This window comes from Camelus bactrianus, chromosome 3, assembly GCF_048773025.1.
Source record: "Camelus bactrianus isolate YW-2024 breed Bactrian camel chromosome 3, ASM4877302v1, whole genome shotgun sequence".
Taxonomy (NCBI): domain Eukaryota; kingdom Metazoa; phylum Chordata; class Mammalia; order Artiodactyla; family Camelidae; genus Camelus; species Camelus bactrianus.
The window spans coordinates 24,526,854-25,680,286 of NC_133541.1; the positions used below are offsets into that span (position 1 = coordinate 24,526,854).

At 40.5% G+C, this 1,153,433-nt stretch overlaps 8 protein-coding genes, 2 long non-coding RNA genes and 1 pseudogene across 21 annotated transcripts; 5 read left to right on the forward strand and 6 right to left on the reverse strand.

The window, feature by feature from the left end:
* Positions 1-23,784: 23,784 nt before the first annotated feature.
* Positions 23,785-25,949, reverse strand: LOC123617013 (uncharacterized). The gene is made up of 4 exons (XM_074356839.1): positions 25,767-25,949; positions 24,735-24,906; positions 24,203-24,394; positions 23,785-24,086 (listed from the first exon to the last, which is right to left on the reverse strand). The coding sequence occupies exons 2-4, from the start codon at positions 24,742-24,744 to the stop codon at positions 23,911-23,913; spliced, it is 378 nt and encodes a 125-aa protein (XP_074212940.1). The 5' UTR covers positions 24,745-24,906; positions 25,767-25,949; the 3' UTR covers positions 23,785-23,910.
* NPR3 (natriuretic peptide receptor 3) lies at positions 24,957-92,409 on the forward strand. 2 transcript variants are annotated; one of them, XM_074356814.1, is made up of 8 exons: positions 24,957-26,340; positions 35,710-35,832; positions 46,044-46,210; positions 76,475-76,610; positions 82,325-82,419; positions 84,240-84,375; positions 85,928-86,012; positions 86,996-92,409. In XM_074356814.1, the coding sequence occupies exons 1-8, from the start codon at positions 25,584-25,586 to the stop codon at positions 87,105-87,107; spliced, it is 1,611 nt and encodes a 536-aa protein (XP_074212915.1). In that variant the 5' UTR covers positions 24,957-25,583; the 3' UTR covers positions 87,108-92,409. The 2 variants fall into 2 exon arrangements, with proteins under 2 accessions (XP_074212915.1, XP_010953864.2); XM_010955562.3 differs by having other exon boundaries at positions 24,958-26,340; positions 85,925-86,012.
* On the reverse strand, positions 76,573-506,896 carry LOC123617009 (uncharacterized). 4 transcript variants are annotated; one of them, XR_012503733.1, is made up of 7 exons: positions 506,583-506,896; positions 503,724-503,890; positions 379,440-379,473; positions 310,271-310,404; positions 167,321-167,406; positions 85,420-85,527; positions 76,573-76,710 (listed from the first exon to the last, which is right to left on the reverse strand). It is a non-coding gene; the product is annotated as an uncharacterized LOC123617009 (long non-coding RNA). The 4 variants fall into 4 exon arrangements; XR_012503734.1 differs by lacking the exon at positions 379,440-379,473 and having other exon boundaries at positions 506,745-506,896; XR_006725101.2 differs by lacking the exon at positions 379,440-379,473.
* LOC105069435 (glyceraldehyde-3-phosphate dehydrogenase-like) lies at positions 462,276-463,396 on the forward strand (annotated as a pseudogene).
* Positions 506,897-541,577: 34,681 nt separating the features above from the next.
* Positions 541,578-562,123, forward strand: TARS1 (threonyl-tRNA synthetase 1). The gene is made up of 19 exons (XM_010955561.3): positions 541,578-542,018; positions 545,311-545,385; positions 548,330-548,520; positions 550,986-551,109; positions 551,252-551,373; positions 551,865-551,982; positions 552,251-552,315; positions 552,403-552,481; positions 553,291-553,437; positions 554,500-554,598; positions 555,558-555,724; positions 556,649-556,811; positions 556,913-557,050; positions 557,409-557,486; positions 557,601-557,701; positions 557,797-557,901; positions 559,475-559,547; positions 561,039-561,153; positions 561,598-562,123. Exons 1-19 carry the CDS (start codon positions 541,998-542,000, stop codon positions 561,744-561,746), a joined length of 2,130 nt encoding a protein of 709 aa, XP_010953863.1. The 5' UTR covers positions 541,578-541,997; the 3' UTR covers positions 561,747-562,123.
* Positions 562,124-595,406: 33,283 nt separating this feature from the next.
* ADAMTS12 (ADAM metallopeptidase with thrombospondin type 1 motif 12) lies at positions 595,407-883,177 on the reverse strand. Of its 4 annotated transcripts, XM_010955560.3 has the most exons (24): positions 882,615-883,153; positions 871,682-872,043; positions 777,083-777,233; positions 720,916-721,112; positions 720,253-720,336; positions 709,584-709,708; positions 705,866-706,015; positions 696,953-697,096; positions 696,281-696,425; positions 693,887-693,979; positions 692,229-692,374; positions 689,381-689,550; positions 678,848-678,981; positions 671,865-671,985; positions 663,499-663,743; positions 661,451-661,589; positions 650,729-650,855; positions 640,307-640,517; positions 628,774-629,907; positions 624,089-624,241; positions 616,320-616,496; positions 610,852-610,995; positions 604,436-604,595; positions 595,407-599,168 (listed from the first exon to the last, which is right to left on the reverse strand). In XM_010955560.3, the coding sequence occupies exons 1-24, from the start codon at positions 882,739-882,741 to the stop codon at positions 598,990-598,992; spliced, it is 4,818 nt and encodes a 1,605-aa protein (XP_010953862.2). In that variant the 5' UTR covers positions 882,742-883,153; the 3' UTR covers positions 595,407-598,989. The 4 variants fall into 4 exon arrangements, 3 of the variants coding, with proteins under 3 accessions (XP_010953862.2, XP_045373046.2, XP_074212961.1); XM_045517090.2 differs by lacking the exon at positions 624,089-624,241 and having other exon boundaries at positions 882,615-883,158; XM_074356860.1 differs by lacking the exons at positions 777,083-777,233; positions 871,682-872,043; positions 882,615-883,153 and adding an exon at positions 735,710-745,494.
* Positions 883,178-899,522: 16,345 nt separating this feature from the next.
* On the forward strand, positions 899,523-901,566 carry RXFP3 (relaxin family peptide receptor 3). The gene is made up of 3 exons (XM_010955558.3): positions 899,523-899,556; positions 899,945-900,006; positions 900,139-901,566. Exons 1-3 carry the CDS (start codon positions 899,523-899,525, stop codon positions 901,564-901,566), a joined length of 1,524 nt encoding a protein of 507 aa, XP_010953860.2.
* A 5,065-nt stretch (positions 901,567-906,631) lies between these two features.
* Positions 906,632-945,518, reverse strand: SLC45A2 (solute carrier family 45 member 2). 2 transcript variants are annotated; one of them, XM_074356865.1, is made up of 8 exons: positions 939,570-945,518; positions 938,126-938,702; positions 935,990-936,166; positions 920,867-921,180; positions 916,911-917,054; positions 916,133-916,256; positions 910,146-910,354; positions 906,632-907,951 (listed from the first exon to the last, which is right to left on the reverse strand). In XM_074356865.1, the coding sequence occupies exons 2-8, from the start codon at positions 938,508-938,510 to the stop codon at positions 907,727-907,729; spliced, it is 1,578 nt and encodes a 525-aa protein (XP_074212966.1). In that variant the 5' UTR covers positions 938,511-938,702; positions 939,570-945,518; the 3' UTR covers positions 906,632-907,726. The 2 variants fall into 2 exon arrangements, with proteins under 2 accessions (XP_074212966.1, XP_074212963.1); XM_074356862.1 differs by having other exon boundaries at positions 938,126-945,518.
* A 3,632-nt stretch (positions 945,519-949,150) lies between these two features.
* AMACR (alpha-methylacyl-CoA racemase) lies at positions 949,151-965,700 on the reverse strand. The gene is made up of 5 exons (XM_010955552.3): positions 965,373-965,700; positions 963,133-963,276; positions 961,961-962,121; positions 956,151-956,331; positions 949,151-949,912 (listed from the first exon to the last, which is right to left on the reverse strand). Exons 1-5 carry the CDS (start codon positions 965,617-965,619, stop codon positions 949,503-949,505), a joined length of 1,143 nt encoding a protein of 380 aa, XP_010953854.1. The 5' UTR covers positions 965,620-965,700; the 3' UTR covers positions 949,151-949,502.
* A 7,488-nt stretch (positions 965,701-973,188) lies between these two features.
* Positions 973,189-996,823, reverse strand: C1QTNF3 (C1q and TNF related 3). 3 transcript variants are annotated; one of them, XM_010955554.3, is made up of 6 exons: positions 996,240-996,823; positions 990,024-990,135; positions 987,767-987,921; positions 982,929-983,058; positions 976,768-976,867; positions 973,189-975,200 (listed from the first exon to the last, which is right to left on the reverse strand). In XM_010955554.3, exons 1-6 carry the CDS (start codon positions 996,702-996,704, stop codon positions 975,041-975,043), a joined length of 1,122 nt encoding a protein of 373 aa, XP_010953856.2. In that variant the 5' UTR covers positions 996,705-996,823; the 3' UTR covers positions 973,189-975,040. The 3 variants fall into 3 exon arrangements, with proteins under 3 accessions (XP_010953856.2, XP_010953855.2, XP_010953857.2); XM_010955553.3 differs by having other exon boundaries at positions 996,201-996,821; XM_010955555.3 differs by having other exon boundaries at positions 996,420-996,809.
* A 25,359-nt stretch (positions 996,824-1,022,182) lies between these two features.
* Positions 1,022,183-1,023,994, forward strand: LOC141575223 (uncharacterized). 2 transcript variants are annotated; one of them, XR_012502642.1, is made up of 3 exons: positions 1,022,183-1,022,241; positions 1,022,866-1,023,028; positions 1,023,707-1,023,994. It is a non-coding gene; the product is annotated as an uncharacterized LOC141575223 (long non-coding RNA). The 2 variants fall into 2 exon arrangements; XR_012502641.1 differs by lacking the exon at positions 1,022,183-1,022,241 and adding an exon at positions 1,022,483-1,022,653.
* The last annotated feature ends 129,439 nt before the right edge of the window (positions 1,023,995-1,153,433 follow it).

Here is a 1,153,433-nt window from a genome sequence, read left to right on the forward strand (position 1 = left end):
TGCAAATGTGTTTGGCTTTGCCGAGCTAGTGTGTACAGTAAGAGGCATTTTTCTTCCTGAGCATTTAAATGTCTATTCAAATGGTCTTTGAGTTAGTACTGTTGAATTGTTTCTTCCACTAATCCACGGTTCCAACAGTGATGCCTCCAACAGAGCCTGGGGAGGGGTGGTGGGAGGAAGCATCTGCTCAGGGCAGTAATCCATTCGGCAATCAAGCAGCACAGAAATACAGTAGTGCAATGGTAAATTGGTTCTGCAGACAGAAGGCGCCCTTGAGCAGAAATAAAATAACCTGAGCACCAAGCTGTGTCTCCCAAATATTTTGCAATGCCCACCTGCAGGCTCACCCAGTCATTTGAAAGTCAGCAGCCCAAGCAACTGGATTTCTGAAACTTAAAGCATGGCACCGGGAGCTTCCTGATAGATTTCCTTCATCATTTAATACACCTCCCAATAATTAGCTAGGACTAGAGAATTCCAAATGAAAGAAAATCTGGAAATATATTGTTGAATTTTTTTCAGACTATTGTCTCTTTTTAAATCAGAATTGAACTAGTGTTTCTACATGCACTTTAGAAATATATATGGATTTATAATATGTATTATATATATATATATATATATATATATATATATATATATATGCACACATAATTTTGGACAATCACACAGAAAAGTTGCAAGTCCAACCCAGAGAACTTCTTTATCTCTAAGACTTCTCTTTTCCTCTTTGTAATTAATAAGCATTTTCAGGGAGAGGCTCTGAAGCTATGTAAATATTCTTATATCTCATTAAACCTACAATTCATTGATTGTTTTATCAATATGACCATGGGCATATGGGTTTGGGTGATAATCTGTTACTACTGTAATTTACCTTTATCTGTTATCCCTGTTTTGCCTTCCATCCAAGCTGGCTCTGTGTCCTTTCGGCATGTCCCCCCGTTCTTTGAGCACTTTTTGCTTTTCTGGAATAAGATGCTCCAGGTTCATCTCATACTTTCCCTGCCCCAGCCTGAAGTTGCTGGGGAACCAGGGAGCCCTAGTTCCTTTTAGTGGAGCATGGTGTTTAGGATTCAAGAACTGGGGGCCAGGTGTGCACATTGCTATTGAGGTGTTACTGCTCCCTGGCCCTTTTAGCAGATAGATTTTCTGTCTGTATTCTCTCTCTCAATATATGTATGTATATGAACACATACTTACATCTGTATTTATTGCTGTATACACCTATATTTATTGAAAGCAATGGCTTCACACCAATATCACCAGTTCCAATCCATCACCATTGAGTTCATTCATTCCTTTCCATATTTTCTCTTCTCTTCTGCATGAGAAACCTGGCTTCATTGTCCTGGTTTACTCCTTTGATCAACCCTCCTGTGTGCAGCCAATCTACCATCCTGGCTCTCCTCCCTTCCACTGCCCAGATGCCCTCCTTACTCCTGGGGTGCTGACATCCCTTGCTGGGCTGCCTTTTCACAAAGACATCCTTCTTACCCTTGCCCCAACGCCCCACCTGGCACCTTCTCTGTGGGGACACCCTCTCCTCCTCTTGCAAGAGCTCTAATTACCCCCTGGGCTGTCCCTGTGTGTGGATGCTGTGTTCTCCTTGCTGAGCTCTGATGCCTGCTCTGGACCATCACTGCTCTTTCCTCGTCCGGTGCAGAAGCCTACCTTGTTCTGCCTTACCTGGTAGCCTTAGGACAGCACTATTTGAGAAGGAGAGGAAAGGGCAGCTAGAGGAGGAGGAGTTATATGTCCTTTTTATAAGAAAACCCTCTAACCCCAACCTCACTAAATAAATGTTGAGCCGTTTTTCAAAATAGCATTGATTTGAAGACGTGCTACATTGTGAGACCTTCCGGGGCACCTTGTGTCTCTGTTTAGCTCTGGCTGTCAAGCCTCCTTATGTATGTCTGAGTTCCTTCCTTCTGTATGATCCCAGAGTACAATCCTCAGGAAGTAGGCTTCTCTTAGCTTCCTGTATCTTCCTAAGCCCTCATTGCAGAAAAGCTCTATGATTTACCTTCGTTTTCTATTTTCAACAATCCCACTTCCCCCTCTGCTCTTTCTTGTCTAAATATGCCCATGAGGAATGACTTGGGTTGACTGGAATCAAAATTCTAAGGCTTGCCAAACAGATATTCAGCAGTAAAGGTTTGCTACTAGAATTTGTTTGCCAGGAACTCGTGACTGAATTTATTTATTTACGTGTTTATTCCTGAGTCTGGAGATTTTTTTCCCCCATAATTATTTTTGTCTTTTAAACCTTGGTGTTGTCCCTGGTACGTGACAGGCAATCAGTGTATGTTTGTTGGATTATAACAAGTAATCTTGATTGGCATTATACTCTACAATGTCCCATCACTTAATGGGCTAAAACTAGAAGCACTCATTTTCAGTCTCCTGACATAATATATTGAATAGGTTCTCCCTTTATTCTGGGGGGAAGCCAGTCAGATTGGCCTTTGGTAATGAAAGGTGGAGCAAAGACCCTCTCCAGGAACAGAGAGGCGGGAGCTATGTGATCTGCAGAATCCCTCACACAGGGCTATGACAGTGGCTCGAGCTGCCTCACTTTCCGCTGTCGTCCCTTCAGGGGAGAGCTTTCTAGGTCCGGATCCAGGCAGTGACGTTTTGTATGTCACTGCTGCCGATATGGAGCAACATGTGTTTGTGCTCCCATATGGGAAGTGGAGACCCTGAGGGTCTGGGAACACTCATGGGCCACTTCTCTTACCTTGTGCTGGAGGAGAGATGGGGCCAAGGAACTTTGCTGGGAGCAAAGGGACATGGATGTGATTGTGCCTGACCCCTTACGGTCATGGTGTTACTCAAGAGTGAAGAACCCACTTGGCAAATGGACTGACCTGGAAATGTGTTCTGACGTCTTTTGGGGCTAGGGAACAGCATACAGTCCTGAGGGTGGAGGCTGGACTTCGCCCTGAAAGGAATGGACAGTCTGACTGACAGTAATCTTGAGCAGAGGTTTGTCCTGGGGAAGGAGGTGGGCGCACATGGGGCAGGGGAGGAACGTCTTTTACCTCTGAGGCTGCGGGTCAGTCAGGCCTGGTTGCTGATCAGTGGAAACTTTAGGACCTTGGCGTGGTGGTGGGGTGCGCGGGGCCATGTGACCGAAGGGTAGGTGGGGAGGAATCCAGAAAGGGGGAAGTATTTTAATCTATTCTTCATGTTGTTCTTTTTTTCTGTAATTTTAGAAACACACACTCACACAATTCAAGTCTTGTAGACTGGGAAAAAAAATCCCTGAAACTATAGGTAGATCTTACCATCTGTAAATTAAGGAGAATAGGACACACCACGTAGGGTTGCTGTGTGGGTCAGGTGGGGTGACCCACGTCAGATTGCTGCTGTGCTCATTAACCATCAGTTTCCTCTCCTGTCCCCAGTGAGCTACTTTAGGAAGCTCAGGGAAGCCTCCATCTCACACACTCTTAGACTTGCCTTGCGTGCTTTACTGCAACCAGCCAAAGCCAGTTCCTTACTCCACATTCTTTGATGAACAGGCTCATGTGTGTCATGGTGGCTCATGGCATTTGTCTGGTTCATCCAACAAAACAGCAAAGAAACAATGATATAAAATAGAATGATGAAATGTCCAAGTGAAAGGAACTTCACAGATGATCTGTCTTAGTTTCACAGTAGGACTCTGCTGGTTTTCCAGATGAAACAGTTCCTTGTTTATGGGACTGTCTTCTCCATTACAGGGCATGTAGCCTTTTGATTCCCTTAGTTTTTGTGGCAATCAAAAAACACTCCACACATTTCCAAATGCCCCTGGGGTGGGAGGAAATAATGTTCTGTTGAGAACCACTAGAACTTTCACTTTCTTTTTTATATATAGTAGTTAATATTTGCAAATCTCAAACTCCCAATTTATCCCTTCCCTCTTTCTCCTCAATAACCATAGTTTGTTTACTATGTGAGTCTATTTCTGTTTTGTAGATAAGTTCTGTATAGCACAAGGAACTATAGTCAATATCTTATAGTAACCTATAATGAAAAAGAATATGAAAATCAATATATGTATGTATATGTATTATTGAAACATTATGCTGTGCACCAGAAACTGACACATTATAACTAACTACACTTCAAAAAAAGAAACCACACCAAACCACTCCTCCCCCAGGAACCCCTTCACTTTCATTCAAAGGTAGTAGGGCTGAAGAGGTCATCTGACTCGTCAAAATCATAGAGTGAATAAGAGAGCTAGAAAGGGAGCCAAGTCCTCTAATTTCCTACATGTAAATCTTATTATCCTCTTTACTTGGATAAAGAAACTGAAGTTCAGAGTTGCTAAGGACATGCCTTACATCACACTGTTCACAGATGGCAAAGCCTGTATTCTGCCCCACACCTAGCTAGTTTCAAATCTATACTACATCATGTGATGCTCATAAGCTGGCTCGTATCCAGTTAGAAAATGAAGACCCCAATTTGCTCAACACTTTCTGTAGGACATTTCCTTCAGCCATAATGCACAAGTAACCATGGGATAATCCAGAGGTTTTCTGACATTTCTATAATTATCTAATTTTCTTTTATAAGTTACTGTAAAAGGTGACACTTAAAAGTGGTAGGTAATACAGAAACCTCTAAAATTTTTTTTTGTTGTTACCTACCTATTAACTCATTTTGAATTGTGCAAATAGTTAAACTTGCAGAACCCTACATTCCTTCGGTATGACCAATTTCATTATGGGAGTTTTCTTTTTTGTTTTTTTTAATAGACTGTATTCTTTTAGAGAAGTTTCAGGTTCACAACAGAATTGAGCAGAAAATACAGAGTTCGCACATAACCCTCCCCACCCACACATATATACTCCCCTACCCTCAACATCCCTCATCAGTGTGGCATATTGGGTACAATTGATGGGCACATTATTATCAACCAAAGTCTGTAGCTTACATTAGGAGGGAGTTTTCATACAGAGATATAAAATGTGAATGGAGGGCCTACTGTAAAGCACAGGGAACTATATTCAGTTTCTTGTGATGAGCCGTAATGGAAAAGAAATTGAAAATACATGTATGTATGTATGTATATGCATAACTGAATCACTTTGCTGTACACTTGAAACTAACATTGTAAATCAGCCATGCTTCAATAAAAAAATAAGAATTAAAAAAAAGTCAGTAGAACATTTTACCCTAAATGTATTACTATTAAAGATAAATTCTTTGACTGTCCAACTGTGGAAGTTAAGGATAATTGTATTTTGAAAAATTATATTTATCAATTTTTTGAAAAAAAAAACTATAAAATATTCAGAGGAAGTTTCTGTATAACCTCTCTTCACAAACTAGCAGATCAAATAGTTCTATGTAATCAGAATCACTCTGGCATTTAGAACTAGCGCACAGAAGATTGCCTTTTCCCATATGGATGATAGGAGATCTCTTTGTCATTGAGATATTCACAGTGCTGTCTGCTCATGTTTCCAATACACTTGTAAACAAGGCACAGTTACACATTAAAGAGAGTGATTCCCTAGTGAAAATCAAAATCTTTCTCATTATTATAACACAGGTGGTCACCCAAATGATCCATAACATGCTAATATAGAGTTTTTTGAGATTATTTTAGAAATAGAAATGCAAAATTTAAACATTCTCGGAGGACTCATGTCACATATGAAAGCATTTCTTTTCAGCTATCAGTGCGTTGTCGTTTTTTTTTTTTTTGACACTATAATTCTTAATCTAACTCAGCCATATGATTTAGAATAATTTTTAGAATTTATTTAGAAAGTTTATACAATGCATGTAAAATTTGATTATGTTGAGTTGATCTTTTAAAAAGTAGAGCAGAATGTCATTTAGTCTTACTGGATAAGAATATTTCAAGATCAAGCACCGTGTTTCACAATCACTAGAAAGTAAAGTTCTCTACATGCGCATTTACTAAGAAGAGCAGCTAATTATTAGCAATTTCTTAACTAGAAGAATGGTCTGAATCCTAGCCTCTACTACTCATGAACTAAATTTACATGCTTTTTTATGCAAATTTGACAAATATGTATTAATTTATTAACGGAAATTAGAGCTTTCACCTTCTTAATAGAGATTCTCAGAAGGCTGTAAGGCATTTTTCCTCTTTAAATACAATATGCAGAATATTAAGGGCATAAGAACTATCAGAATGCATATGGAAATTTTACACCGAATACATACCTAGGAATTTATAGCAGCAAATCGTTGTCACACCCTTCAAAGGGTTTATCTTAGGAGGGTACACATTTATACTAAGGATGATGCCATTGCTCTAAACCACTGTTTCTCAAACTGGGGGTCATGGTCCCTGGGGTTCCAAGGACATAGCCTCAGATTCTCCATTAGAAAGTTTAAAAGTTGCATTGTATTTCCAAGATAATCTTAAAAATTTTAATACCAGTGTATTACAGATCATCTGAGCGACCAGCTCCTAACTGAGCACTGTCAAGAAATTTTATGCGTCTGTCCTCATCTGTGTTTTCCATTCATTAACACCAGGTAACACCACTCTAATTATCATGGGTTAATAAGGAAAGAGCACAGATATTTTCACACCAAATGAAGCCAAGTAACGACCTGGCCCTGCTGTCTCAAGGTTTCCCCAGGGGACTGAAGGGATAAAAGTGTGGGGGAATTGAGTCATCCCCAGGCATGCGATAGCATAGCAATGCTGAACTCCAGAATGCCTGGGATACAGCGGTCAGCACTATATTCTTGCTGGGAGTCTCAGCTCAGTTTCAGGAAAATATCGCCTGTCAAGTTAAACTTATGTAAGTAATCGGAATTATATTGGTTTTGTCATTTGGTTTGACTTGAGTGTTAAACCTTGTGGTGGCTTTATAGTTTTATCAGTGCTATAAATCCAAGGATTTTACCCCTAGTTTTATGTTGGTATACATCTAAATAGCATGACAGTAAAAAGTAATTTAAGACAACACTAGATGGTCCATGAGAGTTTTTCTTTTATAATTTTTTATTTATTTAGTTTTAGTAAAAGTGGCCCTTTCAAGAAACAGTTCTCTAAATGTTTTGGACCCTTTCTTTAGATATTGCCTCTACTGTGCATTTCTTTGACTATTTTCAATAGCACAAGTCTTTCTCTCTGGTCACGGTTGTGTTAAGGTCATCGCAGCAGGCATTTTGCATTTGCCTGCCTAGCATCCGTGAAGCCTTCTCTTGGTGACTGCCCCTCTGTTTTCTTTCAGAAAGGTGCCTCATCCTTCCTCTATCCCATGGCCTAGGGCTGGACAGGGGATCCAAAAGATGGAATTTGAGGCTAGATGCAGAGTGACTTAAGGACTGAAAATAGCCGAAGTTCATTTATCCCAATGGTGGAGGCCCAAAGAGGCTATTACTTCCTGCTACTCTATTCCCTGGTTTTGCCTGGATTCTGTCCTTTCCAATATTTGCCAGTCAGCAGTTGCTTAAATTCTGTGGCCTAAATTTACCTTTCAACAAATCCCTTTACTTTCATGAATTTACCCAGAGTTGGTTTCTGTTAAAAGCAACCATTGATGGAGTTGTAAGAGTGAAGTCTGGAACAGAGGATTAGTGATACTGCCAGGATGTTTTGTTTGGGGTCAATGAAATGATGGAGAAATGCTATGTGTGGCACCGATTGGGGCTTCTTATCTGTCTATTCATTCTGTAAACACTATTGAAAGGAGCCGAGGGGCCGAGTGGCTTTAATGTCAAATAGAGCTGGTTCTTTGACTTACCAGCTGTGTGACCTTGAGCATGTTACTAACTCTCTAAGCCTCAGTTCCCTCATAGATAAATTGGGAATAATGACAGTACATACCACACGGTATTGCTGTTAAGGTTAAATGAGATAAGATATATAAACCATCTAGTAAACATTCAAAAAATAAAGATTATTGTTATAATTCTGATATGTTTTATGAGTTGGTCATTGAGCTACATGCTGGGGCTGCAAAAATAATAAAAGAAATTAAATCCATTCATATTCTCTTTGGAAAAACATTGACTTTGTTTGAAGCTGTACACTGATATTCTACTTCAGGTCGGAAGCAAGGAATTAAGTGCCCCCCCAAGGAAATGCTTCATGAATAGTCAAGTGAGGATGGATAGAGAAGAGACAGTGGCCAAGGAATGACCGAGTAGAGATCCGAGACTGAAAAGTGACGTAATGTGATCCAGCCTGTGAAACATAAGGGGATGGTTGTCATCGCTGTTTTATTTCTGGCCTTCTCTGTGGGATTATTGAACTAAGGGACAACACCCAACTGTAATTTATATGAGTTCACTTTATACTTAGAAAACAGACCCTTGAAACAGGATTTGGGGATTGGGTTGTGTGTTTGTTCAAGAGGCAGAGAGATTACTTTCTTGACAGGGGTGAGGGGAGTAGGGGCCATGGGTAATTCGTGGCATAACTGTGTAGCATCAAGGAGTGCAGTGCAGGTGGAGGGCAAGGCGTGCAGAGATCAAGTGGCAGTGAAACTTGGTTGCTATGGTAATGGCAGTATTTGTAAAGATGGTGTGGTCACATGGCTTCTTCTGAGAACCCTAGGTGAAATGAGAGAAATGAAAGCTATGGACATAGGAAGCACACAAGGAACCAGAAGGCCTCCGCATAGCTTGGAAGGCATTCTCCATCTTTTGTGACTTCTGTGTCGATGCAGCTGAGGGGTTAAGGATGGTGAGTTACAGCGCCAATTAAATGCTTAAGCTTGCTAGGCTTCTTACCCTAGGGTAAGGACACTGGTGGGGCTGGAGTGGGACATAAGCCGTGGCCAGAAGACATTATGACAAGGCTGAGAACTTTGAACCTGTAAATTCCTCTTAATTCCTTTGCCAGCAGAGGAAAGCTTACCCATCTCCCCACTGGAGGGAACAAGCCTTCCTCTCCTAAAAGCCTTTAATATGGAAACACCCGGTGATTGCCTCCCAAACTTATGTCACCACTCATTGCCTCTAGGCCTGTAACAAGAGTTAAAACCCAACAGAGCCCTGATGGAGAGTCTTAGAAGAGAGAGTTTGTATATCGTTACAAGATGTCACTGATAGGGGTTGGCAAGAATCTGGGGGAGCACAGGTAAGAGTGGATTCGAAAGGTGTTAGACCAAACAGGACACCAAGCTCTTCTGGCTTGGATGTATTAACACTGGAGCTCTCCTGCAGGATTCCAGATTTCTTGTGTTGGCTTTAGTGTGCTAAATTGGCTGATCAAAATCTAGACTCAGCCGTGGCGTGGCAGCCTGGCGTATTTTCCAAGGTGTTTGGAATATATATTCCACCCCATTCACTCAGTCCGAGGGTCTGTCAATTCGCTTGCTCTCTATCACAGCATAGTTTGGAGAAATAGCGATCATTTTGATATCCCATAGTAGATGGAATTACGCTCATGGGACTTGTTGGTCAGGAAGTAGAAAATTCCTTCAATGTCTTTGCCAGCATGTGCATGACCCAGCATGAAAAATTAACCCCAAGAGAAATGACGTCTTTGCCATCTTAGTGAATTTCTAGAGTCCAGCGATCTGAGTATTTGAGGATATTCCTTCTACAGAGAGAGACATGTTGTTGCACACTTCCCTGCTCACCGCCAAGAATAAGATATGAAGCTTGGTGAGCCTTTGTGGATTTTGGAGGCATAGCCCATCTGGGGAACCCACAGGGTGCCACCTGGAGTGAGAAGTGGCTCTGCAGCAGGTTGTGACCCCACCTGCCCTGCCACTGAAGCCTTGTGATCCAGCAGAACCAGCTGTAGGAGAAAATTTCTTTGGAAAAAGAAATTCCAGTATAATAAAAATAAAAATTATTTTTATTTTCTCACTTTTATAAAATAATACATAGTTATTAAAGAAATTTTAAGAACACAAATATGGAGAAAGAAGAAAATAAATCAACTATAACCTTACAACCTGTATAACTGTGGATCGTACCCTGGTGGATATCTTCCCATATCCTCCTGGCCTTTTTCTTTTTTTCTTTAATGCATGTAAATACCTTTTTTTGTCTTCAGAAAAGCTGATCACCCAGAACACAGAATTTTGTAACTTACATTTTTATTAAGTATATTGAAAATACTTGTTATTCTTCAGTAACAATATTTTAAACATCTGTTTCATGTTTCAATGTATAGAAAACTCTTCTCTTTGGAAGTTTAGATTGTTTTGTTTCTAGATATTATGATAGGTTTTGCTAATCAACATATTTAAATTTTTGTTCTGTTAAACTAATCCACAACCTAGAAAAGAAAGAAAACTCTTATCAAAAAAGTAACATATCTTTAAATGAAAAAATATTAACATGGAAAGAAATATATATACATTTTATTTTCATTAAAATTTTTTTTGTTTGTTTTGTGGGGGAGGTAATTAGGTTTATTTGTTTATTTAAAATGGAGGTACTGGGGACTGAACCCAGGACCTCGTGCATGCTAGGCATGCACTCTACCACTGAACTACACCCTCCCCCCTATATATACCTTTTAAATTGGGGAGAAGTTTTACAATAATGTTAAACTTCCTGAACTTAATTATGCTTTTGTGATTTAGGTGATTAGTTCAGAAACATATTCCACCAGCACTGAGCAATGTCTGGAACAGAACCACATGTAAAATCTACAGATTACACAGGTTTCCTCTTGGTTTTTTTCCCATATGACTTACTATCAAATAGCTGTTCTACTTTGATATCCTGGTTTTGGTTAACTCTGCCTAAGAACAACTTACCTAATAGTTGACCTTTATTTTGTATATTTTATGATGCTTTGAAATCTTGGGGAGGTCTCGCTGGCTAGGGAGAGACTGCCCCTCCCACGGTGAGCTGACTCCTAGAGAGAGCAAACGACTCTCCTGTGAGTGGAACTTTCATCTGCACACTAAGCCATCCAAAGACCCTATCCCCTGTCACCTCCTTTACTTAAGTCACACAAAACCAATATTTCCCTGCCCTAAATCAGGGACTAGACAACTGGAGACCACCCTTACAGCCCACAGCCCTACAAAATTATTCAAATTATTCAATTCAGAGCTTGCTCAAACTTGCCAATCCTGTCTCATCCATCCCTCCCCTCAAAAACCACAGTAAAGGCTCTGGCCATACTTTCTCCTTCGCTTCTTAACCGTAGCATTCTAAAGCTGCCTGGGGACCCAATTCTGTGCTTATCCTTCGCACACTTTCCCAGTTTACAGCAACATCCATGCAGGGTTGCTGTGCATCTGAGGTTTTAGGGTTGCCCAAGCCCTGAGGCTCTGTACACTGTGTGGGCAAAGATTTTTTTTTCCCATAATACAGAATGCCTTTTGTGTATTGCAATTTATTTTTATTTTCCTTGTTTTTTAACTGGGTCTTCATGGTTTTTCTTTGTTCAAAAGAAGAAAACAATCTATTATTTTGCCTCATCATCTTTGAATAGTTGCATGAAACAAGGGGCCTCCTGGATTTTATGTGACGATAATATGTCTATGGCCACCCAAATGCGATTTTTATGCAATGAGATTATTGCCTACCTGTTTTCATTGTAAAGTTAATTCCCTGGTTGGAAGTAATGGTGAGAAGGAGACCATGACAGTAACTCCATAGATAGTGGAGCCAGCAGAAGCACTGTGAATAAGGAAATCAATCCAAATGCAGAATAAATATACATTCCAGTGAAAATACGTTGCTACCTGGAGAAAGGGGTCCAGTGTAGTTACCTTCCCTTCAGAGAGGTGGATGGTTCACCCAAAGAATGGTGATCTCAAGGTTGGGCACTGCTGCTGGCAAGCTGGGTACTCACAATAACAGTAGCTAAGTCAGTTTTGCCAAAGCAAGTTCAATTTTGTGGAACTGAGGCATTACCTCCATTCCTGCCAGCATGGGCCCTTTGTTCCTGCATCCTTTGAACAGCCATGTAGTGGCTGGGGAAGGAAGCTGCTAGACCAAGTCATCTTTCCCACGTGATAACTCAGAGTGTTCTCCAGGCTAGGAACTTTCTGCTGAGCATTGACATGGAACAGAAATATTCTCATACTCTAGGCCCATTCAAAATGTCTATCAATATACCTTGTCCCCAAATCTGTCTGCGATCTTCAAATTTTTTTCTGACCAAAACTCTGACTGTGGGGTCATTCCATTAGTCTTTTCCCATCATGTGAATTTAGATTAAGGTCAGCTGCATGGAACAGAGAAACTCAATGTAGAAAGAAGTTTATTACTTAAAGAAGTCTTGAGCTGGACCACCCAGGGTTATCACTGCCTCATCTTTTTTTTTTTTTTTTTTGATTGAAGTATAGTCAATTATGAAGTGTCAATTTCTGGTGCACAGGATACTGTCCCAGTCATACATACACATACATATATTTATTTTAATATTCTTTTTTGTTAAAGGTTATTATAAGATATTGAATACAGTTCCTTGTGCTATACAGAAGAAATTTGTTTTTTAATCTATTTTTGTATATAGTAGTTTATATTTGCAAATCTTGAACTCCCAAATTTATCCCTTCCCACAACCTTTCCCCCAGTCACCATAAGATTGTCGACGAGTCTATTTCTGCTTTGTAGATGAGTTCATTACAGTCTTCTTTTTCCTTTTTTAAGATTCCACATATGAGTGACATCATATGGTATTTTTCTTTCTCTTTCTGGCTTACTTCACTTAGAATGATGATCTCTAGGTCCATCCCTGTTGCTGCAAATGGCATTATTTTGTTCTTTTCTATGGCTGAGTAGTATTCCATTGTATAAATATACCACAACTTCTTTATCTATTTATTTGTCAATGGACATTTAGGTTGCTTCCATGTCTTGGCTATTGTAAATAGTGCTGCTGTGAACACTGGGGCGCATGTTGCCTCATCTTATTTAGGCATGATCCTCATCTCTTGCTCTAAGATAGCTTCTAAAGTTCTAGACATCATGTTTACCTTCTAACTGGGGAAAGGAGGAAGGGGTGGGGGAATAGCAAACTTTGATTTCTTTTATAAACTTTTCTGGAAGTGACACATGATGTTGCTGCTTGCATCTCATCATTAATCACATGTCCACATCAAGCAATGTGCCCAGTTGGAATCACTAAAGATGAAGGGAACAGTGAATTTTGGAAAGCAATTAGCAGGCTGCCATATACATAAATCAAATGTTCCTACTCAGGTAATATCTCTTTCCAGGTAAAGTAGATGGGTAAAATCTTTCCCATTGTCCTTCAAGTCCACTTGGGTGTAGGGGTGAGGAGGAGGCTGTAACTCCAGAGTCTACTTCTAGTTGATGTTAATGTTACTTGTCATTTTATGTTTCCAGATACCCTTACTATGTTACAAAGTACTTGATCAGTGTGATGACCTATGAGATATTAAGGTAGTCAAGGTCCCTGCAAAATTAGTTATGTTTCAAGCTAGGGGGCTGAAGTACACCTGAGGTGCTATCATAAAAGTATACTGCTTTCCTTGCCAGATCAAAGAAACTTAATCTGGAGTTTTTAATTTATTAGGTTTTTGCTGGCACCAGCAAATTACAGCTTTCTGACTGTTCTTGTAAACCAAATTTTACTGGAACACAGTAGTATCCATTCATTTATGGGTTGTCTGTGGCTGCTTTCATGCTACAATGGCAGAGTTGAGTAGTTGAGACAGATACTATTTGGCCTGGAAAGTCTGAAATATTTACCATCTGTGCCCTTTATAGAAAAAGTTTGCTAACTCCTGGATTGGAGAAATAACTTACGTCAGTAGCTGCATAACAGTTTCCAGGGGGCTGTTGGGTTTGCTCACATGTGCTTGGACAACTACAAATGCTGTCTCCACGTGATTTAACATCAAACAATTCACTGTCATTTCCCCAGAATTAATCTCTTTTCATTCAGACATACTGGACATATCAATGGACGTGTGATAGGAATCATCCTCTTTCCTCACATACAAAAATTAGTTCATGATGCCTCCAATCTTAGTAATTTCTCAGAAATGCAGAAGTGCTTTTGGTTTATAATTTTAGAAAGGAAGGGAAACTCTTGAGGTTCTGCTTGGTCTTGTCTGCTAAAATAGTTCTTATCCCATGGATTGGGAAGCCAATGCTAGTATTCTTTAGTTGCTGAGGGTATCTGTATTTTCAGTAATCACGGATGGTATGGCAGTCTCATTGGACCACTGGTGAGGTGGATAAGGTTGAAAAAAAGGTCAGCACATCATACGTCTTCTGTTATCTCTACTGTGATTGGTAGACTGCAGTGATAATCTGGGAGCTCTGGGAGTTGGAATTACCCTAGATTCACTGTCACAATAGTTTTTCAAAGTTTTGGTTATTTCCCTTTCTTCCTAGTGCATGATTATACTGATGAATAGCTAAAGGTCCCTTTGGAGAAGAGTCAGAAGAAGAGTCACAGTACTTGTAGTGTTACTTCTGGTTGCTTCTTTCCTCAGTGGAACCCAGACTTTTCTTTGCTGACTCTGTGAATAGATTCAGGACTGAAAATTGGGCTAAGTGTTGCTACTCTCAAGCTACTCTTAGGACTTGGTCTTTTTTATTCAAACTAAGTAGGATCTTGGCAGTTTAACTTTATTTTTTTATTCCAGGGACCAAATGTTAAATGAAAAGTTTCACATGGATCAGACCACTTTGATTACAGTGATGACTTTACTGTCTATAATAGCAGGAATGGGAGGAAGGTAAGGCAAGCAAGATGCCTAGGACACAAAATCTAAGGAGGCACTCATAGTCAGGGTAACGGGTGCAGAGTCCTTCACTGGTGCAACCTTGAGAGTAAATGTCTCCTTAAATTTTGTGTTTTATGTGTCTTGATTGCGTCACCCTAGCCTTGGTCCTGTATAATAGTAATCATGTGTTTCTACTTTACCTCTGATGGTTAAGTACTGCTTCTTTGTTTCCAGCTTCTCTAATATATTGGATTCTTTCATTCCTGTTGATATTGAAGAGGCCATTTCACTTGTGATGTCTCCCTGGCTGTCCTGAATGTGTCGTGTGCTTTCCAGATCCCCAGTTTACGGCAGAGAGACACTCATTCTACCAGTTGCTGGGAGTGTTGGTAACTGAGAGAGGTCAGCTGAGTTGGTCTCTAGGAATTGCATTCAGTTGAAGAAAGACACTTCATCCAAGTTCATGCCTTTCCCTGGGGTCAGCCTTCAAGGTGAATTTGGACACATTGCTTCAAATTTGGGCATTCCAGCTCCAGGACTCTAGGCGGGATTGCATTGCAGCTCAACCCCTCCCTCTGCCTAATTCTCCTGCCTTCACTCCCCTACAGATGTCCATCATGAGAACATTTACCAAGAAACTTTCTGCATGCAAATCTCCTCTTAGGGTATGTTTCCCAGAGAACCACATCTGTGACAGTTGATGCCAGGTGTGGTTTGAGGAAGCTGACCCTACAATGAGATTTTGGAGCAGGATCACCTGCCAGCTGACTGGCACTGAGGACAGGATCACTGCTGGCAAGTGGAACACTGATCACACCTGGTTTGTAACAATGCATTCATTAAAACGTTCATCACTGGTATATTGGGATGCATACCAATGGAAAGGAATTTATTGGTGGATTGTGGAAAGGAGTGCAGAGGTAGGGGCAATACCACTGATGTTTGAGAAATTTGGTGGAAGTAATAATTAGAAGAACTGTGGAATTGGATGGTTATTCTTGGGGAAAATTAATGAAATAGAGTAAGATAATAAAAAACTGAGATATTATTAATTAAAGGTTAAGTATGAAAGACAGAGGGCCTTTCTGGCAGCATATAAGTTGGCTCTCCTTGCAGCTGGAGGGCAGAAAAATCAAAGGATCAGCCCTATTCAGTAGATGTCCTCTAGCTTTAAAGAACTGGCAAAAACCCAACGCCACATTGCCTGTATTTTGTTTGTACTTTGAGTTTCTCTCCAGAATCCACAGCGAATTGTCATCTTAGAATCTATCACCTTGGTGCCCCCTCAGTCTTCCAGGCTGGCTCAAGCCAGAAGAACCAAATACTTCTCCGGGTTTGTCCTATTTGGTTTCAGTTTTTGGCCAGGGACTCATACCTCTTTCCTAGGTATGACTCTCCATTTTAGGGTCATATGTTGTAGAACTGTCTACTAGCATGGTAGATTGTTATTTTAATGGCCACCAATGAATCATGCATCCTATACTCACTCCCTTATGTATCGCCTTCCCACAGTGACTCTGGGCTTGGCCGTGTGACATGCTCTGGCCAATGAGACATCAGCAAATGTCAAGAGACTTGATATGTGTTCTTGCTCTGGGACTTGCAATCTTGGGTCGCCTCTGTGTCAAAAATCCAGGCCATCTTGTTGGAGAGGTTGTATAGATGAGGCCTGAGACTTTCTAGCTGGTAACCCCAGCTAATATCCAGGCATGTGGGTGATGCCATCTTGGGTCTTCCAGCCCTAGATGAACTTCCAGGTGATTGTAGTCATGTGAGAAATCCTAGATGAAGAATACCAGAAGAACCACCCAGCTGAGCTCAGATGCAGAATCATGAGTAAATAAATGGTTGCTGTCTTAAGTCATGGTAGGCCTTTATGCAGAAACAGAAAACAGACATATTGGCTATTGCTCAGAGAAGTTATGGCTTGGGTCAGGGTTATGGGTTGGTCATACCCCCAAGCACAAGGCTGTGGATTTAAGAATTAAAAAAAAAGCACTCTCATGTTCATTACAGCATTACTCACAATAGCAAAGATACAGAAACAACCTAAATGTCCTTCAACAAATGAATGAGTAATGTGATATATACGTGTATGTGTTACAGTGATTATACAGTGGAATACCATTCAGCCATTAAAAAGGAAATCCTGCCATTTGTGACAACATGGATGAAACTGGAGGACATTATGTTAAGTGAAATAAGCCAGGCAGAGTGTATGCTATCACATGTGGAATGAAAAAAAAAAGCAAATTCCATAAAAACAGAGAGTAGGATAGTGGTTGCCAGGTGTTGGGGGGAGGGGGATTAGGAGATGCAGGTCAAAGGGTACACCTTCAGTTTTAAGAAGAGTAAGCTCTGAGGATCAAATGTACATTCTCGTATTGTACACCTGAACGTTGTTGAGTAGATTTTAAGCATTCTCGCCACACACGTGCAAAGTGATAACCTATATGAAGTGAAGTATATGCTAATTATCTTGATCTTGGTAACTATTCCAAAATGTATATCACATCATGTGCACTTTAAATATGTATAATTATATTTGACAAATTCTTCAATAAAGTTGGGAAAAAGAGATGACCAATTCTAAAAATTAAACAAAATGAAAGTAATGATGTAGATTTTTCACCTAATACTTTTGTTAAGATCTATCCCTGGTACTCTCCATGAAAATAAGAAATAGCATAAGACAGTTTCTATATTGGAATAACATATGCATACAGAAGAGATGCTGTCTTTCAAGAATATAGACTTATCTATGGTGTAAATTAAACACGTAAAGAGGATCCTATGGAGTGAAAGGAATATAAAGAGAGCAATGAAGGGGAAAAGTTAAAATAAAACAAGAATGTCATACATTGATCATGAGTGTGCCAAGAACTGAGGCTATGGTTAATTAAAAAATTTGCATCTGAGGTTAAAAAAAAAAACCCAAAGTGATTCACTAGTACATGAATGATTTGCAGTTTGAGACAATTTGTACACTTACATACACTTGCATACAAGAAATTGCCCAAGTAGAAAGCCGTTTCCATATCTTACATCCAGACTTCCAAGAGTCTTCAAGTCTTCAGGATTCAGGCTAAAATAATCCTTACCATTTTCCCCAGGCAGTCAGTAGGGAAAAAGCCCACAAAGACTGAAAAGGGGATGTTTTTGTAGGATGGATGAAGAGAAAATGAAAAAATTTACTGTCAAAGAAGTTACCAACAATTGAAAAGTAACAATGTTAGCTTGATGGAACAGTTTTCTCTACTAATGTCAGGACGAAATTTGATGTCACAACATGGTCACCAAAAATACGTGAGGGCAAATGTCAAGAATTTTCCTGATGTTTTCCTCATGGCATTCTATTCTATTTTAGTCTCATGCATCAGCTATCCAAGATTTAATACCTCATGGAATGTACTTGCTGGAAAGAAAGAAAAAACTTTATCTCACTACATTGCACAAGGTAGTAACACAAATTTTCCTCACCACCTTGAATTCCTGCTCATAGCATTACAAAAGATAATGTAATAATTTTTTAAAAGGATACTGCAATATCTTAGCAAGGAAAATAATCAAGAATTAGGTATGAGTGATGAGGTGCTGCTATATTAATGTGTTAAGATCTCTTGAAGTTGGTATTTAGGATCGTTGCCTTCTATATTGTTTGCACAATCATAAATCCAACATGATGATATCTGAATGTTTAAAAAATTATTCTGGAAGTTTATGTATATGGATATATATATATATATATATATGCTAATTTCTCTTTGAATTATCTTTTTCCTTTAACTGCTTTATTTGTCTTCTAAATTTTGTTTTATTGCAAATTTGCACTCTTTGGATTTATCATTGGTGAGATAAAATTTCAAGTGCCTCCTACTATGTCATTTTTGAAGGAGGGAATACTGATTAAAGAAAAAAAAAATCCCAGCCCTCATGGGGTTTATATTCTAATGGATTAATGCAGATTAATTTAGAGTTTAAACTCTTTAAAAATTTTTTTAATAAAAAAATTTTGGGGAGAGAGGCAAGTAGATTTATATACACATATTTTTAATGGTACTGGGGATTGAACCTAGGACCTTGTGCATGCTAAGCACGCACTCTACTACTGAGCTATACCCTCCCCACTAGAGTATAAACTCTTTAATACTGTGATGTAATAACACCAGGAAAATGATTTCTAAAAGATGTTTTTGAAATTTGATATATTTTTGTCTTGATAATGTTTTTCTTAAATATAGCACATTTGACTGTTATAACATGATTATCACATAGATTTAAATATAGCTTGGGTCAAGTCATACCCCCAAACAAAACAAATGGATGTCTGATATGAGAGACTTAAGCAAGAGAAAGTCCACTGTCCTTGACACACTAGATATTTAAAAAGGTTTATTGAATTCGACACGAGCATTAAGCTCTGGGCCTGACATTTTTATGGCCTGGCTACTTAGTCCACTAGGACATTCTACTCTGTTCTCATTATTTATGATAATATCCACGATCTAGACATTAAATACATTCCTTCCAGTACAAACCTCTTTGTGCTCCCATACAATTTGTGTTTGCTCCCCTTCACCTTCAAAGTCCAGCCCCTTTGCACAGCCACTTCTATTTTTTCCTTTTTAAAAATCACTCTCTGATTTACCCTGTCTCCCCTTGCTCCCTTTAGCTTGAGTTCCTGGGGAAATCGTAAAGCTGGGTAGGGCAGCTGTGGGGCAGCAAACACAAGCCCTTGTTCTCTTTGCTTCACGATGTAAAGGACAGGACATCGAACAAGCTCTTGTCTCAAGCTCACCAGGAAACATCCGAGTTTGGGAATTCAGGGCCAGTATCAAAGTGATTGCCACAAGGGTTCCTCCAAGGAAGCCACTATTTCGAAACATGATTAAGTAAGATCTGTTATGAATGGACAATAGGTAACTCCAAACCAGGTATGCATAAGCTGTATCATTTAGGGTTTTGAATTCATTCTTTCTTTCCACAATGAATTTATGTAATACTGGTTGAACACTTATTTGGCATAGTACTTTTTACTCGTCAGTGAAAGGAATGTAATAACAAGAGCTGCCATTTATTTATTTTTTTATTGAAGTACAATGTCACAATATATTACAATGCGTCAATTTCTGGTGTACAGGATAATGTTTCGGTCATGCATGTACATACGCATATTCATTTTCATATTCTTTTTCATTTTAGGTTAGTACAAGATATTGAGCATAGTTTCCTGCCACTTGTTAATTTCCTACTATATATGAAGAACTGTCCGTCTATTTTTGCCTGACCCTTACTTCTACAACACCAGGACAAGATCACTATCTCCATGTCAGAAGGAGAAAACTGAGGAAACTGAGGAAACCGAAGGGCAAATTGGTGAGGACACAATCTCTGGACATATCGTGAGACTTCTCAATGGGTACTGTTCCCACAGGATACACTCTGAGGACTGAATGCCCACCCAGACTGCCTCCTGGTAACTGGAAATAAAACTGAGTATGATCACAACCACGAGGGATGCTGGGGGCACTCAGATTGGAGAGGAGAATGTTGCTGAGGCTTGGGACTGTTAGTAAAGCCTTAAGGAAAAAAGCAGAGTCCAAGAGAGTAGGATGCAATTGCTGTGCATTTTGCCCTGAGGAAAATTCTCTAAAATTCCACTTTACATTTTTATGCTCCTTCTTAAAGCCTTTTTGAAATGACATAATGTACAACTAAATAAACCAATTAAATGTAGTCAGAATGGGTATGCATGAAGTTGAGGCACTTACACATTTTTGTTTGATTTTTAAAAATGGTTTATATTAAATACCCTGTCTATAAATCAATGATGAGAATTTTTTTTTTTTTTAAATTGAAGTGCAGTTGATTTAGGATGTTTTTAGTTTCTGGGGAATTTTGTGTGTGTGTGTGTGTGTGTGTGTGTGTGTGTGTGTGTGTCTGTGTGTGTGAGGTAATTTATTTATTTATTTATAGTGGAGGTATGAAGGATTGAACCCAGGACCTCGTGCATGCCAAGCACACACTCTACCAGTTTAGTTATACCCTCCCCATCTGGGGGAATTCTTAATATAGCTTGCACATCCTAGAAAACCTCATGCCAGCACTCAGGTTAAATCACAGGTGAGTTCTAGATTTTTCAGAAGTGTTTCCAATGTCATTTTATCTCCAAATATCTCCAAAGAAATGAAGAGAGATTGTAGTTAATGGAAACCTAAGAGGACAGTGATACAGAAACAAATCTGACCATAAAGAGAGAAATCTGCTAGAGCTGCACTTTCAGAAGGACCCCTCAAGGCCACATTTAACTGCATTTTCAACTGAAATTGAATCATAAGTTTAAATATAAAAATTATGTAATTGCTATTATTTATAGTGCTGGCAAATACTGTATATAAGAGGAAGAGAGATTAATTGAGTCCCTGCTAAGGCAAGCTAAAAACCTAGAGGCAAGGCTTTAATTTTTCGCCTTTCATTGCTTTCCCCTCTACATTTTGAATGGTTCCCTCTAAAAGATCAATTATATGTTAAAAATAAAATCTCAACGCTCAATGAATGACAGAGATGTTCTTGGATTATGTGTACTATTCTTTCATCTTTTCTGCCTCTAGGGGGAAGTGTGTTTTCAACAATTCTGTCCCCAGAAGATACTTTCTTTGTGGGCTGCAGGCTACATAGGGGGATTCTTCATTGTGACTCCAGGGCTGGCTTAAAAAGAGAGGAGATTCTCTTTGAGAGCCTTTTCCTTTGGCAGTTGATGCCAGGATTCTAAGGAAGAAGACCATAGTATGGACTATTACAAATGGTGGAGAAAACTTCCTTCTGATAGCATTTCTAACACATTGCAAAGAATCACCTGTTGAGATTCCCTATATAATGCGGTCTTCCCTGGTGACAGAGGAATACCATATAGACATGGCTTCATTTCACAGAGCTGAAAAACAGGGAGTTGAATACTTTATAGAAAACTTGCCCCTTTATTCTAGTAACTTGAAGTTAAAACAAATATGGTTTGTGGATATTGATGAAAACATTTCTAAATTCTATAAAAAGTTCACTACTTTCTGTAGTATGACGTTTAGGGCTAACATTGCCTTTCATTAGGCTAATTTTATTTTATTCTGCAGCATGTCCCTGTAACTTTCTTTTGTTTTCATTCAGTAATTGTAGCCAGAAAGTATGAACTCAGTGAAAAGGTTAGTAATCTTTTGAATGTTAAAAAAAAAAAGCTTCTTTCTTTTTCCATCCTAGTGTTTTACAGAATTGAAAGGAGCAATATTTAAAAATAGAGTCCAAGGGATGAGCTGTTTCTTGGTTTGATTCATCTTTATGATTATGATGCTGCAAAAATTATATTATAATCTACGAGTAACTTTCTATGCTGCATACTTTCAAAAGTTAGCTACATATAAAATAAAATTTTGATATAAAGAATGTTACTCCTTAATGAAATTTATCTTTGTTCCCAACCCTCTTTTGTATGGTGTAATAAATGGGTGGTACATTAATCCAGTTCTATTTACAAATATCCTTAGGGGATGAAGAGGTGTTTAAGTACGCCATTTATATTCTTTGGCCTAGATTCTTCACCTAGAGAGTGAAGGGTCTCAGGCTAGGTGACTTCTAAAATTTTTCCAGCCCTAGTGCTGGAGAACTCTATGATTTTCATGATATCTGCACACATTTTCAGCTGCCTGGGAAAAATCTAATTTGATGGAAAGTGAATAAACTTGTGATGTTAAATCCAAATACATATAGTACTTGGTGGGTCTTCTTATAATCTTGTGCCTATTTTCATTTGAAAAACTTTCTTTAAAAATCCCCATTTCTAAAAAGTGAGTAAGTCATGGGTGTGTAATGTAGAGCATAGTGACCTTAGTTAATAATACTGTATTGCATATTTGAAAGTGCTAAGATCAGATCTTAAAGTTCTCATCACAATAAAAAAATTTTTGTGTGTCAACTAGACTTGCTGTGGTGATTATTTCACAATATATACAAATATCAAATCATTATGTTATATCCCTGAAACTAATGTAATATGTCAATTATACCTCAATAAAAAAAAATCCTAATTTCTGCTCAATGGAAAAATGTAAGGGGTGCTTTGAGCATCATTAAGAGAGGAAACACTGACTTTTCTAGTTTTTCCGTCTAGTTTGGGGGCTCTTCCCTTCCACAGCTACATCAGTGCTCTTGAGTGACAGAGTGGAAGTTGAGACCTCTTATCCAAAGGTCACCGAGAGGCTGCACTACTCAAACGTAAAGGCACTGCCCTGCCTGTGACCTCTGGCGCGGCTGGGCAGCGCCTGGAAGGGGAGAGGCGTTCACACCCGGTGCCACTGAAACCCCAGACTTTCCGACTAAGCCCACGCTACGCAGTGTGCAGAATCATATCGCCGTTGGCCAGTATTCCCCAGACACAGGGCATAGCGAGCAGTAATAGTAAACCCTGATTCCGTCCAGTCTCCTGGCAACCAGTTTCCAAATCCATTAAGACTCTTGGAACTTAGGACTTAGCCTGTTGTTTCTCTCTCTCTCCTTCCTTTTTTCCTCTTCCTTCCTCCTTTCTTTTCTTCCTTCCTTCCTTCCTACTTCCCCTCCCTTCCTTCTTCCTAGGATTTCAGGATTTAACCGCTGTGAAGCTCTAAATCTCAATTTCCAGTGTGTGCATCGACTACACTCTTTGTGAAATTTAATTCTATAGATGCCTCTTTTGCTACTGGTTAGCATTGCTAATAACACAAATGAAAGTTTTCGTAGCAGTTAGAAGGCCCTACCTGAAGATTCAGGGATCATAGTGCATAATCTGAACTCTAAACGCCCTGGAACACGAAACGTTACTCATAATTACATTTATGGTGCCAGAAAGAGCGATAAGGAGGGTGCTGTTGACGACGATGAGCGCTGATGGCCAAACTTGCTAACATCTCCGGAAAACCCCAATTTGCCTTTTCAACGTCACAAATGAGAGCGATTGCTCTTTGGGGCCTCAGCGTCAAACAAAACAAAAGAAAAAAAAAAAAAAACAAACAAAAAGCAAACTCAGCGTCTGAGGAGGTGTCATCGGGGATACAAGTCGGCTGCAAGTTCCTGCCGAAAGAGGGCGTTGGTCTAAGACTAACATAAATTTGTGGACACGGTTGCCTAGTCAAATGAAAGACTATTTTAAAACATTTTCAATTTATTTTAAATTGCGGGGCTTAAGTGTCAGAATTCTCCCGTCCAATGTAGCACGTTCACATTGCAAATGACCTCGGTGTGTTACCACTTTCAGAGGATTAAGTTCCATTCAGACCTTCCCTGCAGCGCGGCAGACTCTGCCGAGGCTCTCGGGCCACGGACTTCTCCATGGCCGTTTCCATCCTCGTCTCCACCGCTGTTGTGGCCGTGACCCGTGGCAAGACTGGCTCTCGGATGCAAGACCTTTCTCGGCCTTGCAGAACCCGGAGCACAGGGTCTCGCGCGCTGGGGGAGCAGAAGCGGTTGGATTTCTGAGCTCACAACTTGGAGAGGAGGACGCGCCTGCACCCAGGGGACCTTCCGCGTAACGCTTTAGGAGGAAGGTCTCTTTATTTAGTTACCTGGTTTAGCAAACAAAGCCCAGAGGACGCCTTGGAGATGCTCTTCAAGCTTTCTAACACCTTCAGAAGAACTGTTCTCTCGCCTTTGAGGGCAACAAGTTTCGCTTTTCTGCTCTCGCCTGTGGAGGTGTCGGTGCACGGGGACACTGGATTCCTGGCCGTACAGCGGCTCCAGCGCGAACTCGCGGGGCCCTGGGAGAGGAGGACCGCGCGGGGCGGGGGAGGCAGGGGTGCGAGGACGCCCGGGCTAGCTGGGCGTTCAAGGTCCCCGACCGAGCTGTCTGCACCCTGACCTTGGTCCCTGTTCACTGACCTTGCGCCAGGGGACCGGGAAGGTCGAGTGCCCGCCCCAAGCTGGCGCGTCAGGAGGGAATGTGGCCGGAGTGAGAAAGAGGTGAGAGCCAGCAAGACCTAGGTTTTTTTTTGTTTTTGTTTTTGTTTTTTTTTTTTTTTTGCAACGAAACCACCAATTTCTAGGACCACCCCCTTCCTCTAATCCTGTATTGTTTTTTTCTCCGCCGTTTGTGTATACCTGCGCGCATTTCTTTACTTTCAAACGCATTTCCATTTTCAAAGCCAGGAGCTATAGAGAGAGAGAGCTGCCGCGTGCGGGGCCAGGGAGAGACGGGGACCACGGTGGCGGTGTGGCGCGGTGGGGCTCCCGCCCGTGCAGACGTGGGCGACTGCGGCTTTAAGGAAAAGGGCTGGCGGGGAGTGGGAGTTAGGAACAGGGGAGGGGTGGGAAGAGTAGGGGTGCGGGGAGGAGCCCTGATGTAAGAATGTTAATGAGAGGCTCCCCCAGCCCAGCCCCCACCACTCCCCACCCCCACCCTTCCCACCCGCTGGAAATACAAGCCCGGCCTCGGCGCGCCTTGTGTGGTAACACGCTCCGCCGCTGCCACGCTATTTAAACGCGGGTTATGGATCCAGAAACCGGCGCGAATCAATGAGATCAAACGCGAGGGAGATGCACCGTCAATTACAAGCACTTGGACAAGTCTAACTTTTTCTTCTTTTACAAATACGCTTTCAAAAGCAACCTTAGCAACGCCCAAATAAGAAGCCACCTCTAAGCAAAATAGTATATATAAAGGGAGGCGAATATATATATTATAAAATATATATATATATAAATATATTATAGGCGTACAGGTTTACACCCGGCGAACTTTTTCTTTTTCTTTTTTTTAAGCGAGTGGCATTGCAAAGAAGGACTCTTCCTTTCTATCTTTTGGCGAGTTAGTGAAGGGGGTATTCTATTTTCTTAGGGCGCCCAAGGGGGCGCAGGGACTTCGGAGAGGAGAGTGGGGAGGGAAGAGGAAGGGTGGGTGGGGGGCAGAGGGCGAGTCCGCAGCGAGGGCAGGCGCTTTCCTGCCGCACGATGCCGTCCCTGCTGGCGCTCACTTTCTCCGCGTGCGTCCTGCTCGGCTGGGCGTTGCTGGCCGGCTGCACCGGTGGCGGCGGCGGCGGGGGCGCGGGCCCGGGCGGCGGACGCCAGGAGAGAGAGGCGCTGCCGCCACAGAAGATCGAGGTGTTGGTGCTATTGCCCCAAGACGACTCCTACCTGTTCTCCCTGGCCCGGGTGCGGCCGGCCATCGAATATGCGCTGCGAAGCGTGGAGGGCAACGGGACCGGGCGTCGGCTTCTGCCACCCGGCACTCGCTTCCAGGTGGCCTATGAAGACTCGGACTGCGGCAACCGCGCACTCTTCAGCCTGGTGGACCGCGTGGCGGCGGCGCGGGGCGCCAAGCCCGATCTCATCCTGGGGCCAGTGTGCGAGTACGCGGCGGCGCCGGTGGCCCGGCTTGCGTCGCACTGGGACCTGCCCATGCTGTCGGCAGGGGCTCTGGCCGCCGGCTTCCAGCATAAGGACACAGAGTACTCGCACCTCACGCGCGTGGCGCCCGCGTACGCTAAGATGGGCGAGATGATGCTCGCCCTCTTCCGCCACCACCAGTGGAGTCGCGCGGTGCTGGTCTACAGCGACGACAAGCTAGAGCGGAACTGCTACTTCACCCTAGAGGGGGTCCATGAGGTCTTCCAGGAGGAGGGCTTGCACACGTCCGCCTACAATTTCGATGAGACCAAAGACTTGGATCTGGACGACATCGTGCGCTACATCCAGGCCAGTGAGCGAGGTGAGCAGGAGTGCGCCCTGGGCTCCGGGTCCTAATCCAGTAGCGCTCGGCGGCTCTCCCTATGCGCGGGTCCGCTCCTCTGCGGATCCCACCACCCCCTGCAGCACTGAGGACCCGGGGAAGGCGAGCGCGCGGGGACTTACCTGGGTGTGCACCGTGTGGCTTTGACCATCGCCCATGACTTTGTTGGGTTGTACGTAGAGGGTCCCAGGGAGGTGGTGGAGCCTGGGGGAGGGGCATGTGAGTCCTCAGGTCGCTACTGCCCTGGTCCAGCAGGTGCTGTCAAATCTGGTTTTTTCCCTTCTCGTTCCCCTGTCTCCAGCACCGGGCTTGCGGTTAGGGGCGCACTACAGGTGCCCTGCTTCAGTCAGGGTCTGAAAGCGTCACAAGGCTGAAAGAACTTGTTACTGGGTCCTTCTCCGACGTGCGTCCCCTCTTAGTTGGGGAGCCTATGTCGACGCTCTGCAGACGGCGTGCTGCCACATGGTCAGCTCCGGCCTCCGGGTTTCCTGGGCTGCTCCTACAGATCCAGCTTTCTTTTAAAGACTCATTGTATCGCCCTTCTCATTCCTTCCATGGTCCCACCAGCCCCTTATAAACAGGCTTCTGTGGTTTCCACCAAAAATGCCTCGCAGTGTCTGGATTTAGGCGACACTCACTTCCCCTGGCGCGTTCCGCATCACCGTCTCTAAAGCGCCGGTACCTAGGTTTCGCGGGAGCGTGCGCGCTGGAGAAGCGGGTGCTGAAACTCCCTTCCACGTGTTCCCCAACCAAATTTTCTCAGCAGGTCTTTCGGGGTTTGAAAAACCACCAAATTGGCCAAAGAGCTCAAGGCTGAGGATAGTGGCTATGGCTACAGGGAACGGGAGGAGAAGCGGGTGGTCACGGATACATAGTCACCGAAGCCCCCTGGCTCATTTTCCTGCCGAGTAGACCTGTGGGAAAGAGGGCAGAGATACCAGCATAGCGCGGCTCCCTCCTTACCAATGTCAGGTTTGGGGTGGGTGACGCTCAGGGAACCCCGCCTGTGCTCTGGCTTGGCGCGCATGCGCCTGGATTGCTAGTGGTGCAATTTCTGCAAAGCTCCCCAAGACCCCACGCAGGGGGACGGGCCGAGGCAGGCTTGGGGCTAGCCCAGGGCCTGTTGCGACTGGGCACCTGGGCGCTGGCCGTGGGAGATAGCTCAACCCGAGGCTGGGGGCCTCAGGAACAGGTGAGAGTGGGCAAAGGCGCCATGTAGGATGGCGCTGCGGCCACCCTCCTCAGTTTGGTCGCCTCGGACTCGGAGTGAACGCACTCTTTAGAGAGAAGAGGCGGGAGGTATTGACAGTGGGGATGCACGGCCAAGTTTTGAGCGTTCGAACTCCAGGCTGTCTGCGCGGAATTCCTGCCAGCCAAGCAGGCGGGGCGCCGGCCTTGCTGATTATGAAAAAGGGCACTTGTACCCAACGGCTGCGGATTCGCTACTCCCGGCCGAGAAACCCACATCTACTCCTCTCCCACTCCCAGACCCCTGCAGAGTTCGGGCAGCTCTAGTCCCCGGGCTTGATTCTTCAGCTCTCGGCTCTGGCTCTCGAGAGCCCAGAGCTAGGAGTTGGAGACTTGGGAATGGGGGTGTGTCCCCCTACCGGCGAGATCCACAGTCTGCCAACGCGTCTGTGCTGCCATTGCCTTGAAAGTCTAAATGCCTTCTGCGCATTTCCGCATGACCCCTGCGCACGTGGCCGGGGATTCATGCCCGAGGTCAGCCCAGATCCCGGCCATGGGGGCCCTCTCAGCCTCACAAAGGTGTGGCTGAGGCCAAAGGGTAGGCCGTCAGGGCCCTTGTGGGCCCGGGATCTTCAGAGAGCTTGGGTTACAGTCTGCGGCTGCTGCTTTTTTTTTTTTTTAATTCCAAAGCCTGGTAGTTGCTCCCAAGCCTCCTTGCTGTTTTTTTTTTTTTTTTTCTTCTTCTTCCAAGTTTGAATTTAGTGGTGAAAGTTTGCTCGGCTGACCTGTATGTTTTACAGGTGACAAGGCTACCATTCTCACTCTGAAGTGTATTTCCAACAGCTACTTGGCAGATGCTCAGAAATATAGAACAAAATAGTTTCTCCCCTGAGCCCTCTTCCCTCCCCTGAAATATCTGACTCTCTGGAGAAGCAGTTGCTTTATGACAAAGCTCACTGGGGATCTTTTAGTTTTGCTAACCACTGTTGTTTCAGCATAAGCGGCTCATGGGTTAAACAGGGGCTCAGTGTAGGGGTTCATTGGGGTTTGAATTTTCAGAGCTCTTGTCCTGGCTCAGACATTCTTTGGCTAGGGAGCTTGGGTTCCTTATGAACCTCTGTAACTCAGGCTTCTCAAGTAAAGTGGGGATAGTCGGGGTACCCCCATCTTGGAGATGCTGAGAAGATCAACAGAGCTAACGTATAGGAATGCCCTGAAACAGTGCTGGACACTGACTGAGTATTCAGTAAACTGAGGTTTTGTTATAGTTGTTATAATTATAACAACTGTATATATATATATATATATATATATATATATATATGATAATAATCACCTTTACCCGAAGGTGAAACCATGCCATGGGGAGAGAACCCCGGGAGGAGAGCGGAGGCTCGGAATCTGGCGCCTGCGCTCAGCGGCTGTGGGGCCGCCCAGGTCACTCAATCACCTTCTCTGAGGCTGAATTTCCTCCTCTCTGAAACTGAGGTCGCATGGGAGCCAGGCCTCTTCAGACTGCTGTTTGGTGATTATGATTTCTGCTCACTCAAGTGTAAAATGGAACTGACCCTATTTTTTGCCTTTGAAAATTTCATATTAAGCATCATATGAACTAGAGAGTTTCCCCCCCACTTTTGGAGATAACATTTTTAGCACTGTTTTTGGACTCAAGTTCATCTTTAAAATCAGATCACAAGTGTTTGAATCTCTTAAAGAGTAAAAACTGATGATGCCATCATCGCTAGTAATAATATGACTAAAATTTCTTTTGGTTATGTATGTACTATCAAATGAAAAACTGAGGAATTTTACTCATTTTTTTTTAGAGATTTACTATCCAAGTCAATACTTAAATATTTTTTCTCTCATGTCTTTAGCCAACATATAATATCACTGTAATACACATACCTGAGCATATATTATTTTTAAAAATTCATCTACTGCCCTCAATATCCTATGCTCAATGATAAATTTATTTTCAAAACTGCAAGTTTAAAAATAAATATTTTTTCAAGCAATAAAAGTCCGCAGTTGTTTTGTCTATATATCTCATGAGATGCAGAACTAGAAGTATTGTACACACATTTTTTGTATGAAAAACTGCAGTTTTATCTGTTTAGTTATTAATATGTCATTAATCAGGGCCTGCATAACAATGGTAGAGATAACAGTATTTAATCAGTATGAGAGTAACTTATTTTTAGAATTAAGTTAGGGTAAATGAGCCAGTGGTTGATCAGCAGAGTTTTTAAACAAAGAACCCATGATAAGTGTAAAGTAACTAATACACAGCAGGGGAAAACTGAAGCATTGCAGGCTGCAGTGGAGAAATTCTGAAAGCCTTTGGAATAGCTGGAGCATTGTGAACAACAAAAATAAAAGTGCAAGCTCTATTTTGCAAATGAAACCCATTGCTATGTAAAGTAGAAACAGCCAGAGAAAAATCCCCCCCCCCCCCTTTTTAAAAATAGACTTTATTTTTGTGGAAGTTATGCAGCTACATAGTTTAAAAAGTCAGAACATCACACATCTTTTTAGGGGGATAGTTAGGTTTGTTTGTTTGTTTATTTATTTATTTTTCATTTATTGATGGCGGTACTGGGGAGTGAGGCCAGAACCACATGCATGCTAGGCAAGCACTCTACCACTGAGCTATGCACACATCTGTTTCCTATCTCCTGCTCCCCATTTCCCACTTCCCAGAAGCAGGTATTTTCAACTCTTGTAGCTGTTTCTGTAGATACTTGACTTCATACATATAAATAATGTTACTTTTGATTTTTTTGGCTTTTGGTCTTACTTCTTGACGTCCCTGAGGAAGATAGTGAGTTAGTTGTCTTCTACTGATAGTTAACTACACATTTAACCTTTCATTTCAGTCACCCTTCCAATATCATTGTGTCAAATTTTTTGGTTAGCTGGGTATTCAGTGTCTGTATTATTATCATTATCTAAATGCAATTTGTAGCTGAGTCATATAGGCTACTACAATGATATTTCTTTATTGCCCTACTTGTTTTCCTTGGGGTTAAAAAAAATAGTCTGTTTTTGTCTTTGCTTAGTTGCCTATGAATTTATAACTAAGTCATTTATCAGTTCTCTATTTTAAGCCTCCTGAGTTGCTCCAGTTTGGTTATTTTCTAAGCATGCTACATAGTTAACACTCTGGATTCTTCAACATCCTCCTGCAACTTCATCATCTCTCTCGCTCTGGCTAGATCCCTATGTGCTCCTCTTTCTTGATTTATGCTCTTGCTCTTGTTTTGGTGGAGCACATTCTCCAGGAGCTTTCTGAGAAAGGATGGATGAGAGCTAGAGATCGAGACCTTTCATGATTGAAAATTTCTTCATCCTACTCTTATACATAATTATAGAATTCTAGGGTGAAAATAATTTTTCCTCAGAATTTGAAGAATTGTCATTTACATTCCAATGTTGCTCTTAGGAAGCCTGAATTGATTTGGATTCTTGACCTACTATTATCTCCTATTTTTCCCTCCTCTGGAAGTCTTTAGAATCCCCTCTTGCTCCCAATGCTTTAGCATTTCATTATGATGTACTTTTGTGCCAGTATTTTGACTTATACGCTTAAGGTACTGAAGGATAAGCCTCTTCAGTTCAGAAACTCATGTCTTTTTATTCTGGGAAATTTTCTTAAATATCCCCTAATTTTCTCTGTTCCTTCTAGAATTTTTTTTTTTTTTTAATGTTAGACTTCCTGGTTTGAGGCTCTGCTTTTCACATACCTTTTCTCCTATTTATCACCTGTCTTTTTAAAAAAAGTTCCTCTTATTTAGCTACTCCTAAAGTTACTACTGAATTTTAGTTTTATATTTCTGCTGTCATATTTTCAATGTGCAGCACATGCCATCTCTTGCTTTACTTCCATGAAGAAATATCTCTTTCCCTTCTGAGTTTGGAATTAAATGGAAGATGGACATAGGAGTCAGACAGAGAATATGAAAATATCATTTTTATTATTGATAAAAACCTACTGGAGAATGTGGATTTAGATCTGTTGCCAAAAGGCCCTGCTTGCTGTTACTTCCCCCAGAATTAGTTGGGGCCATCCACTGTAGACCCACCTCCAGGACAGGCCCTTTACCACATGGCAAAAGTTGCCCCTATGTATGCTCTCTGCCAGCAGATACACCCCAAAGAGGAAAGAAGAAAGGGGGCGAGTCCGGTATGCCCAGTTTTCTCTTCTAGACTCACCATCAGACAAGCCCCTCCTTTTCCTTCAGGGGTTGGGGGAGAGGGATCAGTGAAGGCACGTGGGGAGATGAGGGGTGTCCTCCTACTACAGCTGGTGTCAGATGGAAACCTGAAACTGGGGAAAGGATAGCCCCTGACTCAGGCATGCTCCCTGGACTGTTTTAGGGTCTCCAAATTGATTTCTCTAGCTACCCCTTTGCACTTCTCTCTGTCATTCTTAGAGTGATTGCAGGAACATGTTGCAATAGTTAGAAGCCGCTTACAGAAGACATTGTGGGAATGAGATAGTGGAAGATGACATGGAACATCACAAGTTCTCTGGCAAGGAGTTAAAAATAGAGCAGAATGATGAAAAGTCTATCCAGAAACTTGGAATCACACCATCATTTCCTCTTTTAGAAGTTTAACAATTTGACCAAAAAAGTTGGTATTCCTATATTTAAATATACTTGAATACAGCAGAAATTCTCTTAATTGACCTCCACTCAAGCAGCTCGCAGGACTAGCTGATGTCTCCTTTTCTCTATGAACTTGACTGGCTGTTGGCGGATCTGGCAGCTAGCGCACTGCTCCTGAGCCTGCCAGCACGCTTCCCACACTGCTCCCGGAATCTGCTGATGCCAGTTGTACTTATTATCATAAGTGTGTCATTTAATTAGTTATTATGTAAACCGATGAAATGTGAGTAAGAAGAGAAAGCTATTTTAGTAAAAACTATTTTAAACCTACTAATAGATTGTATAAAGGCCAGCTGCTAAAAATACTTGCTGTTGAATTAGGCATGAATGAAAAAGCCATAAGAGATTAGGGGACATCCTGCAGATCTAGAAGGACTCTGCATTCCAAATGCTCAGCCGGTGTCTTTTTTTTTTTTTTTTTTTTTTAATTTATTTATTTTTATTGAAGTTTTTAAGTGCTTGCTCCAACTTAAACTGGACTATCATGTGCATTATGGGTTTGTTTTATGTAAGAAAAACCATATCTCGCCCATGGAGTTGGAAGTTAGGATTTCCTTTTGATTGTTTGTTTGTTTATTATTTTGTGGGGGGAGGCAATTGGGTTTTATCTTGCCCATGGAGTTGGAAGTTAGGATCTCCTTTTGATTGTTTAAAAAATTTTTTAAAAAAAAATTTGTGGGGGGAGGCAATTGGGTTTTATATTTTTATTTTTGATGGAGGTACTGAGGATTGAACCTAGGACTTTGTGGATGCTAGGCATGCACTCTACCACTTGAGCTATACCCTACCCCCTAGGATTTCCTTCTGAGAGTTGAACTACATTGTCAAAATGAAATGGTTGAGATCTAAAATAATTCAAGTCTGCTCAGATAGGTGCAATGCTGCTCTGGGTCACTCTTGCTGAGTTCAAGCAGAATTTCAATAAAGAAATTTCATTTCAAGAAAGAATGTGTCCATCAGAAGGGGTTGGTCTTGGTGGTGATGGGGAAAGAGAGGAGATGGGCCAGGACTGTAAAAATAGAAAAGAAGTGACAGAGAGGCCAGCATTGGGCACAGGCCATCCAAGACTTGGGGAAGCTTGTGCTCCAGTCTGAGGACACAGCCTGTTCAGGCCTGGGCCAGGTGTAGCTCTTAGAGACGGGTGCTTACGGTTATCGAGGCCTGATGCCTTTGGATGCCTGAATCCTCCAGCTGACCTCACTGATTCTGATTTTGTCCTCACTAACATGCTACTGCTTATAACTTGCCTCCTCAGTTAGCACACCCAGGTATGGGTCAACACAAACGTGTTTGTGATCATTTTGGTCCTCATTGAAATTAATCATCATTTCAGATTACTAAAAGTATCTGAGTTAGCTTGTTGGGATTCTGCCCCCAAGCAATGACTCTACTCCTTGTGTGCTGACAAAATCATGTTCTCTGTCTGGGGGCTTAGAGCCAGACTCTGGACTATGAGCTGCTGATCAAAACATGATGCAGACTGCCGGTGACCATCAGCCGGAGCTTCCTGGAGCCTCCTGGAGATGCCCACCCTGGGAATCCACACTCTTCAAACTTGTCCAGCCTCAGCCCCTTACTGGCTGTTTTGTGGGACACTTTGGCTCTTTTGTCATTTAAGGGACTATAATCAAATCAGCACTAAAACAAGCGTCTAGGTCATAAGGAATAATGAGGAGTTTCTTCAAAAGCTTCCTTCCTGAGACATCTTGGAATTTGACTATTTATCCCAAATATATAACTATATTGCCAGGCACAAACAACACCTACTCCGGCAGTTATAAATCTGTAGGAGTTTTGTATTGTTTTAAAAATTTGTTCTCCAGAGCTTTGAGCCTGGACCCCTAGCCCTTTTGTTGCAAGAAATGTCAGAGTCACGATCCAACACTCTGAACTAACCTGTGCAGTAAATGAAATGTCAACAAGCACCTGACCCTCCATGCAGGATGCCAAGGCAGCTTTGGCACAGCTTAAAGTTTGTTCTCCATCTTTCAGTACTCATGCTTTTACAAAGAACATACTCATCTTGCAGGGCTGGCACACGTGGTGATAACGAGGTCATGGTACCCAGGTCTCTCCAAGCCTCTCCTCTCCTCCACGTGTGCAAACACCACGGACCCTGTCATGGGGGCCAAGGGCCATCAACAATGGTCAAAAATCACTGGATAATGGCCAGGTCCCCACTTCACCCTAGTCTGTTGTAGCTCTTATGGGGCAGGCAACAATATTCTGGAGCTGCTTAAAGCTTCTCAACTCGGACTGTGTGGATACAAACTGAGAGCATGTGGGGAGGGATCTGAAATCTTGGTAACTATGTCTGGTATATGTTGAGACAGCTTAAGAGAAAGGTTTCTGCATTCAAACAGCAGAATGCCTATACTACTCACTGCATCCTATGATTTGCCAAATGAATGTTCTCCCTAAAGCCATTTAGTTTGCTTTTTCAGGAAAATGTGTTTACCATGCTATTAAGTATAGAAAGCAGATAACATGTCTTACTGTCTTATATTGAGCAAATCTGGTGATTTATTTGATGTATTTTTAAAAATTCATTTTGAAATAATTTTATGCTTTTGGAAAAGATGTAAGAAAGTATAAAGCATCTCAGTATAACCTTCACCCAGATTTTCACCAGTTGTTAACATTCTGCCACATACACTCTGTCATTTCAAATCTTTCCCTTCCCCTCTCCCCTCCTGTTCCCTCCCCTTCCTCCCTTCCAAATATATACACATGTATGTAGAAACGCACAAATATTACTATCTTTCTATGAACTATTTGAGAGCAAGTACAGCCATCGTGCTCTTTTACCCCTCAAAACTGAAGTGTGTGTTTCCTAAGAACAAGGACGTTCATATAATCACAGTAGAATTACGAAAAGCAAGAATTTTTAACACAAATGCATTACTACTATCTAATTTACAGACCTGATTCAAATTTCTCCAGTGATCTCAATAATACCTTTTATAGAAAAACTTTTATTACTGTTTTTTTTTAAGGTCCAGGATCCAGTCCAGGATCACACACTGCACTAGGCTTTCCGTTTCTCTAAGTCTCTTTTAATCTAGAACATTTCCCTGGGCCACCTTTGTTTTGCATGCAAGTGCCCACTTCAAAGAGCACAAGCCAATTCTTCAATACACGCTCCCTCGAGCTGGGTTTGCGGCTGCTTCCTTCTGATTAGATTCAGGTTGTCCGTTTTGTCGTTTGGGGCCCCGGTTGTGTACACCGGGAGGCTGGTGAGTCTGTTCTACGGTGGGTGATGTTGGTTTCAACGCCTTGGTCACAGTGGCGACCACTAGCTTTCTCCACTATAAAGTCCTAGTGACTTCCCTTTGTAATGTAATGACTTCCTTTTGTAATTCATAAGCAATTCGTGAGGAGATGCGTTAGGACTTTGTGAGTGCCCTATGCCTTGTCAGACGCCTTGAGCGCGGCGCTGTCCACCGAGAAGGGGCGGTTCACGTGTGTTTCCTTCCTCCCCCCGCAGTGGTGATCATGTGTGCCAGCAGCGACACCATCCGCGGCATCATGCTGGCAGCGCACAGGCACGGGATGACCAGCGGGGACTACGCCTTCTTCAACATCGAGCTCTTCAACAGCTCTTCCTACGGTAACTCTGCCTCCCGCGTCCACTCGCGCTGCCGGGGTCTCCAAAATGGATTGTGAGATGGGGCCAATAACTTGAGTCATCGCAATAGATCTGATGTCCATAGATAGGATTTCAGACATTTGTGATTCTGAACACTCCCACTTCTCATAAATTCTCAAGTTTTCTTCCTTGAGAACTCAGAGCAAAAAGAGACCACTTCCTGCGATGCCAAGGGACTTGTCTGGGAGAGCATAGCTCACTCTAGCTCTCCAAATGATCATAAATCCAGGCCCTAAAGACCCCTCTTCAGTGCGTTTCCAACTGCAGGTTGCCACGATGACGGACTGTTGGGATAATTTTAGTGAGATTTGGGCAGAATTTTTAGTAGACTGGAATATACTCAAACATGTCACTATAATAGAGTAGAACATGTCAAAGTGTACCACACACAGCATATGTGTAGTTTCATAAAACTTATTTTAGCAATATGACTATACATTTATGTGTATGTATTTATGCATATTACATATATGTTTGTAATGGGCCACAACGTGAAATAAATAAAATAACCATTACTGTAAATTGAGGTGAAATTGTTTTGAAAGTCGCTGTTCCCAGCCCCTCCTCCTTCCAGATTACTGTCTCTTAAGAGCCACTAACAGATATGATTGAAAGCATTTAATTCCTTAAAATGGATCTGGGGAAGTTCCCAGGGTTCCTATGTTGAGAGGGTGTTTAAGGAATTCACCAAGATCACAGGTACAAAACATTTCCCCCTAAATGTGGTTAAGGCTCTCTTTGAAGCAAATACTGTAGGGCTATGGAACATTTTCTCAGATACTGCACATTGTGTTTCAGGGGAACTATAAGTGTGGTGTATCACAAACGGCATGTTTATGCTGAGCTCCACTTCCCAATTATTGCTGTCGAGAGATCGTTAGATGGGATCCAAACCTTAAAGCATATACCTCAGTTTCCTGCTCTGATATCCTGACTTACTTAAGCAATAGACCATTGTGCATAATCATAATAAAACACTTCTCATGGGGATAAAGAAAAGTTATTGAAGCAAAAGTAGCCTGTGCTTCCTATAGTGGATAAAGTTAGATATTTAAGGCTGGAAGGAAACACCCAATTTCCCCCCTCCTTGCTTTCCCCTTCTCTTTATATAAGCAGAGTGGCAGTTTCACTTCTTGATCCAAGATCAGAAGGTAATTACATTATTGGTTATAGTATTGAGTTCTTTGAGATACTGGTAGAGACTGAGGGAAAATGAAAAACATTTATTCTGAGTTTTGCAAGTTGGCTACTGCAAGCATAGAATTTGGAGGCAATGTATGTGAATGCACATTATAAATGGGCAAGTACAATACGAATGTTAGGTACTGGAATTCCTTTAATCCACAGATAAAGCTTGTATCACTTTTCCCTGCTCATTACAATACATGAATATTAAAGAAAATTTGAGAGACATAGAAAAATACAGGGATGAAAATAAGTTACTCTAATTGTGCCATACAGATAAAAGTACATTGATAATATTATAAAAAATATATATTTACAAAAATATTTTTTCAGTAAAATAATCACTCTATTTATAGTATGGCTATGTAGTATTTTATAATACTGATATTCAATCTTTGCTCAATCTGTTATTTTTCAATATTTATGTTGTTTCCAGGTTTTGCTATAAGAGTAATAATATATTGAGTTGCCTCGTGTATGCATGCATGTACACACATTCATACATGTATCTATACATAATCTGTAAGACAAGTTTCTAGAAGTAGAATTCCTGGGTCAACAGTTATATGCATTTAACTTTTGATAGATATTGCCAGGTTGTCCTCTAAAGCAGTTTACCAGTTTACTTTTGCAACAGTGTATAACATTGTCTTTTTTTCATTCTTTGAGGTAGTCTGTTTTCCTACATCCCTGTAAACCCTGCATCATCTAATTTAAAAAATTTATTTTAATTAAAATGTAGTTAATTTACAATGTTAGTTTTAAGTGCACAGAAAAGTGATTCAGTTATACATACACATACATATATGTTTTTTCTTTTCAGATTCTCTTCTGTTATATGTTATTATAAGAAATTGAACATAGGTCCCTGTGCTATACAGTAGGTCTTTGTTGTTTATCTATTTTATACATAGTAATGTGTGTCTGCAAATCCCCAACCCCTCATCTAACTTTTAAATTATTTTATTTGAATTTTTTTTTATGTCCATAAGCAGTTTTGCAGTTTTCTTCATTTGAATTTTGCACTATTTTTGTTGAGTTCATTCTTAGATATTTTATGCTTTCTGGTTATTATTATGATCATGATCTTTTCCTGTTACATTTTGTGAATCTAGTTGTCATATAGAAACAAGAATTCCACATATTAAATCCTCTGTTCCAATAGTTTTTATACCATCATCAAATAATAACTGTAATTTTCTTTCCATTTTGATAGTTGAACATTATATTTATTTTTGTTCTCTTATTACATTAGCAATAGCTTCCAGAATAATATTATATAGCAATGGTGATACTTTAATTTCTAATATCTTATCAGAAATAGATATTAGAATATTCTTTAGTTTATTAAGGTGACTTTAAAAGTTGGAAGTGAGTGATGAATGTTATCAAATATATTTTATTGGTACTTTTAATAAATTTTCTAATATTGAGCCATTATAGTATTCTTGGGATTAAGCATACTTTGTCATGATGATTTTTTGCACATGTTGCTGATACTGATTAAGTTTTTAGCATTTTATTTAGGATTTTTGAGTCTATGTTCATGAGTGAGATTGGACAGTTTTCTTGCCTTTAGGTGGTTATTGGCAGATTTTAAAATCAGGTTTATATTAGCTTTATAAGATTAATTAGGTCAATGTCCATTGTTTTTATGCTCTAGAAACCATAAGAATATTCCTTAAAAGATGGAAATAACTCAACTCTGTGTCTAGACCTAATTTCTTTTTAGAGGTAATTTTTGGAAAACTTAAATTTTGTTTTGAAATAATTTTAGACTTACAGAGAACTTGTAAGAATAATATAGAGAGGTCACATATACCTTTTACCCAGATTCCTCTAATGTTAACAATTTAAATAACCATAGTACAATTATAAAAAAAGTAAAGTTAACATTGATACAATACCACTAACTAAACTACAGTCTTTATTTGAAGTTTACCACCTTGAAGCTAAGGTCCTTTTTCTCTTCCAGGACCCAGTTCATTTGGTTTTGTGTCTTCTTAATCTTCTCCAATATGTGGTATTTCCTCAGTTTTTCCTTATCATTTATGACATAACACTTTTTCTTTTTGGTTTTGTCTTTTTTTTTTTTGTTTTTGTTTTGGGGAGGAGGTAATTAGGTTTATTTATTTACTTATTTATTTTAATAGAGGTACTGGGGATTAAACCCAGGGCCTCATGCATGCTAAGCATGCGATCTACCAATGAGCTATACCTTCCCCTACTCCATGACATAACACTTTTGATGAGTCTGTTATTTTGTAGAATGTCTCTCAGTTTGGATTTATCTGGTGTTTTCACATGATAAGATGGAGTTTATACATTTTTGGCAGGAATACTACAAAAGTGGTGCTGTGTCCTCAATGCATAGTATCAATGCATAAGGAGTCATATATATATTTGTGTATGTTTACATAGCTATATCTGTATGACTTACTGTTGGTGATTTGGGGACAACTTTTTAAAACTTATTTTTTTTCATTCAGTTTTTCTGCTTCTTGGAAACTTAATTGCAGGGAGTTATACAGTGTGCTCTGATATAATCTCCAAAGTATCCTTGGTGTTTCTGATTAGATCCTCTTTCTTTTCCCTTTTACAGCCTGGTTGCTTAGGCTCAGAGCTCTGGTGTCAGTCTGCCTGAGAGGCTGAGCCACATACTAGCTCTTGGCAAGCTGACATAATCCTGCCCTCCCCTGCAAGCCCTAGTTTCTTCTAATGATAATAATAGTACATATCTCATGGCATCAGGCTGAGTAGTAAATGAGGTGGCGTATGTGAGACACACAGCAAACTTCTTGGAATGTAATGAGTATTTAGTAAATGTTAGTTATATTTACTATTAGTTTTAGTTTTCTTTGACCATTATGTATAGTACTTTAAAAGTGTATGGAAGCACCTTTCCTCCTTAGAGTAGAAGCAGAAGCAGAATCTAGTGGCAGGCAGAGTGACCTAGAGCAAGGTTCTGGCATCCATCACTCATAAAGGGACTTCTCTGAGATTTTGCGCCCTAAGGAGGATCAGGCATATGTTCATGAAAAATTCTTCAACATCTTCCTCTCCCTGTGCTTCCTCACATCAAACTTTACACCTGCTCTAGAAAAAGGCTCTATTTTAAATAATACTTATCTGATCCTGGATTTTTAAAAAAACTTGTTGACATTGTGTCCATATTTACTGATTAATAGATTGTCTAGGTGAGCACTCAAAAAAAATTCTCAGATCTGCCCTGATTGTATTGTTATAGGAGTTCTGAATATATTATGATACAAATTCAAGTGATGGAAATTAAGACTGAAAGGATAGGTTAAAAAAAATCTAGAGTGAAGATGATATGTATCGCCCTGTAGAGTTTTGAATAGCACCACGGGCATTCCCATTGCCTGGCGTGATCTTCTTTGGATGTAAGTTAGGTGGAAAGTTATTTGGATGAGTCTGTCTGGGACTGTAAGATTACCATAGAGCTTTCCTGACTTGCTGGGAACTCAGAGGGCACTAGTTCAGGTGAGGATGGAAGGGCTGGTAATGCTCATAAATTATTTGACTCGCTAACCGTAGAAAAGTGACAGAAAAACTGGGGAGGGATTGGATTTATGTTTTGCTATTAAAGTGCTATTTGCACGTGATAGTCAGTTTGAGATAATGAGAAGAGAAAGCATTCTCACACAGTCTTTCAACAGTAACAGTCATTAAACCATATTTAGGCACTTCCTCTTCTGATCTTTCTTCCTCTGTTACTTTTGTTTTGAACATTTTTGTCCCCCCACTGCATTTGCAGTTTTAAATCTTGGAACACCCCAGACGCTGATGAGATGAGCAAGGAGCAGGCAAGGCACCAGTGTTTGGAGGCTGGCTTGCATTTAAATCCTGCTTCTGTTTATTAACTAAGTGACTTTGGGCACATTAATCTCCTTGAACTTCAGTTGGCTCGCCTATTAGATAGGGATCATACTCAAATCTTCCTCATTTGAGGATTAAAGAATGAAGTGAAAGAGGCACAATGGTTCACAATCACATCACTCAGTTTGTGCTGCTGATGGGAGTAGCTGGACCAGGCAGCTCAAGGCAAGCGTGGAACACTGGACATGTGGAGAAGGTGGGGTGAGGCCAGGAGGCCAATGCTTTTTCCCCACTTAAATAACCACAAGAGGTCAGGAGCCACGGTGTGCTGCAGCCAGCCCAGGTGGACTCAGGCATCCACCTCTTGGATGTCTTCTGTGATGTCTCAGGTCATCATTCATTCCACGCTTACCAACAGCTTACTATGTGCTGGGACTCTGGTAAGTACCAGAGCAGCAGGATGACATTGTTATCCCAACGCGGGTACCCCTGCTCGATGCCAGCTCCCTGGGCACAGGATTGCTGAGCACAGGCTTGGGGCTGAGCAGGTTATTTCCTCTTTCACAAATATCCTGTACCCTTCTCACTCTACGTGCCAGCTTGGGGCTCCCATGTTGCTTAAAACAAAATGAAACAAAGAGCAAATTTGCTTTCCCTTATTCCTGAAACAACTTCGTAGAATCACCTTCTCTGCCCTACTTCTTCTCACTAGCTGACTTCTTTCTCCTCGTCTTAATTCCTTGTTCAGGCCCCTTGTAAGACTATGACATCAGTACCCAGCGCTCCCCTGAGAGTGCCAGCCTCAGTCACCACTGACCACATCACCAGAGCCATCAGCCTTCCCGCAGACCGCCCTCCACCCTCTGACACGGTGCTGTCCGCTGGAACCTGCTGTGATGCTGGCAGTCTTCTACCCTGTGTTGCCCGGCACGGGAGCCACCAGCCACATGTGACTCTTGCACGTATGAAATCTGGCAAGTGCGACTGAGGAGCTGAAAGTTTAATTTCATTTAATTTTGATTCATTTAAATTGAAGTAGTCACACACGGGGCTAGTGGCCGCTACAAGAGTTCAGTGCTGGATTTCTTCCTGGAAACCCTGTTTTTCTTAGCTTTGGTGGCACAGCATTCTTCCAGCTTTCTGTTAGCTCTTCTCTGGCTCCTCTTATGCCTCCTGCCCACCAAAAACAGCCTCCCTGAGTGTGTTCTCCTCTGCCCTTCTCTTTCTGCATGCTCTTTCTTATCCAGTGCCATCCGTCTCTGGGTTCTATCTCGAAGACATATGGATGTGACATCCGACACTCTCTAGCCCTCACTCCTCTTTCTGGCTTCGGACCAATATTTCCAGCCCCAGCCTGGTGCTGTCACTTGGGCGTTCTTTAGTAGTCACCTTGGAGTGACCGTGACCCTAACTGAAATCATTATCATTTCCATGTCCTCCCCACCCCTCCTCCTCCCACTGGCTGTGCCCTTTCCTCTGACGACCGTTTTCCTTTCCTCTTTGGCATCACCGGTGACGCATCTCCCTCCAGGCTGCCGTTCACTCCCTAACTCACAGAGTCCTAAGATTCCTCTTTCATTCTCAAGGGCTCTCCCTCTTTTTATGATTATAAAACAGTAAATACACTTCTGAAAATTTGCTAAATTCAGAAAAACACACAGAAAGAAAAGAAAAGCAAACTTTCCTGTGATTCTAACCACCCTGGGAACCATGTTTAACCTTTTTTGGGTGGGGTGTGACTTCCCACATATAACCTCTTATAACCTCTTGCCCGGATTACTGTGGCTGTGAACCCTCAGTGTCTCCCCAGTCTAATCCATTGCTATTTCCCAAGGCATGAGTCTGATCTTGTCATTCTTCTGTTCCGCTCGTAAATCTCCACAGGCACCCAGTTGTCTGCTGAATTAAATTTGTCCCCACTGATGGGGCATCAGGCCAAGCTGGCCTCTGCTTTCCTAGCCTCCAATGGCCCCAGATGGGAGATGTTATTGACATGTTACAATAAGGAATGCCTACAAAAGCAAGAAGTCATTGTATTGGTTATGGTTGTGACTAGATACCTATCCAGCTTGGCTTTAATTAATTAAGCACTCTTGTGTCCATTCTTTTTCCTAGAAAACAAACTCTAAATTCATTACCTTTTAGATTGTGATAGACAGATTGATTGTACTGGATTTCACTTCTTTCAGTATTAGAAAAAGTATTTCTTCCATTTTAGTGACTAGATAGTTGCCATTTCCAGTTCTATGTGTATTTTCTAATTACATACAGGGTTAAGTGTTTCCTTTCTTGTGCCTCTGGGAAGAACTCTTACCCAGAGCTGAGAAAGTCTCACCTTTTTGCTTAAGAAGCATCATTCCTGCTGATTCTTGATACCTCAAGTCAATTAAAACTGAATTAATAAGTATTGATGGCATGCCTGGAAACAATGGGTTCCACCATGAGTTGAAGATGTTCTGGACATTCTGAGAATTTGGGGGTCTTCCTGGCAAGTGGGTTTGGCCCCTTCCCAAAGGCCACATTGTCTGCCCCGAGCACCCAGTGAGGTTTGCCCTGGTCGGTGGCAGTGATGCAAAGCTCACCTGCTCTCTGAGCACGGGCATAGCTGTGGCCTCAGCAGCGTTGGGGAGGTTTCACATGGGAGGAGGAGGAGGACTTCAGCAAGTTTTGTTTGGTGGCCTGAAATTTAATCTTGTGCTCATTGAGAATGGATCTAGCCCTTAATGAATTCTGTCCTCAGCTCTGTCTTATTTATCTTATAACAGTTCCCTGGCACACAGTAAGCAATTAATAAATGGTTGCTATTATTGGGATTATGATTAAACAGATGCTTCCACAAACACATTCTTTGTCTCTGTCTTTTCTCGTGCTCCAGACTGAGGTTCTCAGCTGCCCACTGGATGTCATACACATTTGCACCTTTGCCCGTGCCATAGGCTCTGCCAAGCAAGCGTTTCCGTCCTCCTCTCCTCTTATTAAAATCATACTCACACATTTAGGGCCAGGCTGATGCCTCCTCCTGGCATGAAACGTCCCTTGTTGGAGCTGGTTGCCTCTTCCTCTGTACTGCTTCTTTGTACCACCCCCGGCCCCTCACACTAAGCTAACTGTCACCCTGTAATAACTTCAGCAGTTTACATGTCCATCTCTAAATCCCTCTCTTGAAGGAGGTGGAGACTCTTCAAGATGTTCATGATGCCCACTGTGGTGGCTATCGCAGAACCTTGCACGTAGTTCAGTTAATCCATGTTTGTCTGATTTAAGCTGTGATAGAAGTTTCAGAGCTACCAGCTCTTTCTTTTTAAATTGAAGTTTAGTTGATTTATCATGTTGGGTTAGTTTCTGGCATACAACACAGTGATTCAGGATTCAGTCATACATACATCTATATATGTATATACACATTCTTTTTCATTTTAGGTAATTAAAAGATATTGAATATAGTTCCCTGTGCTATACATTAGGACCTTATTTATCTGTTTTATATATAGTAGTTTATTTCTACTAATCCCAAACTCCTAATTTATCCCTCCCTCCCTTTCCCCTTTGGTAAATACAAGTTTGTTTTCTCTGTCTGTGAGTCTCTGATATCATATATTTGTCTTTCTCAGTTTGACTTACTTTACTCAGTGTGATAATCTCTAGGTCCATCCACGATGCTGCAAATGCATTATTTTATTCTTTTTTATGGCAGAGTAGTATTCATATATATATATTTTCTTTATCTAATCATCTGCCGTTGAACATCTAGGTTGCTTCTATGTCTTGGCTATTGTAAACTGTGCTGCTATGAACACTGGGGTGCATGTATATTTTTGAATTATAGTTTTCTCTGGATATGTGCCCTGGAGTGAGAATGCTGGATCATATGATAACTCTGTTTTTAGGTTTTAAGGAATCTCTGTACTGTTTTGCATGGTAGCTGCACCAATTCACATTTCCACCACCAGTGTAGGAGGGTTCCCTTTTCTCCACACACTCTCCAAAATTCACTTTGTGCAAAGCCACCAGCTCTTTACTGAGCTTTTTCTGTAAGGATGGAGTGAGTCCCAGGCAGGCTTGGCTGCACACTCCAGAGGCGTCCTGACCGTTCAGCTGCTGGGTACCCGGCATCCACTGTGGACTGGGGGCTTGGGGTGGCAGAGACCTCCAGGATTCATGATGATAATTCATTGAATTATTATCATTATGGTCAAAAGGTAGAGGTCCATATTTCCTTTTGGGGTCCTGTAAGCCACATGTTTTCTCAAAAATGAAATAATAAAGAGGAGAGAAATGATTCTTATCCATGTAATTGGCCTTTGCTTTTGTGAAAGGGAGAGCGGAGAAGCAGCAGGATACTCAGCTTCTCAATCCTCAGTTTCCTCATCTGTCAAACAGAGAGGATAATTGTACCCACATTGCAGGATCTTCTGAGGATTACATGAGTTTACACATATAAAGTATTCTGTAAATAAAGCTTTTATTATTGTTGTATATGCTCAGTAAATGTTAGCAATTTTTAATTTTATTACTGTTGATTCAGTGATGATCTTGTCCAGTAAATAATCTTTATGAGGTGTTGCCAGCACTAGACAGATATAGATCCTCAAGTTCACCTAAGTTATTTTCAGTCTGAAGTGATTCAAGAAGTATTTCAAGAAATATCAATAATCTCAAACCTTTTTCTCTTAATAGCACCAACTTTATATATATTACTTGCATAAATTTGTCGAACCTAGCCATCCCTGACTTCCACATCTATATAAGGTTGGGTTTAATTATATCACAGTTCCATCTTGATTGACCTTCACAGTTGATTGTAGGTATTAAAAAATAAGTGTGAATAAAAAGGAATAAACCTACTTCTTACCCCTCAGTGTGGCAATTCTTGGGGGCTGAAAATTACAGTTACTTGGCTATTAGAAGGTAACTAACACAACAGTGCTTTTCTCTCAGTCTCACATTTCAAAGGGACACATGTCCAAAGGGCCTTCTCCTCCTTTGGGGATCTTGACATTGTCACTTTATACCCAACAGCAAAACTATGACAATACCCCCATCCCAGCCGCCAGAAGAAACAGAGAGACGCATCGCAGAGGAAAAGGGAGAATGGCCCTTTTATGATAACTGGCTTGGAATTATAAATATTTTTACTTCTCCCGTAGGAGATGGCTCGTGGAAGAGAGGAGACAAATACGACTTTGAAGCTAAGCAAGCGTACTCATCCCTCCAAACAATCACTCTACTGAGGACAGTGAAACCTGAGTTTGAGAAGTTTTCCATGGAGGTGAAAAGTTCTGTTGAGAAGCAAGGGCTCAGTGAGGAGGATTACGTAAGTGCTTGATTGCGAGCCTAGACCTTCAGCATCCTGAAAAACAGTCTTTGAATTAAATCAGATGTGATAAAGCGTCCCATCCTGAGCCCTTCAAAGATTCCTAGCTTCAGGTCTGAATGTCACTGTTGCTCTCTGTGTGGTTTTCTTTCTGGCCAGGTTTCCCGGCTTCCCTTCTCCACCATGCCCCCTGACAGCGCACCCTTCACTTACACGTTTTCAACTGCTGCAGGAAGGGAAATTGCTTTTTGTGGGTACTTGTGGTAATGCTGAGCAGATGTCTGGAGAGCTCCATCACCTATTCTGCTAGGAGCGTGCTGAGGGGGAAAGCGGATGAAGACTGCCAAAGTTTTGCATGCTTAATTTTTCCAAAGCTTGGTGGCAGAAGGTATTCTGGGTTTCAGAAGGCTGTTTCTTTTGGCAGTCTGTCTTAGCGTTGTGACCAGTCTGCTTCTCTCTCTCATGGCAGTGTGGTTGTCCCCTTTCGCTGCAAGCTGTTTCTTACTGAAGTATTCCTGAGGGCTCCACACCCTTGGTGTTGTTGTTACTTGTGCATTTTCCAAGAGCAGACTGGAGTCAGAAGCTTAGGCCAGGCTTGGGATTAAGCAGGGGAACTCTCCTAAGAGGTGGCACCAGAGACAACTGACCACGTCTCACGTGATGCCATTGTTTTGCTGCCTCTGGCCCACTTTTCTGTGTGGCCCTTCAAACTTCTGGGTAACTCCTGCAGATTCTTTCTCAGAGCAGGATGAGCAGGCTAGTTGGATGGATGTGCTGTTTTCCAAACCCTTCACTCCCCTTTATCCAAAACAGAAAAGGAATATCTTTTTAATGACAGATGTAGGGCTTGAAAGTCCTTGCCCAAGGTAGATAATGACCAACTTCATAAGAGATGGTCACTTCCAAATAGGGTCTCACCCAATTTCTTTACTTGAAGTACAACAGAGTTCGGACATTAGCCTCAGACAGACTGTACTCAGAGGCTGGAGGTAGCACTTTCTAGCTGTGTGATCTGGGGCCAATTACTCAGTCTCCCTCATCCAGATTACTCCTCCCTGTTGGGAGGATTACAGACAATCTAACTGAAGTCTGTAGTATGATCTGGCCAAAAAGTTGGAACTCAATAAATGGTGCCTCTTTCGTATTGTTTTTATAAGATCATACACATCTTTATATAAGAATTTGCTATCAAATGATAGTCTTATGAACATATATTAATGTCTTAAATGCCATTATGCTATATATATATTATACAGACATCATTTAAAATACGTTTTGACTTTCTTAATCAGCACTGTTTAGTAAATATGTAATGTGAGCCACAAATGTAATTAAAAATTTTCTAGTAGCCACATGAAAAAAAAAGTTTAAAAATTAGGTGAAATTAATTTTAATAATACATTTTATTTCACTTAAATATAAAAATATTATTTTAACATTTAATCAATGTAAAAATTGTGAATAAAAGTGTATATTTTTTTCTTGTATGAAGTCTTTGAAAAAGTGTGTATTTTACCCTTACGGAATATCTTAATTCAGGTCAAGTACTCGTAGTGATATGTGAATAGTGGCTCCCGTATTGGCCAGTGTGTTCTGAATCATGAAAGAAGCAGGTTTTTGTAGCAGAGACCAAGTTTATGAAAACCTATGGTAGTATTATCGTCATCCAAATCCTTTGCTTCAGGGATATGAAAGAACACAAAGGGCATTGTGATTCCTTCAGGAGTGCTGCCAGAGGTGGCCTGTGTCAGTATTGAAAAATCAAAGTCTTTTGCATAGGCCACTGTATATTTTTTTTCTAGAGTTTGTATTTTATTCTGAGATAGGAAAACAGAATATGTAAATTTCTGTGTCAATTTCTGGTACACATCACAATGTCTCAGTCATGCATATACATACATATATTTGTTTTCATATTCTTTTTCATTAAAGGTTACTACAAGATACTGAATATAGTTCCCTGTGCTATACAGAAGAAACTTGTTTTTGTAAATCTATTTTTATATATGGTGGCTAACATTTGCAAATCTCAAACTCCCAAATTCATCGCTTTTCACCCCCTTACCCCTCGTAACCATAAGATTATTTACTACATCTGTGAGTCTATTTCTGTTTTGTAGATGAGTTCGTTAGTGTCTTCTTTTTTCCTTTTTTTTAGATTCCACATATGAGTGATATCATATGGTATTTTTCTTTCTCTTTCTGTAGGCCACTGTATGTTATTTTACTTTACTAGGTTCATATTAATTTTCCAGTTTAAAAACTCAAAAATGGTGTCATTTTGTCTGATCTCCTTCCTGAGGTTGTTGAAGTTCAGGTATTTCAGTGCAGGTTGTCCAACATGATGCTACTCATTGGGCAAAGGTTGGCATTCCAACGCACTTCTAGATGAATCTCCTTGGTCATCAGATATCCTGTGTTCAGAATATTACATCTTATTTTAATGGTAGTCCAAGCAAAACCTCCCTGGAAGGTACACCTACTACGAAGATCCATAATATGTTCCAAGCCAAACACTGTTGCTTTAGAGATTATTTGTAGTCATAGACTACAATACTGCTTCTCTCTGATGGTGGGATCATTAAAATTAGTTTTATAAACAAATAAAAATGATAATGTAAAGTAGAAATTGGAGCTCATTATAATAACTTATTCCATCTTTCATGGTTATGTGTGTTTAGTTGTGTTTTTTGAGTGCCACTGCAGAGGTTTATCAGTGTGCTGAGATGGGTGGCTGCGGTGAGTGTTGTGGAAAAGGGAGATTTGGTGGAAATCTATTCTATTCTGACATCAGATTCTTAAAGTTAGCTCCAGGATGGAAAACCTATTCTATTTTGACACATCAGGTTTTAATAGGGCCCAATGTATTGTACAGTATAGCATAGTGGTTAAATGTGCACGCTTGGGGTTTCATAGACCAGGCTCTGCCTCCTGCTGTTTTTCTCTTGGGCATGTTTTTAAAACTGTGCCTTAAAACTGTGCCTATAAAGTGGGGGTAATCGTTTTTAACTGACAAAATCATTGAAAGAACTCAAGAAGTATATATAAATAGTATTTAATGCAATATCAGGCACTAAGTAAATATTCAGGGGTTGGGGGATATGATTTCTCTTCCTTTTGTTTCTTACATTCCAGTCCAATGTAACCACTGTGACCAGTGATACTCCCACATGTCAGTGTCCTCCCTGGTCTTCCTGCTCATCCTTCAGATAGTAACTCAGATACCATTTTCTCAGCACGGTTTTTCCTGACACTCTGGACTATCTTATGCCCTCTGTTCCTTTCCATCCTAGCACGCTGCTCGGGTTGTAGTCACTGGGATTTTTAGGTTAACTCTGGCCTCCTCTACCAGACTGTGAATTCTGTGAGAGCAGGAACCATGTCTGTTTCTGCTCACTCTTGCATCCCTCGTACTGTATGCTTGGCGCATAGGAAGCAGCCAATAAAAGTAAGCTTTTATTATGATGTTTAATTATTTTAGTTATTTAGTAACTATTGAACCAGAGGACATCAAATCCAACCCCCTTCCTGTACGGTGGTGAAAACTGAGGCCCAGGGAGGTGAGGTGGCTTTTCCAAATGTAACCACTATATTGCAGTCAGTGCAACAGAGTTGGGTGGTGACTGAGTCCTGTGCCTAGACCTTATCAGGTACACAAAGCCAGGAGTTCAGTTTCAGTGGGGGATGGTATTGGGGGGCAGTAATGGCTTTTTGCAGTGGGAGTTCTGAAGACCATCTGAGGGGTCATCAGAAATAAAGTTAGAGGTAAAGCCCCCTGGAGAGGCCCTCAAGTGTCACTGGGGCTCCCAGCGTGGCTCAGACAAGTGTCTGCCAAGTGCCTGTCTAGGCTTCTCTGGTAGCTATTTATTGGATCGCCCACATGTGCAGTGGCTCTCACTCAAGGGTGTCTTAATGGAGGTGTTTGGCCTCTGCCACATGAGTGGTTCCAAGTCTAGAGCCCTGGTATTTGGTTTTAGAATGCGCTGTGCGGTGGCCAAGCCGAGATTAGTTGCATCCCCTGACTCCTGGTTCAGTGACTCTCTTTTTCCACTACATCAGTCTGACCTTTTTAATAACAATGTGCCCCAGATGAGGGCAAACCCATGACCTGAAGATTAAGTGTCTCAGGCCCTACAAGTGAGCCTGGCAGGCAGCATAGGCAGAAGCTCTTCCTTCCTCTCCCTGCACCCTGCCTGCCCAAAGACGCTTTCAAGATATCAGTTTCTCTTTACTCTTTCTCACCCTTGATGAAGCCTGGCTGGGACTCTGTCTCCTCTTCATCTGCAGCTATCGATTTTGCCTGCTTTCTTCTGTAGTGTAAACCATCATTTCCTAAATCATCAGATGCCGTTTATGGCATCCTCCAGGGAGCATGGCTGGGAGCTCTATCCTGGACCATGCGGTCCCATGTGGTCCCATCTTGGGCGAGATCTTCATCACCTAAAAATACCTAAGAAGGTCTATAAATATCTATGGCCACAAGTTCTGGGAGCCCACGGGCGCTGCATTCCTGTGCCAGCACGGACGTCAGACATCTTTCTCTTCAGGATAACACACTCTGAAGCACTGACGGTACTCACACAAGTCTGGACAGTTTATCTTGTAGCAGACCAAATGTGACACAGGTGTGAAAATATCCATGTTTCTAGAGAAATGAAATCAAACACAGTGGAGTGGGCTCGCTTAGTTCTTTAGCAAAGGCGCTTTCCAAATTTATGCAAATTTCCACGACCTCTTTAAGTGGATCAAAGTTTCTTGACTTAGGGTGCGTTAACCCTTTATAATAATGTACAAACTTTGTTTGTAATTTACTCACATGGATAGGGTATGACATTGTGCAAGCTTGGAAAAACCACTCCCTTGGAAGAAAATGAATACCTAAATGCTCTGATATTTCTTCATCTTATATTCTAGAACCATTAATCTTATTTCTGAGATGAAAGAGAGATTCATTTATTCATTCCTTCATTCTGGACTAGGGAGTCAGTCCAGTCTTCACAACTCCTGGTGTTTTCACATTATGTCTTTAAGAGGTAGACTTAAATTTGTCACAGCTGCTACTTCTCAGTTTAGACTGAGCCAGTGTTGGAGACATCTTTTCCCCTCTGGCAGCTGCTCTGACTTCTCTGTCCTGTAAATCCCACTGTTGGCTTTGCCTCATTCTCCTATTGTGTTTGGCACTTCTGAGACCCATTCACTGGCTGGCCCTTTAACAGCTGGCTCTGCCCTTGGGTCAAGCTCACCCTCTTTTCCTGATGTTGTTGTTGTTTGAATCAAAATAACACATGATTTTCTAGATTGAATTCAATGAAAAAAGACCCACACTGAATTATAAATAAATTCATAGTTCCATAAGAGTTAAGGTAAACACGGGTCTCCCATTCTGCCCTTCTCCGCTCTGGACTCTCATTCTTTAGAGGGCATAGTCCTTAATGCTTTTATTGGCTTCTGCTGTTTCCCTCCATATTTCTAAAATGGCTTATTTATATTGATGTTTTTGATATTATTTCTTGATTCCCTAAGATGGAAAAAAATTAGCTCCTTTACACACTTTTTCTCTAGCAATACTTCTTTTTCCTCCCATTCTTCCAATATTTTATGACATAGTTTTTAGTTAAAGGTATAGGTGCAAAATAAAATTTGAAGAAAAGCTAAAAAAACATAGTTTTTACTATTTTTTATATATATATATATATATATATATACACACACACACACACACACATACACACACACACACATACATACACACATACACAACAGAATCATGTAGTGTTTTAGGATTACATTTCCTTTCCTATGTAGCTTTTTGTTTTTTTCTGGAGTTAGTAATTTCCTTGTTTTTTAAAATTTGCTTCCATTTAACTCTCACTATTTCATTCTCATTCCCATAGCCAAACATTTTAAATAATGATGTTTCTTTTTTTCCCCTTTATCTTCTTACTCTAGTTTAGATTAATTGGTTCCCTCAGTATCAACCTTCAGTTCTCTCAGTATCAACCTTCAGTTCTCTCTTGGATCAGGTCCTCTTTTTATTGGATATTAAATCTCATTCTTTGTTGATTTTCACCTTAGTTTTGAAGGACAAAGAGGGTATGAGTGGAAAATATTTTGAGATTTTGCATATCAAAAAGCATTTTCTTTTACTGTTATATTAATTGATTATTTAGCTGGGTATAAAATTTTAGTTTGATGATTATTCTCCCTTAAAATTTTGATGTCATCACAATTTTCTTGTTGTTGCAGTTTTTGGTGTTACTGTTTGGATTATTTATTTTTTTCATGCTGTTTTCTTTTCCTTTGTCTCTAGATGCTTTAGTGTTTTCTCTATGTTGTTGGTTGTATCAGTCAGGATCTAGTAAGGGAAATGGAGTCCACACCAGGTAATTCAATAGAAGAAATTTACTGGGAGAAACTAACTTTAAGGTGAAGGAAAAGCTGAAATGCTAAAGAGAAGAGTAAGGCAAGCCAGAGATTAGCAACAGCAAAAAGCCATTACTGTCTCTAGAGCTAAAAGGACCAGAGAAGAGATGGTTTGACCAGTATTCAAGGGTTAGGGTGGCTCATGGGAGCTAGAAGCATGGAAGAAGCCTAGCCTCTGCCAGAGATGCTATCTAAGGCAAAGAGAGAGAAGGAGCAATATCCTGGCTTTTCCCTCTTTCTTGCTCTTCAACCAGTGCTTCTTGTTGGCTGAATGAACCAAGAGTCAGCTGTCAGGGAAATGCAGCCTGGAAGAATCATTCTCTAATGATACGGAGTAGATAGAGCAAAGCAGAAGTAGGGAGGGGAATGAACTGGAGATCAAAGAGGCAGACAGTTGGCTCACTGGTGTTTTGAAATTTCATGATGATGTGTCTTGGTGTGAGTCTTTTAAAATCTGTGCTAAACACTTTGTTTGCTCTTTCTGAAAATTTTAAAGTTGGATGTCAGCTCTTCTCAGTTGATTCTCTAATTTTCTCTATTTTTGAACTGTGCCATTTTCTTTTATTTGCTGAGTGATTTTCACAACTTTATCTTCCAACTGTCTATTCAATTTTTAATTTTTGCTATTGTATTTTACATTTACAAGGGCTCTTCTTGTTCTCTGAGTGCCTCTCTTTTTAAAAAATAACACCCTGATTTTGTTTCCTAATTGCAATATCTTCTTTTCCTGAGGATACCCTTTCATCAGTTCTGGAATATACTTCTTTCTCATTTTAACTCATCAAAAGTTGAGATTCATTTTGTAATTGGTGGGCTGTCTTAATTTTTTCTTTCTAAGTGCGCATAAAACAAAGGTGCTTCTTATAATTGCTGATATTTCACATTGGTTGAGTTTTTTTTTAAAGTTTTTTTTTTTTTTTACTTCCTGCGTTGTCTATTTCTTTCAAGTTCCTATTTAAAAATGTTAATTCTGAATTCTTTCTCTGTCATATTACAAGCTTTTCTTAAACTGTTGGTAATCCTTATCTATCTGTTTATATTTAAAGGTGATCCATTAAAGAGTTCTCCAGAAGCTCTGTGTGCATGGGAACCTGTCTAGTAGTGGACTTTATTGTAGGGTAATAAGATGTCAAGCTGGCTTTTTCAGAGGTTATCTCAAATATGATTATGTGGAGTTGTTTCTTAGGCTGGTCAGTTTCAGTAAATAATTCTCCAAATTTCTTCTTAAGAGTCATAAGGCTGCCCTACATTCTGGGAGCCCAGAGAAGAGGAATCTCACCTTTAGGACTGCAGACTTTTCACTTAGACCTCAATTTTCAGTATTATGCTTCACCCAATCTCCAGCTGTGCCCTGTACCCTCCCGTTCGGATCTTCTTGCGTCAGTGTATTAAGACAATAAGTCTTCTGTCTTCTGCCTGGATGGAAGGGGCAGTTTCTTCTCCACGTGAGGGTTGAGGGTGGGGGATCTGACGTTTAAGTGCTCCTTGTACAGCCTTTCAATGAATCCCACTATTTTCAACTCCCCTGCATCCTCACCTCCAGAGGTAACTGGTGCCTCCAATTCTAGAGCCCTGGAACTGGACTTGCTTGCTTCTTGTTGGAGTCCCTGTCATGCTCCTTTGCATACTTTGGTCTGTTGAGTCACTCACCCCTTTCCAACTTCCAGAATTTTGTTGAATTTCCCCATCTCCCATTTTCTTCCTGTACTCTTTCAACTGTAATTTTACACCTTAAAATTTTCATTGTCATTTTAGTGGGGATTTTTCAGGGAATGTGTGTTTAAAGGGCTGTGATTTACCAGAAGTCTCTCTGGATTATTGCATCTTAGTACCATGCAAGTATAGAGAGATGGTGGTGCTGTATTTTTATTTATTTTTGAGAGTGGTGGTGGTGGTGGTGATGGTGGTAATCTTGTTATATTCAAAGCAAAGAAGGAAGTGGGAAAGAGAGGGTGTGTTTGAGAGAAGGAGTCAGTGTATTTCTTTTGGTCCAGAATGCCCTTGTTCTTTTAGAAATACCTATTTGGTTATAGTTTCCTTCTAGTGGCTACTTAATTCTTGATTTATTAGCTCAATGCTGACTTTCTTACCCTCACAGATACACTTGCCTTCTGTGATTCTTCAAAAGCAATTGTACAGAAGCAACATATATTAACAATAATACATACTCACTAAGAAAAGAGTTGTTCTTTTACAGACTTGTCATACTGGTGTCTAAAGACTTTACTTTCTTGTGTAGAGCTAAATGGTATCCTCTAATATAGCTCTTACACCAGTTTCCTTTGAAAAAGGAATCTATATAGAAACATTGTCTAGGAATCTTGTTGCCAGTTTAAGGAGAAGTTTAGGTTTTAAAGTGGATTTTTAAAAAGCTAAGTTGACTTTACATATTTTTATTTACATAAAAATAATTGGACTTGTTTGTGTTCTGGCAGGTTATTTGTAATTTATCACAACAGTGGTGGCAATTTTACACCCTTTCTAGAATCTGTTAGGACTCTCTTATTATAAAACCAAATACTTCAGAAAAAAGTTGAAAACCGTTTGAAGACATAAAGTTGTACAGAGATTTCCAGTGTGAGGCTCAATCACCTTCCAGTGCAACCTTGGGTAGCAGAGACTGTCTCCTCTGAATAGGCTCCACTCCCTAGTAATCTCCAGTGTTGCAGATATAACATCATTCTAGAACTGAAGGCAAGCCCTCTGGGAAAGGAGCTGCAGGAGAGAAGGCAGAGCTTCTGACCCTGGACTTGGGCTGAGAAAACCCTTGACTGGGTCCTTTTACTTCTTAGGGCTTCTTCTGTTTATAAAACCAGAGATCTGGGGCTGTCACCTTCAGGGGCTTTCCCATTCCCAGGTTTCTAATATTACATGTTGAAAGTGTTTTTCTAACTTTAGTCTTAATTTAGAAGTTGTGATTCATTGTCACTCTCTGGGTACGGAATTTACTCTATATTGAAAAATCACAGTGTAACAATCATCACAACCCACCCACCTCTGTTTTAGAAGGCTTTTATTACAATAAAGTATTCTGCTGCTTGTAACATTGTATCATACAAATCCCTTGGAAATTTTCATTATTCCAACTTTAAAATACAAAGGGCCAACTTTTCTTTGGCTCCAAGCTGGTCTCCATTCTTTGGCCTGAAACTGTTTGTATATGCAAAACTCATCTTTGTGTACACAAATTAAGTAATTGCAATGCTCTGTGTCCAATTTGCATTTGCAAGGATCCAGCTGCAAGTGTGGTTTTGCAAATAAAACTAGAGCCTAGTTTCTAAGAGTGGATCAGGAGCATTTTTAAAAAAGTATTTCTCTAGTTAATCTCAGAGATGGCTGTTGAAGAAAGGTGTTTTAGTTACAGAGAATGTGCAGAGTCCATTTTTTAATGAAATAATGCTACATCCTTGGTACTTTGGCTTTCAAGTTCAGTTTCATACTTCTTAATGCAACCTCTGTTCTTGACTTGGGGTAGAACTTGGTTAAATTCTGTTTTTATTTCTAACTAGGTATTCTGAGCAGGGGGTGATTTTATAACCTTGAATATTTGCTCATTTGAGGTTAGCAGGCCACCCATAGCTTGTTTTCTCTCCTTATTTAAAAGTTGAAAATTTAACTAATTAAACAAATATTGTGGCAGCGTCTGATGCGCAGCGGTATTGTTAGGGAGGCGGGGTGTGTCCTGGGCATCCCGTCCCTCCCAGGTCTCCCTCTGACACCCAGAAACAAAATGGGGGCCCCGGGAAACTGCAGCTTATCTAGCCAGAGTATTCCAACAGACACAGGGTTTAATAAATCATTGTTTAGATAGGCCAGGCATGACATTTTGGAAAGTCCAATATGCTGAAAAACAACACTCTCATTTCCTTCAGTGGGGGGAAGGCCCCACAGCAAAGGTGTCTAACCCAGCTTGTGTTTTGACACTGGTTTTGCACAGATGCAATGTGGGAGGTGACATCAGTTGAGAAGTTAACAGATCATCCATGAAATCTTGGCCGGGCACTTCACCTCTTCTTGTCTTATATAATATCATTTAATTAGAACTGTATATGCTTCCTGGAAATTTTCAGTTAGCTCTTCAGTAAAACCAGTGCAAGAGAAAAAACACAGCTGAAGCATGCAGTGTTGGCCCCACTTCTGGTGAGAGTGTGTACAGGCAGGCTTTTGTGTCTGCCAGGGCTGCATCAGAATAGGAGACACGCCCCCACCCCCGGCCCCCACCCCCGGCCCCCACTCAACACCATCCCCCCACCGTGTCCTCACCCCTTTCTTTAAGTCAGCCAGGGAATAATTTGTCCAAATGAAAAGGCCCTTTCAGGCACTGGAGGGCTTTGCTAATTGTATTTGAAAGAATAAAAGCAAACCACAAGTTGGACTTTAACAACAGAAAAAATAATGAGTTCACATGCCAACATATTAATAAGATTAGTTTTATTAGGAAAATGTAATCAAGTGGAATAAAGACTGCAAGAGGAATGGCTTATTAAAGCCATCCTTTTTTTTTTTCTCTAGCTAAACAAATATCAGTTGGCTTTCAAAACACATTTAAATGTAGATGTACTGAAATCTAAAAAAAAATACATCACTTTTATTTTCTGCCATGAAAGGGAAAAGTGCTTTAAATTTTTTTATTCCTGTAACTTTTAAATAGCTTTAGTTGTGCTATATTAGAAAATTAAAAAACAAACAAACAAACAAAAACCTTGGGAATCTCCTGGTTAAAGTATTTTCATTTGATTGTAATTAAGTATCCATTTACTTGTTATTTGCACATATTGGCAGGTGTGGACTTACTAACTGCAAAAATGCTGTCAAACTGGTGCAGTCGGAAAATGTTCAAGGAAGGGCCACAGCACCTATGAGAAATGATTTTTCCAGGCGACAGACGTCATTTTGACCTTTCACAAGATAATCACTGTCTTTTGTTTTGTTTTTTTTTCCATTATGCTCAGTGATGTAATTTCAGTTCGAAAGATATTTTGCAATAATAGTGACAATATACTCAAATATGCACGACTGAAATAGCAAAGCGGTGTGGAAATACATTTCACAATCAAAAGGCCTAGCTGTTTTACTTTGTTTTTCTTCCTGAGTTGCCACTGAATGGAGCAGAAGGGCATTTCACGCATTTGGCCCAACTCTTTACAATGGAGGCACCATCATTCTTTCTAGAGGAGTCAGGTCATTTCAGATTTGGCCGGTGGGCAGGCACATTACCAGTTCAGCTTGCAGAAGGAACATACAGCAGCTGTAACAATGATGCCCTTAGTGTAAGTGAGGAGCAGGGGACAAAACTGTAGAGAAGGACAGCTCAGATTTCTTCTTTCTGCCTTTCCCCTCCCTTCCAACGCCTCTGTGCTCCGGGAGCCTCAGGACCTTGGCATCCTCTTTCTCCACTTGGTGAAGAACTCCTTTACACAAAGATACCAGGGGTTCAGTAGATTAGCTTTACTGAAATTAGATATTTCATTTCAAGGAGGAACCTGGAAAAGGAAGGCTTAAAGTAAATAAATCTAATAAAGGTGACATTTTGTTGTCAAGCGGAGATGAGTGAGTCTTTCAAATGCCAGAATTTAGTTTTTCTACAAGAGATCTCTGCTCAGGAAACATTTCTTTAGTCCGGCCACCCTGTGGCTAGAGCAGTGTGGTCCTTTGAGAACGTGAACTCCCTTCCATGAAGCTTTGCATTTTCCTAAGAGAGCAGAGGCAAAATGACTGCAATTCACATAATTTGACAGGAACCAGAAAGGGATGCCCATGTGTTCAGCCTTCCAGCTTGCAAGAAGGGCGGCTGGCAGGCCCCTGCCAGCTTCGTTGGCCACTACATGGACAGAGGACTCTGGGGTTTGATGCTGACAGCAGCCGCAGGTTTTTAACCTCTTGGGGCAGATTTCTGGTCCATAAGGCCTGGCCATTGATGATGCTGTCCGTGTAGGTGGATGTGGTGGAGGAGCCCAAGGTAGTGGTTCAATAAATGTCAATTGATGGGCATGAAAACTACAATCGATGACCCCTGGGCATGCCACCTTGTGTGCCAAAGACTTTAATCTGTGAAATGGAGAAAACCACACCGAGTTGCTCTTGGAAGTTATGAAAAATGATTGCAAAGGGGTTTTAGAAGCTTAAGCGCTTTGAGTGATAGTGTCCAAAGAAAACAGCCCCAGCAGCAGAGAGCCGAAAATCTCCCTGGCCCTGCGAGTAGCGAGCAGTAGCGGTTTTAAATGACATCCTTTCTGGGGTCCAGCCAATTGTTAAAAGAGAGGACCTAGAAGAATATATTGCTGGAGACTCACCCCCCTTCCTGGTTATGACATTTGACAGTGGCTCAAGCTGTAGGAAATTACTTTGGATTAGTCTTCATCACCTGATCCCCACCTCCCCACCCCGGAATGAACTTGCTTCATTCTGTAAAGTTCTAAAAATCGTGCTCTAACAGGCTGTGATTTGGTGGTAGGAAGGAGGCGAGCAGAGAATTTATGTGTGTGTGTGTGTGTGTGTGTGTGTGTGTGTGTGTGTGTGTGTGTGTGTGTGTGTAAATAAACAATTTAACAATTGGCCTAAATTTGGAGACCTGTATTTTTTATTTCCTTTACCCAGTTATCTTTAGGTGGAATAAGTACTAAATCACTGAAGTTGGACACCTGTGATTTTATTCCATCTTAAAGATCTTAAAGAGACAATTTATTAGTAAATAGTCTCCTAATTTGCTCATTGTTGACCTACAAATTACATTCATTTCAATTTGGGGCCATTTCTCTTTTTGGTACTCAGAAGTGACCTATATTTATGGTAACCATATGTGCAAGAATTTCTCGAGTAGAAGAGATTTCAGATACAGCTCATACACCCTCTTGATGCATGTGAGTTTTTGTTGATCGCTTGACCCCGTGCATCACCATGCATGTGGTTAAGCCTGTGGACAGCTGTTGATTGAACATGTACCATTGCACACTCACCGAGCCCCTCCTCTGGGCAAGGCATGGTGTCCTGGGAGGACAATTCAGCACCTGTGTGGGTGGCTCTCGAAGGATGGGTAAGAAGAGATGGGTACTGAAGAGCCTCCTCAGAGAGACTGGTATAGGGAATCCCAGCCTAGAAGGAGGAATGCATTAGACACATTTAGGGAAGAGTGAGCAAAATAACCAGGCTTGAATGGGGGGATTTTTAGTGGAGGAGTTTGGAAAGGTCTCTCTCTTTTTTGAAATTTGCTCTTCCCTTGGCTGCCAAGACACCACCGTCTCTAAGTTCTCTGTGTACATTGCAGCCGTTCCTGGTCTCCTTTCATGACTCCTCTTTTCCACTTGCTTCACAAATATTAGTGTTTCCCAAGTTCATCCCTTGGCCCCTTTTTCTCTAAACACTTTCTGGGCAGCACATCCACTCTTCTGGGTAGGATGTTCATCTCTATGTGGGTAACACCTACATTTCTATCTCCAACTCCAAAGCTCTCTCTGAGTGGCAGGCCCCCAGTTCCAATTTCCCCCAGCACCTCTGCCTGAATAACACTGTGTCTACCTGCCTCACCCTTTCATTCAGAACTGCTCTGTTCTGTGCTCTGCTGGACCAAGCATCTTGTGAGTATTAAGGAGGATGGGAGCTTGAGTTCAAAGAACTTGTTCTGCACAAAGAGGAAGGAAAAAGTAAGAGATTGTAGTCAAAAAGAGTTTCTCAAGGATTTTGAAAATGTTGGAGTTCCAGGGTATGGTAAGATCCAAGGTCTTGCTACTCAAAGGGCGGGCTGTGGACCAGTGGCATCAGCATCACCTGGGAGATGGAAGAAATGAGGAGTCTTAGTGCCCCATCCCTCTGGCCTACTGAGTCAGAATCTGCATTTGAACAAGATTCCCAGATGAACTGTATGCACATTAAAGTCTGCGAAGCTTTGGACTAGGATATGTGCATGAGAGTGAATTGATGAAATTCAACAAATATGTCAGCCAGGGAACCAAGAGGCTACAATGTTAAATGAATGGATCACACACAGGGACACTGAAATAGTTCAGTACGAATGCAGTAATGTGGGTGGAGAGGAAGAACGCGAGCTGACTGCCAACCTCTTTAACACATTCATTTATGCTCTGGGAGTGAGGGAGGCTCCTTGCATCAGATGACAGTGATGTTTGACGTAGGATTTTTGACATTTTAGTTCTTTGAGAACAAAGCCTCTGATTAGGATTTTTTCTCCTTGAAGTTCTGTACCTCAGCTCTTAAAAAATGCAGTAGGTCTTTAAATAATGATGAATTGACTTACGAGCAGTGGGCTTAAACAGATTAAGCCTTTTTGTCAATTAACTTTTTTTTTTTTTTAAACAACCTTGGAGATAAGTTTAACAATCTGGTACCCAAAATCACTTCTTTTTTCTTCTTTGATTCTGCTTTCCTGACAGTTCATTGAAGATCTGTTTGCTAGGGCAAACTTCTTCATTCTTTTTTTCCTCCCTCCTGATACGCAGAGAACTTCTTGGGAATCTTACACATGTTAGAGAACTCACATTGGTGCTCCAGCCTTAGGTGTGAGTTTGGTCTTTAGCGAGGTGCCTTGCTTGAGAAACAAGTCAACACTGATGATGGAGGTACTGATTTGGAGTCGGGAGACTTGAGTTCCAGTCATAGCTCTGTTCTTACCACTGGAGCAACACTGAGTGAATCTGGTAACTGTTATGAGCTTCAGTTTCTCATTTTCACAACATGCTGGGTGGACTCTAGGAGATCTAAATTCCCTTCGAGGTGTAAACTTTTGTGATTCTATAATTCTTTCAGGCTGTTAAGGATACCTGAGAGGTTAAAATAATGCATCATGTTAAGATATAGGAGATTTGCATGACCCCACACACAGTTCCCTCATGTCCCTTTCCAGTCAATTTCCACCCCCATAAGCAACCACTCTTCTTCCCCTCAAATCTTTACTGAGGTATAATTGACAAATGAAATTGCATAAATTTAAGGTGTACAACATAATTATTTGATATATGTATATATTGTGAAATGATTACCACAATAAAGTTAGTTAACATACCCATAACCTCATATAGTTACCTTTCTTATTTTTATCTTTTGATGGTGAGAACATTTTAAGATTTACTCTCTTAGTACATTACATGTATACAGTATAGTCCTGTTAACAGCAGTCACCATGCTGTGCATTAGATCTCCAGAACTTATTTACCCTATGGCTGAAAGTTTTACCCTTTTACCGACATCTCCCCATTTCTCCCAATCTCCAATCCTTGACAACCACCATTCAACTTTCTTTTTCTATGAATTTGACTTTCTTAAAATTCCACACAAGTGAGATCACACAGTATTTGTTTTTCTCTGTATGGTTTATTTTACTTAGCATAACACCTTCCAGATTGATCCATGTTGTTGCAAATGCAGGATTTCCATATTTTTATGGCTGAATTCTCTCTCTCTCTGTCATCTATCTATCTATCATCTGTCTATCTATCTCTCCATCTCTCTGTCTCACAATTTCTTTAATCACAAATCACAATTTGTCTGTCAGTGGATATAGGTTGTTTCCATATCGTGGCTATTGTGAATAATGCTGCAATGAACATAGAGTGCAGTTATCTCTTCTAGGTGCTGACTTCAGTTCTTTAAGATATGTACCCAGAAGCTGGATAGCTGGGTCACATGGTAGTTCTATTTTTAATTTTTTTGAAGAAGCTCCATACTGTTTCCAGTAGAGGCTGTATCAGTTTACATTGCCACCAACAGTACACAGTTTTCCTTTTTTCTCCATATCCTCACCAACACTTATCTTTCTCTCTCTTTTTTGATAATACCATCCTAACAGGTGTGAAGTGACATCTCCTTGCAGTTTTGATTTCATTTCCCTGATGATTAATAACGTTGAGCACCTTTACATGTACCTGTTGGCCATCCATATGTTCTCTTTGGAAAAATGTCTACTTGGGTTCTTTGCTCATTTGGTTAATCGGATTGTGTTTTTGCTATTGAGTTATATGAGTTTCTTATGTGTTTTGGATATTAACTCCTTATCAGATATAAAATTCACAAATGTCTTTTACTACTTCATAGGTTGCCTTTTCATTTTCTTGATGGCTCCTTTGCTGTGCAGCAGCTTTTTAGTTTGATAGAGTCCCACTTGTTTATTTTTGCTTTTGTTGCTTGTGCTTTCAGTGTCATATCTAAACAATCACAGCCAAGACCAATATCAAAGAGCTTTCCCCTATGTTTTCTAGTAGTTTTATGGTTTCAGGTCTTACATTTAAATCTTTAATTCATTTTGAGCTAATTTTTGTGAGTGAGATGAGATAGGGCTCCAATTTCATTCTTTTCTGTGTGGATATCTAGTTTTCCTAACATCATTTATTGAAGAGACTATCCTTTCTCCATTGTGTATTTTTGGCTCCCTTGTCTAAGATTAGTTGATTGTATATGTGTGGGTTTATTTTTGGGCATCTGATTCTGTCTGTTGGTCTATGTGTCTATTTTTAATGACTGTATCATACTGTTTTGATTACTATAGCTTTGTAGTATAGTTTGAAACCAGGAAGTGTGATGCTTCCAACTTTGTTCTTCCTTAAGATTGCTTTGGCTCTATAGGGGTCTTCTGTGGTTCTGCACAAATTTTTGAATTGTTCTATTTCTGTGAACAATGTCATTGGAAATGTATAGGGATTGCATTGAATCTATAGGTCCCCTTGGGTAGTATGGGTATTTTAACAATATTAATTCTTCTAATCCAAGAATATGCAATATTTTTTCCTTTTACTTGTGTCTTCAATTTTTTTTCATCAATGTCTTATAGTTTTCAGTATACAGATCTTTTACCTCTTTGGTTAAATTTACTCCTATATATTTTATTGTTTTTGGTGTAACCACTCTTATTTCTATTACCATACATTTGTTTTGCCCATTCTTGAATCCATATAGTACACACTATATGGGTGGAATCATGCCATATATACTCTTGTGTCTGGTTTCTTTCACTCCATATACTGCTTTTGAGATTTTATATGATGTTGCATGTATTAATATTCATTCTATTTTTTTTACATTGCTGAGTAATATTCTATTGCATAAATACACCACAATTTATTTGTTCTCCTATTGATAGACTTTTTTTTTTTTTTCCCAGTTTGGGACTATCATGACTAAAGCTGTAAAGAGCTTATAAGTCTTTGTGTGCACATATGTTTTCATTTCTATTGCATGAATACCTAGGAATGGAATTACTGGGTCACAGTATAGATGTCTGTTTAACTTTATAAGAAAATGCCACAATGATATTGTTTTACATTCCCACTAGCAATGCATGAGAGTTAGTTATTTTACAATCTTATCTACATTTGGTGTTGTCAGATTTTTAATTTTAGCTATTCTGATGTGTGTAAAATGGTATCTCATTGTGGTTTTAAACTGTATTCTCTTGGTGACTAGTTATTTCTGAGCCTTTTTCCATATGCTGGTTGGCTCATTCACTTTTGTGATCTGTCTGCTGAAGTATTTTGCCTATTTAAAACTTGGATTATTATCTCTTTTTGTCATTGATTTAAAGAGTTCTTTTAAATATTCTGTTTGTTTTTGTTTTGAGGGGAAGTAATTAGGTTTATTTATTTTTAAATTATTATTATTTTTAATGCAGGTACTGGGGATTGAACCCAGGGCTTCATACATACTCAGCAGGCACTCTACCACTGGGCTCTACCCTACTTCACCTTAATGTTCTGGATATAAGTCAACTATATGTATAATGAATATTTCATTTCAGTCCTTTTCATATTTTTAATGGTGCTTTTTGATAAAAAGAGATTTTTATATTGAAGTCTTTTTAAAAACATGTTTAGTGCTTTTTAATATTCTCTTTAAGAAAAATTTGCCAACCCCAAAGACACAAAGATATTCTCCTGTTTTCTTTCAGAACTACATAGTTTTAGCTTTCATGTTTAGATTTGTCATCCATCTCAAATGAATTTTTGTGTAAGCTGAGAGGTAGAAATCAAGTTTTAGCTTTTACTTGTTTTTTTTAAATCAATTTGTCTTATTACCATATGTTGAAAAAGACTTTTTTCCCCCATTGAATTGCTCCAGTGCCTTGGCCAACTCAGATGACTGTTTTAAGTGTGGTTTTTGGGCTTCTTTTTTTTTCTGTTTCACTATCTGTTTGTCTATCCTTATACCAATTTCATACCATCTTGAACATTATAGCTTTACAGTAAGATGAAGTCTGGTCATGTGAGTCCTCTGATTTATTCTTCTCCATTCTAGTTTTGCCTCTTCTTTATGTTTTGCCTATTCTAGTTCTTTCTTTTTTCAATATAAATTTTAGAATCAAGTTGTCAATTTCTACAAAAAACTTCCTGGGATTTTTGATTTGGATTGTACTGAACTGTAGACCAATTTGGGGAAAAACTGACATCTTAAATATACTGAGTCTTCCAACCCAGGAACATGATACACCTCTCCATATAACTAAGTCTTCTTTATTCTTTCTTGGTAACTTTTGTAGTTTTCTGTGTGGCAGTCCTGCATATATTTGATTAAATTTATGGCAAACAATTTTATGTCTTCTGATACTGTTGTAAGCAGAATAAAAAGTTGATCTTTCAAATGATTTTGGTAGTATATATAGAAATATCAAATTGTATATTGATTTTGTATTTAGATTGGGATATTTACTATTGATAAATCTTTGAGATCACAGACTTAATTTGCTTTTAAGCCTCTCCAGTGAATATTTCTTTTTTCAATATTGTATTTATCAGTTCTAGCATATCCACCTGGTCTTTTTTGTAGCTTCCATTTTTCTGCTGAGATTCCCCATTTGGTCACTCCTTTTGGCCGTCTTTCTCTTTAGTCGTTGAACATATTTACATTAGCTGCTTTAAAGTTCTTATCTGCTAATTGCAACATATGGATCATCTCAGGACCACTTTGTATTCACCGTTTCTTTTTCTCTTGACTATAGATCACCTCCCTGCCCTTGCATATCTAGTAATTTTTAAATTTTAGACTGGATGTTGTGGATGATATGTTACAGAGATTGTATTTGGTTATATTCCTCTAAAGAGTAATTTTTGTTCTAGCAGGCAAGTTTACTGACTGACCACTCTGAACTTTGGGAAGCTTGTTTTTATTCTTTCTTAAGGAGAAAGAAACTGGCTCTTTCTCGGTTTTCTTTTGATCTTAGGATGAATCCTTAGTCTTTGGACATAATCTCTGTGCCTCAAGTGTAGCCCATATAGGGCTTTACTGGGAAGCCTGAGGTCTTGACCACGTTCCTCTAACTTGCTGGTATCTCAGTTCCATGGTCTCTTCTGTGAAGAAGGCAGTGGTTCAGATGTTCTTCAGCCTTCCAGCTGTCACTGTCTACTGGACTCCTTGGTGTCTCCTCGGTGCATATGAAATATGGGAATCAACTAAGGGCAGCAGAAGTTTGTGAACAGATTTGGGTGCTCCTTTCTCTGTGGCTGTTTTCTCCCCAGAATTTACTCCCTCATTGTGCGACCTCAAGATCAGCTCTGAACCACATCCCTGATCGCTGCAGCCAGGAAGTCGTAACTTCCTGCTTGAGTTCGAGCTGCTCCATGCCTCCTGGCCCAGGAATACCCTCAAAGGAAAAGCCATGTACATTTAGTTCTCATTCAGTGGGGTCCCTTCTTGCAAGGGTCAAATATCTTCCAGTTTCTGCCTGATTTTTGTCACTTTCCAGTGCCTTCAATGAAATACTTTTTAAGATATTCATTTAACATTTTAAAAATGTTCTTTTTAAAATACTTTGTCCAGAGTGTGTAATTATTTTTTTGGAATATAATCTGATACAAGCCACTCTGTCACTACTGGAACTCTTGTTTTTTTAAAGACATATCCATAATACTATTATCACACCTGAAAGTTTACAATAATTCCTTAATTTCACCAATAAACAGTGTTCAGGATGTAAGGAATTAGGTTTCTCGTGAGGGAGATGATGTTTGATTTTGTTTAAGTTTGTTTTCTTGGCGCAAATTTGGGAACAGATTTCTCAAAAAAAAAAAATCTGTCTCGTTCAGTGGCTGCGAATTCTATCATTAGTTTCAGTATGAACATCCTGTATTGGTATAAAACCTAGAAGACTTTCTCTTAGCAGTAGCCGCTGAACTGATTTTTATGGCAGTCTCAACTATGTGGAATCCAGTCCAGAGCAAAGAAGTGTGTGATAAAGCCTTTAGCAGCTAAAATAGACACATAATCTATTAATTTTATCATAGGGGAAATCTCTCAAATCCTTGCTCTGAACCTATTTGACCCCTCTTTAAGTAGAGCTATAACACACTTTGCGATTTCTTTCCTCAGTTTGCGGAACATTAGTAGGCGTGAGTACGAGAGAGGAAGGTAATATCCTAGAGGCAGACATGGTGAGAGTAGCACATAGTGACAGGTGACAGTGGAGTCAACTCAAGCGAGGGCCATCTCTGCATTAGAGGCAGGGCCGGGTCCTAGGGAGACTAAGATACCTACCATGTGGCTTGCACATCAAGGAGCTTGTGGAGTGTCAGGGCACGCAGGTGTACAAAAGTGTAAGAGAGACTGGTGAGTGAAACGGTACAAGTCTGCACGGAGTGCATTACAGAAGGTGGGAGGAATTGGGTGGTTCAGGGAAGGCTCCAGCAAGAACAAGCTTCCATGGCTCACAGAAGCTTGATGTGTCCATTTGGGTGCTGGGAGGAAATGGAAGACACATTGAAAGGACATGAGAGAGAGCTCAGTAAAGCTGCTCTTACCAAAGTATGTGTGGAGTTAAGGAAAGTCATCAAAGGGTGGCAAAGAACCCAGGGCCCACAAAAGGAAAGCTGTTAGCACCTCTAGATCAGAAGGGGCAAGAGGAGGGAGAGGTTTCTGTAACCCGCAAGGCCCATGGTAGTTGGGAGAACCACCTGTGGCATCTGGTGGAGGAGTGCAGACCCTGGCATCCGGGCCTTTATCTCCTGCCTGCTCATCTCCTGAGGAAGCCAGCCAGAAGCCGGAGGATGAGGGGACCCAGCTGACGTCCATATATTTCAGCTGACTGGAGAAGGGTGGGAGGCGGGTCTGGAGAGGGTAACTTGAGAACATCCAGCCAGGCTGAGTAGGACTTGGCTTTGAAAGAGACAAGGCCCATGGGGAGGGCATTCCAACCCAAAGGGCTAATGTGTGACGGTTCCTCATGGCATGCTTAGAGAAGCCAAGAGATTTTGGAAGGAGGAGGGCATAGAGTTTATTTAGGGGTGTGACTACTAATGGAGTGTGTTCTGCACCATCCTGAAGCAGGGAGACTTCATTCTTTGGCTGTGCTGGACCCTAGAGGTCAGCAGTAGGAGGGGCCAGATGAGGAGATGCAGAAGACTCTGCAGTCGAGGGAAGGCAGCATTTCTGGAAGGGAGGAGGGTCCCAGCTCATGCCATGTCAGTGTGGAGGAGGAAAGATTATCTAGAAACACACAAGTCTGGTGTCAGCCTTGTGTGAACAGCACAATACACTCTTCAGTAGTGATGGAGGCTATTGGACTGTTCACTGTCCTAGCCTTTCATATAAAGAATCACAATAAGTTAGTATCACATTTAGCATATTTCTGTCATCAAGGCAAGGATTTGTGTGGGTCATTTTAGAAGCGCTTCCATCAAAGGTGTTTATATTCAAGAAGTTTTGATACTTAGAGAAATAACACTTAAGAGTTCAGAATAGTCGCTTGTATGAAACACCTTTTTTTCCTCGACAAGGCTGGGTAAATGAAGCTTTGCTACACTTATTATTATTTATCAGGTTATTATTATTATTATCAAGAATCAAGGCAAGGAGGGTATAGATCAGTGGTAGAGTGTGTGCTTAGCATGCATGAGGTCCTGGGTTCAATCCCTGGTACCTCCATTAAAAAATAAAATAAATAAATAACCCTAATTACTTCCCCCCCATCAAAATAATTAAAAAAAAAAAAAAAAAAAAGAACCAAGGCCATACAGAATAAAGACCCTCCAAAACCACTGTCATCATGTTTCATGTTGAGTGTTAGTTAGAAAACATTAAATAAGTAGATCTTTTATTACCTTTGCTTGCTGATGTGCTGGGAGCAGACTGGGACCCTCATCCTTTACATACAGCTTGTTTAGATGCTCCTTTGGTTTCATAGACTTTTTTTCACAGCTGGAGCAAGGTCGACTCCAGCTGAGTCAGAAATCCTGATTCACTTGATCTGAGTCATGCTATATTAGCTGCTGTTTTAAATACTTGCTTAAAAATGAGGGACCTTTAGTGTGTCACCTCATGTCTCCCCTCCTCTTTTTCTTCTTCCATCTTCTGCCAGCTAGTTCCACCTCCAGGTGTGGGTTCTGTCCCTTTCTCACCTTGAAGCACATTGTCAGTCTTAGTCTTCTCTTTTATGGACCCTCGCTTCTTCCCAGCCTACATACTCAATTTGTAGACCTGCCTGTTAGAAAAAGAAACTGCAGCACAAAGCTGTTTGCCAGTATTCGCACATACGTGCTAATAGGAGACATGTCATTACTAGGCAAGCCTGGTTTGGACCCCTACTTAAGAAGTTGCCCACCCAACATTTTCTGGGGTTTTGACCCCATCCACTGACGAAGATCCTTCTTTCTGTTTGATGTTAGCCAGAGTCTCTCTCATAGGATAATAACAGTCCCCATCTACGAAAGCTTTGTAAGAACTAAACACAATAGAACTTAAATTCTATTAAGTTCAGCTCCTAGAATACAGGAGCTATTCAACAGAAATTAGTTATTATAATTATTACTGGAACATAAAGAGACTGCTTGACTGTTCAATTTAGCATTTTGTAAACCTGTTTAACCACCAGAGTGCTATTTCTAGGGCCATCTGTTGACATTTTAAGGAATGCTGCTGCTCTACGGAATATAGCTTGAAGGTAGAATTGAACAAAATTAAGCTGCTGATTGTTCACAGTGAGTGAATAAATGAATGAAGCTTGAACTAGGAGTTGGGCTTCCGATTCTCAGCTCAGTCCTCACCGTACCTTGAAAGTGCTTGTTTAAAAGGGGAGAGCTTTCATTTTAAGACACAAGACAAAAAAAAAAAAAAAAAAAAAAAAAAAAGCCATCCTTCTACAAAGCCTGGATTTTTGCTCCTCTCTTCCTTCTAATCACATCTCCAGGTGACTCAAGAAATTCAGGGGGAGCTCTCTGAAGTTCTCAGGACTGGCTTGAAAGGATGTCATCAAGTTGGAAAAGTTAGAATTTATATGTTCTTTCTGATTTTGGCCTTTCAGAAATAACGAGGCCAGAATTGTCCCCCGGTGTTGCCCTGTCTCCATCTCCCTCTGGCTTGGCTGCCCCTCTTCTGGTCTTGGGTCTGCCTCTCTGCTCAGCAGGGTGTGCAGGGTACTGCTTCCTGCCCCTGCCCACCCCACTTTGGGGCTTTCTATGTGTTTACCCACCTCGACCCTCTGCCTGACAGGAACCCAGACCCCTGGGAAGTGAGGCCAGTGAGTGTCCAAAGCAGTCTCTGGGGGATGGGTCCCCAAGCTTTCCAGAGGCACATCTGGTCAGGCACCAGTGGGACATCAAGGCCAAGGACACACATTGCTCACCTGACCACCTGGAAGCCAGGGATGGTTATGTCATTACATTACTGATGTGCGTTTCTCAACTAAGCCTTCGGGAGTGATGGGGGATGAGAAGCATCTGTATATGACGTGTGTGTGACGTCACACTCAAAGGGCAAATATATCAGATGACCAATTCCCTGCATGAGCATCGGGAGAATTTTAAAAAGTCATTCTCACTGAATCACTGCTGTATATGAGGAACGACCACAATATTGTAAATCAACTCTACTTCAATTAAAAAAAAAAAAGGTCATTCTCATGTGCTTGCGCCCCACACTCACTAATTCCAAGAGTCCAGGTCCACGGAGTTCTCCTCCACCTGGTTTCTCTGCACACACAGGCCCGGGGTGGGGAGGCTCTCCTTGCTGAGGTTTGCTTGTGTAAATGGACATCATCTGCCAGCCCTGGGGCGCCCTGCTGTTCCTGTCATTAAAAGGGCAGCCAGTTGCTGTATTGTACGCGGGCAAGACGAATGAGGGTCAGAACTTGACTTAATGAGCTTCCCAGGACAGCCTTTTGTTTGACGATCCAGTTTGTTTTAGGTGAGGAGAGAGAAAACAAATCTGTTTCTCTCCGCAGGCAGCCACACTTGAGGCTGGGAGATGAGTGAACTTGTCAGCCCAGGGCATTGCTATAGGGGTAGCGCTAAGCCTGGGATGGAGACCGTCATTTGGGCAACTTAGGACAAACCCCCACCCCAAGACAGCCCATAACTTCTTCATGGGGAGAAAGAAGTCTACCGGGTGATACAGTGAGTCTTTGGTCAAGCACAGGGCTGGCCCCTGGCTCTCTCCCGGATCTGCTGCCGGACTGTGAGTAAGCCACTGGCCCTTTGCGTTTCCCGAGTTCACTAGGTAAGGACGGAGATTTCCAGCTTCACTCTCTTCAAGGCTGAAATAAGTCAGCCAGCGACTGAGTATGACCTGCACAAAGACAGGCCCAGTCTGGAAGAGCAGACCTTGGGATGCATGCAAGAAGAGTGAGAGCCCCTCTTTTGATGAAGAATTTGTGATCACTTGATTTATGGAAGTTCCTGCTGTTACTCTAAATTGTGAATTTTTAATTTCATGATTCAAAAGCAAACGGAATGAAAATAGTATCTATATTTTTATTGCCTGGAGGTCACATGCACAGGGTTCATCAAATGCATAATATTCTTTGACGTTTGGCCTACCCACGCAGCACACTCAGGCCACTTTCTGCCACAGTCCACCATCTCTGGTGGCCTTGGAGGGCAGGACAAATTTCACTTTCTGGGTCTTATTACCAATCATTCAAGATGAAGCTGACTTTATTCCTGCTGTGATAGGGAGAAGTGGGTCCCTCCTCTTATCTGCCTGCCATCGAAATTTCCTCTTCTCTGATCTCCCCTTTAACTGGGAGGTTAAAGGTCACGTCTTTCCAAAAAACTCTTGAGAACTCCTGCCCAACACCTTCTGCTTTCCTCCTTCACACTGGGACCATTGGTCTGTGATCAGGAAGACAGACCACCTTCTGACAGGCTTGAGTGCACGTGGGTACCTGAGACAGCCTAGTCTTGCACTGGACGTTGATGGCTTTCTTCTACTAGCCTCTGTCTGAGAGCTTTGCAGCCTTTCTCAGAGCTCCAGATGGCCCTGGGAGCCAGATTGTTGCTGGATTATTCACTCACTTGCCAGACCAGCTGAGGCACATAGCATGCTCTGCTGACTCGTTTGGAAGACAAGCACTGGGGGATTTGTCTCTGAATTTGTCTCCCCAGAGAGAAATGAGAAAGATCTGGCTCTCTGTCACAGGTAGGAGCCAGGTCACGAATGGCAACTCTTTATGCTCAGTTTTAAAAATAACTAGATTCCTATTCGGCTTTCCCCACGATCGAAGATTAAGAAAAACACCCACACTAGCAGACAGACATGGCCGACAGGTGCCATCAGGGGGAAAGGCCAAAGGCACAGGTGGGTTTCTTTTCCTTGGGATACCTGCTGCTGGCCAACTACAGAGGACAAAATCCAGAGAACTGAGACAAAATGATGGGATGGCCTGCGTCCTTGTTCTGGCAATCTCTCCCAAATGCGTGGGAGACGGTAAGTGATTTCCATCTTGTTTGAACACTAGACACTTTATTTGACACTCAGCACAGATAATTATTTCCCTGGCGCTTGTCCCCCTGGGGTCCACTTCACAGGGGCCTCGTGTAGGGCCCACCCCCATGCTCGTGTGCGGCAGCCGGGTTGTCTGGTGGGGGCTGTAAACTCCGAGGGCTCGTGAACTGTATTCTCTTAACTCTGTGCAGCACCGAGCAGGGCAATGGCTGCGTTTAGGAGTTGAGACTTATGACTGATGACAGTAAGGAAGGCCTCTCTGGCTAGAAATGAAGCTCACTACTAGAACAGGTCGGTCAGAAGAGGGAGTCCTGTTTCTCCCGTTAGTAAGGACACCACGATCTGTCAGTAAGGACACCACGATCTGTCGGTCAGGACTTTGCGGTCCGAGTGTTGTTCTGTAAAGAGGCAGGGCGACGGACCAGATGACCTGGTTCCTTTCAGCCCGGAGGTCCAGTGGAAAGTGTTCCAAAGGCAACTTAATACTCTGGATTGATTTCTCTCTCTCTCTTTTTTTTAAAATTTGCACCTCTAATTTTCAGTGTCTGTAATGTGCTAACGGGCTTTCCTCCCATTAAAAAACACGTGTAGGTGTAAGAATGTTCTCCTGGGGAAAAGACGGTCTCCGGGGTTTTGCTTCTGGCTTGAGGTCCTATGAGATAGGTGTTATGAAGCCACCCCCACAGCGGGCTGGGGTGCCAGTGAACCTCGGTGGGGGCCGGCAGCTCTCCTGCTAATTTTGGCAGGAGAGGGAGACACTCAGCGACTCTGAGAGGAGAGAAGGGCAATTTTGTGATTCATTTGCAGATGAGTTGCAGATGAGTTTTCAGACCTGGGCATGTTTAGAGCCTGTGCATTCTCTTCTACCATTAAACCCATGAGGACAAAAGTAATCCAAGTTCATGCTTCCTTCAGTCAGGTAATTGTTCTTCCCATCCTGGATGGTAGAGGGTCAGGGGGCATATCAAGAAGGAAGGAGAAGGGCCAGGCAAAGGCTGGTACTGGGGTGCATGTCCAGGGCTTTGGGTGGCCAATGGCAGCATGGTGGTCCTGGGTTAGGATTTTGAGAAGGAGGAGGGAGAGAAGTGGACAGATGATGTCATGAGCTAAGTAGGGGCTGTCTTAAGCTCCCCAGGAACGGGAAGTATAGACAGAACAACACTCCTTTACAAAATGCAGGAAGACTGAGGAAGAGTGATGCTCTTGTCCTCAATGCAAGGGCTGGATTAGACCAGAGCTTTTCAAAGGCATCTGACACGTCCCACGTTCCACCATTCTGTGGTTCTTCCCTCTGCGGCAGGGTGGGTTTTATACAGTTATCAAAGAGAAGACAGATCCTTTAGGAAAAAAGTGTTTTTACTGTGGTCTGAGGATTAAGTTGCACAGCTGAAGCCCACTCATTAAAACTCACTGACTCCTCAGCAGTACTTTCTCAAGCCATGATGACGTCATGGCATACGTGAAACTTTCATATTTCTTTGGAAAACTGAATGAGCAGAGCCAAATCAGCAGCAAATTATCTTTGACTGGTAGATGTTATTTCTACACCATTCTGCTTTGCCTAAAAAAATAATGACTCTGAGCTTGATGGCGAAGGGTAAGAGCTGGTGTCCACCATTCACTTTTACGGGCCCCAGAACTGTCTGAGATGGTTTACATGCACGCGTTCATTTAATCCCCAGAAGAGCTCTAGGAGATGAGTGGGCACTAAACTCCCGCTCAGCCGATAAGGGAATTGGAGATTAGAGAGATTACGTAGCGTATCAGGGCTAGGATTAGACTTGGGGTCTAGCAGTGAACTCAGACTCCCCTGTGAACCAGCACTCTTCTGTCCTCTGCCTGTCCCAGTGGACTTGACCAGCTTGGGCTGCACCCATCGTAGTTGGGTGGAGTGACGGACGTGACACTGTGGAAGAGAACTGCATGGGAGATCAAAGCATGAACGAGGAGTCTTATTTTCCATTAAGCGTGAAGTGGGTCAGTGAGCTCTGCTGTACCAGTAAGCAGATCACTTGTTTTCTGAACACTGCCGTTAGGAATTAGAAGCTAAGCAGATGCTCAGGTTTATAATTCTCTGTCTCTAGACAATAACAACAAAAGCTGACAGCGAGCACCGACTGTTACATATTTTACATTTATTAATTCACTTAAACATAATGGCAACCCCTTGGGATAGGTACTACCATTTCCCTCATTTTCCAGATGGGGAAAACTGAGACCCAGAGTGGTGTAGAAACCCAGCCAGGGAGCGGCAGAGCTGGGTCACGAGCCCAGGCTCTTTGACTATATTCTAGCCGGCCTCTTAGCACGAGGCTTTGGCAATTCTGAAGTATTCGCTTCTGTGATGCAAACAGGACTTACTGTCCTTCACGGTGGGACCAGGCCAAGAACCAGACACTGAGCGCTGTCTTCTGTGACCGTTTGTGTATTTGGACCAGATGGTGCAGAGCCAGGTGGCTCTCTCCCTCTGGGGTCTCTTTCTAGGGCTGGGGCAGAAATGCCCCTCACAATGCCTCCCCGAGGTTGTCCGTGGGCTGCCCAATCCATTCTGCTGCATGGAATTCCATTCTTGACACTTTTGAAATCAGAAGGCTGGAATTTTGGGGTACACTTAGACAGATTTGTAAGCCACTAAGTGTTTCAAGATTGTATTTGCCCATTTCATGTTCAGTGAACGTTACAATGGGTTGAAATGTGGTATCAGAACATGCCAAATGGTGCTCATAGAAGGAAACAAGGATTGGAGAGATTAAGTGACTTCTCCGATTTCACGTAAAGTTGTGTGTTTCTGAAGGACTCAGCTGAGATAAACCAACGGCCTGTCTCCATTCTTGTCCTTGGAGCTTGGCAGGGACTGGAGGCAGGGAGTGGCCAGATGCACTGGAACTGCTCAGAACACAAATTGGAAAGAGAAACTGAGATGTTAACGCTGGTAGAAGAGAGGACATGAATGCCGGGCAGGCAGGAGTGGCGGTGCCCACGCCTTTGCACCCTCAGCGCTCTGCTGGGCACCCAGTAGTATCTGAATATGACTGCGTGGATCTCTACTGTTCTTTCTTTTTTTTCTTAGCTTAATTAATTCATATCAAAGTATAGTTCATTTACAATGTTGTGTTAGTTTCGGTTGTACAGCATAGTGATTCAGTTATACACTATATATATACTTTTTCATATTCCTTTTCATTATAGGCTATTACAAGGTATTGACTATAGTTCCCTGTGCTGTACATTAGGACCTTGTTGTTTATTTGTTTTATATATAGTAGTTTGTATCTGCTAATCCCAAACTTTTAATTTATCCACCCCCTCCTTCGCCCTTTGGTAACCATAAATTTGTTTTCTATGTGAGTCTCTTTCTCTTTTGTATATAAATTCATTTGTATCAGTTTTTTAGATTCCACATATAAGTGGTATCATATGATAATAGTTGTCTTTGTCTGACTCGCTTAGGATCATCTCTAGGTCCATCCATGTTGCTGCAAATGGCACTACTTCATTCTTTTTTAACAGCTGGGTAGAATTCCATTGTATGTATACACCACATCTTCTTTATCCATTCATCTGTCGATGGACATTTAGGTTGCTCCCATGTGTTGGCTATTTGTAAATAGTGCTGCTGTGAGCATTGGGGTGTATGCATCTTTTTGAATTGGAGTTTTTTTACAAATACCTGCCCAGGAGTGGGATGGCCGGATCCTATGGGAAGTCTGTAATTTGTGCAGCCACTACAGAAAACAGTATTAGCGATTCCTACTGTTCTTTTAGTTCTGTTCCACGTGCAGAGTATGGAGACATCACAGGGGCTGGTGAAGGTGGAGGAGACCTCAAGGGGGAGACTGGACTCAAGCTGGCTTGAGGTAGAGAGCAGTTGTGGGGAAGAAGGAGGGCAAGTGTGCAGAGGGCACTGTGGGCAAAGGCTGTTGCACCTGGAATATTAACCTGGCCCACAGGTACAATTTTCTTGACTTCTGTGACATCTTGTCTGCTCTCCAGATTCCCAAGTGGGGGAAAGGGTTTCCTGACTAAGCTGGTCCCAGGAAACCTGGGGCGTGGTACTTGTTAGCTACTCCTGCACACCTCTGCCACTGTCTGCAGCCTTGAGTCGGACTCTTTTGCCCTGAATGTGAGTCATGATTCCTGAATGTGAGTCACCTGGTGTGTGGGCTCACCCACCTGGGCTTTCCTTTCCAGGTTAACATGTTTGTTGAAGGATTCCATGATGCCATCCTCCTCTATGTCCTGGCTTTACATGAAGTGCTCAGAGCTGGTTACAGCAAGAAGGATGGAGGGAAAATTATCCAGCAGACTTGGAACAGAACATTTGAAGGTGAGGCTTCAGTCTCCAAGGCAGCATCAAGCTGCCTCTTTCCTGGTTCTGTTTTTCTCTCTTATAATGGTGGGACTTGCCAGTATCTTGCTTTTCTCAGCTATAAAATAAGGATAATAAGTCAAGGTCAACCCACTTCACTGGCTTGTTGTGAAAATTCAATGAGATAAAGCTTGCGAAAGTGCTTTGAAAGAGCCTCACTGAAATTGGAAGTGCCCCGTCTCCTTCTGATTGCTAGGTAATGAATGACTCCATGCTTCTTAAAATTAAATTTATCACAAGCCTCATTCACCACAAATAATCAGTTTGTGAGGAGTTCTGGGATCAGTTTGAAAAGAAATACACCCAGATACACATTCTTCTGTTCAAAACTGGGTGGTTTGAGATGGTGAGCAGGTCCAACTGAGTTCCCAGCTTTTATTTTTTTTTGAAAACGGTGAATATTAGCTGTTGCTTTCTTACAAACAGAGAAGTATAAGAACAATCAGAAAATGGCCCATCATCTCATCACTCAAGCAACCTCTGTTGACATTTAAAAACTGTACAAGAATGAGCCAATTCTTGGCTGGAAAATTCAAACCATACAAAAATGTACAAGATGAAAAGTGAAAGTTTTCCTTCCCACCCTAGTCCCCTCTCCCCAATGTAATTGCTATTAACAATTTTCTGTGATTCAGTCTAAAAATATTTGGTGCCTTCTGCCAGCACATATGCAATTGTATATCTTATCTAAAAAATTTACACAAAAGGATCATAGTATGAATGCCATTCTTCATCTTTGCTGTTTCACTTGCATGCCAAGTAGAAGAATTTTCCATATGGGCACTCATAGATTCAGCACATTTTAAAATGACAGTTCCATATTTTCCCACTGTTTGGCTGTACAAGAATTTCTTTAAGGAGTCTCTGATTGATGGACACTTCAGTTGTTCACAGTTTTTGTAATTATGCAAAATGCTACCAGGAGTACCTTACATATCTTGATGAATTTTTGTGAGTACTTCCAACAGGGAACATTCTTTTTTTTTTTTTTTTTTTTTCCATTTTTAAAACCTTTTTATTGAAGTATAACGTAGACATGAAAAGTACACAAATCTAATGTGTACAGTCAATCAATTTTCTTATTACAAGAACTTGAATATAGTTCCCTGTGCTATACAATAGGTCCTTGTTGTTTATCTGTTTTATACATAGTAGTGTGTATCTGTTAATCCCAAACTCCTAATTTATCCCTCCCTCCCTTTCTCCTTTGGTAATCATAGTTTGTTTTCTATATTCACGAGTCTATTTCCAATAGGGAACATTCTTAGTCATGGGATATCTGGGTCCAAAAGTATGTTGGTGCCTTTTAAAGTGCATTAGATATTGCCCGATATCCTCCAGAAAGGTCTGCTAGTCCATATTCGTGCCAACAGTGTGTAGAGTGCTGGTTTCCTCCCAACTCACCATCAATCAAAAAAAAAATTAACATGAGACTCAGTATGAGATGATCCAGCTGCTGGAGCCCTGCAGACACCACCTTCATATTCACTCATTCATTCATTCATTCATTCATCAAATCTTCCCAAGCACTTGCTACTTCCAGGCACTTGTCAAGGTGCTGAAGACTCAGCAGTGAACTCAAGACATTTCCTGCAATCAGCTGAGCTTCCGAGCTACCGTAGGGTGGGGGGAACTGGAGATGAACGAATAAATACACCACTCCAGGGGATATAAAGTAAAGCAGGATGAGGAGATAGAAAGTGATGGGAAAGGTGTGGTGGGACTGCTGACTTAAATAGAAGGGTCCGGGGAGGGCTCTCTGATAAGGGGCAGTTGAGTAGAGACCTGAGGGAAGTGAAAGGAATTACATAGATGCTTAGGAGAGAATATTCCAGAGGCGGCAGCAAATGCAGAGAGCCTGGGCATATCTGGTGGGAAAGCACTGAGCACCCCCAGGAGACCAAGGGGGCCTGTGTGGCCGAGGCCAGGCTTGTGAGTCGCAGTGCGATATGAGCCAAAGTCAGGGAGGGAGTGGGGGCCAAAGCCTGTGGACCTGGGAGCTGCATTGAGGACTTTGGGTTCCTTCTTGAGTGAGATGGAAAGCCACTGGAGAATTTCGAGAGACAGGATCTGTCTTGAGTCTTTAAAAGGGGTCCTTATGGGGGCTAGGTGGAGAATAAACTGTAGTGTGCTAAGGGGTGTCACTTGAGAACCACTGACCATACAGGTCATGACCAGGGGTCAGAGAACATGCATCCCTGCCCCTGGCTGTAACTCAGTCCTCTGGGCTTCTACGTCATCACCCGTGCTCAAGGGGTTGGACCAGTTGATGACTGACACAGGCTTTTTAAATTCTGCATCAAGCTAACTCTTCCTTTGAGCCCTTTAATGCCCTGGGGGCAATGCCTATCTTTAGATATCCAAGTCTAGATTTGGGGCACATTTTTTTCACTTGGGACTCCCATCCACTCCATCACAACTTCCCCTTCGTTATTAGAAAGGGTAGGACAGTACAGAGGGGTCAGGCTCCAGCTAGAACTGTCGGGGTAGCAGATATGGTGGTGACAACTGGTGGATTTCATTTCTTCTTGGTGGTTTTAGTGGATGCCACATCTTACTCAAAACTGGAGTGACATCTGCTCTAACTTTAGACAGATTGTAGACTGAGAACAAATAAAAGAAGCCTCCAGGATTGTCTTGCTCAACCTCTGACTGCTTCAGCAGAGACACTGGAATCAAACAGACTAGTTCAGGGGCATATTAGGACAGCGTCAAGTTTCCCAGAAATTGTGCTCAATACACCGAGAAACCGACATGTGTGGACACAACCTTGGTGGGCCACATCCCGTCCTTAGCTGGCCCTCACTGCGTGGTGTGGTCATTTGCTCTTGGTCTTCTGAGGGAGGTTGTTAAGGGAAGGGCAGGTGCCCACAGTGGCTGGAACTCAGTTTTGTTTAGAGGGCATGGACTACATTTTCCCGTAGGCCAACCTGATGCTTCCATTCTAGGGCCGGGTCTACACAGGCACTATGAAGTGAGTCCCCAAACAGTCAATTGTATAGTTCAATCTAAACTTAGAACCTCATTAGTCCAAATGGAAAGATAACTGAAGCCAAGGTAAGTTTTGGCCTTGAATGGTTTGGAGAGTCCATTTTATTTGCTAAACAATGATCAATCTGAGGGCAGCCCCCGCAAAGAACTATTTTAAAAAAAAAACCTAACCTTTCTATAATTAAAAACAATTTAAATTTTAATAGTCACTAAAAGTGACCATTAAGTTGTCAAGGGAAAATACTCTGGATGTTATTTGACAAATTTGGATTTTATTACTGTGTAACCTACGACCGACTCTCAAGGCTTTCAATAAATGGCCTGGGAAGAAGCTGAATTTCCTGTATGTGTGAGAGGTCAGAGGGACAAGGTAAATAGGGCTGCAGCTCAAACCTTGAGCTCCATGACAGGCCAGTGGAAATGGGGGTGGAAAGTCACGTCACTTAAGTACAGGAAAATTCTGCTGTCAGCCCGACAGTCTCACCTCAGGTACAGCACTCTCAGGTGAAGTCTCACTTGCTAATCGGCCACCCTCAGGGTTCACACCCCATTTCTTGGCAGAATTGTAATAGCTTCAAGTGTAATGAGGTCTTGGATTACTAGGGCCACCTTGTCTTATAAAATACTCTGCAAAACACTTAGCGGAACACACCGTCATAAACACCTCTGAACAGAACGGCAGATGGTTTTGGGCAGCTCATGTGTTTGGAGGTAAATATATATTTTTTTGAAAAATGGCATTTATTACTTGAAAGTTGTATTGGGTGTCAAGGATAATCCAACTTGAGATAAGTGTCTCCTTTGTAACCAGTCTATATTAAGAAGACAAAAAAAAAAAAAAAAATCAAGATGAATAGTTGCTCCATTCTGTTTCCGGCAAAGTAGACCAAGGTCTGAAAAAAAATCAGCGGGCCTTCAAACCACAGCCCAAAGGACAGTAAACCCACATACTTGCCCTCCCCAGACCACACTAGAGGATGGAACTTTCCCCTGGGATCCCTTTTCCGAGACATTTGTTTTGCTTCTGGAGAGAACCAAGCCAATAGAAGTGCCAGTTAAGAATTACACTGAACTCCGCCACAGTTAAAAATGAAAGAAAACAAATAATTCGAATGTGGCTGACATAGGCATTCTCTTACTTAATGAAAATTACAATGAAAACATATTTAATATCAAGTAATGAAATATATATATAAATATATATATTTATTTATATATAAATATTTATATATATATATAAATATAAAATTTGCTTTTATCAGTTAGCTGCTGTAAGCCACCATTGCAGCCACAACAAATGCAAACCCTCTGAGTGACACTCAAGGCTCTCCATGCTCTGGCCACTTCGTTCCAGCCATTCCACCCTTACATCTCACGGCTCCCTTCCAGACACGCGGGCGACTTCCCCCCAAACCTCATCATCCCTTTGGTTCCTTTCAGCCTTTGTAACTGCAAGCAAGACTCCCTTTCTGCTGAGGGTACTCCCACACTCTGATGGCTGTTTGTCCAAATCGTAGGCTTCACCAGCATTCCTATCAAAGACCTGCTGTTTCACTGAGGCCTCCTGGAGTCCCCACCTAGATGTGCCAGCTCCTCCTTCTCCGAGTGGCCTGGGCGTGGTCAGATGTCCTCTCCCAGATGCCTGGCATAGCAATAGAAGTAATAACAAAAGAAGAAAACAACTGACTTCTCTTAAAGCACTTTACCTGTTTCAGCTCACTTAATCTCTTCAGCAGCCCCTTGGCAGGGAAGTACTGGGATGGCTTTTCTATAGTCCTGGAGACTGAGGCTCAGAGGGCTAAATCCCCGCCCAGGGGCACAGAGCTCCTGAATGTGAAATCTGGGATTCAGATGCGGGCCGTCGGATTTCAGTGCCAATGAGATTAAATCGCTAGTCCAGGCGCCCCTCTCCTGAGCAGACGCTGTGTCCAGTTATCTTTGCCTCAGCTGCTGCATTAAATTCAGCCTCTAGTAATCACTGGATAAACAATGAATGATTTATCGTAGCCTGTGCGATGATGCGTGCAAACTAAACTCACTTCGCAGTAACTGCAAGTCAAAGCTTTATGCTGCACGTAGTGATGCGTGTCAGTCATATCTCAGTACAGCTGGAAGACAAAACCCCAGCCCCAAAAGCAACAGTGAGTGAATGAACCTAAGAGAGAGAAGGCTCCTGCGACCTGGGAAGCAGGCCCTCGGCCCTCCGGTGCGTCCAAGGAGCCCACAGGGAAAACACATTCACTGAGTCCTGGGCCTGGCATGGGTTTTCTATTGTAAGCTTTGTCCAATGATAATGTGAACCCATGACAAGTTTAGGAACGAGCTACACCTCCATTTCTCACTCTTTTTTTTTTTTTAATTAATACAAAACTCTGGCATAAGCATACTGCTTTCAGGATTAACCTTAATCTTTTTTTTTTCTTTAGCATATTCTGCAAAGAAGGTCATTTGTTTCTTTTTCTTTTCATTTTCAAGTGGAGAAATGTTAAGAATTTAGGAATGCAGACACAGATGAAATTACAATGTCTTTCCAAATGCCAACAAAAATGCTCCGAGTCTGATGAGATTCCCTGTGGCATGAGTTTGTTTAAAAAAATCCTGTCAATTCATTTTCTTGTTTTTGTTGGTGGATAGAGGTATTTTAAGGAACCAACTGGAGTTCTTCACATCTCATCCTCTAGGTATTGCTGGGCAGGTGTCCATAGATGCCAACGGAGACCGGTACGGGGATTTCTCCGTGATCGCCATGACCGACACGGAAGTGGGCACCCAGGAGGTAAGCACATGGGACTTCTGCCCCAGCTGCTCCTTCTGCCTGTTGAGATTCCAAGGAATGTGTCTGTCCTGATGTCCCAACTGCTGTCCCCAGAGCAACCTCCAAATAACAATGAGCTGAACACTGGGAGTTTCCAAGGGAGGGCTTCCTTCTGGTTGAGGGTACCAGGGAAGACTTCAGGAAATGGCTCCATGTTTATCCTAAGTGGAGTGATCCTACTTTTCAAGTGGCCAAGACTCACACCTCAGTCCTGAGAAGCAGGACAGGGGTCGGATAAGAGATGTAAAGTGAAATTGTGTATTTATTTCCTCCCTTAAAATTTGAAAAAAAAAAATTTTTTTTGGCGGGTGGTGATTACAAACTGGACATGCATTAGCATCTCAGAAGATGATGGAGTTTCAGGATTGCATCAGGAAGAGAAGACAGTGCCCTGGACACAAAGTGAGTCTCCGACACTATCTGGGGTGTGAGCTCGCTGCCTCAGCTTCCTCGGCTGTCATAAGGAAACCATAATCTCTTCCTTGCCAATCTCACACGATTCTTGTGAGTATCAGAGAAGTTGGAACTGAGAGAAGTACTATCAAAACTTTACATGATAAATATATAAAGATTATACAAATATGCAGTGTTTCAGGTCCAATAATGGCACTTCCCATGTGCTTCTCTGATGGCTCCGACCCAGGGTTGATGTTCCTGTAACATTTCATGTGTCCTGGCACAAGGGACTAGCTGTTTTTCTCTTAATTCTCATATACCTGGCCTCTGTGGGAGGGGCCGAGCCAGCAGCACCTGGCCCTTGCTACATTTAAAGCACGATTTTTTCACACTTTGATGGGCTGGATTTGATGTATATGCGAGTGTCCCCCTCTATTAAGGGTGGATCGTTATAGTCTATGCTAGATGGGGTTGTTGTGGGGATTCGGGAGTGAAGGTGCATCAAGTACTTGGCAAGTGCTCAGGACGTGCCAGTGACTGTTCGATTTTGGTGATGATCTAGGAGTCTTTTACTCAGATATCAAATAGCCCGTGAGTGCTTGCTGGGCACTTCAGGAGAGAGTAGGGAGGGGAGGTCACAGGCCCCCCAGGAGCAGAACTGAAGCCTGAGAGCCTGGGTGTGAAGATACTTCTAGATCAGAGCTCCGGTAGCTGATGAAACAGTCGTTTAAACCAGAAACTGTGGGTGAACCTCACACTGAGCCGTAAAGAATATTATTTTTTCAGGGGCCAAGGGAACCAACTGAGGAGGTCAGCCTGGAAGTGGGGATGAAATTAAAGTAAATTCATCAGGGAGGAGAGTGTAAGCCCGGAAGTCAGGATGGGGAATAGTCTTCCAGAGGAGGGTGAAATGGGAAGTTCCTAAAGATGCTCTTCAGTGCTTGAATTATTGGCCAAGCTAAGTGGGTGGCGTGGGCTGCACATATGCTTAGCCTGAGTATAAGACTCGTTCTGATCTCACATGTCCCTGAAAGTCACTTGGGCTTGACAAATGGCTGACCTAGCGGCAGAAGGGTGGAGCAGCACCCTCTCTGATGAGCACGGGGAGAAGACCTGAATTCCGAGATTCTTGCTTTCTGTATGAAGTTTCCCTGCCATGGGGAGCCAGTTTTCCCTAAATTAGGCTCACCTTCAGAGCACCGTTGGCAACTGCAAATCTTGATCTACAGTCCTCAGAAACACACTGTTTACAATCGTGTGAAGGAGAGGGGAGCCCCACCTGTGCCTCCTTTGGAAACAAATCACTTTGACCTTTCAGTTTGTGTATTTGTTTTCTTTTTCTGTTCCTGTTCTTTTCTTTTTTTTTTTTTTTTGCTTCGACATAGGTTATTGGTGATTACTTTGGAAAAGAAGGTCGTTTTGAAATGCGGCCGAACGTCAAATATCCTTGGGGACCTTTAAAACTGAGAATAGATGAAACCAGGATCGTGGAGCACACAAACAGCTCTCCTTGCAAATCATGTAAGTTTAGAGACTTAATTGGATCTGGGTTTCATCATCCGTGGTATCAGGGTAACACAGGTGTTCTTCAAGGAGCTCATGTTCTGAGAGTTCAGGTGTCTTTTCCTGATGTGTAAAACCCACGGAACAATTCACAGACTGGCATCCACATTCATCAGCGGCTTCGAGGTCCTTCTTCCCCTCTGCCCTTATCCAAAACGGTAGGAAGGCTTCTCCCTATTGTTACATCTCTTATTGTAACCTTGGAGTATTTGAGTTTACCCTACTAGGGAAAATTAAATGATCAGATATGAAATGTCACTCATTCATCTCTTGTTTCAGAGTTTGTATTTATCCTCTTACCCTTCAGAACCGAACAATGTCCCTTAAAAACCCAGAAATTTACAAATTAGCAAATAAGTGTAAAATCTGTTGTTCACGAGCAGCCTTGTCATAAATATAGAAGCAAAAGGATGTTCTGATAAGGAGCTTACAAATAGGAAAATGGTTGGAAGTCACTGCTTTGGAAAGACCCCTTGATAAGCTATTGAGGGGGAGCAAAGTGAGAGTCGCCCTTGACCTTTCAGGCCAGTTGTCGCCTTCAGCTCATGTGTGTGTGCTCCCTGTGTTGTGGGAACAGCCCTCAAACTGTGAGGTCTTTATGTATGTGCGATAATTACGGGAAGGAGTGTGGCAGAACTATGTTAAGAACACAGTCTCTGGAGTTACTGGGCCTGGATTTGAAATCCCACCCTTGTCACTTACTGGTTTTGTGAGCCCCAGGAGCATTCCATCACTTCTTTAAGCCTCAGTCTTCTCATATGTGAAATGAAAGAAATGTATCTATCTCTTAGGACTGTTTTGAGGATTAAATATGATAATGCATGAAAGACTTTATCCTAAACTCTTCCTATACAAGCTAGCTACTTCTCATTTTTATATAACTGGGACACAACTGAACTTGATTGTTGCAAATTGTTACTCACATTTTCACAAAGCTATATAAGACATTTTGACATGAAACTCTGCCTTTGGTGAGAGAACATCTAACAATAGAACACTGACCCAGTGAATTTTTCACCAAATCTTCCAGCACTTTGAAGTGTCACCATCCATCTGTGAAAATGAGAGATGCTGGGTCAGTCCCATGGTCTGCGCGGTTGTCTTCTCTGCCTGAAAACACAAGAGAGTGTGGATATATCTGAAAACCTCAGTTTCTAGTTTTCCCCATATCCTCCTTGACCCTGCTTTATTCCCATTGTGCTCACTTTCTTGTAACAGTTTGTTTATCTAGTACTTTCTTAAGTGCTTTTTAAGCTTTGCCCTTGGTTTAAAAAAAAAACAAAACCAAAGACCAAAAAGTGAAACCTCAACCACTCCCACCCCCTACAAACAGGATCCCCTAGAAAATGTTTCTTAGAAAGAAAGGAAAATTGGAAAGTTTGCCTCAAGTGGGAAATTGAGAAACATCTTCCATTGAATGAAAGTTTTCAGTGAATGAAAAGTCAGAATGAGGCATTTCTAGCTGTTTCTCAAAATGAACTCAGATTGTCTGTGTTTCTTTTTCAAGCAGGTGGCCTAGAAGAATCAGCGGTGACAGGGATTGTCGTGGGGGCCTTACTAGGAGCTGGCTTGCTAATGGCCTTCTACTTCTTCAGGTCAGGACCGCTTTATAGAGTTTTAACATTCACTCTCCTTAATTGCCTCTGTCACTTGCCTTGGCACTCTCCTTGTGACTTGCTTGCCTCTTGCTCTTACCCAAAAAGCATGGCGGTGAAAAGAACAAAGCCGTTCCTCTGGGGTGGCCCTGGGTTTGGTGGTCAGCGGGGCGGCACACTAGGCAGGGGGTCAGGGGTTTCTGCTGCGTCGCCCTGTGGCCGCATAGCCACTGCCATTGTTTGCTCACAAATATACTGACCCGGATTCCTACCACCCACCGTGTGCGTAAGTGGAGAAGGAATCTGGACAAAGGGGAAGTCAACTTCCCTGTTCTCAGGCTTCCTCCAATTCAGAAATAGGTGCTGGGTTCACCTTCTGTAGAGGAGGAAGTGGCTCTGAGCAGTCCCTGCTCTCAGGCTGCTCTGTGCTCAGGATTTGAGAATGCTTAGTTACTGTGGTTAAGCCTCAAGTCTTGTAAAATTGTAGTATTTATGTGTGTTCAAGATACTGATAGTTTTGCTTCTTGAGGGCTGTCCATTCCTTTGTAATCTTTGGTGGTTGAATTTGTGGCTTATTCTTAAGTCATTAGACCGCGATTTTTTCATTTCTGAATGGAAATGTAACTCTGGGTGTCTGCAACTCTTTGTGGAAACAATTGTATTCCTGTTCTAGGGCATATCCTGGGAGTTGGGGAGAGCGTCTGTGGCAGAATAGACAAGACTTAACCCACAAGACACCCAGGGAAGAAGGGGAAGGCTTGTTCTATGGCATCTGGGAAAGCAGGCTAATTTTCCTCCTTGAATGAGGGCATGACGCCTTGGGGCACACTGCTTTAATCTCTGCCCAGGGTTTCATATTCTGTCACTTCTCATTTATCAATCCAAACCCAGATGTCCCTTGAGGTCATTCTTTGTAAGAGAAACCATAGTTATTTTGTAGCCAAATGAAGTTTTATTACTACATTCACTTTCCCTTTACCCAGGAAGAAATACAGAATAACCATTGAGAGACGAAACCAGCAAGAAGAAAGTCATGTTGGAAAACATCGGGAGTTACGGGAAGATTCCATCAGATCCCATTTTTCAGTGGCTTAAAAGGCAGCCTATTCTTTTGGCTTGAGATTCTTTGAGGAGATAGATGGGATGAAAGACATCAATGGAACAGAAGGGGCGCTCTTGAAGAACTCATTCTTTTAAGCAGTTAGTCATTTCGTTGTAAAATTTCTTTAGAAGCTCAGGAACTATTGTTAATCAGCATATGCCTCCCAGCCTTTCATCTCATGACAAACAAATATAAGACTATAACGTCACTCTGTTCAATGTTTATACTGTTTCAAGGGCATATGATTAGATTTATGTCTTGAAAGTCTGGTGTCCCCATATCTTGATGGCTTTGGGAGGTATTTCACAGAAGGCTATAAAATTTTTTCTTAAATGAAATGTTTTATAGCTAGAATACAATAATTTTTACAAGCAGAATATTCTTGGACAGAATTTAACCCCAAGAAGAAGAAAATATAATGAAAAATCTCAAGGTTGGAAATACTGCATTCCTTTCTGCAGCACTGGTGGATGGATCTGAGGTTGAGGACTGCTCTGTCCAGTGTATACATTCGGGTCCTGACCTTGTATCTTGAAAAAGGATTTCCTCCCTGTCTCCTTCGGCGTCTCATAAAAGCTACTCTGGAAAGTTGTAACTATTAATGAGATAAGAGGACTTACACATGAAAAGCAAATCAAAAATGTTTCTTTTTTTTAAATATAAAAAAGCCCTATTTCACACTAACATTTTATTTTTAAGTATTTTAATCTTATATTTTGCTATTAGAAAATGTGTCTATTTTTTCATTTTGGAGATTAAATTTCACTTATATTTTAAAAGCATGGGTAAAGTGTACAACAAACCAATAGTGATGAAAGATGCCTCTCTTTTTCTTCCTGCTTTCCTATTCCCCTTGGCCACAGCCCAATACTAATTGCCGCTTTAATTACAGAGACCTAGAAATGTATTAGATTGTAGACTCTACAGGAATACATCAGTTTACCCGTTTTATATGCAAGTCATTTTAGAGATAGACTCCTTCCAGTTCTGGCCAAACGGCGAGTGTCAAGATCAAGGATGAAACATTAGAATTAAGTCAGACTTTATAAAAGGAGGCGGCCCTCTTTTCTTAAGAGGAACTTTAAAGAGAGTTAGACCTTGACAATAAGCATAGAAATAATCAACTTAACAAATGCATCATGACATTGTACCAAAATTCACAATGGTGATTTTGGTTAAAAGAGGGAATTGAAATAGCTACTGTGTTCCCTTTCGGGGAACTCGGCAGAGCTTGGCGGTCATCCACTAATAACCCGTGTAATGGGGGGGTGGGTATGCAGAATTTGGACAGAGTTGAATAAGTATTTACTGAATCTCTACTTTGCACCCAGTACTCTGCACATAGGTTTAAACTCAGGTTGCCACTCTTCATTGATAATTTGTGGAGAAGGTAGACAGTGAGGGAAGAATGGGAAGTTGCCAGATCAGTGGATCATCTTATAATGGTGTCACTAGGATCTTTCCTCAGTAACATCTTAAGCATCTGGAAAATAGTTTTAAAGGTTATCTTCATGTCAGTAAAAGGCCATTTCTAGGAGGAAAATTGGGGAATTTAAGAAACTAGGGGAATATAGGAATTGGAGCAATTCCTTGGTAGTGATGGAGGTCGGGGCTGCACAGATACCGGTGGAGGAGGAGGCAGGGTGGTGAGAGCGGTGTGTCCGGAAAGTTGGCCCGGGCTCACTTTCCCGGAGGAGCCTGTCTCCTTCACTCCAATCTCAGCCAGTCAAGCTGAATGGATTATTTCTGCGTGAGGCACATTTCCCCTCTATTGTTTAAAAATGGAATGCAGGCAGCTGGAGAACATGATAAAAGAATGAACTACAAGCCACTGAAAGAACTATGTTGTAGTTCTCCACGCTGGGTGCAAAGGAAAAAGTGCTGAATTCAAAACAGGATGGAAAAAGAAGGCGAGGAAGGCCAGCTCCAGAAATTCTGCTCCAGGAAGAGAGTTTGGGAAGTAAAACCAGGCAAGAAAAGCGTGTGACCTCTCGGGACTCCTCAGTTGAAATCAGAATGAAAGGTTTGCATCTATCTACTTTTCATGAATTGAGAGCTTATTTCTCTCTCATTTTTATTTTTCCATATAATTTAGAGATATTCATCTTCTATTATCTTGTGTTTGTTTAAAAAAAATTAAAATTTTGAGCCCAAGTGCTTATTACAGGGAAAAAACACTCTACCTTGGTTGCAGTCTTTGGGTATAAATATTTCTAACCTTTCTAGAATTTATATAGGGGCTTGTTAGCATCTTTAAAGTAAGTATCTTTTATTTCTACTTAAGGTAGAGGAATGGTTCTAAACTTAATATTCTATCCCCAGATAAAAATCTTAAAAATTTTTAGTGAGAATTTAGTCTTTTAAAAATGGTAGAGCAAATCCTGAGGTTTCTGATACCTGGGTGCTGTGTTCTTCCAATCTTAAAGCGATTCTAGGAGTCCTCAGATTGATTGCTCATTTACATGTCTGTTGTCCATTCTCTCGTCCCTGAAATCCTCATGTGCGTTACCAAAAGTCTATTGTTTTGAAAACTCCCTTAAATTGGGAAACCTTTGCTCAAAGTGTAAGTGTTTGGCCCTAGGTTACCCTGGGTTAAGACTTCTGGAGATTATAACTCAGATTTAAGTTCCTAACTGCTAACATCTTTGACAACTAGTCATTCCTCCTTCTCCAGTAGCCTCATATCATACAGTAAAAGAAGTAGGACTTTAGTTCTTAAAACAGTTTATAAATTATTACCTTGAATTCCAGGGTGTTCAGATTTCAAAAGGGACACTTTATCAGTATTTTCTCATCTGGCCAAACATCGGCTGACATTGATAGAGGTCAAAATAGCGTCTACTCTTGGTGTTGAAAATAAGCATAGGTTTTATGGTCATCATCATCTTAGAGTTTTTTTCTTTTCTGGACTCAGAAATAAAAGCTTTCTCCAGATGATCACATCTATCCAGGAAGGACTTTCTATATAGAGTGTATGTCTTCTCCCAGACTGACCAAGCTTCCACGAGGACATCCCTGTAAACATTACAGTTCTCAGAAGCACCATCTGCATGTCCTTTCCTGAACCGCAGACGTGGCGTGGTTCTTTACACGTCAGAAGCTATATTTTAATGGAGGGAGGGGGGAAGGGTATGGAAAGATAATGCCTCCTTTTCTCCTCTTCCTTAAATTCAAAGACTTCTGCTTTGGAATGGTCAGTAACTTCTCCCTGTTCACAGGCTTCTGGGATCATTAACTTCCTCAAGGTAGCCTTTGTGCCCCTAATGGACCACTTTCCTCTTCAGGGCCACTGATTTGGGGAGCATAAGATTTGCCATTGGCAGTGAGATTAAGGCCATTGTATAGACCCCATATAGACAGAGACAAGAGTTCAGAGTAGGTCCAGTGGTCTCACCACCTTCCTGTGAGTGAGCATACCGTGGCTGTCTGTGGAAGTCTCTGTAGAAGAGCAAATGGAATAGTATGCCATGAGTATTAAAAGAGGGTTTATAAACTGAAAGGAACATGTACCTATGTTTCTTGGGACACAAAACACTCATTTTCTGAGCAGATGCAGCCATGAAGCCCAACACCAAGCAAAGCTAGGTCCCCTGATCTCTGCTTCATGGGTTTTGTTTAGTTATGCCCTGTGGTTCAGTGCTTTGTAAGGAAGCTGAAAATGAGCTGAATTTCTCCTTTAGTGGAAAAAAGTGAACTGATTTAAAAACACGGAATATGTTTAGATGCAGTGTGGAAGCATGGAGAATGAGATGGTGCTGTTCAGAAGGGTCTGTTTCCTTTTTAGTTGATTTTAGAACTACAGAATAACCAGTAATTTAGTTCCTCTTCAGTAAGAAGCTTGGGACACACTCAGCAAGAGGAATCAGGATCAAGCTCTTCCGAAAGAAAGAGGGTAGCATTGCCAGCTGCCACCATCTTTACCACCCCCTCCCTCCCCTCCTGCATCTGCTGTCCATCATGGCTCCAAAGATGATCAGCATCTTGCCCTCACAGGTGGCAACTTGTGGATAGGACCTCCTACTTCCTCACAGGGAGAGGAGACACAATGGCGCCGGCCGGAAGAATGTAGCTGGCTTCTAATCAGAACCCTTCCCTAACTTGACCACCCGCTCCCGGGGCTATTCAGGCCTGTGACGTGCATATGCTCCCACAAACCCGGCTTTGGTTTTCAGCATGTAGGTCTCAGAGATGTCTCTTCCCTAGCTAGACTTCAGGACTAAAATGACTTTCAAAAGGTGCTGGATTGGAGTTTGTTCAGATTTCTCATTAACCACTAATATTATTCACACCAAAGGCAAAGCAGTTCTAAACCAGCCGGTGCTGTTGCTGTTCACATTTTCGGCGACTTTAACGCAGCGAAAGGGTTTCAATGGGAGCTGAGTCTCAGAAGCAAAAACCCACGGTATAATAGCTCTTTGATGTATCAGATGTGGGATGACTCCTAGGGGACGTATTTGAACAAGGAGAATTAAGAGCTAGCAAAAATGCTGCATTGCTTCGATTCACGTGCTTAAAGACCGAAATTTCTATGCTCAAGGAATAAAGGGCCCATTCACCAGTGTAAGTCACAACATAGGCTACCAAGGTGGTTTTTATCTGCTGGGAGAATGTAGCTGTCATAGCACATAATGACTGGGCAGAGAAGGATGAGAAAGAGGAAAATTCGGATTTTTGAGACCGTTATGTCCTGTTTATCATTAATGCCAAGATCTGAAAATGTTCAGTGTGGTGTACCTTACAAGTGAGGTACCCTTAACAGCCTGGAGATGCTGTCAGTTTGCAGGCCTTTTTTTTTTCCCCTGGGGAATCCAAGCTTTGTTCCCTGTGCATGGTGAATAATTGAATCCAAGAGGACCCAGCACAGACACTGTGGGGGGTTACTTCTGCAGTCCTTGTTTTCTGGGCCATATTGTTCATTGTTAATTTCCATAGAGGACTTACAAACAACACCCCCACGAGTCGGGTAGAAAGGTAAATGAAAAAGCCGCACTTTTTCATACAGTTTCATAAATACATACAGTTTATTATTCTAATGTAAGTAGAACTATCTGCATATAATGTGATTTAATTTATTATTGTTTTGTGTAGAAAATGAGAATTAATGACTGTGGATATAACCCCTGTTTTGTATAATATATTTTATTTCTGGTGCAAACTGGTCATTTAAAATACCTACTTCAGTTGGTGTTTGGATATAAATGTGTATGTGTTCTTGTAAATGTTTCTGTTAAGCAAGAATGCCACATGCTCACAGTGTAACAATGTGTTCTCATTAAAAAATACATCCCACAGAAACCTTTTCCTGTTTATAATTCAGCCAACATACACTGCACATACCCATATTCTCTGAGGACTTTTCTGTTCGCCTAGGATCGGTTTAAGTAAAAGGTCAATTGGCAAATGTGATGAATTGTGCTGTTTGAATGATGCCCCTGAATGAACTCAAGAATTTCTGCCCTGAAAAGGGACCTTGGAAGAATTAAGAAAAGAATATATTATTAAAGTGAAGAGCAAACCTTGAATTGGCAGGTAAAAATGAAGTCTTCCTGAATGCTATCACCCTGAGTCTCTACAGCTGGTGAACAGCACGGAGTCACACGTTGGCCTCGTTGGCGCATATTCTGTTCCTTGCCCCTTTGAAGAGGTCCTAAGTCAGTCTTGTCATTCTAAAGAGCCCCTCAGATTCTAGCGTGCTTAGTAAGCCAAGAGCCTCGAGCATCTCCAGGTGCCTCCCGTTGTTAACAGTTGCTTCACCCTCTGGGAGGTTAGTTATGATTTATTTTCTGCCCAAGAAACACATAGCGATTCTTGTGGTTGGATCAAGGAGCCCCAGGTCCTGCTGCTGCTGCTGCCACCAAAGGTGAGGTCCCCTGCCGGTAGCACAAATGCCCCTCACCCTGAATGCCCATGTTTGAGAAGATTCTGCAGCAGGATGCTGACTCGGGGGCTGGGGGGTGGGGGTCGGGGGGCAGGATGTGGGCAGGCATGGCAAGAATGAGGGGTGCGGCCAGGAAACATCCAGAAAGCACAGGGTGTCTCTGTCCACTTTGGCTGCTATAACAAAACACCACAGACTGGGGCTTACACAGCAGAAATTTATTTCTCGCAGTTTTGGAGGGTTTGCTTCCTGGTGAGGGTTTCCTCCTGGCTTGTAGACGGCTGCCTTCTTCCTGTGTCCTCACATGGCTTTTCCTGTGTGTGTGTGTGTGTGTGTGTGTGTGAGTGTGTGTGTGCGTGTGTGTGTGTGTGCGTGTGTGTGTGTATGTGTGTGAGTGTGTGTGTGTGTGTGTGTGTGTGTGTGTGAGTGTGGGGAGGGGAGAGAAAGAGAGGAGCGACTCTCTCTCCGTGTCTCTCCTTATAAGGACACTAATCCTATGACAAGGCCCCACCTTTATGACCTCATCTAACCTTTCTTACTTCCTCAGAGGCCCCAGCTCCAAATACAGCCACATGGGGGGTTCGGATTTCAACATACAAGTTTTAGCAGGGCACACAAACATTCACTCCATAATACAGAGTATTTCCATGACTTTCCCACACCACTTTGGGGACCATGGCCTCTCTGAATCTTTTCATTCCACATCCTACACATTTTGAATTTCTTCATGAAGATCTAACATCCCATAATAGGCCAAAGATGCCTCATGGCTGGAGAGTGGCAGGGGGTATGTCCTTGAAAAAGCCCTGGGGAGCTCGCCCTCACCCTCACTCTAAATCATGGGCTTCTGAGGTTGACTTAAACAGCAACTACAACTGGGAGAGGTGCCGATGACTGCATGTCTTTACAAAAATAGCATTTTAACAAACCATCTATTAGCACCAAACTAGAACCAAGAAAAAGAATTCCTTTTGCAGGCTTTGAGCATCCATGACCATCATTAGCTGCTAAAGCCCCCTCGTTGCCAATTCAAAGTGAGGACACTCTGGAGCCGGACTCCCGGTGTTTAGAGCCTGGCTCTGATACTTCGGCTCTGCAGCCTGTGTGAAAATGGGGATAATCAAAGTGCCAAGCTCATCAGGCTGCTGGGAGGACTTCAGACTTGGCACATAGTGAGGCATTCAAAGGAATGACGACCATACTCTCCTGTTTCTCTGGGTAAGGAGACAAAACCCTCAGTTGGCCATTTTTGAGGATTTCAAGACAATTTGGCTTGATGACACCTAGTCCTGCCCTCTTAGAGGATGAAATGAGAGACTATGGGAGAAAGAGGTCCCTTTTCTGTACACTGTTCCCCTCCCAAAGGGTCCAGGTAGGGGCCAGGAGGGGGACAGTGATGGCCACGTTGCCTGTGAAGCTCTCAGAGGGTGTGAGCAGGTTCACTGAAATATGTTTTCTCCTCAGAGTGGAGGCGCCTCAGCTGGACCAGCGTGTCACAGCCGCCGCACACCTCCTGCTTTCTGCCCTTGGCTGAGAGGGCCCTGAGGACCGCTCCCTGGACCTCATCCCCCAGGCGGCTGAACCAGCAGCTGTGATCCTCAGATCCGCATCTGTCCCCACAACATAAAGGGCCTCATGGATCCTAAAGGACATTGTTCCCACCAGGGGTGCCCTCAGCCAGGCCTGCCCTGAGGATGCTGGGATTTTGTCCCAGATGCAACAGTGGCATCTCATTAGTGCACTAGTGGATGGGGGTATTTTCCAGTGTAGACAAAACGGGGCTCTTATTCCACGGCTACCACAGTGGGCCACGAGAGACCAGGCATCATGCGGGCTGGTGGGAAATGACCGCATCAAGCCTTGAAGTCCCTGGTGCTTATGGGGCTTCTGCCTCTGGGCCCAGCAGCCTCAGAGACCTTCTGGAAAGCCTGCTCGGGTGCAGAAGGTCAGGCGAGGCAGATCTGGGAGGCTGCATTCCAGCTGTGTCACCTCCTCCGCATCCCTTCGCGCAGCCTCCAGGGCTGGGCCCCCTCTGGTGGGGGTGGAGGTGAGGGTGGGGGTAGGGGTGGAGGGTTCACAAATGCTTGAGAAGCACCAGCTGTGCAGGAGAGCCGCGCTCCCCCAGCCAGAGCCGTCTTGGGTGCCACCAAAGGCATTTTATGCTTTCAGGCAAAAATCCAGCTAGACTGCATCTAAATAGAATTTGCCACCTGGTATCTTAGCCTTGATAACTATTCTCAGCATTTTATTCAGAAGGAAAATGAAGAATGAGTGAGAGCGCATTCCCATTTCAATTCCATCACAGTAAATATTTACTGAGAGCTTCCCAAGCCAAGACTGCACTAAGCATCTTAAATGTGTTCATTTATTTAACCATACATAGTTACCCATACGTCACCCCTACGAAGCAGACTGTGGTCATCCTTCTTTTAGAGGTGTGTAAATGGAGGCACAGAGAGGCCAAGGCACTTGCCAAAGGTTTCCCAGCTACTAAGTGACAGAGCTGGGGTTTGAAGTCAGACTGCTGGCTCTAAGGACGACTTTGCCAAACTGCTTAGCCTGGTGGCTTATGGTCACGTTTAGTCTCTCTCAGTAGACCTGCACCCTTTTCATCACCTTCCACATCCATTCAGATGCCTGCCCATCTCTCCCTCTCCATTTTCACTGCCACCAAACAAGGCCATTATCACCTTACCCCAGATTAGCAGGGAGCAGCCTCCTAACTCTTCTTATTTCGAAGCTCTCCCTTTTAACTCATTTTGCTCACCACTGCACGTCAGTCTCCCTAAACTACTGCTGCGGAGGGTTACTCTCTTGTTCAACAAATCCTTAAAGATTCCTATTCCTCAAAGGTCAGACTCCGTATTCTGTGCCTCGTGTTCACAGCCCTCCCCCCTCAGTCTTGCTTTCTTGCCTTATTATTCGCTACTCCTTGTTCAGTCAAATTGTGCTGAAATTGCCTTACTGAAATTGATTTACTTGTCATCCACTAAACATTCCCTGCACTTTCTTGCCAGCAACTTTTATTCCTGCTGTTCCTCCTGCCTGGAAGACCCTTGCCTTCTAATTGGGTCCATCCTTTATCTGCAGTTCACATCCCAGCTCCTCTATAAGCTTCCCTGTCTGGCCTCACACTTGATGGGCCCTACCTTATTTTGTGGCATTTATTGTCTCAGGGGTTATGAATGGGTGGTCTGCAGATGGGTTTTGTTTGGCCAGCCAGTGCTCAGAGAGGGAAAAAAAGAAAAGGAATTTGAATGTTTTGGGATGGGGCAGATGTTCTCCAATTTGCCAGACCCGTACATTCCGGATGTTCTTACACCTCATTTTCTTCACTCACTGACGTTAGGGCTTTGGGACTTGCAGGCACTGCGTGTGCAGCTACTTGGACAATCCCGGGGAGCTTTACGCCCTCTCTTCGACTGCCACCTTACTTATAGTTTTACCATCGTAACTTCCAAGCTGCTGGTCTTCAAATAATTCCCTGACACTTTGGATTTGTTTCTCCTCCTTTCTCATCTTTGTCAAGTATGAAATGATTCCAAAATAAACGATTTCCTGCACCAGGGGAATTATTACCCAAAGAGACTCCATGTAGTTTTGTAATGTTAATACTTACTCCAAAATGTTTCTGCTTTGTGAACTTTCCTTAAAACTGGGAAATTCTTGAATGGCCTCCCACAAAGAGGACTCGAGAACTTAAATTCCAGCTTTTCTCTTTACTAGCTGTGGGGCCTCAGCAAACCACAGGCTGTTCTGAGCCTCAGTTTCCTCCTTTGTACAATCAGGAGACTAATAACTACTTTGAAGGTTCAGCAGAAGCTTCATAAATGGGAGCTTTTACTGTTTTCACAAGGCAGCCTTACCTAGTGCCTCAAGGTCTTGGGTTCCTGTAATCGAGTCTGGCCCCACCCTGAGGCCATGGGGTCCTCTTGGCATGGACCTTGCGCTAGATATGCATCCTTCTAATCTTATCCTCATTTCCTAGGTGAGGATGCTGGGGCATGCCAAGATGGTGGGTGGGAGGTTCCTGGCACAGAGCAACTGCAAAAGCTTGCATCTGTGGTGTGGACCCTCTACCAGAGGCTGTTCTAGGTCCTGAATCTCACTCTGTCCCCACCGCAGCCCTGTGAGGCTGGCACTGTGGTCATCTCTCATGAGACACAGAGAACTTATACAACTTGTCCTCATACCCCCAGCCACGGAATGACAGAACCAAGGTGTGAAAGTAGGAAATCTGGTTCTAGAAACCAAGCTCTCCTCCTCTTTGAAATCCACCAGAGGCACATTCAGTGTTGTTCTAATGTCCCAGGTATGCCTACAAGACCTCAGAGACCCTCTCGCCTTTAATCCTGTCACTTCCTGCCCTAGCACACATCAATCACGATGACAAGAAAATGACTGTGTGCTTATAGCAGAATTTAGGACTGCAGCTCTGAGGTTCTCACATACCATCTGCAGACCGGTGTCAATCTGGGGAGTTTTACCAGTTTGAGCTGAAATAAGAAAAATTAGGACAATAATAGGGAAGTGTTCATAAACATGAGGTGATTCAGTATGTAAAGCACTGGCTCTTCTTCTGAGATTGTAACTTTGTGACTTTGTGTCTGAATTGTGAAAATACTTTTTCTATTATAAAATGGTAGTGATAAGAGTCAGCATTTTTTTTTAAATGTCTTTATTAGACAAAATAAAAAGTTTGGCAACTAATGGTTAAAATTCATGAAGTCCACCAGCCTAGAAACACTGTCTGTTGTCTGATGGGATTACACTATGTCTGCTTGTTTATTCACTGTGAACGTGAGACTATTTCTTGTCTTCTGGGCCAGCCTTCCCCTCTTTTTGTATTCCAGGGGCTTAGAGATATCTGCTGAGTAAATTCCTGCTGGCTGATTCTTTTAAAGGCCACCCAAAACCTGTGTCCCAGCCCAGATTCCTAACAGTTTATCTTTGTCCTCTTTTGAGAGAATGCTCACATTCTGACTAGTTGAGTGGTTAACAAGTCATATTCAAACCAAAAATGTTGGCAGAACAAACATCTCAGGCTGAAGCTCTTTCCTCCAAATGTTTCATAGTTGTTTCTCAAAACCAGTCTCCAATGTCAAACTTTTAGCTACTTTACAAGCAGCTACTAGAGTGAGACAGATCACCACTTATCAGCTTATTATGATAACAATAATGACAGCAAAATAATACAACATGTTAGAGACCTCCACTTCCAAACCATCACACTGACACTTCTATTTTAAGCCTTTTTAAACTTAGCTGCTTTGACTTAAGAGAAAAAAGAATAGCTCCTGATGCCCAAACCCTGCACATCACTGTAGACAATTTTTGTGTTTTATCCTCATTTCTACCCATCCAAGATCCGATATTATCTCATTCAAGTGAACTTTGGCCCAAAGCCTTTCTTAGGTTTTATTTAAGAATTAATTGCCATTCTCTGGTTCATGTTAAAGAAACCACACCACTGGTGATGCGCTGGAGCTGGCCTGAGGGAAAAATTGATTACATTTTCAGGACCTTCATGCGCTGGTTGGTAAACAAAGGCATTCTTAAAAACTATTACTAAATAAATTTTATTAAAAACAAAGGGAATAAAAACTCAAATCATCACTTTCTAATTACAACATTTTACCGTTGTTTATGCATTTGGGGTTACTTTTATTACTCCAACTGTAAGGTATCTGTACGGAAATACAAAATAATGGGGTGCTTGCTACACATTCAGTGACATGACGCCGGTAGCTTGCAGTGGGTCTTGGTACGAATATTTACACCATGGAAATCAGCAAACATTACAAATCGTGGCACGTTCCCTCCAGAGACCTGGTTGTCAAATGCTTACCAGCACACCACTGACCACCATGGCCTTCTTCCTAGCAGGTGAACTCAGAACTCAACCCCTCAGTGACACCTCTCTTTCACAGATAAGGAAATTGATGTTCTGAGAAGTTAAATTATCTATTCAAAATCTCACAGCTGATAAACAGTCAACTCAGGTCTAGAACCCAGGGCTTCAAAAGCCGAATGCCCTTTGGATGAAAGGCACTACAGACCCTAACAAGAATCTTGAATGTTAGGATGAACTTCCCATCTTAAAAACAGCCCTGGAGAGAGCTCTGCCCTAAGGGTCCCCTGAGAGATCAAAGATTGTGACTCCTGTAACAGAAATCCTTACAATATGAAATTTTTTTTTTGCGGCTTCAGCTAGTATTCCCAAATTGCTGTTGTCTCACAAGAACCCTCAGTATTTTAGTGAGGTTTGTGTGTGCACTGCAAGCTGGGGGGATGGGAAGCAGAGAGCAACACAAAAGGATGAGAATCAATAGGAATCTGATCATTGGAAGCTTTGCTGTTGAACCTTTTAGACCCACCTCCGCACCTTCTCCTGACATACACCCACCTCGACACACCACGTGGCACACGTGGTAAGGCTGGAAACGTGATAAAAAAATACAGAGAATAAAAATTCAATTCAAAACAATTGAAATTTAGTAGGCTTTCCAAGTCAGATCTCAGTCCGTATCATTTGTATAACACTATCTCTTGTGACATTTTAAATATTCTATTTGTGATGTAGACACTATCTAAGCACATTCATAGTAGAGCAGAGAAATTTTTACAGGTTTCCCCAAGAGTAATGAATATAATCTCCTAAACAGAATGAGAAATCCAGCATCAGCTCCCATCTTGGAAACCATTTGTGTGAATTATATAAATTTTCAGAGGCTGACTACCTTCTTTGTAAAATCTCTTATAGAGCAAACAGTGTTTTTTACTTTTAATATACTCAATTTTACTCCCACAAAATCAATAAACTGAATGTAATAATTGGTAATAAATTAATTTTCAGGTTACTATTTCTATGGCCCAGCCACTGCCTCAAAGGACTGGCCTTCTCCTCTCTCCCCTCACTGCCAAGCGCACTCAGCGCCTCCAAAGGCGTCATACCTCTGCTTCCCATAATGGTATTTCTGTGTTCGACTCTTAATTTTATACCCAACCTCCAACCACCCAGACTTCATCTTCTTTTCTATCTTAGGAACTCAGGTACATTGTAAATGTTTCTGTTGACAAGCACAATATACAGTGTTAACAGAGTGTTCATCTAGATGCAATGTTATGCTAAAGAAAAAATAGTAGGGACTATTCTTCATGCCAACCTGTAGACTTGATATTCAAATTGCAATCATCCCCTGAACTTTTAAAGTATGAGTGATGCCTTCTGCTGTGTAATGAAGGACTGTGATAGGCAAGAAAGAATGAGTCCACCCGTGGTCCTCTGGAAGGTCGGGGGCAATCCAGATGTTCCCATGATTCTCCTCTTTACTATGACATCCAAACAGGATATGGAGAAGCATAGGAGCTTACGCTGTTAGTGTAACACAGAACTTGGAGAAGATCTACCTGCGTAACCTGGATGGGTTTTTACCTGCACTTCTCACATACCATGTAGAAGATACAGAGTCCCAGCATGGCCTGTCTCAATGAAAATCGCTCTCTAATTCTTTGAGTACATTTGGTGAGGAGGATTCCTGATGTGACCCGGACTTCTTGCCCTTTGCTTGACAAGCCCATGGTAACTCAGTTGTACCAGTAGGTCCCCAAGGGCTTCATTCTTTAAATCCCATTCGAACATGTACGGGAGACATTCCTGCAGCCTACTTAGGAAACTATTTCTTGAGGAACAGTCATCACATTTCTGAAAAATTATGGTGGCAGCTGATCCAAAATCTTGGCCTTGAACTCCAGCCAATGTTTTCTTGACTCCAAAGTGTCCTGCCAAAACAAAGTAATTGCACAGCTGACAGAACCTCTCTTGTTACCTCTCAGGAATGACCATAATTTACAGCCTGCAATGCCAATGGGGGTCTCCCGGTGAACACACAGCTACTCTGGGTGCGTTTCAGTGAGTCATCTCAGGGCTCATAACCTTCTCCTATTTACCTTCTCAGGAAAACACGGAATACCTTGTTTGAGGAGAACGAACACCGCCGATAAGGAGCTCTGTTTTTACCGTGACTGTGTGCTCCCTTTTTCCTTCCAAGGTGCCTACCGGTTTCCTGACCTGACAGTTTGGTGCTGTTTCCTGAGACCTCCACTTTTTCTCCCAGATGCTAGTTCCAGACTAGAGGTGGCCGTGACCAAAGTTGTCACTGTGGAGACTTGTTAAAGGAAACGCATCATTTTTGGCTTTTAAAACAGGCTCCCTCCCTCAGAGGGAATAATTGTTTAATTTTTTCAGAAAGAACATTGTAGGCTTGACTGCTCATTTTAAGGCAAAGTAGGTTCTGGGTTCAGGATCCTCTGGGCTGTAGATTCTTGACCCTTAGCACCTTGGAGTGTGGCAGGCAGGAGGAATGGAAGATGGATCCCTGAACTCTGTGAAGCTGGGTGAGAAGATGAGGAGCTAAAGGCTCACAGGTGACTAAATTCTCCAGAGCTGGAGGACTCTGAGGGTCTCAAGGGATTTTTCTTACTGCACTTAAGTAGCCTCAATGTCCTCTGCCTTCTGATAGACATAAACACACCCAGAAGAACCACAGAAGAAAGTTCATCATGTTCTTCCTCAGGAACTGTCATGGGAAGAAAGATCTGGGCATTGGTTCTGATCAGGAGGCTAGACGTCATCCAAGGTCACCTAGAGATACACCTAGTCATGGCATATTTTCTCTGAAAGGTTCATTCTCTGTTCCTATGTGGCTAAAACCCAAATCCTGGTTTCTGTAAACTGGCAAATCCCCACCCGCTTTGTAGATAAACAATGGATGCCCTTTCTTACCCTTGGTAGAAAACGTCAGGTGTTGGTGAAACTCTGAATCGGAGTCTTAGAAGTGAGGCGAATTTCTGTACTGGGTGGTCTGCATTACATCCGGGAACTAAAGAACCACATGGACCCACCTTTAGGTGGCTCACCTGATCCCCAGGGCTCCCTCCATGCCCAATCCATGCTTGTGTTTTAGCCCCCAGGATGTGCTACTTTCTCTTAGTCATCTTCCCAGCACAGATAGAGGCAAATCATATGAAGATTCTGTGTGGACAGTTCAGGTGGTACAGAGACTAAGGAGGACAGAGTGGGTGGGTCTGTGATATCAGAAGATGCAGATCCATCAAGAGATTCAGAATTGAGGAGACCCAAAGTGAGCAGAAAGGATGTCTTGCATAAACCTCTTCAATCCCTTTGTATTCCGAGGTTATTATCTCAGCTCTGTCTTCATTTACACTCTGCAGCTTCAACAGTTCCCAAGCTACTGGGAACAGAGACAAGTCCTGTCCCCTTAAAACTCTGTATTCTTTCCCCCATCCGTCTTCCTGTTATCTGTGAGGAAGTCTCTCACCCAAACTTTCCTGAAGTTAATTGCCAGTAAAGGAACTGGCAATGTCTTTTTTTTTTTTATTGTTGTTGTTGTGGTGGTGGTGGTAAAAAACACATAACATAGAATTTACCATCTTAGCCATTTTTAAGTATAAAGTTCAGTACTGTGAAATATATTCACATTATTGTGAAACAGATCTCCAGAACATTTTAATCTTGCAAATCTGAAACCCTATACCTGTTAAATGACAACTCTCCCTTCCCCCTGGCAACCACCATTCTTTTTTCTATGTCTATGAATTTGACTACTAGATGCCTCATATAAATGGAATCATACAGTATTTTTGTCTTTTTGTGACTGGCTTACTTCACTTAGCATAATGTCCTCAAGGTTCATCCATGTTTTAGTATGTGTCAGAATTTCTCTCTTCTTTTAAGGCTAAATAATATTCCACTGCATGTATACACCACATTTTGTTTTGACTTTCATTTACAAATGAATATCTGGGTTGTTTCTATCTCTTGGCTATTGTCAATAATGCTGATATGAACATGGATGAGCAGATATTTCTTTGAGACTCTGTTTTTAATTCTTTTGGTTATATATACAGAAGTGGGATTGCTGGATCACATGGTAGTTCTATTTTTAATTTTTTGAGGGAGCTCTGTACTATTTTCCATAGCAGCTGCCCATTTTACACTCTCACCAATAGGGCACAAGGGTTCCAATTTCTCCACATCCTTGCCAACACTTGTTATTTTCTGTTTTTTTGACAGTAGCCACCCTAATGGGTGTGAGATGACAATATCTTTCTTGTATTTTTTCATAAGATCCCTGGAATTATGGATGTTTTGAAAATATCCCATCAGTCAACCTTGAGTTGCTCAGTTCAGCTCTCAATGGCAATGGGGATTCAAATGATCTTCAAAATTTGAAGAAGCTGTGACATATTGAGTTTTTTGATCAAGAGTAGAAAACACCCAGAATGTTCGTGTTTGTTTTCCATCCAAAATTATCACTCAATTAATGTTCACCTGGGTTCATTACATAAGCTTTATAGAGCTCTCCTTACAAGTCTTCTGTGTGTTTTCCTAATGATGGAAAGACCACTTCATCTTGGCTCCTGCTTTTCTCCTTTGAGCTCATGCTAGGGTCTTTGTGCCACGTCTATTATATGCTTGGACTAGACTAGAACTATAGGAGTCTCCTTCCTCCTGATTTTAAGTCTTGGTCTCTCCTCAGGCTGGGGTGGTTGTCTTCTTTTGGAGGTCACAAAGGTCGCCTTGGCTACCTTTAAGTAATGACTACAAGCAACATAGCATTTTTACTGCAGATGACTTTCTGTTCATCAATTTTTATTTGCAGTTGATGTTGGATCAGAACCTAGTGTATTTAGCTTGGCAAGCTGTGTTCCTGTCAGCATCATGCCATTCTCAAGGAGGGTTTCTCATGGTGCCTTTCTGCCTGGTATGCCTCTCCTCAAATTATGACTTTAAAACAAGAACTCATACTTTTTATATTCCCTTTTATTTACTTATTATCTCTTGAGTTATAGCCCTGTACCTGTTCAACACAGCGAAGCACATGGTGAGGGGAGAATTCAAGACTCACAATTGATGAATATTTTATCTTCTTGGGAGGTAGTCTGGAGAAAACACAGTGTGCCACTCTATGCTTGACCAAATACTATTAAACATTTCAGTCCAATACAACTGAATGCTTCTGCCCTTGGAACTCATTGGCTGCTGATGCTTTATAGGTAAGTTGGAATGGGACCATGACACTTTTTTGGTCATGTGACCAGGGAGGTAATTCTCAAAATTGTGCAACTTGGTGTAGCAACTTATCCTACGGACTCTACCCAATTGCACTTGAAAATACCTTACAATGCAATACTACTCAGCTATAAAAAAGAATGAAATAATGCCATTTGCAGCAACATGGATGGACCTAGTGGTTATCATACTAAGTGAAGTAGGTCAGATAGAGAAAGACAAGTATCACATGACATCACTTATATGTGGAATCTAAATAATGATACAAATGAACTTATTTACAAAAGAGAAAGACACTCACAGACATAGAAAACAAACTTGTGGTTACCAAAGGGGAAAGGAGGGGATGGATAAATTAAGAGTTTAGGATTAGCAGATACAAACTACTATATATAAAATAGATAAACAACAACATCCTACTGTATATCACAGGGAATGATATTCAATATTTTGTAATAACCTATAATGAAAAAGAATACGTATGTACATATATAATGGAACCACTGTTGTACACCAGAAACTAATGCATTGTAAATCAATTTCAAAAAAGATAATACTTTGCAAAGATGCCCTCACCATAATTAAATGACAAAACGAAGACACCTTAAATAATAGTTCAATATGGATTGATACAGAAAGAAAATTTTGCCTTCGTGGCCAAAGCAATGGTGAACATAAACCAGAAATCTTTAAAAGAATTCAATGGCAGAAAAGAAAGATGAAAGAAAATTGGGTCCTTGAAGATGTCGATGATCCATCTGAAGCCACCATTGTAAGGAATTCTTTATAAGTAACATCACTACTATTTAAGCTAATTGAGTGAGGGCTCTCCATGATTCACAGCCAAAAGCACACAAGACCATGAAGTCATGTGTAGAGTTTGGTCTTTAATCAACAATGAGAAGTTGTTAAAGGATCTAAGCAAAAGAGTGACATGATTAGATATGGGTTGAAAAAAGATGATGTGATTTCAGTGGGTAGAGATAGAGTTGTAGGGGTTTAAGGATGGAAGCAGGAGGTAACTATAAAAGAGGACCAAATTTAAAGGGGAAGATTATGAGGTACATCTTGGACATGTTGAGTTTTCCTAGTGGAGATGCCAGGTGGGCAGTAAAATATATGGAACTTTGGAGATGAGTTCTTGACTGGAGAGGTAAATTTAGGAATCGTGGATATACATACTAATGAAGTCATGGGCATGGATGGAATGGGCCTGAGATGAATATCTGAGAAACTTCAATATTTAATGACTGAATAGAAGAGGGTGTGTCTCCAAAGGCAATGAGGAGGATCCAAATACCCTAAAGCCAGTTCATGGATTTCTACTCAGGAACCCCTGGGATAAAGAATTGGACTTGGTGATTTCTCAAAATTCTCCTATTTCTGAGATCCTTCCTTCTAGGATAAATGATTGCCCCATATTGTACATCAATGACATACAGTGTTGAATATTTTTTTGAGTCCTGACAATCCAAAATAATCCTTCTGTCCTCAAGCTCATGTTGTATATTAGCTGTACTCCTCTTATGGCACATTTTACCTTGTTTTGTGGTTGTCTGTGACTATGTCTCATTTCTCTCACTAAGACTAGCTATTCTTAGAGGCCAGGAATTATGTCTTATAAATTTCTTTATCCCTCTCCCCTGCTCTAACTGGCAAGATGTTTTGAATATAGTTGGACACCAATACCTTCTTTGGTGAATGAAAATAATTAAAAATACTGAATGAAATTGCTAAAAATGTTCTTTTATTGAATTCTTGAATATGAAATAGAAAATGTGACTGAAATCAAAGGTAAATAAAAAGCCCATCCTGAAAAGATCTAAGAGTTGTGAAACATCTACTTGAAGTCCTCCATCTGACGAGCACCCAGCTGTCTGTTTAAGGTGGTAAGATCATGACCAATCACTGACTTCCAGATTTTTGATCCAGTCTAACTGTCAAAATACACAGAAAATAAAATAATCCTTACTCTGACCAAGCATTCTTATGCCCCCAAAGTTGGTAATTTTCTCTCATAGTTCTTCCAAATTGGACCCTTTCTCAGTTGAGGAAGAAAGGAATGTTGCATTTGGCCAAAGCAGGCTTCACAAATGGATTTAGCATCAGAGATTGGTATAATCTATAAGACAGTCAGTATTCTCAGTTTAGTCTTACTATAGTCCAGTTTTGTGATTGTGTTTTTAACTGATGTCCATCCAAAATGACACCTTTAACATTCAGCTGAGTTCATTACAAAATCTAAGAGCTGGCAAAGAATTGGTCCATTATTATGGGACATTTGAATAAAGCACAGAATGTAAGATGAAATGAAACCTCCATTTATTGATACCTTCTATTTGCTGGGCCCTTTAATATTGTTATTTCATTCGACAAGAGGAATAAAGGCATATGTACATTTGTTTTCTGGCTTTACTTAAATGTATTTTAGTAGTTAAGGATTTTGAATATTATTAGACCAATTATATGATCAATTTAAGATAAAAATTAAGTGACTTAAAGTCCTAGGTTTTTAAGGAATCTAGATTGGTTCTTCTGCTTTCACACATCCAACAGTCCCTCAGAGTTCCCTCTTTCTTAAGCCAGCAACCATTAAGTTACTCTTAAACCCACACTTACTATTTGACACAGGGGACAGGAAGCCAGATAGGTCTGGCTTTTGGTATCAGTAGTGTCTTTGTTGTGGACAGATGTCAGTTTCCAACTTCTCACTACACTGTACAGACTTGTGTACCTCAGACAACTTTATAGCTCAAACCCCACTCCCTGGGGACTTATAGCAACTTATAAATCCATGAGGAATTTTTCAGCAAAGTTCTATTTCTTAGTTTATTCATGGATTAGACTTGTAAGAGTAGATTCATTCTAAGGCCCTAATGAGCAGGGTTTTTTTTTTTTTTTTTTCACACTGAAAAGAACACTTGCTTCTCTTTTTCCAGCATTCAGCTTATGATGGCTTAGAGTTTATGTTCTCAGTTATATCCCCCATTGACTTTGAAATCTTTGAAAATACTCACCATGGTTCTTCCCAGAATCCAGCACTGTTCAAAGCCTTTCTTTATGTAGCATTAGAAAATGGGGACCCACAAAACTATTTCACATAAGTTTGTTGCTCTGGTTTCCTTCTAGGAACATTGGCTCTGCTCTCCCGACTAACCAGAAGTCATGACAGCGGTCTAATAACTGAGCAACGTCTGTTATTAGGGGTGGAGAACATGAAGAGGATTTCTACGCTGTTTCTCAGAGTTGAGCTAAAAGTATGTGCCTTTTTCTTTCACTGCAAAATATTTGAGCTAGATTAAAAAAAAAAAAAAAACCCAAACCAAACAAAAGATGTCTTTGGAATGAAGTCCATAAAACCAAGGTGGGAAGTGCTAATGGTCCCATTGCCCACGTGACTGGCTGTGCCAGCATCATGTCTGTAATTGGTCTGGGTCATTTCATTTCATTAACTTCTATGGAACTTCTATGGGGTTTATCAGTATCCAGGCTTTTCAAACTTTCTATTCTGAGCTGAATTTCCTCTTAGTCTTCAATACTTGCTCATTTCCATTTCATTATTTCCAAACTTCATTCTTTTCTGTTTGACCTCAGTTCAAGTGCATTTCAGGGGTATCTTCCTGTTTTGGGGCCATAGGACATAAAATATTTGAGCTGAAACGTTCCTTAGAGTTCACCCACTATGATGTCCTCATTTTATAGATGAGAAAAATGAAGCATAGGGAAGGGGAGGAAATTGCTGGTCATAATTTAATGGGATTTGTCTTAGATCCTAGATCTTCTGAGTTCTGATTCAGTCACTTGACTATCTAGTATGAAGCAGGGATCAGAACCAAGGCACTGGTTTGAACAGTTTGTTCCCTCACTCTAAGACCTTGTATTAGTTTTCAGTGCTATGTAACAAATTGCCACAAACATAGTGTCTTAAAACAATATACATTTACTATATCATGTATATATATATAGTATGCATATTATATATATGTTCACATACCATATGTATTCTATACTATATGTATCTTACTATTTCTGTGGGTCAAGTATGTGATCAAGACTTAGCTGGATTCTCTGGATTCAAGCTGCGATAATCAAAGTATCGGTCAGGCTGTGTTCTCACCTGAAGGACTGACTGGAGAAGTATCCTTTTCAAGCTCTCTTGGGTTGTTGACAGAACTTACTACCTTGTGGCTGTGAGACTGAGGGCCTTAGCTTCCCTCTGGCTGTTGGCTAGAGGCTATCCTCAGCTCTTAGAGGCCCTCCTCACCCTCTTGGTATGAGGGCCTTCCAACATGGCCACTTATCTCTTCAAAGCCAGCAAGGGAGAAAGTCTCTAGCAAGACAGAGCTTTATAGAACTTAGCAATCAAGGCGAGGCACTGCATCACCACTGCCATATACTATTGGTTAGAAGCATCTCACAAGTACCACCCAAACACTAAGGGAGGAAATTATATAAGGGCATGAATACCAGAAGAGGAACATTGTGGAGTTTGTCCACTACAATCCCCCCAAAATGATTTGCTTGGGCTAACATAGGAATAAATTCAAAGCAAGCAAGCAATATTTTCACTGTGGATCACTGTCAATTTGCAAACATGTTTCTGTGGTGTGTCTCCAAGTTCTGTCCTCTGTCTCATTCAATAATTTTATCCTTTTTATCAATGACTCCAAGAAGATACAGAAGATAAGTTTTTCAAATTTATGGCTGAATGAGATCAGAGTGTTAGCAAATAATTTGACACAATTATGTTCCAATTTTTTCCATTTTAGTGTAAAAGGGGTCATATTTTTGATTTAAGATGATTTTGGTATTTGAATTTCCTTGTATGTGACCTCTTATTCTGTCAGAGGCACCCATTTGCCTTGGGGAAAATTAGGATTTTTGCAGCAGGAATTCAAGGACAAAGGCAATGCTGAATTTTAAATTTCAAAACAGAAGTTTTGAGTTCACAGGCTGACAATATTTTGAAAGAGGACTTGGTGAGAGAGAATAGATTTCCTAAACTTCTTTAGCTCCCAATAACTTTTTTGACCACCAAGTTTTATTATAAGTAACAAGGCAGAAGGAACATAGATATCATGTCACAGAAGCCTCTGCCATTAAGGAAGGAAGGAAAGCACATTCCTCACAATCTCAGAGGGCGGTGGGGAGGAGGAAGGAGACAGAGTAGGATATGGAGGTCAAATGTTAGGGCCCTTAGGGACCTTATTCAGGCCAAAACTTCAAGGGCTGCAGAAATACCCAGATAGGTGTATGGAAACCCAGTCACAGGGGGATGATTGGTCAGTTTCCTTATATGTAGCCTGAGGTAATTTGCAGACTTCTGGAATTGGTCTCATAGTGGGCTGGGCAGCCCTGATTTCCAATGTGGTGTATCTCTAACAGAGAGGCAGCTTGATAGATGGACCTGAGGCACCACTTCCAGCCTCCTATGACCTGTTCGTGTCATTCTCAGAGCCCAGACGTTCTCCCATGCCCCAAGGAGGGCACATGGAAAAGCTGAGAGGATTGAAAACAAAAGCTCACAGTGACAATGTTGGACCTTACCTGAGTCGTGATCCTGGGGAACAAGCAAAGGATAAGAAATCCCCCATCCTTTTGTGTTCCAGGAAAGGGATCACTGCAAAGAGCCACCCTCCCTCATGTGACCTAGAAAAGGCTTTCTGATGCCGCCTGGTTAGCTATGACAAGATCAGACACATGCTCTCCAAATTCGCGTTTTTGCCTCATAAATGATTAGCTAAACTGCTTGTGTCTACTGATCAATTGGAACAAAACACCTGTTAGTCAAACTTTAGTTAGAGTTAGGATTTACGCCTTCTCCCAGGTCTCTAAATTTTTACCTGCTTTCAGCCTGCGCCAGTACATAACCTCCTCCTAAGAACAGGCTGGCTTCTGGGTACAATATTCTCTGCTCTACTGTTCCACCACATCACCCTTTCATCCCAGTTCTTTTTAGCCTCATTTCCTCCTCTCTATGAAAGAAAAACTCTCTTTGCTGAATTCTTGAGATGCTTGCAGATCTATGGTCAAGATGTCCTCCCTAATCCAATAACCCCTCCTCCTGCAATTGCCTTTCCCTCTTTTGCAACAATCCTTTTGAATCTCCCCTTACTAAGTCTGGATTTGTTGTTGTTCTTTAAGTATAGTTGATTTACAGTGTGTTAGTTTCTGGTGTACAGCATAGTGATTCAGTTATACACATCTATTCCTTTTCACTATAGGTTATTACAAATGTTAACATATATTCAAAGTATTTATTAAGTGCTTCAGGTCCTATTCTAATCACTTGGAAGTGAAATTAATATGACAAATGATGTTCATGATCTTCAAGCTCACATGACAGTGCACCAAAAACAGTCAGTAATTAATTAAACAAATAAAGCAGTCAATTCTAATGTCTATAAATGGAGTTGCTTTTATTTGATAATAGCATTCCAATGAGTGGGTGACCAGAGGCAAATGGTCAGGGCTACTGATCCAGCTGTGGGTGCCAGTATGATAACCCGAGGCTCAGTTGTGGCCATCGACCTCTCAGGAATTAAACTAGACAACTTGCTCCCTGGTATAGACCAGTGAGAACCAGAGGATGCTAGTTGGACTTGGGGACCGTTTACACTCGTCATGAGGCCTCATGACTTCCTCCTTTAGCCAGGTGACATCTTGGAGAAGAGGGGCTGGTGTGCCCCACAGAACTGAAAATTTATTCAAAAGAACTGAGTCAGTTTCTTCTGGCTTAAAAGTGTTCTTGAATGAGACACCGTTACTGGAAAATTTATTTATTTTTCTTGCTACCCAGCAGGATCTCATGAGGGTGACTAGCTCTATTACCAAAAGTTTACAAAAGCCACATTTTCTTAGCACAACTGAAGGTAGTGTGTGCCAATCTGTGACCAGCTACACTAGAATTATGAATTAAATAAGACAAGATGATGTTCCCCAGCCGTGAATGTAAGATCCTGCCTTTGAGTTCAAAAATACGTAAGTACAGGATGTGAATATTTGGTTTAGGAACAGCATGGCAGAACTCAGGAAGAAAAAATTAGGGGTTGTATTAGTCAGGAATTTTTTGGTTGCAACTTACAGAAACCCAAGTGGAATTAGGCAAAAGGGCAGGAAGGGAATTTACTGGCTCTCAGAATCCAAGAACAACCAGACCCAGGGAAGGAAGGGAGGCTGCTGGGTTTCAGGGATGAATGGGGCAAGGGACACAAGAGCCTAGGGCTCTCTCCACTCTAGCCCTGGCTTCTCTTCAGGTGGCACTCTCTCCTTTGGGTTTTCTTGTCTCTCACCACAGACCATCCTTTTGCACTAGGCAGGGTTATGGTCCCTAAATGCTTATGAGTCTCACCTCTTCTGACTTTTGCTATTGGACTTGAGAGAGACTCAGAAAAATTCTGAGAGAGATTTCTGAGAGGAACCCTGATAAGGGCTCCCTTGTAACCAGGGAAACAATCATATACAAAGGTCAGTTTTCAAAAGAGCCATTTCATCATTTGCAATTTCTTTTTTTTTTTTTTTTAATTTTTTTTGGGGGTGGTGGCAATTAGTTTTACTTACCAAAAGAGCCATTTCAATGTCCTTGAAATTCCAAAATATCAAGAAGTAAAGGGAGTTTCTGGGTAAGTAACCCCATAACCCCATAGAGGCCAAGTATAAGTGTGTGGTCAGTGCTGTTAAGATTTAGTCAGTGAGAGAATGTGTGTTTCAGAGAAGCTGATGTGGAAGGAGGCTGGGTCTGTGGAGATGGACTTTAAGGTGTGCCATTTAGCACACCTGGAGGCTGGGGTTTTGTTACAGGGATCGTGCTTAGAGGAGATTATAGACCAAACAGAAAGCATTTTGAGGGAAGCAAGTCAACTGGTGGGGCAACTCAAACCATTCCGTGCTACTCCCGATGTTGCTATCTCAAGGAACCCCTGAGTCCTGAGATAGCTGGGGATGTTCAGACTGGAGAAGGGAAGGCCTGGGGACATAGCAGCTGTTGTCAGCTGCTCCTATTCTTCACGGACTGACACACAGATGCTTCAGGGAAACCGACTTCGGTTCAGCATAAGGACTTCCTCACAATTAAAACTGTCCCGGATGGGGTAGGGGTGCGTGATGAAGCAGTGAGATAACAATGTAAGGCAGCATGGGGTCCCTTTATTCACTTCTTCATCCCTTCATTTATTCTGCAAATATTTATGCATTAACAAATAGACAACAAGTTCTACAAGGCAGCTCATCACTGCATAACCTACACCTGGCCCAGTGTACTAGCATAAATTAGTATCTGTTAAATGGGGGAAAGAGTGAAGGGGTGTGGCCACTGTGCCGGGTACTAGGCATGGCCCTAGGACCCTCAAGGAACTGACAATCTAACAACTGAGGCAGCCAATCAGTGGCGATGACCTGCGTGCAGGGCTCTGATGGACACATGCACAAGCTGCTCTGAATGGGCATAGGAGTGATACTCACAGAAAGTGCCCCTGGAACTCAGAGGAGGGCTGGCAGAGGTGGAAATGTCTCATTGGAAAAGGTGAGCAAGGTGGCGAGGATTGGGAAGAACCTTCCCAGAGGGAGAAAGAGTGAAGTGAGGGGAAGGATGTGGGGTTGGATGCGTCTTCCCAACCCAGGGTTGCCCTACTGCCTGATGGAAGCCCCACTGCAGGCCCCATGGTGCTCTGGTTTTTCTCTTTCCATTTCTGCACTGACTTCCCTTTCCTGCCCACAAAATATGCTGGAGACGAGGCGGGGGGGATTTCTGGGTGTGCTAAGGAGGACTTCAGCCTATTTGTGATGTGATAGAGGTGAGGTGATATAGTGGAATTGACTCAGTATCATAAAGGTGTACATGATGGGCCAGATTTCATCTCTTACCCATACAGCGTTCACTTACATTTTAATAAGAGAGAATATTTTTAGCCAAAGCAATGACATCCTCTATGGGAGATTTTGAACGTCTCCAACAGAAGTGAGAGGATTTAGAGGATTTGTGATAGGGATTAACCTCTTTATCCCCGACCCTAAGAGTTCTTTTTACACTGTGGGTAGTGGGCTGGGAAATCAATTTCATGGGTCACAGCTAGCATTTTAAAAAGAATGAAATAGAATTGAATAGAATGAAATAAGAGAGATAAAACTATCAGAGTTCATAGTATGTAGTAAGGGTAAGTTATATTTAACAAAATATATTTCAGGCAAATATATGTGTGCATAAAGGATGTAAAATCTATATATTTTTGCTGTGGGTTGTAGTAAAAACAAAAGTTTGAAAAACGCTCTCTTAAATTTACCCTCTAGAAACATGAAATTTGATTTTGTCTGAATGAGTTGCCTTTTTCTTAGAATTGGGACAATCTTGACTAGTGCAGCTTGCCTTGTTGTGGATTCTAAGCAGAATATTTTGATTTTTTTCCTATGTCCCATATCAGAGGAGCGGAAGTCTCTGAGTTTTTCCAAGTCCTCTCAGGAAGTGGAACAAAATGAAATACTAACAATTATTTCCTCTCTACCTAAGCAAGTGATTTTTGCCTGAGATTCCTCAGGGACCATTATAAGAGATGAAAACTTGACTCAGTGTTTCTAAGCCCCTTTGAGGATTAGAGTCATTAATAATGCATATCTTGCCATTCGTAGGAGTAAACGTGACTTTCCTACTGAATTTTTCCATTTGTCAAAAGCAGAAGAACCAGTGGGGCTTGTTTAAATCAAATAAGGTCACTGTTTGAATAACTAATCTTGAGGAAGAAAAGCTAGACCGGCTCTAGTATCGCAAAGCATCCCCAGTTTCCTAGGCAAAAGCAAGCGAGCCCTTGATTCTACGGCACCTGGTGACGGGAGCAGAAGAATGCACAGAAGTGTTTTTTAATCATTCTTCCATTTTAGGGTAAATGCACATGAAAATGATGGTCTGTATAAACTTTTCTTTTCTTTTTTTCCCCCAGAAAAGCCTCCTGAGCTCTGAAGAGATTCATGGAGAATTCCATTTACCAAGTCAAGAGGATGACTGAAAATGCCACGTCTATTAAGTTTAAGATGAGATAGATCTCACTGGAAATTCAGAAGGACACGTTTAAGAGTTTCTGCTCCACGGAAACCACCCAGAATTGTAAACTGGTTGTTTATGTGATATAATTTGCCCAGAGTCTGTGCCACCCAGATGCACACAAAACACAAAACAAAACAAACAAACAAAAATCCAAACCAAAAAACCCACCCCCAATTCTTTGCCCAAATTGATAATGAGTAATCATTAACAAAATGTTCTTTTCCTTGGCTAGGCTCCCAGGAGGGAGGCTTTGTTCTCCCTGGTGACATGAAGAGAAGCTTGCCTCTGCGTGTTCCCCGTGTTCCAGGAAGGGCGAAGGCAGAGCTAATGCCTCTCCTACAGGTGGAGTTCCCTTTCGTAGGTCGTTGGTCTTTACAGATCAGGCTGCCTCCTAACTACATCCTGATTATTTAAAAAGTGAAATTCCAGGAAGCAGTGGGCCAGTGAGCAATTCCTCTGACTTCTCAGAGTCCTCAGACCCATGGCAGTAAGTGGTTACCTTAATGATAAGGCATATCAGGAGCTTCAGAACACAGCCTGAGGCTCCCTCCCTGAAGCTCCACCTTACATTTGCCCCAGAGAGAACTCAATACACTGGTAGAAGTCACCTCTAAGCCTTATCTGTTATCTAAATTTTAGTATGAAAGATTTCTTTACTTAAAAGGAAGAGGTTGGGGGAAGCTGGGAATATCAAATGTTATAGCATTTCTTTCACACTTGGTCCCATGCAAGTTGAACAGACTTGTTCATTGTTTAATAAACAGAGAAGTGCTTGTAAAGAAAAGACAGAAACTAACTATTTACAAAACAGGAACAGACTCACAGACATAGAAAACAAACTTATGGTTACCAGGGGAGAAGGGGGTGAGAAGGGATAAATTGAGAGTTCGAGATTTGCAGATACTAACTACTATATATAAAATAGATAGACAACAAGTTTCTACTGTATAGCACAGGGAACTATATTCAATATCTTGTAGTAACCTATAATGAAAAAGAATATGAAATTGAATATATGTATGCATATGTATGAGTGAAACATTACACTGTACACCAGAAATTGACACAATATTGTAAACTGACTACACTTCAATAAAAAAAAGAATGTGAAGAGAAAAACATAAAATGCTTAATTAACATGTAAAACTGCTCCACATCACCCGTCACCAAAATAAACATTTAAAAAGAAAGAAAAAAAAAGAGAGAAGCAATGAAATTGAAAGTGGCAAGCAAGTTCCCAGCAAGTATTTATTATCGGGAAATACAGACCATCAGGATCATCAGGAGGGAGGACGGCACTACTGACAACGCCGACTGAGAAATGGCAAACATAAGGTTTTAAATAGAGGTTTGCTTAGAACTGAATGGTCTGTCTCAGATTCTAGCAAAGTTACAGGAATTATATCAAATATGATCCAAGTTTCACTGGAAACAGTTTATGGACCAGAGAAGTATGCTTGGAGGGACAGTTGAAGAAAATTCAGTAAAAGCTATGAAATGTAAACGAAGTCTATGAGGCTGGAGACGTCCATGAATGCCTGTAAGGAGTCTTTCCCAAACAGAATTATTTTGGGAATGTAATTCTGGATTCCTGTTTTCATCATTTGGAGCCTAATCTGTGCGTCACTCCTCTGTGTGAGTTGGGCATGCGTATAGCTAATGTTTCCCCCACTCCTCCACATTGCTTAGCAGGATGCGGGGGTTCACAGGTAAAGGTTGAAAAGGAGGAAGGAAGAATGAAGGAGAAAGAAAAGGAAAGGCTACAAGGGGCAAAAAATGGAAGGAAGGAAAAGAAAGAAAGTAAAATAAGCAAATCCTATCGGAACCTAGAAAATAGAATGCAGACAGAAATAGAGGCAGGCTTTGTTTACCTTGTTTTACCTTCAGGCTGCAGCCAGGACTGACATCTGCTTCCTTGTCCATCTGGGCTTGACCAGGTCTGGCATTCTAGAATGAGCAGTACCTATGAGTCCCCCTAGGAGGCTGGTGATTGAGTAAATTTAGAGAGGTAAGAGAAAGAGCAAAGGAGAGAAAGAGGGGACCCTGAAAGGGTTAAGTGGGAAAAAAATGGGGCAAGTGAGTTAATTTCCAGCGCACAGCAAATGTTCTGCAGGTTGTGCAAACTAATACTAGATACATGAGGTTCGTCTTGGCACAGAGTAGGTACTCAGTACACAGTCGCTGGGTGAGGTCTGATAATGGAAACTGAGGGTGGGCAGAGAAGTAGGTGCTAAAAGATTTAAGGAAATAAATTATTTTCAAGCATGTTGGAAGCATTTATGTTTTGAATTGATGTGCCAATTATAAATCTGGGTTTTTTTTTTTTTTTTTTTTTTTTTTGGTGAAGCAGAATCTTGTTTGCAACATGTCTTTTTTTTTGTTCCGCTGTGGTCATCATATGGACCACTTCCTAACTGAAGACTCTGAAGTATCCTCTTCTTGTGAGTTGGAGGCCAAACCAGAGGCTCATCGCCCTGTTGGCATCACTGCTTCTGTGAGAGGCCACCTTTTCTTCCTCCTGTTTCCTGACTCCCCATTTCCTCCATCATTGTCACTCAGCAAGGACAGGGACAACCATGTTAAATGCGGACAACTGCTACTGCTAGCCGATGTTCATTGAAGACCTAGGCTTCGACTGCCGCCGTCACCCCGTCTCCCCCTGGAATCCCCTCTCTGCTTTCTGGGATCCCCATCTCACTGTTGGCAGTTCTGCAGGCTACCATGGCTGGAACAGAAGAGAACGAAGGAGAGTCCCAGCAACCACTTCCTGACGTCCTGAGTGGGAACTTGCGGTGCGCAGTTTCAAAAGCAGGCTTGAAAGTGATGATGAGAGTTCATGGTACTGTTAGTGTACAGCTATACACTCCAGGCACAAAGTGAGTTAAGGAAGCATTCTGGGCTTGGCTCAGAATCTAACCACAATGTTTCTATGGCAAATTGGCTACTAATTTGCCAATAATCAACTTAGAAATGACTTCTAGAATCAAGACATATTCACTGAGAACTGAACTATTTCAGATTTTGCACAAAACTCAGACAGCTCTAACCTGTCTGAATTAGAGCCTTCAAATAAAGGAGATTGAATACATCCTACTCCAACAGGCTCGCCTTCATTATAAGCCGATTTGCCCTTAGGGAAGGAGGCAATAAAGTCTGATGCTCTGGTGGTACTAACACCTTTTGGATGTTTATAGAAGGAACAACTTTGGGCCAAGTGAATGAGAAAAGAGGAAGTTCCTGAACCACTTGCAAAGGGTTGAGGCTGAGGAACAGATGTCTCTGGGCTGCCCAGACGTCTGCCACATGGCCCAGGAGTGCTACCACTGCCGAAACCCCAAGTCTACAACTCAGGGTGGTCTGGAAGCGAAGGATTGTTTTCCTGAGAGTGGTTTCAAGAATGTAGCTCCTCACCTAATAGAAGGAATGTGCAATGATTAACTGAGCCTAATATTAGCATCTGCAAAATGAAGTGCAATTGGGCCTGCCATGAAAGGGAACAAACCTTGCACGCACCCCCTGCCAGGTAAAACCTGTTCTTTTTTAGTCATAAATCTTTCTTGGAAGCCAGAGAAGAATTTTACTTCCATCAGAAACAGTGGGTAAACCAAAGAGAAAGAACACGTTGTTTTGGAGATGACGGTATCTTGAGTTTAAAGCTCTTGTTGTCTTTTCTGCCTATTTTGCTGGTTTCTTTCTGATGGTACCCTTGATGGTGTCCATGTTGCATTGCTTCTCATAGGATGGGGCAGCAGCGGGGAAAGGTCAGGATGGGCCGTTTGCTTCTGGCTTTAGCTTCAGTCAAAACAAACATTTGACACGGAGTCTCACTGTTATCCAAGATGTGCCCTTAGTTAAACTTCTCTGAATACCAAACCTTTGATAATTGTGAAGAATATATTAATAGACTTTATAGTTTTCCTAAATGCAAGAATACCACTAATTGAGATGCAGAAGTTGAACTGACTTGTTTATCATATAAGATTACCATTCTTGCTGAACCAGAGATTCAAATTAATAGTAGTCACTTATATTATCTGTCTTCATGAAACACTTTGATGTAGGGCAGTGGCTTTCAAAGTATGGGCTTCTCAACATAAGAGCATCACCTGCGAACTTGCTAGTAATGCACATCCTTGGGTCCCATCCAGGACTTATTGGGCCAAAAATCTGTGTTTTAGCAAGTCCTCCAAGTGCTTGTGATGCACACTGGGAACCACTGATGTAGGAAACATTATCACTATAGAATTTATTATATGTCATATATCGAATCTTTGAAGTCCCTTATAGCTAACACTTTCAATGTTAAATTCTAGATTTCCAAGGATCGTCAGTACCATGCATGCAGCAGGCAGTCAATAAATGTTTCCTATAGATGCTGTTTCTCTGAAGTAGTAGTCATCTTTTACTTTCCTCCCTCCTTCTCTCCCCTCTTTCCTGCCTTCTTTCCTTCTCCTTCATTTCTTTTTTGTCTGCCCTATGTCACTTTAGGGGACATCCTCTTCCCCTTCACATATGTTTTAGGACCAACAACTAAGTGGCCCTTATCTCATTGGTCACTCACTCGGTAGCCACTGAACCCAGACTGGCCAATCAAAGTGCTCTATTCCCTGGACATAGCAACTGGTCCAGAGGTCCCAGCAGGGCCACCAAGAATCTTCGGAGTCAGGGAGATCAATATGAATTCTATGAAGAAGAGGCTTTCCCTATTCCTGACTTTGTGAGCATCAGGAAGCTTGGTGCTTCTGGTGCTCACAGGTGAACTTGGAACTTCTGGGAGGTATATTTGCTTCCACATGGACATAGTCGGCCTGGGAATGAAGCCAACTCAGAGGAAGGCGAAGCCAAGTTTTGGAGGGAGAGAGGGCAAGGAGCTGATGTCATCTTTTGAATCTAGAGCTTCACTATGCCTTGAAGCCAGAGTCCGCTCTCTCCTTGGGCTTCATATTCAATTCAACATTCCCTGCCAATACCTTAACCTAAGATCCTGGGGACATTTATATTAATGATTTTTTTTTTCTTATTGCAAAGTAGGAAATACACACACACAAATCTGAACTTAGTAGAACTGTGTCCCGCAGAAAGTTAAAGTCCCTTGTGATCACCCCCACTTCCCTGAAAATCACTATCCTATATGGGTTTGTGCACATTCCTTTGGATTTTTTTAATCAATATACTAATGAAATGGTATGTTAATTAAGAATTTTCTTGATATGTCAGGTTTTCTAGAGGTCCATAAAATCAAGGGTAAAACAATAGATGAGAATGACCATATTCTAGAGTGAGGTTATCAGACTGTTTACACAGGATTTACAGAGTAAGTTATCCAGATCTTTATTTTTAGCTCATATAAGAGGTTATATATTTTTTAAGTCTATAAATTAATGAGGAGATTGAAATGCTAATAGGAGCACATCCCTAGAGAAGATTCTCAGCATGATGGGGATAACTCCCTCCCTGGGGTCAGGGCAGAGAACACTCCCTTTCACCCCAAGCCAAGAGAGAGAGGGGACTTTAAGAAAACCACTGAGATGATGTTTTATGCACCCACTGGAATCTGAGGGATGCGGGACCTGGTACCTCATTCATCCCTCATTCTTACCTGCAGGGGAGTAGAGGGAAGAGCAAGACTGAACTCATAATTTGATTTGATTGGACTTGATTTCCTCTCTGCCTGCCTGCCAACTGTTTCTAATTTGGAACTATTGCAAAACATGAAATCATCCAGGAAGAATACATCTATCTGGTTCAGCTGATGCTTGGGAAACCTTCCTCTATCACATCTGATCATGTATTTCTCCTTCAAACCCATAGCCTTTCTTCTCTGCTCTCCTGAGTCATGGCTCCCATCTTGGGTTGTCTCCACTCAACACTCAGGCACAGCACAGATGGGGTTATTATTGTGGGAAGTGGTTTTTGCAGGACCATTTACACGTACGATGACTTCAGTTAGGAGTGCAGAGAGAGAGGACATCTTTCCAATCATTTCCAGGTCTATGTCCCAGTTAATATGAGAACTTTTGGGAACTATAATTCTTTTTCTGGCGTCTATATCTGCCTTTCCACCCCCAGTTTCTTCTCCATGTACCCACATGAACTCCACCGTATAAAGTTTTGAATTCTGTCTCTATCTCCCCTCACTCAATCTCTTCCCTGAGCATCTAGCCTTTAGGTTCTACTCCCTTATAAGTGTTGCAAGAACACTATTAAAGCAATTGTTTATCAACTTTAAATAAGTGCGTTTTTGCCACATGATCCCATTTCCTCCTCACAATTTCCCTGTGAGGTACTGCCGTCTCCATTTTGGAGACAGGAAAATGAAGGCTCGGGGGTACTGAGTGATTTGCCCAGCATCACACAGCGAGTTAGCAGGGGACGCAGGACAAGACTTCAGATTTTCCTGCCTTGCAAGGTCTAGATTCTCTTCCTTACAACCTCATCTCCTCAGCTGTCTACTCTTTGAAGTGGCAGGATTACATTCTGGTCCACGAGCTTCCACGAGTTCTCTCTTCTCTCTTTCTCCATCATTTCTCTTCAAACTCCCTAGAGTTTCTAGCAGTAGAAATTACACTTCAAGTGGTCTAACCCTGGTCAGCCTGAGGGCTGCTGGTCTACAAGGGAATTTTGAGGAAGAAGTTGCCACTGCTGATCAGTCCAACTTGAAAATTTAGGACTTCAAGAAACTTCTTCAGAGGTGTTTTCTCTTTTAAAAGAAAAATGTGTCCTTCTGAAGAGAGTTGACATTCCCATTTATGGCATGGGGGAGGTTTCTTAAAAAAACCAAGACTTTTCTACAAAACAAGAACTTGAGCAAAAATCTGAAAAATGTTGGTAAATTAAAATATTCACTAAAAAATCACTTTCATTATCAAATGTGTATAACAAATCAACTTTTCTTCTCCCCATATTACTGTTGGCTACTAGCATCTTTAATGAAATCTTTGTTCTATATACTGTTTTTTTTTTGGTAACTTTTCAGGTAAAAAGAGAAAAAAGGATGATTTTTAAAAATATTACTTGCTTTCGATATCATGTCATTTAAAAATAGTTGACACTGCACATTAATGGAAATATAGCATAAAAAGGGCTATTTTTACTTGTACATAACTGCCTGAACAGATGCTAAGTGATCTTTAAAGCTGATTTCAGAATTTAAATCTGTCTTTTTAAAAAATACACTTTCAAGTATGTTAGTTTTTATCTTAATCTGTTTAAATATTAGGCTTCCTGGTTTATATGTTCACTGAAAGTGGCCTGGATTAACAGTATTTATTCTTGGTTCTTGGGAAGAAATGACATAGCTTCTTAATTTCATATGTCCAAAAACATGAGTCCCAAAACAGCATTTACAGTAAATGTTTACATGCATCACCTCTCTTGACCTTCAAAACAACTCAGTGAAATGTTATCATTATTTACAAGGTGAGAAGTCTGAAGGTCAGAAGGCCCTCATTCTGTAAATATTCAAGTTTACAGGGCCTAGGAGAGGAGGGGTTCAGTGGGGCCGCTTGGCCCAATCTGCAAGTTTAAGAGGGATGTTCATCTTGGCTGCTATTAAGAGGAGATTTTTGTCTATGGAAACAAGGTCTGTCCTTGTCTCCGATGCCAACTTCAACCTATAATTACTCTTCTATCTTTTTCAAAAAGCCACATGGCTGTGATTCAAAAACTGTGATGGTCACTCAGAGGTCCTGGGAGATGGTAAGCTGGTAGGGTTGCCAGATAAAATAATAGGACACCCAGTTAAATTTGAATTTCAAATAAACAATGAATCACTTTTAATATAAGTAGCCCCCATGCAATATTGGGACATACTTACACTAAACAAATGTTCGTTACTTATCTGAAGTTCAGTTTTAACTGAGTATCCTGTATTTTTAATTTGCTAAATCTGGCAGCCCTACGAGCCAACTTCCAAGGCAAGAAGCACCTGGTGGCCTGGTCCGAGCTTCAGGGACAGCAGACCCACTAGCAGCACCACGTGAGGCAGACAAGCGGAGAAGCCAAAGCTGGATGTTGTTGCCTGGTTCATATTCTGGCTCCGCTGCTCACTAGCTTAGTTCACCTCTTGCATCTCAATTCCCTCCTCTGCGAAGCCTCAGATTACAGCCGTCTCTATTCCCTTAGGACTGTCGTGAGAACTAAATAAAGTCATTTACTATACCTTTCACATGATAATTGCTCAATAAACATCGTTTTTATGTTAATATTTTCACATAGTGCCTCCTCTTTCCAGAGAACATAGTGATGATAATCCTTTGAATTATCCATAATATCTATTTATCTATGTCTATGTCTATGTCTGTATTTACATATATTTCTATATTCAGAGTTTCTTACTGGCCAGGATTCTTGTATGCAGTAACTGCACTGCCTCGCGAATCTCCTTAAAAATATTTTTCTCCATTTGTAGAATGTTTTGTATTCAGTTGTCTATAGTTATTATTGTTGGTTTAAGAAAACTCTGGTTTAAGAAAAAGGGACATATTCAGTTTTAAAATATTTGAATATAGATATGTTTAACTTCATTTTCTGTTAGTTTTATCATAATATTTCTAAACTTTCAATGTATAACATGTTACAAACTTTTAATATATTCATAGTTTCATTTGCCAAGTTAAAAACTAGTCTTCATTACATGTTAAGTTTCCTGCATTTAGATATTGATTGTTCAGCTTCACAAGATGTCATTCTCTTGTGTGTATCCATATATATATAGATGACATTTCTGAATTTGTCTCTTTTAATTCATGGTTGACATATAATTCTGACTGAAACTCATAAATCTGGTAATAGCTACACATGAGGGTGAGAAGACAGGATGAGGGACCTCAACGTGTATAAGCCGTTTGAATTTTCCTGATTTTTTTCAGAAAGTCTGGTGACAACCATGTACCTATCACTGTGCTAAGCATTCTGGGATCATGCAAAGCTGCATAAAACCCAAGGGGCTTATGATTTGTTTGAGGGTGAAAGGATGGGGAATAAAACAGACATAAAAGTAACCACAGTAAAAGCAGCGAGTGATAAAGGACTTAGGATGGATACTGACGACGAATGCTGTGGGACCAGATGTCTTTGTCCAATCACAATAAAGTTGAGAGCTCCAACTGCTACATTTGACAATGATGACTTTAAGGTGAGAGATTTTCCCACTGAGGTTTAAATTTCCCTTTCCTTTTCTTTTTTCTCTTCTTTCCTCTCCTCTCCTCTTCTGCTGGACACAGACATTAAGATCAACAGGAAAGGTGGCAATTTAAAATAGTGTCTGCTGCATGGCATCACTAAATAGCGTGCTTCAATTATTAAAAAATTTGGTTTAAAAAATTGCAAAATATTTCAGACATACAAAAAATACATAAAATAAATTTTAACCACAATGAAAATAACATGAGGCTAACTGCTGTTTTTGTATCAAGTGAATAAAACTGTTTACCAGCACACAGTAGCCCTCAGTGCCAAAGTGGATATCGTCAACCTGTCCTGCTGGGATTTGCTGGTGGCACTGGATGCCACCACACTCCTCATCCAAGTAATCTGTCAGGGGGCATCCAAACCCCAACAATATTTATTCCTTTGTCTCAGTAATTGGGCACCTGAACAACTGGTTTAGGAGAAAATACAGAGAAGAGCCAGTTCCACACACGTAAATGCATGTGTGCCTGTCTCCTCTGTTTATCTAAATCTATATTTCTGGGGAAACTCTTGAATTTTTTGCTTGAAGAGCCGTATTTCCTGTATTAGAAGGAAACAGGGCTGGCTCCATGAGTGGGTGACCAGTGCAGCTGTCCACGTTCAGACAGGGGTTCATGCTTAGGAGTTAATGCTCTGTGGTCGCCGTGTTGAAATTCTTAATAATTTTTTCTTTGAATTTATGTTTTGTAAGTGAAGTCCAGTGGGACAATGGAGCATGCACAGGGGCCTTGGAGCCTTGATTTACTTGTTCTCCTGTCTCCTGCCACCTCTGTTGGGGGGGGTTCTCAGCCTCACACTCCCTGAGACTGCCCAGTTATGCTGCTATCTTCTGTCTCTGGTTGGGATATGGACATGGACATGGTGGAGAGAGGTTTAAGGGCTAAGCATATGCACCCCCCCATTGTCAGGTGAAGCCCCAGGCATGTGTGAGGATCTCCACTCACCCCGAAGTGCTCTGCTGCACTTAAGGGAGTGCAACATTGAATAGCCAGTAAAAATCACCTCGACCGGCTGAAAGGGAGACCACAAACAAAAGGAAACACCTTTTCCCCTGCTTTTGTGGACAAGGGGCCCACATTTGCATTTTGCACAGGGCCTCATACATTATGTAGTTGGCTCTGGAAGAAAAATGCTAGTAGATGAAATTCAAAGGGCTTAGGGTTCCAGTACAGCTTTACCAAGAAGCTATTCTGGATAAAACCAGACAAAGGCAAACTCATCCCCTTCACTTCAGTCCCAGGCAGCAGGAACCCAGCTAGAAAGGGAGAGAACGGATACAGAGCCCACAGCCTTCCCGTGGGCAGAGCTATGGCTTTTCCTGCACTGGTAAGACAGTGTCTTCCACTCTCGGCTCTGAGAGTCGCTGCCCTTCTGGGGTGTGTGTGTGTCTGTGTGTGTCTGTGTGTGTGTGTCAGTGTGTGTGTGTGTGTGTGAGGGACATGTGAAAGGCATCGCTTCCAGAGTCACTTTCTGCAGTATTTCTTGTGGTTTCCCGCTTTGTTTCCTTTTTTTCTACCATTTCAAGAAATCATCTCATTATGTGACATGAGATTTGTCCCAGAGCTTTAGTTCTTGTATGTGAAGACTTTTTCCTTTGGAAAGAAAAAAGAACTAAGGTAGATTCAGCACACCGGGCAGACCCATTAATCTTGTCTGTAATTGAGTCTGCCATTAGTGAGTAGCCACTTGGGAGGAAATTGCTCACCCATGTGGAGTGAATGAACTCTTTCAGGGCGCTGGGCTCCACAGAGGCCCGCGCGGTGGCCGCCGGCCAGGCAGTGTCCTCGTGGTGCCTGGCTCAGCTGCACACTCAGGTTCAGACCAGGGAGCCCTCTGTCCCTTGGCCCTGCAGATAAGTGTCTGTTTGCTCTCCCTTTTCCTGGTTCAGCAGGGCTGAGGTCCCTTTTGAGAGGCATTGATATTTAAATGCAGGAGGGTTTTTGGTGATGGGCCCACCAAGAGCTTTGAGTCCCTTTGTCTGACCCAGGGAAGAGCAAGCAACAGTAGTTTCATGACGTCAGAGTGAAAGCTGATGAGGCCATTCCTGCTTCCAGTCAATTAATCTCTGGGCCATTTGAAGCCAACTGTTTATAAAGATATGCCAGCTCCATTGGCAGTTTCTCCATAATTGTTCTAAAGAATTGGCTTTATTTTTTCTTTCCTCTAACATATTCCAAATAATGCCTTGTTGCAAGTGAGTTCAAGTGAAGTAGTTACCCATCCAGATCAACAATATGAGATTACCTCTTTTATTCGTCAGAGGCGTTGGAGATAAATACATTGATAAGGAAGTAGAATTCCTGTGTTTATACTTTCAGATGAGATTTAACTAAAAGAACATTTAGCTGCCAGTCCTTCCTGTTTTGAAAGAACCCCCTGCTTAGGAGGCCAATGACTGAATTCACATCTTCAATATTCTGCATAAAATCCTTCAAGAGGCCTTTCTTCCTTTGAATGAACTCCATGACACAAAAGCCTTTGTGCTTCTTAGCTATTATGTGGAATGGCATGATACCCTGGAGAAGAGAGTCAAAAATCTCCCAATGATCCTTACGCTACAGGGACTATAATAGAACTATAATAGAATAACTAGCTTTGTTAGACTTTCTAGACTCATCCATCAGGAAGAATAGAGGACGATGCTCTCGTCTGTAAAGTTCTGAGCTTAAGGGGAGAGATTTATATTGGGGGTACGGTGAAGACTCTAAGAAGGCAAAATCGCTGAGATGAGCCCATAACGTGGTTGTGGACAAGACTGTTGAAAAATATTCCCAAAGCACTTTATCCTGAGTCTCTTAGCAATAATCATCTTGGATCCTGGTTTTGTGTTGACTTGTTGATCTCTTCCACTTGCTGAAGTCCTCTAAGCTTAGCATTTGGAACAAATATAATCCTTAATGGCTTAGCAAATCAAGGAACGAACGAAAAGACTTGTTTCTCTACGTTATGAGGTATAGGATTAGGAGGGGCAGTCAGGGCGTGGTGATACCCAGAGCGAAGCACTTGATGTGCTCTTGAGGCCTTTGCCTCCAACAAGCCGAGAGGAAAACATTCAAGGAGAAAAAGCCTCCCTGAAGGGAAGAATGTATTGGCAACACCCAGCGTGTCTTAAGCAACATTAAACAACTTATAGCTCTTGATAGATGAGCTAGGAATTTGGAGCATATATGCCCCTGGGAAATCAGCCAAAAGCACTGCATGGCTATATATTTAAAATCTATAGCAACAGCTTGGACAAACTAAGGTTTTTCTCAACTCTGGCCCTCACAGGGTTCCTCCCCGGCCAAAACTGCTTTCCTTTTCCCCTGGGGGAGAGCAAAATGTTCTGTATGGAATTTTATCTTTAAGTTTCTGTGGCCAGTGAGGAGAGCTCAAGGGCACGTCTCGGGAAAATGGAAGGACCCAACGTGCCACCTCTTCTTGTTCACAGTCACATACATTTTACCCCTTAATGGTCTAAATCAAGCACACTGAACTTGGCGCTTTTGTCTAACCTGGGGAAAAAAATCATGTTTTGACTAACAAATTCTACACAGTTAACTAACATCAAGGCCATTAGTCAGAATTAGTCAATTGTCCTTAGTATCTCTAAACTGTCATCTAAATAGACCCCTGAGAAGACACAGTTGTCTAGAGTAATGTTGTTTCCCTGGCCAAACTGACATGACAGGAACGTTTCTCAGGGAACGAAATTCCTGTCAGGCACGAACATGTTCCGCTGTCTCCTTCACGGCTGTGCTCGGATTTGTCACAGCACAGGACGGCGCTTGCACCCCTGGTTTACCCAGAGACCTTTCTGTGTTTGACAGTTGCTACTTACAGGGTCCTTCTGATTCCTCAGAGGCAGATTAAATTGTCTTACTCAGTTTTGCCTCCTGTAGAGAAGAACGCAACTTGATGGGCTCGGCTAGTGTGGTAAAAGAGCAAAAGCACGAGAGTCAGGAACACTTCCCTTCCGGGCACCTTAGGTGGGACTGATTTACACCCAGGACATGGACGGAATGGAACGGTGGCTCCCCCAAAAGGCTCAATTTCTTGAGTTTCCACTAGTCTCAGCCTGCACCCACCCCTGAGGGCTGAAACTGATCTGTCTCTGGAGATGGGATATTGTTACAAGGTGAGGGGGGCAATCGGGTTTATCATCTGGTAGCCTTGACTGTTAGGCAGGGGAAGAGGCCTGGACTTGGAGTTAACAGATCTGGGGGCAAGTCCTGCTCCTTATCTGTTAAGTGTGTGTGTTCCTGGGTTTTAGCAGAAAACAGAGGACACTCTCAAATCAGGTGATTTGAGGAGAGCTTATTAAAAGGACTATTTACAAAGCAAGGGCTGAGTTCAAGAAAAACCACAAATGTTGCCATCTCTAGGCCAGAAGGGGAGATGGAAGGGGGCCATGTCTGGAATGCAGAGGGGACGCCAGAAAGGAACTGTGCTTGACTAGAGGGATACGACTTGTTCCCTTAGACCTGGTAGGAGAGAACAAGAGAAGTAAGTGCCGAGGGCCTGCTCTCTGTTGCCCTCCCCTCTGATACCAGGGTCTCCCTTCGGCGGAGCCAGTGAGAAGCCAGAAGCCCAGGGACTGGTTGCTGCAGGCCAGTGGATTTCCAGGCACAGAGGGCAGAATGGGAAGAGAGGATGGAGAAGGGAGGAAAATGGGTCTGGAGTGGCACACCGAAGTTACCCAGCACAAGGACCATGGAAAGACTCAAAAGCTTAAGTAATTTGCTTCTCACCTGGGGAAGGGAGCCCCACCTAGCCCGCTGAACGGGTGAAATACATAAAACATGCTTTGTAAACTGCAAACTGAAATATAGTTTAATTGAAAATATTCACTCATTGTGTTAGGTAGTCAGATAAGTGGGGACACTGGGCAGGTAAGTGGAGGAGAGGGAAGATGGTCCAGAAGATGGCGGTATGCCCACCTCCAGCATAAAGGGACTTTACTGCCTCTAAATGAGCACCAGCAAGAACCCGGTTAGACCCCGATAGCCGCAACTGCGGTAGCGAGAAGGACCTAGCCGGGCATGACCCAGTGCTCATTGTAATATAATTAGCATTGCGGTTTTAGGCCTCTCAATGGGTTTTTCTGTGTGTATCGTGGGTGAGGAGGATGTTCGCAAAGACATGTCGCAAAGAGAACGTTGAACAAAACAGTGAGAAGATCTGACTGTTTAAAGGCTTGCTCTGGCTGCTGCATGTCTGGCTAGGAGCGGGGAGGCCATACCAGACAAGACATGATGGTGGTTCAGACCAAGGTAGGAGCAGGGGAGGTGGCAGCAGTGATCTGATTCTGGATATATGTTGACTAAATCCAGTCAACATATAGGACAAACATGACTAGGCATTCCAGGGGCAAGAACTGTCAGTGAGTCAAAAGACCACCTCCAAGCAAGGGTTTAAGAGGAAGGGATAAACAAGGATCACCACTTTTTCTCCCCTGGATTACCCTCCTCCCATTCTCGGAAATGTACTTTTCCCTTCCTAAATAAATCCTTTAAAATCTTTTGGTACACAACACTCTTTCTCCCGTCTGAATTCTCATCTTTTGGGTGTGACAAGAACTGGGGCCTTTTCCCTTCCCCTTTTGGGGTAACAATTGTTTCCAAGGGTAGGTTTTCATACAATTCAACCCGTTTCCAGATCTAGGAAGAGCTGCAGTAGACAGTGATACTGATTCAGTAGCAGGAAATAACTCCCATGCCTGCTGGCCATACTGCATTTTGATTAATTGGGGGCCGTGGGTTGGAAAGGCCAGCTTTCAGAGTTAATGACCCTGTGACCTAAAAGTTCAGCCCCTTTTCAGTTTATACAGAAGCATGTAGCACATTTTCTTCTGTGAGGGGCTTCAGAATTATAAGCCACCAGTTAAGCATTGTTGGGAAGAATGGTGTCACTTGATTTATTTGCTCAATACTCATTAAAAAAAAATTATGTCGTAGCTTTGCTGACTCCTACCGTAGTTTTCACCTCCCTCTCAGTGGAAATTGGCAGAACTGCAAATCTTCTGGAGTAAAGAAAATGTGCCCAGATGCAATATCATTTATGAGAAAGGAATATACATATATATAAGGTTGAATTTAGTTTTTAAAAACTAACATCTTCAATTTTGGGGTTACTTTTAAATTTTAATTCTATTGTTTTGTTTGTGTATATGTGTGTGGATATGAGACCTAAAAAACTGGACAGTCTGAGTTTCCTGTGTCCCTTAGCAAAGGGCATGAAGAATGTGAACTCCTAAAGCAGCTACATCCTTTCATTTCCTTCTCTCTCTTCCTCTCCTCCCCTCCCCCTCCTCTTCTTTTCCATTTTCTTCTCTCTTCCCCTCCCTTCTTTCTTCCACACATTCATGCATGAGCACGTTCATTTAATACATATTTACTGAATATCTATCATGTGCCAGGCACTTTTCTAGGCAGCAGAGACACAGCAACAAACACACCAAGAAAAATGGCTGCTTGTATTCTAGTCTGGGAGACAGACAGTAAACAAGATATCTAAGTACAACATGTTAGATGTTGGCAATTGCTTGGGAGAAAAAGAAATGAAGAAAGGGAAAGAGGGAGAGTTGAGTTGCAGTTTTTCAAAGAGCGGTCAAGGAATGTTTATATTTAACAGTAGCGAGAGCACTAAACCAATGTAGAATGAAGTTATTCTGTTTTACGAATAGAAACAATTTTAGTTCTACTTCCTTTAACGTAGAGACTTCTGATAACTCAGTGAGATTCTCTGAGTCCTGCATTTCTCACCTACAAAGTGACAGAGGTGGAGTCGGGCAGGAAGGTAGAAGTGCTCCAGCTGCAGTGAAATGAGTCTAGTGTGATGGGTAAACGCAAGTATCACAGTCGCTCTTGACTCGCCCCACTCTTCCACAGTCGGTCAGGAAATTCTCTTGGCTCTGCTGTCAACATATATCCAGAATCAGATCACTGCTGCCACCTCCCCTGCTCCCACCTTGGTCTGAACCACCATCATGTCTTGTCTGGTATGGCCTCCCCGCTCCTAGCCAGACATGCAGCAGCCGGAGCAAGCCTTTAAACAGTCAGATCTTCTCACTGTTTTGTTCAAACCTTGCACTGGCTCCCAAAGTCCTTGCAGTGGCCTTTGAGGCCTACGCTGACCTTTCCCACAGGCCCTGCCCTCACTCACTCCCCTCTGGCCACACTGGCATCTTCATTCTTTCTTGAATGTGAAGAATTTTCTGCCTCTTAGGTCTTTGCTTTATCTTCCCTCTGTCTGGAATGCTTTCCCCAACTTATTCACTTCCTCAAGTCTTTGCTCAATTCTCATCTTTTCAATGAGGCCTATGTTGACCACCCTAACTAAACTTCTCATCCTCTCCCCTCACCATGTCTAACCTTGACCCCCATCTCCGGCTCAACTTTCTTCTTATTCCCATAGTACTCATCACTTGTACACATCTGATAACAGTTACTAAAGAACTGACTTATTATGTTTATGTGTGTTGCCACCTGCTAGAAATAACCCTGTGAGGGCAGCCCATGTGTCAGGAACAGTGCCTGGTCTGGAGCAGGTACTCAATAAATATTTGTTCAGAAATAACTGATGCCATCATATATATATATATATATATAAACTTTTCCCATCTCCTCATTTTTTCTCCTGCCATCCTTGGTCCTAACCACTGTCCCCCATACTCTTCAGTCATATGCCACTGTTACAGGCTGAATGTTTGTGTCCCCTGCCAGATTCATGTGTGGAAGCTCTGGCACCCAGTGCAGCTATATTTGGAGACAGGGCCTCTAAGGAAGTAATTAAGGTTAAATGAGCTCCTAAGAGTCATAATTCTATAAGATTAGTCCTTATAAGAAGTGACAACAGAGAACTTGCTCTTTCTTTTTATCCTGACTCATGCACCCAGCAAAGGCCATGTGAGCACACAGAGAGGAAGCTACAAGCCAGGAGGATCGCCTTCACCAAGAAGTCAGCTAGCATCTTGATCTTCTAGTTCCCAGATCCATGAGAAATAAATTCCTGTTTAAGCCACCAATGTATGGTGTTTTGTTATGGTAGCCCAAGCAGACCAGTGCACTCTCCTATGTGCTTAGACTCACCTTCAATCCCTCCTCCTCCGTTAAGCCATTGCCAACTTTATTAGTCCACATGGACATCCATTTTCTGACTTTCAACAGCATTTTTAGATACATGATAATTTTTAGGGCTTGATTATAGTTTGCATTGACTTGCTCTGTTTTTTGTGCGTGCATTTAATCTCCCCACACAAAGTATAAACTGCTTTATGAGAGCAGAGGCTGAAACAAATAAAAGTCCATGGTGCCAAGTTCCCTTTGAGGAAAGCAAATAATCCTGAAATTTTCATGGAACCACAAAAGACCCCAGATTACCAAAGCAATCTTCAGAAAGAAGAACAAAGCTGGTGGTATCATGGAACCTACCCAATGGGATAAGTTATTTGCAAATGACATGTCTGATAAGAGATTAATATCCAAAATATATAAAGGACTCATGCAACTCAATATCAGAAGACCAAACAATCTAATTTAAAAAATGGACATAGACATTTTTTCAAAGAAAATATACAGATGGCCAAAAGACACATGAAAAAATGTTCAATATCACTAATCATTAGGGAAATGCAAATAAAAACCAGAATGAGATATCACTTTGCAGCTGTCAGATGGCTATGATCAAAAAGACAACACATAACAAGAGCTGCTCAGGATGTGGAGAAAACAGAGCCCTGTGCACTATTGGTGGGATGAATTGGTACAATTGTTACAGGAAACAGTATGAAGCTTCCTCAAAAAATTAATAATAGAAATATGATCCAACAATTCCACTTTTTATCCAACAAAAACACACAAATTCAAAAAGATATATCCACCCCAATGTTCAGTGCAACATTATAGTAGCCAATATATGGAAGCAATCGAAGTGGCCACTGATAGACGAATGGATTAAGAAGATGTGGTGTATATATACACAACAGTATATTAGCTGTAGAAAAGAATGAAATCTTGTCATTTGGACAACATGGATAGACCTAGAAGGTATTATGCTAAAAAAGACAGGAAAAGACAAATATCATGTGACTTCACTTGTATGTGGAATGTAAAACAAAACAAATGAACAAACAAGACAAAACAGAAATAAACACAGATATAGAGAATAAACCGGTGGTTGCCAGAGGGGAGGGAAACGGGAGATGGGTGAATTAGGTAAAAGGGACAAAGAGGTACAAAATTCCAGTCATTAAAAAAATTAGCCATGGGGATGTAATGTACAGCACACAAAATACAGTCAGTAGTATTTTAATAACTTTGTATGGTGACAGATGGTAACTAGACTTACTGTGGTGATTATTTTGTAATATATAAAAATATTGAATCACTATGTTGTACACCTGAAGCTAATACAATATGTCAATTATATGTTATTAAGAAACAAACAAGTAGCAACATGGATGGACTGGAGAATGTCATTCTAAGTGAAGTAAGCCAGAAAGAGAAAGAAAAATATCATATGATATCACTCATATGTGGAATCTAAAAAAGAAAGAAAAGAAAAGAAAAGAAAAAGAAAAAGGAGGACATTAATGAACTCATCTACAAAAGAAACAGGCTTGTAGACATAGTAAACAATATTATGGTTACTGGGGAAAGGGGGTGGGAAGGGGTAATTTTGGGAGTTTGAGATTTGCAATGTTAACCACTATATATAAAAATAGATAAAAAACAGATTTCTTCTGTGTAGCACAGGGAACTATATTCAATATCTTGTAATAACCTTTAATGAAAAAGAATATGAAAACATATACACACACACACACACACACACACACATATATCTGGGATATTATGTTGTTCACCAGAAACTGATACAATGCAACTGGCTATACTTCAGTTTAAAATAAAAGAAACAAACCAAAACAAACAAAAAACTTCACTTAGTGATTGAAACTAACAACAACAGCAACAAATTTAGTGTGATAATTAAATGGAGAATGTAGCTGAGGCTGAGAGTAGGGGAATCCATAAACTAGAGTCATTAGTAAGAGTGCTGCTGCTGTTGTGAGCCAGCAGGGTGGGAGTAGGCACAGAGGCAGGAGGGACAGAGCATCTGCTGGGTATTGCCTGGAATGCACTGGAGCAGGAAGGTGGGATGGGAGAGGGCACGGGAGGAGAACTACTGGAGAAGCAGAGCGTGCACATGTTGGGAACTATCTGTATATCACATGCCCACGGTGGAGGGAATAAATGCATAATGGAATGTATTATACTGTGCTCTGTTCTGCAGCGGAACTTAGAAGAGCTTCTATTTTTTTCATTGAGAAAGTAGCACAATATCTCTGGGGTCTTTATCTGCAAGCACTGTTGGGTTGGTTGTGAATGTTAAAAAGAAATTAGGGTTACAGCTCCAGGGCACCATCTCTGAGAAGCCTTGTACTGTGGGGGAACAATAGGAGCATTGCTCTGTAAAGCACTGTATCTTGTTATCATTTCCCCAGGGGACTATAGAATGCAACCAAGTCACAATGAGGTTGTAGTAAACAGTAAAGGACCTTTCCACATCTTTCTTAGGAGCAATTTCAATCTTGCATTGTGTCCAGCTTGGCCAATCCACAGCCTTGCTATCTCAGGACAACTTGACCTTTTCCTCTCTCTTTTCTTTTACCGCAGAGATTCTCAGTTGGACATTTTAGGGGGTGGTGGGGAGAGAAAATATTAGAAATAGAAGAGAAGCTTTTTAAAGTACACGTGTCAACAGCCTGTCCAGGTGGGCTTTGGTAACTGGTCCCCCAGTGAGAGAAGCAGGTGATCACACCTATGCCTAGCATTTCCTTTCACAACCTGCAGTCAAATCTCTGAATCAGATGGCTCTTTTCTTATACCTGGGTCTGTGGAAACCTTCTCTTTGCATTCCTCATCATCTCGCATCTGGTCTATAATCCAAATCCTCTAAATAATTTCAGGGAGCCAGTTGCATCCAAGGAAGGAGGGCTTATTGTTTAGTTACTTATATTTTCTGAAAGTAATTGTAAGTAACTTTGCAACTATTTTAAAACTTCATTGGAAAAACCCTTGCAGATTCTCTACAGGACAATAGCTAATCTTCCAATTTTCTGTAGAAGCTAAAATTTATAGGAAAGAATGTAGAATTAGTTTGTGACTTGGTGGTATGGCCCACGGTCTTCTCTGGGATGGGAAAAAGAAATCAATAGACACGGACCTGAAGGGACTTGCCAGGCCCCAGGAGACCCTGCACAGGGATCTAGTTGTGACAATCTTCCTGCTCACTTCTATGGAGGTCCTGCAGTCCAAGGCATGGCTTAGATATATCGTTTCCAAAGCAAGAAAAACCCACTGGGGTACTGAACAGAATATTCTAAGAATCTTTTAAATCAACAACTCTGCCACTTGACCATGAGGAATGTACTCTCCCCAGGGATGCCTGGAGGAGATGGAATGTGCACCAGCAGTGGGGCCTTACCTCATCCTCCTCCAGTCTCTGTGGGGCCTTGCTCTGCAACGTGATAGCTGGACCTCCCTGCTTCCTGCGTCTGCACTCTGGGCAAAACTGCAAAGTGGACTGGACTTGCCTTTCTATCATCTTCCAGTGACACTCTACACCCTCCTGCTGCCCCCTGGCTGCTCAAAACTTATTTTGGGGGAGGCAGTATGTTACAGTTTGCAAGCCGATAGCCTGTTTACAGATGCTTTATCTCAAGAGTCTTTTTAATTTTTAATTAAAACTCGTAACCAACATTTACAATTTGGGAGGCAAAATTCCAGATTCCCAGCTTCTCATGAAAAAAAAAAATTCAAAATTCCAGCCTCAAAGACCACATTTCCTCATGTTATCCCCTTTACATGGGGTCTGGGCTCTTAAGTTTGCTACAGTCCTCACCCTTCCCTCTTAATTTAAATGGACTTGTTTCCCTCAATTTTTAAAAATCTGTAAGCCTGTAGATATTGTGGTTTGCTCCTCCTCAGTGGAGAAATATGGTAAAGCAACACAAGCACTGATTGGATTTGAACCTCAGCCCGTGTGATGGAGGGCATACTACTTAACTCTGGATGTCTTCTTTTTCTCGTCTGTGAAATGGGGACGATAATACCTACCTCATAAGCTGTCATGGAGATTATATAAGATAGTATCTATACAGCATCTAGAATGACTCCTGGCCCATAGACAAGTCCCAATGAAGAACAGCTGTTCAGGGCACTCCTCCCAAAAAGAGTTTCATGTGTTACATCTTTCCTAACCTTTTCCTTCAATAGAAAAAAGATCTCATTCATAAGAGCAACAATTGCCAAGTGCCTAGGAACAGGTTTAACAATAAGTGTGTAATGAAAACTACCCAGAAAAAAACTATAAAACTTTATTGAAGAACATGAGAGAAGATTTGAAAAAAAGAGCTATATACCATATGTTTGTGAATGAAATGATACAATATCGTAAAGTTGCTGATTTTCCTCAGATTATTCAATAAAATTAGTGGGATCCTGATAAAAAAGGTTTAAAAAATGTTTATACCACCCGACAACCTGAGCATCTTTTAAATCTTTTCATGTGCTTATTGGTCATCTGTATAACTTCTTTGGAGAAATCTCTATTCAAGTCCTTTGCCCATTTTCCCCAGTATGTTACAATACACGTAACATAAAAACTACCGTCTTAATCATTTTGAAGTATATACTTCAGCAGTATTAAGTACATTGATATTATTGTAAAACCACCACCACCTTCCTTCTTCAGAACACTTTTCATCTTGCAAAACTGAAACTCTGTATCTATTAAACAATAACTCTCTATTCCCCTTCTCCTAACCCCAGGAAATCACCAGTCTAATTTTTGTCCCTAGGATTTTGACTACTTTAAGTACCTCATATAAGTGAAATCATACTGCTATTTTGAATTGGGTTATTTGATCTTTTGTTGCTGAGTTGTAGGAGTTCCTTATGTTTTCTGGATATAAACCACTTATCAGATATATGATTTGCAAATATTTTCTCCTATCCTATAGGCTGCATTTTCACTCTGTTAATTGTATTCTCTGATGCACAACGTTTTTTAAGTTTGATGTAGTCCCATCTGTCTATTTTTGCTTTTGTTGACTGTGTTTTTGTTGCCATATCCAAGAAATCATTGCCAAATCCAAAGTCATGGAGCTTTTCCTTTATATTCTCTTCTAGGAGCTTTATAACTTTAGGTCTTATAACTTTAGATCTTTACTGTTTCAATTTTAGTATATGGTTTAAGATAATGGTCTAACTTAATCCTTTTGGATGTGAATAGCCAGTTTTTCCAATACCACTTTTTGAGACATTGCTCTTTCCCCACTGAGTGGACTTGGTACCCTTGTTAAAGATCATTTGACCATATATGCAAGGGTTTATTTCCAGGCTCTGTATTCTATTCTATTGTTCTATTTGTCTGTTTTTATGCTAGTACCACATTGCTTTAACTACTGTAGCTTTATAATATGTTTCCAAACCAGGAAGTGTGAGTCCTCCAACTTTTTTGTTTTAAGTTTAAGGATTAAAAAAAATTTTTTTTCTGTGGTATAGTCAGTTTCCAATGTTGTGTCAATTTCTGATGTAGAGCATAATGTTTCAGCCATACATATACATACGTATATTTGTTTTCAAATTCTTTTTCATTATAGATTCCTAGAGTCCTCCAACTTTGATTCTCCTTCTCAAAATTGTTTTGACTATTCAGGATCCCTTGAGATTCCATATGAATTTTAACATGAATTTTCTATTTCTGCAAAGAATATCATTAAGATTTTGATAAGGATTGAATTGAATCTGTAGAACAATCTGGGTAGTATAAACATCTCAACAGTATTAAATCTTCCAATCCATAAACATGAGATGTCTTTCCATTTACTTGTATCTTCTTTAATTCTTTTCAGCAATGCTTTGTAGTTTTCAGTGTATGTCTTTCACTTCCTTGGTTAAGTTTATTCCTGAGTAATTTATTCCTTCTGATGCTATCATAAGTGAAATTGTTTCTTAATTTCCTTTTTGGATTATTCACTGTTAGGGTATAGAAATGAAACTATTTTTTGCATGTTGATTTTGTATCCTGAAACTTTGTTGTATTTGTTGATTAGTTTATTTTGTGTGTGGAATTTTTAGGGTTTTCTACATATAAGATCATGTCATCCATGAACAAAGATAATTTTATTTCTTCCTTCCCCATTTAGATGCTTTTTATTTCTTTTTTTGTCTAATTACTCTGACTAGGAATTACAATACTATGTTGAATAGAAGCATCCTTGCCTTGCTCTCCTAGAGGAAAAACTTTCACTCTTTCACAATTGAGTATGATATTAGCTGTGGTCTTTTCATAAATGGCTTTCATTATGTTGAGCTACATTCCTTCTATTTCTAGTTTGTCAGGTGTTGAATCTAAAAGTTTGGATAAGTATATGACATTTGACATGCTGTTAAAGATGAGGTGAAATGCATTTTTGAAGAGCTTCTCTGGAGAGTAGTTTGATATTATCTATTCTAACTAAAAATGTGTATACGTTATGCCTCAAAAATTGGCATTTACCATAGTAATTGCTATCACAGATGTGCAAGGGAATATGTATGAGGTTCATTGTAATATTATTGTAATAGAAAAAATGTTGGCAGCAACTTAAATGGCCATCTGTAGGGGAACAACTGAAAATAAAAGCAAAAGCAAAAATGTAAACACAATAAAACCAAATTGGAACATTTATCCTATGAAACATTATTTGACTGTTTAAAAGGCAAGAAGTCAATCTCTGTGCTAAGATGCATAGAGTTCCAAAACATGTTTGAGTGAACAAGTCGCACTGCTTGAAGCCAATGTATATATTGATCAAAATCACTTGTAGGTATAAATGAATCTCAGCTTCAACAGGTGTAGCCCTTGTTATACATGCATTTTCCCCATCAAATTCTCTTAATAGTTATATGGGGTAAACAGTATTATTCTTACTTTACAACAAGAAAACTGAGCTCAGTGAGGTTAAATAATTTGCTCAAGTTCACAGAACTAATACAGAGGTAAATCAGAGTAATCAGTTTTACCACAAAGACTGGGCATGTTGTCTGTACAATTTACAGAACTGTACTGTGGTCAAATGAGATAATACAAGGAAAAGCACTATGTGCTTAAAAGAATGTAAGACACCAAGAAGGGTCAGTTTAAAAAAAATTGAGTCTGTGAGTGGGAATACCAAAAGTCATCATACTGTTTGAGAAGATATTTTAACATATTTTTTTCAGTACTTTGTTTTAAATCTGATTCTTCCTTACTTAAATAAAGATACTTGGGTGTTGTGAGCTGACTCAACATCTTTTTATTTGGTCATTAATATGTGAGATGCATAAAGATTAGGGTTTTCCTGAAAGATACGGCTGATGCAGAAGAGAGCAGATTTTGTGAGAACTAACATCTAGAGTCTGAATCCTTCCCAAATGAGGGCAAGTCCATTTCTTATTGGGATTAAAATCGCCCTGAGAGGTATGGTGAAATAACTGAGAGAAAAAGCAGTTTTGAAAATATGTTTATGCCCCAGAGATAAGAAATGCCTTTAATGCCAAAAGCTAAAGCTATAAGGAGAGAGTAGCAGAAACATATTTTATTCAGAGTCAGGAGTTTAACTCATACTATTGGGTAATTATTGACAGCACTGATAGATGAGTCTACCACAAAATGTGATCATTAATAGTAATAATCTTTATCTGGCCTTTTGGATTTACTAATCTGGAATTTTGAAATATAAAAGAATGGACAGATGTAAAAAAGTAATTTGTGATCTATTTTAGCCATGAACTCAGACTTCCAAAGGGAACAAAAATGAAAATATGCTATTGGACATTTGTAAAGCTTCTACATCCCTTCACTAATTTGTGTGACCCATTGACAAATTTCTATATAGAAAATATATTAAGAGGTGAGCTATGAGCAAAATATCACACAGAAATTCATAAACATTGACAAAAAAATCCCCTCTCTGTAGGAATTACTGCAATGATAACTAGAGCATACAATCCAAATAATAAATTCAATTAATATAGATAGCATTACTGAATAGTAGTATTAATTTAGAGATTGTCCCTGGGAATAATATAGAAATTTAGATCAGTATTCATGTGATTTCTCTACCTTTCTCTCATTTGCATAAAAAAATCTAAATTTTGAAGCTTAAGGATGGATCATCATGGTAGATATGTGTCCAATGTATTCACTCATTTAGTCACTCTTCAATCCATTACCCAAGAAATTAAGCTATTGTGTGTCAGACACTGTTCTGGGCATACATGAGGATATAATAGTGAAGAGGTAGAAAAGAACTTTGACCTTTTGTAGCTTAGAGATGATGACACTGGACAATTAAATTAGAACAGTGGGGTGGAGTAAAGGCTATGGTAGGACAGATCTGTGAAACATATAAACATGTTTTAGAACTTCTTGGGAAAACTTGTGAAGAAGACAACTTTTGAAAGCACACGGGAAGAGGATTTAGACTTGGTTATTGGTCATTCATATGAGGTCTATTTCTCCTGAAGGTAGGAGAACTTGGAAACATACATTCCACTTATTTTAGAAGAAAAACTAAACATTTGCACCAATCCAGGTTGGCCATTGATTTAAAGAAAGAGAATTGAGATGGCTTCAGAATCATGCCACACTAGTCCAAACCTTTGACGTTAACCCAACATCAAGGAATGTAACATGCTACATTTACAATTTCCCTGCCCAATACATGAATGGTTTAGAGTGTTTAATACCAGGCAATGGGCATTTAAAAATGCATTATAAAGAAAGCTGGAAAATCCTGTTAAAATTTAACTATCAGTTATATATCCTTTTTAAACCTTGTGACTTTACAATTATATTTAACTTGGAACTAACAGACTCTTGACTCTCTCTTCTTAAAAGAAGATGAATGTCTTAACTCTGCTCTCTTCTGTTAGCCAAATGCAGTGACAAAATACCACATAAAGAACCACTGGCTGTCAAAAAACTAAGTGATACCAATTGCAAAATACTGAGAAATAGAAATTGAGCAATGATGAAGAGTTCCTCCGGCTTCATCCCTTCAAAATAATTTTGAATAAGATCTAGGAATTCTTTAAATTCAAAATTGGGGAAGAAAAATGGAGATATGGACTACCATGCAAAAGTAAAAATCATTATACAACTTCAATTAAACATGACCATCTTTATCTTCGAATACTTTTGTTGAAAATAAATCTGTGTCGTATCTAGGCAGGAAAACATCACAAATTTCAGGATTTGTGTCCTTCATGCTTTCAACCTCTTTTTACAGTCACATTAGTCTAAATTTCCAAGATGCCAATAGCTGGGTTTAACAGAAATCATCACACTGAAAAGGTGGACTCTGTTGTAACCGCTTATTAAAAACAAACCAAGCCAAACTTGTGGTTTAGAAATTGGGACCAGATGATGCTTAATAAGCATGAAATGCTTTTGGTGTTACAAACGAGAACCAGGTGTGGAGAAAAGCAGCCTGGAGCTGAGCATGGCCACCTACAAGCAGGGCTCATCTTCCTCCCAAAGGGTGAGAGTCGGTCATCAACTACACAACCCCACCGCTGTCTTGCCTTCCTGACTGCAAAGGAAAAAGTGAATATTTGAAAGTAGAGGAGAACATGAAGTCTGTCTCTTTAAGATTAAGTATGTGTTCTGACATCATACCACCTAAAGGTATACAGGCAAGAAATGAATGCTCAATGGCACTGCAGTTATTAGAGCTCTGGATGGAACGGCTGCTTCCCTAAGTGCCCAGCCATGAAGGGTACCAAACGATCAGCAAGGTGAATCTGACTTTTACTTTTTTACTTTCCTTTTCAGTGAATGCAGGAGTTGGGGGTTGGGGATTGGGTGACCTCTGGCAAGTTCTCCGGGTCTTGATTTTCTCATTGGTAAAATGTGGGGGTGGGGCCTTATGATTGAAGCTCAGTCTCAGGGGTAGGGCTCTACGGTGTTATCTCCAAAATGTGTCTGTGCTCGGATTTATTGGCTCTGACTTCAAAGGAGCAGGATAAACAAATCTGTTGCCCAAGAAAAAAATCAGTTCTGTTGTTTTCCCCTCTCTTCATACAAACTCATTAAAGCAAACTTTTCTAAGCCTGAGTATCTCTCAGTTGTCCTTCAGTGGGTCTATGTTAGATAATCCACACTTGGCTGAGAAACAGTAGTAGGAGACAGACTGAGCCAACAATGCTACAACCCAGTGGTTGTCAATTTTCATCATATTCCAGAATCATCTGAAGGGCTTGTTAAAACACAGATATTAGGTCCTACTTTTAGAATTTCTGACTAAGTAAGTCTAGGGAGGGGGCCCAAGAATTTGCATTTCTAACAAGTTCCCAGGTGGCACTTATACTGCTGGTCCTGGGCTCACACTTTAAGAACCATTGCTACACCGATCCTAAAAATGCTGGTAGTCTAGGGAAACAAGCATGACACTGTTATCTTAGAGCCACTGTTATTTCTATTGAATCTTAAAATGTCCCACTCTGTTAGGTACCACAGAATACAAATAACTTAAAATACAAAGATATCTTTCAAACTACGTCCCTGCTGTTTTTCTGCACTTAAGTAGGACTGAATACATACTGAAGAGGAGCCTATTAGCAAACTCATGATAATGACACTAAAGTTATATTGGCTGCCATCCTCAATTCTGTTCTCAGGACAGGTTACAAAACAGGCTCCTTGTTTAAAAATTATTAAGAATTTCAAAATGGTAACAGCAGAGCATTAAAGCAAGCACAGGGCTCTGTATAACTGCACAGGTCACACTACCACAAAGCCCTACCTATTCTTGTCCTTAGGATTAGGAACATTGGCTCTGTAAGAACCAGTTTTTAGGAGTCAGAGAGAGGTTTTGAAGGGCAGTAGAGAGGGCAGGGGCAACCACTGCGTCCAGCAGGAAGTATCTGAGAACATTTGCCATCAGTAACAAAAATTAAACACCTACTGAAGAATTCAGTCCATTATGTCATTCAAGGAGTTAAGATTCAGACCCTGTCCTACAGAAATTTGTAATTTAATGGAAAAACAGGATATACATTTAAGCCCCATGGAGGCAAGGAAATACTGGGTTTATTTACCACTGTATGCCTAGGATCTAGCATGGTACTTAAAGTAGATGTTATCATGTATTGAGTAAAGGAGAGACCTTCTCCCTAGTGGCTGTCTATGTCTATGAGCAGGGTGTCTAGTTAAAGAATGAGAATTCTCAGTAATTACAGTGAGAATGTTTACTGACACCAGGTTACAGAGTCGTGAGTTCCTTTAACATATTCCTTATTCAATAAATATTTGCTGCATTAGGTTGGATTGCAGAAGACAGCAGAAACTGGTAAAGAAAGAACTCATCATTAAGAAAAAGAAGCAGAACCTGAAGTCATAAGACATGGGTTTGACTACCAGCTCTGTCAGTCACCATATGTGAGAATTAATACTGTTGGTCACTTTTCTGGAGTCTTACTCTAAACTTTCCTTACCTGAAGAGATAAGAAAAGTGAGAGAGGACAATGTTGAAATACTCTAATTTCCAGGAGACTTATACTAACCGTGCAGTGCTACCGAAATACAAAGAGCAGGGGACAGACAATTTCAGGCTGTTGTAGTTGGTGAATTCTTCTGGGCATAAGAAGGGCAAAATTAAGAGACATAGAAAATAAATATTTTAGCTAAAGAGTTGAGAGAGAGTGGGAAAAGACACAGAACATAGTTCTCAAGCTCAAACAGTTCTACAAAGGCCAAGCAGGTAACATAAACCAGCTGGGACCATGGTTGGAAGGTATGAACCCCATCTAGAAATGGCAGCCAGTTGTCACTGGGGGCCACCATTGACTCAAATCCATATTTTCCTATGACATCTCCTAATTTTTAAACACTGGCAACTAAGTCAAGATTGGAAAAACACTATGATGTTGGGAAGAAAGTAACTGTTGGGCAATATCCAACCCCAGGGCTGCCAGTTTGCCATCTCTGACTTAGAAGGAGGGATGAGCTTGCACTGGTTAAGGTAAAGCTGGGGCAGGGGTGTGACAGGAACAAGAGAAAGGAATCAGAATACAGAGAAGCTTGAATGTCAGGCCTGCTGGATAGATAGCCCACTGATTTAATGAAAGACAATTTTCAAGACCTATTCCACACATATATTCATTCATTCATTTGCCAAATATTTAGGAATTTCTATGGTGTGCCAGGCACCATGTAAAGCAATGTGGAAGTACCATGAATGTCTTAAGCAGCTCAGGCTGCAATAACAAAATAATAGACTGGATGGTAAACAACGTATTTATTTTCTCACTGTTCTGGATGCTGGAAGTCCAAGATCAGGGTGCCAGCATGGCCAGGTTTTGGTGAGGGTTCTTTTCCTGGCTTCTTGCTGTGTGCATGATCTCTAATTTGTGCACATGTGTGTACAAGGTGGGAGAAGGGGAGAGACGGAAAGAGCAAGAGAGAGAGGGAGAGAGGGAGAAGGGAAGAGAGAGAAAAGGAGAGAGACAGATAGACAGACAGACACAGACAGAACAGGCTCTCTGTCTCTTCTTATAAAGACACTCATTCCATTATGAAGGCCCCACCCTCATGACCTCATCTAATTACCTCCCAAAGACTCCATCTCCAAATCCCATCATATGGAGGGGTCAGGGCTTAACATAGGAATTTTGGGGGACACATTCAGTCTAAAAGGGTGAGTAAGATACGAATCCTACTCTAAATGAATGTTTAGTCTAGATAGGAAAATTAGATTTTTTTCATGCCTGTGTGTATGTTTGAATCTTTGGTAGAACACACCATAAGAAGCTACACATAAACCAGTGAGAATCCAGGTAAGTAATCTTTGTGTTGTGCTGGGCCACAGGAAGAAGATGCCTGAAGAATACTCAAGGAGAAGGTAGTTTTTAAGGCAAGTCTCAGAAAGAGATAGGTGGGGGATTCCAGATAGGGAAACAACATGAACAAAGACATAAATGTTAAATGTTTCTAGGGAATATTGGAAAATTCCATTTGGCTGAATACAGAATGGCCAGTGGCCAGATTCTGGAGTGATCTTAATTTTAGGCTAAGAAGTTTGGCCTTTATTGTATGAGCAGTGGGGCCATTGATGTTGGGGTGAGGAGTGATATAATAAAAACTGTGCTATGGGATGATTAATCTGAGTGTAATGCACAGGACAGAATGGAAGATGAGGAGAAGAGAGTCATGAAATTCTTAGAGAGCCTAGTAATACTCTTGGTGAGAATAATAAAAACCTGACCAGTGTAGTGGCAGAGGGAAAGGAGAAGGAAACACTACAGAAGACTTTCAGGGGACCAGATGGATAGATTCATTAACTGTTCTACATGAGGGAGCAATAGGGAAGAGAGTCAAAGATGATTCTGGGGTTTTAAGCTTGAGTGGTTAAATAGATGCTGGTGATCCAAACACAAATAGGGGATGCAAGAGCAGAAGCAAGCCTGGAAGCTGGGGTCAGGAGGAGAGCTGGGTGGTCATGTTGAACATGTTAAATCCTATTTTGCACATGCTGAGTCTGAGGTACCAGTATGCTATCCAGGTTGAACTGAGAAAGGAATAAGATTTGAGAGCAGAAGCAGGGCCTCTTCCCTTCTGGGAGTCATTCAGAGTGGCAATATTTGCAGTCTTGGAAGGGGACAGAGTTCCCCAGAAGAGACTAGATAAAGAAGAGAAGACAGACGAGGTTATGACAATATGGAACAGGGAATTCTGCTGTTTAGTGAGCAAAAGAGAATGAGGACCAGGGAAAGAGGAATCAGAGTGATCAGAAAGAGTCATGGTGATGCAGGTTTTTATATGCTTTTGCAAAGACTTTCAAGAAAGATGGTGCAGGTGATCAGTGGTATCAAATGCCACCAGGACATCAAGGAGATTGAGGACTGAGAAACGGCCATTGAGTTTGGCAATTAGGAAATCACTGGTGACTTTTGAGAGGATTATCAGCAGAGACTCAATTGCAATATTTTCCGTAAGTTACAGGGCTCCCCCGCTTTAACTACCTCCTGCTCTTTTTTTTTTTTTAAATTTGGAGTAGTGTTTTATTTTTATTTTTTTTTTAATTAAAGTACAGTCAGTTTACAATGTTGTATCAGTTTCTGGTGTACAGCATAATGTTTTAGTCATGCATATGCACAAATATATTTCTTTTCATATTCTTTTTCATTATAGATTACTACAAGATACTGAATACAGTTTCCCGTGCTATACAGTAGAAACTTGTTCATCTATTTTATATATAGTAGTTAGTATCTGCAAATCCCAAACTCCCAATTTACCCCTCCCCACTTCTTTCCTCCCCCAGTAACCATAATGATATCACTTACATGTGGAATCTAAAAAAAAAAAAAAAAAGAGACACAAATGAACTTATTTACAAAACAGAAACAGACTCACAGATATAGAGAACAAACATGGTTACCTCCCACTCTTATAAGCATATACATGTGCATTCACGCAACAAATCCAATGCATACATATGACAAATGCAATTTCAGTGCACAAGGTGGACAGACATTAGTAAATGTTTCATACAATTTTTCTTCTCCTTATAGGCAAGAGGGACACATAGGGCTCTTGAATTCAGAGTCTAAAGACTGAATGATGGTATTTAAAACTTTCACCAGTAAATAGTTAAAAATTCCTCCAGTTCCATTCCAGTTCAGATCTACACATCTGAAAGAGAGACCCAAACTGCTGCACAGAAGCTGCGCTGGAAGCAAGACCCTCAGTTCAAACAATCGCTCAGTGAGCAGCCTCTATTCTGTGAGCTCTCTGGCAGCCAAACATGTTTATGAGATCTTGAAAAAGAACTGCAAAGGCGTAAAGGCTGAGGGCATAGAGAGAGGACGTGGATTTGCCTGGAAATGCCATCACGGAGACTTCACTCACGTCCCAGGCCGCCCTGCTAGGGGATGGAAGAATCCTAACCAAAGATGATTGCAAACACAAACAATTGCTCAGCTTTCTGCACAAGGCTTTGTGTTCAGATACTGCTGAAAGTGTTCATGTGGCCAAAGGCTGCCAACTATAGCCTCCAACGGGATGAGATCTGTGCCAGGAGAAGGGGTTGGAGGCCTTTTATTCGTCTGGTAATTATACACTAATGGTATTTTATGCATTTTTAGAAATGGAGAGTGGGGTGAAGAGACAAAGGCGGGCACTTAGTGCAATGACAGTTCGGGCGGTGCGGCTGGAACTCACGGGCACGACCGCAGTCTTTCTGGGGGCAGCCTGTCCGGCACTGGCCCTGGCTGGCACTAGGTGCAAGAAAAAATGAAAAGGCAATCTGGCATTTTAATATTTGTTTATTTTAAAGTCTCAGGGCTGCTGAAAACAACTGGAATCTTCTCAGTTGCTGAAAGCACATAGGCTTCTTTGATGCAGCTCTTGGCCCCTGCCACCCTAAAGCCAAAGGGGCTCATTGATTAAGCTGTCGGGTGACCATGCCCTCTGTGAATTCAGGTCAAACCAGAGGCAATGGTTAATAGCTGGCAGGTAACTGTCCCTAATGCAATCTTTACTATAGCCTTCAAAGCTTAACATGAAAGAGTATTCCACTGAAATCCAGACTGCAAATTGGGAAATGTTTGGAGTCTGGGTATCTGCCTGTGTTACTGAGCAAAGGAAATGCTGGGAAAACAAAGATAAAAGGTAGAAAGGAATGATTCAACACAGCTGGAGAGAATCCATGTAGATAGCCAAGGACAAGGGTCAAAGGGAAACCCAGGGCCTTCTTTTTTTTTTTTTTTTTTTTTTTTTAAGGTTTAGGAGTGGGTCAGGCTGTGGGGGATGGTGGACTGTGAGGACCAGTTCACGTTGAACCCCGGCTATTAATCATTAACCTGGTGACGGCCCGTGAACTGAGCTGACGGGCCAGCTAGCCCTCACTGGACTGCCTTTTTGCATCTGCTTTTCTTCCAGCAGGAAGGGGCCGCAGAGGGTGGGCTGTTAACTTGTAGGCTCAATATTTAGTGTGGCTTTGACTGAGTCTGAGGACAAGAGAAAGGTTTGTGAGCAGGTCTGCCCCCACCCTTCAGTTCCCCAAGTTCTTTGTGCTTCCCACTGAAGAATTCCTATTGAAGCACTCATCAGGCTCCTAACCAGTTTACTCTAAAACAGATCAGGTTTATCACTATTGGGAAAACTTACTGGGCTTGGGTTTGGGGGAAAGCGGAGAATTTCAGTACCCAAAGCACTGGAAATCTGCATTTATCAATAATTAGCAGTGTGAGGGGGAGGGTATAGCTCAAGGGGTAAAGTGCATGCTTAGCATGAATGAGGTCCTGGGTTCAATCCCCAGTACTTCCTCTAAAAATAAATAAATAAACCTAATTACCCTCCCCCCCAAAGGAAAAAACAAACAAACAAACAAACAAACAAATAATTAGCAGTGTGACCCAGACCAGACCGAGGTATCTGGCCCTTCTCCATGATCAGGAACTACTCTGCCCTGAGCACTTGCTTGCTCCCTCCTAGGCATTGTGCTTAGGGCTCTGTCGGCACGGCCCACGTTTCTCTTCACAATACCCCGTGACAAAGGTATTCGGTTATTCTCCAGTGCTCTCTTCTACAAAAATGGCCAGTTGTGTGATTTGAGACTCAATTTTCATTCTGTAAAACAAGGTGTTGGAGGAGGATGCCTGAAAAATACCTTTCAACTCTGATATTTAGCTGAGTTTTAAGTTTTAGAAGAGTAGCAACAAGTTACTTTCTGAAAGTTGGAAAGAACCAGTCGGGGGAACAAAGGAGTGATTTAAGTAATTTGAAACCATCTTCCAAATGGAGATAAAAATCTACCCTTGTCTCAAAAGCAATTCCTTACACCTCTTTAGTAACTGGTATTTTTAGTAGAGGGCTCTGACGTTGTCTTAGTCTGCCAGGGCTGGCATTACAGAATCCCATGGACTGGGGGCTCAAACAACAGAAATTAACTTTTTTTCGTAGTTTTGGAGGCTAGAAGTCCAAGGTCAAAGTGTTGGCAGGTTTGCTTTCTCTAGAGGCCTCTCTCCTTTGCTGGCAGATGGCTGTCTTCTTGCTGTGTCCTCACATGACCTTTGCCTGTACGCTTGCATTCCTGGTATCTCTCAAATGTTCACATTTCCTATTCTTATAAGGACATCAGTCAAACTGGATTAGGCCCTACACTTACACACTTATTTTAACTCAATCACCCTTTCAAAGGCCTTATCTCCAAATATAGTCACACTTCGAGGCAAGTAGGGGTTAGGGCTTCAACACAGGAATTTTGGGAGGACACGATTCAACCCATAATAGACATACCGATCATTAAAACAACACTGTGTGTCAGCAAGTCGAACAGTACTATTTTAGGCTTATTTTACAGGTGAGAGAATGGAAACGCACCATAAGCAACAAGTCTAAAGTTACAGTCAGTTAAAAGTGGCAGAGCTGAGACTGGGATCAGGTTTTCAGACCCAGTCCTAGTGGTCTTTGCGTAAGACCACACTGCTTGGCCAATATCATTAAGGAGTCTGACTCGCTTAAGGAGATGGTTAAGAATTTTCTCCTCCTGAGGACAAAGTGACAAATCTCTGGTTGTTTAGTGGTCACTTGTAGCTTTTACATTAATGAAGAAGTTAAGTAGCATCTTCTTTTTTAAAAAATTAATTTTATTATTATTTGGGGGGGGTGGAGAGGGAGGTAACTAGGTTTATTTATTTATTTATTTAATGGTGGTACCGGGGATTGAACCCAGGACCTCATGTATGCTAAGCATGAGCTCTACCCTCCCCCAGCACCTGCTTCTTATAGATAGGAATCACTGTTACCACAACACCCCCACATAATGCAATCAAGAGTGATATAATTCCCTATTCTTCCCAGAGATCTATGCTTTTATAGCTGTTTTTTAATATGTTCTTGTGTTTTACACAAGCTTAGAAATATTTTCCCCAAACTATTCAAAGTTGTCTAAATCTTGGAGACTAAATGTGGCCAAACATATAGCCCAATTCACATCTTGGTTCTTGGCAGTTCTATGAAGGAAAATAACTCAAATAAAAATGTACACCACAAGAAGTGGCAGGAGGAGAAAAGAAGAAGGACTGACTGTAGATATTAGATCATTGTCATCCACAATATAACTTGTTTGCAGTTTGGGGTTACGGAACCCCTTTGAGAATACTTTTTCAGAAAAATGCCATAAATATACAACATTTTGCTGACAATTTCTGGAGGTTCACAGATCCCTAAATCTCCCTCATGGATCTTGCATTTAGAATTTAATAATGTTTTTCTTGATTTGGGAATAAAATAAAAACTGGCAGTAGAAAAATGTATACTAACGGAAAGGCAAGAAATCCAGGTTCCACATCCAGTTCTGCCATTATATTGTGTGACCCTCAACATTTCAGTCTTCAGGAGGAGAAAGGATGACCTCTAAGGCTACGGCAATTAAAACTTGAGTGAATCTAGACTGAATGTATTTCAAATATATTGAGTCTTGAAATCTCTCTAGTAAATAATTGAAGAGAAAAAAAGAACAACTAAATTTTGCTTTACTTCATGTTCCTAGGAGTAGGATAGGATAAATATTTATAATAAAATATTAAATCAAGAATATTGCACCAGTGATACTCAGGCCTGATAAATGGTAACATCCACATAGCTACAAATCCTTAGTGGAAAGCTTTGAACGCCAAATGTTAATTCTACCCTAGCCCGGGTTATACCATCTGGCTTTCCCTTTGAGAATGCCTGAGAATATTTCTCTCTCTTTTCCAACAAGGGAGAAAAAGTCTTGCTAATTCCAATATGAGGAAAGGTAGAGAGAGGATACCTGGATATTTTAGGCCAAGTTAAATCCTGAGAGGACTGTGGCCCCTGGATGCAGCATCTATGAGGTTGAAACTGCTGAGGCTACTAAAGGATTTCCTAGATCTTCTCTTCTTGAATCACAGAAAACTTCTCTTCTCAAATAACCCAGAAAACACCCTCTGAAGTCCACTAGGCACTGAGTGTTCTCTGCTGAGTCTGAGCAACTTGACTCATCAAATTGATCTCTGCTGCTTCTCTCCAGCTATAAAATATGCCCTTCTGCCCCCAGGCCATAGAACTACCTCCTTCACTCAGGTGAAATTTGTTTCTGAATCTCCCAAACCTGATCCTGTTGATTCTTCAGACTCCCCCAAACTAGCTCCAGTGTCCACTGTCTCACGAATATGTCTCATGTCTTAGATGCTTTGAGTCATGTTATGCCCGTTTGCCAAATCACATTAGTTTAAACTGCTACCTTAAACTGTCATTTGGAAGTATGTTTAATTTGTCAAAAGGTTATATCACTATCATTTTTTAAACTATTCATCAGAAATTAAAAAATGTACGTTTACATCATGTTATATACCATTAGCCAACTCCCATGTGGTGTCTCACTGCATTAGCCTCTGGTTCTTCCTGTTCCCTTGGGAAGGCATATTGTCTGCTGTCATAGCTCATGACTGCTCAAGACTGGCAGGCTGCACTAGCGGAGTGATGCCCATCCAGTGGAGCTGATGCCCACCAAGATGACACAATTAAATATTCTATAAACTGATGAATAGGAGGGTGAAAAGAGAATTACTGAACAAAATACTTTGGAAAAACTTGAAGAAGATGTGCTTGTAAGACAAGTGCTTTGAATTCAGTATGGGCAAGACAACTTGAAAAATACTGGAAATATAGAAGAAGTCTGTGCTCATTTTTCACTTTAAAGAAGCTAAAACTAGAACTCATAGGTGATGTAATGGGAGGATGCTATCTGCAGGAAAACAGTGTAGGATTCTAACTAGGGAATTCATTCTTTATATATTCTGGATAGTAGACTTATCAAATATATGATTTGCAAATCTTTTTTCTCATTCTGTGCATTGTATTTTTTACTTTCCTGACAGTGTCCTGTGATGCACAAAAGTTCTTAATTTTGATGAAGTTTAATTTATCTATTTCTTCTTTCTTTGGACTTTTGGTGTCATATATAAGAAGCCATGGTTAAATCCAAAGTCATGAACATTTACCCCTATGTTTGTTTTCCTCTAAGAATTTTACAGTTTTAGCACTTATATGTAGATGTTTGATGCATTTTCAGTCCATTTCATGGACTGAAATAGGAATAGTCTGTTCCTATTTCCTTAAAACATACTATAGACTGTGACTTAGACAACAGAAATTTATTTCTCACAGTTCTGGAGGCTGGAAAGTCCAAGATCAAGGTGCTGCCATGATCAGTTTCTGGAGAGAAGTCTCTTTCTGGCTTATAGATAGTTGCCTTCTCGTTGTGTCCTAACCTGGACCAGCCCTCACATGGCAGAGAGAGAATGAGGGAGAGAGCTAACTGGCTAAGGGCAATAATCTCACCAGGAAGGCTCTACCCTCATGACCTCATCTGAACCTAATTACCTCCCAAAGACTCCATTACCTTGGGGTTAGATCATCATCATGTGAATTTTGTGGAGACACAAACATTCAATCTATAGCAATGTTTGTATATGGTTCGAGGTAAGGGTCGTCCAACTTACTTCTTTTGGCACATGGATACCCAGTTGCCTTAGCACAATTTACTGAAGAGACTGCTCTTTCCCAATTGAGTGGTCTTGGCATTATTGTTGAAATAATAATGACTATAAGTGTTATTTCTTGATTCTAAATTCTATTCCATTTATCTATGTCTGTTCTTACAACAGTACCACACTGATAGGTTTATTGTAGCTTTGTAGTAAGTTTTGAAATTGGGAAATGTGAGTCCTCCAACTTTGTTCTTTTTCAAGACTATATGGCTATTCAGAATCCCTTGTAATTCACAATGAATTATAGAATAAGCTTTTCCATTTCTACCAAAAAAAGCCATTGGGATTTTTATAGGGGTTGTGTGGAATCTGTAAATTGTTTTGGTGAGTACTGGTATCTTAACAATATTAAGTCTTGCAGTCCATGAATAGAACATGTTTCTCCATTTATTTAAGTCTTCTTTAATTCTTTCAGTAATATTTTGTAGTTTTCAGTGTACAAGTCTCACATCTCCCTGGTTAAGTTTATTACTAAATATTTTATTCTAATATATTCTAATAACTTATTTTAATAAATATATTCTTAATATATTTATTATTATTATTGTAAATGGATTTTTCCCTTAATTTCCTTTTTGTTTTATTTTTCCAGCTTTACTGTTAATTTCCTTTTTGGATTGTCCACTACTAGTGTATAGGAGCTCTTATTTTAAAAAGGCTTTGGATGTACATGAAAAGATTTGTGAATAAACACTTATTACACTTTAGTTAAAATAAATGTTTAAGGTAGGCAAATATAATGTTAAATGAGTATTTGCTCTCAATTGATTTTTGATTAACGAATCAGCCACCCTGACTGATCACAGTAAATAAGAGAATTCTATTGTATATTTTAATAATTTATATTTTCATAATACATTTATATATTCTAAAAATATAACCAATATATCATTTAGATATGTTTGTTACTATTAAGATGAGCTGACAATCAAAACTTAACTAGGCTAAATATTTACTCTTTTAGGAATTCACAAAGTGAATTACTGGCAAAGCAGCCTTTACACTGCATCCGTTGTCTTTGATAGTCAAAGAAGATACTTTATAAGTATTAACTGCAGGCTTCCCATCCTTTCCAGGCTTTGAGAAGCAGCAAATACAAAAGGAAGAAACTCAGGATCTGCTTTAGGATTCTAACTCTAAGCTATGATCTCGGCTAAATAGGTCATTTCGTGATTCAGAGCTTCAGTTTTTCTCATCTGCTAAATGGGAGAAACAAAAACTGCTTTACAGAGTTCTGAGGATTAAATGGGCAATCTTCTATGAAAATGTGTGGTATACAGAATGCTCTCAATAAGAAAGGGGTGGTTTTGAGAGATTTAGCCAGTTACTATTATATACTTATTTTGCCTATTTATTTCTTCAAGTCTAACTTTGGGACCAAAAGCAAGTGTGCAAAATGCCTATGCTGTACATAAAGTATGTGCTGAACAAATATTGCCTTTTATATGATTAATGAGGGGTCAGAGTTCCTGTTTTTGGCCATGGAACCCAGGAATGCTAACTGACTTGAACAGAGATGAGGACTCTAGTCTTGGCTCCATTATTACTGCTCTCACAGACTGTGATGACTGTTCTCATTAAGGTAGAGGAGGGGAACCGCTAGGGTTCTGAGCCGTTTTCCTATAAGCACACGGCGAATTTGGTACATCAAAAGCCTTTCATGCACTCGATACTTGTGATTGATTCTTGGGTGATTCTAGGTTGGTTTTGCCTGAAGCATTTAATAGCTGTTATGTTTCTCGGTTACCCACCATCTTCTCCATACCTTCCAGTCTTAAGACATGAAACACAAAATGGAAGGGGAAGAAAAGAAGGCACCCTTGTTTTATGTCCATTTCATGGATGCAGAGCTTCTTGAACGGCTCTGCCACAATATAAGATTTTGTTTGGGTTTTTAAAATAAGAAAATGTCTTTGAAAAGATCATGTGTGACTGAGGCAAGCTGCTCCAGTAAGATGTCCAGGACATGGTTCAGAGGGTGAAAATGTATACCATATGACGTGTGAGCCTCGTGAACGGAAGGAATCCAGGAGCCTTCCCAGATGGTTCGCTAAAGCAGATCTCTTAGATGGAGCCAGCATCCCCAGGTAATATTAGTCCAGCCTGTTTTGATGAGAGGAATTGGAAATAGCTTAAAGTATGCTGTGCCTGGTTGAAGTGGTGTGAGCCAAGAAGGACATTTGAAAGAGATTAGGTCTTTCTAAGCTTTTTTCTGTTGCTTAGAATTTGCATTTACAGTATGCCCCTGGCAAAAGCATCAAACTGCCATGTACCATACTTCGAGGAGATTTTCTTTACGATACAAGCCTTCTAAAAAATACAAAGAATGTAATGAACCTCAAGGGAGTCATCAAAAATTAAATGTGTGTCCTTATAGATGGGGGAAAATGTGAAAGATAATGGTATTTTCCCCCGGGTGCTGTGTACTGTCTTGAGTGGAGAAATGGAGTTGGCGTCTCTATACAGGCCTTACTTTTTCTTCTGAAATTCTTCCCAACATCTGGATGGCAGCAGCTTGTGAACAAGGTATCTCCCCTCCTCACCAAACTTGAACAATGAACACTCCCTTTTCTAAACAAGAAAACCTGGGCTTTATAAATGTTCATTTCATGATTTATTAACTGGTGGTGACAATATCTTGTGCCGACTAAAGGTGGGAGCAGAAATGAAGAGTAAAGGGAACTCTGTAAGAGAAACTGAAGAACAGAGAGAATGATGATTTAAATTATACTGAGGGAACAACCAGCAGCTATAAAAGAATGATTTGCGCTGACTGGCAACAACTCAGTTTAGAGTTTGTTTTTCACTAAAGAATATTTTGGAAGCACATTAATCTGAGTAACCTAGGTTATGTTCTGTTAACTAAGAAACCTCAAATCTCCGTGCTTTGGGACACACACACACAAGTTTTGTTTCTTGCACCCATTGTATGTCAGTGTGGGTCAGTGGGGGATCTGCATTACGTAGTCAGTCACTCAAGGACCCAGTCTGTGAGAGGCTCCACCATCTTACCATCTGGGTACCAGCTGGGGAACAGCACCTTCTTGGTTGCTACAGCAGAAGAAGGGAGAATCACAGGTCTTTCATGGACAAATAAAGGCTTTGACCTAGAAGTGACACATCACTTCTATTCACAATCCGATGGTCAGTACTCATCAAGTGGCCCCACCCACCTGTGAGGAAGTAGGAAAATGTGATTCTCCTGTGTGTCTGTAAGGAGAGGAGAACTCAATCTAGAGAACTCCAGTGTAGGGAGGACGGGAATAGGAAATAAGTGAAGGAAAGAAAACAAGCATTATAAGAGAATGAATCTTGGAAAGGGACTGTCTCGCAGTCACCCTTGAAATAATAGCCAAACCCCTTACCCTGGTCCCTGCCCGTTTATATCACCTCGTCTACCCTTCTCTCAGCCTGGCCTATGTGGCTCCAGCCTTCAGACCTTTTGTTCCTCCTCTGTATCAAGCTTGTTTTTACCTCAGGGACCTTGCATTGACTATTCCTTTTGTCTAGAATGCCTTTCTCTCAAATATTTGCACTCCTGTCATCCTGGACTCTGCAATTATATTCCCCAAGAAACCTCTCTTGATCACACAACCGAAATAAGCTGCCCTCCCTAAGCAATTTTCTCTCTGTTTCATCCTATTATTTTTCATTATCTGATATTTTCATATTTATTTGTCTCTTTTTTATTGTTTGTTTTCCTCCATTAGAATATGTTCCAAGAGATTAAGGACCTTGCTTGTCTTGTTCAACATTGTATCTCTTGTACATAGTAGGCATTTAACAAATGTTTGTTAAATGAATAAATCCAAAAGCAGCTGAACAGAATCTAGATCACCAATGTTGCTTTAGTTCCTGGTTAAAATAGGTACTTTAAACATGAAATGATAAGTTATACCTGGAAATCAGGAAGAGAGGATGTGATATCCACAAGGCCAAGGAGAAGAAACAGCTATCCAGCTTGGCTGTGAAACAGCAAAAACAGTAACAGCTCAATTATCCCAGCTGGTTGAGGCCAACTTTGGAGTCAATGAATAATTTACCTGTCCACGAATGACTTGTCAGTGTATGGCCTACACCTGAGTGTGAGAGCCAGCTACTGAGATGGTCCCTAATAACCTTAGCTTCCTATTATCCATGTACTTGCTTGGTCCCTTTCACACTGAATCAGGGCTGGCCTGCTGTGACCAGTGGAATACAGAGCAGTGATGGTGTGTGACTCCCAAAGCTGGTCATAAAAGGATGTATCTTCTAGCCCTAGTTAAGCGTTCAGATGACTGCAACCTCATGAAGTTTCCTGAGCTAGAATTGCTCAATCAAGCAGATTCTGAATTTCTGATCTATAAAAACTATAAGAAGTAATAAGTGATTATTATTATTCTAAGCCACTAAATTTTGGGATGATTTATTACACAGCCATACTAACTAGAACACTGAGATTTTTTAAAATTTCCAAGAGTTTTCTACTCTCAAGGATGTTCACCGCTCATATATATCATATATCCTCACACTTTACGGCCTTGCAAAACCACTGTAATGATAAAGCTATATCAAAACTAGTAAGTTAATTAAGTAAAGAATATGTCAAATTAAATGTCAGGAGCTATCTCAACACAAGGGGCTGATTGAATTTTTTGTTTTAGAACTAGTCGGCCAACATACAGGAAGCTCTTCTCTTCAAAGTTTAAAGCTCAAAAACATACACTAACTTTTTTTTCTGAGAAAGGGATCCCAGTTTTATAGTCTTCTTTGAGTTTTTAGAAGTATAGTTTGGAATAAGTTCTGTGGACTTTAATGGGACATATGATATGGATCTGGTAATAGGAACACAGCAGGTCCCTTTTGGATAATAAGCTGGAACTTCAGGTGCCTTAAAGATTTTCCTGTCACTGGGAAGGCTGACTTACTATGCATGTACAAAAGTGCCTGACTTTTGGTCTTCCTAGGGAGTGATCTGCCAGTTCATAAAATATTGTCCTGTGCCAGACTTCAGGGAATTAAATATGTATGTGTCCATCTGTTTGAAATTCCCTGAAGTTCTGGGCTTCCTGTTCAGTTTTGACACTTTCCTCTCTGACCTGACCTGCTTATCTTAGTGAATTTCTGAAAGACTGTTTAGATGTCAGTATGAAGGAGAAGATTCTTTAGTCTCTATCGTTTTCATTAGTGGAGTGTCGTTCTTCCGGAACTTGTTTTTCCCTATAGCCTTGAACCTAGCTTGTTACTGAGTGGCTCAGCTTTCTGATCTATTAAGGCCATAGAATCAGAAAAAGGCCTTGCCTCTACTTGCATTTTTCAAGCCATTCCTTATAACCCTAGAACGTCTTAATGAAACCATTCTTTTTTTTGCACAGAAGCTCTTTTGACCTCTTTTAGGAACCTACTCTAATACTCTGTGGCTCTGTTCATAAGAACATTCTTTCTCCTAATATCTAGTCTAAACTTTTCCTTCCTTAGCTGAAGGCTTCTTGTCTCCCATTTTTTGAAACTACAAGTGATTCCCTTTCCTCACTGAAGACTAAACTTTATACCTAATGGCTAGAATGTCAAACAAACATTAATCTTGTCTCCTGCCTCTTTACAGATGGAGGAATGCCCAAAAGCAATTAAGCTTTAGACAGCAGAAGTATTTGTGTAGTGTTCTTTAACCTCTGATTCATCTTCTCAAATCATCTTGGATTAAGCTTTATTTCTCAAAGATGCCAACAGCACAAGAATCTACCTTGAAACTTCATAATCATTCCATATTTCTACATTTCGTTTTAAATTATGTCTCTCCCTTACATAAGCTACCTACTGTGAAAAGGATACTTATACATTTGCAAAGGACTATTTATATGCCTCGGCAATACACGTATCAGGTTTGAAGTTTTCTCTTCGTAGATACGGCCTACTCTAAGACCACTTAATATGCAAAAAATTCATACTTTCCAAAGAGCTATGTAAGAAGCAATTGTTCACATCCAGGCAAACCTCCCCACTTCCCCTCACTCCAAACATGCATACACACGGGACAGTCACACTGAATTCCACCTTTGGGAATGTAGCCCTTAGAATAACTAGCTCAAGATTTTAATGCAGATCTCCTGGGAGGACAGGGGCATTTCTTGACATTCCCTTTTCACAGATTTTTATTACCAAATAAAGGGGGAAGGAATTCCAATATAAAGAACTGAAAATAAATGAGCTAGTACATCGAGGAAGCAGTCCTTTATTCCTTTTAGACTGGACTAGTTTGATCTACTCTTTTACTCTTAGAATAGTTCATTGGAATCCTATTTTTGAGCTAATTGGAATTTTAACGGGGGAGGGGATAATAGCTGAGGGTCACATCACCAGAGGGGATGATGATGATGAGCAAAGGACAATTTTCAAGTGAGTGAAAGGACTGACACTTTAATAAGAGGTTGAGGACAGTTAGAAGGCAGAAGAATTGCCTGGAGGGGCATCTGCTCTCCACCCTAAGTTGAATCTATTGCACCCTCATTTAATTGTCTGCTGCACTTGAGAAATTCTGGAAACTATGTTGCAGACTGGTTTGCTTGTGGTCATCCCTAGTGAACTCCTAGATTGAGGGTAGGAAACTGGAGGACACAGGAGGAGGAAGGTGCTGTGGGGGATGCAATTTGGGATGGGACAGCAGGAGCATAGAGGCCTGGAGGAATAAAACGAAATAATTTTATAACACCATCTGTAGAAAGTAAAGCCAAATAAAAATTACAAAGAACTACCTTGATTAGCTATGAAGATTTTTGATGATGCTGATGGTAGCCTATCAGAATGTGGAGCATACTGCATGGCGTTTTATGCTTGTAGAGGTAGGGCTAAAGGGGTTGAGAAACACTGCTTCAGATCTTGGGATGCAAGCCTCATAAAAGAATAAAAAAAGGAGTTAAATGGTCCAAAGAAGATAAAGTATGTTCAAATGGTCTGTTGAAAGAAATGGTGCTGCCGCTGCCACTGGTGGTAGTGGTGGTGGTGGTGGTGGCTGTGGTGATAGTCATTGTTAACTAAACATTTGCTGTGTGTCAGGCACTGTGTTGACTCTTTTTCATAAATTATTCTTTAATACTCACAACAATCCTGTGAGGTTGGTATCATTATTCCCACTTTTTAGATTAAAAAAAAAAAACCCAGAGGCTTAGAGAATTGAAGTAAATTATCTAAGGTCACAGAGCTAGGAAACTGAGGAGGCAGAAGTTGAACCCTAGCGTCCTAACTCAAAGAAAGGACTTGATTCCCCATAGCCTAGTTAAAGTGAGCCTATCTAGGCTGGAGAGTCCACCATCAGAAAAACTTGTCCTTTGTCTGTTTCTTTAATAGTAATGCCATCAACACATATCTATAAAATATCTCTGTGGACAAGATCAAATCTTGTAAAATGACTAAGGCTAAGGCTAAGGCTAAGGCTACAAATGCATAGATTCCAAGTATGAATGTCCTCAACTTAATTGCAGTGGTCCAAGTTAGTGAATTTCCTATTTATGGTGCATTGCTAGACACAACCATGTAACCACTTATCAAAAGTTACAGCAGGCAAATACAGACAATTTTGAGGAAAGTGTTGAAAACTGGATGCAGCAGAAAATTAACAATTGATTCCTAAGGCTATAACGCCACAGGAAATTTTTTTTAAAAAGCATAATAGCAGGAAGCGTAACATTCCTTGATCAGGTTTTCAATAGCCATTAAAATGGTTTGGCATTTCCTCATGGATGTCTGTGACAATTTTCTCACAAAAGATGTTCTTCTATAATGTTGAATAAAATTGAGGGAAGAGTCACAAAAATAAGAATTTTTTACAGTTTGGTTGTCCGGGCTATTTTTATTAAATAACATTTTATATTTTATTTATTGTCTTGTTCAGGTCAGTAATAGTTTAAAAATGCTTTCTGGAGGGATAAATTGGGAGTTTAAAATTTGCAGATGCTAATTACAATGTATAAAATATATAAACAACAAGGTCCTACTGTATAGCACAGGGAGTTATATTCAATACCTTGTAATAACCTATAATAAAAAAGAAAATGAAAGTATATATATATATATATATATAAACTGAATCACTATGCTATACACCAGAAATTAACACAACATTGTAAACTGACTATATTTCAATTTTAAAAACGCTTTTTGTGGAAAAGTGACACCTGGCCCTTGAAATCAGAAGAGCTAGCATTACATCATTTCTTAGAAGAATCTGGTTTGGTGTATGTAATTTTTTAATTATGATATGTTTTCAAATAAAATATTTGAGATTAAGGACTATTTATACTTATTACCAGGAATCAAATAATATTTGACTTCTAGTAAGAATGCAATCATGTTTCTATGGATGATGGTATAGGCTGGGTTTCTCTGAAAGCAGAGACTGAGACTAAGGCTTGCATGCAGGTAGTTAATTTGGGAAGTGGTTCTAGGGAAGGACGGGGGGAGTGAAAACATGGATGGAGGGAAAGTTCCTGCTGGGAATTTCTGATGAGCCTTTTGAAATATGTCTCAGACTGCTGCCTAGAACAGGAGTTGGCAAACTATGGCCTCTGGAGCACGTCTGGCTGGCCACTTATTTTTGTAAATAAAGTTTTATTGGAACAAACCACACCATTCATTTATGTATCTTCTATGGCTGCTTTCAGGCTATGATGGCAGAGTCTAACAGTTGCGACAGGGACTCTGTAGCCTGAAAAGCTTAAATTATTTTTTATCTGGCCCTTCCCAGAACAAGTTTTCCTACTTTTGCCCTAGAGGATGAAGGGAGAAAGCATTTCTCCATTAGCTTTCCTGCCCAGTGGTCGAGGGCTGCCTCCACGGAGTAAGCTTGCTGGGTTGCTCTTGCGTAGTAAGCAGATTTCTATCCCTTGGCATTAGAGAAGCCTCAGTTTAAGACATGAAAGATCCATTGCATGGTCCAAGGTGAGTCACTTGTTATATAATAACAACATGTTAAATCCAGGCAATCTGGTTGAAATCTGTATGGAATTAGTGGCTATAGGATGGTTGGAGTAAAAGGCTGGCTGAAAGAACGTGAAGTATGTACAAAAGGTGTCTGATATTTAAAGAAAATAGTGTGATGATGGTTTCCTCATTCATTACAAATTACTTGTTGAGCACCTATCATACCTCAGGCTCTCTTCTAGAATCTAGGGATATGATAGTAAACAAAACTGACAAAAATGTCTGCTCTCATAAAGCTTATGATCAAGTGCAGGAGACTGACAATAAACCATATGTAAAATGTGTGGCGTGCTATGAGACAGAAGAATGCCTGGTGTATTCGAGAAATATTGAAGTAGAACATGAGTGGAATCCAGTGCGAGGCAGCTGGAGGAGATCGTGTGGGACGTGGTAAATAGTAGGGACCTGGGCTATGTCTAGGAGTGAGATGGGAAGCCAGCCATCACAGAGTTTAAATAGAGAAGTGATGTGATTTGACTTGTATTTTTTCCCATTTTTTAAAAATGAGACATAAGTTGAACACAGTAAAGTACAAAATTTTAAGTGCAGAGTTTAATAAATTTACAAGTATCCACCTACGTGACCAACACTTGGATCAAGATATGGAATACTGCCATCAACTCAGAAGAATCTTTGTCCCTTTCAGTCCTCATCTTCTCAACAAGGCAATTGCTCTTTTGACTTCTAATACTACTGATTATTTTTGTTGGTCTTAAACTTCTTTTAAATTGAACCATAGACTATGTACTGTTTTACTGGCTTTTTTAGCTCAGCTTTATATTTTGAGATTCATTCATGCTGCAGGTATCAGTGGCTCTGCTCCCTCCCTCCCTCTCTCTCTCATTGTGGAGTAGTGTTCCATTGTATGAGTATACCGTTATTTATCCATTCTCCTACTGATGGGCATTTGGGCAAGTTGCTTCTGGGTTTTGGCTATTATGAATAAAGATGTCATGAACATTCTTGTACATATTTTTTGGTGGATACATGCAATAGTTTTCCTTGGGTATTCCTAGGAGTGGAAATGCTGTCACAGAGTGGACACGTGTTCAGCTTTAGTAAATACTGCCAAAAAGTTTTGAACAAAAGTGGTTGAACAAATTTACACTTCATCAGCAATATAAGACAGTTCCGATCGCTAGACATCCTTGCCAACGCTTGATGTTGTCAGTCCTTGTTGTCATGGGTTTTTTTTTCCCGCATTCTGGTAGGTGTGCACTGACACCACGTTGTGATTTTAATTTGCATTTTTTTTCTGATAGGTAATGATGTTGAGCACTTTTTAATTTGTTTATTGATCATTTGGATATGAAGCAGCTATTCAAGTTTTGTTTGTTTTAATTGCTTTACTTTTTCTTACTGATTTGTAGTTCTTCATATATTCTAGATACCAGAGTTTTTAGCTACATGTATTACAAATATAGTATTCCAGTTTGGACTGAATTAATTTGAGATGTACGATCTCATCCAAGTGTATGGTCAAACAGATGGTTGGTTGTATATATGGTTCAGGAGGGAGGATGGACTAGTAACACAAATTTGGGAGTCATCAACATGTATATTCTATTTAAAGCCATGAGACTAGACAGGATCCCCAAGGAAGCAAATGGAGATATAAAAAAAGAAGTTCAAAGATTTAAGTCTTGATGGAACATTTACTAATAATATAGTTATGTATTTATAAAGGCTAATTAAATTTAACAAAACTCATCTTATAGGCAGCCTAATGGGGAGTGATGATTGCAAGAATTCCTATTTATTGAGAGTCCATTAACTTCTATGTAAATTTAGACACTACATGCTAACCAGGTGTTTGAACAAATTACTCCCTAGTTCTAGGTCTCCATACATGCATAAGACTGATCAGAATTTAGTTTTAACATTCCAAAATAATGAAAACCACCTGGGACAATTTGTTAAATTTAGAAGACAGTTCTTTGTAGAAGCTGTTTTGTGAAATCACACACATGTGAAAAAAAGAGTAAAAATCACTTATATTTACCGATGACATTGGGGCTTATACAGGGGCACAAATTCAGTAGGATTTAAGAGATTTTATGACGTTCCCTTCAGACCAGTTGTTAAAGAGCTGACCTACTAATCATATGCACAATTTGATCCTTTTGAACCTTAAGACATTTTCTCATTTGGAAGGGCATATTATAGCTCAGCTCAACTATGTTTTTAAAAATAAAAATAAATAATACATAAGGTGAGAAATGCTGTTTTCATAATTTGAAAAGCTGAGCTTTAGCATTTTAGTTTATAAAATCAATTCAGTTGCCTGCCTATTTCAGAGTGTAACTTCTTCCGTTTTCAGTTCTGTCTTCATTTCTTATAGTTCTTAAGGGACAATACAATAGTCCCCTCTTGTCCATAGTTTCACTTTCTATGGTTTCGGTTACTCATAATCAACCACAGTCAGAAAATATTAAATGTAAAATTCCAGAAATATACAACTCATGAGTTTTAAATTGCATGTCACTCAGAACAGCACGATAAAAATCTCACTCTGTCCCCCTTCTTCCCAGCTGGGGTGTGAATCACCCTTTGGTCTGGTGTATCCCGCTCATTAGTCACGTAGTTCCCCTCTCAGCTATCAGATCTACTGACATGGTGTCATAGTACTTGTGTTCGAGTAACCCTTATTTCACTTAATAATGACCCCAAGGTCCCGGGGCAGGGATGCTGGTGGTTCGGAAGTGCCACAGGGAAGCTGTAAAGTGCTTCCTTTAAGTGAAAAGGTGCAAGTTCTTGATTTAATAAGGAAAGTAAAAAAACTGCATGCTGGGGTGCTAAGATCTACAGTAAGAATGAATCCTCTATCACTGAAATTGTGAAGAAGGGAAAATAAATTTGTGCTAGTTTTGTTGTCCCACCTCAAACTGTAAAAGTTATGGCCACAGTGAGTGATAAGTGCTTAGTTGAGATGGAAAAGGCATTAAATTTGTACTATAAGATACTCTGAGAGAGAGAGACCACATCACAGAACTCTTCTTATAGTACGTTGTTATAATTGTTCTCCTTTACTACTAGTTGTTGTTGTTCATCTTTTACTGTGCCTGATTAAGACATTAACGTTTATCACAGGTATGTATGATAGGAAAAAACAAAAAATATATACAAGGTTCAACACCCTCTGTGGTTTCAGGCATTTACTGGGGGCCTTGGAACATCCCCTGCGGATAACAGCAGGTACTATAACCTAAAACTGCAGCCAAAAGCCTGACACAGTTCGTAATAAAAATGGCTTGATTTTTAACTCAAACATATTATCTGATTTTTTTCTAAGAATAAAGGATAGATTTCAGACCAAATGCTTCAACTGGGGCCATGAAGTGACAACTTCAGTGACCACGTCCCCGCTCTGCATTACCACTGTCAGTTATTAGAAGTAGTCTGGTAGAGGGGAGAAAGGGAACACGGCAGAGCCAAGAGCTTGTGAGGAAAACTTAGGGTTATACAGAAAACAGTTTTTACTCACAGCAGTAAATCACAGTGAAAAATGCTTAAGAGTCAGAACATGAGTTCAACTCCAAAGATATTCATCAAGTAGGAAGCGGTCATCTTCATGGTGAAACAATGCCAAGATAAATGCGGTCACGTGAGAAGTTAGGACGTTTAAAGTTATCACTGTGGTTGTGGAAGAGCATGTTCACATTCTTTAAAATACACATATAAGACATATAGGGGTAAAGGCGCCTGATGTGTGTCACTTACTCTCAAATGGTTCAAAAAATAATTTTATCTGTCTATACAGGTAGAGAGGGAGAGAGGGAGAAAAAAGAGAGGGAAACATGAAATTGATCAAGTAAATGGGGCCATTTGTTAACAATGGGTGACATTCCTGCAGCTTTTCTGAATGTTTGAAATGATTTCCACATCCAAAGGCGAAAAAGTGTATAAATACATGCATGTGCGCACACACACACAGAGGGAAATGACTCACGGAGGCTGCTGCCTAAGCTCCCTTGCTCCACTGTCCTTCCTCCCCATCCCCAACCACCTTAAGAATGTCTTTGTCATCTTTCAAATGACCAAGCTCCTCCTGCTTCCTTTGAGGTATTAAAGAATATCAGCCTTCCTTTGTCACTCTATTCCTTTCTCTGAAGGTCAGGACTCATGACTTCAAAGAAGACAAATCTGGAGGACAGAGGCCATCTCTCTGAGACCACAGAAATCAGCTGCCGAATGTGCTGTTTGTCAAAGCTTTGCTGGGGGATCAGGCCCCTAAGTGCCCACATCCCCAAATTCCCAGGGTTCTGCTGTCAGCCTTCCTTGCCTCACCCTGGCGTCCCTGCTAGTGGCCTTAAGGGTGGAAGTGGCCCTTCTGCCTCCTCTTTTTAAGTGGCTGCTTTGAATGCCGTGTGATGAGTCCTCTTGCATGTTTTCCCACAGGGAAAATCTGTGTCAGATTTTAACTTCTCAGGGGTCGGTTTCCCAGTATATAGATGTTCAAATTATAGTTGTTAATTGACTCATGGAAATGCTTTTAAAGAGGCTGAGGAGCTATAAATATATTTACACCAAGTGTCATGTCATGTTTGAAAATCAAACAGTTCAATGCAAAAAGGGAAGCCGTGGCATGAAGGCAGCGTGGAAGAGTCAGGCGGGGCTCGGCCGGACCGCGGGGCCGCCCACACTTCAATGTGCATACAGTCTGCTGCGGGTGTTAGCAAGATTCCAACTGATAGTTTGAGTCCGGCCTGAGCTTCTGTGTTTCTGATCAGCTCCCAAGTGAGGCTGGTTTGTGGCCTCCCTAATAAGGTGGCATTTGCGCAGAGACCTGTGGGCATATGGGAAAATCAAACATGTATTCTGTTCTGAATTCTGTGTAGGATCAGAGGATCTAAGGAAGATCCCACTGCCAATGGAGAGGTGGACATTTAAACTGAGAATTCCAACAAAATGAGGTGTTATAATCAGGCCACACTAATTACGTGCCAGCTAGTCATAGTCAGTCTCAATTAATATTTGCTGAATGAATGAATAAATGAATGAATGTTAGAAACAGTGAATAAAATAGGTGTCCAGAGGAAGGAGGGAAGTATTTTTGAGTAGAATAGTAGTCGGCAGACTTAGCTCTGCCTACCCTGGGGGTTCAAGTCCCTTTCATGGGCAGCTGTGATAACCAGGACGGTGCTGAGCAGAAGTGGAGAAGGTAGATCCTGTGGGGCTCTGGGCCCTCTACCTGCATTTCAGCAACATTTTACCTGCTTCGCCTGCTGAGTGCTCGTAAAAGATCACGTCTGGGCAAAGAGAACTGCAACTTGTAAGTATTTGAGAAGCCCTGGGCTGGGAGTGCGGGAATGCTTTCTCAGAGTTCTGACGGAGGATGGACTTGGAAGGAGAAACCAGGTGCTGGGAAAGAGAACGGTCTCGTGCTAAAATGCAGAGTGGGAGGCCACCCGCATTACTAATTTTACCCTTTTAAACACAGAAGAACCTAAAAAGAGCAAGGTTTCAGGAAGAGTGGAAGCAGGAAAAGGTTAAAGTGTACTTTGTTTACTAGTCTAAAACCTCACAAAACCAACTCCCGGCCACAATTCAGGGTTAGAAGAGCCTGGGTGAGTTTAAGATCATCTTGCTTTCCTGCCATAAAACATTAACACATCTCCTAGGGTTCCAGAGAATGAAATTATCAAAGGCCTTTAAACATTCTTTACGTAACCCTTCATCTTAAAGGAAAATGGATCGATTTACAAAACAGGGAAAAGGGGCCAAAAGGGAAGTTGAATGTGAACAGTGTTAGTATATAAATTCTGAGAAACCTGGAACGAATTCATTATCCAAGCAACCACAGTTTAGCCCTTCAGTTTTACTTTACCAGTGCATTTTTTTTTCAAGATTCTGTGAAATATCTTTTTCTTCTAATGTCTGTAAGAGAGAAGATGCCACAAACCTCTTCACAGTCATTAGTGATACTTGAGTCAACTGTGCTCATGTCATTGGTCTGCTTTTCAGATAAATATCCAACCATGTTTGGATCAGATCCTTTGGCTAAATGTAGACTTCCAGAAGTCAGAACAGAATCATATCTTCTGCCTGCCTAATTTCTTATTAAATCAGAAGAATTAGGCAGGATGAACATTAACCAACACTAATCAGTGATCTAATTCCAGAGAGTACAAAGCCACGTGGCAGGCGGGATATACACGTGTCCTCATGAACAAGACGGTGCCAACTGCCCAGGATGGAATGGCCCTTTGAACTCTGAGGTATGTATGCTCCCTTAGTTAGGATGAAGATTAACTATTTAGTGATCAACTCAAATCTGCTACAGACGTGAAAATTTTCTCCTATAAAGAGAACACATCTACACACAAACACAGCTTGTGTTAACTTAGCATGGTATTACCCAAGATCAATGAATATTTGGTCAAAATAAGAAAAAGAAAGTCACTTTTGCTACCAATGAAACATGTACCTTCATTTTCCCAGTGCGTTCTGGTCACTCTTACCTTAGTTGGATGGTAGGACCTTGCATGACATTCATTCCTGGAACTCATGTCCATTCTTGGCTATTCCAGCCTTGTTTTCTCTTTGCCTGCAAAAACAGAGTTGACAATAGAGTTCTAGATAACCATGGAAATAGTGAGTATATAAAACAAGACACAGTTAAAACCACTAGCCCCATGGACAACCCTAACAAAGTTTAGGTTTATATATTACAGCAGTCTGTTATAGTGGCCTTGAAATATTGTGGAGAAAAACCACAGAGAAAGTAATTTCAATGGAGGAACATTTGTTCATAAAGAGAGTTTAGGGAGAATCATGATGGTTGGATGGTGATAAATGGGATTTAAAGATTAATCCAGTTGAAGTCATTTGCTTTTGAGAGAAGAAAATTGTGGGTGCAGGATTATTAAGGGGCTTCACAAGATCACAAAGTCTGATGGAGACTAGGCAAGAACTAGAAACCAGTGTGTCTCTGAGACCCAGGTTTTTGTATGTTCTACTACAGTGTCCATTTGAAATCCTTTCTCTATAGCTTAATTGAGAATTCCCCAAGTGGAAGTATTCAAAATACTATTTTTCTAATTTGTAGGCCATGATGCAATATATTTGCCTGATGAACAGACTATTCTTGTGATCATTCTCCCAGGACCACTTGAAATCCTGACCTATTCTCTTGGATGCAATTTGAACGCATTTCTGTGTTTGTCTTAAGTTTTAGGAACACATAGATAAAGGCTTATTTGCAAGCGATGTGTCCAAAGCACCTGTGATATAGTTAGAGAATCTCTTAGTTTAATTAGAAAAACCTCCAAGTGAGAGCCCAACACAGTTATGCAGCTCTGTCTTTATCTTTTGGTGTTTCTGCTCACCCAGTAAACGACTCCAGAGTTATCACTGTCCAGCTATGTGACTTTGCCTAAGTCAGCAGACCTCTCTAGGCTTTTTTTTTTCCCTTCCCATCTGTAAAATCAGGGACCACACAGAGTAACAGAATGGGGAAATTTATATAGGCTTTGGGGCTATACAAGTTTGAGAATGATAGAAACTGACCTATGGGTTTGTGGCTACAATCTGCATAATTTAGGATAGGTATTGTCTAATCCAACCATCTTTACGACTGCCTTAAAAAACTGGAGTAGTTCTCCCTTCTCATCCCTGCATGCTCCATCCATAGGCTACATTCCATTATAGTCCCAATTCCTTTCCTTTTTCCCTTGCTCACAGATTGCCACATCCTTGTTAAGGCAATGCATTACAAAGGAATGGTCCTTGGAGGCTTTGTTCCAACAGACCCAGTACTGGGCAGCCAAGTGTCCCTCATCTCTTCCTTTACCTCCTGGAGTTCCTCCTATTTTAGGGAGACAAGCTGAATGCTGCCCACAGGGTGAGGCAGAAAGAGCACCAGTGCCACCACCTGGATGCAGGGAGAATGAGGCACCACACAGAGGAGAAAGGTCGCTACATGTCCAAGGGTGAGCAAGCTATCTCACTTGATTCTTTGCCCTTTTCTTATAATTTCCTTATAATTTTTTGATCTTTCTATTTTTCTTCCCTTCTTTTCACCTTTCCTATATATTTGTGTTAATGCGTCCTCAGTTTCACCTACTACCCCTGGTTTAGGAAAAGGTCCTGAGCATGGTGAGGAGGGGACCAGAATGAGGCCACTCTTCCCTTGGAGAACTCATCCAGCAGGCTCTATGCCTAGACGCAGGTTTATATGTTCTGCTGAATATAGAGGAACAGTCTCTTGTGAAGCTCTTCTTGCTGCCTGAGGTTCAGTTAAGCTCTATCAGATCACTAGCCCTGAAATTAAGGGGACAGATTCAGCAATATTCATGTTCTGTGAGGAAAGACAATGAGCAGCTCAGTCCTCGCCTGTCTTGTGACGTGAGTTATGTAACGCTCCATGATACAAGGTTCTATCCTTCGTGATACGGTGCTACAGATGAACCAGGGCTTTAGGGCATTGACTACAGATGTGCTTTAGAGTGAAAAATAGGGAGAAAGATGAAAAAAGAAGAAACAAAATTCACCAAACAAACAAAAAAACCCAACCTTCTTAAGTGGGCCTTCTTGGCTTTCTTAGAGACTTTCCTCTAGATAGTTCAAGTAGTTATTCAAGTCATAACAGATCAGCTACCAGGAGTCAGGCACTGGTCTCAGCACCAGTTTAGGAGCAAAAGACAAGGAACCAACTTAATTTTCTAAATCTAGGTTAGTTTTTATTTAGCAGTTTAGATAATCATTTCTGATGCTGAATATTCATTTTTAGTAATCCTTTTTAGGATCCCAAGGGTGCCCTGGAGATAACTCAGAGGGGGAGGGTGGAGCAGTTTGAAGCTGGGGTAGGGGCGGACGGGGGTGGGGTGGGGTGGTAGAGTCTTGTCAATTAGAAGAGCTTTACTACTACCAGCTTTCTACATTGATATTTTGAGATACATTTGTTTTTGAGAAAATTTTTCTAAGTGTTTTTAAAGATTAAGTATAGAAAATTATGCAGTTAGACTCAATCCTAGGAAGGACTGATCTGTTCACTGAAAGTTGTGTGATTGGTCTGACGCTTCAAGCTTTGGCAAACAGTGGTGATCCATTTTTAGCATCAGTCAATGGTCAACATATATGAGTCTTGAACTCCCTAAATGTTTTAAGTGGTTTATAGGGATGTTTTGTTTTTATTTTTATTTTCTCAGTTAAAAAAAAAATTCCAGATTGGATTAAGGGTTAATTTCTGTCAGGCTTAAGGTATTTAGATGGAATTTAGTTGTCTCTTTTCTGGAGAAATTATAGTAAAATCTGAAATTTAGTACTCTATTCCTCATAGTTCAAAACTCAAAGATTAAAAAAATGAATAAGTGAGCTCTAAATATTTCCATTTTGATTTAGACTCTCTCTTCTGAACCCTTCATAACACTTACTAAAATGTTGGGTACTTAGTAGATGTTCAATAAATACTACTAGGCTGAGCTGAACATTTTAGATTCTAAAATTGAAGAATGCTGAACTGAAGATTTCAGAAATAATACTACATAAACCAACCATGTCCACCTTCATAAACCCGTTTAAAGTGTTCCTGATTGTGGGAGGGAGATGGTAGAATTATGGGAGATCTATTCCTCCCTCCTTCCATGACCCACCCTTCCTTCCTTCCTCCCTCCCTCCCTCCCTTCCTTCCTTCCTTCCTGCCATCTTTTTTCTCTGTTATTCCATCATGATCAGAAAACCAGTGAGCTTTTGGAGAATAAAATCAGGAAGGGAAGACTTATTTTACTATGTATAAAACTGTATTATAAAGCTCTAATACCTGTCAATGTGATATTGTCAGAAGAGATAAACAGATCATTTGAACAGAAGAGAGAGCTACAGAAGAGACCCGCATAGACTTAATTTATGCCAAAGATAGCAATGCAGAGCACTGAGGAAAGCATAGTCTTTTCACTAATGGTGCTGAGACGACTGAACGTTCCTATAGAAAAGAAAGAAATCTGATCCTGTACCACACCATACACAAAAACCAATGTAGGTGAACTGTAGTCCTAAATGTGAAAAGCAAAACACTAAAGATTTTAGAAATTAATATCTGAATATTTTCACTGCATCCAAGTAGGAAGAGATTTCTTAAATAGAATGCAAAAAACACTAATCATCAAGGGAAAAACTGATAAATTTGGCTACATTAAAATTCAACTTTTCTGCTTACCAAAAAGCATTATTAAGTGCATGAAAAGACTGGCAAAGACTGGCAAAGATCATCATATACGATTGATGAATATCATTCCAGGGTATATAAAGAACAGTGGAAACATGGCGGAAAAGTAGGTGAAAGATTTGAGCAGGCACATCACAAGAGGAAAGCCAAACAGCCAATAAACATATGAAAAGTTGTTCCAGGTAAATGCAAATCAAAGCTCTCACACAAATCAGACTGGCAAAAATTTAAAACCCTAACAATACCCCATTTGGTGAGGATGTAGATCAATGGAAAATCTCACATACAATCGGTGAGGGGGCAAACTGATACAACCAATTTGGAAAACTTTAAGCATTGTCTACTTAAGATGAAGATACACATGCATGATGATCCTAGGAGCAGAACTGCCTGATCATAAAGTATATGCATCTTCAGCAGAAATGGATATATATGTACACCAGGACGCATGAAAAAAGAAGCCCAGCCACTAGTCCTAATAGCCCTAATTCAGGATTGACAATGTTTTATTTCTTGATCTGGTTGGTGGTTATACATGTGTCTGTTATACAATAACTTATTAAGCTGTACATTTATGCTTTATCCATATTTATGTATCTATATTATTTTTCACAAGATCAAAAAATAAAACGAATCACTAAAAAATGGTAATAGTTCCAGCATCCGGTTTATATTGGTCTTTATAAGCACAAAGATAAAAAAATACCTTGTCAAATGTCCTGCTTAAGTCTTGATACATTATATTTGTACACATTACCCTCGTCTTCTTAGTTTTATCAAAAATGGAAATGTTTCCTCAACATGAGTTGCTCTTGATGAACCGTACGTAAAATAGGTCCACACGAGGCAGCATATTATAACATAAAGAACATGGGAAAGGGAGTCAAAATGCTGCTACCTCACTTCTGGTTAGCTCAATAACCTTGGTAAATCAATTGGCTACCTCCTTCTTTAAAAAGGGAACTTGAAGCAGATGATCACTTTATATCTTTTCTGGCTCTACACTTTTTGAGATTCAGTAATTCCATGAATAAAAATCTCTAGAATATCTTGAATTTTTGCTCTAAAAGGCCTCTGTGATATTCAAGTAATAACCAACATATATAATACAAAGAGGCATCACAGAGCATGCAATTCCAAATTATATTCAGTGATAATTAGTTTTAAAAAACTAGAAAATTTATGGCTCACACATCTAAAATCTTTAAGCAAAATTTGTTGAACAGTGTCAATGTGTAATTCATGCTGGTGTTAAAAGGTGGCTTACAAACCCAAACCTAGTCTACAGAACTAGTCTAAAAGGCATTCTGCTTTTGATTGAGAGTTCGTCAGTACAGTTATTTCCAGAAGGCAAGTCGTAGGCACTGAGGTCTATCCACCTACCTCTCGAGTCTTGATTCCTGGAAATATTATCTAATGGTCATTGTTCATTCAATCTATAAGTGCTTCTTTGATTCCTTGTACGTGTTGGCACCTGTAGAGAATTTAAAGATGGAGGAAATATTGTCCTTGCCCTCAAGTTGCTCACAATCTGACTATGATTTTGGACAAACATTTCTAATTTTGATTCACATGGAACTTGAAAAAATGCTGTTGACACTGACTTATTAATTGATATAACAGGAAAATCATTATCATCTGAAAGTGGATAGAATTATTTGACCAACTCAAAAATAAAGGAGCAATAATTATCAAGCACATCCTGCATTAGACAGTGGTTTTCACAGTGTCAGAAAATTCTTATGCTATAACATTATGTTTAAAAAGGTGAATAAAAATTGAGTATGCAGCATGTCTCAACTATGGGACACTACAAAAGAAAAGTACATTTAAATGTGAATAGTGCTTATCTCTGGGATTACATTTATTTACAACAAGGTTATATATCAGAAAAAGATATACATTTGTTACCAATAAGGTAGTTAGTGTAAGACTTTTCAAAAATAGAATAAACAACAACAACAACAATGAAACCATCAAACCAAGTCTGTATTTATTTTACTTGGAATTAATCCTGTTGAGCTGTAACCCCGAAGAACAGAAATACACAGCACTTAGAATTAGAGGGCCATACTAGAGTTTATCTTTAAAAATCTGCAGCAGAGAGACTGTAATATCAGAGAATAGAAGGAAAGGAAACATGACCCTATGACTGGGAAAGGATTTTGCTGAAAACAAACTGCCAATTTTTCCAGTAATAATATTGTTTTGCCTGATAATCACACTGTGTCTGCCAATGGCATTGTTCTCCAGTGACAGTGAGAGATAAAAAGGAGACAGATATGTGACATACAGTAATGTGGGGAAACATTTTCCCTTGCAACAGGAAGAACAGAGAATCTTAATAGTAACTCCCTGAGTCTTGAGAGTATTCATGCCTCTGCACAGTAACAGAGTTTAAATCTCATTTAATTTTAATTTTTATGGGTGTTTTGATTAGTCTTATTTATTTTACATTTTTACTGACATTTAATTCATATACAACAAAACACACAGTTCTTGGGTATTTGGTTTGATAAATTTTGACGACTGTAATATGACATAGAACAAGAACATTTCCTTGTGTCCCCTTTCCCATCAGTTCCCCTGACCCTCTCCTCAATCACTTTCTGATTGCTCTCATCAGAAATTAGTTTTGCCTGCTTTTGGATTTCTTAAAAATGGAATCAGGCACTGGATACAGAATAACAGAGCTTTGACTGTAAATCTAGTTTGAATTCTTGCTCAAACAGGAATCCCAGATGTTGTCAAACTCTTCATATAAACACTTAAATATCTCACTACAACAGCAACTAAAATGAGCTTAAAGCTGCTTGTTTACTTCTGCTCAGTTTTCCTAGATGAAAACTTCTGACCCTCAAGGCTTCATACTTTAAGGATGGTGAAAACTGACCATGAAATCAGAAGACTTGGGTTCCATTCCTATGAATTCTGCTAAACTAGTTTTATGGTCTTGCTTGAGTTATTTGCTTCATCTCTGCTTTCTTTAGTTCTTTATTCTTTAAAATGAGCATAACCCTAGTAGTCCCTTTGTACATAGAGGGGTGAAGAATTTCTTTCAAGGCTCCTTTCCCTCTAAACATGTAGGAGTGGTGGTGAGCATGTTTGGTCTGAGCGCACTTCTGCATCGGCCCACACTTCCCCCTGCACTGCCATGGTCATCTGACTCATTAACAGTTCCCCCTCAGATCACTGTTCCACTTTCTACTGGTCAACTACTGCACCTCATAAGCAGCTTCGTGAGGACACTGCCTCAGCCCTGTACCATTTCAGCCCAAGTGTGAACCCAGTCCCCTTTAATTCTCCAAAGAATAACCAAGACAAGACTACTGAAGGCCTGGAGATAACAAAAGTTCAGCATAGATTATCTTAGAAACAGAACAGGTCCAGATTCTGTGGGGAATGAAACTGTTATAATTGTGGGGCTCTTTGTAAGAAAAATAACACAAAAGTATTTTACTTTGCAAGTTTTAAAACATGACCATGCATATACATTGCTAAAGTTCCTCCCAAGACCTCTGAAGGGGCCCTGCAAACTGAGGAACCCTGACGATTAAGTTACATTGGCTTCATGGTGAGTCCTTTGCTTATAATTGCTCCCACAAGTATCCATGTCCAAAATCTGATTATTTGCATAGCTCTTGTCAAACTTCCATGAAATGTGAAGCTGGCTCAGCTCCTATCAATGGGCATACTAGAGAATCATCTCCACAGGCTTTCTTTTCTGTCCCAGGATGAATCATAACAGGGAGGTTCACTTCCTTCAAGGAAATGCCAATCCCCACGTCCAAGGTGCAGCCTGGCCCCCTTGTCACGGACTTGGCAATCACGGTAGTTCACGGTGTATACACTGAAGCCTGAAGCCTGGGGTGTTAAAGCCGTCAGTGACATCAGGTTTGAGAAATCATTGGTTTAGCCAGTGCACTTCACGCTCAGGCCTCAAGCATTTCATCGTCTGTTGTTCAGGGTGGCGTGAAAGAGAAGGTCAGCCTTGCTTGCTCCTCTTGACCATCCACCAATTGCCCCTTTCCTGTGAGCCAGCGTTAGGCAAGGATATAGACACATCTTCCAAGAACAAATAATACTTTTCAGCAAAGGGAAACTTAAAACAAAATTTAAAAATTGTCTAAATCTTTGGTGCTGTGGTCTTGTTTATAGACTTATTTTACATTATAAAAAGAAATTCTTAACATTTCAATCTAACAGGCTTTCCATCTCTGTCCATGTGGTACTGCCTTATTATCTGCTTGACAAAAACAGTCTCTCCCAGAACAAAAAGAAGACCTTCCCTAAAGATAAAATCCATTTTCTCCTGAAATGCACTGGCTGTTTTAAATGGCCTAAAAAAAAAATTCTCTGATTTCAAAAGATCTAAATTGCAGTCCTCCCAGGGCACCCTCACACTTGGTATAACAACACCTTACCTACTTAAGCCACTGAGATTTAATACACAGCATAAGAAATATGGTCAGTATTGTAGTAACATTGTATGGGGACAGGTGGTTACTAGACTTGTGGTGATCATTTCATAATGGATGCAAATGTCAAGTCACTATGCAGTACACCTGAAACTAACATAATATTGTATTTCAGCTATATTCCAGTTAAAAAAAACTTGGTGGTTTCAGACAAATACGTAAAGCAAGAATTTTTAAGATGTAAATATTTTCAAGGTAAATATTATCTCTTGAAAAAGCACAATTGAGTACATCTAGATAACACTTGGAATAGTTTCTGAAAAAAGTTGGGTATAGAAAAGGCCTTTAGAACCATGATTAGTCTGTAATTCTGGCATTAGTCCCCATCCCTCCTAGAGCATTATAAGGGGGTGTCACTATATTTACTGTCTGCCCATAGCGTGCAGAGCAGAGCTCAGCAATTTAAAGACATGCTTCTTGTTGTGTAACAGGCTTTTCTTTAATTTATTGCTTAGTTCAAGGTCTCTCAAACCTCAGTCTTTTGTAAACTACCTTCAATATATTTGCCATATTCTAAGCATACCTTATACATGAAATGTTTTTCTTTAAGTTGACTCTTTCTTTAAAAAACTTAAATAGATAATTTTGGTTTCATTTTAAGCAATAAATCCATGAAATCTTGGGTTTGATGTGCTGTTTTTCTATTTTTCCTAATACATATTAAATAAGTGAACAATTTATTAGAATTTTTTTCTAAAGCTCAACCATGTGGCATATAAAGTAACTATCAATACTATCATTAGTTGAGGGACCACAATATAGGCAAAACTGAACCAATTAATTTATGAGGAGGTAGTAGTAGACTTTGAATTACCTATAAAGGTAATTGGAGTCTCCACCCTAACTGACAAAACAAAGAAAAATAAAAGAATCAGCAACTATCATGGAAAATTTCTAATATACTTCTCTCCTAATTGATAGCATACACAGCAAAACTCAGTGGAGTAATAGAAATTTGAACAACACACTATAAAAAACTTAATTTTATGGGCATATATGAAAAACATGCATCCACAAATGCAGAATATGCATCTTTTCAAAGCCCACATGGAACATTTTCAAAAACTTTTGACCAGGTACTAGGCTCAAATAATTCTTAACTAATTTCAAAGGATAGAAGTCATATGCAGCATGTTCCTTGATACAGAGCAATTAAGTAAGAAATCAATGAGCAAAGTATATAAGCATGTTTTTTTGAGGCCCTATTAAAAATGTTGAAACATTCTAAAGGATCTGAAGAGATGGTTTAAACAGAAGAGAACAAGATTTCTCCCTAGAAATCACCGATACTCAGCTGGTATCCACTGCTGTTTTTGCCCGACACCTACTCTGATAGTTCACTGTATTCTTCCTGACTGCCCAGTGTCCACACTCTTAATAGTGCCCCATCTTTACAAACCAACAAGGGGGAAAATCCTTTGGCTATGGTAGAAAGGTGGGTGAAAAAAGCTGCTTTGCACAACTTGTGCTTGGAATGATCCTATTGTGTAAAATAAAGGAGTTTATATGTTCCAACAAATAATAGTTAATATTTATTTAACTGTACAAAGTAGGTATCATTGAATCTTTAAAATAACCTTGTGAAGCAGGCATTATAAATTATTCCCATTTTACAAATGAGGAAATTGAAGCTCAGAGAGGCTTAGGAACTTGGCCAAGGTTATATAGTTAGGAAATAATGGAGTTGGCAGTCAGACTATACAGGCTCATGAATATTTACTATTAATTTTTGTTACTGCTTGGCAAGACAAGAAAGTGGACAGTGTTTAGCACTGATGAGTTGATTGGGGTAGCTGGGGATGGGTTTAGGACAGCGTGGAGGAAGTAATGTTCTCTTTTCCCTCTGTCGTTCTTGTGTCCTTTTTGATTATTTAAACCTTATTTTTCAGGGAGTATGTTGCAATTTTTTTTGGAGAAAAGTTAAAAAGAGAGAGAGGTAACTCAGCTTAGCTGCAACAGTCTGTCCTTGTGTTAGTCTCTAGCACAGAGAAGATGATCAGGAAGAAGCTTGGCCCCGTGATAGCTCTGCTCAGGAATACTGGTGTGGCTTTGTGAAAACAAAGCCCCCATGCATCTTAGAAATGCTTTGTATTTCTTTAACACCTAATCTGAGTTGCCCCAAAGGCGTAATAAGTAACTCATTTATCCTCAAAGCACCCTGTGCGTTCCCTGGTGTGGTCTGGGAGGGTGTGGGGTTGAGTGGCGATAGCCCAAGATTAGCTCTTACCCACACTCAGGGATTCCAGCCCCTGGAGGGAAATCACTTAAAGTCTGTGTGCCTCCCATCACCATCAACTAAAGGCATCATCATCGTCATAATAATAATTTCCAGCCTCAAAGGGATACTATTAATTAGCCTAAATTTTAAAAGCACTTGAGAATGCCAGATGCTAAGTACTGAATGAATGGGAAGTTTTACCCAAATCTGGCTGGGAGTTCTGAGGAGGGAGGGGGTTAGGGGACACGCAGCTAGTCACACGAGGAAGGTAAGAGCAGAAAGGAGAACAGAATGGTCACTGTCCTGTGCTGAGCGCCCGCCTTTAACCACATTGGACCACGTTCCCTGCCTCGAGTAATTAGAAATTACTTCAGCACATAAACAGGCACTTTATAATGTTTTCTTTTTACAACAGACAGCACGCATCTCCTTTCCACCTGAGAGGGGAACCAGTTTGGCTTCCCACTGTCCCCGCCTCCTTATAGCCCAGCCCCGTATGTACCCACAGAGGAAGCAGTAGTCACACGGGAACATCTGCTCCGAACGTGGCCCCCTTCCAGTGGCTCTGGCTCAAAAGGAGCTGGTAAAATGGCCTCCTTCAACATAAATCACTGCCGCCTTCGGATGGCCTTGAGCTCTCAGCCTCCTGCCACAGTGCCCTCCCCCTCTTCTCTTTCCCCTTCTCCCATCAACATGTTTAAGAAAGTTCTTTATAGAAAGTCTCAGTATTGACGTGGACACTCTTGCTTAGAACACCCTTACCATATAGCACTCCATCCTGCGGTGAGTGATAACAACTCTGTTTGTGTTTAATTAGCTCTTGGTTTATGGGGCAGTTTGTGTTGAGGGCGTGGCTGTTTTAGTTGGTTATGCAGCTGACAGAAATATATGTGTATTGATGTGGGTCCTCTGTATATGCCCACTCAGTGCTCTAGTCTGAAAGGTCAACAGTCCCTTGTGATGCTTCCAACAGAGGCAAATTGTTGGAAATTTTATGCTTTGATTTCACTGCATACAAGTGGAATTATAATGCTTGTTGTCAGCCTCTAAATTAACTGGCTGGGCAGATGTCCATATTGCTTATCAGGAGGCAGAACTTCTAGATGAACCACTGCTGCTGCTCTGTTTCCTAGAACTGGAGGAGAGTGCGGCTGGGGAGACTACTCCCCAGGCAGCTGGCTCCATGCCCTGACCCTGAGTGTCATCTGCTTATTTCTTGAATGTTTATTTCTCTTATTTTTAAAACCATGTCCTTCATAGCATCCATGTTATGACTTATATTCATGAAAATGTCAAAAATAGAAGCATGATTATAAAGCAGTGGATTATTTTTTTAAAATAAACATTACAGAATGTACTCATCTAAATGCGTGTTGTCCCTTTCAAAGTAATCACCTCTGAAAGTTGTACACATATTCCCAAAATGGTAATATTATGTAACACATTTGAGAAATTCTTCTCTGGAATTACCTGAGGTAAAATTAATATGTAAAAACAAAATAAGATAAACATTTTCTTAATTTAAAAGTAATATATATTCATGTGAAAGCTTTGATTTTTGTCTTGTTTTGTATTGTTTTTTGAATTTTCACAGTTAACATATATTTCTTTCCAGTCTTTTTTTTTTTTTTTTTGAGTTTCGGCCTAATGAATAGACTCAAAGTTAATGAATCTTCATTTTCTGAGGGTAATTGAGCTTTGGAATCTAATTCCACCTCACTGAATTCAGTGAATATTTATTGAGTGAACCTACATGCAAGGACCTGAGTGGAATAAAAAATTGAACAAGATGTGTTCAGACTGACTTTTTAAAGAAGCCATTAATGGTTTAGAAGCCATTGCCAAAAAGAATTACAAAAAATGTTTTGAACAATTGCAACATCATTGGAATAGGTATGTAGTCTCCCAGTGGGACACATTGAAGGGGACAGTACAAATAGTTGTGCAATTCCTGGAATGTTTAAAAGAATGCATATAGCCCACATGATATGCTGAGTCAAACTATTTGGGGTAACCAGTAGAAGCCACCACAGCTCAGAACTAGAACCAGCCTGGAAAGGTGAAAAATCGGTAAGGTGACTCTATATCCCACTTTGCCTAGGATAGTCCTGGTTTACAACTGTGGTCTTGATGTTATTAGTAACAGTGCCTCCTTTCCCGTCTGAAGAACTCTGGCTTGGAGGATGAATTAATGACCACCCTAAAAACAGAGACATTTGCTTCCCCCTAATGCCTCCTAGTCCCCAAGGACAACAGTCTAGTTAATTCAGTTAGTTAGGCCTGTTGGTCCATCTGGAACAATTAATCCACTTCTTGGTCCTTCTTTTTCCTTTACCTTCATCAATTAAAACTTACACATTCTAATTTCCTTAAGAAATACAAAGGGCTAATAAACAATGAAACAACATTCAATCTCAACTTTTTATGAAAGAAAAGCAGATTTAAACAAAAGTCACCAATGATAAAGGTCAGTAAGATTGTAGTGAGATGGGTATTTCGTGAGAGGGTGAAATTTTTGAAACCCTAAAAGGCGATTCAGTCATATGTCCCATGTTATGTGGTCATTTAAGACTGGAATTTGGATCCAGACTGTCCTGAGAGGGATCCCTGGCTCCACCGCTTACCAACGGTACAACCTGGGGAGTTCTTCACCTTCTTGGTGCCCCAGTCTTCTCATTAGTAAAATGGAGATAAATATATTTGTCTAATAGGGTGGTTTAAGGATTAAATAATGTCATACCTATTACATCCAACATAGACACATAAATTCACTCTTGATGAGTAGAACGATCATTTACCAAAAAGTTATGAAACCTCATTGAAAAATAACAACATTATCTATATATTTGATTATTTAACAAATGGGGTTTGAAGGCCAGTAATAAGTCAGACAGTATTCTAGACACAAGGGGATATCAATAATGAAAAAGTCACATTTATTTCCCATGCTTTTCTGCCTGAAGGGGAGGAAAAACATTAAACGACTAACTGTAATTAAAGTATAATGAGAAGTAAACTGGGGGACACACACAAGGGAAGACCATCTTTAGTACAAGGGTCAGAAGAGCCCCTTGCTGAAGCAACACATGGGTCTTGGATGGAAAGGTGTACCGAAAGCCCAGATTAATAAAAAGATTTTATACCTTTATTTTAATACAGCACATTCTAGTGTGGTTAAGTAAAGTTGGATTATTGTGAAGATTCTTAATCTATACTTTCATATACACATACCGGCAAATCCTGTATGGGGAGGCAGGTAGTCTTCAGTTCAGGCTGCAGCCTGAGTTAGGCACGTGCTCATCTGATTTTCCAAATTTAAGGATTCATTCCTGATGTGGAAGCCCAGGCTCCTAGGCCTAAGCTGAGAATATGATCGCTTATATCTTCCTTCGGCAGCTGAGTGGTGAGATGTGGAATTCTAGGGTAGGCTGTGTAAGAGACATAGTCTGTTCATTTCCCAAAGCACCCTTCATTCTTGCTGTGGAACAGCTGCATTTCCAGACACTTTCAGAATTGTTCTTGACCAATCATCACACGTTCATTCTTCAAGTTGTTCTTTAATCTTATGCTTTGAGCATTTTCTTGAGGGTTATCACCAAAAAGAGTCATCTGAAACCCACTTCTCAATTTGCTTTAAGTATATTGAGGACTGGGCCCATGAATAACTCCATTTCTCTTATGTAAAGCCTTTCATATCATTCTATTTAGAATTCAATGCTAAAAATAGTTTTACCTCTTTTTTTTAGACACTGATAGACGTCTTTCTCCCTGACGAGAACTATGGCCCCAGCTGCCAGGAGGTTCACAATGAAGTGTGAGGCCGAGTCACAGCAACCACGCTGACCCTTGTGGCTGGCACATTTGCATTCTCCCTTGCCTTTGGCCCTGGTTTTCTATATTGTAAATTTATCATGTATCTTGTTAAAAGCCATGTCAATCCTTTGTTAAAAAAAGGATGGGTATAAGTAAACAAACTAAATATATAATACACGGTCATCACAAATCAGTACATATAAACATAGGCTAAGTATATTCTTGGGCAGTTTTCATTACATTAAAAAACTGGTAAGGCATAAATCAGTGACTGAGAAAATGAAACTCAATAATCTTTGGTATAGGTGTGGGAAAGAGAGATGTCAGAAACCTATTACATCTGCCAGTTTGTGCCCCAAATCAGGAGGCCCAACAACAGGTTGCATCGGGGTGCCCCAGGAGGATGCGGATCTCCACCCATGTCTTTGGACTTCACTGTCCTAGAAGGAGATGGGAAAGGTCCAAAACGGAGGTAGACTGAACAAGCAGTTCTCATTTCTGTATACAATGTGTTCTCAGAGCTCATCGTTTAAAAATAGACCTCTGTAATGCAGAATCCTTACAGCATGCTGAATCTTGACTCCGCATGTCCTGTGCCTTTCATCTGTTTAGACGCTAGTTAGAAATGAACACCCTAAGGGTATGGGAAGCACAGAGATATTTATTAGGTTTTATTGACAAAGCAGAGGCATAGTGAATTATGGAGTGGGGACGATTTAAACTTTCAGGATTAAGGATCACTTGAAGATTGTCTAGGAATTTGTGGAAGGAAGAAGCGAAGGAAGGAAATCACATTTGTTAAACACTTACCATGTTCCAGGCCCTGTGCTAAGTGCTTTTACATATACCTTCCACTTAATTATCCATGACAGTTTTTTTTTTTTCAAAGATAGGCAGTGGTGTTCACATACTTTCTTGTTAAGAAACAAGAAACTCTACCTCCCTCTGCCCCACTTTTTTTTGCTGTCACAGTGCCATTTGCTTTATTGGAAAATAACAGAAATTTGAATCACAGATTTTAAGCACTTATAACTTAACTTCGCTTAATATTTTACAATAAATTTAAGAAATTAACACTTCTCAATGTTAATTCATAGAGAGGCTCTAGTGAGGAAAATATTGACAGCTTGGTTTTTTTCAAAAAGCCCTTCAATCAATCTTAGAGATATTGGCTTGATATTGGCTTTAGCAGTTCAAGTTCTGGGGAATGGGTACAATTTGAAAATGTGAGAAATAAAACAAGAACAAAGATTGGATCCACTGGGACCATCTTTCATCAAAGATTAAACTGGCTTATAGTCTGAAACTTGCAATCACATTAAGTCACATATTCATGTCAGCTACTCTTCCTTTTTCTTGTCCCTTTATTATAAAATCTCCACCTCCTTTTATCTATTTATCTATGCATCCATCTATATCATGAATAATGAAATAATGTTTCTCTCCTCCTGAAATTTACTAGGTAGAAAATCTTTATCAAGGAGAAAAGAATTTTATACCTCTCTCACTCAAATTTCAAGTATCATTTTATAGCTGTCTGTTTATAAAGATGTGAAAATTTGTTGAGAGTGTATGCCACATAAGTAGACTTTGTATAGTCATAGAAACACATGACTTATAAGACCTTAGGAAAAGATGGGAGCATAAATAAATTCTTGCTCAAACTCTTGATTCTTTATGGGTAAAGGAATGGAAGCTAAGAGGGCAGAAAAACCATTAAAAGCAATAGCCCTGGGATTCCAGGGTTTCTTTCAACATACCATAGTCAAAGATATTATTTTGAGGGTCAGTTTGGCAAAAATCCTACAAACACCAGTGCTTTTACTTGTTTTCTAAGTTGCACAGTATTGTAGAGCTAGAAATAATTTCTGAGTTCATCCCAGTCCAAACCTTTCATTTAGAGATAAGGACATTAAGCCTTAGAGAGATAAAATGTCCAAAGTCACATAGCTAATGAGTGGCAGAGTTGGAACCAGAATCCAGGTCTCTTAACTTCTAGGCAAAATCCTTTTCCATTCCACCAAGGGGGTACATTAGCTCCATTAACTAGGGAGACTAATGAAGCTGTTTCCAAGCCCAAAATACTGTTGTGTAAAGAATTTAAAAGTGTTACTTCAACAACATGAATATATCACCAAAGCCTGCAACAGTTAGGGATTAGCAAGGCTAATTTTACTTATAATTTATCAGTCCAGAATTAGAGGCTCTGTTTGGATGTGTAGCTCAGCATTAGCACCAGGCTTTCTGCTTTATACCAGGTTACACTGGGGAAGGTTAGATCACAAGGTCAAATAACCTTCCTTAAAGTTATGTGTTATGTCATCAGCTCAAACAAATCAGAACTCAAGGTCCTCTTGGTAAAGTCCAACCCTAGACAAAATGATAAAGCAGAAGGTGTTTTATTTTCAGTATCTCTTATTTTTCCTGCTCTGTATCTTCCCTTTCCTTCCATTATTTTAGCATGCCAGGGCTGGGATGCATGGAACATGGATATATGTAAGAAAGGAAAACCAGGAACTGAGGGTCTAAGTTGGGTGTTGGTAGCAGGTCAACAGTAAGAGGTCAAGACATACACATGAGTTCATAGCCAGTTTAAAACCTGAGTCAGAGACTATCTAGGTATCCAGACAAACAGATGGGAAAGGGATAGGTGAAAATATCCAGGGAGATACTTAGGAAGCAAAAAACCCAATAAGAACCAAACAAGCAAAACAAGGTGAACTGGGATAAACAAAAAGCATCAAGAGGCTCTTGAAAGTGGTAAGAACCATTGCTCGAGACTCAGAAGCCATTACAAGCTTTCTGTTAGGACACGAAGAGGGCCTGCTGGTGGTTAACTTGGAATTTATAGGTAGAAGCAGGTAATGAGCACTCTTGGCTGAGGTAGGGCGTATGTAGTGGGGTAGAAGGTAGGTCCAGACACAAGACACCCAGTGTCCTCACATTCTTTCATTCACTGAACACGTATTTCCCAAGTGCTTACTATGTGCCAGGTACAGTGCTAGGTTCTTGACATGTCGTGACTAATGTAATGAAGATCTTGACCTCCTGAGGCTTCCTTACTAGTACATACAGTAGATGATAAATGAACAAATGTATAATGTGAAATCCAGTATTCATATGTGCTTTGATGTAAAGGGGAAGAAAGAAGTGGTGATGGTGATGGCACTAGTCTAGATTAGATGATCAGGGAAGGCTTCTCTGAGGTGTCATCTGAGTGGACACCAGAGTGAAGTGAGTAGAAGCCCCTCTCAAGGGTCCTTCACCAGATACCTAGTGCTCCTAGTACAGCTCCCAGCTCCTCTGTACATCACACATCTCCAGCCTGTTGACTACTAGTTATTACATCTGTTGGAAAGCCTTGCTCTCTGATCTCTCTAGGATGATGAACAGCTAAACTGACTAACTCTTCCATTTGATGGTACCTTCCAAACTATCCACTTAGATAGTGGTAGGTGATTTCTGGTACTTCTCTCTATAGATCATGATCATAATTATTCCATAAAGGGAGCAGGTAATGGGTAAGTCAAAACAGGGGTTGAAAGGTCTAAAGAGTTTGCTGGGATAAAACAAATCAGAGGGAGGCTAAGTTTCTGACTTTAGTATTGCTCCCTCAACTGACACTGCTCAGAAAAGAGAAAAAGAACTGTATCACTCAAGGTCTTACCAGAAAAAACAGAAATTACTTCAAGTATCTACAACAAGGAGCCTAATGTATGGGAGCAGTTACACAAGAGATGGAGAAGTGGAGAGCCAAACCCAGTCACACAGCCATCATCCCTGAGTTGACCCAAAGGTTAGCCATAATCATCCCTTGTCTGGAAGGAGGTAGTATTAACCGTGCCTAAAGGGCTGAGATCACCTGACCAGAGCTGGAATCATGGTGGGCTTATCTGCTAGAAGGTGAAACCATAAAGGAAATGCAGTTGCTGCCAGAGAAATGACCCAAGGCAGGGGCTGGGGAAGGGGAAGTAACCCTCAGATTCTCCCTGTACCCCTATGAAAGTCACCTAACTTTCATAGTGCTTTCCATGGGTCCACCAAGCCAGTGATATGGAAGCCAGAGAAGACAGCCTGCAGGAGTTACCTCTTCTGCAATACAGAGGAGTAGAGCAGGGGAAGGGTGAGGAATAGATCGGGGGGCTGGTGGGCTCAGGACTGTTTGCAGAGCTGTAAAAATGTTCTTAAATGTTTCTAAGTACGTACCATAGGCCAGGTGCTGTGTTAGGATCTCTCACAAACATATTCTCATTTAATTATCACAAAAGCTTTCTTTGAAGGTAGAAATGATTATTACCCTTTTAAAGATGAAAAAGTTCAGGACCAGAGGGTTTGTGTTATTTGTTTGTGGTCAGACACTAAGTATGGTGAAGTCAGGATTTAAATCCACTTGTCCCTAATTATTAGCCTCTTGCTCTTTCCATCATACTCTTGACCCCGTAGGAGATTGGTGGTTGAGGGGAGGAGGCATATCTCCTTCCTAACTACCCACTTCTCCTTTTTACCTCTCCCATAGTACCCAGGTCAATTCTGAGCAACACAGGCAGAATCTCTGTACTCCATTCTAAGACGAGGGTACATGAAAATATAATATTTTATTCAAGTTGAATCTCATTTCAGATATAATTATTGAGGTTGGAAAAATGACCACGTTGAAAAAATCTCTCTTGAGTAGATTGAAATACTAAATGCTTTCCTTTTCTGTACTGCAAAAGTGAGCATAGATGCCAACGTCCACGTTTTCCGAGACCAAGACTGATTTTTAAGGTGCTAGTGGGAGTGGTGGTGTTTGCTCCAGTCAATGAGGTAAGAGACTAAAAGAGTAAAGGTGGGGCTTTTCCTCCCCAGATCTCAGGTGGAGCTTCTAGGTTGACAGCAAAATCCTCCTTTCATTTATAAATGGACTGTTTGCTCTGGAAGCATGTGAGAGGATAAATATGGGATTCCACAGAAGCCACAATGTTATTTTTGCAGTGTCTTTTCTCATTATAACTTCAGTTCAAGTCTCTTCTTTTTGCCCCCAACCTCTGTTATTTTGGGGGCAGGTTTTTTCTCATATGTGGATGTGTGCACACGTATGATTGTGTGTACGAACACAAACACAGAGCTACAAATTCTAATTAAGAATCCAAAATGCAAAAGTAGACCCTCTGAATAATCTTTACCTGACATAAATATGTTTACAGCATTACTTTTCTGAATTTTTCTCCCTAGGTAAGATTATCCCAAAATGTGGTTCAACTGTGGTCAAATTCTATCTTGGAAAATATGGAACTCTAAAGAATACACAAATTAAATAATGATTATGTGACGTTAGCTAAATATATTCTTAATTATTTTAAAAGACATTTGATAGCAAGTGTGATTTTGGTATTTTTGAGGCATACTAATTTTTTTTCCCTAAGAGACACCAGAATATAATGAATATCTGGGTAAAGAAGCTCCTCCATAGTTTAAGGCTAAATTCTACCCTAACAAGCCATGTTTCAGGTACTCTTCAGTGGTAGGGAGAATAATGCCACCTCCCCTCAACCCTCCTCCACCCCTCCCTGCCAAAGATGTCTATATCCTAATCCCTGCAACCAGTGAATATGTTGGGTCGCATGGCAAGGGGGAATTAAAATTGCAGACGGATTTAAGATTGCTAATAGGCTGACCTTAAAATAGGAAGATAATTTTAGATTATCCAGGTGAGTCCACTGTAATTACAAAGGCCCTTACATGTGGACGAGGAAGGCAGAAGTTTCAGTGTCAAAATGACGCGATGTGGAAAGGACTCAGCTGCCATACCAGCTTTGAAGACAGAAGGAGGCAATAAGCCAAGGAATGTGGGTGTTCTCTAGAAGCTGCAAAAGGTAAGAAAACAGATTCTCTCCTAGACCCTCTGAAAAGAAACACAGCTGTGCTGACACCTTGATTTTAGCTTAGTGAGACCCAGGTTGGATTCCTGACCTACAGAATTAGAAGTAAGAAGTTTATGTTTTAAGCCATTTAGTTTGGGGTAATTTGTTACAGCATCCATAGGGGAAAAATACACCTTCTAACTCAGGCTACATCTGCAGAACACCAACAAAAGGAGCTTAAAAAATAACCATGTCAGTATATTAGTTAGGGTGAGTGGTATTAGCTGCTACAACAACAATAAAAAGCTCTAAAAAAAAATCTCATGACTTAATATAATTAAAGCTTATTACTTAACCCAAAGAATTCAGATGGATGTTCTGGTCTGGCTACCTTCCATTATAGTCATTCAAGGTTTGGTCTTTTTCCATTTGGTGGCTTCAACTTTCTCAAAGACCTTGAAATCCTTTCCACTCACTGGCAGATGTGGAAGGAGAGAGTGTGTGGAGGATTGTGTGGAAGGAGCTCATGAGTCTGGCCTGGAAATTGCATATTGCTTCTACCCATATTCTGTTGCCAGGGTGAGGGTAATGGGCATACCTAATTGCAAAGGAAGTCAGGAAATGCAGTCTAGCTGTGTGTCTTTGAGGTGAAGGAAATCTGGAATTTGACTAACATGTAGCAGTCTCAGCCACAATCGGGCAAGCCTATCTTTTGATAAAGAATAAAAATATAGGGCCAAGGAAAATAATGAACAAATTCTAACATGAAGTACGGTCCATTAAATAATAGTGAAAAGTATAATTTGTAACTTAAATATGGCCAAATAATAGCAATTTCATATAGCTCCACTTAATATATTACATTAAAATAACATTTTGGCTCCTTCTGAATAACCCAAAAGTGAATTTGGAGATTGTTTCCGGTTACTCTAAGTTTCTCTGTTATTTCCCATCATTTATTTTCTTGTTAGAATTTTGCAATTTGTAATTTATATGTTTGCTTGTTTAATGTCTCTGTTTCTAGAAGTCTGTACACTTCATGAAGGCAGAGACTTTACTACATTCATCACTATATATTTAACACCTAGTACAGGATTCTGAATTACAAGCTCAGGAACTATTTCTGAATATGAAAATTGAGTTTTCTTTAAAGTTATGAGTCTAATTGAGATGACAATACCATATAGCTTTTAGATCTCATTGGAAATAAATTTCAATATATATATTCCAGATAATATTTCTCAGTCATTTTATTTTAGTCTTTATAAAATCTAGAATTGCTTCTCCCTAATTTTGAATGCCAGCTGAAAATATGCCATTGAGTACCATGAAAAAGAAGTGCCTACACTGCATTGAATGTTTTTCCTTGAATTATTTTGGATAAAGACCAAAACTCAAAGCCTGTAATGGTTCAATATTATCCTGAGTTGCATATCTGAGAAAGACCATGGAGATCACCTAACTTCTCTTTACCCAAACTCTCCCAGACTTGTCCAAATCTACTCAGTTTCTAACACATCCCTAGAAGAAGATTCTACACCCGGCTTTTGGAACCACTTCTAATGTATAACATATATCAGCCTTTACTATCAAGACTTTCTTCCTTTTAATTTAAACCCTTGTGCTTATGTTTGTTTCTTTAAAAAAATTTTTTTTCACTGAAGTATAGTTGATTCACAATGTAGGTTTGTTCCTTCTTGTGAAGTGAAAATAGCTAATAGCTCTCATCTTTTGGGCAAAAATTCTTCAAAGCCCAGAAAACTGTTTTTCAATCATCACATCATCATAGTCCTTGTCCCAAGTTCATGTGGTGTTGAGATGTTTTGAATTAATCTCTAAAAATCCTCCATCTCCAGGCATAACTGGTAGCAAAACGCAACCCTGATGTTGGTGTGCATGTTGAAACGTTGCTCCGACTCAACTGGAATGTAATTTACCATTGGGGAAAAACTTTGTGAAAGCACATCTATGATCAAAATAAAAGATGAAAAAGAAGAGTATCTTTGAGCCCCAGGGAGAATTAGATCTGATGATATCTGGTACAACTTGCTGATGGGAACACGTCTAAGGGCAACAATAGGACCAGAGTACAGCAGCCCAGAAAGAGTTGTACTTGAAAATGTTCCTGTTCATTGGGTGCAAATCAATAGTGAAAATCAAGATGTTGGGTATATTTTACAATTTATATCAAGTATCTGCTTCTTTCTGTTTCAAATGAACAAGAAAGTTCATTTTGTTTTCTTTTTAACTTGTGTATCTCTGGCTGCTGCTGCTGCTACAATGGGTGCTGCTGCTACAATGGGTGCTGCTGCTTGGTATGCAAATGTCAAGAAGCAACTAGCCAACGAGGAAGGAAAGCCTCCCGAAGCCTGACATATCTGTGACTCAGTAGGGCTTATGATAACATTTACAAGAGAAGACCATCTGCCAAACTCATTTCAGAAGGGGTGATGATAACGTTTTCTACTATCAGATACAATGTCGTGTAAACAGAGTGTTGGGTGCGAGGATAAAACCAGGAACGTGAAGTCCCCTGGGAGAGGCAGCAGCAGTGGGGACAGTGTCTGGAACAGCTCTAGTAATGTGAGGGAGGCGGGATGCTGCTGCATTTGTCCGTGAAGAAACTTTCTCAAAGTGCTGCTTTCCATCTTCTGTGACACTACCCTCTCCTAGGTAGTAGGTTTGTCTGCCTCGTCTGTTTTAATCTATGGCTAATCTTCTACCTCCAGCCCCTAACTGAGAAGTCTCCCTAGCACCCCATCCTCACTCCTCTCCTATGATCTGTTTTGTTCCTAGAATGAACCATGTTCTTGTCTCTAGCTGTCACCCCAAATCCAGACCTGAGAGATATATATTCTAATAGTTACAAAATTGAATGAACTTCATAGGAATGAGCAACTCCTTTCATCAATGAGAGAACAAACAAAATATACTGGTAACAATCTACACCTCAGGGCAGGTGTTCCTCTATCTTTTATAGAATCTAAATATGAGTGCAGTATTCTGTTTATAGGAAAGTTTCAATATAAGTTATTGACTGACAGACATGCATTCACATGAATTAGTATGGGCAAGACTTTATATAACAGATTATAGGGGATAAGTATTAATATTTTTATGAGCTATTTAAGGACACTAGTATTGGGTTGATGAGTGACAAAGAGAAAGTAGAATTCCTTGGCTCCCATTTTTGTTTCTATCTTAGGGCTTGTCCTGACTCTCAGGCAAGGAGGCTGTGCCTTCAGTATTCCTGCACTAGTCAGCCACAAGCGGGGGTTGGGGGGGGCTAGGGTTAGGGTCCAGCTCCCTGCCTGTGTGGGCAGAGGCCCAGGTGCACTCTAGTGGTCCTCCAAGAAGGTCATTGGTGTGAGATGTTGGAAGCAAGAGAGGAGGGTCACACAGAAGTGGTAGACAAGCACTGGCAGTATTCATTACACCAAGGAAAAATTTAATGTCTCAGAAAACAGTATTAATATGTCTACTTCTATCTCTTGAAAATTCCAGTATATTCTGGAATAAACTGGTTTCCAGAGTGACATTGTCACTACGAAGACTTAACTTTACCACTGCTTTTAAAGATGCTCCAATTGGACTCCTGTTCCAACTTCCTAAGCTATGCAGCTTGAACATTTCACCTGGTGACAAGGATGACATCAGAACAGCATACTGAGGAGCAGTCGGGGCAAAGACACTGTACCTGAGGGCTGTTTGGCAAAGCTGAGGCTGGAAGAGTCCTGCCTTCCCTTCCTGCTCACAGAACACCCATCTCTCAGTGAGAATCTGTGATACTTCAAGACGCTGGCAGCCATCATGAGAGATGCCAGAGAAAGTCTCAAGAAAAAATGTTTGGATCTACTTTTGTGCAAAAAAGTTTGTAAAAGGTCTGATGAGAAACAAGACTTTTAAAAACATCCTAAAACAAAGAAAACTTACACAGATCAATAATACTTCCCTTTAAAATAGCGCCCTTAGGGCTTGTCCCCTTTTCCAGCACAGTGGCCATTGCTTAACTGCCTTCAGGGACAATTAGGAGCCAGATAAGACAACTCATATTAGTACTTTAAGGTTACACCTTGATGTGGCCTCTGAAATGTGAAACACAACTTAGTAAGCTGTTTTACTTATCAGATTTCACTCCAAATAACTTTTGTTTACAATTTAAAAAAGTCACCCTCAAAGGATGAAACATTTCCACCACTGAAGGCATTATCTAGACCTATAAGGCATCACATAGGGGTGCTATCATCTAGATAATGAAGGCCCTGGAGTTAGAATTACTTGGGTATTTCATGTGAGTGTGATTTTCAAAATAGAAGTAATTTGATTTCACTTCTGCTACCAGTTTTCTAAGAGTCTTTATCACAGCTTGAGGAAACAAGTCAAATTTTCATTTGACTAAAGAAGAAATAACTATGATATGACAGCATAAAACATTTCAGAATTACAGAAGTAAGGGTGTCTTGTGGAGGCAATCTGCCACTTCCTACTCACTTCAAGAACCGCCATTCTTGAATCCTTCCTAAATGAGGCCATTGTATTTTATAGGTAAATATCTACTCTGGAGAAGGAGATTCCAAAACTTATTTCATAATGTATTTCAATTACAGCTAACTAAAAAAATAAACTAAATCACTTTTGCTTTTATCAAAATCTATTTTTGCTTTTGGAAAAATATTATTAATGGAATTGATGATCAGAATTCACTGTCCTCTGAATAATTCTCCTACTTTAAAAAAAGACCACAATTATGCTAGTTTTTCAGTTTATTTATCTCCAGGATTAATAGGCCTAGTACTTTAACCTTATGCTTCAGGTGTAATTTATTCACCCTTTTAACAATCTTTTTGATTCTTCCCCAAGCTTCACTCATCTTAAAATAGACCCAGTTTTAGTTACTATTCTTGAAATCGTTAACAAATTAAGAATTGGCATTATTCGTCCTTCCCCATCTCCTGGAAGTGTTATCTAGAAGGCTGGCCGAGGTTTAAGAAATGCATTATGTCCATAAGCCAGTGAGAGAATAATTGGCCAAGGCCATAAATCCACAACTGTGGTTTCATTCATACCATGTCAAATAAAGTAGTATGGCTTTGCAGAAACAAGAAAGCCTTGAGGAAGAACGGGGGCGGGGTGTGTCAAAGACAGGGTTGTTGGAGGAACCTAAATATTTAGAGAACAGACATTCTACTCTTATTCTCACTGGTGGAGACCTCAGAGCTTGTGTGTGTGCTGATATACAATATGAAGTGCTCTAGTAGAGAGGGGGTAATAATAGAAGTAGTGACTGAGGAGGTGAGAGGGGATGGGATCCACGTGGAGGGGCTGGATTTTGACACAGCAATAATCCTAAATTCAGTGTAGCTGAAGAAATGCAGAGTTTGGGTACCGAATGCCCTTATAATTTGATAGATCTGATGGTGGAAAGCTGATGATGACTGCTTCTGTTGTCTCTGTAAATATCATCTCTGAGAATGACAGAAGTGCTGGGGGAGTAGGAGATCTGAGGGAAGAGAAAAAAACGTGAACTAGTATTTTAGGAGAATAGGAAAGTGAATAAATAAGGGGTGTATGGTAGGGTTACCCATATGAGGTTAGTGATCATGAATTTAAAGTGAGTGCAGTTAACACAGTTGTGTTCTTGGGTGGCCAGGGAAGTCTCAGTTTTAGCTGTTAATGCTTTTTATTATTATCGTTTGAGAGGTATTTCTCTTTGTCCATTGGCTGTTTGGATAACCTCTGGTCTTGGACAGGGAATGTCCAAGCCCACTGCTGTCTGGAATCACAACCTGGGACTGTATCACAGCTGACGAGAGATAAACAGAAACAGGAGGAGATGCCTGGAGGAGAGAGAAGCGATTTTCTCTTAGTTGGAGTATGCTCCCCATAAGCTGAAGATAAGAGAGCTACAGGGAGGCCAGGTTACAGGTCAAGAAGCAGGAAGGAAGGGTCTTAGGGTGAATAGAACAACCTCATCTTATCCTAGACAGCAAGGCTCCATCCTATTGTTGATTCTGGGAGTAAAATTTTTCCCCTGGTTCCTGAAACCTGTTTATTCATTCAAGCCAAAGAAACGAGTATGTTCATGCCATGGAAGCACACAATAAGCTTTTCTTACATCTTCTTTATCATCACCTTCGCTTGGACCTTCTTCCACTCGGCTGCAGTACTTCTGCTCTTTTTCCCCGTGGCTGCTTGTTTTCTTCTACATTTAGTCCCATATCTGCAGGCCTTCTCTAAGGCCCCTCCTTGGTTTTGTCCTGTGGTCTGTTTACTCTCTTACTCCTAGAAAGATGAACCGTTCTCTTGGTTCTAGCTCTCTCCTAAGTTCTAACCCTGTGTTTCCAAATAGCATTTGGACATTTCCGTAGAGATCAATATTAATTTATCATTTGTTCAAAATCAAAACCTTTACTGTTGCTCCTTTTGGGTTTCCTACACTAGATTATAGAGCTACCATTCTTAGAACCTTCCAAACTGAGAACTTTGCAATATCATGACTTTGTACTTTTCTGCCCCTAAGTCCTACCCATTCCACTTATGCAATGTTATTTTTCTCCATCCCCTTTGCTATTTTCCTCAAGACCCATATCATCTCTCTAGGACTGTTTCAGAGCTTCCTAACCTGTCTCCCAAGCTCTGGTCTCTCTGCTCTAAGCCTTCACACTACCACCTATGCTAACATCCACGGCATTCCACCACTGCCAAATAAAGTCCAACCTCCTTAACGTGGAACTTGTGATTTTCAGTTATCCATCTAGTCTTCCTAGGCCTATTTTATATAATACATGTATCCTCACCACATCAGTGGCACAGCAAACTGCACCTTTGTCCAAGCATATCTTGTCCTCTCCCCCATGTCTTTGTCATGCCATTGCTTTCACAATGATTTCTTCTCTTACAATCCTTTTCCAGTTAAATATTCCTGACCCCCTAGGTAAACTACAGATGGCATTACAATATATTATTTCCATCTCTATCTATAATATAAATATATAAAATATATAAAGCATGACAAATAACATGTAATTGTCTTGAAAGCATTCTGTATATAAGGACACAGACACACACATACATGCAATGTTTTCAAGCCAATTTTTTAGTTTTTCACACTAGCATACTGAAGAAAATTTGAGAAATAACAAATAGGAAAGAGAAAGCTATAGCTCACGGAGCAGTCAACATAACACAACCTCAGTTAGCATGTTAGTAAATTTCTTTCTTTAGATGTTTCTAGTTGAAAGCATCATCCCCAACAATCCACCATGTTCCCAGCACAATGTTGAATGAACCAAAAACTATCCCACTGATCAGGTGATTTCGATTTGAACTCGTAGGGAACACACAGTTGCGCTCTCTTGTTGATGCTCAGATATTATTATTTTTACAAAAGGACCAAATCATTTTTGTCCAAAGCAATCAAATTAAATCCATAGAATCCAGAAAAGATAAATTTGGTCAAAATCTTGAAGGCTTAACTTTCTCACCTTCCTCTGTGAAGACATTTAACTGCCATAACAAAATAGCACTGGCTTGGTGGCTAAACAACAGACATTGATTTTCCTACAGGTCTGGGAGCTTGAAGTCCAAGATCAAGGTGTCAGCAGGCTAGGTTTCTCCCGAGGCTCCCCCCTCTTTGGTTTGCAGACAGGACCTTCTTGCTGTGTCCACACCTGGACTTTCCTCTTTGCACATATCCCTGGTGTCTCTCTTCTTCTAAGGACACCAGTCATATTGGGTTAGGGCTCTGTCCTTATGCCCTCATTTAACCCTAATTACCTCCTTAAAGGCCCTATCTTCAAATATGGTTACACTGGGGGCTTAGGGCTTCAACATATGAATTTTGAGGGGATACAGTTCAGTCCACAGCACCTATGAAAACTTATATCTGGTCCCTTCAACATATGACAAAATGTACTGATAGGAATCTCATTTTTACCCTTTGCTCTGCTAATTGTAGGAGATTTGAAATAAAATGTAAAATGCTGCCACGAGTTTAAATAGGTGTCAAACTGGAAAACTCTGAAACATTTCATATGGCTGAACATTCATGTTGAAATTTTGCTTCAAGTAAAATTGCGAAAACTTTTTCTTTTTTAAACAAAAGAAATACCAAAGAATCCCAGTCACTTCAACTGAATTTGGTCACAATTCACACTGATTCAAAAGGCAGGCGGTGTCAGGTCTAGCAGTGTGGCAGCTGCAGTCACAGCTTTTCCCATCAAGTTTCCAATCCATCCAGAAGAGCAGTATCTCCCTTCCAAGAGGTACTTTTATATTGGATTTGATATAAGGAGCAAATCCTGTTCTGATATGTGCAAAGTGTTGACATTTCCAAAAGAAAGTCTTGGTGTGTTCTCTCCTGGGGTCATCAGCAATCTCTGAATATGAGATAGAGCAGGGCATCTGTTCACCTCTCCACCAATTTCTAAAAGTAAGGAAAGTGCACCACACAAGAAGGTTAGTGGATGTACTTTGCCATCACAGTGGAGATGTTGATTATGAAGATTATGGAGAAGTGAAACCATACACTGTCATTGGGAGCAGAAAGCCAGCAAAGAATCCAGATAATAAAAGTTCTCAAAGAGGCCACAAACCCATCAAACACAGCTGGTCACATTGGAAAAATAAATTTTATAGCACAACATTTGGTTCTTGGATTTGTCGGTTTGCTTTGTCAATCCCCTCAAGTTGGAAGCTTGATATTGGTAGAGTCCTACAGAGATGACATCAGTTAGGAGCAAATAAGGGCTGGAGCAGTGATAACTGTTCATAACTGGTCAGTCCTCAGCACTTAGATAAAAAGCTTTTATTTCAGAAGCTCTAATATACGTTGTAGGATGATACAATTTGCTTGGAGGGTCTAATAAAGGTGCTTACAATAAAGGCAATCAAATCAGTGCACTTATAATTGCTATGGGATAAAATTAGGGTATGTTATTAAAGACATCAAAGGTCTTCAAATCTCATGTTACAATTATTCTGCAGCTCTTTCCTTCAAAAATCTTGTATAAATTATAAGTTTCATCTCCATTGTTTCCTGTCGGCTCTACTAGAGAGATGCTGATGAACAATAAAGTGGTCCCCAAGCAGGAATTAGGAAAGAGAGAGAAGAAAAGCCAGGAACCAGGACAACCCAAAGCTAGATAATCACCTAGAATCAACTGCAGATTATTATACTGGTCTCCTACAATGCCAGCTGCAATATTAGGGTTTCGTCAAGCCACCTGTCAAATGGCATCACAACGCTAACATCATCAAGAGGCTTTATTCAGCAGAAGGTTTTCTAGGTAACAGCACTTCTTTCTTTTTCTGCCCCTTTTTTTATAAGTGGAAAACATAGAATCCATACTTTCCCCAAAAGATAAACATGTGATTCACTTACCACTGTGCTGTCTCTAACTCTGGCTCAGGGTATGAACACCATTCTATCCATTATCACCACAATACTCTTTTTTTCTTTTCTATCATTTCTATTGGAGTATTGTCAGTTTACAATGTTGTATCAATTTCTGGTGTACAGTATAATAGTTCAGTCATACATAAACATACATATGTTTTCATATTCTTTTTCATTATAGGTTACTACAAGATATTGAATATAGTTCCCTGTGCTGTACAGTATAAACTTGTTGTTTAACTATTTTATATATAGTAGTTAGTATCTGCAAATCTCGAACTGTCAATTTATCCCTTCCCACCCCCTTTACCCCTTGGTAACCGTAAGTTTGTCTTCTATGTCTGTTAGTCTGTTTCTGTTTTGTAAATAAGTTCATCTGTCTTTTTTTTTTTTTTTAAGATTCCACAAATAAGTGATGTCATACAGTGTTTTTCTTTCTCTTTCTGGCTTACTTCACTTAGAATGACATTCTCCGGGAACATCCATGTTGCTGCAAATAGCATTATTGTATTCTCTTTTATGTCTGAGTAGTATTCCATTGTATAAATATACCACATCTTCTTTATCCAGTCATCTGTCGATGGATATTTAGGTTGTTTCAATGTCTTGGTTATTGTAAACAGTGCTGCTATGAGCACTGTGGTGCATGTATCTTTTTCAGTTAAAGTTCCCTCTGTATACATGCCCAGGAGTGGGATTGCTGGATCATATGGTAAGTCTATTTCTAGTCTTTTGAGGAATCTCCATACTGTTTTCCATAACGGCTGCACCAAACTACATTCTCCCCAGCAGTGTAGGAGGGCTCCCTTTTTTCCACAGCCTCTCCAGCATTTACCGTTTGTGGACTTTTTAATGATGGCCATTCTGACTGCTGTGAGGTGGTACCTCACTGTAGTTTTGGTCTGCATTTCTCTGATAATTAGTGATACTGAGCATTTTTTCATATGCCTATTGGCCATTTGTATGTCTTCAATGAAGAATTGCTTGTTTAGGTCTTCTGCCCATTTTTGGACTGAGTTCTTTGTTTTTTCACCATGGAGTTGTATGAGCTGTTTATATATTCTGGAAATTAAGCCCTTGTTAGTCTCATCTTTTGCAAATATTTTCTCCCATTCTGTAGGTTGTCTTTTTGTTTTGCTTATGGTTTCCTTTGCTGTGCAAAAGCTTATAGGTTTAATTAGGTCTCATTTGTTGATTTTTGCTTTTATTTCTATTGCCTGGATAGACAGCCCTAGGAAAACATTGTTAAGATTTATGTCAGATAATGTTTTGCCTATGTTTTCTTCTAAGAGGTTCAGTCATTTCATTTTATTAAAAGAAAAACTTGAGTAGAGAAGATAGGATCAGTTCTATTTTCTTTAATAAGTTTTTATTTTAAACACTATTTCCTAAATACAGTATATTTTACTATTGTGAACTGTTAGCCCCTGAATGTATTAAAACAAATTTTATTTAGCATCTCTCATTATAATGTAAACTTTATAAGGCAGGAATTTTGCTATGTCTTGTTCACTGCTTTTTTTCTCATGGTTTGAACAGTGCCTGGCACACAGTAGACAATAAATATTTAATGGTGGATACATAAATCTTTCTCATTTTAATTTATTACTTCTAACTCATCCTCTACACTACTGTCAAACTAATCTGTCTAGAACACAAATCAGATCATATCATTACTCTGATTGACCCCTTCAAAGGCTCTTCACCATTTTCAGGTGAAAACCCAAACTCTTTAGCTTGCCACCTAAAGTCTTTCATGATTTGTCCCTTGCTTGACTTTTCAGCCTACTCACTCAATTAATTAACTAGCTAAGTCATTCACTCAACAAATACTTATTAAGTGCTTACTATGTTCCAGCACTTTTTTAGACACTAGGAAAATAATGGCAAGCAAAAGCATGTAGTTCTCTCACTGCTCATTACAACACTATTGAAGAAACTAGACTTTTACTGTGTTTGAAAATGAATCTGACTCATGGGTCAAAGAAGCGACCACAATGAAAATCAGAAAATATTTAGAGCTCATTGATAATGAAGATCAAAACTTGGGAGATACAGCTAAAGTCATGCTTAAAGGAAAATTTACTGCTTTAAAATACATATGTTAGAAAAGAAAAGATGCTCAACTTCATCAGGTATCAGGCAGATGAAATATAAAACCATGGTGAGATATACTTCATTCTCACTAGAATATCTAAAATGAAAAACAGGATAATATCCAATGTTGGAGAAGATAAGGAGCAATTTGAATTCTAGCACACTGGTGGTGGAAGTCTGACTTGTTATAACTACGTTGGCAAACCGTTTGGCTGTATCCACTCAAACTTGTGGTACAGTCATTGGCCAAGTGTTCACGAGTGCCCGTTTCTTGTTCTCTGCTTCAGCTGGACCAAACTTTAGTTAGGCTTCTCTCCTCCCTGCAGGCTCCTAAACTTTGGCTTCCCCCCAGGTTTAAACAAGTGCCAAAACATTAAGGTGCAGAACATCCCTCCTTAACAGCTCATTCTGAAAATTGGCCGACCACAGAGAAAAACATTTCCTATTGAAGCACCCTGATTTTGCCAACTGTTCACCCCCACCTTGTGCCTGCCTCTGTCACAAAGTTCCTTTTAATCCTTCTTCTTCCATATAAAAGAAAAGCCTTTTTTTGTTGTTTTTTAAATTTTATATTAAAGTGTAGTTGATTTACAATGTTAGTTTCAGGTACACAGCTACAGCAAAGTGATTCAGTTATATATATATATACATACATACATATATATATATATATATATATTTTCTTTTCAGAATCTTTTCCACTATATGTTATTACAAGAAATTAAATATAGTTCCCTGTGCTCTACAGTAGGTCCTTGTTGTTTATATATTTTATATAAAGGAAAGCCTTTTTCTGTTTGACTTTGGGACACTTGTAGATTTCTGAGATCAGAGCATTGTCCCTAGAACGACAGTCTTTTTGGATAAAGTCTTTCCTTATTTACGTCCAGCTTTGTTTTTATTTGCTACCATACAGTGGAACACTGTAAAGAAAATGAGGATAAATGAGCCACAGCTGTGTGCAACAATGTGGCTGAATCTCACAAATATAGTGCAGCACAAAAATGTAAGACCTAAATAGTTTAAACCTGTACAATTTCATTTATATAAAGTTCAAAACAGGAAAAACTAATCTGTGCTGTTGGAAGTCAGGGTAGTGGCTCCTTTTAGGGAGGCAGAGACTAGAAAGGGACAAAGGGAAGCTCTTAGGACGCTGATAATGTTCTGTTTCTTCACCTGGATGCTTATTACATGGAATGTGTTCAATTTGTAAAATTTCATCTAGTGATAGATTTACAATTTGGAAAAATTTCTATGTGTTTTACTTCAACTAAAATTTTCCTTAAAAATCATTTTTTTCTAAAACAATTTTCTGAACAACTTATTTTTCTAAAACAAACTTGCATGAAGCTAAGACAAGAGGGCCTTAATGTTTTCCAACAAGCAAGTAATTGTATATCGCTCATGTATATGACTTAGTTAATGAAGTTAGAGAATAAAATAAGTTATCCCACAGGTAATAAGTTAACTGTCAAGATGCTGGTGTGTTCGTGACCACTTAAGAGACTAAATTCAATTTGATACTAAACATAAGCTAATAGTCTAATATATAAAAATGTGAAATTATTGATTTTGCAATCATCACAGCTTTGTAAGTGCTGTGGAAAAATGTTACTAGAAGAATATCAAGAGACATCTTATCATTGTCAGAAAAAAAAACAAACTTTCACGATGACAAAATATGACAATGTATACATATTTAACTTAGACAAGAACTTCATCCCACCTGGCTGGTTCCCTGGTGTTTGTGTTTCATGGTCACAAGAATGTAAATATCCTCCGGCCTTTATTTCATTAACTTGTATAATAATGAAAAATAATAACTAGTTTAGTTACATTTTCATGAGACCTGTCTTAATGGCCTTATTCTTCATCAGAGTTTCTCATTAAGTAGTGTTTTGACTTACAACTAAAGATTTTAGTTACAATTTTAACCAAAGTTTTGCAAAAGATATAGGGCTTATAATTTTCCATTCTCTTACATTCCAGTGGAAGGATCAGATATAATTAAATAATAATTAATTATAAAATTAAACTTAATTACAAACTATGATAAATGCTACAAAGGAAAAGTGCACAAGTGCTACAAGAACATATAACTGGGGATTTAATTTGAGTTTTAAAAATTATTTCAGCTTCCATGGGAAGAGTGGATTGCAAAGTAGGGAAAAAGGAATGTAGGACAACGGATTGGGATGCATCTGCAGTAATGCAGGGAACAGATGATAATCACTTACCAAAAAAAGGGTTTGGTACTGGAGATGGGCGGAGTGGAAAAATTGGAAGCATTTCGGAGGTAAAAATCGCTCATCATATCTCATACTGTAGCTATGTAAACTTTGCAGGTCTCAGTGTATGTCAGCTTTGTCTTACTTTGTTCCTGTTTCCCCCCTGGACCATCTTTTCTTTAATGTTTTATCTAGCTACATCCCACTCATCCTTCAAAGCTCTGCTCTTCCATGCATTCCCACAGCACCCTGTTTTTGCCACTGTTGTCACACTGTCTTTTAGTCATCTGCTTACTTGTTAGTTTTCCTGCTAGACTTTGATCTGTCTGAGGTCAGTGTTTGTCTATTTTGTTTCTATAGCCCCAGGGCTATAGCCATGACTGTATAGAGCAGGAAATAAGTATTCGTTAAATTACTAATTGAATAATAGATCCTTTCAGCAATCTATACACACATTCCACTTGTCCTGAATAATCAGCAATTTCAGCTAGCTCCCTTTATTTTTACTTCTTGATCTGAAGGCTTTACTCTTTCGATCTGAAAAAACTTTAAAAAGTCAAATAGATTCTTTTCATGGAAAAGGGCAAGCCGGTCTGTGTGATGGCTGAGGATCTTTGGAGTGAACCTGGAAGAAAGCTAATGAGTGTGAAGCGCAACATGCACCCAAAGAAGCTATATGAACTTAATCACGTCACTGTGAACTGTGCTGTTAGCTAGTGTCTGGTGTTTCACCCTCATGAAGTCTGCTTAAGGACAGAGACGGGTTTTCAGTTGACTATTGACTTAAATGCTTCCTTTGAGATACTGGTATTGGCATTTAACATGCAAACTTGAGGGACATGTTTTTTACCTTAAATTTTGGCATTATACTTCCATGTGGATGAGAAGGTCTCAGTTATGGCTTTTGGGTCTGCGTAGCTAGCCTTCTAGCTACTCCTGCTTGCCTCTGGCCCTCTGTGCAGTCAGACTGGAGTGGGGAGCTGGGTTGGCTATTACTCTTAGCTTCTGTTCATTGAGTATTAAATATGGGCCAGGCGCTATTATAACTACATTCACACATAATTTTATTTATTCATTACAACAAACTTGTGAGAAGGCTACTGTTATTCATCTCAATTTAACTGGTTAGAGGCTTGAGAAGGTTAACTAATTTGCCCAAAGTTATTCAAAAGTCAGTAGACGTTGGAGCTGGATATTACGGATTTCAAAGTCAGTTAGTTCTCTTAACCATTGCCTCTTCTGCCTTCCAAGTTGCCTTCCAGCTTCAGATGTGAGTAGAGAGAAGTAGGAGCACCACAATGTGTATGTGTATGGGGAAGCAAGGAGGGAGGGAGAGATGTGGGGGCTTTTGTTTATGTAACGCCTGTCCTTGGTTTGGTTCCAACAAGATTCTCTTCATTTATATTTGATGCTGTTGATGAATTTAAAATCTTAAAATCTCAAAGATGGTCAAATTACAAAAAACAGCAAAAATAGTTTGAGAACCTGAGAACTGAAAAAATATTCTGCAGTAGAAAGGAACAGAAATTAACAACATGTGAAAAGTCCTAAAATTGATTTACATCAAAGAAAAATAAATTTTAAAAAATCAAGTAGCCTTTTTCTCCTCAATGGGATGAAATAGGATATTATTTCTATTAAATAAGATTAAGCCAAAATAAAATGGGAGGCCAACAGAATAAAAAGCCAATGAGATAACATTTTTCAATGACAGCCATAAGAAGACTTGCAATTGAAGATAATGGAACCAGTAATTTGTAGGAAAGTTTAGATAACTATTCTAAAAGTGAAGAAGGTTAATATGAACTTGATAAATAAGAAAGAAGATAACTGTCATTGTGGAGAGATTATAGAATTCCAGTCTATGAACTTATATATAATATCCTCTTGTTATATTTTAAATGTGTATAGGATCTATAGAAATAACAGCTTTTTCAACCCTAATATTACTAATTTGTGCCTTATTTGCTCTTGATAAGTTTTTCCCAGAGTTTATTAGTTTTATTAGTCTTTTCAAAGAATCAGTTTTTACTTTTTAGTTCTAATATATGTTAGTTTTCTGTTCCATCAATTTCTGCTCCTTTCTTCATTAGTTCTTCTGTTTTGGGGGGTTTAGTTTGGCATTCTTTAATGAGCTTCTTGAGATGAATTCTTAGATCACTGATTCTTACCCTTTATTCTTTCCTAATATATGCATTTAAGACTATATATTTCCCTCTAACACATGACTTTAGTTGAACTCCACATATATTTTCATTAAGTTCAAAATATTTTCTAATTTCCTTTGTAATCTCTTCAGAGGTTATTTAGAAGTATATTTTGTATTTTCCAAACATATGGGAATTTTCTCATTATCTTTTTAATATAGTCTATGTGAAATTTGTTGAGTTGTTTTACAGTCCAGCAGTTTTGAAAAATTTCCACATGTATTTGAAAACAATGTGTGCTTTGTAGCTGTTGAGTATTCAGTTACATACATTTTAACCATGTTGTTCAAATATTTTATATCATTTTTTGTTCTGCTTGTTCTATTAGTTATATAGAGCTGTTTTTAGAATATCCCAGCATAAATGTGCTACTGTGAATTTGTTTAATATTTCTTATAATTCCACGAGTTTTTAAGTGTTTTCAGGCTATATTATTAGATGATACAGATTTATACTTCCTATATCTGTCTGTTAAACTAAACCATTTTTCCATAATGCCTCTTTTTTTTTGGCCTTAGAGTATACATATATTTTTCTCATATTAATGTAGCTATACCAGCTTTCAGTACCCCCAAAACTCAGTAGTTTAAAACAACAAAATTCATTGTTTCTAATAGTTTAAGGGAGTCAGGAATATAGGATCAGCCCAGTCTTTCATGAGGTTGCAGTCAAGATGTCAAGTGGGGTTATAACTTCATGAGAAGTTTGAATGGGATTGGACAATCTACTTCCAAGATGGCTCACTCACAAGCTTGTTGGCTGGAGGCCTCAGTTTCTTATTGGTTGTTGACAGGAAGCCTTGGTTCCTCATCACATGGACCTCTCCATAAGGCTGCTTGAGTGTCTTCATGATATGCAAGTTAGCTTCCCACAGAGCAAGAAATCTGAGGGAGAGAGATTAAGGAGGAACCCACAAGTATTTTATGACCTACACTCAGAAGTTACACATTTTTACTTCTGCTACATTCTATGCATTAGAAGTGAGCCACTAAGTGAAACCCATTCTCAAGAAGAGAGGAATTAGGCTCTGCCTTTGAAGGGAGAAGTATCAAAGAATTCATGGGCCTATTTTAAAACTACCACAATTAGTATTTGCATGGTATTTTTTTTCCTATTTTTACTTCCAGACTTTATGTTTCTTTATATTTTGGGTTTGACCCATGGTAAGCAGAGGGTACATATACTCTATGCCACTCTATAATTTTTTGTCCTTTAATTGGAGCATTTAGTTCATTTTTATTTAAGGTAATTATTGATACACTTGAGTTTAAATCTACTGTACTGTTACTTGATTCTCTTGGTTCCACCTGCATGGAACCTCTCCTTTCTTACCTTTGGATTAAGATGACTTGAAGCTAGGCTTCAGTCCCTGTGAGGACTGGTCTATTTATGATTCACGATTGTTCCTAAGGAGCTGCCTATCAGGCTCTCTACTGAAAACACTCTGAACAACAACTATTTTCTCATGTGAGTCAGTTGAAAGTTCTGCTTACTTCTAGGCTCCTCAGTGTCCTCTTCTAGAACCAGCAGATACTGGTGGGGATAGAGTCCCCAAATTGAGCTTACTTCTGTAGATTTCTTTCTTTTCTCAGATTTTTGTCTCTTTATTTCTTCACTGTCTTATTGGCTCTTCAGAGTTTTAAGTGGAATAATTAAAAAAAAACTATTTTCTAGTTGTTTATTTGGGAAGATTGGTCTGAATTTCTTAGATTGCCTTCACTGCAAGTGAGATAAGTCATTTAAGTTTTACAAATGGTGGAGTATTATTATTATTATTATTATTACTATTATTATTATTATTATTCCATTTTGGTGAGGAACCTGGTCTCAGACAAGCCAAATAAATTGCTCAAGGTTACATTTAGAAAGTGGCAGACTTAGAATCTGAACGTATATCTTCTTGTGTCTAAAAATAAAACACATGCTATTTACATTAGCTAAAAGCAATTTTGGCTAATATTCCCTAAGTGGAACACACTATAAGATGATTTATCACTGAAAATCATACTTATACTTCTCATCAATTATGAATGTATGTTTGCAAATTGGAATTCTCTGTCTTATAGGAGTCTTTAATTAATTTTACTAAAATATAGTTAGAGTTTCCTAAGTATTTTGATTTGTAGTTTTATAATTCCTTCCTAGTACTGGCTGGCAATCAGTATTTTATAAAATGATGGTACTTTATCATGAAAGTCTAATATAACCCAACAAGTGGTTATTTTTAAAGTATAAGTTGAATCTCCTAACCTCCATTTCTTCATTCAGTATCCAGGATGTATATTAAAGAAATTCATCTTGCTTCAAATCTCATTTATCATCCATTAAAGTTCCACTGCAAAACAATGAATTCCTTTCTGTAAACCCATGTAACTAGTAAATTCCACCATATGTTATTTGTCTTTGAGGGATGACATATTTTGGAAATCTATATAGATCATTAAATAGTCAACAAGTATATATTATATGACATACATTGTTATCAAGATGATTAGGCTTTAAAATATTATTAAAAACTGAAGAAAAGTTCTTTCATTAACTACAAGACATTTGTGTATTTTGAAAAACAACTTCTCTGCTTATGTTGGCTGATAAGAAGCTTGATTATTTTTTCTAGCAGAGAAATCAGAATATTTTCATCTGCCTTTGCAGTGATGAGGTTAAATTAAAACTGAAATCAATATTATAGAAAAGGTAAAATAGTGGAGGCAAAAACACATTTCTTTAAAAAAATGGACTGTGGCCCCATGACCTAAGAAGCAGGGTTTCTGAGGTTACTGAAGGGTTTTTGCGTCAGGAGTGCCCTTGAGGCCATCTGGCTTCTAAACAGACTTGACTTTTTTTCTCATATGTTGATGCTACCCAGGAGAAATGGAAAAAAGAGGGAGGCTCTTAGGTCAACTGGTGTAAGCTTTAAGACAACAGAATAAGTAGAATCTGATTTAAAGTTTCTAGATTGGACGGTTTAATATTACCAGGGTAGGCAGACAGACAGGGATTTGGTGCAGGGTCCCAGAGATAACTAAGAATATACATTTTGCTGTACCTGTATTATATCTATTAGAACCAAAGCTCTGTGCTTGGCAGTTGGAGAGGAAAGATATAGCCTTTGAGGCAATGAAAAAGCCTTCACACTGAGGAAGAGGGTAGAACAGTACCTGGGGTTCACTGAACTCTGTCTAACATACTCTGGATCCATTGGGTGAAGGCCATAGGTTGGTACACATTCCAGAAAGTCAAAATTATACGCTATATTCTTTATAGTTTCAAATACCAAATGTACAGGAAGAAGAAAAAGAGGGAGAGGATTTTATGGAGAAGTAGCTCAATAACTATGAAGATATCCCTTTTTAGTAAAGCTTTTGTCGCAGAGTTGTAAATTGCTTGGATTCTAGAAGCTTGAGGTGGTAGAGAAGAGAAATTCAGGCTGCATTGGATAACTGCCTTTTGGGGGGCTGCACAGGCAGATGAGATAAGCATTTGCCTTGGAATTGATGGAGTCTGTTTGGGAGAGAGTTGGCCTAGACACAGGTTAAACGGATTTTGTCCAGTAGAGCCACTGGTGAGGCAAAGGACCCTGTGTGTGACTGCTGGGTTCCCAGGGCTGGAGAGTTGACTCTTTAACAGTCAGCAAGATTGCCAATCTCTTAAGAATTGCCAATTTCTGTCCTTATTGGGAGAATATAGGAGAAACCCAGAAGAAAATTGCCCATGAGAAAAAGAATCTGTGTTGGGAATCTGCCATGCCCTGAGGGCACCAGTGTCAGATGATATCTCTTTCATTCAGTAAAAACATTCCCTTGGCTATCCCCACCCCCACAACTGACTAACCCTGGGGCGTTTAGGGTGGGTGGGAGGAGGAGGAAAGTGCAAGGGTGGGAAACAGAAAGGGGATCATGTCCTCTTTCCTCATTGTGGAGACACTGTGGGAGTCTCAGCCAGAAGTAGCACTAAACCAGAGGAAGGGAGCAGCCTTACCTTTAAATAAAGCAAGAAATTGTGATTATATTACTGGCCTGAGCATTTACTTACTGGATTAAGACTGATAAGAGAACTTTAAATATTCAAATGGGATTAGAAAATTACAGGCCTTGCCTGAGTCCTTTTCCAGGTTGGGAAAGAAATACTAGCTACTCATCCATTGAGTTAAGGGAAGCACTGAAGGAAATAAAGCTGCTTTCTGATTACCACTTTTTGTGTTATGCTCCATAAAGTACTGGTGCCAGCTCATCCAAGTATCTCATCCTCTATTAGTCCCTGAGAGTCTGTGTAACCACATGAAGATCAATTTCCAAATTGTCATGGCTCTTTGCTCACACCTGCTCCTGTGGGTTATCACCTACCCACCCACTCAACCAAAGCTTCCCTGGGTCACATACAGGAATTTTCTAGGGTCAAAGAGATTTCCAAGGTCTCACAGAATGCTTTTCTTCTGTCTGTGCTCCCTCTGGGAAGTGCATGGCTGTGGGTCCTGAGTGAGGTTCTCATCCACTGCCTTGGAAGACAAGGATCCAATGTGTGGCAGACTAGGCCCCCAGAGATATTTACATCCTAGCTCCTGGAACCTGTGCATATTACATTATATGAACACAGGGTTTTTCACATTTGATTAAGATGATCAGACTGACTGAGATGGGAGACTGTCTTTGATTATCATGGTAGGCAACCAAATGCAATCACAGGTATCTTTATGAGAGGAAAGCATAGGCACCTTTGATGTAGAAGAGAAAGTGATGTGAAGATGGAGACAGAGAGATTTGAAGATGTTGGATTTGAAGACTGGCGTGATGAGACACAAGTCAAAGAATGCTAGCAGCCACCAGCAGTTGAAAGAGACAAGAAACAGACACTTCCCTAGAGACTCCAGAGGCAAAGTTGCCCTGCCAATATCTTGATTTTGGCCCAATGGTACTGATCTTAAACTTCAGGTTTCCAGAGCTGTGAGAGAATAAATTTCTGTTGTTTTAACCCACTGAGTTTGCAGCAATTTGTTACAGCAGCTTTAGGAAACTAGTAAGCTAGGAGAGCGCTGCTCCCTCCTTCTCCACAGGGCACGAGCAGACACTATGGGGCGTGCTCCATTCTGAACTCCATTTGGTCATCTGATCCCCAAATCAGCACTGTTTATGCCCTGACTCTTAAATGGAATTTCATGGGGGAAATTCTATTCTAGTTCTTCTTAGGTTGGGCCAGAAAACCAACCAATCAGGTTCGGAGTGGGGGTGGGAGGATGAATGGATGAAAGAAGGCCAGTTCTTCCCCTCCACTATCCTAGTTTGCTCTGTTCCCTTAGGTATCTGCCCCCAAATTCTTCTTTATCTTCCAATAAAACACAAAATGCAACACAACTCTACACTATCCTAGAAATGCTTCCCATGCATTTCCCAACCAACTGATACTTGGGGTAAGACTGTCACTCCACTTCCCAGAGAAGCATTAGAGTTTGCTCAAATATGGGCACATCATGTGAACCATCTAGACATATTAAACTGTCTATTCCAGAGCCTGAGACATAATACGTATTCAGAAAATGGTGGCTACTGTGGAAGGAAAACTCTATTGGAGTTAGTAGAACTATGTTTGAATGCCCCAGTTTGCCTCTTACTGACATTGGTGCTTTTCCCCATTTGTAAAATGGTGGTATAAATACCGATCTCAAAGAATAGTTTTAAGAATTTAGTAAGCATAGATCTTAGCACATAGTCAATACTCGATAAATGTTAATTCCCACTCACCAACCCCTTCACATCTTGATTATTCCCATGGCACTTTACATGTAAAGGTTTTACCATATTATTGCAGAATAATATGGATGTTATTATTAATAATGGAGATAGAAATAATCTTTAATTGCAATTGTCTAACAATCCTACTATGAGTTCATTGAGGACAGGGACTATCTTTTTCATCTCTGTCTCTATTGCCTGCTACATAGTAGGCTTCATAAATGCCTGTTGACTAATTGAATAATTAAAACACCCTCAGCAACAGGGCTGTCCTTCATTAATAGTTCTAATAAGAAAAACAAATTCAAGTTAGATTCAGATGCAAAGTAACATGCTTGTCTTCCTATGAGTATGGAAGAGAATGATGTGAGCAGGAGCCTGGAACAGACTTTGAAAAAAAATAGAACTGGTTACCTGAGCTGATGTGTATGTACACCTAGATAAGGAGGGAGTGAAAAGTGCTTAGAAAAAACATAAGTCTTCAGTTACCCAGCTCTGACCTGTGCTTATTTCATGAAGTGGCCTTCAAGTGAGCCTTTAAGGCTGTTTATTCAATCCTCTACAATCCTTGTTTTGAAAAAATTCAACCCATTGAAATAAAAACTTACTGACAAATGAGATAATTGTTCCTATTCCAAAAGGAATTTTCTCTTTACAAAACTATCAGGTTCATATGGGGAGGGTCCTTCGAGCATTTAAGATATATTTCCAGAAGCTCTACAAATTTTGAGCATGATGTAAGATATATATCACTTTGAAATTATATATAATCCTCTAACTTTAGTATAGTTTTTTTCCTAATTCATCCACTCAGTCAACTTCCTATTGTTTAAAAATGTGCAACAAATTTGATACTAATCAAGTATGACCACGAGAAGTGAAGACTACATGATTGTAGCATCTCAAGTAGCCCAAATAACTAGTGAGACAAATTTCTCAGCCCATGTGGCATTGTGTGCCATACAGGGAAGTTCACACGTTTTAAGCAAAAGATTTCTGAGTTTGACTCCAGCATGACCAGTTTTAACACTTACTGTACTACCATGGAGAAATTATCTACCTTGAGTCTCAGTTTCTCCATATATAAAAAGGGCTAAGTCATGAGGTTGCCATTAGGATTCTTGAGATAACAAAGCACTCAATGCTTAATTTACAGCTGCCATTAAAAAATGTTAGTTTCTTTATTACATCATCATCCAGATATCCTTCCCATCTCTATAACTTCACCTCCTACAAGCTACAGTTAGTTTTCTAACTCAGACTAAACATTTTGAAATCTGCATTTGATCTGCATTTCATCAGAAAGTAGTCAATTGGCAAGAAACAGCAAGAGCAGTAGTAACAGCAATTGCTAGTATTTTGTGAGACCTCACTAAGTACCTGCAGTACCTCATTTAATTGTCACAGCAGCACTTTGATCTAGTTATTAGTTAAACAATTATTATCCTTATTTTAGAGAGATTAATTTAAAGTAATTTTACCAAGTGGGATGCAAACCTGGGTAATACACGTTATTAATACATACTGATGCTATTCTGCTATCTCTAAGCACCAAGGTATCAGAATTTTCATTAATTGTAAGTATCAGGAAAACTCAATTCTCTATCTAGTGCCCTACTCAGAAATGCTGTCAAGGTGGCAAACAGGAGAAGGAGAGGATGTTTCTTCTATGGAGAACCAGTATTGTGACTGCTCATAACCAGACAGTGAAGGTGACATTTGGCCTTCTCTGAACTACTTTCCGTTTCAGAACCCCCAGTCTCACAGAACCTCTAAGTTTTATTCTACCTAGCAGACTATTAATGTGTTCCACCCATTCACATATAAATGTTAATTAATTATTATCCAGAGGAATTTACATTGTAAGTGAACATTACTGAAAAAAAGTCTCTTGAGTTATCCAGGAAGATGAATTTTTAAAAAATGTAAGTAATAGGCTTTACTGTGGAGAGTTCCCATTCACCTTTTCTACCCCTGCCTCACCCCACAGTTTCTCCTACTAATTATATCTTGCATTACTGTGGTATATTTGTCACAACTGATGAAAAATGCTAGTATATTATTATTAACCAAAGTCTATAGTTTACATTAGGTTTCACTCTCTGCATTGTAGAGTTTTATGGGTTTTGACAAATATATAATGTTATATATCCACTATTACAGTTTCATACAGAATCGTTTCACAACTCTAAAGTTCCCCTGTGCTCCACCTATTCACTCCTCCCTCCCCTCAAACCCTTGGCAATCACTGATCCTTTTACTGTCTCCAAAGCTTTGCCTTTTCCAATATCTTAATAATTTAGGAATAGAACAGTGTGTAGCTTTTTCAGATTGGCTTCTTTCATTTAGCATTATGCATTTAAAGTTCTGCCATGTCTTTCTGTGGTTTGATAGTTAATTTCCATTTATTGCTGAATAATATTCCACGGTAAGATATACCACAGTTTGTTTATCCATTCACCATTAACCTTAGTTACTTCCAAGTATTTGTAACAATGAATAAAACTGCGATAGACATTTTTAGCAGCAGGTTTTTGCATGGACATGAGTTTTTAACTCATTTGGGAAAATGTTAAAAAGTGATATTGCTGAATTATATGGCAAGATTATGTTTAGTTTTGTGAGAAGCTGCCCAGCTGTCTTCCAAAGTGGCTATACCATTTTGAATTCTCATCAGATATGAATGAGAGTTGCTATTGTTTCATATCCTGATGAGCACTTGGTGTTACCGGTGTTTTGAATTTTAGTCATTTCAGTTGGTGTGTAGTGGTTATCTCATTGTTTAACTATGCAATTTCCTAACAGTATATAACCTTGAGCATCTTTTTATATGCTTAGTTGTCATTCATATATCTTCTTTGGTGAGTTTTCTGTTCAGGTTTTTTGTCTGGTTTAAAATTGATTTGTTTTCTTATTGTTAAGTTTTAAGAGTTTGTATATTTTGGGTATCAGTCCTTTAATCAGGTATGTTTTGCAAGTATTTTCTCCTAAACCGTGGCTTGTCTTCTCATTCTCTTCACTATGTCTTTTGCAGAGCAGAAGCTTTTATTTTTAATGAAGTTGTACTTACTCATTTTTTCTTTCATGGATAGTGCTTTTGGTATTGTATTTAAGAAGTCATTGCTAAACCTAAGGTTACTTAGATTTTATTCTGTTATCTTCTGGGAGCTTTATAGTTTTGCACATTGCATTTAGGGCTATAATCCATTTTTGTAGTGTAAGATCTGTATCTATCTTCCTCTTCTTCAGTGTGGATATTCAGTTGTTTCTACATCATTGTTGAAACAACTATTCTTTTGCCATTGAATTGCCTTTGCTCCTTTGTCAAAGAGCAATTGGCTGTATCTGTATGGATCTATTTCTTGACTCAGTTCTGTTTCATTGATACATTTGTCTATTTTGCCAATACCATACTGTATTGATTACTGTAGTTTTATAGTTACTCTTGAAATTGAGTAGTGTCCACTCATTTTGTTCTTCTTCAGTATTGTGTTGACTATTCTGGGTCTTTTTTCTTTTCATATAAACTTTAAAATATGTTTGTCCATATCCACAAAATAACCTGCTAGAATTTTGATTGGGATTGGATTGAATCTACATATCAATTTGGGCAGAACTGACATCTTAATAATATTGAGTCTTTCTACAGAGGAATATGGAATATTTCTCCATCTATTTGATTTATTTTGTTGATTTTGTACTTTTCTTTATATAGATCTTGTACCCATCTTGTTAGATTTAGCCTAAATACTTCATTTTAGGGAGCTAATGTAAATAGTATTGTTTTAAATTTCCAATTCCAATTGTTCATTGCTAGTATATAGGAAAGCAACTGGTCTTTGTTTATTAACCTGGTATCCTGCAGCCTTGCTATAATTGTTGATTAGTTCCAGGAATTTTTGTTCATTCTTTGGGATTTTCTATATTGAACTTTGTGTCGTCTGTGAACAAAGTTTTATTAACTCCTTTCCAGTATGTATACCTTTTATTTTCCTTCTTGACTTATTGTATCAGGTAGGGCTTCCAGTATGATGTTGAATAAGAGCGGCGATGGTGGACATCCTGCCTTGTTCCTGGTCTTAATAGGAAGTGTCTAGTTTCTTACCACTAAGTATGATGTTAGGTGTAGGGTTTTTGAGATTTCTTTTTTAAGTTGAAGGAAAAGTGAGTTTTCAATAGCAGGCTTTCAGGCATGAGTGAATGATGTTTTGGGGGGCAGGGTGACTCTTGAATCATACTTCACAGGGCTTCTGTTACATATGAGAATGGTGAGGCACCTTGAAAAACAGCTCTCTTCTCCTAGATAAAATAAAAAATCTCCCAAATCCTCCTCAAAGTTTTTCTTCTTTAGTAAAGACAGATCCACTAGTCCATACAGTGAGTTCTCTCTCATAAATTCAACTCAAAAGCCTCTACTGAATCCTTTCTAGCACTTCTCTGCTGCAGAAATGCAAAGATAGGAAGAAATGAATCCCAGGACTCTAAGAGCTCACAGTGGAATGGGGCATTTTAGGGATGTGGCAAGGTTTTAGAATCAGGAATAAAATATGTCGACATATACCTAAAGTGCAAGGAAGAGTATTTTAGTCTTTGATACAGTGCTTACAAAATGCTTTAAAATTTTTTCTTTTTGGTTACTTCTTAGAGCAACCTAAGGGGTAATTAATATTTTTATTTCCACCAGATTTGGATGGCTGCAATAAATTCACTGAGCAGATTCTCTTGAATGTAGTCTCTTTAGTAGGATTTTAAGGAAAGACTGATTCTTCCTATGAGCCCAATTCTTGAATAAATTGTTGCAGTCAGACAGATAAAAGACATGACATCCAGGAAAAAGAAAGAGAATGGGATTCTGGAGGCTAGAAAAAAAAGAGTACACTAAAATATCCCAACTTTTAAAATTGAAAAAAAATTAGCTCCATTTAGGCTTAGGAAGCTTTCACATGCTTGTCGTCATTTGTTCTCTAAATCATTTTAAAAATGAATGAACCAGAATCCTAGAGGCGAGCTGCTGAACTAAAGATTATTATTTGTAAAAACTGATTTTGTTTTGTTTGTTTTTTGAGTAAGGAACGAAGAGTTCTTACATCTTGGAAACTGTCAGGGGAAAAATTTCCTGTGAGGAAAAATGCAAAAAGAAAATATTGGAATAGAGTCTTTCCATAAATTGAATATGTTTACATTTATTGAAGTTCATGAGATTTTTCAGAGTGACAGATAATTTAGAACTGTTTGTTCTAAGAGAAGAGGAGGTGGGAAGACGTCCTCAAAATAATTCCATATGTTAACATGTGAGTCCTTGGAAAATTCAGATTATGTGCTATCACCTCAAAAGCAACCCCACTGGGCAATGGCCTACAAGGGAATAAAAGAAACAGATACCAATGGCAGAGCTGAAATGTTTATTTTTAAACACAGAGCCCTAAGGATTAAAAAAAAAAACAACTAGGCATTTGAATATTTTCTTCTCATCAAGAACAAGAAGTATACTGGCTGGCAGTGGGGGCATGTGTAAAAATCACATACATTCTTTAGGGGAAAAATTTCCCAACCCATATTGTAAAGGATAGATAATTAGAAGTAGTTGTTAGAGAAGTAGATCTAGTTCTAAGTGTATCAAATATGATCTATATATTTTATTCTTTATTTCCCTTGACTTAATTTCTGGGAGTTGTTCCCACTGCAGAGCCCAGTGATCATCTGAGTTGAGGAGACAGAGCTGAGGGTCTGGGTAAACCAAGGCAGTCATAATTCACAGGGCAGGCTGCCATAGAGAAGCAAATTGCACAGACAGAAGGAGCTCTGAATCTCTGCAGAAGGTCCTATTAAATTGCTTATCAGAATACTAATCAGTGTATGCACGTGAGAAAACTACATAAAGCTGAGGAAAGGATTACCTGAAATGAGCAGAGGGAAAAATTTCTGTATCTCACACTGGAAATCATTCATGTTCAAATCAGCCAGAGTGACAAAACCTCATTAATTCACAAGGAAATGGATAAAAGTACTCAGAAGATCGCTGAATCAGAAAAGGGACAGAATTAGGCCTACAGTGAAGGGTGTCATGGTGCCATATAACAAAGATTAAAAGCAAGCCTCAGATACCTGTGGGACAATATCTATCATACTAACATTGAGCCCTAGAAAGATAAAAGAGAGAGAAAAGATATAAATAATACTTAAAGAAATAATGGCCCCAAACTTCCTAAATGTGATTTTAAAAATCCATTAATCTACACACTCAGGAAACATAATGAACTGCAAACAGGACAAATTCAACAAGATCCACACCTAGATACACTGGAGTAAAACTGTCAAAAGACAAAGACAAAAGAAATCTTGAAAGCAGCAATAGCAAAACAACCCATCATGTTCAAGGAGTTTTCAAAGAGATTAACAGCTCATTTTTTATCAGAAGCCATGGAGTCCAGAAGGCAGTAGGATGACATATTGAAAGTGATAAAAGAAACAGACAGCCAACAAAGAATTCTATATCTAGCAAAACTATCCTTCAAAAATAGAGGAGAAATTAAAACATTTGCAGATAAAAAAGAGCTGATAGAATTAATCACTAGAAGACCTGCCCTATTAGAAAACTAAAGTCTTCATTCTTTGATGAAAGAATGCTGTACAATGAGTCAAATGTACATAAAAAAATAAAGAGCACAAATAAAGGGAACTATACAGGTAAATATGAAAAACAGTACAAATATACTTTTGTTTGTAATTCGTTTTTTCTCTATCTGATTTAAAAATACAACAGAATATGCAATAGTTTAAAAACTCTATTGATAGGCTTATAACGTACAAAGATTTCACCTGATTAGCAATAACAACATAGAGAAGGGGGAGGTGCCAGAGATCTACTGAAGCAAAGTTTTTATATCCTACTGAAATTAATTTGGAATTAATCTTAATTAGACTACTTTAAGATGTTGTTTTTAATCTCCTAGGAAGCCAATAATAAATAACTCAAAAATATAGTAAAAGGAACAATAAGAGAATTAAAATGGTACACTAAAAAATATATGCTTGGCACAAAAGAAGGCAGTAATGGAGAAATGGAGAACAAAAAAGACATAACACATATAGAAAACAACAGTGAAATGGCAGATTTAAAACTACTTGATCAGTTATTAATGTAAATGGACCATACATACCAATCAAAAGGCAGAAGTTGGTAGAATGGAAAAAACACATATCCAATCACATAGCTATTACAATAGACACATGTTATATTCAAAACCACAAATAGGTTGAAAGTAGAAGGATGAATAAAGACATGCCTTTCAAACCATAACCAAAAGAGCTTGAGTGGCTAACTTAATACCAGAAAATAGACTTTAAGATTATAATAGTTACTAGAGGCAAAAAGGACATTTAATAATGATAAAATGGTCAGTACATCATGAAGACATAATAACTATAAATATATATTCAGCTTCCAGTAGAGCCACAAAATACATGAAGCAAAAGCTGAGAAAATTCAATGAGGAAACAGATAATTCAATAAAATAGTTGAACACTTAAATATCCCACTTTCAAAAACAGATAGAGCAACTAGGCAGAACATGCACTAGAAAATAGAAGACTTAAGCAACAATATAAACCAGCTGGATCTATAGAAGACTCAGTGCAACAAGAATATAGATTTTCCTCAAATGTACTTGGAAAATTTGCCTGAACAGATCATATGTTAGGACATAAAACAAGCCTCCACAAATTTTAAAGAATTGAAATAATACAAAATACATTCTCTGGACACATGGAATTAAGTTAGAAATAAATAAGAAATAAATTTTGGGAATTCATAAGTACGTAGAAATAAAAAAAACACTACTAGATAACAAATTGCTCAAAGAAGAAATCTATAGGAAATTAGGGAATACTTTGAGAGGAATGAAAATAAAAACATAGCATAATAAAAACATATAGTATGAGGCTAAAGCAGTATTCAGAAAGAAATTTATAGCTCTAAATGTCAGTATTAAAAAATGATCCCAAATAAACAGCCTAGCCTTTTATCAAAAAAAAAAAACTTGAAAAAGAATCTAAAGCAAACAAAAGGAAGGAAATTAAAAAGATTAGAGCAAAAATAAAGTGGAGAATAGAAAAATTAATCAAACTAAAAGTTGGTTCTTTGAAAAGATAACAAAATGAATGAATCCAACCAGACTTGCAAAGAAAAAACTCAGACAAATATAAGAAGATAACTGTTTGCCAACAAATTAGATAACCTAAATGAAAAGGACAAATTAAAAAAGACATAAACCACAGAAACTGACTTGAGAAAAAACAGAAAGTCTGAATAGACCTATAACAAGGAGAAGTTGACAGAATTTCTTTAAAACTTTCCACAAAGAAAACCCAGACTCAGACAGCTTTACTGGTGAATTCTGCTAAACCTTTAAAGAAGATTTATTTATTTTAAATATTTTACAGAAATTTCCCCAAAATATGAGGCCAGTATTTTCTAATGTCAAAACCAGGCAAAGACATCACAAGTAAGGAAAACTACAAGTCAAAGTCCTTTATGGCTATAGAAACAAAAGTCATCAACAAAACACTAGCAGACTAGATCCAAACATATAAAGGGAATTATCCACAATGACTAAGGTGGACTTAGCCAAGAGTGCAAGATTGGTTTAACATCTGAAAATCAATCAATATGATACACTTTATTAATAGAATAAAGTACAGAAGTCACATGAACATCCGAAAAGATGCAGAAACAAAATCCAACTCCTTCTCATTACAAAATGTTTATCAAACTAGGAATGGAAAGGAACTTCCTCAACCTGATAAAAGGTACCTAGGAAAAACCAACAGTTATTATCACATTTACTGGTGAAAAACAACAGTTTCATCTTAGATCAGAAAAAAGAAATTTTGCTCTTGACACTTATTGCATTGCCATTGCATTGCAAGTTCTAGCCATGGAAACTAGTCTGCAAAAGGAGATAAAAGTCACCCAGATTAGGAAATAAGTAAAACTATATTTATATGCAGGGGATATAATCTTATGTATTGAAAACCCTAAATAATCTACAAAAAAACTCCTAAAAGTACAAAGTGAGTTTAGCAAGGGTGCAGGGTACAAAATCAATGTGCAAAAATCAATTATATTTCTCTACACTACCAATGAACAACCTGAAAATGAAATTATAAAACTATTTCATTTATCATAGCATTAAAAAATACTTCGGGGACAAATTCAACAAAAGAAGTGGAAGAGTTGTATACCGGAAATACAAAACATTGTTGAAAGTAAAGAAAATCTAAGTAAATGGAAAGAAATCCCATGTTCATGGATTGGAGAACATAATTTGGTTAAGATGGCAATATTCCCCAAATTGGTCTACATGTTCTCATATTGAATGTAATGCCTATCACAATTCTAGTTTCTCCCCAGATACTGGCAAAATGATCCTAAAATTCATATAGATTTAAAGGTCCAAAAATAGCCAGTTTTAAAGAGGAAAAAAAAAAGTTGGAAGACTCATTGTTCCCAAAATTTAAATTAATACAAAGCTATAGTAATCAAGATAGTGTGGTCCTGGCATAAAGATAGACATATTGCCAAGATTAGTTAATGGAGAAAAGTAGTATTTCAAGAAATGGTGTTTGAATGACTGGATTTCCCCATGTACAGGAATGAATTGCACCTCTTCCTTATACCATACACAAAAATTAACTCAAAATGAATAGATCTAAATGTCAGAGCTAAAACTATGAAACGCTTAGAAGAAAACATTTTATTAAACATTTGTGACCTTGGATTAGACAATGGTTTCTTAGTTATGACACGAAAAGCACCAGTGATTAAAGAAAACATATTTAAATTGGGATTCATCAGAATTACAAATTTCTGTGTTTCAAAGGACACCACTGAGAAAGTGAAAAGACAACCCACCGAATGAGAAGAAATGTTGCAAAATATATATATTTTAAGAAACCTGCATCCATAATAAATAAAGAACTACTTATGTATCAGTAATAAGAAGATTAATAACCCAATTAAAATGGATTTGAATAGATATTTCTCCTGAAAAGATATACAAATAGTCAATATGCACATGCAAAGATGCTCACCATTATCAGAAATCAGGGAAAGGAAAATCAAAATCACAATGAGATACTTTTCACCTTCACTAGGATGGCTAAAATTTTTAAGAGAGACAATAACAAGTGTTGATGAGAACGTATAGAAAAGTGGAACCTTCATACATTGTTGGTGGTTGTAAAATGGTGCAGCCACTTTACATGGAAGACATCTGGAAGTTCCTCAGAATATTAACTGACAGTTTCACTACTATGCGTATACACAAGAGAAATGAAAACATATGTCCACACAAACATTTGTACTTGAATGTCCACAGCAGCATTATTAATAATGGACAAAAGAGTGGAAATAATTAAAATGTTCATTAACTAGTGGATAGATAAACAAAATGTAATATATCCATATAATGGAATATTATTTGGCAATATAAAGAAATTAAGTCTTGATACATTCTACAACATGGAAGAACACTGAAAGCGTCAAGCTAACTGAAAGAAACCAGTAATGAAAGACCACATACTATATGATCCATTTACACGAAATGTTTAAAATAGGCAAATCAATAGAGACATAATGTAGATTAGTGGTTACCAAGGGCTGGGGGGAGAGAATGATAAGTGATTATTAATGGGTACATGGTCTTTTTCTGGAGTAACGAAAATATTCTGAAATCAGATAGTAGGGATGGTTGCAAAACACTGAATACACTAACACCGCTGAATAGTACAATAAAATAGTATGAATTTCATGGTATATTAATTATATCTCAATAAAGTTGTTAAAAGTGGTCAATTCATCAAGAGGACACAACAGTTTTAAACAACTATATGTCTAGTAAGAGTTTCAAAATACATGAAGCAAAAACTGATAGAACTCAAGGAGGAGTAGATAAATCTACACTTACACTTTGTTTTTGTTTGTTTGTTTGTTTTTGTTTTTTAGATTCCACATATGAGCGATCTCATATGGTATTTTTCTTTTTCTTTCTGGCTTACTTCACTTAGAATGACATTCTCCAGGAGCATCCATGTTGCTGCAAATGGCATTATGTTGTCAGTTTTTATGGCTGAGTAGTATTCCATTGTATAAATATACCACATCTTCTTTATCCAGTCACCTGTTGATGGACATTTAGGCTGTTTCCATGTTTTGGCTATTGTAAATAGTGCCAAAGCGTAAATACAGGACAGAAATAGACTCACAGACAGAGAATACAGACTTGTGGTTACCAGGAGGGTGGAGGGTGGGAAGGGATAGACTAGGATTTCAAAATTGTAGAATAGATAAACAAGATTACACTGTATAGCACAGGGAAATATACACAAAATATTATGATAACTCACAGAGAAAAAAATGTGCCAATGAGTGTGTATATGTCCATGAATGACTGAAAAATTGTGCTGAACACTGGAATTTGACACAACATTGTAAAATGATTATAAATCAATAAAAAATGTTAAAAAAAATCTACACTTACAGTCAATAGTTCAGCATTCCCTCTCAATAGCAGATAGATCCAAAAGACAGAAATAAGTTAGGATATAGAAGACTTAAACAATATCAAGCCACTTCACCTAATTGGCATTCGTACAACATTCCACTCAACAACAAAGAATAAACATTCTTTTCAAGCGTATCCAGAGACTTTCAAACATAAAATGAATCTCAAAAAATTTAAAAGGATTCAAGTCCAACATAGAAAATACGTTCTTTGAATAAAATGTAATCTGATATCAGTAACAGAAAAATATCTGAAAATTCCCTAATAATTGGAAACTAAATGATCCGTGAGTCAAATAAATCAAAAATAAAATTAGGACGTTATTTTGAACTGAATAAATAAAAACATGATATATCAAAATTTATGGAGCTAAAGGAGTATTTAGAGAAAAGATTATAGCACTAAAATGCTAGTATTAGAAAAGAAGGAATGTCTCAAAAGCAATAACCTCTACTTTCACCTTAAGAAATTGGAAAAAAAGAGCAAATTAAATTTGAGGTAAGCAGAAGAAAAGAATCAATATAGATAAGCATAAAAATCAATTAATTGAAAAATAAATAAATAGCTTATTTTTTGTGGAGGTTAATAACAATGATAAACATTTATCCAGGCTGGTCAGAGTAAGAAAGAAAGAACAAATATTACTAATGTTAAGAACAAGAGAGATGACATCAAATATTACAAGGATAATGAGAGATTAGTATGGATAATTCCATGTCAATAATATGACAATTTAGGTGAAATGAAAAATGTTCTTTTAAAGAGATAAACTTCTAAGGTTCAATCAAAAAGAAATAGATAAACTTAATATCCCTGTCTATTAAATAAATTTAATTTACAGTTAAAAACTTTTCAGCAAAGAACACTGCAGGTCCAGATGGCTTTACTGAAAAATTCTTTCAAACATTTAATGAATACATGATACCAACTTTCTTCCAGAAAACTGAAGAGCAGGAAACACTTCCCAACTGATATGAAGCCATCATTATCCTTTATGGCAAAACTAGAAACATTACAAGAAAAGAAAACTACAGAACAATATCCCTCATGAACATAGATGCAAAAATTCTTAAAATTTAGCCAATCAAATCCAACAATATAGTTAAAAGATACTATCTCACAACCAAGTGTGGTTTATCCTTGAGTGCAAGATTTATTTAATGTTTGAAAAATAATCTCTATAAGTTACCATTTTAAGAGACCAAATGATCACCTCAATAAATGCAGAAAATGTATTACATAACATCCCACATCTATTTCTAATAAATATTCTCAGGATTCCTACCGCAATGAAAGGAAACTTCCTCATCCTCATGAACAATCTACAGCTGATGTCATACTTATTGGTGAAAAACCAAAAATCAGGTCCACCACTTATATTCAACATTGAACTGGAGGTTCCAGCCATTCAACAAAGCAAGAAAAAGGCATTCAGATTGGAGGAGAAATAAAAACTATTTGTAGATGACATGATCATTTATGTAGGAAATCCTATGGAATGTATAAAAATTATTTTTGAACTATTAAGTTTAGCAAGATTGCTTGATGCAAGGTCAGTTTATTCAAATCAATTTTATTTCTGTAGACTAGCAACAAACAATAAAAAATTAAAATAAAAATACCATTTCTAATATCATAACATATTAAATGATAAATTTGTCAAAATGAGCAATATCTGTACATTAAAAACTGTAATACGTTCCTGATTGGGGAGAAGTAAATTGTGCTCATAGATTCAAAAACTTGGTATTGTTGTAATGTTTATCATCACCCACTCACACAGAAAGCCTGTGATTGAGGATTGTACTTTAAAAGGCATAGCAATAATAATCAAAAATTTAACATTAATTTCAACTTCATTTCTTGTATTTTAAAAAAGATTCAGAGTGCTATCAGTTATTTTATCAACTCCAGAGTGATATGAGACAAAAGCTTACAGCATTGACCATTTTGACAGATTTGAAGAGTCCACTCAGGAAGAAACCATTTCTCCCCTCTCAAAATAGTTGAGTTAGCTTCTTCAACTGAATAGATTGACGAGGCCTTAATTATGGCATTTTTATACACTGCTCTGGTTTTCCTAATTTGCAACAGAGATAACTAAGTGCAAAAAAGTGCTTGCAGAGTGTCTTATGGAAAATTAGCATTAAAATACAAACTTTATCTAAGGTATCTAATTCACAGCCTTCTAGAACATAGTGGGTCATTACATACTAGGCTAAGAAATCAATTTTATAGACCAGCATCAAAAAATAGAAAATACAAAGAGTGTGAGTATAGTAAAGGTACTATTTTGTGATATGTTTGTTTCAGTTTTGTGTATGTGTGTCTGTGTGTGCACATACTGGGTCATGAGGTAAAATGTATTTCTTTTTTTAATATTCACAAGTTTGTTTTATTTTTAAGATTCCACATAAAACTGATAACATACAATATTTTTATTTCTCTGTCTGACTTATTTCACTAAGTCAATACCCTGTATCCTTTAAATGTTGGATTCCGTTTTCTAAAGTTTTGTTGAGGATTTTTGCATCTGTTCATCAGTGATGCTGGCCTATAATTTTCTTTTTTTGTGTGATATCTTTGTCCGATTTTGGTATCAGAATGATGCTGGCCTGGTAGAATGAGTTTGGGTGTTGCTTCCTCTGCAATTTTTTGGAGTAGTTTGAGAAGAGTAAGTGATAATTCTTTTTAAAATGTTTAGTAGAATTCACTTGTGAGCCATCTGGTCCTGGACTTTTGTTTGTTGGAAGTCTTTAAATTACTGCTTCAATTTCATTACTGGTAATTGGTATTTTCATATTTCTTATTCCTCCCTAGTTCAGTCTTGGGCTACTGCACACTTCTAGGAATTCGTGCATTTTTTTCTAGGTTGTCTATTTTATTGGCGTATATTTGTTCATAGTAACCTTTTAAGATCCTTTGTACTTCTGTGTTATTGGTTGGAATTCCTCCTTTTTCATTTCTGATTTTATTGATTTGGGCTTTCTCTCTCTCTCTCTCTTTTTTTTTTTTTTTTTTTTTTTTTGATGAGTCTGGCTAAAGGCTTATCAATTTTGTGTATCTTTTCAAAGAACAAGCTCTTGGTTTCATCGATCTTTTTTTTTTTTTTTTTTTTTTAGTCTCTATTTCATTTATTTCTGTTCTAATCTTTATGATTTCTTTCTTTCTAATTTTGATTTCTAGTCTCACAGTTTTGTGGTTGGAAAAGATGCTTGCTTGATATGATTTCAACTTTCTTAATGGATATGATTTCAATTTTCTTGATGTTACCAAGGCTTGTTTTGTGGCCTTGCTCATCATCTATCCTGGAGCATTCAGTCCATTTACATTTGAAGTAATTATTGAGATGTATGTACTTACTGCTATTCCGTTGATTTTGAATTTTTTGTAGTCCTTTTTTGTTCCTTTTTTCTTCTTTTATTCTCTTCCTTTGTGATTTGATGACTCTCTTTAGTGTTATGTTTGTATTCCTTTCTCTTTGTGTATGTTGTATCTATTATAGATTTTTGGCTTGTGGTTACCATGAGGTTTATATATAGCAATCAATATATATATATGATTATTTAAATTGCTGATTTTTCCATTTGAAACACAGTTTAACAACTTTGCATTTTTATTTTCCTCCTCTCACAATCACTGTTTTTTATATCATTTTTTACATCTATTTGTTTTGTGTGTTCCTTAACTGCTTACTGCTAATATAGATAATTTTACTACTTTTCTTCAGTCTTTTTTTAAAGGGGATAATTTTACTCCTTTTGTCTTTTAACTTTCCTACTAACTTTGTACATAGTTGATTTACTACTTTTACTGTATATTTGTTTTTATCAATGAGCTTTTTCCTTTTGAAATTTTCATGTTTCTTATTATGGCTTTTTCTTTTTTGCTTAGAGAAGTCCCTTTAACATTTCTTGTAAAGCTGGTTTTGTGGTGAAAAACCAAAAATTAGTTTTTGTTTGTCTCTAAAACTTTTGATCTCTCATCAGATTTGAATGAGACTTGCGCCCATGAGGAGGTGGGCTCAGTGTCCTTTAACTCTGCCACCTTGGGAATTTCCCCTAAAATGTATTTATGTGTGCTGTGGTAAAAAAAAAATGTTTGAAAAGCACTGTACTAGTGCTTCTTGTTCCCAAAGGTATGTTTGAAAATGTATAACTTAGTTCAGACCAGGTGCAACAAACTAATACTTAATGTATATTTACTGGATAGTGCCCAATAAAAGAGAGCATCTTAAATGGTACTCTGGAAGGTCTAATGTAAAAGACTTGAAAAATATTTTAAGATCTCATTGCAGAGCTATCAATTTTCCATGGCATTCAACATCTTGGTGAAAACTGAAATATTCATCCATAAAATCCCAAATATGTGACTAAAATTCTAAATGACTGATTCAGTTTTTCCATCTTCATGTAAACATTTGTTTGATGAAGCAAAGATATTGCTACAGATAAACTGATACTCTTTTGAGGATTGCTGTCCGATTCCAAATAATGCCAGAATTTCATTATTTTTCCCTCTTAGATTTGCAAGAGGCATACACTCCTATTCTCTTAGGCTCATTGTATAGAACATAATGTGCAACTCATTAGTGATAAGAGAAAATTAATTCTATATTTGGAATTAATTCATCTCCCTCTTCCTGCCAATTCATCTTGACTTGCGGGGAAATAGTAAAGAACCAGGGAGAGACATGCTGTGCAACCTGCCTTCAAGGGGATAATTAATTCCTGGTCTTTGATTCCTAAGTTCCTGCCCATAATCAGAGGCAGAAAAAAACACTCTTGGGTGCTCTGGGCACCCCACACCTGCTCAACATGTAAGCTCATGTTTCTAATTAACTTTAAGAAGGCTTTAACATAACCCTTTGCTGAAGTAGACACCATGCAAAAATGCCTTCTAAACCTTTCCCTTTCTTTCTCATGTCCTTCTCAGTTACTCTAGTCATCCCCTCTCCAACATTCAGAATCTTCACATGGCCCAGCCTCACCATCTCAGGGTGTTGAACAACCTATCAGATTCCCTTGAGACCTTTTCATTTTCCATCAAAACTGACCTGTGCTATGTGTCATTATTCTTAGACTTCTGTTTTCTGCTGAGCGATAATGAGTGGTAACTGGTTTTCTGGATAAGTGATTAATGAATATGAAAATTAATGAGAACAGTCCTGCTCAATTCCAAGTGCACAGCTCAAATGATTGGTGCTATTATTTACTAGAGTTATTATCTACTAATTCTTCAACAAGGAGAACCAAATGTGCCTTATTGCCAGAGCTGGTAGAAGATGCAGACGGCGTTTCATGGGAGAATGGGGACGAGCACTCATGCTAGTAGGGGAAGTGATTAACTCTGGATATTCCTTTCATTGGGTCCTTAGCTACTCAGCTGACAGTTGAGCCTCAGATACTACTCAAGTGACTGCTTGATGTAGCTGAGTCAGAAGTCCTGGATTCTGTCTCTACTTTGTAAAGGGCCTACATGAATCTCTAATTCCTTTTTACTTACTCATCTGGTTGAACTCGATAGTTACTGTTCCCTTCCAGCTCTAAATGTCTGTGTTCAGAGTAGTCCCAGGTGTGAATGTCATCTTCCTGACCCTTCACTTATGTGACTCCATACTTGCCATCATGCTCTGTCTGTAGATACCATGCTGATTTATTTTCTTTGCTTGAAAAGGGAATTTTGCCCACAATTAGGTTGATCACTCATGCTAGTTTGTTGGTTCAATCCTGGTTTATAACACTGTCCCATTGTAGATAATAACAGCAGTCATTTATGCTTTCTAAGTGTCCAGTTTGTGTGATAAAGTGTATGGCTACTGTATCTAGTTGAGCAGAGGCTAGTCTGTTAGACAAACTCTTAAGAATTATACACTGGTAGCTATGTTGTCATTATTTTCATAGTCTGGAAAGCTTCAGAATTGCTAATAAGATGATAAATACACATAAGTAACTTTCAGAACACAAATCCATTTCATGCTGGAGCCTCGTGAAGCTGGGCCCTTTCCTCCTGGGCAAAGCACAGACACATTTTCTACAGCTCCAGGAGCCAGTCCTGCCTTGGGACTTAGGGTATTTAGTCTACAACTTAGTAATAGGCTTTATTCCTGGAAAGAAGGAAAAAAAAAGTCTCAAAAAAGTAAATAAAGCATTTCATTTGATTTTTTCCCTAAGTGTTCCAAAATTAAAATGCAAATTCCTGTCTTGGGAAGAAGGTAGAAATATAATTTACTTTCAATACTAAGGCCTCTAAGACCACAAGTAGGGAGGCAAAGATTAAAATAAAGCCTGAACACAGTCTTTTATCTGTCTGTGCATTTCTATCTTAAAGAAGCCAGTGGAGTCTGGCTGAATATTTTGAAAACCTGATTATTATTATACCTCGAATGTGGTAGAAACTCACTATTCGCCCAAACACACCAGGTTTTGCTCACAGTACATTTTTGTTTAATGGACGTTGAGTCTTATATTTGTCATATTTCCCTACCCTAAGCCCCGACACTTCTAAACAAGGACCCCGAAGCTGCTATTCTAGGTAATGCCTTACCTTTTTTAAGAAGCTACTTTGAGAATCATCAGCCTCTGACAGACCACTAAGAAAAACAGACACCTACTCTGGGGTCTTAGGAGTTACACTTTAATGCTAGTCCGGGAATCAGAACACCTTGATTCAATCCTCACCTGTCGATGTTTGGCCAGGGAAATCTGGCAAAGTCAAAATGGCAAGCCGCACAGCAGTTAGGAGGATGAACGCTGGACGGTGCACTCCTGGCTCTGCCATTCACTGACGTGATGTTTGGACCTGTTACTTAATCTTTTCTGTACCTCAGTTTCCTCATCAATAAAATGGAGATGACAATAGTCTGTACTTCATAGGGTTGTGTGAGGCATGAAGGAATTCTCAAATATGGGGCACTTGGTGCCAAGCCTGACCCAGAATAGGAAAAACAAACACCCAGCATCAATTACCTGAATCTTCGTAGGTGCTCTTTTCTATAGCAGCCATGCCTGGTCCTTCCAGACAGATGGGGGTCCCCTCTTCTGGGCTTCTTTTGCACTGTTTAGTATCTATTTATGTGTTGCCTTTTCCTGAAAGGAAGTGACCTCAGTAACTAGCCCAGTGCCTGGCATGCAGTGGATGTGGAATATATATTTCTTGAAAACCTGAATGAATTAATTGTAACATAAAAGAGCTGGACTATATAATTCTATAATTCATTTTAGCTTTAAAATTCTATGACTCTGTGACTCAGAGAATTAGCCTTGTGATTTTAATGGAATCCAGAAGCTTTCTGAATCAAAAACAGAATTAACTTTAAAAAAATGAGATGGTTCCTATAATAACAAAAGACTATCTGAAGAGAAAGTGTAATCATACCTGAATCACTCCCTCTGTGTCAGGGCCCAGGGGTTAGTTAGAGGAGGGTATATTAGCAACAGTATAAATAAGTAAATTAATTAATTACAAACGCAGGTAGGCAGGTGGGCATGTGGGGATTCCTACGAAACTACTCAAAGAATATGGTGTTAGATTGCACTGAATCTCCTTAGATGGTGAAGGCATTAATTCCTTATCTAATCCCCTGTGTAAAATAGACACTCAAATGAGTTCCATCAAAATACAACAGAAGGACCTTGGACTCTTGAATAATGAGGTCCTAGCATTGGGCCTTTGTGCTGGTGATGAGGTTTAGAAATACGAAAAATGAAGAAAGAGGCAGAGAGTAAATGGGAGAGAGAGAGAGAGAGAGAATGAGAGAGAGAGAGAGAAAAGAGAGAGAGAATTGAGTGTGATGTGAGGGGGATTGTTAATTATCTTCCTACCAGATCATTGCTACATTATTGTTTATTGTCCTTAAAAACCTAAGACAGAATGAAACCTGCTTCCAGTACTGAAGTCAAAGAAAGTGCTTAAATCCAACATCAAGGCCTGGCTAGATTGCCTACCCTGTAAATTCTACTGCCTTCTAAGTGGCTTTACCTCATACTGAGGAGAAGACAGCTTGAGTTCAACAAACATTTATTGAGTATGGACTCTGGAAAAAGACACATAAGATAGGATCTCTGCACATAAAGAGATTTTCTTTCTCTTTTTCTCTATTTCTTAAGAGAAAAAGAAAAAGGAAACCTACAGAAGAGCCAATCTAGGAGAACCAAAGTGACAGGCGCCAACATAGGACCAAGAAAGGGCCAAAATAAGATTCAGATAGTTTGATTCCCTTTGCCCACATTGCTTCTCCTGAACTCTTCCTTATTTCCATCATGTTACTAATTTCTAAAGAAAGCAAATGCTCTGAAAGAGGGATTCAGAGTAATAGAAGAAGCTATCTGAAATTGTCTGCACAGTGTGCCTTGGTTAGCCCCTTTTGATCTGGTGGATTTGCTTAAGGGTTTTTGTCCCTTGGGCTACTACTTAGAAAACTCTAACTTGGATTTTCTTAACTTCAGATTTCTGTGGCCTGGCATTGAATCCTAGTGTGTTTCTGGCAGATATATTAGTGAAATAATCTAATAGCAAATAATATTAACATATTAATAATATTTACATGTTAATATTGTTAACATATTCATAATATAAGATTCTGGCAGCGTATTCCAGCTTGCCAGGGCTACTGTCTTTGACAGATTGAAGCATTATTATAATAGGTTTCTTATAGAGGTTCTAGGGGAGAGGGACTCAGCTGGGCCAACAGACAATCAAAAATGACTTCACTGTGGCTAGAAAATAAACAATAATTCAGTATGTAAGATGCCCTGAGTCTTTTAAAAGTAAAGACAAACATAACGTATACCATATTTTTGCTGTACATGTTTGTTGACCTGGAATTTGTAACTATCTATGCATATGGACTTAGTGGCTACATATTTTTAAAATCCAATGCTGCTGGTATGGTCTGGAAGGAATTAGATTAACCATAGGGGAGGGACATCAATAGCATATCTGAAATCAGGTCTGATCCTCGAGCCCTGGACAAATGGTTGCCATATGTATGGAGTAAAGATGAGGTGCAGGCTAATTCACCGGATAGAGCAAGGACCATCCTCCACTCTTCTTTTTCCCAGCTCAGATTCCTCTAACCTGCTTCTCTCCCCCATTACACACATAAAATTCTGAATAAATCACTTTTGCTTAAAAAATTCCATGATACCACTCATTTATTTATTTAATCATTCAATACATGTTTGAGTGCTTTCTATGTGTCAGGTTCTAGGCTAAGCACTAGGGAAATAGCTCTGAGAAAAGCTCCTTACCTTTGTAGGGCTTTCAGTTTTGTGGAGGGAGGGAGTCAATAATAAAGGTCCAATATGTCAGATGGGATAAATACCACGGAGGAGAGCAAAGCTGAGTAGGGTAGGCAGGAAAAGCTGGTGCGGAGTAAGCAGGGTGAGGGGGACGAGGTGCATTGTGATTTTATGTGATGTCCTCAGGAGAGTCTTTCTGCTGAGGTGACATCTGTGTAGAGACATCTGGGAGGAGAGCATTTCCAGGAAGGACAGTAGCAGGCTCTGAGCACCTGAGCCCGGGCACTTGGCGAGAGTACCTGAAGACAGATTCCTCCGACTGCCAAACCCTGGCAGCTACTGACCTGCACCGTGACAAGGGAACCCGGCCCAGAGGAGAAGGGGTTCCTTTCTCTGGCTGGCTGCAGCACTCATGGTCAGCGCAGCTGGACCACGCTGGGGTCAGTGGTCTAAACAGGGGCTCCATTACCATGCTCAGTAGAGCTCGGGATTCTTGGAAAGGGCATCTCAAGCAGCAGTGAATGGGGGTGAGGGGGCAGAGGCTCAGCAGTGAATAGTAGGTCTCCATCTGGTCACTTCACCTACCATTCCACCTGTGCTTCAGGCCTGCCTCTGCTTCAGTGAGGATTTAACTTGCCGAAAGGAGTCAATGAATGGCTTAAAAACATTCGGAAACCACTAGTCTGGAGAGACGGAACAGTCACTTGGAAATTGTCACTGGAAAATTCATTGGAGTACTTATAACCTAGATATTTCTTCTCAAACAAGATACTTTGTATTGAAAAGTGATTCTTTCAAGAGAAATCTTGTGAAACAATGGAAAGTTTAGTCTAAGAGTCGGAATTTCTGGCTTCCAGCCTAGCTTTGGCAGGGATGATATATGCCCAAATCTCTCGTTCTCTGTACCCATCCTTGAATTCTCCCAGGGGTGGTGTGAGGCACAGGTGAATGAAGTAGTAGATGGGAATGGGCTTTGTGTTAGTTCTGGTCCTCCAAGGAACAGTCACCTAGACAGGATTCAACCTGTAGGAGATGGGGAAAATACTGACAAGAGAAAAAGGGGAGGGAGCTGGAGGAGGGGTGGGGACCCTGAGATGGTGATGTAGGTGTGACTCCTCCCTACAAAGAACAGAGGGAAGGAAGGAGGGATGGGTAGGAAGAGTCTCAGAGGACACTTCAGTTCTAAGAAAGTTTCTGCCAGCTCATGGGGAGTCCTTCAGTCAAAGTCATGTATCAGAGGAGTCCTGCATCTTGACAGAAAGGGCCTGCCTTATCGCTCCTGGCATATGCAGCCGTGGCCTGAGAGGGGCCAGTGGGAGGCGGGTCTGGGTGTAGGTCCACAGGGCCACAGCTAAGTCTTCTCTCAGTCATGCTCCTGGAGCAGCAGATGTGAGATGTCAGGGGCGCTTTTTTTATGGTTGCCACAGGCTTGCACACTATTTCCTGATTTTTGTCCTAGCCAAATTATAGTCTAAAGCAATAAGTCCTGAAACTTAGACTAGACAGTGGTGAAATTAAAAAACAAATGAACGTAACCAAAACAAACCAAAAAGGATACATAATGAGTTTTTCATAAAACTTACTAAAACAACTGTTCTTTATTCTTAATTTATATCCTTCCTTATCTTTTGGGGGGCATTAAAATATCCTTTTATTTTTGATGAAGTAAAAGTGATATTAGACCTGGCATATTTAAAAGTGGCCATTTCTTTGGAAGTCCTGACACAACTTACTGGTTAGGTCAAAAAGACAAGGATTCACAGCCCTAAGATAACAGTAAGCCATAATGAACAGTTCAAATGAAAAAAGGTTTATTGTTAAAGTTTGTTTTTTTTTTTTTCCTTCTTAGAAACAAGAGGGAAATAATCAGTATCAAACATTCACATCCATGGCAGCCTGATGTTGACTAGGGACCTCAAAGCCCCCAAAGGGGTGGGGAATCTGGAGCGGCTGTCTTTAGTCTGTCTGTCCCAGAGCCTGCCCAACTCAAGCCCCTGGCTCCTGCATTACCCCCCGGCTCTCTCCTGGCAGCCAGTCTCTGCTCTCTGCAAATCCCCACTCTGGCACCACAGGGGAGAGTTGGTGAATATGGAAAAAGATAACCTCATGAAAACTGGTGAGTCCAGTTCCCTCATATTACATATAAAAATGCCGATTCTTCTTTCAGGAGAAGAGAAAATGTTGAGGATTCTTGGAAAGGGGTCTGAAATGATCCAGATTATCCTCACCTCTACACTTAGTTTTGCGTGTAAGGCTACATGCTCTGAAACCACGAGGGAGGAGGCAAATGCAGAGAGATGCTTTTGCCACTGGCATAAAACTTGCCCAAGGAGAGCTAACAGATTGATTTTTACTAATGTGGCATTCTTTCACTGAGCCCCCAGCACTGTATCACAGAAAAGTAAAAAATCCACTCAAGGATATATGCTATTTTTATACTTCAGGACAAAAGCAGCCAAACAACAAGTTTTTCTAAGTCACTGATAGCAAGCCCAGGCATATTTCTGCTTGAGAAGAAAAACAAAATCAAATAGCCTCTGCTCTTATAAAGCCACATATCTGCATTTTAACATGACAGCATTACCAAGAATTAGCAACTAGTTGGAAATATCTGCTCAAAATCAAATAGAATCGAGTCAACCAGCACTCCTGAATTCCTTTAGTCTTTTTCAGACTTAATAATATTAAATCGCTTATGTAAAGTCGCTCATAATAAAACAGAATAAAGGATGGCTTGAGGACATCTTGTCAGACTTTAATCATTGTAGATTAATTACGTTTTTCAGAAACAGAATACATTGTTTGAGATGTCTCCAAGCTTGGCAACAGCCGAGCCGGCATGTCAAAAGGAAGATCGGTTTAGGCAGGTAAATGTTTTCAGATTACTTTTGGTTGAACGGTTGCCAGACTCTGTTCTCAGCAAACAGAAATTCTGATTTGTGAGGCCAACACTACTCTACTGGGAAGGAGGCACTGACAGATACCATCAATGTGTTAGTGTGTGTAAAGATGAAGAAAGCCGCCAGGGGAATACTTCTAAGTGTTTACCTACAAAATTTTGCTTGGCACTGCCAGGCTGCTAGACACTGGCTATTCTGGGCAGGATACTACACATTTTTTGGATGGTATGGTTTGGATACCATGGGATTTCTCTTCCTTGTAACCTGAGGAGAGGGGATGGGGCAGCAGAGGGAAATCTAGAATGCCACATCTCAGAGGGATATTTAAGTATCCATGACTGATAATGTGTAGACTGATCACAGGTTAAAGGAATTTATACAAGTTAGTTTTTGGAAACCTAATTTGAACATGGGCTGTTTTTCACTATTTCTCAGAAAAACTGTTGTGTCACGAGGTTAGGGACAAGTTAAAGAACTCCTGTAAGAAAGCACCTAGTTAAGCACGTGGAACTTGTTTCTTGGAGAGTTAGGACAGAACAAAAATATAAACAAACTAGAGAGAGGTCTAGATTCATGTTGTGAATAGCAAAAAAGTGATGAAGACTCAGAATCACCTCTAACTTTTTCATAAGAGTACCAGGAATATCAGACCAGGAAGGAGAGTAAGAGGAGCAGAGGTGAGGTTGTGCAGGGTAAAGGAGAGACACTGCAATCCAGCATATCCCCCAACGCTTCTTTCAGTAATCAAACAGAGACACAGATCCAAGAGTGCGAAGACCATCTATTTCACAGACCCTCAATTATTATTATCCTCAGAGAGGCTGAAGGTGTAAGGACTTCCTCAGCCCAGGGATTCTAAACTCCTGGACTGCACAGAATGCAGGAGAGGGTGGAGGTGTGGGTGTCCCATGAATTTGGATGAGAAAAGTTTATGACTTTCTTTTGTAACATCTGAGATTTAACTTTTCTTTAAATTGTGAATGTAGGCAACAAACCACAGCAATGTTAATACTTGTGACCTTTCACCAACAGAAGTAAAAACTATTTTCATATCATATTCCAGTAGGTGCAGATATCTTTTTAGAATGGAAGTATAGTTGATTTACAATATTGTATTAGTTTCAGATGTACAACAAAGTGATTCAGTTATAATGTTTTCCATTATAGGTTATTACAAGATATTGAATATAGTTCCCTGTGCTGTACAGTAAATCCTTGTTGCTTGTTAATTTCATACATAGTAGTTTGTCCCTGTTAATCTCATAATCCTAATTTACCCCTTCCCTCTTTGGTAACTATAAGTTTATTTTCTATATCTGTGAGTCTGTCTCTGTTTTGTATTTAGATTCATTTGTATTACTTTTTAGATTCCACATATAAGTGATATCATATAATATTTGTCTTTCTCTGTCTGACTTACTTTACTTAGTATAATAATCTCTAGGTCCATCTATGTTGTTGCAAATGGCAATATTTTATTCTTTTTTATGGCTGAGTAAGGTCATCTATCTATCTATCTATCTATCTATCAATCTATCTATCTACCTATCATCTATCTATCTCACATCTTCTTAAACCGATGATATGTCGATGGGCACTTGAGTTGTTTCCGTGTCTTGGCTATTGTAAATAGTGCTACTATGAACACTGAGGTGCATGCATGTACCTTTTTGAATTAGTGTTTTCCTTTTTTTCCAGGTATATACCCAGGAGTGGAATTGTGAGATCATATAGTAGTTTTATTTTCAGCTTTTAAAGGAACCTCCATACTGTTTTCCATAGTGGCTGCACCAATTTACATTTCCACCAACAGTGTATGAATGAGGGTTCCCTTTCCTCCACATCCTCTTCAGCATTTAATCCTTGTAGACTTTTTGATGATGGCCATTCTGACCGGTATGAGGTGATACCTCATTGTGGTTTTGATTTGCATTTCTCTAATAATTATAGGTGCAGGTATCTTGAATTATCATTTAAATTCATCACATTTCAAAATTACAGTAGGTAAGAAATCTGTCACTAGATCTTGTACTTGATGCATTAATAACAACATACATATTATTATATCACAAATTTGGTTTTTTACTATTATAAAAGTATTTCAATAGCATTTATTTCCTTTGTAATCCTTTATCTTTCATGCAGCTATGCTTATTAGAAAGGCTTCCATGACACAAACAGATTACAAACTCCTGTCTGTGGGTAAAAGCAAGGAGGCCTGGGAATCAAGAGGCCTGGATTTATCCCAAATTAGTCATTAATTCATTTTTGAAAAACTTAATCTTTTAGGAGAGTTTTGGATTTACAGAAAAATTGCAAAGATAGTACAGAGAGTTCCCACATACTCCATATAAATAACATATTAGTAAAGTATAAATATATTTATGGTAATTAATGAACCAATATTGATACATTATTATTTACCGAAGTCCATACTCGATTCAGATTCCCTTGGTTTTTACCTAACGTCCTTTTCCTGTTCCAGGATTCCATCCAGGATATCATATTACATTTAGTCATCATACCTCTTGACTATGAAACAACTCATTTTTCAACTCAAGTTATTTAATGTCTTGGTTCTTATGTGATTTACCTACTTTGCCAGTTCTTCCCCAAGCAATTAAATATTCAATAGGTATTGCTTAATTGATTGGTGGCCTAGTCTTCAAAGAACGTAGTTAAGGATAGAGATCACATCTGACAGAATTGTTTTGTTCAGCAGGCATGAGCTGTGTTTTTTTTTTTTTTAAATTCTTAAGGTCTTTTATTATTAGCATTACTGTAGTGTCATTCTCATTGATACACAGAAGCAGAACTAAGTAAAAACCCACCGTGTAAATATCATACACAATATATGTTAAGTGTTAAATTCTCTCTTTCTAAATTTACTACCAACAATAGTCTGTTTCTCAAAATGCTTTGTATTGAGAGGTACTTAAAGCCTGTATTTAGGGAAAATAAGTCCATAATTAACAGTGCAATGAATTATAAACATTTATTTTAAAATTTTGTTTGTTTTAGTTTGATTTGGCCTTTGGTATCAATGTGAACTCCAGGCAGAGCAAGCATGCTCCAGTTTGGCCACATCTCTACCCGACCCCCACCACTCTGCTAGTCCCTACTACATTATATCCTGCCCCACTTTACACATTTCTGTAACTGGCCCTGGAATTATTTTTTGTTTTCAACCCACTGTGTAATTTTCTGGGTTTTACAGATTATGAATAAAATTCTAAGTTGTATGTACAAATAAATGTCACATATCCAAAGAAGGTTTTTGGTGGGGGTTGGGGGAGATGTAGCTAGGTGTTTGGTTTATTTTTACTGTGTCTTGTCTTTCTAACTAGAGTATGGTTACTTAGGGTACAAATCATCTATTTCCTCTTGCGTATATGCAACTCCTTTCCTTCCTGCCCCACCCTCCACCATGCCTGCCATGGTTCTTGCTACATACTGGAGGCTCAATATTATATTTTATAAATTGTCCTGGTTTTTTTTTTTTTTTAACTAGACTATTGTATAAGAGCAGTTTAAGGCTCACAGAAAAACTGAGGAGAAGGTACAGAGATTTCCCATATATTCCTTACCCCCATATACATACAGCCTCCCTCACTATCAAAATCATTGGAGTGGTAGATTGTTATAATTGTGGAACCTACATTGACACATTATTATCACTCAAAGTCCACAGTTTACATTGCAGTTTATTCTTGGTGTTGTACATTGTATGAGTCTGGACAAACATTTATTAACATGGATCCATCATAACAGTATCATATAGAGTAATTTTACTGCTAACCCTTGGTAATCACTGATTCTTTTACTGTTTCCATAGTTTTGCTTTTCCAGAATATCACAGAGCTGATACGATACAGTTTTAGTCTTCTCGGATTGGCTTCTTTCACTTAGTTAATATCCATTTGTTTCCTCTATTTTTTTCATGGCTTAACAGCTCATTTCCTTTTAGTGCTGAATAATATTCTATTGTCTTCATAGTTTATTTATCTCTTCACCTACTGAAGGACATCTTGGTTGCTTCCAAGTTTTGGCAATTATGAATAAAGCTTCTGTAAACATCCTTTCAACTCATAGAGGTAAATATGAAGAAATACAATTGCTGGATCAGATGGTAAGAAAATGTTTAGTTTTGTAAGAAACTGTCAAACTGGCTTCCAAAGTGATTGTACCATTTTGTAGTCCACTACCAATGAATAAGAAATCTTGTTGCTCCACATGCTCATCATCATTTGGTATTGCTAGTGTTTTGAATTTTGGTATGTAATGGTATCTTATTGTTGTTTTAATTTGCAATTTTCTAATGACATATAATGCTGAGCATCTTTTCATATTCTAATTTGCCATCTTCTTTGGTGAGGTGTCTGTGCATATCTTTTGCCCACTTTTAAATTGGGTTGTTTGCTTTCTTATTGTTGAGTTTTACAAGTTTTTGTATATTTTGGATACCAGTCCTTTATTGGATGTATCCTTTGTAAATATTTTCTCCCAGTCTGTGGATTGTCTCCTCATTCTTTTGACAGTATCTTTCAAAGAAGCTTTTGATTTTCATGAAATCTAGTTTTTACCAATTATTTCTTTCATGAATTGTACTTCCGCTGTTGTTTCTAAAAAGTCATTGCAATATGCAAGGTCACCTAGGTTTTTTCCTATGCTTTCTTCTAGGAGTTTGATCAAACTGTGCATTTTACATTTAAGTCTGATCCATTTTGAGTTCATTTTTGTGAAAGGTGTAAGATCTGTGTCTAGTTTTTTGTTTTTTTTTTTTTTTTTTTTTGGCATGTGGATGTCCAGTTGTTCTAGCACCATTTGAAAAGATATCTTTGTTCCATTGTATTGCCTTTGCTCCTTGGCCAAAAATCTGTTGACTATATTTATTTGTGTCTATTTCTGGGTTTTCTGTTCTGGTCCATTGATTCATTTGTCTATTCTTTCACCAATACTGCACTGTCTTGATTATTTTACTTTTATAGTGTCTTGAAATTGAGTAGAGTCAGCCCTCTGACTTTGTTCTTCTATATCCTGTTGGCTATTCTGGAATCAGTTTGCTGATATCCACAAAATAACTTGCTGAGATTTTGATTGAGATTTTGTTGAATCTATGGATTAAGCCTCAATACATAATTGCTTATTAAGTCTTTTTTATGTCACATTTGTTGATGTTTCATTGACCAAAGCAAGTCATATGCCAACCCCAAAGTCTATGGAGAGGACTACATCAGGATGTAGATACCAGACATAGGATTCATTGAGGGCCATTAATGAACAATCTGCCAAAGTACTGTATTATTACCCCTCTTCATCAGTGACAGAGAGGTTTTACCAGATTTGCTTTTCAGATACAGAAATTAATATTCAGAAACATATGTGATCTCGGGGCCATTTGGCTAGTTAATAACAGTAACAAACACTCATATAATACTTACTATGTGCCATGCACTATTCTAAGCACTTAGTATATATCACTCAGTTAATCTTCACTATCCAAGGTTGGCACTACTATTTTTTCATTCTACAGGTGAGAAAACCAAGGCACAGAGGTGCTAAACAACATGCCCAAGATAAGATGATTAATCAGTGGCATGACCACAATTCAAACAATGTACAAGAGTCAGCTTGAGGCCCATTTCTTAAGACTAATGCTATTCCTGTGTTACCCATGATCGGCAGAGCTGACATTGTATAGTGTGACCCCTAGCCTCTTCTGTGGGCCTATGGAGTGTTTTGAGAGTATTAAAAATTGAAGCATAAGATATCAGTACCTACTAAGTAGGCATCATTACACATTGCTATTTCGGCTCAAAGAGTCCATGAATGAGGGAACCCCTGTGTTTTACCCAAATATAATGCATGCTTTTCTTTTTTTGAAAACAGTTTTGTTAATCAAGATTAAATGATACTAGCTGCTGAAATAAACAAACCCCAAATCTCAGTACTTAACCCCACAAAGGTTTATGTCCCACTTATAACCCAGTGAGGGTCAGTAGTGGGGCTCTGCTCTCCCTATGCTGTGGTCATACTACCTTCAAGTTGTGGCTTATTTAGGTCGCCTTAGGGTCATCCAACCAGCAGATGGAGAGAAGAGAAAACAAATACAGAAACGTTACATTAATTTCTTCACTTGTATTCATTCTATGAGTAAGAATTATACAGTCTGGAATATAAATGGTCTGGTAAATGTAATTTAATTGTGTGCCTAGGAGAATAAACAAATTTAGTGAGTATCTGGTCAGTCTCTGCTAAGAAAATTTTTTCTACTTATTTAAATAAGTAGAAAAATATACTTTATATATAATAGAAAGAACTGCTTTTCCTCAGCAGCCTTTCAGTAAGTACTCAGCTCCCTTAAGGGAATCTATGTTTTGAAGTGTTTTTGTTTTGAAATTATGTCTGAATGAGTCTAACAGACTTATAAAGATTCAGGAAAATGCTGAAGAGTGAGAAATTTTTATTTCTAATAAGATCTATAAGAATTGCAATGACTTTTTTTCATATAACCTTTGAAAGAGATCATAAAACAAGCATGCATATCTCCACAGCTATCTTTGGCAAAAGCATGAAGGAAGTGAAGTTGCACAATACTTTCTTTTCCTTTTTCCTTACTGGACTGATTTCTCTTCATCCTTTCACTTCTAGGCACAAGCACCCTCAGGCTGGCTCTCAAGCCCCACTCCCTTATTTCTCAGAATTTACCAGCCGTATGTCCTGTCAGGGCTTTGTATGGTGCCTAATTGGACAAACCATTTCATAGTCAGATATTGACAGCTGATTAGCTAAATGTGATGTCACTCCCAGGAATATTTGCAATTCGACAGGCATTCTTGGCAATGTAACACTTAAGAAGAATGAAATCTCTGTCTATTCTGTTGGACTTGGAGGACTGCAGGAAGCCTACAGGGCTTTTTAGTGTGGCTTCCAATTCATACCATAAGCATTTGCCAACAGGAGATACAAAGGGAGTCAACTCTGACTTTCATAAAGGCCTGTAACACTACTGTGTAACTAGTGCTGTGGCTTGTAGTTTTCAGTATCCTGCTTTCTTAGTTATTCTATTGTGATAGTGACTCACTTGTCAGTCATCTTTCATTCCTAGCTATTGCTAACAAGTACCTGAAAAGAAGGGGAAAGATCTCTGAGCTACTGAAGAAGCTTCTAGCAACATAAACTCAGGCTTTCAGTCCTCTAAAGAGACCCTCTGACATGTAGTCAGAGTCAATTTTTATTTTATATAGAATTTTAATAGGATGAGTAATCTGATTTCCAACCCAAGTGTACACTGGAGGTAACAAATTACAGAACACACAAAAAAAGGGCTTTTATAAGTCAAGAACAATTTCGGTGACCCACAGTGACAAATAACAGTGATGTAGATGGGAGAGAAAACAAACAAACAAAAACAAACAAGCAGTCTGGAGGCATTTAAGGTGGAAGCAAACATCCTAAAAACCTCTAAGAGCACATTTTCAGTGAAACAGTAGCTGTTTAGCAACATTTAGAAGAGATGGAGTTATGATTGGTATGCTCCAGTTAAAAAGGCATTGATTTCTATCAAACAAATTAAAGTTAAAAAACTTAGATAGGACACCAGTATCTGTTGAAAGGAACAGAAATCTGAGAGTGGGGCAAGTGTGAGGCGATATTGCAAAACTGAAGGTGCAGAGCTTCTATAATCTATAATCTCTTGGAGAGCTGTGAGTTACTGTTTAAAATATGCAACTGTTAATATGGCCTTTTTGTGTTTTTGCATATTCTTCATTCTTTCTGATGGACAAAGTGCAGTGCAGGGTTGTCCAGAATGTATGCTAAAATAAAAACACTTCTCTTAAAGCTAGTAAGTATTTCAGCAATATTTGGGGATGCTGATTCTTCACAACATAACCTATTAAAGAAGATCAGATTGTGTTGGCCGAAAGAGTATTACATCATAGGCCATGTGCTGTGTGGCCACAGCACTTACCAAGGCCATGGTGATGGAAAAGGCCAACATAGAGGAGCAAATTGAGCCCCACCGCAGTGCTTATCATCAGAAATCTTAAATATTTGCCTGAAAAATAGCTGACAGCTAAAAAGCGCTATTACTGATGTATGCATAATGATGCAGAAGGTTCATGTGAGGTGTTTCTAACAAGTAGGTTTTAGATTGTGGTTTAGTTTGTGCTTTTGTTGTTTTTAATTCCCATAAATAGAATCTGCATTAGGAGAAAACATAATGGCTAAAATTTTGAAAGAACTCTTTTCTGTGTATTGTGGGATGTGAAAGAAAGTTTCTGGCTATCAGGGCAGAAAAAAGTAAGGTGTAATGTCCAACACTAAGTGGTTTTGATTAATGCAAACCAAAATGATCTTATCTTTTCTTATCATTAAACAGGAGGGATATTATGGTCTGCATTGCCAAACAATCTTATCTCCCTAGTTTATTTGACCATAGAAAAGGAACTTTTTCTCAGTATTACACACTGCTTAGAACAGTATTTCTCAAACCGGGCTCCATGTGGTTCCCCATCGTTTGCAATGAAGAAATGTTTGCTGTTTTCAATGATAATCTTCATGGAGCATTTGGTTGGCTACTTGCCGAGTACTCCCTGGTTGTAACTAGAACCTCTTTGCTTAACTCAGTCACATTTTTTTTTCTCCTGTATTTTCTTCTGTTCTATAGTTTTATAGTTCTAGGTTTTACATTTAGGTTTATAATCTATTTTTTTGTTGTTATGGTGCAAGATATGAAATAGAAATCTTTTTCTTTTCTTTTCTTTTTTTTTGCATATGGATGTTCAATTGTCCTAGCATTATTTACTGAAAAGACTAAAAGACTACCTTTTCTCCACTGCATTTCCCTTGTCAAGAAACAGTCATCCAAATATGTGGTTTATTTTAAACTCTATTCTGTTTCATTGGTCTGGATAATTTATCTTTCTTGATACCAGTACTACACTGTCTTGATTACTGTAGCTTTAGTGTAAGTCTTGAAGTCAGATGGTATTAGACCTCCAACTTTTTCAAAGTTGTTTTGACTATGCTAGGTCTTGCATTTCTATGGATTACCCCCCTCCCATATGAATCAGCTTATCAATTTTTACATAAAAATTTGCTGGGATTTTGATTGGGATTGCATTGAATGTATAGATTAATTTGGGAGAATTGATATGTTAACAATACCTTAATTGGTATTTTAACTATCTTCTGATTCATGGACAATATACATTTAGGTTTTCTTAAATTTCTCTCAGAAACGTTTTACAGTTTTCTGCATTCAGGTCTTGTATAACATTGGCCAGATATATTTCATATTTTATGCAAGTGTAAATGATATTTTTAAATTTCAACTTTAAACTGTTCATTATTAGTATATAAAACTACTATTGATTTTTATATATTGGTAATACTGAAGTCTTGCTAAATTAACTTACCAGTTCTAATAGCTTTTTTTGTAGAGTCCATTGGATTTTCTACATAGATGGTCATTTATCTAGGAAAAAAAGACAATTTTACTTGCTTTCAATTTGGCTGATTTTTTTTTCTCTCTTAAGAGAGGTTAGACCATCTAGTATTAATGCTGAATAGCAAGGGATGGGAGTGAATATCCATATCCTGTTCCTGATCTTAAGGGAAAAAAATTAGTCTTTCAACATTAAAGTATCATGCCAGCAATAGCATGTTTGTAGATGCCCTTTATCATGTTGAAGAAGTTCCCTCCTATTCCTAAGTTACTGAGAAATTTCATCAGGAATGAATATTTGATTTGTCAAATGTTGTTTTTTTTCCTGCATCTATACAGATAAAGTGTTATTTTTCTTTTTAGTCTTTTAATATGTTGAATTACTTTAATTGATGTTCAAATGCTCAATTAACTCTGTATTCCTGGGATAAACCCCACTTGGTCATGATTTGATTTGATAAACATTTCTTAACAATGTTTATGCCTATGTTCATGAGGGATACTGGTCTGAAGACATATTTTCTATAATGTCTTATTTGGTTTTGGTATCATAACAATTATGGCTTCATAGAATGATTTAGGAAATAGTCCCTTCTCTTAATGTTTTTGGGAGAATTTGAGTGGAATTGATATTTCTTCCATAAAAGTTTAGTCGAGTTCTCCAGTGAGGAATTGGGCCTGGAGTTTTCTTTATTGGAAAGTTTGACTACAAATTCAGTTCCTTACTAGACAGGGCTATTTGAATTATCTGCTTTTTCTTGATTGAGTTTTGATTGTTTGTACTCCCAAGTAATTTATCTATTTAGTCTATGTTGTAGAAATCATTGACATGAAGTTCATAATATCCCCTTATATTTTTAATGTCTGTAGAGTCTGAATCTATAATGATACCACTTCTCACTTTTCAAATGAGCAATTGATGCCTTCTTTCTTCTTTCCTGGTCAGTCAGGCTAGAGTTTTATTAATTTTATTGGTCTTCTTACAGAACCAGTTATTGGTTTCACTGATATTCTCTATTGCTTTTCTTTTAATTCATTTTCATTGTAATATTTATTATTTCCTTCCTTCTGTTTAGTTTTAGTTAACTCTTTAGCTGGTTTAAGGTGGAAGCTGAGGTTACTGATTTGAGACCTTTCTTATTTTCAACAATAGGCAGTTAATGCTATAAATTCTCCTCTATTAGATGCTTTAGATTGTGCTTTTAATTTTCATTCAATTCAAAATATTATCTAATTTCCATTTTGGTTTCTTCTTTGACCCATGGGTCAAATAATAGTGTTATTTAGGTTTAATTTTTTTTTCTATCTAGAGATTTTTCCAGATCTATTTCTTTCATTGATTTCTAATTTATTTCCACCGCAGTCAGAGAATATAGTTTATATGACTTGAATCTTTCTGAATTTGAGACTTGGTTTTATGGCCCAGAATATGGCCTATCTTAGTAAATGTTCTGGGGTATAATTGAAAAGAGTGCTATTGCTGAGTACAGTGATTGATTGATTTAATTTGAAATATAGTTGATTTACAACGTTGAGTTAGTTTTTGATGTATAGCATAGTGATTCAGTTATACATATAAATATATTCATATTCTTTTTTATATCCTTTTTTGTTATAGGTTACTACAAGCTATTGAATATAGTTCCCTGTGCTATACAGTAGGACCTTGTTGTTTATATATTTTGTATATAGTAGTTCGTAACTGCTAACCCAGACTCCTAATTTATCCCTCCCCACCCATTCCCCTTTGATAATGATGTTTGTTTTCCATGTCTGTGAGTCTGTGATATTGTATGATGTTTTTCTTTCTCTGTCTGACTTACTTCACTTAGTATGATAATTTCTAGATCCATCCATGTTGCTGCAAATGGCATTATTTCATTCTTTTTTATGGCTGAGTAGTATTTCATTGTAAATATATACATGTATATATATGTGTGTATACACACACACACACACACACACACACATATATATATATACATATACATACACACACACACACACACACACAACACAACCTCTTTATCCAATCATTTGTTGATGGACATTTAAGTTGCTTTCATGTCTTGGCTATTGCTAATAGTGCTGCTGTGGTGAATACTGGAGTGCATGTATCTTTTCCAGTTAGAATTTTCTATGAATATACCCGAAAGTTGGATTGCTGGATTATATAATAACTCTAGTTTTAGTTTTTTAAGGAATCTCCATACTGTTTTCCATAGTGGCTGCACCAAATTACATTCCTAGTATAGGAGGGTTCCTTTTTCTCCACACCCTCTCCAGCATTTATCATTTGTGGACTTTTTAAATGGTCATTTGACTGGTGTGAGGGGATATCTCATTGTAGTTTTGATTGGCATTTCTCTGATAGTTAGTGATGTAGAACCTCTTTTCATGTGACTATTGGCCATCTCTTCATTGAAGAAATGTCTGTTCAGGTCTTCTGCCCATTTTTTGGTTGGGTTGTTTGTTGTTTTGTTATTGAGTTATATGAGCTATTTGGAAGTTAAGTCTCTGTCAGTCACATTGTTTTCAAATATTTTCTCCCATTCCATAGGGTGTCTTTTTGTTTTGTTTATGGTTTCCTTTGCTGTGCAAAAGCTTATACATTTAATTAGGTCTCACTTGTTTATTTTTGCTTTTATTTCTATTGCCTTGGTAGACTGACCTAGGAAAACATTGCTATGATTCATATCAGAGAATGCTTTGTCTATGTTCTCTTCTAGGAGATTTACGATGTCCTGTCTTATGTTTAACAGTTTAAGTCATTTTGAGTTTATTTTTGCCTATGATGTGAGGAAGTGTTCTAACTTCACTGATTTACATGCAGCTCTCCAGTTTTCCCAGCACCACTTGCCAAAGAGACTGCTTTTTCTCCACTGTATATTCTTGCCTCCTTTGTCAAACATTAGTTGATTATATGTATGAGTTTATTTCTGGGCTAAGTAGAGTGTTTTAAAATGTTAATTAAATCAAGTCAGTTTTAATATTATGAAAATCTTCTATATCTTTGTTGACTTTCTGTCTACTTGTTCTATCAATTATTGAGACATCATTATTGAAATTTCTGTTCGTGAATTTGTCTATTTCTACATGTGTTTTGCAGCTCTTTTATTAGGCAGATACATGTTTAGAACTGTTGTGTCCTCTTTGACTACTTTAACATTATAAAGTGACCTTTATCCATGGAAATATTCATTGCTCTAAAATCTAATTTCTCTGATATAACTATAGCCATTCTAGCTTTTTTATTTTTTATTACTTTCAGTGTGGTATATCATTTTCATCCTTTTACTTTTAAATATTTGTGTCTTCACATTTCAAATGATTTTTCATAAGCAATATAAAGTTAAGTATTGATTCTTTTAAAATCCAATATGAAAATTTTTGCCTTTTGATTAATGTTTTTTATTGAGTCTTTTTAAGTGATTCCATTTTATCTCTTTTTTTGGCTTATTAACTATAACTCTTTGTTTCATCATATAGGTGGTTGCTTTAAGGTTTATAGGATACATCTTTAACTGATCACAATATACTTTTAAGGGATATTATACTACATCACATGTATTATAAGAACTGTTCTGTAGTGTATTTTCATTTGTCTCTTCCTGGCTTAAATGTTTTTTGTTACATATTCTATTGATACATATGCACCCCAGAAGACACTGTTATCATATTAATATTTAATGATAATGATGAATAATAACAAGAAAAATATTACTTATTTACCAAGTTGTTTATCATGTAGTTATTATGATGCTCTTCATTTATTCCTTTGTGTAGATCTAGATTTCTACCCAGTATTATTTTTCTATTATCTGAAGATCTGCTAGTGATGAATATTTATTATAAAAGATGTTTTTGCTGTGTATAAATCTATAACTTAACAGATTTTTTTCTTCTAGTACTTTAAAGATATAGCTTACCTGTTTTCTCATATTGTTTCTAGTGAGAAATCTTATCTGTGTTTTTCTGTATATAACATGTTGTTTATTATTATGACTGCCTTTAGGATTTTCTCTTTCTCACTGGTTTTCTCACTGGTTTTAAGTAATTTGATCATGATGTGCCTTAGTGTAGTTTTCTTCATGCTTCTTGTGCTCAGGGTTTAGAGAGCTTCTTGGATCTATGGGTTTATAGTTTTTCATCACATCTGGAACATTTTTGGGCATTAATTTTTAAACTATATCAGTGCCATTCACCTTTCTTTGGAGACTCAAGTTATACATATATTAGGCTGCTTGAACTTGTCCCACATCCCACTGATGATTTTTTAATAAACATCTGGAATACAGTTGTAATAGTAACTTTTTAATGCCTGTCTACTAATTCTAAGATCTGTGTCAGTCTGAGTTGGTTTCAGTTGGTTGATTTTTGTCCTTATTATGGGATGTATTTTCCTGATTCTTTGTATGCCTAGTAATCTTTAATTAGGTATCAATTTAATTGGTCTTGTGATCTTACCTTCTTGGGTCTGTGGATATTTTTGTATTCCAATGAATATTCTTAAGCTTTGCATTTAAATTACTTGGAAACAGTTTGACCCTTTTGAGTTTGCTTTTAAGAGTTGTTAAGCAGGATAAGAGTAGCATTTAGTCTGGCACTAATTTTAAATTTCCGTTTACTGAAGCAACTCCATTTTGAGTTATTTCCCATATTTCCCATATCTTGTGAATCATCAGGTTTGCCATTCTGGCTAGTGCAAACAGGCACTATTCTGACCTTGTATAAGTGATGGGCACTGTACTCTAATATTCTCTCATAATTCTTTTCCTGGATTCAGATAGTTTCCTTATATACATATACCAATCAGTACTCAGTCAAGTACCTATCTCCAGAATTACTTCTCTGTGCAATTCTGTCCTGTTCAGCACTCTGTCCTACTGTAAACTCTAGCCTCCTTGGTCTCCTGGACACTTAGTTCTGTTTCTCAACTCAGGGAGTCTGCTGGGCTCCACCTGGGTTCCCTCACCTTGCACTAAAGACTGTAAACTCTCTCAAGGGAGTAAACTAGGGCAATAGTAAGGCTTGCTTCACTTACTCTCCATCTCCCAGAGGTCACTGGACTTTGTGTCCTGATTTCTGGTGTCTCAAGAACAGTAGTTTCATATATTCTGTCTGTTTTCTGTTGTTGCTGTTGTTTGAGATGGGAAGGTAAATCTGGTCCCTATTGCTCAATTTATTCCAGGAGCAGGCATCATTATGTTTTTATTGTTTTTGTTTTACTATAGATCTACAGATTATCATTTTTTAATGGTTACAGCTTTTAGTATCCTATTTAAACAATCTTTGACTCTTCCAAGGTATCAAAGAGAATATCTTTGTTTTCACTTAAACGACTTTATTTCTTCTACCTTTCACATTTAGATCTGCAATCAATCTGGCATTAATTTTGTATATAGTACAATGTAGGGGTCAAAAAACATTTTTTGGTGTAGAGATGGAATTGACCCAGCACTCTTACTGAAAAGACCACACTTTCCTTACTTCACTGCAGTGTTACCTTTGTCATAAATCAGGTGAATGTACATATATTACTTTGTTTATGGACTCTCTGTTCTGTTCTGTTTCTCAGATTTCCTATAATTTCATCAATGCCACATACTTTTCTAATTAATATAGTTTGTATTCAGTCTTAAAATGTTAGTCATGCCTCCAGTTTTTAAATTCATTGTTCTTAAAGATTTCCTTGTCGGTTCATAAGTATTTACATTTACATATGAACTTTAAAATCATCTTATCAATTCTTGCAAAGAAGTCACTTTTTGGACGAGTTTGAGTGGATTACACTGAATTGATATATTGGTTTAAGAGTACACTGACATCTTTATACATTGAATCTTCTCATCCATGAACATGGTATTTAGCTCCTCTTAATTTCTCTCAATAACATTATTGGTTTTGTAGTTTTCAGTGTAAGGGTATTTTACATCTTTGGTTTGCTCAGTATTTTAAAAATTGTTCATATTGATAAAGACTATTACCTCATATTCTCCTCATACACTTCCTAAGATCTCACAATGATGAGAAAACTAGATGTGAATCTGTTCTTATGAAGCATAGAGTCAAATGTTACCAAAAAGTTTATCATATTCATAGGTTAAGCAGTAATTTTGTATCACTAATGCAACCATATAACTCACATTAAATTAATATAGAATTTTATGGGTTTTATGAGTTTATTTTTGCATTTATATTTATTTAGGTTTTATTATATAAAATCAATAGGTTTAATTAACATTATGATAAAAATAGTTTAATGTTGGCGGTTCCACAAGAACTTTTTTCTTTTGCAAAATGTCTATCGCTGAAGTCTAAAAAATGGTTTAAGGAAATTTTTTTTGCCTAATTTATGTTAATTGTCAAATTGAATGTCAAATGTGTAGGTATATGATTATGGACAGAATAACTCAAAGAACCATCCAGAAATAGCCTCTAAATCCTTGGTTAAAGATTTTATTTGCCGATGTGCTTCCTGAAGGTAAAAGAAAATCTTCTTCTACCAAAAAGACACTCTTTTATTAAATGTAAAATGTCAGAGGAAACATTCTGACCTGGATAAACATGAGAAATTAAGTTGTGGTTTTTAGTTGTTTGTATTTGGGCCATTGTTCATACCTGGTTAAAATATCGATGTTATCTTGGTAGTGTTCATCTGAGAAACAAAAAGTATACAAATACATGACCTATTTGTTTTGGACTGAGCTCAAACACAGTGGATTTAAAAGAATTTCTGTTGAGGTTTTGTTGCTTGTTTTTGTTTTTATATTTGTCTAACAGGATCTATGGAACATTATTCCAAGAGCACTTTGGGTAAGGGGATTAAAGTGTAAAGTAAGGCAAGATGCAAAGTATATCTATATAAATATACAATATTTGAGTAAAAAGTGAAGAACTTAAAATTGATCAGATTTTTCCAAATAGGCATATTTGACATCATGTAATAAATACCCAGATCTACTAACAGTTTCACCTCTTTTAACCTCCAGTTGTTTGGCATCAGTAACCATAGTGATAATTTCAAATACCAGGCTCTGTGTTTCATAAATATGTGTTGAATTGAAATAGATTTTGCTTATGAATGCAGAGAAAATTTTGCTTTTGGCAAAAAAAAAAAAACAAAGTTAGTACTGTTAACGCTTGAGAAAAAGTCATATGAAAAATTATTTCTGTAAAGGTAATAGTCATCTTACTATATCTATAAGCTTATTATGAAAGATCTAAAAATGTGATACATTTGAAATCAGGGGAAGGAGAGGCCCTGATTTTTTCAAGATGTTATTCTCCAACTAGTGTGTGACTAATCGGGAAGGTATGTGACTCTTGGGGCATCCCTGCAGGTACAGTGAATGAGCAAATTCTTAGCAGCATTATGACATCACCAGAGATCGTGACTTGGGTCAAGAGCTTGGCAGGAGACTTTGGGAACAGTAGAATCAACAGCAATCAAGACTGGCAAGCTAACATACTGGCCACCATAAAACTGAAAAGGAGCTTATTGTACCTCTGCACAGCAGCAGGTTTGACAGAAAAGTAGTCATGTTTATAGTCCCAGATTTACAGCACACCTTATAAACACCTTATTACTTAGAATCCAGTCTGCTGTCCTAGAAACTAAGAATGTGACTTTGTTAAGCAGTAGGATTTGTTGACATAAATGTCTTGACTAAGTTTGCCATTGTGGTTAACCAAAATGCATTTACTCCTGGGAAAGTAAACACAAGCAAACAAAATGCCTCTTATACTACAATACAGTAAGTTTCAACTGACCAAACTTAATGCTATGACATAAATATGCTTAATGTTTATGGAATTTTTTAGAAACCTTTTACCATGTTGGGCTTACCATCCTGTATAGGTCTTACTGAATGGGAATGTGTTTTCAGAATTACATGTGCTTAAAGACTTCATAAGAAATATTCAGAAAACCTGCCATGAATACTGGGGCTGACCATGCAGCAAATAAAATGGGTCATGGTCTCCTTAGACATCAACGTGGACAATTCAGCTCTGCACCACGTAATAGCTACACACTGGAATGGTTAGCAACAATTAAAAATAGAGAACTAATGGAAAATAATGTTGAATAAATATTACAAAACCACATGAAAATATGTTCAAGGAAGGTAAAGTACCTGGCACACACACAGAAACCCACAAAGTTGAGAATATTCCTAGGGAAGAATGAAAATTCAGACTGATCTTATGCTACTTTAAAGTTCATCTGTTTAACAGCAGATAAAACCCTGGTTTGGGGAAAGATTTCTGAAATTACAGACACATAGAACCATGGGAGTATAATAAACTTAGTAGGTTTCCTATCCTTTCAGGCTTATAGTCAGCCCTCTCCAAACCTTAAAAATTCTATAATTTATCAGATTATCACCATAGTTACTGATGCCTGGAAGTTCTTTATGTCAGATATAAATGGGTGGTCATGATTACATAGTTGGGTCTAAAATAATCAATTTTGCAACAAAATTTATATGAATAAAGATCTACAGGACATTATTAAGAAGATGGTGTCTGTGTGATTGATAGAATAAAATGTGAACAAATAAACAGTCATCGACCTACAAAATTCCACAAACTAGATCCTATAAATGACAAGAACCTGTAAATCTAACAAAACCATGTGACTGACTTCATGAGATACAGCAAAGGAAAATAATCACTTGGAGCCATAAGACATTTCTACAAGTTTAAAATATGAGAGCTGTTGCTCTGTAGTAGCATATTCAAGAATATTGGGGTTTAGTTGACTAAGCTCCATGAGTCTCCTCCAAATCAAATGTAATTATAGGCCACATTGGAATAGAATGTTCAAAAGGAGAGAGTTGATGGTTGCAATCAAGATAAGAATTACTGTTCACAGTTCTGGGCATACAAATTAAAACTGACACTGACAAACAGAAGCAAACCTAAAGGAAAGTGATTTGAATAAAGAGATTAGTACCACATATTCTCACATTATGAGAAATTTGAAAACTCAGAGATGTTTAGTTTGTAAAAAAAAAAAGTTTTCAGAGGAATATGATCATTGACTAAAACACACAGAATAGAGCACAATCTAATTTTGTTCTAGGTTCAACAAATAGAAGTTATGAGGTAATCAAGAAAACATAAAAATGAACTTTCTAAATAAACAATTAAAGCTATCCAAAAATAAGATGGCTTTCCTTGGGAAGGGAGACATCACTGGAAGTGATGAAAGGTTGAACAACCCGATGGTAGTTATTGTAGAAGGGAGTGAAACACCGGAGGGAAGAGGAGATTAGACTACACAGAATGGTTTTCAAATGGTTTAGTGGAACCTTAGTATCTACAAAAAAACAAGATGACTGAGTACCATGTTGGGGTTTTTGCCTCCCTCTTCAACCAAAGCAGTTTTGATTAAATTTATTTTATATATGGTGATCTACCCACAATTTCATTTTATAAAAAGTATGTCCTATTAAAAAGGCTTATAAACCATTGGGATGATTATTTCTGAAGTCAGTGCTGCTGTTATTCTATGATTCAGGTTTTCTGGGAAAATTCCATCTTTATAGTGTGACCCACTGTCATTTTGCTAAGACTAGAGGAACTCTGTTTGATGAAATGCTGGTACTCAGAGGGCTTGGAGCATCATATGTGAAGGACTAGCAATTTGCTTGATGTTTACTGCCAAGAATGTGGCTTGGGCAGGAGAGAATAGTCCACAAGCAGAGATATGGGGAAGGTAATGTCTAGGTAAATCAGAAAAAACCTGCAGTCTGGAGATGTAAGATACTGCAGTAATTTCTAGGACCACATGAGTGCTGTTCACAGCAGTGTGAAAGAGGAAACGCCCTTGGCCTCCAAGGGGCTTCTCAGTGCTGATGCTACGCAAATCAGATAGCATTTCCAGTGGAGCACTAATTCTATGAGTTACTCATAGAAAACTTAAGTCTCTGAGGAATAGGAAAGAAGTCTGATTTCATTTGTTAGGTATCTTAGCACGTTAAGGCCTCTGGCGTAATTCCGGAGAAAGTGTACATCCTTCTCTGGCCATCCTCTTCTACAGAGAAGCAGCTGATAATTTAGAAGTATTTTCCCAGACATGATCTCATTTTTGTCTCTCAGTGATGACCTAAGGGATACAGGACATGCATATTCATTCTCATTTTCCAGAGGAGGGAACTGGAGATCAGAAACAATAAGTGACCAGCCCAGGTCATGCAGCTACTAAGCAGTGGGGCCAGGATGAAATCTGTCTTGATTCCAAGTTTGAAAGTGTTTTGCAGTATCTTCAGCACATGAATTCTTCAACTCGGAGCTCTCACAAAGCTCAGAGTGCCCTTCGACCGTCTTTTTTCTTACTATTTCTTTGTGTCTAATACAGAGCTAATTGCTATTTGACACTGCCTTAGCATTGAATTTATAAGTGGACCAAAAAAAAAAAAAGCCCACTTGGATTCGAATAGTAACATCTCTATTAAAAATCAACAGTCCTCTAGAAATAAACAGGTCTATTTTAAAAAAAAAATCTTAATTCAGTGACTCAGGAAATTGCACCGTGATAGCTTTCAGTAATTACTTTTTGTTTTTGTTTTTTTAAGTGTCTATGGTGAGAGAGGCATGCAGAAAAACATCAGGCTTTGTGTGTCCCTTTATTTTCATTGCCTCTTCCACCACTTGAGAATGTCTGGTTTTTGCCAGCCTTTTGAATGTCTGGCAGATGGAACAGTCTTGGCAAACCACCTTGGTTTATATCAGCTGGAAACAAATGTAAAGAGCCCAGAAGAATCTAGATTTCCTCCAAGTAATGCCATTGAAGAGGGCAGTTTTTCTTGATTGTTTCATCTCTAGTTTGAGTCTTCAAAGTCCAGAATGTCAGGGTCTTGAGTGCAAGGATTACTAATAAAAACAAATTCTAGAATGACTCCTATAGGAAGCAGAGAAAAAGCCACACAGATTCTCTAATCTTGGTTTATACTTGGAATTTTCTTGTTTTCCCTAAGAAGAGAGTATGGTGTCTTAGGAGACCATTTACTCTTGCAGTCAATGCAGAGCAATTTCCACAAGATCAATCCTGTTCTCCTGAGTTAGTCTAGCTGAAGACAGAGTTTCTCAAGGATAGTCCTTGTTCTATGCAATACTCTGGCATAAGTGTTCCATTTTCCACCACATACTATACCCCTTGTGCAGAATCATAGTGATACGAGAAATCCTATAGTTAAGAAATCAATTGTTCTTCGTTCAACCTAGCATTTATCAAACCTAGCTGGTCACTGTGCTGATCCCTTGCTTTCCCTTTCCCTGCTCTCCCAGTATTGGGGGAGAAGTGGAAGGGAGGGGGCACTCTGTTTTTTCAGGCTTCCATGACAACTAACTTCCTTCTGTGTCTGGCTAACATCAGGCTATGGTGGGAGACTGGAAGAAAGAAAGGAGGAACCAGGGATTCCTCCTCCCCTGCCCCACCCACTGCCTCAGTGGAATTTCCTGAAACAGTGGTGTTTCCTTATAGTGCCAGCTCCCGCAGGACAGGATAGACCCTCAGTGGTTCCACATTCTAATGGGTGGCCCTAGATCCACTTCTTCCCTCTGCACTGAGAGTGGTAAGGGATTCCTGCTATTGCTAATCTATGAGTTGCTTTGCAAGTGGTGGGCCAGGTGGTTTTCCAGAAGTGTCCATAGCATTCTACATACAGAACTCATGGAATGTGCTCCTTTGTCCTGGCAGCAGAGCATGGACATTCTTCTAGGGAAGGACACTAACCAGCCAGGTTTGAGTTACTTGTCAAGATTGTGGGATCGTAAAAGAAAATGGCAGATACAGTCTGGACCCTGTGTTACTTCAGTGAACAAAGGTGAAAAGGAATGGGGTGGGGGCAATGATCCCAAAGAATATGGAAGGTTTGCTGGGAATATAATAAATGTCCATTTGAGGCTTGCAGCATACTTTGAGTGGACTTATGACTGATGACACAAAAATTTTTTCTTCATATAGAAAATGTTTTAAGCCAGGCCTCTCAAAAAATTCACACAGTAAGAACAGAAAAATTTAAACTTTAAGTGGTAGAGGTATTATGGAAATATTCTAGTGGTTTCTTTGTACCTGGCCCAAACTTATAAACTATGTATGTAGTTGTACGTATGTATGTATATATAAATATGTATATTTCTTTTTACAGAGACATCTGACAGTATCATTTATAAAAGATATTTATTCACAAACATTCAAGTTCAGCACTATCAAGAAAATAGCTATCTAATTTTCCAAGGCTTTAATAACATGAATTTCCTACACATATCATTTAGATAAGCTTCTATATTACAGAATCAAAGTAAATAGTTATTAATTTATTCACCAATTTTATAAATGCCCTACCCCAAACTTTGATAATACAAGTTTTCTATGACACACATCCTTGAGATAGTAGGTCTTAAAATATTTATAATGGTCATTATAAAATCATTACCTCAGAAAGAAAGAAAAGTAGAAGAGTAAGAGAGAGAATTTTAATTGTATTAAAAAAAATCTCAGATTGGGTATGAAAAAAATACTTTGGGGATGGTAGCCTCTGTGATCTTAATAAGGTAAAAACAGGAAGAAAGTTGAGTCAGGCTAATGGGAAGAATTTCTAGGTAGAAATCTTTTGTGAATCTAGTTTAGGAAACGGATCTCATGATTGTATATGATTATTTACATTGTTACTGGAGTAGTTTAAGATACTCAAACATGTGTTACTTTGGAAACTTTAACTAATTTTGCTTTAACATTGTTTATGTTATTATTTTCCTAAGAAGATTCTTTCTTAATAGACATTCCAGAGGAATACTTTTTGTTTTGTGGGTCTTGGTCTGAATCCACAAGCTTCTCATAACTTGGTATCTTTATGTAGGCAGAGATAAAGAAGCCCACATCAAGGGCTAAAGATCAACAGTGAGGTTACCGAGTGTCACAGAGATCTATCTAATCTTGCTTTACACAGATGGGGTTACCTAAATAGTTTCATTTCTTGACATTATTGTGTCCTCACTGAGCATCATAGAACCACTACTCCGGTTTACAGAAATTCCCACTGGCTTAAAATTGCTTATATTTTAAAGGACTTGTCCCTCTTCTTAAGTTTAGATCCAGGAGATAGTAGTGTACATGATAGTTATGACGTACTTGTGACACCTAAGCTGCTCAGAGTCCACACTTGTGGCAGCAGCAAATGGCAAACACCAATATAACAGTTACTATGCAGCAGGCAAGGTTCCAAACAAATTAGGTCTCCCACAAGCAGCCCCTGAAACCCTAACCACTTCAAACACCTTTAAAGGCAGTTACTGCTCTACTGGCTGTCAGCTCTTTCCAAAATTGCATTTTTCTGTTTGCACTATAGTGAAACATCATGAGCTCTGCAGTTTGTTTCCACCATTTACTATTTGAATTCATAAAAATTAACCTCTTTAAGGCTCAGTTTCTTTACCTCAAAACTGAATAGAACACCCTCTCTCTCCCCCTCCCAAGCAGAGGGGCCAAGGCAGCTCTGAATGGGATGCCATGGTGTTATAGCTGGAGCTCAGGCCCTCCAAGGAGAAATGTGGCAGGAGGCATCAGCCTTTATTTGGCCAGGAGCACACACAGAGGAGTGTAAGTCCCTATTCTTATTGAAGATAAGAATTACCAATGAGAGATTAACTACTTGATGAAACACCAGGGCTCATCCAAACCCCAGGAAACTAAAAGTACCATTTCAGCACTTGCTTACTGCACAATCATCACACTTGGGTAAGAAAAGTGTTGGATTTCTAAGCTTTGATAAAACACACACAGAGAGAAAGAGAGATTGAATTTCCTAATTAATACAACATACCTTAGGTGAGATGGAAAAGGCTAAATGGGTTTGCTAGCATGCACATTCCATTCTCTAAGGACAATTTATGCTAGAACGGGGAATTTACAAATTGGGGAAATATCCTAGAGGACCTTTGGAAAGGGATACGATAGTTTGGATTTAGAGGTCATGTTCATTGAGTAACAACAAAATGACTAATTTGCTTTTAGTTATTATTTTGGAACTATTAAAATACATTCAAATACAAAAACTACTCTCTACCATAGAAAACGGTGTCCTTAAACAATAATTTTTAAAGCATATTAATTCTGCTCATGGTAATTTTGTCTTTATTTGCATTTATATGTTAATGGGGACAGACAAATATATAAATGAAATAAAATTTAAAAAAACTTCAAACTCATAATAGTGAGTACATTTTGGTAAAAATAACGGGGCTAGATAACATAAAAAAATTCCCCACTAAAAACATGTAGAATGTTGAATGAAATATTTCACACATCTTTTAAGTTTATGGCTCATTTAAATTCACAAAGAAAGTAGAGTGGGAAACTGATGCCAAATCTTCAGCTGCTCAGGGCATTTGATAGTCTCTTTGCCCAGAAGCTTGGGTGTAAAGGTGGGTGGGTGGGGGCCAGTGAGATGTGGAGAATGAACTGAGGCCCCAGATTAAAAGTGAGACCCCTGAAGGGCTACATTCTCAGTCGACGTTTGCTGTATTATTCTTTATACATTTTTTTTATATCTGGAATGTTTCATTATATATATATTTTAAGTTCTAAAAGCATGAGAAACCGCAGTTTTTCTTGAAGTTTCAATAAATTAATTCCCATTTAACTAAGTATTAGAGTGAATCTTTATTTTAATAATTTTAAATTTAACATTTTTGACCCATAATGGTATAATCAACACTAAATAATTGGTTCTAAGTGATGGGAAGTGTGACATGGATAAGTCCAAATATTGACTATCTAAAAGAAATTTCTTCCTAGATTTTGATGGTTTTACAGTCTGCTTACTCAACCAACATAAGTGGGATATAGACTATTCTGAGTAATAGAATACATAGAATGCATGGATTGAAGTCGCTCCCTACTAACTTGAACATCCTCATTTTTAATTGCTCTTTCTGATGCAGATCTGCATGTAGTCTCCTTTGGCTATTTCCCATCAGTAAGATAAACCTGATACCAGTGCAGGTGCTCCTCCCACCCACTGCCCCTGCCCCTGCCCACCAGGGAGCACAAAGGCTTGGGCACAACTGGATTCTGGCTACACACACTCTTCTTTGATCTGGCTTTAGTAATGAAGCCACCTGGCAAAAATGGATGCATCTTTTCAGACCCAGTGTTTCCTTAGAGCATAATCTGAAATAAGTAAGGGTGGGCACCAAAATGTAAGCATTTCTGAGGAGACTGGATATACATTTGTTTTCTCAATAAGAACAGCAACTCTCATTATATGCCAGAAAAATTCTAAACAAAATTCTAGTTTAATCTCATTTAATCCTCAAAACATTCCAGGAGAAAGATATAATCATTTCCATTTTATGATGAGGAAATTGAGGCTTAGAGATGTTAAACATCTTGCCAACATGTTAAGAGGTTGACAGAGTTAGTTGTGGAGCCAGGATTTGGACCAAGGAAATTCATCTCACCAAATACAGAGTTCTAGGTCTTTTATCTTTTCAGCTTTGAAGGAAGATGGCTTTGCCAGGCAGATATATGGGTAGATTGGCTTCTTTCATCTTGGTTAACCTCAGGGAGTACATACTAGGGAAATAACTAGCTTATATGAAAAGAATCTTTTTGTCCTGGTTTTGATCTAGTTCCCTGGCAGGCTTGTTAAGATTTGTCTTAACACGTACCTTTCTCTTGCCAAAGCACACGTTGTATGTTTGGACATATGGTCTCATTTTTATGATCTTTTAACCTTTACATATTTTAAATATTTCATGGTAGGGTTAATTATTTGTGGTGACCAAGATTGGCAGCTAGTCTGATGGGGCCATGTTTGGAATCCCTAAGGAATGAGAGGATTGATACCCTGTAGAACATACTTTCAAAGATAAACACATAAACGTAAAGGAAAAGTTTTGACACACTCATTAATAAACAAAGCCTAGTGATATCTCATGGCAAACTGGTAAATTTGTTCTGAGATCTATCATTAAAAATGGTTTTGAGATTAGCCTTACTGTGCTTCCAACCATTTTTAAAATGAATAAATACTGGGTAATTTGAATTGCTTAGAAGACGATCATTTAACTATTATTTGTCTTTATATATTCTGAACACATAGTTGGGCTAGAATGGTCAAGAACTTGAATACAATAAGATTGGCTAAAGGATTCCAACCTAATTAAGCCCTAAAAATATGCCTCAGGTAACTTAATGGTGCCATCTCTAATGTCACAGAATTATAAATAACTTTAAAGCAGTTTTAACTGCAAAATGTAATCGTAAATCACGTTCTTTCCTTCTAGGAACCCTTTGACAGGGCAGTTAATAAAATGAAATAAACAAAATTAGTGAAACACCAAGTGAAGCCAAAATCAGAACAGGTGTACTCTCCAAAGACCTTATATTATATAAAAGCTTATATGGTTTATGTATAGTGTATGTTTATCATTGCTTCAACTGCTTGGCTTCAGCAAACCATGTCAGTGGACATGAATTAGAAGAACTAATATTGTTAAAATATCCATACTACCCAAAGCAATCTACAGATTCAATGCAGTCCCTATCATAATGTTGATGGTATCTTTCAAAGAACTAGAACAAGTAATTCTAAAATTTGTATGCAACCACAAAAGACCCTGAATAGTCAAAGCAATATTAACAAAGAAGAACAAAACTGAAGGGCTCATGCTCCCTGATTTTGAACTGTACTACAAAGCTCTAGTTATCAAAACTGTACAGTACAGACACAAAAACAGATGCACAGATCAATGGAACAGAATAGAGAGCCCAGAAATGAACCTATGCTTATATGTTCAATTAATTTACTTAAAAAAAGGAGTCAAGAATATACAATGGGGAAAAGACAGATTCTTCAATAAATTGTACTGGAAAAACTGGACAGCTATATACAAAAAAATGAAACCAGATCACTTTCTACACCATTTGCAAAACCAAACTCAAAATGGACTAAAGCTTTAAATGTAAGACCTAAAACCATAAAACTCCTACAAGAAAACACAGATAATGTGCTCTCTGACGTCAGTTTCAGCAATTTTTTTTTTTTTTGGATCTGTCTCCTCACGTAAGGGCAACAAAAGCTAAAATAAACAAATGGGACTACATCAAACTTAAAACCTTTGTACAGTGAAGGAAACCACCAACAAAATAAAAAGCCAATCTCCTGAATGGTATAAGATATTTACAAATGACATATCCAATATGGGGTTAATATCAAAAATATACAAAGAGCTCATACTACTCAATATGGAAAAAAGTCAGATTTTAAAATGGGCAGAGGGCCTTCCTTGGACATTTTTCCAAGGAAAACATACAAATGGCCAATAGGTGCATGAAAAGATAGCATCAGGGAAATGCAAATCAAAAAACCACAATGAGATATCATCTTATACTCATCAGAATGACTATTATCAAAAAGACAACAAATAAGTGTTGGTAAGAATATAAAGAAAAGGAAAACTTGTGCACTGCTGGTGGGGATGTTAATTGGTGCAGCCATTGTGGAAAACAGTATTGTGGTTCCCCCCAAAATTCAAAATAAAACTACCATATGATCCAGCAATTCCACTTCTGTGTATTCATCCAAAGAAAACAAAAACCTAATTCAAAAAAGATATATGCACTCCTATGCCCTATGTCCATTGCAGCATTATTTCCAATAGCCAAGCTATGGAAGAAACCTAAATATTCATCAATAGATGAATGGATAAAGATGTTTTATGTGTATGTTTATATATACACACACGCCCAAAGGAATATTACTCAGCCATAAAAATAGTAAAATTTTGTCATTTTTGATAGCATTGATAGACCTAGAAGTTTTGCTAAGGGTTTATTATACTAAGTGAAATAAGTCAGAGAAAATCAAATACTGTACAATTTCACTTATATGTGGAATCTAAAAACAAGCAAACAAAGCAGAGACTCATAGATACAGATTACAAACCAGTGGTCATAGGAGGAGAGTGGGATGGGTTGTTGGACAAAATATGTGAAGGGGATTAAGAGGTACAAATTTCCAGTTATAAAATAAAGAAGTTACAGAGATGTAATGCACAGCATAGGAAATATAGGCAATAATATTGTAATAACTTTGTATAGTGACAGATAGTTACTGGACTTATGATGGTGATCAATTTGCAATGTATATAAATGTCAAATCACTGTGTTGTACACCTGAAACTAATATATTGTTTGTCAACTATATTTCAATGAAAAGTCAATCTGAATAAAGTGCCGCAGGCAGAATTTCATCTCCAGATTGATTCATGACTATTCTGATATATAAGTTTTAAATCTTGCTAACTTTATTGTTAACCATTCCAGAGGTTGTTAAACATTTAATCTGTAGAGAAAAACCTTAACTCTTAGTTCTTGGGCAGGAAGCTTTACCCAAGGTGTTCCACAGAGTGTTGGATTTAGAGTAAGCTGCCCAGGTTCAAATCTTAGCTTTTCATTTACTACCTAAAGACACTGAACAAGTTATTCCATATTTTTATGCCACAGTTTCTCCATCTGTAATGTAGGAATAATAGTAATTAATTCACAGAGTTGTTGGGGGAATAAATAAATAAACACATGTCATATCCCCTCCAATGCTTCATATACTGTGACAATAATGAAAGGAAGACTAAACATAGAGTCAGAATTACAGAGTTCTAATCTAAACTCTGTTCCCAACTAGCTGTGTGACCTTGAACAACTGAGCATGATTATACAATTGGAGGGACTGAATTAAATAACCTCAGAAGCACCCTCTAGAATGCCCATTCTATGGTTTGGAATATGTTTTCTACGAAGCCTTGCTTTAGGTGGGGCCTTTCAATAAAGAGTGGGAAGAAAGCATAACAGGAAAAAAGAGAGAACATGTAAGGGGAAACAAAAACAAAGAAGGAAAAGGCTATTAGGAAAGAAGTACAATGAGAAATAGAAGATAAAGGTACACAGCGTCAGACAACTGGTTGATATTTTTTATTTTTAAAAACATTGGTTTATGTTAAATTTTGGATGAATCATTTATTCATGCAAAAAAAAAAAAAACACCTCATTGATATTTTTAAATTAAGCACCCATAGTATGTTAGGTCCTGGGGATATGACGATGGACAAGCCCTAGAATTTACAGATGATTGTGGAATATGTAAATAGATAACCAGAAAGAGGACACAAGCTATTATCATCTGGAGGGTAAGGGGAGGACTCCCTGAAAAAGGGTGCTGGAGGTTAGGGGCAGAACATTCTGGATAGAGAAAACAGCATTTACAAAAGGCCATGAGATAGGAGCAAGTCTGATACTTTCAAGAACAAGGATTTCGTGTGTGGTTGCAACTGGGAGGAAAATGAAGCAAGAAAAGATAAGTATATCCTCTAAGGACCAACCGTGGGCTGAGATGAAAACCATTCCACTTCACCCCCTGTGACTGCTACAATGTGGGATGGCCACACGTGGTCTGACCTTTCCCCACTGATTGCTGATCATCCTGTAATAAGGAGTAACACAAATCCTAGCCTGGTCATCCTGGGAGAACCCCTTCCAGGCCATCTGAGGGCAAAAGAAAACAGCTCATTTTGACAAGGGGAAATTCCTCAGTAGAGAAAAGTACAGAGAGAATGCTAAATATGCCTCTGTATGTTGCCACTTTGCCCTCATTCCTGTAAATATCTCATGCAAAGTGTTCCCCCTTTTCCTTAGATTCTATCTTTCTTCCTCAAGAACAGCTTTCTTCCTCTTTTTTTCTTTTTCTTTTGCCCCTTTTGGCCCAAACCATAGTACTGAAAATGTAAAACCTGCAGTTTTGGGTATGCTACCAAAGGAAACAGTTTTACTTAAAATCTTGTTTTTGCCAAAATATTTTCAAAGTAGCTGGAGAGTTGTCAAACCACAGTGGCTCTCAGCTGAGTTTCCTTCTAGCATTTCCCCAGGTTCTCCCAGCACAGCACTCGGTAATTGGATATTATTTGAGGAGGAGGGGGAACAAATGCTGCACGAGACAGTTTGTAGATTCAAGAATTATCCTCTGGGTGCTGAAGGCCAGAGATCCAGAGGTGCTCCGCTGCCAAACTCCAGGGCTGTGTGACTGTGTGTCATTCCTAGATGTAGCTAGCTTTCGGCAAGGAGACCTAGAGGAAACATGCTGGTAAGGCTCAATATTTAGACTGTCATTCCAAAGTCTTTAGATTGTTTTCTGCCTTAGTCATGTGACTCTGACCAAAAGAATTTATTCTGATAGAAAAAAAATTGCTGAATGCAGCTTGAAATGACATGCATTTTTGACCTTGCAGGTACTGACAGCCCTCCCCTACCCTTAACTATCTCTTCTAATTCTAGCTAGCATTTGTTGGCTTTATATACCAGCAGAATAATTTAATAGTAAGCAATCAGCCTTTATGCTCCTCTAACAACTTTCTTCCAAGACCTTGAGGGAGGTAAAAACTCATTATTTAAGGACTTCTGGAAGCAGTAGTTACTATGTGTACTTAACTCACCTAGAAACTGAAGTTCAGGAAAGGTCAAATAACAAGGCAAACTGTTTCTTCCTTACCATATACTTTTAATTTGATTATAAGACAGAATAAAAGAAGCAAATGAAATGTAATAAAAATAATTTCAATAATTATATAAAAATTAAGATAATTATCAATCCAAATGATGATCACTATAATTGACAATAGATTGGGCCTCAAGGTTTAAGTGCTATTACCACCAATTTTTATCAGGTCATTAGGGGCCTGGCTAAAAACAGAAGGCATACTCTGAAGCAGTGATAGAATGGAGTTAAATAAAGTGGACAAGGTCAAGGCAACCAACGAGAGGTGGTAAAGCATCCAGGACTGTAGACAGTGAGAAGCAGGTGTTACTCAAACACTGCTAGGGCCAGAGGGACTGGAGAGGGGGCAGCGACCAGAGCTCAGTGAACCTCTCACTACAGGAGAAGGGCTGCCTGATATGGGCATGAACGAGAGGGTGGGAGTGACCCCCCAAATCCCTGACATGACTTTTCTTTCATTTCTGCTCTCCTGCAACGGCCTCCCATTGACCAAAACCAACAAGAAAGCCAGAGGATAAAGAGGCCTGGGTGACGCTGCCTGAAATGCTCAGATCTTTTGTCTTTCTTTATATACCACTTATGTGCTGATGACGGTGAGGTTTTTATCAGAATTCCTTGAATTTCAACTCAATGATCTGAATTTCAGTTTCCTACTCTGTATCTCCTAACTGAGCACCGGGTCTTCCCCCAAATTCCGTCCTTCCCACAATCTTCCCCACCTCGGTTGTTACCCATCTCCTACCAGTCTCAGGTCAAAAATATTGGAGACATCCCTGACTCCTCTTTTTTTCTCAGGACCAGCATCTTGTTCTTTAGAAAATCTTATTGACCCTCCTTAATTCAACATCTATCTGGAATCCTACTACGCCTCACTGTTTTAACACCACCACCACCATGATCTCACCCTTGTCCTCTTGAGTTTCAGCACAGAAATTATAGTGATCTTTTGAAAAACCCAAGTTAGATCATGTCGGACTTCTATGCATGATGTCCAAAGGCTTCCCATTTTACTCAAATTCAAGGAAGTCAAATCTTTACAATGGCCTATAAGACCCTTCAAGACATGCCCATCTATCCTCTTAACTCCCTGGCATCATTTCCTATTACCTCTCCCTCTTTTATCCAGTAAACTCCTTATTGTGCCTAAAACAAACCAGGTACATTTTTACTTCTAAACAGTGTTTCCACTTGTTATTTACTCTGTCTGGTATGCTCCTCCTCCAAATATCTGCATGGTTCAGCCCCAAATCTCCTTCACATTTTGTTCAAATGTCACCTTCTCAATAAGGCTTTTCCTGACTATCTTTTATTAAAATGTACCTCACCCTGCATCTTAGGATTCCCAGTGCACTTCCCTATTTCTATTTCTTCTCTATTTGCACTTTCATAGGACTTGTGACCATCTGACACATTTTATATTTTACTTTTGTCTGTTTGTTTGTTCCCTGCCTTCTTTTGCTTGTTCCTCCATCCTCACTATAATGAAAGACTTACAAGCCTGAGAGGCATAGGACTATGAGGTGACATGAGCAATTGTCAAACATTTCACTGCATGAAAAAAATCTACCTTTTTGTCTTCCTCACATCACTTGACAGTACTTGCATAAATGCTCCCTAGCTTGAACCAGAGAGTTTTAAATATACTCAGTTTTAAATATACTTAAATCCTATGATAAAGGATTTAAGTTTGACACCAAGACAATGTTTAAACCCTTTCTTTAGAAGCAAGAAAAAGGAATCCTAGAGACCTCCTTGGAAGCTGGAAGGACCAAAGACTGGACTCTTTCAAAAAAATATTATCAATAGGTTATCTGAAATGACTCAGGGCCAGAGCCATTCTGAGAACAAAGTATACACTACAGTACTGCTGAAGTCTGAAGGGTCACACATTAGAGTTCAAGAACTCTAGAAATGAGAAAGAGAGAAAGGCTTCATAGCAGCTGCATCACGGAAGAATTTTCCATGCTCTGTCTGGTCTTGGTAAATGTTCAGTCAAAGAAAGTCCTGATTATATTTCCCAACCTCATTTTTAAGGTTTTAAGGTATAAAATCTTAAAATGTAATAAAATATGTAAGACCTCACATAACCTGGAGATCAAAACCAGTAAAATGATAAAGTTGTTGAAAAATATTTCTGACTTCCCCCTCCTACTGTGTTAAAGAAACACCAATTAGCTGATATTTGCTGAATGAGTACACAGAGCTTTATCCATGTCAGCAGAATGGAAAACCAGAAAAGAAATTAATTACCATTAAGGGTTTTCCTCATGGAAAGAATAGAATAGGCATTAGCCAAGTAATATGATTTCAGGGACCCAAGGGGCCCCAAAGTGGAAAGAAAGCTTTCCTATAGGCTTGCTGATACCTAATGTTCTATAGTCCACAATCTAACTCTTTTACTTAAGGATTTAATCCTGATTAAACGCAAATTTCTCCTGGGTGAGGTCCCTTACCAGTTATTTATTCCTCAGAGTGAAAAAACAATTTGAGAATAGATTTTACCAAGGGGTATAGTGGATGCATATAAGGATCTTAAGAAACCTGTGATTCAGGACACAAAGAAATAAGAGGCTTAGACAACAAACGTCACCTATCTCCTAGTTTTGTTTGAATTCAGCATCACTACATCTGTTTTTAAAGATTTCTCATCTCTAAGAGGAAATCTTTTTGGGTAGGTGTCATTTCAGAAACCCAGCTCAGCTTCCATACATCTGGGCATGGAGCTGGGCGATGGGCAGGGGAATGATCTATCAGATATGTGAATTACAGCCCTCCCTTTGTTCCTTAACTGACCCTCATACCTCTCATTTGTGTCTTTATAATGAATTCAGCACAATCGATGAAAGCATTAGCAAATTTAGTCACAGAAGAAATTGATAGTAATGACTAAAATCCATTTGGTACCCTTAATACATGAGAGAATTTCAATTACTCAGTCTCTTTTTTTTTTTTTCATTTATTCAAATTCCCATACTGGAAGATAACTCATATTAACATGTGTATTCAGTATGCTGATCTTCATAGCAATTCTCTTTCAAGAAATACTGGATTGTTTGAGCACTATTAAATTGTATTAAAGGACTTATGAGGAAATATGACATAGTAAATGTAGGTATTATAGAAACTTCCTTCCCAGAATTAAACAACTAATGAAAATAAGCAGTAAAATAAAGAAAACAGAAATAGTACTCTAACAAGAAAAGGCATGCAATCATGAATTCTAAATTTTACAAAATATCTCCAGATAATGAAGATCTTGAGAATAATTCAAATTTTCCTACCTATTACCCACCTCTTCCAAATACAGTACACACACACCCACACACACCCCCCCACCCCCCCACCCCCACACACACAGAGAATAAGCAGAAGCTGCACCATGGGGAAGAAAGTGAGTGGGCAAAATCCTGAAAAGTCTCTTGATGGCACAGGGAAGAAGACTGAGGGTAGGTGAATGAGAAGCTGAAAAAACTAAAAAGAGTCACAATTTTGTTTTTTCTGGCCTAGAGGAACATGAGAGAAATACCTCAGGAAGAATTATCCAGAACTAATTGTCTATAATAAATAAAAGTTTGGCAAAATAAAAGATGAGAATAAAATGAAAATACCATTCCTCAAACCACTGGATACTTTTCCATAGTAGCTAAAAAGCATCACATTGATTGCTGGAAGAACCTCTAAATTTTGAGTATTTCTCCAACATAACCACAACTGGGAGTGAAGCAGAAGAAATGCCTGGGGAATGGTGAGTTAAGTAGTGGTTGCTTTCATATAGCCAAAGATTTAGGGAAGCTAAACTGGCAGACTCACTTTAAAATAAGGAAACAATCCAGTACCCTCATGGATTCTGGAGGTGCTCCCCAAATAGAGTAAAATCTGGTAAAAGATATTTAATAAATTTCCAAAGAAAAAGATTAAAGACAAAATCTGGGAATGGAACCAGTACATACCTCCAGCTCTTTTCTCTCACCTTCATCCCACTCCTTCCTCTAGAGGGTAAAAGCCAAACGTAGAATTCAGTCAGAGATTCAAGAAGATTTACAAGAAAAACCAGTAAAAGTAGAAAGATGGCAAGGAGAAATTACCCATATATTTGGGAAAAGAGACAGAGAAATGAAAAAGACAGAGCAACTACACTGAAACAATTCAGAAAAACAAAACAAAATCTAAAAGAGAAAGAAAAAACCAAAATGTAAGTCTATATTTTGCAAACCGTAAAAATAATTCATTCTGAATGAAGATATCAATAATCAAAAAAATTCTGTGAATTAAAGAAAGAAAAGATGACCTTTTTGAAGAAGAAATCCATGGTGAAATGATGACAACAAAATAAGGTAAAAAAATAAGACTGGAAAATAAACTAGAGACAAAATAAAATTATTTTAGAACCAACTAGTTATAATCAGCAATTAATGAATTGGCACAGCAGAAGACCAAGTTGGTGAAGTGCTCTAGAAAATGTTACAGAATGCAGCCAGAATAAAAAGAAGCTATGGTGAACAAACAAAAGGGATCAATCATATGTGGATAAATTGGTGCCCTTGAGGTAGTATACAGAACCAGTGGAACAGAAAAAAATTTCAAAGATAAAATGAAAGAAATGAATTCGCCATTTCTAAGTGCAGTGTATTATTCTAGGATAATTTGATAGAGAATGGTCAATGCTGAGACATAGTTAATTGAAAATATTGGATTTAAAGGATTTTAAAAAAAGAATTCAACTTCCATTTTCAGCTCCAACATGTAAAGAGCTTGGAACTCATCACTCTTGTCCTTACAGCAAGAAGAAAATTTGAATAAACTGCAGATGAATGACTCTCCTTGGGCTCATTAGAGAATGAGATACAGGGCAAACTGCCACCACACACTCTGCAGAGACAGGGCTCTTACTTATAATAATAGTGGATCACAGATGAAAGAGCTGCAGGTCACAGACTTTATTTCAAAAGGGATTCTTAGGGAAACCCAAAGATAACTGGAGAGACAAATGTAAGGACAACAGAGGAATTTGAAGCCCCTGGAGCCTACAGCCAGAGCAAACCTTAGGCACAGTCCAGTTCCTAACGAGGTTAATATAAAACCTCACACAAAGGCAAATTTATCTCAGTTTCTATTACCTGGTACATCGTGTCCAACTTTCCACAAAAAAATCACAAGTCATGCTATTAGGCAAGGCAAAAAATTCTCCCCTCAACCACCACCTCCACAATAGTCTGAGGCAAGCAAGGGGTAAATTCTCCAAGAAGACACAATCTTTAACCTGTGTGCACCTAACAATAGAGTGTAAAAATACATGAGGCAAAATCTGATATACCTCTAAAGGGAAATAGACAAATCCACTATTATAGTTGACTCCACCACTTCTCTTTCAGTAATCGATACATCAAGCTGGAAGAAAATCATTAAGAATAGAGTTGACCAGAACAGCACTATCAACCAACTGGATCTAACTGAAATTTATAGAATCTGCCAACAACAGAAGGATACACATTTTTCTCAGGCTCACATAGAACATTCACCAAGATAGACCACATTCTAGGACATAAAAGAAATCTTAAAAAATAGAAATTGTACAAAATGTATTTTTAGACTACAGTGGAATTAAATTAGAAATCAATAACAGAAAGATGTTTCAAATCCCCCCAAATATTTGAAGATTAAACAGCAAACTTTTAATTAACACTTGGATCACTGATAAAGTCTCAAGAGAAATTAAAGTTGGAGTAGCTATATTACCTCTTTCTCAACACACACACACGTTCTAGTCATTCTGCTTCTCTGATTGAACCCTGAATGATATAGAATTCAGCACTGAAAGTAGTTCTTAAGAAACATACTCTTAAACATGAGTTCCTAAGTTGATTCTAGGGTTTCTTGGTTCTCCGATCTGATCAGACCTTTAGGCATTAATGACTGTTTCCAGTGGTAAAGGCAACACTGGTAGCTGATGGCATGCGGTAGCAAAACAGTTCCTCAAATCGCCACCTGCAGAAACCTGCAATAATGTGTCTAGAAAAGGCAAAGCTCTGGGTGACAAAATATTTCCTGGCACAGAAAATTTTAGTGAAAATAACAAGAATAATGGCGTTCGTGGGTGGCTCTGAAGTGTGCTGAAGAATTTAGGGGAAGAAAATCATGAAAACGGGACTTTAAAGTTCCAGCTCCAGGCATTGCTTCTGTGACTACTCTCAAAGAAACTCATCTCCTGTAGTTGCAAGGCTGGTATTTCTGAAAACAAAACCCCAAATCAAATGCCACATTTAGCTGAATTATAAGACAAACTGAATTTTCAATCTCACAGAGTCTCATGTGTTAAGATACTGACGGGGAAGGAATATGATACTGAAAATTATGATGGGACAGATAGGAAGATTCCAATAAAGCTGGGGACCTTGAATCCCTAAATTCCATCAAACTATGCTTGCCAGTAGAAGCAGCCCTATTATTCCAACCACATTAACTCTGAACTGAGGCTATTCCTGGAGACCCACAACACCACTGTGTTCCTGTCAGATGACCCATGGAGTTTTGGCTCAAGTCTATTATACAGTGAGCCCAGCGGGTCCCTGGATTCACTTTGTGGTTATTTCCTAAGTTCTGGAATGCTTAATGAAAAGAGCATTCATTACTTAGCCATTGGCAGAGTCCTTATAGTGGTTCCTCGACTCATGAAGTGAGAGACTCTAAGGGAGAAAAGGTTGAGTGTAAGCCATTAGGACTGCATCTATCTATGAAAATAGTAAACCGAAAGCAATACAGCATTCCTGGAAGACTGTAGAGATTAGTGCCCACTATATCTCCCTTAAACTTGACTAGCAGGCCTGTGCAGAACACAGATATTGAGAATGACAAAGAATTTATAATTTTCATAAACTTAATCAGGTAATTAAAATTGCAGCAAAAACCCATCATGTCATTAGGTAACCCAGAATCATCCAGATATCACGTGGTTGACAACTGGTTCTAATCCTCCTGTCAGTCCCCATCCTCAAGTGGGTAGACTGAAGTTCTCACCTTCTGGTTGGGGGAACATTGAGTGGTGGGGCAGGCAGATATATCTGGAGATACAGGGAAATGCAATATCCTCATAAATTCTCACAGACCAGTATTCCTAGATCTGGCTAACATAAGAGGTACCAAATAACTAAGAGATTTGGAATCACTGCTGCTATACTGTAAGTTCCAGCCAGCCACCAGATTTAGAATTTTCCTCAATGAAATTTACGTGAGAGTGGCAACTGCCGTCAGGACTTGGGATGGATTTGGATTTTACAAGTGGACTTTAGAGTTCCTAGCTGGCTATTTATATAGGCCCACCTCAGTTATTTCATCAATCTCACAATAATATGATCTCACATTGTATGCAGTTGACATTTTTTTTTACTACATATGTTGTGCTGTGGCAAAGTTTAACGGCAATGCTATATGATACAGGAAAAGTTGTTTATAAAATTAATCCAAAATTAGCAGTTCTCCCACATTTAAACAATAACAGAAAATACAGAGGAAATATGCCTTTCACAGTGTCAACTATGAGAGAAAATGCCCAGTAAATTTCTTCTGAAAGAAGAAAATTTTAAAACACTTCAGTTTTCTTCTTTAATTAATAAAAGTATGTGCCTTGTTTAAGAAAGAAAAGTCAATATTGTGAACATGTCAATTCACACAAATTAATCTGTAAATCAAATTTCTGCTAAGTAAATACTATGAAATGACTTGGGATTTGTTTTGCATATGGGGTGGGGAGATTTGACAAAACGATCAAAAACTCAGATGTTGGTTGAATTTCATCAACCTCTGAGCTACTCTTAAGATTGCCTTAACCCTTTACTTTCATACTCCAAGAAAATCTAAACCCTTCCCGAGATTGTATAATACCTGGGATCTACATTCCATGACCTTTTGTTTCTGGGCCCTGTATCTTTGAGTAATACCTTTTTTCCTGCAGCATATTGATCTCACTTTGATACTCAACCCCTCTTCAATTTCTACAGCTGAAATCAGTCACATCAAAAATTAGTATACCTGGCAGACTTTAAAATCAGAAGAATAGCATGCAGCAGTAAGATTTACATCCCATAAATGTAAATGGCTTCTATTCAACTCCTGTCAAATTGAATTCTCCCCCTCAAAGCCCAAAATCTTCTGTGTTATACAGGAGGAACCCTCTTTTCTGATGTCTTGGCACTCTGCATTGACTCAGTTATCTCCAAGGAAACTTATTAAGGCATTTCCTTCGAGACAGGGAGAGAACAAGAGGAATGAGTATCCCAACCTTTCTCTAAGAATGTGTTCAGTGCTGCTCATTGGTAGAACCTAAAAGAAAGCCAGAGAATAAGGGATCCTAGGTGACTATGCCAGAGGTCAGCTTCCCAGCCCAGAGCAAGGCAGAAAAAGTTGGGAAATTAGAGAAGGAAGGATGCTGGCAAATAGAAAATAACCAACATACCAACTTTAGAATATTATTAGAATTGATGATGTTGCTTTTTTCCAATGCTATAGGAATCTCTCATTTCTTTTAAACTTATGAACTATTTTTAACTCACCTGGATTCCACTAGGTTGAAATGAACATGAAACCCAGGACAACATTGTATAGAAGTACTGTATATTGTGTTGTTAGGGAAGAAAGTCCTAAAATAACTTAAAATTCTAAGTTTCTAACAGACTTGGTGCCTCAGAAGTGAAATTAACATATAAATAGACATTGAATGCAGGAGAAAATGGAAAAGGGAGAGGCCTTTCTCCACCTGTAACCTTGGGCCTCCAGTCACAGATTCAGGAGGAAACCCAGAATGTACCTTCCATTCTCCTTGTTCTGACCATGGTACACAACTAGAGCTATTGCATTTTAGAGCTTCTGTATCATGATTAGTATGGAACAGACTCCTACCTCCAAACACATGTATGACTTCAGAATTCCTACATGCATAAAGTATCTTGGATACCTTATACAGTAAGATACTGTGGATCTACTAGATATGTTTATGTTTTTAGGATAATATTTTTAAGCTACTTTACTGTTAACTTTCTTTTTGAAAGCATAAAAATTATTATATCACTTACATACAATATAGTTTAAATTATTTTGAGCATTACTAGGGTGACTATATAAATTTCTCTCTCAAGCTAGGACACACTTAAGAGAAAAAGGGGTTGCTAATATTATTAAAATTCTACAATTTTTGAAATATTTATTGACTGAAAAATAAAGTTTATTTAATTGACGGAACTACAAAATGGTTCTGATCTAAAACTATTTCCAAAATCAAAGTTCTAGCTCCAAAAAATGAAAGTAACATATTCATGTACAATAAAGCAAAATTTTTAATAACCTCTTTCTATTGATTATCTGAACATAAAAAATCACACGAGTAGAATAATTATTCTCAATTCATTAATATACTTTAATCAGTTTCCTTAGACATATCCCATTCTATTACTGTGTATAATTGCAACTTCAACTTCTCAAACTTTCAGTTTCTGATATAGTTGTTTCTTACTAAATCCCACAAGAGATTTTAGCATCTGAAATTTTGGTATTAATGTTCATATGAACGGTTATCTGCTCCAAGATGGAATTCTTGGTATTTCTAAAATATCCTCCTTTAATAATATAATATTTACCTTTTACAGAGGTACAGAAAACTCATCCTAATTTCCTCCCTTCCCCCCACCAACTCCCACAAATGCTGTTTTTCTGCTGAAATGAATGAAACTCTGCAAATTCCAAAGTCTTTCAAAATAGTAAAAATTATATGGCAAACGCATCTTTCCCTTAAATTGGCATTTTCATTTACTCAATGGGAAAAGATGAATACTAGTGTGTAGGAAAACTACCTGATCAGGAACATTATGAACTACTCAAAATAATTTTAGATTCTCTTGAATTGACGTTATTACCCTTTTATCTACCTGACACTTTGCTAGGAATGTTTTCTCTAAACTAAGTGCCTTAGTGACTATGCTGATTCCTCCAAGATGCTGTTTTCCCAAATATCTTTCCATTAGTGATTTCTAATTTAACTTTGTTATGTCACAGGCTATACTTTGTTTGATTTCCATCGTTTTAAATTTGTTGTTTTGTTTTATGCCCCAGAATATGGACCATATAAACATGAAACAATTGTTGGTCTGTAGAATGTCTGTAAGTGTGAAATAGGTCAAGCTGGTTGACAGTGTTGTTCACATCTTTATAATCTTACTCATTTCATGTATGTATGTTTGAATAATTGCTGAGAAAGAAAAGTTGAAACCTACAGCTAAAATTACAGATTTATTTTATTTCTCCTTTCAGTTTTGTTAGTTTTGCCTCATGAATTTTTAAGCTCTGTTATGGGAAACATACACATGTAGGATTATTACCTTTTCTTTCCTCATTTTGAATTGAGCCGTTTATCTTTGTGAAATATCCCTCTTTACCTCTGATAACATACCTTATTCGAAATCTGTTGTCTAATATTTATATAGTCACTCAAGCTTCAACTACTTGTTCATGTATCTATTTTTCTATCATTTTGTTTTAAATTTATCTCTGACCTCATGTTAGAAGTGGTTTACTTATAGACAGATATGATGAAATCTTGCTGTTTTATGCATACTGACAACCACTGCCTTTTACTTGGAGTGGTTAGGCCATTTCATTTTAATATAACTATCAATGTTGTTGGACTTAAAACTACCATTTTTCTTTTTATTTTCTATTTTTTCCAATTTTTCCTCTTCCTACTTTTTAAAAAATTTTAAATATTTTATAGAATTCAGTTTTATCTTTACTATTGGCTTGTTAGCTATAGGCCTCATTGTTTCTTCTTTAGTCATTTCTTTAGTTTTCACAATATGATTTTTTTTCTTTACTTATCACACTCTACCTTCAAACAATGTACCACATAATGTGTAAGACTTCACAGCAGTACACCTCAATTTTCCTCACCCTTTTGGTATTGTTGTCATCCATGTTGCTTTTATATATATGTTTTTTTATATATACACATATAGATATACATAAAACCTCATATTAAGTTTTTATTTTGCTTGAATCAATTACCTTTTTAAAAAATTTCAAATTCTAAATAAAACTTTCTTACATTTACCCACATTTGTTTTTTTACTATTCCTGGCATTTTTCATTCCTTTTTGTAGATAAAAATTTCTATTCGATATCACTTTCCTTCTACCTGAGGAACATTTTTTAGCATTTCAGGTAGTGTAAGTCCTCTGATAATGAATTTGCTCAGGTACTGCTTTTTTCTTTAAGTTTGAAAAAGTTTTTATTTTTTTCTTTAGTTTAAAAGGATATTTTTGCTTAGATATAGAATTCTGTACTGATAGACTTTTTTTCTTTGAACTACTTAAAAGAACCTTTCTATATGCTTTGGGCTTACATAGTTCTGACAACAGTTCGAGTTCTTATCTTCGGTCCTCTCTCTGTTCTCTTTGTTCCTTTTTATGTTATTTTTTTTCTTTAATTGCTTTACAATTTTTAACTTCAGTGCTTGTTTTCAGCAATTTATGATTTGCTTTTGTATGATTTTCTGTGTATTTAATCCTGCTTGGGACTTGTTGAGATTCTTTGCTCTGTCAGCTTATAGATTGCATCAAATGTGGCAAACTGGAGGCCATTATTTCTCTAAATGTTTTTTAGTTCACTCTGACCCTGCTTCTGTGATTCATATTACAACTATGATAGACCCCTCATACTTTCCCCACAAAACACTGAGACTTCATTTATTTTATTTGTGTATTTTTAATCTTTTTATCTTTGGGGCATCTTTAAATTTTTTGCATTTATTTCATTACAAATAAAATTAACCAATTTTCCAAATGATGACAGCTATTTTATTACAGATTCTCTATTCATATCCTTTGTTAATTGTCTAGTTAGGCTGCTCATCTTTCCTTGTATATTTAAGAAATTAGTCCTTTGTCTCCCTGTCTTACTACTGTTCTGGTAGTTGCTGTGCCCCTAAGGCCATAGTTTCTCTCAGGTGGCCCTTTTTCTACAGTTCCTGTTCTCAGCTGCCTCTAATTGTAGAACCATTCTTTCTCCTTGCCTCTTCAGGCCTGGTAATGACAATGGTTTCTTGCTGTTAATGGTCCCTTAGTGCTTCTTCATACCTCGCTAGTTGCCCTGGCTCTGCTCACACCTCTGTAAATAGTCTCATCCAAAATTTATTCAACACAGCCCTTTTGTGTGTGTCATTTGTTTCCTGACTGGCAGGTCCAATATCAGCACAGTGAATGTCTCCAAATCTAACCTTTAATTCTGCACTGCTTCTACACTGCTGTTAGAAGTATGAAGTACTGGTAGCTCAGGGTTTATGGTATCTAGGAGTTTGTTTTGGAATCATTGGAAAGTGAAAACTAAATTTCACTTTAAAAAATCGGCAAAGTAAGATCATTTAATCTGCCTTCTAGATATTTCTGAAAATACAAGAAATTATCAATCTATATACTACAATGCTGTTATCTAGTAGTGAAATGATTCTTGAAAATTTCATTTGGGAAGACTTATTCATTTCATCATAAATACTGTTTTAAATAGAAATTGTGAGTTGCTATGGTTTCCACTAAATAAAACATTTGAAGGCAACTATCCTGAGACACATCCAAACTGACCCATCTTCATAGAGCAGACTAGAAACTTTACCATCATGCCAGGCCACTCTGTAGAAGTTCCAGTAATGACAAGACATTTTGCTCTCATCCCTTCACTGAGAAAAAGCAAATTTAATCCAGATGTCACTTGGGACTGCCCTGACCTCTACAGAGTGGTTCAAATTCACAATTTCAGAACCTGGAATGCCCAGTGGCCTCCCAATGACCTCTGTAAATATCTGAAAACATCGAGTGGATCTTTTGTTTTCACTCCAGAATCCATGCTGGTCAGTTAGGGTTAGCATCTTGTATCAACTTGACACAAAACTTTTCTCCATTCCTGCTTCTGCAGGAAACCCAAATGCATCAACCACATTATTGAAAATTTAATGAAGAATTTTGGGATCACTGTGAAGGAACCACACTGAAAAACATCCTGCCACCCTCTTTCTGTCCACCCTCCTTTTCCTCTTGTCTCTCTTCACTCTCCTCTTCACTTTCTCTCCCGCTCCTTTACTTCCCCTTTTACTTCTGTTCTCTCTCCCTTTTTCATGCTGTTCCTTCCATAAGTACTTGTTCACTGCATATGACTGCATCTCTGCTTTTTGTGATAGTACCTGTAATCCATATTACCACATCCACTGCCTTTTCCAAAGGAAACTCTAGTGAATATATTTTCTCTGCTTTAATGCACAGTAATTTATATAAATACAACTACTGGGAAAATGCCAATTAATTCCTTAGAGAAACCTGAAGTTCTGCTACAAAGAGAATATGCCTTTAAGAAATTAACTAGAGAATGAAGCTTAATAAAAGTACACTTTGAACCTCTCAACATTGAAAGAGGTTTAGATGTTTAAAATATGGGGTATTTCCTACTATTTTGTGATGGTCAAAATCTGTGAACTAATAAATCTTGGCAAAACCCTTTAGAATAAACCAACATGTACCACATGTTGGGGGCAGACGAGGGACAGCAAAGATAGCACTATCAGAATGTGCTCTTATGAGTCAGAATCATTTTGCAGATGTGTTGGTCATCCTGGTCATAGGTCGAGTTCCCAGTAGAGGGCTATGAGATTAAAATTTGTGTACAAAAATGTATTAAGGAAGTTCTCCTAGAAGACAAGGAAGGAAAAGAAACCAAGCAAGGCTGTCAAAGTCTGTGGAGGGTAGCTTCATTTTAGTCCTTCGGGGTTAGAATGTGAGTTATGTTCCATTCTGTGGAAAAAAAGGCTTCCCGGTGTCAACTCCCAGGCAATTCTGGCTGGGGAACAAAGTGGCTCAACTTGAGGGCAGTCCTTAAGGAAGAGTCACAGAGGCCAACTCTAGCAAGCAAAGGCACTCCAAAGCCAGGGGAGGGGCACTGTGGTAATTTTAAAAGATCTGCACAAATTCTTCAACACTGTTCCCACAAAAGGGAACCCAATTCTCCTTCCCTCAAATGTGGGCTTGCCCTAATGACTCACTACATTCAAAAAGCTGTTACACATGCTTGATTCTGACTCCTTCTCTTGGGCTGGTCTTGCCCTTAGAACTCAGGTTCCAGGTAATGAGGAAGCCCAGACCACATGGAGACGTCTGTCTCACAGCCCCAGCTAAGTCAGCCTCAATGTACAGACACATGAACGAGGTAGAATTCTGATGATTGTCCTTCAGCCTTCTGGCTGATGCCCCAGATATCATGGGCTGAGGCTATTCTGCCCCTGGATGCCTTGTTCAAACTCCTGACCTGCAGAATCTGTGGCCATAATAAACAGTTGTTTTCTGCCACTGAATTGTGGGGTAATTTGTTATATAGCCATAGGATCTGGAACAGGCACACAAAATGTAAGCATTTATGTGGGAAGTTTCTGGGTAGAGTACCTCAATCTGTGACATTGCTAATATTCTTTGACCAAGGGATTGTGAATACCATTTCTGCTTCAGATGATTGGACAGACCTATGGGATTGTGTGATTTAGTGGAAAGAATATTGGCCATGGAGTCACAAGACTTGGGTTCAAATTCCAACTTGGCAATACATCTCTGAATCTCTTAGAATCAGAATTTTCTTGTCAGTAATACAGAGATATCTATACCTATCTAACAGGTTGTTTTTGAGGACTGAATAAGACAAGATGTGCAAAAGTGTCTGAGACACACATACCGTGTGTAGTCTCAGTGAGTCTATCTTACCCATCAAGTGTGTGCCCATTTCATAAAGACCAACGCTATTTCACCCAATTCTTGTTCAAGTGAACAGGTCTCTTTGATAACAGAGAAGAGGCTCAGATTTTTCTTTGACTTATGGCTTTTTCTGTGTTATAAAACCTTTTTCTGCCCTTTAAATGATCTCATAGGACACTTGCATGAACTTATTTTTTCAATACTAAATAGATGTTCTGTGCAGTTTTCTTAAAGAGCATTTACAGATCTCCTTTAGGGTGGCATTATTATTAGATAATATGGCATTCTCCATTATAGAAACCATCTTGACTGTTGGAAGCATTGTCAAAACCATATTTGGTAAACCAGGAATGAAATGCATCCTTATTAAGTTATTCAACAATTTTGAAGTTTGCATTTGGAAACTTTCACAGAGTTCTTTTTAAGCTATCAATTTCATATGAGACAAGGAAGACATGTCTAGACAAATATTCCTTAAAGGAAGTATCTTAAAATAAAGCCTTTCTGAAATGGCTATATACTTTTGTGCCCAAACATTTTACTTTGAACTCACTGAGATATTTGCTTTCTTGAAAGCATGCTAATGTTCTGTGAATTAACCAGACTTCAGAGAGTTCTGAGTTTTACAACAACACATTTTTTAGGTTGTGAAAAAAAAAACAGTTTTGTTAACAAAAAGACTCTTGACAGAACATTTTTATGAGGACTTTAAAAAGTTTAATGGGATTTATGGGCCTATAGGGCAGAAAAAAATAATGGGGAGACCATATTCTAGTCTTAGCAAGAGTCTAATGTGAATATATTGAGAAATCTAAATAATAAGAACCTTTGAATTTCATAGTGGCATATCCTTTGGTTACTGGTAAGATGACCTGCCAAGACCATGGACTTTAAAAATCTTAATTGGCTTTCTCACATTTCTGACTTTCTCAATGAGCTGTGTTTGGCCGTATCAGTATGATTCAAACAAATTGTTGATGACAAAGTGATTAATTCAGCTAAACTCAAGACTGTTGTGAAGCTGATGTATGACAGATTTTTCTCACCTGTGAGGGGCTTTCTAAGCAAAAGCACTGGAGTCAGATTCAGAACTATATTCTGCCTAATTATTTCTGTCTTCTCTAGCATCATCTCTAGAGGAGAAAGAAGGAGCCCCTGAGAGAAGTGTCTTCATAAAGAACTTCTACACAAATTCTCATATCATGGCTGAAAGGTGACCCAAGAAGATGCCCCACTGCCATCAACCCATAGGTGAGATGAATGAGAGTGATATTTAGAAATTTTGCCATCATGAACAGTTTTGACTTCTTTGTAACTCTAAGCATTCATGCAACAAATATTTATTGAGTGCTTACTATGTGCCAGGCACAACTCCAAGCACTGAGAACTTAACAGTGAACAAACCAGATAGACATCTCTGCCTTTATGAAGCACATATTATAGGATGGGGAGGCAGATAATAAGTGAACAAAAATACATAATAAGTATCTGGTGATGTGAAGGAGCATAGAGAAACCTGAGAAAGAAAAGTGAGTGTGGAGAATTGGAATTCCTATTTAACATGGGGTGAGCTGGGAAAGCCTTGCTTACAAGTTAACATTTGAGCAGAGACCTAAAATGAGGAAACAAGCCATTCAGATACTTGGGGAAGAGAAGTGCAAGCACAGAAAGCATCACATGAAAAAACCCCTGAGATGAGGGTTGCCTTGGCAAATACAAAGAATGCCAAGAAGACTAAGACAGCTGGAGCAGAGGGACAGGGAGGGAACAGTAGGAGAGAAGGACATTGAGGCAGTGGGCTAGACTTCAGAGTTAAATTCATGCAGAGAGTTCAATAATTAAGGGAGTTCTCAAGGAGAAAGAATATAAGCTGTCAAGAAGAGAATTTATGGAAATGCCTCCATTTTAGGGGGTAGAAAAAGATAAGGAGGTAATAGAGGATATTAAAAGAAGATGGCAGGGGATCCCAGGAGAAAGGAGTGCCACAAAGCCTTGGAAAAAGAAATTTATAAAAGGGGCTTTTCAACAGTGTCACCTGTTCCATATTTTGCACGAAAACAAGGACTGAGTAAAAGCCTTTCAATTTGGTAGAGGTTACAAGAGATCTTTGAGAGAACAGTTTATGCTGAGTGGTGGTAGTGGATGTCAAGTTGGAAAGTAAGAAGAGTGAGCAGTGAAGAAAAGCAGGTAGCACATGTAGACTCCCTTCTGTGCCATCTCCTCCTCCTCCTCCTCCTTCTCCTTCTTCTTTTGGTAAATTTAGTCACAAATGGGAAAAGGAAGATAGGATGATACTTTGAAAGCAAAGAAAGTATTTTCAAGAATAGATACTGGCTTCTGTCTTTGTGAATACATGGCCAGCGAATCACTGTAGGATTCTAGGGAACAGCAGAAGCAGCAGCCCACAGTGACTCATGCCAAAAGACTGACTGGGATGAGACACAATCTCTCTTTCAGTTGGCTCTTAAGATAAGATTAGTTTTTGCTACGGTCATTCATCCATCCCCCCTCACCCCACTGCTTATTTGACAGGAAGATTTAGTTATTCAAGTTCATTCTGGCACACTTGTTAAGATAGTGAAAGTAGTGTTTCTAAGCCGGTACTATTAAAATAGATCAATGATAATGAATTTTGGTAAAAAGGATTAACCGTATCTTTTAGGTTTCATTCTACAATGGTTATAAAGACACCTCTTAGGTCTTTTTTTTTTTTTTAAATAATTGCTTTTAAAAAACTGGCATATGTATGCTAACTCTAATTTTGTGCTTTCTTCAATTCCTAGGGCAGTGCTGACATTCAATAAATGCTATATATTAATATCAATACTTTCCATGTTGCCTTCATTAAGTTTTTATACCCTAATTAAATAATGATTACACTGGAAGCACACCAGATGATTGGATGATTATAAAAATCTCACCCCTGAAAGTCAAATATTAACATGTTAAAATCGAATGCAAGCTGTTCATAATCGACCAAAAAAAGCACATTTATGGCATTACATATAAGGTGTGATTTGCTTTTCTCTCCCTAAATTGGGGAACAAAATGAACATCCAATGATGTTTTTGGCTGGTTGGCCTTCCCAGGATGTGCTATTAGAATCTCTTTGGGTCAGCCGCATTTTGGCTTCACAACAAACAGTAAGAAGCTAAGCTTGTAACCCCCATTAGAAAAAAGAAATTTTACAGTGGAAATCAGCTCACTGGTGCTACAGCTTTTCAGGCACTGCCCCATCCTAACCTCGATCACAGGGCAGAGAAAAGGGAAGATTAGGGCCAAGTGGATCAATCACGCTAGTAAATTTCTTGGTAGGGACTGCTGAGAACTACATAGTATCTCTTACTGATTAAGGTGGGAGGCCAGTGAAATTTCCCCCAGTCAAAGGGGAAGGTTTCCATTCCAAATCATCAAAATCAATGCTAAATGTGAAGGAAGGTGATGCAAACCCTCCCCCAAGCATAATTTTAAGAAGATAAATAATATTTATTGTAAGAATGCTAGTCAGTCCCTCTGTTTCCTTAAGAGCCTTAAGGGAAGGAGAAAGGTGTCATCTATACATCACCACTTTTCTGCTTCTGTCTACCACGTGGATTTACATGGCTCTTATTTTTGTGGGTGTTGTGAGAGTTGTGATGATTAATTAGGATGTTAAATTTGTTAAGAGTGATTTCCTTTTCATAGGAGGACAAAATAATTTAAGCCCATTTATAGTTCTTAATCTCAATTAGCCATTTTTATAGTATGTTCCACATGACTATAAATTTATTGGAGAAAGGCAAAAACTACAGACACTCTTGTATTTCATCACTTAAAAAAAACATTTGGCTAAACATTCTCTACTCTTATTTCAAGTTTTCCTCTAAGTTAGTTTGAATGTGTCATGGATTCAGCTTTGTGGGGGCTTCAGCTGCAAGTGCAGATTGGGGCAGTTTGACTAGAAGTACAGCCAATTGATAGTTAAAGGACTATAGCTTTTTAATTCACAAGTTTCCACCTCAAATTCTTGCTAAAATAGTAAGGCAACAAGCAATTAGGGCAGAAGTTTCAGTGGGCCCCAGTGGTTACCATGAGGTCAGAAAGTCTCTTCTTCTCAAAGCTGTCCTCTGTAAACACACTGTGGATAACAAATGTTCTTCTGATCAATCACCTCCCAAAATAAAGTCACATATTTAGGTTCCCAATTCCAGACATTCTTTCTTCAACATCTTCTGAAGTTGATTCTGGTACCAAACCAAAAAAGATTGTGGGTTCAAACTACTAGGAAGTAATTAGGCGTTGATGGAGTGTACAGTCTGCTGGCATTATAGAGAATGAGGGCCTTGGAGCTGAGATCTTAGATCCAAAATTCAGTATGGCAGACCACCCACAAGATCAGTCTTCTGACAGACAACCCTCAGGAAAATGCCTACTGCAAGAGACTATAAGCCAAGGAACAGACTAAACTAAGTACGATTTCCTTTAACAGAAAACCTCTCTTTCCAGACACATGTACAGACACACACACACACACACACACAGATCATGCACATGTGCATGCACGTGCAAACACACACACTCCATATGGATATAAAATCGATAATTCCTTGAATACACTGTTCTTAATTGTCTCCCAAATATGGCCAAAGTAACTGGATTCAGAAGACAGGCTGCATGCTAGCATCATAGATAGAGATGCACCATGCTAAGAGAAGGATGCCAGGATGAGTAAGAGAACATTTTCTGTTCTTAAAAAGTTTAGAGTTTAGCATGCAGCAAGGAAGATAATATTTTTCATGCAATGATAAAGACAATATGTATACAATCTAAAGTGGAATTAAAATAATCACTGTAAGGGAAGTACAAAGTGTTAAAAGGCTCAAAGGTGGGTTGGATATGTCCATTTGGCTTTGTCATCATATGAATACAGCATATATAACTTAAGCTTGAAGCATAACAAAGCACTTAAAATGCAATCTTATTAAATTAATATATTTGTTGTCTATATGTATATAGTACCATTCATGAGACACTTTTACTAGTAGACATTATTATTACTATAATAATACTTCCCATATATCAAATGTACCAGTGTGTATTAGAGATTTTATTTTTTTATTAGCTGTTCAAATATTTTCAAATGAATGAATAAAGTGCTGGAAATGGAACGGCAACCAAGGAACTGGCTGATTCCAAAGCCTTTGCTCTTTTCATCACAACATCAGTTGTTTAAACCTCGGCTGCACATTGGAATTACCTAGGGAGCCAGAAAAAGTACTAATGCTCAGACACCATGCCCTGAAGTTCTGATTTAAGTGGGCTAAGGGACAGCCTGGGCATTGGAATTTTTTAAAGCTTCTCAAGGGATTCTATTGTGCAGTTAAGTTTGCGATTCATTGCTCTGAATATACTCTTTTGAGATTAAAAAAAATACAGAAGCTCTTGTTGGCTAGATGAAAGCTTTAACAATTTAAACAAACACACCACATTAGTTCAGTGTTTTAGGATGGATTTAGACCATCTGTATATAATTAAACACTTTTAAACATCAGGGATTTGTAAATGCAAGGGCAGGTGGTACAGTTAGAAGATTCTTCAATGTTAAAAAAGGCAATACCTTAACCAAAAGGCAGAGAGATATTCAGGTAAATAGAACCAACATTAACTGACTATAATTACTTTATATGACTTCCTGTATGAAAATGTATGTGGTGATTAGGCACAGAAGGGCTTTCTGTTATTTAAGAATTTTCCAAATGTATTTTTCAGATTTAAAAAGTTTCATCTAAATTGTAGGGCACCTCCATCCATACCTGAGTCTGATCTAGAAGTTCCTGGAGACTTATCCAGTTATCCCCTTTTATCCACTGCAGCATGTTCAGATTAAATGTGTAGTAACTTCATACTAGTTAATTTATTGTCCAACATACAAAAAAGCCACATGAAAAGAGGGAAAAATCTGAGATCTATAATGTGGTCACTGCTAACTCAGCCAAAACTAACTCTTTGATATCTTTATGTTCTTAACATCTGCATTTTGCTCAGTCTGCAGTGTAGTAGTAGAGGGAACAGAGGAGACAGATGAGAAAAAATGGGAAAAAAAAACAGCCCTCCAAAAATGGTATAATAAATTACAACAATGTATCTTCATTAATCATGCTCAGCTATGGTTTCAATTATTTATTTTTCAGTGGAGGTTTCAGGGTAAGTGAGTGAGGCTTTCTTTCAAGCTGCTTTATGATTCTTTAAAAATCTGGGATGGAAAAAATTCTCAGGCTTTAGTACTAAGATCCTAATGGAAGCCTCATTCCTACTGAAGCCAACAAGAAGAAGAAGCAAAGAGAAATTCCATCTTGGAACCTGCAAATCCCTATTAATTGGTACATAGGATCAGGTCATTGTCTCACCTCAGCAAACTAACTTAGCTGTAATTTGTTCTCACACTTTAGAAATATTTATTCTAAATTCTTCCATATAATTATACTTTGGTGGTAGAATTTTATCTTCCTGAACCCATCTAAACCAGAGTCCCTATACAGTAGAGTGAAGCTGCTTATTCTAGGATCAGTGCAAACTGTCTCTTGTCTTTTCATGATTTTGCACCAGACTTCAACTTCAAGTCACAACATGACTTGAATAGTTTGAAAATGAGCCCTCTCTCCCATGCCAGTTGAGGGTGGCCTTTTCTGGAAGCCCACAAGGGATGGAATGTCTGAGATCCTGAAGGTTTCTCTCTGGAGTTTTAAGACAGTCCACACTTCCTCAAACATGTTGCCAAATTCACCAAACTTTTCATAAGTCTGACCCAAATTGTAGACTGTACATAGGGCCAATCACCAAGACAAATCCATCTGGTTCAAATGTATAATTTCATTTGTAACACAGGCTGCATCTGGCAAAGGGGACAGCAGAGCTGGGCACTGGTGTACAGCATGTGAGACCAGAGGCTGGGAACAGGCACAGACCTAGCAGAAAATGAGCTTGAACTGGGCCTGGAGGTCCAGAGCGGCTGAATAGAGGAAAGTTAAGTAGTAGTCGATGAAGCTAATATGTATCTTCAGAAAATTTCCTATTTTATTCAAGTTTGAGAAATTTGGACAAATAATAACTAATGCCATTTACACCTCAAACACTTCACCATTTTTGTAAATTGGAGTACTGTTTCAAGTGACTGAGGTTGAAAAAGGAAAAAGGTATGGCCATGAGTCTAAAGACATGGCCTTCAAAATGGGGTGGGGGGGGCCTGTTCAATCTCTGGGTGGGGGTCACATGCCAGAGACATGGGATAGATGGTAGGTCCAAAAGTTAAACACAGTGAGACCCTGGAATTCTATTTCATCACATCTGGTGACCACATGTTCCCTTCATACTTTAGGACACAGAAGCAACAACTTCTCTCTGCCTCTCATTAATGACTATGTTCAGTGTTTCTAAAAATCACATTCTTCAGGACAGTGTCCACAAAAAAAAATAAATAGATAAAAGAAAGAAGTCCTGTAGCTTGAAATATGCTGTCACTCAGGTTAGCTTCTCCTCCTCCTCTTTCTTCTCATTATCATCCTATTAGCCATTCGCTCCATGCAGAGGAAGATAATTGAGTCAGGAAGCTAAAGAGTAAGGGATAAGTTGTGTTTTGTGTTTTGTTTTTTTACATAATGGGCCATCAGCCATGTGGGCAGAAAATCAGAAATGGATAGAAAATGATACTATAAGAAATGATCAAAATCAATAAGTAAAAATACCCTTGTAACTTGGTTGACTAAAATTATACGTAAGTTAAAGCAACATATCAATAGTCATACCAGATGTGATAAAAAATATGAAAGAATAACAACAGTCCTGATCAATGCTGTGAAGGATAATAAAATATTTATTCAATAAATACTGTTAAGACTGTAGTCCCTATCCTCAACGTATTGATAACAAGCAGCACAAGCAATAAAAAAATGCTGAACACAACAAACTATGGTATAAAAAACCAGTGCTGTGACAGTTGGGAGAAAGAGGTTTATTATTTAGAGAATGGTCAGAGAAAATATTACGGAGTTGTAGATTTAAACTTCACCAAGAAGGATGAGTGAGCTTAGTCAAGATAGAAAAGGGGAAAAGTCATTTGACCTAAGGATAATAATCTGAGCAATAAAAGAGTGGTGTAAATTCACAGGGAGTATTTTGAAGAACATCAAGTAGACCACTCTGTCTAAAAAGCAAAAGGTATATGTAGGTACACTAAGAGGGATACTGGAAAGAAATATGGGGAAACAGGTTTTGAGGAACCTAAGCACCATACCAAGGAGTTTGGACATCATCCTATGGGTAAGCAGAGTCCCTTGGAAGATTTAGAGGAAGTGATATAAACAGAGCACCATTTTCTAAGAGGAAATCAAATTAGATGGCATAAACTAGAATAAATAAATAAAAATAGGGACCAAACATAGGACACTATTAAATGAATATTTTTTGAGTGGCTTCTCAGTGCAAGGAATTGTGAAAGATATTACAGACACATAGATGAATAAAACATGGTCATTTCCCAGGAAAGTCTTGCAGTCTAATGGAGGAATATACCAGTGAATTTAAAAAAATATACAGTTATAAAAAAAAAAAAACTACGGAACCATAGAGAAGAGAGCACTGCATCTGAGTTTTGAGATCAGTAAATATCCCCTAGGAGACAGAGTGAAAAAGACCAAGAAATAGCATGAACAACCATCCAGAGATAGAAAGAAAATGGATATGGAGGCAATAATGAATACTTTTTGAAGACTGAAGTATATGACACATGTTGAGGAGTCAGAGGCGATGAGGCTGGAGAAGCAAGTAAAATGTAAAGTGTGGTAAGTAGTTCAAACTGTATTGTAGGCAATGAAAACCTAGAAAATAATTTTAAGTAAAAGAGTAACTTAATATAAGCAATTTAGAAAGATAACTCTAACAATCAATGTGAAGTAGCTTAATTATAAGTACCATAAATTGATAGAGGTCAGTTAGCTGATTACTGACAAAAGTTCAGGTGAGAAATAATGAGATATAAAACTCAGGCAGTCACATGGGTATGGAAATAAGAGAATGAATTCAATCAGTGTCTAGGAGATAGAAACAGCAGAATGTAGTGATTGATCAAGTGTGGAGAGAAGAGGGAAAAGCAAGGGAAGATGCTGACTAAAAATTCCTGGCCTCGGTGACTGGGTGAAAGATGGAGAGGAAGGCCTTGGGAAATGGGGTGGGGAACTGAAAAATGAGTTCAATCTGGGACATGCTATGTTTCAAATGTCTGTGAGTCAACCAAGCGAAGAAGACTATTAGGCAGTTGCAAACATGGTCTGGAGTCCAGAAGAGAGGTTTAGACAGGCTCTTTGAGTCATCAGCCTACAGGTGATCGTTGAAATTAGGGAATAAATGAGATCATCCATAAAGGATAAAGAGTTAGAAGAAAGAAAAACTTGATGAGGACTTAATCCTAGGGAACATAGGACCTAAAGACCTAAAGTCAAAAAGGAACCAGAAGAACAGTTAAAAAAAAAAAGAAAAGAAAAAAATAAGTTAAGGAGAACAAGAAGAAAGTGTCTAATGAAAATAACTGAGAAATGCTGCTGGATGGGGTGGGGTTAGAGTTAAATCAAGCGTCAAATGCTGGAAAAAATTCAAATACAGAAATGTCCATGACTGCTCAAAAAATAGTCAAGACTTGATGTTCTTTGGGGACTCTGGCAAGAGCAGTTTCAGTGATGCAGTAGAAGCAGTACCCATTCTTTAGTAAACGGACAAGAAGATCAGAAATGAAACAGTGGAAGTATCTAGTCTTTGGCCTATCCTCTTAAGAATGCTATTTGGGAAGGAATGGGAAGTAATTACTGGAGGAGAATAAAGGGCAAAGAGATGATTTTAATTTTACAGAATTTATTTATATACTGGGATGAAAAAGTCAGTAGAGAGGCAGTGGGAATAAGGAGTATGTGGCAGGATTATCACTAGATAGTGAAAAGGGAACTGTGTTTTGAGATAGTCTGACAATTTCATGTAGAATTCTGAGGGTTAAACCAGAAGTTAAGGGGATTCTAACCTAATGAGCTATCTTTCTCTAAGAAGCAGGGAAGCTAAGAATGAGTACGGTGTAAGATAAAAAGTTTGTGGATATAGATCAGCCAGTGGAATGGCCAATGTTGGAGGGACAGTTTGTTAGGTGTAAGTAGAAGGATTATTGAGTAGTATAGAGTCCCTAAATTATCTAAGAAAATACAAATTTGTAATAGAACCAAATTACATGTGTTTCCCCCAAACATCTGGCAGTCTAGGTGCAGTAGTGGAAAAGGCAGATTTAGCTTTGATGACTAATGGAGCAGGTAGGATAAAAAGACAAAGGAACTCGGAACACTGGTGAGAAAATAGAAATCAAATGTACTGTAGTGTTTGAGTAGTCTCAACTAAGGAATTCCTAGGAGAGAGACAGTACCAAGACAGACACAGAGCTAAGCTAAGGTACAAAACTTCTGATCACTTCTGAACTTTTACTCAAAAAACATGTTTTCTCCCACTCCTCATCATTAACCCAACAATTCTGCTTCCAGAAATCTATCTGACAAATATTTCTACATATATGCGAATTATATTCATTGCAACATTGTCTGTATTAGCAAAAGACTGGAAACAGCATGCATTTCCATCAATAGAGATCTGGCAAATGAAGTACAGTGCAATGAAATAATGGAATAATAGCGTCAATTAAATAGAATGTGGCAGATCTACCTGGTCTAATACGCAACAACTCTAAGATGTGTTAAGTGAAAACACAAGATGCAAATCAGTGTGTATTATGTGCCACTAATAATTTAATTTGCACAAAATTAAAGCAATGTGTGTGTATACACACACAAACACACACATATATGTGTGCATAACATCTCTGGAAGGATAGAGAAAGTCTGGATATGGTCATTACTTCTGGAGATGGTGCTATGTGGCTGCAGGGGACTGGTGAAGGAAGAAAGACTCTTACTGTGCCATACGTATTTTATATTTTTTTCAATGTTTTATTACATACACCTACAACTACCTGGACAAAAAAAAGATTTTAAAAATTGTTGGCTATTATTATATACTATTTTCACTAATGGTGAGGGCTAGTGGGGCAACATAGTTAAATACATTTGTGCTTGCATTTATCCAAGTCTTCTGGACTAGATGATTTTTAACTGCATTAGACTAAGTGAGATACTTTAGTATATGCAGTATTTGTTATGCCCTACACCAGCAAGACCTTCAGCTGAGGTTCAGAAGACAGTACTATTTCTGATAACAATGGCGTGGGGAAAAGACATTCAAGTTGATTGTCCTAGTGACAAATGCTAAACTGAAAGAACATTCTATAGAAATGCACATCTATCTTCTTCAGAGCTGAAGGAATAGAATGAATTTATAGATGTTCAGGTATAATTCTAATGAAACTTAAATATAATGTTTTAAGTAGCAAATCTTTCTTGCTTATTAGGATTTCTCATGACTTAAGAAAAAGCTTTTTATTTAAACATCTCTGGGGGTAAACTTAGCTATGAGAGAATGAACCTCATGAGTGAAAATTGTTAGTCCTTTTCTCCATTTATAGCAAGCTAGACAGTCTTCAGCTGCTATCTATATAGAGAACACCTACATTTCAGCCTTATTTCTGAAGAGGCATAAGCCGGATTCTGTAGCCCACACCTTGCTAAATAACTTTTTATAGAATCCAGACTCATGCTCTTTGGTGGGAGATCCCAAAAGTTCTACGCAAAGCTGTGTGGTATAGGCTCTAAGTTAGAGACAATACACATATACTTTGCGAAATCCTGAAAAAGTATAATGTACCACAGAAGCAGCTTTTGTAATGCCCAGATCTGGTATGTATTCATCACTCAAGACTAACAGTGATTACTGCCAAAGCTCACATTGTTTTCTGTGCTGATTTATATTGTGGTTGGGGTAGCGGTGTAGGGAGGAGAAAAAGAGAGAGAAAACTAGAGAGCAAGAAAGAGACAAAATTTTTATACCAAATATTGGTCTCAAGTGTTCTCTTTTCTGGCTTACTGGAAATCAGACTGAACCATTTCAGTAGGATCTACAGCCAGGCTCACCATTAGTGTACTGGTGCTTGGCTGCCAACCCAGAGCCATGGGTTCAAGGAGAACCATGGACAGCACTGCTCTTTCTGTTTATAATAAGCACTCTTGTGCCTGCTGACTAGAATGTCATTTCCTCCTTTTATACCTGGAGAGCTATGTATCTTTCCAAGTTTGGTTCAAATGTCCTTTCTACAGTGCTCTCCCTGCTTCTCCAGGCATCAGTCTTTATGTTACTAAAATTCTGTGTTTACTCATCTACTATAGCACCCTGTGCAGAATTCTATGATGATTAATTTATGTCTATATCTAGAACGATGAATATCTGCTTCATCATTGGACTGTGAAATCCATGAGGGCAGAGGTCTTATCTTTTTCTTTTAATTCCCAACAGATGACAGTGACTTCAGGGGCCACAGTCTCTCTCAGCTTCAGTTTTCCCACATGTCATGCAGAAAGAATAATTTCAGTCTTAAAAGGTAGTTGTAAGGGTTAAAAATAATGTATATAGTGTTGAGAGAGGAAAACCATGAGGGACTCAAGACCAAGAAAAAACTTAGCAACCGTATTCTACTCTGAATGGTCATATTTTGTCAGGCAGCACTAGAAGCAGACAGAAAGAGTCTGCAGAGATAAGAATGAACCAAACATGCAGCAAGAAGCAGGAATAAGAAACCGAGCAAGGTCATGCATGGGTCTCCTTATAGCTTTCCATTTCCAAGTTCCAATCTTTCTGAGGTCTACCTGAATTTTCAGTATTGAAGTAAATGGGTTTAAAGCATAATAAGCTCAAGAAAGGAATGTTTTTATTATTTTTCAGTGATAAATAGTTTCTAAAGAGAACAGAAATGGAAGTAGCAAATTGGGCGGAGCTTACATTAATTATGTGTATATTGTATCTTTTGGATGTTTTCAGATGATTTGTTATGAGACACTCAAGGTTTCTTTGAAACATATCCACAACCTAAAACATGCTGGTCCTGTCCATAGTCTAGATTGTGCATTATGACTTCCAGGAGTTGGTATAAATGTACTCTGACTTGCCAGCCAAATTGTAGGTTCCTAGAGTGGGGAAATTGTATTTTCTTCCTTTCTATTCCCCACAGTCTAGCCCACTGTTGAACACATAATTGATACTCAGTAACTCCATCAATATTTTTCAAATGAATAAATCTAACTTTAAGTCCTGACACATGCATAAAATTTTTATGTAAGATATATTAGAGGAATCTAGAGGCCAGTGAATCAAAGATGGATGTTTAAATGTTTAAAACTCTTAATCTACACACTCCTTCTGGGTGATTCAATGCACACCCAAAGTTTCAACTACTACATAAGTACTATGGTGTTCACATCTTTATCTCCAACCCATGCCTACAGCTTATGCTCGAGATTCTCATTCCCACTGCCTGTGGTAGCTGGGCAAAATGACCTTTAGGCACCCCTGTCTCAACGTCAGCAAACGCTGATCTTCAAATATCTCAGAATACCATGCTTTCCTCCAACCTTGCCCTCTCCCTGCATTCCTGGTCTCAGAATATGGGTGCCACCAGTTGCCACTCAGTCTGCCTAGCTGGAAAACCACGTGTCATCCTTGGCTCCTTAATTTTCTTCTCTCCCTGACCTTGGCAGGAAGAGCAACATGGCATACATAAAAGGACATAGGCTTAAAAACCTGACCAGCCTGGATTTTGCTTCTGCCACTTATTAGTTGTGTGACCTTGAAAACATTACTGTCCTATGATTCATAATCTTTATTTGTAAAGTGGGGCTGTTAATGCCTGTCTTAGAAAAATGTTTAACAACTAGGTATCATGTGCATAAAATTGTAGACTCCAACCATCATTTAGTGCCCTGGACACACCTTTATTGTGTCACAGAGCACACAGTGGTTTGTTTATTTGCACGTCTCCACCATACTCTAAACTATTTGAGAAGGGGGCTTTAATACTTCTCTCTGAAACTTTCTTGAATTGAATGAATAGCAAATTTTTCCTAAAAGCTTTGAAACTACATGTCAGTAGAATAAAAGACATGAGAAACAGTGGTGGAGTAGATAAGAATCCATCTTATTAGGCTTCATCTGTATTGTTTGCATATATTTGCTATATTTTGAACTATTTTTCAAAAGCATTTGCAGAAAAGTAAAGAACATATAAGACAGGAAAAATAAGCTACACTTTTCAGAGTGGAAGAAAACTACAAAATATCTTGATAGACAATCTAAATCAGACAGAAAGCTCCTAGACAATAAAACATGGTTAATATGGAATGTTTGGCCTGGCTAGCTGGGGGGACAGGGTGGTGGGGGAAGGCACAGCCAAGAATTGCTTTTCAGTGACTCACTGCTTCTACAAGAATGGTGGCTTCTGAGAAATACAATTTAGAAGAAAATACCTGTAATAAACTATGTGCTGCTGAACCAAAAGTAACATTCACTTAGAGGGGGAAGCCCTCAATTAATTTCACTTAGAAAACAGAACCTTGAAATCACTGGGAATCAACCTGAAGATCTCAGGAGGCTTATGCAAGCTCATTTGTTCATTGATTGGTTTACTCATTCACTCATTCAACAAATTATAAGCCAATTATAAGTCAATTATAAGCCAAGGCCATGATAGGTATGGTGGGGAAGCATGTACAGTTCCTGTGCTCAGGTAGGATACAATTCAACAGGAAAGACAGACAGTTAAACAATAAAAAACAATAAAATGTGATAAATCCTCTATTAAGTGTTATTCTGGAGTGCTGTGGAAAGATAGAAAGAGCATTTAACCAATCTTGGGTTAGAAGGAAACACTTTCCTTAAGGTGAAGAAAGAGTGGAAAAATTATCAAGTAGTGGGGACAGTACAGGGAAAAACCTGAAGGCAAGAAGTGCCCCAAATGAAGAATCTTAAAATTTCAAGATGAAACTTGAAATTTGAGATTAGGTTCCTGAAGGGGGTCGAAGTCACAATATGAAAGGTCTAATTTTTTTTTAATGAACTGAATTGAGGAATAATTTACATTCAATACAATGCATATATTTTTGGTCAAGTGAATTTTAACAAATGTATACAATGTAAGCTACTGTTCAATCAAGATACAAAACATTTTCATCTCTAGGGAAGTTCGTTAGTGTCCTTTTGCAGTCATCTCCTCTCTTGCCCCCCAACCTCTGACTCAGGTGAAAATTGATGATTTTTTAAATTGCTTTTATGGATTGGTGGTGTTTATTCTATAATTTAATTTAAACAGAAATTTTCAGTTGAACTCTGTTCCTTTACTCAGCATGGTGTCTGGGAGATTCCTCCATGTTACGTGTATCAGTACTTTACTTCTTTTTATTCCTGAGTAGAATTTGATTTTATGATATACTATAACTTATTTGTCTGGTCATTTACTAGAACCCATCATTATTTGGGTTGTTTCTAGTTTTTGGTCACTGTAAATAAAGCAGCCATGAACATTCGTGTACAAATCTTTTTATGGAAGTTTTCATTTCTCTGAGTAGCTACCTGAGAAGAAGATTTGCTAGGTCATATGATAAGTATTTTCAACGTTATAGGAAACTGGCAATCTGTTCTCACAAATGGTCATGCCATTTTACACCTCACCATAAATGTATGAGAGTCCTTGTTTCTTTCTCCACATCCTTGCCAACACATTATATTACAAATCCTTTTAATTTTAGTCATTCTATAGGTGTGAAGCGATATTTTATTATGATTTTAATTTGTACTTCCCTGATGACCAGTGATGTTGAATATCTTTTCACATGATTATTGCCCATTTGTATTTTGTCTTTTATAGAATTTATTTATTTATTTTTTAAAATTGAGTTGATTGTTTTATTATTGAGTTGTAAGAATTCTTTACATGTTGTTGTTCAAGTGCTTTGTCAGTTATATATGTTATGAATACTTCTTTTCAGTATGTAGCTTCCATTTCATTTCCTTGATTTTCTCCTTTGAAAAGCAGATAGTTTGAACTTTTGAGGAAGCCAATTTATCAACATCTTTTATGGTTATCACTTTTTTCCTTTTTCCTATGTTTGCTTATAGAAGATTATAGTCTTAATCTTCCCATTTAGGTATTTAATCCATTTTGAGTTAATTTTGTATATGGTGTGAGGTAAGAGTTGAAGTTCATTGTTTTGCACATAGAGATTAGATTTTTTTTATTGAGTTATAGTCAGTTTACAATATTGTGTCAATTTCCAGTGTAGAGCACAATTTTTCAGTTATACATGAACATACATATATTCATTGTCACATTCTTTTTCACTGTGAGCTACCACAAGATCTTGTATATATTTCCCTGTGCTATACAATATAACCTTGTTTATCTATTCTACATATGCATGTCAGTATTTACAAATTTCGAACTCCTAGTCTGTCCCTTCACACCCAACTCCGCCCTGGCAACCACAAGTTTGTATTCTACGTCTATGAGTCTATTTCTGTTTTGTATTTATGTTTTTTTTTTTTTTTAAGATTCCACATATGAGTGATCTCATATGGTATTTTTCTTTCTCTTTCTGGCTTACTTCACTTAGAATGACATTCTCCAGGGACATCCATATTGCTGCAAATGGCATTATGTTGTTGTTTTTTTTATAGCTGAATAGTATTCTAATGTATAAATATACCAATCTTCTTTATCCAGTCATCTGTCGATGGACATTTAGGCTGTTTCCATGTCTTGGCTATTGTAAATAGTGCTGCTATGAACATTGGGGTGCAGGTGTCTTTTTGAAGTAGGGTTCCTTCTAGATATATGCCCAGGAGTGGAGTTACTGGGTCATATGGTAAGCCCATTCCTAGGCTTTTGAGGAATCTCCATACTGTTTTCCACAGTGGCTGCACCAAATTGCATTCCCACCAGCAGTGTAGGAGGGTTTCCTTTTCTCCACAGCCTCTCCAGCATTTGTCATTTGTAGACTTGAGATTAGATTATGATTGTTTCAGTACCATTTATTGAAAAGACCATCATTTTCCCATTGAATTACCTTAGAGAAAGTCAATTCCATTTCTATTGATGTTTATTTTTTAACTATGTATTACATTTCTCTGTTTCTTTCTTGATTAAATACTAGGTATTTAGATAATACATCATAGAGAATTAGGATTCTGTTATTTCCTTTGCTTTCTATTTGTCAACAAGTTCAATTACTGGAGAATCCCTTAGAATTTGTATAGGCTTGATTTTATGCTTTATTAGTGAGGAACAGTGGAAGGCCAAAGGTATTCTGCTAGCCCCTCTAACTTGGTGGGATTCAACCTTCAAACTTAATTGCTCTAGGGACATAATAAGAGCTTGGTATTAGGGTTTCTTAGGGAAATTCTATAGTAGATCTTACTGTATGGCATGGTCCTTATTGTTAAGACCTGGCCTTTCGAGTGTCTCGGTTGGATGGCATGGGTGTTACAAAGGCTTTAGGGAAACCTCTTTGCTCTGGCAAGGCTGGAACTTTAGTGTCTGTAGGTACTGCTTAACCTCCAGTCTCTTTGTTCAGCTCTCAATTCCATAGAAGCTGCTAGCTATTAAACCTCTGATGATCTGCCCTGAGAATATACAGATCATCCTCAGCCATGCTTAAGATGGTCCATCATCCAGATTCTTGAGAGAGCTTCTTTCTCTATGATACTCTCACCCATCACATTCCAACTGCTTCAGGAACCCAGAACTTTGATCTCTGCCTCGTTAGCTCAATGGGACTGCTGTACTCTGCTTAGACTGCACTTCTTTATGCTGTAGCCAGAAAATTGTTTCCAGGCAGACAACTGGGTAATTGCAGGGCTTATTTCTTGAGTTTCCCTCCTTACAGATAACAGGCTTAAAATGACTGTTATCCATTGCCTGAAATACAGTTGCCTGATATGTTTTCTTCAGTTCTAGGGATGTTTATGGCAAGAAGTCTAGCTTGGTACCATTTACTCCATGATAGCTGGAAGCCGAAACTCTCTCCATCTAGGTATGTGAGCAGAGAAGTAAAGTATCTTTTTTGTACTTTAGAAGGCTCATTCTGGCTACAGTGGTAAGTGGATTGGTGGGGAACAAGATGAGGGGCAGAAACACAACATATGGCAGCATCAGGAATCCTGGAAAAAATTACTTATTTAAATAAATATTTAGTGCTCACTACATTCTGGGCATAATTCTCATTTTTGTGTCAAATCACTTAATGATTACAAATCCTGTGATATAAGTACTACTATTATCTCCATTTTACAGGTTGGAAAACTGAGGGACACAAAGGCTAAGCAATTTGACCAAGGTAAGAAGTAGAGCTGGAACTGAACCCAGCTGCCTGACTCCAGAGTCCACGATTTTTAATACCATGCAATGCTATGGTAAAGGAGTCTCAGCTAAAGTAGTGGAAGGAAGCAATCTTCGCTTCATGTGCCTGAAGAGAATGCACTTCCCTTCCCAGATCCTATTATCAGCAAACATTCTGTTTTCAGTTTGAACAGAATAATAATCCAGGCATCTTGGGAGATAAGGAAAAGGATCCAAAGCAAAAAACTCTTAGCCTACACTCTAGGTAAAGAATTTTGAAAAGACATAAAACCATGAAATAAGAAATTGTCGAGCAAATTGATATACTGCGGAGGAACTCCTGAAGTACTAAGCAGATGCTAAGGGAAGTGACAACTGCAAAGATAGGAAAGACTACCTATAACTTATAAGATTAGAGTCTATTTTTATACGGGTTACATTTGACAAGAGAAAATCAGCCATAGTCCTGAGAGCAACTGTTGGGAAGTCTCTGATGAGAACTTGCCTTATAACCCATGAAAAGTCATTTGCCTTGGAACCAACTTCCCCAGCTATAAAATGGAACCAATGTTATAATAATTAAAAGCATATACCATTTAATTAATTTTCATTTTTTAAAAAAATCCCATGAAATTCTCTGTAAAAATGCATTTTGGTGTGATGGCTGAGGGAAGAAGCTGAAATGAAATGGAGAGGAAATAATAAAACTAGAATATGAAAAAATGACAAAAATTTGTCTTTATTGAAGCAATGAATGAAATAAAAATATTTTTATTACGAAATAACCCCCCTTAGGGGTCAGGAACAAGGCAGCTGAGGCTAAAATAAGAATCCTTAGAAAGTTTGTGAGCTCTGAACATCTGGGTCTAGGTCAACATGTCATGTGTACCAAGTGAAGAGTGTCTTCTGAATTTTGGTAATAAATAACCACTAAGATTAAAATATTCATAAAAACCATGTTTCCAAAAAGTGCTATTTAGATTCATCCGTGGAAAATTGTGTCCCGCTGATAACCCAAATGTATGACTTAAACCATCTGCTGCTTCTGCTGATGTGAAAGAAAATGATACAAATGCTACTTACAGCAGCGAATTGGTTTGCTGGGGAGTCGTTGCTCTTTACTAGTGTTTCAACATGGGATAACTGAACTCACTATGCTTCAGGCACATTCTCAAAAGGAGTTCCACAGGCATCTCTCCTGGTAAAGGTAGGTTTACCTGGAGGGGTGCTAGAATGATAATAGCACAGGCTAGTAAGAAAAAAGAACAAGATTCACCATGTTTATAAATTTCCAACTCTACTCAAGATAATACATGTAATCCAGAAAGCTTCACATAAGAGACAGTGTGACAGAAATAGCAAAGATTTCAGTGGGAGATTAATCCAGATTTAAATTCTGTTTATCTAATCTTGACCAAGTTATGTGAATTCTCCAAACCTTGGTTTCTTTATCTATAAGAAAAACTTAAATGACTACAGTGGGCTAAATGGTGGTCCCCATATGTTCATGTCCTAATTCCCAGGACTTGTGAATGTGACCTCATTTGGAAAAAGGGTCTTTGCAGATGTAATTAAGATAAGGATCCTGAGGCATAATCACTCAGGATTTTCTGAGTGAGTCCTAAATCCAGTAACAAGTGTCCTCATAAGAGACACAGAGAAGAGAGACACACAGGGAGAAGAGAAGGCCATGTGAAGATGACAGTAGATACTGGAATTATCCAACCACAAATCAAGGAAAGTCTGAGACACTGGAAGCTGGAAGAGGCAAGGATAGATAGTCCTTGAGCCAAGCAAGGGCCTTTTGTCACTCTGATCGAGGAACTCCACAACAAAAGAAGCACGGCAATGGGCCCACGCTTATGGAATTCAGTGGTCTTACCATCTCCCCCACTATCCTGAAGCAGCTGGTTTGATAGACTGGTGAAATGGATTTTTGAAGACTAAGTTACAGCATCAGTTAGGTGGCAATACCCCACAGGGCTGGAGCAAGGTTCTCCAGAATTCTGTATATGCCCTGAATCAGCATCCAGTATATGATGCTGTTTCTCTCATACTAGGATCCATGCATCCAGGAATCAAGCAGTGGAAGTGGGACTGACGCTTCTCACTATTAACCTTAGTGACCCATTAACAAAACTTTTGCCTCCTCTTTGCATGACCTATGCTCTGCTGGCCTAGATATCTTAGTTCCAAAGGGAGGATTGTTTCCACCAGGAGATACAATGATCTTCTCCCACTTTTGGACTCAGACTTAGACTAGGCTTTATGCTATTGGCATTTCTGGTTATCAGGACTTTGAACTCAGATTGGAACTTACACAACTGGCTCTCCTGGTTCTCAGGCCTTTAGACAAGCCCAGCATCACTTCTGTAGTATTCCTGCCAAGAAAGCACGAGCTGACACTAGTCCCAAGGAAACATCAGACAGACCTGGGGTGAAAACAGGCTTCCAAATGAAAGGCTTTACTATTTTAAAACTCAAGATCATGAAAACCAGGGAAAGACTGGGGAACTGCTAGAGGTTAAGAGCCTAAAGAGAAATGACAACTAAATGCAGCTCATGATCTGAATTGGATGCTGGACGAGAAAGCAAAAAGAGACACAACTGGTACAGACAGAGAAATCTAAATAGGGTTTGCGGATTGGATAGTAGTACTATAGGATTAATGATGTCTTTGGATGTCTGCATTTGTCTGCTATCTAGGAGAGTCTCCTTCTTCATTTTTTTAATATAAACAAGGGAGGATTAAGGGGAAAAAGAGCAAATGTGGTAGAGTTGAGTGATGAACTATAGGAGTTTTTTGGGTACTAGTTTGTAAATTTTCTCCCAGTTCAAAATTATTTCAAACTAAATAACATAAGAGGTGATTAGCAATGCATATCTCCTACCAAAGTTTCCTGATCCATCACCAAATTAATCTATATCCCCATTTATTTCCATTCTCTTCTCTTTATTTTACCACTAAATCATCCATGTTTTTACCCATAATTTCCATATATCCCTTTCAAGAAAATTCCTGGGATTTCTTAAACCAGAAACAGAAAAATAAGATACAGCCTGATCCTTGGTAAGTTGTCTTTATGCATATCCTCTCTTTGTCCCCTTCCTAACTTTGAGAGCAGACTGTAATATATCTGCATCCAATTTCTTGTTTTCATTAATTACATAGGTCAGATTAAGTGTACATACCTCATTCATGGAGCTCCCAAATACTGGGGGCTGAAGTATGACCAAGTATATCCATAACCACCCTAAACAAAAAGATAATTCCAGTATGACAGCATGCCACCGACTTAAGGAACCTAGCTTCAAAAAGCAAGAAGCTAAAATATGGAAAAATATCACATTATTCTCAGATGCCCCTAAGTCTAAAACTGGTGATGTCCAGTGGCATTTGCTATGACCACAAAAAATGTTCCTTCCTTCCAGAAGTGCACATTCATTTGATCTTTATAAAACTGCAACTCTCCAATCCAAATCATAATCCAGACCGTGGGCTTAGGAGACTGTTTTGATAACAACCAAAAAATTCAGAATGTTTTACAGACACCATACTGGGAAGGATCCAGTAAAGGAAATAACTTTACTCAACAGAAGATCCCCTAGAAGGATCCGTATTATGATTTAGTCAATACCAATCAAGAAGGTGGGTGGTAAAAAGTGAGGTTCTTTACCCAGAAGCCACCTGTGCACAGAGGTAAAGAAAACAGTTAACACAGATTAGAAGCTGGACAAATTTACAAGTATAGTTTGCCACCAGATCATATTCTAATGCTGCACCAAATATTTTCAATTCCTAATACTGAAAAAAAAGTAAGAAAGTAAAAGAAGAAAGAGACATTGGCATAGAATATAAAGCATTCTTTCTCTAAGCAAATGGTGCACATTTTATTCATATTTTCTTTAACATTTTTACAATTGGGAAAACACCCTAGCAGGCTACAAATATTTATGTATAGTCCAACCTCGTCAAGTGTTTTCCAGCTACCTTGCCTGATGCTTCATAGTATATGATGAGTTGATGGTGACTGTTTGATGAATCTTTTCCAAAACTAAGTACCGAAACTCCCTTGTGCTTTACAGTTGAATGGTGCATATATTTCTATCATCCCTATAGCATATTACCACAAGACAACAAAATGTAAAAAATTTAAAAAAAAAAGCATCGGTTTTATGATAACTCACAGAGAAAAAAATGTGACAATGAGTGTGTATATGTCCATGAATAACTGAAAAATTGTGCTGAACACTGGAATTTGACACAACATTGTAAAATGATTATAAATCAATAAAAAATGTTAAAAAAAAAAAAAGCATCGGCTTTGCTATCTGTATAGGCCACAGGTACTTATTGGCTTTATTATCTGTGTATATCATAGGGAGCAGACTGCAAGAATTTCAATCTCAGAAACAGCATCTCCTATAAACCAGTTACAACACTAGGTGGTAAGACACTTATATGCCAAGACTGTTTCACCCAGCTGCGTTCATAAAAATGCCATGTCTACTTCTTTTTGTGCATAGTGCAATTTGGAATCATTATAGCCAAAAAGTGTTGAATAAACCTAAAAATGGGATATGAGGGTAGAAGAGATAATAAATAAGTAAAGGTTGACCATGTATTCAGGCCATTGTCAATGACTCAGACAATGCCTGCTGAAGGATTCTAGTTTTTACTGGCACATGTAGCTCTTGCTTATCACTCTTGGCGACAGTGGGAGCACACGCTACTCCTGCTGAAAGAAAGCTGGATCGCCAGGAAGAGTACTATATTAGCAATCATGATGCTGGCACAGTTGTTGAGATAGATTATAACATCTGGCAGAAACTACAATATCAGGCAGAGAAATAGGAACACATTGCTGGCTCCCCCTTAGCTTTCCAGAGAGACTAGGCATTCGTGGAAAAGTGATCTTTACTTGGAGAAGCTCAGTTTTCTATGGCCAAGGGAAAGATCATAATAGTTTAGTTTGAGAATCTCAAACTAAATCACAGCTAGCTTAATCTAGCCTCACTCCTCCACTTCCACACAGCCACCCTTGATAAGAACTCTAATAATAGTCATAAACTTTACACAGTTACACAAATCTGTCAGTGGAACCTAGACCACCATGATTTTTTCCTTATAAATTATAGAACAAATTTTAGGAGTAATAATCAACTACTCTCCCTATCATACTCCTCTATTCATATTCATAACATCACTATTATTAAAAGCATTAGATTTTCAGTTCCTAATTACACAGAGCTCTTGGCTATGTGCAGAGTTATAGAGTCAGTTCCTGCCCTTTAGGAGTTTCAAACCTAAAAACATTTTAAAAAATGTAAAACAGAATCTATATTGAGAACGTCAACCACAAGAATAAAGACTAGGCTACTTCCTATCTCTATGAAACTGTCTTCATGGAGGACCAGGATTTATACTGCCTCTAAAAGGATACACAGGATTTAAGTAGAGGGATAGGAGGGGGTAAGGAGAGGCAGTGGAGATGTATTTTAGATGGGCAGAACAAAAACATACTGGCAAAAAAGCTAAAAGTCTGGGTAATACTGGGTTAGGGCTGTTTGATCAAAGCAGGAGTTCTTGTTGTAGGTAAGTAGTTAAAAGAAATCAAAAGAGAAGTTGTAGAGAACACTGAACACAATTTTAAGAGTTTGAACTTTATCCCTTGCTAATGAGTGTCACCAAAGGAGACATTTCATCAATTCAGGAAAACAAAAACGAAACAAAACAAACAAAACAAAACAAAAACAATTGAGGAAAACCACATGCCATAACAAATTTACCAAGGCTGGTATAAGAATAATGACCTTGGGCCACATTTTTATGTGATATAAATAGCACTAGTTCTTCTAATAGTCACACAATCCTGTTCTGTTTTCACAACTGGAAGTTGATAGAGCTGCCACTAGTGGCAAGGTCTCTGGGGCATGCCTTTTGAGGCCTTAAATTGGTAATCTCTGAGCAGACGTTCCAGACACTTAGAAGAAAACCAAAGCAGTCATAAACAGCATAAATTCAATTTGCCTAGGCACATTTCCTCCAAAATGCTTTAAGTACTAAAGAGAGCCTGGCTCTTCACAACAGGGCCATGCCAAAAATCACTAAACAAACTGCTTGCTTAAGAGGGATAAAATCGTTGAATTCACACATCTGTAAACTCTCTACCACCCTCATTATGGCTAGTACAAGTTAGTGTCATAGATGTAGAAAGTGGATGGAGGCACTGTATCTCCAACTCATAAATGGAAACAGAAAGGCTGCCTGTGGCAGGTGCTGCTTTCTGGGTCTCTACAACACTGCCCTAGCTAGGCAATGCATACCGTTAACTTCTGGCTGGCATTTCTGGCCCAAAGTAATGAACCCCTATCTTTGATTTCTGACTTTCCACATAGCCTGACAGACTTATTTTCGGTAAGTCATTTGAAAAAAAAAAAACCGGAATTGTATAATACTCTTCAATATTTCTATAAAGCCTGAAAAACCAAGTTTAGACACATTAATCAGATGTTTGAGGTCTGAGGTCTTTCCTGACTACTCATTGACCCACTATTTTCATTCATTCTGCTTCTCCTCTGCTCTACATAGGACTGTCTTCTCTCTCTCCCTAAATATGTTACACTCAAACATTCTCACTAATGGTATATCTCTTGCCTGAAACATCCCTCTGTATAAACTATGCAAACTTCAAAACATTCAACCTTCATATCCATGAAGCCATAGATATCTATATTAATTCCTGACTGATTCCTGACTTCTAGTAGCATTTATAATTCAAAAATATTATTCTGGGACTTGATTATATCTTATACTATTATTTAATTCCTTTTTGTTAAATTAGACTACAAGCTTGCAGAAGCAAGGAGTTATTTTTGGTAAATTCTTTCATGTTCCCCACAATACCTATCAAAATATAAAATATTATTAGGTGATAATTAAAGACCTATTAAATTAAATTAAATTATAATTAAAATTCTTTGGTCATTGGTCTATGACTATCAATGGTCAAAAAGGCAACATATTATAATGGAAATGTTAAAGGTTCTGGAGTTGTAAAGACCAGTGTTCAAAGCTCAGCTCTACAAACTCACTAGCTAGGGGACACTAACGTTGTCTGTTCTTTGTTTTAGTTTCCTTAGATGTAAAATGAGGATCCCTCAGAAGATTATTATGAGAATTAAATAAAACAGCCTCATATTCCACTACACATAGTAAGTATTCAGTAAATGTTAGTTCTTTACTGTGTACTCATGCAATATCTAATTATTATAATTGTGAAGTAAAGAAGAGGCAGAGGTGTCATTTTGGTAGGCTAGTTAGCTGCTCTGGCAAACTTGCAAGGTAGAAATTTGATTAAGGAGCCAACATGGTCCTCAGCTCTTCACACCCAGGAAAATCAAAATTTTAAAAAGACCAGTACACAAAATACCAATTCATAATAAGAATAAGAACAATTTCTTAGACCAGAACATTCTAATAAGGTGGTCAGCATATATCTTGCCCTATGGAAGAACTACATGAAAGCCACTATAATCAGTTTTCTGTACTTGAATTCAGAACAACGGAGACAAACAAATACATTTTTATTTAGTGATTAGAATTACTTGTGACAATAGGCTATGATACAGCTCCACTAGCGAAGTAACGCTTGCCAAGGGGAAGAGAAATTTGAGTGCACTGGTCATGGTAACTCATTTTCTACACAATTTTGAGTAAATACAGCAAAGTTATTATCTTTGGACTCTACTTCTTTGATTCCAGTGCTTGCTGTAAGTCAACTACCTTGGTAAGGGTTTAGGCTGTTTTGCCTCCATTTGCATCACCCACTACCCCTCAAGTCCATTCCATTCTTTACCTTTCTCTTGTCACTTTGCACTCTGAGATACTAATCTCTACAGACTGCATTCTCTAAATTCCCTTGCTTTATGGGTTTTGCGTAACCCCAAAAGATGTGTTGAAGTCCTAACTCCTGGTATCTGTGAATGTGACCTTATTTGGAAATAGGGGTTTTGCAAAGGAAATCAAGTTAAGATAAGGTCATTAGGGTGAGCCTGAAGCCAATATGACTAATGTCCTCATAAAAAGAATACTATTTTAAGAGACACATATGCACATAGGGTAAATGCCATATAAAAGCTGGAGTTATGCTGCCACAAGCCAAGGGATGATCAGAAGCAAGGAGAGAGGCCTGAAACATATCTTTCCCTGGGATAATTTTCAGAGGCAACATGGTCCTAATAACACTTTGATTTCAGACTTCTGATCCTCAGAACTGTGAGACAATAAATATCTGTTGTTCCCCCAGTTTGTGATAACTTTATTATGGCAACCCTAGGGAACTAACATACCAGTACGATAAAGCACCTGGAGCAGTGGCTCAGAAATTTTGCCAAGTAGAAGAGGTAGTCTGTGAGAACAGGGAACTCTGAAGCTCTTGTCAGATTATACTACAAAGCTGCAGTAATCAAACAGCATGATATGTACAAAAATAATGGTACAGTGAATAAAATATAACTAATAGTAACTTAAAATGAATCTAATCTATAAAAATATCAAATCACTATGCTGTACACCTGAAATTAATATAACACTGTAAATCAACTATACTTCAATAAAAAGGTAAGGAAAACAAAATTTAGAAATCCTTAGCTAAACTAACCAAAAAGAAAAAAAAAAGAGAAAAGATTTAGATTATAAAATGAGGTATGAAACAACAGACATTACCACTGACCCTACAGAAGTAAAAAAGACTATCAGGAAATACTATGAACAGCTACATGCCAACAAATTAGATGACTTAGGTGAAATGAAAAAATTTCTACAAATAAACCACTGAAACTGACTCCAGAAGAAAAAGAAAATTCTAAATAGATCTAGAACACGTAAAGAAATTGAATTAGTATTATAAAAACCTACCTTAAAGAAATGCCTAGGCCCAGATAACTTCACTGGTGAATACTACCAAACAGTTAAAGATGAATTAAGAACAATTTTTTCACAAATTCATCCAAATATCAGAAAGAGGAGGAACACTCCCCAACTCATTCTATGAGAGCGTTATTACCTTCATACCAAATCTAAAAAAAAGACCTCACAAGATAACTACTGATCTTTGTATTGCTATAAATATCACGCCTTTATAAACTACTGACTTTAATATCACTTATGAATAATCCTAAACAAAATGCAAAAATCCTAAACAAAATACTACCATACCGAATGCAGTAAGTTATGAAAAGGATTATATACCATAATAAAGTAGGATTTATCTCAGAAATGTTCGCTAAACATCCAAAGATCAATGAATGCAATACACCAGATCAACAGAATAAAGGACTACAACTGGATGATCATCTCAATAGATGTAGAAAAAGCACTTAACAAAATTCAATACTCCCGTAGGATGAAAAACTCATAAGCTAGGAATATAAAAGAATTTCTTTATCATGATAAAGGACACCTATGAAAAACCCATAGCAAACATCACACTAAATGGTAAAAACTGATGCCTCCCCCTAAGATTAGAACCAAGGCAAGGACGTCTGCTTCCTCCACTTCTATTCAACATTGTATTGGAGTTCAAAGGACAAATTCAAAACCCTCGATATGATATGTAAAGTTTTTTTTAACATGTGTCTCAACCTAATGTTCTAGCCTCATTTCTTTTCACTTCTTAGTAAAAAGAAGGCTTCAGCCAAATAGAAGTGCTCACTGACCACCACCTGTTACATTACAATTCTGTGTCTTTACATATCCTGTTCTCTCTGGAAAGCTCTTCATTCCTTTCTATACTTGGTGAACTCCTATTCACTTTTTTTTTTAAATAATTTTTTAAACTGAAGTTACAATGTGTCAATTTCTGGCATACAGCACAATGTCCCAGTCATGCATATACATACATACACTCATTTTCATTTTCTTTTTCATTAAAGGTTATTACAAGATACTGAATATAGCTCCCTGTGCTATACAGAAGAAATTTGTTCTTTATTCCATTTTTATATATAGTGGCTAACATTTGCAAATCTCAAACTCCCAAATTTATCCCTTCCCATCCCCTTTTTCCCAGTAACCATAAGATTGTTTACTATGTCTGTGAGTCTGTTTTTGTTTTGTAGACGAGTCCATTAGTGTCCTCTTTTTTTCTTTTTTTAGATTCCACATATGAGTGACATCATATGGTATTTTTCTTTCTCTTTCTAGCTTACTTCACTTAGACTGATGATCTCTAGGTCCATCCATGTTGTTGCAAATGGCATTATGTTACTTTTTTTATGGCCGAGTAGTATTCCATTGTATAAATATACCACAACATTATACAGCCATCTGTCAATGGACATTTAGGTTGTTTCCATGTCTTGGCTATTGTATATTGTGCTGCTATGGACATTGGGATACATGAGTCTTTTTGAATTAGAATTCCCTCTGGATATAAGCCCAGGAGCCTATTCATACTCTTTAAAACTCAGTTTAACATCTTACTTTTACCCCTTCATGAGGTGGCTGTTTCCTTCTCTGGGAATTTCAGGTACAACAAGGCTCCTTTAACTGATCTTCACTGAGTGGACTTCTTATTAATCATGTTCTTCATTTGCTGCATGTAACATGCTCATATACAAGGCCTTTGGTGTACCTCCAGTCAACAGACCATTCTCTGGTATCCCACATTCTCCTGCTCCCACCAGTTGGGACTGAATTGTGAATTTACTAAGGATCTGACAGGTTTCTTTCAAACCAGTTGAAGGCTGCACTTAAAAATTTATTCCTTTTTTTAGTCTATCTTTTCCCATTGAATATAAGCTCCATGTGAGCATGAATTTATCTGTATTGTTTATTGCTGAATATCCACTATTTTAATAATACTTGTATACGGTAAATTTTTAGCAAATATTTGTTGAATGCATTAAGTATTATGTGAATAAGTAGCAATGCTTTTGGCTGTAAGCACTTGTGTAAGTAAGGAAAAATGTAACTGACAATAGTTTGAAAAATGGAGGTTTATTTTGCACACAAATAAAAAGTCTGGAGGTAGAGAGTTGCTGTCATTGATTTAGCAGCTCAATTATGTTAACATTTGGGGAGTTTTCTTGGCCTTTACCTCATGGTTGCAAGAAGGCTAGAGCACCTCAAGGTATCACATACCATATGGGAGGCATATTTTTCAGATGGGAAGTAGTGCAAAACAGACCCTTTATATTTTATCAGCTACAACTGTGTGCTAAGTGAAACCTATTCTAGATGCTGGCTAAGATTACCCGAAATCAAGGTACTTTGCCTGATGTCTGAACACAATCAGAGTTTTGTTAGTGTACATCAGAGGGAAGTAGGGAATGCCTTTTGGAACAGTCAACAGGCAGTGGCAGTGGCTGACACAATACGTAAACTATATATATATATATATATGAAAATTAAAATTATACACACACAGAGCTGGTTACTGTCATTTATGGTATTTATGTCCTATAAAATTATTACAAACACTGAATTAGCGAATACTGAACCACTGCTCCTAGGGAAAATACAGGGTTAGGTTCTTGTCAGCCTCTGGCCACATTTTCGTCAACCAACCAATACACAACTTTGTTTTACATGAGTTTCTGTTTAACAATATCTTATTTAATATATATTGTTGATTCATTAACACTGAACTCACAGCCAATAGCAGTGTAATTTATGCCTAAAGAAACACATGTATTTTCTCCATAAGGCACAGCACAGACTTCTTGTGCTTAGAGACACTACACAGCACTTTGGGATTATGCTCTGTGGCTATTTTCAGTAGTGAAATCATCAACAAAAAGCACAAAAATGCAAAAAGTATGGTACTAAAGAGCCTGTGAAAACGACACTTGTTTGTAGTTTGAGAGCAAAAACAGGAAGGCGAGCATTGCTTTGTTTAACATCCACTGGGAATGTGTGCAGTTGAATGACTCAAATGTTTTGGCTACCCTGTGGATGTCCACAAATGCCTGTGAAAGCACTGGGAGTTTTGATTTTGGGGTTACAAACAAATTTTAGAAAGCAGGTGAATTCTTAAATATGGAATCTACAAAAAACGAGGATTGGTTATAAATTTTTCTTATTCTCTTTTTTAATCATGTTTATTTTATCAATGGATTGTGGCATTGTCTACCATACCTCTCTCCTTCTCCCTTACAATAGCTTGACTACATTTTCTAGCTTTCTTTGAAGTTAGGTATGGTCTTGTGGTAGCCAAAGGAATGGACACAGAAGGAATATGTACTTTTTCCAGACCTGGCCCATAAAAATCTCCCATACAAGATTCTCTGTGCTCTTTTCCTTTTCTCACTGTCTGGGATAGAGGCAACCACCCGGGCAATCTTGGCAGTCCTATGTTGAATTTTCTAGAGTCACAAGATGGGAGAAACCATTGAAAGGAAACCAGGAAACCATCATCCCTCAATCACCATTTTTAAGTGAACTGCCCAACATAAGGGGAAAATACTCTTTTTTATTAAACCATTGAGATTTGGAGATTTATTTGTATATAGCAGCTAGAGCTACCTTAAGTAATATTCTGGCCAACTACTATTCCAGTTAGCTACTTGTCTATGTCTCTACTGACTAATTCTCTGGAGGATGTACCCTCATTGCTGTGTAGGGTCTAATGAGGATATTTTACTCAGCTGTCTCTGGTCAGCTTCAGCATCAAGGCCAAAATGATAAGAAAGAAAGCTGAGTTATTGGCCATACATTCAAAGTGGTCTTCAGTGCATAGATTCATGGTGCTGTTTGTTATTATCTATTGCACTAGAAAACTTAGGTCCTGGATTATTTTATTAATTCACAAACATCTGTTGAACTGGTAGGTATATATGATTATTTCTTTATCTGCTTCATTAGACAGATACTTTGCCCTGAAAGAGACAGCCTCCATAGGGAAACCCAAGATGAGTTCAGTAGGTCAAGCTATATTAAATGCATGAAACCCAGAAAGTGAGGGGAGAAGTTATACATTTTAACTCTCATAACATTTCTGGAATGTCTTTAGTTTCTGGCTCAGTATTTTCCTTTCACTCAATGTCCTCTCCCCTTCAGCTTTCTCTTCACAAAAAGTGTAATTTAAGAACCTGTTAGAAAGTAGCATATTAAAACAGCTCCAAAAATGTTTTTCCCCTTCAATGATAGCACTTTGGGGGAAAGAATTAAAGTTATCCTGAAGACTTCCTTCATGAGAGTGCTCTGTGTTTCAGACTTGTTACTAAACCTTTGGTCATAAACTGAGAGCCTCCTCACTTCTTGGACAGCTTTTCAAGAAAGAAACGGTGTTTCAAGCTTCATGTTAGGTACTACACCAAGAATTCAAAGATGACTAAGTATTCTGAGGAACTAGATACCTGAATAACAATATTAAACAATGTAATAAGTACTATAATAGAGATATGAACAGAATTCTACAAGAAGAACAGTGAATTCTGGGAAGATGGGGCAGTGGAATAAGGGTAGGCAAGACACCACAGCAGAGGAGACATTGGAGCTAGGATAAAGGATTTATGGACTCTTGACATGCAGAGGCAGGAGAAGGAAGGTTCTGGGTAGAGGCTGTAGTCTCTACAATGTTTCCAGAGATTGGAAAAAACAAAATGTTCTCTAGCCACAGTGCTAAATTTGATGTTGAATTTGTAGGCAACCAGGACCATAGATTTTAAGCAGATAGATAATATCATATTGGAATTTTAGGACTAATAACTCTAGATTAAAGCATGTTAAACAAGTGATGGTGTAGTAGAGATTGTAAGCTGCTCACCATAAACAATGTTCTTATTTTTTCCTGTTCCTGCAGCTAAACCTACATTTTCTATGCTTTCTTAGATCTAGATGTCACCATATGATTGAGTTCAAACAAAGAGGATGTTGAGCAAAAATGATGAGGACAACCACTAGGCTAAGTCTATTAAAAACAGATTTCACTCTCTTCCATACTCTTTTTTCCCCTAGCTGGCTGGAATGAAGATGGACCACAGAGCCATGTTGAAAGATATTTGTAAAAACACAGAAAAGCCTCCATCAGTCTGGGCTCCAGAATGGCTGTATGGAAGGGGATCCCTACCCCTTATTTACAATAGTGTAGTAATGTGAGCAAGAAGTTAGCTTGTATTGTGTAACACTTGTATTGTGTTTGAAACACTATAAATTTTGGGTCAATTTGTAACAGCTATTGGGTGACCCTAACTAATACAGATGGGGAAAAATGGAATTCTTTAAAAACAATTCAGGGAGTAGGATGAAAGCCTGAACAAGGCAGTGAGAGTGGACACAGAAAGATGCTACTTGTTCATGACTTAACCATTTCTCACCAATATACATTAGTCAGATATTTCTGCAATGTTGAGTAACAAATACTCACCCACCTCAATCAGTGGCTTATAACAACAAACATTGATTTTTCTTACTCACAAGTCAAGTCTGTAGATCAGTTGAGGGTTAGCTGATTTCTGCTGTGCTTAGCTGGGTTTGTCCTCAAAATGTCAGGTAGTTCAGGTCTGTCCTAAATGACTTATTCTGGAGCAGTCAGTGAACTGGAGAATTCTCTTTTCATGGCAATGGCAGAAGCACAAAGAGAGTAAAAAAAAAAAAAAATACATGATTTTTCTTAAGACCTAGTTCAGAACTAGCACTCAATCACTTCCACCCACATTTCATTGTGAAAGCAAGTCATATGATCAACCCTAACATCAATAGGAAATTTAAGTGTAGTCCTGTCATATACAAGGGCAGGACTCATGGCAAGGAAAAGGAAGGAAGGAAAAATTGTGAGCAAAGGATACAAGATACTGCAAAGTGTATCTCAAGATTGTTCTCTTTTTGAAGCTTTCCACGATTATTCCAACTTACCTTATTCCTTTTATATCTATTATCAGTTATCACATTGCTCTGCTCATTTTATAGAAGGAGTTTGCTTTATTCTATTTACTTAAATGGCTAAGAAGCCTGCCATATACCTAGACATAAAAGTGACTAGCTAATGTCTTAAGGCTCAACAAGAAATACATGATGAAGTTTAAAGTACATGAATTTTTAAATGTCAGGAGGCATTAAGTTGGTGCTACTCCTGGGAAAGGAAAGTTAATATTAGATTAAGTCCACAAAGAAAGTTATCAGCAGAGAGTTCTGTAACTGTGAACAAAATTGGTATCTAAACGGTGAATATATAACTATGAATTTTGTGATGTAAAGCAATAAATTTAGTGTGCATATCTGCCAAGATAGGGCAGTGGGGCTCTATCCAGGGAACATGAAGGGGAAAATCTTGAAGTTATTTAATAAATTGGGCCAGGATAGAGAAGAAACAGGGAAGCCTCACTACCTACACCCAACCCCAAATATCTATAAATGGGAGTGTTTGAGAAAGAAAGGACAGTTCAATGAGAAGTAGTAATAAGCAGCCTAGATCCAGTAGTGTCAACAATAACAGAACCCAAGAGAGGCTCCAATCTGGAACCCTCACAGCAAGATCACATGATCAAGGTCCTAGATAAATATGAAACAGAAGCATGTGTTAGGATCCTTAACACAAGTAACCATTATAGTTTCTTTAAATACTTCACAGGGCTTATGTGAGTCTTAATCATAAGATAGGCTTAATATATATTGCAACATATCAATAAGTAATTAATTTAAAAAAATCACTTGGTTAGCCCTACAAGCAGCTATCTCAATGATTCACTGTGACTTAATTTTAAAAATTCCAAATGGCATTGCCCAACTACATTATTGATCTTACTCTGAATATCAGTATCAAATACTTTTTGCTGTTTCCTTCAACATGAAATCTATTTCAAGGATCCAAAGAAATGTTTGAGAATAATTAAAATAACAAGATAACAATAATTACTTAAAAATTATATTTTACATTAAAATATGACATAAATATAAAAAGATAAAAAATAGATAATGTAATTTAAACATGTATACTTTGTATACTATGGATTCTTTGTAAATCATGTATATTTTGTATTTTTTGTCTACTAGCCTTGACATATAAAATCTTTCTATAAAGAAAAAAAAAAGAACACATCAACAGAAACATGAGTAAGGATGCTAATAGGCAACTGATGAAACAAAAAATAATATACTGGTCATTTTATAGAAGGAGTTATAATGGGCTACATTAGTAATAAAAAGAAAATGCTCCTGAGAATGAAATAGTATTTTTTACTTCCTAAATTAATAGGCTTTACAAATAATGTTTAGATTTAGCAAGGGTCTAGGGAATTAGGCATGTGCTACCAAGGGATAGTCTATATGCATCCTTTTTGTTTACCTAATTTTACTTTAAGTAGGTTAATTTAAAGAAACAATTCCAAATGGGAACAAAATTTTAGTTATAAGCATGTTTACCACAGTGCTCTTTTTAATAGAAAAAAGGAGAAACAACATGTGTCCAACAGTAGAGAATTGATTAGATAAGATATATTATATCTATATAATGAATTTCAAAGATGGAAAAAGATTCACACCACATTTTTGAAGGGGGTAAATTTCAAAACAATATTATAGTATAACCCTTTCTTTAAAGAGTATCTTTCTCTTAAAAAGTAGAGGAGTACAAACTAAACTGTTAAAAGTTATAATTTCTAGGAGATTGGAATATATATGGTACAAATTTTCTTATTTTGTTTATCAAAATTTCAAATATCCTATGATGAATTTGTATCTTTTTGCCACTAGAAACATATTGAATGTCATTTTAAAATAAAAATTTTCAAAAAGATGTCTAAAATACAGTCTAAAAGATGATTTTGCAAATCATTTTTAGCAGTGGAATAAGGGTATAATCTTTAAAAATTACTATCTTAAAAGAACAACACTCATTAAAAAATATAAATTCTGAGATGATAAATAAAATGTATTACTTGAAAACCAATATTTCTACTTAATTAACTAGCTTATTAAAAGCTGGGTATTGATGAGATGAAATAGTCCTCTTCCTGAAGAAAAACAAGCACACTGGCTATGATGCCAGAAAATAAGAATTCAGAAGGCAGAAGTTTCCTAGAAGTGTGCTTATATTTAAAATTACATAAATATATTCTCTTGCCTGATTGTGTTTATTAAATTTGGTCCCTATTGTCCACCTCCAGAAAAAAGGGTCAAAGTCTTACCAAATCTGTCTAGCACTGTTGTATTCCAAGGTGTAACACGTATCTGCAAACACTGATTTTGCCATATATTTGCAACATGCTTTATAAATTATAAAGTACTTTTATATACATTTCATATCCCCCAAAGCAATTTTTATTTTTAGCCTGGAAGTATAAGAAAGAATAGAAAAGAAAGAATAACAATTTCAACCAGTGCTTAGCTCCAATATCACAAGCATTTATAAATAATTATTGGCTGTTTTCTGTAGATAAGATATCTTACAAAGAAATACCTCCTCCTGGACTGAATATTCTGTGTGAAATGAAACTTGGTCTTTAGTCTGCTGGGCAACCCTCTATCACTCCATCTTACTGCAATTACTTTCTTTTCTGTTTCCTCTCCCAAACTATCAGTCCTGTAAGTCTTATTCATGTTTGTTGCCTAACATTTAACAGAGTACCAGGCGTATGTAAAATAAACAAGATTATACTATATAGCACAGGGAAATATATACAAGATCTTTTGGTAGCTCACAGTGAAAAAAAATTGACAATGAATATATGTATGTTCATGTACAACTGAAAAATTATGCTCTACACTGGAAATTGATACATTGTAAACTGACTATAACTCAATTAAAAAAATGTTAAAAAAAAAATAACAGAGTACCTGGCCTCTAGTAAATACAAAACCAATGCTTTTTGAATGCTGAAAGAATGACACTTGTTTGAAACAATTAAATCAATGTTTTCTATATAATATGTCAATTATATTTCAGTAAAGCTAGAAAAAAAAATCACTGTTTTAGCAATTGTTATTAAATTGATTTATTAATTGATTGGCATTTCTTTCCTAATGATTTGAAGTGTGTTCAAAATACTAGCTGAGGTATCAGTAAAGCTCAGTAGAAAAGCTACTAACAACGTAGACACAGTAACATCCACAGGATCTCTCTGTTGTTTCACAAGATTTGTTTTTTCCAAGTCTAATGTATAGAAAGCTGTTTCAACTCTACAACCTCTGGTCCTTGATAGATATACTGTGTTTTCTCCTCTGGTGTTGAATTTCAGCTCTGAACATTATAAGGTGTCCCCATAGGTTGATTTACCAAAATAGGCAAAGTTGTTTTCATTAAACTTAAAGCTTCTTTTTCTTAATAATCCATCTCTTGCCTAGAGAAGCATTATTGACCTAAGGCTGCCACATTTCCATAAGAATTCAAACTTCCTTTGGTGTGAATTTAGAATGATGAATAATTTCTAATATATCACAAATGTAGAGGCATGATTGTCAACTATAGTTAAGGGAGATCACTTCAGTTTAAATTCAAGATGTTGATTCTTTTTCAAGTGAAAATTTTCTAGCTATTAGCAATCATCTGGGCTTCAGTTTGTTGAATGGGTCTCAGATCCTTTCCTAAAACCAATTTTTAATAAAGAAATTACCAGACCTTAATTATTCAATCTATGGAAAATATGAAAGGGAGGCCCACTTTACCAAATTTGCAGGTTTCTCCATGGTAGGCTGAACTTCTATAAAGTCAAACATTAACATTTTAAATCAATTATAATCGAGTTGTCACTGATCACTGTCTCACAAAATGAGAGGGATAAATTTTTCTAATTCCTTTGGTAGAAAACTCAGGCATATACCATAATATTCAAGTGCTTTCTTCATAGAAATAAAATTTGCAATTTGAGTGAATCCACTATGGCCAACCTGCTTTAATCAATATCAGATGAGAACTTTTAAAACACTCTTGTCTGTGACGCTCCCTATTTCAGGGTTAAAAGTCACCCTAAACTAGCTGAAAATATAACTTCAGTCATATATAAAAAGATTTATCCTATCTGTATTTTATCTCATATATTCCCAGGGGACAGGGAATTCACTTCCCTAGATAATACCATGGAAAGCTGATTTTTCCCGTTTAAGAAAATGTGATATAAATATGATTAAGACTGTAATCTAACTGCATAGATTAAACAAGATCTATTAAAATGGTTTTGACTTAGAAAATGTATTCCTGTTTTTATTTCATATACATACTCCAGCAAGAAGTCTTTTTTTTTTTTAATCAAATGAGTTACTTGCTATAATAATTCAGTCTTAAAATGGAGTGTGTGATGCTGAAGAAACGCTGCTTGTCTGTTTGGTGCAGATTTTAGCATAAGGAAGGGGATGTCAAATATGATCTTTTCTATGAAGTAGTCTACTATGGAACATAGCTGTCCTCCAAATTATTTAAGGAAAAAAAAATCTTAATGAACTAACATGGGAGAAGGCTGTTTCCGTGGCAATTGAACTATCAGAAAACCCAAAGAACAGAGATTCTTTCTCTAGCTAGTTTACGTAGTTCCATTTTTAACTCCTTGCTACTGGCTGTCAGAATCAACAGGAGCTCAAGCTATCCAAGTAAATGTTTACTTTCTAAAAAACACCAAGAAATATATCATGATCCAGTTATTATTTCTTGAAAAGATGACCATTACTCCCTGAGAGAGGAGAAGAAAAAGGGAGAGATGAGAGAGATGCTTACAGTGTTTTGGGCAGAGTGCAGTGAATATTCAGGAAGATACAACGTAACTCCTCAGTTGTGTTTAACAAACATGTACTGATGCCAACTATTTAGGCAACACCAAGACAAGAAGGAAAGCTGGTCTAGACCTCAAGAAATTCAGAGTTTAGCCCAGGAGGCTAACAGGTAAAGAGAAAATTCCTATACCCTCTTGAAGTCTATGATAGTGATGCAACCAGGGGCCTGGGGAGCACAGAAGAGGACCACTAATCCTGCCTGGGGTTGGACTGGGAGTCGCAATGGAGCTGAAGCCTATTCAGGTTTAAAGGATGAGTTGGAGCTAGATAAGTCAATAAGAATGGACAGGGCACAGGAGGGATCTGGATGGATATGAGCAAAGGGGAAGCAGAATGGTTTGTATGGGAAAAACTCTAAGAAGTTAGCTTTTACTAATGCAGTTAGTTATTACTGTATCAAGTGTGAAAATATGGCCAGAAATGAGTTTGGACAGAAAAATGAACGAGCCTGTGACATAGAAGGATATGTGACTTCGGATTTTTTTTTAGATGAGATGCTATTAAGGGTTTGTATTACCTTTTTTGGTAATGGTAATAACAATGTAAGACATTACAGTGGTAACTATAGCTGCCTTTTATTAAGGACTTCCTATACAATAGACACAGAATTAGCACTTTACATAATATTATCTAATTTAATCTTTATCTAACCTGTGAGGTAGATTCTATTATTCTCCTTTGTAAAATAAATGTTTGACCAACTCATCAAATTTTGATATTCCATTGGGAGAGCTAAATACTTATTTTCCCAAACTCCTTAGGTAGGGGTAGCCATGTGACACACTGCTTTCCAAAGAGGCATAAGTAGAAATCTGAGTTCTTAGAGAAGATTTGGCTTTTCTGATAAGACGTAAAAAAAGAAAGACAGCAATGACTGTTGCTGCCCCTTCCGTCTTCTTCCTGCCTTGAATACAATGAAATGTCTGGAGTTGCTGCAATCAATTTGCTACCCTGAGGTAAAAGAATTCAGGAATGGTCTAGAGAATGGTAGAAAAACTGGCCTTGAATTCATCAAGATCCTGCACCAAAATTAGCAGCTGCTTACCACTGAACTTCTATATGGGTGGGGAAAATAAGTCCATTGATAGCTGGGAGTTTTGTTACATACAGCTGTAAGTTCTCCCATTTGATACATCTCTTTTATGGAAGAGGAAAATAAGGTTCCAACTAATTAATAAGTTGCCCAAGGTCATGCTTTTAGCAAATGGTACAGTCAGGAGTCCAAATCAAGTTTGACTTTTAAAGTTTGGGCTCTTAAACATCTCCACATATCAGTACTTTTTCCTCATTCTTTTCCTTGAAAAAGGACAAAGTAGAAGGTAAATTCCTTCCCAGATAACAGAAAAAAGAATATTCAGAGTGAAGAAAGGGAAAATTTAAGAAGAGAAAGTCTGAAAACTCACTTTAATAACCATTGGGTTTTGGCCTCAATAAAAGGGAAAAGGAGACAAAACTGAGTAGAGAAATATCTCCTCCACCCCGAGTACCCTCACCTATCAAAAGACTTTTCCATCAAGTTTCCTTCCCTTCTTTTCTCAGTGGGAAATACAGGACTGCTAGCTTAAGGTATTGCTCTTCTCTGGGAAATAAGAAATTTAATGAGCATGTTGGCAATGTCTTATAATTAGGACACAAACTACAACCTTGATGCTTAAGTTATTTATTCATGTAAATATTTACTGAATTATTATTTTTTTACAGTGATGAAGGAAGAAGAACCTAAGATCTTGGTAGGGGAATAGATTTATCCTTCAAGTGATTTATGCTTCCCACCAATCTCCATCAACAAAGTTTGCTTTTACAATGCATTTATACAGCACAATGTATTTTTCTTTCTTTTTTTTTTTTGGTGGGCAAAGGTAATTACAGTACCATGTATTAAGTATATAATGTCTCACCTCAGGGCATATTAAGTATAAAATGACTTACCTAGGGGCATTTATACCTTAAATGTCACCTCTCATTCTGGAATAAGTTGTCTACCAATATATACCAAAAAATAGGAAACTATATTGCTGGGAAGGAAGTCCTTTGTAGCATTCTTTTTTTTTTTTCAGCATTCTTAAAATCACAATAGGTAGACAGTTTTCTAATTAGAGGTAAGAAAAGCTCCAGGTTGACTCATCATTTGAGTCAGTAGAGTATTTCATACTATAATGTAAGAGATTACTATACTATGACATCATTTCTATAACTCCAACATGGTTACCTACAGTTCAGTTTTGTAAGATATGCCTCACCCTGGCTGCTCATAGAATTTTCCTTTACTTGTTTTACCAGAGTAACAAAAAGAGCCCAAAGGTCAGCAGTTATGTAGAATGACACCTGCCTTACATTTATAAAATCCAATAACAGTAAAAGATAAACTTGGCAAGTGACTGAGCAAATATCAAGAATGTTTTCAAACACGTCTGCCCTGGGGTTCCAGCACCTGGATCTACCTCACCACAAGGAAAACCCTATTCTTCAGGAGAAAGGTGTCAACCACATCTTGAGTGAATATATAAACATTTTTTTTTGAACCAACAAGTTAAATTTAGCCTATGTAACATACACAGATGACACACTTACTTTTCACATGTACTTCAATTTTTAAGTCTTTTCAGAAATATTATTGGAAAGAATCCAAATGTATTTTATCAGAATAGTGCATAAAAATTAAACTGAAAAATTATCCTTCCAAAGGAGAAAAAAATTCATATAAAAAGTAAAGGCCATTTCTCTTTTGAAAAGAGAATTAATGTAATTATTGTTTGACAAAATCTCACATTTTCTCACTAGCATTAGGTCTAATGAACACAGCTCAGCTTTGAGGATTCAGCTCTGCTGCAGCTTGGCTGTGGAGCTACAATGTCAAAACTGGCCTAAATGTCTACTTTCAGGCAATATGCAATATTACAGAGAAGTTATTTAATTAGAAGAAGGAAATAGTTCTCAATATCAATAAAAGAATGACCATATGAAAAGCAAGGTGAGCACGGTAATTTAGTAAATTATTGTTCTAAAATGAATAAGCTTTGCTTCTTAAAATCCTCTTGAAAGTCTTATTACTACACATTCCTTTTATTAGTATTTTTATAGTACACTTAAATAGTTCTGTGTGGTCTGCAGGATAAAACCAAAGTCCTTTGTGTGGCAGTGCAGTCACTGCTTACCTATCAAACCACCCTTCTCACCATTTATCCTTTGCCTTCTTACATTTAAAACCTCAGCCATGCTATTCCTAGTCTTTTGAGGAATCTCCATACTGTTTTCCACAGTGGCTGCACCAAACTGCATTCCCACCAGCAGTGTAGGAGGGTTCCCTTTTCTCCACAGCCTCTCCAGCATTTGTCATTTGTGGATTTTTGAATGATGGCCATTCTGACTGGTGTGAGGTGATACCTCATTGTAGTTTTGATTTGCATTTATCTGATAATTAGTGATACCGAGCATTTTCTCACGTGTTTATTGATCATTTGTATGTCTTCCTTGGAGAATTGCTTGTTTAGGTCTTTTGCCCATTTTTGGATTGGGTTGTTTGTTTTTTTCTTATTAAGTCCTATGAACTGCTTATATATTCTGGAGATCAAGCTTTTGTCGGTTTCATTTGCAAAAATTTTCTCCCATTCCGTAGGTTGTCTTTTTGTTTTACTTATGGTTTCCTTTGCTGTGCAGAAGCTTGTAAGTTTCATTAGGTCCCATTTGTTTATTCTTGCTTTTAATTCTATTGCTTGAGTAGACTTCTAGGAGAAAATTTTTGAGATGGATGTCAGATAATGTTTTGCCTATATTTTCTTCAAGGAGGTTTATTGTATCTTGTCTTATGTTTAAGTCTTTGATCCATTTTGAGTTGATTTTTGTGTATGGTGTAAGGGAGTGTTCTAGCTTCATTGCTTTACATGCTGCTGTCCAGTTTTCTCAACACCATTTGCTGAAGAGACTGTCTTTATTCCATTGTTTATTCTTGCCTCCTTTGTCAAAGATTAGTTGACCAAAAGTTTGTGGGTTCATTTCTGTGCTCTCTATTCTGTTCCATTGGTCTATATGTATGTTTTTGTACCAATACCATGCTGTCTTGATGACGATAGCTGTATAGTATTGTCTGAAGTCTGGGAGAGTTATTCCTCCAGCCTCTTTCTTTCTCTTCGGTAATGCTTTGGCAATTCTAGGTCTCTGATGGTTCCATATAAATTTTATTATGATTTGTTCTAGTTCTGTGAAATATGTCCTGGGTAATTAGATAGGGATTGCATTAAATCTGTAGATTGCCCTGGGCAGTGTGACCATTTTAACAATATTGATTCTTTCCAATCCAAGAGCATGGGATATCTTTCCATTTTTTAAAGTCTTCAGGAATCCCGCTCCTGGGCATATATCTAGAAGGAACCCTACTTCAAAATGAAACCTGCACCCCAATGTTCACAGCAGCACTATTTACAATAGCCAAGACATGGAAACAGCCTAAATGTCCATCAACAGATGACTGGATAAAGAAGTTGTGGTATATTTACACAATGGAATACTACTCAGCCATAAAAACCGACAACATAACACCATTTGCAGCAACATGGATGCGCCTGGAGAATGTCATTCTAAGTGAAGTAAGCCAGAAAGAGAAAGAAAAATACCATATGAGATCGCTCATATGTGGAATCTAACAAACAAACAAACAAACAAAGCATAAATACAAAACAGAAGTAGACCCATAGACATAGAATACAAACTTGTGGTTGCCAAGGGAGCAGAGGGTGGGAAGGGATAGACGGCATTTCAAAATTGTAGAATAGATAAACAAGATTATACTGTATAGCACAGGGAAATATATACAAGATCTTATGGTAGCTCACAGAGAAAAAAATGTGACAATAAATATATATATGTTCATGTATAACTGAAAAATTGTGCTCTACACTGGAATTTGACACAACATTGTAAAATGATTATAAATCAATAAAAAATGTTAAAAAATAAAATAAAATAAAACCTCAGCCATGCTGAACAGCTTTTAGTTCCCCAAAAAGGCAATAACTCCAAGCTTTATTCACGATTTTTCTCTGCCTGGAAGTCTTATCCTCTTCTTGACCATCTGGTGAACTTGCATTCATCTCACCTCTCAATTAAAATACTCTCTCCTCAATGTAAAGCCTCCCCGAGGGGACTGGACTACACTTCCTCCTTAGTGTCCCTGCATTTTTTACACCATTTTATTACAATTATTCTGATACTGTATTATAATTGTTCTTTCCATGTATGTCTTCCAACTAGACAAATACAAGAGTCATTCCTTTTCATCTTTATATTATCTAATACCTAGTATCATATTTCACAGATACTATGGACATAACTTATACTTGTTAAATAAACGAACCTTTAGAATTTTTTCAACCATTTTTTGGTTGTATTAGATGTGTTTACTATATAAACATTTATCAAGAATCATGAAGGGCCCCTGAGATTTTATCCTTCTTACAAAGTAATAAGTTTACCAACCAGTCTCATAGATGCTGGTGGAAGAAAACAAGACTCCAGGGTAGAGGACAAATCATACAATAATAGAAATAGTCAGAGTACCAGAATTTTATGCATCAGTTTCCCTTGCCTCAATTCCCACAAGGGTAACACAAATGGGTCCAGATGGATCCTCATCTTCCATAATACAAGAAGAAAATCCTGAGCTTAGGGAACCCAAATATTTTATTGTAGAAAGTAAGCATGCATGTCTTTTGCTCCAGAGTGAAACATTCCCAAGGCGATTCACTGTACAAACATCTTTAGAGAGTTAGTCTAGAACAAAAGAAGTCAGTTCTTCTGCTTGCAAGGTGTGCAGAAATATGATACCCAATGAGAATTTTCTCCAAGCAACATTCATGAAAAAGGACAAATATCTGTGCACAGGATCCATCTAATCTCACTTACATACTCAGAGGAAACCTTCTTCCACATCCCAAGGATGCTGTAGTTTAAATAAATCCTTTGATTTACATCACTTCTTGTATTTCCCAATAATTACCTTGGATGAGTCTAGATTCTATTATAACTGTGGCAGAGATATTTACAGCTCACTGGATATCTGTGTGCTCCTCGTATTTCCCAGTACCATTGTAGTTAGGTGGAGACACATGATGAGTTCTGCCCAATGGACTATATGTAGAAATGGCTTTTAACACTCTAAGAACAAAGGAGAGAGGGCATGAGTTCTCTGTCCTCTCACTTCCTTTGAAGTGCAAATTACAAGGTCCTGTACTGTGATGCTAGATTCTGTTAGCCTAAGTGACTATGTGGATCAGAGCTCTTCTGTTGACCAGTGCCAGACATGTAACTTGAGTGAGAAATAAGATTCTATTCTTTTAAGCCACTGAGTCTTCAAGATTAATCTGTTTTCATATCATAATATAGTGTATCTTGAATAATACAGCAGCTCCTTGTCTTACAAGGGTGCCAGTATTTGAAGAACAAAGATTTTATTATTTTGAATTAATTACAATAGACTTTCCACTGATAAAATTAAATAAGCTTCTATGGAGCTATGAAAAATACTGATGAAATATTGATGAATCTAATTAACTTCTTTAAAAATATAACCACTTCTTCTATAAACATCTATCTACAATAGTTGTTAATATTATGAAAGGTATTAAAATGTCTAATAAAAATGTTTCTACATAAAAGAGTTCTAATGTAAAATTATAAGCAGTCTGCTTTTCCATTTGACTCACAAACTACATAGATAAAGGTCTCTATTGTGAATTGATTCATCAATATGTCATTCAGTTTTTATTCTCTAATTCACACAGGCCCCTCGGCATAAGGACCTAAAAAAATGCTATAAGAAATGTTAAAATTCAGTGGTTTTTCTGTCTATTTAATGACTGGATGGCTTATGGAAATTCTACTTTTCATTCATAAATTCAGAACCTATATTTGGCAAGATCCACAACTTTCCTTAATTCCTTGTCTGAAACAGCCTTTAGAGGTCTCCCTTTGTGGAATCAGAGAGGAAGCATCAAACAAAATTGGAGGAACTGGAAAGGAGGGAGGAAAGGAATTAACAATTTCAATATGATTTCCATTGGTTTACAGAAAAGTTAAGAAAAAGTGATATCCTCTCAGTTATATAGATGAAGAAACTAAAGGTGAAGAGAAGTTTATGTATTTTCCCAAACGCTAACAAGTGGTAGGTTGAGATTTGAACTAGCCTTTTTCATTATACTATCTTCCCTTAAAAAAAAAAAAAACAACTATAGTGCCTATATAAAAAAGATGTTTGTGGTGAATCTTGGAGATTTCAGCAGAGGAGGCTTCAGGGGTAAAAGAAGCAAAAGAGCATAGCATCCATCAGATGGGCATCATTACATGCAATAGAGTGTAAAATGTTTAAAGTGATATAGAGAATGGTTACGCTTCAAAAACTAGATCAGGACTATTCTATTGAAGACTCAGAATGTTTTACTGGGAAAGGCAGAGTATCTTTATTAGTCAATAGAGAACTAGTAAGAATTAGGAGAGGGGAAACTATATAATTTAAGCTGATGTTTGTAGATTACATTACTGGCCCCAATACTTCACTCCTGCTGTCACTCACCATTTGTCATGAGTTCCTATTACTAATGGGATGGTGTTTACTTCCCCATTCCTTGACTTTGCATTTGATTTCCTTTGTCTAACAAAATGAGATGGATATGACAGTGTACCATTTGTAAGCCAGACCCAAGAGGTCTTGGATATTCCTTAATGCCTACTCATACTTCAGCCATTGCTGGGAGAATAAGCCTTGGTTACACTGGTCCAAGGAAGATTAAAGACAAGTGAAGCAGAACTATCCCAGCTGAACCAAGCCTAGAGCCAACCCCCCAGACAACCTGCTGACACAGGAGAAAATTAAATGATTGCTGTTCTAAGTCATTGAGTTTTGGAATGAGTATTAGGAAACTAGGTCTGACTCCATCATGACAGAAGAAACAAGAGATTTGTGACTTTTGGCTTAAGAGAATAACTCAGATTTCATCTATCTGTATAATTTTACAAATATACATGACTAATTAAGAAGTCATTATAATATGCCAAGAAAGAGAAAACTATGACCTCAACTTGGAAGGAAGCACTGAAAGTGAACTTAAAAATCAAAACAAAACAAAACAAAACAAAAAAAAGATCAATACAAGAATCAATTGGAAGATGCTTATTGTTCATAGTTTGGACCTTTGAAAACGACTTTCCAAACTTTTAGCATATACTCTAAGACACATGATCATGACACTTGTGGATCTGCCTTCTAAAAGTCCTTTTTAAAATAGCATTTTCTGAGAATGATTGATGTGGAATCAATTGCACATACTTAAAGTAGATAATTTTATGACTTATGCTATATGTATATACCTCTAAACCATCATCATAATCAAGATAATAAACATATCCATCATTCCCTAGGGCTTCCTCAAGTGCCTTTGTAATTCATACCTGTGTTCATCTTTAAACCATACACTGATTTCTTTCTGAGTTCTTTCAATCAGCAGTATTTTTGAAATCCATCTATGTTGCTCAGTAGGATTTCATTAAATAAACACACCAAAATTTGTTCATCTACACACCAATAGACCGATATTTGAGTTGTTTCCAGGTTTTGGGTATCGTAAATAAAACTGCTACAAACAAACATGTACAAGTCTTTGTGCGGACAAATGCTTTCAGTTCTTTCGAGTAAATGCATAATAGTGCAGTGGCTATGTGGTATGATAGGTGTATGTAAAACTTTTTTTTTAATGCTGGTAAAACAAATCTAAACCACAGTAAGATGTCACTTCACACTGAGTTGGATAGCTATAATAAAAAAAAAAATGGAAAATAGGATTTCCGGTCAAGATGGCAGGGTAGTAGGACCACGAGCTCACCTCCTCTCATGATAACAACAAAACCACAACTGACTGGTAAACAACCATCCCTAGAAAAAGACTAGAATCTAGCAAAAAAGATCTTTAACTGGAAACATAAAAAGGGAACCACAGTGGGACAGTAGGAGGCACACACACACAATATAATTGGGTGCCCTAACCCCCTGGTGGCGACCCACAAGCTGGAGAAAAATTATATTGCAGAGGCCCTCCCACAGGAATGAGAACTCTGAATCCTACGTCAACTTTCCCAGCTGAGGATTCCAGCATTGAGAGGAAGAGCCTCCAGAACATCTGGTTTTGAAGGCCAGTGGGACTTAATTGGAGGAGATCCACAGGACTGTGCAGAGACTTCACTCTCTTGAGAAACGCACACAGAATCTCTCATGCACTGGGACCAAAAGCAGAGATAGTGATTTCATAGGAACCTGGGCCTGCTGGTTTTAGAAGTTCTCCTAGGGAGCTGGGGGCGGGGGGTAGCTGTGGATTACCCTGGGGACATTAAGGCTGGTGATGAACATTCGGGGAAGGTTCATCTACATGAGTTTTCCTGGAGGCTGACATCTTGCTTAGGTCATTGATGCCAAGCTCTGGCCCCACCCAACAGCCTATAGGCTTAAATGCTGTGATGCCTCAGGCCAAAAAACATACTAGGTAGGAACGCAGCCCCACCCATCAGCAGACTTCCTGAGTCCACCTCCACCTCTAGACATGCCCCCAGACATGGCCCTGCTCACCAGAGGGCCTGGACCCAGCTCCACCCAGCAGTGGGCAGGCACTGATCCCTCCTGCCAGGAAATCTGCACAACCCTCTAGTCCAGCCTTATCCACCAGGGGGCAGATACCAGAAATAAGAAAATAACAATCCCACAGCCTGTAGAAGGAGTCTGCAAATGGAGGCCAGACTCTACCCTGGGACTAGCTAGACCCTGGCCCTTGGATGATAAAAGGGGAGTACACTACTGGGACACATAAGATGTCTTATACAGAAGGCCATTTCTCCAAGGTTGAGAAACTAACTAACCTACATAAAAATACAAATAGAAATTTAGACAAAATGAGGTGGCAAAGGAATACATTTCAGGCAAAGGCACAAGATAAAGTCCTGGAAGAAGAAATAAGTGATGAGAAGATAGGCAATCTACCTGAGAAAGAGTTCAGAGTAATGATTGTAAAGATGATCAGAGAACTTGAGAGGAGAATAGATGCACAGAGTAAAAATTTTAGCAAAGAGTTAGAAAATATAAAGAACAACCAAACAGAGTTGAAGAATCTAATTACTGAAATGAATAACACACTAGAAGGAATCAAGAATAGACTAAATGAGGCAGAAGAACATATCAGTGAGCTAGAAGACAGAGTAGTGAAATCACTACTGCAGAACGAAAAAAAGAAAAAACAATGAAAAGAAATGAGGATTGTTTAAGAGACCTCTGGGACAACATGAAGTGCATTAATATTCACATATTAGGGGTCCCAGAAAGAGAAGAGAGAGAGAAAGGACCTGAGAAAATTTTTGAAAAGATAATAGTTGAAAACTTCCCTAACTTGGAAAAGGAAAAAGTCACCCAAGTCCAGGAAGCATAGAGTGTCCCATACAGGGTTAACCCAAAGAGGAACAAGCTGAGGCACATAGTAATTGAATTGACAAAAATTAAAGATAAGGGGAAAATATTAAAATCAGCAAGATAAAAGCAACAAATAGCATAAAGGGAAGTCCCACACAGTTATTAGTTGATTTTTCAGCAGAAATTCTACAGGCCAGAAGGGAGTGGCACAATATATTTAAAGTGATGAAAGGGAAAAACTACAACCAATAGTACTCTATCCAGCAAGGTTCTCATTCAGATTTAATGGCAAAATTAAAAGTTTCACAGATAAGCAAAAGCTAAAAGAATTCAGCATCACCAAACCAGCTTTACAACAAGTGTTAAAGGAACTTCTCTAGGTAGAAAAGAAAAAGCCACAATTAGAAATAAGAAAATTACAAAATGGGAAAGTTCAGCAGCAAAGGCAAACATACAGTAAAGGTAGGAAATAATCCACACACAAACTAATAGGGAAGGTGAAAGACAAAAGTAGTAAAATCATCTGTATCCCAATAAGCAGTTAAAGGATACACAAAACAATTTGACATAAAATACGATATCAAAACCAGTAATCATGAGGGGAGGAGGGTATGAATGCAGGGTATCTAAAATGCATTTGAAATTAAGAGATCAGCAACTTAAAACAATCATGTATATATACAGACTTCTATACCAAAACCTCATGGTAACCGCAAACCAAAAATCTATAATAGATATACACACAAGAAAGAAAGAGGAATTCAAATGTAATGCTGTAGTCATCAAACTACAAGAGAAGAGAACAAAAAGAAGAAAGAGAAAAAAAGACCTATAAAAACAAATCCAAAACAATTAACAAAGTGGCAGTAAGAACATACGTATCAATAATTACCCTAAAGGTAAATGAATTAAACACTCTAACCAAAAGACATAGACTGGCTGAATGGATACAAAAACAAGCTCACAGGAGACCCACTTCAGAGCTAGAGACACATATAGGATGAAAATAAGGGGATGGAAAATGGCATTCCATGCAAATGGAAACCAAAAGAAATCTGGAATAGCAATACTTGTATCAGACAAAATAGACTTTAAAATAAAGATTGTTACAAGAGACAAAAAGGACACTACATAATGCTCAACGGATCAATCCAAGAAGAAGATGTAACAATTGTAAATACATATACACTCAACATAGGAGCACCTCAATATATAGGGCAACTGTTAACAGACGTAAAAGGAGAAATCGACAATAACACAATAATAGTGGGGGACTTACCATCCCACTTACATCAATGGATAGTTCATCCAGACAGAAAATCAATAAGGAAATACATGCCTTAAATGATGCACTAGACCAGATGGACTTAACTGATATTTATAAAGCATTCCATCTGAAAGCAGCAGAATACACATTCTTCTCAAGGGCACATGGAACATTCTCCAGAATAGATCACATGCTGGCCCACAAAGCAAACCTCAATAAATTTAAGAAAACTGAAACCATATCAATCATCTTTTCTGACCACAACACTATGAGATTAGAAATCAACTACAAGAAAAAAAAAACTGCAAAAAACACAAACACGTGGAGGCTAAACAATATGCTACTAAACAACAAATGGATCACTGAAGAAATCAGAGGAAAAATAATTAGAGATAAATGAAAACAAAAACACGATGACCCAAAACCTCTGGGACATAGCAAAAGCAGTTCTAAGAGATAAGTTTATAGTGATACAAGCTTACCTCAGAAAACCAGAACAATCTCAAATAGACAACCTAACATTACACCTAAAGCAACCAAAGAAAGAACAAAAAAACCCAAAGTTAGCAGAAGGAAAGAAATCATAAAGATTAGAGTAGAAATAGAGATTTAAAAACAATAGAGAAGATCAATGAAACTAAAAGCTCGTTCTTTAAAAAGATAAACAAAATTGATAAAGCTTTAGTCAGACTCATGAAGAATAAAAGAGAGAAGGCCCAAATTAATAAATTCAGAAATGAAAAAGAAGTTACAACTGATACCAGGGATTATAAGAGGCTGCTATGAGCACCTATATGCCAACAAAAAGGAAAACCTAGAAGAAATGGACAGTTTCTTAGAAAGGTACAATTTGCCAAGCCTGAACCAGGAAGAAATAGGTAATATGAATAGACCAATTACCAGTATTGAAATTGAATCAGTAATTAAAAACTCCCAACAAACGAAAATCCAGGATCAGATGGTTTCACAGGTGAATTCTACCAAACATTTAGAGTTAACATCATCCTTCTGAAAATATTTCAAAAAACTACAGAGGAAGGAACACCTCCAAACTCATTCTATGAGGCCACCATCACTCTGATACCAAAACCAGACAAAGGTATCACAAAAAAAGAAAATTATAGGCCAATATCACTTATGAATATAGATGTAAAAATCCTCAACAAAATACTAGCAAATTGACTCCAGCAATGCATTAAAGGATCATACACTATGATCCAGTGGGATTTATCCCAGGGATGCAAGGATTTTTCAATATTTGCAAATCAATGTGATACACCACATTAACGAATTGAAGAATAAAAACTACATGATCATCTTAATAGATGCAGAAGAAGCTTCTGATAAAATTTAACATCCATTTTTGATAAAAACTCTCCAGAAAGTGGGCATAGAAGGAACATAACTCAACATAATAAAGGCCATATATGACAGACCCACAGCTAATATACTTAATGGTGAAATGCTGAAAAGCATTTCCTCTAAGATCAGGAACTGTACAAAGATATCCACTCTCGCCACATTTATTCAACATAGGTTTGGAAGTCCTAGCCATATCAATCAGAGAAGAAAAAAGAAATAAAAAGAATCCAAATTGGAAAAGAAGTAAAACTAACTGCAGATGACATGATACTATACATAGAAAATTCTAAAGATACTACCAGAAAACTACTAGAACTCATCAATGAATTACTAGCTTCAATAGGTTTGGGCTAGATCACCTAGGATTTTCTGCATAGATCATCATGGATCTACAAATGAAATCAGTTTAAAATTTTTTCTTTCCATTATATATGCCTTTAATATTTTTCATGCACTTACTAGTATTTCCAGTAAAGCATTCAATGGAAGTGGTGAGAGTGAATATCTTTGCCTCATTCTTAACTATAGAAGGAAAGCATTCAATCTTGCATCTTTTAATATGATATCAGTCTTAGGTTCTTCATGTAATGCCTTTTATTAGGTTCATAAATTTCTGTTTTTGGTCTGCTGAGAGTTTTGTCAGAAGTAGATGTTGGAATTTGTAAAGCACATTTTTTGTATTATTCAGATGAGCATATGATTTTTATTTTAAAATACTAACATGGTACATTATACTCATTGATTTTCAAATGCTAAACCAGTCTTGCATTTCTGAGATAAACCTCTCTTGATTATGATGTATTAACTTTTCAATATATGGTTGGATTTCATTTGCTAAAATTAAAAAAAAAAAATGCCTCTGTGTTAATGAGAGGTATTGGCCTGAAGTTTTCTTTTCTTAAAACACCTTTGATGTTGCTTCACTACCTTCTGTCTTGCATGTTGTTTCCCTTGTTATTCTATTGTCATTCTTATCTTTGTTCCTTTGCATATAAGGTATCTTTTTACCTCTGGCTGTTTTTAAGTTTTTCTTTTTATCACTGGCTTTAAGCAATTTGATTATGATGTCCTATATTCTTTTCTATTTGGGTTTTGCTTAGCTTGTTTCTATCGCTGTATAGTTTTCATCAAATTTGGACAAATTTCCTCCAATATTTTTAAAAATATTTTTTCTGTGATTCTTCCCACTTATCTTCTAGGACTCCAATTACTCACACTCAGGAAGAAGGGAAAAATAGAATTGGAGTGCAACCAGAAATCTTTGTCACATAGATAGTCTAAATCCAACAACAGATCCTGTCCAACTTTTGTTCTGGCTAGCTCTTATTTAATTCTATAGTTTTCTATAACCACTTTAGATTTTTTTTCAAATATTTAAGGTGTAAATAAATATTTCCATATTTCCTCTTTCAGAGAGAACATACCTCAAACCACAGCTATTTCAGTAAAAGAGAGAGTTCACAAACTGTTGTTATCTAACTGCTTGGATCTCTAATTTCAGACGTATGTTTTCTTAAGCAAACAGTAATTCCCCTCACCGGGGAAGAGTGTGCTGTCACCTTCATGAGTACTTACTTGAAACAACTATCCCGTTCCCATGTGAAGACACAATACAGTAGGACATGCGAAATAACAGAATTATAACTGATAAACAGAAGAAACACAAAGGAGGAAGCAATTAAGTCAGTCACAGATGAAGGGAGGTTACAGAAGGCTAGCAACAGAAGGGAAATTGTGAGTAGGAGTCTGAAGGATGCCCACCAGGTAGGAAGGAAGGGAAAGAATATATTAGACAGTTATACAAGCATAAGAGAATCTGTTGTGACGGGATCATTGAAAGCCTTTCAATATTGTAGTAGAACAAAATGGGAGGAGTAGGAAGAAGGTTAAGGTTGGAAAGGAGAATACCTTGTGTGCCATGATTGGGAGTTTGAGTAAAACCAGGGGAGTAACATGGTCATATATGCATTTCAGAAAAATTACATTGGTAGCTACTCAAGGGGAAGTACTCAAGGCTAGGAGATTTGTGGGAGGGAAAAGTAATCCAGGAAAAATACAATGAAATCCTAGATTAAGGGAGCAAGAAGGAATTAAGATAGGAGAGATTCAGAAGATAATTAGCTAATTTTAAAAAATTACTTACTGTATGCTAGGCACTGATCTAAATGCCTGACATGTTATTAACACATTTCTTTCTTCACATCATCCTTATGAACTAGGTACAATTTTTACACATAAAGAATCTGAGATCACATAAATGTGTAACCAGAATTCAAATGTAGGTACTCTGACCCCGTGGTCCATATTTTTGATCTTAGGAAATACAATAAACTCTATTTGGGAACTGTTCTGTTGGATATAGGACAAATGGATATTCTTACCAGCACCTACCAAGTATTGAGTAAAAGGTAATGAATGAATGATTAAGAAAGAAAGAAATGACTAAGTACTCCACCAAACAGTACCATTCTTTGCATTGCTTTTTATGTATTCCAAATATGGACTTTTCTACAGGAAATGTAAAGTCCTGTAGAAATTTGGGGTTGTATTATTTCCTTAAAAAAATTTTTTTGAGCAGAACAGAGCTAGAATGCCATATGCTGAACTGTAAGCTAATTTTGGATACCCTGGAGTAAAACCCTCCTGTGCCTCAGAACACAAATCTGACTCCTATCCAAAAACATACATATACTCATGAACATTCCCTGATGAAAGGGATGAAAAAAATCACCCCTCCCTTACTCTCTACTTCTCCGTGTTAGCTCTGACCAACATGTGGCTTCTCTAACTATTAAACAGACCTAACAGTCGGGATGATTATCCAGGAAAGTGTGGGCTCTTCATAGACGGGGCTGAAGCTGGCTGACACCATCATCCACTGGCTCTTTAGTACAAGGAATAGGATTCATTCCTAGCCTCTAGCAGCACATTCACAAGTTGGCCCCATAATTAACTAAATAGGCCCCTTCATTTAGAAGTGCCCCAGTTCTGAAGTCTCATTCCTGTCAGAGAGTCATCTCTTTTAGCCTATTTATGGGAAGAGAAGGACTATTTATAAAAGCAAACTTATCTTTGAGGTGAATCAGCACATTAACATGCATTTCAAATTAGCATCAATGGACCACATTCTAACATTCTCAGCCTCCACTAGCTCTGAAAAGATAGCCAGGCTCATACAGTTTCATTTGCATTCTGTCAGGCACTACATGACCTATTAAAACCTGGGGAACCCAGCTGCTGAGGAGAGATTCCTGCTGGCTCTCAGATTCTCTCACCAAGCAATATGCTGAGTCTGCTCTAAGGCACATATCTTTAGAAAAAAGCCTAAGTATACACAATAAGAGTTTCATAATACAAGAATGCTTCCTTTCCCTATGTATATGTATCATGTCATGTTAGTGTGTGCATGGATGGGGGATGAGTTACCTCCCAATAAAGGAGTAGAGAACGTTCTTCCATATCCTATGCTTATGGATTTAATTCAGTCTAATTAATTAAATGTTTGTTAATTGTCTACAAATTATTTATCAAGGATTGTGCTATGCAGTGGTACTACTAAGAAAAGTAACATAAGGTTTATGCCCTAAAGACACTCAACCATCTATAATCCAGCAATTCTACTTCTGAGTGTACATCTGAAGGAAGTGAAATCACTGTCTCAGAAAGATCTGCATCCGCATGTTCATTGCAGCATTATTAAAATAGCCAAGACATAGGAATAACCTGAGTGTCTATCAGCAAATGAATGAAGGAAAATAATATATATATTTTACATTTTCTACGTACATTCTACATTTATATATATTTTACAGTTTCATGTACATTGCATGTGTGTGCGTGCGTGTATATATCTATATCTATATCTATATCTATATCTATATCTATATATACGCACGCACATACATACATAACAATGGAATATTATTCAGTTATAAAAAGAAGGAAATCTTGCCATCTGCAACAACGAATTCCAAGGATGGACCTTGAGGGTATTATGTTAGGTGAAACAAGTCAGACACAGAAAGACAAATACTGTGTGATCTTACTTACATGGGGGTCTGAAAAAAACTGAACTTACAGAAACAGAAAACAGATTGGTGGTTGCCTGAGATGGGGGGTTGGGGTAGGTGAACGCGACCAAAAGGCACAAACTTTCAGTTAAAAGATAAATAAGTTCTGAGTATGTATTGTACAGCCTGGTGGCTGTAGTTTATAATACTGTACTGTATATTTGAAAGTTGCTAAGATAGAAGGACAAATCCACTGTAACAGAAGTTAAAGCAGAGAATACTGACACAGATTTGAATTGGTTGGTACACTTGCTGTTGGGAAGGTATAGGGATTCAATCTGATAATTAATATTATTTTCAGTTAAATAAGATACAGAGTCAATTAAGAATGAAAAGGGAGGAGTGTTGTTGAAGTCTGAAGTATAGTTTGGATATAAAACGTAATAAGAAATATGAGATTTTGTGAAACCCTTTGACCAGCTTCTTTTTCTTAATGTCTTGGAAATATTGCCTCTTTCTTGTTAAAAATCAAAGTATGGTTTAGTCCAGAGAGTCCTCGTGGTTAACAGTGGAAGACTGTAAAACACCATTTATTCTTTACTACCAACTTGAATTTACCTATATGTATACTTACATAATTGTACTGTAAAATGATAAATATTGGTATTTAATAAGATTGTAAAATCATAAATATTGACTGTGTAAGAGGCATTAGGTTTTCTACTCCCAGCCCTTTGTTACAGATAAAATTGAGAGTCAGAGAATTTCAGTGACTTATATAATACAGCTATATAGCGGTAAAAAGAATAGATCCCATAGATCGTTAATTGTCATTCCAATGATATTCCATGCCTCTCATGTTTCAGAAACTTGTGAAATAATTTTATAAGTTAATAATGAGATATATATATATATATATATATATATATATATATATATATATATATAATTTTTGTAGACCAAATAGCTGCTTTTTATACGGTGTCCACCTTTACATCTATAATAAAGTCAAGGCATTCCTTTATGAAGTATTCTCTTAGCTTTTTAAGTATTGGCTCTTTTTCATAATTCAGGTATCACTTCAAAAGTCACTCTCTCAGAAAGTTCCTTCTTGACCAACTCCACACATACACTTCTGTGACTGTCACTATCACACCACCTTATTTTATTTCCTTCATAATATGCCTAACAGAAATTATGACATTTGTTTCCTTTTATATTATTTTTGTCCCCCATAACACACTCTCCCTTTACAAATATAAGCTCCATGCGTGCTAGGAATCTGGATTGTAACTGTAAACCCTGTGCCTTATATTTAACACAACTGGTACTTAATAACTAATTTAAAGAATGAACAAATACACGAATCAACTAGAGTTTTTAAATTCCTGGAGATTATATATGAATATATATATGTTTTTAACTTACTTACACTTTAGTAAAATGCAAATCCCTAAGGCAGATATTTTAATCCTGATTTGGAAAAAAATGGTACTATTTTATTTTTATGTATTTTAAACTTTTTATTTAAAATAAAATTAAGACTTACAGAAAAACTACAAAAATAGCACAAAGAATTCCTGCATATCCTTCACCCAGATTACCCAAATGTAAGAATTTTACCACATTTGCTTCATTATTTTCTCCTAACCTTCCCTCCCTGAGACATACTGCCTCTTTGCTCCCAAATACATCAATGTGTATATATAACAAAACCAAGGACACATCAGACATAACTTAAGTGCAGTGATAAAAATCCAGAAACTAACATTGATACAATATTATCTAACCTATAGACCTTATTCAAATATTATCAATTGTCTCATTAATGTTCTTTTCAGAAAAGTAAATTTTTCCTGGTCCAGGTTCCAAACTGAGATCACACACTAGAGTAAGAAATGTCTCCTTTATTACAGAACAATTTTTAATATTTTGTAGTATCTCTCAGTTTAGCTTTGCTTGATGTTTCCTCAAGATTAGATTCACTTTTCTACTTTTGGCAGGATAACACCAAGGAAATGCTGTTTCTTCCAGGTACATCTTTTCAGGAAGCATATGATACTTGTCCCATTAACTGGCAATGTTGACTTGGTTGTGGTTATGTCTGCCAGGTTCGTCCACCATAAAGTTACTATTTTTCCTTTTGTAATTAATTAGTATTTTACAGAGATACTTTGAGATTATGTAAAAATCTCATTTCTCATTAGGATACTTTTGTCCACTAGTTTTGTTTTATTGTGCTTCACTTTACTGCCTTTTGCAGATTTTGTGTCTTCTTTACAAATTGAAGGTTTGTGGCAACCCTGCAATGAGCAAGTCTATTGGTGCCGTTTCTCCAATAGCATTTGCTCACTCTGTGTGTCACATTTTGGTAATTCTCACAATATTTTAAACCTTTTCGTCATTATTATATTTGTTATGGTGATCTGTGATCAGTGATTCTTGATGTTACTATTGGAATTGTTTGAGTGCATCAGGAACTGTGCCCATTAAGACAGGGAGGTTAATCAATAAACGTTTGTGTTCTGACTGCTCCACCTACTGGCCCCCAACCCTACCTCTCTCGGGCATTCCTGTTTCCTGAGACACAATAATATTGAAATTAGGCTGATTAATAACCCTACAACGGCTTCTAGGTATTCAAGTGAAAGGAAGAGTTGCATCTCTCTCACTTTAAATCAAAAGTTGGAAATGATTAAGCTTAATGAGGAAGGCATGTCAAAAGCCGAGGTAGGCCAAAAGCTAGGTCTCTTGATCTAGGTAGCCAAGGTGTGCAAGCAAAGAAAAAGTTCTTGAAGGAAATTAAAAATATTACTCCAGTAAAAACACAAGTGATAAGAAAGTGAAACATTGCTGATATGGACAAAATTTTAGTGGTCTGGATAGAAGATCAAACCAGCTACAACATTCCCTTAAGCCAAAGCCAAATCCAGAGCAAGGCCCTGCATCTCTTTAATTCTATGAAGGCCGAGAGAGGTGAGGAAGTTGTAGAAGAAAGGTTTGAAGCTAGCAGTGATTGGTTCATGAGGTTTAAGGAAAGAAGTCATCTCCACAACATAAAAGTGCAGGGTGAAAAAGCAGGTACCAATGTAGAAGCTGCAACAAGTTATCCAGAAGACCCAGGTGAGATCATTAATGAAGGTGGCTACACTAAACAACAGATTTTCAACGCAGATGAAACAGCCTTATATTGAAAGAAGGTGCCATTGAGGACCCTCATAGCTAGAGAGAAATTTATGCTTCACTTCAAAGCTTCAAAGGACATGCTGACTTTCTTGTTAGGGGTTAATGCAGCTGGTGGCTTTAAGTGGAAGTCAATGCTCATTTACCATTCCGAAAATCCTAGGGCTCTTAAGAATTACGGTAAATCTACTCTGCCTGTGTTCTAGAAATGGAACAACGAACCCTGGACCATAGCACATCTGTTTACAACATGGTTTACTGAATATTTTAAGCCCACTGTTGAGACCTACTGCTCAGAAAAAGATTCCTTTCAAAAATATTACTGCTCGCAAAGCACTTGGTCACCAAAGAGCTCTGATGGAGATTCATGAACAAGATTCATGTTGTTTCATGCTGCTAACACAACATCCATTCTGCAGCACATGGATCAAGGAGAAATTTCAACTTTCAAGTCTTGTTATTTAAGAAATACATTTTGTAAGGCTAGAATTGCCATGGAAAGTGATTCCTCTGATAGATCTTGGCAAAGTCAATTGAAAACCTTCTGGAAAGGATTCACCATTCTAGATGCCATTAAGAACATTCATGATTCATTGGAAGAGGTCAAAATATCAACAGTAACAGGAGTCTGGAAGAAGTTGATTCCAACCCTCATGGATGAATTTGATGGGTTCAAGACTTCAGTGGAAGAAGAAACTGCATATGTGGTAAAAATAGCAAGGGGACTTGATTTACAAGTGGAGCCTGAAGATGTGATTAAATTGCTACAATCTCATGATAAAACTTTAAAGGATGAGGAGTTGCCTCTAATGGCTGAACAAAGAAAGTGGTTTCTTGAGATGGAGTTTACTGCTGATTAAGATGCTGTAAAGATTGTTTAACTGATAGCAAAGGATTTAGAATATTACATAAACTTAGTTGATAAAACAGTGGCAGGATTTGAGAAGATTGACTCCAATTCTGAAAGGAGTTCTACTATCAGTAAAATGCTATCAAATAGCATTGCATGCTAGAGAGAAATCATTTATGAAAAGAAGAATCAATGGAGCAAACTTCACTGTTGTCTTTTTCTTCCTTCCAGACATAATTGACATACAGCACTGTATAAGTTTAAAATGTATAGCATAATGATGTGACCTACATACATCACGAAATGGTTACAAAAGACTTAGTGAATATTCACCATCTCATATAGATACAAAATTAAAGAAATAGAAATTTTTTTTCCTAATGATGAGAACTCAGGATTTACTCTCTTAACACCTTCTACACATAACATATAGCAGTATTAATTATATTTACCATGTTGTACATTACATCCTTAATTTCTCCTATAACTGGAAGTTTGTACCTTTTTTACTACCTTTATTCAATTCCTCTTCCTCCCTACCTTCTGCCTTTGGTAACCACAAATCTGATCTCTTTTTCTATGAGTTTGATTTTTGAAGTATAATTGACCTGCAACACTAGGTTAGTTTTTGGTACACAATACAATGATTCAATATTTCTATACATTTCAAAATTATCATCATGATAAGTCTAGTTATCATCTGTCAACATACATAGATACTACATAATTATTGACTATATTCCCCAATTGTATACTTCATATCTGTGACTCATTGATTTTGTAATTGAAAGTTTGTACCTCTTAATCTACCTCACCTATTTCTCTCATACTCTACCCCTTTCCCGTCTGGCAACCACCTGTTCTCTGTATCTATGACTCTGTTTCTACTTTGTTATATTCATTCATTTGGTTTTGTTTTAAATTCCATATATAAGTGAAATCATACAGTATTCATCTTTCTCTGTCTGACTTGTTTCTCTTTCACCTAGTATAGTACCCTCTAGGTCCATCCCTGTTGCCCCAAATGCAAGGTTTCCTTCTTTTTTATGGCTGAGTAATATTCCATTGGGGTGTGTGTGTGTGTGTGTGTGTGTGTGTGTGTGTGTGTGTGTGTGTGTGTGTGAGATACGTATAAATATATACCACATCTTCTTTATCCATTCATATATTGATGAGAACTTAGGCTGCTTCCATATCTTTGCTATTATGTATGACCCAGTAATTTCACTCCTAGGTATTTATCCAAAGAAAATGAAAACACTAGTTCAAAAAGATGTATACACTCCTATGTTCATCGCAGTATTATTTACAATAACATATTCTAATATCAACTTGAACTTTGCTACATAAGCTTTGGAGTCTTTTTTTTTTAAGGATCCCTGTTTCTTTTTACTGAAGAGTGGTATTTAGAAGCTACTATCTGAGTGCTAGGAATGTTTTGTTTCTAGATTATATCAGAGGACAGAGATAGGAAATACAGAAACACAAGCACATCTATATTTATTTCTATATCTATCATTATATTTAAAACCTTGAGTTCATATTGACACCTCTAATTCTAATGTAACATCAGAGCTTTATTCTTGTGGTCCTCCTTTACATATCTGTAACTTGCTTCTCTGACAGTTAGAAACTTGACTCTCATAATCCACAATATATTTACTTATTTGCTCAGTATTAAGGTGCACTTCAAATATTTCAGAATTGCATGACCTGTTCCCCTGTGAAAAACAAACCTACTAACTAGATTAACATTTATTTAAAGTTCTTTTTATATGAACCTGATTTTATATAATCAAAAATAGTGTTCAAAATTTCCTTGAATTAGTCCACCTCCTTCCCACTCAGTATAGTTATGTTTATCATTTGGAGTACAATTAGGTTCGTTTGTTTCTGTTGGTTTGATTTTGGTTTTCCCTCAACTTTGCTGATTTCATTCATGTATTCATTTATTCTTTCACTGTAGAATGTAAAACTTTGTGTTGATACTAAAATTCAGAACTATACATATAGGTATAATTAGAGAACTAACTCTTCCCCAACTCACACATTCTACCCCGGTCGTGTATCTTCCATCTTTTTCTAATTCATTCCTAATCACCCATGAGAGTAACTATCTCAGTCTTTGGTTTATGCTTCCTGTGTTTTGCACAAATAAGCAAATACATGCATATTTCCATTTACCTTTTTTCTTACACAAAAGTTAGTAAATGCCAGATGCTCCTTTGTATTTTGCTTTTTTGAAAAATCATGTATACTCCAAATTAGTTAAGAGAGACCGTCCTCATTCTTTTTACAGTTGCATAAGTACCATAATTTGTTTAACATCTCCTCTATTTAGGGGCATTTAGATTGTTTCCAATATTTTGTAATTACAAAGAATGCTGTGGTGAATAACCCTGTGCACATATATTTTTGAACTGTTGAATGAATACATTCAGGATAGATTCCTAGAGAGAGTTGTATGGGTTGAAATCTAAAAGCATAAGTACTTTTGTTAGACATTTCCAATTTCCCTTCTCTAAAAGTTGTGCCAATTTGCAGTGTTTGAGGCTGTCCCACTAGCAATGTATAAGTGTGCTGGATGGCATAAGCCTCCCCAACAAATATGTTGTTATACTTCTTAATTTTGCCAATCTAAAAGATGAAAAATGGTATCTTTGTGTAGTTTCAATTTACATTTCTCTATTTATGAATGAGGTTGAGTGATATTTTAATTATGGGTGACTTGTATATTTTTAAATAAATTATTCATATTTTTTACCTCTTTTTCTATCAGGCTTCTGGTGCTTTCTTCCCTCTCAATTATTAAGCGTTCTTTCTGCATCAGGATATTAGCCCTCTATTCAGCTATTTACAGAAGATATCCTCAGTTTTTCAGTTGTCTGTTATATGATTTGCCAGTTTTTAAAGGTTCCTTCAACTCCTACATATAGAATATACCACCAAGAGCTTTTTCTTCTTTTCTATTTTCCTCTACCTCTCTTTTGTCCTCTCATTTTTAATTCTCATTTTTACATTGTCAGAACGTGTGTTATTTCTAACTATACTTCCATCCTTGTACTAACATTTATTTTAGCTTTAGATCTATGATGAAATATAGTAAATGCTTATCATAAACTACATTGCTGAGGTTTTCTCATCTCTTTATTTGGATAAGCCCATCCTCTGGTAGGTTTTGTTTTTCTATTGTCTTAAGAGCTGGATATGAAAATCTTTGGTTCATAGTTTCTTCCTTCATTTGTTTCTGGAATGTGTTCTTGGATTATAGTTTAAAACATTACTTCTGTCCCATTGTTTTCTTTTTATGCTGTAAGGACTCTAAATAACATATATGCTTTTTTCTTCTTTGCCTGTTTTCCATTTCAACTATTTTCTCTCTGCTCCTTTTTACTTCTTTGTGTCACTTTTTATTACTTTTTGTTTTCCCACTTCAATGTGGCATAAAATTTTCATGTGAGTCTGTTTTCCCTTGAGTACTGTGTAATTTAGTCTCTATATCTATGATCATTTTCTCTTTTTATTTCTTTCTTTCTTGAGTTTGGTCAGTCTCTTATTTTTACTGCTTGTTGTCCATTTTTATTTAGTCTTTAATGCTTTCATATCTGCAAATGTTTGTTTAAATTCTAAATTTGATTTGGAGGTTTTTTTTTTTACTACATTTTTCTTCTACTTCATGCCTTCTAAGGACAAATTTTCATTAAATGAGGTATTTTGATTCTGATTTCATTATTTTATTCACTTTTGTCTTTTTTATTTTGTAGCCCTATAGTGACTTGCAAAAAATTTAGTTCAATGGTGCCCTCTTCTGTCAATGTAGCAGAGTCCAGGTTGTTTAATGGATTTTGTGGGGGTGGGGGTGGGGTGGGGAGTGGAGTAGGGGAAGGGATTATGTGTCCTCCAGTGTGGAGTTGCTTTTTGGATTGCAAGATGCTAACATTTCCTTCTTGATTCCTTTATGCTTCACTACCCAATCTTCAAATGTGCCTCTCTTTTCCCTATTTGTCTTCTCTTCCAGAAACAACATCTTTCAAAGACTGCTACCTGGAGTTGTGCAAACATCTACATCTCTTTCCTGTGATCAGTTCTCTAATCTACCAGCATACTTTTCCAATAATTTCACCTAGGGGTGAACTATTTCTTGTGTGGTAGTAGTTTTAAATCTATCTTTGACACATCATTAGCTCTTTTCTACTCTCTTACCAGCAGCCTTTCCTGTACCAATCACCGTGAAGATGCATAGGAAAGGCATGAGAGAAAGCTCAAGTCAATGTGCATACATAAAGGTAATTAGAAGTTTGGGTGCTCTCTGTCTTCTAGCTATGCTTGAAGTGTGATTCCGTGTGGTTTTATTTGTTCTTTTGTTATTCTGTGTTATATTTGGAGGAATATGGGGAGATTAACTGTAATTTGTTGTAGTGACCAAAATCTTATTTTATTCTAAAATTAATATTTAGCTAATTTTTGAGTAAGTGATGTATGCATATGGTTCAAAATACAAAAAGGACAAAAGGAGTGAGGTCTCCTGCCTACTCCTATCTCCTAACTATTCTCTCCTCACTAATATTTAGTCCTTATATACCTTTCAGAAATTTTAATGTAATACACATATAAAGTTATTTATCCACTCCTTGTTTTACATAAATGGTAGCCTACCATACATACTATTTTACAGTTGGATTTTTTCATTTAGCAATATATCTTATAAATCTTTCCATTTCAATATACAAAGAATTTTCTTATTTATTATTTTAACATTGTTTTTTGTTCTGTGTATGTTAATATACTTATTCAGTTCCTACTGATGAAAACTAAATATATTTTGTCAAATTAATCTCCATAGAAACTACTAATACACATTTCCACCATCAATGTATGAAAAGGTCTATTTCCTCACAGTCTCACTAATGCAAGGTATTGTCTAACACATTTAATATTTTAATCCTTAATTTCACAGGTGAGAAAATGGCATTACAGTGTAGTTTTATTTTATATTTATATTATTAGTGAGTTTAGCACTTTTATATGTTTAGGAACCATCTGCATTTGTTTTTCTGTGAACTGTATTTTCATAGCCTTTGCCCTGATCTGGTATATTTCCAAATAATTACTTGAGCCTTGAGTTAGGGTTCTGTTATGAATATAATTCTGGCCCTTGACTATAATTATTTCAGGGGGAGAATGATTAGATGAGACTGAACATCTGACCTAGAAGAAGGAAATTCATAGGCTGAACTGATCCAAGCAGATTTCTTCACCTCAAAATTTGAACTGGACCAAGACTGAGTCACTTACACGTTCATAAGCCCTTAAGATAAAGTATCTTGTGGATGTAGGATGTTTGTTTCTGTGGGAGCCAGTACCACGATAAGCCAAAGTGACCCGCTGGCTGAAGTTATGGGTGAAAGGAGAAATAGAAAAAAATGATGGTGAAGAAGAAAAAAATGGGAAAGATATTCAATGAAATAGAAAAGAGAGTGGAGGAAAAGGCTTAGTTTGCTTCCATGTGACGGGAATTTTGTTTTTATCAATTTTTTTTAACATTTTTTATTGATTTATAATCATTTTACAATGTTGTGTCAAATTCCAGTGTTCAGCACAATTTTTCAGTCATTCATGGACATATACACACTCATTGTCTCATTTTTTTCTCTGTGAGTTATCATAACATTTTGTGTATATTTCTCTGTGCTATACAGTGTAATCTTGTTTATCTATTCTACAATTTTGAAATCCCAGTCTATCCCTTCCCACCCTCCACCCCCCTGGTAACCACAAGTCTGTATTCTCTGTCTGTGAGTCTATTTCTGTCCTTTATTTATGCTTTGTTTTTGTTTGTTTGTTTGTTTTTGTTTTTGTTTTTTAGATTCCACATATGAGCGATCTCATATGGTATTTTTCTTTCTCTTTCTGGCTTACTTCACTTAGAATGACATTCTCCAGGAGCATCCATGTTGCTGCAAATGGCATTATGTTGTCGGTTTTTATGGCTGAGTAGTATTCCATTGTATAAATATACCACATCTTCTTTATCCAGTCACCTGTTGATGGACATTTAAGCTGTTTCCATGTTTTGGCTATCAATGTTTTTGAGATGGCTTGTTGTAGCCTTCCAAAAAAAAAAAAAAAAATCCCGTTTTTTCTTTGCACTAGTTTGTGTAGGTTTCTTTTCCTTGATTAAGATACTTTTCCTATGAATAATATTAGTTTTGTTCTCTATTGCTTCAAGGGGTATAAGAAAAGCCAAAGGATGAAGATACAAGGAATCATAGTAGCTCAACTGTCTGGCTTATGGAATGAACTGTCTCAGGTAAATACGTGTTTTCTTTTATTGAAACCATTCAAGTAGAGCCTGGGCAACTCCTAGGCAGGGATGCCAGAGAGAGGATACCACATGAAACAAGTTACTGATTTAAGCTTTCTTTCATAAGAAATAAATTTAAGATTCTATAAATACGGTCTTATCAAATACTGTATGATACGTGGAATCAAAAAATACAACAAACTAGTGAATAAAACAAAAAAGAAACAGACTTACAGATATAGTGAACAAACTAGTAGCTACTAGTGGGGAGAGGGGTCGGGGAGGGGCAATACTGGGGTAAGAGAAAAAGAGGGTTATTATGGGATTATGTGAAATGATGTGTGTGAGACTTTCGAAAACTAAAACAGTATAGAATTTAAAGAATTTGTCATTCTATAAAAATAAATAAATAAATATACTATTTAATGTTTGCTTATTGAAAAAATTATTTTATTACAATAAAATATATTTTATTATTGGAAGGAATAATACTTCCAAAACATCTAGAAATCAACTTTCTAGTAATGAAAAAGAAGAAACTGGGAATCAGAATCAGGGAAGTGATCTTGCATGTACAGCCTGGCTTCACTGTTGTTAAGAAGCTGGCCTTGCACTCACGGCTAGGCCAGGTATTCCCCCGCTGGACATAAATAATCTCCGATGACACCAACCATAGACAAGGTCATTCTGAGACCATGATAGTATGAGACAAAACAAGGTCACTTTCTAATTCATCTAACAATAGCAAAATCAAGGTCATTGTGCCACCCACAAAATACCAAAGTTCCCTCTTTCCTGGCTAATATGAGTGCTGCTTCTTTACCAATTACAGTTTTATCCATTCTCTTATCTGCTCTACTTACCCAATTATGAAACTGGGTCCACTTTCTGATAGCACCCTATCTAGAGCAAACCCTGTTTTTTAAAATCCTCCCTCAAATAACACAAAAACTATAATAGATTCTTTCTAATAAACTTGTATTATTCTGCTCAGGATGCCATAATAAATTATGGTAGACTGGGTGGCTTAAACAACAGAAACTTATTTTTCTATGGTTCTGGAGGCTATAAGTCTATCAGGATGCTAGCTTGGTCAGCTTCTGGTGAGGAGTCTCTTCCTAACTTGCAGATGGCTGCCTTCTCACTGTGGTCTAACACAGTGAAGAGAGAAAACAAGATCTCTGGTGTCTCTTCTTATAAGGGCACTAATCTCATCACAAAGACCCTACCCTCATGACCTCATCTGACTCTAATTACATCCCCAAAAGTTCCATCTCCAAATACCATCATTATTGGATGGTAGGACTTCAACATATGAATTTCGAGGTCTCAAACATTCACTTCATAATACCTTCTTACTGAGATGTCCCCATGATTCCATGGTGATTCCATGGTATGCATTTTCTCTTATATCAAGTAATAAAACCAACGTGTTCAGCTAAAGGTGTGTTACTGGTGGTCTTTAGCTGGAGGGCATTTGCATTAGAATACTGTTTTTTGGAAAAATTACTGCCACCTTATTTCATTAAGTTTTGGGTACTAGGCAGGTGGAAAGATTTTAGCAGAAAGTAGATACTCCTTGGAAGAAAAATAAACCAGTGTTGAGACAATTGCTTAAATGGCACTACTAAGACCAGCAACCTGATATTTGCATTTGTATCTACACTTCTCTAGTTGTATCACATGTACTAAAAGTGAGATGGGATTTTGGGAGGATGACATTGTCTTTTAATTAATAAAACCTATTGTTTAATGTAACCACAACCTGCACCAGTAGATTCCAATCTGTCAGCTGCCTAGTTCACATTGATATGATTCAATCTGCTAATACTTGTCTATAATATTTAGGTTAATACATTCTCTGTGGTCCTACATTTAGTGGCTATTATACCCTTTAAAAATATCAACAGTTCTTCAAATGTCCTCAGGCAATGATAATGAAATGCCTAATTCTCAAACCTATAAAAGCATAATTTATAGGTTTTCCTTAAAACTTGTCTTTTCTACCATGGTCTTATTACAAAGTACTAGCAGAGTAACCTCAGGCAGTCTGAATAAACACAGTCATGCCACAAACATTCCTTTTAGTCAAAGGTGCCAAAATTTCAGAAGTATGCCTTTTCCCCCTGGCATATAGAGTACTTATTCTTGAGAGACAAATGTCAGTAAAAACTGACATCCCCAGCTCACAGCCAAAAAAAATGTGACAATGAATATATGTATGTTCATGTATAACTGAAAAATTTTGCTCTACACTGGAATTTGATACAACATTGTAAAATGACTATAACTCAATAAAAAATGTTAAAAAAAAAAAACTGACATCCCCTATAAGATGCATTCAAAATTCCATGACTTTTATGCCCAGAACATCTAACAACAAGCTAAATTCATGATTCAGCAAATTTACTTTGTTCTGTACAACTGAAGAAATTGCCCTAATCCCATGTGGAATAGACACCACCTCTATGGTTCAATTTCAAAGGAAATAGAGCCCCTGGTGCTCCATTTATCTTACCCCCTTATTCAATAATGCCTTAAATTACAGGACAGTCTCATGTTTTCATAGTTTAAAGCTTAAAGCCTTATATCTAAAAGCAAATACTGGGCTATTAAGCTTTAAACTGGGTAGAATCCCCACCTAGCAGAACATCATGTAAAAAGTGCTTGTAAATAATGTAGGAGAGGGGTACCTTAACAAGGGCTACTCAGATTTTTTTTTAATTTTAATTTTTAAAATTTTTATTTTTTAATTGAAGTATAGTCAGTTACAATATGTCAATTTCTGGTGTACAGCATAATGTCCCAGTCATGTGTGTGTGTGTGTGTATATATATACTCATTTTCATATTCTTTTTCATTAAAGGTTATTATAAGAAATTGAATATAGTTCCCTGTGCTATAGAGAATAAATTTGTTTTTCAATTATTATTATATGTAGTGGTTATCGTTTGCAAATTGCAAACTCCCAATTTACTCAAACTTAATATGTATAAGGATTATATGATCCTGGTAAAACGTACATTCTGATTCATTAGCTTTGGAGTTCTACTTTTCTAGCAAGCTCCTGGATGACTGATGATGCCACATCATGCTGCTGGTTCATCATCTATCCTTCTTTCTTTGATAGTAAAGCCATAAATTTGTTACTCCATTAAAGAAATCAAAATACCTCTTTGGAATTTCTCTCTTCCTCTCTCCTTCTCATCTACTCCATCCCTTGGTTAAGCTCACTTACGTAGTGTAATGCACAATTTAGGAACGGAACAACTGTACTTCTTAGAATATATGAGATACCAAAAATAAAACAAAACAAAACGAGTATTGTTTGCATGACATACAAAGTCAAATGCTTCTCATGAATTTCCTCTGATCATCACTAAAATTAGAAACAATTTGTCTGACATTTAAAAACTAGGAAAAAATGCTTATCAGAAAAAAAAAGCAATTTTACAAATGCTGTATAACACAAAGATTACTAAATTGTATTCAGCCTAACTCTGACATTATTCATATGTACAACTTCCTATAACAATTACTATTATGTTTTTTCTTTATTATGAAGAAAAAAATTTTTAAATTATGATCATTTAGAGAACACATTAAAAAATCTTTCCTCAAAACTTGTCATTCTTCTCAGACTAGAACAATTAATATTTGTACTCATTCTTCAGTCCAACTCAAGTCCTGAAGTCAATGAGTCCTACTAAGTAAGGAAGAAGACACTGAATTGTCCATAGCTGCATGGAATTCAGAACTTAAATATTTGAAACCAGTACACTGAACTGAAAAGATTAAAGTTCAGTTATGTTTTGATCAATCCTTTTTCTCCTTGAATTGCCAAAATTATCTGAGGGCACTGCCATTATCCTAGGCCCACTTCCCAAGTATTCTTAACTAAATTTTAAAATTAAAGTTTAGTGAAGACTTTTCCAAAATGACATTTTTGTCTGCTGTTTTCAAATTCTAAGATAATGACAGGGAGGGTATCTTACTGTACCACAAAAATTGATATTACCTTTCAGTTTCAAATATTCTTGTTATTTAACAACTGGCTGTAAAAGTCTTATGGTTCCTACATTTTTCCTTTCATTTATATTAATGTTTTCTCAAGGAAATTCAATTTTATATAACATGTTATTCTAACTAAAAGAAAGCATGAGTGATTCACAGAGCAAATATTTCTGTTGCAAATTCAATGTTTCCTACCACCACTGAAGGACTAATGGGAAAAAACAAAGAAATATGGCCATTTGTTATTTATGGTCAGACTTATAGTGCTCATCAGGCCCCTCTATCTGTCACCACCACTACCACTAAGATGAAATAGCGTTGAACACACAACACCCATGCTTTAGCATTGGTACTAGGTACCACAGCTTTTCCTTTTATGTATTTCTTGATTTCTCCTCATCTTTGGTAGCCATCTCCTATTTTCATTTTTTTTAATCTTTTCAAAAAACCAGCTCCTGGTTTCATTGATCTTTTCTATTTTTTATCTCTATTTCACTTATTTCCTTACTGATCTTTATTATCTCCTTTCTTCTGCTGACTTTGAGCTTTATTTTAAAAATTATTTTTCTAATTCTTTTAGATGGTAGATTAGGTCATTTATTTGAGATTTTCCTTGTTTCTTGAGGAAGGACCGTATCACTATAAACCTCCCTCTTAGAACTGCTTTTGCTGTGTCCCTTAAATTTTGGAAAGTTGTGTTATTTTCATTTGCCTTGAGATACTTTCTGATTTCCACTTTTATTTCTTCATGGACCCATTCGGTTTTTAGTAGCATGTTGTTCAGTCTCCATGTGTGTCTTTCCCATTTTTCTTCCTCTAAATAATTTCTAGTTTTATATTGTTGTGGCTGGAAAAAATTTCTGATATAACCTCTATCCTCTTAAAATTTGTTGAGACTTATTTTGTAACCTAGCATGTGATCTATCCTGTAGAATGTTCTGTGTGCACTTGAATATAATATGCATTCTGCTACTTTCGGGTGGACTGTCCTATAGATATCTATTACGTCCAGCTGGTTTAATGCATAATTTAGGACATTGTTTCCTTATTGATTTACTGTCTGGATGATCTGTCCATTGATGTAAGTGATGTGTTAAAGTCCCCTCCTATTATTGTATTATTGTCAATTTCTCCCTTTATGTACATTAATAATTGCTTTATATGTTTAGGTGCCCCTATATTAAGTGCATATATGTTAACAAATGTTATGTCTTCTTCTTGTATTGATTGCTTTATAATTATATTGTGCCATTTGTCATTTGTTATAGACTTTGTTTTAAAGTCTAATTTGTCTGATATGAGTATTGATACCCCAGCTTTCCTATTGCTCCCATTTGCATGAAATCTTTTTCCATCTCCTCACTTTCACTCTGTGTGTGTCTTTTGCTCTGAAATGAATTTCTTGTGAGCAGCATGTAGAGGGTTCTTGTTTTTCTGTCCAGCCAGCCACTCCACATCTTTTAATTGGTGCTTTTAGTCCTTTTACATTTAAACTGATTATTGATAGGTATGTACTAATTGTCTTTTTGTTACTTGTATTCTTGTTGTATTTGTAGTTTTCTGTTCTTTTCTTCTTCTTTTAGTTTCTTCCCTTGTGGCTTTATGTATTTGTTTTTGTTTGTTTGGTGGGGGGCATGTAATTAGGTTTCCTTATTTATTTTTTTTAGAGGAGGTACTGGGGATTGAACCCAGGACCCTGTGTATGCTAAGCATTCACTCTACCACTTGAGCTATACCCTCCCCCCTTGTGGCTTTATGATTTGCTTTAGTGACATGCTTTTGTCTTTCTCTCCATTTTCTATGTATCTATTATAGGTTTTTGATTTGTAGCTACAATGGAGTTCATATATGTTGATTGTATCTAGTATAATTGTATCTACTTATTTTAAACTGGTAGTATTTTAAGTTCAAACACATTGTAAAAGATCTACATTTTTTTTCAGCCCCCTTCCCCACATTTTATGTTTTTGATGTCACATTTTACAACTTCATGTTTATTCCTTAATTGTTTATTGTAGTTATTGTTGATTCTACAGTTTTTTTGTCTTTTAATCCTTGTACTAGTTTGTTTAAGTGGCTGATCCACAGACTTTATTATATATTTACTTTTACTACTGGGATTTTTCCTTTCATATAAATTCTTACATCTTGTAGCCTTTTCTTTTCCACTTAGAGAAGACGCTTTACCATTTCTTTTATGGTAGGTTTAATGTTAATGAACTCTTTGTTTTTGTTTGTCTGATAAGTTCTTTATCCTTCAATTCTAAATGACAATTTTGCTAGGTAGAGTATCCTAGTATGTAAGTTTTTTTCCTCTCAATTCTTTCATATAACATGCCACTCTCTTCTGGCCTGCAAAGCTTCTGCAATGAAATCAGCAGATAGCTTCATGGGAGTTCCCTTAAATGTGACTATGTTTTTCTCTTTAGAATTCTCTCTTTAACTTTTCTGATTTTAATTATGATATGCCTTGGTGTAGATTTCTTTGGATTCATCTTGTTTGGGACTGTCTGTGCTTCCTGTACCTGGATATCTGTTTCCTTCTTCAGGTTAGAGATGTTTTAAGCCATAATTTCATCAAATACATGTTTGACTTTTCTCCCTTTCTCTTCTCCTTCTGGGAGTCCTATAAATTGAATGTTGATACACAGACATTGTCTCAGGGATTCCTTAAACCGTTCTCATTTTTTAAAATTTATTTTTCTTTTGCTCCTCTGACTGGGTGATATCCATTATTGTGTCTTCCATGTCATTCATAGATTCTTCTGTATCGTCTACGCTGTTCATTCCTTCTAGTGTGTTTTTCATTTTAGTTAATTTATTCTTTAGTTCTGACTGATTCTTTTTTATATTTTATAGCTCCTTGTTAAAATCTCAGCATATTTAACTATTCTTTCTCCTAGTTCATTTAGCATTCTTATTACTAATCCTATGAACTCTTTATGTGGTAAATTATTTATCTCTGTTTTGTTACTTGTTTTTTCTTGTTCTTTTGTTTGAAACTAGCTCCTCTGTCTTCTCATTTTGTTTAACTTTATCTGTCTCTTTGAAATTAGGTGAAACAGTTACCTATCCTATTCTTGGAGGGCTGTCTTTGTGTGGAGGTCCCTATACAGTCTGTGTGCCAGGTGGCTTTGCTGGGAGAGCTGGATCTGAAGGGAGCACAAGTCCCATCTTCCTCAGGTGTGCTGGTAGCTATCACCTTGCTACCAGGGGCTAGAGAGGGAGGGGCTCAAGCCAGAGGCAGGTATGAGCTGAGGCTTCTCCTCTGCTAAGTGGCTAACACCACCCTGTCAGAGTCTGGGTCAGGTACAATTTTCTGGAGCAGAAGCTTTGAGAGTCAAGTCTGAGCTGGGTCTGCTTCCTCTAATTTTGGCTCCTGTATTTTAGAGTTTTATTTATTCTTTCTCAGGAACATAGCTATTCTCAATATTGACATTCAGTGCTACACACTAAAATGGACAAACCAGTTTTTAAAATATGTGAACACTTTTGTATAAGTCAGCAAATAACTGCTACCTGAAACTTCTCGGGTGACCCACTACCACCTTAGTCTCACAGGCCCCTACCCCAGGATCCTAGTTATTCCTATCTTCCAACAAATAAAGGCATACTGCCTGTCATACCATGTAATCTTCAGGACTCTGCTTCAGTGCTTTTGCTGTGTCCATTTTGATTGGTCAGTGTCCATGCTCTGCAGGTTTTAAATATCTCAAATCTCACTTGTGACTATATTCTAAAGAATCAGAATGTGTAATTATAAGTGTAAAATTGAAATTCTGTCCTATATATCCTTTTCCATTCTTATAAGTGATAGGCAAAACTGACCGTTGTAAGCACAGCATAGAAGAAGTCCTGAAGGAATAATTTCTGACCATCTATTAATTTCCAGGCACTGTATTCTTCCTCTGTCTCCCCATTCTGGGTCCACCATTAATTATTAGTATAATAAGATTCCCTTCTTTGAACAAAAAGAATCCCCTGTGAAACACATCTTCACACACTTTAACACACTGAAACACACCAACTTCACAGACTTTAAGAGCATTTGCACTGTATGATAGTTATTTGTTTATTTGTCTGTCTTGCCTACTAGACTGTGAGTCCTTAAAGTCAGAGGCAATATTTAGTTATCCGTGTATATCTAGATTCTAACATAGTGGCAGGCACACAGTTGATTCTCTATAGATATTTCTGAATGAATTGATAAGCATCAATTATTCAATGGATTAATATATCTGAAATGCTTAGTATGCTTATTCTCTTATTTCATCTCTTCCAGAAATAATGTTATTCTAATAATTCTTTTAATAACCAATGTTACTATCTCTCTTGTGATCCTCTACATTTTAAGGGAGACTCCTAGAGACACAAAGCCTCAATCTGAAAGACATAATTTCAAGCAATAAGAAGCCAGTGATAGAAAAGAGGGCCTTTGCATAAAGCATCAAAATTAACCACCTTCTCCACAAAAAGAATTCCTGGTGCTTTTAATCTAATTCCCAAACTCTGCACTCTCAAACAGCAAAATCTTTCCCATTCTTGAAAAGGGCTTTCTTTTACTATCCAAGATAGAATAAGCATAGCCTTAGAATAAATGTTCCATTGAGCCTCTCTCAGTATCTATCACATTTCCAAGGAAGTTCATTTGCTCACAAATCTTCAACTAAAAGAATAAAATAGGATGCTTTCTTCCTTGAACTCAAGCAACCAATCCAGATATCCAAGACCTGTCCACTTGGGAAACCAATCTTGTCTAGATAGTAAACTCTAGAAAAGGTAAAGGGAAAGAAAAAAGTCATAGATTTAGAAGAACCATCTGATATTTTTCTTAAAAACACATATTTTAAAAATGATATGCCTGTCACTGTCTTTACTACTATTCTATCTCTACCCTATAACCTAAAAGCAAATACAGTGGGGAAGAAAGACAAAAGATAGATCAGAACAGAGAAAGTTCCTGATTCCCAAGAAGCAAGGAAGGGTGCAGTATAAGCCCAAAGCTTCTCTTAATATGGAAATAAAATTTTAAACCCTACTTCTCTGAACTAATGACTGAGAAAATCAAATCTGTGCCGATGCATGACAGGACATGGTCTTGGGGACAAGTCCTGTTGTGGGTCTTCACTCACAGCCTATTGACAACAGGTACTAAAAACTATGTAGAACCAATACTTACTTAGTCATGCCAGGGGGAGGAGAGTGCTCCTGATAAAGAGCATTTCACAGATTGACAATATTAAGGGTCTTTTTAAACTGTGTCAAATATTTGAATTTTCTGTCCTTTCTCTTTTCCAAAGGATGCCCATGTAATTTACAAATACTTCCTGGAGGTATTAGAACATGATGAAAATCAAGTATTCTGGAATCCCCTGACCAGGTAGTCAGGCCTTGAACAATCACAAGTTGATTTTTAAAAACTACTTCTCCTAGAGTTATTTCTCTTAAATCTGTCATTATATAGAGAGTACCTCTAATGGTAGCTATCTCAGGCCAGGCTGCTTATCTATACAGAAGATATTTTTAAGTGGAGAAGCTTCTCAGCACCTTTCAATTTGCACGTTTTAGATGGTGTCTACCTGATCAGGCAGCTCTGTGTGAAAGTACCTCAGAAACACATGTACACACAGTCTTGCTTTGCATGTGTATGACCTGGACTATACAAACAAGGTATATGTGAATTGGAATGTGACAACAGGGAAGGAAAATGGCCCAAACTGCTTTTCTTTACTTTCTAATTGTGCACAATGTCAAAGTCTATAATGGAATACAGGTTTTATTTATGTAATTTTTTCTGCATTACGTTCTTATTCTTGCAAGTAAAAGCTATCAGTGGAACAAACAAGAGAGAGTTCAGAAATACACTGAGGTACATATGAGAATTTAATATATGACTAAGGTCTCCAATTCAGAGAGAAAAAGATTATTTAAAAAGTGATGTTAGCATAAATGGCTATCCAATTCAAGGCAGACCTCTACCTCATATGACTGACAAAAATAAATCTCATACAAATTGAATTTTTGAAAAGAAGATTAAAATAAATAATAGAAGAAAAGTTAGGGAAATAATTCTAGCCTTGGGGTAGGGAGACCTTTTTAAGAAACATAAGAAATCATGATCATACGAAGAAGAATAACCCACTTAAAAAATTTAAATATTGAGGCAAAAGACACCATAACAAATATATGACTAACACACAGGGCTTTTTGTGGTACCATGATATCTTATAGGTAAGAGGGAAGAAGCAGCAGAATGTATTGTCTTCTACCCTTATCTTTCTATGCTGAGATCTGCTGAGAATAGATCATCCTGACCTCATTTTGAGCTCCATGCTCTACAGGCCTGCATTGCTACTCACAGAGGACAGCAAGGTCATGTCAGGTCTGACTGATTCAGTTACAGCTATTTCCATAAAATCCAAATATGACAGGCAGAATGATGGCCCTCACAAATATGTCTACATCCTAATCCCCAGAACCTGTGAATATGTTATCTTATACAGCAAAAATAATTGTGCACATATGATTACATCATGGATTTAAAACATTGAGATATAATTTACAACCCATTAAATTTACCACTTTAAAGTATACAATTCATTGTTTTTAAGTATATTCACAGAGTTGTGCAACCATCACCACAATCAATTCTGGAACATTTTCATTATCCCCAAAAGAAATTCCATATCCAATAGCAGTCACTACTCATTTCCCTCCAACTCTCTCAGTCCTCAGAAGCCATTAATCTACATTCTGTCCCTATGGATTTGCCTATACTGGACTTACATATAGTGGAATAATATAAAATGTAGTCTTTTTTGGCTGGATTTTTTCACAGAGCATAAAATTTTCAACATTTATCCATATTATAGCTTGTATCAATACTTCATTTTTTATTGTCAAATAATATTCCATTGCTTAATTATGCTTTTTTTATTTATCCATTTATCAGTTGATGGACATTTGGATTGTCTCTATGTTATGGGTATAATAATTAATGCTGTTATGAATATTTATGAACAAGTTTTTGTATGACAATTTCTCATTTCTCTGGGGTTTGACCCAGGTATAGATTTTCTGGGTCATATGGTAACTCTATGTTTATGCCAAACTGTTTTCCAAAAAGGCTGTACCATTTTATACTACCACCAGCAATGTAAGAGGATTCCAAATTCTCCACATCCTCACCAATACATCCTATTACCTGTCTTCTTGATTATAGCCAACCTAGTGGGTGTAAGGCAGTCTCATTGTGATTTTGATATGCAATGCCTTAATGGTTAATGATGTTGAGAATCTTTCCATGTGCTTGTTGATCATTTGTATATTTTCTCTGGAGCCATGTCTATTCAGATTCTTTGCCCATTTTTAATTGGGTTGTAGTTTTATTGTTGCGTGACAAGCATTTTATATATTCTAGATATAAGTCCCTTGTCAGATATATAATATACAAATATTTTCTCCCATTCTGGATTATCTTTTCATATTACTTATGAGTCCTCTGAAGCACAAAAATCTTAAATTTTGGTGAAGTCCAATTTATATGTTTTTCTTTTGTCAGTAGTGATTTTGGTCGTATCTAAGAGGCTTTAATTAATCCCAGGTCATGATTATTTATTCCCATGTTTTCTTCAAATAGCTACATAATTTAAGCTCTTACATTTAGGTCTATGATCCACTAGGAGTAATTTTTTGGAAGATATATGAAAGAGGTTCAAATTCATTCTTTTGCATATGTACATCCAGTTCTCCATTTGTTGAAAAGACTACTCTCTCCCTATTGAATTTTCTTGGCGCCCCTGTTGAAAATCAGATGAGTTACATCTAGTAAGAAAGTGTTTACAATGATACGTTGTTAAGTGAGGAAAACAAGTGACAGAGTATTGTGCATAATGTGGTCTCATTTTAATAAAAACCAAACATAACTTTATATGTGTATGTATATATTTATATTCTTATTTATATATATGTTTTGGGCATAGCTCATTGTAGTTTCTTGGAGATGCATTCTTGCATTCCTGATTTTTTACCCTGGCTGTTGCTTCCTTCTCTTCAGATGTCCTAAAGTCCCGTGATGCACTGATCACAGTCAGTGCAGCAATCCTTGTTTGTACAATTGATGGTTACTTCTTCCCAGCTGTAGCAATGTTTATATTGTCCTTTGCAATGTCAAAGGGCTTCAACCTGTATCTAAAATTCTGCTAAATTTACAATCTGGCCTCTCATACATTTACTTTTGTGTACTCTCTTGGCTACAGCCAGTGAAAATCTTCATTTTCACAAATTACAAAATACTCTTCTTTAGCTTTCTTGCTGTACTTCTAGCCAAATCACTCATATGCTTTTTATCAGGCATCATAGGCCTAAACTTTTCACATAACATAAATTAATGACAGAAAGAAAGATCATGTTGGGATAAATACACAGGTTAAAAGATTTTTAAAGGAAAAGAATTGGCTCAATGGCCATGATGCAAGCCAGAAAAAGCATGGGATGGAATAATGATATGTACAGGCCTAAAGCTACATATAGCCAGTCATCTGGTGGCTGTAATACTTTGATCAATGCTCTCTGGATTACATTGGATGACCAACCATGAGAAAAATATATTTATTGTGCTTTTTTTGGTACTGCACTGAATCTATTTATCTAGGTGCTAAACTACTTTGGGAAACAACCAACTTAATAAACCATTCCAAGGGGAATGTATTGGTCTGGAAATTGCAAACTTCTTAATCATTAGCTAACATATTAGCCTTTCAGAAAACCATTTAACTCTTTGTAAAATGGCCCTTATAATACCCACATAACTAGTTAACCATCTTTTGGCAAGTCACACACATAATACCCAACCCATCTGTGCATAAACTAAGATTATAAATACTGATTAGTTCTTCCTACCACCAGAACAAACTCTTTCCACAGTAAATACTCCTCATTAGAAATAAACCGATTTATAACCTACTGCTGATTCAGTAATAGCTATCCTCCATCACTGAGTATTTCATAGGAATTTAGTTATATTTCCAAAATAATATTCTGCTGCCATTCAGTTATCTTTCCTCAAATAATATTGTAAGATGGTTGTACGAGGAGAAAAAAAAAAAAGATGTTCAAGTAAATTTCTCTATTGTCACCCACACACACATTTTGGGTTAGAACTTACATCTAGGATACAAATTATTCATCATAAAAATCACCAAGTCTCCTATTTTGTAACATATCAGTTAAAAGAACAAAAACCAAATCTATAAGGAAATAGTTTCACCTGCTTAACATTCACTAACATTTTACTGTTGTTTACTTATCAACAAGTCTTCCAGATTTGTTAGAGGAGATGTCAACAAAACTGCTTGCTCTGATTCAACCTAAAAATTTGCTGAACATTTATTAGGTGACAGGGAACACAAAAGCAAAGATATGCTCTCTAATGTCAAGTTTATTTGGGAGACAGACATGCGCACACTGAGAACTGGGTCAGAGGGATGAACAGGGTGATACGGAACCAAAAGGTAGGAGGTGATTTATTCTTTCTGGGGGTAGAGATAAGGCATGGGGGGAGGAGAGGAATCATGGAAGATTACTACAATAGATACCATTTAAGCTAGATCTTGCCTTTCCAGATGAGTGAGATTTCACCAGGAGAAAAGTGAAGGAAAGGGCATTTCAAACAAAGAGAACACTAAGGGGGAAAATTAATATAAATATTTATAATAAATATAATATTATATAGTATATTCACAGAATCCTAAGTAGACAGCCAGTATGTATTTATTTTTTTAAAAATATGCTGGGAAAGATGATAGAACTCTTCTGGGAAATGCTCAATTCATCATTAGAAAAATCAACGTGTTCCTATGTGACGTATCTTGACCTGTCCTTATGCATCAGTGGAACTGGCAAAGGGCAGAAATGAGACAGGGAGCAAAACTAGAGCAGAAGGCAACCTCTGGATACACTCAGTGCACCAGTGGGACCAAGACAACCCAGTGAGTGACCCCAGCAGGAGATCTATTGAGGCAATGAAGGGAAATACACATACATATGAGAAAGCAAAATGGAACTTAGAGATTCATGGAGGATCACACAAGCAGTCCTTTGGCCACTTACCCTCCTAAAAATAGAAGCATCACCAGAGACATTTGGCAGGATGCCAATGACCCTGAGCTCAGAGCTCAGGGAAGAATTCTTCAGTTAGAAATACTTGAAGTCAAGGGCGAATGACTTGATTTTAATGAGAGGCAATATGATTTAGTGTTAAAGAGTTTAGGCTTCGGTCACCACTTTCTGCTGGACTTTGAACAAGTAACTTAATTTCTATTTAGCTTGGTTTCTTCATTTCTAAAATGGGGGAAATAATAGTGTCTACTTCACAGGAGTGTTACATAGATTAGAAAGTTAACTTATGTAAAGTACTTAACACAACCAGGATCCAGGCAAAGAAACCAAATCCTGGGAATTTATTTTCAAGTATGTTGGACATGCTGAAAGGTTAAACAGGGGACCATAAAGGAATCCAGAGATTAACAAGTACAGAAAGTTTCTGCCACCCCCTAAGACTGGAAGGAAAAGGGAAGAGGTAGTTTTAACAAAGTCTAAGAGCTAGAGCTTTCTGGAAGAAGCTAAAACCATGAGAAAGATAGCCACTTCTGGAGATGCTACTGTAAACATAAAGATGGGAGATACATCCTGGCTCTGTCTTCCAACCTTCAGTCACCTGCCAACCTACAGTTCTCAAACCGCCAGTGGCCTCCATTGTCTGAAAGTTGCTAGAAAGCAGTTGGTAAGGGAGTCCGGAAAATATAGTTACCTGGAAAAGGGGAAGAGCAGGAAACAGGTCTGATGCTAAGTAGGCAAATGACTAGAATGTCTCTCAATAGATGTCAGCAGCTATTATATTTTATGTTTGATCTGGGATACAGCAATCATTTTGCTTCCTACTACCCAGGAAATGGTGATTCTGGGCCAATTATAGATTCTTCTCTGAGAAGCTTCTGTTGAAGCAAGACAGTTAATGGCCAGCTATATTAACCTTAGGTCTTATAGGGTTGCCTGTTTCTAGCTGGAAGTGCTTACTTTAATTTAAATGTAATATATATTGAAAGGGCCTATCTTTTAAGGTTCCAGTATCTGTTGGATACATACTTGACTGGCATGAGGAATAAAAGTTTGGATCACATTTTCTTCTCTGTTGTATGCACAGATGATGTTAAATACAAATTAGTGTAACAGCCCTGTGTCAAGATCCAACCCCAGGATATAGTTTCTAACATCAACAGATACCTTAAAGCACAATGCAAACAAACTTTCCTGATTAACATGCTCACTTGGTACTGTCTACCAAGGAAGAAGAGAAAAAGAATAAAGAGAGGAATGATTAAACAAGCATAATTGATTAAGAACATTAAAAATATTTAAATCTTTTAAATATATGGTATTCCTTATATAAATGCTGTTTTATTAATTTTATATTGTGGAATAAAAGTATTTAATATATACTTAGAAAATAACCCTTTTATCCTGAATATATTTCATTAACACAGACAGTGCTGAAGTCATAAGTAATTGTTTTCAATAATCAGATGCCACCGCTCTTACTGCTGAGTAAATTTTTTTTTTTGATATATAGTAAGGAGACAACCAAAATATAATAAACTGAATTATCAGTTTGGGGAAATATAGTCACTGTTATATCAAACCACATTTTCTAGAAAACAACTGCACTTTCCCTAAACCAACTGTAGCAAATAGCAAATACCTCTGGTGCCCCTTTTCAATCCCTGAAGCCCACCTCTGATTTCAGTGCAGCTGTAGTGAAGAGTTCCAGACAAACACAGACTCAGCCCAGACTGCCAGGGTCCCACTTAGAGTGCAGGGCTCATCTTTCCTCTTTCTGTCCCAGGACCTCCTCCAGTGCACAAGAGCCCACTCAGTCCACCTGTAAGCACAGCCTGGATATGTGAGAGTGTTTTAAGACTACAGAAACATCCCTCGGCCAATGCAGGCCTGGGTTTGGTGGGCAAGTGCTACACTCTCCCATCTGTCTTAGAAAGCCAATTCAGAAAGCCATCCTCAATGTTCTTCAGAAGATCCTATTGGAATCCAGCCTCTATTACCCACAAGGCAAGTCTCAAAAGTGCCCCACTTTTGCGACAACTTGGATGGACCTAGAGGGTATTACACTAAATGAAATAAGTCAGACAGAGAAAGACAAATACTGAATGATTTCACTTATATGTGGAATCTAAAAAATAAAACAAATGAACAAACAGAACAAAAACAGAGTAATAGATACAGAGAATAAACAGGTGGTTGCCAGAGGGGAGGCGAATGGGGAGAGGAAAGAAAAAGAGAAGAAAGATTAAGAGGTGCAAGCTTCCAGTTACAAAATAAAAGAGTCACAGACATGAAATGCACAGTGTGGGAATATAGTCAATAGATTTCATAATATCATTTCATGGTAACATATCATAACTAGACTTAACATGGTGAACATTTTGAAATGTACAGAAATATCAAATCACTATGTTGTGTACCAGGAACTAATATAGTGTTGTGGGTCAATAATACTTCAAAAACAAACAAACAAACAAACAAACTCATAGAAAAAGAGATCAGAGTTGTGGTTACCAGAGGTGGGGGATGGGGGATGCAGAGAAAGAGGGAAATGAATGAAGGCAGTCAAAAGGTATAAAACTTCCAGTTATAAGATAAATAAATATGAAGGATGTAATGTACAACACAATAAATATAATTAACACTACTGTATGTTATATATGAAAGTTATTAAGAGAGAAAATCCTGAGTTCTCATTATAAGGAAAAAAGTGTTTTCTATTTCTTTTGGTAGCTACATGAGATGATGGATATTCACTAAACTTACTGTGATATGTAAGTTAAATCATTATGCTGTACAGTGCTGTATGCCAATTATATCTCAATAAAACTAGAAGAAAAAAATAAAATTTTCACTTTTGTGGGCAAAAAAATAACACCCCTTTATCTTGGCTTATTCTCTTCCCCTGTCCCACTCTCTCCATTCCCTCACTCTTGCTTCCTGCACCCAAATCCTTGTCTCAGGCTCTGCTTTGGAGGAACTCAAATGAAGACAGCAGTGCTATATAGAATCAAAAATAGTATCTTTATCTAATCCAGGGTTTCTTAACCTCAGCACTACTGATGTTTAGGGCTGGATAATTCTTCATTGTGAGTGGTTGTCCTATGCATTGTAGGATGTTTAGCCACATCTCTAGCCTCTAACCCTTAGATACTAGTGGCATTCCTTCCTCCATTTGTGACAGCTGAAAAAGTCTCCAGACATTACCAAATGTCCCTTGGGGACAAAAACTGCCCTGAATTTACAAATACTGGTCTAAGCCCTTAAACAGGACAGTTAGCTATTCTCTAAGTCTGTACCATATACCAATGGAAGCAAAGCAGATACATTCATTTTGTTTCAGTCATGATGGAGGTCAAGTAACAGAGAATAATTCAAAGTCCAGGAAGAAGCATTTCAATGTAGTGATAACATGGACAAAATGATATTTTTTATTTCGTTTGTTCACTGACTAAACTGAATTAACTATTCAGCAATCTGTCTGCTAAATTATTAGTGTAAGCTTCTAACATGGCATAAATTATCCTCAATGACTTACCTCTTCTTACCTCTACGGTGTCATTTCTCAACACTGATTCCTGATTCTCAATAAATAACTTACTGATTGAATGATCCTTAACACAGTCTTACCAAGTACAGATATAAACAAGTGCTAAACCCGAAGGCAGAAGAAAAACTCAGTCAACAGCTCTCAGCTTCAGATTTCTCATCTCTAAAAGGAGGACAATATTGCCTAAATCCTGGGATTTCTGTGGGGCATCGGCATAAGCTAATGCACAGGAAAGTACTGTGGTGTAAAGTGCTATATGCATGTAAGACACTGCTAACGGTAATGAGGTGGGAAGCCCCATGAAAAGACTGACAGGAGCCCCAGGCAGGGCCACTATCTCACTTTTGTGCTTCTGTAGAACGGCTTGTTTCTAGGAAAGCGGAATTTACCCCCTAAGATTCTACCGGTTCCCTGAGCTCACTCCTGGTTGGTCCATTTGTAACACCTCAGTTGCATAAAGCTCATTCCTGATTGGTCCATTTATAATACCTCATTTGCATAAAGCTCATTCCTGATTGGTCCACTGTGTTATACCTTATTTAGATTTTTTTTTTTTTAATATGAGAAACTACATGGGAGATAAACTCAATAAATGAGATAAGGAATATAGAAGGAGACTGGGGACAGGGTTTGAAGAATGAGTTAAAATTTAAAGATACTGAATTAAATTTGAAGCTGTCCAGCTATAGCTATAAATAAAATCTGAAGTTCAGAATAAAAATCAGTGCCAGAAGAATCATAAGACCAGCCATAGAGTATGCAGAGAGGGTGAATAAAACCTGAAGATGGAGTATTAAGGAACACTGATGTTTAAAAGGAGGATCCTAAGGCCATAAATGACAAGCCCACAGTTAACATTAGACTCAACAGTGAAAAGTTGAAAGCTTTTCTTCTAAGATCAGGCACAAGACAAGGATACCCACTCTTGTCACTTTTATTCAATATACTGCTCAAAGTCCTAGCTGGAGTAACTAGTCAAGAAAAAGAAATAAAGGCATCCAAGTCAGTAATGGAGTATAATCTGTAGAAATACTGAATCACCATGCTGTACACCTGAAACTCATACAATATTGTAAATCAACTAAACTTCATTTTTTTAAAAAAGCATCCAAATTGGAAAAGAAGTAAAATCGTCTTTACTTGCAGATGTTATTATATTATACATAGAAAACCCTAAAGACTCCACAAAAAAACTGCTAGTAAAAGTTGAAGGATACAAAATCAATATACAGAAAAGTTGTGTTTCTATGGACTATCAGAAAAAGAAATTAAGGAAACAATCCAATTTACAATAGTATCAATATACTCAATCTCTTGTAGTAACTTATAATGAAAAAGAATATGAAAATGAATATATGTATATGTATATGTAAGACTGAACACCAGACGTTGATACAACATTGTAAACTGACTATACTACAATAAAAAAAGAATGAATTTTTTTAAAAAGAATAAATACTTAGGAATAAATTTAAACAAGGAGGCAAAAGATCTTTACACTGAAAACTATAAGACATTGCTGAAAGAAACTGAAGAATGTACAAACATTCCATGCTCATGGATTGAAAGAATTAATATTGTTAAAACGTCCATACTGTCCAAAGCAATCTATAGAATCAATGCAATCCCAATCAAAATTCAGAATTCTATTTCACAGAAATAGAAAAACCAATCCTAAAATGTGTATGGATCCACAAAAGACCCCAAATAGCCAAAGTGATCTAGAGAAAGAAGAACAAAGCTGGAGGCATCACACATTCAAAGTATATTATGAAGCTATAACCACCAAAACAGTATAGTGTTGGCATAAAAACAGACACACAGACCAACAGAATGGAACAGAAAGCCCAGAAATAATCTCATGCACATATGGTCAATTAATTTACAATAAAGGAGCTAAGAATATACAATGGGTAAAAGATAGCTTCTTCAATAAATGGTGTTGAGAAAACTGGACATCCACACACAAAAGAATGGAGCTGGACCCCTACCTTACACCACATACAGAAATCAACTCAAATCAATTGAAGATTTGAAAGTTAAAACCTGAAACTATAAAATTTTAAATTCCTAGAAGAAAACATAGAGGGTAAGCAACTTAACATCAGTCTTGGCTATTTTATTTTATTTTATACCAGAAACAAAGGCAACAAGAACAAAAATAAATAAGTGGGACTATATCAAACTAAAAAGCTTCTACACAGGAAAGAATACCATCAACAAAATGGATAACCTATGAAATGGGAGAAAATATTTGCAAATCACATATCTGATAAAAGGTTAATATCCAAAATATGTAAAGAACTCATACAATTCCACAGCAAAAAATCCAATCTGATTAAAAAATGGGCAGAGGAACAGAATAGACATTTTTTCAAAGAAGGTATACAAATAGCCAGCACATACATGAAAGGGTGCTCAATGTCACTAATCATCAGGGAAACGAAATCAAAACCACAAAGAAGTATCACCTTATACCTGTTAGAACAGCTATTATCAAAAAGACAAGAGATAACAAGTATTGGAGAGAATGTGTAGAAGAGAACCTTTTTACACAATTGCTGGGAATGTAAATTGGTACAGTCATGATGGAAAACAGTAAGGGCCTTCCTCAAAAAAATTCTTGAAAAATTAAAAATAACTGTCACATGATCCAGCAATCCCACTTCTGGGTATATATCCAAAGAAAATGAAAACAGGGTCTTGAAGAGATATCTGCACTCCCATGTTTATTGGAACATTATTCACAATAGCCAAGCTATGGAAACAACCTAAGTGTTCATTACTGTATGAATGGATGGAGATTTGGTTTATAGCACTATACCATTTTATACAGGGGACCTGAGCATCTGCAGATTTTAGTATCTACAGGGGTCCTGGAACAAATCCACCACAAATACTAAGGGATGACTGAATACACAATGGCATATTATTCAGCCAGGTGAAAAAAGGAAATCCTACCAATTGTGAAAATAAGGATGGACACCGAGGGCATTATGTTAAGTGAAATAAGTCAGATAGGCAATGACAAATACTGTAGGATATCACTTATGTGTGGCATCTTAAAAAAGCTGAACTCATAGAAATGGAGACTAGAATGGTGGTTACCATTCTAGGGTCTGGGGGGTGGGGGAAATGGGGAAATTTTGGTTAAAAGGTACAAACTTTGTTATAAGATGAATAAGTTCTGGAAATTTAATGTATAACATGGTGATCATAGTTATTAATACTGTATCATATACTTGAAGTTGCTAACAGAGTAGATCTTAAATGTTCTCATCACAAAAAAGAAGTTATAATTATGTAATGTGATGCAGACATTAGCTAATGCTATGGTGATAATCATTTTGTAACATGTATCAAATCAACACACTGTATACCTTAAACATACACAATGTTATATGTCAGTTAAATCTCAATAAAGCTGGAAAAAAAATATAGGAAGGACCCTTCTCTGCCATCCCTTGCCTATATTAGTTGAACTTGAACAGTTTTACTCTGTCTTCAATATTTTCAGATATAGTAATTTTTGTATTCCCAGATTTCAGCTTCGATAACTGGGATTGGATCTTTATTTCACAATCATCACCTCTCCAATGTGCCCAACACACATTTAGCAATCACTGAATAATTTAGGAGTGATTTTAGGAACCTCTAAAAAAGGAAATTATAGTTTCTCTTAGCAACTCAATAATAGACCTAGCAATCCCTAAAGATATCCAACTATCTCTCCTCTTTCCCTCCAACCCTGAAGTTACAGCAATGTCTGCTTTCTTCTTCCTAACCCATTGGACTTACTTAGCTCTTGCCATTCACCTGTGGAAGTAACTAGACTGAGGAATAGGGCTAGGAGGGATGAAGCAGAACTAGGCATGACTGAACTATACGCCTTAACTTCATCCTTGCTCAAATTTAGCCAGCCCCACTTCCAACCAGACTGTATCTACTTCTGTGATTATCAGTCACTGCCTATATATTTCAATTGTCAGGAAAGCCATATTTATAGAGATCCAGCCTAACATTCCAATGATTTCTCCATTTAGAAAAGGATATGGGATATGGATTAACATAGACTAGATTTCAAATTCTATTTCTGTCACTTACTAGCTGAGTGACTATATATTAGTTTCCTAGGGCTTCCATACGTTTGGTGGTTTAAAACAACAGAAATTTATCATCTCACAGTTCTGGAGTCTGGAAGTCCAAAATCAGAGTGTCAGCAGAGCCATGCTCCCTTTGAAATCTGTAGGGGAATCATTCTGTGCCTCTCCCTAGCTTCTGGTGGTTTAACTCATCTGTCTGCTAACCTGTCTCCTTTACATGTAGATCTGCCTGCTCCACCACACACATGCAGACTGCGTTATTCCTGCCCCTCCCTCTGTCTACCACAATGAGGACCAACATGCTGCTCCAACCACTCTCTTTTCTCTCTGCAAATATTCAGATAAACCCAGGATGGAATGCAACAGATCATCCCAAAACACTGGGCCTTGTCCTTTGAGGAATATACTGAAAGCAACAGCCTTTCAGATGGAACAGATGGAAAATAATTCAGTGGGCAGCACCACTGTGTTCAACCTCTTTTTCATACCCTCATTCCTCACTCATTCCCCTAACTCACCGAAGCAAAGGGCTAAAGAGGAAAAGCATTCTTTCCTTTAGGCAGGTGAGTTTATAGTCCAGCTCACTTTCTGTCTCAATGTTAAAACAAGAGCGTGGGTTACTGGAAGCAAAGATTTTCTGTTCACGTGCAGCAACAGCGCCTTCCACTTTTTATAAACCTAAAGCAATCTTGTTTTCTTCTCTGTAATTAGGACGTAAGCCAGTCCATGCCAGACTGACTCCTTCCTTCAACTCCCCATGCACTGTGGCTGGAGTGTCACTGTTCCAGAACTGCAATATTGAGTGCTTTTGCCTGGGTCTGTGGCATAAATAGAACAAAGGAAAAGATTTTCCTGAGAGAAAACCTTGAAAGTCAAGAAATGATAACCTTTTCTCACACTGAGGGGTGGGGGTGGAGGAGTGGTAAAACAGCAAACGCACTCATGTCCTTCCTCGGACTTTCCTGTCTTCAAAGGGGTTCAGGGCTCACGTGAGTTCCTTCCCAGGCACAGCCTGACAAAGTCCAGATTGCCCAGCAAGCGCCCCATGCCGTAAGACAGTTAGCCGAGTTGTTAGTTTACTTCCCTAGAAGACAACAAATACCCTAACCTAGCACCTCTTTCCTCCTGTATCCATCTGTAAGGAACCTTGTAAAGACGTTAGAGAACTTAAAGAGCGATCTACATGACCTCCACGGTTACTTCTTCTTTGATGGGGCAGCCTTGGGGAGAGAAGCATCTTTCTGACTGCCAGGAAGTGGGGCACGCAGGAAATAGCCATTCTCTCCCACATACCAAGTGCGTGCCACATTGTCCTCCTTTCCCCTCTGAAGCCTTCCCTAACTAACCTTAAATGCTCTCACCACTTAACTAATGACATCCCTCAGCTAATAAGTGGCATGGTCACACAGTCACCTCTCTTAGTTTGTACTTCATGCTCTACTCTGCTTACTCTGTGAGCACTTCGCTCTCCTGTTGCAGCTCTTAGCACCCTCAGCCTTGTAGCATAACTCAGGGGGACTACACAAGCCTGTATGTCTCATTATACTATAAACTTTAATATGAGGGATTCTATGCCCCTGCCCACAACCCACAAGGCCTTGCATCTTTCTCAAAAATATCTATTGAATAAAAAATTTACAGGTGCTTTAATAGGCCTTTTTTCATCCAATATGTCCACAGCTTCTTGATAGACACTACTACTTCCTTGGAAACATCTCTTCCCTGTATGCCACCCTATTCTTTCCATCTCCCAACACACTGACCAACACACACACATAGACACACACACACACACACACTTTTAAGCAAAATTATCTTCTAATTAGTAAATATTTCATGAGCTATACTCAATAAGACCCCAGCCTTGTAGCTCATCGATGCGTATTAATCTTTCTAATCTATATGCACATATGCATTTAAAGAATGAAGAAAGTAAGAACAACAACAAAAAACCAAGTAGCCAAGAAGACAATACCTACTCTCTTATCCCTGGGATTCCAGGAAGTAATCCTAATATTACCTTCATAAAAGAATAAATGAATGTCTTCAATTAAATTTACCCTGCATTAGATATTCCTTGAAAAATAGTTATTAAATGCCTACTATGAACCACACAGTATTTTAGGACCTGGAGATAAAGACCTTGTATCTTGGGGGCTCATATTCTATAATAAGTGGGAACAGACAATAAAAAATAGATACATATAAGAGGTCACGCATAGTCAGTGTATAAAGGAAAACATGGTAGTTCAGGGGACAGAAGAAGGAGCTTATAGGGAAAGCATTTTTTCAGAGAAACTTGTTATTAAATTTAATTTTCTTTAAATACATACCTTTCTCTCACCCTTACCCACTGTAGGGAGAAACAGAAGATCTCCTATATCCTCCATTTGGGGGATTCTATGCATAAGGCCTGAGATGGTGAGGATGACATACAAAAATACATTTTACAAAGGGGAAAAAGGTATCTGTTGCTACCTTAACCTTCAGACTACCCCCACAACCCCAGGACCTTTTTGCTCCTTTAGGAAAAGCCCCTGGGAATCCACCTGAGTGTTGAACAAGCCCTTGCTCTGGAGGGACGTTCAAACGCCAGCGTAGAATAAGCAGCTGTGAGATTTACTAAGAGAGAAAATGGCTAGCACCTCAGATCCTACAGGGGAGAGGATTTGCCTCTCCATTACCCTGTGGTCAGCCTGAATGAAGTGAAAGCTGAGCCACATAGATATATGGTGGAAGGGCATTTTAGGAAGAAGAAAGAATAAACACACAGTCCCTTAGATGGGAGCGTGTTTAGTACATCTGAACAAGAGCAGAGCAAGCATGGCTGGAGGGGAGTGAGAAAGGGAAACAGATGAAGGGGAATCAGATGGCATAGGGCCTTGCAAAGTGAATGAGCGTTTAGAAACTGATGTTAATGTTATCTCTCTGCAAAAGGGTGAGGCTTGAAATGAAAATGAAAGTAAAACCAAAGGGGGAAGGGAGGCAAGAAGAAAGAGAAAGGAAAAAAAAAATACTAAGACTAAAGACAAGTAGCATTGCTTCTTTGTTGCTAATGGATATGCTAAATTAATTTCAAGAAGAAACTTGTTCAAGTCTCTGTGACCATCTCTCTTACATTCCCCTTCCTCTCTAACCCTAGTGTCAACATCTGACTTGTGATTTCATCATCTACAACCATAATTATTTACAAGCCCTCTTGACTAGTTTTCCTCTCCATTCTATCCTCTTTCAACACAACCATATTGCTGTCACAGCAATCTTTCATGCTCTTCCTGATAAGTCTTACTCATTCTAGACATCCACTCCAATCACCCTACCTCTGTAAACCTTCAACAGTCCCATGTGTGTTCCATCCCCTCAGAAGAATTCATCATTTCCCCCATATGCTTGTATGACACACTATGTCACCATTGTAGCTCTTATCATATTTTATCAGAATGTGGTTAATACATGGCTCTCTTTCTGTTGGAATATGAGTTCTTTAAGGTCAGGGACACCAAATCCTTCATTTTTATACCCCAGATAGTTAGCAGAAAAACATATTTTAAAATATGTTAATAAATATTTCTTGAATTAAAAACTAGAAAGATTAGGAAATGAGATGAAAATGGGGAAAGTCTCCAAGCAGAATCAGAAAACATGTGAAATCAAGATGGTAAAGAGATCTGCAAAGGCAGCAGAGAGAAAAACATCACAAAAGATTAAATCCAGAACAAAACTTTTGTTATCTTCTTTAATCACTTAAGTTGACAAGTGGTAGAATTGGGATTCAGCGTGCTCAAGCAGCAAATAAGTAGAAGACCTTGAACTCAAGTCTCAATATTTGCTCCACAGTTCTCAGAGATTAACACAAACCACAGATACAAAGTGCCTATAGGTCATCCTGCTTACCTGTAGACTAGGCCTCCCTCACTGAGATGGAGAAAGGCTGAAGCAATTTTAATGTGCCATCAAGTTACTGTAAAGTGTTTTTATTTCCTTTTTACTTACTTAAAAGCTTTTTTGTATGACAGCTTTACTCTGCTGCACATGCTCCATGTATGCCTAGCAGTACACCACTTCATGGTTTATGAAGCAGTGATCTGTCATTCCACCAGATTCTCACAGCAGTTCCTTGAGACTTTGGTTTCAATTAGGTGTTTTTCCCTTCATTATTCCACTGCTTCCTATAACTATAAAAGGTCACTTAAGATATCAAATAGGTAGCTGGAAACACCATCTCCGCCTTTGTAATTCTGAAGATTGTACACCAGGAGCACTGGGTTCTGGTGCGGCTGTGCCAGCCTTGAGCTGAGGGTCACTTCACCTTCTGTGCCTCAGTTTATGCATCCAGAAATCAAGAAGGCTTGACCAGATCAGTGGTTTCCAGACCTGGCTAGGCATCAAAACTATCTGGAGGCCTTAACAAACTTAATCATCTAGATCCCCCTCCGAGAACATCTTAGGGGATGAGGACCGGAAATCTGTATTTCAAAAGCTCTCCAGGTGATTCTGAGGAGCAGCTGGGTCTGGAAATCTCTAAGCCAGATGGCCAGATGATAGATATTTCAAGTCTCTTCTGGCTCTCAGACTATGAATAAACCATGCTTCTCTTCTGTATCCATTGCTTTTTGTGCAAGTCAGTCTGTAGACTCAGACAGTGGGTTCCTCTTTGTGGCCTGGATAAAACAGACTTAAGATGGTAAGACTAGCAAGACCTCAGAATTAATGGCTTTGTCTATATTCTGGGCCAACAGGACCACATGAGAGCATGGTTTTCTTTTATTTTCCAACAGTAGGCTTCTTCAATGAAAGAACTCACATATTTTCCAGAAGTCTGCCTGCTCTCAACAATGTAAGGCTTTATTATTATTATTTTCATCTGTTAACATTTCCCGTTGGACTCCAAAAGCTGTCTAAAAATACTGAGGAAATTCAATGTCTTGAGTCTTATTTAACAAAATACACTAAAAAGATAAAATCAAGACATGTAGTTTTCAACAAATCACTGATGCACAGATGGTGTCAAAGAGAAAACAACAAAGAAAAGGAGAGAGACACCTTACCATCACAAATTTTAAAACTTTAGTTTGTTTGTTTGTTTGCTTGTTTGTTTTTCTTTTTAGTTCAAAAAAGGATTTCAGCCTCTGGAAAATAAAACTAATAACCTAACTCAAAAAAAGAGTAATGTATAAAACACAAAGCTAATTTATTCATTGATATAGCAAGAGGCATAGCATACCTTAGGAAGTCTAGAACTTTAAAACTTTAAAGACTTTAAATGCAATTAATTAATTCTAATATTCCTTTATTTCTCTCTTTAAGTCACTGATTACGCAGTAGAGGATTAAGTCTAAGACAGCCTTAAATTCTTTCACTGGAGTCTTCCCTCCTGATTCAAACTGCCCAGTTACCTTCTGGGCTACTGAGTGATTTTACCAACTGTAAATCTCCTGATACTTGCTCCAGACTATAGTTCCTTATCTTGTTCACAATTTTATCATGAAAGACAGCTATATGTCTTTCTGCAATCATGATCCTCAATATTCATTTATTTGTTTAATAAGAATTTATTGAACACTTACTATGAGTTAGGCACATGAAATGATGACTGTCTCTGCCTGTTTTGAACATTCAAGATGAGAAAGCACATAAACAAATAACATGACAGTGAAATTAGTGCAATAAAAAGTAAAATTTTTACTGTGTAGCACAGGGAAATAAATACAGGATCTTGTGGTGGATCACAGTGAAAGAGAATGTGACAATGAATGTATGTATGTTCATGCATAACTGAAAAATTGTGCTCTACACTGGAATTTGACACAACATTGTAAAATGACTATAACTCAATAAAAAATGTTTATACATATATAAAAAAGTAAGATTTTGCAGGGTGCCAAGGATAGCTACATGGAAAAAGAGATATTTGACCTAAGTCTTGAAAAATAAGTAGAGTTTGCCCTGTAGTTCCAGGAGGAAAGTACTTCCAAGCAGAGAAAACATGGAGCAAATGCTGCTGAAGGAGTGGTGGGGAGCACACTTCAGAAGATAATATGAGGCAGGTGGTGATGGAATAGTGGGGCAGCATTTCCACTGTAGCTTCTTTTGTGTTACACCTATGATATCTTCTTTTTATATCTGTCTTCCTTTCAAGAGTTTGTTTAAAGCCTCTAAAACACTAGCAAATTCTTTTTTTCTTAATTCAAGCACAGTTAAAAAAATAATTTCTTCTTTGTTATCCAGAAATATATTATCATTTGCCATTCCTTAGTACTCTGATCAAACACCACAGTTCAGAAAATCAAATCTTTTTTATTAATCCCTCTATATAATCAGTGTCTACTCCCCATATCCTACTTCTGATTCTACCTACCCCGCCATTCCTCTGCACAAGCTTTTTATTTTTCTACAAAGAACTTCAAAGTCAATTTAAAAACATTTTAGGTTTCCTAATGACTGTATTAAAATTCTGAAGAGAATCAAGCAGGTAGTCCTTGGTAGATTTCATAAATCTCAAGTTTTAGATATATACTTAGTAATAGTTGTGCTTCAGTATTTAACTAAAGTTCAGACTTTGATAGGAAAGAAACTGAGTGAAAAAAATTCTTGAATACAGTTAATTATACCTCTTAGAAGCCTAGCTGTTCAAACCTCAAAGTCCTCATGTAGGTACCATCATCAGCCTTTGGTTGTAGTTTATATAAATGACATCACTTTAGAAAGAAACAGATAGCCTTGGAAATACTAAAATTTTATAAAACCAAAAATTATCCTGCAACACTAATTTTCCACTCTAAGTTTCAAAACATACGTGCCCACAGACACACACACACACCCTGGTTTTGTCCTGAACGAACTGACCAGCTTTTTTTGCTGATGGCTGGACTCAAAAGATGGCAGACCTGAGCATGAAAGCATGTCATCTCCTCATCCTCATCCATGATCAGCTAAAAACGGCTGAGGCTCTTCTGTTCCAAATTAGAAACATGTAGAAGAATTGAAGTGGAACGCTTGCCTCACCTAGCATAGCCTGAGCAAGTCCCCTGTTTCTAAAACCCTCCAGGTCTGGCATGTGCCACTTTTCATGACAAAGATCAGCAGAACAGAGCAAGCCATCAAGCAGAGCAGTGGTGGTAGACCCAGTTCACTTTGCTTCTGACCAGGTTTTATCTGGCCTGCTGCCTTCTTTGTGATCATCTATTTGCATGTTTTTCAATAATCCTCTTTCAATGGGAACAGCTAAAAGGTTTTAGTTAAGAACTTCCATAAATTTTCAAATGTACCATTTTTATAGTGTTTCAATTTTTAATTAAAAATAATTACTCTAGATACGGGAGTTCTGGAATTTTTATTTGAAATACCTTGTTTTTTCCTAGCACCCTCTGTCTCATAACAGCTCCCTACTGCCAAAAGAAAATGATCACATCAGAACCAAATCCATCTATCTTCAAGTAACAGACGTTGGCAGACACATTACATTCTGAGACTGTTTGTCAGCCTTTGGCTGGTAGGGTTTAAATTCTGATTTACTCTGGCTGCTCCAGAGATAAGACTTACAACTTCACAATCACTGAGATGGGCTCTGATTCTTATCATACAGACAGATAGAGAAATGGGAGAGAACGGGGAGTGGGAAAAACAGAATTCAATGATAAAAAGAAACACACATACAGAGGATATGTGTACACATGTCTTCTCCATTTACTCAGACTACCTTACATTATCCAGGTTTTACTTGCTCAGAACAAGGTCACAGGGCAATGGAGATTCTACAGGTCCAGCAGGAGCACAGAGATTCACTATTTTTTTTTTTAAATAAAGCCTTGAAAAACTATTTGTGGAATTTATCCCCGAAAATATGACATATTTAGAGGCAGGAATAAGAATACAAATTTAAACTTTATAGCTCTCATTGTCTTAAATGTATACAGTTTCAAATTCTCTTGTCAGTGTGCCTTCTAATTAGAGTGTTTTTAATCATGAATATGATAGCAATAATACGTGTTATACCATAATTTATCATGAATATAGGACTTTATTAATATTATGATAATGCACATTTTAAACAAATGAAGAGTATGCATGCTAGATTACTCACTGTGGAGAGCACTGTTTATGTGTGAACTGGCTTAACGTTTGAGGTACACTGTACTCTACTAAGCAAAATCAAGTCTGCCTCATCCGTCAAATTAACCATTTCTTCCTCTTTGTACTAGACTTCCAGTATTTCAGCTGCCCTTCTGTTCTGCCGCTATCTTCTTTAGGATCTTGATTAGAAAAGAAAGAAGATGAATATTCAAAAGTAACAGAGTTTCAAAGGTATGACATGAAAGGCTACCCCTGTCTATAATGAGACTATGCTTAGAAGTAAGAGATCCTAGGACGACTATGATCTCTTTACTGATGTCTCCTCTTTGTCTATGTCACAACTTGTTCTCACCAGCCATTTGCGTTATGATTATTCAAGAATCTTGGTCCAGTCTATAAAAACATCCTTGCCCTAACCTCATACCAGAGTGTTAATCTTTCACTGTTCCTTCCATCTCCACCAAAGACAACATAGTTCCCTCCTTTTAGTATTTCAAGTCTCTGCTCCAGGGTCCTGCCCTCTTTGAATTTGGATCATTGTGCACTCACTCTGCAGCTATGTCTTTGCATTAATTCCTAGCCCTATATGAGAAAGGGTATTTCCTACATAACCCTACAGTACCCTCTAGGAATCAAAACATCATCAATTGACTTTATAATCTCCTTCCCTGAAATTAATTTCATCTGAATTCTAGGTGCAGAAATTGGACCCCACATCTGTTTTCTCCCTAGCCAATTACCTTTTTGCATGTTTTTATTCTTTTTCTGACTAGACAGTCTCTAGTTAGTTCTTACTACTGGTCAATTACACTCTCAGCTATATCACAACTTATCTTTTTTCTAGGCGCAGTTTTTTAAATTGCCATTATAGTCAGGACTACGCCATTCCTCTTGCTCTGTGCCTACCTTTTTCCCCTTCTCTCATGTGACAGCTTCTTTTGATGCCTTCCTTGCAACTGATTTATTCCCTGTTATAGACTGAATGATTGTGTCCCCCTAAAATTCATAGAGTGATGCCCTAACCCCCATTGTAGTGGTATCTCGTGGGGGGGCCTTTGAGAGATAATTAAACTTAGATGAGGTCATGAGGATGGGGTCCCCATGATGAGATTAGCATCCTACTAAGAAGAAGAGACCTGAGAAATAAATTTCTGCTTAAGCCACCCAGTCTATAGTATTGCCATGGCATCCTGAGCAGACTAAGACACCCTCTTCATCCTCTCCACTACAAATACCGTGAATGACTGCTTCCTCAGCCTCCTCACCACTGCCTGTTTGGAAGACTGACTCTTTCTCTCTGCCCAGGGGTCTAAAGAAGACTTTCCAATATCACCTCATCACTTTTTACTGGACATTCTATTTGAACAATTTTTTGGCTTTAATGTATAAATCCTTCCATGAAAAGGTGTGTGGCATTTAATAACCTCCATTGTTCTGTTTTACACCAATCCAACCCTTCAGAGGCCAGTTGCAGGCTCAGCTTCTCCAAGGAATGTTCCCTAATGTTTCCCTCCATTTTAATCTCTCCATTTTCTAAACTTCTCTGGCATTATTTTCTATACCAAGTAATTTAGAAATTTAACATGCTTGTGTATTCTCTTTTCTTCTTGGAACTTGCCAGCAGTCCTGTGTTTTCTTCTGTACTTTTGCACTGGAGTGTTACTCTCAGTCAGCTGCTAATCTACCATGACTTATCAGTTATGCTCTAACTTTATGCCATATGTACATACACATATTCCTATAGTCTTCTGTTTCTGGTCACTTCTTTAATTTACCAAAGATAATTTGGGGTCTAAGCATTTCTTTACTTTCCTCAGCACTGTGGTGACCTTGGCAAGCTAAGGGACTTTTAACCATCCCTGCAACTAGGCTGCTGATTTTGTTTTTACATAGCCTCTCTCAGAGAGAAATTAGCAGGATCAGTCCCGGCCTCCCAAATGCCTTTAACATGGTCCCTGCTTACCTAAGTTATTTTTTTCTCTTTTTATTTTTGAAGGAATGAGATTGTGGGAACAAAAAATAGCAAGGGTTCTCTGGAGTGCATTGTGCCTATTCAGAAGTAAGAAAACAAAGAAAGGAAGAATCAGTGAGCCAAATACCTCTTATACCATTGTCCATGTGCCCTTTCCAGAGCTGGTTCAGTGGATAAACCAGCAGCCCCTATTCCCAGGCATGTTATTCTGAAAATTTAAATGTTTCCTCTGAATGTGTGAGTTTGGGTTTACCTGGTCTTCAGGAGTAGCACTACTTTTCTTCATTGGCTTTGGGAAGACTGGATGGAAAACCATTAGTTGTTTTCATCATCAACATTTACTTTGTTCTGTAAGATCATTTTACTAGGCTCCAATCTAGTAAGATGGGAACAATGAGGAAGAGTTTCTCCTCTTGAATTTTAAGTCCTGCATGTGCCAAATCACACAATAAAATACACACAGAAAACACAACAGATATCCATAAAATCTGCATTTGTTAAACAAACACTTTTCATGCACACAAAGAGGGTCAAGCTAATTAGGGAGAGAACACTCTTGTATAAAATCAGTAAATGCCCATAATCAGGCTTTGAAAGTCTCAATATCAACAGGTATACACTGAAAACCCAACCATTCATTTCCCAGGTGTCTGCTTTATCAAATATATGCTTAACAGTATGTGAATTACTATGAGTCATAAAAAAATATACGTGCCCATCCTCAGGAGCATTTATAATCTCACAGAGGGGTGAGACATACACAAGATGCACTATGAGGAAATAATATCTGACATATCATTATCAAGGGAAAAAATGCAAGGAACAAAGGTATGTTAAGATGATCTATATTGCCTTCCCAGCTCTGAATTACCTACTGTTGAGGAGGGGGACAGAAGTATGGTCATACCCTAAGTACAGTATATATTTAACTTTGGAATACATGCAGTAGAGAATTACCTTCCCTGCTTCTGCTTGCATCCTTCTGCTTGTCAACCTAAAGTTGCATCCTCAAAGCTTGTATCAGTTTATCATGGGGAGATGTTATAAAATTCATTTCAAGTATCTGAGGAAAGCTAATTGGGGATTAAACAGTAGCAGATAATTTGCTATTTATAGTGGGCTTTTTATGATACTTTACAAATTCACATGCATTGGCAACCCTTCAAGATAACAATGTCAATATTACCCAATTTTGTAGATGAAGAAAGTACAAGGTCAGAGAGATTATCTGATTTGTCCAAGAACCTAAATGTGTCTGATAGGGTCCTGAAAGGAAACAGACAGCATATCTAAAGGAATTGACTGAAAATAATTGATTGAAGGGCAGAGGTAAAGGGCCAACAAGGGAAAGTAAAACACTCAAGGACTAAAAATCAGAAGGCCACAACTACCCTCAGGCCTGTAGAAGAGAGAATAATGTTCTCAGAGCTTGAAAAGAATTGCCACTCTGAAGGAGGAGGTGCCTGACAGGATGGTGGACACAGATGCTGCCAGAACAGTGGCAAAGTGGAGAACGGTAAAGTCAGCGAAGACATACCGAGATCTTCTCTTCCCTCAGCCTCTACTCCTCTGCCAGTGCCTCCCATTGACCAAAATAAACCAGAATCTAGAGAGTAAAGATGCTGGATGATGCAATCAAAAAGTTAGGTACAGAAGTAGGCAGAGGAGACGGACTGATCTGGAGGAGATGGAGAGGAGCAGCAAGCGAAGTAAAAATATGTGGTTTCATGTCTACAAATCCAATGTTCTTTTTCCTACAGGTACTGCTCAGATACACCCAAGATGTATAATGAGGAATTAACTATAAGTCTTTGAAAAAAACTAGGAAAGAGATTTCAGTCTTATTAACACACATTTCTTTTTTAGGTTAGACTGCATGCCTGCATTTTCTGATGGCTTATAGCTATTCTGGAATTCTTTCTACTTGGACAGAATCTAGACTTTGTAACCTGCTCTCTTTAGTACACAAGTACATCTTCATCTCTCAAAAAAGATGCAACCCCCAGAGATGATACTATTGAGTTTCAGTATAATGCTAAGCTCTACAAAGTCCTACATGAAAAACAACAAAAACGGAAATTGAAAAAGATGATGGAAGACTGGCTGGGTGTTGTGTATGGCAATCACTGTCAGAAAAATGTTCCTACTTCCATAGGGCATGCAGTCTTATAGTAGTACATATTTCCTCTGAGAAGGACCCAAAATGAAATGAGACAGAATGAGGTAGTAATTCAGCTTACCTCACATATTGCTCAAGAGAAATAAGCTTTCCTTATTTGGAAATTTGGAACAAATTTGGAACCCAACATTTTGTGTCTCACTGGTCCACTGCACAATTCCATTCACCCAGTTAATCTTCTGTATAAGCACCTGCTCATCTCTCGCACTTTGGTCCTCATCTGTCTGAAAATCCCTTAAATTAAGCACAGTCCTTTCCAAATATTAGTACAAAGATCCCTAGAAAGAGAAAAAAAAAAAAACCCTGCAATTCTATCACTTTGGTATGAATTCAGTTTACCAAACTACTGTCCTCCTTTGATTAGAGAAATTTAAAGTACAGAAGAAAAACACATGAAATGCTTTTAACAATTAAAAACCAAGTAGTTAAAATACCTCAAGCCTTTGAGGGTAAAATGGAGAAAAGAGACCTTGGAATCCAAGGGGAGGATGCAGAAGGAGGTAGTGGAGGGTTGGGGAGCAGTTCAGACAAACTTGGTGACTTACTTGCTCAAGGCAGGCCTACACCTAGCTACTCATTTTGGTAGATCCCTCTTCTGACTGCTCTCACTAGCATCTGTGACAGCATTGAACTTGTGACGGTACTGAACACTAAGCAAACTGTCACCAAGTATTACACCCCGCAGAACACTGGCTTTTACTTCTTAAAGGAATCAATCCAGTTACTTTTAGAAAGATTTCCTCTATGCTTGAACTAACTAACTATACTTCCTTCCACTCCTTAAACCAAGGCTCAGGCTTATCCACTACCATTTCCGAATGTTTGTTTTCCTTTTCCCCAGAACAATGAAGATGACAGCGTTCTGGCTAAAGGGCCCCAACACCTGAAATACTCTTTGCTAATTACACTACTTGGCAGGCTACAAAGAAGTGGCAAATGCAATCTTTCATGAAAAAGAAAATTTAAAGAAGAAACACTATCAAAAGCATCAGTGAAAATAAGAAATTAAATAATTAAAACTGTTCAACTTTATAATGACTCAGACACTATAATATGACTGGCCTTTTCTGACCTGTTTGCCAATTAGGGCAGGGTCATGGATCCTGGAATATAAGAGAGGTTTCGTCAATATCTTTACAACTGATTTGGTTTTTTGTTTAGTTTTTTGAATAATTTTTTTTAAGCAGAACAGAGTATCAAGCAGGGGACTTGGCCACAGGCCGCAGCTGGAGTCCTCAGGGGGAAAAGAGCTTTTTTTTTTTTTTTCCCCTGGGCTTTTCTTCTGCTTGATCACTTTTTCACTGATGTACATGATAAACGCTGCCTATTATCAACCTAAATATCAACCTGACCAAACATGTGGGTCAGGTATTTTAACCCAGGGAAGATCTTTGTGAAACAATTGTATTACACATTTTGATTGAAGATTACTTAATTTGGTATAGCCAATTTATCCTCTCACGAGGTTCTTCAAATATCCCACATTCCCTGCCTGTAAGTTCCTCTCTAGCTAAAAGGATCTGGCTGTCTCAAGGCTCTAGATAATGATGGCAAGATCTCTCTTAAAAAATTTTTTACTATTTTAAAAACTAATATAGTTACATTACCCAAAATCCTATGCTTACTCATTAGTAACTATCTATAATGCTTAATACCTGCGTTCATTCACTCGATAGGCACTCAGTAAAATCCTTTTGTTTTTTAGATTTCACTATCAATTGAGTAACTCCCGGGTGCCAGGCATTATGTTGGGTAAAACCTCACATGCTCTCTCCTAAATCCATCACAACAATCCTGAGAAGGGGAGCTTGCTGTGTGATGGGAGCAGTATTATTAAGATGCAGGTCCTGTTCTATACAAATACAACTAAATATAATTAGATTTTAAAAATCCAATCCTTAGCATCAATTAAAATTTTTTTTGTAAGTTTCTTAACCAAATAGTCACAGCTTTGCCTTTGTACCATTTTCCACTCTATTTCTGAAAGCCTGTGGCATCAGTATATGGTAAGCAAATCCATTCAAGAATATACTTACTCCTGGTGAAAGTCTTGTAAAATGCTGCATGCTCTTGAACACACAGAAAACTAAAAGGCATTAGATGATTTGACCCAAGTTAATCACCTGTAATAAAGCAACTCAATGTACACAGCCCAGTGTTACTGAGATGTTTATGTCACTTTTACCTATAAAGACCCTTTTCACTTTCGTGTGTCAGTGTGCAGCATAAACCTCAGGCAGTAAGAGATGTATCAGTATTCTGCCACTGTTTACAAAGCAAGTGACAGGCTATAAATATCTAGTATATTTAATGGGAGAAGAATTCTCAAGTGCATTTTATAAGCAAAAAAGTGAATGACAGAAATGAAATTACACAGATACATAATACAAATGTATTCAAAGCCATAGATGAATTAATTAACGGAGGTTAAAATGCATTGCCAGGATACCATTACCAGTACTTACCCTCAAGGTTTTAAATCTTCCTCCAACCTTCATTCTGTAGGAATCAAACAAGCCACCGTCAAGACTTGGTTTAACACAACACCATTGCCGAGTAATTTGGTTTACTCACCTGGTTATTTCCTAACAACTCAACCATTATTATCAATAGGACCTCAGTCATCTCTTATTTAAATTAGAGGAAGTTCTGCTCAAATTTTCAAAAAGTTTAAGAGGTTAAGTCCTCTTACTTAAGAGAATATTGTCTCATTTTCTTACTATTTTTTTCCTTCAAAAAAAGATACTTTCTAGGCAATGAAATCTTCTGCCTACTCTTCAGATCTATACCTTATATCTTCATAGATCTGGCATGTCTCCATAAAACCTTTTAAATGAAGTGTGATTTTTAAATATTTTGGTTCAGACTTGGGGCAGAATATACTCTATCCACTCATAAAAGAACAAATTAAATTTTAGCCCAGGATTCTTGTGGATACAAGGCCTACAGATTTTGGCAATGCCAGCTGGGTATATTCTTCAGTGTCTCTTTAAATCTTTCTTAATGTATAAATGACATTTAAAAGCCCCCTTTTCATTGCAGTTGGCAGAGTACCTAAGACCATAACAAGTTGCTTCCTCAGTAAATGTCATTTCCCTTAACCACAGGGCTATAATTCAAAAACTGTAGATTTTTTTTTTTTAAAGAGAAGTGTTAAAAAAAAAAAAAAGAAAGAAATAGAAGAAAAAAAACACCCTTCTGGGAATGAAGCCTAGGCTTTCCCATCTATGAAAAAAGGGAGTTGTAACAGAGTGGGGGACTGGCTAGAGGCCAGGGACCTGAAGTTACTGCTTTCAAAATGGCTTTCTGACCAACTATACCCAAGTCATGGCAACTTGCAGGGAGAGTGAAACAAAGAGAAGGCAGGTGGCAGGAGTCTACTGCAATGCGATGCTTAAACATACACACATTGGAGCCAGAAATCAAGGTTCAAATCCAATTTCTACTACTTACTGACTTTGTAACCTTTGGTAAGTTACTCTACTTCTTTGTACTTCAGTTTCCCTGTTATAAAATGAAGATAGTAATACACAGGTGTATTGGTTTTCTACTGCTGCAAAACAAATTACCACAAATGTAGCAGTTTCTGTGGACACAAACATACTATCTCAGGGTTTCTGTGGATTAGAAGTCAGGTACATTTTAGTGCCTACATGTACTATGCTCAGAGTTTCGTGAGGCTGAAATCAAGGTGTTAGCTGGGTATACCCATATCTGGGGTCTTGACTAGAGCAAGATCTGCTTCTAAGCTCTCTTGGGTCATTTCCTTATGACTGTATGAGGTTTCTACTTTGTTGCTGACTGTAAATAAAGGGGCCATTCTCAGTTTCTAGAGGCTGCCTGCTTTTCCCTGCCACGTGGGAACAGCCTCTCCAAATTATGGCAGTTTGCTAGATCAAGGCCACTGGAGAATCCCTCTTACAGTTGAATTTCTTCTTTCAAGATGGGCCCAATCCCTTTTAAGGACCCATCCAATTGAGTCAAGTCCACCTAGGATAATCTCTCTTTTGATTAACTCAGAGTCAAAACTGGGGCCCTTAATAACAGCTACATTCTTCCACCTTTTAAAGTAAAATAATCATGAAGTGACTGCCTTCACATTTGTAAGTTCTGTTCAAATTCAAGTGTGTATAGGGAGGACCATATAGGGTATAAACACAAAGGGGCAGGAATCTTTGGGAGCATTTTATTTTACTTTATTTTTCTTTGTTTGAAGCATAGTTGACTTATAATATTATACCAGTTTCAGGTGTACCAAAAAGGAATTTGATATTTTTATAGACTACACACCATATAAAGTTATTATAAAATATTTACTATATTCCCTGTGCTGTACATTTCATCCCTCTGACTTACCTATTTTATAACTGATAGTACTTCTCAATCCATTTTACCTATTTCACCCTTCCACTTACCTCTCTCCTCTCTGGTAACCACTGATTTATCTTCTGTGTCTCTGTATTCATTTGTTTTGTCTTTTAGATTCTACATATAAGTGAAAGCATACAGTATTTGTGTTTCTCTGTCTGACCAGCTTCACTAAGCATAATGCCCTCTGAGTCCATTGATGTTGTCACAAATGGCAAAACTTCATTCTTTTTATGGCTGAGTAATATTCCATTGTATAGTGTCTATGTGTGTGTGCATATATACATATGTATATATACTATATCTTCTTTATCCATTCATCTGTTGATGGGCAGTTAGGTTGCTTCCTGATCTTGGCTATTATAAATAATGGTGAAATGAACATGGGGGTGCATATATCTTTTTGAATTAGTGTTTTCACTTTCTTGGATACATACCCAGAAGTGGAATTGCCAAACCATATGGTGGTTCTATTTTTAGGTTTTTGAGAAACCTCCATACTGTTTTCCATAGTGGCTGCTCCAATTTACAATTCCACCAACAGTGCACAAATGTTCCCTTTTCTCCACATCCTTGTCAATACTTGCTATTTCTTCTTTTTGATGACAGCCATTCTGACAGGTGTGATGTGATCTCTCATTGTGGATCATTTTAGAATGTTGTCTAAGACAACAAGATTCTGGGACTCGTTGGGAGGGTTAACTGAGTTACAATAAATATAAAACATTTAGTGCCTAACTAGAGATAAGCATTATATACATTGTTATTATTACTCTCCACAGGCTGGATTTCTTAGGAGATGCTGGGTCTAAACAACCCATCCAATCATTGTGTTACTGTGCTAGAAGCTATGATTAAATCCAGGCCTCTCCTGATCTGTTATAGCCTTTTCTCTTCATGCTACATCCCCAAGGGTATTTGACCTAGAATGACCTTCCTGGAAAATGCTTCTCCCTGCAGCTCTTCCCTTTGCTCCTAAAGCAGCTTTTTCAGAATAAATAGTACCTCCTCCTCGTCACCTTGAATCAACAGGTAACAAACCTTTCTCCATGGGGCCACTTTGGTAGGTGGGCTCTGCTATCTAGTCCTCAAGGTGAAGGTGGGAGAAAGGAGTTACACTCCCAGATGCCCAGGCTGCAGACTTTGCATAAGTCACTGCAGATGTACAGTGTTACGTGAGAAGGAGCTGACCAATTAGAGCCAGGATCATATAGTATTTAGAAGGGGCCTGAGTTTCCAAAGCTGCATCTCTTCACTAAAGTATAAATCACAATTTGAGCCTGTAGGCTAGCTGGTCCTGTAAGCTGACCCAAATAAATATATACTCAAATAAATACACAAAACTCCTACAGTCAATTTGGGGAAGGAGATTCTTTACTTTGAACCCTATCTAATTTGATTCAGGAGCATCCTGTGCATTCTGAAGTCTGGAACACGCCTACAGTGGTGTAACCAGATTACTCTGTTGCACACATCTCAGCAGGGTGTCCATAAAAAGAAATTCTAAAATAATAAAAATCACGAATCCCTTCTAGGTCAGCTGCTCTCCTCCTCACGGAGTCACAGATTGCTGGACAGACATTGTACTGATATGTAACGCCAGCCCCTGGTAAGTCTGAGACCATGCAGGTGTAGAGATTCCAGGTGTTGACCTGGCACAACGTCAGTGGTGTAAAGCAGGTATGAGGGGAAAAGGATGTGGGGACAAGGATGGAATTACAGCAGCCCCATGTCTATGTGATATGAAATTTTGAAATCAAGTGCTACTTACCATCCCATACCATGTGTATTAGTTTACTAGAGCTGCCATAATGAAGCACCACAGATTGTGTGGCTTAAACAACAGAAATTTACTTTATCATAGTTCTGGAGACAAGAAGTCCAAGATCAAGTGTTTGCAGGGTTGGCTGCTTTCTTCTGAGGCTTCTCTCCTCTACTTGTAAATGGCTATTTTCTCTCTGTCTTAAATGGTCTTTCTTCTGTATGTGTCTGTGTCCTAATCTCTTCTTCTTAAAAGGACATCAGTTGGATTCGGTCCCACCTACACGATCTCATTTTACAAGAAATACCTCTTTAAAGACCCTATCTCCAAACAAATAACATTCTGAAGTACTGGGACTTAGGACTTCAACATACGGATTTTTTCAGTCCAAAACACCACGTACTTAACAAAGGTGGGTCACGTTCCTATTCATTGCTAAAGTGGAGAGATGTGATTGTTGCTGCATATTAAATGTTGATGCTCAATCTCCTCACCTTTGGTCAGACTTGTCTTGTTTTCCACTTGCTCAACTTAATGTAAAAAACAGAGTTGACAACAAATTGATGTGTGTTGCAGGAGGCAGGAAGGGGTTGAGTCTTTGATGAGGTGGACTCCTTTCAGAATTTTGATAATCAGAAACAAAATGCAGATTCAAGGCACTGATCATTTTGTCTCTGTTGTTCATTGACGTATCTTTATAGCCTTGAACAGTATCTGTACTTAGTAGATATTTAGTAAATATCTGTCAAATGAATAAGGAAGGGTTGCTGAAAGGAGGCAGGGAGGTAACTAAAAAAGGAATGAAGTGATGGCAAAGCCAAACTACCATTTTTACAAGGGCTTCCCCTCTCTAGAACATACTGATAATAAAAACAGCACTGTGTTGTAGTCTCCTTTCCCTTCTAAAATCTGCATGCCTTTTTAAAACCCAGTTGCTATTTGATCTCTGCACACATTTGGTATATACAGTAGGAATTCATTAAACAGTTATGAAGTGACTGGAAGTCCTCAAATGAAGGGGTTAAGTACTATTACAGTGGAGGTTTTCTAGCAGCTTACATAAAAAATAGTTGTTCTTGGAATCTAAACCCTGCTCTATTCTTTCTGCTTCGCTGCAAACATAGATGACCACATACATAATAATGCTTTACACCTTCTCCCTTCTTGTTGCCATTGTCTTCTTTTGTTGAAAAAAAAACATTAGAACTTTTTAACACTCCTGCACAATCCAACTATATTGTGACTTACATAACCATTACAATATTAAATCATATAACTACAACGTCCAATCTCTTATCATCACAGAAATCTTCTCTACAGTATTTCTGAGAAATGAGCAAATACATTTCTGCTTGAACAATCCCAGTGATGCACATGTCACTGCCCTGAAAGCCAACCTTTTCCACTTCATTATTGAACCAGTCCAAATATTTATACTTAACATCTATCTCCTATAACATCTACCCAATTGTCCTTCCCTTTTATAACCACGTTGATGTTAAGTCCATCTTTTAACTTTCTATATTTCAAATTTTCAAATTTCAAATATTTCAAATTTTCTTTTCTATCTACAGTTTTCTCCAGTTCTACATTCCACATTTTAATTTTTGGTTTTACAGGTCATGCTGCTGAATAGTCTAGAACAATGAGAACAGAATATATAAAGACTGTGAAAATTTTTGAAGCTAAGAGGAACCAGGAAGATCATCTAATCTAATCAGCATATTTTTCATGGGGAAAAGGAGTCCCAATGAACCAAAATACATATACACACAAAGTCAGAGTCCTAAAAAATTGAGGTCAAGTATTAGAATACATGTTGCTAGTTTCCTTGCCAAAATGTGGCTTCCAATTTTTAGTGCTTAATGTTTTCAAACTGTACACATTAATTTCATTCTCACATCTATGTAAGAAAGATGTATTTCTATGTAAGAAGAACATATTTTTTTAACCTTATTTAATAGATAGGGACTAAGGCATGATGGGTTTTCATAGGAAAGAGATAACAGAACTGGAACAAGAATCCAAGTCTTCCAGCCTCTAGTTCAGTATTACTTGAATATTTAATACAAAATCAGTAACCTTCCACTAAAAACTTAACAGGTACCGCATTAGTGAGAGCCCTAGCACAAAACAGATGGCACACTAAAGAAAGCTTACCAAAAAGATTTGAATGAAGGGACTATTTACAGAACAGTGCTCTGAGTTCAGGGAAACAAAAAGAGATGGTGAAGTATCTAGGGACTAACAGGAGTGAAAAGCCTTTACTGTTTCTAGGTCTGAAGAAGCAAGGGGAGGAAACAGGGTTCCTGGAACCTGCCAGTGTTGGAGGAAGAACGGCTGGCCCAAAGTAATTGGGGTCTCAGAGGAAGAACGCTGCCAGATGCTGAGAGCAGGGAGGATGGAGGACTGGAGTAAATATCCTGGACCTCTTTTTCCTCCTGCCCTCCGGTTTCTTGGTGTCTCTTATTAGCCAAATCTACCCAGAAACCAGGGAACAAAAAAGTTTTCTGGTGCACTGGGAAGAGAAGAGAATGAATTGGGGTAGAGAAAATAACCCATGCAGGTGCAGGGCAGAAGGACATCAACAGGAAGCAGAACCTTCAGTCAAGCTCCCTTTATAGCTAGTGATCAACTACTTGATGCTTTTCAGAGCCTGAGCAAACTCAAAGGGATGGAAAGATATTCTAGATCTGAGATTCTAGAACCTTCAAAATATAACTTTTAAAAGAAAGACATGAAAATATATATTTTAAAAATTTATTTGTTCAAGTCACTCTCATCAGAAAGACAAACTATGCTAAGATGTTTAATATGTCTCTGTTAACAAATGAAACTTGTCTTATGTCTGGTATTACTTGGCCTAAAATTAATGGGCTTGCCTCCTTATATTCAACCCAGCCTGGTTCCTTTTCAAAATCTGTTATAAGCACCTCATTGAACCTGAACCTGTCCTAGAAAATAGTTGGACTTCATTTTCATTTTAAGTTGTGTCAAAAATTCCATGTCAAAGTCACCCTCCCTTTACTCCTCCATCCTCCACTCCTCTGGCTTTACTGAAGTGCCCCTATCCCAGAATATATAAATTATTACTCTAGTTACTGAGTGAGTATTAGAGTTTTTCAACCTTGGGTTTACTGACATTTTGAATCAGATAACGCTGTGTTGGGGGTGGGGGGGTTACTTGTGCCCTGTTGAGCACTATCCCTGACCTCTATCCAGTAGAGGCCAGTTGTACTGCCCCAGCTGTGACACGCAAAAATATCTCCATATACTGTCAGATGTTCCCAAAGGGGGAACTGTCCCTGCTTGAGAACCACCACTGTATTTGCTGGAGAAAGGAAATCCAAAGCTCTAATTCATCTGGTAGAACCCAAGCTGGAGGCAGCTGCTTTGTATGTGCAATAATCCTAGCTTGCTCAATTAAGTCCAAATAAAATGAGGCAAAGATCATAAAGTGTTTAAAGGGGAGAAATTAACAGAACTCCACTTTGTTTTGTCAGCCAGAAAGAGAAAAACCCACATCCAGGTGCTTGCTTAAAACCAAAAAAAAAAAAAAAATTATATATACCAAACCCCACAAACTCTAAATTTGACTTTATGAGGTGCCAGATTGTGAACGGACTTTCCTTAGCTACAATCCCTACCAAATGGTATTATGTGGCTTGTAACTCGAATGTTCAGTCTGAAGGAGTCAAGAAGCGCGGAACCCTCACCAGTGCGGAGCCCAAGCCTGCAGAGCTGAGTCACCTGGCTGTGAAGTCTCACACCGACTGACCCACAGCCCACAGAGAGGAAATTAGGATCTTCAAGAGATTCTTTTGAAGGTGACTGAAAGGGAATGTCGTACAAGGATGTATGTGTTTTCAAAACCTTGTGAAGTTTTTTTTCCCCTCAAGGGCATTGTTTTAATTTATCTCTGTGATGTAAGCAATCTTTCTAACCTAAAGTACTGGAGATAACTCAGTTCCAAAAAGTTTTATCTACAAAAGAGTTTAGTTGGACAAAATACCCTTAATGGCCCTTAGCCATTCCCATGGGGTTGGGACAGTTTTTACTTTTATAGCACCAACCTGAATATTAGGAAATGAAAGAATACAAGGAACCTTACAGAAATATTTAGTTTAGTAGTGTACTTCTCAAACTTATGCTTGTGGAAGAGTCACTCAGCAGAGGAGGGTGTTACAAATGCAGACTATGGGACCAAACCACAACACTGTGATTCAACAGGGCCAGATGGACCCAGAGATCTGCATTTGTACAAGCATTTTGAGCCTGATACAGGTGGGATGAACAGACACTGTCTAGAAACACTAACCTAGTCCAACTCTTGTCAGTTTACAAATGAGAAAACTGAGGCCCAGAAAAGTTAAACCAGCAAATCAGAAACAGAACCTACATGAGAACCAGGTCCCCTGGGTTCACTGTTCAATGCTGCTTCCTCAGCCTCACCATGCAATGCACGGTAACATGGTAAATAACACCGTATCTCAAAATATCGTACCATCACCCACAAAGGCCGTGCCAAGAGCATTCAGCCTCAAGAGCTTGCCCTTAGAACCAATGAGCTGTTTGTGGACTCATGGAGGCTGCCCCTTGTGAACAGAATCCAAATATATGACACAGGCTTACGCTGCCGCTGAACCCAGTGCAGCTGCCCTGTGTTTTGCAGCCAATGAACGGCTATGGGCATGGATCCCAGAGGTAAAAGGAGGTCAGACAACCAAGGCTGTCCCTCTAGAAATCCTGTTAGCATGTGCCTTATCATGGGCAATTTTCTCTTCTCTGGGGTCCCGGCAAACCTACGGTATCTTCATCTGTGATGTACTCCACTGACTGTAAAGTTTTACTCAGTTGGTATCATACCAAACACGTTTTTTTTTTTTTCTTTTTCCTTTTCTGTCTTTCTTTCTTTCTTTTTTTTTTTCTTTTTTTTTCTTTTTTTTGCTGATTAGTACATAGTTCACATAAGTGAGTCAATATGTTCTTTCCAGACCTTACTGGAGACATCACAGGTGCCTGCTCAGAGATTCTGTCTCCCTGCCAGTAAGTGCCTATTGACTCACACAAATGAAAGAAAAAAAAAAGACAACAGAATTTTATATTTCAATAGAAACTCTGGTGACCAACACTAGGATGTCACATTTTTCTTTTTCTTTTTCAAGTAAAGACAGTAAACATATGACTACCCACTCACAACCATTTCATAAAACAAAAGGCATTTAACCCCCATTAAAGAAAGTAACCACCTAATTTTTAAAAAAATTATTCTTCTGAGAGACTCACTATGTGTCCTACTTTACCACAGAGAGTAGGAATTTAAGAACAAAATAGCAACAGTCCTTGGACTAACATTTGTGGACCCAACATGACACCTGGCCATCCTGAATAAATGCCTTCACAAAAGGGCCTCATTGGTCATTATCAGAACTCTTCTGTAACTGCCCTTTACACCCAATTTGTTTGTCTGTCTACTCAGGTGTGCCACAATTGTCTTATCTGATGACTGCTCAGAATTCGAGATGGTATTTCCCAGAAACCAAAGCTGCTCTGAGTTGCAGGCAGGTCACACTTTCTTTTTTTTTTTTTTAGGAAACTGTTTTCATTAGTGTTCTGTTCTCCTCGTTCCTCTACTGTTGGTCAAGGCATAGAAGGAAAAATAAACATGACGAGTGATACCAGCTGCTAGATAACAGGAACTTTCTATCTAAGCCTTCTCATTACAGGGCAGAATGTTTTTATTTTTACTTTGAAAACCATTCACTGGATCGATATCTACACAAAACACAGAGAAAGAAGATGCTCCCAATTTCTCATTATGTCAGCTTTATTGGAAGTAGTATGGAGATAATGAAAGATGTTTAATATTGGTGGCTTTTCAAATGTGGAAATTGCTGTTGTCCACTGAAAGTAAGTGTGGTGACAAAAGCTGTTTTCAGCTCATAAAGTTGTGGTTATTGTTTCATATTTTTATAGAGCCCTAAATGCACAGGGTGCTGACAATATTTGAAGTGGGACCAAGCAAATCAAATCTTGGGCCAAAGCAGGCAGAGTCCATACACAGACCCAATCCAATACCAAACCAATAACTCAAAATAAATATGCTGTAGCTCCAGGCCATTGCAAAGGGAGGGCTGCAGGAGGGCAAGTGGTTTTAGGGTGAAGAAAAGAAGGGAATCTCCCTAAAGTATAATAAAATAATAGAATCCCTTTGAATAGTACCTAGAGCCTCAAAATGAGTTGTCCAAACCAGTATTTTCTTTAAGAAGCCTCTCACTGTCCATCTTCTCGGTAGAAAAAAGCAGGTCTGCTCCAGCACAATAAATGAGATGTCAAGTGTACATATATGTAATACGTCTCAATGTGGATGCATTGTTCTCAAGCCACAGAGCCACTCCATCTTCATCAGTTATTGAACTGAAAGCCTGGAAAATGTCCTTATTTAGAGGTGCAAATAATGCTTTCCTCTTTAAGCAAAACGAAAAAACCCTCTAAATGGTGGAGATTCTTTGAACCTTGTTAATAAATCAACCCAAGAATAGAGCACTGTGTTCACAACATGATCAATCAAAAGCTACACACAAAATGGAAAAGAAAAGTCTTCCAGTGCAGTGCCAGAGGCCTTATCACAATTGCTTCCTGACAGAACGAGTGGATAAACAAGCTCAGGACAAGGCCAGTCAAAGACTGGCCCAGAGACCTTGTTTCTTGTTGCTCTAGGTATCAAAATAGGAAGTAAACAGCTTAGAAACAGTTCTGAGAACTGCCTGGAGGAAGTGCTGCTTCCTCTCCCCACACTTGCTAAGTCTGCTTATCTTTCAGTCCCTCAGCACAGCCTTTTGCAAGCTGGCTGAGACCCCTTAGCAAAGACCATCTTCTCCCATCTGCCTCTGACCTAATGCCATCCAGCTGACCCTAATACATCCCCTCTTCTCCCCAAGCACCAAGATGTGATAAGGAAATGAAGGCACAAACAAACACCACAATTTCCATGCGATAGATCCCCTAAAAACTGCAGACAACTGGTTCACAGAAATATCCATCACTGTGGGAGAAAATGGGCACTGAGGCTGGATAGGTTTCCAGCACCACCCAAGCAGCATCTCAGCATGACTGAACTACTTCATCAGGCTCCTCAGGAGTAACCAATAAACAGCTCTGGACCTCATTAACTGTCCAGCCTAGTGCTGATTCCTACCAAAAAAAACATGTAAGCTTATTTTACGAGGAGACTGGATTTGTGTTACCACCTATCGGACGATTTTTAATACACCATCATCACCGGCCTAGCACCTGACACTTACATAAGGCTTTTTATGCGTGTATGCTCACAGGGTATTAATGCATCTGGCTGTCCAAGTCCTTCTATGAGCCAAAGAAAGCTCCTGTATTCACTTGATTGCCTCTGCTTGGCTTTACACATCCTAATTCTAATTCGTGTAAAGGTGTTCATAAAATCAGTGCTAGGTCATCTGAGTTCCATTTAACCTGGATTTTTTGATATGAAACATGTAAATTGGAGGCAATTAATATTTCAAGATCGTCTCAGAGAAATGGGCTAGCTCCCTAGGATAGATACAATACCCATCTTGGTTTCTACCTTGGCCTTCAGTTCTCCAGATTCTACACAATATTTCACACTGGGTTGTCTTTTAAAGGACCAAATGCTTTAATACTGCGTATGCTTTAAAACCATAGAAAACCTGTATTTTTAAGAGACATACAATTATGCCAGTTTTTTATTAGCATAAGGAGGACAAATTGTTGCATATCATATTTGTTTTGTTTCCTTTACAATCCAATTCAGTAAATCATTCTTTAATAAAATTTACCAAAGGAGTGACCTTTCTGATAAAGAAGCAGAGACTATCATGGTTTCTTGAGATTGATCTCTTTAAAGGCAGAGACGGAAAGAGCATGTGCATTGCTTTCTATAGAGCACTCATGACTAGATGGTATCTGAGGTATTACTTTTACAGTGTTGATCATATAAATATTATTCTTCTGTGGTTTTTCAGTGAACTAATCACATCTAACATCATATTAAGGAAGTCATTTTAGTAGAAGCTTTATTTATGGAGAAAATCTCAACCAAAGTATACACAGAAAAATTATTGATATTATGATTTGGTTGGAGAAGCAAAAACGCAGCTAAATGAAGTCTGAATTTCATAAATGCTGCTCTATGGGGGAACAAGAAAATTCATTTGGACTGAATATTTAATTTCCCACATTGAATTGTTAAGCATTCATTCTTTCTTCTCCGTATATTGCATTAATAGAAAAATACAGAGGCCCTCCAGTGGACAAACTCAATATCCTCCTGGAAGAACACTGAACTGACAGGGAGTCAGATGACTGAGCAGGAATAAGAGTCTCAATAAGAACAATCACTGAAGACCTGGCAAATTCAGGTGTCCACCTCAGGTCCTTCAAACTACTGCAAGTGAGCAGTGCCTTACAGATACAGGAGGAGGAGGGAAAAACTGACAGCTCACAGGCCAGTTCTAAGCATACTAAAAATATTTATTAGCAATCAATAAACTACATCACTATACTTCTCTTCTTCAACTTTTTCTTATTCTTTCTCTCTATCAATAAAACAAAATCCATTCCCATCAGTATGGTCCAACAAAGGAAACAGGAATATAGGAGTGTAATAGAGGGGATTTTGTTACGTAGATTGAAGAAGGACTGAGAAGGAAAACAGAGGACTGTATAAGGTAACCCAGGGGTTAAGAAAGGCAAGAAGCTGCCACCACCCTAAGCTACAGGACCAAGTATACAGCTACAACTAAATAACTAAATTGATTCATTAATACCTGTTCCTAATCACATAATGGAATCTATTTGACTGCATTTGTTCATTCCACACATTACTCCACATACCTCTCCTCTGATGACTATTTCATCATTTAAAGAGAAAGATGAATTTGGATGGTGAATGATTTACAAAACCATAGTACTCTGTCCTCAACGAACTCAAAAACCCTAATCCATGAAAGCATAATTCCCACAGAAGGATGCTGCGGTTGCCAACATCAGTGGTCTTTTTCTGAAGCCTTAATAAGACAAGCTGAGAAAACACAAAAATTAATGTGTGCTTTCATTTACTTCCACTGAGTCAAAACATAGAGCAATGGTTTATACATTTTCAACTCTTCTTGCCAGTGCTTCAGAAGTTCAGACCATCATTACAAGTTTCTTTCACCTTGGGAAGAAATTAAAATTATTTCAATAATTTCAGTCTCTAAATTAACTACGTTGGCCCTTCTTCTAGGCTGGAGCCTATTATCCAATTTGCAGCAACTCCATAGCAAGAGCAATTATCTTGTCTAAGAAAGCACAACAGGGCTTATCAACCTTACCAACAAACCAGTCAACACTCAGTAAGTATGTCAACACTCAGCTCTGCTAAAGGAGAAGCTGGACAGTCAAGACATATTTTAGCACTCAATTTTAATGTTTGAATTAGGATTGTAATGGATTACTCCATTACAATGCAGTTGAAGAGCACAATGTTTACAACTGGATTGTATCCAATTGGGATTTTTGCATGGTCTCCGCCCTGGAAAATCAGCTTGAATTCTTGTACTCTGGCCAGTTTTCAAGAGACATCATAATTAGATCCCAGAAGAATACATTGCAGCTGAAGAGGATGTCCCCTGCAGAATTATATGGGGGAAAGGCTGGCCAAAGGAATGTTCACATTCATGCAATTACCCAGTTAATTGCACAAGGTGAATGGAGTCAGTATAATTATGGCTAAGGTCATGCTAGGATTAGGCTAGTCCTGAATAAAACAGTATATTTTGAGAAAGAAAACATAATACTGGGGCAGACTTTCCATCAACATACTATGTTTCATTTCCTTTTGCAACACTTGAGTGAAAGTTCATTGAAACAAAGGTTTTAGCAGATCTCAAAGCATATTGGGAAAAGTGGCCAAGTGTAGGATGTGACACATTTTGACCTTCTCCCACTGGCCCTTATGTGAAAGACTATTTATGGACATTTAGTTATAATCACTCACAGTTTGGTCAAAGAATCAGGTCCTCTGTTGTCATGTTTATCAGCAAACTTGAGGTTTTAAATAAAGGAACTCAACGGGATTCAACAGCAGCAAAATTATGAAGCACAGGAAATATTCGGAACTGGTTGGGGAGTTGAGCAACAAACTCATCTTTATTGTGTTTTCTCTGCGTTGGGCTTATGTTGGGTGCTGCTGTTGTTGTTGTTGTTGTTGTTGTGTGTTTTCTCATCTGTTACCATGTCTACATTTTCAGCTCAACTGAAAAACATTTATTGTGTGCCTGCTCAGTGCCAGACCCTGGAAGATAGCAAACATTTAAGAAAAGAAAATTTATTGGCCAATATTAAAAAGAGTAACAAATTTTATATACCAGAAAGAAGCAAGTCCATGTTTTTGCATATTTATTTTTTCAATATCTTTTATAATAAACAGAATTTCAGCAGCTAGTGAAAGGAAAATCTAATATTATTTTAGTAGACTTGAAAATAATTCATATTTAATTTTGTCAGGTAATAATTTGAAGTTCTTTTCTTCATGTGGACATGGTAATCTTAAGATTTAAATTGGTTCTTCCCTCATATCATTAAATAAAGGTGTATATCATGCAACTATTGTTAAATTTGTATAGGTATGTAACAATTCCTAACAAGGCTCTTAGCTTGTGAGGGGAAATGGTATCATTTTACGCCGGATTGATGCTTGGATTATACAGGAAAGTAAAACACATGGGTTCTTCCTTCTAGGAAATTACAATCATGAAGATAAAAAGTTTAAACTACTTAAACTTAAAATTAAATTCGGCAAAATTCAATCACATTCTGATGATATAGAATACATATCAACATTTCACACTGCCCCATAGGAACACTTTGTTTTAAATCAATAGAAATTACTGGTCTATAAAAAGTCAGACGACGAAGGGGCATCATTTGTATTGGTGAATATCCTAAGTGGGAAACCAAGTTAAAGGAATTTTAATAGGCTAGATCCTTTGTAAGACTTTTTTTGGTGGGCATGAAAACTATTAATAATTATTTAATTATGTAATCTCCAAAAAAGCATTTAATAAAAATGCCAAATGTATGGCTTATTTTACTCCACAAAGGTGTAAACTCTTTCAATGTCAGTCACACATTTCCTAATTTTTCTATATTTTCCCACAAAATCGAGCACAGATCTGGAAAATAGTAATAGGACAATAAAATAGTGGCCAAAAAAATAGCTGAAAAAGAATTCTTGGAAAAGAAAGTGTTAAACTGATTTTAATCGGAATGTATTGGTTCTATGCCCAATGAATATATTCTCATTTTTAGGGAAAAAATTAAGGAAAAATACATTTTCCACAGTATGGATGAATCATTTGCTACATTTCTCCCAGAACTCAGCTGCCTTTGAAAACATAGCTCTGAAAAATAGCTATAATTGGTCAACATTATTAAGTGTCTGCTTCTATAGTCCTAACAAACATAACTGGGACTGAAAATATAAATGATCTGGTTATTGCAAATTACTGTCAGCATTAGCCAAAACAAAATTTAATAGCAACACCATCTTAGGTTTGCATAACGTTTTAATTTTTTTGAAGACTATAGACTTTACTTCACTCTTACTTTTAATATTACCCTATAAAATAGAGAAGAGAGCATTATTCCCATTTCATTGTTCTTACTTGACTAGAGTGCAAAAATTAAATAAAATCTCAAGGTGTCAAGGTCACTTGAAGGAACTATGGATTCCAGTCCTAGGTTTACTTCTGACCTCAGTCAAGTTCAAAATTTGTTCTAATCCCACAATAACAATACTGATGCTCCCATCTCTCAGGAATATAGCTGTGTTGTGCTCAATGAATTTGTACTTGATATAAATGTAGTTAAGGTACAGGATTAGATTGCTTTACCTATAGCTGATGTAACTATTGAATAAAGAGGCTAACATTTAGTGTGCGGCTAATGAAACCCTGCCTCCTTATTTTATAGTAACATCAAAGACATGTACATGAGTCACAACAGAGTAAAAATGGTACTTCCTAAAAACTCATCCAAACTTTGAAAACTGAGTGTTGTGACACCATGATAAACAAGCTGATTCCAGAATTATTGGTTGATGAGTAGCTATGACAAGAAGTGTCAAAAGGTTTATTATTCCTGATTTCCCAGAAACCAATATTTTTAAAGGCTACATTTATTTCTAAGCATATAACCTGACAAAGAGGTCCCAACTGTGCATAGTTGGCTTTAGCTATCTCTTGATGAAAAAGGATTAAAATTAAAATTACTGTGAGAACTTGCACCCTTACTTTCTCTCAGGAATTTTATTAAGATTTATGTAGCAATGTGATTTTTTTTAAGCAACTTTAATCTCCTTCCCCAGTCCCTCCTCTCCACAACTGCCCAGATTTAATAAGGGGCCAATTTTAAGTAAAAATGGTTAGATCTAGTACAAAAAATTGGTTAGATCTAGAGGAGACTGAAAAAAAATCAAAATATGATAACACGCATTACAAAAATTGAGTAAAGCTTTGACAGAAAGATTTAGTACAAGGCAATAATCAATGAAAAAAAAAAAGTCTTTTTAGAAGGTTCCATTATGTACTCTCTAGGTATCAGCAGACATCTCCAGCTCTGGAAGACAATTAAATTGATCTCCAGAACTTAATCCAGTGCAATGGGTTGTATTAACGCATCAATCTGGAATAGCTGAGGATAAATTAAATTGCTTCTTTCACTTGCTTCTTTTTTTAACATATTTTTTAAAATTCAAATTTAAGAATTCATGAAATCTCTCAATAGTAAAAACATACTAAAATTTTTCTATGAACTATATTACTAATTCTAGTTAAATTTTTGAGCAAAATAAAAATAGCACATAATCATATGTTTCTTCACTAAGTGCATTTGTTAAAATAGTAAATGAAAGTTAGAAACTGTTATGAAGGCCTTTTCTGTAAGTTATAAATTGAATTTCTAAATGTTAAATTGTTCAGAAGACAAATGACCAAAATTAGACAATTGTGAATCATAGCAGATCTAGGAGCAGAGGAATGAGCAGCATATTCTACACTGTTTCAGTCATTTCATTTATTCATTTATCAATATTGCTGTTATTATAATTGACCATCAACTATGTGCCAGGGACCGTTTTAGGTGCTGGAGATGCAATAGTAAACTAAACAGTCTGCAATGAAACTTACAACTCTATTTTTGAAGTTCCTCTTGGAAGACATAGCCAAGAGTGGATGCAATTCTTACCAATAATCTCTCTTCATGGAAAACGACTCGAAGTGGAATCATAGATTAAGATTAAGAGTTTAAAGATCATGCAGTATAATGATTAATACAAGGATATAAGACCTCAAAGTTGAAAATCAAGAGAGATTCGTTATTTTTCTTATCAGGATTTTAAAAATAACCTTGATGAGACAATTCATACAATCTTTAGTTTTGGTAACCTTGAAAAGCTAAAAAGAATATGCCAGTAGCAAGGAGATTAAAACCTAGCCCAATAAAATAAATATTTGGGGAAGATACAGCAAACAGCAGAAACATAAGTAAAGCAAGTATTAAGCCATTTTTCCAATGAATCCCATTTTATTATTTCATTGTCTACTGAGAAGTTAAGATTTTAAAAGCCCTCCTTCACAGAAAGCTAAACATAGCTCGCTATTTAAAATTATCATCTAGAAGCAAGGTTCCTATGATTTCATTTGATAGGCAAAAGAGAAATGAACAAAAATGGCCTGGAAATAAATTTTATAGTTAAAAAATCAGCTACTTATATTCATTTTTTAAAAACTGAAGCATAACTTACAGTCAAGTGCAAATTTAAGTACACAGTAGAAGGATTAACTGATAAATATTATGTTTATATTTATGAAGACACCACCCAGGTCAATATACAGAACATTATCAGTACTCCTGCAAGCCCTTATGCCCCCTCTCAGATACCTCCTTCTAAATGTAATCAGCAATCCAACTTTGATAAATTTAGAAAGTTTGAGAGTAAATGTAGAGGAACTGGTGGGTCTCAATCCAAGTTTTATAACTAACTTTAGTTAAATTACTTGAATTCTCCCAAGAAAAAAACAAAATGGTGAATTCTATTATTTATTACACTATGCTAAGCATAGTGGCAATTAAATCAGATTGGTAGTCAGGGGAAGACTTTCAAGAAGAGGGTACGTTAAAGCTGATTTTTAAAAGACACATAGACTTTTCTAGAAGAAGCTAGAAGAGGAAGATGTATTGAAGGTAAATAAGAATGAAAGAAGATAACTGCATATGTAAAAGCATGGAGGCATGGAACAGCATAACATATCCACTCTGTGTGGATTCAGGTGAGGAAGCAGTGTGAAGTGAGCTGCAGAGGAAGGAAAGAGGCAGATCATGAGGGTCATGGGTATTAAAAGAAAAATTAAACTCTGGACATTAAAAAGGAAGCATAGCCTGTGCCCAGGCAGTCAAGAAGAAAAGTGGCATTACTTTTGTAGTGAATTTTATATATATATATATACAGTGTGGCAGATGGATTAGTTACTGAAGAAGTCTGAGGACTGAAGGCAAAGGAAAAGCCATGTCTGCAGTAATTTGGACCTAGGGAGAGGGAATGCTATGGGTCTAAATAGACAGTAGCAGGGGGCATGGAAATGAAGGAATTAACTGGAAAGATGTAAAGAGGTAAAATCTAAAGGACATATTGACCAATTGGAAATAGGGAGTGAGCGCGGTCTTCTGGCGTGGAGGTGATACCCTGCACTGAAACAAGGCATGCTTTTCATTATATTTGGAGGAATGACAATGAGTTCAATTTTAAACATGACAAGTTCCGAATGCCTATTAAACAAATTGAGATGTCTAGAAATCATTTGTATAATAATAGCTAAAACTTACAGAGAAGCTACTGTATATCTCCAGTTTCTTATAAAGAATCATACTATATAAAATAAGGAGGAATTCAAATTTAGTAAATCCATGTCAGGACTCATAAAGAGGCATTTTTAACAACACTGTGGCAATCCTCATGTGGGGAGACTACACTTTGAGAAAGACTACTGTGCCTGAATATGTGGAGAATAAGGATAGGGACATGAGGTTTTTTTCCAGTCTTACGAAACCCATTTAAAATGTAAGGGTCTGGAATTTATTTGCATTTGGCAAAGTCTAACTTTCTATTTCTAAGAACCAAAGGCTAGAAGGAAAGGTCTTTTTGGACACTAAGCGATTCTTACCCAACTCTAGCTTAACGAGATGTCTAAATGAATATGAAACACATGGTTTAAAATATGTGGGGCATTTTTAAGTACGAAGAAGAGCACTTTGCAAAACTGGATGGAGAGGTTTTAATGAAACCCGGGGCACTATAGGAAGTTTCACAACCTCAAACCATGACAGTCTCCTCTGTTTTCTAAAGGGTATGTTTTCCCTCAAACCATGTGGGAGTTACGCTAAGAGAGACAAGCATGGGTCAAGAACCTCAATTTAACAGGCCAGGGATTGACCTTTCAAATTTGGATGGGCATATTTTTGTTTAATGTATCTCGTGTTCTTTTCCAGGTCCTAAAGGGCAGTCATCAAACAGAAAGGTCAGTAAAAGGGGTGTGTGTGCGCACGCACGCACGTGTGTGTGCGTGTAAAACCCGAAACTTTTAACTAGTTGCTTGTGTTGTTTCTAGATGATTCAGTGCTAAATAAATTACGGTTGTTGACCATCTGTTACTATTTTGTGGCGGTGCCCTCTGCCAGTTTTATACCTGACAGTTCAAGAATCACCTAGCTGCCCTTACACAAAAACTTCTCTGATGAGAACACATTGTTCTTGCAACAGCAGCTTCTCTGCAAAAACTGAGGACAGAAATTGACTTCTAAACTGAGGAATGACCTAGAGGGAATGTTAACAAATGAGACACTTGTTTTGCCATTCACTATTTTTCATTTCTGGCCAGAAAAAAAAAAGGACAAATACAAGTAACTGAGAAAAAGGAAAATGGATGAATATATTATTGGGACAACAAGTACCTTGTTGGTGTGAACACTTGAGAATCAGAAAAATCAAGGTGGTTGAATTAAGTAAGAATTCATCACTCCTGAAAAAGATTTGACTGTGTCACCACAAAAGCTTAAAATTTGTTGATGGTTTCCTCTCCCTCACCCACGATATCAAGTCCAAGCTGCTTTACATAAAATGAGATCTCTCTGTGATCTCACTTCTCCTGACTCTGCAGCCTCATTTCCCCTAACTCTTCTGTTTATCTTTAGGCTGTAGCTCCCCACCCTGCTGTCTCTTGACCTTGTGATATTACAACCTTGTTCTGCCTCTAATGTACACAACTCCCAACAGCCCTCTTCTGTTACCATAACGCATCCTTGCTTGGCTAGTCCCAACCAGTTTACCACCTCAACTGGGATGCATTTCCTAACTCTAAATCCTATCCTACTCCACCAGAGTGCACCAGTGTTTCTGATACTGAAGTAGTTATCAAATTATTTTACAATTAATATCTTTTTTTTTCTAGTGTCTTCCCTACTAGATTAAGAGCTCCCTGAGGACAAGGACTAGATCTTATTTAAGGCTTGAATGCTAAGTACTGAGCACAGTGCCTGGCAATGGGCTCTCATTAAACTTCTGTTGTAAAGAAAGAAACAAAGAAGAAAAGAACAGAGAAAAGGAGAAAGGAAAGGAGGAAGGAAGGAAATGAGGAGGGAGAGATGAAGGAAAGGAGAGGAAAGGAGACAGAGGAGGAAGGAAGGAAAAAGGAGGGAGCGTGGGAGGAGAGAAGAGTAGGGAAGAAAAAGGAGTAGGGAAGAAAAAGGAATAGGGAAGGAAGGGGAGAGGGATATGATCCATAGCTTGGATCCAAATGATGGATCTGTCTATATCATGTTTACGGTGAAGCATGTGAACAAAGCTGATCAGGATACTTCAGATAATTAACATTAAAACCAGTAATTAATCAACTCGTACCAGTTTACCTAAATGGTATGGGAATAAACTAGTTCATGCTTATAACATGCCAGGCACTCTGCATATTTTAATTCATTTAATCTTCAAAACAACTCTATAACATAGGTACTTTTATTTATGTGTGTTTTACAGACAGGGAAACTGACACCCAGGGCAGTTATGTAATATTTCAAAGGACACACAGCTATGTGTTGGAAGTGAAAATAAGATCCAGGAAGACTGGCTCCAGGGCCTATGCTCAAAAAATATTTGTTGAATGCATTTGGCAAGATCCCCATAGGAAAGGGATCACCAAATCTTTCGTAAGAAAATAACTATTTTTAGTGCTCTTGAGTTGAGACTTTAATTTAACACTGAAAACAGAGTGGGATGATACGATCATCACCACACCTAAAACTGGGTGCTGGGGATCAGTGTTTCAGCCTAGTGAGATGAAGACACTGATATAAGACAAGAAAGAAATATTGTTTATTTTTAAAACTATTTCATAATAAACAAGTATCCCAAGGAAGATTTCACAATAAAAGAGAAAAATATCTGAGCCTGTCATATCTTCTTTTAACTTTTAATAAAGCTAAAAGTATTAGCTTCTTTTGAAGCAGCTTTTTAAGAAAGTAATGATAGTATGTATCTATCATAATACAATTTTATTAACTGGAAGATCAAATGATCTTACCTTAAATTTACCCAATATATTTTTGACTTTGTTTTTCCTCAGATGTGGGATGGTCTTTAATAGAGAAACCTGTCCACTGCTAATCACCAAAACGGAGAAAAGAACAGCTATATTTATGAATCCCAGTTTAACCTACAATCCCTAAAGCCAACTTAATTAAATAATATGACGCATCAAAGTCTGGAAACCCATGTGGAAAAAAGCATGTAGGAAGTAGCCCAAGAGTCCAAGCAAATGCATCATAACTGATCTGATCATGCCATAGGAGCTTATCATGTTAGAGCTAGAATGAATTCTAAGGATGACTTTGTCTCATCGTCCCCTAGTCCAGTGGTATATTGAAATCACCTGGGACTTTCACTTTTTAAACTTTTGTGTTCTTTTTCATTCAAACCTACAGAAAAATTGAGAACAGTATACCTTCACCTAGATTCACCAGTTATTCAGTATTTTGTCAATTTGAGCTCTCTCTTTCTTGTTTTTCTGCATTCTTGTTTATATTTTTATTCTTACAGCATTATTATTTGCTGAGACATCTTAGAGTAAATTGCAGATATCATGACTAGAGTAGATATTGTGGTCTGACACCTATATCCTTTCTCCCTCTTCAGGACTGAGCTACTCATTTTCCCCATCAACTGTGGGTTTTCGTGATGAATGGCTTGCAACTGACTGCCCTTCTGAAATGTCCTTGGCTAAAGAAACCCACTCTGACAAAAGTCCCACCCTCTTCCCTGCGGCAGTCTGCACCCAATGACTGGCCAATACAGTGCTATAAAGCTCTGCCCCACTAGCACAAATTCAGGACAACTCCATAGGGCTATCTCAGCTTCAGAGCAATCTGTGCCATAGCTGGTTTCTCTGTTATGACAGCACTGCAGCTCCTCTCTCTACCTAATCCTACTTCCTCACTCCCCCAAGTGCTGGCCTCTTTAAACTTCCTGGGAAACTCAACCTGTGACAACTCAAATAATTCAGTATAATTATTTTAATTAAAATATTCAAGAATGCTATATAAATCTAATAAGTGTAACAAAAATTTAGAAAATTTAACATTGACACAATATTATTATCAAAAAGTCCGTATCAAATTGTGCCAATTGTCCTACTGCTGTCTTTTATAGTAATTTGACTTTATTTTTCAAATTCAGGATCCAATCCAGAATCAAACATTCTATTTGATTGTCATGCCAGTTTAGTTTCCTTTAATTCTAAATAGTTTCTCAACTTTTCTTTGCCTTTCCTGACATTGACGGTTATTTTGTGGAGTGTCACTCAATTTAAGTTCGATTATTTCCACAGGATTAGATTTAATGTTTGTTCTTTGTGATTCATGAACTGGTAATACAAATTTTACTAATTATGAAAATCATACAACTAATTCCAAAGGATCGGAAAATTTCTATCACCTTTTAACTGAATTACTTGGAATATGATAGGCAATCTACTCCATTATAACTATGTCAAAGCTCTGTTAAAGGATCATAATGTAATCCTTTTGAAGACATTAAAAGTAATAATTAGATATCCAATTTAAGTTTGTGCCACTACTACAAAGCATTTAACTGAGGCAACAATTGGGTGAATGGTTATCGTCTCTGTATGACTAAGTTCACCCACACAGACAATAAGAACTATGTCATACCCCACTTCGCTGTCTGAAGGTTGGCAAAATTCCTTTGACATCAATTATCAGATACATCCTAAATTCAGAACTACTCAAGTGTGGAGGTAACATTATGCACTTTGTGATTGGACCATATGTGTTGGACATTCTGCCAAAAACTGCATCTTATTTACTACCACATCTTATTTAATCTTCACAGCAATTCTGTGAGGTAGCTATTAATAATATCCCCATTTTATGAATGAGAAAACTAAGGTTTAGAGAGGGTAAGTAACTTTTCTCAGATCACAAAGTGGGCAAAGAGCAGAGTCAGGATTCAGACACAGACATTCTGTTCATTTTCTACCACATTATGCAATTTCCTTCTCCAGTGTGTTTTCCTACTAATGAGCTTCATAATTTAGATTACACAGCTCTCATTTTAAAAGTCTGAGGTATCTAGACTGCTGTGTGCCCACAAATACATTCCTCAAGTACCAACTGGGACCTGGAACTATGTTAAACATTTTGAAGAACAGAGAATAAAAATCCAGAACCGTACCAGTTTTCAAGAAATGTGAAATTAAAAAAAAAAAAAAGACTTACAAACATGATGGAAAAAAAAAAAAGTCCACCACAAATCATCACTACATTATACATGGCTGTCCTACAGAAAGTCAGAGGGAAACATAACCATAAGCTAGAATAATTAACAAAGACTGTAAGCAAATTGTCCCAAACAAGTTTTCAGTAACGTGTAGCCAGATATTTAATGAGGATGCTGCTAATGAAGCCAGCTGATAATGGCAGGAAGAAACCAGGAGTTCCGGTGAAAGGAGCCGGGTCTATTGAACACCGTCACTTTAGGGACAGTGGAGATCCAGAGAGAAGAAAGAAAACATCTGTTATGGGCTGAACTGTGTTCCCTAATCCCCACACTTCCTATGCTGAAATTCTAACCCCTAGGACCTTAGAATGAGACCATGTTTGGAGACAGGGTCTTTACAGAGTCAATATGAGGTCATTACGGGGAGCCCTAATCCGGTGTGACTGGTGTCTTTGTAAGAACGGGAAATTTGGACACAGAGATGTACAGGGGAAGACATGTAGAGACACTGGGAGAAAATAGCCATCTGCAAGCCAAGGAGAGGGGCCTGGAACATCTTTCCCTCACAGCCTTCAGACCAATGGTGCCTAAACTTGAGCTCAGACTTCCAGCCTCCAGAACTGTGAGACAAAAAACTTCCATTGTTTAAGTCTCCCAGTGTGTGGTACTTTGCTACGAAAACCCTAGGAAACTAACAGATTCTCATCAAGTTGAGTTTTTGCTAAAAGTTTTTGTTAAAATGTGTATGTGAGGGTAGTATAAGCAAGGATGATATATTTATTTAAGAATTTTTTCCCCAGGCAAATTCCAACTGGTCAATAATGTCTAATATACTGTCTAGTGAATCGGAAGATATCCTGAATGAAATCAGACCCCCGAATACCCAAAAGGGATAAAGTGAGTCATCACTACTGCCTGTGAATGAAAAGTAGCTGCTCTGAGAAAACACATGTAAAAAATGACACCATGTGGATTAAGTAGGGAAACACAAGTGCACACAGATAAACTGGGTGCTTCCCCTACACCAGTTTAATTATCCTATAATTCTAAGATTATAAATTCTTACTCTTGCTTTTGTCTTAATTTGAGTATCTCAGCTAGAATTTTTACCATCAAACATAATTTACTTTTTTCTTATGACTTCATGTAGTGATCCAATTTTGCCATTAAAAATGACCTTGAAAGCCCACTTTTTTTTTTTTTTTTTGGCCTGGGGGGGGGGGGGGACACTGTTTAGCCCGACTGGTCTATTATTTCAAGTAATATTTGCTCACAAAAAATGCTATTAAAACATCAGCTCACTCAATCTCATGCCGTCTAATTCATCCTCCATCGTGCTACCAAAGGTATTTTTCTTGAATACATATCTGATTGCTCCCTTTTCAAGTCTAAAAACCACTGTTAGTCTCCCATCACCTATTGGCAGAGGTGCAAAGTTCTTAATCTGGAATAATCTTCAAAGCTTAGACTCAGTTCTGTATTTTTAGACTTTCTACAGTCATCCCCTACCCCACAACCATATACTTTATTTGTTAAAAATATCTGGTTATGCTCCATTCTCCAAACATTGCTCCCATAGCACTGTATGCATGCCAGTACCCTTGCACGTTACATACATGATATATAGTATGTCTGACTTTGTCAGAAGATTAAAACCACCTTATGGCCAATGACCAGATCCTTCATGTTTTTTCAGTGTCCCCAGAGGCTGTGGCGCCAGGGCAGTAACATTCACCCATTACTCACCTTCTCAGGGATGCCTTCACTGAATTCCCCAGCAAAGACAGCAATTCTCTCTTCCCACCTTACCCTCCATCCCCTTGCCTTATTTTATTTTTCTTCTTAGCACATAACTAACACCAGACATATTACATATTTAATTGTTTGTTAATATCTATCTCCTTTCACTTGAAAGTAAACTCCAAAAATCCAGGACTTCAGCCTATTCACTACTTTCTCTCCAGTGCCTAGATATTTGACTTGTTATGTACACTCAATAAACTTTTTTAAATAAGTGAATTCATTCAGCAAGTATTTACTGATAGCTTACTAATGTGCCATAAAATATTCTAGAAGCTAGGAATGTAGGGGGTTTTTTTGAAAACAAAAACAAAAACAAAAACAAAAATCCCTATTCTCATGAAACTCAATATTCTCCTGAAGGAGGCAATAAAAGAAAAAAACAAAAATCTTATTTTATATAATTTCATTTAGTGATAGTGTGCTCAGTCACTGTTTCTGCAATTGAATCAAACTTTTACTGATTTCAGGATTCACAGATCTTTGTGAGAAACTTAAATCTGTACAGGTATAGCTATGCTTTACAAAAACATAATACATAAATTGATTTATTTTTGCAAATACTAAAGTCAGTAAGAGACTAAACTGTGTAAAACAAAGTCATAATGAAATAAATATCCCTTTACTAATAAAAATTATGTTTTTAAAGATAGAATTTTCAAATACATTAGATAAAACAAAAGAAGCAAAATAAATTTTTATCATAAGCATCATACAAATAAGAGGTGCTTTTATGAAGCATATTACATCATAAGCATAAGCTAAAAAGTGGTTTTGACTAATACTTTCAACAAAACATTTGTATAAAAAGACAAAATTGGGAGATAATTTTCATAATATATATTATCATTGCTTAATAAGAATGACAGTTGGTTTATGCTACTACTTGGCAATTCATTAAGATAAGTGATATTAAGGATTTGCATGCTTCTTCCCATTTTAGAAAATCCAAACTCTCCTGTGGCATTAATTTTGTACTTGATATGTCAACTCCTGTGTTTGTTGTTGTTTTGAATCGGAAATCTCGTCTTTTCTGTGGCTAAAAGGGATTTAACTGTACTTTTACATTAAAAAAAAGGAGTCATAACTACAGTAGAAAGAATTCTTTAATATGATCTATTCACTTGAAGGATTCTATTTCTGATGAGTCTGGTCCAGAGGTAAAGGGTATAAAGAGCCACCTGAAAGCAAGGCTTCTTTCTGTGCATGTGGATTAGTGACCCAGATCTGGACCTTACTAATAAGAGTGGCTGGGTTTCCTAGGGAGAAAGAGCTATTCTTAGCGACTACCAGGGACTGGAAAATCAGAGTACCTCTGATGAAATATGAAAGTTGAGGAAATGTAAGTAAACATCAAAATCAAAATGTAAGCCTAGTAGTACAAACACTGAATTCTGATCATGCAAAACTGAAACAGATAACACCTGTAAATACTATGCTTCTAAAATTTTTGGTAAGTTTTATATAATAATGTGGAGTTGATGTTATTATTTTTAACATTTTAAAGTGCCAGTATTTTTACATCTTACATTTTAATTTTATTCCTATAGAAAAGGGAAAAAACAGTTCCATGAAAAAAATTTTTAGTAAGTACCACTCCAATAATCAAAATATGGTAGATGGATATTACTTCTACCTCCCTCAAATATTGTCATAAGAAAACTACAGAATCCAGGAAAACAATTTTTAAAGCAGCTCAAGGCAATGAATCATTTGAAATACAACAACATCAAGGAAAGCCAGAACTCACCAAAATCCATCTCGGCTCATTTAAACAAATCTTTATTGTTTGTCAATGTCTTTGAAGTCAATGATCTACTCTTTTTTCCATAAGAATACAGATAATAAATAAATCTTTTAAATGCAAATGGGTAAATATTTTGAGAATTTGTATGCAGCACTTAGGATATCGTGTTGATGATCATTTATCTCTTTTGTTTCACTTATCCATACTTCCTTTCTGTTCAGACAGATCAAAACTTCTCAAATCTGACTAATTTCACATGGAAGCTAAAAGACCAAATTCAGGACTGTATCTATAAAGAGAGTCACCGAGGATGAGAAGGCGAAATCCTCAACTACCCTGCTTGTCTCCCACCTTGCTTATATTCCATTATTTATTAATGTTATTCTCACCACAAAAGAACTCTGATCCAGTGTGCCATACTGGCTCAGCACCCTTCGTGACCACCACAAAGACCACAGTGGCCCAAAGATTCTGACTGCTTCTGACCAGAACACCATTTCCAAAAGGCATATTCATAAACCACGAATAACAAGAGCATCATACCCTCTTTTCTCTAGTACTCCCCAGCATCACCCACCCTGCCCCCGCTCACTGCCCCCTCACACACCTCACACACCCCGAGCTAGAATTACAGTTATTGCTATTTAAATGTGAATCAATGATTCAGGACAGAAAATGAGAATTCTATTAGATGAGAAGAGTTATCTCATCCCAATATTTGAGACATTCCTTTTTCATTTCCCTATGACTCATACTTCTTTCTTCCTGGCATTTAGTTGGGGGGGAGGGCAGAAGTGGAGGGATTCTGTGTTTTGACCAAAAAAAAGCATAATACAAAAAGCAATTGAAAAACTATGGGAAATGCAGGGCTGATGGTCTGAAAATCAAGTTAGTTCAAACTAACACTTAGTAACTAGGTAGTTTTAGGTCGCCTCAGTCAATAGAATTCATGTTTGCATTTTGAAAATGAAGGATCCAGGGAATCTAACTTAAACTTAGTAAACAACAGACTTCAAAAATATAGGCAAATTTGACTGTTTCTGGGAATGTGGGTAATGATAATGTCTTAACATTAGTTTGTGATGGGAAAACAAAAACAAACTAGACTATAAAAATTTGCTGATCTGACAAAATATTCTAATGAATAGATGACAGCCATGTATACCCATGTTTGAAGAAAAAAAATTTTTTAAAAAGAACATTTATAGCAGGGAGTAGAAAATGAAATTTAATTTAGAAGAGGGGGGATTTGTGGTTTGGGGATTATTTAGTCATTCAACACACAATAAATGAGTCTCCACAATGTACTAGACACCAAAACTTTACACAAACACTTCATAAAGTCAGAAACCTTGTTCTCTGCTAAACCCATATTACTCTTTTCTTCCTCTGAGTTTCTGCTTTGTTTCTTTGGGTTGCCTTCGTTACACAATATTAAATCTTATCCAACTCTCACCAACTACCTCAAGTCCTACCCTCCTCCCAAGACAGTTCGTGATAATTAGGAAGCACATTGCTTCTTCTTTTTACCTACATATACTTAGGGTAATCAATTAATGTTTGCGTCAGCCACTTTTTCTTCAAAGAACTTGGTATTTTGTTGGTTATAGAAGTAAGGGCTAAATATCTAATTCTGGTATAAATCCATAGGAAGAAAGATCTTTTAGCAAATTCATAAAGCTTCCTATTTCATCACTCCTTTAAGTGGTGGCTTATTCTTGCATTCCATATGTTAGCAGATAAATATACTCTCTCACTGAGTTTCTTGGACAGAAAGCAGTATTTGTGAAATTAAAACAGTTTCATTTATAAAGTCATATATACTCTTATTAAGAAGAAATTTAAAAGGCACCTTTTATTTTAATAAAACAAATGGTAAGTGTTATGAAAAATGCCACTCAGTGAGAGTGTGACAATGGAATCTAACAAACTGGATAGTCAAAGAAAACAGGTAAAAAGTGGTTATGGACAGTTACCCTCAGCCACCAAGACCATTTTATTCTCCACTCAAATCTTCAGAGAACTAACATGTGATGCTGATAAATACTTATTTCTCAAAATGTATGAAAAAAATAGACAAAAGAAATATACACAAGTAAACATGAGATTATTCCGTTCTCCAAATGGATAATCACAACTTTCATAATTCCAAGACTCAGATTTGTCTTATGAAACATTTAAGTGAATTCTTATTTTTGTTTAGGCCTCTCTTCTAGAATTATTCCAAGCCACAACTGACCAACTGGCTTTCACAAAGCAAGGATGGGTCCGTTGTTCCCATTACTTCAAAAGTTTCCTTGTGCAGAGTGCTGAAAAGTTAATATCTCCAGAGAAAACTAATCAGAAGCACAGCTGTTCAACAGGAATGAGAGGTTATGGAAAGCAGAGACCCAGGAATGTCAGCAGCCAGAAAATTATGGATGATTTTCCAATAGAGCACTGCTTGAAAATGAAGCCAAGAACATTTGCTGTGCTGGTCAAGTGAATGTCTCGTGTCACTCATGACACTCGATCCCCATAATGATGTAACCACAGTGGTGAGGACTTAGGACTGGGTCTTAGAGGTACTGGCCTGTCACTGTGAAACCTACTATTGACAAAACACAGAACTGGATGTCAGTATGTTTGATACCAGTCATCTTGTAAGGACAAGTGACAGAGATCCTAGAGACTTAACTAAGAGCAAAAATGTAACACTACAACGTGAATCTTTAAGCTAACGGACATTCTCCATTTTCTCCCCCAACCAAGTTCAAATCAAGCTTTGTGGCCCACACATAATGGGGCACAAAGAGGATAAGCCTGGGAGAATGACCCCATGGGACCATCTGGCCAAACACAGTTGCAAAAAACAAGCCTCCTTCTCTGAATAAAGCTGTGATGGACAGATAATTGAAGCACTTCCAAAAGAAATGGTGGGGTTCTCTCTAGGAATACTCAGTACAGGCAAAGCACACAGCAGGAGCTACTCCACCCCAGCGCAGGGTATAGCAGGCTTTTCCAGTGATGATTGATGTAGTTTGTCCTTTAGGACTGTTCTACCACATTAGAGTGGGGAAGATGAGCCAGCAGAGTCATAAAATTATTTCCATAGATGTGTCTCCATACAGTTTTTTGGAAATTAAGATTTTCTGACACAAAGTTGGCCTCACACAGCTCCTGTGAATGTCAACACGATTCAAAGTTTAGAAAGTGGGGAGTTATCAGTATAATCCAATTCTGTTGCTTAAATCAGCCCTGTCCTCAGTTAACATCAGGTCAGCATCAAATGATTCTAATTTCCTCTTCAGACCAACCATATCGTTTATTTTTTTATAATCAGCTTCAAGTAGAGGTAAAAAGTAAAGACCACTGAAAGCAAAAATGTCAATATCTTCCTAGCCAAAAGCAAGTGTGAGAAACAGGATAGTCACTCCAAAGTCTTCACAGGAAGCCCTGAATATTGATTGCTTAAACTGGTGCTTCAAGAAATGAAATCTGATAACAAAGACCATTTGCCAAGACAAAGGCATAATTTTCTTGGTCAAGATTTTGTTTGGAGTGGAGAATATGGAGAGAGAAAAATCAACACGTGTGTGGGGTAAGTTCTACACAAATGTATTTGTAAAGGAGCCCTCTCTATGCACAAAGGAGAATCTCATTGGAGAGCAGACAAGCTGACGTTCTCAGTTTAGGATTTGGGAATGCACAATGACACCTGGGAAAACAAGAATAGACTTGAAAGGAACTAAAATGAGGAGAGCAAGAAGTGGAAATTCCATTCGTTCAAGAAAAGTTTAGAATACCTATACAACGATTCAATTCAATTCAAAATGATGATTGGCCATCTACTATAAACCCAGCATTGTGCTAGGAACTGTTGAGAGTACAAAGTTAAATAATGAATAGTACATCTCAAAAAATGTATAATTAGCAAAAAGAAAAATTGTACATTTTGTTAGTTAAAATGGTCCTACTGGCTCCTCACTTTAGTGTGGCCTTGGTCAAAATGGCATACTGAAAAGACAGAATTTGGAGTCACCAGACCTGGAGTCAAATCCTGGCTGAATGACTTATAAGTATAAATTAAGAGAATATTTTGCCTTACCTGCAAAATGGGTTAAAATAAGGGTGTGTAAGAACTGCAAAGCTCATACATACACTCTGTTGTTTACAATTATATCTCAACCTGTCTACCTAACCATTCCGACTCTCCTCACATCCCCATCCAACCTTCACCTCCGTACCCTTCCCTTTGCCTACTTTTTCTCTTGCCTTTTCAGAACTTACAGTATAGGCTACCTCCACCAGTAGTGTTCCCTGATCCCAACTCCACCCTTAGAAAAAGACCTGTTTTTATGTGCTCCCAGGACTGATACACATGCTAATTACACCACTTATCACACTACGCTGTAATTCTGTTTACCTATTCTTCTCATTTGTTAGATTATGAATTTTGAGAGGACAGGAACTGTGTCTAATGCATCTTTGAATCTCAGCAGTGGAATTTTTCCTTATAGTTGTGATGAATTTATTTTGTTGCCCAGTCTTCATCATAACCAGTAGAACACAAGCCAGGAATAAAGGAATAGTTTGTGTCCATAAAAGAGAATGAACAACCATCTTTCACAGGATTGATTCTTGGCTCTCCCAAATCTTTAACAATATGTGCTAATCTCACTACAGCTTGAGAAAATACAAAAGGAGGGGGGTCATTATGTACTCATCAAAAAAAAAAAAGATCATAAGTAGCTGAGAGATTTGTTTTATTGATTAAAAACATCTCTTTATTTGCAACATAAGTAGTATCAATCTCAGCAAGCCAAAAACCATAAGGGGAGGATGAAGAGGAAGCTGATGAGAAGGAAGGAAGTTCCATTCCTCATGCTATGCCCAGTCCCTAAGACTATACCACTGGGTGGCTGGTCCCCTTGTACACGTTAGAATTAAGGTTCCCATGAACTAAATCAGGTGTTGTCTAAAATGAACTTGTTCCTTATACCTTAGTTTCATCTGTAAAATTGCCTCTTCAGCAGAAAGATATTTGTATAAAACATTTTTATTGGAGGTGATTTGATTTTCTACTGAGGATAATAAATCAGATTTTGTTTTCCCCAGTGCTATTATCACTCAGTGCTTGAAAGTAGCACAATAAATGGATTAGTTAAGTGGTATAAATTTGCTTTATGTTATGTAAATAGAATTTTGGAAATTCACTGCCATTAATAATCCATTTATCTAAACAGTTAAAAGTACTCTTTCTGCTCCAATTTTAAATCCAAATACTTTAAATAACACTTGGAAACTGATAGCTGGGTCATTTATAAAGTTACTGGGTTTTATATGATGTGTCTGCTTCCTGAGCAATAGAATTTCCTTTAGTGAAAAGCAGTTAATACCTTATAATTTGTTTAAAGACCAGTGGCCTACCTCTTTACAACAAGGGACTGCTAGGGACAGCAGCTTGCTTCCGTTTGCTTCCATCTGCTCAGTGAATGCAGAATCTAAAGGTAGGTGTCCAAGCAAACAGTGTGGTTGGCCAGGGCCAGGTGTTGGGTTTTGGAGGATTATTTGAACAAAAGTGTGATAATTCCAGTCATTAAATCAAATAAATTATTTTATAGAAGCACAAAATAATTCATAGGCATCACAAAGAATAATAACCATTATTGGGTAGTGAGAAAGTCAAGGTTAGCATATAAATTACTACTCTGAATTTTCCATTCTTGGCAATGTGAGGCTCTTTTTTTAAAGGGTCTTTCAATGTTAAGGGGATCTTTCAGGGCCATGGGCCTAGGTGTTCTAAGACTATGAGAGTAGCAATTTACCATTAAATGGAGACTGTTTTAAAATAACCAAGTAAATAATGTTCCTGAAATAAAATATCCCAATATAGTCTATCAGATTTGATTTTGTGGATATACATTGTAAATGATTTTATAAATAAGAAAAATGTGCTAGCTGTAATAAGTCAAAATATTGGCAAATTTAGTTTTTCTCACTCTTTTTTTTAAACAAAGGCTGACTACACAGTCTTCCTGAAAATATAGCTTGGCACTGTTAGGAAAGCATCTCTGGTATGTAACAAATCATACTCAATTGTTTCGCTTTGGAATAAAAATCAAAATTTGTCAATTAGTTGTCATTGTTAAAAATTCTCCCAGCATAGCAACATTTTCACTCTCTGCCCAGCTACTACTTTCTAGCAAAGTAATGTTGTTTATTATGCTGTTTGTTCCTTCTTAAAATTCATCCTAATTTTCCCCCAAATAAAAATAGAAATGTGGAGCCTCTTTAGTAATAGCTCGTGAACAAACTGAAGTATAGAGGGCAGGAATAAATCAATAAATCAATTTTATGAAAACTACCTTAAAATTAAATGTAAAATTATAGTTATGTAATTTGTTATCATTGTGGGAAGCTGAGGAAAGAGTGCATGGAAACTCTGTACTATTTTTGTGACTTCTATGTGGATCTAAAATCACTTCAAAATAAAAAGCTAAAAAGATACAAAATTATGTTTTTTGTCTACGTATCAAAGTCTTGAGTGAGCAGAGGTTATGTCCTTTGTCACTCATCTTTCCAAATGCTCTGCTAGGGCTAGGGTTTAGAGTTTTTACGTTTAGAATGCTGTAGTCCATGTAGCTGTTAAACAGATAAGAGAGTATCACAATGAGTAACACACAAAACAATACCTTTAGTCACTTGCCAAAAGAAAGACTAAATATAATCGGTACTGACAGGATTATTAGTCATCCTCAGGAATGCTATCAGCAGGATTACCGTAGATAGTAAGGGCTCATCCCAGGGCCAGAGGGAGACACTCGTATAAAACCTCAGGAATAAAGAATTCCCTTACCCATGGGGAGGATCTAAACTATGGCCATTCTTCACCCTTAATTATGCATGAGTAAATCTGCCTAAATTTGAACTATGTACAAAACTGAGCAAACACCAGGTTAAAAAGTATAAATATATTACATTTGTCTGGGACAGAAAGAAAATAATAAATGTGTTTATCCTAGGAGTTTGAAGTACTTTTTCTAAGAAATCTTAAAGTAAGTAGCAATCTTTTATTCTTCTTCTTCTATCAGGTCCCTCATTGTTTACAATGAAAGTAATACACAAATACCTTGTACATTACCTGAGCTCTGTATCTTTTTTTTTTTTTTAATCATTCAGGGGTCCTACAGGATATACATGGCACATTCAAACCAGGATAATTTCAGGATAATCTATTTACAAATAGACTATGTACAAAGGTGCAGGAGGGAGTGGCAGAACCGTAAAGGAAGATGTACCATCTAGGTAACTGGAAAAGCTTAACACCAGATGATTTGTTACGACTCCTACGAAAAAAAGAAGAGGGACGAGATGACCAGAACCCAGAAGGGCAGGGCTTCATATCAGATGATAACCTTTGAAAGAGGGATGCAGCCATCCAAAGTAAAATTTTATGGAGAACACCCTGAACTACTGCCAAAGCTCCCATTGGCCAAAAGCACCCAGAAGATAAAAGGCCAGAGTCTATTGACATGTCTGTATCTGTCAAGCCTCCAGGGGTGAGAGCAGGGAGAAGCTAGATATGGATAGAAAGAGACGGGGCTGGAGAGATGCATGAAAGCTGTATCGAGCACACATTTGATACTTTACAAGCAGCATGCTAAACCCATTCTTGCTTTCATGATAGTAGAAATAAAGAGTAATTTAAATCACCAGATATGAAGAAACACTAATACAGAATTTATGCTTTATTATCTGTATGTAGGTATTCATAATATATTTATAATCTCAGACACTTATGTAAAAATAACCTCCAAGTCATCATTTAATGTGTTTGAGGGGAAACATTTTAAAATTAGTCTAAATAAAGCAAATTAGTGAAGACAGACCTAATTTTATAGCTATGTATATAACCAATTGCAAAAACAAATAATGATTTTGAATTATCTTTTTTATTATACAAGCCATTAAGCCCTGACATTACCATGAAGAATCGGGAATTACCTGAATATATCCTTTTTTTTTTTTTTAATTCCATCTCATATATCACATCCTAAGGAAGAAGAGAATGGAAAACCAAGTCATGGATTAAAGATCCAAGAATTAAATTCCAAATCAGATGCCATTCCTGTAGAAATGAGTCATGTCAATTGATACTGCTTTTTTCATTTGCAAATATGAACCAGCCTCTCAGGAAAACTTGTGAAGATGTGATGAGAATCATTTGCTTACCAAATATTTACTACTCAGTAACTGGGCCCATAATGAGAGCCTCCAAATGAGCACAGTCATTTTTTTCAAAACAACCAGTAGCCATAAACACAAGAACTTTCTTGTTTTATTTTCCTTGAAACATTTTGCCTTTTCCCAAGATAAAATATTTGAAATAAATTATATAATCTAGTTCATTTCCCTGTCTAGCATTGTGCTTCCAAAGGGAGGCTTCATAAATGCATGCCGAATGACTGAAACATGGGTAACAGTGGTAGTCCCCAAGTCTGCGTTCCACTAACACTTACAGTTTATGTTCCACAGCCAAGAACTTAACAATTAAATGTCTAATGAGATTAAAAATACCACAGTCTTGTACCAATCGCTTTACTCTGCCACCCTATGAATTAAACCTTACTGTGCTTAAAAAAATAGGAGGGTGGTGGGAAAAAGATCAAAGGTCTGCTAAATGCAGGAAATCCACACCAGGCTATAAACCATTAAACATCAAAAGCTGCATCAGAAACTCTGCACTGATGAAAACTTAAGAGACTTCATTTTTACTATTGTTTAGTGAGAAAGGCAATAAATTCAATGCAAAAAAACCCACTTGCACTCTCTTGTCAGGATCTCCTCAAAAATATGTGCAGAAAACATTGCTAAAATGCTGCTAGGCTTGCCTGGGGAGGGGAAAAAAAGTATATATTTGGATAACTTTAAGAATAGCACTGAATACACTTATTCCCAACACCTGGAGAGGTGACTCTCAGGATGCTGCCATGGTGCTGGCATGTAATTGGCATCAAACTTCAAGGAGGACTAAGAAAGGAAAGTCTAAATATACGCCTGAAATACTAATGTGGGTGCTGTGATTTAAAGTGGCCTTAGGAGACCCTTCTAACATCAGCTGATTCCCACGACTGAGAATTGGGGTGTTAACAAACTCACACTGGAGAGACCTCAGAGGTCTGACCACATCAAATACTTTCAAAACTCCTAGCCATAAGGTAAGAAAGTCAGAGTGTAAGAGTTAAAGAGATAACTGAACTCCCAGGCAAATACAATTTTATGTGGCCGCCAATCAGATCAAAACAATTCCCCTAATGAAAAGGAGTCCACAAGCCTGGCTAGAGCTGTACATTGGAGCCAAAAGTTCTCCAATATTTTATTTTAGGCAGGCAAGACATGCTCCTAAAAAGAAAGAGCCAGACTCTCACTGCCACTTTCCCCCTGCCCATGATTCTTCTTTGCCCACCACCCTCACCCCTGCCCCTGGTGACTGGTTCCTGTTGTGTGTCTCTGTGTTCAGTGCACAGGTACCATGCACAGCTGTACATCCTGTTGAGAACACAGGAAAGACTCATGTTGGTGTCTCTCAGCAGCACCTTTCCTAAGAGGGACACAGCTTGGGAAGAAAATCAGTTTGAGCTTTCTTTCTTACTTCCACGTTTCTGTTATTTTGATGAAGTGAAGTTTGACTAAAATGGACCTCATGGACAGTGACGAATTTTAAAATGATGTAACAAATGGAATGTAGCTTGAGAATAAAATGAGAGAAATTCTATCTCTTTTGGCATGAAACAATGAAATTGTGAATTAGTTATGTTCATATAACTGTAGGTCTCTTTGTGCGTCTGCTGGCAGGGCGACATCCTTCTCACTGTCACCCAATATAACTCAGGTTATTTCCTGAGTTATTTCCCTTCCACCAACACAAAGAGTATAGAGAAGAAAGTCTCAAGAAAATGCCCTTAATGTCTAGAGCTGGTTCTGATTATAGGACCCACAAACATTATTATGCTTCAACAAGAAGGTGAGTCTTGAAGCAGATACTAATGAAAACAATATAAGATTTCAGCTTAAAATTAAGCATGCTTAAACTTCAGTGATAAGCACCATGAGGATTTTAATTCTTTACGGCCAATTAGCTTATTTAGTGAGGTCCAGTGAGACCAAGGCCATGGTTTTTAGTACTTTATAAACCAAATCTGATTTGATTAATTCCATGACTACAGACAATACTAGCAATTTCACAAGTTGTACCAAACACAGTGGGCAAATTCACATAGGTTAATTCACCACAACAGAAAACAGTTCAAAAAGCCTAGACTTGTGGTCAAAAGTCTTAGGTTGAGACTCTAGCCTTGGACAAGTCACTTAATTTTTCTGAGGCTCAACTGCCTCACCTGTGAAATGAGTATTTTAAGCACCTATTTTACAGGATTGTTATGAAGATTGAGTCACATACATGAAAATACTTGGCAAAGTGTGCTCTACTATCCAATAACTGGTATAAAATTATTGAGGGACCGCGTCACTTAGATTAGAGCAAAAGATAGAACATCATAACTTTGCATAATATATCACTTTAACTATACAACTATTTGTTGAGTTAAAGAGAGAATAAAGGAATAAAGTAATATTTCTCTACTTTCAAGCAGAGGATTCCTTTGCAAGTCAACTTATAAGCCCAGTAGTTTCTAAAAGGTATTTTTGCAGAAGCCCTGGGATCTCTGAAGGGGCAGCTACTCTGAGCAGAATGGAAGATAAGTAGACAGAGCTCCAGAACCCTCACCTGACTTCAATCAGAGCATCTCCTGGTATAAGCAGGGTTTTCAAACTTGCCAACGTTACAACAAACATTCAGTTCACTCAGAGTTGCTTTGTGTATCTCTATGCTCAGATCTTGGCCAGTGGTTCTCTGCCAGATCCCAGCATTTCTTTGGTTTACCTCTCTTAAAATTTAAGAGGAAATATCATTGATTTTTTAGTTCACAAACATTCTAAATCTCAGACAGGTCTGAATCAGATCATCAGAGTGAAAAATAAATCCTCAGATGTCTCAAATGACTTTACTTTGATTCAGTGGTTGAAAAAATACTCTGATAGGGTCTGGAAGGACAAATGAAAGGGTTTAACTGTTATTTCTTGTTTTCCCGATACCTCCTTGTGAATGTGCACACGTAGTGGGCTGTCTCAGGAGATCGAATGGAACGGGGGGAGAATCACTGATTTGGAAGTCAGGAGATGTACTCTCAGTCACAGCTCTGGGACCAACTCATGATACAGCTTTTGACAAATCTCTAGATCGCTAGATCTTTTTTAAAAAATGGACTGAGGATCTCAAGTCCTATGATTGCAGAAGTTCTATGATCTATGCATTAATGGCATCATTTAAAGGAGTTACTCTGGCATAAGCACCTAGAGAAGCATACCTTTTGCAGGACAATTTTATCCTATACACTGCGGAGGATATAACATATGTTAAGAGTTCATGAGCACTATAGAAACATTCTAGTGATTGGCTCAAAGGTTTATCATGATGGCTATAGCTCACAGTGCTGGGAGAACTTTCCTTGGAATGTACAACACAACAGTATATTATTTTCTCATAGACTCGTTAAGAATGATTTTGCCTTGAGGGAAAACAGGCTCCATTAAAAAAAATGTAGGATAATATCTTGTTAACCACATTTTTCATGTAAAAAATAAGGAGGTTATACAGACCCAAGAATACTATTTCTATTTAAACTTATGCATAGGCTTTCATTACAAATAAAATTTAGTGTCAAAGATGTTTGAAAAAAAAGAAACAGATTTACTTATTCTTCTCAAGGGCAATGAAACCCAACCAAATGCTATAATCATTATAAATAAAGATTCTGTTTTGCTATGTGCTTTGTCTTGGCCCTAAAGAAAATTTTCATCTATTTATATTCAGTCTGCTCCTATCATTTTTATTTAGACTTAGATACAAAAGTCCTTTGCCTGCTTGTAACTATCATTGCTCACAATTCCTTTTTTAATCTCAAATTGATGCCAGAAACCCAAACTTCATCCATTCATTAATTTTTTGGCATCATATTCTGGGAGGGCAGTATCTGGTCATGGTCTTCAGTTTCACATGATACTCAATACTTGTATCATGTGAGTCTGATCTAAATAACCCTGTCTAGGATATCAATCTAAGGAGGTCATTTGGCTTAAAAAAATACTACTTGGACTACAGAATATACACTGGCCTAGCACAGGCAACTAATATTGCCCTTAGTTATCCTCCCCAGTCCCACAGAGCTACCAGGGAAGAAAGAAAGAAGTAGTGTTATCTATGAAGTATGTTCGAAGTAGTGACTTTTTACTTCAAAAAAACATTCCTCACTGCCTGTCACTACTCTTTTCTATCCTGAATTCTTTATGACTTATAGATTTTAGCTCTTCAGAAATTGCCTCTTAAAATTCAGGTAACTGAAGACAGGAGAAAGGGTTGGGTGTGGGTGGATCATTGTAGCAGTTCATGAGTTAAAGAACTAAGGGGAAGGTAGAGTTTAATGGTAGGGTGCTTGCATGCATGAGGTCCTGAGTTCAATCCCCAGTACCTCTGTTAAAAAAGAATAAATAAATAAACCTAATTACTCCCCTAAAAAAAAAGAAAACATAAAACAAAAAACAAAACAAAACAAAATTGTAAAGAGCTGAAGAACTGAAGAATCTAAGAAAGACATGATGAAGGATGTGAGAAATCACCAAAATTCAACATCACCTGTCTCATAATTTTGCCACCTCCTATTATCTATCCCTTCAAAAAATGCCTTTGGCAAACACTAAATTTCTATCTTCAAAAAATAAGTAAAAATCTCCAAATGATAAAAGTTGAAGACATGACTTTTTTTCCCCTACTGACTTAGCAATTTTCTGAGGTATTAATGAAAAGTCACTGTATCTGGCCACCTTTGGAGCTTTCCTCTAAACTGGGACAATTAATAATAATTAAGAAAATGTGGTTGATGGCAGTTTGTGGTAATTCTCTTTCTGATCCTGTTTCTCAAGGTGCTTCATTAAACTCACACAGTTGATCCATTAATCCAGTGGTGTTCAAAATGGCTTTATAAATAATTTTATTTCCAAATCCTCAACTTCCATACATTTTGTCGACTGAAGCCGATCTTCCTGAAGAGAGAGGCAGTGGGACTGAAGCACAAGGAGAGAACAGTGGGAAATGAGGTCCTAGAACAGGCCTGGGCCAGATAAAGCTGACTTTTGTAGGCAGAGGCTTTTACTCCTAGTATATTGGGAAGCCACCGGAAGATTTTAAGCAAGATTTACTTTGTTATTATTTTTAAGAGATTATTCTGGCAGATCTATTAATATGGAAACTGTGAGGATATTCTGATTGATATGTCCTAAATAAAGAACAGCCTCAGCAAAAGAAAAGGATAAGGGGAGAGATGGGAGAGAGGCTGGAGCAAGGAATGAGACACCAGGAGAAATGGCTCAGAGATAGAATACAATGTCAGTCCATGGTGCCATTACAAATGCAGTTTGTCCTTAGCAATGAATCTTCCGTTCCTTACTCCTTTCTCCTCCTCACTCTAGATTCCTTAGATACCCATCTGTCTCCTAGCTATTTATACGTCCCCACTGCTTATGCCTAATGTGCCAAATTAATCAACAGTATCTTCTACAAATCCCATTTTGGGGAAAAAAAAACAGTTTATTTCCTCAATGTGGTTCACTTCAGTTAGGTGTTAGAAGGGAAGCAACTAACACTAAGACGACAGTCTTCTAAGACATTTTAAAAACTTTTACACACATTTTAAAAAACTTGTTGAAACACATGAAGAGCAATTGAGAAAGTTTAAATAACTGTAATGAATTTTAGACACTATGGGGAAATGGCGAGAACAGGCATGAGTATGACGAGGGGCATTCTGTCTATATAATTCACCTCTGTGTATTACAGCAGCTAGCACAGTGCCTGCTTTATAGGTAATTAGAAAAGAACAAATTAATACGTTTTATACAATGGAGCACATTTTTGCCCTTCTTTCAAAAATAGTATCATTTGTTCTCTTTATAATGTGATCATTTCAGTATATTTCTTTACCTTTAGTCCCAAAAATCAGGTAACAGAAAAGTGTAATTAAAGAAATGAACTGTTACACCAAAAAAGAAAGCTATCAATGCCTGAGTACCTCACTTAAGGACAAGTTCAACTAATACTACTGTGTGCCATTGATAGCTGAGCCTAGTGACTCATTAAAATGTGAAGCAAGTTATAATGCTACAACTTTTTAAAACATGGAGAGACAAATAAGGAAAGGTAGTTAAACAGAAAAACATATTTTATTAAATCAACACAAAGATCTCTAATGTGCAAGGCACTGTGGGTAAAGGAGAGGATACTCCAAATTCATTTGGAGATTAACTGTGTATTTAGACAGCCCTGATCATCTTGCAATGACCTATTCAGGCAGCACTTACATTCTGAGAGACATGGATTCACATAACTACTTATCAGCCAATTCCTTTCATAATTATAGACTCAGACCAGACACTTGTTATTCCTACCAAGATGCTTTAAGGTATCACATGGTGCAAATCAATAGGGAACATTAGCTCACATTTGGAAGTGTTTCCAAATATAACCACTCCTCATTTTTCAGTATCATCTGGGAATAAGGAAAGCCATACAAATAAATTTTGACATATCTGAAACTTATGTTTAAATGCTAAAACATGTTTTATTTATTTTCAGATATATTGAAACATTTAACTGCTCTCCAACAGAGGATATGGTCATAATTAGAGCTTTTCTTGATTCAAATCAGGATAATGAGTATCCGTCATTTTTCAGTAGTATTCTCACAGATGAATTATGAAGCATGACCTGCTCCTGTACTCATCACCAGGAGAAAACCACTTCCCCTCATTTGACAGTAGCTGCAAAGAGCAGAACTTCCTTTCACCACCATATAATTTGCTGCTTCTAGTCACAAATAAAGTCAGAAATCATGTTGTCCCTGATATCTTCTATGAGAAAATTCATAATGAATTCATACCAGTGTTTCCAATTCAAATATATGACTATAGGGCTTTTACTTCTCTGATTTTATGTCTTATTTCTTTCCCTTATACTGAACGTATTGATTAGTAATGACATCAACATACTTATTAGTGTCATCCTACTATATATTTACACATACACATATACAATATATGTTGGTTGGTTCAAAATAACAGTATTAATATTATTATTACACTATAATTACTAAAGACAATTTAATATATATATATTTTTTTGCAGTTTGTTTTGGCCATAGGATACATCCCACTAGAGGGGTGCAGTCAAATTATACTGTTTTAAAATCACTTAAAACAATTCCTCTCTATGTGATTAAGCCAGCAATACAAAAAAGTAGTTACATTTTTATTTCATTCTCCTTTTTTAAGGGACTTTTTTCATTTAATTTTGCCTAATTACATAAAATGTTTCAATGGTTAGGCTGAGTTAAATCTACAAAACAATGTACATCAGGAGGCTTCTGTTTCTATCTCTTATTGCCTCTATCCTATTCCCTCCTTCCCATCATAAGTAAATTTTTATTATTTTCTGAATTATTCTTTCATTTTTTCCCCTTATTCTTTTTTAAACTTTATTTTGGAATATTTTTGGTTTTCAGAAAAGTTGCAAACATAGTACAGAAAGGTCCACCAGCCCTTCACCCAGTTTTCCCTGCTGCTGACACCTTACATAACCATGGTACACTTGTCAAAATGAGAAATTAACATTGCCACACACTATCAATTAACTACAGGCTTTTTTTTTTTTTTTTTTTTTTTTCAGATTTCACTAGTTTTTCCATTAATGTCCTCTTTCTGTTTCAGGATCTAACCCAGATACCCCATTGCATTTAGGCCACTTTTATAAAAATAATCTAACAAGCATATATTTTAATTTTATATTTATATACTTATTTCTTAGAGAAATTGTGGCATACTGTATACATTAGTCTTCATTTTTCTTTTTTACATTAATACATATCCTAGAAACCATGTTTCAAAATTTCTATAACTCTTACAATGTGACATGAAAATATCCGCGACTCCTACTGGTAACAAAGTCACTAGTATTGCCAATATTGCTGTTTGTAGCCTACATTTATAATTAAAGGAAATGCAAATTTTCAGTTAAAAGTTAAGAAAATAAAAATGGAATTTTTCCCCATCCATGTTCGCAGAACCCTCTAATTTCTATTCATGGGCCCCAAGTTACAAAACCTCTGCCTTAATGTCAGGAAAGATCAGTGAAAGAAAACACTACCTGGATATTTTTGCTAATTTGCTGTTTCAAGAGAGGCAGGATACTAACGTTTACTGAACATCCATTATTTGTCAGGACTGACTTACTCACTGCGTTTTGTGAGAATATGTTAGAACTCAATCCTCACAAAACCCAGTGAGTCTAACAGAAGTTTATAACTTGCCCATGATCACACAGTTAGTAAGAACAGGATCACAAATCAAGGCCTGTACAATTTCCACTGTATCATGAAGCCTTATACAGCAACAAACCAGAAGTATTTGCATTTTAAAAGAGAAAGTCTACAGGAAACAGAAAGAAAGAAAAGGAGGAGAGGGAGAAAGAATTGCTTTAGTGATATAATCTCAAACATCAAAATTGAGCCAGAAAGGATATTCCTTGGGGATTAACTCCTTTCTTAAAATCCTTCAGATCACTTTGCTATTCCATACGCATATAAAAGCAGCTTCACACCCTACCTTTGGTTATCTTCTGGGAGAGTGACTTGCCTATTGCCAACACTCTAGAAAGATTTCAACTAAGGGAATGAAATACATATAGAACAATAAGGTAGCTTTTGAAGAGCTCTCTCAGCCATGTCTTAGTCACGTTGTTTACTAGGCTGTTCCTTACCGCTGCGTTAGAGTAAGGTCACGTAGCTAGAGCTCAGAGATCCCAAATGGTGAAAATTGAATAGCTGGCATTATAAAAGACAGGACTGGATAGAGAGTGAGCGCTGGAATTGAGCCACATGGTTAATCATGTGCACATCTGCCCTGGCTCTAGCGGATTCAGCACACACTCTACCGTAGGCACAGTCAGATCTCTGCTCACAGCTCATGTTCCAGAAGTGAATGCCTGATAGGAAACTGTCACCTGAGCAATCCAGTACAGGGTGGTACAGCACCAGCCTTATTAAGAAATGTCCACAATGTCTCCTTTAGAGCTAGTTTACCAATGTTGCTAATCCACTGGGCTACAAACTCCAAAAAGTTTATTTTGCAAAACCCTGTAGTCTTCATTTTTTCATCGCTTACAACACTATTTTAGCAGCCAAAATGTTTGCATAACAGGTGTTTTGCAGATGGCTTCATTTCATATTTGAATTTTTTAAGCCCATGAGGTGCTTAGCTTGGGAAAAATCTTTTTTTGCCTCAGTCTGATAATGTATCCAAATTGAACTGTAGCCTGTTGACTTCAGTCTTTGCTTGCAATAAGGGAAAAACTCTAGGGGGAAAAAAAGCCTAGTTCTATCCACTGGCTGAGTGGAAATGAGTAGTCCCCAGAGCTATCTAAAATCATCACAGGAAATCTCCCTGCCAACTGCTTCACACTCTTTTTTTTGGCTGCTGTGCACAGCTTGAGTTTTCTCTGGGACACATGGCCTTGTGTCAGTAGCTCACCCTACCGCGCACTGCAACCTTCTGCATAAATCACCTCCTCTACCTCAACAGCACGTCACTTCCCTGTCCCCTGTGGTAGACCGTTTGCAGGAACAGTCACAATTCCTCCCATCTCAGAGCCCCTTTGTTCTGGGTCTTTGTCCTCTTCTCATTAAGAGATGGAGTCCATTTCCCCTTGCTTGAATCTGGGCTGGCCCTGTGGCTTGCTTTGACCAGCAGAATGCAGTAGAAGTAATATGTGTGACTTCGAGGGCTAGGCCTTCAGAAATCTGATAGCTTTCATTTTTCTCTCTCCTGGAACCCTGAGACCACCAAGCCTTGAATAAATCTAGTCTCACCAAATAAAAGGCCAGGTGTGGGAGAAACAAGGTGCCCCAGCTGCCTGCCAGTCTCAATCACCAGAAGTACTAGGGAGGACATGCTGGGCTTCCAGCCCCAGTCAAGCCATCACATGAATATAATCATGTGACCCCAGTCACATGAAGAATCATCCAAGTCTCCAATCCAGAGAATTTTGAGAAATAATAAATGGTTGTGGTTTAAACTACTGTTTTGAGGTAGTTTGTTATACAGCAGTAGAAAACCAAAAAAACTTGCCTTAGCAATCTTTCCTCAGCAACAGGCATCGAACATTTTACCTCAATCTTTTGTTTAAGAGGGAAGAAAATCTTAGTCTTTACCAATACACCGTATTTTTTCACATCACATAATGGTTGCACTTTATGCTAAATTTTGGTTAATCCAAAGGTAGGGATATGACCTACATGATTAGGAAATTCCCCCAACAACTGTTAATAAAAGAAACAGAAAATGCTGTATTTAAGAAATAAGAAATAGAATATCAGCATTAAAGTGAGGAAGACCTAGATTGGAATGGTAGCTTCACCACTTTTAAAGACTGTATTAAAAGGAATTACAGTTCTTTCCGGTACATAGAGGGATCATCTTTCTAGGTAGGCTGACAAAATGGAGTTTTATAGAGTTCGGCCATGAGGACTGCCCAGCCTGTCACAGGAAGAGTCCTGAGTCCTGTATTTCCTAATCATTTTTTTTTCTTTTTCCATTCTTGTTGGTCTTTCAGCTTCATAAGCTCATATGTTACTGATGCATAAATAGGACAGATTATTTAGCAGGGCTCTATGTGCTGTCTGTGGCCATCCTAAATTGTAAGCACAATCTGGGAGCATAAGATATATTTTGCTTTAATGAGATTCTCAAACAAGTCTTTCAATACCTCCCTCAACCTCTCCAAAAAAGAATAAGAAAAGCTGATTGGAGAGTAAAGTGCCACTTTAACACAGTTTTTCCTTTAACAGCCCCTATTTAAATGCTTCACTTGAAAATTAACAACTTATTTATTTAGGGAAAATTCATTGATTCTTAAAGGGATAAATCAATATGAAACAGCATATTTCACATAAATAACAAATATACAAATTATGGAACTCAGAACACCCGGAATCCTAAAGATCTAGACTAATGTTTAAAAATAAATTCTTCAGGGGACTTCCCTTCCAAGAAGGTGGAGTAGATGTACTTATTCCCTATCCTCCCCACTAAATACAACATAAAACCCTGGATATTATATATAAAACAAAGTTAAGAAGACTGAAAGGTGAAGAGAAGAAGGCAGATGGGCAAGAAAACTCAGGACTCAGGAAACAACACTTGGGTGAATTCTCTGCATTTTCTTTTTGTCTGATATATCCCAGACTTGTAGCTGAAGAAGTCAGCAACCTGGAAACATCAGTGAATAAAACAGACATAAACAATAAGAACAGCCTGCTTTTTTTAGCCAGAGGTCCAGGAAAGGGGCAGTCTAACAAGAGAGAAAAAGTTCAGAAAATAAACACTACAGAAAATAAGTACCAGAGAAGAAAATGACCCCACCCCCATCCTCACCTTCACATCCACCAGCAAAGGACAAGTGAGGACCCTAGATTTCCACTGTCACCAGGCTGTAATAAGGTACCCCAATACCTGCCACCATGGTAGTATCAAAGAAGCAAGCAGGGAACTCGGACATTTATCTCTGCTGGGCAGTAATGAGCCACCTTCTCACATATACACCCACAATGTCAGTGGAGACCACGTGGGAGAATGGACTTCTATTCTCACCCAGTAGTAATATGGTACCCCTCTGTTTTCCTGCTAGAGTGGTGTCAAAGCAGCCCTACAGGAGAGAAAGGACTTCTGCCATTTCCCAGACAAATGAGGCCACTCCCCCCTTTCTCTGTGGTGTCACTAGAAGCCAGATAAATAGCAGTTAGGAGGCACTCCTACTTTTCCCAGCCAGAAAGAAATCAGTGGAGACCTAGTAGAAAACTGGAACACCCATTCCTGCTCAGCAGTAACAAGGAGTACCTAGCCTTGAGTATCAAGGAGCCAGAGTGCGGAAGCTGGATGGAATTCTACACTGACCTGTCAGTAAGGAGGTAGCATCTCTCCTTCCCTTGGTAGAAAGCCAAGTCAAACAAAGATTCAAATAAGATCTAGAATCTTATAACATAGTACCCCCAATGTCTAAGTTTCAACTGACAACTACTCAATATACCAAGAACCAGGAAAATCTAAAACTGAATGAAAAAAAGACAGTCAGTAGGTGACTATACAAAGATGATAGAAATCTTAGAGTTTATCTGACAAAGATTTTTAAAGCAGCCATGACAAAAATGTTTAATGAGCAATTCCAAATGCACTTGAAACAGAAAAGAAAGTCTTAGCAAAGAACAGAAGATATAAATGAGAACCAAATGGAAATTTTAGAACTGAAAAATACAGTTAACTGAAATTTTAAAAATTCAGTGGATGAGTTCAACATCAGAGTAGGTACAGTAGGAAAATCAGTGAACCGATGATGGAACAATAGGAATGTCCTAATTTGAACATCAGAGAGAAAATAGACTAAAAAAAATTAAGAGTCTAAGGTACCTCAGGAACTGTAACAAAAGATCAACATTTATGTTTTGGAGTCCTGAAGAAAGAGGATGGAACTAGAACAGCACTTGAAAAAACTAACAGTTGACTGAAAATATCCTAAATTTGGCAAAATACATAAACGTACATATTCAATAAGGGTTACCCCAAACAGGATAAACTCAAAGAAATCCACACCATTATGCATCACAGCCCAACTCTTAACAAACTAAACAAAATATTCTGAAAGCAGCAAAAAAAGAAGTACCTTACCTATAAAGGAAAAATATCTCAAACAATAGTGGATTACTAATCAAAAACCATGGGGCCAGAAGGAAATGGCATACTATTTTTAAAGAGCTGAAAGATAAAAACTGTTAACTCAAAATTCTATATCTGGTAAAAATATCCTCTAAAAATAAAGGAGATAGCTAAACATTTTCAGATGAAAGGAAACAAAGAGAAAGTCACCAGTAGACCTACTCTAAAAGTTTTCTAAGCGGAAATGAAATTATAAAAGAAGGAACCTTAAAATACTAGGAAGGAAGAAATAATATGGTAAACAAAAATATGAATAAATGCAATAGACTCTCCTTTTCCTTTTAAGTTTTCTAAATTACGTTTGATGGTTGAAGCAAGAAGTATAACACTGCCTGATGTGATTCGAAATACATGTAGAGGAAATATTTAAGATAATCACTTTGTAAACGAGGGAAGGTAATAAGATGTAAAGGGAGGTAAGGTTTCTGTACTCACTCAAACTGGTAAAATGATGCCACCAGTAGTCTTGATGAGCAATGTATACATAATATAATGTCTAAATCACTTTAAAAAGCTACACAAAGAGTGACTCTCAAAAACACTATAGAATATAATAAAAAGGAACTGTTGACATGTGCAATAACCTGGATGAATCTCCAGAGAATTATGTTCAGTAACAAAAGTCGACCCCTGAATGTTACATATTATTTACATAACATTTTTGATATAAGTAACAAAATTATAGAAATGGAGAACAGATTAGTGGCTGCCAGAGGTTAAGGAGGGGTTAAGGGCAGGACACACCTGGATATGGCTATTATGATGTGATTTTCTGCATCTTGGCTGTATCATTGTCAGTATCCTACTACGATACTGAACTCTCATTTTCCAAGATGTTACCTTACCATTGGGGGAAACTGGGTGAAGGATAAAAATTTTAATTTAAAAAATTCCACAAAAGTGAACAAAAGTAAACAAATTCTTCCTCAAGAGTTTCTGTGGACTTGTAGTCTACTTCTCTTTCTGAGACAAAATCAATGTCACTATTGACTGAAATTTTGTGAAAAGTCCTGAGGTCCATATAATAACAAATAGCCACATTTGGCTAGAGTGAGAATAAGACACTAGTGAGAAAAATTTTAAAAACCCAGACTAGATTCTGTCTGTTCAACTCTCTTGAAATTTAAAAATACCAACCTATTTAAACACAGATATTAGAAGTTCCACCATGGAAAGCAGTTGAGGGCACTGAGCAGGGCTCTCCGTTCTTACTTGCTATCATAGCTTACGTCTGGTAATAATAATAGTGACAGAATTCCATTAGGTAGGCTAAGCCTGCCATTCCAACTTTTAATTGCATGCTAGTTCTACCTCCATAGGGTGGGCCCAAAGTGAATCCAATTCCCTACACTCAAACTCAGCCACTGGACTTGCAAATTTCATCTTCATCCATCACTCATTCCCTAAGACTTGCAAAAGCTTTCCTCTTCCTATGTGAAGAAGTGCAAACTTCTTAGTCTAGTCTAGTACACAAGGCCACCATCTAGCATCCCCACTTCTCTCATTCATCTTCTACTTGTCCCACCAGAACACCATTCACCCTAGCTAGAATGATCTGCTCATTTATGCCAAACTCCTGTTCTGCTTCCGGCCTCCCTGTCTTTTGATCATACTACTTCTCCTACCTAGAAAGCTTCCCACTCCTCCTCTTTACTTCACTAAGTTCTCCTTTTCTTTCAAGACCCATTCCTATTCTGAAGCCTACCTTAGAGATGTCTCTTTCAGCTAAACATTTTTCGTTCTGCCACCATTCATTTTTCTAAATAGCATACATTGCTTTTGTTATTTACATTTTTCTGCCTAAATCCTGTGTCTCTATTCAGATTGCAAGACACTCAAAGGTCTTTTATCTCTGTAGATCTCTGAAAACAGGAAAAAAAAAAAGTTTACGTTGATGATGGCAAAGATTTTAATATTAGATGTTGTGCAGGAGTAACTTGCTCTCCCTATGGACTTCAAATTCTTCAAATACAAAATGAGGAAGGTGAACTAGACCAGTGGTTCTAAACCAGAGATACACATAAAATTCATCTGAGGCTATCTTTGTAAATATACATGTCTAAGTCCAACTGTTTCCAGAGATTTGGATTCAGCACATCTGCGGTGGAGTCTTGGGTTTGGGATTTTAGTACTCACTTAAGTGTCTCCCTACTCTACTTGACAACCACTGTTTTGGATGATCTTACAAGTCCCTTCCAGGTGGATTACATGACTCTGTGTTTTTACTAAAATACACTTCTGTTTCAGCAGTCTTAAATTGATAGCTATTCTCAGTTCACCTCTGATTGTATGTTTAATAGAGGCATGAAAATCAGAATTATCTATAGGTATAAAACATCATATTAAACTCCCAAGTGAGAAACAGATTTCAACTCAGTGAAGGGAAAAACAGTGTTGTGGTTAATGTCAAGCTCTGGAGTTTCTTATGTTGGGACTCTGCCACTTATTAGCTGTGTGACCTTGAAAAAGTGACTTGAACCCTCTAAGCTTCTCTCTTTACATTTATAAAACAGGGACAATGGTAGTACCTACCTTATAGGACTACTATGAGGATTAAGTTAGTTAATACATGTCTAAGGCAACTTTGCGTAATTCCTGGAATATATTAAGTTCGCAGTACACTTGTAGCTGCAGCTGAATTTTAATCATTAAAATTCGATTCACTTAGAGATATTTATCATCCTACAACAATGGCTCCCAATTTAAAGTTTTGGGGAAGCTACAGAGAAACTGTATCTAAATCCCTAGGTGCACCTAGTACTATCCCTTAACTAAATACATGATATATTTTACTCACAGAAGTACTCCTATTTTTCAAATATATGTGTAAAATACTAATGACTAGTAAAATACTAATTCAAGTAAACAGCATTACCAAATTAAGAGTAGCTTTTTGTCATTATACATTTTCATAGTCAACACATATTATAAACATAAATATAATCATCCAAAGTTCCTTCAATTTATTTTCTTCTTTTTAAAGATTTCAAACAAACTGGGAAACACTACTCTCAGAATATCAAGTTACTATCAGCATCATTTCCTAAAACTATTCACCATCCTGTCTGAGTTCAGGGAAAAGTGATTTATAGTCACGCCATGATACACACACACAAAAAAAAGGTTTCTCAAAACCATAAAAGAAAAAGTATAAACTGCTGAGTACTTATTTTGAAAGGGACAACTTTGATTAAAGGAGAGAAAAAAAATATATAACTCTTGGATAATGTGCTATCCAGTAAAATTGCTATAGTCTTTCAAGTAGATTTCTAAAATCTTAGTGACTCCTTAGAATTCACAATTCAGTAACTAAAGACTTAATGAAAGAAGAACCAAAGAAAGTAGCATTATGTTGGCATATCATGATTTCCATAATTTTTGTGTAGGCATATCAGGAAGTGGATGAGGCTGAATCCACAAACATTTCCTTTTTAAATCAATAATGGTAAAACTGAGGAGGAAGATGACCCTTGTTAAGTATGTTCTACCATCTTGCGAACTGGAAAAACCATTATAAATAACTAAGACATAACTTTAAAAGGAGAAAAATTAACTTATTTGACAGAGAAAAATGACAAGAATGACCTGAATTTTTATAATTTTATTTTAGAAAACCTCTTAAAATTTTTACTCTGTTATCTCCTTAATTCTCATGTATTTTAGTGCAATATTAAAAGACAGGCAAAATATTACTTGTACCCATTTTTAAGACATGGAGAACTTAAATTACAGGGAGTTTGATTGCACATGATTCCCCACTTGCCCAAAGCACTCTTGCTCTGGAGCTTATTGGTGATAAGGGAGCTAGAACTGGTTTAAATATTTCATCCTGTTTATGGGATTTTTGTTTTGGGGGGTTTTTTGGTAAATACAAAGCGATCTTACAAACTCCAGTTTAGTTGTGACACCTTGGCAGAACATCTAAGCTTACTTTAAAAAAAATAAAAGCAGCAGCCCAGTGGAAAAACTAGAGATGGGAGCCTGGAGATGACTATTTTGGGTATAAACTTGAACAAATCGGTTAACCTCCCTGGGCCTCATCTACTTAGCAGGAAAATACAGAAGTTGGCTTGCTCAGGGATTGCTAAAATCTATGATTCAACAATCAACAAAGCATAGCTAATAACTGTAGGTTTCCTCCCCTGGGACTGGGAGATGTGGTAAGGACAGAACCTTCTGGAATAAACACATAACTTTACTCCCTTGGGCTAGGCCTGTCAGCATGTCATCTGGGGTGCAAAAAGAGAATTCTTATGAAACTAGGGCAACTATGATCCTAGGAGTGATCACATCTACTACAGGATGGTTTTTGGTTTTCTAAAAGACTTCAGGTTAATCTATGATGAATCATCTATGAAGAGATCCATGGTGTTTCAAAACAACATAGCTACATTCCTTTTAATCTAAAAGTCGTAACTTTTGACAAAAGCTATCATAGAAGAAAAGAAGTACAGCACACAGCATCAGCTGCAATTAAATTCTAGTTATTAAAACAAATGTTAGAGGCGATGGTGCCATCTAGCTGCTGGAATGGCAAGACATTACTCATAAACTCTTGTAAGGAAGCAAATATTGTGATCATTTTATGCAGGCAGTGAAAGACATAATCCTTCTTTCTTATGTCATATCTCCATATACAGGTAGGAAAACATAGGCACAGAGAGGGCACAATTTTGCCTAAAGTCAGCTAATCACCAAGAGAACCTGGATCAGAGACAGTTCTTTTGATTCCTAGACCTTAACTCTTTCCACAGCCTCACCACTAAGTAAAGACAGATCCCTAGGCTTCAAAGCATACCCCCTTTTCACCAGTCACCTCTCCCCACACCAAGTAAATCACTATGTTACAGAAGTATTCTCCCCTTTCACACATGTGGGAAAATTATCCACTAATTGACCCTCTGAGACCCTATCTCCACGAAGATCCCACAGAAAAGAAGTCAGAGACCACTTCCAGAATTAGTGACGAGAGAGATTTTGTTTTCCACTTGAAAAATCCCTAGAACCAGGTTCCAAAACCACGAAAAGGCTTGTCATACAAGAATTGAAGAGTTGCTTTCTCCTAACACTGGGGAAGGTTATCTGCACCAGAGGAAGAGCATTCCTTTTCCTTTTTCTTCTAGTCACCTGAGTACCGCTGCCATCATCAGAGCCTTGGCAGGAGGAATGGAGAAAAATCCTGTTCAATGTCATAGTTCCTGAGGTCCTCTCCTCAGCCTCTCATCCATGGAGAAGCCATTCTGGAGCAGAGCAGTTCTTGAAAGTTCTCCAGCAAATAAACACCTACATTCATATACACATATCACTACTGTTTTCCTGGAAACCCAAGATACATACTTTTAAATTTTCAAGAGGAATATTTGGGGGTTTTTGGTAACAATTCAAACAATACAAAAGTGATTAAAGAAAAAAAAGTTTCTAGCTCCCTTGTCCAATCTCATTCTCTTGACAAAATTAGTGTTAATATTTTGGTGTGTAGATTCTTTATGCTTTTTATACTCATGTAACTTTGTAAAATATGTATATCTATAGTGTTTTCTTTTTTAGTTACATGGTATTTTACTATTTTACACTCAAACTTGTTTTTTTAAATTTATCAATATATTATGGATACCATTCTATGTTGATACATATAGCTTTAACTTATTTATAATAATTAGTAGCAAAATAAGTCCATAATAGAGCTATTAAATTTTTTTGTTTTGGTAAAACACACATAACAAAATTTACCACCTTAGCCATTTTTAACTGTACAGTTCATAGATATTAAATACTTTTGTGATGCTGTGCAACCACCACCACCATCTATCTCTGTAACTCTTTTCATCTTATGAAACTGAAACTGTACCCATTAAATGATAATCTCCCCATTCCTCCCAATCTCCTGGCAGCTACAATTCTACTTTCTGTCTCCACAGTTTTGACTACTCTAAGTATCTCACATATTAGTGGAATCACAGTGACTAGCTTATTTCACTTAGCATAATGTCCTCAAGGTTCATCCATAATATGTCATATGTCAAAATTTCCTTCCTTTTTAAAGGTTTAATAATATTCCCTTGGATGTATATACCACATTTTGCTTGTTCATTCACTTGTTGATGGACACTTGGGTTGCTTCCATGTTTTAACTATTGTGAATAACACTGCTATGAACATGCGTGTACAAGTATCTCTTCAAGACCCTGTTTCAATTTTGGGGGGTTGATATCCAGAAATGGAATTGTTGGATCATATTGTAATTCTACTTTTAATTTTTTGAGGACCTGCCATACTATTTTCTACTGTGGCTGTACCATTTTTACATTCCCACCAACAGTGCACGAGGTTCCAACTTCTCCACATCCTCACCAACATTTGTTCTTTCCTGGTTTTTTGATAGTAGCCATCCTATTGAGTGTGAGGTAGTATCTCATTGTACTTTTGATCTGCATTTCCCTAATGATTAGTGATGTTGAACATCCTTGTATGTGCTTATTGACCATTTGTACATCTTCAAAGAAATATCTATTCAAGTCCTTTGTCCTGGGTTGTTTCTTTTGCTGTGATTGAGTTTTAGGAATTTTTAAAAAATATATTCTGGGTATTAATCCCTTATCAGATACATGATTTGCAAATATTTTCTCTCATTTTCAGGACTGCCTTTTGATTTTGTTGATAGTATCTTTTTATAAACAAAACGTTTAAATTTTTATTAAGTCCAATTTGTCTGTCTTGTCTTTCTTTTATTGTTGTCTCTTTGGTATCATAGCCAAGAAATCACTGCCAAACCCAATGTTGTGTATCTTTTGCCTACACTCTTTTCTAAGAGTTTTATAGTTTTAGGTCTTACATTTAAGTCTCTGATCTATTTGGGGTTAATTTTTGTATATGGTGTTGGGTAAGGATCCAGCTTCATTATTTTGTATGTGGATATTCAATTTTCTCAGCATCATTTGTTGGAAAGTCTGTCATTTCCCCATTGAGTGGTCTTCTCAGTACCCTTGTCAAAAATCCTTTGACCCTACATGTGAGGATTTATCTTTGGGTTCCCTATACCATTAGTATATATGTCTTCTTTATACCACATGTGCCACACTGTTTTGATTACTGTAGCTTTATAGTAAGTTTGGAAATCAGTAAGTGTGAGTACATCAGCTTTGTTTTTCTGTTTCAAAATTGTTTTGGCTATCTGGGGTCTTTCAAGATCCTATCTGAATTTTAGGATGGGGTTTTTTATTTATGAAAAAAAAAGTCATTGGAATTTTGACAGGAATTGCATTGAATCAGTAAATCACTTTGGGGTAGTACTGACAACAATATTAAGTCTTCCAATCCATGATCATAGGATGTGTTTCCATTTATTAATATCCTTCATTTCTTTCAGCAGTGTTTTGTAGCTTTCATTGTACAAAACATTCATCTCCTTAGTTAATTCTTAAGTGTTTTATTCTTTTTAATACTGTTGTTAATGGCATTGTTTTGTAATTTTCTTTTCAGATTGTTCATTCTTAGTGTATAAAAATGCAACTGATTATTATGTGTTGTATAATAAAGCTATTTTTTAACCATAATGTATTGATGAGTATTCAGAGTATTCATGTTGTTTCTGTTTTATTTTCTTGCTTTCCTTTTTGGAGGCGGTGGGTGATTACAATAAAGAACACTGCTGGAAACATCCCTGTGGATATCTATTCTTGTGTTCTGATGTTCTTATTTCTATAAGAGAGATTCATGAAAAGTAGTGTTCCAGTTACCAATTTATATATAACAAACCACCCCAAAACAGCTCATGAATTTATAATAAATTTGGGCAGGGCTCAGCAGAACAATTCATGCAGCTTTAGCTGGGGTAGCTGAAATGGGGCCAAAGGATTCATTCCCAAATAGTTCACTCAGATAGCTGGCAAGTTGTTCCTGGATGTTGGCTGCAGACTCAGATGGGACTGTTAACCAAAAATTTCTATTTCTTTCCACCTGGACTCTCTGTAGGCTGCTTAGCCTTCTCACAGCATGATGTCTGGGTCTAAGAGCAAGATTCCCAGAGACAGGAAATGGAAACTGCTAATCTCTTAAGGCTTGGTTCTGAAAACTGACAGTATCCCTTCAACCATATTCTATTGACCAATCAGTCAAACAGCCTACCTAGAGTCAAGGGAAGGGGACTCTTTCCCTTTCAATGGGAAGAGTACCAAAATAATATGCAGCCAACTTTAATTTACAAGTAAAATTAGTAAGTAAAAGGATCTGCTCATTTTTAGTATGAATAAATACTGCCAGAGTCTTTTCCAAAGGGGTTCAATTCATTCTATACTTTGTTGAAACTCAATTATTGTCCTTGTCCTATTGTCTTTTATCAATAACCTGGTTTCAGACTTAGAAGACATGTACATATCCATGGATGACAAAACTACATTAAGGGATCAAGATATGATGAACCTAATAACATAACATTGAATACGGCTGAATATAAAACCTGTACTTACATCTAAAAAATCAACTGCAATTTCTACTTTTCAGTTCTGCATATGAAGAGTTTGTAAGTTGCCATTCCACCCTAAAAATAAGTAAAAAGCTGAACAGACTGAAAATCAACAACTCTTCCTGGGTCTGTAAGAAAGAAGAGGACAAAGGGCAAACTCCTGCCCCCGAAGACTGGAAAGACTGACAGGCGAATACAGGGAGTCATGGCAACCCATAGTTCCTACAACTAGAAACAGTGACGGGACAGGAAAACCTGAGCTGTAATTGATAAATTGCTGGGGGCTCAAAGTGGACATCTCTGAGAATTAAAAATTCCAGGGGACCTAGTCATGGTTGGGTGGGAGGAAGCTACAGTATTTTAAGATTTACCTCTAGGAGTCCTACCAAGTTCCTATAATAAACTTGAGAGAAAACTCTCCCTGGGCTTCCAGCAGGAGGAGAGGAAAAGAACCATTTTGAAATAAACCAGAGCACTCTGTTCTTCTTAGCAAGTCCTGCCCTGAGGGAAAACTAGTTAACCAGAGCCTAAACCACTGGGATCTTATCTGAGCCTAACTAACCTGGGGAAAGGAAAGAAAGACATGCCATTTTGTTACAGAAGACCATCTAGAATAAATGACTAGAAACTACAGGAAATACATTTTTGCTCAGTACATAATTGAGCTTTTACCAATTGGATGGTTCCTATGAGGTAGTATGTTCACTTTCAGAAGAATTGTACAGGCAGAGTTTGAATGTATTTCTTCACCAAATGGAAGGTAGATAAAGAATTTCTAAGATCCCTTCCAACTTTAAGGTCTTTTATTTTTAAATGAACATTTAGTAAACAAATCATGAAACATTTCTTAGTTAGAGGAATTATTTCAAGAGGGATAAAGGCTAAAGCAGAAAGAAGTTGGCCATTAAAAAAAGCACCCTTTACTACATATCTAACATTAAGATAGGGGCACCAACCTACTTAGAAAATACACTGCATTTCCAAGTTATTACTGAAGTTTCATAAATCTGGTAAAATTCTGAAAGCAAGTGGATCAGAGGAAACAAATAACTGCTATTTATACCAATCTCCTACACTAAACCCTAACAGTTCTATGTATTGACAATGACTAATTAAGAGGATTAAAACACCAAAACAATCAATTATATTCTAACTCTTTTACTTTCCAAGAATAGCCATCTCTTTCAATGAAGGAAAATTCAATAAATTACACTTAAAAAGAGCAACTCAATCACCCAAGCAGCTCCTGGCTGCCACCAGAAAGATCAGAGGAAGTTATTATTAGAAACTTAGGAAAGACTTATTAGAAACCACAGCAAAGACTTTGGACGTTTAAAAACTCAAATGGTTTCCATCTGGGTTTAAAGTCATAACCAAATTTGCCCAAACACTGAATACTAGGGAAAAGAGATAAATCAGATGCAAGATTCTTAAATAAGAGATACATGCAAAAGAAAACCCTTAGAAAATATAGATGTAGATACTGACGAACTAAAAGGGGGGGCAGTGGTACAGAGGACATTCTGCTAGGGAAAATTGCAGTTCACTTTTTCTTAGCTATAAAGTTCTGCATTTCACACAAAAATTGAAGAAGTGTCCTAGCAAAGAAAGCAAAAAAAAAAAAAAAACTTTATTTCATCATAAATATTTGTATTTTAAGACTCTTTCCAAACCCCATAACAAAAGATTTTAAAATAGCCAGGCCCTAAAATAAATCTAAGTTTAGCTCTTCCCTAAAACTCAAAAAGAACATTGCAATTAAGCAAATTGTGGAAACATCCCCAGAGGGCCATGGGGAACAGAGGCCTGTTTGTCAGAGGTTTCTAGATGAGCCTGCATTGCTCCATGTGGTGACTTTACCTTGCCTTCACTTATCAGGGCTTATTACCAAACCCCAGAAACTCTCTTCTGGGAAAGCTTCTCCCCTAAAGGTCAAAACTCTCACCTTCTTCTGAGAAGTGTGGCATTCTTGCACATTCACCTAAAGAAAAAAAAAAAAAAAAAAAAAGCCTATTCTGTAAACCCTAGCAAGCAGTCTGTTCTCAACAAAAGCCTGTGGAATTTATGAGTGAACAATTCACCTGCAGTAAATGGATGTAATCGGGCCCGAGTGCCCTTTCCTTTTAAATAAATTTAAAACTCTAGATACAAATATTTGGGATTCCAAATTAGTGTTCTCTAGCACAGTACAATTATCATACAACCCCTAGACTATCTCCATTAACACAATTTTGAAATACATCTTCTGAAATCACTCAAACCAACAATTGTTCAAATACAGAAATTCTACTATGTCCTCAAAATTATTTCTGAATTTTGTTATCAGTGCTATACTCTCAGCCTCCATATAACTTAAGATAATGCGAGTGAACCTGTAACATCTGCACATGGCATGCTTTTTCAAGTTATTTTGCCCCTTGTAGAGGTAAGTTTTCACTAATCCATCCAAATGCTTGCCCCCACCTGGGCTCCTCTTGGGATCAATACTAGGACTTTTTAATGTATCTGGCCCTTAATTAAGGTTGTAGACATGGCTATGGCTGTACTTTTCCTCTAACCAATATAGCCGACCCTTAACAGAGTATATAGTATTTTTATTAAATGAACAAACAGATTGCCAAATCTCAGTCCCTCCTATAGTAGCAGCATATGAGACAGAAGATTCTCTTTACATGAACTGAGTCTCCTTCCTCTTCTATCCCAACCATATGTACAACTTAGTAAACTTCCATCAAAACCAATGCTACAAGGAAAGATGAGCTAGAAAGAACACATGAAATTCTTTTTAGGCTTACAGCCTGGTTTTCATCATCTTCACACGAAATTCTTTTAGGGCCTGGCTGTTTTAAAATCTTTTGTTATGAGGTTTAGAGTGTGTCTTAAAATATAAATATTTATGAAGAAAGCAAAAGTCATGCAGTTTTACAGTCAAAATTCCTCCCTGGACATTACAAGCTTATTTACTGCAAACGGGTTTCTCCCAATGTGAGGAAAGAAGCAAGGGCATGAAGTATATCACTAAAATATCTAAGGATAAATAGCCCAGCTCTGTGTTGTACCACAGCCATCAGTGTTGCTAGGCAGGGACACTTAATTCCCCAAAGGCAGTTTGCTAATGCTCTTCCAGTCTTACCTTTTCAAAGCTCTGTAAGCCCCAAAACTACAATCCCACAATAGTTGAGGGTAAGATAGAACTTATGAGCAACTAAACTACAGCTAAACTCCAGGGCTGCAGCCCCTTCACTCTGTCCCTTATAAGACATCCTTTAACCACTGCCTTCGGCCACTGCCAAAGCTATTAAGTTAAACTTACACCATCCAGACAACCTTGTTCCCCAAGCAGCTAGTCTGGACAACTGTGTACTGTTCTGCCTCAGCGATCTCAGCTCCCAACGTGACTTGCTAACCATTAAATTGTTCCTCTAATATCTCTTCAGGGACCAAGTCTGGGCTGCAAGCAATGCAAAGCCAGTCTACTGAAAAGAGCTATATACAACAGAAGGCAAACTGGCTGGAGGTCAACAAAAAAGAACAGAAAACAAGGACTACAAAAGACAGAGTGATTACATTCATATATCATTTTTGTAGCTCTTTTCAGCCTTTGATCTCAAAATTGTTAAAAAAAAAATCAAAAAGTATATTTTAAAGCCAACCAGTCCATGGTTCCATTTATTCTTTCATTTGGAATCCTAGCTCTGCACATTTGGAAACCAAGACACGGTTATAAAATGCAAGGCATGTATAGCATATACATATTTTAAAATTCCAAACACACTTTTAGAGATCCCAGAGGTAAATGACACACTGAACCACATGTGTTAAGACATAAAAATCTCCACCATGGAGTATGTCAATTAAGTAACTTTTTGACTTATCGTAAGCCAAAACTAAATACAAGTTGTAATATGCTGGGAAATACGAGAGGGTTTTCCTCTTATCAAAAGCATGGATACAATCCTATCCAGCTACAGAACTAAAACTCCAAATATGTAACTCTGCTTGAAGAATGGAGAGAGCTAAAAGCTACAGATTCCTGACAGAAACATCTATATTATGACCTGAATTTCTCATTCTAGTTTTTCCTCCCACTCATCACTTTTTGCCCACCATCAGTAAACCCTCTTCTAGAAAGCAGTTATCATGTTTGACCAGCTTGTGTGTGGTACAAACTTTTCAGATCTTTTCTCTTAGAGAAGAATTTTCCTTTGGGGACCATCTATTTGTCCAGCACCCACATCTGAGTTAGAGACAATTTGATTGATTTATTCATTTATTTTAAAAGACCTTGAGTAAGACATTAATGATGAGGGAAACTGTGAGGAGTATATGAGAACTCACTGTACCATCTTTGCAACTTTCCTGTAAGTTTAAAATTATTCCAAAGTAAAAAGTCTATTGAAAACAAGAAAAAAAAGAGATTGACCATCCCAGTTAAGCAGACATGATATCAAATACCAATCCGCCCTAACCAGGCTGTGATGAGAGGCAGATCACTTTTATTTTCTTTAATTGTTTTTATCTTGTTTTAACATCAAGGAATTAGCAGTCTCATAAAATGAACTTTAAAGCATTGTCTTACTTTCTTTGTTATGAAATGAGTAAAAACATGTATTATTCAATCATTTTTAAAATCCAGCGAAGTATTCATGTATAACAATGTAAATTATACTCTACAGTAAAGAGTGTTATGAGGGTATATTTAGTGACCTGACTAACCTGAAGCAAAACTAGGGCAACAAGTAGTGACAAAGAATTTTATTGGCCAGAAAATCCTCATGTCCCAATAAAGAACACTAGAACTAATATTTTCATTATCAAACCACTCATTATTCCATGCAGACAGAAACTGTTCCCCAACCTGCTAGCATGAGAAGCCAGTAGAAGGCAGAGGCTTCTTCTCCTAGGGTTAGGCTGACGATGCACCCGTTTCCTTCCCAGGTAAATACAGGGGTTGAGTCAGATTATCTCTAAGTCCCTGTAGGCAGTAACATCCTATGGCAACGCCTGTGTTCTCCAGGCTCTTTCCGTCAGAGTCTAAGGGTGCCAGGGCTGTTGGCTTCACCTGCCTCATGTTTTCAGAGATAGAAGTCATCTTAAGTAATCTCCTTTAGGGCCACGGTGGGCATCTCAGTGACTGAAGAAAAGCAAGGAGGTTAAGTTATATGGAACAAAAAAAATTTTTTTAATGGTGTGAAACAAGCAGTTTTGCTCACTAAATTATTTTAGCTTCTATTTGGGAAAACCAAACCCTACTTAATGCCTACTCATCCTTCAAATCTTAGTTGAGGCATCACTTTTTAAAGAAGGCTCCACAGTCCTCCATGATTAGGTTAAGTCCCTCTCACATAAGTTTTCATGGTCCAGTACCTCTCATATAGCATTTGTCAATCACAGTCATAATTTTACATTTATTTGCATTCGATTGATGTTTGTCTCTCCCTCTAAACTCTAAACTCATGAAAGCAAATACCATGCCTGTCTTTTTTAACCATCTTATTCCCAGTTATAATTAAATATAAAATCTTAAAATATTTAATATTTAAAATCATGTTAACTCTTTGTATGTTGAGAAAAACTTTATGATTTTTCTCTCAGAGCAACAAACAAACAAAAAAGCCGACAGAAAAACAGAGCTAACAATGATGAGGTGACACATCATTAATGGAGCTTGGCATAAAGAAACCTAGAGAGGGATTCCAAACTTAGGTTTGGGTTGCAGTTCCACTGTTAACTACCAATATCCATGGGTAAATACTGGAAAGTACGAGGCTTTAGAATCAGGTAGAACTAGTTTGAAATCCTGACTCTGACAAATTAGAGTGCCTTTGAGCAAATCAGTCAATCTCTTTGAGCCTCAGATTTCTTCTCCACAAAATGGGGCAAGTAAAACTGAATCAGTGTAGTCACAGAAGGAAAGAAAGGGAACACTCAAATGGGGTAAATAAGGAGAAATTAATGAAGGGACTATTAACAAAGGTGTCGGCAAGATAAAGGGCATGAATAGGAATTGGCGAAATATCTCAGAGCTGCCAAAGCAGGAAGCCATAACTGCCTCTGCCCTCCTGACAGAAATCTGCTGGAAGTAGGGGAAAGACTGTCTGACCCTAAGTTACAGGTAATGCTGTAGCTGTAGCAGAGGGCCTTCAACAGAGCTCTGTAGCGTCAGCCAACAGGTGGCCTGGCAAGGAACAAGCCAGGTTGATAAGGACCACTCCCTCTCTCACCTCCCACTCTCTGATTGCGGGCTGTGCCTCCCATTGGCAAAGGAGTTTGGTTAACAAGGTACACAGAGGTAAGCCTCCCAGAACACAGAAGGTGAAAAAGAGTGGAGAGAAGACTGTAAGGGCAGACAGAGAAGACCTAGCACAAGTCCTTGCCAATACTTCACAGACTTGTACAGCTGATGAAATAAGACAACACACGTGAAGGTGCCCAGTGCAATGCCTGCCACACAGAAAGCACTTGCCATCTGTGAATTCTCATTCCACCATTGCTTTGTAGGGCCTCCGTGTCACCAAGAGTAAAATGAGGAAGTTGAACTCACAAAGAACTCCATGGTTCCTTCAAACTCTAATTTCTACAACTCCTCTTACTTTTATAAAATAGAACCCTCATTTCAGGGAAGTTCTTCCTCATGGCTAACCATAAGTGCTCATTTTGCTATTTAAGAACATTTGAGAAACCGTCCTCCAAAGGAGCCCTCTAGACCAAACAGAAAGCTTTTCTTTGGCAATTCAGAGTGGAGAATGAGATTGTGGCATATTTACAGACAATTCAGCAAAGATATCCCAGCTAAAAGGTACTGCTCCTAAAATATCTTTCCCTATTCCATCAAAGTCTGCCTCTCCCTTACCAATGTGCACAGAAGCTGGATAACACAACGACTGAACCAGAATGACTCGTCATAATTGCATAGGCATGTATCTAGAATAACATGATTGGGTTTATTCTACTCAAATAATCTGAGATCAGAAACTATAAGGAAAGAAAGTCCAAATGTTGTTGCAGAAGACACAAAGAGAAAAGCAATAGGTTTCATCCTGAGTTTTGATCAAGAGATTTTGCCCCATTGAAAACCAGCTTTTTTACATCCTCTGTATATTTGTACTTAGTGCTTAAGCAGTTTTGAACTGTCTCTTGAGATGGGATGTTTGCTCTCACAGTTTACTGTGGCAAGCAAGCATGCTCCGCTACACCTGCCGTTCTCTCTGGGATGCTCTCTTCAACACCCCATCCTGCCTCTCCCCCAAACAGCTACAAATCCAGCTCCCTTGCTTCTTCACATCTCTGCCCAAACATCACCCATCAAATACGTCTTTTCTGACCACCTTATCTAAACAGTAGTTCCACCCATGTCTCTCTCTCTCTCATTAATCTTAATTTTTTTCCACAGAACTTATTGCCCCAAGGCATACATATGTGTGTATACAGTTTTTAATTTGTCTATCTCTACCTATTTAAGTTCCATGTGGGACTATGTCTGCTTTGTTCCCTAAAGTCTATCCAGTCACAGTATTTAAATAATGAATAACCAAAAAGTATTTGTTCTTAGCTGGAGATAGGCAAAGTGTACGAAGGAAAAAGGATTCTGTGCTTTTAGTTGCAGTATACAAAGTATGATTGTAAGACATGATTTATTTTATTTTTAACACACACACACTAAAACCTACATATCCAAATGTGTACTGTCCTGTTTAAAATCTTTAACTTTGGTAGCTATATACATAGTCTTATTAAGTTGCCTTCACTTAAAATGTATCAGAGCTCCATTTTATTATAGACATCAGATCAAACAGTCTCAAATTTTGAATAGTCTCAGTTGCAGCAAAAATTCATCCTCTGAAGGTAAATTTGATTTCTTTAAATAACCCAAAATCACTCAGAGTAGGAGATGGCAAGTGAAGTGGACAAGCAGGTTGGGTGATATTAGCTGTGGTCAAACATGAAGGATGACTATGAAGCAATTAAGAGCTCAATTTTTCAGAAACTGGATTTGAAAACAATTACCCCCCGCCAAAAAAGCTACAAGCATTCTTACTCAGTGGTCATATCATCAGCATAAGTACACCATCCTTCAGAGTAATTACTCTGAGAGAAAACTGCCATTTTAATGCAAATATTCAAAAATCATCTTATTCCCTCCTATGCATAAGTCTCAGATTTTCTTCCCTAAAAAGTTAAATGGAAGTTTAAAATAAACTGTGCATGCACTTTACTCCCCTTAAACTCTTAGAGGATAGATTTTAAAGTACACATCCTCACACTATGTTTCTGATTATTGTCCTTCTCCCTAGAAATCTAAAGCTGTGTCAGGGGACTCATGATTAGGTCCTGCAGTGAGAACTCTCAGAGGAGAGCATGTCCAATAAAATAATGTCTTGTGTTTATAGCAATTCACAGTTTGCACAGGAACTTGTAAAATGAACTAGAAGAAACGTTTCCTGCCTCCACGAGGTTTCTGAGAAGTATTCGCACTTGGTATGAACCAAGTCAAAATAAGGCATCTCACAAGCTGGTCACAAGCACACACCATGCTAACCACAAAGCTGAGATGAAGACAGCCCAAAACTTAAAAAGTCCATTAGCTAATAATATTCAAAACTCTTGACTTGGTTATTAAAACCAGCATGGATGTCCAAAAATGTTTCCAGCTAGTAGCCTCATGAGATTAAGTGACCACTTGGTTCTTTTTCCTCAAATTTAGTATCAAATATAAACAATTTATGATAGGCATGACCCCTAAAGACATCAAGAAATGCTTTTAAAAAACAGGCCTTTTTGATTTTGTGGTAGGTCAAATAATGCACCTCAAAGATATTAGACTTTAATCTCTGGAAACTGTAAATGCTACCTTATAAGGAAAAGAGGTCTTTATAGATGTGATTAAGAATCTTTAGATGGAGAGATTATCCTGGATTATTCCAGCCCTGAATTCAATCACATGTATTATTATAAAGAGTGAGCAGACACATACATACAGACACACAGAAGAGAAGCAAGCAATGTGACCACAAAGGCAGAGATTGGAGTGATCAGCCACAAGCCAAGGATTGCCAGCGGCCATCAAAAAATGGGAGAGTTGTCAACCTTACACAGAAGAAAAAGCAATTTGATTTAAGCAAAAAGTGAGTTTATTTGGGAATAGCAGAGGAATTGAAATTCAGGACAAGCAAACTATGGTGAACCATAGGCAAGTCTGGAGAAAGAAGTTCTTTTATAGAGGAAAGGAGGAAGCTGGGAGGGTTGTTTTCAACAAAAATTCAATGGGCAAAACTGAAAGTTCAAAGTGGTGGTAGCTTCTCACTGACTGCAGGCAATCAAAATGGTGGGGGTTTCTCCTCGTCTGCAGATGAGAGCAGCTTGCTGTTGCCAGATGAGAGAGGAAATCGTCCTTCTTCCTGCAGGACTGTGCAAGCTGCCATGAGTAGCATGTGTGTGGAAGCCCACCCTTCATGGCTTCCCAAATCCAATTTTGAGTTAGGTTTCCTTAACGCATTTTCACAAAAGTGAAGGACAAAGTTTCTCCCAGACTCTCTGCAGGGAGGGCAGCATTGCCAACACCTTAATTTCAGCCTAGTAAAATTGATTCTGGACTTCTGGCCTTCAAAACTTTGAAAGAATAAATCTCTATTGTTTTAAGCCACCTAGTTTGTGGTAATTTATTACAAGAGACTTAGAAAATGACTATGGACTTCTACTTCCTCTCATTTTTTTGTGTTCCATTTTTTAAAAAAAAAACTGCTTTACTGAGATACAATTCACACACCATTCAATTCATCCTTAAAGAGCATAGTTCAGTGGTTTTGGGGGTACTCACAGAATTGTGCAACCATCACCACAATCAATTTTAGAGCATTGCCATTACCTCAAAAAAGAAACCCCATACCCATTAGTCACTCGCCATTTCTCCACAACCACAAGTCCTAAGTAACCACCAATCTCCTTTCTACCTCTATAGATTTTCCTATCCTGGACATTTCATATAAATGGAATGATATAATATGTGGTTTTGTGACTGACTTCTTTCATTTAGCAACATTTTTTCAAGGTTCATCCATGTTATAACATGTATCAGTACTTTATTCCTTTTTATTGCCAAATAAACTCTGTTTTATTCATTTATTTATTATTACCATACTATTCCTTTGTATGACTATATCACACATCCTTTATCCATTCATCAGTTGATGAATTTGGAGTTGTCATTTTTTGGCTATTATGAATATTATTATGAAAATTCATGTACAAGATTTTGTGGGAATATGTTTTCATTTCTCTTGGGTATATATATATATATATATATATATATATATACACACACACACACATATGCATATATATAGATATATACACCTAGGAAGAGGCTGCTAGCTTCATATGTTTATTATTTTGAGGAGCTGGCAGACTGTTTTCCAAAGTAACTGTACTATTTTACACTCCCATCAACAGTATGTGAGAGTTCCAATTTCTCTACATTCTTACCAACACTTATTATAATGTCTTTTTTATTATAACCATCCTAGTGGATATGAAGTAGTGTGTTGTTGTGGATTTAATTTACATTTCCTTGCTGGCTAATCATGTTGACCATCTTTTCATGAGCTTATTGGCATTGGTAGACCTTTTTTGAAGAAGTCTGTTCATATCCTTTGCCCATTTTTTATGAGTCATCTTTTTAATTGTTAAGTTGTTAAGAATTCATATATTCTAGACCCAAGCGCTTTATCAAATATATAGTTTGCAAATATTTTCTCCCACTCTGTCTGTGGATGTCTTCTAACTTTCTTGAAGTTATCATTTAAAGCACAAAAGTTTTTATTTTGGTGAAGTCCAATTTACCTGGTTTTTTTTTCCTCTGTTCATGCTTTTGGTGTAATATCTAAGAAGGCTTTGCCTAACTGAAGGTCATGAAAACTTACTCCTGTGTTTTCTCCTAAGATGTTTATAGGTTTATAGTTCTTATATTTTGAGTTAATTTTTGTGTATGGTGTGAGGCAGGGGTCCAATTTTATTCTTCTGCATGTGCATATTCAGTTTTCATAGCACCATTTGACTGAATTCTGAAAGAGTAAAGCACACTTAATGTCCAAATAAGCTTCAGGCAACACATCAAATGCTCAGAGATCTGAAAAATCTGGTAGCCCCTGGAAGTATCTGGTGGAGCTGGGGACTACATTAATCCATCCCTTAGATCCCAACAACAATAAAAGCTGTTTTTCTGATTGGCATGGCCTTTGCCTCCAACAATACAGAAAACAGGATTCTACTACAGATGACACATTTTACATTAGAAATGGGGGTGGGATACTTATTGAGAGTAAAGAATATTAAGCTTTAAACTTCAGTGAAAATGGAATTTGTGGACTTCTGAAGCTAGCTAAGATAGAGTAAACTACTAAAACCTAGCTTTCCCAGTGATCACAGCTAAAAATTTTGAACAAAATACAAAAAGGAAGTACCTGAAAATTCTAAAAAAAAAAAAAAAAAAACAAAAACAAAAGCAGTTGTAAGCAAATGATGGCTTGGAGACTGAAGTAAAAAACTTGAAGAATACCCTGTACATGGACTGTGAAGTTCCTGTTTTTTTATTATTTCATTTATTTGGAATGGAGAAATTTATTCCAGGTTTAACCTGAAGGTGGCACAAACTGGGGAATGAGTTTAGCAATGTCACAGACAGAACAAAAATATAGAAAATCAATTGTGTTTCTGTACACTAGCAATGAACCACTGGAAATTAAAATTGAAGCAAAATAAATGCCATTTTTAATAGCACCAAAAATTACTTAGCTATAATTGCACACAAATATGTTCAGGATTTGCTAAAAACCACTCAATACTGATGGAAGAAATTTTTAAAAGACCTAAGTTAATGTTCATGGATTGAAAGACTCAATATTGATAAAATGTTGTTTCTTACCAGATTTATCTACAGATTCAATGCAATCCCAAGCCACATCCCAGAATGTCTTTCTATACACATAGACAAGCTTATTTTAAAATGTAAATGGAGGGGACGAGGCCAAGATGGCGGAGTAGTAGGACACTAGTGGCTCACCCTCTCCCACAGATACACCAAGACTCACATCCACAGACCCACTCAGCCAACCAGAGCACCTGCAGAACTCCAACAGAACATCGTCCTCTTCAAAAGACAAAGACGCCAAAAATCTGGTAGGAGAAAGGAAAAGAAGAAACAAGAGGCAAAACATTGCGGGACGGGTCCCGCGGGGAGGAAGCGGCAAAGGAGGACTAGCGCTTGTTCACTGGGTTTCCCCTCTCCAACGGAGAGGCTAGCGGGATGGAGGGGGAGCCTCCGAGGCTCGGATCTGTACAGAGCAGCCCTTGACCAACAGAACTGGGTTGAACGGGCACAGAGGGTCCCTGCGACACCCAGCCCGAGTCCCGAGCCAGCAGCTGGGGGCCAGGACAGGCTGCCCCAGCCGGGCAGAGGACGGGGACGGCCGCACTGAGGCAGCCTCGGGAGACTGCAGGGGTGTGGCTGTGGGTGCACAGGGCAGAACAACCTGGGCCCTCCATAAAACAACATGGCTGATATGCCCTAGGAGGAAGGGTGCATACCCCCCATCTCTGAAAACCCACTGAAGGTTTTCGGGGAGGAGAGGCGGGGCTCATGCACCACCGCCATATCCTCCAGCGCTTGGTACCCAGGTGGGGGCGGGGTCAAAACCTGAATCCGCGCCTGGGGGCTCGGCAGTCTCAAAGGCCAGACAGTGACTTGTTTGCAGCCGGAGTCAGATAGGATCCTTTCACCCTGGTGCCTCACAAAGTTCACACCGCCGGGACAAATAAGGAGCTGAGTTTGGGCACGGAGCAGGGGCGGGGCTGTTTCGCGGTCTTCCCGGGGCAGCCCGCCTAGCACCGTCCGAGGGGCGGAGCGTGCGGTGGGATGGAGCGCTTAGCGGCACAGAGCTGCGGAGGGATGGAAGTCAGGGGATGGCGGGTGACCCCAGCCATTTCAGCAGGAACGCTGCACCTGACCCAGTGCTGGGAGGGGGCACGATCTGCTCCCGACAGGCACTGGGAGCAGCACAGAGGAGGGCACCAATGGAGGGCCTCTGGAAACAGCAAGCTGAGTTCACGAAACAGGGTGAAGACAGAAAGACTTCTCATTAAGAGCACACAGTCTCCAAGGGAACACCCCCCTCCTTTTTTTTTTAAATTTGTTTTTACCTGTTGTATTTTCTATTACCTTTTTAATTTTTACTTTTTAAACAATTATATATCCTCCCAGTTTTAATCCCTTTTAAATTTTTCTTTTAAAGTAATATTATTATTATTTTAAAAAATCCACATCATGTCATTTTTATTTCTCTTGGTTTTGATCTCCTGTTATTGATTATACACAGGTTTCAAATATATTTTTTCCTCTTTTCTCCTTTTTTAAAGATCTTTAAGAGACAGCTCAACCCGATTGCTATTCTGCTTCAACTTGCTCTTCAATTATTCATTATACACTGTTTTCAAACCTTTTTTTCTCCCCTTTTTCAAAATTATTTTTATCATATTTTTATCTGTTCTATTTCTTATTACCTTTTCAACTTCTACTCTCTAAACAATTGTATATGCTTCTAGTTTTAATTCCTTTTAAATTTTTCTTATAAAGTAGTTATATTATTATTTTTTTTAAAAATCCACCTGATTTCATTTTCATTTCTTTTGGTTTTGATCTCCTGTTTTTGATTATAAATAGGTTTCAAATATCGTTTTTTGATCTTTTTTCCTTTTTTTTAAGGTTTTTAAAAAAGATGCCTCAACTAGAATGCTAGTCTGATTCAAATTGCTCTTCTATAATTGAGCATACACTGTTTTCAAACCTTTTTTTCTCCCTTCTTTTAAAATTCTCTATTTTTTATCTGTTTTATTTTTTATTACGTTTTTAATTTCTCCTTTCTAAACAATTGTATATGCTTCTAGTTTTAATTCCTTTTCAAATTTTTCTTTTAAAGTAGTTACATTATTTTTTTAATCCACCTGATTTCATTTTCATTTCTCATGGTTTTGATCTCCAGTAATTGATTATCAATAGGTTTCAAATATCATTTTTTGATCTCTTTTCCTTTTTTTTTTTTAAGGGTTTTTAAAAAGACATCTCAACTTGAATGCTAATCTGATTCAAATTGCTCTTCTATAGTTGATTATACACTGTTTTTAAACCTTTTTTTCTCCCTTCTTTTAAAATTCTCTTTCTCTCTCTTTTTTAAGTTTTATTCCTACATAGGCATTAGATAGATAAATAAACAAACTTGTTTAAGGACCACAATAGATAACTGATACTGCATAAGCCACAGTACCAGAGAGATATGAGCAAGATGAAGAAGCAGAGAAACCATTCCCAATTAAAAGAACAAGAGAAATCCCCTGAAAGAACAATCAATGAAATAGACATCGATAGCCTACTAGATCAAGATTTCAAAAAAGGAGTGATTAAAGCACTGAAGGAACTAAAAGAGATAGTGTTTAGAGATATAAAATATGTCAAAAATGAAACTGAAGCTATAAAGAAGAACCCAGTAGAACTGGTAAACTCACTGGCTGAGATGAGAACTGATCTAAAGGCTGTGCAAAGCAGACTAGACAATGCAGAGGAACAAATAAGTGACCTAGAAGACAGGACAACAGAAAGCACCCAATCAGAACAACTGCAAGATAAACAAATAAAAACAAATGAAAACAGCATAAGGGACCTATGGGATAATATAAAGCGTGCCAATCTTCGCATAATATGGGTCCCAGAAGGGGAAGAAAGAACAAAGGGGACTGAAAAGGAGAAGAAATCATGACTGAAAACTTCCAAGACTTAAAGAAGGAATCAGATATCCAAATATAGGAAGTTCAAAGGGTCCCAAACACGAAGAACCCAAACAGACCCACACCAAAACATATCATAATCAAGATGGCCAGAGTCAAGGATAAAGAAATGATCCTAAAGGCAGCAAGAGAAAAGCAAAGAGTGAGTTACAAGGGAACCTCCATAAGGCTCTCAGCTGATTTCTCTACACAAACACTACAGGCCAGAAGGGAGTGGCAAGATATATTCAAAGCCCTGAATGAAAAAAAGATGCAGCCTAGGATACTTTATCCAGCAAGGCTATCCTTTAGGATAGAAGGAGAGATAAAGAATTTCATAGACAAGCAAAAACTGAAAGAGTTTAGCAACACTAAACCCATGCTAAAAGAAATATTGAAAGGTCTACTCTAAATAGAAAAGCAGCAGGATGCTACAGAAATGAGAAACTCATAACTGGAAAGGTGATAACTCATGAATTACAAGTAAAATAAACACGAAATTGTAAAAGAAGGCATCTAAACCATTAAGAGTGGGAGAGGGAAGCAAGAAAATATAGAGTATTTTTTTTCTTTTTTTAAAAACTTCTTTGTTTTCGGTAGGATGGGTTCAAGATATAGTAGTGGGCTAATAGACTTACAGAAAAGGGTAACCACAAGCCAAAAACTTACAAAGGAGTCACAAAAACTAAATAAAATCCATGATAATATAAAGGAAAATTACCAAACCACAAAAGGAAGAAGAAAGAAACAAAGAAGAAATGCCAAATCAATGGCAAAAATAAGTTCAAAATGTCAATAAACACATGTCTATCATTAATTACTGTAAATGTTAATGGACTAAATGCTCCAGTCGAAAGACATAGAGTGGCAGACTGGATAATAAAGCAAGAACCTTCAATATGCTGCATACAAGAGACCCACTTTACAGAGAAGGACACATATAGACTGAGAATGAAAGGATGGAAAAGGATATTCCATGCAAATGGAAAAGCCAAAAAAGCAGGTGTAGCAGTACTGATTTCAGACAAAATAGACTTTAAAACAAAGGCCATAAAGAAAGATAAAGAAGGGCATTTTATAATGATTAAAGGAGTAATACAATATGAGGATATTACACTCATGAATATATATGCACCCAATATAGGAGCACCTAAATACATTAAACAATTACTAACAGAGATAAAGGGGGATATTGATGGGAATACAATCATAGTTGGAGATTTTAACACTGCATTAACATCACTAGACAGATCTTCCAGACAGAAAATAAATAAGGCTACAGAGATACTAAATAATACAATAGAAACATTAGATTTCGTGGATATTTTCAGAGCATTACACCCCCTAAAAATAGGATATACATTCTTTTCAAGTGCACATGGAACATTTTCTAGGATTGATCATGTACTTGGGCACAAAAGAAACCTCAACAATTTTAAGAAGATAGAAATTATCTCAAACATCTTTACTGACCACAATGCCATGAAACTAGAAATCAACAACAGAGAAACAAAGGAGAAAAAAAGGAAAGCATGGAGATTAAACAATATGCTATTAAAAAACCAATGGGTAAATGAGGAAATCAAAGCTGAAATTAAAAAATACCTTGAGACAAATGAAAATGAAAGCACAACCACACAAAATTTATGGGACACAGCAAAGGCAGTGCTAAGAGGGAAGTTTATAGCGATACAGGCCTTCCTCAAAAAAGAAGAACAATCTCAAATAAACAATTTAACCCACCAACTAAAAAGAACTAGAAAAAGAACAAAATACCCCAAAAGGCAGCAGAAGGAAGGAAATTGTAAAGATGAGGGAGGAAATAAATAAAATAGAGATTTTAAAAAACATAGAAAAAAATCAATCAAACCAAAAGCTGGTTTTTTGAAAAAGTAAATAAAATCGACAAACCTCTGGCCAAACTCACAAAAAAGAAAAAAGAGAGAGCACAAATTAGCAAAATAAGAAAGGAAAATGGAGAAATTACAACAAATAAAATAGAAATACAGAATATCATACGAGAAAATTATGAAAAACTATATGGAATCAAACTGGATAACCTAGAGGAGATAGACAAGTTTCTGGAAACATACTGTCCACCAAGACTGAATCAAGAAGAAACTGACCACTTGAACAAACCAATCACTAGAAATGAAATCAAAATAGCAATAAAAAACCTCCCTACAAATAAAAGTCCAGGACTGGATGACTTCACTGGGGAATTCTACCAAACATACAAGGAACTCATACCAGTCCTTCTCAAACTCTTCCAGAAGATTGAAAAGGAGGGAATACTCCTAAACTCACTCTATGAAGCCACCATCACCCTGATACCAAAACCAGGCAAAGACACTACCAAAAAAGAGAATTATAGGCCAATATCATTGATGAACATAGACGCCAAAATCCTCACCAAAATATTAGCAAATAGAATCCAACAACATATAAAAAAGATTATACATCATGACCAAGTGGGGTCCATCCCAGGGACACAAGGGTGGTTCAACATACACAAATCAATCAATGTAATACATCACATCAACAAGAGAAAGGACAAAAACCACATGATCATCTCAATAGATGCAGAAAAATTATTTGATAAAATTCAACACCCATTTATGATAAAAACTCTCACCAAAGTGGGTACAATATATCTCAACATCATAAAAGCTACATATGACAAACCTACAGCCAGCATAGTACTCAATGGTGAAAAACTCAAAAGCTTCCCACTAAAATCTGGGACAAGACAAGGATGCCCACTATCACCACTCCTATTCAACAGAGTCTTGGAAGTCCTAGCCACAGCAATCAGGCAAGAGACAGAAATAAAAGGGATCCAAATTGGAAAAGAAGAGGTAAAAGTGTCACTATATGCCGACGACATGTTATTATATATAGAAAACCCTAAAAGGTCCACACAAAAACTACTAGAGCTGATCGAAGAATTCAGCAAGGTAGCAGGTTACAAGATAAACGTTCAAAAATCTTTACACTAATGATGAATCAACAGAAAAAGAAAGTAAGGGAACAATCCTCTTTAAAATAGCACCCAAAGTAATAAAATACCTAGGAATAAATCTAACCAAGGAGGTGAAAGAATTATACACAGAAAACTATAAACCATTGATGAAGGAAATTAAAGAAGACTTAAAAATGGTAAGCTATCCCATGCTCTCAGATTGGAAGAATCAATATTGTTAAAATGGTCACACTGCCCAGGGCAATCTACAGATTTAATGCAATCCCTATCAAATTACCCAGGACATAGTTCACAGAACTAGAACAAATCATAACAAAATTTATATGGAATCATCAAAGACCTAGAATTGCCAAAGCACTACTGAAGAGAAAGAAAGAGGCTGGAGAAATAACTCTTCCAGACTTCACACAATACTATAGAGCTACAGTCATCAAGACAGCATGGTATTGGTACAAAAACAGACATATAGACCAACGGAACAGAATAGAGAGTCCAGAAATGAACCCACAAACTTTTGGTCAACTCATCTTTGACAAAGGAGGCAAGAATAAACAATGGAATAAAGACAGTCTCTTCAGCAAATGGTGTTGGGAAAACTGGACAGCAGCATGTAAAGCAATGAAGCTAGAACACTCCCTTACACCACACACAAAAATCAACTCAAAATGGATCAAAGACTTAAACATAAGACAAGATACCTCCTAGAAGAAAATATAGGCAAAACATTATCTGACATACATCTCAGAAATGTTCTCCTAGAACAGTCTACTCAAGCAATAGAAATAAAAGCAAGAATAAACAAATGGGATCTAATGAAACTTACAAGCTTCTGCACAGCAAAGGAAACTATAAGTAAAACAAAAAGATAACCTATGGAATGGGAGAAAATTTTTGCAAATGAAACCGACAAAGGCTTGATCTCCAGCATATATAAGCAGCTCATACGACTTAATAAGAAGAAAACAAACAATCCAATCCAAAAATGGGCAGAAGACCTAAACAAGCAATTCTCCAAGGAAGACTTACAAATGATTAATAGACACATGAAAAAATGCTCAGTATCACTAATTATCAGAGAAATGCAAATCAAAACTACAATGAGGTATCACCTCACACCAATCAGAATGGCCATCATTCAAAAATCCACAAATGACAAATGCTAGAGAGGCTGTGGAGAAAAGGGAACCCTCCTACACTGCTGGTGGGAATGCAGTTTGGTGCAGCCACTGTGGAAAACAGTATGGAGATTCCTCAAAAGATTAGGACTAGACTTACTGTATGACCCAGGAATCCCACTCCTGGGCATATATCCAGAAGGAACCCTACTTCAAAATGACACCTGCACCCCAGTGTTCATAGCAGCACTATTTACAATAGCCAAGACATGGAAACAGCCTAAATGTCCATCAACAGATGACTGGATAAAGAAGATGTTGTACATTTATACAATGGAATACTACTCAGCCATAAAAACTGACAACATAACGCCATTTGCAGCAACATGGATACTCCTGGAGAATGTCATTCTAAGTAAAGTAAGCCAGAAAGAGAAAGAAAAATACCATATGAGATCACTCATATGTGGAATATAAAAACAAACAAAAAAACAAACAAACAAAAAAACCAAAAAAACAAAGCATAAATACAAAACAGAAATAGACTCATAGACATAGAATACAAACTTGCAAATTAATACAAATTAATTCAAAATGGACCATATACTTAAACGTAATACATAAAACTATTACTCTTTTAGAGTAAAACATAGGAGAAAATTTTTGAGACCTTGAGTTAGGCAGCAAGTTCTTAGATAAAAAGCCAAAAGCAGAATGCATTTTAAAAAACTGATAAATATGGCTTCATCAAAATTTAAAACTTTTGCTTTGTAAAAGACACTATTAAGAGGTTGAAAAGAAATGCAACAGGCTGGGAAACAATATTTCCAAATCACATTTTTAACAAAGACCTTATATCTAGAACATACAAAGAGCACACAAAACTAAACAATAATAAAACAACCCAACTTTCACAAATGGCAAAAATACTTGAACAGAAATTTCACCAAAGGAGAAATAGGGATGGATCACATGAATGTGAAAATATGCTCATAATCACTTACCATTTGGGAAATGTAAACTAAGGCTGTAAGGAATATCATTATTTACTCATTAGCTTACCTACTTACAATATTAATTGTTGACAAGGATGAAGAGCAAATAAATCATTGCCAGTGAGAAGGCAAAACTGCACAGTCACTTTGGGAAGAGTTTGAACTTGAAACATACACTTAACAACATCACCCAACAATCTCACTCCTCAATATTTATGCAGGTGACATGAAAACATAAATTCATGTGCATAAGTTTTATAGCAGAATTACCAGTTATTACTCCAAACTGAAAACAACCCAAATGTCTCTTAACTGCTGAATGAATAAATAAAATATGGTACATCCATACAAGTGAATACTACTCAACAATAAAAAGGAACAGACCATACACACAATAACGTGGATAAATCTCAAGTGCATTTTACTAAGCCAGATTCTATTTATATGGCATTCTGGGAAAGGTACAACTATAGGGATGGAGAAGAGAGCAGTGGTTTCTAGGAGTTAAGAATGGGAGGAGGGCTTAACTGCAAAGGGTTAGCATAGGAAATTTGGTGGGAGACGACGGAACTGCTCTGTATCCTGATTGTGGTTGTGGTTACACAATTCCATGCATTTGTCAAAACTTGTAGAACTCTGTACAAATAAAAAATCTTCCTTAAAAAATGTGGAAAGGGTGGGGATATTTGGAAAATGTCTTGTCTAAAAATGTTTAAGAATAAGAGAGGTCATCAGCAGTCCTGAATTTTTTTTGTGACTCCAGTGACCTGTGGTTCACTTGGTAATTTAGCTTTTTATGTTGCTTTAAAAGCAGTGGTTAATACCAGGGACCTAGCTCTGGTTTTCATATTCATGAAAATAAAGAGGTTGACAAGGCACTGTGAAAAGCATGTGTTCTTTTACTTTATCTCAAACAAAGCCTGATGCAACAAAGCAGTTTCCATAGTAATGACACTTATTATTCAACACCAAGACAAATAACTATAAAAATACATAGATAGTGCAGAAAGCATACATGCCAAAACTAAATGAGGCCTCCAAGGAAATGATTGGCCATTTTAAACAAAATTCCTTTGTTCTTCTAAGATCAAAGTTAGTCTTTTAATCTTGCTTTCACCTTCCTCATGGTGAGAACCTGAAGGCCTTTCTTCATCTCTCATCTGTCACCGAAAATATAATGGAAAGGACAGAGGTTATCCAAAACATCTGGTGGAGAAGGTGCCCCACTATCTATAATTGAGCTTTGAATGTGTATATATGTTTGGGGGATGGGATTCAAAATGATTAGTTAATGGGTTAATAAGCACTGTGCTGTTTGCCTTCAAGAATTTACAAATGAGTCACATAATCAAAGGACGTGGCATTAGAGAGACTCTTAGGGACCATTCAATTCAACTTCCTGTTTCAGAGATGAAAAAGAGGTGGCCCAGTCAGTGATCATACAGCTGTGTTATGACAGAGTCAAAACTAAAACCCCATCTTCTGACATCTTCTGACCCTTTCTGACCCCTAATACTCTACCCAGAGCCAGCCTGTAAAATCTTATAGGGCCTCACACACAGAAGGGCCTCACTCTTGGTTTAATGCTCTGCTGTTCTTATCTTGAAATTCTTAGTAACTTTTGAACAAAGAGCCCCATATTTTTATTTTACACTAGGTCCCACAAATTATGCAGCTGGTTCTGACTTCATCCTTCCCCTCGCAAAGGTTGTCTCATAGAAAGAAAACTTCATATTCCAGCCAATAGAAAGAAGAAAAATTCAAGAGCTAAGGAAACATAAAATAAACAAACAAAAAGCAACAGGCAAAGTTTCTAAAGAGAAGAGCTTCTTATGCATCCAAGAGAACAGCAACTAACATGGGACAAATGGCTTCATGGGAAGTAATAAGCTCAAGTTCCTAGGGAACCATCAATAGCAGGGATTAAGTGGGAGAGTGAGGGACACATTCAACTAAGTACGTAATTCACCTGAATGTTCTCTTACCAACCAGGCCTCAATAGATCTGGCTTGTCTTCTTATGCTGGAATCACAGGAAACATCTCATCATGTGGAAAAAAATAAGTCTCTAGAATGAAGGCCATCATGAGGTGCTTACACAACAAAGCACACACAGATTTGCCACTGAGGTATTGGGGAGTGTCTAATTGTTAGAAATGTTACATTGGGCAATAATACTAATAAGGATATTGGGGAAGTCTAATCCTTTTGATCATTACTAATATTAGTCAGAGGTATTTATATTTGACAGGTGAACATTCTGTGATCATGAATTCCATCTCCCTTTCCTTCAGCAAAGATTATATTTTTGGTGAAGCAATATTGGGTAGGAAGACTTGAAGCCTTAAAAACACCAATTCAACTTTAATTCCCAGTGTTACCATTCACAGTGTTATTATTAGCAAGTCATGTAAACCCTCTAAGTCTCAATTTCTTTATCTGTAAAATAATGACCATAAACCTACCTTGCTTAACTTGTTAGATACGTTAGCTTGCAAGGATTTGCTTTCCCCAAAGTGTGTTCCACATAAGACAAGTTCTGGAGAACAGTAAATGAGGTCTATGGATCAAATTAGTTTAGGAAATAAAGAGTTAAACTAATCAAACTGACTTATTTAATGTGTAACTTCTAAATTATTATATTAATATATTAATTAATATAATAATTCTTAGTGAATTAACAAGAGTGTAACCATGCAGGATCCTATTGTTATTGGTGACCATCTGATATCTGTAATGATGTTTGTAACCACTTAACTGTATAGTGGTTTAACTGTATAGCATGGATTCTTCTCATGCTCTTGCTGACCAGGGTTAGGCTGGAGGGGAAGGTGCCTTGGGTAGTATGCCCAACCCCCTTTGGTGCTATGCGTGGGGATCATGCTCAGTGCTTTTGCCCCCAGTGTCTTCCTCTTAACCCTGACACCTCAGAAACTACAGTTGGGTATTTTGTGCATTTTTTTTATTTACAACTTGCCCCAATTGAGCATGTCTGCAGTTGTTTAGGGGCCCCTTGTGGTTTCTTTGTATCCTGTTGTTTGAGGTGTAGGCTTCAGCCTCCAGCAGGAGGTCCCAGACCTCAGCCTGCTTAAAAAGCTAAAAGCATTTATCAACCTGACTTTAAACTACACAAGTTTTTCTCTAGAGCTCTTTTCCATGGACCCCCTTCTTATGCATCCTTTATTTTAGGTACAAGAATATTAAGATTCCCAAACCCAGAAGTAACCTTTATAACTAGCAGAGGGAAGGGGATTGCTGCATCTGCAAAAACAAGAACAACTCTGCAACAGTTTGTTACCCCTGTATGCAATCTCTATGTAAACTAGCTCCGCTCCTTGAACTCTTGAACTTTTACTATAAAACCCCCTGCCTTCTCTCCCCAGCAGGCTCATAGTCTTGGAGGCATTAGCTCACCGTGACCTCCATTGCCTGGCAAAGAAATAAAGTTGCCTTTTCTACTTCATCCAAAACTGTGTCCTCAAGTCTCAATTCAGTAAGCAGGGTGCTGAGGCAACAAGAGGAAGATACTATTTACAGCATGTCCCAAATTTATTTGATTAGATGAAAACCTTTTACGACCATTTTTTGAAACTAGTGTTACATGAAGCACATTTTTGAGAATGCTGAATTAATCACATACAGTCAATAAATGCTCCTTCCATTTATGTTAGTTGTAATATCTATAAAAACATAAAGATTCTTATTATCACAACACATCACGCCCTGTGGAAATGGGAGAGAATGAGAGGAAAAAATCAGCCCTCATTATGTTTCAATCTGTTCTCCTATTAGTAACTGTGCTGTTGTTGTTGCTGTTTTTCCAGAACATCACCTCTGCTTCCTATTTAGTCATATGCTATTGTTTCATTCTTCCCTGGGTTTCCATTTGAGAAAAATGTGCATTATCACTGTGCTCACTTGACCTAGGGTAAACAGCTATGGACAAGTCCCAATCCTCAGTTCTAATACCAGTTCTGCGACTAACTCTGTGACTAAGTCTTTTTAGTTGTTTTTTTTTCCCCCAACTTTCCTAGACCTTGTGAAAATGAATGAAATGTTATTGTTTTGTGATAAAATTAAATTTTATAACATTCTAGAACTGGAAGAGTTGATAAAAAAGACTTTAGTGACTTCTAGTTTCCAATCCAGCACATAAGGGGTTGGAAGTCATCACCCCCATCCAGACAAGAAGAAAAAGTTCAACAAACTGAAGATCAACAACTTTTCTTAGATCTATCAAAAAAATTAAAATCACAAAACAAACCACTGCTCCCAAATTTTGAGAGATAGACAGGCAGATACAGAGAATCACAACCTACTGGAGCAGAAACCTCCATGGGAACCAGTACCAGGGCAGGAAAATCTAGACTATAATTGATGAATTGCTGGAAATTCAGGGTGGACGAGTTTGAGACTTAAAAATTCCAGGGAGGGAGAGTCTTAGGGGGCCTTTTACACTTTTGAAAGTCTTCCCTCCAGGAGCCCTAGGAGGTTCTCACAAAGATGATTGGAGAAAAATCCCCTCATGCTTCCATCAGGGGAAGGGAAAAAATAGACATTTTGTATCCAGCCCAGAGCAGTCTGTTCTTAACAAAATAAACTATTTCACCAGAGCTTAACAGACCTGGGGAAAGAGAAATTATCAACTCTAGTTTCCTCTAGCCTTTAATGTGAAAGAAGGGAAATAAACAATTGCAGCCTCTTCTAGACTTCCTGTCTCACTTAAAGGGGTGGGGAGGGGAGGAGGGACTTAAGAAGCACTTTTAAATGTCTCAGCCCAGAAGCATAAGCTCACTAAAAAACTGAGACCTAACCACAGGACTAACAACACTACCCCTCCCCCACACCATACCACCACATCAATAAGGCCTACATACTGAAGTTTCTTTTATCCAGCATATCAGATCCAGCTCGCTACAAAAAAATTACAAGACATACCAAAAGGTAAAAAACACAGCTTAAAGGAATAGGGCAAGCATCAGAACTAAACTAAGATATGGCAGGGAAGTTGGAATTATCATCAGACTGGGAATTTAAAATAACTATAGTTAATATGCTAAGAGATTAAGAAAATGAGAAGAAAAGCCACAGACTTGGAGAAAATATCTGCAAAATACATATCTGATAAAGGACTGCTACACAAAATATATAAAGAACTTTTACATAGTGACCAAGTGGGATTTAGTCTATGGATACAAGTTTAACATACGCAAATCAATCAATATGATACACCACATTAACAGAATGAAAGATAAAAACTACACGATCATTTCAACAGAAGCAGAAAAAGCATTTGATAAAATTTAACATCCATTCATAATGAAAACTCTAAATGAAATAAGTATAAAAGGACATTTCCTCAACACAATAAAGGCCATTTATGAAAAACCCACAACTAACAACATAATTAATGGGAAAACAAATGGAAGTTTTTCTCTCAGATCCAGTACAAAGCCACTTTCATTCAACATAGTTCTGACAGTATTAGCAAAAGCAATCATGCAAGAAAAAGAATTAACAGGCATCCAAATCAGAAAGGAAGACATAAAATTTCATTTGTAAGTTACATGATCTTACGTATAGAAAACCCTAAAGACCAAAAAATGGTAGAACTAATAACTGAATTCAGCAAATTATGAAAAAAATTTAAAATAAAAATGTATTCAGCAAATTATGAAAAAAATTTAAAATAAAAATGTATTTGTATGCACATGTGCATGCACACACACATACACACACACCACAAACACCATAAAGAAAGACTGCTAAATTTGATTTTACTGGAAGAGTATAAAAACAGCCACAAGATGGGAGAGGATATTAGCAACACAAGACTTTTTATATTTGTAGAAACTCCTAAAAAAAAAAAAGACCATCCAATAAAATAGGAAAAAAAAAAAGGCTAGTGACTTGAGCAGGAACATCATGAAAGAAGAAATCTAAATGATGAATAAATATATGTGTTCAACCTCATATCTAATCAGACAAATACAAGTCAAAACCAGAATGAGATACCACTGTACTCTAAACCAATTTAAAAAAATTAAAAGGTCTGAAAATACTATGCGTTAGGTAAGGAAACTGAGCAAACTAGAAACTCTCATACTGTGCTGCCGGAAGTACAGATTGGAAACAACCACTTTAGAAAAGCAAATGGGCATTAGCTACTAAAATTGAATATGTGCATATCCTACGATCCAGAAATTCTGCTCTTGAGTACATCCCCCAGAGAAACTCTTGCATATTTGCATCAAGATATACATACAAGAATGTTCTTGGCAGTCTTCTCCTCAACAGTCCAAAACTGGAATTTTGGAAACAACACTGTCCATCAACAGCAGGATGTATTAATTCTGGTATATACCCCTAATAAAATACTACACAGCAATAAAAATGAATAAACAAAAATTATATGCAACAAGATGATTGGCCCTTAAAAACAAAATATTAAGCAGGCTCTCTGCTCTTCCCCATTCGACAGACAGCCGCATCTCTTGTGAGTGCCAGCCGAGTCTCTGAGACACAATGGTGAAGGTTAGAGTGAACGGATTTGGCCGTATCGGGCGCCTGGTCACCAGGGTTGCTTTTCACTCTGGCAAAGTGGACATTGTTGCCATCAATGACCCTGTCATTGACCTCAACTACATGGTCTACATGTTCCAGTATGATTCCACACATGGCAAGTTCCATGGCACCGTCAAGGCTGAGAACGGGAAGCTTGTCATCAATGGAAAGTCCATTACCATCTTCCAGGAGCGAGATCCCACCAACATCAAATGGGGGTGATGCTGGTGCTGAGTACATTGTGGAGTCCACTGGTGTCTTCACTACCATGGAGAAGGCCAGGGCTCACTTGAAGGGTGGAGCCAAGAGGGTCATCATCTCTGACCCTTTTGTTGATGCCCCCATGTTTGTGATGGGCATGAACCACGAGAAGTATGATAAGTTCCTCAAGATTGTCAGCAACACCTCCTGCACCACCAACTGCTTGGCCCCCCTGCCCAAGGTCATCCATGACCACTTTGGCATCGTGGAGGGACTTATGACCACAGTCCACGCCTTCACTGCCACCCAGAAGACTGTGGACGGCCCCCCAGGGAATCTGTGGCATGATGGCCAAGGGGCCGCCCAGAACATCATCCCTGCTTCTACTTGGCACCACCAAGGCTGTGGGAAAGGTCATCCCAGAGCTGAATGGGAAGCTCACTGGCATGGCCTTCCGTGTCCCCACCCCCAATGTGTCTGTTGTGGATCTGACCTGCCGCCTGGAGAAACCTGCCAAATATGACGACATCAAGAAGGTAGTGAAACAGACATTGGAGGGCCCCCTCAAGGGCATCCTGGGCTACATTGAGGACCAGGTTGTCTCCTGCGACTTCAATAGTGATACTCACTCTTCCACTTTTGATGCTGGGGCTGGCATTGCCCTAAACGACCACTTTGTCAAGATCATTTCCCGGTACGACAACAAATTTGGCTACAGCAACAGGGTGGTGGATCTCATGGTCCACATGGCCTCCAAGGAATAAGAGCCCCTGGACCACCAGCCCCAGCAAGAGCATAAGAGGAAGAGAGAGGCCCTCAGCTGCTGGGGAGTCCTGGCCCCAACTTGATCCCCCAACACACTGAGAATCTGACCTCCACAGTTTCCATCCCAGACCCCCTGAAGAAGGGGAGGGGCTTAGGGAGCCCTGCCTTGTCATGTACCATCAATAAAGTATACTCTACCCTCCCCCCCAAAAAAACCCCAAAATATTAACCAAAAGAAACAAAGACAACAAGATAAATATAATACGAATCCATTTTCATGAAGTTTAATAATGAGCAACACTAAAATTATCATTATTATTTAGCAATATATACCACTGAAATAAACTTTTCAGACTATTTAGTTATAGGTATGTATCAAAATTATTTTGTTTTCTAGATTTTGCAGACAAGAGAAAACATACCTAGAGGCCTATTCAAATATTTAGTCTTTGTAGGTACATCTTACAGGAAAGGAGAATGGTTAGGTAGTCATCTTTAGCCTAGATATCTAAAGAGGAGGGTCTGATTAAAGGGAGTAAGTAGATTTTTGACTGATAGTCAACTGAGAACCAAACTGACTGATGAGTAATCCATCTCCAAAACAAATCTCATTAAAGTTCCCCAGAAAATTGTTCAGGCAATCTGTCAGGAATGCTAATCTTCTCCAAGAAAGGGGTTATAAATTATATCACACAGAAAGTTTCTATTCCAGAGCAGTCTTGAACAGTTTTTCTTTTACAGTACATAGTGGACAGAACTAAAAAGAAACAAGCAAGGAAATTAATGCCCTAAAATGTAGGACGGTGGTTGCCTCAAGGACAGAGTGGTTCTTGGGAAGAGACACATAGGGCTTCCAGGACACTGCTCATGTTCTCTTGTGTAATTACAATACACATGTGGCTTTATTTTATTCTGTCTTATTTATTCATTAAAATGTTTTTCATTAAGCTGTTATTCATTAAACTGTTTTGGGCACTTTTTTATATGTGTGTTATATTTATCAGTTTGAAAGGTGATAAAGGGTAGATGAAAGTCTGAGGAACAGATGATTGACTTGTATATTTCATACCCACGTGAAATATATTAGATAAGCACCAAACTTTAGATGATAGTGTCTTAGTATAAAGCTGTTTTTCTAGTCCTTCAGAAATCCTTCACATTCCTCCCCACCCCGCAGTGACTGCTTCCTCCTCTGCTCTCAGAGGACTCATTGTTTAGATCTCCCACTGGCAGTAAGTGAATATGCCTCACATGAAGTGCCTCACGACCATTCCTGTACTGTTACACAGCCTTTCACATTTGTATGCTTTGTCTTCCAGTTTATGGCTTGGCACATAGTATCCCCGTGATACACTTTTATTCATAAGAAGCAATGTAGAGTGTAAGTGTGACTCCCACATCAGAACAGGTCATGTTTAAGCAATGTTCCAGTATTTATCATCATCATTTCTTAAACACTTCCCTCAAGTCCAGCTCTAAGTGTTGGGCATGAAGACTCATACCCCTCTTTTATCAGCCAGAAAACTCTCCTACTCTTTCTACAAAACCCAAAGACTGGTGGTGATATGACAGCACTTTTTATCCAATTACATGGCAGCTCCTTTAGGGATTCAGAAGGATTCTGAGGCTTAGAAATTACTGACAAATTGCTATGCAGAAAAAAAAAAAGCAATATCTTGGGTTAGGTAGAAGTCTAGTGCAGGGTGAGGACACGATTATATTATTTGTACTATCCTTGTGAGCAGTGGATTTAATTCTGACCATAAACTGCTTTCCTAACGTGAATTTACTTTGCAGTTTCCATTCAAAACACAAAATTCAATCCTTATTTCAACAAATATTTGTTAAGATTCTACTATGTGCATATCACCATGACAAGATATAAGGATATGACATTCTGAATTTTCTTTTTTCTCCCTGCCAAATATATTCTCATTTATTGATAGTTATTATCAAGGCAGAAATACACAATTCATTAATTAGCAAATAGCCTTTCCCTTTGTAGTAGGTTGTTGCTATCAAGGCACCAAAATACAATAGCTGACATTCAGGGTGAAGTGCCAGACCCAGATGCAAATTTTCAAAGGTAGTAGTAAAAAAAAATAAGGTTATAAAACTCTGGAAACCCTTCACTTGCATCCAGGGCATAAAAGACGGAGGAAAAAATAGGGCTTGGGGGAAAAGATTTCCTGAGAGAATGCTGTACCTTCTCCTACGTCTTTTGCCGTGGAAGAGATGTGAGCGAAGTACTAACTCCTAAAATAAAGTCTAATGAGAGGGCTTCAGGATATTACTCTGGGAGAATTTCCCAAAAAGGCTGCAGTGGAGAAAATTCTTGGCATTCTATGTGTCCACCCCTTTCCAAGGGGAAAGTGAGTTCTTCCTTCTTCACACCCTCCAGAGAGACAGAAGAGAAAGAGAGCACTCAGAGAACTGATCGTGAATTTCCTTCTGTTAGAAAGGAACCCAGTGAACTCGTGTCTGACTTCTGCCTGGAAAGTCTAAAGAGCAAGAGATGGGTTTGCGTGCAGCTTTGGCAATGGGAGAGAAGTTGCTGCTGCGTTTACGGTGTTTACTGAAGCAAAGATGAAGGAGGAATTCCCATGAACTAGATGTGGTACATATACAAGAGAGTGAGCAGTTTAAGACTAGTCAAATAGAGCTTCCTGGAAAAAACTGAAGACAAACCCTCAGATTCCCCACTAGTTTACTAATTTGTCCCCCTGTTTCTGTCCTTGCTCCCTTCAGTGTATTTCACCATGGGAGTCAAATGTTTCATTAAAACATAAGTTAGATAATGTCACTCCTCTGCTCGAAACCTTCCAACAGTTTCCCCTATAATGTTGGGTAGAAGCCCAGCCTTCACTAGCCCTATGTGGCCCTACACAATCAGACTCCATGCCCCACGCCCTTCTCTCCTCCCCTCTCCTCCACTCTCTGCACTGCAGGCACACAGGCCTCCTGTGCCTCACCCTCCCCGAGGCCTCTGCCCTTGCCAGGACCCCTGCCTCGAGTATGTCAATGCCTTGGAGTCCAAGTCACTGGAAACACAATTTCCACAAAAGCAGAGATTTTCATCTACTTTGTTCACTGTTGTATATTCATGGCCTAAAACAATTTCTGGCACAGAGTATTTGTTCAATAAATATTTGTTGACTGAATAAATGCATTTTAATAACATTTTTGTGAATGACAATATTTCCTAGGTTGCTGTTCCAAGAGGAGGCCAAAGGGGAAGAGGAGAAATCACCAAATCCACATATAGGTCTGCAGGGAGCAGTTGGCTTGAGCCTATTTGTTCCGTCCTCTTTCACATGCCCAGGGTACAGGTCTCAGTTAGCAATGATTATGATCTATGTTTTTCCCTGCTTTGTTTCCCTTTTGTTCTAGGTGTTTAATAAAGAAATCCACAACTTCACCATTAGAACATCATAAATCACCCTCGTTACGTAGTCTGCTCAGGCAGCTCTGATAGGAACCTCCTGGGTGGATAAGAGCTCAAGCAAACCAGGAAATGTTTGTACAGATGCAAAAGCAAAGGGGAAAAAAATCCTAGGGCATGAATCATATGGGATTTCAATTTCCCTGATGCTAACTATGATAACTATCATAATTCCTAAGTAATGTTGAGAATACATATTTTTCCTGGCCTCTAAAATTTTCTAGAAATGTTTTCCTACCTTTAAAACTCCTGAGTCCAAAATTCAAGTGTTACAGGAGGCAAAGGTGCCAGGTGGCAAAGGGGTGAAGAGCAGGAAGACTATGATGTTGAAGTGGCCTTCTTACCTCCCCTTCAGCATGACTTCTCCTACAGTGTCTTTCAAGATAACCAAGAAACCCCAAGGTTTTAAGGGAAATGGAACACAGAATATTAAAGTTAGCTGAATAATACATAAATAGTATCTTAGATCCATATAAACTGCTTAAAACACACATATTCATGCACACACATGAACAAATACATATGTGCACACACTCACAAGCACCTACACAAGCATATTCCAAGGGTCCTTCATTCCAGCAGGTCACAAGGGAATCACAGCCTGAAACTTCTCAGACTCCTAAACGTCATGGCTTATTGTACACAGACATTCCATTGATTCTACTCTGTGCCCCTCTCAACCCATTTCTTCACAGCGAGGCTAGAAGAAAACTGAAATTACAATTGAACATGCTGGAGGCTTACTCAAAGCCAGAAAAATTCTCAAATATAACTATAGCGGAGCTGGTAGTGGCAGCAATAGTAGTAGTAGTAATGGCTGTCACTACCGAGCACTAATGCAGGTCAGTGCTTCTGACGCGTTATGCCATTGGACTCCTCACATTCCCTAAAATTATGGCGCTCAAAATATTTATTTCATAAGAAACCACTGTCCAGTGTAATATTAAAATGTTAGCTTTAGCAACTTAGCAAGTTAGAAAAATAAAAGAAGATATAAAATAAATGTTTTTAAAACTTCAGTTAAAAATTTTATTATTCTAATGAAGTGATAAACCTTCCCTGCATATCAGTGAGAATGATCTGCAAGAATATACAAGGACCTCACTGCAAATTATCAGCAGTAAATTAGGGAAAAGGCTGTAATGTCCCTGGACACATATTTACCTATACAGTGTAGGCCATTGATAAGTGTTTGATGGATGCATAAATGCGTAAATAAATAAATTAGTGAAAGAACAAAGAAGCCAAATAACCAGCACTCCTCTCTGTGTTCTTGATTGCCTGAGAAACATTGACTGTTGCTCTTGAATAACGTCTCTTGCTGGATCTCATTCTCTCCTCAAATGCAGCAAACTCTCCAATATTTTCTGGATATTAACAGACAGTCTGGAGTCCTCAGATGTTCAGAAATAGCCAGATTCCATCCTTTCCATTCTATTCCCACTGCCACCATCCTCATTCAATTTCGAATCCAGGTCACAAAATCATCCACTTTCACACTACACCCCAATACATCTTCCACACTGTCCCAGAGTAAGCTACCTTTTATATCGCTTTGCTTATATCATTCTCCTTGTCAAATGGCTCTGCATTGCCCACTCAAAGCATAGCCTCTCTACTCTGACATTCAAGGCTTTCAACAATCTGACACCTACCCACATTTCCTCATTTATCTCCTGCCACTTCTCAGAATATACTTTAGCCACAGACATTTTTGACAGTTCATAATTTCCCAAAACCTACTGTACTTTCCATCTGTTCATGTCTTACATTTATTCAATTTCTTTTATCTGTAAATGTCTCCACTCAGCTTCAGCTATGAAAATTCTACCCATTCTTCAGATTCTAGTTCTGAATTGAAGGAGGATTTTCCTCCTTCAATATGCATTCCATGATTGACTTAGTTGGAGACTTCAATCTGTCCTGTCATCTCCAAAGAAAGCCTCTGAGATCAAAGAACATATTCTTTTTGCATAATAGCAGAGTCAAATATTACCCAGTGCAATGTTTCATTAACTATTCTCCAAAGAACAATGTTTCATGATTCTTCAAAAAAAAAAACAAAGCAAACCAAAACAAACAAGAAGAATAAAGTCCCTGGTCAAATAGTGTTAGAAAACCCTGCACACTCTGTCCTTCTCTTGGAGATTCATGGTGCATATTAGCATATCAAAGGCTCTGAAAATCCTGCAGTGAAGAAATGTGATTAACTTGATTTAACCCAGCATTTCCCAAATACATTTGACCACATTTTCTAGTTTTTATATATCAATAAATCTTTCTCAGAAAGCTAGGTCTCCATGGAACACAGTTTAGGAAACACTGATCTAATATAACTCCATCAAAGGAAGAGATAAGGCCAGCCTGCCTCCGTAAGACTCCTTGGTGATAGACTGTCCTCGATCTCTCTGTATGCACTGAATTTTTAGCAGTAGATTTATTAGTGCTCAGTAACTACTTTCTGATCAATATACCAAAAAAACAGTAGATCCAATTAATTTATTCCAAGGAAAATAAAAAGACATTTGACTGATTGAAAGGAATTGCCTAAATAAAATGACGTGGAAATAAGTTATATGGATTCAAGGGTATTTTAACAGTGATTTCAGAACTGACATGTTGAAAATATGAGGACCTTAGTTACAATAGCTCACTTTTGTATAGTTTTATGACTTCCAAATAGTCTTGTGTCTATTACCTCATCTGAGAATTCTTCATGTGATACTTATTTTTAGGTATAACAAGTTTGTACAATGACATTGGTAAACAATTTGAGAGACAGCATATGATCAGAGGTCATTCACAGACACGTATTTCAATTATAAGTTGAATTGAGGCCTAAAAAAAAAAAGAAAATGAAAATGTAAAATAACCTCTCCAGAATGAAATCTTATTTATAAGTCAGACAAGATCTGGGACACTGTGTTTATTTCTGAACGCTATATTGTAAAAAGGACATTGTCAAAACAATGTAGCCAGACAAAGGCAACCAAGATGATGTCTGGAAATTATCTCAAATGAAGAACAAGAGAATTGGGAGTGTTTAGCCTATAAAAGAAAAAAAATTTAGGGATGACATCATAGACATCTTTAAATTCAAAGGTTGTCAAGTGGAAAGGTGGCAAGATCCTTTCTAGCATGCTTCTGATGGCATGTGCCAATGAGAAGTTTATAAATCACAAAGTTATCAACACAAGAACATAGAGGATTTCTAATACCCATCTCTATCATTGTTCTTCAACCCTCCAGGCTGTGCAATATAAAGAACAAATTTTTTAAAATCCAAAGTTGTCTAAAGTAGACTGGACTGCTTGTGAATTAGAAATATTTAATGAGTTTCCGGTGCCCTTCCTCAGGAATTCTGTGCGAGGGATTCCTACATGGGCAAGACGAACCAGATAGCCCCTAGAAACCTTTCCAGCTTGAAGGCTCAGTGATTCCACATTCTGAAAGCAGCCCAAGGTATTAATTGTCAAGCCCCACTCAATTCATTCATATAATCAACTTTATCTTTCAAAGTAATGAGATTAAATATATAATTTGCAAAAGATATGGGTAGATAAATAGACTCTAACCCCCGACACTGAGTATCCCCACACCTAGAATAATACCGGGCACAGAGCAGGAACTCAAAAACATATGCAATTTAATGAATGACACAACTATCTAAATATTAGTTAGTTCTGAGAGGTTTCTAAACATTTTCACACACATTGGCTCTCTGAGCTTTCAGCAACAACCCTGTGAGGTTGGCTAGGCAGGCTGCTATGCCCATTTTACACCCCTTATTTTATTGCCCTCCCCCAAGATGCTCTTCAATTAACATTATGGCTTTAGGTTCCTTTAAAGGTTGTTAAAAGAAAAAGTCATCACAAGAACATCTTATGTAAAACCATGACTGAAATAATCACTGTCCATCATGCCCCTCATATGAGAAACAACATGACAAATTCCTCTTGTGATTAATACCAAGAAAACATCTGACTTGCTATACAGGGCATACAAGTTTGTCTGCTCTCCCCTTCCTCCCTCTTTCCCTCTTCACTTCCTTCATTACCTTTTCCCCTAAACAAAATAATGGGGACTCTATAAGCAAACATGGTTCTGTTTTTTCCCTCAGAAGTTGCCTGGAAGTTTAGTCAACCTTGTGGTTCTAACTTTGACATTCCAAATTCCTAACATAATCTCTCCAACATTATTATATAATAAATAAGGACTTAGGGGGAAAATGTTTTTTGTAAAACAATGAACCCTTTGACTTACAAAAATTACTTAGAATCTTGATACATAAAACAGATAAGAGCATAACTGTTGAGAAAGGAGCTCAGAGCCCTACCAACTAAGCCTCCCTCAAAAATCCCCCACCTCCAGTGGTCCTAGATTCCTTAGGGCTCCAGCAGTAGTAATCTGATCATCATTGGAAAAGTACTGCTCAATAGTATTTTTAAAAATTACTTTAGCTGCCTTGTTTTGTGCATTTTTATTATAAAACCAGGAAAATGTCTCAGTATTAAGCATATAAAAATTGTATTTCCATGAGAAAATCAAAACACTAGACATTAACAATAGGTAGCAAGTAGATGGAGCCAAGATTATAACCCAAAACTGACTTTAGACTCAAGCAACACCTAGGTTTAAATCTCAGCTTCTCACTGTTTAAGGCTGTGAAATTTACTTAACCTCTCTTAGCTACCCATTAAAATAGTTAAATAATATTCATCTTACAACAATGATTTGAGAATTAAATGAAATAAAGTATATAAATTGCCCTATATATACTAGATACATAATGGATACTTATTATCTTCATTACTTTTTGATTCCTACCACTCTAGTCTGGTCAATATAATATACCAATGGGAAATTTAAATTAAAAGAGAGAGAGAGAGAGAGACTAAGTCTGGAAACTGGAAACCACAGGGAAACTGACAAAAGAAATGAGGTTATTACAAAAGGCTGAAAATGAGGCAAAGACTGAAACTATAAGTTAAAGATGTTGTCAAGAAAACAACCATCAAACCCAATAGATAAGGTAAAGTTATGACTTTCTTCAGCCATGTCCCAGCCATTTTACTCAAGGAAACACACTAAATTGCTAGTATGTGAAGAATTACAGCTTCAACGGAGCCATTGGGAAAAACACTGCAGAGCATTTATTGGCCCAGCCCAGCAAGACTGTCCTTCAGCTCTTCTGTCAGACTCCTCCAACAGGAAATCTTGTAAAGTAATGTTTTAGGTCTACCACTGACATCTCCCTATAAACTAATGTGATGTTTGGCATGAAAGGTGTCTATTTAGGTGTGTGAAGGTTCTGGTTGTTACCTCGGAGAAGAAAGTTATTCCTCTATCTCCCTACAGAGACCATCCAAGTACTTCTTTAGAGAGTGAATACCCATTACACACAAAAGAGGAGCTGAACCAGGCTTCTGCAAAACTAAGTAGGTAAACTTGTCTCTGACACTTCCTTCCCACCTCTTTTGGCTGCGAACCCTATTCCCTACCCCAAGCTGTCCCACTACTAAACTCAGGTTTCTACCCTGGGCTCTTTTTGCCAGGATTTTATCATCTAATTGTCAACTGACACCCTTTGTCTCTTTCCTTTCTGCTTTCAAGCAAGTTACAATTGGTAAGATGTTCCCAAAAATATTTAAATTTTAATTAGTACTTAAGAATGTTGAAAAGCCTTCAGGATTTAATAGAATAAAACCCAACTGATAGAATTTGAGGTTCTACAGTGGGTTTGAGGGATACATTTATAGGCTCACACAAGTTAATCAATCACCTCATTAAAGTGACTATCTACTACCTCTAACTTCAAGACTGACCTGAGAGGAGACAGTCATTTCCCTGGAGACACCTAGGAGAAGAAAATTACAATACAAATATAAACAGATACAAAATCTATCAATACTTCTATCCATACTATATGTATATTATCTATCTACACTATATATATAGTAAACACTATATGTGTCAATATGTTATACTTGGTGTAGCATATATAGTATATTTACATATATTCAGTACACATCCATATATAGCATATACACCATATTTATAGTATAGATAGGTACCACAAATATCAATATAGCATATACATATAGTATATACACATATAGAGTATATGTTATACTATATGTATACTATATATATACACATATGATAGATAACATGTGTGTGTATATATACATACACATATACATATATATACATACACACACACACACACACACATATATATATATATATATCATGCACAACTAAGCCCAGTAAGTTTTTGAAATATATTTAGGGAATTATTTTGTAGATCACATATCTTTTGTAACTGTTTCCATAATTATATCTTGGCTGGATGCAGAATCATTCTGCATCATTAATCAGGGATGTTTCTGCACTAACAGTTCATTTCTAAGGACCTTCCAGAATATTACAGTTAAGCAGTGAGGTCCAGAGAGCAGATTCTTAAATTTCCATGAATACTGTTCATTAGGTTGAGTTGCCAGAAATATGTCACAAATTCTATGCTTCTCACCCTTTTCTTTATCCTGAAGCATGCAGAATGCCCCACAGGGCACAGACACAGGCCAAATACCCGGGGATGATGTCAACATTGACAACAAGCTCAAATCATTTAAATCCAACAAAGTAGATGCCTTGGTGTGAAAAGACATGAGATGGTACAGAGAGTTGGGAGGAATGGAAGCAAAGATAGAATATGAAGAGGAAGGTGTATTAAGCACTTTAGAAGACCAGGGCAGGTTGGAGGGGAGATGGAATTCAAATCCTTCATGTGTAACTATCATGAGAAGGTGATAGTGAGTATTTTTAAAAGCCTTAAAGTGGAGACTCTCAGGCCAAACATCTGTTGAACTGAAAAGGAAAAAAAGGTGTTCTGATTGCCAACATCTCCATTCTGCTCCCCTCCCTCCTCAGCACCAGCAATGACCAATACATTAAAAAGGTGTTTGGGCTGTCAGAAAATGTGATTTTTTTTTTTTACTCTGCTGTAAAAGTCTGCTACATGCTGGAACAAAAATTAAATGCTTTCCTCATATCCAGGTCTGGGTGGAATTTTTATATTATTTTAACACCCATCAAGGGATAGCCTTGTCTCTCCATGGAGACAGGGAAAGCAATCTATATCTACAAAAAGATTTTTGGCCTTTCATTGTCCCCTTTTCCTCCAGAACTCATTGGAATCTCACTCAAGACTAGAAAACATCACAATGGAAGATTAATACAAATGGTCTATCTATTTAAAGGAACAAAATGGGATGAAGAAACATGAAAGCCTGGATTATCTGAGAACTAAGCTCTGTAGGATAGGAATAAAGCTGGGTGGAGCTAATTAGTTCAGAATAAATGAAGCTCCACTTAATGGTCTGTTTTTCCATCCTCCAAACTGACAGTCACAGTCACCAGAGTAGAAATGACCACTGCTGAACTAGGAAAAGAAAGGCTGAACTTGGAGCCACACGCCAGAATTGAGGATCAGGTGTCTTTTAAATTAGTATGGACTGCAGATGGTAAAGTGATTACTATTAAGTAGTTACATAATTGCTTGCTTAAGGTGAAAGGTCACACCTCAGTCTGTAACTTTGCCAGAAATAGACTGTTAGAAAAATGTTATTAATCTTAGAAAAGACAAAAAGACCAGGTATAATTATGAATAGTTGTATAATGTAAACTCTGAATTCAAGTTTACATTATGAAACTCTATGCTATCCTCCAAATCCACTAAATAACTGATAGTTTTTGAAGGATGTAAGTTTAATATAAAGGATCAGTAAGTAAATCTAAGCAACATTCTCTCAAGGGCTTTTGCAAACATTAAAGTCATTATTTCCAGTTCATATGGTACAGTTTACAGTTAATTCAATGGTAATTTTTTTTATTGTTTTTCTGAGCCCCAGTAAGGTCAAGTTGCAAGGGAAAAGAGTGAGGGAGGAGTTGTATTGGCTTGCTGTAATTTGGTTTATTACTTTACTCTTAGAATGGAAATTGGATATAAGGAGGCTCTTACCTGGAGATTTTCTGGGGCAGGCAAAATTTATGGTAGTGGTACCTTTTCAGTGACTGCTCTGTGTTTTTAGAGACTGAGGAACATCTGGAAGAAATATATGAGTTATGGCTGGGGGGAACCCTCAAGGGATATGTGTGCCCTATGATCTGAGTGATTATTAGGACTTAGGTTTATTTCCAAAATGCAATGGTTGGAATTTGTTCTATTAGAGACTATTGTTGCTCTTCTATCTTACATACTGGATAGATAGTACTTGATTAGGACTTCTGCTACCTCATTTTTTTTGTTTTTTTGTTTTGGAGGAAGAAAAAAGAAAACAATTAACCATCAAGTCTAGAGTAGTTTAATAACTGAAGAAAGAAAAGGTGTACTAATAGTCAATAAAAAGTTTACGCTATTTTCCAGTTAATAGGAAATAGATTTTTTATTATCTATGTGTGCAAAAAAGGGAGAAAACGAGACTATTACTGCTCATTTTCTGGGAGTAATTAACATTTTATTAATTCAAACTAGCCAACATAATATTACATTCCCTATATCAAACTTACTAAGGTAGAAAAACATTTAAACTTTCTCCAACAAGCCTAGGTCAAGGTAACTGTTCTTCCTTCTCAACTTTTGTAATATCCACCACACTACAATAGTCATTTGGGACACAGAAGCCACCATCTGTATCCTACTCACCTATCAAAGATAACACAAGACATATCTGTGAGACTGCCACATCCCAAGTTTCCAAAAGGGAAGGGAGAGCACAAGTTCCTCTATTCTTGGACACCTAAAAATCTCAACAGGAATGTTATTGTGCCCTCTGCCCAGGCTCACCCCCACTGGGATGCTGAAAGCAGAGCACAGAGCTAATTCTCCTCTTCCTCTCTGAATGCTCCTTCTCTGTGTCAATTCAGTGGGGCTTTTACCATATCTGGAAATAGGATAAGAAATCTGTTTAGTCTGTCAGTATCTTGTCCTCAAATCATCCCTATCTCACTCCAGATGAGACCTTTCAAAGTTAGAAGCTACAAATTTGGCATGTGCTGTAACAGGTAGCCATGGTATGACTGCTAAATAGGGTACAATTTGCCAGCTAAACTAGGAGTATAAAAAAAGCCTATTAATTAAACTTCACATTTCATCACATCACAGATATTTGTATATTCACTATCAGCTGCAGTGCCTTTAACATGGTAAATGTCCAAGAAAGGTCTGTGATTCATGGAATTAATAAAAACTAATAAAAGCATCTTAGACATATTTTATATTAAGGCTGATACCAGAGAGTTGCAATTTCCAATCTTCCCCAGGAAAATAACAGCAGAGGTACATGAATAGTTTCCACAGCAAGGAAAATAGTCCTTTAAAGACTTGTGTTTTAACAATGTATACATACCATACTCTGACTTTTATGATAACCAGGAATATCAGTTGCCCAATATAGCCATTCGAAATGTTGCAGAAGAAAATGTGTTACAGCTCAGTGTTATAGCTCCATGTTACAGCTCAGTTATGACAGCAACCTGGTTCGGGACAAAAGACCAAGCAGCACTGGGAGAGTTGGAGAAATCGGGTTTATTACACCAGAGGGCCAAGAGGAGTTAATGCTCTAATCTCTGGGCCCTGTCTGTAGGTTTACACAGGCTTTTATAGGCTGCCAGTTTACACTTTGCAACATCATATGCAAATAAAGTATAACAAAAGTTGACTAATTAGGAACAGGCTTTGTCGAAATGGACCAATCGGGGGGAGAGAAATAACCAATCAGGAGTGAGGGAAATGGACCAATCAGAAGTGAGCCCACTATCCTAGAAGTTAGCCCTTTCAGAGACAAAAAGTGAGATAAAGCCGCTGGGCCAGGGAACCGAATGGTGCTGGAAGGAGAGTAGTGGCCCTGCCTGGGAGTCCTGCCAGTCTTTTTTATGGGGCTTCCCACTTCAAACCAAGTAAACTAGTTGAGATTTGACTATATTATGTTTCCAAATCAAATCTCCATGTTTCATTTCTGTATGCAAAAAAAAAAAAAAAAAACCCATAAAAAACAAGAAAACAGGCCTACTAGGGACTAAAAAGGTTATCCTCTCCATCTATCAGTACTACTCAAGACAAGCAGTCTCTTGGTATCTTTAGTACATCAATTTCCAATGCTCTAACCCCTCATTCCCATTCCCCGTAGTCTAACAGAGACACTGAACCACATGCATAATTATTTGATTAGTTCTTCATATGGGCAGAAAAATATTCACCAGCCCCTAAAAGATACAAATCAGCTTCTCCTCCATAAATATAAAAATGATTAAAAACAACAGTGCATTTACCTATGCAAAGGAAAGTATCTATCAAAGAGCAATCCATTTCTACAGAACCTAGGTCAACTTTCTAAGTCAAAATGCAGCTCTTCAATATAAAAATTCCTTTCTACATCCACAGTAACTGACATTCATTACTGACCTAAGGCGAACATATAAATGGATGAGAGAAACAAATGATTTCTTGCTAGCCACACAGTAAACACTCATAAATACACTTTTGTTAATGGATTGTTTTATTTTTAGGTATTCCTTCATGGAGTGATCTATGCTATAGAGGACAGAATTTTTTTTCTTTTAAGTTAAAGACGACCCATGAACCAGGAAATTTTGGTGCTATATAAAGAAGTTTGCATAGAGAAAAAATTTTATGCATAAACCCTTTGCTGTTATTTACAAACACCTTCTGATTTAAAGATAGGCAGCGTGGTCTGAGGCTCAGAACATAGTATGAAGCTTCCACATTTACTATGCTTCCTCTTGGTGATCTACCAGGATCCTTCGTGGGGATTACCAACAAGGAGAGTAGAAAAAAATGAAATGTGCACCAATCTTTGTCATTTTTATCTTTAATTAGATCCAAAAACATGCATAATGAATGAAAGATTTTTATGGGTAAAATACCACCAATATTCTCACTGAATTACTCATAATGATAAATGGGACACACTTCATTTCCTAGACTGAAAAAATTTCTCTCACATATGCACTGCTACCTTTCAAATGTATGAAGATGAAATTGTGCTTAATAAAATACATCTTCACTAAAAGCTTTATGACACTCATAATATCTTTTTCCACTATGGATTTTCTTAAATAACAGATAAGAAGTAAAACTAGTACTATGTATGTGTGTATGTATGTGTGCAGGGCAGGGAGGGGGTGACATACCATTCTGGTCCTCTTACTCAAGAAGACTCCAAGTCATTGCTATGTAGTTTGTAGCACACTTCTTTGGACACAACTTCTGTTGTATACAGTGGCATCACCCACACTATCAGCCATCTGCATCATGATTAACAACTAGCACAGGAATATGGTAGTCAACAGAACATGAAAAGGCTTCAACCTGAACAAATATCAAAACAAACATTTATAAGAATGCTACTTGGTTCTCCTATTAAGTATGGTATGAATTGTAAGACGCTGGAATAGACTGGTATCGTGTAGATACCATTATTATTCAAACTTTATGGAAAGAGAAACTGATTCATAGAAAGCTTGCTCGCGTTCCTACAGCAAAGAAACAGCATAACTCTGTCTACTTCCAAATCCAGTGCATTTAAGCATTATTCAAACTGCTTCCATAAAATACATGGCTTGTTAATACTTCTTGTCAGCAGTCAATACATAATAATTACATGGACTTAAATAGCATTCTCAGGTCCAATTTAATACTGTTATCCATTTTAAGGGCACAGAATATAAAATGCATAGTTAAACAGGATGTGTAAAATGAGACTGAGAAAAAAATTAAGCATATAATCAACAATCTTCCCTTGGTGTGCCTTATTCTTACATGAAGGTCAAAAAGCATGAGTTTTCTATTTCTTTGCCATACATCTTTTGTAGACAGACTCTTACAACTATAAATCTTGCCATCATTATACTGACTTTCTCACTTACCAGGCTGGCATGTTGAATGAACTACTTGAACTGAATTCAAGCCCTGTGCTACAGATACTTTGAGCTATCTGAATGATGTTCACCGCTTATTATTATAGAGTCTGAGTGGAAATCCAGTCACCACCAAATCAACTTTTGCATGATATTGCTTCTTTCCCAGATTTCTCATCATATGCTGTAACATGATATGGTTTACATCTTGAAACAGAAGGAATAATCTGTTACTCAACTATCTAGTCTCTCTCTTAAGTAAAATTGAGGAAAAACAAAGATTAGTTGCCTCTCTAACTTTTATTTTCATATTTCTCTGATAATGAAGCTAAGATTGAACATCCTGAGCCACCTGGGAGGTGAACATCAAGTTTGCCATTGAATTAAAGTGTGTTCCATGGTGTTATTATGTCTACAACAGGACCCTGCTGCAGTTAAACTTCTGCTAATGCACAATAGGCAACAGTTTAGCTTTCTGGTTGCTTGCATCACAACCTAGGCTTATTCTTTTTGGCCGTAGTTAAAAAGAAGGAAAAAAAAAACTCTTACAACAAATAATCTGGGAAGGCTCATGCTATTTAAAGACTAGAGGCCAGGGTATAAGAGTGACTTGATTATGAAAAATAAAGTTTAAACAAACAGATGTATCCACATGTCAACTAAAATAAAATGAGGAAAGTGCATAGTAACCACACACTCATCACAAACTGCCTGTGCATGTAACAGTGAGCAGGAGGGAGAGGGGTGGTGGGAATACTAAAAGTATGTGTTTCTACTAATGACCCTATTCATAAGTCTTTAAAGACAGTTGTTAGCACTGGGCACTGAATCAGGTTCTAGCCAGGACCTGGCAATAGAATAACTCTAACAGTTAATAAAATACACAGTAAGAACAGGATATGAATTTATGCCTCCTGAGAATTACTGTATTCACAAATGACCATTTCAGCAAGCAGTTTTGGCTGCCTCTCAGGAAAGCAAGCACCATGAGACTAGTTTGAAACAGGAAGAAGGGCAACATGCCACCTTCCAGGTAACCAACAGACATGGGTCCTTTCTTGGGAAGGCAGGAAGACTTTGAAAAAAACAGATTTTTCTAAGAGCGACAATAGGTAGTGTAGAAATGGAAGGGAAAAAATGAAGAGAGAAAAAAAAAAAAACCTTGTAGTTTTAGGTTGTCATATAAAATACAAAAACCTAACAGTCCCGAAGGAACAATATGGATGTGAAAATTTTACCCATTCATAAATGAAAAAAACCTTAAGCTCTTTCTTGTCTTCTTTTGAGTCTCTGGAAGTGAAAGTGAGGTCAAGAACCACAAGCTTTTACTTTTCTTTGCTGTGCATTTAATTCTGGACAGATTCTGTCAGGTACAATCCCTAAGAATTTATAAAATCCAGGGCCATTTAGTAAAAAGGTAAAAATAGCAAATGCTTCTGATATCGATTAGGCCTAAAAAACTTAGAACTGCTCTAACCTTATGCTTTAGAAAGCTAAAAGCAGATCACCTGACGAGCATGTCTAACCCCCAACGTAAGCTACTGCTCAGTCAACTGATGAGCACAGACTGAATTTCACCTTCAGCTCAACATTGTGCTGTATGCCATGAGACCTAGAGAAGCAATTGCATGTGTTCTATGTGGTCTCCATCCTCAAAGAGGTGGGAATACACTAATGCATGTAAAAGAATTTGGTAGCAAAGCAAGAAGTGGTGCAGAATGAGGAGCATGAAATTTCAAAGTAAGCCGATTAAGGCCTGGAACCAGGAAAAGTCATACTGAAATAAAGAGAACAAAAAGAGTACCTTAAATTTACTAAGCATTTATTAGATGCCAAGCCCCATTCTGAGCACATTTGAATTAATGCACTTAATCCTCACAACACTACCACAGGGATACAGTTATTCCTATTTTGCATACAAAGACACTGAGATAGAAGTTAAGTACTAAGTTACAGTTTTATTTTTGTCATAAATCATTTTAGTGAATATGTTTTAGAATCTCTTCTGTTCCATTTGTCTATTTGTCTATGCTTGTACCAGTATCACATTGTTCCAATTATTATAGCTTTGTTCAAATTTATATACCTAAACATCATCAAAGCTAGGACTCAGAAAAAGACAGTTGAATCTCCTCTCTGAATCATTTATTATTTGGAATTTGAGGAAACAGAATTTGAAAAGAAAAAGAAACAAAGAGAAGGCCTTACTAGCATGTTTTTCTAGGATTAATCTGCCCTGTCTCCTTTCACTTCTATAGCCATCACTTGTAACTTTTGACCAGTTTCCTTCTACTCTGACCATCTGAGTAACACAAAATTATCTGTCAGCCTTGCCAATAATTTTAGTTTTCAGAATTTTTCTTAATTGCTAGTAAACAGGAAATCAGGTTTAGAAAACCCTTCCCATGTCCTCTCTCCTTGATCCTGAAAGGAAACACTAGGACATTTTAAGATTCCTCTGAGTCCACAAAAGGAAGATTTATTCACTTACACAAAAACGGTCCCTAAAGCTTTTCTAAGAGGATTGAACTTTGGAGATTGAGATGTAATTGGTAGATAGACAGGAATGTGGCTTATAGCATTGGGGCTAGTGGCATACATTTAGAGTTTCTCAGGTTACCCTTTACAGACATGATCCCTGTTGCTTACAGCTATGTTATGCACTGGTATTGGGGGTCAGCAGAAGAGGAAAGATCTGAGTGGATGGAGGAAGATCCTAGGAAGCAGAACAATAGTGAGAAAGAAAAAGAGGGAAAAGAAGAAGGAAGTTTCATGCCTTTCCCTCTTTTAGCCATCAAATCCTGACACGTGCAGTCTTAACCCAGACAACATACTAGATAAAGCAAAAATTTAACTACCTACAAGTGGTGGGCTGGTGGAGCTGGGGGTTGGAGAGTAATAGAATGCAGATTCACACTGTGGAGCCCCGGAAAGAATCAGGAACTAGATGCATCATGCAGCTCTACACGTGGGGAAATACTGGTAGAGGAGTCATTGAAAAAAAAAAGTTGTTCTCCTACCATGCAGAGCCAGGAGACTGTCTCTACCTGAACCCAGCATAAGTCTGAACATGGATTTTTATAAACAGACTGAAACTGAAGGACTATAGACTCAGGGACATCAGGCACAGCTGAAGGCAGCAGTTCCATACTGTAAACAGTAGGCTAAGTAAAAGTCTACGACTCCCAGGTTCTTGCTCACAGTGCTAAAATCTAGGTTATATCCGTAGGGCAAGAGATTAGAGAATTTTTCTTTGGGGAAACCCCAAAGGAAAAGTCTGGCTCAGGTCCTCTTAATACTAAAAGTCAAAGAAAAAGTATTTGAAAAAATGGTCAGGCCCTTGCGTGATCATTCTACAATGAAGCATACTTCGACAAGCCCTTTCCACATGTGGAGAAGTTTATTCAGAGTATGTCAGTAAAATATGAATGGGCATCCAAATGTCACACAGCATAGAAGAAAGCTTATTATATGAAACACCAAGAGAAACAAACTTAAAAAAAAGGGGGGGGGGAATATGAGGGAAACAAACAATGCAGCACAGAGATTTAAAAAAGGAAAAAGGCAAAGGGAATAGATATAAAGGCTAGAAGGAACAGCTTCAACATATATTCAAAAGGAGTTCCAGAAATATAAAAAATAGATAACAAAGGAGAGGCAGCACATTGATAGCATCAAGAATTTATAACTACAAATTCCAGGCTCCACACCAGATCTACTATATTAGAATCTCCATTGTTGGAACCAAAACATCTACGTGGATCTTCAGTTTCACGGGTGGTTCTAGTGAACAGCAAGGATTAAACAATACTGCTTAAACTGTGTCAAGCAATCCACTAATTAACTCCCCCTGACCTTCCGAAGTGAAAGAGCACAGGACTAGGAGTTAAGACTCTCAGAATGAAATCCCACTATCGACCATACATTAGCCATATGACCTTAAAAAGTCCCTGTTAATCCTTTGGGAGCTTCAGTTTCCTCACCAGGAGAGTCCAGGAAACAACACAGCTCCTACCTCACAAGTTTAGGAGGAACAAATTGCCACCCTCTCACAATGCCATAGGCACTGGGTAAAATGCTTAGTGCACAATCTCCTTGGAACTTTACAAGAATTCTTTGAGACAGTGCCATTCTCAGTCTTATTTTATAAGCGAAGAAGTAGAGATCTAATGCTTTAAATAGCTTTCATATGAAAGTTACTAATATTAAGTTACCTGAATTTCTCTCGCTAGCAATTCCCTCTTGCATATAAGAACATCTATACAGAGTGAGAAATTCAAATATCTTCACACTTTCCCCACTCTAAAAATTATGGTAATCCCATTATAAAAATTAGCACAGTAATCTCAAGTTTGCTAAGGAAAATTAAGATTAGTTTAAAGAAAAATTAAGATTAGTTTAAAAATTAAGATTAGTTTAAATTAAGATTAGTTTCCATCTGCAAAAAATGTAAATCCCTCCCCCCAAAAAACTGAAAACACACCCCCATCATCACTTTAACACCAATTAGTCAAGGGAGTGCAGATGAATGTGAGTGAATGGGGACACCATGTGTAAAATGTCCTTTGAGGACTGTTCCGAAGGAAAAAAAACCTGAACGTTTATGGAAACGTTTGCTCAGTTTAGTAATAAATGTCTGTAACACAGGAGTGTTTGCCAGCATAAGTGTCCTCACACAAAGGCTGCATGAGTTTTTTAATTGACTTACAATCAAACTGGCACTAGGGAAGAGCAGTAACCATAATTGAATTCTCAACAATATGTTTTCAGGCAAAAGGCTACATGACTATTTCCAGATTTGATTGCTATGATTCATAAATTCCAAAGGCCTCATGCTTCTCCATATCACAATGTAGTTGGGTTTCATTAGTCCCTGTGGAGACGTAGAGAATTAATTGTTTACAAACCTTAGGAATAAAGCCATCAGCTTGGACCAGTGAGAAACAGAGACAAGCTTGCATCTAAGCAGAACAGGTAAGAAAGAGGTGGATGCAAGCCTTCTATCTACATACAAAGAAAAAAGCCTTTGTAAATTGGCTTTTGTAGCAGAGCATTGCAAAACAGAACATGCATACAATATGATTATTCACATTTTAATCTAATGCAGGACTTTTAAAGCCAATAGCTTCCAAAAGACTCCTGGGTATAACAATTCTTTTGTCACTGCCAGGGGTAAAATGAGCCATAAAAAGCACAAATTTCAATGCTGGCAAATGCCATTGTTCTAAAGCTTGTTTTCACCCAAAAGTGGTTTGGGTGAGATTTCTTTGAGTTTTCTGTGAACTAATGGAAAGGTCAAGCTAATAGGGTTATCTAAGCCTCACTCTGGTTAATGGTCAAAGAAAAACTAAAAGGCCTTCAAATGTGAGGGAAAACTTAAGAAGGGACATTACACATGAGTAGGTCTACGGCTCCCAACTCTGAAGTGTGCTTGGAGCAATAAGAGCAGTTGTTCAAATACCACTTGGACATTTGGATGGTGCAATGTGATGGGTTTTACTACACACATAACCAGTAATGGCAGCTACAGAAGTCATCAGAAAACCTGACTGCAGAACATTTGAGTGTGAGGAAAGTAAGTGAATGGAGAAATAGTAAAACCATTAATATTTTTGACTTGACCCTGAAACCTGTGAATGAAAAATATTGTCAGCCATAGCAGTAAAAAAAAAAAAAAAGGATGATGTGGCCATCATCAGCCGCTACTGCCGCCCCGACAGTGAGCAGAGGGAGCTCGGGATGCAGACAAGCAGGCAACCTGGCCTCTGCTGCCGCCTTTAACAGTGGCCCCTGAGGGAACTCAGGGTGTGAAAGAACAGGATACTAGCCCTAGATAGCTAGGTGCATATCAAGGGAATGATTTCAATAAGCCCAGACGTTTGCATCTTCCCATACACAGAAAAGCACTAAATTCCTTAACTTGAGATATCTGGTTTTCTTTAATTAACAGTAATCTTTTGGTGTTCTGACTATCTGGTCTTTGTTGCCAAAACAAACAGACAAACAAAAAAACCACAAAAAACTATATATTCTGACTTCTCGCTTGCCTGGGCTGAACAGTCTCTTAGTGCCATCTGAGAGGCTGCTTCCTAGGCTCACGTCCTCAGGAAGTCCACCAAATACAACACAACACTCAGCTTTTAGGTTGTGCATTTTATTTCAGTTGACAAACCCGAAGCAACTCAACAGAAATAGTAAAAAGAAGCTGAGACTAAGAATTGAAAAGACTTTACTAAGTACCACATTAGCCTTAGTCAAAATCCAGAAGAAGGATTAGTAACAATGATAACCTCCATGTTCTGGGTGCATACTCTGTGCCAAGCACATTCAGAAGATTTTTATGTGCATTAACTCATTTAATTTAATCCTCTCAGCAATGTAATTAATCCCATTTTACAGAGGCACATATTTAGGCTAGGAGACATTAAGTAACTAAATCGCGAAGGACATAAAGCTTGTAAGGGAGGAGCTAGGATATGAATACAGTCAGTCGGAATCCAATGTGTATCATTTAATGATCCCTGACAGAGATTTTCAAAAATTCATTTTCTTTATCAAAAACAATTTTTCAAGACCAACTATCAATATAAAAAATGCCAAGTAAGATTCAAACAGCCTCCTAACTGTATGAAACAGAAATGCAGCCAACTATATAAGAATAAAATTCAGTCAGAGACAACAGGGGATCACAGTCAGTAACAAAGTACATTCAGTTAGAACCTCTCACAGAGCTCGGAACTGCACCCTACAGTCTGTGCTATTGCTGGACAGTTCTGATTATTACTAAGTTCTCAGTACTGAGCTGAAATCCTCCTCCCTTTACTTTCCACTCATACACCCCATTCTAGCCTGTGTTGTATATAGAAATAGGCTGAATGCCTTCTCTACATTCTTAGAGGCAGCGAGGATGTCACTTCTCTGTCTTCTCTTAGCTAGGTGAAACAGCCTGTTTCTTCAACCATTCCTCGTCTTACAGTATTTATAAATCTTGACCCTCTTGTTTTCATCTAGACTCATTTCTCTTTATGAATATCTTTCTCCAAATGTGGTATCAAACCTGAATATATAATTCTGGAATGGTCTAACCACTAGGGAGTATGGTGGAACTGTTAGGGACCAATTTTGGATTATGGTCCAATTATGGATGTTATTACTCCAACCTGAAATTGCCTTAGCTTTTTTGCCTGTCAGGTAACACTACTGGCTCATTCATATTAAGCCTTCAGTCATTTTTGCACACACCTTCATTCTAGGCAGGTGAACTTGAGGTCCTAAATATAAGATTCTGTATCTATCTCATTGGAGTTTTTAAATAAAATTTGATTAAACTCTAACCTCAAGATTGATTTGTGTTACTTCCAAGTCAAAGACTGATGCAGATGCTAGAACCCACAGAGTTGTTTTTTTCTCCCTCTGCCACTTTGACCAGCAATGTTCCTGATGGAGGCTGCTCTGCCAACCTAGGTCTCAGAATGAGGACAACCACATTGCATAACAAAGCCCTCTGTTGATCCACGGTGGACATGTAGTGGGAGCAATGAACACTCTTGTTATTTTAAGCCACTTGGGTTTTGGCATAGTTTGTTTCTACAATCTGGTCTACTCTGGTGAATAAAAGACATCAAGTTTTGTAACAGCAGTGGACTCCCTAGGTATCAGATGCTAGTTTCAACAGTCCATCTCTCTTACATAATTTGGCAAGCTGAAATACAAAGACTTCATCCTTCACTAAATGTTATTAGGAAAGAATCCTTGGAATTGTTGCCCCATGTGTAAAATTTGACACTACCACTTCTGTATGTACAAACACACACACACACACACACACACACACACACACCCTCATTCTCAGGTTCTTTTCTCCCTTCAAAAAGAGAATCCTGACAAGGGAACCAGTTTTAAAGTCCAAAGATTCCTTCACTATTGGACTAGTATGGTGACTCCCAAGATGGATGCTTGCCATTCTTGTCCAAAGAACCACAGTTACAGCATCATGCAGACATTCAGCTTAATTGCATGTGTCATGTTCTTTTGTTCTCAAAATAACATCACCACACAAAAGACTCCTGTTTGTTTTCTCTGGTGGGTGGTTAGGGTGGGATTACATTAATGGAAAAGGGAGAGAAATTTCCAAATAAAAATTACAGCTGGAATTTCTAATATGTGGCAGGAGGAATTTAACCTTTAACCAAACAGCTCATCTGGAAAGATACTGGGATAGTAATTTAATAACTCTATCAGGAACCAAAGACAGACTACTTCAGCTCATATTAATAGATTCTGTACCTAAGTAGTGATTGTATGGCACAGTATGTCATTTAATCACTACTCACTGTTTTCTCATAATTTCATGTGTATTTTTCTTGTTTTCCTAATTAGATTGTAGATGACTAAGAAACAAAAATATCTCAGATTTTATTTAAACCAATTACATCTGCTAGTCACACTAAGTCTACATAGGGAGTTCTAAATCAGTATCTTTTTAGCACATTTTAATGATACTTTTGATATTAATAATTTACAACATAATTAACTAAAAATAAAGCAGAAAGTTTACATTTAGATGGCAAGACAGATAACAAGAAATCCCTAAAAAATGATTTTATAGCTACTTACTCAAAGTAGCTATAAGTGCCCCTTGTATATTCTCCTGTTAGCTATTATTTAGTTCAGAAACCCTTTATAAAATAATCCATGACTGTCATACACTTAATTACATTCTTAGTTTTTAATTATTAGGAAAAATGAAAGTTGTAATATATTTAAATTGTTTCCATATATCCAGACAATATTCAAAAATATTTCCACAGAACCTGTGGCTATCACCAAAATTAGAGTATCTTGCATCTCTTGCATATATAACATTTGACTGAATATAAAAGAAATGTTATTTCTCTTTACAGCCCAAGTAATAGTAATGTTGCTGTCTTAATTTTCCCAAATATCTAATTAGAATTCAGTCTAAGAAAAGTTAAAAAAAAATCTTTAAATGTATATGGAACCAAAAAAAAAAAAAAAACCCCAAATAGCCAATACAATATTGAGAAAGAAGAACAAAACTGGAGGCATCACACTTCCTGTTTTTAACCTATACTGCAAAGCTGTAGTAACCAAAACAGTACAGTGTTGGCGTAAAAACAGACACATAGATCAATGGGCTATAATAGAGAGCCCAGAAGTAAACCCATGCATATATGATCAATTAATTAATGACAAAGGAACTAAGAATATACAATCTGGAAAAGACAGTTTCTTCAATAAATAGTGTTGGGAAAACTGGATAGACACATGCAAACAAATGAAAACTAGACCACTATTTACACCACAATAAAAATCAACTCAAAATGGATTCAATTTGAATGTAAGACCTGAAATCATAAAACTCTTGAAAAGAAAATATAGGGGGTTAAGCTCCTTGTCATAGGTCTTTGCAATGATTTTTTTGGATTTGACAACAAAAGCAAAGAAAACAAAAGCAAAAATAAACAAGTGGGACTACATCACACTAAGCTTCTGCAAAGCAAAGAAAACCATCAACAAAATGAAAAGGCAACCTTTGGAATGGAAGAAAATATTTGCAAATCATATATCTGATAAGAGGTTAATATATATATAGATATATAAAGAACTCATACAATTCAGTACCCAAAAAACAAAAAATCCATTTGAAAAATGGGCTGATGATTTGAATAGACATTTTTCCAAAGGAAATATACATATGGCTAACAAGTATATGAAAAGGTGCTCAACAACCCTAATCATAGGTAAATGCAAATCAAAATCACAATGGGATATCACCTCACACCTGTCAGAATGGCTATCAAACAGACAACAGATAAGTGTTGGTGAGGACATGGAGAAAAGGGAACCCTTGTGCACTGCTGAGGAGAAAGTAAATTTGTGCAGCCACTATGGAAAACAGTATGGAGGTTCCTCAAAAAATTAAAAACAGAACTACCATATGACTCAGCAATCCCTCTTCTGAGTATATACCCAGAAATGAAAACAGGATCTCAAAGAGATAACTGCACTCTCATATTTACTGCAGCATTATTCAGAATAGCCAAGATATGGAAACAACCTAAGTGTCTGTCCATCAATGGATGAATGGCTAAAGAGACTCAATACACACACACACACACACACACACACACACACACACACACACACACACACAGTGGAATATTATTCAGCCATGAGGAAGAGGGAATCCTGCCCTTTGTGAACATGGATGGAATGTTGTGAAATAAGCCAAACAGAGAAAGACAAATATGACATGATATCACTTATATGTGAAGTCAAAAAAAAAAAAAAAAAAAGTCAAACTCATTGATAAAAGAGAGTAGAAAAGCAGTTGCCAGAGACCAGGGGTAGGTGAAATAGAGGTTGGTAAAAGGGCACAAACTTTACCTATAAAATGAATAAAGTCTAAGAATCTAACGTAAAACATGATAACTAGAGTTGATAACTGAAATTTACTAAGAGGATAGAATTTAAATGTTCTCACCAAAAAATAAAATATAAGCATGTGAGGTGATAGATGTATTAATTTGATGGGGAAAATCTTTTCACAATGTGTGTACATATATATTTCAAATACATGTGTGTGTATATATATATATACACACACACACAATATAATATGTATATATAATATAATATATGTATCATATAATATATACATGTTACATTATGCATATATTGTATATATCCACAGATATATATGTGTGTATATATACATCAAATCACTACTACACACACTTTAAATATCTTATAATTGTATGCCAATTATATCTCAATAAAGCTGAAATTTAAAAAGTCAAAATATAATAATCCAAACTTTTAAAACAATGGGGGTTTATAATTTACTTTGCCAAAAAAAGGGTATTTATTTGTATACTGAGCCCCTTCAAAGAATTTTAGAGAATTTTAAAGATTAAGAACAGATTACTAAAGTAACTGGGGATAAGAACAAGAAACAACTTGGCAGCTTTACCAGCTCGGAATCAAACTACCTAGTTCCTTCCTAGTTTACACTAATGATTCTTAACGTTTTATGAGATATAGATTTACTAAGGAATCTGATGGACACTATGAACCCTACTCTACTCCCAGGAAAATACAAACATACATACAAACTCTTACAAGAATTTTACAGAACATAGTAACTCTGTGTTGTGAGCAGTCTTAAAACAAATAAAAACCAGCTGAGACATTGAAAGCCATTATTAGTTGGATAGAATTTTGCAGCTTAAAATGGGATGCCCGTGGAAACAATGTAATAAAATGGCACTTAGAATCCCAAGATAGGCCACAAAATCAATAAATCATATGGGTAAATACTGCATACATTTTTAAAATTTTTAATAGAAAAAAAAATCCTTGCTAGCTGGAATCAATTGATAATTACCTGTTAGCTCTTGATGGCATATCGGATACACAGAATAATGTGTAACACTTGGTCATTCCTCTACAGACAGGGATTGCTGACTATCCCCCCAGTATCTATTCTTCCCTTTGTTCTTAGTAAAGGTCCCTTGATACTTGCCTGATCTTCAGGCACCCAGAATAAGGACTATGTTTCCCAGCCTCACTTGAAGCCAAGTTCTGTCCAGTCATGTATAAGTGGAAGTGAATTGCTAATTCTGAGAAGTGCCCTTAAAAAGGGGAGCTTTCCCTTCCTTGCCCTACTTCCTTCTTGCTGCTGCAATGTGGACATCATGGACGTAACTCTTACATTCATCTTGGACTAGGTGATAACCGTGAAAACCGAAGACTCACTTGGCAGACTAGCAAAATAGGAGCCCACGTCTCTAACACCACGAAGCATCACACCAGCCCTGAATGTCTTACAGCCAATTGATACATGAGAGAGAAATAAACTTCTTCCTTGTTTAAGCAACTATTAATTTGGGTGTTTGATCACTTGTATCCAAACCTAATCTTCCTCAAAGAACTCATAATGCTATTGAGTATGAAAATTAGTCTATGTGCCAAATTAAAAGCCAGCTGAGTTCTAGTTGGGTAAGTTTTCAGCTTGAAATGGGATGTATTTTCCCATAAGACCAACTTAATAAAATGATGCTTAGAGTCCCAGCATCGTCCACAAAAAGCAACAGCATAATGGGGTTAAAAAACTGTGTACTTTGAAATTTTTAAGCAGTAAAATAAGTAAATAAAAAATATATTTGAGCTTGCAGAATCCATAGAAAAGTGTTCAAAGAGAAACAACATAGGATGTTCCAAAAAATTATACTAATAAAACTGGGGGAGGGTAGTAAAGTAAGAATTATAGAAATTCACCATGAATGCTAGTGCATTTAGAATTACCAGGTAAGCTTTTAAAAATACTGATTGCTGTTTCCCACCCCAGACTAAATCAGAACCTGGGGGTTGGGGACAGGGTCCAGCATCAGTAGTTTATCCAGGTCCCCGGTGATTCCAATGTGCAGCCGTGGCTGAGAAGTGCTGCTAGAGAAAACTGAAATGAGATTTCTATCTGCCTTCAAGGGCTTCAGTAAGTGTTGCTACTAGTATTTTAAATTTTGTCTAGTTTTACTGTAAAATAACTTGCTTTCAGGTTTTTTTTTCTTTTGACCAAGCTATTATCACACACCATCTCACACTCAAAATAAAGCTCATTTGAAGGGGTTATAAATGGACTGGACATTCCCTCTACTTTCAGTCCAAAAACAACATAAATTCTACTGCCAAAGCTAAGTGTCCCTCTTAACTTAGTTCTGCAGACTCTGTCTCTCTCAGGGTTTCTGTCTCCGACACTTCCATCGTTTCTCTCTCCACTGCGTTCATGTTCTGCCTCCTTCCAAACCTAGGAGAGGCAAGAAGCTCCCTTCATCCTCTCCATCGTCCAGGCTCATGGGGAAGGCAAAGTCCATGGGGTTGGGGGTTGCCAACGAACAGGCTAAAGACAAAGACTGAAACCCAGGGAGCAGGACAGCATCTTCAACTAGCACCAGTGAGAACAGAGTGGGGGTCTCCAGATAAAAGGGGGGTTTGCCTGCTGAGAAAAACACTTAATATTAGGTATTTAAAAGTAGAAATTGTCTTTCTATAATAAATATCAGTTTGTCTCAACTTCAGATTTTAGGACCAAATACCTTAAGCCATCTGTATTATTTTAAAAAACCAAATGGAAATATGTTCTAAGATAAAAATGCACAAATTAACTAAAATAGTAAATTCCTTTGCTTTCAACTGGACTGATGTCAATTCAACATGTTAATTCTAGTTATATTAACTAGACCCTCTGACTGACAGTTATTTATGTTTTATTTATTAAATAGGGAAATGACTTCTTTATAATGAATACATTCTGAATTGTTTTAGGTCTTGAATTTTGAGAAAATTTTTAAAAAGTAAGGGAAGAGGAACTTCAATCAATTAAAAGAGACTTAAGAGATACAGCAACCAAATACAATGTGTAGGCTTTCTTTGAATCTTGATTCTAAACTATTGATACAACGGCTAAAAAATATTTTTGAGGCAATCAGAGAAATGTGAAATCTGACTGGGTGTTAAATGATGAAAGGATATCATTAATTTTGTTAGACTGATGGCATTGTAATTATAAGGAAAAAAATCCTTATCAATGGAATATACACAACGGACTATTTACCTATGAACTTACATGATACCTGGTGATTTGCTTTAAAATACTCTGGCCAAAATAAAAGGGGAACAGGGGAGATGGATAAAACAAGGTTAACAAAATACTGATAATTGCTGAAGCTGGGTAATGGATACATGGAGCTCATTATACTATTTTCACTACTTTCATGTTTTAAATGTTTGAAATTTCCCTAATAAGAAAATTAGCTTTAAAATACACTTTCAACCACAAAATTCATGGGAAAATAATTTAAAAAGAGAGACTCTTTATGTGAAAAAATGTTAGAAAAATGCTCTCTAGATCATGTGGCACAGAGGATGTGTAAATCAGGAAATCAAAGGAGACAGAGATCAGTGGTGTGGCAGGGTGAAAGATTTCATCTGGATGTGAAATTAGAACCAAAACTTAAGAAATCATAATTTAAAACAATTAAAAATAAGCTAAGTAGGATTTTCTTTTTTTTTTTTTAACTTAGAAAAATTCATTCTCTATTTCTATTGCAGCAAAAAAGAAATCTCTTTACATAAATCCAAACTGTTGATTGAGAGAGATTTTCTTTCATGAAGATAGGAATACCAAGTTCCAGATCATGGTGCAAGAGACCTAAAATAGTTCATTTTAATAGAAAATAAATAATAAAAGTATCAATAATAATAACAGTAATAAAGCAACTAGCAGCTATTGAGTGCTTACCACTTGCCAGCTACTATGCAAAGCACTTTACATACATTTCTTAAATCTCACAACAATCCTATGAAGAGTGGGCTATTATTAGCACCCAACATGTATCCTTTTCATCTTTGAAGAAACTGAGCTCAAAAAGGTAAAATATACCTGCCCAAAGTCATTTGCTGCTAAAAGTCAAAGCTGGAACTTTAATCCAGGTCTGGAATCTAAATTCCAAGTCCTTAAACATCTTGCTATTCTATTCCCTCAGGACATTGTAAATTTCTCTACATATAAGGGAAGTAGAAGAGGTACTTGGGGCTGTGATTTCTGGCATTAGTGATTCCGCTCTGTTGCCTGGAGTACTAGAGGAATGATCTAAAAAAGAACTATAGAGAATTCCTCAGGGAAAGGGTTACAAACAAGGCAAGTACAGGATATAAGAACAGAAGTTCTGTACCTCAGCCAAGTGCTCACCTAAGAAGGAGGGAAAAGAAAAGAGAATGGTACATCTCCCACACATCCAGAGGGATGAAGCACCAAAAACACCAGCTAGAGAAAAAACAAGAAGTAAATATGCCAGGATCACATCCTGCTCTTGGAATCCAATTCTACCCTGAAAGCAACCCATCCCTACTAAATGTAGGCTCCCAGATTGTTCTTTGCTCTCCTCCACGAAATGTTCTTCTCAGGAAACAAACTCCTATCTAGATTTATCTAATAGGATAGAATAGAATAGCAGTCTAGCACTGCTCAGGTATTTATGTTTTAAGCCTTCACACATCTTCCCACCACCCCTAGCAACAATCAAAACAATCTCCAACCCTCCTTAAGCAGGGAAGCTACATGAAACGCCAAGGAACTCTTTCTTGGCCCCTGAAATGTGTGTAGCTGAATCTTAGTGTTAGGGACTTGGTACACTTGAATAAAAAGCTGGAAGACCTGAGCTCATATATCCCCACTTCTGCTACTAACCTGCTACATTATATCTGGCAAGTCACTTTCCCTCTCTAAGCGTCCTTATTTGTAATGAGCTAGGGCTATAATAAAGAATTTTATAACTCATTTCTAGCTGCAGAATCCTTTTATCAAGTGATATCTTTCAGGTGAACTAACACTGTATGACAAAAAGTAAAATTACTCAAAAAAACTGCTCTGAGGGAGTGTCAAGGGGACCCCATTACAAGAGTATGTTAAGGTGCTTCTCAGCTTAAACAATCCGTGATAATCCGTAAACTGCCTGCAGCCTGAGAAGGAGGCGGGTCCTAGTGGGCAGTGGCACAAGAGGATCCTCTGCCCCCCCCCCCCATGGCTGCTCTCCTTTATCAGTGAGCCTCTTCCTAAAGCAAATAAGCAAAGAATGGAATCCCACAGAAACAGGGTCCGACGTGAGGACTCAGGGAGCCAACAGAATGAATACTCAACTCCATCCAGGCAAACTAAAACACACTCCAAGGAAGAGATAAGGTTTATGAAAAGGAAACTAACACAATCACTTAAATATTTCAACATTAAAGCACTCAGGCTAGGCCGCCAGGCCACTGGAAGGTTACAAAACACCCAAGATCAGCCCTGAAAGACTTCACAGAGGCCCATGTCTTGATTTTCCTCTTTTGTTTCTCATTGCCCTGGGGTTATGCTTTTTCAGGTCCAGATGTGTGGGAAGTGGCAGTGCACTATACACAGCACACGTTTCTCCTGGCACTGAGTCCTGCAGGAGTTCAGCACTTTGGGAAAAAGGGGTTATAGGGGAAGTGACCACAATTTAATAAATCTGGAATTTTACAAATATCAAAACAAAGTAGCCAACTCAGAGGGTTATCATATGAAAAACATTACACTTTTGAATTTTAGATAAACAACAGATGTCAGATAAATATGAATTTCAAATAGAGAACAAATAATTTTTTGGTATAAGTATGCCCCAAATATTACATACTTTTTTTAAAAAGTATTTGTTATTTACCTGAAATTCAAATTTAACTGAGCATTCCCCACTTATCCTCCCAAAATCTGGTAACCCTATCCCTCAAGACAAAAACATATTCTAGACATATTTCCAATATGTAATCAGCTTTTAAATTCCTCCTTGAGAATGGCTTTTACAGGATGAAGACCATTCTTTCCAACAGCCTCTGTAAAGTTAAAGCTTCAGCCTCAGAGACTGGATTAAATTTCTGAAAACTGCTAAACATTATTCATAAATGAGTGAGTATGATAAGCAAGGTGCTTCCTTTTGGGGCCAAAACTTGAAGTGAGGTCCTATGTTAATGAAACCGGTTGTCTGTGACAGTCATTATCCTTACTAACTCCCTATTGCCTACAAAATAAATTCTCAATTTTGAAATATCGCAGACAAGGTAGCCAGCCAAATTTAGCTCTCCAGACTCTGCCTTCACCCTTACCTGGGGACACACAAGGCTATGTGTTGATGGATCCTTTCATACTACTTCTCAGGTTGTTGCCTTTATCAAGAAAGCCCTTTCTGGCCCCACTATGTTGACACTTACATGTCTTTGAGGACTCAGCTCAAATGTTACTTTTCCAAAAGCTACCTTAAATCCTTTCTGAGATATGTAGAAGGAAGGATGGATGGATAGATGAACTAATAAAACTTCTCTAAAATGTCTTGCTTCTATTCTCAACCCCCAAACAGTGGTTAAAAATGGGCTTTGGAGTCAGGCAGACACAAAATCTAATTCCAATTCTGTTATTGAGTAGATAAGCAATTTGGGGCAAGAAGTTTAACATCAGTGAACTGCAATTTCGTTATCTGTAAAACTGGGATAATATATAGCCCATCCCATAAAGGGTTACAGGGATGATTAAGTAAGATAGGGTACAAAAGGAACTCAGCATAGGCCTAACTGAGTAAACATTTGATAAACTGTAGCTATTGGCATCATTACTTACTTTGTATCCTCTCAGTACCCTTAAACTATAGAACTCAAACCACTCAACTGCATTTAACTCTTTACATAGCTCCTAGACAAGGATCACTTCCTTCTTTGTTGTTTTTGTTTTTGTTGTCACCGTTGTTTCAGATCATCAGCTCCTACTACAGTTCCCGGGGGTATAAAAGAACAAGACAACTAAAAGACGTGGATCCAACATTTATTGATTCTAACTATAGACCTATGTGCCAGGCCCTGTGAAAGACATTTTTATACACTACTTAATCTTCAGTACAAGACTCACAAAACAGATAAAATTATATCTATTTACGAGATGAGAAAACAAAATCCTACAAGCTAAGTTCAAAGGTAGCCGATGATGTGAGCAGGATTTGCCTCTAGGCCTGTCTGACAGAATTAGCTGGCACAGACCCACATCACAGAACCACAGAGATTTGTCTCTGTACTGTTCCATTTCCAGCTCTTCCCAAGGTCAGAGACAGTAACCATATTTGAGAAAAGGAATAGGAAAGTTTTGCTTAACAGTAGGTAAACCGAGGATTGTTATAAGGAGCAAGGGAAAGCACAAAGCGAGACATCAGTCAGGACAGATACAGCATGAAATCGGGACAGCTATCTTGGGCCAGTCATCTCGATTTCTTTTTCTTTTTTTCTTCCTTCAAAAGTGTTTCACATATGATTTAATAAATCATTATTTTAAGTTAGTACTTAATAATATCAAACATAAATAAATCATTCTCCTTTAAAATAAATCAGACGCTGTAGATAGCAAAATCCTCTTTGACCACCTTTCTGATCTTGGTCCCCTCCCTGCTTCCTCCAAGGTAACTAATGTTGGATTACATATGTGTCCTTTCAGACATTTAAAAATGCATTTACATACAAAAATATGTAGCCATATAAAATATATACTGTTTTATGTTTGGTTAATGAATAGATGATTCCTACTGTACACACATACACACGCACTTGAATCTCTGATTTACCCAACTCCTATTCTATCCAGGCTCCAGTTCTCAAGCTCCAAAATGAGTCTCCCCAGATTTCAGGATCCACCAAAGAGACTGGACTTCCAAAAAGTTATTTCACCAAGGCACACAGGAAGGAAGCATCTTTTCAAAAATGTATTTGGCATCAAGAATGGATACTTTCTCCAAGGTGTTTGGGAATCATTATTTCAGAGATACCCTGACCAAAAACAAATTAAGCTTATTTATTATTAAGTATTGGTAAGGTCTACTGAAAACTGTACTCCAAGAGAGAGGGTGTAAATGAAAACCAAAATAAGGACTAGAATCTGAATTTAAAAAAACTGACCATATTAAAAAAATTCAAACCAAACATCTGCAGAATACTTGAAGTGCCTCTATGGATGGAGCCCTGTGGAACATGGTTTAAAAATACTTGACTGACTATTACCTCGGCCTTGCCGAGTACATTAATACAGTGGCTTCATAATGAATATGGACTGTGAAGAAGGACTTGATTCTTTTGGAAGTCTATTCAATCTCAGAAATCATAGGCCAATGGGCCCCATCAGGTTGGAGCCAGTTCTGCCCTTGAAGAGTCTTCCCTGCAATGCAAACAGCCCCGTGTTGTTGTTTTCCCTTCCTGAACCAAAAAAAGTATTCATAGACAAATCTTCAAGAGTCAGTCTCCTTGTTGAGACTATGTCCCTGTTATAATGGAAGTGTTTTGCTGAGAGTTATTCATAGTAATTTCCTTCACTCGCAATATACTCTCTATTTCCAGTAAGAATAAGGAAATCCACCAGTCAGGCCTGATAACCCTTTGCCACTCACACAGAAAGTGACCTGTTGAAACAGAATGGTCACATACAAGGCAAGAAGGTGGGTGAAGGATCTGGGAAATGGAAAGAAGCTGGAGTGATTTTACTTTATTCTCCTGCAACCCCATCACCTATTTTTATGTATGAGAAACAAGTAGAAAGTAATATTCCCCCCATGGAATATTACTCAGCCATAAAAAGAATGAAACTGCCATTTACAACAACATGGTTGGATCTAGAGGGTATTATGCTAAGCGAAATAAGTCAAACAGAGAAAGACAAAATACTATATGATTTCACTTTCATGTAGAATCTGAAAAACAAAACAAACAAAATAAAATAAAAACAGACTGATAAATACAGAAAACGAGTAGTAGCCAGAGAGAAGGCGGTTGGGGGAGGCAAAATGGGTGACAGGAATTAAGAGGCACAAACCTCCAATCATAAAATAAATGAGCTATAGGGATATAATATACAGCATAAAGAATATGGTCGATAATACTGCAATGCTTTTGTATGGGGAACAGGTGGTGACTAGCCTTATCACGGAGATCACTTCATGTGTATGCAAATGTCAAATTAACATAATATTGTACATCAATATATTTCAATTTTAAACAGGTTCATCAAAATGATAATAACAAGAAATGAATGAATAAATAAATAAAAGGGCATGTTCAAAGATATATAGCAAAGCTAAAGTTAGAAGTAGGCCTCTTAACTCCTGGCCCAATGTGATTTTAATTCCAAGAGTGAACTGTGACAACACAAGGCATTCATGTAAGTGGGAAAAGAGAGGCGAGAATAGAAGAACTGCTCGCCTTGTTTGGAGAAAATATGGAGAAGACACAGATCAACACAGGACAGACGCATCAGGGGAGGCTACATGTATGAAGTCGGATTCATCTGATCCCGTTGCTAATGCTCTGATCCATCTACACTGGTGGCATCTGCCCCTCTCTGTCAGTCTGGCTCATGCAATTTGAGAACAAGAATCATACTGCATGCAGTGGACTTCAGGCATAAATACTGTCACTCCAGCTTGTCCTCCAGGCCCTCTAATTCTGCTTTTTCACCCCTCCTCTTAACTCATTTCCCATTCCCTAGGAATAAATTCTGAGCCAAGTGTCTTTGCTTTTCCTAATGGCAGAAGCTTTGTGACCAAGAGCAGTAGAACAGAGCCCCGGGCATTCTGTGAGATATGGTGAGTGTTTAGTGGTTAAAATAAAAGTCCATTGTGCCTTATTCTTCCCTCCAGATCTTATCAACTTGGAAAATAATGCCCTTCACGCAATGGCAAAGAAAAGTACAATGTGGTCTTTAATCTGTCCTTCAGTGTTTATATGTGAGCCATTTGGCACCAAGTAAGCAAACAGGCTTTGTTAAGTGGGGGAAAAGTTGTCACTTTCTCACAATGCATCTGAGCTGGGTAATGTGATGTCACTACTGTCTTAAGGTAGAACTGCCCACTAAGGAGTTCTAAACTGCTCCTGCTTTTATTGGCCTTGGTAGCCCGTGGTTAAACTGCACGTAGCTGAGTGACTCAGTAGTTCCCTGATGTACACAATCCTCATGATCTACAATGCATTAGCTTTTAGGACTGGGAGTTTCCTTAAAGATCTATGGGTGTGGGTGGGAAGTGGAGTGGGAAAGGGGCAAGAAAGAGGAGTGGTCCATTTACACAGCAGATCTGCTAGAGCTTGTGACCTGAATCTTCCTTGTGCATCTTAATGTGCAATTGGTATTTGATCATTCTCTGGCCCACTGGATCTCTAACTGCTGCTTCCCTGGTGGCTGTGCTTGCCTAATGACTGAAGCTCCCAAGGAGTGACTTTATCATAGTGCTAGGCCCTAGGAGATAATAACAACATATCTTTTTCACAGTAGTTGCCATTTCCTGGGTACCTACCATGTGCCAGACCTTGGATTCTTACAACAGTCCTATGAGATGGGCATTATAATCCTCACTCTACAAACAAGAAAACCAAGGCTACCAAAGTAGGTAGCACAAGAGCTAGTTTGATCTCAAGTCTAATTAAAAATCCCAGACACTTTTCAGTAATCTATTCTTGTCATGGCATTTCTGTGATAAGAAAACTTTTGTAGTTTTGATTATCCATATAACTATCAGTCTTTAGTGATTCCTTTCTGTCTATTAAATTAAAACTTTTCAAGTTACGTTTTAGCATTATTTGTCTCAGTAATTCTTTTAGAAAAGCAAGAGATGGAATTGTCTCAAAGACCAACAACTGAATATTTTTTATTTGTCCTGCCAGATTCATTTGCTCCATTTTCCACTCAGCATTGTGCCCTGGAAAGCAGCCTCTACAGACCACATCATTTAGTTCCCTGCCCTCTAGCTCTCAGTTGGGTTTACCTAACTAGGTAAATGGCATGAGAGGCACTGGATGGAGGTCACAGGAGGGAAGAGAGTATTGGTGATAATGATGTTTTTCTTGTTTTTGTAATTCTGTATCACTGGACACTGGAGTGTTCCTTCAGGTTTGGCTGGGTTTGTCTACAGTGGACACAGCTCCTATCCTGTGGCTCTCTTCTAGAACCACAGCTATTTTCTTAGAGGCAAAACTGCTCCCTTCACTTCCCATTCAGTTTTAGGGGTACCAACCCCTCTCCATTGTTGCTAGCCCCAAGGATGCTTCATTAGCCCTTGTTACTTTCCCTTAAAATTATTTACACTCATGTAAATAGTTCCTCAATTGCTCCATTTGAGACACTAATGTATTTCCTACAGGGATTCAGACTGACATAACTTGATAAAGTTTCCATGATGCTTTGGGTCACTGAATAAATATAAGATGCCATTTCATGCATACATTTATACATTCATTCCACAAATATTCATTGAGCACCAGTAGTGTGCCAGGTACTGGGTTTACAATAGTGACCAATGTAGCCACTGCTCTCCTACAGCATAAAATATAGTATGGTAGATAAATTAAACAGATAATCACACAAACTAGTGGAAAACTATGATTGTGCCATGTGCTTTGAAGGAGAGGTGCATGGTCTGATGAGGACAAACAATAGGGGTCAAACCAGTCAGGGATATCAGAAAAGGCTTGCATGCAAAAGGAGAACTTGAATAAATACCCTCAAGACAAGTAGGTGTTTACTGGGCCTAGAAGGAAAGAAAGATCATTCCTGGCATAAGCTAATGGCTAATAAAGTCCAGTGTGGCCAGGATGGAGAAAGCAGGAGGGTGCTTGAGGAAAGGTGAAGCTGAACAGGCTTTGTAGCAATACTGAAAATTTGTCTCTATCATCCAGTTACAGGGTGGAGATTGGAATGGAAGGCTAGAGAGGACTGAGCATTGACTAGGTGAGAGTCTGTTACAGCAATGGACAAGGTCTGCCCCTCCGTGGGAGATTTCAGTGCTTGGTTCCTTATATATGTTAATACAACTGTTTGAGTGTAATGACTCCTTAAAAAACAGAAAAATACTGCCTTCTCATGGTGGGATGGGAGTCATGAAACATTGTTCTGGGTCTCAGAAAAAGGATGAAACTCAGTAATACAGCCTAAACACAGGCTCAGGATATAAAAACTGTTCTCATATTGACTTCCTGTCTTTCCCTCTAACAATTCCCACTGTTTAGAAATTCCACAAGAGGGAGAAACAGGAGAGAGCTGAGAGATCTAGGGAGACCTGGGTTCCCTTCGTGGCTCTTCCACTAACTGTGCAGACTATGAAATTAATTTCTCCAATCTTTACATTCCTCTTCTGAAAAATGAGAATAGTAAGGGTTGTTATAAGGATTAAACTGGGTAACATACGTGTATAAGTATGCCATAAAACTTATTATAGACTATATTAGGAGGTCTTTGGCATGGCAGATTTCCAGGTTGATTGACAAAACTTAATAAATTTCCTTCTAACTTTCTCTTCTGTCTCCTTTAATGTGTTAATTCTATCCTGAGCTGGCTCCTCTCATGATCACAAGTTATAAGTATCATATTTAAAGAAAGAAACATCTACAGGTAGAAATGAGTATCTTTTTCACTATCACCTACTTAAATGTGAGGAACTTTTATGAAACAGCAACAGTTAACATCTCATTAACTAGATCTAGAGTAAAGATACACAAGGGCAGGAATTTTTGTCTGTTTTGCTTACTGATGTATCTCTAACATCCAAAATAGTGGTTAGGACTCAATAACTATTTGTTGTTTAAAGGGACTGAATGTCTAACCCTAATCCAACCAATTGTAAGCAAAGTGGTTTGGGCACTATTCTGTAAAAGAAAAAATAATGACAATTTTAGGCTTTATGGGACACATACAATCTCTGTCGCATACTCTTCTTTCAATCCTATAAATATGTAAAAAATATTCTGAGCTCATGGGTCTTCCAAAAACAGGCCTGGAGCTGGCTGGCTTGCAGGCTAGGCTTGTTGATCCTGGCTCATCATGTCGGGTAAAACGGCTGGAGTCAAGCACCACGATCAGTAGCACATGTACAGCGCTCAGCAGGGTCCTCAACGTGTAAAAAGCACTCAATAAATATTTCTTGCCTTTGTTGTTTTGATGATGCCATCATTTTCCTTATTCTTGTTATTCTGGGATAGCTGGAGTCCAGAGACCCCTGCTCTGTGACAAATCTGTCATAGGGACTTGAATGCCTTTAACTCTGGACTAAAGCAGCATCTAGGGTAGGAACCATGTGAGCCACTGCACAGAAAGATGTACTACACGGGAATAAGTAAAGACACATAAAACAATAAGCTAAGGGTCAAAAACCAAGGTTCACCAAATTAGTAGAGGATGTGGTATGTATGGTATGGTGGAAGAAATGAGTTCTATTCTCAATATTTTAAAATATTCAAAGTTAAAAATGTAAAATAAGTTCCTTTACCATCTCAGAGTCTTGCATAGACTAATAAGCAGCAAGTTCCATGCAAGGTAAAATCCTATATACAATAGAACTTTTTTTCTTAGAGGTCATTGCTATGACATTTTAAAAAACATTGCCTTTGAGGTTTATAGCTGACCTGTCATCTTCATTGTTTTATATGATCTGATCTTCAACAGCAGCCCACTGAAGTTGGGAAGAATGTTATCATTATTAGCCCTAATCATTGTTGACATTAAAAACATTTAACAACCAATGTGGTTTGCAACCCACCATAGCCTCCTAAAATGGAGTAAATCCTTAATGCCCCTGGTTGAGCCCCACATGAACTCCTTTGCTGCTGAATCACAGGATGATGGGGGAGGCATTTTAAAGGAGGGGATCAGATGGAGTGGCTACTCATCAAATAGCACAGAAGGGTTTCACTATTTTAATAAGCAGTATGGCTGTACCAGTGTGTACCAGGTGACTATCACCCCTGCCTACTTTTGCCAAACTGAAAAAAGGAAAAGAAAAATGAAGTGGCTTTTCTAGGACTCTAAACCAGTAACTGGCGGAGCTTGGATTCAAAGTTAGTCTTCAAGGATTTAAATCCTCTGCTGTTTTCTCTTTGCCACCCACTTTCTTTACTTGTGTGTCCTTTTTCACACCCTATGGACTACCCAGTCACTGACTCAGGCCAGGAGAAAAAAATACCAAATTTGGAAACAGAAGATTTATGTTCAAGTCCTACTCCTGCTATTTATTAACTGTGAGACCTTGGGCAATTCACCTTCCTACAAGACTGTTTCTTCACTGAGAAAATCATATTAATCATGTCTGCACAGCAGGGCAGCTGAAGAAAAGCTCTGTAAAACACTAAGTGCTATTCAGACATTAGCCATTCACACAATGTGCAGATTGGCAGTTTTCACCTTAAAAATCAGAAGGTTGGAACTGGAATTCTTCCAGATGAGAAAACTCAGACTTCTGAGAGATTAAATTACTTGCCCAAGGTCACATAGCTAGTGATGACAGAGCCAGGGCTGATTTCAAAGCTCCCGAATTTCAATTCAGGGCTTTCAGCTGGGCAGTATTCAGACTAACAATCACAGGCTGCCTACAAAGATGGAAATGTGAATGATCTTAACTTACAGTCTCAGCACTGCTGGCAGGCCTTTGTCATCAGCTCCTTCCAAGTCCGCAGGAAGAAGGTCTGCTTCTGGCCCAGTATACATCTTCTGCAGTTCAGAGTACACCTAGCCAATCACTAGGTCACTCCAGCAGCTCCAGGACTGGAAGTCACTTCTGCAGCTCTGGGCCTGGAATAGCAGACACTGTTGTTAATAACACTATCTCTGCTACAGACACAGCAAGCAGAAGATAGCACGGATGGGGACGGTGCCTGTCCTGCCAGAGTCTGACTTCAAGGCCTCATCTACCATAGGCCAAAGGGGCCATGTCTGCTGGTGTGGCAACTGAGAAGGAAGAGTTATTCTCAGCCTGGGAAGATTTAGCCTAGGTTGCCTCAGATAGACAACTCTCACTGAAAAGCAGCAGAAAGTTAAATGATACACCTACTCCCCATTCCCAAAACTCCAGGTAAGTTGAGTAAAGCAATGTGCTTTTGCAATATAAACCTATTTGGGAGTCAGATAGTTTTTGAATTCACAAACCAAGTCTTCCACTTACTAGCTCTGGTAGTTATTTGCACCTCTCCCAAAATGTCTCACTCCATCTTCCAGGCACATGATAGGGCTACATTTCCTAGCTTGCCTGTAGTTGGCTAGAGTCATGTGACTAATCCTGACCAATGTATTTTGAGAAAAAGGGATGTATGGCACTCACTACTGGTGTGACACTGCAGAAATGTCTTTTCTCTTGTGATGGTTGCTTCTCTGTGGCCTGAATCCCTAAGGAAAAGGAGCAGCGCCCTTCTGCTGACTCAGTATGAACATGTGAGACAAGCAAAAAATAAACCCTTGTATTTTAAGTCACTGAGATATAAAGGCTGTTTATTATCACAGCATAATGTAGCCTATACTATAGGTTGATATGTTAGCTGTAAGATATTTAGTAACTTACTCAGCCACTCTGAGCATAAGTTTCTGGTGTTTAAAATAAAAATACACACCTTTTCAGGATTGGGAGGATTACTGATAGTTTATGTAAGCTCCTAGCTCACAGCTCCTAGCATATATTTGGTCTTCAAGCAATGTTAGCTATTTCTATCATCAAAACAGTCAGGGAGAAAAGCCAGCTGGAATCAAGGCATCCTTAGGCAAACACACAGTTCACAGGCTCTACTCAGCCAGCCTCCTAGACATAGAGCTTCGGCAGACGGGTCAGCCAGCCAGAGGAAGGTCCCTAAATGCCTCAGTCACTCATTCATTCCTTTGTTTTATAAATCTATAGTGAGTACCTACAATGTGATGGTCGCTGTCTGGAAATATAATAGAAAACAAAGTCCCAGCCCTCATGGACTTTACCTATATCATCTAACACATTTGAATGGTTAGTTATCATTCAGGTTACCTAACTGTATCCTCAGAAAGAATAAGGAACCTGGAATTTGATCCTTTGCATTTTAGGGATTTTTAATTCTTTAGAAATATTTTCACATATATTAACAGATTTAATCTTCACTATACTCTTACAAATAGGGGAGGAAGTTATTATTATATATATTCATAGGTGGGAAAACTAATATTGGAAAAAGTTACAGTTTTGTTTTTATTAGCATTCAGCTACTCAGATGCCCTGACAGATCTAGAATCTGCACTCTAAGATTCCTCGTAGCATCACCTTTTTTTCTTTTTAATCCCAGATTGACAACAAAAACTTGAATCACTATTTTGTCCAGAGATATTCCTGGATGAGACATATTAAAGTGCTGTAGGTGAAATACAAGAATGGAGTTGTTCTATGACTATAATAATAATAAGCCATCACAAATAGGACACTAAACTGTCCTATACTAAATTCTGCCTACCAATGCATCAAACTTCAGGAATTTCCTATTTCACAACTCCATGTGTGGACAAAGACTAAGCACAAATCTAATGTAGGCATTTTTATCACATTTGTGCAGTATGTAATAAGAAAAGACCAATGCAAATAGGGTCTGGCTTCCCATATCTTTTATTGGAGTAAATGTTCTAGACATCTAAGTCACCCCTAGTCCCTCACTAACAGCTCAGTTATTTCATTCTAAACCCATGCCTTGAAAATTCAACATACCAAGGAGCAGTTCAAATGTCATCTCTTTTATGAAATCTTCCTTGATTGCTCTACCAAAAGTGATCTCCTACTATCCTTTGTTTATATCTTAATCTGGCACCTACTGTACCGTGATGTCATATTCAGAGGGCAGTGAACAGCCAGCTTAGGCTACTATTCCACACAGGGAAGAGATGGAAAATAAAATACAAAATATAGACGAAGCAAATTATGGAAGCCATTGAATGTCAGACTAAAAAGTTAGATTTTCCTCGATAGGCAACAGTAGCTGCTGGGAAACTTACAGTATTTACAAAATAAAAATATAATCATATAAATCACTTGTGCTACTAAAGGAAAGGGAGAAAATAGATTAGAAATCAGAATTTGGATAATGTGAAATGATAATCTAAACAGTTATTTTTGTCTTGAAGATGTTTTTAGATTTACATTTAACTAGTTAGATTTGTTTCAACTACAATAAACAAGTTCTAGCTGAACACCTGAATTCTAGCACGAGAAATTGTCTCTATAGTACCATCTCGCAGAGAAATTCTTTCTGGTATTCTAGATCACTACTTTCATGGAAAACTGCCTTCACTTTCCTAGCAGACCAGAGAACTCTGAAATATAAGTACTCTTTTTACAAAGTAAAAATTTAAATTAACCAAATATTGATTGGCTTTGGAAAGTAAATTTGTGTTAACACAGATACCATTAAAATCACCAAGAAACCCTGGGTTTCTTCAGTTGGTAAACCCATCATTCACGGCAACCAACACTTTATACCTTTACCTAACTGGTGTGTGAAATTATGAGGTGTTTTCACTTCTGGGTGTGTGAGACGCACAGACTGCTCCGCGTAAGCTGAACCGTTAAGTGGTCAGGCACAGCCTTCCAGCGTCTCGGAAACGGAATCCTCAGCACTCCTTTCCACCAGCACTGACTCCAGCTCACCTACTGGGCTTGGCTGGAACTGCTTCACGTCCGGTCGCTCTGGAAACCTGTCCTGACAACAGCTGTTGCCCTAAACCAACTCGCTGCCGCTAATGTGGCCAAATCTGCGAAGCTGAACCTTTCTGACAGCGATCGCCATTTTCTCCACCCCCTCCCCCGCCTCCGCGCTTGTGACAAAAGCCACTTCCGGTTCGAGGAGCCCGGCAGAAGTCTCTCTGGCTCAGTCTTCCAGCGCCCCTCTATGGTACATCCACTGTACTGCATGTATATGTGCTACTAATTTCCCCTTCGCCGATCCTGGTTCCTCCCAACTACTCTTAGTTATTTACTGTAAGCAAAGCACCAGCCTTAGCCAAACTCCATTTTGCACGTTCCCTATAATAGTGATCTTCAAACTTTTTGGATTATTTACTCCCCAAAAGGCTGAAAGCTATATACCCCTTTTACACATTTTTTAATTGTCCTTTAAATTTTTTCATCATAAATTTAAATAATTGCAATGGGTGATATTTTCAGTGTACTATAAATAATAACATTTAAAAATAAAACTATTGCATCTCTTTGTAAATTTGTCCAATGAAATCTAAATGCAACAGTGACTTGATACCCATCCATTTAAACAGTAAATGAACACTTTCTTAACATGTGTTTACATTGTCGCTTTTTTTGTCATCAAAGGGAATGTCCCCATAGAATTCATCCAAATGAACTAAATTGCTATGCTTTGTTGATCACCTTATCATACTATTCTCAAACAAAAACATGTATGTTATTTGAAATATGTATTTGCTTTCAATTTCCTGTATCCATAATTCTCTTATGTTTATAATTTCTTCTAGATTGAGTTAGCTATTAAAATTTTTAGTAGTACAGAACTGTTCTAAACATATTACAAAGTTTGGTAAATAATGATTTAACATAAAAACTACAATTTTACTGGACACATATAATAATATATATACAGATTACTATATGTTACATATTTTACAAAATAACTCATAGGAAATGTAGGGCTGAAGTTTCAGTAGGAAGACCATCAGAGCTATGACGGTCTTTTGCGAGATGCAGAGGCAGCAGGGACCTTCGTGCTTTCTACAGAAGCTCTTCAGTACTTATAGGAGAAAGACCTGACTCTTCAGCCAGGGATTTGAAAACCTCCCAGATGGGGCCTAAGCTTCCCTCTCTAGATTTCCCTTTCACAATTTCCTTTACAAAAATGCTCTCCTCTGCCAGCATGCTTTATTTTTTCTAATTTCTGATTTTTGTCTTTTATGAGATACCCTCTCCCCAGGTAACACAGTATATAGTAAAGTTTGGAAATGGTGGAAGATGTGCCTTTCTTTTTCTAAGTGGTGGAAAGATGATTTTAAAAGGAAAGTTGGGGAAAAAGAACTAGAATAACATTCACCTCAGACTGGTCAATTTTAGAAAAAAGCAATTGTGGAGTTTACCCATTCAACTCCTTGAAGAGTTTCTATGCACACTAGAGGTATTAAGTAATCCAGTTTTCTGACAGCTGGTCTAAAGAGGGTAGATATTTGGGTTTCAAATGGCTCAACCAATGTGCATTTCCTGTATACAAGGTACAAATAAACAGGTAGAAAGGAGAAATAAGCATTTATTGAGCCCAGTCTATGTGTCACTCACTGAGCTAGGTGATTTCACCAAACTACTACATATAAAATAGATAAACAACAAGGTCCTACTGTATAGCACAGAGTACTATATTCAATACCTTATAATGGCCTATAATGAAAAATAATGATATATATATATCTCACTATGCTGTACACCAGAAACTAATACAACATTGTAAATCAATTATACTTCAATTTAAAAATAAATAAATGCGGGGGAGGTATAGCTCAACTGGTAGAGCGCATGCTTAGCATGCACGAGGTTCTAATTTCAACCCCCAGGACCTCTTCTAAAAACCAATAAATAAATAAAACCTAATTACCTCCCCCCACCAAAAATAAAAATAAATAAACACAAATTAATTAATTAAAATCACTTCTAGAATGATAATGTAAGATATCAGAGGGAAAAAAAGATGAATGGAACCAAAACATAAAAGACAGGCTGAGAACCACGATTAAGACCTCAGGGAGGGAATGAGCCTGGTCTGAGGCACAGGTAGTTGCCCAACACAAGGAGGGTATTTTATATCAAGCAAAAAGCAGAAATGAGAAAAATGTGTGTTTTCTCAGACAAGGAGACTATTTTGTAAATGAAATTGTGAAAGAAAAACTGAGAAAGGGAAGTTTAGGCCCAATCTGGGAAATCTTCAAATCCCTGACTGAAGAGTCAAGGTCTTCCTCTTATGCACACTAAAGAGTCTTTGTAGAAAGCAAGCAGGTTGCTACCACCTCTGTACCTTGTACAAGACTGTCATAGCTCTGATAGCCTCCCCATTGTAACTTCAGCCCTACATTTACTACGAGGGGTTTTATAAAATACATAATTAAAAAAAAACATAGTCACTAAGGCTAGGAAGGAGATAGGCATGTGTTTGTGTGTGTGCCTTTACTTGGGAGGGAAGCTTCAGAGTTATTGCAAAGAATCAGAGAATTCATATTCACCAACTGTACTACCTGTAAAATACATAAATAACATCTAACACATACAAGTATCACTATTTTCAAAATGTATATAGATCTGGACATTGTGGGTATTGATAAAATATACATTAGCCTAAACATGTGGACTGAACCTAGAATAACTCTCTGCTATATGTTTCCTCAATCGGATACAGCTATTATCATGTAAGGCTCTGTCAGTGCTTTGTTTTTGGAGAGAAGTCTTCAGCCTCTGGAATCTTGGGAACCACTGTACTGCGGAAAATTTTTCAGCGTGGGATCTGATGGGTCATCATATTTCCAGAATGTGAATATACACATTTAAAGGAAGCAAACGCCCTCTCTGAAATTGTCAATGCAGGGGTTATCTTCACAAGGAGAGGTGGCCAGACCCATCAGCCCCAAATCTTCTAGTTTGGGATTCATCTTCTACTTAAGGAAAGCAGGTAAAGAATAATTAGGCAATTATTGGATAATATCTTACAAATTAGTGGGAGATAGATAAGTGAGAAAGGGGCATAAGCTCTACCCCTACGGCAGGTTGAGTGCATTAATGGCCCTGATTTTGCACCTGTCCAGGCCCTACAACTCAGGTCATGTGACTTGCTTTGCCCAGTATGATGTTAGTAGACATGACATATGTAGAGATTTCAAGACCACTTACATGCTTCTGCTTGTTGCTCCTGCCCTCTGCACGCCATGAGATGGACATGCCTAGGCTAGCATGCTGTAGGATGAGCAAGAAGTGGAACAAAGAAAACTGCCAGTCGTCCCAGGAGAGGTCATCCTCAATCAGCCAATAACCAGCTAAACCCCAGACATGTGAGCAAGCCTAGCCAAGTGTACAGAGCCACAGCCAACCCAGAGCCGGCCACAAGAGTGAGACCAGCTAGAATAAGCCAGGTCCAGATTAGATTAGCTTTACCCCACAGACTCATGTGCCAAACAGGTGTTTACCACTGTATGTCACTGAGGTTTCATGGTTGTTTATTATGTAGTATTACTGCGGCAACAGGTAACTGAAACTACCACTTACCAGTTCTGTAACCCTCAACTATCAACTGGAGGAATAAAGGTACTTACTTCAAGGATGGGCATGAGCATTGAGACAGGATGCATTAAGTCCTTAACTTAAGGACTTGGCACATAGTCTGCACCCAAAAATAATTTAGCAGTACATGGAGAGCAATAAAGTAAGAGTGGAAATGAGATAGAGAGAGAAGGGAGGTGGGGAGAGAGAGTGAATTACTGCTACCCCCATCACTCTGACCTCAGGGGGCATTACTGTTTTTTGACTCAAATGGCATAGCATAGCCAAGATCAAGTTCAAGCATTCAAATAAAACCTTTGCTGAAGGTTCTCAGAGCACCAAAGGAAAATAGAGTAATATGAAGCAAGGTAATCTATCTTCCAGAATATCTCCAGCCCTATCTTCCTAAATATCTCCCATGGGAGTGTCTCTTGGTGTGCCCCCTCTGACTCTAGATAAAAGCAAAAAATTTTCCCCACCGCTCAGTAAGGCCCTCAAATCCATATCAAAGTCCAGACTCACAATGAGGCAGACTTAAAAGAAGCAGGTGCTGTCTCCCTGTCTCAGAGCTGCCTCTCAAAAATCAGGAGAATCAGTGTCCTGTCAAAAGAGTGATCCCTTCCACAGATGGCATTCTCAAAGACCCACTCACCTTTAGAAGGGGACGCCATTACCTAGTCATGGCAGAATGGCCTTAACAAAACAGCCATGTCAGAACATCACACAACAGCTCACACACCTATATGAGATGTGCAAACAGGCAGGGGGCGCTGGGGAGATGCGCCCAAGATAAAAGAGAAAACCATGCTCACAGAGCCGTTGTCGTTAAATCTTTTACCTGCAATGCCAGGTGCCTTCTCTCTCTACTATTTCCACCATTCAAATTCCAACCGGTACTTCAAGGCCATCTCATATGGCCTCTTCTTTGAGGTCTTCTATGATTATCATCCCAGTTCAAACTCCTATAGGCATCTGTTCATAGAATAATCACATAGAAGAGAAGGAAAATATAATTTTGATAATCAGAATCCCAGCTATGCCCCTCATCAGCAATAGAACCTTGGGCAGGTTGTTTACTCCATCTGAGTCTCAGTTTCCTCATCTAAAATTAGAGATGGTACTAGCACCTACCTTGAACAATGACAAAGTTGCCTAAAGCACTTGGTACATCCTGGCATATAGCAGATATTATTATTATTGAAATAATTATTTTGTAGGATGTGACAGTACTTGCATTATATCTGGCATGTGGCAGTGAATTGTTTTATTATTATTTAGTCATTTTATATTCTATATTTTTTTACTTTCCCTCTAAGGATTCTTGATTCACACTGAGGACTTCTTTCGCAGTTAGTCACTTCCCAATTTTATCTCCCCAGTGAGATTCCAACTTCTTAAAGACATGTTGTTCCAAAATAACTTATCTGGGGAGCACAGAGAAATTTGAGGTATTCACAATTTTAGTGTTATCTGCCCTCTGGTCAGGAATTGCTGACCTCCCTACTAATGAAAAAAATACCATCCTGAATGCAGGTCCAGCTGTGCTGCTCTGCAGGGTAACTGAACTCCTGGAGGGACACATGGTCTCTTTTGCCCTTAGCAACCAGGAAGAATCTAAACCAAGGTATCAAATCTCCAGCATTCCCTAGGCAGGCTACACACACAGACAGCCTGCAGAGGGACTGTCATTAAATGAGCTGTAACTAAGAAAACAAGATCTCCTTCCTGCGTTAATAAATATGGCAAACCTCAGACAGCCCGAGTGCCTAGGTTACGGGAAGGAATTGATTTAGGATTTTTTTTCCCCAGTGAGTCATAATTGTCATGGTCCTAACACCTGTCATGAGAAAAAGACAAAAATCAGTCTCCTCAGGAATACATTCTTTTAGTAATTTGGTTGGAGGAAGTTCAAGAATGCAAGTGATGGGTTAGTTTCAAATGTGGAGTGACTGGAGTTGCCCTAAGTGCTGAGCTCTCTAAATTTAAGAGACAGGGAAGAAGAGAGGAGTTGCAGTATTATTAACAACAGCAGAAAATCGAGTTATTGATGATTCAATCAGAGATGGGTAAAGTCAGCTCTGATACCAATATTTCTAGTCTGCACGAAAACTTGAAAAAAATTACTAGATTCTCCAATCAGTCATTAAGTGATGGAGTTGGTCTGATAAAAAGATAAAAATTGATGACCTAAAAAACAATGGTCTGGGATTAAACTCACTTTTTAAAATAAAGCCAGGTGAAAAGATGACTAAGCAAGGAAAGTGTCTTTAGGTGGTAGGGTAGAGCTTACAGCTGATAGTACACTGCTGGCAATATTATTCTCTGGTTGTCCATGTTATTAAATTCTTTAAAGGTCCTACAGGTCATCTAGATGAAATTAAAACTACAAACCAATGTAGTCATCTTGTTTCTAGACTACCAACTTTGAAATTACTGTTGCTAATAGTCAATTTCTTTGAAATCATTTTAGCAAGTCAAATTATAATTAAGAACCTCCATTTCTGATGTTTGACCTCTGACAACTTTCAAGCTCTACCCCTCCTACTTCCTATTTTTGCTCCACATCTGAGAGAGCCATAAGAAGGCACACACGCTCTCACCCTTGGCATCAACAGAATAGTCAAACTATACAAATGTTGACCAGAGGTAACACTTATCCTAGCCATACTCCTCTAATCTCAGTAAAAATCAAAGTTACTTGTCTCTCCTTTCACTTAAACCATTCCACACAAGCTTGAGTACCTGCCCTATTCTTTCCTAGGAAGAAAAAGAAATAAAAGCATACAAATTTGAAAGGAAACATAAAACTGTCTTTTTTTTTTAAGATGACACGATTGTAGAAAATCCTAAGGAATCTACCTAAAGGGAATTGGACCTGTATATGAGTTTAGCAAGTTAGCTGCATACAAGATCAGTATTTTAAAAATCAACTGTATTTCTATCAACTAGCACAATTATAAGTGGAAATTTTTTTAAATTATCATTTACAATAACATCAAAATCACAAAATTCTTTATATAAACTTAAAATATAAGCCATGGCCTGCACACAGAAAACTATAAAACATTGCTAAGAAAATTCTAAAAACATAGAGAAATTGAGATATACACCATGCTCGTGGATCTGAATACCCAATAACTCAATATTGTTAAGATATCAATTCTCTCGAAATTAATTTATAGACTCAATGAAATCCCAATCGCAAATCCCAGCAGTCACCTTTTAGATATGGACAAGCTGATCCTCAAATGTATATAGAAATGCAAAGAACTAAAATAGCCAAAATAATTTTGAAGAACAGAACAAAGTTAATTACAGGTCTTACTATAATGCTACAGTATACAAGAAAGAATGGTACTGGCATAAAGTTAAACATATAGATCGAAGAAAAAGAATTAAAATTCTATAAGTAGATATATTTATTCTATAATATAAAGTCTAATATATATACATATATGTATATATGTGTGTATATGTATATATGTATGTGTGTATATATATACTCTCCAATTGCTTTTCAACATTTCAAAGCAATTCAGTGAGGAAAAGGAAATCTTTTCAACAAATCATGCTGAAAGAATTGATTATCAGAAAAGAAAAAAGAAACATCTAACAGTTACATTCTTCAATATATAAAAATTAACTTGAAATGGATCACAGAACCAAATATAGTTTAAGTAAGAGCTAAAACTATAAAATTTCTGGAAAAATTTATGAAAAAATCTTAGTGACTTTGGTTAGGCAAAGTTTTCTTAAATTGGATACAAAAAGCATGAAGTATTAAAAAACTTAAAATATGAATTTCATCAAAATTCAAAACTTTTGCTCTTCCAAAGACACCATTACGAAAATGAGAAGGCAAGCCGCAGGCTATTATACGAAAATATTTGTAAAACATGCATCCAATGAAGGACTTTTATCTAAAAACATTTTTTAAAATCCTTACAGCTCATTAAAAAGAAAACAACAACAAAAAGAGCAAAGATTTTGAACAGACACTTCAGCAAAGGAGACACATGGATGGCAAAAGATTCTCAACATCATTAGTCATCAGGGAAGTGTAAGTTAAAACCATAATTGAATGCTACCACTCACACTCTAGAACACTAGAATTTCTAAAATCAAAAAGACTGACCATGTCTAAAGGTTGGCAAGGATGCGGAGCAACTGGAATGCTTATAAATTTGGATTTCTTAAAGAATTAAGCATACATTTACCATATGACCCAGCAATTAAGATTCTAAATCTTTACTCAAGAAAGATGAAACTGTATGCCTACACAAAGACTTGTGCTCATATATTCATAGCAGCTTTCCTCATAACAGCCAAAAACTTGGGGGGGGGGATATTCATCAGATGGAAAATGAAGTAAACATATTTTGATATAATCCTGCAACAGAATACTACTTAGTAATAAAAAGACTACCAATTAACACACAAAATGGATATGAATCACTAAAACATGCTAGGTAACAGAAGTCAGGCCAAAAAAAAAAAAAGCTACATACTGTGATCTCATTTATATGAAATTCTAGAAAAGGCAGAACTATAAGTGTAAGAAAGCAAATCATTGGTTAACAGAAGGCAATAAATAGGGAGAGAGGATGGACGGCAAATGGATACATAGGAACTTTCTGAGGTGACAGAAATCTATTCCATGTAAAAAGCCTTGATTAAAGAGGACATTTTTATAATCTGAAAAAAGAATGGTTATGATGGTTGTTACATCTGTCAGATTTCACCCAGTTGTGTGTTTCATCCCATGAATTCTATTCGAAAAACTTGTTTTAAGGAGAGACCTTTGATATGTGGAAAGAATTAGCCACAATGGTATCTACTGCATTTATTAAAATAACAGCAAAAACTTGGGAATAATGTCCAATTATAAAGGGCTCAATTAAATAAATCATGGCATATCTACAAGATGGATTGCTATGAAGCTATTTAAAAATGATGGTGCTGTTGAATATTTAATGACTCAAAGTCATATATATAGTTACTTTTAGGTAGGTAACAAAGTAGTATACCTGTAGTCCATTTTATTTTCTGTTTAAGTGATTGTTACATGTTTGTATAAGAAAGTGTATATGTATGTCTATACACATAAGTTAGCTTTCTATATATTATTAGAAAGTTATAAACATCGTATTAACTGGTTGTTTTTTCATTTCTGCTTATCTTTATTTTTTAAGTGTCTGATAATCAAAATGTACTTCCTTTGAAGTAAGAGAAAACACAAAAGTCACTATTTAAAAGCATATCTTAACTTTAAAAGGCTTAAAGTCTAGTTAGGAAAAAAAAAGCATGTAAATAGCATAGAACATAGTAGAGTGAAATGAGTACCCGTGGAAGGTGAGGGCCAATTGGTTGGGTCAGGTGTAGTTTCTAACCAAAGCTGGAACCACTGCTCTCTCCAACACCCAGACCATGACCATGAGGTTTTATCTGAACCACTGAACCCATTTTCTTCACTCATGATGATTTTCTCTCAGGGGATCCATGATTCCTGACTGTTACCCAATCCCCCATCCCAGTGCATCAGACAAGAGTGATGACATCTGAATCTCAGTGTGGAGTGAGTTCAAGTTCCCTCCCATAACAAAGTCAAGTCAAGGATATACTTGGACACTCACCAGAGTCCTTGAACTGCAGGTCAAGGATAGTTTCCAGAAGTCTTCTGGAAATTTCATGATAAAGATGACCTGACCTGCTTGAAGGAAAGAGCACCTCTAAAAGGCATTGTATACCCTCATGCCTGGCACACAGTAGGTGCTTAGTAATATTTGCTAATTGTTTAGTGCATATATTGAGAATAAAAGAATGGGCTCACGATTGTTTTGGCTGAGCTTTGCCCTGGCTCAATCTGGGAGGACTTCCTGAAAGGGCTGGAATTCTTTGGTTTAAAGCAATGTCAGCACACTACCTTCACCCATGTTGTACTCTTACATTTGAGGTGATTTCAAGATAAAAACGTTTCCTGCTGGCCACTAGAATGCTTTTCATCTCAGTTGGGGTATTTGTAGACTAAACCTATTTCCAGTGTTTTCTACCAAACTTCCCTATAGTGCTGAGCAGGACTGAGCAAGTCAAGCAATGAACAGTTTGGTCCAAATTCTTCAACTCTTTCTCAATATTCTGGATTCACTAAAACCCAAAATATTCCTACCTGGCAGTTTTGTCTTTCATTTTTCAACCTCAGTGGGTTTTCAGCAAAACTGAATTCTTGTGGCAGATCGGTTTATGTTCTATTCCATCCAGACTTGACTTTGCCAGAAACATCTAGTGATTCTAATTAGAAGCCTCCAAAGCCTTGCATTAAGGAAAGGGTAGCAGGGAATCCCAAAGTTCATTCAAACAAACTAAGAGTGAAAAAATTAAGCATGGATAGAGACTGTGTAGTATAATAAACTCCAGATCATGAATCATTTATGGTGTAGGAAAATGAATGCTGAGTTAGGAGTGTGATGCTGAGTCAAAATCTGCTTTTATAGCCTGATTGATCAAGGCAGGTCACTTAAATTTTCTGGGCCTCAGTTTCCCTTTTTCTTGTCTAGGGGAAATGGTTTCTTTTAAGTCACGAAGTTCCTTTTAACTCTAGTAGTCTGTGATTTTATAACGTTCCCTGACAGATGCCTGGGGGAGGCAGTCATCTGGCAAGATGCTTCCCCAGACCCTGCCTTGTCTCATTGCTTGTCAGTGTGTGCAACAACAATAAATAACCCATCGGTTGCAAGAAAAGTATGTGTTGGATCAAGCCAGTGTGTCTGCTCTCTGCCTTCTGGAGAGGAAAGAGGAGGCTTTGATGTTGTCAGAATGGGTTCCACATTGTGACCTAGGGACCTCAATTCCAAGTGGGCCCCAAGGTCAAATATCATTATGAAACAATTATTTACAATTTAAAAAGGATACAGTACCTCTTTCAAAACCACCAGAGTTATTTTATTTCAAAAATAAAAGAAAGTGTAATCCCAAAGATTAAATCCCTGATCAGGAAATGGAAAAAACAAAAATAAAACAAAAAAGGGGCCTAAAACCTGCTCTTCATATACTGTTCCTGTTTAAAGCAGACAAGGAACAGGCTAAGTGATACAGCCAGTCTGCGTGTCAATATGAAGATTCCTGGTTTGTAATGGAGAAAACAGAATGAAACACTTGTGCAATCCTACATGGCACCCAAGAGGACTGAGGCTTATCTCTGTGCAACCTTGGTCTCCCGATCAACCCTTTCCTTGGGCTCAGGCTCTGTGATGGCCCATGAGATTAGTTACGTACAAGATGCAGCACAATTCCTGTCATGTGAGACTTGCTACTTCCCTTCTCCTTCCCCAGATGTGCTGTTAAAGATATCCAAAGGCCTGCCTTCCTCCACATTCACTCAGCTTCGTTAGAGTAGAATAGCATTTTCTGGAATGTGCCCTCTGGAACTCTAATTCTGACAAATAAATAAAAGTGACACATGTACTGATAAATTTGAGATGTGCTGCATAATCTCTCCTTCTCTTGAGGTGCATGCAGAATATCGAAGCCTCTAAGAAGTTCCACACACAATAGATGGTAGTTTTGTTATCGGCCAGGGAGAGCAAAGGCTGCTGGGCCAAAGGAACATTTCACTTCTCTGTAAAGATCCTCCTATTTCTGGAACCCAACTTCCCCTCTGACTTACCTCCTCTAACCATTCCCTCCATTGGAAATAATCTCTCCTCCTCTGAACTAGATCTTGACTTGTATCTGTCTCATAGACTTTGTAAGCTCTTTATTATACTAAAGGTGTATACAGATAGGTCTTAGCTGTTCTCATGACCTGTACGCTGCAAAAGAGCAGGTTCGTCGTTCTTCACCCCTTACCACAGGAGACCTGGCACAGGAGATCAATCTACACGTTTGATTGAATAGATCAATTAGTCTAGGAATGGCATCTTCTAAATATCCACACCATCACTGGCCAATGACAATGGAATATGTAAATTCTCAAATCATTAAAAGAAAAAACAGCACTATACTCAAAGCTAAAGTTGAGAAAATGAAAATATTAACACTAAAGGAATAAGCACAATAAGCACCAAATGGGCGTATGTTTCTCCTCTCTTCACTCACTAATTCAATTACCAAAAAAACTGTAATTACTTTTTCATCTTCAGGTATAGAAATATGCTTCATATTCAGGCAGTTAATTTGCCGTAATTGAATTTGACTTCAGGGGGAAACATCACTTTCAGGAAATTCCCTATAAAGGGATTATATTATTATTCATGAATAACTTTATGTAGTTCAATATACAGAGACCTATGGTGTTAAAGGCTCTGATGCCAAACCTTATTTGTTAGACTAGTGATTGTCCTAGTTAATTTTATATTCATATCATCTAAAAAATACAAAATAAGAGATCCACATAGATGATCAATTTTGAAACAATTTTAGTTCCATCAAATGTACCTAATATTAAAACCAGATTGACAGAATTAGGTTAGTTTTTGGAGGATGTGAGAAACAAGTATTGGTCTCTAGGGAACAAATATGAGTAAGACAAAATCTCTACCTTCATTAGGCTTACCACATAGAAGGGTTTCTCAACCTCAGCACTACTGATACTTTGAACCAAAAAATTCTTTGTTGCAAAAGGCTGTCCTGTACATTGTAGAGTGTTTAATGGCACCCCTTGCCCCTAACCACTAAATGCCAGTAACATTCCCCTAACTTTGACAATCAAAAATGTCTTGTCATTGCTACATATATCTCCTGGGAACTAAAACTGCTTCTAGAGAGGCTTTGTCATGCAGGAAGAGATACTTAAAATTGTACAGGGTTTCAGAGTCATTTTTTTTTTCATCACAATTCTCATTTTACAATCCTACTGGATGTAGAGTACGTGAAAACCTTGGGCTAATTGTAGACTGAGTCCAAAACACAATAGTAAATATTTGATATTAATTCCTCTATTCATAGATGAATAGAATAAAAAGTTAAATATTTGTACTTTCTGGGGGTTTGAATCAGCCACAAAGTACTCATTTACTGAGTTCTTTGCACACAGCACTCAGCTAGGCATGAGAAAGACAGAAGTGTCTGATACAGTTCTAACGTGCAATTAAAATCTCTGTGGGCAGCAGGAGTAATAGAATTAAAAGACATCTTAAGAGATGATCTACCTACTCCTCTGTTTTTTATATGAGAAGGAAAAAAAAAAAAGACCCAGAAAAGTCAGAAAGGCAATGTGACCTAAGGACATCTACCTAGTAAGTGAACGTGGGCTAAAACATAAGTCTCTTGATTCCCACTCAATAATGTGGGCAGTACCAAATGTTAGCTAACTGCCAAAGCATGCAAGACAGATTCCGAATGCTGAAGGTGAGCAGAGTGAAAGGAAACTCAATAATGGCTGGAATGGTTAGAGAAGGCAGCAAAGAAGAGGAAGGACTCAGGCCAGGCCTTGCAGATTACCAGTGGCTTCAGGGAAGGGCCATGGTATCTTTCCCATGGCTTCGATGCCCAGCTGGGAATGACATGAGGTGAGACAGAACGGCAAGAAAGCATCTGATATGAGCCAGGATTGAGTTCATGCAAGGAAGAAATAAAAATCAGATTTGGGATCGTTTTCAAAATCATTCTGAAGAATCCCAGATTACTTTCTTTTCTGGGGACCATCCCCTCTTTTGTTCTTAAGTCTTCAACTGCAAACACCCTACTGGCCCAGAGAGGGCTCTTGGGCTTTGCTAGAGGTGGAAGGCACCCCCAGGTTTTCAAGCACCCTTGGAGCTGCCCAGGCCTAAAAGTCATCATCTTTATGATTCAAATTATGAACTCGAAAAATTCTCACACACCAGTATGCTAGCAACAGAAACAATCATTGTACTTCTGAAACTGAAACTTTCATCGTTTCTTTCCCTTTATTATCTGATCTTGAATACCAATGGAGACCTGATTCCTTTTCTCTTCCACAAGCTAAATGTTCCCTCTGTATCAAAGGGTTGAGTCTGGCATCTGTGAATGGATTATGTAAGCCACAGGAAAAGTGAATCTGTTTATACAGTCTAAAAAGGTTGAATTAATTCAATACCATAAATAGATAGATAGAAAGATGGATAGATAGATAGATGATAGATAGATAGATAGATAGATAGATAGATAGATAGATAGATAAACCTAAAACATAAAAATTTCATCAAAACCTGAAAAAGATCCACTGACAAGACTTCTTCAGGGAAGAGCAGAAGAAAGTCAACACACTAATATTGTCAGCTTCTCAGGAAGATTACTGGGAGAAAACAGAAAGAAGCCATCCATACCTCACCTTTTTAGCCCATTAAGGATGAAGGTGGCCCTCCTAAGGTGTGTGTGCATACATATATGTGGCAAGAAAGCGAGAGAGATCGGTAAGGGGTAGATATTCTGGGATAAAGGAGTGGCATTGATTTTAGAAGGAAAAATGAAGAGGAGGTAGCTGATCCAGCTCAGGTTAAAAAAAAAAAAAAAAACACACACACAGAGAGGCAAGTACAGCTCCAACATAGCACTTAACTATCACTACTGCAAAGCGGTAACCAAGGTAAATAAGGTATCAACTTTCTCCCACTTTCTCAGACATTTCTCAGGCAAAACAGGCCACTAAGGCATTGAGGTGATTTTGCTCACTGTTCAAGCCTTCTAAACATATTGGCTGAATACCAACTGTGTAATTTCTTTTCATTCTTATAACCAAATTTCACTTGTGTGAAAAAATTTAAAAAGGAGAAATAACGACACAAATCCAGAGCAGAAATCGTTGTGTCTGTTTCAGGTATTATTCCCAACGTTGTGTCTGAGCCCAGTGAAGAGGTGACCACAGGCAGAAGCTGTAGGAAATGTTTTTAAAGGGACTCCATGAGGTATGGGGACCTACTCAGTAAGGCCTTGATGTTCTGGGTGACAAAGTGTGGCACAGAGTTAGGAAGTGGGGCCTTCTCTACACCTTTGTGTGAAGCATCCGTCCGGTGCTCTGAGAACTTTGGGGGCACAAGGAGACTGCACTCTTAGTGGGTTGACAGCGTGCTCAGGAAGGGTACCAACAGTTGGGACACTGTTGGGGCATGACCCTCATGGAGACTTTGTATTTAATGAGCACTTCAATAAGCGTTTATTAAGCGGCCTCTGTACCAGCCATTCTTCCAGATTCTGAGGATACCACAAGAAGCAAGGGCAGAGGAAAGCAAAGAACTAGAACGGCCCATGAGAAACTATCTGAGCCCATTGGAGATGCCCCAGAGTCTTCCAGAGATGACTGGGGTGAAGTGGAGCTGGAAGGCTGCAGTTGGAGGATGGTACCATGCAGATGAGGACATAATCTAGTTAAATTGTGGCTCATATTCTTACTGTGACCCCATTGGTAGACCCACACTGGTGTATACATGCATGGATAAGGGTTGGAAGGAAATATACCAAAATGGTAACAGTTGTTATTTATGGGCAGTAGGATTATGAGTATTTTTACATAATTTCATATAATATCTATCTTCCAAAAGTTCTAGGGTGAATTATTGTTATAAACAGAAAAAGAATTTTTTTTGGTAAGGGAGGAGGTGATATTGCCCTGTTAATAATTTAATTTGCTTTGGATAGCATGATTCTTTAAGGGAAATTCTGATCATGCTGTAAATCTTAAAGTGTATTTCAAGATCAATTTATGAAAACAACAGGTTAAATCAGATGTTTCTAAACAACATCATAGATAGAAGAATTGACAAATTTCTCTGCTGCTGATTTGTAATTAAATGTTTAATCTTACTGTTTTTCACTCTTTCCAGCAAAGTAGATTTTACCAGAAATGAAAAAGAGGTGGGTAATTACCTCTCTCTGGGAACAATCATAAAAATAAGCTCTGTAATTTCTTGGAAGATCAATTCCACATCAGTAAGTAGATAATTAATTGAACTCTCCAGACAATTCAAGAATTAAATATCACATCTTCGTCTTGGTGTATCTATAAAGAGATGAAATGGTTTACATGTGTGACTTGTTCTGTATCCTATCACCATAAACATGGTAGTTCTAGTTCATTTGTAAGGAGTTCCCCTTAAAACATCTGGTCTTCAAAACTTTAATGTTACCCATATAATGAAAAAGAATCTGAAAAGAAAAAATATATATGTATGTATACATATAACTGAGTCGCTTTCCTGTACACCTGAAACATTGTAAATCAACTACACTTCAATAAAAAAAAATTTTAAGTATTAATGTTATCTCTGATGTAACCATGTACCCTAATATTTTATATATATAAATGTTTTACTCTGTTGGAGAACTTTAATTCAACCTAGTGTTTGATACAATTGGTATTCCTTTGTTAGTCAGAAAAAAATCAATGAGAAATTTTTTCCCCCTTCACCTAATTGTAATTAAAAAAAACAGAAGATTAATTTTCCTAAAAACAATGCAATGAGACTTTATGCCAATGCAAGCAATGTGTCTGCTCCAGGGGTAGAGAAATGAATAAGAAATAGAGATATGTAGCAAGCCTGGAAAAGCCAGGCTTGGGTGGGGCATAGTAATGAGGAATCAGCATGGGGACTCCAGAATATTGAGATTCCAGGAGGTGAGAGACTCTGGAAAGAGAGGCGATGGCACTGATGTATAGTGTTATCTCCAAATGGGTCACTAATTACTGCTTAATGATGATGTTAGTGGCAGCTATGCACCTGAATCGCTACTTCCAGAAAGTAAATTAAAAACGTAACCTGCAACAGAGTTCATCCAAGAAGACATTCAGAGAATTGCCAAGGAGGTTTACTGTCCACAAAACATTCATGACTCCAATACAAACACCAGGGCAAGCTCACCAAGCTTCAGAAGCCAGAATGGTTCCATCATAAAGAAAGAATGAAGAGAAAAAAAATACACCTTTACTTAGCTACCAGTCAGGTACCTTAACAGCCTCATTAAGTCGCACAATATTTGCAAGCAACATTTTACCTGAATACAGCTTTCTCCCAAGGGGATAATTTTCCCCAAACTATATTTCCACAGAGCCCTGTGAGACAATGGGATGCCCATGGAAAAAGTTCCTGTGGTCAAACATATTCTGGTATTAATGCACACTGTATTTTATGTGCAGCCAGATAATCAATCAAATGGGAAATGAGAATAAAGACATTTTCTAATATATAAGGATTCATAAAATCTACCTTTAGTGCAGCCATTCTCAGGAAGCGATTACTCCAAAATATTCCAAAAAAAAAAAAAAAAAAAAAAGGAATACTACAAAATAAAGGAGTTGCAAAATAGGAAGACAAGGGGTACAAGAACACAATTTCACAATATTTAAAGCATATTTTTGATGGTATAAAACCATGCTGGGTCAGAATAGACCAGGAATGAGCTGAAATGAGTAATTTAAATAAGGTTTTTTACTCTAAAAATTCCACTGTTATAACTTAAATAAAATGAACACTTCCTTTTCCTGAGGAAGACAGTAATTGGGGGAGAAAAGGGAAAATGAAACTCCATAAAGGGTCTGGAAAGATATACACCACATTCTGAGAAGGGCCAGGATTGGGAACAGTGATCAGGAGGAACTTTAGTTATATCTGTACTAGATGAATTTTTGTAATGAGAGTATCTTTTTATATTAATGTGTGAATAAAAATAAATTAAAACATTATAGTAATTAATTAATAAATCTCAATCCAAGAGCTTAAGAAAACAAAAATAAAAATAGAGAAAGGATGCTCTAGGTGTCCTAGCCTTGGAAACATACATACATGGATATGTTTGTATACACTGTCCTGGAAGCCCAGATCTTGGGGTCTGTTTGTACCCGCCAGACCTGATTGGTTAAGAGGTAACTTTTGAAGTGAGGAAGTTCACCTTCCTAGGTCAGGTTCATTTTGCATACATAATACATTTTTGATGTATTACAGACCTTCCTTTGAGCCTATGTTGCCTTTCAGGGGCCCTCTGATAAGATCTCCTGGGAAATCTAAAAGAAGGGTTGTGAAGGGCATCACAGATCACAGCCAATGTATAGGAAGTCTTGACAGTTGGTTCTTTCTACTACACTGAAAGTGTGGGAACTGTGCAGTCAACACTCTACTGTTTTCTTATTCAATCCCAGCCTGCTCTGGGAGTCAGGCAGAGCCAGTTGGAAGACATGAGGTACTGGGGAGACTCTCCTCCCTGATGGAGATAAACCAAGCTGGATTCTCAGTTTATTTCCAAGTCTTCCCAAATGAGCTGTTCTGCCTGAGAAACAATCCAACAAGTTCATTATAAAAATGCATACACTTTTCCACATCACAAACACCATACACCTAAAAACGCAAGCCCTTCAGTGATTGTCAGATCATACAAGAGGGTGACAATGGCATTCATGTTGAAGTACAGTCACCATCTCTATGATACCTGACAAGGCTTTCTCATTGTTTCCATTTCTTTTCTTGTCTTCTCTTTTTTCTTTTAGTAGGGGAAAACAAAAAAGTATGTTTGGGTTTTTCCCACTTAAAATGAGGAACTCAGGTCTAAGGAAACAGTACATCTTAACACTTCTTTTGCTTTCAAGGGAGAAAAGCAAGTGGAAAAATTATCAAATACACTTGGAGACAAGAAGAATGTATAATATAAATGAAACAAGTATAGTCAAATATCTGAAAAAAAAGACAATAAGTTATTTTGACCCCTATTACCAAGCTAAATTATAAGAATCATCTGGAAAACATGTTCTGTGGCCAAATATTCATAACTCACCAATTGGAGTTATGAAGATTTGGGTCACATTTCCTGGTCTACAGGACTGGGACTTAGTAATTCCTTTACGGAAGCTCTCTTTGGAAGGAAGGTAAGTCTGTCTAAAGAATCAGAGAAGCTGAGGCAAGTGGATTTGATGCCAACCCTCCACTCTGCCATGTACTAGATACATGTGTTCTTGTGCAAGTGGATTAACCTCTCTGAGCTTTGCCTTCCTCATTCATAAGCTGATGACAATAATAGTACCTTCCTCACTGGGTATGTTAATGTTTATAAAGCAGTTAACACAATGCCTGGCGTATATTAAGTATGCAAGCATGCATTAAACCAGGAGTCAGCAAATTGTGGACTGCAGGCCACTAGATTTTGTAAGTAAAGCTTTCCTGGAACACATCTACACCTATCATTAACATGTTGCTCTCTAGTTACAACAGAATTGAGTAGTTGCAACAGACATCATGTGGTCTGTGAAACTGAAAATATTTGCTAGTTGGCCCTTTCCAGAAAGTCACCCAATTCCTGCATAAACAACTAAAAATAACTATTACAATAGCTCAGTTTTCTGTTTCTCTTTCACATTTACTTTTTCTTATAAAGTGGAACTGACTTTCAGAGAAATACAGAAACTAAGAGAAAATCACTCAGCAAGGTAGTGACAGGGCTTCTCTTATCCCCATTCCCATCCCATATTCCTTCCTGTGCTTATGGAACCTTGAATGAGGTCATTTTTTTCGGGAAGCATATTTAGCTTGGGGTCCCATAACACATTTGCTGTTTTTTCAACTGATTGGCTTTCTATTCAAATTGAACTTAACTAAAACCAAACATTATCATTTAGGGCTTTGAAGATGATTAAAAGTTGTACATCGCTTATAGTCCATCCCAAGAAGCCTACCCCAGAATAATCTCGATAAGAATTTGGCTGAGCTATCCCCTACTGCCTATCTGTCTCTGGGCTCAGTTTGCTTTGAAGTCAATGAGGGGGAGTGTCCCCAGCTGGAGCCTTGATCTCTGAAAGTAAGTTCAACAACAGCTTCAGGGTCACCCAAGCTATCGTTTTGTGGGTAGGTTGAAAACTGAGGCATGCAAACAAATTGGCAGTTACAAATTTGTTTCCCGGAAAGACAGTTTAGCAGAAAAAGAGGGTTTCCCAGAAAGACAATTCAACTGAAAAAGTTTCACTTTCACAACACCCTGGCTCACTTACTGACAAGCTGTAAAGAAACACTTTTACAAAATGAATTTGATGTGTAGCTTTGGTCTGTTCACGTCTGTCCTCAGAACACCCTCGCTATTAACATAAAAAGTAGAATCTGAACTAAAACTTTAAAAAGGGAAAACACATTTAAGTAACTCAAGAGAGAAAAAGTGAGCGAAGCAGGATGTCTGTGGGTTTATCACTGAGGTTGAAGAAACAGCATCAGAACACACACAAATGGCTTCTCCCAGGCCATTGCATTGTCTGCCCTCCTACTATGTTACCCTTTCAAAAGCACTTTGTAAAAACATGAAACTTTTCACAAATAGAATTATTTTCTCGCCCAGATGTTGAGTTGGTTTATCTGCAGAGATGCAATGTCCTTCTCTGATCTAAAGATGAACTTCCAAACTATACTAAAAGTCATACAGAAAGGAAGAACTTAAGGAATTCAAAATTTATGCTTTACAGTTTGGAGTTGATGAAAAATAGCAACTAGATTTGAACCACTGGACGTTCCTGCTGTTAATTATTTTGACTCTTTAACATTTTATTCAATTTAAGATACATTTACTTTCTTCTCTCCTAAATGGGTCTGGGATTGAGAGCAAGCCTCAGCCCTGAGGCAGAATTTTACAGCCAAGTTACAAGAGCCTGACAAAGTTGATAGCAGGAATGCTGACACCACCCTAATACAACAAGATGACTGGCGCCACTGTAATGCAATCAAAATATGTGGGAAATAATTTTTCTCCAGTAACATAGAAGAGAATATGAAATTTCCACATTGAAATAATGCATATTTGCTGGGGGTTTTTTTTGCTGGATTCTGACATCATAAGAATTTTGCACAACATGAGGCGACTTGAGAGAATACAGAAATTCAATCAGCACACGGTTGAGATGTGAACACAGGTGATGGCCAACTTGTCTTACTTCTTCATTGAAACCAAATGGAATCTTCCTACAATAAGCAACTTCCATTTTGTACGTATAAATTCACCAAGAGGATTTAAAAAGAGGGAGAAAAAGACTGAAGCCTGATCACATAAAGTGGGGGCAACAGCAGAACATCCCAGTTGTCCAACCCAGGGCAGATATAAAATAAAACTGAAAACAGCTTAAGGAAGACACTATACAGGGCCTACTGTTCCTTCCCGTTGGAACTGAGCAGGGAAAAAAAATAACTGGATAGAATACAAGAGCTGGTCCCTTAGATGGACAGAGCTCCAGCCCATTTACGGAGCCATAGTGTTACATGCATTCATGAACACAGATGGGTCACACCCCAGCACTGGTTCACAGTGTCTCATTTTCTGATCCCTGGCAGAATCTCTCTGTTCATTTCTTGTCTTCTGGAAAGCAGATCAGCCCTGCTACTTCACTATCACAGAGAAGTTAACCCATGGCCAGCCCTCCTTTCTATCCTTCTGTCTTTTTAATCCTGAGCTCTTCTGCTTCCTCAGCTCACCTCCTCAGAGAGCGCTTTTCTTGGGGGGGTGTATGCGTTCACTTTTCCTGTCATCATCTTAACGACTTACAAGTGTATAGTGCTTTCTACCGCTCACACTCTCTCAAACATCCCAAAGGACCCTCATGCTGTAGCAGTATCATTCCCAATTCACTCAGGAAATGAAGCCGTATTAACAGACTCACTATTTCTATACAAGATCCATTCCCAGCTCCAGCCTGAAAAAAGGATTTATTATAACTTCGCATTTATAAGCATTACATAAAAGACTTTCTCATATAAGCAAAACTTATTCTTTTTGGACACCAAAGCTTCTTTTTAACCATTTTGTAAGAAATCCTTCTTGAAAAGTTTATATGTCGCAAAGGATAGTCAGTGTAATTTAACCTTTTATTGAAGCCACAAGGATGTCGTTGTAAGCATCTGTTCTTTTATAATGAAGTAATACAGTTTTGTTTCTTTGAGTTTAGCAATTTTCCCCCTTAGTCATATCAGGTTATCTGCATTACTTCTTATTTTAGTGGGCCTTCCTCTTACAGTCCCATTTCTGTTTCAAATACTTTGGAGTCATCTAAACCAAGAATTAGACAACCATGTTTATTAAACACTGCATGTTAGATAAGGTTCAAGGGACAACACAGAAATGTTAATGGGTTTGGCACAGAGACCTTAAAAAAGCTATTTCACTTTTCAAAGAAAGCCTTTTCAACTTTCCATCCAGGGCCATGTTAAGAAAGGAAACCTCTGAGGTCGCCAAAGTCTAACCTTCAGATCAGTGAGGTGTTGGTGAACTTTGATTTCCATTTTCATCACATCTGCCCAGTTTCTCATACCCTCCTGTGACTTATCTGCATCAAGTCTCAAAGTAGACTAGGAATCGACAAGTAATACTACTTTTCTTTCCAATGTTATTGGTATTATATTAAATCACAAAAATTTGAATAATCTACTCCAGACCGCCCCCAAGTTACTTTGAGTTCAAGAAGAAAAAGAAAAAAATTATCAAAGTTGATAACTGATGCAAAACCATCATTTCCAAATATTATTTACTTTAAAGAAGGGAAAGTCTATTGGAATAGAAGGCAAGAAATCTGGTTTTAATGCTAACTAGCTATGTGAACTTATCTAAATCATTTGATCTACCTAGTCCAAATCGTCTATTTTTGTTTTTAATTAACTGACATGATTAAACAATATGGTTTTTAAGGTTCCATTCAGCTTCCCAAATATCCTGGCATTTAAAATAGGGTTTGACAAGCAAACTCTGAGAAGTACATGACATCTAGTGGCTTCTCAGTTTATGTACATCCTGATCATCCAACAATTCCAATGAAATCGCCATGGATTACTACATGCAAATTTCATACATGCAAATATTTAGAATTTTTAAAGATAGAGAAATCTAGACGGTCATCTAGATCAACTTCCTCTTTTTACACTCTCAACAACAGAACCAATCGGGGACATAGCCTTGCTTAATTAAGGTCCCACAACTAGAGGTTACCCAAAGTCTGTCGATTCCAAATCCAGTATGTTTATGTTCTTCATTCTTATGTTCCCTACAAAAGCCAAAAAAGGCAAGAAATAATACCATAAAAGACCAAGAAGAATTTTATGTCTTTATCCAAGATCACGTCAACAAAAATTAATCAGTTGATCTAAGAAATGGAGAATTTTCTTTGAGCCAAATTGAAGATTATAGCCCAGGAACAGCCTCTCAGAAAACTCAGAAGCCAGCTCTGCCCATTAGAGGTCAAAGCACAGTTATATAGGTTTTTGAGACAGTGGGCTGTACATTAAATGATGTAGATAGTTTGCACAATCCAGATCTGTAAGTACAAAGTGGTGGGTCATCCTGACCCCTTACAAAATCAAAAAGGAATGTTATTTACTCAAGGCCCATATTCTAAGAAGGACCTCCCACATATTGCCCTAATACATATTTACCCTTCTGGTTTGATGATGCCCAAAGATTGCACAGGTAGAAATTCATCCTTTTCATTGTTCTAAACTGTGAGTGATTTTGCTCCCACATGACACTTGGCAATATCTGGAGATATTTTTGGTTATCACAGCTAGGAGAAGGGTGCTACTGACCTCCAGTGAGTTGAAGCCAGGGAGTCAGCTAAGCAGCCTACAATGCATAAAGTAGCCCCCTGCAACAAAAAATTTGGGAGGGGGAAGCAAATATCAATAGTGCTGAGGTTGAGAAAACTCTGCTTTTGCTATCTGCATGAGGTAATAAATCAAAGTCAAGCAATCATTTATTTAGTGAAAATGAATTCAGAGTCTTTCCCAGAAGCTGGTTTTCATAGAGAGAGGTGGGTGGAAAAGAGTGTGAGGTCCCTGAGTACCTACAGGGAATGGCAGAGCTACTCCACAAAGAAATGAGACTGGAGGGACAGCAGAGACAAATGTACGATCTTACAAGCTTACAACTTACTTTGGAGGAAGGAATCCTCTTTGGAGATGAGGTTCAGAACCTCCAAAAAGCTATTCACACATATTTCTAGTAGGCAAAGGGGGTATGATTTTGTGTGTGTGTGTGTGAAACCTGTGTAGGGCTCTTGTCTCCAAACGAATTCATTGGTTTTTCTCTGGCAAAAATTAAGCAGAGAACTAAGAGTTAAAAGAAGTAAAGAATGAATGCCCATGCTGTCTCTAGATCAGTCTCTAAGACCTGGGCACCAAGCCTTGAAACCTCCCCCAACACACAAAAGGACACTGCAGGAACCATTTTTTAAACCTTGGCAATCAATCAGTTCAACTCCAAGCTTCATGGATTAGCAAGATCCTGGCAGGAACAGCTAGCACCCATAAACTGAGTAATTTGAAGAAACCTTAATCACAGGACTATTTCCAAAGGTACAGGCATAATATATGAAAACCACAGGAGAAAGTGCATTACTTCATACTAGTAATAATATCACCTTTACTCCTGGAGCGGTTATGGGAGGAAGCATTCCTCTAACCCCTGGATTCAGACAGCTGTTCAGGGAAGACAGCCTGACAGGTCTGTGACATTTGGTCAGGGGATGTAGCGAGTCCATGAAGACCCTACAAGGAAGGAGCTGGGGGAATAAATAAAGCCATCTCACTCTCCTCACTCCTTCTGATCTCCTGCTGGTACTTCTCATTGGCTGAATCCAATGGGCACTGAGAAGTCAAGATCATTTAATGAAGGCCAGTGTCTTAGTCCATTCAGGCTGCTGTATCAGAATAACATAGATTGGGTGGCTTATAAACAGCAGAAATGTTATTTCTCACAGTTCTGGAAGTTGGGAAACCCAAGATCAAGGCATCAGCAGATTCAGTTCCTGGTGAGAGCCTGCTTCCTAGTTCATAGCTGTCTTCATCCTGCATCTTCAAATGGTAGAAGGGGTGAGGGAGATCTCTGGGTCTCCTCTGGAGGGACACTAATCCCACTCATGAGGCCTCCACCCTCAAGACCTAATCACCTTCCAAAGGTCTCACCTCCTAATACCATCACGTTGGGAGTTAAGATTTCAAGATGAATTTTACAGACACACTAACATTCAGTCTATAATAGTCAGCCTTCAAGTCAGATCCAGGGGAAGAGTAAGGAGGGAGTGTGTCTGCAGGAAAAAAAATCAGAAACTCTACAACATAGTCCATCCATTCTAATACCCAGCATTCACTCTTGTCCTTAATTCATGCAAAAACTTGTACCGTCAACACATATTGACCACGGTATTGTTGAAATCCACTGATTCATGTTACTACCTGATCACTAAATTTTAGCTAGCATCAGTATGCCTCATATAATGGAAAGGAGTGGAAAGAAGGAGGAAGAGAAACAATTAAATACTATTTAGCATAAATGCTACAATTCCTACTTCCACAGCTGTTCACTAGCCTCAAGCTGGTAATCATAGCTGCCTTCTTCCCCTACTCATTTCAAGTTCCCTTTACCTCTGATAGTATCTCAGCTGGTTTCTTCAGCTGGCAGGAAGATACAAATATTTATTCCTATGGGATATGAGTCTTCGCTGGTCTTGTTTATTAGACTGCTACAGTTTTACGCTGAATAGGACTATTTTTCATAGGAGCGTCATGAGGCACTCTAGTGATTCTCTAGGTTCTAAACATTATCTTCACTGCATCCACTGCAGAGAGGAAACACAATTTCCCACTGATTAACAGGATTAGACATCCTGACTAGCACAGTAATGTGGGAGGTGGGGTGGGGCTGGGGAAGTAATGCTCGATCCCAAATAAGGCGGACCAGATCTCTCTGCCTCCAGCTTCACACCACAACCATCCATTCTTTCTGGTGCAGCCAGGGTGACATCCCTAAGACAAATCTGATAGATCATATCCTTTTCATGGCTCATCACTGTCTAAACTCTTTATACATTAGCTGTCATCTCTAAATTCTGCTTGTCAGTCCAAGGCCTTTTTTTTTTTAACCACTACACTTCTACGTGGCCCCTTACAGACATAATTTTAAACATCTTTCGGTTTTGTTTTTTTGTTTTTCATGTACTGAGATCACTCTTCATTTGTAAGACTATTACTCAGCAAAGAAAAATTACAATTATGATCTCAGTTACAATATACATAAAAAAGAAAACAGGTAAAAGAAACCATTTATTCTTGAAAACCTTTCTGGGAAGAATTAACCAACAAATATATGGTCAACACATGTTGTGCATTAACCTTTAGTAGAGGTGCAATGGCTAATAAAGTGACATACAGTACAATGTTGCTGTCTTCAGTTAGCTTTATAAATAATAAGGAGATAATATTCTTAAATATTAAAAATTAAAAATGATATAGATACAAACGTGAAGATCAACATAACAACAGAAGTGCCTTCATAGGCTTTCATGCGATGGTCTGTGATTGTCAGGAAGTAACCTAGTGTTGGGGTAACGCAGTTTGGAAGAGCGGAAGAAACACAAATTTTGCAGACAAACAGATGTGTGGTCCACTCCTAGCCCTGCTTTTACTAACTGCACAACTGTGACCAAACCACTTAATTTCCCTAAATTTGTTTCCTCAATGATGAGGTACCATGTAAAATGATTATTTGGATTAAATAAGTTGCTCAAAAGTAGTGGTCGTTATTAAGATGAGATTTCCATCTGGAACACATGCCTAAATGAGAGCCACCTAGGCTGGTGCCCCCTAAGATGTAAATAACCATCCCACAGACAGAGGGCCTCTGAATGGTGAGGAGCTGGAGAAGTGGTGCTTCTGGAGCTCCATGCTGAGATAAAGGAAGCAAATCACAGAGCAGAAAAGGATCCAGAAAATACAGATGAAGAATGGAGAATATTAGAACATTACAAAATTGATCAAGTGTCCCTATTTGCTACTCTGTCATTCCCCACCCCCACCGCCCCCATCTACTCTCTACAAAGGCAAATGCAAATGATTAAATTAAGAAATACTAGACTTCATTTCAGGGGCATATTAGAAGAAAGCAGTTGGGAAGAATCCCATCTCACAGTCACAGTTTTCTGGGAGGAAGAAAAATTTCTGGAAAGCAAGTGGCTTCTGGCATCTAAAGAAAAAAAGGGAAGTAGGCTGAGTGCTATGTGCCTGCACAGAAAAAGGTTAGGGTAAGAAATGCTGCAAATGTGGCCCTAAATTGTCATAAGTCCCATTAAGTTCCCCAATTTGATTAATTCCAAGAGAAATATATACTTAATATGTGCCCCAGATACAAGTGGTAACTATGACTGCTAAGGTCTTGTGCTAGGCATTGAGAGATGGCAAGATTTGCAAGATTTAGATGGATCTGAAGGAGTAAGCACATGGCCAAGTGAGCAAGGGCCAGGACGCAGAAAAACAGTGTGTCACCTCTCCTGGGATACATCTGTTTCACTGGAATTTATGAGGGCAGAGAAGAAACATAAACTGGAAAGTGATGAGGATCTAAGCTGTGAGGCTCCTTTAGTGCTAGTGAGACAGGAAGGGGGCAGGACACAACCATTCCATTCAAGGAATGCTACAGCAATTAACATCAAAATGGTGAAAGATTTAATCCCCAATAGGCCTTGAGGCTCAAGATGATGGGAGATTTAACTTCTAGTAAACCTTGAGCTTCATTATACGCTCATTGTAATATATTAACATGGTAAATAACATGCCCACAGGCCCATGGCAGTCCCAAGGCTAACTACTAAAGGCCAAAGAATGGGCGGTGGCCCAATTCCTGGTAATCTCAGCCCTTTCCCCAGTGCTGCTGGAATGATCCCACCTGTAGTCGTGTGAAGCTACTGAGACCATAAAAACTGACACCACCACGCCTAGTGGCCCTCTTTTCACTTCCTCCCCTTCGGAGATGGCCTGCACTGTCTATGGAGCGTGTACCTACTTTTACTTTAAACTGAGCACCCAATTTCCACACCTTTTTCCTCACCTTTCTCTTGCCTTTCACTCTATGCAGTATGTATCTCTCTAAATAAATCTACCTTTACTCAACTGTGGCTCGCTCTTGAATTCTTTCCTGCTGGAAACCAAAGACCCACACTAGGCGGGGCACGTCCCAGGGGCTCAACCGAGACCAGGGACAGGGCCCTTCTTGTGCCCCACATTCATTTTCCTGCATCACCAGGATAAAGACAACCTTTGCTCTAGGCAATGAAAAACCATTGTGATATTCTCAGCAGAGATACAACAGAAGTGGAGACTAATTCTGGGGGAGTTTTCTAGGATAGTTCCTAACAAACCTAGGGTAAACCCCAGAGGGTAATTAGCCAGAACATTCATTTCCCCGAACATAATTAACTTTTATAGCCCTTTAAAGTTTGCAAAGTGCTTTCCATTCTTCTGCTTTCATTTTATTCTCCCAAGAAGTTCCAGAATCATGTGTCATTCTTGTCCCCATTTTACAGCTGAGAGCACGAAGATATCATACAAGATCCAACCAGGGAATGGATGGCAAACTCTAATTAGTGTAATTTAAAGGGGCTTTATTTACAAGGGGTTAAAAAGGGATAAGGAGGTGTAAAGAGTCAGGAACATAAAGCCAGTGGTAACTGGAAATCTGCAGCCACTCCCAGTTCAGGAAGGGCGGGGAGAATCAGTGTTTACTGAAACACAAAGGAAGAGGTGTGCAGAAAGCACTGCCATCAGATAAGCAGTGACCTTTGGTAGTTAAACATCAACACCCCAGCGCAAACTCTTCCCAGGGAAGAGCCAGGGGAATACATATCCTCATTTTGTTCTGAGCCTTCCCACCTCCTGTTAAGGGTCCCAGTGGCTGAAAGCTACTGGAACTCAACAGCACAGGAGTCCATTGATACAGGCCATAACTTTCCCCCCTCAACACCCTCTCCAGTCTTCCATCCACGAGAAAAGTGTATAATCCCAACACATGGGACACATGAGGTACCTTAAGGTTGTTCATCATCATGGAGTGATATTGATCCAGTCACATTCCCTCAGGAAGCCTGAAAAGTTAGCCATCCATGGTGCCCTTCATATGTGATAGAAGGAAAAGTTAGAGGAAGGGAAAATAAGAAAGAAGAGGTATAAACACAACTGCTACAGTCCATGCTTTCTTCTGATCACGAGGGCAAGCCAGCTTCATGGGTGTACAATCAGGGTGGTCACACAGAGCCCTGAACTTAGAAGGGCCCTGCACTTGCTTAATATTCTCCTGTTGCTCTACTGAAATTCTTGATCATATTTGAAAAAGGAGCCCCACATTTTTATTTTTCACTGGGCTCTGCAAATGCTGTAGCCAATCCTGTATAGTTTCCCTCTTCAAGCACCTCTTCAAGTTACCCTTAGCCTTTATTAGGACCTCGCTAGATAGATTCTTTACCTAGGGGGATCACTTGAATCTTCTTTCCTTGTCTTTATTGGGTTGTCAGAATTTTTCAGTGAGCAGAACATTAGGCAAGGAAGTGCTAAAAAATGACTCAGTGAATCTCCTAGGTTCCTGACAAAATCTCCCTTTACATAGCAGAAACCCACTTGTCCCCTATCAGGGAACAAATCAGAATCAATCATTCTGGCCAGAAAAGCAACTCCCAGTTCTGCCAGTGGGTGCAGCTGTATGTGGAGTCCAAAGTGTCTGGGGGGCAGTCCGAGAACAACTCATCTGTACCCTGACCATGCTCCCTGGTAAAAGCATTACTTCGCTTAGGGACTAGGACTTTCAAAATCATCCAGCCCAAGGTTGTAGCAATCAGAAGCAAAAAGTCATCAAGTGAGTTATTAAGGGCTAATAAGTGAGAACGACCTCATTTTTCCCTCTGAACCCATGAGATCTACATCTAGAATTAAGAGCCCCATATGTATTGTCACAGATTTATGGTATATACCCAGTGGTATACTGGTAATGTCTAACAACCAGTTCTCTGGAGAGAAAATACGCCCTGATTTGTAGGATCTGCCAGTTTCTAGGTGTAAATAATCCAACCACAGCCAATTTTAACCTACCAATGTCTGAACTCTGAATGAGAAAGAGATCTGCAGTACGTAGTCATTTACCATATTGATAAAATAGATATAAATGACCTGAAAAGCATAGATAATAGTTAAATATAGTGAAATAATTAGGAAGTGGTAAGTTTTGATACTTATTATCTTTAAAAAATATAATTTATTTAATTGTAAGTTTATGTATTTATATAAGTATTAGTTTATAAATATATAATTATATGTAGTTTATATATCATACATGTAGCAAAAACATACAACTATCTCAGAACAAAAATTTATAAGCTTCTTATTTCAAAACTACTTCAGATTTACAGAAGAATGGTAAAGATGGTATCAGGGTCCCATACACTCCTCACCATTTCCTCTAATGTTATCATCTTACGTGACCAGGGTACATTTACAAAAGGTAAGAAATTAACATCAGTGCCATACTATAAACTAAATGATAGACTATATTTTAATTCCATCACTTTTTCCATTAATATTCTTTTTTTGTGCCAGGATTCAATCCAGGATACCATATTGCATTTAATATAGTTCAATTTTTAACCACAGCTGTGTTTAACGATTGACTTGCAAACTTTCTGAACAGTTTTGTAGCTGTTTATATTGTGACTAGCTGATTTTTACAGTAGTTGCAGTTAATATTTAACTGGAGCAGGCCAGGAACCTGTCCTTGTAAGCAGGTGCTGTGGGCCTGAGAGTGGCTGCTTCAGCTTTTCCTTGCGCTAAACTTTAGGTTGGGGTATTCTGTTAAGTATTGTCAAAAGGAATAACATTGGCTCTTTTACAGTCTTTTTCAGCCAATGGGCAGGATATTAAAGTACTAAGATACACATGTGCTGCCAAGCACTGCTGTACTGTAGTACTAGTACTAGTTCTAGTTCAGGACAAGGTCTAGGTACCCAGAGCAAGACCAGCTGTCCCACCTTCCACTCCTCTCTGTACGATTTCTGAACTGTATTTAAGGAGTAAGTCTGGACGGAGTCTGGAGGGAGTAACCTTTTTGACTTTTATGGTTTGGCCAGAGGTTCCAGAGGTTTCACCAGCCATGTGATCTTAAGTAGGCTCTTGAGAGTTTAAAAAAATCAAAAAATTGATACATGTTATTTACAAGACAAGGATATGGGCCTTCATTATAAAGAGAATATGTTCTTTTGGGGGACGGAAATGGAGAAACAATTCAATTAAAATATTGCAAACCCAAAAGTGAAGAAGGTAATTAAATTTTTTAAAATATTTTATTTATTAATTATTGTGTTATTTAATTATTTTGTTTTGGCAGGGGGGGTGGGGATAGTTAGGCTTATTTACTTTTGGAGGAGGTACTGGGAATTGAACCCAGAACCCTGTGTAGGCTAAGCATGCTATGCATGCACTCTATCACTTGAGCTATACCCTCCCCCTTAAATTTTTTTAAAAGACCTTTGTCTGAAGTCTCAGTCTCTGGGGAGCAGGTATTCTTAGGAGATCCAAGAGTAAGTAGAGTAGCTTGAAAAACACACTCATTTCTAATGTTAGAAATCAGCAGTGTTACACTGAAAGTAAAAGAAGACTGGTTAAGTTGCAGGAAGAAAGTGGTTCCTTTAAGAAAAAAATTATGATAGAGGCAAGAAAGAAAAAGGTACATCTTTAAGGAAAAGATAGACATAAAATGGAGTAACCTCAAAAGGTAGTAGTGAAATAAGATGTTCTTCAAAAAGGCAGTAGAAAATGAAGGATGTGTTAGACGATATTAGGTCAAAAAAATAAGTCAAGATCCACTGAATAAAATCTAATGGGATGAGAAGCAAAGTCGCTAAACAAACTGAAATAAACTAACCCATAAGAAACCAAGATTCAAATATCACAGAGAGCACCCTCTTCAAGGTATGGATAGACCTTCTATTTTGGAACCACCTACTAAAGGTTGACACTGTCATTCAAAATGCCCAATATTTGGACAATCTTGAAAAGTAAGCCAGAAACACTGGTGTAAAATATTCAAAGAGTTAGAGAGTGGGTTTCAGGCTGACACAGTTATTATGTCTGCGCCCTGAGTAAACATCGTTTTCTCAATCTGCATCAACATTATCTTCTGTGCTGTGGTGTATAGTGATCTATTTTTGTATAGCATGAATCTGTATGATGATTGGTATCATTTTCAACAGCACCCACAAGTTTAAACGTCTTTTTCAGAAATAAAACAATCTGTAGGATTAATTGCAAAGAAATCAGAGAGGGGAAATTCATATCAGTAGAGACCATATGTCTCTGAAGTTTTCAGACTAAATACAAGTCAAGATTTATTTATGAAAGCAGTATGTCACTCCAATGTGACTGGTAGGTAATTTTATCATAATAACAAACACCATACAAGTGTCACATTTGCCAAAGGGCATTCCATGCAACAACTAGTTTTGCTAGATGTTGTTAGAAGTTAAGCACCTGTGCATCCCCTCCCCGCCAAAAACTCCATTAGCCCTTTTTAAGTGAAATAGCACCCAAATTTCTTTATAATAACTGAAAATACTGCCAAACGAGTCACAAACACGTTTTGCCTTGGAGATAACACTCATAGCATCTGTCATGTTCAGCATCTCCTTCTAAAGGTGCCCACAGTCCATGAGGAAAGCAGCTGATCCCCGCAGCATGATGGCTATGATCAGCCCTCAGCCAGTACTGATAAGACCAGGGGAGGCACTCGACCTAAGGAACGACCAATCAGTCCATAAGCTGAGCTGTGACTTACGATGATGTATGTGGCTTGGTAATAGACAACTACTCTGATTTTTCCCCCTTCGTAATGTAAACCAGGACAGATGGACTAAATTAGCCAGCTGGTAACAGGAGGAGCAAAAGACAAGACTAACCGAATCAAGTTACTGGTGGACTACTAGAGTTCAAATTCACAACTTCCTGTTACTACAGAGTACCTTGGATTCCAATCAGCCATCAAGCTGCAGTCTTTGCAGTCTCCCATGAGGCCCAATTGTCAATTTTCCTGCAAGCCACATGACCTGACTACAAAAATGAGATTTCTACCTCCCTTTCTACTTCATGTAGTTTTAGTATAAATTTCCTATTTGTCAAAATCACCAAATGATTCTCTTTCTTGCAACCAAAGGACCATCCCTCCTCATTCTTACTGTAATCAGATTCATTCTTACCTGGCTATGTTCCAGTCACTTTTCTAAGATGTACTAACACCAAAGCAGAACTTTCCAGGTATATCTTCCATAGTTATACACCCTTGGTACTTCCTTACCCTTTGTACTTCCATTTTTTTTTTTTTAATGTTCTTGCATGAGTGAGTAAGAGATTATAGATAACCTTGAATCTTCTCTAATTCATATTTTTAAAAAATTGATTATGTGCAATCTCCTATTATTTGTAGCATTTTTTGTAGCCTAGCTCTTAAATAATTTTGGTCCACTTCTCAAAGCAGAGCTGTTGGGAACCACTGTCCTGAAAAGTATTAGGGTAGTAGGCATAAGTTATAACACTGGATGTCAGTCAGTATTTTTTTGTTGGTTAAAAAATAAAGTTGCATAACAGCATGCTGTGCTCTGGATTTGAGATCTTCTGGAAGCTTCCATCATCTCTGCTTAGGCCTAAATATGCAAATAATGAAAGATCCCCTTCCTAACACCAGAGGCTCTGTGCCATTGGGATACCTCCCTGAGCTTCCTACACCAGCAACTGATGTTTACAGCTGCTTCTCCATTCCTGCACCACATTCAAATCTTCAGAAAAGCCTTCTGCTTTTTGTTTTTGCCATTCTTAGACCAGGACTGGTTCCAAAATTGAATGAGAACAAGGTGTTGAGAGAAGCTGCTGAAGACCAAGTTTCACAGCAGTAAGAACAATCTGTAATTTGTAGCCTACAACTGTTCTGCCTCCAGCAAATTCAGTAATCTTGATCTTTCTGGTCCTTATTATTCTCATTTAAAATTAAGATCCAATTCAGACAAACGTATCTAATGAGCATAATTAAATTGTTTTTATATTAGAATGTAAGACTGGATCCTGTTGATTCTCATTCTAATTTAAATATGGGAAGTCAGATTGGTTTACCTAAGCCCCTAAAATTGTGTATAACTCCTGGAACTTCTTAAAGAGAGCATCCACTAAGTACTACCAATAATCTACTCTTATTATAAGCCTACTTGTAAATCTCATTAGTATAGGGATTTGGGCTTCTCTTTTTTTGCAGTACAAACTAAGAGGCAGTTTTTCAAGCAAGGATTGTCTCAACACTCATTAATCCCCTCAACATGTACTGAACATCAACTGTGTCCCAGGCTTATATCTGCTAGATGCTGGCAAAAATAAACAAGTTGTGCTTTCATGAACTTTTCAATCTAGGAGACAATAATTTTTTAATCGTAAAATTGAACTGATAGGTGCTACAAAGAGAGCTACCTGAAGCTACCAGATGTAATAGGGAGACCTGCTCCAGTCAGTAAGGGTGATCAAGAAGTGGTTCCCCTAAGAAAACGATTCTTGACGTCTAACAAATAAGTAGGCGCTAAATAGGCAAAAAAAAAAAAAAAAAAAAAAAAAAAAAAAAGTATGTGAGGCACGTAAAGGTGAGGATAGTGAGAATAATCTTGGCAGGTACAAAAAAGTCTGTGGGAGAAGACCTGAGAAATAATAAGATTAAGGTTGCAGTTCAGTGTGTGGTGGGGAAGTGAGAAAGTTGGGCAGTTGGGGGCTTTCAAAGCCATGACTTTCTAAATTGACAGCCACTTAAGAGTTTTAAGCAGGAGATTACCATAATCATACTTGTATTTTAAAAGACTATTCTAGCGCCATCTGAGAAGTGAACGCAGAAAGTCGGGCTAGGAGGCTATTGGTTACTGATCTTCATGGAAGGATGGCCCTGAAGGTGGCAAGTTCTCGAGTGCTGATGTTTAGAAAGTAAATTGATACAACCTGCTGATGGAGTAAACTATAAACGAGTTCATTGCGCCTCTGATTTCAAGTCAGGAATTGTTTTTAAATGGCTGGTAAAATAAATGAAAATAGGCCCATTCGATTCCAAACACTGAGACCTCTGCGTGAGAATCCGTGGAGTCGGCGTGCCTGGCCTCTGGGGAAATGCTCCCTGATGCAACATAGTTTGGCGATCGCGTGCACTAAGGAATGTCGGAGGAAAGGCGCTCCTCCCTGGATCACTAGGGCTTGGGTCGTGGGAGCCCAGGACTGCAAAGAGGAGGGCTCGCTCCACTCGCCGCCACAGGCTTGGGGGCCCTGGGAAGTACCCAGAACTCAGCAGTCACGCCAGGTGAAGAGGCGCCAAGGAAGCAGGAAATCCTGGCTTCTGTCGCTGTGCTTGTCCCATTGCCAAAGAAGGTGATCGGGTTGCCGGAGACTTTCCGGAAGCTCAGACTCTACCCCTCTCATTCGCTACGGTGGCCGAAAAGGCCCTGGATAGGCCTCTGCAGACGCAAGAAGGAGCGCGCGCATAGCCGACTTCTCGGTTCTGGGAGAGACCTGCGGGCTGGTTCCCCTCCTGCTCCGCAGCATCCTGATTTCCTATAACTGCCGTCGTCCTAACAAGCTTTCGGTTTAGAGAAAGGAGGGCCCGCCATTCCCCATTGTCGATTGGCTGCCCGTTCTTCCGGCAGGTTAGGAGGCGGGGTTTGGGCGCTTTCTTATTGCATCAGCCGGTCTCTTATGGACCACTTGGCGAAGGTGCCCTGTTCCCTGCAGTCGAACAATTTCCCGGCAGTCGCCGCCCTCCTTTGCCTGGCGTCCGCCCTGCTTTCCTTGAGACCGTCGTTTTGGGATTCAGTTTTCTTTTGGTGGTTTGTCAGTGTCGGAGGAGAAGGCCAGTAGCCCTTCAGGGAAGATGGGAGACGAGGAGAAGCCGGTGAGTACGCTGAGTGGAACCTGGAGGCTGGGCTGGGGCTCTCCTGGTACCTACCTTGCCCAAACGAGGGAGCGGCCCAACCGGGTCGGGCGCGGAGGATCCTAAGGAGGAAGATTGGAGCTCCTGGACAGGTCAGGGCCCCCTTTGGAGAAGAGTCTCAAATTCATAAATTACGGCAGGGCCTTCCGGATCATCTCTGGGGCCGCCGTCTTTTTGCAGATGAGGAAACTGAGACCTTGAGTGTCTCGGTTTAGACCCACACCTCTAATTAGAAGCCAAGACTTAGAATTAGAATCTAGGGCTCCAGACTCACCTTAGTAGGGAAGAATGTTGCAGAGCCGCATTTTATTTTAAAACCACGTAGGGGTAAAGAGCCCCACTTTAAGGAAGGGAAAACCGAATCACCATGATCTGGTACAACTTCCCCAAATTTGGGGAGTTTATATGGTGGAGGCCGGATGACCCCAGCGGACAAAACTCTAGGGAAGTTATACAATTCCCTGCCTAGTGCTGGCGGCCTGCCTTACGGCATTCACAAATGCTCAGCATTTCACCTGTTCCTTTTAGTGTCATCCATTGCTTAGGAACATCTTCACAATCCTCTTCTGTGTACCAGGTTTGGGGTTGAAATTTTAGATAGCTTTTACATAACTCGTGCATTTTTGCTATGCTTACATTAGAAAGTAAAGAACGGTTGCCCATCATCTTCCCAGTTGTTGTAGTAAAGGGGAAATAGTCCTCAGGGTTCCAGAGAGACCCATTTTAATGTCCTGGCTCTTCTGTTTACTAGCTGTATACAGAGGGGAAATTATTGTCTTTGAGCCTCTAGTCTCATCTGTAAAATGGAGAGGGATTTAGAACACGAAAAAACTTTGGTGTTAATTCTCTCCTTTTCCGTTATTCCTATTTATATAGTAAATATCCATGTGGCTAAAACCAAAAACATTTAATCAGAAAAATAGAATCATTTCGTTCTCTTTCCATTTTAAATCTACACAGACAGACCTGCAGTTAATTTTTACTTCTCTTTTTACCTGATTATACTTAACTAGTTACATTAATCCTGTAGTATAGTGAAGACATCCAGGTAATCTTATAACCCTGTCAGTACTTTACCTGATTAGAATGGATTAAATGTATGTTCATTGTTCATTTATTGACTATAAATGAACCTTAAAAGTTTATTAAGTCCTAAATCCCAGAGTGGGGGAAATGTTAGCTCAGCATGAAATTAGGAGTCATATTTTTAAATTTTAATTTATTTTTTAAATTATACAAGATGTAAGTTTTATATAATTGAAAAGAACAACCAAAATGCCCACAAGTAAATAAATGGATAAATGAATAATGGAATGTTTTTTGGCAATAAAATGGAGTGAAATACTGATATATGTAATATGGGTGATCTTGAAATCATTATACTAATTGAAAGAAACCAGTCACAAAAGACCACATGTTGTATGATGCCATTTATATGAAATGTCCAGAATAGGTAAAGCTGTAGACAGAAAGATTAGTGGTTTCCAAGTGCTGGGGGGAGGGGTAAACAGAAAGTGAATGCTAATGGTAAAGGTTTCGTTTTTGGGTGATGAAATTGATCCTGTTGCTAGTTAGGCAACAGTAAATAAATATACTGAAAACCATTGAATCGTCTTCTTTATGTGGGTGAATTGTATGCTATAGGAATATATCCTTTTTTTTTTTTAGTGGAGGTACTGAATATTGAACCCAAGACCTCACACATGCTAAGCACACACTCTACCACTGAGCCATACCCCCACCCCCAGAAATATATCTTAATAAAACTTTTTTTAAAATTCAAAGATCAAAAACATACAGAATTAAAGTCACCCCTTCACATCCCCAGTTCTACCCTCAAAACTCCTTCACTGTTGATCACATCTCTTAGAGTTGACCACAGTCAATACCTGGGTGGGTATCTTTTTTTTCTGCCACTTACAGACTTTGTGAACCTGGAAGAATAATCTAACTTTTTATAATTTATCTATAAAATGGGAATAATGGCCATCTCACAGTGTTTCTGTGAGAATCAGATGTGATTGTGGAGGAACTTTGTAAATTATATAACTTTTCGTAGTAAAATTTGCTTTAGAATGTTTCTGTCTGAGCAGTCACCGGGAAGTAAGTAATTCTTTTTTGAGAAGATACTTTTCTAGGTTTCCCATAATGTGGTTCAGAGTTTCTCGACCTCAACACTCTTGACATGGTGACTGAATAATTCTTTGTTGTGGGAAGCTGTCCTGTGCATTGTTGGATGGTTAGCAACACCCCTGGCCTCTACCCACTATATGTCAATCACGCCCCCCAGTTGTGACAGCCAGAAAGGTTCCCAGACATTGCCAAATGTCTGCAGGGGAGCAAAATTGTTTCTGGTTGAGAACCACCAGTAAGACCAACTCTGCCGTCAGTTGCCTTATTGCACAGGACTTACTGCTTGAAACATTCTATGACTTCATGTATTTCAAATTGAAGTCCTCATTCCTTATGGTAGCTTTTAGTGCTGCTTTCTGTCTGAACACTAGTCTATCTTAACTGACATTATTTCCTAAAAGGTTTAGTCATTTTCCATAGCTCACCCTCTCACTCCTTCTCCCACTCTTCCTCTTTCTCTGACCATAGACAGGAAGTGTCTGTGTACATGTAGAAAAAATTTCCTTTCTCAAAATCCAGCCTGTTGAAATCTCCATCATTTAAAGCCCTAGCAGTTACTGTTGTCCTAGCTTGTTTGCCACCTGAGTGGAGTGCCACAGCTGTATTCTTTTCTCCTCCAGGAGTTTCTCATACATGTATGCCTTAGTTTCCCTGGAGAGGTGGTTTGCACATGGTAGGGACTGGGTCTCAGGTTTGCTTCTTCCACAGGGTTTAACAAAATACTGTGAGCACAGAGTAATTGTGGAATGGGATAGATGTATTGTGTTAGTTTTTTTTTCCCCAAAAAAATACTTTTACTGAATAAATCGCATGCTTCTTGTGGCTGTATTTTTGGTGTATGTCCATTTAAACCTGAGGTGAGAGATATGAGAACAGGCAAAATGAATGAAATTTGAGGACATGAATATTATCAAGTAACTCCTGCTTTTTTAGGACTTGTCTTTATTGTAAGTTAGCTTGCCTTGTGCAGTAGTGAAATTTTCTATCTTTCAAAATCAGATTTCCACTGTAAAAAAAAAAGATGCTAAAATAACACCCTCAGTACTTTTCTGGGGGCAGCATGGAGGGATGTCAGATTAGGTTAAGATATAAAACCATCACGTCTGTTTTACCTTTTTAGGTGGGTGCCGGTGAGGAGAAGCAAAAGGAAGGAGGCAAGAACAAAGAAGGATCTGGGGATGGAGGACGAGCAGAGGTAAGTGTTTCAGGGCTCTGTCGTCAAAGACTGACAGGTGGCAGGGAGCTGTCTCAGACTGATCCTGTGTGAAATTCTAATGGTTTACGTCGGGGTGTAAGATGGCACTAGGTGGAAAAATCGGGGAGAAGAATTAGAAAGGTCTGAGAGGGGGAAAAGTTGGTGAAAGTGGACTGTGGAAATTACTCAATTGCCAAATTGGATGCTCGCTGACCATTTTATTCAAGGAGATGCTGATACTTGGTGTTTCAGTTAATACTGAGTATGACAGGAAACCAAAGAAAGCTCAGTCCCTTCACCCCTTTCGCACTGTTTCCACCTGGACCTGCCACTGAGGTTTAATTATAATCCATGACAAATGTTGACGCCTCTCAAGTATAGATAAATGCTTTCAGTTCCCCGGGCTCATGCTAAAAGGAGGTGGCATTTCGAAAGTCAGCCCGAAATTGAAAGTCAGCCCAGAGTTGGTCTGGACCCTGGGCTTTCTGCTCTGGAGGTGCTTCAGCTTGTCTTCCTACTCTTGTTTTTAAGTCAAACTACAGTGAACTATGCTTCCCCTTTTGCTTTTGTCATTACAACCATTTTATTAGCGACTCTTTGGAAAACTACCAGAATACAGAGCAAAAGAATAGGCTTTTCAGAAGTCTACTGTGGCACAATAAACTGGCTTTAAAGAGCTGTTGTTATAAATGTTGCATTGCTACATTTATAGTGCTTCCATTTACTTAAGGGTAAGTTTGTAGATGATTAAAAGTTGCTTAGAGCCCTACATAGCCATCTCCCTTGTGTTTTTGTCCAGTATATCCTACTGTCATTGTGAGGAGAATTGTAGGATTGTGAATTTAAAAATTTGCAAGTAGATAGAAAAATGCATATGTTCCCTATTTCTCTTTTTACTTTCAGTATAAGTAGTGCATACTGTTCTGTTACAGCTTGAGAATTAGCCTGGAAGTAGGAAATAAAGCGTCTAATTAGAGGACTTTTCTGAATAAAGAATTGTGCATGTGGCATGTGATTTATTATATTGTTTTAAATGATCTGTCTGGGGAAAAAGAGTGCAGTGAAATGTCCAAGACCTTTCCTCCCCCTCCTTGCTCGCAATATTTATGTACTTGTCTTGTTCCCCTTCTGAGGCCAGCAAGCAGGTCTTACTCTTCTCTGCATCCCCAGGGCTGAGCACAGAGTATCTGCTCAGTGAATGTTGAATAAATTAAGTTTGACACTAAGTTCTTCTGATTGGGAAGTGTCAAATGGATGTGGAGACAAACTGCAGTAAGTTACAGAGGGTCATGTGGGTGATGTGGCCTGTGCTGATGCTTCTGAGTAGGTAGGACCAGGTGAGCTGCTTTGGCCTGAGGGATTCAGAGCATGGCTGTAGAATGACAGGCTCTGAGCTTTCAGTTAATTTTTTTGATGCTTCACTGTCTAGGATTGTGGACCCCTGTGACAGTGTAATGAAAAGCTCCCAAAGAGCACCTAAATGACTAAAGAAGGGAAAAGGCTGCTGTAGGAGGGAATTACAGAGAAATTAAGGCTCGACTTCCACGTGAAAAATTGAAGGCCAAGAAAAAATAAGATTGAACTCCCAAATTGAAATGAGAAGGAAATTTTGTATAAGGGGGAAAAAAAACTAAAAGCGCTACTTCGCATTAGGTATAAACTTATGATTCTAAGAAGTAATATTCGACCAGGCTAAAATCTATATACATTTTTAAATTTTGTGACTATTGTTTTTTTAACTGTGATACTAAGGGTATTGGTGTCTGTGGTTGACAGAATAGATAACCATGATAACCGGAAACCATAGTACCCAGGCTGGCCAGGCAATGAGTCCATATGGAATGGTTGATTTTATTTTCTGTTATCAGAAGTCATTTTTTCTAGGATTAGATACTAGCTTGTGCTCCTTTCAGATTAATTGGGTTTTGTTGACATATATTATTTGTACCACTTTGGACAGCATTATCAAAATTGAATAACTTAAAGCATATGTTTGAATAAGTTATTATAGCTGACTGATTAATTTAAATCCATGTGAAGATAGAAACTCATGGTAAAATTAAGCCATATCTTCTTTGCTTTTGTATGCAGCTGTTAATATTCATGTTATTTTCAACTGAAGACCGTAAATGATATAGATATTAGTGGTTTGACTATTTTGTGACCACAGATTCACTGCCTGCTTTTTGAAATATTTTGAAGACTGAAGTCTCTACTAGTAGAGGCAGTCAGATCTTTGATTGTTGTTTTTTCTTTCTTTCTTTGCCAAGCTTTCAGGAACCCAAGTGGATATCTTATATAAAATATTTTGGTTCATTTTATCCACTATGGACAGTAGTGTTGTTTTCTTATTTTGCTAATTAAATGTTCCCAAGAAAGGTGGTGATCGTGGTTTCTTTGAATTCAGTAATTACTTTCTTTGAATGCAAGCCCTTAAATCAAATAAATATATAGTTCATTAGTTAAGAGTTGTAAGTGGACATGTAGGCTGACCAGCTGCACAGACCATCCCTTGAACAAGACTGAAACAAAATGGAAAAGCCAGCTAGTTGTTGTTGTTTCCAGTATTGTTTATAACTCTACTTATAATTCGTTAGAAAAGAAAACACCTTAAAAGAAAAAAAAAATCACTTTATGCAAATAATAGCAGAATGTTGTTGTAGCTGTTCATTCAGGATGCTGGCAGCCCAGATGTTTATTATGTTATTTATATTTTTTTATTTTCTTTAATCCCTTAAAGTGAAAATTGCAAGAAGAAAGCATTTAATTCCTTCTTCTGCCTTCATTTAGGACAAGATAAGTGATTTTTTTGGCAATCCATGTACCACATTGAATTATAATTATGGATTTTTTTATTGTCTGTGTTTATTATTTCTTTCACTTTCCTGAAAAAGGAAAAGCAAGTGTTTACTGCTTACTTATTTCTTCATTTATTGTCTTACAGTTGAGTCCTTGGCCTGAATATATTAATACACGTCTTGAGATGTATAATAAACTAAAAGCAGAACACGACTCCATTCTGGCAGAAAAGGCAGAAAAAGATAGCAAGCCAATTAAAGTCACCCTGCCTGATGGTAAACAGGTTGATGCAGAATCCTGGAAAACTACGCCGTATCAAATTGCTTGTGGAATTAGGTATAAGCTACACCTGTCTTAACCTTCTGTTGTTTGTAACTAAATTTTTTTTTATCTTGCCATGCTTTATCCTCGTAATGTTGTTATGCTCCTGTTCAGTGTTCTTAATGTTTAATTTACCTTGGGATTTTTAAAAAATCAAAATGATGTAGTCAAGATTCAGAGTTAATATTTGAAAGAGTCAACGTTGGTCTTACTTTGGAAAGGATTTTATATCATTAGTTCTACTTTAATCATAAAGTATCACATAACGAAGTAGAGGATGCTTCACCTATTAAGACTTAAAACATCTCAGTTCTAAAGTTAAAAATGAAGGTAAGTCATCTCAAATGGGAAAAATAAGCTAGTATATGGCCCATGAAAAAAAGTACCATTTTTATAAATCTAATTTTTTTATAAATGTTAAGACTCATTGGATTAGGAAGAAGTTATTTTAAGTAACTGAAAATTAGATGCATACTTTGTCATAGAATAAATACTTTGCTATTCTGATATCATTGGAATGAATAGTTAATAAGTTTATCAAATGATAAAGTTTGGAAAGCATAAATTGATACATATATCTTCTACCAGGTGTTGACAAACTGTGTTCATAGCCTGTTTTTGCACAGTTCAAGAACTAGGAATCATTCTTACGTATTTAAATAGTTTGAAAAAAATAAGACAGCTTAGAAGAATATGTGAGAGAGACCATGTATGGCCTGCAGTCTACAATATTTATATGGCCCTTTACAGAAGAAGTTTGCCAGTCTCTTTTTAAACATTTTATCTTGAAATATGTGCATATGTATTAATTCATTAGTTATATAAAGTAAGACCAAGGTTTTGGAGGGTGGAGCGCTAATTAGAGTCTTTCATTATTATAATCATTATATATTGAGCTGAAATAAAGAAGTCACCATGTGAATTGGTTATAATCCATGGGAAATTCAGTGGTAGCACTGAAAATGGGATAGGAATTGATTATTTCCTTCTGTTCTGTTCTGATCCTTCAACGGGGAAGGCTGCATAAACTTGATTGTAAACCCTTAACAGAGCAAGGAGAGAACCACCACCCCGCCCCCAGTATGCCTAGCTGGCTGAAGCCTTCTGGTGGTAGATTTGTTTAAGACTGAAAGTGTGAGGGCTGTACACTTTCCCTTCATACCGTAGGGGGCTGCCTGGACTGTCACAGGCTGGTTTCTCTAGCCACACGTTCTGATCTGTAATCTGACTAATCATATTCAGCTCTGCTCTCTCCACCCAGCTTCCTGCACCTTTCCGCTCACATCCATGCCCATTCCCGCGTTTGGAGTGCCGTCTCCTCTCTTCTTCCTGTCCAAGTCTTTGGATCCTTCAGCCCCTCATCACTTTCTTTGTTTTCAAAGCCCATCCAGACTGCTCTGACCTGTGCTTTCCCCTCCCTGGAGCTCCCGTTTGATCTGAAATTTCATCACTTGAGACTTGTATTTTGTACTGCGTACTGCATATCCAGATAACATTTTTGCCCATGTTTTTAAGATGTTTTATCATCTTAGCCATTTGCAGGATCCTGAGATTAGCATTGCCTCTCAAAGGAAAGATCTGTTACGGATTTCCGGCAAGAGAAAAGCAGAGAGGTTGTTTAGAACCCCACCCCCACCCCTTTTTTCCTTTGGAATCTAAATAGCTTGGCTTTGTGGAAAACTTAATTTGGAGAAATTTAAAGATTAATCATACCACTGGAAATTGTTATTGTCTGTTTATCACAGTTGCCATGTTTGCTGAAACAAGAAACATTAAATGTCAAATAATAGTGTTCTGAATTTTCAGAATCTTCTAATTATATTCTTAGGTACATTTTTAAAATGTTGTTGCTGTTTACATTTTATTTCAGAAAGATAAATATACATGAAAATATAATGTACAGGCAGACCTCAGAGATATTATGGGTTCGTTTCCAGACCACCACAATCATGCCAGTATTGCAATGGAGCAAGTCACATGAATTTTTTGGTTTCACAGTGCATATAAAAGTTGTTTATTCTATACTGTAGTCTGTAAGTATACAGTAGCATTATGTCTAAAAAATGTACATACCTTAATTTATCAATACTTTATTGCTAAAAATGCTGACCATCATCTGAGCCTTCAGCAAGTCATAGTAGTAGCATCAAAGATCGCCGATCACAGATCACCGTAACAAATACATATAATAATAATGAAAAAATTTGAAATATCAGGAGAATTAACAAAATGTGACACAGAGATATGAAGTGAGCAAATGCTGTTGGAAAAAATGGTGCTGGCAGACATGCTTGATGCAAGGTTGCCACAAACCTTCAATTTGTTAAAAAACAAACGCAGTATCTGCGGAGTGCAGTCAAAGGAGGTATGCCTGTATCTAATGTTTATTTTCATGTTCTTGTTCTCAAATTAACTGTTGTGCTACAGAAGATTCTTTTTTAGATTCTTGTGTTTTTATACATGTGTGTGTATTTTTAAAGTCAAGGCCTGGCTGACAACACTGTCATTGCTAAAGTGAATGAAGTTGTGTGGGACCTAGACCGTCCTCTGGAGGAAGATTGTTCCTTGGAGCTTCTCAAGTTTGAAGATGAGGAAGCTCAAGCGGTAAGTTTTTATTCAGATTGATATTTACAGTCTTTTCCAGCTAATACTAAAGCCAAGAGGTGGCTAAGGTTTGTTGATGTCTCGTTGCCATGTTTGAAATCTTCATTTTGTCAGACCATCCCATTTTTCTTTGAATTTTCAGGTGTACTGGCACTCGAGTGCTCACATAATGGGTGAAGCCATGGAAAGAGTCTATGGTGGGTGTTTGTGTTACGGTCCACCAATAGAAAGTGGATTCTATTACGACATGTACCTTGAAGAAGGGTAAGTTACTTAACTGGATAAAGAAAAATGAAATCTGAGTTACTCTGGGTCCAGACATTATTTTTAAAGAGTTCTCAATAAAGGTTTATAAGTCACCAAGGATTCCCACCATCAGAACTTGCAGTGTCATAGTAACCCATGAAGTAGCGGGAGCTTTAATAAGAGCTTCCTTCTAGATCGATGGAGGTGGAGCCCTAAGCTGCACTGGGAAGTGAAATGAAGCTTGGACTTCTCCTTTTCTTTAAACCTGGTTACAGAGTTAGAGGGGGAAGGTGCACTAGAGGGAATGGTCTGCACAGTGACCAAGGTAGAAGTCATGGAAAATAGAAAAATAATTTATTAAAAATTTGTAGGTTAAAATTCTTAATATATGATTCAGGAGTCTAGCTTTTTTATATTAAAACCCTTGAAATATTCTCAAGAAACACTCCTGCAAGCTGCAGTTTGAGTAGGATGGAATGGAAAGAGATTAATTATGTTCTCTTCTTCAGGGGTGTGTCCAGCAATGATTTCTCTTCTTTGGAGGCTCTGTGTAAGAAAATCATTAAAGAAAAACAAGCTTTTGAAAGATTAGAAGTTAAGAAGGAAACCTTATTGGAAATGTTTAAGGTAAATTGAACAGTTAACATGTGGCCTCTATTTTTATTTCACTCATTAATGTCACTTGAAGTTGTCACATTGGGGCTTCATGTACTAAGTTGATATCTATCCTGTTCTTTAAAAAAATTTAACAGTATTTTCAAAACATGAAATGCTGACATATTTATAATCATACAGTGTTTAAATAAGGTGTACTTTAAATTATATTTTATCTATAGTATTTAGAAGTGAAAATTAAAGGATGGTTATTTAAAAAAAAATTTTTTCTTATTTTCAGTACAACAAGTTCAAATGCAGGATATTGAATGAAAAAGTGAATACTCCAACTACCACGGTCTACAGGTGAGGAGAATATCAAGTGTGATTAAATACCACTGACGTATATGTCATTTAAAGTCTTAATTACAATCCCTTTCATTTTATCTTTAGGTGTGGCCCCTTGATAGATCTCTGCCGGGGTCCTCATGTCAGACACACTGGCAAAATCAAGGCTTTGAAAATACACAAAGTAAGCACTGTAACTTTAATGATGGTATAAACATACTTGTGTCCTAACGATATATGTTGATACTTGCATTGGTTTCTCTTTTCGGCTGTTTTTCTCTTGCATATGTAAGGGTGGATTTTTTTTCTCATGTTCTCTGCTGACTATGGGTACTACATGTCAGTAGCCTTTTTTTAACTGAAATTCTCAAGCAGTGACTGACTCACCATTCATCATGGGACCGCACAGGGATGGAGATTTGGAGAATTTACAAAATCACACAGTGGACCATCTTGGCTCTAAAAGCTTTGAGATTCACTGTGGGAGTATGTGCTTTTGCCTTTTGTGTGTCTAAGGTAGTAATTACCCAAATAGTTCCTTTTAACCAAACTAATCCTGCCAGTTTTATACTAGCACATAATATTTAATGGGTGGTTATTAAAGTGCACTCTAAATCCTAAGAATAGCTGAGTCATTTAAAAAAACATTTTTTTTGGTTGGTTTGTTTTCCATTTTTGTTCAATCATCTTGTGGAAGATGCCCTTGCAGTCATGTTTGTGGAGTTCTGCTGTGAGTGGGTATTGAGGGGGTGAACAGTTTTGAGGGGATTAAGCAGCAGTTTTGTGCTGCAGAATGAGTGCAACTACCCTGGCTAGGCCTCAGCAACTGGGAGGTGTTTACTGAGTGTGCGCTTTTTGTGCCATTTTTCTTGCCATAAGGACTAAATATGAGTTTGACTCATAATGTGACTGTGAGAAATAACCTCTAACTCTTAAAATAACGGAGATACTTAAAAATTTGAATATTATTTCATGGTTATTTCTTGTTTTCAGAATTCCTCCACCTACTGGGAAGGCAAGGCAGATATGGAGACTCTGCAGAGAATTTATGGCATTTCATTCCCAGATCCTAAAATGTTGAAAGAGTGGGAGAAGTTCCAAGAGGAAGCTAAGAACCGTGATCATAGGAAAATTGGAAGGGTATGTTTAAAAAAGAATATGATGTGTCTAGACTGAGTTTTCTTTATTTTCATTTGAAATGTGATTGTATTAGGTGCTAGGAATTGATTTTTGAAGAGATGCTATAGCTTGATACCTTAGAAATTCCCTGGTCTCACTGACTTATTTTATTATTTTTTTTAATGGAGGTACTGGGGATTGAACCCAGGACTTCATGCAAACTAAGCATGCGCTCTACTATTGAGCTACACCCACCCCACCCCTGGTCACTGACTTATTTTAAAGATGTGGAAACTTAAGTCCCAGAAAGATTCATCTACTTGTTGCCCAAGATGACACAGTGAGTCAGTGATGGATTCTGTGGTGTCATTTTCTTTTCCTTCTAGCCCTGAATGTTTCCTAAGCTGGAAGTTAGGTTTAGTAAAAACATTCCTTTCTAGAAGTGAGTTCACTCTATGCCAGGCGTCAGGTTATGGCTATTAGCTTTTGAAGCTTGAGCAGGAGGCAGCATCCACTGTCAAGCTCTCTTGGCTGGCTGACATGAACTCCAGCAGGAAGGAGGCCACCAGCAATTGGTGGGGTCCCTCCTTCAGAACTTGGGTGTTTAGGATAGTGGGTAATGGGCAAGGAGGTAGGAGGGTGTTCCTCTTTGACCATGACCCAAAGTTAGCCCACTTCTCCATCATCTACTTCATTATCGGTCTTTCTCAGTCTCCTTCCTGCTACTCCTACTCTGAAAGAAAAAAAACACTCAGAGCTTGGAGCATTGAGGAATTCAAACTCTGAGATCCCCTGCTTTGCAGAGTAGAGGAGAATAAGACCCCTGCTCCGTGCCACTCTTGGGTAAACTTGACTGGACTTAGGAACGTAACAGGCAGAGAATGTACTCATGCTAAGTTGTAAAGGGACTGTAATTCTGTACCATTAATTTGCACCCTAGAAACGTCAACATGTTTTATTTGATTTGGGAATGGCACCGGTTAAAATATGAGAAGTCATGACCATATTCTGAACTCAAGAACCCTGAAGTTCATGTTGATATTATGTACACATATAAACTTTCTTTTACTTTTGTTTACTCAGGACCAAGAACTGTATTTCTTCCATGAACTCAGCCCAGGAAGTTGCTTTTTCCTGCCAAAGGGAGCGTACATTTATAATATGCTTATTGAATACATCAGGGTAAACCATATTTATTATATATTATTATATAAGATGTAAGTTGATTTTATTAAATAAGGTCTACCAAGAGGAAAGAATCTTGTGTTTAAGAAGAAACATTTCAAAGAATAAAGTGAAATGGGCATATGAAGTCTCATAAAATGTTTAAAAAATTCTTCCCTCCTCCTACATGATTTTGTCCATATATATGGAGGTGTGTGCATGGGGTAAGCTGGTGAACTTGAAGTGGGGCCTGCAGTCCTTTACACAGGAGCTCCGTGGCTTTCTGACCCATTCTTTTGTATTTTCCTTGAAAAAGCAAGTTCATCTTTACATTGCTTTTTTGCTTTATGAACCATGAAGTGTTTCAAGCATATGTCAAGGAATAACACCGCCACCGTCGGGTACTCAGCACCTCATTTAACACACACCTACCCTGGGCTAGACTTGCTTCAGATTTTTTATTGAGATGAAGTTATACATATCTAGTAAGTAATACATATCTAGTAACTCCTTTTTGAAGTTAGCATGGATTCTTTTTGTCCATGTAATTTTTATATCTACCCCATAAATATATCCCCTAAGTTATGTATGTGTTTGTGTGCTTCAAACTTACGTATGTGGAGTCTCATTGTGTATCAGTCTGCACTGCCTTCTCTTTCTAGATATGTACAGATCCAGTTTGTTTCCCTTGTTACATACTAGCCCGTGATACCACTACCCAGTATGCCCGATTCTTTACTGGGGGACACAGATGTCACCTCTCATGGCACCACATTACTGACGGTGCTGCCCAGCTGCCTTACATGCACGTGCAGGCGCTTCCTTTTTGGGAGATGCCTCCAAGTAGAGTTTCTAGATTGTAACATGTGCATCTTGGGCTTTCCTAGGCAGTATAAAATTGCTCTTTAAATTTTTACTTCGACCAGAGGTATGAGCACTTATTTCCCTGCACGTGCATTGTGTTTGTTTTCTAACAGAGTGAATATAGGAAACGGGGATTCCAGGAGGTGGTCACCCCAAACATCTACAACAGCCGACTGTGGGTGACCTCGGGCCACTGGCAGCACTACAGCGAGAACATGTTCTCCTTTGAGGTGGAGAAGGAGCAGTTTGCTCTGAAACCCATGAACTGCCCGGGACACTGGTATTCAGCAATTTTGAGTTTCTATCAGATTTTCTTGCAGTCAGTTCTAGATTGTTTTCCCTCCCTTGAAAGTACTTTGTTAAAAAACAAATTATCTAATCAGAAGAGTATTTAGATGCATCATTATTACGGTATTGTAACATCATCCACGCCCAGCTAGTGAACAAGCAAAATACAAAATGTGAGGCATAGCAGACTCTCTAGATTTTTTTTTTAAAGACTTATGTATCAAAACCTGCTGCTGCTGAACTGACATTCTTGGAAAATCTTCCTTGCCTTGAGGCAGTCCACTCTAACCTTCTTGAAAGTTGGGTGAAGAGCAACCGGGGGCAAGACTAGGGAGAGCCGGGGCTGCAGGTGGCTCAGTCATAGCTCCTAGTCCTGCTCCCAGTAGCTGGGCCTCGAGGGCAGAGTAGGTGAGACAGTGGAATCTCCATAAGGTAACTGGGTTGTGGGTCAGGGAACTGAGTTCAAGTTCATTCTTGGGTTTCTCAGATTCTTCAGATTTTCTGAAGCACCTTCAGACCAACAGGGAACTGAAGCACTTTTAAGAGCAACAAGAAAGTATAGACTTTAGTTTCCAGTGTTATAAATGATTTGTACATAGTTAAGTTTTCTTTTTTTTCTTCCCAATATGACTCTTAAAGGCAGTTCTCAAATTAATAGAAATATTGATCACAAAGCTATGACTCCAGACTTAGGGAAATAAATGTTTTATTCTCTCTTGTGGATGGTTCTATTTATTTTATTGGCTGCTTTATTCATACAGGCACTTCCATTGTTGTGCAGAGCCCAGACTTTGAAAAGTGTTTCTTGTCTAAACAACTAGAACCAGTAGCTTTTTGACAGCTTTTCTTATAATATTAGAGAAGCAGTTTTATTCTTGTGAAATTAAGTATCAATGGACTTTACTTTTTTCTTTAGCCTTATGTTTGATCATCGGCCAAGGTCCTGGCGAGAGTTGCCTCTGCGAGTAGCTGATTTCGGGGTGCTTCATAGAAATGAGCTGTCGGGAGCACTCACAGGACTCACGCGGGTGCGGAGATTCCAGCAGGATGATGCTCACATATTCTGTGCCATGGAGCAGGTACGAGACTCTGGGATAAAATACTTTGAAAGAAGTGTCAAGAAAATCAAGGAAAATTAACTACCACTGTGTCCCTTTTCTTTCTTTTTTTTAATTTAAAGATCGAGAGTGAAATAAAAGGTTGTTTGGATTTTCTGCGTGCAGTATATAACGTATTTGGATTTTCCTTTAAATTGAACCTGTCTACTCGCCCAGAAAAATTCCTTGGAGATGTTGAAGTATGGAATCAAGCTGAGAAAGTAAGTGGTGTTTTTCAGCATGCTTCAGTGTTATTTGACTGAAATTGGCTTGTTCCATAATGTAAGAAAGCCATGCCTCTTTAAATGGATAAAAGGAAAAGAAAATTGGAAATGGTTTCCAGGATTGTGTAAGCTAGTTTTTTTCTCTATGATTTTGTATTTTAGAAATGGTCGAATGTTTTTTCAGTCATCAAGCTATAACCTTTAAAGGGGTTTGTGTGTAAGTATGTCTACCTGGACAACATTGTAAAGCGAAGAATAGTGACCCATGAAAGTAATTGCAGTATTTCTAGTCTCATACTAGGCTGGAAGAAGTTGCAGATGAACAAAAATTAAAATCACTTTGCTTCATCCTTAGCAACTTGAGAACAGTTTGAATGAGTTTGGTGAGAAGTGGGAATTAAATCCTGGAGATGGAGCTTTCTATGGTCCAAAGGTCAGTACCAGAGTCTGTTTGGGAGTGATGTGAATTTCATTTTGGGGTGAAGAAATTACTTTAAGTTTAAAAAAAAAAAACCAGTCCTAATACAATCCAGTCTGTGCTTCTTAGATTGACATACAGATTAAAGATGCCATTGGTCGGTACCACCAGTGTGCAACGATCCAGTTGGATTTTCAGTTGCCCATCAGATTTAATCTTACTTTTGTAAGGTGAGTTTCTAGTGTTTGCTCTGAATATTCTTCAAGGACATATAAAAGAATATAGATATAAAATAAAGCAAAACAAATTTTTTTTTCTTTTCTAGCCATGATGGTGATGATAAGAAAAGGCCCGTGATTATCCACAGAGCCATCTTGGGGTCCGTGGAAAGAATGATTGCTATTCTCACTGAAAACTATGGGGGCAAATGGTAATTTTTGTCATTCTTTTCTTGTTTTTGTCTGGACCATGTAAATTGGCTCTAAGAAATGTCTACTTTCCAATTTAGTTATATTTGTATGATGGAAAAGGAGAATTACACCAGTTGGTCACTTCTGTTCAGTGACAGGTATCACTGAAAAGTAAGGAATCACAATCTAAATCCAGACTCTTAAGCTCCAAGAATATTTGTTACGAGTAATTATTTTTATTTCAGCACTTGATTTGTTTGAATATTATATAAATGCTTTCTAATTAGGAATTATTATTCAGTAAGAAACTTGTTTATTGCTCTGATTGCTTTTCAAGTAACCTGGGAAATTTATAAAACGTCTTTTTGTCTGCATAAACAAGAGTAGGCTTTTAGTGACAGCGTGTTCGGTGTTGCTGATCATAAGCGAGTATTTTGGACCCTTTAGAAGCCAAGCTTTTTTTTTTTTAACTGAAAGTATAGACTCCAGACTGATCAACATTTCTGTGTCTTATTTCTATAAGCTTATGTTTTTGATGGTGAGATATAAGCACACGACTTCATTTTATTTCCTAAGCAGCCTTGCCTGGGGCCGCATTTTGTAAACGGAGTTGAAAACAACACATGATTATAAGACATCCATTCTGTAGAGCCTGCCACGTTTTGTGTGATGTGTAACTTCTGTAAAATGTTGTAAATCTGTCTTATCGTCTGCATTGCAGTCACTTCAGTTTTATTTATAATTATAGTTAATTCAGACTTAATAGGAAATTCATCATACATATAAATGAAATAAGCTAATCTCTTTTCAGATATGTTTTACTGAATCAAATCAAATACAGAAAACATTCTCTGTGCCGTCTAAAAAGTAGGGACATCCTCAGCTAACTGCTCTACCAAACCTAGAGGGAAAAAAGCCCACAGTTTGGGTGGATTTAGTGCCTACTCCAGCCTTTTCCCTGATGTAACAAAACCACTGAAAATAGATTGATCCAGAGAAACTGGCCTGATTGATGTCTTGCAGCAGGGGGAGGGTCTGACCCTGAAACACCTGCAAGGGAGAATTGCAGACGAGGTCACCTTGTAATAAGTGAAAACACACTCATTTTTACCAAATACTATCACCAGTTGTTATCAGTTCCAATTTGCTGAATCCTGTAAAATGGATCTTGAATAAACTGAAGGCAAAGTCTTTGTTCCCCGTGAAGAATAAGTAAGAAAATAATGCTTGAGCAAAATAACTTGTTGAATAGAATAACTTAAATCACTAAGTATGTTTCTTTAACCCCTCTGGCAGCCAGTGTGTGTGGTGTTCTGTCACCCGATGTGTGACCTGTGGGGCACAGTTCCTGCCCCCTCTTTGCTTTGTCATCTGCTTAGCAAGACAAGTCTTACAGATTTTCCTGATGTAGGGTTAGTCTTCTGCTTCTGAATCTCCTTTTAGTCCTTATTGGATATCGACAAAAAGCTGAGTTCTTTAAAGTGGCCCTTTCATGTTTTGGGAAACGGTGCTCAAGAGTAGACTCAGAAATGTGCCACCATTGTTTAGGAGAGTGCTCAAGTCCACACTAAAGATTTTTAATTTCTTTTAAAGGCCCTTCTGGCTGTCTCCTCGCCAGGTGATGGTAGTTCCAGTGGGACCAACATGTGATGAATATGCCCAAAAGGTAAGTATGACTTTTCTTTAAATTTAATACATTTAATAGCTGTCATTTCAGCCTTTCAGATCTCAGTAAGCTGTCTTTTCTTGGTAAATCAAGCTGCTTGTGATAAAGAGAAATGTTAATATTTTCAATCTGTAGTGAACCTGAGTGGATCATATTACTGCTTTAATGCTTTTCTGTGTGGTTATGCTGTTAGAAGGCATAATTTGGAAAGTGTATACACTTGTATATTTTGGTGTTTAGTGTTAGCAGATGCCTCAGTATGATAAGTAAGTTCAAGTGCATAATGCAGCTTAAGCTGCTCTTTGATTCAGAGAGTAATTTTGCTCATTTCTAATGCACATTTCTTTAATTTGAACCTTTTTTTCTGGTTAGTGGCATGACACAGCAATGTTTTGCCCTACCTACCAAAAAGCTACCCTACTAACAGATGTATATAAAATATCCATTCATATATCACATCTTAAGAGTAGAACAATCTGTTACGGCAACAATTGTTATAGCAACAATTCCACTCTGAGGAATTTCAAATTGTTAAAAGTTGAGTTATAAAAAAATGCATTGTTTCATAATTACATAACACTGTAACATCAAAACCAGCGTGTTTCCAGATCATTAGAGTAAGTTGCACTGAAGTCTCAACTGTGAGCATTAACATTTGCTGATAAGCAAAAACCATTCAAGATATACTATATTCCTATTACTGCACGTAGTTTTAATTAGAAATGACGAGATTCACTGATGCTTCATGGTTAGTGGTACTTTCCCATATTTGCATTATGAAAAGTTCACACTGTAGGAAAAAAGTCTGTGTTATCTCATTTCTCAACTGGAGACGGTATACTGACTTTTCTCTTTCCATCTGGAGGTCGGATGGTGTTTGGAATTATGTAGCAGTGGTTTCATGGTTATGTTGAGTGGAGACAGGTGGGCACTGCTATTGATACTTAATGACCAGAGACCACAGGTGTTAAATGGGCTGCAGTTACCAGGCTACTCCCCTAATTGCAGAATAGCTCAACTCACATGTACGCAGGGCTCGTGTTAATTAAAGAAAACACTGGTGCTTTATTCTTTAACATACGTTACAGCTAAGAATGTAGTCTTAATCCTGGCATTCTAATAAACTAAAAACCCTTCTGAAATATGCATACTTATAAAATCCCAGCAGTTTCATTGGTTAATGATCACTAAGGCATAACAACCTATTAGTGAATTAAAAACAGTTCATTCAGATCTTTTTGTCATGTTAGTGGTAATTGGTTGTTGGGTAGATGGAAAATTTAATCTAGTTTATTTAATTCGTAATTTCTCTCTCAAGTATAAAGTACATCTTTTTGTAGTTCCAAGTCACAAATTAATAGTTTCAGTACATCTGTTAACATTCTTTTTTAATGCTTGCATGATTATCGAAATTGTATGTTAAATAAAAGCATTCAAGATCAAAATACAATTATCCTGGACGTGAAGAATTCTGTGTCTCTGTTTAAATAGGTGTGGCAGCAGTTCCACGATGCTAAATTCATGGTGGACATTGATCTGGATCCGGGCTGCACATTAAACAAGAAGATCAGAAACGCACAGCTAGCCCAGTATAACTTCATCCTGGGTAAGAAAGGAAGCTCACCAGAGAAAATCTGCCCACCCTGAGGAAAATTTGAAATCTTGAGATTCAGGCTTAAGAGAATTGTGTCATCAGTAGTTCCTTCCAGTCCTGATTCTCAAACTATATGCTTGTTCTATTAATATGACAAAGGAGCATTTTGGTTTGAAAAAGAGTAATCTTGAAAGGTTTGTCTAAAAAGTCTTCTCCCTTTCACCTACTATTTTTTCATATGGTGGGTTTTGATTAAGTTGGCTGGATTAAGTGGCTCAGCAAATAGCACTTTTAGTCTTTGCAAAATGGTGGGGGTTTTTTGGTTTGTTTTGCTTTTTAATGAATAGATTTAGTCAGCTGTACATTTTAATGAATCAGAAGCTACAGGGTAGATTTCCGTTCGAATGTTCAGTAAGAATCCTTTTACCTAGCAAAGCTTTGTGTTCTTTGGTTTAGTTGTTGGTGAAAAAGAGAAGACCAGTGGCACTGTTAATATCCGCACAAGAGACAACAAGGTGCACGGAGAACGTACTGTTTCTGAAACCATCGAGCGGCTCCAGCAGCTCAAGCAGTCCTACAGCAAACAGGCAGAAGAAGAGTTTTAAAGAGCTTGGCCCAGATTGGCTCAATGGAAAAGGATGAGCATGTTTTCATAACTTAACCTTGTACTCTGGTATAAAACTCAGTTTATATTGACCTGGGAGTAGTTTGGCAGAGTCTGCAGCCTTTTCTGACCTAGACAGATATTAGACAGTGTATATTTGCGGGAGGTAATTAAAAGTGATATAGTAAAATAATCATTTTATTCGTTAGATTTCTGAGCACTGGGAATAAAACATGAGGAATGGTCTAATGTAATGTGGAAGAATGTTTTTGTAAACTTAATGCAGCTAAAATACAAACTTTTTTCAAAATCTCATTAATATGAAGGAAATTTTAGAATTGGATTGCTACATAAAAATAAAAGCTTTTATTCACATCAGTTTCAACTGCTTTTTCCCTTGCCTCCTACACACCTACCTGGAACAAACCATTCGATTCAATATTTATCTTTCATGTTTTATAACACAGATGAGGTAAGTTGGGTAGAGTGTGCTGTTCTCAAACCGGGATATGGACCAGGTGTAGAAAGAAGGATAAGTCTTCAAAGAAATACGTTTCACAGATACAGAGAACAAATTAGTGGTTACGGTGGGGAGGGGGAAGAGAGGAGGGGCAGCACGGGGGAAGGGGATTAAGAGGTACAGACTATCATGTGTAAAATAAGCCACAAGGATATATTGTACAACAGTGAAATACAGCCAGTGTTTTATAAAAATGGAGTATAACCTTAAAAAATTGCGAATCATATTGTACACCTATAACATACAATGTTGTATATCAATATAGTTCAATTTAAAAAAAATACATATTTATAGCAGACTGTTCTGGGCTATAGAATCCTTTATACAAATTCCATGCTATAAGGGATAATTTATGAATTTCTTTTTTTTTAACCAGTGAGTGGTGTTTTGGAGAAGTAAGAAATTTCTTACGTGGATGCATATAGATTCCTCTTTAGTTACTTTAAAAAGGCAACATCTTTTCAGTTCGCCAGTAACTCCAATAGCTTGTTTGCTAGGGTCACTTCTAAGGGGAGCTAATTTGCATAGATTAATCCTGCCTTTAATAAAGGAGGTAAGATCTTTAATCATAGGGATTTTTTTTTCAAAATTTCATAATTAAGCCTTGCTTATGACTGTCTTAAGACTTCACCTTTGATAGGTTTATAATAGGTTTGTACTTAACTTGAGGAAAACTCATTTTCTATTCGAACCAGAACTTTTATTCTCAAATCATGACACCAAAATTTCAGATTCATGAAACAGGTTATTGGACTTTTAATTTCTTTAAAATTCACAGTATCTTAGATTGGATTTGTCTTCAGTTTTAAAAAAAAAACTTAGAGAATTATTTTCAATGGCTTCCATAATAACATAGTCCAAAGACCTACTATGGTTTAGCTACGTTTTTTTTCAATACATATTTTACACTTAAAGCAACAAGTGGCTGATATGTTAATATTTATGTTAGTATATATTATAAATATATAAGTAGAGAAGCTTTATAAATCTTATAAAACTTGAGGTGTATAAGTATAGTAAAGACGTAGGTAGACAGGACTGGGAATCAAGGCTCCTCTTTGTAGCTGATAGCTTAGTCCTCACTTCCAGTGGAAGCATTAGGGGTCCACCCTCTTGTCCCATCAAAGCTCTTATGTCTATAGTTTGTCTTGTTTCCTTTTCCTTTTCTTTTCCTGGAGGAAAGAGAATTCTATTGACTGTTGTACCCCTCTGATCTCTTCTGGCTCATAACTTAAAGAATTGACGGAACCCATTTACTAAGACTGTATTGAGCATCTGGGTTATTGAGTTACACGATCTTGGCAATACAGACAGGAGCAATGTGAGAACAGCATCAGCGATGACATCTGCAAGGACAGATTTTGTGAAGTAGAAAGGTTTCCAGAACTAACGTAGGTACCAAAATGTGTAAATAGGCACCTAAACCAAAATCTAGAGACATAAAGTCAGGAGTACGGAGCAGGCAGGTTAAGATGGTTTAGGCAAGTGAAAGGGTGAAGGTCCTGGAATGGTGGGCTGAGGTCGCACTGAACCCCTGGATGGCCTGGTGTGCCCAGTGCACCCCCTTACTTCCCTTCCTCACTTTGACTACATCCATGGATGCGTGCGTCTCCCTTCAGGCCCGCCCCTGCGCTGAGACTGCTACAGTGCTTCAGACTACTGGGCCTGTGAAGCACCAGGAGATGGCGTGGAAATGCACACTCATTGTAGGCATGGGTCCTAAGCTCCCATCTGATGCTGAAAAGCACGATGTGAGGAGAAGGTTCTCATTCTCTCCCACTAGCCTTACTCTCCTCTGCCTTAAAAAAAAAAAAAAAAAAAAAGTCGAATAGTGGTAAAAGGCCTATAAGGAAACCAGCCTCTTGTACCTTTGACCCTCATCTGATTCCCATACTCCCAGGCAACCACTTCAGCCGTGCTGGCGTAAACTTCTGTTCCTGTTTCCAGATACTACTCTCTCTCAATTCATCACTCTTTGAGAACCCCTCTTTTGACTTACTGTTTCAGATGTGGATTCTAATTCACAGCCCTTCATTTCCTCCCTCCATCCTAATATATCTCAACTTTTTGTTAAATCCATACTAGGTGTTATTGTTACTATGTCCACAAATACTATGCGCTAATAAGTTGAATTGTTTTCTATGATTACATTTTTTCTAGTACAACTTTTTTCTTTTTGGCCTTAATTATCTCTTTTAAAATGTTTTCTTTGAATATCTGATTTGAACAGCTCTGTTTTATACGTTTCATTACAGTTTTCCCAAAAGTCCATTTTCCCTACAGCTTTGTTGAAGTATTATTGACACATATGTAGTAAGTTTAAGTTGTAAAATGTGATGATTGGATCAACACAAATACTGCAAAGTGATTCACCACAGTAAGGTTAGTTAACATCCCCATCCCCTGTAACTACCATCCAGAAGTCACCTGATGGACAATTCACTGGATCCACTCATCTTCCAAGACAAGCCCCTCCTAGAAGCTTCCAAGCTCCTGCTGCAGCGCGGGCGCCAGGCAGCCTCACCGGGGTCAGCTCCCACCTCCCCTCCATGTCTGGTCTGCTTCCCTGGATTCCCTGTCTTCCTCTCTCTTGGTTCACTGCTTCATGTTGGTGGACAGGATTTTCCAGCTGCTTTTCAAAGAAGAATGTGTGGGCTTAGGTCTAGAACTCTTGGTTGACAGTAAATTTTTTCAGACTTTGGAAGACATTGCTCTCATCTTCCTCTGCCTTCTAATGTTTCTCTGAGGAATCCGTTCCTGCTCTCAAGTCTGTGTGTGTTACCCGGCACTCTTTTCCCTGAAAGGTCTAGGTCTCTTTTCTTTAGCCTTATTCTGAAATTTCACGATGACAGTGTAGCTCTTTTGCCTTCCAAGGTAGTGAGTAGCCTTTTCATTCTGGTGATGGGTGCCCTGCAGTTCTGAGAAATGCCTTTTGTGTTGTCTCTGATGGCTTCCTCCCTGACCTCTGCTCCTAACAGGACTTCAATTACTTAGGTGTGCTCTACTTTAGGAGAGAGTTCCTTAACTTTCTCTTCCCATTTGTTCTATTGTGTGTGTATGTGTTTTATTCCAGCTGTCGGGTTTTTTTTTTTTTTAAGTTTTCAAGAGTTCTCTTTTGTTTTTATGTTATTCCTTATATCAAAGCATCGTATTTTTGTTCCTTGAACTTGATTTCTTATCTCAGGGTATTCATTTTAGTTACACTGACGTTTTCTTCAGTTCCACTGCATTATCTCTACTGTCTTTAAATTGATTTGTTGATGTATTGGTATCTGTTGTACTGTAAGTATGCCTAACTGTCTGGGATATTTGTTTAAGAGTGACGCATTCAAAATTTAGGGGTGTGTGTGTGTGTGTGTGTGTGTGTGTACGTGCACAGACTGGAGAACTTTCCTGACTTATGCTCTGGTGGGCAGTTTATTTTTCCTTCTGTTCTGTTCTTAGTGGAATTTCTATCATTTAGGTGATTTTAAAAGGTGTCAGCTGTCAGTTCCTTAGGTTTCATAGATTATTCTTTGCTCTTATCCTATTCCTTATAATAAAATTTGGTAGGGGTTGTTAAGTTTCTTCATGAAAGTTTCTTCCAATCTCGCAGCAGGGTCAGGCTGTGGGAGGGGGTTGGGAGGGGAAGTGCTATTATTCAATACGCAGACTTTAACTTACTCTCCCAATGTCCAAACAGCATCTCATCCTTGTCCTCCTTGGACTCTGGTGTCCCAGAAGGCTGCAGTCCCAACAATCTTCCGGGAGGGGAGTGTGGAGCATCACCTGACAGCACAAGGTAGGGCTGCAGACGGCGACCTAACTACTCTTTATGCAGACTTTCAAATGATACCCTCATGTTTAGTCCCCTTTCTTCCACTGTACCTGACGCCTCTAATTCCTGAGACCTCCTGGGCTCTTCAGGGCAAACAGCCTTGCTACCTCCATCATTTTCAAGCACTTAAATTTGACCTTCCTTTTCTCTGCTGCATTATTTGCCAAAGCCCCATTTACCTTTTGTTACCCGAATCCTGGGCTCACCTCTTGGTGAGTGCCAAGCCAAAGGACACAACCAAGCCAAAGATCTGCAGGGGGAAGAATTAATGACTTGCAACAAGTAAGGAGAACATTGGAGGTTTGTCCCAAAGCAGTGTCTTCATGAACAGCAAAATTGGGGAGGTTTTAAACTAAGGGTATGTACATGTTCATGAAGAGGTCTGAGTTGTGTGTGCATGTTTATAAGGGAGCTTGAGCAGAGGAGAATTCAGCATAGAATTGGGGCAAAGTTGGACAGAATCCAAGTTTGAGTTGATTAAGTCACGAGGGTTAGAAAAGGTCAACATCATCATTCATTAGGCTCCAGTTGATCTGGTGGTTTAGCACTTGAGGGGGGCTTAAATTTTGCAACACAGCTCAAGAAAGTGCTTCAGGCTGGTCTTTACCATTGAAACAGAACTGGTTCTCTTTCTCCGGGGACCCCCTACCCTATCTGCTTACACTTTCATCTTCAGATGTGGCGGTTTAGGGTCAAAGATGTCTCCTTGTATGTCAGGCTGCTAATTGCCTGCCCAAGTTCTTACTTCCTGAATGCAGATTTTGTTGGGAATGACAGTGTACTCTCCTTAAGATGCTCAGCTTTTCACAGGAGCAGTTATGAGACAGAGCTGGCCAATGAGATAGACCTGGAAATCCTTGGGTGGGGCTTCTTGGAACAAACTTTTGTCCCTTCCCTGTCCTTTTTTTTTTTTTTTTTTTTTGACTTAAAAAATTATTATTGAAGTATAGTTGATTTACAGTGTTGTATTAGTTTCTGATGTCTCTGTCCTTCTTGCCAATTCTTTCTTCCTCTTTTTGCTTGGATGGCAATCTGGTGGCTGTCTTTCACCCAGGAGGTAATCATGAGAATGGAAACTCCATGTTAATAGCGGAGAACAGAATGGTAGATGGAGCTTGGGTCACTGATGATGTGGTGGATCTGCTGAACCTGCGTGGCCTGCCAAACTCTGGACTTCTTGTATGAAAGAAACAAACACCCATTTGATTAAACTGCTATGGTCAGATTTTCAATGCATTATAGCTAAAGCAATCCCCAACTCATATACTTCATTTCATCAGATATGGACATTGGTTTCCATCTTTGTTTTGAGATCATTTTTTAGCTAACAGGGTTGATAGTCCTCTGCCATTACTTTCTGCTTTTGGATCCAACAAAAGTCTAGTGTTTTATTTCATTCTATGTTTCCCTCTGATCTGGGCTGCCTTTTGCTTCTCTTCCTTACCAAGCCTTTACTTCCATGGCCCATCATTCAAATTCTTCTTTCATCAACACTCTCACCTTTCATGTATCCTTGTTCTGCTTTACCCATTGACAAATATTCAACCTGTCTCTAATGCTACAGCCAAGAGACTGAACACTGTTAAAATATGTAATTTGTGCCACTTCCAATTTATGATCTCCAATTTCACCTGCACAATAATTTATCCCCCTGAAAAGTTTCTTGACCCAGCCTCTCAGTTCCTGCCACTACTTTCTTCAAATTTCCTACCTCTCTCCCAGATGGATTCTGTCTAAGAGCCTATAAAAAGCACTTGGCTTTATATTTTCAAATCTCACCTCACACATCACACTACTAGCTTCCTTTCGGCTTCATTAAATCTAGAAACCTATATGGGTGCTTCCTTCCTTCCCCCCAGTGAATGAAATCTTCTTCCTCCTCCCTTTAAGGCCAGCCAGTCCACTGGAGCTCTTGTCCTGTGGGAGGAAGTGTGGCATACAGACAAAGATATGAGTTTTAGAGACAGACCGTTGGGTTAATATGCTAATTCTGTCACTTACCAGTGGTACAACCTCAGGCAAGTTCATTTAAGCTCAGATAAATCTGAGCTTCTTTTCTTATCCATAAAATGTAGATGACATCTTTTGCATAGAATTGTTGTGAGGAGTCAATGAGTTTTATATGTAGTGTAAAAAAAAAAAAATGCTATTCTCACCTGCTCCAGTACTTTGCTCCTACAGTTTTCCCCCTATATTATCAACTTCTCCCCTAATTGCCTCCAACCTCTAAACCTAAAGGCACCACCTTTTCTATTCTACTGTATTCTGTGTCCGTGTGTATTCTGACTTCAGCTCTCTCCACATCATTCAAATGGTACTTGCCAAAGACCAAAGATCCTCTGTGCTGCATTTAACAACCCTCTTTGAAGAAATTCATATGCTCAGGGGGTAAAAATCCTTGGGCACCAGCTCTAGAACTGATGCTGTATTAGGCAGTGAACAAGATGGACAAGATCCCTGCCCTCATGGGGTTTACAATCTAGCAAGAGAAGGGGGAGTCAAATACTTATAGTTCTGAAGCATATTGTGAGGGAGGATGCATTGGAGGCACATGTGGTCTGCAGAGTCATGGGAGCAGATCAAGAATGAAGGGGTGACTGAAACCAAGACTGTGGAGTAGAAGAGGGAGGAACTGATAGAGGAGGTATCACACATCAACGAAAAATTAATCAGTCGATCTAAGAAAGAAATGGAAAATTTTATTCGAACCAAATGTGAGGATTATAACCCAGAAAGAACATCTCAGAAAGCTCTGAGAACTGCTCCACCCATTAGAAGTCAAGGCACAGTTCTATAGGTTTTGTGAGACAGAGGGCTGTACAGTAAATGACGTATCATTGACAGTTTGCATAATCCAGATCTAAGCACCATGTGACCACTTAGCAAGAAGGAATTTTATCTTTAAGGAGTTGTCTTACTGGTTGCTCTTGATGGTTGAGCAGGATTTCTGCTGGGGGAGGGGGTCGGTCGATGTATAGTGCAGATACACAGTGCACAGTGAGGGCAGAGAGGAGGCCAAAGGGCAGAGCAAATTTTTATGTTTGAATTTTCCTTATCTTGCTGTAAAATACGCATTTTATTTCACACAAGAAAGAAAAAGTGACTGGACTTGGGAGGGAGATGGGATGGGGGAGTTTGGGGGAATAAGAGGCAGGGTTACCGTAGAATTGAGGACGGAATGACTGAGGGATGCTGTCACCCTTGGAGGTACAGATCATTGTATTTAGATTCACAGTGGCCTGTGCAAAGCAGCATTTATGTGTTGACTTTGAAAACAGGAAGTCATGTGCTCTCAATAGGTTCTTAAAGATAATCAATCTGGGAGAGACTTAGGTAAACCAGTTTCTTCAAGGTATGACTTCTTGGAGTTTTCAGTATCTCAAAGTTCATTATGAATCTCCAGTGATACCAGAACTTTTATCAAGGGGAAGCTCCTCTGGCTACTGGTAGAAGGAACTTACTCCAGGCAAGTCAGATCTGTGACTATACACAGCTATTTCTCCTCCAGGCAGCAGAGGGCAGTCTTGCCCTCCTTATGCAGATGACAACATTGACAAGGCTGAGGTATAATCAGCTAAAATACCCTTGGCTAGTTGCCCCTTCTCCACAAAGACAGAAGTAAATTCTTTCACACAGTCCAGACAGAGCTTCAAAACCCTCTCCTGAGAAAACGTGAGGCGGAGAAAACCTGTTTCCAGGACTAATTGGTTCACGACGAGGGAGATCGGGCTGATGGGATGAAACCGGTTCCTCCTCTATCAGACAACTTGTCCCACTTCATCGGGGAGTGGGGAGTGAAGAGGGATGACGAGAGGGACCAGGAGACTGAGTCTAAATAGGAGTCGGGAATGAACATTCCCTCCTAGCAATTGTTTGGAGTCTTATTCCTATTCAGTGAGAATGCCAACGTGGGTAGTTTGGCAGCAAAAGTCAAAGCTTCATCCAGGTCTTTCCCTAAAATATAAGAGGGCCCCCTTGAATTTTTTCTGTGGCCACTATTTTCAAAAGCATCTACTGTTTGGAACTTCAGTCATCCACGATTGCTTGCATAAACAGATGTCCAATGTCTTTTTTTATGTGATCTAGAATGAATGAACTCAGTACACCGAAAAGTCTCAGCACCACGCTGAGAAACAGCACTTTATGTGACAAAATCTCCATCTGTGGCTGAGCCTGGGCAACATGTAAACTGGACACGGCAGAATGTGGGCCAAATGGGTTCCAGAATCCAAGTACAAGTAGTGGAAACTCTCCCCTCCCTGTGCTTCAGTATTATTTCCTGCATACAATGAAGGGTTTGAATATGGTGGCATCCTTCCACCTTAATGCAGCTTTTATGTTAAACATGCAAAAGGAATACTTTTTTTACTAATGGCATACCTATGTTAAAAAAAAAATCCAGCAGAGTGGATGTGATGACATTTCAAATAAAGAATACATGTCTGTAGATGGCAGGATGGACAATTACCGTTCTCTATTAAGATTCTTAGTAGAAAACAGCAGAACTGGCTTCTAGTTCAGGTAGAGAGGAGTTCATTAAGATATATTAAGTACTTCACAGAACCTCTGGGAGGGGATTGGGGTCCAACAGGGAACTGTAAGAGGGAACAGCCCCAGAGGGCAGCACTGGTGCAGCCATTACTCCAGAACAAGCAGGCCAGCTCGTAGCACCTGCACTGGGGAGGGGTTCTGCCTTCCCACCTCCACCAGGGCTGCCTAGTGAAGCTGGCCATCTCTCTGCCATGGTCCACTCCCCTCTCCTGGCCAGCTGGATTCCCAGGGTGCCTGCCTCCTTCTTCCCAGTGAAAATCTTGCTCCTTGTGCTCTAGTTTCAAGGGAGGTTGGTGGAGAGCTTTGCCTAAGCAGGGGGTCGGAAGGGGATTGCCCAGATGTAGGAACAGAACTCAAAAATATTGGGTTACCACAAAGTACAGCAAGTGTCTGTGCCCACTGTTATTGTATCATCCTATGGGCAGAAATCCAGGAAACTGAGATTTAATGCATTACTTAATGCATTCGATTTGCTTGTGAGTGCCCATACATCATAGGACCAGAGAACCACGCTGTGTTAATTTGCCATTACAGTTCTTCATATAATAAATAGTTATTTTTTTTTAAAATCAACTCTGGGAAATGAAAGTTGTTACTATGTTCATGGCTCTGGAAAAGGATATGCTGCATTGAGTATTAATTCAATGTGCAGCTACATGGAAAGGTCAGTTGAGTAAGTTGTCTTAAAGAGGATTTTTGTAGGGAGGGCGGGTAGTTGGGCAGAGGGGTCAGTCAATTGTTAAGTGTTTGTTTTTCAAAGGTTAGTCCTTCTAACCTTTCATTTCAAAATTACCTAGGGTCCTTGTTAAAATCTTGACTTAGTGAATCCATATCTGGGGAAGATAGTCTGGAATATATAATGGTTATAGTGGTGTGAAAGCAATGCACATTCAGTAGAAATAGTGCTTTGAATTTTGATCTTTTCCTGGACTAGCGATACTCGGTAGGGTCCTCTCTTGTGATGCTGGGCAGCAATGGTGAGCTGCAGATCACGAAAGCAAGCAACTGACAGCCATTCTGGTTTTCACTTTCAGTACAGTATTCAATACATTACATGAGCTATTCAACACTCTATTATAAAATAGGCTTTGTGTTCGATGGCTTTGCCCAGCTGTAGGCTCATGTGAGTGTTCTGAGCACCTCTAAGTTAGGCTAGGCTAGCTATGATTCTGGGTAGGTTAGGTATATTAAATGAATTTTCAACTTGTGATATTTTCAACTTACGGTAGGTTTATCAGGATGTAACCCCATCATAAGTCGAGGAAGATCTGTCGAGTTTAATAAGTTCTGTAAGTTATTTCTTCCAAATACCAAAGCTTGAGAACTACTGCTTTATGTGGGAAACAGAGAGACCCTGAGGGAATAAAGTTTAAAAATGTAAAGTGTACTAATGAATTAATACAGCAGGGCACCATTTACATTGTATTATTTCTTCTAGTCTCTGTTGATTTGGAGTAATGTCTGCCACTTACATTGTAGTCCACAAATTGTGAAAGGAAAGTGTTTTACTTTAATCAGAACATTTGAATTTCAAATGTTTAATATTTCCTAGCAGTCATTAGTCCAGGTTTTTCTACTACCAATCGTGCCAATCAGGGCACAGCTTCTTACCTAGGCTTTTAAATCATTGTCTTTGATAGCAGAACTGGGAATAGCGCTTATTTCTCCTCCTGCTGGGCTTTTGCCCCTAATTGGCATTTATTTTTTGGAATGTAAAAGTCATTCTCCTTCAAGGAAAAATATTCCATCAAATTTTCCCATTAGCTAAGCTTTTGAAGCCAGTATTTCCCAAACTTAATGTGCATCAGAGAAATCCAGAGAGCTGTGGAGTCTGCCTGGGAGGTGGGTGGGTCTGCGCACTGGGCACTCACCCCAGTGGATGCTGGTACAGGAACCACCCTTCAAACTGCTGGGAAACTACCTCAGCTCCCCTAGTTGTGATTATCCTTCTGTCATTGTCCCCAGTAGGATAGATGAATTGAGTAAGAAAGATTCTAAGGAGTGAATCTCAGGCTCATGAAGAATGCAGACAAGTCCATGTGATCGAAGTGTTGCATCAGGTGTCCAGAAATTCCAGGGCCGCGCCCCGTGTTACACCTGCAGACGCGCCGCAGGGAGCCCCGCCCCCACTGCTCAGTTGTTCACCATCATTTCTCACCCGTGGGCTGTGCTTGCTGAGGGCAGTGATACAGAGCCAACTTTTACACAGGGCTTTAGGACCTTAATATTTTTGCTTATTCTTTCTAACAACCCTGTGAGGAAGGTGGTGGTGTTACCAGCTCCACTTAAAAAACAAAAAAACTGAAGGTCAAAGAGGTCAGCTTGCCCAAGATCATGGCCGGAAAACCATGACCAGCTACCAACGAGGATGGATGAAGCTCTTAGGGAGCCTGGGCACATGGCTCTGAGCTCAGGGCACTGGCAACAGGGCTCAGGTGAGAGCAACTGAGCTTCCCCGAGCAAGCCAATGGAGGCTCTACGTAGCTGGGACGGAGATGCAGCCTTGGATCGACACCCAACCCCTCCTAACCAGGCAGTCTCAGGCATGGGACCTTGGGAATAACCCTCCTCTCCTTCTCTTCCCAAAAGCATGTAATAGGGCCTAACATTCCTCAAGAAGCATTTTTTCCCCCTTTGGGTTAAAATAGAGCCTTTTCAGCCCCTCATTATTACCTGTAAGGTACCATCACAGGACCCTGCAAGTACCATTTCCTCTGCAGAAATGGGGACGCAGGATAGTTCCTGGACCATAGGAGGTAGGTGCACACTGAGACTCCCCAGCCACGGGCTTGCCTGTGGTGGGCCTCACCTCTGTGGTGGCTATGAAACAGAGCAAAGCTGATGGGTAAGGATAAGGATAAAAGTGGTAGCTAGGACACTTCTACTGCCCGACCTCAAGACAGGAGAGAACTGACCCTAGATGTGCTCTGGGCTGAACTAGAAAGACCAGAGGCCCACACACCAGGCTTCGGGTAAGGCTTCTCTTCCTCTCTCCCTCCCTCCCTCCCCTCCTTTCTTCCTTCTTTCCTGAATAATTTAGTCCAAATATCACTGGGTAGGACTCAGAAAAATAGGCACCTATTATGGGGGGGGGGAAGGGCGGGACCAGAGCAGGGTGTCAGAGCCTAAACGGGGTGAGGGAGGCTCCTGCGTGGGTGAACGAATGGCAGGGGCACCCCCAGCACCCCTGGGAGTCCAAGCAGGGTGAAGAGGGCATTCGGGTAGGGGTGGCGGTGGTGGCCCAGGGCAGGAAGTCAGAGCACAAGTGAGGTGAGGAGGGGTCTGTGGGAGGTGGTGATGAGAGATGGGAGATGACACAAGTACATTTATGGACGATCGTGGGAGTCAGGTTTCACACTGTCCAAAAAGGAAGTTACAAATGTGTAGGGAAAACTCAGATCAATCTGTTGTACTGATTTGGCATTGAAGAGATCACTTTGGACTCATGATTTTCAATATATAGAAAGATATAAAAATGAACATAAATATGAAAGTTTGTGTGTACATACCCACACTCACAGAAACCACCTCAAACAAATGATCAAGATGAACATTACTAGCAATGGGACAATTTCAAATCCTGTGCCCCCGATAGGATTCAATGAGAAGAATATATCACTTCTGTGATATTCCTGCCAAAAAATCATAACCTGACTCTAATTATCAAAAAAAAGTATCAGATAAATTCAAATTCAGAGACATTCTACAAAACAACCAGCCTGTAATCTTCAAATGTGTCAAGGCCACAAAAGACAAGGGAAGACTGAGGAAGTATTCCAGACCGAAGGAGAATACAGTAGCTAGCTGCGGTGTGTGGTTCTGGATTTGATCCTTTTTCTCTAAAGGACTGGAATAATTGGTGAAACCTGAATGGAGTCTGTGGACTGGATGCTGGATGGGTATCAGTCTTGGGTTCCTGACTTTGATGTTTGGCTTACAGTCTTACAGGAGGAGGATGTCCTTGTTCATGAGAAGTGACGAAGCCCTGCTTCAGCATCTCAGATGGGTTCAGGAATAAAAGTTCTTTGCACTATTCTTGGAACTTTTCTGTTATTTTGAAATTATTTCCCCCTAAATCTATTAAAAGGTGTATGTATTTCTTTAAAATTGCTTTTGGGACTTAAGTTACCCTCAACTTTTTTTTTTTCACACTGGGGTATAACTTACATACTGAAAATTCAGCCTTTTTGATTGTACAGTTCAATGAACTTTGACAAACTCATACAGTAAGGTAATCACTAAAAATAACACAGAGAAACCTTAAGTGAAAATGCCTCTGATTATTAAAACTGTTAAGGAATCAGTTGGGTTTTTAGAAGTGCTCTCATTTATTGTACAGGTATAAATACTAAACATGTGATTACACTTCCCTTTCAAGTGTTCAGATGTATAACATGCAATACTAAAACGTGTTTGACTTTTAAAATAAGGTTAAAAATCTTAACAATCAAACAGGCAAAGAGGCATGGAATGAGATCTGCCGTTGACTGAAGAGGACGCTTGCCTTTTCCTCTCCTTTCAGGTTAACATTGAATTAGTGCAGCGTGGGCAGGCGGACCTGCCTCTGCCAGGACAAGCCTCATTAACAGCATGGAGCATCGCCGCCTACCCACCCCTTTGTCTCCCCAGCTGTCACGGGCATCTTCCTCGAGGTGTCATGTTCCAGAATACCCCTACATGCTCCACCACAGGCTGCAATCACTTAACCTCCTTTGTGCTCCCGTTTGGCTGATGCGCTGTGAAGTGTGGACTGACACTCGCTCAGACCCGGCAGAGACCAGTGCTGCGTGCTGGGGCTGGGCTCTGGGGCTATCGCAGGGGCTTGGAGGAAAGGAGTCTGAAATGGGTCACTGAGCACTGGATTCATAGGTTCCTTAACTCATTCTTTAGCTTTCCCCAGATGTTCTTATAGGAAGACAGAAAAATTCAACTCATCACAACTCAGAGGTGCAGGGAAAGGGATGTCATTTCTCTGTAATTGGAACTTCCTTCTGAGCCCTGTCCCACGGGACACTAGGTGAAGATTAATTGCATCTCCAGTCCTGAATAAGGTGCATTCCCTTGAAGTGGGGTTCAGTTTCCATTAGTTAAAAATGCTTGATCCCTCGTATAGCTTCTCTTCTTGTCTTTTTCCTTAGGATTGTGTCTGATTTTGAAGAATAGAGCCTACTTGACCTTGTGACTTTGCAGGGAAGTAGAGGTCCCCGGCGAGCCCTAGTGACCTTGTGCAGACCAGTAAATCTGGTTTCTGGTTGATGTTTCTTTTCTGCCAGGTAGCTGGGTGACTTGCTGCCCCCAGTGCCGACGTCTGGGTGGGTGTAACTCAGGGTTGTTACTTTTCCATAGGCAATGCACCCTGACGTACTTTCTGGGCAATCCCATTTCATCCCAGCTCCTGCTGGCACCATGAACAACTCAAGGATAAAGTGAAATACCCATTTTTCTCCAGCTTCTGCTTTTTTCCTGCAGGATTTTCTGCAGGACCCCCTTGTCCCGTTAAGATAAATCCTTCTAGCAGTTTCCCTGGAGGTAGACAGGCAGGTACTTCCAGGTCCTGGGCAGGATGCCTCAGTGGATGGCACCATGGACCTGTGACTCTGGGTTAGTTTCTGCACCTCCGTCTGCCTAAGGTTCTGCACCTAGAAAATGAAAATAACACTAGCTAATGTTAATTGAACACTTACTATATTTGGCAATTTTTAATATTTTTATAATATACCAGGTAGTTTCTAAGTGCTTCTCAAATTCTCGGTGACAAATGTCTATTTTTTCTTTAATTTCCAATTTGATACAGATCAATGTTTTTGCAAAACATGATACAAATGAATTAATAGAAAATTACATCAGAAAAAAGAAAAAGTGCAAAACCTGTACATATTTTGTATTAGTCACACTATTGAAAGTGTGACTAATACAATGATTATTACACAAAACTTTGTTATTTCACAAAAAGTTATTTATGAGTAAAATAGTGGCTCCTCATACTAAGGGCCTTTATGCACACTTTGAATAAATGCTGTATACTTTAGAGCTCATAGCGTGACAAATGAGCTTTCTTTTTGCTTTATAAACTCATTGATCCAATGACATTCAATGACAAGTTTCTCTACTTAACAATACTTTCATATTTATCTAGTTGCAGGCTGGTAGCAAGCAATTTGTGGATGGTGTTAGTCCGTAAAATACACTTTGAATAGCACTCTCACGTGTTTTTACATGCGTTAACTAATTAAGCCCTCACAATAAGTCTACAAGGATAATCTGATGATTATACAACTAGTGAAGGCAGCTAATAAGTGTCAGAGTTTGGGGACCCAGGTTTTGGGACTCCAAGGCCTCTGTCCACACCATGTTGTGGAGGGAAGGAGGGGTGTGCTGGGTAGATTTTCCTCATCCTGGAGACCCAGGGTGGAGTGAGCTAAAGATTGGTAGGCCATGGAAACTAGCACATGAGATCAGGTAGATAAGGGCAGGGGATGGAATCAAAGTGGGCCAGGGCGATCTGTGTCCTCCAGGACCAATGAAATGTATGGGCAAACTCAAAGAACCTGTGGTGGGATCCCAGCCCCTGGTGCTGGGGGTGTGGGGAGGCCTGGGGCCGGAGAGGCCCCTGTTTTTCAGTGTTGATTATATCATGCAAACAGAAGATAAGGAGTAAAGCATGCAAACGATTGCCATTTGTTCTGTAACCCCACCAGCTGGTATGGACAGTTGATTGTAGATAGCAAAACAATGTGGCTAATTAACCAAATGCAGTTGAAAGAGACGCTTGACCCAGCTCTCCATCCTGCTGCTTGTCATTTAGAAGAGAAGCTTGGCTCCTAATAAATCTTTATTTATAGAGAGTTCTAGAAAGTCTTTTTAAAGTAATGGAAAGGAAATAAAATGTTTTCAGTATTTTATCTTATTCTTGCAATTTAAATAAGACTTAAGGATTTGGGAAACATCTTCTCCATGATAAAGCAGATAAAGAGGTAGAAGGTATATTTCCTGACTTATCAAAAGGAGTCTGGGGTAGAGACAGATGATGCATTTCAAGCTGTTCTTGCCAAATGCAGGGAGGTGGAAAGAAATCAAGAGAGGGTAAGGAGTGTGTGTGTGAGTGTTGCCCCACCCTGGGTGGCAGCTCTCTGACTTCCTCACAGGTAAACATTGATTCAACCTGACCACACAGAGAGGTAGAGGTGACTGTGGGTTGGGAGAAAGTAATGGGTTTACAGTAGACTCTCATCTTATTATGCATAGACTTGAGTGAGGATAAGGTTTGGGAACTGGGAGGCAGGTGTCCGTCTGAAGTTCTACCCCTACAATTTCCTCTCCTCTGTTCCTGGACATGACTTTCTCCAGGACCCAGTATCAGGCCCAGGCCCAGAGTTCCATTTGATAGCACCTAGTCCCCATTCCAACCTACAGAGAAAAAGAACCCAAAAGTTTAGCCTAACAGTACGATCATGTTATTCACTTGCTTAAAACCCTTTACTGACCCTCTACTATCCTTAGGCTAAAGTAAAATCTCCTTAAAAACGATGACCGGGCCCATTGTAATCTCATCCTTTATGGCAGGCAGAACAGTGGCCCCCCAAAGCTGCCTCATCCTGTTCCCAGAGCAACCTGTGACTATGTGGGGTCACCTGGCCAAGGGATATTAAGATTGCAAAGAGAATTAAAGCTGCTCAACAGCTGATGCTAAGAAAGGGCGAGCATCCTGGATTATCCAGGTGGGTCTGATGTAATCACGGAGTCATTAAAAGTTGAAGAAGGAGGCAAAAGAAGAGAGTCAGAGGGATGCAATCTGAGGAGAACTTGGCCAGCTGGTGCTGGCTTTGAAGATGGGAAGGAATCTTAAGCCAAGGCGCACGGGCAGCCTCTAGACGCTGGAAGCGACAAGGTAATAAATTCTCTGCGAGAGCCTCCAAAAGAAACACAGCGCTGCCCACACCTTGATTTTAAGCTGGTGAGATCTCTGTTGGACGCTAATCAACAGAACAGTAAGATAATACACTTTGTTGTTTTAAGCCACCGAGTTTGCGGTAGTTCGTTAAAGGATTTAAGCTCAGATGCCAAACAGGAAAACCAGCAGTGTCTGTTTCTTTTTTCTTTCTCTCCTTTTGTATCTCCATCATCAGTTTCAGCCCCCTGAATGCATGGTTTAAAGGGACAAACAGCCTAAAAATAAATAAGTAAATAGAGAAATCCTATAGCAAGTTCTTTGAGGGGCTATGTGGGAGAGTTATTGTGAAAAGTAATCAAGATTATAAATGTAAAAGGATTCATTCCAGAATGTCCTGTAGACAAAGGGTAAGTCTATACATTTAGATTTACTTGCTGTATTGTCCTCTGGACTTGTAAGTCCTGGATGTGGGTTCTGGATTGAAGTGTCTTACATAGACTGACTGTGGTCAGCACTGCTGCCGGGAAGCAGCCCAGCTGAAAAGGATGAAGCAAGAAGCAACCAGGATATGTTCCTCTAGCAGGCTTAGCAACACCCCTTTGCTGGCTGACAGCTGCAGAAAGGTTTTCAACGTGGTGCCAGGACCAGGCAGGATCAGCGGCAAGTGCTTTCAATCACTTTCTACTTTTGACGCCCCCAGCAGGGATTGCCTTTCCCAAGATACTGGAGGTTAGAGTTGGCAAAAAGCTTTCTTCCCAGCTGCCCCCAGTTGGCCCCTCAGGGCCTTGTTCTGCTGAAGGGCTGTGTGACCTCAACCTTTCTGTGGCAGAGTCTCCTCTTTTCTCAGAAGGAAGCAAGAACCATACAAATCTCCCTCACAGGCCCGAGATGATCGCTGTTTGTAGCACCCAGGAAGCGAACGCTGAGGACTGGGTGATGTGTGATTGAAGTGATGATAATAATGGGTTTATGTAATTAATTGAGAGTCGTGTTCTTAGGCTCGGTTGTCATGTGCTTCTGTTCGTATGAGATCTGACTGTTTCGATAGCAGCCTAAATGGAGTGATCAAATCTTCATTAGCTGTTCTTCTGCTCACTCATTCAACAAATATTTACAAGCAGACGCTACATGCCAGGCAGCCGTCTGTGTGCTGGGGACGTGGGAGAGCACAGAGTCCCTTACACTCGCAGCATCTACGTTCTAGTGGTGGCATCATAATAAATACAAATAGGATAAGTGCTGTGAGGAAAATAAGGCAGGGAAGGGGCTAGAGCACCCCTGGGGGTAAGACTGGCAAGGGAGGCCACTCTGAGAAGGTGAGACGTGAACAAAGATCCAAGATTGTGAGGGAGGAGAATATGTGTATATCTGGGGGTGGACCCTTCCAGGTGGGGGTGGGGGAACAGCAAGTTCACCACCGTCAGTCCCTACTTGTTATTAACAATTCTCCGATTGTTACTCTGTCCTGTTCTCTTTCCACCAGGGCCACCACTACCTGGGCAAACCTTTCAGGCTTGGGTCAATCTCTGATCCTTAGCTTCCACCGTCTTACATTCACCTGCTCCTTGATGTCTGAAATATTAGACTGAACTATATGAAACTGCCAATATGCAACCTTTTTTGACCCACAGAAATGAAATGGCAGCTTCATATGGTTCAACCTAATATACTTGGCAAAGTCCCAGGCTATAATGAAAAGTAAGCTTACAATGACAGGGCCCCATGAGTAGCTTGGAGGAGGCATTTGATGTATGTTAACTCTCTTTTCTTATACTTTCCTCTCTGAGAAAGAGTCTCGGTAACTTAACTTCTTCCACACAAATATGTAGGGAGCTGTCAGGTGAGCCTTTTCTATAAGCCAGCATTAATGTTGGTCTCCCTAACTTTTTCAAGCAGAGTTTCCCCTCCAATCTCCCTAAAGTTTATGTTGGAGGCCCACCTATTCCCTGGGTGGTTGGCCATAGGGGAGCTCATACACACACCTACCCATGGGGGGCGTGGTCCTACCCACCAGGTGTTAACCATCCTCTCAATACAATTGGCTACAAGAGTTGAAGACAAATGCAGGCAGGCAACCATCCTTGCAGCTAAGCAGGTGCTTTGTCTCATGACTCCATTTTTCTCGCTATGGCCCCAGCCGGCTAGGGGGCTGGACCAAAACGAAAGCGCACAGGAGCTGGTGAGAAGAGCTGCCAGTGGACGTCAAACTTCCTCAAGGCTTTAGGTCTGGTCTGAGTGTCCCTTGAGGACCATTATATATACATATAGTGCTGAGGCTGACCTCTCCAGGGGGCTTCATGTTTAGACTTTTGCTGTTTACCCCAAATGCAGTTTTATGTGTGTATTTATACAAGCATTCAAAATTTACCACAATGTTGATAACTTTGTTCCTTCATTTTTAAAAAGTATGTTGGAATCCTTAAAAATAGAAATGACGTAGCCTTTCCTAGCCTTTTTTTTTTTTTTTTTTTTTTTTTGAAGATTATTTCGTTCTTGTTTACTTACTTTGCTGAAAGGTCAGTTGGAGAATTTGTCATCTCCTTAGGCTCCTGATAATCCAGGTTACCTCTGAGGGCAAGTGAGAATTGTACAAGATCAAAGTCAAGCAGTTGGGCAAAAATTTAGAAAAATTCAAATGAATTAGATCTGAATGTTTTATTGTCCCTTTATTGTTAGTGAACGCTTCTGAAGTTTTTGCTCCATTCTACTTTCCTAATGCTTCCAATCGCATGTCATAAGGCAGGAAACCTGGTGGGAGGAACAGTCTAGAGCCAAGGCTGTGTGAGTGATTTAGAGTAGGTATGGCTGCCTTTCCTACCTGCCTTTCTTCCTTTGACTCTTTGAAACTTGGAAAATATATTTTAATATTGTTTTCCTGTAACTTTAAAAAATATTCTGTAATTGTTTCTCACTGGAATTTAATGTGATTTCAGATTTATTTAATTGGTCATTTTTATAAAAGGATCAGGGAGTTTTGAAGCTATAATTCTTTGACAGATATCTGTTATAAAGGAGATAATCTTTGTAGTTGTAGAGAAGTACCAAAGTAAGACTTTTTATAGTCTACGTAACTGTAGTTTCCTATTACTTCATAAAATTTTAACTCATGAAGATGGTTGCAGTTTTACTACAGGATAGTTCAATCAGGAAAAAAAATATATATTTAGGTTCAGGTTGTTTGGGGAAAGTAATTTTAAAATGTACATGTTACTTCAAAAGAATGACTTAGCTTTTTCAATTAGGAAGGAATTTGAAATTAATTTTATCCTTTGTTTTTTGTTTTTTTTTTTGATCAATCTATCTGTCTCTATTTTGGAACAGCTTATTTTTTTTAACACCTTTATTGTGTTATGGTTCCTGTACAGTAAACTACACGTATTTCAGGTGTACAATTTGATGAATTTTGATAGATGTGTACGCCAATGAAACCACCATCACAATCAAGATAGCTAACATTTCCATCACTCCCCAAGAGGTACAAATTTCAAATTCCCAATTTATCCCTTCCCACCCCTTTAACCCGCTGGTAATCATGTTTGTTCTCTCTGTCTGTGAGTCTGTTTCTGTCTTATAGGTAAGTTCATCTGTGTCTTTTCTTTTGTTTTAGATTTCACATATAAGCAATATCATATGGCATTTTTCTTTCTCTTTCTGACTTACTTCCCTTGGAATGACAATCTCCAGGTCCATCCTTGTTGCTGCAAATGGCATTATTTTATTCTTTTCTATGGCTGAGTAGTATTCCATTGTATGTGTATATGTATCACTACATCTTCTTTATCTAGTCTTCTGTCAATGGACATTTGGGTTATTTCCATGTGCTGGCTGTTGGAAATAGTGCTGCTGTGAACACCAAGGTGCATGTGTCTTTTTAAATTGTATTTTCCTCTGGATATATGCCCATGACCTAGCCTTCTTTAAGACCTGTGAAACCCTAGGTCAATTTCATTGACAAAGTCAAGGAATCAAGAAAATAGGACTTCTCCGTGACCCTTGGCCCATCTGTATCAGCACCACCTGCAAATTCTGGCGCCTTCTCCTGCCTTCTGAGTCAGAATCACTGCAACCTGGGCTGAAGAGCCTGCATTTGAACGAAGTTCGCCACATAACTTAGACAAACTCAAGTTTGACAGCATAGGGCTGGGAAGTTGGATGGGTCGTTAGACGCTGGATTTCCCTAGGAAAGGAGTAGGGCTGAGGATGGAAGGAAGCCAAAGGCCTTGATGCATCTGGGGGGGGGGGTGACTAACAGTGGCAGTGGGGAAATGGAAGAGGGATGTTAGGTGGACAGCATGGCTCTCCAGGAGGCAGTCTCTCCTGTGGGTGGCTGAGTGGCAGTAGACGTATCCCAGGCCACCATCTTTTCCAGGCCCTTTCCCAGGCACCATCTTTTCCAGGCCCTTTCCCACGCGTCATCTTGCTGGAGCTCCACAACCACACTGGGGGGAGCTGAGGTAGACAAAATAATACCAAACTCGCCTCACCAAAGAGGGAGGGGGTGATGGACGTGCTGTCCCCTGTCCTCGTGCTGAACTCCCTCCTTGGCATCCCATTTCTGGTGACACCCTGATGGACACGGCAGATAGCAAACTCTCAGTTCTGCTGTTGTTTCAATCCCATATCTGTGCACTGTGCTTAATGACGACTTGATATGGAGTGGCTCATAGAGTTTAGCTTCTTGGAGTGAAATGTGGGAGCTACTTGTGAAATCCCAACAATTTATGAATAATGCAGGATGACCTCTAATCAAGATGAGAATTAGCTCCTTTGTCAAATGCAGAGGAAGGATAATTGGAGTCATTGACATAAGCCATGCCCACGTAGCCCCTCTGCCCACTTCTTTGCTTCTGGGCCCTTTATGAGTCACATCCCCGGCAGTGGGTAGAGCCAGTAGGCAGGACAGGAGGCCCTGGGGTGGGCAGGGAAGCACATGTCAAAGTTTGAACTCAAGATACCCTGGCTCTAGTCTGCTGATCCCCACCTGGCCATTCACAGCCACACCTGAGCCTGTCTCCTTGGGTGGCCTTTAGAAACCCAGGCTTCCAGGCCAGAGTGCCTCAGCCTGCCAACCTTGTTGAGGTACTGTTTCCCACTCATTCAGCTTTCCCACTGCCCAAGAGAAGCCTGGATCCTCCGAGCTACAAGGTTCCCTTTCGTTAAAAGTTTCTGCTCCCAGCTGTTAAATTCTCATGAACCGCAGTGCAGCGGGCAGCGCTGCCCTTAGGTCTGGGCCCAGGGGCCCCTGGCCTGAGCCTTGCTGTGGAGAGGCCAGCATGTCACAAACACTGAATCACAAATACCACTCCTACCTCTGTGTTCTAGTAAGAACGTTTTTTCAAAGTTTTAAGATTGATCAGAAAGGAATACTGTGATTTCTTTTTATCTGACATTCCAAATATATTGTTCCAATACCACCAACCCAATTCTTCGACACCAGCTGAGTGTCCTGCAATTTAAGTCAATTTTGACATTACCTGGAATGAGCACAGACCCCAGGGGTTAAGGGCTCAGTCCCACCTGGCTGTCCCCACTTCAGATACCAGTCACAGATGAGCTCTGCAGGCACCTGCACTTCTTCCCAGCTGACTACAAATTCAGGGTTTCCCACAACCCCCTCCTCAGGGATTATAATTCATTAGAATGACTTACGCAACTCAGGAAGGTACTTTACTTACAATTACCGATTTATTATAAAGAATGCAACTCTGGAATAGCCAAATGGAAGAGATGCATAGGGCAGAGTATGGGAGCTGACCCAGGGCTTCCATGCCCTCTCCAGGCACCACCCCCCCAGCACCTCCACATGTTCACCACCCCAGAAGCTCCCTGTATCTCATTGTCCAAGAGTTTTTATTAAAGTTTCCTCATGTAGATATGATTGATTAAATCACTGGCCATTGGTGATTGAACTCAATCTCCAGCCTTTCTCTCCTTCCAGGAGGCTAGAGGGATGTGGCCGAAAGTTCCAACCCTGTAATTTTGGACTAGTACCCCTGAGTTGCACGCTAACCTCACCCCTCCCCAGAAGCTATCTGGGGGCCTTAATATGAGTCATATCATTGGCATAAACTCAGGTATGGTTGAAAGGGGCTCTTACAAGTAACAAAAGACATCCTATCACTTGGGAAATTCCACATTTAGGAGCTCTGTGCTAGGAACCAGGGATAAAGACCATATACGCATTAAAAATCAATACAATAGTATTACAGACATACACACTGTATATCCCCAGGTCACAGGAGGATGTGGGTCTGAGAACCTGTGAGTGCAGACTAGGGAGGTGAAAATGACAGCCTGGACCCAAGGACCCAAGGAAACCAGAGAGAGAGTAGCTGCTCTGGCTTAAAGAAGGCCACTGCAAAGTGTGTAAGGAGCATCCAGAGGCTCTGGGCAGACCAAGTTCCCCAGGTAACTGTGGCCCCTCCCTTCACTCTGCTCCAATGATGTGGTTTGGGAAGGTGTTTAGAACTGCCTGCAGATGATGAACTGGAAAAGTAAGACACAGGGGATGGGAGCCAACCTGTTCTGACCCTCTGGGGAGTTTGGCCAGGTCAGTCTCCAAGTCTCTATCATGGATTTGGGTTCAGTCCTGGATGTGGGCCACCAGAGTCTGAGGAGGTAGTGCTGGCCTAGAGATGGCTCATTTAGCTTCCAGTCACAAGAGTGATCCCAGGCAGTGGTCCGGGCCCAGCACATAGCTTATCTGATAACTTTTAAACACTTAGGCATTTGGTATGTGGATCTTCGGTTGTTCTCTTACTCCAGGCCCCACAAATGCTTGGAGTGAGTGTAAAGCAAGCCTTTCTCAGGGCCCAGAATGGGCAGGCAATCTCTTGCCTGATGGAATAACCTTAGACAGTTTTAGACAAACCTAGCACATGCCTCCCTCTACTGCCTGGGCTGCAGAAAGCGAGGATTAACACAGATAGAAGAGTTCAGTACCGTGTAAGGACTGGGAGGAAGTCCAACCTGGGATGGCCCCCGCTGTGCCCTTGGTCTCCTGCCATGGTGGGTGGATAGGGCAGGACACTGCCTCTGCATTTCAGCCTCCTTGGGATTTCACTCCTCAGTTCTGCTCTACACACACACACACACACACACAAAACGTCCCCCATCCCAGATAGGCTGTTTTCATGTTCCTAAGCGTGACCTGGGCATTCTCACCTCTGCCTCCTCCTCCTCTATCAACTTTTAACTTATTGACTACACATCTCTCCTATGAATTGATGAACAGGAAAAAAATAATTTGAACAAAAGTTATTAAATTCTCACTATGTTCTAGGTACTATGCCAGACAGTGGAATTCTCAGAGCTTATTATTCCTACTAGTCACTAGCCACGTGAGATCAGGAAGAGCAGAGGTTTTGCTGCTTTAGGGGGTGATCAGCTGGCTACTCACACTGGGCCTCAAGAAGTGGCATTTTTGAGGGATGGATCAATAATAATCCAAGGTCTGACCTTCAGTTTAGAAGCTGAATTTTATCTGATTTAAAGGTATTGACCTATACTAACCTAACTCACAGGAAATTGATGTATAAATCAGAATGTCAACTTACTATATTTCCAGGAGAAATTTATCAGCCGAAGGTGATAGTTGTATAGGGTGGTGAATGATGTTTTTTTCTTCTGGAAAGTGGTGGAAAGCCACATGAATATTTTATCTTTACCTGCCTCCTCTAGGCACTATGAAGACAACCATTCCCTTTTCCATTTTTCTCCCTCAAGAGATCAATTTGTCAATGGGACCTCAGCTAGCTTTCACAGGTTGGCATAGCCAGGATGGATATCCAATTCCAACTCTGACTGCTTTGACTTGGGAAATAAACACAGATTTGCCAGGGTTCCATGAACCCCAACCAAAAGTTAGATACCAGGGAACCACTTGTCAGTTAGAAGTGAATACATTGAAGTAGGAAAAAATTTAATTTTCCTTTAAACATTTTTTCCTTGAGACATTGGTGACTGCTCTTCCTTCTTTGCAAGGAAAGGTTAGCAGAAGCCAAAATAAATGAATACACAGCAAACACTCATTAACAGACAACCTTTCTGCTTCACACAGACATGTGTGCACATGATTTTTATAGTATGTTTTATAGAGTAGGCATTGAATTGATTAACATTCCTAGGTCTATTAAAGTAAAAATAAGTAGGTTTAGAATTGTTTGGCTAAATCACAGATCAAATGTTGGAATAAATAAGGATAGTAAACAATATTCCTCTAAGAGACCATGACTGCCAGTGTGTTATCACCCTGACCACATCTGATAGCGCATCACCCAGGGTTACTTCTACAGGTGGCCGACCCCACCCACCTGATGAACTTACTAGCATCAGGAAGAAATTGTACCAGTGCTGCTGTGTTCCCTTTCCCCAATTTCATCCTAAACTAATGGCCTGCTGAAGAGAACCTGTGTTTTGTTCTTGCCTGCCCAGCTTCCCTCCTGTCCTCACCCTCTAAGGTGAGTCCTGTCATTGACGAGAACATTCCTGGACATTGTGCTGCCAATGGAGGGGAATAGCTAGGTAGACTCGGGCCTAGAGAAGCCAGATGAATAGGGAAGGGTTGGGGCTTCTTGACCCTTCTTCCTGCAGGAAAATTAGGATTTAAGTAAATTAGCTTCTCTGACAGTGGGGCAACTAGAAAGGAGAAGAAAGAACTGGTTTAAAACATGGCTGTAGGTTTTATGCTGCCCTCCTTCCTGCTCTTCGGGAGAGGCTGGGAGAGTTTGAAATTACTTCCCACTTGCTTTTGGTGATAGGACTCTTCCTTTAAATGAGACACTGAGCTGAGACTGGGTTTCTCATGATTTTTCTCCCTGTGGGGGATCTTTCCAAACCATAATGGTTTGTTATTCTAATTCCCTATGTACTGTTCTGCTTGGTGGTGTCTTTGAATTATTCTCTTTTACTGTATTTTGTTTTTGAATTTACCTTTTTAGAAGTTTGGGTTAGCTCTCTGCTGGATGGCAAATTTGTTGAGGGTGAGGACTTGTCTTAATGCTGCTTTGAACTGACCAGAGCTTAAAGTACAGTGCTGGTTGCAAGTCAATAGAATCTTTAGTGAGCAAGTGAATGAAGGCAGGAACCAGGGAATTAGGCTAATGCTAGGTTTCCACTGTTCCACCTACACAGTCTCACGTGGAAGGAGGACAACTCTCATTCACCAAAGAACCCAGACAATATTGTGCCAAACTAGACATGGCCCAGAAGGTCGTCTACCAAGCCACCTGCTCAGAGCCCCAGAAAACCCTTCTTTGTTTATTTGGCCAGACTGGATATTTTCTCCTCCTACTTGGCACCTCAGAAATCATGACCACAGCCTAGTAAATGCATCTTGGGGGAAGCTGGCCTTTGGAATTCTGTTCTAAAAACATAAATATGAGCCTAGGGCTCCTGTGGCACAAGTGAATAGTCAGCAAGACTTCAGTTTGGTGATTATCTTGAAAAAATAAATCCCAACAATAGAGGCCCACAGCTGTACCATCTTCACTTGCCATCTTCCTGCTCCAAATAATCTGACAATTTAAGTTTAAATTGCTCCAGCGTTTCATCGCGCTAAGAAGGAGGGAAGAAATGTTTGTCAGTTTGTATCTTTTCTCCTCACCTGCTGAGGTTCAGATGCATTCATATGCCCATGTCCCCAAGCACCAGAGAAACGGGGAAGTTTTGTTAATGTTCTGCTCTTCAGTGGATCGTAAAGGCAGTAAAGGGCAATTGGCTCCCCAGCAATACATAACTAATCCATTCCTCAATCCGCAAGGGCCAAGGAGAGCTAATTTAATCTCATGCTTCGTTAGCTCATCCCTTGTCTGAAATCAAAAACAAACACAAGACAATCAGCCAAAAACAAATTGCTGCTTTGTGCAGCTGTGGATTTAAGCTGGTCCCCCGCAGCTCCACCCGTTGGACTTGGTTTACAGTTATTTCCACTGAGCTGGGGAAAGGTGTTCCTGCTTATTAGCTGATCGGCAACGCCATCGTCTACCACTCTCATTTCTCCTCACAAGGGGCCTTCTTTCCTATTGAGACCTGGTGTTCCTTTCATATTTTTTATTGAACTATAGTTGATTTACAATGGTGTGTTAATTTCAGGTATTATAGCAAAATGATTCAGTTATACACACACACACACACACATATACACACACACACATACACACACACACACTCACACACACACACACACACACACACATTCTTCCTCAGATTCTTTTCCATTATAGGTTATCACAAGATATTGTGTTCCCTATGCTGTACAGTAGGTCCTTGCTGGTTATCTGTTTTACATGTAGTAGTGTGTATACGTTAATCCCAAACTCCTAATTTATCCCTCCCCTCCTTTCCCCTTTGGTAACCATAAGATTTTTTCTATGTCTGTGAGTCTCTTTCTGTTTTGTAAATAAGTTCATTTGTATCCTTTTTTTTACATTCCATATGCAGTAAGCGGTATCATATGACATTTGTCTTTCTCTGGCTACTTTACTTAGTATGATAATCTCTAGGTCTATCCATATTGCTGCAAATGTCATTATTTCCATTTTTATGGCTGAGTAATATGCCATTGTGTTTGTATGTATGTATATATATATATGTGTGTGTATATATATATATATCTCCACATCTTCTGTATCCACTCATCTGTTGATGAACATTTAGGTTGCTTCCATGTCTTGGCTATTGTAAATAGTGCTGCTATGAATATTGGAGTGCATGTGTCTTTTGAAATTATACTTTTCTCTAGTTATATGCCCAGGAGTGGGATTGCTGGATCATATAACTCTATTTTTCCTTTTTTTAAGGAACCTCCATACTGTTCTCCATTATGGCTGCACCAATTTACATTCCCACCAATAATGTAGGAGGGTTCCTTTTTCTCCACACCCTCTCCAGCATTGATTATTTGTAGACTTTTTAATGATGGCCATTCTGACCACTGTGAGGTGATAGTTCACTGTAGTTTTGATTTGCATTTCTCTAATAATTAGCAATATTGAACATCTTTTCATGTGCCTGCTTGCCATCTGTATGTATTCTTTGGAAAAATTGTCTACTTAGATCCTCTGCCCATTTATTGCTTTTTTTTTTTTAATTGCGCTATATGAGATGTTTGTGTATTTTGGAAATCCCTTGTTGGTTTCATGGTTTGTAAGTATTTCCTCCCATTCTGTAGCTTGTCTTTTCATTTTATTTATGGTCTTCTTAGCTCTGCAAAAGCATTTACGTTTAATTAAGTCCCGTTTGTTTATTTTTGCTTTTATTTCCATTACTCTAGGAGCTGGTTCAAAAAAATACTGCCGTGATTTATGTCAAACAATGTTCTGCCTATGTTTTCCTCTAGGAGTTTTAAAGTATCTGGTCTTACATTTAAGTCTTTAATCCATTTTCAGTTTATTTGTGCATATGGAGTTAGAGAATGTCCTCATTTCATTATTTTACATGTAGCTACATGTCCAGTAGTAGATCTTTTTTGGTAGGTTTCAGTCTTTTTTAATCGATGGTTGTTCAGCAGTTAGTTGTGATTTTGGTGTGCTCTTGAGAGGCGGTGAGCTCAAGGTTCTTACTCTCCACCATCTTGGCCTAATCTCTGGTGTTCATTTTAAATGAGAAATGTCAGCTCTGTGAATGGTCCGGGGAGCACAGCTTTTTCTTTTCCTGAAGACAAGCTACTAGGGGCAGCCCACACATGACTAGGTCCAGGTTTGCAACCAAGGCAATAAGGATGGCCTGGGGCCATATGAAAGTGTATAGTTTGACCCTGGATGTACAGGTCTGAGATGAGGCAAAACCAGGAGAGGTTTGGAAAAGGGAGACAGGAGGCCAAGAGAATGACCCTTGTCCTGGAAGATGCCTAGCATCAGTCTCCAGAGATGTGTCAGGAAGGGGCTATGAGGGGAGTGGAGATGTGAGGTTGTTAGCTTGGCCACTTGGGATGTAAGAAAACGGAGGGCACCCAGGGCTGGGCTTGTTGTCCTCAAATACCTCCTTAGTAGGGGTTGACGATATTTCAGAGAGTTGTTATTCTTGTTCCTGTAAGTACTGACAGTTTCTGCATTTAATATCTCGGGACTGGGGTAAGCCTGAGATGCAGAACCCCCAGTGCTCAGAGTGGCCAGGCCTGGTCACTGCTGGTCTCATCGGTTTACTGCACTGGGCCAGGCATGTACGGCCATCTTTCTATGTTCCATATCTGAAGAGGCTGGGAAATGCTGTTTTAACCAATCCTTCTCTTGACAGACAAGGGTCAGGCAAAGTGACTTAATCTGAAGGAAGCAGGATTCATTTCTGAAATTTGAGGTGTTACATTTATGATCAAGAGCTTCTCCAAGGGGCTCAGAGCTCAGGCAGAGCATCTGGAAAACTAAAGGTCAGAATCCAAGGAATGTCCAGAGAACCAGGCATAACTGATCAGCAGGAAGAACGGAGCTTGACACCATGCCATTCGTATCCATCCCGGTGACACCAGCTGGCCCCCTTGGACTCTGCTCCAAGCAAGGTCAGACTATGAGAGCACATAGATCCTGGTCTGCAGAAGAACCGAGTAGGAACCCTAGGATCCAACAGAAAACACCAAATCTGATAAGGGGGCAGCACATTCAAAGCTGCTGTCCACCACCTTCATTTTCTACTGTAAAAGTCAGATGCTGTCCTTGCAATTATACTCAGCATCCTTTCATCTACCAACATACACTCAGTTATCTTAATTTAGTTACGTTCCCCCAAAGCAGCGCCTGAGATAAGAACTTGGATGAGAGTAGTTTACTAGGAAGGTGATCTCAGGAAATAGAGGTGTGGGAACAGCAAGAGTGAGACAGGGAAGGAGAAAAGCCAACTTCAGGGTGTGTCATAGAGGTTGCCACTGTGGGCATCTGGGGCTCAACATTGCCAGGACCTCTACAAAGGATGCAGAATCCTCCAGATTTATTCACCTGGTGGATAGAGGACCAGAACATTTACCCACTAGTTTATTTCCCATTGGTTGAGAGTTGCCCCCCAGCAGTCTTAACTCCCTGGTACTTCACAGCTGCACGTACATGAGGTGCTCTGGGGCAGAAGGCAAACCGATGTCTGGCACGTGCTTGAAGCATGATGACCCTGCGCTCATACAGAACTGAAACGGGCTTTAGGAATGTGAAAGGGCACCCGAGCTATCTGCTGTATCAGTCAAGCAAGGCTAGGTTAGAGCAGCGGTTCTCAAAGTGTGATTCCCAAGACCAGCTGCTTCAGCATCACTTGGAAACTTATTAGCAATGCAAATTCTTGGTTCTGAATCAGAAGTTCTGGGGTTGGAGCCCAACAGTGCTCCATATGCCTCTTTCTAGTCAATTCCCACTCCCACCCAATCCTTTTTCTGATTTTTTCCTTTGTAAGTTGGTTTTCCCTGCTTGCAAATTTTATTTTTAAAAAAAGAATTATATAGTATGTCTTCTTTTGGATAAAGCTGCTTGCACTCAGCATAACTTCTTGAGGTTCTTGCATATTGTTAGTTGTACCTATAGTTCGTTCCTTTTTGTTGCTGAGTAATATTCCATTGTGTAAGTATATCATAGTTCATTTATCCATTCTGCTGTTGATGGACACCAGACTGTTTCCAGTGTTTTCACTGTTTTGAATAAAGCTGTATGAGCGGTCTTGTGCAAGCTTTTTGGGCTGGAACTGTATGTCGTTCAGGTTAATGATAGAATACAGCCTGAATGCTTTATTCCAACCCTCATGGTTATATCATGCATGTTCTGTGGTGATCCCTCTAACCCAGTGTTTTCTCAAGCTTGAGCACATCACAGCCACCTTGCTCTTAGGAACACCAGGCAGCACTACACTTGGAGGCCATTTTATGGCACAAAATCAGTAAAAAGCACTAAAATGTGAAAAACATGCCACTAAACAGACCGTGAAAAAGATGCCTTTTTTGCAGCCTGAGAGCTGAAACAAACAGGCAGAGCATTGCCTTGTTCAGCCTCAGCCAGGAACATGCGTGCCAGTGACTCACATTTTCCACTGCTTTGCACGTGTCCTTGAGCGCTGCTAGTAATGGTTTGGAGTTTTAAAATACATTTTAACAAACAGGCAAATTTGCAAAGGTGGAATCTGCAAACAACTAACTTCTACTGTATATAGAGCTTAGAACTTGGTGCATGTGGTGGTTTTAAATCATTTGGCACTTTTTCCACTGAGAGATAGGTCGATGTCCTTTCCTCCTTGAGTATGGGAAGGGACTGCAGTGTTGTGAGCTCAATTCCAATTTGTGTTGAGGTGACTGGATGTTTTAAAGGGAGAGTGAGAGAGTACGGAGGGGGAGTGAGCAGAGAAGGAAGCGAAAACTTACTAAAATCAGATAAAAGAGTTGGTCAGAGTCAATGTGTTTAGGTCATCTGTGTCTAACTGGCATTTTTCAGAAGGTCAGCGTTTCCCCTCCCACAGGGCCTGGGAGACAGATGCTCTGTCCTTCCAGATGATTACTTTTCAAAGGAATGGTTTTCAGGTCCTCGACAAAGGCACTTCTGGGTTGTAGGCAATACATATACATTTCAAAGGGACAGAGAAAGGATTTACAATGGTAAGTTTTTAATAAATGCTCTGAGAAACGGGAGGTCAGGGGCCTATCCAAGTGCTGGCTGGAACAAATGCTAAATTCTTTTGGCACGCTTGAGGTTTTCCAGACCAGAACTCAGTAGGGGCTGGGTCATTCCAGGGACACGGCCTTAAGCTGCTAAAATCCATCCTAGAGTTTGGTCACATCTGTTAATGCAGGGGTTTGGACAGAGTCATTCCTGCCAAATTTTTGCAGTTCTCTACACTGTGGAGCAGAAACAAGCCATCCCTGTGTGCTGTCTGAATCCCTGACCCACAGGATCTGTGAGCATGATAAAGCTGTGGTGGTTCTTACACCACTAGATTTGGGGGTGGTTTGGGTTGCAGCAGTCTTAATGGGGACATGGCAGTTTGTCTCAGAGGGGAGGAGTGGCCCTGCAGCCTCCTGCCTCTGACCAGTGTAAACAAACTAGCCCAGCCCCACCCGTTAAAGTGCCCTGAATGGGTTGCTCATTCCATCCTCAGTCATGGTCTGAAGAACACTCAGCAATGGGCTGCCGTGGGCTGAAACCGGAAGAGTCCCACTGTTTCGATGGGCATCTTGCCCATGATTAGCTCCAGGACAGTGTAGGGTGAGGAAGGGAGAGGAAAAGACAAGTCAGTAGCCATCAAAGCATTACTGACGGTGCCAGGAAAAATTGGATTAGCATATAAAGAGCCCTTGGTGGGGGATTGCAGTGAGGAACCGAGTAAACGGAGGGCGATGTCCAGTGGGATTTTCACAGTGGCCACATTGGAGGAAGTCACCACGTCACAGAAGATCAGAGCACATCTGACTTCAGAGGGCACTGAATCCAGCCTTAAGCATTTCCACCAAAGACTCCCTAAGGCAGGAGAGAGGCCCAGAGGCTTGATTGATGCCACCCCCCATGACTGAGGAAATGCCCTTGAAGTTTCCTATTTTATTTTAAAAATTATACTCCATACTTCACAATATGTATTTCACTTTGAAAATGCTTCCCTCCATAATATGCTCTCCAAGCCAGCTTCACTAACGGTGATTATGTTTCTACCTGGCTGATTCTGTCTGCTCTGGTTAGAAACCTCAGTTGGAGGAGGAGGGTTATTCCAAACCACCAATATGTCACGTTTCCACTTTATCTTCTTTTGCTTAATTTTCCTCGGCTCTAGGATTGAACACCTGAGCCCCAGCAGCTCATTCAAGACTCTTCTGGAGCTAAGCTTGCTACCCTCTCCCCGCTCTGACATTAAGGTGATTTTATTAAGCTAGTGGGCTTCGAACCCTGGTATTTATTTTTTCTTTTTGTAAGTTTCCTGACCCACCTCATCAGTTCTTTGTGAGGGCTGAGTGTCAGGGTGAGCTCAGTCTTACTCTCCCCAGGAACCCTGCGACTCACTCCAGGGTGATAACTGTCCTAGGGCAGAGTCTGCAGCTTCAGAACTATTGACATTTTGAGCCACACAATTCTTTGTTGGTGGGACGGACGGTCCTGTAGGAAGTTTAGCAGCCTCCTTGGCTTCTGAGTAGGAGGGGACAAAACTGTCCCCAAATAAGAACCCCTTTCTAGAGGAAAATGGACACAGTGAAGGAGGAGCAGAGAAGTGCCCCAGTCTTTCTGGCAGAGTTAGTGTAGGCTTCTCAGGGGAACAGCATTTGAGCTGAGCCTTGGAGGATAAGCGTTCCCCAGTGGTCACAGAAGCATTTTCAAGGTACAAACAGAGACAGAGCTTCATGGCCCTCTGTGGTATCTTCTTAACCCAAACCAGATTCCTACCACCCCTGTTCATGCCCTCAAACATTCTAGGGGTCACCTGTGCACGCCTCACTCTTCCTGCCTTAGTGCTTTTACTCACTCCATGCAAGTGGATTCCATGTCCAAACCTACAACTGCTGGTTACACTTACTATGCTTTGAAAAAGGATTGGATTTCCAAAGCGAATTCCTCTTCATCATTACTACTACTTTCCCCTGAGCATTATGTCTTTACACTTTGGCTAGGTGGGGGGACTAGGTTATGCTGTGAGCTGCAAGTCTGAATGCGTGGGGGTCTGGAATGGTGGAGGGTTTCAGGTATCACTTCAGATTATCACATGGTGGATGGTATCAGCTGTTGCACAATGATTCTTGAGAAGAGACCTAAGTTCTGTCTCACCTGGGATGTGTCTCATCTAGTGATTTCTGGATCTAGAGGTGGAGAAGAAGGGCTTCTGCAAGGAGTCAGGGAGGAAGGAATTGACAGCATCGTCCCCCAGGCTGCTCAATTCCAGGGTTCCTCTGGTGGGTGGTGGGAGTCTTGCAGCAGAGGGTAAATGAATCACATGGAAACATCAGTGAGGCTAGCCATTTATTGATGCCACACAATGACAGGCTATGGTTACGGTCTGGTTTTAAATACCGAGGTACCCCCTGAGGTACCCCTTAAGGAGGTTGGGCCTGGCGAAGCAGCACAGAGATGCAGGGAGGGCAACGGATCAGGCCATGCACATCATGCAACCACTCTGGGGGACAGTGACAGGTAAAATTGTGCTTCCCCAACCATGTGTTTTTTTTTTTAATGACATAAAATAATACTAACAATATTTGAATTAGCAATACAAAAAAAAAAAGGAGTAGCATCAAAAAAAAATAGTAGCATCAATTATGTTGGCTAAGTTGTAGCACCAGACAGTTCATGTCATCTGTCTCTTGAAAGTAAGTCGCTATGCACTGATTCACCGTTCCCGGGGGCTTGATCCTAAAGTCAGAAAGAAGAGCTATGCCCTGTCATCTCTGGGGTAGCAATGTGTCACTTTCAGAGTTTGGAGGATTTTAACCAATTGATTGGGAAATTATGATCTGAAGCAACATAAATCCCTCAAATTGTGTTCCAGAAACTTGAGGGTTATCAAAAACAGTCACTAAACATCCGAAAGCATCACATTGGGATGACACCACCAAGTAGAGACTTGGTGTCAGACTGGACGGAGGTGCACTCTTGTTTAAGAAAACCCAACATTAAAATAAGTCATTCCGACAGAGAGGCAATTGCTTGTATCACAAAACGACTTCCTGTTTTATGAAAGTAATCACGATTTAGTCTTTTGAAATATTGTTTTCTCATAGTGTGCTGAATTATACTTCAGTGTTGAAGAATTAAATTAACCCATACGGTTCAGAGAAGAGCTACCTTTACCAGCGTGAAAGGCAATGTAAACCAAACTGGGTTTGAGAACCTTCATGTGTTGAAGCACCAGGCCCTGTGGCGGCCCTCTGTGGTTCATGGTAGACGTGTATCCAGTGTTTCTCGCCATACTTCTCACTTGCTTGTTCAAGGCGGGAGGAAAGGAGGCCATGTATGAAAACACCAACAAGGCTACTTCATACTGACCCCCGCGAGCACCCAAAAATGGTGAGACACCATCTAGGTTCTTGTCTTCAGAGTCTCCCTGTTAATGTAAGGCCCCTCTCTTTTCTCAGGCACAGGGACCTGTCAAGGTGTCAACCATGTCAGATGACTCCAGTAGCCAGCGCTATCTTTATCCTGGGGTCTAGAATGACAGATGCCACACAACTGTCTCACAACACAGCCTCAATACGGGAAGTGAATGTCCATGATGCAGGATTAGGGGCCACTGTTCTGCCTTTGAGAAACTAGAGAAAGGCCTAGAATGGTGTACCTGGCCAGACCCTCCTTCCATTTCCACCATCTTCTCCCTGTGGGTCATAAATAACATTTTGTATATTGGGAAACCTGGCCCAGTTTAGTTTGCTGAGGTCAGTAGGAATCTGGGTTTGTTCCTGAGTTCTGTAAGACTGATCAGATCTAGGTCTCCAATGACATGCGGAAGCCTGGGAGAGCAGAGCACCAGGGTAAGTTAGATCCATCTGGCTTACTAAATGAATCCCCCTGAAAGCCTATACTACGTTTCAGGGACAGTCTCTGCCAATTTCCTCATCAGGAAAAAAAAATCAGGTTCTCTTCCACTCCCATCACTGACAGTTTAAACACCTTCTCTCTAAGACTGTTATTTCACCAGAGACTGCCATCAGCCGGCAATGTTTATATTTAAAAACAGAGAATACAAGAACAAGTAATTATTACCTAGAAATAAATTCCCTGGGTTTGGTAAACATTTCTACTTTCCTCCTGTTTCTGTTCTATCTCAAATTTCATTCCGACCCGTGTCTTATTTTCCACAGGAATTTATCAGAATAATACACAGTAATGGCTTGGGAAAAAAAAGCGCATAATATAAAATGTTTAAGCCTCTGGTATCCAAGCAGTAGAAGTGGCATTGGCCAGCAACACCATTACGCATTTAACACAAGATGTATATGGACTTGCCCGCTTGTACATCTACTTATCTGTTTATATTAGTCCTGCCACCATCTAGATATTAGCACCATTTTCCAATAGCACCATTCTGCTGAATGGATAGAAAGGATAATTCAAGGGAGGTGTGGGACACTGTGCTCCATGCTAACTGTACCTGTGCACCAGTCTGAAGACATGCTGTCTTGCCCTCTGCCAAGAACCAGGTGTGAGGTCTTCCTTCCCTGGAAGCTTCATTCTGCAATGTACCCCTGCCAGCACCCCCACTGCCGCCCTGGCTCCTGGCTCGTTTTCCAGCTTCAGTTCATGTGAATACCTCTCCTTAGAAACCAGGAAAATTCACCTTGAACTTGCGACCACAGCCTACTTTGCCTCCTGATGAGTGATAGGAACATCCAGAATAAGCATTCTAACTTTTATTACACTTTTTTGGACTCCCTGACTCACCTGTTCTCTGCAAGGAAACAGATCCTTGCAAGTAACTACTGGGTGTTCTAGAAAGTAGGGCATCTTTTCCTGAGACTAGAACTTTACACTAAGTTTTTGTACTTAATACCATTGGCCCGGTTCTTGGAAATATTTTAATCTAGAGCTCCATTTTCCAACCTGAGGGCAGGCTGGGGCTGATGGGGGGTGGGTTGCAGCCATGGATGTGGCTGTAGAGTTGTCCTGTGCAAACCCCCCGGGAATGAAAAGACATTTCACCCTGAGCTGATGACTCAGGCAGGGAAGATGCTCAAGAAGGGAGAGTCAGATGGGAAGACTCATTTGCCCTTCTGCAAAGAAATGGATATCTGCCAGGGAAGTGGGAAGAAAAAACACGTTTCCTTCCTGGATTTATGTTCATTTGCTTTTTAAGAGTTTTCGTAGAAATTATCCCTAAGTCAAAAATGCCTTCCTTCTAACTAACTTAAATCCCTTAGGTTTCCTAAATCCTACAGTGCCTGCCCATTTCCTCCTCTCTGAGTGTCTCCAGGTAGGCATGGGAGCCAAACAGCCCAGATGTGGAGTCCACAGGGATTAGGGACAGACTGAGGGTGTAGCCAGCACTTTCTCTTCCTGCCCAGTTGGACACTGGGTGAAGAAAGTGGTCCCCTGCCTGGATGAACTGAAAGATTGTCCCTAAAAGCTCTCCAGTAACATTTTAAACAGCAGCTGCCCCAAGTAGGGAGGCAAAAAAAAAAAGGATGATTTCACCAATTAGTAAGATTATTTGTTCCCTGGATAAGTGTGGCTCTGCTTCCTGACACTCTTGAGGTAGTCTGGGAAAAATCTGGTCTCTCTGATTTTTATCTTTAAGGGAGGGAAAAAAGACCTCATTTCACAGACTTGCCTAACTTGGCACCTTTCCCAGGAGCTGATCCCAGGAGATGCCCGTTTCTCCTGGGTACCTCACCTGCCTATCGGGGAGCAGTGTGTATTACAGAGCCATGCCTCCTGTGAGGGACATTTTGTGGCTAAAGGAACAATGGGTTTCATTCTGAGTCAAGGCTGAACCTGAAATACATAAGTAAAACCTCAATGAAGTGGTCCCTGGGGCTAGAACAGGTCACGGTCAGCAGGCTGCAGCAGTCCATGGTGGACGGTGGCTTCCTTCTGGACTTAGGGGGCTTTGTGGTTTTTGAGCGTCTGCCGCTTTCTCGGCCGTTCGGTGTGGGCGGTGTGTGTCTGAGAACACGAGAGGCAGCACTGAGCCCTCACGGTGGGCACAGAACATTTCTTCATGGTTTTTAATGTCTGGCAGAAACTGGCTGATAACTTGTCCTTGGTGCAAAGTAAATCTGTGGGAGAAAAAAAAAAGAAATAAAGATGATCTTTTTGCAAGTGAATGAGCACAACTATTAATGGAAGACTTGATATGGCTACTAAGAATTCATAACAACAGCTGACATCTCCTGCCATTCAGTCCTGTTGTAGCAACGTTACACGTTCCCAGCCTTGCCACAGCCACCAGGTGGTGAATCCTTCCCCAATCCTGGACTTTGGGTTCAGCCCTGAGACTTGCTTTAGACAATGGGATGTTAACAGATATGATCCCTGAGGGGCCTTGGCATGTGCAGGAGGGTGAGGCTGCCCTGACGAGCTGCTGTCATCACCATTAGAAGAATCTGGCCCAAGCAGCCACTGGACATACAGGATGACAGACACACAGAGCAGACCTAGATCCAACCTACAGCTTGCAGCCCAGGCCAAGCAGAGCCAAGTAGATCAGCTGAACTTTAGCTGCCCTGTGGCTGCTGAGCAAGAAATTCATGTTTGTGGTTTTAAAGCCCTGAGTTTAGAGGTGTTCTGCAATGCAGCATTGGTATGCGGTAGCTGAATGCAATGTTTTACAGGCATCATTCCATTTAATCTTCACAGCAGTAACTATTAGGGACATACAGCTGTTCTTTGTTTTACAAATGAGGAATGTAAAACCTACAGAGGTTAAGAACTTGCACATCATTATCTAGCTGGTAAGTGGCACCGTCAGCTCTGAACACAAGCAGTTTCAACTTGAAAGCTCATGTTTTAATCAATCATTATCATTTGGAGCACCAAGCAGTCAGTCAGCCGACTAACCAATGCTTTCAAGCAAAGGATGCAGATGTATACAATGTGGTCACTGCCCTTGACAAATATGCCATGTAGATGAAGGCATAAGACATACACAAATAGTCCCCACAGTGAGCATACAACTCATTACTTAGGTTCTAATCATCCTTCTTCTCTAACTCTGGGCAAGTAAGTCCCTTAGTCACTTTGGCCCTCCTTTCCCCACACATGAAACGGGGAATTAGACTAGATTTCTCAAGGACCACCCTCGCGTGTTCAGTGGCTGGTGCTCAGACTGCACTGGCCCACATACTCCTGGTCTGGAAGGAATTCAATAAGACCCAGACGACAGATTTTTCTTTCATAAAAAGTGAAACTGTTTCAAACTTTGCTTGAGTGCCTCTCAGAGCTCAAGTTGATTTTCTTTCTCCTTTCAGAAAAGATTTGAATGGTCCGGAAGAAAAACTCCTTCACAAACGGGCTGCTGTCCTTTGTAAGTTGAACTGTCAGTAAAAGTAGAAACTGAGGTGATATCCTCTTTACCGAAATTTGTGATGGTATTTCTGCCTCTCACTGTATTTTTCACCTTCAGGTCATGAAGGCGAAAAATCCTTTCTAGCTCTTCAGAACTCATCATTCTCTTGACTGCACTTGGTTTTTTCAAGAAGAAATAAGTGTCTTTGTTAGCTGTCAGAATTCCATTTGGTTTGCAAGTTTCAAGTGCTCCTGGGACCAGGTAACATATAATGCTCTTAGAATCCCAAACCTCTTCATTGTGGATTCTTTTCTTCTTCAAGCCTCTTCTTAAATCTATTATATCAGTGTCTCTCGAGCACACAGGATACTTCTGTATACGACCTGACATTTTAGGAGTACATATTTCTGCCAAGATGTCCTACTGTGGAACAGGAATTCGAGCTCTTCATCTGCCATGTTCCCACTGGAGCAGCAGGTGTTCTCCATAGGGCCGGGGCCATGCATCATGCAGGCTGCTGTTCAGAACAAGGCAAGGATCCTTCCTGGGCTGCTGGCTTTGGAACAGGGTCCACCGTCACAGGAATGCTCTGAATTCTTAGCCAGCCTCTCCTAAAGCCCTTGTGGATGGTGGATGGAGAAGACCTCTTGGGTAGATCTTTGCCCCACATCCTCCCTGCCATGCTGAGGCTACTTCAAGAAAGGGAGGAGACAGAGAAAGTATGAAAGCTCAGCTTCCATTCCTTCTCCCCACAAAGGTTTTTGTGGGCCATGTTAGACCACATAGACTCCCTCTGTCTCAGTCTCCGAACTTGTATTATTACTGTAACATTCGTGACAACACAGCACTATGTTCCATCTTGAACTCTTCTGTAAGACGGTATGCGAGCTTTTTCCACTAAGAGCTGAAGTGTGTGACCTCTCTCGAGGGTCTGCCATTATAAAAAGGCCTCTTAGAGGCTTCCAAAGTCTTTAACCCTGTTACATGTTGAATTGTATCCTCTAAAGTTTGAGCATCCCTCACAAAGTTGAAGTCCTAATCATTGGTGCCTGTGCCTATGACTTTATTTGTAAATACTTCTTTGCAGGTGTAATTATGATGTAAATAAATTAAGATACGGCCATACTGGAGTCGAGTGGGCCCTAATTCAACATCCTTATAAAGAGAGAAGAGATGGACACATACAGTCAAGAGAGAGCCACATGAAGACACAAACAGAGGACGATGACCATGATGATGGAGGCAGAGATTGGAGTTACATAGTGATAAGCCAAGGAAAGCCAGTAACCACCAGGAGCTGAGAGCCTGGCCCTACCAAGAGCTTTGATTTTGAACTTCTGGCCTCCAGAACTGTGAGAATACGTTTCCATTGTTTTAAGCTTCTGGTAGTTTGCTGTAGCCCTAGGAAATTAATGCACTCCTCCCCACATAATAATAACTTAGGTAACAATTTATTAAGCTCTGACCACATACTAGGCAATGAGTTTGACACATACTATCTCATTTAATCCTCAGAGACATTTATGTATAGGTATGTCTATTCTTCTCCTTTTAAAGCTGAGGTACCAGAGAGGCTTAGGAACTGGCTCGACATCACACAAGTAGAATATAGATGGTGGTTTTGGAATTTGAATGTTGCTTCAGTGCCTCTAAAGCTCTGCCACCAAGAGAATGAACCTCTTGAGTTGGTGATGGGAAAGGAAGGGACCGCATGGACAGGTCTTCCTCACCCAGAATATCTTCATTTGCTCAACCCAGGGCCCTCACTTGTCAGGTTAGGTCAACACCTACATGACCCAAAGAGGCTCAGACAAGCCTGGTCTGATCTTGGGAATCATGAGATCATGAGCCCTGTTGTTCAGTGATTCTCTAGAGCCCCAGGCACATGTGGATCCTAGGGTCCTCCTGTTTGAAAGTGGGAAACTGGGAGGGAGAGTGGAGGATAGCGGTGACCTATATTGGGAGCCTGTGTTCCAGGCCTATGTTTAGCAGCTCATTTAGACAATGACTGTGAGCCCAACATCAAGGCAGGGCTTAACTGCACCAGTTCTCCTCATTATCGTAAAACAATGAAGGCTGGCTGTGTTCATCAGCCAACTGGATCCCAGCCGAAGCACACACAATGCTTATAATCAGGGGCAGCTTGGGGAGGACATCCTCTGCCTGTTCAGTATAAACCACATGTCGAGATTTAAAGGGACAGTATAAACTTGACACAACATTGTAAAATGACTATTACTCAATAAAAAAATGTAAAAAAAAAATAAAGGGACAGTATAAGCTTGTTCCCTTGCTTTCAGCTATGTCTAGGTTGAAGGATACTATTTTGCCCACAAAAGTTGAAAAATAATTTCAATTTTGTTGGCAAATAAAGTTTCTGTAAGACTTCAGGTTCCTTGAGGCCAGGGACTGGGTCAAACTCATTTCTGTATCCTCAGTTTTCAGCACTTGTCTGAGACATACCTTCTGATCAATAATATCTGCTGAATAAATGAATGAAACCTATTCATTTGGAAGAATATCTTTCAGTAGGAAGTCTGCTGGGGGGTGGGCAAGACAGAGTAGGAAGACCCTGAGCCCACCTCTTCCCACAGCTCACCAAAATTACAACAATTTACAGAGCAGCTGTTGATGAGAAAGACTGGAAGGCTGGCAGAAAAGGTCTGTTGTTTTATTAGTCTCTATTTCTGCTCTGTTCTTTGATTTCTTTCCTTCTCACTTTGGGTCTCTTCCCATTTTGCTCTTTTCCTCTTGTCTTCCACTCTGCAGCCAGCATGACTTTCTCACCTGCACTCCCCTGTCTGGAATACTTCAATGGCTCCCTTCTGCCCTGGGGATAAAGTCCAAATTCATCAGTGTGCTTGAGGAGGCTCTGTACCCTCTAGCTCCAGCTTATCCCTCTGGCCCTACTGCTTCCCAGCTCCCCTTGAACTTCGTACTTGAGTTAGACTTCTCTTCTCCCTGGTTATAGCAGACACTGAAAGCTGCTCCGGGAACCTCTCACCTGACTTCTCTACTCGTCCTTCACTTCCTCCGGAGGCCTTCCCCGCTCTCCCCAGTTTACATTTGACACCCTCCCCGAGTACTCTCGTAACATCTTTACCGCCCTTATCAGGGTCTCGTGGTGGGCGGTTTTCTTCCCTGTCTGACATTATGTTTAACACATTGTAAGTGCCCCCTCCAACATCTGTCGAGTAAATACAGGATTTGTAAATAAACCACCCCTAGGGAAAGCCCTGGCATGTGCGCTCTAACAGCAGCCTCTGTGGAATGCCAGCCCTCAGTGCTTGGAGGCCGGTGAGCAGCCAATTAACAGACCACTGGTTTCACTGCCACTCACCCTCAAGGACCTCTGGAAGAAGGCCACCACTGGTGGAGGGCCTTAAATAGCTGCAAATTCACTCTCCCTGGCGGTAGCCGTGGGCTGATGGCTGACGAGCGCGGGTGTAGGAACATCCACCTCACTGGCCTCAGAAGCAGACAACCCTGAATTTTACCTTTCACCCTGGAGCTTCCCTGGGGGCCCGGCTGAAGCTGGGACTGTGCCTGAAATGGCAGCCTGGCCGCTTCTCTGTTTCACTTTCCCCACGCCTTCAGTGGTCCTCCAGGGGACCCCTTACTTAATGAGTCCCTTGCACACAAATTTGCACTCCAGAATCCATTTCCGGGGAACCTGACCTCAGACAGTGCTGCTTGGCTGACAGAAAGGGCCATTCAGTTGACTGAGTTCCTGAGAAAGGCTGGATTTTTTCTCAGGAATCTTTGAATAAATAGAAGTGATTCTGTTTCTCATCTATGCGGGATGAGGTCAGCATGAACGTGCTTTGAGAAGAGCACTGATGTGCTACTTCCTTAAGGAATTAGCGTCAAACTTCACCAAATCAGACAGACGGCTCCCAGGGGAGCTGGCTGGCCTCTTCAGCATTAAGATGCTCCGCTCAGGAAAGGGGACAAAAAACTACCCACAAACCCAGCCATGCAGGACAATACCTTATTTACAAAAAGCTCTGTCCCCATTGAGCAAAGCCATTCACCTACCAGCATTCTTCTGGCAAGCCTGCTGGTTGCATTTTTTGAATTCTGGTGGTCTGGGTTCGTGATCACACAGGCATCGGTTTTGGTCTTCAGTTTTATTGTTCTCTGAGGAAACACACTGGACAGTCCTCTTCTGAAAGCCACCTCCGCAGGAAGCAGTGCACTGGAAGAGAGGGGTGCGGGGAGAGGGTCAGGATCCTTCCCCAGGATCACCAGGGGAGCGCCAGCAGAACCCCGCTAACCCCACTGCGGTCAAGAAGGGGAAAGTTTCAATTAGCCAAACTCTTTTTGAAGGAGTCATAGAATAAAGGCACTCATAATTTGGAGATGTGAATTTAGGAAGGGTTTATACCATAGATCGTGTGAACTGAATCTGGCTTAATTTACTATTCAGTTCTCTGTAGAATGTGGACTGAGGTTGACTCGCAAGCAAAATGGAAAAAAAACAAACCCATCATACCTGGGCTCTAATGCCTCAGCAGTCCAGTTTTTCTGAACTAGTTTTGATTTGAGGCTGGGACTCAGATGTGGGGAGACAGGACAGGGCTACAAAGAAAGCTGAGAGAGGATAAAAAGGGAAGTGGGAGAGGAAAACCAAGACGGCATGGAGAGAGTCTGGATGGACCTAGGGCACCACGTGCGGTCTCCAGCCAGCTAACAGACAAGACTCAAGTCATGTCATGATGTGGCTGCTTGGAAACAGAAGGGAGATTCTCTGGCCTGTGAAAGCAGCTTATGTAAGATGATTCTGAATGTGTCTGAATTTACCATACACACACGTTCTTTTAAAAAAAAATTATTTCTATTGCAGTAAAATGTATAAAACATAAGATTTACTATTTTAATCATTTTTCAGCTTACAGTTCAGTGCCTTAAATACATTCATTCTGTTCTTTAATCATTACTACCATCCATCCCTAGGACTTTTTTATCTTCCCAAATTGAAATTTTACACCCATGAAATAAGAACACCTCATCTCTACTCCCAACTCACACTGCCCCAGCCCCTGGCAACCACCATTCTATTTTTTTGTCTCTATGAATTTGATTATTGGAGCTACCTCATATAAGTGAAATCTTACAATACTTGTCCTTTTGTGACTTGCTTATTTCAATTAGCTTAATGTCTTCAAGTTTCCTCCACGTTAGAGCATGTGCCAGAATTTCTTCTTAAAGGTGGAATAATATTCCATGTATGTAGATATTGCATTTTCTTTATCCTTTCACCCAGTGATAGACACTTGGGTTGCTTCCACCTTCTGGCTATTGTGAACCGCATACACTCTTGTAATTTACATTCTATTTCATGTTCTACTACTATTAACCTCATCTTATATAATCACAATCCAATTTCGATTATATAAGGCAGAAATCAATTCCTCTTTCTTCATCCTGCATGGCAATTAGATCTAAGTGTGCTAAACACAGCCTGAGCTTTCAGTAAATACTCATTGACTGATTGATGGGCTGAAAAAGACTTCTGCATGGCAAATTCTGGAAGAATCACTAGGCCCAAAATATTTCACTGGAAATATTATTGGTCACCAAGATTATTAGACTAAAAATAATACCCACACTCGGACACCACTGCAACTCAGCATACTGCTATTAAACCCTGTTTCCCACAAAACTCCAGTATGGAACAGGAGGAAAACATCAACTTTTTCTTAAAATCCATCGCTTATTTTACTCAACTCTTCATAAAGCCTAGAGCAAGGTGATCAGCATGGAACTTCGTGTTTATTTTATAAAGTCAGAGATTACTCTGATTAAACCTAAAGGTAATTTTAGTGAATGCGCATCGAATTCTCCTTGGAGATGGACAAGAAAAAGGTAAAAACTACGCAACTGATCCTGAGTCAATCAAAGCATGACGGGGGACAGAGAGAAGAACAAGGGAAATGAATCAAGCCAGAATGGGGTAAAGGGCACCGGGCCAGCGCTCAGGGGGACTTGGGCTTTTTCACTGACTGCATATTGCCCTGGGTCTCACTCCACCTCTCTCTCTCTCCCTTTGTAAAATAAGGTTTTTAGTTAAAGAATACATGACTTCGTTCCCTGTTTTCTGCTTCTAAGGGTCTGATGGAAGAAGCCTGGGCTGGTCCTGGGTGCCGAAGTCCCGCAGACCTCCTTGGGCAGGGCAGACTGAGATGGAAGAGCAAATTCCAAGCCAAGCGCAAAAATAAGCAGAGAGATCACTGCCTGTGCACTTATGAGCTAATTAAACTAACTTGTGACTAAGAAGTTGCAGGAATTGTATGTAACTGGAGGATTAAGCAGGAAGCATAGTTGCTGATTTGGGTTTTGTTAATTGTGGTAATGCTGTGAGTTTGGAATTTTAGAGAGAAGGTACCTTTTTTTTTAATTTATTGATTTATTTTATAATTGGTTTTGCACATGGGTTTAGAAATACAGGAAATAAGAATTAAAAGAAAAAATCTGGCACTTAAGTCTTACAACTGAGGAAATTGAGACCCAAGTTCATACCGAAGGGGGAGCAGAGGCAAAATCTAAGTCTTTGCACTGCTCTGTACTTGAGTGAATTTAGGCTTGTGCACATACTGATCATGCATATAGATTTCATGTGCGTAAACACAGATCTCTCAACAGGTCTTCACGTGCATTTTTATGTGTGATCCTCATGAGAAGGTACCTTTCTTAATGTCCAGTTTCACTTCTTTGTATACAATAAAAATTAAAAAAAATTCTTTGTGCAGAACTGAACCCCCAAAACAGTTTCCTCACCTCACCAGAAATCCTAGGCTATCTATTTAGATTTCAGATGAGGCACTGATGAGCTGGTTGTAAGTTCCATGGGTGGCAGTTATTGAGACATGGCTTTACATAAGGTGATCAGGAAAAGGAGTTTCATGTTTGTTTTATATGCAGTTTTTTCCTCTTGAGGCTAAGCTGGTCCTCTGCTTTTATAGACCTCGGTTGGGGCTGGGGCTGGGGACGTGACACCACTTAATTGTGTGTATTTTCATCACTTAATCCCCGGTGAGATGAGCCCTTTCACCTCCACCAACTGTGCCTGATTCCAAGGTCTCTCTTGGTTTACTTCTCCAAAGAGAAAACCTCCAGGCTATGGTCAGGATGCAGGAAAGGTTCTAAAGATCCAACTGCTTCTCTTACAAACTTTCACCCAACTCCCATTTTCCTTCACCCTCACCTCTGCCTTCAGAGGTGCCTGGAAATCTCTGCTGTGGACAGTTTTTAGCTTTCTTTGGCATGCTAAGTCGATTGTAAGTTTGGTTAAGATGCTTCCAGCTGCCAAAATTTTATTGACCACCCTCCTCTCTTTGCTCTTGTCTCTAATCCTTTTCTTTGTGGGTTTGTTCCACTTTCAGTTATTTTTTTTTTTAATCTCCTGCCTATTTAATGAAGTTTTGGGAACAGAGGCAAATGCGTATGTTCAGTCCATCCATATGTCTTACTTGAATTCTATAACTTGTCCTTTTCACTTAAAACTAGGTCAAGGGAAATTCCAAAGGCTGGCTTGGCAGGTGTTAGCCACCTCCACTGTCCCCTATTCTTTGATATGCACAATGGATGGGTTCTTAATACATAGCTCTTCCAAGGAAACTTTAACTCATGTCCACCTCCAAGAGGCGGCTACTTCTACCTCCCTCTAAGGAAATTTTGAACTTCTGTTGGAAATTTTTACATCTCAGAAATATGGATCTACCTCATTCTTAAAAGGTCTGTACTATAATATATTAATAAAGTAACCAGTTCTTCCATCAATAGATGTTTCGATTATTTTCAGGAATTGCTATACAAACAGCGTGGCCATTAACATTCTTTAGAGTCATCTAGGGTTACATCTGATGCAGTATCTGTAAGTTAAATGATTAAAGGTAGAATTTCTGGGTCAGTTTATGTATTTTAAGTTTCTCACTGATTTTAACACTTCCTGTTCTAACTTCACACAGATGACTATACCTGAAGAAATACACTGGAAATTTGGCTGAAGTAGCACACAAAACTTCACAATTTACAACCTTAGTGATACCTAAATGTCAAAAGGAGGAGCAGCCTGCATTCTTTCAGAAAAATGATGGTGTTTTTTGGACAATTTCTTCTTCTCAGTGTGCACCCTAAGAGCTCAGTATGCTTCACACATCATTACTACTGTCATGTTTACTGGGATATCATCATCATTCCTGCCAGAAAGAAAACTGCATTACCAACTTCCCTTTACAATGAATGATAAGGTACAACAAATGATAAAAGTCTCAGGGAATTGATGGTAAGACTTAAAAATGTTCATCTATGGTTTTTAATCTATGGAATTTTGTGTCCCTGAGTGGGCTCACATTAATAGCATTTCTATGACAGTTCATATTGGATCAGATTTTCTTTTCTGATGGTCACACTTGATTTGATTAGTGATGCTTATAATTGTTACACAGGGCCCCGGGGTATTTATGAAGTGCCTACTCCAGAAACACATCTTTATTTGTTGAGCACAATCTTTTCAGGTTGTGAAATCAAAGACGGAGGAGGAAAACTGGTTTCAGAATAACTGAACTACCAATAAATAGAAAATAAAGTAAATTTCCAAGGGAGATATTATAAGGTGCCTAAATGGAAATTAACTAATCTTCATATGAAAAGTAATACAACTGGATGACATTTTCTGTTGTTCCCATGAAGCATGGGGTAGGGTGAAAACAGGGTATTCACAGCTTAGTAAGATGCATAACCAGAAGCCTGCCTGAACACCACAATCTCTTTCAGCAACTTATCATGAATCGGCATTAGATGCCAATGAAAATAGGGCATTCATAGAAAATACTATGGGTCCTGTCTGTCTAAGAGAATGGTTGATGTCATTCTTCATTGTCTACTAGGCATTTTTTTAAGCTATAAAATAGTAAAATATGTATTTTTATGCTAATTAATTAATGCAGAGTGTTCCTTTAGCAATAACAATAACAAGTCATCTTGTTCTTCCTGGATTTGAGTAGGGTAGTGTTCAGAGACCAACACAACCTTGAGTCAGATGCACCAGCAAGAGCCTTTTTCAAGAGTATATGCCAGCCTTCAAATTGATCATGGCCATGCAGGTACAACTGCACAGCAATAGCAGTGAAAATTACCAAGAACAGAGCAACCTAAAAATATCTGGGGACATGAAGTTTGACAAAATACTGCATTGGCCTGTATTATAATTTTCATCATCAAAATACACAAAAGCAAATTACTTTAAAAGATATTAACAGTTGAGGGGATAGTGTATCAGGTCCTCTTGACTGCCCTGTCTCCCAGCTGTTGGCCTTTGATGGGCCCAGCTGAGGTGGTAACCAACTTCACAGAAGCACAACCTACTGGCCTGCACCTCATGCCCATGTTATGTGTCCTTCACCTCCAGCCTCTGGGTTTTCTTGTTGCCAATAAGATGCAAGACACAGTGGGACCTGCCCACACATGAATAACCCAGGATGATGGGGGATGCTAGCCTTCTAAGGGGAGACTTTTTACCCAATCCTGGGAGACAGGAGCCAGTAGACAATCACCTATCTTCCTGTCTTTGGACAAACTGCTCTAAGAGGAAGTAGTTCAGAGAGCTTTTAAAAGACCTTCTTTCCAGAGTAATCACTTTCTCTTGATAGCCAGCAGTGGTGAGTCAAGAAAAGTGGTCAGCCTGGTAATGCACCACCTCGTACTTGATTCCCCCCTTCCCTGCCTCCTTCCTCTCTTCAATCACTCCTAATTCCCTGGCATTGTATTTCCTAATAAAATATTAGGTTTTGCCTCAAGTCTTTATTTTCTAGAGAACCTAGGATAAAACAAGTCAGAGTGATGGCAGAACCTCCCTATGGGAGAATTTCTTTAGTTTCAGTGTCACTGATGGCCTTATTTCTACAATAAATACACTTTGTAAAAATTATTAATATTTCCCTCATTTACTGTTGAATTATTTTGTCTGTCTTTCCATCAGATGTGTTGGCCATCCAGCAAACTGACCTGCAGGTTGACAAGAGACCTGAAACTCACTAAATTGTGCTAAGCCTCAAGTTTCAGGGCATAGGCTACTCCCATTTGTTCTAGAAAAAGCCAAAGGATTCAAGATATTAAGGCTTAAAATCACCTTTCCTTAGACTTTGAGCCTCTGGGATAGTTTTTGGTTTTTGATCTTTTCTCTTTTGGAAGGATTTGATCTTTTTCTCTTCCGAAATCAGGACTGTTAACATTGACCACCAGGTCAGCTATGGGTCAATTTTTAGCACACTTAGAGGTATTAGAGGGCAGAAGAGTAAAATATAAAACTGAAATATATAGAAACACACTTCAAATCAATGGATACATTAAACCTTTACAGGGATTAAATATGACTTTTAAAATCAAATGAAAACAAATGCTATTTTTTAAAAAGACTAAAATAAATTAAAGAGACTGTAACTGACTCTTACCAGGTCCCAGTTCCCAGTAGCCCAGTGACAGCAAGGGTGCCCGTTGCAGGGCGCGGTGGACATGGGCCTCTTCGTCCAGTCACAGAGGCCTCCTGGACAGGTCACTCCTCTCTCCTGAACCCCGCCTCCACAGGACCTGGAACACTGGTTCACAACAGGGACAAAGTCAGGTTAAAAATCACATGGTATCATTTTCAAAGATAAGGGAAAAATTTTTTTTTCCCCAGATATGATCTCCCTATGGGTAGGGGGCATGTCTTTTTTCTTGGTATCTTCAGCACCTGACACTGACCTGGCAGATGTGGGTATTCAGTAGATGCTGAATAAATGTCTACTTTATTTAAAAACATACTTGACAGTTTATCCCTAGTTCCATTCCCTGTATTCTATCCCCTTCCCTGCTAATTATTTAAAGAGTTGTTTTTTTTTAAGAAATAAGAAAATGAATGTTTCAGGTAAATCTTGAACAAGCAATTATTTTTATTATGATGCATTGTTAAGTTCTAAAGAGACAGATGTATATAGTATAAAACATAATTTCTTCTTAGAGTAGAGATTCCCATGATAGCTGAATAAATTATTTCAAGGAGGGATAAAAAAATCCGTTTGGTGCTCACTGGCTCAGGGTTACCTGGGATGAGACCTGGCTTATCCCAGTACATCACAAAGCTGGCAGCAACAAGCAGGCCCAGATACCTTAACTCCAAATCTAGGCAGATGCATCTGTTCACCATAACATGTGTTCCTAGTGTCTTCAAAACCGTGTATATTTAGATGTTTTTCTCCAAAGTATGTGAAAATAAAGACTTCAGATAGTCAAAACAGCTATTATCAATTTTTTAATAAAGAACTCAAGAAAAGACAGAAAAACTCAACAGAATTTTCTTTATATTTTTTTACTACTATTTTTGTCATGTGCCTTGTTACTGAGAATATTAGTATCTATGCTGGAATCTATACCACCTGTGCCAGGGTCCTTTCAATGACCACTCAGTCATTTCAAACAACAGCAGTGAAATAAGCCCCAGGACTCAGCCCTCCCACCAGCAGGCAAGCACCAGACTTGGACCCCTCAGGGCACACAGCCAGCAACACTGGGACCTGGTCCTGCCCGCCAGTGGGCCAACAACAGCTCTGGGATCTCCAGGCCATGCAGCCAGCCATGCTGTGAGCTGGCCCTGCCCATCAGCATGCCAGCAGCCACCACATGGGGCGGGGCCTGGGAGTCAACCAGACCAGGAAGGGCCCCACCTACCAGAGCTCCCACAGTAGTATGTCCCATCACAATAGAAAGGCCATGCAGCCCACATAGGGGGCACCCCTAGAGCGTATAGCTCCAGTGACCACGGGGGAGCATGCTGCTGCCCCACTGGACATCTCCTGCATAAGGCCACTTCGGCAAGATTGGGAAATGTAACCAACTTCCTAATCCATGAAAATAAACACAAGGAATTAGGCAAAATTAGGAGACAGAGGAGTATGTTCCAAATGAAGGAACAAGACAAAGATCTACCTGCTAGAGAGTTCAAGGTCAAGATCATAAAAATGCTCAACAAGCTCAGGAGAGAATTTCAACAAAGAGTTAGAAAATATAAAGGAGAACCAAACAGGTGAAGAATATATAACTGAAATAAAGGATCGCCTAGAAAGAATCAACAGTAGATTAGGTGATACTGAGGAATATAACAGTGAGTGGAAGAGTAGCGGAAATCACCCAAGCTGAAAAGAAAAAAGAATTTTAAGAAATGAGGATAGTTAAAGAGAACTCTGAGACAATATCAAGCGTACTAAAACTTGCATTACAGGGATCCCAGAAGGAGAAGAGACAGAGAGAAGACGGCAGAGAATCTATTTAAAGAAATAATGGTTGAAAACTGCTCTAACCTGGGAAAGGAAACAAACATTTATTCCTGGAAGCACAGACAGTCCCAGACAAGATGAACCTAAAGAGGTCCACACTAAGACACACTGTAATTAAAATGACAAAAATTAAAGAAAAAGAGCGTCTTAACATCAGTGAGGGAAATACAACTAGTTATACACAAGGAAACTCCATAAGGCTACCAGCTGACTGTTCAGCAGAAACTCTGCAGGCCAGAGCAGAGTGAGAGGATACATTCAAGGTGATGAAAGGAAAGGCCTACAACCAAGAATACGTCACCTGGCAAGGCTTCCATTCAGATCTGCGGGAGAGAGAACGAATTGCACAGACAAGCACAACACTAAACCAGCTTTACAAGAAATGTTAAAGGGAATTCTCTAAGTAGAAAATAAAAGACCATAACTAGAAATATAAAATTTACAAAAGAAAAAAATCTCATTGTTAAAGGCAAACATCCAGTGAAGACAGTAGATCAACCACTTTTAAGCTAGTAGGAAGGTTAAAAGACAAAAATAGTAAAATCCTCTATATCCACAATAAGTGATTACAGGATACACACACACAAAAGACAGCAAATATGATGTCAAAAACATTAAACATGGGGGGGGATATAAAATTCAGGGTTATTAGAATGAATTTGAAGTTAACAGATCATTAATTTAAAATAATCATATATATATATATGTATGTATGTGTGTATGTGTGTGTGTATATATATATATATGTAAACCAACAGGAGATAAAAAAACAGTGGTGAAATAGGAATTAACGGGAGACTGATAAAGGAAATTCTGAGGATAAGAAAAGGGGAAAAAATCAGACAATGCTAAATAGTTCAGTATGTCAAACATGAGGAATTTTGGTTAAAAACCTAAATGAGTTGTCATTCTAGAAGGGACATTTCGTTATCTGCCTTTTGCCTTCTGGCACGAGTGTCTAGAAACTAGATGTAAAACGTAGATGTTTTTATTCTGACTAGCTCTGGCAGCCTTGAAGGATTTGCAATACAATTTTGTTCATCTCCTGTGAAAAATGGGATTCAACCTTCCTTCCCCACTACATAAAGTTTTAGAATTAAATTTGTCCCTATTCAGAATAGTGAAATTGATAGGTTTTCTAAGGGTCTGATGCACTGCTGTAATGCTCACAAAATGAATTCGAGATGACAAGTTGGATTTCTGAAGAAATACAATTCTAAAATGTGTCAGGTTTTGGCTCACTAGAATGATTTTTTAATATATATTGTCTCATTTTACTGAGGTTTCTAGAAGGAAATTAAATAACTCACTAAAAATTTTTGAAAAATACTTTTGAGTACGTTGAAAAGTACTCTGAAAAATCTTAATTATGATATGGTAACAATAAAACAATTACTATGATTGCCAACATCAGGCCTATCCCATCCAGCACTGTGTGTGTGGTGGTAACCACGGAAAACAGGGAAATTACATGAAATTAACAATTTCTGCTCAATAAAAGAACCAATCTATTGCTTTCACAGTATTCCAACTTTGAGAGCCAACCCGGATTTTTTCCCACTTATTCACTGTTTTTAAACCCTGTACGAGGAGAGAAGGGGAGGAACCCCACATTTGGAAGACTGTGGCATAACTACATGTGTGTATATCGATCCAGGGCCCCCTGACTGAGTAACCTCCAGGAAAGGAGGGTAAAGATGGTATAAGCCAGTGGTTCTCAAAGTGTGGTCCCCAGATCAGCAACTTCAGTATCTTCCTGATGTCTGCTAGAAATGCAAAATTTTGGGGCCCTTCCCCAGACCTCTGAATTGGACACTGTGGGGGTGTGGTCCAAACAGCTGTATGTTGACAAACCCTCCAGGTGATGCTAGAGCATGCCAGAGTTTGCTGAAGTTTGCACACTAGTGGAGACACTCCCACAGCTGAAAATGCATCTTCCATGCAAGTAGTCTGGGCTGGCAGACATTCACTGAGGGGCCCAGAGCATTCCTATGAGGGCATCCATTAGTCTCTGTAGACAGAGCAGCATCATGATGGCTCTGGGAAAGCGCCTAAAGGTGCTCAGCCCCCAAAATGGCCCCTCAACATTTTCATTTCCAGGGGAATGTTCAACTGACTTTGGCATTTTCCATCTTTACTGCTCCCTCAGAGGGAAGTCTTCTAACTTTGTGGTTTGCTCAGAATAGTGCAGTGGAGAAAGGAGGGTGGTGGGAGGCCTTCAGGGAACAGGCTCATGTCTGGGGCTCCCAGAGGCTGCTGAGGAAGCATAAAGAATACATCCTTCTCATAACCAGAGCGTGGATATCATTGCTCATCTTGGGCTCCTTGCTAATGCCGTTTCTCTGACAAGGCGATCTAAGCGCCTCTGCAGATTCCGGCCTTCTGGAAGCCACCACGAGGCTCAGCAAACATGGAGAGCTTGCAGGCCTCGGAGGCCTCTGTCTAGAGCATGGGAGTAGCAGGCACTTTATGTCCTCCAGAGCCGGACAGGGGAAGGAGGAGAAAGAGGGGGCAGTGGTTGCCCCAGGAAACACCAGGTATTGGCCCAGCGCGTCAGGAATCGGCATGGCTGCCTGACCCAGTAGACAGTAAGTAGCTGCGGGGCCTGAGTCTTCCAGAGTTGGACACAGACTCTACATACCTTCCCTTCCCTGACACATGGTAAGTTCTCCCCAAAGAGTTATTGACTGACTCTTTCCCCTCAGCTCACTCTTTGCTCCACGTCTACTGGACTAAAGTCTACAGTAGCAGAAGGCCAGGCATTGGAGTCGGCATTATGCTTGAATTGATACTCCACCATTTATTCTCTCACTGTGTGACCTCATGTAAGTTTTTTAACCTCTGAGTCTCCATCTCTTCCCCTATAAAATGGAATTAACAAGGCCTACCATCTAGGCTGTTGCAAAAGTTTAAACAAGTATTGTAGGTAAAATGTCCAGTGCACAGACACACTCAAAATATGCTGGGTTCTTTTTTATGCTCTTCTTTCTACCATGCATGGATATAATTGGGGGTACTTTTTTTTCACCATTGAGACACTCACCTATTGGCAAATGAAACCATTATACTTCAAAGAACAGTAACTTGTTTTCATGTAGTAAAGTAGGACAAAGACCCAGCAGAGCCTTGGCCTTCACCAAACAGGACACACACACACACACACACACAGACTCCTCTTTTTATTTGTGCAAACAAGGATCTGGGCATTTAACTGAGAAGTGGAGCTATGAAATTATACCTTGTGTGGAAATGAGCTGACCATTACCCCCAGCCTGACTGCAGAAGCCCCGGAGAGGCCTGTGAGCCTCAGTCCTAAATGGCTCTCATCATGGTGGTCCATGTACATTTCTCCAGCAGGGATCCCAATTCCCCAGTATATTTATTGGGAGACTAGGCTGTGATAAAACATTGAACAATCACAGTTTAAACCACATGACACAGCCTTCAAGTTGCTGGACATGTTCAGCACCCCCAACAGAGCGTCAGGTCATTGAACGGAGGCCAGTCCCTGGCAGAACGCACAAGGGGTCCTCCCTGACTTCCATACTCGCACGGACACAGGGATGCAGGTTGGCCTGGTTGTGGGGATGGTGTACTAGGGGCCCTACCTGGCTCCAGGGCTCCACCTGCCACTCCCCGCAGGGCTCCGGATTACAGCTCATGCTCAGTGGAGGAGGAATGCCAGCCAGGAACTGGCAGTGAAAGGGCCTCAGGCTCCTGTGGTCCCGGCTGTCCACACACTGAATCTCCCGGATCTGGAAGCCCCCACTGCAGTTTCTGGAGCACTGTAAGGAGAGCGAGAGAAAAGGGGACACCTGAGTCCTTGGCATCAGGCCATCGATGCCCTGATTCCCAGGGGTTTCACAAAGCATCACAAAGTTCCAGGCTTCTAGTCATGAAGAGAGGGTCACTCAAGCAGCTCCCCAAGATGATGAGCCCTTGAGCAAGTTGCAGAAATGGTATGAGCCTCAGCTGTCACACCTGTAACCTGGGATAAAAACCATACCTGCAGGGGTGTCGTGAAGATTACAGACGCTGGGGTGGGGGGTGGGGGAGGGAGGGTTGGGGTGATGCTGGCATAGGGTCCGGCTTGGTGGGCCACCATTCCCTCCGGTGCCTGTACTTATTTGCAGCAAACAGAACTGCCCATGGGGGAGCTCTCTGCTCAGCCACATCCAATTCTCCCTCAGAATCCTACAGAAAACCTGTTTTCTCCCTGACTCTGAACTCAGGATAGGTAATCCTTTTACAAGGGAAGGGCCTCTATTAGGAAAATAAACTAAATAACTGCTCAATGGTTTGATTCTGGGAGCAGACAAACCCTGTTCTTGTCCTCACCCACATGGTTCCCCCATAGCACCATCGCCCACCGGCCTTCTTCCTACAGCCGCCATCACCTGCCTCCATCACTGAGGGTTTTCTCAGCACCCATGCACTGCAAGCCTTTACAGAGGGCCTCCTCCCGCCCCTCATCCCATGTGCCCCCCGCTTGTGCAGCAGCCCCTGCATTCTGCTCTCAGTAAAGGGCAGGCTCACATGCAGGCTGTTGATTTCTTTAAGATCATGATAAACGCAGATGCACACAGGTCACCTAAAACAAGAGCTGATATGGTCTGTTCTGGAGTACTTTTGTTAACTCTCTGACCTCTTGGATTTTGGAACCTCCTCCACCCCCCACCTAGAAAGACTTTATTTGAGCATAACTATAGCTTCCAAGACTTGGTCTGCAGTCTGCGTAGAATGCTAGGGCCATCAGTGTCCCTTTAGCTCGTCTGGCCTCTGTATCCTAGTTTCTCATGGCCAGTCCTGTCCTGGCCTATCTTGTCACTGCCCACACTCAAGTGGGGACCCAAGGTAGGTGGCATGAACGCTGACCCCTGCGCTTCTAAGCCCCTTCCCCTCATTATACCTGCATCGACAATATGTCCTGCAGTCCTTATGTCCTGAATCTTCTTGCCGCCACCCTTTGCATTACCTGCTACTGCTCTTCTGTTAGGCTTAGATTAAATGTCACCTCCTCCATGAGGCCTTCCTTGAATACTTTATCCAAAGGATACCTATTCTTGTTATTTATCTCATCTCCTTCTGTTTCCATAATGGGAACTTGAAATGTGAAACAATTTTTATTCATTCTGTCTATCCTTTCCATTAGACTGTCACCATTGTGTCCCAAGCATCTAGCATGGTGCCAGGCAAAGCACAGATGCTCCCAACAGGCTTTTTGAATGAATATATGAATTCTGAGAAAAGGGCAACCAGGGGCTCCCAGAGGGCTAAAGAGATCTGTGGTTGCCATGGGGATAAAGAGCATCTTTCTTCACCCTCTCAATCCTTCCATCAATGATCTATCATTACAGTCTTGGCTGAGAAAATGTACCACCATCAAAGTGTGCCCATTGCTGTAAGGTATGCTTTCATCTGTTTCCTCCATCCCCATGTGGTTAAATACACTCTCTTTCTGGCTACGGTGGAATAGTCACAATTGTAGGGTTGTGAATAGTCAAAGAAAATTCCTCAAACCCTTTCAGTAGAGGTACATCCCAACATACTGATTCCTCTTCCTCTGCCACCTGGCACACTGCATAGTCACCTGACTTCAGACCTTGGGCTGGAACATACAAGATATGGGCCCAGGTGACAAGGGAGCAGATTGATGCTCTAATGCTTCCATAAATCAAGTGTGTTTAACTTCTCAGAAATGAGCAACACTTGCTAGACAGTCCCCCAAAATCAAATTCAAAACTTCATTTATCTGCTACGCTATTAAGTACACAGAGAAAAAAGTAACTGCCAATTTAAAATCTGCCATAGAACAAATGAGGAAGCATGCTAATCATTTCCACACAAAGCAGCCATTTGTCTGACAGATTCGCAGGAAATAACCCATGGTTAAAACAGGAGGGCTCTTTATTAGGAATAGGATTTTACAAGATAGAAGCATACAATGAAGTTTTATTTTCTTATTTTTCCTTTGTTGCTACAATCTGTTAGTTCCTAAAATTTTCAAATTAGCATCACCCTTTTGTCAAGGAGCGTATTCACATTCAATGGGAAATGACGTTTATTAATATGCTGAAGTAAATAATAAGGGAAGACACTCACTAAATCTGACTTTTTTACTCCATTTTCAGAAGGGCCTCTGATTCAGGTAGCAAGAGGGAAGTGGCGGGATATCAAATCACTCCACTTGGGAGAACTGTTTTGCCTTTGTGTACTGAATGCCAATTATTACATTCATTTTCTTATTGCCTTAAAGAAGGGTCATTTGTATTCATGTTTTCCTAACCTGGAGTCCATGGACCAGACTGAGGACAGGAACCAGACTAATGAGAACAGAAAGACTGGCTAATGTCCAGTTGTGACCAAACCTGACCATCTTCCACTGACTACACCAGTTTAACTGATGTAATCAGCAAACCAGAGTGAGTTAGAATGAGAAATACTCTTAGCTTACAGGAGCTACTAGCAGAGAGAAAATGAAATTATAACCATTTCTTCTTTGTGTTGGTTTTTTGATTTATTCAGTCATCCTGATACACTTTCCATGTTGGACCCCTACCAAGTGTTCAGATGAATGTAGTGAAATTAATGAACATGGGATTGGGAGGTTAGAGATTACATTCAGGTATGACCCTGACACCAAGTGGCTATGTGACTGCGGATTAGTCACTACACCTCTCTACACCTTTAATTTCTCCATCAGAATTAAAAGGAGGATAAACTGGGAGATTGAACTCTCCCAGCATTCTAGAGTGGTATAAGTGTATGGGATCATTGGATTTGTATTCTACTTTGATTTCAGAATACTTTCTTATTCTCCAAGGACTAAAGCAGGATGCAGAAATGAATCTTATCTTCTCCTTTCTTTATTCTAAACAGATTCATAAGACCCTTAAAATCAAATTAATTCATTCTCAAAATTCTATGTCGAATATCACTGAAATTCACCTATCTGTTCATCTGTTCCCACCACCCAATCGCCTCTTCACTTCCTTCCTGTTATTGGGCACTTAACTATGTTCCAGCTTCTGTATCCCAATTTGGCTGGGAAAAAAGCCACATAATGAGTAGAAATCATAAAGATTATATGTCATAAGTTGTTCAGGTTCTAGTGAGGGCACAAAGGAGGTGGTTGATTTCACCCGAAGAAGCCAGGGAAGGTTTGAATAGAGGAGCCAATGCTTGAGCTGAAATCATGTAAGATGAGTGCAAGTTCACTGGGCTGGCAAACAGCATGGGGGACATTCAAAGTGGAGAGGATGGCATATACAGGCACAGTGCCAGGAAATGACCAGTATTGCTGGGGAACATGTCCAACAGAGTGCTAGAGCAGAGGGTAGGGCTGGACAAAGCGAGAAGGCAGGGGCAATGATGGAGGGCCTCATGGTCTGGACATCAGTCCTCAACTAGAGTGGTCTTAGGTCATGCTTTCTGTGGCCCTAAAGGTTTCCATTTAATTGCTGTTCTTTTCTCTTCTTATGGATTCCTTAATCTAAAACACTCAGGGTTGTCAAGAGAGGGTTACAATTTAGATGTACAACAAATCATATCAAGAGAAAACAAATGCAGTGATTTTGAGTGTATTACCCACATTCCAGCTGGTCAATTTTTGCTTTCTGAGCACAGAAGCTCCCCTGTAACATGCAATTCTATGTTTTGACTTTTTGCACACTGGATTTCAATGTATGTTTCTGGGAACATGTTATGTATGAAAGTTGGGGACTGTATTTAGCAAGACAGGGGCTCTTTCCCTATTTAATTCATTTGTGAAAATTCAGATCTAAAAAAAAAAAATGTAGCACTGAGTATTATGAAACTCAAGGCCATAAGAAAAGGGGCCACTTACTTTTATTTTCCAGCAAAGCTACAGATAATACAGTCAGCTACTGCTAAAATAAAATTGCAATATTGCCTAGGTGGGAAGACAGATCATTTCAAGAAAATGCGAAAATCTTTGATTCATTTCAGAGATCACCAAGAGCTGTCAGACTTAACTATGGAAAGTTATTATCATTCTAAGAAAAATAAGGAGGCTGTCAAATCACCAGTTAACAAAACTGCAGGAGGCACAAGTAAAATGTTCAATCAGGAAGTGGGGGGGGGGGGTGGTGGCTGTGGAGGATGCACAGCTTTGGTGTCAAACCCAACGGAAAGTTTTCCAAGCTCATCTTGTCACTTACTGCATGTCTTCCAGCACAAGAATTATTTTGCTCCTATGCAAATTTTAATGTTCTGAAATTGGCATGTGTCTTACAACTTATGTACATATTTATTGTGTCATGTATTTTTTCTTTCTGAAAAGCTGTAATTAAATTGATGACCCATCCCCCAGTTGATGATTTCTTAGAACTGAGAGTATTAGTACTAACTGATCACTTGCTAGTGATTTAAACCCTCTAAGCCTTCATTTCCTCGGTAGGAATTATAAAGGTCTTTTATTGAAGGAAAATAAAATTGTTTACCTAAAATTCTTGTGTGGTGTTGTGCACATAGTGGTATTTGGTGAGTGCCAGGGCCCAAGGTAGGTCAAGTCCTCCAAAGTTCATGGACACTCGGAGTACTCTGCTTAGTACGAGGAGTGGAGACCTGCTGGATTGACAGGACTTACTTCACTGCCTCCTCTCCACAGGCCTCCTGCCCCAAGCCCAGGAAAAGCCAGATGTTAGTAAAAGCCTAAGAACTAGCCTGAACCTTTACCGAGAGCTCAAAGTTTCCCAAGGCTTCATCTGAACAGTCTTCACCGTTCACATTCTTTGGATCTGTACAACTTTATGAGGTTAGTAGAGGTAATACGATGCAGTTCATTTCTCAGAGGTGAGAAAACTAAAGCTCCCAAGTGGCTGGAAGAAAGGACCAGTGTCCTACGGTGGTTGGTGACAGAGAGGGGCTGCCAACCCAGATGTGTCTGATCCCAGGCCCAGTGCTGCTTCCTGGATTCAATTCTGTAAAACTACAATTTCTCAAGTGTGCCTCGGGGACAAAGCTGAGGGCTATAACCTTGAATCTGTTTCAGACGGATGAATGCCTGAAGAGGAAGTCAACCATTTAAAAAAGCCACTTCTAGAATTTGTAAAGGTGGAGCACTGAGTGGACAGGCCCATTGTGCTGTCGCACATATGAGAAAAAGTCCACAGCAGCTGTATCAGGGCTCAATGGAGTGGTGCTGGAGACAGAAGCCAGGATGCAGCTGCAATTCAGACCACGCCCACAGTGGGGCGGGGTGGAGAGGGCTGGTGAGTAACCCAGGGGGCCTCAGGTGTGATAGACCTGTGGGTTCAGGTGAGGATGCAGCACACCCTTAGTCCCACAAGAGTTAAGGTGTCTCCTGATCTGGAGTAGAGATCGGTGGGATAATGCAGAAAGATTCAAGATGAAATTAGAATTCTTCCCTGAGAAAGTGTTTGTGAAAAGTCAACTATCAAGTGGGCAGAATCTAAACTCTCTGGATATTTAAAGGCAAAACTGGGGGACTTTTTTCCTACTCTAGGATTTGGAGTTTGCCTTTGCGTCAGTTTAAAAGTCCCGAGAGAACAGTGAAACAATGAAGGCCTTCAAATCTTCCCTAGTGCATGCTTTGGGCCTCAGACATCCATGTGAACTGGTTAATAATGTGGTGGTCGAAAGAAAAAAGGTTCCATTTAATCACCAAAATTTAAGATACATTTAAATCAACATCCCTAGTTAAAAAGAGAAATCAAATATGAAGTGTCCCTAGTGATAGGAAAAAACAAAAGTCAGGGCAATTGACTTTCAGGAGTTATAGTCTTTGATATGAGGTTTACCTGCTAAACTGAGAGAGGAGATATTTTCCTTACGATAGGAATGGAGTCACTTTGAGGATTCGAGTTTAGATGTGATGATGACCACGTTCTGGCAGAATTTGATAATGTATCAGAGACAGCTTTTACATGACCACCAGGAGTGCTACAGGGGTTAATAAATCTATCTGCAAGCTTCCCAGCCACCATAGAGAGGAGACCCAGAGATGGGAGGGGAAGGGATGTCCTGGCAGGGCAGGGCTTTCTTTGGGAGGTCTGACCCCAGAGAAGAGCTTCTGTATCTCCCATTCAGGGTTTTACACCAGCTGGAATTCCTGGAATTTTCCTCTGGCATCGATTTTTTTTTTTTAAAGTGTTAGCTAGTTCACACATCTGTCCTTTTTATGAGTCATGGAATTTCCATGAAAGAATGAATCCCCAGGATGGGGAAGTGGAACTTTAGGACTTGGTCAACATTTGGCAAGGTCAGGGATACAAATGTTTTTTGAGATTCTTCTGGATGTGGGAGAGAGTTTGTAGCCAAGTGTTTAGTCCTTGGATCTTGAGTTTGTTATGAGTTGGAAGAGAAAGAAAAAAGAACCAGCATTCATTCTTGAAAGAAAAATGGTATGAAAACAGAAAAATGGATTTGGCAGGCAGCCAAGAAACGCAAGGTAATTTTTTCAGGGAATAGCACTACTTTTTCTCTCTTGCCAAAGATCAGAGCCTTTCTTTGGGAAAAGGGGCCTAACACAGATAAACGATGTTCCGAGTGCCTGTCCACCAGGTAAGCTGGCTAGAAGAACCAGAGACAGACATCCAGTGAGACACCTCAAGGTCCTGCCTGTCTGGGGACATGACCTCTCCACTAGATGAGGGAGCGAACATCTAGAGGGGATGCCAGTCTCCCTGCATCCCCCCCGGGGCTGGCTTAGCCCCATCCAAGGTGACGGGCAGGTTGGGCCTGATAGGTGCCCAGAAGGACCATGGCTGACTAATCCTAAAACCGGCTAAAGCCTTTCCCAAGGGACTATGCAGACAGCACGGCAATGTAATTAACAGCAGCCACATTAGCAAAGACAACAAAATCGCATGTCAAAGAGATCCATACAGGAAACAGACTTTTAAAGACCAAAATTTTTCTTGATGTTTCAGCTTTCTTTTCATTTTGAGTCTGGCAGACTCAATGCTATCCTTGCCTTGTGAGCAGCTGCTGAACCATGATTTAATTACACATGTGATAATGTAGAATTATTAATTATAAAGCTAAATTTAAGCAATTTAGGAATAGTGTTGCATGCTGGACAAGCAATTAATCACACCAAATTTCACTTTTTTCTTCCCCCCAGTTTATCTGGTAAGGGTGGACAGGCAGATAAAAACACGTGGGTTAATAACAACTCTGTGCTGGTTCTAAGGCTATTGTGTAACATGAAGTAGGCCTGTGATTGTGTAATGCCTGTGATTTACTCATCCACCATTTTATCAAAGAAAAGGGCAGAAGGGAGGCAGGAAGTTTGGAGAGTAGGAAGGGAGGAGGAAAATCTATTTTAGCAAATGCTTGTGTAAGTTCCTCTCGCACCCCTCCACCCCTATCCCCGCTGAGCCTGATAAATTACCTTGCTCCAGTTCCCCACTTTCCAGCCAGCACAGGGACGGAGGTGGCATCTCTTAGCCGGGTCCGGCCTCTGAAGGGCGGCACAGTCTGAGTCCTGGTGGGTGCTGCACCGCACGCTGCGCCAGTAGGCCCCCAGCCCGCACGTGGTAGAGCACTGCCGGGGGAGGAGGAGACAGGGAGACAGAAGACAGAGGCTCAGGGCCACTTTCTCCGGCACATGCCAAGACACCCCTGAGTCAGGGGTCCTCAGTCTCTGCTACCCACTAAATCTGCCTGCAGAGCTTTAAAAACATACCAGTGCTGGCGCCCCACCCCAAAGAAATTAACCTGAACAGCTGCCGGCAGGGCTCAGGCATGGGTGTTTTAAAAACTTGCCAGGTGATTCTAATAAGCAGCCAGGGTTGAGGATTCCTGATTTCTCTGTGAGAGGAAAACCCAGTGCCTCGTCTATTAAATGCTGTAAGAACAACAGAGGTAATTCATGCACAAAGCGAGTGCTCTAAAAATGGTACCTATTAAACACAACACATCTTCAAGGTCGGTATTATAAGTCCCATTTCCAGGTCTCTGGGGCTCAGAGAGTTTAGAAGTCAGGCTCAAGGTCACACAGACAGTACGATGTTAATTTCACATCACGACATGGAGAAAAGTGTGACATTTGTTCAAAGCCAGGAAAGGAGTTAGTGAGACCAAATTACCAGGCCAGTGATGAACCTGGTAAACCACAAGTGATGTTTACCTATAGCTCTTTTTGTACCATATTCACGTTGCAAATACACATGTCTCTGGGGCTCTGAATCTAGTCCTGTTAGATTCAGATGCTGTGAGCAGACATCTGTTTAATTCCTTTTTGACAATTTCTATTCAGGCAGCCAGTCAGGGTCCAGAGGTAAAGCTCGGAGGAGGAAGTCCATGAAATGCAGTCAGTGAAATGGGATTCCACTGACGGTCCCTTGTATTAGTTTAAAATTCGGAGTAGGGGATCAGAGAAGACAGGAGGACCCTGAGAAGGCTGAGGGACAACTTCACTTTGTCCCAGAAACCTTCTCCCTCATCACAGCTAGTGACCCTGTGACAACTGATTTACCAGGTCAAGGAGCAGGTTTCAGGGTGTTCAGAACTGGAACTGATGTGCAGGGCTGCAGCAGAATTGCATGAAAACTGCTGTGAAAGGCTGTGGAATATTATACTGTCACTTCCATCTACACGACTGTATAGCATGCATTTAACTGGCCCAGGGGATCTGACTGAATGATGAAGCAATTTGCTGATATGTGATTTTCGGTCAAAATGAGATCCCCACCTATGCACGCCGTCAAGCGCCTAAGTTTTCTGTCCTACAAACAGATATCAAAGCAAATACTTACCGAGTGCTTCCTATGTGCCTGACACTCTTCTGAGCACCTTACACAGAGCTGTTCCTTTCATCTCCTAACAATCTCATGAATCAGGCACTGTCATCATCCTCATTTTATAGATAAGGAAATGGGTGCAGTGAGGACATACAGTCTGTGATTGAGCCAATATGCAAACCCAGAGCTTCTGCTTTCAAGTTTTATGTCTACATGTCAAGTTTACAAAGTTAACTTGGTTTTTATATGAGTTCTTTGATGTTTGAACTCACAAGCAGTGAGAGGGAACATGATGGGGACACTGGGGGACATGCACAGCTCTTCATACAGGACAGAAAGTGGGAGGACACCACGAGAGAGCTTTCAGGTCAAATGCTAAGTAACTTTAGAAATTACTTCCAATCTGAAAGAGTAGAAAAGGCTTATGGAAGAAGCAGCTCAAAGCTGGACACTGAAGAACAGGCAGGATTTAAAGGGACAAAGGAGAAGAAGAAAGAAATTCCAGGCAGAGGAAACAGCATAAACAAAGGCACTGGACTGAGAGGAGCAGATGGTTTAGAGGAACCTGAGCAGTTTAGATTTGTTGAAGCTTCAGTTGGATGAAGCAAGGTAGGAGGCAGTAATGTTGAAAGCTGGATTATGCTGGGTTGTGATGGCTGTTGGATATTAGAGTGGATCTCATCTGATGTGATATGTAATGAAAGTACATTAAAGATTTGTGATCAGAAGTTTGGAATGATTAGAAAATTCCTTTTGGAAGGGAAATATGGCAGTCTTACATCTCTTGGCATGATGAGTGGAAAGCATTGGGCAGGGGAGAGATTAAAGGGCTCAGACCGGCAAGGGCAGGTGTCCTAACAAAAGTAGTAACCGAGGGTCCACCACTCTTGACCTCTGGGGCACTACTGGCATGTTGCATGGGGTAACACTTCCTCATCAGGGACCTCCCTGAGTGTCACAGGACTCTCATGATCTTTGGCTCTCAGACGTGGAATGCTGGTAGCAGCCCCCTCCCCCCAACATTGTAGTAAACAATGGTGGGAGGCATCTGGAAATATGGAAACAACCTTTTCCAGATGCCTCTGACCATTAGATTGGAAACCGCTGAAACTAAACTAACAGGAAATAAAGAGGAGATGACAGAAATGATGAGACGACACTGACTTGAAAAACCATTAGGGTTTTTCCAGGAGGACAAGGGAAGATTGATACCAGTGGGGATTCTAGGGTTCCTAAGATGCAGTGATTGAGAGGCCAGTCACGCCGTTATAGGGAGGGACAATCCTAAAGAAATAACTTCAGAAATGGGTACAATAAAAAAAATCAGGGGACAGTGGGAAACTGAAAACCCCAGGTTTTCATTCCGGATCCTGATCCTCTCCGACAATTCTGTGTATTGAACATTTTGTCTCAAACGATGCACAAAAGCCGAAGGTGCCAAGCCTTGTCATGAAGGGGACTCTGGCCAAATGGGGAACTCTGTCCTCGTAATGTTCTTGCAGTTTTAAAAGCCTCTGCAGTCTGGGCCAATTCCCCTTTTCCAGACAATCTGCCTAAAATTAATAGCTATCGGTGGCTCCAATGGTTGCCAAATTTTGGGTGAATTATGTGTTCAACAAGACAGTCTCTTTCTTTCTTCCTTTCTTCCTTTCTTCCTTTCTTTCTTCCTTCCTTCCTTCCTTCCTTCCTTCCTTCGTTTCTTTCTTTCTTTCTTTCTTTTGCTTTTTGGGTTTTTGTTTTTGTTTTGGGGGGTAATTTATTTAATTTATTTGTTTAGAGGAGGTACTGGGGATTGAACCCAGGACCTTGTGTACGCTAAGCATGTGCTCCACCACTTGATCTCCTCCTCCTGAGACAGTTTATTTCTATCAAAGTCAAATGATAACACCCATCCCTCTCATTCTTTCTACAAACTGGATTATTCTAAGCATGAAACTTTTCCCCCTCCTGAACCTGGATTCTCTACATGCAAATGGAGATAATAAGATGCCCCTCCACTGACAGAAAACGTAATGAATGTGATTTCGCTTTAGAAAGCGAAATAAATCAATGTGAAAACATAGTTCGAATGCGAACAAACATTTTTCGAAGTTTGTGTTCACCTATTTATTGCCAGTATATTTAATTCCATGACCAACGAGACTGATTAATTCAGACAAAAGAATTTTAATACAGCAAAGTTGTCAGCTGGTGCCAAAATTCACTAGAGAAACAACAGATTAGAGTGAAAGGAGTCAGAAGGTTCATCACGCAACTGACATGTCTGTAGACAAGTCACTTAACTGTTAAAAATCTTAGTTTCTCTTTTTGTAAGTTGGTATAAATGAGACCCTACCTGCTCCCCAGACTGTCAAAAGGAGAAAATAAAAGATACACAGGAAAGTGATACGGAAATGAACACATCTTATAAATTAAACACATTGTTATTTTTATATTAGCTGCTTATACTTCTCTTTAGCTGGGGAGATGAGTCATGCATTGTCCTAAAAAACACGGAATGATCTGAACATGTCATTACTTTGCCACAAAGTCCTCTTTTGAGTTGTCAAATTATTTTTAACAGGTTCATATACTGTGCATTCGAAATTCAAGGGGGTGAGAAGTGATTTTGATGCTTCAAAGGATGTAATTAGCTCGAGAGATGGAAAAACAAATATCTAGCCAAATTCCTGAAGCCTGAAAACAGGGGCCAACATTTTGTCCTCATGTTTATCTCCTTCTCTATCGTCTAATCCTTTTAATGAGCCAAAATAAAACTTTTTAATACAAGCAAACACTGAATCCAAAAAGAAATCATTGATACAGTGAGCTATAGAACTGTTAAGAATTCTTTCTTAGATTTCCATTCCAATTGTGATTACTTGACAGGTTTAAATCAGTGTCTCAGTAGTGGCTTTCTGAATGAGATGTGAACTCACATCTTTTCAGTGTCCCTCATTATAGGATCATTAGTTTGTAACTGGAAGGGACATTAAAGAGGAGAGATGACCTATACCAGCTTCCTTGTTCTGTAGATAAAAAGTGGGCTCAGAGAGACAGACTGAATTCTCCCCTATCACTCAGCTGGCTGACCCAGGCCTCCTGATTTAGCTCCAGATTCTTTTCACTATATCTCACTACACTTGCTCTCCTTCCCTGGAGATTTTTTTTTTCTCTATTTAGGAGTTTTGGGAGAGGAAACAGGGAGACAAGGAGGTGAGGGCATGGACCAGACTGCCTCGCCTTTTTGCCACAGTAGACTATGTTTTCTACAAGCCCACTTTGAAATTTGCACTACAATACCAGCGCTAATTTCCATAAAGAATCAGGCATGGGTAAGAAATGGAACTCCTACCTCACTCCAGTTTCCAACAATCCACTGGGCAGGACTGTGGCCTGTGGAGAGTGGCTTGTAATTGGAAACATTCAGCAAAAACCCCTCAGCAATCAGACTTGTTGCATCTTCCTCAGTCAAAACTGCTCCAGAACTCTGTGTTAGATTCATGTTGCTTGAAAGTTCTGGGGGATGATGGTTTACTGACTTTTCTGAGGATGCTGGCTGGCGATCTCCTCCCAGAGGGTTAGCTGGCTTTTCAGTGACCATCCCCTCAGCTCTGGGTGCAGCACTTTTGAGAGTGGAGGGCCTTTGGGTGGCGAGCAGTCCTTCTGACACTGTGCTGAAGGGTGGCCACAAGGATGCCCCCCTAAGATAAGGCGTTGGCGGAGGTCCAAGTGGCATTTCTGTACTTCTTTCCACTGAAACATCATTTCCGGCTACTCTGATCTTGGTCCATGTCACAGAGTTGTTTTCATTTTTGTTCTCAGGTTGTTCACTGTCTTCCCCTGAGCCACTATGAATCTCCATTTCTGGTTCTTTGGTCAAGGGATTGTAAAATGGAGTCACCTGCCAAGTCACAGGGTTGCTGGAAGTTGATAAATCAGAATCACTCATTGTCATGGCTAAAAGGTCTCCCTCTGAGGTAGGGCCAGTGTCTGGATTGGAAACGTTCTCTTCATTTGGCTGGATACTCATAGACTGGGAAGTGACGATGGGCTGGGAAGTACTTCCAATGGAAATGACATCATAGGAGCCTGGTTCACTTTGAGTTGAACTATTCTGCCACTGTTTCCCATCCAGGTCGACTTCTTTGGAGGCTGTGGTAGGACCAGGGCTGCTGATTGCCAGAGTACTTGTGCTCATAGACCCAGGCACAGTGGGTGTGGTCAGCATCCCAGGACTGGGTGTGGTCAGCATCCTGGGAGTGGGTGTAGCTGGAGGGATGGGCTTGAAGGGGTCAGGTGTTGGTAGCTTTTTCCCATTGGAAATTGTGCCTTTGTTGGGTTTCAGAATTCTCCGGCTAGATGGGCACTGCTGGAGGCCACAGAGAGCTCGGCTATTGGGTTTCCTTGTCATGTCACAAGGCTCATCATGATTCTTGGCACATGTGACACTGCGAATCCTCACTCCACCACCACAGGAAACAGAACACTGGAAAAGAGAGATGTTGTTAGTCTAGGAAAGATGTGTTAGTTCTCATGCTAAGGTTTACAACAAATCAGGACAGGCACAATGGAAGCTGAACTGTGGCTAAAATTGTTTTCTATCTTCATATTTGATTTTTGTGCTCCTTTAGAGTCCCATGGAAATATGTATCTTCTGGAGACCAGCTGGGACTCTGGGCCAATCATCTACCCATAACAAACTGAAAATGCCAAAAATAACATAGTAAAACTGAAGACTGGGCTATGAATGCTGAATAGTGGATCCATGAAGAGTGCAGCGATTTAAACAGATCACCTAATTTTTTTTAAAGAGATAGTAGTATCTTTCCTAGGGTTTTGATGTTTCTAAATTAATATAAAATATTTATAGTCACTGGAATCTGTTAATTATGAGCCTTTCCTTATCCATTATGACTCACATAATCTCACCCAGACACCAGAGCTCCATTTTTTTGCCTGTGTCAGGTAGACTCAGGTTGAAAGCTCGAAAATCACTGTACTCACTCATGTACAGAGATCCAGGTCCTTTTCTGAAATTCAAAGGCAGGTAGTTAATCAAAGGTGGGGAAATACTCTTTCCAGGTAGCTGAGTTCTGTAGCACAGAGCTGATGGATACACAGGGCCACGGCAGGTGCCCCTCTCCAATGTTCCATCCACATTCTTCTGTAGGGCATACAAAGCGCAGGCAGCTAGATTGCCTTTGGTGGGGGGAGGATCCTAACAGGACAGTCCTCCCTCAGCATTCATGGTAAACTATTTATTTCAAGTCTCAGCAGCTGCAAACACATAGTTGCTACAGAACACTAAATGTCTAGATACATTGAGAAATCCATATTCTTACTAAATTGTTCCTTTTTAGCTTACGTTTCCAATGATACTTTAAGTTATCCATCAAACAACTGGCTCTTGAACATGGACCATCCAGGTCTGTACTGGCTGTTTCATATTTGTCTGTCTTATGTCTCTAACCTCAAAGCAGGTTTCTTGAAGATAGGGACCACACAATGCTTCCTAGATTTCAAAGGGCTTCCCAGCCATTATTCTGGGTAGTCCCCTGTGAGTGTCAGCCCTGTGAGGGGTATGGGGCTGTGAGATTTACAAGGCTGGAATTACTCTTCCTTCTTTCACAAGAGGGGAAACTGAGACCCAGAGACCCATTTGAAAGGCTGCAAGTCAGTGGCAGAGTAAGAATCAGATTTATTCCGTGCCTCCCACAAAACCTAACACAGCACAGTGGACCCGCGGTTTATCTGCTGAAATCACTTACTGACTTGACCAAACTCCTGATTTCTGAAAAGTTACCCAAGGCAAAAACTCTTTTCTTGTTCATAATAGAATTCTAGGATGGTTCTTAGGACACAGTGACCACTGACTACATATTTATTATGTGATTGTTTTACCTGGAACAAAATCAGGAATGGGAAAATTCTCCAATTTTTCCATTTTTTGGCTTAAATTTCTTGCCTTCTCAAGTCCTATTTTCAATTTCCTCTGTATAGGGAAATAATACTTTTGGAGAAGACTCCCCTTTTATTTTGTTCCAGTCAAGCACAGTCACTCACGGATCCGTGATGGTCTGTGAAACAAGTGCCTTTAAAAGCAGGAGACACTCGTAAGCACAGGAGGCTGTGCAGCTCAGGGAATATCCGACAGCAGATTTGAGGGCGACCAATGAAGCTGCGGGTTTAAGATGTCAACAAACACTCAACTCTCAGACTGAACTTCCAAGTTTTTTTTTTGATATACTAATAATAATTTTTGGTGGGAAGAGTGCTTCACAGACCAAGAAGTGCACACTCATTTCCAACCCACTGGAGACTACAAAACTAAAGGTCTCAGAGCCCACCGGGCAGGAAACGGTCTCTTCACTGCACCTTGGAGCCTGGAAAGGGCAGGCTGAGGATTCTTCTTTCCTGGCTTATCACAATATTTCTACTCTTCTTGTGCCTGAAGATACTTTATGCTCCAACCATTTTAGTCATCCTAAGTCACTTCTCCACTTACGTACTAATCCGAACCCCTTGGTTCTTCAAATCTCCACTCTGCAAAAACTGATCAGGCTAGCCAAATAATCCTCCATGTACGTCTGAACGCATCTCCACGCTGACTGCCTCAGGAAAGCTTGGTTTCGAGAGCTGATTCATCAGTGAGGACCCCGCCAACGCTGCCACCAACTGTTCTCAAGCAGCAGGTGTACCCCACTCCCTTTGGGATTTTCTTTCCAAAAAATGTCAGAGTGGACAGTTACATAGTAGGAAACCTTTTGATTTTCTTTTCTTTTTCTTCATTTCCTTTTCCTTGTTTATTTTGATTTGTCATGTCTCTAATACCCATAGACTTTACTGGACAACTTTACATTTTTTTTAATTGTAGCATAGTTGATTTACAATGTTAGTTTCAGATGTACAGCAAAGTGCTTCAGTTATACATATACATTTTTTTCTTTTCAGATTCCTTTCTATTATATGTTATTATAAGAAATTGAATACAGTTCCCTGTTTTCAAATGTATACAGTCAGTTCTTGTTATCTATTTTATATAGAGTAGTGTACATTTTTAGTAGTGTACATTAAAAAATTTTGTTTTAAGCATTTTAAAAAATCCAAAAGTATATGGGTGTGTGCCCTCCACCTCATATTGAATTATGATATAAAAGCTTTTATGAAACCTGTAAGAAATAGCTTAAAGCCTTCAACATGCCATTATAACCCCATTATTAACCCCACGCATGAGGCAGGAACTAAGCCTCAGCTTCCTCATCCAGAAATTGAAAGTAATGCTCACCTTTCAAGGCGCCTGTGAATGTTACATAAGACAACAGTCTTAACACACTGCATAATATATAGAAGACAATTGGGAACGGGAAGCTATTATTATCACTGTTATAATAATGATGCTGATAATAATAATAGTGATAATTACGAAGGGCATGGGTGTCCCCAACTTCTACCATCCTTGTGAAGCACAGAGTGATGCACAGACCTGTCTTGGGGGTTGCTGTGAGGTGAGCACCTGTCTGGGAGAAATAGTTGTAGGCACATGTCTAGAAGACACTGCAGAGACCCATAATAGCCGACTGGTTTACTGCTAGATTTTTTTTTTTCCAATTCAGACTTCCTAGGGCTAAGAGATGGGTAAAAGTCTTTATTTTTAATTTATAAATTACAAGTATTAAATAATATTATTCACGGTGAACTTGTTCAGCCTAAAAACAAACAAACAAAAAAGCAGGAGTAAATAATAGCTATCTAGGTGGTTGTTCAGTTAAAATACATTAGATTTTGACCTTTTAAAACAAAACATTATTCTAGAACAGGAATTCCAAAGTGGCAGACTTAAGGGCTCAATGTGGCCCGCTGACGTGTATTCTTTGGTCTGCTCAACCTTCAAACAAACAAGTAAACAAACAAAATATAAAAACTGGGGGGAGGGAAATAGCTCAGTGGTAGAGTGCACGCTTAGCATGCACGAGGTCCTGGGTTCAATCCCCAGTACTTCCATTAAAAAAATAAAGAAAGAAAAGAAAAATACAAAAACTGAATTAGTGTCAACACTTGAAAATGAGTAGATTTCCTACTAGGACTCCAGAGTTTTAGCTTCTCTTAAAAAAGCAGATGACCTGCAACTCTTGGCCCCACTCCTAAATGGCAAGTCAAAACTTCATAAATGGACCCCTGGGTCTGGGAGACTGTATATGTTTTCCACCGACCATCCGCATCCTTCTGCTTTCCTTACCCAGTAGACATGGAGCTTTTCCAATAATCAATGGCTGCCATTCCTCTGCACTAGGGCAGACTGTGCCCAGTGAGACAGTGTTAACTATCTACCGAGTATATCGGGCGTAGAAACCCAGTTGCCTTTTCTCGTAGTCACAGCAGAACAGGCGGTGCTGTTCTGTATTCAGCGCACGCTTCTTCCAGTACATCTTCCAACTGTGTTTATCTCTTTAGGAGCTGTCAAGCCCTTCCAGTGAGATAAATGCAAGACACGGCACCACACTTAGAACTCATCTCAATTGGTAGTTCCACGATTCTCAAAACCAATTTCTGCTATGATTATCTTACGCTCTTAGCTTATAATTTGGAGCTCTGTACCAGGCAAACAGCGTGTCAATCTGCTAATGTCCTCCCTGGGAGTTATCTTGCTGTCACATGCCATCACGCCTAGATTAAGGACTCCCGGGGGAGCCCACTGAGAACCAGGTCTAGGGCTAAATCAGTCAACCCCCCTGAGGCGCACTGTTGGGGAGACTGTGGGTGAGGGGAGCTGGCAATTGGCTCAGAGAGAGTTTACTTAAAAACACAGTTGGGGTTTATTAGAGAGTTTGGACTAAGGGCATGAGTAGAGAAACAGCTAATGCTTTGGGCATAAAAACACTTAATACATAGTCTTGGGAATTTATAAATGAATGATTGGATCTCATACTAAAGCCATTTTGAAAGTAAGCTACAAACCTTGGGTACCTGTTATGAGTTGAACTGTGTCCCCCTACCCCCAAAAAAGATATCAGAGTCCTTACCCCTGCTCATCCTCTTCCCTTGTACCTCAGAATGTCATCTTATTTGAAGATTGGGTCTTCCCAGAGGTAGTCAAGTTAAAATGAGGTTACTAGGTTGGGCCCTAATCCAATATGTCCATTGTCCTTATAAAAAGGGGAAATTTGGATACAGAGACACACGTAGAGATAAGGCCATGTGAAGATGAAAGCAGAGACCAACGTGTTGCATCTACAAGCCAAGAAACACCAAAGACTGTGAGCAAACCACCAGAGGGATAGGAGAAAAGCATGGAAGAGATTCTCCTTCACAGCCCTCAGAAGGAGCCAGCTCTGCTGACACCTTGACCTTGGACCTCTAGTTAAAGAGTGGTGAGACAATACATTTCATTAAGACACCCAGTTTGTGGTACTTTGTTATGGCAGCCCTAGCAAATGAGTACAGTACACTAGATAATTAAAAAAAAAAATCAGACATGATGAAGAGAATCAGCATGGCCCCCAACTGGTTTTCTGTGAGTAGCTGTTTCAGATAAAAAAAAAAAATGCTCAATTGTGTTCTCTAGGAAATCTGGCAAAGCACAGACTGCTGATGTCCTGGAAGGACTGAGGTGTTTGCTCTTGCAGAGGTCCCCAGACAAAAGAGCAGGTGGTCAAGGCTAAAGCAGCAGGTGTCTAGCCCCATAGGAGTGCCCTGGACCTTAACTGTAACCTGGGATTACTAAGGGTAAGTGAACCAGCAATGTCTCCTAGCCGTCCATGCTCTGTCTCCCTTCAGTTTGCAGGAACTCATGGGGGTCTTCGCACGAGTACTGTTTGCTTTGCTTTTCATTTAGCAACAGATAAGCCACTGGCACTTGCAGTGCCCTCTGTTTGAAGAGCCAGAAGAGCTTGTTTGTGAAAATCGACATTTAGTCTACCCGGTCACTTGTGCAAGGCAACACTCATGTGAACAGCTTTGCACAGAAAGGACTGATGAAAGATCTTTGCAGACCCTGGGCATGCCGGCTTTTGGAGGTTCCACCCCATGGCCCATCAAATAGACTAAATCTCTAGGCGCATGTGAAATGTAATTTCCTTTCTGTAAAAACAATTTGAAAAGCGTTTTATTCTTCTGCTTTTGAAAATATTTGGCGATGGCAGCTCATTTAATTTATGAGTGGCTCTGACTTCTCCGCAATCATTATGCATAGTTTGGAATTTCAGCAAAGTGAGAAAATTGTTTCTAAACATAATACATTTTCCATGAATACTGAGAGCTGTCATATTGTTACCTTTTGCAGACGTTTGAGATGTTTCATGCCAGTGTTCAGAGTAAAAGCTCTGTTGCTTGCATTCAAAATCTGGTTCTATGGCTTAGAGGCTGTGTGACCTTGGACAAGTTTCTATATACCTCTGTGCCTCAGTTTCTTCACCAGTAAAAAGGGACTAAGAAGACTATTGTGAGATATTGTGCTAATACCCGTAAAAGTGTTTGATATACATACTAAATGCTTGATAATTATTTGCTTTTAATATGTAATTAAAGACTGATTTCTGATTTTGCAGTGTCATTTTTCTATTGGAGCAACACATTAGTTTTTGGGTTTTCTTTTTTTTTTTTGATTTTGCAGGTTTCAAACATTTTTGTAGGCCCTTAAAAAGCTTGCAGGCTCTAAGCCCTGGGCTTATAATACTCCATGAATAAAATGGTCCTGAGCTCCGGGAGGGAGTTAGATGAAAATGCAGGGGCCACAGATCAATTTCATCAGGGCAACTGGGTGCCATGGACTGTACAAGGCTTGCAAAATCAGTAGCATGTTATCTTGCCCAATAATAAAGTTACTCTTTAGTGAACACTTCTTATTTTCTAGGCACTATGCCAAGGGCTCACACAGATTATCATCGAACCTTATAATAACTCTGTCTTTTTAAATGAGAAAAGGCCAAGAGAGGTTTAACATTAGCTCAGTTAGGGCTTGCCAGGGCTAAAATGTCTAGAAAAATTACTAAATCTATTCATCTAACTGCTGGGAGAAAGAGGGGAATTCATGAACTAAAATCAACCTCATAGAGTGGGATTTTGGGGTCATATGGTAAGTCTATTCCTAGACTTTTGAGGAATCTCCATACTGTTTTCCACAGTGGCTGGGCATATATTTAGAAGGAACCTTACTTCAAAAAGACACCTGCACCCCAGTGTTCATAGCAGCACTATTTACAATAGCCAAGACATGGAAACAGCCTAAATGTCCATCAACAGATGACTGGATAAAGAAGGTGTGGCATATTTATATGATGGAATACTATTCAGCCACAAAAACCGAAAACATAACGCCATTTGCAGCAACATAGATGGAACTGGAGAATGTCATTCTAAGTGAAGTAAGCCAGAAAGAGAAAGAAAAATACCATATGAGATCGCTCATATGTGGAATCTAAAAAAAAAGAAAACAGAAAGATAAATGAACATAAATACAAAACAGAAACAGACTCATAGACATAGAATACAAACTTGTGTTTGCCAGGGGGGAGGGGGGTGGGAAGGGAAAGACTGGGAATTTGAAATTTGCAGATACTGAGAGGTATATATAAAATAGGTAAACAAGATTATACTGTATAGCACAGGGAAATACATACAAGATCTTGTGGTAGCTCACGGTGATAAAGAATGCAACAATGAACATATGTATGTTCATGTATAACTGAAAAATTGCGCTCTACACTGGAAATTGACACAACATTGTAAACTGACTATAACTCAAAATAAAATAAAATACAATACAATACAATAAAATAAAATAAAATAAAATCAACCTCATAGAGTTATTTAAAAGGTTAACTGAGACATTGATCTATAGTGTGGAAAGCACTCAACAAATGATGGATGACATTCTTCCTGTTTCTATCTATTCACTTTACTAACAAACGATTATATGTGTAGCTCTTGTGATGTGCCAGGCACTGTTCTTCTAAGAACTTCAGGAATATTAGCTCATTTAATCCTCATAACTTCCCTAGAGTCTAAGTACTGCTGTTATCCCCATTTTAGAGGTGGAGGAAACAAGTCACAGGAAACTCAAAGTAATCACAGAGGGATTGAATTCACACATCAGATCAGTGGCAGAGCCAGGATTTGAACCCAGGGGGTCATGCTCTCTTTCACTAGACTGGATGCCTCTCACAAGGCAGGTCGCTGAAGTGGTCTATCTATGGGGGCCACAGAAACTTTGATAATTGTCTTTGTTTACAACAGAGGCCCCCTCTACCCTCCAAGCCCAGAAAGTAGGTTGGGCAAAACCAGGATAAGATTCTTGGTGAAACTTGAGATTGGGAGTAGGAGTCAGGTGTCCACAGCACGAACTTAGAGGGGAAGGGGATGGTCACAGTGGGGCAGGAAGGCTGGCCCTGGGGGCAGCCTCTGGCTGTCACTAGCAAGGGAGAGACCTCCTTCTTCTGACTCCTGCTTGGGCAGGGATGAGCAGTCCAGCCTGGCACAGATAAGCCACTCTCCCCTCACTCCTTGGGTCGGCAGAGTTGATTGGCAGAGAAGGGCAGCTCATGCATTTGCCTATTCTCCTTCTTCCCACCTTGCACAGCCCAGGGAAGACCATTCTACAGGAGTCCAGGAGCCTCATAGTTCTGGGGTCTTCTGACCCAGTTACATTATAGCTTTAGACTCACCCAGGGTGACCCAAATGGCCCAGTGCAGACCAAAGGATCAGGTATTGCTGAAACACTGCTTTTCATCAAAATCCAGACCAGAAATACTCTGTGTAGCAAGAATCACTATATCATCTCTTTAAAAAGTATCCTGGCACAGTTCGCAGAACGTCAAAGACATGCGTCATGTTCCAGCAAAGCTCATTAAGGGCTCATGCAGACACAAGCAAGACAGCAGAGGGATGAAAGGAAGCCCTATTCGATGAACATTTTAATGCTGATTTAACTAAGAGCACCTCTCTTGACAGTATCTCCTGAATGAAGGCAGTGGCTCCGTCTCTCTGTCTGGCTCTGTCAAACGGAAGCTAGAAACTGGATTCCACGTCTGCTGTCAGTACACTACACGGTGGCTCTGTTTGAAACAACAGACTCTCGAGTACCAACTTTTTGGTCCTTTGTTCCCCAGTTAAGGCACATCATTTCGCTCCTCATAAACATAAACACAATAAAAAGAGTGCCTTAGCCAAACATGTAACTGCAGTCCTTTGAAAAAGCACGACGATTATGGCAATTAGTAAATTCTACATGACAGGAATTATTAACTGCTTTGGATGCAGCCAACACATTTCTGGTAAACAGATTTAATGGACCAGTCGCCATACCCCATTCAGCCTTATTTTGACAACACTGTAATTTATGACAATCCAGGTTGGCGGTAGACTAATAGGTCAGGCCAGCCACAGGCCATGAGTGTGCCTTCCCAGGAGCAGGGGGATATTCTGGCCTATTACTGATGTGTGCACATATCAGTAACACACCTGCATTCGTCTGTAGGTGTGTTTTCTTTACATGTATACCTTTGACTTTTCTGGTTTTGGTCCTAGCTCTCCCATTTGATGGGAATTTCTTACAATATAGGGACCATACTTTTCACTTTCTCTCAGATGCTCCAGAGAGTATTCTGTACAGAATTAGAAGCTTAAATAAACCTAAACCGTGACTACGAGCTAATGAAATCATTTTGGAAATAAGGTTATCAAAGTGTCTGTATTCAAATGAGTGTTTTCTGCTTTCAAATAGTTATCTTCAGAGATGGTAACTTTGCTTATACACATTTTTGAATTCTTTTTTAGATAATACTTTCAGAGAACCTTTGTAAGCTATGAGAAGCAGTAGCATTTACTTATAATCAAATACCACATTAAACACAAAGGCTTTATCCAGATTGATCAGATTACTCCTTTAACCAACAGACTTAATTCTAATCGACTTTCTGTGGCATTTTCCTGAATCAAATAATTTCCATTTCTTTGAAGGAGAGTCTAAGAGGAATTCCTAAGATACTCTGGTCAATGGTAGTGTTACTATGGAAACCACGTGGCTTCCCAAGGAAGCTCGTAAGAAGTCAGCATCCATCGATAAATTCTGGCCTGTTGGTTTTTAAAGAATTGTTCATTTTCTAGTAATTCCTTAGGTCGTTAACTGAAATATGCATAGGGAGGCAGAGCCAGGCCCCTGGGGACTCCAGCACCCTTGCAGAAAGAAGGTCTCTGCTTCTACTGCAGCCTCTGGGAGCACCAGGCCTGACGGCACCAGGGTCCATGGCAACCCAAAGAAAATTAAAGCCTGGGAGACTCTCCTGACCTTCTAGCCCATGGATTTCTAATTATACTCGGAGAATTAGATTCGATTAACTTGAGGGAAATGCAACACTATGTGACTGTATGTGACTGATAATAGTACACGACCTAAACCTTGGTCAGGTCTGAACAGATGGATGATTTGAGGGGCTTCTCCAAGTGTCAAGTATACTGCCTGTCGCTCCCCCATCAGAGTGACCCTTCTTTGGTTTTTGTATGAAACATAACTACCAGTAAATGTTTGACAAACCAGCTCCTGAAGAAGGTGGGGGAGCCTCGATTTGCTACCAATGGTTTAACAAATGGGTCAACAAAAATCCTAAAGATTTACGATTGGCTGTTGGAAGCCTGTGTGAGTGAGATCTAGCTACCCCCTGGCTGGTATCTGACCACTGGACAAGTGAGAGAGAGATCCTGGAAGAACGAAAAACAAGCAAGAGAGGATACTGGGTGGTGGGAAATGCAGGAAACAGGCCCGAGGTGAAGAGCACTGGCCAGCGGTGCAGTTTCACCCGGGGGCACTTTGGATTGGCTAGTGAAGAGGAATGGGGGGCGGGGCTGATGAAGCACCAACAATGCCGGCTTCCCTTCTAACCCTTGAGCTCACCTCACTCCAGTTGCCCACTGTCCAGTCCGATGGGCACAGGATGTCTCGGTTGCAGGAAATGAGGGTCTTGGGCTTCAGCAGGTGCTGGCAGTCTTCAGCTGGGAGAGCCTGCTCGTCGGAGCCCATGGTCTGGATGCACAGCACCACCCGCTTCTTCTCTCCGTGGGGCCCGCATGTGGCCGAACACGCTTCCCACTCCCCTGCCCACCACCTGCAGACACACAAGGGCATGTGAGGGAAGATCACCCACAGTCTATACACTCTCAATTCAACCCCTGCAAGGAAACCAGGAGCAGAAGTGCCCGTGACAGAGCTGGGAGGTTCTTGAAGATGCTCCCATCCAGTGGAGGGCGCTCTGCAGACAGGGCTAAGGCTAGCTTGCTCAATCACAGCTCCAAAACCCAAAAGAATACTGGGCATAAGTAGATGCTCAGTAAGGATATTTTTAAATGAGAAAAAAAAAAAAGCCCTCTTTTCAGTCAAGAAACCTGAGGTCCAGTTTTCTGTTGTACAACTTCAAGTGAGTTTAAGCCTTACTCTCCTTATCTGTTAAATGGATGTAACAATGCTGACTCAATTTTTTAAATTAAAAAAAAAATTTGACTGGGGAAGAAACTAGGGTCATTTATTTATTTTTTAACAGAGGTACTGGGAAATGAACCCAAGACCCTGTGTGGGCTAAACACACACTCTACCACTGAGCTATATCCTTCCCCACAATCCTGACTTTAAAAGAGTGTTGAGGATTAACAAAATACCAGTTTATGTCCAGTGCATAGTACAGGGCTTGACATCGTACCAGCTCAATCCTTTAGCAATCAAAACAACAACAGTTACCAATGATGAACTGGTATGACGTCAAGCTCTGTACTAGGCACTGGACATATACTTGTATTTCGTTTAATCCACAACGCTCATTTAAAGTCACTATTTTCCTAGGTCTCTTGGCTCCTAAATGAATGTTTTTCTATCTCAATGTAAAGCAGGTACTTAAACACTAATTTTCAATGATTTAGGAGCTGATCAGGCAGGGGGATTGTCATGATTCCCCCACCCCATCTCCTTCCATCTACCTATTAATATTTTCATGGGTCCCTTTAATCAGAAAGGGGTAGGAAAAAGAGAAACTTATCAAATAAGGTCATTTCTTTTTTTGTCAGCTGTTCTTGATAGGTTGAATAGTTGAAACTGTTCGCTAAATTAACCTTCTGAATTCTCTATGGAAAAATGAAGAGGTGTACTCTTTCTCTACCCCATTATCATGGATGACGGACTTAAGATTCTAGGATGTGAGCCCAGCGGTTACACAGAAGTAGCTTTTGAAAGTGACAAAGAGCCTTCTCTTTTTTCCCTTCTCCATCATTGCACAAATCTTCCTCAATACAAAATATGGAACAGGCGTCTTGACCCAGTGTGGTTTGGGTCCACCACTGCTTAGCTGTATGGCCTGTGTGTTCATCTCTCTGTGCAGGAATAAAATGGAATATTTCTCTCTTTTTCAAGGGAGAAATAATACAGCATGTGAAGTCCTTCAATCCTGACTTTAAGGGAGCCTTCTGGCCTTGAGAAAGTATTGAATTCTGAAGAAGATAAAACTTTGTACTATTACTTATGTTTACAAAATACTGCATTTATTTGGGTAGATCCTTGATCCTTATCCTTTTCATCTCTGGTTAAAAATATTAGAAGAAAGCTCTTCCTCAATTCTATTATATTCTTCACTTAGCAAGTAATTAAGATTACTTATTAATTCTTTTGTGTTTAACATTTGGCCATCTTGTGTGGATAAAGAGCTAATATTGGAATCATATGACATGACACCAAATAAATGCCCCCCTGTATTAATCTAATCACTTTGTCCTACCTCTGACATTTCTAAGGGAGGCCAGACACATTATCGAATATACCAAATGCCATTCTGGAGGGGCCTTAATCTGAGCTGACCGAAAGTCTAATGTATCTAATTATTTGCTACAAGGCTTTCAGCTATGGCATCACAAAGTGATAATGGACTTTCTTATTTTCTCCTCCTGAAATTTTCTCCACAGTCCCCTGGGAGTACCTCGCGTATGTTTGTCACTAGTTTAAAGTGAAACCCATCCTCTTTACTTCCCTGCAAAGGTCTTCCAGGCTCTGGGCTCACGAGCTATTGCCAATTGTTCTCTGTTGTCTGTCTCATTCTTTTTGGTGTCTGCCATAATCCCACCTCTTCCAGGAGACTTGTAAAAGAATATTGTTTTATATTTATGCTCATAGAAGATTTGTGACAGAAGACTGTTAACATGCTCAGTCTTTGGTGAGAAGGATAATGTAACATGCAAAGAACTCAACAAGACAAAAGACCCAGCCCACACGCTTATCCACCTCAACAAGACAACCTTTCTGGCTTACTCAGCACAGACTCAACAACAACCTAATCTGACTTTTTCCATTTTTGCCATTGATTTTTCTCTTACCAGAACATCCATGACATCAGTCACACCTGACACACAACTGGATGATTGGTATTACATTGCTTTCTATTCTTTAGTCCCTACAGATTAGTCAATCTTCTCATTCCAGTTACTATGTAAAAGCCTCAAGGACTGGGGCTCTATCAATGATTCTCACTGTACATCACTTGGGGAACTTAAAAAAAATGATCAGTGTTCGGGGGTTATTGCTATATTGGTTGACCAGAATCTCTTGCAGGTAGGGCCCAAGGCATCGGTGTTTTTTGAATTTCTTGATGACTTTCATATGAAGTCAGGATTAGAAATCACTGGTGTTATGATACCAAATAAATATTTGATTGTTTATCTTTAAATTTTTTCTACAAAGAACAGACTGTTGTTTTCTTATGAATTAAGTAAAATAAAGAAGTGAGTGTGTTTTGAGACCCACAAAGAACCTGTAGCTGTCCTGGAAAAGTTTACTGTCGTTTGGACACCTTCTGAAATCAAGCAGAAGGATCTGTATCTTCCACCCATTCCCACACCAGCGCTTGCTCAGGCAGCTCTGACTACCAATAAATCAATAAAATATAAAAATAAATGCTAACCCTTATTACACAGAAAAGTGAAAGTCCTAATCTGAATTTGTTAAACTCTTGCTCAGAATAGTAATTTCTTTAAAAATATCAATTTTTAAAACTATTATTTGTACTCATCTTTTCCCTAATAGCATTTAGGTACATTCCAAAATCAAATTCAATTGACATTCCAAATTCCAACATAATAACCATTAGTATGATATAAGCACTATAGCTTCCTTGACCTTTATACACAGTGTCTCCTTATTCTGACTGAATCCTGTTGGTCCCACCTCATCTTCTCTAGCTTTCTTGTGGTCCCCTGCACACACCGTGCTCATTCCTCTCCCAACTCTCATGGACTTTTCCCAGCCTCAATGACCTTATTGCTTTCATTGAGATTGGTAGTTCTCAACCAGTGGAGAGCCCCATAGTCACCTTCCCAGAGGACATTTGGGAATGTCTGAAGACATTTTTAGTTGTCACAAGGTGGAGGTGTGCTCTTGGGGTCTAGTGCGTAGAGAACAAGGATGCTGTGAAATACTCCATAATGAACAGGACAGCCCCCATGGCAAAGAATTATCCAGCTTCAGGTTGCTCTAGTGCTAAGGCTAAGAAACTTGGATTTAAACCATGAGCTATTCTTTCTGCACTGAAACCTCTATGCAGCTTCTGGGGTGGAAAGAATTGCTGATGGAGTTTATGAAGCACTTTGGATGTGCTGGGCACCATCACAGCTGTAGCCTCACAGAGCTCTGCTTTGCTGTAAACCAAAGTTCAGAGAGAAGTCAACAGGGGGAAGAGACTCAAATGACCTCTTTCTGGAGTCACATACACTTTCAATTCCAAAGATTCTTCTTTCTTGACAGCCTACTCCATCCTGGACCATGAACTCAAGACTTTCATCCTGAAAGCCATGTAACATGTATTTCTTATGCTTAGATTACCAGAAATTATTAAATCTTAAAAAAAAAATCCGTCCTAAGTACTCATTTGGGAAAGGACACAGAATGTCCAAATTGGATGTAGAAATAAATTATTACTGAAGGACAATAATCCAGAAATAAAAGATTAAATCTTGCACATTCAGTCATTTGAGTAGGGGAAGTGACAGCTCTGAAGGATGGGGATGAACTCTTCAGAGATAATGAAAATTAGGTGACAGAGGAAAATGTTGCAATTTGAAATTCATATCCAAGGAAATGACTGAACTAAGCTTTCGAAAACAAATAATATTAACACAGCAATCGACATTTATTATTTATTCTTTAGAAAAACAAATCAACTTAATTTTGTTTCTTTTATCCCCTTGTGAATTTGTGTGTATGATTTAGCTTTGGAGTTAGAATCTTCCACTTGTTTATAGCATTTTCATTGTGTTTTAATGTGTGAGAAATATTTTAAATTTTGGGATTCTGGTTTTAGCCCCCAAACCTGTTCATCCTGAGATCCCAGGCAGTAGCATGGTATCCTAGCCCAGCATAGAATTCTCAGCAGACAGATCTAGGTTCAAATCCAGGCTCTACCTCTTGCAGCTAAGAGATTTGGGAAAATTCTTGTGAAGATTTTAGTGTGCTCATCTGTACAATGGCATAAAAGTATCTTAACAGTCAGGGTGGCTAACATGAATAAATGATCTGGCAATATGGAAAGGGCTTGAAGGAGAGTGGGTTCTCAGTCCAGAAATCATGCTCCTTGGTATTTAACCAAAGGAGCTGAACATTTTATGGTCACACAAAAATCTGCACATGGATGTTGACAGCAGCTTTATTCATAATTGCCAAAGCTTGGAAGCAACCAAGAATGTCCTTCAGAAAGTGAATGGATAAACTGTGGTCCATCCAGACAGTGGAATATTATTCACACTAAAAAGAAATGAGCTATCAAGCCATGAAAAGACATGGAAAAACCTTAAATGTTCATTACTAAGAGAAAGAGGGCAATCTGAAAAGGCTATATACTGTACGTACCCCACTATATGACGTTCTGGAAGAGGCAAAACTATGGAGACAGTGAAAGGGTCAGTGGTTGTCAGGGGTCAGGAAGGAAGCAGAGGTGAATAGGCAGAGCACAGGGGATTTTTAGGGCAGATTTTTAGGGCTCTGTATGGTACTATAATGACAGGTATATGTCATTATATACTTGTCCAAACCCATAGAGTGTACAACATTCTATGAGAGTGGGTGAGAACTCTTTAGTAAACAGTGGACTTTGGGTGATTATGATGTGTTAATGTAGGTTCATCAATAAAAAAGTAAATAAATAAAGCAAAAGAAAAAGGAAAAAAAGAAAAATAGTGGGTTCTTAAAAATTGCTCGTTTCCCTCTGCCTCTTTACCCTGAGGTATGGCATTCAATTTCTCTGAACTCATAACTCCTTGTTTACCCCCTGGGGGTAGTACCCACCCTCTACCCCCTGACTTTACCATGAATATCATGGGAAGCTGAAATGCAATGGTAAATAAGAAGGACTTCTGTACGTTATCCATTATATTGGAATATTCCATGGAATTCTATTTAGCTCATCATATCCTACTTCAGAATGCATTTTCAGAAATTGTAGCTGTCACGTGTGGTATTTACTTAACATTTTCATGAGTCAAAATCTCTGACCAAGTTAGAGAGCCTTATGTATTTCAACGAAAATGAACTGAGTAATAAAAGCACCGTGGGTGAAGTTTCGAGTTGTAACTTCTGATAAAGATTTTAGTCCAGATACATTAAATAAACAAATACAGATTTAGGAAAAGGAAAAAAAAATATGTGTGTTTACATATCATGAGAACAAATAAATATTAGATATGAAATTTCAATAAAATTAGCTAGCTGGGATCAAGTAACCCTCTAAATACAGGTACCATGAATTTTTAACATAAATGTATATATGTATGCATGTAAGTATGAGTGTGTGTGTGTGTATCACCTTGGGCATAAAAATAAAAACAAGGGCAGACATTTTACTTTCAAGTTTAAAAAAAAAACACTATTGGGATCATTAATATCTCTCTCTGAAAGCTGTGCCTTTAGTTTGAGGTCTGAACTAGGTAAATTCAGGCATGATCTGCTAATTTTATTGATCTTAAAGGACCACAAATGGTGCTCAGGCATTAATCATGTATAGAAACAACAAACTCAGACCCTGGGAAATAGATACCAGACAGAGGGAAATCAAAACAAAAATGCGACCAAATGATAAAGATTTTAAAAGGCTTGCCAAATTACATATGCTTTGTTCTTCTTCCTTAAGTGTAATCTTCACATTGTTTAGAGGCAATTGGAGGAAGTTAAATTTCCAACACAACAGCAGAAACTGGGGAACAGGATGGATTGTTTTCCTCCCTTTGAAGTGTGACGATGTGGAATGGCAGCAGCGGCAGCTGCAGAAATGACCAGCAGCTCACCAAGAAAACCTGGGCACTGGATGTCACACTTGTGCTGACTGGGATGGCACAGGGCTGGTTGTGGCCATCAGCACTTCCATTCTAACTGCCAGGGCTTCATTACGGACTGTGAGAGGGAGCTGAGTAATTGATCCATTTCAAAAGTTTGCTCTAAATCAACACGCTGTATCCATGTACTCAGCTTAGGAAGCATTCCAAGAAAAAAAACCCAAAGTGTCAGTCACCTCGTCCTAACAATGCTGCTCTTAGAACATGAGGTAAAGAGATGCCAATTAACCACAAAGCCCCAAAGAGAACAGGGACTGTGGACAGTGACCAGGAGGCAGGGCATCCGGCAAGGCACCCAGAAGCCTGACTGCTGGTCCCAGCCCTGACAACAAGGGCTCCATCTTGCCGATGGGCATGTATCTCCTAGAGCCCTGCTGGCTGCTAGCTTTCTTAGGAAGTGAAATATTTGTGCTATTCCACAAATCCTTTGTCACGTGCTCTGAAGAAACCCTAATCACATGGTTTTCCAAGCTCTGGTGCTTCTATGACTTGGTAGAGAGATGGCCTCTTCTCTTTCCCTGCTTTTATGTTATGCTTGCATTAATTAGTAAGCCTGTGGCTGCAGTAACAAATCACCACAAACTTGGTGGCTGAAAACAACAGAAAAACTAGTTTCTTAGAGCTCTAGAGGCCAGACATCCAAGTCAGTGTTACTGGGATGAAGTCAAGGTGGCGGCAGGGCTGCACTCCCTCCAGAGGTGCTAGGGCAGATCCATTCCTTGCTTCTTTCAGTGTGGGGTAGCTGCCAGCGTTCCCTGGCTTGTGGCTCATCACTCCAATTTTTTATTTAATTTTTCATTTTCTTTAATTTTTAAATTTTCTATTGAAGTACAGTTAGTTACAATGTGTCAATTTCTGGTCAAGGTCAGCATCTTCAAATCTCTTTCTCCTCCATCTTCATAATGCTTCTCCTGTGTGTGTGTGTGTGTGTGTGCGCGCACATGCATTTGTGTTTGAAATTTCCTTCTATCTCTCCTATAAGGACTCTAAAGGAATTGAGGGCCCAAGTGGATAAATAATCCAGGATACTCTCCCCAATTCAATACCCTTTTGCTTAATCACATCTGCACAGGTCTGAACTTTCCAAATAAGATAACCACTGCAGGCTCCTGGGGGCTAGTTTTCAGCCCACCATGTGACTACATTCGGAGCCAACTTCAAGTCCCCAGAGGTCAGCCTGTATCACTTAAGAATTCGCCTATCAAGGCTCCCCCTCTGTGTCTACCAGGCTTCACCTCCAGCGCATCCCCTGCCCTTCAGCCTTGGGACTCCTGTCCCAGTGCTCGCCTCCTAGCACCGGATGTATCTTACTAGAGGGTCACCTCCAACTAGAAAGTTCTAGTAATTAGAGTGCAGTGGCAGGAAAAGATGATCACCCTGAACGGAACTGAAGTCTGAAAAGAATGAAGACAGATGTTTAGCTACAGGTGAGTAAGAAACTGTCAGATACAGACTGATGTCTGTTCTGAAACAGAGAGCTGATACCAGATGCACAACCTCCTCTGGCCATGGTGATTTTACGTACACAGCTCACATTCCCAGCTCTCCCTGGCCTCAGCAGGTGAGTGCCTGCATCGAGACTTCTTGATGCACCTAGCACACCTAGCACAGGGCTTGCTCTGCTTTAGACGCAGCCCGAGTAAGGGAAGAGGTGCTCGCTTCTTGGAGGGGTCCTGCTGCAGGCTTATAGCTAGCCAGCCTTGAGTTTTAGGACCTCTTCCTGGAACCAGGTACCCAAACCAGATACGTATCTTTTATTAAATCACAATATCACAGTGCTCAGTACATGATAACTGCTCTACGGTTATTGTCACCATCGTATCTCTCATGGGAAATAACGAAATGCTTAACAAATGCTTGCTGGTAATATTAAGGCCCAGGCATACTACATAAAACAATAAAAATGAGAACTTGAACCTCAGAGGTAAAATTAGATCCAGGAAATAAACAGCTGTGGCTTTAAGGAGGTAGCCCCTCACCAGAGAGAGTGGCTTTGAAAAGTGAGGTGAGACTCCCCGGCACGTGCCCAGGGAGCACAAAAGGAAGTTACTGGCAGAGGGTCGTAACTTTGAGGGAGAGTAGGAATGAAGGAAGCACGTAAACTCTACAGAGTGGTAGGCTCTCAACTAGAAAAGGCTATGGATAAGAAAGGGTCCTCTTTCCTCCTGTCGGCCCTGATAGTGGTGGGAGGAGGGGCAGAAAAGTAGGCAATGTTGCGTGGAGTTTGTTAATTTGCTATTGGACGAGTTAGTGTCAGTCATCTCATTTCAAGGTTTCGATATGGATGCATCCAGACTCTACAGACCCTGGATACAAGGGCAGGGCTTTTACTGCTATTTTTATGGGGGGACGTGCTACTAGGGAGGCGGACCAGCTAAAACCCACTCTCGAGTCTTTAGTTTTTTAAATTGAAGTGTAGTTGATCGATCTGCAGTGTTGTGTTGATTTGGGGGTACAGCATAGTGATTCAGTTATTTTTTTTCTGATTGTATTCCATTATATTTCTGATTATATTCCATTATTACAATACATCATGATATTGAGCATAATTCTCTATGCCATACAGTGAGAAAAAAAAAAGAAAGAAAAGAAGTTTCCTCTTTCCAGGGGCTCATTCTTTCGTGAAAAGAATTTATAGAAACTGCAATTCCACACAGAATCTGGTGGGGCCTAAACCTCTTGTCAAGTCCCCAGTTCTTCCCAGGAAAACAGTTCCAGGGCAGAGTAACAGCAAGGTGACGGACAGCAGCACCCCTGTCCCGCCTCCACAGAGGTGGGTCCAGCTCTGGACCTCACAGCCCACCTCTACCTGGCAGAAACTGCAGAACCAGATAATCAACCTTCTGACTCTGAGATGAGAGCTCCTGCCCTCTGCGGCCGGCCTGTTTGCCTTCACTGACTTGTCTGGACTCTTCTGTTTTGGCCTAGTTCTTTGGCCTTTATCCATTCTCCAAGCTCTTCTTTAAGTCCAGCCTGTCACTTGTTAGATTTATTATGCCAACTAGTCCCCTCCTATTAAACTAAACTCTTCTTAGTATGTCTTCTTGGGGCTGGAATGAAGCCTGATGGAATCTGCATCCAAAATACATCCCTGTTTAAGGTCATGAGAGAATGAAGACACTGCCCAGAACTGAATGTTCCTTTCCCTCCTCTCTCCTTCCTTCTCTCCCTTTGTTTCCCTTTCTTCCTTCTTTTTCCCACTCCTCTTTCTCTCTTTTTTGTAAGTCCCTTTGTAATGTAAGCCCCTCATAATAACATCCTGGCTACCTTCTAGAATCTCAATATCCTGAACCAATATGATTAGGAGCAAATGAATACCTCTACTACAGTGTTCTCAACCAGGGGTGATTTTTGCCCCCAGGAGACATCCAGCAAAGTCTGGAGGCGTTCGTGGTGGTCACATCCCGGATGGGGAAGGAGTGCTATAACATCTAAATAGATACAGGCCAGGGGGGCTGCTAACGTCCTGCGGTGCACAGACAGCCCCCCACAACAAAGGGTTATCCAGCCCCAAGTGTCAACAGCGCAGAGGTTGGGACAGCCTGGCCCGCAAGTCCATTCTTACAGGCAGCCCTCAGTGCCAACGAACACTGCCATCTGAAGGTGTCAGTGTGCTGTCTAGAAGCTACTGTCACACTGGTGAAGTGCTTTTGGAAAAGGTAAACCCATTAGCTAAAGACTTTTTGGACAATCTACATACCATTCTCTTCAACAGTGCTTGGGGACTTAAGTCTGACCGAACATTTAAACACTGAACACACCAGCTTCGTAAGAAATACTGCTCTCTGGGGAGAAAATGTCTCTCCTCCCACAGCTTGTCACAGGTTCCAACAGCATAGCTGCAGACACCTGTGACAGCTTTCCTGTATTTATTCCAAAAACAAAGCCACACAGCCTTCCCCTATCTCTCAGCCTGGATTACTGTTAAATCAGACCCCAAACTCCAGCTGTTACCAGTGGTTACCTGGGTGGACAATCCTTTTCATGGCACTTCTTCTGTCTCCCATTGGGCTGTGTTTCTGGGTCGCAGAACGTAGCTTTCACCATCCCGTGACCCTTCTTCATGCAATGGGCAGTCTGGCGGCGGATACCTGGGGGCCAGACAGAAAAGTTCACGTGTATTAAATCCAGAGCCCACATGGTCAGTGTCAGGTGAGGCCACTGGTCATGCCTATAGCTGATGGGAAAGCTATCCATAAGGTATTTGGTTTCTAAAGTAGGGATGAGGAGTGGGGACCTTTTATTACCTGTGCCCATACTGCAGCAGGTGATGGATGGAAGAGATCTTGCTTAGGAAGGACTACAGACAATGTATGTAGGTTAATATATAGTCTAATACATAGATTACAGCTTCGCTGTGGAGACAAGCCTAACACACATATGCCAAATAAAAAACAAAGTGAAATTTAAATAATGAAAGCAGGTATCATCACCAGGTGTTACAATAATAATGTTACATTATTAGTTTAATAAAGGAATTGAGGAGGTACGGAGTCTTATATTAGGTGGAGTCTATAAACTCTGAAAGACAGGAATAAAATTCAAAATAACGTTGTGAGGTTCGAGAGGATATGGCTTTTAAAGCAGAGGGTTTTGACAGCAAGGACTGATATTACTACAGCCTTCTGAAACCGGGTTGGTAATGGGAGTGAAAGGGGCACATGGCAGTGGCCAGGTCCACAGGCAGACAAAGCACCTCTGCGGGCTGGAGTGGACTCTGGATATGTAATAGTGTACACGTGTAGTGCCTGCCTAGCCTACGGCACTGTTCAAAATTGTGTGTGTGTGTGTGTGTGTGTATACATATGTGTCCCAGACAAATATACATGCATACATAAATGTGTGTGTCTGTATTGCGTACTACCTGTTATCTGCTATGATATATAATCTCTGAAACCTCACAACAACCCAGTGAGGTCAACACCATCATCACTATCTGACGGATGAGGAAACTGAGTGAAGTCACAAAGAAAAGAAAGGACCACTGGCTTTGCTGGCTCAGACATCATTAGCAAGAGAACACAGGAGTGGCCGGAACATCCCAGATTGAAAGGCGGAAGGGCAGTGAGGAAGGAGGCATCATGTCTCCTGAGAGAACTGATGCTTCCATTGAAATATGAAATACTCGGTGAGAAGACTAAAGACTGTGGCCCTGGGACAGAGCAATCAGCCTACAGAGACATGGGCACCCTGAGTTCTCAGGGCATCCAGGTCTCCAGGGGGCTCACTAGTGAAGCCCAGAGCTGGAAACGCCTTGAGTAAACCAATGATAAACTAGTCACCTCCTCACTTTGGCACCAAAGACATGGAGTGGCTTCCCCACAACCATGTGGCTGGTGGGACCAGGACTGGGGCAACTCCCTACCACCCACCAGCTCATGCTGCCTCATGCCAGCCCCGTCTCCAGGACTCATGGACTCATGCCAACCCCATCTGCCAGGCTGACTCGCACACTCAGATGCCAGAGATTGCATCTCCCCATTTAAAAGTATCAGAGGGAGTTTCAAAACAGTAAGTGAAGCCTTTAAAATGAATCAGCAATATTTTCTTGTCAAATCAACACTATTTTATTCTTTTGGAAGGGATAGGTAATCTGTCAACCACTCCGGCTTTCTCAGCTGATAGACTATGGGTTCTTCTTCTTCTGTCGTATAAATAAACACTACCAACAGTCGGAAGCAACATTGTAAAGGAACTTTCATGGCACAATGAGTAAGTCACTGTCTGGAAAGACACAGACACCTATAGAGGCAGACAATGTGAGTGGAGTGGAGACTGAAATGGTTAAAGCCGGAAGAGCTGATGTGTATCTGCCATTGTAGAAGAGAGACAAAGAAAAAGCTTAGCTACTTAGAAGTTTCATGCAAACTTCGGGTAATTGGGCAAATTCTTGATGTCAAAACATATAAAAGGGTTGGAAATCTCCCCCAAAAGGCTTGTTTCTGTGTGTGAATAGAGAAGATAAGCATGCTTAGTGCTCCTGCCTCCAGAAGTAGTAGAAGGGCACAGAACATCACATAAAATCCCTGCCAGAGAGTAAATAACATTTTATGGGTCAATCCACTGGACCAGTTGTCAGACAAACGGATGAATGGGCCAGGCAGATACAGCCCGAGTGTACAGGGGAAAATTAATGACATGTCAGAGTATCTCTGTTGGAATTAATGGTTGTGGTGACCACTAATCTTTTATTCTTCTAGCTCTTGGGTTCTTACTTGACAGTTACAAAGCTAAGCCCACATCTTCCAACAAGGGGTCTCAACCCAGTAGATTGATTTCTCCCACGTTACAGGAACACAATACCTGGCCAGGTATATCTTCCTCAACTCTGGTGCTTGTGAGTTCACTTGGTACAATTTAATCTATAATTTTATTCCTTCTCAAATTCTGGTTAAGTATATAAAACAAATAAACAAAATCCAAGGGTCTTGGGTTCTAGCCTCTATTTTTCCTTTTACCCACCATTTGGCTACTACAGGAAAATGAGGATATGATATTCGGACTAAGGGCAGGATGCTGAGCTGGTTGGTTTCTGGGAGTGTCATCCACATTTTAAACTCTATCATCTACAAAGGGAAGATAAAGATTAATCACTGGAAACCTTGGCTAATAAGAGGATTCTGGTTACTATAATTTTATCATTAACTGTGAAAATAGTTTGTTGCAACTGCTGTCAGAACGTTTCAAAATTACAGTTCATGTTGCCTCAGTGAACGTGACTATGACAAGCTGTATTTTCCAAAGACAGCTGCAACAATCGTTTCTCATCTGGCACCTTCTACGATGTGACGATGACATCTCTCCATCCCGACATGGGGTTACCCTGGCCTGGGACCAAATGCAGAAATGAAGCTGTGTGAGTTCAGAGGCTAGGTCATAAAAGGTCACGCAGCTTCCATCAGGTTCTTTTGGATCTGTCTTTCTCTGGACACGCCAGCTGGGTGAGAAGCCCATGCCCTTGGAGAGGTCAGGCGTAGGTGCTCCAGCTGACAGCCCCCGGTGAGTCATCCAGCCTGGGTGCCAGTCATCTGAGTGAAGAAGCCTCCGAACGACTTTAGCTCCCAGGCATTTGAGTCATTCTCAGCCATTCAGGTCTTCCTAGCTGAGGTGCCAAACATTGTGGAGCTGAAAAATATCATCCCCACTGTATCCTGTCTAAGTTTACAAACTGTAGAACCCATAAGCATAATACAATGACGGTGTTTTACCACATTAAACTGAGGTTGATTTGTTATCTAGCAGCAGTAACTGGAACAGCACTCAAAAGATGCTAGCTTTCCTCCTTTCTTCAGTCAAGACCTAGAGCTACAGTCCAGCTTGGCTCGCTAGCAGACCATCCACTACTGATTTTATTGATTTTTCATTTCATCCTCTCCTGTGTGAACGCTTCTTCTGCTTGTCACTCCCAATTCATTCTGCAACTGCCCTGAACCCTGGGAAGCTGATGCTATGGACTGCTGTGGCTTCCGGCTGGATTTGGGGAATGGAGGTGCTGTCTCTCTGGATAACCGCTCCTTCTCTTACTTCTTCAGGCCTAGGGTTGGTAGCCTTGTTTCCCCCATCCTCCACTATTAATGGACAGAGGTAATGAATCCCCTTTCGTGGTTTCCCCAAGCCCCACCCACACATTTGAAAGCAGTCAAAGTATTCCACCTAGGTGTGAAGGGCACCCTGACTGATAACGTAGCAAAAAACTCAAACTATCAATCTTGAGTGACGTACTCATTAATTAACTCTGTAAATCAACTGCTGGAGTAACAGACTCTTTTGCTGACATAGGATATTATAATACCCCTCGTAGAGGGGGTCAGAATCCTTTTAAGAGTAGAGATCACAACAGAACACTGCAAATGTAGAACATGTAACAGATTAGATTGAATCTATATGACCTTGACCTGTCCCTGGGATTTAAAGAAGAAAAATAATATTGGCTTCTCATTTGGCTTGCCTTCTGACTCTTACGCACTGAACACAGCCCCAAAATAAATTCTAGTTAATTAGGGATGTCAGTCAACACATTGGCCCAGTTCTAAGTTAGCTGCTTATCTAGAAGTATTTACTTGAAAAGGACATTAAGTGAAAATCAATCACATTCTAAAATATATGAGAATCAAATTTAAAATGTTATTTATAGAGGTTTCTGAGTTGCTTTCTCCATATAGCGATGAGAGTGTCAACATGCAGCTGTAAATATTTGGTAAATCTTATTAGATACTCACAGTGAAAGATCAGTTAAGAGCTCTTGTTTTTAAAGAATTATATTTATACACCCCTGAACCTGGTCATCTTCAGTGGAAATTATGCCTTGATACAAAGAACAAGTAAAGTTTCTGTCTGAAAACAAGACAAAACAAAATAAAACAAAAAAATGACAAAGCTCATCATATTCTCAATTCAATATTGAGACTGTAAATTAGAGGGAGCCTGTTATATGGTTGTTTTAGTTCATATAAGATTTTCCTGACTCAAAAATTCAGTTTAGGAAGGGTATAGAGAAATCAACTGAAGACTTAGCTTACTGTAATGACCCATGTCAGAAAATGCAACATTTCCTTCTGTATCTAAACTTAGGATCAAAGATACTCAAGCACTGAATATTTAATCACATCATCTGAAAGAGATTCAAAGCACTGCATACCCAGTCTTTAAAATACTGACAAAGAGCAATATCTTTTTCTAAATAACCATTTGAGTACAAGTTAAACAGTACAAGCTAAGCTTTACATTAGCACGTAAACTATAATTCTCCTAAAGTTGTGTCCATCCTAAATCTATCAACTTTCAATTTCAGGTCCCACTAAACATTTACTTCATGTTTTCTGGCTCCTTGACCTTTTCATCTCTGATTTCCTTGATGCAATCTCCAGGACCTTCACACGGTCTTTGCAGTTTTTAATATGTGCCTTTTCCTACCAGAACATGGCGCTCTTTAAACAAAGGGACAGTGTCTACACTCCTGAGAGAATTCAGCCAAGCAGGGCAATGTCCAGGGTGGGGCACGGGAAAATGTTCTCCCTTTCGTGCAAGCCATTGTTGTACTTATACACCCAAAACACAACAGAGACAGAGTACAGAACTGGCAAAGGTCACGTTTAGAAGTGATGACCCATTGTCTCACAACAGTGTCATTGCTCGAAGTTTTACAAGATACAGGGGAGTTTTGGTTAGAATGTATAACAACTGATAGATTTCTGCAGTACTAGGGTTGCAATGGGGCAAAATGGTGGCCTGTACATTTTTATGAAAGAGATCTTGAGGTTTCTACAAAATATTTTTTGTTTAGTAAGGAGTCCCAAAGCTTCCAACTGAGACCAATATCTGTGTCAAGCCATTTCTGCAGCTGTTCCTTTACAGATAATCCATTGGTTGAACGTTTATGGTTGATCTTTTGATGAGTAACTTGGGTCAGTTTTCTTCAACAAGCCTCTTGTCATGACTTGTTAGTCCATTGCCTTACAACTTTTCGTGAGGGACAGCAGTCCTAAATTCTCCCAGAGTCACCCCAAAGTCACATCCCAGGAGTGAAAGCAAATATGGTGGAGAGGACAGAAGAATGAACATTAGCAGCGAGAGAGGTCCATTGCAGGTATCCTCTGAGTCCTCTTTACCTTTGAAAAGTGGCTGTGGAAAATAAGTGGGCTGGCTTTGATGACACTTCGCTACGTTTATAATATTGCTCTGCCAATTTTTCACATGGATTTCTGCTCTCGAACAAAGATGATAAAAATGTTTAAACAGTCCAACTAAAAAAAATAACATCTTAGTGAATTTATGCTTAAGCAGCCCTTTGCTCCTAATGCACAACAGTAATATGTAAAATATAAATATATAAAAGTTATTAAATGATAAAATATAACTCTATAAAAAGGGAAAAGCAAAAAGTCACAAGGTTCAAATGTAGGGAAACATCCTGGCCAAAGGGTGAGTAGCACTTAAGTGAAGGGTCTGCCAGGCTCTTGGCCAGAAGCTGTTAGTGGATGGTGGCCACGTGCTCAGCTCCAGTGAAGTCTGAGGATGGGAAGGAGACCCCAGCCCCTTCATCACAAACTTTTTAGAGTCTTAACTCTTGATGAATTTCAGGCCCAGGAAAGTGGCAAAATAAAGTCTTAGCTTCTCAACCAGGCATTCAGCCAAGCTGCCTAATGGCTCTGTCATGATTCCTAATGAATTGTCAATGTCACTAGTCGACAGCAATTCTGACCCACTTTAACAAGTCCTGTCCTGAAATGAGGTCGCACAGTGTGGTCAGGAAAAAAACTGCAAAATCTAGAAAGAGTTGTGTGGACACAGAGAGAAAAGTGGAGGAAATGGATAGGAAAGCGAAAAATAAAAAGAAACTAAAAGGAAACCACACTCAAATCAAGCCTGTAATTTTAATTCCAAAGTCCCTTAAGAAATATAATGCCAAGAAAGGCAACAAAATAATTGTAACAGAATTCACTTGGGGTAAAATAAATTTCAGAGGGCAGTGCTATGGACTGAATGTCCATGTCCCCTAAAATTCCTATGTTGAAGCCTTAACCCCCATGTGACGGTATTTGGAAGTGGGGCCTCTGGGAGGTGATTAGTTCATGAGGGTAAGACCCTCACGGCAGAATTAATGCCCTTATAAAAAGAAGAAGGGACACGAGAGGTCGTGCTCTCTCTACCATGTGAGGATGCGGGGAGAAGGTAGCCATCTACAAGCCAGAAGAAGATTCTCACTAAGAACTGAATCTGCCAGCACCTCGAACTGGGACTTCCCAGCCTCCAAAACTGTGAGAAATAAACGTTTATTGTTTAAGCCACCCAGTCTATGGTATTTCGTTACAGCAGCCCAAACTAAGACAGGCAACCTGACATACATTGTAAAATAAACACGCTACCGCCTTTGCCTTTGGGCATTTCACCTAGAAATCTCACAGGTGCTTTAACTGAACATAACATAATCATAAACTCCTCTTTAGACCTGTTTCCTGTGACATACTCCCTGTCTCAGTGAGTGATACCACCATTAGCCAGTTGTGCAAAGGAGAACACTGGGTGTTACCCTCCACCTTCCCTCCCGCTCAATCCTCTCTCCACCAACAGATAAACCGCACCAACCACCAAGTCCAGTCCACTCCACCTCCTAGACAGCGCCACATTTGTATCATTTTCCCACCTGTGCCACTGTAATTTTAGTTCAAGCCACTGTTAGCACTTCCCTCAATCGCTGCCAAGGTCTTCTCTCTCTTTTCCTTCCCTCTGGTGTTTCCCCCACACAGACATAAAATTTTGACCCTAGTTAACTCTGGGGGCTGGGGAGGAAGGAAAGGGAGTGGAGTTAGGGAGTGCTCCCCAAGTGTATCTGCACAATTTTTTTTTCTTAGAAAAGGAGAGTGAAACAAACATGACATAATAATAAGATCTGATGAAGCTGAGGTGTTGATATGCAGGAGTTTGTTGCATTCTGTTTTGCTGGGATATTTGAAATATTTTTCAGTAAAAAAGTACAAAACTAAAATAGCACAGTAATAGATCAAATAAGATAAAATGCTACTGCCTGTTTGTAACCCTTTTACTATGAGAATCAATTTGGTAGTAAGTTTCTTGGCATTATAATATTTTTACTCTTCGAACCTAGAAATTCCATCTACAGATTAATACTAATGAGATCATTCCTTACATGGGTCCAAAGATGCTTATTAGAGGATGATGATGAATTAGGAATTGGCTGAGGGAGTTTTGTTTCTTCTTGCCAGTGCAATACAATGTATCCACAAAAATGATAACCATGAAGACTGAATAACACATGGAAAGGTACCCACCTTATGTTGTGAAGTGAAAACCTGTGTGTATATGTAAAGAAATACATCCATATGCACACAACTATGTACATCTATGATTAGAAAAAAGAATATTGAAAGGCAATAAAGCAAAGTACCAAAGTACATGTGTTAGGGGAGTGACTTCCTCTATTTTTAATTTTTCAGTAAATCATTTAGCTTAATTTGATAATACAGAAATTTTAGCTTAAAGGAAATAAAAATACATCACTGAATGACTCAAGTGTTTCAGGCAGTCTTCTATGTATATATTTAGCAGTGAGTGTCCTATGTGAATATTAGCATTTCATTCTCTACGTTGGAGAGTATGGAGGTAGATATACTGTCATTCTTCTCTGCCAGAATTAAGAGCACTCACTGTCACTCGAATAGACAGTGCGGCTGAGATTCAGGAGGGCACACGGGTACTAGGATAGGTCCTGTTGAGGTTTAATAACCAGAATGACATTTGCCCAAGTTGGCAGAGGTGCTGCTGGAGGATCAGGCTGTATCAAAACCAAATGCCCGATTCACATTTGGTAAGGCTGTTTCATTTCCCACCTAACTGTGGATGTATCCTTATGATTACTGCACAAATCAGCCATTTATATTGTATTTCCTATGCTCTGAATACTGCACAAGTCATGCAAAGGGTTTGGCCCATGTTGAAATAGAAGATGAAGGCCAGGGTGGATGGCCCTGCCCGGTCAGGACCGGCTGAGTTTCACGCCTTGGTGTCCTGGGACAAATGATTTAAGCTTAAAGCTTAAACTGTAATAGGGAAGAACAAATTGCTCCCCATGTTAGGTCTGCTCCTTTAGCCTGTGCTGTTTCCTGTGGTTAGTCATGCTGGTTCTGCATGCTTGTAAAAGACTGTTGCCCATAGCCTGAAATATACGGGATAGGGTTTTACACTTTCCTATTCATGTAGGGATAAAACGTTGCAGAACAGAGAATAACATTTGTCCTGTCGGAGGTTTACAGAACATCAGGGCCTGAGCTAGTGGACAGCTGCAAGAACAAAGGATTTTGACACCAGGAAGTTTGCACCAACCAACTATGCCTCAGACCCCTTTTTAGTATCAAAGGAGCTTGAATTCTGACTTGGGTAAGATGGTTCTTCTGGACACTAGTCCCCCATCTTCTGGGTCTGCTGGCTTTCTGAATAAAGTCATTATTCCTTGCCCCAACACCTCATCTCTCGATTTATTGGCCTGTCATGCAGTGAGCAGAATGAGTTTGGACTCAGTAACAAAACCTGTACTTCGTTAAAAAAAAAAAAAAAGTTGGGGGAGAAAGAACAAAAGGGATGCAAAATCTAAAAAGTACTCGTTAACTACAGTCCCGATGACTTCATTTTCCTCACAACTGCTCCTCAGGGAAATCTTTTTCAACAGCTTATTTCCTGCTTCAATTGCTTTTGCTTCTCAGTGAGCCCAGCCCTCCTGGGCAGTCGGGGCAGGACATCTGGAAACCCAGGAGGCAGCGGTGGGAATAGCAGAGCTGACTCTTACTAACGCCACTTTCGATTGCTGCCAGATGGCACCTTTGACGTGGACAGATACAGAGGTTTAGGGTTTTCAAAATGTCAGACATTTTGAAACGAACAAAAGATTCCTGTGATTTCTAAAAGTTGCCCTTGGTTATCTATACTGAAGGAGGAAAAGAAAGAAGTTGGTAACACAAAAATTGCTTACAAGGCTGATGGCACATGACTCAGTCTGTCGCTGGACCTCTTTCCAGACTATCTCCTGGCAGGTGGAGGGTGGGAAGAAGCAAGTGAACAAGTGAAGTGGAGACAAAGCACGTGAGAGGGAAGCCCGGGGAGGGGAGGCTGTGTTCTCTCGATTCCTTCACTTTGAATTCTTTTGCAACATTGCTGAGTCTGACAATTCAGCTTGTACCGCCCCAGTTTTACAGTAGTAACACTAGAGGTAGGAAATTCCAGAGCAGACTTGGACATGATCCAAGGGGAGAAAGAGAGGCAGAGGCTTTCTCATTGGCCAACGTGACAAAAGCCCCCAAATGAGTGAAGAAGCCTAAGTACCAGAACAGCCCCTGTGCCCTGCCCTCGGAGGCCGGGGGGAAGTTCATCTAACACGGCAGCGGAGAGAGTCTGCGCTCTCCAAACGTCCATGTGCTCCTTTACAGCTAGAAGCCTCTTTCTGCACTTGGATTGCGCACATGGGACTAAGGCCAATCAATGAAACGTGAGCAGAAGTGGTTTGTGTTACTCCAGGCCAAGGCCACTGCTAAGGGCCAGCCTGCCTCTTCGGTTTCTCTCTGGGAGCCAGGCATTTCCAGTGTCCCAGCTCAAGGTGAAGCAGGGCCACTTCACCTGCATCTGACTTAGGGTGGGTTAAACCCTTCATCGTGTTCCTGAGACTTTGCTATCTTTGTTACCATAGCAGAACTTGCCCCTTCCTGACATGCTGGACAGCAAGGAATCTCTCCCAGGCTTGACTTTATGAGGGAAAATTATTCTCCTTGTAGATATGAAAATTTGGTAAATCGGAGATAGAAGAAAAACACTGGGCTAGGAATTAGGAGAGCTAGATACGGTCTGAATTTGGCTGTGGTTTAAAGTACGCCTCTCGTGGGTTGTTTGACTTTCCTCAACCAGAGCAGTTTTAAACCTTTCTGTTTTGCTTTATAAAAAGACATGTTAACCCTTTCTTCAAACAAAACCTTTCATGAAGGACAGTATATAAAGCTGGTAAAGGAAAAACCACCCCCCTCTTTGGACCAGGACTCGCATGGCCACTCCCCACAGAGGCCCCTGGGCCATCTTTGTGGAACCCTGCAGACCCAGGGGCACAGAGTGCAAACCACTGGCCTAGAGGCCTCCACGGACTGTTCTGAAGCTGCTGTGGGCCTGCACAGACAGCAGCTGTTCTCACCTGTCCCACACGTTACACTGCACTCTGTCCAACGGCCATACTGCCAGAAGTACACCAGCCTCTCCACGTCACTGTCAAGGCCGTCCTTCCGGACTGTGTACTCATACTTGATGCCAGGGTTGGTCACCTGGAATAGAAGCTAAAAGACAGAGAGGGGCCATGTCAAACATTGTCATGACTTTATACCGCAAAGCAGAATCACATAAAAATAACACACTATGTCCATCATCTCAAAGTAGTCATGGACATAGAAATCAGACTTACGGTTACCAGGGGTGGAAGTGGGGGAAGCATAAATTGGAAGTTTGGGATTTGCAGACACTAACTACTATTAATAAAATCAATAAACAACACGGTCCTACTATATGGCACAGGGAACTATGTTTAATACCTTGTAACAGCCTATAACGACAAAGAATGAGAAAAGGAATATGTGTGTGTGTGTATGTGTGTGTGTGTATAACTGAATCACCATGCTGTACACCAGAAAATAACACAACATTGTAAATCGACTGTACTTTAATTAAAAAAAGTAGTCATGGAGGTGATGCATTGGAACAAACACCATTAAATAAATATATCTCTACCTCTGTTTCTACCTCCACCTGTCCATCTACATATGTCTATATCTAATCTTCTCCATTCTGTTATTTCTTGACTGAATTTCCTTGAGAATTCATGGGTGGTCTAATCATATGCGGATTACTCTGAGGGAATGACCAGGAGTGTCCTTTCCAACAAGCCTGGTAGGTCACCTTGTGCCCTCGTGTACTTACTAACATTGTGATTATGGCTAAGTTACTTAACCTCTGTTTGCTTTATTTTCCCCACCTACAAAGTGAGGATAATAATAGCATGACTAATAGAGTGGTTTGTGAGGGTTAAATAAATAAATGCAACGTGACTAGATTGGATTAGGTCAGTGCCTGGTATATGGTTAGCACTCAATAAATATTGATTTTAATGTAAGTATTTAATATTAATATAAATATTAATTTTGTTGTTGTTGTTGTTGCCTTGTGATGCCCTTTCTCTAGCTCTCAGGCTGATTAGTTCCTTCAGAGCATACAGCTCTGGGATTACAATGGTCATGAGTTGTAGCCACCACTCTGGGGACCTTCCCCTCATTTCCCTCTCCTGCAGGCAAACTACCTACCACGTGTTTAAAATGGACATCTGCTAATCCCAAACTCCCAATTTATCCCTCCCCCCTTTCTCACTTTGGTAACCCTAAATTCGCTTTCTATGTCTGTGAGTCTGTTTCTGTTTTGTAAATAAGTTCATTTGTCTCATTTTTTAGATTCTACGTAGAAGTGATACCATATGATATTTGTCTTTCTCCACCTGACTTACTTCACTTAGTATAATAATATCTAAGTCCATCCATATTGCTGCAAATAGTATTATTTTGTTCTTTTTTCATGGCTGAGTAGTCTTCCATTGTGTGTGTGTGTGTGTGTGTGTGTGTGTGTATAAATAATACCACAACTTCTTTATCCAATCATTTGTTGATGGACATTTAAACACATTAAATAATGCTGCTATGAACATTGGGGTGCATGTATCTTTTCAAATTAGAGTTTCCTCTGGATATATACCCAGGAGTGGGATTGCTTGATCATATGGTAAGTGTATTTTTAGTTTTTTAAGGAATCTCCATACTGTTTTCCATAGTGGCTGCACCAAATTACATCCCCACCAATAGCGTAGGAGGGTTCCCTTTCTCCACACCCTCCCCAGCAGAATAGCATCCTTTTTATACCTGAAGAACACTCATCCTCAAATAAACAGCCTGTGTCAACCATACTGGTAACTGAACTTAATGGATGATTTGGGGGCCCCTACCATTTCATTATGTGGATTTCAGCAATTTTAGGCAATAAAGGATTAGCAGCACACAAACTAGTATCTCACGTCCCTCCCTGTTCCTTGCTAAAAGAAGGCTTAAGGATTGTTAATGAATATCCCCTAGCAAATACCTTGGACAAGAAAATTAGAAAAATCCTAACTAATGCACATGTCAGCAGTTTCCTTCACTTCTGCATTACCTGGATCCACACTGACTCATTGGTGGGACCTGTGGCCATCAGTTTCTCCAGGTCCCCTTTCCTGTCATATTGAAAGATGGTCCCCGCCAGTTTGTAGTTCCCATTCCACTGGATAATAAATCCTCCATTGAGGTAATATTTTTCGGGGTCTTCACTCCTGATGGCCAGAAAGTTTCCAGCTCCCTCAACCTCCATTACCCGTATGTCCCTGGCTCCTTTCGGAATCAGTCCAATGTCAACATAACCTAAGGAGAGAAGACACAATGATGAAAGAGGCAAGCTAGCTTAGCTGAACACAATCTGCTTCTGACTCATCATCCATCCTCTTCCCAGTATCCCCATCATTTAGTACCCTAGCCTTCCTCCTAGGTGCTTACTGGGACTGGTAGATGTACTAACTATGGGGAATTGGAAGGAGTTTGTCCGTGAGTAGACTTCTCAGGGGCTTTGTGACTCAGTGTGTAATCAGTTTCATGAGGGAAGAGGTGAAATAAATGCAGATTGGGCTCTGAAGTTTTTGTGGTTGATCCAGCATTTATATTCTGTGATTATATGTTAATAGTTCAAAATGTTCAGCTTCCCATTAGCATTTCTACTCCCTCATTTGTTGCTGCTATCAGATTAATCTCCCTAAATATTGCAGTGTCTCCATCCTTTCCCTCATCCTCGTTGCCTGAAAATTAAAGACAGACTCTTAGAAGTAATTTAACCATAGCTTAAATTCATTAAGAGAATTCTAGAGGGAATCTTGGATTGATTGCCACCTGGCGCTTTTGAATACAGCTTGTGATGAGAAATAGCTCTGAGTACAGCTTTTTATATTGCTGGACAATTATATTCATTAGAAAGGGGTTTTTTTTCTTATGTTTTGATGAAATATAAACTTATGTTTTATTCTCATGTGTTCTAATCCAACATTCTGAAAAGGCACAGAAGACATCCACTTAAAGACCATGATCAATTGTAGCTACGGCTGTTATGGTAGGAGACATACTGGGAAGAAAAGGAATTAACACATAACAGTTTCCTCTCTTTGCCAGACTCTAGGCTGAGCTCTTTATGGATTCACCCTATTTATGCATCTTAAGAACCATCACCTCATAGATGCAACAGAATGGAAAGAACGTGGACCTTGGGGATGGCACTGGGAAAAGAGTACGGGAGGCACAGGAGTCAGACATTTGAGTTCTAGTTTCTGCGTTGCTACAAGGGAGCTCCATGATGTTTATCAACTTATTTAACTTCTTTGAACGTCATCTGCACAATGAAGCACCTTGAATGAGATGATGCCTCACCCGCTCCCAGCTCTGATAATTGATTATTTTGCCCCTTTCTAAGCTTAACTTTCTCCATTCCTTTACCTTTTCCATATAGAACTTGATTTTAAGATCCTGATCATCCTGGTCATTTTCCACTGGATATATACTAGGTTTTTTTTTTTTTAACATTTTTTTTTATTGAGTTATAGTCATTTTACAATGTTGTGTCAGATTCCAGTGTACAGCACAATTTTTCAGTTATACACAAACATACATACATTCATTGTCACATTCTCTTTCGCTGTTTTTTTTTTTTTTTTTGACTAACAAGCAAATCCTCATCTCTGTCACCTAAAAGTGCCCTTACTGCTCCCTTTCCCTCAGACACTAATGGCATGGGGTCCTGGGAGTTGAAAACCTAAGGCTGGCCAGCAGAAATGATTTGCTCAGAAGCTGGGTATGGGCCACAAATTTCTGCTCTATTTTAAACCGGCGGCTCTCATCCAAAGGAAACAAAATGTGGGGCTTGAAGTACTTGATTAAATTCCACTGGGCCCTCACACACTTGCCTGAGACAGCTGGTTAAAACTACTAATTTATAAATAGCTCGGGGAAAATATTTATCACATGTAATTGAGGCTAATGTAATTGTCTAAAATGCCTTTGGAGCACTGCTCCCCGCAGCCATCATCTGACTTAGGATGTTGCATGTGGTCTCAGAGCAGAGCTCAAGCAAGAGAGCCAACTGGCAGTAAGTAGTGTGGCAACCACCTTATCCCTTGTTTAAAAACAAAACAAAACAAAAACCAGATTGGGAAAAAAAACCTCCAAAGAGTTTGTTTTTTTATTTTCCACTTAAGAGGAAAAAACTCCAAAATTAAAAATATTTATCATGGACAGATTCTTTCAAATTGAAAGGGGAGGTATATCAAATTTAAATATAAGCTTTCAGTAAATATAAGTACTGCTTCTAAACAGTTTGTCAACAGGAGATGTCAACTGAGGCAGATGTAGCCAAGAGCAAAAGTAATAAATATCTGTAATATATATTTGCAAAAAAAATACCTAGGAGGAAGCCAAAGGATAAAATTATAATATATCCACTAGACTCCTTTGCACACGACAGAACAGCCCACAATAAAGAGGACTATAAAATGAAGAGTAAAAGTTTCCACTTCCCTCCACCCAGGGTCCTACATCCCCAAGATAATTACAGTTAATAGTTTCTTGGATTCTCTTCCAAAATCTTGCTTTGTATGTATAAGTGCATATACATACACTTTTTTAAACAAGTGCGATCATACTATATGAACTATTCTAGCTATTCCTTTTTAACTTTAATATCCCTTACATATATTTCCTTATTTTTTGAGCATTTAAACAGCTACAAAAATGACATAAACCCATTAATTATACCTACCCACTGTGTTTTTTTCTTTTAAAATACACTCTATTTTTAAAAATTTCTAAAACTTTTATTATTTTTTATTGAAGTATAGTTGGTGTATAGTATTATATGTTATAGGTATATACAATACAGTGATTCACAATTTTTGAAGGTTATATCCCATTTATAGTTATTATAAAATATTGGCTATATTCCCTGTGCTGTACAATATACCCTTGTGGCTTATTTCATACATAGAGTACCTCTTAATTACTTACCCCCATAATACCCCTTCCCTCTTCCCTCTCCCCACTGGTAATCACTGGTTTGTTTGCTCTCTATATCTGTGAGTCTGCTTCTTTTTTGTTATACTCACTAGTTTGTTGTATTTTTTAGACTCCACATATAAGTGATATCATACAGTACTTGTCTCTGTCTGACTTATTTCACTTTGTATAATACTCTTCAAGTCCATTCATGTTCCTGCAAATGGCAAAATATCATCTTTTATGGCTGAGTAGTATTCCACTGTGTGTGTGTGTAAGTATATATATGTGTGTATGTGTGTATATATCTTCTTTATCTACTTATGTGTTGATGGACACAGGTTTCTTTCATATCTTGGCTACTGTAAATAATGATGCTATGAACAATGAGGTGCTTTAACCAACCCACTGTTAATGGACATTTATGAGGAAGGAAATGGCTATCAACCTCTTTGTCTATAAAATGAAGAAACTGAGTTCCTAAGAAAGGAAAAAAATCTATGCTGCATCACACAGCTAGATGGAAAATAAACATACCTATAACCAGGGTTTATTAACCAACTCTTAGTACAGTGTTTTTAATGGAAAAATGTGGTTGGTAGAATAGAGATGAAAAAAAAAAATCCCCCTTGAATGTCTCATCCTCATGGGTCTTCTTACAGGAATAAGAATCATATTAAAAAGTTGTAGGTGTGGAGGGTTATTGAGATGTTCATTCTATGTTAAGGGAAGATTTTTAAGGTTGATAAGAATATCTCCAAAGTATTAAGAATGATGAATATAGTCATTCAGCAAATCACTTTTCTCCCATCTTCCCAGGTAAACACTAGCCTTTTGCATCAGTGTTGGGGGAAGTGAGAAAACATAATCTTGATCTCAAAGGAAGTGTCTCTAGGCCCATGGACACCACTTGAAGAAACCATCCCATCACTTAGTCTTGAATGCCTTCAGCTAAAAGAACATTCAGGGCTTTTGAGGATGGGCAGAAGATTGGCCTCACTTCTGAAGACATGTCACAAAAGAGACAATGGATTATTGGTGCTAATGTACATCTTATTCAACTGTTCTAAAAAAAGGAGTTATCCACTGGCATATTTGGTTTCCAGTCTGTCACTTCAAATAAAAATGTGTTCATAAAGAGGTGATTCTATTAACCCAGGCAATTTATCTACAGCTACCAGCTTGTCTTTTTAAAGATTTGTGCTGTCAGTTTGCAGCAAGCAAAACAATCCTCACCGCAGGCCAAGATGTCATAGTTTCTGTGGGATGCCTCCTGGGAAAGGCAGATCCACCTTCTGAGGCCTGGCTCAACAGCAGTGACGCATCAGTGTCTGGTTCAGATACAGACCTGCATTTGACCTGCACACTAATTACAGTGAGAAAGAGCTATGTGCAAGTAAGTACATGTGCCTGGTAGATCTTTTGAGAAGTCAAACTCTCCTGCCCTAGATTTGGAGTTTTAGCCTCAATTATTTCAAAAGAGGGTTGCAAGGGGACTGGAATCTTGGAAGACACTGTAAGCAACCACAACCCACTTGCTAGAAGCCAGTGGAAAGGAAACAGAGAAGAGGGAACAGACACTGATAAGGGCTTCCTGACCCTAAATGCCTCTGGGGCAAAGGGTCCCAGCTCTGGTGGAACTTTGACGGGAAACTTCTCCAGTAAATGTCCAGTCTCTCTCTCCCTACCCCTCCTGACCCAAGGCTGCCTGGAAAGCATGATCTAGAACAGTCTCCAAGTAAGGTGCTATTCTGGTTTCAAGAAAGCCATGTCCCCACTTATCAGTATGCACAAACTCTGCCTTAGGTCCCTTCTCTGGAATATATTCTTATACGATTCTCATCCCATCTACATGAACTTCTAGGCCCTCATCTCCCGAGCCTGGGTTAATGTTTTGATTCCTAGCATTGGGCTCTCTTATTCCAGGCAAACTAGTCTTTCTACGAAACTGACCTCCTCGTGTCATTCGTCCACCTAAAATCATAGATTGGTCCCTATTCTCTCTGAAATCAACAGCAAAGAAATTGAACCGTGTGGTCCAGCAAAGGAGCAACTTTGAGTCATGAAGCCATATCATTTCTTCTTAAAAGTGACTCAAATCCCACTGCCCAGACTTGTACAGACCCTACCCCCACACTGTGGCCACTGCCCCCCGACCTGCGCTGTGTTCTTGATGGGCCCCATTCATTCATGATCTTCAGTTTGTCCCAGAGCCTAGGTGGTCCCAAGCAAAAGTCCAGAACACGCATCATTACGGGATTAAGATGGTAATTTTAGCATAATTTGCAATTGTTGTCAATTGCTAACTCAATGGGAATTTAATATTTTGACTAAAAAAAAAGAAGAAATCAGTGGCAGAGCCTAGGGAGCTACAGCAAGATGAACTAAACACATAAACATGCAGGGTCAGGAGACAGTTGACATCCAAGTGGTTCCAGGCAGCCGCAACTTTTACTGCATCCTAGGAATCTCCTATTCTAAAGATACGGATACTGGCAATCACAGTTTATTGAACAGGGACATTTTGTGTCCATCCTCTGCTTTCTAGACTGTAGATTGATTTTTCAACATGCTGAATTGTGAAAAGGAAATTGTATGCAAGGTATATCAGACAGAGGAAACTGAATTAACTTTAGTAGTGTGCCAAAAGAGTTCAAAATAACTCAATTACGTGCAGCAAGTCTACTAAATAGAGATGCAAATGTATTATCTAAAATATAAAATTAAACGTGAATTTTATAGGGTCGCTATTCCAATTCTATTAAAAGACTTTAAACAAAAGTTGAGCACATTCTGGTTATGATTAAATAAAGGAGGTAGGAATTAAAGCTGGTGGTTTGGGCACCATGTTAAGTGACATACTTGCTGTAGGAGAGTTCAAGTGCTCAGAGAGTGCAGACCCTTGTTCTCAGCAACAGAGCCAAGCAGGCCAGTGTGAGCAAGGCTAGGACTTGGTGTAGTGATCAGAGAGCCTAGCACTGGTGAGGTCCAGAGGAGTCAGTGAAGGCCAGAGGAGTCCGGAGTGGTGGTTTCAGAAAGCCAATGGGTTAAGGCCAAGAACTTAAAAAAAATCAGGAAAGAGACAGCTAATATTAAAGACCAAGGCAGGTAAGTAATACAGAATCCAGGAGATTAGGCACCAAGAAACAAACCAAGGCTGAGGAACTGGACAATGAAGGGCCAGTGTTCTAGACCAAAGAGAAGGGACTGCAAGAGTTTGGGATGAAGGCCAGGGCTCTGGGTAACAAGCCCAGGGCACCTTTGAAAGAATCAGGCTTAATATCCTACCAACTTCTTTCTGAAACAGGCTCCTCATTTAATTTCTACCTAAGAGCCAAATGTCACAGCGGGGCTCTGGACCTGTAACCCGGACGGTGTGAGGCAAGTAGGCAGTGGGAAGAGCCATCGTCTTACTCGTTACTCTGCCCCCCATGCCAAGCACACAATGGGTGCTCGACTGGAGTTTCTCAAGTAATAGAATGAATGAATGAATGAATGAATGAATGAATGAATGAATGAACAAGGCCATTCTTTATGTCTGTACATGGTACACAGTACTCTGTGGTACACAGTACTCTGGGCCTACGTTCTTCAAGTTCCAGACACGTCCAATCACAGTAACCACGCACTACACCTAATACCAACTCTTTTCTCTTTTCCCCAAAGAGGAAACAGAAGCTATTATGGACGATCTACAAGTCGGTGGGTCTTTTGTTCCCCAAGTGTGGCATTAATTAAAGGGCAAGATGCCACCATCTGCTGTGAGGCATCAGATCTACTAAATAGAGCTCTTCTCCACAGAGAAAGACAGGAACTTAGTTGTTGAGATATCCCAGGGAGCCCATGGATAAAGACACCGTCTTCTGAAAAGTCTGCCCAACTTCAACACTTAGTTATCAACTAACTCATGATCAGCCCTGAGGCCTGAGACAGAGGGAAGACAGGAAATGCCACCCAGGCTTGGAAGGGGTCTCAGAAATTGAGTGAGGCCCATAGAGGTGACCTCCTGGGGTTGGTGGTAATCTAGACCAGTACCTGGTCTCTTGCCCCTGAGTGTACTTCACCTTCACACCCTCCCCTCTCTTTCTTAGAAGCACTCACAACAAATAAGGAAAAGTCTTGACTGATATTTCACACCCCCATAGCCAAGGGCAGCAGGAGCCAGAGAGGAGGATGCGCTGGGTCTGACCGCCATGGGCATTTCTAATGCAGACTTTTTCACCTTCTATTTTTTTTTAAAAAGCTGTCAGCCAAAGTAAAGCAGGAAGGGAAAAAAAGAACACAGGCAGAAGCCATGGACCAGTCTGGCCATGAAAGGTTTGAAGGATTTTTGAATCCTTTTGAGTGACTGATCACATGTCCTCATTATTTCCTGGTAACGGAGACGATTTTGCCACAAGAGCTACTCTGCACCTGTTGCCCAAGTTCGTTGTGTGTGTGTGTGTGTTGCCTGATGGTTTCTCACTTCCCTCAGAAAAAAAGACACACTGGGTTTTCTTTCAAGGCCATGGTTAAGAACAGTGATAACACGGCTGTGGGGAATCAATGCACAAACACTGGACAACAAAGCCTTCTCCAAACAACAACAGCCCCGTGCAGCCGGTTATAAACACACACTTGTTCTGGGAATAATCCTCCAAAAGGAACCACCACAAGCCACAGACTCTGGAGGGCGAGTGGGACCCTCTTGACCAGGGAGATGGAGGCACAGTGTGAGCCTCCTGGGCCGATCACTGCCACCCACCGAACAGCAGCAATGACAAAAAGACCACTGCCGGGTGGAGAGACCAGGAGAAAAGAATACTTTAGGAAACGCAACAGGGAGGATTCTGAGATTTACATCTTTGAGCTGGAGTCAGAAAGTGACTATACCCAGTATTTTAATGCTGGGGGTACAATATCACAATTGCAATACAGTAACAAGAGAACTGGGGGAGAGAGGAGATGAGAAGCTGGCTGAGAAGGACAAATACGCAAGAGAGGGCAGAGAAGACAGCAATGGGTTTAAAGGCAGAAGAATTGGAGTGTACCTTCAGGACCAAAGGGGAGGCAAGGCAGGCTTGCTTTAACTTGCTCTTCTTCCCAATGCCTCCCTGTAAGGGAGCCCCAGCCAGCGGTGCCTTATGGCTCCCCAGGTGGCTTCTATTCCCCTGGTTCCTCGTCCACTAGCCTTCAGCCCTGGATCCTCTCCCGAGGATCACACTCTTAAACCTGGTCCCACAGGTGGCCACAAGGCCACCTTAGGTCCCTACAGCAGCAGTGGGACGCTTCCTAAAATTGCATAGCATTCAGCCCCTTTCCTAAGACTGCCAAGGAGCCTTTATCCCTTTGGAATGAAGGCTACATCCATTTTCAATTCTGTGAAAGTCATAATCTGCTTAAAAAAAAAAATAGCACTCAGTCTTCACCTTCATTCTCAGTCCCTGCCACTTCAATTATTTATTTGCTTATTACCAGATCCTTCTTTCTGTTTAAACATCTTCTTCACGGTCTGGCAGGCGGAGCCATCCCCAAGGCACACACCGCAGCGATCCTCCGTGGCGTTGGAGTCAATCTCATAGTCACAGCCCACCATCTGCAGGGAAGAGAGGTCGAGGATGAAGGACACAGGCAGGAGACGCCACACCTGCCTTGGACCTTTGACTTCTCCCTGCCCCCTTTGCTGTGGATGAGATGCAGGCTGGGGGCATTACAAGAACAAATGTTTCCTTTTCCTGGTGGCAGCCAGAGGTACAGCATCCACTGATGGTAAAGGAAATAGCTGCTTAGAGGAAAATGAGGTACACAATGAATGGGTCTCTAATTTCCCGAGTGAGAGGCAGAACTGGACACACTTCCAAAAATTTATCAATGAAAATATCCTTGAATCGGAGTAAGTGGAGCAGCAAATCCCTTTCAGATGTGCAAACCTCACACCCCCTCCTCTCCGGTGACATTTCCCAGGAATGATGTAACTACTCCACCTATATTTTGGTTGTTCAGTCCCTTTACATTCCTCACTGGGGTTATCCTCTCTGGTTCCTGTCTAAACTGGCAGCCATGGGGGAAACCTGAATTCATGCTGAGACCTCTCCAGTCCCGTGATGGAAGAGATCTCTGTCCTGCAGACCCGGCACCAGATCCTTCGGAGTCTTCAAGACCCCAGTCCCCTCTGCACATCACACATAGCCGTGTCCCAGCCACCCTGGCCTCCTTCCCTCCAGCTGCAGAGGAAGAACTGGTTATTTCTCCCCTGAGCCAAGACTAATTGTGCCCTGTGCCCTGGAAGGGATCACTTCTCAGTGTTCTGTGCACTGGGCCTCCTGAAAGACCATCTTTCCCTCTCCCCGGGTTCCTTCTCCTCAGCCCACCAATACAGCCAAGTCTTTCCCATCTGATTCCCAGTCTGGAAAACGAGAGCATTAAACTTGGGGTGTCTGGTAGCATCAGATACCAAAGAACCATGGCACTCAGACTGAAAGTCATGGAACATGTGAACTTCCACTGAAGTTCTTGGTCACTCGCTCTCTTCTACGGCCTGTATTCCTGAACCACATTTCAGTGGTAGAAGGAAAACTACACTATATTCTAGTAGTTGAATTTTTCTTTCCTGTTTAGGAAGAATTGTGCCCACATAGTCTTTTTTTCTCGCCCAAAGAGAATTCTCTTTCTTATTTTAAAGCCACCTCAAATCGACTGAAAGGAAGAAGAGTTTAGGCCTTTAAACACCATCCTCTCTCCACCAGCTAAACAGAATTGATCCCACGGACAGAAAACAGCATCATTCCTCAGGTTAACCTAATCTGTGCTTTCCTTTAGGTCCAAAGATTGTGCTATTGGACCCAGTTGGGAAAAATAAAATGCTAGGAGATTAAAAAAAAAAAAAAACAGTCACGCTAATCACAACGGAAAGGAAAGAAAGGATGTGTGCCTTCAGTGGTTGTGAGTAAAATGCCAGCCCTTCACAAGTGATATGTTTACATCAACTTGAGTATCTCTAATAAGCTGACATTTACAAATTCTATTCCCAGTGACCTTCATTCCTTCACCGATTGGGAATGAGACCAGGAAACTTACTCTGAGACATACTCATTTTAAAATCTTTTTAAAAATCTTGATCAAAAGGGGATGGATTAAAAAATGTGAGATAAAAAGGAAAGAGAGTCAGAAAAACAAATACCTTGAGCTCCTCTCTAGCAATGTTTGCCTGTATCCCTGGGAGGTGGGGTTGGGGACGGAAAGACACACTCCCCAACATGCTGGTCCAGTGCATAGTAAATGCTTCTTGTGGGCACTCCATCCCACCTGCTCCTCCCATCAGCTGCACACAGCACAGTCAACCCTGAACTGAGTACAACAGAAGGCCAGTCCTCCTCGCTACACGTAAAACATAAGGGCTCTCAGTGGAAAATGAACAGACATCCCTCTCCTCCTCCATGGCGTGTATTCTGGCAATAGATGTCATCTCTCCGCCTTCAGCAGAATCAGAGGTGGCCCTGCTGCTGCTACCAAACGCAGACAAGGACTCCAGCACGGCTCCTCTGATGCAACTCTTAGGATGCCAGGTAGCCACCCCAATAGGCAACTTTTTTTTTTTAAAGAAAATCACTTTAATTTCCCATCACATCATTAGTTCTTTCTTTAAAAACCAGCCTTCTTAGGGGTATAGCTAATATATAAAATGCTGCACATATTCAATTTTACAGTTTGATGAGTTTGGATGCCTACAAACACCTGTGAAACCAGCGCCACAATCCAGGTAATAGACATATCGTCAGCTCCAAGAGTTCCCTTGTGTCCCTTCGTTTTGCGTGTGGTAAGAACATTTAACATGAGCTCTACCCTCTTCACAAAACCTAAGTGCACAATGCAGTACTGTTAACAACAGCATCTCTACGACTTACTCATCTTACATAACTGAGACTTTCTACCCGTTGAACAGCGACCCTTCATTGGTCCCTCTCTACAGACCTTGGCAACCACCGTCCTCTTCCCTGCCTCTATGAATCTCACTAGTTCAGAGCTTCATATAAGTGGATTCATGTAGCATTTGTCATTCCGTGACTGGCTTGTTTCACCTATCATAACATCCTCCAGACTCATCCATGTTGCCAAAATGGTAGGATTTTCTCTTTTCTAAAAGAAGTGTATATGCCACATTTTCTTTTCTTTTCTTTTTTTTTTTTTAACTGAAGTATAGTCAGTTACAGTGTGCCAATTTCTGGTGTCCAGCATAATGTCCCAGTCATGCATATATATACATATATTTATTTTCACACTCTTTTTCATTAGTGGTTATTACAAGATATTGAATATGGTTCCCTGTGCTATACAGAAGAAATTTGTTTTTTTAATCTATTTTCATATATAGTGGTTAACAATTTGCAAATCTCAAATTCCCAAATTTATCCCTTCCCACTCCCTTTCCCCTGGTAAACATAAGATTTTTTACTATGTCTGTGAGTCTGTTTCTGTTTTGTAGATGAATTCATTAGTGTCCCCCACCCTTTTTTTTTTTTTTAGATTCCACATATGAGTGATATCATATGGTATTTTTCTTTATCTGTTCATCTGTTGATAAGCATTTGGGTTCTTCCCATATCTTGGCTATTGTAAATAATGCTATAATAAACATGGAAATACAGGTATCTCTTTAAGATCCTGATTTCAGTCCTTTTGGATATATACCCAGAAGTAGGATTGCTGGGTCATATGGTAAAAATTAAATTTTAATTTAATTAAAAAGTAAGTATTTTTAATTTTTTGAGGAACTTTCATATTGTTTTCTATAGTGGCTGCACCGTTGTACATTCCCACCAAGAGTGCACAAGGGTTCCCTTTTCTCCCTGTTCACACCAATACTTGTTACCTTTTGTTCTTTAATAGCCATTCTAACACGTGTGAGGTGGTATCTCAAGAGTTTTCATTTGTATTTCTCTGACGTTTAATGATGTTGAACACTTTTTCATATACCTGTTGGCCATTTGTATGTCTTTTTTGGAGAAATGTCTATTCAAGTCTTTTGCTCGTTTTTAAATCAGGTTATTTGTTTTTCTGCTATTGATCTGTGGGAGTTTCTCATACATTTTAGATAATAACTCCTATCATATATATGGTTTGCAAACATTTTCTCCCACTCTGTAGGTTGACTCTTTATTCTGATGACTATTTCTTTTCCTGTGCAAAAGTGCATCATCAATTCTTGACCCTGTCTTTTGGACTGAAGAGCATCCTATCTTGAACACTCTTTAGAGAAATCAGATCCCAGTCATTCACTAGGTTTTCAGCCCTACATGAGTGAGTAAGTAATGTGTTTTCTTACCGATTCTCATCTTTCCCCTATGAGTTAACATCGTTTTACTGTTTTATTCTATAATTTCTCAAGTGACCAAGGATTGAAATACCAACTGGCGCCATGACCTAATGCGCCGAGAAAGTACTTGTTTCCTTCCGTGGCCCCTTGGCAAAGGTAGAGACTGGAAGAATGCCTGGCTCCAAGATGAGATTCGGTCCCAGCCATTTTAAGAAACATCAGTAGACTGATCACAAGAGCAAAAAATCATTGTGTTAGGTCAATCAGAATCAGGGTCCTGGGGTCAGAGGTTGATGGACGGCCTAGAGAAGAAGTCTGGGAACAGCTGATGTGATGGATCAGGGCAGCTAAGCTGTTTGGGGAGGAAATGTTGCCAAAGCTCTGCTGTCTGGCAGGACGGGGAAGCGCGAAGGAACTGAGAGCCAAATAACTGATTACCAAAGAAAGGGGTGAGCGAGCTGGAATGTTAGCCGGCTGTCTTGAGACAGTCGGTAAGGCTGCAGAGCTGGGAAAGTTGGAAGAGGAGTGGGAATATCTGCTCATATATTTAAAAGCTTATTCCATGTCACACTTATGATTAAAAATAAGTGATATCCTGAAAAGTCACTGTTTCCATTTATATCTGTGATAAATAAGCTTAGGAGTTCAGTATGAGTTTAAAAAATGGGAGGGGGAGGGGCACAGATAGTTACGTCCTATAACAATTTCAGTTCTAGTCAAAATTTGATAATTCTCTTGACAACAGAATCTGCAAATCTAACACGCCAACATATTGGCAAATATAATTTCAAAATAGCTAAATATGAGTATAAGCAAATATAATGACTATTTATAGGGATATCAGAAAATATTTTCATATCCACAAAGAAGATGAATTAGACACCATATATATTCTTTTCCAGTGGTGTAACTTTTTATTTCAATACATGTTCAATTCCCCTTGAAAAAACTGTGGTAAATGAGTAAGACTAACAAAAGCTGAACATATCTACAACCTGGATCTTCAAAAGATAAATTATATTTAGGCTATTAAGGTAAATTTTATTTGACATAATTTTTCAGCTTAAAAACTTAGCTCAGAGTGGTATAGGCAGAAAGTGAGTAACTAAAGCTTCTACAAACTTACGGTTAGGGGGGAAGAGGGGGAAGAGAATGGGAAGGGATAAATTGGGAGTTTGAGATTTGCAAATATTAACTAATATATATAAAATAGATAAACAAGTTCATACTGTATAGCACAGGGAACTATATTCAGTATCTTATAGTAACTTACAGTGAAAAAGAATATGAAAATGAATATATGTATGTTCATGTATGACTGAAGCATTATGCTGTACACCAGAAACTGACACAACACTGCAAACTGACTATACTTCAATAAAAAAAAAATACATATATATATAAAAGCTTCTAAAAGGTACTAACTGGTTTCCAGAAAGAGGAAGCCCAGCTGAGAGAATCTGGCTTACCCTGTTAAGCTGATTTAATTGGTTTCAAGACATACCCGAGACCACCTATGTTTTGTTCAAAACACCTGTTTTTCATCACAAGCTAAAGATACTGTCTCTATGCATGCAAAGGCATTTAGGTCTAAAAGATAATTTTAGCATCACATTCATTTCTTGATGACTGAAGTTCTCAGCCCTAACAGCATACAGCAATCACCTGGGGAGTTTTTAAAATATCAATGCCCAGGCCCCAGATCCCAGCAATTCTGAATTAACAGGTTGGAGATAGAGCCACCATCAGTTTTTAAACGCTCTCCAGCTAATTCTAATAGGCAGCCAGGCCTGAGAACCACTGCCTTAGATGGTGAGGGGCTGTTTCGGCCTAAATTAGCTAAATAAACTTTTTCCCTCTCTAGGGAATAGATCTAACCTAAAAATATGCTATTTTTGGCTCTCTGTAGCTACAATGGTAATTAGTGTGTTAGAGAGAGAATTCTGCCTGAGCTCTAGTTCAGTTCCAATTTAGAGTCTGATTCAGGCTTGCTGTTAATGTACTCAGTCCTGGAAATCACCATGTTGCCTCCTGTGCTTTGGTCACCGCTGGATTAAGTCCACAGGCAACTGCAAGGCGATAAACTCACCTTCCCAGGGTGCTAAACATTTCTGGGCAGGAGCTTTTCATGGCATCAAGTTGGTCCAATGGAAAAACAATTATGATAATTGTTTGTAAAAACAAATAAAATATGTTAAGAATTTATTGTGTGTCAGGCGCTCTGTTAAGGGCTTAACACATAGGACATTTTCTGACAACCCCGACTAAGAAAATCTGTTAATACTTCAATTTTACAAAAGGAAATTGAGTTTTAGAAAGATGTATGGGGCTATATAAGTACCAAACAGTGGTACTGAGTTCATATTCTACAGCCTGAGCATAAACCATTGTGCTTTAGTAATAGTTAATTGAATATTTTTATGGTTTTTCTTTCATTGATTAAAAACACCTCTTTAAACTGAGATTTATGCCCGGGTGTTGGATCACAGAACTTGTTCATCTGTTTCTTGCAAAGCAGACTGAGCAATGGGGAGAAATTCTTCAATGACTGCACACATAAAAGCTTTTTAAGAAAATCAAATCTAAGTAATTTATGTAAAGGCAGAGTTTCTTCAGAGAGTCAGTGTGGAAACATTAACTAGAAATCAGAAGACCTGCTGTATAACCACTGGTCAAGCCATCTCACTCTTCCTAAGATCATGTTGGTGATCCATGAAGAATTAAATGTGAAAATTCTTTGTGAAAAACACTATACAATTATTAATTTCAGGTTTTCCTCAAATTTAATTCCTCTGTTGACAAGCAACCAATGAATAACTTAATACCACTGAGATAATTCGAGTTGTCTTTTTCTAATAATTCCTCCTTTAATTTGGTTCTTCTTCAATCGGACCCAGCTCCAAGCCTAAAATACTACCCCAGAGCACATCAACAGATCAGGAAATGAAGATGACACTGGAGGAAAACTATTCAGTTCCCTAACTGTCACTTTGATGAGTGCTAAGAAGTCTTGTCTCACAGACCATACGAAAAAACCAGACCACATGCAAATGCCGGGAAAGCAAAAGGTTAGAACGTCTGACTTCCTGAATTAATAAAAATTATGATTTTATAAAGTCATAGATTAAGGAAACATACCCAATACCTTACATATGCCATTAATACAGACATTTCTGCTGTTGCCACCTTCAAAGCAAGGGGTACCATCAGTGACAGCATCCAGCATTTTCTCGGAAAAATGGCCATCTATGGGTCGGCAGTACAGCTCACAGGGATGTGCTAAAGTGAAAAAGAGACAAATCCTTGCAAGTTAGCTTTTGAGCTCAGAACCCTCCCCCCAGGATTTCATACGTATGACCTCCCAAGTGTCGTTAATCTGGAGAGCCCCATCTTTTACCCTTCCGTGACACATGATGGAATGTAGGCTTTTTTCTTCTAAAGAGCTTTATAACAAATTTAATTGGGAAGATTGCTTTAAAATAGTAGGCCTTTTGTTGTTACAAATGATGAGACCTTTCAATCCAATGTTGAACTGTGCTTGTGAAAATAAAACACTGAGCATCTGGGGTTAACCTAGAAAATTGGTAACAGCAACCAGTGATGCAGGACAAGCATGATGCCTGCGCATTGTCTGCAGCAAAGTAAGCCGACCTCCGGGGGGACCACTAACACCACTGCCACAGTCATAAGCCCACTCCCAACAAATAGTCTCTCTTATTCTCCTCAAGTCCAAGTCCTTAGACACAGATTTATAACCACATGGAAACAAAAGATCTGTTTTTTTGCCAAAGCAGAAGCCAACCTGCCTATTTATCATAGTGGCCCACCCCATCGTGCTGGGTCCTCCATTGAATCCATTCTAAGGTTCAATTTTCTGTTCCCTTGTGAATGAAGACAGGGTGATCTCCTGCACAGAGCTGCTTTTTCTGAAGGTTTACTTAATTCAGTGCATTTCTATACATAGGTACTTGGAATAACCAGAAAGAGAGAACTTTTTTAAGACATAAATTCCCTTAAAAATTTTAATGGGTGATGCATGTATCTGATAAGCATTCAAATAGTCATTTTCTTTGGAATGTTCTGTCTTGTTTTCTTTAAGTGAAAAACTTGAGAATGTCCTCCTCAGAAAGGTTCTTTTGGGATCTCTTTTGGATCTGTTTATTGGGGGAAAGGCTATAAGTTTTCTTGGTGGTGTGGCCAGCTGGAGGCTCAATGACACCAGCCACAGGGCCATTTGCCATGGACCCACCTCAGTGTCGGACACCAAATGCAAGGCCAGATGCACAACTCAAGGCACGGCTGCTCAAGGATGCAGTGACCCACGTGGGAAAGAAAAGTGTACAACTTCCACAAGTACAACTGAGAGCAGAAGCTCACGCACTGAAACCCTGGTGGAACTTGACAGTTTCAAAAGCATCTCTTCAAAGAGCAAAGGAGATGGGTAAGAGCAAATCAAGGTACCAACTGATCTTATATAAAGTGCAGTGGGTAAGCTGTCTGAGAAAACGAACAAAGTCAAAATGAGTTGGAGAGATTACTGCACCAAGTGCCGATGGAAAACAGCCAGGAGACTCTGGGGCCAAGGCATGACTCGGGATTATTGTAAATCTTCATTCCTGGCCGCAAGGTTAGCTCTCTCACTGCCTGAACTGGAATAGAAGTATTTCGAGGGGGCCACCTGGGAGCAATTCTGCTCTCCGAGAGATGCAAACATCCAGCCAGGTGTGCTGAGTCCAGGGAATCATTTTCTGAAACATTGGGCTGTTAAGTAGAAGGATGGAGGCGGGGGAAATGCTTTTAAATAAGACTTTGATTTGCGCTTTAGAATTTAGACTTGAGATTTTGTATTTAGACACATAAAGTAAAAAGAGAAAGCAGCCCTGAATAATTCCGTTTCTAAAGGAATTATCTGTTCCAGCCTGCTGGGGAGGATTGGGACTAGAGGTACCTAGAGTGCAAAACTGAGGGCGTCTCTCTCGGTTGTATAAATGGCTCCTCATAGCAAGTAAACCCCCACCCAAAGTCAAGCACTGTTTTGAATTCCAGATTGGCGAAGTCCCAATGTTTGCCTTAGTTTTACTCCCTCTGGGCTTGTGCTGTTTGACTCACTCCTTGTAGGATAAAGCCATCCAGAGACTTTTGCTAGTCTTGTTTATTTAGTGAGTTAAAGGGAATTTTGCTTGTTAAAACAACAGGCAACATATTACTCGAGCATTACTTCCCAGGTCTTTGTGTGCTCTGCAGTGGTTATCTTATCTCATCTTAACAATCACAACTACACTATGATGTTAGTCCTTTTATTAGCCCCATTTAACAGAGAAAATTTAGGCACAGAGAGACTGTTTCCCAAGATCTCGCAGTCTGAGTGGCAGAGCAAAACCCAGGTTTAGCTCAGAGTTCACACCATTAACCCGTATCATAAAGGCACAGAATTTTCTTTAATAATGTCTTTGATGAAATCGTTAAAGTTACCGCCTTTACATTATTAGGTGATGCATTTATTCATGGATCATCTCTGAGAAGCAACCTTGGTAGAATGCCAACTGGACTCCATTTTAATATTTCTTTCATGGAACTGAAATACAGTGAGAATTATCAGCCTCTGGATCCAGCAACTTCTACAGAGAGCAGATAGAAAAGTTCTAGCTCATGAAGGTCTAATATTACTCTGAGAAAGTTCCTTAACCTTTCTGTGACTCAGTTTTCTCATCTGAAAAATGGGGATAATCATACCTACTCTGCAAGGTAATTGTGAGGATTAAGACAGAGATCGTATGTCAAGCACTCAGCATGATACCAGGTATACAGTAAGTGCTTGACAAATGACATCTGTTATGGTTGTTGTTTTCACCTCTTAGTCACAAACTCATAAATTTTAAAAGTCCCCTGCAGTTGCCCCAATAAGCCATGCATCTATCAGCCCAACCTTCTTTTGTAGCAGTTGAAAGACACGTGTTTTATAATGCTGGCTCGGGTCTCTTTCCCAGGCATATACAAATCTTTCCTGAAATAGGCTCTTTTCCTTCCGATTATGTCATTTCTATCAACTCTGCACTGATTTCATGCTCTGTGTTGCTATTTTCTAAACAACTGCTGTCTTGTCAGTTTAGCAGAAAGAATTCTAGATCTGGCTAGGTCAGCAGGTGGTTCCATGACTTTTCTTTTCCGTGACCATGCACCTGGTTCAAAGCCATCCCCCCCATACGACGACTACGGAGGTCCTCACAGCTCTATACTTCCGAGACTATGGATTTCACAGGCTCCTCGGCCAAACCACAGTGTCCTCAGGGGCATGCCAGTCATCCGTGCTTTGATCAGCTGCTGCCGGCCAGCACAGTGTGCGAAGGAGGGATCCTGTCCCTGGCCGGGGAGGACTCGGAGGCACGGGAGGGGCAGGGATAAGCACAGCCTGGAGGACTCTCCACATGAATTTTGGAGTTAGATTCATAGGGATTCAAATCCCAGCCCTGACTCCTACATCTTGCCCAAGGCATTCTGGTCTTTAGTCTGCACACAAGGGGTTTTCAGAGGGTAACATACTGAAACCTCCAGTAAGGTAACTGGCATAGAGCAGTTGTTTAAATGTGGTTGTTATTACCATTCCCAATGAATACTAGCAGATCGTTACCTCCAGAAAAGCCTCTTAACCCACGTTTATTAATTAACAGACATGGCAGTGATCAACGCTGTTAGGGAGAAACTTTTGGACCAAGTGGCAAAGAGATCAACTTGATCCTGAGAGATCATGAACTCAGTCATAAAAATGAACTTGACCGTAGTGACAAAAGTCAAGGTTGTTCACTGCAGCCATTAACTGTTTCTCCAGGAAGAAATGGACCAATTGAGTTGTATTTACACAACAGAAGGCTATGCAGTTACTATGAGGAATGAGATAAACTGTAATGTCATGCTGTTCTCCTCAATGACTCAAGAAAGCTGTAGAATCAGCAAAGTATGATTCCATTCATGTGCAAATGAAAACCTGCTGTTAACGTTGGTTGCCTCTGAGGAATAAGGTATGGTGGGAAGAATTTCTTTTTATTTCATTGTATTATATACACTTGCATTTTAAATAAGAAGCAGGTACTCCTTTTATAAATAATGTCTTGGCCCTTAAATAAGAAAACTGGGAAGGTCTCCCTTCCCCAGTGATAATCATGACACATCTCCACAAAGAGAGGCCCGAATTTCAAGACTTCTCTTCATCTTGCTTCTGTGATACTGGATAATACTCATCTTGAAATCTTTCAGGATTAGACAGTCCGCTGTCTGAACTAACTGAAGTGCACTACAAGTAAAAAGCACAGATTCTTATTGACTATGAGGACAGCGGTCTGTGGAGCCTTAGGAATAGCTAGTAAATAATTCTCGTGCAACAGCAGCAGCGTGCAGACCCACTACAGTGACTCCCAGTGCTTGCACTCTACTGTCATGCTCAAGGCCAGAAAGAACCCCGTGATTGAAAGCATCCTTTGTGAACTGAGGGTTCAGGGCTATTGAAGCGGTTTATAAGGCTGACCCTGAGGACCCGTTTCCCTGTCCTTCCCTCTGGCCTCTGTCTTTCATGGTGCTCTGGGCATGTCTAGTTGGGCCTATGACACAGGGCTCCACAGAAGGAGGCAGGAGGAGCAATGGATGCTCTTAGTTCTCCAGGGTCATCAGGACCATCAGAGAGTCTCTGCCCAGGTACCACCCTCATGGATCCCTTAACACCCACAGAGCTGAGCTGAGTGTTTTCACTGTCTCAGGCATATTCACCTGTCCTCACATATCCTTTTGTCTGGCTCATGTGATTTTTTTCCCTCTAGCTTCCATACAGATTTATTAAGCTAAGTGAAAACTCTAAATGAAGCTAAACTTTAAGTTCAGCTAAGTGAAAACTCTGAAACTAATCGATGGCTGACTCTCACCCTCACACTGATTAATCCTCTCAAAGGAAGTGCAGGTAACTGAATGAACTGATTGAATCAAAGGCTGCCTTCTCTATTCTGCTGAAACAGGGCAGCTCAACATTTTTGGATAATGATCTTAAGAAGTAATCATTAGAAGCGAAAAATAAAACTTGCTAAGAATGATAAAAACTATTTCTCAGGTCAAGGGAAAGTTCTGATGCATTTTATGTTTTGTGAGTAAATTGCAATTTGAGTTTCACCATTTAAAGTTCAGTTTCTAAAATCCACTTACAGGCTGGGCTCCAGGGATATAAGCCCCGTGGAGTCACCCAGGGCCTCACACTTGGGTGAAAGCTCTGTTGTCACTGTCTTAAAACTCTTCATAATTTTACATTTGAACTTGTGTCTTGTAAGTGAAGTTCAGTGGGACGATGAGGTTTGTGCACAGAGATTTGTGATATGTGTGTATGAGGTTCCTTGCCAGGTTTTCAGAAAGACTAAACCTTAAGCAAAATGTGTAACTTAAAATGTTTTATGTTTTAACAAGTAATATTTAACTTAAAAAAGAAGCTCAGTTTAATGACTGGGCTCAGATCAGCTTGAGGGGAAAAAATAAAACAAAAACAAATAAAAAGTCCTGACCAAACACCCAACCAAAAATCAGTCAAATAATTACTAAATCCTGTAACCCTGGCTGGTCTAAAATGGTCTTTTACTTTCTGATAAGGTAATATTGTGATCTCCAACTATAGCAAAATACATATCAGTTAAACATAGGAAGGCATTAAAATTAATATATTTTACTACAGCCGCAGGAAGTTCTGAAAACAAGAAGAGAACGACTTTTAAAAAATGAATTAAACCACTTCACTGATGCTTAAGAATAGGATAAATGTAGTAATGTTTTCTATTTAATGAATATGTTTATGTTCTATCTTTAGTTAAAATGGTTAAGAACTGGGACACTAAGTTTGGAATTGCAACTTAAAGAATGTAATAATTTTGTCATAATGCTTAAATGTTTAGAAAAATTGATTTTCAAAGGCAAGATATGTAAGTTCAGTAAACCTAGTGTTCATCATAACACAAAGAGTAGCTGGGGGCTCTTCTCCTCCCATCAGAGCTCCTTGGCCATAAAATCATCTATTTAAAAAAAAAATGAACATCCTCTTAAGTAAAATTCAAAATTCAGTGAATTATTCTTAAGGTAATGGGCTTATCCCAGTCTCTGTTTTAGTGGTCAGTTCTGGGCTAACTCTTGGCTCTACTGTACAGTTAGAGTTTAAGAAGTAACTTAAATTCTCTAAGTCTTTTCGCACATCCATAAGAATTAGGACAAAAATGTAAATTTCCATCATGGATTTTTCTTGTGGAGATAAAATTAGGCAAAGGCATATAAAGTGTTGACTGAAGGGCCTGCACAGAGCAAATGTAAGTTTACTATAAGCTGCTGTCATCAGTAATGAGTTTTGTAACAAGTAGCAAAAAAATGTTGCTTCCTTGTTTGAAATGGCAGGACTTTACTTTTCCCACATAACAAGAAGTCCAGAGGCTCTCCGATCTTCCTGCTCAGCCATCTCAGTATGGTTGCAATATGACTGCTGGACCTCAGAGAGCAAGAGGAGGAGAGTGAAAGGCAGAGCGGTAGGAGGCCGAGGGCAGCTGGGTCAGCAGCAATGAAAACCCTTCCCAGAAGCCTGACCCAGCAGGGCTGCCGTCTTTCTCTCTGGTCGGAATTGAGGCTCCCAGCAATGCAGGTTAGTGAGTCTTTCAGTTTTTCCTCTTCTATTGTAGAGGAAAGTGACGGGGAGGGGTGTTGTGACTGGCTTTGGGGGGTGTCTGCAAACATCATCCTTATTATTCCATCATTCCCCACCTTGAAGCCACAGATTCCCAGTCTGTGAAATGAGAGGCTTCTGGCTAGAAGATCTCCCAGGTCGCTCCCCACACTGACATTCTCTCTAAAGTCTGTTTCTAGCTAAACCCCAAGTATTCTTGTAATAAACTCCATGCAGGCAACCCAGGTTCCCCCAGGTGTCCAGCCCCTGGAATGATGCCAGCATTGGCCCTCAGTTGTCACCTTGGCTTAAGAGAGCTTTCTTGTCCAAGGACACTTACTCCTTCTGGGGACAGACCACACCCAATGTCTGGTCCATACAGAACTTCAGGGACTGGCTCCCCCACTGTAACCGTGGCAACTCTGAGGGTCTTTCCAGCTGCAGAGCCCCCGTGGGGTTGGAGAAGACGTCTGCTAAGACTGCACCGTAGCCTGGCTTCTTCCCCTGCCTGATCCCTCTTCCTTCTCTCCTTCCATGGCTGTTGAACTTCCTGAGTGCCAGCCTCTGTCTCAGAGTCTGTCTCCTAGGGAACCCAACTGTAACAGTTCCTTAAATATGTTCTTGAAGCATCCTATCCTGGGAGGAGCAGACTGCGATCTCATCTCGTGTCAGACCCTCCACAGTTGCTGGAAACCTCACTGGCATCACAGATGAAGAGGGCTAAAATACTTAGAAGCAACAACTGAAAAATTAGCTTTAATGAGGAGTTCTTAGGGTGTTCTGAGAAAAAAAATCCAGAAAGGAAAAGAGATTCCAAGATAGTGATGACACCAAGATCAGGCTCTGGTCATTTCCTAATAGAAATGCAGCATGTAATCAATTTATAGTAACACAGGCTAATCAAGTCCTTGGGAGCCTATTTAAGTGAGCCGAAGGATCTCGGCGTCTTCATCAAACAGACTGTACGTTTCAATTCCAGCTCTATGATGTAAGACAGTATAACCCTGAATAAGTTACTGTCCTCTCTGAGACTAAGTTTCTTCATCTCTGAAGGACGGAGTGGGGGTAAGTGAGAAAATGTATAGATTGCTGCTCTCCACACGGGTGCCTCTGTGAACCTGCGCAAGTGGCGTCTGCATAAATTTTTTTTTGCCAGGAGTACTGGTAAAGGAAATGCCTATGTTGGAAAGTTAGTTGATCGAGATTAGTAGTTTTCAAACCCTTTCAGCAAAAGATTTCTTTTTCTTTATTCAAACAAGATCTTGCAAATAAAGCAGATAAACTGAGGATTTTATTAAACATAAATCTTATAAGTTTAAGTATATCATGGTTAAAAATAAGTCAGTGGGCTCTAAAGGGACTATTAAGACGAATAGAAAATTGTGAAATCAAGCTTATGGAGTTAATCAAGTTACAGAGTTATACTGGCTGCAGCATCTAATTTTTTTCTGTGGGTTTTACTGGTTGCACAGCATTGAAAAATTCTGACACATAAAAAGCTGCAAATGGTAACAATGTAGAACAACTCGACCTGCAACCTCAGGATATTTATCAATTAAACTGTGCTAATGGGAGACTTTTTATCCTAAGGTCTGTGGAAAACCAAATTAATTTGTATAAGTTAATGGTTTTTGATATGTTAAAACTTGATATATAATATGTTTGAGTATAAGCACTATTCTTTAATGAACTTTTAAAAATAGTTTAAATTTTTTTTCTGGCAAATGAAATTGGAATCAAACATTGTTAGAAGCTCTGGGATTCCATGGAACAGAGTTTGGAAACTACAAGGTTTGATGGAGTCTCCAATCTTATTCCAAATGTTCGAATCTATGATTCTTTTTCTGTCACTCACTACTTAGCCAAATCTGCCAAAGGTCACTGACTAAGCCACTTAACACTATCCACTGGGCGGGTAGAAAGTTCTGCTGTATGTTCTGTTCGTCCTCTGGTGGCTCCTAAGGGGAGGCTAGGATGGTGTAAAGTTGTCGATGCCTGGCACAGGTTAAGTGCTCCACAGACAGCTGTGCACATGAATGCCACGTTGTCACCACCAGGGGTGCCTATCAACTAAGCAAAGAGCAACACTGTAGGAGTAACAGTTTGACGGGGGAAAGAAATCAGTGTGTTGGTCAAGGAAGCAGCTGATCAGCTTAGCAGGTAGGTCACTATGGTCAAATAATAGTATAGGAGCCTGTTTGAAACCACTGGGATGGAGGATGGAGGCTTACAGCCCAGGCAGACAGTGAGTTAAGCAGGTAGCACTCAGTCTAATTCCCTCATGTGGTTTATACAGCCTGAATACCAGTTACAGATGCAAACCAATCACTCCAAAGTGAGCGAAATCTGTGTACACTGTTAGAACTCTCAATTCTTTGATACCTTTGATACCTTGCTATGCTATGCAAAAAGCAGGCACATGATAAACGCTTCTAAAGCCATGAAAAGCCAAACTGAACCAAATCTTTGTATTCCAGATCCAGCTACTTGAGCTACCAGAGTCAAGCAGACACAGAACCAACCCCGAATCTGACAGGGGTGAAGACCCCTAACTAGGCACCTGTCACAACACTGGGCCAGAATGTCCTCTGCACATTCAGGGTCTGTAGTCCTACTGACTCTGGTAGTTCCAACAAAATAGAATGTCCAAAATAAAGGCAGAGGCAGTACAAACTGGGTGTACCTTTCATCACTGTGGGGTTTTTTTTTGGGGGGGGCGGGGGGTTGTTTTTGTTTGCTTTTTTTTTTTGGCATCCACATGAGTATATCCATGAGTTTTCCTGTATTCAAGTCCTTGAATCAGGAAGTGAAATTGCACCAAAAATCAAGTGACTCCCTTGCCTAGAGCATGAATGATGCTAAACAATGGAGGACAAGGAGCAGACGTTGCCCATGACAACCAACAGCCAGCGGGATATTTTGTAGACACAAAGTGGGAAAAGCACTATAGAGTCTTTCTTCCTAAAGCAATTGACTATATTCATTTTTCTAACAGTCCAGATATGTAATTTTTATTCACTGGCTGACATCTAAGATTCTTCTTGTATTCTATCACAATGGATTCCAGAAAGTGAAAAATCACAAAAAATGTGGTTACCTTTTTCTACCTTGTCTCACATCTCCTTGACCCAGGAATATCTTTTTTCTTTTCAGTTCTCTTTTCCAATAACAACAAATAGCACAGATACTTTTTGATGCTAAACTATAGCCAACAGTTAATGATTCATCCTCATTTGCAGGAGAAGATGTGTCACTGGTGCTGAGTCAGGAGAAGCACTGTCAAAGCTGCTGTTCCATTCTCCAACTCTGCTATGTTCCCATCCCCTGACGCACATCCTTCAATGCCTGATTTTACTTTTTACCCTTCTTATACTGTCCTGTACACACAAAATGTTGATTTCTGGCCCAGAGCGGCTCTCACTCATTTCTGATGAGGTTTCACTTCTTACTCATTTTCTACCACCTTGTCTATCCTTGTGCCTTTCTCCTCCCACTAGGGATTGCTGGCTCTATTTTCAGTGCCCTCCCCTACCCTTCTTCCAGTAGAAAGATTACTCATGCTTAAGAATCATCAACTGCTTCCTTGGAAGACTTCTTTGAAATCACTCCAAACCCACAATGACGTTCTTTGCTGAATTTCTGCCAAAGTTACATTCAGTTCCACACATTCATCAACAAGTACTTTCATCAGTGATTAGTTCCTGAATTTCTATAAGCCCCACTTATTGTTTAGTTGTACCTCAGCTGTTTTGAAGTGAGTCGTCATGTTTGATAAACTTCTATTTTATCTCCCTCAGAGCATGGCATGCATTTGGAATATTCTGCCTTCAAAGTTTACTGATCAACTTAACTAGGACAGTGTCTCCACCTCCTAAAATATAAAGCTCCTAAGGGCACAATTCTCTTTTTGTTGAACTTTGCAGGGTATCACAGGTACCCTGACAATATAAATGCTTTCTGATAATGACTGTGGCCCTAGACCTGGAATATACTCATCCAGCTCCTTACCTGAATTGAAAACTGGAAACCAGTGGTAGAATTCATTCTTGTAGGGAACGGTGTCAAATTCACTGCACTGCATCTGCCGAAATGTTGGTGTATCCGGGCGACAGGGGTGGACATTGCACAAGCGGTAGCGTTTTCTTTCTCCAGTGCAGTACTTCCCTCCAAACTTTGGTCTACAAATGAAACACACAAGCTGTTCTTTCATCTCCTTAAAGGCCAGCACTGTCCTTTAAAAATCCTTTGACATCTGGCCATGGCCATTCCTTGCCAAACCATGTCCCTCTCTAGCCTCAAAACTCACCTTTTAAATATATTCTTCAAATCTCACACGTTTTTGTTGCTGTTGTTGCCCATGAACATTCAGTCCCAAGTGTACAGTTGCCTATTTTGATACAGTCTGACCCCTTCCTTTGACCCCAAGGTCAATCAGTTACCTGGCCATCAATTGCGTCTTTGTATTTGTTTCCTTCCCTTTACTCCCACAGTCACCAGACTAGCTCACCCCTTACCTCTGTTCCCGTCTCCCCTCTTTTTCCTCATTCAACCTGCTGTACACACTGTATCTCGCTAATTTTTAGGATTACATTGATTATTTTAGTTTCCTGTTTAAAAACCTCTAATAGCACCCAGTGGGCACAGAATCAAGTCCAGCCTCTTGAGCTTGGCATTCAAGGCCCTTATGGCCCCAACTTACATCACCTGAACAACTTTTCTTCCCCCGTGCCCCTCCCTGTTCATTTGCACACTGCTCCAGTGACACAAGCTGACTTATTCACTCTTTTTTTTTCTGTGCCTCTGGATAGATTTCTGCTCTCTTAAGGCTCTAAACATCTAGGTACTGTCCATGCTTTCAGGACCAAATAAATGCTATCTTCATCAGGAATTCTTCCTGGATTCCTGCCAGAAGTAATCTCATTCTCTTCTTTAATTGCACTTCACTATCCTATTGTAGGAACTTCCTGCACTTATCACCTCCAAAGGTAATCCTTTGACCAAGGCAGTTTACATTCATTGACTCCCTGTAGGAGGTACTAAGAATTGTCCTTGATAGTTGAGGTTAGGCTGGTTTCCTATTTGTGATGACGGACTGACACTCTGTGACTTGGAATCTCTCCAATTCATTTCCATGAGCCAAGCCCTGGTGGGTTCTCACTAGACAGTTGACAAATACATACATCAAGGATACAGCCTCAGGGGCAGTTGATCACGCACTGATCTGAATCTGTGACCTGAATCACAGAACTAAATCTGTGACTGTGTTTCCAGTCATTGTTCTCAGTGAACCTAAGCAAATCAGCTACTGAGATCAGACATGGACGCTCACCAAGGAGACTCTATGACAAACTGTAGCCTCTAAGATGGGGGTTGCACCATTTTTCCCCCTGAAGCCAAGTTACAGAATCATCTTTCATTTCTTCAACATGGATGTCCCTTTTCTGATAAGCATGGGTTGCTAACCACGCTCCCAAGAAGGCTGTGGACTGGTAGTGCCTGACACTTAGCACTGACAGTAGGTCCTAGAGCAAACAGCCTGTATTTCCTGATCTCTAAAATGGAAATCACTTTTCTGATCACACTGAAACAAACTAAAAAATAAAGATTTTCTGCAAAAATACTTTGTAAGAAATTTCTGGATCTGAATTTTTCAAGTCACAAGAACCTTGTATTTAAACAAAAATGTAAGATTTTACAATAATTTTGTCTAGATTCCTCAAATGTACACTTACTTATATGCATGGAAAATGATAAAGATATCATAGTAACCACTATTTACTGATAATATTGTGTTAAACTCTTCATAGATATTAACTTATTAACCCTTAGAAGAAATTATATAATAGTTTATATATATACACACATATATATAGTTTATATATACATACATATGTGTATAGTTTATATGTGTATATTATACATGCACATATATGTATATAGCAATACATTTATTAATACAAAGGAAAAGTGATATGTGGAACTGAGATACTGGAGGAATTGTAATCATATTTATCACTTGCCTTTTAAAAAAAATGTGACTGCTCCCTTCAATGCAGACTAATGTAAATCTAGGTAAAAGAAGCTCAGTACACTTTCTACTTACAAGAGTCATCAGATGTACAGTTTTTTAAAAAAAATTATACCTGGGAACTAGTATATCAGGAAATAATGAAATTAAGAATATATGGAATATATGGAAATCAGGGAAATATAAATTTCATTCATATATAATATCATTATACAAACATAAAATATGCAAAAATTAAATAATTTGACTAAAAAATTGAAAGCCATTTGTGAAATAACTTGTATGGAATCCTTAACAGGCTAATACAGAACTCTGAGGTTTATAAAATCCTTGTCTAAAACATTACAAATAATTATCCTCAAAAAACGTGCCTAGCTTGTTAATGAGCTACCTAAGGGAAGAAAAATATTTTTTAAATTATACATTCATTATGATGGAAAGAAAGCTACAATCTTATCAGCAAAATCGGGTATAACTAATCCCCACTGATAGAAAGGGGTTATTTGGAAGGATTTAATTCTATAATCTCCTAGGAGCTTTCACATAGATTGTACTTTTAAAACATTTTTGTTTATTTCTTCAAATGATGGGATCAGCTTCCATATCCAAGTCCTAGTAAGAATCCAGTGCCAAGACAAAATGAAACGAAGAGAAAAAGAACCACTTTTTTTTTTTTTCACGCTCTCTGAACCTTCCTTCTGGCTTCCTTTTGTCTTTGGGAATCTATTTAGTCTCCTCGAGGAGGCTTGGGGTCACTGCCGTCATGCTGTCCAAGAATGGTCTCCCAGTGCTCATGGAAGGAAGGGAAATGTCCTTGGCTGGACTTACTCTGGGTTGTTGCAAAGCCTCTCTGCACTCTGAACTCCAGCCCCGCAGGTCCTGGAGCAGTGGGACCAGGGTGACCAGCGGCCCCAGCCTCCAGGGATGCTCTCTGGTTTCTTGCCCACTGTGATACACTTGCCAGCCATACACCACTGCAAAGGGAAGAGGCAGGAGAGGCATCCATCAATTAGGTTCCCATAGCAAGTGGAGTCAGGGACCCCAGAAGTCCAAACCCATCCCCCCTGCACGAGCAGGCTTCCTGCAGTCACACGTCGGACATGGAACAAAGAAAGCCTCTTGAAAGAATTTCCCTGGAGAGTCTTGGTTCTAGAATCAAAGAACTTCAGGAATTAAACGGAACTTTATGGTGCCTAATTGCACCTAATACAGGAGTGTTACTCAAAGTGTAGTGGGCAGATTGCACACCAGAATGCAGATCAACACACCATCTCCTTCGCTGAGAAAGTCTTGCTATGAAAAGCTTGTCAGCCGAGTATGCTGAGTAACCCAGTTGTTCAGTAACATAACTGATTCGCTTTCTGGTGCAAGCTTCTAATCTAGGCCATGACAAACACTGTGCAGCCTGGCACTGAGATAACTCTTCTTTACAGCCTCGATGAGTATTTCATGTCTGCACCAGATAACTCATCCTCCTGCAAAAAGTCCACTCACTGCCAAAAAACACAAGTTGTTAAGAAGTTGAAGTTCTTTCTAATGTCAAGAAAAATTTTCTGCCTTCCTATAACTCTATCCATTGTTTCCAGTGGCTCAGAAAAAAAAATCCACTCTCTCCCTCTTTAAGGGAATCCTTCAACTACTGTCAGGTTTAGAAGGGGGAACATGCAAAAAGGGAAACAAGAAATGCAAGTTGGTGTTTAGAAATGGCCACATTTCCTGGGGGATTTGGGCATGTTTCATCTGCTGGCCTCCTTTTCCTCCTTATTTCTGGTCACTATGCATTCTTTAAAAATTCTGGTTTTTTTTTTTTTTTTTTTTGAGAGTTATGTTTTATTTGGCAAACATTTCTGAGGATGCATTTTGATCAAGTTCTGTAATCCACGCTCAAGCTGCACTAAACACATCCTAGGCCCACAACAAACCCAAATGACGCTGTTGAGCAGCACGTATTACTCTGTTCTTGGGCAGTCTGGAGGATAGCTAACATCTCTGAGTTCTTGGGTATCTGCCTTTCCTGCTTAGTAAAGTGGGCAGAACTTCAAGAAATGCAGGCAGGTCAGATGGTGCGAGAGAAGATAACACATGGCGTAAATTCAGCATCTTTGGGAAGAAGCAGCCGCTGGCTTGGCCCTCCCAATCTTCAACATGGGGGTGGGTGGGGAAGGCTCAAAATGAAGGTTGATAATGAGCTCAGCAGATGTTACTGGCCACAAACTCCACAGAAGTTTGTCAGGGAAAGATGGGCCAGACTTTTCAAAAGTGAAGTGTGGAACTGGGCCTAAGCCCGCTCTCCTTAAGGACTTGTTTCCAGTGAAGGCTCAAAAGGAGGAGTGGAAGGAGAACCCTTTCCTCCGGGAAGTCTGACTGTGTGAGGATCTCCATTCACCCAGAAACAGCTGCTCTCTGGGGCCTTCCCCCCAGCAATTCCCAAGAACACCCACCCCCACCGCCTCCTTCCTCAGCCAGATGTATCACTAACACATTACCTTCTTCTCGCCACATCGTGTCCCATCTGCAGCGGCGTCCAGCTTGGAGCGACAAAAGCCTTTCACCGAGCACCATAGCGTCTGGCAAACATTCTGGAAAACAAATGTGAGATTGCACTTTTTTGTATTTTCCAAGCTTGCACAAAAGCATTTCTACAGTGATAGTAAAACAGACACACACTCGCCCACGTACCCACAATAAATGCTGCTGTTGTTAGTAAGAGTGATGGAAAATCATCATTCAAGAACCCTTAGTTCACACTTAACTTGGACTTGGTCATCACTCATAGACAGTGGTCTGCAGGCCATGCTAGGGCAATATGAAAATGAAAGATAAGACCCATTCCTAAGAGTGTGGCACAATACCCAGTTCTCATGGCCCTAAGGCAGGTAACTGGTGACGTTAGCCATCAGAGGGCAATTCAGACTGTGATGAAAGGCAATCTGATTACAAACAGCTGGGTGGCTGTACCCTGCGCCTGCTCACTGAAGGAAAGGACACCATTCCATCCAGAAAACCTCAGCTTATTTCCTTATCACTCAAAGTAGCCAGTTTGTTTTAGCTGCCATGGAGTGAATGGAATATTCCCTCCCATTTCTCCTCCTGCAGGAGGAACAAGGGAAGGTTGACAGGATTCTTATGTGTCATCTGAAATGGCTCAGCTGCTTCCATCCATGTTTTAGTCTTTCTCCAATTCACCCATCTGCCATCACTCCATCCACTACTGTACTCAAGATTCAATATGTTCTTTCACCATAAGATCTTGTATTTTTTTAACTACTTTAGAAAATCCTCAGTTTTTATCTCTCTATAAATCTTGCCTCTCCCTGATTACCTCTATTCTCTGTTAGCAACTCATAGTTGTTGTTGACGGACCTCCCTATTCTGTCCTTCATGTTTCGACTTTACTTTCATAGTTTTGGCTCTCAATTTTCTTGTATATCAAAGTTGAAAATGCCTGGATTTCTATCAGGAAAAGGCCAGCCTCTCCTCTATCATACAAGTCTGAGAAAGACTCAAGGGGGATGGGAGGTAATTTTCTCAACTCTAAACTTCAGCTGACTGATTTTCTTTTCAGCTGTGTCAAGTCTGCTGTGTAAGCCATCCACTGAATTTAAAGTCAGTGATGACATGTTTCGTTTCTAGAGGTTGTAACTGTCCTTCTTCATATCTACCTTAATATAACTTATAGTAGGTGCTTTTTTTCCTTTTCTCACATACAATTCCTCTTTTATGCAGTTATTTCATTATCCCTACCTAAAAAATTCAATTACTCAAAGCTCTTGAAGGTTTATTGTCTCTCCTCACTTCGCTGTGAAGAGATAGACCATTTTACATTTTTAATTAGGTGCTGAATTCTGAACTCATCTGAACAAAGCTTTATCTCTTAGAGTTTTGTGCATCATTAGCTGAGGGTTGGTTTCTCCAGGCTAGTTCTTAAACGTTTGTTTCTACTGAGCATCCCATGGTATGATCAGGTCAGAAATATTTTCATGTTAATTTTTTGACATGGGGTTCTCAAACCACGCAAGAGCATAAATATGAACTCTAAATTGGCAAGAGGCTGGACCATGGTAAGAATTTTCTAGAGAGAAAGTTATCCACCAGCATCCTTCCCCCTCAAAACTCAGTCTGAGATATAGATGCTTATCCATCACCTCCCTTTGCTGGTGGTGGATTTCTTCTAATCTACTCCTTCACGATCCAGATCACAAAGGGATGCCACACAAAAGAGCTGGGACTTTATCCTGTGGTCAGTGAGGACTGGAAGAGCAGAGCAGAGCCATGGTTAGATTTGTGATTTTTTTTTAAAACAACTTGAGCAACAATGTGAATGGGGGAGAGGTGAGGTAGGAGGTTATGTCCGCAGTAAGGAGAGCTAATGGGAGACTGAATCAGGACAGCAGCAGTGGGAATAACTGTGACAGGACAGAGCCACACACTCTGTAAGAGGTTAAATGTCAGGGCTTGGCTTATCATTTGGATGTTGAAAATAAGGGGGTAGAATGAATCCTACCTTGGGATCTGGTGGTGCTCTTCAACCAGAGGGGAAATTCAGGAAAAGGAGTAACTTTAGGGATTAAGCTGGTTGTTATGGGGTCTGCAGGTGTGAATCACTGTGATTGCTGAAAATCACTATAGAATTTCCTACACCACCACCCACTTGCAAAGGATACCAAGGAGGTAGGGTCAAGGAATGTAAATGACCCCAATTTCCATCCTTCTGTCCTACAGACATCTTGCCATGAATAGAAAGTTTCCATTTCTGTGTCTGGATCTTGGGATTTCCAAATATTTCCCCGGCCCTTCCTTCCGCACGCTGGATCTCAAGCCCTGCACATACTCACCAGAGGCACTGGGATACCCAACACTTTGCCATACCCAACACTTACTTCTACTTCCTGGCAGAAGGTAGCATTGGGGCCATACTGCAGCTGGCATTGGTGGTGAACATCATAGATTACTCCAGGGGCAATGACTTTGGACTTCAAGCCTTTCTTTTGGGGGATGTCATCAAGACAGAATCCCCAGCCTCGGCTGAAAACAAGTTAATAGAAATGAGAGCAGTTGCTTATGATTTCCTCCATCTTTAGTCTTTCATTCAACAGAAACTTCCATCCCTCTAGTTTACTCCGTCCTTCAAGACAACTTTATTTCTATCTGGGCCCAAGGTGAGAGTTCTCTAAAAGGAAATGCATTTCCATTTGTTCAGGTGTGATCTAAGAAGTACAAGCAGTAAAATGAGAAAATCATCATCTTACCCGCAGCGGAGTTGGGCAACCCACATCTGACTTGTCCTGGTTGTTTCTGCAAGTCCCCAGGGACTTAACTCACAATCAGATCACAAAGAGCCACTTTAAGACAGGAGCAAGGTAGGGGTGGGAAAAAGGGTGTTCACCTGGCTCTGGCTGGAGGCCAGAACCCACCAGATCTCAGGGTCAGAAAGCAGAAGCGAAATCCACCCCTACTGTTACGAGAGTTTTCCAGGCCTCAGGTAAAACTCAAAGTGCCTGCCGGTTTACAGAGACCCAAATGAGGCTGTCCCGAGACACGCTGTGACTTACTCCAGGAAGCGGGTGATGTACTCCTTGCTGCACATGGACCATGTCAGCGGGGTAGGGTTGTACTGGAGCTGGCGGGACATGATGTACTGGTGCCTGCCCACAGGCTCGCAGTCGTTTTCTTTCCCATCATGCTGGATGCCGAAGCTGCAGGGAGGCACAAAGCCCAAGAATATCAAGGAGGCAGGCGTGAAACAAGAAGAGAACCATAGTTTCTCCAAGGTGAGAATAACCCCTAGAGAGCCACCTCTGTACAGAAGGCATCTGTACGCAAAGTGGGACTTTGAAGTTGGAGGAGGCTCACTCATTTGCATCTAAAAAGCACAGGAACCATTTTAGGCAGGTCTCTGCTTCAGACATGCAACCCTGGGAGCTGTGTGGCTAATTCAAAAAACTCTGTTTGGCAGAAAGCTGAAAGCTCCCAGTTTGGCTCTGACTTTCTATGAGTCTAGCATCAGGAAGGCAAATCTTGCCTCCAGCCACCTTCTTTCTCCTGCTGCAGCAACCAGGGCACAAAAGAACAAAACCTTCCTTCTCCCTTTTCATCATAATTTAAGAGAGCATGAAAGGGGAAGCCACAAGCTTGGAGGGGATGGATTGCTTTCTAGTATTGTTCTGAGTCCTTCAATAGGAGCGCCATTAGGGACTTTAATAGACTAATAGACATTAGGGAGACCTTATAGTCCAGTGGTTCAGAGCAGGGTATCTGAAGACAGATGATTTGGATCTGGATTCCAGGTCTGCCACTTAATGATCTGTGAGTTACTGAAATCTGCTCAGCTTCACTAAGTAGAAAACGGAGTAGGCATCATAGACCTGGGATGAGATCTGAATGGAATAAAATTTGAAAATCACTTAGCAAGGTGCCTGGCATCTAAGAGCTGCATAAATGACAGAAATTTTTATTGCTGTTTTTCATCATTGTCTAGCATATTTTCCTTTTCAAGATGAAGAAGCTGAGAGTGTGAGATTTGTCAAAAGTCACAGAACTGGTTTGTGACAGAACTAGGTCTTCTGCAGAGATCTGCACCTAAGTCAGTGCTCTTGTCCATGTCTTGCTCGGTCTGCTCCTGGACCTCCCACTGCCGGCGGCGCCCAAGTGAAGCAGTCCTAGAAAGGCTCTAAAGAGTTTAACTGATGCTCATGGCAAGGGGTGCTTGGGAAAGAGGCAGACTGAGAAGTGTCTGTTTATAAGCTGAGTCCTCAGCTCCCCTTCTGAGCTCCCCACAAGACCTCTCTCCACCGGAGTCTGCTTATTGGACACTTAAACAGCCTTTAGATGTTGGCTCAACTTTCCAAATCTGAACAGAGGGAAGTATGACCTTTTACTTTGCTAGTGAATGTCAATCCCTGTGACAGGCAAGCTGACATCCAACTTTAGTAAAATCTCCTGATCAATATTAGCAACTCTTGCAGAAAATAGTATTTGGGAGGTTTTCTTGTATTATTTTTAATGCACTAAGATGTTATCAACTGCCTTACAGACTCTGATCACCTTCCACAGGAATACAAAACTCACAAAGGAGTCAGACAATTAATCTACAAAGCTCTTACCACCCACCCACAAAGAATTTGATTCAATGAAAATTATCTTTTCTGAGCAGGCTTTCCCCAGGCTGTTGCAAATCCAGCCTTATCCAGTTCATGAAATATTCAACAAGTTCACCTGTTCAATAATTAGGAAAAATCTTAAACAAACATAGGTCTAAAAATCTCCATGAATGTTTTTTCTAGCATCGGCTATTTCAATACAATAAGCCATATGGTTGGAGCCTATATACCAGGTGTCTACAAACCTACATTCGAAATACATCAGTTTGCCCCAAAGCTCATTTTGTTCTATATAAGGTTTTTAGTCCAATAAAGCATTTCCCCCTCCAGCTTTATCAACCCTCTGGGCTCCCATCTAATGAGAGAAAAGCAATGCAACTAAACAAATGTCCCTCCGGACACGTCTACTTCCTTTAAATGGGTGGAGCATGCCTGCCACATGGGATGAGTGGGTCAATGAATAATGAGAGACGAGGAAAACACACGGGGTCATAGGGATGGAAGACCTGTTTCCAGGAAGCTACTCTGCAGAAGGTAGGATAAGCCTGAACTTTGGAGTAAGGAGCTGCTGCTTACTGTCTGAAACAAGTCGCCAGGTGGCTGGATTAGCCTGCTTTACTTGGTCTTTGTTTTAAAATCCTGTTAAATGGGTTTATGAAATTATAGACATGAAATAACAAGCTAAGTAATCACCTGGGTTTCAAGGTATCACTTGGTGGGATATTCCTTGCCTTTTATTATTCCTTTTGTGGTGGAGCAGAACCAGCAAAGAACCAGAACCATGAAAGTATGAAGGTGAGCTTTTCTAACTCATTGAGGAAATACCAATTTTGTATATGCAACAGGCAAAGCTTTGTAAATGAAATAAATGGAATATCACGATTCAGAATAATGGGAAATGTTGGGTGGATATTGCCTTTTAAGTGTTCATCTCTATCACGATACTTTCATTACTTAAATGTCTCAAGAGAGATTTTTAAATTTCCTGCTGGAATCCCATCTTTGTTTTTGGTAACTCACCTAATAAGGGATGAGACCTTAGGTATGGATGCTGGATATAATCCAGGGTTCTCATAAATGGAATTGTTACATGATTTTACTCAGAATAAAAATGAAATGATGAACTTAGGCCACAGCACAAGTTAGCTAACTTCACTTTCTATCTTATATCTTACGCCATCAGCGATGAAACAAACAAGTTTTCATGAATAATGGGGTATCTCTGTTGTTAAACTATAATGAGTATCTTCTTAGGATAGCGGCTTATTGTATTTTTCTTTTTCCAGGCAGCTGCAGGCCATTTCATTGATCTGCCCAGTGTTTCGCAGTTTGATCCACAGCTAGTTAGAACTATACATCTAAGGAAAGGACTAAATACTTGAGAAGCATCTTCTGCTAAGAGCAAAAGGATGCCCCTAAAGTCTTCTCTTCCTCAGTTCTGTGTCTTATCAAAGTATTTTTTCTATCACTGAGACTCAAGCTTATATATCTTCCTTCAACTTTTGTTTTTCTTTTCAGTGACACTGAACTTTTTTTTTTTTTTTTGGCATTTAACGACTGTTTTATTTAGGCCTTCTGTACATGGCCCAATGCACCCTTTTAAAAATCCAACTTTTAATTTATTATGATTATATATCAAATCTATATTTATTATATGATTATAGATTCAGATGCATGTTGTAAGAAATAATACACAGAGGTCTAATGTACCCTTTACCTACTTTCCCCTTGTGGTAACACCTTGTAAAAATATAATACAGTATCTCAACTAGGAAGCCAACGTTGATACAGTCAAGGCACAGGACATTTTCATCACCGCAAGCATCCCTCATGTTGCACTTTATAGCCACACCTACTTCCTTTCTTCTCACATCCCCTCCTGAAACCCTGGCAGCTGCTAATATGTTCTTTATTTTGATAACTTTGTTATTTCAATAACGCTATGTAAATGTAATACTACAGCATGTAACCTTTTGGGATTGGCTTTTTTCACAGAGCATAATTGTTTGAAGATTCAACAAGATCACTGCATGTATCAATAGCTGGTTCCTTTTTCTTGCTGAGAAGTATTTCTTGATATGGATCAATCACAGTTTCTTTAACCATTCACCCTATTGAGCTGAAACAACTCCTGGGTTGTTTCCGGTTTTGGTTTCTTAAGATTAAGCATCTATAAACATTCACATATAGGTTGCTGTGTGAACATAAATCTTCAGTTCTCCGGGACGAATGCCCGGGAGCATAGCTGCTGGATTGTATGGTGGTTTTACTACTGCTTTCCTTTTTCAAAACCGCCAAGCTATTTTCCGTAGTGCTTAAACCATTTCACATTCTCCCCAACAATGTATGCATGATTCAGACTCCCTGCATCCTTGCCAGCGATTCGTGTCATCACTGTTTTTAATTTCAGTCATTCTGATAGATGTGCAATGATATCTCATGTGATTTCAATTTGCATTTCCCTGATAGCTGTTGAATATCTTTTCATGTGCTTGTTTGCCATTTGTATATCCTTTCTGGTGAAATATCTCTTCATGTCTTTTTAAATTATATTGTTTGGATTTTTACTATTGAGTTTTGAATGTTGTTTATACATTCTAGATACTAGTCTTGTTGGATGTAAGGTATATTAGTTTCCTAGAAATGCTATAAAACTTGCCATAAGCTTGGTGGCTTTAAGTAACAGAACTTTATTCTTTCACAGGCCTAGAGGACAGAAGTCTGAGATGAAGGTGTCAGCAGCATTAAGCACCTCCACCTCCAGGGGAGAATCTTCACTGCCCCTTTCATCTTCTGGTGACTCCAGGCTTCCTTGACTTGTGGCAGCAACTCTAACCTCTGCCTCCATCTTTACATGGTCTTCCTCCCTTTGTGTCTCTCTGTGTCCAAAAATATCTCCCTCCAGTCATTGGATTTAGGGCCTACCCTAAATCTAGGGTGATTTCACCTCGAAATTCTTAACCAATTACATCTGCAAAGATCTTTTTTCCAAAGAAGGTTATGTTCTGAGGTTCCAGGTGGGTTTAAATTTGTGCGAGTAGAGGGGCACTATTCAAGTATTTCTCTCATGCTATAGCTTATCTTTTCATCCTCTTTCTTTTTGTATGTATATATACTTTTTTTTTTAATTGAGGTATAGTCAGTTTACAATGTTGTGTCAACTCCTGGTGGATAGCACAATGCTTCAGTCATACATGAACATACATATATTTGTTTTCATATTCTTTTTTATAAGTTACTTACAAGACTGTATTTGATATCTTGTCATCCTCTTCAACAAATCAAGTTTTACATTTTGATGAGTCTAATTTTTAAATGTTTCTTTTTATGCATTATTATTTTGGTATCAAGTTTAAAAACTTTTTGCCTAGTCCTAGATACTGAAAACTTTTCTTCTATTCATTTTCTAAAGTTTCATGTTTTACATTCAAGTTTGTATTCCATTTTGAGATAATTTTTGTATATGGTGTGGGACTTAGGTAGAGGTTCCTTTTCCATATTTAAAAAAAAAATTTGCCTCCAGCACCATTTGTTGAGAAGGCAATCTTCCCTACATTGAATTACTTTTGTACCTTTGTCAGAAAATCAGTTGGGCATGCTTGTTTGGGTCTATTTCTGCATTCTCTGTTCTGTTCCATTGATCTATGTGTTTCTCTGCCCAAACCACACAATCTTGATTACTGACACTGTCTAAAATAACTTGAAATCTCGTAGACTGATTTTTCCTACTTTATTATTCTTTTTCAAATTGTTTTCCTTTAGTTCCTTTGACTTTCCATACACATTTTAGAATTCTTTTTTCTAGATATCAAAAAAAAAACTTGCTAGAATTTTGATAGAAATATCATTTAACCTTTTGCTTGAGAAAAATTTTACATCTTTTCTACACTTAATCTTCCAATTCATGAACACAGTAAGGTCTCTCCATTTATTTAGATCATCTCTGATTTCTTTCCTCAGTGTTGTACAGTTTTCAGCATACAAGTCCTGACCATGTTTTGTTAGATTTGTAAGTATAATATGTAATACTTATACATAAATATTTCATATTTTTGAGTGAGTGTGAAAGGTATTGCATTTTTAATTTCAGCATTCCCCTGTTAATTGCTAGTCTATAGAAATATGATTGATTTTGTATGTTATATTGAATCCTGTGAGCTTATTAGTTCTAGTTTGTGTGTATGTAGATTCTACATAGGTAATTATGTTATCTGCAAATAAGGCTAGTTTTACACTTCCTAGCCAGTCTGTCTGTATGCCTTTTATTTCCTTTTCTTGCCTTACTGCACTGGCTAAAACTTCAATCTTTTTCCTTTCTGTTCTTCAGACTTGATCATTTTTATTGTTCCATCTTCAAGTTTGCTAATTTTTCTGTCTGTTTAAATCTGCCACTGAATCCCTCTAGTGAACGTTTCATTTCAGTTATTGTACTTTTTCACTCTTGGATTTCTTTTTGGTTTCTTTATTGAAATTTCCATGTTGTTCATACATTGTTTTCTCAACTTTCTCCACACATTCCTTTAGTTATTTGAGCATCTTTAAGGCAGTTGTTTTAAAGTCTTTGTCTAGTATATCTGTCATCACATCTTTTTCAGGAACAATTTCTGTTGATTTATTTTTCCTTTGAATGGGCCATACTTTCCTATTTCTTTATATGTCTTGTGATTTTTTGTGTGTGGAAAACTGGACATTTGAATCTAACCAATATAGTGATTCTGTAAATTAGATTTCTCCCCTTTCCTAGAGTTTGATGTTTATTATTGTTTTTGTTATTTGATTATTGTAGGCCATCTCTGTGTCAAAGATCAACCTGCAGTGTAAACTTAAGGTCTTCTCAGCTCTTTTCTTCTCAGGTCTTTCCTTAGGCATATGTGGTCACTTTCTAATTTTCCTCAGTTTTAAAATTGTTTCTGGAAGTCTTAAGTCTTTACTGTCAGGCTCCAAAAAGGGGGAAAAGGAAAGTAAAGATGGGGAGAAATGGACACTGGCCCTTTAAGTCCTCTGGAAGTCACTTCAGCCAAAGGTGGAGGGGTTTGCAACAATGAGGGGAGGTGCAGTAACAATGCTGCCTACCTCTTTGTCTGCACCTCTGTGTTCAAAGATAGCCATCAGCAATCAAAGGATCCCTTATATTTAGAGGACACATATCAAAACATCAAATTGATTGAGGTAGTGGCCCAGTTCTAGTCTGTTAAAATATCCACCACTTAAGACATCTACCATTCTTTGCTTTCAAGTATTCAGGGAAATTGTGCTCAAGTAATGTTACCAAGAGGTTTTCAACTTTATTGGAGAATTTCCAAAATCTGGAAGGAGGATCATACTTGCCCTTGGCTTTATTTACTTAGGAGGTCCTCATCACAGAGGTGATATGTCATGGTCTGGATAGTCACGCCGATGATTGCCTCAAAAACTGGGGCAATGTTGATTTGGCAGAACCTTTTCAGCACCATTCTGAGTCTCTTTACAAGGTCAAGCTGAATTGAGGATATAAAGGATCCATTCTTTGAACACAAGCAGGGAGCATTTGAAAATGTCTTTTATCAAGCAAGTCTTCTCCACTTCTCTTTCGCTTGGGCACACCATTGCTGGGAAGGTCTTGAGCAATCACTTCTCAGGGTGACCTATTTATATTTACTTGACATTGCTTGGCCAGCAGGTGCTGCTGACACCAATGACTTGATTGAAGACGACAAGGGATATATCCCTTTACACAGCAGGACTGAGGACACCTATATTTTTGTACATAATAAAATTTGGCAAAATGAAAGTTATTCTTATCAACATGCCAACAACTATGACTTGGTCTTTTCAAGATCTAGCCTTCTGTCCCCAATTATTATTTAATCATAAGCAAGTCACTTGATTGTTCTGTATTTGAGTTTTTGATAACTAAAAATACTGTCATATATCACATTTATCTCTCAGGACTTTTTGGTAACGTTCAAAGAAATCACAGTACCTAAAAAATTGCCTAGTTCAACCCAGTCATTTCACAGATAAGGAAACAGGTGCAGAAAGGGACTTATTTAAAATCATAATATTGGTTGATGAAAAGGCCTGAAAAGCATTCACTTTTCCTAACTCTCAAGCCAACACTCTGGTTTTGTAGTGCAGGTGAAAGGGTTTTGAAAAGTTCCAATATTACCGAGAAAAATGTTGAGAAAGCCCAGGCCAGAGAGGCCAGGCTGTGAATACTCCAGTCAACAGGGCGCTTCCCAACCCCACCTTTTTTTCTGCTTGTACATTCAGAGTATGCTCCGGAGGAGATCCAGGCTGGTGGCTAGCCAACAGGCAGGGGGTAGAGTTGAGCCATTTACATGACTCCCCACTCTGAGCTTCTAATTAGTATGATGTTCTCTTATTTGGGGTTAGTCTATACACTAACAAAGCTCAGATCTTTCCTCCGTGGGAACCTCTGATACCTAGAGAATTCAGATTCCTCATCATCTCTTTACTCAGCTTTCTGAAACCTGCCTTCAATTCATCTAATCCAGTTCACACATTTTTGTGACAACTTGGACCTCCTGTTAACTGCTGTTTGCTTGATGGTACTTCCAAGTTCACAGCAGTTTTCCATTTTTTCTTTATTCAAGTCAGTGTTCTCCTTTAATACATACAAGTAAAACAGGGCTAACAGTAGTATCTACTTCACAAGGTTGTTGAGAGGATTAAGGGACACATGCAAAGTGTCTGGCATCAAAGAAGGGCACAAAATGTTAAAGTTCGTGATTTTCTTAATGATAATAATATTATTACTATTGCATGAAAAAACAAACTTATGGTTACCAAAAGAAAAAGTAGGGGGAGGGCGGATAAATTGGGGAGTTTGGGATTAGCAGATACAAACTATTATATACGGAATCGATAAACAACAAGGTTTTACTGTATTCAATAACTTGTAATAACCTATAATGAAAAAGAATCTGAAAAAGGATATATATATGTGTGTATAACTGAATCACTTTGCTGTATACCAGAAACTAACCCAACATTGTAAATCAACTATACTTCAACTGAAAAAAAGAAATAGGGATTGTTACTCCTGAATTAATCAATTGAGTTACGCTTATCTCTTTGCTTCTGCTCACCTCATTCTCATTGATAGAACTTTAGTGGCCTCTTTGATTCTGTGATGTAGATGGATACAAGTGGTTGGGGCAGAGAAGACACTGGAGTCTTTGATGTGGGTGATTCCCCACCCACACTTTACAAATGAGGAAGCAGAGAGTCAGGAGGGTGATTCTCAAGCCACAGTGCAATCTGATTCTCCTGACAACCTGTTGTTAAGAGAGGAACCCTCCGTTCCCTCTACTGATACTGATGCATGAACACAAGAAGATCTCAGTTCCCTGGTCCCTTTACCTGTGTCCGAGCTCATGGGCAATTGTGAAAGCCAGGGGGAGTCCAGAGTCTTCATTGATGTTACAACTCCGGTGAGGCTGGCACATCCCCGACAGGTGGGACAGACCCAGGGTCTCACAAGGGCGGTTGACACCAGCACAGATGTCTTTCCTGAAAGTAGAGAACATGGAAGGATGTACAGGTGCCCAAAGGAATACCTGGGGGAAAAATCCTCCTGGAAAAAGTGGGGTATTAGTTCATATTCAACATGGTCTGTAAAGCATGAATAAAATTGTTTTTGAAAGTCCGTATGAATGAGGGAGCAATTCTGAATTCACTAGGATTGTTCTGATTTCACCATTTGATTATTGAATCTCACTAACACCTAAAAAATGGAGGAAAATGGGACAAATGCTTTATTTTGAGTTGCTTTTGCTCCTAATGTCAGGAGCCTGAATTATATTATCTGCCCCCAAAGAGAAGGATTTGATTGAAAATTAAAGCTAATTTGAACTTTTAAATAGGGGAGGGACAATCAGCAGTGGCTGAGGCTTTTCAAACATGAAACGCCTTTTTGGACTTTCTGAGGTCTATGCTCAAAACTCATCCGAGAACTTCTACTCCTTCACGAAAAAGGTAATTGGTCACATCAACCCATCAGGAGGATCTCGTCAGTGGACTCTCCAGTCCCATTGCCCCAACAATACTGCGTACGGAGGGGATGGACACACAAGTAAAGACCCCCAGGGTCTCACAAAATACTACTTACACCTTTTAAATATAAAAATGTGCTTCCATATCCTGGCAGGAATCATTTCAATTGCTGACAAGAGTTTTGAAGAGTTGTTAATTAGTCGTATGCTTTTTTCTTTAGTTCAAGAACAGGTCTTTGCCAAGAATGACTAGCACAAATGCCAACAGGGTTCTGAGCTTTAGTTAGTTGCAAACCTTCAGCTCACGGGGTTTGTGTGGGCACCGCTCTGGCAATAAATGGTCTGCTCTTTGTGTCCAGTGGGCCATGGAAAAGGTCCAGGCTCTGAGAACCCCTGTGAGTTCTCAACTCTCCAAGAGACAATGGCTGGGAAACCAGATAAAAGAAAGCAGCTCTCAGCTCAGAACATGCGCAAAAGACGGGAAGCCCCACCCCTACTAGCAGCGGCAGTTGCTGGGCAGTTCTGTGCCAGAGAGTGACACTGGATCATGCAGCCCATAATTTCTCTTAATTTCTGAGTCTGTGGGAGGACTGCCCAAACACTTTTCCATCCCTTCTGCAAGATTTACTTTTTCCTCTTTCATTAAAAAAAAAAAAAAAAAATCTAGGTCTGCATGGAGCTGCTGGGAAAGGATGAATGATGTTCTTTGCTAATCTACTGACCTTCTCATTCTGATAGTGCAGGAAGGTGGGTCCCTTAAGTAACTGTTTATTGAGTGCCGATTAAGTATCCAGCACTAAACTGGGGAAAAGGTGGTAAACGAGAGGATTGTAAAATATAGGTCTTGCAGTTAAGGCCCTTCCGCTCCCAACAGGTGGATCAGCTCTACCTCCACCATGCGCTGGGGAAAGTGTAAGAGAAAACAACGCCTTGGCATGCAGCCACCAGCCCCATTTCACAAGGTGTATTCATGCCAAATCCACCTTCTACTGAATGCAGCTCTGTAGAGAACTCCATTGAAGTGGATCTCAGCGGAGTCCTCTAGAGGCAAGCTTGGTCTTATACCTCCCTCCCTTCCTGGTCCTACCTATTTCTTCAGACCAGAGGTTCTCCACAGGGGTTGATTTTGCTCCCCACACCCTCCTAGAAAACATCTGGCAATGTCCGGGGACAGTTTTGGTTGTCACAACTTGGAGGAGGGTGCTACTGGCATCTCATGGATAGAGGTGGGGGATACTGTTAAATATACTACAATGCACAGGATAGCCGCTCACAGCAAAGAATTAGCCAACCCAAAATGCCAGTGGTGTTGGTAATGAGAAATCCTGCTTCCAAACTTGAAATATTCTCCACCGTCTAGTGGGGAGGTTCATCAAAGCTTGAAACCAGACGCCTGTTCTAAGGAAGAAAAATGATCATAATAAGAAAAAAAGAGCAGATCCCTCATATTCTTATTGGGTAAAAGTTAAGAATATGTCTATTTGGGTCAAACTACCTAGATTTAAGTCCCAGCTGTACCTGTTAAAAGCAGTGAGATTTGGGGCAACTGACATAATTAAGCCTCAGTTTCCCCATCTGTGAAAGAGGAATGATTGATGGTCATGAACTTCCAGGGTGGTCGTGGGGATTAAATGGAGTGATGCTTGTTCTACCAGCTGTAGCACGGCGCCTGGCCCATGTCAAATTCTCTCCAAACGCCAGCTCTCGTTAACCCACTCATTTCTTCATGTGAGAGTCAGAGGAGAAACTACGTCTGCTTTCAGGGAGAGCAAAGAGACGCAGCTGAGATGCAGCCGCCCAGGGCCAATGCTGGTCCCAGAACCCAGGGTTCTTCCCTCTAGCCAGGTCCTGCCGACACCGAAGTCTTCCCCGGTCACTTGCCTGGGTCCTCATGGTCCCTGGCTGCCTGCTGGCTCCCCAAGGCCCCTGTGCTTACATCCCATACCCCCACCAGCCTATTTCCCAGGGGAGCTATGATCAATCCAGATGTCATACGTCCTAATGAACTTAACGCAATAGGTTTATGTCACGGACTTAATTTGGAACATGGTTACATTCAACCAAACTCTTGATACCATCACTTAAAAGAGTGATTCTGATCATTGGAGTTGCAGGTCAGGGTAAGACAGACTCTTGGATAGGGTGGGGGTTGGTTATCATCCCCTGTAGGCATCCTATGCACTGGGATGATCCTGTCAAAGGGACAAATGTCAAGCCAAGATGTTCAGGGGAAGCCTGTCCTCCCCAGGGACAACACACATACACCTAGGGTCTTCCTGTGCCCGAAATTTTCTGTGGCTGGAGGGCCAGGCCGAAGAGCCTCTTCCATTACACATCCCTGGATTTCAAGATGTCTCTGAATCTGCACAGAAGTGCCTAGTGAGCACCTACTTCCCCCATTAATGTAAGAACTTCATTGGTCTGGATTAAGGCAGCATCTGTTATATAGCAGGAGCTCAATAAATATTTATTGACTCAATGAGCAAACATAGCCTTCTAAGAGCCTGGGTTGACCAGGAGCGGCCACTAGCTTTACAAACCTGTGAGCCCTAGGTTATTAGCACCACAGGGAGAACAAAACAGTGTCTTCGTGAGGGTCAGAGGGAGAAAGTTACTAGCAAACCACCCTGCCTACTCAGGGGAGGACCTTCTCCCCATATTCTGTCTTCAACATCAGTCAGGGATGGGTTAAAGACACTTGCAGGTTTCTTAACTGAAGAAAATTAAAAAAAAAAAAAAAAGGATGAGAAATCCCTTGATTAAGAGTTATGGGACTCTAATGAGGATCTGCAAACAAGCCTCCTGATTGTTTACAGAGCTGCACCGAGAAGCCAATTTTAAGGATGACATCATCATCGGAATGGGAAAGAGGTCTGCATTTGCCAGCAGATTCAGTTTATTAACACAGAGAGTTGTGCACATTTAGCAAGTGTGCTAACTGCTCCCTGACTGGTTTGGGAGTCAGGAGTTGTCCAGTTCATAGAAGCTGCCTTTTAAATAACCAAGAGCAGCAAAGAGTAGCAACCTTTTCACCTGCCAGCCCTCCCTGCCTTGCAGCCCCTGGCTTCCGCATAGTCTCTGGGTACCTGGTGAGAAGGACGGCCACATCGTGATGGGCAGGGTTGAGGTCACTCTTGGGGTTGATGCTCTTCTGCCACTTACAGAAGCTGGACAGTGTCTTCTCTGCATGGTGAACTATTTTCAATCCTTGCTGGAGAAAGAAGAGGAAGGGATTGGCTGAGGTGAGTTTACTGTGATCAGGGTCCACTGCATTACTCCTCAGAAGCAGCCAAGTGAGATGAGCTCTGGGTGGGTGCCCCAGACCCCTGGCAGGAATTTGGGGAGGCCCACTTACCCCTCTGGGCCAACCCCCTGCTCTAAACTATCATTCTCATTCCACTAAAAGAGCGTGGAGAGGAGAACTGCAGGACAGAAATTATCATTCAAGGGACAAGTAGCAGCCCTCGGAGAAAAACTAAAAATATATCAACAAAGACCAACAGCTGTTTGAAGTTCTATTTCTAGTGGGACTCTGCTTCCTAAGCCAAAGATGCATTTTTATTTCTAACGCAAAATGAATAGACTTTCAACAAAAAGCTTCTTCCTTTCATGAGGTATCCTGCAAGGATGTACTGGATGTTTCCTTGCTCATGGTTTCCATCTTGGTTTGACGTCTATGGGTGAAGGCCAGAAAGTGACATAATCTCTCCAGCTTCTAACCAGTTAGGCTCATCGATGACCTGACAGCAATTAGAATGCTGGAGCAGATGCCCCCAGCCTGCGACACAAGGGCTCCTGAGTCACATCTATGTGGCCCACAGTTACTATTGGAGATGAGAGGGGAGGGATTGTTCCAAATTACCTGGACAAATGCTTGTCACATGAGGGAGAAGGAAAAATGGATGATCAGCCCTAGAGGGACTCCAGTTTACTCTGAATTTCTAAAGGAGAAATTTCTTTCCCTTGCCCCATTTCTTTGGGGTCTCTATACAGAGCCATGCCTTGTACAAGGTGGATTCTCCTTGGAGAATGACTACTTCCATTGGCCTACTCTAATCTGAGTCTATTATTCTGGGCTCAACCCAAGAACTTTTGGGCAATTTCTACATAAAACTATGAGCTTGCTTCTCTGTATTATGCATTTTACTAAGGCCCACACCCAATTCATACAAGGCCTGAGAGGCTTCAGGTGCCTGTTGGAGGTACTGCCGGGACCCCCACCCACACTGACTACCACAGAACTCTTTCCCTTCATGAGAACACAGAAAGTGGCTCAACACTCATGAAAACTCACTGAACCTCTTAGTGTAAAAATTAAAATAGAAGAAAGAGCCTTCAGTATTTAATAATCCTCATCATTATATCATTCATTATATGATGTATGGTGGAGGAGGAGGAGTTCTAGGGGGTTGGCTGGCCACGGGGGAGTCAGTCTCCTGTTCAACTAGTCAAGCTGGAGTTAGAATAGAAACCCTACTGGAACAAATATCCTAGCTCCATCATAAGGAACTGGCCAGGAGGCATGAATCAGGGATGGAAAGGAAGAAAAGAGAAGGAAATAAAAGGGGCAGGTGGAGGGAAGAAGGAAAGGAAAGGAGAAAAAGAAGAAAACATTTCTTGATCGTTTACTATACTTTCACACATATTCTCTTGTTTAATTGCATCTTCTCAGCATTATTTGTAAATAAAGCATTGTTATTTTCATTGTGTAAGAGGAAATTAAACCTCAGAGAAGTGAAGAACTAGCTCATGGTCACTCAGCTCAGTGACTGAATCAAAGACTATGAGAACGAGGGCTCCTCGACGAAGCTGTGGTTCTCTAACTGGTGACCAGCCTCATTGGTTGGTGTCTTAATTCTCGCTCCTGCAGACAGGAAGGCAGGTCATCAAACAAAGCATCAGCTGTTAGATTTCTCGGAGGTCTGTTTTAAACTCTACACTTGTTTGTTTGTTCATTTGTTTTTTGAGGGGAGAAAGTCTCTAAAAGAATACCCATGAATCAAAAAATAATGCCATTTTGCATTGTTCCAATGAAAATGAAAACGGTAGAAATCTAACAAAACAGGAACAGGATCTGTATCCTGAAAATTACAAAATGCCGATGAAAGACATGAGCCTTGATCTAAACATCACACCTTACACAAAAATGAACTGAAGATCGATCATAGATAGAAATGTAAAATGTTAAGATGATAAAACTTTTAGAAAAAAAATATAGGGAAATTCTTGGGTCCTGAGAGCTAGGCAAAGAGTTCAGAGACTGGACACCAGTCAGACAATCCAGCAAAGGACAAATGGAAAAACTGGATCTCGTCAAAATGAAAAGCTTTGGCTCTGAGAGAAGTGCTGTGAAGAGGAGGAAAAGATAAACTACAAAGAGGGAGAACGTGTTTGTAAGCCACAGGACCTTATACACAGAAAATATAAAAAGATACCTATATATACATAAAGATCTCCCAACAGCAAAAGAACAATTAGAAAACAGGCAAAAGGCAAGAAGAGACACTCCACTGAAGGGCATACACAGATGGCAAATAAGCGCAGGGAAAGATGCTCAGCGTTACCAGCCATCATTTAACTGCAATCATTGAATTGCAGATTGAAACCACTATGAGATAGTACTGTATGCCTGAATGACTAACATTAAAATTAGTGACAGCACCCAAACAATGGTAAAAACATGGTAAAAGTGGATCACTCAGACACTGTTGGTGAGAATGTGAAATGCTACAGCCCCTATGAAAAACAGTTTGAGATTTCTTACAAAACCAAACATGCAACTACCATATGACCCAGCGACTGCATGCTTAGACATTATCCCAGAGAAATGAAGATTTACACTCACATAAAGCCCTGCAGTGGAATGTTTATAGCGGCTTCATGAATAATAGCAAAAAAACTGGAAACGATCCAAATGTCCCTCAATGAGTGAATGGTTAAATAAACTGATGTCTACCATGGAATGCTACTCAGAAATAAAAAGGAGTAAATTCTCAATGCACACAACTTGGATGGATCTCAAGAGAATTACGCTGAATGAGGAAAATCCAATCTCAAGAGATTACACAGTGTACAATTCCACTTATATAACATTCTTGAAGTGACAACATTAGAGAGATGGAGAACAGATTAGGGGCTTTCTAGGAGTTAGGGCTGTAAGCAGAAGGATCTACAAAAGAGGAGCATGAGAGGGATCTTTGTAATGGAACTGTTCTGTATTCCGATGAAGGTCACAGAAATCTATACATGTTAAAATGGTAAGAACTAAATGTAAACACACGCCTGACGCACACACCAAACAGTGCTTATAAAACTGGTGAAATCTGAATAAGGTAGGTGGTTTGTTTGAGTATTGATTTGTTGGTTCTGATATTATTCCAAAGTTATGCAGGACGTTACCATTGGGGGAAAGTGGGTAGAGGATATAAGGGATTTCTCTGTACTATTTCTTACAACTGCATGTGAATCTAGAATTATCTCCAAAAAATATTGGTATCTTAAAAATAATAACTGGCCTGAATCAAGGCTGGGAGGGTTGCAACAGGAGGTCTTATAAAGCACTTTTCAGTATACTTTGGTGTGGGTTACTTACCAGTTCATCATGTGTGAATCCCATATTTTGATTCAAAGGGAACCTTTCAGATGGGTTACACTGGGTGGGCAGAGACCCTCTGCCATTTCCCCCACCCCCTTATGTTAGTTTTTCTTTGGGCTGCTTCCTCTACCTAGAATGCCTTTCCTCTCCTCTTTTATCCCCTTTAACTTACTCAATATTCCATTAATTCTTTGACTCAGCTGGGGCATTTCCAGGAAGCTTCCCTGCCCCCAGTCTGGATTAGTCTCCTACAAATGTATCTCGTGCACCGTGGCTCACAGCCCCTGCGGCCCTACGTTAAAATGTTAAACTCGTGTGCCCGTTTCCTCCTCAGCTCCTCCAGGACAAGGACTGGCGTTTATTCCTTCTTATCTCAAGTACAGTGCACAGCCTGGCATTCTTAGCATACCGACAAAACAGAGGACGCCCATCGCTCCTCAAGGAATGGAGAAACGGCAAAGCATACATCCATGAAGCCAGACAAAAGTGAAGATTCTGTGGCTGAGAGGTTCTGTGGCGAGTTAGCAAAGAGGCAAGAACTGCTGATTAGAGAAGAGGAAGGTAAGGGGCCAGAGGTTTAAGAATAAAGCATAAAATATGGAATAGTAATTCTGCTGCCTGTAATAGGATCTGTTGGGAAACAGTTTTACACAGGTCTCCTGTGTTCCTGACCTCTTCTGAACAAAGACACTGACAGCTTTTGTGTTTTTTCAAGGATATTGTATAGCAAACAGCCTTGGCATATAGGGATAGTGTCTCCCTCCAGGGAAGAAGGCAGATTTATTTGCTTTCTAAGATAATAAAGATAATGGCTCCCTCCGGGGCAAAATTCAACAAATTTCTTACAACCACCTTTAAGGGACTGGAATTTCCTTATCTTGGGGCTTCTCAGCTGTGATAAAACACAGTGTGTGCACAGCATCCACCTGGGCTGCCTGCATCACCCCTGCAGGTTTTAGGGGACAAGAGGGACAGATACAAACATGAAGCTCACGCCACATGTACTGTGAGTAATGAAGCCCTTTGTCTCTGACCGGAAATCTCATGTCTTCTCCCATTGTCGCATCCATGAAAGTATGGTGGGATGACAAGAAAGTCAAGTCAAAGTTCTTGACAGGAATGAGGAAGAGAGAGAACAATCAGGGATCGAGCAGTAGTGAGAACTATATCCAGGTTGAACCATCCGAGTATATGGGCCAGGGCTGCCTGGTTGTTGAGGTTTTCCAGCCACACGACTCCTGAGGAAGGAAGGAGTAAAGGAGGGGCAAAGGAGCTGGGTGTAAAGAGATGTCAACAGAAGGGATTCGTCTCACCCTCCAACATTTTTACAAAGCAGTTCTGGAATAACCTGGGGGATAATCATTGATGAAAAAAAAAAAATCAGGGCCTGAAGTCACCCCAAAATCTTGCTTGCTTTCTCCCTATGGCTTTTATCAGTTCCTCTTACAGACAAAGCAAGTGCCGTTAACTGAGTTGCTGGGCATTGGTAACTGGGTGCCCTGCCCCTGTGTAGAACTTCATCTACAATATGTGACATTTAACACAAGCTCAAGGACAGCTTCCTGCTTTTCTACTAGACGTCATGACTCTTCCAGGAAGTTTTAACTGAGCACAGCTTTTTTCAGCCCCCTCAGCCTCTTCATCTCCAAGTCTCATAAGAAGTTAAGTCCAAGAAACATTTACTTAGTTTCTTGAATGCACTTGATCACAGGAGCCTTGGTTACAGTCATCAGCTATGCCTCAATGCCATGCAGCCCTAAGCACGCACAACTTACAAAAGAGCTTCAGAGAGATCACTCCATTGCACAGCGAATAAAGGGAGACTTGCACTAAACATTTTCCATAAAGCATCTTCGTCATTATCAGAGCTTGTCAAAACAAACTCCCATCCACACTAATTTTTTTCCTATTTCCTTTGTAAACAAAAATAGATTTCCCTTTTCACTCTTTCATCATTTTTTCTCACCTCATTTTCTCAAGCGAGTCCAATTCACTTCCCACTTCCTCTTTTCTATTCATTTGAGTACGTGACCTAATAGGACAGGGAGGTGACCTAGAGGAAATCAGCAGAGGCTCACAGAAACAGTCCCAAATGGGGGAAAGAAAATTATTTTGCAAGAAAATGGCTTTTTGTCATAAATTGTTCTCTTTGTAACCTCTCTCTTTGTAATGAAAAAAAATTATGTATTGATTTCCTTGGGAATTCGTGATTCAGTGCACAATGGGATTGTTCTCTGCTAGCTAGGCTTAGGTTCCTGGAAGAAAGAGAACAGGCAGAGAAGAAAAAAAGCAGTAAAAAGTTTAACCTGAGAACTTCCTGTGTGTCTAAGGAGTAACTCATCTGACTATCAGCTGAAGAGATACTTGAGTTTTTAAAAAGCTAATGAGCATACAAATTCATTGCCAATATTTTTAGCATTTATCTTGATAAAGAAGCAATTCTAGAGGTTATTACAGACCCACAAATCACCCTGGGGGCAGGGGAAGTCACCAGCCTAAATCTCCAAAGGTAACAGTCTCTTAACTCCAGAGTCTCATAGAAGTGACCCAACATTAAGTCACTCTGAGACCAAGAGAGATATTCTCTGTGGAAAAAGTCATCAGCTACCTGTCTGTCAGCCCTACTGCTACTCCTTCAGCAGCCTGATGCTTGTGAGCTCCACCCCTTGAGGGCACAATGGCCTGGGGCCCACCAGGCTGGCTGCATCCCAACTCACTTCCCTCCCAGTTTTATCTCTACCCTGTTCTTAAAGGAAGTCTCCAACTTCATATGACCCTAGTCTTGTCCTTCAAGGTTTTTCATTTTCCATCAAGGACTTCGGTACAGCTTCCTCATCTGTGAACAGAGTGTAATAGTAACAAGTTTCTAGGGTTGTTGTGGACCTAAATGATGATGACCAGGGTAAGAACAGGACTGATACTGGCAAGTAACACAGACTGAGTGGTTTCTACAAGCCAGACACTATGCTGACTACTACATGAATTAGCACCTTTGAGTCTCCCAGCAACCCTAGGAAGTAAATATTCTTATTTCTTCTTTACCAAATAAGAAATGGACACATAGGCAAGTCAAGTAACCTACTACATGACTAGAAAGAGGGGAGACTGACTATAAATCTGTGCTTGCTGTGATGACCAACCACTCACAGGACTAGGAGGGAAGGGAGCAATCCTATCCTTAACCCCTGGCCCAAAAGTGGAGCAGGGAGGCCTTCGAATAAATTGGCACAAAGTGGAAAGGGCTAGAGGCCAAGTTTGTGTCCAAGCCCTCGAAGGAGAATGGAAGTTCAAAGGATAGGATTAGGGTCATAAAGTGAAAATGAGAACTTGATTCCAGGCAGGAGGGAGGGAGGACAGGAGTGAGAGCAAGTTAGCTCATATCTGAAGCCACTCTGATTCCTTGGTCCTTTTACCCTTACTACCAGGTCCCTCTACCTGGAGTGTCCGTCCTCACTGGTTAATTTCTTCCCATCCTCTAAAAACCAGCTTAGACATCCAAGTATCCTTCCTTATCCCAGGTGCCTCTTTGGATTTTTTTTCTTATATTCATGACAACCTCAATTCGAAATTTTCCATCTTGTGCCTTTGTGCAGGAGATGCTAAGTGCCTTAGAATCAAGAAATAGGACTTATTATATTCCTATCTCTCCCCTCTGTGGTTAGCATAGCATTTGACATACAGTTTGTGCATCACAGCTCGCTCCTCATTTATTATTCTCATTTAGATGAAGAAAAAGGAGAGATGGAGCAATGATGTGACTTTCTCAGAGTTACCTACAGGATGATGACAGAGTCAGAACTCAGGTCTCCCTGCTCAAGAGCAGTCCCCTCCCAGCACCTCACACTGTACTTGCTGCCTGTGGCTGCTACCTAGATGTTAGCTGAGAACTGGAGTCACGGCTGCCTCTTGTTTTTGGGCTGCTCATTAGTCAAAGATGTGAAGAACAGCTTGAGCCATGATCTGGGAATCAAGAAAGTGAGAATCGTGAATTGCAGCTCTCCAGTGAGCTAGCAGTTCTGTTGCCAAATGGTAAACCTTGTACTACTTGGAGATTCTATAAAAGCTTGAATGGGGAAGACACTTGGCAAGTGGGAGATAGGGAGACATGGCTTTTTTTTTTAATAGCAAATCACTTGTGTCTCGTTGCACTTGAAAAACAAGGATGAGAAGAAGGAAAACAATGTAATAGTGCTGGGGCCAGAGAGGTAACAGCCAGTCAAGTTCTTTCAAAGGATTCCACTGGCAGCAGGACTTTGGTGGCATTGTTTCCTGGGAAGGAAGAGTTACAGGGTTGTAAGGAAGCCACAGTTTGAGGTCCTACTACTCTTACTGTTGGGACTGCAGACGGTGAAGGCTTTTCCTTCTTACACCCAAAAGAACCTTCTTTTTATTCTCCCTGTGGCTAAGCACGCACATATGCTAGACCATTATACAACACCAAGGTTTCAAAGTATAATTTTCAAAAAGCTAAAAAACATAATTCTCATACAAATATACTGTGAGCACGTGTTCAAGATCTATTTAACTCACTAGGAGACAGGCAAGGTGGCAAAGCTGGTTCAAAGGCAGATACATGAAACTGATGCAATTATAGTCTGCAAAAAAAATGCTGGCATGAGACTGCTAAATTAGATACAGAATTACTTAATGTTCCCCAGACCAATAAAACCATACCCTTTAGAATTACCTTCTCTGCCGGACACAGTCATTTCTATCTTTACTGGACAAAATCCATTTGTACTCCCTCAGTTTTCTGCATGTTAACACCTAACTCTACCATGTCTAGTCCCTGATCAAAGAAATAATCAAAGTTATATTCCCATGGAATCAGAGAGTTCACACTGAGAGGACACATAGTTTTTGTTTTGCCTGGTTTCTAAGTTTTGGATAAATTTTTTTAAACAAAAGTTTCACGGGAAGAGAAATAATATATCCATCGGTATTCCAAGAGACCCAAAGTATGCGTTGAGTGACTAAGGGAAGTGGGGATGGTGGGGGAGAGGGGAAGGAAAAGGGATCCAGGCTCCAGCGATCATTGTTTTAAAACTTTCTAACCTATTGTGAAGGCTTCTGCTCAGAAAACAATAGACCTAGACTTGAGCATTTTGACCTCAAGTCCCTTGCTGATGGAGATTTGAATGAGACACTTCCCCACAGATCTTAGCTGCTGGTAAAGTGCTATAACTTGCCGAGTCATTCCATCAGCTTGGCTGCTCACTCATTCATTAAATTTGATTTCATTCCTTTTTTTATTCATTCATTCATTCATTCATGCCCAGGCACTATGTTAAGAGTTGGAGATAAGGACAAGAATAAAGAAACACAGTCAACTGCTCTCATGGAGTTCACATTCTGACGGCGGCTGAGGGTGGGATCAGTAAAGGAAGCAAACTGCATTCTGTGGTGGAGAAGAGAAAGTGGGGCCAGCTTTGGAGAGGTTGGTCACGGAGACCTCTCTGAAGAAGCAGCATTCAAACAGAGGTCTGAGAGGTGAGCAGGTGCCAGCCACAAGCAGAGCCAGGACAGGGGTGTTCCGGGCATCGGGAACCTCAAGTGTGCAGGCCAAGAGGCTGAAGAGTGCCTTGTGTGTCCCAGAACCTACGTGAAGTCCAGTGAGTGCAAGGGTGAGGAGCAAGGCAGAGGGTGGCACAAGGAAAACCTGGAAAGGTGGATGGAGGCCAGATAATGAAAGTCTCTGCAGGACACAGTAAGAAATGTTGACTTTGTTCTAAAAAGAACATAAACCTATTAATAGTGGAGCAACTCAATTTGTATTTAAAATGGCCATTCTAACTGCTACATAGAAATTGGATGATGGGGGGCGAGTCTTAAAATAGGAAGAACATTTGGGATTTTACTGTGGTCATCTAGGCAAGATATAAGGTTGAAATCAACACAATGACCGTTGAGATGTATTCTGAAGGTAATGTGGAGCCGGCTGAAATTCTCTGGAGTCATAAAACCCCCACCCTGGGCTCTCTGTGTGCCTGGAGCCTACTGACACCTTAGCCCCCACTCCCCACTGCAGGACCCCCCACCACCACCACCACCATACCTGCATTTCTACAGGATAAAAACATCTCTTGATGTGTGTTTACCCTAACATTGTCCCAGGAGACAGCCCATCTCACAATACCCTAGGCGACAGGCCTCACACCTTGCCCTTATCAAAGCCGTAAAACCTATTGTTCAGAGAAGTCCCTGACAGATCTTGCAACCAATCAGGTACCTGTGCACAAATTGGTCACACAGCCCCTATTCCTGGTGTGCACAGCCCCCTCCCCCCAATAAAAGACCCTGCATGCCCACCCTCTGGCCTGTAGCAGTGTCCCTATTAAATTTTCCTAAACTCTTCTCTGTCTCTGGGTAATTCTTTTACCAACCTGCGTACCATCACCGTGGTGTGGCCACAGCAGGTAGGAGCCCTGTGGGTCTTGCTGTTGAAAGTTGAAGATAAGAACAGAAGGAATCAAGAATGACTTCCGGGTTTATGCAACAGTGCCTAACAGCACTATTTACTGAGCTGGAGAAGACGCAGGGTTGGAGAGCAGTGAGAGGCAGGATTGAGATGATTTGAGTTAGGAAACATTTCGAACTTACTAAGTTTCCAAGTTTGAGTGACTAGACCACATTAAGGATGAGATGTCAAGTAAGCAATGGAATATGAGTCTGGAGCTCAAGTAGGAGGTCTTGACTTGAGGCATCAATTGAATCTCAGCACACCGATGCCAGGTAAGTCTCTGAGAATGGATGGAATCCCCAAGGCAAAGTGCAGGGAGACGAGTGGGCACAGATCCAGGAGACATTATTAATATGCAAGAGGTAAAGAAACAGCATAAAAAGCCCAATATTTCCATGTCCCTCCTAACTTTTATTAAAACCATCCCACCATGACACAATTTAGTCTGTTTCCACCGTAGGACATTCTTAGTCACTGTTGTCAATCTGACTTGTGAGTCATAAGATACAAAGACTGTCAGATGATATCAAGTATGTATACCTTGGAAATGTTCTCCATCTCACACTTGACATCACTGGACTCCCCAGAAAATAACAAAGACGGGCTTCTGAACATCTTTCTGGTACCCTCAAGAGCTCTTCTGAAGAAAGGAGGTGGGGGTGTGAGGATACAGGCAGGTGGCGGGGAGACTCTTCCTTACCTCTTCTTCTTCAAGCAGAATGAGCCGCACCACAACAATGTGAATTGCATTGCCAATGCTTGGGCTGTGGAACAAGCCGGTGACCTGGAGTCAGAAATGGAAAACCATTAGCCTCACATGGAAAGACACTAGACAAATGCTGGAAGAGGGGACAAAACAGAACTGCAGTGCCCTTCAAATAATTCCTTACCTTACAGGTCAGGGGTTTTTGGTGGAGGGCAAAGACGAGTGAGATACTGTCAAATGAAAAGGTAGAAAACCTCAACAATGCAAGAGGGAAGCTTGACATTAGGGGTTATTATTTCCAGTTCTAGTTCTAACTACCTTGAAGAAATCATGTTCTACTTCTTTGCCTCCATTTACTCATTTGTGAACTAGCATAAATCAATGAGAAAAGAAAAAAAAACATACTAAAATGATCGAGTCACTGGATAAGTAACCAGTAGAAAATACACACTTAGAAATTTTCTTAGGATACACATTTTTAAGAGAAAGATTAGTTTGTCCTGAATTTCCATCCTTAATTATTTAGGCATGGAATTTATTTATAAATATAAATATAAATACAAATATGTATTAGAAGGACCAAAAAGGGGTCTCGTGTTCTCAGTTCTAATGACATCTCTTCACCAGCTGCCCCCGCCCCCATGCAGTCGGACGTACCATGTTCATGATGGTGAGGATGTAGGACTCCACGTTCTCACTCCCGTGGTACTCAACCATCTTCGTGTCAGCCACCACCAGCGTCTCCACCCATCTCTCTTTGCTGATGGAACGCCGAGAGAGGCTTCTGCTTGGCAGGTTGTTCCTTTCCCACTTCTCTCGCTGTAGCTCTTGCTTCCGGGATATGCCAAGGCTGTCTAAACATCAACCAGAATATAATGGGTTAATTCTCTCTCTCTCTCTCTCTCTCTCTCTCTGTCTCTCTCTCTCTCTCTCTCTCTCATATTTCTCACTTATGTTTTTAAAGATGCAAGGCTGTAAGTTTAATTTAGGTTTAATAATGTGCAATAAGAATGCAATATTCTTATATATATGACCAAAATGCAAGAAGAGATCAATTGAAATGAATATGATCAAAATAAGTGAAATCTGGATATAACAGGGAGGCTCAAAAGTACTGCTTTGAAATAGCCATTATCTATTTCATTAAAGAGATCCCTCATTATTAAAAAAGATATAATCAAGAATGGGAACTTTCTCTTTCTTTTCCTTCTCCTCCTCCTCTAAATTATTCAGTGCTTACTGGGAGCAAGGCAGTGTACAAGGCTTTGAAATGCCCAGTTGTTTATCCTCATGAACCTCTGAGGGACATACTGCTATCTCCATTTTGCAAATGTGGAAACTGATGCTCAAAGTGGCTGGTTAAACAACTTCCCCAAAGTCACACAGCCCCCTGTAATATCAGTGGATGATCCAGGATTTTCTATGCCCCCAAATCATGCATTTTCACATACATCATACCGTCTCCCACAGAGTAAATGTGCATAAAACTGGAGCACATGTAAGCTGGAAAAGCTGCATGTGGTTCAAGACATCCTACTTCAAAGGTATAAAAAGAGCTGGAAAGGATCTAATGAAGGACAGTAAAATTAAAAGGGTGACTAACAGGTTTCAGTATGGAAAATATTTAATGTATGAGGATCATAGTTTGGAAGGCAAAACCCAGGAGAGACTATAGAATCATGAAGAAAACTGGAATCATCCTCAAACTCCTAGAAGTTAGAGAAACACCTCTTTGAAACTTGAAAGAGGTTTATTTAAAACCAAAATAAGAATAAAGTGCTGCTTCACACACTGGGAAGCTTAACCCAAGGGGTGGTCAAGTCTAAAAGCTTTCAGTGGGCTCAGAATGGCGTAGGCAGTTGACGAAAGATGAATTTACCAAAAGGGCAAACAAGGAAAGAAGCCTGGGTTGATGGAGAAACAAAGTCTGAGTCTTTGAGGATTTCTATCAGGAAGATGGCCACACACCTTCTATCTACTCTCATCGGCACCCAGGACCCCTGGCTGGGGCAAGACATGAGAGCAGAGCAGCAAACCTCACAACCCCGTCCTCATCTCCGGTGACGGCCATCCAGCCTGTTTGAATGCTGCCGGAGCCGGGGGCACCCACCACCTGACAGGCCATCTTGTTCTGTTAGACAGCTCTCTCCTGCACCAAGCTGAAACCTCCTCCCGGAATTTCTGCTTATCAGTCTGGTCCTGTTCTGCAAAGCAATCTAGAACACCGGCCCCTCCTGAGGCCCCGCCTCAGACACGGAACTGGGACAACTGAAACCTTACTGTCCATACCCTCCCTTCTCCCCACGCGCTCTTTGGGTTGCAGAGTTGATGACATTGGTTTTCTGTGTAACGCATCACGGTTCCTCCGTTTCACCGTGTGTGAAGTTGGAACATGCCACGCTGAGTAGAATTTACCAAAGAAATGAGACATAATCCTAGGTGTAGGGAAGCCCTATGAAAGCTTACATACGGGGAGACAGTTAAGCCCTCGTTGGTGGTAGAATAACTTTTTATGGTCCATCTGCACTTACTTTGCATGGATAAGTATGACTTTGCTAAGAAATCTCCAAAGACTTTACACTGATGGTTTCTAACTCTGCACCACTTCCTACCTTCTGTTTATCACCCTCTCATCTCCTTTTGAAGCTCATGGGAACAGTTTCAAACTACTATCTGTTTCTAAATCTTTCTGCCCAAGCCAGGGAGCAAGCCACACTCGAGCCCGCGAGGGGTCTGTTTCTGGAAGGGGTGCTAGCCGACTGGGCCAAGTAGAGGAATCCCGTCCGCACGGGCGAGGTACGACCGCCTCCTCTCGGCCTCCTCCTGTCCTTGCCACGTGGGGGTGGATCTCCTCCAAGGTGCAAGGATGCTCAGTGCTCCCCATGAGCTTGTGTACTTGGGCAACCCAGTGCCTTCACGAAGCCCTTGGTGACGTGGTCTCCTTGTCTCACTTGGCCCTCAGGCTGGGCATCATTCCCCTAGGCATGGGTCCCCTTGCATAGCCCTCAGCTCTCTGCAGTTGACCGTGCAGAGACCGTGAAGTATGCAACCCCTGCGCTCCAGGCTGCAGCCTTGAGTCCCTGGCTGTCTGTGGTCCCCCCACCACCTCTCAGGCCCTCAGGCGTCTAAGGTTAGGGGCTGGCAGGAGGCCGGCACAGGTAAGACACTGGTAGGATAAAGATGATTTCTCTGCTTCTCCCAGTCGCTTCTTTCTTTTCTCTCTTCTTCTCTCCTTCCCCTCCTCTACCTTTTATCTCCTTGATGTTGAGAAAAAGAGTTTAAAGGAAAAAAAAAGAAAGTCATGTTTAAAGCCCATCAGATTATATTCATTTTTTTCAGCAAATAGTCAGGTGAGTTACTCAGTAAACGGGCCTGTAGGGGGAAATGTGGAGATGGGGAGAGATGGGGTCTGGTAAAGACATATATCTGTTTAAAAGTTTTCAACTTACACTAAGCATTTGCTGAAGGTCAAATCCTGTGCGAAGCACTCTGTACCCAATACCTCATTCACTGTACCAGCCAGACCATCAGAGACGCCCTAATATTACCACCTTAGTACAGATGAGGAAACCAAGGCTCAAAGAGATTAAGTAATTTTCCCAGAGTCACATAGTAAATGACACAGCCTAGATCCAGCCAAGTCTGCCTGACTCCATGACAGCAACAACCAACACGTATGGACCAGGCCCTCAGGGCGAGCCCTACTCTGCCTTCCTGTGACTTCCTGTGGCAAAGAAGTGAGTGACACGATCCTTGCACTGATGTGACAGCCAATCTAATTGTGGATAAGAAGAATGAAAGTATGAAAATGTCTTGATCAGGCTGCAAAAAAATTCCCAAGGAGAGAGATATCAGTTCTATCACAGACAGTGCCAGAGCTCCGCAGAAGTGGTGGGATTTGAACTGGACCCTGGTGGGATGGAGTTAGGAAAGAGGATCATATAGATATATCTAGGCTGACTTCACTGAGTCCTGATGAAGTCATCCAAGACTCAGCTAAGGAATTTCAGAAAGTACAAGAAGCCAGCCCTACACATTTATCTTCAAGGCCTGATGACAAAGCCAGACAGTCCCTCAGGGGCAGGTAAGGCGCCAGTAATTCTGGGAAGCTCCCCACCCCCTGGCCCTTACACACACACACACACACACACACACACACCCGCTGTCTTAGCTCAGGCTGCCATAACAAAATACCATCAACTGGATGACTTAACAGAAATTTCTTTTCTCACATTCCTGGGAGCTGGAAGGTCAGGATGCCAGCACGGACAGACTCTTTGAGAGCTCTCCTCCTGGCTTGCAGAAGGCTGCCTTCCCACTGTGCGTATGTGGAGAGAGAGACGGATCTCTTTTTCATCTTCTTAAATGGCCACCAATCCTACTAGATTAGGACCCCACCCTTATGATGTCATTTAACCTTAGTTACCTCCTAAAAGCCCCCTGTCCAGCTACAGTCACACTGGGAGTTCGAGCTTCAGCACAGGAAATGCGGAATGACACAGCTCAGTCCACACCACACACGCGCTGTTTAGAGATCCCTCCCTGGGCAGGCCTGGGGCTGAGCACTTTCTGCACTGCTGTGGCTTCCTGCTGCTTGCGGGACTGTCCAGTGAGGCTTTAAGTGCCTGAAGGACCAGAGCTCCTTTAGCTTTGCACCCAGCGCCTAATACTGTGCCTGGCAAACAGTGACACCCAATAAATGCTTGATGCATGGGTGAAGGAAAAACTGATGATGAATTGGAACAGATTTATGATCCACAAATAAAGAAGAATGGCAAGAGTTATTCACTTCCATGAGATGACTGTTTCAGTTAGAGGATTCTCCACACTGAGACTGGGGAGTGTTTGCTTTAAGGGGAGAAATCTAGCCAAATGGGCAGTGTAAATAAGGACACTCAAGTTAGCTTTTTGGAATTTTCTGGATTTTTTTTTCCTTAGTATTTTCAATCCAAGGTTGGCTAAATCTGTGGTTGGATGAACTCACAGATACAGAGGGCCAACTGTATTTAATTCTCAACAACTATTTGAGGTAAGTCTTATTATTGCCATTTTTAAATGAGAAAAATGAGATGCAGAGAGGTTACACTTGTTCAAATTTGTTCAAAGTCTCATAGCCCATAAGCAGCACATGAGCACTTAGATGAGCAGGTCTGGATCTCATTTAGGACAGTGGCATGGAGACAGGGGTGGGCTTCCTGGATGTCACTTGCCTGGAAAAAAAGGAAGATGAATGTCTTAAGTCTGATAGCTTGTCCAGGCCCACTGCTGACAACCACCCCCTCCCCAGCCCTGTGGGCTTGGCCTGAACCACTTCTGCGTGGAGCCACTCACAAGTCTCATGACCTTGGACAAGTGTTCTCATCTCCACCCCCACCCCACTCCTATGTAACGAGGAAATTAAACTGAACTCTGACTAGGAAATTTCATTTTAATTATGGAACCCTTTCTTCACACACAGATTTTGCAAACAGCAAGGCAAAGAAAGTGGCTGTGATGTGGCAGATGGCCCTGAGGGGGATTCCACATGGCACAGCTTTAACCATTAGATGACACGATCTCTTAGAGTCCTTTCAACTCTGGTGTGTCGGGTTGAGTAAACACACCTTTCCATGACTCAAGCCCAACTGGCAGCAGTCTGCTACCATCACACAGTTGCACCCAGGACCCTTCTTGGCAGAACAGTGTGGCCTTTCCCAACAGAGCTGAATGTCAAATCTGGGGCTCATATTCTTTAGCAAAAATGGCTGAGCTGCCAGAGGTGTTCCCATCTTCAGGCAGCTTTGGGTAGATTCAAAATGCCTCAGCCAGGACACTCATTTTCATTCAGAAAAGTTTACCTCATTCACTGGGAACCAAAAATACTTTTACACTTAGGTAATAGACTATCTGTTCCTCAAAACTGGCCACTATTCAAGTGAAAACATCTGTCTTTAAAGATCAACAAGGGAGGCTACATGAGTCTAAGCATCAGTAACTAGTAGATGGCAAAAGTAACTACTCCCAGGTTAGGGGTGTGGACAGAAAGTATAAACACTTGAAAAAACAAAAATGAAATATGCTCTCCAAGGGCTGACTGGTCTTGCCTTATGAAACCCTCACTTCATTTGAACACACCACTAAAAAAGGAAGGAAGCGATTAATCATTTTGGAAATGTGAAACTTCCCAAAAATCACAACGTAATTACATCAAGCAGAGGTGAAAGGTTTCAGGATCTCTCTGGACAGTCGATCAGAATGAGAATTTATAAAACAATCTGGTCCATTATCATTTTATTTTAAATGATCAGTTTCATTCATTGCCAATGCTTGGAATGACAAGGAATTCTGAAGGTTTGAGATCTCATCCCACACACTTTCTTTCCCTTCCTCATGTTCCAGCAGAAATGTACTCAGGCATTTCTCACAGTGAAGACCAGATGTGGAGGGGGCAGCTAGGGGCAGAAGGAAAACCAAGCAAAACTGAGTAATCAATCAGGGATAATGAATCCCAGCACGTGCAAAGTTGGCAGAACTCTGTTGACACTCTCCTTAGCTTGTGACTGAGGGATTTGTGAAAAACCCAGGGACCTGCACACTTCGCCCAAGGCACCATGAAAAGCTTCTGATAGTCTCAGGTCCTCAGTGGTGAGCTCTCCTTTTCTGAAGGTATTCATGAAGAGTTTACTCCTACAGACTTACATTTTCGTGTAAGGTATGGAATTCTACTAGCCTATAAAACTAATCATTGTGAATCTCCAAGTGGGGAATTTAGTACACTGTTTCCCAAGATTTCTTGACCTTGGGACTTGTCTTCAGAGCTCCTATTACTACCCAGTGTCCCATGTCTATCACTTGGGAAATACAGCTTTAAGGAAGACAAGCTCAGGAAGGAAATTAGCTTAAATGCCTGCTAAAGCCTCTTGAGATTACAAGAATCTGTCATCCTAAGATTATGTGCATGGAAATAAAGGGGAAAAAAGTCTTGTCCAGGAGCTACAGAGCAAGAATAGAAACCCAGGTTTCTTCACACCGATTATGCCTTCTTCTCAGGTCTTGAAGATTTACATATTGGTAGACCAGAAAGACCTCTTACTTAAGTCGCGCCATTGAGGCCCACCCTGGAACTCCAAATCTACTTTCCTACACTTTCTGGCAGCACTTTTAAAGATTACCAAGTTCTCTAAACATGATATGTGCTTAACAAATATGATGCAAATGATTTAACAGGCCTTCTTCATGCTCACATGGACCTACAGCCAACTGTTGACATAGAAGGAAAAATGAATCAGTTCTATCTAAACAGATTTAGGCCACTCTAAGGTGGTGGGCAACCTAAGGTGGGGACCCTCTCAGTATCCCTTCCCCATCTATTCCTTCTCTGTTGTTTGTATCCGGTCTTAAAACTACCATATCGAATACCGTATCATGCCTAAGGCAATCTGTGTCTGCCTTTATGATGACAGTGTCAGATCCCCAGTTGTCCCAATATTTGCTCTTCCTCTTTGCTTTTTGCCGGGCACATGGCCTTCTGGAATAAAGACTAAATGTCCCAGCCTCCCTTCTGACTAAATTCTGACCCACAGGACACAGGGAAGTGCTCCATGTAACTTGCAGAACTTAAAGGGAAGGATGGGTACTTCTTTTCCTCTTCCTTCTTCCTGGCCTGAATGTGGATGGTCTGGACAAGGAAGTGGAAGCCAGATGTCACAGAAGATAGAACAACAAGATGGAAGACAGACAGGCAGAGTTCTGAGGACTGCAGAGCACTACACTGCGCTGGGACATTTTCTCCCCGAAGCTCATTGATGTGAGTGATGAACAAAAGTCCATTTTTCAACTAGAATGGAAGAGGGCTGTTTTGTTTGCTTCTTTATCCCCAGCACCTAGAATAGTTCCTTGTATTCAGTAACAATATTTAAATAAGTAAATTGTATTTGGGGTTTCCTATTATACCTAAACATATAATCCTGAACGATACAATGACTTACCCACCCCCTCCATGCTTGTAAGCCTTATTTCTTCTCATCCATAACCCTCGGGGGTAGGCTGCTTGCATCTCCAAGTGGTAGTATTTGATCCAACCCCTCATCTCAGCACGTTGATTAAATGTAAATACATAGTGGGTTTTCTTTCAATACCTCCACTCTGTCACTAGCAGGAATAAGACGGATCCCCCAGTGGCTTCTAGAAGCAGTACGTTCTTAAAGACTACATGCCCATTCTTGTTCCAGAGACGACAATTCCATGAGTCTTCTTAAGAGATTTAAAGATCCAAGGTTTTGTGGAGAGGGGAAGAAAACACTATGCATGGTTGGGAACCTCAATTCATAAGCACTTATAAATGCAGCAAGAAAATTCTCGGTGATACCTACTGGCCTGTTCATTTATTAACATTCTGTCCCATGGCATCAAAGGCTCAGCATGTCTGTTAATAAGAAACCTAACAGTCAGCTACTTTTGCGGCCGCTACCGCCCAGATCACACACGACTGTTTGATATTTCATTTCACCAGCTTGGCTCCAGGGCTTTAATAGGTCCAAGCTCTTCCTGTACCCCCAGAGTCCCGAGTAAAAAAAAAAAAAAAGTTAACTTGGCAAGATAGCAACAGTCATGCTGAAAGTCACGAATAAAGAAATCTCTGAGCACACTCATCAGAGAAATAGATCACAGAGACCTTGAGAAACCATCTGTCCCATCTTTTGAGGACAATTCCAGCCTGATGAGATAATTTTTATTATATTTACATCTGGTCATATCTACATACATACGGGCATATAACACATACATATGGACATATTTACAGTTCTTTTCCTCTACTTAATGCTTAATTTCACACTAATATAACCTCTTGCATGAAAATTTATTACAAGTATAATATTTATATTCATACAGGTTTTGTAACTGGTGACTAGGTTCTTGTCTTGTCTCAGAAAAAATTCAGAGATGAGATACGGAGGTCAAGAAAGCAAAGTGAGGATTTATTAAGCAATAACATGCTCTCTGGGAGAGCGCAGGGCAGGCTCAGATGAGTAGCTGCCCTGAGTTTCCTTGGCAAGCAGGTTAGATGGGGTGTACAAATGAATGGGTGGAATATTCATTGGGGAGCAAGGGGTTTGGGGTTGTATTTCCTGATTTTCACCACAGTTCCACTTTCCCAATGGGAGGAGGAAATTCTGTCCTTACTTAGTCTTGATTGGAAATATCATAGCGTTGGTGTGGGATCGGTACTTCTCATCTGTAAGTCTAATTTTATTGTAATGAGACCATGATGAGCAAAAGGTTACATGCAGATGCCAGGGATTCCCACCTTTCCCACCTTTCCTTGTCTGCCTCCAGGACCCCTGTTGCCTCAAGATAAGTGACTTCTTGTCAGTCTGAAGGTTCCTGCTTTTCTTTGTTTGCCCAAGGACTCTCGTTGTTAACAAGATGTATGGTTTCCTTACAAAGGGTTTCCCATTTCTCTGCTCATATCTAGCTGTCTACCTATTTTAACAGTTTCAGAACATTGTTTTTCTCCTAGTATAGTATGTGGCATCCTCCTCTACCCAGAACCTAGGCCAAAGTAGGTCCATTCCATTTCCTTACACTTTTCCTCTGCAGAATATTTATTTTATTAGTTGATCAGTCTGATTGGTTTCTAGTACACCCCTCCACTGAGAATGACACTTTCAAAGTTTTGGCTTCACACATGCATCTCCCTCTAGCTCTCGACCTTCTTTCTGTGAGCTCAGAAACTTGTTCTCAGGTTCTGATGCACGGACTCTGAAAATGCAGAATTCAGAGCTCCAGGGAAGCCACTGTCTTTCACATTTGGTTAACCTCTGGTGTCTGCATTCTCATCTTTTTTTTTCCTGTTCTTTCTTCTTCTTCTTTCTCTTTTTAACCTCAGAGAATGCTCATATTCATGTCCAGTCTACTATCTACAACTAAGGAATTCTTTTTTTTTTAAAGCTCATTATCTAGAATTGTTAAAGTTTCCCCCCATATTGGAGGCAGGGGCTAGGGGTTTCTAGTCTCCAATATTTCTGTGTCATTTTTTCATGGTAAAATTCAGCTTCGCTAGTGTATTCTAAAGGCACTGATTACATCATTTTTTTCCTTAGCCCTCTGGGTATCACAGACCGGAAGGGGGAACTCAGGAGACATCAATTATAATCCCAGGGGACATTCTATTAGCTGTAATCATGGAGCACTTTGTTTTTGAGACAAGTGTCACAAAGAGACTCTGCAGTTTGCTTTTTTCTAGTAAAGGTCAGGATGGTATTATTTTGTTATACATCAACGGCAGGACTTTATTATTTATTTTCTCTATTATCAAATGCAGCAAATAAAAACAGACTTACCACTATTGATTCTCCTAGCTCAAAGCTCTGTGTTTCACTTAACTTTCTTTTGCCTGAGTCTTTTGCCATTTGAGCAGCATCTCTCTGAGACACGAGACTTTCTTTACAAGGGAGAACTGAATCAGTGTCTCAGTCATCTGTGTAACTCAAGATAGCCTACAGCCTAGTGACTTTTCATATGCAATAAGTATTTGCTGAATGAGTTTATGGATTCATTCACCTCATAATGATTTGTGGGGGTGGGGTAAACAAAACAAGAAAAAAAATGGTAATTACATTCTAGTGAGTCTAATCTGAATTTTATTATTCATTCATCAAACATGAGCTCCTCAGAGCCTGGCTTTGGGACAGTAACAAAGAGGACTACTACTCAAGAGAAGATGGAAGTAGATAAACCACCCAAAGGGCTCGCCTGGGCTCCACAGACTTATTCATTTGTAAATGCTGTACTCGTCTTAAATCACTCTCTGAAGACAAAGGCTACATCCAGGGTGACAGGACACTGGGTCCTTCACAGGTCTGATGACAGGTTCCAAAGTCATCCTGGGCCTCCTAAGCACAGGATGGGCCGGGCTGAGGAGTGGATACTGGAGAAGGACCACGTTGGTATCAGGCAGACCCCCGAGGCCCCCTTCATGTCATCTCTCCTCCTTACTCTGGGGAGGAGTTTCCATGTGAGTATAGTTGACCCTAGAACAACACAGGTTTGCTGCACGAGTCCACTTATATGTGGTTTTATCCCCAATAAATATAGTACCTGTATTTTTATTTTTCAGATCTTTAAATTAACTAAGTATAGGGGAGAGTTTGTGTTTGATTAGAGATCATATGTGGCATCAAAAGTGCAAGGGTTTGAGTCCTGATTCCATGCAAACTGTTTCAGCTTCCTGCCTCTGGGTGAGTCATTTATCAGCTCCCTTGTTTTTGAGGCGCAGACAGCAGTAGGTGGCTTTAACTATGGGGGTCAGCGCCCCCAACTCCTGCGCTGTTCAAGGGTCAACTGTATTTCTAATGCTGAACATATCAAATGACCCGAAGAGGAGAAATAATCTGGAAAGTTGTAGAGGACGTGTCCTGGGCCAAGAGAAAGTCACTCACAGAGAGAACCGGAGTCCACCCATGCAGGGCTGGGGCCACAATCCCGGACGACCAGGGCCATCTGCTGACAGTCAGGGGCTGGTTCTGATAGCAAACCTGAATCCCACAAATACGAACTCATCCTCCCACAACTTTCCTTGGGGCCCCTTCATTCATTGAAAAGACATGTCATCCAGCATCAAATGAGCCAGCACATTAACTTAGTCATTTGTTCCTCCTTCCCAACCTCTATACTTTTTCAGCACATTTACCCACCTTCAACTCTGTTAAGACCTAAAAGTATACCCCAAAGTAATACACCAACAATAAATGTGCACACGTGTCAAAATCGGGCAAGTTTTTGTTTCCCAAAGGGAACACTATTCTGGAGTAAGGTGCTCTCCTAACTTTAAGGGACAAGGGAACCCACAAAATAACAAGGCATTCCCATTTCAGCTCTGAAATTTCTTGGAAGCTCATTAGAGAAAAGCGAGATTGTGGATAATTTTTCCTTTTATCCACTCTATTGTATTTTCTATATTACTTCCACGGTTAGAAAAATAAATTTTAAAAATATGGTGAAGATCCTCTACTTTTATTTTCTATGCCACAATTTGGTAATTTAATAGCACCATTTTTCTGAGTTGCTTCATTAATTCTCTTGTTCATGTCTGTCCTTTTAACTGAGTAACCAAAGGCTCTTCTTCCCAGCCATCTAAAATGCTCCCCTAGCAACAGCAATCACATAATCACAACCTATGTAATTATTGAGAAAAATAAATCTACCCGATTTTTCTATTCATTCATTTCCTGGTTCTCTAAAGGTAGAGAAATAAACCTAGGGAAAGTGCAAAATCAAGGGTGAAAAAAAGAATTATCACCTCTAAGCAATAAGCCAGACATTCTTCTGTGTAGGTATGTGGCTGGTAAAGAGATAGAAGCCATGAGCTAACGCTTCAATTAAGAAACCAGAGACACAAGAAGTATAAAGGGAGACATTGAGTTGAGCCAGATAAACACACTTTCTGGGGCAGTGGAAGGAACACTACGGTCCAGAGAAGCACAGGACAACACACAGCCACCAGCCACATGCAGTGATCAAGCACTTGAAATCTGCCAAGTCAAAACTGCAATGGGCGGTATATGTAAAACACACGCTGGAATTTCAAAGACTTGGTAGGGGAAAAAAAAGAATGTAAACTGTCACATTAACAATTTACATTGATTACAGGTCGAAATAATATTCCAGATATCTTGGGCTAAGTAAATTATTGAAATTAATTTCATTTAAAAAAATTTTTCTCTTGTATTTTCTTGGCTGCTAGAAAATTGAGAATTACATATGTGACTTGCCTTTGTGGCTCATGTTCTATTTGTATTGCTTAGTACTTGTTTAAAGCTCGAGGTACTTAAATATTAATCCAGAGTCTTTTCACTATTATTGCTGTTTTTGTCTGAAGTCTGACTCACAGAATTGCAGGAAGGAAGGAATAAATTAGAATGTGGCATGAGCACCAGGCATACCGAGTCACAGTAAGTGTTACTTTGTTTTCCTCAATCCTATTTGCAACTAAAGATATGCTGTTTATAATAGGTCAAAACTCAAGTTCTTCGTGTTTTCAGTTAAGGCTCATTTAATTCCACTGGTAGGAGAAAGCCATGACTTTAACCAACCCGGCTGGCTTATCCCTGTCCTCACCTTGCAAAATATCTTAGTTCCTCACCCACTAGAGCAAAGTGATGAGGAAGCAACACTCAGAAGCAAATAATTTTTACCCATTGTTATTCCATACTCTTTTTTTCAAGAGAGACAGATGAGTAAATTCTACTGAGATTTACTTTGTTTTGTTTTGTTTCTTTTGGAGGGGGTGGTAATTAGGTTTGTTTATTTATTTTTAAGTGGAGATACTAGGAATTGAGCCCAGAACCTCATGCATGCTAAGCACGCACTCTACCACTGAGCTATAACCTCCCCTCTGAGATTTATTTTAAAAAGAACTTCCTATCCATTGACAGACTGAGTAGATAATAAAATGCTGTATATACATACAATGGACTATTATTAGCCTTAAAAAGGAACGGTATTCAGACATACGTTAAAACATGAATCAAGCTTGAGGACATTATGCTAAGTGAAACGGCCAGTCAGAAGGGGACAAGTACTGTATGATTCCTCTTACATGAGGCACCTAGAGGAGTCAAATTCACAGGGACAGATAATAGAATGGTGGTTGCCAAGGGCTGGCAGGGGAGGGAAAGTATAAGGGGCTATTGTTTAATCGGTTCGGTTCGGAGTTTCAGTTTGGGAAGATGAAAAAGTTCAGGAGATCAATATTGGTGATGGTTCCATAATAATGAATAAGTGTACTTAAGGTCACTGAAATGTACACTTAAAATAGTTTAAATGGTACATTTTCTGTTATATATATTTTACCACAGTGTAAAAAATAAACTAAAAAAAGGAACTTCCATGTTAGATGGTGAATGTTGACCCAGATCCACCCAATCTCCTGTATTTTCTGTCGCTACATCAATAGGTCCCACCTGTAGGTCCTAAGAAACTCAGTTACCAATCACTGTTTACCGATCACTAAAGTGTGCTTATTAAGGCATTAACATTTCAACAGGTGGGGTGATCAAAGTAAGTCTTTGCTAAATCAGCTTTAATTAACATTTTAATTAGCCAGAAATTTCATCTTCCAAAACTTTCCAGTGAAATGAGGTTTCACAATAACATAAGTTAAAAAGTTCTTTCCCTGGGCCTTTCCCGAACCTTTGACTGCAGCCTGGCAGGTCCTGCCCTTAGTGACCATCTTCCCTGACCTGGGACTACAGTCCATTCATCAATGCTGACAAACCACATATCTAACAGAAGACTGGTATCAAGAATATCTAAAGAATTCTCAAAACTCAACAGTAACTCAAAAAAAAAAAAAAAAAAAAGCCACCAGAAATCAAATTAAAAATGAGCAAAAGACAAGAACAAACATTTCACTGAAGAAAATATATAGAAAGTCCAAAAACACATGAAAAGATATCCAACATCATTACCTATCAGCGAGATGCAAATTAAAACCAACACAACATACCTATAAGAATGGCTAAAATTAAAAATAGAAGCACTATCACCATTGTGATATTGGATGTGGAGCAAATGGACCACTCATACACTGCTGGTGGGAATATAAAATGAGGAAGCTGCTCCGGAAAACAGTTTGTGATCATTTCTTATAAAACTATGCACACAATTAACACATAACCCAGCAATTGTATTCATGGGCATTTATCCTACAGAAATGACCACTTAACGTCCACCCAAAAACCAGTAATTAGGTACAGGCCAGCTGTCCTTCAACAGGGGAATGGTTAAACAAGTTATGGTGCGTACACACCATAGAATACTATTCAGTAATAAAAAAAGGAGCAAACTGCTGACACACACAACACTTGGATGAATGCCTAGTGAGTTATGCTGAGTGAAAAAAGCCAGTCCCCAAAGGTTACATATTGTATGATTCCATTTATATCACATTTTGAAATGAAAAAATTTTAGAACAGATTAGTGGTTGCCAGAGTTTACGAATAAGGGGTTGGGAGCATGGGAGGGAGGTGGGTGTGGTTATAGAAGAACATGAGGGAAACTTCTGGGGATGGAACTATTCAGTATCCTGACTGCATCAGTGGATTCATGAAACAACTCGTGTAATAAAATTGCGTAGAACTAATGATACCTACACACAAACACACACACACATCTGGGCACAAGGAAAAGGGGGAAAACATGAACAAGGTCAACGCGGATTATGTCCATGTCATTGCCCTGATTGTGATACTGTCCTATCGTTTTGCAAGATGTTACTGTTGGGGAAGACTGGATGAAGGGTACAAGGGATCCCTTTCTATTATATTTAACAACTACATGTGAGTCTGCAATTGTCTCAATACAGTTTTACTAAAATAATAGAAATGATTTTTCCAAGCTCACATAGCAGCAGCAAAAGCAGAAACTAAACCTCAATCTCCCAACTCCTAGTACAGAGTCAGTGACTCACCTCTACTCCTCTGGCTCAGACAGCCCTGCCAAGTGCCTGATCTTGAGTGAACTTAGCACCAGGAAAAGCAACCGCTGAGGAACGGAAGCGGAAGCGGGGGAGGCACAGGGAAAGTGCCCACAATCACAGCAGCACTCAGGTGTGGGGAATCAGAGACGTGTGCATAAAGAAATAAAAACACAAAAGATGAAGTCAGTCAAATACAATCAGCCTAGAATAGGCCTCGCTGGGCTGTCACCTGCTGGCAGAATCTGTCCAGGTTCTGTTTCCCATCATCCAACCACCTTTAGAACCCTCCTCCTCTTCTGGTTTCGCTGGTGAGGCAAGGCTCCTGCTCTCTTCCAAAATCCGTTCTCTTTCCTTCTTGATAGCTGGGCCTGTGACTGCCTGGCTTCTCCTTTTATTAAGTATGACCCAACGAGCTCCAGCTGTATCCATTATGGGCCATGAAGTGTTCACTTATCTCTTCTGAGCTTCCCTTGAAGTGGCATTGACAACCCCATCCCTCCTCCCTGTCCCAGTGTAGCCCCTGAGAGCAGGTCTGAATCAGTAAGACTTTACTCAAATCTGGATGTCTAGAATTACTGAGAAGCTCGCCTCAGATTTTACAAGTTAAAAATATAGAATAAAATTATACAAAATTAAAAAGCTCTGAGATTCTCAGATTGCCCTATAAAGTGGGAACAAACCCACAGCCTCAACGTTCTGAAAAACCACATTCAGAGCTAGCATGTGGGACAGGGACTCTAATCCCGGGCTCTATTGCCAACTGGAGACTTAACTTGGGATAAAATCTGGAGCTAAGAACCACATAATCATTAGCACAATGCCTTTCCCATAGTCTCAAATGGACTTAAGCCATTTTAAATGAAGACAGAAAATCCCCCATACCAGCCACAAAACCCAAAACAACCCTGTCATTTTCCTTTTTCAGCTTTCCCGTTCATGTCAACTCAAAGGAGAGTGACAAGCACCAAGAGCAAACTTTAAAAGATTTTGTAGTGCATGCACTAGGTCAAATGGATTTTCTGGGTAGTCACAGATGGCTAAAACAGACAGATTAAAGTCTCCTATAATAAGCCCAACAGAAGAAGTGTTATTAACACGACCCTTAATGACTGTGACGATGACAGAAACTTAACAAGTCGCAAGTTCAATCAGATACATAACAGGGGCATCATTTTCCCCTTAGACTTTTTTTTTTTAAACAGGAGAAAGAGAATTGGCCAAATGATAAAGGCACTGATATCAATCATTTATATAAAGTAACTTCCAGCATTTGTTCCAGAATCAGCCCAGCTTCACTACAGGATACTCTTTCTTTTACTAAGGTAATGACATGGCACTGATAGTGATCATGAGTCTATGAAGATCTACACATGCTTTCTCAATCATCATAGAAATCCTTGTTCAGGGTGAGTATAGCTTGGTGGTAGAGCACATGCTTAGCATGCACAAAGTCCAGGGTTCAATCCCCAGCACCTCCATTAAGGTAAAAAAAAAGAAAAATTCTCGTGTCCATCTTTCTCCTGCTGAATATATTCTATCACCTTCTATGTTTTTAAACATTGAGGCTGTGGGGTGGCATGACAAGAGCGTTAAATCAAACAGAAGGCACAATTTCCCTGAACCCCTCATCGGCTAACAGTTCTGGATAAAGAAGAGTCTACTGCACAATGGGCTTCCAGTGAGCCAACTGACCGAGTACCAAAGCCATGCTAAAAGCGCATGTGAGCGGTGACTGGCACTGTTTCTGCTTGTCACCTCAGTCACCACAAGCTCTCCTAGGTGACGGCTGCTTTCTTTCATGAACTAACTATGCATTTCTTTTGAAATCACAGTTTCCCTAGCACTTTCTCATGGTACTCTTGAGGTCTGGAGAACCTGGTGTTGATGCTGGTTCAGTAGAACCAATGAGCTGAGATCTGCAGTTTCTAAATGATGTTGGCCAAGTGATTTAACTTTACCATCTGCAAAAGAAGGCTAATGGCAGCCTCTGCTTCAGGGCTGGGTCTAGCACAGAAGCCGGTATATAAAAAGTGCTCAAAAACTGGTAGCTCCTCCTTCCCTGAACCCTACATTCTCCACTTGAAACCACCCCAGTCTGTCTTTTCTCCTGCCCACCTAATTCTCCAACCCACCTCCTTCCTTTGCTCCCCACCAGCCTTATTTTGATTTTTCAGTTGTGCCCTGCTCTTTCTCACCATAGAGCCATTGTATATGGTGTTTGTTCTGCCTGAAAGTCTCCTTCCTTCCTCCTTCATCTTACTGACTCCCAGTCTTCCTTCAGATCCCAGCTCGAATGTCCCCTTCTCTCTAACTAGAATAAGTCCCCCATAAATGTGTCTCACCCCACTATGTGCTAACTTTTGGAGCTTATCATATGTGTGATTTTACATTTATTTGGGTGTTTTTACATTAACGTCCATCTCCACCACTAGATTGTGTTTTTGACAGCAGGGACATATCTGAGGGCAGCAATTGCATCTGTTTGGTTTTTTTTTTTTAACTTTTCATTTAGAAATAACTTCAGATTTCTAAAACATCTGCAAAAAAGTACTAGCAGTTACCATATACCCTTCACCCACCCATGTGTTAACATCTTACCTGACCACAAGACAACTGTCAAAGCCAGGAAATTAACATTGACATACAATACTGTTACCGTTACTCTATAGACCCTATCAAGTTTTGCCCAGGTCCAATTACTGTTCTCCATCTACTGTAGGCTCTGATACAGAATCCCACATTGCATTTAGTTGTCATGTTTCTTCAGTGTCCTCAAACCCAGCTCTGGTTTTGTCTTTCATGACCATGATACTTTTGAAGAGAACTGGCCAGTCATTTGTATAATAATAACCCTCAACTTGGGTTTGTCTGGCTTCTTCAGGATTAAATTAGATTATGATTTGGGGAAAAAATACCACAGCCATGATGCCATGCCCTTTTCAGTGCTTCAGATGAAGAATCAGATGATATCAATGTACCTCATTATTGATGATGCGTTCATCACCTGGTTAGGGTGGTATCTGCCAGATGTCTCCACTGTAAAGTTCCTATTTGTCCCTTAGTCATCAATACGTATTTTGTAAGGAGATACTTTGAAATTACAAAAATATCTTGTTTCTCATCATACTTTCACGTGCTAATTAGCGAACACTGGTGATTCTTGCCTGCAACAATGATTGCTCTGACAAATAGTAATTTTCTATTTCCATCACTCTATCCACATTTATTAATTGGAATTATACAGTAAGGAAAAGTTTGCCCCTTCACCACCATTTTTCAATTATTTATTTATAACATCTTGGACTTATGAATATTTATTCTATGGGTTATAATCCAATACTATCAGCATTCATTTTGTTGCTTAAATTGTCCCAGCTTTGGCCATTGGGAATTTTTTCAAGTTGGCTCTGTGTACTTTCAATATATCCAACATTTTCAAGTACTTCCTTGCTTTCTGGCACCATAAGATGATCCAAGTTCATCTTGTATTTTCCTTGCCCTAGACATGGAATCAACCACTTCACCAACAAACCCAGGTTCTTTGATGGAAAACGGTATTAGAAACCAAGATCTGGATGCTAGATGTGCTTGTTGCTACTAGGGTGTCACTGTTTCTAAGCCCTCTAATCAGATAAAGGTAGAAAGTATATGTAAACACTCATATATATGCACACCTCTATGTCAACTTCTATGTCAATCTGTCTATCTATCATTCCATCCTTCCACCAATCCATCCATCTATGTATCTCTTAAAAACCATGAGTTCATACTGATACCTCTGGGTATCCAAAGTCATAGGGCTTATTTTAGCCTCTCTATTTTTATTTGTTGTTGCTTATGTTGTTTATAACTTCTTTCTCTACCACTGGGAAACCTGATTCTTATTATCCACAATATATTTACTTATCTGCTCAGTCCTCCAGTACATGTAAGGTAGTTTCAGATCTGCTAACCTGTACCCATGTGTAAAACAAATTTACTAACTAGAATATTGTGTTTGTGTATTTGGTTTTGGTTTTTAGCCTTACAACACAGTTAAAACACTATTTCTTAGGTTAGTTCTTTTCTTCCCCACTTCCTTCACTGTGGTTATGTTACTCATTTATAATGCAGCTAGGTTCATTTGCTACTGCTTGTATTCCATTTTGATTTCCCCTACATCCTAGTTGATTTTAGTTCTTTCTCTTTTATTTGAATTTTTGGAATATAATTATGATTTTAAAAGTCAGAGCTACACACAAAGGTGTACTCAGAGGAGAAAGAGAGAGGGACTTCAGGGACACAGCCCAAGACGTGGATACAGAAAGAGACCAAAATTTGCGGCCATAAGTGCACTCAGTCTACCATGAAAATAATATATAAACACAAACAAAACAAATACTGTCTGAAAAAAGTGTAATAAAAAGAGTAATTCCCACAAACTAGGGGTCTTATATTCTGATCCCAAGCATTTGACACTGGAAAAGTCTCTTGAACTCTCTGAGGTTAATTCTTCATCTCTGAAATGGGATTAAAATTATGTGTCCTGTCACTTCCTCTGGTAATTATGGTAATTCAAGGATACAATAGGTATGACCATTCTATGTATACATACTAGGAATTAATAACTGGTATTACTTCAATATTATTCTTAAAGACTTTCATTAAAAAAAAAAACACCTCTGGAAGTCTCAAGCAGCCTGTTAAATCACTGATCAGATCAACTTTCTGCTTATTCACTCAGGTCTACACGCCAACCATCATCATAAAGAGAGCCAGAGACTCGGCATATAGAAATAATCCTGAATCCAATTACTGCCACTGGAGCATGGACTCAAGAAGCCAAGGCTATAGGTTGAATCCACAAGTGGCTCAGGAAATTCTAAATTAAAGCCCCTGCTCGGCTCAGCTGGCCCAGCCAGGCCTCCAGGACCAGGGGGTCCGTGCTACACAAACAGACTTTGGTGCCTTTCCAAATATATTACATGCTCCAAGCACCACTCCCTACCATCAGTCTCCAAAAGAATGGAATTGTGTCAACAGATACACGGCAACATCCTCCCACAGAAGCCTTTGCCAAATTAATTTGTAAAACTAATCACAAAAAATTAGTGAACATCATAATGTCTTTCTTTCTGCTCTAACCGTCTCCTCTCTGAAAATGTCAACAGGGTTAGAATTGTAGTATATATTATCTTTCAAAACTCAAGAGTTAAAAACACTACTTAAAATAGAGAACATAATGGACCCTGGAGAGATGAAGTGACTTTTTTTTTAATTGAAGTATAGTTGATTCACAATGTTGTGTTAGTTTCAGGTGTACAGCAAAGTGGTTTTTATACACATATATATCTATTCTTTTTCAGATTCTTTTCCATTATAGATTATTAAAAGTGATTGAATATAGTTCCCCATGCTATACAGTAGGTCCCTGCTGTTTATCTACTTTATGTTTAGTAGTGTGTATATGTTAATCCCAAACTCCTAATTCAATATCTCAATCTAGTTTTCGGCATAGAATGATGTTTACATACAGAGTTTCAAAGTCAAATTAGCATTGCTTCTTAGTAACTCCTGAGGGACTTTGGGTAATTTACTTGAATGCTCTCTGCCTTAGTTTCCTCATCTGTAAATTGGGACCAGATCGGAATTTAGCTTATGGAATTATTATAACCATTAAAGAGCTGATTAAAAACCTATTGCAGTAGCTGGCACATTGTAAAAATTTAATGAATGTTATCTACTTTTATTAATAGTTAATCAAGTAAATAAAAACTGGATAGAAAACCTAAAAGACTCCCTGTCAATTAATAGTAAATTGGGCTTTGAATGATGAGAGCAGTTCTCAACATGTCCCCCAAAGTTACATACCACTCCAGAGAGAAAGAATGTTTTCAAATGCTCTTGAAAGGAAGGCTTCAAATACAGATGACGATAAAAGTTTGGGGATGGAAAAGAATGGCATAGAGGAGGGAAAGCAGGTTGTGAAAAAAAAGTCATGAACTCCTCATCTTTGTAGCAGAACTGCCTCTTCAGGGACAGGATGCGCTTGTAGCACTAAGCCTCCTGGATTCAGGCAAGTGTGACTGTGAGTGAAGAAGGTACCATAGGTTTTAGGAGTGCCAGAAGTGGGGAAAAGAATCAATGAGAATTGATGAGGTAAAGGACAGAGACAAGGCCAAGTCCAAGATCACTGACTTAGATGAGAAGCTGTGATAATTCGTGTAATAAACTGGCAAAGATGAAATAGCTTGGCGATGAAATAGCTTGGCATCTCAAATCAAACCTCATTCTTCTTGAGCCCACTGAGTCCCTCTGGTACAGATGGATCCAGATGAGGTAAGCTAATACAGCATCTTCTCGCTGCACCCTGGGACTTTGGCTCCTTCAACCCAACATCTGGTCCTTAAGATCACAAAGTTGCCTGTGGACCACTGGCTGGGTCATGGCCAGGCCCCAACAGGAATTCAGGTCATCGCAGAACATGGGGATCTGGCTAGACTCCTGCAGCTTGGCCTCACTTTAAAATAAATTTAGGACTTGATTTTAAACAAATACTAAGTCAAATACCCAAATCCCACACCAGATTTGTAACTGTGAAAGGCACATACTCTGAGGCCTTAAGCTTCTGAACTGATGTTTCTGAAACTATGGAGATGCTTTCCACCTAGAGCTTACGAGCTTGATTCATAGCGTGAAATTCAACAAAGGGAACAATCAGTATTATCAAAAGGGCCAATCAGGGAACTATACTTATACTCCTCAGCGTGTATTGTTTTATCAAGATTTATTGTATGTGGATGTGTCCAGTCAGCAGCAGCAGCAAGTCCTATTAGCTCACTGCTGAGGAAATCAAGTTCTAGGCAAGCAGAAACAGAAACCATCAACATACAAAATAATGTCGTTATCAGTTTGGGGAAGAGTTTTTTGAAAATACAGATTTAAAGCTATGACTGTTTCCTGTTCATTCTAAAGCACTTTTGAGCCTCAAAACTATAAGGACATCACAAACAGAAATTTGGAAATGGATCCAGTATGGGAGTTTGTTTGACATATGTCTAAACCCTGTTTATTTCACAAAGGAGTTCATGTGTCTCCCCAGTACAGACACTATGGCCAGATAACTTCCACTAGAAAACAGCAAGAAGGAAAGAAAAATAAGAGGAAGAAGATAAAATGAGTGAAAAATGATGAGACGAATTAAAAAACCAGTTATTATCTTCTGTTCTTCCTTGCTTTGTTTGGTCCACAAACCTGGCTTCAGTTCTAGCCATTACTGAGCAAAGGGCAACGTGATCAGCTATTGGAGTCTCACTGTTTATACGACAAAAATCCACTGGTCAATAGAAGCAAAAGTATTTCTGAGACCTGCCAAAAATTGTTATGGTCTAGTGATTCTGGTTATCATCATTCAAAGTGAGTCTTAAAGATCTAGTTTGACAAGCATCTCCTTTCCAGGGTGAGAGCTCGGGTGACTTGGTTGGGCACCTGTCTGCCAGGTCGAGAAAAGCAGCTGGGTGTGGACTTTGGTTGTGCTATCACTTGTTTGTATCTGAAAGTCTGATTAAGTAATGGTCCACAGCTGTTTGCAGGCTAGGTCTGAAGGATGGGAAAAGCCCCTTTCAAAATGTAGAGTAATTATCCATTCTTAAGGTCTGCAGACTCGCAGGGATTCCCTTTTCTTTCTTTTTTTCTTTTTTCTTTTCTTTTCTTCTGTTTTCTTTTCTTTTCTTTTGTTTTCTTTTCTTTTCTTTCTTTTCTTTTTTCTTTTCTTTTCTCTCTTCTCTTCTCCCCTCCTCTCCTCTCCCCTTCCTTCCTTCCTTCTTTCTTTCTTCCTTCCTTCCTTTCTTTCTTTTCTTTTCTTTCTCTAGACAGGAACTGGTTGGTCGGTCGGTTTGAATATGTATCTGTGTCTCTATTTGCATCTGACATTTGACTGAGTTGTAGAACTGAGGCTGCAAGCTCCTGGTGTGCGTACGTGTAAAACAGGTGTGTGTGGCTGTAGTAAGTTTTGTTATTTATGTTTATGAATTTTGCTCGCTTGTTAGGATGCTTCTGCATAACAGAGGGTTAGTTCTTAAATATTACCTTCCAGTTTTCACTATGAAACAAACATTACCTTAGTTAAAAGTTGTACCTAAGATCAGTGGTTGAGACTACACTGAGAACAGGAGTCCCAAATAAATAGGTATATATGTATGCAAGATAACGGGCTGTGTTTGGGTTTGCTAATGAAAAAAGAAAGTAATTTGATCTTATAGTGAAGTACCTGGTTGTGCTGGAATGTGAAAAAGATGGCAAAAGGCAAAACCTGCGTGGGAACAGGATACAGAAGGTTCACAGAAGAGGAAATGTTATTTGCCTTAGTTTATAAAACTTGCAAACTTAAGACTGAAAAGAAGAAATTTGTTTAAAAGGCTGACAAAGCTGGTTCAATTTTCATTTTAAAAATGCTCATAAATTCTATACTGTCCAATATCACATTAACGCAAAATTAGAATGCAGTATTCTTTCCATTAAAATGATAAATGAGTCTTGGAGTATTCAGTTTGCTCTTAACAAAAGGTAGTGAAATTTATTATTCATCTTCTCTGTAATTTGTCCAGATAATAGAGATTTTGCTTCTCCTGAGAGTATTTTTTGGGCTTTCTGCTGACTTTGTATGGCCTTGATTTCGAAAAAACAAAGAACAGACTGCTGTTATGGTTACTGGAGGGAAAGGGGGTGGAAGGGATAAATTTGGGAGTTTGAGATTTGCAAATATTAACTACTATATACAAAAATAGATAAAAAAAAATTTCTTCTGCATAGCACAGGGAACTATATTCAATACCCTGTAACAACCTTTAATGAAAAAGAATATGAAAATGAATATAGGTATATATATACGCATGACTGAAACATTATGCTGTACACCAGAAACTGACACACTGTAACTGACTATACTTCAATAGAAAAAAAAAATTTATTCTTTTTAACTGAATCACTATGCTATACACCAGAAACTAATACAACACTGTAAATCAAATAATAAAAATCTTTTAAAATTTTTTTTAAACAGAGATGTAGTTGAGCAAGTTGATTTGTAAACTTAGGCCACACCTGGAGTGTTATGCCGGAATTAAAACTCATGTCATTGATACGACGAACAACAAAAGTTGATTGTCATTTGTGGGCCTAATGTCTACAAGGCCATGCTGGGAAATTGGTATGTGCTTACAGGGTTTCCGGACTTACAGCCAGTAAGGAGGATCACTCCCTGGCAGCCAAGGAACTTTAACAATTTGCAGGGGAGGAGGAAGACCGCGAGAAAAGAATTCACATGCAGTTGTAGGCACTGTGGGTGAAACCTGGGTGGAGATGAATTTCTTAAATTTGTTTCTCTCGCTTTGGAATTAATAAGCATATAAGAATGATTAAAATAAACATTTGGGGAGATGATCTTTGGAATAATAGAAGTTGAGATGCAATCCTGGATTCTTTACAAACTTTCCAGACCAAAGCTGATTGTCTGGCTTCTGTAGTTCCTTGGCTTCTCATGGCCGTAGATTTGTTGGCTGAACAACAAGAATGGTGGTATGTGTTCTACGTGCTGCTCCTCTGTAAATGGATCAGGCAAAGAACACAAAACACAGTGAGACCAGTCTTTTTTGTGATCAAAAATAATCTTAGAAGACTGTTTATGACCACACAAGGGACTATGAAGAAAAATCACCCAAAACTTGGAAGAAAAGCAAAAAGAGATAACCGAGTAATCTCTGCTATCACACAGGGAGCTATCTAACAAGCCCACCCAAGGTTTATCTGACTCTAGGCTTACTATTTACCATTGATAAGGGCCCAGGCACATTTTACAGCTATGCAAAGATAGATGTTAATTTGTAGAAAACTTATAAACAACAAATGTTTTTTGTCCAGTAGATAAGACAGCCCCAAAAGTTATTGTTTTTATTGCTGTGTAGGAAATGAACCAGTTGGGTATCAAACCTAGCAATCTTCTTGCAGCTTCTTCTTTATTGCAGTGTTGTCTTTTCTTTTTCCTTCACTAGCTGTATACACGTTAGCTTCTCATGTCCTCCTGTGAATCAGCTTTGTCATCTGCTGGTTCCCTCATTACTGCAGTAATTAAAACCTTGCACATGCTCACCACCATTTTTATCACACAGTGTTTTTTTAGTCATTGAAAATTATATTTTGATATGAACAAAGGATCACAGTTCAGCCACTAACAAAATTAATTTAAAATAACCCGAAGTAATTTGCTTGCAATGATGAATCATCACAACAAGGATCAATCTCTTAAACTCACAGCCTCCCTCCAAATGTCCCTGGGAAATCTCCTCCCCCAGCCCAAGCCCAGGGGTTTCAGATTCTTGTCCATTTTCACTTTCTTTCTGATTCAACATTATAAAAGCCCCCAAAGAACTGATCTAGTAGGACTAAACCCTACTCAGAGGATAGGGAGAGAGTCATTGAGCTTGCCAACACAGAATTCTTATTTTATTGGTTTGGGGAGGGAAAAAAATCTAAGAACATGCATACAGTTTTGGTCCCAAGTAAAGCTAAAAAATACTCTATGGATTTAGAGGCTGGAAAGTCGGATGGAAGCAGAAATTGATTAAGAAAGAAATTCCACATAATTTTTGGCTTTTGGGGGGGTGTGTCACAGGAGAGAGGGGCCATCGGCCAGAGAAGACAGCAAAGGAAGGAAGTCCTATGTCCCGGCATCACGGGGGTTTGCATTGCTCTATTTCTTTGCTGAAGGCTTGTCAGATGAACCAGGAGGAGGAAGAAAGAGGCACCCATTTTATGCTAGACACTCTGTCTATCAAACTGTTAAAAAAAAAAAAAAAAAAAGGAGGCTCACGCCAGCAATATTTTTTAACAGATAAGACAAAATCTGTACCCTTCCTATGCCACTGTCTTTTAGCACCATCTTGCCTATTTTTTTCAGGCAGAAAAGCTCAGTGCTTTCAAATAAACTGCCTTTCTATACATCCAAATTTCAGCTAGTCTGATGAAGGGAACTCAGGGCAGACTTTTCATCTTCTTGCCCAATGGAATAGTTAAGCCCACTGAAGAAAAGGAAGCAACAAACTCATAGTAATAGCCTTAAACTAATAATAATGGCACTATACCAGATCCTATTAGAAGTGCTTTGCATATATTAAGTCATTTAATCTATGCAAGAAACCTGTGAGGGAAGTACAACTATTATCCCCATTTTACAGATGGCGTAAGTTCCTTACTAGTCACACAGTGGCTGAGCAACGATTTAAACAGAGGCGTTTTGGCTCTTAACCACTGCACTGTCTCTCATAAATACTCTCTTCCCCCACCAACCATCCTGTCCCAAATAAAAGACTTTGGTCACTGTGAATAATTTAATGGTCCTTGTCTCAATATCTTTATCATTATACAGGTATTCCTCAACTTACCCAATTTGTCTATTTCGTAAGTTGTTGCAAAATTAGGATTGAACCAGCTACACCAATGAGAGCTTAACAGTTCTTCCAATCCACTTGGGTTTTAATTTAATGCTTAGGTAGGACAGTAGAGGGGTTGGGTGGGTGGATGAAGTGGGAAAGTAAGTAAGCTGTAAAAATACGCAAAATATGAGCCATTGAGAAGAAAAAGACAGATGCCAAGGCAATGGCAGAGTGGAGCTGTATAGGAGGGCTCTAAAGAGAATCCAAGAGGAATTCATTTTTGTGACAGGTTTTAAAGGAGGTAAGGAGAAAAAGAGACACTCTGGTACACTGCAGACTTGAGTGAAAAGTGATGCGAGCTTTCTGGAGCACCATCTGGCAATATTTCTAAAATTTTTAAATGGACTTACCCTTTGACCTAGCAATTCTATTTCTAGAAATTTAGCTGCTAAATAGTTGCATACATGAGTAACTTGCTTTTCTGACCAGGGAGTCATAAGATGGTCGGGTGGCTTGGCTGTCCAATGAGCATCTATTAAGATGAGTGGTTTCACTGCACCGTCAATTTCTAAGAATCTTAAGGGGGTTCATCATGCAAAGTGGCATTTGAAATCCCTCAGGCTAAATACCTTACCCATAGGACAAATTCTCCTCGACTCCTGGCCACTGGATTTGTCATCTTTCCTCACTGGAACTTAAGTTAACTTATGAATAAAAGGTAGCATGGAAAGCAGAAATTTTACTAGTTCCATTAAAAGTGGAGAAGTTACTATGACAGATGAACGCTCTATTAAAAAAAAAAAAAGTCTTTTGCCCAACATCCAATAAAACTATCGCTAATTATTGAAAGATGGAAGTGAAAGAAAAATATTTGGAGAGAGGGGGAGAAGGAAGGGAAGAGCCAAAGCACTCATTTATATCCAATTTAAACATTTAATGTTACTCGTTGGTTGATTTGTAGGGTGACCTTATCCATCTGTATCCACAACTTCAAATCCAACTCTTCATTACAAATGTTTGCCAAGCATTCCACAGGAAAATATGCTGCCTGTAAAAACATCCAAACAAGCATCCACAATGGAAGCTATCCAGAGACGTCTAAAATTGTGAACAACTCTTATCCAATTAGACAATGGGATTAAGATCAATTCTTTGGTGAGGGTGAAAGAGATTTCTGACATCAACATATTAAGTTTCTTAAATAAGCTCTTAATAGCTCCCCCTTTCCCCAAAAAGTGATTGCCAATTCTAAAAAGGGCTTTATTTTCCAACTCCAGTAAGTTTTTCTGGATTCAGGAAAAAGCATTCCAAGTCCTTCCACCCTCCTCGTTATAAATAGGCCATGGAGACTGTCCTTTGATGGCAATCATAGACAATAGATGCTCACCAGGATTCTCAACAGTCAAAGAAAAGCCAGAACCAGGGGTCTGATCAGAGTTCATACCACTGGGGACTTGATGGCTCCAAGGATAAATCTCATTAGTCAGACAGAGAGCAGCTGAGGGGAGCAGCCGCAGCATTAGCTCTGCTTTGAAAAGAATGCTGAGCTGACTATGGTCTGTTCCTTGTTATATGTGCTTATTGCATGTGCAGTCTGTTGTGCTGGCCCTGGAATCTAGAGAGACAAGAGTTGAATGGAGAACAAATGGAATCCCCCTATACTAAATTGACACAACCATTTTATAAAACTGCCAGTAACAACTGAAGCTAAATATACACACATTGTATGACCCAGCAATTCCCCTCCTAGGTGTGAAGGGAGTGCGTGTGCTTGTGTGTTCCAAGTGCACACACATATATCCCCCCAAATGTGCATACATCCACCAAAAGACATGCACTGGAAGGTTCACAGCAATACTAGTAAAAAAAAAAAAGCCCAAATGGAAATTGCCAAATGCTCATCAAGTGTTCATATGATAGAATTCTCTACAGCCAAGAATGATCTCCAACCATGTGCAACATTATGAATGAATCTCACCAAGGTAACGATGAGGTAAAAAGCCAGGTACAAAGAGTATGCACTGAATTATCCCATTTATATGAAGTACCAAAAAGGCAAAAGCAATCTATCCTGTTAGAGGTCAGGGCAGAAGAAAGAGGCACGGGAGGGCTTCTGGAGAGCTGGTCATAGTCTCTGTCTTGGTCTGGGTGTTAGTTACATGAGGATGTTCAGTTTGTGAAAATTTATAAATTGTGTACTTGTGACATGTGCACTTAGATTTGATAACTTTTTTAAGTTGAATGAATTTTTTTAAAAATAAAAACTCCATAGCCGGTCGATCAGTTGTCATAGGGAGTTCAGATCAGGAGGCAGGATGAACTGTGGGAGGGATCCTTGCCTTCTCCCTTCTCTACAGCTCCAAGGTGGCCAGAGCAAAGGGCCCCACGGTCTCCCAGTATGGAAGGGTTCCTTTTCCCTACATCTGGATTTCCACCCACAAAATGCTAAGTGTTGGTATTTTAAAGGCTTCAGGCCTGGTGATGACAGGGGAGTGGCAGGACAGAACATACTGCTGATTCAGCAGAGCGAACACTCAGCCCACCCTTCCTGTCAACGCCAGAGAAAATATTTGAATTCTGCATCCTGAGTTGGATTTATCTCAGCTTTCCTGGGTCGGTTCCACAGCCTCCCGCTTTCACCACCTGCACCTTCCTTTGTTTGTTTCGAGCAGGAGCCTTTGCTGAGAATGAAAACCAGCAGCTCAGCCTCCCATCTTACTAAACGAGACTGCCCTTCTCTCGATGGTCCTCTGAGCCCCCAAAGAACTCAGCTCAAATGCCACGGTCTCTCCTCACAAGGACCTGACGCCGAGATTTCTTTATATAAACAAGCAGCAGGATGAGTGAGTGAAGACTCTTCTTTTCATTCTGATGGCAACGTGACAAGACTTCCCCCTCATCCTGGTTTCAATAAAACTTTCCCTTATAACTTGAGATAAAAGCACTCCATTGCTCACAATATTTCCCGTGGCAAGAATACAAAACTGTAATATGACTAACACTGTAACCACATTTCCATCAAACTCAGAAGATACCTTTTTATATTTAAACTTAATGAAAGCTCTTATAACCAAAAGAGTGGTATGGGCCACTAGTAATGATTTGCTATGAGAATTAAGCAAAGTAGTGACACAGATCTTTACAAATAATAGAACCATTATCACTGTTGACCTTGATTGTGTTGCTTGTGTTTGATAACAAAAATGATGATGGGAAACAGTTACATTATTCTTACCACTGGTCTAAGTTTTAGTTCTAGTTTATCCTAATCTTTTAGATATAGCAACAAATTTTAATGCTTAGAAACATACTATGAGGTAAAAAACTACTGAGCAGGAGGGAAGGGGGCAGGGCACAACTATTAAAAGAATGACGCAGCAATTGAGGAAAGGACGCAAACTGGTTAGAACCAACTAGGCCCAAGATAGTGGAAGATTTGACTTCCAGGGGACCTTGGGCCTCATTATAGACTCATTGTAATATATTAGCATGCTAATGGCACACCTACAGGTGCCATGACAGTTCTGAGGCCAACCATAAAGGACCAAAAAGTGGGCGGTGGCCCAATTACTGGAAATCCCTGCCCCTTCCCCAAAATAGTTGGAATAATCCTCCCACTTGTTAGCATATGAAATTATCAAGCCCATAAAAACCAAGCATCCCTGTATCCCAGGGCCACTCTTAATCCTGAGAGGACCCCCATTTCCCAGGGCCACTCTCCCTTCTGAGACAGCCTGCACTCTGTCTATGGAGTATGCATCTCTCTAAATAAATTTTCTTTCATTTTACTACAGCTTGCTCTTGAATTCTTTCCCATAGGAGACAAGAACCTACTCTCTGGTAACACTACTACTCTCCCCATCTTACAGATGAAGAATGAGTGGGCCCCAGAGAGATTAAGTAACCTGTGTGAAGTCTCAGAGTTGGTTAGGGGTGGAACTGGGATGTGAACTCAGGCAGCCTCGCTGCCTCTCCTAAGAAACCTGGATCTTCCTATTTTTTTCTTAGACCAAATATCAAAATGAGTTTGATTCCTTTAAGCAGAATTTAGCTATGTAGATCTGAGGACTGTCATTAGCTGGAGGGATGAAAAGAGTGCAGAGGGGACAACTAATCTGTTAACAAGCCAAAGGGCTAGAGAGGAATTCATCAGGAGTAATTCTGGAAACAGGTGGCTCAAGGCAGGCAACTGAGGGGTCACTAAGTCAGGACAAGCAGTGACCACCAAAGTCTGATGACACTGGAACAGCAAACTGGCCTCACTGAGGCAAAGCAGGCTGTGAGCAAGGAGGAAGCGCCCAGCCCGCAGCCTCAGAGGGAGATCATAGAAGCCAGAGGGAAGCCAGAGAGAGAGGAGGGGCCAGGTGATGGAGAAGCTCAGATCACAAGACCCAGTGCAAACCTGGTTCATCTAAGTACCATGCTATTTTTCCTAACCCCTCAGTGTGGGCTCCTCCCCTTTTTACTGTCATCTGTCACCAGAATCCCAAGTTTTGCATACAGGCTCCATTTATCCTTATATTCACTGTCTGTAAACTGCTCTCTTATTCTTTCTTTTGTGTAAGAGGAAGAGAAATAATTCCATCTCTTTATGCTTGCTAACATTTTATCTGTGCTTTTAATCCTGTTTTTCTCATTAAGATCTTATATGTCTTCCTTCAACCTCCTACATTTCAACTTCAGGTCTACCTGTTCCTGCCTCTCTGCCTCCAAAGTACATAGATCTCTCCTACCTCAAAGCCATTTGGCTTTGGCCTCTTCGTCCCCCACATGTCTCTTTTCCTAGCAGGGTAGGGGAGAGACAAGAGCACTAATCTTCAGTTCGATCTGGGTTCAAGTGCTGGCCACATCAGTTCCAGCCTGTGTGGAGTGGTCAAGTTACTGCTCCTTACTGCTCTTTAAGTTTCTCCTCTAGAAACTAGGGGATAAAACAGCACAAGATGAAGCATGTATGCACCCCCAAATCCTGGATGAGGCAGAGGTAGTCAGTGCACACCAGTGTTTCCTGGGCTCCTCTGGGCGTCCCAGCCTCCCTTGCAGTCAGGTTGGGGCCAGTGGCCTGTGCATGGATGTGACCTGTATTTTCAACTGCTCCTGGATCTCAGAGCCAGTAAGCCACCACTTTCCTCTCTTCTCCCACAGCATGTTGGAGACCATGTGTTTCCTGTGGGAAAGATGGAAGATGTGGGAAAGCTGTCTCATCCCTTCAGATGTACATGAGGGGGAGAAAGCTTTACTGGGTACCACTGAGATTTTGGTGGTGACTTGTGGCTGAGCCCAGCATTGCTGTCTTGACTGCCCCAGGGGCATGGCACAAGGTAGTGCGTGTCCTCTTCTGTGCCATGAACCAATGGTGTGACTGCCCCTCCCCTCTGGACTTCAGTGTTCTCTATTCTAAATGGGGATTTTTGTGTACGTCTGGAGTTTGAACCCCTTTCAAGATGTAAAGCCCTTTCTTTCAATTAAATCTGATGGAGAAACCCCAAACAGAAAACAGAAGAATGTACAGGTGCTCTAGTTGATTGAGAGGGCAGGGGAGGGGCAAGGACCCAAACAGCAACCGCTCTCCTTGGTCCTGAGGACTGAAGTCCACATGATTCCCTGTATTTCTTTATGCAAAACAATTCTAGAAACAGACATTCTTTTTTGTTCCTATTTTAAACAATCTTGAAATTGAGCAGGAGTACGCTAGCTGTGGGTTCTGGACAGTCCTTTTCTGGAGGGTAAGGTTATATGTATCAAGCAAACTATATAATAGTTTGCTTATCAAGGTCCATTTTAATATGCTGAGCCCACCAATCCCAAGCTATTCTGTCATAAACATGTCCAAATCCCAACCATTTCCTCCCTTACAAGACCTGCCTTGAAATCACCCACCTCAGGCCCCCAAAGCCCACAAGTGCCCTGCCCACCTTCCCTGCGATGCGACAGCACCGAACTCTCCTTTACTCCAGCACACCTAACCAACCTCGCTCTGCTTGCTCACCAGATGCTTCTGGCGGCCTTTGAAAAGTGGACAGTCAGCACCCCTGTAACAGCCCCTGATACAATTCTGCAGAAACACTGGTTTCTAAAAACCACTGAGTTGGATGACCTTTAAGCTCCTTTAACATTCTGCTTTAAATTCCAATCCCAATTTCCTTCCAGTGAATCCTCCCGGGTTGCCTGGCTCCCTCAACACATTTTCTCTTTATCTGATCATATAAGACCAGATATTAAGGCAAGACATTTAGTACGAGAGCCAGTCCTTCCTCCCCTGTCTTATCATCTCATCCAGCCCTAGAGAGGGAGATTTTTTTCATTACCCAGAACTCTCCCCCTTTACAATATCAAACTCAGTTGCCATCCCAGAGGTCAAAACTCTCTGAACTATTTAAAGCTCTGTGGATATAAACTTGCCAAATCAGAGGAAGGAGGAAAAAGGGGGCAGAGATGAAGCATCTGAAAGGAGATCACGACCATCAAAAAACAGAATCAGGAGCCGGGCACTGCTTAGAGCCCCTCAAGGAACTACAGCTGTGGACAGCCTTGCCAGATGCGTCAGTGAGGAAACCCTCACCTTGTGAAGTCTGCAGCCATGGCTACAACTCATCCTGGGGACACCTCAGGAAACTTCCATCTCCAGGCAGACTCCCAAGCAGCATCAGCATCCCCTGGGAACTTGTTATAAATGCACATGCTTGGGCTCCACTCAAGACCCTGTGGACCGGAAACTCAGGGGGGAGGGGCGCCCAGAGATTTTAACAAGCCCTCCAGGGGGTTCTGATGCAGGCTCCAGTTCAAGAACCACTGCTATTTTAGAAAATATATCCCCAACTCTTTAATTTATAGCTGAAGAAATGGAGGCCCAGAGAGGCTGAGTCACTTGCCCCAGACCACACAGTGCATTAGTGCCAATGTCAGGCTGAGAACCCAGGTCTCTGTGTCCTGTTCTAGGTCACCTTCCACTACACAGCCCAAGCAGTGGCCACCAAACAAGCTTGGTGTATGGTGGTCACTAGAAAAATCTGTAAGGAAGGAGCTTAAGGCAGCAGTCTGGTTGGAAAGGCATATGTCCAGAGGACTCACCTTGAAGTCCCCTTTACTTGGTGAAGACACTGATCTCTTTCACGCTGGAGGCTTATTTGAGGAGGCCTGTGTGGAGGGCTGCAGATATGGGTTCCTAAAGAAACTCAGGGGCTGAGCTCCAAGTTTCCAGTCACATGACCACCTAGAAATTATCTGTCTTTAGCACCTCCCTAAAAATCATCCCTTACACTTGTCTGGTGCTCTGATCCCTTCCACTATCTGAAGCCACATGAATCCACCCTTTTGGGAGGCCAGGTCCAGAAATCTGCCTATGGGGGCAGCACCTCCTTGACTTGGATCTTTGACAGCTGCTCTGTTTTCCTTCCTGTTCCAGGGGAGCTTCGGGCTCTAATCAGGTCAGCTCACCACCCCCTGGACAGAGGCTCCCACACAGTCCTCTCTCTCCTCCTCTCCCTCCCACGGAGGAGTGTTTCCACCTCACCTGCTGGGGGAACAGCGCCGAGAAGCAGGAAAGTGAAACAGAGTTGGACTGGGCACCATGAATCAGGGCTGCCCTGGTCCCCGAAGTCTGGGTCAAGGTCAAGTCCAGCCTAAAGGTCTGGCCTGGGATGATACAGACAAGGACATGTCCCTGCAATTCCAAATGAACGCTCAGCAATCCGAGAGCAGGTCATTCAGACTTGTGTCTCTTTCCTTTCTCCTTGGAGGCATTTCACGGCTTCGCAGCTGCCTCTCTAGAGAAAAAACAGTTTTCTGAAGGTGAGAGGTTTTGCTTTGAGGAGAGAACGACGCAAACGTTAGCTTTACAGATAGCGTCCTGAGTTCTCAGTTTCTTGGGCATCTCCATTTTCTAGACTTTCCAAGACCTTTAGATTAGAGATACATGAGTGTTAGCTCAGGGCTTATTCAACGGAGCTCCTGGCTCTCTCTCCAGGTTTATTCCCTTTATCGTCTCTCTGGAAGCCTTCTTTCAAGTCCTCAAACAAGCCAAGCGGCCACTGCTCAAGGCCTGCATGCATTTTCCTCCTGGATTTTGAGTGGGGGGCCCCCTCTCCTTCCATCTCAGCCTAAGAGTCCCGCAGACCAATCTGGCACCCCCTCCGTCCCCTGTTACGTCTTCACCTGATAATTCCATTTCTGGTTCTTACTGGTTTGCATTTGCTTTTGTTGATTTGCATCATTTATCTGTTTCTTTATCAGTCTTGCCATGAGACCACGGGCTCCCTGAGGGCACGTTGCCTGTTCCGTTCACAATCTACCCCAGGCATCTAGACTGCAGGCACTCAGGACATATCAGCAGACTGATCGAAAACACAAAGACTACAACCCCTCATACTTCCGACAGAGAAAAAAGAAATATAACAAAAATGGACTCCAACTTCTGGCGTGTCCATGAAACACTCAGGTGTCAGTTCAACAAGTCCTGGACTTCCCGTCTTCCTCCCAGGGCAGCCCAAGCCCACCCTCTTCCCCCAGAAGGAGGCCCCATTCTTTGTATGCCGCTGGGTTCCCTGAGGCTGGAGGAAGTTATTCTATTTGGGATGTTTACTGAAATAATACTTTTCAGCTGAAAATCCACAGGCTCAAAGAGAAGAAGGAGAGAGAGGCGGAGCGGAGCCAGAGCCCTGACTACGAGAAGGACCGTGTGAGGAAAGCTGGGGAGAGAGCCGGGCTCCCACCTGCCCAGCACTGTCTGCTCTGGGTGAGAGGCTCCCTCCGGGCCCCTGGTGGGAGGTGGACCCACCTGTGAAAGTCAGCCACAGACTGGGAGGTGGATTGAAGGCATTTTCAGTGCCCCCTACCTCCCAGTTCCACCCCTTTCCCACCACAGAGCTGTGACCTCTAGACTCATAAGCCCTTGGCCTGGTGGCCCTCGCATCCTCTCAGCATGAGATCTGATCACCAGCATTTGGTGGTATCAGCCCACCCCTCGACCCTCTCTGCTGAGGCCATGTGCTCTTTAAGCCCCACTTCTCCACAGTGAGGGGAGGACAGTGTCCCTGCTGGCTGGGATTCAGGCCTCAGGCTATCACAGGCTCTTCCATAAAATGTGTTCTCGCCCCAGGCTGGGAAAGGCCAACTTAGCCCTGCAGGGGCCTGGGTCAGTATGCAGCAGAGGGCTGGCCAATTAGGGCAGGGATGGAGAGGAAGAATTTCTAGAATCAGATGACTAACCAGGAACGTCAGGTATGGCTGGACAAGTCATTTAACCTCTCAGCTGTGGTGATCTCATTTAAAGAGTATCTCATTAGAAAGTAACTTGTGTCATCTGTATATATGCGTGTGTTGTGTGTGTGTGCATGTACACATAGACATCCAGGTGTGCATCCACGTGTATATGTGCGTGTATATTATGTGTATATGCACTAGGAGACTGATGCACAGGAAATGTGAAATGCTCATTTTAGCTCCGTGTGATAAAAGCTATTTTATATTCTTTATATTTGTATGAAGTGTCCAAACATTTTCTTATGCAGACATAACTTGCACAATCAGAAACGGAGTCTAGCAGGGTAACAATTTCCAGCTCACTGAGTACACAGGGAGATACGTCATCCAGCGGGCTTATGCTCTGAAGTGCTCTGAAGAATCAGAAGCATCGCCCAAATGAACATTTAGGATTTTGCCAATGGGCAGGTCAGGCAACTCCTGCTTGCTAGCAAGTGGCAGAGTCTCCCAAATGAAAGGAAGAGACACTGGCAGTGGTGAGATCAGAACACCTAGTTTCAGGTGGTAGAACAAGAGGATTAGAAATCTCTGTGTGTGTGTGTGTGTGTGTGTGTGTGTGTGTGTGTGTGTGTGTGTGTGTTACAGAATATATGTAGCTTTTCAATGAGTACTTATTAAACATCCAACTTTCCTAAATACACAATAGTTAAGGGTGTGTCTGTGGGCAAAAGTTCAATTCTGGGACTCCAAAGAAAAGTCATAGAATAGAAGGCTCCCTTCTTCCATTCTGATGCTCTCAACAATGTCTTTCCCCACCTACCCAGGGCTGGAAGGGAGACCTTCCTAGGAGAGGGTCAATCTGAATCTTTCTCTGCGAACTTATACAGTTTATGACAGCTGTTGCAAAAACGGCATTATCTGTGACATTCTGTAAGTATCAATATCATTCAAGGCCACAAGATGGCATCACTATGCTATCAAAGTCTGTGTGTGTGTGTGTGTGTGTGTGTGTGTGTGTCTGTGTGTGTGTGTGTGTGTGTGTGTGTGTCTGTGTGTGTGTGTGTGTGTTAAGAGTTAATTGTCTTTGGAAGGGTAGGTGAATGGAAAGGTGGGAGGCAGGAAAGACCACAGAATCTTTTCCTCCATCTCCCCTATGTCTCCTCCTGCTCTTGTACTTGCCCCCACATATGGTTAAAATTTAGTTTAAATGTCTATTTTTATTTTTCATATAGAATTTTGATTCATTACCTTAATCAGTAAATGAATGGATAAAAATCTAAAACTGTATTATTTTTTAATAAGAGGAAAATATACTGAAATCAATCAGATAATTTTATATATTGCTTTAGGAACTTCCAAAGGCTGGTTCCCGCCACTGATCAGGAAGCAAGCGTCCAAAGACAGAAAAGACCCTCTTTCTCCTAATTACACAGCAAGGATTGTTTTCTAGGGAGCCCCCACTTTACGTCACGTTTTCCACACTGGTGTATTCCATTAACTGCATTGGTATGCTTTAACAAATCCCTAACTGTGGCCAAGAAGGATGGGCAACTCTCCATGATCCTTTAACTTTGCTCATTTAGGGTGACCTAATTATTTTCCTGACACTCTTCAGCAACGGAAAGGTCTCTGCCTTCGTGGAGAGAGTGGAAGGGTTGAGCATAATGGTTTACAGCTCAGGAGTCAGACTGACCTGGATACAAACCCCGGCTCCACACTTACTGACTGGAAGGTCTCTGACCTGCCTTGGTTTTCTCATCTATAAATAGGGATAAGTAAAACAGCCTCAGAATATGATTGTGATATGATATTTGTACGGTATTTAACTCAATGCCATGCATACAATAAATGGCAATTTATTTTTAATCATTGTTATTATGGATTAATAAACACCAGTTTCCCTTCTGCTTGGTACCTTTCTTTTCCTCTACAGTACGGCGAGCAGTGAAGACAACAGGCATATGTTACAGAAGCTCCTGCTGCCTTTTCACCCAGTCCTAAGCTTCGTTCAGCTATGCTTAGATATGGTCCTTACCTAATGTCTTGAAAAGACATGAGTGATAATGAGGCAAGACAGCCAGGAGAGGGTGGGATATGGTATCCAGCTCCCAAAGAGGGGCCAGTGATGTCTACTGAGATGAGGGTCCAGTCCTAAGAGATCAGGTAAAGTAGAAGAGAGCAACCACCTTCTTGAGGATCTCTGCTGACAGATCCAGATTTGAGGCCAGTTGGAAAGGCAGGACAAGTGACAGGGGTTAGATGCTCTGACCTAGCAGAGGCTGTCCAGCAGAAAGATGCCAGAAGTCTGCAGATGGCTTGTGACCCTGATCAAGAAATGTTAAGAGTGCATCTTATTAGACTGTGTGCTATTATGAACAAGACTATCCATTTTTCCACAAATACACAAGATTTGTAGGATGCTTAGGATTTTAAAAGTATTCATCCTTGTCAACATCAGAGAATTGTTCTCCAGTAGAGATGGCAAAGAGGTATAATCTGTTCCAACAGTGACCGGCTAGTCGTGGCTAGAGCTGCAACTGCACTGAAAAATATTCTAGGGTTGCATCCAGGCTGAGCAGGACAGGATGCTGTGACAGATTAGTGGTGTCTGCCCAGACACCAGGAGCCAGAAGCAGCAATGCACATACCATATACCCACCTTCTCTTCTCATTCCGAATCCAATCATAAGCCAGGAAGAAAGGACCAGAAAAAAAATAGGTGAATACTTATCTGCTACTAGGATGGGAAAGATCTTTGTAAGCATAAAAGGCATGGAAGAAACTGGAGAGAAAAACATCCAAGAAAAAAATCTGAAATATCTAGGTATCAAAAATATCAAAAATGTAAAATGCAGGAAAAGTATTTTCTCACAAACACAACAAATGTATTATATATTTATATATGAAGCTGTCTTATGAATTATTAAGAAAAATGCTAATGATCCAATGGAAAAATGACAAAAGAACATGGAGAGGTGATTCTTAAAGAAGAATTTTAGATGACTCAAAAACTCAAAGAAATAATTAGAGCACCCATGAGCTAACACATTTCACATATAAAACTAGAGAAGATTCAAAAATATACATTAGTCAATGCTTGTAAGACAGTAAGTAGATACTTTTACATGTTGCCTTAGGAATACATATTGCCTTTTGGGAAATATTTGGAAATATTTCCAGTAATTCATTTGTAGGAGCCTAATCTAAAGTAATATTTTTAAATGGTGGCAAAATTCACAACACAAAAATAATAATCATACAGAGTTTTATTATAACAAAATTTTGGAAAAAGATCTAAATGTCCAAACTAGGAGAACAGTTAAACAAAATTTGACCTACCCAACAGAGGAGTTTTCAGCAATCCTTAAAATTGCTTTGGAATAATTTTCCTGTATAAGCTGCATGAAAAGATTTTACATATCCCAATTGTATATTTCATTATATATTATAACATATTATATTTTTATCCAATGTTAAATTCAGTTATATTGTCATATCGTATGTTATACCTTCGAAAATAAATAAAATATCCACAAATCAGTGCTTATTTTTGATTGTGTGATTATGAATGGTTTTATTTCCCTCATTTTATTATTTTGTATTTTCCTGGTGAAAATAACTTATATTTATTTTTACACTTATTATTTATATTTATTATTGATTGATTAAAATTGCCACATGAAATTTTTTTCAAGCCAACTAATCACAGAAAAGTCCTGGAGCATGGTGAAACAAGTTTCAGAGTAAAATAGACCTTTGTTACTTTTAGCAATGTGAGCTTGGGCAAGCCATTGAACCTCTCTAAGCCTCAGTTTTCTTGTCTGTGAAATGGGGATAATAATAGCACCTACTCATAAGATAGCTATGAGTCTTAAGTAAGAGATGCTCTCAAGTGGTTAGTATTCCTCCTGGCCCATGGGAGGTACTTCAACACTAATCACTAGCTGGTCTTGGGGGAAGTGACCATCAGCTTTGGGTGGATTGGTCTCAGTCAGTGAAAGTGGCCATGGCAACCAGGGTCCTTAAATTCCAAATGCATGTCAACAAGGCCACGCATGATGCAAGTCCAGTTGCTTTGTGGTTGACCACAAGAACCTACGTGAGCTGGAGTTTCCTGAGAATTGTCATCAACGCCATTTCATAAGCCATCCTTCCACACCTAGTCAAGGAGACTCGTCAGCGAGTCACAGCTGTTACTAGCCCCCAAAATAGAAGCCAGCACCTACTGAGCCCTTAGCCAAGCAAGGACCACACGCATTTTACAGATGAAGACAATGAGGCTCAAAGAGCTTCAGAAACTCACCTGAGATCACAGAGCAGCTCAGTGCCAAGATTTCACACCCACATCCATCTGATGTCAGAGCCTGGGACTCTCCTACCACCATCAACACACACACACACACACACACACACACACACACACACACACACTCCCTCTCGCTCTCTTGCTCTCGCTCTTCTCTCTCTCTCTCTCTCTCTCTCTCTCTCTCTCTCTCTCTCTCTCTCTCTCTCTCTCGCACTCAGCTCTTAGCGTCAGGATGCCTGCCTGCAAAGATGGCTGAGCAGTCCCTGAGCAGTGGTCACACCATCAGAGACAGTAGAGAGACCCGGTTTCCTTCTTTCCCTCCTCCACTCCATCCAAGGGATGCTCCCCACTTCCCCTCCTAGCAACCACAGACCAACACCCCTCTGTCTCTCAAGCGAAGCAGCCATCACTCTGTAACCGGGGCTCTGGAGTGAAAGCTGCCTCCTCAGGCAAAGAGGGACCCCCCCACCCCAGGGGTTCTGCCTGAACTGCTCAAAGTGCTTCTGGGTCAGAGGGGAGGACACAGCCGTGCAAAGCCCAGGACAGGAAACCAAAGCCCTCAAGGGAGCAGCCACATCGGCCAGAAACCTCAGCTGACCAAAAGAATGTCCTGCTTCTCTTGACTTGAACCAGCTTGAGACTTAGCCACCATGTTATTTCTGAATAACAATTACAAACTTACAAAACTGTAACAACCACAGCAGCTAACGTGTATCACACATCCAATTCACCTTGCCAACACGTACAGCTTTTACAGTTCCCCACCCCAACCCTATCCCCTGAGCGTGACTCTTATATAAGAGCCCGATGTCCTGAGAGTGACTCATGACTGAAGCATGTGTGCTTCTGTCCAGGGTGGGTGAGGGATGGGACCCTGCGCCAAAAGCCGGGGAAGGAGGCTGGGAGGGCACTTCCTTGGAAGGAAGAACAGCTGGGATGCCTGGTCAGAGCTGGAGAAACGTCCCGGAGCCCGGCTGAAGGAGGACCCATGGGTCCTGACGGGGTCTGGAGAACCTTGGCTCCCAATTTCGAGACTGGCATCTGACTTCCTCCAGGGCATGCCTTGCTGCATGGTACCTTAACGAGTTCTAGTAAAATCGCAGGTCTCGGGTACGTTCTCTTGATCTCAGATCTCTGGCCTGAGATCTAACAAAATGTTTCTTAATACAGTAAATTTGAAAGAACAACTAACATGCACTGAGCATTTACTTCAACACGTTGCACACGCTTTAGTTCTTTAGATCTTTACAATAACCCTTCCTGGTGAAGAAACCCAGCGCACCGAGGTTAAGTCATTTGCCCCAGGTCCTCTTTTTTTTTTTTTTTTTTTTTTTTGAGGAATAAATCAATGAACTCATGAATGACGGCGCTGGCAGTCTCCATTGGTGGTTCTTAAAACTTTCGGGTGCATCACAACTATCCAGAGGGCCAGTCAGAACACAGACACTGGGCCCCACTCCCAGAGTGTCTGACTCAGTAAATCCGGGGTGATGCCCGAGGATGTGAATCTCCAACAAGCTCCCAGGTGACGCCGATGTTGCTGGTCTGGGAACCACACTTTGAGAACCACTGGCCTTGATGAGGAGCCAGCAAGATTTTTAATGAAATGGCCAGAAAGTAAATGCTTTAGGCTTAGAGGCTCAAGGGGCAAAATCAAGGATACGATATGAGGACTTGTACAACCATTTTAAATGCAACCATTTCAAAATGTAAAATCCATTCTTAGCTTTCAGGCTGAATCTGGCCTGTGGTCCAGATTTCAAGACTAATTCCTGGTCTTGGTCCCTCTGTCCCCCACCCTACACCTGTTTTCTTACTCCTCCTAAGGTCCCTGCTGCCTAATGCCCTCATCGGGAAAGTGCACCTTAATTTCCGGTGACTGAGAGGTCAGCTGGTGTCCAGTGCAGGCCACATGGTGGCAGTGATGCTGGCAACAATGCCACTAAGGACAGGAAACCTGTTTTGGAGCTGATCCCAAACTTCTGGCACCCAGGGGGCATCCTGGTCACTGTGGATTCGGAAAGTTCCATGTTGATGTTTGGAAACTGACCATCTGTGGTTTTTCCAGGGCCAGATAACATGAAAAGTTCTCTATTTAGTGTTGTTTCGGGGTGAACAGAGGATTTCTTACAGTTTTCTTTAGAACAGTATAATGATAATGATAAAGACATCCCAATTAATGTAATCTGCTTTGAAAGCAAATACTTCTTTGTACATTTTAGATAACCCCAAAGTGGAAGTTCTGGTACTAAGTTTGTCCATATTTATCAGGAGTTATCCATGTTCTGAATGTTTGTGCTCATGGGCCTCCAATTTTTCGAGCATCCACTTTTGTCCCTGGAGATTACAAACTGGGAGAGAAAGCGTGAGCCTCCAGCAGAGAACAGCCTCTCCATTTCCCCCCAGGAAGCTCACGAAATGGCTGGTGGGGATGGAGCAGACATTCCAACAGCGATGCCTGGTCACTGATGGATTTTCCAATGATAACCTTGAACAGCCCTTCCCTCCCACACTCTCAGAGACATGTAAACAATGAATTCATTCCAGTTAGAGAGAGCATGACTCAGAGCAGGTCTCCATGCTGAGCTCGGCTAGGGACTAACAGAGTAAAAGTCAGACCTATTGCTTTTCATGACACGCCTGGAGAGTGTTACAAAACGCAGAAGTCCAGCTTCAAAGGTCTCCAGCAAGGTCTCAGTGGGCTGTCAGCACCTTCCCCACAAATTCAGTCTGCCTGCAGGCTTGAACACCTTCTCACTGTGAGAGCATCCTGTATCATGCTCCACGGGTTGAAGTGAACAAGCTGATGCCACCACCAGCTGCCCCTTGACTTCCCGGAAAAGAGTGAGATCAAGGGAATGACAGAAAAACAGGAAAGTGTTGTAGGCACTGCACCCTGGTGCCCATACTCTCTTTGCTATTAGTCAGAACCTAGTGGCACTTGATCTCGATGTTCTGCAGTCATTTTCACATGGGCACCGGATGCTGGGAAGCCGAGTGCTGTCAAGAAAAGACCCCTGGAAGACCAGAGACTGCTGGAAACCAAAAGCCTCATAGGTGGTGACTCTGTCAAACGTTGGCCATTCCCCCTTCCTTCATGAAGATCCACAATCCCTTATCCAAAACATTTGGGACCAGATGTGCATTGGAACTCAGGATTTTTGCAATTATAAAAGTATGGAAAGTTGAATGGTGGTTGCCAGGGGCTGGGAATAGAGGAAAGAGGGAGTTGTTTAATGTGTATAGAATTTCAGCTTTGCAAGATTGAAGAGTGCTCTATAAATTGGTTGCCCAACCCTATGAATGTACATAACATTACTGCACTCCTAAAAACGGGTAAGATGTTAGATTTTATGGTTTGTGTATTTGGCCACAAATTTATAAAAAAGCAATTTGGATCACGTACCACGTATTACTGAATATCCCCAGCAGGGTCTACGGCAGTACCCTGACATTGAACACAAGGAGACTTCTGCAGCTAAAAGTACAGCTAGTCTCAACCAACCAGGATACATGAAAATCATACGGCCCCACATCAATGTAGGTCACATTTTGCCCCCAAGTAAATCTGCTGAACATTCACTAAAAGGCTTTTGGTTTCCAGCAGTCTCTGGAACTTGGAGTTGCAGCTCAGGAACTATGAGCCTGTGGCTCCCAACGGCCCCACCCCTACCCCACCTTAGTGGGAAATGTTCATTATCCACGGCTTACAGATGAGAAAACAGCAACAGGATGCAACCGGAGTAGGAAAACTGCCACTCGCCAAAGGCCGGTCAGCTAGTGGGAATTCAGACGCGCCTGGTCCGGCTGCTAAGGCTTCACCTTGAACTCAGGCTAATGTGGACACAGACATGGTCAACAAAAAAACCAGACCCCTAACGAACTTCCCTGAAATTTGAAGAAAGATCCCAGAGTCTCCATGCTGAGCTCTGCTGGAGACAGTCTCCCACCCTGATATGGTGCCAGTGGAAGACACGCGAGATGGAACCACTGGGGTTTTGATAACAACCTCTCCCCTCAGAAGGCCATGGCCCACTCTCTCACCAGCCAGATTCATGTCATTCTTGGAGCCACAGTCATGAACAGGACAAATCACTGCTCTGTCCCAGGGACTGTCCTTTGATCTTTTGTTTCTCAGGCCTGAATTACAGCACATCTCCTATCAGGGAGCTTTTGCTCCCCTTCTCCCCAACCCTTAATCATCTGCTTTTGATTGGGACTGTTCCCCAGAAATAGAAGGCATGCAAATTAAAAGTACCTTTGACTCTCAACCTGGCCCATCTCCTGCATATTCCTCGGAGAAATGAGATCAAAAGAGATCTGAAGCCTGACAGAGCTAACGAGGAAAAAAGCTTCTGGCTCTCTTCTCTCAGGCATCAAGTCGTCCACCTGGTCCCTCAGTTAGGGATGGTTCATCACTGCAGATACTGTTATCAATGGATCTTCCCAGCAGATGAGCACTGACAGCTGCCTGTCTCCTGCACTTCAGTGTGCGCAGCGCAGGAGTCACTGCTGGGCAGTGTCCGCATCAGGGCGCTGAGCTGGCCGAGGAAGGATGGAGCTGGCCCTCAGTATCTCAGTGCTCACTAACCCCGCTGGGAGAAAGCACCAAAGGACCAAGGTTTGGGGCTCCAGAGTTGCTGGTAAGAAGGGCTGACTCCCGACTAAAAGTTTTCTGGAGGGCAGGTGGGTGAGGAGGTGGCTTCATGCACATGAGCCCTTTGCCCCTTTCTGTGTAACTTCAGCAGAGCTCTCCCCGGGGAAGCGCAGCCGTGGTGCCGGCCGGCTCCTGGCAGCGTTGACACTGGCTCTGTTCTTCACACGACTTCTCAGCAAGGGGAGCCTTTTCTTTTTTCTCTGAGGGGTTTGGACTCTCCCTTCTCAGTTAAATTAAACAAAGAATTCCTCTGTTGACGAAGAGAATACATTGGGCTTTCAGCACACACACACACACACACACACACACACACACACCCTACTCAGGCTGAATGTAGCTAAAATATGAGGTCATGAACTCAGAATAACAGCCCCATTGTATTTGACATCACTTAAACATATGTTTTTTTTTTAACTAAGCACTGCATTTCAAGAGAAATGTGCGTATGTATGTGAGTGTGCAGTGGAGCCAGGCCTGGATGAGTAAGTCCTCTAATCTTGCTACAGCATGATACTCTCGCCTCTCTCCTTTTCCAGATATTAAGGATCTTGGGTCCAGACTCAGTTTCTGGACTGCCACTCCTTCCCTTTGATGCTCTGACTCATGATGATGGACCAGACACATCCACTGACTCACGACTCTGAAGTTCTGCAGCCCCAGCTTAAGGGTCCTGGAAACGCTGGTGCTGGCTGGCCCCCCTGGGTCAGGGGAAGGGTGACGGGAGAAGCAGACTGTGCTTCTGTGTCAGGTGTGGGAGTCTGGGATGGGCCAAGGTGTAAAGAGGGCAGAAGACTCCAAAGGAGAGAGCACTTGGGAGCCAGGGCCTAGGGATATCAGAGAGACAGGTCAAGATCTTCGCTGTTTAAGTGTGAGACACCAGTGTGTACAAAGCCCTTCGCATGGCCCACCACCCAGCCCACAGCAGACGGGCGACCCCCCAAAGAACTGCAAACACCACAACGGGATACGTCCAGTCCCTGAATGGGAGGCGGTGAGCAGTCTTCCTCCAAGCCACCTGCCAGATGCCAGAGTGGGACGGGGAGGACCGCTGTCACCTCACCTCGGACTCTGTCGGACACACACTCCATCCTGGACCTCCCATGTGTGCCCAGGTTCCCACTGGGGGGCAGAGGGCAGCCGTGGAACACAGGCCTCCCCACTGACCCCAGTGCAACCTAGTCACTGCCCAGGCAGGGTCACAGCAGAAGTGGTGTCAGAGTGCAGAGGAGGAAGCCAAGAGGGACTGGGGCACAAAGAAGCCAGGAAGAACGTGGCCAAGAATCCAGTGGCGAGAGGAAGAAACACGTAAGAGCCAAGGCTTCAGGCCCACAGCACATGCTCCGTCGTGCCACCAGATTTCACCTCCAAGGCACTGATTCAAAGATAAAGCCATTAAGAATTGCAAGGTCCCAGGCCTCTTCTGAGTAAGGCCCTGGGAGAGCACACTAGTCACACGTCAGCCACGAAGCCAGCCCCAGCCGAACCTGACTGCGCAATCTTCAGCTGCTCAGGCAGCGTATCTAACCGCCCGCAGCTGCAAAGAACTGGAGGGTGGCTGTGCAGGTAGGCTGACACACAGCTGCTGTGCTCATCCGCTAGGGCCGCCACAGGGTGAGCAGCTAAAACAACAGACATTTATTTCCTAACGAGTCTGGAGGCTTGAAGTCCAAGATCAAGGTTTTACCAGGGTAGGTTTCTTCTGAGGCCTCTCCCTGGCCTGTGGATGGCAGTCTTCTCCCTGTATCTTCCCACAATCTTCCTTCTGTGTCTGTCTGTGTCCAAATGTCTCCTGTTTTTCCTCATATTGGAATAGGGGCCTCCTTAATTTATTTTAATTCAGTGACCTCTTGAAAGATTCTATGTCCAAAAATACAGTCACATTCTGAGGTACCGAGGGTTAGAACGTCAGCATGAGTTGGGGAGGGGGGCACAATTTAATCGCTAACGGGCACCCTTCCTCAAATGCTGGATGCTGTGTGGACGTGACCTCAGGGAAGACGGCTCCCGAGGTATCTGAACCCTGTCTAAGGCTCCTTTCGCGGAGGGCCTTCTCTGACCCTCCTGATCACATCAAGTTCCTCTTCTAGACACTCTTACAGCAACAGTGCTCATCTACAATATCTTTATAATTTTTAAGTTCTCCTCCCACAAGTTCATGAGGGCAGGGTCCCTCTTGGAATGTTCAGGGCTGTGTCCCTTAGTATTTGGCCCAGAGGAAGCACGAAAGTAAAATTTCTGAAGAAATAAGGTCAATCAATAGCACACAAACCAATGTAAATATAACTCTGGAACCTTCTAATCTTTGGCTTATTGGCCCAGAAAACACCCTAGGGATCCTTTTCTTGGGCCTTTGGAGGAGAGGATTTAGACCATAAAGTCATGGATAATTTCCTCAAATATTTAATTTCAAATCTACCAAGTAAACTTCCTTCCCCATAAAGAAACAAGTTTGCGGTTATTTATAAGACTTCCAGCTGCTGCACAGAAATGGGACTGTGTTGGGGGGGAATGTTTGTTTTCCCAACCACTGGCATTAATCAAGTTGCGGACAAACACGAAGTTAACATTCGTTGCTGCCAAAAGAACACGCGTGCCTTGCCTCGGTGACTCCGAGCACACCTGGGCGGCTTAGTCCCTTGGTCCAGGTACAATGCGTATCTGCTCACACCTGCAGGACCCCACTGCAAATACACATCATTCGCTCATTCAATGGACAGACATTCATCAAATAAATAATTATTACGCAGCCAACACTGGCCTTGGTACTTAGGATACAAGTGTCCCTGAGACTTCGAATATAAAGATGAGTCTAGTGGCAGAAACAGAATGCAAGTCCAACAGGATAATCATTAATGAAGCTATGATTCACTCATTTATTTACTCACTCATTCATTCAACACTATGACAGACTCTGTCCAAGGCAGTGGGGATAGAGCAGAGTTCAAGAGCAATGAAGTGTTTGCCCTCATGGAGCTTACATTCTAGTCGGAGAGAGATAGAATATAAACAAATAAATGAATAAATAGATAAATCACATCATGATAAGGGCTGTGAAAAGAAATAAAGCAGCATAAATGGTTTACAAAGTGACATGGAGAAAGCCATCTTACTCAGTGGTCAAGGAAGGCTTGGGTGATTTTGTGCAGAGATCTGAATAGCGTGAGAGAACGAGCCAGTATGAAATCTGGGGGATGAGTGTTCTAAGCAGAGGGAACAGTGAGTGCAAAGGCCCTGGGGTGAGCTCACATCAAGGAACCCCTGGGAGGCAGAGAAGGAGGGGGAGAATGGTAGGAGGGAAGGTGGAAGTCAGCCAGAGTCACATGGAGACTCAGAGTGAGCTGGGGACAGGGCCAATCACTCCTTCTAGGGTTGTCCATATGGGGGCGGGGGCCTCACAGGGAAGTCGCATTTGAAATGAGGCTGGAAGGATGTCAGAAACTTGCCTAGTGAACCGGCTGGGAATTTGTCTTTCTATTTCTATCAGGAGGTTGAAAACCACGTGGGCTCTAGGCTCAGAGACTAGCACTCGGCATGCTAGTGCGGCCGCAGGTGACTGACTTGGTCCTCTCTGACTTGTTTATCTCCCAAGGCACCTGCTCTTCTTTACCTCCGCTGAGAGAGCACACCACCTCCTCCCTACCTGCGGGTTCCCCCACTCTCTGCTCCTGCCTGGTCTACATTGTATTCACCAAGCACATCCCCAGTGCCTGGCACAGGGTAGGAGCTTGTTGAGTAAATGAATGTCACTTGCTTTCTCTTATCTATCTGTCTATCCATCCATCCATCCATCCTCTCCTTTTTTCCAAAATAAGAATGTGAAGTAGTTGTTTTCAGCTACAACCTCTGGCCATGACTCCAACCTTCACTTCTACGTCTTGCATGTTCCTCTTCAACAGCGAGGCATCAGAGTACCCACTGAATTCCTTCAGGAAGGTGTGGGTATTCTCATGGATTAAACTGGCTCCATAAAGGCAAAATATAAGCATCCCCGAAGGTGCCAAATGCAGCACAGGTGGCCAGTAAGTTCAATACTTATACGTTCAACATCCTACCTTGGCCCGGGACTCTGCCAGATCTCAGGGACACATATGTGAATAAGCAGATGTGATTCTTGTCCTTGTTGAGCTTATTGCCCAGAGGAGGATACAGACAGATATTCACCATATGGTCAAGCCTGTGGCAGGGGAAGTAGCTGATGTTAAGAGGCACCTGATGCAGACAGAGGGATGGTCGAGAAAGCTTTCTGAAGGAAGACATGTGTGAGTCCTAAAGACAGACAGAAGAAAGTCAGTAAAGCCCTGGGGAGAACATGTTTCAGAAGAAGGAGCCTAAGTACAATGAAAAGCAAAGCATCTTTGAGGAATAAACACCAGGATGGCACAGGCTACAGCTGCAGTGATGAGATGAAACCAGAGAAAAGGCAGATGTTACCCAGAGAAGGAGATCCTAAAACTTACTGAACAGCTGGATCTTTAGGGTTCACAGGCGGCTTTGGGCATGGGAGAGAGAGATGATCTAATTTAGGTTTTAGAAGTACTTCTCTGACTTCTAACGAGAAAGATCAAAGGCAGGGAGACTTCGCAGTAATCCAAGTGAGAGGTTATGATGCCGAAGGCACACATAGTTAGGAAACTCTTTAGGTGGCAGAAATGATAAGACTCGGTAATGTGGGTTGACTGAAGACATGAATAGAAGAAGAAAAACCACACCAGGAACTTGTTTGCCACACAGAGCTTTGAAGCTGAGACTGAGTCATTCATTTTTTTAGGGACAGTATCACTGTTTTGTTAGGACACTGATGGCTCCATTGGTGAGCAGACCAGAGTGGGATGGAGCCATCAGACAGCTCTCTCAGTCTCTGCAGGTGGCAGGAGGAACCAGAAGGTTGGGCAGAATAGAATAAGCCTCCTCCTGGGCCCTCCCCAGGCACATGGAAGCTCCAGGATGACCAGGGGCAGAGCTAGGGGCTACTACCCATCAAGTCACCTTGCACATTTCCCCATAGGGTTCTGGGAAGTGAAGTGGAGCTTAATGGCTACCATCTTACACAGTACTCCTTCAAAACTGGGACTTTCTGCCCTACAAGAGAATTGTGTTTTAGTTGAAACTGATCCTTTGTTTGTATTGATCCAAATCCCTTTCCCCGCCTAGCAAGCACTCCCCAGTGCTCTCTGCCTTCCAGAATTTTACCCAAACTTCAGGGAAGTCCTGGCCACTCTGACAGCATGTGCTCAGTGCAGAGCATCCTGGGGGAGGTAAAAATAAGCAGATGCCCTCTTTCCCAGGGAAGCTGGTTCCTGTTTGTGGGGGCGGGAATGTATGCACCTAAATATGAGTCCAAAAATTGTCAAATTCTGAGAAAATGCAAAGAAAGGAATTACCATGGTGAGGTCCAGCTAATGAATAAAGGCCTTCCGCTGGATAAATGAGCATCCCAGAAAAACAGAGCGACTGTGCTGAGATGCCTGATGCTCTGAGCTCCTATTGTCTTGTCTTGGGTTTTATTAAGCCAACAAAACTAACTGGGTTACCATTTTATCTTCCCATTCATTCACATGTGAAGTATTTCCCCCAATTTTCTCTGACAGTTTTCTCATTCCTCTCACCAGTAAAAGCCTGAAGCACTGTGCCAAGCCTCCCACCAGTTCTGAAACCAGGTAATCAAAAATAATATGCCCCTTCACTAAGACAAAGAATAAAAAGTATAGAACAACAATTAAAAGGTTAACTACTTCATAGCAAAGCAAAGCATGGATCACTGTGGAGTAGCTGTAATCATAAAGCAATCAGGTGGTCAAATTCAAAGCAAGTCTCAGGCAGGTTGTACCAAGAAAGTTGACTGTTAGCCAGGGAAAACTAACAGTGCATTTTAGACTCGGTATGGAGGTTGCTTAGAATCTTCAACTCACTGAATTTCCATTAAATTAGAACAAAACTGTAAACAATGCCCACCCTCTACAGTATATCAGAGCTTAGGGATCTGGTAGGCTAACTAATTCTAATGCACGACTGTTAATGTTATTACAATATTTAAGATTTCTGCATGCCATTTAAAAACCAACTCAAAAATTCCCAAATGACTTAAGATATCCACCCAAGACTTCAATATAGTAAACTAGATATTCTGAGAAACTCTCCCAGTATTAAGCCCCTAACAACACTTATAGCATTAAAAAAGGAGGTAAATCCTCAGAGGCCAAAAATAGGAAAAAAGAAAAACAAAAACAAGTCAGCAGAAATTCAGAGAGAAAAGTAAAAGATGCAGTGTGAGCTTTTTCTTGTGGCAACTTGGCTAGGCTGCAGTCCCAGTTACTCAAACACTAATCTGGGTGTTACTGTGAAGGCATTTTGTAGATGTAATTAAAGTCCATAATCAGTTGACTTAAGGTAAAGAAGATTATTCTTGATATGCTGTTAGGCCTGATTCAATCAGTTGAAAGACCTTAAAAGCAGAGCTGAGACTTCCCAGACAAAGAAATTCTACCCGTGGACAGCTTCTTTAGCTATGCCTGAGAGTCACAGCCTGCACTTCCTGACAGCCTGCCCACTGATTCTGGATTTGCCTAGCCAGCCCTCACTATCATGTAGACTGATTTCTTGCAATAAAGCTAATAAAGCTCTTAATATATATTTCCTACTGGTTCTGCTCCTCTGGCTAAACCCTGATTGATGCAAGGAGCTAGCTGCTGATCAGGGCACCTGCTGCTCCCTACTTCTGCTCTGGAGAAAATAGGTCAGCTTAGGACCCGCAGAGGTGAAAAGCCAGACTAGAGACTAAGGGAAAAGACCTAAACAAGCAATTCTCCAAGGAAGAAATACAAATGATCAATAGGCACATGAAAAAATGCTCAATATCACTAATTATCACAGAAATGCAAATCAAAACTGCAATGAGGTATCACCTCACACAAGTCAGAATGGCCATTATTAAAAAATCCACAAATGACAAATGCTGGAGAGGCTGTGGAGAAAAGGGAACCCTCCTTCACTGCTGGTGGGAATGCAGTTTGGTGCAGCCACTGTGGAAAACAGTATGGAGATTCCTCAAAAGACTAGGAATAGACTTACCGTATGACCCAGGAATCCCGCTCCTGGGCATGTATACAAAAGGAACCCTACTTCAAAATGACACCTGTACCCCAATGTTCATAGCAGCACTATTTACAATAGCCAAGACATGGAAACAGCCTAAATGCCCATCAACAGATGACTGGATAAAAAGATGTGGTATATTGATACAATGGAATACTATTTGGCCATAAAAACTGACAACATAATGCCATTTGCAGCAACATGGATGCTCCTGGAGAATGTCAATCTAAGTGAAGTAAGCCAGAAAGAAAAAGAAGAATATCATATGAGATTGCTCATATGTGGAATCTAAAAAAATAACATAAACAAAAAACATAAATACAAAACAGAATTAGACTCATAGACACAGAATACAAACTTATGGTTGCCAAGGGGGTGGGGGGTGGGAAGGGACAGACTGGGATTTCAAAATGTAGAATAGATAAACAAGATTATAGATTATACTGTATAGCACAGGGAAATATATACAAGAACTTATGGTAGCTCACAGAGAAAAAAACATGACAATGAATATATATATGTTCACGTATAACTAAAAACTTGTGTGCTACACTGGAATTTGACACAACATTGTAAAATGATTATAAATCAATAAAAAGTGTTAAATAAAAAGCAAATAAGTATATAAAATAAATAATCTTCTAAGCAAAAAAAAAAAAAAAAAAGGTGAACCAGAAACAAGCAAGTAAGCAAACGTAAACTTGGCTCTCTGGGCTTGGACTCTGGGTACAGGGCAGAAAACTACTCACGGAGAACCTATAGCCACAAGCCATAGACTCGGGACCCAACTCCATAGTGGAATATGTGTAACTTCAACATTAAGCATAGATAGATACCACTTCACATTCATGAAACTGGCAAAATTTGTACGTGAGAATATCAAGTATGAGACAGAATACGGACCAATGGGAACTCTCATACTCACTGCTCTTGAACAACTTTGGAAAGCAACTTTGCACCATCTGGTAGAGTCACAGATGTATACATCCTATGGGATATTGATTTCATTACACTACTAGGTCTGTGCCCTGAAAAACCCTATGAACCTGTGTTCTTAAAAACACATGTAGAAGAATGGTCTGTGCAATATAATGTATAATAGCCCCAAACTGGAAAAGTTTCCGATCTATTCACAGGAGACCAGAGCAAGTGCAAAATTCACATAATGGAGTACTCCACAGCAGAGAAAAGGAACGGATTATAGCTACACGTCCTGGCACAAACATAATGTGGTGTAACCAAAAGCCCAATACACGTATTATGATTCCATTTCCTTTCATGGTCTTACCACATGTTATAAAGATAAACCCTGGACCAGATGCCTTACTCACTCATATCCTATATCTAGGCTGTCAGCTCTTCAGACCAAGATCTATATCCTAGTCACAGCTGTCCTCACAGAACCCAGGAGAGCACCAGACAAAGAGAAGATACCCAACAGAGATTCGTTGAATGAATGAATAAATTTTGAACACAAAAGCGCATGCCAGGGACTAGAGCCTGTGTTTCTAGCCTAGTGTCCTGATCCACGAAATCCCAGACTCTGACTTCACCTGCCTGGACCCCTTTATGCCACAGATGACCCTGAGCTGTTGTCATGCAACCTATCTGACTCTCCTGCCCCAGCTTCCAAAAACCATAGTCCCCCTGATACTTCCATCCAAGAGCCACTCGCGCCCCAGTGTGATACGTTCCCACCAAAAAAACCTAACAGAAAGGAGCTTGTCAATGTCAATAAAATGAGGTTTTGAAATTTGCTCTAGATTTCATTCCAGCAAGCTATATTTCCCCATAATTTAACATGGATTCCAGAACATTAGAGAAAATGAGAATTTTGGCAGGGCTCAGCAAAAACAAGTCTCAGAAAAGCATATGGGTTAAGAAATTTTAGTTCAAATTGATCAAATCAATAACAAAGTAGCCTCACATTAAAGTCCTGGGGAAAAAAGAAGTTAATTACTTTGGGCCACATTGATAAGGGACTTGCTGTGAAATTCCTGGGCACTTTTCCATGTGGGAAATAAATATAAGTGAAGGGACACATTTTCAGGGAAAGTAATTGCTACACTTTCTCCCCCGAATTTCCAGAGTACTTTTAAACTACAACGTTTTCCAATACCAAGAATGTCCCTGTTTGACCATTACAAAGACAGGCTGTTTTACACAAGGAAAGGTGGTCTTTATTGATATAATCACAGTAATTCAATCTTGCAGCACCAACTGCCCTAAGCGTGAGGTGCACCTTAATGTTGTCTAATGATATGGCTAGTGTCAGTTAATTCCATCACCTCTGCAGGATAATGTGGTCCAAGAACACTGCAATTACCTGGTTCAGCGAGACCAAGCACATTTCAGTATACAAAGATTTTTCAATTCTAAGTGTCAAGTATACTTTAAGTATAATCGCATGTACATTAGCTTATTCTGTAATCTCTAGTTGCCGTGTAAGTGCCGAATCATGCTTCTTGTCTTAGGAAGGGAGATAAGTCACAAACTGACACTTCCTCAACATCTAGAAAATGCACATTTCTTTTTTCTTTCTATCACGGTTACGTGGACTCAACGCTAGTGCACGCTAGTTTCATCTATGTGGCTACAAATCACTCTTCATTTCATTCAATGATTTAATGAATTTCTACTTGGCACCTAACACTGTTACACACTGTTTGGGGAGAGAGTTCCTACTCTAATGGGGCTTTCCAGAGAGTTGATAAAACATGATTTATATTCAAGGAAGGCTTAAAGAATAAAAATGAGAGAGTATAAAGCACGAGGTATAATAGACCATTGACTCATGAGCTTGGCTACATTCTGAACACCAGCTACCTTGACACTTTTGAAAATTCACTCCCTCCTCTGAGCCACAGTTGCCTCTTTGGTGAAGAAAGGGGCTGCACGAGGCACTCTCAAACACCTTTCCAACAAAGCGTCCACTTCTGACATCCTGGGGTTTTCAGCAAGTATAAAAGAATATCTTTCAGAAGATGTGTGTGGAGAAATTCACAGCGCAAAGATTGTCCCAAGGCGGGATAAATCCGAGAAGGTTTCATAGCAGTGGGTGGTCCTAAGGTTGGCCTAGAAGCACAATGATGAGATTGTGTGACAAGCACCATCACTGTGGTATTGGGTGTGGCCTAACGGGGACATGACATTTGTAAACCTCACTCTTTTCCTATTCATCTCTTCTGCCTTTATGACTAAATACATGCCATTCTCAATTCACTATTACTCAACTCGACCTCAACAGGGGGGTTATAAAGGAGACGTGTTCGAGGTGGGAAGGTGAGGAATAGCCTAACATTTCACAGAGCAGCCACGCCTCCAGGAGCAATTATCCAGCCAAGTTCACTCACTGCCTTAGTAACACTCTCCACCATCACGATGACCTAGAGACCTAAAAAATACCGAATCACACGTCCAAAGTGTCATCCATCATCCAAGGTGTACAGACACTGGGCAGTTATTCAGGTGACTGGATTGGTGACACAGTTCTAAGAATTCACCCTGAGACTAAATTATCTGGATTGGTACCTCAATCAATCAAACCACCCGGATGGTGTTTCTCTTCTCTTGGTGATTTCTGGAAGGAGATTTAGACAATAACTTATCTAGCTCATCTAATTTAGATCAGAGTTACAACTGTTTACTAAAGTTAAGGAATTAAAGCAGCTGTCCATTTTTGTGTATAGAAACTGTTACAGACTCAGAATTTTCTATTGCTTACATGCTCTGCTAAGATTACAGAAGAAACTCCCGGGACGTCTGGAGAGAAATTACTGCTCCCCCTGTCCTTTCTTTCTCCTACTTGCTAAGCTCAAGGTCTGAATCCACTGAAACCCTTATCAGAATCCACCTTCCCTAATTCCTTCATCATCTATCTATTTTCCCTTTGAGGTCCATGCGTTCCAAATCCTTGACACATATAAATAATATGATGGTTTATTTTGTTAACTTCTATCCCACTACTTTTTCTCTGAAGAAAGAAGAAACTAAATAATAAACATTTTTTAAAAATCCCAATTTTCAGTGGCCCTTTACGCATAGACTACAATCTCCTACACATTAAAAAGAATTGGGAGTTGCAAGGAAATAACTTGGGTCAGTTTACCTCTGAAAACTACCTGAAACTCTAGTACAAGGCAGAGAGGAGCAAATCAGATCATTCCCAGGGCACAGGGGCAGGGAACATACTTGGAGGTGGACTACAAGCAAAATGCAGCCAACAGAACCTTAGCCGAATTCATCATCCGATAATGTGTTGATTTTTTTTCTCAGTTTCTCTTCACACATCATTATCAGCATCATTAAACATTTAAATCTGACTTCCATATGCAGCTATGACAAGCTGCCTGGTAATAGTCCACGCTAATGTATCATAACATTGCTGACACTGAAAATCATTGTCTTTAATTTAAACTATCTTCCTCTAAGGGATTCAGAAGAGGCTTTTAAAAAGAGCAGTTCACCAGTGTGAATACCACATGAGTGCCATCAACTAACTTGGCAAGAATGTAGGAGATACCTTTTTCCTTTCCCCTTTAAAAAAAAAAAAAGTACCGAGAAGTGAAATGATTTATACAAGGGTATATATTTTCTGGCCCCAGAATGAGGAGGAGATAACAGATTTGAATGAGAACAAGTGAAAAGACAGTAATAGAACAAAGCAACCTCCTGTATCCAGTGAGGAGATCAAGTCACAATACCCTTTAATCCGCAGGTTGGCTCCTTCATCTCTGGGACGCCCTGCCTCTGCCTCCTGTACACGATGTGTGGGTGGTACTCTCCCTCAGCCAGCGGGTGCTTTTTGACAGGCTCAATGAAAAAGTCTCCATGTGGTAGTTGGAAAAATCCACTCTGTAAATACATGCAATACAAAGGCTTATTTGAATCAATTCTTCTTTTAATTTTATTTTTTATTGAAGTGTAGTTGATTTACAATGTTAGTTTCAGGTGTACAGCAAAGCAATTCAGTTATACACACACACACACACACACACACACACACACACACACACACACACACACACACACATATACACACATATATTTTCAGATTCTTTTCCATTACAGTTTACCACAAGAAATTGAATATAGTTCCCTGTGCTATACAGTAGGCCCTTGTTCTTTACCTCTGTTATATAAATAGTAATGTGTATCTGTCAGAATCTATTCTTTACCTAGGTAAAGAAAATTAGCAAAGTGAAAATTATGTAGATCATGACGATCCCCGAAACTCATGAGAACAGCGCTTTCATCATTTGCCATCTGGTCTCACAGAAGAGCTACACATAAATAATTCAGTGAAATGTCTTCATAGTCAAAGTTATTCAATGTTTTGGGGTCATGACCCCTTGGAGATGCTAATGAAAAGAAATGCACATATACATATGTCTCCAAAATGTAGCATACAGTTTTACAGGTTCATGGATTCCCTCTACCCCCGAAAACCCATGGCTGGATACCTATGAATCTTGAGTGAGGAACTAGTGCTCCCCAGGTGCCCTGACTTGGAACTGGTACTTTCACTCCACATTTCATTGACAACTTTTGGGAACATTTTCCTGTACGTGGGTAGCTACATGTTCACATAGAGGTTTGACCTGAAGTGTTCAGTGCCATTCTGCTCTCAAGGAAACAAAGAAACAATAACGCTAAGTTCCTGATCTAAAATTGAGTTGGGAGTTTCCAGTGGAAAGCCCTCTGGCAGTTTCCAGGGAGAGGAAGGCACTCTCATTTCACAGATGTGGGGATCAGCGATAAGTTGGAGAATGCTGGGCAATGGGTAACTCTTTTTGGAGGTCAGGTCTACAACTCTGTTTTCTCTTGGAGAAAATGTCTTAGTGTCCATTTGAGATGTTTTGAAACTCCTTTGCCAATGATCTCCTAGGTTGGATTTAATTCTCAGGATCTGAACTCTATATCCATGAAGAAAAGGTCTCACCCTCAGTGCCCAGCTTGAGGCATCACATCGAGGTGGGCAAGAGCTTGGACTCTGGAATTAAACTGGGTTCACAGCCCAGCTCTTCCACTAATGAGTGCTGTGATTTGGGGTAAATGACTTACTCAGTTTCCTCTTTCTCAACCGAAAAATGGGCATAACCAAGGGCTGTTGTGAAGATTAAATGAGTTAATCTATGCAAAGCTCTTAGACAAGGGCATGGCCCACAGTCTTCTCTGTCATTACACTCTTTCCAGGGCTCAGATTTTATGTCTTTTCATTGTCTTAGGTTCTCCAGAGTCAACATAGCAGTTCAATGAAACATTAAGTCTGAAAAATTAACCTGGAAGCCTTGAGGTTAGGAAAACTGTGAGAGTCCCAGAGTTCAAGCCCCCTCACCACAACTCAGCAAGCCAGGCTACTCTGCTCCACAGACGAGTCTGAAGACTAGCTGAGTGGCCCCCAAGGTCAGGAGGCAAAAGGGCCCCCATGAAGGAAGATGCTCTCTGTTGAACCGCCTTTGACTTGGGGGTCTTTCCAAAATGTCTGCTTCATTGTACCAGTAATATAACCAGATCTAAACATAAATCTCACAATTGGCTTCCTACTTTGATTACTAACCTTAAAGTATCTTTAATAACAAGGGAACAGAAAAAAGGAAGGACAAGAATAGCTGTGTGACACTGAATAGGTCACCCAACCTGTAAAAGGTGGGTAATGTCTACTATCTCATAGGACTGTTAGGAGAATCAAATGAGCTGGAGCTTATCCAAGCCCCATGCCAACTGCTTTACAAATTCAGGGTGGGAATATTTTAATTGTCCGCTCCAGTAGTGGTTACATCTGACTCTGAATTTGCTAATATTTCTTAGGAGACATGACTTTTTTTTTCCTCAGCATATTTCTTGGAGGAAAAATCTCTGGGACAGGAAGAACTGACCAGGTCTAGACCACAATAAAATAGCTGGAAGCAGACTCATGTAGGGCTGAGATTTGGTGCCATTTCTAGTCTGAGACAAAGATCACAGCCTAGGGACACGGAGAATGTGGGACTATTGCTAATGAAGTTCATTTGTTCCTTAGAAACGAAACAGAAGGCAAGGACTCCTTGAGGGTGGCTGCTGTGGAGTCCCTTTGTGCAACTGCCATCAACCTAATACTGATGTCCTTGAAGAAAAAGAAAAATAACCTCAACAAGAAGGACACCTTGCTACTTCTTCAGCCTCAAATTTTGGACCCAGGTATTGCAGAAGAAACAGATGGGGCACCAGTTGAGAACATGATAACTATTTTTATGGGCAAAGAGTGCCTAAAAGCCAAATGAGCATTTTCTTAAAGGCTTAATTCCATTTGCATTCCTCCACAAAGCCCGCTTTGCCAGCATGCACCTGGCAATTACCTATGCAGCCAAAATATTTCTCAGAAGCTGGGTGGAGATCTAGAAGAGTTGGGTGACTCACCAGCTGGACAGGAAGTGGGACACCTGCTCACATGTAAGTGGGGCTGCTGCCCCAGGACCCCGTGTGTGTGCTTCACAGAGAAGGGAATGGACAGGAGGGGATGAAGAGCTACCCGCTGGTTTCTTGGAGAGTGAGGCGGGAAGATTTCCCAGCTGAGCCCTGCACTGCCTCCCTCCCTCAACATATAAACACAGAGCTTTGTATATCTGCTTCCCAAGTGGCCATGGTTCACTGGTCTCTTCTCACCCAGCCAGAGCCCGGTCAGCTGGGAAACCTGACTTGCTTTCCGATGGAAGGAAGGCTGGCCCCACGCTTTCCCTGAAACTAATTGCCCAAGAGAACCACCTTCTTCTGTTGCCAACTCTGGATTTGAATCAAAGGAGGAGTTCTTCCTTCCAGTCTTCTCTACAACCTGCTCGCCTCTTCTATCTTTGAAGTTGAATGAGAATGGGTTTGAAAAATTAGTATCCAATCCACTGGGGGCTTGAACAGATTCCCAGAATAATCAGGGCAGACTAAGCTGCAGGAAAAAGCTCAAAGAAAACAAATCTGCCCTTTTCTTTCCATCGTCTACTCTTTTTTTTTTTAATTGAAGTATCGTTGCTTTGCAATGCTGTGTTAGTTTCTGGTGTACAGCATAATGATTAGCAGATACAAACTACTACATATAAAATAGATAAACAACAAGATCCTACTGTATCATACAGTAGGACCAGTCATTCAGTATCCATCATCTACTCTTCCTCCTCCCAGTATCCAGTAGTCCCAGCACAGAAATAAACTCACCTCCTTGTTTAACTAAGTTATAAATATCTGTGAGTGCCTCCCGAGGCTATCTTCTAAGAATTGTTTTAAATACACTTCATTTTGAAGCATTATAAACATACAGAAAGAAGTTCAAAACATAACTGTGAAGTCCCATTAATCTTTCATAGAGGGAATACCTGCATGCAGAAACAGAACATTCCTAGCAGCCGAGAAACTTCCTGTTTCTCTTTCCAGTGAAATCATCCTCAAGGGTAACTGTTATTCTGATTTCTAACACTAATAAACTAGTTTTAAAGCTATCCTTAATTCTTTATAGAAAGCATTACTTGATAAAAAATAATAATAATAGTAATGTCTACTAGCTCAAGTGTTAGGGGCTGGCCAATGGAAAACATTTTAAGGCAGGGGGATTTCTCAGGGGCCATTAGATCAGACTTATACTGCTTCCTACTTATCAGGCAAGACCAGCTGGTGGGGATGAGATAAAAAGCTGAGCTGCCTTGTGGGAATCATCTGGTATGGAACGTCCACTGCTCTCTGCTAAGGAAGGGCAGGGGAGAGGACCTTCACAGCCTCTTGAGAACCAATTCATTTTTTCCTAGTCTCCCATTGAGAACAGTTGCCTACAACCTCGCCTTCTTCTCCTCAACTCCCATCAAAGTGTTAGTCATTTTGATTTTCTAGATGTTATATTTCAGTTAGTGCAATGATTTGGGATCCAGTGGGAAACTGGCAGCATCTTACAAGGAATTTGTGAATAGACTGCTCTGGAATCACGAAGCCCAGAGACCCTGAAGAGTCACCTAACCTATGCTGTCATGCCTTTGGGTTTTACCACCAATTAAAAACAGCAGACTGAAGAGTGAAAAAGACGGTATTGCAAAAGACATAGGAGGAAATTATCAAATCAGTTCCAATACTCAGGGCCCTGCGCTGCACAACTCAAGGGGGTGCTATTCACCCAGAAAAAAAACTGTGAGTGGTCCCCCTCTGGAGTTGTGCAATGGAACAGTGCCATCAAAACTCATCAACCTGTCCTGGAAAGAATTTCCATTGTATTTGAAAATGTCAGAAGTTGCCAGATCAGTGTGTCTCTTCCTATGGTGATGAAGACAACATGATCAACAATATTCTGAAATCAAGAACAGGAAAAAATTGGTTTAGGATAAAGAGGTATCCAAGGTACTCAATTACAGTGCATGAATCACTGGAAAGGCACCACATGTTCCCCATTCTATACACAGGAAAGAATAAAATCACCCCTCCAGATCACCCTTATTGATTATCCATCACATGGCCAGCCCAGTGCTTAGAGCTCTAAGAGGGGCAGTGACCCCGGCCCTCAAGGTTTATAACCCACACTGGAAGACAAGACTGTTATCCATAAAATAGTAGAAAGGGGAACAGCAAAGCCCTAGCATTTTCCTGTTGAAAAATGTATAGTGCTCACGTGTCCCAGAGGCTGGCCCACGACTTCTGATGGCACTGGGTCTAGAGCCCAGACCTTGAGTCCGGTATCACTCCCCAGCTGGCATCTCAGAGTCCAAGTAGTAGGAAAAACTATCCCTTCATTGAAAAGTGGATGAGAATTCAGAAAAAAAAAAAACCGTAAGATCAAAAAATTATGACAGGGTTTAATAGAAATAGCATGAGCGGAGGTCAAATTAGTTAATACTTTGAGCTAATTTTCTCATCTGTAAAATGGTGATGACAACATATTCTTTGCTGAGGAGTTCTGATAAGAACAGAATAAGGTAATACTTAAAAATGACCCCAAACAGTGCCTGGCCTTGCTGTCTCCATGGAGTTCCTCAAGATGATGGTATTTGGACTCTTCCCTGTGACTCAATTAATCATTTCCTCATCTTGCAGCATGGTTAATATACTTGTTTATTTCTGGAAGTACTGCATTTGAGGTTCCAGAAGAAAACCTGCTCATCTAAGGGTACAAAAGTTGTCTCAATTATCTTTGTTTCATACCTGGCAGCCCTTGGAACTGAGTGCATTTATTCCATTGTAATTCCCCAGAGCTGTTCCCCCAGATTCACTAACTATTGTTCTTACAGAATAAAGAGTCAGTACCTAATAGAAGGGCACCCACTTAGCTCAATAAAGTGGAGTTTCAGAAATTATAAAAGTAATCACCAAAGAGAATGAGGCATTAGATGAAGACTCACCTCTAACTTTACTGGCTGTAAGAATCACTTGGAAAGCGTCTTTAAAATGCCTTCACCTGGGAACCTAGCCCAGAGATTCTGATCAGTCAACCTAAGATGATACCCAGAAATCTGCACTTTAGCAAGCACCTGGGGTTTTTGATATAGGCAATCCATGTATCATACTTTGAAAAACACAGTATTCCATTAGGTGATGCTTGATTGTTTTTATCTTCGCCCATTGTCAAACTGGCGTTAACACTAAGGATATGGGGAAATGCTCATTATGACCCTAATTAAACACTTAGTTCATCCCAATCAAAAGAAGTTTCTGCTCTAATGATTGCTGATTGTGAAGAATATTCCCCTGAATCCATAACATCTTGGCAGATCAGGGCACTTAAAAGATGCCAAAAAAATAAAGTTTAAACCTTTCTAGGAAGCAGCTGAATAACTGTTTGGGATTTGAAATGTGAAATAAACGTGAAATCATGTCACATGAAGAAGAAAATGTGTGGTCTGAAAGAAGCTAGCCTGACACAAATATTAAGAGCCCTACCATGAATATATATATATGTTCACGTGTAACTGAAAAATTGTGCTCTACACTGGAATTTGACACAACATTGTAAAATGACTATAAATCAATAAAAAAATGTTAAAAAAGAAAGAACCCTACCAAATCTACTATTCTCAAAAATTAAAAAAGGAATGTTAATGACATCTCAAACCATGAGTTCCTAGATAAGCCAACAAAATCAAGGAACATCAGCTAAGAGACATCGTAGCAACCACAAGCTCATCAGAACTTCTCTTCCACGTTATCTTCAGGAATGGGGCAGGAGCCTCGTGGAAGACAACATCTTACCAGGTGGTTTTCCTAGTCCCCATCAGACACTTAGGGTTACTTCTGACTCTTTCTTCTTCTCCCAATAATCTTCTCTCAGAACAATTTTTTTTAATCTTTTCAAAAAATAGACTTTGTTTTTTAGAGAAGTTTAGGTTCACAGCAAAACTGAGCAGAAAGTACAGAGATTCCCATATACCCTCTGCCCACCCTCCACAGCCTCCTCCACTATCAGCATTCCTCACCAGGCAGGTACGTGTGTTACAAACAAGGATACTACATTGACACGTCATTATACAACAGAAAAAAAATCAATCAAACCAAGAGCTGTTTTTTTATTTTGAAACAGTAAACAAAATTGACAAACCTCTGGCCAGACTCATCAAGAAGAAAAGAGAACACAAACAAAATAAGAAAGGAAAACGGAGAAATTACAACCAACATCACAGAAATACAACATATCGTGAGAACGATTTTCTGTTTTTCAAACTGTCTCTATAAACAGCAATCCATGTTTGTCATCACTAGAAAATGAGGGGTCCGACTAAACGGACTGGGGAAAACCTGCCAGCACATTGGGAGCCCAGCAAACATGTTGTTAGGGAGAACAAATGAAAGAACTTTCTCCCACAGGGAGCAGAAAGCCATCATGGTATATTTAGCCAAGACAGAGCACTATTTTTTCATGACATCCCAGCAGGCCATCATTCTCAAATCAGAAACCATCCTCCACTGACAGGATGCAAAGCCTTTCCTGGGCTGCAGCCCTGGCCCTGCTTCTCCCACTTTGATGGGCAACAGTCCCTGATCGGGGAGAGCCCCCACACCTGGAGGGAAGAGTCCAATAGCGTGTCAAGACAGTTGCTATGGCCACCAAAGTGATTCTGGCCTGAAACAGAGCATTCCAGCGATGTTTACCAACGGCTTAGGGCCAAAGGGGAATGCCTTCCCTGGTAGCTTAGTGATGGGAGCTGGCGAACCACGAGAGAATTTGATGGCGTGTTAACGTCACTAAGTGCCACAGCAGAGAAAAGGGGAAAAAAACCGGAGAGGAGGTCTAGTATGAGACTTTAAGATGTGAATGTGAACACGGGTAAATATTTATATCCTCATTATATGTTTAAAACAAAAAGTTAAAGAAGGATTTGCTTTCCCAATGGCTCTTTCATTAAAGAGGAAGTCCACACTCACTGTCTCCATTTTCTATGCCCCACTAAAGTCATGACTACAGTAGCACGAATTTATTTTAGTTATTTGTAACCCCCCACTATCACGTAAGGAGAACAGGTCTGGGTGGCTGTAGTACTTTTTGGCCAAGAGCAAAAAAAAAAACAAAAAAACTTCCTACTCAGTAGAATAGACTTTCCCATCCTTGAAGACAACATTAAAGTAGTCTGAGGAAGGGAAATGGCAACTGAGAAAGCTCTAAGCAACTGTGTTTAAGAAAGAAGGGAGAAGCTGGGAGTCTCAGAAATAATCCAGATGTAGACAAAGTGGCACCTGGAGATGGAGAGGCTAGAAAGGAAAAGCCCACAGAAGAAGATGCACCAGCTGGCGGCCAAAGGGAAAGATGTAAAAAAGAAAATGGGGATTTTTTACTTGGAGCATCACAGGACATGTACAACATGGACTCCTTTATCTTTTTCACCTACGAAATCTTGAGTACAACAAGCTCTGTTCTCTAATACTTTGTTGTGACTAGAAATGCTGTATCTTCCTTCAAAGACGGCACAGGTAGGAAAAGAGGGGAGAGTCTTTGAAGCAGTACATATGAGAGACCTCTTTTTCTCTTTAAATAGAGGGTAAAATCATCTACTTAAGGCAAGTAGGAAAGGCATCTGGGAAACTGCTGTGAAGAATGGGAGAAGCCACCAGCCTTTCACGGAGCCTGGCTGAAGCCTCAGCTGAGATTGTGAGCTGCTAAAAGCAAGTCAAAGGAAGTGACAAGATAAATGCAGAAGAGGTTGTGGTCAGAAAGGGGAACATTCAAGTTTAAGCATTCAGACTTTGTGACACAAGCCCGATGTGGCAGGCCGAACATGACCCCCAGAAGATGCTCACCTCCTAATCCTTAGAACCCGTGAGTAGGTTACTTTACATGCTAAAAGGGACTTTGCAGATGTAATTAAGTTAGGGATCTTGAGATAGGGAGATTGTTGACTCACTGTAATCAGAAAGATCCTTAAAAGAGGGAGGCAGGAGGGTCAGAATGAGCAGTAGGAGAGGTACTAACAGAGGCAAGAAGTTGGTGTGAGGTAAGGAAGGGGCCACAAGCCAAGGAACACAAGCGGCCTCTAGAAATTGAAAAGGGGACAAACAGGTTCTCCCCTGAAGAATCCAGAGGAACGTGACTCTAATGACACTTGAGTTTTGATTTTTGACCTCCAGAACTGTAAGAGTTCTGTTGTTTTAAGCCCCTGCGTCGGTGGTAATTTGTTACAGCAGCCTTCAGAAGCTCATACACCAGGGGAGTGGTCACGGGAATAGGTCGCCAAAGTGAACCCAATCGAAGAAGTCTAAGGATGGGAAGTCAAGAAGATTAGGGTCCGTGAGGTTAAGGTGTTCACTTTGACCTACAGTTAAAAATACACTTCATGTTGTGAGCCCAGTATACAGCCAAACAACAATTTCAGGAAGCAGTGTTCCCCTCTTTTCCCACATAGGAGGCATTCTGATACACTCCATTCTGTGTTATTCTATTTCATTTCATTTAAATTCTGGCTCTAACACACTAAGTTGATTTCATATCCACATAATGGACTACAACCATGACATGGTTGTAATATGGTAAGGAGGGATTGGGACTTAATTGCTGAATCTGGACCTGAGTTCTAGCCCTGGTTCTGAGCTCTCTTCCTGTGTGACGGTCAAAGTGGTCGACTGATGAGTCTCAGGCTATGCATATGAGAAACGGGGAATGCTGACTTGATAAAGCTGTTCACAGGAACAAAAAGAACTATTGCAAGGAAGCCCCTATTACAGGGGCTGGCACGTAGCATTAATTCAAAAATAGTGGCTTCTTATAAAATCGGAGAATCTTACCCTAACATTCATCAAGGGTCGATTTTTCAGCTGACACTGGAATTGCGTCCTCAGTTCCATTCACCCAAACCACAAATGTACTTATAGTGAAGACAGACAATTTCTCAAGGCATCCACTACTGCTCATGTATTTTAATTACTAGAAATCTCCTCCCTTTACGGTATCAAAAATCTGTGTCCCTGTAACTTCCACTCATCATCTTGGCTCTGCCTTGTGGAGCTATACCAGAACATGTCTGGTATCTTTTATACCTGGTATCTGCTTACGTATATTGGATAACGTTTATCATGTGCCACTGAGGCTTCTCTTTTCAGCCTAAATACATCCATTTTGTTCAACCATTCTTCATTTCCTATAGTGCTAATCCTTCAGCAGTCTGGTTAATCTCCCTGGAACCATACCACAGCTTGTCACTATCTCTCTGAAAATGACACCAGAATTGGGCATTGAGGGTCCAGCACCCCAATGTCATCAACTTTGGAGAAATGAAATAGTGGGAAATATATATATATATATTCTTCACAATAATCAAATTCTTCAGGGAAGAAAGTGATAAGGCAAAAATCTGGTCTAATGAGGACTTTCTCCTTTTACTAGGGCTTAACAAAATGATTTATTTTCTCCATGGTGTTACATGGGGTCCAGGAAATGGGCTTTGGAGTTGGGGAAAACACATAGCGACAACAGTGATGATAGAAAGTCTCAGTACTCCCTGAAGTTTAATGATTTTTTTCCTTAAACAAGGCCCTGAACTGACCAGACATCATCTTCATTAGAGTTCAGTTTCCCAGCCATTCTGACCATCCTCTCTGCGTCCAAGTGGAGAAGACCAGTAAACAGTTCATGGCAGTGCGGTTGTGGATACGAACAGACCACACCAGAACCAGCCCTCTGCAAATGGTTCTGATTTCTTTGCAAAATGGGCAGGCAGTGCCTGGATGTCACTGCACGGAAAAAGTGGGTCTAAGAGTATATATGTGATTTTTGTTCTTTTCCCAATGTTTTATTTGGAAAAATTTCAAAAGTACAGAAAACTCAAAGAATAGTATAATAAACATCCCTATGGCCCCACTTAATTCCTGCAGAGAAGACTCTAGTGTACGGCTTAGGGGGTGGACACCAGACTGCAGTCATTCTGCCTGAGGTAGTGGAAACAGCAATTCTGTGTTCAGCCCCATCCTCCCTGCCCTCCATCATACCAGCATCTCTAAGTCTCAAAACACTCTGGGGTCCTTGAATCAAATCAACTTTCTTCTTGTCTATATCCTGTCAGTGTGCACAGTTTGGGGTGGGGTTCACTTGGCCATGAAATACTGATTATTACTTGTCCCACTTTCTATCCTCTAGAATTTTGTCAAAATCTCGTATCCTAAAACAGCTCCTCTCTTATTCTCTGTTATTGTTAGGAAGGAGAGGAAACCTATTGTTCCATCTGTCATCTTTAGAAACTTTTTGATGGTTTCAGGAACATTAAAAACAAAAATAATTCGATTAATAAGACATACTTTTAACAGATTTAAATAAACAATGAGTTAAACCTTCACACCAATGTCAAAGAGATTACACGTGAAATTCATCCTTTTTATAAACTTAGAAAAATAAGTCTACTTTTGTTTTAATTCACCATTTAAAATTGTTTATACCCCAAATAATCCATGATAAATGACAAATGGCATAAAACATTAAAAATCCCTACCAACAGAATAATTATGCCATAAAATAACACAGCATTCTTATCAAAACCTATACAGCACAAACAAATGTCTCAATTCTGGAAAGTATGTGCTAAGTGCTACTGAACTTTCTGAAGCACCTGAATGACAGCTGAAGTTTACCCACCATTTGTGACCTTTGTAGTGACCTTAACCTTGATAAGGGTGACGTTCTTGGAGATGGATTGGCCTGAAGCAAACGTGACCCTGGCTGACACAATTTATGACCTCCCAAATTACTAGTGAATAGCAATTATTAAGCAAAGCACAAAGGTATAATCAAGAATTTCTGATCACAGCAAAAACACTTAAGATAAGAGTTATTTTCTCTTTTACACTTTTCCTACAATTTCCAAATTTGCTACATTTGATATATAGAGATATAAAATGTACATCTGTATGTATATAAAACACACAGACACATGTACATATATATTTGGTATGTATTTCTCTATAAACAAAACAATTATTCCGAAAAATTTACCAGTGGTTATCTCTATGTGACATGCTCATTTTATAAAATTAAAAGTATAAACTTCTCCTGTAAGGAAGAATTAACAGAAAGTTTAACTAAATATTCTTCACTCCAGGAAGTGGAACTTAACTCCTCCACCCTAACCCTGCCTTGAGTGTAGCTTGTGTTTGGTGACCTGGTTCCACAGAGTTGGGTACTGGTACTGAAAGGGAAGAAATAAAGTAACTTTACAATGGAGAAGCATGGTGGATGCTACTCCAGCCAGGTGACCAAGGAAAGCACCATCAGTGATATGTTATATTGACAGCATGTGACCCAGGTATGAGGTCATGAGAAGGGCATTTTACCTCTGTGGTGGTCCTCCCCAGAGCCCATAACCCCATGAGAAAAATATTACACAAACCCAACTTTAGGGACATTCTGCAAAATATTCCTCAAACTGTCAAGGTCATCAAAAACAGGTTAAGGCTAGGAAACTGTCAGAGCCCAGAGGAGGCTAAGCAGATACAATAACTAACGTGTAATGTGGTGTCCTGGGCGGGATCCTGAAACAGAAGACTGACGTTCGGAAAACTAATGAGTCCTAAATAAAGTGTGTAGTTTAGTTAATTGTAAAGTACCAATGCTGGTTCCTTAGTTGTGACAAACACGCATAATATTGCTCGATGTTAACAATAAGGGAAACTAGGTGCCAGGAATACAAGAACTATATGTACTCTCTTTGCAACTTTTCTATAAATCTAAACTTGCTCTAAAATAGAGTATCCTTTTAAAAATTACAAACAACTGCATTAAGATAGATGGAAGGTGAATCATAATCAAAATCTGGGAAGAGAAATTAAAATTTTTTTCCACCATAAAATGGTGCAATTACTCTGTCAATATGGTCCCATGATATCACAGTTGGATCAACACACTTCAGAGCAAGGGAGGAAGGACTGCCTCTGCCTTTGGGGACAAGATGCATTGAGAGCCTCCGAAACGCACACTTTGACCCCAAACTCCACTTGTAAAATTGTTTCCTAAGTAACTGGTTCAGATAAGGAAAACAATTTGTTCACAAAGATATCCATCACTGCATTATTTATAATGATGAATAATAGGAAACAATCTAAATGGCCAAAAACGGAGGGCTGGAAAATAAATTGTGCCATGCCTAAATAATGGGAAGTTACTCAGCAAATAAAAGATATGTTAGGTTTTTGACGGTATCAAAAAATGTTCATCATGTGAGACTGAAAGACACAAAATTTTACCTTCAGCCTGAATCCAATTATGTAGAAATACAGAGAAAATACAGGAAAGAGATATATCTTTTTGCGTCATTGTTATTCCTGAATAGTTGGATAATGGTTATCTTCTTTTTTATATTTTTGCTGAAAATTCTGAATTTGCCACATGGGATACATATTTCTTTTATGGTAAAAAATAAAGTGATCTTCAAAACATTTACTAGTGCTTTTCTTTGTGTGATTAGATGACAGATGTTTATTTTCCTCTTTGTGCCTTTCTGAATTTTTCAAATCTCTATATTAGCATGTGGTACTTTAAAAACCAGAGAGAATGTATAAAACGTTCTATTGTACTCTGTAAATGCAATGGTTTGAGTGGTGACATGTTTTATCTAGAAAAAAATTTTAAGGATACTAAGTGATGTACACAGAGTGTGGTATTTTGAGAATGTTTCATTAGGAAGCATGATTTAAATTGAAGTGCTGTTAAAATGCATTGTCTTCCTGATCTCAGTCATCAGTTTGTCCAATTACATTGCCAATTAGAAGTCCACAGGTAAAGGGGGTGAAAGAAGGGGAGAGGGAGGTGGGACTGGAGAGCGTGAAGGGGGAGGAAGACAGAGAGAAGAGAGAAAGAACAAACACTGGAAGAGAAGACAAGGGATAAAGAATTACAGAAAAAGAGAGCAAGGGAAGAGTGGGAAGGCTGGAAAGAAGGCAAGAAAAGGAAGAGCAAAAGATGTCCTGCTCTCAAATCTAGGAAGTTGGAAATTGCATGAAATAAACTCACTAAATGGCAATAATAATACGGGGTGAGAGAGGTTCTTAATCCGTGGAGAAATCAACAGGATTAGATCAGGCCCTATGTTGTTTAGCAACGTTTTATAGCCATGAGAAAATGTTCTTGGGGAGGGAACCATTCACACCTGTGTCAGTCAATACACAAGAGCGCCACGTGTAATGAGACAAACAGGTGGTCCCCACATTGTCCAGGTGGATTGTTCTGCTCATTAATATTGTTCCAAGCCTCCCCTTCCACCTCCACTTCTTTCTTAGTCACTCACTTGTTCACTTCATGGCAAAAGAGGGAGAAGTGTAGATCATTTTTGAAAAGCAAATCTCTCAAGCCGGAAGGGTGATTTTGAAGACAACTGCTTGCCATAGGGAAATAATAACACCATTAGCTTGGGCGGCTTTGAGTGATCAAAATCACTATTTCAAAAGTCCTTCTGAACCATCAAGAAATGGAAATTCTTAATAACTATTTCATGAGTGTTGGACTTGCCAAGATACTAGTTTTCAATCATACTGAAATGATGCAGTAGAATGGTGTCCCCGTCCTAATTCCCAGAAACTGACTATGTAAATTGCATGGCAAAGGGGAATTAAGATTGCAGATAAAATTAAGGCTGCTAATCAACTGACCCTGAGTTTGGGAAATTAGCTTGGATTATCTAGGTGCACCTGGTGTAGTCAGAAGGATTACTATAAATGGAAAAGAGAGGTAGGACTGGAGACAGCGGTATGAAAAGACTTGGCCCAGTGTTGCTGGCTTTGAAGATGGAGAAATGGAGCTGTAAGTCATAGAATGCAAGTGATCTTTAAGCTGGAAAAATCAAGGAACTGGTTTACCCTTAAGTCTCCAGAAGGAACACAGCCCTGTCAACACCTTGATTTTGGCTTACCGAGACCCATTTCAAACTACTGACCTCCAGAGCTGTAATATAAGAAATCTGTGTTGCTTCAGACCACACAGCTTGCGAGAATTTGTCAAAGCAGCAACAGGAAACAAATACAATATGGTTACAAACATCAGGTGCAAAAGGGAAGACTGCTAGCAGGAATTGGGGGGTGAGCCCTAAATAAAAGATTGCCTGAACTTCAAAAGCTAGTATCAAGCTCTGGGACTGATGGAAAAGGCTAACCTTGCTCCCTGGAAATTTTAGCTACTCGGTCCAGACTAAAGCATTTGAAAGAACTTAAAATGAGGCCAGTGTACTCACCTTGAATCAATTACAGTGATGTGAGTCATGTCAGCCCCAAGAGCTTTTGTCAAATCAGCACAATGAAAATGTTAAGATTGTTAAGGTTGAAAACACAATTCTCTTTCTACTAGGAACTAAAAATGAGAAACAGGATTGAGATATTTAGTTGCCTTTCTAGAAATCTAGAGGTGGAATGCAAAGGGTGGAAAGGAATGACTTAAAAGAAATTGGTCCAGCCATTAGGAGACACAGTCTTCCCCTGGTGTGTGATCTTATGCAGGCACAGAATTTCTTGGATCTCAGGTTTTGTAGATGAAAAATGAAAATTATCATACTGCTTTCTTCCCATGAGTATAGTGAAAGGCAAATGGAACTATGTATTTGAGATCTGCAAGTAATACATACATTTATCCCTCTGTCATTTTCAGCTGAATAATCACAATCATTTGTTTTGCTGCAAATCACAATTATGCTTTAGTAATAGTTTTCTTTCAAATAAACTCATGTCTGGGGGTGGTGGGTGGTTGCTTTTTATATAGTGTGACAGTCCGTCTGACAAAGTCTCATCTGTGGAAAGCATGAGCTCATGGTTTTAAACATGTCTTCATTCCAAAGGTTCCAAAAAGACCTTCCCAGAAAGTCTGTTTAACCTCAAGGGCATTAAGAAGGAAGTGGCCTTTATGCACTGGGTCCTGGTTGTTTCCAACTATAAATTGAGTACAGGAAAATCTGAAGTCTGTAGGGAGCAAGAGAGCCCATTCAGATCAAGTTTTAAGCTTCCTGGAGCCTACTGGGAAATTTCAGGAACTCTGCTGGATCCTTTCTCACTACTTTTAATTTGTAACTTGTACATTGGGAGAAGGAGGAGTTTTCAGCTGCCTGTGATTCAGCTTCTCCCAGGACATAGTAGGAACTCTAAGTAAGCCCAGTTGCCATTGATTGATTACATGTCCACAGCTTTTCTGGGGTTTTGTGGCAATATAAGAATATTTTGTTTCTGGTAGATGTAATGTGTGTCCAGGTTCTTGTTCTATCCTAGAAAGAATTCGACTCGGAGGTCAAGGAAGTAAAGTGAGGATTCATTAAGGGATAGACAGTACACTCAGAAGGGGAGGGAGGGCAGGCTCAGGTGAGTGGCTGCCCTGAGTTTCTTTGGCAAGTTGGTTACACAGGGTGTAAAAATGAATGGGTGGAATATGTATTGGGGAGAGAAGGGTTTGGGGTTGTATTTCCTGATTTTCATCCCAACTCCACCTTCCCAAAGGGAGGAGGATTTTTGTCCTTCTTTAGTCTGGATCAGAAGTGTCATGGAATTGGTGCATGATGGGTACTTTTAATCTGCAAGGCTAATTTTATTGAAATGAAGGCATGATAAGCAAAAGGTTACATTCAGACACTGGAGATTCCTGCCCTTTCCCACCTTTCTTTGTTGGCCTCCAGGTGGCTTGTCACCCCAAAATGTGTGACCACTTATAAGCCCAGAGGTTCCTGCTTTTCTCTCTCTGCCCAGGGACCCCTGGTGCTTACATGATGTATGTTTTCCTGCATTTGGCCTGTGTCCCTCCTTTTGCCCAATTCCTGCCATTTGGTCTGCCTCCCCCTTTCTCTGCTCATATCTAGCTATCCGCTTGCTCTAACAGTTTTATAAAGTATTTTTAAAACCTGTCTGAAATACACATTCCAAAAAATAAAAGGGCCTAAGCAAATAGTCAGTTGTGCATTAGACCCAGGAAGGATGATTAAAATAATGTTATTTCAGGGTCCCTGCCCTCAGATTGTGCCCTTATGCCCCTCCTCCAGACATATGTACACTTCTGATGCCATCTTCTAGAAAGTCCTTCCCTGACCACGCAAACAAAAACACAGCTCTCACCCGAGCACTCCCCATCTGCCTTACCTTCTTTATTTTTTAGAGCAATTATTATATACTATATATAGACATGTATTTACCAGTTTAATCTTGTCCAATGTCACTTTCCACACTAGAATTCAGTTGGAAGGAATAAGTTATCTATTTTGTTCAACTCTATATCCTCATTGCTTGGAATACAGCCCAACACATGAGAGGTGTTCAACAAATATCTGTTCAGTGATGAATGTTGAGTAATTGATGCCTAAAATCCGTAATTAAATCTTTATTCCTTTGGCTAAAGGTAAATAAGGAATCTGCTTCCTGAAAAATAATTAAAATGACTTTGAAAGAAGTATCTTAGTAAGTTTTTCAATCTGTATGAATGAGTGGGTCTCCATTCCCTTTCTGGGAACAGATGTTGATAAACAGAAGAAAACGAAGTCAGAGCCTCAATGACCAAGTGGAGAGGCATTCACCAAGACATTAATAGTCCCATTCCAATGATATTATTTCTCTTTCTTATTTTCTTGTCTATTCTAAATCTCCTAAAGTGATTAGTTTTTATCATTACAATTTTTAACTAAAAAAGAAGTATCCATCCAACAAAAATAGCTACAAAAGGGGCTTCTGGTTTCTGATTCTGCATATAAAGAGCTTAAAAGTCACCACTCCATCCTAACAACATATGAAAAGCTGAACAGAATGAAAAAATGAACAACTCTTCTTGGATCCATAAGAGAAGGGAGGATAGAGAGCAAACCACTGCCCCCAAGACAGAAGAGACAGACAGACAAACACAGGAAGGAGCGGCTTACAAGAACAGAGGCTCACGAGTGGAATCCACCTTGGGAACCTGTGCCCAGGCAGAAAAAGCTTGAGCTGTGATTGATGAATTGCTGGAGGCTCCACGTGGACAACTCTGAGAGTTAACTCCAGGGGGACCCGACTATAAGGGGCCTCTGCAACATTGTGAGATTTACATCCAGGAGCTCAACCAAATTCCCACGGTAAAAATTAGAGAAAAATCCCCTCGTGCTTCCATCAGGGGGAGGGCGAAAGGAACCATTTGGAAATATGCCAGAGTACTCTGCTTTTAACAAGGCCTGCCATCAGGGGGATGGTAAACCAGAGCCCAACCTGCTAGGTACTGTCAGAGCCTAACTGACCTTAGGGAAGGGAAATGCCCAACTCTTAACAGCTCTAGACTTCCACATGGCAGAAAGGAGTACTCAACTCCAGCCCTCTCTCGTCATTCTGTCCCACTGAAGTGGGGGAAAAACACTGAAAAACATTTGTGAAGTTTCCAATCCTAGAATAGGCTCACTCAAACCCTGAGGCCTGAGAGTTGGACTGCAGAACACTTCCCCTTCTCTGACACCTCACCACGGCATTACTAAAGGCCTACTCATCGCAGCTCCTTTCACTCAGTACATCATGTCCGCCTATCAGGAAAAAGTTACCTCCCAAAATAAAACTACATGAGGAGATGGATCTGTTAATTAATTTGACTATAGTAATCATTTCACTATGTACATCAAGACATCATGTTGTACACCTTAAACATACACAATTTTTATTTTTTTAAATTACAATGCATACCAAAAGGCAAAAAACACCATTTAAAGAGACAGAGCAAGCATCAGAACCAGACATGGCAGAGATGTTGGAACTATCAGACCAGGGATTTTAAACAGCCATGATTAATATGCTAAGAGTTGTAATAGATAAAGAAGACAGCATGCAAAAACAGATGGGCAATGTAAGCAGAGAGATGGAAATTTGAAAGAATCAAAAAACAATACTAAATATCAAAAACACTTAACAGAAATAAAGAACGACTTTGATGGGCTTATTGTAGTAGATTGGACATGGCTAAGGAAAAAAATCTCTTGAGCTTGAGGATATATCAATAGAAACATCTAAAGCTGAAAATCAGAGAGAACAAAGACTGAAAAAGAACTTAGAATATCCGAAAACTCTTGGGACAACTCTAAGATATCTAACATACATAATGGGAATAGCAGAAGGGGAAGGGGGAAAAAAGGAAAAGGAACAGAAGAAATATTTAAAACAATAATGACTGAGAATTTCTCCCAGTTAATATCAGACACCAAACCACAGATCCAGGAAGCTCAGAGAGTATGTAGGATAAATGCCCCCCAAAACCCACTACATCTTGGCATATTAAAAAACACCTGATAAACACTATTCACAAAAAAAAACCTATAGCTAACATCATACTTAATGGTGAGAAATTTTAAGCTTTCCCACTGAGATTACATATAAGGCAAGTATCTCCTCTTTCACCACCCCTTTTCAACATCTTACTGGAAGGTCTAGCTAATGCAAAAAAAAAAAAAAAAAGAAAGAAAGAAAAGGTATACAGATTGAGAGAGAGGAAATAAAACTGTATTGGTTTGCAAATGATAGAATTGGCTATGTAAAAATTCTTAAAGAATAAAAGAAAAAAGCCTCCTGGAATTAATATGATTATAGCAAGACTGTAGGAAACAATTTAATATACAAAAGTCAATCATTTTCTTATAAACTGGCAATGAACAAACAGAATTGGAAATTAAAAACACAATACCATTTACATTAGCACCCTCAAAATGAAATACTTAGGTATAAATCTAACAAAATACACACAAAATCTATATGAAGAAGACTACAAAATCTTGATGAACAAAATCCAAGAAGAAACAAGTAGAGAGATATTCAATGTTCATGGATAGGAAGACTCAACATTGCCAAGATATCTGTTCTTCCATCTTGATCCATAGATTCAATGCAATCTCAATTAAAATCTCAGCAAGTCCTTTTTGTGGATATCAACAAATCGATTCTAAAGTTTTTACAGAGAGGCAAAAGACCCAGAATAGCCAAAAAATATTGAAGGAGAAGAACAAAGTTGGAGGACTGACACTACCCAACTTTATGATTTACTATAAAACTACAGTAATCAAGATGGTATAGTATTGGCAAAAGAACAAACAAATTGGTTGATGGAACAAAATATAGAACCCAAAAATCTACCCAGATAAAGATAGTTAAACGATCTTTGACAAAGGAGCAAAGGTAATCTTTTCAACAAGTGGTGCTGCTGGACTCAGACCTCACACTTCACAAAAATTGACTCAAAATGGATCATGGGCATAAATGTAAAATGTAAAACTATAAAACTTCTAGGAAATAACATAGGAGAAAACTTAAATGACCTTGGGTATGGAAATGACTTTTTAGGTACAACACAAAGGCATGATCCAAGAAATAACTGATAACCTGGTCTTCAATAAAACTAAAAACTATGCTTTGGAGAAAAACAATGTCAAGAAAATAAGAAAACAAGTCACAGACTGGGAGAAAACATTGCAAAAGACATATCTAATATAGGGTTGTTACCAAAAATAAATAAAGAACTCTTAAAACTCAACAATAAAAAACTTGATTAAAAAATGGGTCAAAGACCTTAGCAGACACATCATCAAAGAAGATATACAGATGTCAAATAAGCACATGAAAAGATGTTTCCCATCACATGTCACTATGGAAATGCAAATTAAAACAACAATGATATGCCACAACACACCTATTAGAATGGCCAAAATCTGGAACACTAACATCAAATGCTGATGAGAATGTGGAGCAACAGAGACTCATCCATTGCTGGTGGGAATGGAAAATGGTAGAGTCACTTTGGAAGACCGTTAGGTGGCTTCTTACAATACTAGACATACTTTTACCACGCAATCCAGCAATCACACACTTTGGGTTTTTTCACCCAAAGGGGTTGAGGATTTATGTTTGCACATAAGTCTGCACTTAGATATTTATAGCATTTTTATTCATAATTGCCAAAGCTTGTAAATAACCAAGATGTACTTCAGTAGGCGAATGGATAGATGAACTGTGGTCCATTCACACAGTGGAATATTACTCAGCCCCCAAAAATGAGCTATCAATCTATGAAAAGACATGGACTAAACTTAAATGCATATTACTAAGTGAAAAAAAAAAAACAACCAGAAAAGGCTACATACTCTACAATTCCAACTATATGACATTCTGGAAAAGGTAAAACTATGGAGACAATAATAAAATCAGTGGTTTCCAGAGATATTGGGGGTCAGCAGGGGGAAGGGGTAGGGGGAAGGTTAAATAGGTGGAGCACAGAGGATTTTTAGGGCAGTGAAAATACTCTGTATGATAATATAATGATGGGCACATGTACATGTCATTATACGTTTGTCCAAATTCATGGAATGTGTAACACCAACAATGAACCCTAAGGTGAAAACTATGGACTTTGGGTGACTGTGATGTGTCAATATAGGTTCATCAATTGTAACAAATGTACCACTCCGGCGGGGGGTATGCTGATAATAGGGTAGGCTATGCATGTGTGGGGAGCAGGGGGTAGATGGGAAATCTCTGTACCTTTCTCTTAATTTTGTTGTGAACCTAATACTGCTCTTTAAAAATGAAACTGTAAAAAAAAAAAGTACAGCATCTGTCAGGTATAAATCTTCAGTTCTGCAAGATGAAAAGAGTTCTGTAAATGGATGCATTCCATCCACACTATGAATGTACTTAATGTCACAGAACTGTACATGTAAAAATAGTTAAGACAATAAATTTTGTATTATGTGTATTTTCCACAATATTTTTTGTTACCACAGTATTTTAAAGAACTGCAAAAAAGAGAAACAAAATATCCATGGTCCTTAAAATGATAACACTGTCAAGTAAAATTATGTTGCAGAATAGATGTCCTTTGTCATTCCTTTCAATAGCAAATTCTATGTGGTTTTAATTCTAGACTCTGAGCAGCCATCTCCTTGCACAAGAGCTACTACCATATCTATTTAGAACAGAGATGCCAAAACCTGGTCTACACGTTGCCACCTGCCTCACCTACATGGTCCTGTATCGTGTTTATAGCAAACACTGCTGCTTGTTCTTGGCACACTATCCATACCTTCTACTCACCTTACAGACCCTCTCACCGGCACTCCAGGCATCCTCTACCAATTAATCAAACTTGACAACGTGAGATGAAATTTATTCACCATTGTGATCTAGAGATAACCCCTAAGGTGTTCTATTAACTTGTCTGGAAAACATTACAGCAGGTCAGAAGACTGAGCAAAACTAAATGGCAGAATTCTTTTTAATATTCTAAGAAAGAAATGGAGACAGTTCCCATATGTGCTTGCATGCATGCGTAATGAAGTATAAGCATATGAATGAAAAATGAGATCCCTCTCTTCCAGGGTTCTCGGAAAGGGGCCACTAGGCTGTGTTTCAACCCTTTGCATAATGAGAATTCTGTCTTAAAGACAGGGCTGCACTACTCTTAAGAACTGAGCTAGCACTGGATATGTTTCCACTGGCTTTGATTTATTTTGTGCACCTACAATTTGAAGTGCATTAAGATAAACCCCACCACATGTGATACATATATGAATAAGGCTTGTATTTTGCCTTCCAGGTCACAGATATGAATAACTCTAATACAAAATGGGCAGTGAGAAGGAAGAGATCCCAGGCTGTGGAGGTACTAATGAGAAAGCAATTGATTCCATCTGGGAAGGTTTCATAAAGGAGGTGTCTGTGATCCAGGGCTTGGAGAGTGAGTAGTACTTCACAGTTTGGGAACAGAATCTTTTAGGCAGCTGAAACGACTTTGTACAAAGCCCAGATATGGAAGGTTGCAGGCATAGCAGGGATTCCAGAACACATAAGCTGTTCTTTTTTTTTTTTTTCTTTTATGGAAGTATAGTCGGTTTACAATGCTGTATTAATTTCTAGTGTACAGCATGGTGATTCAGAAATATATATAGATACATCGATATAGATACTACTTTTCATTATAGGCTATTTAAAGATATTGAATATAGCTCCCTGTGCTATACAGTAAGACCTTGTTGTTACATATAAGCTGTTCTTGATTGAATCTTCTGTTCCAATTCTTCTTTGCCCTTTTAAGAACAGTTTTTGCCACTTATCTTTTTGTCCAGTGACATTTCAGGCTCTACAGCTTGCCCATTTTGAATTTAGGCTCAATGCAGTCATTCTTTGGCAAACTTTCCAATAATCAGTCTATTGAACACTAAGAAAGGTCATGTTCTTGATACTTGGATTGGCGCTTGGTAGACAGCAGAGAAGTTTCCACAGCTTTAAGAACCATGCTCCCTTTAGTTTTCATTCTTCTCCTTCAGGGAGTTTGAAGTGAGAATAGGCTGCTGATGGGTGAACCACGGTCTTTACGAAAGGAAAGCCTGCTGCCAAGTAGTTCACAACCTGGCGTGTGCTCTAGACGTACACATGTGTCATCTACAGAGCCTCCTCCACAGCTTGTCAGAGCTCCATCACTGTGGCCATCAGGATGACAAATTAGGGTCTATTTTTCCATGTGAATTCTCAGTAACTGAACTCAGAATTATCTGACTCCTAGTAGTAGCATGGACCTATTAAATACATAAAACTGAGAAGAAGACAGACCAAAAGTACCCGTTTTCTTTGTCTACCCTATACTTTGTATCCTGTTTAACCCCAAGCAGGTCTTGCCAATGCTGAGTGCTGTCTTTCCAGAAGCTAGTGCAGCACTACACACACTGAGCTACTGGGGAAAAAAATGGCTTTTTTAGGATGTTGATGATGATTGATTGTTTTGAAGATGCACATATAACCTTCAACCCTTTCTGCTGAAGGGAAAAAATAGGGTTGAGTGGTCCCTTCACCAAGAGAAATATTATTAAGAAGCAGCTGACCATCAAACGTTGCTCTAGGAAAGCAGCTGGCTGGGCTTCGTCTGAATCCAGTATTGGATTTTAGTTTACCTTCACACGAACCTCATCTGAGATCATCAGTTTCATCTACCCAATCAAGAAGTCTTTATTAGGTGTTTCCCATGCACTAGCTTCTCCTTAAGAGCCCTGAGCATGTAACACTGAACAAATGAGACATTCCTGCCCTTGTGAAGTTCAAAGTCTAATGAAGAACACAGAGAATGAAATAAGCAATATTTGAGTCACTTTTTACATTTGATGAGAGTCCAGACTCTGTGAAGTTGGAATTAACTTGTTGAAGATTGAAAAGTTGAAAAAGATTAACTAAACTTTCATATATGTGAAAATCATGTTTTCAACTTTTTGAAAATGACACTGTGACAGTGAAAATCACCTAGGGGAGGGAAGGCAAAGTTACAGGACACAAGATCAATACAGAAAAATTAACTGTATTTCTATACTAGAAACAGACAATCCAAAAATGAAACAAAGAAAACAAGTCTATATCCAGTATCATCAAAAAGAATCAAATAATTACAAATCAATTTTTAAATAGATGTGCAAGAATTATACCCTGAAACCTATAAAATATCACTACATCACTGAGATAAATTAAAAATTTCTAAATAGTTCGAAAACATACAATGCTCAAGGACTGAAGATATAGTTCGGGGACACTTCTCAAATTTATCTACAGATTCAACACAATCCCTATCAAAACTTCAGGTGACTTTTTTTTTTTTTAAGAAATTATTGAGATTATCCTAAAATTTATATTACAATGAAAACTACCTACCATAGCCAAAATAACTTTCACAAAAAAGAACCAAGTTGGAAATTCACTACCTAATTTCAAAACTTACCGTAAAGCTACAGTAACCAAGACAGTGTGTGGTACTGGCATAGGGAGAGGTGCCCAGATCAACAGAAGAGAACAGAGAGTTCAGAAATCAACCCTTACTCTTAGGTCAATTAATTTTTAATGAAGTTGCCAAACAACTTAATTGGGACAGGAGAGAGAAAATGGGAAAGGAACTGGAGCTGAGACAACTGGACCCACGTGGAAAAGAATGAAGGTGGACACCTACCTCACACCATGTATCGAACTAAACTCATCATAGATCAGACACCTAAATGTAAGAGCTAAAACGATGAAAACTATGAGGAGACAATCACGTGACCTTGGATAAGGCAAAAGCACAGCTCAGGAGAGAAAACAACTGATAAACTGAACTTCACCAAAATTAAACCTTTTATCTTCAAAAGATATCCTTTCAAAAATGAAAAAGCATGACACACACAGGGAGAAAATATGTGCAAAACATGTATCTGATAAAAGACTTGTATTTGGAGGGGAGGGTGTAGCTGAGAGGTAGAGTGGGCGCTCAGCATGCAGGAGGTCCTGAGTTCAATTCCCAGTACTCTGTTAAAATAAATAAATAAATAGGCCTACTTACCTCCCCCACAAAACAAAATAAAATAAAATGAAAAGTAAACAAAATTAAATTTAAAAGACTTATACTTAATGTGCATATGTATGTGTATAATACACATACATATATATACACGTAAGAATATATATATTCTTACAACTCAACTCAGTAAGAAGACATTCTTACAACTCAGTAAGACAAGCCAATTACAAAATGGGCAAAAGATCTGAACACACATTTCAACAAAGATAGGAGTTCCTACTAAGTTCATGAAAAATGTTCAGTATCATTAATTATTAGGGAAATGCAAATTAAAACCATAATTATACACCACTACCTACCCATTTGAATGCTTACAATCTATCTAAAGGACCAGCAATGCCAAGGTTGGCTGGGACCTGGAGAAACCAAAACCCTCATATATTGCTAGTGAAAATGTAAAATGGTACAATCATCTTGGAAAACAATTGGCCGTTTCTTGAAAGATTAAATATATACTTTTCACACAGCCAAGCAATTCCACCCCTAGGTATCTACTCAAGAGAAATGAAAGCATATAGTCACACAAGGATTTGTATGCAAATATTTATAATAGAATTATTCACAAGAGCTCAAAACTGGAACAATTCAAAAGTCCGTCAGTGGGTGAACAGATAAACCCACTACGGCACATCAATACGAAGAAATACTGTTCAGCAATGGAAAGAACTACTCATAAATGCAACATGGATGAACCTCAAAAATATTATGCTAAATTTAAAAAGCCAGACACAAAAGACTACATCTTATATGATTCCACCATTTCTTTAAACTGTAAATCTCTTAGAGAAGAGAACAGTACATGCCTGGGGCTTAGATGGGAATGGGAATTGACTGCAAATAGGCATGAGTGAACTTCTGCAGGGGCAGGTGGTGATAGACATATTCTAAAAATGTATTATGTTGATGATTCCACAACTGCATAAATTTACTAGAAATCTTTGAACTGTACACTTACAGTGAGTGAGATTTATGGCATGTATATGATACTTATAAAGCTATTTCCTAAAAAATTAATTTCCTTTTTTTGGGTTAGTAGTTCTCCAGAGAGGGTGGATGGGGATGAGAGGTGGGGACAGAGGAAGACAGGAGGCAGCATATTAGAATTATCTAAGAAGTTTCTTTTTAACATACATATATTTGTTCTTCCCTACACTATAACACCAGAAATCTAAGATTATCATCATTCATTATGGGGAGGCTATATATAGTTTGAAAAGACTCCCCCAGATGACTCTGATATGCATTACCCACATATATATACCTCTGAGAATCTCCTCTCAATCAGATTGGGTTCCAGGAGTCCATATTTTAAACTAGCAGAACAGGTGATTTTTGTGATCAGACAAGTTTAAGAAATTCTGCCCACATTCTACAATGCTGGGAACCTTCAGCATGGTGGCAGGGCACAGCGGCATGAATATTACTCTGGGAAGACCTGTTTTCTGGCCCTCTTTTAATCACATTTATCCAGTCCACCTCCCGTGCCACCAGGGACAGCAAATACCTACCTAATTTTAATGAATTAAACCAATAATGAAGACTCCCAACTCTCGCACCTTTGGTGGGGATTCCGGTCCAGTGAACGGAATCCCTCTGAGCTCTGAGCTCAGTACCCAAAGGGCCAACCATTTTGTTACGATTATGACCTAATCATACTCATGACACGTTCTAGCTCTGAGAGAATCTGCTACATTTTGCCTAATTGTGGTCCTCTATGGTTGAAAAGTGCTCTGGGTCTTACCAATTTAGTGATTATGAGACCATGAGACCATACTTCCCCTTTAAAAAAGTAATGTCTGTAACTCTGAAGCATTTGATCTTTCCTTAGTCAGTAGAAGTTTCCCTTCCCTGGAAGAATGTAGGAAACATAAAGAAATATGTAGCCCTCGCAGTCACCTCCTACTGCTTTATTTTCCTGATTGTCAAGTTTGCGGGAAAAAAAAAAAGTCAGGCTGCTAGAGATGAAGGCTAAAGGTTCTTACTGTTTTCAGAAAAAGGAGAGCTCTGTAGGAGAGAGAACATGGGGACTTCAACAAAATTAAAGTGCTGCCCATCAAAGGGTCACTGCCAGCTCTCTGCCTGTCAACAAGGTTCCCATCTAGCAACCTGTCTGCAGTCCCTACCGCTGTTCAGCCTTGTGGACAAACCCTTAAGCGTTCCCATGAAGGCTGCTTCATGATGAGAACATACTTTTTAAGAGAAGAAAGTAACTGTGGCATTTTAATTACCACATATGTAAGGGTGCTTTGGTGGTGACATGAGTCATCAGGACCAGGAATTGAATGGTGGCAAGTCAACAGGACCCCCCGGTTGTGGCCCACCCTTAGCAAGGCCTGTTTTCTGGTTTCCACATCAGCTGCCCACAATCAGCCCTCCCAGTGTCCTGGTCCCTGGGGGCCCTCAGGCAGAACCACTTCCAGGAATCATTACTACATCACTTTGTGGGGATACAGAAGAGTCTCCCATGTAGAAAAGAGAGATCATTTTTTTCAACATTTTACAAAGACACTGGGAAGTAGGATAGGAAATAGAGCTGTTTTCTTCTGACTTTTTTTTTCTGACATTAAAACTTTTATTCTAACTGTATTCCATAAGTTCACAAAGTTAGACACATGGGAAATATAAAAAAGACCCAATCTAACTTTAAGAGATGAAAACTACAGTGTCTGAAAGGAAATGTACTGCAAGGGGTTAACAGCGAGTGGTTAGAAAATGCAGAAGAAAAAATGTTGATAGAAATTTTATTGGTCTTCTGACTACCACATGAATTAAACACTTACTGAGCACCTACCATGTGTGAGGGTGTGCTCCCGCGTGAGACCACTGAAGACAAACAGAACCCAGGCCCTGCCACCACGGAGCTCCCAGCCCCACTCAACGGGAGGGAACAGGCAACTCTTAGTCACCCTGAATCAAGATGATCTCATAAGGATGCCAATTAATTCCAGAGCAGATGGGCACCCCGTCCCTGCCTTCATCATCAGCTAACGGCTGTGAAGCGTGCCCCGGCCCTCACACTGCAGTCTGTTCTGGGACACGGACACCTACCCACGGATGGCTCCTTCTGAACAGCCAGCAGTGGTTCCTGTCACTTAACTGAACTTGGAAGAATGTACCTCATCCAATTAAAACAAACAAGCAACTTCAGGAGAGGCCTGGATATCCCTTTCTCTCTCTCTCTTTCATATACATACGTCCAATTAAAAAAAAGTGATCAATGCATCATAGCCAGTGACCCCTGGGCTGGTTTGAAGATATACCAAGAAGGAAGGAAGAGGGTGGGAAAGAGAGAGGAGATGGCGGGGGGAGGGAGGAGAGGGGAGGAAGGAAAAGCAGGACGGCTAAAATATACTCGGTAGAGGTACACAGAAGAAACAAATGTTGTCTTTTTCTCCATAGTTCCATGGGATTTCACTTCCAGGGAGTCCAGCCAAGCTGGTGGGGAAAGGAATGGGGCATGATTAGGAGAAAACCTGGAAGTAGGTGCACCAGGCAACAATTCTGAATTTCTCCAGTTGTGAGAGGATCCTTGGATTACAGCCTTAGAGAGAGAGGGGCTATTTAAGAGACGGAGGTGACACTCACCATAAGCAAACCTATTCCACAGAAACCCCACTTAACATTTGCAGAACCTTCCGGGTTTCTAAAGCCCAGCCACACACATTCTCCTTTGTTCCCCCAGCAATACTGACAGAGGGGCAGGCAGGCATCACCACCCTTTTTGTACAGAGGCAGCAGCTGAGCTTCCTCCAGGTCCCCTGCCTGTTCCCGCAGCACTCTGCAGGAGGTTGCCCACTCCCAGGAGCCTAGAGACTCCAGTCTCTCAGAGGGAAGCCCCAGCTCACCAAAAATGTGACTCAGGGCACAGAAATCTGACTCATGCAGACGCACACACTCGGGACGTGCAGATCCTATAAAAAAAAGTGTGGTTTTGCTCTGTGAGTAAAAGATCAGGACCCATGGGAACGTAAGAGCTCTGACAGGTTGTGGACACTGTGTGAGTTCCCCACCGGACACAAAGGCCACACACGCTCAGCCAGGGGACAGCATGACAGCAGCCGCATCCCGCACCTGGGGACTCAGATCCCCAGAGAACCAGCTGCTGCGGGACATGGGCCTCGTGAATATGGACAAGGACACATCTGTCATCCTAATGCCAGAGGTGCTGCCCAAACGTTTTGTCCCCACGCTGCCAGTGGACCAAGCCCGAGGAGAGGGGCGGGTGTAACAGCCTACGTTACCCTGTCCATGAGCAGCACGCCCTCCAGAGCTCCTCTTCATCCCATCAGGGAATCCAGGGGAGGTTTCCCCCACAGGTCTCTCAGGCAGGAAAGCAGAGAGTTAAGAAGTGGCCCCCTGAGGAGGGAAGCTGCTGGTGGCCACGGGGACCACGGCAGCTGCATGCCCAGCAGGTTTGAAAAGAAATAATGAACATGTTCACAGCAGTGACATTTTGATCGTAACCCTGTGACAAGGCTCCTGACATCCCATCGCTGGCACACCAGAGCTCTTTACTTTGAAATGACTTTGATGTTCCTGACAAATTGACCGACTCAGGGGAAAGGAGGTTTTCTGCGTGCGCTCTCAAGCCGGCTCTTGGAGGGGAGGGTCTGCTGGACCCTGCGGCCTCCTCCCTGTAACTGGGCACCTCGGTCTTGCCCCTCGTGCCCTCTGAGGGCTGACACTAGGTCCCTGCTGCTTACTGAAGTATTTTTAAGCAAATCCCAGACATCATGCCATTTCACCCCAATACTACACTTAAATGTATGGACATTTTCACACATAACCACTATGCTTTTAGTACACTATGTTTTTAGTAATTTCGGAGTGTTATAAATAATCCAATTTTGCAGCTTTCTCAAAGAAAAATCTCTTCACAGTTCACCTGTTCAAATAAGGAGCAGACAAGGTCCCCACTTGGCCCTTGGTTGTGTTGTCTCTTACGTCTGTTTTATTCCGGAGCAGGTCAACCTGCCTTTCTTTTCTGTGGTTGGCTGGTTGCAGAAACCAGGTCAATTGTCCCATAGACCATCTCATATTCTGGACGTGTCTGTTTGCTTCCTTGTGGTTTTCTTTAACCTTGTTCTCCTGTAAACCAGTGAAGTGAGCTAGAAACTTGATTAGATTCAGGTATGTGGTGTGTGTGTCTGTATATATATATGTGTGTGTGTGTGTGTGTATACATTCATATACACAGATACATATACACACATACACATATACATCTGAATCAAATCAAGCTCTAGCTCAATATACACATATACATATGCATACTGATAAATATATATACATATACGGCTAAATACTGGATATCAGCTACTTATACATATAGGCAAGAGTTTCATATACACACACACACATATAAATATAAAAGGCCATATATGTATATGACCAAGAACATGTCATAGGTGGTGCTGTGTTCTTCCCGTTGCATCCCACATGAGCTATCCCTAATATCTATCTGGTTCTCCCACGTTTGGTGACACGAACATTGATCAGAGGGTTTCCAGACGATCCCCCCACTATAAAGTGTGAGGTCAGGTTCTCATGATGAAGACAAACCAAGCCCAGATCTGAAAGCCTTCCAGGAGATGGAGGACAACACCTCTGGTCTAAGCTCTGCCCCGGATTCCTCACCCGACCTGCTCAGTTTCTCAAATCTTTGAACAAAGGGAGATGGAGTCAGCAAATGCATCTGCTTCCCTGAGAAGCAGGTCTCCGTGTTGTTTCTCAGAAGCAGCCATCAGTCATACTTGACGCCAACGGGGTTGCCAGGCCGGCAGCGCACCCTCACGCCAGCCCTGTTTCCTTCCTCCCTGCCTCACTCCTGTTCCCACCTCTCCTGCCCAGGAACTGCAGTCCTTCACAAGCCAGTGGGGCGTAAACCTTGGCCCCACACTCTCCTTCCTGAGGACACAGGCGAGCGCTAGTTTCCCGTTTCTCTTTGAGTTATTTTTGGTGTGCCATCTTCCTCCCCAAACTAAAAAGTTCTTGAGGCCCAGAGTTCAGATGCCTGATACCTCCCCAGAATGCGTACTCGCGTCCTGGTGCTCTCTGCCCTTATGGGCAGGCAGCAACCGGAGAGCAGAAGCCGCAGGGGGTGTGGCGGGCCTTCCCTCTCCCGGGCTCCTCTGCGGAATCACCCCTGCGAGGACCAGGCAAGCGGGGTCTGGAGACCAGCTGCCCCCAGACATCATCCTGGGGGAGGAGGAGGATTGACGGGGTGTGTTCCCACAGGGAATATGCCTGCACTCTGCTTCCTGGAGCTGCAGGAATTCAGACATCACTCTGCAGGCATGCAAGTAATCAAAGCCAGGTGCCCCACGCCCTCAGGCGCCCCGAGCCTCACCTCATCAGTCCCTCTCTCCTGTTTGTCCTCACTCCCACCCAGCACTGGAGTCACTGTGGGAACGTAGGCAATCCTGTAATCTCTCAGAACCTATTTGTAAAATGGGGGAAATTCTTTCTTTCTCTCCCCACCTCCCCTCACTCATCTCCTAGCTCTAGCCTTCGCTCTCTTTCTCTGGATTTTTGCAAGATTTAAATGATATAACCTATGAAGAGGCCCTCCCATGTCTGGTGTGTGCTCAGTCCTTCTGCTACGTCCACTTATATCTTATCCACTCCATCGTCTTAAAATGCAAGACTTCAAGACCCTCCAGTTCAGAGGGTCCCCTAACTCCATCCTGTGGCCTCCTGATTGGTTTCCCTTTCTGCCTTGCCCCACTTCAGTCTATTCTCATCACAGTGGGTGAAATATAAATCATATTATGTCAGTGCCCTCCTCAACTTGCCCCTCCATGGCTCCCCAGCTCTCTGAGTCAAGGCCATATCCTGACAATGGCTACAAGGGCCTAGGAATCTCTAGCACCACCCCCTGCTCCTCAGCATCCTACTCACTCAATTCCAACTACACTGGCCTGTTTGCTGGACCTTCAATACTATGCACACTTCTGCCTCAGGGCCTTTGCAAATACTATTCCTTCAGTCAAAGGAACCTTTCCCCACAAACTTTCATGGCTCCCTCCCTTACCTCCATGGGTCTGGACTCAAAGTCATCTTCTCGTTGAGGCCTTCCTTGGCCACCCTATAAATTTCATCATCCCCATAGCTCTTTTAACTCCTTGCCTGCTGTGTTGTTCTCTTTGGTACTGACTGCCATCAAACAAAATAGATATTTAGTTACCATGTTTATTTCCTGGCTGTCCTCTTCAATATGGAAGCTCTCGGAAAGTATGAATTCTTATGTTGGTTCACTACTGTCTCTAGAAAATTGCCTGCCACTTAAAAGGAGCTCCATAAATCTTTCTTAAATTAATAAATACCTCTTTTCCTCCATTATGGCTTTATATATGTGTGTGTGTGTGTGTGTGTGTGTGTGTGTGTGTGTGTGTGTGTGTGTGTGTGTGTGTATGGTGTCTGAAATGAAGAATAATCTTATTTCTATGCCTTCAGAGTTTCCAAATAAAACCCAGACTTTGCTGTCCGTGTCCATGAAAGAAAGACTGTTCTTGTGACCAGCTGCCTAAAATTTCTAAAATTTTAAAGGAAAATGTCAAATGTTCTTATTTGTTTTAATTAGGAATTGAAGTCGCATAGAATAAACTTTACAGGTTTTTCACTTCTTGAGAATAATCTTCTGAATAGTTTAAATTCCTGAAATATTTGATAAAACATCTCACAGCAGGTGTTTTAGGGAGTTAGGTTTCTTAAAGTCTGGATAGACTATGCATTGATATAAGTGGAAGGCTATCCAATCATGTCTTTAATTGAATTTGAAATTTTTCAAAATGAAAGGCTAGATTGGCTATTTATCCGATTTTCTTCTTACTTGTTTGATACATTTTCACTTGAAGCTCTGTTTGATACCTTCATATCCAATTTGAAATCCACAACTCAATGTATTACTGTGTTTTTCCTGTGAGACTCCTAGATAGCATCCTGTTTGTTAAACTAGGCCCTTTTCTAAATGAATCTCAAAGTCTGGTCCTATTAGCAAGATGGTACCAGCAATAATTATTTATTGCATGATCCTGGGCTCTAAAATAATACAGAAGTAGTAGCTGTAGTCTTAACCTCTTAGACTGGTGGACAGAAAAGACACACATGAAACAAGATCAGCTGTCATCAAGCACTACATTATTAGGTGTCAGTGTTAATATGGGATGAATCAGCAATGCAGACTTCTCAAGGCTCCTTCTGGGTTTCAGTGGTGAAGGAGCCTTGAAGGAAGGACGGAATTTTAAGACACTGGGCAAAGCGAAAATGAAACAAGAAGAACAATTGAATTGAAGACCCAAAGAAAGCAATGGCAGAGAAGAATAAATATCCAGGCTTGACTGGAGCAGAAGGGGCTGTCGGAAGGAGTGAAAAATTAGTGTGGAATAAAAGGTGGAGGCTAATGTCTAATCAGCCTTGGCTGTCTTAAATAAACTTAATATTCATAATGGGGTGAAAGGTTGACCATATGACCCCTTGGCCAAGTGCAGTGATTCTCCAGCTCAATGTGTTGTGCATTTTCCCTCTGGGCATACCTCTGCTTCAGGAGTCATGACTGATGCACGAAACGTGAGGGGAACAAGAGAACACAGCACATAAACAAGTGTCAGAACGTGGCACAGACTTGGGAAGCTTTCAGAAAGGACAGGTAAGTGTTTTCTGAAGAGTCAAAGAATTATTCCTGAGGGAGAAGAGACTTGGCTGTCTCTTCAAGTGTTCTCATTATTTCAGAAGAGGAGAGCTGAGGACACTCAGGCCATCAAGACAGGTGGGCGGCGTTTCTTTGGCTCCAGCCTGGTGCATGAGCCGATTCTCATCGTGCTGTACTGTCTTCTCGCTTTATAGCACAGCCACTCAATTACACCTGCTCGAGTGGGCGATGTCCCCTGGACTGGAGACAGTGGTGCAGGTAGGGCGTGGTGTGCCCACCGCCTAGCTGACACCCTTCCTATACTCCGTGTTTCCCTTCAGACCTGCCGCTGTGGGGGGCACTTCAGCAGCAGGAGAGGCGGCAGCTGCCAGGACAGCTGTTGGGGAGGCTGTCTTAGCAGTCTCCGGCTTGGTAGGCAGGCGTCTGAGGCACACACCTGAATATTTCCCTCTGAGTCTGCAAGAGGTGAACTTCCCAGAAGTCAAGGGAAAAGCAAGAAGGCAGCGCACTTTCCAACTCTATGAATCACATCATGAGCTGCCACCTGTCGGAAATTCAGCTCCAGAAACAACTTCATCAGCAGCCTGAACTATTCTTAGAGGGAGAGCTCCTGCATGTTCTCCTCGTCCCAGAGACACCAGTATCTCATCTCATTCTCAGTAATTACAAGGTTCTCAATGTTTTTTTAATGTTACAAAATAAAAGTTCTAAACATTAAAAAAAAGCACTTTAAAAGTTCATTCCTTTCAGGCAGCTGGTCACAAGAACAGACTTTCATGGACCGCAAAATCTGGGTTTTATTTGGAAACTCTAAAGGTGGAGCAGAGGAAAACTGGGATATTCCAGCCCTAAAGTAAGCACTGTAGGACCCATGAGCTGAAAGATTCAAGTAAATCCAATCTGTAATAAGCATCTCCCCTGGACTGCCCCAGCAGTAAAGAGAAGGGAACCATGAGGCTGGCAAGCTCAGCGATTTGAAATGTGTTATCATACACCAATGAACATAGTGTTCTGTGGGAACACAACAACACGTCGCTCCCATCTAATGCCCTCTGACGGAGTACACCAAAAACAGGACAGGTGTCAGGGAAAGACAGGTCAGAAGCAAGCAAACAAACAATTACAGAACTCCAGAGCCCCCCAAATCACATGAAAATGAATAAATAATTTAATATGGGGGAAGAATCTACTCACAGCACTGAAACAAGGAAGCAGTCTGTCTCGTACCAAAAATTTTGAGAAGTGTCATCCAGAAGCACACTTGGGAACAAAATGAAAGGGGACTCTAGGAAGTAAGCTACGCAGAGCTTTGAAAACTACTGGTGCCTGTGTCCCACCTCTGTCTCACCACTTCGGTGAGTGAACAGACTCCCGTAGCTCCGGCAGGTACTTCTGGTGTAGAGGAAGCGGGGAGCTGGGATGACGGGGTCCAGCGGGGATGCACAACGCTCCCCTCAGAGCCCGTCTCCCTCACAGTCAATAGGAGCCCCAATGCAGAAGGCTCTGAAAATCTGCCCTGTCTCCCCCACCAAACCAAGTAAAGGCTGAAAAGAAAGAAGGCATCAGATACCTTAGGCAAATTGCTTTAATGGCAACTAAATGCTGAAGTCAGCTGAGGAGTAACAACAAAAAGCCCAGGCAGAACACCTGGAGATCCCACTGGGAGAGCCCCACTGTCTCCACCAACTGGCACCTCCGTCACAATAAATCCAATCTTTCTGGGCACATGGAGAACCACTAAAATTCACAGTTTATTCCCCACTGTTGGTGAGAGAGAAAACTTGCACAAGTGCCCAGAGATACATGCACAACGATGTTGCCTACAGCATTAGGTGCATTGTGTGAATGTCTCATCCATAAGGACCTCGGTGGAACAGACTGCAGTCCTACAGCGGACGTGCCACACAGAGTGTGCCGTGAGGGTGAGGCTGCCAGGTCTGTCTTATTCACCCTGGCATATGGTAGACACTGGAGAAACTCATTCACGTATGAGGCCAATCAGGCAACGTGAAATCTTAGGCTGTAGGTCTCTTTCAATTTCTGATGCCTTCATCTCCTGGCATGAGGTTAGCTTTAGCATCCCTGGTGGAAATCATTTAACTGAGTAGGTTAGAAGGGTAAGTTTTCTCCCTGGACCAATCTAGCAAAAGAGAGATCTGAGAAGCCTGTCTTTCCCTTGTTCAGCTTTCTTTCCTGTGCCCATTCTCTTCCTCTCCATTCTTTCCTCGCTTTTCTTCCCTGCATTATCATCCCTAATTCCAAGCTACCCAGAGACCCTATATGTCTCCTCCAGCCACATCAAAACCTCCATTGGCTCCTTCTAAGCCATTGAGTCTAAGCTCAGCTGTGCATGAGAGTCACCTGGTGAGCCTTTAAACCAACTGAATCCAAGTTCCTGGTGGTGAAACAAAGGCACCAGTAGTCTTCAAAGCTCCCCACATGATTCTAACGTGCAACCAAGGTTCAGAACTGGCTTGGAGAAAGCAGTTGATGGAGAACCACTGCTTTGAATTGAAAACAGCTTGCATAGTTTTGTGACCCCTCCCCCTCCTTTGAGGAGGAAGCTTAACTTTAACAGGGAACAAAACCTTAAGCTAAAGGCTGAAAGTCAAAAGGATGACACAAAATGGAACCTGCCCAAAGTCTCCAGAAACCAAAGGCTGCTCTCCCATCTCTCTTTGAAGAATAGGAAAAGGGAAAGATGGGAAGAACTGTACGATCAGCTATTATTTCATAGTGTTTGACAATGAAGAGGCATCCTGATGAGCCAAACTTCGCCCACTACAGACTGGAATCCTTTTTATTGTACATCAAGTATGTCAGTTCCAACTCTGTAACTGTTAATGTCAGGAGAGCTACTTGTCATTCCAACCCCATGACAAAGCTGTGGTGCAGAGAGCAATCTCACATCACCACCCAAAATCTCAGCCACATCATCTTTACTTAAGAGGTTAACATTGGGGAGGGGGTGCTAAATGGGTGAAGGAGGTCAAAAGGCTTTCAGTTATAAAATAAACAAATCATGGGGATGTAATGAACAGCATGGTGACTACAGCTGACAACACAGGCAGCACTGTATTGCATATCTGATGGTTGCTAAGAGAGATCTTAAAAGTCCTTATCACACAAGAAAAATATTTTTTGCATCTGTGTATGGTGATGGATGTTTACTAGACTTACTGTGGTGATCATTTCACAATATATGCAAATATCAAATCATTATATTGTACACCTGAAACTAATTTAATATGCATACATTACACCTCAATAAAAATAAATAAAAGATCAAAATTATGTGATTTCAAATGAGAGCTATGTGGACTGAACTGCCTTAAGGGATGGAAGACTGGATGATGGATGACCTCTGTGACTACTGATGGCTGGAGAGCCCTTCAAAGCCACCAGCTGTTTCAGGATCAAATCAAGTCCCAAATGAAAAGCCAAGAATTCACAGAAGGCAGGAGTGAAAAGAATCTGAGAAACCTTCTTCTATAAAAGAATCTCAAAATTCAGGCATGAGAAGGTAATATCTTGATAACAAGAGTGTTAACAAGCAATCCCTTAGCTTATAGCATATCAACAAATTTAGAAGCCTAGCCTCCCTCAGTCCCAGGACCGGGTGCTAGACAAGGAGAATTTGTGCTTCACTTTTACACTCTAAAGAGTGGTCAGGGGTCTGTGATCTTCCTGGCTAAGTCAGTCAAGGAGGACTCCTGCCCTGTAAAGCTCAAGGTGACGCCATTCGTGTTGTAGTCTATTTAAATACCAGTGCCTGGAAACTCACACACCTGCTAGGTATCTCCTCCTAATACCTAACACCTGTTGGGTTAGCTAGCACCTCATATCTGTTAGGATAGTTATTATCAAAAAAATTAATAAAATGTGTTGGTGAGGATACGGAGAAAAAGGGAATCCTTGTGCTCTGTTGATGGAAGTGTAAATTGGTATAGCCATTATGGAAAACAGTATGGAGGGTCCTCGAGATATTGAAAAACAGAACATATGATCCAGGAATCCCACTTCTGGGTATATATATCCAAAGGAAGCAAAGTCATTATCTCAAAGACATAGATGAAATCCCATGTTGACTGCAGCATTATTCACCATAGCCAAGGTATGAAAATGAACTTAGTGTCTGTCCATGGATGAATATAAAAGAAAAAGTGGTATATATAATACACACACACACACACACACACACACACACACACACACACACACACAATGGAATATCATTCAGCCTTGAAAAAGAAGGAAATCATGACATTTGTGACAACATGGGTAAACCTGGAGGGCATTATGCTACGTGAAATAAACCAGACCAAAAAAGACAAATACTACATGGCATGTATCACTTATATGTGGAATCTTAAGGGAAAAAAAGTCAAACTCTTACAAATAATAGAAAAGTATTTGCCACAAGCTGAGAAGTGGGAGAAATAGGAAGAGGTTGGTAAAAGAGGGCAATTTTCTGTTATGAAATGAATAAGGTCTGAAGATCGAATATAAAACATGGTGACTACAGTTGATATCAGTGTATTGTATAATTAAAATTCGCTAAAAGAAAGTAGAACTTATGTTCTCTTTAAAAAAAAAAAGGTAAGTATTTGAGGTAATGAATGTGTTAACTCAACAGGAGAATGCTTTCACTATGTATACATAAGTCAAATCGTCACATTATACACGTTAAATAACTTACAATTGTGTCAATTATACCTCAATAAAGCTGAAAAAAACCCACTATCTCAGGGAGTTATCAGAAATAGAGGTTAGTAAACACTGGGATTAAAAGAGTTATGGGGGAGGGTATAGCTCGTGGTAGAGTGCATGTTTAGCATGCACGAGGTCCTGGGTTCAATCCCCATTACCTCCATTAAAAAACTTCAATAAATAAACCTAATTACCCCCCCCCAAAAATGTAAATAAAATTAAAAGTTATGAATAACATATTTAACTGCTCACACTTGGATAAGTCTTCTCTCTAAAATAAGACCCCTCACAACCAGTGTGAAGTAGGGTCTCACAGGAGAAAGATTCTGGGACCGGAGGAACACAGCAATATGGAACTCCAGTTGACCGTGGCTGAGCCAGTGTGAGGGGGCTTGGAGTGCCAGTACTGATGATGGGGGGATGGAGTCCTCACCAGAGAAATCCAGCCCATTCTGAACCACTCTGGACTATGGCTGCATTCTCTGTAAAATGGGAATAATACCAGGTTTACTGCTTTACCTTCCACTCATCAGGCACTTCCATTCCCCAACTATTTTATTTAAATGCTAACTGGCCACTTCTTTGGCCATTCATGAATCTCCTCATCCATAAAATGAGGGTAACACCCCATTGTCTACGCTGTCAAGAGGATTAAATAGAAAACTCTGCTGTAAACGACCCAGTCCAATGCTGACATACAGTGTGTGCTTGGGTAATGTATTTCCTGTCTCTTTCCTTCTTTGCTGGTCTAAGGGACTGAGTGGACACCTGAAAGTAAGATTGTGAAGGCTGGTAAAAGGGGCTGTGTCTGGTCAACTGCCCTGGACGCAGTAAAAGACCAGGAGGGCATCTCATGCCACACGCACCATCTTCCCCTCAACCCAGGTAGAGGGAAACTGGGACAAGGTCACTAAATGAAGAAGCAGCAGAGAGCAGGAGGCCAGAGTCTGTTCTGGGATTAGAGGGATGTGGGACCAACATTGATGAAAATGCTCTTGGCACCAGAATACTTGGCACTGTGAGGGCCCAGGCAACACAACCTGTGCCAGCCAAGCACTGGAACCACAGGAGATGCCACAACGATACAGGATTTGATAACTTTAGGGAAATACAAGGCCTGCTCTAGTTTCCCCTCAGTCAGCAGTCTTAGCACACACGTACCCATGCTTCAGTCCGGTGAGGGGCTCAGTCACCTCGCGCATAACCAAACTATCACGGAGGCACCAAGTTCAAGGCACTGCACCAGCCTTGCAGGACTAGGGGCAGGGAGACGGTCACGGGTAATGAGGAATCTGAACACACAATCCCCGCCCAGAAAGCTCAGTCTAGTGAGGCAGGTGAGACAAAGGACACACGGAAAAACAAAAAAACAAAGAAACTGGGACTGGAAAATTTGACCTGAGGGGAACATTCAGAAACTGAGTCACTGCAGATACGTGGGTTTTCCAGAGTGCTCAATATTGCGCAAACTTTGGCCATGACCCATTAAACTCTCTCACCAAGCTGTGAGTTCCTGAGCCTTCAATGATTCATTTCTGCTACAGTTGTCACAGCCTGGAGGTTTTTCCTAGAAATAAACAAGTGTGGCTTTACATTAAGTAGTTTCGGGGTTGTCATTAAGGTCTCTTAGAGCCAATTCATAAGTACCTTTTAAGCACTAGCTCATACTGGCTTGCACCAGACTAAGGATCGTAGAAGACGCAAATTTAGGAGCAGCCCCAGCCTTCTCCTGCAAGCAGGTTACATTCAGCGCTGTCCTGCAGCCCTCTTGCACCTGCTCGTGAGGCTCATTTGCTAAATGATTAGGCATTTTGTGAGCTGGCTGTTAAACAGAGGTGTGGTTGCTTAAATAGTAGCCCTCCAAAAGACACCATGTCCCAATTCCTGGTACCTGTGAATGTTCATTTATATGACCAAAAACAAACAGTTTTGCAGATATGTTAAGGATCTTGAGATGGGAGGATTATCCAGGTGAGTCATAAATGCAATCATATATATATATAGATACACGCTTTTGAGAGGCGTGCAGGAGGTTTGACACACACACAAGAGGAGAAAGCAATGTGACTACCAAGAAACTGGAGTGATGTGGTCACAAGCCAAGCAATGCCAGCAGCCACCAGGAGCCAGGAAAGGCCAGGAACGATTTTCCCCAGAGCCTCCAGACGGAGAGTGGTCCTGCTGACACCTTGAGTTCAGCCCAGTGAAGCTGATTTTGGATTACTGTCCTCCAGAACTGAAAGAGAGTGCATTTGTGTTGGCTGAAGCCTCCAAGTTCCTGGTAATTTGCGACAGCAGTCACAGGAAACTAACCCAGGTAGCTTGAAATCAGCCACGGTGGCGTGTTTATACCATAGAAATTGACAACGGCACAGATCAGGGCTTTCGGTTTCAGAGAGCTGGTGTGTGCCTACATTATAACTGGGCAGCTTAGCGGGAGATAAACAACTAGAGAGCCTGCTTCATGGCATGACGTGACGTGACGTACTGTGACGTGGGGTCATCCCTGTCATGTCATGTCACACACTGGATAACGCACTTAACTTGTGACCAGGCTCCGCATTCTGACTGCCCCCCAGACAGCACCCGTCTGTCCTCACGTGGCCCTCTTTGCTTTTCTCTGTGGTTTCCTCCCTGAAAAAATAATAGCCTCAAAACAAACCCATTCACTCTAGAAACATTTACTAAGCACATACTGTGGACCAGAAACAGCACTGAAGGTACAAAGAGGAGCAAGACAGGACACCTGTCCTTGAGGAGGGGACACTATATGTGACATCAGATAGCCCAGTGACCAAAAAAATGGCACTGTGAGGGAAAGGTCAAGGTGACAGCTGAAGTAGCCCCCATCCCTGTGATTCTCACTCTTTGTGATTCTAGTGCCAAATCACTGAGACACTTTGTTGCTGGGGAGTGGACCTCTCAGTGGACCATGTTTTTGCAGACTAACCAAAGAGCTTTCTGCAAGGCGCTGAGTTGGAAAGTTCATTTCTTTGTTGAACACACACCTGAGCCACTGTCTCCTAGCAAAACTGAACTGGGCCAAGTGCAAAACTGGATAACTGGATCCTAACCACAGGCGGCTAGCATTTGTCAAACAAGAGGATGCCGCCCACAGTGTCACTGTTGGGGGTGATGCTTATCGCCAAAGACGCCTCTGCTCCACTGATGCTACAGTAACAGTAACGTGTAAACGGTGGCTCGGATGGCCACCTGGGTCCCTATTCTCTGCATCTTCCCCCATTACTCCTCATAAATGTCCTCACCGACTCTTCAGCTTATAGTTTTATGAAGACTTCAGGCAACTTCCTCTGGTGGCATCTGAAGGTAACACCCACACATTAGCTAATAGAAAACAATATGACCTCCTCCTTTTCAGACACCACATCTCTGAATCCTTACCCTCCATCCCACCCCAGTAAACTTCTTGGACATTCTTTCAAGGTATAGACGTTAGCAACAGCTGGGCAGAGTGAATAGCCCATGACTTGTTCTTCATGGGAGAGGTCATATAATTACTGGGTAGTTTGCACAGGGCAACAAGTTTACTTCTCCAGCTGTGGGACCTACTTGCAGCACAATTTTGTCTATTCCTTCATTTAAGAAATGCTTATTGAGGGACTCAGTATGCCAGGCATCAAACTGGGTACTGGAGAATGAAGACAGTTAAAAAGCAACTCTTGCCTTCAGAAGGACCCTTACCCCAAATCAGCAAGTGTCACTGATGTTATAAGATAAAGATATCCAGTACAGGAGGGTCCAAAGGAGGTGGCAGTCAGGCACTCTGGAGGGCCAGGGAAGCCTCCACAAATGATCAGATGTGTAGACTCTGGGAAGAAGGAGGCACTGCTGGCTTTTGAATCTCCCCAAACTCCCTCGTTTAAAAAAAAAAAAAGAACAACCAGACTAAAATAACCAAACCAAAAACCCACAGACAAAACCACAACAAAACCCAAAAGAAGAGTGATGGGGACAAACAACTGGCAGCATCAGAAACACTGCTGGGGACAGGACACAAACCCTGCCGATCAGAAGCTTACACGCAGAGACACAGACCATCGAGGACATGCATGGTACATGCAACCTAAAGCAGTCAGTGCTACAGCCAGGGAAAGGACCAAAGGCGATCACACAAGTTCACTCTTTGTGCATGGAAGCTTGCGATGCACTGGCCAGGCCATTCTGGCGTCCAGTCTCCCTTAGGTTGCCATCAACAAATAACCCTGAGAAATACCCACGGCCACGTCCATGCTCTCCAGTGGCAGCCCAGGGTGCAAAGTTCTCCATGCTTGGTGGGAGGTCAAGTGGGGAATGAGATAATATAGGGGAAGAAGATAGGATTCCAGCAGTCACCCATCAGGTGGACATCCTTTATCAAATATCTTTAACCTCTCTAAGCCTTAATTGGTCATTAAAAATGGACGCAGAATAGGTGCCTCACGGGACTACTGAAGGACTGAGTGGGATAACGTCTGTGGGAGTCTTTGCACAGTAAAAACTCCTCCAAAGTCTTTGCACAGTAAAAACTCCATGCATGTACCATGCATGTCCTCGATGGTCTGTGTCTCTGCGTGTAAGCTTCTGATCGGCAGGGTTTGTGTCCTGTGCACTGTTTTCATTCATAGCCTACAGCATATTAGGCTATTCGAATATATTCTCCCCCTCTCCCTCCATTTCCAAGCGAGGAAACACCTCTCTGCTCTTTGACTTTGGGCTCGTCCACGTGACTTATTTTGGTAAAAGGGATGTAAACAGACCCAGTGCAACCAAACATGTGAACTAAGCTTGCACAGTGGCGCTCAAGCCACTTCGGCACCTCTGCCATTGCCCTGGAAAGAGTTTTTCCCCAAAGCTGCTGCCCCTCCCCGGCTCAGCCCCAGAAGGCTTATACACGGAGCAGACCTGAGCTCAGCCCGCAGGAGAGTCACACCCCACACACTCCCAGCCAACTTCCAGATGTGAAGGCAACAACAATTAACTGTTGTGTTATGCCGGAGTTTTTACTTTCCTCCTCAGACTGACAGGTCCTGGGAAATCACTCTGGAAACCATTTTGAGAAAATATTTGCAATGCAATTCATAAGTGCAAAGAATGTTTTGGCCAGAAGGAGGAACTGAGGCAGTGGGGTTGGGGAGGGGGGTGGTATCCGGATGGCTTGGAAATTTCAAATTACACATACCTGACTGGCTCGACATCCCCACTCCTCCAAATCCTGTGAGCTTTACCTCACTCCTGTGAATAACGAGGGGAGGGGACAGGACCCTGCATTCTGAAAAGTCATATTAAGAACACATAATTAAGAAATATATGTAAGTCAATGGGAATCGGCTCAGCAAAAATGAGATTCATATCATCAAAGGGCACTTCATCTCCCACCCCATCCAAACAAAACTAGGGCCAGTGTACTTACCAGAGCAAGTGTTATGAAGCCTGTAACTTACTGTAAACTATTTCAGTCTAGTTAGTGTGATATTGTGTATGCACCAATGAGTTCAAGTTTAAATTCCAAGACTGGCCAAGCTAACAATATGCTTGATGTGCAGCCCGAGGGTGGTCAGCTTGCATTAAAATAAAAAGAGCCACATTCCCTGAGTGGCTCCCACTAATCCTACCCTTTGGGTCACCATCAACAGTCTATACCTTGCTAATTACCACAGTGTATATATAAAAAAAAAAATTATTGGTGAACTTAGGGTCTTGTTAATTAGCACAATGAGTATTATTAGAAATGTCATCTCACTGAAGAAATGAAAGATATTGAAAATGTATAAACTGCTAAGATAGTTGAGCAACTCTCTCTGCTCTTACATGAGCAAAGTATGAGACTCCAGCAAGATCAGAAACATGTACAAGGCATGTGGGGCTTAATCCTCCGTCAGATCCACACCCAGTGATGGGATTAGGAGGATCACTGATTGCACAACATCCTGCCTTGGAATGTGGCCACATCTGCTGGGCAGGAGCGGTTTCATACAGAGAAGGGGCAGAGCACCTAGGAGGAGAGAGAACTTACAGAACAGATCTGCGCACTGTTTTGTGCCTGCCTTGTTAATGAATGTTTGTCTAATAAATGTCGGCATGTGTGACAGGAAAAAAGAAGTTATGATGTCTGTGCTAGAAAAGAAAAACAGCCTTGTCTAATTTGGAAAAATGATTTTGTAAAGAATGTGAATTACAGAACACTTAAAAATAAATTAAATATGTTTAAGTAGAGTCTACTGCAGTCTAAGCAGATAAATAAGTACAAATGTCTAAAATCAGATTTTTTTTTACATTTCTAAATAAGATTATTAAATACTAAGAGGATTTGTGCTTTAGAGTCATATACATTCTGGCTCTTCCATCTACTAGCTGTAGATCTGCTGTGAGCGTCAGCTTTCTCATTTGTAATACACAGGTCATATGCTTCTTAAAAGAATGCTATGTTAAGTGGGCTAATGCCTTATAGTGACTGCAGAGTACTGACTACGAGTGCTTAGACTAGAAGATCACGAACACGGGAAGAAGCATGTGCGTTTGCAAAAAGTATTAGTTTCCTCTCGTCCCTCACCCCCATGCATAGAAGTCACTGAAGAATCTAGAAATGTCCAGCCGACCCTCCGTATCAGCGGGTTCCACATCACAGATTCAACCAACCGTGGATCGAAATTCGCTGAGTTCTCAGATGCGGAACTCATGGATGTGGAGGACCTACTATATGATGACACCCTACGTAAGGGACTTGAGCATCCAGGGAGTTCGGTATTCCCCACAGATACTGAGGGGTGACTGTGTTCCGTGTATAAACAAAGAAGTAATTAATGGAAGCACAGCCTCCTAAGGATGTAAGGACCATTCATGATGGCAGGCTATGTAAGTGCTTTCTCAGTGCCAGTCTGTGGAACGAAGTGATGCCGGCCAGTCGCAGCTGCAAGTGGTTGAAACTTTCTAATATCTTTACAAGGGAAAGTAAAAACATCAACCGCCTCATGCCAACCTTTTACTTTTTCAAAAATGTTCACTGAAATCCAAGTCAAGGACTCCCAGATCCAGTGGAGTGATGGAGCTGGTGCTGAAACTCCCCTGAAACTCCCCTTCACCAGGATTCTTGCCAAGAGTATATTTCAGGCTCTGTTTGAGCTCTTTTGATGTCCAAGCACACGTTGAGGCAAAAACCCAGAGAAACTTTTCACCTTGTGACCATTTTTAAAGAAACAATAGTTTTTAGCATCGAATTTAGATTCTAAATCCTCTAAATGTGCTATCAGCTGTAGAATTTAAGGAACGAAAAAAGTCTACACTTTTTTTTTTTAAAATGAGTATTCTCGTGTTACAGATTTCCAGTGTATCCTATTTATTTGGATCATACTCCTACAGAAAGAAGCACCAGCTGGGGAATCTTGGGCAAGTTAAATCTCTGTGTGACTTGGCGCCTCCATTCCTATGATGGGAGCTGACAGGCTTTGTGACTGGGCCACACTGTGGACAGAATGCTGCCTGGAGTCTGGTAACCTGGCCTCTGGTCCCAGTCCTACCTCTGAATTTCAATGACGTCGCTTAAAATGATGTGCCTTTGGTCAGTTCTCAATTGCTCTAAGCCGCAAGTCTCAACACACAGTAAAGGAAGAAGCTGGTGGAGACTGTGCTTAGCAGTCTTTCCTCCACAAATACTGCATAAGAATAAATCGGTTAAAAGTAGCTACATGCTCATTTTGGCCTGTTCAGCCTGGATAAACATTGCTGACGATGGCTCTCTTTGAATTCCACACGATGTTCTATTTGCCCATGTGCTGGTATGTATTTACTGGCCTTTCACTGGATCTAAGTAACTTACTGCCCATTTCAGAAGTGGTTCCGTATCTCTGGGTGAATTATGTCATCATTTTTACGACTGCATTCGATTTAAATCCAAAGAATCACGAGTCAAGCCAACTGACGCTGACAATGATGACGATAATTAAATCCACCACGCAATACCAGATTTTAATTTAATGTTCATTACGTGCTGGTCTTTGTAATAAGAATTTTACATCTATCGTGTCATTTCATCCTCACAGGTACCCAGTGAGAAAGGTTCTGGCATCATCCCCATTTTATAGATGAGGAAAACAAGAGGGTTACAGGAGAGTTTCAGTCATTTGACAAGGATCACACAGCTAGTAGGTGACGGAGCTAAATGATGAAGCCAAGTGTGTCTGATCCTAGAGCCACGCTGTTGTCTTTCTCTGTTTTACTTTGAGGTTGTAGATGTTTTCTCATGAACAGACGAAATGTCCCCCAGTAAATCCCTTCCTTGTTTCAGGCAGAGCGAGAGGAAAAGCAGTTAAGGACAAAGGGGCCAAAGGCAGAAGGGAATGGGGCACTCTGGAGGCGATAAAAGCCCAACATCGTCGAAACAGAAAGAGAAAGGAGAAAAACGACTGGAGACACAAAGGGGCCGGAGGAAAAGGGGCGCATAAGCTGTGCGAGGGGGCTCAGACTGTATTCTGAGGTCACGGAATGCCATTAATGGGTTTTAAACAGGGACTGACAGGAGCAGATGGACATTTTCAAAATATACAGAGGCAGCAATGGAGAATGAATTCCAGGGCAGGAAGCAATCTTAAATCTGCAGTCATTGTGTGGTTAGACGGCACCAGGAAGCTGGTAACAGGATGGACGGCAGAGACATGAAGAGAAACATATGAGGTCGCATAACAGCTGTGATGATTCACCGGCTGCAGGAGAGAACGGAGGAAGGGGTCGGGAGGATGTGCAGGCTTCTGGCTTGTGCCACTGGGTGATTCTGATGCCATTTACTGAGACAGGGACACTGACAGAGGAACGGTTGGAAAGGACAATGAATTCAGTTAGGGACAAATTGAGTTTGTTTGACATCCACATAGAGATTATCTGTAAGCAAGCAGTTGGCGCTCAAAACAAAGATCTGGGGCAAAAAATGGAAATTACAACTTGTTTCATACAGGTAGAAACGGGGGAAGACGAGGTAGAGAGAGGGCATGGCTTAAAAAATGAAATGAAAGATATGGAACTAAGCTCAGGGAAAGAGTAAAGCCAGAAGGAAAGACAGAGAGAGAGATGAAGCGATCTGAGTACTAGGGAGCAAATTAAGAAAGTGTGACATTCTCAGAAAGCCAAGGGACGAGCTTTGAGGGGAACAGCACAGAGGACAGCATCAAACGCTGCAGAGTTCGAGCAAGTTAAGCACTAAAGTGTGTCCATTGAATCCAACAGTCTAGGAGGCACCAGTGACCTTGACAAAAGAGGCAGGTATAGTAAGCAGAGGGCAGTTGGTTGACGAGGGGTTGGTGCTGAAGTGGGTAGCAGACACCTTTGTTCACGCTGGAAGTTTTACTACACAAGAGAGAAAAAGGTGAGATGGGGAAGTGTTTGCCCTCTGGTGATTAGGGCATGCCTAAATGCCCAGGCACAACGGGATGGAGCTGGTAGTAGAGAGAGCAAATTGGAGTGCAACAGAAAGGTGAAAACTGATTCCACAAAGAACCCGAGGAAGTGGGGGTGACAGAATCCAGAGCGTAGGAAGAGGGCGAGCATGAACTTGAGCGAGGAGGAAGGACTCCTCTTCTGGTGTAACCAGAGGAATCAGAAAAATGTACATCTTTACATACACCAGTGTGATCATCTGCAATGACTATGGGGAGCCACAAAAAAGCAGAGCCTGGGAGAAGCTACTTCCATGTGCACAGATGCTCCAGGCACAGGGGAGTCTGTCAGCAGTCGTTCTCAAACGTGGTTCACCTTGGACTACCTGAGATGCATTTAAAAATCCTGACCCCAAGGTACACACCATACCAATTAAATCAGCATCTCTGAGGTGGAACACAAGCACCAGTAACTAGGAAACAACACGAACAACAACCCAAGAGATTCTAAGGCGCAGTCAAGTTTGACAACCAGTTATCTAGAGATATTATGTGATTTAATATTTACCACTAAGAATGAATTATATATGGTTAGAACTGAAAAGGGCTTTAGAAGGCCATCGGTTTTATCTTTTTCAAATCAAAGCACACCAGCGGATTTATAGAGGAAATAGAACAGAAAGCATCCGAGCGCATGGCACACAGAAGGGAGAGGGTCATTCTGATTAACATTTGTTTAATTGTCTAGGTTCATATGAATGAACTGGGTCAAGATGTAAAAATGTATCTCTTACTGTGGGTCAGAGGGTCAAAAAAGTTTGAAAACCAGTGATTCAAATAAATTCCTTTCACAGGTGAGTAAACTGAGGTTCAGATAGATTAAAAGGCTTAAGGTCAAACACACACACGCACACATACACACACACGACCGATGGCAAACTCCACACGAGAATCTAGTTTTCCTGAGCACTACTGTCAGGGCACCTTGATGATGCTCTGCTTCCTGTGTGTGTTGGTTTCCCCTTCTCAGCAGTATCGTAACTTCCCTGAGGGTAAGGACCGTGTCTTCAATTCTTCAGGTGTACCCACGTTTGCCAATTTCTTTGGTTCCCACATCCTTCTTCTTTCCTATGGTTTCAATTTCCTTCTTACTGAAGTAATTTTTTTTTTAGCAAGGTTCCCTTATTCTTTGTTTGAACATCTTTTTGTGTTGGTCTCACGTTGAACGATAATTTAGCTCAGGGATTCACAAACTATAATAGGCATATAAAGCACCCGGGGACCTTATGAAACTACTGTGATTCAGTGGGTCCGGGGTGGATTCCGCATTTCTCACTGGCTTCCAGGTGATTCTGGTGCTGCTGGTCCTTAGATCATACTTTGAGTAGCAAGGGTTTAGCAGATTCAGAATTCAATGTTAACAGTTATTTCCCGCCAGTGCTCTGAAGATATTGTATCATCTTCTGACCTCTACTATTGCTAATGAGAGATTCTATACCAGTCTAGTATTTGTTTTTAAGAAACCTATCATTCTCTTTGATTACTTTAAAAAAAAAATGTGTTTCGTTGGTGCAATGCACCCAGATTTATGTTTATTTATTCTACTTTGAGACATGGTATGCTTCCCCCATCTGAGGATTGAGTCTCTTATCAGTCATTGCTTCTTCCAATACGGACTTAACAATCTCACATTCGAGCAGAAGGAGACACACAATAAGCACTGAACATAAGTAAAATGGTCACTTAAGAGATGAAAGCTGCTATGGGAAAAAGAAAAGTTGCTATTTAGGTGTGAGAGAGTGCAATTTCATATATGATGGTCAGGGTCAGTCCCACGGGGAACATGACATTCTAATGAAGATGTGGGGGACAGGTAGGGGGGCGAGTGTTCCAAGCAGAGGGAAAAGCCAGTACAAATCCACTAGTGGAGGTGGTGCAGGCATGAGGGCCTGAAGCACCAGCCTTGTAGACCACTGTAGGAGGATGCTGGCTTCTACTTAGGATGGGATGAGGAGCTATTGCAGGATTTTAAGCAGAAAGTGACACAAGTTGGCATATTTTCAAAGGATCACCATGACTACCATGTAGGGAGCTTCTTCTGAAAGCCAAGAGAAAGTTAAATGGTTTTCTTTAATAATCTATGTGAGAGGTTACATAGAGGTGTTAGCATGGGATGTAAGCACGGCATTGGCATTGGAATTGGTGAGAAAAAAATTGAAGTTGGGATGTTCCAACTGTCAGTGGCCTTCTTGAAAGGTAGAGCCAACTAGAGCCAACAAATGTCCAATGGCTGCATGTGGAGAGTGAAAGGTGAGAGTTAGGGATGACTCCAAGATTTTTGGCTTGAGCAACCAAAAGGATAAAGTAGCCACTGACCGAGATGGAGAAAGCTGTGGGTAGAGGAAGTTTAGGGTCTGAGGAGTGGGGAGATCCAGAGCTCAGTCTTGGATGTGGTGAGTCTGAGATTTCTAGTAGACATCCAGGTAGAAATGTTGAATAATCAATTCAGTGAACATGAGTCTGATGTCTGAGGGAGAGGAACATGGATCGTTGATATTAATGGACTCCCAATTAAATTGGGAGTCTTTAGCATATATCAGCCTCTATTTGTGATTGGTGGGATCACCAAGGGAATGAGTAGAGATAGAGGAAAAAATGTTGGCTAAGGTGTGAACTTTAGAGCACACTTACTTTAAGAGGTCAAGAAGGAACCAGCAAATGAAACCAAGACGGAGTGACCAATGATATAGAAAGAGTTTGGTGTCCTGGAAAATATGTGAATACAGTGCATCAGAAAAGAGAAAGGGATCATTTGTGCCAAATGCTGCGGGCAGGGTCACTAAGACTAACTGAGACCTGACTACTAGATTTATCCCAGTGAAGGTCATATGAGAAATAGGTCATTAACTGTCCCACTCTACAAAAGAGGAAACTGAAGTTCATGATTTATAGGTGTTGGAGCCAGTACGCAAACCACAGCTTCTTGGCTCTAAAGCTCTCACCCAATATCATCCTAGATGAGAATTCAAGGTCAAATCTTGTCATTGATCCGACTCCACAGTCAAACTCAGCTGAGAGATGGCTGAAGACTTTGCAGCTTTTAAAATAGTTGGGGCCGGAACTGAACGAGTACATAAGAAGTGGAAGGCATTTCAATCCTCAAGAAGTTTAAATTTAACTCAGAAACTCAGGTTCAAAGCAGTGAGGACAGTGATGTACAGAAAAATGCTGAGTTAAGGAGTTCTGACTAAGAGCGCTTAGAGCAGCAGCAAGAATGGAAACACAAAGCAGATCTCTCCTCCCCGAAACCCTCGATACAAGCATTCTGCATTTTAATCTCTAGAGAATAAAAAACACTTTAAAATAGGTCTGTAAAAATAAAAACCCACTAATGAAGTCAATGTCCCTTAAATAAGATTTGCCTGATGGCTCCTCTTAAATTGCATACTCCCTAAAATCTCCATGTCCCTGTGACCAAATATTGGGCACGATACTTTTCATTAACTGATACTTTTCATTTTCTCTTCAGCTTTCAGAATGATGAAAACCAAATGTTCTAATCACAGTAAATTCACTAGCAAGATTTTTTTTGGCTCGTTACATAACCCCCACCCCCACATACGCTATTTATCTTTTATGTTTATGCTACTGGTCCTCTTAAATCGTAAGCTATCTCATACCTCTTTGGAAGAAAAGTTGGAGGGAGAGAGTATAAAAATGTATGTTAGATAATCTTTAGAAATTTAGACCTGATTCTTATGAGGATCCCATGGAATATCTGAGACCGATAAGAGGTCTGTGAGCTCCAACAAGACAAAGAGGATAACATCACATTCCAGGAACTTCGCCCTGAAATGGAAGGATTTGGTCACTAAAGGATCTGCTTTTGTCCTGCTCCCTTTCCAGCCTCTGGACATGGAATCAAGCCAGGACTGTCCTTACTTGACTCCCCAACAGTCCCTGGAGACAACGGGCTAGCTATCTCTTAGCCAGGATCTGTCATTTTTATGTCCATACACTCCTCACCACCCCTTCTTGCTTCATAACTAAATTAAGCCCCGGTCACTCCCTCTGCTCCTTGGCCCACCTCTTTGCTGGGCTCTCTCCAATGTCTCAGCTGCCTTTTAGCTATAGCTGTTTGTCATAGGGGATAATGTGTTATGGTAGAAAGAAGACTGGCCTTGGAGTCAAGTTCTTGACCAACTTCAAGACCAATCCAAGTCTTGGCCCTGTCACTTTCTAGCACCATGACCTTGTTCTCTAAGCTTCAGTTATTTCATCTGTTAAACAACAAAAACAACAAACTTGGAGTTAATAGTATTTGTTGTGCCAACTCACAGGGTAAAATCAAACTCAATAATGGGATGCAAAAGCACTTTGCAACCTGGATGATCAAAACTAGGGCTTCCAAAATCTAAATTGCTTCAGAATGCCCCAGAGAGTCTGTATAAGACAGGAAAGACAAATAATATGCATTATAAATAAGGAAAATACATAGTTTCTTAGGAGGCAAGAAGTACAAAGGTGAAATTCAGAGCACAGCATGGGAGTCCAAGGGAAGGGTATGTAAATTAGGGTGATCAGAGTAAGTCTCCTAAGAAGGTAATGTCTGAAAAATTGGTGAGAGCCATACAGCTTTCTGCGGGAAAACGTGATCAGGAAGAGGAAACAGGAAGGTCAAAGAGCCTATGGGGAGGGTGGGCAGGCTGTGTTCAAGGAACAGCAAGAAGACCAGAGGGGTTGAAAATGAAAGGACACAAACAAACAAACAAAACAACAGTGAGGAAATGGGCCATGCTGTCCAGACCTCATAAACGGCGTTATGGACTTGGGCTTCTACACTGAGGGAGACGGGGTCCCTGGGAGAGTGCGGAGAAGTGATCTGGGTTTTGAGTGGATCATCTGGCTGTGGTTCTGAGAACAGTGCGCAGCCAGGGTGAGGGTGGACGCTGAGAGACCAGTTAGGAGGCTACAGTGACAAAATAAATCAGGTGAGCAAACAAGCTGTCCTGGACCAAGATGGTTCTGGTGGAGGAGGAGGAAGTGATTGGAAGCTAGACCTACACTAAGTAGCCAACCAGATTGATGGATGCATTTGGGATGTGAGAGGAAGAAAGAGTGAAGCTGGAGGTGACCCAAAGGAGAGGGGAGCCATTAGCTCTGAAGGGAAGATTGTGAGTACCGTAGGTTTGGGTAGCAGGATGAGAGATTTAAAGTTACTGTCTTTAGCTCAAGTGAACATACAGAAAACTACACACATCTTAAGAGGACAGTTCAATGAATTTATACACAAAGAACATACCAGGGTAATCATCACCAAGATTAAAAAATAGAATATTTTTAGAATATCTTTTGGCAAGATAGAAGTTTTCATCATATTCCTCCCAGTCACCATTCACCCCAAAAGTAACTGTTACTCTCACATCCATCACCATGGAGTAGTTTCGCCTGGTTTTGAGCTCTATATAAATGGAATCAAAGAATAAGAACTGTTGTGCTTGGCTTTTTTCATTCAATATTAACTTTGTCAGAAGCATCCATTGTTAAGCATAGCAAGGGTTCATCTTTTTCATTTTATTCCATTATTTGAATACATCATATATTATCCCATTGTTTGAATACACTACAATTTACATATCCATTCACTGTGATGGATGTTAGGTTTTCAGTTTGGGGCTATTACTGACACTGCTGCTGTGAACGTCCTTGCACTGCACATCTCCTGTTGCACATATACATTCATTTCTCTTGAATGCATATCCATATGTACTTTTATATGCTGCTTCCTCTCACTTGGAACCCAGCCAAGATGCACAGAAAGATTCATGTGTAGGAGAACTGAGGCCACTAGCCAGCAACCCAGTCAAACTCTCAAGGGACAGCCAGCACCAACTTGCAGGCCATGTGAGTGGTCTACAGATCATGCAAAACAAGTTCCTAAGGTGTATTAATTTAAGTTCCCACCAGCAGTATTTAAGAGCTTGCATTGTTCCACGTGCTCACCAGTGGCTATGCTGTCAAGTGTTTGTTTTTTTTTTACTTTAACCTTACTGATTGATGTATAGTGCTATCTTGCAATTTCAACTTACATTTCTCTGACAACGAATGTTATTGAATACATTTTTATGTCTATTGGTAATCCGAATATCCCTTTTTCACAAAGTACTTGTTCAAGTCATTTGTCAATCTTTTAATTAGATTTTTGTAGTGGGTTAGAGATGGTTAAAATTCGTTGTAACCATCCCCCCAACACAATGAGAGATGGAATATATTTCTCTGCCCCCTTGGATCTGGGCTGGGCCATTGACTACTTTGATCACTAGATTACAATGGAAGTGATGCATAGTCAGTTCTGGGCCAGGCTTGAAAGAGGACTGACAGCTACTATGTCCTCTCACTTGGAACCTAGCCACCATTCCGTGAGGAAGCAGAAGTCATGCAGAAAGGCTCGTATGGAGAAGAATTAAAGTCCCTGGGAAACAAGTCCACTGAATTCCCAAGTAACAGCCAGCACCAACTTGCAGGCCTATTTTGCAAGTGGATCCTCCAGCCCCAGTCAAGTCTTCTTACCTGATGCTACGTGGAGCAGAGACACACTGTCCCCACTGAGCCCTGCCAGAACTGCAAAATTGTGAGTGAGTAAAGGATTATTTTTTAAGCTACTAATATTTTAGGTGATCTGTTATGTAGTAGACAATAAGTAAAATGGCTTCCTGTCTCTTCTTATTAATTTTTAGGAAATTCTTATACATACTGCATACAAATGTTACATTGTGTGTATGGTCTGCAAATATCTTCCTCTAGTCTATGGCTTGTACTTTCCTTCTCTTAATGATGTCCTTTGATGGACAGATACTCTTAATTATAACGAAGTTCAATTTGTCAATCCTTTCCTTGACCTGAGTGCTTTTAGTGTCCTATTAAAGGAAACGTTCCTCCCCCGACACCATGAATATATCCTCCTGTGTTATCTTCTATAAGTTAAATGGCTTCCCTTTCATCTAAAATCTAAAATTCACCAGGAGCTGACTTTTGTTACCATGTGAGATATGGATTGAGAGTCGTATTTTTTCCACATAGATATCAACTTCACCAGCACCAATTATTGAAAGGGCCGTTGTTTTCCCACACTGCAGTATCACCTGTGTCCTAAAACAAGTGACTGCATATGTCATAGTCTGCTTCTGGACCTTCACTTCTATGCCATATGGACAAATTAAACCTAAGTTTTCTATTAAGCCACCAAGTGGAGAGGTCAATTAAGCAGACAGATACATGAGTCTGAAATTCAAGGAAGAAGTGTACAATTAAGATATAAACTTGATGCTCTATATCGCTAATTATCAGAGAAATGCAAATCAGAACTACAGTGAGGTATCACCTCACACCACTCAGAATGGCCATCATTTAAAAGCTCACAAACAATAAATTCTGGAGAGGGTATGGAGAAAGGGAAGCCTCCTACACTGCTGGTGGGAATGTAGTTTGGTGCAGCTGTTATGGAAAACAGTATGGACATTCCTGAAAAAACTAAAAATAGACATTCTATGATCCAGCAATCCCACTCCTGGGCATTTATCTGGAGGAATCTCTAACTGAAAAAGATACATGAACCCCGTTGTTCATAGCAGCACTATTTACAATAACCAGGATGTGAAAATAAACTAAATGTCCATTGGCAGATGCCTGAATAAACAATTATGGTGTATATACATGTATACACAATGGAGTACTACTCAGCCATAAAAAAGAATAAAATATGCCATTTGCAGCAACATGGATGGAACTGGAGATATTCATTCTAAGTGAAGTAAGCCAGAAAGATAAAGAAAAATACCATATGCTATCACTCATATGTGGAATCTAAAAAAAAATGCATAAATGAACTGTTGACAAAACAGAAGCAGACTCACAGACACAGAAAACAAACGTATGATTACCAAGGAGAACAGGGTGGGGACGGATAAACTGGGAGTATTTGCAGATACACACCACTATATATAAAACAGATTAACAACAAAGTCCTACTGTATAGCACAGGGAACTACATTCAATACCTTGTAATAGCCTAAAATGAAATAGAACATTCTCCAATTTCCAAGTCTTTCAGATGGGGTGTAAAGTTGCTGAACAACATAGACTTATTGGTCCCATCAGTAAGCATCTGTGTGGTTTTCAGTGCTCCCTCCCTGGGGTTCCAGAGTCAAGAATGAGAAACAAACAGCCATTAAGGTTATGAGCTGATCACAGTACGTGCTGTGTTAGCCAACTCAAGTTGTATTCTTTAAAAATATTAGTTAGGCTTCTCCTGAAAACAGCTGCTCGGAGGACCAAAAAAAGGATCCAGTTCTGCCATTTCAGACAGACCATGGGAATGTAAACTGGTGCAGCCCCTATGGAAAACAGTACTAAGGTTTTTCAAAAAGCTAAGCAATTCCACTCCTGTATATATCCTAAGGAAATGAAAACACTAATTTGAAAAGATACAAGAACCCTATGTGCAGCAACATTATTTACAATTGCCAAGATTGGAAGCAACCTAAATGTCCATGAACATATAGGGGGATAAAGACAATGTGGTACGTATACACAATGGAATACTACTCTATCATCAAAAGAACAAAATTTTGCCATTTGCAACAACATGGATGGACCTGGAGGCCATTATGCTTAGTGAAATAAGTCAGACAAAGAAAGACAAATACTCTATGTCATCACTTATATGTGGAATCTAAAAAATAAAACAAATGAATATAATGAAACAGAAATAGACTCACAGATATAAAGAAACTAGTGGTAACTAGTGGGGAGAGAGAATGGGGGAGGGGCAAGACAGGATAGAGTGTTAAGAGGTACAAACTACTATATTGCACACCTGAGCCTAGTACTGTAAATCAAGTATATCTCAAAATGTTTAAAAATCCTTAAAAATAAATAAATAAAAGGAATGAGGAAAAAAATGATATGTGCACATCAAGTTCACTGCAGCAGTATTTACAACAGCCAACATATGGAAACAACCTGAGTGCCATTCAATGGGAGAATGTATAAAGAAGTTGTGGTACATAGATACACTGGAGTATTATTTGGCCATAAAAAAGGAATTCCTGCCATTTGTGAAAACATGGATGGAACTTGAGACATTATGCTAAGAAGTCAACAGAAAAAAGACAAATACTGTGTAATCTCACTTATTTGTGGAATATTTTTTAAACACTCATAGATACAGAGACCAGACTGGTAGTTGCCAAAGGTAGGGGGGTGAGGAGTGGACAAAATGGGTGAAGGTGGTCAGAAGGTACAAACTTTAAAAAAAAAAAAGAAAGGAAGAAAGAAAGAAAAGCAAGGTGAGTCATATTGCAAGTTCAAAGCATGTGAAACTCAGGAAGGAGCCTGCACTACAAAGTTCAGTTTTGAATAAACAAGTAAGAAACCCCAAGCTAGAAGCCTACAGGTGGTATTCAGTCCATGTTTTACAGGAGGCGCTAACATGAACTTGACTGCCCTGCACTAGACTCAGAAGAACTGGGTCTGGTTATCCATTCATTCATACCTGCAATTTATCATTTTGTCAGTCAAGAAATATTTATGATACCGCAGAATGAGATTTCCTTCACCCTCCTCAGTCCTCCCCCTCGAAGCCCTGAGTACTCAAGAAGTTTGAGTTCCTGCTTTTTTTTTTTAATTAAACATCCTAACAGGAGTCCTTTGATTTTTCACTATGGAAAATAGCAAACATTACAAAAATAGAATAATATAACAAAACTCTACATACTCATCACCTGCTTTCAACAATTATCAATTTGTGGACAATCTCATTTAATCCATATTCTACTCACTTCCCCCACCCTTTGCCCTGGATTATTTTGTTGCAAATCTCAGACATCACATAATTTCATCACTAAATACTTCATTATGTGTCTCTAAAAATACAGATTCTTTTAAAAGAAATATATAACTACAGTATTATCATGCCTAAAGAAATGAACTATAATTCTTTAATCTTATCAGATATTAGTCAGTGTTCAGAGATTCCTAATTGTCTCACTATTTTTTTTAATTGAAGTACCGTCAGTTATAATGTGTCAATTTCTTGTGTACAGCACAATGACCCAATCATGCATATACATACATATGTTTGTTTTCATATATTTTTTAAACATGTAATTTTTCTCCCCCTTCTTTTTTTTATTTAATGTTACATCATGGAAATCATTCTATAGTACTATATTGAGACACTTTAACAAATCTTTTAATATGACAAAGCACAGATGCTCCACTCAGAAGAATCTGAGAGGCCCAAGTACTTCCCACTCCAAGCGTTGAGGGGCCATCCCACAATGGTGTCATTGGTGATGCACTTCCTGCTCTTGACCTGGATGGGCAGGGCAGAGGGGCAGAAAAAACAAGAGGAGGTTGCTCAGAGAGAGAAGTACTCAGAGCTAAAAGTTGACCAGCTGGGAAAGGAAAAGGAAGAGTCACCATTCTCTGGCTGCCATTTTGTATTTGTGATTATACAGCACTAATTTCACTCTTTCTATTAGTGGATTACACGTGCAGGCTCCCTCAAGATGCCGTTGGCCAGAGTGGGCTGACATTTACTTAGGCATCTCTAGCATGGACTAACTGTGACCTTGGGAAAATCCTTTTATTTCTCTGAGTCTCAACTGTGTCATCTATAAATTTTGAGACTAGGTTATATAGTCTCAGACATTCCTTCAAACACTAACATTCTATGTTTTCTTTCAAAAAATGAAATTAAAAAATGGAAATCACCAGAATCATTTTATGATATTTATAAAATAAGGAGAGTCAGGGCTTCACTCCTCAGGGAGAACTTCATTCTTTGAAAACAAGAGCAGTAGATTTAAATTTAACATAGACTAGCAACAATCTAGCTGTTACTATATTGAGGTTGACTGACAGAGCCACATGGATTGTTCACTTCTAAGAATGCTTTACATGTGACCCATCTGGGACCTCTTAGAGAATGGCTTTATGCGCAGCTTTAAAAATAGGTTTAGTAGATCACGTTTGGCTTGCACAGAATCTTAAGACGTCTGCAAAGTAGTTAATGGGTAGAGAAGATGATAAACTCTTCTGTAGCCAACAGAACTAAAGCCAGTTTCAGCGGAGGCAAGAAATTTCAGTTTGATTGTGGGGCTGGGTTTTTTAACTTCTGAACTATAAGTTGTTATTGCTAAAGTATAAAGAAAATTTGGAAAGTGTAGCTTAGGAAAACAGTATCAGGTGATACTGGTAATGACCACTGATGACATTCTTAAAGCTTTACTAGTATCTACGATCTTCATAATTTAAAATTTTGACTCATATCATGGTGTTTTTCACATTTAACAATATTACAAATTCTTTTCTTCATCATCAAATAATCCTCCAAGATACTGAGAATGACTCCATAATTTTCCATTGTGTGAAGATACTCTGAGCATTTCTCTTTTGTTGGGCATTTGGGTTGTCTGTGATTTATGGTTTTTGTTATTATGATCAATGCTTTTGTAAATATCCTGGTAGCTGAATTTTAGAGCATAGATTGAAAATAAAATCCTAGAAATGGAATCACTAGATCATTTATAAGTCATATAAACTTTCATTTTGATCTGCATTAACACACTGCCCTCTGTACCATGACCCATTCCAAGCAGCAGTACGCCGTGTGCCCTCTCCCTTACCACTGTCAATACTCATTAAATTTAAAATGATTGAAATCTGATAAGCAGTAAACACATTTTACTTAAAATTTTAAATAAGAAAAGAAAGACTTCTGTGGCTTATCTATTCCAAGTCATGTTTTTATCAGATCCATCAAAGTGCTTCTTTCCTTTTCTCTGAACTTGCTCTGCAGATCCTAATTACCCAACTTCACTCCTTCAAAAGCTTTACTGAAGAGTTTTCAACATGGGGGGTAGGGTATAGCTCAGTGGCAGAGTGCGTACTTAGGATGCAGGAGATTCTGGGTTCAATCCCCAGTACCATCAAATAAATCAATAAATAAAAATAAACCTAACTGCCTCCCCTAAAAAAAAATAAAAATTTTTAAATATAAAAAAATTCTTTAAAGAGTTTTCAACCAAGTCACTGATTACTAAATTCCAGCTCTTCGTTTAAAATTGCTGAATTTGTGACTTGCTGCAACTGTCTACTCTCTGTCTAACCTAAGAGAGTAACACTTATTATTCCAAATGTGTTTGATGAAATTTAGGAGTCCTCAAGTCACGTTCTGTTTTGTCTTTACAAATGTTTCGAGTCCTAGCTTTGGTTGTGTGATGTTACTTACTATTTCTCTGGGCCTCAGTTTTCCTCATCTGAAAATGAGGGAATTAGGCTATATTCCTTATAGTCTTATCATCTCTATGGTCTCTCCAAAAGTCCCTGAGTTCCCAATGAAAAGGGAATTTCTAGACATCTGTAATTAAGAGATGTCGTTACTGCACAATGATTAAACTCAGTCAAGGAAAGTACAAAGCCCTCCTTCAGTCTGCCCATAGTATTTACTGCACTATCTATTGTGGCACTTAATGATATTCAGTTAACAGCTTTTTCTCCCCAGGCAGCAAACTCAACTGCCTCCAGGGGCCAAACAGGTGATATAAACGAGTGAAGCATGCTGGCTTTAATTCTCTCAAAGTTGGTATATGCTTTATTCTTAGATACAGGAATGGTCTTCACTTTTACAAAGAATTATGCTTTCTCCCATTTTCCTGATACATTTAATATCATTGGTCTATCTTTTGTTTCTCTCTCTATTTTATACACTTGTCCACGAGAAAAACAATATTGCTCAACAATTAGAAAACAAAAGTACAAAAACAATGATAAATGGTGACTGTCCCATCTCAGCCTTAGTGTCAAATGAAATATAGGAAGTGGTGGGGGCTGCAGTGAACTTGACAGGACTCACTTATCCAGGTGTGGAAAGAGGAAGACTCACCCCTCACCATCGACTCTGGCCTCGCTGGCATGCAGGCCTATTGTTTGTTGTAGGATCTTCTGGGTTTCTTGAGCAATAGGAACTTCACATTTTCAGATAGAAACCCCGATACTGCACCTGCTGGCTCTGGTTGATTTACAGTAATATGCAAGCCTAATAAAATGTTATATATCTTTGGGCAGTCAGTTTAGGAATTACCCTATTAAAAAAATTAGAAGGATATTGTCATCTGATGAGACAAAGGTCTCATCTTAAGGTCAAAAAAATGAGAGTGAATTGGGGCAGAAAAGGTGAAGTATGAAGAAAACCAAACTCCAAAGTTTGAAATTATTAAAGATTCCAAAGCATATCGTGGTCATGAGCCAACTTACCCACTGAAGGGAACCTCTTCCTTCTGAGTAACAATAGATACTGACAAGAACTAAGATATACTAAGAACTATGTTCCAGGTACTGTGCTAGGTCTTTATATGGTTAATTTCACCTAAACCTCAAGTTCAGACAGCTTCAAGTGTCTGACCCAGGACTCAAACCCAAGACCATGCTCTCAATTCCTATGCTCTACCCCATGAAGCCACCTGCCAGAGGAAGGGAGCAGAGTGGGGTAACTTGTGGGTTTGGAGCAACCCCACTGAAGAGCCATGGGTCTCACCGGCCTTTGAAGCCATGGGTCTCAGCCTCCCTTCTACAGTATAGACTATCTGTCAGTTCATTTCAGCAGAGGAAACGGCCCCCAAGTTTACATTTTTGCAAGTTTCAATGAGGCAATTTAGTCTATACAAAAATAATGAACATATGAACATAAACATGCCTGAAAAAACCCGATTCTCCCATTTTAAGTCACTCAGCCTTCATCCAGAGCAGAAGTAAAGCAAAAGGAGAGAAGCCTGGTTGCCTAAGGAAAGAAGCCAATCAGCTCACTCTTGTTAAAGTAATTAAACAAGGAAGCCGTTAGACTGAGGGGATTCCAATGCCATGGTGGCCCATGTAAGCAGACCAACCTAAGCCTGTAAATGCTCCAAAGGTATGACCTCGAAACCTAAGGACAACCAGTCACAATCAGCCAATGAGGCTTTAAGCTACAGCCAATCAAATAACTTCCTCTCTTTGCTTCCACATCTTCTCTGTTAAGCCCCTCCCCTGGTCCCTGCCAGTGGAGCACTCCTATCCATTTCTGGTTCGGTGCTGCCTGATTCCACCAATTTTTGCTCAAATAAACTCTTCCAATTTTTTTTTTTTTTTGTCTTCATGACTCATTGTTTTATTTTGACTCAGCTTTTCTCTGTCTCCATAATACCTTTGATTCATTGTTTCTTTTTATTTTTATCTTCAAATATTGTTGATGGACAATAGTATGTTAGTTTCAGGTATACTGCATAATGATTTGACATTTGCATACATTATGAAATGATCACCACGATAAGTCCGGTAACAATCCATCCCCATACAAAGTAATTACAATATTATTGCCCATATTCCTTATGCTGTATATTACATCTCTGTGATTTATTTATTATATAGCTAGAGGTTTGTACCTCTTAATCCCCTTGACCTATTTCCCTCAATCTCCCTCACCCCCACCCTTCTCTCTCCTGGCAATCGCCCATTTGTTCTCTGTTTCTATGAGTCTGTTTTTGCTTTGTTTTGTTTTGTTTTAAACTCTTCCAAATTTTAATACGCCTCAATTTATCTTTTAACATTCCAAAGAATGGCTTTCTAGGGATGGGCCAATAGTTCAGGAACACAAATGTGGAACGAAAGGTCCTGTGATGGTATCTGTGGCTCAGCCTGCCTAGCTGTTCACCAGTCCCACTTCCTCTTTCTGACCACATAGGGCAGCCTCATTCCCAGCATCCCGTGTTATAAAGTTATACATCTGTAAAGTTATACAGTCATGACTAGGAGGACACTTTCCCATCTGGCCCCTAAAATCTCCTGAGATCCTCAACTCATACCTTGAAAGCTTTTCAGGGTGGAAGAAGTAAAGGACTCCAACATGACAAAGCCACACAATGAAGGCTGGACTCCTGAGTCACCACTAGATGGGGAGCCATTTCTCAGAGGAAAGCCACCCAGAAGAGACGCTGATTCAGACTAGGCTGTCGTGGGAATAAGAAAACTTACTGTGATTGGCCTTAAGATTTGGGAGCCATGTGTTAAAGTAACTGGCAAGCATATCCTAATAGAGTTCCCAAGAAAACCAGAGCGATATCAACTATGCCTAACCAGGGATCCTGTTTGCACCACCTTTCCTGCCCTTCGAACAATCAAAGAGTTACTCTTCAGGAGGTCTTCAGAGATGACCCCACAAAACCTGCTGAAAATACCCTTCATCTGTGTAAAGAGTCAAGTCGCCTACCGAAATTCCAGACAAATCCTCCTGGCCACATGCAAGAATGCAGAGCACCTGGAAGAAACCAGTTGGTAGCCAAGAATCTAATGATACCTATAAGCCCAAATTCTTCAGGGAGGGAAACTGGGCTGGTTATATCGTTTCACTGGACAGTTTCAGCCCGTGGCCAAACTGAGGATTTACAACTGATAGAGCAATGAATGCGGCAAAAACCTCTGCCAAGAGGGAAGTTTGTATGTACAGGATTTGGGTTCAAAAGTCACACAAAACCAGAAGCGTTTAAAAAAAAAAAAAAGCATACAAGGCTCTTAACTAGTTACATAAAACTATTTGATCAAAATGTAGTGCTTTACATTTTTTATTCGATTGGAACTGTTTTTATTTTGGCAAAAAAAAAAATCAGATGATTTCCAATGGCTAATTCTACATGTATGGTTTTTGCTCAGCAAATTCTGATTGAGGAAGAAGTAATAAGTCACATCTGAAAACTGGACTTAGAAAATGCCACACTGGAACAGATCCCCTCCTTGCCACGGCTGAAGAGTTTGAACATATCAAGTGTCTGACTGCAGCTGGGTGAGGGGGTGTTTAAAAAAAAAAGCTCCTTCTTAAAAAGAAAGAAGATGAAAATCTATGATACTCTCATGCATATATTCCTAGATGATCTGTTGGTGATAAGAGCTGGAGAAATTTCCAAGGGAAGTCAAGAAATAAATTGGTTTTTCTACTTCTCCCCTACTAAAAATTGACATTCAATTTGTGCCTCCTAATAAGGTCCACGATAGTGTGCTCACAAAAGGAGAGCTTTCCTTCCTGAGCCATGGAACTGAAATCTTTTTTTTTTTTGAATGGCAGTCCACTTGGCAGCGTGAAAGATTCACTGCTCACCTAACTCACGTATTTTTCAAAAATTGTTAATGGAAAAATTGTGATAACAGTACTAGCAGATTGAGGGGAGATTATTTATACACATAGGTTTGAACAATTGGGTACGGACAGTCCAAATTTTCAGCTCAATTTATACGTACATATACAAATATCTATGGAGAGATGTCTTGCCCTCCAATCATTTGAAAGCCTATGTCAAAAATATTCCTGCTGCAAATGTGTACCGCTACACATTATTCGGTTAATTATGTAACAACCAGCTAAATTAATAATAAGTGCAATTTGTAGTTAAAAATGAAGAACGGTAGCAAATACAAACAGCTGAGTAGCACCTTGATGGTAAATTGGTAAGGAGCTTCTGTCCCAAAACTGCAGCACTACAGTCACCAAGGTGTCTGGAGGACAACGGGCCCTCTGCTACGTCGTTAAGCATCACAAGGCAACTGGGCTTCTTAGTAAGATGCTGAATTAGAGGCCACAGTAAGCTCCAGTAACTCACTAATTTCAGCTAACGAGTACTAAAACTTAACAACCCTTAATAATGCACGTGACGGATTGCTATTAAACAGTTCTCAGGCATCCACAAAAACTGAAGTCTATGAAACTGTAAGCATCACTCCCTCATTAAGACACGGCTCTTCCTCAGCCCAGTAGGAGGCTGCTTAAGGCTGACCAGTGGGCCTGGGCAGTGCTTTTAGAATCAACCCTGACGACCCAAACGTGACCACCATCCACCAGGATCAGCTGTCACAGGGAGGTAGGAGCAGGGGAAGGTCAGTCTTATTTATCCTGAAGAAATGGCTGAAAAGATACAGCTAGAACTCTGTACTTGCAGCTCAGAAAGATTCTATTTTTTTAGTCAATCCACCATAATAGAACATAAAATCCAAATGTTTTTTCTAATAATAGTAGTGCCAAAATATAGGATTCTTATAAGAATCAAATGATGTAATTCAAAGGTCAGCAAACCCTGATCCATGGGCCAAACCAAGCCACCTGTTTTTGTAAATAAAGTTTTATTGGAACACAGTCATGCCCATTCCTTTACATGTTGTCTGTGGCCACTTTCACACTGTGACAGGAAAACTGAGGAGCTGTGACAGAGGTTACATGGCCCCTGAAGAATGAAATGTTTCTCTCTAACCCTTTACCCCCAAAATTCGCTCTCCTCTGATATAATCCATGTCCATCATTTTGCACAACTCCTGGCATATGAACACTTAGCGACTGCTTCATGTTTAGGCTTTTGCGTTCTGTTCCTTACAAAAACTAACTTGCGGATTGCCAGGAGATGTGAAACAGAGGCGAACATTCAAAAGTGAAAACGAGATTCTTGCACTAGGTCCTCAGAACACTTGACTTCAAGGAAAAATCACCCAGACATATAAACATATAAACTATAGTTAAAAACAGAGCTGCTTTGATTGAAGTCATGATGGGGGGGCCCGGAAAAATACTATATCATTCATGCACAATTATGTGGGGACATCTTAAAACCTATAGAAATTAACTGAAAACATGAAGTCTAAAGTCTAAATGCCAGGGGGCTTTTTCTTTGATTTTCATGCGCATTTTCATTCTCTAGGAAGGCACAAAAGCAATGAACAGCATTAGCAAAGGTAACTAAATCCCTGATGGCCCTCCCAGGATAAATGGAGGTAAATAGATGGATTCATAAGTCACTCTGGCTACATAAATTCTTTTCCTTACCTCATATTTTCTACTCTATGCATTTCCAAAGGGACAGCTTTGCGGAAAAAGAGATGGGCAGATGGTAGACTTGCTTGGCAACTCTTGAGCGTGGACTCGGGAGGAAACCTTGACATCTCAGGCAGGATCTTTCCTCTGTACAGTCAGGAGGCTGCATTTCTGATGTCAAGCAAGCAAGCACTAGGAGAAGATGACGCATTAGAAGACTGGGTACCCAGAAGGCCAGAGAAAAAGCCCCAGGCTAGGAGGACCTGGAAAACGTAACTCAAAAGCTACTCTTCAAAGCCAGTGGTGAGTAACAGCCACAGCTTCTTGGGGGAAGGCACCTGCTGCACTTGGCAGGCTGTCGGGAACAAATGAGGCAGCCAAACAAAGTTAGGTCACTCACAAGAACATGGTGTGTTTGTCATATTTGGAACACAGACTTCAGCTAGATGAGCCTAAGTTGGCTTCCTATATAGCAGAACTGCATGCAGCTCATTATATTCATGGCAAGATCAAGTTCCTTATGGCACATTCTATGACATATTGACTCCCAGAGCAAGTCAAGGATGAGGTCTTTGCCAGCTAGAAATGTTAAATGAACAAACCAATGAACAAACCAATGTGAAACTCCTTCCAGATCAGACTCTGAAAGGAAAAACATCTGATCCCAAGGTCAGCATGATAGGTAGACATTGCAAATGGTCCCAGTCCTTATCAGAAGTTCAGAGCTTCTCCCAGTGTTCAATAGAACACTAATCTAGGTGCTGCTATAAAGGGATTTTAATGATGTAATTAAGATCTCAAATCAGTTGACCTTAAAATATGGAGATTATCAGAATGGCAATGATCTAATTACACAAGCCTTTGAAAGCAGACTTTTTTCTGGCTTGTCACGGGGGAAGAAATCAAGATGGAAAGCATGAGAGGATTTGACGTGTCATTGCTAATTTGAAGAGGGGGAGATGAGGGGCACATGGCAAGAAAGGCAGGTGGATTCTAGGAGCCGGCAGTGTCCTTGGCTTACAGCCAGTAAGGAAACAGTTACCTCAATCCTACAACCACAAGGAATTGAGCTTAGAGACAGACTTCTCCCCAGAGCTTCTAGACAAGAACTCAGCCAACCAAACACCTTGATGTCAGACATGCACTACTCCCAACAGAGAACCTAGCCTTGCTGTGCCAGATTTCTCACCTACAAAACTCAGTTAATGAGTGAGTATTGTTCCAAACTCGCTAAGTGTGTGACAATTTGTTTTAGCAATAGAAAACTAATGCCTCAGCAAATTTCCTTTTGAGCCCCACTCCCCATCACTTATAGGCAAACTGCTCTGTTTGTGATTGACATGTATATCTGAATGTGTATAGATCCTTTAAAATATATATAAATTCTTGTTTTGTGTATGTAGTTTAACTTACATCAATAGTATTGTGCCACGTGGTCTTCTAGGAATACAATAAAAAAGAAACTGAGAAAGGTAGGTCTAGAAAAGCTTGGGTAAGGTCTCACTGTCAGACTAAAGACTTAGGACTTTATTTTATAGCTAATGGGTGGGGAGATGTTTAAAAATTATAGGAATAGGTGACAACGTTGGGAGTATTTTCAAAGACAGGAAAAGTAAAACGAGGGAAAATTTTTGGAATGGTCTCTGCATTTTACTTGTTCTAAAATAAAATAATTCTTTAAGATGTAAAAAAAATAGTATTGTGACATGTATGCCACACTATTATTAATTTTTTTTACTCAGATCTATCTCATTAAGATCTATCCAAGAGAGTTCCTTCCAACTGCTACAAAGTATGTATTCCATAGTATGTATCCACTACATTTTTATTAATGCATCCTTGTAAGTTGGCCTTCAATTCCCCAGTACCAAAACCAGCACTATGAAAAGCATCCTTCATAGTTGTTCCCTCATCATCTTGTCTTAGAATTCCTGCAGAGCATACACCCAGGAATAAAATGGGTAGGTCACAGGATGTATGACAATTTACCTGCGCATTGTCAGATAACTCTCTCTACAACTTCTTTTTTTAATGGGGGAACTGGGGATTGAACCCAGGACCTCATGCATGCTAAGCATGCACTTTACCACTGAGCTATTACCCTCCCCAATCAGATCACTCTCTCAAATGTCTCCTGACAGTGCAGGAGTTCCTGTTTTCTGTCTCTTCCAAGATTTGACATCACCAACTTCCTAATCTTTTTCAACCTCCCAGGTATAAAGTGTTATCTAGTTCTTTTAATTTGCATTTTTCTGAATCAATGATTTCAAGTGTTACTGCATATATGTATTAACCATTTGGATTTCTCCTTTTGTGAATTTCCTGCTTATATATTTTGCCAATTTTTTATTATGTTTCCCAAATTTTCTAGATTTTATTTGCTATTGATTCTAGAAATTGATTTCTAGAAAGTTCTTGTATCTTTTGAATACCAGATCCTTCTGGTATCTCCCAATGTAATATTTTCCTGCTAACTCAGAAATCTTCAATTTTACATAACCAATTCATTAATGTTTTGCCTTGTAATTTGTGCTTTATTAGAATCTTTACTAAGAAATATTTCCCACCACTAAGTCACTAAAATAGTATTCAGCATTTTCTAACTCTTGACTTCTTATTTTTTTTCACACTTCAGTCTTTAATCCACCTAGGGTCCAGATTTGCATGAGATTCTCTAGTTTGACTTTTCTCCACATTGTAAGCAAGTTCTCTTAACACCATCTGCTCAACAATCCCCCCCTGGGTAGAAGTAAGATGAGAAACATGGACGTAGGTGGGGCTGGAAAGCCACAGTAATCCCACGGTCCTCTGGAGGAGGGCAGGATGCAGTGACTCAAGGTGCTGGTGGGGGAAGAGGTAACAGGAAGGGTCCGTCTCACTAGATATTGCCCTGAACATCCTCTATGGCCCATGTGTTATGATTACTAATCTCTGATTTACCTATTCTATTGAAAACCATAGTTCCTTTCCACTTGTGGGTGGGGGGAGTGGTGACAGAGAAAGGGTCGTGCTGACATACACCACGTAAGCCTTGGTTACGTCAGTAACTGGCATTACTCACACTGCTTTGGATGTGTTCCATTCCAACACATGCCCGTTTCATCTTCAAATCTTTTTCATCACAAAACTGATGAGGTTCCAATGAGATAAACAAATGGCATAGTTCCTTAGGCCAATGATGAGAGAAGAACTCATTAAAAGGACCATGCTTGTGAGCTGTGCCTCCCCACGCTGGCCCTCCCTGGACAGAAGTGGGTAGACTCCTGGGCCGACTGCAGCACCTGGTCTCAGAGATCAAGCATCCTGCCCTGCCCAGTTAAAAAGGACTTCTCTGGATACATCTTTCGTCCTATACTTCAAACTCACTGCTCTTTTTTAAAGCTTTGAAGGAAAGTCTCCCATTCTTCTCTTCCCACTCATCCAGGACCTCCCCTTCCCACCTTTCCAAAGCAGCACACAACTGACTTTCTGCTCTATCCGCTTGCCTCAACTTCTAATTCTGCCTGAAAGTTCAGAAGTGATTTCCCAGGAACTGCATGGAATGAGGATCTGACCCCTGGCCTTCGAGCTGCCCCTGCCTTCTTTAACCCCCAAGAGCCTTAATAATTAGTTCCCCCTGGGGCCTCTCTGTTCCCTTGAACTCATGCCCTGGAAACAATTCCCCTACACAGCTGTGAGAAGATTCCCCTGAGCTGACCAACGATGTCAGCAAGTACAAGCCCCCAGTGGGACGGCCCTTGCCAGAACCACTACTGTCAACTAGCTCTCTTCAGTTCTTAAAGAATTCAACCTCGCTTTACTGAGGAACCCACTTGGCACCAGCAATGGAAAGCCCAGACCCTTCCCGGGAGGGCCAACAGCGTCAAGGCTCCTCAGTGGCTTTCAGAAAGCCCTCTCCATTACTTCCTTGGCCAACCTCTGCCCCTGGCTCAATAAAATGTCAGCATCCTAAACTCCAGTGTATGAGGAGGGTAGGCAAGACATCCCAGACTAGAAAGAGGCCACGGTCACTGGGTAGAAATCAAAATCAGAGAGAGGATGTGGTCATTTCTGGCCACCCAATGGGAATGTAGCTTTGATGGATTCAAGGAGAAGGAAGGGTGGGACCACTGTGGGGCAACAATGAAGGATCTAGGAGGAAGGCAGACCGACTGGCCCACCAGGGCTCCTGAGAGCCCCAGCACAGCTCTGACCCACTTGGAGGGTAGAGGGAAGGAGTGATACGAAGAGATGAGTGGCAAAAAGGGGCCAGGACACCTGGAGTGCAAGTTTGATCTATATCACAATTTGACAACAGGCCGGCCTAATTACATGACTAAATTTCTTTTCGAAAGAGAAGATAATCAGAAAATAATCAGCCCACCAAGAAAGCAGTTGGTTGACATGAAGTATAAAAACGTCCATGGGCAGGAGTCCTCACAACTTTAAGACCACTCGTTAAAGATTTCTGCCTTCTGCAAAAGATTGCAGCTTCTGCAAAAATAAATCCCACACTGTAACTGTTGACAGTTGCTGATTTGATGCCTCTGGTTCCTGGTTTAATTCCATTTTCAAAATGATTTCCAACATATCTATGCTACAAACAGACTCTTGCCTTATGAAGTACATGTGCGCGCGCGCACACACACACACAACTCAGAACACACCCAGAATCCGAATGGAAAAAAATAAATAATTGCAACAGTAATAGAAGAAAACATAGATAATATTTGTGACATTCAAGACACTCTTCTAAGCACATGTCAAATGTTAACTCATTGAATCTGCAACCTGTAAAATAGCTACTGTTTATATCCCCATCTATCCAGGCAGATAGAGAGTGAGTATCTTGTGTAAGATCATACAATGAGAAGGGGACAGAACTGGGATTCCAATCCAGGCACTCTGGCTCCACCATCCATCACTAAAACCACTCTGTTACATTGCCTCTTCAGTAATGGTAGTTTATCTGTCCAGCAAAAAATAAACAGTGACCTTAAGTTAAGTGCCCCTGTGAAAGATCCCTCACTAATTAGCCCACATCGCAGTCTAGCTGCTAAAGGCAAATATTTTGCTTGACTTACTGCATCTTAAATAACCAAGTGCAAGAGGCACATCATTGGTTTCAGGCAAAGGGCCGTTTCCATCTTTTGGTTGGTCCTCATCCTAGATGACTTCTTACTCCCCAAACCACACAGGAGACTGCACTTTCAAGCCAAGAGCTTGCCTCCATCTGCAATTACTGCATAATTGGCAACAGAATGACAGGTGCAAATTAAGCTGGTACCCTCATTATCTTCTTTCTAATCTGGCTACTTTCCCAATTACTAGCCAGCCTACCTTCACAGGGAACAAAATGTATTGCCATGGCAAATGAATAGCTCCCGACAATGAAAACTCCAGGTGGCAAAGACAGTCACAAAAGCCCTGCCCCATGGCCAAGGCCACTGCGGGAGCTAGAAGTAGACAGATCCTCCTGACACCCAGGGAGAGTCCTGGCAGGAATAAGACGACAAGGAGTGTTTCCTCAGGAGACAGGGGATTCACAGGATCCCTGCAGGGGAGCAGGTACCAAGCACAGTTCCTCCCCTTCTGCACAATGCCATGATTTCCATGGGTTTCAGATTCACAGTTCAGGCGATCACCAAGACCACCGTTCGGAACCTGCTGCTAAAATTACCTGGAAAGCTTCAAATGGAAGAAGGGGAAACAGTATCAGCCATTTACTTTCTAAAGGCAAAATCTGGAAGCCTGTGGGAGGGTGTGTAGACTGGTGTTTGGAGTAATTAAATAGGAAATGGGATTTTTATTCATTTCTAAGTTGTACCACTGACTCGTACAACTTAGAAATGACTAAAAGAAAGCTTCATCAAAATCCAGAAGCTTTCCCTGCCTCTGGTTTCTCATCTGCACTACATGAGGTTCCTGCCTATCTCTTTTGCAAAGAGAGTGACCTAAGAAGTAAATGAACACTTTGTGAGGGGGGGAACCTATGGGAGAGAGCGCTGTACATATATGCAAAGTTCCCATGTAAAAACCAAAAATAATCAATGAGTTGAAATTTTCACAAACACACAGTGGAATTTCCTCTTCTTGATTCAGCTGAGTTCCATTCAGCTGATACACAGACAAACGTGTTAAGCATTAAACACTTCACAAGACACACAATGTGTACAGTTTCTCCCACTTGGTATGGTGCTTGCTCAGAAAGAGAAATTCCACTCAGCACTGGATAGATGGGGGGGTTCCCCTTGGTATAGTCTCATTTGGGGACAATGACACCATGTCTGCTTATCTGGAATGACCGTTTACAAAAGAGCCGGATTTCCCCTTCTTTAAATATAACCCATACTTTGTCTCCATTTATATCAATATAAATATAAGGCTCACTCCGTCTGACTCTCACACATGCATTAGAGACAACCGTGGGAGGCACCGACAGGACTGAAAACTTGGCCTGCATCAAAAAGTGAAGGAGAAAAAGGCCACTTGCTTATTTCCCCATCCTTTGGAGAACTTTCTCTTCTTTTTTTTTAGCTTCAGTTAATGTTCTCCTCTTATTATGACAGATTCCAAGAACATACTTGTTTCTCTGTAACAGAACATCTTCCAGGAGTCCAATAGCTATGAATAAGTCACTACAAATAAAAGTAAAATGTGTGAGTCATTATCCCCATAATTTTATGAGGGCCACAGGAATTACGGTGAAATGATACACATGAATAACGAAGGTAGGGGTGTGATGGAGGAAGAGAGGAAATAAAATTTCTGGTCGAAATAACTCTGTTTCAAAAAGTTCCGAGGATGCCTCAGGCCACAGAGCAGGCCTGGCTTCTCAGTTCATAGGTTGCTACGCAAACTGGCTTCATTGGACTTGAACTCAAAAGTGGTGGGCGGAGGGGTGAATTTCATTTTTCTCTTTAGTATGTTTCTGAATATTTCAAATATTCTACAACAACATGTATTACTTTTATATTTAGAAAAAAAACAACAGAAGTTATTTTTAAAACAAGTTCTTTGCATTCTAGAGAAACAGAAAGGCTTTCCTGCAAAGCCACCTACTTAACAATAAGCTGACTGCCTGGTATGTGTCAGGGAATGACTTACTCCTCACTCAGGAACCTACGACTGCCTGTGAACTCTGAGCTCACATTCTAGAGGGCCAGGGTTCCTGCCCTTCTCCATGAAAGTCCACCGGAGGAGTCAGAAGGGCAAAGCCCAACTGCCAAGGTCAGAGCAACCCCTCGTAACCACACACACACACACACACACACACACACACACACACACACACACACACACACACACGTTTCACCCAAGTTCCCTGGGCAGATTAAGAATTTAGGACAGATGTCACCAGTTCCTCAGAGGAATTAGGACTCTGTGTTCCAACTGTGCATACGCACATACTGCTCTTGGCCAAGAAATCTGCTTTCAAATGCCTCCTTAAAAACACAAATTTAGGTCACAAGTAAAAGGCAGAGGCCTTACTTACACAGGAAGACCAGATTAACTCCAACCTACCTAATATTCTTGGGACAGACAAGTCCCCAGTGGCATGTGGTGGGCAAGAGGTGGAGTGGGAAGCAGGGAAGCAGCAGACTAAGCATCTACCCTTGTGGCAGCACCAGTCACAGGAGTATCTGTGGGCCATAAATCAATCACCATCTCTTCAGCACTCTCGGTAAGCCATGAATGGTACAAAACATTTTTCAAATACTACCCTTTTAATTTCCAGGACAACCTATTTTTCACAAACAAGGAAAATGAGACTCACAGAAATTACTTGTCCAAAGCTGCACAGTTAATAAGCAGCTGAGCCAGGATCAGAACCCAAGTCTATCTCCAGAGCGACCATTCATATGCACTCAGGACCGTAAGTGCCACAAAGGCAGGTTTCCGGTGTGGTCCACAATGAGTATCTGTTGTATAATGAAAGAAGACCATGCAGCCTGCCCCCATATTAGCATCACTTGCTGAGAACCTACAGAGCCAGTAAGGGCTTATCCTTAGTCCTTATATTAATTCTGCAAAATCAGTATTGTTATCCCCATTTTCGAACTGAGATAACTGAGGCTTGGAGAAATTAAATCTGTGCAACATTCTCAGGATTGGAAAATACAGAGCAGTATAAGATTGTCCCCCTGCCTGTACAGAATTTATGATCAAGCTGCGGAGGACAAGATCCTTCCCCTATCTACCTATCTATCATCTATCTGTCATCTATCTAGGCAGCCTAGGCTGAAACCCAAATGCCAGACACGTGCTGCAGAAGCTCAGTACAGATGTAAACATTCCTGGTTTTGTTTGTGTCTTCCTGAAATCTACATCCTCCGTACATTAAGTTATCACAAAGCCATTCACTGAGAAAGCCGAGTGAATGTGAGTGTAGAATCTGGAAACCACGCCTGCTGTGGTTTGGCTGGGTGGAGGGCGAAGGGTGTTCACCAGCCCCAAGAGGACTTGTCTGTCCCAAGGATAGTAGGTAGGTTGGAGATAATCTGGTCTTCCTGTGTAAGGCCTCCGCCTTTTACTTGTGACCTAAATGTGTATTTTTAAGGAGGCATCTGCTCCTCAGCCTGGAGGAGCAGGTGGTACCAATTTGAAACGGCTTAAAAACAGTCAGGCAGCCTCTCCACGCCTGGAAAATGGCCCTCCCGTAAATCCTGACAGTCTCCAATGGGTGATTTACTCCCTGCATTGGTGCCAGCCTTCTCTAAACATCCTCTTTTAAAATGAGAATACCCAAGTAGGGTGGCACTTTTAACTTCTGGGAGGGGAGCATAAAAGTCAGACAACCCATGAGACTAGAAACAAATTCATTCATTCAACAAATCTTTAATATTCACTAGATATTAAGGATATAACAGAGACCATGAGTGAACAAGACAAGGAATCCTCTGGTCTTGGGTGAACTTCCATTCTAGTAGTGGCGGAGATGCAGATGATGGATTTAAGGCAAGACAGAAGCACAGAATGTAACCTGGGAAATAAAGCAATGTGGAAACGGAGTGGCAAACAATAAGCTGAAGCAGTGCTCAGCTGACTTTCAAAGGAGGAGGTAAGTAAGTAAGTGAAGAACTGAAGGGCCAGAAGGAACACGATGCAAGTAAAGAATGTTCTGGCCAAAGACAGCAGCATGTGCACAGGTCTGGGGTGGGAAGGTGCTTGAGGCATCCTGAAACATCAAAGGCAGGCAGGGTGGCTGGAGCCCTGAGGAGCAGCATGCGGAATGAACAGGCCAGAGCCCGCAGAGAGAGGTCATGCTCAGCCTCTGCAGCATCCGGGATTCCAGCCCAAGAACCAGAGGGGCTGAAGTGCACAAGACTGGACCCAACAACCTAACTGCTCTGTGCAGAATGAATCATAGAGAGGTACTGAGACCAGGTGGGGTTGGGGGTGGGGGCTGGACTAGAGTGAGAGTGGACATGAGGAGAAGAGAAGGACTTGAACTACATTTTAGAGCCAGAATCAACAGGGACAAGGATGGACTAGATGCGGTGATGGACAAGGGAGGGGAGATCAGAGTTCCCTTGCATTAGGCCAAATATGTATTAGAAGAAAGTCATCATAAGAGCTCTGCTCGCTGCACCCACCAAAAGAAATATACCTTTGACAACTGACCACTTGGGCCTACCGGGAAATTCTTGAAAAACATCCATTTCTTGCAGGAATCTGACCCTGCAGGGCAGGGACTGTCTGTTTCCAGCTGAATGGAATTCCTAAGCTCAGGGATGAGCACTTCCCATTATCTTCCCAGGACCTGCAGTGGCTCCTTCCTGCTTGGTGCTCCTTGCAGGGTATGATCAGTTTGTGAATATGGGAATTTGATAAAGGAGACAGAGCAATGACAGCAACAAACTGCATTCAATCACTGCATTGTCAGCACACTCTTCCTACAGTCGGACCACTGCTGAGAATTCATTATTGAAAGACACCCCACTTAAAACTTTTTACCAGAGGAACACATTTCCTACCGAGCAAGACCTGACTCTCAGAAACCTTAAAGAAATTTAAAAAGTTGTACACAATAGAGAGTATGATACAAAAACTGTCATTTACTGAGAACACTGAAATGTCACAATTAAATTAGATCAGGATGTGTGGTTCGGCTTAACATCTCTCTCATTTTTTAAAAGTAAGAACTGTCATAAGGAATCACATGGCATTTTAATTACTCTCTGCAGCATCACCACAGAAATGCTTGCACAGAAATCCCCCAAGGCCTCATGTGGACTCACACGGGTGTCTAGACTTCCATGATGAGCCAAGACTACACATATTCAGAAAATATGAAGCAATGGGGGCATCTTTCCAGAGTCTAAAGGACTAAAGATGGTCAATCACAAGAACCGTGTCAGTTACATAGTTTCTTATACCCCGTCAGCCGGACTCAATGGAGTAAAAGGACAAAAAAGAAAATGCATTTCAGTAGAAACTGACAGGATTAGAGGAGAAGGTGAGAGAAGAAAGGAAAGCAGAAGGCAGGCAAAGAGAATTGTGGAGAACAGAGGTATGAGGGGAGCAGAAGTAGCTGGGAGAGGGGAGAGGGAGAAAGCAAGCAGCAGGGGAAGGATGGATGGGGGAGGGGATGAAGGGACCCAAGTGTGTGGGGGAGGAAAAAGGAGTGAACAGGAAGTCATTTCCTAAGAGAAGACTCGTCCCTACACTAGAGGACTGACTAAAACACTTGGAAAGGAGGGCACGCTGACTGTAACTGCCTCTCCTTCTGACTGAAAAGCAAGCCCCGGCTCTGACGTTCACCTGGGGTGCTGCCTCAACGCTGAGTCCAGCCTCTCTTGATTGCAGTTCCTTCATTTCTAAAGCGAAGCTCCTAAAACAGGGCTTTTCAAACCTGACCCTTCTCTGGTTTAAAAAAATTACAAAGCAGAACAGTGTTGAGATGAAGACCACAGGAACAGGAGGTCAGCCTCTTCAACCTCCTCCCAAAGGGTGAGAGTCCTTTTAGAAAGTCATTCAACTTATTTCCGCCTCCGTTTCCTTGCCTATAAATGGGAGGTGGGGTAACACCTACTTTCCAGGGTGCTGGTGAGGATAGAGTAAGTCAGAGTGGAGCCTACTAACAGAGGACATGTGAGCTACTGATTAGCAGAGATTTTTAATCTCAAACCTCAAGGGTCCTTTATTGGCTAATTCACATGGGGGGAGGGTTGTAGACTAACCATGTTTTAGGTCAGAATTTTGCTGCATGCTCGTTAGACATTTCAGTCACACTAATTGGAATGTAGAGACACTGGAACCCTTATACATTGCTGGTGGGAATATGAAACTGTGCCACTGCTTTGGAAAAGAGCACACACATTCCTCTAAAAATTAAAAATAGAACCACCATAGGATCCAGCGAGCCCACTTCTGGGTAGATAACCAAAAGAAGTGAAGTCAGGATCTCACAGAGATACCTGCACTCCCATAGTCACTGCAGCATTATTCACAAAAGCCAAAACACGGAAATAATCCAAATGCTCATCGATGGATATAGTGATGGTAAGTGCGTTGGCCACAGGCAGGTCACAGTGGTCAGAGGTCCCGAGTTCGATGAGATCTTGGAAATTGTTCATTTCGCAGATGTGGAATCTGGGACCTTGAGGCATTAAGGGAATTGCCTTAGAGCTCCCGCGAGCCAGGAGCATTCAGACATAAAGTGCAGGTTTCTCAACTCCAAGTCCAATGCTTTTGATTAATAAAATACTCTTCTGAAACCTAAATCACAGTGGTCTGGACTAAAGATTGAATTAAAAGGGAAGAAAAGCCCACTTATCAAACTTGCATCTCTTTATTAAACAGTTGAATGGAAACAGAACTAACTAGTAAAAGAGTGAATCCTTTCCAGAGGAAGGATGTAAAGCACTTATCAGTAGATCTCAAATCCTTTGCTGTTCATTTGTCAAGGCAAATGCCATCACAACCTTCCAGAGAGAAAAGAGCACCCAGTCAGGAGGGAAACCGGACAGGTGTCTCCCCTCCATCCTCCAAGTTCAGACATGCCCTCTGCTGCAGCGCAATTTCAAAAAAATGATGGTCAAGGATATTTTACATCTTCAATTGTGACTGTGAATTCATCCATTTCTTCGGAACTAGAGCGTAGATAAAAATCCCTTTCTGTGGACATATTCTGTCTGTTTTCCTCCTTTCTCCCACTCCTGATACACACACTCACACACACACACACACACACACACACACACTCACACACACACACAATCTGCTCCTCTATCTGCCATAAACACCAATTTGTCTGGAAGCTCTGCTATGAGCAGCTCATTTCCAATGTTCTTTCCCTATCAAGCTATGTAGAGGTTGAAAAGAGGTAAAAAACTTATGTAAATTATATAAGTTAAATAATTATAACTTATGTAAATTCATCAGTTACATGAGCTAAATATAAATTACATTATTATAAACTATATTTAAAATTATATATATAATATAGACACATAAAATATATAAATTATTTTCAAAGTTAGATATATATATATAGGTTTTATAAGTTAAATGAGCTTTATTTAACTAACAGCTCAGCCTCACATGTTCCTTCTGCAGATGCACTTTTAAAAAGTTGCAAAAATAACTAAAACTCAGCAAGAGCAATAAAGAGAAAGGAAAGCCACAGAGAAAGCCCAGAAAATCCACAACCAGGGGGGAAAAAGTGGGCATTGGAGATAACCTAAGAATGTTGGAGGATGGGAAAAAGAGAAATGTGGCTGCAAACTTAAAAAAAAAAAGGGGGGGGAAAGAAGAAACTCGCCCAAAGAAAGGAAGCATGCTTAGAAAGAAGACGGTGCTATCTGATGACCCATCAGAGACTGGAAGCTATACATTTTTAAATAGTGTGACTCATTCCTTAGGGTCAAAGCAGACATCAAGTGAGGAGAAAATTTCCAGAGAAAATTCTGTCTGTAAACAGGGTGGTGAGTTAGATAAGGAGAGGGCAGATTGGTGAAGGGGTGGGGGGAGTCAGTGACAGGAAATGGGATCATTTAGTATGAAATTTTGTAACTGATGACTCTGTTTCTCAGACTAGCTTACTGTCCTCCCAGCCAATTTCACTGCAGACCCAGGAAGAAACTGTAGTGAGAACGTGCCGTCTGCAAGTTAGAGAAGCCGGGTCTGGAAGGAAGCACTGGTGTAAGAAAGTCACTCTTCTTAAATGAACTCCTAGGTTAGCTCAAGGAAGGAAATAAGGAAATCCAACAACAGACACCACTGGGAAATCGCAGAAGGTCATGTTTTTTTTAACGTGTTGGTTTGAGGAAGATTTTCAGTGTCTGACTATTTGAAAAGCCTTAAAAGCAAATAACCAGGTATAATCAATGAAGAAGGCAAATAGGACAACTGTGGCGTTAACAAGTAGAAAGAGAAACACACGCACACTTTCTCTAAATCCCCACCATATTTAGTCAAGAATATAGACCTTAATAGAAATAAGGTTGTCCCGGCCGAAAGACAAGAGGCCACATCTCCTGTCCCTGTTGTCTTTGGAGCACACTGATGTATGTAGCCCTCTCTGCCCGGACAGTGTCCTCCCAGAGCTGAGAAGGGAGCCTCATTCTCGCTTTGCCTTTTCTACCTAAACTTTCACAATCTCTTTAAGGGAATATTTATAAACATCAGGGTCTCCTCATTCTTAACCCAAACTTAGCATCAACAAGGTTCCATCCCTTTGGGAAAGGGACAGAAGTCTGAACAGTACCAGCTGTTATTGTCTGTCCCACCTTCTAGGGCCCAGAAAGCTTGCCTCTTCTCAACAGCTTAGAAGAAGGCACGGAAACCAGAGATTGCTGCTTGGCACATGCACCTGAGAGATGAGAATGAAAGAGCCTGAGAAGCACCAGAAGTTGTCCTGGTAAGAGCTGTCCAAGCCAAGCACGTGGGTTCTAACATAAAGCACCGCGGAGGGCAGAGCAGCGAAGGTTGGCGATGGGTGCATCTGACCACCGTAACCCATCTTACTTGGTTCCCAAGGTTCCATGCATCTTTTCAGTCTTTTTCTGAATCACATTATCCAAGATTCCTCTTCCACCCTCTCACTCGACACTGATTAGAATAGCAGCACCCTCCTCATCACTGTTTCTACGCATCACTAGGCATTTGAGCAATTTGCCAAAAGGACGTAATATGTAAAAGATGGAACTCAAATAGAATTAGTGTCTCTGGGTTTGACGGGCCAATGCTTGTCAAATTTTAATGCACCTACAAATCACACACGAATGTGGTTAAAATTTAGGTTCTGACTCAGCAGACTGGGGGCAGGATCTGAGAATCTGTATTTCTAACAAACTCCCAGGTGATGCTCACTCTGCTGGTCCATGGGCCACACATTTAGCCTCAAGGACCCAGTCCACACAAATAACAGACCCAAAGAGGCAAAGGACCCCATCTAAGGTCACACTGTTAGTAAATACTGAGCTAGGATTTGAGCTCAGTTTCTCTTGTTAGAGCAGGCAGATAGCTAGATATAAGCAGAGAAAGGGGGACGCAGGCCAAATGGCAGGAATTGGGCAAAAAGGAGAGACACCGGCCAAATACAGGAAACCATATATCATGTAAGCACCAGGGGTCCCTGGGGAGAGAAAGAAAGCAGAAACCTCTGGGCTGATAAGTGGTCACACCTTTTGGGGTAATGAGCACCCTAGAGGCCAGCAAAGAAAGGTGAGAAAAGGCAAGAATCTCCAGTATCTGAATGTAACCTTTTGCTCATTAATTATGCCCTTATTTCAATAAAATTAGCCTTGCAGATTAGAAGCACCCATCATGCACTGATGCCATGACACTTCTGATCCAGAGTAAATAAGGATGAAAATCCCTCCTCCCTTTGAGAAGGTGGAGCTGGGATGAAAATCAGGAAATACAACCCCAGACCCTTCCCTCCCTAATGAATATTCTGCCCATTCATTTTTACACTTTATGTAACAGACTTGCCAAAAAAAACTCGGGGCAGCTGCTCACATGAGCCTGCCCACTCTCCCCTTGAAGAGTGTATTATCTATCCCTTAATAAATCCCCACTTTACTTTCTTAACCTCTGCGTCTTGCCTCTGAATTCTTTCCAGGATGGGACAAGAACCTGGAATATGGGTTACATCCACTGGCAACACTCGGACTCCCAAATCCAGTGGGATTGCTCCGTATGAAAAATGTGCCATCTCCACGGACCTGGCTGTGTCTCTCTGACATGGGTTGTCCAGCTAAAAATAAATCAGTCATGTCACGCTGAAGGATCATCTCCAACAACCAAGTAAAACTTTTTTTTTTTCAATTAGAAAACCTAAAACCCAGGCCTCCTGTTTTCTCATTTTTCCAAGTCCTTATTAATATCTGTCAGTCAATGGAGACATTTTTAAAAGGAACTAGATCTTTCTGAAAGCTGATATTTAAGCTCCCTGGACCCACCATTCATGCTGGATCAACAAAAGAAAAGAAATATTAATATGTAAACATGCAGTGGGAAACTCTGGACACCTAATCTTCAGTCTCTGTAGTGAAAACAGGAGTGAAGTTCAAAGTCAAATCTGCAGAGAAGAGAGGAGTAACACTCTAGGCTGCACTTGTGCGGACCCGTAAACCAAGTAATTAACCTGATAAGAAACAGAACATCCAGCCTCTCATCTCCTGTAACAGCTGAGGGTCATTCCTTCTCCTGCAGCATCCCTGGACCCTGAGGATGGTCCCTAATTCAAGATCAGCACTTCTTGAACTACTGATTCTTCAATTCTCCCTCGTTCACTTCCAGTCCATCCAGCTGGGAACTCACAAGATGAACCTGATGAATGGAAAAGTAAGCAGAAAGACAAAAAGGGAGAAAGATGGTGGGGAAAAAGCTCATGTTGATGAGCCCATAACACAAAGCATTAATGATGAAAGGAATCTCCTGCCAGCCAGAGGCCCAGATCCAAAGTCTCATGTCTGAGTGAGCACGGGTCTTAGTAGGTAACCCTCAAAGGTCAGGGGTCACAGAGAATTCCTCAGCCTGGGAGTGGAGTTAGGGGAGACACAGAGCATTTCTTTCCCTCCCGTGGTGGAAAACAACAAACTCTGACACATGGGCATCTCCCAACTCAAATGAGTGTTTTCTGCACACGAGCCCCCAAGCTCTGCATCGGGGAACAAGGCAAGAAGCCACAATGAGCAAGATTTCCCACACAGCTCTGCCAGCGGGTTTCATTCCTCAGATCCACCACCCCAGGCCTCAGCCCAAGTTCGAGAACAAGAGGGCAGAAATGGTTACATTCTTTGACTGTATGGAAAAGGAACTAGCAGGGCTTTCCATTCGGGCCAAGAAACTCAACAGCACTCGAGGGAGTAACTTGGGATACAAGCACAACCCTCTCTCAATAGAGGCGCCATCGCATAGCAGAGATTTTTTTTTAACTTTTTTAAAGAAAAAAAATTTTTTAATTGAAGTATAGTCAGTTTACAAGGTTGTATCAATTTCTGGTATACATCATAATAGTTCAGTCATGTATATACATATATGCATCTGCATGTTCTTTTTATTATAGGTTACTACAATATACTGAATATAGTTCCCTGTGCTGTACAGTATAAGCTTGTTGTTTAATCTATTTTATATATAGTAGTTAGTATCTGCAAATCTCAAACTCTCAATTTATCCCTTCCCATCCCCTTTCCCCCTGGTAACCATAAGTTTGTCCTCTAGGTCTGTGAGTCTTTTTCAGTTTTGTAAATGAGTTCATTTGTGTGTGTGTGTGTGTGTGTATGTGTGTGTGTGTGTTTTTAGATTCCACATATGAGTGATATCATATGGTATTTTTCTTTCTCTTTCTGGCTTACTTCACTTAGAATGACGATCTCCAGGTCCATCCATGTTGCTGCAAATGGCATTATTCTTTTTTATGGCTGAATAGTATTCCATTGTATAAATATACCACAACTTCCTTATCCAGTCATATGTCGATGGTCATTTAGATTGTTTCTATGTCTTGGCTATTGTAAATAGTGCTGCTATGAACATTGGGGTAGCAGAGATTTTTAAATGTCACTAATCTCATTTGTAGCATTCACATAGCAAAACACAGAGAACACTTAATTCCTGCATGTTTGGAAATTAGAACCTAACAAAGTTTAAAGAGTTAAAATGATTGTAACAGTATGTTCTAGCAAAAACTGATACTTTACTGTTTACAAGGTGGAAACCATTCCAAAGTTTATACAATCCTGCATCCAAAGATTAAATTTATTTTCAGATTATACCTTTCTATTTGTTCTGATGACAAAAAGTAAATTGTCTTCACCTGAGTGTGGAGATGGCTAAACAAAGAAGGAAAAAGGATGTCTTCAAACATAGCTATTCTGTGTATATTTCAGCAGCAACACTGCACGGCAGTTTGGGGTGTTCTTATGGGAGAAATGTGTTTTCTCTACACATTTATAGGAACTGAGCCTCATGCAGTTGTCTCTTCTTGACTCCCTCTCCGTTGTGTTCCAGCTCAAGTAGCTGTTCACTGTAGATCAGAAGCAAAGACCCCAAGAGTTTCAGGAAATAGAACAGACTTGCTCTCCACCTTGAATCAAAGGGGAGATTGGGAGAAGGATTAGGTCTGGACTTGCTACATACAGCTCAATGGAAAAGATCTGTCATTAATGCACCGCCCTCCACCCACTGACCTCTCCACACTGTTATTTGGTGCTGACTACCTCAGGCTTTCGGAAACACACTGACAATGGATCACTGTGTTCTCATGTGATTGTCACCTGAGGGCCACAGAGCCAGGCCACCTCCTGTGGGAAGGGGGCTCTGGGGCTACTTCAGGAGCACATATTTGTGCAAATTGCAAGCAGGGGCAATTGCAGGGGAGGCGGATGAAATTTTAAAGGGTGCCCCTGCAGAACAAATGAATTTGGAAGGCACTCCGTCTAAGCAGACACGTTACAAAAAGGTGCTCCAATTTGGGCAAAGAGGTTATAAAAAGACCCCTTTTCCTCCCGGAGCCAGGACTTGGTTGGGCTGGCAGAGCTGGAGCTGGATTTCAGCCCCCACTGGTCCCCTTGATGGGGTCCCTGTGCAGGGTTTGTAATGCACAAACTGCCTGGTGGGACCCAGCAGCCTAAGGTTGGGGATTTTCCTGAAGCAAGAAAGAAACTTCCTTGAAAGAAACTCCTGGAAAGAAGAACTAGAAGCAAAGCTTGGCCTGAGGCTGGGGTGGGGAAATTTTCCTCCTTTCTCAGAGGTCTCCGGATTAGGCCCAGGCCCCAAAAAGGAAATAGGTCTCAGTGCATCTCTTAGCATAGAGATTGCTGTAGGGTAATTCCTGCTACACAGCTAAAGGCCAGGTGCTTGTTAGAGATTCTCTTGAAGATCCCCTTGGGCTCGAAGCACAACCCAGGGGAGTAGAAGTTTCAGGCTATTATTTGTGTTGAACTTCCCTTCCTTTTAGATGCAAACCTTCAAAGAAATCTTGCTGAAAATTACAGTTTGGCCTCTGATGTGTTTTGCAGAACTAAGGAAAGGCCTGGATGAGACAGAAGAGAACAGCAAAGCTGACTGCAGCATCCTCTTGCCAAAATCAACATGATGGTGGCAGTCACCCAGTTTGTAGAATGATAGACCCAGGAGGGCCTTGTAGCAGAGGCAAAGTCACAGGGCCATGTTGGGGAGCCAGCGCCCTGGAGCCCACCAGAAGTGGCTCAGGGACACTTAAGCAGACTGCATTCTGCAAGTCAATAGATGGCATTCAAGCCATTGCTTGGGTAATTGAGGAAATACGATCTCATTGTGAAGCCACAGGCTGGGAGGGTCTATAGAAACTTGGAGCAGTTGGAGCTAAATAATGAAATAAACACGTTTATCCATTCAACCAGTATTTACTAAGTATTTATTATGGAACACAGCTTAACATGCATGAACAAGCCAGGGTGAGGGAAAGAAAAGTTAAGCAAAAAAGAAAAGAAACCGTCAGGTACCGTAGGTTTTAAAAAAATAATAAACTAGGCAATGGGGTAGAATACTTGAGGAGTCTAGACAGTGGGATCAGGGAAGAGCCTGCGCTGGGATCTGAAAGACGAGAAGGAGCAGCCATGTAGAAATCTTAGGGAAGGATGTTTTAGGTAGAGGAAACCATCCACACAAAGATGATACGGCCAGAGTGTGCTTGAAAAACAGAGAGGTCAGTGTGGCTGGAGTACTATGCAGGAGGGCAACGTGATGGGAGAGGAGGACCGGGAGGGGGGCAGTGACCAGAGCAGAGGGAGCCTTGGAAAGCAGGACAAGGCATTTGGATTTTCTCCTATTGTGATGGGAAACCAGGAGAAGAGTTTAAGCAGAAGAGCGCACTGCTTGATAAATGTGTTTAGAAGTCTAGTCTGGCCACTCTGTGAGTAATGGTTTGAGGGACATTACAAGAGGAAACAGAGGAACCACTTGAGAGGTCAATGCAATGGTCCAGAGGAGAGAGGATGGTGACTAGGACTAGGACTAGGGCAGGGTTTCTCAACCTCATAAGTATTGACATTTCAGACCATATAATCCTTGGTTGTGGGGCTGTCCTGTGCATTATAGGAAGTTTAGCAGCATCCCTGGCCTCACTAAATGCCAGAAGCAACCCCCCTCTCCCAGAGGTGACAATCAAAAATGTCTCCAGACATTGCCAAATGTCCCTTGGAGGACACAACTATCCCTGCTGAGAATTTCTGGACCAGGGTGTTAGCTGTGGAAGTGACAAGACTGGTAGATTCCGAACATGTTTTGAAGAAAGAGCAGACAAGATATGCTGATAAGAACAGTACAGAGTATGACAGAAAGAGAGGAGTCAAGGACAGGATAATTCCACGGGTTTGATCTGGGCAACAGGAAGAATGGAGTTACCATGGACAGCAAAGGGGAAGATCGTGGGAGGAGGCACTGGAGAGTGTTGCTTTGAACGTGTTAAAATTTGAGATTCCTATTAGGCATAATGTGGAAATGGCAAACAGACAGCTGAAGTTCCAAGGAAATGTCAGAGTCAGATATACACATTTAGGAGTTATTCACATACTCATACATATTCGGAGATAGAGATAGATGATACAGATGATGACAAATAGACAGGTAGATGATTAGGTTGATAGATATAATAATAGCTAGATGGATGGATGGATGGACAGACTGACTGACAGATAAGTGACAGCATCTAGGACTGGTTAAGATCACCTAATGAGAGTGTGTAGAGAAGAGGGGTCCCCAGACAAAGCCCCAGTACACTCTTAATTAAAGATACGGAAAGTGGCAAAGGATACTGAGACAGAACTATCACCATGATAGGTAGGAGAAAACCCATCATAATGTGGTGTCACTTAAGCCAAGAGAAAAATACACCTAGAAAGAGGAGTAATTGTGTCAAATGGTGCTAAGACATCAAGTATGACGAAAACAGAGAGGCACCCACTGGCAACAGGAAGTTCATTACTGGCTGTACAAGAGCAGTTTAATGAGCTGTCCCAACAATGTGGGTAAAGATATCGAGCAACTCACACTAAGCCAACAAGAGAGCCAGAGAACTTTTCCAAAGCGTTTGGAAGCTGTGATCCACAAGAACAGTGTGAGGTAAGCAGGGGTAATTAATGTATTCATCCACATTTTTGTATAAGAATAGTTTGCAAAGGGCATGTGAGGGTTAAGGGGCAATCACTAAAAATAAAAAGGTTACTGTCACAACTTTCCAGACAGGCTGCACAGTTAAAAGCCTACAAAAAGGGAGTTGAATTAAAAGGACACTATACTCTGCACGCTGAAAAGAAATCATAGAGCATACTATGAAGGCAGAGAAACAGGTTACACCAGAGCAGACAACTCCAAACATGCCTGAATTGATAAGACAAATAACACCTATGAATAAAACGTGGTCATTCTACCAACCTCCCCATCTTTCCATAATGGGGGAGACAGTGTGGCTCAGCAGAGAAGAAATTGCTATCATTTGACCAGACCAATTTAGAATCTAAAAGCTCTCCAAAACAGAAAATTTCAAGAGTAGATATGAACAAACCAACCAAGGGAACAAACTTGGAAAAGCAGTTTCACTATTTTTTCCCCCAGATATATTTTCCAACCCAGAGAAGGGGGAAAAAGGCAATTATTGGAGTCTATTTAAGAGCCTCATTCTCTTCTCACACTAACTACCTATGGGTGGGGTGGGTCTGCTGGCCCACAAGGATGGCTCAGCCAGTGGGTGATACTGTAAGTGTAACGGGCTGGAAGATTTCCTGCGACAAATGCCATCAGAATGGGATTTAGAATTCCTCCCAAGAAAGCTATATAATGCTCATCTTGAGAAAGAGGACCACGCACCATGGAAGTCTGAGTCCCACCAGTCAACCTAGATAGGTCTCATGGGCAGAACTGGAAGAGATCTACCTTGTTCGTGGATTTAAAGATTAAACTTAGCAAATGTCAATTTCCCCAAATCAATATATATGTTTAACATAAGCCCTACAAAAATCCCAGCAAGTTTTTTGTAGTCAGATTATTCTAAAATTTATATAGAAAGGAAAAGGAACTAGAATTACTAAAACAATTTTGAAAAAGGAGAATAAAATGGAAGGACTCAGTCTACCTGATTTCTATACTGCATATAAAGCTTAACAATAATGAAGCTATAGTAATGAAGACTCTTGTTGGTGACAGAAAATGTAAAACTCAGAAATGGGCTCACAAAAATATGGCTAACTGATTTCTGACAGCTGCAGAAGCAGTTCAGAAGGTAACTGTTTTTTAAAATGGTGCTGGAGCAGTTAGACATCCATAGGGGGAAGGAAGGAAGGAAGGAAGGAAGGAAGGAAGGAAGGAAGGAAGGAAGGAAGGAAGGGAGGAAGAAAATGAACTTGAACCTAAGTCTCACACTTTATACAAAAATCAACTCAAATGGATCATGAACTTAAATATAAAATGTAAACATAAGGAGGGGATGGAGGAAATAAGTGTGGCTGAAAGGACATGAGTAATTGCTGTGATGGTTACGTTGGGCATCTTGACTGTCTCCGTGTCAGAGTCCTGGCTATGATATTGTACAGTAATTTTGCAAGAAGTTACCTCTGTGGGGAAAGTGGGGAAAGGGTATATGGGACCTCTCCATATTGGGCCTTACAACTGCACATGAATCTACGACCTCAAAACTAAAAGATAACTTTAAAAAAAAAAACTAAAAATAATACCTTTTCACAATTTTAATCCATAGTTGAGTTCAAAACAAGAAAAGAAATTTCAATATGCTCAAAGGGAAGGGGAAAGAGAGCTGAGGGGGAATTGAAGCTGAATAACTCTACTATTCAAATGAGGGGTCCAATGTCACTCCCCAGCAGGGGCTGGGATTGAGGCTAGGGTATAGGATAGAGCCAAGAATTGTATTGACTTTAATAAAGCCTGAGCTGAGAAATCCTGTGCCTGACTGCAAACAAAAATGTTAAATACCTGCTTACTGACTCAAGTATACAGTCCAGACAGTGGGTGCCTATCCCAAGCCCTGGATGGAAGTGGGATACCCCATGAAGAGGCAGAACCCCAATCCTGTATCATGTATAAGAGTGGAGTCTAACACTTTGTACTCTCCTCTCAGTCCAGAAATCTGAACTGAAACACTAACAACAAACCAGCCTGCAACAAATCACGGAGGGCTCGGGGCAACAGCAAATCCCAAACTACCCCACTGGCATTCTCACAGGTGACAACTCCCCCTGAGGATGAATTGCTAGTCTAAAGGATTAAAGAATACAGTTTCTCCAACAAAGAACATAGAATGAAACAAATCAACTCAACTCTTCAAATGCAACAACTCTATAACTTCAAAGTTATAAAAGTGCTGAGGGGAAAAGATGATGAAAACGGTGGTGATGACAGAGAGGATGCTGATGAGGTGGGGACATGGGATAACTCAGTCTGAAAGTGGACTCCAGGGGGATGGACACCAGAGTCGGGTGAGGGGATGTTACCTGGAGGAAGGACATCACCCCTTGTCCAGTCACAGGTAAACTTTCTCAGGTCTTCAGTTTTCAACCATCTGAGTTTTCTCCAAGGGAAACTAAATGAACCTCAAATTACAGACAACTCCAAGAGAACACAGCCTCCAACATTAGGACGACCACATCTAAAGCCAAGAATAAGCCAACCTTGAGCCATGGGAATGAGAAGCAGATGTCCTGCTCCACTTAAGAGGGTTTCCTGCCTCAGAAAGCTTTCCCAAATGCTCCCTTGGTCCCTACGAGCGGTGAGAGACTTAAAGCCGGTACATCATAAGCCTGCCATCCTGTGAATCTGAGTGTAGGGTCATCCCTGGGTGACAAGGAAAATAAATATCCAGCAGAAGAAATCAGACACCAGTCCAACCACTGCCTTTTAACTAGAACCACTCCAGGTAAGAGTTGCTGAATAGAAACTCATTTGGCTTTTGGTGCCTTTTTCATAACCATCCATTAATTGTATGGATGTGTGAAAGGCTCCAAAATAATCTCCCAGTGGGTTGGCTCTCCTAGAAAAAGCATTCAATGATTTGGATCGAAAAATTTCCTATCATCTTGGCGACCACATAAGTCTATCAGCTCACATTTGCTTCTCTGTGCTCCTGCGCTTAGCATGACTCTGAAATCTGAATCTGAAAATGCCCACATGGTGATTCTCGCAGTTCCCTGGGGCCGTTAGAAATTGCAAAGTAGTCTGCGCCAAGCCTGGAATGATGCTAAACTGTATGCAGTTTCCCTTAGAGAAAATAAGATGAATTAGGGAGCAGTTGAGAGCAGTGGTTCATGCTGGAATCACCCAAGGAGAGCTGCTACTTCAGAGCAGTGTTGGCTCATACTGCTAATTAATACCCACTCACACTAACCCAGCGGTTGTTGGCAACACCTACTGCACATCACAGTCTCCTCAGGAGCTTTGAAAAATACTGATGTCTGGGCTCCACCCTCCAGTTAAAGCAAAGGTGGAGTTGGGATATAGGTAATTTAAAAAGCTCCTTAGTTACTGTATACCACAGGGAACTGTATTCAATATCTTGTAATAACCTATAATGGAAAATAATCTGAAAAAATATACATAGTATAACTGAACCACTTTGCCATATACCTGAAACTAACACAATATTGTAAATCAACTACACTTCAATTTAAAAAAAAAAAACCCTCCTTAGTTGATCCTAATGTTTAGCGAGGGTTAAAGACGATGCCCTACATGTATCTGAGAAAACTCTAATTCCAAAAGATACATGCACCCCATGTTCATAGCAGCACTATTTACAATGGCCAAGACATAGAAGCAACCTAAATGTCCATCAACAGATGAGTGGATAAAGAAGTTGTGGTATATTTATACACACACACACACACACACACACCCTAGAATTGCCAAAGCATTACTGAAGAAAAAGAAAGAGGCTGGAGGAATAACTCTCCCAGACTTCGGACAATACTATACAGCTACAGTAATCAAGACAGCATGGTATTGGTACAAAAACAGCCGTATAGACCAATGGAACAGAATAGAGAGTCCAGAAATGAACCCATAAACTTTTGGTCAACTAGTCTTTGACAAAGGAGGCAAGAATATACAATGGAATAGAGACAGTCTCTTCAGCAAATGGTGTTGGGAAAACTGGACAGCAGCATGTAAATCAGTGAAGCTAGAACACTCCCTTACACCATACACAAAAATAAACTCAAAATGGATCAAAGACTTAAACATAAGACAAGATACAATAAACGTCCTAGAAGAAAATATAGGCAAAACATTATCTCACATACAACTCAAAAATGCTATCCTAGAACAGTCTACTCAAGCAATAGAAATAAAAGCAAGAATAAACAAATGGGACCTAACGAAATTTACAAGCTTCTGCACAGCAAAGGAAACCATAAGTAAAACAAAAAGACAACCTACGGAATGGGAGAAAATTTTTGCAAGTGAAACTGACAAAGGCTTGATCTCCAGAATATATAAGCACCTCATACGATTTAATAAGAAAAAAACAAACAACCCAATGCAAAAATGGGCAGAAGACCTAAACAAGCAATTCTCCAAGGAAGAAATACAAATGATCAATAGGCACAAGAAAAAAATGTTCAATATCACTAATTATCACAGAAATGCAAATCAAAACTACAATGAGGTATCACCTCACACGAGTCAGAATGGCCATCATTCAAAAATCCACAAATGACCAATGCTAGAGAGGCTGTGGAGAAAAGGGAACCCTCCTTCACTGCTGGTGGGAATGCAGTTTGGTGCAGCCACTATGGAAAACAGTATGGAGGTTCCTCAAAAGACTAGGAATAGACTTACCGTATGACCCAGGAATCCCGCTCCTGGGCATATATCCAGAAGGAACCCTACTTCAAAATGACACATGTACCCCAACATTCATAGCAGCATTATTTACAATAGCCAAAACATGGAAACAGTCTAAATGTCCATCAACAGATGACTGGATAAAGAAGATGTGGTATATTTATACAATGGAATACTATTCAGCCATAAAAACCAACAACATAATGCCATTTGCAGCAACATGGATGTTCCTGGAGAATGTCATTCTAAGTAAGCCAGAAAGAGAAAGAAAAATACCATATGAGATCACTCATATGTGGAATCTAAAACAAACAAACAAACAAATAAACAAAACATAAATACAAAACAGAAACAGACTCATAGACATAGAATACAAACTTGTGGTTGCCAAGGGGGCAGGGGATGGGAAGGGATAGACTGGGATTTCAAAATGTAGAATAGATAAACAAGATTATACTACATAGCATAGGGAAACACTTACAATATATACAAGACCTTATGGTAACTCACAGAGAAAAAAACATGACAATGAATATATATATGTTCATGTATAACTGAAAAATTGTGCTCTACACTGGAATTTGACACAACATTGTAAAATGATTATAAATCAATAAAAAATGTTTTTTAAAAACTTGTGGTATATTTATACACATGTGTGCGCATGTGCACACATGCATGCACAACAGAATACTACTCAGCCATAAAGAAGAACTAAATAATGCCCTTTGTAGCAACATGGATGGACCAAGAGATTATCATACTAAGTGAAGTAAGTCAGACAAAGAAAGACAAATATAATGTGATATCCACTTAAATATGTGGAATCTAAAATATAATGCAAATGAACTTATTTACAAAACAGAAATAGATTCAAAGACATAGAAATCATACTTACGGTGACCAAAGGGTTAAGGGAAGGGAGTGATAAATTAGGAGATTGGGATTAGCAGATACAAACTACTATATATAAAATAGATAAATAACAAGGTCCTACTATAAAGCTCAGGGAACTATATTCAGTATCTTGCAATAAACTATAATGGAAAAGAATCTGAAAATACATATACATATATATAACTGAATCACTTTGCTATACACCAGAAACTAACACAACATTGTAAATCAAATGTACTTCAATAAAAAAAAAATTTAATTTTATAAAAGAATGACTGCCCTAGCCCAGGGCTTCTCAAATTTCAGTGAGCACCAAAATCTCCTGAAGAGCTCATTGAAACAGAAGTCTCAAATAAGCAGATAACAGAGACGGAAAGTAGATTCATTGTTCCCAAGGAATAGGTGAGATGGGAGGATTGGAGAGTGACTCCTAAGGGGTTTTTTTGGGGGCTAATGAGAATGTTCTAAAACCGACAGTAGTGATGGCTGCACAACTTTATGAATATATTTAAAGTTGTACACTTTAAGAGGGTAAACTGTATGCCTCAATAAAGCTGTAAAAACACACTCACCTAGGTTTCTGCCTGCCGCCAGAAATTCTGATGCACTGGGTCTCAGTAGAGCCCAGAAATTTGTCTTTTCAATGAGCTCCCAGGTGATGCTGATTCTATGAGGTCACAGACCACACTGCTCTAGGCCACGGAAAGGCAATGGCATGCAAACTTCCTAGGATTTTATGAGCACAGTAACGGTTTATGAATGGTTAATGGTTAATGAATATATGTGCACTCCCACATCAGTGTTCTCTGGACCAGTATGGCCTTTGCATATGTGTCTTGTGGATCACTTCATTCTTGTGTGCCTGCCCTTCTAGAACAAGGGCTCCTTGTTCTGTTACCCTTGTCGTAGAGGATCAGGTGCTACTGATGCTCCCGGGATTGTCTCAGAGAAATGAGAGCAGGGATGACAAAGAGAAAATGTGATGTGAACCCAGAGTAAGTCCAGAGGATGAGGACCATGGAGCCGGGAGACATACCCCGGTACAACAGAGCACGGTACTTGGCCCCAGGAGAAGAAAAATATAGGGCATCATTTTTTATTTTGTGACATGTATGATCCAATTGGGGAAAATGATAAATGTCTACATATGAAAATTTAGATTTACCAAAAAAAAAAAAAAAAAGGCAAAGCAAGACTTTCCACTTATTGTGCAAAGCAATTCAACCCCAGAGGTCCTTCAGAAAATTGGACTTTCTTGGTACATTTAAACTAAGGTCCAATGTTTTACATTAATTTTCCCATAGTATTCTAGCCAAGGCAACCAAGACAGGTACTGGATAAACATAATTTTAAATTACGAAGAGTGGGATTCTCACCAAACTGGCAGTAAGGATGGGAGGATTTGGGACCAGGGCCTCCTGTAGGAATGCAAATGCCACCAGCAGGTTTGCCCAGCACACCAGCCCGGCACAGGTGCCATGGTGACACCCTACGCTCTGCCATAAATGCCCCCAGGACTCCGGACCTCCTGCGCCTCTAGTCGCTCCCTAAGCACACTCGGTCAGTGCTGGTGCCAGCCTCCGACTCCAGCACGACAAAAACCTCAGTGCAATTCCTAAGCATTGTTTGTCATGCAGTTGCCAGTGGGGCTGTCACTGCTGTTAACTGCCAGAAGCAAGGGGCAACAAGGAGATCTTTTTTTTTTTTAAAATACAGGTGTAAATTTGAAGAAATAAGCTTGGTCACATTTCAAGATGCAGCACGTAACACCTGAAAGATTTGGGCTCAAATGAACAGCACAGTCAAGAAATTCAAATCTCCCAGCTTCTTCATTCCCTAAAACATAACAAAAACGGGGAGCGACGGAGGGGAGGACAAGGTACATGAACCACATCATAAACCGCACATTCCAGTGCCTGGCATATTAGAGACATAGAAAATAATAATAGCAGCCAATATTCATTAAGTGTCTATTATTTACTAAACATTCTTCTAAGATTTATATTATATACATATTAATTCACTTAGTTCTCACAGTACTCTTTACAGGGGTCATCAAACTGTTTCTGCAAAGGCCAGAGAGCAAATATTTGGGGACTTGTGGCCCCAAACGGTCCTTATCCTGATCACTCAGCTTGGCTGTTGTAGTTCAAAAGCAGCCATACACAATATAAACACATTGGCACATCTGCATTTCAATAAAACTTTATCTATAAAAACAAGAGATGATCCAGATTTGGTTTGTGGGCCATAGTTTGCCAACCCCTGCTCGGTGAGTTGGGTACCATCATTATCTCGATTTTATAAATGAGAAAACAGAGACATAAGGGATAAACTGACAGCCGAAGGTCCATCATGAAATCTAATTACAAACTACCCACAACCAACAACTGGATCACAGCAGCTGCGGACATCACCATCATTACTAGTAAGCCTCTCACCCAGTTCAAACCCAGGTTTTCCTAATTCAAAAGGGGCTGGCCAGCCAGCCAGTCACCAACACCCTCAGGGCTGCCTAGAGGTTGAAGATCCAACTCCAGTCCTCCTTCTTCTTCCCCTGATGTTCCAGGTTGAAGTTCTCCCTGCCCTGAACCCTCAGTGCCCTTATTCTCCGTACCTCCCAGATTGCTTGACTTTTAATTTTATGCATTTTTCTCCCAGCCCATTTGGAGGCCAGGACCAAGCATGTCACAAGTGCTCATTTCATATGTGTTGAATGCATGTGCAAACCCATTGACAGTGGGTGTGCAGGCCAAGACGGTAGGGGACTCAGGGCAGAGGAGGAGGGTGACTCACCAGTCCGTGGCAGGCACTGAGGGCTGCAGTCCCAACTCTGGTGCCCTGCTGCAGAACTGTGCCCCTGAGATGGCAGGGGGTACCGGAGGAAGCCTCCATCTTAACATGGGAGAGGTTCCCATATCTCCTCTCCACAATGTAGTTTTTGGAACATAATCCCTGATTGACTGTCAAGTTAAAAAGCAGGTCCTTCTCCTCATGTAAAATTCTGTAATACACTCGGTCCTCAGGATCATCCAAATCTCTCTTCCTCCTGCTGCTGGAGACCAGATGGTATAATCCATATGACAGAAAATGCCCGCTCGCATCTACTCGGACAGGGGCCACCAAATGGTATTCCGGCAGGGCCTTGATAAAATGCTCTGAAAAAAAGGAGACACAGAATAAGAGTAAGAGATCCCTGCTGAGTCTGAGGCAAGACAAATACATCCCCTGTTTGGAACTTAGCTTGTTAATTGCAAAATCCTGTTGTCGAGGTGAAGTTTAGAGATACTTCCCACCATACAAATACCATCAGTATTAAATCCCTGAACAACTCAGATTGACCTGGGCCATCTGAGCTGACACTAAGGTAGAGCCCTGGTTGTCAGATGTTTTACCAGAGACAAATTAAGACAAGAATTCATTCGTGAGGAATATTGTTAAGAAATGTGCAAGATCAGTAAGACAGTGTAACAGCAAAGAACAAATCTGACTCCATATTAGATCTGTTTCTTTGGCTTTAACCCTGTGCCCTGTTTTCTAGGCTTAGTCTTGCTAGATCTGCACCTTTTGTAAAGGAATGTTGCCTTTAGCCTGAAATATACAGGAGAGCCTATTCGCAAGGCTCTGACCTTTTAGGATATTAACACTTTTGTACTTACATAAAGATAACAAGTTGCAGAATAGAAAATAACGTTGGTTTTGTTAGAGGTTTTACAGGAACACCATGAGCTGACCCATGTGGACAGCTACAAGAACAAAGAATTGCTACACCAAGAAGTTTGCAACAACCAACCACACCCCCTCCCGTTTTTAGTATAAAAGGAGCCTGAATTCTGACTTGAGTAAGATGGTTCTCCAAGACTAGTCTGCCATCTTCTCGGTCTGCCGGCTTTCCAAATAAAGTCACTTTTCCTTGCTCCAACACCTGGTGTCCCAATTTATTGGCCCATCGTGCGGTGAGCAGAATGAGTTTGGACTCAGTAACAACAGGAACATTTCAAGTCTAGAGTTCATGAACATAAACCACAGAGCTTCCCTGTTTATTACAAGGAGTGTAAATGTAATAGAAAAGAACAAATCTGACTCCATATAGATCTGTTCTTTTGGCTTTAACCCTGTGCCCTGTTTTCTAGGCTTAGTCTTGCTAGCTCTGCACATTTTGCAAAAGAACGTTGCCTAGAGCCTGAAATATACAGGACAACCCATTTTCAAGGCTCTGACCTTCAAGGATATTTACACTTTTGCACTCATATAAAGATAACAAGATGCAGAATATAAACTAATGTTTGTTTTATTGGAGGTTTACAGGGGCACCATGACCTGATCCACCTGGACAGCTGCAAGAACAAAGGCTTCCAAGAACAAAGAATTCCTACACCAAGGAGTTTGCAACAACCAACCACACCACCTCCCCTTTTTAGTATAAAAGGAGCCTGAATTCTGACTAGGGGAAAATTGTTCTCCAGGACATTAGTCTGCCATCTTCTTGGTCTGCCACCTTTCCGAATAAAGTTGCAACTCTTTGCCCCAACACCTTGTCTCCCAATTTATTGTCCTGTTGTGCAGGGAGCAGAACGAGTTTGGACTCAGTAACATAAATGCCTCCAGAATTTCCAGTTAAGTCAGACTGGAGGAAAAATGCAAAAGCCCAGTGAACCCATCATGTATACTCTGACAGGCCTTGCACAAATACAGCATGTGTTCTGTAATACAGCAAGGAATGCTTCAAGGAACTTGGGTGTTTATTTTCACAAAACATACAAATTAAATGGTAAAGGAGCATATTAGGATCAGAGGCACTGGAGTCAAAATATGAAAATTGCCACTTTAAAAATGCAAGACAGCAATACTACAAAGCTACAGTAATCAAAACAGCATGGTACTGGCACAAAAACAGACATACAGATCAATGGAACAGAATAGAGAGCCCAGAAATAAACCCAGAAGCCTACAGCTAATTAACTTCTGACAGAGGAGGCAAGACTACACAGTGGAGACAAAACAGTCTCTGCAGCAAGCGGTCCTGGGAAAGCTGGACAGCTGCACATAAATCAGTGAAGTTAGACCACTCCCTCACACCACACACACAAACAAACTCAAAATGGCTTAAAGACTTAAATATAAAACAAGAGACAATAAAACTCCTAGAAGAGAACATAGGCAAAACATCTGCTGACATAAATCATAGCAATGTTTTCTTAGGTCAGTTTCCCAAGACAATAGAAATAAAAGCAAAAATAAACAAATGGGACCTAATCAAGCGTATAAGCTTTTGCATAGCAAAGGGAACCATAAACAAAATGAAAAGATAACCTACGAACTAGGAGAAAATATTTGCAAGCAATACAAGTGAAAAGGGCTTAATTTCCAAAGTATACAAATAGCACCTACAACTCAATAACAACAACAACAAAAAAAAAAAAATCAAAAGATTGGCAGAAGACCTAAACAGACATTTCTCCAAAGAAGACATACAGATGGCCAGCAGGCACATGAAAAGATGCTCAACATCACTAATTATTAGAGAAATGCAAATCAAAACTACAATGAGGTATCATCTCACACCAGTCAGAATGGCCATCATCAAAAAGTCAACAACTAATAAATGCTGGAGAGGCTGTGGAGAAAAGGAAACCCTCCTATACCATTGGTAGGAATGTAAATCAGTGCGGCCACTATGGAGAACAGGATGGAGGTTCCTTAAAAAACAAAATAGAGTTACCATATGATCCAGCAATTCCACTCCTGGGTATATATCAGAAAAGACGGAAGCTCTAATCTAAAAAGACACATGCATCCCAATGTTCATAGCAGCACTATTTACAAAGCCAAGGCATGAAAGCAACCTAAGTGTCCATCAGCAGATGAATGGATAAAGAAGATGTGGTATATATATACAATGGAATATTACTCAGCCATAAAAAGAATAAAATAATGTCATGTACAGCAACATGGATGGTCCTAGAGATTATCACACTAAGTGAAGTAAGTCAGACAGAGAAAGACAAATATTATATATCACTTATGTGTGGAATCTAAAATATGACACAAATGAACTTATTTACAAAACAGAAATAGACTCACAGACATAGAAAATAAATTTATGTTTACCAAAGGGAAAGCGGGGCAGGGAGGGATAAATTGGGAGTATGGGATTAACACTACTATATATAAAACAGATAAACAGCAAGGCTTTATTGTATAGCATAGGGAACTATATTCAATATCTTGTAATAACCTATAATGGAAAATGATTGAAAAAAGAATATAGATATCTATTTATATATGTATAACTGAATCACTTTGCTGTATTATAACACAGTATTATAAAACAACTATACTTCTGTTTGAAAAAAACATAAGACAAGTACACTGGTTCCTTCCTTCCATGCACAAGACCACAAACACCTTTTGACTTACTCATATTTACATCCCCACCATTGCCTCCTCATTTTCCTGTTTGAGAATAATAAGAAATCCAACTAGTGGGGAGTAAGAATCAGGCTCTGGATTATAGACTACTTAAAGCAAACCATTAGCCATTTAGTAAGATAAACTAATCTTTTGCTTCAGGCCAAAAAAAAAAAACAAAAAACAAAAAAAGGAAAGGAAGGGAGAGATGGAGAGAAGGGAGGAAAGAAAAAAAAACAAAGAAGGGGGAGGGAGGGAGAGGAAGGGAGAGAAAGAAAGGGGAGAAAGTTCTACTTACCACCTCCCAGCTGTATTCCCTGCACTTTGTAACCTGTGTTACTTTGTTCAAGTTACCTCCCCAATTACAATGTCTTTCCTACTCTCTATCAACATCCTATTTTCCCTGCTTATGTTTTAAAGTCCCAACTCAAATCCTCCCTCTTCCTTCTCCCAATGTCCCTGGTTGAAATTCTCTCCCACTTCTGAACTTCCAGGTCCTCACTTTCTGTAGCTCCCAGAACAGCCTGATTTCACAATGCCTTTTGTTTATTATTTCTTCCCAAATCCTTTGGAGGTCAGAATCTTGCACATCCCAGGTGCCCAATTCATATGTGTGGATATAGCACTGAACACGTTTTTTGCTGGCTAATCGAAAAAACTGGACTTGATGGGGTACAATTATAAAAGAGCTTTTTTTCCAGACAACTGCCTTCAAACACACTTGTCATTCATCGGTGCCTTGGATGAAATATGGGACAGACAACACAAAAAAACAAACAACCCGATTGAAAAATGGGCAGAGGACCTGAATAGAAATTTTTCCAAAGAAGACATACAGATGGCCAGCAGCCACGTGAAAAGATGCTCAGCACCACTGATCATCAGGGAAATGCAAATCAAAACCACAATGAGCTATCACCTCACACCTGTCAGAATGGCTATTATCAAAAAGATAACACCTAAGTGTTGGCAAGGATGTGAAGAAAAGGGAACCCTCCTACACTGTCGGTGGAAATGTAAATTAGTGCAGACTCTATGGAAAACTTAATGGAGGGGCCTCAAAAAACTAAAAACAACTACCAGGAATTCCACTCCTGAGTATTTTTCCAAAGAAAACAAAAGCACTAATTCAAAAAGATATATGCACCCCTATGTTCACTGCAGCATTTTTTACAACAGCCAAGATGTGGAAGCAACCTAAGTGTCTAACAACAGATGAATGGATAAAGAAGATGTGGCATGGGTACACAATGGAATATTCTCAGCCATTAAAAAAGAATGAAATCTTACCATTTGCAACAACATGGATAGGCCTAGAAGGTATTATGCTTAGTGAAATTAGTCAGATAGAGTAAGATAAATACCATATGATCTCACTTATATGTGGAATCTAAAAAATATAACAAAACAACAGATACATAGATACAGAGAACAGGTGGTTGCCAGAGGGAAGTGGGTTGGGGGATGAGTGAAATAGGTGAGGGAGACTAAGAGGTGCAAACTTCCAGTTACCAAACAAATGAGTCACAGGGATGAAATGTATAGCATGCGGAATATAGTCAATACTTTCGTAATATCTTTGTATGGTGACAAATGGTAACTAGACGCACTGTGATGATCACTTTGAAATGTATAGAAATAATTGAATCACTATGTTGTGCACCAGGAACTAACATAGTGCTGTAGGTCAATTATACTTCAACGAGAGAGAGAGAGAGAGAGAGAAATATGGGACAGAACACGGTTTTCACTCTCAGGTACTAACAAGTAGCTTCTGTTTTTATGGGTAAAAAGTCCAGACCCATTGCTTCTAACTGCAGCAGTTAGGAGCCGCAGAGCAACACAAACAAACCTTAAAAACAACACTCAGTGAAAAATAAGAAACAAAACAAGTTAATACAGAGCCATTTACATTAATGGGAAATACACAGGGAAACAATAATACATATGGAACCCATTAAAAGGGGTTTTTTATGTGGAGGAATGGGAGTGGGGAATAGGGACCAAAATGCATATGTAAACAAAACAAGAAACGTGTTATGCACAAATTAATAACACTAGTGTGCGTGAACCAGGAGTCAAACTGACTCGGGCCTCTGTCCTGCCCGTTCCCCAAGGAATATTTGGACCTAGCTGGTATCAGAGCTTCACTGCCCGCCCCAGTCCAGACCTCAGGCATGGAATGGCCAGGTTGGGTGGGGTCGGCTGTGATCGGCTTCTCTAATACCTCTCTCCTGCTGCACTTTTCCTCTACAACTCACAGTGACGTCTCTGGTTCCTCCACGGCTGGAGCAGAGGAAAAGCAGTTAGGGGCAGAAAAAGCTTTATTCCACTTATTCATCTTGGAGTGGTACCCCCTGTATGTGGTCCCATCCAGATGCTGACTCCTCTCAAAAGAAGCTCTTTTGTCTCTAAAGACACATCTCAAAACATTAAACATAATTTCTGAAAGTATAAAATGAAAGACTAACTTGCCTAAGTTCCAGGACATACTGTTCAAAGAATAAAAGAGCAAACAAATGTATAGCTTTTGACCCAGCTGGTTTTGATCTAATGCACTTTTAAGAGAGCCACCATAAGCGGGCTGTATAATAATACACTGATAATAAGTATAGGAACCATTTCATGAGCACTTGCTCTAATATTCCCCATTTAATACTCACAACAACTCTGTGACACAGATCCAGTTCCTATCCCCATTTCATAGACTAAAAAACCGAAATCTAAGAGGTCACAGAGCCAACATGCAATATTCCTTGGACTAAAATTTTGTGCTTCCTATTTTAAAATCGTGTCCTCAGCCACCGCACTTCGTGTACAGAAGCAGCTGCCCTTGGTGGAGAGCATAACAGAGCAGAAGGAACAGCATTGTCCCGGGGGATCGTGATCTGAGACAAGAAAAGAACTGCTTGACTTTTCTTTAGAAGCTTCAATTCGCTCAGCAATAAAGGAGAAAATAGCTATCTCTTTATTGGGAGGAGTAATAGGAGGTAAGACCAGTTTCACTGCTCCGGTTTTATTATAAAGGAGGGAGCTGAGCCACATCAGCCAATGGGTGTGGGTGGAAATAGGAGGCCACTTACAGAGTGTGGTTTATGTGGGCGGCCCAACTGTACTCAGCTCATCTGTACAATGGGCATAACAAAAATAGTATCCCTCTCTTAGGGTGGTTATGAGAATTCAATATATCAATACACGTAATAGATTTAAAACACTATCTAACAGATAACATTATCTAAACACTAGAACTTACTATTACTATTAAACATAGAAACTTGAGGGGAGGTGCCAAGATGGCAGAGTAGAGAGACTCACAGCTCGCCCTCTCCCACAAATACACCAAGAATTACATCTACAAACCCACTGAGTCGCACAGAACACTTACAGAACTCGAGCAGAGTGTCTCTTTGCTTCGAAATACAGGAGGATTCTCACAAAATCATACTGTACAACAAGTTCATACTGTATAGTGCAGGGAACTACAGTCAACATCTTGTAGCAATTTATGGTGAAAAAGAATATAAAAATGAATATACGTATGTTCATGTATGATTGAAGCATTATGTTGTATACCAGAAATTGACACAACATTGTAAACTGACTATACTTCAATAAAAATAGATACATTAAAAAAAAGAAAAAAAGAAACTTGGCTACTAGGAACCCCTGTGGCCTTAAATGTATGCAACCTCCAAGCAGAGACGGGGAGAAGCCCGCACTCATCTTGGCTTCCTCTCAGTAGACGTTGAGTTTGAAAGATGAGCTAGCTACTATACCGGCCAATAGAAAGCAGGGCTCAGAGGGGATATGACAGGGATGGAGAAATAAGACGTCAGGAAATAATAACTCCTAATTTTCACCATTTCTATGGTCAAACATGGCATTAAGAGTATACCAACTTGGTCTTGTCTAATCCTCACAATTATCTGGGATGTTACAAACACATCCCTCATCTTAGCCTTCATTCCCACCTCTGTAAGACAATAAAGAGGGGTGAGGGTTCATGCTGGGGCAATCTGACCCCAGAGTCCCCCTCTTCTAACCGCTGCCTTCACTCTTCTCAAAGGTCTACCACTGAGGAGCAGGCATCAAGGTTGGGTGTTTACAAGGCTGTGGGTGGGGCTGAGACACCCCTTCATCACAGCACAATTTGCACTAGGATCACTGGATGTAAAACATAAGCCACAAATACTTTCATCTGCCTTGTTTAAAACTAGATTTGAAACGTTGGCCACAAGTTTAGATGACACTCCATGAGAAACTGAGGGAAGCCTGTTTTGACAACTGCTTTTGAAAACACAAATCACCAAGTCATCTTTTACCCTCTGCTTAGAAAGAAAGGAGAGAGGTGAGTGAATCTGTACCTTCCAGACTTTGTAAAGTCTGGGTTAAATCTCTATTTTTCGTATCTCATCTATCTTAGAGAACAACTGAATTTCTTCTAAGACTCGTTACTACAAAGGGCAATGAAATTCCTGTGACAGTAGGAAGTTTATATTCATAATTATCCTTCATGTGTTGTTGTAACCATTTAACTGTATTTTTATTATAGAAAACTACATACACCAAAATGTTGCAGAGAATCGTATCACTTCAACACGGTGACTCAAAAGTTGTTAAATACACTACAGGAGATTGATCGGATTAGCTCACCAACCCTGTGATATCTAACCCGCAGGCAGCGACTGCTTATGGTTAACTACAACAAATACAATATCAAAGCTGTGTATATATGTACCACATCTTCTTTATCCATTCACCTATTGATGAACACTCAGGTTTCTTCCATGTCTTGACTGTTGTAAATAGTGCTGCTATGAACCTTGGGGTGCATGTATCTTTTCAAATTAGCATTTTCGTTTTCTTTGGCTGTATTCCCAGGAGTGGAATTCCTGGATCATACGGTAATTCTATTTTAGTTTTTTGAGGAACGTCCATACTGTTTTCCATAGTGGCTGCACCAACTGACATTCAAACCAGTAGTGCACAAGGGTTCCCTTTTCTCCACACCCTCACCAACATTTATTATTTGTTGACTTTTTGATAATAGCCATTCTGACAGATGTGAGGTGATATCTCATCATGGGTTTGATTAGCAATTTCCCTGATGAGTGATGCTGAGCATTTTTTCATGTGCCTGTTGGCCATCTATGTATCTTCTTTGAAAAAATGTCTATTCAGGACTTCTGCTTATTTTTTAATCACTTTGGTTTTTTTTTTAATATTGAGTCATATGAGCTGTTTATATATATTTTGGACATTAACTCCTTATCAGTCATATCTTTTGCAAATATTTTCTCCCATACAAAACCAACATTTTTTTGATGGTTTCTTTTGCTGTGCAAACACTTTTGAGTTTAATCAGGTCCCATGTGTTTATCTTTACTTTTGTTTCTTTTGCCTGAGGAGACAGATTCAAAAAAAATATATTTACATGATTCATGTCAAAGAGTGTTCTATGTTCTCTTCTAGGAGTTTTATGGCTTCAGTTCTTACATTGAAGTCTTTAATTAAAATCTGAAATTATTTTTAAAGCCTAAATATCTATACATCACTAATAAGATCAGAGCACTGTACAGGTATTTTTCAGTATCAGCTCCTCTCAGCACATACCCTAAAGGTGACCAAGGAAGACAACCATCTCTCACTTTCCAGAAAAGAGAAAGCAAGTCCCAGCGGAGTCTGCTCTACACTGAGCTGAATTCGTTTAACAAAGAAGATGTGGAACAAGTGGAGCTGAAAACCAACCCAAGAGAATGTGTGTCTTTGAACCAAATCATCTCCAAATGCCCTGGGAAGTGCTCGCAGGCTTTGTTTGTGCTGCGGGCAGAAGAGGGACTTTTCACAAAAGGGCTGTTTTTCAAAGGACAACAAACACTGCTATTTTAAACTTGGGGGTGGGAGATGGTATCAGGACAGTTTACACAAGCCAGTGCTGGCTGATTGACATCTCACCCCGGTGTCTGTGGGCTCCGGCTTCCAAGGAAAGCAAAGGGACCTGCTTCTGATGGCTCTCGAAGGCAACAGCAGAGGAGCTCTCCAGCCAGTGTCTGAACTTCACAACATAGGCAGAAACCGCCAACAAAGTCAGGCTGGTGATGTCTGCCACCCAAGTGGTCTTGGGGATTAAAGGGGGTCAGGAAGCTATGGAAGCTTCCCAAGACTTGAGCACAGTCAGCAGACACAGGACTTAACGGATGCTAACCCCGTGCTCTGTGTGTGTGTATTGTCTCTATTGTTGCTCTCGGACAATTATGCTTGGTTTTAAGAAGCCAGCCTCTGGAGTCAGGCTACCTAGGTTTAAAACCTCACTCCACTATAGCTAAGCCCATAAACTCCCCAAGCTTCAGCTTCCTTGTGTGTAAAGCACGGATAGCACCCACAGACCCTGCACCCCAGAAGGCTGTTGTCTGTGGTCAAGAGGCCGACATAACAGAGTGCCTTAGCAGTCCTGGCGCATAAGACAAGCTCCAGCCACGCGGGCCACAGCTGCCGTGTGACTGTTTTCTCCCAGAAGCCCAACCAACTCCCCACTAAATGGGAAGTATCTCTGACATCTGCAAGTCCAATAAAAAAAGCAGAGGCAACAGTACCATTCTGCTCAGGGTGTTAGGTTTTAAAAATGGATAATAACAACAAGGAGGATCATAAAAACAAACTGTCCATCCCAACTCCTCCAGTTTTCCTATAGCATCACAAGAGTTTTGGGAAACTCAAAGAGAATTAGCCAGCTGTGATCAGGAAGACAGGACAGGGAGAGGTGAGCCCCCGTGGCTGGAAATTTTCTCCGCAAGTTCTTATTTTTACAACACAGCCCTAAATCTTTCCAGGAAACCAAAACACAGCCAAGCTCACTCAGCAGGGGAGCGGAATCACATTTCCCCTTCCCTCACCAGAAGTTTAAAACTAGCTAGAAACATGGCAATGACTGCCAGTGGCCGGTTGGAATTTAAAAAACAAAAAAACATTTTCCGCGTTCAGAATCTGAAAACAGGGATTGAAACGGTGCAGCATTCCGAGGAGACAAAAGGGGAGGAGGATTGCCAGCTACCTCTGGAGTCCTCACTGCAGCATCCTTAGTGTAAAAGGGATTGGGATCCTCGCCTTTCAGTAAGAAGTAAGGAATCGCACCTTAAACACTGAAGTCTGAGAAGCCCCGCGTTACTGAGCTCCCGGACCAGATTTCCTCGCAACCGGCAATTCGGCCAAACGGCTTTGCGGAGTTCAGTCGAGTGGGGGAAGGGAAAAGGGAGCAACCAACTTTTCACGAAGTCTTACCACTGCGGTTTTCCAAGGAAATTTTTAAAAAGTCACTAACCTTGCCTCTTGTCCGGGAAGTGCACCGGGCCCGGCTGGGGTTGTCTCCCATAGCAAAGGGCCCCAAAGTTCAGGAGCTGAGCCACAACGGAGAGGTCTGCAAGCCAGCTCCTCTGGGCACATGGCATGATTCAGTTGTTGGGGAGAAGAAAAGTCAACAAGTTTTAGCTCTCAGCTCAAGAAATCAAGTCCTCGCCTGTGGCCGAGCAGGAAGATGCAGGGGTGCATGGTCCAGGCGTGGGGAAGGAGAGGCTGCAGGGCTGCCCACGATCTCCCTTTGCTTTTTTAAGCATAAAGGGGCTAGTTACCTTTCTGTTCCCTCCCTCCTCCTGAAAGGGGAGTGATTCAGCTGACAGCGTCTGCTTTCCGCGGGGTGTGGAAAGGGTCAGAGCGGGCGGGCGCAGCCCACCGCCGATCCCCACCCCTTCGCCTTGTGCGCGGGGCCTCGCCCCCAGCTCCGCGCATCTTCCTCCGGGACTCCCACCCCCGCGCTCCGCCGGCCCCGCCCAGAGCCCGGCCGAGCCGGCCAAATAGGGGAGCCCAGGGAGAGTCACCCTGGGCGGGACTGCGAGTGAGAGGCCCCCAGGCCAGCCCCTCACACTGGCGGAAAATGTTGGGCGCAGAGATGAGGCAGAGGGGACCCCGCTCCCCGACCCTCCTCAGCTCAGTGCTGCCCCCTTCCTTGCTTTTCTCCTCCCAGTTCCCAAACTTCCTAACACTGCCCTTCCAAGATTCCTCAGCCGCCCTTGTCTGTGATTCTTTTCCAGCGCTTACTAGGTCTTCCACTTGAAAAAGTAACCAGCAATTTTTCTTTTTGCCAATTCACACAAATGGAAATGGTCTGGGCTAATCCGCTGGTTCAACGCTGGACAAGTCCCTTCATCTGTACCATGAGATGTTGAGACCAAGGGACAGTGAGCCACTCTGAGTCAGCAGGTCTCTGGTGCTTTTCTACTGTTCTAAGCCCGCCTCCACTGAACCAGAAGCAAACCAGGAGAGTAGAGGAAGTAAGTCAGCCCAAGAAGGTGCCAAGGGATTTCTCCAGTTTACCTGCACAGGCTGCCCATGGAAGGGGAAACCAATCCGAGGCTCAAGCTTTACATCACTGAGAGAGTACCACAAACCAGAGAGCTTGCCGCTCATCCTGAGAATTTCCTGGGATAATCCAGCCAAGATTTTGTGCTACTGGGCTGAAGCCCACCATCTCAGTCCATTCAGGAGGAATTTGGCCCCATACTGGTTCTCCATGGCTTCCAGCCAACCGTAAGTGTTCAGTGAGAGGTTGCAGATACCAACTCATCCAACCTCACTGGAGCCAGGGCAGCCAAGTCAAAGCAGTAGGCCAAGTGCAAGGTTGTGTTCACAGGCCTGGGGTGGGTAGTTCGAAGGACTTCAGACTGGATACCTACACACCACTACATTTCAAGGGGTAGGTGTAAGATTCCTGTTACTGCCATTACAAGTTCCCAAAAGCTTGGTGACTTAAAACAACACAAATTTAGTATCTTATGGTTCTGGAGGTCAGAAGTCTGAGATGGGTCTCACTGGGCTAAAATCAAAGTGTTAGCACAGCTACCTTTCTTCCTTTCTAGAGGCTGTTTTCTTGCCTTTTGCAGCTTCTAGAAGCTTCCACATTCTTTGGCTTGTGGCCCTCTTCCCCCATTTTCAAAGCCAATAATGACCAGTGGAGTCTCTTAAGTCGCATTATCCTGACACTATCTCTTTTCCTTCCTTTTCCATTTCTAAGGACCCCTGTGATTACATTGGACCCACCTAGATCATCCAGGTTAATTTCTTTTTCTTAAAGTCAGCTGATTAGCAACCACAACTCCACCTGCAACCTTTATCCCCCTTGCCATGCAACATTACAAGTTATGTCCTCATAGGCCAGTCATAGAACTGCTCTGAGCCCCTTTTACTGTTACATAAATACTAGATAGGAAGAGCACACCTTGAGTCCGAAGGAGATGCAGATAAGACAGGCATGTCCAGTGAAATGGCATGAAGACCCAACAGAAAGGCAACTGCAAGGGCATCGAAGACCCACTTTGGGCTAGAACTCTTTGTTTCTTTCCCTTTCTTTTTCTCCTTCCCCATCCCCTTGCCCTTTTCCTCCTCCTTCTCTTCTCCCTCCTTTTGTTTCTTCTTCTTCTCCTTTCAATAGCAAGCATGGTCTCACCTGAAGAACGAGATTACTTCTGGCCTCCATGCCCTGGAGAAGAGCTGCATCTCTCAGGCAGGAGCCCAAAGAACTCTGGGAACTACTGAGTTCCAGCAATATCAGGGAGGACCCACAGAACACTCTGGCCTCACAGTTTCTTAACCTCTTCCACTCTAATGGCATCCCCCTTGTCCTCTCTCCCCAACCTACTCTTGAGACCACAACAAGGAATATATGCCACCCAGAAGTCACCCAAGACTGAAATATTTGAATAATAAAATCCCACCAAAACATTGTATTCTGTTAGCCTTTTCAGCCTAGAAAGGTCTTCCCATCTCTTAATCTCTTCATCTTTGTTTGTCCCATAATCTATCACTACCTCTCTGGTTTTACCTCCTTTTTTGCCCAGTCATATTTACAATCCATCTCCTTAAATAGTCTCTCACCAGTGCCTTCAACATCTCATCTTCCTCATCAAACTGTAACCTTGTTTTACCCCAACTGCTGATTTTCTCTGCTTTTTTCCCCAAGTGCTGTTGAAGAAACTCACATAATTGCACCTACTGGTGCAACTACCAATTCATGTCTCCAGCTTCAGCAGGTTTTCAACATGGCTCTGCGCAAATATGCATCCTTTTACTATTCTTAGAGTTCCTCTCACTCTTTCCAGAATTGACCAAATTCCTCCACAGCCCAGTGTCACCTCAGGGTAGAGGAAAGAGTTAATTCTCCTCAGCTTTTCCTCTGCTCAGTGGGAAAAGGAAACAAATCCTCTTGGTGACCAAGGTTAGGAGCAATAAAAAAAAAAGTCAGCTACTTGTCCCGATATGCCCACTGCAGAGAGCAGAGCTGTGAAGCACTGCGTAGCCTCCAAATATCCCGTGGCTGTTACAGATGTGCTACCGTTGAAGAAAAACTACAAAACCTTGTGAAATCCAAGTGTTAAATAATAGGTAGGAACAGCAAACATCACATACTCACTGTGCACCGGGCCCTGGGCTGAATACTGTATCTGTATTACTTTAATCTTCACAAAAACCTATCAGGTAAGTACTGTTATTATCCTTGATTCGTAAATGAGAAAACAGACATTGAAAAGTTACATAACTTGCCTAGGATCACATCACTGTGAAGTGGAAAACCAGGATGAAGCAGTGAAGTTCAGAGAAATAAAAAGAATTAGCCAAGCCATTATGTAGAATCAAATATAGATCTGTCTTGCTCAAGGCCCCTTGTAAGGTCTTTTTCCACAAAGTGTGCAGGGACTAAGGACATTTCCACATGACATCATCATAGCATCTCAGTTCGTATTGGGTTTTCCATGTGAAAATCCAAACTGAGACAAAAGATCTAAAATACCTCACAAAGAGCTCCCTTTGTTTCATAGGCAAATAAGGCATAAAGAAGTTCATGCTTTCCTAACAAACCTATAGAAGCACAGGGATGACTGAAGTTCAAGGAAAATTCGCTCGAGGCATTTTTCAGAGCTGCCGTTAACACTGGAAATACAGGAGATCGACCAGAGCCTCTGAGTAGCCTGGGCGGGGGTTCTCCTCCTCAGAGGGGACCAGCTGACTGTCAGTGGTCCTGCCCTGGTCTCAGAGGGCCTGTCCCCTGATATTTATCACTGTTCCTTGATATCCTGGGATCATTGACAGCAGAACATCAGCTGTGCCCCCAAGGAACTTTGAAGAGGGTAAATGAGATTAGTTCAGGGGCAGTAAGGATATACTATAATAGTACCCACTTTTTTTTTTTGCTTTGTTGAGGTATAATTGATGTACAATAAACCAAACATGTTCAAAGTGTACAGCTTTATGTATTTGCATTTATACACACACCTGTGAAACCATCACCACAATGAGTTTTGACATATATATGTGTGTGCAAGTGTATGTGTGTATGTGTCTATGACAATTGGTCTATTCATTCACCTTGTTATTAATTTATCCACTAACCACTGGAAAAGTGACGGCGAGAAAGCTTGATCGTGGATCCCTCGTCTAAAATCAGGCAGATGCATGCACACCAGTAGTTTATGTTAAAGATCTTTCCTTGCAATTTATGAAGGAAGGCCCCTAACTGCTCCAACAATTTCATTTCCCATGGAAAGTATATGTTTCTCCTCAGGATGAAGTGCCTTTAAAAGATGCACATCAACATAATGAAAAATCAGCTTTGAAGTTGAGCCTGGAGTAAGACAAAAGATCTCTCTGTGGTGTTGTAAAGTTTTAACATAGCTTTCCCACACTGCCAGACCGGAGTGGGGGTTATCTCCAAAGCCACGAGATGAGCCTTTGCAGCACTTTGATTCCCCAGAGCACAGAAGGCAGACTTTGTGCTCTCATGTGGCCGGGGGACAGCTGGCTGAGGGCAAGGTGCTCTGCTAACACCTTCACCTACCTTGGCCACGCTCTTCAAATAGTGCCGCCAGGATCGCCTCCTTGGCAACGAGGAAGTCTCCTTTGTTGCTTCATAGCCCCTCTGAGTGTTGCAGATAACACCGACTCATTCTATTAGTTACTTGTTTTGCTGTTCTGCTAAATCTATACCAAGTTTCCTGAGAGGCTCCCCAAAAGCAATAGGTTGTCTTGATGCTGTCACTGCTTCCTGCTGTAAAGCAGCAGCCGGGAGCAGATTAAGGTGATTCACCTTTGGAAGGGGAGAGAGGTGACTGGATAGACCGCTGGAACCTTTGAATCCCAGTGTGAGAAAATTAGGTACACGTGATATGTTTCTTGAACACATGGATTAGCGTGGAAGGCAGACAGAAGTCTGTGAGAGGTGGCTTGGGACTTTTCTGGGGAATGATTTGCTTTGAAGCCCGTGGAAACGCCCCTCTATTAAAGAGTTAGCTTCCTCTCCTAACTCATATCTGGCCTTGGGAAATGGATTCTGGCCTCAGTATTAGACTACCCTCTCCTCCCTTTGGCCTGGGGAATAAATATTCTCCTTTGCCTATTTGCTAAAAGCAAATGTAACTGTTAAGATCACCAGTCACTGCAGCAAGGAGAGGTTTGTTAACATTGACACTTGTTACACTGTAACACCATATGCACCTCAGGGGAAGATGGGGCATTGGCCACTGCTCAGGGGACGGTGGCAGCATTCTGAGCAGACCTCCCTGCACCTGGTCCTGGCTCCAGCATCTAATCTTGGCATATAGACAAGAAAGAAGAACCCATGGCTGGCACTTTTTTGGGGTGAGGATTTGGAAAGTGAAACCAAACTCCCAGGTCCACAGCATTTTTACTGGGGAGAAGGGGATACAGTATCTTTAATTTACTTCAAACTATTTTATGATCAATAATATTGGTATGTGTTACTTTTAATGTCTGTCCTAGAAAAATGATACGATCCTTGAGAAAGGTTAGGTAATACTTAATCAAAAGTTCACACTGCAAGTCAATAATTAAAAGTACTTCAACAGTCTTTATCTCTGACAAATGCCAGATGTTTTTTAACTAGAATGGTGAAGATAATGTGGTTTCATGAAGCTACTGCAAGGACATTCCCAACCTCATACAAACAGGATATAAAATCAAGCAGAAGGGATCTCCAGTTTCAACCTTGATGGAGTAACAAGAATACAATTTTCCCTTTCAGTGTAAACAACTAAAAATATAATGGGTGAAATATATGAAACAATGGTTTCAGACACTGCAACAAGCAACACAGGACAATAATCCCTGAGTGAAGGCAAACAAGTGATTTGAGCCCTGCAGTTCCCCAGATTACTGCCTGGAGAGTTTCCAGGCTGCAGTGTGAGGGGGGCGGGGCACCCCAAACAGCTCAGTGGTCTCTGTGAATTGAGGAGACAGAGTAAAGAATCCGAGGAAGCCGAAGTAGCTAAGAGTTTGCAAGGCAGACTATGGAAGAGGAGAGACCCGCACAGCGAGGAGAGAGTCGCATGTAGAGAGAGTTTCAGAAATTTGTAGAGGATTCTCCTCAAGCCTTTAACTGAGTCCTGCTCAGTCCATGCATGGGGATAAACTATCTGATACAGAAGAGGAGGAAAAAAAAAAAAACCACTAAGAAGCTTCAAGTGGAACAATTCCAATGATGACACATGGCCAGGAGTAGTTTGCTTTCCTGCCAGTCAAATTGGAAAAAAGAACAAAAAAAAAAAACTTGCAATACACAGGGCATCAGAAAGATACTAACTCATTAATGAGTCAAAATTAAACCTGGAATAAATGCTGTCACCTAACAAAGCTTAAAAGCAAGCCTTCGTAGGCCAAACTGTTATAAGTAACTTAAGTGTGATACCAAACCAAGTGCAAGACTACAGAATACAAAAATATGGAACACCCAATAAGGTAAAATTAACCACGTGTGTGTCATTTAATTAAAAAAAAAAAATGACAAGGCCTGCAAAGAAGCAGGGAAATGCAGTTCACAATGAGGAGAAAAGGCAGTCAATAGAATCAGACCCAGAAGCAACACTGACGATAGAGCTAGTAGATGAGGATATCTTTTAAGTAGTAATAATTACATTTTATAGGTTTAAGAAGGCGGAAGAAAGCACGAGCATATTAAGAAGAGATTTTTAAAAGACACAAATCAAATTTCTAGGGATGAAAAAAAAACGTGTCTGAGATAAAGACTATACTATACTACATGGTACTGTCCTAGCTGATTAGACACTGCAGAAGAAAATATTAGTGAACTTGAAAACATAGAAACTATCCAAAATGAAAGACACAAATAAGAAGACTAAAAAGAGAAAAAAGACCACTGTACCCAGGAGCTGTGGAACAATTTCAAGCAGCCTAATTAATATACATGTAACTGAGGCTCATAAAATGTTTGAAGGGGAGCAAAGTATGAAACAATAATGGTCAGTATTTCCCAAATGTGATGAAGACTATAAACCCACATACACAAGAAGTTCAATAAATCCTAGACAAAAAAAAATACAGAAAAGTACTCCAAGGCACATCACAATCCAGTTGCCCCAAACCAGTGATAAACAGGAAATTTCAAAAGAAGACAGAGAAATAAAACATATCAAATGCTGACTGAAAATAAGAATGAAGCAAACTTTTCATTAAAAAAAAAAAAGAATGTAAGCCAGAAGACAATGAAGCAAAATCTCTGAAGTACTGAAAGGAAAAAAAAAAAATCAATCTATAATTAATTTATAAAATAATTCTATAACCAGCAAAAATCTTTCAAAATCTAAGATGAAATAAAAACAAGTTTTTTCAGAAACAAAAAAAACTGGAATAATTCAAACAGAGATAGACCCATACATAAATTGTTAATCAATTTTTATAAATAGTGCCAAGTAAATTTAATGGGGGAAATAATCATTTCAATAAACGGTGCTGGAACAACTGGATACCTGCATTAAAAAATTAACCTTGACCCTGTATTCACACCACATACAAAATTTAACTTGAAAGAGATCATATTTCTCTCTCAAGTGAAATTCAACAGCTAAATATGCAGAATTTTAGAAAAATTTCTAGAAATTCTTAGTGAATTTGAGTTTGGCAAAGATTTCTTAAATACAACCCCAAAGCACAAATTCTCAAAGAAAAGAAGTCAATTTGTTGACCTTCATCAAAATTAAAACATTCTAATCTTCAAAAGATACTGTGATGAAGATAAAAACATAAGTCACTGACAAGGAGAAAATATTTTCAAAACATGTATCTGAAAAAATGGCATGTCTCTTGAATATATAAAGATCTCTCACAACTCAATAAGAAAAAGACAAATGACCAATAAAATGGGCAAAATATTTGAATAGACACTTCACAAAAAAAGATAGCTAATAAGCACATGAAAAGATTGTTAACATCACTTGTCATTAGGGAAATGCAAGTTAAAACTACAAGATACCACTGTACAGTAGAGTGGCCAAAATTTCAAAGGCCGACTATACCAATGCTGGCATATTCACATGGAGGAAATGGAACTCTCATACACCACTGCTGGGAATGTAAAATGGCATAACTACTTTGGAAAACAACTTACTAGTTTCTTAAAAAGTTAAGTATACACCCACCACATGACTTTGGTATTTACCCAAGGAAATGAAAGCATATGTCTGCACAAACATTTATACATGAATATTTATAGCACTTCCATTTCTAATGGCCAAAAACTGGCAAGAATCCAAATCTATCAACATTTGAATGGATTTGAAAATTGTGATATAGGGCAGAATAATACTCAGTAATAAAAAGGAGCAAACTATAGTCAGCCACATGGATAAATCCCCAAATAATTAAGCTGAGTGAAAGAAAAGCAGACCAAACAAACAAACATCAATACTGTATGATTTATATAAAATTCTAGGAAAGGCAAACTCATATATAGTGACAGAAGGCAAATCAGAATGAGTGAAAATGAAAGGGGGATAGCCTACGATAGTCAAGAGGAAACTCTGGGGCATGACTGAATCAAATCTTGTATTTTAAGTATGTGCAATTTATTACATGCTGATTATATCACAATTTTAAACATGTTTTGGAATCTAGATAGTAGTCCGTCCTTATAAATGACATCACTGGCCTGACTGATGAACAGACTTACATCCAGTCTCTGATACTTCTTGTTGTCTGACTCCACTACCCACCAGCCACACCCTGCCGACAGAACATTATTGCATTTTCCTCAGATGAGCCCTTTACGCTAGGTGCTGGCTAGATTCATAGAGCCTACAAAATGGGTTGCATGAGCTTTTTGTTTGTGTTTACAAATAAATGTGGTGTGTGGCCAAAAGTGGTATGAAATATGTGTCTTTGAAAACCAGAAAAGGGGTGGTGGGGCAGGGACCAAGATCATCCCTTACTCACCTCTAACTTTGCGTGACTAGTGATTTTTAACAAAAGGAACCTAAAATCTATGCAGGAAAAGTCAGCCTGAGTTAGTTTGTAATGATGGGAGTGAGAAAAGTGTAGAGGCTGATGTTCAAAAGCATTCGTCAGTGACTTTGTCACGGTTAGACCTGTATGTGAATGCTAAAATGGTTAAAGCAAGGGAAAGGACATGAACGTCAACTCTTGACTGAATATGAGGCAGCTGGGAGAGCCTAAGACTGGCTATTCCATCTTAGACTGAGTTACAAACAAGCCTCAAAGACAATGGGAGTAAAGATAACCTGTGTCATCCTCCAAAAAAAAAAAAATCAGCAGAGCATCTAGGGCAGTGAGTTTTAGCATTGGCTGCACATGAAAATAACCTGACAGACTCTGCAAAAATAACATCTGGATTTCACTCCAGACCTTTGTAACCAGGACTCCCCGTGGGAGGAACCCAGGGAATGGAATGCTGTTAAGCTCCTCGAGAGGTTCTAAGACAGCTAAAGAAACAGGCAGCAATAGGTTATTTTGCCACAGAAATTTTGCTTTGTTTTATTTTTTTCTCTGAGCAGCATTCATCACCTTAGAAGGGAAAAGTAGTCAGTCCCCATACCAGCTCTCCCTCTCTCCTGTCACATCCTTGTTGTCTAGTTATCTGAGCTTTCTTTAGGGGAAGAGTGGCTAAAACAAACAAAAAAAATTTTTTTAATGTGCTTCAGTGTGGGAGTTGGGGAAAAGCTACTTCTTTGTTTTAGAACAGTGGTTCTCAAACTTTAATACATGAAAACCACTGGGAGAGCTTGCTAACTCCTAGATGGCTGGGCCCCATCCCCAGAGTTTCCGATTCAGTAGGTATCAGGAGGAGCCTGAGAAGTTGTATGTCTAACAAGCTCCCAGGTGATGCCGCTGCTGCCGGCTGGAACCTCATTTTGCGAACCACTATTTTAGAGAGCGTGGGGTGATTAGGTTGAGTTTTTTCTCAACAGTGAGATAAACGGAACTTTGACAATTAAAGAAGAAAATGCTCAATGCAGAAGACTGTGAACCTTGGGAACTGGGATAGGAGGAAGGTTGGAGATTTCAGAAAGGGTTCAGAGCCTGCCTCAACGCAGCATCCCAGAGCCAAGATGACTATATGGATGACTCACAGCATTAGGGCCGTCATTTTGAGACGCTCAGCAGAGGATGGAGCTCAGCATTAAAACTGCTGGTGGAGCTGCCCCTTAATGTTAGGCCCCTCAGATCTGGACCGGCAACCACAGCAGCACTGTGCTGGCATGGCCTGAGGACTGGGGTACAGCCCCCGTGAAGAGCAGGAAGTCACCGAAGTTGACTCGTCTTGATTTCTCTCCAACTTTGTCAAAGGAGCCTTAAGCCAGGTTCAATTTGATTTGGAAAAATAGTGAAGGTGACCCTTTTTGCCCTCAGAATGCTGTGAAGTGATTCAGGCTTGTTTTAGTATTTTCTGATGAAACAAGTCCTCATTAACCATTTGACTGAGAACCGTGTTGTTACCCTGATTAGAGAAGCCCCCCCAGGGAAAAGGTTGGGGGTGGGCAGGGAGATCGCTTTCTGTGCATTAAGAACAACACCTGCCAAGTTGTCAGTGTGTGGAGTGTAGACAGGAGGACTGGAGAAGCATCAGAAACAGAGTTTATAGATTCCTGCCGGGTATTCCAACTGGGAAGTGCTTTCTTATTATTGAACAAATGTTAGTGGTTAGTAAAGAAAAGGAATTAATGACTCATTCATGGGTTCAAGCTGCATACATTTTTCCAGGCACTATGATACAAAGATGGATTAGACACAGGCTATAGTTCTCCAGAGGTTTTCCATTTAGAGGAGAGCTAGCTGTTTTTTTTGTGTCTGAGACAGTAATAAGCACTATAATAGATGTTTATACAAAGTCCTATGAGAGCGCAGAAAGAGTGACTAATTCTCTCTAGGAAATATTGGGAATAATAAAATCCTTCAAAGAGAAAATAATGTGTGAGTTGAACCTTGAAGAACAGTTAGTAGGTCACCAGTCACACAACAGGGGTAGAAGAGAAATGTCCATTTAGGCAAAAAGAGCTTGGTGGGCAAAGAAAAGGGGAGGGAAACCGCTTAACAAAACATGGGGGCTGACTGGTCGGGTCGTGTCAGTGAAATTCAGCAACTGTTAGGGATGTTTTAGCTTATGGGGAGAAGATGTCAAAACTGATAAGATGCAGATGGGACCGTATTAAGAAGACCTCATATTCACATTCAGGTGGTGTAAGCAAGTGTAACAGCAGTGTTTTTAAAAAATATTTATATATTTCCATACCTATGGGTTAACTCCTACCCTGAGTCCCTAATAATCCCACCTGGGGCTGCTCCTTCCTCTCTTGAGTCCCCACCACCCATCTCTCTGTGATCCAGCAACTAGGTTCATCCCCGACATAGCAGGGGCTCTCCACATATCTCTGCCCTTACCTTTAATATTTCCATACTGCTTTCTTTGGAATTAATTTTTCTACCTCTAGGATCTTGAATTGACAGTTTAGATCATTGATATGTAACCTGCCTCCTTTTTTAAAATGTGCACTTACAGCTATACATTTCCCTCTAAGTACTGTTTTAATTGCATCCCACAAAATTTGATATGCCATATTTTCATTATGATTTACTTTAAAATATTTTATAACTCTATAATTTATTTTACAACATTTTATAAATGTTAGTTCTTTCATCATGGGTTGTTCAAAATGTGTTGCTTAATTTTGAAAGATTTGAGGATTTCCAGTTATCATTCCTTCCTTGATTTCTAGGTTAATTCCACTGTGCTCAAAATACATGTTCTGTATGTTTTCAGTTCTTTGAAATTTGTTGAAATTTGATTTTTGGCCCAGCCTGTGGCCTGTTTTGATGAATGTTCTATACATACTTAAAAGAAAGTGTGTATTTTCTGGTTGGTGAGAATAGAGTAAAGAAATTACTGTTAGGATGGGCCTCGTCTGTGGTTTTGACTGAAAGCCTGGACTATTTACTTATTCCTCTCCACTTTACTAGGCTTGTGCTTCAGTCTCTGTTGCCCCAGCACTGTGTAGCTGTTGAAATATCTGCTCAGCTGAGTAGCCCTTCAGTTTCTATTTTCTGCTGGGTATCATGATCACCTGTCCTGCTGTAAGAGTCAGCCTTAAGAAGGTCCCAATGATCCTTGCTTCCTGGTAAAAATACTCTTGTATAATTCCCCTCTTCTTGAATGCAGCCTTGACCTACTGACTTGCCTCTAAAGAACGGAATATGACAGAAGTGGTAGGAGTGTCACGTCTGACTTTAGGTTATAAAAAGACTGCAGCTTTCATGCTGGGTTCTCTCCCTCTCTCCCCCTCTCATCACTCACCCTGGTGGAAACCAGCTACCATCATGGGAAGCAGCCCCGTGGAGAATCCCACATGATGAAAGATCGAGGTCTGCCAGCAACCATGTGAGTGAGCTTAAAGGCAGATCCCTCTCCCTACCATTAACGCCTTCAGATAAAACCACAGCCCTACCTAGTAGCTTGACTGCAACTTCATGAGAGACCTTGAACCAATGACAGTGTCTACAAGCTGTGAATGGTGTTTGTTGTTTTAAGCCATAAAGTGTCAGCATAAATTGTTATTCAGAAAAAGATAAGTAATACAGAGAGAAATTGAGAAATGGAAAGAAGTAGACCAATTCAGGATTATTTTTTGGTTTTGAGGTTTTTGTTTCTGTTCTTGAGAACAGGCTGACAGGACTTACAAGGTTGGGTTACATTAGGTGTAAGGGAAAATGAGAAATAAAAATTACTCTTGGGTTTTAAGCATGAATAGTTAAGTAAATAGTAATGTCATTTACTAAAGTTAAAAAAAATCTGAAAGAAAATCAGACACCATGTAGAAGAACTAATGCAATGTGAAGGTCTCGAGAGAAAGGACCCTTTTCTTCTCTCTCTTATCTGAAAACACACTTTGCCTTGTACATTCCCAGAATCTAGAAGTGCTGATTATACATCTCTCTAACCTGACTCAGGCAGTAATTTCCTGTCTTCTTATCCAGATCCAGCTCAAGTTCTTCCACCCAGCAGCAATCTTCCCAGAACAAACTACCCACATGACCACAGTCTCCCCCAAACTCACATCCTAGCCTTTACTTACCCATTAATTATAGATTACATTATCCAGATTATGACCTTGTGTATTTACTCAACTTTTCACATCACTGTATTATGTCTCTTATCAAATTATAAGTATATAAACATCAGAACAGTCTTTATGTTTGTTTAAAAAAACAGCAGAGTCCCTTTCTTAGACATAAGGAATGTTCCTACATTTTTACCAGACATGTTTCTTCATCATTACATCTTAAAACCAAAAAATGAGCTCATATTTTTTATTCCTATCTCCAGTGATTATTTTCTAAGCCCCATCCCCAAGGCTGTGAAAAATCCATCCCTACCTTGGCTTCCACTTGCAAAGAAACCATAAAAACCCAGGAAGGATGCTTGAATATTTCACAAATCTGCCTGGCTGGTGGTTTGGCCCCTTCTGCCAACCATGCAAGATTTGAATGAACCACCTGCAACATTGGAAACTCAGATCACAATGCACAGTCCTATAACTCTTTTCCAGGCTATTTTTCTCTTCCAGCACCAATCCACTCTAGGCATGGATTCAAATCTCTCCTTTCATTCCCAGTTAAACTGAGGCGATGGTTTTTAACAGAACCTCTTTAAACACTGAGAACGAATTTCACAGAGGCTGCTTATTCTGCTACATGGCTACTCTCAAGGCTCATAATCTGAATATTTCATCCCAACTTTTTCCATAAGGAGGTCTAGCCCACCCAGAGATCAGCCCAGTCCAAAGTCCAGCCCTTAAATTGCCTCGGCCCAAGAGCAGGTGAAGCCTCCTCTTCTATAGCCTAAGGTCTGAAGCGTGTTCACTAACAAAGAGGGCATCAGGGAAGAAAAGATGAGTTCTTCCCTCATTGGGTCTGGTCTAAGCTATCACAATGGTTGGCATCCAAGGGAATGGGTGAGTGTAGGGAGTAGTGGGGAGGAACCTGGACCTTGCACTCACAAAGGGCATCAAACTTAGGCTTTGGCATCATCTCAGTCTTTTCTTATTTTAAAATATTAAATTATTAAAATAATATTTCAATTATAACAATATTTTGTAATTTGATTTTGGCATGTTTTCATTACATGTACATATCATTATATAATCTATGTCTATATCTGTATATATCTATTCATACCAGGAGCCTGAGGAAAGTATTGGAGGAGTCCCAGGCCTCTCTTGATCTGTAAAGGGCCCAGCTGACAGTATTTTTTCCATATTTAGTGAAAACATTTATCACATTCTCCAAGGTCTTAGACCTAGTAAACGTATGCTCAACTTGCCTTTTTAACATTTTCTATTTGTCTCTATTATCTGTGTTCAGCTTCATGAAGATAGTTTCAGTTTTCTCCAAGAACTGATTTTTAAAGAAGATAATAAAATTAAAATGCTCATTCTGACAAGTTTCCCCATAAAAACTCATAGAAACCTCATCTTCAGAAACTAACCTTTCTTGCACTTCTCATGATGTCTCAGGCTTTCTTTCCTTGTTCCTCCTCAAGTTATTTCATCTGTTCTCATAACTTGAAAGACTAGTCCAGTCCTGACTTGCAAGCTCCACATACCCATGTTTCCAACTGCCTATTTGACCTCTCCCCTTGGATGTCAGAAAGGAAACATGTCCATAAGAAATCTCTTGATCTTCTACCAAAATCTTTCTTTTTCCAATCTATCCATCAAAGTAAGTTCCTGTTAACCGCCTAGGATGAGATCATATTGGGAACTACTCTTTCTCCCACGTCTCTCCATTATCCATTCAATCCACTACCATGACCACGTCCTGGAGATTCTACTCTCTGAATGAAATTCCAATCAGGACCTCTCTCCATCCCCACAGTCACCAGCGTTAAGCTGTGTAGTGGATTGAAAATTTATGTCCCACCAAAATTCATAGGTTGAAATCCTAACCCACAATGTAATGGTATTAGGAGGTGGTGCCTCAGTGAGGTGATTAGGTCATGAAGATAGAGCTTTCTTGAATGGAATTAGTGCCCTAGTAATAAAAGAGGCCCCAGAAAATTCTCCTGCCCCTTCATAGAAGCATAGAAGATGGCTTTCTGTGAACCAGGCCATCACCAGACAATGAATCTGCCTGTGCCTTAATTTTGGACTTCCCAGTATCTGGAGCTGTAAGAAATAAATGTTTGTTGTTTAAGCCACCCAGTCTCTGTGTTTGTGTTATAGCAGCCTGAATGGACTAAGACAAGCTGCCATCATCTCCCACCCAGACTCTTTCAGTGGTCTTCTTCCAGGCTCCCAGCTTGTACCCTTCATGCCTTATAACCATTCACCAATCAGTATGGCCTTTCCAATGTGTGAACTGGATTGCATAATTTCCCTGCTATCCAGAGCTGCAGATGTATCTGGTCCAGGACTCAAAAAAGCTGGAGGAAGAGATCTGGTGGGCAGTGCAGGAGCTGTGATCCCAGCTACTCTCCAATGCCAACGAGGTGAGCCAACAGATAACTGAAAATGTGAGCAATCACAATGGTGCCTGTTGTCCTACGTGGAAATGCCTGCTGCTCCACTTCCACCTCTGCATCTTTTAAGTCCTTGATGATAACATTAATTTCTACAAGATTCCTTCAGGTATGTGGTGTGGCTTTGGTTTACTATTTTTGTAGGTAGAAGCAGTTCTAATAGTTAGTGGTTTGATTTGGTTTTTGTTTTTAATTTAAAGCCCTGGCGCCCTCTAGCGGGAAAGCGGAGCAATCCAGAGACCATAGTGAAGCATGTTCCCTGCCCGGTATTCTCTCTTTGGAATCAAGAGTTTCCGTTTCCCTTCCTGCGTTTTGGGTACCACATTTCTTTTTCATTATGTTTTTTTCTTCTTCTGTCTCCTCTGCTTTAAAGTCACAACCTCTTCATCTCTGTAAGTAGAGATGCGAGCTCTGCAGGACTGAGGACAATTACGCTTAAGATACTTTTGTTTCAGTTTAATTCCAGACATTGAGGAACACTTATAAAATTTCTTAAGTTCATTCTAAGAAGTGTACTTTTTATACCAGAGCAGTTGAGCTGGCATTTAAATAAACTGGAGTTTAAGAAAGTAATTCAAATGGCTCATATTAGTTCCCCCTTACCCAAAGTAACTTAGAAGATTCCTTAGAATTTACATACATTGGTCTGAAAAAAACACCTGGTAGAAAATTCTGATTGTAATAATAGTGGAAATAGAGGGCTGGTGGTCCAAAAACAGCCCTATGAAATTCTCTATTTCAATTGCCTCAAAGTTAAGAGAGTGTGGTTGTGCATGAAAAAACAGTATGTTATAGAGATTTGGGCTGAGAGCTAAACATCTAATGTCTGTGAACTCAGCGCACCACTTATACGCTCTGCTTAGCTTAGGTTCGCAGAATACAACAAAGCAGAGGACAACACCCAAACCCAGAGTTCTGTGAAGACCTTTTGAAAATCCTATCACTGACACATATTAAAGTGGTCAGCTAATTAAGAAGGGAAAGTGGAGCTGGCCTTTGTATATTCAATAAGAGAGCATTGTCTAACTTAAGGTCTGGGCATGAAAAGAGGGAACTATAATTGCTTTCAGAAAGAAAAATGGGCAGAAATCATGCCTCTGGAAATGAGGAAGAAAAAAATTCTAATAGTTATGTTTGGGAATACGAAAGCAAATCAAAGCAGACTTTCTCTAGCAACATAGGAAAACAGAGGGTTACGACCATTTCCTTCTGAAACTGAAGAGAAAACACAAAATAGGCTGCTGGGCTCTACCTACTGCACGCCTATTCAGCCTCCTCAGCAGCGGGCGCGGCGAAGTTCAGCACCACGGAAAGCGCCCCCCTCTCGCTGCGCGGGGTTTACGCATGCTCCTTGGAGCCCGCAGCCTCGGCTTTGCGGGTGGGAATATAACTCGAGCGAGCGTCTCTGGCAACTCACCGGGAGTTGATAACAGCGAAGAGGAGAGGACGCGAGGCAGCGAGGACAGCATCGAATGATCGACAGAGAATCATAACGAGGTAGAGAGAACTCTTCAGAAACCTCGTCCAAGCAGCGGCAGAGGAAACCAGCAAAGGTATCTGAAAGAGAAGGAGCTGGCCCCCAGTAGCGGTCTTGAGCAGCTGGGTTGGGTATGCGCTAGTGCCCAAGTGACAGTGGGAAACGCAGGGCGGGGGAAGTCTGAGTCTTACAGTAGGGACCCGGAGACTCCATCCTTGGCCGGAGAATCTTTGGACGCCGACCGCTTGCCTTAGGAACTGTGCTCTTCTGCTCTCAAATTCCCCTCCAGAACAGACGCTGTGCGCAACTCCCGCACCCAAGGCCAAACTCCGCTCGCCGGCCTCGCGCCAGGCTCCCAGTTCCTAGGCGCTCTCTTCAGCGGCTGTTTTGAAAGCCCCCAAGCACTCCGTGCGCCCTCGACCCGGGAAGGAACCCTGGGAAAGCTGGACTCCCTTAGGTCTTATTCCCCGAAACATGACCTAGAGGCACCTGCGCAGGCAGGTGGCCGCTGCAGCCGCGATAGCCGTCATGAATAAAGCCGCCGGCGGGGACGAGCTCGCAGAACTTTTCAGTCTGATTCCAAACCTTGTGCAGGCAGCCAACACCAGCGGCAACGAGTCGCAGCTCCAGGACTTGTGGTGGGAGCTGGGGCTAGAGTTGCCGGACGGCGCAGCGCCAGAGCTTCCCCCGGGCGGCGGCGGCGGCGGCGGCGCAGAGAGCGCGGACACCGAGGCCCGGGTGCGGATCCTCATCAGCGTGGTGTACTGGGTGGTGTGCGCCCTGGGGCTGACGGGCAACCTGCTGGTGCTCTACCTGATGAAGAGTAAGCAGGGCTGGCGCAAGTCCTCCATCAACCTCTTCGTCACCAACCTGGCCCTGACTGACTTTCAGTTCGTGCTCACTCTGCCCTTCTGGGCAGTCGAAAACGCCCTCGACTTCAAGTGGCCCTTTGGCAAGGCCATGTGTAAGATCGTTTCCATCGTGACGTCCATGAACATGTATGCCAGCGTCTTTTTCCTCACCTCCATGAGCGTGGCGCGCTACCACTCGGTGGCCTCGGCTCTTAAGAGCCACCGGACCCGAGGCCACGGCCGGGGAGAGTGCTGCGGCCGGAGCCTGGGGGACAGCCGCTGCTTCTCGGCCAGAGCACTGTGCTTGTTGATCTGGGCCTTGGCCGCGCTCGCCTCACTGCCCAACGCCATCTTCTCCACCACGATCAAGGTGATGGGCGAGGAGCTGTGCCTGGTGCGTTTCCCGGACAAGTTGCTGGGCTGCGACCGGCAGTTCTGGCTGGGCCTCTACCATTTGCAGAAGGTGCTGCTGGGCTTTGTGCTGCCGCTGGGCATCATCAGCCTGTGCTATCTGCTGCTGGTGCGCTTCATCTCCGACCACCGCATGGCCAGGACCGAAGGAGGGGCCTCGGCAGCCGGGGGAGGCCTGGCCGAAGCCAGCGCCCGGAGACGCTCCAAGGTCACCAAATCAGTGACCATCGTGGTCCTGTCCTTCTTCTTGTGTTGGCTGCCCAACCAGGCGCTCACTACCTGGAGCATCCTCATCAAGTTCAACGCGGTGCCCTTTAGTCAAGAGTACTTCCTGTGCCAGGTGTACGCGTTCCCCGTGAGCGTGTGCCTGGCGCACTCCAACAGCTGTCTCAACCCCATCCTCTACTGCCTCGTGCGCCGGGAGTTTCGTAAAGCACTCAAGAACCTGCTGTGGCGCATCGCGTCGCCTTCTCTCACCAGCATGCGCCCTTTCACCGCCACCACCAAGCCGGAGCCCGAGGACCAGGGGCTGCAGGCCCTGGCGCCTCTCCACCAGGCCGCCGAGCCCGACCTGCTCTACTACCCGCCGGGCGTGGTAGTCTACAGCGGGGGGCGCTACGACGTGCTGCCCAGCAGCTCCGCCTATTGAAGCAGGCTGAGGCCCAAGGGTGCGCGGAAACTGCAAAGTGGCCTTCTCCGGGAGGGAAAGGGGAGAAAGGGGTAGGGGGATGATGGGGGGGGGGGGCGGATTCAGAAGTTGGAGGGACGAGGGTAGGGAGAAGCACCAAGGAACAGCAACCAGTGAAGAGGCCGGGGGACCTTTGCCAGAGAGGGGAGGCTGCGAAAACAGGCAGAGAGAGAGAGAGACAGAGAGAGCGCGCGCGCGAGAGCTGGCAAAGAGGCCGAGATCAGACTGACTCACAGGGCCAAGCCACCATCCTCGGTCCACCTTCTGTGCACACACCCCCCTTTCTCTCCTTGTGCTGTCAATACTGGGCAGTGTGGGGACGGAGAGAGGCACGTAGAGCAATTCGAGCGCGAGGAAGTGGGGCTCAGCCAAACGATTGGCGGACAATGGAGCTGCGACTTTTATGCAGCTCTTGAAAGGGTCCTCAAGGTGCATCCAGCCGAGGAAGCCTCCCACAAAACCTTTCCTTTGAGCCTTGACCCCGAGACTAACTTGCTGCTTGGTTGCGCCGAGAGCCAAGAAACTTTTTCGGAGTTGGAAGAAAGGAGTGACATCCTAGACTGGGAGAGAGCCACCTCCCGTGGGACGTCTAAAGGTTTATCATTTCGGACAGGGCGAGTGGGCACACGCGAAGCTCGACCGCGACTCTGCACTGCCTCTGCGCTCACAGGTCGCCGTGGCCCAAACACTCCAGCTATTCGCGTCACCGAGGGAGCGAGCGGACGCAGTGTAGTTGGAGGGAGCTAACAGAGCGACCTCTTCAGGCAACGGCCCCTAAAGGGGAAAGGAGGCTCGCGCTTTCTTGGTAACCCTGCAGCAAGCGAGTGCACCATGCGCTCGAAGCCTGGGCATCTGGGTTCCCCGGAGAGCGGTGTGGGTGCCCGGAGACGCTGTGCGTGCGCTGGGGTCTGCGCGCTGCAGGTGAGCTGTACTCAGGGGCAACTGGAAAAGATCTGAGTAGACATGCTACTGAAAGTGGGGACTTTTCTCCCCTCACTCTTTGGGAATCAGAATACCGGTTTGATTGAGGCTCTGGACCAGCGAGTAGAGGGATGGCTCTGCCGCTTTTTTTTTTTTTTTTTTTTGTTAAACTGAGAGAGCAGATTAAGAGATGCTGTAGAATTTTGGTTCCTGAAAACCAAATTCTTGGAAGCTGGAGACTGATCTTTCAAGAGGAGGTGTGAGGTGGGAAAGGGAATGAGACAAGTACAACCTGTCCTGAAGGAAAAAGACTGAGATCCTGTTCTGAGGGGACCGCCAGACTTTCAGGTGTGAGGTTTCTTACTGTTTCTAACACCGAGGAGAGAAGGCAGGGAATCAGAATTCCCATAGGACACTACCTTAACTAAGTTTCATTTATTCTAAGGAGTACTCAGTGTGTTGACCTGCATGATGAATTCTTCCTTAACCCCCGGATGGTCTATGGGACCATCCCTGAAGAGTGACAGATTTCTCATGACAATTCTGTTCTGGTCACAGCAGTGTAGTTCTTTCTTGAGGCTGCTCCGAGATCGGGGATCAAACATCAATCTACCCACCCAGCTGCCAGCTTTGACAGAGGTGCTACTGTTGTTCTGCTTGGCAACCTAGTTTTGGGGTTAAAAACCCCCACCATGTGAGCACCTACTGGTGTGCTTATTTTAATGACATGATCATTATACAAACATGTCTGCTTAAATAGCCTCTTGAACTACAAATCATTTTGTAATTTTGTTGGAAATTCCCTGCAGTATCTGAGATTTAAGGCTCAAAATGTGAGCTCTGCAGCCCCAGCATCCCTTGTCGTGCTTTCTGTAACACAACACAGTGCAATGAGGAAGCGCTCAGAACCTTGCCACAAAAACAGAAGCTGCCTGACCTCCCCAATCCTGAGCAATCTTGAGAAGTTAGCTTTTTTTAGAAAACAAAATAATGCTTTTATTTTAAAGTAGTCATATTAGTCTCTCACTGCCCCTTAGGAAGAAACCTTAATGATACTGATATTGAAAACCAATGGGCTAATAAAGATGGAATTGTAAGCTCTTCAGGTCTCCAAAATACAAAATAAATGAACAAGTGAACACAACAAAGAACAAAAGTAGCATGGCAGTGTATCCATGTGTAACACTGCTGTTAGACTCTTACTGAGATTCTCTTTATTAAGGCAACTTGTCACTTCGGTTTTGACAATAAAATAATGCGTAGGTAGCCCAGGATTTTTAGGAAAGTATGTTGAAGTGTGTGATTCTGCTATGATGGGTACTAGGGAAACAGAAGGGGGGGCAAGGCCTTCATGAAAGATCTCTGTGAAAAGGGTCACCCTGTCCTCATTCAAACCTGAGGGCTTCTAAGAACGTGGCTAGAGGGAGAAATGACCGTGACTTTTGTCTACGACAAGGACAAAAGCATCAACAAGGAAGTGGTCAAATCAGCTGACATCAGTGATTTAGTTTTTGGATGCCTGTCGTGTGCCAAGCCCTGTGCTGAGTGCGGGGATCGTGTACACATTCCTAACGTTTAGAAGGGGACACTGCCATGTGTACAAGGCAAATGAGTCACAGAACAGTGAGTTGAATGTCATAGGAAGGGCCAAGAGAAAGTGCTATCTATGGGAATCCAGGGGTGGAAAGCTTGATTCTGTTGGGGGATCAGAGGCTTCCTGGTCAAAGCAGTATTTGAGATGGACCTAGAAATATGGGTACAATGTAGATGGGCGTGTATGGCAATTGAGACAAGGAGTAGGGATGCAGAGAGGACATTTGAAGCTGAGGAAATGCAGTGATCAGAAGCTTTGAGGTTGGAATGCCAGGTACATTGCGGGGGAAGTGGGAGGCAAAGCAGTGTGGCTTCCCTTTCTCCGACAGGATTTCCTAGGATTTCTACAAAGAATGTAGGTGTCCCTGCACTTGCTCTATTGGTCTGGTAATGGAACATTTTTGTCCCAGAGTGGATATGACATTGATATACTAAGAACAAATGTTTGAGTTTCCAAGGTGGCTAAAGGCTTTTAAAATTGGATTCTGTCAACTCATTCAAACCTCAATGCGGTTGAGTTAAAAAAAGTAAAGTATTTGAATATTTGTGTGTGTGTGTGAGAGAGAGAGAACGTGTGTGCATGTGCGTGTGTGCGTGTGTGTGTGTATTCTAGCTCTCTTCTTCATCCAATAGCCCAGCCAGTGTTCCATCTGAAACGAGCTTCATTTACAATAAAGACTGTGGTTGGCCAGAGATGACTACTCTTGACTTCCTGGGGGTCTAGGGTAGATGGCCCTCAGCTGCGGGTCACCCTCCCAGGTCACCCAATCATTCATTTCAAAATCTTCAATCACCAGAGCTATCCTTGCAGAAATGATCAGGAAATAAACATGGAACTCCCTCTGCAAATAATTCCACTTCTAAACCTTACAGAGATCAAGGACAGGGAGGTGAAACAAAAGAGGCAGGTTGGTGCTGTTTCTCTCAGGAAGCTAAGTGCTGTGTCATGTGGGCTCCTAGGGGCACCTGCTCATCTTCCTCCTACGCTGTGGGGTTGGGAGCAGGTGTTCTCCCCAGTCGTTCCTGTAAGTCAGTCACGACCCTGCTGCTCTAGGATGGATGATGTGAGCGGGAGAGGGAGGGAGGAAGGCTGGGTAAGATGGAGTAGTTTTGCATGTGAACACCCCCGAAAAAAAATGAGATGCTTTCCTTTGTGAGTGAATATAGCAGTAGAAGGCAGGGGGACCTGACTGAGGGGCAGAGAATAAGTGTCTGTGAGGAGAGGAGAATATCTCAGAGATTAAGTGAAACAACAGCACATTCAGGTTTGAGAAGACAGCCCAGCCCAGTCCAGGGAAAAAAAATAATAATCTGGAGAAAAATGGGATAAACTGCAGGATCCCAGAGAGACTGGTGTCTGATCAGGAAGCTGTGTGTTCTGCAGGTGGCAAGCATGAGCAGTGAGCAGGAAGGAGTGACCACTTCCATGTAAGCCCCTGCCCCTCCTTCCTCCCGCCCCACCACTGCACACAAACTAGAAGAGGCCAGATCTCCAAGGGGCTCCAGATGTACCACCTCACACCCTAGCACTGCCCCAGGCACAGGGGTGATGATGCAGTGGCAGCAGAGATCAGACTCTTAAAAAAGGAGGCGATCAAGAGAACTGCAGCAGCAGCCTGGAAGCCCCCAAAAGCAGCAAGAGGAGAGGGAATGTGAGATAATGCAGACCCAGTTTGAGACCACTAGAGAAACTGGGAAGGAGGGGGCTGCCCCACAATGACTGAATCTGGCTTGCCCTCTGGCTGGCACTCTTCAGTGCTGCCCTCAGACCTGGGCAGCCAGCCCTGCCCTGGGTTTGATTATTAGAGGACTCTGCTCTGACCTCCCCTCCCAGCTGTGCCCATCCCCACATGCAAGGAATCCACCTCCCACCTTCTGGATGACGCTCCAGTACCTGAGACATCAGAATTCCTCCATCTAAATGGCCCTGAGCCTATTGATAAGGGTTTAGTGGGTCCTTTCCTCCAGACGGTAGACGATACCGCTGAGTCTGTGTACATTTAGGTGTGAGGGGTGACTTAGGGTGGCTGTTCAGAGGTGTGATAGAGAGTGGAGGGGCTGGGAAGGCCATGGGTGTACCAATGCCAAAGTGCACACAAGGGCCCTCACGGTACAGGACAGAGCTAAGGGCTGGAGGAGGACGACGGACCTCCATCAGTGTTCTTGCCCTGAGCCCTGCAAATGGAAATGTCAGGAGTGGGTCTGTACTCCTCATACCCCCGGCAGTTGTGTGAAAGAGGGCCCAAAGACCCACCCAAAGAGCATGGTTCCTCTTCTCAGAGCTGCTACCCCAAATGAGCTGACACCGCAGGGCCTGCCGCGCTACTGAGCGGTCCATTCTACTCTGCCCGAGGTACACCACAGAGCAGTCCAAATCCCGATGGCCCTGTCTTCCAAGCACCTCGTTTCCTTTCTCCAAATTCCCTTCCAGCATGGAAGTTAGAAATTCATGCTAAGTTAGAAACTCATCTGAGGCCATTAGACTACACCACCAGACTCTTAAGACGAAGCAGGAAGATTAACCACATACATCTTTTTAATTGTAAAGACATGTGGGCAAATCATTCTGCGCCCCACAGGCCCATCTGGAATTGTGTAGACAAACACTTTTGAAGTGCTGTGGATGGGGGGAAATCTAGGCCTGGGGGAGCAGGATGGGGAGCCTTTAAAAATAGTGATGATGGCTATCACTTACCTAGCACAGACCAGCTGCCCGCCTGCAGGCTCAGAGCTGCTCTCATAGGAAACAGCAGAGCCCAAGTGCCTGGTTCAAAGCCCAGCTCTGCCACTTAGGGCTGTGCAGCTTCAGACGAGTTATGCAATGATCATGCCTGAGAGAAGCTAAAGCACTTGGAGAAGAGAAGATCACAGGGGACACAGGACGCAGTTCTTCGAAAGCCTTTCATATAAACTCCAGGGGATGGAACCAAAGTGCAGGCTAGAGAGAGAGATTTTCACCTTGTCAATAAAATGAGCTCTTTGAAAGTGGTGAATCCTCCAGCATGAGATGTTCAAGTAGACATGTCAGGGATATCATAAATTAACCCGAATTAATTACGAGCAAGTAAATATGAATTAAATATGAGTAAATTAACATCATAAAATAAATCATTGCCAATATTTTGAGTAATGGCAAATCTGATGAAAAATATGCCCCTCCCACCTGACTATATTTGGGCCCCTGGTTAAAAAAAAAAAAAAATCACATCCTAGAATAAATCCTAGCATCACAGGTACATGCTAGTCTGCTTCTCGGGTTTCGTCAAGGCCTGAAATGCCCTGTGGAAAACAGAGCCTGTCTCTCCATTCAGCTGCACCGAGACACAGGGAGAAAGGCACATGGAGGTGCTGTCACCCACACTTGTTCTTTGCCACTGGTGAATGGAGGCATAGCCCAGTTTCCCTTAAAACAAATGATGCCTAAAATATGGAAACGGTTGTGCAGACGGCTGGATGAGAGTGAGGGGTCGGCAGACGACTGCAGCTACAAGTCATAACACGGGGCATCCAATGGGCAGACACAAGACGAGCAGAGCTAAAGAAAAGATTGATTTCTTGCTGTGTGCTCCACTGTGTCTGACATTAGGGACGATGTCTCTTTATTGACCTAATCCATGTGTCTAACAAAGAGAGCCACAAAGCAACTGCCGATCAGTGCCAGCACAGAGGCTGTGATCACCACGACGACGACGCTCCCGGCCATGTTGACCAGAAAGCCCAGGCCACCTCCGACCAGGATCTGAGCCAGCTGCACCATGCAGGTGAGAGAGGCGCAGTCCAGGCCCTGCCCTCTCCCGCTGCTGTCCAGGTCCCCTCCCCGGGCCTGCTGCCTCTGCAAGGGAAGCACAGGAACAGCATTTGATCTACACCAACTGTCCTTCAGGGCAGAAGTCAGCAAGCAAACTTTTTCTGTACAAAGCCAGATAATAAATACTTTCAGCTTGTGCGTCGCATGGTCTTGGTTGCAACTACATGACTCTGCCACTGTTGTGCAAAAGCAGTGGCAGTGCATTAACAAGCTGGCACTCCAACATAATTTGGTGGACATTGGTGTTTGAATTTCATGTAACTTTCACTTGTCACAAATATTATCCTTCTACTGATTTTTTAAAAATCATTTAAAAAAATTTAAAAGATTTCTTAGCTCACAACAGGCTGGACAAAAGCAGGGCGTAGGCCACACTTGGCCAACAAGACATAGTTTGTCAACCCCTGATTTAAGCACCACGCCCTGCCTGAACCTGTCTTCCCTGCCTGCCACAAAGTCTGACACTCCACCATTAACACACAGGAGAGTTAAATGGTTAAGAATGCAAAATTATCTCTTCCTAAGAAGTCAGTATGTGCAATGTAGTAGAAACTCAATAAATAATCCATTCCTTTTCTTCCCTGCTGTCAAAACTTCAAACATTTTTAGAAGGATGTTAAATCACAGATATCTGTAGGAGAAACAACATAAAAATGAAATTCAACCTTTCAAAATATGGTTGATATTTGGTTAGTTGATTAATATCTGATTACTATTTGATATTTGGTCAGAAATGATTGATAAGATTGCCATTTGTTGGGTATCATCTGTGTGCTAGGCCTTCTGCAAGGCTCTTTCACACACGTTACTTCATCGCATCCTCACCACCTCCCTGGATGCATGTATTATTATTATAATGAACCCCATGATGAGAATAACACTACCACCTACCATATTTGCAGTCTGCCAGGTGCCAGGTAGGCATTATGCTAACCAGATCACCTACATTTTCTTGTTTCATTTAATTTTCCAAAACTCTATAAGGTGGGTGTATCATTCCCATTTGATGGATTAGAAAACTAAGGCTCTGAGAGTTTGAGTGACAATGCCTGTACTATTAAATAAAAAAGTCATTGTGCAGAAAAAAATGCATATTATCCTTTGAGTAAGAAAGGGAGAATAATAAAACAGATTCATATTTGCTGGATTTTCATTCAAAAATACTGGAAAGACAGACAAAACCCTGATTAGAATGGTTACACGTAGGAGCCGGGGTGGCAGACAGGGAAAGCGTGGAGGGAGGGGTGGCAGGAGCCACTTACTACACACTCGTGTATCTTTGTGGGTGCTGAACCACGTGACTGCATTGTCCATCTAAAAATGAACTCATTTTAGTGATATTTAATACACAAATGAATAGCATTCCCAGTGTCACCAAGCTGCCATGTGGGGGAGGCAGGATTTGAATGCAAGTTTCTCTGAGTCCTAAGCCTATGTATTTTGGGCCGAGTACCATCTAACTCTCTTAGAGGGACAGTTCTTTATGCTGCTGTCTCTTTAGCAGCGAAGTCCCCTTTACCGGGGAAAAACTGCATATTTTGATAAGAAAAAACTTTACAGCAGAAATACCCAACCTAGTGCTCTTTTAGGGCAATGTAGGGTCTTGCCCTCTGGCGTAAGTGCTGAGGTGGAGATGGGGAGGCCTCCCTTCAAGCAACTGGCGGAGGTGATCACCTATGACCGGCTTTCCTTCTTGCACACAGGGTCTGACTTACTAATACCTAGACATCCAAGGAAAATGTTGCTTACAAATTTCCTACCCTCCACCAATAACTCCTGGAAATTCCACCATGCACCCATACAGTGGTTCAGGCTAGGAGCCCTCGATGTGGCACCCAGAAATGTTGCAGTCATAAGCCCAGGGTTCCCCTTGCTTGGTCTCTGTGTGATTGTGGGCTGGTTTCTCAGCATTACCAACCCCCTGCACCACCTTCCTGGCCCCTCCACCGGCCCACTGCTTCCTAATCTGCCCAATGGGAGTCATGGTACCTGCCCTATTGCTCCCAGGTGCACAGGGCTTCAGAGTAAGGCCCCGGAGGGGTTGGGGCTGGGAAGACAGTCATGCCTTGGCCAGACCATTGTTACACCTGGCTGGACATTTTAGTGCTGCTGTTTCAAGAGCCCTTATTTTTCACCTCTGCTTTACACCTTCCTACCAAGCCCCCCCAGCCTTCAGGTGACTCCAGATGTGACTCAGAGCCGAGGCTCAACAACGCACCTGCTCCTCCTCGCGGTGGTACACGGCAATGAGGTTAAAGGGCACGGTGTACAGGGTGCTAGACATCACGCCAAACAAGGTGCACATGGCCAGGGTGGAGTAGACATTCGGGAAGAGCCCGATAAAGCCCGTCCCCAGGCCAAACAGCAAATACCCCGTGAAGTAAAGACCCTTTAATCCGATGTGGGGAACCAAAGCTTTCTGAAAGTCTGCGGGGAGAAGAGAGGGAGAAATTACAGCTGGCAGTGCTTCACAACATTTCATCATTTCAGACAACCTTTCCTTCTGAAGAGCCACTTTTTTTAGCCTTCCTTTGATCCTGAGTCATGAACGAAAGAAGCTCCTTATCTGTGCTTGAAAACAGCTGGCTTTTTGAATCAGCTCTGAATCCTTTGCATAAAAGAGAGCTGGAAATTGCCTTGGTGGGTTGACTTCTTTTCTGCAAGAAAGGACCAGGCACTGTGTCGTGGACAGCTGAATAGCAACAGGTTGCAGAAGAAGTGATACAAAAGCCCACCTTGGTTATGGGACCCTGGGGCTACAAGGCATGGAAGAAAAGTGGGGGTCTTTCTGATTCACAGGGATCTAGCCTAACAGGACCAAAATAACAATCCAGGTCTGTCTTGGCCCCCAAAGCCCAAAGTCAGGTTGGGGAAAATGGAAATAACCAGATTTTATAGAATGATCCAAGTTGTTCAGTATCTTCACCCCACCTGAATGCCGTCTACACAACATGAGAAAGAAGTAAAGAATGTCCATCACCTGACTTGCCAGCCCTTCCCAGGCTGGCAAGGGGCTCCCCTCACGGGCGCCTCCCATTGCTGGTGCCCTTATTCTCTATGGACAACTTCTGGAACTTCCCTAAACCCCAGCTTCCTCATCAGAAAACGTGGAACTAATAAAACCTTTCTTTGTGGTTGTTATTAGGATCAAATGAGATAAACTGTGTCAGATAAACTGAAATCACCCAGCACAAGCACACAGAAGACATCCAGTTAATGGTGCCTATCATTATTTCAGCAAATACAGGCTTGGCTGAACATGGTTGACTCGTACCTTGGGTCCCCTCGCGGCAGGTGAACTTAACTTGCTAATAAAGGTATCACGGTAGAGCTCATTTTTTAAAATGGAAAATTCTGCTTTAAAATATTTTATTATGTTTTCCACCATGGTAGGGAAAGTCCCTAAAAAGTACTTTTATCTCCCTTTTTTAATTGGTTATTTTTAATCTGTATTTTCCTTATCTTTCCCTGCTCATTCTACTGGAACACATGAACTCATGGGGATAAACAAATGACAGATACTAGAAATGTGCCTATTCAAGAGTGTAATTTTCCATATCTATTCAAATAATTATTAGATTTACACTGCAAAGACAAGAAACCTAATCTGTATTACAGTTGTATCAGTTCTGAAACCAAACAGTGTCTTGGGGCATCCCATGGAGTTCTGAAAATGTTAAATGAGCCATCATTGCTTCCTCTATTAAATTCATCCCACGACTGGAGGGCTGTTGTCAAGGATGAAAGTAAAAGCAGCATAAAGTGAGGTCTGTTTCTGTTTGCTTAATGATTATATTTATGTGGAAAATGTAATCTAAGTTGTCTCAGTACCTGAAAGCTATTATCAGTACTTCTTAGGGAAATGTTCTCACAAGCGTACAGGCCAGTCAGGAAGAAGGCAAAGGAAAATAAAGAGATATTTGGAAACATAGGTAACTTCAGTACAAAGACTGAAAATCCAGCAAAGAATGCTTTATTCATGAAGATAAATCAATCAATTTAAGGACCAAGTTGACTCACTGGGTCTGATAACAATTCACACTGTGTCTCTCATCAAGATTGCAGGGAAATGACTGATTAAAGGCCAGCTATGAATAGTAGTGCATGAGATGGACAACTGGCTATCTTTCAGTACTCAGCCTTGCTCTTCTCATTGATCTGAGCATGGCTGCTGTGCAAAGGCTCTTGAAACCAAGTCCCTTATCACTGTCCCCCACCCCTGGCCCCAGCAGCCAGATTGCCCAGCCGAGCTCTGTCTGGACAGAAATTCTGGACCTGGACCCAATGTTACGTGATGAATCCAAAATAGAGGATTATATGGTGTGCTCTGGAATTGAAGGAAATGATTGATTCTGCCCAGAGTGGGCTGGGATGCGGCAGAAAGACTTCAGATTGCACAGAAGAGGTCACATTGGAGCTGGGTCTGAAAGCATGATTAGTAGTTGTCAGGGTGGGAAGGTAGAAAAAGCAGTTCAAGTGGAAGAAACCAAAAGCAAAACAGAGATGAAAGTCTGCACAGAGGGTCACTGGGGGATTTACTGTGTGGGAGCGACAGAGGTCCAAGTGTGAGCCAGGCCAAACTGCGAACCCTGGAGTGCCAAGATTGGGGCTCTCTCTTATGAGCATGAGAGCCCCTGAAGGTCCTTAGGCAGAGTGGTTGGTGCTTTATAAGTAAAATTTTACTTCTAACTCACAATGATAGGGATCCCATGTACTTACACATGAGATGTAACTATGGAAAACTATTCAAATATTAGTTTATTTTGTACACAGGGCTTTTAACTAGAAAAGACCTAAAAGAAAAAGCATGCTTTTAATTTTTAAATGCCATGAATTTCACACAGAAACTCAAACTAGACTAATGGAGGGTCCCTAGGAGGGATTCTCTGAGGAAAAAAAAAAAAAGGTTAAAATGCTAATTTTGACACAAAATTAAAATGCTAATGATGTTTTGAAAAATGTATTCCTCTTACAAGAATAAGATTAGGAACAAACAGTCCCCTCACCTGTTGAAAGCACAGAGGGATGGAGATGGATAATTTATTAGATCCTTTTGGTCTAATGCTCCCTGATTCTAGGTACTTGAAATCTTCCTCCTGGAATTTTCTTAATTCATACACTCTAAGGGGAAAAAAATGGGTTTTGCTAAGGAAAGGTATGCTTTAATCCACCACTATTTGGTTACCATAAATTTAGAAATAATGAATTTTATGGTTCTATGATTATTGCACTCATACATTCCTTGTATGTTTGTATTAGGTCCCCTTTGCTCAACTGTGCTATATTTTGAAGAGACTTTCTTGATTTCAAAGCAGGTTTCCCACTGTGGTATGGCTATGTGGTAAAGGGCTGAATGCCAGGCTAGGGGTCATTATAAACATTCACCCTCTTCTCCCACAAGCAGCACACTTCAGTGACAGAATGATGCCCCTGAGAATGGCAACAGGGATTTGTCCCTCATCACCTCCCCCTCCCCAACCTGGGCCATACCCCTGCCGTCTCCTGGGCCTATCCAAAGCCTAGAGCTCTGCCCTGGGGGCCAGCTATTCTCCTCCCAATGCCGGGGAAGCTCCCAGATTTCCACTCCAAATGGGGGAATTGCACACCCTTTATTGTCCAGAGTTTTCACTTAATTCAATGCATGGAGCACTTGGAGATTTCCATACAAATTAGCAAGCACAAAATGAGCCTGTGTTATGCCCGAGAGTTGGAGTACGTCCATTTGGACTTATTGAAAACCAATCCCAGAAATCCTCTTGCTTACAGTGTCCTCACAGCTGCAGCTTAGCTAAGGGGTGGTTAATAGGCTGCAGATCCGGTGGAAAGCTGGCACCTGAGAAGTAAAGCCATTGTCCTCAATCTGGAACCGTGCTCCTGTAACATACCACCCTGCCCATCTGAGTTAAGGTCATTTTACTTGTTAACCTTGTCACCTAGCATTTTAATCATCCCTTCAATTTTACATGTTAATTCTGTCATCTTGCATATTAACCATCCTCCAATTTTGTGTCATTTTCAAGACTGATAAGTACATTTATGAAACTCCACCAGTGATCTTACTCCAGCAGAACAAAGACCCACTGTTAATCACAGTCATGGTCTCCACTAAGACTTTATTCCTTATCCGTCCAATACCTCACCAATTTATTTATAAGGTTCCCTTCTACTTCCCACAGAGTCTTGATCAGAAGCCCACTTGTAAGCAGTTTTTGGCAGTTTTTGCAGGAAAGAGGTCTCTGCAAGAAGCTCCTTTTTCTTGTCACTTTAGCAAAGCAACATTGTAACTAACTTAAAAATTTTTTTATTGAACTACGGTCAGTTTACAATGTTGTGTTAATCTCTGGTGTATAGCATAGTGATACAGTTATACATACATATATTCCTTTTCATATTCTTTTTCATTAAAGGCTATGACAAGGTATCAATATAGTTTCCTGTGGTATACAGTGGGACATTGCTGTTCATTTATTTTATACATAGTTGTTAGTATCTGAAAATCCCAAACTCTCAATTTATCCCTCCACTCCCCCTCCTCCCTGGTAACCACAAGTTTGTTTTCTATGTCTGTGAGTCTGTTTCTATTTTGCAAATTAATTTACTTGTCTCATTTCTTTTTAGATTCCACATAAAAATGATCTCATATGGTATTTCTCTTTCTCTTTCTGGCTTATGACAATCTCCGGGTCCATTCATGTTGCTGCAGATGGCATCATTCTATTCTTTTTTACGACTCAGTTGTATTCCATTGTGTAAATATACCACAACTTTATCCTATCACCTGTCGATGGACATTCAAGTTGCTTCCACGTCTTGGCTATTGTAAAGGATGCTGCTATAAACATTGGGGTGCATGTATCTTTTCAAATTAGAGTTTCCTCCAATATATGCCCAGGAGTGGGATTGCTGGATCATATGGTAAGTCTATTTTTAGTTTTTTAAGGAATCTCCATTCTGTTTTCCATAGTGGCTGCACCAAACTATATTCCCACCAACAGTGTAGAAGGGTTCCTTTTTCTCCACACCCTCTCCAGCATTTATTATTTGTAGACTCTTTACTGATGGCCATTCTGACTGGTGTGAGGTCATATCTCATTGCAGTTTTGGTTCACATTTCTCTAACAGTTAGCAAAACATTCTCCAACATAAATCTTAGCAATGTTCTCCTAGGGCAGTCTACTAAGGCAATAGAAATACAAGCAAAAATAAACAAATGGGACCTGATTAAACTTATAAACTTTTGCACAGCAAAGGAAACTATAAACAAAATAAAAGACTACCTATGGAATGGGAGAAAATATTTGCAAATGATGGGACTGACAGGGTCTTAATTTCCAGAATATGGTAACAGTTCATACAACTCAATAACAAAAAAATCTTAAAAACAATAAAAAAAAATAGGCAGAAAACCTAAACAAACGTTTCTTCAATGAAGATGTACAAATGGCCAATAGGCACGCTGTAACTAACTTTTAAACCACGCCCCCTGCCCCTGCCCCTACTCTACTCATCTCCAGCTCAAGCACACTTTTCAAATCTTTTGATCACACAATACCTTGCCTAGCCTGTTGGTTCTTTCCTTAGATCAAAGAACTAGAAACAAAGAATAAGTAATTAACAGATGACCAAATCTCTTCCCCAGCTTCCCTTTCAGTAATCTCATGAACAAACTGTGTGAACAAAACAGCATCTGGAGAAAGATCGCGACAAGGAGTTGACAGGACTGCACACAGTGGGAGACAGTGACAAGATGGATCCCCTATCTCGATGATTAACTGAAATTACTCCCCATTTTCCCTTTAAAAACTCTTATGGCTGAGCAGAATCCTCAGTGCTGGTTTTTGGAGACATGAATCCGTCTTCTCCCCAGATTGCTGGCTTTTCTAATTAAAGCAACTGTGCTTTTTACCAACACTTGTCTCTCAAGTATTGGCTTTTGAGCGGTGAGGAGCTGAACCTGAGTTGGGTAACACAGTGATTCCAAGTACAAAGCAATCATGAAGGAAAAATTATATTCAGAATTCACCATGGAACAGGAAACTTGATGGGTCAATTCTAGGGGAATAGCTTTTCCTAATCTCCATATGTTTATCAAGAATCTGGTATTTTAAAGAGCAAAAAATATAGAAATATAGATACATGAAATCCAAGATTCTGCTAGACCAGAGCCCTTTAGAGGGCACCCTTAGGAGGAGGAGACTTACTTACAAGAATAAAGTGAGGAAAACACAGCATTGATGCACAAGCCCCAACATCCAACCTCGACCCCTCTTTGGTAGATGAGAAACTCTGTGGAGTTGTGTGCCCCATAGGGATCCCCATGGTACACGATCTGAAAGAGAGATTTGGGGCCATTGAGCTACAAGTGCAGGGTGGTAGGGACCCCTTCTCACACATTCTACTTCTCCACCCTTTCCTAGGGCACAGCCCTCATTCCCTCATGACCATGTCACCCGTTTCATCCTTTCACACCTCCGTTCAAGGACCCTCAGGAGGTCCTAATACCTACTACATCAAGTTTATACAGCATCTCCCTGGTTTTTTAACACCTCTCCTTTTACCTGACATCTGGTCCCACCCAACTTAGGCAATCCTGTCACCCATATTCTGTTACAGTCAACAGGCTTCTGACTCACCTCCACACATGCCAGTGTTTTCTCCCCCTCTCCTCTCTCTCCAGCTCCTACTCACCCTTCAAGGTCTGAATCGCACTGCACCTTCTTTATTAAGCCTGCTGTGGCTACTACAGTTCACGCTGATTTTTCCCTATTTGTTGTATTTGATCAAATACCGGCCCCACAGTGTCCTCTAGTTGTGTAGGGTGTAGTTAACTTCCCTCTGGAACCTGTCTGTAAGCCACCTCCTTGGAAGTACTCTTTCCTACACTCTTACTGTGCCCTTCCCAGAGGCTAGCCCAGAAGTTCCCCAGGTGCTGACAGAGGGATTGCTGTGTGAGTCAGTGAGTGTGTGCAGACGTGTCCGTTACCCGGCCCATGAAGTCTGTGAAGAAGAGCATGTTGGACAGGAAAGCGGTCCATCCAATGAGGTGGCTGATGAAAAGGCAGCGGTAGTGGGGAGGCATGCTTATCAGCGCCCTTAGCAATGACTTCATGGTCATTGTCCTTGGAATCTGGAATAAAACATCAAACAGGTGTGACATTCAGTGTAGACACACAGTCCACTGTGGGAGCCAGCACACAGCCATATTACACATCTGTCAGTCGACCATCACACAAGAGTACAGTTTCTGGGCACGAAGGTTAGCATGAAGCAGTCTCATAGGAGGTACGGGACCTGTTAAATACGTGTGGATATACTTGGCAGTTTCTGGCCCAGAGTGGGGCTTTAGGGACATAAGGGTGAAGGGACTGGAAATGGAGCTTGCTTTGAACCAAGATGTAAGAGACATCTAGCTTCCTATCTTTGAATGACAGAACCACTGCATGAGGACCAAGCTCAAAGATCTAAGCCAGCCCTTAAATGGTTATAATTCTGTGACTTCTTGACTCTTAGAACAAGATGGCGTCTTCGATCTCCAGCCTCATGATTCTGCTGCTACACTGCAAAAGGATTTTTCAGATATAACTAAGTTTACTAATCAGTTGACTTTGAATTAATGAAAAGGGAAATCATCTGGGGGACCTGAACCAACTCACATGAGCCCTTTAAAAAGACGGCATTGTCTCCAGCTGGGAGCAGAAGGGGATGTCAGAGAGTCTCAAAGCACAAGAATTTCTGGCTTTGAATGTGGAGGGGGCCACATGGAAAGGACCCGAGTACAGCTTCTAGGAGATAGAAGGACCCCTGGTCATCAGCAAGAAAACAAGGACCTCAGTCCTACAATCACAAAGAGCAACCACCATTCCACCTGCATGAGTTCAAAGCTGATTTCTCCCCATTTGAGCCTCTAGATGAGAAAGTTCCACCAACACCTTGATTTCAGCCTTGTGGCACCCTGAGCAGAGAACCCAGACTTGTGACCTATAGAAATATGAGATAAGTGCGTGTGGCTTTAAGCTGCTAAATTCATGGTAGTTTATTATGTAGCAATAGAAATCTACTGTATAGAGCCAATCAGCTCCCTGTTCTTGGCCAGGTACCTTCTCTCAGTTTATTTCTCTGGATCCTGACATTAGCCAACACATGTAAATGAGCCCTACGTTGAGTCAGAAGTGAAAACACTGTAGAACATACACAAACACACATACACACACACATCTCCCAGTACATATGCCCCCAATTGTTTAAATCTAGACTTAAATTATGGTAAAACCAGAGGCTCTAATTTATTGGTATCAGGAGCATCAAGAGAATGAAAAATTTTGAACTATTGACACAACTGTTTTGAAATGCAAAAAAATGGAACAGCCTTTAACATCTGGTCGTGTAAGACAAGAAAGAACCTCGGGAATATTAAGCACTCAGTTGCCCTGAAGACACTGAGACGATAAACATCAAGCATAGTAGGGTAATAGGTCTTTCTTGTCAGATTTTTATTTATTCTGAATATTGACATAATGAAATTGGGTCCTGGCTAGTTTATTTATAAGACAGCCTCCTGAAATTTTCTATTTTAACTATAGCAGCATATTGTTTTATGACTCTTAACCATATGTGATAGTGCTTTTTACTTCTTTGATGCAGAAAATCATATTTACCCCTTGTAAGTTTGTTATACAAGCTGATTTTTTTAATTCATAAATTTGGTAGTATTTAACCACAACTCAATTGATTTTTTAATACTTAGTCAGTATTCAAAAGTATAGGCATTCCCTTGGAGTTAGTAAAAATAACTATTTTCTACATATAGAATATGGTACTTAGCAAAACAAATGGTGACCATAACAGAAATTCAAAGCAGAATTATTACTTTTTTCCTTGACCACAGGATGAAGCAATTAAAGGTATAGACTGAGAAACAGCCCGATTTTCATGTCTCAGAGTAAGCAGTTTATCGTCACTTTCTTTCTTTTCTTTCCAAAAATTCAAAATTTTAAAAAGTGAATCTGACCAGCAAGTATTCAGCCTCATTCCAAATACTAATTTGTGCTTCTGTCTTATACGTAATTTTCAGCCTGCTCTCATTGTTAACCTATTTTTTCTTTCTTCCGAAAATAAATATGAACTTCCAAATTGTACCCAGTCTTTCTGTAAAAGCTGAGGATGCAACTGTTCAAAGCCCTTTTGGATATTTTAACTCAGAATGAAAATGCAGCTGGCACATTATTCACTGACTCTTCAATCCCCTTGGTGAAGTCCTTGCAATGATTCTGAGCCCTTGAGAGTTGTACTGCATGCATTGTGTAACTTTGTCAACTAGAGATTGGGTAGTGATGGATTTATAAGTGAGAAAGTTGCAGAGCCACCTGGGGAAGAGAGAACTGTACAAAACTGCCCTCAGGAGACTAAATATTGAAGGGAGCAACTGATGGCAAGGAGGACCTGGAGACAGATTTTATGGGATCTGGTTTGAACCCTGAAATAATTCAGGCCTTTTGCCATTAAAAAAAAATAAATCACAGTGCTCAAACTGCACAGCCACCCTCACTTTGGAAAGTATGGACTTAAACCAACAATGAAGTCCAGGGCCCTGGCCCTGACACAGTGGAGACTCCCACTGCTCAGCTGGAAGTTCCCAAGATGCACATTTGGAAGAGGGGAGTCAGATGCTTGGCTCTGAGTCTAAGAATTACTCTTTTCTTTCTTATGTTATTTTCCTTTTATTTTTTAAAACACATAACAGAACCATTCTGAGCCTACAGTGTTGTCCACATGGCACGTATTAATACAAGTTCATTGTATCTGATGCATTTCTTTTCTTAATAGCTTGGAGGGTTTTATGCCTTTCAAAAGATTTCCACCCACTAGATTTCATCTGATCATCACAACAGCCTCGGGTAGAGTGAGACAGCCGCTGCTGGGCGACTGTTTGAAGGTAAGTCATATCCATCAACGGGGCAAAGAGGCAGGGATAATCTATAATACCTAATTATCTTTAGTAAAACCCTGCCTTCTTTTGTTCCTTAAACCACAACCTTTTTTTTCTTCATTTTCAAAGTAATACTTTTCTATTATAGAAATGTTGAAAACAGTGAAGGGTTTAGAAAAGAAAATGAAAACCGCCTGTCAGCCCATCCGCCCAGAGACAGTAACTTCAATGAACACTTTGGGTATATATCCATCCTCTCTATTTTTTCTCTGTATGTGTGTAGCTTTTCCCACAATGGAGATCATTCTTCATATGAATGTGTATTTTGCGTAATTATTATATCTCAAAGAAATCTTCAAAAACATACACATCTTTTAATGATCGAATGGGTTCCACTGTAGGCTCTCCCATGATTCCTGTGCTGCCTTGCAGAACTGCACAGCACAGGGGATCCATCCCAGCTAAGATCAGTGGGGAGTGTGGGTGTTCTCCCCCGAGGCAGCCCAGAGCAGGGAAGGGCTAATCAGGTCTCTGCAGATCTAGATTCTCACATTTTCTCTATTTGCTGTGTGATCAAGAGAAAATGAAGCCTTCATCCCGATAACCTCTTAGTTCTTCCAGTTCGCAACCCAGGGACGCTGTCATTTGGAAGAACAACTTTATAATCCTAATCAAAGAGGTGAAAATATTTCTTGTGGCCTGAGGATGATTCCAGGTTTCTCTCCTGGCCTAACATTTTGCAACTGGCTTCAGCTTCCCTGGTTTGATGTTCTGAAAAGAATCAGGTACAAGAGGGCTGGAGGAAAATGCACGCATTTTTCTATTAGGTGCAAAGTTTTCATTCCAAGGGTAAGAGCTCCTGGAGATTTGAGGATTCAGTTAGACTTCACAAAACTCTTCACACCAAATAAGGAAACAAAACAAAGACAAAGAATAATTTTTTTAAACATGAATAAAAGGCAAGAACAAGAATCTTTTTTCCTCAGTAAAGAGAAAAGAATTTGCATCTTTACCTGTTCAGCAGGATTTTTGGGTTTTCCTCCTTGCAGTACCAGCTCTGGGTTTACACAACCGTTTTTCACTTTCTCAATAGACCCATACTGGTACGTTCTATTGGATGACACTGCAAGGTCGCAGGGGGCTTGCTGTGTGGGAATGTCTTTAAGCGGGACTTCAGGGATACTGCACAGATGGATGATAAAACACAAAGCGAGCACCAAGGACGAGAAGAAGAACATGACCTGGAATTCTGTGCCGAGCACTCTTCCCAGCTCCAGGTGGGCCCAGTCGATAGCACCCAAGACGTAACCCAGGGCACCTCCCAAACCTGGAAAGCAAGAAAGAGCAGTATTAGCATAATTAGAACCGTTTTCTCTCGCCATTGTGCGAGGGCCCTCCCCTTCAGTGGGAAAGCTCCCTAAGGCCCGCAGAGGCAGCCTGCTTATGACTGGAGAGGCAACAGAGGGAGAGGCTATGACACCTGGGCCAGGAAGCAGGGGTTCAAGGCCCAGCTCCAGCATGTACTTGCAGTGACCTTGGACTTGCTCACTCATAATAGGGGGATGATAATAAAAGAGTAACCTACTGGTAGGGTCACAACTGGAAAGTGGAATAGTGCCAGCCACATAGTAAGTGCTTAGTTAATACTGCCACCATCTGAAGTTCTAAATGACACTCTCTACACTGCTTAAGGACCAAAATTCCTGACCTTATAGAGTCCCCAAAGAAAACCAATTTCTGACTGCAATAAAATATAATTATTGTCTTATCATTTATCGATTAATAAGCTTCTTAGGGTGACACAAGTTTGCAGAGATCTTGGAATCTGTCTTCTTTCCTTTATGAAAAGCTAAAGGTACTCGTTCCCAGTTGACAGGCACAGAAAAAATGAAAACAAAAGTTTAAATATGGATTGCTAACAACTTTGTTATCCTCTCACAGGACCCTGGACCTGAAGTCTTCCTGAGCTTGCTTTATCTGCTTGTGCTTAAAGACAGTGTGGCTCGAGGGACACTGAAGAAGAGCTCCTCAAAACTGATCCTGCCCTGATGAATCATATGTCTGATATTCATTCTTTTTGGGTTCCTGTCTTAAAATGAAGCCCTCCTAGTACGGGCAAGACGTTGCAGGACTCAGCGCCAAGGCAGTAGGTGCTCCTCAGACGCTCCTCCGGGCAGGAGGCACCAGTGACTTCTGGGGAGGCTGGGCTGAAGCGGGGTGTACCTGGGGGTGGGAAGATGTCCCAGGAAGCAAGCAGAGGGATGCCAAACACATCTCCTACCTATGTCCCAAGCTTACATAGAGCTGACCCTCCTGTCACTTACCTTTAAATATCAATCTCCCATCATGCCTTGCCAAAGACAAATATCTACCTAGTCAGGGCAGCTTTTTGTTTGTTTGTTTATATTTTTCTTGTGTGAGTGGAGGCTCCATTTTATTTCCCAGATAAAGACAACATCCTCTTAAATCAGGGAATCAAGGAAGAAAACAATTCTTAAAGGAATTCTCTATCTCTAACCAGAAACACTTAAGGCTTACACAAACCCTGATCCCAGGAACACAAATCTGAAGGCCAAGTACCATGAATCCTAATTTATTCAGAACGGTGGAAAAATGGATGCTTCTGGTCACTCCACATTCTGGCTAGTTGCAGTTCATCACGAGGATATTTACAGATGAACAACTGTTTAACCATTGAATTCCAAAAATAAAGCATCATTATCATGCTCTGAGTGCCAAAGGATTTTAAGGTGGAATTAGGGGAAATGGTGGCCAACAGGGTGCAATGAAAAAAACATGTTCTCTGCCAGCAGGGAATATATGGTCTAATTATGGGTGATGGGCAGATAAACAGAGAAATGACACATTTGGTGACCTGTTTGCGTGGTAGGTGCCCTGGTTGGCTCAGAGAGGAAGGGGAGGCCCTTGAGGCAGTCACACTGCTGCTGATGCAGAGGGCAGTTCTGGAGCATGTGGTGCCTCGGATCACCATTAGACAATAAATAACTCTCTTTGTTCAACCATGGAGATTCCTAGGTTGTCAGAGGTCATGTGCTGAGCCAAGCAGTCAGCCAACAAGAATCACGAAAGGCCCAGCACTATTGCAGGGTCTGTCTAAGCCAGGATTCTCAACCTCAGCTCTACTGACACCTGGGGCTGACTAATGCTTTGTCATGGGGGCTGTTCTGTGCGTTGCAGGATGTTTAACACCCTGTCTGACCTCTCCCTGCTAGATGCCAGTAACAGCCTCTCCATTGGTTATGACAACCACAAATATCTCCTGACATTGCCAAATGTCCCCCAGGGGGCAAAATGGGCCCCAGCTGAGAACTCAAGACCTTGATAAACCTTATGGAAAACTGACACATTCCTTTTTCAAAACTATTCCTTGATCAACCTTATGGAAAACTGACACATTCCTTTTTCAAAACATTTGTAACTAGGCCGGTGGTTGTCATATTGTCATTTATTTCTCTTAACCATTTATGCTTCTTTTCTTCAAACTTATTGTTCCACTGAGCAGAGGAAATGTAGAGCAGAAGACCCCTGACTCTTTGAAAGAACTGATATGTGAAATAAATCCTCCACTGTACAGAGGAATCGTGGCTTTATTTTATGAATAGAAATATATGGATATAAATATAATGATCGACTTAGATACTGACTCGAACCCTTGAGTCCTACAATTGGAAGGTTTCCTAGCCTAGTTTTACGCCTACTAGTTTAGTGTACTCCAATAAATATTGATTATACCGTATAGCGCAGGGAAATAGATACAAGATCTTGTGGTAGCTCACAGCGAAAAAAAATGTGACAGTGAATATACATACATTCATGTATAACTGAAAAGTTGTGCTCTACACTGGAATTTGACACAACATTGTAAAATGACTATAACTCAATAAAAAAATGTAAAAAAAAAAATACTGAGCACTAAATGTATGTAAAAAGCGACACCAGCTTCTGGGGATGTAGACATAAGACAGAGCAGCCCATCCTCTCTTCCCCAGAAGGAGGTTCCAAGTGGGAGAAACAGATAAGTAAACAGCTACTTTCAAAAAACTGTGATAAATGATGTTTGAACTGTGAGCTGGGTACTCAAAGAGTGTAGAGGAGTTCTGAAGGGTTTAGTTATTATTGGAGCTTAGTTAATGGTATCAAATGATGTTGATTATTAATAATTATTATAGGATTCCTATGAATTAGCAGTGATGTTAACAAGCATTCAGTGTATCAATGAATCCAAAGATTTCAGAGGTAGAAGGATGTTTGGAACTGGTCTAGTTGAATTAGATAAGAAAACCACAGGAGGTAGCATGGAAGGAAGGGGTTTGGAATTATGCCTGATTTCCATTCCCACCTGTGTGCTTTCTAATCATGTGGTCTTGGGCAAGTATCCTTTGAGAACTGGGGGTGGTGATGCCTCCTTGTTTGAGTCTTGTGAGGCTTAACCTGACAATACAGTAAAGCACCCGCATATACCGGGACAGAACCAGGCCCCAAACTGAGTGCCCTGCTGACCTCCTACAGAAATGCTAATCCCAAAGCCTCGCCCAGAAGCAGGAGAAGCTGACTGCTGCCGCAGTGAGGGGAACAATCTGCCAGGAGCTGGCTGGAAGGACATAGTCATTCTGGACCCAGTGACTAGAATCAAGAAGCCACTCTGAGGGGTAAGACCTGGGCTTATCGCTGACCTGGTGTGGCCTGTGGCAAAAATACCACATGAGATCGCTCATATGTGGAATCTAAAAAACAAAGAAACAAACAAACAAAAAACAAAGCGTAAATACAGGACAGAAATAGACTCATAGACAGAGAATACAGACTTGTGGTTGCCAGGGGGGCGGAGGGTGGGAAGGGATAGATTGGGATTTCAAAATTGTAGAATAGATAAACAAGATTATACTGTATAGCACAGGGAAATATACACAAAATGTTATGGTAGCTCACAGAGAAAAAAATGTGACAATGAGTGTGTATATGTCCATGTATGAAAAATTGTACTGAACACTGGAATTTGACACAACATTGTTTGTAAAATGATTATAAATCAATAAAAAATGTTAAAAAAAAAAGTATTGTGGAAGAAATGTGTATTTCAAACCTGGAAAGGGTAAAAATTATAACTGCCTGGCTTTTTAAAATACCATTATAGAGCAGTGCTTGTTAAACTTTAATGTGCACATGGATGTCTTCTTAAAATGCAGGTTGTTTCAGCCCATTCAAGCTGCTATAACAAAAAATACCATAAACTTGGTATCTTATAAACACCGAACATCTATTTCTCACAGTTCTGGAGGCTGGGAAGTCCAAGATCACGGTGTCAGCATTTTCGGTGTCTGGTGAGGGCCCCCTTCCTCACTGACAGCCCTGCTCTCACTGCAGTCTTACTCAGCAGGAGTGACAAGGGAACTTTCTTGGGCCACTTTTATAAGGGCAGGAATTCTGTTCATGAGCCCCCATGACCTAATCACCTTCTAAAGGCCCCGTCTCCTAACAGCATCACATTAGGCACGAGGTCTTCAACATACAGATTCTGGGGGGACACAAACATTCAGTCCATAGCACAGGCTCTGATTTTAAAGATGTAGGGTGGAGCCTGAGACTCTGCCTTCCTTTGAAGCTCCCCAGTGACACCAGTGCTGCCAGTTCAAATATCCCTTTTTGAGTAACCAGGTGACAGAGAAGTTTCCAATCAACCTGCTCAACACTCATCTGATATTCTTGGAAATAGGACATTATTGTCATAGGATATTTGACCAACAAGTCGCAACTGATAAAGCACAATGAAGTGCAGTCCTGCAAAACTGGGGTTAATTTGTAGACATTAATAGGGTTTATGTTTTTCATCAAGTTTTTGTAACCTGGTAAAAGTATGACAGAGGAGTGATAGTTTTATTGCCTTGTAGACGGCTAATCAAATTTGTATCAAATCTAGCATTTTTTTCTTTTGCTAATGTCACACACACACACACACACACACACACACACACACACAAACACACACACACACACACACACACACTCTGCAAGAACATGAGGAGGTTCTTTACATTTTCCCTTTCAGTTCCCTCATTAATCAGTTAAGTAAAACATGCTACAAGTAACTGAGAGAATGTCCAATCCTCTCTTCTTTTAAGGAAGGAAGAAAAAACAAAACAGGCAAAACTCTTCTGTTTGTCCCAGCCCTACTGTGGGACACAGCTAGCTAACAGTTAGAACAGAACATGCCCTGAAGGAAGGGTGGGCCACTGGGAAATCATTTCAATAGTTAGTTACCATATTAAAACTCTGGATGGAAACATTTAACTTTATCTAGTCACACCTTCAGATATGATGTGGGCCAGCAAAGGGCTGTAGGAAATCACTGAATGCTTTCCTTTTGTCTTCCTCTGCTTAAGCTAAGGATTTATCTTCAAAATAGTCTCCAAAACAAAGCGTGGTCATCTTAGCTCCAACAAAGGCTAAGGGCAACCCCACATCTGCATCCAGACCGCATCTATCTCTACTGCCAACATCAGACTCTCCGGCGCCCCTGGAATCAAAGACCAGGCTACTGACCAAATCATAAGCTGAAGCATCCAAAGGACAGCTGCTTGCACATTAGTTAACAACAAGCCTTTACAAAGAGAGGCCCACAAATGGTCCAGCTGGCTACTCCATCATAGAGCCAGGCTGCGACGTCAAACTCAGACCAGAGAGAATGAATGGCCCATGAGAATGAATGGCCCGGCAGACACTGTATTTCATAACTAATGATACAGCCTGAACAACGGTTCATCCTGGAAAAGGCCAAGCATACAGAAATATGTATGGTTTTTTCTTTAATCTTCAACTATAATAGGTAAAATCGGAAACTGGGAGAGTTTTAGGACCAAGGAATGTCCTATAAAGAGAGTCTGAGCCAAACTCTGCACCTCCTACTACGTGCCTATGACTGCCTCCCTGCTTCAGGCGTGTGACCGCACAACCTCAACTCCGAGGGAGAAAGAGCTCAGGTGGAGAGAGCCGTCAGTGTGCTGCTGGCTACTGAACCTCAGCGCCAGGACGGGCTGGGACCCCACTTCCTGGGGGCTCATGACAGAGGCATTCTGATTCTTTTCTATGTGTTGAGAAAATAGCAATGAATGTGTCAGATTAGGTTCCTACCTACACCAATCACATACAAACACACATACACTAAATCCCAGAGTTAACTGCTGTGTACCGGTTACTAGGTGCTGCCAGTTCAAATATCCCTTTTCGAGTATGACTGTGTGTGTGTGAGACAGAGAGTTTGTTTATCAGCAGAAATGGATGGAGCACCTACTCTCACCAGGAACCGTGCTGGGAATTGCAGATACAGACCACGTCTGCCCTCCTGGAAGCTGAGGGTATAAGGAAAACCAACAAAAAGACATGTATGCTTTGTTTAAAGAGAGAAGACACAAACACACCTGACATTTCTTTACATTTACAAGGCAACTTGTTTCTTAAAAGATGTGAGATGTTTAAAGTATTGACCATGGTTTCCGTCCACCCACCACTCCCCAGTATCTCCCTGGGCCCTTCCTTCACAGTCAAGCTGAGCCAGGATACATCACTGCTTTGAGGGAAGGACATAAAAGTAGAAAGCAGAGAAATAAGAATGTGTCTCCTGGCTTCTGAGTTTCAAAAGCCCTTAGGCTCCAAAGGCGTAGACAGTAGATTCAGTAGAAAAATGTGATTTAAGAACAAGGCTTCCCAGAATAGGCAGGGCATTCATGATGGGTGCACATATGCTGGTGAATCCCGAAGGCAGTGGTGGTTCTGCTCCTTGCTGGACCTAGCTGGGGATGGCACATAGGAGGTGGGGAGCAGAACCTCCTGCAGAAGAATTGGGGGTTCTAAGAGCAGAAGACCCCAGGGGGACACGAAGACCTCGAGGAAGAAATGGCTGTGCAGTGGGTCAGGAAAGGTGAGCTTATCCTGTGTCAGACTCTGTTCTAAGTGCTTGACATGTACTGACTCATCCCGTCCTCACAACAACCTTTGAAGATGGTACTACAGTGGATTCTTATTATTAGTGGCAGTCACGTTCTACAAAGTCCCCACAAACACTGAGTTCATGAACAGTAAACTACTGTCCAAGGGGAAACACAGGATTAAACTCCTTCAAGCCTCTAGTCTCACTTTCATCAACTGATCAACTCGTACCCTTGTTTTATGTGTATTTCTATTTAAAGATACGTTATTTAACATATTGTTTCATTAACGTTGAATCCATGGCCAACAGCACTGCAACTCGTACCTGAACAAAGCTTATGTAACACACATATTTTCTCCATAAGGCACATCACAACGTTCTTGCACTAATGAATCTGAGACAGCACTTCAGCACCACATTTGGGGCCATTTTAAACAGTGAAATCGCCAAAAAAAAAAAAAAAAAAAAAAAAAAAAGAACAAAAATGGGGGAAAAAATTGGCACTAAAGATACCACGGAAAGGACCCTTGTTTATGGTATGAGAATCAAAACAAGACAGTAGTGTCACCTTGATCAACCTCAGCCGGGAACCAGAACATTGGATGACTCAAACTTTTTCCTTTCTTCTCTGTATGTGTCTGCAAATGACTGCAAACAGGCTGTAAAGTACTGATTTTGGCATCGCAAATAAATTTTAGTGAGCAGATGACTTCACAAATACGGAATCCATGGATAACAAGGATCAGCTCTATTTTGATCTCCATTTTAGAGACACAGAAACCAGAGCACAGAGTTTGCGGCCCCTAGAATTCACCTGACACTGGCAGGCATGGGAATAGCAGAATGTCATGGGGGTGGGGGTAGCTGAGAATCCCAGGTTCTGAAGGGGCCCTGCAGACCAGGAGGAGAGAGAACACAGCCGTGACCAGTTCAGCCTGACCCCTGAGACTTGGTGGGATGGGGGACATCCTAGTAAAATGCCAGTGTGAACAGATGACGCTAAAACCCAGATCCTCCCTGCCCCGAGACCCTTGCATTCTAAGCACCCAGAACTTAGCTGCAACCCTCGGGGAAAGAGGTGGGAGAACATTCGTTTTGGGGTTTGAGGTTCATACCCATTTCAGACATAAAGATTCATCCAACATTTTCCATCACTGAGCATCAGCTAAGCCGTAGGCTAAAAAATCTGCAGCAAAGCAACGTCCAAATCATATTCTTCTTAATCAATGCAGGGAACTAGGGGAGGGTGTTTGCCACAGAGGGTAAGAGCACTGACATCACACTTTGCGTAGCTGTGAAGTGTGTCTACCGCAAGAATGGTTTCTGTAAAAGCATTCACCTTCATTATCCCACTGTTTTCCCAAATCAACCTTCTCTATCTGAGCCCGTGAATGACCATTGCTATCCTAATTCAGACAAGATTCCTGAAACTTCTCATTTTCTGACATGACACATAAAATCTGACTCCTGTTTCTTTTCTTGCTTAAGGATTAGAAATGGTCAAGCCATCAATGGGCCCGGTTCTGGAGTTTTAAGTCTACAGATTTCAGTTCGGAGTTGCAATAGCTCATTTCACTGTAAGGTAAAGTGCATGGAGCACTCTGCGAAATGCTCTAACTCCTCCTAGTGGTGACCAAGTAACACGGAGCTGCATCAGGCAGCCCTTGCCGACACTGCGAGTCCTCTCAGCTCCCTCCACCGCTTTGTCCAGCAGCAGCTGCGGTGACCAGTTCTAAGCCAGCTTTGGCCATCTCTGCTCAGGTGCATCTGGAAAGCGCCTTGCCGGAGGGAGCCACACTCCGGAGGGGGGCAGCACTCATGCAAGGGAGGTTAACACCCATGGGATCACCCTGCTGGACCAGTGGAGACCGGAGCCATTGGATTCATCACCCCTTCCCTCCTTGATGCCCCCAGATGGAGAGTTCTGAGAAGCATGTCAGAAGGCTCCTCTGAGGGTCCTGATGAGATAGAGGACAGCCACTCAGAGCAAAGGCCAAGTCTGTAAGGCTTCTTGACTTGGCCTGTTCCACTTCTCCATCCCCTCGCTCTTGCTCTCTGCAGTCCCTTCCCAAATCAACCTTCCGCAGACAGACTTTCCCTGGGGCTCAGCTTTTAGAGGAATCCAGACAAAAACATGAACCAGGTCTTTGGCGGGTTGGCGGTTGGCGGGTTGGTTAGTTTCTGCCCCTAGTCTAGTCTACCACTACCCAGCTGTGTGATCTTGGGTTAGTCACTTACCTCTTGGCAACACAACTTCCCCACAGGTAAAATGAGGATGTTAAAAGTAAAATATCTGTCCCACCAATATTTCTTGAGCACACTCCCAGAGCCATTCTAAGCACTAGCAGTGCAGCACCACACAAGAAAGACACTGTTCCTGCCTCCAGAGAGCTTATATGTTGACTGCAGAGGCAGACAATAAACAAATGAGCAAACACCATGTTATCAGATGGTCATGAACACACCACTGAGGCGGGGGGCTATAGGCCACAGACTGTATGTAACAAGGAGAGAAAGCAAACCAAGCTGGCCAGTTGGTACCTGGGGAAAGAACTTTTCAGGCAGACAACAGAGCCAGGAAAAAAGAAAAACCCTCGGGGCTCCCTTCTCTAACCTGCCTCTGAGATTCTTTTGGAGGTAGGTGCTGAGTGGGAAAAGAAATGACAGTTTGGAGACAATAACTGTTTTGCCCTAAGTCATTCACGTCCCCTCCAAGCTGAAATTTCTGAATCCTTGGTTTCTGCTCTGGCCACATCCTTTCTAATCTGCTTGAATGAGGAGATGTGAAAGTTCACCAGGGGTGGAAACTTCAAAGGGAAGCCAGCGGATGAAAGAAATCTACTCATGCAGCCATGAGTCCCGAAGGAGAAGTTAAAATCAACTCTAACATGAAACGCAGCTTCTTTCCACTTGCGTAGAAGGTTTGGTCAAAGGGGCCTCTGTCCAAACTTCATTTTGAGGACTCTTTTCTTGGTGTTTAATCATTTCTGATCTGGCCATTTTTACGCATACTTTGAAGTATTAAAGAAACAGGAAAGTTAAAAGAGGCTGAGCCTAACAAGTATCCCCATTCTTCTTCCAAAGATGTTCATGGGGCAAGTTTCTTGCTGAGTCTTTATGTACAAATAAAACTTTTGCAAACCCAGTGAAGATGGAGGAAGTCAGGTAAATATAAACATTTGGTGTTGAATCCTTTTAACATGGTTTCTTGCTCTGGCCCTGGGGCAGTCTGCCAGGATATTAGTAATTAACATCATGTAAAGATTCACAACCCTGTGAGGAAGCAAAAGTTCAGAAATACTAAGGCAACTTGGCAGGAGGTGGAGCCAGGGTTTGATCTGGGATGGCCTTCCCCTTCTTGCCTCATTCCAGCCTCCGGGGGACAGACAGAGCCTACTGCTAAGGAGAGCAAAGCCTCAGATTAATTTAGCAACGTGTGCTTGGTTAGAAGTATTTTAATACAGAGGACGCATTTCCTTTTGGTGAGTGTGGGTTGCACAGCCTCAGATGCACCCGGAGGTGAAGGCGTGGGGTGACTGGCAGCATAGCTACCACTTATGCCAGGGATGGAGGGCAGGTGGAGTTACCTTTTAACATAAGGGACAGAAGAAGCTGGGGGGCCAAAATGTCCTTCAGGGAGCCAGTAGAGTCTTTTCTTTTTTTAAAGAAAAAGTAAGAAATATGCTAGAAAATATTTTGGCAGTGAACCCTTGGACACTTAACTTGCAAATCATTTGGAATTGATGGGCCTGGACTAAAGCTCTGAAATAAATAAAAAGAATTTCAATCTATTTAGCTCATTGGAGGCCTCAGATAAATGATATGTTACTGCTGATGAAAATTAAAATGGGCTCTGACACTGAACATGGTTTTATCATAAAATGCTTGTTTCAGGCAGACTGCTATGGCCATCTCTTTGCCAAGGTCATGAAAATTCAAGAGGTCTGGCGTGTATGCAAAGGCTGAGCAAAGTGACGATGCACTGCTGACTATTTTTCACTCCATTTTTAATGTGGTCTCCCACTCAGAGCGAGGACACCATGGTGAGGCCACACATCCATAGTTACCTCGACAGAATTCAACCATTCACACTTTGAAAAGAGGGAAAGAGAGAGCAAGAAAGATAAGAAGAACGTTTGAAATAATCTGGGTTGTCCTATCTGCTGTTCCGGTCACTGAGCCCATGTCCAGAAGTAGACACTAAAGAGGAGATGAATCTGCAGACATATTTATATGTATCCATCACTGTGAAGCTCTATAGACATAGAACAAGGTATGCGGTATTTTATGAATGATCAAATAATTCATGCAATCAAATGCATCCCTTAAGCAGGGACTTTAGAATTTAAGCCCTAAACAAGGTGAGACTTCACTGTGCTCTTTTATAAGAGGAAGATTTTTTAAGTTGTTTTCTCCTAGTAGGGGAAAGAGCTTGCTTTGAGCCATCCACACACCCTTGGGGGTCCCCCTATAACCAGAGGCAGGTGACTGAGGTCCAGGGTTCAGTGCTAGTCATAAGACAAAGCAAAGTAACTAAATGAGCATATTCATCTGATTGATGCAATCTGCCACACAGTTGAACATGATGTAAATTTGCATGAAATACAAGCAAGGTTAAGAAACTGATAGTCTCCTTTTACATAGCTAACATTTCTAAGTGCCTGCTGACAACAAAGCAGTAAGTTAAAAGCCACGGGGAATTTGCAGGTGAATCCTCATGTTTTCACAAATCTTATAGAAGAGATGGATAAATCCACAGTGAATTGTAATTCAGGGGAGAGTGTGAATATAACAAACGTGATCAGGTAAAACTGTGAACATGAGTATAACTTTAAAATATAATTACCTCTTCATTATTCACTAATAGATTGGACTTTGAAAGTTCTGGCTGTCACTTTCTTACAATAGTCTTGGTCCTTAATTGTTCTCATTAGGTTAATACTCAACTGTGTTTGTGTTCTATGTGGTAGCTACTAGTTTGGGCCTATTCAATAATTATTACCCTCCCTCCCAGCTAACGGAACCCTCTTCCCATCACCACACACACACACACACACACACAAAACTCTCTCTTTTTTCCAACTTCCTAGGCCCCTGGGTGCTCATGTGACCTAATTCTGCCCAATGAGAAACAAGCAGAAGTCTGTGGGCTTTCTAAGAAAGCTTTTGTTTTCTTCATTAAAAGACATGTTGAGGCTCTAACCCTCAAAGTGACATGATTAGAAATAAGGCCTTTAGGAAGTAATTAAGGTTAAACGAGGTCATAAGAATGGGGCCTTACTCCATAAGACCAATGTCCTGATAAAAAGAGGAAGAGACACCAGGAGTGCACGCTCAGAGGAAAGGCCACATGAGGGCACAGCGAGAAGACGGCCAGGTGCAAGCCAAGAGGGATCTCACCAGAAACCACCATGCTGACACCTTGATCTTGGACTTCCAGCCTCCAGAATGGTGAGGACATAATTTCTGTCCTTTAAGGCCCCCAGTCTGTGGCATTTGGTTATGACAGCCCTAGGAGACCACACAGGCACAGGGGTAAAATTCAGGATGTGTGTGTGGTGAACTGTAACCACTCTCTCTTCCCACTGGAGTTACCTCGTGGTTATCTTTATGTTCATCCACTTGATGAACTTCTGTATTTTGATGATGTGGGTGGAGGCTCTGACCAAGTTAAAAATTAAGTCTGCCTGCAATTTAGAAAAGAGTGAGGGGCCTTCTCCCCAGGAAAGGGGTTTGAAGAAAGTTTCTAAGCAGCTTTGATTTCCAAAGGGAGAAAAGGGGGAAGGGAATTTCAGTGTAAAGTAGACCCTGAATGTAGAAAGGAAAAGGCAGTGTCCTTTGTTTTTTTCATTAATATTTATTTTGAGCATCTATGGCGTGCCAGGCAGTGTTGGAGGTACCAGGGATGCTGTGAGCAAAACAGACCTGGAGTCTGTGCCTAGGAACTTGCTGGGAAATTGCTCAGAGCACAGAGAATGTGGAGGGAGTAAGGGAAATAAAGCAGGAAGGGTAGGATGAGAACAGATTGTGAGGAGTTTTGAACCCTGCCTAAGAATTTGTTCTTTATGCAGTAGGCAAATGGGGAGTGATGAAAAAAAATTCATATTTTATGGCAAGGCAAGAAAAATTTAAACATAAAATTTTCTCTCCACCCATCTGTGCCTCTCCTCCAGCCCCCTTTGTGTGTGCACTGTGCATCTGTATTATACATTAACCAGGCCGCCTTAGAGGATTCAGGGATACTTGCTTGATAAAGAGTACTTTTCTCCTGGCACTAGCATGGTAACTCCCTAAGAGATAACATTCCTTTCTTAATCCTGTAAGGAGTCACGATGAACCACTTACTCACCTTGGATGTGAAGATCTGGACTATGTGAGCAGTCGACATGTCATGTATAACCCTTTGTCTCATATATAACTGTGCTTTGACCTCCAATGGAAGGAACAGTTCTTAGAGCTCTCTGAGCGACTGTCTCTTGGTTTATAATCTTCAGGCTGACTCAAATAAAACTCTCTCTTTCTTTCTTAAGTTGACTACTGATTAATTAATTTTCCATCCCCAGGAGCCACTGCAGGTCATTGATTAGGAAAGCACCCTGGTATAGCTGTCATTTAGGAATCTGAATCTGGAAGCTGTGTGCTGGTTCACTCGGAATAGGAAGACATTAGAGACTGGAAGAACAAAGGATAAGTATGAAAGCTCAGACAAGACACAGTGAGAGCCTAAACCAAGGGCATATGAAAATTACACATGCTTCCTGAGACCACTGTTTGTTAATATCAATAGACAGCCTCAAGATATTTTCTTAAAGTCAATAGAAATACTACCATATGCTAATCTTGGAAAAGTTCCCAAAATACAGAGTTCAATCTTCTAATATCAGAGGCAATAAAGCAGAGGCTGTTTGGCCAAGACTAATACTGGTGTAAGACAAGAAGGAGTGGCCACATTGCCCAGAGTACTTCAGAGCAATAAAACCCTCCATGTGTCAGGGTCAAAAGCCAAAAAGTCTCCCGTGATCTTGCTGTAATTAATTTCAGCAGATTATAATAAAGTAAAGCAGCAGGTATTATGGGATTTAAATCAGGAGAAATCAGTTTGCATCTCTATTCTGGGACTTTCTAGCTGTAGACAGTGTGGTCAGGGACCAGTGACGGATGGGGTGGACTCCCGCTCCTCCATCTTCCCTAAAGCAAGGACGAACTCCCGTCTCTGCTGGGCAGCCCCATTCTTCCAGTGTTCACCATTCAAATATTTGCTCAAACAACAAATTTTGACCCAATGGCTTCTGTGTGCAGGCACTGCTCTTGGCTCTAGAGACATAAACTGAACAAAGCTCACGATTCTGCTTCTCCTGAGAACTACCTGACCTTCAGAGGAGACAGAATATGCCAAAACATAAAATAAATACATTGGCTGGGCCATGAAGACAATCAAATAGAGCCCTTACTATCTAGGTATAAAAATGCTCCCAGGCCAGGATCATGCTATAGTCCTGGGTATGACCCTCAGTGCTAGAACAATCCTAACTGGAGCTCTATAAAGCAGGTGGAACATTAGTAGCACTGCTTGAAATGAAGGACCCAACAGCAACCAAAGGAGGCTGGTAATGGCCCCAAGCGTTGAAGGGAGCACCCCCATAGTCTTTTTTCATGGTCTTTTCCAAACCAGGAGGTTGAAGAAATGCCAACTCTTTATATGACTAAGAAATCTCTAAGATTTGAAGTTCTTTAATTTGCTTGGTTTGTTTCTATTTTTACTTTTAAATGTGATCCTTGGGACACCTGCCACAGACTTGTCTGGGAGTGTCATTAAAAATGCAAATTTCTGGGCCCCACCCCAAACCCACTGAATCAAAATACCTGGGGGAGGGGCCTAGGAAGCTGCATTTTTAACAGGCTCCTAAGTAATGCTGATGCTACATGTTACTCATTTAAAAACGAACAACGTCAAAACAAAAAGTAAAAAGCTCTTGCATAAACCTCCTCTATAAAAACTCCACACCCGGTCACAAGCTGACTTTGTTTAGAGAAATACACTGGAAGACAGAGCCCTCGTGATGGGAGTGTTTCATCATCTCAATGGATCCATTCATTCAAAAAATTCAAGTGCTGAGACACTGAGTGGCTTCAGTGGAAGGGCCTCCCTGTGCTGGGAGCTGAAGGATAGACTTTCTGGAATATTCCATACCTGTGAAGAGGGCATGGTAGTGGAGGCCCCTCTCCTTGTCCTGATAGGTGCAGACATCAAATAAGTAGGCTTTGATGGGCCCATCAATGAAGTCAGCAGCAAAATCAAAGAGAACCACACCTATCATGGTGATGCTTATGGCCCAAATTAGCTTCCTCCTTGGGTCAGCAATCAAAGCTGAAAGAGAAACAAACATTGGTCTTTTAAATCCTGCTTTAGAATGATCTGCATTTTTATTTCCACCAAAACCTCTCATTAAATTATCTCCATTTACTTTCATTTAACTTTGCTTTTCCAAATAAAAATAGCTTCATTATTTTTTCAGGTTTTAAAAATTATGCAAGTGAATGTCCAGAAAAGACAGCTCTATAGAGACAGAAAGTAGGGTGAGTGGTTGCCTAGAGCTGTCGGGGAGAAGGAAGTGGAGATTGACTGCTGATGGTGACCAGGTTTCTTTCTGTTGGGGGGCGGGGCGGTGAAAATGTTGCAGAATTAAATAGTGATGATGGTTGCATAATCAAGAATATACTAAAAAGCACTGACTTGTACACTTGTAGATGGTGACTTTTATGGTATGTGAATCATATTTCGTTAAAGAAAGCTGCTTAGAAGAAGGATATAGCTCAGTGGTAGAGCGTGTGCTTAGCATGCACGAGGTCCTGGGTTCAATCCCTAGTACCTCCATTTAACTAACTAACTAACTAACTAACTAAATAACCCTGATTACCTCCCTCCCCACCCCCCAAAAAAGAAAGCTGTTTAAAATTATGCACTTATTGTAAACCATTCCAAAGATATAGAAGCGCTGGAGAAATGCTTTGAATCCTAGCCCCTAGAGATGGTCCTCCTTCAGATCTCCCTTTATGCCTTTATACAGAGGTGCGCACCTGTGCCCTCACGCAGGGCTTCTCAAACTTCGGCATGCTTAACCATCACTTGGATGCCTTGTTTAAACATTGCTGGGCTCCATCTCCCATAAGTCTCCCATGATTCCTCAGTAGGTAGAAATGGGGCCTGGAAATGTTCACCTATAACAGCCCCCAGTGATGCTGATGCTGCAGGTACAGGAATGTGCCTTGAGGAGCACTGACTAATGGGATCGTGTTGTACTTGTTCATCTGTAACCAACTCTCTTCTTATCTCGGCATTTCAATTAATGAAGATCAACTTCACAACTTTTAACAGCTAAATAGTATCCATCCTATGGCTATACCACAATCCATTCACCTACTCATAACTATTTCCCTTGCTTTCAGCTTCTTTTTTAAACTTAACAATGTGTAATATATGCACCTGCTTTTAAAAAAAAATACAGTATAAAAATAAGTGAAAACAAGCCTACCCTCCCCCTCTCACCCCCAGTCCCTTAGTACCATTCCCTAGAGGCAACTACTCAGATTTTTTGGAAATTCTTCCAGAAATACTCTACATTTATGGATTTATGCCCTTTTAAAATTATATACAAATGATAACTGATTATCCTGCCTCTTTATCATCCATTCTGCTAGCCTGAGAGTTAATGGCAAAAAAACAAATGTGTTGTTTTTAAGTTTAATGATCCTTTTTTCAATGCAATTTGTAGTACCACCAATTGTGGATTAATTAGAGGCTGCTTAATGGCTAGAAAAAGAGCTCTGTCAGGTTTATGTCCATGATTTTAAATGCAAAAATGTCCCCTTGAGCTAACAGGCTGATACCCTGACCCACTAAAAGACTCTACATAAAGCTGGGAACATAATTAACTCTTACTGGACACACAGGTACATTTATTGTAAATACTTATAGAGCCATTTGGCAGCTGGTTATTTTGAGAAAGTACTAAATATCTTATAATGGGCACAAAAACACCACAGTTGATAAATATGTAAAAATATGCAATTTTTAAAAATAGATAAAAATTTAATCCTATTTTAAGATTCTCACAACAGTTAAAAAATAATGTAGCCTGAGGTTTCTAAAAGCAAAGGCTCTTAACCACAGAATTTGGGTCATTCACGGGTGGAAATTCAATGTAACTCAGGAGAGATAGTAAGTTTTAACCGGTTTCTGACTGTCACATGAAGATACTGGCATTCTGCTCCTACTGAGCTGCATCACAGGACGCTCCCGGCGGCCCACCTCGCGCGGTCCACTGACCTGATATGATAATGTCCCCGTTGAGGTACAGAGCCATGCCCAGGAGCATCATGATGCCCAGGGTGAGGATGTAGGGTCTTCGCCGGCCCCACCGGGCCCGGCAGTGGTCGCTGGCGGACCCCACCACGGGCTGCAGCAGGAACCCCAGGACGGGGCTGAGAAGCCACACCACGCTGTACAGACTCTTGGGCAGGCCCACGCTGAGCAGGACTGGGGTCACGTAGGCCGCCTCCACCGCGTAGCAAAACTCCCGGCCGAACATGGCCATGCTGTGCATGAGCAGACTCCCCGTGGGTCTTTTGGGCGGCTCCACAAAGCCGAAGACGCCATCTTCAGCAAGGGATTTATAGGTGTGGGTGCCGGGCTGCCCACTCTTGTCGCCCATGGCCACCGGGTGCCGAAACCTGCCTACGAGTCCACTGCCACCTCCTGCGTGGCCCTGGGGTTTGTGCTCCCGGCTGGATTTGACATAGAGCCTGGCTGAGCGGCTAACAGAGATGGTCAGGCTGGGGGAGGGGCTCAAATTCTTTCATGCCTCTAAGATCACAAGTTATGATGAGAAGAAAGGGGGTGGGGCCTGGAAAGCATGATGGAGATTAGCTGCTGTGAGCCTGCTGGCTCCTTAGAATGTTACTCTAAAGGAATCTTCCTTTGTACTGTTCTCTCTCCCTCTCTGCTCCTCCCACCCCGTCTGTCTCACACTCACACACATACATACACTGTATTACACACAACCACAACAAAGCCCCATAATGCTGATGTGAAGTTAAAATATGAATGGGCCAATATCTTTTTCTAAACTTTTCCTAGATATAAATAATCTGACCTTTCCTGACCGTAAGTTTTCTACACATACCCCAAGAGTCAATTCACTAGACTTAACATACCGGGAGGGTGCCACCTTCCTCTAAATCACTGGCCATCTCACGGCACTGCGGGATTTTCCCTCATTGCACTTAACACGCTTTATAACTAGATAGCTTTGTGTTTATTCTGCTTCTCCTATGTTGGTCTTCAAACCCCATATGAGCAGTGATCAGGTCTGTTTTGCTTATTATGGCATCTAACATGATACCTGGCACCTAGTAGGTCCTCAATAAATATTTGCTAAAGGAATCATAGAATGAATAAAGTGTATATACTACATTTTGAGGTGCCAGTCAACTGCTTGTCTGCTCAGATCCATTCCCTGCCCCTCCCCCATGCTCTGTACCCTGTACCATAAGGGACCACATTTCCCAGGTTCCCTCGCTCTCTGGCTTCTAGGCAGATTTGTCCAATGGGAAGCATTGATGGGAAGGCTGAGGGTAGGAGAAAGGAAGAAATCAGGATACCTCCTCCCCTCTCTTTCTCCATCCTTAGATGTCTCTGGCAGTAGCTGCGTCTCCACTGTGGGTGCAGCTTCCAACAGGCAACCTTAGCTTCTTAGTCCCCATAAAATTACCTTTCCGATCGATTCTGCAGTGATGGGAGTGGTTGCAGCTTCCTGTGGTTGCTCATTTCTGGGTTGTCTCACTGTTCCCTGAGCTTCTCAGCTCTTTTATCACCAGTATAATTTTCCATATTAAATTTCCTCTGTTTTAAAGACTTCAAGGGGGTCATATTTTCCTTGTTGGACCTTGAATTCAAATGAGAATCTGAATGGCAATGGAAATATGATCTTATAGGAAAGGCCCTAAAAATGGTTTAAGAGCATCAAGACTTGGAGTTGGAATATTAAAGTTTAAATTCTGGCAAATCAGTTAAATCAGTATTTCACAAACTATGTGCCACGGTACCCCAGGGCACCACAGTGAACTCAAAGGGCTGTCTCAGGATACTTAAGCATTTGAAAACAGTAAACACAGTGAAAATCAACATCTGTCAGATACCACGTGAAGTAATAATGAACAGCTCATACTTGCAACATAAGATTGCAATACAATCCTTTCAATGGCTTTAGATTTTTGTGTGGCTTGGTTCTCCACAGTCATGATAAAAGCAAGTATCATATAAAAATAAGGGTGGAACAGAAAATGAGGGTAGCGACATCCAATCTGATTCCAAGGCATGAGAAGTCACACAGTGTCCAACAGGTGCGTATGATGTATTAGGAAGTATTTGTGATTAAGAATGGAAATAGGAAGGGGGTTAAGATGGTGGAGTAGCAGAGCTCACCTCCCCACCACAAACACATCAAAAACCCATCTACACGTGGAATGATTCTCACAGAAAACCAACTGGAAACTGGCAGGAATCTCCTTTACAACCAAAGCTGCAAGAAATATCTCCACAGGACAAGTGCCCCTGGGAGGGATCTCTAAGGAAGAGAGGGTCCCCACCAGTAGACCCTCACCTTGGGGAGCCCCCTTGCCTGCTGGGATATCCACCGGGACAGACAGAGGAGCTGGAGAAGCCTAGACTCTTCCTGAGTAGTGTGCATATGCTGGCTGGCTGACAATCAGGGTGGAGAGCACTTGCACTGGCGGCTGCCACCTTGCCGCACTTCCCAGTCCAAAGAGATGAACTCCCTGGCGTGCTCACTCCACATTGCAACCTGGAGTGAGAGGAGGGCGGAGATTTGGTCTATCTGTGCAGAGATAACCACGGTGCCTGGAGGGGGTGGGGGGTGATCCGGGCTGAACTGCAGAGACCACTGTCAGCTCATGCACGGGGTGGCATATGGAACCTGGCCAACATTGTCAGTGTGCACACGGGTGCCGCCACGGGAACACGCAGTGTTAGCTAAATCTGAGTCAGACAGGTCCTGGGAGAGGACTCAATCTAGGGGTCCAGAGACAGCCTGGAGGGCTTGAGGTGTGGTCTTGGGAAATTGTGGAGTCCATTGTCAGCACACGTGGCGGGGGCAGGGTGGGCCCTGGCAGACATTGTTAGGGTGCATACCAGGCAAAGCCACAGGAACCCACAGCAGCTGGGTGCTGAGCTGCCCTGGGTAGAAGTATGCAGCGGTTTCAGTGGGGAGCGCTTTGGCTCCGCCCACTCCACACCACAGCTTGGCGCTGGATCTGGGGCAGAAGGGTCCTGGGAGAGGAGTGACACAGAGGCAGCCCAGGTCTCAGGAGGCACAGCTGCCTTGATTCCTGCAGCTACAGCACCCTGGCTCCCAGCCCCAGCCGACTCCACGCCACAGCTTTGTACTAGGTCTGAGACGAACAAAATAGAGAAAGGGATGCGAACCTGGGCTGCTTCAGGGTGGAATCACAAATGCCTGCCCAGGCAGTGCGTAGGTTTGCTGTGACCACATGGGCCTCACTTGCTTCAGCAGTCCCCTCTCTTGGAGCAAGGCAACAAGGCCTGATTGAACCAGGCACTCGGGGGCTTCCACTTCGACAACTGGGTAGCAGACTTGGCCCCTGACAGGACAGTGACAGCCACAGACCAAAGAGAAGGCCCTGCTCAACATCCAGTGTAGGCTCTGAACACCTTAACAATAAGCCAGCACATAGATGAACAAACAATAAAAATTTTTTTTGTAAAAATGATTATAACTACAATTAACAGCAAAAGGACAAGCATGTAGATCTAAAACAGGACATCAAAATCACAGAATGGAGGGGAGGGGAGTATAAAAATGTAGATCTTTTAGAATGTGCTTGAACTTGTATGATTACCAGTTTAAAGCAAGTAGATATAGTTGTGGGTTAATATACTTGAACTCCAGGGTAACCACAAATTAAAAACATACAGTAGATCACAAAAACCAAAAAGGAAGGAACTGATGCATACTACAAATTAAACTATAAAACCACAAAAGGAAAGAAAGAAGAAATGAACAAAGAACTACAAAAACAACTGGAAAACAAAATTTAAAATGGCAATAAGTACATACTTATCAATAATTACTTTAAATGTCAGTGGATTAAATGGCTCTATCAAAAGACATAGGGTGGCAGATTGGATGAAAAAAAAAAAGCCTACAATATGTTGCCTACAAGAGACTCAATTCAGTATGAAGAACACACAGAGACTGAAAGTGAGGGGGTGGAAAAAGATATTTCATGCAAACGGAAATGACAAGAAAGCTGGGGAGCAATACTCATATCAGACAAAGTAGACTTTAAAAGAAAGTCTGTAAAGAAAGTTAAAGAAGAACACCATATGATGATAAAGGGATCAATGCAAGAAGAGGATATCACACTCATTAACATATATGCATCCAATATAGGAGCACCTAAATATATAAAACAAATACTAACAGATTTAAAGGGAGAATTGACAGGAATATACTAATAGTAGGATATTTTAACATCCCACTGACATCAATGAACAGATCATCCAGACAGAAAATCAATAAGGCAACAGAAGTCCTAAATGACACAGTAGACCAGTTGGACTTCCTTGATATCTACAGGACACTGCATTCCAAAGAACCCAGAATACACATTCTTTTCAAGAACACAGAAACATTGTCTAGGATAGACCACATACTAGGTTACAGAATAAGTCTCAACAAATTTAAGAGGAAAGAAATTATTTCAAGCATCTTTTCTGACCACAATGGTATGAAAATAGAAATCAACTTCAGAAAGAAAAATAGGACAACATGGAGACTAAACAACATGTTAACTTTAAAAACAGTAAGCCAATGATGAAATCAAAGGGAAAAATCAGAAAATATATATAAACAAAAATGAAAACACAACTTGACAAAAATCTATGGGATACAATAAAAGCAGTTCTAAAAGAGAAATTCATAGTGATACAGTCCTTCCTCAAGAAATAAGAAAAATCTCAAATAAACAACCTAACCTACCACCTAAAATAAATTTAAAAAAAAAGAACAAACAAAACCCAAAGTCAACAGAAGGAAGGAAATAATAAAGATCAGAGGGGGAATAAAACAAATAGAGATTGAAAAAACAATAGAACAGATCAATAAAACCAAGAGTTGGTTTTTCGAAAAAATAAACAAAATTGACAAACCTCTAACCAGGCTCACCAAGAAGAAGAGAAAGGATTCAAACAAACAAAATAAGAAATGAAAGAGAAGAATTAACAACTGAAACCACAGAAATACAAAAAAAAAAAAAAAAAAGAGAGAGAGAGAGAGAATACTATGAAGTTATAAGCCAAGAAATTGGACAACTTAGAAGAAATGAACAAGTTTCTAGAAACATAGTCTTCCAAAACTGAGTCAAGAAGAAACAGACAACTTGAACAGAATAATCACTAGAATTAAAATATAATCTGTAATAAAAACCAGAAACTCCCTGTCAAGAGTTCAGGACTGGATGGCTTCACTGGGGAATCCTGCCAAACAAAGAAGAGCTTATTGCCTATCCTCAAACTATTCCAAAAAATGGAAGCGGTGGGAACTCCCAAATTCATTCTATGAAGCCACCCTGACACCAAAACCAAAGACACTACAAAAAAAAAAAAAAAAAAAAAAAAAAAAAAAAAAGAAAAGAAAAGAAAAGAAAAGAAGAAAATTACAGGCTAATGTCTTTGATGAACATAAATGCAAAAATCCTTAACAAAATATTAACAAATCAAATCCAATAATATATAAAAAGGATAATACACCATAATCAAATTGGATTCATTCCAGGGTCACAAGGATGCTTCAACATATACAAATCAATGTGATACAACACATTAACAAAATGAAAGACAAAAACCACATGATTATCTCAATAGACATAGAAAAAGCATTTGACAAAATTCAACATCGATTCATGAAAATATCTCTCACCAAAACGGGTATAGAAGGAACATATGTCAACATAATAGAAGCCAGTTATAACAAACTCGCAGACAACATAATACTCAATGGTGAAAAGCTGAAAGTCTTCCAGCTAAATTCAGGAACAAGATAAGTAGGCACACACTCACCACTTCCATTCAACATAGTATTGGAAGTCCCAGCCACAGCAACCAGACAAGAAAAATAAATAAAAAGTATCCAAATTGGAAAGGAAGAAGTAAAACTCATTATCTATAGATGACATGATACTCTACATAGAGAACCTTAAAGACTCCACACAAAAATTATTAAAACTAATAAATTGAGCAAGGTAGTAGGATACAAGATTAATATACAGAAATCTATTACATTTCTTTACATTAACAATGAAATAAAAAAAAAGTAAAAAAAAATCCTGTTTAAAATTGTGTCCAAAAAATTACCTAGGAATAAACTTAACCAAGGAGGTGAAAAACCTATATACTGAAAATGATAAGACACTGATAAAGGAAACTGAAGATGATTCAGAGAAATGGAAAGATATTCTATGTTCCTGAGTTGGAAGAATATTGTTAAAATGGCCATACTACCCCCAAAAATCTAGATTTAATGCAATGCTTATCAAAATACCAAATAATCCTGAAGTTTATATGGAATCACAGAAGACCCAGAATTGCCAAAGCAATCCTGAGGAAAAAGAATAAAGCTGGAGGTATAGCCCTTCCAGACTTCAGGGAATACCACAAAGCCATGGTTATCAAAACAGCATGGTATAGGCACAAAAACAGACATGTAGATCAATGGAACAGAATAGACAGCCCAGAAATAAATCCACACACTTACAGTCAATTAATCTACAACAAAGGAGGCAAGAATATAACAATGGAGAAAAGACAGTCTCTTCAATACTGGTGTTGGGAAAGCTGGACAGCTACATGCAAAACAATGAAATTAAGAACACTCTCTGACACCATATACAAAAATAAACTCAAAATGACTTAAAGATCTAAATATAAGCATGACACCATAAAACTCCTAGAAGAGAACATAGGTAGAACATTCTCAGACATAAATCATAGAAATATTTTCTTAGATCAGTTTCCCAAGGCAAAAGAAATAGAAGCAAAAATAAACAAATGGGATCTAATCAAATTTTAAAGCTTTTGCACAGCAAAGGAAACCATCAACAAAATGAAAAGACAAGCTATGGAATGGGAGAAAAGATTTGCAAAGAATGCAAGCAGCAAGGGGTTAACAATAAAAATATACAAACAGCTCATACAACTCAGTATCAAAAAACAAAAAACCCAATCAAAAAATGGTCATAAAACCTAAATAGACTTCTCTCCAAAGAAGACATACAGATAGCTAATAGGCACATGAAAAGATGCTCAACATCACTAACTATCAGAGAAATGCAAATCAAACCTACAAGGAAGTTATCACCTTACAGCAATCAGAATGGCCATTATCAAAAAGTCTACAAATAATAACTGCTGAAGAGGGTGTGGAGAAAATGGAACCCTCCTGCACTGTCGGTGGGAATGTAAATTGGTGCAGCCCCTATGGAAAACAGTATGGAGGCTCCTTAAAAAACGAAAAATAGAGCTACCATATAATCCAGCAATCCCACTCCTGGGCATATATCTGAAAAAGATAAAAACTCTAATTTGAAAAGATACGTGCATCCCAATGTTCGCAGTAGCACTATTTACAACAGCCAAGACATGGAAGCAACCTAAATGTCCATCAACAAATGAATAAAGGAGATGTGGTATATATATACATATATATGTGTGTATGTATATATATATATGTATGTATACACACACACACATACACACAATGGAATAGCATTTGCAACAACATGGATTGGCCTAGAGAATGTTATAGTTAGTGAAGTAAGTCAGAGAAAGAGAAATACAAGATATCATTTATATGTGGAATCTAAAAAATAATACAAATGAATCTGTATACAAAACAAACTCACAGACATAGAAAACAAACTTATGGTTACCAAAGGGGGATGGTAGGAATAAATTAGGAGTGTGGGATTTACAGATACAAACCACTGTACATAAAATAGGTAAGCAACAAGCAACAAGGACTTACTGTTCAGCACATGGAACTGTATTTAACATCTTACAATAACCTATAATGGAAAATAATCTGAAAAACAAATCAAAACTAAATCACTTTGCTATATACCTGAAACTAACACAATATTTTAAATCAACTATACTTCAATAAAAATAATGAAATAAAAATTTCTTCTTTCATTGTATTATATTTTTCAATCAGCTAATAAGTTGTTAGGACATAAATACCTACATTGCTGAGACTTACTTATAAATGGAATGGTTAGGTATTTTTTGGCCCAAGGGGCACCATGAAAAAATTACTGAGACACTAAGGGAGATGTGAACTATGAAAATTTAGGACCATCTGAGCCTTCAGTCTTCATCTGTAAAATGGAGTAACCACCCCTACCTTCTTTCCCGTTGTGATTGTTTGAACAGCAATTGAGATACTGTATATAACAGATGTAACCTTCATTCTCCACTCCCCCCATCCTAATGAAACCTGGACTAGCTTCCAGATTCCACCCCTCCCTCACACACCCATATGCTTCCAGGAAGCTGAGTCCAGGGGAGCTCCAGGAGTAGGCTGGCTTTATCTAAGATAATTCTACCTTCTCTGCCAAAGACTGGTATAGGGCCAGCTTGTGACTTAACTTGATCCAAGGAGACAAAAGGCAAGGTTTGCTGAAAGCTCTTGAAACTCTCTCTTCTTCTTGATGTTGCTGTGTGTGGAAATGAGAGCCAGATATTACTACCAGGTTAAGGATAAAGCAAACACAGAGAGGATGGCAAGTTGGCAGAGCCAGGAAAATGCAGGGAAACAGGGTCTAAGTGACCAGATTCAGGCCGCCCTAAAACTCACTGTCCTTCTGGACTCTACGTACGTGAGCCAAAACATTTCCCTCTTGTTTTGGATACTGCTACTTGCCATGTAAGCCATCCTGATTTGGTACAGGTAAATTATTTTGCAAATTTATAAAATACAAAGTAATTGCGACTAAAACCTGGAATGTGCTTAGACAGAAGACATGAACACAGGGATAGGAGGCCTGGCTGCAACCAGTCACCTCGTTCTGTAAGAACTGTCACATTTATCACCATACGGTTTGTAGTATCTCATCACTTCCTACATTGTAGGATCAAGACAGTGCAAATAAATGTATATCAAGTGACTATCAAGAACATAATTCCAATGTTTTCATGAATATAATCCCTCTTTCACTAGAATTTGCTATCTTCAACTGCCTGCTTCTCTTCCATTCTTCTTAAAGCTTTCTATTTTCTCCTTACCTGCCCCCTTGCCTACTTCTAAATCTAGTTTCTCTAAAGATAGGTGAAAAAAAGAGGAAGAGTAGCATTTCCTGCAGTCTTAGATTTTTCAGAAGAAAAATATGAGTCATTAACAAAAGCTCCTAACCTTATTCACACACCTTTCTTTAAAAGCTCACAGCCAGTTTTTCAAACATTTTGGATAAAGTCAACCACAAAAATCGATATTCCAAGCTAGTTCCTCTGTTTGTTGAGTTTTTGCCAATTCACTTTTATTCTTTCCCTTACCAATCTCCTCAACAGGTACTTTTTTGAGCACCTATTGTGATGGAACAAAGGCAGAAAGACTTGGTTCATGTCCACTAAGACAGTGGTATTCAAAGTGTGGTCTGAACGGGAAGCATTATATTCACCTGGAAGCTTGGTAGAAACGCAAATTCATGGGCCCCATCCTGCACCCACCACATTAAAATCTCTAGGGGTGGAGCCCTGGAATCTGTGTTTTAATAGTATGCCCAGATGATTGGAAAAGTTATGTAAATTACACTAAAAGCAATTACTATCCTTGGAGATACATGCAAAGTACAATAAGAACATAGAAAGGGTCCCTCAGAAAAGGAGCTAACAATTACTGAGCACTGAGGATGTTCCAGGCACTGTCTCAGACATCACAACGACAGAGTTAGACTTGAACCCAAGGTCTTTCTGACTCCAAAGTTCATAATCATTGTACAAAACTGCCCTAGGGCTGAGAAATGCAGAAAGTGTCACAAAGAAGGCTGTATGTGAGCCAAGTCTGAGTCTGCTTGATCAACAAGCTGCAGCAAAAGGGGTCAGGAGTACTTTAGTCCTGGAAAATGCTGCAGAATATGGAAAGGAATGGAATCAAGAGAGACCATAGCTTACTAGAAACTTCAGGCAGCCCAACATGAAGTGCTGGGGAGCAGGGGGTGGGGTGGGGGGAGGGATGGGACTGGACAGCTATGTAGAAGTCTTATTCTAAACAAAAGGTTGATATATATTATGCAAATGAATTTATGTTTAGTTCTATAGGGAAAAAAGAAGACCACTGGAGAATTTTACAGGACTGTAAAGATGAGTCTGGTGTCAAAAAGATTCCAAGTTAGCACAACAGAAAAAAAAAAAAATGAAGGCAGTGATACTAGAGGTGAAAAGTTGGGAAGTAAGGCTGAGCAGTAGTCCAGGGAAGAGGAAACAGGGGTCTGGATGAAAGCAGCAGTGGGAGGAGAGCAGAGGCATGGATACAGGAGCTCTGACATTCTCTATATACATCTCTACTGACATTCATTCCTTTAATCAATATTCACTGGCCAGGCACTAGTCTAGAAACTGGGGACTTCAGCAATGAATGAAACCTACAAAGTCCTTCATAAAGCTTCCACTCTAGTGTGCATTGCTTAAGACAGAGTGAGGGCTGGCCTTAATCAGAATTAACGTCAGCACTGATATGCTGTGTGAAGGAAAATGAAATAGGGCGAGGGGAGAGCGGGTGAAAAGGCAGCTGCTATTTGAAACAAGGGTCAGGGACACTTGAGCAGTGGCTGAATGAAGTGAGGGGTAAGCTGTGGGACCTCCTGGGGACAGGGAGAGGCAGGATGGGAGTGAGAGCAGAGACTGGTAAAAGAAGTCTAGTAAGACTTTCAAATGGATGATGGTGCAATTTACTGAGAAAGAGACACATTTGGGTGATGCTAACAGGAAGCTACACAGGAGCAGGACTCTCAGCCGAGTGGTCCAAGTGGAGGAGCGGTGGTTACCTGAAGGGAACCTCAAGAACATTTTCTAAAATTCCAGTTCAAAGACACTGGCTGAATGATTTCCTTATCAATTAAAAGGATCAGCTTTTCTATCTAAGAATGTTCATTCTGGTTAACAGGAGAACCTAAAATATTTCAGTAACAAAAGGCTATTCTGGTGATGTTTAAAGAACTCTCTTGAAACCTTTCCACAAACATAAAAGGATGAGTAAACTTCACGGGAAAAAAAAAGCTTTATTTAATAAAAAGCATTATATTAATTCATTTAAAGTATATTATGAACATGTAAGTATTTTAAATCAACAAATATAACCTACTAAGTAATTTGGAAGGCAGAAAAACTGCCACAATTTAGTACAGGTAAACTAAAAATATTCCTAAACCAAAAACCATGATGTTAATCATTTTCAAATTCAATCATTACTCTATAATCAGTCTTGTTACCTGATTAGAATAGTTAGACCACTGTGATACTGTGTTTTCACATTTCCAGGCATAAAATTTTTTAATACTATTCTAAACTATAAATGCAATATTCAGATTCACTTGAATTGTGCAGCTTGAACTTAGAGATTAGCTCTTGGTTTATTACTTTCAATAATTTTATCGGACTTAAGCTGATTGATCTCTTCTTCGCTGAACCCAAACTCTTGAAGTACCTCTTCAGTGTGTTCTCCTACAAAAGGATCCCTTTTGGAAGAAGGGATAGCTGGGGTATTGGACAACAGAGGTGCAGGGCGGGGAATCACGCCCTGCTCCCTATCAGTAATAAATGAGCCCCGATCTTGGTTGTGACCATGATGGGTAACCTCTTCAAAAGTCAGAACAGGAGTCACACATGCATCTGTGCCATCAAAGATCTGACACCACTCTGCCTTTGTCTTCTTTGCAAATACATCTGCAAATTTCTTCTTCATTTCTGGCCAATCAGTTGTGCTCATCTGATGGGGAAGTTCATCAGGCTTTAGCCCAAGTCCTGAGAGAAAAACACAATTTCTTAAATTAGTGTGCTTTGGGTGGAGTGACTATAGTCAATGACAACTGAATGTTGAACTCACCGTATGCTCCCAAATAAGACGTTCTAGAGGAGTTTCTCCAGTGAGTCAAGAGAAGAAATTCAAACCCAACTTGAAGTTAGAGCCAAAGGCTGGAGAAGGTAGTAGGGGCAGAAGGACTCAAACACACTTTCCAAGTCTTTGCCAAGATTTCATTATTTACCTTTCATCAAAAGTTAGTCTATTTTTAAGGGTCCAGTTTCCAGAAATCGATTTCTTTACTCTGAGTAGGTTTTCAAAAATAAATTTTCTCATGATGTTATTATCTGTCACACTGAATTAAAATAACACCGTATTTCATAGTGTTCCCAGATCCTGCAAAAGCTAAAATCTAAACGAATTTGCGTATCACTGCAGGCACACCTCGTTTTATTGTGCTTCACTTTCTTGCACTTCACAGATAATGAATTTTTACAAATTGAAGGTTTGTGCCACAAACCTGTGTGGACCGATTCTGTCGGTGCCATTTTTCCAACAGCATGTCTCTGTGTCACATTTTGTAATTCTCACAATATTTCAAACACTCCACTGGCAAAAAGATTACAACACACTGAAGGTTCAAATGATGGTTAGTATTTTTCAGCAATAAAATGATTTTTTGATTAAGGTATGTATGTTGTCTTTTTAGACAGTCTTATTGCATACTCAATAGACTACAATATAAACATAGTTTTTATATGCACTGGGAAACCAAAAAATTCATGTGACTCGCTTTATTGCAATAGCTGCTTTATTAAGGTAGCCAGAACCCAAACCGCAAAGTCTCCAATGTATGCCTCTATTCTTGTTTTCGAGGAAGCCTAAAGATAAATAATTAAATTCAAGATTGCAATTTTATACATAATATTCATTTCTCTTTTATTTTTGTCCAACAGAGGAGCTCTAGTAGAGCAGTGATATTTGCCTCTTTGCTTTCTTACAACCTTGCTGTCAACTAGGAACAAAGGACTTGTAAAGTAACCAAAGACAAATGTAAATTGTTCCTATAACAAACAGGACAGAAAGGAATCAGCCAGCCAATTAATAGGGGACAGGCAGATTGTTTCTCTCAAGTATAAAGAGCCTTGAAGGGACCCATCAACATAGGGTGCAGAGAGGATGAAAGCATCCACATGGGATTTCCCAGGAAGGATGGCTTCTCTGACCTATGACCGGTCTGGGCTTCCTTTATTGATTATAAGCACCTACCCCTGCAGAAACACCTGAACGCCAGTTCTGATTAAATTATACCCAAAGGGCCACTTTGCTGGGGTTTGGTGTAACTGTCATTTTTATTTCCTCATGCATAAGAGGGTTTCTGAATTTAAACTTTGCATAAATTTAGCCAAGTATAATATTTTGCATGTTTAGCCAAGTTAGTTAAATAATTCTCACCTTTATCACCCTTTCCTCATCTACTGTTCTGAAAAACATATTATAAGCTACTCTGAAGATGCAGAGTAGCTTATAATAAGCTTGATATAAGCTTACCTACAGAGGTAAGAAGACATGAACACTGCAGGCTTTTCTTTGGGTTTGGGGGATATAAGGAAATAAGGAGAACTCATGTAGTTCTGGATAGTTGTGAAAAAACACCTGTGGGATATATAAGTACATTTTTCTCTGTAGCCACTTGTCTCATTCAAATACCAGGGAAGATACAGAGCTATTGTTTCAGGGTGATCACTGTCATCTACAAAGAAATGTTTCTAAGGATGTGTTTCACTTTGCTTTCTCTCTCCTGATAGTCCCAAACTCTGTGACTGAAAAACACATAAAATGAGCAGTTAGCCAAAAGTAGTGATGTAGATCATAGCTACTGCTGGAAACATCTTTGCATGCTTTTTTAAACAGTTTTTCAAAAAAATGAGAATGTGATCAGAATCATAACACTAAATAAAGCTGAAGCCAAGGTGGGAGGGCATAGCTCAATGGTACAGTGTGTGCTTAGCATGCACAAAGTTGTGGGTTCAATCCTTAGCAACTGTTAAAAAAAAAGTGTGTGTGTGTGTGTGTACATATACATATAATTACCACCCTACCCTTTCCTCCTCCAAAACAAATTCTTTCCTGACAGCCTTGTCTGCTGGGGAGGGAGAAACATTTAAAACTGAAGCCAACAGTTCTCTAACAAACATTATACTCGAGATTCCACAGGTCATAGTTTGTATACTGGAAAAATACTAGCCACCAAAAGACCCTAAGTTCCACCCCTGACTCTGACACGCCAGCTCTCCCACTGCCCTGTCAGCCTTGCTTGGCACACAGTTTCCCATCCTGCCCAGGACACACATCAAGTCCACAGGATGAACTACCAGAGGTTCGGGTGGGCTGTTTCCAGTGCCCTTGACCTTCCTATACAGAGGATCCACTCCCCCACGGAACACAATTATAGATTGTGGCTAGTTTTTACAGTATAATTAATATTAAATTTCTGATATTGTGAGTCCACTGACTTCCAGAAACTGGCCTGGGGACTCAGGTACCACTTAAAACTTGGGAAAGTATGTTCTGATGTCCAAAAAAACTACCTTATACAAACACGTATATATACACACATAATTACATAAAATAGTTACTGTTTTTCAGTACATGTCATAAACTTACTGCCCTGTAACACAATATTACGCACATATTAAGCAGTCAAAAATGCATCCCATAAGTATGCAATGATATATATAAAGATTAATGTTTATTAATAATTAATAAATAATAAGCATTATTTGTTATAGTGAAAAACTGGAAAAATGTAAATAAACTTGAATAAGGAAGTGGTTAAATAAATTTTAGGACAGGTATAGAATAGAATATGACATGGCTGCTATATTAAAAGAGGGAGGCTGAAGATCTTTAGGGTTGACAAAAAAGGATGTCTGCTATTCTTTGAATAAAAAAGAGATAGCTATTAATTATAAAATTATATAACCATGTAAATTTATAAATTATAAAAAAAATTTAATTGTGTTTGTATATGTACCAGAAAAGTTCTTGAAGGCCACATCTCAAATGTCCCCAAAGTGGAAAGACAAGGGAGAATTTTTGCCTCTCACTTTACAAACTATTGTTCACATTTTTTTCTAAAAAGCACATTATTTTGAATTTTTTTCATTTTTAAAAATTGTGGTAAAATTTACCATTTTAGTCATCATTAAGAATACAGCACTATGGCATTATGTACATTCATATTGTTCTGGAACCATTAGCACCATCCATCTCCAGAACTTTTCATGTTCCCAAATTGAAACTCAGTACCCATCAAACACTAGCTCCTCATTCCCTGCTTCTTCCAGCCCCTGACAACCATCGTTCTACTTTTTGTCTATGAATCTGACCACTCTAGGTACCTCATATGAACAAAATCATAAAATATTTGTCCTTTTGTGACAAGATCATTTCACTTAGCATAACATCTTCAAATTCATCCATGCTTAACATATGCCAGAATTTCCTTCTTAAGGCTAATATTTCATTGTTTCATATATCTATATATACATATATATGTATATAAATGAAAAACACATTTTGTTTATCCATTCATCTGCTGATGGTCACGTGGGTTGCTTCCACCTTTTAGCTATTGTAAATAACGCTGTGAACATGGATATGCAAATATCTGTTCAAATTCCTGCTTTCAATGCCTTTGGATATATACCCAGAAGTGGAATTGCTGGATCATATGGTAATTCTATGTTTAATTTTGTGAGGAACCACCACACCTTCTTCCACAGTGGCTGCACAATTTTACATTCTCACCAGTAATAATACATAGGGTTCCAGTTTCTCCACATCCTCACCAACACTTGTTATTTTCAGGTTTTCTTTTAATAATATTTTGAAATTTTAAAACAACTTTCAAACATTCTCTATTGCTTATCTGATTTACAACAAGAGCCTCAAGATGTCATGAAATTCTCTGTTTTCAGATTTCTTTGGCCTAGAAAGCAGCAGCGACACAGCATTGTGGAGTCTGTGCTTTACAAAAACCTTGTCTTCAGATAATGAGCGCTAAGTGAAGGTATGGTCTCAAAGATCTCAACACATAAGGTCAAAGAAATAATAAATTAATACTACCTCAAAAAAATCATTACAGATGTGGGGGTTTGTCTGATGAGGCCTGAGAGAGAAATTATGTATATGTGACTAGTAAAAGTATATTTTTGCAAATAAATATTGTAAAAGAAAGAATATGCTGAGGCATTCTGGCAGAGACTACGTGGATTAAGCAAAAACTGATTTGACATGCTAAGCTGACTTACAGCACAAGCCACCTGCCAGCTAAGGATCTTCAGTGAACCTGAGGAGGAGAGGAGGTTAGGGATACCTCAGAAGGCTGTGGCTGCAAAGAGAGGGGGCTGTAAAAAAAAAACAAAACAAAACTTGAGGGGTTACAGAGTTTAGACTCAGAAAGAGAAAACCCAGGAGAAGATGATCAGAAGTCAAGGTGTTGGAGCAATCAGCCTGTTAGAAAAACGTCTTGTTTCGCTTTCAGTACTTCCAGAAAGGGTCATTCATCAAGGTGGAGTGTGGATGTTAGAAATGATCATTCCAAACACACACGTTTTTTTAAAAAAAAAAAAACCAGACACATGACAGAGAGGAGTTAACTTCTGAAACGGCAGAACAGAGACCTTCAAAAATCTGCTCGTGTATAAAAGCAACAAGAACACTAGCACAAATTGGCAGGATCAACTTTTTCATCACTCTAGAAATAGGATGAACTAAAAGCTTGCAACAATCTCAGGAGCATATTCAAGAAAAAATGACTGAATCTTAGTAAGAGCAGTGAGCCTCGGTGCTAATCTCATCCCTCTCTCAGCTCTGTGGTAGCCCACAGGCTCTCAACTGCAGTGGCTGTGAAAACCAGTAGGATCAACAGCCAAGGAGGATGGGGCAAAATAAGGATGGAGCTCCCCCCACATCCCATCCCCAGCGAACTACCACTGTTTGGCCTGTCTGACAGCCCCCTGGAAATCTCCATCCTCAGGGCTTGTCTTTATTTGATCTGACGCAGAGCTCACACTGCCCTATTCCTGAAATATTTATCAAAAAAAAAGTTAGTTTCAACTGTCATTTGGAATTGCCTGATGCATGGTGATAATAAAATTCAACTGACGATTAGCCAACTTTATTACTATATTTAAATTCTCTATGGACAAAACCACAAGATTTGCGTAAGGTGCAAACCCCACTGAGTATGTCCCAGCTCCTTCCCGGGGCCCTGTACCACCAGCAAGGGGGTGTTGCTCCCAGCCCTCAGCCCCTCGTGCAGCACTGTTCTGTCCAGAATTTTGAATTAAGACTTCTAGTCTTAGTTTTAATTTCAGGACCAAAAACAAAACAAAACAAAACAAAAATATGATCTAGATAAATCATTCTGTTCTACAGCTCTTCCAACTATATTTAAATTGGTGAAGTTAATACAGCTGATCATAACATGCTTTCTAACGCTTGCAAAAATAATCATTTCAGCTATGTACAAATTAACTCTGAGTAGCATTTTGCATCTGAAAAGCTACCAAACAGAACAAAAGAACTCTAAACTTAAAGCTGAAAGATAAATGAGCTGCAACCAGCTGGTCACACCACTTCAAAGTATATTTTAAAACTTCTCAGATACTGAATTATCTGTAAACTTTTAAATTCAAACTTTCACAGGACCCAAATAACTTCAGTCCAATTATTTCATCAGGGAAGAAGAGATTCCAAATTTTCCTAACTTTTGGCAACATGTCAAGAAAGGTAAACTGCGGAAGCATCAAATAATGGTAACATATTCCAACAAGATGTCATTCCCCAAAGTGTCTCTGTGCTCTGGTGACCCCTCTGTCACTGAAGCACCATGAGGGACATAGTCTAGCAAGGAACCAAAACTGGTAGAGCCAGCAGATCATCTCCAGGGAGGGGTAAGATGTGGGCACACAAGGGAGACGTAAATATCCAACACTACTGAGTGTGAAATGTAATAAAGACATTGAACTCCCACAAAAGGGACTGTTTTTTAATCTAAGTTATTTTAGAGACTGGAAAAATTACTCGCCAATTTAAAAGATGGGGGAAGGGACCCACAATATAATGATGGCTATAATGGGACATTTAATAAAAGACATCATGAATTTCAACAGGCCTCAAAACAGAGGCTAAAAAGCTTCTGCAGAAAAGAGGTAGGTGACAGTCACTCACCCTTGATGAGCAGCTCATAGAACTGGGGCTCTATTGCTCCAACAGCCATGAACCCCCCGTCGGCCGTCCTGTAGGTTGCGTAGAAAGGCGCTCCCCCATCTAACAGGTTCTGCCCCCGAGGCTGGCTCCACAGTCCCAGGGATTTCCAAAGAAAAGACCCTAGATATGCTGTTCCCTCCACCTTTGAAGAAACAGAATACAGTAGGAATCCAGATAATTCGACTATAAAAAGCATGATTGATTTCTGGTTGGGTTTTTGAAAAACACTCGTGTAAAAATGCTTATCTTAAATATAGGAAGATTGCATCTAATTATACAACTTCCTTACTATTTTGATAGGGTGAGTTAGAGCAGGCATATGGCAGAGTGAGTTTCTGCACTTTTCAGTTCAGGAAATACTACTCAGCAAAGACTTAAAAGAATGATTTTTGTTCTTCTTTTCAAGTAAGATTGGCAAAATGATAATTTTTGAAGCTAAGTGAGGGTACATGGACATTCAGTATATATTCTTTTTAATTTTACATATATTAAAAACCATCAGAATAAAAAAGTTGAAAATAAAGCAAAAACGTTTTTAAAAATCCATCACCTGATCTCAATACCTATAAACACATACACACAGATATATGAAGCGTATCACATTTTAAAGGTAAATCACATGACAGTTAAATTTCGTTTAGTTTGACTCCAAGCCTAAGAAAACAAATTTGAGTATTTAATATATCTTAATTTTAATAATCACTAAAAAGGTACAAAATAAACATACTATGGGTGGCAGGTATATGCGTTTTCTGAGTACAAACTAGTTTGGGAATGCCAACTCCCACTGAGTCCTGAAGTAACAGGAATGGATTCGCATCCTCAGATATGATTATCTCTAGGCTGGATGCCCTGGGCCACGTAAAGAACACACTTCCCTATCTTTATGGCTTTATGATCCTAACAGTTCCAGAATCCCAGGGAGAAGGCCATCAAAGTATCCTTGTCTCTGAGGTTACAAACAGAGGGACCCCATTCCAACTGTGAGCATGGAATTTCTCACTGGCTGTGAAACAAATACAAAATATACCTTTATGTACATCCCAACGGGAATTTCTCACTGGCTGTGAAACAAATACAAAATATATCTTTATGTACATCCCAACGTTCCCTTTTAACTTGAAAGCTCACGCACACTTGAATTCGTGGGTCTGACATCCGTTGTCACTGAATAGTGGAGTTTGTGTAAGTGGCCTATGGTGTTGCTTTTTCTGAAACAGGGTTACGTAGATCTTAAAGGATCCCCATGTTTACACACACACACACACACAAAGATATAACCTCTTTTATACAATGGATGTACTGATGAGTCTGTTGAAAAAAGATGCCCTCATGGCATCACAGGTCTAGTTTGGCTCACTCAGGGTGCAAAAGCACTCTCATCTAATCCTGCCTTTACTTGGTGCCACAGGAGGATACACGACAGGGACACAGCAGTGTAATCCTCACCTCTCCACGAGGCTGCCCGGCACACGCTTCTCTTGCTGCCTCACCCATGGGTAGTGTTTGCCGCCACAGACGCGAGCCCTCGACACAGGGAAACTGCAGCCTCGGTTCCCCGACCTTTTACATTGTTCTCCTCAAGTGGACCAATGGTCTGCGTGCCAACACACAGCCCCCCGGTCGGATGCGCTGCCCCAGATCAGGGGTAAACACAGCAAAATCGCCCCCCACATTCCACAGTTTCCAAGGGAACAGTATGATGAAGAGACGACTCCAGGTCCTCACCGGCAGGCCTGGGTTAAGGATTCTGCAGCTCAAGTCAATTGAAAACTACTGGCTTAAAAGAATAAGGTATCTGTTCCCCTCTAATCAGCTTTTATAACTGTTTGTATCACAAGGGCCCCCAGAGATGGGGCGGTAATGAATATGAGGCTTTACTGATCCACTTGACCTTGAGTTTTCAGCCAGCACTCACTGTGCCCTAACGTGAATGTGAACCTTAAACAAAGTTCACAACATTTTCACATACACTAAGGCCCTACTGTCTTCCTAATCATCACGTCATTCTGATCAGACGCAGTCTGATGAAAGCAGCAATTATCTTTTACTTATATTGGACTATAAATAAGAAATCACATGTTATTAGTAAATTATTCAGATTATTACCTAGTAAGTATTTAGCCTTAAATTCCCTTCAAACTCCCAAGGCCTCAGGCTTGTTCTTAGTTCTTTCCTGTTGGACCAAGGGCCATGCTCAGAGGGCAGGAAAGGGCAGTGACTAATTCTGGGCTTTCATGCCCGTGAGGGAGTCAAACTGCTCAGAGGCGGTGTGTCTAACCTGTTCCAGCCACCTGTTTGAGAAGGTAGTAAGCCTCCTCGAGTCTATGAGTCTTCTAGTACCAAGCGGGAGTGCGCATCCCTCCTTAAGGGAGCCGTGAAGGTCAGAGGAGGACAGATGTATGCAAAGCACCTAGCCTTGTGCCCGGACTGCAGCGGGTAGAAACCTGACCCTGCTCCCACTACCAGCGCCTGTCGGGCCAGGCCCAGGCCTGGAGGTAGATGCGGGGAGCTGCCTCAAAGACTGAGGGTCGAGCACTCAGGGGTTAACAACCCTGTTTGCAAGACATAGCCCTGGGAAACTTGCTCTGCAAAGATTCCCTGTCCCGCCACCCCACCTTAAAGATTGTAGATTAACAGGTGTTTGTCCTGGAAGAGGATCTGGACTTTGTTCCTTGCCCAAGGAAAACAAGATAAGGAAAGCTTGACATCTTAATTTATGACTACAATAAATATGTCCAAAACAGCACTGTAAAAGATCTTGAGGCACACTATGTAACCCTCCTTGGTATGCAATGTTTTTTCTTCTTAATCATTATAAAAAGGATTGCTGAATAAACCACGGCGGCAGTGTCAGGTCTCTGCCTCGGCAGGCTGCAAGACCCGTCCCTCTCGATCCCATTCTTTGTGTGTGTGTCTGTTCTTTTTTCCTAGTTGTGGTGACCTCGCCTTCAGACCTGTTCGTTTTGCCAGCAGGCTCCGGCAGGTAGAGATCAGTCACACACCACTCCTACTGAAATCCCTCGGAGAGGAACACAAAGCTCAAGGCACAATGTGAATGTATCTGTTAGGCAGTGTCACAAGGCCCAGAAGCAGCAGGGGGCAGGGAGTGATGGGCCTGGGAGGAGAAGGGAGCAGAGAGGGGATCTGCCCACCCACTCCCCAAGCGCAGCTCTCCCGCCCCCTTTCCCAGCGGACCGCAGTCTCAGGTGGTTCCCAAAGGACTCTGGAACCTGCTTCTGGTGCCCAGCTTCGGGGATTCCATCTGGGTATCTGATAGGCAGATCAAACTTGAAATGACCAAAACTGCATTCCTTTTCTTCTTTCTTTTTTTTTTTTTTTTTTTTTTGTATCTATATATTGTTAGTGAAGTATAGTCAGTTTACAATGTGTCAGTTTCTGGTGTACAGCACAATGCTTCAATCATACACGAACATACATATAACCGTTTTCATATTCTTTTTCACTGTAAGTTACCACAAAATATTGAATATAGTTCCCTGTGCTATACAGTATAACCTTGTTGCTTATCTATTTTATATATATTAGTTAGTATCTGCAAATCTGGAACTCCCAATTTATCCCTTCCACCCCATTCCCCCTCTGGTAACCATAAGTTTATTTTCTATGTCTGTGAGTCTGTTTCTGTTTTGTAAATAAGTTTTTATGCCTTTTTTTTTTTTTTAAAGAACTTTTCTTCTAATAATAGTAATAACAAACTCTTTACAGAGTGTCTCCTCTAAGACAGCTGTTGTGGGAGTGCAAACTTGGGTTCACAAACTTTGATATTGCAATGATTGCTTTTACCAAATCATATTCTCACCTTTATGTATTTTCACCTTTATGTAAACACGTAAGAAATGTATAATCAAAACCAATGCTTTCTATATTTGACTTTATACTGCTACCTAAAAGCAAAAAGTCCAAAAGCTTAAAAGACTGAAATCTCAATACCAGTCACCACTTTACCTGTGGAACTCAGCTCAGTTGCCTGGAAGCTGCTTTGCCAGCAGCAATCTGCTACAACCTGTCTCCTCCCCATAAAAAGCAGAGACATGCTTTGCTTAGTGCGAGGTCATAGATTCAGGGCTGCTTGTGCTTATGGAAAACCATAATTCGTCCCAGGCCCTAACTGGCAGGACACGCTTCGTTTATCAGGCCTAGGCGGATCGTGTAGGCTGCTCCTGCTCACAGAAGACTGATGCAGCCCTTAGCTGGGAACAGCTGGGCTGCTTCGTGTGCTTAGACGATTTCTGATTATTGCATGGAGACTCTGTGGTGGTCCGGATTTTCATTATCAATTGTTCGGAACACTGTAACCTTGCTCATGATTGTCTGAGGTTGAAAATAACCGTTTGTACTATCAATACTGGAACCTTCTCCCTAAGTGTAAATTAAGATTATGTTTCTGTTTTTCACGAACTGAAGCTACTGACCTGCATCCCTGCACATACACCATGTCCCTCACTCATTCCTATGACATGTTTTACTTTCTTTGTTTGACTATTCTCAATAAATACAAGAGCTTTGGAGGAGCTCGGGGAGTTGGTCTCTGGCTCCCTCTCACTCTCTTGACCTCATAAAGTCTTGAGTAATTTTGTTCTTCCGTGGTGGGACTTTTGCTGGACAAAACTCATGACGAACAGAACCCACAAGCTGTTATTTACGTAACAGTGAAAAACAGATGGACTCATTTAATTCTCTGACAACACTGTGAGGTAGAAACCACTGTTATCTCCATTTACAAAGAAGGAAACTGAGGAAGGGAAGCTAAGTAACTTACCCCAAATCACAGACCTAGTAACAGCAGAGCTGGGGTGGGGGAAGCTGGCCACCGGAGTCTGTGCTCTGGATGCCTCCTTCAGCATGCCTCCCCCAGGGCACCAGTGACACCACCTTCTAGGCCTTCCAAGCCAGAAAGAGGGGAGCCAACCTTGATGCCTCCCACTCCCTTCACCACCAATACATCATCAAATCCCAGCAATTTTACATTTCAGAAGTAAATCCTTAAATCCAGACCCATTCTACCATGAACCATTTTAGTACCTGCCTTTATCTCTCAGCAATAATCCAGTAACTGGTCCCTCTGCCTCCAGTCTTGTCTCCATCACATCCATTCTCCACCCTACCTCCAAAGATCTGTCCAAAGGCAAACGTGTAGTCATGCTGGACTGGGCTCCCATCAACTAGCTGTGAGAACTTGGGCAAATTTCTATGCTTCAGTTTCCTCTTCTTTAAAATAACAATGTATTCCAAGTAAAATTGTTTTGAAATCACACAGGGGGAAATCACACAGGAAAAGTGCCTAGGATAACACGAGGCAAGTGCTCAGTGTATGACGCTGAAAACACTGGAGCATCATGACATCCCCGATGCAAGGCAGGAGGCAGGTCTACACTGGTCCCTTTCACTTGAGTATCATTAAGAATCTTTTCTACCTGCTGAGGGAGACTTTCGGAGCCCAGGTTCGAAGGAAGACTGCTGGAAAACCATATTCTAAGCACAAGTGTGGGGAAAATTCTTGAAACACAACATAGAAATCAGGTGAATCATGGAACCTCTAGAAAACTGACTCCACATAGATGACTAAAATATGACATTCTGACATGTCAAAGATATGAAGCTGTTTTAAAGAAAAAGCCACCCTTGGTAACTTGGATTCAAATTTCAGTTCTCATTTATCTTGTCTTGTTCAGAAGAGGACTTGAGGCAGCCATATAGCATCCTGCATACAACTGGCAGGCTTATCATTTCCCCCACTTAACACTTACCATGCTTGCATCAATGACCTGACCTCTGCCAGAGTGTGTGCGTTCAAACAGAGCCAGCATGATGCCCAGTGCACATATAAGGCCACCACCAGCAAAGTCAGCCAGGAGATTCAGCGGGGCGTATGGATTCTCACCACTTCTGCCAATTTTTGACAGAACACCTACATCATTAAAAAAAAAAAAAAGTGGGAACACTAACTATAAATTTAATGTCTCTTTTAAATAAATACATGAACATCTAAGGGGAACACCAATCTCTCTAGTTGCTGACATAAGTGAAAACAAATACTTAATGCTTTTCTAAATCTAAACTTGTTCAGCATATTTATAAGCAAGCCTTCCCTCTGAAAAAAGTTCCTTGTTTTGTTTTTGGTTTCATGTTCTCTAAAACTTTATTCCAATGAATGTATTCAGAATTCTATTGCAAAGGTTTTATTCACTGGGTTTGGGGAAGAAAATGGTTGTTATGCATTGACTTTCTGGCTTTACACCCATATAATGCACTTCTATTCTTATAAGAAAGAAATGCAAGAAAACAAACATAAGAAAAAGAAAAGGAATTAAACTTTTAAATAGATATGAAAAGCCAATTCTACACTCACTGTTTTCCTCAGCCTTTGAATGTGGACACAGAAAATTTGAGACTTTCTTTATTCAGCAACACAGTTCTTAGAAATCTAGAATTAGGCCATTCTAAGACATGTTCTTACAGGCAAAAATTCTAGTAAGGTGATATTATGACCTGAAAACCACGGGTTTTTTCTAGTATCCACAGAATTTCTAAAATGGCAACTCAGACAATGATTCTCAATAAAGTAGGGGAGAAGGGGTTTCAAACTATATTAGGATTTTCAAACCACAGAGCAATCATTTCTAGTACCACCAAGTCTCTTCCCTCCTAGCTGGGGCTTGCTGGAGAATTCACTCCACAAGTGTAGTAAGTAAATGTTACTAGTGACAGTATACCATCCCTTCAATGTGTTCAGGCAGGGAGAGGTCGAGAACAACTATTCCAAGACAAACTAATCCTTTTAAAACAACCACATGCTCTTTATTGATTCTGATAAATATTTAAATCTTCACCTTAAAAAAATTCTTTTTAATCAGTGCACTCGTAGATCTTGACTGGGAACAAAATAAAAAGCATAGAGAAATTATTTTTTCCAAAATACCTGACAAAGCCAAATAGTTGATGTCATGTCCTGCTACCCTAGAGAATCTTCCTGACTGGCCAAATCCACTCAACCTGGCGTAGATGAGCTTTGGATTCTCCCTCTGCAGAATCTCTGGGCCGAGCTGGAGTTTTTCCATGACACCTTAAGAGAAAAGTTACAAATTGTTTTTAAGCCAGCATGAACTGAGAGCCTCCTTCAGAACGCCTGTGACAAACGTAAAACAGCACTGTTGCCAGGAATACCAATAACATTTGTTGTGGGTTTACAGGGTTTTCAGTAACTAAGGACCCAAAGGCTGAAGCCCCCATTTCTGGAATGTGGGCTTCTGCCCCAAGGTGCTATCTCCCTCTAGCACCATCCGCACCCCTTCAGGCATACCCAAGCCTCCTCGATCCTCAGAGTGGACACTTCCTCCCTCTAGTTGGTCCCTTAATAGTTCCCCAAATTGTCTCCTTGGTGATCTATCAGAAATGGTCTGCTCTCTTGGAAGTTACGCTAGGTCTTCATTTGATCAAAAATTCATTTTTGGACAAGCTGCTATTCCTTTTAGGATCTTTTCTCTGTCCATGCCCGCATCAGTGCCTACCACTTTCTACCTTGTGCTGTACTTGTGTGTGTGTGTATATATATATATATTCCATCTCCTCTATCAGCTCAGAAGCTCCTGTGGCAGGATTCATGCCTCATCAGTTTCCACGGGCCTCTAAAGTGCCTTGCATCAGTACCTCTACACAAAAGCTCAATAAGTATCTGTGAAAAGAAAGATTTGCTACAACAGCATTTAATTGCTCTTAAGTTACCAGCAAGTACAGCTGACCTGGGAACAAGGCCGGTTTGACCTGTGCAGGTCTGCTTAAATGCAGACTTTCTTCAACAGTAAATACCATTACCCAGCCTGTGGTTGGGGAATGCCGAGGAACTGCAGATAGAGGACCGTGATACCATAAAGAGTAGATAATAAATTGTAAATGATAATTAACACAAGAAGTCTAGTTCTCCACCTAGATAAACATCAGCCACAATCCCCTCCCCTGGCAGCTATGTCTGTATTCACATATTTAACCATGTTGAGCCTCCTTCAACTTCAAATAGGCATTATTAAATTATGATACAATCCTAATTATTAAATTACTATTACAATACTCAAATCTGGCTGTGAGGGTAAATGAGTTAACATGTTTAAATGTACCTGGTGCCCTAGAGACATTCATTTCATTCACCAAATGTTTAGTGCCTCTCTGTTATCCAACAGGCAAAGATTTGGATTTGGATTTGGATTTAAGCAAGACAACTCTGGTGGTCTTCTGAGAACAGATTGGAGTGGTGCCAGACCCAAGTATCAGCTTTAAAAAGGCTGTTACAACAGTGTCGAGGAAGCTGTAGCAGGTGTGGAGAGAACCCTGAGTCACAGAAAGCAGAATGACTCGGTGGGTGATAACTGAAAGCTGGTGAGGGGAAAGGAAGGTGTGGAGTTCTCGATGAAGTACAAGTTTCTGATTCAGGCAACTGGGTGGATCTTGGTTCCATTCACTGAAATAAATAATACAGAAGGGGGAGATGCCATTTTAGGAGGGAAGAGGATGGGCTTGGTTTGGAATATGTGGAAGTTGCAGTGCCTGGGGTAGTGCTGGAGAGATGGGCAGGACCTGTACATTCTGGCGGTCTGTGGTCCTAACAGAAGTGGGTACAGTTATAGATTTGGGCATCCTCTGCCCAGAAGACAACGGGAATAGATACGGTAGCTCCAAGAAACAAAGTGTAAAGGAAACTAAGCTAAAGCTAGAACTTGGGAACACCAGCTTTTACGGGAGGGAGAGTTAGCCTGGGTCTGTGGATGGCTTTACAGGGCACATCAAGCCCCAAAACGGCAGCAAAATGACTATGTACCTATGTGCAGTTTTCCGGGGAAAGCCTCTCTGGCTTTCGTTTGATTCTCATTGGGTTCATGACCCTCAAGCAAATAGAAATGGGCGACTGGAGAAAAGAGGAACTTGGGAAGGAGTCAGAGAAAGGGACAAGAAGATCAGGGCAACAGCAGTATCTCAGACTCCGAGTATGTAAGACTGTCTCAGGGGGCGAATGATCACCAAGAACAGAAAGGTGTAGAAAGACACGGAAGGGAAGGGCTCCTGGGGCAAAAGGGCAAAAGTGTGCCCGGCGCAGCCTCAGGCCGTCCGGTCCGGCGCCCTCCCTTCCTCGGGGCCCTGGCCCCGCCCGGCCCCGCGTCGGGGGCTCACCGTGGCGGAAGGGCTCCAGCACCACGTCTGCCCGGGCGCACAGGCGCCGCAACACCGCCGCTCCCCGCGGCTGCTTCAGGTCCACCACCAGCGAGCGCTTTCCTCGGGCCAAGGTGCTCGGGTCAACGCGGACGCGGGGCCGGTCCACACGCACCACCTGCGCCCCGAAGTCCGCCAGGACCATACCGCAGAACGGGGCCGGGGCCAGGCCCGCTAGCTCCAGGACCGAAACGCCCCGCAGCGCCATTGACCTCCGCACAGTCTCCCGAAGGCGAGGAAGACTGAGCAGCCGGCGCCCTCCGCCCTCCGCCCTCCAGCCCGGGTGCGCGCCCCGCCTCCCTCCCTCGTGCGCCTGCGCGCTGCCGCGGAGCCCGCGCCTTGGCGCGCTTCCCAGGTCGCGGGCGCCGGGTCAGCTGAGCAGCTTGTTTTCGTCCCATGCTGGGTTCCAAATTGTGTTCTGGGCTTGGCTTTACGAGCCTGAGACCTGTCTTCGTCTTCCCAGGACGCTTTTACTCTCATTGTTGCGATCCCCACCGCTGTGCTGTTTGGGACCCTACCTCTGTCCTGCCCTGGAGGAAAAAAAAGCATATAAATATTTAAGAAAGTGGCATGTAAAATACTCAAAACTGAGTTCATAAAATAAATTTAAGGGGTAAGGGTATAGCTCTCAGGCACGAGGTCATGGGTTCAATCCCCAGTACCTCCATTGAAATAAATAAACCTAATTACCCACCCCAAATAAATATAAAGACGAAACTACATAGCTTTGATTTTTTAAAAAAATTGTTGAGAAGAACCATGCTATGGTATTTTCTTCAGTGAGCTGCAAACTATTTTCACCACTTTTACTTCTTACCCACCCAGTGATTTCCTCCACACACGGCTTGAGTAATGTGGACTATTAAAAAAAAAAAAACTTAGAGCGGGCAGTGCTCATCAGAGCCAAACGAGAGAGCTTTAAAAAATTTTTGATTTGGCACCTGCCATTTCTATGGATAATTATGGTTTCAAGTTTTTTATTCTAATGCACTGTTTTAAAAAGTACAATAAAATAATCACAAATAGCCCCACTCCTTGCAGTTAGGAGTGCACTAGGAACTAGGGAGAAACACAGAGAAAAGGCGGAGGCAAAGCGAAGAAATTGATTGGCTTTACCTTAAAGCCCAGTTGGTTGTTTGTATTTGGTTCTTAACCTTTGATTTCCTAACTGAGGCGTTTACCGGGTTAAACTTGATTTGCTTACAGAGGCTGCAAGGGCATTAGAGCCACATCCTCTAATGACCTCCTTGTTTAATGAAATCCCCCGGCTCCCCCCTCCCCCGTCCCTTGCTATCCCATGTTCCTACCTTTGTTCAGGCATAAGTTTCCTTAACTCCTCCTCTTGTTTTATTTTTATTTTGAGAAACTTGAAAGAAGAAAGTACAAAATGATATAGCAGACATCCAGCACACTATTTTTTCATAGTGGCTTCCAGTCTATTTTTCTAAAAAATAAACAGTACAGATAAACTTTGAGCTAACACCCAGGATCAGATTCACGTGAGCCAGAGGTCTAAGTAGCATGAAACTTTACTAATAAGCTCAAAGATACAGGTCACGGAAAAGCTCAGACAAACCAGAAGTCTGGGAAATCTCACACTACAGGTCCTTCTGATGCAGGAAAACAGATATGGGGCGTCAGGAGGGCTCTGTCCCAGGTCTCGATTGAGCCCCTGGGACGTGCCCTGCCAAGTGTGGGTCCTTGGCTTCGTGCAGGAAAGAATTCAAGAGCGAGCCACAGTTGAGTGAAGGTAGATTTATTTAGAGAGATACATTAAAAGGCAAGAGAAAGGCCACAAGGTGTGGGGGTTGGGTGCTCAGATTAAAAGTAGGTAGGTACACACTCCATAGACAGAATGTCGGCCGTCTCCGAAGAGGGGGAGAGAGGGGCGGCCACGAGGCCCGTGTTGCTGGTTTTTATGGACTTGGTGGTTTCATATGCTAATAAGTGGAAGCACCAGTCTAAGGGGAAGGGGCTGGGATTCCCAGGAAGTTGGCCATTTCCCACTCTTTGATCTTTTGTGGCTAGCCTTGGGACTGCCACGGTGCCTGTGGGTGTGTTACTCACCATGTTACTATATTACAATGGGCGTATAATGAAGCTCAAGATCTACTAGAAGTTAAATCTCTCATCATCCTGAGCCTCAAGGCCTACTGGGGGTTGAATCTTTCACCATTTTGATGTTAATTGTTGTGTTGTTCCTTGAATGGCTGTGCCCTGCCCCCTTCCATTCTGTCTCACTTCCTTCCTGCATTGGACACATAGCCTCTGTAACGAGCTGAATCGTGTCCCTTCTAAATTCATATATTGAGGTCCTAACTCTCAGCACCCACAATCTGACTGTATTTGGAGATAGGGCCTGTAGAGATAACTAAGTAAAAAGAGGTCATATGAGTGGGTCCTTATAAGAGAAGATTAGAACATGGAAAATACAAACCAAGGGACAACTATGTGAGGACATAGCACAAGGCGGCCATCTCCGAGCCAAAGAGAGAGGCGTCAAAAGAAACCAAAAGAAACCTGCTGACCCCTTGGTTTTGGACTTTTAGCCTCCAGGACTGTGAGAAAAGAGATTTCTTTTGTTTAAACAAGCCAGTCTATGGTATCCTGTTATGGCAGCCCTAGCAAACGAATATGCCCCGTAACCCACGATTACTGATGAGGTCTTTAATGAAGTTCTCAGGTCACCAAACAGGCTATTTTATATCCCAGAGAGTTACTTAGCTATAGAACCATGCCTCCTCAATTCTAGATTTATTTAGTATAAGTAATCCTGTGGCCAGGGGATAGCCTGTTAAGTGCATTCAGCAGGTAAATTCTCTTCTTCCAAGCAAATATGATTAATCTCTTTACTCAAGGTTTGGTTGAGTTTTTGCCTTTTCTTTAGTCCCCTGGGCATCTCCACATTTACCAGCTGAGAGGAGTAAATAGATCAGAGGCCAGCTGCTTTTAGCTCCTTCCAAAAAGCTTTAACCCAGTTACTGCAGTTACATAACTTTGTTCCTCCTCACCCCACTATTAAAGACGCAGCACTCCCATGATTCTGATGCGTGGTCCACAGTCCATTATATCTATCGATGCGGTAGCTCTACTGCATATATACTATATTTTGTTTAATCAAAATATGTTTTGGTTTTAATTTACATAAGTGATGTCACATGGCACTCACTTTTCTGAACATGCTTCTTCACTCCGTCTTACGTTAACTGGTCTCCTGATTTCTACTCCTTCTTAGATCAGAAGGGATTCTTCGCTTAAATTCAAAATAATTCATTGGAAGGGTATGAAGTAGTTCACATAATTGCTTGAGAAAGCTGAATTCAGGCAGTTGGCAGGACTTGGGTTGCTAGAGTCATATTCGAGGTCACAGCGTGAAATTCTGGTTAGGATTGAAGACTGCACGGTCTCCACGTGACCCTCCACCCAGCTGCTCAGCCTGTGTCTGAGTCAAAAGGATGGAGGTACCAACTTGAAGGGTGTCCCCCTGACAATTAGGATGGGACCATTAAGTTAGAATAATGACTGGTGGGGGGGGGATTGAAACGTCAAATATATGAAAAATCATGAGTTGATAATAATATCTTTTTAAAAGACCTAATTAATCACCTTTAAAAGTTGTTAAGGCACCAATTTCATTATTCTAAAATGTGATAAATGAAACTGAAAAAAATCAAGCATCTATCTTTTCTGTATGAACAGTATTTCCAGATAACCAAATGGCTAAAGAAAGAAGTCTTCCTTTTAAAATGTCACTATTTTGGAACTGCTAATGAAGAAGTGCATTTAAGCAATAATCATCAATGATTGCTTAAAAACATTAGGCAAAAATTAGTAGGGGAATCTTATAGTATGTGGACCTGGCTGAGATACCCTGAACTCACTGATCAATTTTAATATCATAAAAAGAGACAATAAGATGTTATGGACCTTTTGGTATGATGCAATAGATAATATCACCCATGAAATTATCCTGCAAAAGATTAAACCTAGATCTAAGCAAGCACATTATCTGCTTATGGTTAATGCATGGGACAGAGGAAGATGCCATGTAACACCAAGAGATATACTCAGCATATTCACAATGTTGGAAAGCAAATGACAAATTAATAAATAAATAGATAAGTAAAGGAAAAGGAGAAATCATTGCAGATTTCAAGACTTAGGTGTGTTAATCAAATGCAGTTTATACACCTTGTTTTGAAATTGGGGATACTTTTTAACACTGGATATCAGATCATATTAAGGAATTATTATATTCTTTTTGTAAAAATGTTATGGTAGTTATAATTTAAAACAAAACTAAAAAACAACTCATTTCTCTCAGATATGTACTGGAGTGTTTATAGACTTTAAAATCTCATCAAGGAACTTTTTTATGTCTGGCCAACTGGATTTCAGAATTGCCATGGACCAGTGGCTCCTTTGTCTCTCCCATTTCCCCCTTTTTGAGTAGGAACACCTATGCTTGTTATCCTTTCCCTGTCCCACCATTGTATTGGGGTGGGGGTCGGGGGGGTGGGAAGGTAATGTCTTGTCTCTTTCATTTCACAGAGCAACAGATCAAGATGAACTGTACTCAAGGAGGTGAACTAAAGAACTACATTCAAGAGGCCTAATCCACCTCTGGGTCTGATGTAAAGGACAAGATTCTGGACTTTGAGCTAATGCTATAATGGCATGAGACCTCTGGGGACTTTGCAGTGGGTGGGGGTGAATGTATTTTGCATGTAGGAGGGTAAGTAGGAACAGCTCACTCCTGCTGGGTGTTTCTCCTTTATTCTCACACTACTGCCACACACACAACACTTCCGACTGCAGTTGTATGGATTCTTTTTTTCCCACACCGAGCAATCCTCTGGTGCCAGATATCCTACAGTTCAATTCAGTTCTGACACTAATTGGCAGTAGCACAGAGCCCACAGGGTAATGGTTCAGTCTCATAATACTGCTCCCCATTTCAGATGCCAATAGCAAGTAATAGATCCCCAGATTACCTATAACTTCTGTCTGACTTGGCTACGAATCAGAGGTTCCCATGATTCCCCTGCTTGGATTTGAATACTTGCTAGAATAGCTCATAGAACTCAGGGAAACACTTATTTATGTTTACCAGCTTATTATATGATAAAGGATACAGACGAACAGCCAGATGAAGTGATACAGAGGGTGAAGTCTGGGTGGGTCCCAAACACAGGAACTTCTGTCCCCATGGAGTTGGCATGCACCATCCTCCCAGCATGTAGGTGTGTTCACCAACCTAGAAGCTCTCTGAATCCCATACTTTTGGGATTTTTATTGAGACTTCATGATATAGGCATGATCAGTCATTAGCTCCATATGCAGTCCCTTTCCCCTCTCTGGACAATGAGGGGGTGGGGGCAGGTGGGACTGAAAATTCCAAGCTTCTAATCATAGTTTTGTTGCTAGTGAATAGGTTCTGGTCTTGTCGCAGAAATAATTCAGAGATGAGACACAGAGATCAAGAAAGTAAAGTAAAGATTTATTAAGTGATAGGATGCTCTCAAGGGGAGAGCAGGCAGGCTCAGGTGAGTAGCTGTGCTGAGTTTCTTTGGCAAGCTGGTTACATAGAGTGTAAAAATGAATGGGCATAATATTCATTGGAGAGGAAGGGGTTTGGGGTTGTATTTCTTGATTTCCATTCCAGTTCCACCTTCAGGAGGGGAGGAGGAGTTTTTGTCCTTATTTAGTCTTGATCAGAAGTGTCATGACATCAGTGCACAATGGGTACTTCTAATCTGCAAGGCTAATTTTATTGTAATAAGGGCATAATGAACAAAAGGTTACCTTTTCCCACCTTTCTTTGTCTGCCTCCAGGACATTTGTCACCCCAAAATGTGTGATTTCTTATTAGTCCAGAGGTTCTTGCTTTCCTCTGTCTGCCCAAGGATGAATGGTTTCCTGCCATTTGGCCCACCTCCCTTTCTCTGCTCATATCTAGCTTTCTGCCTGTTCTAAAGGCTTGGTCTTTCTAATCGTGGTGTGGTCTTTTTAATCATGATTTGATGGCCAGCCCCCACCCAGGAGCCCACCAAGAGTCACCTCATTAAAACAAAAGATATTATTGTCACTCAGAAAATCCCAAGGGATTTAGGAACTCCAACAGGAAGTGGGGCCAAAGATCAAATATTAGGGAAAAAGATGCCCTTAGTGCTCTTACCACTCGGGAAATTACAAGGGTTTTAAGAACTGGAGCCAAGGACCAAATGTTAAAACAAAAGATGCCCTTGGCACCTCTATTTACAAAGGGTTTAGGAGCTTTGTGTCAAGAACCAGAGGCGGAGACAAAATTATTTGCAATGGTGGGGGAAAAAAACTGAAAAGAGCAAAAATATCTCCCCAAATGGAAAAGGTTAAATAAATTATGCAGCTAATAAAAGTATGTTTTCAAATAATCCTTAATAGCATGTAAGAGTGCTCTTCATGTGTTAGGGCAAACCATAGTAAGATATAAAAATATATAAAAACTGTAACATCAAGTGGTTTGTTTCATGACTATGTCATGTTTCATGACATAAATATATGCTGAAAAAGACTGAAACAGATACTCCAAAATACTAATATCTAATGTTTGGTGAGAGCATTCATTTTTATACAAAAATACTTATATGTATTTTATAAATTTTCTACAGCATTTTTTTTTGATCAGAAAAGAACAAGATTAAAAATAAAATATTCCAAACATAATAAAGCAAGAAATTGCCTTTAGCCATCAAATACATCTTTTCCACACGGTCCTCATGCTCTGTGAGAAGCTGTTTCTCTCTCCTGTGAATTTCTAGCCCTTTACCTTCTGTGGCGATTAAAACAGTCTACTCTGCATTACATCATCCATGCACTTTCCCCCTTTTATCTACCTTCCTCCATTAGGTTGAAAATTCATGTAAGGTAAAATTTGCACTTTAAATGCTGAGTCACTCCTGGAATAGCACATTATCTTTGCACAGAGTGAATGTTGATCAGTTCCAGCCAGGCCCTTGGGAGAATACATTTGATTATTCTACCCTCTGTTTGATTATTCTTGACTTCAGCTCTTATTCATAATATGCTCAGAAAATTCCTTCAGTATAATCTTTTTGCTGTCCAAGGTTCAAAGGTTGCTTTTTCTACACTGGAAAATCACCCTATCTGATCATTATGTGAAGCTGTTCTACCTTGCATTGCATTTCTGCAGCAAGCAGACACCTATGTGTTTAATTTGTAGCGTTTGCCTTCATTTGGGGTTTGGAATTTTAAAGCTGGTTGCTTAGCTGATACATTTAAATTTCCCACAACACCTACCTACTATCTCCTTTTCAGAGCCTCCATCTTAGAAAGACTTGCAAAATAGGTCTTGCATATATAATTCTGGCCCTGGGTGAAATTGTGAAACATTGATCATGACTTTGGCCTTCTCCTGTCTTCTGCACTAATCACCTTCTTCACACTTGGATTTATTTACCAGCCCAAATTGCTTTCTAACTTGCCTGCCACCAAATCTTGGATATCTCTCCTAAGCTGAAGACTGGAATTTAGGCATCAATACAGAAGGATTTCAGGTGAGCTATGAAGGTCCCTCCAGATTTCATCACAGACACTCTACACATCAATGTCTTAAAGATTCAAAGGGTTGAAGTTAGAACAATGGAATAAATGAAAAGTAGAGTTTTTTTTTGTAGACAATCACCCTGCTCTGTGCCCACATCAACTGTGTAGCTGTTTACATCATCTGCATGAAAATATTTCAACTTTGCATTAACACATCATAGTAACTTAACAATTGTATGAGTATTCGATTTTATTAAGAACATTATAAAACAGTACATTTAACAGAGGTGGGTTTATTTCCATATAATGCTTATGACATTTCTCTTGGCTCAGTTTTATCCAAAGCCAGGCCAACATCGTACTCTAAGGCACTTTATTGGTAGTATATGCTCTTTAGATGTGAAATTCTTGGGGCAACCTGCAACATTCAGATACCTATTGGCAATGTACCTCTAGGACATTTGGTGAGAGTAAACTTCAACCCCATGACCCCACACTGGGGCAAGGGTCGGGGAAGGAGAATACACACAAAATCACAAAAACATCACCAGCCAAGCACAGTATAGCTAATATCCATCCGCTTAAAATAGCATTGCATGTGGATTCAGGAAGAGTTTCAAAATATTTGTAGCTCAAAAGGAAAGGGGCAAAGACTGAAATGAACAGAGAACACACTAAGTTAGCAAATTAATTCTCTCCACTTCTAGCTGTAGAGGGTAATCAATATGAGTAAACAGTTAAAAAAACCTTTGTGGAAATTCAAATTGTAATAGAAGAGAAATTAAGGGCTCATTATTTCTAAGAGAATTCATTATATGATATCTGTTAGATGGACATCTCTCTAGTGCATTTTAAATATGACTCAACCTCAGGGTAGACGTATATTCCAATGATTCTTTGCTTAAAATAAGCCAATTTTGGGTACCATCTTTAGGTACTAGCATCAGAACTTATGGCACATTATCATGAATATTGTTTTGGTGACAAATTTAATCTTTTAAGAATCGATTTTTGGGAGGGATAGGGAGAATTCAAGCAGCACAGCTGCTCCATGAATATTGATTAAATACAGTAATCAAAGTAATCATCTTTTATTAAAAAAAAAAGGTTAAGCAATTTTATTATATGTCTCCTAAGTGGAATGCCCTTTTATTATGTATCCATTAGTTTCACTGTATATAACTAAGTTTACAGTTCCTTATACATGACATGTCAGTGTATTTAAAGTGTATTAGGGTAATTTCTAAACTGATAGAAAAGAAAGTGATTATATCTGTACAATATGGACCTGCATTCACCACAGGCCAGAGTCAACAGAGCTCTATTGTACTGTAAGAAATGCAATGGGAAAAAGGCAATCTGATAAGCCAGATCTGGTCAGCCCAATTGTGGATTACAGGAAAATTCTATTTCCAAAAATATAAGCCATTTGAAGTCAAGATTTAATTACAGCAGTATCCTTATAGAAAAGGAGGAGTCAATTCTTTGTGAGCACTGTGGATTCTATTACTATCTAAAAGCTATCTGGAATTACTAAAAAAAAAAAAAAAAATCTATATTCCTGAATATTGACCCACTGGATCAAAGTGTTACTGCCCAGTCTAGGCTTTACAAATATTTCTGGTACCTTGGTTCTGGCCCTGGTCCCATCATAATCACCGCACCCTGTTCTCTCAAATGTTGTAAAGAATGATGAACCCAAAACCTCAGGGGTTCCTGAAAGCTGCTATTAAATTTAAAACAGAGCAGCTAAAACTCTTTGCAAACGACTTCTCTGATGGGAACAATGATTTCCAACCTGTATCAAGAGAAGAATTCTCTTTTAGGTGCCCAGGGAAGTGATAAAGCTTGCTGAGTATACTAATCAAGGCCACTTGGGAAGACAGTTTTGTGGTTTATTCTCTGAGCCCCTGCAGTCATCCCTCATTATTGTTGTACCTGTAGCACGATTAGCAATGTAACCAATGAAATTTTAAAAAAAAAAACACAACATATAGAACCATCAACTCTAATGTCCTGCAGATCATGACAACACCAGCTCAGCTATAAGTCTTCCCGCAAATGCAGCTGGTCACTTCATTCATTTACTTAGTTTCAAAGAGCAGGAAGCCTGCAAAGGTAGAGAAGCGCTGGTGGTCCCCATGAAGAGCACCATTGCCCATCCTCAGCCAAACCTCATCCCCTTTGGCCAGCTTCAGCACAGCGTGGTTGCTGGATGTATCCGATTTCCCCTTGGTTTCATAGCTAGAAAGGAAAAAGGCACCAACTGCTTAGTCTTTGCAGTGAAAAGCCAGCTCTTTACCAAAATCTGTCCTCCCCTTCTCCCCCAGACTCCCATGTATTTAGGTATAGTCCTGGGATTAAATTCTCTAAATGGCATGTGGACAGCAATGACATGTGCCACTTATAGGACTGGCCAATACCAATACAACTCTCAGAAATGGCCCCTCTTGCTCATTCCTCATTATGACTGTGTGGAATGCTAATGACAATGACTAGGATGACCTTAGAAGCCATATGTTGAAGCCTGAGTGCTTGAAGACTGTTCCATGAGGAGAAAAGGAATTTCTATTTTGTTTAAGCCATTGGGTCAATGTTTGGGTCAATGTCAATCTACCCTAACCAATGGAGGACTTGGTACTAAAGGAGGGTCCTGAATAACCCAAACCAAAATATGTTGCATTGGCTCATGGTCAGGCAGAGAGCAGAGAGGAAACAACTATTGTGGGCTTGAACCCTGGAGATCCCTGTCATGCTGTAGCAAAACATTTGGGAAAACGTGTGACAACTTTCAATAGAATGCCTGACACATAAAACTTCCCATGAGCTTGCTGCTCTTCCCTCCTTCTGACTGTGGCAGTGGCAACAACCAGTGAGAATTTGGGAGTCAGTTTTACAGATGGCAGAACTGCTTTCACCCATCTGCATCCCCCAAAAACCTGGTGGAGCAATGATCCTTCCACCTTCCACACAGTCCCCTCCTCCACCCTTTCTGCTTCCTTCCCCAACCTGGAACTGGCCAAGAAAAATAGGGTTCTAGTGTGTTCAAGCCACAATAGTCTGCATCTCTTTGTTACAGCAGTTTCACCTACCTAACTCATCTTTTTCTTTTTTGGCCTTTCAAATGCCTCCTCTTACTAGAGGCCAGACTCCAGAAAAAAATGTGACAATCCCCACAAGTCATCAAAAGTAACTGAGAAAAGATAACCACAAAGTTTGTCACAGATAACTCACCACCTATTTATTTAACTACAGGAAAGGTGTTGGCTCTCAGGCTCTTTCCTGCATTTTAAGCTGACATCAGATCAAGTTGCAATATTTCTTTTTAAAATGATTTTTTTTTCCAAGGAGCCCTAGGACCAGGTTGCTAAGATAAATGTCAGAGCAGCAGCACAGCCTAGAGAGGGAGACCAACCCTCAACTCTCAACCTGCCGGCTCAGGGGCTGATAAAGGAAGCCATCAAGAGGGCTAGACTCGGTAGGTGAAGAGGGCAGAGAGGAGGGAAGCAGAAGAAAGGGCTGAGAGAGAAGGAAAGAATGAGTTAAGAAAAGAATACAAATGATTGGTCATGGAGAGTGTTGCTAGTAATTAGTTCAAGGTCTCTTATCAACCTCCTTATGCTCAAATTCATGAGATTTACTGCTTCCCAGACAGTACATATAACCTGGCTGTGTATTGATGTATGGGAGTTCTCAATGACAGCGAGGTTCATGCCAGTCTCTGTTGATTCCTTTATGCTTCCCTGGCCTTGGCCAGCCTTTAAGCAAACAATGGCAGCGTGGATACTCCCTGATGGAAAAGACCAGTCACCTGTACATGCTGAAGACTGTGTTGCCGTTGTGCATGAGATACACATACACTTCCTCTACGTCCTCATGCTTCATCATGCTGAAGGTGAAGAAATAGACACCTGGAAAAGGCAGATATTTACCCACATTTGAATTAACTATTGTATATTGAAGACCGGGAGATAGCAGGGAGATATGTCACATGACTTCACACTTCCTTTGTGTTCTATGTGATGTATTGGTTCTTCTTGGCCTTTATTCATATGAATGTCCCTTTATCTGCTCTCACCTTCAAATTGCTTTAAGTTTTTTTGTATACCGTGTATCCCTAACAAGATTACAAAGCCTTCAAAGGAAGGAGGCTCCTCTAATTTTGGCTGTCTCTCATTGCCCATCCTGCCCCTGACAAAGTGCTTAAGGGGAGGTACATGCTGTTCCTCCGTGTAGATCGACCAGTGTCAGCACCTGCCACAAGGCTCACATGGACAAAGTAGAGAGCCCTGCGTGGATGAACACATAGCCTTCTGTGGTTTAACAAAATGACCCAAGTGCAACACTTGCCACAAATGTTAGCCAAAGATAAGGCAGTGTAGCACAGATAAATGTTTATCAGTTCTAAAGAAACACTTCCAGTAATTTCCTCATGTTGTTCATTGTAAGTAGGTGAAATTATGTACAATAAATAGAAAGATTCAACTTTGACTCAGCAGCATGACCCTGCTACTGAAAATATGAATCCTCATTTAAAAAAGACCAACATATTTTAAAAGTTGTAAGTTTTCTTGTAAGAGTCTAGGGTTTCTAACTGAAAGCAACTTAATGTGCCTGAAACACTGTAAATACCAGTCCCCTCACTTAACGATTAAGAAGAATCCAATAGTGGTGGGATGAGCAAAAAGGAAAATCTTCCCAATTCCAAATGATCTTGGTTTGGAGAGTCCATTTTGAAAAGATGAATGAATACAAACTATCACGCTCTTATTGATGTCCATGCTACATTTTTTAAGTTTAAAAATTTTAATGGCCTTGTCTTAGTCTGTTTGAGCTGCTATAACAAAACAGCACAGATTGAAAAGCCTACAAACAACAAAAATTTATTTCTCATGGTTCTGGAGGCTGGAATTCCAAGACCAGGGTGCCAGCCTGGCCAGGTGAGGGCCCTCTTCCAGGTCACAGACGTCTGGTTGTACCCTCTTACAGCAGAAGGGACTAGGGAGCTCCGTGGGGCCTCTTCTGTAAGGGCACCCATCCCATTCATGAGAGTTCATGATGACCTAATCACCCTCCAAAGACCCTACCTTTTAATACCATGACCTTGGGCATGAGGTTTTCAATGTGTGAATTTTGGGGAGGACACAAACAATCAGACCATAATAGGCTTTGTAAAAGAAAAGTCCAGAGACATCTTAAAAAAAAAAAAATAAAGCACTTCACAGTTCTATGTTGTTTTCCAAAGGTGCAATCAAGTAATATTGAAGCTGTAAGGCTACTGTGTTTATCCATCTGCCTCTGAGTCAAGTTGAACTAAATAAAGAAGTATGATTATGCTTAATTTAGTTCCAGGCTTGCATATTCAATGTGCTGGAATAAAGGAAATGATATAAAAACAAGTCATTTCCATTCATATGCCTAAAGATGGGTCCACAGATGAAAAGTAAAGGCAGATAAAAATTAGAAACTCAAAGAAAGTAGTTTACATGCATTGAGTTTTTTACACTTTATAAAACTTGTTACATATACACACAACAAGTTTTCAATGCCTCAAGAAAATAAAGTAGGAATCAAAATGACAAAAAAGATACTATTTTTCCTGAAAAAAAAAATGACTACTATAAAAAATAGACACAGAAGCGTTTTAGAAAGACTAAGAAACCAGATGGTGAATAAATGAAGTGACTAGAGTTGGAAATACTAAAGTGAATCTATGTGATATCCACACATGGCTTTCCTTTGCAAGGAAAGGTACTGAAACCAGAGGCAACACATTTGCCCTATGGCTTTCAGGTCTTTGTGTGACTGTAATTGCAAAAGTCAGCCTTCTCTGTCCCATCACTCCCAAAATTGAAAAGTATAAAATGGCCCTTTTATAATCTATTGGGTGAGGCATGAACAGTAAAGTAGGAGTCAAATAATGATGGCTATTGTTTGAACTATGTCCAGCCCAAGAGAACCTAAAAAGCAACTAAATCCATGAGCTTCAGTTATGAAGCCATTGGAAGCAATGGAACCATTCATTGGGTGTATCTAGACACTTACGTAATCTATGACACACAGTGTTCAACAAAATAGTTATAGGAAAATTATAAACTTTCAGAGTAGAAAATCACATAAGAAGATTCAAAGCTTATTGAAACACGATGAAAGATTGTTTTGATCACTTCATATATTAGTTCATCTCTGACTTTAGCTGGGTAGAAAAGTTAATCAAGGCACATGTTAAAAGAATTTGTGGCAACGTGGCCACTGCATCCATCAGAATTTTCTCCGTTTCCTTCTGAATACCATATAGACACATAAGGAGAACTGAAAAGAAACACTGAAAAGTATTCATTCTTTGCAAAACTAGGACCCTGAAAAAGTCAGTACACTTAAAATACCAGTTAAGTGCTGTCACATGTAACTGACAGCGGGCAGAGTCACGTGGAGGCAACATGGAAGTTGGACAAGGAGTTTTAAGGAGGCCAAGTAGCAGCAGACGTCAAACAGTGCCCAGAAAAATGCACTCCCTGATGCAGAATGGCCACTCTGAAGTAAAGATGCTGAAAAGAAGCTCCAGTGTGCAGGGCCGAGATGAAGCAGAAGTTGTTTGGGGGGACAGTTGCTAGATAAAGTCCAGAAAGTGTGGAAAGCTGTACTGCAGTGGTGGATCTCAGAACCTACCAGCAAATATAAGGCTCTTAAAGGCAAAGGAATTGGCAAGTGCAAGGCTGGTTTCAGAAGTTTTCCTAGACCCAGAGCAGTCAGGGGAGGCTGAGGACGTGTGGCCACACAGGAAAAACACACAGAGCAGCAACAGTTAAAAGAAATGGGAGTCCCCTGGTGGCAGAAGAGGGAACCATTGAGTTACCAAGCCTGAAATTATACTGGGGTCCCTCCCCCTCCCCAAGAAACTACTGCATGGAGCTGATCTAGGAAAATCCAATTTATTTAACCATCAGTTAATTTTAGAAAGTAGAAAAGAACAACAAAAATTACCAATAGATGAAGAATACTCACCAACAGGAAATGTTATCATGTAGTAGATGAAAAATATAACCAAATATTCCATCATGAATTTAAAATATATTAATGATGCAAATCCCCTTTGAAGGAACATTTAAAAACAGAATACAGAAACTCGTAGTAGACAAGACCAGACAAGAGGAGGAACTGCAAACCAGGACATCGTGACTAATGTAAAACATAGAAAAAGTTTAAAATAAAAAGCATCACAGAAACAAGACAGAAGAAATTGGAAGAAGCAAAAAGGAGAATTAACCCTCAGAAGATAAAATTTAAAATGTGCAGGATAAAAATGGAAAAAGCAAACAACATGAAATGGAAGAGCACCAAAAGGTTAGAGAGAACTATACATACTGTGGACAGATAAGAAAAGTTAAAAACAAAACAAAGCATAACTAGAGTTCTTGAAAAAGTTAACCAGCGGTGTACTAAGGTGCCGAGGGGATGAGGAGACATGCTTGTGAATGAGTGGTCCACCACACAGGAGAGGAGCATTTTATCACTGACATTGTTTAGAACTGCTGGCCTATGATGATAGTAAAAATCTAGCTAACTTTTAATTGGTTTTATTACAGTTTTAAAATACTCTATAGACAATATAACCCCTTATTGCTGATTTCCTAACACAAATCAGACTGCTTCCAATGCCACCTCACCTTAGTACCCCAATGAGAAGAAAAACAACATTTATATTTATATTTTAAAATATAATTCAAAGAAACTTTCCTGGACAAAAAGAAGGCTTATACACACATATTGAAAAGATGCAGCAGGAACATTTGACCCAGAATGATTAACACTTCTAGAAAAAATCAACCGGACTTTGAAGATAAAGAAAAAATTCTTTGGGAAATCAAGTAGAAAGACTAAGTCACTTACAAGAGAAAAAAAACCCTCAGATTTATTTCAGAGTTCTCTGGACCAAATGCCAGGAAACAGGAAAAAATGTAAGCCAAGGTTTTTATTTGCAGCCAAGTTTCTATCAAAGAGTTTTAGAACATGTAAAGTCTTGGCGAATATTGATGTCATAAGTTTTCTTGAGAACATAATTAAAGGGTAAAGTATGACTAATAAAGAGATGTCTGGGAAACTTTGGCAAAATGACTAATGGTGAACACCGAATATATTTAACTGTAAGGTAAGTCCAAATAATAGCAGGGGATAATGTAAACCGAGAATGTAATTGTTTTATACCTTGACAGTATACAAATGATTCAACCACCAAAAATCAACATGTAAGAAAGAGATAAGATAACAACATAGTAAGTTCATTGACTGGCTTATTTGTAATGTTTGGGAGTTATATCCATATAACAATGCTATAGGTGTCTATGTATACACACCTGTAACAGTATAACAATGATATTTGTTATATCATTGAAGGTCACAGATGAAGCAATTTAAACATGACTTAAATCATTCTTAAAATACAGAGGTAAATACTGAGAAATGGAACACTTGTGCTTAAAATTGGGCAGTGAAGGAGAAAAAGAAGGCAGAATGGAAAACCGACCAGTCATTGTCAGGTGTTGGAGTTCCCAGGGGCTGACTACCAAGGGCTAGCACGAGGGACTTCAGGGGATGAAAGAATGGTTCTGTTTGATAGTATGGTAGTGATGTATCTCTATGCACTTGTCAAAACCAATAGACCTGTACACCACAAAGAATAAATTTTGCTAAATGCAGACTTTTAAAAACTCAGCCAGAATACCAGGGAAACTCGAGATAAGATTATGACAAATGAATTAGGTGTGTTAACAAATGAATGGAGTAACAGAACTGAAGGGCATGGGGAAGAAAGGATGTGACAGGGTTTTGACTGGATGCCTTAAATGTAAAAAGAATTGTGCACAAACGTCATACCCTAGTTGGTAAATTTGTATCTCATGGGACAGGGGTTTGCAATTCTATAACTACTTTGTATACTAAGGTTCAACAAATAAGTAAATAAATTATAGATTAAGAGAGCCTGGTTTCTCATTGTCAAAGAGAGAAGTTACAAATAAATAAAGGGAATGCTAGAATGAACCCAGTGGTGCTGGATTTGAGTCAGATGTATCAGAATGAACTCATGATTTTTTGTTTGCTTTTTACGCACAGTATAGATAGATAGGAAAATAAATATAAATATATATGCATGCATGGGTTAGTATGCATATGTATTTTCTAGCTCTATCCATTAACAGGACCTAGACGCAGTGACATCCTAATAGTGATGAGTACACCTAGTGCCCAGATCTTGGTTTCCAAATACTACTTTCCAATGAAAGGAACCGGGGAGCCTTGGGAAAGCTGGGTATTTTCAGAGCTGGGACAGGGAAAAATGCAATATTCACTTGAAGCAGCTGTGGCTCTAGAAAGTAAGAAAGTTGTGGGGGATTGAATAATGATCTCCTTGTGTGCCCATGTCCTAAACCCCCCAGGATCTTACCTCGTATGGCAAAGGGACTTCGCAAGTGTGATTAAGTTCAGGGTCTTGAGACGGAGGGATTAGCCTGGATTATCCAGGTGAGCCCAAGGGAATCACATCATCTTTAGAAGGAGGATGAGCTCAGTTATGACACATTTAAACTGTGAGAATTCTGACCTAAGGGCTTTTAAAGTCAGAGGTAACTATCCCCGCTTAAGGATTATTTGGTTCAGTTCAAGTCAGAGTTAATAATCTAAGTAATGAATGTTATCATTTTTAAAAGTGTTTTTTTCTTCTCAGATTCTAATTCACTTACTTTGAAATCCAACAGGGAAATATATATGTAAATGATTATTTGTTTTAACCAGAATCACAAAGAATTATTAACTCCCTTAGTCTCTTAGTGTCTTTCTTTGTTCCCTCCTCCTTCATCCTTCCCTTCCTCCCCCACCCCCCACCCCTTCCTTCTTTTCTTCCTTCCTTCCTTCCTTCCTTCTCTTTCTTGATTGCTAGATTGATTAATTCATCATTTATTTATTTTTACTTCTCACCTGATACTGGAGCCCCAAATCTACCAGTCATGACATCAAAGAAGTTTCCAATGTTGGTTTCAACGCTGCTGAAGATAATCCCACTGTTCTGATTGCTGAAGTGAGTTGCCAGAGACGCCATGAATGCAATCTAATGAGAGAGTTGATGGTTAAAAAAGGCAGTTGATTTTAGAGAAATAAGGTTTTTATAGTAGTAAGTTTATTTCAACAATATTTGTAACAGCAAGATTGGAAATAATTTAAATGTTAATCTATGGAGAAAGAATTAAACAAATCATGGTAATTTCTAACATTTTTATGGCTATGCAGCCATTAGAACCACAGCATATATCAAATTTTGAGCATGTGTTTTAAGAAACATTATCCCTTAAAATGCTTTTTGAGATATTAAAATTCTATTATCAAATAATACTGAAAAATGTGGGTGCAATCTTCTACCAATAGCTATTAAATGGCCATTAGCATATTAAACGATCTGAGAAGTCCTGCAGTCAAACAGCTTTTTAATTTTGTTTACCCTGTGCTGTTTTTATCCCTAAAGGATACCTGTGATATTATGATTTATAATAAATATATATTTAGTATTCATATCCAGTTCTGGTCCAGACCTCCTAAAATCCTTGGAATTTCCTAAGTGTGGAGAACAAGCAAAGTGTCTTTTTTACGTTCTTGAGGTAACTTTTGGGAAGCACTTCAGGATGGGAAGGTGGAGCGATTCAGGATTAGAAAGTTGGAACTTTGAGCCCCACTTCCCCTCCCCTCCCTACACCCCCCCACAACACACACCTCCATGGAAGAGAGAGGGGCTGGATGTTGAATCGATCACCAATGGCCAATGATTAATCAATATTGCCCATGTAATGAAACCCACATAAAAACCCAAAAGACAAGTTTCAGAGAGCTTCTCAGTTGGCAAACACATGGAGATTTGGGGAGGGTGGTGCTCTCAGAAAAGATGTGGAAGTTCTGTGCCCTTTCCCCACACCTTGCCCTATGCATCTCTTCCGTCTGGCTGTTCCTCAGTTACATCCTTTCTTAACAAACTAGTGAGCTAGTAAATAAAATGCTTCTCTGAGTTCACTGAGTCGCTTTGATAAAGTAATCAAACCCAAGGAGGGTCATTGGAACTTCCGATCGATAGCCAGACAGAAGCGCAGGTGACAATCAGGACTCGGGACTGGTGCCCAAAGTAGGGGAGGTGGGCTGGGCAGTCTCACAGGACTGAGTTCTTAACCTGTGGGATCAGACGCTACCTCCAGGTAAACAGGGTCAAAACTGAGTTGAATTGTAGGACATCTAATTGGTGTCACAGAATTTCTGGGCAGTGTGGGAATACCCCGCACGTCAAACTGTACCACCACTGAAGAGTCACATTTGAGAGTCAATGCCAATTCCCTAGCCAAATGAGTCATTCAAACTGAGTGTGAATTAGATCAATTAATTCTTTAACTTGGTGGGATTTTCTGTCTTGAATGAATGGGAGTTTTAAGGGAGAGGGGTGAGAGAGGAAAGAGATCAAATAATCCGAAGTCCTGGAAGACTTGGGGTGTAGGGAGTGGGAGGCAGCCCTGAGAGAATCAACACAGGAAGGATGTGGGCAGTCAGAAGGATCACGAGGGCACTGGACACAGAAGGATGAAGAAGGGGGGACACCAGAGGAGAGATTTAGAAATGAGAATGAAGGGACCTGGAAGTCACCCTCCTTTACAACCTGCCTAAGACCAGTCTTCTCTCCTCTGGATGCCTCCTTCAAAACTGTGAAAGTAATTCTCCCAAATGATTGTGTTGTGGTTTTAGGGTCAAAAAGCTGATGGAACAAATGTAATAATTGCCCACTTGTTCTCCATTAAACTGGCTACTGTAGGGCCTCTCAGCCAGGGTATAACCATTCACAGATTGGGGTTAGTTTCTAGCTTTGAGAATGTTTATCATTCATCTTGTTAAGTACCTTATAAGCATCTGTCTCCTTTTCTTTGTAAATTTATACTGGCACGTGGATCCCAGGTTGCTAAAATTATTAAATAGCATTCATTAAAAAGTTACAAAACTGCAAAAGCAGATAGGATAACACACAGGAACTCTTAGTTTATGCTTAAAAAACTGAGACCCAGAAAAATGATGGGATTTGTCCAAGGTCAATCACCACATGCACCCAAATAAAGGGCCAGGTTTTCCCCCATTGATCTGTCAAATAAAAGTTGCTCTGTATGCTAGTTCTTTAAAAGTTTCTCATGTTATATTGTCCACAATAACATTAATCAAAACCAATCTAAGAAAGAAATGGAAAATTTTATTCGAGCCAACCTGAGGAAATAACCCAGGAGATAGTCTTTCAGGAAAGCTCTGAGGACTGTTCCAAAGAGGTACGGGGGTCGGGGTGGTGGAGGCCAGTATATGGGGTTTTGGTGAAGGGGTCCACACAGTGAAGCACACATTTTGGTGAAAGGTTACTGCTATTTGAGAGGAACAAATACCATAGTTAATGGTTTCAGTGCTTTTCTAAGTATGGAGAGATGCAAGAAACTGGGCTCATCCCTAATTCAAAAAGACACCTTCATCCCAATATTCATAGCAACACTATTTACAGTAGCCAAGACATGGAAACAACCTAAATGTCCATAACAGATGACTGGATAAAGAAGTTGTGATATGTTTATAAAATGAAATACTACTCAGCCATAAAAAATGATAAAATAATGTCATTTGCAGCAACATAGATGGCCCTGGAGAATGTCATTCTAAGTGAAGTAAGCCAGAAAGAGAAAGAAAAATACCATACGACATCACTCATATGTGGAATCTAAAAAAAAAAAAAAAGGCAAATGAACTTATGTATATATATAACAGAAACAGACTCACATAGAATACCGACTTGTGGTTGCCAGGGGGAGGGGTTGGGAAGGGCTAAACTGGGAGTTCGAGATTTGCAGATACTGACTGATATACATAAAATAGATAAACAAGTTTATACTGTATAGGGAAATATATTCAATATCTTGTAGTAGTTCACAGTGAAAAAGAATATGAAAATGAATATATGTATATTCATATATTCACTGACTATACCTCAATAAAAAAAATTTAAAAAAGAAAAGAAACTAGGTTCATAAAATTTTCTCCTGAATATATCTATCTCAGGGCCGGTTCTGCCAGTTTTCCCAGAGCAAAAGGTGCCTCATGCTGATCTTCACCCTGAATTCCCCCCAGGGTGTATCGTGGGTCAGCGACTACAGCGGTGGATGACTTGGTTCTTGCAGAAGTGGATGGTGGGCAGCATTCTTTATTTTATGATCCCCTCCCTTTTGGCCTTAATTTCAACCAAGATTTGGGAGGCATTTTGTGACCACTTTGTCCCATGGCACTAGGAATGCTCATTTCCAGGTCAGGCAAGGATTACCTTGGCATGCTACTCAATGTGCTGATAACTGGGTTAACAGTAGCCCAAATCCTCTGGACCTCCTGTCTTACTAGTTGTGGTCCAAGAAGTGGTTCCCTCTTGGAGCTTCTTCCCACAACGAGAGTTACACTGTTACAACCATTGATCTTATAGAACAATATACTTGGTCAATCGTTTCAAGTCCCCTAGACATCGTTATTTTTATTGGAGGCTCAATTATGCATTGGTAACGCAAGGAACAGTAGTTACGTGAAATAGGCAGAACACAGGGAATACCATTAGCAACATTTATAATATAAGGTTATAAGTAAGTAATGTTGTCTCCTAAGGAGTTCCATGGCTGGTGCCAGAAGAAGAAAAATTGATCTTTGTGGTTGCGCAGGGATTTCTACTGTTGGGGAAGTCTGGTTAATGAGTCTTGCAGATGGACAGTGCACACCAGAGGGGAAGGGGGAGGCCCAAAAGGGCAAAGAAAAATTTATGTTTAAAAATTTCCTGTCTTGACTTAAAATATGAGTTTTATTTCATCAGTATGTTCTCTCAATTACTTAGTTTTAACCACAAGTTGCTATTTCAGGAAGACATATCAGCCAGAAACAACCTTAATAAAAATTGCTAGTTTTCAGTGCTAATGGGAGTCCTTTCAAAGAATCTGTTTTTATAGTATTAGCCACATATATAAATAACCCAGACTTAGTAATTTTCTTGGTGACTTAACCCCACATTTGCAAGTTTTAGATCTTACTGACAAGAATTTTGAAGATCATTTAAGACAGAAATAAAGAGTAGATAGGTGGGTACTTGAGCTTGGAATAAAATGTCCAATAACAGCCTTATAAATGGATTAAACAAACTTTAAACTGAGATAAATATCATCTGGTCTGGAAACCTGTAGGTGAGTGATGCAAAATGAAACGTCTCTGGTGATAAAGAAGATACTGATGAGAAAAGTTTAGGTAACAATTATGCCACAAAATCTGATATGATAGAAAGCAACATTTGTATATTAATACCCATACATGTGACTTCAATATGTAAATGTAACAAAACTAATAAATAAATGGAATGGTCAAATGTCTACTTAATAATATTTTATGAATCTAAAAACTTATATATTCAGGTTGCCAAGAACCTTTTTATCTAACATATCTCCTCATTTGGAAAGTGAGAGATTAGCTTAGTTGATATTCAAGATCACTTTGTATTTGGTCTAATGAGGGTGTTGAATTTTACCCTTCATATGTTTCTCTTCTCCCTAAGAATGATTTCAAAGCACTTTGACAGCTAGGTCTTATGCAAAACCCCTGTGGTGGCGATGGACAGATTGAGACTCAGGTTTAGTCAACACTGAGGATGAAGAAGCACCCAAGCCTTCTGATTCTTGGACCCTGATGGTCAGGACAGTGTAGAAGTCACCTGGAGACGTGCCAGGATGACTTACCTGCAGTTCTGGTGGAACCCCTGGGTAGCCCTTCTCTCCTTTGGGGCCATGCTGCCCTCGCTCCCCTCGTGGCCCCAGGTCACCTTTGTCTCCTTTCTCACCTTTGGCCCCTTCGTGGCCAGTGGCTCCATTATTGCCATTGTTCCCATGGTTTCCTTAAACAACCAGACATTATCATATGAGAAAGCCCAGTCACTCATACTTACCATCTATTTCTATACCAATGTAGCCCCCCTCCTCTGTTTTTGCCAAAATACACAAACTCAGTTGTAAAAGGGGACCATTTGAAACAATCCCAAATCCAGCCTTGGGGGACATGATCAAATGGGATCTCTTTTAAATGGGACACTGAAAATGGCCTTAGATGCTCTTAAGGCTCCAGGCTCCAAAGCTTGTTTTTCTTATCAAGCAAGACTTGAATGAAAAATTGGGTAGAAGACTGATTATTAAAGCATCCTTTATAATAGCAAAGATTGGAAACCGCCTGTATGTCCACAAATACTGAAAGGGCTAAGTTTAAAAATGGTACATCCCAGTAAATGTTGTTACATAGGCATAAAGAGAGAATGCTGAATAAAAATATTTAATAACATTTAGTATGATATTTTTAGCTAAAAGGGGTTATGAATCAATTGGACATAGCATGATAGTATGTGTATATATATATATAAATAGGATGGAGTTGTGCATCTATATACATATTTTATCCAAAGGGGGAAAAGACTAGAACAAATTACAAAAAAATATTTGCAGTGCTTTATTTTTTCTAATGGATGAAACATGAGTGATTTTTGTGTCATTCTATATACTTTCCTTGGTTTTTTTTTTTTTTTGAAGTTTTCTTCAAAGAACACGTACCACTTCTATAACTGGAGGAAAAGTGAAAATGATTGATAAAAAAATTATTACAATAATCTTGAAAGCAAGACTTGGATAATGATTTCAACTCTTTGCCACTAAGAGAGAATTTCTACACCTCTCCCTTTGTTTTTATATTTGTTGAATTCCAGACCCTTTTGCTGTTGACTTTCCAAGCCACCTTTGATCATGTATCAAACTGGGCTTGCAATTCTTCCAGGCTGATGAACTTTGACTGTGTTTATAGGTCAATGTACTAATAACAAAACTGTTCTTGATGGAGAGTGTGTAGCCAAGGCCAGCCTGTCCTATAATCCAGAAGAGTTTAGTATCCAAACTAAGAAGGGTCTGGATAGCTCCTTCCCCTTAGCACTGCACCTGCTGTCTTTGTTGTTCAGTGACATAGATTCAAAGCTTGGAATCATAGTTTAAAGTCTAGAAGAGCACTGTCTCATTCTAAATTTGGTTTCATTTGAAAAGCTCCTCAAAAGTATTTTAAAAATTTAACCCTGTTTGATAAATATTAACAGCAATGGGAGTAAATTAGAGAAGAGTAAGTGGAATTTTGCCAAACCCCGAGGAAAAGTTTTACCCCTGGGAATTAACCTAGGGAGAAGAAAGTCACTTAAACCCCCAGGTAGATTTGGGAGTCCTGGGACGGAGAGGACCTGAGCAGCCCTCTCCTTGGCTGACCCAGGTCGCTCCATGCTGGGTCACCACTCAGTAGGGTAGAGATGGTGGAATGGTGGGTCTAGAGGGACCCAGTGGAGCTCTGCAGCATGCCCCGTGCCACCACGTGGTGCTGGAGCCCCAAAATGTCCCTGTGGCTCCAACAGAGGCATGAAGGTCAAGTGAGAGACAGCTGAGTGGGGAAAGACCCTGAGATCAGGGGGGAAAAAATCTGGTGGGACCTAGACTCAGACAGAAGGAAGTGTAGCTCAGTAAATGGGACCATGGAGATGACTATAACCCAGAGCAGCAAGCTCTCTCTCCTCACCTGAAAGCTCTCCTCTCCTCCCCATCTTCACTTCATCAACCCCTGAAAGTTAGATCTAGTGTCCCGCATGGAGCACACAGTGGCAGAAATACTGCAACCCACTCAGCTCCAGTGGTTCCAGACTCCATGCTGGTGAAGGCCCTCATAGCCTGTAATCTGGTGCCCCACTGTGCCCAGTGCTTGTGGGATTCTGCCAGTGGTATAGATAATAAATACTATTTTTTATACCATTCCATCTGGTTAACTCAGTCAACCCAGTTCCCTGCCCAGCTTCCTTTTGGATTTCCCAGGCATAAGCTTTGGCTCACATATGTCATCCCAAATTATTGAGGTTCGCCCCTGGCTCCTGTTTTGGCACAGTCTGCAATTAGGCTGGAAAGAGTGCATCACTCTCATCCTTACCTGGAATGCCGGGGGGGCCAGGAGGTCCTGGGGGGCCTTGGTAGCCTCGGAAGCTGTAGTCTCCATGGCAACATTTGCTGCAGTCTGGGGGCAGTCCTCCGGTTGGTGGAGACTTTAAAAAGATACAAAGAGAAGTGTCAGAGAAAGGTAAGTATGAGTAATTAGGACTTTTGAATTTCCTCTGGCTTCTAGGTAATTTTCATTCCAAACAACCCACAACAACATCAGAAAAGAAAGTGAGTATGTCAATGGCAAAGGAGTCAGGGAGTAGCTAAGGTGAGGTGAAAGTCAGAAGGCCAAGGACAGGAGAGTCAACAGAAGAGCATGCTCTTTGGAAAGGACCGTGAGTGGGGGTGAGGATCGGAACAGGATTTCTGGGAAGCGTGTTCCTGACACTGCAGGTGTCAGGAAAAGAGGAGGCTCTTTCAGAGGAGGAGTTGGAAACATTCCCTGTCTTCCAACTGCCAGGCGTCTCGGATGTAGCTAGATGGAGTCAATGACCCTCAAATGATAAAATTTACCAACTTCAAATATAATTAAGACTCTCCATATTTACGATACCAGGTTAAGAGTTCTTAGAAACTCTGAATTGTAGCTTCTCAAACAGTCACAACACACACAAATTATCTTAGGAAATTAAGGAAAGAATATTCATTAACCCAATAAATTCTTATTAATTGTCTACATTTTTTTTGATGTCTAATTTTATTTTTTTAATTAAAAAATTTTTAAATTGAAGTGTTGTCACTGATTTTCAATGTTGTGTTAGTTTCTGGTGTTCAGCATAGTGATTCAATTATACATATATATTCTTTTTCCTATTCTTTTTCATTATAGGTTATTACAAGATATTGAATATGGTTCCCTGTGCTATACAGTAGGATCCTGTTGTTTATCTATTTAGTTATTTATATCTTGATACAAATTTAACTTCCTTTTTTTAACTTCCACTTTAACATGATGTTCTGTTTTATATTCCACTTGACAATTTAAAGTTATTGTCGCATGATTTGAACTGAGATTTAATGAGTACTTAGTGGATACTAAATGTATTCAAATAGGACACTGAGTTAAATGCTTATTTATTCAGAGATAAATTTCTAAAATTTGTACTTAGTGTCAAGGAGCTAGAGATTTGGCAGAAGTTAATTGACAGAAGAGTTCGAGTTGCTTATAAATTTGGAGTCTCACTCATCTACATTGGCAATTTGATTTTTAATCATAGCATACAAAGGATTTGTGGAAACTTTCTTGGACACCAATTATAATTCAATGGTTTTCTGAAAATAGCATATTGTTGCTAAAGGATTCATTTTGAAAAAGGAAGGGAGGTAGAGAGAGAGGAAGGAAGGAAAAGAGGGAGGGAGAAAGAGAGAAAGGGAGAAAGGGAGGAAGGAAGAAGTCATTTAAAATTCAAGTTTTCTCCATCATTAGAAATCCAAGCAGAAAAATGAATCAAGGCTTCATATTGCTGCATCTCTAGACTTTACTCTTAGTTTCCAGTAGAAAATAAGCTTGGATATGATCCAGCAATCCCATGCCTGGGCATACATACATTCAGAGGAAATTATAATTTGAAAAGATACATGGACCCCAATGTTTATAGCAGCACTATTTACAATAGCCAAGACATGGAAGCAACCTAAATGTCCATTGACAGATGGTTGGATAAAGATGATAGGATACACACACGTACACACACACACACACACACACACACACTGGAATACTATTCAGCCATAAAGAGGAATAAAATAATGCCATTTGCAGCAACATAGATGGACCTGGAGATTGTCGTAGTAAGTGAAGTAAGCCAGAAAGAGAAAGAAAAATACCATATGATATCAATTATATGTGGAATCTAAAAAAAAAATGAGGCAAATGAACTTATTTTAAAAACAGAAACAGACTCACAGACATAGAAAACAAATTTGTGGTTACCAAGGAGGAAGGAGGGAGTGGAGAAATAATTCAGGAATTTGGGATTTGCAGATACTAACTACTACATATAAAATAGATAAACAGCAAGGTCCTCCTGTATAGCCCAGGGAACTATATTCAATGCCTTGTAATAGCCTATAATGAAAAAGAATATGAAAAGGAATATATATGTATAACTGAATCACTATGCTATGCACCAGAAATTAACACAACATTGTAAACTGACTACACTTCAATTAAAAAACATTTTTTAAATGCAGAAATGGTTATGAGTCACATTAAAAGTCAACAAAACCTCAAAAAAAAAATACAAAAAAGAGCTCAGACTTTTTCCTTACTCTCATTCCTTTCTCCTGAAGGTTCTCACCTAGCTATTAAGAAAAAATGCAGAATAGTATCTACAGTCCACACAAATTTCCCTGCAACAGCTCAGAGCCCAATCTCAAGTGATCAGGAGCTACAATCAGAAGTTACCTCCCAGTCTAATCACCTAAAATTCAAGTTTTCTCGATCATTATTCCCAATCTGGACAGGTATGGGAGTCTATGAAAACCTTTTATAAAACTGGTGGAGGAAAAGATAAACAGTGAAAGCAGTGGTCTGAGACGAGGGACTTCAGACACTTGGAAAGTCAGACACCACAGCACCACCCCTCCTTCTCATCCAAAGATGCAATCTGAGAAGTAAGTATTCCATTAATTTCCTGGGATGATTTTGCTAATATGAAATACAGCCTTTTAAGCTCCAAGAAATCCTAGGTTCTGCCAATAATGAATTTTAGGGAAAGAGAAGGGAGGGGAAGGAGGGAAAATCCTGAAGTGGAAACCATTCGTTTAAAAATAGAAGTGAAAAACTGAGCTGTTAAGAACTACAGAAAGAGAACTGGACTGGAACCAGAACACCCATCTCAGTTCCGTGTAAATTTCATGAAGTCACTTTTCCCCATACATCATTTTCCTTGTCTACTAAATTAAAGGATTGGGTAAGATGGCCATGAATTTTCTTTCCAGCTCTATAATGCAAACAAAGATACTGAAGTCTTTTCCAAAGCCTCAAATAGTGACTTAGACTTTGCTTTTTAGTCTAGTATCTGGGCATGAGAAGCTAGCTCTGGAGATGGGGTTGGTCAGCATCAGAGCTAGCTGGGACTGAGTGAATGCCCAAACACTTCGAGAGCATAGAGATGCCACCAAAACAGAAGAGACTTCTGGTCACTAAGTCCAGCACCTCCTGAGAACCCTCCTGCAACATTTCACAATGGGGTCCTCCCTCTGGCCCGGTCTTTCAAATTTCATTCAAGTGGAACAATGTTTGTGGGCCTTTGGATGGACCCTTAGAACATATTGGCTGGATGTGTTCGCTGAGTTTTCTCCCAGGGAAGGGAAAGTCACATACTAGATAGTTACTGTCTATACCCCCTTAAGTTTATCAACCCATTTCCCAAAATTAGGTCAAATTTGTATACCAAGAACATGCAAATGGGCAGCATGGGAGGAAGGAGGCATCCCTAAGACAAGACCCATCCGTTTTGTAGATGGAGACGTAGAGGCAGCTACACAGAATGGAGCGCTACTTCCGTAAATGACTCTAGGAGTTTTCACCCAAGGAGGAGGGAAGAGAAAAAAGGCGAAGGGAAGAGGAAGAGGGAGAGACAGGTGTCCAGGAAGAGGACGGAGACTGATAAAGGTGAATAATGAAAAGCGACAGAGGAGAAAATGTCAGGAAAAGAGAGTCCAGTCTGCTCATCCCCATCTCTGCACATACCCGATGGCCAGAGTCATCTTTCCAGAACACAAACCTGATTAGCTCCCCACCCTGCTATGAACAAACAGACAGACAAAACTTTTGCTGGCAAAATTAGGTTGAAGCTTCTCTACCGGCCAACAGACTCATCCCGCCTGACACTAAAACCACTCATGTCTTCTTCCCCAGCCGGCGCTCCAGCCACACCCGCTCCTCCAAGTTTCTCTCCAGGCTCTTGCTGTGGCACGCATTTTTTTTAATTTTAGTTTTTCCGTGGATAGCCATCCCTTTTGTCTCATCTTTTGAGATTCAGCTTAGCGGCCACCACCATTCTGATTGTTTTCCCCCAACTCCCTTTTATGCATTGTCGTTCATCGCGTGATACTTCATGAGCTGTTCATTTATCCCCACGAGAGCCCTTCGGAACTGCTCAGAGATAGGCGCTTGGGCATATTTACCGCCATCCTCAAGCTTGGCACATAACAGAAGCACAGGAAATGATTGGTGAAAGAAGCGGGGAAAAATAGGATTAAAGGAAAAGAAGAGCTAGGGGAAGCGAGGAAAGAAGGAAAAACACAGTACAATCCAAAGTTCAAAGTGGTCTCCACTTCAATGGCAGAGAGTTGCACTGAAACCTCTAGAATATCAGTGTTTCTTGTTGGAGGCTGGTTTGGAAATATTTCAGAAATCTAAGGAAGTTTGAAAGTCCCCCTCCTTTCAAAAAGCCTGGCTTAAACAAAAAAAAAAAAAAAAAAAAGAAAAAGCAAAAAACAGAAAGTGGCTTCTAACCCATTCATCTGATTTCAGCATGTTAGATGCCTAGGGGCACCAGTAGGTGGGGTGAAAAAGAAACGTAATTTGGATTTCAGTTGCCTACTGGGGTGTTGGTTGCCAAGAACTAATGAGAAAGGACAGCCTGCATCTGCCTCCTGCCGCCTCTGGGGGCTCACACTGCCATGGCCGGGAAGGATCCAGCAAAGATCCTTTTATTGAAACAGAAAGTCCAGATCAAGGCTTGGACAAAAGTGAAAATGTCTTCACCCCTGAGAAAACCTCAGATTAGCCCTCATTGCTCTTCAGCCAAAAGGTTGTCGGATGAACGGACAAGCTCTAAAAGTGGCTTTCAAAAAACAGGATTGTATTGGAGGTTATCATTTCTTCTGTGGCTCATCAAAGGAACAGTGTTTTCTTGGCACAGCCCCACAGAATGGTGCATTTGTGGCCAAGTTAGACATCCCAGGTTTGTCCCAGATCTACAGCTACTTCCGCGTGTGACCTTGGTCTGATCATACTACCAGTCTCAATCAAAACTTCTCAGTCTGTGGTGGGAGGGGTTTCGATTTCAGTTTCATGGACTTTTTCGGGGCCTATTCAATGCATAGAAGCAGTCACTTCCTGTGGTAAAACCTATTTGTTCAAAGATCATATAATTCAGAGTAACTCTCCTCGTCCCCTTGTCTGATTACCACATGCTTGATACCTAGAAGGTAAATCAAAATCTGCTGCTTCTGTGTGTTGTGCACCTGAAACTAATATAATGTTATATGTCAATTACACCTCCATTAAAATGTTTTTCATTAAAAAATAATAAAGGCAAATTAAAAAAACCTGTTTCTTCCTGTTCTTAATGTTTTAAATTAAATTGAGTTTCATGAATTTGCCATTCACTACACTGAAACCTCAACTCACTGCCATACCACCCTGAAAGAGTTAAAGGTGTTTCCTTGGACGCTGAGCTTACACACCCAGAAATAAATCAAGTCCTCTGTGATTATCAGGCATTGCATCACACAACACAATCAGGTTTGCATTTTAAATACAGACAGCCTTTTTTTTGTTTTAACTCTTTGGTCCTTTTTAAAACGGGGTGAATATAGAGGCTTAGTAACCTAGAACTCCATAAATCAAACAACAAAGCCTGGTGTGAAATGTCACAGTAGATTCGCACATCGAATGAAAAACTCAAAGGGCAGCTTCTCCTGGCTGGGAAGCAATTAAGCACGTCCAATTTTCTTATGATCTGCAAATGATTATCTACAGTGGTCATCTGTCTGCAAAGGTCAGCGCTCTTCCTTTCCACACCAGCAGAGCCAGAAAGAAACCAAGTCACAGAGAGCAGGGAGCTGGCCGCCGCTGTACCCCTTTCTGATGGGGCGGCTGCAGCCTCTCTTTATCTCAGTACATCCATGATTTTCCAACAGAGACCGGCAGCGCCCCAAGTATCCCAGAGCAACCCAGAGAGAGACCCACAAGCAGCGCAATCCACTTCTCGAAAGCATTGATCCTAGGAATCAAAGCTGAAAAGAAAAGAAGAGAAGAGAAGAGAAGAGAAGAGAAGAGAAGAGAAGAGAAGAGAAAAGAAATGAAAAGAAAAGAAAAGAAAAGAAAAGAAAAGAAAAGAAAAGAAAAGAAAAGAAAAGAAAAGAAAAAAGAGCAAGAGTAACACAACTCATTAAACTTTGACAGTAATCCTTAGAAGAGAATTCTGAGTACCTGGCCCCAGAATGGGGTGATCTGGGCTAGGTCATCTACCTCGGGGTGCGGTAGCTCATCTGGTCTCAGGGATTTTAGGTCTGTAGAAGTGTTATTATCCACAGTCCCAGATTTAGGATGGCTCCGCTCTCTCACTTTCTCCCTCCTGGAGCCGCTACGGCCAGTCTGCTGATGGCTTTGCACTATTCTTGCCACCACTTTATTAGCTCTTCTGCTCACCTCCATGTATTCATCTTGACACAGGCAAAAAGGGAGGAAAAGCAAAACCAGCAGGTGCCAGCAGACGAGCTGCCTCCCGTGCATGATTCTCAATAGAGCCACAGAGCCTCTGGGAGAAGACGGCTGGGGCTCCAGGCGCCGTGGTCTCTTCGGGCAAGTGCCAAGGCTGGAGATGAGAGCTGCAGCCGGCCGGGCGGTTTTATACTTGGGTGGGTAATAAATAAGGCTGCAGTCATGCCAGAGGGAGAGCAGCCCTCCTCCGCCAGCAGAACAGCCCCCATTCATCACTTTCCCACACCACAGGCAAAACGATATGTGTGCACAGCTCCCAGTTGGTGGGGTTCATAAATGTCACACCTTGGCACGTTTTTTTGTTAAAGTGTGGAGAAAACATACACAACCAGCTGGAAACAGGCAGCATGTGTCCAGTGGTTTGCTTTTGCGATTAGACATGGAAAGGCCACGCCTTCTGCGGTCTAAGATGTCTTTTGGAAAAACCGGTTCCTGGGCTTGCCAGGAAATTCGGGCTTAACTGCATCAATTCCGTCTGAAACGGCAGTGGGAACCTGTTCAGGGCAATCAAAGGAGCTCTGCACCCTCATTGTGCAGTTAATATTTCCCCACTGCAGTCCACTTAAAGAAACTCATTTCCCCTTCTGGCTCCGGCACAGAAGGCAGTTGGGTGACTCCACAATGCTAAGCTGGAATCAGGTGCAGAGTCTCTGGGTTTAGCAAAAGCATTTCCCCATCCTAGGTTTCATTTCCTTTTCCCTGAAGTTTCCAGGAGCCAGAGGTAGATCAAAGTGGACCAAGTCGCTTATTACCAGATGATGATAGAGAATCCTGCTTCGTGTTAAAAGAAGGTTTTCTGTCTCTGGCCACTCTTCCTTCTGACATATTCTTGATTAAAATTGAAGAAATGGAAAGAAAACAGCCTCCTCCAAGTAGATCAGGATGGAGAGAATTATCATTTCCTTTATGAAACTTGCCACATTTTTATGAATTCAGCCAAAGAGAAAATGAGCACTCTAACTTCTTCCTGATGATAAATTAAGAGACCTTATGTAGTTTTGCCACTAAAAATTGCTTCTATTTCCGTATCCTTTAATATGACTCATCACTCACATACCAAAAAGTCACTGCCTCCTCCATGAGGACAGAAGAGATTCTGGGACTTAGAGGCAGTGAGTGGCCAGGGTGTTGCTCAGAGGATAAGGGTGGCACCATAGGAAGCCAACCTGGAGAAGCCTGGCCTGACGAGGAGGAGGCAACGGAGCAGCTAGAGAGAGTACTGCTCACAGCCTCCCTCCCTACTCAGCGAAGGGGCTTGGGAACCAGGAGCTGTCTCCTGAGGTGAGATGTGTCACTCCCACAACTACCAGAGCCGCTGCATCTCAAGCCCACATTTATACATAGAAAGGCTGTGATGTGGAGGATGGAGCGAGAGAGTCAGTAAAACGAACGCTCTCCAGGTCACAAACGCGGGGACTTTGGGAGTCATGCTTACGCCAAGCAGGCAGCTCCCCCAGAGTGGGGTATCAGAAACTCTGCCATCCTTATTTCATAAGTCTACCCTTAGGCATCCAGAATTTCCCCACTGGAGGAGTCTTTGAGTTCCGTGATGAGTGCCCTTGGGCAAATATCTGGGGGGAAGGTAGCACATCCAGCCGTCACCTGGCATCAGCTCTTACTGAGGACTTTGTAACAGACCTGGAGATGGAGGCTGGGGAAGGCCAGCTCTCAGGTCTTGCGGACGAGCAAGATGGGATATTGCCATGGGAGAAGAGGCCCAGGGCAGGGCCTGCCTCAGTGGGGACGCCTTCATCATCAGGGAGGCCTGGAAAACATTTTCAGGGAGACCACAAAGCAAGAAACATCTCTGAAATCGAGGTCACCTAATTCACAAGTTTTCAAAGAGCTTCCTGGCAGCTCCTACAGCCTGGACCAGATGGCTGAGTAGCTCCAAGTCCACGCCTTCTGACTTTCAGCTGCATCAAGACTTTCCACTGGTGTTTCCCATCTTTTTGTCTATTCTGGTGGTTCTCAAACCCATCTACATAATAAAATTAACCAGGAAGCTTCTAAATATATCAGAGCCTGGATCCCATCCCAGACAAACTGAGTCAGAATCTCTGGTGGAGCCCATGCACTAAGAGGTTTTCTAAACTCCTTGAGATGATTCCTATGTGTGATCGGGGTTAGGAATCACTGACCCTCCTTTCCTTGACTCAATAGGAATAAATAGTAATAATGTCTCAAATTTGCTGAACACTTGCCATATGTCAGCCAAGTAATTTTCTGCTTTAGCTCGCTGACATCTCTCAGCGAAACCATCATCTCCATCTTATAAATGAGGAAGCAGAGGCTCAGAATGGGAAGTGACTTGCCTGGTATTATACAGTTGAAAAGGAGTCATGGATGTCCCTCCATCTGTCCTCCTGCCTTCCTGCAGGGAAGCAGATGACCAGGGACAGGCTGACTGCAGAGAAAGCCGGGTCCATAGCTGGCAGGACAAGAATCTGGGGTCAGAGAGTAATGAGCTGAATTGTATCACCCAAAAAAGACCTTCAGATCCTAGTGCCCAGCTCCTGTGTAAGTATGACTCTATTTGGAAATAGTCTTTTCAGATGATCAAGTTAAGATGAGGTCATTAGGGTGGGCCCTAACCAGATACAACTCTGTCCTTATAAAGAGGAAAAATTTGGACATAGAAACAGACACAGGGAGAACACCATGTAAAGATGAAGGCAGAGATCGAGGTGATGCATTTACAAGTCAAGGAAGGCGGAAGATGGCCAGCAAGCCACCAGAAGCTAGGAGAAGGGCATGGTACAGAATGTCCCCCACAGCCTTCAGAAGGAGCCAACCCTGCAGACACCTCTAGAGCTATGAGACAATACATTCCTTTGTTAAGACACCCAACTTGGGGCACTTTGTTATGGCAGCCCCAGCAAACCAATACAGAAAGCATGTAAGGAAGCGTTTAAAAAAAAAAACAAAACTCCAGACTCCGTCATCTTCTAGGCAAGGAGATGGCAGTCTAAAAGGATTAAGCCCATTGGTCAAGTTCATGGAGGGAGAGCAGCAAACCTGGCCCAGAGAAGAGTCCTGGGCCTCTCAGTCCATGTCCTCTGGCTCCTTCTCATGAAGTGCATTTTCAACCTTGGATTATTATGAAATCTTACTTGGGTTTCACTTCATACATGCTCTGGTAACGTCCCTTGCTCAAAGTCATGAGTCAGGGTTGGGCATCATTTCTTGTCTGTGGGCTGAGTGTTGAGAAAATGTAGAAATCAGCCCTAGGCAAACTCATGGAAGGGGCCCGAGTCCCAGTTCTGCACAGCTGTCTCTGGCTGTGAGAGCACACAGCAAATGCATGGGGGCATCTGGCTGCTGCGATGCACTGGGATAGCCCCTGAATCTGGCTTGCTTAGCTCGCCCCAAGGGTCCAGCCAGGATGTTGGCCATCACCATGAGCAGCAGAGGGGCAGACACTGAGAATACGTGTGAAAACTCAGCTCCGCAGATCAGCGCTGCAATTCAGAGGCAAATATTTGTTTAGCTTCACAAAGGAGGCTGTTGTGAGATGTGTAGGTGCCCTGTGGCCCCCCCAGGGCATTCCACTGTGGCCTTGGCCAAAAGGAAATCGGCTCTGGTCTGGCAAGGGACAGTCAAGAGCTGTGTGGGATTGAACGTATCTCTGTATCAGCGCCAAGTTAACGGGTAGCTGAGGAAGGCATCTGTTTGCTTGACTTTCAGTAAGGAGCAGTTGGAGTGTGACCACCTCTCTCCTACCCCTTCCTGCTGAAAATCCTCCCTATACTCAGCTCAGTGAATTGCGAGATTCTAAATTCAAGGCCTAGTGTCTTTGATTTAAACCAATTAGAGGTTTATAAAAATGCAGATAAAATGAAAATACTTCCTGAGATGAGGTAAGTTTAGCTGTATTTGTCATTTATATCTTGATGTTGAGCTTTTTTCAGATTATTTTTAGAGAAGTTTCATTTGAGAAGGAATTTTAAAAAATGAATATAGTGTGCTCAGAAAGGGCCTGTTGTCTGTCAATTTCAGCTACACTGTTTGAAGAAAAATAGGTTTGTGCTTGGCACCAACTTGAGGCCAAATCAGGGGAGAAACTGGTCAGCTAATCAGGGTGCCATCACCGTGGTGGAATTCAGTTTAGCATCTGATCTTCATTAGGCATGTGCAGGAAACCCCTTGCCAATGTCCCAGGAATGGATGGGTTCTGATGGCCAAAAGAAGGCTGATAGAGACCGATGCTTAAAAACCAGCATTCAGTGCCACTGAATTGTTCATTTTAAAATGGTTAATTTCTGGATTGTGAATTTCACCTCAGTAAATTATTTTAATAAATAGCGAAAAAAAAAAAAAAAAAGATATCCCACCAGGCAAAAGAGGAAAAAATTTAAAAAGAAAACAACAAAAAAGCCCACAGCATTCAGGGGGAGGGTATAGCTCAGTGGTAAAGTGCATGCTTAGCATGCATGAGGTTCTGGGTTCAATCCCCAGTACCTCCATTAAAACAAAAACAAGAAACCCCAAAAAACAGCATTCAAACATTTTCACCTATAATGAAAAGTATAACTCTCAAATGACTATACTTGCTGTACAAGTTTGCTGGACACAAATTCTCTCTGTAGAAAATCTACAAAAGAAGCCAGATTCTAATTAGAGAGATGTCTAATAAGCATTAAAGTGTGTGTGTGTGTTTATGTGAGAAATGAAATTTGTTACACAATGTTAATGGCTGGTATCATCAAGCATGTGCATCAGTTAGGGTCCAAACAGAAAATCCGAAACCGCACCAGCTATTTCAACAAAGAGAATTTAATATAAGGAATGGGTTAAACACAGAGAGAGTGACGACAGGAAGCAACCGTCTCCTCAGCTGGAGAACAGAGGGAAGAGGATGGTGGTACCAGAATTCAGAAGCAAAAGGAAGAGGCCCTGCAGAGCTGGGACTCAAAGGCCTGTGGAGGGGTCACAGCCCAACTAAAACTGGTACTAACTGAGCAGGACCCTGTGGGGCTTTCCCAGGATGCACCCCTTCCCCGTATCTTCTGCTATAGCTCTTCTCTGAAGAACCTACGTTATAGTATCTGATGCATACTTCCTGAGATGGTTTACAGATGCTAAAGCCACCAACAAATGGAAGAAATTAAGTACTTGATGACCATGAGCTCCCAGGCCTACTAACGCCTAAGGATTGATAATGTGAACAACCCTACTACCTCACCATCGACCAAATAATTGCACACGAGCTGATCACACACCCTGGGACACCCCCCCCCCAACCTTTAAAAATACTTCGCTGAAACCCTTCAGGAAGTTCAGGGTTTTTGAGCACACAGCCACCTGTTCTCCTTATAATAAACCTTTCTCTGCTCCAAACTGATGTTTCAGTTGGTTTGGCCTCACTGCAGGTCATGCACATGAACTTGTGTTCAGTAACAGTATTTTTGTCAGGGTTAATTCTGGGAATACAGAAAGATACTACTACACCCAGCAGGGTGAAGGGCCATTGCTCCGTTGACCCAAAAACAGCATGCAAAAGGAAAGAGTTGATGTCTTCTGGGATCCTCCTACTTTCCAGCACCTTCTTTCAGCACCCCCTACTGGTTGGCAAGTGGAGACAAGTAATTTGCAGAGTCCCAGTTGCAGCATTCCAGGGCAGGACCTTGAGTCCGGGTTGCGTCTGAGACACAGCTGCATAGCTTGAACAGAAGAGCTGCACCAGACTCCCCGCAAGGAATGAGCCTGCCACGGGGAGCAGGACTCAAGTTCCCGGGGCAGCGCTGAAGACCCAGCGCCCAGGTGGATCTACCTGCTCCTCCTTTTGTAAATTTTACTCAGGTCATCTCATTTTTGTCTAAATAATCTCTTACTTCAAACAGAGGACAATCAAAAGCTTTCTTGTCTCCTCTGGAGACTGCATCCAGGACACCTGGGGATTCATAGAGGACCCCATCTGAGTCTTTTTCATGTGACTCGCTAATTGCATAGCAGTCACTGATATAACGACCTCTCCCAGGACTAGTCAGCCCAACACCATTTTCCTCATTCAGATACTCGGGTTTACTTCTGCTGACGGAGTCCTAATGAACTTGGTCCAGATGCTGAAGAAGCCTGAGGCAGGAGTGGCTCTGACACTTAGGAAGGTCATTTCCTGGCAGGGACCAGGCCAATCCATCCTCCTGGTCATTTGAGGCAAAGGACACTCATTTGATGAAAGTAAGACCAGTGCTGTTTTCTCAGAGATCTTGCTGGGCTAATGCAAGATTCTGACCAATGGATCTAGTGGAACCAATGGAACCAATGGATGCACATAGATAGAGAGGTTTACTTTAAGGGATTGCCTTGTGCAACTGTGGAGACTGACAAGTCAGACTACAAGACAGACCAGCCAGCTGGAAATTCTAGCAAGAATTGAAACTACAGTCTTGCGTCTTTCCTCCTTGTGGACTTCAGTCTTTTCCCTTAAGGCCTTCAACTGATTGGTTGAGGCCCACCCACATTATGGAGGATGGTCTACTTTACTCAAAGTCTACTGATGTAAATGTTAATCACATCTTTAAAAATGCCCTTGCAGCAAAGAGCTCGACTGATGTTTGACCAAACAGCTGGGCCCCAGAGCCTAGCCAAGGTGACACAAAATTAATCATCACAAGGGTCATTGGAAAAAGTGAATAAATATCTCAGGAGAGCTGGGTGCATTTGGTAACCACAAAGAATAATCCAGTAATGCTTGAGACTCTGTAAGAGAATTTTCTCATCCTGAAGTACTCCATGGAGGATAAGCATTTTGGGATGGGCCTGTGGAGACCCCTCACTTTCCTTCCTCCAGTTTCTCTAAGTTTCTTTGATGTCTCAGTCCAGTTCGATACTTCCTTGCATTGCTCATGAACTTCATACATTTCTCTCTGTGGGTCATTGTCTCCTTGCCTGAAAAGCCTTCTCTGATGCCAAAGTCTTTCTTCAAGACATTTTGCCAGGCTTATTCCGATCAACATAATGGGTTCTCTTGCAGTTATGGTAAATGTCTGAACGATTCATTTCACGCTTAGCATCATCTCCATGGCAGACACTGTTCGGGGTCTGACAACTATTATTCTCTTTCTTCCTTGTAACAAATCTTGTAACAAAATCTTGATTTTGTTCTTCTTTCTGAGGAAGTCTCAGCTACAGGGAGTAAATCAGGACTGGTGTCATCTTTTTGCCAGTGATTATTTGGGGCGTCAACATTGACATAATCCAGCATGAAAGGAGTCTGTTGGGTTACTTAGGGGAAGGACTCCACAATCTTAAAAAGAGATGTACAAAAAGGAAATGGGCCTTCTCTGTCTCTTCTTCCCCTTAATATTGTCACATTTACAGGATGGAAAGATATAAAGAACCTGGTCCTTGCTGGCATCCATGGGCCATTATCTAATCTTCAAGCCACGTGACTGTCTTGCTCTGTGAGAGAATCCACTTTGTGCTTTTTAGGCCTTTGAGAAAGAATCCTGTCTTTGTTGTGTTATGACTTAGTACTCTGTCTATTTGTCTTTTTTCAGCTAAATTGAAGATCCTTGAGGGAAATAACAATGCCATGTTTCTTATTGTACAGAGCCTTACTCTGCAACTTTCACATAGTAAACACTCCAAAAATGCCTTTCATTAGTAGAATAAGTAAATGGAAACTATAATCTGAATTAATAGAGTATGTGTGGACTGATCAGTTGAAGCTGCCTGAGCTCAGATTAACCAATTCTAAAGAAGCTGAGGGATTTAGAGGCCGGGCAATCCTGTCCCGGTCTGTGCAGCCCCGGTCCTTCCTGAGGAGGCAGGATAGCTCCTCCGCATGTCAGTCCCCTTGCCCTCGGGGAAGCCTTCCAGTACTTCTCACAGCAGAAACCGTGCCCTGCATCTCCATCTCGCCGTCCTCTTCCTAGACAGTTCCCTGCCTCCTTTGCACTCCAGTTGGGACCATATGACTGGAATCTGGTCAGTGGACACCAGTGAGGTGAGCCACTTCTGAACTTGGCCTGGAAAACCTCCAGTGAGATCATCCTCCTTTTCCTCTCCTGCACTGACCTTGGAGGCCGCGTGTTCCAGATGGGGGCTGTGACGGCAGAGCCTGGGTCAGCCCGGGGCCCTGCATGACTGGATGGAGGAGAACCCTGCAGACCCTTAATAAAACTTGTACTCTTAGTTAGCGGTGAACTTCGTTTGTTAAGCCACTGTGCTTTGGGAATGAATTTGTTCCTACAGGGAGTCCATATCCCACCCCACTTAACAGGCATCCTTAACTAGATCAGTTCCTTCTCTCATATGTTCTTGGAGCAATAAAATCTCTTCGTTGTAGTACCTTACAAGTTAACAGGCTATTTTGTGTGTGTGTGTGTGTTGGGGGATGGGGTGTTAGGCTTAATTATTTGTTTATTTTAATAGAGGTACTGAAGATTGAACCCAGGACCTCGTACTCTACCACTGAGCTATACCCTCCCCCACCCAAATTAAACTTTATATTTGTTTGTTGCACTCTTTTATTAATATTGCTCTCTTCACTAGACTGTATGTTCCATGTGAGATCTTTTGTTTTCCAACTATTGTATTTTTAGTATCTAACATAATGCCTTAGGGGAAGGACTCCCCATCCTTAAAAAGAAACATACAAAGAGAATATGTACCTTTCCTGTCTAAATGTTTGCTAATGATAGACAGCTGGATGAGTGAATGAATAGATAGATGGATGAATGAATGATGGATGGAAGGATGAATGGATGGTTGGACAGATGGACAAATGGATATTGGTTTTGGCTTCTGACTCCACCTGAGTTTGATTCCCAGCTCCCAACTTTCTAGCTGTATTTCTTTAACCTTTATAAGCCTCTGATTTCTCATTAGTAAAATGAGGCTAATAATATTTGTCTCACATGGTGGTGATGAATATTAAAAGAGACGGTTCTGTAGTAAGGCTCTCTCTTCCCAGCACAGTGCCTGGCACCCACTATCATTATAGCTCAGGGATAGAAAAAAGGAACGGAGCTGGAGGAAATTATTAGAAAGAAAACATCTGGTCAATATGAATTTTATTTTACTCCCTGCCAGTGAGTAAGCAATTAAAAATAGCATTTGAGTCATTAAACCTGTTAAGAAGTTTCACATCAACAAAAACAACTTGCTTGTCTTTTTAAGTGCTTGAAGAAATTTTTCCTCCATTAAAATCAACTTCAGGTAATACAGGATGTTGGTGTTCAGCAAATAGGTTGGGAGCCTTGTGTGATTTTAAAAGATATTTCATTAATTTCTTTTGTTTCCCAAAGATGCATTTAAGAAAATTGGGATTGATTTCTTTTCTGTGCAGAAACAGACACAAACCTCCTGAAGGAATGAATCTCTATTCTAAGGAATAACTGATAGAAAACTTTTAATCCACCTTGAAAATTAATCATTTGGTTCAGCAAATAATAAGGCAGCCCCATCTTGCTTGCTTTCATGGTTTGCCACAGCCCGTTCGTTCCAGGATCTTCTGGAGGTATTAAAGAGCAAAATGTTTCCACATGAGTAATGCTGATTCCAGACACTCCACCCCAACCGCAGAGGGGAGGAGATCTGGGGTTGGCGTCCCAAATACATTTCTTTATTCCCAGCCTTAAACTAGGCCATACAGGAAAGGCATTCTTGGATTCCAAACCAAGCGTCTAACCAGCCATGTCCGCTAATGAGTTTCCTCATCCCATTGGTTCCTGTCTGCTGGTGTGACGTGCTGCTCTCATCTTTCAGAGCCATTTGTCCTTCCCGTCTGCCGGCCTTCCCACAAAGCCAGTCAAATGCTTATTCTCCGTGACTGCATTCTTGGCTGGCCCAGTGGAGGATGAACTTGGGTGCAAAATCAGCCACTTTTTATGCACCTCGCTGGGATGTGTGTCCATGGAGAGGGCACATGTTTTGTGAGCAGCAAGAGCATCCTGGCTGTGGATTGTTAAGAAAAGCAGAGTCAGCAGCAGCCCATTTCATCTAATTCCCCCATCCTCTATGTCTGAGCAAATAATGGCCCAGAACAAGGAGAACCAAAAGGCCCAAGGTAACAGAGCTAATCAGTGGCAGCGTTAGTACTAAAACGTAGGTCGGCCGACTTTGACACCAGCGATGTTCACGCTTCATAATGAGTGGTATGGAATGTATCTCGTACAACGAAATGCTGCTCTTCAGTGTTTAGGTACCAAAGAGAGATTAAATAGTGGTCTTTGCTTGGCTGGATCTCACTCAGACTTCTAAGGGAGACTCAAATCCCACCACCTTCAAGGCTTCCCTGAAGGACAGGTAACAGCGGAGACAGCACCAGACCGAGTGGAGGAAGACCTGGCTTTGGCCCTCGGTTCTCCTTTACTAACTAGCCTGTGCCCTTCAGCACTTGGCTTCCCCATTCTGGCCCTAGAAGCATCTCGGAGGCCCCAGAGCGGGGGCCCCAGGGAGGGAGGACAGAGAGTTGAGGTACTTTCATCTTGTCCCTCTGGTTCGCTCCTGTCCTCTGGGACCTTGGACCCCAGCCCCTTGGCTTAGCCCTCAACACGGGGAAAGTTGAGCTGGGAGAGCGGGGCATGGAGGTGAGGAGTGAAAAATAGGAGGCAATTCCCAGAGATTCAGATGTTCTGTTCCGGAGGTCAGCAATCTTTTCCCTGAAGGGCGGTGGAATAAATATTTCAGGCTTTGTTGGTCAGACAATTTCTGTCTCGACTCCTCAGCCCTGCCATTGCAGTTTGAAAGCAGCCATAGACGATCTGGGGGTGACTCGGCATGGCTGTGTCCTGAAGAAACTGTTTACAAAAACAGAGAGAGGTCCTTAGGCCAGAGACCCCAGTCTATTCTAATCCTGATCTGTCCAGGGTCTTCTGGACTGAATTAGGGAACAGATTTCTCTATAACTTATAAGGAATATTATCAATACATGGAAAGATACAGTAAAAAAAAAAAAAAAAGGACAACAGTTGATGCTCCTAAAAGAGCTGTGGGAATCTGAATTTTTCATCTATTTCATAAATAGGAATTTGTCTTCTTTTTGTTTTCATCTGTACATCATGATATTTTTATTTATCTCCTCTTCTTCCTCTGCCTTTTTCTCTTCTCCCTCCTCCTCCTTTTTGATTACCATCATCCTGTTTCCCACCATACACAGACCAAAAACCATGTGTATCAATCAGAGATGTGGATGTAAGTAAGCAATGGGAACCATCACAGGATGTCTTAGGCAGAAAAGACTCTCATTGGGAAGTTGTGAAATATTCACACAATTGACTGGAAACATGCTAGGAAGGCAGTATAGAGGGTCCTACACAGGATATTAAGGGGTTATCTTGTCATAGGAAACATAAGGCTGTACTGTCACTGTCCTGGAGTCAGATCGTGTCTGCTCCTGGATAGCCGTAAAGCCACCATGACTAAATCTTAACTGACCCCTTGTTTTTTGTCACTTATTCCAAATTCAAGTCTTGCCTGATTCTAAGCCACACATATACCCATTCCAGGCTAGCAGAGAGTGGGGAGAAGAGGAAACTTCTATAGTTCAAGTGTTATAGTGGACGTTGGGCATTGAGCCCCACCAGGACTACACATAGTGGGGGCTTCTCACTATATGGACAGGGTAGGGGCATGGCTCAGCCAATACCATGACAAAAGTCAATCAGCAAAGACGAGGAATTCAAGGCCAAAGTTGATCCTTGTGTGAAATATCTGTGGACTCACATACAAGGGGTAGATTCTAAACTGACCAGAGTATTGTTAACTATGTTCTGCCTAGGGGCTCAGGCATGAGAGGGAGAGGTAGATTGTCAACATGATCAGACTCACAGTCCCTGCTGTAGAAGGATTTTCAATTCACAGCAAGGAGCATAAGGATGCACATTCATCACTGACATGGGTTTATACCCCTGTCGGTGCTGGGTGGTCCACATCTGTTTTCTAAGTCCATGAAGCCTTCACCAATAAATCAAAGTTCCAGAGACAGACAAAATGCTGCGGCAGTTATGCCCATGAAAATTGCATATTTTCCAATGTGCAGTGGGAAATCTGCATACGTGCATCTGTCTTCAACGCTGAAACACACAGCAGCTGGGAGACAGCTGCTCAGCCTTGGGATAACAGAGTTCCTGGCCCCCCGACATCCACCCCTCATAATCTGGTCATTCTGTTCAAATGGTCATGGTTCTGGGTAACAAACTACTCTGGGGTGTATCACCTAACTTGGTTGTTGTCACTAGAATTTCAGAGACCTCTCTTCTCCAAGCTAGGGACAGCATCCATCCATTTGACCCTGAAATGCATGATTTTACACTTGTTCCAAAAATTTTTAATTGGTTTACTAGAAAAGAGTCTCTGCTTTGACTGAAAGTTATGCAAGGCTTGGATGAGTTCCAAGCCATTATGTTACAGTTTCACAAAAGACAATATATCCGAAAGGGGGAAGAAAGGGGGACTGAATGAATACAGAATCGACAAAGTACAACGGTAGGTATTTGTCACAATACAGCCACTTTGCGCTTCTCTTACGATTGCTTGTGTGTATTTATCACACTGGTTTACCTGTCCCAGAACACAGAGATTTATATCCAACATTTACTCATAAGTCCTACTTCATCTTTAAAAAAATTTTGACATTATTCTGGGTTGTAGAATTTTACTCATGAATTTTTATCATGACTTCTATATTCTAGTGAGCCAGTCCAGGTAATTAATGCACTTTTATGAATTGGGGTATAATACAGACCAAAAAATGATAATAAAAAATGCCAATTGAACAAGCATCAGCAGTAAACTAGTAATGCCAACAGCAGGCTCCAACCACACCCTGAACTGAACATGACCAGAGCCCAGCAAACCAATACACACCTTGGGTTCACACTTTTTAAGAATGCTAGGCTATTTCTGGGATAAGATTTCATCTTGCATTTCAAAATCTGTGAGATTTTTATACAGCAGCTAATTTTTTTCCTAAAACTGTCATACTACCTGCTAACCACATGACTGAGATGTGACAAGCAGTGGTCCAAAGACCACACTTGGAAAAGTACTCAGCCTTCATGTTGATGAAATACAATTTCTATTTTAAGGCAGGACAAGAAAAACTTAAGCGTTCATTCTCTCTCTGTGTTGATTCGGGCCTCCTCCCTCCATCCCTAATGTGCAGTGTGCATCTGCATTACATTATGCAGAGCACCTCAAAGAGGGGAGGGCCTGCTTGACTGTAAAGGTAAATTTTTGTGTCTTTCTTCTGATGCTAGTAATATTACTTCTTAAAAGAATAACGTTCTTTCCCAGCTCTGTAGAAGGTCATGGTGACTCGCTGCTCGCTTTTTATGGGCTCACCTGGACTCTGTATCCTTGGTGAACTTCACGTGAAATATCAGTTGTTGTTTTAATGTATGATCCTTTATCTTGAAAATGTACATGACTGAGCCTTTGACTTCTAACAGGCAGAACAGTTCTTAGAACTTTCCGGGAGTCTGTTTCTGAGTCAGAATCCTCAGTTTGGCTGCAGTAAAATTCCCTTTTTTTTTCTTCTTGACAGTTAATTGAATTTTCATCAACAATATCAAGTGGTAAGTAGAACAAGTAACATAGAAATCTTTAGAGCCCAAAATTGCTGACTTTGGGGTTGAAAGGAACTGTAGGAATCATCTACTACAATGCTGAAGGTCGAGGACCACATGGATGGCTAATTTTACATGTCAATTTGTCTGTGCTACAGTGCCTTGATATTTGGCCAAACATTATTCTGTATAGATCTGTGAATGTGTTTTTAAAAGCAGATTAACATTGAACTCAGTGGACTTTGAATAAAGCACATTACTCTCTATAACATGGGTGGGCCTCATCTAATCAGTTGAAGGGCTTGAAAGAACAAAGATTGACCTTCCCTGAGCAGGAAGGAATTCTACCAACAGAAGGCCTTTGGATTTGAATCACACTGACTTTTCCCTGGCTCTCTAGCCTGCCAGCCTACTGTACAGATTTTGGACATGTCAGCTTTCATGATTGTATGAACCAATTCCTTAAAATAAATGTCTCTGTCTCTGCCTCTCTCTCTCTACCCCCCTCCACCCCAACATCTTGGTTCTGTTTCTCTGGACAACCTAACAGTCACTAAAGATGACTGTGTGAAACTGAGTCAAGCAAGGAGAAAGGTGACAATGAACACGTAACAGTAAGAATTTTAGGTGTGGCTGGAGTTCTTCAGGAAATGGTTTGCCTGGGGACAGGTGACGCAAAGGGACATCCATCTCCATGCTACAGGCTGTGAGAACAAAGATGTGCAGCTCTCTCCTAAGCCACTCATTCCCAGCTTACTTTTGCCAATCAACAGATCTTCCCTATAATCCTCTTTCCCATAATCCATTCTCCAGGAAGACGGGCCTTTCAACAATTCTAGAATATTTATAAACATGCTTTCCAAATCGGTTAGCAGCCATCCTTTAATGATTCTTTTTGATGACTAGGGAAAGTTTCTCTGGGTCCAAGAAACTTGTCTTGACAGCAGTGAGGAAGGCTGGGAGCCTGAGGCACATGCTCGATGTTGACCAGCTTTACTCAACAGTGACGAGGCATCCTTGTTTGTGAGGTAAGCCAGGAGGTACCTCGAGTTCCTAGAACCCACAGTTCTCAGAGCCAGGTAGATACTTTTCTTCCCATTGTAAACATGCCAGTGGATACTTTCAGTAACTGGCCTTTGGATGAAGCCCTAAGTTGTTTTTCTGGGCAGGAGGCATGCCTCCCGTGGCTCCTCAGATGCCTGAGCTCCAACCTGGACCATCCTTGATTAGAAGAAAGAGGATTGCTCCTGGCTTACCCTCGCAGATGGCTCAGTCCGCTCAAGAGCATGTCTGTGAGTTTTCAGACACTCTTACAGCACAAAGAATGCTGTCAGAGACAGGGAACGTCCTCTGGGAAGTTTCAGCAGGATTCATTTTCCCATCATAACTTATTTACAAAGAAAGAAACTCACATAGAAACACACTTATGGCTACCAGAGGGGAAAAGGAGGGGAGGGATAAACTAGGAGTTTGGGATTAGCATATACAAACTACTATATATAAAATAAACAACAAGGTCCTACTGTACAGCACAGGGAACTACATTCAATAACTTGTAATAATAACATTCTAAGTGAAGTAAGCCAGAAAGAGAAAGAAAAATACCATATGGTATCACTTATATGTGAAATCTAAAAAAAAAAAAAAAGACAAACGAACTTATTTACAAAACAGAAACAGACTCACAGACATAGAAAACAAACTTATGTTTACGAGGGGGGAAGAGGGTGGGAAGGGATAAATTGGGAATTCTAGAGTTGCATATACTAACCAATATACATGAAATAGATAAGCAAGTTTATACTGTATAGCACAGGGAACTGTATTCAATATCTTGTAGTAACCTATGGTGGAAAATAATATGAAAATGAATATATGTATGCTCCTATATGACTGAAGCATAATGCTATACACCAGAAAGAGGTACCACACTGTAAACGGACTATACTTCAATTAAAAAAAAAAAAGAATATATACACATTGATAACTAAATTACTATGCTATACACCAGAAACTAACACAACATTGTAAGTCAACTACACTTTAATTAAAAATAAATTTAAAAACATTAAATATATTTCCCCATCATATTTATTTCCCCTCTGTGGATCCCATATAAGGCTTCTTTTTACTTCAGATGTGATTCCCCCACGCCTTCACCTTTGCCCATCTTCTCTGAAGTCCCGCAAAGAGCATGAGCTCTTCTTGAATTCTGATTCTGTAACCATCAACTGCAAGTCGCTGATTTGGGGTGGAGGGTGTGAGTAGAGCAGAGGGGTGGGATTGAGAGAGAGAGAGGCAAGGAGTGAGGTGGACACCCGTTTAACCACTTCTAGAGTTCCTGCCAAAGTCTGTACCTTGTTTCCATGGCTCATTGAGCAGCTACTCTGTACACGTCCAAGCTCCCTGCCCTCGGGGGCTCAGAGAAATGTCATTCTCATCAGAATATGATAGCCTTCACCCCAGGCAGGAGCTGAAGTCAGACAAATGATGGGCTGGAGAGAGGTTTGGCAGGCTCTCGGTGCATACCAGAGCACGGAGGAGATGAAATGTCACCGGCAAGCGAGCTCTGAGTTCTTCCCCTACCTCCAGCAGTTGGTCCAGTTCAAAGCCTTAAGACAGTGCAGTAAGTGGCAGAAAGTAGATTTCCAAAGCCCACTGTTGGAATCACAAACATCCTAACAAGCAGTCTGACATTCTGCATAAGACACAGGCAACTGCCCTGTCTATTTCGACCAGTACATCTGAGAGAGGGCCCTTAAGGCATACACAGGAGCCCTTTCCCACTCTTATGGGTAGAAGAGGGGCACAATTTACTCTCCTCACCTACTGGTCACAGCAGTTCGTTCTATCCAGCATTGTCATATTGTATTGCAGCATATATATTTACTGTCCTGAACTCATATGTTTATTCAGGTTGGGAATTCCACGCTATGTATTTTGCTTCCCTAAAATCTAGCCTGTCGCTATAATTTAGGTTACAATAGCTATTGTGTGTTACCCTTTAAATGAACAAATAATTATTATCATAAAGTAGGCTTTCCATAAATACACTTTGAATAATGAACAAATGAATAAACGATCATATCTTCAGCATGACAGCCACAAAGGTCCCCAATGATGCCTCCCCCAAACCTTCACAATGGAATCAAAGTTCCAGGCATTGACAATACACGTTGATGGAAACAGTCCCTCCTGTCCCGGGACTCACAGTCAAGAGGAGGAGGCCATCAGGAGAACAAAGACTTAGGGCCACACGAAGAGTTATGGGGGAGGCATGAACTGGGTGCAGGAGAGCAGAGGGGAAGCTGGAGATGCCAGGCGGCTCCCCACCTCCTAACAGCCGTGTGGTAAGAGGTACCCTGAGCCGCCACAGGGTTCCACAGGCTGGGCAGCTTCAACAGCAGAAACTTGTCTTCTCACACCCCTGGGGGCTGGAAGTCTGAGATGGAGGTGCCCGCAGGTTGCTTACTCCTGAGGCCTCTCTCCTCGGCTTGCAGACGGTCGCTTTCTTGATGTGTCCTCACATGGTCATCCATATGCGTCCAAATGTCCTCGTCTTACAAGGACACCAGTCCGACTGGATTAGGGCCCTCACTAAAGGCCTCATTTTAATTTAATAACCTCTTTAAAGGCTCTTTCTCCAAATCCAGTCACATTCTGAGTTACTAGGGGTTAGCGCGTCAACATGTGAATTTGGGGGAATACAGTTCAGCTCATGATCAGAGCTATGGCCCACGAGGATCCTGGACCACACCTCAGGCCCCAGCATCCCTGCCTCCAACATGTACCAAGTCCACCACAACCACCACAGCCCCGGGCTCTGTCCTCCGTCCGCCCAGGGCCTCTGAGGGGTATTATTACATGATGGGAGAGGCCACCTCCTCAGTGGCTGACAGGAGAGTTAGTCACGTCCTTAAGTGATACCCTTCTGAAGACGCAATCAGCCTGTACAATGTTACTATTTATACCAGCTTGGCCGCAGAGGCCTCTCATGCAAATATTTCCTCATTTAAATGACATCACTGTCTGGCTTTGTGGGGCCTGCCTTGAACAACTGTATAGAGCCAACAAGCCACGTGCTTCTCCGCATCTACCTTGGCCATCAGTCCACCCTCTTCTTTCCTCTCCCCACAAAGGTCTGGTGTTTCCACGCAGCCCCTTCCTCTATCTAAGGGGAGGGGCCCATGGTGTTAGCTGATAACCCAGGCACTGAGGCATGAACCTTCCCAGGATGGTTACATTTTTAAAGAGGAAAGGAGAGGGCGATTTCTAACTCAAAAGAATCCACAGTCGATGAAATTTGATCTATGAGTGCCTGGCACATAGTAAATGCTCAATAAATGGTGGTAGCCACCTGAAGGAAAAAGCTCTTGCCTGATCCATTGCCACGACTGGGACCGTGGCCTCTCATTGCTGTTTCCCGCCCCTAGTCTGACCCAGCTGGCTGCTACAACCCTGTAGGGTTCCAGAGGGATCTATGGATCTGAATTCTAAACTTGCGCAGGTCTCTTTCCTGCATCAGTGCCTTCAGGCTCCGCCCCCTCAACCTCAATACCATCAGCTGTCGATCCACAGGCATTTCCGCCTCCCCTTTCACCGCCTCCACCTCGCACCTGTAGGTGGGCCCCGACGGCAATCCCTGTTGCCTGCAGAGTCCGTCCCTTCAACCAGTTCAGTGAGCAGAACTTACGGAGCGCCTCTTGCCCTGGGGACTGGGGACCCCAAAGCCAATAAAAGCTGTGAGCCCCTCTTCCCAGTTAGCCTCTGTCTGTATCTTCCGCTGCTCCTCGCCCAGGCTGTGACCAGGGAAGCGAGAGCTTCTCCCCTGGAGCCACGGGACACCAGCCCTACTCCTTCTGCTCATCACGCACAATGGAGTTGGAGGACCCACCTTCCAGACCTTCCACCCCTCACACTGTCTCTCCCACAGTCCCCGGGCTTATTGTCACAGCCTACGGTGCAAGTGACTGATGAAACCCGCTTCTCTTCACAACTTAAAAACAGTGAATGTTTAGAGCCAAAGATTTAAACCATTCATTAGCCAATCATCCTGGGAAAATGCCACACAAAACAAACCCACTTAAAGCTGAGACCAGATTATGGTAATAATAAATAAATAAACAAATAAATAAATTTGCTTAAGTTTTTATCTTGAAAATGTAATATAAAATTATAAAGATATTGTATCCTATTTAACTAAATTTAATTTGTATTAGTGACCATGTGTTATCCTTTCAGTGAACAAATAATTATTAGGGTTGGAGTTTTTAATCTTTGGTGTGTTTTTCTGAAAACAGCAGTCTAATACAACAGCCTTCATTTCATGTTTTCACAAAACAATCCAAAGGATGACTTTCCACAGATTTCACCAAGTGCTTTTCCTAAACCTTGCAAAGTCACTTTCCAATCAGGTTCCCTGGTTTGGGGCTGCAGGACTTTCAGGGAAGTTTGGCAAGGCCGATGGGGAGTCCTCGAGCCAAAGGCACCCATCCCAGGAACGGGCCTGTCTGCTGTCCCTGCCACACTGGGTCATCGCTGGGAGCAGCTCGTGGAAAGGCTGGTCTCCATGGGAACCTGATGATGGATTTCATGCACAGAAGTGGGCATGTTGGTCACTTATGAGATAAATAATGAGCTGAAAGCAATTGAGAAACAGCAGACTGACAGAGTCTCTCCTTGAGCAAACTTTAGTTAGACTCCTCTGACCCTCTGCTTGATTAGACCTCAACTTTTGTACTTGCATGTTCGTCTCTTCATTGTCTAATCAGCAATCCTGCTAAGTCAGTTTAGCTAGAATCCCCACCTTCCATATCTGATCACCCTTGATATCAGGTTCCTCATCCTCCATCACCACCCGGGTGATGTCTGATCACTCTGGCCTGCCTTCGGCAAGAATCCCACTAGGTTGGTTTAGCAAAATTCCCCCCTACCCTTGATGCTTCCCCTTGTAATTTCCTTCCTCTGACCCCCGCCCTGCTCCTTGGCTAAAATCCCCCGCTTGCCCACGCTGCTGTGTTTGGAGCTGAGCCCAGTTCTATGCTGAGATCTCCTGTTCCCTGCTGCGGTAGTCCTGCATAAAACCTGTTTCTACCACTTTACTATCCAGTTCTGATATTTCTCCTTTTTTCCTGAGAAGACAGAGTTTTATTTTATTTTGATTTAGTGAGTTAAATTAATTCCAATCCCATCTTTTAACATACCCAAGTGGAGGGGAGCAGAACTTCTTTCCCAGTGAAAAAATACAAGACTCTTATTTTGGGCCACGTGTAGTTAGGCTCGTTTTCAAACATCTTTCCTGAGAAGCAGATTCTGTGCATGGCTAGGAAATACTGTTTAAAGTAAAACTGACAGTGGATACGATTTTCCTGGCTGCTAGGCCCGGGAGAGCTTGCCCTACCTAGCCAGGGGTTACAGATTGGCAGTGTCCTCTGTGCAGGATGCTGGCTTGGGCACTGTCCTCCCATTCTCTGTAACTCCAGCTGTTCAAGTGGGATAAACATACCTACCATTCTCCCTCCTCTGGCATGGGTTAAAATCACATGTCCCAAGAAATAGCAGCCTCTTAGATGGCAAGAAAAACCCACCCAGATTCCTCTTGTGCTGGTGAACACCCACTGAGCAGAGAGACTGAAGGGGGGCAGTGGCTGCCTGTGGCCACCATGGAGGTCAGACGCCCCAGGTGGCAGCAGCCTGTGAATCCCAGGTGGGCAGGAGCAGACAGGAGTGAAGGCAGCATCACTCACCTCGCAGCTGCCCACTGGGCACGAGTCACACTCCACCCACTGGGCGCCAACCTCTATTTCCACCCTCACCACCTGGGCCTTGGAAAAGAAAATACCATAAATCAAATGTAAATATCCTTTCTCCAGGAACCCAGCCCAGTTTCCATATGGAACTGAACGCATGGTGCATCCGCACTGTACTATATTCTGATATACCCAGCTCACACCACAACACCAACGGTGCTGAAGTTTCCCAAAGTTCCTGCTTCAGTTCCAGCTCTGACCACCAGGGTGTTTGCTGGTCAACAGTAACATCCACAAGAGGTCCCCGGGGAGCAGGGAGGGCGGTCAGGACAGGGAGTCGGGGTGATTGACAGTCCAGTCTTCTTTCTCGTAGACTGAATTTGGGGGGGGGTGCCTTCTGCTCCACACTGAGCATCACTCACACTTGCTCAGGACCAGGACCCAGGACCCAGATGACAGGAGCTGGGTCCCAGCTCATTGGCACAGTCCTGGGACCGCTCTAAATAAACCAGCAAGTGGCACTGAAGGAGTCAGGTGTCTAGCTGTTGTGACCCAGGACCTTGCCAGTCCCTCGACCTGGGCCAGCACCCCAGACTATCAGGCCACCAAATGAAGATTTCCTCCCAGATAACACAGGCTCCTGGGGGTGCCCCCACCCCGATGTCACATCAGGATTCCCAGAGGTGCTTAACCTCCTGCTTGTCTGCGCAGACATCACCCCCTCCATGTCCACACAGAACCCTACGTGTCTACAGGCACACCGACCCCGACCCCAGAACTTTCTCTCAAGGCTTCGCCTGTTCTCACAGAGTTCGTTGTGCTTCCCCTGGTAGGTGATTCTTGCATCCCCCTCCTCTCTTGGCTCAAACGCAGCACAGCAGCTCAGGGCCCCTTGACTTTCATCCAGGACTAACCCAAGCCACGTGCCACACTGACGCCCCATCCATGTTCCCGCCTGATCTTTCTGATCATCTTGCCGCCTCCTGGAGCCACACCACCTCTGATCTGCTTGGCCTGGGAGCCTGTTCTTCCCAGCAGGGCCGGCCTGATCTGCGACCCCTGGGATCGGTTCCTCTCCAACAAGGAAGAAGCAGGTGGGAGTAGAAGCCTCTGAATGAAGCCCCAGCACTGGAGGGCCCCCAGCAGCCCAGCCAGCGACCTCGCCCTCCATCCCCCGGCCCTCCCCGCTCAGGAGGCTGGCACCACGGCTTCAGGTGTGGCCACGACTCTCCCCACAGAATCGCCATTATTCCCAAAGAAGAAAGGCTCCTGGATTTGGGATAAACGTGACTAGCAGCATCGACCACAGTCTAAGTGAAATGGGTGATACTTTCTGAACTAACATAAGAGGAAAGCTCACTCAGTCTCTCCTCTGCCGGGAGGCCTCAGTGTGCTCTGCAGGTAACATCACCAGGACCTGAGTGGCCCCAAGCCTGGACTATGGGTTCCCCATCCTTCCCTCTTACCGGATCTGCCCACGTTGACCTGCGACATGCAGAGGACCCAGGGAGCAGCCCTGAGAACCATATTGGTGCAGCCAGAGACCAGGGTGAAAGAGGAAGTGTTCGGCCGGAGAAGCGAGAGGGCATCTGGTTTGGAGTCAACATGAGACCAGTCCAGCAGCCAGAGGACAGTGGGGGTGTAGCTCCCAGCATTCCAGCTGCTCCGCCCCTGGAAGTGGCGCTGCTGGACACTCGTTAGAAATGAGACAGGCTGGGACCTGGGACCTAGGACCCTGGGCTGCAATGCTTGCAACAGGACTGAGCAGCAGAATACACAGAAACTCTACGAGACTAAAAATAACTGTGTGCATGCGCAGTTGGGGCTAGTTATGAACCACAAGATACAAAAAGACCCAAAACCCGAGGTGTCAGGAGCAGAAACAAGTACTGCACACGACTGCTGCACACAGCACCACCAAGGGGGCGAGCAGCCTGACCCCTGGACCCGCCCCTACCCTCACCCCATTTAAGGGAAGAGTTCACCCCTCCCTGGGGAGCGAGCAAGGGAAGCTGTTACTTGTTTCCACTCCCTCTGCTGCAGCACGAGTCCCAGGAAAGAAAGCTGTATCTGAACTTCTCATCTGACCTTTTATCAACTTCTGTTGATTAAAGAGCCCATGAACCCAGGTCGGTAACAGGTACACGGCAGGGCAGCAGTCCTCCAATCAGCTGCTCATTCTGGGGGAGGGCCACCAGAAACGCCACAAACGCAAAAGTGAGGGCCCTCGGGAGCACGGCCCTGGTCAGCCAGAGGGTGCCCGCGAGGAGGTGGCCCAGGCAGCCTGTGGGGTCAGCCTGGCCCAGGCCTTCTGCTTCCTCCTCAGTCGCCACCATCCCCAGGCCCCTGATATTTCTTTAATAAGACACAGAAAAGCTCTCTACTTGCCTCCCACTGTCTGCCAAAAAACAGGGCGTAAATCTCGCTTTGTGGAGGGGTCCCCCACCCCCTCCCTTGTGCCGGGAAGAGCAGAGCGGCTGTGAATCACCATTCATCACCAGACATGACCCTAGACTCTTATCAGTCCAGAGACACAAGGAGAAGACTGTCTCACAAATCTTACTAATCAACCCTTACCTTCCACTGGTCTCCCCCACGTATTTACTTTTCCACAATTTACTGCCTCTAGAAGCTTGAACTCCTTTTCCTGTCTGCCACGTCTCCACAGTTTATCTCTTTTTGGTAAAAATGGTCTGTAAATTTCCAGGCCTAACCACCTCTGAGAGTCTTTATTTCTTTTATACGATTATATTCCATATTCACATACAAATGTTAGCATCAAATAAAATGTGTATGCCTCTTCTTCTCCTGTTGATTTGTCTTTTGTCAGTTTAATTACCAGGGCTCTGGAGGCCAAACCTCACAGGGCAGAAAAAGGTCCCTCCTCCTCTACAGTTTAACAAGGGTGAAAATCAGCGTGGAATGAGGAAGGGAAGAGGGCGGCTAATTCTCTCAAAGGGAGTGACACCCCCCACATCCATATCATCCATGAAAAGAGAGAATTTTTCTGTGTTGAGCTCTAACGGTTATTTGCAAACTGGACTCTTTCTTAAACAGACTCTGATTTTTGAACCTGGGAATTTTCCCCACATGTATACTCTTGGTATTGGACCAAATGTAAACTTTTGGTCCATGTGGGGCCTGGAGCCTGGGGTTGATCTGACCTCACCACTGTGGAAGCAGGAGGGAGCTGATTGGTTGGTTTGAAAGTTTCTTTGACCATGGCTTAGTAAAACGAGTCTGCCACAAAATCAACAGCCCCAGCATGCATTTGTCTCTGCTTACTGAGGCGATGGCTATTCCCAAGTCACCATGGACCAATTCTGTAGAATTTATTTATCTGGACACCCCTAGTTGGGTCCTGATAGGTCAGGGGTCCTGCCTTCTGCTTCCCCCAGTGACTTCCACTGCCCCATCACCACCACCAGGATTAGAGAAAGCCGAGCCCCCCACCACTTTACTAGGACAAGGAGATGCTCTTATCTGCGCCTTTTCGTTGCAGGATTTGTTATCCAGGAGAAGCACACTCATTGTAATTTGTGAGGGAAGACGCTACACAAACAGGCTTTCTGGCCTTCTGACCACAGCCATGAAGTCAGTTCTCAAATGCAATGCCCAGCTGCTCCCTCTGACTTGACCACAGGCCACATGGCAACTGGCTAACCCAGTATCAAAGCCAAGCCACTCTCGGCAGCTCATCTGTGAATCTTATTCTCCTAATATTATAGGAACATCTGCAAGGTTCATTTTACCCTGCAGAGTAAGGAAAAGAAAAATGCCACATACTGGCTTGTCTGTTAGAAATGAAAGACTTTCCGTTGAGCTGGGCCATTTGCTTCTGAATAGCAATGTAAATGAAGTCATTCTGCAGCTGGGGCGCCTGCAGCCAGCCCGGCCCAGGCTCGGTGACCAGGCTGCCTGGGCCAGGTCCCACCCGGCAGACGCAGACGGGAGGATTTAAGGGCAAGCAGGCTGAGTACTCACTGTCTGTTCTGAGACCTCTAAACTCAGAAAGGTGGGATTAAAGTAAAGCAGGAGAGATGTGAGATCTGAGGAACTCCTCCAGAGTGAGCACGGTGAAATCCTCAAATGGACAGCTAGTTAGGGAGAGCGTTAAGATCTCGTGCCCCTCCACATCTTCAAGAATTAAGGACTCACTCTGTTCTCCATCCAGAGGCAACACTCACCCTCCAAAGACATTCATTTCGACGACACAGGCTTCTTCTTTGGTCCCTCTATGAGGGTGTTTCATTTGGGGTTTCTGAATTTTATGATACATGCTATTCTTCCAGAAAATTATGGCAAACATAATAAACAGGTTTGAAACATCCAGATTTGGAAGCTAGCCTACGGAAGATTGTCCCAGCCATCAGGTGGGTGAAACCGTAAGTGGAGAATTTGCTTCTCATTGACACATAGTCCAAGACGAAGGCTCTCTCCGGGTGTATACTGAAGAATGACTCCCATACAGTTACAAATACACCTGAATTGTGTCTCAGAAAAAGACAGGTTGAGGTCCTAACCCCCTGTACCTGTGAATGTGACTTTATTTGGAAATAGGGTCTTTCCAGATGTCGACGAAAAAGTAATTAATAGTCTGAGAAAGAAGCAGAGAATTTGATTTGAGCCAATCTGAGTGAAGGAGGAATAATAAAATGGTCACATTTAGGCTAACAGATTGCTTAATTCTTATGCTTGCCCTTAGAACGGTCAGCAAACCTGACCGACTGGTTGGTACTTATGGCTCCAGGCCCATCGTTAAAACTAAAGCTATTGATCTTACTGTGTCTACTTTATTCCAGGAATTGAAAGTAATAATCATGCTTGGTCTCTGAGTAGTTCTCCAAGGAGAAGATCGCAGGAGTGTAACCTTACAAAATAGCCTGAATTACCAAGAAGACCACGTAAAGAGATCTAACCGCTGGCCTGTATAGAATTTGTCGCCTGGAGGCATCATGACACCATTCTAAATCTTCTGATGAGAAAATGATTCTGTTGATTGTTATCGATGCTTTACTGTTTGAGCTCTGGCTATCTAACCACCTTGCCCCTCCTCAAGGTGGGCTCACAGTTTTGAAGGCACCAGCCTGCTGTGAGTCCCCTTTGCCTGGCAAAGTGATAAAGCTGCCTCTTTTCTTCTAAGCTCCAAGACGCAGTCTTTGAGTTATTTGGCTGGTCAGGGACGGGGTGCCGAGCTTTCGGCAACATGAGGATTATAATCCAGGAGATAGTCTTTCAGAAAGCTCTGAGGACTGTCCCAAAGAGTTTAGGGGAGGGCACTATATATGTGATTTTGGTGAAGCAGTCCACACAGTCAAGCACACATCTTGGTAGAAGGTTACTGCTATTTGAGAAGAACGAGTATTGTGGCGTCAACTGAAATAAACGCGCAGCCTGAAAGTTGAGAGTTATGTTTCATTTGGCTGGAGGACTCAAGCTGGGATGACAGCCTCTCAGATCGCTCTGAGGGACTGCTCTGAAGAGGTAGGGGAGGAGCTAGGATATATAGGAGCTTTACAACAAAGACCAGGTAGTCGGAACATTAAAAGATTACTTGTTAACTGAAGAAAACCAGATATCTCAGGTTAAAGAATTTAGCGCTTTTCTATTTATGGGAGGCAGCAAACATTGGGGCTCATTGAATTCATTCCTTTGACAAGCACCTAGCTATGTAGGGCCAGTAACCTGTCCTTTCTTATTCTGAGTCCCCTCAGGGTGCACCACTGTGAGTGGCTGCTGAGGCTGGGCTGCAGGCTTGTCTACACTGTGGAGTGGCGGGAGCCGTTGATGACTTGACGGCTTCAGCATTCTTTGTTTACTGATATGGCTTGCAGAACTTTTTGTTTACACAAGGCTGGCACCAAAAGAAGAAAAACTAATCTTTATGATTGAGCAGGTATTTCTACCCGTGGGGAGGCCTGGTTAATGCATATTGCAGGTGAACAGTGCACACTAGAGGGGAGGGGGGAGGCCCAAGCCGGCAGAGAAAAATATTATGTTTAAAATGTTTTTGTCTTCCTTAAAATATAAACCCTATTTCATCAGAGATATAATTAAAATATCAGTTAAAATGAAGTCGTACTTATACGCTTACTCTTGTTGGAGTAGGGTAGGCCCTAGCCCAATGATCAATGGCCTTTTACAAAGAGGGAAATTTGGACACCCTGGAGATGCCATGTGATGACGGAGGACAAGATGGGAACCATCAGCTGCTAACCAGGGAAGGCCAAGGACTGCCACGAATTGACGGCAACACCGGAGCTACAGAGAGGTGAGGAAGGGGTCTCCCCAGGGTCCCCGATGAAGCCTGGCCCTGCCCACACCTTGACATTGGACTTAGAGCCTCCAGGCCTGGGAGAGAATACATTTCTGCTGTTTTCAGCCACCCAGTTTGTAGCGCTTTGTTATATCAGCTCTAGGAATCAAGTAACAGCATCTTACTTTTTCTTTTCCTGTTTTGATAGGAATCACATGAAATAGAATTTATGAGAATTCCTGAGTTTGTGGGCAGAGACCTAGAACAGCACTAGAAGCAGCAAATGTATGGAGTCGCATGTTCTCTGTCCCCTAACTACCGGTCATAATATGCACATTTAAAATAAATACTGATGGACTAAACACAGACCTTCTTTCTATTGTCTTTACAGAAAACGAAATCATAAAATTATTGTCACGTGGAGAGGCAGGCAAAGGGTATACAGCCCAAAATTGTAGGAAGAAGTTATTCGGAAGTGTGTCAGAGAGTTACTTAATAAAAAATGTAACATTATCTTCTCACGATTTGTGATGTTTATGGTATTTGTCTGGTTGTAGTGGGTTCTAGTGGGTTGACTGGTGGCCTCCAAAAAGACATGTCCCTGGAATTCATGAACTTTCCTGTATTAGGAAGAGAAGAGTCTTTGTGGATATAATTAAGAATTTTGAGATGAGCTTATTCTGGATTATCCAGGTGAACTCGAAATCCAATGACAAGTGTCCTTATGAGAGACACACAGAGGAGACAAACAGGAGAGATGGAGGCCATGTGACCACAGAGGCAGAGATTGGAGTGATGCAGCCACAAGCCAAGGAAGCCAACGCTCCCAGAAGCTGGAACACGCCAGGAAAGGATTCTCCCCTAGAGGCCCTGGAGGGAGTGCGGCCTGGCTGACGGCTTGGTTTCAAACTTCTGACCTCCAGAACTGTGAGAGAAGACATTTCTGTTATTTTAAGCCACTAAGTACGTGGTCCTATTATGGCAGCCACAGGAATCTAAATACAGCTTGTTGTTTAAATTTCGTGATTAGTTGCTATTCCTTGTTTAGAATAAATAATCACTTCTGCGCCTGATTGTGTGTTCATGGCCTTGTATTCTTTTCCTTAAAGATTGCTCTCTAAGTCCCCCAAGCTTCAGAGCCCACAAACCTGGGCCTGTGTGTTGTTGTTTATTTAAAGGCGGTGGGCAATGCAACCCCAGTCGTGTTTGGGGGATCTCCCCCCCTTCCTAGGGTCAGACAAGAATCTGAAGAGCTTATTACATTTGGAAAGCAGGAAGCCTAGATATGGTTCCTTCCGGGTCGCACGGAGCGGCAGCCCGTTGGACGTCAGGAGAGTCAGGTGGCTTCATGTCCTCTGAGCCAAGCACAGAAGCAGGCATGCTGGGCCTCAGCCTCCAAGGCCACCGCTCTTAGCTTTCCCCTCCTGTTTCCACCCTCCGCCTCTTCAGAAACCTCACACTTGTCCTAGCGAGCTGTGTGGTAACAGGGCGCAGTCCTCCCCCGTTCTCAGAAACCCCCCAAAGCCAAGCGCCCGGGGCCCTCACTGGGAGGCTGTCTCCTCTCCGCTCAGATGCTTGTTTCTCTCCTCCCAGCACCTGCCTCTCCCCCTGGAAAGGCTGCCCCACCTCAAACAGAAGCCTGGCTGAGCTGCTTCCTGCCACGTTGTTATCACTTTTCAGTTGGCGACGCTGAGGCTCTTGAGGTAGAGAAGCTGGCTGAGATGGGGGTTAAGCCGCCTGGCCCTTCCCGGTGGGGAGCAGAGCGCTGTGTCTGAGAGGAGGGGACCTGGCCAGCCTCCCAGGAGCCCGTCCCCTCACCAGGACCCCACCTCCGCCCCTACGGGAATGCTCCACTTCAAGAGCTGATGTCCACTCTCCTGTCCTTTTCCAGACAAATCTCCCCTTCGCAGGCAATACAAGGACAATGGCAGCCTTGCAGCTGCGACATCTCAGTCCTCCCACCATCCAGAATGCCTTCTGTCAGCAACGCCGGCTGCCTGGGACACACTGCCTCCCACTGGCTTTTGCCTGGACATTTTGAGGGAAAACATGCATCGGGGAAAAAACACAAACGTGCATTTGCTGGAGGAACAGTCACTGGCAAGCTGCGCGCCCGACGGGAAGCCTTTCTTCTCCTCAGGAGAGGGAGACAGGACCCTGACACAAGTCACCAGTTACTGGAAGTTACTGGAAGTTTCTGGACGCTGTAGACGAATTCTCTATGTTCACTTAAAAATGGGAGGGGAGCTCTGTTAATTCTGTTTGTGTTTCTGTTATTTCACATGTGGAAAACCAAAACCAGGAGATTGCCCCTTCAAAATATCTCTGTGAGCCCCTTTGACCTTGTTCATCACCATTTTTAAGGGTTTATTTCAGCTCTTCAGGGCCTCAGTCCAGACGGCTGTTATCTCCAAATAAATCTCGTGTCTCTGTCTCTCCCCTGCAAACCACACTCCACACAGTCCCCAGAAGGTCCTTCCGACACTTCCACTTTCAAAACAGCCTGCCCTGCTCAGATGGGGGAAAACGGGCTGAAAACTCAGAGCTCTGACATCTTGGCCTGTTGAGGTTGTGCCTTCTTCGACAAAACACACAGGGTTCAGGTGAGAAGATTTCTGAGTCTTGCCCTAGCCCTGCACTATGAATTCAGACTAATTCATGAATAAATGAGACCTAATTAAACGTACAAGCTTTTGCACAGCAAAAGAAACCACAAACAAAATGAAGACAACCTACGGAATGAGACAAAATATTTGCAAATGATGCGACTGACAAGGGCTTAACTTTCAAAATATACAAACAGCTCATACAACTCAGTAACAAAAAAAACAAACAACCCCATCAAAAAAAAAAAAAAAAAAAAAAAAAAGGCAGAAGACCTAAACAGACATTTCTCCAGTGAAGACATACAAATGGCCAATAGGCACATGAACAGATATTCAATATCACTAATTATCAGAGAAATGCAGATCAAAACTACAATGAGGTATCACCTCACACCAGTCAGAATGGCCATCATTAAAAACTCCACAAACGATAAATGCTGGAGAGGGTATAGAGAAAAGGGAATCCTCCTTACAGTTGGTGGGAATGTAATTTGGTTTAGATACTATGAAAAACAGCATAGAGATTCCTTAAAAAAATAAAACAGACTTACCATATGATTTAGCATATATCCGGACAAAATTCTAATTGGAAAAGATATATGTACCCCAATGTTCATAGTAGCACTATTTACAACAGCCAAAATATGGAAGCAACCTAAATGTCCATTGATAGATGACTGGATTAAGAATTTGTGATATATATACAAAATGGAATACTACTCAGCCATAAAAAATGAAATCATGCCATTTGCAGCAACATGGATGGACCTATAGATTATCATACAAAGTGAAGTAAGTCAGACAGACAGAGACAAAATCATTTGATATCACTTCTATGTGGAATCTAAAGAAAGGACACAAATTAACTTATTCACAAAACAGAAACAGACTCATAGACATAGAAAACAAACTTATGGTTACCAAAGGGGAAAGGGTTGGGGGAAGAAATTAGGAGTTTGAGATTAGCAGATACAAACTACTATATACACAACAGATAAAGAACAAGGTCCTACTGTATACCACAGGGAACTATTTACCAGCCTGTAATAACCTATAATAAAAAAGAATATGAAAAAGAATATACATGTATAACTGAATGACTGTGCTCTACACCAGAAACTAACACAATATTGTAAATCAACTGTACTTCAATAAAAAGCCATTTATAAATAGTTTAATCATGATGCTAATGGCATAAGTATGCTGCATTGTACTTTTCATGTTATGAGGATTTAGTTCGTAAAAGATAAATATTTGAATGGTGGCAGGGTATTTATGTCCCTATCTGGCATTACTCCTATTTCTAATACACCCATTTTAGTCCTTACTTTTCCCCCTAGTGGAAGCACTGGGAGTTGAACCCAGGACCTTGTGTATGCCAAACATGCCCTCTACCACTGAGCTATATGCCCAACACTTTAACACACCCATTTAAAATACCTCAAAATACAATCCTTGTGAATCCTAAGATTACTCTGCCCCAAGCGCTCAGCACTGGATGGACAAAACGGCCTGATTTTCAGCAGTGCCCAAAACTGCTGTGTCAAAGAGCAAGGCTGAGGCATCCCTGTCCATGTCCCACCCTCCCAGGCGGGTGGGCGCTGCCTTCAGGAGGGTTCCCTCTGGTCCTAGGCAGTCCTGGTTCCTGGCTCCAGGATAAATGGAGTTTAGCTGGGCACGATTTCCTCAGCCTTTGGTTTTTATCTTTCACTTCGGTGTAACCCTTCACCGTTGGCAAAGTGCCTGCAGATTTCTTCTATTTCATTCTCAGAGTAGCCCTACAAGGGCAGAAGCTGACACTCAGGGAGGGTAACCAGCTTCCTCAGGCTCCCCTTGCTGGCGGGCTGGAAAGCAGGATGAGAGGCAGGTATCCTGACTCAAGAGTCAGTGCTCAGTTCGTGATAACGATGGTGATCATTTACGCAGCACCCACTGTGTGCCAAGCACAGCTCTCAGCATTGACTCCATTGATCCTCACATCAACCCTAGAGGGCAAGTTCTTGGATCAGCATGGTTTCCCAAAAGGAGCCCTGGAGACGAAGCCTCAAGGGCGTGTTATTTGTTTGGAAGGTGACCTTTGGAAGCAAGCCCAGGAAAGCTGGAATGTGAAATGCTGATAAACAGTGTCACTTACCACAGGGTAAAGGGAGCCCATTCCTGATGGGAAACTGGCATCTGTGCAGAACACACAGCAGTTTTAGGCATAAAGGGGCAAGAGAGCTGGGGTTTTGACAAAACCATCAGAGCAGTCATTGTTTGGGGGCTGCTGTCATGTTAGGGGGTGAGGACAGGGCACTTGGACGGGGAGATCAGACTTTAACATCTAGAAAGAGCAAAGATGACAGGGAGGAGTATCCTAAAGGGACTAGGGCGAGGCTTAAGGGCCCATGGGCAGTGCCCACCTCAGACCACTACTGGCTCCATTAGATTTTTAGAGACAAGATGGGAGCACAGAGAATTTAAACTTCTTGCCCAGGTCGTGAACAGCAGCAGGTGGCGAAGCCCGAATGTAAGCTGACGAGAGCCCGTGCTCTGAGCTGCCAGCTGCCCTGGCACCCTCACCACTGGCACTGCCTCTTCTCTCACCTGGAATTTTGTGCTTTCTGTATCCCACCCTCCAGCCCCTCCCTGACTCCACTCCTCCAGCCTCTGGTGCCCAAGCTCCAGTCTCTTCTGTGTCTCTTGCCCCCTCCCTTCCCACTGCACAAACTCGACAGTGGCTTGGGCATCAGAACCCTGGGGGTTGCTCTGTCACACCCCGAGGGCCCCGGCCCCAGAGCTTCAGATTCTAAATGCCTATCAAGTCCCCAAGTGCGGCTACTGCAGGTCAAGGTCAGGCTTTGGGTACCACTGCCCACACTCAGGTGTGGCTGCTACTGTAGCAGAGAAGAAGCTGTATTCTACTACAAGTTCATCGCCAAAGAAATGTTGCCTATAACGTTAAATAATGGCCCATCGCTGGGAACCCTGGCTCCCAGGTCATGAGCATTAAGCTAAAATACTTTTGTTTAGGTCACAGGAAGCATCCTGACCAGGCTAACTTGTGAATGGCTGCAGGAAGGAAGAAATTAACAAATCTCCAGAGTCTGGCTGGAACCAGGACTTCACCCCTTCCCCTTTAAGAAGCCTGAATGCTAACTTGGAGATGATTCTTTGGGACACTAGTCCACCATTTCGCGGTCTGCTGGCTTTCCAAATAAAGTTGCCATTCCTTGCCCCAACAACTCATCTCTCATCTCTTTGGCTCGTTGTGCAGTGAGCAGTACAAGTTTGGACTCAGTAACACTGTCTCCTGACTTGCCCCAGGGTGTGTGGGTCTGAAAAGCAGAGAAAGCTGGAGACAAAAGGGAGCACAGAGTCGCTGGAGGTGAGTCTCAGGTCCCTGATGAGGAAACTGGTCCACGTGGGCTAAGTGACAAGCCCATGGTCACTTCTGAAGTTCTGAGCAGTATAACAAAAAGAAGTGATGGGCTCCTAGTGGAGGAAGGAAGAAGGAACTCTTGCCGCCTCGCTGGGGCTTGCCCTGGAGGTGAGAGGCAGGAGGAGCAGAGTGAGTTCCCCTGGGGACCTGGGCCACCCGGCTCTGAGGGAAACGCTGGGCTGACTTCAGTCTCAGCCGCAGCCAGGCTCACGGTAACCCATCTCCAAGGGAACCCACGAGGAAGAAAGTCAAGTAAGGAGAACAGGAGGGTTTCAAGAGAGCTGAGGGGGAAAGGGCAGTGTTGGGTTAATGTGTTTATTGAATTTATCCCCATACTTATGTGATCTTCAAACAAAGCCAATTCAGTTAGCTGAGTTTTTTAAAAAATCAGTTAAAACAGCTGAACATAACTCAGTGCCTCATAAAAAGTCAGTGGATCGAACTTCTCAACAAATTTTGATACTGAGTGTATCAGTTAAATATCAGTGACACATTGAATTTACAGGCAGGTCCTGGTGAAACGGTGGTGAAGCAAAATCCCTGCCCGTTTTGACCAGTTGAAAAATTCGTGTGTGTCTCCTAGTCGAATGTGTCCATGGCACAGGTGTGTGTCAACCCACTTCGTTTTCTTAGGGTGCACAATCCTCCCGGTCCTGCTTCTCCACTAACCAAATTCCCTCCGCATCCTTGAAGTGTTGTCATCCCTGGCCTCCTAAACACAAGAATGACGAGCATTCTGTGTGCAACCAAATAGCGCTGTCCAATCTGTCATCCTCCGTGTTTCTCCCGGCTCCACCAGGTTGTTCTGTTACCCGGTCCACACAGCATATGTTCAGCAGCGATCCTGTTGTAAACAAACATCTCCACCACAGCTGAGCAGGAAGCTGAAAAAATACATTCAGTCTGGGAATGCTCAAAAAGATGAATTTTCATAGACTGGAGTGGGAACGGACGCTTGACCAGGTGGGAAAATTACTAGGTTTAGCGGGACTAGAATGTAGTTTTCATTAGGCGACAGCGCCCTCTGTTGGTTTCTTTGAGGAAGACAGGCAGCATTTTCATTGCGTGATGTTAGGAGAGCTATACTAAAAAGGTCCTGATGGGGGCATGCCATGGGTTTGTTTGGGAGATTTGTTAGGGTGTCCTTCTCCAAGATATTCTCTTGTTCACTCCAACACCTGTGAGAGTCACCCCATCACTCAGAGGCCGCCTTCCCAAGTGTTTATTCTCAGGCTGCTCAGAATTCCCAGCCAGGGCCACCTCCCTCTCCTCTGAAGGTCGGGTTGCTATCTCTCTCCCCTTTGGAAGCTGCCTGTACCTTATCTTCGCAGGACGGTGGTCCAAAGCCTTGGGCTTCTGTAAGATCACTGTGCTAAGGGACTGATGGATACAAACAAGACTAAAGTGAGGGGAACCCCTCAACCCATTATGGGCCCAAAGACACTAATGGGCAAATTCTTAAAACCATGAGCCAGCCTTTGCTGTCTGGCCAGAGGCTCTGCCTAGGAAAGAGATTTCAGGCCAGGAAGAGGGAGAGAGATGCCATACACTGTAGGCCCAAGGGGGAAACACTCAGTGGGGTTTCCTCCAATTAGAACTGAAGGTAGCACTGACTTTAGTGGCGGGGCATGAACATTTCAGAAAACCACCTTGTTCTTTAAGAGTGTTAATTAAACAAGGAAGCCATTCGGGTTAGCAGAGCAATTTTCTACCTCATCATAATATCATAATTTGTCTTCATGAACTATGTAAAGCTGGCGTGAACAAACTCCCTCACACAGCTGATTAAGTGTCTGGTGGACACAAACTCTTTCTCCAATTTATAACTCAGCTAAACTCCTGCTGAAATGAGCACCCTGCCCTACAGGTTTAAAAGAGTCAAGACTTGCTCGTAAAAAATTTTCCTTTTAACTTCATGAGTCAAGTCCTGCACTGCTAGAGAACAACAGCTGGCCTTCATCCTCAGAGGATGCCACGCAGGCGTCTCCTGGCTGCGGGCGAGTGAAGACCGAAGCGAGGCCAGAAGCCACAGCCCGGCCAAAACGCTGCCGAGACCACGCCTCTGCTCATAGGGCCTAACACCCTCCTGAGTCACTCCATCGCTGACCTTCAGCATCTTCATGTGAGGTCCATGAGTGGGACGTGGTTTCCAGCTTTTTGACAGCTCAGGAGACCAGAACTCTGATTTCTAAAACATGAATAAATAAAAGGAGGAAAGGGTAAGACATGTAACAATCTTTTCTTCTGACTCAGTAACATCCACGTGATCTTTTCCCCTCTGTTTCCCAGTTGGTCAGCCCATTCCACCCCGGGGTCGCTTGGGTCATGTCACAGAGCCCTGGGATGGAAACCAACAACACCGTGAAGCTCCACGTGGATTCGTGCCGAGGTGAACCTGCTTAGAAATCTCTCTTCCTCCTCCTTCCTCCTCCTCTTCCTCTTCTTTTTTTCCTGCAGCTCTCCTCACTCTCACGATCGTTTTTTCTCTGGACACTGGCAATTCTCCTGGGCCGGAAGTGAACTGGATATTATTATTATTCCCAATGCACAGCTGATGGGAGGGAGGATCAGAGGGATCAAGGGATCTACTTGAAAGTGACAGGTAGTGACCTCGTGATGCCACCCACCCGGTTCTCTTCCATTAACGCTGTCACTCCCACTCTCTGGATTACGGCCAATCAGGGCAAAGTAACTTACTCAAGAAGGCTGTCAAAATTCCATCTTTGCTTCAGTGATTTTTTTGATGCCACCTTTATCATTTCTTAAATTTCCATATGCATTTGGGTCTGTTTCTGGTCTTTCTGTCCTGTTTTGCTGGTCTGCCTTTGCACGCACTCATACCGCACAGCTTTAATGATGGAAACTGTGTTAGATGTTTCGATGTCTGGTAGACACCCCCAGCCATAGCTTTTCTTTATCAGTGTTTTCTGGATATTCTTGCACATTTATTTTTCTACATGAACTTTGGTATCAACTCGTCATTGTGTTTCATAACAAAAGCCTGCTGATGTTTTTGACGGGGATTGAGATAAATTCATAAATTTCCTACTGGGAAAATGGCATCGTGATCATGTTGAATCCTTTTAGTCAAGAATAGGGGATATCTTTCCATGTGTTTAAGGCGAATTTTGTATCTTTCAGAGAGGTTTTATTATTTTAGTCATTCTGACTGCACATTTCTGAGTGAGTCTATTCCTAAGTATTTGATATTTTTTGTCGCTATTATTCATGAGGTTCTCCACTAACTGCTTATTATCCATGTAGCTTGAGGCCATTTATTCTTTCTCAGAAAGTGTTTATTTCAGAATATTTTAAAATGACAGAACTTTGCAAACTAGTCCAGAGTTCCCATACATACCTCACCCAGCTTCCTCTGAGGGGAATATCTCCTATGACCACGTTACGTGTGTCTAAACTAAGAAACCAACATTTTTACATTATTGTCCAAATCGAGACTTTACCCAGTCATTACAAGTTTTTCCCCTGATGTCCTTTCTCTGCTCCAAGGACACGACATTACATTTAGTGGCTGTGTTTCTTTAGTCTTCTCTGGTCTGTGACAGTTTTTCAATCTTTCCTTGGTTTTCGTGACCGTGATAGTTTTGAGGAGTGCTAGTCACACACTTTTCAGAATGTCCCTCAGTTTGGGTTTGTCTGCTATTTGGTGGTGTAGGTTTGGGGGAAGCACATCACAGAGGTGACATGCCCTTCTAGGTGACTGATTTTGCACATGTTGATTTTATATCGTGTGACATTGCTGAATTCCTTCACTGCGGTAATATTGTCATTGATTAGAGTTTCCAGTTTATTGTCATGTTAGCTCCATAAAAGGATAGTTTTACTTCTTCTTTTCCAATTCTCATTCCTCTAATTTTCCTCCCCTTGCCTGGCATTTCTTTCGTGATGTCTTTCTCCCTAGAAGTTATCTTCTCTGAGGCTGCTGTCTCTGCTCCCCTCATTTTCTCAGCCCTTCCCTGTGGACGAGGCTGTAAAACCACCAAGTTCCAGGTGGGCGTTCAGTCCTCCAGCACTTGGTGCCCAACTTTCTCCTTGTGGCGCCGATTTTGTCTCAGCTTCATCTAAACTTCGTCCTCCTCCCCAGCTCTCCTCACCCACAGGAGCCCGTGGCAGGAGCTCTCGCTGTATCTTTGTTGAAACAAGTGTCTATTTCTCTTTCTACAACTTGACGTTTGTGACAGGTCTGTCTCCTGGACATGCTACAGGTCTGGGTCTTGTGTGACATTGTTTGTGTTCCATGTTGATTTTATGGCTCGAGGGAAGGACAGGTGGAGAGATTCCGACTCATGTGGTCGCCATTACCCAGGGCTGATCAGAGCTCTTGCAGACAGCATCTTAAAGTCTCAGGACTCTGGTCTTTGACTGGTTTCTGTACTTTGAAACCAGTTCAAAATGGCTTAACTGAATGGAGGGCTACCTTATAGCCTCTGAAACTAGATGCTTGGGTCAAAGGGCAGCATCCTTCAGCTGGTTTCTGACCGTGTGGTGACTTCCACCATCTGGCAGAGTTGTTTTTTTTTTTTTTTTCAATTGAAGTATAGTCAGTTACAATGTGTCAAGTTCTGGTGTACAGCATAATGTCCCAGTCATGCATATACATAAATATATTCATTTTTCACTAAAGGTTATTACAAGATATTGAATATAGTTCCCTGTGCTATGCAGCAGAAACTTAAAAAAAATTTATTTTTATATATAGTGGCTAACACTTGCAAATCTCAAACTCCCCAAATTTATCCCTTCCTACCCACTTTTCCCTGGTAACCATAAGACTGTTTACTATGTCTGTGAATCTAAAAAAAGAAAAAGAAAAAGGACACTATGAACTCATCTACAAAATAGAAACAGACTGGCAGAGAATTTTTAATGGGAGATGCTAGAACCACAGTTTGCACTGCAGCCTTTCCAAGTGCAGTAGGTAAAAATTTAATTAAATATTTTGCTGCTGCATAACAAAGACCCCCATGTTCCAGTCTGCAATACCTGAGTCCTCACTGCCCTCTTCATTACCACTTCCTATAGACCATTACTAATAATTTACTTTCTGTGACACGCAAAAAGCCATTTCTACGTATCAAATGCTGTATTAAAAATATAAATTTATTTCTCTTTCATATAAAGTAAGTCTGGGGTTGGCATGACAGCACAACAATTTTCAAGGACCCAGGGAGTGTGTATCTTTATCTCTGCCACCTTCAACAAATTCCTCCACCTCTTGGTTCAAAAGTGTTTCCTCGAACTCTAGCCATCACACTCACAATCCAGCTAGTCAGAAGACGTTGCAAATAAGGGCAGAACTGAGCCATAGAATCTCACCAGCAAGGGAGGCTGAGGCATTAGATCTTTATATGGGATTCCATGTGACAGCTAAACATTAGGGGGTATATTTCTTGAAAAGCGGAGGATGGATACTGGGGAATGCCAGAACATAAGCATAAACTCTTAACACAATGATTAGTACACAAGGCCTCACTGCCTACTCCCAACAAAGTCATAGCAATTTCTGCCTCGCAATTTTATGAATTTGGTTGGAGAATTGTTTGTTAATTGAAATGATTTTGTAAAAACCTCTATAAACCTACAAACATTAATTTAAGTACTTCTGATTTCTAGAGGGTCTGGGAGACATTCTAATTATAATGCTGCCCTATTGCCCAGTTCTGGCCCTTTTTAGAAAGTCTATTTGTGTAATAGAGTATCTTTTACACCTTTGTGATTTTAAGTAGCATATTTCTACTATCTTAGTATATTTCTCTTCCAGAGAAGAGTAAAAAAAAAAAAAAAAGTCCAGGCTGCTGGAACTCACCCTCTCCTCCTTTGACCAACCTCCCCCTAAAATCTTGGAGAAAAGTTTAAAACCACATCTCTTTTGACATAATACAATGGGAATGAATCTCAGTCCCCAGACTCTGGGGTGTGAGAAACACTAACAGTCTCTATTTTCTATAAATCATCTCATGTACTACCCCAAGATCCAAGGAAGACCCAGCCTCAGTCATTCTCAGGGCTGTTTCCTCTTCCACTCTACCAGGACAGGGCAGTGGTACCAAGGTTTAAATTTCTACCAACACACTGGGGCCCCACTGGCATCAGTCATCTGTCCACACTCAGGATCACTGAGAGGCCTTTTGTTCCGGCTCCCATGACACCATCTGGCCCACAGTTAGTGCCTCTTTTGGGACCCAGGCACCTTGGGGAATTTGGGGACCCAGGAACCTGGGATGAGTCTCTCTGATGCCCAGCAGGGCCGGTCCCGCCGAGCTCCTGTCACATCCTCAGGGTTAGGGTTAGGGTTAGGGGTTAGGGTTAGGGTTAGGGTTAGGGTTAGGGGTTAGGGTTAGGGTTAGGGTTAGGGTTAGGGTTAGGGTTTAGGGTTAGGGTTAGGGGTTAGGGGTTAGGGGTTAGGGGTTAGGGTTAGGGTTAGGGTTAGTGTTAGGGTTAGGGTTAGGACCAGGGCATGGGCATGTTCTACTGATAGGACCCCAGGCCCTCTGGCTGCCCTCGGCTGGGCTTGGACCCTCCACTGCCCTCTTCAGGCTTCCGTCAGAGCTTCTTTCACCCTCACACTATCCTCCTCAAAGGATTTAGGGATTTGGAAACAAATCTAAGAGGAGACCGTTTGGAGGCAACGCTTGCTTTCAACTTTCTATAAACCTTCCTTAAAGCAAGGAAGGACCATGTGCTATAGCCTACAGAAGAAATGAGACTAATTTACAACTCAGATTTTTAAGTGTCCTGCCACACCATTGAAGCATGCCTCTGTGACCAAATGACAATATACGCGTCTTTAAAATAATTTCCAACGCAAAACCAAAATACTACAAGCTGGTACTTACTAGAAAATGCTTCCCTGGGCTGCCTCCTCTCTGCATACCATTTCCATCTGTATATCCCTCTGCAAGGATGACAAACGTCAGTTCCACAGACCAGATCTGTCGGAAAGTCACTGCTTACTACTCAGAGAGACACTTTTCATAAACCATGCTTTAATTCACCTTAGCAAATATCCATCGAGCTTTTCCAGATGTAGAAAAAAACAAATGTGCACAGTGCTCATGGAATAAGATTTACCCTTGAAACTCACAGAGAAAAACTAGTGGTTACCCATGGGGAGAGGTGAGGGGGAGGGGCAAACTAGGCGAAGGGGATTAAGAGGTACAAACCACTTGGTATAAAATAAGTAAGTTACAAGAATGCAATGTACAGCACAGGGAACAAGTCAATATTTTATAACTTTATATAATAATCTATAAAAGTACTGAATCACTATGTTGTTCACCTGAAACTAATAGAATATTGTAAGTCAACAATACTTCAATTAAAAACAGATTTACCTCCAACCTCCAGGAGCCACCTTGGATCCTCTGTGGATCCCACTGAGGATGGAAAGGCCCAGACTTCAGCACCTGAGCCCTGCCCTGCCCACTGCTGCTTCTGTGAGCTGTGGAAATCACCCCCTGCCCTGTCATGGTCACGGCCTCATTTCCACATCTGTGTTCCTAGCCTACGGGTTATTCCAAAGGAAGGAAAGAGCAGGCCCCTGCGAGGACTGTGGGCCGGGGTGGGGATGGGGACTTGGGGCAGGGGATGGTTAAGTACCTGTTCTTGCTGCGTCCTTGCATCAGCTTGCCGGATTCAACTCAGGAAGCACAAAAGGGCTTTCATTGTGACCCCTGGTGAGGCTTTCTTTCTGCTGGGGCTCAGAAGCCAGGCAATAGACCTGTGATTTGCTGCAGCTGTAAAACTCTTTCCCAATTTTGTGATGAGTCAGTGGCTTTGTGTTCAGAACCACTATGGGTTAATTCAAAGGAAACTACTTCGGGCTGTTTGGTAACATTTTTCCTGCCCCTAAACAAAAGGAAATTCATGTCAGATAATTGAATTCATTTGCCAGCAAGAGGACCGATATAAAACGAAACTGCATTTAACAGAAAAAAATCCGGACAATTTATATGAAGAAAGAAGTAAAACTTAGGTTCAGGTTCTGGGCTTTGCTTCTGATTATTGTGAGCCATCAGCGGGGCTCATCGCCCTGCGACTCAGTTTCCTTCTCTGCAGAAAGAGGGGGTTGACCTGAGGGCTTTTTATAATTGTTTGCTAGCAACACCCAATTTTGCCCCCAGAACTCTGCTATAAAAAAAAAAAACTGATGTAAATATGCAGCATACGTTCATGTATGTAAACAACTTTGAATGCATATTGGATTATTTATTACAAAGCAATGAAATGAGGCTATCTGTGTGTGTATTTTAGCTGTGCTAATCACAAAGACCCTAACTGATACAAATGTTTGCAAAAACTAATGGTCTTTTTCTTTTTCTTTTTCTTTTTTCTTTTTTGTCTTTTGTTGTTGTTGTTGTTTGCTTTGTTATGTTTTCAGTAACTGCCTTGCTAGTTCAGAGCACTACTTAGCTGGGGCAGAACAGGTCTGAATCTGAGGTCATCAGAAGTAAAACAGACCCCTCCAAAAGGAGCTGACCAGGCAGCATAAAGTAATGCACTTGACTGTGTCGATAATTTTGAGTATATTTTAATAAGCACTTTTTATCACAAGCCAAATATATATTTTTAAAGTGAAATTGAAATAAGACATTTTACTCTGCTCTGGAATCTCCTAGGCTAGATGTTCTTGACCTTGTCTTGTAGTCTGAAAGTCTGTGATCCCTACCTCTGCCCCTTTATTCACTCTGGAAATATTTATAGAGTTCCTGCTGTGAATCAGGCATAGTTTTAGGCCCTTGGGACATTTTAAGTGAATCTCCCCCAAACACATATACAAACTGTTGACTTAAAGAAAGACCCAGCATAAGAGTTGTGGGTTTAAGTTTTACTCGGGATCTTACTGAGGACTGTAGCCTGGGAGACAGCCACTCAGTTAGCTCTGAGGAAGCTGCTCTGAGAAGGTAAGGGAGGAGCCAGTTTATATATAACTTTTGGCTGGAAATACATGCAGTCAAGCACACATCTTGGTAAAAGATCACTGTTAATTACAAAGAACAGGTATCTCAAGTTAATGATTTCAGTGCTTTTCTATGTATGAGAAGATGCAAGAATCTGGTGTCATTGAAATTCTTCCTGAAAGATGCATGTAACTATCTAACGTCCTGTTTATCCGAAGCACAGAGCGCCTCACCCTGTTTTTCAGCCTGAATTCTGCTGGGGTGCACTGTCCATAGGCAGCAGGGACATGGTTATGACTTAACCCTTGCAGAACTGTGTGGTGAGCAATGCTGTTTGCTCTTCTTTGTTCATGAAATTCTGGACAAGAACTTCACCCTTACACTTGTTTAGTTTACAGCCTTGACATGATTAGTGTTTATGCTATCTCAGACACAGCTAGTTCTTTTCTAAGTGACTGAGTTTCCCACTCAGTGAGTTACCAGTTCCTGGGATGTAGCAGAAGATGGTGGGTAATCCATCCACCTGCTAGCAGGCAGCTGCTAAACAGAGGTCTGTTGGTACTTTCCCCCTCATTTGTTGGCTAAACTCAGAGAACAACCCTTTAGTCAAGCAATGTTCCCACCAGATCCAATCTTCCTTCCTGGAGTTTGGGGAAGCCTATGGATGGGTTAAAGTAAGCCACTGACATTGGGTCCATTTTGTATTTCTTCAAGATTCTCTAAAGGTGGTTATAGATTTTTTTTTTTTTTGTAATATGATACCCTATTCAGAAAAACTCAGAGTCCTCTCAAAATGCCCCTGAAGATTGAGCAGTGGAAGGATGGCCTTTGTAAACATGGAGAGTAAGGTATTGCCAAATAAACTTGTTTGATTAAATGCCTTCTGTCCCTTTACAAACAACCCTCAAAAGCCCTGTCAAGCTGAAAGTAGAACATTCAAATCTCCAGACTCTTAGGGAGTGTTAGCAGGTATTCACATGATGTCATCTGGGCTCTGACCAAGAAGAGGAACAAGAAAGTTGAATCGGTAAGCCTGAGAGCTCTTGTCCAATAGATCCTTGGCCAATAGTCCTTTATTTCCTGATGAGCACAAACAGGATACGGTGTTGGGGATGTAGGACTGTCCTTCCATCACTTGCATTTCAGATCTGCTGTTGGGAACAGAGTCATCTGATTGGAAAGGGCATGGAGGAGGATGGGTAGAGACACGTATGGGGGAAGGAGGGAATAGACAGGCAGTTTTGTCAACCTTCCTGACACCGTACGACTAAGAGAATCGAAGCATAGGGCAGGCAAAGGAAACCACTTCAAAACTCTCGAAATTATTTGGCTTACTTTTTTAAGATATAGAAACAACCTTTACTGAGTTTAATTTAATCAAGAATGACAGAATGGTTAGAACTATTTATTAAAAACTGCTTGCTATCTTCCTGAAGCCTTGAAGGAGCCTGACTTAGGAGAGTATGTTGTTTTTATCCTTAACCACTAGGGGGCACCAAAATTCTAGACATTGCCTCGGAAGAGCCCTGGGTGGTTTTAATGGCAGAAGGGGATGTACATGCAAGTTGTCAGACTCAGAGCAATGCTCTAAAAATAGTAACGTCCACTGCTTGCAGCCCTGGACAACAGTGCTGTCACGTGGTGGCACAAAAATGTGTGGACATTTGTATGACAACTGACTCTCCCGAAGGAGCCCTTCCCATCTTCCAGTTCTGCCCTCTGAGACCTCAAGGAATAAGTCTTAACCAGCTTCTTCATGGTCAGACCTTCAAATATTTGCCTACAGTTCTCACATTCCCTCATAGTCTTTTCTCCCCCAGAATAAACACGAGGGTAGTTTCAACATCTCTCTTAGTGTATTAGTTAAGGTTCTTTCTTTTCTGTTACAAGTTGTGAAACAGGCTCTGGTTAGCTTTACCTGGGACGTCTTGTAGGATCAAGAGAATTAAACATCTACGTTTCTGAGAAAGCAGCTTCGGGGAGTTCACGGCAGGAGTCTGAGCTCCTCTTACTATAGCCCCACCATGCACACAACAAGGATCAGTGACTCTTGTCTGTGTCTCTCAATTCCAAATTTCATCATCCTGCAGAGACTCTGAAGCCCCATCTGGGCTCAGAGGCCCCGCCCTGGATCAGTCAGCCCTCGGCAGGGGGCAGGTGTCTATAATGTAGACAAGGCTACCGGGTTCCAGCACAGAGAAGTTGAAAGAACATGGGTTCTAGTTTCGTTATTCTGATCTCTCCTGGAGCATCGACCATTTGTTAATGTTCTCTCGATAGCGTGGGGCCAAATGCTGAGGGTAGGTCTGACCACACAGAGTGGGGGGCTGTCACCCTTGAATCTGGACTCCATACTTCTCTTAACATGACCTAAGATGGTGAGCTTTTTTGGATTCACGTGACTCTTCTCAGCTGTTATGTCACTTCCAACTTGTATTTCAGCCATTCAGTGCAGTGACTTAAATGCCAGATTATTACCCCAAGATCTTTCATCGGTAACATCTGAGTCACTGTTCCAGCCTGCCAAAATATTTTGCATTTGGATTCTATTACCCATTATGGCAGAAAGTTATGCCAATAATGATTAATTTAGCAAAGCTGTGTTTTACTTAAGATATTGAGTTTGGCAGGTGAGTGAGATAAGATAATCACTGACCAGCTCAGAGAAATTGTAGACAAATGTGTAAGAGACCTAGTAATACCACTTGTAGGAATTTATCATTCAGAAATGATCAGAGCTATACACACAGATTTGAATACTTAGATTTTTTTCTCATTATTTATAACTGCAAAAACATTAGGAGCCCATTTACTGCCCTACAGTAAGCACATGCTTAAATAAACTTTGGTATATTCATTCAATGAAATTTTTTTTTGCCACCAATAAAAATTTATTTACAATGACTTTTTCAGGATATGGGAAAAATATGTATCACATTATATATATGCATATATATATATAATTGATGTAAGTTTAGCAGAAACCTAAGTATTCTCAATAATGATTTTTCTTTCTTTTTATTCCCAATAGAAAATAAACTGAAAGAGACGTACCAAAATGTTAACTGTCTTTTCTGGATGATGATGTTTTGATAATATTTTCTTCTTTAGACTTTTCTACGTATTTCTTCACTTTTTATAATGAGCATGTATTTCTTCTCTAATAGAAAGTCTTTTTTATTTTATTTTATTTTTTAATTTCCATTTCCACACGTTCCTTGTGAGTACATGGAAATGCAACTGATTTTAATGGGCTGATCTTGTGTCCTGCGAACTTGCTGAACTCACTTAGTGGTTCCAGGTGTTTGTAATTGTTTTCTATTTGCTTGATTAAAAAAATTTTTTTGCAGGGAGAGGTAATTAGATTTGTTTATTTAATTAATTTTGGGGAAGGTACTGGGGATTGAACCCAGAACCTTGTATATGCTAAGCATGCACTCTACCACTTGAGCTATACCCGCCCCCCACGAAAGAAAGTCTTTTTAAAGGAAAGTTTATTTCATGATCATTCTCAGCTTTTGACTGTTGATAAATTCTTTGTGTTTTTACATCGGAGGAACTTTGATTCTTTTTAACCATCACAGGACACAGAGTTTCCTTCACTTGGTCCCCCTCACATATCTTTTACAGTAGAACCACCCTGAATGTGATAATTAATATGTCTTGTTGGGTCTGTCTGCTGCCTTGGGACCATCTGGGAAGGGGAGCTCTGAAGCCCATCTCTACCCTCTGTCTGCCAGATGGGACCCCTCCTAACCTGGGAAACCTGCAAGTCAGCTCCTCAGAGTCGCTTTGTTAAGTGCCTGACACTATGCTTCTCTGGTTGCAATGTAAAAGCTTTTGATAGTTGAGACCTCCGTTTCAAAGAGGGTTTCTCCTCCTGCCCTGCCTGCCTAAGAAATCAAGGACTCCGGGATATCTCCTGCCCTGGCCCCCAGCTCCCTCTGACACTGTGGATGTTAAGTAGGGTAGAATTGCCTGGTGCTGGGAAAATTGGGGGAATAGGCAGAAGAACTGGGGAGAGAGGACCATCTTAACAATGTATGTTTTTTAATGGAGGTGCCAGGGATTGAACTCAGGACCTCTGCACTATACCACTGAATTATACCCCCCCCCAAAATGTATCTTTTTATTATAAAATCAGAAAGTAAAAATTATAAACCTCTCACTTAGGAATAATCTCCACTCCTTAAGATCTTACATTTTCTTCTAGTCTTTTATGTTGTGAATGTCATTTCTATAGTGGCTGAAACCATAGAAGAGTTTTCAGAGTAGTTGAAACTATGTAAAGTGCTTTTCTCTTTCCCTTTCCCTCTCTCCCTCCCTGCATATCCTTCCTGATCACTGGTAACTGAGGTAAGTTCCTACCAGAGGGGAGGTGCAATTAGCAACTTAGTTATCCCCACTTCTCATCTCGATTCTTTAGTTGCGGCGCCTCATTTGGGCTCTGGCCAGGATGGGAGTTGGGTGCCAGCATTCGGCACCTTTTAAAGATGAGGAAACTTGATATTCAAGGAGATTTAGCGACTGGGCTCCCATGACACAGTTAGCGAACGCAGGGCCAGCACCGAAGCCCAGCCTTCAAAGCCCAGTTTCTGTGTCCCTGTTCTGTGACCCCTACCGGGTCTGGGGGATTTGACAGCAATCTCCTTGGGGTCTGATTTCAAGGGAGGGGAAGCAGTGGCAAGTGAATGGAGCCAGAAATAAAATCAGCTGGGAGAAGAGTAGGCGGCAGTAGGGTGGGCTGGCCCCACTGAGCCAACGCTGGGCTTTTTGGAGGGGCTGCAAGAAGCCTGGCCTGTTCTCCCGCAGGAGTGTGCGCGCTCGTGTTTTTAGCCACAGATTTTGTTTTCCTGGTGGGCCACTGGTCAGAGGGGCAGCCATAAGGCCCGCCCTGGAGAGCAGGGTTTGCCTTTCTAGGGTTTTGTGTGTGAGTGGGAAGGGGCACTGGATCCAGGATACAGTGGGGTCCCAGGGCTCCCACAAAACGGCACAGAGTCTCTGACGAAGACAGTCCTTGGGCATCACTGGCTGCTCTGCCATCAGCCCCTCCCAGACCTTCTCCTTGGGTTTCTAAATGTCTCTTTATTCCTTTTCTCTGGAAAGAAGAAAAGAATATCTTCAACTGCACTGTGTGGGTGTCTGCCGTCTGGGGGCTCTGTGTGCACTAATGTGTCCGTGCTCCTGAGCTGTCCAGGCCCCCTGTGGCAGGCCCTGCCCTGCGTGGGATGCCAGGACGAGCATCTCAGCACGTGGCCCCTGGGACACTTTGGTGATCCCTGCAATGAGCCACTCAGTTCTTATTCCACAAGCGTTTACTGGAGAGCTACTGAGTGCTAGAGAGAGATGTGACCTGACCGCACTGGATTCTGGGGACTGGATCCAGAGGTAAATCTCAGAGTCTGGGCCTGCCCCACGGGTCCCAGCAGCCACTGCAGATGGGGCAGGCAGTGGTGGGGAGAAAGGGGAAACCAAATCGGCGGTGCTGGTGAACCTCATCCTGCCACAAAGCCCTTTCCCTGCCTCCCAAAAGACCCCAATTCTGTTGGATGTCTTCCTGCAAATAAACAACGGAGTTTATCCAGACAGAGGCCTCAAGTCAGAGGAGATTTGAGCCAGAGGAGATTATGAAAGTTTACTGTGTTAAGATAAGAAAGTACGAAGCCGGATGCAGCACCGAATAATCATCATGACTTTAAGGCAGTAATGATTACTTTGTGTGGGGAGGGTGGGGGATGAGTTTCTTCCAAAACATAAAGATAGTGTTCCTGTACAGTTTGTAAACCCACATTCTTGACAGGCCGCTTAAAGGAAAATTGTGTAAAATCTGATTTTAAGTTGTAATTCTTCTGCGTCTCCAAGAATTAGTATTTCCCGTAAACAGAAATGCTAAAATGTACATCTATATGTCAGTTCTCCTGTAAGGAGAGCCACTCTTCTTTATGAGTTTATATGCTTTGCAATTAGTTAGGTGTTACAACAACTTTCTGTTTTGAAAATATGATGATAATAAAAAATAGCTGCTTTTTAAAATATCCTAGTGTGAGAAAATAAAAAGGTGACAATCCTATGTTAATCTTTATTATTCTAAAATATTACTAGTAATATAATAATACTATTATATTATTTTATTATATAATATACAACTTATTATATAATAATATTATAGTATTACTATTAATTACTATTATAAATCTAAAAATTTAGTATTTAAATGGCAGAGCAAATATGTAACTGCTTCTTTCTTCTTAGGAAATCACCACCACCACCCCACACTCCCCAAAATCAAGAAACAGAAATGCAACTTCATCTGTGATGAAACTAAGCAGCATCTATGATCTGAGCTGCGGTATCTGGGGAAAGGCTACCAATCTGCTGCTATTCAAACACGAGTGCACAGAGATGCTTACAGAGATGGCGGGACCAGAATCAGCAGAGCCAGGTTTGGCCCTTACAAGAAGATGAGGGGTAAAAAAAGAAGTTGAGACTGGGATGCTGGGACAGCATTCACTCAGAGTCCCCATATTTGCAGGAAGCAGGCTGTCGGTGAGCCAGGATGGGAGAGTTTCCACATTGCAGTATAAGTGGCCCCGCAGCTGTGGCTATCTGCTAGCTAGACAGAAACAAAGCCACTACTCATCCACTCAAATAAGCTTGAGTCTTTAGAAACTGCACTGTGATGCAGGGAGAATCCCTGCCAGCTCGGTGTGTCAGATATCAGTTGCTGAGTAACAAACAATCCTAAACATAGTAGCTTAAAAGAATAGCTATTTTATTTGCTGAAGACCCTGAGGGTCAGCAGTTTGTTCTGGGTTCAGCTGGACAGGTCTTTGGGTGGTCTCTCCCGGGGTCACTCACGGGGCAGAAGTCTTCCTGTTGTTCGGCTGGGGCTGGTCCAAGATGGCCTCCCTTGTGTGTCTGGCAGTGGGAGCTGGAAAAAGAAATTCAAGGAATTCTGCCAGCTTCAAACTTTCTCCATAACAATGTACAAGACTAGAAGTTAAAAGAGCAATGCTTTCCAAGTGTTAAAAGGAAAAAAGTGACCTGAAAATAAGGCTCCAGAAAAATGTTTTTAAGTGTACAAGAATTCAGGGAATATAGCTTCCATATGCTTTCTTTGAATTAATCACGAAAAGGTGAAGTTTAGCCAACTGTTATGGGCTGGATTGTGTATGCCGCCCCCCAACCCCAAATATTCACATGTCAAAGGCCTCATCCCCTAGTGCCCCAGAATGTGACTGTGTTTGGAGACTGGGTCTTTAAAGAGGTAATTAAGCTAAAATGAGATCATTAGGGTGGGCCCAAATTCAGTATGACTGGAATCCCTATAAGAAGAGGAAATTTGGACACAGACACACACAGAGGGAAGACAAGGGGAAGATACAGGGAGAAACTTGTCATCTAGGAGCCAAGGAGAAGCCTCAGAAGGAACCAGCCCTGTGGACACCTTGTTCTCAGACTTCTCGCCTCCAGGACTATGAGACAATACATTTCTGTTGTTTAAGCCACCCAGTCTGTGCCTCTTTATTATGACAGCTTTAGAAATATAATACACCAGCTAAAAAAAATTACTAAAATTTGAAAAAAGAAATGGGACGAGCGTTGAACCATTTCACACTAAGGCTAAGTCTAACACAAATGTGGGCAATGTGTTACACATCGGCCGAACACTTGTAAGCAATATACATCTGGCTTTAAGTGACCTGGGCTCCACTTGTACCCAGGTCCCCAAAAAACCGTCATGTTGTGCCAGCCAGTTGCGTTCAGCGGGCCATGCTGGGCTCCATGGTAATGAATAACTTTCACAGCGGGTTCTAGAGAGTCCTAGGCATTTGGAATAAGAGTCTCAGGGACTTCCAGGAAAATGAGGGGGCTAGCCTGTAGGGCCTGGACCCTTGTCCACAGCATGGGCAGCCCCAGGGCTTCTCAGAGAGATTCATGGAGAGGAGTTTGCTGCATGCTGAGGTAGGCCTGAATCCCAGTAACCTGGATCATTTCTGAATTTCCATCTGAGTCAAAAAGCTATCAGCATCAGCCTTAAGAAAATGTAAGGGCATGTTGGTAACTTATATGGGCTTTGTCACCACCCACACTCCTAGCCAGGCTAGGCTCCTCCTCCCTCAGGACGGGCCTGTCCCGGGAGATGCAGCTGTTGAGGGCAACAGGGGGAGCGGTGATCAGAGGAGCCGATTAGGGGGCAGATGCCTGGAGCTGGTTGCCTGGCTCTGGGCAGCCTGGGGGGAAGGGCTCAGAGTGACCGCCAGCCCTGATGGACGGGAATGGGCTCTGCTGGAGGCACGGTTGCCAAAACAAACCTTTGTCACGGTGACTCGTCTCCCTCCTCCTCAGCCAATGGCTCTCACAACCAGACCTCTGGGGGGCCAGGAATTTTCCTTAATAAGCAGACAAACAGCAAATAGCTTCTAAGAGGCTGACCTAAATTTTTCCCTCAAACTCTTCTTAAGGAGCCTCATGGACCCCGACATCCCTCACGTAAGAGGTGCCATTACAAGCCTCGTGTTTTCGGGGGAGAAGCCTTCTCTCCCTTGTGAGGACGTCTGGAAGGTTTTGCTGGAGTATGATGTTCTCGAGGCACGTGCAGAGTGTGGGGGAGGGAGGGAGGGATGGCCAGAGAGCCTGGCCAGCATGCTCCGCTGGGACTCACATTCGGATGCAGTAGTCCTTTCCCTTCCAGGAAGTTTCAGACAAGTTCACAGACCACCATGAGCTTACAAACTGTTAATACAGGAGCTTCCAGCTGGGCTGGGGCAGGAAAGGGAGAAACCCTGAGGCCATGCACCAAACAGAAAATGAAAAACAACTGGTCCTCCGAAGACTGGGGGGCTGAGCGTTAACCTGAGGGCTGGGGAGCCCAGGGGCCACGGGACATGGTCAGGGCTCCCCAGAGGCTTCGGACACAGGCGAGCGTCAGGCTGTGGAAGGCAGCCAGGATGAGCGAGGTCTGCTTTACTGGGTCTCTAATGGCTCCTCTGAGACCCAGTGCTGGAGAAGAACTAGTAGAGCCGCCGGCTGCCTGATTGAATCCCCCAGCGCAACTTAGATGTGCTTTCCCTGTGATTTAAGAGCCTCGGTTGCCTCGGAAAGGGAACGCAGTACAGATGGCCCATAAAACTGCCATACTTCGGGGTCTGGAAAAATCTTCTTCAGAGAGTCAGGACAGCCCCAAGAGGTGACCAGGTCCCCCAGAGCTCAGCCAGGGGAGCAGCTGTCACCAGGACGTCAGGGTCAGTGAGCAAGACACCTAATCAGGGCTGTGGATTTCCAGAAGGGTGGGTGCACCATGGTCCCTCACAGAGAGCCTGAGACCCAGGAGTCCTCCCAGAGGGGGCCATCACTGTGTCTGTTGGCTGGGAAGCAAGAGGAGGACCTTCTGGGGGATGGTCCACGCAGGTCCCATGCTTTGCCATGGAGGATTCGGTGCTAACAGACCCCACAACTCCCACCTGAGCCAGAGACTTGTATGGTCAGAACTTTCTGGAAGCCTGTGCTCTTGTCATGTGCTAGTTTGAGTGAGCAGGTTACTCTTTTCCTCCCCTCCCCCATTTAGAGCACCACTTGGTTATTCATTTCTGTATTCATTCATTCAACAAATACTCCATCCCTAAGCGATATAAAACAACTGCCACGAGGACAATAATGGTGACGTGGTCTGGTGCTGCGGCGGCTGCTGTAGTGACAGAACAGGGGTGGACCCTGTCTTCCTAGAGCAACTGTTTGATGGAGGAAATATAGGCGATCTCTTTGATTTAGTTCACACTCACATAGTCTCTGCTATGCACAGGGCACTGTTTTAAGCACCTAACACATTCAATCCTCTTCACAGTCCCATGAAATAGGTGATAATAATATTCCCATTTTACAGAAGAGAAAACAGAGGCACGAAGACAATAAAGTAACCTGCCCAGAACCACAGCTAGGAAGAAGTTAGTTGCAGGCAGTCTGGCTCTAGCACCCATGCCCTTAAAGTTTACACCATTACGCAGACAAATGCAAACCTATAGACTACATGAGTATGAAGAGTCTGCTGGGTGCTTGGAAAGAACAAAGAGGGGATATTTCACAGAGGTTGGGAGTCAGAGTGGATTTCTCTGAAGTGGTGACAGAAAGAGGAAGTCTAATCCAAGAGAGGAAAATTGCAAAAGCAAAGCCCTAGGGTGAGAAAAGCCTTGCTGAATCACACACCTTGGAAGGGGATCAGTGCTGTCAGAGGGAGGTGGGAGCAGCGGAGGACATGATGGGGAGAGACGAGGCTGGAGGGCAGGCAGGGTCAAGCTGTACTCAGTTTCATTTGGAAGTTTCCTAGGTAATGTAAAAGAGAATGGGGGGTAGTTTGTCTTTAAGAAAGCAAGCATATCAAATAGAATGATCACGTAGGGAAGCTGCAAGTTTTCATTTTGAAAAGGGCCCTGTTGCACATTTCACATATGCTTCATCCTCCCAACCGTTACCCTGTAAGAAAACGGATCAAATGAACCCTTTAGTGACTTCTCCCCACACCTCTTTTATACCCATTCCCCTTCCTTTGTTAAAGCTACCGACACCTCAGTTCTGTTCTGGGAGGCCATGCATCCAGCCCCGGCAAGCACCCCCTGTCTCAGGCTGCCCCGTGACCAAGGATGGCCGTGTACACTTTCCTGGCCAATGAGACATCAGTGGAAATTTGCTGGGTGCTCTGGGAAGCCTTTTGCTTTTTCCAACAAGAGGCATAAATGTGGGTCCATCACCACTTTCTCTTCCTCTCTAACTGGAAAGGGACATGATGTCCGTAGCTACAAGAGCCATCGTGCAACTGTGATATAACAAGCATAGAGGAAAAGACAAGAGACTGTGAAGCTGGCCCCAAACCAGTGCCAGCAGCCACCCATAGCTAGACTGGTTATGGGAATGGGAGGTAAACTCATTCATTTCAGCCATTTCTGTTACTGAGAATTCTATTACTTCTATGCTCTTCGTAAAGAATTCACCTATTACACTCTGAGCAAACTGAAGATGAAAAAAATATCAGATTTACCGAGAGGAGATTTAAACCCAAATTCACCTGAATCTGCCTCCAGTGCTCCTTCACGAAGAAGAATTCTTCCCTTGCCTACAGGGACTTCTACGTATATTTAGTTTTCTTGGCGTTACACCTGCCAACCACCAAATGTGCATTGCTCAGAGCCCCTTCCAGGAAGCCACGATTTGAATCAGGTGACCCCATCATCTTCTAGGGACAAGACATTAAGTCCTTGACCCAATAGTGTCAATGTACAGACTGGCCAAAAGCCCATGACTCGGTCTGCTGTAGAAAAGATGAGTTGGCCAAATAAGGATTTCTGTTGTAGGGATTTGAACTAGGTGGCTCTGGGAGATGATTAAGAAAGGAAACAGTGGAGCTGAAGTGGGAAGGTCAGGATGGTGAGAAGCCTTGGGAAGGGTCTTGTGTGAGCTAAATTTATGAGGAAGTGGAAACTATGAGAAGCGGAGGTTGTGATGCAGAGAAAGCACATGTGAAGCAGAGAAGTTGGGCTCATGAACCAAGATCAGGGCAGTGGGAGCAGCCAGCCCAGTGCAAGCATTACCTGGACAGAGTTTAAAAGTGGTCTTGTAATAACCTCTAATGAAAAAGAATATAAAAAAGAATATATATGTATAACTGAATCTCTTTGCTGTACAGTAGAAACTAACACAACATTGTAATTCAACTATACCTCAATAAAAATAAAAAATTTTTTAAAAGTGATCATGAAACCCACCCCTAATTGACCTGCTTTTACCATCACCATGCCCTGCCAAATCTAAACAAGGTCAGTAAAGCAACCTTTTGTTGATCTAAGTTCCAAACTATTGCTGAAGTTATTGTTGAGTTTTAATAGTATATGTGGAAGCTCTGAAGTAGCATGCTTTTCATAACTAACCCTTCAAGAAACACTGTTCTACACAGAAGTTAATTCAGAGGAATTCCAGTTAGCGGCCAGTCCTAACACGTGTCAACTCAGCTGCACATATTCATTTCAAGGATAAAGTTTTCACAGTTTAAAACTGTTGGAGCTGAAAGCTGAACTGCAGCCCAATGATTACATGCAAGGGCTCTGAATTTTCAAGGCTCATTTCTCCAAAAGCCTGGATTATGACACACGTCTGTATTTAAATAGTAAATTCAAAACAGTCCATGTCAGCACAATGTTTGTAAAGAAGAAACACTAAACTAGGGTCACTTCAATTCTGTCATTGCACGTGACCACTGGAGTTTTAAATCTGTGTTTAAAATCTAAAACCATGGAGTGTATTGTTTTCACTTGGTAAGTGCAAAGTTAAATTCATTTGTGTAATATTTTACAAGTCATAGCAGCGTACTGGAAAAAGCATTATGTTATAATTTCAAAGTTTCAGTTTCACCTTCTATAAAACAGAGATGAAATGACCTCCATCACGGATTACGTGTCTTTCTGCAGATCAATCTAGTGATATTTACCCAACTTGAGTCATCCAAGTACCACTTCTGTTGTTTTCATCATATCTGCCTGTTACTGGATTTCAGAGTCCAGAGTGCTCACCATTATACCATGGAACCGCCTGTTATCTATTCTACTATTTACCTAATATTTTCCTTTAACACTTCATAATTTTTTCACTTTTTAATGCACAATAAAATAATCACATAGCTATTAAAAAGTTTATCTCCCTCTATATAATTCCTAAAATCATCTCACATGCTGTTTTTTTGGAACTGAGGTAATCAAAACATAGTAAGTAGCAGAATATCCTATACAAGTGTAATGACAGAGTTATACTTTCAAGCATTATTCAGAAATTTTATTTGGGGGATAACTATTCAAAAAAAAAACTTCCAAGGCCAGATATATATGTTCAAAACATCCTGATTACCTACAAGTTTGTACATTTGTTCAACAGATACCTTGTGAGCATGCAGTATCTGTTAAGCATTGTGCAGAGCTCTGGGGATACAGGATGAACAAAACAGATGCACATCCACAGTCCAGTGGAATAGCAGAGATCTAACGAGAAATTACACAGATGATTACTTAATTACAAATATTACACGGGCTGCAAAGGACTTGCATTTCTAGAGTTAGTGGCCATCTCCCCAGTTACGTTTTATAAGTTCACTAAACTGAACATTCTGTGGCAGTTAACACCATGACTGCAAATATTGGACCCTCTTCCTACTGAGTGCTTAGGTCAGTGTCCCCTTCCCTTGAATCTGGGCTCTTAACCAATAGAATTCAGCAAATGATGCTATGTGACCTCTGAGGGTAGGTATATCAGTCACATGTAGTTTCACAACAAATTACCCCCAAAATCAGTCACTTAAGATAACAAGATTTATTGTGCATAGTCTCTGAGTCAGGAATTTGGGAGTGGCTTAACTGGTGATTTTTGCCGCTGGGTCTCTTATGAGGTCTCAGTCAAGTTATCAGCCACGGCTACAGTCATATGAAAGCTTGGCGGGGGATGGAGGATCTGTTTCTAAATTGGCTCACTCACTGGCTGCTGGCAGGAGCCTCGGTGCTTGAGTATCATGGTGGCTGGCTTCCCCCAGAGCAAGTAACCTGAGAGAGAGAGCAAGGAGGAAGGCACGATGCATTTATGTCTCAGTCTCAAAAATCACACACCATCCCTTCTACAACATCCTATTATTAGAAGTGAGTTGCTAAGTATATTCCAAGCTCAAGGGAGGGGAATTAGGTGTCACTATTTGAAGGAAGGAGTATCAAATATATGTGGACCTATTTTAATATTAACGTACCTTTCAGAAAAAGTGATGCAGCATCCGTGCAGTTCGCTGGTTAGGCAGAAGTTGCACAGAACACTTCCTCCATAAGCTGCCATGTAAAACATCCACAGAGTCCAAGGCTGCCACGCTGTGAGGAAGCCCAGCCCACATGCAAAGACCCGCTGGCTCACCAGTTGACAGCCCAGCCTAGGTCCCAGCAAGCGGTCAACATCGATGCAAGAAAGATGAATAGATGCTTGCAGATGATTCCAGCTCTCGATTGTTGAGACACCCTCAGCCATCATCTCTCCAAGCTGTTGAATTTTCCCAGCTTCCCAGACATAGGTTGTCCCTAATTCTAAAATCAGATTCTTCTCAGTGTAGAAGGTGAGACAGTATAGCTCAGTGATTACATTCAGGGGCTCTGGATTTCCAGGGCCAGGATCCACTCTCTGCTCTGCTGCTTCAAGCCACATAACCTTAGGCAATTTGTGTTAGCTCTCTGTGCTCAGGGTGCCTCATATCCACGTTAGGAAGATGAGTACAGGCGGCCCTTTCTATCCGTGGATGCAGAACTCCTGGGTACGCACAGGGCCAATTGTAAGGGACTTGAGCCTCCACGGATTTTGGTATCCACCGGGCTCTACAGATAGAGATGACTGTAAATAAGTAAGTGGTTTTTGAAGACTGAATAGAGAAATAAATTCAAAGTTCTCAGTACATAATGTGTGCCAGATATTATTATTGTTGTTGTTGTTGTTATTTTTTAATTCTCATTAAATCTGTTTCTCTTTCAGTATTTCCCATATCAGCTCATGTCACTCCAGGCTCAACATTTGGAAAAAAAATAAAAAAGATTTCAGCTCCTCCTATTTCACCATTTTTATGGCTTTATTGAGATATAATTGACACATAAAATTATGTATATTTAAGGTATACAACTGGATATTTGATATACATATAACACCACAATGAAGTTAATTAACATACCCATCACCCCACATAGTTACCAGTGTCTTTTGTGCGTGTGTGTATGATGAGAAATTTAAGATCTATCCTCTTAGCGAATTTCAAGTATACAATGTGATATTATTAACTTTAGTCACATTGCTGTACATTAGTATCTCCAGAACTTATTAATCTTGCATAACTGAAACTTTGTACCCTTTGACCAATATCTTCCCATTTCCTCCACCCCACAGCCCTTGGCAACCACCATTCTACTCCCTGCTTCTATGAGTTTGGCTATTTCGGTTCTTTGCAGCATCATTCACAATAGCCAAAACGTGAAAACAACCTAAATGCCTGTTGACAGGTGAATGGATAAAGGAAATGTAGTGCATATATACAATAAAATATTATTCAGGGTTTAAAAAGAAAGAAATCCTGCCACTTCAACAACATGGATATACTTGGGGGATATATACTAAGTGAAGCAAACCAGACACAGAAGACACATAGTGCATGAACTCACTTACATGTGGAGTCTAAAATAGTCACCAGCTAGTTATAATTGGTGTCAAGTTTTGTTGATTCTACCTCCATAGTTTCCATTATCTTTTCAGTCTCAAAGCCAGTTAAGGAGTGGGCCAAGTTCTCTATGGACACCAAGTAGTGAAAACGGAAAAATAAACACCACTGGGAACCATGAAGGAACTGCATCTACAGAAGAAGAGTGCCGAGCAGAGTCGGGAGGGAGGCTTGGAGAAGCCGGTGGTGTGGTCGTGTGATAGGACTCCTCAGAAGACTGTGGGTGGAAACACTTTGAGTAACTTCTGCCTCATCTGCTTGAAGGCAATGACTTGCTTGGACTTACCCTCTTGTCTCCAACCTGTGATCTGGAACGTGAGTGGGCTTGAGACTGACTTTGACCGTGGAGAGGAAGACATACATACTTTAAAGGATGGTGGAATAATCAAATGGAAAAAGCGTGGCTCCCTAAGTGACCTCATAAAGCAGGTTTCCCAGCAGCCCTGACAGGCCAGACAGTTGCGAGACAGAGCGAGAGAGACAACGAAGTAAACTTCTCTTGGATTTCAGAGTCTCTGTGTTATATTTGCTCAGCCATTCTACTAATACCGGCATCCCTGCAACCTGCTCCTTCCGTTGGCTGAGGCGGGATGGGCAGGGAGTAGGGTTGGGGGGAAGACAACCCACTTTCTCAGATACAGTGCTGGTGGGTCAAGACCTCAGAGCAGAAAATGTGCACATGTCTAGACAGATAACCTAAGAGAGCCCCGCGCAGCACCGTCACCCTGGCCAGGAGCAGAAGCTGTACAATAAACCCGTGTTCCCCAGAGGAGCGCAGGAGCAGCTGTGAGAACTAGAAAGAGCCTGGTGGTTAGAATCTGTGCGGACACCGCCCCACGTCAGATGGGAGTAAGAGCAGCAGGGCAGATACAGTGTGGAGAGATGCAGCTGAGCCGAATCTCAGAAGTAATCCCAGGGCGAGGGTAGGAGATCTGAAATGGCAGAGACTAGGTTTCTGCGACCCTCCCAAATAAAGATTTTAAAAATATATAAGGCCAAGTGTAGAAGCAGAAAGTTGAATGTCTTGCATGTCTGAATTTGGCAACTGAGATTTGTACGCACTCCAGCAATTATAAGAGGACCAGCAGTGATTTGTTGAGAGCTGACTGAGTGTTCTCAACACCTCAGTTATGATGGTATTAATACTTGCCGACTGTTGGATGAGAAAACAGAATCTTAGAGACGTTACGTAACACGGCCAAGATCTCCCAGTCACTAAGTGGTAGGGCCAGGATTCCAACCCAAGAAGTTTGGTCTGGATCCCAGACTCTTAATGAATTAATTAAGTTCAAGGGTAAACACAACTTCAGTCTCTTTAGGGATTCTGTTGTTTGAGGTTGGATTGCCTATAAAGGATTGCTGTTATATAAAATTTTTTGACATCTAATACACATACAGAAAAGTGCACGTGAGTATATGATTCTAAATTTTCACACACTGAACACATGTGTATAACCAGCACCCAGAACAAAAAAAGAACATGACCAGAACCCCAAAGTCCCCCACTGTCACCATTTCGGTCACTACTCCCACTCAAAGCTAGTCACTATCCCTGAGTCCACTAGTCTGTGCTCCGTAGAATCAGAGGTCAGTTCTTCCAGACTTTTCCTTTATGGTCTGGTTCGAAACCAGCAGCCTCCATTTCTCTTTTTAAAGCTATTTCATCACAAAGAAGAAACCAAACTTCACACGCTCAATTTGCCAGCTTTCCTCTCTCTGTTGGAGTTTTTTAGGTCAATTCTACTTGGCAAATATTTACTCAGCTATAAGCTGGGTACTTTGTGTTTACTGAGCCATGAGTTAGAGAAACAAATTAGACAATCATGTTCCTGGCTCCGAAAATAGCCAAGGAATACGACTGGGTGCCGGTGTGTTCTTACATCTCTTTGGAGACTGTGAAGAGCTAAATGCATGCAAGATGGCCTTGTGGATTGTACATGGATGGGGTGCTGATGCCTGATAAGGTACAACTGGCATCTTAGGGTGTCTGGACCGAGTGCTTTTACAAGGATCCACTAAGTTCCCTGGGTGATGCTGAAAATAGGTCCAGTGCTAGTCTGGGTCACACTTTGGGGGGCATGTTTTCCAAAGCAGCTGATGACAAATTGTTAAAGTTAAACTTGTCCTCTGTGTTTTCCAAAAGTTTTGGAGTCATCATAAAAATGTCTCAGGGACAGGAATTGGGCCTAGATGTAGCCTCTCGTTGTCCGATGGCCTGCTTCCTGAGTGTATCCATCACCGCTCCCTGTAATTCTCCAGTCAAAACACTTACGTAGACTGCCTGCATGTGTGTGATGTGTGTGTCTGAGTTCATATGAGTGTGTGTATCCACAGAAAAATGTAGATTATATAGACAAACACAATTTTCACTTTAATTATCACATCGAAGGAGAATCTTTCCCCCATTTCCAGTTTTTAAAAGTCGTGCTTTACCATCAGGGGCCCTCATTTAGCCAGCAGCATCCCTTTCCAGTCTTGGGGTCTGACAAATGGAATAATAGAGGAAAAGGACATATCTGAAAAGAACTGCTGAAAGAGAAACAAAGGGAGCGGGAGGAGGGGGAGGACTTTGAAGATGTTGACACTGACGAGGAAAGTGTTGATCAGGAAGGTGACTGGAAGAAGCCAGGTATGTTCCGTGCAGAGGAGGCCTGCGAGCCACCGGCTGAGGAGCCTCAGGCGGGCGAGCAGCCAGCACGGCCTTTTTGTCTTGGATAAAATGACTGAAGGGGAAGATGATGCTGAGGACTTGAGTACAGACTGTGTAGGTAGAACCTTGTCCTTCTACAAGGATTTTTGTTTGTTTGTTTGTTTTAAACATTATGAGCAGACTGCTAAGCTGTTTGTGTGTGATGTGCCACTTGGTTGTGGTATGACATAAACTGTTTACATTTTGTGGGGAAAGAAAGTCGTTCTTTTGCTGTCATTACTTCCCAGAAGACAGAGCTCACGTTATTTCTGTTTTTTCATCTTTGAAAATCAATTGACCAGCTAACCTTTGGGTTGTCCACCAACACCCCCCTCCACCCTCCTCTTCGGCTCCTGGCTGCATCTTTGGGTTCTGCCAGTGGGGAGCAATCCTGGGAGATCAGGAAGAGGGGAGGAAAAAGGGTGGAGTGTAGGTTCCCCGGCTCCCTCCCAGCCACAGCCCCTAGGGCTGGCTGCGTCCTTCACCCAAGGTCCCGGCTGCTGTCACGCTGTCCTCTCCACACAGCTCTTGCTCTTTTTCCCTCTCTCTTTCCTTCTCCATCTCTCTCTCCAATCGTTCTTTTTCTCTCTCTCTGTAACTGCTCCCTCTTTTCCTTTCTTTAGGCTTGGGACTGGCAAAGTGACCCATTACACCACTCTGTCATTCTTTTATAAAACTTTCCTCAAAACACCTAGTCTGAATGCGCCGGCAGTACCTTGCTAGGACATCAACTGATACGGTAGCCAAATCCAGCCCTGAAACCCGGGTACTGACATTCAAGGCACGGCCCTCCCGGGCTGGTTGATCAAGATACTATCTCATTTCTTCAACTAGGGGTTATTTGGAGGTATTTTGGTTCTTATAAGGGGCCCAGGCAAAACGATGTCACCCTTCCTCTTCATTTATATATGTACGTACATTTTCCACGAATTAGGTGATCTTTCACCTTTCAGGAAGGGGCTTGCAGACCCAAATTAGCTTTTGTGAGATTTTATAAAATGTTTAAACCTAAAAACAAAAATGCACACACAGAGGAGCAGACAGAAGCCTGACAGATCACCATTAAAAATGTATTAACACTTTAAGCATGACTTTGTGTGTATCCTCCAACCTCTGCAATTCCAACTTCCCCTGTTTGTGCAGCCCCTCCCACGTGTGCCAGGGCTTCAGGAATACGCCACCTCTGTTCACTACTGCCTTATCATTTTGCGTCCTTACCCAGATGTACGTTGACTGAGTGTTTCCCTCATAGCATAAGGATATACGCATATCCATCCTTAACTGAAAATAGGAGGGAAAATGCATGAGATTTTTTTCACATCTCTTCACCACAAAGAGCTGCTATTATCAGCATTACTATTTTTGAAGCTTGGAAGTCATCGTAATAGTAGAAATGTTTACTTAATTAATCCCTTAATTAAGTCATGCTGTGCCACTGTTATCAACTCTTCAGCTGCACTTACCAAGCTGTTGTTCAGGCTTCTCAAGAAACACTTGCATCCCATGTGAGGAAATAGAAAGGGATGGAGTAGAGTTATCTGGGATAAGGAAGGGGTTTTGTAGTACGTGCTTGGGCTCTCTTGGACTAGTGGCATGGAGAAGTGAAGGGAAAAGGTGTTAGAGAAAATAAATGAGTGATTTTGCATTAACTTAGAAACTGAACTAAGGGGAGGTACAATAAAAAAGAAAGGTAAAAGGAATTTGAATTGAGGTCAGCACTAGCAGAGCACGATGCTGCTGTCCTCGACTTTGGACAAGGTAGGCTGCAGAATTCCTGGACCCTCTAAGGAAAGTTCACGTTGGCCAGCAGGTGGCATTCACATGTTTAGAATAACCCGGGACATCACAGACAGCCATTAGCCTTACTGGTTGCTTCCTCGGTCCACCATTCTCATTTCAGATTCTGCTTTGGGATCATTTTAGTATTCCATGCAGTTTGTCAGTGCTCATGATGACTGATCAAAATCATGGCTCAAAGTAGTTACCATTGTTGAATGGGTGTGTGGTTTCCCTTCCATTATTTAAGAATTAACACTGAGAGCTCATTCTTACTTTTCTCTCCTTGGGAACTTGACACTATCTGCCTTAGAAATATCATGAATTATGTCCCAGGTAAATGTTTCTCACAAAACGAATGAGTAGAACAAGAACTTGGCCAGTTGGGGGTTTGCTTTGGTTTTCTTGTTTGGTAGATTTAAACAAAGCTTAACTACATTTTCTTTTCCAAGCAAGACTAACATTGAGCAAGCCATGTTAGATTACAATGATAAGAGATGATATATATTTTCACAGGTCCTTCTGTTGTAGGTTTTCATTCTATTTAATATGCGTTTAAGTCTCTGAGTTTGCCCAGCAAGAGCTATAAGAAATACAAATATGATCCCTTTATAAACTTTTTTTAATTCTTATTTTTTATAGAAGTGTAGTTGATTTACAATGTTAGTTTCAGGTGTACAGCATAGCAATTCAATTACACATATATATAGATATATTTTTCAGATTCTCTTCCATTAGAGCTCATTACAGGAAATTGAATATAGTTCCCTGTGCTATACAGTAGGTCCTTGTTGTTTATCTCTTTTAAAAATATTAATGTGTATCTGTTAATCCCAAACTCCTAATCTACCCCTCCCCACTTGTCCTTTCCCACTGATAACCACAGTTTGTTTTCTATGTCTGTGAGTCTATTTCTGGTTTGTAAATAAAATTTGTATCTTTTTAAAAGAAGTTTTGTTAAAACAAAGAACACTGTGTATAGAGTGTTTACATATATGTATATAACTAAAATTAACCAAATATAATGATCTAGACTTTCACAGCCATATATTACTTGAGTGGCATATGCCAGTGTTTCTTCCTAAGAAAGAACGCCCAGTGGAGACCCAGAGGGTCAGATGGACTCTTTGAATGAGGTGGTGAGTCATCTTCAGCCCCCAGGATGTCCCCTGTCATTTTTCACAGGATCTGCCGCCATGCTGGAGAGTGAGCAGCCAAGCTCTGAGTAGCTGCACTTACAAGGGCAGCTGGGTGTTTGGAGGTTCATTTTGTGGGAGAAAGAAGTCTCTCTGAGACTTCCCACGTCACATGATGGAAAAACATGATAAACCACTATTTCATCTGACTGCGCCTGCAGCAAGGCCAGTGAACCAAATGTCGGGTATGGGTCATTCCTCGCCTAGAGTCCACAGGAGCCCTTCTCTCTGCAAATGTCTCTGACTCTGGCCCCAGGCCATCATCAGACTGTGTTGTCCTAAGTCACCATGTCTGGCAGCTGCCTGCAAAAACAAGCCATTTTAGCTGCCATGTAAGATAAAGAAGTTTCCAGTTGCACAGTATCAACCTCCCCAAATGAAAAATGTCCTCCAAACTCTAAAACAATAAGGTGTTCTAAAGTTATATATAAGCATGAGTCATTTATGTTTATACTGATTACAGAGCACATTACAGCTGAGTCCTAAATGCCGTTGAACTCACAATAACATCATCTCTGGATTATGGTTTTTTAAATTTGCTTATTTTATTTTGTTCTGTTTTATTGAAGTATAGCTGATTTACAATGTTGTATTATTTTATGGTGTACAGCATAGTGATTCATTCATATATATATATATATACACACACACACACATACATATTCTTTTTTATTGTAGCTTATTATAAGGTATTGAATATAGTTTCCTGTGCTATACAGTAAGACCTTTTTGTTTATCTATTTTGTATAGAGTAGTTTGTATTTGCTAATCCCAAACTCCTAATTTATCCTTCCCCTCTCCTTTTCCCCTTTGGTAACCTTAAGTTTGTTTTCTATGGTTGTGAGTCTGTTTCTGTTTTGTAAGTAAGTTCACTTGTGTCCTTGCTTTAGATTACACATGTAAGTGATATCACGTGATATTTGTCTTTCTCTGTCTGACACTTCACTTAGTATGACAATCTCTATGTCCATCTGCATTGCTGCAAATGGCATTATTTCATTCTTTTTTATGGCTAGGTAGTATTCCATTTATACCACAACTTCTTTATCTCTGGATTGTGTTTTACTAGTGCCTATGTCCAAAGGGGAAGCCAGTTGTTGGGGAGTAGTAGTTAGTGTAAGTCAATATTTCAGTGGGAAAGCATTAGGAATAGACATTTTTAGCTCTACCCTCCCCACCACCAAACACTTATTCTTGACTAGGAAGACAGTTCCACCCCTCATGGTGGTAGAATCTTGCCCTGTGTCCTTCACTGCCCACTCTTTGTTCTTTATCAGGAGTTTATTTGGTACTTTTCACCCTCGTTCTGTACTTACTCTGAAGTCCTGGTTAATGCCAAAAATGAACCATGTAATTTCAAAATCATTTAAGTTCATACTATATACAGATGTGTTTGAGCATATACACATGTGATTATCTTCACATGTAAAACTATTCACACGTTTATATCTATGTCACTCAATATGAATGCACGTGTATAAAAGGATTTGGCCTTTTTACTTAAAACTTAGAATATGTTATGGATTAAATGTGTGTGTCCTCCTGCAGATTTATGTGTTAATGCCCTAGCCCCCAATATGATGGTATTAGGAGGTGGGGGCCTTTGGGAGGTAATTAAATTTAGATGAAGTCATGGGAGTAAGAGCCCCAAGAGGAAGAGACATCAGCATTTCCTCTCTCCAGGAGGAAACAGGGAGAAGGTGACTATCTGCAAGCCAGGAAGAGGCTCCCCATCAAAAATCGAATCTGCCGGCACCTTGATCTTGGACTTTCCAGCCTCCAGAGCTGTGAGAAGAGTCTGTGGTTTAAGCCACCCGGTCTATGGCATTCTGCTACAGCACTGCAAGCTGACTAAGACATAATATGTTAACATGTATAAAGAGAACACAGAATGGAAGGCCATACAACTACCTGTCAATGAGAGTTATCATGCAGCTGTAGAATTGCTTCCTTTGCTGATTTCTCTTTTTTTTTCCTCCAAATTTGCTGTAATAATCAAATATTACTTTTACAGATAGAAAAAAAATAATGCAAAGGGCTTTTGGAAAAATATATTCAACTATAATAATAAAGCAGTATGTTCCAATAAAAAAGGAAAGGGGCGATTGGTCCTAGAGCCTGACAGCCAGGTTGACTCTCAGGTCTTTGTTTACCAGGTGCTGACTTGGCCAATTTTACCTGAGTGTTTCCTCATCTTAAGCAGAAGTGACAGCCTGCACCTGATCCTATTCAGGAATGTTGCGTCATCAAATGAGAAAGTTCTAGGAAAGCTCCTTGTAACTAGACTGCCCATGTGAAATGTGCTGACTCACTTCAGGTACTTTCCAGAGCTGGCTGTGCACCTTCTATTACAGGGAACCCCCACCAGGAGGGGCCGTGCAGGAGTCTTCCTGTGAAACACCCCTGTCCCTGGTCCAGGGCTCGTGAATAACAACAATCCAACAGCTGCTAACGTCAAGACTGGAAGAGTCCCAGACTTCGTTCCAGCAGTCGAGTCCAGATGTGTTTCGTAGGATATCCTGACCACGGAATTCCAACAACCAGGGTTGTCAGCTAAAACATGGGACACCCAGGTTAAATTTGAATTTCAGAGAGATATAAACAGCAAATAATTTCTAGTGTATGTCCCAAATATTGCACAGGATATCCTTATATTAAAAAATGATTTGCTATTTATCTGAAATTCCAGTTTAACTGAGCATCCTGCATTTTTACTTGTTCAATCTGGTAACCCTAACGGGGAACTTTCAGCCTTCCTGTCCACTTTGGTTGGTTGGTTGCTTTTTGCTTGTTAAACTCGGCTACATAATGGCAGTTTAGGTTTTAGAAATAGGTCCTGAGCATTTCAGGTAGGCACAGCCGCAGGGAAGGCTGGCACACTATACACAACGAGAGGCCGTCTCAGCAGCGTCCGTGGTGGGGCTGGCTGGGTGCTGGGGAAGCATGAGGGGGCTGTCAGGGCTCCCATCAGCCTTCTCACAGGACACTGTAAACTGTAAAGGACTCTAAGGGTGACTGCTAGGGCCACCTCTTAGTTCGTCTGGCCTGGCCATTGTGCAAAATCAGCACCTGCAATAGGCAATTCGCTCCTTGCATCATTGTTGGGAGCCAGAGAAACTTGCCGGGGGCAAGGAAAGACAGGAGAAACAAGAAAGGGCAGCACAGTGCGAGGTCAAGATGGGGCCACGGCCTGACTTTCCACAAGGACGCTCTTGTCTCTGGAGGGTGGAAGAGGTGATGCAAGAGAATCTGGGACGGCAAGTCAGACTTCCCTGAAGGTGATGCAAACAGCCAGCCGGGTGGCAGAGCTGGTAGACTGGGAGTATGAAGGGCCTGACCCAGTGCCTCTTGGCAATCAGGCAAATGCCTCAACTCCCCACTGGTGGCCTCACCCTCAGGGGCCCTTGAATGTTTGAACCAGATGACAGCATTCTCCTGTCTAACAAACACATTTGGAGGAATACCTCTGCCTGGCAAATTATTTACTAATAGACAACAGAAGAGAGGGCTCAGGATAAAGGAGGAGCCATAGGGGGATAATAGCCCAGTGGTGGAGTGCATGCTTAGTGTGTACCAGGTCCTGGGTTCCATTCCCAATACTTCCATTAAAAAAAAAATAATTTAAAAAAAAAAAGAAGAAGAAGCCATAGACTGGAGCCAGGAGTCCTAGCTGTGTGGATTTAGTAGCACTTTTTCTCCCTCATTTATGAATTAAGAGGTAGAACCCAATGATCACGGAGCCCTTCCAACTTAGTAATGCTGATAAACGCAGGAGATGCAGGACCAGTAAGCTTTGGTAAGGGAAAGGATCCTGTGACAGGTTAGACACCAAAAGCTCAATTCAGGTCTCAAGATTCCCTTTAGAATGGGGCACTAGGGTGACAGGGAGTGGGCTGAGATCACGAAGGAGCAGCAAGGGACACAGTGCTAAGGAAGAGCCCAGCTCTCTGACACCCACAGCTGGAAGCTCCTGATTTCCGCTCCTGGAAAGGCCCAGCTCTTAGGAGTAAGGCCACGTGTGCTCTATGGGAGAAATTGATGCTAAATTTAGTAACCGTTCAATGCATCCTTTCTCCAGGCCAGGCAAAGTCTGCGCACCAGAGTACAAGCTATAATGCTGCTGGTATGGGCTGAACTTCCCTCATTCATTACTAATTCAACAAACATTTATTGAGCATCCACTCCATGCCGGGATTGTGCTAAGCTCTGAAGACACAGCGCAGAAAGCCCTTTCCCCTCTATCAGCAGAATACGAGGAAAAAGTCCATGTGGCATAACTGCTCCTCCCATTGCTAACTGAGCAAAAGCAGATCCGTGTCACTCTGGAGTTTTGCTCTACCTCATTCCCCATCCTCACCCAACCACCTTGGTTGGAATCATCGCCAGAGAAGGAGGGACAGTGTCCCCCACAAATTCATGATACGGTGAAGCCCTAGTCCCCAGTCCCTTAGAATGTGGCTTTATTTGGAAATAGGGTCTGTGTAGATGATCTAGACGAGGTCATGAGGGTGGATCCTAATCCAATATAATTGTGTCTTTATGAAAGGGGGAAATGTGGACACAGAGACACGCACACAGAGAGAGTGCCTTGTGAAAAGGGGAGATCCCCGTGATGCATCTAGCAGCCAAGGAACACCAGATTGCCAGCAAACCGCGAGAAGCGAGGAGGCAGGCATGGAGTCTCCCTTGCAGCCTCAGAAGGAGCCAACCCTGCAACCCTTGGATTTCCAGCCTCCAGACCCTGAGACCATAAAACTCTGTTGTTTAAGCCAATCTGTTCATGGTACTTTGTCACGGGAGCCCTAGGAAACTGACACAGAAATCTTTGAGCGAGCGGTGCTCTTCTCTTTGCTTAAGGTTGGCAGGAGCACAAAGAAGGAAAACACGGAGGGTGGAGAGACGAACTGGTTATTAGTAGGGGGCTGTGTTTCACAGCAGCCTCTGAACACTGGGCCTCCAGCACTCTGAGCTCTTGGTTCAGAGGCTCAGAGCTTTGCGGAGAGTTGCAAACACTGAGGCAGGGTCTGAGGAACTGCCGAGGGCTGGTGCTTTGGGCCGAACTTGTTTATGGATGCTGGTTCGTTCTCATCTCACACACACGCTCCACTGACCCTCTTCACCAGTGCCCCCTTGTTCCTCGTGGATTTGGGGTCTATCCTTGGGCCTCCCAGCTCCTCCTATACCCAATCCAGGCCGCAGTTCCACTCCACATCTGTTCTGAAGACTAGGTTTTAGCTTCATGGTATAATCTCCCAACCTCCAATTTCTGGCCCAGCCCTGACCTTGAAATGGTACTGAGAGCCCATGGAGGCTGTGCCCCAATTCAAACTGATGATAGGACGAGGACGTTGGAGGCTGTTTAGGGATCATGGCAGCGGAAGCAGGGAACAGGGTTTATAAAGTCAGGATGCATTTGCTCATATCATAGGAAAGGACCATGACCACTCACACTCAGGCTTCTCCTCGTACTCTGGCGTGTATCACCTCGGGTTGTACAAGCACCTGGGAGACGGTTGAGACAGATGCCATGATTATCTTTATCCAATCTCCACATTACAGATGGAGAAACTGAGGCTCACCCAGGCTACGAAACTCGACCTAAATCACACAGGTGGTAAGTGAGGCAGCATCTGGCTTTAAGTACAAGTTCCTTCTGCCCTAACAGGCTCCCTCCCAATAGATGGGCGCTCAGAAACTGCAGGAGGATGCAGAGTCAGGTTAAGGCGGTGCAGGCACAGGCAGACCAAAGCGATCACTGACTCGGCTTTTCCTCCTTGTCAAGTATGAGCTGGCCAAATACCACATGCTAATAGCAAAACACCTTGCATCCAGGCAACAACCCTCAACGGACAGTGTTCTCACAAGCATGATCTCATTTGATCCTTACAAATAACCCTATAAGGAAGGCATGTTAAACCTCGTTATCCTCATTTTACAGATGAAGCATCTAAGCAAAAGCGGGTTAAATGCCTGACCACTCGTCACAGAGCCAGGGCGTGGGAGAAGCAGGGCTCAGGCCCTGTGTTCCTCTGTAAGTCCATCTTTTTTCCTACTGCTCAGGAATGGGATCAAGTCCAGGAATGGCAAATACCTGGCACGCACACAGCCCTATCTGCCCCACACCCTGGGCAAACGTTAATCCATCACAGCCCTGTGCCCAGATTTGGCCTCAGGTTCCTCCTCAGCACAGTTCTCCAGGTAACTAGTCTCAGCTACTACAGGCCAGCAAGATGAAGATGACCTTCCAGCCTGCTCTAAGCAGTGCCTACAACTGCCCAAGGCACAGAGACCTAGTGTGGAGTGAAATTCACCTGATTAGAAATCTGGTTCAAGACTCAAAAAGACCCTAATCCTGTGGCTGTTCCCACATAGTCAGTCTTGCCTATTAATGTGTAACCACAGCGACAATAACAAGGGTTAACTCTTTCTGAGCACTTACTATGTGCTGAGGCACCATTGTAAGCACTTTACTTACATACATTTTCCTAAAAAGTAAATCCCATCATTCCCATTTCAGAGATGAAGGAACTGAGGTTTTGAGAATTTAGGAAACCTGTCAGATGCAGCCTGATCCTGCCAAAGCCCACAGACCACCCCACCCCCACCCGCCACCTCACTATACTCCCTCCTAGGCCGTAGACCAATGGGTCTTCAATCCTTTGTAAGAAGGAGCATTTCTTATTTTCCCAAAGCCTTGAAATCAACAGAGAGGAGTAGGTGCCAAGAGTAAAGCTGAACAAAGCAAGTTCCCTGAGAGGTGACTAACGGGCAGGAGAGGGGAGTCTGCAGTCCGAACAGAGCTCAGACATGTGGGCTGGAGCATCTGCACACGTGGGCACAAAGCAATGCGGGATGAGCCAATGGTGGAAAGAGACTGGGGCCAGAGGCCAGCTCTCCCCCTCTGCCTCATTCCCACACATTCCTCAGAGGTGTTCAGGAACCCAAATTTGACTCTGAGTATCCACATTGCTATGAAGGTACGTTTGTCCAGGTTGGAGAGTAGAACACACGTGTAGCCTGATTCGTGATTGCAACACTTAGTAGACACGGTGAGTCGGCCTCCGTTTGTACTTTTGCCCAGTGCCCTGGGTGGATTTGGTGAACGTGAGGCTTCCTTGCTTCAGTTTTCACTTCTTCTGCAGGCAGGCCACATCTGTTGTCAGGTGTTGGTGGGAGCAGAGGCCCCAGCTGTCCGTCACTGGCTTCCTGAGGTCAGAACAGGGGCTTTGCATTCACGCAGTGGTGCTGGTAACAGCAGGCCCAGTAAGGGCTGGGGTGGGGGGCACCGGCCCCTGCCCAGAGCCGCCACCTAATCTTGGCAACGGCAGGCGCTCCAGAGCCAGCTCCCTAATTGAGAAGGCAGCCTCCACACGCAGGGGAAACCACAGCTACCTTGGTGGCCTGGGGGTTTGGTGTCACTTTAGGGAGTTGTTCTTGGACCTTAATTTGAGCCTGTTTCTTCAGCCCTCTCAGTGACTTCTCTAAACCACCCAAATTCCTGAAATAAATCCTTTCTGCATGAAACAACTAGAATGAAATCTGCTCTATGCAATGGACCCATACAGGACAATTCACAGCCTGCCTTTCATGACTGAGAGTCTGATATCTAAGGAAACGTGCCTTTAGCTACATTCTGGGACCTCATTGCTCCACTGAACTGGCTCTTTGGTGAGGTTTTCTCAGCTTGGTTTTATACTGGGATTTAGCCTCTCTGATTTTTTCTTCAAATCTCCGTCTTCCTGACTTGGACAGTATGGTTCCTGGTCATTGTCTCTCAGGTCCTCCTTGGTGCCATCAAAGCCCAGCGGCCAATCCCAGCACCACCCTCTCCCTGACCTGGGCTCCTGGAGGCCCGGGCCAGGTCCAGCAGCAGGTCAAGGGCCTGCTGTCTGAGATGAAAGATCAGACAAATGTACGTCAAAGCGGTATGCAGCAGAGCTCGGTGAGAGCCATTTGACGATGGTCACTGGGACTGCACGGGAAGAGAGTGCACTTGAAGAGGGGGCAGGAAGGACTGTGGAGATAGGCTTGACCTTGGTGACCTCATTAAGTACCGAGAATGGCACTCACTGAAATCAGAGATTGCAAAAGCAAACAGAAAGAGTTCCTTGGTTTTCAAATTCTTCTCCTGTAGTTTCCCTGAGAGTATTTCAAGGGCTTTGGTGAAACCAAACAGTTTCATTTTACTACAAGTCCTGGCAAGAAAGTCTCCAAATTCCAGTGGCCTGGTTTTATCTACTGCTGCCTCTTCAGCTTTGAATGATCTTATATAGACTTACAGCCATTCCACTTGAAGCCATTTTTGTCTCATCGGGTTTCATCTCCCAGCTCATGACCTCATGGGTTTTGCATGATTCCAATATGAAGTCATCAGCTAGTCCCTAGATTCCCGGACAGCCTTTAAACCCTCAAGGTTCTTTGAATAAACTAGAGGTAAACCCCATGGTTTGCACTGAATCCTGAAACCCAGACTTTCTCCCAGGTGCTCTCACACTTGTATATTTATATTTATTTTATGGTTCAAATCTTTCTCTCTTTTTTTTAAATACTAAAACTTTCCACCTTGCTTGTGCACCTGCCTGATCAGAGAAGGAGAAGGCCCAGAAGGAACTCAGTCCTGGAGGAGTCCAGTGGTCAAAGTTCAGGAAATACTAGAACCCTCTGTTTTACAAAGCATCGTGTAAGTACACATTGGGAGCTGAAGCAACACTGAGAGTCTGGTGGGAGGAGAAAGGAAAATTCCTCCCCAAGACAATTGCATGAAGAGTGGGAAATGGTGTATGTTTCAAGTACCCATTAACAGAGTCAACATGCTGGAAATAAGCCAGCATGTGTAGGCCTGGAATTCTGGAATGTGTTTTGACTGAACATTCCTGATTTCCAAAGTCATAGCCAACAACAAAAATCCCATTGTGGCATCAGAGCCTCCATTCTTTCTTATATACCCATGGGTTCTCCCTGAACACAGACCATGAAAGACAACAGCAACAAAAAGTCATGAAGATAGAAACTTTGAGTTTATCGCTTGAATTAACAACAACAACAACAAAACCCTTGGTTAAATGTAAAAATCCACATAACTCCACCTAATTTAACTCAAACAAATATTGTTAATTGAGCTCCTATTATGTTCCCAGTGCTGAGTTAGACTGTAGGAAATACAATAGAACTATATGAAATAATTCCACTTCTTGAAGGGTAAGAGAGGCAAATATTAAACATGTGAGATAATTAGAGAGCCAAGCAAGGGGAAATAATCTGAAGCACATTACTGACATTAAACCTGGTAAACAGTGAACAATAGAAAGAACAGGGAAGGCAAACAGGTAGAAAACTACCAATGGGAGAAAACGTTATTGAAACAGTCCTTGAAGTTTAGGTGGGGTTTGGAAGGATTCTGATCTAATGCTAATGTAGGTGACTTTGCTCTGAACTGAGATAAATCTAAATAGAACTTGTCTCAAGGAGAATTTGGGAAGTGGTCAAGTGAAAAAGAATGAGACAAGACCCAGCTCTTAGATGAATTTGAGCTGCTCCAAGGACTGGAAAGCCCCAACGTGAGAAGATTGTAAACCCAGTGGAAAAGTAGGAGGGTCAGCCCATGTGGGTAATTAGCTGTGGCAGAGTGCCAGAGCCCATGTCTCGGCCAATTTATCTTCGCTTCCTGCCTGTCCTTGGAGGAGATATTGTCAGGGATAGTATGAGAGTCTAGGATGAGGAAGGAGAAGAACCTAGTGGTGAGAAGTGAATGATATCTGAGAAGATTGGGTGGATATAAATCATAAGGTAAATTAACCCCTTCACTACTCTTATGTACATAAAAAGTCCAAAATGGGATGAGTGGCCTCTGTCAGTTTCTTCGAAGCCTGGTCATCTTTCTATGTTGCCCATTTATTTAATACCATATTCATTATGGCAGCCATTCCAAGAGAGAATGGAAATTTCTCTCTTCCTTGTGTAGAAGAGGAAAAAGCTTTTCTGTGACTTTTTTTTATGTTCAGTGAATAGGGCCTGTGAATTAAACTAACAAAAGACAAATTAGCAGGAGAAAAAGTTTATTTACATGTGTAATGTGAATAAACATAGGAGTGCTCAGTGCGGAGTAACTCAAAAGGTTGTTAGAACTAGTAGAGTAGTAGGAAAAAGGATGGAGGAGAAAGGCTCCTATCGGAAGAATAGGTTCCTTTACAAAAGACAAATGGATTTTATTTTAGGAGAACAAACCAGAGATAAGAAAGTTTCTGATGATGTTTGTCTATACAGGACTGAGCAGTCTTTCCTTTTCAGAGCCGAAAACTGCCCCCAGAGAAGAGATTTATAGTAGGTTTACTCTTAGTCACTCTTGAGGGCAGACGTGCCCACAAAGAGAGAATTTACGGCAACCCTCATTTCTCAGAAGTTTCTGCTTTTAGTCAGACAAGGGAAGTTCTGAGAGGGCTTCTTTCGGCATCTGTTGAATCTCAAATGTCTTCTGTTTAAAATCATCTTTGTACCAACTCTGGGGATCTGAGTGGGTCTTCACACTTGCAGCTCTGCTGTAATTTCATGATAAGACTGCTAATCCTGTGCCAAGACTGTGAGTTTCTAAAGGATCTTCTTAATCATTTATCCCTAGAATCTCGCATATGGTTTGCCCACTCATCAAATAAGTTTGAATGAATGAGTAAATAAAGTAAGAGTGTTGTTTTCCTAATATTTATCAAAGGGCAATAAACAAAAATCATGACACCTATCAGAGGACAATTCCCAGAGATGTCTTTAGCCTTAACCAGTCTCCGGAGATACCCACCTGTATTCCCAACTCTTTATACCCGGTCTCCACCAGGTTTCCTGGGCATCGCAAATTCAGCATGTCCCACTATGAACCCGTTATCTTTCCTGAAAGCCTATTCCTCGTAGGTTTTCTAATTCAGTGAGTGGCATGTCACCAGACACCCAACTACCCAAGCTTTATAAATGTTATTTTTTATTGGCTCCCCTCTTTTCCCCGATAGGGAAACATCATGCAGTCCTGTTGATTCTACCTTTAAAATACCTCTAGAATAAACACTCTCTCTGCCCCACTTCATTCCATCATCCTTGCCTGGTGTTCTAGCAACCTTTTAACTGGTTTCCTATTCCTAATGTCTTTGCTCTTCAATCCATCACCATAATTTTCAAGACAGGTAACCAAACAGTCTGCTCCTGAAAAATTCTCTAACACTCCAGTGCTCAGAGGTCATTGTTCCTTGATTATGAAATGACACTGTCAAGCCCTCAGCCTGCACTGCTGCTGGATGTAGTCTCCCCCATCATGCTTTTAAGGGTCACAGTCCTCTAGGCTACACTCCGAGTCTGCTCTTCTTGCAACCAGCTCTTTCTCTGCTTCTTTCCCCACTCTGGCTCCTCAGCTTCACTCCCAGCTCAGGCTCAGATCTTGGTTTGCTTTGCCTCTGGTCACCGTAAAGAATTTCAGAACGACAATCTGCTTCCCACATGTTCCATTCTGTCAGGCAAACATAGATGTTTACTGGACCTCTGGAAATGGTAGAGTATCATGATGGTATAGTCAAAAGGATCATCAACACCATGGTTTAAAGATACTTATCTGGCATGTTCTGTGTCTCACTGGCCATGATCCACTCAAAGCCACAACCTCACACTCCACCATGTTACTCAAGACTGTCCCTCTTTAGAGCAAAATCTCTTCCCATCTTCTCTGCCAGAGTCCTAATGGCCCTCATCCCCAGCTCCAGCAGACAATACTGAAGTTCCTATGTCTTTTAGCAAACAATTTAACTCTTCAAGTTGAAGCTGCTTGCATCTAGACTATGACCTCCTGGACTCACCTCTCATAATCAATCAGTTCCAATCAGCTGTTTTCCAGAACAAAGGTGCAGTTCTCTCCTTAGGGGGAACTCTGCCATCTCCTTGAGTCAGTCAACCCAGATTATCATTAGCTTTCACAGCAGTGTGCCTTGTTGGTGTGTTATTGGGGTTGACTCAGATATTTTTTTTTCCAAGTAGTTAATATTTTTGGTTCCCTATTGTCCGGAAAAGTGGTCTCCCAAGGTATTAGGAAGAAGATCCATTGGGATATGCAAAGAAACTATTAGAAATTCTTTATTTTTCAATTCTGTGTTAGGTTTATATATGTTCGTCTATATATAGTATATCGTATACTATATCTATATATCAATGCAGGGTGGCCAAAAATATTTGCTGACAAAGGTGCAAAACCAAAAGGCCATTGGTTTAAAGGAGACAGTGGTTTAGAGACCACAATGATCTCAACATAACTTCTAAGCTGTTTGCAAAACAGTGCCCAGTAGCATTTAATTTGTTAAAAAAACAATTAATTTTTTTTAAAAAGACAAAATCATGACCCTCATATAGACATCTGGCAGAGACCACTTCTATTATTTTGGTGCTGAAAGTAGTGACTGGTCGGTCATAGTCTGATTGGGGTAGAGTCAGCCTATTTGGGTTGACAAATGTTAGAGTATATTTTCCCCAAATGCCCAATCATTTATTCATTTATTAAGCCTTTATAAGATGATGTCACAATAGAGGGATGTGTATGTGCAAATGGCGGTGATGAAAGAGGAATGGATAAGATGGATTCTGCTCTGGGATACACGGTCTAGCAATGGAGACAGATACAATACAGCCAACTGCCCCAGAACCATTCTAGACCAGCCTGAGGATGTACAAGAACAAACCAATAAGAAATCACAGTACCACATGACAGGGGAGAGAGAGATTTGTTAAACAGTGCTACAGGAGCCCAGAAGACAAAGGAATTGATTCTGTCGGAGGGGAGCAGACAAAGGCATGGTCATGGAGGGATTCAATGAAAGGGGTCCTACTGGAAAGAGACTTGATGTATAGGGGGGGATGTGCAGGGTTTTAGCTCAAAGTTTCCTGCCCTGTCCTATGGCCTTGATCCTGCATGGTAGGTTTAAAAGTGATATTCCCACAGTTTTTCGCTGTAAGACCCATCCATTCCCTCTTTCTTAGGGGCAAAAACTGAAATAGGAAAGAGAGGCACAAAAATGAAATTACTCCTAAAATGAGACTGATGTTTTATTTATATAAAAAAAGACATCTTAACCACATTTTAGTGGCCCTGAATAACCCAGTAGAATTCTAGGCAGTAGCCCTTATCGAAATCAGTTGGTTACGTCAACTGATGTGTCCAGGGCCCTCCCCAATGTGTGCAGAGTACCCTCCTGATGTGATTTATCTGCTTCGATATCCACGGGCAGGTTCACGGTGACCCCAGTGCCCAAATGGCAACTGTGAGTCCTGCTGCCCCTTTTATTTTCAAGAGGAAAGCCACTGTGCTTTTTAATCCTACAGCTTCTATTTCTCTGTTTTTGTTTTGGCAGGGAAAGGGCTATTTCTCTTTTTATATTCTCTATGATGAAAATAACTTATTAAACGAGTTGCACAAATGACCCATATAAAACCATTCAAATGACACCATTTAATCTTTACCTTGAAGTCATAGTCAGAAACCTTCTGGACCAGCTAGGACAGCGTGTCTATTAGCTTTTCCCCCTCACATCACTGAAGAAAGCTACCATGCAAAGCTAGCAACTCTTTCAAGAAAGAGGAAATAGAAATTATTTCTAAACAAAAGTACTTTTGGGGGTGGGGGCAGTGGGTAGGGTGGGAATTACGTGGCCAGTTTTTATGAGCTCCAAGGAAGCAGCTGGTGAATTAGCCACAGTATTTGATCCTGCTCAAACAAAACAAAACAAAACAAAATTCTTCAATTACATTGAAGGACCTTGGCTTTTCTAAGGAAAAGAGAACGGTCTTCGGTAATTGCAATGTTTTGTGTAAAGTCTGTTTGCCTATTTGACAAACTTGTAAAGTTTTGAGATTGTATTCTTCAATAAATAAATAACCCTAGATTTTTAGCTCTCAGTTCCAGGAAAAAAATCAGCCTACCCTCAAATTGAACCTGCATCCATGTGGTCATAATTAAATGCCTCAAAAGAATTTAAAATCATCTGAGAACCATCTGACCACATTGTAACACATCCAGCTACACATAATAGAGGGTCGCTGGGCAGCAGATTGCTGTACATGATGGGGAGAAGGTGCTGTATAAGCATCAGGACCAACGTAAGAAGGAAGGAATTTTTTCATGTTTTTTCTTTTCATCATCTGTCTGGGTCCACATGCCCAAAGACTGTAAACAGAGTAAACTTGAAATTGTAACATGAAGAATTCAGTACTGTCTCCAAAACAACCTGGGGGTCTGTTGGATGCTGCTCTGGCCAGATGGAGAACAACGGAGACAGACACACCAGGATGGAGCTGGAGGAGAACGTGCATTCTGCTGGGGTTGCCAGGAGAGGCTTTATAAGCAGCGGTAGCCAATGGTAGAGGTTGTAAAGGATGGGGAGGATTTTGAGGGGCAGGAAAGTGAGGAAAGGACCTAAGATGAGCAGGATGAGATTTGTACAGCTGGGAAGACAGGTGGGTTCCAGAGCTGATTCCTAGACAAGGAGAAAAATATTGCAGCGTTTTGTGTATGAAGGGAATCAATCAGATTCCTATTTTTAGATGCATAATACTGGCAACAGCACAGAGAATGAATTGGAGAGGGGAGTCTCTGGAAGTAAGGAAATGGGTTATAAAGTTAATGCAGTATAGGCTTCGAACTGTGGCAGAGACCAAATGAGTACAAATTAAATGCAGGCAGACTCTAGAGTAGGAACAAGTACTTTTTTCCCCCTCAAAGCAATAGTTTTCTCCAGTCTACTGCTACACCTCCTTCACTGATGGTGACTTTTCCTTGTTTCCAGACCTGCCCCTGCTCCAGGGAAACCAGGAAACCAGGGAAATTCCTCTTCCCCAGCCGGGGCAGGAAGGGATGGAGGGAGGCACCTTTACCCCACATTGCAGGAACAGAATACAGCGTCACTGGCGTGCTGACTTAACTCCTGCTCCCCAAAGGACCGAACGGATAAACAGCAGTTCTGTTCTGGATTCCCAGAATACACTAGTTCCTAGCTCTCTAAATGCCATTACACTCCGTTTCTAGTTCTGTCAGGATTTCTTCAATGGCAAGACAAGGGATGCAATTCTAATACCTGTCATCCAATGGCACATGTAAAATGTAACCTGTTCACAGTGGTTAACAGCAAAGGCTGTCTAGATTCAGATCCTAGCTGGGCCACTTCTTCAAGCCAATGACTTAACCTCTCTGTGCCTGCTTCCTCATTAGTACATGGGGAAGATGATGGTACCTGGCTCACAGAGCTGTTAGGAGAATTAGGTTAATATATGTAAAGCACTTGGACCAGTGCCTGGCTTGTAGTAAGGGCTTAATAAACATTAGCAATTATTATTATATATTCAAAATATTCAGAACAGCAGTAGGTGAGAGAAAATCTCAGCAGGGCGGTGATTCTACCCTGCAGGCAGCGGCAGCATAGGGATGCTGGGGGGTGAGGAAGAAAGGGGGTGACTACTGCAGTCAAGTGCGGGGCAGCCTTTGGGGAGGAGGTGCCAAGTGGAGGGGCCACTGGCCCACAACAAACCAGGTTTGGTATCACAGCTCTCCAGGACTCCATGATGTAACAATTGGTGTCTCTGCTGGCTGACAAAACCCACCACTCCAGATACAGGTACACCAAGAAGAAACTCCTGCTCTGCAGAAGTTGTACGTGTGAGATGTTCCAGGTTATTGAAATAAGAGATTCAAGAGAAAATGTAATAGGGAAGAACAAAATCTGACTCCATATTAGATCTGTTCCTTTAGCTCTAACAGGTGCTCTGGTTCCCATGCTTAGTCATGCTGGTTCTGCACTTTTTGTAAAAGCATGTTGCCTGCAGCCTGAAATACACAGGATAGCCCATTCTCAAGGCTTTGACCTTTAAAGGCATAAAAGTTTTCCATTCATATAGAGATAAAAAGTTGCAGAACAGAGAATAACATTTGTCTTGTTGTAGGTTCACAAGAACATCATGACCTGACCTATGTGGACAGCTGCAGGAGCAAAGGATTTGGACTCCAAGAAGTTTGCAGCAACCAGCCACACCCCCTCCCCCTTTTAATGTAAAAAGAGCCTGAATTCTGACTTGGGTAAGATGGTTCTCCAGGACATCAGTCTGCCATCTTCTTGGTTGGCTGGCTTTCTGAATAAAGTCATTATTCCCTGTCCCAACACCACATCTCTCAATTTATTGGCCTATTATGTGGCGATCAGAACAAGTTTGGACTCAGTAACAACAACAAGAAAAAACAATTCTCCATGCAAAAGGCCGTATCTCTGTGGAGTCAGCCCCTCTCCTGTCCCACCCCCATTAATATGCAAGTGTTCACTCTGCAACTTCCGTTCTTCCGTTTGGAGCCCAGTCTCAGTGAAAACTGAAAATATTTGCCATGCCTTAAGCGATCTTTAGTGCAATGTTTAATTAATTGTTAATAAAATTAACTTTCTGAAAGGTAGAGAATGAAAATTATAAAAAGATTGAGACTACTTTTTTAGAGACACACAGAATCTTAAAACTGGAAGGAAACTAAGAGACTCTTTTGCTGTTTTCCAGACTAAAAGTATTTTTTTAGCAGAGTCCTTTAATCAAACAAAAATGTTCTTGGAATCTTTATACATACAACAGATAAGAACAGAAAACACTTTGAGGTGAAGCAGTGGGTACAAAGGTGGAAATGGTGGAGCCATCTGTCTGAATTGTCCACCCAGGGTACAGGCAAAAGGGGAATGTGTTATTTGTGGAGAATTGACAAACAGCAATAAAAGCAATAATAGTTGGTCTACTTTGTGTCACTGCTGTGCACTGACATTTCTAAGCAGCATCAGTGATAGTGAGGTGGGAAGCCCCATAAAAAAAGACCAGCAGGACCCTAAGCAGGGCCACTATTCTTCTGCCCGCACCATCCAGTTCTCTGGCCCAGCGGCTTTATCTCACTTTTTGCCTCTGAAACGGCTAACTTCTAGGAAAGTGGAACTTACCCCTAAAATTCTATTGGTTCCCTGAGCTAACTTCTGATTGGTCCATTTGTAGTGCTTCATTTGTATGGAGCTCACTTCTGATTGATCATTTCTTTCCCTCCTGATTGGTCCATTTCTACAAAGCTTGTTCCTAATTAGTCAAATTTTGTTATACCGTATTCGCACATGATGTGGCAAAGTGTAAACTGGCAGCCTATAAAAGCCTGTGTAAACCTACAGACAGGGTCCAGAGCTTGGAGTGTTAACTCATCTGGGCCTGCTGGCGTAATAAACCTGAGTTCTCCAACTCTCCGAGTGGTGCTTGGTCTCTCGCCCGGATCCAGGTTGCTGTCACAACTGAGCTGTCACACTGAGCTGTAACACTGAGCTGTCACACGCTTTTCTGCAACAACAGAATACTCTGGTCTGCCCAGGTGGACCACCCGGCACACCACTAGGTGATGTGAATGTTGGGGGTCAATGATCTACCAACTTCCCTCCTGACCCTCTGACCCGAACAAGCCCCAGTGGTTCCATGGAACGTGTTTTGAAAACCACCAATCCTGCCCAGTTGGCTTATCTTTCAAGCTCAGAAAGGGTAAACAACTTGTCCAAAACCAGTAAGCTAGAGTAGCTCATAAAGCGGTATTCAAATGCAAGGTCAGTGCCTTCTCTGTGTCTACTTCCCAAAGCCTTCATCTGGGTGAACAGGAGGCAGCACCTTGTCCTTTTTCCCCCTGCTTGATCCCCTAGTGGCCTGAGTTGAATTGTGTCCTCAATCCAGAACTCCTACGTTGAAGTCCTAATTCCCAGGGCCCCAGAATGAGACCCCATTTAAAAACAGAGTTGTTGCAGATCCAATTAGTCGGTCATAAGAGGAGGTCATTAAGTTGGGCCCTGATCCAATATGATGGGTGTCCTTCCTTACAAAAAGGGGAAATTTGGAGACAGATGCACACAGGGCAAACACCATGTGGAGACAGAGGCCAGGATTGAGGCAATGCATCTACAAGCCAAGAAATCCCCAAGATGGCCGGCAAATCACCAAAAGCTAGGGGAAAGGCCTGGGACAGATTCTCCCTCACAGCCTCAGAGGGAACTGGCTTTATGGACCTTGATCTTGGACTTCCAGCCTCCAGAGCTGTGAGACAATACATTTCTGTTGTTTAAGCCACTCAATTTGTGCTATCTGTCATGGCAGCCCTGGGAAACTAGTGAGCCTGGTAAATGGTGAATAGGCGGTGCATTGCACGGGTGGTCACAAGTGTGTCCTCACTGAGGTGAGTAAGGTAGTGAGGGCCCTGGGACATCACTGCAGAGCAATGCATACCATTGAGCTGGAAAATGGGTGGAAAGAGCCACAGAATTCCAAGCCACAGAGCCCTTTCAAAGATTCAGTAATTAAGTCCTCTTAGATGGTTTCTGGTCAATTGCCAGTTGTAAACCCAACGGCACGGTTTTATTGTCTCCCCAAGCAGGAGGGACAGAGAAGCATCTGGGGAAGACTGGAGTCTGGGTCCAAGTTCTCCAGGACCCTCTGTCCACCACTCTTCTCTGCTGTCAGCATCCTTCTTTTCTACCCACGTGAAAGGAGTACGGCCCCAGGCCACCCCCAACAGCTCTGGGCACCAAGGGACAAAAAGCAGCCTTTTTCCTATCAGCTGAAGCCAGGAAAATCTCTGTAGAGGGTTCTGTTTGACCCAGCCAGGTCACAAATGCACCTGTGTGGTGTTTAGTAAGAGCAGTACCAGCCTAAGGAGTGGAGGTGGGGGGTGTGCCAGGCAAGGCAATCCCAACCTCCTAGATGCTCTGGGACCCATACACTGTCCCCAGCAGAACTTTTGGACTTGGGACCACTTGCTCATCCCCTGTGGAAGTATCCCCATTTAAAGACAAGCTACATTCTCTTTACTTTCTTGGAAATATGCATGAAATGATTTAGACCTTTGGACCACCCATGAAAGCCATCTGCGTGTGGGAGGAGTGGAATTGTCCACGCAGGTGCTGGTAGTGTTATCCAAAACCATGGAGCGCAGAATCAGCCTGAAAGAACTCCTGAGAGGAAGTTGCATCCTCCTTGGGTGGGTGAGGAGGTGTAGCTTTCTCATAATCTGTAACTAAATTCAGAAACGTGCTCCCCAAACAGCATGTGACTATGAGCACATACTCTGAAGCCTAGATTCATATCCCAGCTCTGCTACTTGAGAGCTGTGTGACCTAGAGCAAGCTCCTTAATGTTTCTGTGTTTCAGTTTGCTCACCTGTAAAAGGTGGGCTAATATTACTACTTGGCTCCTATTGTGAAAATGATAGGAGCTGATTTACATAGAATCCTCAGATTAATGCCTGGCATGCTAAAGAAGTGTGGGGTTTGTTTTTTTTTTTTTTTTTTTTTTTTTTAATTGTTGTTGTCATTCTTACTCCAAGGAACATGAGCTTTGAAGTGGGACAGCTGTGGCTCACACCGCAGCTCTAACTCTTACTAACTGCAGCCTTGGGCAAGTAGCTTAAACCACCCAGTGCCTCAATTTCCCCGTCTCTGAAATAGGAGTGATAATATTACCTTCCTCCTGGAGTTGCTATGGGAACTGACTGGGATCAGACATTCAAGGTGCTAATTAGGAAGGTGCCTGGTACCTGGTAAGCACTCAGCAAATGTCTGCCACCGTCACTGTGTTTAAAGGCATTCATCCTTATCAACACATGCAGTTATTAAGACTTACTATGTGCGCCCTATGGCTAGGGCTACATCCTAGAACCTCAGGGAATACTGGGAAGATTCGGGCTGGAAGAGACCTAGGAGATCTTGTTGGATTCTAACTCCGAGCTGTGAGCATCTACGTCTTCATCAGCAGAAAGAGATATCAGCCATCTGCCTGCTCCCAGAAGTGAAATTGGCAGCAACTCCAGAAACTACAAGATTGACTAGGAGGATGACAGGTGTTGTACCTCAAAAGTGGTTGGGTTTGCTGGCAGCAAGCAGCTAATTACTTGAAAAATCTGTGGGAAGGCAGAGTGGTTAATAGCTGCAGAGTAGTGAGAGAATGGCATGCTGTGAGAAAATGTCAACTCCGTATGGGACTGGAGGTGCGTTGGTGTTAGGCAAGCTGTTCTCCAGCCTAAACGGTCCTGCTGAGTGAGACTTCGTGGGCGTCCTAGTGAGCCAGAGAAGGAAGTTTTTTACTGTGCTGCTTTTTTTACTCCAAGTACTGCTGTGAGTTAGCATATGGCCTTGCAGATGTGTGAATGAACTGTAATTTGTATTTGTGATATCTGCAGCTTGGAAAAAAATAATTACAGAATATGAGAGAGACTTGGGTGTCTTTAAGGGGAACAGTCTTCAGGGTCCTGGAAAACAAGTTCTGACATTCAGAGGTCTTGCCAAAAATACTCCCAAGCCATCGATCTCCAAGGTTTCACTTCAACACTTGGCAAAAGCGGGAATGAGGCAAGATAGCGCCTCGACTGTCCTCATGCTTCTGTGGTTCCAATGATGACATCATCTGTTACTGTATTCCCCTTTGCTAATAATGGAAATCAGACTTGGAAAATTGTAATCACTCAGAATCAGCCGCTTATTCAAACCCCTCTCTCTCATCTATAGCCTCAACTTTAAAAGTTATTTTATTTTTAAAGAGTGGGCCATCGTGGGGTGATATAAAAGGGGTCAAAGACAATATATGCAGAAACATTCATCCAGAATGCCTTTTGTTTGCATTTCTAACCCTCTCTGCCTGAAGACATCCTGCAGAAAAAAGCCTTGCCTTTCTACCCGGGTGTCTTAGACGTTCAGAACGGTTGGCTTTTTTTTTTTTTTTTTTTTTAATCTGGAAATGATTGTTTCTCATCTAGTGAGAGAATGTACTGAAAAACCAATTCCCTTTTGGAGAATTAAAAAGACAGCGATAGTGTGGCCCGGATAATTTCCCCTATTAAATTAATTAAAAAGGAGGCCATGAGACTGAGGGGGTTCTAACGCCTGAGAAGCCTGTACAAGCAAACCAGAAGGAAGCCTGTGAGTGCCTCAAGGTTATGAAATTGAAACCCAAGGACAACCTATCACAATCAGCCAACTAGGCTTTCCCAAATAAGGCAGCTGCTTACGCGGTAGCCAGTCAAATACTTGCCTTGATTTGCTTCCCGAATCTCCTCTATAAGTCTTGCCCCTAGCCCTTGGGTGGGGAGCTACTAACCACTTCTGGTTTGACACTGTCAGTTGGAATTGATGTTTGCTCAAATATATGCTGAAACATTTTAATATACCTGAGTTTATCTTTTGATACCCTCTCCCCGCAAAATAGATGGGATGGAAGGTGAAGACCGTGGGACAATTGGTGTCTCCAGCCTGACACTCTATATTCCACTCCCAGTGATGGCATCCATTGAAATGGAATGGAGTATAGTGCCAGCATCCTCCCTAGTGGACAGCATCCATTTCCACCAGCAGTGACTAATTATTCATTCATTCATTATTCAATCAAGAAATGCTTATTGCATACTCCTAGGCACTAGACAATGATGACAGGTCAGACTGGGCTGTTCTTCTATAATAAATAGAAAGGTATATCAGGACAAAATTAACGTTCATCCTTGGTGGTATATTAAAATCCAATGGTCTACATGTACTTTGAATGGATCTTTTACCCATGCATGATTTTGTAACCAATCATCATTTTTCAAGTTACATAATGTAAAGCTAATCAGACTATATCTTGGAATTCCTATTGATCCAGGAATCCCATTTCTAGGAGTCTATCCTGAACAAATCAGCAACTGTTTCACCTTAAGGATGTCCATCACAATATTATCAATAAAAACAATAAATCAGAAACAACCTAAATGTGCATCATTGAAACATAGCAGAGCTACTAAAGATAATGCTTTCTTTCTTTTTGAAATGGAGGTACTGGGAATCAAACCAAGTACCCTGTGCATTTCAAAGAGCAAGTAAGATCATGAGGAGGATACAAAACTTCATAAAACGTGAAATCTCAATTTTCTGTAAAACTCTTAAAACTCTCACTTAATATGGATGATATATATCCCTGAAGGTGATAGATCAAAACATTGATAGCCATTATGAAATTGCAGGGGCTTTTTAATTTTTTAAAGCTAGAAAAAGCTAGGTCCTATTTATTTTGCAGATACATTTGGTTTTATTTACTTTGTGCAATTGAAACATTTTCTGCAATAAGTATGCATTAGTCTTACCTTAAGGAAAAATGTTGAAAACATAAAACACATAAATATGTTTGGAATTCTGATTTTTCACTAATTCAGACTATTCCCCCACCAGTATTGGCAGGTTAGTGAGGTTCAGTCGTATTTGTGAGAGTAGAAGAAGACAGTGATGCTGATAAATTAGGACACTTCACTACATCCTAACAACAGGCATGTATGAGGAGAGCGTTCTTCACGCTCTCTCCCGAATGCAGTAAGGCAGGATTCTCGCCTGTGAGAAGCTGGCAGGACCTACTGTGGTTGTTTTAAAATGTATTTTAAAACAGAGAATGACAAGATAAGATAATGCCAAATGACAGGTGAGCAATGCATACTCAGAGTCCACAGGAATTCAAGAAAAGATTGCTCACCACAGTCGAATGGTTGGACAGTTTTTTTGAAGGTAGCTGTTGGACTTTACTCTAAGCCAGTGGTTCACTTCAGAACTTCTTTATACCCTTGAGAATTATCGAAGACACCAAAGAGCTTTTATTTGTGTAAGTTATACAAAGATTTACCCAACTAGAAAGTAAAACAGAAATTAAAAAAAAAAATTATCACATAATTTAAAATAAAAATAATGAACCCAATTACATGCTAAAATAATACATTTTTGTGAAAAATAACTATATTTTCTAAAACAAAAGACAGAAGAATGGTATTGTTCTCTATTTTGCAAATTTCTTGAATGACTGGTTGAGTAGAAGACAGCTGGATTCTTACGTCTGCTTTTGTATTCAATCTGTTGAGTCAAGTTGTTTGCGATGAAGTATATGAATAAAATACAGCTGCATATAGACAAGTAGTTGGGAAAAAGGAGAGTGCTTAACCTTTTTCAGATAATTATGAATTTTTTCTTTAATAGACACCAAATCTCAACAAGTAGTAATCTCTTAAAAGTTAGTTGCAAGGTGGAATTCGAAACCACATCAATAAATGTTTGCTCACTGTTCTATTAAAACCTATTTGTCTGCAGGTACTTTGAACAGATCTTTTACCCATGCATGATTTTGTAACCTCGTGCATTGGGTCATTTGGAAATTGTGATCTTCAAAACGTTGACATTCTCTATTATATACTATCCCGAAAATCACATTTTTAAATATTACCAGAGATATCCATAAAGGCTTCACTTATTCAGAATCTGTCAAGCTCACAGTAGTGGATACAAGTTTTCCAAAATTCTAATTTTTGCTGCAAAGCCCAGATTTTATCATTGGCAACAGATCTCATCAGTTGTTTCCCTTGAAGTGACAGATGCAGTTCATTTTGGAGAAAATGTTTGCCAAATATCTAAATTTGAATAACTATAGTTTGTTCATCAGTTATTCTTTCAAATAAAAATGCTGTTCCACGAAAAAAAGTGACAGTTCAGCTCCCAATTCAATTGCACAGATGCGTTTCCTCTAGACGACTACCCACAAGCAGCAAAAGTGCTTTGTGCACGTTTCCCATTTCATCACGCAGAGTATTAAAAAGATGTGTACTCAAAGGTCAATGCTTAATAAAATCAGTAATTTTTGTTTCGTTAAGCACATTCTTCTGTGAAACTGGTACTTCTCCCCCCTACCATTGGGTGGTGGTAATAAATACAATGACCACTTGCTCTCGTTCACTTTCACCCATCAGTACTCCTACACCCCTGGTGCAACTGTTAATACAGTGAAAAAAACAAACAACATCTCAGCATTATTATGAAATTAATTTTGACCTCAGGACCCTCTGGAAGAGCCTAGGGACCCCCTCAGAGATCCACAGACATACTCTGAGAACTGCTGTAAAACTGGGAGGAAGGGAAGTCTTTGACAAATCAACAGGAAATGAATGCCCGTGGGTGCTGGCCGCTTAGTGAGTGGAAGGAAGCCAAGGTAAAGACTGGCAAGATGAGTAGATGCTGAACTCTGGAAAGCCTTAAATACCTGGGGGTAGAGCTTGAATGTTATCCCATGCACAATTAGGAAACTTTCAAAACCATAGCTGTCATTTATTTAGCACCTATGGTGTGCCTGGCATTCTGAACACATTATTTAATTAACTCTTCATATTAATCCTATGAGGCAAGTATTACCATCCTCATTTGGTGGAAAAGGAAGCTGAGGCTCAGAGAAGTTAAGAAAGTTGCCTTAAGTCACACAGCTAGCAAAGGGAAAGGAAGTCAGCTAGAGGAAGACTGCAAATTCCAACTTCCTGCATTTCAAACTTTCTTCCAGGTCACATTCTTCAGCTCTGCTGGGTAGGATCCTGGAATGCTTGAAGTCCTAAAACATCTAGTCTGCCATGAAGCACTCTGGCTATAAATCTTGTGTGTTTACTCTGGGTTCCCTAAGGGCAAAGGTCAAGTCTGTTTATCTGCCCAGCACATTGTGGTCACTTAATAAATCTTTAACCAGAAAGGTAGTGATTTTTATGGAGCCCAACTCCACCCAGTTTCCTTTCTGCTCTCCCTGAGTTTACACTGCACACACCAGAGTAAGAGGATTTTTTTTCCCCAAGAGGAACTTGGAGGCCCATATTTTCTGAACCTGATGGTGGCCTAGAGTAAGCACAACAGCTGCTTCTGCACAATCATCACTGCAGATTCGGATGGTAAACAAGGCTTGTCCTCTCTCCTTTCCACTTCTTGGAGGGGCTGGATCTTACTCTGGAAGGAAGATGGGTTTTAGAGCAGGCTGGCCTGAATTCAAATCCCAGTTCCACCACCGACAAACTGTGTAACTGTGCGCAACTAACATAACCTCTCTCAGCCTCTGCTTCCCAACTGGAAATATGACTACAATCCTGTCTTCTTCAGAAAGCTGTTGGAAAGAGTAAATGAAACTGTGTAAGGAAATCCTCACTCCTGGTGCCTTTTCTTTCCCCCACAACTCCAGTCTGGTCCCACAGAGCCCTGCTCCCACAGAGCCCTGCTCCAGCCCCCTAGGGTCCTGGGTTTTCCTAGAATCAGGCAGGCCTGGCCAGGCTTACCAGCTTCCACCCCATCTTTGACCAAATATTTGCTGTCAATTTTCATATCTTGGGTTAGTGCTGTCAGTGCTATTAATTTAGAGATTATCTAATAAATGAATAAAAATAATAAACACAAAGCCTTATGTTTCACCTGCATAAGAATTTTAAAAGGTGTTCCTAATTGCAAAAGGTATGAATAGTTTTACTGGTCAAATAATTTTGAGAAACACTGAAGACTAAATCCCCCTCCTTGGTTAGAGCAATTTAGCTTGTTACTGGTTCTGAGAGTTCCCAAAGAAAAAGAGGCCTCTGTTACTTCATAGAACAGCTAAAGAAACCGTGTGCACAGAGGACAATCACCCATCCCACCCTCAAGAAAAGATTTCCCTAATATTATCTGGAGAAGCAGTAGCTCACCCTCAAAGCTATAATTCCTTAAGGATAGCATCTCAGGCACCGCGCAGTCTCTGAGCAGACTGAGACACACTGGCCCCTATCTCAAGAAGTCTGTACATGCTAGATGTACACACAGAATGCTGAAGGCTGGCACAGGCAGGAAGTAACAGTGATTAGAGGAGAATTCAGATTCAATACCCAAACCTCCCCAGCTCTTTCAGTGTACAAAGCATTGAAATACGTGTTACCTCCTTCAAATATGTTACCTCAGTTTATCCCTAAAAAAACCTTATAAAGTAGTCAAGATCTGGTTACCTACCTTCCTAGGTTATGAAGTTAGGGCTCAGATAGATGAAATGACTCCCTGAATCCCTTAGCCAGGAAATTTCAGAGCTGGCACTGAATGCAGACTCTGGCTGGGCTCTTGGGCCGGTGATGCACCAGAGAGAGAAGATAAAAATGAGGGGCGAGGAAGGTGAGGGGAAGGGAGGCAGAAAGGACACACGGAAGCGATGCTGTGGCTCATCTACCTACTCACATGCACCGTGTCCACGTGTCTGTCTACACCAGTGCCTGCTCTTCTCTCGGGACATCCGCAGCCCCAGGAAGCAACAGCCAGGACTCAAGAACTGCCAAGTCCCCACCAAACATGAGGACTGGAGACAGCCTCTAGGGCATTGGAGGGTGAGGCTTCCATCTTCCACATCACCCCAGCCTGGCGGTGAGAAAGCACCTCTAATGCACAGTTAGCACCAAACTATCCCTCTTCCTCCTTCCCTTGACAGTGTTCCCTTTGATACCCCAGCCTCCCATTAGCCTTGGATGGCGGATGCCAACCAGGACTGTGTGCATCCAGTCCTTCTGACCCCGTGTCTCTCATTAAAATGTTCGGTGTCCTCTTCGGGGTCACCCATGCTCTTCCTAGAGGCCAAGAGAGGAGGAGGAAAAGAGAGAGAAGGAGGAAAGGAGAAGATGGGAGGCAGCAATGGCTTGTGGGTTGGACTCCTTTTCCTTTTGAGCTCAAGGTCATTTTCAAGATTTCGTCAACCCTTGGTGCTAACAGCTCAAGGATGTCATCTACTGCAAACGCTCTGTGTGAAATTGTTGTCAGAAACCTGAAATGGCCCCTCTCCCCTGAGTCTCTGGAGCACTCTCACCTGTTGGAATCAACTGTAAGGGATGTAATGAAGACAAAGAACGCATTGCGATCTTGGAAATTCTGGCTGGTGAGATCTCTGAAAATAAAACAATGATGGTTGCAGGCACTGCTGTGCTTGGGTGCTCGCCCAGAAGCTTCCCGTTCCCGGGAGGAGAGATTTCCCAATGAACTTCATCTTCCTTTTTGTGTTCACAACGGCAGGATTTTACTTTCTGGTTCTTTTGGCAAGAACCTTTTGGATTTCTGTCCATAGAAATCAGGATTAGGAAAGATTTTGGAAAGTTACCGGCACAGCGGAAGCTCACATTTTCGGGAAGCAGAGAGTGCCTCTTTTTTTGACTGGGATAAGAAGGCAGTTGGTAGTTAATGAAATGGTCTTTCTTGATAGAGAAACAAGTCAGATGCCTACATTAATCAAAAAACACCTACAATTAGGGATGCTGAAAAATTAGTAATTGTTAATCCCTCCCCAACCCACACTGCAAGTAAAAAAAAAAAGGTGCTCTCTGTACCAAATTTCCATTCCCTTTTTGTGCCCTAGTATATCTATTTCACATATGGAAGAAATTTGCTTTAAAAATCAAAGAAATGCATCATTTTTATTTTATTTATTTGTTAGCTCCCTGGGTAGGGCTAGTGATATGAGACAGAGAGCTAAAGTTTTTTTATCTTTGTTTTTGTTTTTCCTTCCTCCCCCCCAATTAGTTTTTTATAAGGAATTGTATTAGTTTGCTCGAGCTGCCGTAAACACAGTACCACAGATTGGGTGACTTAACAGAAATTCATTTTCTCACAGTCCCGGAAGGTAGAAGTTCAAGATCAAGGCTTGGTTTCTTCTGAGGCCTCGCTCTTTGACTTGCAGCCGGCCATGTTCTCCGTGTGTCCTCACATGGTCTTCCCTCCGTGTGTGCGTTTCTGTGTCCCGATTTCCTCTTCTTATAAGGACACCAGCCATACTGGATTAGAGCCCACTCTGATGACCTTATTTTAACTTAGTTACCTCTTTAAAGATTCCACCTCCAAATACAGTCATATTCTGAGGTATTGGGGACTGGAACTTCAACCTAAGAATGGGGGAGGGGAACAGAATTCAGATCAAAACAGGAATCATCGGTCATAGGAGGTCTGTGGGATCAGAAATTAAAGAGGACTGGCGGAAGCAACTAGATGAAGAATCCTGAGAACTGGCTTCCTGCCCCAGCATGGTTATCTACTGGTTAAAGGACTTTGGGCAACTTTCGTACCCTCTCTGGCTATCTGATCTTTCAAAGTCGAATGAAGAGAAAGTATCCTAGATGATTTCTGCAGTCCTAGGCAAATCCATCAATTTGTCACAGTTGGATCATCATCCAAGGAGTTGCAGAAGCAATAGGACCCTGCACTGATTCCTTGGTGGCCGGAGGGAGAAGTCGGCACCTCAACCAAAGGTGCCATGGGACACCAGTTCCTGTTTCTTTCAAATGAGCACCAGAGGAACGTCAGCGCAGTGCTTCACAGGGACGCCCAGCCACAGTCAGCAAGGTCTGCAATGAGGTGAACTAAATCCAACTTTGCACACCCTGGGGTATCTCAGGAATGACAAAGGGCATGGAGAGTTTTAAGATGGAAAGAAAATGCATTTTCACTCACCTTGAACTTTAAATTAAAAATCAGTAAGTATGGGGTGGTAAATGCAAATAAACTGTAATAGGAAACAGGAACTTCAAGGGAATTCCTACTAGGGCTTGAATCCTATATATATTTCAATTTTTAAAATTATATATATGTGCCTATATGTGTGTATGTATGTATGTGTATATATACGTATTTAAATCCCTATGTGGCTTGAAGCACTGCCTGAAGGGGTGAGACCTGTGGAGTGAGGGAGTGCAGCCCCCAGAGGGACCCACCTTCTCCTAGGGAAGTGTCCCCGGGGCACCCTTCCTCCGCACTGCTTACAACTTGAGAGCTGTGAGAGCTCCGACTGCCCAGAGCCTTCACCTGCCTGCATCCGTTGACCTTCCCGTCAACCCTCTGAGACAGGCTTTACAGCTTTGTCCAGATCAGAAACAAAGCCCAGTCCTGGTGTCCACCACCACCTCACCCATCTGCAGGACACGATCCCAGTGTCTAAACACTGCGTGTGGGTCAAGACCTTGACACTCAGTAAAAAGGAAGTGGGACTTCTGTGCTCGCAACCACCTTGGTTTTCCCACTTGCTGCTCCCAGCTGCCAAAAGTTGGGGCTCCTCCCTGATCAGGCCATCTTGCTGGCAATGCCCTGTGTTCCAGACCCTCACCTCTCCCCTGTCCCCTTTACCAGTCTTTGCTCAATACTTACACCATGCCACGTTCTGTGCTAGGCACTGTGGATAGAAACAAAAACAGATTCAGATGCATTTGTTCCAAGAGCTCACAGTGGTGGGAGAGACAGAGCAGCAAATCAAATATCTGTCAGTCCCACGAATGCTGGGGACTTGCTGGGTCCCGAGAGCTGTGGAAGCGTGGGGAAGGCTGATGGGTGTGCAGGGATCAGAGGCTGGAGGCAGGGCAGGCAACGGAAGCATCCAGTAGGAGGTGATACTTGAGCTGAGACTTGAAGGTCCACTGAGACAGGCTAACAAGGGGGCAGAGGATGCAAGTCACACTCAGGAAATGTCAGGTCACTTGGGGGTGGCTTAGGATTGGTGTAACCGTGGGCACTTGGGAGAAGAAAAGTCATCAGGCTGAAGATAGAGCCCCAATTATACACTATGGAACTGAAACTTAACTGTGAAGGTCGTGGAGTCAAATCAGACTGCCCCCACCTGCTTGTCCCAGTGGCACGGCCATAGATGAATTGATTAACGTCACCATGCATCAACTTTCTCATTGTGAAATGAGAATTATAATATATCCACCTCGGGGCAGTTGTGCAGATTGAATAACACTGTCAATGCAAAAGCTACAGCACATAAGGCTAAGCAAAGCCGTTCATTAGCATCTTTGTTGTTATTATTACCTTCATCATCACTACTATTAAAGGAGTGACTCGGCAAGCTTCGTGTTTTAAAATATCTACTGATTATTCTCTGCTTGCCCCACCAAATCCATTTTCTTCCTTTCCCTGCCCTGTTGTGTCCTGGAAGGCTAACCCCCAGACTGCACCTCCAGGCTCTCTTGCCTCCTGAACTCTTGCTGGTTTGAGCTGATAGGAGGCACAAGCAGGAGTTTGGGGTATTTCTTCCGGTGGCTCCCCCGGATTCCGGGCAGCTTCTCTGGTCGGGGCTGTGGTCCTCCAGGCCCTGGATGGGCTCCTCTGGACACTGGGCCTGAGGAGAGGACTCGGGCTCCAGAAATTTATTTCGAAGGAAATTTCAGGCCTGAAGGAGCAGGTAGGCTCAGACGGGGGGAGGGACAAACGGAGAGGGTGGTTGAGATCACCACTGGGAGTGACTGCAGAGCCTCTTCGGGGACTCTGGGACAGGGACAGGATGCCTCTGGGATCTCTGTCAGAGGGCGGAGGCCCCTGTGCCCCACTCAGGTTGCTGGGTCCTCCCGCCCCCACCCCCCACCAGAGCATCAGCTCCCTGTGTTTTCTTTCCAGCTGCACTTCTAGGCAAGCCAGGCAGATGCAGCTTCAGAGAAGACCCTTCAGAACAAATCAGCAGGACACTGGCCTCGCTTTCGGGGTGGGACCTCAGCTGCAGCTGACGTCCCAGGGAGGCTGAGAGGATGTGACAGGGACACTAAATTGTCTGCTGCACACGCCAAACATGGTTTCTGCGGGGCCACTCTCTCCTTTACAGCTTCAAGGCCTCCCTTCTTATTTGTTTTCCTTTTTAGGCCTAGAAGAGATCTTCCTCCCATGCTAATCTCTGTGCCCACAACTCCTGTCCGCGCCCTGGGCCCTGTTACGCTTCCGTAAACACTTCCTGCGTTAAAGTCCTTCTGTTGAGCCAACTGAGTGGGACTCTGCTTCCTGCTGGGACCCTCACAAACACAGACGGGTTATTCTGCCTGCAAAGGTAAGGTTGCCAGGGCGTGAGACGGCGCTCAGGAATGTGTCCGTTATGTTGTCGTTCCAGTCCTCCCAGCTGAAGATGATGCAGGCGGGAAACTGGACCAAGGCAGAGGGAGAGGGGCTGGGCAGGAGCTGACACTTAGGTGAGCCCTCCTGCAGAGCTGCTGGAGGCTCGGCTCACCTGGGAAACAGCCACACTGGTCAGGCCTCAACAAGGAACCTCTCCCGGGATACGGGCATTCGAGCAAGGGCCGCACAAAAGCTTTGATGTTGGGGCAAATCTGTAACAGTGGATTTTCAGAAATGATGAAATCAGGAGCAGAAAATTCTTGGGAGGGGGAGGCAACATCGAGTGTATCTTTGCATCCTTTCTCCTCACATCCCCACCGCCAGCCTCCCACCCTCTGCACCTAGAGGCAGACGACAGATGTTTGCTGAAGAAAGCTGTTCCTAGGGTTGCTGTTGTCCTCATATTTGTCAATAATGATCTTATCATATAGGTTACAGTTATAGACTGAATGTTTGTGTCCTCTCCCAAACTCAAATGTAGAAACCTTAACCCCTGATGTGATTTGGAGATGGGGCCTTTGGGAAGTCATTGGGTTCAGACGAGGTCAGCGGGATGGGGCCCCCATGATGGGATTAGTGCCTTTTAAAGGAAGCGGAAGAGACACCAAACTCTCAAGAGCTCTCCTTTCTCTCTCTTGTCTCCCTCTCTCCTCTCTCTCTCTCTGTTATGTGAGATGCAGGGAGAAGGTGGTGTCTACAAGTCAGAATGAAGGCCTCCCCAGGAGCAGAATCTGCTGGCACTTTGATCTGGGACTTACAGCCTTCAGAACTGGGAGAAAATAAGTATCTGTTATTTTAAGCCATCAAATTTGTGATAATTTGTTACAGCAAGCATGGGATGCTAATAACACCGGGGGGAAAAGAGGCTGTTCTAAGTAAAATTTCGAGTTTAGATATTACTCCAGAGTTCACTTTTTGTTATTGAAAATTTTCTGGAAAAGCAATGAGAACTGCCTGAGATTTCCTGCAGGGTGGGGAACACCCTGGCCAAGTTTCCCGAGGAAGGTAAGAAAGAGTTAAGTCATTTTGTCTTGTTCCCTTTCAAACTGTGCTCGTTTCATAAACTGGTTTCACTTAGTGAAGGAGTTAGTCCTCGGTGCCTTCCTTCCCACTGCCCTGCTGCTTCCACGCTTGTCATTCTGCCAACAGCCCATGAATGAACCCACAGCTCCATCAGGTCACTAGCAGGTGATCCCAAACCCCAGTGCAGGGTCGTGGCTCTGAGCACAGATCTGGGGCCACGTGCCACCCCCAGCTCCACCTCACACTGGCCGCATCACCCCATGTTCTCTGTGCCTCACTTGACTCATCTGGAAAATAAAATGCCAAGAGGCCCTCCCTCGTGGAGCTGCGTGGTTCACACGGCATGAAGGTGGGTTTACGCTGCCGGGTGAGTGGCCCTGGTTCTTATCTCTGCATCTAGTCCTGGCAGCCTGAGCCGACCGGAAAGGCTGGCCAGGCACAGCCTCTCCCTCCACGAACAAGTTGTGGCCTGGATGACAAGATCCTCCATCCCCTCGCCTCTAGTAGCGCCTCCTCAGGAAAGAGGAGTGTGTGGGGCAAGGGAGGGTTTTGTGCTTGTTTTCCCATCACTCGACTTCAAGAAGACAAAATCTGTTTCCTCGCAACTAAGAATAGCTACCCTGCATGGGAGGGAGGGGATATGAAAACAGAAAATCTGCTAACAGCACTTGAAACCAGTCTCCAAAGGGGTGTTAGGTGCTGGGTGGATGCAAAGAAGCATAAGGGACATTCCCAGTGACGCGGAGTTTACAGGTGAGACGGGGACACAATTCCAACCACACAGTTCAGGGACAGGACAGCACCATGTGCACTTAGGTGCTAGATTGCGCCAGGCCGAATGGAGCTGGCTGAGAGAGAGGTTCCTTGAAGCGGTCTGGCAGCCACATCCTGGCCAGAACACGTCCCGCCTAGTCAAGGACTCCAAGAGCATCCTGATGGGGGTTTTCTCTTTCCCAGAGGATGTTGATCCTGGGCGTGTCCGGTCATCAGGTCTGACGCACATTTTTTGGCTGGGGAATCACCAGACTTTCAAAATCCGTGACTCAGACCTTGACCAGCTTTGATAACACATGAGTGTTTCCTTCTGACAGTGTCCCCTTCTCACAGTAGCAGCCACCCACCTGGTGCTCCTTTGAAGTGCCCAGGTAGACAGCTTGAAAGAAGCCTTTGCTTTCCCCTCCTTGGCAGGGACCTGCCTGAGTACCAGCAGAGCTGTCCAGGGTGCAGGTGGGGACAAAGCCAGTCCTGCCAGATGCCCCTTGCATCTCCTCTTCCTTCCGCAGATAGAGTGTGTGCTTTGGAGCATTAATTTAGCCACAGGGACCTCATCATATGCCAGAAGTGTTCCCCCAGAGGAAATGGAAGTATTTTGCCTGGCAGCCTGCCACAGTATTCAGCTGGAAGAGGGGAGTGGTTCCCTTTGGCAGCGCCATGATATGCCGTCCAGCTGCCTCCTTCAGGACCCGTGCACTCCTTTCCCCAATGGCAGGGAATGTTGGCTGCTGACAGCTCACAGCCTGGTCCCCCTTCAGGAACTGCCTTCTGCTAAAGGTCTCTCCTCTGGGAGCAGCCTGCATCCAAAGACTCGTCAACATGGGATACAGAGCCCCATGCCCCCAGCCTCAGTTGGGACAGCTCTGCAGGGCTGTCCATGCAGATGCTCTGGCACTCTCCATGGGACCAGCTGAGGGCTCTGTCACAGCTCAACTTCCCCCTTTGCCAAACCTGACTCCCCTCACCCCTCAACGGGAGCTCTTCCCAAAGTACTCTCCATTAAACCTGCATACAAACTTCAGAGGCTCAGGGTCTGTTTCTTGGAGACTCCAACCTTCACCAGTGTGGCTGCCCGGGGCCTCTCAAAACCTCCTTTGCAGCTAGGGTTGACTCAAGTGAGGATGAGGTAGTGGTTCAGGAGTAGCACCAGAAGGACCTTTTTCTGCTTCCAGGTCCACAAGACTTTGGCAAGGCTGTTCAGGGACTGGGACCTCTCCCCCTTCCCCCCGCCCGCTGCCAAGTGCTGTCTCCAGGCCGGGTTCCTTCTGACTTATCAATGCCAGTAGTGTCATATTTTGATATCACCCTTGCTTAAGCATCTTTACCATGGCCTGAAGCCTTTCAGGGTAGCTTCCTGAATTTCCATCACAAGTCTACAACACTTAGGTGTCTAGCTGTCTCTGGCGTCTGAAACAAAGTGCAAAGCCCTGCAAAGTCCAGACTCCAAAGTCCCCAAGGTGCTCAGAGACTTGTGGACATCATTCTAGCCCTGATGCTCTAGTTCTTCGAAAGTTCTTCTTTATAGCGAACTGGAATTTACCTCACTTTCTACCACTGGACCTAGTTCTGCCTTAAGTTTCCATAAAAAATACTTTCAAGTTTTGTTTTACGTGAAAAACTTTCAAAATATCACTCCCTCCGGCCACCAAACACCAAACACCAGGTTTCCATTTTCAGGCTAACCTTTCCTAGTCCCCTTTTCACATAAAGTTCCAGATTCTCCATCATCCTGGTTGCTTTCCTCCAGGAAACTTCTAGCTTCATCTTTAAATGTAGGGCCAATATTCATGATGCTGTCTGGATAATAATTCCATTCATGCATTCAAAACAATATTCAACTTACAGCAACTTCATTTACATCTATCTGATCAGCAAGATGTTTGTATATTAAATATATCATGGCACTGCAAATGAGAGATTTTCTTAGACTCACAGGGTTTGATCGTGTTAGCACACTTCTGGCTGCAGTGATGAAGTACCCAACTAACAATGGTGTAAGAAATAAAGATCTTTAATCATCTCACAAAATGAGACGTGTAATCAGAGACTGGTGATTTGCGTTTGATGAGGGGCTCAACAATGTCCATCACAGATGCTGGTTTTGTCTGCATGGTGGTGAGATAGTTGTTGTACTTCTAAAAGTGTAATATTATTGTATGTAAATTCTTGTGTGTGTGTGTGTGTGTGTGTGTGTGTATTCTTATACACTCACATTGAAGACAACAAAAAGAGGCAGGCCTCCTCACTCTCCCTCTCTTTATCAGGGAGAAAAATCCTTCTTAGAAGTTACCCCAGCTGATTTTCCCATTTGCCTTATTGGCCATAACTAGTTGTATGCTGGACACTAAATCAGTCACTGGTAGCAGGAATTAGGTTACATTCTTGACTGAGACCCATTAGGGTGTGTCCTCCTCTGGCCAGACCCCCTGCCCCCTGGGTTAGGGGATGAGTCTTTCTTCCCTGGACATGCTGCCAAAGAAGAAGGGAGAATGGCTGTGCATAGACATGGACAGTATCTGCCACAGGACCTTAGAATTCACAGTCACTTTAAATGTGATGTAACCTAACCAGCTTTCCAATGATCAACGTTTCAATGCTCTACTAGAACAAATGGGGACACTGTTCTCCCAGAAACTGTTAGAAAGTTTATCCTTAAGAAAAAAAGAAAGTTTATCCTTTAAATTATTCTTTATGAATTAATTCTAAAGTCTTCTTTGTGTTGCTTGGGTCATCTAGAATAAGTGGACTTTTCTCTTCCAGAAGGTGGCCGTTCCGATCACTGTAAAGCTTTCTTCTCCGAAGTTAAATATAGCCAATTCTTCTCCAGTCTTCATCATATGGTTTTGAAAACTTGCACCACATTAGCCCATCTTCTACAAATGCCCCCCAATTTTTCTGCCTGGTGCCCACTAAATGCAGGCCTCCAGTTTGGTTTGACCAGTGTTGCATAGAACCCAACTACTGCTTCCCTTATTTTAAGTTAATCTAGTTTTAGTGACAAAGGTAATATATATTTACTGTAAAAATACTTTTACAATGAGCGTATAAAGACCACCGTAAGATATTATCCTCTTTTAGATATTTCTTCCCCAACCTACCCTGAATCCATTCATATCTTCAATTTCATTTTCAACTTCCCACCAGAATTATTCCTCTTCAAAGCCAGCTGCCTGAAGCCATTATAAGATAGCATTTGTGTTTCCAAAAGCAGCATTAACTCCAGATTTGAGAACATTCTTAGAAGCAGTGGATTTGTCTACTCAGTTCATTTGTTCTCACCTTGGCAATTTTGGAATTATCTTCCCTGTTTTAGATTCTATTTTTTTAATTAATGTAGCCCAAGATCACACTGGCTTTTTAGGCACCCCATTTTTAAGGCCCCCTCATCACATTTTCTGGGTTAAGTATGAGCTTATTACTGATAACAAGCATTTGTGCTGCTGTAATTCAACCAAGTCTCCTCCTTCTTGTAGAATATGTTCCATTGGCTCTGTGGGCCGAGTACAGGGCCTTTAATTTATGACTATAACATTTCATCTTCTTGGATTTGACCCACTGCTCTAACAGAACGGTCTTTGCATACTGATTCTATTACCCAACAAAGTCAGTATCTCTCTCTTAACAAAGTCTAGAAACTGCTCTGAAGAATGTTCTATAAATGTCAGACAGTAGTGTGTGACTCATGTCTGCTGCCAGGAATTTCAGACAATTTCACACCACATTTGTAGCTAAGCCTTTCAAATTCATGACCAAACGGGACTGCTTTTTCTGCATCTTCCTCTCCATTTTGCATAAATGTGCCTTGTGAAACTGGCGAGGAATTTAAAGGGAACGGCTCTTTTAGGAATTCAGAAAAGGTAGGATGACCACAATTCCAGGTGCCTGGAAGGCTGGGCTTGACAACATTGCCTACCTGTGCCCACGTACAGTCCATTGTGAAGGTGTGTTTCCAGTGGCTTCCCCTCAGCCTAGATACCAAATCCAAGTGCTCTTCTCCATCTCTTTCCATGGCTTTCACTTTCTTGTTACCCTTGCCTCCAAAGTCCCTATGACAGACTTAATAATGGCTCCAAAGGTGTTAGGTCCTAATCCCTGGAAACTATCATTGTTAACATATGATGCAAAAAAGGATCTTCACAGCTGTGATTGGCTCAGGGATGTTGAGGTGGTGATATTATTCTGGATTATCTGTATGGCCTTAAATGCAATCACAAGTACCCTTCTAAGAGAGAGATAGAGCTTTTACTATGCACAGAGGAAGAGGAGGCAATGTGACCATGGAGACAGAGACTGAAGTGATGTGGGCACAAGCTGAGGAATGCTGGCAGCCACCAGAAGCCACAAGAGGCAAAGAACAGATTTTCCCTTAGAGCTTCCAGAGGGCGCCCAACCCTGCTGATACCACAATCTTAGCCCAGTGAAACTGATTTTGAACTTCCTGCCTCTAGAACAGTGAAAGAATACATTTCTGTTGTTTAAGCCAACAGGGTAAGTTGTGGTAATTTGTTATGGCAGCCATAGGACCCCTCTAGGAAATGCTCAAGTCCTCATCCTTTTCTCCTCACGGCAGGTCCGTCGGAGCTCCTCCTGTATCTTCCCATTCCGGGTTGCTTATATTGCTTTTATTTTTATTGCCCCCATCTTCTCACAAATCCTTTTCCTGCCTTCAAGTTGCCAGACCACCTCATCACTGCTCCTTCACTGCTTTAGCAGGAAGAGTGGAGCTGCCAGGCTTGAGCTCCTCAGGTAGTTTCCTCCCCACCTTTTGATTAGCATCAGGAGCTACGCCTGGAAGAGAACTGCTCATTGCACAACTCCAGGGGCCACCATTCACATTATAGCCTGTGTGAACGGTGTCCTCTGTGGCTCACCTGGAGGACACACACACAAACACACACACAGACACACACACACTCCTCTATTCTACCTGTTGGAATTCTAGCTTATATTGTTACCAGTGTCCAGGTTCTTGTCTGCTGCTGAAAGAATTCAGAGATGAGACAGGGTGGTTAAGAAAGTAAAGTGGGGATTTATTAAGGGGTGTCAAGGGGAGAGCCGGCAGGCTCAGGTGAGCGGCTGCACTGAGTTTCTTTGGCAAGTTGGTTACATAAAGTGCAAAAAATTAATGGGCAGAATATTTATTGGGGAGGGAAAGTTTTGGGGTCATATTTCCTGATTTTTATCCCAACTCCACCTTCCCAAAGGGAGGAGGGATTTTTGTCCTTATTTAGTCTGGATCGGAAGTGTGATGGCATCAGTGCATGATGGGTATTTCTAATCTGCAAGGCTAATTTTATTGAAATGAGGGCATAATGAGCAAAAGGTTACATTCAGACACTGGAGATTCCTACTTTTCCCCGCCTTTCTTTGTTGGCTTCCAGGCTGCTTGCCACCCCAAAATGTGTGACCACTTATCAGCACAGAGGATCCTGCCTTTCCTTCTCTGCCCAGGGACCCCTGGTGCTTACATGATACATGGTTTCCTGCATTTGGCCCGTGCCCCTCCTTTCTGCCCAATTCCTGCCATTTGGCCTGCATTCCCCTTTCTCTGCACATATCTAGCTATCCGCCTGCCCTAACAATGTATCACACTTTGCTTCCTCCATAACTTTTGCCAGAAGTGCTCTTCTCTTTCTCTTTTATTCTTCTTTCTGAAGTTATGAAGCTCCTCATTTGTTCTCCTATTAAGGTATTCCTACTACAGTTAGTCTTGATTTTGCCTCTTAGTATTGTCAGCTCTTGGGGGACAGGGTTAGGTCCTATAAGCCTTTGTGTTCCAGTGAATCTTCCCATAGTTGGCCCTCGGTAGAAGTGAGACCAAGATGTCAGCAGCCTGAGAGTAGGTTTTCAAGTCCTCTAGCTTGCTGGCCTTTAGGATTTAATCAATATGGACATGAACTCCAAGCTCACAGAGTGGGAAGGGATGGAGGTAGGTGAAGGCTAGGAAAGGTTTATGGTCCCTGGCTCCTCTGAATTCTGCTCCCTCTTCCATGTTGTCCCCTCTGCACATCTCTTTTCCGTGCCTCTGAGGATGCTTCCTTACTTGCTTCTTTCCCTCAAAGGAAAACTAACACAGGGCTTTTTTGATGGTTTGATGCAACCAAGGGGGCAGTTTCATCACAGTATCACACAGCCTGACTTGAAATGGAACATCAACCATGCTTCTTCTTAAAAGACCCTGGGTCAAGTCCACTGTCAAAGGCCGTCTGCAGGGTGGCCTCTCGAGGTAGAGTCTGGACCTCTCCTATCTCACAGGCTCCTCTTTCTCCATCCCTCAGCAATCTCTAAGCAAAATGTCTTAGGCTTAGTCATGCCAGCCTCTTCCTAAGCCCAGACCCCAACCGGTAACTTTGATAACAGTCAATCAAATGCTTTGCTGAACAGGCGATTTGAGCCAGGACAGCACCACTGAGCATCAGAGCAGATGTTTGAAATCATAGTTCCCTCTTTTTTCATGGACCAATTCAAATTCTTAGTCTGGGATGACCTCCCTCCAACCCCTACGCACCACCCCCACCAAAAAAAAAAAAAGGGCACGTCTGCACTTTGCAGCATTATTGGTTAACTAATGCGGATGCGCTGAACAAGTAGTCCATCTTTGGGGACTGGTTTTACTTTACCAAGAGATAATGGCCCAGGGGACCATCCAAGTGGGCTGTTTTTCTGTGAGGTTTAATCAGAGAAAGAGGAAATGAGCTAATGCAAAACTAAACCCCCAAAGCCTCGAGTTCTTAGGTTTTTGAGTCATCTGTACAACGCTTTCCTTCATGTTGCTGGAAAGCAGAGAACAGGGAAGAGGAAGGTATGTTGGTTTCCTAGTGTGGCTGTAACAAAGTGTCACAGATTGGGTCACTTCAAACAAGAGGAATTTATTTTTCCAGTTCCAGAGGCCAAAAGTGTGAAATCAAGATGTCAGCTAGGTTGAGTCCTTCTGTGGGCTCCGAGGGAAAATCTGGTCCAGGCCTCTCTCCTGGCTCCCTGCGGTTGGTTGGCTGGCAGTCCTTGGCTTTCCCGGGCTTGTTGAGGCAACACTCCCGTCTCTGCCCCTGTCTTCACATGCCTTCCTCCTGCATATGTGTCTGTGTCCAAATTGCCCTCTTCTTATAAGAACACAAATCATATCGAATTTAAGGCCCACCCTAAACCAGTATGACCTCATCTTAACTAATTACATCTGCAAAGATCGTATTTCCAAACAGACCCATTTCCATTCTGAGGTTCTGGGTGGACGGGAATTTGATGGAGGGAGACGTTATTCAACCCAGTACAGAAGAGAAAGTGGGTGTGGGCACAGCTGGCAGACTGCAGGAGCCCTCTCTCCTTTCCCACCAGCTGGTGCCCATCCTGAAGATGCACTAAAAAAGCGACACCGCAGGGTGGTTTAAAGTCCAGGCTCGGTCAGTGTCTGTGTGCGCATGGCAACCCTGCCTTGACCATGTGTGAGTTTCTTCTCTTTCTTTGCTTCTGTCTCCTCACCTATAAAACGGGGAAAATAACAGTCCTTACTTCAAAAGCTTGTTATGAAGATCATGTGCATTAATCAGTGTGGAATACTTGGAACAGTTCCTGGCACATGGTTTGTGCTCAATAAATGTTACCAGCTGCCTATATTTTCTGAGTGTTTTTTGCTTGCAGGAGCCATTGGAGGTATTAGGGACCAAAAATGACTTAAGCAAAGCTTCTGCCCCAAAGGTCCTGGCCATTTAATAGTGAAGACTTTAACAAGGCAAATGATATGAACTTGTATATGCTAATGCCTAAGGGCGGGTGGCTCTGCTGGTAACTGAGAAGGAGGATGGCCTGTGTCTTGGCAGCCTGTGTCCCCTCTGGGGACAGAATTGGAGAAGCTCTTTCTACAAGGAGCAATGATTTTCAGGCCTCACGGGGATACTCAAACAATATAAAACACTCACTCAGAGACGAGTGCTTCTCCACGATCATCTCAAGCAATCCTCACAACGACCTCAGGTGGTGCTGGTCTCATTTTACAAGCGGAGAAAAATGGGAGTCAAACAGGTTTATAAGCGATTTCTCCAAGGTCACCCAGCAGATCGCGGTCCCAAAGCCAGTGCTCTTTGTCTGATGCAACAAATTACTCAGCTGGACACGCCCTGGGCTGATTAAACAGACAGCTGCCTTAAAGGAGGAGACGTCACCGGCTCCAGGAACGCTGCATCTCCTGATAATGACGATGATGACTAATATGACAAAGACAAGGTCATGCCTTGGTTTGTCTTCATCCTGAGATTTTAAAAGGGGCTTGGGAATGGCTGAGAAAGCTTTAAAAATAGGTTTCCAACTGAACTTGGCTGCTCATCTTGTTATGGAATAAAAAGTGCTGTCACGGCTAAACCATTTAATACGAAGTGCATCCTGGCCATGGGGAGAGGGGTGCTAATCACTATACCTGCCTTTACATCATGGAGCTTTGCTTGAAAAGTCAGATGCAAGTGATTTTGAACATCAGATTATCTTCCCAAGAAACTCTTCCTCCAGATTTGAGGACCAGTCCTTCAAAATTTAACTTTAAGCTCTTTCATATTCATGCTTTCCAGTCATTGATGATCTATAAACAAGCTACTGAAAGTACAAGGGACACTGGTCTTTAAAGAAAGGAGGGTTGTTGTATAAGTGTAAGAATCTGTCCATAATACACTAACCTCGACCACATAGGTTCAAGCCCCAGCTCCTTCACTTTGGCAACTTATGTGAATTTTTCTTTATCTATAAAATAGAAAGAATAATATCTACCTCTTTGATATTAAATTTAAAAATTAAAGGCGCTATATATAGGCTTAGAACAGTGCTTTATTTATGGTCAATCAAATGTTAGATTTTATTGCAGGTCGTGGTGTACTGATCATAAAATTTGTATAGTACCACAATAGACCAAGCAGTCCTGAAAAAGAACAAAGCTGAAGGCATAACACTTCCTGATTTCAAGCTCTATTACAAAGCTATAGTAATCAAAACAGTTTGGTACTGGCATAAAAACAGACAAATAGACCACTAGAACAGAATTGAAAGCCCAGAAAGAAACCTTGGCATGTATAGTCAATTAATGTTTGACAACAGAGCCAAGAATACTTTATAAAGATAGTCCCTTCAATAAATGATGCTGGTAAAATTGGATATCCACATGCCAAACAATGGAACTGGACCCCTAGCTTATATCACTCACAAAAATTAACTTGAAATGGTTTGAAGACTTATATGTAAGACCTGAAACCATAAAACTCCTAGAAGAAAACAGGGGAAAAGCTCCTTAGCATGAGTCTTGGTAATGATTTTTCAGATATGACACTTACAGCACAAGCAGCAAAAGCAAAAATCAACAAGTGGGACTCCATCAAACTAAAAATCTTCTGCACAGCAAAGGAAATAACCAACAAAATGGAAAGGCAACCTACAGAATGGGAGAAAATATTTGCAAACCACATATCCAATATGGGGTTCATATCTAAAATATATAAGGAATTCATCCAACTCGATAGGTCCTGGAGTTTTCCCAATTGGAGGCAGTGTGCTTCCTCTCTTCTTCCCCTTCGCTGCCTCCAGTGTTGTCAGCAGAAGCCAGTTGCCTTGGCAACTTTGGAGCAATGGTTGTTGACTTGAGGACTTCCGTGAGCGCTGCCTGGCTCCACACCCTTCCCCGTACCACTGATAGGCACATGGAATCAGGTGGTTTGCAGAGCTGACTTGAGCTATTATTTGTTTAGAGTTGGAAGAATCAAAACAAGGGGGGCGGGGCAAAAATAGTGTGAGAAGAAAATCATCCCAACATGAGCCTTTGCCCTTTGAGGTTGTTTGGCTACCATGCCCTCCACATCCACAGGGAAGCAACGTCCTGATGAAACACTCTTGGAAGCCTGCCAACAACCAAACATCCGTCTCCAGGGCTGCTGGAGGTGAGCTCAGCGAGATGCACTTAAGGAGCAGCGGGCTCGCCTACTGAACACCATGCAGATGCGCCCATGATGACCCTCATCCCTCTTCTTCGGCAGCTTCTTAATTAACCATCCTTTTAGTGAATTCAGCTGTGTGCAACTCATGAGCCACCAGCACGTTTCAATGAACTTTAAATAATAATTTTTATAAAACCAGTGTCAGAAATTAAATGAGAAACCTCTGTCTGAGACTTTCATCCACAGCAATCAGCAAACATCAGGCAAACTGCCTGTATGATTTACATCATACGGTTTAAGGACCAGATCCTTTTTCTACCTCCCGAGTCTGCCCAGATAATTTTGAACCTCTACAGAGAGCTTCTTCACCTGGGGGCCGACAGACCCACAAGTGTTCCGTAGGGAGAATTCAGCACGTTCACAATGTTGGACGGAAAAAATTACAACTTAATTTTCACTAATCTCGAATGGATATGTTGTATTTCCTTTCATTATAAAGATTGACTGTAATTACAGTACTTACAGAAGTCCCTACAACTCTTTTACCAGGAAAAATCAAAGATATTTTCCAATCAATGGAAAGCTGTTGCAAGTTGTTCAAGTTGTGTCTTGAAATAACATTTACAAACATCACTACCTCTAAAATAAGATAATTACAGAACCCCCACTAGACCTCATTGAACACATTAGCCAGAAAAAGCACGTGTAGGATTATACCACAGATTTGTCTATGAAGCATTTTGATAACCATAGTTCAACATTAAGTGTGGTCTGCTTTGTAACCGTAGGAGTTTTATTTTATGCATTTGAAAACATTATTCTGACAAAATGTCTGTGGGCTTCACCAGGCTACCAGGGAGGCCAGGGCACAAATAAAGACAAGGACCCCACAGCAGGGCCTCCTGGTGGGCCTGTTCCTGGTCCTCCTGCCCATCAACAGCACACCTTCCTTCCCTCAGCTCATGCACAACTTCTTTTTGTCCATCTCTGAGCTGCCCTGACCCCTCCCCCACCCCCAGGCACTACCCTGGGCTCCATTTCCGATAAGTCTTCCTAAAATATAAACTAAAAGTATAGCATTGCTTAATAAGTTAAAATGTGGCCCCTCAGAGAGCTGTGGGAATACTCATTTGGAGCTGAGAAGTACCAGAAATGCCTTCAAAGTGCAGAAGAAGGAAGCTACGCCAGTGGCACAGCAGGCAGCGGGTTCATTTAAGGGCAGCGGCCAGCTACTTCCCCATCTGCGACTCCACTAAGCTGGGAGGCCTGTGTCTACTTAAGTCAGCCACGGAGCTCCCCAGCACACAGCACGCCTTCACTGCCACACAGATGCACCATGCTGGAATTAAGCTCTTGTGGAAGGCCTCTCAGTTAACGTTCATCATGAGTTCACTGGACCTCTGATTCCATAAATGACACCTGACCAGATTTTAAAAGTTAATGCACAGAAATATACTGCCTTTATGGTCAAAGCGTGGCTGACGCATCAAAAGGCTAAGGGGGCCATACTTCTTTAAGAGGGCCCATGGCGTTAAAATTAAAGCCCTTAGAGCTGGCTTCCCTTTTTGCCTCGCTTTTTGCCTCCTCTCTCTCCCTTTTCCTACAGCCTTCCCTCGGCCCTCTCTGAGCTTATGATTTCAGAAACTTTCCTGAAAGAGTTGCCGTTGGTGAGGCTCATCCTCTGTTTCCTAAAAGGAATGAGTTTGGCAGGAGGTCGAGGCCCGGAGTTTGTGGATTGGTGAATAGGAGCAACTTGACTAAAAGCCCAAGGATATAAAGTGCAACAGATGCAACCCAGGGCTCTGGGATGGAGGCCACGCGTCTGGCAGTGCTTAGGGCTGGAGACCAGCCCTCGAAATACTTACAAGAGGGAGGCCTGGCATCCTGGGATCTTCATGCCCCAGAGTGGTGCTGCCTCGGACAAAAGTGAGCTGTGGCCTGAAGACCAGCAGATCTGACTTCTTCATTTCACACTGAAAATTTTTATTTATATATATATTTTTTCTTCCAGTTTTATTGAGAGATAATTGAGAGTGCTGTATGAGTTTAAGGTGTGCAGCATAATCATTTGACCTACATACATCATTACTGATGACCATCGTAAGTTTAGTGATCTCTCATATAGGTACAAAATAGAAGAAGGAGTCTTTTCCTTGTGATGAGAACTCTTAGGATTTACTCTCATTACAGCTTTCATATATAACACACGCCATGTTAATACAGTTATCATGTTGTCCATTACATCCCTGGTTCTTATTTATCTTGTAACTAGAAGCTTGTGCCTTTTGACCGTCTTCATTTAATTTCCCCTCCACCCATTCCCCACTCTTGGTGACCACAAATCTGATCTCTTTTTCTATGAGTTTGCTCATTTTTAAAGCATCATTGACCTACAACACTATGTTATAATGATTCATTTATTGGACATCATGATTCAATATTTCTATACATCACAAATGATGACCACTCATCTTGCATTTTAATTACAGAGCAGGACCTGGTAGGGACAGACAGACAATGCTGGTCAGAAACCATAAATGGCTGTGCGCTTGTGTGAAGAGAGGAAAGAACATTGGTCAGAGTGGAGGGAGTCAGGTCCTGCTCCCTTTCTCTGTGAAGGAAGGCCCCAGCAAGCCTCAGCCTTATTTATAAAAATGGAGATTACCCAGTTATTATGAAGCTGTGAAGATGTAATGGAGATGAAAAAGAAGTACCTGGAAAAGTAGAATTTTTCTGCTCAAATGGACTGTGTCTTTATTATATTTTGAAAAAGACCTTCTTCGAGTTTGGTGAATTCATTTTGTAAACTAGTGTTCTCCACAATTTTTGAGTGATTCACCTATAACAGTTTTAAAGTACACAAAGACACGTGTCTTAGGAATATGATCCCCTCCTCAGGGTTGCCATCCTTATAAAGTGGAAAGAAATCATTAGGTGAAATTTACCTTGACTTTGAAATTCTACCCATAGAGTCCAAAATGAAGGCAAATTGGAGTCAGATTATTTTTAGAAGCTAATCAGGACTATGAGCGTGGTCCAACAGTTAAAAGGGAGCCATTGTGTATCCTTCAGCAGGGGAGCGACATGAAGTACCATTTAGGAGAGGAAAATTGGCAAGAATGAGCAAGCTGAATGGAAGGGACAAGAAACTGCAGTCAAAGCAGTTAAATAGTGACTCCAAGATAGACTTTTGAGGCAGATGAATATTTTTATTTCTAACATCATTCATTGCCAGCCTCTGAGCTTCAGGGTATCCACCATCCCATGCTATCCTAAGACCTTTAATAAGACACCCATCCACAGGGGGTCCTACCCCATAAAAGAGTCCCACCTTCCTCTTTGCTCCCTTCCCCCAACAGAATGCCCCTCCTCCAGGTGCAGCTCATCCCAGCGGGCCAAATGCAATCAGCCCCCTTGCCTTCAACCTATGACTGATGGAGAACTTTACACCCTCCCAGAGGACTTGTACTTTCGAAAGAGAATCCGAGTTTGCACAAATGGATCTGCAATCCATGAAATCTCACACTGGGTGACCTTATATATCACAGGGGAGCGTATTCTTGGCAGGCAGCCTTGGGTAGGGTGGGGGAGAGCGATACCTCCACGAGATGCTGTCCCTGAGCTCATCCTACATGTCATTGCTCCTTCCCTGCCTCTCCCAGAATTCCTGGCCTCTCATGCAGCACAAATACTCCGAATAGGGACAGCCTGTTACTCAGAGAAGACTGATGCCCATCTGCCCTAATGGAAGCTGGGCTTCCCTAGGGGAGGTGGTCCCAGCTGGGCCAGGTAAGCGTGGGCTCTGGCTGCCGACAGCATAGCCCCACAGAGGGATAAGGGCGAGAGGAGAGGCCAGCATGGGGAACAACCTCCCCAGGCTGGAAAAGTCCTTGCCACCATCTAGAACACTTTCCTTATCAGGAAAGTGAAGTCCTCTCAGCTCTAATATCCTAGGGATCATTGAGTCTCTCAGGGGAAGCTAGAAAGGCACAGTCTCTGGATCACTGCAGGTCACCTCCCATCACAGCTAAAAGTAAAATTAGCCAATTAGGCTGTTCCTTCTCAGCAGTGGTCCCATGGGGCCATTGATCAGCCAACTGGTTAACAGCTTTTGAGTCTCGTCTCTACTGCTTGTGGATTTTACCCGAAAAAGAACTCAAAACTCAGCTAACAGCCAATCAGGCATTCACAGTCGGCTTTGGATGCCAGAATCAGGGATATAGAACAACTCATCTAAAGCCAAGTGTGATGTAATAGAGTTTGGGGACTCAGGTACCAGGACATGCAAGAACTGCTAGAGAAAATTCAGGTTGATCAGGAAAGTTCTCGTGAAGGGCAGAGTCTCCGGACAGGACCTGCTTCCCCTTTCTTTCCGTCTACCCTTGGGCAGCATAAAATTGGGGGAGAAAGAGACAGGAGGCAGGCTCTGGACCAGCCACTAAAGAGGTATATCCTGTGGCTGCCTGGACACCCTCCTGGGTCCCCTTTCTCCATCACAGCCTCTGGGCATCACCCATTCCCTGCTCACTCTGCAAAGCATCCCAGCCCAGCCTCAGGCCCCGGGCCACTGGGGAGCTGCAGGAAAGCATTACAGAGTTTCCCTCAAATGATGCTCTCTGTCCCGTGGCTGATGCTGTGGTTGGGGATTTTTAATGGGCCCATAAATTATCTTTACAGCTGTCCTTGTCTGTTTTGAAAACGTGGGAGTTATCAGCTGGATGCTGAAAGGGTTTCATCTCACTCTTCAAGCAGGCCCGGTTTTTGGCCTGGCAACTTGGAGATCAGAGCCTCCTCATGAAAGGGGAAAAGAGCCAAAAAGAAATGACTTTTCTAAAAAGTCCCATGGACTGTAGAAAGAAAAATGGTGTTGGAGATGGAAGTCCACCTAAGACAGGAACAGAGGCCAAAGGAAGGAGGCCCCCTTTGTGGGTCGCACAGGGTCCCGCCCTCAGAGGCCCCACACTGGGTTTATGCCTGGTGATCACCGTCTTGAAATTCTTTAAGTTTAGAAGAAGGGCCTCGGCCTTTTCATTTTGTGCTAGACCTCACACATTCTGCATCTGGTTCTGGCCAGCTGGTCTGCTTCCTAAGAAGTTCCTCCTGGTGTCCTCAGAGGACAAAGAGGGAGCTCAGGGGAGAAAGCGGCCACCTCAGATGTACGGCTACAAGCCAGAGTCCCCCTGGGGTACCCAGGCTCACCAGGAACCAGGCTCACCCCCAGGTTCCGTTTGGAACTGGCTGGGCGTCCTCTGGGAGAGCAAATCTGTCCTAGATCAAAGGTCTTTGTTTGGTCGGTGTCTACTCTGAGCCCCCGTACTACCCAGGCCACGTCCTGAATACCTGTTACACCCTGTTACCATGTCTCAGGAGTGGTACCATGTAACAGGAGCCTCCTTAGAGGACCAGAATTAGGGCGGGCTGGGGCGCTGTATTCATTTCCTATGACTGTTGTCACCACTTTCCCACAAACTGGGATGCTTAAAACAACACAAATGTACCCTCTTCTAGTTCTGTATACCAAAGTCTGAACTCAGTCTTCCTGGGCTAAAATCAAGGTGTCTGTAGGCTCCAGAAGAGAATCCAGTCGTTACCTCTTCCACCTTCTCGTGATGCCGGCTAGCTCGGTTCATCAACTGGCCTCCTCATTCCTGCCTCGGACCTGTGGTCACAATGTCTCCCTCTTTTCTGTAGTAAATTCCCCTCTGCCTCCCTCGTATAAGGACGCTTGTGATTACATTTAGGGGTCACCTGGACAATTTCTCCATCTCAAGATTCTTAATTGAATCACCTCTGCAAAGTCCCTTTTGCCATATAAGGTAACATTCACAGTTGCAAGGATTTAAACGTGGCTGTCTTTGGGGGCCATTATTCAGGCTACCACTGGGACTGTTGTGAAAGTTGATCCTCTGCCCGAGAAGCCTAGGGTCTCCCTGCTGCCCCGGCCTGCTCTAGGGCCTCCCTCCCTGAGACTCCCCACCCAGGGGCTGAACTCCAGAGGGCCCTGGCAGTCAGTCCACACCTCTGCAGGGCCCCCTTCCCCACCTTCCCCAGGATATACCTGTAAACCCAACATTCAGAGGAGGGAGAGAAGAGGGAGGGGGTGGCCCCAAGACCTGATTTTGCCTATTTGACTAATACGGTAAATAGATTTGAGCCAAGATGGGGGTCACCTTTAATGCTGGCATGCAGAATCTCAATACGTAGTTTGACCAAATAAAGTAATTTCAGGCCCTGGAGAGGCCCAAGAGGAGGAAACCTTTAGTTAGGTCAATTTACCAATAGGCAGGGGCAGGAGACCAAGACCAATTAAACAAAACAGCTCAAGCCCTTTATAAACACAGTGGGATGGCCTAAAATGAGCTCTAGGGAGGAGGGGTCAGCCTCTGTGTAGCCACTGAACTTGACTGAGCACAGGATAAGGAAGGTAGGAAATGAGGACAAGTGGCCGATTATCCCAACGACTGCTGTTCAGCCATCCTGACTCTGGATAGTTTATCCATTAATTTGAGACCATTGTCCAGAGAAAATGGTCTCAAATTATTCACCAGCAGTAAAAAGCCTTGACGATACTATCCTTTGGAAGTGGGAGTGGCAGTCTCAGTGGAGCTGGGCATAAATCAGGTGCTGTGAGGGGCCAGCCCTGAGCTCCCGTAAGGTATGTGGGGTTTTCCTCTGTGTCTCTCTTGTCCTCTCAGAGCCCCTTCTAATCCCCACCCTACCGCACCAAAGTCCCCAGACGTGCAACCTGCAGTGCCCGATGCTGTCCCCATCTTGAGGGTCCTGTCAGGAAGGGTTCAGGGAACAGTGAAGGAAAATGAACACATTTGTAACAGAAAAGGTGAATAACATACTAAAAACCAAATGAGAGATGCACCTAATTTGTATCGAAATTCAGGAGGGCAAGTGTTTTATGAGGAAGAAGGTGGTACTTGGATTTGACCTTGAAAGGTGAGCCAGACTTAGGGAAACAGAGGTTGGGGTGGTGGATGGGAGGGTTAAGGAAGAAAAGGGAAAGGCACAGGAGAGAGTTAGCGAGAAAGCCAGTTGCTGGAAGGGAGGGAAAGGACTCAGGAGGTCTGTGGAGGATACGATATTGCCTCAGCCTGGTTTTGAGAGGACAAGTCCTAAACTAAAGTGATGTAATAAGGATGAAGGGAAATGGTAGTAGAGTTAATATGGCCCAATGAGAGTCATCCACCCACCCACCTACCCTGGAATGGGTTCTCCTGACTCTCCCCATCCAAGGAACGCCACCACTATCCCCTAATCCAGGAATCCTTTTGCTCAAAGGAGTTAAACAACATCAGCCCTATTTTCAAAAGAGATCCTGAATTGGATCCCTTCTAATGACCTTCATCACCATCTTCCACTTCAAGCCATCCTTTCTCTTGTCTAAGTTACTGAAACAGTCTGCTTTATATATCTTGTTTCATAGGAGTCATTTCATTAAATGACCCTATGAGTTAAATCTTACATCCTTATCTTAGAATGAAGAAATTGAAGCACAGAGAGCTTACTTAAGTGGCAGATCTGGGGCAAGACCCCCAGGTCCCTGTTATGCTTGACCCTTCCCCATCTTCTGCAGCCCACTAAAGAGATGGTGCACACTTAGGGACAAACATAGAAAGCCATTCGGGATGCACTGCAAAGTGAGAAAATAAGATCTCCATGCACATGCATGCAAGCACACATCTATCTTTGAAAAAATGGTGTATGTCCATACATGCGTGGATAGTAGTGTAAAAGGATGCCAACAAAATATTAATATTAAAATGGGAGAATAGGTGCTTTCTGTTGTAGTTTTTTCCTCAAATTTATAACTGGATATACTTTTTTAAAATTTCAACAATCATCTGGAATAAGTCTTTGCTCAAATTTCACCTCACGTTAAGTCTTCCCTAAGACCTTTACACCCACTCTCATAACTCACACCCTCAGACTCCTGTTTATCTTTCTCCAGGGCAATATCACCATCCAATAATTATTTCAGTGATTTTCTGTCTCTCTAGAGTGGAAATTCCAGGAGGGTGAGATTATTGCCAGTTTTGTTCAGTCCTATATTCCTAGACCCTAGAACAGATAGTAAGCACTCAGTTTGTTGAATGAATGAATGCAATAGTTGAACTCAAGGGAAAAACAGGTCATTTTCATAAGCAAACATCATAGGCCACCTCTTCTACTAAGGAAGACCCAGAGAGGACACTGCCACTGCCACTCCATGGGTCAGGTGTCCCTATCAGCTTGGGAAAAAGTATTTGCTATCTCAGCACCACATCCCCGGGTAATATTACCACCAGCCAATTTGCACAGTGGCCTGCGGTGTTCCCTGCCCATCCTGTTCTTTACGCTGTGTGTACAGAAGCTGGTGGCACCTGAGATTTCACTCACAGCTCTAACTTCACTCACCGCCATCGGTGGACGTGGTCCAGATCCCTTCCCCGCCCCAGTGGAACAGCTGGTCAGGGCACTGTAAACAAAGCCAGGTGCTAACTGCTTCCTGCCTAGTAGCGATTTTCAGACACTTAGCTCAACCCTGAGCCTCAAGTGTCCTCTGTGCAGCCCCTACCCGTCCTTCAGGAGATGTGGGAGAGAAACACAGTCCTCACTGCCATCACATTTGAGATGGCGCAAGCTGAAACTTCCTCTCTTGCAAAACAGCATGGGGACTTTCCTGGTCCCATCAACTTAACAGACACTTTGGTTTACAACCAACTGGGGGAAAACCTAAAGAATTCCTACTTTTGAATCTCCAAAAAAAATGTTGTTGTTGTGTATATGAGTGTTTTTCATTTGATTTTTTTAATTGTTAAAATATTATTATAAAAACACCAAAGAAAATCCATCAAACACCATCCCACCAACCTAACATTACAGTTTCCATTTTCCAAGGTCCTTTTCCTGTCCTTCCCCATCCGTCCATACATCATTGTGCCATTATGGTCATATTCCACATGCAGTTTGTACTCTGCATCTAAAGTATTTTTTCTTTATAAAAGATGTTTAAAAAAATCTTCCTAAGTCTAGTGACTAGTGCTTTATTATATTCTCTAAAAAATAAGGTGTGAGAGAAGATGGAAGAGAACCCCTCATCCATCAACCAGCTGTATGTTGCTCCCACTGCCACCCTATCCTGGGCTCAACCAAATGCCTTAGCACGGCGGTTCTCAAACCTTTGGCTTTGTGACCTCATTACACTCTTAAAAAATTATTGAGGCTCTCAAAGAGCTTTTGTTTGTGTGGATTATAGGTATCAATATTTGCTAGAGTACGACCTAAGTGTTCATTAACAGAAGATTGGATAAAGAAGATGTGATATGTACACACAAACACACACACAATGCAATACTACCCAGTCATAAAAAAGAATGAAATAATGCCATTTGCAACAACCAGGAGAGACCTAGAGTTTATCATACTAAGTGAAATAAATCAGACAGAGAACGTCAAGTATCATTTGATAACACTTATACGTGGAATCTAAAAAAAGAACACAAATGAACTTATTTATAAAACAGAAACAGACTCACAGACATAGAAAACAAACTTATGGTTACCAAAGGGGAAGAGAGAGGGGAGGGATAAATTAGGACTTTGGGATTGGCAGATACAAACTACTGTATACAAAAAAGATAAACAACAAGGTCCTACTGTATGGCACAGGAAACTATATTCAAAAGCTTGTAATAGCCTATAATGAAAAATAATATGAAAAAGAATATGTATGTATAACTTAATCACTATGCTGTACGCTAGAAATTAACACGTTGTCAATCAACTATACTTCAATTTAAAAAATTTGCTAAAGTAGAAATTAAAACTGTGAAATTTAAAAAATACTTATTTATATATTCATTTAAAAAATAATAATGCCATTACACATCATCATAAATAACATATGTTTATGAAAAAGTAACTATACTTTTCAAACCAAAGGAAAATTTAGTGACAAGATTGGCCTTGTTTTGAATTTTTGCAAATGTCTTTAAAGTCTGGCTTAATCAAGGACATCTGGATTCTTCATAACTGCTTCTGCATTCAATCTTTGTAAAATATGGTTTTGGTTGAAATATATGAAGAAAATCCAGCCTCATCCAGATGTGTAACTGGAAAAAGGAGGAGTATTTTAATAGACTTTTCAAATAATTGGGGATGTTCCTCTTTGTTCCTACCCAAATCTTGACAAGTGGGAGTTTATTAAAGACTAGTTGTCATGTGGAACTTGAAATGATATTGATAAACTTTTTATATCTGTTACATAAAAATTTATTTGTTTATCGTGCACTTGGGATGGCGCATTTCCTTAGGCATGATTTTGAAACATCATACATCGGTCATTTGGAAGCTATCGGTTCACTGAGTTATAGAGTTTCCTAATGTTGACACATTTTATTATAAAGTTTTTTTAAAATCACATTTGCTCCTATCACCACTCAGCTCATTAGAAAAGTCTTTAAGTATTGGGAGGCTCTCAAATTTGTAGTGAGAACACAAGTTTTCCAAGAATAATTTTTTTTTTCCTTAGAAGCTCAAATTTTATCATGAGCAACACATACTATAAGTTGTTTTCCTTGAACTGACAGACTCCCTGTATCCTTTTTTGAAAAAATGTCTGCCAAACACTCTCATCTGAAGAGCCATAGTTTGTCAGTTATTCTGTCAAATAAAAACGGTGCTCTGTGAAAAATGCAATTAGGTCAGCTAGTAAGTCAGTCAACTGCACAAGCGCTTTTCCTTATGACCACAGTGTTCTTAGGTTTGCAGCGTCCTTAGGTTAACATCGCACAGAATATTAAAACAATGTTCTTATATGAACTTGACTCTTTTTGAAAAAAAAATGGTATGTGGTGATAAAAAAGATACAGTCTTATTACCATACTCTGTTAAGGCATAAAGTCAGCACTTTAATTCATGTTGTGGTGCCAATAATTTAGTCCACAATTGCTTTTGCACCATTCAGTAAAAAAATGCAAATACCATCATAGTATTTTTATGAAGATGGTTTGAGCTTGCAAACTTCCTGAAAGCATCCCAGAGACCCCCTACAAGGGTCTGTAGATGATAACTTAAAAACTGCTGCTCTAGGAAAGCTGTGAGATGAACCACATTGGGCAAAGAAATACTTAACTACTACGGCGTTGGCCTCAGAGCCCACCTGGGTTGAGCGGAGTGGGACATATGTGAGTCCTAAGGACTCTTCTGATGCCTCTACTCTGAGACTATACTCAAAGAGAACCAATCGTTCTTGGCCACTTTTTCTTAAGTTACACTCTTTCCTTCAAACATCTAGCTCTAACCAGTCTGATGATAAAAAGAAGGCCTGAAGCTGTCCCAGAGTGACATCACCGAGGTTGTGACATGGGTTGTTGTGAGTTTGCTCCCTTTCACAAGAACAACTAACTGTTATTCAAGAACAAGACACCACTGAGAGAATCCTACAACATGGGGGTGGGGCTGAAGCACCCCTCCCCCACCCCCTGCACCAGAGACACCAAGACAGACTGCACCAGAAGGTAAGAGAAAGGGCTATACACTGACTGCCCTGCCCCTCCCCCAGGCCAGTGCAGCCTTCGGTTCCTCCAGTGGGAAGAGAACCAGCGGGGACAACCAGCCACCCCTAGCATCATGGGTCGCTTTGCAGAACCTCCTACTCTGACCTCGCCCCAGCAGGATTTCAGGAGAATCTGTGGGGCTCAACCACCGGGAATTGGACTGCAATGGAGGAGGGATGAGGGGCTTGCACAACCAGCACAGGGATCTCGGCTGCCTGAGTGCACAGCTGTAGTTCCCAAGTAGTGGACACAACCTGCAGCTTTTCGCATCTGCAGTACCAAGTCAGGGGTACCCTGTGGGCAGGGACATTCTGTCTCCATGACTTGTGTGTGCCACACCCTTGATTCCAAAAAGAACTATCCCTTTTCCACAGGAAATGTTAGTGACACAAGTGGTGTTAAATGATGAACAGGTGTTCAGCCACTAAGACACGGAGAACCAAGGTAATGTTGGGGGCGAGGATCCAAACGACAGGAAGTAGTCATGAGATGTAGAAAGTTCTGTGCAAACTGCACTCTGTAATGAGGTAGGTGAGCAAAACGTTAAAATATCAGATTTGAAGATTAAAGCAAGAAATTGTTCTGTAGACGAAAAGTCTAGTAGAGTGGTCAACAAGCATGGCTTTGGCATCACATGTTTCTAGATTCAGTTTCCAGCTCTACAAGTGGTGTGTGACCTTGAAAAAGTTGCCGAAACTGTCCAAACCTTAATGTCTTGTCTCTAAAATGGAAGCTGTGAATGTTACTACCTTGACAGGGCTCCTGTGTCCTCAGGTTTCCTTTAGGATTTGGCCGGTGGGAGCGCCCACTGGTGAGAAGGAGGGAATAGAGAGAAAGCAGGTCTCCTCCCTTCCCGTGAGGCTGTGACTGAGAGCCTTGAAGGGGGCCGTGGCTCTTCTCCAGGTGGCCTCCTCTGCAGCACTGGCTTTCCCTCCAGGTTACAGTAACTTCCCTTTCCCGGCATCCCTTTGGCCCCAAGGATGCTAAAGCTCTGGTGCTGCTAGCCCTCAGATCCTTGACATTCTCCCTTGTAGCTCCCCTATTGCCTACATATACTTTTGTAATTAAGCCCTTAGTAAATAAACTCTCCTCAAATTGCCCTACTTTTCTTGTACATATCTGATTCCTGTTGGGACCCACGCTAATACAAAGTCCTTCCCCTGCTTTTCTCTGTATCACAGCGAGCTACAATCCCCGGGTCAGCTAACTTCCAGGTGAGTTCAGCCAATAAGGACAGTAGTGAACGCTGGATGGCAGAAGGCAGGGGCGTGCCGATGCGTGTCCTTCTCTGCTTTCAGCAGTGCCCCTGTGGTTCTGGCTTCCACCCTATGACCGGCCTCTGAGCGTCAATAACACGACCCGTTTCCTTTTGCTTCCTGCTGATGCTGCTCTCAGTTGCTCACCGGAGCTGTCTGGGTCTCACCTCTTCCGCCACCTGCCCAACCAGTTCCCTAGATTAAATGTCCTTTGTTTTAAATACTTACATGGCTTCTGTTTCTTCTTTGGACCTGGACTGATATATTCTCTAAGCCCTAGTTTCCTCATCTATGAAATAAAGGTGACAAAGAACACTTTATCCCTGAAGGATTTTGTGAGAATATTAATGTATAAAAACTACGCATAGTGCAGATAGTAACTGCTGAATAGGTATTAGCCGTTATTTGTCTTCTCAGAGTTTCTGGTGGTCTTTGGGATAAAGTCCATCCTCTGTAATACGACTTACAACATCTGGCCCATCTTCTTTCCTAGTCTCATCTCTCCCCTTCTCTGTCCCACACAGACACCCCAGCCCTCCGGAACTTTCAGTTTCTTAAAGCCTGACATTGATCTCTATACTGATCCTGGCATAACACTTACCTCACTTCATCGTAATTACTTTTCTCTGTCCATCTCCTCTGCTAAAGCTGTGAGGCCCTCAGCACACATTTACAGCTGGCACATATGAAATGATCAATAAACATATATGTGAAAAAGAAAGGGAAGGAGAGAGAGAGAGAGGAAGAAGGGGGAAATGGCGAGAGAGACAAGTAGGCAGGTGGTAGTAGGAAGCACTGTTCCAGAAATCCTGCCAACATGGTGGGTCAGGAGCCAAACCAGTAAGTCATACAGAATAGCTACATGTCACTAGGAAGCAAAGGTTCAGAAATCTGGATGGTAAACAGAGCTAGGCTACACAAACAAAGGAACCATAAAGTGAGCGTGAAACCGAGATAAGCTTCCGGTCCAGTTAGAAGCTCTTTATTCACTTCCTGCTGAAACAGGAAGCTGCCCCACCACCCATCATGGGAAGGAAGAAAGGCACATGGCGGCGTCTGGTAGGAAAAGGAGAGAAGTGGGGTGTAGGCTGACTAATTCTGACAGAAAGGTTATAGAGCACTGGGTGTGCTCTTTGAGTGAAATGATTCCAGTGGCTTCAAAAGCCCTAGTACATGGGGAAAATCCACAGCCCTCTCTTTTATTTCCCCTTTCACCGTGTCTCTCTACCGGGCTGTCTGCGCCATCAAACCAACAAGATACCTTATCTTCTCTTGTCTTGGTGCCAACATCCCATGGGAGGGAGGCTAGTTAGCTCCTCCTCCTCCCAGAAGCTGCTAAGGACTGGGCGGTATGTCTCATGTTCCTGTTGTGAAATGGAATGTACAAACAAGGGATGTGATTCATGTCTGTAGACACACAGTATTCCTGACAGCTAATCAGGAAATGCCGTTTTTTATGTCTGGTCTTGTAAAGCCTCTTCAAAACTTTGATGGAGGCTACATGGGTGCAATCACTTAAAAGTGAGCACTTGTTATCTCTGCAAAGGCTAACGCCACACGCTCACCACCACCGAGTTCTGAGAAAACAGCATCATCTCCTCTTCCTCTGCCCCCTCCCGTCCCCCCACCCCCACCGCCAACACACACACACACACATTCTTTGGAAGAAACATCACACAACACGAGGTATACTTTAGACTGAAGTATGTTGTTTGTTTCCCTTGATTTATAAGAAATAGAAATATTTTAAAGGCTTGTAAGAACAAATAAATTCAGCTCTCATCTGGTGCTCAGTCAATGGGGAAGAGAGGAACAGTTAAAAAGAGTCATCTATAAATGAAGTGCATTTAACAACTTGAATCATGGCTTCCCCAAAAGGAAATGAAAACTTCTCCTCTGATCAGAGAAGCAAAGCTTAGTGTTTGATTGCATTAATTAATTGATTTACTTGTTTTGAGGGGAGGCCCCTAAATTAAAAAGGTCTAGATATCAAGGAAATACAAGATCTTCCTGGAAAGAGGATGGAATCCACAGTTTACTGGTGGCAACAGTTTATTGGAAACAATTCCTTCAACATCTTAACCAGAATGAAAGTGTGTATTGTAATGAACTTAGGCCAAGAGAAGCTATGAGTATAAAACATTTTCAGGGTCAGTACTTCTGCTCAATGAGTAAATTGTGTTTGCTTGGTTGATTAATAAGGATGCATTTTGAATTCCTTGAGATTTAACAAGTCAACAAATTGGATTTGTTTAGATTTCTCCTTTGGAGCAGCAAGAACACTTGGACACACCTCCGCCACTGGGAGAAGGGGAGGGCGTCTCCTTCTCCTATTCTTAGAAGCCCTGAAGTCACACACAGCTCAGGACATACAGAAGGGGAACCGCTAAGCTGAGAGATCTTTATTCAAAGCTTTCTTCTAACTATCAGACGGGGAGCTCTAGGAGCTTTTTGCAAAACTAGATATCCCACTCCTCAGCAAAAAAAAAAAAAAGCAAGGGGGTGGGGAATTTGCTTCTCTGATCATTTTCATTTCCTTTAGGGAAGATTCCATTCAGCTGGATGGATGGGTGACCCTTCTCCAGATCTGTTCCCCAGTCCCCGCTTTTGAGCACGATGAAAACAAATGAAGTCATCCTCATCTCATCCACCCTATTTACTCACCAAGTCTGGCCAGTCCTTCTGAAGTGTGGCTCCAACTTTCTCTCTCTTATCCTGGTCCTTGTTACTTTGCAAGAGTGTGTTTTAATAGCATTTCTTTAGTCCTAAAGTCTAAACCTTCCTAACACTTCTTTCATTTCCTACTGCCACTCCACAGCTACCATGAGTTCCTTTGGCTTCCACACTGAGTCTAAGCTCCTCTTCGGAGCTCTCAAAGGCTTCTCATTCTTCCTCAAACAACCTCCCAATGATGATCTGCTGTCCCCTCATCCTCCCTCCTAGTTCCATCAGTTTCCTCTTCCATGCTGGGCTTCCTACTGTCTTCCTTCTCTTCTCCACAGATGTTGCCCTCCATGGGCATTCTTTACCTCTCTCCACACCTCCCCACCCAAGCTCTGCTTCTTGATCACCCTCATAGTCTTTCCTTTCTCAAAGCACATTGAGTTTGTGGTGCTCAGTTTAGCACCTAATTTGACTGACCATTTTCCAGCTGCTCCGTTTGTGTGAATCTTATCTTCCAACAATATGATATGTTTTTCAATGGCAGAAATCCACCTCTTCTGCTTACATGTATTTTGTGTATTTAGAAACAGTTCAGAAGAAAATACATGATTCAAGACGGATGGATCCATTGACATCATTGCATGATGGAAAGGACTTCGGGGTCAGACAGACTAATCTTGAAGCTGCCACCTCCTCACCATGTAAGTGAAACCCCTGAGTCTCAGTTTCCTCACCTGTAAAATGGGGACACTAATACTCAGCAGAGTTGCTATGAGCATTAAATGTCATAAAATATATTAGGCTTCCTACACATACTGTTTGGTCCATAATTAGATGCCCAGGAGATGGTAGCAATTTCTGTTATTATTGAACTCTGGAGATTCAATTCTGGAAGTGAGTGGGACTCACTGTAGGAGGCCCTTGACTATTGATCCTTAACTGATAGGTGGAGAGGAAGCAAGTCTAGGTTTACCATCTGCTCAGCCCGGACGTGGTTGACTTGTGTCTAACTGAAGGAGATTTACTTTATAAGGTGAGAATGCAAGTCTTTCCAGATGGCACCAGCATACCCAAAGCTCATTCCCTGGGCCCAGTTCAGACTCATTCCCTGGGCCCAGTTCAGAATCTCCTTATCCCAGAAATAATGCAGGCCCAGGTGTAGACGTCAGCGTTGTCATCCAAGAGCAATGCCCTGGAGATAAGAAGCAGATATTCAGCCTTGGCAGAGAGAGTCTCCAGGCAACAGGAGCTAGGCTGGCACTAGACACATAAGGAATGGCTCAATCAACCCTGCAGCAACCTGGATGCTAAAAGGCACCGAGAAATACAAGGGATAGAATAATAGTAATGGACTCTTAAATAGGATTAACCATGTTCCTGCATTGCTCTAAGCATTTCTCTGTAGCAACTTATTTAATTTTCACAACCACCCTATGAGGTAGTTACCATCTGTGAGACGAACTGTCTCTGTCTGCCCACCTGACAGACTCTGCCCTTTTGCACTCTGCTCTGTACCTGGGAGGCTAGCTATTACGGACAGCCTCGGCCTGGATCCTTTGCCCTCTGGATTCCAGTTAAGTTCAACCACTGGGGGCTCCAGCAGTAGGCACCAACATCCAGGGATAGGAATAACAACATAAGGGCTGTTGGGTGGCAGTTCTTCCCCTGGAAGCCACAGCTGCTGTCACACAGTCCTCTCCCACGGGCAGATCGGTTGTTACTCTGCACTCTGGTAATGCTCCACGGCCGGGGGGCAGTGCTGGCTCCCTGACGTTCCTTCACTGCTTCTTGTTGGTTTCCCCTAATCCTGCCTACTTTTAGTTAGCAGTCTCTTTATTAAACTCTCCTCAATTTGAGAATACATCTGTTTTTTGCCAGAACCCTCTTTTACAGATGATGGCACTGAATCCCAGGAAAGTTGAACAATACTAAGTAAGGGGTGGGGCTGGGACTCAAACCAGGCACCTAGACAACCTGGTCTCAGAGCTGGGCCCTACATTTTAGTGCCAACATCGCTTATGGAGATAATAACCATGATGTGACCAGTGAAAGACCCGTGATTGTAGCTTTGTACTTCTCAGCCTCCCAGGCTCCCTCCACAGGTGAGTCTGGCCAGTTCTCAGTACTCCAGGCCACTAGGCTCACATTCCACATGTACTAACTCACCAGCCCTTGCCTCCTCCTCTAAGAAATATGCAAACCTCTTCCCTGGCCATTGCCTATTCAGAATGGGTTTTGTTTATGTCAGTTCTGACTCCAAACTGGATCGAAGACTTTGGAAAGCAGTGGATGGAGAGAAAAGATGCCGCAGCCTCTCAGGTTTATTGCAAAGAGACAGGGCATGTGATCCTTGCCTGTTTCTTTATACCCTCTCCCTCCTTCTGAGGATGAGGACAATTCACAAAGATCTTAATGAAACTTTGGAGGTGAAGTCAGCCAAGACTTTGGCTCTGGAGTGGGAGCAACATTTAACTCAGTTGGTAGAAACAACTAAAAAATATACACAATTTTGCTTCACAGGCTCCCCATTTTTTAAGGGGTAGGGGCTCCTCTATGAGTAGCATGCTATCACACTTTTTGCAAATGTGAAGAAGCAAATAAAATATTACATGGATCAATTTATAGATTAGATCCACATCTTACTGAAAAAGAAAAGAGAAGAGAAAAGGAAAGGAAAGAAAGAAAAGAAGAGAAGAGAAAAGGAAAGAAAAGAGACATCCAGATGAATGTTCACTAACTTTCCCACAGGCATTGATACCAAGTACCCTTCTGTAAAAAATCAACCCTTGGCCATAAGGCTTGTAAAGTTGGAATACTTTGGTTTTGAGACTGCCTTTGAGGGTTTTTGGATCCTTTTCCTCCCCTTTGGCATCCATTATATGTATGGGATAATTCTTTAATTCACATGTTGTGGTTAAAATCATGGACTTTGGAGCCAAACTGTCTGGATTCATGTTCTGGATGGGCCACTCCCCGAGTTTGGGTTCACTCAGAGCTGGACCTGCAATGAGGATTTGGGTATAAGTGACTTATTTGGAAGGTAAGGCCAGGAAGCACCAGTGAGGGAGCTGGGAAGTGATTCAGGAAAGGGAAGACAGACAATACAGTGTGCATGAAGGGGAGGGTCCCTAGGGATGTCTGGGTATCTATTCTGACGGTGTTCCCTGGAAAACTATAGAGAACATGCTTCAGAGGCATCCCACCCAAGGGTCAAGGAAGCTGAGCATTTATCTACCAGCTCCCGTCCTTCACTGGTTGAGGGCTACCTTCTAGCATGTGAATTCCTGGGATTTCTGACCTTCCCCTTTACAAGCCAAGCTTGCTTCTGTGGCCACAGACGCCCTCTGCTAAGAGTGGGGACCTGCTTGCCTGCATGCGACCCATGAGAACCAAAGGATGGGGGTGGAGGACCCACAGCATCTGCTCCCATCCAGCCCTGTCATCACACAGATCTACTCCCACACCTGTCTTGTTGCCGAGTTTTAAAAGTGGTGCATCACAATTTCCAAGGGGAAAAACAGTTTAATAGGCCCATTAGTGAGCTAAGCCATGGTCCCTTCTGCTGCAGTTAGTCCTAAGGCTCTAATTCTGCTCCTCACGGTTCTTCCACTCCTCATCCTGAATTCCCCTGGCCCTCAGCCAGTCCTTCTGCTGTTCTAGGTTGTGTTCCAAGCAGGATAATCTAGACCTCCACTCCTGAGGGGTCTGAGCCCCAGGTTTCCATGTCCTCATCAGGGTGGGGTTGCTGCAATTGTCCATCCACAGTCTAGAAGCATCAAGCAGTGACCTAGGATGTCCTCTGAGTTCCAGACACACTCTGTGTAGAAATCAGCCTGATCCTTTGGGATAATCAGGGTCAATTATCCCTGCAGTATAAAAACTTTTTTTTTGGCAGGGGGGTGCGGGTGGTGGTACTTGCTGGACTACTGATCCAGGAGTTTTAAATGACCAGGTGACAGGCTTAACTTAATTTAGTGAAGCCCTGACTAAATTTGTGTGGACATTCCTCCCACCCGCCCATTTACTTCAGGGGCCAAGATTTTAGTCTAGAAGAAACCAATGTTGTAGAAACAGGAAGCACAACTCATTAAATAGGTCACCAGCCATGATAGTGAGAGGGCCACTTCCTACTTTTATTTCCTCGGTCTATGAATTCGACCCACCAGGGACACAAGCCCTAAATAACGATTGGATGTATGTACTGTACCTTGAAGACCAGTGTTTCAAGCTCATGGTGTGTCCTCCTTAGCTGGTATCGTAGCTAAGTCTTTACGAGGCCGTTCCAAAATTCAACCCCCAGCAGCCTCCAGATGATGTGGTGTGTGGTAGGATCAGGAAAGCCTGTGGTTGTGTGATCATGGTCTCGACTTCACTCTAGAGTGGTGTGAGGTGATGTTATGTGTATGCCCGTGTTTGGTAAATCAGACATTCTGTGAATCCTTGGATAAAGGTGCTGGCAGAGGCACTATGGGTAGAGGTGAATCCACCCCAGTAAGCATGAGTCTGTGTCTCCTTCTGAGTGGGATGGGTAGAATCTAATCAACTTTCAACCAGTGGTGAGCTTACTCCTTGAGGGATGGTACAAAACTGAGAGCTCAGTGTCAGTCCCCCTCATTACTAGGTCAGGCATTTAGATGCAGGAGTAGCTAGGTGAGCTCTGATAAAGGGATCCCACACTGGTGCCTCCATCTCTGTCACTCTTACAATCGAATTATATACCCGGTTCTCAGCAGTCTGCCCTCCAGCTGCAGAAAATATGAGTCTCCTTATCTGCCAGCGTAGAGGTCACCTTCCTTACCTTGTCCTACTTCACTGCCACGAGCCTGTTGTCTTCTTTTCTCAGAGTTACTACTGCAGTTAACAACACACAACCAACTGCCCAATCTCTGTATTATTATTGCCGCCAGTCTTTCAAATGTAACAGCTATGACAGAAGCCAAGGCAGCCCTTTCCATTGGTCCTCCAACCCAATCCCACAGCAGAGTCTTAGTAACCATACTGCTCCACACACCAGGGGTTTTTCACCACCTCACTTACCACCAACAAAGGATGCTTATTGCCTTCTGGCCAGTGAATTGTCAGGTTCCAAATACTATTCGTGGGTCTGTTTTCTAGGACCGCTTCCAGTTCATCTAGCTGTCTTGGTTTGAGTTTCCAGAAACAGATTCTGAGACAATGATTTGAGTGGAAATATTTTATTTGGGAGATAAAACCAGGAGGCATCAGTTAAGGAGTGATAGATGCAGTGGAAGAAAGCAAACACAGGGTGTGTTAAGGAGCATTTTAACGTTGTAGGCATTGTGGACACAATCCCAATGGGGACCTCTGGAAGACCATGAAGACTGCACTGCAGAAATGTCCTACTCCAGGGAGAAGGATGCTGGGGTGTTCATCCTCCAGCTTCATTGGTTAAGATCTGTCCTCAGGGGCATTAATTCTCTGAAACTTCCAACCCACCCTGTGCTTGGGCAGAACATGGTCCTGTGGCCAGAGAAAGCCCTCAGGTGGAGAGTCCAGGAGCTCCCAGTAGGAAGCTGCTGTCATGTGTGGGAACTGAGAGTGGTGGGGATAAGGCAGAGGCAGCAATGACCTGTCTGACTTTGGTCAAGTTACTTATCGTCCTCCTGCCTCAGTTTCTCTATCTAAAGATAATAATAGTAGCCACTAAAGAGGGTCATATTGAAGACTAACTGGAAAGTTCTAGAATATGTAGAATGGCACCTGCCATACTGAGCAGTCAATAAATGATCGTTGCTACTGTTGCTCACGATGGTAAATACTCTCTTTTAGGATTTACATTCAGACCTTTATGGGAGCCTTCACATGATGGAGCCCAAGATAAGACAGCCTTTGGAAGTTTTGGAGATTAACTAGGTTGAATGCTTCAAGTTAAGGGCCAAAACCATGAGGTTGTTTTCCTTTGCAACTCAGGTGACTGGTCTCCCAGAAAAAAAGGTGGGGCGGGGGAAATTACACAAGCACATCACTATTAAGATGTATAAATTTCCACTGTGGGACAGGTCCCACAACATTGGTGTACATTTCCTAGTCTCATCACTGATAATTTCAATCTTCCCATCTCATGGACCTGTAGCCTGGATCAAAGCTGTATGAGAGATGGAGGTTGGAAGACTTGAGTTCTCATCCCTGCTCTGCTGTCAACCCATCATCAAACATTGAGTTCTGTTCTCAACCTCTCTGGACCTCAATTCTCTCATCTACAAAATACGAATGTAATATCTTCATACATTCCTTGGATTAAATAAGATGGTGTGTATGTATGAAAGACTTTTAAATTAAAAATGCTATTTAAAATAAGTCTGTGTTAAAAATAATTGTCAACTCTGGGCCTTTGGATCCAGCTGTTGGGGAAATGCATTGGTGAGAATCATCTCTGGCACTAGCCTCTGGTTTTCACCCTGGTCCATGATACCCGGCCTGGCTAAACTCATGTCTTTCTTCTTCCCTTTAGCTACCTCCCCTGGGTGCTGTCCAGATCTTCATCCCCTCACTCTGGCCACTGACCCCATTCCTACATTTGTACCCTGCATTTGGTGTAACACCCTGGGAACATCTTGAGTCACATTCAGACACTGCTTCTCCCTTGAGGCTCCAGATTTACCCTCTGATTTGAGCTTGAATGTCCTGTTTCTTTTCCTGCCTGAATTCTTCTTCCTTTGCCAACCTCCCACACTAGGACAATAACTTAGTTGTTACCCATTTTTTATCTTCTGGATCCTATATGAGGGAGTATGATTTTTAACCAGCCCACTTGTACCACCAGAGTGTAATTCTCAAGTTACACACACAGAAATAATACTTTAATTGAAAGAAGGGTTAAGATACAGTTTGTAAGTCTCGTTCCACCAGCCATGGGTGCTAGGACTTCCTTTTCTTCCAGGGCATCTGGACATACCACATGAAGGGAACCCACCCACACCTGAAAGTAGCTAAAAAAATCACAGTGAAAACCCATTAATTTGAAAGTAATTCTGAATCAGTAAATAATAGGATCCAATGCAAAAAGCACGAATACTGGGTGCCTGGCACATGATGTGGGCCTAGTAATATTTATTGAATGACAGAATGAGAGTCCCAGTATGAGATTTTTTGACCCAAGCATCATTGATAATTATTTACAAGATGGGTCTGGATAAAGGACATACCCCTGGGCCTCAGTTTCATCATGAATAGGACTCAAGCATCTCTGGTCCCTTCCAAATCTAAAATCCTCTTCTGTGGAACTGGGCTAAAGTTCATTTTTGCACCATCAATGAAACAGATGTTTCCTTCAGTTCCCTGCTCAAATGTGTCCTTGTTAGTGCTTTCTTGATAATTCTGTATTAAATAGCATCTCTCTCCTTCCCTCGTCACTCTCTGTCTTCTTACAATGTTTTATACTTCTTCATTGCACTATCAGACATTTATTCATTCTGTGTTTATCATCTGTCTCCTGCCACTAGAGTTTAAGTGCCTCCAGAGTAGAGATTTCATTTGTCACGTCCGTAGCTGTGTCCCAGTACCTAGAGCGATGCCAGACGCGTAGGAGGCTCTCAATATACAGCCCTTGAATTAATGCATGATATCAACAAGCTACAAAGAATACAGTTTGGGGAGAATATGTGTCCTGTTAAGAAATCAAACTTTCTAAGTGCTCTTGACACCATTTCAGAATTACTCATGTGGTTTGAAATTAATGCAGCTTTACTACAGGCCACCCCTCTACTTTCTTTTTTATTTTTTTTTATTAAAATACAGTCAATTTACAATGTTGTGTCAATTTCTGGTGTATAGCATAATGTCCCAGTCATGTGTGTGTGTGTGTGTGTGTGTGTGTGTGTATATTCCTTTTCATATTCTTTTTCATTATAGGTTACTACAAGATATTGAATATAGTTCCCTGTGCTATACAATATAAACGTTGTTTATCTATTTTATATATAATAGTTAGTATCTGCAAATCTTGAACTCCAAATTTATTGCTTCCCACCCATTTTCCACCTGGTAGCCACAGTTTATTCTCTATGCCTGTGAGTCTGTTTCTGTTTTGTAAAAAGGTTCATTTGTGTCTTTTTTTTTTTTTTTTTTGGATTCCACATATAAGTAATGTCATATGGTATTTTTCTTTCTCTTTCTGGCTTACTTCACTTAGAATGACGATCTCCAGGTCATGGCGAACAGGCACATGAAAAGATGCTCAACATTGCTAATTATTACAGAAATGCAAATCAAAACTACAATAAGGTATCACCTTCTACCAGTCAGAATGGCCATCATTAAAAAGTCTACAAATAATAAATGGTTGAGAGGGTGTGGAGAAAAAGAACCCTCTTTGGTGCTGGTAGTGTGAACTGATGCAGTCACTATGGAGAACAGTATGGAGATTCCTTAAAAAAATAAAAATAAAGCTGCCATATGATCTAGCAATCCCACTCCTGGGCATATATCTGGAGAAAACTATAATTTGAAAATATACCTGCTCCCCAATGTTCATAGCAGCACTATTTACAATAGCCAAGACATGGAAACAACCTAAATGTCCATCAGCAAATGATCAGATAAAGAAGATGTGGTATATACATAAAATGGAATATTACTCAGCCATACAAAAATAATGAAATAATGCCATTTTCAGCAACATGGGTGGACCTAGAGATTATCATATTAAGTGAAGTATGTCAGACAGAGAAAGACAAATATCATATGATATCTCTTATATATGGAATCTAAAAAAAAGACACAAATGAACTTATTTACAAACCAGAAATAGACTCACAGGCATAGATAACAAACTATGGTTACCAAAGAGGAAAAGAGTGAGGGGAATGGACAAATTGGGAATTTGGGATTAATATATACACTACTATATATAAAATAGATAAACAACAAGGACTCACTATATAGCACAGAGAATGATATTAAATATATTTTAATAATCTATAATGGAATCTGTCTATGTATAATTGAATAACTTTGCTATATACTCGAAGCAAGCACAACATTGTAAATCAACTATACTTCAACTGAAAAAAAAAAAGAAAGAAATCTTCCAGACTCCTGTGGTTTCTTTGGGAATGGTAGAAGGTGATGTAGATGAAAAGATAGTCAAAATGCCTGATAAAGTGTAGGCACTCATACGTGTCAATCAAAAGGGGCAGGAGGGGTTGGGCCAGCTTCACAGGTGTGTGATCTGTACTTAGTAGGGACCCCACACTTGGTTTAATGCTCTGCAGTTGTCATTTTGAAATTCTTGGCAATTTTTGAACAAGGAGTCCTGCACCTTCATCTTGTTCTGGGCTCCACAATTTATGTTGCCAGTCTGAGGGAGAGTTGACTTTTATTTTTCAAATCATTGGTGTCACTCTGTAACTGACAATTTCTTTTTGTGTCAAACATGAATTCATCAACATCTAGCTAAAGGAAAATGAGACTCTAAAGATGACACCTAGTGTTAAGACTGTATTAATCAATTAACAAATATCTACCAAAGAGGTGGTGTGTGTTAGGCACAGTGCTGATACCTCTTTGAGCCTAAGATTTCCTGCTCTGCAATTCCAGGCTGAGTTGATCAACATGGGACAGGATTGGAACTGACCTTTCTGTGAACCTTTCAGTCATATCTGTGGTATCTGAGGCTTGGGGAAAAAAATTAGTTTCTTATTTCATCACAGAACTGCAAGTTGGATTTGGAAAGTGAATCATATAAACTCAATTAGATGAACTGGCAGCAAAAATCCTCCAATTAAAGGATTTTAAAGTCCAGGAACACCATACCAAATTTGGTATGACCTGAGGGATGAAGTGTAACTTTTCCAGGATCCCAAGTCTACAAAACTGAAAATGCAAAGAAGCACCCAGAAACATTACCTCCTCAAGATAACAGTACACCCTGTAGGTGTGCTGTGACCTTGATGGAAGGTGAAGGATTAAAAACAGAACGTAGATCTGTCCATTTTAAGGGAAAAAAATGACCCTTCCAGCCATCAGGAAAGGCAGGATTGCTCCCAACATATCCTGATGATAGCCTAATAATACATATGTGCAACCCTGGAAATGCTTCTTGTTCATTCCTCAGGCAGAGGCATAGCCTGAGGGAAAGGTGCCTCCCAGCGACAAAAGGCAACATGTGCTGATTCTCCAGGTGGAAGAACGAAGGCTAAGAAATGGGCCTTACGTGTTTGTCTGCAATCTAAAGGGATGAAATGGAGTAGAATCTAGAAGCTCTGTGCTAAGGGACAGGCTTTCTTAAAAATGAACCATCAAATTAGAGCACTTCTCTCTTGTTTACATGTTATCACACACACACACACACACACACACACACACACACACACACACACACACCCCTTCAGAGCCAGTATGTCCACCTTCATAACACTAGTTAATGCCATCTCTAAAATACAGTGAGGTAAAAGAATTAGGACAGATATAAGGGGTGGGAAATAGGGCGCTGACAGAGAAGGCAGTTCTCTATTTGTATAAGTGGTTCTAAAAACAAAGAGACTAGTAGTCATCCATATGATTAATAAGTTATCCAGGTTGCTTTTCCATTAGGTTATGGGATACTCAATGTCCACACTTGCTACAGAGTTGGTCTCCACATGGGTTGAGACTGGAAGAAAGAACAAATGGAGTGCAGTGATCTTTCCAACTTCCCACGAACAGGGCTGCAACCAGGGTGGAGCATCTTTTCCCTTCAGAGTTGATATTCTGATATAGCTGAACAAAGGTGTTGGAAGAGGAGAAATAGACACAAAGTGTGACATGTTCTGAGCTTTGAACTCCCTGGAGTGCTGTCTCTAGATGGCAATCAGGGGTTAAGCCTAAGCAAGCTCCTGCTGTTGTTGTCTTAAACAACCTTTGAAAGCTCTCCTGAGAGAAGAAAAGGACCCAGCCCAGCTACAAGTCAGGGAGCAGCAGATTTGGAATACCCCAGAGGCAGACAGGGGTGGGAAGCTGTCCTGGACCAAAGGTCAGTGGTGAGTCAAAGAGGCAGCCACATTAAGTTGCCGATGGACGAGTGATGTTTCCTGCCAGTGTTATCAGACATTGTGGGTTTCCTAATATGCAATGGGAGATGGGCGTGACTAATCCATATGCTAATGAACCATCTGATAATACAGAGTACTATAAATATTTGTTGAGTGAATGCTGTTGAGTGGGCGGGGCTATAAGGATTCACATAGTCATTATTAAAAATACTAATTTGTTACTACAGATTCATTCTTGTCATAAAGACTGGAATATCCCATACTAGGTTGTCCCAGTCCTCTTTGTCATCCTACTGTTCTTTATTTACTTCACCCTCATAACTTCTGCTCCTATCCCTTCTCCTCCCTGAGAGAGGACGTAGTGTCGGAGGATCAGGGTTAAAGTTTATTTTGCCTGAAGGAGGAGGAAGGAGGACTCACCACCATCTCCTCACCTCTTTTCCATCCATTCTGTCCTGTTCACTCCTAACCCTACCATCTCCACCTTCTCCAACACCACAGTGTCCACATTCTCCTTTATATCCTCTTATTTTTCCATCTCTATCTCCTCCTATCTAACTGCTTCATCATACTCAATGTAGCTGTTGTTGAAAAAGCTAAATAATAAAATCCATATGAACATACACATTTCATGTTTTCCAACAGATTGGATATTATTATATTTATGGTAATACTTAAGTATATTTTTGCCACCACCCTCCTGTCCTGACATCCTGGGATATATTCCTTGGTTTCACATTATTTCCAAACTCTGGTGTTAGAGATTCTGTCATCAAAGTTATTTCTCCGAAACCAACCTATTCTTCTCCATTACTGTAAGCTATTGTTATCGGAAAGTAGTTTTTAACGGAAAGAACAAGCATGATGTTTAAAAGGAGGAGGAATTGTGGGCTGGGAAGCTTGTAGCAGCCTTTCGTAGAAGGGCAAACTGAGCTTGACCCTTGAAAATGTGTAGCGTTCAAGTAGGCCAAGAAGAGGAAGAGAGCTTTTTCAGCAAAGGAAATGATGTGAAACAAGGATGAGACAGAAATATAAGAAATGTGAGATGTGAGAGGAGGGAAGAAAGCGGACTGCTGTGAATGCAGCTCCCTGTAGGAGGTGGAGGACATGGAGATGAACCCGGCACAGGATGGCTACGTTGGGGATGGTGGTGAATACCAAGCCAACGGCTGAACTTTCAGCTTTGCCTTGGCCAAGGGGACTTTGGATACAATTAACAGAAAACCATGCAAACTAGTGTAAGCCCCAGGGAGCGAGGTAACTTAAAAACAAAGGGATCTGGGGGTGGGGTGGGTGTATAGCTCAGCGGTAGAGCGCATGCTTAGCATGAGTGAGGTCCTGGGTTCCATCCCCAGTACCTCCATTAAAAGAAAAGGAAAAATAAAAAATGTTTTTAAACAAAGGAATCCAGAGGAACTCAAGGGCAGAATGGGCAGCTGAGTCTCCCTAATGCATGGAACTAGGAATGAAAATATATTAGGAGCTAATGATGTAAGTCTCCTAGTGGCGATCCCTCAATCCACCCTCACTCACGTTCTTTCTCACCTCGGCTTCCCTCTGCCTACCTGCCTCAACCTTTTCTCTCTGCACAATAGATTTTTCTGTTCCCTGTAAATGGGGGTATAAGACAATCCTTCCCACAATTCACACGCTTCCATTTCTTAGTTCAAATGACCAGCAGAGGCCACCAGCATCTTTGACTTTCAATTCAAGTTTCTGTGAAAGAGAGTCTGATTGTCTCTTCCTAGTGCGATAAGAAGTGATGTCATATTGAATACACATGGCTTCTGGGTCCCACCTCCAGGATGAAGCAGCACCCAGAGAAGGAATATGGGACTGCAAACTGGGCAGATGCACTAAAGGATGTCTTCGATAGTTTTAGAGCCAAATGAATGCATTTGTAGGCAGAGGAAGGAATAATGGAAGTGATGTTGGGAAGCTTTACCAGGGAGATGAATGGGTTTAAAGTGAAGATTCCTGAGGCAGGAAAATCAAAGAGGAACTATTTGAATCTAAGCCTTGAAAACTGGAAATAATGTGACTATCGTCAACTTGACCACTATTTTCTAGAAAAATATACTTGGTTCAACAAATATAACTTTGTGTTTGGTTGTGAGAGGAGTATGTTTTATTTCATAGCTCAGGGCCAAGCCTGAGCTATTTGATAAAATACACAAGTATTGTTATACGTTGGCAGTTGGTCTCTCTTTATCCAGTGGTTACCCAACTTCCTGCTTTGAAGATAGAACTTGGGATAACTAAATTAGTAGGGGAAAACCCATAAAATGATGCTGGTTCCATGCTGTCCTACTCTAACTACCACATAGGACTTTGTAAATTCTCATTCTCTGAAACTGGTCAAAATTTGGTTTTCATCTGTCGCTAGTTAATTTGATTGGTTAGCTGAGGTCACAGTCCTCAGTCCAAGTCCATACATGGGACAGTCAGCGTTACTCTGTCCCTTGGCCACAAACCAGAGGCTCCATCCTCAGGTCCAGCTATGGGAGGGTTGGGAGAGCAGAGACCAAAGCCCTGCTCTGGTGTTTGGAAAATAAATTTTTAATGCTACCACTCCTCAGACATCTTCAGCTTCCTCCTGGTCACTAGATGACCCCCTACTCCTTGTGTTTATGACAGTGTTTCTTGGGATGATCCTCTGTGTTTTTCTGGATGAAAAATTGTTCCACCTTATATATCAAGAAGGCCGAAGGTAGGGCAGGGTATTGGTTTGTGAGAGCTGCTCTAACAAAATAGCACAGACTGGGTGGCTTCAACAGCAGAAATTTATTTTCTCCTAGTTCTGGAAGCTAAAAGTCTGAGATCAAGGTGTGGGAGCTTTGGTTTCTCCTGAGGCCTCTCTCCGTGGCTTGCAGATGGCCACCGTCTCTTTGCAAAGCACCTCTGTGTCTCTGATTTACCCTCCTCTTCATATCAAGACACTAGTCAGGTTGGATTAGACCCCACCCATATGACTTCCTTGGACCTTAGTTACCTCTTTAAAGGCTGCATTTCCAAATATGGTCATATTTTAAAGTATTGAGAGTTGACTTCAACATATGAATTTTGGAGAGGCGTGATTCAGTCCGTAACAGGCAGCTCTGTGTTTGGTTAATTCAGTGTTTCAGGTACAGCCTCAGGCCTCAGTCCTCAGCCTCTTGGCTCACTCATCTTCAGCATGCAGGTCTGATTCTCAGGCTGGCTCCCCTCATGTCAACAATGGCTGCTGCAGGGCAGAGCATCACATCCAGATGGGCTATGCCTAGTAGAATAATAAACTGTCTCTTCTTGTGTGTGTCTGTTTATAATCCTATTCAAAACGACCCAGTGTAGACTTCTCTTTTGTCACGGGCCAGAATTTTTTTATGGGCACATGCTTAAACTAGTCACCAGCAAGAGCAAGAGTGAGAGAGACCGCCATGATTAGCTTGGTCTGGTCACGTTTCATCCCCAGCCTCCCAGGAAGTACAGTGCTGAAGGAAGGGAGCCTTGAAAACCAGCACTGTCTGCTGCAACAGTTTGCCCTTTTGCTTCCCGTGGACCGTGTCCCTGAATTTTCACCATGACCGTAGACCCTGGTGATTTTCAGTCTAGGAGCTGAAATTTACCAAGTCAATCTTTGCACCTGCAGTAAAGAGCCCAGTTAAGAACTATCAGTTTCCCTGGGCTGACTCACCTGGAGTGGGCAGTCTCCAGCAGCTTGTATCTTCTCTTCCCCAAATGCAGGATGCCACCCCATGTTTAGCTGAGTCTTTTTGATACAACCAGCATCTTCTATTCAACTAGCAACCCAGATCTCAGTTTCAGTGCAGAAGATGTGAGAGCCCTCTCCCTAGCTAGCAATTGTGCAAGCGCGCATCACTGAGAACAAGAGGACATAGATAAGAGAATAGGGATCACTCAGCACAAACTCATCACCAATAGAAAGAAAATAACTTGAAAATTATGTCATATAAATGGCAGGTTGCCAGTTGGAACATCATTTACATGTGTTGTTTAACACAGAGTTCGTTATCAATATCCTTCAAAAATCATTCCTTTACTGCTCATAACTTAATTGGGTTTAGAAGGGCCTTCTACTTTCTTATTGATTTCATTGTTGAATTACTTGCATCAAGAAAGGAGAATGGGGAGGGGTGTAGGAAAGATGTTGTTTTAAGGGTACAAACTTACAACAAGTAGTGAATAAGCCCTAGAGATCTAATGCCCTGTGTAGTGAATATAGACAACAGTATTGCATTATAATCATCAAACTTGCTAAGAGACTAGAGCTTAATTATTCCAGCCACTGACAAAAATTATGTAATGTGATAGAGGTGTTAATTATCACAATCATATTTCAATATATAAATGTATCAAATTAACTTGTACATCTTACATTTACACAATGTTATATGTTAAATACATTTCAATAAAAAATACAAGACAGTAAAAAGAAGAAAAATAAAGAGTTATCTTTTACTAAATATTAAAATAAGTTATGACCACATCTACAAATATTTGTGATGTTAAAAACACATTTACTTATGGTAGCTAACATTAAAAGATATCATAAGTTCATTTAATTTTTAAAGGAGATTCTTCTGCTCTGTTTTCCCCCCAAACCATTCAAGAAGAACTTAAGAATCTAGTAAGTGCAATGAAAAACCTACCATCTATTTTTAATCTTCCTTGAGTCTCTTATTTTCTGACAATTCAATTTGTTTATTTGAGGTCAAAATAGCTTTGCTGCTAAGAAATAAAGATTCTTTTGTTTTGCTTTTTGATGAGCAAGCAGCAATGTGTGGATAGATAATACAGAAAGAAAACTTGCTTTCTTTTATAATTTCTGCTTAATATTATCAGTTTTTTTCTAAATATGAACTTGCTATGTTCCTGACTACCTATTTAAAATCACTTTCCCTACCCCAGCCCTCCTTTGGCAAATGAATACTATACTGGATTTCATTCTTATTTATGTGCCCATATATATTTTTCACCCACATCAACCAATCCAACTTCAGCCTTCTGCTTTGGGCATTTGACTCTGGTGAGCATGGAGCAGAGGGATGAAAGAGGCCTTTCTCTGGAATGAACTGAGCCAGGAGATGTCGAAGAGAACAGATCACAAGAAGCACTGGTCATGCGCTGGTGGCTGGTGAGACTTGTGGCAAGTGAGAGGAGAGGGGCCAGGAGGGTCAGGGATCTGGGAACCAAGTCTTGGGTTTAAGCCATCAGGAACAATCAGCCCGGAAAAGAGATGAAAACCTGGATAACTACATTTAGATATTTTTCACAAAGGAAAAAAAGCAAATGACAATGATAATAGCTAAATTTTACTGAGAGCTGACACAGATGAAGATTTCAAAGCAGCAAATTATGCCTAATTGTGAAAGACAAACACAGCCATCTGAGCCTGGAGTGGACTCCCTGGTAAATTGCTGCCCCCAGGGTATTCCAATGAAGTCAGCGGCTCCTGCATCAATGATGCCGTGGAAAAGACTTCTCTCTTGAAGTGGTTTGTTGGACCAGATGATTTCTAATTTTTCTTCATGCTGAATCTGTCATCCCTCAAAAGCCAGGAAAGCTATTTGATGAATGGCATTTTCTTAGAAAACTTTTAATCCAAGCTCTACCACAATACAGAAACACCCTGTGGTATCTCTGGATGCTCTGCCTTCTAGATTCCTAATCCCCTAATGATGCCTCTTCTCTCATTCACTCATTCACTCATTCATTCATGCTACATAAATGTCATGAGCTCCTGCTACGTGCTGGGTTCCGTGTTAGGCACAGCAGACACAAACATGAATAAAGACACAAGTTTGTCCTCAGGGAGCTCATAAACCCTTAGAGGGAGCAGACCAAAAAATTAAGTAGAGAAATAAATTACATGGCTTTGGATAAGTAAAAGAATTGGAGCGTGCACATGGGGGAAAGAGTTATGAACTCTGAAATCAGTGAAATCTTCCTGAAGAAAATAAGAGCTAAGCTGAGTTTGATTTAAAAAACCAATTCAAATATTCCAAGTAGGCAGGGGACGAGGGTACTCCAGAGAGAGGGAGCAGGATGGTCATGGAATCGGGCATAAAACAAACACTGAGGCTGAGTGGAACTTTGATGGCCATGCTTTTGCCGTACTAAGAGATTTGGGGATCATCTTGTAGAGAATGAGAGTCACAATCACACCTGCGTTTCTAAAAAACACAAATGAAACAAAAAAGACAGCATAGAGTATAAATTAAAACAAAGAAACAAAAAAACAAAACAAGCAACAACAACAACAAAGAGACCTGCATTTGTAGAACTGATGCCCATTTGAATCTATCTAACCAGGTCCCCTCCCTGTCCGCTTCCAGCCTTCGCGTGCTCGGCAGCCATTCACAGTTAGAAGGGAGAAGAAGGCTCAGTGGGCAGTCCTTTCCCTCAGACATACGGATCTTTTTTCACTGCCCCAGGCACCATGCCTGGACAAATTCCATCCCCTGATAAACCTTGCTACTCCATGCCCAGACACAGACAAACTTAGACTTCATGAATAACTTCCTTCATCACCTCATAGGTTTTCCTGAGTTTTATGGACTGGCCTCCAAATCTCTTATTTCTTTGAAAAATAAATGCTATTTCGTCTCAGGAAATGTGCTATGCTTAAGACTGAGTGATATGTTCTACTGTTCTGCAGCTTGTTGGAATAGAATTTTGCCGAATTAATGATCAGAGTTGTTGCATAACTGATGGTTACAAAACTAAATTGATAGAAAAATACTCTCAGAAAGGGCCCTTACCCTGGCCCAGAATAGCTAGGGCAGACAACAAGTTTTTTCTGTACAGCGCAGGGAACTATACTCAATATCTTGTAGTAACCTGTAATGAAAAAGACCATGAAAGCAAACATTATGCCGTACACCAGAAACTGACACATTGTAACTGACTTCCATAAAAAAGAAGTCAAAAGAGAAAAAAAAAAGAATAGCTGGGTCAGGATGACTTCATGGGTTATTTTACTTCAAATTTCTCAATTGCCGGATAATTTCAATAAAGATAATGTTGGGCAGTTACTGAGTCAGTCACTCACCTGAGTGACTGCCTTTACGGTTTTGACAATGGAGTAAAGAGGTGAATCACGTTTTATTACAGAGCACTTGTGCTTGATAGAGCTTCCATCCATCAGACCATGAAACTGAGCAAAAAATACCCCCAAGGAAGCCTCCATAGAGGGGAAATGATAGAGAGAATGTTCCCTTTATCTCCAAGCACTAATACATCCCCCGAAGGTGTTCTGTAACCTACCTATGAATGTTTTAGAAGGCAAAGATGATCTCAAAATGTGAAACATATTGTCAGCCTCATTAAAAGGAATATAGTAAGGCATTTTTTTTTCTGTTTTAAACTGGCAGATTGTGTTGCTTAAGTCTTGTGTTAGATCTCTCAGTCGTGAGCAAATGCATAAAAATAGCTTTCCATTCTGTAGTTGGGTTTAAGCCAATTAATAAAAATAAGGAAATGACTCAGTGGAGAGTCTGAGATACTCTACATTTTCGAATTCATATGATCCCTCACACGCACTCATTTAAGGATGGACTTAAGCAAGACCTTAAAAAAGTATAAGATGTTCCCCTCACAGGGGTAGCTAGGTTCCAAAGAGCCTGTAAAAGAGAGACACACGTCTAGTGAGGCAGACTCACTGGCAGAGAGAACTGTTCCCCATTCAAACCACATCTCACAGCTATTCACTGTTCCAGAATTCCTTTCAATGCCACTTGGGGTTCTTATTCCACAAATGAGAAAACCTCTCAGGGTGATCATTTGAGATTAACACCTCTCTTTAAACATCTTTTGCATTCGGATTAGTGAATTTAGGGCCACCAAGTTCCCCTTTGACCAGAAGGATGAATTCTAGCTCAAAACATCCATAAAGAGCAGAAGCAGGGAGAGAGAAAAAGGGGGTGAAGCTAGTGATCAGATTGTTCCCCAATGTTTAAGAAAGCAAACTGTTCCTTGATGGGGTTTATTTAAAAAAAAAAAAAAAAAAAGAGCTGAGAGTTCTATACAAGAGAGGCAGTAATCTAAGATAAACTAAAACTATACAAACTGAAACTATCATTTCCTTTTTGGGCATGAGAAGAAAAGACTTTCTCCATCTTAACCATGCAGCAAACCTCAATTAAATGTGACCAGCAGGGAGAGAAATTAGACCACTGGGAGAAAAACAAAAATAAACAAGTTCTGGTAGAAAAAACAAGGGAGGAAAGTTGCAACAGTCACAAATGTAAAAGGAAATGTGTTGGAGTTGTTACAAAGGGGACTAAAAAGAGCTGTGTGAGTAAGCCCTAAAAGCAATGAAAATTAATGTAGGCAAGGGGCCGGAAACAGAAAACAGAACTATATGGAGGAGAAAGGAAAAGAATAGAGGGTAGCAAGAAAATAATGTATACTGTTATTAATGAGAAGTGGTTAATTCATATTTAATGCATTTTTAAAAGAATGAGCCATTGTACCATGGGAATTCTAAGACTGCCCACTGCAGAGGTTATGTAACCCACTGCATTTTTGTGTAGGAAAATAAACACATCACAGACTCAAACCACTAGCCCCTGAAAATGAATACCAGCATATTGGTGTGTAATGGCTCTTCCTGACGTAAGAATATATTCCTGGAGCATCGTCCATAACCCACAGCGGAGATTTGTCTTCAGGGGATGTTGTACATCACACATTCACTCACTAGAAAGTCTCTGTGTGGCTTGGAATAATTCTTAAGAATTCTGATTCTATTGTGTATCTATCGCCCTTAAAGTACAATCATAGAATCTTTGTTGACTGAAAAACATAAAATAAACATGAAGGCTCCTCAGATTGAAACAGCCTCTAAATTCCAGCTGCATTTCTGGTAGATTGACTTGTGCTTCCCTCTGATTGATTTTTTCCAGAAGTGGAACTGCTTTGTGGAGAAGGATTACGAATGGATTCCCTAAAGAGAAATCTGATACAAAAAGGGACCTGGGGATCAGGAAGCCCGGTGTTTATGAGTAAGGAGATTTGAACTGAAATTATTATTTACAAAGGAAGCCGGCTATTCACTTTTGAATAGTCAGATTTAGTATATGATCTCTGCTTCTATAAGGGACAAAAAGAGGAACTCTTAAAGGTAGCTGGAAGGGGAGAGGTGCAGGGAATCCAAACAAACCAAAAATTACTAATGATGGAATAAAGAGGAAAAAAACACACACACAACAACAACCCAAAGTCTTGTTTTATTCTGTTTTTTCCAAGTACAGAACATGGGTTTAGTGCAATTTTTATAAATCCTTGATTCAACACCATGTGATTACACTGTTCCTTATAACTAGAAGATGTAATTATAGGTAAATAGAATATTTGGGCGATCTCTTGGCAGTAATCTCTTTAAGATAATTTTCACCCATACTGGTTGCCTAGACTACAAATCATAAAAACTATCACCAGGTGCACTCCCATCCATTTGCAATTCTAGAAATTCCATGAGAGTCCAGAAGGGGCTTTTTCTAGGTGTGAATCACAACCTCCCACCCATCAACAAAACTGAGTGTCCATAGGACTCTAAGAATCCATCCCAAACTCATCTACACCGCTGATGGGAATAGAGATTGGTGTAACAGTTCTTTGAGGCAATTGAACAAGGATCTCTCAATATGTTCACATCTTTAACTCAGAAAACACACTTCTAGAAAATTATTCTAAAACGGTCATCATGGATGATTGCAAAAATAGCACATGCCTGTTCATCACAGGACCGTTTAAAACAGCAAGGAATGAGAATCAATCTAAATATCAAACCATAGAGATTGGTTCCATAAACTAATTTGGTTAAAATCACAGTAGATTTAATGTGATGCAGTAGTATAATGACATGAGAGCATGTTATCAAAACAGTAAATAAAAAAAAAGCAGCTAAATGATTCCATTTACAGTATAATCCCATTATGTTTTTTTAAAGTATGTATATCTGTCAATGCACATTAAAAATCAATAATAATCATCTCTGGGGAGTGGGACTCAAGGTGATATTTACATTTTCTTCTACTCATCAGTAATGAAATATTATATTTCTTAATGAATATTACTATATAATAAGTCAAAAAGGTAACATCAAAAAAATAAAAATGGTTTCTAAAATAAAAAGGGTTTTTAAAAATCCAAAGGCTTGAAGCCTGTTGAACGTTGAACCCGTTTCCCATCTGACCGTGCCCAACAGTCTGTTTAGTAGATCAAGTAAGTATGTAGGAAAAGGGCCCCAGACAACAGACCAGTGTTATTCTTGAGGGCATTCCATATCTTCTTGGCATTTGGGGTCGGGCGCCAGGCCTCTGCCTCATTGGCTTCACTTAAGATGGAACCTCCTGCCAAGAGGTGGGCAGCACCTTCTGTCCCTGTCGAAGACTGGGGCTCTGTGGCCCCTTTTCAGTCCTGACCCTGCACTCTTGGATCTGTCAGCAGTGCGTTGGCTTATCCCCAAAGTTCTCTCGGGAGACCTAAAATCTTGGCAGCACTCTGACCTAGCTGGATCACTGTCTCTGCAGCTAATATCCTGAGACACCAAGCAGGACCGGCTGCATAACTGGCAGAACTCAATGCAAAATGAAAATGCAGAGCCCTTGTTCAAAACTTATTAAGAATTCCAAGATGGCGACAGCAGATCATAAACTAAGAGTGGGCCCTAACATCGCTTACTATGGAGCACCTCCTGGCACAAGCCTCCCTCTTGTTTCTTATCAAGTCTGTTCAACTATTAAGTATGGGCAAGTCAGTTTATTCTTAACCCTGAAAATATGACTCCAGAAAGAGAGGCAACTTAGGGCCTAGATGATTGTCAAACTAACATAATTTATCTTCAAACATCCAGGGACCAAATTCCCTATCTCCATGTTGTAATAATGGCCACATTGTTTCAGGGTGTGTCTGTGTCCAAATGAAAGGGGCGTGGGGACAAGGAAAACCTTGCAACTATCAAATCAGCTTCCTTTTTCCCCCTAGAATGGCCAACCATAGAGTTCACACACCCATGAAATAAAAGCAATTAACTCCCAACTGTTTCGCAGCTTGTTATCCAATGGGAGGATTATCTTGGCTGATTCATTAACAACTCAAATTAGAAACTTGTTCCCAGGAATTTAGTGGCACTTAGGGCTTAAACATGATATTGTGTGATTGGCACTTTCCCTTCCTACAACTTGAACATTTCAGAAAACTCCACCAAAAGGATCTCATGATGCGCGCGCTGAGCCTGTTGGGGAGGCTCCAACTGCTGTCAGTAGAAGGCTGTCTGTGGGGTTTGAGAGCACAATTTGAGTTCTTCCTCTGTTACTGGTGCTCTGGGTGATCTGAGACCAAAGACTTAATTGCTCTGTGCCTCAGTCTCCTCAACTGTAAGCAAAGATAACAATAATCACAGAGCTGTTGGGAGAATAAAATAAAAATAATACAAAGAACTTTGCAAATTTTTTTAAAGCCTATACATAGATCATAATTATTAGAGAATCATTACCCTAAGTGACCACCATTGGGATAGGTGACAAGAGGGAAGTGATCAGGTGCTAAATAGATATCCTGTTTTCCTTTAGAAGGAAATAGTTTGCTTTCCTGTGTCTAGTTCAAAGTCTACATCCATACAGAACGTTTCTTTAAAAAGGAAAATATCATCCCTTGTATCCTTCAGCCAAAGGTATATGAGGGCCTGTGGGAGCCCATGATTGGGTTAACAAATTGTAACAGATCCCAGCCACTTATCTCCTTAAAGAAGACATGCTTAGTAACTGCCTTGAGGTTTTAGCAATGACCCAGGCCCCCAGCTATAAACGCTGGGCGTGCCTGCTGTTAGTCTTCTATCCCCAAAACAGCCTTGGGCTGGAATGGTAAAACGCTGCAGACTCAGAGGTGTAAAGGAATGTTTCTTTAAAAAGGAAAATATCATCCATCCATTGTATCCTTCAGCCAAAGGTATATGATGGCCTTTTGTTCTGGAAATTGGACAAACCTAATAATTCCTCCATTTTAAGTATCATTATAATAAATGATGGATTAGGGGAAGACTGCCTGCCCAAAGTTGTAGCTCGTTTATTTTAAGTAATATTTTATGCTTCGAACTGCATCATGATAGATGGTTTTGGATGAACCTTGAAATATAACTTAACTTGCACTTTATCTGATTTTCACAAATGCCTTTCCCCTAGGACAAACCTAAATGACCCACACTCAGAGCCTATCCACAAGTTATCCCTGGGTCACTGTGGATCCTCAAAGTGCTATTAAGGGAGGGAGGATTGTGCTATTGTTAACATTTTACAACCTGTAGGGGAAAACAACTAAATCTGCTCAGGATAAGGCTACACACGGAAGTGAAGCATAAAGATTCACTGCTTTCGACTGGAATCTAATGAATTCCACACAAAGACGTTAGTTATCTAAAAAGGATCAAAAACTGATTGGCCATTAGAGCCTCCATGTCTGGGGAATCCACACTGGGAAAAAATGAAGAAGGATCTTTGTGAGAACTTCAGAAATCACTGTTCTAGATGAAAAGCATCTGACTCTTCAGTGGTTTGTGAACTGTACTCACTTGCACATAACTTGGTTTAATCCACCTTTTGATGATTCTATTTTTTTGTTTTGTTTTGTAGTTTTCTTTATTCTTTTTTTGTTTGTTTTATTGAAGTATAGTCAGTTACAATGTGTCAATTTCTGGTGTACAACATAATGTTTCGGTCATGCATGTTCATACATACATTTGTTTTCATATTCTTTTTCATTATAGCTTACTACAAGATATTGAATATAGTTCCCTGTGCTATACAGAAGAAACTTGTTGTATATCTGTCTGAAGTAAGCCAGAAAGAGAAAGAAAAATACCATATGATATCACTCATATGTATCTTAAAAAAAAAAAAAAGACAAAAATGAGCTTATTTACAAAACAGAAACAGACCCACAGACATAGAAAAACAAACTTATGGTTACCAGGAGGAAGGGTGGTGGGAAGGGATAAATTGGGAGTTTGAGATTTGATGGTTTTGTTTTAAAGGTTACTCAACTTCATTATGAAAACCACATCGTGACAGTGATGAGGTGAGGCCTTCATCCCCAGAGACCCGAGGATGGCAACTGGGACGAAATTTGGGATTCCCAACCACTCTGAGCTGGTTTCCTTCTCTGTGAAATAGGGCTCATTTCTTCTTTAATGATTCCACAGGCTGCGATGATTAAATGAGATCAGTAATGCAATCATGTTTTGCAAACTGTAAGGAGGGAAAAGAGACTCATATTTGATGGTTGCAAAAGCACTATGAGTAAAAGCAATTTAAATTCCTCTTAAGGTGAACTGCATTCTTAGAACTTGGTGTTTCTGGTCATAAATCTCAGAGGGACCTAGTTTGGAATTCTAGGCATATGGAATATCCTGTCTTAAGAAATAAAAGAGAAGCCAGAGCAAGAGTAGTAAACTTGAGACAAACTTAAAGTCCACTATCCAAAACGAAAAAAAACAAGCCACCACAAAAGTAATTACAGAGACGTAAAATACATGTTGCTGCTAGTGACGTGGCCGAACAGTAACATATGGATGTCACAACTGAGCTCATAAAATGGCAAACTTCCATAGTAATAACATTTTCCATTGTTTCATGTTTATCATTTGACATTTGGAAGTTCTCAGATTGTATTAGGCGCTGTTTAGAACACACGCCTCTCAAGAAAGCTGGGACAAATTTACAGAAGGGTTTTAGGACTAATGGGACTGGAAGTGGGAGGACTTCCCAGGAGGCATGGATTTATCGAGTCAGGTCCTAAGGGAGAAGGGGCCAGCGCCCTGAAAGACAAAGGGCCACATAATTTAAGGGACCCAGTGGCTCAACTAATATTTATTGCTAAGGACCGAGTGCTGATCAAAAGAAAGTCCCCACCCTCATGACCTTACGTTCTATAAGGGTAGATAGAACACTAAACCAGGAAAAATCAACAAGACAGTGGGAGAATTGCAATTAGTGGTAAGTGCTACAAAGAAATGATCAGGAAAGATGGCGGAGAGTGACTGGGGGAGGGCGTTAGCCACATCCAGTGGATTCTCCTGGGAAGGGCTACCTGAGGAGAGTTGAGGCTGAAGGATGAAAATAGTGAAGTCTCCAGGCAGAAGGAATAGCAAATGCCAAGGCCCTGAGGACAGAAGGGCTTGGCATGTTGAGGGAAGAGAGAGAATATAACTCTGGCTGGAGCAGGTCAACAGGGAAGAAACGGCTGTGAGATGAGCTGGAGGGGAGACAGTGGCCCGATCTTGCAGGAGTCAGATCTTGCAGTCTGGGGTAAGGAGTGTAGGTTTGGTTCTAAGCATGATGGGAAGCCACTGAAATGTTTGAAGCATTTACAGCATTGGAAGATTACAGTGGCTTTGGTGGTTGGGCAGGAGAGAGGGGCACAGGGAAGAGGGAAAGCAAAGAGACCGGTGGGAAGCTGTGCAGTAGCCCGTGAGTGTAGATATGGAAGGTAGCCAGCCACATGCTGAGTGAAATCTGCTCTGCACTGAAGCTGTTAGCCTCCCTGTGGAGCGAAGACTCCTCTGCAGGGATACCCAACCCTTTCCTGATCACTTCCCCAAACTGGATCATGTTGGCAATGTGTATCTGGAAGAGACTGCTGATTGCTAAGAAAGGCCATTAAGGGGAATAATGGACAAGGTGTGGCTACAACTTGAGCACCTCTTCAAGCTGGAGAATTCTAGAAGCCCAAGGGGTCAGGGAGAGGAATATGGCAGGGTCTCCAGACTAGAGATTCACAGTATGAAGTTCTGAGGTCAACACGTAAATCAGAGCCAACATGAGGGGTCTCTGTAGGAAATCCTGAGGAGCGGAGGAGATGGGGCGGGGCCATAACAGCATCTATATAGAGAGGTGATTTGAACCTATCTGGAAGTGACTGTGCGCTGATGATACCTTCAGTTTTCTTTTATAATTAACTCGAATCTATTTTTAGTGGTTTGTAGACTCCCCAGAGACACTATATACAGTCATTTCTAAACCAATAAAATGATAAAATTCTCATTCTTTTCTCTATTTCCAATATACATTTCTAAGTCCTTATTCCAACATAGGCTGGTGAGTGGACTTGGCTGCACTGTATAATGCAAAGAACGTACGTTTTGGAGTCAGAGAAGAATGTGCTCCAAGCCTGGCTCAGCCGTGTTCAAGCTCTATTGTCTTGGTTAAGTCATTTGAATGCCCTTAGTCTCAGTTTTCACATCTGTTCATTTGAATGCCCTTAGTCTCAGTTTTCACATCTGTGTAATGGGAGTTGTAAGGATTATGAGCAATAGTTGTAATTTTCTGGTCCCTGATAGACACTTGATAAATATCAATTATAGGGCCAAGGACAAGGATTTCTTTCTCATATGAAATAGAGAGCCTATAAAAAAGGAAAGGAAAGAAAAGAAACCTCTTTCCCATCTCCGCAGATTGTATCAAGCCCTGATGTACACAAGGGGTTACACAAAAGAGGTACTGGGGAGAGAGGATGAGTGGCCTCAGACCCTTCCCATGTCCCTGTCGTTGGCATTACTCAACATCGACAAAGACTCAGGAGCAACGCCCTCCTCATGCCCATTTGTTATGTTCTACCTTCCTTTTTGAGGTGATGGATGGAAACTATTAGAGTTAGGGAAATGACTGAAATATTTTTCCCCAGTCATGAAATTATTGTCCATACGGAAGTTCCAAGAACATTCAGCAGCCTCAAAGCACACCAGGGTGGCGAGCCGGAACTTATTTGCTTTTGAAACATAAACGAGGATGGTTCTTTAAATTTCACTTCTCACTGTGCCCAGAAATGAAAAATTCCAGCTTGTCACTGATCTCTTACAAAATTTGGAAGAAGCTGCTCCTTTTGTAGTCAGGATCCACATAAAACAGCCCAACTCAGAACCTCATTCCTTTGTTCGCTCCATGTTTGGTTATAATTAAGTGTTTCATTCTCAAAGGTCTGTATCCACAGAGCCTCCCTGTAGAACACAAGTTATCAGAGGCTTATTTCTGTCTTTGCAAAGCAGGGGAGAGGTCCCCCCACCCACCTCTGTCTGAACATTAAATCAACAGGCTCTAGAAGTTGGATAGGGCCCCACTTTCCAATCCTTTGATATTCCTTCCCAGACACCAAAATCCAGGAAAACTGGATGTAATTTTTTGAATTGCTGTTGTTCATTTAATTGATACCTATAACTAGTATTTCCTTCTTCAACTTTCCTCATTTAGGTTAGACCTTGGAAGGTCAAGCTATGCGTGGAAGAAAGAGTGTCGTGAGAAAATTAAATCTCAGAAGTAACTTCTATTTGGGGGCATTTTGAAAATAAATAGAGGAGACTGAGATACACTTAGAAAGGAGAACAAGAATTACGATCTGGAAGAAATCGAGACTGCCCTTAAAGCATTATGGCATAGTTTTAAAAGTAGAACTAGCCAATCAATGATGTTTTCATTGAATATAATATAGTATTTGGCTGCAAGGAACAGAAACCCACTTACTTTAGCTCACACCCAAGGCAGTAGTGAGCTAAAGCCAGCTCATACAAGCTCACAAAAGGCAAAACGTATGTGCACGTCTCCCCCACTCTGCATTCAGTGACATCACCATAGCTCAAAATAGTCCATGGTGGGAGTATTTACACCTTGGCAATTGGCAATCGCTATAAATCAGGGCTTTGTTGTTTGTTTTCTAAGAGCTGGTTTACCAGCCTGTTACTGCCAAAGTGAGGATTTGTGGATTATACAGGAGTATCTCATGGAAGCCTTGCTAGGGTTCAGAACCAGGTCATGTAAAGTTACCAGGAACAGACATAACTTCTGTCTATGTTTTTGTCAGTCTCTCCAGAGCCACGTGGATGCTTATCTTTTCTTAGGTACACACATCTCTCCATTCTCTCTCTCTCCAGACTTCATGGTCATCTCAGGTACAGTCAGATTCAGGTGAAGTCAGGTAGCGTGTAGACCTGTCTTTTGGAGAACTCTGGCTGGGGTAGGTTCTCAGGAAGGGGACTCAGGGGCAAGACAGAAATAATGAGCATCTCAGGCTCATTCTTAAAGGAAGTGGGTTTGGGTTAAGCAAAAAAAAAAAAACAAAAAAGACTAAGATGAAAGGATAGAAGCAGAAATACTGCTTGTAGAGTTGCTAGAACAAAAAGTGGAACCCAGGCATGGTAGAAGATGAGGCTGAAGAAATGAGCAAAGGCCAGGCGTGAAGGGTCCTCACTATCATGCTGAGGGACTTGGGGTTAGTTCTACACATGGCAGGGTTTCACAGTCCAAAAGTATCAAGCCTGGGAGATCTGCAGCCTAGACAGTCTGGTAGGCATACAAAGTCCTGACTAGCTTGTTGGGGGAAAGAGTACCAACAAGGCCGTTGAAAACTTGCGTTGTAGACGTACCTGTTGACTGACACTGTCCACAGCTTGTGTAAGTCACTTATCCTTTCAAAAACTCAGTTTCTTCATCTGCAAAGAGGGGCTAAATTAACCTACCCTCTGATTACCTCAAGGGGTTGTTGGGAAGGCAAATGACTGAACTATACGAAAATCCTTTTAGGACAGTAAAACAAAGTTTGAGCGTATGGTATTTACTCATCTGTAAAATGAGGGGGTTGGCCTAGATGAGATCTAATGTTCTAGCTCTGAAGTTCTACAACTCTATTATTATCCTTATTATCTGACAATTATGCTAAAATTACGGGTTTTATGGACATGAACCGCCCTTCTCACCTCTTGCCAAGAAAACTTAAGGAGAAGCACTTAGGCTGAGAAATACCATTTCCGAGGTGGTTGTTTCCACAGAAACACCAGTAACCATAAAGTTATGCAGGAATGTGAGCTCTTTGGATTGAAATAGGAAGAGGAAATTGATTTATAAACTAGGAATAGAACCAAACCCCTAAAAAAGAATAGAGTTTCTTTCTGTACTTTACATGTAATCTAATCTCCCATTTAAAAGATATTACTTTTTAAATATCTGCTTTTTTAAATATTGCATATGTTGCTACAACTGAAATGCCAAATGATTTAAAAGTGGTTTTGGAAAACTGTGGATAAAACTTAGAGGTTTAAAATGATGAGGTCTAGAGATTTTTTTCATTCCTAAATTGCCCCTCAGCCACAGTGTGTAGTGTTCAGTAACTCCCTTGTGTTTTAGGAAGGAAACAGGAAATAATCTTCTTTCCAGAAATACATCATCAAAAGCGGTGCAGTTAATGACAAATAGTAGATTGGAACCTATGCTGACGCTTACAGAGGGCTCCCCATGTGTCAGACAGTGGGCGGAGCGCTTGACTTGCATCTTCTCATTTGATCCTCGGAAAATCTCTAATGAGGCAGGCATTCTTATTGGTCCCATTATACAGATGAGAAACCAAGGCTCAGGGAGACTAATTGACTAGCTCAGGGTCCTACAACCAGCAAGTGGGATTCAAAGCCATACAGCCCAGCTCCATTCTTCATCCTTACAATGGCCTGTGCGAGCCTGCTTCTGACTGCTTAATATGATTTCCTAAAAACAGTTTTTCCAAAGCAGAAGATAACCTCATGACCTACATTGGGGAGTGGTTGGAAAAGGATCTCATTGGAATTGGAGGCTCTGTTAACAATGAGTAGTATGAAGGTATAAAAAAAGAACCAAAGTTTGCCATTGGCAGCAACATGGATGGACTTGGAGGGCATTATGCTAAGTGAAATAAGTCAGACAGAGAAAGATAAATATTATATGATATCACTTATATCTGGAATCTAAAAAAACCCCCAGCAAACTAGTGAATATAACATAAAAGAAGCGGACTTACAGTTCTAGAGAACAAACTAGCAGTTACCAGTGGAGGGTCAATATAGAAATAAGGGAATGGGAGGCACAAAATATTGGGTATAAGACAGGCCACAGGGATGGATTGTATAACACAGGAAATGAAGCCAATATTTTGTAACAACTGTAAATGGAAAGTAACCTTTAAAATGGAATAAAAATAAAAAATTAAAATAAAAGGAAGAATAAGTAGTAAGTTCGGGGTCCTCAGCATATATGAATAGTCCATGTTTTCCAGAATGGCCAGCCTAAAGCTTTAGCAGCGTCATGTCTCAGGAAAGTCTCAGACTCTCAAAATGTCTTTTGTCCCATAAATCAATGGTAGGTTTCCTTATCTAAACTAGCAGAGATTTGGAAAGAAGGCAGGAATTCTCCATCCACAAGTTGGTCTCTCCTTAGTGGTTGACCGAAGTGTCCATTGCTGCTCTTTCTTTCTTTGGAGCAGAATTGGTAAAACGTGGAAAGTGAATGAGACCCTATGGAAAAGATTCTCTCCTCATTTTCTAAGCAAAATGCTTTCATCAAATATCTTTTTTCACATGCATTCGGACAGACTTTAAAAAATATGCTTAGAGAAAAACCAAAAAATTACACTCGATTCTCCTTTTTTTAGGTTAACCAGAAATGTCTGTGAGGCACAAAGCCCCTGGTGGGGAGGAAAATAATCGTCTAGCTCAGTCTCAGACTTCTATTTCTGGAACATAATTACCAAGGAGAGCGAGCAAGGGGCAGGCATTTATTGAGCACTTACTAAGTGCCTCGTGGTGTGGGATAGAAAATAAGAGCAGTAAGAGCTTAATTAAAAGATCCCTGGGAACTAAACATTGTAAAAACAAAAAGCACACATTTCTATGTAAACTGTGCAAGCAAAGCTGCCTGAGGGAAGGAAAAACCATTAAAGGGATGAGGAATTATGAAGCTGGTCCTTTCTTGCCAAGTCTTTGGGGGTCCTTTCCCCCTCGGGGAGAAATAGCCTCTCTCAAATCGCTTCACATTCTCTTCCACTCAGTAGGCTGGTAGGCTCCCCGCGTCTCTGCCTAGAAGCTGGGGATGCAATGAGGAACTAGATCCCACTAAGAAGCTACAATTCTAGTGAGGACTTACATAAATCCTATCACTCTCCTCTCCCCACCTCCCTGGTTGGTCAGAGTATGATCATCATTCACATTGATAAATGTATTGGCCAATGACAGTTCAGACAAAGCTCATTCACACTCAAATGTGACCTCCCTGATGCATTTGCATTTTAAGTCTATTTCTTCCAAATATGGATAAGGAGTTTCAGATACCACTACATAGATTTTAAGAGGAAGAAGGGGAGCCTAGAGTCACCTCGGGCCTGCTTGTCTAGCTGACCCCAAAAGTCTCAGTTCAAATGTCACCTCTTCAGAGAGCCCTTTGATGACACTAGAGATACTGTCGGCTCTCTGTTACATTAAACTGTAATATTTTATTAATAGCACTTACCATTACCATAAATCCTCTTGTTTATTTCTTTATAGTATGTCTCCCCTACACTTTTCTCTGAGCATTGTGAGAGCAGAGATCTTGTCAAATTTTGTTTTCTGCTCTGTCCCCAGGGCCTAACACACTGGCTAGAGCTAGAACATAGAAGGCTCTCACAGGATCATGTTCAATGGATGAATGAATGAGCAGGTGAATGAGTGAATGAATGAATATATTTGACCGACTGATTTAATCCTTGAAAGTGGTTGGCAGAGTAAATCCTAAGAGTTCTCATGACAAAAAAAAAAAATTTTTTTTCTATTTAATTTTGTATGAGATAATGGATGCTCATTAAACTTCTTGTGGTCATCATTTCATGATGTGTGTAAGTCGAATCATGATGCTGTGTGCCTTAAACATATACAGTCCTGTATGTCAATCATATCTCAATAAAACTGGAAGAAAAAATTAATTTTAAAATAAGCTTTTTAAAAAGAGTGTTTGGCAGGACGCGTAAGATCAACTAGTATTTGTCAAGGGTGTTACCAGAAAAAGGAAAATAAGAATTACCTTGGTTCTTAGTCACCTGAAAAAAAAAGAATTTTTGACGAGAGACAGAAAGCATGATATAAGCAAGATTTTTATTAGCAAAGTAAAAAAAATAGTAAAAGCTAGTACACTCTCGCGAACTGGGAGCGGGCCGATCCAAGAGAGGAAAAGTGGCACTGTTCCTTTGTTTTTCCTGTTTTTATATCCTGGTTTCGTGATTGACTGATTGAGTGATTGACAACTCAGGTTCCCTGTGCTCCGGCACACCCATCCCCTTTTGGGCAGGTTCATTGGGTCAAGTTATACCAGGGCCGCCTCACATGCGCAGCTGCAGCTCCTTGATTTTAACTGGCTTCTTTTACTGGCCCTCACTTAGAGAAAGTAAAACTTTCTGGAGTCTCTTTTCCTGACTGCAGACACACTGCCATTTTCTGGGTTGTTCCTTTCCCCTTCTTCTTCCTCTGCCCAGTGCTCATTTCTATCTAAACTACCTAACAAGGGAACCAGGAATACTCAATGGGGAAAGAATAATCTTCTCAATAAATGGTACTGAGGAAACTGGATGGCTACATGCAGAAGAATGAAACTGGACCCCTATCGACACCACTCACAAAACTTAACTCAAAGTGGATTAAAGACTTAAATGCAAGACTCCAAAGTATAATACTTCTAGAAAAACCATAGGGGAAAATTTCCTTGATATTGGTTTTCACAGTGATTTTTTGGATATCACACCAAAAGCACAAGCAACAGAAACAAAAATCAGTAAATGGGACCACATCAAACTAAAAAGCTTCTGTACAGCCAGAGAAATAGTCAACAAAATGAAAACGCCACCTATGAAATGAATGAAAATATCTGCAAATCTTATATCTGATAAAGGATTAATACCAAAAATATTTAAAGAACTCATATAACCCAACAGCGAAAAAACAATCTGCCCATCTGTCTCGTCTTGACCAGGGACACCCACTCTGGATATCTCTCAGTTCCCTCTTTCACTACCATGTCTGTGTCTTTTATCAGTGACCTGTCCCTTGGGAAAGGGCAGTGACATTCTGACTTCTCCCGTGGATGGGCAGTGGGCACCCCTACCTCCACTCCCATTGTGTTTGTCTGTTTATTTTACAACCCAGAAGGTTTTTTCCCCCTCCCATGTGTTAAAGCTTTGCTCCAAGGTATGGTTCTTCAGTCCAGCAATGTGGCTGGGAACTTGTTAAAAATGCAGAATCTGAGCCCTCCTTCAGAACTACTGAATCAGAAGCTGCCTTTTTAAAGAAATTTCAGGGGATTTGTCGGCACATTAAAGTTTGAAAAGCGCTATTTAAAAAATCATCACACTGAAAGAACAGTTTTAAAGCAATAATCTGCAAATGTATTGTATCCAAGAGTCACTTGGGATGCTCCTTAAACATGCAAATTTTCTGATCCACCCAAAGGAGAGATCCTGGGTCAGTATTTCTGTGGACCAACTAGTGCATAGAACACACTTGGAAAAACATACCTTTAAACAGAAAAAGTATAGCATCTTCACTGGACTTTTCATCACCTTAAGGTGTTTATAGCATGTTAGTGATGCAGAAAAATTGACGTGGGGCGTGAGGAGGCCCGTGTCCCAGGTCTCACTTGAGCCCCTGGGACGTGCCCCGCCAGGTGTGTGTCCTTGGCTTCATGCAGGAAAGAATTCAAGTGCGAGCCACAGTTAAGTAAAGGTAGATTTATGTAGAGAGATACATACTGCATAGAGGGTAAGGCAAGAGAAAGGCAAGGAAAGAGGTGTGGGAATCGGGTGATCAGGTTAAAGTAAAAGTAGGTACACACTCCATAGACAGAGTGCAGGCCCTCTCCAAAGAGGAGGGTCCAAAAAGGGCGTCTAGGCGTGGTGTTGCCAGTTTTTAACGAGCTCAGTAGCTTCACACACCTACAGGTGGAACCATTCCAACTGCCCTGGGGAAGGGGCTGGGATTCCCAGGAATTGGGCCACCGCCCATTCTTTGGCCTTTTGCGGTTAGCCTTGGGACTGTCATGGCGCCTGCGGGCATGTTATTTGATCACGCTGTTACAATGAGCATATAATGAAGCTCAAGGTCTACTAGGAGTCAAACCTCCCGCCAACATAATCCTCAAGGCCAACTGGGAGTTGAATCTTCCACCATTTTGGTGTTAAATTGCTGTCATTCCTTGAGTGGCTGTGCCCTGCCCCCTTCCATCCTGTGTCATTAGGGTGATTCACTTTTGACATGCTTGTCCAAGTATAAGTCCAGTAAACTTCATTTTTTTCCCTTTCAGAAAACTCCTTAAAGAATTCTTTAGTCATGGCTCCTAGATGTTCAGATTTCTCCCTCAGTTTTCCCCAGGGCTTCTGGAGCCATCCCCAGCTTTAACTGGCATATGTGTCTTTCCCTCTGCCTTCTGGCTGTGTGTGTTTGGTGAAGACGGGGCCAGCGTGCATTAGGTCACCTGCTGAGGAAGTAGGGGAGCATCCTCTCAGTACAGCAGTTCTGCCTTGACTCTGATGGGCAGGGACATTTCCCTTTTCTCTCCATACCTGCTGCAGGTGGGGAGAAAAGAGAACAGCGTGAAAAACATGTGGTAATTTTTTTTTTAATGGCTATTTTATTACATCCCTGTCACTTGATTTCCTTCCATTTCCTGCAACCAGAATGTGCCCACAAATCCCCATCCAAAATGAGTATTCAGGCTGGGTTCAAATTCCAGCCCTGGTGTTTTCTTACTATGTGACCTTGAGCAACTTTCTTAAGCTTCCCTAATCTATTTCCTATGTCTGAATGGAAATAATAAGAGTGTTTACCCCCTAAAGTTGTTGTGAGGGTTTTCAGAGCTAATGTTTACACAATATTGCTCTATGTTTTCTGCAAAACAAGCATTGATAAACTTCAACAAATTATCAAAAAAGATGCTTTGGCAGAGATAGCTAGATGCCCACCTGTGATGGACTGGTACTTTGCTGGTCCCCAATGAACCATCCTTCCTGCTGTTGCTGAAAGATTGGCCCCCATCTCTGACAAGCCAAATAACTCAGAGACCAAGTCTTGGAACTTAGAAGAAAAGAGGCAGCTTTATTACTTTGCCAGGCAAAGGGGACTCACAGCAGGCTGGTGCCTTCAAAACTGTAAGCCCAACTTGGGGATGGGGTGGGGTGGTTATATAGTCAGAGCTCAAAAAATAAAAGCTTCAGTAATAATCAACAGCATAAATTTCTCATCAGAAGACTTAGAGTGGTGTCATGATGCCTCCAGGTGACCAATTCTATAGAGGCTAGTGGTTGTCACTTTTTTGATGTCTTTATCTCGTAAGCACTCAAGGTGTGGTCTTCTTGGTAGTTAGCCTATTTTGTAAGGTTACAGTTCTGTGACCTTGTCTCTGGAGATCGACTCGGAGACCAAGCATGATTATTACTTTCAATTCCTGGAATAAAGTAGAAACAGTAAGATCAATAGCTTTAGTTTTAACAATGGGCCTGGAGCTGTGAGTAGCAACCGCTCAGTCAGGTCAGTTGACCGTTTTAAGGGCAAGCACAAGAATAAGCAATCTGTTAGCCTAAGTGTGGCCATGTTATCAATCCTCCTTCACTGGCACTTGTGCCTTTGTGTAATTGCCTCCCACTTTGACTTTGGGCTTGGCCGTGCCGTTAGCTTTGGCCAATGGGGCCACAGCAAGCGGGGTATAAGTAGAGTCTTGATAAGCATTTGCATATTGAGGTGTATCTTCTTGGAACATTCCTCCTTGGAACCCAGCCACAGTCCACAAGGAAGCCCAAGAAATCATGTAAAGGAGGGCCAACATCTCAGCCAACAATGCCTAGCTGAACTCCCAGCCAGGGACCAACACTAACTACAGAAGTGAGGCCATTTCAGATCATTTGGCCATTCCAGTGACCCAGCAATATACCATGTGAAGCAGAAGAACCAACTGGTCAACCCACAGAATCTTGAAAAATATTGGACTATATTGTTGTTTTAAGCCACTAAGTTTTGAGGTTGTTTGTTTTACAGCAACAGATAAACCCAATATCCATTCTCCCCATTTTCATATTAGTAGGACTCCCATTTTATTTGGTGTACAGTGTACCCAGCAAAAAATCTGTATTTCTTTCCCTTCCTTTCCAATGGGGGTGGCCATGTGATACATTCTTGACCAATAAAATTAAGAAGTTGGATGGGGCTTTCAGAAAATCTCCCTAAGAGGTGCCAGGCCACACTGACTGTCCACTCCTCCCCTTCTGCTTGCCTGGAACACAGAATTAGTGCTGTAGGTGGGTAAGCTGTCTTCTAACAAAGTGGGGAAAATCTGGAGAATCACAAAGACCTCAGACCTGACAACCTTGAGCCACTGATCTAAATCAAGCAGATTCTTAGAATATGAGAAAAAGAAGTCCCTATTTTGCTAAAGCCACTGTTTTACAACAGGCACCATTATTCCTGGAAGAGGCATCTCATCCCAATGCCCATGATGCTTCAATACGGCAGTATTTACTAGCACGGAAGCTGCCTACTATAGTCATTCTCAACCCGGGCTGCACATTAGAATTGGAATCCCTGTGGGTGGAGATGAGTTTACTTACGTTTTGGTTCCCACTGCTTCACAATATTTCAGCAGAATAATACGCCTCGCATTTTTCAAGGGCACAGCTGGCCCAGCAGCATGGCTTGGCAAAGCCACAGAATAGTGCTAAAGAACTAGAGAGCAACACAAAGGCATCTGCTGTCTTCTTTTGTGACTCTTGGACCACGTATGTCTGCAGGTCATATCTCCAAATCAGTTGGAAGCTCCTTGGAAGTCAAAGACATCTCATATTTCTTCTTTCTATGTGGGT

What these genes read in the sequence shown, in the direction of transcription:
- RXFP3 (XM_010955558.3), top strand. Translation starts at nt 899,523, where the DNA reads ATGCTCCTTGGAGCCCGCAGCCTCGGCTTTGCGG. An exon ending in CCGCAGCCTCGGCTTTGCGG is followed by an intron (nt 899,557 to 899,944) that starts GTGGGAATATAA and finishes ATTCCCCTCCAG; the next exon opens with AACAGACGCTGTGCGCAACT. An exon ending in GCTCGCCGGCCTCGCGCCAG is followed by an intron (nt 900,007 to 900,138) that starts GCTCCCAGTTCC and finishes AACATGACCTAG; the next exon opens with AGGCACCTGCGCAGGCAGGT.
- TARS1 (XM_010955561.3), top strand. Translation starts at nt 541,998, where the DNA reads ATGGGAGACGAGGAGAAGCCG. An exon ending in ATGAACTGCCCGGGACACTG is followed by an intron (nt 555,725 to 556,648) that starts GTATTCAGCAAT and finishes TTTTTTCTTTAG; the next exon opens with CCTTATGTTTGATCATCGGC. An exon ending in GAGCTTTCTATGGTCCAAAG is followed by an intron (nt 557,487 to 557,600) that starts GTCAGTACCAGA and finishes TGTGCTTCTTAG; the next exon opens with ATTGACATACAGATTAAAGA.
- LOC123617013 (XM_074356839.1), bottom strand. An exon ending in GGCTTTGTTTGCTAAACCAG is followed by an intron (nt 24,087 to 24,202) that starts GTAACTAAATAA and finishes CTGCTCCCCCAG; the next exon opens with CGCGCGAGACCCTGTGCTCC.
- ADAMTS12 (XM_010955560.3), bottom strand. Translation starts at nt 882,741, where the DNA reads ATGCCATGTGCCCAGAGGAGCTGGCTTGCAGACCTCTCCGTTGTGGCT. An exon ending in GAAAAGGATTGTCCACCCAG is followed by an intron (nt 640,518 to 650,728) that starts GTAACCACTGGT and finishes GTGTGTCTGCAG; the next exon opens with GTGGTGGGCAGGGGAGTGGG. An exon ending in AGGTGGAGCCCTGGAGCCAG is followed by an intron (nt 610,996 to 616,319) that starts GTAGGGCCCCTA and finishes GTTGTGAACCAG; the next exon opens with TGTTCCAGGTCCTGTGGAGG.
- AMACR (XM_010955552.3), bottom strand. Translation starts at nt 965,619, where the DNA reads ATGGCGCTGCGGGGCGTTTCGGTCCTGGAGCTAGCGGGCCTGGCCCCG. An exon ending in GCTGGAGCCCTTCCGCCACG is followed by an intron (nt 963,277 to 965,372) that starts GTGAGCCCCCGA and finishes TTTTCTCTTAAG; the next exon opens with GTGTCATGGAAAAACTCCAG. An exon ending in CAACTATTTGGCTTTGTCAG is followed by an intron (nt 962,122 to 963,132) that starts GTATTTTGGAAA and finishes TTAATGATGTAG; the next exon opens with GTGTTCTGTCAAAAATTGGC.
- C1QTNF3 (XM_010955553.3), bottom strand. Translation starts at nt 996,704, where the DNA reads ATGAATGGGGGCTGTTCTGCTGGCGGAGGAGGGCTGCTCTCCCTCTGG. An exon ending in TCACCCCATTCTGGGGCCAG is followed by an intron (nt 990,136 to 996,200) that starts GTACTCAGAATT and finishes ATCTTTTTAAAG; the next exon opens with TCTCCACCAACCGGAGGACT. An exon ending in ATTTGGGGCTCCAGTATCAG is followed by an intron (nt 976,868 to 982,928) that starts GTGAGAAGTAAA and finishes TGCCTTTTCCAG; the next exon opens with GTGTCTATTTCTTCACCTTC.
- SLC45A2 (XM_074356865.1), bottom strand. Translation starts at nt 938,510, where the DNA reads ATGGGCGACAAGAGTGGGCAGCCCGGCACCCACACCTATAAATCCCTT. An exon ending in CTACCATGCCCTCTTCACAG is followed by an intron (nt 921,181 to 935,989) that starts GTATGGAATATT and finishes CTTGCTTTCCAG; the next exon opens with GTTTGGGAGGTGCCCTGGGT. An exon ending in CCAAAAATCCTGCTGAACAG is followed by an intron (nt 917,055 to 920,866) that starts GTAAAGATGCAA and finishes GTTTTATTCCAG; the next exon opens with ATTCCAAGGACAATGACCAT.
- NPR3 (XM_010955562.3), top strand. Translation starts at nt 25,584, where the DNA reads ATGCCGTCCCTGCTGGCGCTCACTTTCTCCGCGTGCGTCCTGCTCGGC. An exon ending in CATCCAGGCCAGTGAGCGAG is followed by an intron (nt 26,341 to 35,709) that starts GTGAGCAGGAGT and finishes CTCCCCCCGCAG; the next exon opens with TGGTGATCATGTGTGCCAGC. An exon ending in GGCTCAGTGAGGAGGATTAC is followed by an intron (nt 46,211 to 76,474) that starts GTAAGTGCTTGA and finishes TTTCCTTTCCAG; the next exon opens with GTTAACATGTTTGTTGAAGG.